The 1,037,702-nt window shown below is 38.5% G+C and overlaps 6 protein-coding genes, 4 long non-coding RNA genes and 4 pseudogenes across 39 annotated transcripts; 9 read left to right on the top strand and 5 right to left on the bottom strand.

The window, feature by feature from the left end:
• Positions 1-158,738: 158,738 nt before the first annotated feature.
• TFEC (transcription factor EC) lies at positions 158,739-381,354 on the bottom strand. 19 transcript variants are annotated; one of them, XM_072783350.1, is made up of 15 exons: positions 377,485-377,653; positions 363,978-364,113; positions 360,886-360,970; positions 359,283-359,338; positions 357,037-357,121; positions 318,463-318,559; positions 289,245-289,292; positions 288,051-288,299; positions 203,286-203,537; positions 193,745-193,831; positions 175,443-175,557; positions 173,269-173,325; positions 169,253-169,328; positions 164,556-164,703; positions 158,739-163,664 (listed from the first exon to the last, which is right to left on the bottom strand). In XM_072783350.1, the coding sequence occupies exons 8-15, from the start codon at positions 288,246-288,248 to the stop codon at positions 163,284-163,286; spliced, it is 1,314 nt and encodes a 437-aa protein (XP_072639451.1). In that variant the 5' UTR covers positions 288,249-288,299; positions 289,245-289,292; positions 318,463-318,559; positions 357,037-357,121; positions 359,283-359,338; positions 360,886-360,970; positions 363,978-364,113; positions 377,485-377,653; the 3' UTR covers positions 158,739-163,283. The 19 variants fall into 19 exon arrangements, with proteins under 19 accessions (XP_072639451.1, XP_072639457.1, XP_072639450.1 ...); XM_072783356.1 differs by having other exon boundaries at positions 357,037-357,116; XM_072783349.1 differs by lacking the exon at positions 359,283-359,338 and adding an exon at positions 291,200-291,321.
• TES (testin LIM domain protein) lies at positions 379,298-427,741 on the top strand. Its single transcript, XM_072783367.1, has 7 exons — positions 379,298-379,479; positions 405,063-405,148; positions 417,433-417,685; positions 418,619-418,954; positions 420,182-420,397; positions 420,812-420,970; positions 426,470-427,741. Exons 1-7 carry the CDS (start codon positions 379,453-379,455, stop codon positions 426,656-426,658), a joined length of 1,266 nt encoding a protein of 421 aa, XP_072639468.1. The 5' UTR covers positions 379,298-379,452; the 3' UTR covers positions 426,659-427,741.
• LOC140608608 (uncharacterized) lies at positions 403,081-750,321 on the bottom strand. Of its 6 annotated transcripts, none has more exons than XR_012010586.1 (10): positions 750,196-750,321; positions 738,256-738,356; positions 736,858-736,926; positions 705,852-705,970; positions 704,757-704,922; positions 693,023-693,301; positions 569,129-569,208; positions 550,313-550,440; positions 540,891-541,041; positions 528,373-528,719 (listed from the first exon to the last, which is right to left on the bottom strand). It is a non-coding gene; the product is annotated as an uncharacterized lncRNA (long non-coding RNA). The 6 variants fall into 6 exon arrangements; XR_012010584.1 differs by lacking the exon at positions 550,313-550,440 and adding an exon at positions 746,878-746,979 and having other exon boundaries at positions 750,196-750,299; XR_012010583.1 differs by lacking the exons at positions 528,373-528,719; positions 550,313-550,440 and adding an exon at positions 403,081-403,282.
• Positions 446,770-447,116, top strand: LOC140608607 (small nuclear ribonucleoprotein E-like; annotated as a pseudogene).
• CAV2 (caveolin 2) lies at positions 627,302-634,930 on the top strand. Of its 2 annotated transcripts, XM_072783346.1 has the most exons (3): positions 627,308-627,522; positions 627,754-627,941; positions 632,631-634,930. In XM_072783346.1, exons 1-3 carry the CDS (start codon positions 627,373-627,375, stop codon positions 632,779-632,781), a joined length of 489 nt encoding a protein of 162 aa, XP_072639447.1. In that variant the 5' UTR covers positions 627,308-627,372; the 3' UTR covers positions 632,782-634,930. The 2 variants fall into 2 exon arrangements, with proteins under 2 accessions (XP_072639448.1, XP_072639447.1); XM_072783347.1 differs by lacking the exon at positions 627,754-627,941 and having other exon boundaries at positions 627,302-627,522.
• CAV1 (caveolin 1) lies at positions 648,253-683,973 on the top strand. 3 transcript variants are annotated; one of them, XM_072783344.1, is made up of 3 exons: positions 648,253-648,523; positions 651,779-651,943; positions 681,761-683,973. In XM_072783344.1, the coding sequence occupies exons 2-3, from the start codon at positions 651,842-651,844 to the stop codon at positions 682,100-682,102; spliced, it is 444 nt and encodes a 147-aa protein (XP_072639445.1). In that variant the 5' UTR covers positions 648,253-648,523; positions 651,779-651,841; the 3' UTR covers positions 682,103-683,973. The 3 variants fall into 3 exon arrangements, with proteins under 3 accessions (XP_072639445.1, XP_072639444.1, XP_072639446.1); XM_072783343.1 differs by lacking the exon at positions 648,253-648,523 and adding an exon at positions 650,424-650,567; XM_072783345.1 differs by lacking the exon at positions 648,253-648,523 and adding an exon at positions 650,967-651,245.
• A 16,052-nt stretch (positions 750,322-766,373) lies between the features above and the next one.
• Positions 766,374-766,453, top strand: LOC140609632 (U4 spliceosomal RNA; annotated as a pseudogene).
• A 22,267-nt stretch (positions 766,454-788,720) lies between these two features.
• Positions 788,721-912,873, top strand: MET (MET proto-oncogene, receptor tyrosine kinase). Of its 4 annotated transcripts, none has more exons than XM_072783341.1 (21): positions 788,721-788,875; positions 815,997-817,213; positions 842,411-842,602; positions 852,074-852,208; positions 852,968-853,141; positions 858,481-858,641; positions 860,726-860,828; positions 860,940-861,076; positions 861,754-861,915; positions 862,883-862,982; positions 867,100-867,318; positions 873,050-873,196; positions 874,828-874,984; positions 875,188-875,328; positions 878,382-878,612; positions 880,900-880,980; positions 882,834-883,015; positions 887,623-887,732; positions 888,933-889,098; positions 899,039-899,175; positions 899,285-901,450. In XM_072783341.1, exons 1-21 carry the CDS (start codon positions 788,779-788,781, stop codon positions 899,493-899,495), a joined length of 4,260 nt encoding a protein of 1,419 aa, XP_072639442.1. In that variant the 5' UTR covers positions 788,721-788,778; the 3' UTR covers positions 899,496-901,450. The 4 variants fall into 4 exon arrangements, with proteins under 4 accessions (XP_072639442.1, XP_072639440.1, XP_072639443.1 ...); XM_072783339.1 differs by lacking the exon at positions 788,721-788,875 and adding an exon at positions 801,572-801,791; XM_072783342.1 differs by lacking the exons at positions 788,721-788,875; positions 899,039-899,175; positions 899,285-901,450 and adding an exon at positions 912,814-912,873.
• LOC140608600 (uncharacterized) lies at positions 851,024-905,316 on the bottom strand. Its single transcript, XR_012010580.1, has 3 exons — positions 904,899-905,316; positions 901,902-901,991; positions 851,024-851,385 (listed from the first exon to the last, which is right to left on the bottom strand). It is a non-coding gene; the product is annotated as an uncharacterized lncRNA (long non-coding RNA).
• A 1,029-nt stretch (positions 912,874-913,902) lies between the features above and the next one.
• LOC140608598 (uncharacterized) lies at positions 913,903-915,448 on the top strand. The gene is made up of 2 exons (XR_012010579.1): positions 913,903-914,420; positions 914,793-915,448. It is a non-coding gene; the product is annotated as an uncharacterized lncRNA (long non-coding RNA).
• A 29,899-nt stretch (positions 915,449-945,347) lies between these two features.
• Positions 945,348-945,482, top strand: LOC140609662 (small nucleolar RNA SNORA62/SNORA6 family; annotated as a pseudogene).
• A 7,847-nt stretch (positions 945,483-953,329) lies between these two features.
• Positions 953,330-1,013,967, top strand: CAPZA2 (capping actin protein of muscle Z-line subunit alpha 2). Its single transcript, XM_072783338.1, has 10 exons — positions 953,330-953,512; positions 985,248-985,311; positions 989,342-989,393; positions 995,132-995,195; positions 999,406-999,612; positions 1,001,192-1,001,271; positions 1,004,983-1,005,061; positions 1,007,729-1,007,800; positions 1,011,785-1,011,847; positions 1,012,958-1,013,967. The coding sequence occupies exons 1-10, from the start codon at positions 953,474-953,476 to the stop codon at positions 1,013,096-1,013,098; spliced, it is 861 nt and encodes a 286-aa protein (XP_072639439.1). The 5' UTR covers positions 953,330-953,473; the 3' UTR covers positions 1,013,099-1,013,967.
• On the bottom strand, positions 969,248-974,371 carry LOC140608516 (RAB11-binding protein RELCH pseudogene; annotated as a pseudogene).
• A 6,441-nt stretch (positions 1,013,968-1,020,408) lies between the features above and the next one.
• On the bottom strand, positions 1,020,409-1,024,902 carry LOC140609431 (uncharacterized). Its single transcript, XR_012011264.1, has 3 exons — positions 1,024,328-1,024,902; positions 1,023,145-1,023,245; positions 1,020,409-1,022,194 (listed from the first exon to the last, which is right to left on the bottom strand). It is a non-coding gene; the product is annotated as an uncharacterized lncRNA (long non-coding RNA).
• Positions 1,024,903-1,037,702: the final 12,800 nt, after the last annotated feature.

The raw sequence follows: 1,037,702 nt of genomic DNA, 5'->3' as shown, positions 1-1,037,702 counted from the left end.
GCGTGTACCTTTAGCACGATCCCAGGGTTCTGGGATCAAGTCCCATATCAGGCTTCCCACAGGGAGCCTGCTTCTCCCTCTGCCTGTGTCTTTGCCTCTTTCTGTGTGTCTTTTATGAATAAATAAAATCTTTAAAAATAAATAAAAATTAAAAATTGAAAACTACAGATAAACTATAAGATTATTTTGAGAGGCTCTTTTAAATTGTGGATCACTTAGGAGATATATCCTTTCATAGAATTTGAACACTGCCAATTATGATTTTTTATAAAGGAATATAAAGTTTCGTTGAAAGACATAAAGCTAAAGCACAACAATCTAAAGATATAGTATCAGAAGACACGCCAATTATTTTTAACAATAAAGGTTTCCTCAATTGTGATATTAAAGCATATTAGGAAAATATACTTACACAGCACATCCTGTATCACTTTTTTCACAAACTGATATAACTTTTTTCACAAATTGTGATAAAATGTAATATTAGGATTTTAGGATTAATGAATCTATCATCCTTTTTTTATTGACTGAAACAATCCATAAAACATTAAGTTTGGTTAAATGACAAAAGTACACAAACTTTCACATAGTTTGAAATTGGGTACAGCAATTCTTGATTATTTAGGATTATCTTCATTAAGAGAGAGGTAGGAAGGAAGGCTGAACAACCTCAGTGAGTAAGTTAAAATCTTAAAATTATTGGTTATGACTAAATGCTCACTATTGATGATTTAATTATCCATACTACACTGGCTTTGCTATTACTAAGGAAATAGGATGTTTTTACAGCATCTATATTGGTGACTATTCACACAATAAAAAAAGACATATGATCCTAGAAGGAAGCATGTTAACATACATTTGTAATTTTCTTACACTGTTATCATAAGTTGTTAAGCTTTACTTAATTATCCTGACATTTCAGAAAACCCTCTACTTCATCTTCACAAAGAACATTTTTAAGTTAACACGTCTAAAAAATCAACTTAATAAGGAGAACACATACTATCAAAGGATTTGACGATAATGTTATATTTTAAAGCCTCTACTAAAAGATAACCTCTTATCTCTAGATCTTTGTCCCAGGATTTCTTGTTTCAGTTATTTACTTATTCATTAATTCTTTTCTTCATTTCCATCTTTTCCCCAAGAGGTTTCAAGACTCTATACAAAAAGGATAAATCAAACAAAAATAACGCAGTAGAAATAAAGGAAGAAACCAGGGCTAAAACAGAAAAGCATGGATTGCAGCATGAAGAATACTGTTGCTATAATTGGGCATAAAATCCTCACTAAGTTTCCTAGCAGGCAAGGTAAAAAGTACAAAGCAGCAAGTTGCAAATCTCTCAGAGAAGAAAACATAGTTACATTTTGCTTCTGAAAAGCAAAGCTGTCCCTAGTAGGAAACTGAGAGAAATGATTCATGTGGGACAGACAGTCTTTTACAAATTGTAGATCAGCCCATGAAATAACTTCACTGCGTCCTGACCAGAATTCTTTTTTTCTGACCAGAACTTTTTAGTTGAAATACAATAGTCAATTTTTTGTTACTCACAGTAGTTATGTTCTATAGAGTCCCTGCAAATAAGGAATTAGCAAATAGTCAATCAGTGCTCCTAGAAGAAACACAGGATTAGGTACCTATGAGCCTCCGAACACATTTTCATAAACCCTATCAATACATAACCTTGTTTTGTGTGTGCTTCTCTTTAAACACACTTTATTTAAAACATATTGCTGATTCATTAACATGGAACTCCTGGCCATCAGAACTGTAACTCATGCCTGAACTAAGTTTATCTAACACATACTTTCTCACATCACAGTAAGGCCAACCGGAGTCTTCTTGTGTTTAATAACACTAGACAGTGTTTCACAGCTATGCTGGGGGCCATTTAAAACAACAAAATAACAGAACGGAGCATAGGGAATATAATGTACTCAATGATAAAATAGTGTTGCACGGTGACAGATGGTAGCTACACTTGTGGTGAGCACAGCATAATGTACAGAGAAGCTGAATCACCATGTTATACACCTGAAACTAATGTAATGGTGTGTCAACTATACACAAATGAAATAAATAAAATAGTAAAACAGCAAAACTACTAACAGCACAAAAGTGTGAACAACTATCACAGTAAGAGACTTAAAACAAGAAAGCAGTACATCTCACTTTGTCTAATCTCAGCTGATACGTGCCTATCTGGTGACTCAAAATTTTCGCCATGCTGTGCATACAAATGTCCACAAATGACTATGAAAGTACTGTGAGTATTGATTTTGGGCTTACAAACAAATTTTAGGGCTTAAGCAAATCTGCAAGTACAGAATCTGCTAATAATAAAGATTAATTATATATTAGAAGAGAACGGAGAGGAATGAAGTAGAAAACAAAAATTAGAGTTCATCCCAGGCAATAAGGATAAATATTATTTCATGAATGATTTTTTCAGAGAAAACATAGATATTAGTAGACATGTGCATAAAAATCTATATTCATAGACACACCAAAATCACAATGAGAAAATCTTTACTATCAATTTTTTTATGCTTAGAAATCACTGGAATAGAAGATATACAGTGATGCAACAATTTAATAGGAAATTCTGAAATAATTCACTGACCAATTTTTTTTTTTTTTTTTTTTTTTTTAGGGGGAAGGGTATTACAAACCCATTAGGAAACATTTCAAAAATGCCTAGAAGAATTAATGAGGGGCTTTCCTCAGACAGTGACAGTGGAAAGAAAAGGAACAAGAGAGAGATGTGAGACTCTACTAATGAAACAGAAGAGTTCTTGCTGACTGATTGAATGTGGAGTGGAGGAAGAGTAGGGAAGGCGTAGGAATAATTTAGAAAAGAAAATCCAAGCTACCTGAGAACTGTAGTTCCACTTTTGAAGAAAGGAAACATAAATAAGAGCCACAGATTTTTGTTATTTTTTTTACTGAAAAATATATTATGAAAATTAAAGAAACAAAGCAGAAAGTTAAGAAAAGATTAAATTAATAGAGCTAATTTTTTCTTTCATCCTCTCCTATAAATAAAAGTTAAATAAGTTTAGTTAAAATATTCTAAAAATTCTAATGGAAAACATTATTACTGTAACATGTCTAGCATGTTACAAAGACCCAGAGATGTGCGCTACCTGTAAAGTGGTGCAGCAACGACATCAAGGATCATGTCAGGGTGTATGTTTGAAAAGAGGAAGAGTGTCACAAAAGAAAAAAAAGAATATGCCAGGATTTAAAAGAAGAGAATAAAAATATTTCTCTTTTTAAGCTCAGAAGTGAGGTCTATGAGGAAGGGTGAAAAACCTATAGAAATTAAATGGAGATAACATGGTGCAATAAAGATCAGGTCATAGTTATGGTTACATGGAGAATTACCAGTGAATCACCCACCCAACCATCCAAGGTCAAATCACATTGTTGCCTTCTCCAGAGCACCCCAAGATGTCTTCCAAGACTTTTAGACATTATAAACCTTCCACGTAAGAAATTCTACATCAATCAATGCATTTCTTTTCTTTTTTCCTCTTTTCCTTCCTTCCTCCTTCAAGGCCAATTTGCCAATAAAAAGTAGACAAAGTATTCTAAGAACACACTGCTTTTCAATGTCTAAACTCTGCACATGTGTTACTTCATCATTCCATAACACATTTCGAATCACCTATACCCCTTTACCAAGAAGAAAGATTCTCATTATTATTTTCCTTTAGTTACTACGAAACTTTTGTCTTACCAGGTGTATCTTTGGTATCCAACCAGCCTCAAAAAAGGAAACATTCCCTCTGGCTACCAAAACCATAATGATAACAAGTATCAAATGGATAAATCGCAGTTCTCTTGTTAAGGACTTCAATGTATGTTGGGATGTAAAGATCAATCTCATGTAATTTCAGTTTGCAAGGCTCTCAAAATTAGAATTTTGGTTTCAATTAAATATACCTAAAACATTTTTTTATGAGAGCTATTATTAATTGTGTGTTTAAAGCTAAATTATGCAACTGTTATTAATTTAGAGCTACTGAATAGAAAAAGGTGCTGTGGGGATAACATTAATAAGATTTCAAATGTTTTCTCTCGGGATAAAGAATTTTATCAAATAAGGTAAATACATAAAAAATCTAGGCTTTAGTGGGTTTCTCCATGGTTGTGAATTTTAGATTGATTAAGAAGATAACAATTTGTTCACTAGCTTGTGATAATTTAAGAAAATACAGATATAAATTTACTTAAACATTTCAAAGTCTACCTCAGAATTTCCTGACATAATAAATTATTGTAACAATTATCCCATTTTTACCTTTGTAACTTTTATTATCAATCTTCACTAACTTAAAAAAAACAATGTCTTATTTTCACATGTCTAAAGAAAACCTGTTTCCACTCCACATTAGAAACATATTCAAATTACATACCTCACTTTGTTAAAAACTCAGTAAAGCAAAGGGGAATTTAAACCAAAAAAAAAAACCATCCTCCAATACAGAAATAGAGGGGGGTTTTATTTTTCATTTTTCCTGTGCTCAGTGGTTGGGACTTAACCAGTGCCCAACTCCTTCCCCATCATGACCCCAACCTTCTGCCCCCATCTCTTAGTACCTAAGATTGGCTTTGTCTGTTCTTAACATTGAAATAGCACCTTAATATTATTAGACAGATTTATTTAATAAAAAACACATTATTCCTAAATGGTATTCACCCTCTCAGAAGTTAAATAATAGGCCAGAAATTTACCCCAGCACTGACCTTGCTTTCTTTAGTAGAGTACAAGCTTTCAATAAAACATTTTGACAGTCAACAGCAAAAAGCTGTTTGTCTCACCTGAATATATAATAACAAGAGTAAGTATTCTTGTGCTACTCTATATGAACATACTATTCCTATAAGCACATGGACTTGGAGGACTGTTGGTTAATACAAAAACACATACATACTCCAAACGTTCCTCACATTCAAATCCAGGTAGTTATGGTTTATTTTGATCTTTGAAAATGTGCTTAAAAGTCTGATTGCATTCGTGAGCTTACTTCATGTATTATATCCAGTTAAACTTTAATACAAACTGACTTTTCCCCTCCATGTAGCCACTCTCCAACTGCTGTCAGTCAGTCAGCGGGAGCTCTAGACTCATGTGAAAGTGGCCTCTCGAAGGATGTGATTTCTAGCCCATTCAGTCTGCCACAGAAAAGCCCAGATTATATTTCAAACCAAAATAAAAGCTTCTTTGGCGGTGATCCTTTATTCCCCACCTTTACTACTTACCAGCACAAATAATCCATCAAAAAGGGAAATGGATAAATTCAACTTTAGATTTGCAACCAAAGTGTGAATGTTCCAACAAAGAACATGTATGCTTGTATTCTGGAGAAATAAGGGAATGTGTGGGCGGGCACTTAGGAAACCTCCTTCACAGAAAGCCTATGAAAGTAAGAGATGACTTTAACATTTTTCCCCCCAGTGAGTGGATTATCTAAGTTTCTCCTGGGCATATGTTTAGTTCATGAACTTAGGGTGGGTTTTTTTTTTTTAAGATTTTATTTATTTATTTATTTATGAGAGACACAGAGACAGAGGGGGAGAGACAGGCAGAGGGAGGAGCAGCTCCATGCAGGGAGCCCGATGTGGGACTCGATCCCAGGACTCCAGGATCACGCCCTGGGCTGAAGGCAGACACTTAATCACTGAGTCACCCAGGGCCCCCGAACTTAGTTTTTTTCTTTGATGTCAAGGTAGCTTAAAATGGTTTTGCATTCCTGCTCACTTGCTAAAGGCCGACCAACCTTTCTGGACTCAGCACATTTTACTTTGAAACTTTCACTGACTCCGCCAATCACATTTAGGTATTCTTCTAGAATTCCCTATGTTTTCAATGCTGCATTTCCTAAACTTCAATATCTAACTTTGTGGTCATGCACAGTATCCAGTATGTACTTTTGAACATACTGAGCACATAAAACAGAAATGTTTACTAATCATTTTAAATGAAAATTTCCACTCATTGAAAGCCGTGTTCCATCTTATGCCATCCCTCTATGAAACTTATCTTACAACCTAAGCCAAAATGGCTTTTCTGTTGTGAATTCTTTGTTACACACCTAACTCACACAGTGTTCCCACTGTTTTATACTGTAGTTTTCTAGTCCCTCCTATTTTCTACCAACAAGAATGAAAATTTTTGAAAGTTAGGAAGAGTCTAGCACAATTTAGGATCCAGTCCATTGCTTGTAATGATGGTGTAGTACACTGAGTGGAGATTCACCAAAATTTCTTGAGTAAATTCTAGCTATCCTGGCCTGATACTAGACAGCTTTAAATTTTGATAACTTAATTCTGGTGTCACACTAATGTCTTCATTATCTTTGATTACTAATAACCACCTAAATACATCAACAACCAAAACATGTTTCATCTAGGGGAAAATCTTTCCAACACACATCTCTAAAAAATCATAATGCCCCTATTGTATTCATTTAATAGGTGCTTCCAATGTGAAGTGTAAGGTATGCCCTCTTCCAGATGTCAAAACTTTAATAAACTAGCCAAAACCTTAAAACAGAATAACAAGGAAATATAGGTTGTGGTTTATTTTGGAGGAATTGCTATTAGCCTGACTACAAGGCTAATCTTCAAACATGACTCTAGAGAAAAGGTCAGCAGCTTGAACTCAAACAGGAATGGTTGTTAATAGATGAATGCAATGATGAGGGCTCTCGGGGGTGGGTCAGCTCCGTGACTTTTGACCACCTCAAAAATACAAGCTGTGAAAACACAAGCATTCCTTCATTTTACTTATCATTTGGATCCTAAGCTCCAATTCACTTTTTTCAAAACTTATTTTGGAGCCAACAGCGATTGGTAAGTGAAAGGCTACCTGGGGCTGATTGTCATCAGCAGCAGGGCCCCACATCGAGGAGAATTATTGCTCTTGTTCACAAGAGTATGTTTATAATACATCTGAAATTGCCTGGCAGAGGGTCTTTGAGGAGACTGTGGAGCAAGGGTCGAAAGAGGTAAGAATATGGCTTGAAAAAGACACTTTAGTGATTTAGAAAGTTCTCTGGGGGAATATTTTCCCTCTCTATTCAGTCTTTCCATTCTTTATCAACTCAGTTTTATTTAGTATCTGTGTATGAAGTTTAACACTTGCTTTCTAGTTTTTTTTTTATCCAAATAACCAAGTACAAAGTCTAGATGGTTATTAACAGTAGATCACATACTTTGCATTTAACCCATTTAGTCACCTAAGAACAACCTGACTCAGATACCTGGATTTCATCTGGTAGTCCTTCGCAGGCCACTGTCTGACCAGGCCTGAGTATGGAGCTGCAGTGGGCTCAGGTTTGCTGTTCCTCAACTACTAACTGTGTGACCTTGGGAAGGACATTTACCTTCTCTGAGCTTGAGTGGTAGTACTAGAAAAGGATGGGAAGAGATGAGTGTGACAAATATTTAAATACAGATGCCACAAATTACATTTCACAATTACTTTTAAAATATTCTCATCAAATAGCATCTTCACAATAGACAATTTTTTGATTCTCATGATGTGGACACTTACAAATGATTCTGTAGGAAAATCCTGTGGTTTTACTTAACAAAAGTGAAGATTACATATCATTCAACATATCATCACAAAGCTCTTTCTATTTGAAGGGGCCAAAGTCTAGATATAACTTGTAACCCCATGGAATTCTATGCCTGAGAACAAAGAGTAATTTCTGCTCAGCAATCCTCAGTGGGTATGTAAATGAATGCTGCTGAAATATTCAGAAGCTGATACCAATACAAAGTGAAGTGTAATAATCTAAATGTGCCATTGCCTTCCCCTGCTACTAATTACTTGCTTTAGGCTTTTTTCAACAATATTTTGTCTCCTTGCCTTTTCTGTACAGACTGAATGGACACCCAACTATATTGGATCACTACAATTTCTTACCACCACATCACCACATTCAAGCATCTCCCTTTATTTTACTGACTGGGTTGCTGCCTTGACTGTGACCAGTTAGCAGAGTTGGCTCAAGTGCAAAATGGCTGGAGTCACAATTTGTATGGGCTAAATTACTCTTTGTTCCATGGAAATGGAAATCACTCTGACAATGGGAATACATTCGCTGGGTAAAAGAAAGATCAAAACTAGTGCACCTCAGACGGTAGGTCCACCCAAAGACTAACAGGTAGTGCCATTTTTGTATATAACAACAGCTCACTGGTAACATCATGCCACTCTCTTAAGCAAAACTCCGAATGTAATATGTGGACCTGTGTTTTATTTATGCTTCCTATCTAGTCCCTTAAGAAAGTGTCCCCTTCCTTAAGGATGGAGTCTCAAGGGAATCCCTCCAAGACAATCTATTCCAGAGCACACCCTCATATTCAGCATGTGACATACTCAGCATGTGCTCTTCTAATTCTCCGTCCCCATCAACCACAGCCTGCTACTTTTATCTAGCAGCCCAACTGCTACTGACCTGCTGGAAGTTTTGGGAACACAAAATGAAACAGGATTGTCTCAAGTCAATGTAATGAAGCTTGGTGGTTTTTTCACTTTACATGAAACAATTCTTTTCAGTTGTTAATTACAGCCACTCTGCCTCCGTCCTTGTTTCCTCAGATGGACTCAGACTTATTGATTAAACTGAAAAGTAAATCCAAAGAATATTTACAATGCTTACTCAAAGACAGCCTCTCCTTTTGGACACAAAGACCTTGTGTCTGGCATAAGCTTGCTGGCTAGACTTCCCTTCCATCAGAACAAGCTCTGTCCTTCAGAGCCTCTTCAGGCTCTCTTGAAAATTTGTTCCTTATACGCCCACTCCTCTGACACAAATTTAATAGACATAAACCCAGAAGTTGCTTCAGCTCATGCTTCACCCATACCTGGAGCCACCAATCATTAATCTTAGAAATAAATGACAATAGTTTTCCTGTTACTTATTTTACAGCAATTAATATTATGTCTACTTCAAACTAATCATTTTTTAAATCTTTCACTACATATAACTGATGATAGCAGAGATGGAGACATATGAAAAGCCCAGAGCCAGGAACCCAACTTATTCTGTCCCTTAGAACCACCTCTTCCTCAATTCAAGGAAAACAACTTAACAACTAAACTGGATCATTCTACCCAGGTCACATACACTAAATTATGCCTAAGTGTCAGGACATAGGAGGATTAAGAGAATAAATAAAGTTCAGGGAGAACTAAATATTATTAATTTACAATTTTTATAACTAATGACACAATATAGAAGAGAATTTTACTAATACTATTAATAAACATTATATCCTGACCATTTACTATGTTTGCAACTGTTCTAAGCACGTTAAATACTTTTTCTCATTTAATCCTCACAACTAACAAATGATAGAGGTGTTATTACCCTCATTTTAAAGAAAAATGAGTCTTAGCAAAGTTAAATAACTCAAAGAGAAACAAATAGCAAATAGAATAACTAAGTCTTGGATACAGGTCTCTATTCAACTCTAAAGCTTTTGCCTGTATTCTCTATTGTCATTTTCATTCATTTATTCATTCATTTTTTTCAAAAAATGTTTTTGAACATCTTCTAGGTGGAGAGTTTTGGAGCTGATCTTATGATGTATATCAGAAATTATAAAGACAGCTCTTATCTTTCAAGAGTTTATGGTTATCTAGAGGGGATGTGGTCATTATAGGACTCAGTAGGAGAGAAGTGTATCTAAATAACTATATAATTATCCCAGGTTATATAATAATTTGGATTTTTTTTCTTCCACTTTCTAAATACACTTGAAAGAGATCCAGAAAGACTGGCAAAAATTCTAGGGGGGGGGGGAGTATTATTTTGAGCATAGGTGCAAAGGGGAAGTGGGGGATTAACTTGAAATCAAATGGTACATGCCTTGATAGGCTGGATAAGTGCTCAATATTTTACACAGTAGCCTCAGTTTTTGAAAAGGAAAATTCAGTATTTAGTGACTCAAGCTAAAGTATAAAATAATTCGAATCTAGATTATTTTCTCTTTCTGTAGATCTTTGTGGGAATTATCTAAGAGACAGGATAGTGTCAGAGAAAGAACACAAACCATGGAGTCAAAAACATCTGTTTGAATTCTGGTTTATCTATGTTGTAGGAAAATATTTAAATTCTCTGAAACCATGCTCACATCAGTAAACTAGACATGATAATAATGATACCCATCTTATAGGACCATGTTAAAGTAACTAAGATTATATATGAAACACTTTACAAGAAGGAGATACTCAGTACATGGTATAGTTTAGCACTGTTTATCTTAGATCCTATTATCTTCAGGAATATCAGCACATATAGGTAGGTGTCCTTGACTTCCGCCTTTACTGTAGGTGAATTACTCCTAAAACTACATAATTGGTCAAATAAAACAACTTTTTTATTATAAAAATGAAATAGAAAAAAAATAAAAATAAAATAAAACTAAAAATGAAATAGAATTCCAGGGTACATGAGGTATTATTCTCCCCTGACTCTGTTCAAACTAAACTCCAACTCCCAAACACCTAATTACCATATTTGGAAAACACAGTTCCTTTTTAAGTATTTTTCAAAATAGTTTTTTTTTTGAGATATAATTTACTACTCAATAAAATTTACTTTTTTAGTGTATAATTCTATGAATGTTGGCAAACACATATAGTCATGTAACTATCACTAAAACCAAAATAAAAATAGTTTCATCGCCCTCCCAAATTTCCCATGCTTACTTATTCTTCACCATACCCAATAGTTGCGCCTTCTCAGAATGTCAGAACAGAATCATCACATATTATAAAGTAGCTTTTCAAGTCTGGCTTCTTTCACTAAGTATAATACATTGAGATTCATCCATGTAGTTACATGTACCAGTGGTTCATTCTTTATTATTTTATATTTCACTATATAGATGCACCAGAGTTTGGCCAATTGAAGGATATTTTGATTTTTACAATTTGGGGCAATTATAAATAAAGCCACCATATACTTTCACTTAAAAACATTTGTGTAAATATAAGTTTTCATCTCTCAAAATCTAAGACTGGAACTACCAGACTGTAGAGTAAATGTAGGCTTAACTTTATGAGAAACTGCCAAGTTGCTTTGTATAGTGGCTGTACAATTTTGCATTTGCACCAGCAATATAAAAGAATTTCAGTTGCTTCACGTACACTACAGTGTTTTTTAAAAAGAGGCCTTCTAACAGGTAGAGAGAGTGTAGTATCACATGATGGTGTTAATTTGCATTTCATACATTACACCCACCATAAATGAGCCTGATTGGTCAGCACCCCTGACTCACCTGCTGTTTAATGTTTTTCATATCACACCTTTATGCTTTCTCATAATTGGAGGTAATGGAAAATATATTGATTAGATAAACCTTCTTTAGATTAACAAATATCCCACCACAGAACTCAACTGCCCTTCAGTATTTGGGTGCATAGCTTTTACCATAAAATTTTGCCATTATTTCTACATTGCCATGTAGTTCTCCTCTGATTGTATTTTCATCTAGGAACATTATGTTTTCCCAAGTAGGCCAGTCTTCAAAAAGACAGTAAATTAATGATTTCTATATAAAACACATATTATACCAAGAGCCTTATTCTACAAATGTGTGTGGAGTAAATTGAGAGCTTTAGATCACAACTTTGTCCTGCTCTTCTCCAAGCTAAATGTCACCACGTGCTGAAGGTTGAAACTGAACAGAAAAGAAGACAGAAGGGGAAGTATTAAGGGCATGAAAACATTTGAGAGTCTAAGTAGGAATTGGACAGAACTCTAAAGAAACTTGAAGAGAAAATGCAAAGCGAAGTATGATACAAAGTTAATAAAGATGCACATGTAAAAATAAGGAGTATTAGAAAAAATAAGCAAAGGAAATATTGAAAAAGAAAAGGAAATGACTCGTCATAAAACAGGGTAGGACTGAAGAATAGAAATTTATGCCAAAAATACACCTAGATGTGTCTATTTTGTTGATAATATTTAATTCTCTTGGTCTGTAAGTTAAAGATTTTTAACTTAAATCAACCTTTTTGATTGAGATGTAGAATGATGGATGAGTATATACTTTTTGACATATTTCTGGGAATAATATTTGAAGATATTCATTTTCCTATTAACAAATCTCCTGAACTTTTATTAAAATTGGAGATATTCATATAGACTCTGAGACACTCAAGATTCTACTATATAAGTTAAGACTGGGGAGAAAATGGGGAGGACCTAGTGTTCCCCTGACAACCATCATCCTAGTCCTACCGTTAATATTACTTAAATACTACTAAACAGTGACAATCACCCAACCACTACTCTGAACTCTGTATTCAAAAACTCACTATGGGATCCCTGAGTGGTGCAGCGGTTTGGCGCCTGCCTTTGGCCCAGGGCACGATCCTGGAGACCCGGGATCGAATCCCACGTCAGGCTCCCGGTGCATGGAGCCTGCTTCTCCCTCTACCTGTGTCTCTGCCTCTCTCTCTCTGTCTCTCTCTCTGTGTGACTACCATAAAAAAAAAAAAAAAAAAAAAAAAAAAAAACCTCACTATTTCCCTTTGAATATCTGATAGCATGTAAAATGTTGTCATGGTCAAAACAAAGGATATATGAACTCTTCACATCTGCTCTACCTCCAGTTTGCTCCAACCTAGTAAATGACAGCTCCATTCTTCCATTTGCCAAAACCTTAAACCTTAGATTCATTATTCACTCTTTCTTTTTTATATGCCACTTCGATCCATCAACAGATCCAAATAATTGCACCATTGTTGTTTTTAAGATTTTACTTATTCACTGAGAGAGAGAGTGAGTGCACAGGGGGAAAGGGAGAGGGAGAGAGAATCTCAAGCAGACTCTGTGTTGAGTAGGGTGCCCAACAAAGGGCTTGATCCCATGATTCCGAGATCATGACATGAGCCAAAGTCAAGAGTTGGACACTTAACCAACTGAGCCACCCAAGCACCCCAAAAGTTGCACCTTTAAAATATACCCAGAATCCTTCTACTTCTTTTTCTTTTTGAGGTGACTATAACATTGAGTATAATACACAATTTTATATTAGGTTCAAATATATAACATAACGATTCAACTTCTCTATACCTTATGCCATGCTCACAAGTATAGCTACCACCTGTCTACTTATTACAATACTTATTACAATAGTCAAAACTACCATCCTCTCTTAACTGAATTGTTGCAATGACCTCGTAACACGTCTCTCTAGTCCCACCCTTGTTTACATGGACTTCTCTCTAGGTTTCTCTAACCAATCCCTGCCTGGCTCATTCTTTTCTAGACACACTGCCTTCCTTTCTCCCCTTGCAACACACCAAGCAATCTCCCACATGGGCCTTGGTACTTTTTCCCCACTCTCTCTGAAATGTGTCCCCCCAGATATATACATACTCCTGTCCATACCTCTTTTCAATCTCTACTCAAAGGTATCTTCCTTGGAAAGGCTTTTCCTGACCATTCTGCAGAAATAGTACCTTCTTCTTCATCCAAATTATTCTAATTTACTTCTCTTAAGCTCATGCCACCACTTAACATTTTATGTTAAACATTTAAACAAATGTTTAAACAACAAACATTTGTTTTTTTACTGTTTATTTTATCAACCTTCGGGTCCAACCACTAGAACCTAAGCTCCATGAGGGATATTGCCTACTTTATTCACTACTGAATCCTCAGTTCACTACTGAATCCTAGAAGAATGAGCGGCTCACAGAACGTGGCAATATGTATTTGTTAAATGAATAAATGAACGATTTAGAAGCCTAAAGTGAGGTCACATCAAGTGGTAGAACCCAGCATTCTGATTCCAAATCAGTGCTCTTAACCACTCTGCTCTACTGATCCCGAAAAAGCTATCATAATGATTTAAAAACATAATTTAGGTCAATTTTCCGTCACTGCATTTGATACACAGTAATTACTAAATAAATGACAAACATCTTTTTATCACCAAGACTTTCAACTTCAACACTCATTAAAAAAGATAAAATCTCTCAACAGTCATTGATTGCTTAAACACTCAACTCAAAATCTACCTGGTATTTGGCACAGTAGAGGATAAATGATGTAACTGTCCCCCAAAATTGAGTGAAATTGGGCCTCTACCAGTTGTTATTCCACAACATACCTATAGCGTCCCTTCCCTCCTGACTTTGTGGCCAACTTCACTTCCCTTTTAAAATTAAAAATTAAAACAAGACAGAGTGAGAAGGAACAAAAGATACAGAACACATTAAGCCACAACACAGAATGTCCCACATAAATATCTCAAAAATCCCTCCCTACACACACACACATATACACACACACGATATAGACAGAATCCACCAAGTATAGGTTGCTATTATTTGAACAGGCAAACTGCAGATTCCCTTGGCCTGACTTGAAGTTTAAACAAAATTATATGCCCCAAACCAGGACAATGTTGCTTCTAGCTCTACCCTCTTCCTTAGTACCCCATTCCTTTCTTCATCCATGCTAAGTGTTTAGTGGGGTCTAGTCAAGTTCGGCAACCGATGGACATCTGGAACTTTGTAGAAATGTTAACAGTATCTGGGTTTTAATACACAAAGAATTTTGTAAAGTAAATTTTGTTTTGTACTAGGTACGGATACACAACCTTGCAAACCCCAGATTAAAGCAATGGATCCCTAATGTGTGTGCAGAACTCCTAAGTGTGATATAGATAATACGCTGAGTAGACAAGAACAAAATATTTGAACTACTATGTTTTTTCATTTTTGCCTAATAAAAAAGAAACTAAGCTTCAGTGATAATAATTAATCATGGTTTTATAGTGTATATAATTTATAAATAAACATATATATATTAGATTGTGAGGTAATATTATTTTACTTATAGCATTCTAGGGTTAGGACAGATTCAAATACATTCCCTTTTTCTGAGTAAATATTATCACAAACTTAACAGCTTAAAACAACACACATTTATTATCATACGGTTTCCATGAGTACTGACATGGTTTAAAGCTGTGTCCTCATATAGAGCCTCAACTAGAAAAGAATGTGCTCCCAAGCTCATTTAAATCTATTGGAAGAATTTATTTCCTTACAGTTTTATGACTGAGGGTCTCTGGTCCTAGAAGCCTTCCTAACATGTGGCCCTCTCCATAGTCAGTTCATAATATGGCTGGTTGCTTCTTCATAGCTTTAGGGAAGCAAAATTTACCCCCCAAAATGTGTCTCTTTGGCATGTGTATTATTTTACACTGAATTTTTATTTTTTTGAATCTAAATTCTACACCCAATATTTGGCTTAAACTCATGACCCCAAGATCAAGAGCTGTATGCTCTGCCAACTGAGCCAACCAGACAACCAGGCTATTTTTAAGAAAGAGAGGACAAGAAGTTTTTCTCTGTCTTCCCCCCGCCCATTGTCTAAAATTTAGACAGAGGGTCTGTTCCAGGATGGGAACTATCACCATAGACAGTGTAGTATGAATGAGTTATGGTTGCCAAGAGGAATTTAGCAAAGTTTGTCAGAATTACTCTCTATGTCCTATTATTTCTGTATGGCCCAGCAAACATTTATGAAGAATTTATCCATTTTCATCTTCCCATGAACTACTTTCCTTCCTTTTGAAGTTCCACATCCCTATCCCCTTCTCCTTGGTCCAGAATAACATATATACTTCATTTTGCCTGTCTTTGGAATCTCTCATGCTTTTGTGGATTCCCTATATGTACATAATTAAATTTGATTTTTTCCTGTTAATCTCTCTCATGTCAATTTAATTTTTAAACCAGGAACTCTGAAAGGTAAAGAAAAGCTTTTTCCTCCCCAACATAGCCAAAAGGAGAATTTCTCTGGCTCTACCCTACAAAGGCAAAGTCTTATACGATAAAATGTTATCACAAGAGTGATACCCTATCATCTTTGCTATATTTTATTGTTTAGTAGGAGCAAAAGTTACAGATTCCATGGGCATGCAAGGGAAGAAGACTATAGAAGGGTATGGCTCATTAGGGGTCACATTAGGGTCTTCCACAAAGATCATTCTTTCAAAGGAAATCTAAAGGTCTTTTTAGCTTCAAAAGACTAAGATTAATTTTATTTTTAAAAAAAAAAGCCTAGCTAAAATATGTCTTTCCCCCTGGAAAATTTATTTCATCAACTCAGCTCAACTCTTGTCATTTCCTACGTTGGATTTCTTCAACAATTATGTCCTATGTTCAGACTATATTACATTGTACTAGTTAATGAATGCTAACAAGTATGTTTATGAAGTTTCAGATCTCTAATATATACACAGCTTAAACACACGAATGTCTACTTCTCTTAAAAAATAATATTGTCAGAGAGGGCAACATTTTTCATCCTCCCTTCCTGTGCTAACATACTCTCAGTCTAAAAAAGGCAATTCCACATCTTGTGTTATAAGACAAAACTGAGACAAAGGGGCAATGTAATGTGGTTGAAACACAAAGCAGTAGTCACTGACAGAGTAAGGATTAGACCTCAACGTTTGCAATCCTTTATCCTTTGTTCATTCCATTAGGTCTTACTGTTTCCAATTAACTAGAAGAAATCTTTAAAGGAAGAAATGATCTTCAAAATAAAAATGAAAGCCTTAAGAATGCAGTCAGCACTAAAAGCTTCCAATGTACCATCTGGATGAATAATTCCATCTGGAGAGGTGGGGCTTTTTTCATTTTTAAATTTTCAGGGCAGGTCATTAGATCACTTGCCTTTGTACAACTGTGCATTAAAGAGGCGAGCTCCCCTGGACCAGAATTCTCAAGAGAATAGGAAATCAAGCTCAGTTTACAAGTCACTTCTATGTAGTTGTCTAAGCCTCAGAAGCAACTCTTTCAAGTTGATTCATTATTTGTTTTCAATATAGTCTCAACAAGTTAAAAAATAAATTTTAGTTTGTATATTAATGCAAATTAATCTATAATTAATCCAATATGACTCAATTTGTTTGATAACAAAAGCAAATGAATTAATTCTATTCCATCAATTTCCTGACCTTTTTTCTTCATATACTTGGGAAGGGCCGGGAAACATGGTGAAAAAATAATAAATTGTATGCCAGAGACAGGCAGGGCTTGTAACATGCCAAGGCAAAGAATGCAAGAACAATTTACTGAATATGATCCCATTCCCAGGACAAAAATAGATGATTGCAAATGCCATGAGAACATATTTCTGAGGCTTCAATAATACGTCCACATTACTCAAGAAAAATGGTAAAAGTTCTCTGGTTGCCTCTGTGGAAGATTCTAGGTCCCCAGTCACTGAATTCTGATATCCACAAACATCTGCCTCTACTCCAGCAGGTATTCTCTCTGTTGTATGCAAGCAGCATGATAGAAGCTAGACTGTGGGAACATAGGGATAGTGCGAATACTAGTAGGTGCTGATCAGTGAGAAAACAGTGAAATTCTTTACCTCCTTCCTCTTGTGTAGATAACAGCCATACAAAGATAACGGCAATATTAGCTTTTGTTACAGGCAAATCTCTGACCTGCTGTTGCCACTTTTGGGTTTGTTTTAAAACTTTTCATCATTTCAATTCACATAAAGCAAAGAATAAAAAAGAAGTTTGCCATTTCTCATTTGATCAGTTATCCAAGAACAAAGTGAATTTCTTCAATATTGTAAGGTTCACATGGTGAACACTAAGAGATCTTTTCAGGGAAACCGTGTTGGTTAAGTCCTTTGTTATATTATGAGCACATTTTAAAATAATAAAAATGATCTTTAATCCTGATTTAACATAATTTCTAGTAAATTCAAATATATATTTGTTCCTCATTGAATTTTAATGTCAGTATTTTGTAAATGAAATAACAGTATTTTTCTAATTGGTTCTCAGCTGATTTTTTTTTAATCATCAACTCCATGATACATTTTGGGAGTTCAGTGTAGGGAGTACACACACACTGCATTCTGTCTTTTTTTTTTTAAGTCCTCCTTAATGAATTCTTAATTACATTATTCAAAAGACCCATTATTCAGCATTCATCTCACTGCTAAATGAAAGTCTTTACCTGACATGTGAATGAAATGAGTCTAAATGCTTTCCATGCCACCTAGGGATTCTGAATAGACTTTTAGTTTCACGCAGCAATAGGCTTCATTTCTGTTTTAAATTTGTATGGATTGTTTTTAGAGATGGGAAACTATGCAAGTCTACCAATCTGAGCAGCACTTGACTCCCATTGTGTTCTCAGACTTATACCTTGGGCTAGAAAAACTGCAAACAAGGTCAAATGATAGCTGAAAGCAAAAGAACTGCCATACAAGATGTGATAAACCCTATATTTATATTTTTCATTTTAACCCTATAAAGATTTTAAAGGAATGTCTGCATTACCGAAAACATTGACTAATGTTTCAGATGAGGAAAGTGAACTTCCTAAGATAAGCACCTTGTAAATTTCCCTCATTGTTTCTCATCATGAAAAAAAAAAAAAAAGTGCTTAGTAGCAAGAGGAATTAAAAGACTCTTCAACAGATAATAAGATCTTTTTTTTTTTTAACTCACTTCCATTTTTTCCAACAGACTAATGCATAATGGTGGAGTTAAGAAAACACAGTCTCAGGCTTGAGCACCTAGGTGGTTGCTTAGTCCCTTAAACATCAGCCTTCAGCACAGGTCATGATCTCAGGGTCTTGGGATCCAACCCTGCATTGGGCTCCCTGCTCAGCAGGGAGTCCACTTCTCCCTTTCCCCCAAGCACCTCCCCACCCCCAGCTCGTGCTCCACCTTCTCTCTCAGTTAAATAAATAAAATCTTAAAAAAAAAAAAAAAAAAAAAGGAGAGTGTCTCAGGCTTTATGTGCCTCTAAAAGTCATATCTAAAACTTGAACCGTAGTTACTAGTACACTTATCAAGCAGCCCTCATATTTCCAAATGATACCCCAAGAAGGTATCTACCAAAAAAGGTAGCTGGAGTATGTAATAGTCCTGACTGGGATCTAGAACTCCCTCTGGTTCTACAGAATATATGCAAACTTGTCAGAGATTGTAAGTTCAGTGAAAGCAAAGTTCATACTCTAAAAGAACTGAGAGCAACAAATTCAAAATCTTTACTCTCCCTTGACCCCAGCTTCAGAAAAGAAAATTACCAAGGGCATCTTATAAGACAAGCTTAGTTTTGTTCGGCTAGACTTGGTTTTGTTTTGATTTACTAGTGTAGGAAACATAGCTGAAGACACCATCAGTTGCTTTGCTAGGCTTGGGGTATGCGTGTGTACATGTGCATTCAGATGAAGGCCCTATGTCACATTCAGCTAGGCATAGCTACTGATTAAATAACTTCATATCCTTGCATCTAATATTAAGTTGATAAAAACATTAATGAAATCTTTTGGATCCCCATGGCCATCAAAAAATATCATGTTTAGAGAAAGCATAAGTTAACAGTTTATGATTCAGGACTCTGTAGACAGGAGGATGTCTGGCAGAAAAACACTACATTTCTCTTCCACAGTTGTTTTTATCCTAACTGCCACTGTAGCCAAAGATGGAAAACAAATTGCTCTGCAATTGCTGAATGGCGTGAAGAAAGTACATAAAGAAGAAATTTCAACACTAAATTACAAACACAGGAGGGTTGCCATCTCTTCAGGGGAAAATATATTTTAATGTTGCCATATTGATATTAACTCAGAATCTTAAGAATCAATAATAAATATACACATTTTTAAAGTCAGTGTCTATGTATTTTTAAAGAGCAGCAAAAATGGCACAATGATGAGATGTGTTAAAGAAATGGAACGCCGTTAATTCTGAGGAAGCCGTAAGTGGAAAATATTTACTTTCTGCCCATTTTTTATTAAAATCAAACTTTTAAGATTTAGTCTAAAATAATCAAAGTTCACGATTACTACATCAATGGAGAATCCAATCTTAAAATGCATTTCTGACTGGCCAGAGGTGATACTAAAGGTATAATAGTCACCTATTCCAATACCTTGGAATTGCTCAGGTTCCAATCCCTGATTGAAAAGAGGAGTGAAAAGGTTAAGATCTTCTTTAGAATCAACCTCATCCTACTTCTTGCTAGAGAAGAATGCCCACTTTAAACTGGTCAGGCATCAGTTAATGAAATATCTGGTGTTTTCTAACATGAATTCAATACATCCTAGTTACAATAAATAAATAAATAAATAAATAAATAAATAAATAAATAAATAAATTCCAGCCTTTAGAATACATATGAACTATAAGAGGAAAGAGCACATTAATCCTTTCCTCTGATGGGCAATGTCTGGGAGTGCAGCTCGTGGGGACACCAGTCCCCCTGCTCACTCAATGAGTTGCACCAATTGGGCATCCTCTGCTGAGGACCTCAATCCCCTCTAGCTCCTGGGGTTAGGGACCCTCAGAGTAAATGGCCAAGTCAATGGAAGATTTCTGGTGTGAATAAAGCTAGAGAACTTGAAAATTAACCAAATGAGCCCACCCATAACAAATATCTGTCAAGGATGCAACCAGCACGGAATTTGAAAAGCAAGTAGGTGCTCTCAGTGACCAAACCAATGAGGTAGAAGTTCAGCACAAATCCTGTTTTCAAAACTGGTGCTGCATTTGTTAGGAAATAAGTTCCGTGGCAAAAGATGTGATTCTCTATCAAGAGAGCCTCTTTCATTTTACAGAAGAAAACATAGATCAGACTTCTCTCCCAGGGAGGGCATGTCCCCACAGCCCGGCTAGACTGTTTTATGTCTTGCTGCCCCCATTCCAATGCAGGTGGAAAATAGACCTTAAAAGAAGCAGACAAAGAACTTGCCAAGCTTCCGCCCACGACATATGCACGTTTGTAGAAAATAAAAGGTGTGTTTAGGGGGAAAATCGAGACTGTTTAAGTTAAGAGTGCTGAGGGATTGAGTAAGCCCTGGCTTGGTGCCTGACAGTTTACAAGGCCCTGCACAATTATTTTTTCATCTGAAGTGCAAAAAATCCATATTTTCCTCTGCTACTGCTGGGGAAAAATATCCTAGTAAAGCTTATGAATAATATTTAAAAATGAAAGTAGCAACAACTGTTTAATCATCTTGTTTCTTCTTATAAAGGCCAATGTTACTTAAAATCCCACTCAGAGCCACTGTAAACCTCAACTGTTGTTTACCAGATGTAACTTACTACTTTAGAAATGCCATTAAAAAAAAAAAAAGAAAGAAATGCCATTTTATTCTACTTAAACAAGGTGATTTTGCAATTCCCTGCACCATTCATAGGTGTCTCTTTTCTGAGCTCCTTTGAAAAAGAAATTCATTAAATAGAAGCATAGTGTGCTTTTTACATGATACTGTTATTTATTTTTAACCACTCTATGCTGCACTTTAACCCTTTGAATGTTTATCTTTTAAGTACTCGTTAGAAAGAGCACCTGCATGGAAGGATATTTTAACTCTCGTACTAATACCAATAAACAGGATTTAGAAAATGAGACTCGTTTCACAGCACTATTATCATTTTCTTCTCTCATTAAAAATAACTCCTTTTCTGTTTGTCCTTTTCAATTAAAAAATTGTTAGCATTTTATAGAGAGAAAAGTCGTTTTATGTACTTTTTGGGTTTTTGTTGTTGTTGTTGTTGTTGTTTTTGTTTTGCCATTAGTGAGCAAGCGTTTCAACTTCCTCCCAATTTGATAATCCTGGCTTGTAACATGCTAGTATAGTGCAAACTAACATTGACGCTTGCTTCCTATTTTTGGTGGCAGTTATTCTGTATTAACATGCTCTTCCATTTGGGACAGTTAAAAAAAAATTTTTAAGCAGGCTAAGTATGTTTAATTAAATGATTTTTCAGACTGTTTCTCAATCCTACTCCTACCACTCTGGGGTATTTACAACTCTTTAAAAATTTCTGCAATTTATTCTGAAGCTTCTATGAAGTCATAAGGTAGGAGTGTGAGTTTCTCACAGTCATTAATGTGTTAAAGGAGATGTACAATAGAGGTGATCCTTAAAATTTAAACTCAGAATTATCGATAGCTATAAAAGCACTCGCTCAAAACCACCTAACCTACTTAGCTGGTTAGAAGAGTATAATCCTCTCAGTTATTAGAAGACCTTTGAAGTGAAACACAGAAACTCAGGCCTTCTGCCTGTTTTTAAAATTCTCCTTGACTATAGACTAAATCATAGGGCAGTGTGGGCTTAGCCCCATCTGCATGGTGAGCAGCGAATTACTTTACTTGAACTTTGCTCCAGTCAGGACATTTTCGGGCTTATAAATCTTGAATCCATCTAAGTTCACCTTAAATTAGCCTTGCAAAACTACACTCCAAACTCTAGTTGTCAGCCTGGTGGCTTTTGGCCAGATGCCACTCAGCAGCTGAAACACTGATTAATTGTCATCTTCTCTTCCTCTTTTTTTTTTTTCCTTTTTTTTTTTTTTTTGTCTTAGACACAATTTTTAAAGCGAAAGAATATGCAAGCTAATATGATGTGGAAAAGAATTATAGCTGAATAATGGTACTGTTAGCAGGTACATTTTATATTTAAAATATATGTGATGAAAACAGAGGGCTAGGTAGTCTAGCCGTGTGTACAATAATGCCATCTACCGCACAAGGAATCTGGGGTTAGGCCAGGGGTTTGGCTAAGCCATGCCAAGATACAACAGATTTTTCAATTTTCCAGCAAATAGAAACAAAATACTAGTTTCAGAAGGTGTACTCAACAAACACTTCCCAATGTGTTTCTGATTTGTGGTCAGAATGTTTTTACTGCTGGTGCCCTGCACTTTTGAGACATTTATTTCCTAAAAGAAAGATTCCTTTCTATAAACCTCAACTGTCTGTTTTTCAAAGCAATTTAAAATCAAACACACAAATAAAATTCTTAACATATGGAAACCTTCATATAGGGCCTTACGTATTCAGAGTTAAAATTGTTTTATAAACTGTAATGCTTTACAGATGAAAATACAGAGAGGATGACTGTTTTTAGCACTAATGCTTTCTGACAGCGTTAAACCTTGTTTTAGTAATTGACATCAAAATGTTTGGTGGTTTTAAATGGACCATTAATAAAAATGGCATGTTTTAAGTTTTTTAGAAATTGTGCTTAATACTGTGAAGTGGGATAAAATTGCAAATGTAATACTGCGTTTTTATCATTAAAAAAAAGTCCTTGTAACAAAACAATTCTCATTCTCCCCCCTCAACTCTCTAGTGGAACTTTTGAAACTCAAAAGGAGGAAACATCTCTTCTTCATCCAGCCTAAGAATCTGTACAGAAACGAACCTTTTGCCATTTCCTTGTTTGGAAAAAGACAAAATAATAAAAGAAGAAAAAACAAAAAATGTAATTGATATTTTCTGCCACCAGAACTCTATAAGGCTACTGAATCCAACTGGATCCCATGAAACCAAGAAAATGTAATTAAAGGTCATTACAATGAACTGGGAGGTATATATAAGAAGACGTGAATTTTGGTACCACTTCTGCTATAAATCTTAGTGCATCCAGAAAACCACTAAAACTTCTCTGAGCCTTAACAAACTTATCTGCAAAGTGGAAATAGTACTATTTACTCTGCCAAAGTAGACTTGGCAGAAAGACTATTGGGACAAGCTCATAAAATATTGTATGTGAAAAACCTTCATATTGGAAGGCAAAACTATTCCATTTATTTCAACAAGCATATACTTAGTACTGAAGTTCTCATCCACAATGCAGGGGAGAGAAGAAATAAATATGAAAATTATGAATCTTACACTTGCGAAAATTTTAAAGAATGAATTGGAGGAAAGGAGAAAATGGGATGAAGTTGGGCTTGAGAGCCATTTCATTCAAAGAGAACATCTGAGAAACAAAATGAGGGCAGGAAACAGCACTGTTTCCAGAACTTCAAATTATCCAGCACTGCAATATGCAGATCAGTCCGTAAACAGAAATAAATATGCTTGGGCTTATGGAGTGTAAAGGAACAATATAAAGGGTTGTCATTCATTTCTTCATTCAACAAATACTTATTAATGCCAGCCATGAGACAGGAACTATATTGGTCACTCAGTAAACAGAGGTGACACGGAAAGACCTATAGGATAGGCTCTAACTTCACTGCACTAATAGTCCAGAGGAAGAGATCTTGGACCTGACTAAGCAGGACACTGGCAAGGTATAATTCATATTTTATAGAGACTGTACCATCAGCATAGGGTGGTAGGTTCCAGGGAATAAAAAATGGAGATTTATGTTAGTGCCTGGGCCTTTTTTCCCAATGCCTCTGGTTCCTTCTTGTCCCCCTCCAAATGGGTTCCTAAGCCTTTGACTATCTAAATAAGAATAATAAGGAGACAAATCTGCCATAGTGGATGCAACGAAGACAACAAAGAGGATTTACTTTGGAAATGGGTAACCTATTAGATAGTTCTACAGGAGTCAGGGGAGAAACAAAGGAGTTAAGAACCATTGAATTATATTTTGATTATCTTTAAATTTTTACCAGAAAAAGAAGCATGGTGGACAATGTTGAAATTGGAAATGCAATATGAGGGAGAATGCACAGATTAGAAATTGAGGTTTCAGGCTGAGACCCAGACATGTTCACTATAATGAAAAAAAGTATAAAACAATGTCTTTGGGAATTTACATTAGTCAATAAATACTGAGGTACTTTAGAGATACAAAAAAAGAGATCCTACTTTCAAGGAGCCTACTTTTTTTTTTATTAAAGATTTTCATTTATTTATTTGAGAGAGAGAGTATGTGAGAGCACAAGCAGGGATGGGGGGAGCAGGGGGAAATGGGGGGGAGGGAAGAGCAGAGAGAGAGGGACAAGCAAGCAGGCTTCCCCCCTGAGCAGAGAGCTGGACACTGGCCTTGACCCAAGGACCCAGAGATCATGACCTGAGCCAAAGGCAGATGCTTAACCAACTGAGCCACCCAGGGGTCCCAAGGAGCCTACGTTTTAATGGAAGTAACATTTTTCGTGAAAATATGAAATAGTTTCGAGTACTATTAAGTAAACAAAACAGAAAAATATGGAGTCTCCTCTAGCTAAAGTAGTTGGAGAAAACTTCTCTGAAGACACGCTTTCTAAATTGAGTGTTGAATAAGAGACGACTGCAAATCATTCCATACAGCAGAGGAGGAGGACACAAGGACTCTGGGGCAGTGAATATTTGAGGAACACAAGGAAGGCCTGTGTGCCCAGAATGTACTGAATAAAGTCAATGAGATCAAAGACTTGGCAAAACCCAGATAGTACAATCTCAGGGGTCACAGGAAATAGTTTAGAAATCCCTCTAAATATAATGTGAATCATTGGTGGGTTTTAGGTGAGAAATGACATCTATTCCATTTTAAAAAGATAACTCTGGCTGCTATGAGTGTGAATAAGCTTCTTGTGGTAGTGGTTGGGGCTGGGCGTAGGGGCTGTAAAAACACAGCAAACTATTAAGAGGTCATTTGGGCAGTACAAGCTAGTGACTCAGGGGAGGAACATGTGGAAAAGCAGAGGTGTGAAATGGGAAGTCAAGAGTTTCATGTTGGCCACGATAAACTGATATGCCTATTAGACATTTATGTGAGGAAATCACAACTAAAGGTAAAGGCCTGGGGGAGAGAAATAAATCTGAACAGCATCAGCCCAGAGATGTTACTTGAAGCAAGATTATATAAAGATGAAAAGGTGAAGAATAAGAGCCCCGTACCATTTTAACATTTAAAAATCTGGCATAGGATAAAAACAAGAGAAAAAAATTGAGGAAAAGCAACCCTCAACAGAAAACATATTAAGAGTAAAGTGGAAGTCAAATAGTTAATATGCTGACACGAGGCCAATAAAATTTTTAAAAAATATATTATTAGTTTTGTAAGATGAGGAAAATTGGTGACTTTGATAAAACTCATTTAATATTGTAATGGCGATGACTGAAGGCGCTGAGAGAACGGCAGGAGTAGTGACACTGAATACAGGCTCCCTGCCTGCCATTCTCTCTGTAAAAAGGGTTTAATCTGCACTAAAGGAGAAAATCTTCCACTCATATGTGCCCTGGAAGCCATCTGCTCTCATCTTCTCTTGTACCTTCCCCTTTTACATTCCCCTTTTACTCTTGGAAACTTAGCTTCTCATGGTTGTAATTAAACATTCTTATTAGCAAATTATGGCTTAATTTTCACCAATCTTAAAATATATCCCTTAATCCTACCTCCCCATTATACTCACTGCCCAAATTTTCTGCTTCCCTTCATATCCAAATCACAAGATGGAATCTGTTTTAATCTACATCAAATGTATAAAAAAAAAATGTATCGAAGGATTAGAGTTATCCTTAGAAGGAGGGCAGTAACATGATCCCCTGGAGGCTTTGTATCCACTCCGGGGGTCAGGCAGGCTGTAGAACTGGAATAGATTAATTGTTAACATAAACATGGGGTCAGGAATTCACAGGGATCACCTTGCCAAGGACCAGAGAAAAAACAATGTACATGATTAGAACATACTGTTGTTAATTCCATAGAAATGGCAGTCCTCAGAGGCAGAGGAATGCTGGCACCTGAAGTAAGCACCCAAAGGATCCAGCACTGGAGATATTCATGGACTCAAGCCACCAGGATCTCCGTCATGGTGGCCGGCTGTCCTGTGGTAATTATAACTCAAGGGAGAGAATGCCTGAAACTCCTGTGTTAAATTCCTAACTATGCACCAGTCAACAACAAAAAAAAAATGTTTAACTTTCTTTTAAATATCGGTTTTGACAGACCACACACCAGGAAATCAGTTTGGACAAGTCCTTCTACAAGGATTTGTAGTAAAAAAAAAAAAAAAAAAAAAAAAAAAAAGAACAGTCTGGTCTTTCATCTTAAATCTCAGCAATCTTACTTTGTACTACTGGTGAAGTTTGTTAATCGGCATTAAGTTGGAAAAAAGACAACCACAGCTGCCCTCAAGAATGGAAATGGGAACCATGAAGTCCCTCAGGTATGCTTCAGTCTCTTAGAATAAGCCCCTCCTGAAGCAGGAGAGTTTAATCAAGTGTCTTCGTCCTTTCAGGCTACTGGAACAAAGTATAAACAACTGAGTGGGCTCATGAACAACAAAAATTTATTTGTCACAGTTCTGGAGGCCAGAAGTCTAAGATGAGGGTGCCAGCCTGGTCCAGTTCTAGTGAGAACCTTCTTCTAGACTACAGACTGCTGACTTTTTGTATCCTTACATGGAAGAAAGACAGCAATGGAGCTTTCTGGAGTCCTTTTATAAGGGCACTCATCACATTCATAAGGGCTCCACCCTTGTTCCCTAATTACCTCCCAAACGCCTCACCTCCTAACCGTCGTTGGGGGTTAAGATTTCAACTTATGAATTTCAATAAACATTCACCCCATTGCATCAGATTTTTATATTTTCTACCAGATACCACCCCCCAAACCAAACTATGCCAAGTTTAAGAATAGGCCTAGCAATTTTCTTTTAGTGTGGCAGGATAGGTCATAGGCAGGATGACATTCACCATGATCTAACTCTTGCCTTCCCACCCATTTAGAAGGCCCCAGAGATGCCTCACATTTACAGCACTAATTTAACCTTTAGAGAAAAAAAATAAATCAATGAATGAGTCATCATCTCAGCCCTAGCAGAGACCTATTATAACAAAACACTAGATGTTTGCTGACTAGTGTACTGATAGGAATTTGGAAAAGTACATCGAGGTAGATTTAGGCAGTACCCCCACAGATAGCAAAAGTAATGCCCTTTGACCCATTCGAAGGAGTAAACAGGTTTATGTGGGGAACAACAGGATGCTGATGGGTTGGAGAATGACAGGAGCTTCCAAATAGCAGAAATAGGTTTATGGACTTTCATTAGTTCTCTAGAAGAAAATGAAGGAGTCTTAACAAACTAATACCTTCTTGGCCTTGCTCCACTTCCCTGATTTCTTCTTTTTCTCCAACTTCTAAGAAGTGTCTTCCTGCATAGCACTAAGGCCTTCCAGAGGACATTCAGGTTAACTGGGATAAGGACTTTTTCAATAAAAGAAACTAGAAGTTTGTATTGGAAAAAAGAAAAATCACAGGCAGGGGAGAAAGATATACCAGATTGAACTTTGCAAAGGGATGTACTATCTAGGAGAAACAGCTGTCATTCACATGGAGGGTGAAGCAAAGAGGCAATAATGAGGAGGGGAGGTTTCAAGTGCAATTGCCATTTATCACCAATGTAGTTCCTCCTTCTTGGTATTTTCTGAGAGAGATCACATTAGAGACTAGAATTTCTTTTGATTATAGCTTTCCCTAGGACTACTGTTTCTTCAAAGGTGATTACAAGTGGGGGTTAAGGACCCAATTTTATGTGTTATAGTTTTGATAATATAAGTAAGATAAAATATGGGACCTAAACTAGAGTGTGGCCTTGGTGATCTTGAGAATAGGACAGAATGAAGAAATATTTAGAATATAGAATCAACAGGAAAATCACCTGAGACATTAAAAGAAGAAGAGGGAGAAATAGTCTAGGATGTCTACCAGGCTTAGTTGATTGGTTCAGGGAGAATGCCAACAACTATGGGGACTGAGGAAGAAAAACAATAACCTATCCCGCAGGTAACCAACAGGCAATGGGATATCAATGTTTAGAGCTCACGGCAGAGTTAAAGCCAGAGATTTCCTTCCATGGAGGTAAAAAATAAACTCATGGGAAGATATGAGATTCTCTAAGTTAGATAAATCAATCAGGAGAGCAACAGGAATCCAACGGCATCTTGAGACTTGATTGGCCAACTGTTAACTGAAAATGTAAAGTGTTAGCTCCAATCGATACTGTTCAGATAATGTAGCAGTGAAAAACCGAGGGAGAAAGTCACTTAATAATATAAATTGTAGCTGCTACACTCTTCATTTCTGTAGAAGGTCACAAAGCCTAAGTTGATAATCATAGCAGATTTGCTAGAATTCTGTGTTCTCCTTACGCACTGCCAGCCCCTTTGACTAAACAGGGTTTGGAGCTAGTATCTTCATTTCCATAAGTTCTAAGCCATTGGTGGTCAGGTCTTTCTTGGGTCAGCAGAATTTCCTGAGGACTGCCAAGTAAGGAATCAAGTACTCAGGACGACGCAGTTTTGAACACAGTCCCTTTTCCTCTCTTGTGTCCCAGCAACCCAATTTCCTCCTAGTAATTGTGACATGTCATTGGGGGCAGAATACGAACTTTCGTTTTCTCTGATGGTTCAGCAGCTTGAGAAACTCAAAATGTCTAGGGAATAGTCTCAGCCTCCAATTTATTGGAAACATGTTGATGCTTCCTCATGAAGTGTACCTTTCTTAAACCCTTTGAAATCACTGTACTATATACTCTCAGAGGCAGAAGGCAAAAACTCTTCTAGTGGAGAATTAAGAGTAACTGCAAGAGAGGCCACTCCCACTTCTATCCCTTAACCCTCAGACCTATACTTTCCCTCTGTGGAGCCTAACCTGGCATTGGCTGCTGGCTTAAGACATGCGTCTCATCCTGTAGGAATATCCTCCTCCCCTCCCATGGTGTTTTCTCCTTGTTTGCACTACAACTGAGGCTTTAGCGGGTCATTTAACTAGTCTGTCAGGCAAGCTGCTTCTAGATGAGATATGTGGTAAACACTAGTGAATTCTGGAGTTGTGGGTCCATTGCCAAAGCATGTGGCCCTAGTCAGACAAGATACATATGGAAGAAAATTATAGTTTATAGTTCGTAAGTCATTCCACAAATTTATGAATGGTGCTGCCTGTGGGAGCACTGCAGGCACTGAAGGCAAGTTGCTACCCAGAATAGGCTGGACACAAAGCACTGGCAAGAGCCAAATCCGCCTTGGCAAAAGATCCCAGGCATAGCTTCTATCCTTTACGGTATAGCTGTTTTATACGTGATACATTGAGTAAGCACTGCGTATCTAAAGAAAGATGAGTGTCATCAACTGGGTAGGTCATCTTACCTAACAAATTATTGGGACTCTTCTGCAAGGCTGAACATTACATGAAATACAAGTATTGTCAAACTCTGTATCTCTTCAGATTTGTCATCCCACATACCTGTCCCCCAGATCTACTTTTTCTAATTTTTCAATTTTTCATTGGGAATTTTTCTTTCCAAGTCCCTGATAAGCCAAGTAACTTGTTAGCCACTACCAACACTACCAGTATAGATCTGCTTCTCGAGTCATCTCTTTTCACACATACAGTGGACAACTAGATGGCCATACTAAGATGTTCTCTTTTCACTTTCAGTAGGACTAGAGTTCAATATCCAGCCATTTCCTTCATTTTTTTGTTCTGGAAGATGATGTCCCCATGCATCAGAACAAGAGGGGCTGCCCATTACCAGACATTAAAAATACAAATGTTAAAGAACTAGAATATTCTGAGTCAGTCTGGAACTATTTTCCTTGTCAGAATAAGTAGCGAAATTTTAATTAATGAGGTTTAAGAGAATTATCTTTAGGGACTTCTTAGAAATGAGTCCTTCTAAAAAGTTATGCGTAAAAGGAACAGACTTATTTTGCCTGAATATTGTTGCGTGCATGTAACATTGGAATCTAAAGAAAACATGTTGGGAAAACGAAGGACAGACAGTAGCTTAAGAACACAAGCTGACCAACTAAAGGCAGCACTAAGGAAAGACAGAAAGAATCTGGTTCCTAGTTAATATTTGAGCCACTGAATTAACACTCTTTGGAAATGCTTTGCCTGTTTGCAAGATAAACATGGAAGGGCTTCTTGTTTGTAAGATAACAGATTCAAAAATATGGAAATAACTGAATGAAAGAGGTAGGGCAAGGGAGTGAGGATCTCACCTTTCTAATCTACAAGAGGCAGGGAAGGGGAAGATAATTAGAATATAAAAGTAATATTATTGGAGCCTCTTCTTGAATGTTTTCTAAAAGGTAAGGGAGTGAAACTGGGACTCCAGTAGGATTATGGGTGGTTCTTTCTATCCCAGTATATTTTTTAAGCTCTCATGTACAGGCCATTAAAACAGAATCGTGGGGTTGAGCAGAACATCGAGTCTAAACACCAACTATCGTCTAAATAAGAGTAATTCTATAGACTCTTTGCCACCACTGCAACATTGGCATCATTTGGGAATTTGCTAGGATTACAGAATCTCCTACTCCACCATTAAGTTCAACTTCATCAAAATCTTGCATTTTAAAAAGACTCCCAAGTGATTCATAAGCACATTAAATTTTGAGAAACATTTTTAAGACAAAATTTTGGATGCAGTTATTAGCATATGGAATAGCCAACAAGAAAATAGACTTATGAAATTCTTAAGGAAAATGTATTCCCATTGGGTTTTTTATTACTCGCTGCTTAACGTACACTCATTGATAAGAAGAGACAGTTTTTGAACGGAAGAGGCTTAAACTTATTTATAACCTGTTTTCTATTCGTATAGTAAATATATTTGGATTATAAAGTATGAAAACTATAAGGAGCATTAGCATTTGAATTCTGAGCATCTTAATTCTGCAAGATGAGGAAACAAGTATAGGGGCTTCAGAACCTATGTTTAAATAACTGCTTAAGAAGACAATAAAGTGAATATCCCATGAAAAGGGGACGTGATTAACAAATGAAAGCACTTCACTGCCATAGCCAGGCACTCTCTAGGTATAAGGAATAAAAATATGAATGGCTTAATCCTTGCCTTAAGGAAACGCACAGTCTAAATCAACTGTAAGCCAGGTTTCGGGTCAATGTGAGTAGGACCAAAGAATGTACTTCTGATACTCTGTGGCATGTATATCCCCAAACCATAAGTAGAAGCCTCAAAGTGGGCTTTTTTTTTTTTTTTACACTTTCAGTCTACATTTCCCTTCTGCTGACAGCATCACAAATTTCCTTTAGGATGCTCTTCCCCCATTTTCCATGTACATGGTTCAAGTTAAGCCATACCACTGTTCCAGGGTAAGCATGAGACACAGGCCCAGCCAAACGAAGGCTGTACTATGGCTTCCAGCCATCATCTTCAACCTACTACCAACTCTGGCAAAAAGGGTACACATGCCTTTTGTAGTAGAACTTCAAGTGTCGCCCTGGGGGGTCACATACACTGGAAGGGAAGAAAACACTGTCTAGAGTTTAAATCTGGGAAACCGGGAAAAAAAAATGATTCCATTTGTAGTGATAGAAATGTCAGTAAGTGAAGAGCATTTGGGAAGGAAGATGAAGAATTCAATTTTAGATAATGAGATTTAATTTAAAATAATACTTATTTCTTTTTTATTGTAAAAGTAATGCCTGGCTTTGTAGATAATTTTGAATACAGGGAAAAATGGAAGGAAGACATTTAAAATGACCCTGTTAACATTTTGATATATTTCCTTCCTTCCAAGCTTTTCTCGCTTGTCACATGTAAGTATATAAAACCAAAGAAGGATTACGATTTATACACATTCTTATATACTGCCATTTCCATTTAACATTATACACGAATATTCCAATGTTAAAAAAAAAAAAAACTCGACTATAGGATTTATGACGTCCACATACACGTATGTGTTTTAAAGTTTATGTGACTCTTGACTTATAGCTTTCTTCTTTAAAAATTACAAATATAACTACAATAGGAATATTGATATTGAAACCTGGATATGCCTCTAATGACTTCTTAGGACAAAAGTCTAAAAATGGAATTATCAGGCCAAAAAATATGGCGATGGAGAGACACAAAGGGATTTCTCAAGAAGGTCTCTCAGGTACAAGGTGACTCCTTGAAGTGTCTTGTGCCAAATAGTTTCACAAAAAAAAGGGCGTATTATGCACAGACACACATGTGTGCATGTACCAAGTTGTTAAAGGAAAACTGAGAAATGCCATTAAGTGGTCTCTCACATAATATTAATATGTAAGGGCAAGCTTTCTGTCAGGAGACATGAGGAACAGAGAATCCGCCCGAGGGGCTTTCTTCCTCAGGTGGTCACCGAAAGCAAGAGGCCAGCACAGAGGAATTTTATATGAAAGCAAGAAACAGAGGAGTAGCCCTCCATCCACGTGGAGAAAATGCAGCCAGAAAAGGGGGGCACCGCTTCGAAGACTCATACTAACCTCCCTCTCAAGAAAAAGAAAAAAAATCTGTTTTCTTAAAAACCTTCTGGTTTTTAAATTAAATATTAAATTAAATATTAAATTAATTATTAATTGTTTAATTTTAATAAATTAAATAAAATAAATAATAAATTAAATAAATTTATTATTTAATTTTAAATTAAATATTAAATTAAATAAATTTATTATTTAATTTTAAATTAAATATTAAATACAATAAATTTATTATTTAATTTTAAATTAAATATTAAATACATATTCTTTTTTTAAGATTTTATTTATGTATTCATTATAGACAGACAGAGAGAGAGGCAGAGACACAGGCAGAAGGAGAAGCAGGCTCCATGCAGGGAGCCCAACACGGGACTCGATCCTGGGACCTCAAGGTCATGCCCTGGGCTGAAGGCAGAAGCTCAACCTCTGAGCCACCCACTGGGGTCCCCAAGATTACATATTCTTAAGCAATTGTCAAGAGGATATTGCACCTATAGTACTAGATAGCACGTACTAGAAAGAAGAAAGAAGAAAGAAAGAAAGAAAGAAAGAAAGAAAGAAAGAAAGAAAGAAAGAAAAGAAAGAAAGAAAGAAAGAAAAGGAAAAGGAAAAGAAGGAAAAGGAAAGGAGAGGAAAAGGAAAAGGGTCAACATCAATAGAAAAAGGAAAGGAAAAGGAAAGGAGAGGAAAAGGGTCAACATGAGAGGAAAGGAAAAGGAAAAGAAAAAGGAAAGGAGAGGAAAAGGGTCAACATCAGTAGGAAAAGGAAAAGAAAAAGGAAAAGGAAAGGAGAGGGAAAGGGTCAACAGGAGTAGGAAAAGGAAAGGAGAAGAAAAGGAAAAGGGTCAACATCAGTAGGAAAAGGAAAGAAAAAGGAAAAGGAAAAGGAAAGAAGAGGAAAAGGGTCAAGATGACTAGGAAAAGGAAAGAGGAAAAGGGTCAGCAGGAGTAGGAAAAGGAAAGGAAAAGGGAAAAAGATCCAAGGAACGAACCTCAGTTCTGGGAGGACCGGGCAGAGATGCTAGACCCCGCCCGAGCCTGAGCCGCGGCCTCCGAAGCAGGCGGTGAAGGCGCCGCCGCAGCCCGGGGTACAGGGGACAGCCTGGGGGGCCTCCCCGCGCCCGGGCGCCGCCTCCGCCGTCCGCTTCCCTCCTGTTAACCTTGAATGTGATACGTTGTAAAAATTGATTCTTTAAGACGTTGAAGCAACTATCCGTCGCTTGGACGAACTCAAGGCTGCCTTTCGCTATCCCTGTCTCTTCTTTTCTCTGCCTTTTTGCCCTCCCGGCCTCCCTCCTGCTGTTTGGTTACACTTGAGTTTAATCCCTGATATTGTCTTTAGGAGTCTTGCGTTCCTGTTTATGTGTAAGATCGGCTTATAGTTTTCTTTCTCATCTTCATTGAACTTTGCTGTCAAGTTTAAATCAGCCTTATAAAATGAATTAGGAAATAGACTTTTTTTTTAACTCTTGGAAGAGTTGGTATAAATTACCAAATCAATTCATTGCATATTTGGAAGAAATTAGTAAAATTGCTTGGGCTGCTTTCTTTGTGGAGTGATTTTTAACTACAGATTTAATCCTGCTAAAGGCTATCAGACTTTTCACATACCCATTTCTAGCTATTCTCATATACACTTTCACCATTTGCTTTGGTGAGTTAAATTTGTAGAGAAGTTTGTCCTTTAAGTTTTCAAGTTTTTGTCATTAAGATGCTTTTACTATTTTCTATTATCTTTTTGTCACCCTATCTTTTGTTTATATGTCCCTTTTTACCTCACTAAAGCTGTTTTTGCTTCTTTCTTTTAGTGTAGAGAATTTCCTGAGGTTTGTGAATTTTATCAGTTTGTGTTTTTGTTTTTTTGGGGAGGAGTTTGGCGGGGGTGGGGGTGGGGGGGCAATATATGGCTTGGTGGACCCTTTTGTTTTTAAACATTAGTTTTTTTTTAAAGCTTTTATTTTATTTATTTTTATTTTTTTATTTATGATAGTCACACACACAAGAGAGAGAGAGAGGCAGAGACACAGGCAGAGGGAGAAGCAAGCTCCATGCACCGGGAGCCCGACGTGGGATTCGATCCCGGGTCTCCAGGATGGCGCCCTGGGTCAAAGGCAGGCACCAAACTGCTGCGCCACCCAGGGATCCCCTGGGGGACCCTTTCTATGTTTGTTTAGTTTCATTAAGTTTTCCCTTCTCTTTATTTTTTTCCTTCCTTGAAGTTTTCCTTCCATTAGGTTTATTTTGCTCTTCCTTCTCTAACATAAGTGGATAATTTGTTCATTAATTATCAACTCTTTTTTTTTCTAATTTATGCATGGTAAAGCTATGAATATCCCTCTGAATACTGCTTACCTGCATTCTGTAAGCTTTGATAAGTGGTTTTATTCTATATATTTTCTAAATTCCAATATGATACTGCCTTTGATCGATGATTTATTTAGATTTTTTAACTTTCATAACATATTGGAAAGATTAAATTATCTTTTTCAGCACACACAGAGCCAATTTTCATGTTATGCTTAATTTTCTGGTTTTCTACCTTCCTTCAATTTTTGACCTGATATTACCTTTCTCCCCTACCAGCTCTTAAAACATCCAACATAATTCTTTAAAATAATATGTACATACATATATATTTTGTTTTTAGAAAGGAGGTGGCAGAGGGAGAGGGAGAGGGAGAATGAAAATCTTAGGCAAGCTTCCCACTCAGCATGGAGCAGATCCAGGGCTCAATCTCACAACCCTGAGATCATGACCTGATCCAAAATCAAGAATCAAATGCTTAACTGACTGAGCCACCCAGGCACCCTTCACAATATTTTTTATCCAGTATTTTAGGTTGTTTTCAAAAGGACAGCCAATCAGATTATACATTTCTTATTTTGTGGTTGTAGATACTTTAAAATTTTTAAATTATTTTGTGTGTGTGAAGTGTGTTTTATGATAAGGTACTGGCACAGTTTGTTAGTGCCGTTGCTTTATTTTATTATTTTTCCATGAAAATAAGACATTTAGTTTGAAGAAAATAAAAAATGTCTGAAATTCTCATTGTCTGATTAATGATAGATATTCTCAAGATCATGTCTGATTGGTTATTCCAGTGACTCATTAGCTTTAAGCAAAAATTGTCCATTGCAATAGAAAAAGAAATATGTCTAAAAAATAATTCTGTTTAAATATAAAATCTTTACACGGAATACAGGTCTTAAAGCTTCGGAAGATGGAGTTTTAAAAATGATTGGGATCATTGCTTAATATTAAAAACAAATCTCAGGAGATTCTATTATAGCTCAGGGGTTAGAGCACTGGTCTTGTAAAAACAAATCCCTTTTAAATTAAAAAAAACTGCAGTGAGAAAAATAGGAAATAATGAAATATTAACTTTTGTTTCATTTAAAATTAGCATTAAGAAAAGTGTCAAAATATTCATATTAATTGCATTCATGCATGAGAGAAAATATTTTGAAAATTGATATTCTGACATTATGTAGGTCTATTTTATGATATAATAAATTCCAACCTTACCAGATAGAACATACCAAACGAAACTGAATTGAACAGAGTGTCTAACCCACAAATGTCATGAGTAACACCTCTCATTTCCAAATTACAAGTATCAGGATCTTTAGGATCAGAAGCACTTCTTAATGACATAAAATATTCAAATAAGATTTTAAAAGATAAGGAAAAAAGTTTTTTTATATTAAAAACTGCCCAAAATATAAAACTTTTCCTGTAAGAGGGTTTGCACAAAGGATTCTTAAATATTCCTATGGTAGGCAAAATAATTGTCCCCCAAAGATACTTACATCCTAATCTACGGAATCTGTGACTATATTAGGTTACACAACAAAGATGAATTGAGATTACAAAGGGCATGAAGGTTGTTAATCAAATGACCTTTAAAGAGAGCGATCATCCTGGAGAGTCTGCAAGAAAGCTATTATAAAAACAGAGGTCTTGAAAACACAGAAGACAAAATCAGAAAAGGAGCCAGAATCAGAGAATCAGAGGAATACTTGAAGACACTAGGCTGCTGGCTTTTGAAGATGGAGAAAGGGGCCAGGAGCCAAAGAATGCTATTAGGCTCTGGAATCTAGAAAGAGAAGAGAATGGATCTCCTGCGTAGCCTCCAGAAGGAATGCAGCCTTATCAAGATCTTGATCTTAGCCCAGTGCTACTGGGCTAACTCTAGGACAATAAATCTGTATCCTTTAAGCCACCAAATTGTGATCAATTGTTACAGCAGCCATAGGAAACTAATATAATTAAACCTCTTCAAATGCATTAAGATATCTTGTAAAAAACAGCTGGTATATTTATCTGAAAAGATTATAGTGAAACACAGTTAAAATTGATAAATTTATAAATAATGCAGGTATCAACTTTCTTCATTCCCCAAATTTATTTGATGTTAGATATTATTTTTATGTTTGATCCATAAATTACTACCTACACTCTCTTACCATATGAAAATCTGGTCAGGAAAATATAATTTTTCAAGCTAATTCTCATGGGAATATGTTAAATAGATTACTGCTGGCTAAATTGGACATGAGCCTTTTAAAACAAGGTAAGAATAGCTCATCTAAAGAGCTAAAATTTTGAGATTTCACTATGGAAATTTGTTGTCACCAAGGATTCAAGTAACACTTTTTGAATAATAATAATAAAAAACCCCTTTCATTTTAAATTTCTGAACCAGAGACTTCACTATCCTACTAGGTTAATACTTTCAGAGGTCAATAAATTTTCATGGAAAAGAGAATAAATGCTCAAATTTGTGTTTTAGAAAAATAAGAAGTAGCAATATAGGAAGCAATTTGGACTTCAGCCAAGATGAGCCAAGATGACTCTGTAAGTTCATACTTTTGAGCAACTCCATGGTTCCAGTCACATACTGATGACACAAAAGGTTAGGAAGAAAGAAAGAAAGAAAGAAAGAAAGAAAGAAAGAAAGAAAGAAAGAAAGAAAGAAAGAGAGAGAAAGAAAGAAAGAAAGAAAAAGAAAGAAGAAAGAAAGAAAGAAAGAAAGAAAGAAAGAAAGAAAGAAAGAAAGAAAGAAAGAAAGAAAGAAAAAGAAAAGAAAGAAAGAATAAAGACCCAAACTGGCACAAAAATAAGATGATCTTCACCATAGACCATACAAACAAAGTAAAGAGAAGGCAGAAACAATTAGCCTGCTGAAGGTAAGATATAGAAAAAAAAAGCAGATGTAGTTGGGATTTAGCTTATTTAGAGACTTGGGATTAAAATGCTTCACATTTGGTAAGAGGATTCCTTGAAATCAGAGGATATTGTTGATTCCAAGATGCTGATGATACAGGGAAAATTTCAAGCCTAGAGAACCAGGTGAAAATACAAACAGCATCACAAGGAAAGAATTTGTTTGGGGACTAGTATGCAAGAACTCCAGCAGTGCCTTAGTGCAGAAGACATTTCAGGATTTAGTTATAGATTTGAACTGCCGTAAATGAAAAGCCACTAGACAGGGATAATGAGGAGAGAAAGAGTAAGAGTGAAAGCAAGGGCAGTGGGGGGGCGGGGGCGCGGAAAGAAGAAGAAGGATGGAGTGGAAAGAGGAAGGAGGAGAAAAGGAGTGGAAGAAGGGGAAGACAAGAAGAAAGAGAGAGAGAAATGGTAAAAAAAGCATTTAAAAGACTGCCTAAAGTATACAACCAGAAGTCAATCTCAAATGAGATTAAATAGTAGGACAGTATGAAAAACATGTTTTAAAAAATAAGTTTAGGATGCCAAAAAATCCTTATTAACATCCATACAAAAATAGTTGGCATGAAGATATGAAATTAACAAATTCTAAATTCTAGACAAAAAAAAAAGCTATTAAAATGCAAAGGTCTATACCTAGAATAAATTTCAGACAAAACACAGTGGTGGGGGAAAGAAGGTGAAACAAAAGATTTCTGAGGGACTAACTCAGTATATACCATCCGGAGGAAAAGAGAAAAAAAAAAAATTTTTTTTTTTTTTTTTAGAAAAAGGAGAGGAAAGAATATTGCAGGACATGAGGATAAATAGATGGAGCGCCTCCAATAAACAAACAACTAAATGTATTCCAGAATTAAACAGTGGTCCTGGACTGATGGTGCCCCCGATGAGTAGCAAAAAAAAATTCCAGTCTTTGTGGAGAAATCATCTCAATCTCCATTCTCACTGATCTATCACAGATAGTTTCAAGGAAAATAAAGTCACAGTCAAAATCTACAAAACAAAGAAATAAGATACAATGGGCAAGAGAGAGCAGAAACAAAGAAGCAAATAAATTAAATTCTGTATCTTCAGCTATAGAAGTGAATGGGAAACGGAGTATATGCATGTTTAATATGCTTAAATGTATAAAAGGCATTAGAAATACAAATAAAGCTCAAGGACAAGAAAATTATGTGACAAAAAAAAAAAAACAAATAGAACTTCTAAAGAGGAAAACACGTAATTATTCAAGTGCAAAAATTAATGGGCATGATTAACAGCAGTTTAGGCATAGATAGATACATACAAAGTTACTGAATTGAAGACACATATGAAGAAATTACCCAGAATATGGCACAGACAGATGTCAAAAATGTAAGGAATAGTTAAGAGACACAAAGAATGAAGAGAGAAATAAGTATGTGTTTATTTACATTTATAAATATTATATAATTGGCATATATTGAAATAAAATATATAAGTACCACATATATATCAACTTAGAAATACAAGTAGCCCAGCAAATTCCAAGGAGAGCGAATTGGGAAAAAAAAAAAAAAAACCCTACAAATTATAATTCATACTAATGAAATGGCAGAAACTAGTGACACAAAGAAAAATGACCTAAGGAGAAAAGACAGATTAACTTCAAAGGAATGACAAAAGCATAGAGAACAGTTTATATTAAAGTCTTGGGAAAACATATGCTAGCCAAACACTCACCAAATAAAATGGTTTGATAATTTTAATATCAGATGGAACAGAATTTATGGAAAAAGAGGATATACCATGTCAACACATAATAATAATTTTTAAAAATCCACCAGGAATTTAAAATAATATCTCAAAACTGTAAAATTCACTAACTGGATATAAGCATGGAGTGGAGAAGGAAGAGATTACAGTGTGAAGTCTGGATGAGGAAGATGAGGAAAGAAGATGGTCAGTTGGGTGTGGTGTTGGGGACCTCGGTGGTGGTCTTCAAGAGAGTAACATCCCTGAGCTGACTGAGGAGTGAACCACGTTGCAGTAGGAGGAAGAATGGAGAGAGAGGTAAGAAAGCAGAAACTTTAGAACTATATCTGGAATGGGAGAGTTATTGCAGAAGCTAGAAAAGTACATGGGGCCAAGAGGTGCTTTTTTTTTTTTTTTTTTTTTTTGATTAATTTAGATGTGTTTAGAACAAAAGCTTAGATTTTTGTGATTTTTGTTTGGCCATCTGTAACAGTAAAATGATACTTTCCTTTCTTTCTCCAAGCAAATGAAGGAATCAGAAAACGAAACCCTTTAGAGGCAAGCCTTGGGTCATGTGCTGCTTTGTTAGTGTGAACGCAGGGGAGGAAGTCAAGAAGATGCTGGAGAACCACACCTGCATGCTATGGCCTCCTACTGCCCTGTGATGCTACCTGGCAAGCTGGCTTCCTCCGTGTCCTGGTACTGAACAGCCAGACAAGCTACTTTTCTTTCAAGGGAACAGTTAGTAAAGAACTAAGCAAGAGGTTGTCATGGGCTAGTTGTGTACTTTCAAAATCCATATGCTGAAGTCCTAACCCCCTAGTAGCTCAGAATGTGATTGTATTTGGAGAGAAGAGTCCTCAAGTTAAAATGAGGTAAGTTAAAATGAGGCCATTAGTATGGGACCTACCAGATATGACTGGTATTTTTATGAGAAGAAATTAGGAGACTAACATACACCAAGGGACAACCATGTGAAGGTACAGGGGGGTGTGAATCTGCAAGGCAAGGAGAGAAGCCACAGAAGAAACCAACCCTCAGGACAACTGACGGTTGGTTCAGATTTCCAGCCTCTAGAATTGTGAGGGGAAAAAAAAAAAAAAAAAAAAAAAAATCTGTCATCTAAGCTACCTAGGCTGTGGGACTTTGTTACCATGGCTCTAGGAAACCAATACAGAGGTGCAGGATGAACTCATTCCCTCCCCAGATTCCTAAACATTTTTATTTATTTATTGTTTTAATTTAAGATGTGTTAGGACATTGCATCCAAGCCCACGGTCAGGACAGAGATCAGAATCAGGGATTTAGATCGGTAAATCAGAGAGGTAGACTCTGAAAGTCCCAGAAAGAAGTAAATGAGGAGTCACACTCTCCACTATACTAGAGGCGATTAATCCTTGCTCTATTTCTTAGTCTTAAATTGTCTTCAGGAATGTTTTACAGCCAAGTGCATCAGAAAGGGGGTTTGTTATGCCCAGGTCACAATGTTGCCCAAATAATAGCACAAACAATTTTTAAATTCTCAGGTTGAAGAATAATGTCCCCATTCTACTGTTAAGCACTCAAAGATAATAACTGATGCTCTCAAAGAAATTTAAGTCCACAGAGTGTAAACTTTCCCTCCTAGTTGTCACAGAGATATGTGAAATATCGTGCAAGTAAATGCTATTAGGAAAGTAAAGTCAAAATCCAAAAAAGCTATCTATTTGGTCAGAAACATTAAAGTCTAAAAATATAAATTCACATTGTACACAAGCCTTGTGAGATTTCCAATAATTTAAGATGCACTTGAGGATAGCTTTCATAATTAAAATAAATGAAAATGGCAGTTTTTAGATACTTACTAAACTGTCCTAGGCTTTGGAATTAAATGTCAAATGTCTGAAACATGCAACTTATCAATAATAGTATAACATTTTGTGAAATACTTTACTTCTCTGGCTTCCAGTGTTCTCAATGTGCGAGAACAATAATACAAACCATTCATAAGGTTATAAAAAATCAAATATGATAGCCTATGAGAAACCATTTTGTTAACTATAAGGCATGCTATCAGGAATATTATCCCTGCTGCTTTTTTTTTTTTTTACCTTTGAGTAACCAAAAAGTGGCCTTAAGGAAATTTTCTTTCTGAAATTGTTTGACAAAACATCTCTTTTTTCATCTAGAATCTAGAATCTAGTCTCATCTAGAATCTTATGGGTTGGCCACTGTGAACTTTGCGACATTATGTTCTAAACACAGTTTATATAAAACCTAGTGTTCTTTGTTTCCAACACCTCAGACTGCCCATGTTTTACCTCTCACTGCATATTTTTTAAACAAATAATAGGAAGCAATGGCCATTTTTATTTGCTACAACCAGAATTGTACCATAGGGATAGATGTTTATTGTACTCATCCCTCACAGGCCAATTCAAGGGAGCTCTGAAGATCAGGCTTCCTCTCAAGATGTGTCCAATTAAACATCCCAACAGGTCAACAGAACACGAGATGTCCATTCTTAAAAAGAAAAGTAGTTTCTCAGTTTATCTTTGAATCCAGGAATGACAGTATGTTATAGATTGTACTTAAAGTGAGGGATTTTAAAATTGAAGTTCCAAGTATCCCCTGCCCCCCAAATTTGAAGCCTCTTGCCATTTTGAGTGTTAAACAGATATGATGTACTACTTCACTGGAAATTAATGATCTAGGTTTTCTACCCTTTAATATTTATGATGCTATATAAAGGCTGTATGTACTTGACATTTCCAGAGCCAATTTTTGCAAATGGTCTTAACCCTGCTTCTAAATTTGCAAACACAAATTATTTGGGCAAATATTTCTGGTAGTTAGATAAAAATGCAATGTTTGAGGATAGTATTTGATGCACACAATTTTAGAGGTCATGCTGAAGGAAGGTAGAGTAGCCTCCCCACCCAAAAAAAAAAATTATTGAAAGCCTAGATCTTTAGTCATATCCACAGAGTTTTATCTAAAAATGGGGGAGAAGCAGGATACAATTTAGAAATAGTTTATAGTTATGTCAGATGGCCTCAACTCTTCAGTGAAGTCATTGTTATTTTGCAATTAGTTTCATGAAAGAAAAAAGCTATCATGTTATTTTCTATTTTATTCCTGGGGATTTGATTTTCTCATCTCATCTTCTTCATCATTAATATAGCAAAAACACCAAAACTAACCAAGAGATTTACAAAATTCAAATAAGAAAAAGGGGATACTCTTCTCCCAGGTACTTGAATGGAGAGCTCAGGGAAATTCTTCTCCATGACCACTAGTCAGGGTTCTACTTTTCTCTTTCAATGCACCCATTTCAACATTGGCTTAATACAGTCACCAGGCCTCTCTCCAAATTTTAGTTATAAAATCAATATAAAATGGAATTTTCCAATCTGTATATAATTTAATTGCGATTTTCCTTTATTTGTGTTTTTAAAAAATCTTTTCTAAAGCTCCATGAGTGGTCTGCCCAAAGTATAATTGCCGGATTGATTGACAGATTATTTTACAACTAGTACTTATTATTCCTTTTCATTACAAGCTGAGTGGCTTTTAGAGTAAAAACAATAGGGTGAATGAAAGGTCTTTGATTCACTCATATCAAATAGAAAATTGGAGAGAACAAAGTTAAAAAGTCAGCGATTTTGACAATACGTGCATTTCCTGCATCACATATTAGTTGGCAGTCATAAATTATAACAAGTGGACACACAATGTAAAAGGGAAAAAGTAAAGATGTATTGAAAGATTTTAAAAGTATTATACAATAGGTGATAATCGATCTTTTCTTAGTTCTTATAAAAGTGAGTTTTTAAATACAAAACTCAAAAAAATAGTATGTGGAGTTGTGACACCATTGTGTATTTTATGAGGCTGTGGGAATTAGTCCATATGGAAAGGGCAGATACTGCTGTCTCCTTTACAGTTTTAACATTTTAATTTTTCCTTTAAGAATGGTCAGGTATCTTTTTAAAACTTGAAAAAAAATAGGCGACTTTTTCAAAAGTTTGTTCATATCCTTTGTTACAGAATTCTACTCCACGTAGAGCTTTCCTAGATTGCTTTTTGTTTTATTTACCCTCGGTTGATATTTGGGGGTGTTGGAAGGAAACCTGGTAAATTTCTTATTTTAATCTCTATGGAGCCTGTCAACCTATCAGAGGCATTGTATTCTTATGGGGTTAACTTTAAACAATTAAAGTCAACTTTAAACAAAGAAGTTTAAACTTTAAACTCTGAGTCTGAGAAGATAGAAACTCTGTACAACCTTTGATGAAAATAAACAAGGCAACAATTTAGCGACTTTGAGCAAGATAAGCTTCTGGGTTAAACATATTTTTAAAAGATCTATCCTTTGAGAAAATTTTAATTACCTCATATGGATAGCAACCTAGAACTAAACAATCAGATATAATCTGGGCCATTGGTTTATAATGCTATAAACGTGTTTAATATATTGATCTGAAATTTGCTAGTCAGCAATGTATGAAACATAAGAGAGATGAACAAATTAAATAAATTATGCGGCTATTTGTAGATCATATGTATTTCTTGGTCATGCATCCCCAGATGGTGACTACGCCATGGAGGTTACTCAGCTGGCAAGGTCTAGTTTTTTTCCTCCGTACCTTTGCACGAATGATGATGTCTAATGTGGTGATGGCTGGAGAAAAGTTTAACATAGTCGCTTCATGATATGTTCCAGTCTTATCGATGGCTTGTAAGAAATTCCTCGGGCAAGTGGCAAAGCTGATGCTAAGAGCTGTGTCTAAATTCCATATCACCACATATGGCAAACTCTCCAGAAGCATAAAATAACATCCATGAGCAAATTGAGCCAATAGGTAAGAATAGGAAGTCAATAACTGCTACTGAGTATTATTTATTTTTCAGTTGTTCAAAGAGTCTCTTTCAAGCTCATGCTGTGTATGTCTTCAAAAAACGTTTTTTTGGGGGGAGATTTGTGATTAATTTTAGCCTGGGGAGACTGATTTAGAGCTCCAGATTTAGGTGACACTGCTGAGCTCTTGAAATGAACTGAGGGAAGTTGTTGAATATTTGGCCTAGAAACAGAATCATGTTATATAAAGAGAGGCCACAGCATGGAGGTAACGTCGCAGAGGGTGAAACCAAAATGAGCCTGTGTTTGAGGAATTCAGCACACTTGGGAGGAAAGAACCAAGTAAATTAGGCCCCTGAGCCAAAAGAGAGGCTGATGAATGGGAGTGTTTGGTAAACATAAGTGGGAGCTAAAAATCACATTAGTCTATTAGAAAGCAAGCGGGGAAATGTGATTCATTTGGGAAATACTTGTGCAAAACTATGATTCTATGCTTGATTTATAAACAGGATCCACTCAGAGTAGGCAATTCCTGCTGCTTCCTGGCTCCCCATCCTTTGCTCAGGATACGTCCTGCCAACCAAGGCGTTGTGGGCTTTCAGCTCTTGTGGAGCCCAGTCACCTTGCAACAGGCCTTCCTTGTTCTATCCACATTTGTATTCATTCGTCTTTGATGCCTCCTATTCCCCCATGCTTATCCTTCCTTCTTTTCCTTCTAAGGCATCTTGTCTGTCCCATATTCCTTTTTATCTTTTCCTCATCAATAGCTGCATTCAGCCCTTAATGTGGGTTCTGTGATGACCATTTCACCATGTGTTCATTTCTTTGGTTTGATGAGTCACCCTAATAAAATTGGGTAGGGTGGGCACCCATCCAGTGGTTAGGGGAATTTTTCCCAATAATTTTGCATACTATTCCAAGATAGTCTCTTAGAAAGATTACACTTAACCTTTTCTTGATTTTGCATAGCTAGGATGAAATGGATTTTAAAAATCAAGAAACAAAAGGAAGTAATATTACCAGACTGAGGACCAATTCCAAGTTCAGGTTTGGCTGCTCGCTATTCAAAGGCCAATACTCGAGAGATGAGCATTGATGGGAAAGGTGGTTACTTTCCACAGGAGGCTGGTATCACTGGGAAGATGGCAGACTAAAGTCTCAAAGACCATCTCCCCATCCAAGTGAAGTGGGAGATTTTGAGAGGAAGGTGCAGGAAATGCTGAGGGGGCTGAATGCAGAAGCTGGTGCTCAGCAGTTAATTTGTCCTTGCAAGGCTTCCAGATTCCTCTGCTCTGCCAATAATCAGAGCTCCCAGGCATCTCTTAGTAAAGGATAGCATGGTCAATGGTGGCTGTTATCGAGTGTGGGCTTACCTTCCAGGAGAGTCTGGTCCTTTGTTCCTCAAGGACAGTGGTCTGCAAAATCTTAAGGGACGTCCACAAAAACAATGGGATTTAGGTCTGCAAACAAGGAGTGCATAAACTTGAAGCAAATTAGGCCTTAAAAGAGTGGGGTGGAGTGCAGTTACAGTAAAAATATAGACTAGCTGGAGCTGCCATTCATTGCTGAAGGTACAAAGACTTTGTAAAATGATACTATGACTTTGGAAAACTGCTCAAGAAGTTTTAATAAAGTTCAATATATGCCCACTCCATGATATAGTAATTCCATTGTTAGGTATTTTCCCCAAAGGAATTAGTGCTTATGTATCCAAAAATGATTTGTACAAGAATATTCACAAAAGATCTATTCATCATAGGCAAAAGATTAGCAACAATCTGAATATCTACCAATAGGAGAATGAATAAACAAATTGCAGATGCACACAACAATATAGATGGATCAAAATAAGTGTTCTGTATTACATGAAAGAAGCCAGACATGAATAAGTAAAGTATATTTCCATTTTTTTAAAAGTATATTTCCATTTGCATGAACAGAAATAGGCAAAAAACTAATCAATGATGATAGAGATCAGGATAGAGCTTATTCTTGAAGGAGGATTATTGTCTGGGAAGGAGAATGAAGACATTTTCTGGACAATAGAAACATGCTAGTTTGCTCTGAGTGATGGATACTTTAGTAAAAACATCCATTAAAGTTTTCTAAGCTATACCCTTCAGATTTATGCATTTTGCTGTAGGGAAAGTATACCCTATTTAAAAAGTAAAAGGGAAAGAATAAAAGAAGATACAATGAAAAGAGAACAAATTTGGAAATAAAAATTCTGGATTCAGAATCTTAGCTCTCATTTAACAACTGTGTGATTTTGAGCAACTTAATCTCTTTCAACCTCAGTTTTCTCATCTGTAAAATAGGGAACTATCACCTACCTCATAGGCATATTAACCAGATTAAATTATTTAATGGTAGTTAATCAATATTCATTTCTCTCATGTCCCTTCCTCCCCTATTTTGACTAATTATTAGCAGCATTATCCCTAGCTAGTATTCTTTCTACTATGCTACCAAATGGATGCTGTTAAAAGTTTGAGGAGCACTGTTCTAGAAGATTCCCAGTGTATGTCAGCACATTCAAGGCTTGATAAATTATGCATTAAATACATTGATTTAGCACTGCTTGAAGCTACATCTTCCAATCTTATTAGATCAAAGAACTTCTCCCCCAAATATGTATTTTGGAGGAGGGCAAGATGTATTATCTTACTGCAAGACTTTGTTCAAAGAAAGCACCTTGAGAAACATATGTGCAGCAAATCTCCCCATTTCTGAATAAAAATTTTGGGTGTCCTCTGGCACATTCCAGAAATGTTAAGTTCAGGATATAACAACAGCGCTTGGAACCAATTAATTTGATGTGTTGACCCAATTAATACATATGCGTTTGGACACATAAACCAAATAAACAATTCTCAAATGTGATAGAAGAGCATATCAGAAGCCCAAGGTGAGTTTCATGAAAATATACATTGATTTGTCATTCAGAATCTTTGGAGAAAGAAGAATGCTAATATAAACCACAGGACCGTTCAGAAATCCTGACCCTGGTCCCCACTTTACATTCGGTGCATTCTGAGAGATATCTTCTAGTGATTACGGTAGCCGCCCTCACCCAGTTGGAAACTCTTGGTTTAAGTAAATGCTTCTCGGCTCAGATTGCACGGTTAGTATCACTCAGGCTTAAAAACACTACTTTCCAATGCCCACCCCTGAAGACTGATTTAATTGGCCTGGGGTTAGATGTGGGCATTGGCATGTTTTAAAGCTCCCCAGTGATATTAATGTGCAGCATGAGTTGAGAACCACTGTTCTAAGAGAAATAACCATTGACCCCGTTGCCAAAACTAGCCATCATTTTGTTCTCAAGTAAAAAATAAAGTCATTTCAGTGGTGGGTATTAGTCAAAAGAATGTCTATGCAGAGATTTCTTATTTAGGGGGCCTTTGTCTCTATATGGAGTACCAGTGTACATCAAAGTGATATTTCAGAAAGTAGAGGCCAGTGAGTTGGTTGAGAATTGCTGCCCTGAGTCATTAAGATAATATGAGGATCTGGGCAGTGTGCACACTGCCCTCCATCCATATTCATTTAGAGCTCTAAAACTGGGTAGTACATACAAGCAATTTGTAGAAAAACCTCTAAAAGGCTTTTTTCATTGTCTTTAAAAATAATCATTTTATAATTTAACTTCATTTGAACAATTTTTAAGTAAGTGCATTTATCAGAGAACTAGTTTTTCCCAAGTCACCTAATTCATATAAGTAAAGGTCATAGCAAGGCTTTTTAAAAATAAGCATTATTCTTCTTTTTGAGAAAGAACCTACTGTTAACAAAGATGTTTTTAAAGCTTCTGTCATCTAACACCTATAAGGCTTCATTTCAATATTTATTACAAATCAAAACTGGTTTTCAATTAAATGAACGAGTAGCAAATGATAAAAAACAAAATTAGGAATCCCTTATCTAAGTTACGGCTTTTTGAGGGCATTATTTCTTGTTTACTTGGCTTCCTTGGGCATAAATATCCTACTTTTTTATGACTTGGACATAAAGAGACTCATAGGTATAGGCGAGAAGTTCTGTGGAAAAAGAAATATCTATTTACTTAAAATGTACAAATACTGAAAATGAAATAAAATGTACCATACTACATTGAAGCAAGGAAAACTTGAATAAGCCTCCTGCAAGGTGGGTTAATGTGATTTAAAAACAAAACAAAACAAAACCCAGTCCTCCAAACTGTGTGGGAATGAACCTAATGGAAATTGAGCATTGGTGTGCTTTGCCAAGAAAAGATTTGTCTTTACCTGGCTTAACTGGACTATTAAAAGACACACACACACCTCCTCTAATTGTCAAATGATAGCTAATAAATGTTTTTTGAATTATGTAATACAATTTTTTTTGAGGGATGGCAAATTTAAACTGAGGTAGTCAGTTCTTTTATCAATTGAAGACATGAATAGTATTGCTATTGATAGAACTTTTCTAGACCTCATCTTATATAATTTAAACAGTGCTGGTCACCAAACCTTTGCAAGGTTTAATTGCTCTTTGGGGGAACAGTGAGGAGCAATTATATGAATGATACCAGATCGCAACGATTAAGTTATGTGAGAAGACAAGCAAATTCTCGGTGGAAAAGACAAGATTTCATGTAACCCAATTGAAGTTTTAAAAATTATAAGGTGGATTGATAAAATTGATCCAAGTGAAGTCTTTATGCTTCAAGACCAGAGAAGTGAGCAGATATGATCTGAAAATTAGAAAGTTGGGAACAAGGCAAAAAAAGAAGAAGGCGAAAACTCTTTTACACAAAGGATAATAAGCATACGGAATAAATTACTATAAAGGGCCCCTGAAGCAAGGAGCATCATTGAATACAGGAGGGAATGAAATGAATTTCTAAATAAAAAGGGAAGATAGAGAAGAACGGGAAGAAAATAGGTTAATGGAAATAAGGGAAACTTAAAAAAGCAGGTGTGATGAGCAGAGAAAGCTTTCATTGGGGTCCCTTCACTTCTTTTTGCTAGCGCTGTTAAATGGCTTTTGGCATAGCCTGTAATCTGAAATAATGTCATAGCTTGGTGCTCCACGCTGTCACATTTAACCAAATGCTACATGGCATTTAACATTCATCTATCTTCGGGGATGTCTAAGTACAAATCTATGTAATGTAATTCTACTCTGCAAATAGGTGATTTGGAAATATTACCCACCTTTGTGACCCATGAAGCCAACTTTCCTAGGGATGTTGCATATTCAAGGAATTTTTCCTTAGTCTTGTTGCTTTAAAAAAAATAAATTAAGTATTGCCCATAAGCACCTATAATCTAGTGCATGTCTTAATAATAGATGAGATGATTTTCAATAGGACATGCAGAAAATATGAAGGCATATTAACCATTTGTAAACTATTCATAATGGGACTGAGTGTCTCTCCTTGAGCACACTGTCTTCTGTTATAGCTGAAAAGAACCCCCTGCCTTCTTAGCTGGAAGCATGAATCTTTTTTTAGGAAAGGGCGCTGAGGCTGAATACAGGATTTCAAGTGATGAATGATTTGAAACATTAATATGTAAGGTATTGCTAGCTAATTATTCAGCGGTTACTTCAGTGACTTAGATGGGGAATAGGTTACCTTTGGGAGACAGATTTTGCTTTCAAGTGGTGCTAAAGTATTATTACTAGAAGTTATATAGTACATGTTACTGCTAACTCTCTCCCAATAGGTACAGATACATAGCTTTCTGGTCTAAAATATAAAGAGCTTAATATAGGCATAGTCACCAAGTGCTTAGAAGTATCTGTTTGGCTAAAACAGACAAAGGGGAGTTTTCTCTAATTTAGCCTAAATTTTGTATTTTAAATATCCCTTTCATGGATATAGTCTTTTACAGACACTTGAACAGGCACTTTAAAAAAAAATCATTAAAAATATAAATAAATAAATAAATAAATAATTTTCTTAATATCAACTAGGAACACAAAAGGACACAGAACTGGACAATGGTTTATTAATGACTAACCCAGAACTTTCCGAACTGCTCAATCATAAGGTGACATTCCCAGATGAGAAAGTTCATCAATAACACATCGAGATCATTATCAAAGTTTGTCAGCCTGGACATCTGACTTTGAGATTCAAGTCAGATGTGGGACGTTTTCACTGTTCACAGGCAAATTAATAGCAGTGTATGGCGAATTAAAAGCAAATCACACTCTGCCCAAAATGCCCAAAGAAGATCACAGTTTTAAGAAATAGAATCTAAAATGCCACACTGAGTTTATCCAGAGAAGTAGAGAAGTAAACAGGACAGACTCCACTAGGTTCCTAGATTTGGGCATGGGTTCTCTAAATTCTAAAAGAGTGACAGGTAGCTGGTACATTGGGTAAATTAGGTCGAAACATCCAGCACTTCAGTCCAAGGAAGAGTTGACCGAATCCTTGTTGCCAGTTTCATCACTCCCAATGTTTTCCTCTCACCCCACCTCGAGTCAAACCGATGAAAGACCTGGTGAAATAATCATGATGTTCTTTCCCACTGAATTAACAATCTCTCTAAATAAACTGTCCTTCCAGGAGATCCTCACAATCAACTGGGCTTGGGATTGGAGATGAAACCTATGTAACAATCCTTGCCCAGATCCTTCCATAGATGTAAATTCAGCATGTGGCTCGAAAAAATAACGTCCGTGGAAGGTTTCAGGGAAACTCTGGGCAGCAGAACAAGCCACTTTCCTAGAAAACCAGAAAACCGTATCCTTCTCTTCTGACCTATTTCATAATGAATAGCAAAGGGTGTGTGGGAGGAAAGATTTTGAGTGTCTAAAGACACAGAAAGTTAGTCAAGACAGATCTGATTTGTGGAGCTGTAATCTCAGAACGGATTTTTGTTGTTGTTGTTGGGCTTTTTGGTCTCATTTTCTCAAAAGTTGGGTATAGACTGGTAGGCAGGTAAGGAGCTGGGCGGACATACAAATATATAAGGACTTAGGAGTGCTGATTCATTTGGTTGGCAATGCTTTGAGATATTTTATTTTGCAAGCCGATTGTGAGTCGCAGAAATACACAGACAACAATACATAGAGAAACATTACATTTTAGGGGCACAGGATTTACGGGGTATAGTTAAAGCAACACATACTAGTATTTTGTGGATGCTGAGATTAATTTTCAATATGCAGTCTCCCTTGGGATATTTATATTCTTCCAATCAGCATGGAACTGTCCATCAAAACTAACATTATAAATTTTTTTTTAACTTGGCACTGCGAATGTTTCAGGGCTTTCTTTAAAGAGCTCTAGACAGATTAGCAATCTTCCTGTAAAAATGACCTCTGTCATGTTCCCCAGTGCTGGCTAGTTATTTCAATGCAGTTGAATTCAGAGGAGGAGAGGGGTTTCCCCTCTCTATTCTTCCTCCCGCTTTTGGATAATTTTAGAACCCTTTATCTAAGGTACAGGAACGGGTGGCTATTTTAAGAAAAATAGTGATATTTACTGGAGAATGCATCGTGCATTATGGCTTAAAGTTTATTTCTAATTAGAAGCCCAGCAAAATAAATAGTTTCCAAGAGGGAAAATACATTTTCCCTCCCACAAATTGCTTCCATCATTTTTGAACCCTGCTAAGCATTTTTAATAGATACGTGCCCTTAGCTCATCTTTTGCATGCTAACAATTTCATCTGAATACCAATATAGACACAAAATAAACGATTGTTTCCTGCCAGAGGTATCTGCAGAAGAAATCTTGGAGTAAAACATTGTCTTTGCAGCTCATTGTGTCTCTAATTAGAGTGGAAGGAGGCAGAAGCTTGCTGGTGCCAGTCTGTGTTTAGCATGCCCTGGAGCCTCAAACTCCTGTGGGTATCAAAGTGCACTAATTAAATGAGGGGTGCACAATACGGCACTAAACATCAGAGTGCGAGAAAGAGTCCAGTGTCCTCAGTGCCTTTGAGAATCCGTGGCCCACGCTAATTACCCATTGTTGAATTGACTTTCCATTCTGTGAGGAATGAATGGTTCCACTCTCCCTCCTCCCGCCCCCCTCCCCCTCTCTATTTTACCATCTTTGCTTTGGCCGCCTAATTAATCTTATGGAAATCTCCCGAAGCCAGATTCCAGCAAGGTTGCCCCGATGTTTATAATTTGATTTGTGATGATAAAAGTGAAGGCACCCGGTGATGGAACAGTGTCATTTTCAACACTCTTGAGAATCGAAGAGGCTATCAATCTTTCCCACGTGCACGGCAAACTGATATCCTAGAAAATTAACTTCAATTAATAACAGAAATCCCCAGACACATGGGAAAGTGGAGCTGCTTTGAAAGAGAACCTTCAAAGATGTCTCTGGACTGTCTTTTATATGCAGACCTTTTATATATATATATATATATATATATATATAAGAAATCCTCAATGAGGAAATATATCTATGTGTGTGTGTTTGTCCTCCGCCCCCCCCCCAATATTATTTTCAGGGAGGTATGGTATCTTTAATATTGGCGTAGAAAGAATTTAACCAAAGTTCTCGAGGTTTATATCAAAGCATTCCTGTCTTTAAACTCCAACATTTGGTGTCTTTTTTTCCTTTGATCTGATGAGCGATGCAATTTTAAACATCGTTTGAAAACTTTCCTCCTCATCCATAAAGGCTTTATGTGGGCAATCAACAGCTCAGATTTAATAACAAAGTATACATGGATGTACAAACATCCTAGATAAAAGTCACGAAAATTTATGACAGGAAAGTATTCAACAGAACCTGTCCAGTGTAGTAATAGCTAGACTGAATAAGGAATAAAAAGCCTCTTTTCCAAAAAGTTTCATATCAAATATTACTTGATTTAACACAAGGCTACTCTCTTTATGTTTAATTGTATGCTCCGATTGTGGGTTATACATTTTAAAAAAGAACAGGCAGTTATTCTCAGACAGCACAATTTCAGTTTATTGATTAAAAGATGTAAAGGGCTTATGATATTTTATCACGACAACTGGCATGAATGCACCATCCAGCATAGATAGTCTCATAGATCAGTGCCTAATCTGTCTCCCCCTTATCCTCTTCTCATTTATTTGCTTCTTTCTCTGCCTATATTTCTACTTATTTCTTTATTTTCTCTTTAAAAGTCTTTAGGTTATTAAAGCATAATTTTCAGATTAAAAGAAACATAATCCTCACCAATAAATAGCAAGTGCCTGTGTTTTATTTAATTTAGCAATGAGGGAAGCAGTAGGACGGCAAAGCTAGTTCAGAAAAGATGAGAGGAACTGGGCTTATATACAGTCATTGAAATAAGAACGGTGAAATAAGATTAAGAAGTTACAAAATGGACTAATCCTGTGGCTCAATGAATATGTAACCTGTAGAGTTAAATTTTCCACTGGACAGAAAAGAAAATTATCACACCTTGGTGTCCTAAAAGTCAACTTCTAATTTTTCAGAATTATGACATGCCTGACTCTAGTCGAGTGTGAATTCTAAATAAAACAAAGTTACATTCCCTGAGAAAATAGGATGCTCCTCACTCAGCCTCAGACGATCTTATTGGATAATTCTCCAGCATGACATTAAGGAAACACAATTATTTTTCTGTTTTATTTCCAAAGTTTGGGATAATTCTCTTTAACAAGGTGAATACATTCACTAGTTTGCCAAAGTCAAAGCAGTAGGACACAGAGATTCTAAATTTGCTTCTAAGACAAGAAGAAGAAGAAGAAGAAGAAGAAGAAGAAGAAGAAGAAGAAGAAGAAGAAGAAGGATGAGGAGGAGGAGGAAGAGGAGGAGGAGAAAAGGAAGACTGGGTAAATTTGTTGTAGAATTTCAAATTATTGGAATTATTACCACATGATTGAATTTATTTTGTGCCATTTCATATTCTTATTAATGGCCATGGAATCTCTGGAGTTAACAGGGGAAGTCATGGAGTCTATGAATTGCATTATTGAATCCTACTACCTTAACTATTTATGTGTGCTGTATTTTAAGTGGCTAAAATTTTACTTCTACCCTCAATAACTAAGAAGGCTTGTTTTAAAAAGTGGAATTCAATCTAATAAAAAAATCCCACATTATTAAAGTAGGAAAATGATATGTCATGTAAGTTTTCACTTCCATGTTAAAGTTAATATTCTCAGTCATCCAGCAAGTAATTAAAAATCACTTTTGAGGGACGTCTGGGTGGCTCAGTGGTTGAGTGTCTGCCTTTGACTCAGGGCATGATCCCAGGGTCCTGGGATCGAGTCCCCCATCAGGCTGCCCGTGAGGAGCCTGCTTCTCCCTCTACCTGTGTCTCTGCCTCTCCCTCTGTGTCTCTCATGAATAAATAAATAAATAAATAAATAATCTTTAAAAAATCACTTTTGGAAAAATAAAATATTATCAACCCTGTTTTGAATTCCATACATTAATTGTATACACCTTAAGTCATAGCTGGATGTTAAATTAGCTGTCAGAATTGACCATTTTCATGCCTTTTCATAAAAAGTCATGTCTACCAGAAGTCTAGAAATTTTTTGACACGCAAAAAACATTCTTTGCAGTCATTTCGTATACTTCCGTTGTCCTTAGCATACGTATAATATCAACAATGATGATTTTCAGAAACGACGTAAGGTAAACTTTAATTTACTTCTTAAAAAAATACTAGCCATTCTTTGGAAATAATGTTTTCTTCTAAACAGATGGAAACATTGTTTCCAGTACATTTTTATTGTACACGATTCAATTATAAGTACTGCTTAATCTAACGGGTATGCTAATAATTATAAATAGGATTTTTTTCCCTAAGAAATAAACATTTCTTATTATGATTGGTTTTAATAAAGTGGAAAGAACCAAGACTGAGAATAAACCAGAAGTATCGTGCAGATTCACAAATACTATTAACTTGATTATGCAAAATCTGTCCATGGACAACCTTATGTAGAAAGAGACAATGAAATAAGTGTTTATATATGAATTGTTATGATTAATACAAACTGAGCAATTGCATTGTGAAAGTCTAACGGTGAAATTGAAATTATCAAAGCATTATACAAAATGTCAAGAATGTGAGAATCAGAATTCATGATGAATGTCAAAAGAATGTTTACTCTGGATGCTGTTAGGTCATGTGACATGACTATCACATGGTAAAAAAACTTGCCTATGAAAAGGGTGATGTTTTAAAAGAAATCTTCACAAAGCTACTTCTTATCATCTCTGGTTCATTATTATTAAGACAGATGTTTTGGGCTGCACGAATACTTCCCAAAAGGCAATTAGGAATGGGGTATATATTGTTACCAAATGTGATAAAACCCACATTAATTCAGTTTTTGCAGAACTGTATAAAAATCCTAGTATCCCAGGTAGGGTTGTGTTGTTTTACCGAATCTCCTGGTTAGTACTAAAAGGATCATTTCCAGATCCAGTGGGTTTCCCATTTTGCCAGCACTGGGCTACCTCCACATGGCATGATTAGCTCTCATCTTAGAAATTGTTTAACACATTTCAAGTTAAATAAAAAGGAACTGGATGATGTAATAAATGTTTTATATTCAATAAGATAATCATCATATTTCATACATTCATTCTTAGAGAGTGCCTGTTTCCATCCTTCAGAAATGACCTGCAAGTAGTCGAGCAATAATGTTAACTCTATATGGGCTTTATTCTTTGCTCAGTTAATCACACATTCAATTTACCTATCTTCCTGCCCATGTGCATTATAATGCAAATCAATTCAAGTAGAGATGTGAGAGCTTAGGAAGCCTGGCCTGGCGAGCAAGCTTCCTTTATTTCTTGCCTTAGAGCTAGCCAACCTCCGGAGATGAAGATGAGCTTAATTAGAATTATAGAAGGATTTAAAAGTCAGTTAAAAAAATAGAAAACTATTCAAACTGAATATTCAGTTCGCAACAAAGTCGAAGAAAGCCTTAGCTCCCTGTGTCCAAACATCTCAACCCTCAAAGGGTCAGAGGACAGCCTGTAAGGGAAAGCTGTTCCTGACATTCACTGCAGTCTTTCCCCAGGAAGAAAAGTATTAAATGAGTTCCATGCTATTTGCCACATGGCTGTCAGGCGAAGCAGACGGGGCACTTTTCACCCTTGTTGAGATCCCAGGTCTATTCCCTTCAGGCCCCGCACAACCCAAGGCTGTGATACACAACACTACAGTCTCTAAAGGCCCAGGGGGCCCAGGAGATACAAGCACCAGTTCAGCAAAGTCCAGAAGTCTTAAATCTAGCTCAAGAAAATGACTTCTGATCTGAAGATGTTGAAATTGACTCAAGCCCAATTCTCCTGACAGATAGCAAAAGTTGGGAAATCCCTTCCCTCTTGTGTTCCAGAGACTTAGACGGGACTCACCAATGTCCACCGCCACCCCTTGTTTACCTTGAATGGGGTCAGACACCAATCCTCCAAATTCCATCTTTTTACCCCATACGTGATTAGCTGAGCTACTTGTTCCCATGGACCGGTCAGGAAAAAATGCTGGTTTAATCAACATTTGGTTAAGCTTCACAGGGCCCTGCATTTTGACCCACACTCATCCTGTGCCAGCATACAGCTCCTCCCTCCCAAGAACAGACAGGCCATGTGGCACACATTCTTTGATCCACTCTCAGACCATGTCCCTCTACCACCCCACTCCCCCCAACCCAGTTGTTTAAATCAATATAAAAGAAAATTTTTTGCCAGATCCCTGAGGATCTCATGGGTATACAGAGTATTCTCTCTGCTACAATAGCCCCTTTCCCCCTTCTTGCAATAAATATTTTGAAAAAAAGTCTTGCCTTAGTGGGTCTGGATTTATTTTTTATTTGGTGAATCTTACCAATGTCCAGGGACCTTAAAAACTTTAGGTGTGCTCCTCACTCAGGGATTGCACTTTCCTAGATTCCCAGTAGCGAACCCCTAAATCATCCTCTAGATTTGTCTTTCCAAAACCCGCACACACATTTCCACAAAGTAAACATTATGGGGCCAACCATCCTAGGGAACTAATTCTACCAATGGCTTGGAGGAGGGATATTTTTGGAATTTTAAAGCTGTAATCACATTTTCACAAAAGCAAAATCTACAGGATTCTAATAATCAGGCAGGCCAGTCTAAAGAATGTCAGTAAAATAATTTAAAAACTCTATAATAACCATATGAATGCAGTGATCTATCATGGTGGAAACCAATGATACAAGGATTGTCGTCATATAAAAGTGAAGGAGGCAAATCCTACCTCCCTGATGTAAACTTCTCAAGATCACCCTGGGAGCTGGAAGCTGGATCAGACTGAGAAGTTGGTTTTTGATAACTGAGTTTATAAGTTAATAAACTGGTGGTTTCATTTGTTTTGTTTATACAGATAAATGAATACACGCCCCACACACACAATCATTGCCTCCCCTAAATTAGTTTAACTTCTGGCGCAATTGTTCTGAACTTACAGGAATAGGGGATCCAAGGCTCCATATAATTTTAATAGCACCAATAATCCTGTTTATATAAATGTACTTATATCAGTCTTTACTTACCCTATAAAAGGTGTGATTATGTCTAAATTAAATTTCCAACAGTGAACATATATGAGTTCATAAAAACAGATAGAATACATGCTATGCCCACTTTATTAAAATATAAAACAAAAGAAAAAGAGAAATTCAAAACAGTGGAAAATCCAGGGTTATATCAGATCAGATGCTCTCTTCTAGGCTTCTAAAAATGAATGCGGTAATGAAGATGAAATCAAATCACACTGATAATTAATTGGTCAACGGCAAAGAGTTGCTTCCATTTAAAAAGGTATAGGATATACTCAGACACCTCTTTAAAATGTGTATTTTATGATTCTGAGGCTAAAAGGTTGAAACTTTGGTCTTTTTCACATGAAACTACCCTGAACAATAAGAGCCCTGAAGCATTCCTCTTTTAAGGGATTTTCAAGTTTGGAAGAAAAATCACTAGAATGTTTTATAACAGCAAAGAGAGCTTGATGGGAGAAATGATACTAGAGCACAATCAAACATGCAGGTAAAGCATGGCTTGGCAGTCTACAAGGGAAAGAAGATTTTAAGGGTATAGACCAAGCAGACTGGAAGGTAGGCGCAGGCCCCGAGGGAGGGGTTGGGGGGGAGGCACACCCCTGAGACACAGGCCCCTTGTGCAGCCCAAAGATTGAGACTTAGGAGAAGATTAGAAAATGCCCCTTTCCCCACATCCTGCCACCAAGCTAATAAGACCTCGGTAACAATAACAGTGGAGTATAACCGGGAGACCTGTGAGAGGAAGGCTTTTTCTGAGAATCTGCACAAAAGGAAGCACCAAAACCAAGCAGGGAGACAAAAATAAGGTGACAAGGTGATGGAAAGAATTTGCAGCCTCTAATGCTCACAGTTATAACGAACATAAAATACAGCCCAACTATTGGCCAGATGAACATGAATCTTCACACTGAGCACGTATCCACCTCAGTTTCTACCACCCTATACAATAAATTACAAGATAGGCCAAAAGACAAGAAAAACAAAGCCTGAAGTGATGGGGGCAGTCATCAGAACCATACGCAGGTATGACAGGGATGTTAGAATAATCAGGCAGGGATTTAAACATTATTATGTTAAAAGTTCTGAAGGAATGTTAAAAGATTAACTGAGGCATATTAAAATGTTTAAGTGTGTGTTTGAGCAATAATCCATTTCAAGCAGGCAGTGCCAGACCGGAAGTGCTAGGGAGTGCTCCGCAGCCAGGAGCTCAGGGAGGGATTTTTATAGAGAAAAGGCAGCAGCTAAGCATGGAGATTATTTGATTGGCTGTGTTTGCCTTGTTTGGAAAAGCTGCCTTGTTTAACTAATTTTACAGGAAAAGGTAGAGAACAAGTAAGACCGGTTGGGTAATATCAATAAGGTGATAGAAGCCATAAGAAAGGGTCAAAAGTAAATGCCAGAAATAAATAAATAAATAAATAAATAAATAAATAAATAAATAAACAAACAAACAAACAAACAAACAGAAGGAGAAATGAAGAAAGCTGAGGCTGGGCACACAGAGACTCAACACAGATGAGGAAGGAATCATTGAGCTTTAGGGGCACCTGGGTGTCTCAGTCACTTAAGCCTCAGACTCTTGATTTTGGCTCAGGTCATGATCTCAGGGTTGTGAGATCAAGCCCCACATGGGGCTCCATGCTGGGGGTGGGGGAGGGAGCCTCCTTAAGATTCTCTCTTTCCCTCTGCCTCTACCCCACACCCTCACTTGTGCGTGCTCTCTTTAAAAACAAGAAAAAGAAAAGAAAAAAAAAAAAAAAAAAATGGTGAGCTTTAATTTCAACAAAAATTACCCAAACAGAAACACAAAGAGAAAACCAATGAAAACAGAAACAAGAGAACACATCTTCAAAAACCGTGGTACGACACCAATCGTATAACCTCGCCATCGTTGGAACACTAGAAGGAGGAGAGAGAACAGAGCAGAACAAATACTTGAAGAAATGTGGCCAACGTTGCCCCATTGCAAGGAGAGCTACATCAACCTAACTTGAAGTCTTCATCATCCGGGTTTTCAGCAGATGCTTAGAGAGACAGATGTCACAGCCCGTGGTGTGGAGGGGCAACCCAGCCTAAGGAAGGTGCTCGCCATGAGGAAGAAAGCCACGGTTCAGAAATCTGAGAGGATGCTCAAGGTTTGTATTTTCAAATATCTGTATAACTCATTTAAAAAAAATATCAGGGATCCCTGGGTGGCTCAGTGGTTTAATGCCTGCCTTTGGCCCAGGGCATGATCCTGGAGTCTTGGGATCGAGTCCCTCATCGGGCTCCCGGCATGGAGTCTGCTTCTCCCTCTGCCTGTGTCTCTGCCTCTGTGTGTGTGTGTGTGTCTCTCATGAATAAATAAATAAAATATTTTTTAAAATAATAAAAAATAAAAAAATAAAAAAAATATCATTGGACGTCTATCTGTAAGAGGTACAAGTTTAGGAAGGTGTGAACTGACTTTTAAAAATTCAAGCACTGTCAAGAACTGTGACAGGTCTGAGATGTTACTTTCTTTGCTAGTGAACAGCTTCCTATATAGATCCTGGCGGAAACCCAGGATCCCCGAATCACAGAGGAAAGATGTTATTACTTGAGGCACAATAAACAGCACGAGCATGTCCACTTGTGTCGCAGCTTCCCTCTCTGCCCCCCGAATCTCACAGGGGTGAAGTGGAGGCATCCCAGATCTGCAGGTGCACGGGGCTTGTGTTCCAGCTGGGGAACCTGAGATTAGAGGATCACAACCTTTTATGACAGTCTGCAAGGAAACATGACTGACCTTTTCCCAGAGAGCAGCACTATCTTTCTTATACCTGGCAGTAAACAAATCTGCCCATTTGCTCTGATTGACACAATTTCTCCTCTCCCAGGGTTGTTCGTTATACAAATATCCTTGAAAAGGTGTTCAAAGGCCATCAGTGAGTCTGCTCACAGGTCTTGCAGAGAGATCACCGGAGAACTGTCTCCCAAGAAGGATCGACGCATGAAAGAGACATGATAGGTCACAATCTAAAAAGAAAGACATGAGTCCCGGTAAAGGCACCAGCACCATGATTCAAAGCATTTTCATATTCGTTCTTGGTGTGTTTAATGGAAAAAGAAGTTTTTGGAAAAAGACTTCTAAAAAAGTAATCTCAATAGTCATCATATTGGTAGTTTTCATGAAATGAGAATGATTTTTGAAAGATCATTCTAGAGTTTTAGAAGTCAGTTTTTTTAAGGGAGGATAAAAGAGGACAATGTGAAAAAAAAAACACCTTGATCAGGTGAACAAGTTTTTGTTTGATCATAGAGACCATCTTTCAAAGTTGCTTATTTTGGTTCTTTAAAGGCTACCCATTTTCAATGCATAAACAGGGGACAAAACTCTTGAGTTTTAGGTCCATAGTTCAAACAAGAACACACGATCAATTGAATGAATAGAGTTTACTATGGAGATTGAGTCACTTAATATCCTAGTAAATTTTTGTAGGATAAAAATTACAATGTTTATAACAACAACAACAAAAAAAATCAATGGTCGTGATTCTTCATGGAAGATGGATGCCCTTTGGTCAGAGGATTGCAGAAACCCCTTCCTTTCTGCTGCCTGATGTGAACAACGTAATCCAGCAAGTAAAAGATAACATTTCGAAATGTCTACCGATAGTACCTTGAAATAATTCCATGTTCCTTTTTGGAGGATCTTATCTCAGTGATGCCAATTATTGTGCTGTGTGTCCACACACTGATGTGACTTCAGGTTCCCCACGTGTTTGATACCAACACAGAGAAAAGAAATCGCCTGGCTGCTATATTTGATATATAGAATTATCTATCCCTTTTCCAAAATAAGAGCTTCTACTGTACAAAATCTGTCGAAACCTGAAGCCTTTTAACTGCAGTAAAAATGGTTTTAAATTATATTCAGGCATACTATGTCTCAAAGAAGGACTCTGTAAAAATGGAAACACTGACAAGAACTCATTCAAATGAAAGTATAAATGACTAGAAGCTGAAGCATCAATCAATATATATTTAGCAAGAACCAGTAGGTTGTGGGTACTCTGCAAGGAGCTAAACAACTATTTACCACGTATGAAAGATATTACCTTGTGTCTCACTTAATATCTCTGAAATTCGGTTTCCTTGGCTGTAGAGTTCAAATGTGAAAAAGGATGCTATGCTTCTTCGAAGTCTCAGGTTCTTCGCCCCAGGTACCTACCCGGCCTGAGCTTGGGAGCCATATTAGTCTGTCCAAATTATATGAAGTCATCAGTGTTTTTATTTAGTATCCTTTCACCTGCCCATTTTTCCCTCCCATACCTGGTACGCATGGCCACTTCTTTCAGATGCCCAGGGCCGACGTGCTGTCTAGGATTCTTGTATTTCCTCAATCCTGTGCAAGCAAAGTCATGGAACCCTTCTGGTTTCTGTACCATTCTCATCCACACTTGATTATTAAAAATTTAAAGTTCAGGTTTTTGTATTCATTGAATATTTTGCCTCCTAATTGCTAAAGTGAAGCAAGATTACGAGGAAAACTAGTCCAATTGAAAGCTTTAATACCTAATATGGAAGTTATATATTATGCTTCCCAGAGGAATTTTTATTTTAATGGTGGATTCTTGGGAATGCATTTCCTAAATCCAAGGGAATACGAGTCATTTTATCCATTATTACCAATTATCTGAATATAGGGGAAATTTTGTAAAATTCCCAATACAACAAGGTAAAGAAAAGATAACTCTGGGCTTCACAATGCAAAGGCAGCAGCTGTCTCTATGCCCAGGATTGATTCATCCGGAGATGATGAGTCCCTCCACCAAGTAGATTTTGCTGGAAGCTGGCACTCATTTTAAAAGGTGGAAAGAATCCTATTTAATTATAGGCAACAATGAATCCAGGCAATGTGCTGTAGTAGAACATGGGTAGCATGGAATTTGGAAAATAGCATCAACAAACACCATTCGCTATCAATATGCCTTAAATCTTACTTGTTTTTACCCTTCTCTTTCCTGTTCCTCTCATCAGTAAAATTTAGAAATGAAACTGGGTATTACTAAGAGGAAGAAATTTGGAGGATAAAAACATTAGAGTATTGGGGGGTGGGAGGGGGGAGGCAAGAAAATGCTATAGGGAAGTGGGAAAAAACGTTTTCCAAATTTATTTTCCCTACAATCGAAGAGTAGAGCAGCGTTTCCCTTGTCATTCTAACTTCTCGTTATGGTGTTCCTTAACCAAGGGTGCCGCTCGGTGTCACTTGGGAGTTTTTCCAAAATGTGCAGCCTGGTGAAGAACAGCCATGAGGCACATCATGAATTATTTACCCAGAGTACCTGTCGGGAATCTGTCTTCAGCTGTATCCGTCCCGTGCCGTATTCATATGTCATGAGACCAGACCAGTATTGGCAGCCACGTGGAATTTCAGGGAGGAAGATTTCTTAGCAAACTTTGAATCTGCTTTCCATGGATTAAATACGGTTCGAGTCACAATGTATATGTCAAAGACCTGAATGACTAACAGGCAATGAGTTATACATAAGGATTGGTGCTCCACTAAATAAAGTATCATACATTTTAAAACTATATTTTTGAAATCTGATTCTACTCCCTCTGTCCAAACTAAATCTTTCACTGAAATATTGTTCCCACTGTGCAGAACTCTGTTCTCTGGGAATCATAGCAGGTGGGACATTAACTTCTCGTAGGTACCATTTACGAAACCACTCAATTGCAAAAACTGTCACTTCGCTGTCCCATAATTATGGCTTTTCCTATTCAGCATATAGTTGATAGTTTACTTCCAGAATGTGAATTTTTCACCTTTTGTCTCCAGTAGCTATAGCTGTTGAATTTTCCATTATGATCTAAACCTAAAGGACCAATTTTTTAAAAATTCTTAATATCCCAAGGCACTTTGCTTCTTTAGACATGAATATTAAATAGGGTGAAAGCTGAAAACCCTTGGTGGCAAGTCCCGTCAAGAGAGGCCACATGAGGACATTCAAAATACAACTAGCCAACTCACATTCTATTGTGGGATTAATTAGCCGTGAGCTACAGAGTCAGTGTTGTAGGAAAGGTACTTTTCCATGGAGCTTTTGTCACATGCCTCTGCCAGGTCCATTTTTTTTTTTTTTTTTTTTTTTCAGTCTCAAGCCATAGTTTGAGGAAAAAGCAGCTGGACGAGGTGGAAGGAACAGGAGACAGAGGAGGAGGGTTCTGGATGTTCCCACTCTCTTTACATTACACTTTGCCCAGACAGCAACTGACTAGTTACTTCCTCTGAGAAAGTCTTTCTCTTTTTCCAGATTGACACCATTAGAGGAAGCTATTCTTAACCCCCGGATCAAGTAAGCTGGCTAAAAATGAAAGTGAAATCTTTTAAGTTAGAAAATTTTATATCATTGTCAGTTTGGTAAGAAGAAAGAACGAAAAAAACACTCTCCATCTAGCAGAGAGAGAGAGAGAGAGAGAAAAAAAAAAAAAAACTCTTCTTTTCAAGCCCTTATGATGTTTTTTCAGTATGTTGCTCAGAATTGAAGAAAGGGCTCATTTCTTGACTATCACCATGATTTTCGCTGAGATTTATATTCAATGACACCTGAAGATCACACAGAAAGCCTGACACTAGTGTAGGCTAGATCCTGCCGTCTGAACTGTAAAACAGGGTGATTGTAGATCCAACAGAGGGCTAATTAGAAAGTCTTTTACTCCTCTTTCCAGCCAGCTACTCTTGGTTTCTGTTACTTTCTTTGGAGGCACTTCTTCCCTTTTGTTCTATACCTTGACAGACTTTATAAAATGTTGGAAATTTTTAAATGTGTTTTCTCTCAAAATTAAAATAATGTGATACAAATGAGATTATTGGAGAACCATGTGTTTTTCTGAGCCACCAATTAGCATTATTATTTTTTAATTGGCACATTTCTATTTTTTAAAAGATTCTATTTATTATTTTTTCTCCTTTGATTACAAGATTGTGATTTATGACTTTTGGGCTTTGTCAAGCTCTCTATGTTCTGATTTTGTTTGTTATAGAGCAGGTTATTTCCAAGAAGACTGTAAGTATTGTTTGACTCCTAAATGTTTATACTCATTGCAGATTTCATGGGTTTTGTCACACCCTGCTCAGGCTGGCATTCGTCTCTAAAATCCACATAGTTCCCAAAAACTACAGTAATGAGAGAATGTGATTCATTATGAATTCTACTGACAAAGAATCAAGCCAAACTACGATGTAATTTAATCGAATATATTATGATAGCTAAGTTATGGTCAGCATGTAACATAAAATTACTGATTAAAATACAGTCATAATGATTGTGAAACTGCTTTTCTGCTTTTTGAAATAGTATCTTTTACCGAAACTAATGTATTTAACTCTTGGCATTGAAAGATATCAGCTATTCTGTGAATGTATCTACATTAACCTATTGTTTCTGTTGTACATGAATCCCAACTGCCTTCAAAGTCCCTCTCTTTCTAGGATTTGGAAGGCATCTAAGACACTGATAGTGATATGACTATTTCATTTTTTAAAAGATATTTATTTATTTATTTATTTATTTATTTATTTATTAGAGAGAGAGAGCCCAAGTCGCAGGGGCAGAGGGAGGAGAGTCTCAAGCAGACTCCATGCTGAGCATGGAGTCCTACACTTGGCTTGATTCCACAATCCTGAGATCATGACCTGAGCCAAAATCAAGAATCGGACACTCAATTGACTGAAATACTCAAGTGACCCCTGACTATTTCACCTTTGTGGAAGGAAGATTCAGAAACAATATAAAGTTGAAAAAGAAAGAAGTTGGTTTATACAGACTTGAAAAGGTACAATTTGCCAAATAAAAAACACAAGAGACATTTGAAGAAATAAAAAAGCATGGTTAGCAAGCTTACATTAATTTATGGCACAAAAAGAGCCATATTTTCTTCTCATTATCATGCATACAAAAATAATGACATATCCTCTAACAATAGCATAATAAAATCAGCGATACAGTCTTCATTATGGTTGCAGTAACTCTCAGGGAAAGCTCAAGGTTTATTTATTTTGGGTACTACAACTAAACAGGATTATATTATTATTATTATTATTACTATTATTATTATCTAAAGTTACAAAGTGTGTATTTTTCTTTTCTGACCTTGGGACTGCCAGACATACTGTGCATGTCTGTGCACATAGTAGGTCAGCTTTTGTTCCAATGTCTCTCATTGTGGGCAAACATTTGTCCCTAAGACATAGATTTGACCACATGCATTTAAAAAAATTACTATTAGTTTCTTTTTAAAAATCAGTTTTATTTATCAGAGCTAGAAGAGGCATTAATTAATACTCTGTGATATCTGGCTTCAAAAACAGAACCACAGCAGGAATCCATCAAAATCCTAGAGGAGATCAGAGGCAGAAACCTCTTTGACCTTAGCCACAGCAACTTCTTACTAGACACATCTCCAGAGACAAGGGAAACAAAAGGAAAAATGAACTATTGGGACTTCATCAGGATAAAAAAGCTTTTGCACAGCAGAGGAAACAATCCTAAAAAGGAACATACAGACCAGGAGAAGATATTTGCAAATGACAAAGCAGATAAGGACTAGTATCCAAAATCTACAAAGATTATCAAACTCAACAGCCAAAAACCAAAAAATCCAGTCAAGAAATGGGCAGAAGACATGAACAAACATTTCACCAAAGAAGACATACACATGGTCAACAAGCCTATGAAAAATGCTCCAGATCGCTAGGCATCAGGGAAATACAAATCAAAACCACAATGAGATACCCCCTCATATCAGTCAGGATAGCTAAAATTAACAATTCAGGAAGCAATAGATATTTATGTGGATGAGGAAAAAAGTGAGCCATCTTACACTGCCGGTAAGAGTGAGAACTGATGCAGCCACTCTGGAAAACAGTATGGGGCTTCCTCAAAAAGTTAAAAATAGAGCTACCCTACGACTTAGCAATTGTACTAGTAGGTATTTATCCTAAAGATACAGAAATAGCGACTCAAATGGGCACATACACCCCAATGTTTATAGCAGCAGTGTCCACAATAACCAATGGAAGGAGCCAGATGTCCACTGACAGAAGAATGGATAAAAAAAAGTGGCATATATATTTGATGAAACATTACTCAGCCATCAAAGAGAATGAAATCTTGCCACTTTTTAAAAAGATTTTATTTATTTATTCACAAGAGACACAGAGAGAGAGAGAGAGGCAGAGACACAGGCAGAGGGAGAAGCAGGCTCCATGCAGGGAGCCCCATGCGGGACTCGATCCCGGGTCTCCAGGATCACGCCCTGGGCCAAAGGCAGACAGTCAACCGCTGAGCCACCCAGGCTGCCTGAACTCTTCTATACTCTTAATGACATTTTTCCCAGCATGTCTTATAAATTAGTGAGAATGTGGTATTAAGTTCTCCAACTATGATTTTGAGTTATTAATTTTTCCTTCTATATCTGACAATTATTGCTTTCATCTTACTCTTTGCTATTTTTCCCATCTTTTTTGTTTCTCTTTTTCTAGTTCCTTTTCCTAGTTCTTTTTGTATTTGAGTATGTTTTAGTATTCCATTTATCTCCTATTTTGGATTTTTGGTAATGAATCTTTGTTTTGTTTATTTATTATTGCATTTATACTAATTCTTATATAATGTATGAAACTTACAATACCTACTGTCATTTTTGCTGCCATTGTCATGTATTTGCTTCTCCATATATTATACACCCCACCATCCATTGCTAGTATCTTGAGTCAGTACTTTTTTAAAAAATTAAGAAAAAATCTTTTTTATGTACTCACATATTTCTGATACTCTTATTCTTTCTTATGGATCAAAAAAGTGGTATTTCCTTTGAAACTGTGGGACTTCCATGGTGTCATCAAGGTAACAGAGCAACACAATGCCTTGTGGTAAGGTAACAAGGTAGGTTATGGTACCTGTTGTACTAACTTATGAAGGAAAGCCAGAGAGCTAGCCTAAGCCTCTGGTTAGACAGGGAAGATGTGCTTTAGTCCCCATCAGGTAAATTCAAACTGCTTCTGATGTTCTCTGCTCATTGATAGAAAGAAGAATGCATTATCTGTCAAAATTACTAGATGTACATCAGTGGCAAAGGTCAATATTGATTTTTTCCCCTCAAGAACCCACATCTGAAACAGCAGCTACCTTTGGAATTACCATCTGATAAAGCTTCCAATAATCCACTGTCATTCTCTATGATTCATCCAGATGAATTAAATAAGGTGCTAGAAATTACCACCCCTATATTTTTCAAGTCTCTGAGGGCAGTACTAATATACTTGATTTATCCAAGAATGCTATTGTTTTTGCTTTATTATTTCAGCATGATTAAAGAGCTCCAGCAGCTTCTACTTCCTCTGATTCCAACTCCATGGGTTAAGGAATCAGAATGGGGCTTCTGCCAATTTCTGATTGTAATATTTAGGTGTTATAGTTGGGTACACAAGTAACCACAGGATGGCGTTACAGACCCACTGAGACAACTGCAAGAGAGAAACACAGGTTCCATTTTCATCTGACCAATGATGCTCGTCATGTCCAAGGATTTGTGCTGCTTCAGAGCCAATCTCCCAACTCTTGAAAGGACTGGATATTTTCCTTTTCCTTAGTAACTCTAATAAATAGCTGAAAGTAAAGGAAGATCTATAGTACTGTGGTATAGAAGATTTACAGTAAAGATATATTATATATATGCTCTTTGGCATTATATATATTATTATATATCATATATATGATATATAATATGTCTTTAATGGCTCTTTTGCCAACTATAGCCACTTTCCTGTAAGTTAATTCTGGTAATTGCATGGCCAATGTAACTCTCTTTCATGCAACTTCAGTTAGGGTATTTTTCACCAAACCTGAAGTTATATGCACTAAAGAGACTATGTAGTACTTTAGTGTACTTTTCATTTATTTCAATTGTAGAGACCCCATAATCCATTAGCCACTACCAAAGATCCCCATGGATGAAACAGCTCGCTTTTGATCCCACATGGTGTCTGTCATAGTAACTCTGCTGTCATTGTCTCTGGCAGTGAAACACTACCATGTGGGATTCATAACCCCCACTGACAACGGGGGGCTGAGGAGGAGGAGGAGCGGAGACCATAGTTAGAGGGTGAGTGAGTAGATTGCACAGGATATATTTATTCCGACACCCCTATTTCCCTATATAGTGGTGTCCTTCTTGTATACAGCATCAAAGACTGTTTACTTCATTCAGCATAGACCACAGCTGATTCTACTTTTAGCTAACCGACTAAGGAACCACTCATAACTGCTCAAGGTAGCACGCTGAATCCAGAAACTGTGGTAAATGCCCGCCATTGATAAGTTTCGTCTTATCTAAGCATTTGTTATTTTCTCCATGGTGTATCAGTCACTGAAGAATCCATATACCTATTCCCCAGGTTTTTGCCAATACAAATGAACTCAGATATGAACTCTTTTGACATGTAAAATTAATTATCTTGGTTTTACTTGGCAAATGGCTCCACTGGGCATGTTGAGATCTGATTTTTAGCTAACAGATTGGAGACTGTGGAGCCATTAGAGTGGTAGAGAATAAGGATAGCTGGCAATAAGCCTCGGTGAAGTTATCAAAGGACCTTCAAACTAGGTAAACCAGCCTCTTCAGACTGGAAGGGGGAGGTGCTTCTGGTCAGTGCTGTTTGGGATTGGGATACTCACTCACCTGAATCCTTCCAAATGTTATTATTCCAATTCCCAAAGCCTTAGTTTTTTTTTTTGTTTGTTTTTGTTTTTTCCAAATTGACGCCCTTATGTTCACAGTAAAAAAATGTAGCTGTAATTCAATCTATACTGTAGATTCTTCAGCTTGTAGACATAGATTCTGTGTATAAATCTGAGATACCAGAGATAAAATGTTTCTTTTCCTCTGACACTGCCTTGAGTTTAGAATGTAGAGCCTGGAGTTTGTTATATTCTTTCATTTTCAAGTACAGGTAAACACAGCCAAGCCAACCAAAATTACATAGCCTTCATATGCATCATTCTATGATGTCATAGTTGCCATGTGGTAGGTCCAAGTCATGCTTTTAAGAAGCACTTTATTCTGACCAGGCATTCTTCTTCTTCTTCTTCTCCTCCTCCTCCTCCTCCTCCTCCTCCTCCTCCTCTCTTCTTCTTCTTCTTCTTCTTCTTCTTCTTCTTCTTCTTCTTCTTCTTCTTCTTCTTCTTCTTCTTCTTCTTCTTCTTCTTCTTCTTCTTCTTCTTCTTCTTCTTCTTCTTCTTCTTCTTCTTCTCTCCTCCTTCTCCTTCTCCTTCTCCTTCTCCTTCTTCTTTTCTTCTTCCTTCTTCTTCCTTCTTCCTTCTTCCTTCTTCTTCCTTCTTCTTCCTCCTTCTTTCTCCTTCTTCTCCGTCTTCTTCATTTTGCCCCTGGTTGACAAAGACTACTGGTATTCTATACTCCATTCTAACCAGATCCTCGTGCCTTCGAATCTAATCAGGTCTCATGACTCATTCCAGATTCTACTGACTACCTGTTTAAAAGTCTCTTAACTCTGTGGAGTGTCTGGTGGCTCAGTTGGTTAAGCAACTGACTCTTGGTTTTGGCTCAGGTCATGGTCTCAGGGTCATGAGATGGAGTCCTGCACTGGGCTCCCCATTCAGCTCAGAGTCTGCTTGAGATTCTCTCTCTGCCCCTCCCCCTGCTATCATTTTCTCTCTCTCTAAAAAATAAATAAATGAAATCTTAAAACAAAATCTCTTGACTCTAATATACAAAATATTATATCAGTCTGAGCTCAGTTGCAAAAATCAAAACAACTTTTTTTTTTTTTTTTTTTTTTTTTACTTATAAGTGGTTTGTGAGAAATTAACACTTTATAAAATAGGTGAAAGTGTTGAAGAGAATGCTCTGGGCTAGATCTCTAGGAATTACTACTTGAGAACTACCACCTAATGGACCAAATGAAGAAACATCTACTGTGACATAATCTGGATGTTGATGTACCTCAACATTAGGCATTAGCTTGAAGATGTCACTGCATTACTTGCAATCCATGAAACAGAAAGCTGTTCCTAGTCTGTTTTTACTGGGAGGATGATACCTTGTATGCAATCAATGAATTCAGTAGGAAGTTGCTGCCAGAATTTTAGCCTCCAGAATTATCCTACATTTGCTGCATTTGTATGAGAAAATAACATTTCTGTCTGGCTGTGACCTCTGTCCACTTATCTCAGTTTAAAATCTACCTCATTGTTATAGAACATGATTCATAAAGTCTAAATAACTCCAGAAACCAATCTGCATGGAATTTTTGGGACACCGAGCATTTATCACTACCTTCTCTATTGCACAGAAGGATACACAAGATGTGGAGCCAAGTTGGTCTAGCATAGTTGCCACAAGCACTTTTCTCTCTTTCTCAGAATTTGAATTGAGGATCAGATCCTTCTTTTCAAAACCTCCTTTCCTGAGTTATATGATGTTATTATTTTCGGTTTCCCCTCACTTCTAAATTCATCCTTTTCACTCTCTGGTGCTGTCTTACTTTCCTCTGTAGATCAGCAAGGTTCATGGGCCTCGATCTCAGGCAATCGTTTCTTCTCTTTCTCCAGATAATCTCATTCATTTTTCACAACTCCATATGTCCAGCTCAATATGCTATTAGAACCATTATTTAATGTATCTAATTGTCTACCAGGTATCTCCAATTGCACGTCTCTTCAAGATCCCTGATTTCATGGAAGGAAAGTAAACTTTTAAATTGTCCTCTATTGCTCCCATCATATTTAAAGCTACTCAACTTCCGGTTATTACATTACAACAACTAGACCTTACTTTCAGTTTGAAAACACATCAAGCTCCTTCCCATCCCATACCTTTTTACATGCTTTTCTGGATTTTTGCATGACTGATTCATTTATATTCCTCAGTTCCATCCAAGATTTCATTTTCTCTGTGAAGTCAAGGAGTATTTGAGCCACTTTCACTAAATGAGTAACTCCATTATGCTTTATGTCAGAAATTTTTGCCTGCCTCCATCTCCCTCATTTTGAGCTTTTTTTTTATTATTATTTTATTTATTTATTCATGAGAGACACAGAGAGATAGAGAGAGGCAAAGACACAGGCAGAGAGAAGCAGGCTCCATGCAGGGAGCCCGATATAGGACCAGATCTCAAGACCCCAGGATCACACCCTGGGCCAAAGGTGGCACCAAACCTCTGAGTCACCCGGGCTGCCCTCATTTTGAATTTTTCACTTGTTTTGTGTGTTACATGTCTCCTTCATTCTATTGCAAGGGGTGAGTAATAAATTGATCCATTGTGTTCAGCACTATAACCCTGGTCTTAAGCAGAGTACATGGAACACAGTTAATTTTTTTTAGATTATTTATTTATTTGAGAGAAAGACAGTGAGTGCAAGAGGGCATGAGGGCAGGGAGGGGCAAAGGGAGAGGGAGAAGCAGATCCCTGCTGAGCAAGGGGCCTGATGCTGGCTGGATCCCAGGGCCCTGAGATCATGACCTAAGCTGTAGGCAGACCCTTAACTGACTGAGCTGCCCAGGCGCCCCTAATTTTTAATATTTGTTGGATAAATGAAAAACAATAGAAGTAGAAAAAATCATTAATTTCCCAGATATTAATTATGTGAGACCTGTGAAGAATTGTGAAGCAGAAATTAAGTAATTACCATAAGCAAGTCTCTCATTAAACTCTAAAGCATAGAGTTCCACCCATTCACCAATAAATACTCATTGAAAATCTTATATTCCAGACATATAAGCCTTAGGAAAGGGGATTGGTTGGTGGGGGGATGCAACATTTGGCTTCATAGAACTTATATTCTTCTATGGGATATAGATAAGAAAAAAGGCAATATATAATACAATACAATATAATATGATAAGATATATGGCATGGTGTGACATAACATAACATGACAAAACATAGTATCAGGTAGTATGATAATTAAATGTGTCCATGGATCCATTTTGCTCCTAAGAATGTCAGGGATACTATTTTTAAATAGAAAAGATTTTTGTGAAGGCAAAGAAAATTCTGCAAGTGTATTCCTGTTGCTGACTCTATATGATTTACCTCCTTTAAAAATTTGACATTTATAAATCTTATTTCATATTTAATCAAACTATTTCATAGTAAACTTTAAGCAAGCTAGTGTGTTGTCAAGTTAAAGGACTAAGTGGAAAATGAATGAAAATCTTAAAACAAATTAATAATTTACTTGCATTCTTTGTGAACTTTAAATAGTTAATCATGCCTAGACTATGGCTCATTTCAGCGAATGCATCCTCCTTCTGGAGGTTGGGCTGGTCATACCACCCACACGCTTTGATCATTACCTAGATATGCAGTGGTCATGTCAGCAGCTAATTGCCCACGTTACCTTCTTCATTTTTCTTGTTAAAGAGAGATTTTTTAAATGAGCTCAATATATCTGCCTTTTTAACAGAATTATTAATAATACGTACACCCTCATTTATTATTTGGTCTTTTTTTCCTGAGCTCTTCTTTCTTTGATAAATCTGTAAAGCCTCTAGTAGACTGTTAAAAATCATTTTGCTCTGACTTTACTTTGCTAACCCCTTTACCTAAAACTATAACACATACCTTACAGTTTATTCTCTCTTAGTTATTTTGGCTTGGAGTTGACCTAATTTGCCAAATGTATGCAGTTGAATTTTAAAACGTAAAATAAAGCAAGTTTGACTATAAGAAGAATGAGAAAATACTTTGTTAATGGGTACAGCATGAAAAATGTGAAATAAAATAAGCAAAGCTTTAAGATCACGACAACAAAATGCAGTGATTTACATGAAAATCTGACCATAAGTTCCCAGAAGCAACTTTTAAGAAGGAAACATGAACTTAAAAACAAACAAACAAACAACAACAAAAAAAACTTTCATTATATTCCCCAAAGAGGCATTTTTCTCTTGGTGTTAAAGTCTAAAAGGAATTTCACTTTTAAGCTATGATATAGGAACATTAAATAATCTAAGTATGTGATTTCACCAAATTGCTTAACCTTCCTGCTTCATGTTCTTCACCTACAAAATGGCTTAAATATTATATATCTTATAATGTTGGTTAAGCAATGAATTACAAGATTGATTTTTCATTTAACAAATGTTTATTAAGTTACTAATATTTCAGGCACAGTTTTAGCTACTGAAGATAAGTAGTGAACCGAACAATAGTGTCTACTCTCATGAGTTTATGCTTTACAGGAAAAGGAGAAAAATAAACACATGAAAAGATTATAGTGGGGTGTCTGGATGGCTCAGTTGCTTACGCATCTGCCTTTGACCCAGGTCATGATCTCAGGGTACTGGGATTGAGCCCTGAGTTGGGTTCCCTGCTCAGTGAAGAGTCTACCTCTCCCTCTCCCACTGCTCCTCCTTCTGCTCATGCTCCCTCTTTCTAATAAATTAATAAAATATTTAAAAAGAAACATATCAAGATCTAGGGAAGGAGGATTTCTGTAAGAAGAAATGGCAAGAACAATGTCCTTGAAGTAACAACAAAGATAATAGATTTGGGTAATGGTAAAAATGCCAGCTGACCAAGAAAGAACAAAGGAAGAGAAGCATGGACTATGAGAAGGAGTCAGAAACATAGGCTGGGACTAAATGAAGTAGATCATTTTTGCCTATGATAAGGAGTTAAGATGCCTTTCTGAATGAACTGGAAGCCACTGGTGGGCTTAGAACTGATATGACTTTATTTACATTTTTAAAAAAGATTACTAGGATGGTTCTGTTGAGACTTTGCTGTAACAGAACAAGAATAGGCCTATGGCATGTGACAGATTGGCTTTAGGATAGTTTAAGAGGCTTAGCCTAGGTAGTCTGCTGAAAATTGTGGCAAGGGGTTGAGTTAATGCTGTATTTGGAATGTAAATGTGAGATTTGATGCTCATGGAGCAGATGTGATGTATAATGGAGAGGATTCAAGTATGACACCATGGAAAAGCAGGTTTCCAGAGGAAAATCCATAGTTTTGGTTTAGACATTTTAAGTTAGGCACATTCATTATTCATTCAAGTGGAGGAGGCATGAAGGCAGTTGAATATACCATTCTGAAGCTCAGGGAAGAGTCATCTAAAGCTATAGGATTATGTAAACCAGCTAGTGAGTAAACACCCATAGATAAGAAAAGGAGTGTAAGACTTAGCATAGGGGCACTCCAAAATTTAGTTTTGGGGCATGAGGACAGAAAGAAGATGAGAATCCCGAAAAAGTGACTGAAAACTAATAGTCAGTAACAAAAGGAAGACTGAGGGAGTTAGATACCTGAGAACAATGTAAAAAAAAAAAACGTGTTTAAAGAACAAAGAAATGACCAATAATAAATGTCAAAGCTGTTGAGATCAAGTAAATAAAGCTAAGGATAGACTTTGGCTTTGGCAAGACAGGAACCACTAGTGACCTTGATAGTAAAATGGTGAGATCGAAAGCCTGAAGGAAGCAGGTACAGGAGAACACGGGAGGTGAGGAAATGGAGAAACAAAGTACATACAGCCCTAATAAGTTTTGCTGGAAAGGTCTTCACACTTCATTTATACCCTCATAGGTTTATCTATGTGCCTTTTCCTCAGAGCCTCATGTTCCTAATCAATCCTCTTTCTCCTTCCAGGTCCTACAAAACCACAGCCTATGAATCTGTATGTTCTCATCTGGATCACTCCATTTTTCATACAAAGTGGATGACCAGGTGCATCATCCCCAAAGCTTTGCTCGTTGGGGACACTGTCTTTTAGGGTCACCCCTGAATTTAACAGCAGTCCATTCATAAATTAAGTATGAACTTTTCCCCTCTTCTATCAGCTGGTTATGTGTGACCCTGTGAGGCCATAGTTCTGAGCAATAAATATGAACAAGAGGCACAAGTACAGCATCGGTGAATGACATGTGTGTACTCTATGGCCCTACTTTTGCCTGATCCCAAATGTGCCACTCCCCTCTTACAATAATTGCTGGGCCCACCAAATCTCACGTTTCAGGAAGCCTAACAGCCCAGTTCATGATGATGACGCCCCATAATTAGATGCTCATTCTTTCCTAAAGCCTAGGAGCATAGCAGCTGCTATTTTTTAAGTGGTGTAAAATTTTCTGCTAAAGATGATACTGTTTTACTCCAGAAATCAAAGGGTCTATATTAGGATTATCCTCGTAGGGCTTGCTATAAATTCCACATTCTTTCTTTTTTCAATCACAGATAGATCTACAACCAAAGTCTGCAATCCCCATCTCAAAGGCTGCTTCCGAAAGAGCCCAACTGCAATAGGTCTCTAACGTCTCCTGTCTTTTAGACAAGTTTTAAAATAATAGACATGCAAAAACAGAACCACTATTTCTTTTACAAGATAAGAAATTAAAAGAACTAATTAAGTCAAATATAAAATTAATATAATGCAGCTCAGTACAATATGATCTTTTTTTTATCAGAAAGATTCTACTACTACTGAGCTTTCATCCATATGTTCTACTTTAGGAGTATTTTAGGGGTAGAAGTACATAGACTATTCTGGCAAATGCCAATGGTGAATAATAATACGTAGAATGCACTCAGTTTAGGACCCAAATAGTAATTTTCGGAAATTTTACACATTAATTGTTGAGAAATCACCTAAAATATACCAACATGTACATTTGGAATTGAATCAACCTTTCCATTTTAAAGTCATATAATCTCAAATCCAGAATCTATCCATCTGGCCAATGTAGAAAGAGAGTTCTAGAAATTGGAGCCTCATATTTTGATATCTTTCATATCTTTTCTGGATGGAAAACTACCAGTCTTTAATTATATCTCTAGTTGATTTATTTAGCATAATGATATTTTGCTATAAAACTCATGTGACACAAAATAAATATTTACAGAATAAAAGACAGTCGTTGAAAACTTAATTATACTGTCTCTAGAAAATATCATAACTCCAAAGACACAAGTTTAAAGCCAAAAGTTTCCAAAATAAAGAATGTTCTATAAGCTTGAACCTACAGAACTTACCTCATGAAGTCTCTTAGTTCACGCAAAAGAAAAGTATTTCACTTCCAGTTCACCAGTAGATTACTGACAGTGAAATTGCTAGTAATATCTTGAGCTCTAAAAAATTGAATTTCTTTATCTGTTAGACCAACAGATCTGTTAGATTTTGCCATTGCCTCAAAACTAGAATGCAGAGGAGTGACATGGCACCGTGTTTTAAGGAAATTGCAGGCCAGATAGAGAGGCTGACCACCCACGCTCAGGTCCTGCCTGAAAGCCAGTATCAACCACCAGACATGTGAATAAGCAAGTATTCGGATAATTTAAGCCCCAGCCTTCAAACTATTGCAGTTGACGTTGAGTGGAACAGAAAAGAGTTCTCCTTACTGAGCCCTGCACAAATTGCAAATTTGTGAGCAGAATGCAAGTTGTCATTGTTTTAAGCCACTAAATTTTGGGTAGATTTGATAAGTAGCAGTCGATAATTAATACCTCTACTCAGAAACCCCCATTAGTACTGTGGCACCCATTTCCTCAGCTTGTGAGGAAAGCTTATGGGCAGCTGATGGGTAGCTTGTCAGCAGAATCACCCTCCAGAAGTTGCCTTTCCCTAGAGAGGTTTGCTACACAATGTGCTAGGTAACTTGTCCTCCTGGAACCAGCTCGAATCAAATGACCGGTTAATGGAGGGTTGCTAACCAACATGCCTTTGTCCTATACATCATCAAGGTGGAAGAGTTGGAATTGCTTTCCCCAGTTTCTGAGCTCTCCGTGAGATCCTATAAGACCTTCTATGGGGGCATCACATATGGACTCCTCTCTTTCCTCAGTGCTGCTTTCTTCATTCTGAGAACACTCCCCATGAGAGTTCCTATACACAAATCTCTATCTCCTCTGTTTCCCTGGATTCCAACCTAAGATACTTTTGCATATTCAATTTAAAACCTTTCCCAGAGCTAAAGATGCACTCTTCTAATGAAGACAGCTATCTAAGCCTTTTTAAAAAATTATTTATTTGTTCATTTGAGAGACAGAAAGAGAGAGAGGGGGGAGCATGAGCAGGGGCGGGAGGGGTAGAGGGAGAGGGAGAAGCAGACTTCCTCCTGAGCAGGGAGCCTGACACAGGGCCCCATCCCAGGACCCTGAGATCATGATCTGAGCCGAAGACAGACACTTAACTGCACCTAACCGACTGAGCCACCCAGGTGCCCCATCTCAGCTTTTCAATGAGAGACTGACTAGATTCTTGTTGGCCATCTTGATGTGCCATACTAAACCCTATTCGTTTTCGCTGTGTCAATAGTTTTATTATTCAATCAGAGAGGGAGACAGAACATGAGAGACTCCTAACTCTGGGAAACGAACAAGGAGGGGTGGAAAGGGAGGTGGGCGGGGAGTGGGGGTGACTGGGTTACCGGCACTGAGGGGGGCACTTGATGGGATGAGCACTGGGTGTTATGCTATATGTTGGCAAATTGAACTCCAATAAAAAAAAATTTGTAAATAATTTTATTATTCAAAGGAGATGATCATGTAGTTCAAATCCTTTGATTCAGTATTTATAGAAATCTGTAAAACCAATGCAGGTACATCATTTAGGGTCCAGTCAGGAGATGGTAACCACAGTGGTTATTTGAATTTAATAAACAGAATTGTTAACTAGTAGAAGGTAGATAAGAAGGGTGAAAGACAACTCAGAAGTAGTAGATACAACAAAGAAACTACTACCTCTAAGCTGAGGGAGCATAGACAATAAAACAAAAGCAAAAAAACAAAAAAATGAAAAATGGAGGATTAGGAAAGCACCGCCCTCAAGGTTGAGCTTCAGACCTCTGTCAATCGAAGACTGTAAAGGAGAGCCAGAGAGAGAAAGAGAGAGAGAGAGAGAGAGCCGGTCTGTAGAAGTGGTCTGCAGGTGCTGGAGGGTGTGGCCACGACAGCTCAGAAGTAACCACTGGTAGGGGGATCACAAACAAAGGGCTGGCTGGATTGCTTCTGTAGGAGGCTCCTGGGCTCTTGAATTGAATAATAATGCAAGACCGGAACCCCAAAGGGGCATCTCCCTTTGTGATAGCCTTGTAGTACTGGAGAGTGACCTCTACTGAGGATGCCTAGCATTTTTGCTGCTTAGCAAAGTAAATATGTTAACATATTTACAGGTAGTAGAAGTGGCCAATGTTGAACTGGTGGCCATATTGTCTCACTGTCTCCTCAACTGATGATTCTTTCACAATAGTCTCTCAGCTGATTTCTATCTTTTCTTCTGCACCTACCAAGTATCCTATCTTTACCTTTTGTAATGATTTTTCCAGCTTCACAGTATATTCAAATTTGGTTTAACCTTTATTATGGTTTCCTGCTCCTTCTAGCATCTGTATTTTGCCTTGTCTTTGTAGGCCCTTTAGCTTCTGTTTCTGCTACTCGCATGTTGATGTTTTCCCCATATGCTAGTTCAGACTACAAAGAAATAGACTTCGATTGGTTTGGCCGATTAATATCACTTCTTGGAAGTAACTAAATTTCAAGCCACCTCATAAGCCCCCTGGTCATCTTATAGATTGGTTGTCACTGAATTAATGGCCAAACTCTGAAATAATCAGCTATAATTAATGTTGTGAATTTATATGGTAGAGAATATGGTCACCACCTCTATATTAGAAATAAAACAGAGTTGCTCTTCTCAGCAAAGTACTGTTCACATGAAAGGGATATTTGAATGGTGGAGCCCACCAGAGACTTTGAAAGGCCCTCCCTAGTACAACGCTCAATCTAAAAATTCTGATTAAAAGGAGTTCCCCAAAGAAGTTCTAGTCAATAGTTCCCAACAGTGGCTTTTATCACTTTCTGTCAGCTCCATCAGTTGCTTCTGTTGACTGTGCTCACCAACAATGATAGGGTCTCCCATGAATTTCTCTTTTTGACAGTGCCCTGTGTGTCTTGCCAACAGCTTGCAAGCCCCTTGGAGTATGAAGAGTTCATAATTGCTCTCTCAGCATAACTCACAACTGAGGCACTGCTGAGGCACAGCTTTTTCAAGGTTATTTTTTTATAGCCACCTAATATTGCGATTGGACATGAGCCATTTCTCAAAATCCTCCTCGGTTCATAGTCAGCTAACTGTCACAAAGTACAATATGCTCTTTTAGGGAGAAGGTTCCATGATATGGATCTCCTCCAGCACAAATTATAAGAATGAAAACTGCAGTGACAGAAGGAACATATTGGTTTAATGTAAATCCTACTAATGTGAAATTGGATTTGGCTTTAATTTTTACCTTTGAAAAAACTATTTATAAAAAGAGGCAAATCACAAATAGATATTTGGAGTTTGAAGGCCCTGTTAGATTGCATGGTCAATCCCCCTCATTCTGTAGATGAAAAAAAAAAGTTGAAAAGATTGTTCTCTTTGTCAGTAAATAAATCGAGATTAGAACCCAGGCTCCTTGAAGCTAAACCTAGTCCTCTTTCTAGATACCATGCTGCCCCCTAGTGTTATCCACATTCATAAGAGCTAGCGGTTTCATTCCTAAGAACAAGTTTCAATTAGTGTAAAGATCTACTCGCAAACCAAAGATGTGTGAGCTAATTCAGAATGATCCAAAGAAAATCTGATGTATTTTCTCAGTATTTTATCATCTATTAGTATTACTGTGCATACTTGAAAAAGTGTTTGCCTTATCTTCTAAAATAATCTAAGATTAAATAAATTAAGGGCCTAACGAGTAAACAACAAAGTTGGGTATTGGGGCAGAGGCAAAGAGGCAGACTCACTTAAAACAAACAACATCATAATTAATAATCGGCCTTTATTAATATATCAACGTGCCCCTTTTCTGCAGTTATAGATAGGGTTCACAGGTGTCCTGAGGCATTCTGGGGATCTAAGAGAAAAATTACAAAATAAAAGAAAATGAAGAACCACTTTTATAATAGAAACCAAAAACTGAAAAATAAGAGAAAAGGCCACATTAGAATATCATAGTTAGCTTTACCATATATTTCCATTCATTCTCCTTCCAAAAAAATTTAAATATTTATAAAGAGAACAAAACAAATCAAATAGAGGTAAGCAACTAAGAAATACTGACTTTATACCTTATAAGAAGAAAAAGAGTTAAAAAGTGTATAACAGACATAGCAGGGGGAAGATAGGAACAGAGGAGAAAATAGGGCAACTAATAAATGAGAGGAAGCAAAGAATTAATTATTGCACTAAGAAGGCTGATATATTGAGCTCATTTAAAAATTGTCTTTAAAAAAGAATGAAGAAGGAAAATTTAAATAAGGGGAAAGTAATGAAGACAATGAAAATTGGTAATAAAAATGTTGAGAAGGAAAATGTGGAATACATTGTGAAATAGAGAATAGTGATTCAGAGGACCTGAATTAGGTTATGGGATCCTTTTAAGAAAACACTGTGACCAAACACAGGCAAACATTTGAGCACTGTATTAGATATACTTAATTGAATCAACTGAAATTCTAAAAACATGTAAATCACACTTTAAAATATACCTTATTCAAGAAGGATTTCACAGGAAATACAGAATCATTGCACAGCTCTCTGTTGTCCCCCTTTTCCTCTTAGCCCTGAGATTCTTTTCTGATTATCTTTCAAAAGATTTCTGGAACAAAATGTCATTTGACCAGCATTCTCCAATACTGCCCTTCACCTAAATACTGAGGAGGCCCAGAAAACAATGAAAACTAAGACTGATTAGCAAACTACTGCCAGAAATGTGGAGAAATACCTGTTTAGACCTGTGGCAAAGCCACTTTATGAAGTGGAGCCATGTATTTAAATGGTAGGAATATGTTTTGTGCTTATTCATTGTCTAATCTTTGAATCATGGGCTATCTAAACACAAAAGCTTTCCATACAATTTTAGTTCTTTGTGAGTGAGGATGGTCACATCACTATTCTATGTTCCTATTTCTATTCCTACTTTTACATTTATTCAGAAATGACAAGTCTTCAGAAACCACACAGCAAGAATGGATGGGGAGGATAGAGTAAAATTACAGTTCGGGAACATTTAGTTCCCTATAAGCGATATTCTTGGTAGAATTAGAAACTAAAAAAAAAAAATACTGGCATATTACATCCTGGGAACTGTATCTATTCACTTAAATCATTGCTTTAAACTGCTGGGGACCAAAAAATGGAAGGAGAAGATTGCACATCAGTGCTGAGCAAGATGAGTACCTTCAAATACTGAGGAATTTAGCTGAGAGCTTTGAACTCGAGTCTTTATTAATAAAAAAAGAAATACGGCCATTCCTCAAGAAAACAATAATTGGAACTAAGATATCAATAAGAAACAAAGAATGCACAACCTGAATTAAAACGTGCATTAATGCTGCAAGAATTTAAATTTAGTTGATTAGTAACAACCGTGAAGAACTTTACTAAAATGCAGAAAACATGTACCGGGCTGGGAAAGGTACTAGAGAAAATGGCTGAAATGGAGAACAGACTCAGTGCTATTTCTAGGAAATACATGTATCCCCAAAAAGAAAACAGAGCAATTGGAATGCTACCAACTGGAGAACCCATATATGCAGATTGAAAATCTCTCCTCCAGGGAAACTCCATGAATTGGATACTGTGGGTAGACTCACTAAATATCCACTTCAGCCCCCTTCTTTCTGCCTTTCTTTGCTTTTGGTACAATAAAGAGAAATGTATTGATTTCCATCTCCTCTTGAATCTGGATATGGCCATGAGACTTAGTTCTAGATACATAGGTACAAACAGAAACCTGGGTGAGGGCTTCCCTTACTGAATAAATGGCAGAAGTAGTATCTTAATTGTTTTTATATTCCTAGTCCCAGTAGGGGGCCTGGTTTATTAATTCAATAACACCACTCTGTGGAGTAATTTTTAGTTTGTTGATTTTCTAGGAAATTCTTTCATTTATAGGTCTAAGTTATGTTTACAATCCTTTGATTTTTTTTTTTTTACAAGATTCCAAGGCAATTCAATGGGGAAAGAATTGTCTCTTTTTTTACTCTAAATTATTTTATAAAATGGTTTTAAATTTTGAATTTGGCAAATAAATTTAGCAAGTGATCTTTGGATCTTTCAAGTATCGGAAAGTAAATTAAATGTTTAAATAAATTATAACTAGTTAGTATTGAACAGATAAATTGGATCTCTGGATTTAAGAACTTTTTAAAAAATTTTTAATGTAAAATTTTTTTTATTTTTAGTTTTTTTAGATTTAAGAACTTTTCACAGAATCAATTACAACATAAGTAAGCAAGAATTACAGACTCATCAGAACACTAGTAGTAAATAATTTTTTCTTTGTTATTTTTATGAAGAAAAGACTAAACAATAAAAAAGTTACCGCTTTCAGGAGTGAGGTCATCAAGATAGTGACAGACTGTTCTTGACTGTAGTCCTCCTCACAAGAAAACCAACTAGAAACCATCCACAGACAAGACAATACAGTGAAAATCCCAGAATTCCGGGAAGGGGTGAGACTGGAGAGGTGAGGCTGAAGTCCTCTGCTAGACAACAGAGACCAAGAAGGACCAGGTTAGAAGTGTAAGAGGAGTGGTTTTACTTTGACCTCATTGTCCCTTTCCTAGGCCAGCAGTGTCCAACCAAGAGGGCCCTCAAGAACCTACAGTATCTCCTGTGGGAAAAAGGGAACCCAAGATGGATGTTCTGTTTCCCTAGGATTGTGGGGTGCCTTTAGGGAGACTCACTCAGGTCTTACTTCATTGGATCGCTATGGGAACCTAAGGAACTTAGGTTCATATTGAGATGGAGAAGGGGAGCAGGGCTTATAGCAATCAGCCCTAGGTCTTTGCAGACCACATACCTGAGCAGAGATCCTAGCCAAAACTCTGCTCATCTGCAGAGCTCAGTAGAGGTCCTGACTACCAGAGAATGCCATTAGCTGTTATGCCTGATTTGTATCCCTAGCTAACAGGGCTATGGAAGATATGGAGCATATCCTTTGCCCTTTCAATGAAGGGGACCAAATCTGTACCTCTACCCAAATGCTGAGGATAGCATCCAAACCCACTCCTCCATGAAGAATGATCAGAGATGACTGACAACCATGGAATACATCCTATAGTCTTCCCTCCCAGGCAGGGAACCAAGCCAGCAGCCCTACCCAACTATTGAGCCTCTGGCCCCACTTCACTAGGGAGCCAGAATGGTGATCCTGAGCCAACTTGGAAACCAGCCTATAACCCCACTGGCAGTACAGCCTTGCCTGATTGCTGAACACAGCCTGCAGCCTTGGCCAAGCAGGGACACCAGATAATGACTCCACCCAATTATTATGTGCCAACAAATTGGACTATCTAGAAGAAATGGATAAATTCCTAGAAATATAAAACCTACCAAGACTGAATCATGAAGAAATAGAAAACCTGAACAGATCAATAATGAATAGACCAATACAGAAGATTGAATCAGTAATTAAAAAACTCCCATAAAGAAAAGCTCAGGACTAGATGGCTTTACTGATTAATTCTACCAAACATTTAAAGAAGAATTAATTCCAATCCTTCTCGAACTCTCCCAAAAAATTGAAGAGGAAAGAATACTCCTCAACTCATTTATGAGGCCAGAATTATCCCGATACCAAAGATAGAGAAAGAGACTACAAGAAAAGAAAACTGTAGGCCACTATCCCTGATGAATATAAACACAAAAATTCTCAATAAAACACTAACAAACCAAATTTGGCAGCACATTAATAGTAAATTATGTGATGATCAAGTAGGACTCACTCCTGGGATGCAAGGATAGGTCATATCACAGATCAATAAACGTGATACATCACATTACTAGAATGAAAAAAAATCATGATTATCTCAATAGATACAGAAAAAGCATTGAGCAACATTTAAAATCTGTTATGATAAAAACTCAACAGATTGAGAAAGGAAGGAATGTACCTCAACACATTAAAGGCTGTATGGCAAACCCACAGCTATCATACACAATGATGAGAAATTAAAGGCTTTTACTCTAAGATTAGGAACAAGACAGTGGTGTCCACTCTCACCACCCCTATTCATCATAGAACTGCAGGTCCTAGCCAGGGCAACCTGGCAAGAAAAAGAAGTAAAAGGCATCCAAATCAGAAAGGAAGAAATAAAATTGTATCTGCGGGTGATATGATATGATACACAAAATCGTTAAAGAAGTCACCAAAATGGTTAAAACTAATAAACTAATTTAGTAAGTTGCAGGATACAAAAATCAACATGCAAAACTCAGTTATATTTCTATATACTTACAATAAACCACCTGAAAAATAAAGAAAATCCATTTTTAATAGCATCAAAACAATAAAACAGGAATAAATTTCACCAAGGAGGCAAAGGATCTACATACTGCAAATTATAAGACACTGATAAAAGAAACTGAGGAAGACACAAATAAATGGAAAAATACCTTTTGTTCATGAATTGGAAGGATTAAATTAATCATTGCTAAAATGTCATACTACCCAAAGCCATCTATAGATTCAATCCTTATCAGGATTCCAATGGTATTTTTTAACAAAAATAGAAAAAATCCTAAAATTCATATTAATAAAAATCACAAGACCTCAAATATACAAAGCAATCTTGAACAAAAACAAAGCTGGAGGCATTACACTCCTTGATTTCAAACTACACCACAAAGCTATAGTATCAAACAGTATGGTACTGGGTAAGAGCAAAAACATAGGCCAATGGGAGGAATGCCTGGGCAGCTCAGTGGCTGAGCATCTGCCTTCAACTCAGGGCGTGATCCTGGGGTACTGGGATAGAGTTCCATATCATGCTCCCTGGGGGGAGCCTACTCCTCTCTCTGCCTATGTCTCTGCCTCTCTCTCATGAATAAATGAATAAAATCTTAAAAACAAAAAACAAAAACATAGGCCAATGGAATTGAGAGCCCAGAAATAAATCCACATATATATGACCAAGTAATATTTGACAAGAATGCTCAATGGGGAAAATAAAGTGTTTCTAATAAAAGGTGCTGGGAAAAATGGATACCCATCTTTTTCATACAAAAGAATGAAACTTGGTTTCTATCTTGTATCATTTACAAAAATTAACTTGAAATGGATTACAGACTTAAATGTAAGACTTGAAACTATAAAGCTCCTGGTAAAAAACATGGAGAAAAATCTTCTTGATATTGGTTTTGGCAATGATATTTTTGGCTACAACATCAAAAGCTCAAGCAACAGAAGCAAAAATAAATATGTGGGAGTATATCACTCTTGAAAGCTTCTGAACCACAAATTAAGTGATCAACAAAATGAAAGGCAATCTATGGAATGAGGGAAAATATTTTCAAGCCATATATATGATAAGGGGCTAATAAAAAATATTTTTAAAAACCATAAAATCAAGAGCAAAAAAAATCTGATTTAAAAAATGGGAAAAGGACCTGACTAGACATTTTTCCAAGGACAATATACAAATAGCCAACAAGTACACAAAAATGTGTTCAACATCACTCATCATCAGGGAATTGCAAATCAAAACCACAATGAGATATCACCTCACACCTGTCAGAGTGTTACTATCAAAAAGACAGTAAGTGCTGGCAAGGATGTGGAACAAAGGGAACCTCTGTGAACTGTTAGTGGGAATGTAAGTTGATACAGCCATTATGGAAAACAGTATGGAGTGTCTTTAAAAATTAGAAATAGGACCACCATATGATCCAGCAATTGTACATTGGGGTAAATGTTTGTAGGGAATGAAATCATTATCTCAAATATGTATCCAAATCCTTATATTCATTGCAGCATTATTTACAATAGCCAGACATGGAAATGATCTAAGTATCTATCTAGAAATTAATGAATTAAGGCTGTATATATGCACTATCTATATATATGAATGTTATATAATACATGAATATTGTTTAGTCATGGAAAGAAGGAAATCCTGCCATTTGTGTCACATGAATGGACCATGAGGGCATTACGTTTATTGAAATAAGTCAAACAGAGAAATATAAATACTATATGATCTCCCATATATGTGGAATCTAAAACAAACAAACAAACAAACAAAAAAACCCCAAATTCATAGAAACAGAGAGATTAGTGTTTGCCAGGGGTGGGAGGCTGAATGGGAGAAACAGGCAAAGGTGGTCCAAGGGGTCAAACTCAGTTATAAGATGTGTAAGTTCTGAGGAGATGAACTCTACACCATGGTTACTATAGTGAACAATATTATATACTTGAAAGTTGCCATGAGAGTAGATTTTAAAAGTTCTCACCATGCATGCAAAAAAATGACAGCCATATGAGATGATGGACGTATTAACTAACCTTATTGTGGTAATAATTTTATAACACTTATGTACTGTATATGAAATCATGATGTTGTAGATGATAATCTTAGACCATGTGCTATGTCAATTACATGTCAATAAAGATCGAAAACGTAAAATAGATGGAAGCTTATAAAGATTATCACTCTCGAGATATTTTTGAGACAGAAAGTGAGAAGCATTTTTTATCAAATTTGTTATTAGATTCCTAATTGAGTGAATCAATATCTTCAATGGAAATGTAAGTGAAATGTAGTAGATAAAAAAGAGTTAAGGAGTTAGAATGTTGAAAATTTTGGAATTCATCACTGAATTTATTTGTGTGTGAGGGTATGAGTATTTGTGAGTGAGTTAGGAGTGAAGAACAGAAAAGAGAAGTTTGAAGTAGGAAAACATACAGAATGAGGTCTATTTACTGAGTCAGAGTTTTTCTCTGATTTTTCTCTAGATGTTAGTCCTCATTCAAGTAACAAGGGTTGAGGAAAATCAGATAAATGAATCTGTTTCACAATACCTACGTATCAGAAAATACAGTTATCTACTGCCATTCAGGATCCATTATCTCTTCAGAGGGCAGAAGCATTGTTCTGGGAAACACTTGACACATCCCTGATTTCACCCTTGTGTTTTGAATGGAAGATGATATGGTCTCATAGGCCTCATACCGCCAAGCAGAAATGAACGCTTGACACAAGGTAGGCCAGTCAGAGCCTTTCTATGTATTTTTTTTTCCTTCTAATTTTGGACCGTAGATACTGTTAACCAATAATTTCTACATAAGTGAGAACTAGAACTCTGTGATAGCTCATTACCATGTTCCCAAACATCAGAAAGTCAGTTTGCATCCATAGACGGTAAGGCCAACATAAAAAGAAAAGCAAAGACAGTGATTGACTGATTGTACTGAACTTTCTTGGATTTGGTACTACAAAATAGTCTAGTGCCTTTCTACTAAATTTCCCACTGCATTTAAGTGTATTCAAATAGGTCTCTTATACTTAAGGACAAGAGCTCTGGTGAATACAGTGTAATAGCAGAATGCATGGTTTCAACAAACCAATTCCACTGAAGCAATATAACAGTCAGTGAATGATTGGTGTGGTCAATTTAGACAGGTATAACCATCTAAACTGTGTGATCCGAGGAGAAAAACACCTAGTAGATTTATTAATTTAATGGAAAGAAAGCCAGGATGGAATTCTTTAGGGACAGTATTTCTCAGTACTCAGCCATTGGAAACCTGCATCATAATGGCTGAGAGTGATGGCTAATGTGCACGTTCCTGGGCTCCAGCGTGGACCCAGGACATGAGAATCTCTGGAGAGCGAGGGGGTCCTGCTTAAACAGCACCCCAGGTAATCCTAATATGGGTCAGAGGTTGAGAGTCACTGCCTTTGAGGAGCAGTTTTCATTATTAAGATGCTGATAAAATGCAACTTTGAGAGACAATGCATGCACCTTAGAGACCCAATTGTGTACAGTGATGAAAAACAATATAGGAGAAAAATCTAGGCGGTGTTTTCCTATTGCCATTGCGTTCTAACATCTGGAAATGGAAAAGTAGGGATAGGACCTTAAAACTACATATCAATACTAAAGTAAACCAGAAGCTTTTTTATAAAGGAAAATGTTGACCTGGTTTTCTTAATGTGATAAGAAAGATGATTTCTACATTCATTGTTGCCGGTATATGAATGTATTTTATGCCATTGAAAATAACCAACATGTATTCATGAGAAATGAAAAATCCATTTGAATCAACGAATTAGTGGCCTATTGTAAAACAGCCACCCAAAATGTCTGCTCAATTATCTCTCAATTGTATCAAATAAATTTATTACTAAAATGGCGATTTCAGATTTCATTAAGATTGCCCATCTGATTCAACCAAATGTTTTCACCTCAAAAACAGGCTCATAATTTTCTTACTTTTATTGGGGATCCCTGAGTAGCTCAGTGGTTTAGCACCTGCCTTCGGCCCAGGGCCTGATGTGGAGCTCCAGGGATCGAGACCTGTGTCAGGTTCCCTGCATGGAGCCTGCTTCTCCTTCTGCCTGTGTCTCTGCCTCTCTCTCTCTCTCTTTCTCTGGGTCTCTCATGAAAAAATAAATAAAATCTTAAAAAAATAATTTTCTGGCTTTTACTGATTTTGAAGGATCTTAAATCAGAGACCCAAACCAAGACAATTTTCAATTTTTTAAGCAAAACTATTTGCTTCAAGTAAATTAGAAACCAAATGAATTTAAAACAAAATTCAAATGAAAAGCCATCATCACATGATAATTTGCTCAATGCACTTCACTTTTGTATCTAGCCAGCAAGCTTTTTTTTTTTTTTTTTTTTTTTTTTCACAAGAAATGCAGGAGTTAATACCTCTGAGAAGAACAGCCACAATCTAACCATCTTGTCAAATCCATTCCCTGGAACCTCAGGGGTAGAGCCTTCCTCCCAGCTTCAGGGAGGCCACATCAGCCTTTTCTTCCATTCTTCAATCTTCCATTGTCAGACCATGTTGGTAATTGGTTTTTAATTGGTTCATTTACCCGAATGATTTATACTGCCTCAGGTAGACAAGATTTAATGACACCCATTATAGTGCTTTAGATTATTTCACAAATAGATATGCTGTTGTCCTTCAAGATTGAAGATCCATGCATATGAGTATTATCATTCATACATCTCTGATGTAGAAAAAGTTCAGTGCATGGCTAACGAAGACAGAAATAATGTAAGGGTTTATCAAGTGTGATCTATGGACTGGGCATCTCGCTAAGTGCTTCCTATGCATTATCTCATTTAACAGGCATTTTCATAAGAGCAGAAATAAACAGAAACTGTCAATGCCAAAGGGTTGCATTTGTTTTGAACAGAGACTGTTGATAGCTATTTCTCCTTACTTTCCAAAATCAAAACCAATTGATTTTGGTCAAACTTTTTCACTCCACTTTGAGTAGTAATAATAATATACCAGGAAAAGCACCAGAGAGACTAGGTAAGAACTCTAGGTTCATTCTTAATTCTGGTAATTAAGAGACTTTGATGCAGCTGTCCTTAACTTTTGGGTTTAGACCTGCTCTCCTGAAAGTATTTTTGTAGTTCAGAAAGAATGGGGCTCACTACATAGTCCTGCTTCTCATTTTGATTGATTAGCTATGTGAGGTATTGTCAAATCTTCTATAGTATAACCTATGCTTGTACTTCAGTGTTCTCTTAAAATATAATTTCTGTCTGAATTGTTTAAAAGCATTCGACTCATCCTTCATTTACTAAAGAGTTATTTACTGTGAATTACTATGAATGCCACCTCCGAGTAAGAACACATTCCCAGGAACTACCTTGGCTGTGTGGCTAAAAGAACAATCCAACAAAGCAAGCGCATAGGTACAGAATTCTGAGGAGACGTACATATGTTCTAGCAATAAATAAGCAAATTTTTCTACATCAGTGTGTCATCTCCTTTAAGTAAATATCCTAAGAACACAATAAAATGTTTCCAACTATTTTTTTATAATCAATTTGCATATATACACATTCACACATATGAATTAAGAGATGTATTGATATTTAGGTATAGATTCTAATGTTATTTATGTAAAACAACAGATCCAAATGGACTCTTTTGATGGAGTTTGGATGCATTTAAAGAGACACAGTGTAGGATTGGGGCTTCGTCCAATTATAAAGATTTGCACAGAAGTCATATAAGAAATAATTGGGCATGGCACGAACTGTCTTGCTTTAACAAGGCATATCTTTGGCAAACCTAAATATCTTTTTCTTAGCACTACCTGCCAAACGACTGGGAGTAACGCAGAGCTTTGAGTTTACCCAGACCAGGAGTCAGTCTCCCCTGGACTTGTCTTGCTGAAAGCTCCTTTTGTGTCCTACTTCACCCCCAATCTCCTCCCCACCCCCAGTCACTATGGTATCAATCGAAATTTAATAATTTAGGGTTTGGGAAAATATACTGTGTGTCACATCTAACACTATGTGCCAGGCATAGGTCTCAACCCTTTACAACTATCAATTCATTTAATCCTTAGAAAAATTTTATGAGGTAGGTTTTATTAGAACCCTTATTTCACAGAAGAGGAAACTGAGATCCAGATAAGCTAATCGACTTGCCCAAAGGTCACAGCACTAGTAAAAAGTAAAAATGAGGCGGTCTGGAGTCAGCGTCTAAATCTGAGCACATATTTTTTATTCTCCATCATTTTCATTAACCAAGATTCCCTTGGATTCCACCCCCTTTCCCACCCCAGTCACTGGGTCCTTCATGCTTTAGGTACTTCCAGGTCTCTCTCTTCCTCCCAGAAATGTCACCATTTTTACTGTATTAAGCAGAGCAATTTAGCCTCCTTGGCCCCTCTCGATGGAATCCTGGCTTTCCCGCACATATCCTGAAGCTCCTCTTTTATAACCAAATGGCAAAAGGGGAAATATTTTAAAGGCAAAAAACTGATCCCCGTAGAAGCTAGCGGCCTCTGTAGATATTTATGAATTTAAATTAAACCTTGTTTCTCTCCATTACCCTTATGATGACCTCCGGTGAGAAATACTGTCATCTTTATGCAAACCAGGAAACTGAGTCAAGGTTGTAAACAACATTCTCGTGTCACACAGCCATTAAGGGACGGAAGAGAGAATCCGGGTGAGTCCACAGCTCATTGTACTGGTCTCGCCTCACATTTCGACTCACTACTTGTGGTTCTTCTGGGCCTTCTGCCCTGGGGCTTCTTCTCCACCAGAGCTCAAGCACTGATCAACTCAGATGGCCAGAGGGCCCCTTGCCATGCGTGAGTCATCACCACACCACCTCCAGGTACTGCAAGGGTGCCTGTGCTACCCTTCCTGACAGTGCGGCACTGTGTTGGCCCGAGCTCTGAGAACACAACCATCTCCCCCAACCATCTCCATCCTGGTCTTTCTCCAGGTTGTGGCAAAGACATCTATAGTCATGTAAAAGGCACAAGCTGAACCAGTTAGACACCACTTCACACCCATTAGAATGGCTATTATTAAAAAAAAAAAATGTTGGCAAGGATGAGGACATTAGGACACTTCTGCATTGCTGGTAGGGATGTAAGATGGTCCAGCCACTGTGGAAAACAATATGGCGGTTCCTCAAAAAATTAAACATACAATCATATATGATCCAACAATCCCACTTCTGGATATTTACTCAAAAGAACTGAAAGTGGGGTCTTGCAGATTTTGTTCTGAGCCCAATGGTGTCTTCGGCCAAAGATCTACATATCTTAGAGAAATACAAAACTCCTCGGTCTGTAATTGTTATCACCACACTGATAAAGGGAAGATGAAGTCAAGGAGTGCTATTTTTCTCTCTGCTAAATAAGGAAATAATAAATGCTTTCCAGACATGGGAAGATGGAAAAATTGAGGCTATTAGAAAAGAAATTATTAGTGGATCAAAAATAGTTTAAAGAAATGTGAGTGTTCAGAACTTGACTGGAGAGCAAACTAATCAGCCAATGAAACTCTTTTGAGTTAATAATGAATGTCTCATCTCAACTTGAAACAAATCTGTCTGCTCTATTGGAAACATATAATATCAAAGGAGAGGAAAGCTGTCCCATAAAGGCATGGTAGCATTTGAACATCAATTTGACAGGTAGTGTAATTTTCATACTAAGGACCGTGAATATCATATTGAAGCCTACTACAGAAATACTACTCGAATTCTTCACATAAGTCATCTGAACAGGAAAAGTTTCAGTAGAAGTCAGAGGAGATAAAGGAAAAAAGGCTGAGGCTGATGAATTTCACTTATGACCAAAAAACCATGACCTTGACTTATTTCCATTTAATACTAATCTATTATCTCTAAACCAGGGACAAGTGAAACTGAAATCAGTCAGAAGCCAGAGTTATTTCTGCTCCAGATTTACTCTAAGTAGTGCTATGTCATCTGAATACATTTGTATGCAAGTGACAAGATTCAGAGAATGTTCTGTTCTGATCTGTGCTTTTTCTACTATTTAAGTACTAGGGAAAGACGATTGTGATTTGAGCCCCTGTGTTTCTAGCATACAGCACATGGCATGCATGTAGTAGATGAGAAAAACATTTTATTAATTTTCTTTCGGTGTTATCTTGTCTAATATATTCAGAAGGTAGCTTTTCACTACCCATATTGGAAAAAGTTTTGAGAAATGTCAAGCTTACATTTCAACGGTTTTAAAATATGTTTTTCCCTAGGTATCTCAGAAGTCTTTCACTGTGTAGAGTGTGGGAAAGCTTGGACTAGTCGTGTATTTCCATTTCGATGTGACTTACCAGAATAGAGGAAACATAACAGAAACTATGGTGACATTCCAGCTCCCCACTGGCTGCTAGATTCAGATTTAGTTAGAGCCACGTCATCCAGATAAACTTCTTTGAATATTTTCTGAAAGGCCTCCAAATCTTGGATGCAACCATATTCTGGTAGGACTAAGAACTGAAAGCCCTTGCTGACTTTCATATACAATTAGATAGACTTTGCAAGTATATACCTGCAGTATGGTAGCTTTTAGAGGTCATGATAATTTAGTTTAACAAAACTTTATTTTGTCCTGACTTAGCTCTGTTACTCTTCTCAACCTCCACAACAACTTTATCAGTTAGCAACTATTAATTAGAGAAAAATAAGGTTCAGTGGAGTTATTGGGTTAACATTTGTAAATGGTAGAACTAGGATATCAGTTTTTAAACTCTATGTTTCACCTAATAAATATATCTTATAGCTTCTTCAGAAAATGTTTGTTGAATTAGTGAATGACTCAATAAGCCAATATAAGACATCAGGTAGGGCCACCTGGGTGACTCAGTAGTTGAGCGTCTGCCTTTGGCTCAGGGCGTGATCCCGGGGTCCTGGGATCAAGTCCCGCATCAGGCTCCCTGAAGGTAGCCTGCTTCTCCCTCTGCCTATGCCTCTGCCTCTCTCTGTGTGTCTCTCATGAACAAATAAATAAAATCTTTTTAAAAAAAAGAAACAAGACATCAGGTAAATCTTTGCCCATTTTCACATAGTTAACTAACAAGACAGTATGCACTATAATACTCTTTAAAGGTATAAGATGTTTTAGCATTAATTCATCACTACATCTAATTAATATCCTGTACTCTGCCAAAATAAATAATGTCGCAGATATTACTTTCCAAAAATTATCTGAAGTGTACTTATTGATCAACACAGGTCATCCTGTTTCTTCAATCACATACAAAGTTTCACATTACGAGTTTTAATATGCTAAATGTAAAATAATTCAATTTAAAAATTAATATCAAGTAATGCAAAGGTTTTTGATTGTGGTTCTATGTGTCTCTTAAAGTTATTGTTATAAGCTTTATTTAAATTTTAATTATTTTGTTGTAAAAAAGGGTCATTAAAAATCCAAGTGATTACTAAGAACACTGTATAGGAATTACTTTAAACAAGAGAAACTCTATTAATATACTATGTAGTAGTATCAAATGCATTTTTGATAATCATTTCATATTTTACCTCCTTATAAGCATATTCCATTTTGAGCTGCATTATGAAATGCTAATAATAATACCATTAATTAGTAATACATATTCATTGAAATTTAGTGACTTAAAGACCTATCTAGCTTCATATTTGTATTGTCCTTTGGGATACATATTCTCACACTCAGCTACAGATAGTGAAGATAAGATCATCTAGGTAGCCTAATGCTTTCGTGACAAAGAAAATGAGGACCAGAAAGTACAAGAAAGTATATGCATCTTTTGTCCAACATGACCATGCCAGGGCGGTGACCAAGAACCAAAACCCAGTCTTTAGAGTCAACCCAGTAAATATTTTTTCTTCTATAATTACAGTCTATTTTTAATAATGAAGTGATAGAACAATGGTTTGATAGATAGTTCCCTCTACCCTAGATAAGGGTTCAATAGTCTTATTTTCCTTTCTAGGGTTACTTACTAGTCTTTACTACACTAATGCGCCATATATAGCTATAAATTGATTTTTTTGGCCAAATTTGCTTAAGCAATTAGTTCAACTAATTATGTGACTTAATCATTGGTTAACCGAGTGGCTAGTAAATTCATGTTAAAATAACTAATCAACTGGTTGTTTGCATATAAATAAACACAATCATTGGTTGAGAAAATATTTTATCCTTCATTCTACTGATTTGGTGCAGATTCAGCTTCTGAATGAAGCCATGGTCAACTGCTAGGAGGGTTGTAATAAACTCAAGATAGGTTTTTTTTTGTTTTTTTTTTTTGTTTTTTTTGTTTTTAGCACTTTGACTTAATTTTCATCTTTCTCCTAGAAACTCTGGCATCATGTTTCCAAAGAAGACAGTGTGTTCTGGATTTCCTTTGTTCACTTCTGGAAGTCATCATGAAGAAGGCAAGTTGGTAAACAATACCACCTGGGAACTCAGGGCTGGAGGAGACACAGGGAAATTGGGGTAATAGCTTACATGAAAAAGTAAACAGACAAAGAACAGATACAAAAGCGTGAGAGAAAAAGAAAGGAAAGAGAATTTGGCGAATGTGAAGTATCACCACTCTATAGGTTTAACAAAAATTTCACTTCCTTACGCTGCTTTTCTTCAAAGCTTAGAAGCAATTTCAACAAATGAAGATAATCTTGTTCCCATTTAAATGTTGATCTCTTCCTATCTGCATTAAAGATGTCTATCATATGAAGAAGTTGATGCCAAAACAAAGATAGTTGTTACAGAAACTAAGCACAGTTTTAGCTAGTGTTTTACTGCTTAAAAAAAAATGTCTAGAAATTGTTAGTGAGTAGTCAGTTCTCCATTCTCGTCCAAAGGCTGAAGCTCCCCCTTCCCGCCCCTCCCCACCACACACTTTTTAGTTCAAATGCTCATTTCTCTGGAGATTATGTGACAAATGAGGTTGGGGTGGATGAGAAGTGATTTAGCTACCTCTAAAGATTATTTTCTCTGGTGCATCCAAATTGTCTAAAATATTTTTTTTCCTTAGGAAATAGATTTGGGTTTATTTTATACAGAGGAGGAAATTCTGAAAAAAAAAAAAAAGAAGAAAAGAAAAAAGAAGCACATGTCAAAAGATAAAATAGTACAGCAGAAGGATTCATTGCCTAGGTAACTTTTTTTCTTCTCTCATTTTACTTCGCGATAAGTTCTCAATGGACTGATTCATTTGAGCTATGATTTTTATTCATATTTTTAAGCTGTTGGGCCTGATGTTGAAATCTCCCTTGTCACCAGTTAGACTTACTAGTTTTAATGATTTGGGTTTTAAATGAAGGTCATTATATAATATCCTGCATTGCATGCAGATTATAAAGTTCCTGCCGGCTTTGCCTTTTAATTAAATTATTCTTTCAAGTGGAATATAGGAGTAGAAAAGTCCATCTTCTTTTTCTATTGAAGAGACTCTATAGCCAAACTTTTCTGCTTTATTACTAATGAATATTTAAAATAATGTTCTTGAATAAATGTTGATTGGGTCTAAAAGAATTATTTGTTTAATAAATCTTTTCCCCCACCCAGTTCAATTACTGATGTTCTGCAGATAATGTAATCCCACATGACTCTCCCTCTCCAAATCTCTCTCTCTCTCCATATCTCTCTCTTCATATGTGTGTGTGTTATATATATATATATATAAAACCTTCTATCTTATCCTTGGTTTTCAGACATCTTTGACACCCAGCAAAACAAATGAGAGAATCAGGAGACGTAAGACTTCATTGTGATTCTGTTAACACTCCAGAAAAAGTGACTAACAAAAAGTCAGAGAGAAGGGAAGGGACAAGTTTATTGGAAGGAGCACAGTGATGGCAGAAACTCTGTGGGGAGAGGCCATTGTTCTGGGTAGGAAGATTGGCACAACTCATCCCACCCTTCAACTCTCTAAGATGGGTATCCACTATGAGGAGGGGAGGGCTGGAGGTCAGTGGTGCCTGTTGGAAGGAGAGCCTAAAACTCAGTATCTGGAGCAGAATCTGCCAGCCAATGTGCTAAGGCACAGAAAGCAACAGCGACTACCCATTAGAGGGGCATAGAGTTGACAATGTTGCCAACCCAGCTTAGGACCACCTCAGTCCACTGAGAGACCAGGAAGCCATGTGTGTAATAAAGGAAACTGACAATTCTTGGGTTAAAAAGTGAACACAAAAAGCCAAACAAAGAATCACGACACCAGGAATAATCCAGGAAGTCACATTTCAGGGCCAGGGAGTTAAAAATCATCTTGAATAGACCCATTGTCTTCAAAAAAGTCGAAGAAAGGCTAAAAAGAGAATTAGAAAAGTGAATTTCTGGAGGAAAGAAGGTAGAGCAGGGGGAAATCAGCCCTTTTCTTATCAATTGCCACCTTAAACGGTGTCATAAATCTTGAGGAGGAATGGCAGTAGATGACATCTGAATGCTTTTAAAATCTTCCATTTCTGAAGGTTAGTGCTCTCTACTCTCCGGATGATCTCTGCTATCTGAAATAATAAACAGTTGTTGGGTGGCACCGATAAGTCAGTGACCTGATCAGGCTATCAAAATGCAACGTCCCTGCAACTCTTAAGTAATGCTATCTGCTGAGCTCTACGATTGACAATCTGAGCTTCAGTCTAGAAATCAGCTACCTCGGTATCCACTTGATGACTAATGAGGCAGGGCCCCTTGTTTATTTGCTTTCTCTGTAATCTGATCCTGTTTTTTGGTCCCCCTTTCCAGGTCTGATATAGAACTAATTGTTGGCAGATGTGGCAAGTATTTTGAGCCAAGATATAGTATTTGTTTGCACTGTCTGAGTTTTCAGCCTTAACCAATGTCAGGTCGTTGCAGCTGGTTTCTATCAAGTCTCTGTATACCACAGACCATCCACCTGACAAAACAACATTTGCTCATGTGACCTTCGTTCAAAAGCCTTTAATATGGGAATTCGACCAAGGTAATAGGGAAATTTTGTTGGAAATTCCTAATCAAATTAGTGAGTGGCTTAATCTAATTTTTATTTACATGTAAATGCCCGTTTTATAATACACAGGTAACATATGTTCCTTTAAAAAAACAAATTCATTAAAATTTATGGTTTTAGCTCATCATGAACTTTAATTTTGGGCTTAAAAATTATGTTAAATCCTTATCCTCTACATAGGCATCATTCGTAAAGCAAAGCTTACAAACCACTTTCTAGCTTTAGTGAAAAAGAGTGATCTCACAGTCCAAACTACAGTAAACAGAATGAGTTGGATGGAGCGCACTGATTTTGCATTAACATTCCTTTCTTTACTGACAGGCCTTCACTTTCCCTTTTCATGCCAGAATCAGTATGGTGAATTATTTTCATGACCTTCCTCGTTGTTTTAAATAAATAAAAGATTAGCATTTCAGCCACCCTGTTTACATTAAACTACAAATTCCATAAGCCACAGTAGTGTTTGTGTTTTCAACTTTCATGCGTTTTTTTAATGGGTGCATGAGTTCATTTGTTTCAACTGCCCCAAATATTTTAAGAGTACTGCACTGTGGAGAAGTATTTATTTGAAGTAGCTGTGGATAATTTGCAAACTCTATGATAATACAGTGGTCTTTATTAATGAAACAGAAAGGCTTTTATTCTGTAGTCTCCCTGACACTGCAGGAAATAAAATCTCAGAGACCTAAGCTTTTATTAGAATGATTTTAGTTTTGGATTATATCTACTCCTTGGGTTGCAAAGCATCTAAAATAACGTGACTCAAAGGCAGTTTTACCTGTTTTCATGCTATCCGTGCAGTTACAAAATACAGTGCTGGGGAATAAAAGTTGTCTGAATCTGAAAGCCTCACTAAACAAAACATGAAAAAGGTATATGGTTAGAAAAGCACAAAGTAAAAGGAATCTCACCTTCGGTTTTGGCAAATGTTGAAAATAAATTTATTTGGGAAAATTTAAAATACTTTGTGATGCCAAATATAAGGTGTTCATGCAATAAGGCAATTCCATACTTTTTCAATGAGAAATCCACGTAAAGCTTTTTTTCCCTATAACTTTGAGTATTTATGGATGCAGGTGAGATAGTCAAATGTCTATGTACAGTATTTAAAATAATTGCTTATGTATAGTTAAAATATTGTAAAATAATGCAGCAATTGTGAATATTGCTATATTCCACTCTAATCTCATAACAATTTTTTTTTTTTCAGTTCTTCATACATATACATCTTGACCTCAGACTCCTGGTCATCACTAGAGAAAGTTTTAAAGTTTTTAAACAAAATTTTCCAGGAATATAATTTTTATATTAATTTGCAATTGTTTACAATACAGCACTTCTTAATTTCTTGTATGAACTGTCCCTGGAAAGTATACCCCAAAAGCTGAGAATGCCTGAACTTAACAATATTCAAAAGGTATTAAAGACATGGTGAAAAGTCTCCCTCTTATCCCATTTGCCTTTTATCTAGCTCCCTGTCCTGAAAGCAGCCAAAGTTATCAAGGTTCAGCTATTTTATGCATATATGAATCAATATGTATGTATATTATGTATATTATTTTGTTTTTTTAAATAATAATTGTCATAGTTTGTGCATATTAGTCTATACCTTTTTTACTCAATCTTATATTTTGGAAATAACTCCATTTAATAGGTTATTCCTAAAATCTTCTCATTTTTTGAGATTTGTTTATTTCTGAGAGAGAGAAGAGAGAGTGCAAGCGAGGGGAGGAGCAGAGGGAGAGGGAGAGAAAGCAGACTGACTCCTAGCTAGTCGGTGAGCCTGACCCAGGGCTCAGTCCCAGGACCCTGGTATCATGACCTGAGCTGAAATCCAGCCAGTTGCTTCAGCCACTGAGCTTACCAAGTACCCCAAGTTGTTTCTAAAATCCTGCTCTTACAAATGATATTGCTTTTGGGGCGCCTGGGTGGCTCAGTTGGTTAAGCCTCCAACTCTCAGTTTTGACTTGGGTCATGATCTCAGAGTTGTGAAATCTAGCTAGGCGTTGGGCTCGGCACTTAGTTGGGGGTCTGCTTGAGATTCTCTCTCTCCCTCTGCCCTTACCCCTGCTCATAACCCCCCCCCCAAAAAAAAAGAAATAAATAAATGTTTTTAAAAATGATATTGCTACTAGAAATAAGGGACAATAATCTTTTACATATGTTGTTTTGCAGGTAAGTGTGTATACCTGTGACTGAAACTCTTAAAGGTGGAAATCTTGAGTCACAAGGTAAGAACGTTTAAAACTTTGATAGAAATAGCCATAATGCCTTCTTAATAAAGGCTTTTCCCAATAAATGTTCCCATCAACAATTTTAGCACGTTTCCCCACTCTATCTACAGTAGAGTTAATTTTTAAAGGATTAAATGGTAGCCTACTACTTTATCAATAGAATTAAAGATACTTGAATCACAGAGGTGAAATTGGAATGAAATAACCAGAAAAAAACACTACTTTGAATATTTAATCAAAAAGTATAGCTGTGAATGATAACACAGCCAGAAGATGGTCAAGGGGTGCAATGAACTTTGGTCAATAAATTTTTAGGTCAATAGTTGACATGTAGGGACAAATAACACTTTGAAAATATAAATTAGGAAGTGGCTGAAATATCAGAGGTTGATAACCCAAACTGTCCAGACTTCAAATCTTACTTAATTATTCACTATGATTTTAGAGTTTTCAAGCAGGTGACATCGTATTTTATCATTTTATAATTTCTTAAGGGCTTACCAAAGCAACATCTAAGTGACTAAAGATTCAAGTTAGCTAATTGCATGAAAAAGTTGGAAACATCATTAATTAGGAGACTCTTTATATCATCAGTTTTACTGTTACAATTCTTGCTGCTAAAGGTAACCTATTGGAATTTCTATAAGTGTTGTGGGTTTTCTTAATATAATTTAACAGCACAGCTATTGATAACTGCAATCAAGTCATATAATCTTACACAGTTACTTACTGTTTTTCCCCCAAGGAAAATACAAATTCAGTTCTAGACAATTTTTTAATAATTCTTTTTAAAAATTTTTATTTATTTATTTTGGAGGGACAGAGGAGATGGAGAGAGAGAATCTCAAGCAGACTCCCCACTGAGTGCAGAGTCCAACACAGGGCTCCATCTTATAATCCTGAGATCATGACCTAAGTCCAAATCAAAAGTTGGACACTCAATTGACTGAGCCACCCAGATGCCCCCAAATTGACCATCTTTATTATTATTATTTTTCAATACAGGGCTTGAACTCATGACCCTGAGATCAAGACCTTAGTTGAGACCATGAGCTGGACACTTAACCGACTGTGCCACCCCGGCACCTCCTAATAATTCTTGTGTTGTGAATATTTCTTTAGCTCCCTATGGAACAACAGTATTTGTACACATATTCATATTTGTTGATTCAGTGAATAAATTTAAACCAACATTTGGTCAGTTAAGTCTGTCATTATACACAGATTGTTTACAAGAGTTTATTCTAAGATGTTTCTCTAGTCAAATTGGTCTATATGCATGGAAGAAAAAATGCATAAAAGGGAGTAAGTATGCAGTTTACATGCTGAATAACTAATTGACCTTTTTTTTTTGTTAATTGACCTCTTAATCCTCATTCACTTAGTGTAATACAGATACTGTGTTCAAAACATAAATACTTTGAAAGGAGGTTTTCTTATTAGAATAGTAATAAATGGTCACTGCATGTATTTTAAGAAACACAGGCACAAACAAAGAAAACACAAATCCCATGCAACCCTGCTCATCGCAGACGCTGCTGAGCAGTCTGTGACTATCATGGTATATCTCTAGTCCTCCGCTGTCTGAAAGCTCACGCGGCACCCATTCTCTGCCAGGTACCCGCGCTGAATCTTATAGCTCTTTCCCACCAGTGAGAGGGATTTGAACTTGTGTCCAAAACACTGAAGTGGGCCTCAGGCTGCATCCTTCATTCTAATCCACGACGAGTGGTGGCTGGACCTCCTGACATAGTTTCTGGCTTTGAGTCTATTCCAATTGTCTGCTGGAGCTGCAGTTTCTTCAGCTGGGCCTCAGGCCCTTGCCAGTTCCCTAAATTCTGGGTCTGGACCCCAGCTTTAAAATCCTTCATGTAACTTTGCACGGGCTTCATTGTTTTGAGATTTGCTCCCTCGCCAAATGTTGAAACTTCTTGCTCTTGCCTAGAAATCACACAGCATGCCTCACCAGCTGATCATGGGTTGCCAAGACTCTTTGATGTCAGCCTACTTTGAACTTGAACTTTTCTGCATTAATTTTAAATTGTGATGTGAACTTTCCCAACCTTTTGAATTTGTTGGATTTCCCCCAGAGCCTGGTCTCAAGAGCCTCAGGAAACTTCCATTTGAATAGGAGTTTTTAAGAAGCCTGGTAAACATGACAGCAAAAGGTACAGGTGAGCATCATGGTCCCTGTCTAGGTATTTACGGCGGTGGCCCACAGGCTCCCACATTTCTATCCTAGAAACCAAACACTGCCTGTATGCATCCCACTTCATCTTTTTATTCCAGTGTTGGGAGCTGATAACTCCAATTTTGGGATTACTCTGGAGGGTTTCTACATGGTACAAATGTCGCACGTTCTAGAACTATACCTCAAGGGCCAATTTCAGAGTTAAAAAAATTAGCCCCGAGGGAAGTTCCTGGCATGTAGAGGAAGTGGAATGCCCTCTGGCCACAGTGACATAAAACTCCCAGATTAAAGAATACACACATCAGAGACCTCTGTAAGATCAGGACAAACAAATTCGAGAGGACAGTTCAAGGGGCCGCTAAAGGAATTCCTCAACCATTTTGCTCAGGATGACATTAGCCAAAAAGCCACTGTTAGAATAGTTAGCCCATTGGGAACTGTCTTAGCCTTTGTCCTAAGTTTGATCTTTAACCTTTATTCACTTCTTCCTGGGTTCCAGCTTCAGGCAGACCAACATCACTATGTTCTTTTTCTATCCCTGATTGTCTATTTTATCTCATTTCGACGAAATCTGATTACCTTTTCTTTTGTGAGTAGCCTCTGCCTAGGCATACACAGCTGAAAATGCATTTTCTACCTCTGGTTGCCTGGCTAAGCCAACCTAACCTACTGGTTTTGATTGTATAATTGTAACACTGACAGTGAACCTTGGCTAGGCCCCTCATGCCAACTCTGACTTGGCCAAAACTTTCTGGGCATTGACAGCAGCAGAGATGTATTTATAATCCTGGCTTCTAGGGACGGGGGACCAGGTCAGGAGGTCCAGCCACCACTTGTCTTGCACTAGAAGGAAGGATGAAGACTGCAGCCCACTTAGATGGGCTGTGTCCAGAACTTAGATGTTCTGGACACAAGGTCCGATCCCTCTCTCTAGTGGGAAGGAGCTGTAAGGTTCAGAATGGGTACCTGGAGATGGTGTAACCTATTGATGGCAATAAGCCTGTTGGAGGGAAAATAAAATCTGGCAACAATCTTCATTTTTTTTAAGGTAGCATTTTGTTCAGAGGATTTCTTAGTTGAAGTTTTTTCAAATAAATAATTCTCTTAGTCTACCATAGTACTTTAAGGCAGCAGAAGCCATAGCTGTCAGGATATGAAATTGCTACATGAGGCTAAGTTCTACAGAAGAATCAAATATTTTGATTGTTTTTCATCCATATGTAGAGAATGTGGGGCTTGGACTTTAAAAAAACAAAATGTAGGGACTTTTTTTTATAGCAATCAATAGAAATTAAGAATTCTCAACCCTTTTCCTTTCTTTTCTCTTTGATGAAATTCTTCTGGGTTAGAGGAAGTTCCACTATGAATAAGAAGACGTTCTGAGCATTTGCAGGACTGACTTACTAGATAATTTCTTCCTTTGCTGTTTGGTCCAGGGGCCATAAAAAATTGATGTTCTCTTCTCAGGTAACATGCTTATTTTTATCTACATGAAACTCATTGATTTCCTTCCAATTTGGTGTTAGCCTCTTCATTCCACTACATTTCCGATGTAACGAATGATATTTTCATAGGCATGGCTAGTAATCAATATAGACAAGCTCTGCTTATTGATCTGAAGAGGACCTTTGATCTGAAAAATCACCAATTATGGCTATTTAAAGTAGATTCAATTGGATTAGGTAGGACAAAAAAAGGCCTGGTTATCTACAGTATTCTTTAATACTTTCAAAACCTAGAAAGACATACAGGCCTCTTAAAGAATAAGGGTTAATTTTCATTCTTTCAATTTTAAATGAGGATTTTCCTGCACATTCTACTTTATTTCTGAATTTTTTATGGCTGTGTAATGTGATACTCTTATAAGGGACATCCCAGGTACAAGGTAATTGACGATTTGCAGTGAGTTTCTGACAACCTTCAAGTCCTAATTAATAAAAATAGATTCAGCTTAAATATTGATATGCTAAGCATTAGTCTTATTTTAACTGAAAAAGGTGGACTCCTGGTCCCAGCAAATTAAGTCTTTAATGGTATGCAGGCTACCTGGTTGATTGATCTATTACATTTTCGAGTGGAATTTCAAGTTACTATTATTTTCAGGCTATGACCAAATTTGAATTCGAAATGAGAACGTGGATTGTTTCTTACCTGCATGCAACTAATTACTTTCCAGAATAGAATCTAGATTATTTAATGTACAATGGTCTGTATGGCTTCTGAAGAGCGTGAAGCATGAAATAAACTGAAGGGCAGATGGTAGAGAGCCCCACAGTGTGTTTCCCCCTTTCTTCTCACTGTGTCGGGGGAGTCCTGAATTTTGGCAGAAGACCTCCTTATCCTAAAAGCTGTTTAATTTGTTTTACGGCACAGGGTATGGACTGGCGAGATCTGGATTCAGATCCCAGCTCAACTCAGTTTGCTACCTCTGCTAGGCTATTTCTCTCCGGTTTACTTGTGCATAATAATAGTACCTACCTCATAGCTCGGGAGGCTCAGGAAACTAATATTTAACAACAACACTTAATACTTAGAATTCTTACTTACTCAGCAATTACTCTATGACAAGGAGTGTTCTAAATACTTTAAATTACTTAATTCTTGCACCAACGCTATGAGTTACATCCTCTTTTTCTTCCCACCTTACGGATAAGGAAATAACCATAGATGGTTTACAATTATCTACCAAAGCCATAAGCTAGTAAATTGCCGAGTGAGTACTCAACTACAAATAGTCTCATTTCAGAGCCCGCCCTCCTGATCGTTAAACCTCGTGAAACATTTAGCATGGACACCAGCACGCAGTAAGCGCTTCATAAATGGTACCGAATGCTAACAAATGTAAATAATAAATTCCCCAAATTCCAGGACTCTTCTGACTGTTAGATTTAAAGAAAAAGAACATCATATCTAGCCTGAAAACAATAGCTTATTTCTGGGAGTTGAGAACCTGCAGGTACCTTGGTCTTCCCCATCTCTGTCAGTATCTACGTCTTCCCTTCCAGGTTTCTTTCTCTCTTAAATATCTACCTTCTTTCTAATCTTTGCCTTTGGCTAGGGATCAGATAATTTTTGATAAAGTGTTAGGGGACTCTGATTATTTTTATCTCCAGCTGAATTCATTCCCTTTCTTGGGGAAACCTTGACCAAACTTCCTCCTGAGAGATACTCTCTCACCCTCTCAGATTCTGGGCCTCTCGTGTTGGGTTGATTACCCTCCAGGCCCCAGGGGGAGCTATGTGACTCGTCGGAGCAGACCTGTTACTTGGGCCAACGAGAGGTTCAGGGATGGGTATGCAAACTACTCACAGCCAGTGAGATTTTGTTGGGATATCTGGAAACAAATACATTTGTTTTTCTCTTTTACTGGCTTTGAAGGTGTGAGGATGTAAAACCTGGAACTGCTGTGCCATGTGTCACCACCAGAGAGGTGCTTTCCGGACGCTGGAGTCAGCACAGTAGTAGAGAGAAAGAAACTGGGTCCTGATGGTATCATTCAAGCCCCCGCCACAAGCCGTGCCTACAGTCAGTTCTCCTACAGACATTTTCATTGTGTGATCTAGTAAGTTTTCCTTTGGCTTAAGCCAGTTAGGTTAAGCTTTTTTTTCACTTATACCTGAAAGGGTTTTAATTGAGACAGTACCTTTATGCTTTAATCGAATAGTAAGACTCAAAAGGATGAAATTATAATATTGGTATGTTAGTAGTGGGTTTGATTGTTTTGACAGGATGCATGCCCTGTGGGGTAGCTGTGTAGGTAGCAATAATAGATACTAAAAGTATTGATCCCTTTCTCCATCTTCCTTTTGGTCAGAACCATTTTCAAGAATTTCTTCATATCAATAAGTAGTCCTAGGGGTTTCTACAGGCTTATTGTCATTGTTCCCCTGGGGTTCAAGTGGTAGTCAAAAGCACAATTTTATCCTCAGAGACTTTACATCTTGCTCACTCCCAGAGCGGACACTTTTAAGTGAGTATCTTTCAAGTATATCAAATGTCTTTCTTGATGCCACAGCTACCCATTATCTAGAAAACTTCATGCCTTTAATCCTAGACAGTTTTCTTCCTGGCGATGTCCTCTGGGCCTGGAATATGGGATAATTTAGAAATTCTGCAGCTGCTTTAGGACACACATGGGCAGATGCAGAAAGACAATTAAAAAAAAAAAAAAGGGAAGACCAAAAACCAATTTACTGAGGACTGCAGAAGGAAGAGATAGAAAGAATCTAGGTTCTTACTGACAGCACCGGGCTAATAAATCATCAACCTAGAACTGCTCCACCACTGGACTTTTGCATCTGTAGGTACAGTAGACATTTGTCTTCTTTTTGACTGTACCACCTCTCGCTCCTCTTTCCATGCTAGGACATCCTCCTCCTTGTTAGGTACCGTGAGCTCTACATTATGAAACTCAGGTTGCCAGATACTCCAGTCCCCATTTCCCCTGGCAGGTCAGGCATGGGAGCACAAGCCACACACTGCCCTAGGTGGTCACAGGAGCCAGTGACACGAAAGAGCACGGACCATGAGGAAGCACATGGATGAGGGCAGGGGAGCCGGCAGAGGACATCTCCACCTCCCAGAGGCCTCTGGGCAGCATTACCAGCAGCAGTACCCAGTTCAGCCTTGGGAGTGCGAGTGGTGAAAGCTGGACTTGTCCATGCCAGGCGGTGATGACAACCATGTCTTCATGGACAGGTTTTGCAAGATGATTTCAGTTTTGCCCTTTGCCCTTGGCTATGTGACCTCCCCACCTATGTCTCTGATCAGCCTAGAGATCTTGAGAGCCATCTTCTCAATATTTTTTTCTCTTAAATCAGCTAGAGTTGATTTCCTTCACCTACAGCTAAGAACCTTGTGTCGTATAGAGAGAGAATACATCTTAGTTCCTGTCAAGTTTTTTTTTTTTTTCATTGTTAAGCAGTTGTCTTCCTGTTGTGGGTGCAGCTAAATAAAATTTCCAAATCTATCAACTGATACCTCAACAAATGTGAGTCTCTAATATCTGCAAAGCATCTGCCGTTGCAGTTGTCAAGATAGCATCCCTGATCAAGAAACAAACGCTCCAGTTTGGGCAGCAAAAATGAACAAACAAAGAGATTGACTGCTAAGTTCTGTGCACAGAGGGTCATAGGGTTCACTTACGTGATGCTCTCCTGGGTAGAAATCCTAATACATTTTCTCGAGACACTGGAAGAGTTATTTATTATCACCTTCTTGCAAAGTCTTACCGAACTAAGACTAAATGCTCCTGGTTATAACATGTCTTTTTAATGAGTTCTCTTATTTTATTCTCATTTTGAGACGCGGCACTCCCTGACTTAACCTAGGGCGAAAATTGAGTATCAAAATCCCGTTGTGGTTTCTGGTTCATCAGAAAGCACGCTGAGCTCCCCAAAAAGGAGCTCCCTTATTTCTCTTTGTTTATAGCAGAGGAGTGAGTGAATCCAGGAAAAGTAGTGCTTTCTGGTCTCTTTTAATGCCTAGAACGCGGAGCCTAGATTTGACAATGACATTGCACAGCTGATGCAAGACTAGAGGTCCAAGGGCAAGGACGTATGGCTGCAGTACACACAGCAGCACTTGTGTGCTCCTCTCACCATCAATCACACTGCTCTTCTTCCTGAACTTCACACAATTCAAGCTCCCACTCTTCTTGCCGATACGCCCTTTCCTGACGTCGGGGTGCTCCATCTGTCTTCTTCTACTCTTTCTCTATATCGTAACTCATGTGGCTTAGAAGTCACATGTCTTCGTCTCTGTGTCCAGAGGCTTTTATCTGCCTATTTCCTGAGAAAAGATGCCACTAGATAACTCAGTTAACTTTTTCTCTCCTATATCGGATTCAGCTCATTGTTTGTGGTATAAAAATGGTCTTCTAGAATATATTTCTCCAAATTCAGAACTATACATTTCTCGCAAATGGGGAGCTGCTTTGGAAACTGGGAGGGGCCATATATCTGTAAAAGAAGTAGCACTTGGCACCACCTTGCCCCACTTCTCTCCCTTTATGGACTGTTGCAACTTCAGAAATATCACTTACAGGTGTAAATCAGAACGCGTATTCATCTTCGACAGGAGAACTACCATTTCTTGTCAAATGTTTGTTAGAGTTATCACAGGATACTAGTAATTATTATTTTTGTTAAAACAGAGATTCAGGATTTCTTCGTTCATTGTCACTTTTTTCTAGGGTAAGTTCTTTTATTATTTAATACCTTGGAAAAAGCCAGGAAGGGCGGCAAATACAGTAATGTGAAGTGAAGAAAAGCTCTTGCCTGCTTTTAGAGTTACATTGATTTAAAATGCATCATTGACAATATCACCATCATTCAAAGTACTGCACTTTATTCAGGTGGCAGGTACTATTTGCAAATGCAGAGCTCAAGAGAGAGGGCTTCTTCTTCATCTCTTTTTTTTTTCTTCCAGTCCCACAAAACTCACTATTCCATTAAAACAATGAATTAGAAAAATTACGAAAAACAGCCTGAAGCTGCCTCTTTTGTTCTTTAACGTACAGTACTTCTATTGAGGGTTGCGAATGGAATTTATTCATCTGTCAGATTATGGGATTGGACTATCCTCATTTTGGAAAGTTATATATTCTTCATTATTCTTCTGCCCAAACTTCTGAATGCTTTAATGCTTAGGCTGTATTGGATGGTATCTGATCAAAGCAGTTCTAATTCTTAACTTTTGTTTTCTTTTTCTTTTTTTTTTTTTTAGGATTTTATTTATTTATTCATGAGAGATACACAGAGAGAGGCAGAGACATAGGCAGAGGGAGAAGCAGGCTCCCTGCGGGGACCCCAATGTCAGACTTGATCCCGAGGCCCCAGGATCATGACCTAAGCTGAGCCGTTCAACCACTGAGCCACCCAGGTGTCACTGTTTTCTTTTTTGTATTAGGGCTGGTTTCAGGATGAACTACTATATTCATCTTAGGTCACACCTTCTATTAAAGAAAAATATTTTTGCCTTTTCCTTTGTATTATTTATTCATGTAAATTTAGTAAAAATAAGACACAGACATGAGTTCCTTGAAATAAAATAGATACGGTGTCAGAAAGCAAACATTTATAAAACATCTCTTTTGGTTCTGCAGAATTCATTTATAAAAGTTTAACTAGAAGTTGTAGTTTAGGGGAGTCTGGGTGGCTCAGCAGTTGACTGTCTGCCTTCGGCTTGTTAGCTGTTTTTGTAAATGCAGTTTCATTAGAACCCAGGCATGCCCCTTAGTTTATGCATCATCTCCGCTGTGTCCCCCGCAATGCCAGAACTGAGGAGTAGCAACAGAGATGATAAGACACGTAAATCCTAAAATCTTTATTGTCTGGCCTTTTAAGGAAAAAGGCTTGCTGACCTCTGATGTACACATATATCGGTAAACCAATATCCCCCAAATTTAGAAGCTGAATGTGGTAGCTGTCACTTTTCTAAGGGTAAGTTATAGATACATTTTATTATCGGATAACAAGGCATGAGATTCAGCAACTGGGGCTGATGTGTAAAAGAAAGGAACGTTATATCTCAAAATGCTCACTGTCCATGGCAAAAACCTCTACCACTTGAGATACACTATAGGAAACTTTCCATCAGACACTGAAAGAGCTATTCATCACCTTGACAAAAGATCTAACTTCATACAGCGGAAAGCACAAGCTTCCAGTCACGACACCAAGAACCTTATTCTCATATAAAAGGGGAAATAAAAGGGGTGCCTGGGTGGCTCAGTACGTTGAGTGGCCGACTCTTGGTTTTAGCTTGGATCATGATCTCAGGGTTCTGAGATCCAGCCCCATATCGGGCTCCATGCTCAGCACAGTGTGCTTGGCATTCTTTCCCTCTTTCTATCCCTCCCGCTGTGTCCTTCCCCACCCCTCCACTCGTGCATGGTCTGTCTCTCAAATAAATTTTAAAAATCTTTAAAAAAAAAAAAAAGGCAACAAGATCTGTGCAAGTCATTGGAAGGTCTTCAGACTCCTCTCTCATCCAACTCATTTTCTGGGAGGATGAGTCTGTAGAACCAGGGAAAAGGGGAGACATTTTTCAGTTTGCCTGCATTTTGCATTCCTACTTTGCCTTGATTCTATATTCATCCCTTGATGCTTTATAAAAATGTTTAAATTCATCAATGGTTGTACACAGCACCTCCAAAATGATCTTTCAGTGTTCAGCTCCCCTGCAAATCACGACCTCACTCCTTGAAAGACCAGCTCCATTAATTAGGACTTTATATTTGCTTTACTCTCACTGATTGTTTGAAATAGTATTCCATTATTTCCACCCGTCTTCATGCAGTATTTTAGACATCATTGTTTGGAATTGTTCAGATATATTTTTATCCTAATAGCCACCAATCATCGTATGGGCTAACTTAATAGCTAATAATGAACATAGTTGTTCTTTTTAAAAAGAAATCCTCCTTCTATTAGGCATCTATGTCTCCAATGAGAGCATGAAATTTGCAAAAATATGATATCGCTATTTTCAATGTTACAGTCTGCCATGGTTAAAGATCTAATCTCTATGTTTCTTTGACCTCATAACCTTTTACCTCAACTTTGAGTCTGTGTTCCATTTAAAAATGTAAATATTATTAGTGCATATAGGAAAGATCATCTCTGTTTGAAAATTGCATATAAATAACTCCAGAGGACTGGAAAGAAGCCTGAGCTAGAATCATTGCATAAGGATTAGATCTGTATTACATTAACTGCAAAAACAGGGACTTTCATATATTGACATATAGAGAACTAGTGAGGAGGTTTGAGCTAAAATTCCTAAACAACGCAGAAGTGGGCCAGTCAATGAAGCTCATGTTGAAAGATCTTTTCTCCACTACTGTCTCTCTGAATTTTAAGTATATCATACCAGTTATTAAGTATCAGTACAGTCAAGTGATTAGAACAAAATGATGATTTTGCTTATGCCTTGGAATCCTGAGAAAGCTGATGACTTGAGTCCAGAGGTCTAATTGCCATCCTGTTACCCATCTCCTGAACTGACCAAAGAAATATAAAAATAGACACTAATCTGCATCAGTTAAAGGACCAGAGAAGGGTTATGATTTCCATTGTCAGAAATAGCAAAGTATTTCTGCTAGATTTAGTGCACATGAAATGACAAGGCACCAAAGGCTAGTTCACAATTCCTCTCTGGAGAAAGCGGTTCAGACTCGGGAAGCAATCAGAGGATAGGCTGGCTGAGCCCTGACACCTTTTTAATTGGAAACATGGACACTGAAGGCAAGGAAAATCTGTGGGGAAGACGGGGAGTTTCAATTTGGGATCACCTTTCTGTTGCAGATGAGCCTTTCCAAGGAGTTGTTTAGGGGATTCTCCTGCATTTCCTTGTTTTCCCAGTGGAAATAATAACCATACTAATATTTGTAGAGAATTTATTACATGCCAGATACTTCTCTAAATGATTAACATGAATTATCACACTTAACGCTCTTATGGACCCTTGAAGTAGGTATGCTTAACGGAGCAATTTCACAGGTGAGTAAAGCACGGAAAGCTTAAGTAACTTACCCAAGTTCAAAAAATAAGCGAAGGAACCAAGAGGTACACTGTGGCAATCGGACTCAGGCCGACGCCCTCAGATGCAGTTCTATATGTCCTCCCAGAATGTCAACAACGCCACCAGCTATCTTGGCTTCTCAATAACATGTGGGGAATTGCACTGGGTAGAGTATGACTGGGTTTGGCAGATGCAGCAAATACAAATATGAGATGCCCAGAAACATTTGTATCTCAGGTGGCTAATGAAGTTTTTTTATTTATTTTATTTTATTTATTTTTTTTTTTTTACTGCAATTGCATTGTCATATGCACTTTGGTGCATACTGAAACTAAAAATATAAAAAATATATTTGTTGTCTGAAGTTAAAATTAACTGGGCCTTCTGTGCTTTATCTGTCAACCCCAGGCAGGGCTCTGTCATGACCAAGAGGCAGCCATGCCGGGAGGAGCACAAGGGCAGCTTCACAATACACCTGGTCTGCAGGTGGGGCAGAAAGATCAGAGCACTTGATCTTGGTGTAGTAGCTTAGTCAGACAGAGAAGAAATTGCATAAAGAACTACTCCTTCTACTAGAAAGTTCTGTATTTGAGCCTGACCTTCTCTTCTTCCAGGAAGTGAGGTTCTACATTGCTAATGAACATATATTGGTCCTCCCAGCTGAACAGCTCAAAGCAGAAATCTGAGAAAAACCAAGAATATAACATGGGGATCCAAAAGGAAAAACTGTTCATGGGCAGACTTCCAGCTGAATTTATCTCCCTTCTTTCAAGAATATGTGAATAAATGAAAGCCCAAAATAAGATTGTCAGGAGAATCTGCAATGAAAGAAAGCCTCCATTAGGAAATGTCTACTTTTGTTCTTTTTGAAAACTAGAGTTAGGGGTGCCTGGGTGGCTCAGTCAGTTAAGCATCTGATGCTTGATTTCAGCTCAGGTCATGATCTCAGGGTCATGAGATCGAGCCCCACATGGGGTTCCATGATCAGTGGGGAATCTGTTAGACATTCGCTCTCCATCTCCCTCTGCCCCTCCCCTTTCCTGCACTCACACACACACACACACACACACACACACTCTCTCTCTCTCTCTCAAATAAATTGTAAAAAAATTTAAAAACTAGAGTTAAGTAGAAGTGCTTGACAGTGTCTACTTAGAACTAGTAAGAATTCAATAAGACCTAGTATTAGTTGATATCCTACCATGAGCATGACATGCTCTGGTGATATAAACTGAAACAAAGGCCCTGCCATCAAAGAAATTAAAAAAAAAAATTAGAGTAAAATAAGTGAAATGTTGGATGCTGGCAAGTGTTACAGAATGAATGAATTAATCAATTTAATCAGTCATGATTAAACCAACCAATGGAAAAGAGGAGTGACTGTGTAGGAAGGGGCTATCAATAGGATCAATTCGCATCCTGTATCCATTTTAAACTCCTCTACTGTATCTAGAAAGCTAAAAAAATTTCCCAGACTCTTTTGTGGCTTAAATTCTGGAGATAATTTAGGCTTCAACAACTGAATGGCACTAGGTTAGATTCAAAGGCAAAAATGTGGCAGTTGCCTCAATTCTACTACAGGCAAGTTCATAACAGAGATATTTGTGTTTTTGGCAATAGCATTAGTAGGTACCCTAAGATGGATAATGTCTTCCTGAATGTTGAGAGACAGGTGCATTCATTTCTTTCGGCCTTCCAACAGATTTGTGAGCCACTTAACATCATCCAGTAAATCTCTTTGGCTTTAACTCCCCGCAGTGCCGTTCCATTCTCCATGCTCTACTGTGATGGTCTATACAGTGTATGGTCACCAGTGCAGGAAACCCTGAGGAAATGAAGATATGTGACTGATTTCCTGAATTAGTTGCATTTGAAGGCAGCAATGATTTTGTTAGCTTTAGAAGGTGGACACATAGTGGCAGAGCTTCTTACATCATCCTTGTCCACAAGGGAAAACACAAATTTCTGTTGCTGGTTATAGGCATTCAGTAACCTATAGCACCACTGCCAGGAGGGCCCAGCGAGCAGTTGGGACAGAGCAGCTACATGGAGTCCTCCTACCGGGAAGAGGAGGTGAGTGTACTGACTCCTGAGAATACTGGCTTATCATAGGTACGGATTTGCCTTTACTGCCTATTTTGTAAGGCAGCATGTTTTGGATTTCCTGAGTACTTTACTTTTTCACCATGGTATTACCACATAGCACAACTACTGACAGTCCATGAAATTCATAATAGAGAAGAAATAGGAGAGAAAGTGAGCTGACTCACAAGAGATTCACTATTTTTAGCATGCACTCAGAAACAATGGGCCTTTTGTAAAGATAGAATAGACTGTTGAAAACTGTAAGTGGATACCTTGCTAAGATAGAATGTTTCCCTACAGGATGATCTATCTATGCATTCAGTGAGCAAAGGAGGGATAGTCCTTTCTCTCTCTTGGTTGGAACACACTGGAACGGGCACTATGGGTTGGATGTCCTAATGACACTCTGTATCAGTGCATTCATTGACCCACTAATAATATTTTTGTTTCTCATTTCTGTGACTTTGTTCCTGATGATTTAGAGAACTTGGTGCTCAAGAGATGAAAGCTTCCACCAGGAATGCATCAATGGTTCTTTGAACTGAAAGTTGAGACTGTTGCTTTTCAATTTTGAGATATCCATGCCACTGGACCAATGGACAGAAAGGGGATTATTGTGTGTGCTGGGGTGAGCGATCCTTATTACAAAGGGGAAATAGAATTGTAGCTGTCATTCAGGGCAGGGAAAAACATATCTATGACCCAGGAAATCCTCTGGGACACATCTGGCTGGGCACTGCCATGTCCAACTATAAAACTTAATGGAGGGGCACCTGGGTGGCTCATCAGTTAAGTGTCTGACTTTGGCTTGGGTTATGATCTCAGGGTCCTGGGATCGAGCTAGCTTTGTGTTGGGCTCCCTGCTCAGCAAGGAGTCTACTGGTCCCTCTGCCCCTACCGCTACTTGTGTGCTCTCTCGTTCTCTTAAATAGATAAATCTTTAAAACATAAACAAAAAACAACTTAATGGAATAGCATGCAGGATCAGTAAAAGCTCAGAAACCTCAGATATGATGGTTTGGGTCACTCCACCAGGTAAAAATCCCAGCCCATTTGATAACATTGCTCAAGAAGAAAGAGACCTGAGGGAGGGCTTTGAAAGGAAGTTCCGTAAATAATAAATAAATAATTATGAGTGTAGCTATGTGGTAATACCATGGTAAAAAAGTAAAGTATTCAGGAAATCCAAAACATGCCTCCATAAATAATAATTATGACCTCATGATACTTATAATGCTTGTATTGTCTTCCTGTGTGCTTATATTTATAAAATTTTTGCTGAGCAATTTTATTTTCCTCATTTCTCCTGTCATTTAACATAAAGCACATTGGTGTTAGTTTACTTTGTAATTGAGTCCATAAGTTAAAGCACATGAGAAATGAATATTACCACCTTGTGGATGTGGTGACTACCAGGGTTTTAGACCTCCTTTTGTAAAGAGAAGTTAAAAGCATTGTCACTGGCATATTGAAAGTTGCATTATTGCAGGATATATTTTGCTGTTCTATTGGTGTCATCTGGGAGGTTAAGGTTGGAAAGAAGGAACTTGTTCCAAGTTGAGTATCCAAACCAGTAAACTGAAGTAGATAATGTGGCTCAGTACTCAACCTCTAGCTAAATTTCTCTCAAGGTAGCTTCTGATAAAGCAGATGCCAGAAAACTAAAAGACACATTTCCCCCCTAGACCCCATTCCAACTAAGTTTCTGGATGTAGGGCAGCCCCAGTGGCTCAGCGGTTTTGGGGCTGCCTTCAGCCCGGGGCGTGATCCCAGGGTCCTGGGATCGAGTCCCACATCGGGCTCCCTGCACGGAGCCTGCTTCTCCCTCTGCCTGTGTCTCTGCCTCTCTCTCTCTCTCTCTCTCTCTCTCTCTCTCTCTCTCTGTGTCTATCATGAATAAATAAAAATAAAACCTTTAAAAAATAAAATAAAATAAAATAAAATAAAAAAGCAATCACTAACCATGATACTCAACACTCAAGTAAAATTGTAAAGATAAATGAAATGTGACCAAAAATTTTTGAGCTTAAATAAATTGTATTTTAAAAGATTTCAATAAATGGAAAGATAAACCATATTTCTTGGTAGGAAGACACAAAATTAGAAAAACTATACTCTTACTCAAATTAATTAATTAATTTAGTTTAATTAAAAGCAAAATAATCATTTTTTGTGTATGGTTTATTTCTCAAGATTGATTTTGCTGTGTAAATAGTGGCATTTTAACTTCTTTACCGATTTGGATGCCTCATTTATTTTTCTTATCTGATTGCTATGGCTAGGACTTCCAGTACTAGAATACTATAGAATAGAAGTGGTAAGAGGAGACATCCTTGTCTTTTTCCTGATCTTAGAGGTAAACCTCTCAGTTTTTCACTGAGTATGAGATTAGCTCATATATGGCCTTTGTAATGTTCAGGTATATTACCTCTAAACCAACTTTGTTGAGAGTTTTTATCATGAATAAGTGTTGAATTTTGTCAAATGCTTTTTCTGCAACTATTGAGATGATCATATGGTTTTTATCCTTTATTTGGTTGATGTGTGTGTGTTATGTTGATTGACTTGTAAATATTGAACCATCCTTATATCCCTGAAATAAATCGCACTTGATCATGGTGAAATATCTTTTTAATGTATTATTGCATGCAGTTTGCTAACACTTTGTTAGAGGGGTTTGTATCTGTGTTATTCAAGGATATTCACCTGTAGTTTTCTCCTTTTGTGGTTTCTTTGTCTGATTTTGGAATCAGGGTAATGCTGGCCCCATAGGATGTATTTGGAAGCATTTCTACCTTTTCCATTGTTTGGAATAGTTTGAGGAGGATAGATGTTAACTCTTCTTTAAATTTTTGGTAGAATTCACAGCACCTAGGTGGCTCAGTCAGTTAAGTATCTACCTTTGGCTCAGATCATGATCCCAGGGTCCTGGGATCAAGCCCTGCATCAGGCTCCCTCCTCAAGGAGAGCCTACTTCTCCCTTTCTTCCCCATTCATGCTCTCTCTCTCTCACTCTCTCTCTCTCAAATAAATAAATCAAATATAAATAAATAAATAAATAAATAAATAAATAAATAAATTTTTAGTAGAATTCATGCTGGATTTTTGTTTTTTGGTAGTTTTTGCTGTTTGTTTGTTTATTTATTTAACTTCAATTTGCCAATATAAAATAACACCCAGTGCCCATCTTATCATGTGCCCTCCATAATGCCCATCACTCAGTTACCCTACCCCCTCATCTTTTGGTAGCTTTTGATTACCAATTCAATTACATTACATTAAATGATCTTCAAATTTTCTATTTCTTCTTTGTTTAGTTTTAGAATATTGTATGTTTCTAGGAATTTATCCATTTCTTCTAAGTTGTCCAATTTGTTGGCATATGATTTAAATATTGGCAAGGATGTGGAGAAAAGGGAACCCTCATACATTGTGGTGGTGCCTCAAAAAATTAAAAATAGAAGTCCCAAATAATCTAATAATTCCACTATTGGGTATTTACCTCCAAAATGAAAACACTAATTCAAAAAGATATATGTAGCCCTGTTTATTGCAGCATTATTTACAGTAGCCAAATATGGAAGCAACCTATGTGTCCTTCAATAAAAAAATAAGGAAAATTTTTATATATATCTATATACACTATTATGTATAATAGTGTATATTAGTGTATATAAACTATAATGTATACTGTATAATGGTATAAATCAGTGTATAAAAATAGTGTATATTAATGTATATATTATATATAAAATAGTGTATATGAATGTATATAAAATAGTATACATACATATATATAGTAATATATATGCAGTAATCTATATATAGATTATATATGGCACACACACACATACACACATATGTGTGCAATGAAATATTGCACAGCCATTAAAAAGGATGAGATTATACCATTTGAGACAACATGGATGGATCTAAAGGGGATTACACTAAGTGAAATAAGTCAGACTGAGGAAGACAAATACCATATGATTCCACTCATAAGAGGAATCTAAAAAAAAAAAAAAAAAGGAATAAACAAGCCAAAAGCAGATTCAGACTTATAAATATAGAGAACAAACTGATGGTTGCCAGGGGGAGTTCAGCCAAATGGATGAAGGGGAATAGGAAATACAAACCTGCACTTACGGAATGAATAAGTCTCAGGAGTAAAAGGCACAGCATAAGGAATAGCAGGTAATGATATTGTAATAGTGGTGTATGGGGACAGGTGGGAGCTACACTCATGATGAACATGGCATAATGTATACACTTGTCAAACTAATGTAACATTGTGTGCCAATTATATTCAAATAAAATCTTTTTTCTTTGTGTGTGTTTCTAACATTTCATCAAGAAAAGTCAAGTAAAACTATACAAGATTTTAAATGCATTGTACGCACAATATGTGTAAATATGACACATAACATATAATTACAGATAAAATAAAAGCATTTTGTAAAACCAAGCATTAAGTGAGTGGAGAAATAGGCATTAGCATACACTGAATGGGACTGTGAACTGGTGCAACATTTTTGAGGACTGCTTAACAAAAATATTTTAAAATACATAGAATTTTTTTTTCAGAAATCCTATGTCCAGTAATTATACCAAGCAAGGCTTTCCGGAGTACAATTTGGTGGAATTAATCCAAAGCCTAAAAAATGTCTATATACTTTTGTCCAGTAAATTTATATCAAGGAATGAAATTTGATAAATGACTATACATTTGTACAATATTTGTGTGAATAAGTATTCATTTCAGTGCTATTCAAAAAACTGAGAAATGAAAGCTAAAATATGCAATTAATTAAATTATGAAATTATGAAATATACCTATATTACTAATACTATAAGAAATCATTCTTCATATAATATTTTTAAGTTTTATTGATGTAATAAAATTCACTGTTTTAAAATGTTTGATGGTTTTTAGCATAGTCACAGAGTTGTGCAACCATCACCCTACTCGTGTAAGGACATTTCATCACCTCAAAAAGAAGTCTGTATCAATTAGCAATCGTTCCCTACTCCAAGTCTCCCACAGCACTAAAAAAAACTACTAAATTACTTCCTGTCTCTATAGATGTCATTATTTTGGACATTTCATATAAATTAAATCATTTAATTTGTGACCCTTGTGTCTGACTTCTTTCACTTAGTGTCATATTCTCACAACTGATCCATGTTGTAGCATGTGTCAGTATTTTATTCCTTTCCATCACCGAATAATCTTCCGTTGTGTGGACATACCACTTTTTATTTGTTCATTCATCCATTGGTAGACATTTGGGTTTTTATACCTTTTTGCTATTATGAATAAACATCCATGCACAAGCTTTTGTACAGAAATATGTTTTCATTTCTGTTGGGTTTATATCTAGAAGCAAAATTTCTGGGTCATACTAACTCTGTGTTCCAATTTCTTCATATCCTTGGCAATCCTTGTTTTCTTTCTCCTGCACCTTCTCCCTTTTCTCCTCCCCCTTCTCTTCCTCTTCCTCCTTCTTTCTTCTCCTTCTTCTTCTAGTATCTCTCCCTCTTCTTCTCCTTCTTTTTCTTTATAGTCATCCTAGTGGGTGTGAATTGAATCTTTTTGATTTGCATTTCTTTAAAGAACGGAAGGTTGCTAAGCATATTTTTATGTGGCTATTGGTCATATAGACCTCTTCTTTGGAGAAATGACTATTCAGGCCCTTTGCCCATTTTTAAATTGGGTTGTCTTTTTTATTATTTAGTTGTAACGGTTTTCATACACTTTGGATATAAGTCTCCTTTCAGGTATAGGATTTGCAGATATATTCCCCCATTCTGTGGGCTGTCTTCTTATGTTCTTGATGGTATCATCTGCTGCAGTTTTTAATTTTGATGATACCCAATTCATTTATTTTTCTTTTGTCACTTATGCTTTAGATATCATATCTGAGGAACCGTTGCCTATCCTCAGGTCACAAAGACTTACCCCTATATTTTTTTCTAGGAGTCTTATAATATTAGACTTTACACTTATGTCTATGACTTAAAGAATTTGGTGTATGCTCTGAAGAAGAGATTCAACTGCATACTTTTGCATGTGGAATATCCAGATGTACTGGCACTATTTGTTGAAAACACTGTTTTTTCTCCATTTCATTGTCTTGGCATCCTTGTCAAATATCAAATGGCCATAAATATTATGGTTTATTTCTGTACTCTCAATTCTATTGTGCTGATCTGTATGTCAATCCTTGGACAGGTTCTATATTATCTTGATTACTGTGGTTTTGCAGTAAGTTTTAAAATTCAGAAGTGTAAATTTTCAAATTTTATTCCTTTTTTTTCATGATTCTTTTGGCTGTTCTAGGTCTCTTGAATTTCTATATCAATTTTAATATTAGCTTCTGAATTTCCACCAAAAAAGCCAGCTAGAATTTTATAGAAATTGTGTTGAAGTTGTAGATGTATTTGGGAGGCTGTTCGCCATCTTAAAAATTTCAATGTTCGTTCCACGAACATGGGGTATATTTCCATTATTTAGAGTTTTAATTTCTTCCAACAATGTTTTGTAGGTTTCTATGTATCAGAGTTACACTATTTTGTTAACTTTATTCCCAAAACTTTATTCTTTTGGATATTATTATAAATGGAATTGTTTTTGTAATTTCATTTTTAGATTGTTCATTACTAGTTTTTATAACAATTGATTTTACACATAATCTTTTATTTAAGATTTTATTTATTTATTCATGAGAGGCATAGATATAGGCAGAGGGAGAAGCAAGATCAATGCAGGGAGCCGGTCGTGGGACTCTATCCCAGGTCTCCGGGATTACACCCTGGGCTGAAGGCAGGCGCTAAACCATTGAGCTACCCAGGCTGCCTTACACATTAATCTTACATTCCACAAACTTGCTCAATTTACCATTAGTTTTAATAGTTTGTATTTGTGTGTATGTGGTGTGTGTGTGTATATATATATATATATATATATATATATATATATATATACAAGATCATGTCATCTGCAAATAGAAATAGCATATCTTCTTCTTTTCCAATCCTGATGTCCTTTTTCATTATTTTTCTTGCTGAATTATCCTGGCCAGAAAAATCAGTACATGTAGAATAGAAGTGGCAAAAGCAGATAGCATTCAGTCTTTAACCATTAACTGTGGGCTTTTTGTAGTTGGTCTTGAGGAAGATCCCTTCCACCTCTAGTTTGTTACATGTTTTTATCATGAAAGAGTGTTGGATTTTGTCAAATGCTTTATTCTGTACCCATTAAGATGATCATGTTTCCCCTTTATTCTACTAAAATAGTGCATTACATAAATTGATTTCCAGTTGTTAAACCAACTGGGCATTCCTGGGATAAATTCCACATAGTCATGGTAAATAATATTTTTAATATATTGCTGTATTTAATTTGTTGATATGCTATTAGTTTTTAAAATTCTTATTTATGATACATTGGTCCATAGTTTTATTTTTGTGTTATGCCCATGTATTGTTTTGGTATCAGAATAATATGGTTTTCACAGAATTGAGAAGTCCCTTCTATTATGTATTTTTATAGAAGAGTTTGTGAATGATTAAACTAATTATTTAAATATTTGGTAGAATTTTGAAGAAAAGCCCTCTGAACATGGTCCCAATTACTCATTTTTAAGTAATTCAGATTTTCCTATTTTTTCTTAGTTCAGTTTTGTATCAATAGTTTGTGTCTTTTTAGGAATTTGTCCATTTTATCTAATTTCCCTAATTTGGAGGGCATTTGTTTTTTGTATTCCCTTAATATCATTAAAAAAAATTTTTGTAGTCAGTAGTGATGATTCATGCCTTTTTCACTTCTGATTTTAGTACTTTGAGTCTTCCATTGTTCATGAGTGCGAAGATTTGTCAATTTTGTTAATCTTTAAAGAACCAACTCTTGGTTTCATTGATTTCCTCTATTGTTTATCTATTTCTATCCTATATTTCATTTATATCTAATGTTTATCATTTCCTTTCTTCTATTTGCTTTTAGTTTAGTTTGCTCTTCTTTTTTTCTTTTAAGATATAAGGTAAAGTTTTTTTTTTTTTTTAATTTGAGATCTTTCTTCTTTAATATAGGCTTTTCCAGTTTTAAAGTTCCTTCTAAGCATAGCTTTAGCTACATCCCAATTGTTTTGGTACGATATGCTTTCATTTCATTCATCTCGAAGCATTTTCAAGTTTTCCTTTTGATTTCTTCTTTGATCCACCGATGATTTAGGAGCATGTTGCTTAATTTCTACATATTTGTGAAATTCTCAATTTTCCTTGTGTTATTGGTTTCTCACTTAATCCCATTAGTTTCTGGGCATATGCTTTTCATGACTGTCATCCTTTTAAATTTAATGAGCCTTGTATATGACCTAACATACGGTCCATTCTGGACAGTGTCCCATGTGCGCTTGAGTAGAATGTGTATTTTACTGTGCTTGGAGTGTTCAATAGATGTCTGTTAGGTCGAGTTGGTTGATAATGTCCTTCCTGTCTACTCTATCCTTATTGATTTTCTACTTTTTTGTTCTACCTGTAATTTAAAAACAGGTATTGAAATCTCCAACTATTACTGTTGTGTCTTTTTCCTCACAGCTCTGTCAATCTTAGATTCATGTATTTGGGGCTCTGTTGTAAGGGGCATATATGTGTATAACTGTTATAGCTTCCTGATTAATTGAGACTTGTATCATTGTGAATTACTCCTCTTTATCTCTAGTACCATTAGTTTTTATTTTAAAGTCATTTTCTCTGATACTAGTGTAGCCACCTCAGCTCTATTATGGTTGTTTTTTGCATGGTATATATATTTTCATCCTTTTACATTCATTCCATTTGTATTTTTGAAGCTAGTATGTTTCATGTAGATAGCATGTAGCTAAATCTAGTTTTTTTTTTTTAGATTTTATTTCTTTATTCATGAGAGACACACAGAGAGAGAGGCAGAGACACAGGCAGAGGGTGAAGCAGGCTCCCTCCCTCCTGATGCAGGACTCTATCTCAGGACCCTGGAATCACAACCTGAGCCAGAGGCAGATGCTCAACCATGAGCTACCCAAGCATCCCTTGTTTTTTAATCCAGACTGACCATTTCTGCCTTTTGACTGGATTATTTAATGCATTTAGTATTATTGTAGTTATTAATAAAATCATTTGGAATAACATGTATCAAAAGGTCAATCGCTATTGACCTTATTTCTAAGTTATAACAATCTCAAGGTCTTTTTACTCACACTTATTTTACCTTAATGTTTTTTTCTAATTTCTATAAAATGAATATACATAATTTCATAATAAATAAGTGTACTTTAGCATACAGATTCTAAGGTGGTACATTCTTTTTTTTAATGCCTTCTAAGTTTTCTCTGAATATGATATTCTACTCACGTAACTTCAAGAATATTGGTAGAAGCTGCAATGTCTTCGGATGATAGTGGAATGTACACAGGACACCACAAAAATGTCATCATTTGTAATCATCCCAAAGAATTTACTTTCCTGAAAGAAGACTGCTGCATCTTGTCAAGAAGAAAATGTTCTCCAAAGAATGTGATAATGAGAGAACAATCTAAATTGGAATAAGACACCCTCTCATAGAAGGAGAACTTTAACAATTTTTTCTTTTCATCCTTGAATTTTTAGTAATAAAGAGGGCTTATTCATATAAAACAAAAATCAAAACATGTTGTGATAGTTGAGCTGGCATTCCCGTGGGTAAATGCCTAAGGTGATGCTAAGGAAACTGACCCAAACCACTTCACTGTGCCGCCCTCAGAGGCTTCCTTACTTTTCCTCCTAGGAAGATGAATAAATGCAACCGAACATCGTACCCTAATAGGGGATAGAAGTATTTGAACTCCTCTATGTCCAATTTATTTTTTGAGTGACAACTTAGACCTTTACCTTTCATTCAGCTTCTTTTCTTTGAGGTTCCAATACATTTTTATCTATTCTGTTTTGATGTACTGTAAGGGCTTTTAAACAGGTCTTATTTGTGGAAGAAACTTCTTTAACTCATCATGTTTTCATTCATTTCTTAACATTATTCTAGTTGTGTTTCAACAAAAACAGGTTAGTAACAATTAACTGCTTCAATTATATTTCTTCCCTTTCTTGGTGGTTTTAATAGACAAAATCAGTTAAATAATAAACAAATCATGATACTTAGACTTCAAAATGAGCGCACTGTTAAGTAGAGGCTGATATATGATATAGTAACAATGGGGGAACTATTTAAGATGACATAAGCATATACCCAATTAAGCTATTTTAAGAAAAGGACCTTGGTAGAAGAAAAACCGGAATCTCTATGTAGACCTCAAGGAAAATTAGGCAACTCTAAAAAGAGAGTAAATGGAGGAAAAGTTAAACATTTCACTTTCCAAAATATTAGTTTAGCTATAGGTAATAATTTATTACTGATTATTGGCAACGGCAAGATGCGCGTGTTCTCCTTTTGAACACCGTGTTAATGAAATTGAAGGTTGTGTGCGTTATGCAATGTATGTTCTGCAACATTTTGAAAGCTTAACTGGGAATCCCTGTGGTGCTGACTGAAGGAAAAAAGGAAGCAAAGTCTTCTCCAGTTTTTAAAAACCAGAAGTATTTTTCAGAAGTCGTGTATGAAATAAACTGCTTATGAGAAAATGACTGTAATGCTGCCTCAGTTTTCAGTGATAGAGGGATCTGTTTAAAACACTCTGACATAAAAAATAAATCAGCTTTAACTTCAATTATTAAGTGCTAAAGTAGCATTCTTTGATAGAACGGGGTGGGTTTCTGGCATTTCGATGATAAATATGTATGAAAAGAGTTGTGTCACCATGGAAACCAAAACCTCATCATATTTTTTTAGACAAGGCAAGGCAAATAGTATAATAGGAACTCGGGATCTCTAAAAACAACGTTGAAGACCAATCACTGTTCGGGTAAATTTTTGAATCCTAAAGTTTTAGCATTACTTAGTTTTTAGCACTCATGTAAAGTTGTGAAGAATCCTTTGAAATTTTTAAGCCATTTTTGGAATCTCAAGCATTTTAGTGAATACCTCTAAACAAGCATCAAGGCAACCACCTTCATGGTTACATTATTAGCTGTGTTGTACAAACTTTGAACAGCATCCCTCTAAAGAACACAGCCTCTCTTACGGGCATTCAGGCAGATGCCCTTTATTTTTCTCTTTTGTTCCCTAGGAGTGAACGCTGGACTAGAAGTGATAAAGATACTATCTGAATCTAGTGGTGTTTTTCCTGTGACAAATTCTACAATTACTTTCTGGAGTTTCTGATAGAGTACCCCCTGGCTCTTTTACTTGGGACAACCTCCCGCTAGGAGCCAATACATTTCATATTCCCTCTTTCCCTAAAAGTACAGAGTTCAATTATTTTTAATAACTTAATTTTAAGTATATGAATATTTAAATGAAGGTGATGGTAGGTAATTCAGACATACCTTCTGATGTAAGAGGCACTATTGATGACAGGAAAGAGTCCTGGCCCAAGACACCCAAATGTCTAACCCTAGTTCTATTTTTAAAATAGCAATTTAGCCTTGGAAAGGTCATTTCATCTCTCTGAGCCTCGATTTCCATGTTTATAAAATGAGACATATTATATATGCACATGACCATGATTATTTTGAGAATTATAGTTTACTTGAAAAATTCTTTAGAAGCTATAAATTATATTTCAAATACAAGGTGAAAATGAGTTTTATTGCAGCTAAGAAATCACCTCAGCTAAATCTTGCATTATACTAATATATGGTAAACTAAGTTTATTTATTTATTTATTTTATTTTAGAGAGAGTACACAAGTGGGAGGGGTTGAGAGAAAGAGGGAGAAACTCAAGCAGACTCTTCACTGAGCACGGATCCCACCATGGGGCTCATTCTCACGACCCTGAGATCATGACCTGAGCCAAAACCAAGAGTCAAATACATAATGGACTATGGCCCCCAGGGTCCCCCTAAATTAAATGTACAACTCACACACTATGCCTGTGCTGTGCTTATGCAACACCAAAATATCTGGCTCAAGATGGAAATTCATCTAACGTATATTTTCGAATAAAATTTCACCTACTTTACTTGTTTTCTGTATTTAATTTGTCAGCCATCAAAATTATTAGTAATTATATAGTTATTACTGTGTGGTTTAGTAGACAAATTTCAAAATTAAAATTACCGTGGTGAGCTCTTACCACAAGAGATGTCGTCAGCTTTGATATGTTTATCTGACTGATAACTATGCTACTTCAGTGAGCAATGAGAAATATTTGATACAGCGGGACACTGAATTTTTTAAACATATAACTGAAATGTATTATCAGTGGCAGTGAACAATAATAACAAATATCCCAATCTTTTGCAGTGTATCACTCTGCCAAGGTGTTTCTCCTAAAGAGGTTCCTACCTCTTCTCCAACATTACCCTCATTCTCTAAGATCCTATAATCCAGGCGGCTGCATACCCTGCAGCCCTGCCTCGACCCCTACAGTTGGTGCCACTTATGGGGTTCCCTGGCCAGGACTGTTCTGTAAGTGCCCTAGCTCTCTGTGTGAGGATGTAAAGCCTCTCCAGCTCTAGGTGAGCCCTTATATTCCAGAGGCACAGGCCATGGCTCTCTGCACAGCCCCACAGCATTAGGAAGGTCATCACATCTCCATGCTTCCTGACACACGAAAGCACAGCACCAGACAGTGCACTGCTGACCTGTTATGGCAACTGATTCTTATTTTTTTTTTTTACATGAGGAACTTTTTTCCCTACACAGCATTCAAAATAATTTTCTTATGATCATCATCCTAATTCTGCTTGAGTCCTTGAAGAGCCTCAGTGTTAACATGGTTAAGCAGGACTAATTAGATCTGATTCACAATCTCAGTGACCACTAGAAAAATACCGTGGAACAGACTGTGACAAGAAATATGCCCATCTCCGAATGGGGTAACTAATATTACTATCCTCATTTTTCATTTACTCTTATTTATTGCAGTGGGGAATATTTTTTAGTGATTTCCTTTTATTTGAAAGATTTATGTTTGTAGGTTCCTTACATCTTTAAATATGTCACAAAATTTCTGGTTTCATCGATACTGCATATTTTCTGGGAAATGGACATTTATTTTCAAAATAAATTTTCCACTATGTCTTCCAGGATCAGCACTTGTTGTAAGCAAAGCTGTGGATTATGAGAAATACTTGAAAACAAGAACTGAGGGATGCCTGGGTGGCTCAGTGGTTAAGTTTGGCTGTCGTTGGCTCAGGGCATGATCCTGGGGTCCCGGGATCGAGTCCCGCATTGGGCTCCCCGCAGGGAGCCTGCTTCTCCCTCTGCCTGCATCTCTGCCTCTCTGTGTGTCTTTCATGAATAAATAAATAAAATCGTTAAAAAAGGAAAGAAAACGAGAACTGATATAGCAGCTTTCCTATGGAATGAACACAATGAGTTATGAAAATTTATATCTATAACTATACTTTTATACACTTATATATTGTCCCTAGTTTATTATAAAAATTTGAATCTCAGCCACTTTTATGGCAAAAATAAGGAGCTGTTTGAGAATATTCATCCATTTTTACTATAACAGAGAGAAATATTATGGTCAATGTACAGTACGCACAAAAGTAAACACTCAGAAAAAATAAAACCAAATCAACATCATTTCCAAGTCCAGATTAATTCCTATGTAATGCCTTACATCTTGAAATTTCTAATTAAGCCCTTTTTTAGTGATATCACCAAATATTATATAGATATAGCAGTTTTGTTGTAGTTTCCTACAAAGAGCATCACTATCCAGTATTCCTCCTCTCATTTCTATGAATTAATTTCCTACTGGGCAGGAAATAGATCTATTTCTGCTCTTTTCCCCCTTACAGGTACAGATTTTAAGGCTTTCTTTAGAAGTTACATGAAAATCTTTGGAGTCTTGTATTCTTATGGACCAGAAAAAAAACACTAACATTTTAGGTTTTAACGGATTGAAATATCAGAAAGTAATAAAGGGCTAACAGCCAAAGTTCTTAAAATTCACCTAGACCTATTTACTGACATTTTTTAGGTGATGACAATTAAATAGTGTGGGACATAGCAAGTTTTTCTTTAAAGGATAAACTGCTTTGGGGTAAGTTGTTAAACTAAAAAGTGAACTTCACATATATATATGATAAATAACCAATTAAGCATTTTACTACAAAATGCCCTGATCCCCATCTTTTCCATCTAGCGATGTCTTGTATGTGCACAATTTATCACGAGGTGAAAGATTATAAATAATAAGTGACTTGGTAAAAATCCATCACAAGTAAAAATCTTTTCTTCTAAGAAAAAAAGATACTCGAAACATACTATAACATTTTGGTACTTAAGTATGTCAACTGCTTATAATCATTACTAGAAGAAAAAGTGACTTAAATTCTAATTATGAAATTATTATTTATCAGTTAGTAGCCATTTCTTTCAAACTTGCATTTACAGATACCATATACTTATCATTATTACTTAAGAAACTTGGAATCCAATTACGCACACAGAAGCCTAGCTTTTGCACTGTATTTATTTGAAGAAAAGTCGTGCAAGTGCAATGAAAGCCAGGCTAGTGTCAGGTAAATTATCTGGGGTGTGAATTTAGAAACACAAGAGAGGTAAAATTTTTCTAAAGCGCCAATGATACGTCCTTGGCTCACTTTATTTAACAGTTTAAGAGCCACTAAGATGCTTTGACAGCAAGGTGGGAGAGTGAGCAGGGAGGGGAAAACTTACGTAAAGAGGGAAAGAAAACAGAGGCACACACTGTCTGAAGTTGAGAGAAGGGCATTGAGGAGGAACTGGAGGTCCTTGAGAATAAAGTTTTGCTCATTCCAAGGGCTTCCTAAATTTGACTGTCTCCTTCCTTCTCCTTCAAGAATCCAATTACCTTTCTTGCCGTTGCACATACCCGTTCACCTTCAACAGACACGGCTCATCTCAACATCCATGGAGTACACAACCACAGGCATACCCTCTTACGTGCGTCTGTTGTCAACCACATGCTGTGGCATGTTGAGTTGAAAAAGTGGAGAAGAGATGACTAACCAAAAAGTGATTCTCTGAAGCCAGATCCACAGCGACCCAGGAAAACAGGATCAACAATAATACAATCTTAATGAAAACATTTTTATCAGGATTGAGCTATATAGCTACACTTGCGGTGAACATAGCACAATGTATAAACTTGTCAATTCACTACGTTGGAGCTAATATAGCTAGTATGAACCTGAAGCTAGTATAACCTTGAGTCCAGTATACTCAGGAAAAAAAAAAAGAAGATTGAGCTATAAAACTCTCTGGCTATTTGGGAATGTTTACTGTATATCATGCTTGCAATTTTTAAAAATGATTATTTGTGGATTTGAAACCAACGTGTTGCATTCCATTTTTTAAGTTTCCCCCTCCCCCCCCCCCCCCCCCCCCCCCCCCGCAGATACCTTTCTCTTCCTTTATAAAACTTCCTAGGACACAAAGTGCAACTTGTAAATAATCCTGGCCTGGCAAAGGCTCACAGGCACCCACAGATTACATACTGTTCTGATTAGGCACAGCATAGCATGCTACCCAGTATGTAGACGTGTTTCAACTCCTGATGACAGCTGATGTATGATCCACTGTGCTGACTGCCCAAGGCATTTGTAGTGGTTCAATATTCATATTTATTTATGTAAAAATTTTCTTGTAAACAAAGCCAGTCGAAATGATATATCTGATGGCTACTGACAAAGACGTTTTTAAAAACTACTCACTTGTACTTTAAAGGAAAAACAATCACATAAATATGTCAAAGTCCTATGAAAATAAAGTAGGTCCTTTTAAAAGTAAAATAAAGCCAGTGACATTCCATTATGTGTTTCCTGTGCCGTTTTAGTTATCTGCCAAAATGAGAGAACTATCAACAACATGGTTTGAATGTTTGCTTCAGAGAAATAATCTTTCTCCATTAAGGAAATCTCCTTGAGAGAAAGAAAAGCCAATTGTTTTTTAAGTTCACCCAAGTCAGAGCTAAATCCGAGTGCACGTTGCTCTTTCAGGCACAAACTTCTGCATGATCTAATTGGTGAACAGTCATTGCACAGGTAGGGTAATGTGCTATTTTACCTTAACAACCAGCTGTAAAACACTCCATCTAGGGAAACACTTGTTAAAAGCTTAATGGTCAGAGGAAAAAAAAAAAACATGCAAATTTCCAAAAGGAAAACAAGAGCCTACTTCAGCGTTTGTCTCATAAATTGTGCCTACACCCTGCTTGGCCACACAGGGAGAAGGGTCAACTTTTGCTTAAACAATAAACCCAATCTTCTCAATGGAAAGAGAACATACTGGATCCCTATCATCTTGGCATTTTTATCTCTGATTGGGGATTACTACAATCTATTATTTATTTAATACTGGGAGGGGATACCTGAATAGTTCTACTCCCATGGTGGACCAAAAAAAAAAAAAAAAAAAAAAAGAAGAAGAAGAAGAAGAAGAAAAGAAAAAGAAAAAAAAGGAAGAACTAATCCTATGTACATATGAATTAAGAAGCATATCTTTAAAAAAATTCACTAAAAACACAATACATTGTCTTCCAAATGGTTTTCACTGACCTCAGGAAACGCATCCAGGGTTTAAAGTCGAAGTGGGAACAAAAGCTAAGCAAATAGCTTTCTAAGATGTCCCTGGAGAGTGAAGGAGAAAAGGGCTTTAAAAAAAAGGATTAAAAGACAGAGGGAGAACTAATGAAAAGGGGGAAAAATGAGAAAAATTTGGGGTGGGGGCTCCAGGTTGTTTCCCTCTCACCCCAAAATATATTAAAAGTAAAGCCTTCTAGTTATTAAGACTGCACACAAGTCTGAACCAATCTGACTCAAACATATTGCATTCCTTTAAAATTCCCTGGTAACGAATAGAATAAACATTATGTTTTTACCTAAAGGGTTACTAAGAAGGAAAGCGTGATGACTCTTAGAAGTTTGGAAACTGCATAGAATACTTTTTTTCCCCAGAATATGCTCAACATCAGAATGTCAATAACTTGTCTGAATAAAGGTGATGGGAAAAGCACACAGAAATATAGTTATCAGCTGCCCTGTTTATGTAGGTCGGTAGGTAGGAAAGCGATCATGAAGATGCGATATCACACTCTTGCCAAGAAAAAGCCAGTTTTGTTCCTTCATCTCTAATTCCCCTTGTAGAGATTTTTTTAGCTTCCATATTTTAATGACATTTTGCCATCCTTTTTTCAAAAGTGTGCTTTGAAATGCACAAGTTTGACCACGGACTAGTTTCAGCAACAAACTTCGAAAGAAAAAGGAAGAAGAAAAAAAGAAAGAAAGAAAAGAAAGAAAGAAAGAAAGAAAGAAAGAAAGAAAGAAAGAAAGAAAGAAACCAAAACCTTTATTCATTGCTCTCATTTGGATAATTTTGTTGTTGCTCCAATTGGGTATGGCCGACTGGGTCAATCTATCCTCTTATTAATTAGAATATTCCAGATTAAATAAAAAATAATAAGAACCGCCTGAAACCAGAGATAATAGTTCATAACTTAGGAACAGACACATGAAGGAAACATACCTTTAGGGGCATAGTGTCCTCTGATAGATAAAAAACCTCCTGCACTGAATGCCTATCCTGAAAAATCATCTTCCTTAAAGATAGTGCTTATTTTACATTCCATTAAAATGAGCCAATTAATATTCAAAAAAATATTTTTTCCATAATAACATGCTGTTAACGTGTCCTTAACTCTCAGAGCTTTTGGAATCCACGTATCTCTGTGGCGTCTGCCATTGTCTAGGATGCCACCAAGCTGCTGTTTGTTTTTAAACACTTGGGTCTTTTCCTCAACCACTTCCTCGGAATCATCCATCCTCATGGGGTCCTACAGGGGCCACTGACCTCCTCGAACAATCTCTTCCATTGCAAAGTGCAAACACTGGGCTCTAAGGCTCCTTCTTGGGCGACAATCCCAAGAATTTGTCCTGTGTGTTAGCTCTGGCCCAGCCAGACCAGGGCGTGTGCCTTCACAGCGGTGGTGTTGGAGGGGGTGGGGGGTCACTAAGGCTGGGGCCAAAACTTTGTCCAAAAGTCTGCTTCATCGGGTCACTCGAGTCTCAAAATGTGCCAGCCTCCTCTTTCATCCCATTGATGGTGGTGGTGGCGGTGGTGGTTCCACGAAACCATAATTTAGTTACAGGAGCAGTGGCTGCAGGGGTGGGTTTAGACTCTTGTCACCAAAGATATGTGTGGATTGGCGTTGAAGGAAAGCAAGGACTTAGCTGCTTAATATATTACGGTTGGAGGAAGAGGTGTTGGGTAAACCCTTTGGGGAGCAGGATGAAATTTCAATACTGTAAATAATGCATCATCTATTTTCTGCTTCCCTTATAGCACAGTTTCTGATTCTCAAAACTGTTGTCTGACAGGTCTGTGTTCTCCTGGCCAGGTGCTGGTACATTTTTCAGCTTGTCAAATTTCCTTGCGCCCTTTTTCATTATACAGTATTGCTCTGTGCTTAGCCACTGTAGCCGCTCGTGCAGACATCCTCTACCTTCAGTATAACACTAAAATTGATTTGCTAGGCGCTCCTTTGCTTCTTCACATTTCACATCTTCCCATTGAATTTCTTGTGTCAGGAGCGCAGCACTGTCTTTCTACTTCCATCCTCAGAAATCTGCACACTCTTTGGGTCTGCTGCATATTTAAGTGGCTTTGTGACTGATGTCAGCGTGTTTTATTCTATAGTACTTTGTTCAATGCAATTTTCCTTGAGAGTATTCAGTGCTTGTTTTCATTTTAGATCCTCTCTGTTTTAGCATTATCGAAACTCACTGGTCTTTTTGCATTGGTTAATGGTAGGAGACTTTTTTTTGGGGGGGGGGTAAAAACGTTGTCATAGTATGTCCCCAGAAAACATTTTTTTTAAACAAACAAACAACCCGCCATAATATCCTATGGATTTTTTGGAAGTTAATAGCTTATTTTCTGCAAAAAGAACATACAAGGAATCAGCAAAAATTAAATATCCCTACACAAGTAAGAAAACATGCATTTTTTTTTTTCTTGCCAAAGTGGAAGTGATGAATGTAGAATGATTTCAGGCTTGAGATTTTTATGACCTAAGTTGGCACCAGATCTTAGATGTTCTTAGGAGAATTCAAAGCCTGACTGTTTAGTGCTCACTGATAAGGCATATTTACTGCAGCGTATTGTTTTAACCGGTCAAATTTTGAGACTTTTGGAGGCAGAGGTGAAAGTTCCAACTTCTTTACTAAAGTGTAGCCAATTGTGTAATAAAATACCCAAGATGATTCATCCCGTCAACCTAATATCTACCCATCAAGGAGGAGAACAAGCTAAGGAGGCATTATATCTTTCTCTAGCATAACATGTTAAGTGCAGCATTCCAATCTAAAAGGTAGAATTGTTCCTTTGAGTAAAATAATTAATGATTCCCAACAAAAGGAAAGCTGTTACGAGAGAGACCTCTAGTGGAAAAAAATGCAAGTGCCTTGCAGAAGGGTTTTATTGTTTAGGCATCATCTGAAAAAAACGGAACTTGCATATGCTGTGCAAGGCAACGTCCACAAAGCAGCAAACTACTTTCTTCTTTGAGGCTTCGGATCTGCGATCTGTTCAAGCAAAAAATGCTTTTCAGAGCAGAGCCAATGAATGCGGTGCTTGAGGGAGACTTCTTAGACCTAAGATTTTGAAAAACAAGTTACAGCTCTCTATGAAGAAAGGCGAGGTCTGAGAGTGGGCAACTAGGATTTGGAGGCGCTGCAGAGATCTAGGAACTATGGCTTTATTTGTTTGTTGACTGAATACTTTATTTGTAGGTAATATTTTGACACGTAAAAAATAATCAAAGCACTTTGCCATGTGTGTTGGGCAAGGCGGGGATTGGGGGATTTTCCAGTTTTTCACCAATTGTAACTTTTTACCATAAATAACTGAAAGTTAGTTTTAAGGAAAAAGTCCAAGGTCGGTCCCATGTGGAGTAGGGAGGCACCCAAGGACAGGTTATTTGAAGAAAATAGTTGCCTCTAGATTAGAATATCTCATTCAACTAATTTAATGCTTCTTAGTCCTAAGATTATTATTCCTCTGTTCTCCATCCACTTGCATTTAATTCACCCTCTGATGTCTATAACTAATCTGACTGCTTACAGACATTTTCTACTTGAAACAATATTAATGATAAATATAAAAATTAGGTTAGGTGTTCTGCTTGGGGTTATGGCATTCAATCCCAGAGAAGTCTGGGTCTATTCACTGTGATGGCCAACTGGGTGGTAATATAACCTCTAATTTAAGTTGGGGCAGTCTCTTGAGTTCAAGGAGGCCCTGTGACCCAGAGCTGCAGAATTTAAGAAAGTTGCTCCAGGAATAAGGGAGGAAGTGAGAGAAGTTGATAACCCAACGGTATAATTTTAATGCAGCACTGAAATATTGTCACAACTTTTAAGAAAAGCATCATAGCTGTGGAAACCAGCTGCACGGAGTTACAATTTCTGAAATTCCCTTCTATAATAATGACCATTGTTACACATACCTTTAAAAAAAAAAAACACAATAGAGCTTTAGATTTTATTATTGTTCAGATGTTCGTCAGATGGGTTAGGAGTATTTCATGAGGCTCTTTTAATTTTCAGTGTCAGCCCCTAACTTTCTTAGTCCAGCTTTAATTCTGTCTATTGTCTTTAATAAAACCCTCTTCAATTTTTCCTCAGGACGATGAAATTTTAAAGCCTGTTTTCGAGGCAAGTAATTCACGGCCCTGATATTCCTCATACTAATACATCTCAGTTAATACCGAGGAGGATCTATCTCTCCATTCTTACCAAAGTCTGAACATCCCATAAAACAGGACATCATAATCCCGAGGAAGCGTGGGCCATGAATCTCTTCAAATTTGGGCTGGTGGTTGGCAGCCGGCTAAATGAAACTCGGTAGTGGGGTGTGTGGGGATGGGGTGGGGGTGGCATTGCTGGAGTGTCACACAAGTGTCATTTCCCTGACTTTGTGTCCAGTGTGGAATGGGGCTTGAGGGAAAAATAGCACCAAAATTCGGAGGATCTGAGGGAGATTTTTTGTTTAGATTTTAAGTCATTATAATGGCTAAAAGACAAATTTGAAAGAAGAGCATAAAGCAACATATTTATTACATGACCTCCTTTCAGAATCTTTCTTTTTTCAAATCAAAGGAACCCCATTCTTAGGTTGTCAGGTCTTCTTTAAATAAAACGTGCACATTTTGGTTTGTGACTGTTTCCCCAACAATGTTGAACCCTGTCTCTACAGGCACATGCACTTCTTGAATGGTTTCCTTGCACTCTTTCTGATCTTAATAGGTCTCATCACTCATGCTTTATGAAAAATTAATTTCCTTTTTTTAAAAAAAGATTTTATTTATTTCTTCATGAGAGAGAGACACACACACAGAGAGAGAGAGAGAGAGGCAGAGACACAGGCAGAGGGAGAAGTAGGCTCCATACAGGGAGCCCGACGTGGGACTCGATCCCAGGACCTGAGCCGAAGGCAGACGCTCAACCACTGAGCCACCCAGGTGCCCCCCAAGATTAATTTGCATAAGCATCTTAGGGTGTTTTGAGAAAGAGTGAAGATGGAAACAAGTCTTCAGAGTGTGCCTGAATTCTCAGTGGAAAAGTCACAGTTGGGTCTGACCAAAGGGCTGAATGCAAAGAGCATCCTACTCACCACCTGGTGCCCTGCTTGAGGGGCCTCATTCACATTCTCAATCTCTCTCTCTCTCTCTCTCCCTCACACACACACACACACACACACACACACTAGCAAGAGGAAAGAACTGCAATATAATTTTATTCCTATCTTAGATATGTTGCAGACCCCCATTTTAATGATGAGTGTGGATGCATCTACTATTGCCACTTCGGCTTCTCTTGTGGATGCAAATGATGGAGATAAAATAATAAAGAAAGAAAAGGACGAAGAAAACAAGTAAGAGTCCTTTCTGCACTAAATGTGTACATTGTTTTTAATTTCACTTCTATTTGGGGCTGCGTTTTTATATACTCGTCTCTCAGGCTGCAACCAGCTAATTCAAAACTGATCATTTCCCACCTCTCACTGCATCTGCCCCCTTATGCCCATTCCAACAGCATGAACCACCAAAGAGGCACAAGACGTGCTATTACAAAGAAGCATCCTGGCAAAAAACAAACATGCAGCGGCGGACCAGTAAGTGCCCCACGACTTGGGTGTTCCAAATTTCTGCAACACCGGATTATTGTCTCTGCTCCACCAATAAATAGGTCACCTTAGTAGGTCCCGAACTCTGTGTCATGCTTTGGTTTCCCTATCTGCAGCACAGAGATGTCACTATTTCCCCAACCAAAAGTTGATATAAAGGTAAGATGCTTTAAAGAAACACAAAGTAAAACCATGTATGGGAAAATGAAGGTGGTATTTGCAGGATACCATTAGAAGAATTCTGCTTCATAGAATTGACGCCCATACTTGAAACTCCCCTAGCTTAAATCCTGCGTCCACTGTTTTGTGATCTTACTATGGCCACACAGATGACGGACAGTAAATCATGGAGGAGGCCAAGCCCAACCTTGAATTGACCTGCGGTGTTTCCTTCCCTTTGCCAATAAGGTGGCTGTGGCCAAATAGTGTCCAACACCATCTTCCAACCAATAAGTGATTTCAGGTTCCTGGTGAAATTGCACCAAAGAGGGATAGAGTGGCTGACCCCAGACTGTTCTAGGCTTTTCATCCACGTGGTATTTCAGAGGGAAAAAAGACCTGGGGGGGGGTCACCTGGTCCATTCTTACAACAGTAATTATTTAAGTCCTACTAAGAAAGCAGAGCTCTCTCTGGTTTGTCAACAAAAGTATTTCTGGAAGGAAATATCCTTGAGATGTAAGTTATTACAACCAACATCTTAATTCAACATTTTTTCACTGGGAGTGAAACATTAGGTTTACTTTCCCCTCCTCATGAGAAATCACCAAGTTTAGTCATTATGGATTTTCTGGACATCCATTATTACTACATCAAATATAGGGAAATAGGAAATGGGGTGTGCACCTATCATGTCTAAGAGGCCATCTGTAGAATATGGGCTTACCTTCCTCCCTAGATATATTGTCTAAAGTACTTCATCCAACTCTAAAACCTCTGAGTTTATTTTTCTCCATTCACACAGTAAAATTCACAGGAATTTAAAACTAGCATATATCAGTGAGAGCCTGAATTCGTTCTTGCATATTGTTCCGCAGATGTTCATACACACAGAGAAATTACCACATCGGTGATCACTCTGAGGTTGTACAGGTATGATTTTAAACTGTGTCAGAGTATACTGCGCATAAGCTTTTTCTTCTACTAGATTATACGTTTTTGGAGGACAAGGATCATATTAATCCTTATAGTTCTAGTATCCCGAGTCAGTTCATTCGTGTATACATTTGACATTTATTGAGCACTTACTGTATGCCAGGACAAGTGTTAAGTGTAGAAATTTTTAAGAGAATGATCCTAGCCCCAATCTCATTCATACATCTCACATTCTAATGAAATAAATAATTATATAATTTTAGTAACTGAGAAACAGATTTACTTTCCATGATCTCCTTTTGACCTAGCAACAGTGTGAGGTTGGTATAATTAGCTCCATTTTTACAGATGAGGAAAGTGAGTTTCACAGAGGTTAATTGTGTTGCTTCAGGTCACTCAGCTAATCAATGGCAGGTCTGGGCTCCAGGCTTCTTATCCCAAATCCTATGAGTGCTTAATAAATACTAATAATAATCCAACGATACAAGCTTGTATTAATTGCATTAATACTGTTGGATTACGACTTGTCTTGCTGCTTCTTCTGATCAGATGAAAATATTTATAAAACATCTTCCTAAACATCTGTCTCGAATCCATTCCATAAGTAAATTACATGGAACCAGAACTGAAACTCCTGATCTGACCAGATGAATTGCGAACATAGAATCTTTCAAAATAAATCAAAATATTCACATGCCCTTAAAAATTTAGTACCGCAAATCTGATTCAGTCCATTTCAACAGCCCAAGAACCGCTTTTGTGCATAAGGCATTGCATGCAATAGAAGGATACGTTAGTACTTGCCCTCATGGTTCCAGTTCAAAGAATTACTGTGCCAGAAGTTGTTTCCTCTGTTACTCTGTTACGGGTCCAGGAAAATCTGATTCTTGTTAGTATCACTTCCTATGCACAGGAAAAGTAGGAGAATGCTGCTTTGATTCAATCCAGTCTACACACAGCACTGTGCCTGCCAGTCTGGATTTGTATTTAAAAGAGAAAAAAAGAATAATATGTTACTCAAAAAAAAAAAAAAAAAAAAAAAAGCTTCTGTGTTGCAAAAAGAGAGGTAGTGGGGTAGCGGGGGGGTGATGATGGTTTCTTGGGCGTACCGAAGAGAAATTATATATTTCTTATATTTAAGACAATCAGGCAGTATGCTATGCATGTTAGGGTAAACATCGATCAAACCAAATAAATGTTGCATGAGGAATTATCAATTGGGGAATCATTTAAACAATGCTAAATGTTGTGAATGTCAATATGACTTGTCTTGATTGGTAATAGATGTAGAAAGTTCCATGGATCTCCTCTTGACCTTGGGTCTATTTTATTCTCACATAGAACCACACAATAAACAGGGACACCTTTGGCCCACGTTCAAATCACAAGCTTCCCCTTCTGCTTTTTTCTTTTAAATTTTCCCAAACCAAGATTTGGGATAAAATAGTATTTAAGATGTTTGAAAACACTCTGTCCTGGGAGTGTCTGGGTATCTTAGAATGAAGACTAGCTAGCTGAGGAATCACAAAGTAAGTATAATTCTGTTGCTATGTATTCTGTTCATTCATTCATTTGTTCAATTTCTTTTATTGAACATTTACCCTGGGGTTATAAAAATGATGAAGCCTAGCTCATTCCTTGTGGAAATCCACGTCTAGTGAGGTAAGAAAGATAAATGCAATGACCTCTTTCAGTGAAAGTATATTGGTTGATATTGAAGACAGAGCCAAAATGAAGATGAAAGTCAAGTCTTTTGAGGAGGATATAACACTGAGATGATTATCAGGCCTTTAAAGAAGGCACTACTATGGCTCATCTTCATGCCCTGCAGTGTCTAGATGAGTTGCTGGTACATGGAAGGCAATAAATGTTGAGTGATGAACGAATGAATGAGTGAATGATTGAGTGAAATGAAAATTACAGGTCAAATTCTCAAAGAATCCAACAAAGGTGAGTTTTCTTGGTGCCAATAAATTCATAAACGTTAAGCTGATGGTGAAGGAATGATTTCAATACTGCAGGTCTCATGCTCAAAATATCTAGAAGAGGCCAGCTTTCTTGGCTCTGTAGCTTGACCCCAAAGTGCATTGCCTTTTCCACCCAACAACCTAATCATTTCATAAGATGGACTGGGTGAGAAAGGAGAATAAGTCGACCATGTGACAGGTAAGGCATGCCTTGGTTTTCACAGGGGCCTAGCCTCCCCAGCACAGTCCACCTCGCCTCAATTGAATGTTTTCGTTTTAGGGCTTCTGGTGAGCTCTGAGGGTTTTTTCACCCGCATACTGAAAACATCATCTGTTTTAGTGTTCTGCATATGACATCACTCTGACATACTGTAAACATGATAGCGTATTTTATGGCACTGGAAAAATAAGCAAGAAAAGGAAATATCCTTTCTCCATGCTTTGGTCAAATATATTTTATAGTTAACTAAACTTAGCACACATACGGTTTCCAGAAATGTTTAGAAATGAACTTACTACTTTGAGTAAATTTGACTAATGAATGCAACTATTCATAGAAAAGCTTAAGAGATTCCTTGAAAATGTATTATTTCCTGTTTCAAAGATATATTAGCTCCTCTACAAAAACGTCTTTACTAGAATTCTAGTTCTAGGTCACTAATACTGGAAGGCTATGGCTCCCTTTCAAAAATTGTCTGAATGCAAATAAAGGACTGAACTCTGAAGGTTTCAACTGATTTTTCAGTTTTTTTTTTCCTGCCCTCCTCTTGCAGAATCACAGCTATGGACTTGGTCTCAGTTTTACTGAACAGCCATTAGGAAGGGGAGAAGCAAGAATAACATGGAAGGAATTAAATTTGAGTTAGAGGACACATGGAGAAAAGAGGGATAGGAATCAAACAGAACCAACATGGGTAAATGGGTAAATGGGTCAGCGGTCAGCTTCCTCTCCAGCGGGGAGGTCAGAGGTTGTGTTGGGTCCAAGTTCCTAACACTGTCCTGCTGGTTTTGGAGGCAGACTTTATACTTGATATTTGAAAGTACAACAGAGCAGGTGGCTTATCATGCAGGTTACTCAAAATTATTCAAAAAAGTGGTATTCAGTCATTTCCTCAAGTATGTTTCAAAAGCTCCTATTACAGCACTCTATGTTGCTTCAAATTACTTCCCTGACTTTCAGTTTCCCTAAAAACAGGCAATTGCAAACTTCCACTGATACGTGTGACTTAAACACAGAGCCCCAAATTTATCCTGTTGATGTAAGTCATCTCAGCAGTAAAGATGAAGTATGAAAATTGTTTTTCATTAGGTTTTAATTTGTGACTCATTGTAGATATATTAAGAGGATAAGCATTTGGTTGACTCGTTTTTTTTTTTTTTTTAAGTTAAGGAAAATATATAATTAAATTCAACTAGTCCAGTATTCCTGAAAGACTTTAAAAATCAAGTTCATATGTTTACACATTGAAAAGTGACATAAGAGAAAAAAATTCTACTGCCTAGAAAAAGAAAAAAAAAAAAAGAATATAAGTGGTTTGCTCTCTGTCTTCCAGCTGACCCACACAGAGGAATTGTCTTCCTCTATCTTCGCAAAGTGAACGGCTACTTCTAGCATTACAAGCGTAAGTTTTTGTTTTGTTCTAGCATTTACTGAGGATGTTTAAAATAATCTGGAGCTACTTCAGCAGCTGTTTATCGATGCATTTTATGCCTTTTTGTTAACTATAATCTTAGTCATTTTAGTACACGGAGCCCTAATCTTCAAGTCTGTCAGTCCCATTTTGCATTACAAATCATTTGTAGTTTTATAACTGTCATTTCCAAGGACATCTGGAAAAGATGGATTTATGAAAGGTTACCATGCATTCTAAGAAGGCCGAGAATTAGCATGACTTTGTAAAGGTTCTTCTAAATTGAGCAGCAGCCATCACTGGCAATAAGATGTTTTTTGCTTTTGTCAAGTATCTTTATTTAAATATTAAGGAAGAGAAATGACCTTTGGCCTTGGAGAGCCCTGTGACATGGCAATGGTCCGATGTATTAGCTGTCAATGGAGTGCTGTGGCCTGACTCTCTCAAGGCCCCTATTTGTGGACAGTGTTATAATAACCCTTCCATTAGGCATCCCCAAGGCAAATAACCTCAGCTTTAACAGAGTCAGTTTAAAATTCCTTAGAGTAACATTAAGAGACTATCTGGTTTGTGTCAGTTTAAGATCAACTACTCCCTGCATAGGTTCAATTCTGTAAATTTTAAGTAGCCATGGTTATTTAGGAATTATTTCATATATGCCTGCAGGTAAATATTAGACACATAGAATATAGAAATAACCCTATCTACTTCTTTGATTTCTTAACCAGCCTCTTTAGAGATTAACTAAATCCAAATGGGCTTGAGGATCTGTTTTTTCAAATGACTCTTTTTCATGTGTATACATATATTTTGTTTATAGAATTTCAGAATTGCTGCTTATGGTTTGAACAGGATTTGGAGACATCACAAATGGAAATCACAAATCACAAATGGAAGCGATAAGATATATTCATTTAGAAGCAGGCATACCTTCCCATGTATGTGCAAGGGTAAGTAATGCTTATAAGATGAAAAGTGGTTGTTTTTCCTGCCTTTTCACTCTGATTTTGTCTGCCTCTTACACTATTTTACTCCCAGGAAGGTAAATCTGGTTATGCTCAGATGAAATTCTTGCATTTCAATCACAAATTATTATTGCTTTTATCTCTAACTATTTATCGCTCAGATTTTGTGGGGAAATCTGAGGTCGAAAGACATCTTTTCTGCAAAAGTTCAAGGTCAAGCTACCCTAAACTGCTTTGAAAAATCATGGTTGTCATCATAAGTCTTAAAATAAATCACTAAAGATGATATGAAACTTCAAGTATTTGGCCATGAAATGAATTTAGTGTCTCCTCTGAGTCCAACTTTTGTGTTTGGTGGACTGACTTCACTTGTTAAAACGTTTCATCTAAATTAAAAAATAAGCAAACTTATTGGTGATTATAGATGGTTTCTCAAGTGCAACTTTCATATTAATTATTACACACAAATTAACAAATTAATTTAATTTGTAAATTTCGTTTTTATAGCTAATAGGAAAGTCAACAAATGCCTAACAATGTATACATAAGCACTGGGATAAGCATTCACCCCTTTCAATATTCTCTCCATTCTTACAGTAAAAATCCAGCCAACTTTTTAAATAACAGTAATTTTAGGAGAATTAATTATATGGCTAGTATTTGCCTTTACTTATTAATGCCAAAGACATTAAGGTATAAATAATTGTTGATTGAATTAGATTTTTGTCCCACATTAGGCTAACTTGCTATAAGAGAAAAAAAAAAGGTGAAATGATATCATGTGCTAAAACCCCAGTGCTCATAAACAACACTTAGCTTTTGATTTACAGTGAAATCACAATTCTCCATTTCTTGTTCCCTCTGTCTCTGACATTGCATGTGAGACCATAGGGCAATACATGCCCTACAACATAATATAGGATGTAATTTAAAGGGTTCTATTGATGCTGTAAATCACATGTAGTTCTGCTGAAGCAGTTTATGAATGGCAGTAAAACACTAAGACTGGATTATATCATTAGAATTATGTACCACATACAGGTATTATTATTTGTAATTGGGGATAAAGTATTACAAAACACATATATATGGAAGTGTCATTTTTCTTGGTATTTATAGGCTTCTTTTACACAAGGTATGTTTTTGGATAAAATAAGAAATCCAAGGTTGTAGAATATCTGTCATTCTGGAGAAAGCATTTGTGTGCTCTTAGAGTAGACCGTAATAGTCAGAACATGTTCTGACAGGTCATACATAACCCAATTGCTAGAAGCACAAAAGAGCATCTGCATATGGGCTACCAGAAAACTTGATAAGGCTTATTGGTACACAATCAAAGAGACATAACACCACAATGACCATGACAGTGTGATGCTCTGAAAAGGAATTGAAGAGTAAAAAAGATCTGTTAGTGCTCCTTACAAGAAAATCACAATTATGATGGATTTATTTATTCATTGAACTGACTGGCTCTGGTAGACACATAGCCATTGTAAGCCCTCAAATAATCTGTGTTTACAAGTTTCTTTTCTGGGAAGATAGAATACCAATGGCAGTTCTTCAAATATTCTGAGCACATCTTTGATGATGAAGAGGATTTCCAGTCTTCTATCCTGTTTAGCTGTATCCTTCTGTTATTATGAGTAAATTGTCCTAGTGGATGTGTCTCTGTGGCTAAACCAGATGGCCTGGATAAATGCCAAACAATTCTTCCATCTGCTATTTTAATTTTTTTCTCCTCAAAGAAACTAAAATAACAGATAGTGGGATATCATGAGTAATTTTAGAATATTCTAGATAGGTCTTTGGGTTCTTCAGATTAATTTCCCCAAATGAGGTTAATCCCAAGGAATATTCTAAAATAGGCTAAGGCTCAAGCATCTCCTACTTTTCTTCCTCAGGCATTGACCAGCATGGCCATCAATCCCAAGTTCACCCCTAGTTTCTCAAGAATCAAACAGGGCACTCCTGAATCGTTCATCTGGATCATCACCTGTCAGAGTTATGTCCCATCATTTTAGACTTGTTGCTGCCATATTTCCCTTTCCACAAAAGTAAATTTATTCTAACTTTATTCCTTCAGGACAAAGTTAATAATTAATTGCCCACTGAACTATCTGCATTCATTTGTAAAGGCAGATATTGCTTATATATATATATATATATATATATATATATATATATAATTTATGAGTGATTTTCTGGGAAAAACTTGAATCAATTAATTAATCCAAGGATTAAATATAAAGGCAAATAGAATGGGCAATTGATATTGTGGCAACCTATGGTTAGCACTTCATTTGAATTGGTTGGGCATTGAAGTATATTCATCCATATATATATACATATACATACACACATATACATACACATACATATATATATTCACACATATCCATATAAATACAAATAAATATGTGTGTATATGTATGTAATTTATCTATAAACCTTAATGACACTAAGAGGAAAGGATTTTCATAACCTCTGCTTTACAGAGGCATACAACATATCAGAAGACTTTTTTTTTTTTAATTTTTATTTATTTATGATAGTCACAGAGAGAGAGAGAGAGAGAGAGAGAGAGGCAGAGACACAGGCAGAGGGAGAAGCAGGCTCCATGCACTGGGAGCCCGATGTGGGATTCGATCCTGGGTCTCTAGGATCGCGCCCTAGGCCAAAGGCAGGCTCCAAACCGCTGCGCCACCCAGGGATCCCTATATCAGAAGACTTAATGAAAACCTAGAACCTGTAATATGACTAAGAGCGAGATTTTGTGGATCAGACACCTGGGTTCCAATCCTTGCTAGCCTTATGACTTTGGTCATGTTTCTTAGCATCTCCAAGTCCAAATATCCTCACAGGATAATTAAGAAGATTTTGAAATTGGATTTATATTAAATGCCCACAGCAATGAATAACCAGGGAAAAGCATAATATGCATGTTTGTCATAATATAGTAAGTTGTTCTTGAAGAAAGACAGCTTATTTAGCCATATCCTCAAATATGTAAACAAATGTTTACATAGTAAATTCTGCGTGATTGAATTGTTGGTTTTGATTGTTATCCATCTTTTCAAAAATGTATTCATTCATTCAAGAGATTTTTTTTTAAACGCCCACATGCTATGCACTAAGCTAGATGCTATGAAATATGCAAAAAAGTTTTGAAAGATTCTTTTTCTCAAAGGACTTAAATTCTATTACCCATTGAATCATAATATATATCTAAGTAGTTATAATCCAAGATGGAAAGTGATAAGGCCATAAAGAAGGTAGAGATAATATGCTATGACACTTCAGAATAAAATGGTAAAAATGACTTCCAGCTACAGGTTCTATGGAAAAATCTCTGAGAGAAGATAAAATTTGAACTGATCCATGAAGATTAATCAGCATGCAGAGATAAAACAGGTGACCATTCTGAAGGAGATTATTCAAGGTGCAAGAGCAAGAAAGTGAAAAATTCTGATTATATGAAAGAGATGTAGGAGACAATCACTATGGGAATGTTGGGAAATACTGAAGCCTGTATACAAGAAAATAATAAATTTGAATGATGGTCTTACAGCCAAAGATAATAAATATAATAAATATTAAGATTATTATATATTTTCTAGTTGTTGTATGCATATAATTTTGTTTAATTAATTGGGAATGAGCTCTCTATATATGATACATATGATTACATGTTATTACATATATACATATGTATATATCATATATAGATTTATATATTATTTTTAAATAATTAAATTAATTAAATTAATATTTATTTATTTTTTAAAAGATTTTGTTTATTTATTCATGAGGGACACAGAGAGAGGGAGGCAGAGACACAGACAGAGGGATAAGTGGGCTCCATGCAGGGAGCCCGATGTGGGACTTGATCCCAGGACCCCAGGATCATGCCTTGAGCCAAAGGCAGACGCTCAACTGCTGAGCCACCCAGGCGTCACTAAATTAATATTTAAAATGACTGCATGCTTTTTTCAAAATGGTGAATAATTGACTAATCATTCAACTTTATAAGAAATATGTATACTCCTGACACTTCGGTATAAAAAGGTAAGAATAAACACATTGACATAGAAATCTTTGCCTGTACTTGAAAGTTTGTTCCTAAGATACATTCCTAGAAATAAAATTACTATCGAATATGTTAAAGGATTTTAAGGTTTCTGATATATAATGTCACACTGTGTAAGTATATACAATTTAAACCCTCCAAGATGGAACAAAGCGTTATATTGATATTTATTTTAATTTTTCTTAATCGATAGGCACAGAATTGTATTTCATTTTTCCTTAAATTTGTAATTTTAAGAAGGATAAATCATTACTTAACTTTATTTTTGAAGTTTCTCCTTTTTATTTCCTTATACTGATTTCCTTCCGACTGTCACAAGGCCATTCATTTACTTAAAAGAATGTTACAATTGTTACCACAGAAACTAAAAGAGAAACAGCGGTTTTAATTTGCTCCTAAATTCAAAATTGGATTTTTTTTGCAAATTGAAAATATTTGCAAAGCAAAGTTATTTTTGAAGTAATTTTCTGCTAAATCCAAAATCTGAATTATCCCTGGACTTGCTCCTGTTACCTTAAAAACAAAAAACTGTCTTGCTTGTCAATATCAATAACTTTTTCCTGCCATCTCACATATTATTATAATACGTACTGAGCATTGTACAATTATAGTAGAAACTCTGGATTACATTATTTTCCTCTGGAGAGGAAAATAAAATTTTCTTTTGACAAATGTTAAGTTATTGGAGGATGAATTGCAACCGTCAAAACTCAGTTTTAGGCTGTTAAAGTGAGTATGCCTTTATGTAAGTATCATACTCATACAGTTTTGCTGTTACTCCAAGGGCAGATTCATTATTCTTGGGGCATAATCCTTATTTCTAGGGCATAGACTTTCTCAACTAAAAGCCTAAGATATTTACCAAAGGGCTTTTCACTTTAATAGGATCTGACCTGTAATTTCTTTAAGGTACTTTCTATCTTCTGAAACATATTAGAAGAACGCATTTGTCACAGGGTTTGTGTAGAGTACTTATAAGGTCTTGCCTCAGTGGGAATCTGTATTTCTGACCCACAGAAACTATAGGATAATACATGTGTTGTTTCAAACCATTTATTTTTGGCATAATTTTTTAAAAGATCTTATTTTCATTTATTTTAGAAAGACAGAAAGAGTGCAAGTGGGGGGAGAACAGAAGAGGAGGGAGAGAGTCTGGAGTGGACTGAGCGGACTTGGCACTGAGCCCAGAGGCCCATGCAGGGCTTGAGCCTACCACCTGGAGATCATGACCTGAGCCGAAACCAAGAGTCAGACAAACCAACCGTGCCACTCAGGCACCCCAGTTTTAGCAGAATTTTTAATTAAGCAACAAAAGGAAACTTATGTAATCAGATAAAGGGCATCTATTTAACACCTACAGCAAGCATATTTAATGATGAAGTCCTGAATATATTCTTCTCAAAAGATAAAAAACATACAAGAATGTCTGCTTATACTGCCTTTGTTCAATTTGTATCTTTGCTTCTAGTCGCTGAACCAGTAAGGCAAGGAAAATAAATAAAGGGACCCACAATGGAAAAGAATTAGTAAAACGATCTTTACTCACAGACAACATGATCATCTATGTGGGAAATCTGATGGACTTTACAAAATAAGCTACTAGGACCAATAAGTGAGACTATCAAGATTGTATAAGATAAATTTGTAAACATTATATTTCTACGTATTAGAAACAAAAAATTAGAAGTTGACATAAAAAATACCATCATTAATAGTATAAAAAAATAAATGGATAAGTATGGCAAAAACATGTAAAATTTATACACTTAAAACTGCAAAACAGAGAAATTAAAGAAGACCTAAATAAATAGAGATACCATCTTTGTGGGTTAGAAGGCTCGATATTCTTGAGATGCCATTTCTCCCAAAGTTGATTTATCAGTTAAAAACAATCCCAATTACAATTTCAGTTGTTTGCAAAAACTGGCAAGCTGATTCTACAATTCATATGGAAAAGTAAAGAAATAAAAAAAAAAAAAAGAAAAGAAAAAAGATCCTGAGCCTATATTATGTGCTTTCAAGTTATGTTACAAATGTAAGTAATTCAAGTGTGCTATTGACATAAATTAGTCAAAGTCAATAAAACAGAATAGAGCCTGGAAATATGCCTGCAATGATAAGGACAACTGATTTTTCAATAAAGGTGCAAGGACAATTCAGTGGAAGAAGACAGTCTTTGCAACAAATGGTACTGGAAAAATTGGATATCCATAGAAATAAAAATAATATAAAATAAAATGTAGAAGGAAATAAAAATAAAAGGAAGAAAAAGCTAAACTAAAAAATATAATAAAAGCTAAAGACAAATACCCTCTGAATCCCTCTCCTCACACAAATATGAATAGATTGAACTCCTTTAGCCTGATAAAAGCAATTTAGTAAAAACTTACAGCAAACTTCATATTTATTGCTAAATATATATAAACATTTTCATTGCTGAAGCATAGTTTTAAAAAGTTAAAACAAACACAAAGTTAACTTGTATTAAAATCAATTGTATGACTATCCGATAAAACTCCTTTGTGTTGCTATGGACAGGGTGACTTGCTTTTCTCTAAAACAAGAATAGCTTACATTGCAATTTTCTGCAAGTTCAAACTTTCCCCTTCAGAGTTTTAAAATCATTTAGTAAATAAAAAGCCAAAGTCACAAGCACTGAAAAAGTACTCCATGTTCTCTTTTACATTTTTCCAATTTCGAATACTTTTTCTTGAAAGGATAATTTTTATTGACACCACTGAAGTCAAGAAGGCTCTATCATTGATAATTTAACACTGAACTAGTCATAGAAGTCATTGAATTAATACTTGTAAAGTGAACTAGAAGATATAATGAAGAAAAGGAAAAATGTTTTTCAGGGACTGTCTAGATAGAAAAATCAGACATCTACAAGATTATTATAACTCACAAAAAAATCCAGCAAAAATTCTGGATTAAATGTCAATATACAAAGAACAGTAGCTTAGGCTAACCAAGAAAAAAAAAAAAATAAAGAGGGAGAGAGAGAGAAGACTCCAATTACTAAAATCAGGAATAAAAGAGAGAACGTCACCACCAGTATTACAAAAATGAAATGGATTATAAGAGAATACAATGAATAACTGTGTATTAACAAATTAGAAAGCTTAGATGAAATAGACAAATTCCCAGAAACGTATAAGTCAATTGTTTTCCTACCCCAAATGTAAGCACAGAAAATTTTAAGGAAAAAAAAATTGCAATAAATAAATAAATAAAATAAAATTATTAAAAAATTGCACCTGTAATACAAGAAAAATTTAAAACACACGTAAAAATATAATCAAAAGTGTGCAAGACCTTAGAAAAAAATTACAAAACACTGTTAGGTACATAAAACTTGCCATAGAGGGAAAGGTAGGACATATTAAAGTTGTAAATTTTCCTAAAAATTTACATCTAAATTATTCTTTAAAGGAAATGCAACTTTAAAACACATGCCTGATTTACAAAGCTAGAAAAGTATTTTTCATATTCACATGCAGACCTATAAACAGCAAAGACAATTCTGAATGAAGGGTATAGGAACATATTCTCCTGTATGTTACTGATTACTTTAAAACAATATTAAAGTATGGAACTGACAAAATGATGTGTAATAGAAAAGCAAAATAGAAAAAAGAACACATGAAAATACTGGCATAAACATAGTATATGATAAATGTACATTTTATAAAGGATAGATAACTGAATAAATATTGGAATGTCGGAATAAAAAGATTTGATTACTGCCTTACTCTATCTGAGAATAAGCTCCTGAAGAATTTGATTTATTTTTTTAATTTTTTAAAAAGATTTTATTAATTTATTCATGAGAGACACAGAGAGAGAGAGGCAGAGACACAGGCAAAGGGAGAAGCAGGCCCCATGCAGGGAGCCTGATGTGGGACTCGATCCAGGGTCTCCAGGATCACACCCTGGGCTGAAGGCAGGCATTAAACCACTGAGCCCCCTGGGCTGCCCAAGAATTTGATTTAAATGTGCAAAATATGAATCCCTGAGTGGCTCAGCGGTTTAGTGCCTACCTTTCGCGCAGGGCCTGATCCGGAGTCTCAGGATAGAGTCCCACGTCGGACTCCCTGCATGGAGCCTGCTTCTCCCTCTGCCTGTGTCTCTGCCTCTCTCTCTCTCTCTCTCTCTCTCTCTCTCTCGCTGTGTCTCTCATGAATAAACAAATGAAATCTTAAAAAATATAAATGTGCAAAATTCAAATTTTAAGCTATTATAAGGTATAATATACGCAGTATCTTCAATTAACAGGGGTACAAAAAATTTCTAGATAAGTATTTGAAATACAACTCAGGATGGGCATTGGAGAATATGACTACGTCAAAGTTTAAAATTTCCCTTTCAAAGGATACGTCTGACAAAGTTAAAAAAACAAAAACAAAACCAAAAAAAGCCACAGGCTAGCAAAACAAATCTACAAAGGTATAAGCAACAGAGAATTGGCATCCAGAATACATTTAGCATTCTTACCATCAACTAAAAAAATAGTTTCAGACAACAAACAATAAAACAGGAAAAGAGGCAAAAGATAGAAAGAGAAAACTCACACACACAAAATCCCCAAGTGGCTAAAAACATGTTTTTAAAATTTATTATTAGTAGGAATCCGTGAAATGTAAAATAAGGCAAAACTAACATCGTATCCCATAAAATTGGCAAAAATATAGCCGAAAAGAAAATCAAGTGTCATTGGGTTGTGGCCATGGGGAATGAGTAAATGCTTTAAGTAGAGATACAAAATAATTCTCCTACTTTCAAAGCCACTACTCCATACTCTGGCTGTTACTTCTCCAGATATGTGATTTAGAGAAAAATTCCGCGCGTATGCTGGGAGACACACACCTGCGGATTCACGCATCTTCTGTAAAAGTGCAAAGTTGAAGTCCACCGACAGGCAATGGTTAAGTCACACCAGTTACATCTTTGCAACGAAACACTTATAACATGTAGAAAATATTCCACCACGGCAAGAAAGCCATCCCTAATAACTCAAAAAATAAACTCAATACGATTTTATTTTTTCAAAACCAGACCTTATACGTGTCATGTACACTGAGACACACACACCCACACGCATGCACAAAAACAGACTTGAAGAAGGTAAGAAAATCCCAATAAATCTTTCTCTGCAATGTGGGAGTATGAATGGTATAAATGCTTACATTTTATTTTATATGTTTGGATGAACCGATCATGCTTGTATGTTATTTTAGAAGTTCCGACTCTTATATAGGATTGTGTAGTTTATCTTTTTTATATATCATGCTGTTTATATTACTTTATACTGTCTGGACTTTTCGGCTTAGTCCCTTAGAGAATAATGTTAATTTACTTTAAAAAGCAAGAGAAACAATTTAAAAATTCAAGAAATCTGCTTGCATTCACTTGGAAGAGCGACACTCACTGCACACTCAGGGCAGGAGCAGTTTCCTCCAGGATCCTGTCCTCCTGTCTGTCCTGACCCAGGGCCTGCATCCGTGGGCGTCCTGCGTGGTTCTGTGTTTAATCCTGGGCACGCTGGGCCCTCTTCTCCACCAACGAGTTTCTCAGGGATGGGAGCTCGGGAAACCTAATCTCTGTCAACCCCCGACGGCTGTAACATCTCGGACACCTGGCAGGAAAGCCAGAAGCGTCTGATAAAGGGCTGAGTGGGTGAAAGGGAGAAGTCCCATTTTCACGGTGACCTGTCCAGTTTGCATTCAGAATTACTTGCATTTCTGTGAAATGTAAAGAGACTTTGCAAACGGTGTTAATTTTTGTACCAGTGAGAGAGGCTAGTTACATCATGGGTGATGGACACACACAAAAATAAATAAATAATAAAAATAATAATTTTTAAAAAAGGCTTGTGATCAAGTCCCCCTCTGTTTGAAAAGGGAAAGGCTGTGTCTCCGAGGCCTAGACCCACGACCTCAGGCTGGGCCCCAGACCCTGAGCAGGGCCCCAGCACCTTGCAGCAGGTGCTACGAGGGGCTGGGCCAGGGCCCCGGCCTCCCTGCCCGCGGCCTCCACATCAGCACACGGGAGTCCCGCTCTAATGCCCTGCAGGGGACACAGGGCCCAGTGCGTCCAGGGATTAGGCCTTGTTGTCCTGGTTCTGGCGTGTCTATTCACAGGTTTTCATTTGCCAGGAACAGAAATTCCCACCCAACCTGGCTAAAACATGAAAGGAGACTTTGTTTTTTTGGACCCACAGACATGTGACAGGGCAGGTTTGGGCGGGTCCCATGGGTGCCCAGTTGTTCCCCTGGAATCCTCGGGGCTTCTCCCCGCCGCATGTGTCTGCGTGTCCTCACGCTGACTTTCCTCCCCAGGCCCAGGCCTCTGCAGCCTGAGCCCGTCCCACGTGCTGCCCTGTTGGCAAACCTGGAAAGACAGAGACACAGTCACTTTGCAAAGCCACCAAACGAGTGGCCAGAGCTTCCTGACCTTCGCCACCCGCGAACCAGTGAGGGGCCAAGGAAGAGCCGGGAACCAGCTGCAGGCTTGTGTTCTCCCAACCCAGCCCTCTTGCAAGAAGTCGCTCTTGAAATTCAGAATGCAGTCACCTCGGCCCTAAGGACACGGCTGCCTCAAAAATTTTTTAAAAAGATATTTGGTGGAAAGATTTCCAGGTCTACTCCCTCTTCTACACGGTTTCTTGTGTATCTGCCAAGGGCTCATTCTTGCGTGCACAACAAACAGAAATACTTATTGCCATCTTCCTCATCACCCAAAAGCGACTATCCTAGATTTGCAACTCAGGATCCACATGGTACTAACTAAAAAGCTTTCCATAGAGGACTTTCCATATCAGAACAGAGTAGTTTGTGTTGTTGTTTCTCGTTGCAGGGGCATAATATTCCATGACATGGGCACACTGTAATTCTCACGTAGATGGGCATTTGGTATAATTATTTTTTCTAAAGAAATTTATTTATTCATGAGAGACACAGAGAGAGAGGCAGAGACACAGGCAGAGGGGGAAGCAGGCTCCCTGCAGGAGCCCGATGGGAGACTCGATCCCAGGACCATGGGGTCAGGCCCTGAACCGAAAGCAGACACTCAACCCCTGAGGCTCCCCGGGTGCCCCAGACATTTGGTATAATTCTAACACCATTTATAAAATAGCTTCCTTTTTATTGATTTGCAACACTTCCTTAGGTCTAATTCCAGGACCTACTTAAGCTTATTTCTGCCCCTTGGACCACCTGTTTATTCATGTTCCATACCATAGATTTTTCTAATTCATGAGACTTCAGGATATGTTTTAATATCTGGTAGCCCTTGTCTTCCCTCATCGCTCACCTTTTTCAGATATTTCCTTTATTCTCATTTGTTTACAAAGTTTAATGTCAACTTTTCTGGCTTGCAAAAGCCTATTGGTATTGATGATGTTTATAAATTAATTTACGGAGAATTAAAATCTTCATTGTATTGAGTTTTCCCATCCAAGGACATAGTATGCCTTTCTACTTAGGCAGTCTTCTCTTCACACTAGGGCTCTTAAATAATAGATATAAATATTCATAAAAAGGGACAAGGGTGTTATTGAATATTGCTGGGCATTCCCAGTGTGGGAGAGGTATTTGAAAGTGGAATAGTACTGGAGGCATAGGGTTCACTGTATGCTTAACACTAATAAGAAAAAAGAACAAGCTCGTCACTCGTCTTGGGAGGAGAAGTGAGTTGTGGCAAAGTTATTTGGGAATAGGGATGCCTGGGTGGCTCAGTTGGTTGAAGGACTGACTTTTTTTTTTTTTAACTTAAATTCAATTAATTAACACATAATGTATTATTGAATTCAGAGGTAGAGGTCAGTGACTCATCAGTCTTACATCGCACCCAGTGCTCATTACATCACGGGCCCTCCCTAATGCCCGTCACCCTGTTGCCCCATCCCACTGCCCCCCACTCCTCCAGGGACCCTCCATGTGTTTCCTATGATTAAGTGTCTCTTATGGTTTGTCTGAGGGACTGACTCTTGATTTTGGCTCAGGTCAGGATGTCAGGGCGGTGAGACTGAGTCCGGTGTGGGGCTCCCTGTTCAGCGGGGATCTGCTTCTCTCCTTTTCCATCCCCCTCAGCCCCTCCCCCACTTATGCTCATTCTCTTCCTCAAATAAATAAGTAAATCTTTGGGAAAAAAAGCTATTTGAGAACGCCTGTATACCTCAGTTCATCATATCAGTGTATTTCCTCCTGCCCTTCCCACGTGTGCGCGTGCACACACACACACACACACACACACACCCTGAAATAGCGAATATATAATTTCTGACTCTGGGCCTATGAGAAGTGACATAAAGGTCCTCTGACCAAGTACCCGAATAACCTGGATCCTGTGTGATAAATAAGAAGAATGAAGATTCATTACTCTAAATAAGTCTAAAATTTCTGACCCCAAACAGTTATATTCTAGGTACTGAAAGCATTGATGAGCCCTCTGAATCAGTAGGAGTAATCTGACTGGTTGCCTCTGCTTAAGGATCACTTCCCCCTCCCTGACCTCCCCATCTTGCCCCAGGCTCGGCCCCTCCTCTGCCCCTAGGTCTCAGTTTCCCTAGTACTGGCACAGATGCCCTGATTCGTGCTTCCATAGCACCCTTAATTCTGTCAGCATAACCTTTACTACCCTTTATTGAAAGATCTCAGTTACTTTCATCTTATATATTCCCCTCAGCAACAACCATTATTCCTTGAGGGATGCTTATTAAAGGGACAGTGAATGAATAAATGGATGAATTCTAGAGTAGATTTCTCTAAATCCGTTGTTGCAACATTTGATATTATTTTCATATCCCGAACTCATATCTTAGGTGAGCCAAAAGAAAGACAAACACTTCTCTCACTGCAATTGCAAGAATTGAAAGAGACCCTGGGAGAGGTTCATTCCAATGAATCGTCACAGCCTTGAGTGAGGACCGTTTCATTACCTGAATCATTTGACACTTGCACACTTTCCTTACCTAAAATTAACCATCGCTTATTGATTTATTAAGGGAATAACATGTCAAGCAAGACACTGTGTTAAGTAATGAGGGATACAGAGAAAGCTAAGGCATAATTCTTGCTTGCAATGCCTGTCCATTTGGACGAGGAAGGTAGTTTATGCTCAGCTATGATAAACAGCAATCCAAAGATTTTAAGTAGCAGCCAGCTGGTATGGCCGGCAGGGACCATGATAATAATGCTAACTGTGGAGTGAGGTGATGAAGAAAGCTTTAAAAGTAGGAAAATCTTGATGCGGCCATGTTAGACTATAGAACACAAGGCTGGACTATGATGAAAGGTGCAAGGATGTCTGTCTTTATTGATTTGGGGACCTCTGTAGGAAAGGTGATTCATCTACACTCCAAGTATCCTTTTATATTTACCAATGAATAAATAAAAATTTAATTCCAGAATGAATAAAGTCTCAGATATCCTCCTCGTCCCATTCTTAGGTGTATCACAATGGCTTTTCGAGAACTATATACTGCTTCTAGAATCGTTGAGAGTCATTGTAAAATCTTGAAGGACTTAGAAACTTACTCGCTCCATGTAATTATATGAAATAAGTATTTTTGAAGCGATAACCACATAACTTAAACATTATTTTTCTCCACAGATACACAGCATCACCTTTCACTTGCGTAAGCAAATAAATTACAATCTTGACTATAGTATTGTTTGCAGCAATTTAATTTTTTTCCGAACATAGCTCTTATTCTATTATAATGCTTGAATGATTCACATGCAATGTTTCCAATCCACTTTTCCTGGCTTGTGAAACTTTTTAACGAAATGTTAGCATTTGCAGGCACCAGATGTTTTGACATAAGGAGAAGCAATATGTAAATTTTAATCCATGCTAGGAACAATAGCCTGCAGGCACCTTTTTCTTATTACGTGAATCATATACTTAACCGCAATGTTGGTCGGTCCTATCAAAATCATCACCATCTAGAATGTTGTACTCTTGTCTTATGGTTGCCAATTAATGAAACTGATATATATTTTACATGATGGGTATCCATACTTAACCAATAAGCCTTATTGTATTTTGCCACTTAGCCACTCTACAGCTCGAACACTGTAGGCGATAATGTTGGTGGTCAATAAACTCAATGCTTATATCTCAAGGGTCGATAGATCGTATGCCACTTATTTTAACAAAAATAGTAAAACCTGTTACAGCTGTCTTCATCTTTCCCACCTTTGACTCAATTCAGAGCAAGATGTGTGTGTGTGTGTGCGTGTGTATGTGTGTTTCTAATAGAACAGATTTGGGGACAACTCCAAATGTTGCCTATGTGTGGATTCCAGTAACTAATAACTTAAGAATAACATATTCTTATAGTAGAGTCCGTTCTGACATCAAGACATTAGAAAAATTTTTGTAAGCTCCCCCATGGGCATACTTGTATCCATACCTAAACACGTCACACATGTCCCTATATACAGGATAAGCAGTCGGGTAAAAAATCCATTCCGTCATCCATCTTTTCAGATGCATAGGGCCAAAAAAATCATCCTGACTTTTTTTTTAACCTATATTACATTGGTTTTTTCTTTCCACACAGAAATAATTATATTGATCAGAATTTTTTGGCATTGATTAATGCTTTAAAAGAATACTCATATGGTATAGCCTTAAAAAAGGAATGAAACTATATTTGAATATAAAATATTGTTTTCTAGAGTCAACTCAGGGCTATCCTGTTTAATTTTTTAAAGCAGGTATGTAGAAGAAAATTCATAAACATGGTATTAAATATTAGAGTGTCTTAACATTTAACTGAAATCCTTATTAATTTCATTACCAAGGGATAGCTCTAGTCAATACCAATTAGCAGCTTTAAAATGTTTTACATATTAAAATACAGTATTCTATTTATCCTAGATTATCTGGGGACCATCTAGTATATTAAAAGATTTTGCAGCGTTTCTTAGCGATTGCACTGCTACAATTATGCCTGTTAGCAAATTTGCAACAGTTTGATAAATATTTTCCATAAGTCAAAACCGTAACAGCATGGAAAAGCAGATGGTGGGAGACTGTAATAAAGAATGTAACAATTATTTTCATTAATAGGGAAATATGGGATCACTCTTTTCAGCATGGACTGTGCAGTGAGCAGTTGTCAGTTGTGAAGTCTTGGGGCTGTTAAGTACCCTTTCAGATGATTAGCTCACATTTTTTATTTTCCAGTGCAGTCTACAAAGGCAAAATAAAAGGTATATTAAAGAATTTAATAAGTCTGTGCTTTCATTTAATGTATACAAAGAAAATACTGGTACAATTTTTAAAGCATGTGCACAAAGATTTATGTATGTATTAGAGTACACACCAGTTTTCTTCATTTTCCTAGAAAATAAGATACATTACTTTGTTATTAAAAATGAAAAATAGTAATAATTACAAATTCTATGGTCTTATTAGACTAGCAATGTTTTCTTGATCTAAGCAGTGTTAGATGAAAGTTATAGGAATGTTACTTTAGCTATTCACATATGTAAAGCACTATTAAAGTCAAAGATTTTTAACTACATTGTTATTATTAAGATTAAATAGCTGAATTAATTTTAGCCTTGTACGCCATACGCAACTGCAATGCTGTTAGATAAGGTCCTTGACTTTAGCTAGCTTTTAAATTTTAGTATCCTGATCGTATATAATTCTTTCAGCAAAATAATAGTCTACCATTTCGTTTACGTATTTTCTCATTTGTTTGTTAAATATGATCGCCAGCTTTAAGTAACACAGAGATGAAATTTATTTCTGTGGAAAAAGCAAAGTTGAAAACAAAGAATTTTTGAAATAAGATGGTAGTGCAGGGATGGGAGAGGTGGCATTGCAAACACAAAATATCTTAACTTTATCCTCGAAGCCTGTTGAATAAATGTAGGAAAAAGATTTTACTGAGGGTTAAGAGAAATAATTCGGATATGTAGAGAAAATACATACATTCCTTCACAGGAAAAAGACGAAACATTCCTTTTAATGTACACAGCAGCAGAGAGTAGTATTTCATCATTAAATTAGTTGAATCCAGTGAGAGATTGTTTTTTTTTAATCGAAAGAACTATTTTTCAATAATCTCCTATACACCCAAATCCTCTATGAATGTCACAGAAAGAAAAGTAACACAGAAAAATCATAAGAAAGCTATTTTTATCAGTTTTTGAATAGGTTCCTTATTTACAAATTAAATATCTTACAAATGATAAGATGTTGGTGTACACAATGAATAATGATTACAGGAGGTTATTTGACACATCAGATCAGCAACACTCTAAATGTGTTTAGTATTTGTTAAGTACATTTAATAAAACCTCTGTATATGTAACTTACGCTAACTCAAGTTGACATCTTATACTTATCAACACGCAGGGCATTGGAAGGGCAAATGATGTCATTCCATGTAGCGTAAATAGGCCGTGCCATTATCAATACTGAAGTAAAATTCTATCCTTCAGGTGTTTTCAAGAAACCCAGATGGTTGATCCAGTGCTGATAACACAGCAAAATGATTAATTGATTCCAGTATTCATCTACATCTTAGATATTATGAGAGCAGTAAATATCAGCCTCGAGATATTGTAAAAACATTGAAACACTTATAGTTATGACATTTATTTATTTAAACATCAAAATTCCACAGTATCAGAACAGCAAAAAAGCATTTTCATGATACCTTGAAGTATAAGAAAATTCCAATATGACTCGATCTATCAAAACAAAGAAAAAATACATTCTTTTTAACGTTGGGAAATCTAACTTCTCCCCTGACATAAAGGTAAATGAGCATGCCAAATCAAGAAACTCGTACCTAATTTTTTTTAAAGTAAGAGCTATTAAATATTTTATTTACAGTCATGTGAGTGGAAAAAAATGAGTTAAAAAAAAGGAGGAAGGCTATTTCTCAATGTCCCCAGCTCATCTGGGTATTTATTATTTAGAGCTTTTTACCCATATAAAGAAGGCTATAGCCACTGATACCCTGTCTGTAAACTGAGGAAATTTGTTCCATACATAAATTTTCCAGTTATGGGAAAGGACATTAAAAAGAAAAAAAATTATGAAGAGGTACTCAGTGGAGGTACTTGTCATTTCAAGATAGTTTGGAATTGGAAAGACTGCTAGATGTGCATCTATGAAAAGACAGTCAATATTTTATAATAAATAGAGATAAAAGATTGGATGGGACATTATCTTGAAAAGATAACTAAGAGTAATTTAAATAAAACTTTTATCTTATTTTAAACAAAGTTTATTATAATTGAAATTTTGCATTAATCCGTTGAATGAACAAAGCTTGGTTAATTGTGTATTAATTGTCCAGTGACGGCTGATGCTTTTTGTGACAAAATTGTTTAATAAATAATAGACCCCTTTGGCTGTTACAAGTCTCAATTCTACAAAAATATTCTAGACATCCATCAGTTTTTCCAGGATCTCTTTTGGTTCTTAGAGACCCAAATAACTTGCTTTTGAATTTACGTATCTTTACCTTGATATTTATATGCATTATTTTAAACTGTTATTGCCAGATATTTACAATATCCAATAATCATAGAGAAACTGACCCATGAACATATAACAGGAGGACATAACATGTACAGGAGGTATTTAAACAACAGAGGATGTTTGAAGGGGGACTACTTTATAAGTAAACAATTTCTTTTGTGAATAGTCTAGTGTTTGGTACACTTTCACTTTCCTAGGCAACCTCATCACTTTTAGGGTTGAGAAAGTGATATACAGATAAATAGGGCTCCTTCCTCCACCACTATATATGACATTAACTATCCACTTAGCTCTTGATAGATACATAGCTACAGTGTTTTCCATTAAAGTAACAGACCTGATTCAGGGATTCTTCACCTGGCATCTAACAAGACATTGAGGAGGTCCCTAAAACTTCTTGGTTCATGCAAATTTTGGACCATTTATACAAGTCTGTATTTTTCTGGCGAGTCTAAAACTTTTACTAGGTTCTCAATGCCTTAAAAAGTTAAGAACTACTGACTAAAATTAAGTTTTTAATCTGTTTCAGTTGACTGTGACACAGCACCACTCTAATCTGTCCTTAAAAATCCATTGCCCATTTTACAGTCCCCTGATAGCCATTATAATCCGAAAGTAGCAGCAAATATTAGTAGTATCCTTCCCAGATCTCTTTTGTCCAGACTCTATCACCTGCGTCAAGCCCTTAAATTAGCTAAGATTATGAGGAATGAACTTCAGGGCTGAGTAGTAGTATTATAACAGAATGGAAAAAGAATGACAGAGTAATGACATCATCAGTGTAAGTCTTCTCAAAATCTGAAGAAATGAGAATAATGATAAAATGAAAACAGAAATTAGCCCCTATCTAGAATGTGTTTTGCATGGACTCAAAAATTTATTCCTTCTCTATGATTTGTATTGTTATATTAAACTATCAACCCAGATAATAAAGTGGAATTTTATCACAAAGTTAAAAGTATATAATGTTCTATTGAAAATTCTTGAAGTGTATCTTATTGCTCTTTTTCATATGGCATACTTCAGATGAATCTATCTATCTGGCTTTAATGAATATTCCTATAAATTTGGAATTATTTTTTTCCATGTCAAACAATAAAAATTATTTTAATTCTCCCAACTCTAAGCTAATGCTGTAAGCTAAGCCTGAGATAATTACTAGACCGTAAGAATTTAATATTTTCCCACTTTCATTAGCATTATGTCTCAAATTTTGTGATGACATTTTTCCCTATGAGTAATACCTAAAGCACCCTTTCAAAAATTTATCCCAAAGTTAATATTCAAGAAAGATTACCTCTGAATTACTTCAGTAATGTGCAGTAGCATTTTAATTTTTAGGTTTCTCCCTCCTAGTAAAAAAATCCAATTTATGCCATATAATTTCATCCTAATATTCAAGCACAACCTGTTGCCAATATTATTTTCCAGGACTTCCAAGCTGGCATCTTTAGTGAATGTTCCATGAAGACACTTTATCAATCTATTCTCATTCTTATCATTTGATCAATATTGTTCCCTAATATGCCCTCCTTTTCCCTAAAGTTATGCATTTAAAAGAGGTTGCATTCTATTTTTCCATAGACTTTTGTGATTCTCCAGCTTTCTTCATTCGTTTTCATTTTCTCTGACCTTCTGTATTTAGCCATATAGAGTTTAATTCTATGCATCTTCTATCTTTTGTTGTTTTTTCTCATGTAGTCTTGTTATCCCTGAGGAGTAAAACCATATCTTGCTCATCTGTTCTACATTTTCTTTTTTTTTTTTTTTTTTTGTTCTACATTTTCACAGGATCCATTGCAGTTTGAGTATCCCTCCATAAATACTCAGTGATCAGATGATCACTCATGGGGGTTTAGCACAGAGCAACATGCTTGGTGAGTCAATTCCCAATCCTAAACTCAAGAGAGAAAATTTTGAGTAAAGCATTACAGTTATAAATTTTTTTAATAAATGCTAACAAAGCTAGCAAAGGTCATAGGGTACTCTAAGTACTTAGGGGAATGGAGCTCAATATAATAGGAAAAAGTTTCTGTTTTGCTAATGATTTTGTCAGTTGGCAAACAAAGTTTCCATATTTTGTCAATTTGGAGCAAAACTGTATCACCTAATTAATTTACATCCATTTTTAGAGACAGAGATAAATTTTAGATAGCTGAGAAATTGTCCTGGTAGGATTCTCTTTGTATTTTATTTGTTGAAATGGATTATCCAATATCTCTTTTTGATGAAGAAAAGAAGATTTGGAATACGATTTCTGATGTTTACTAGAAAAATCTGAAAGTGAAGGAAAATAAAAAAGACATATACTATCTACACTGTGTGCCTGTGTATAAGTGTATGTTTGTGTAAAGGAGTAAAATTTTAGCTCGTATTCTTGAGGAAAGTACTTGGTGTGTTCCTTTTCTGAACACAGCATGTCTCCATAAATATGCAAAGACACTCTTGAAATTAGTGTAATTGAATTGACAAAAAGGGTTAGGGTCTGATTTCAGAAAGCAAAGTTTTTATAAATTTTTGGTATTGTGTTGTGGAAAATTCTAATGTTTACTGTAGATTCTCTTTTCAATTAGAACTGAAAGATAATATATCATTTAACTATCTCTCCTATAGACTTTGAACTTTAAATATGTCCACCAGACAGTGGAGAAAGTCAATGGGCTATCAGATCTGTTGGTCTTGATGCTTGAAAACTACTCTAAGGCTTGAACAGAAATGAGTTGGAAGTGAATAAGTAAAAAATAAAAAAAAAAAAAATAAATAAAGGGGGGGGTTGTATACTTCAGTAGGTTTGCTCCTTGCGGTCTCTTAGGTTCCATGGTGCACCACCACATTGCTACTTTTAAAGCATTCATAGAGAGCTATTTCTTATGTTGTACCTCTTTCCAGGAAAACACAATTTAAGTAGGTTTGGACATCTTAGTCAAAGAGGAAAAAATCCATTTTAGTTCTCAATAATTCTTCAACACCATCTTTCTTCTTCCTGTGAATTCTTCTGTCGTTTTGAAACAGTTTTCCGCGGGCAGTAGATTCCTTTTGGAAAGAGTAAGCCAAAGCAATATGTGGAACAGAACGTAATTGCATAGCACCTGTGTAGACTTGCTTCCCAGTTGATGAATCGAGCCTGTTTGTTTTTTTCTTTTTCTTTTTCATTTTCTTTTCTTTTCTTTTTTTATAACTCATCACCATCATCTGAGCTAAAACTACTTCTCCTACTGCTTTCTTTGGAAACTGCAGGGGAAGTAGCAGATAGCAGAGGATCTGTTCCAAATGGAGATACTGTGTCATCCAGGAGCATGTCATTCAATCTGTGTTCCTCTTTCAAAGCGGCACTAAATGATAAATCTGTGAAGTGTGACAAAGGATCAGAGAAGGCCATGGCTTGATCACAGAGCTCGGGGCTGGTCCCCTGAGACAAAGTCAGTTGTTGGCAATAGTCTACTGAATTCTGCTCAAGGTGGGTCTGTTGTTTGGTGACATGAGCGCCCAAATCAACTGTGCCAAGTGAAGCCAGGGCTGGCAGACCGTGAGCGCGAGCCTGTATCTCTAGTTCCTGCAATTTCAAATAAGAATGATTAAATAATGACTTTGCAAGTAGACTTAACTCTAGAAAATAAAGCAGAAATAGAAGCAGAATATTAACGAGCACTCAAAATGAAGAGTAATACCTATTATAATATTCTTTGCAAGTGATGGAATCTAGTCTATGTCTAATGCCTGAAAAATAACCCTGAGGAAACTACACAGATTAAAAAAAAAGAATCCTCTTCTCATTGCTGTCTAAAGGAATACATAACATATTATGGTTCCATAGTGGCTCAGATTACAATACAGCCATTTGGAGATAGTGGAGAATATTTCACTTATTCTTTCTGATTAATTTCTCACCGTAGGACCATTTCATGGAACAGGATAGTGCTTTACCTGGCAATAAGCATGCTCACATAAAAAAAAAATCTTGGGAGTTATGAAAACCCATATTTTGATATTTTGTGTCACAAGAACAGATGAGGAGTGACTTAATATACACCCGCACAATATGCCTCAAGGCAACGAAATCCATAGCAATGTTACTAAAGAAATCAAAGGAAGAGGGAAGAATTTAGTGCCCAATATTGTATAGAGAAACCAATGTTTTACTTATTACTATTTTTCGCCTGACATGACATTGTATGTTTATAAAATTGGTTCTATTTTCTGCATTTTGCAACTAGTTGTTGCCATTCATTACATTTTTAAAGCTGCCGTGATCCTGGGCTTCTAATCAAAATCTAATTGAAACAACCCAATTCGTGAACTTCCGAAAGACAATAAAATGATCCTTCAGAAGGAAAAATAATAATTGTTAATAAGAAAAAAAAACCCAGATGAGACAATGAATAAAGCTGATGATGGGTAAGTCATACATAAGCTACGTGGTTCATGGCAACATTTTTATAAAAACCTGAATCCGGAGTAGGAGCCGCCTGTTAGCCTGCTCTAATTTCTTCTGTCTGTGTTCTAATTCTCGAGCTCTCTGTTGTTCTTTCTGTAGCCACTTGATGTACTCCACTGATGCTTTCAGAATGGTTCCTTTGTTCCAGCGCATATCACTACAGAACGGAGAGATAACCTTTTCACAATTGTGCACGTCAGCAGAATTCATAAGAACTTACAAAATCTTTTACATTAATATGAAATAATGATTTACATGACTATTATTCACTCTTAGATATTATTGCTTCTGAATAGAAATTTTAATAGAATAGTTAAGAAGCCCTTATATAGTAAAATTAATCCCAGAATGAAAATAAGTGTCAAAAGAAAGTAATAAAGTGACTTTTTGTGGGAGAGCTAAATGCAATATCATGATTCTACCATTACAGTTTTTATATTTTTAGTGAAAATTGCTTTTATTATTAACTCTGAGATTAAAATCTATGTGCGGTATTTCTGCATTAATGAACTAGGAAATGTACATTACTGAGGACTTAAGCCTAAATTTTTTAAGATCATTTCAAATGTACCAGTCTTTTAACCTACTTTCTAATAAGGTTGCTTTTATGCTTCTAAGAAAAAAAAAAAAATAGGGTCCCTTCTGAATGGTGATCCTGAGTGATTGTGAAACAAATCAGAGTTCAGCAACGTCACTTTAAGCAATAGAGCAAAACTTTCTAGAATCATTAGGCAAATTCTTCTGCACAAACGACAGCAATACTTGTTTTAAAAGCTGGGTGCCTCTTGATGGGATGAGCACTGGGTGTTATTCTATATGTTGGCAAATTGAACACCAACAAAAAATAAATTTATTTAAAAAATTAAAAAAAATAAAAGCTGGGTGCCTATCTTTAAAGAAGTTTAAGTTAAGTAAATACAGTTAAACATCATCAGATAACCTCTCAGGTTAGAGCGTAGAAAAAATACTTTATTAAAACTTAGTCTTAAGTCAGGAGAAATGATAAATCTGGAATTATAAAACAGGCTACCGATTTTAACATCTGGAAAAATACATCAATGAATTTAATCTTATATGAGAATTAATAATAGATGTGGAGAATGTGGCCAAACTAATTGCTAAAAGTTAATCAGAGTTGCGGAAGACCTTGATGAATTTTCAGCTTAGAGGGATGAGATTTTTTTTTTTAATACAGCAAACAGTAAGCATGTAGGCAAAATTTTTTTTAAGATTTAATCATTTATTTTAGAGAGAGGGAGCAAGCAATCCTTAAGCTGACTCCAAGCTAAGCAGGGAGCCCAACATTGGGGCTCAATCCCAGGACTTTGAGATCATGACTTGACCGGAAATCAAGAATCTGCCGCTTAACCGACTGAGGCACCCAGGCACCTCAGCATGTAGGACAATTTTGAAAGGATTTTACACTTTATGTACTTTTGGTTTATGTGATCTATGCGAGATATATTGGAATTAATCTGTTTATTAAGTGAGCAGAAGTGAGCAGAGCAGAAAATACAGTTTATGAAAAAATCTGACTTCCATATGCCTCCCTGGGCGTTCAAATTAGATGATAGTTCCATTAGCTGTAACAAATTAAAGGAAGATACAAATGCTTATGAGGGCTTGACTAAGCCATCTTCTCCTGAAAGGCATCAACCCATTACTAGAGTCTCTCTACAGTGTGCAAATGCTTTGTCAGTTCCTCTAGGCCCATCATAGTGGCTGGTCTCATTCCACTCACAGGGACTTCCCAGATGATAGGAAGTCTAAGGAAAAAGAGCCTACTTTTGTCATTGAACTAAGAAGATATCTGTAACACAAAAAGTATTGAACTCCTGAATTAAAACTCCAAGCAGGGCCAACTCCTTTCGGCCCTGATTTTGTTTCATTTCTTCTCATGGGAAGAAAAACTTGAAGGACAGAAGAAATAATGCAGACAGGATAACCTCTGGTCTTAAGGCACTGTTTATTAAGTAAACCTTCAAAATGGTGGTAGAGACCACACAATGGGTCTTCTGACAATTTCTACCTGACATCATTTGCACTGTTTTTAAAAGTTCACTCTGTTTTAAAACCATTTTTATATGCAAGGTTTCTTCTTAACCAATTTATTGAGCCAAAATCAAGAGTCAGATGCTCAACCGATGAACCAGCCAGGTGCCCCCCGCCTTCCAAGGATCTAAGTTTTAAAGCAGCTGTGTTCCGAATTCAGCCATGGGAATCGCATTGGTGGGCCCTAAAGAGAAGCACTAGGGTAAGAGGTGAGGCCACAGCAAGCCTAAGGATATTGATGTACTGGATGAGTGGAATGCCACAGCCAGCAGTGAGGTGTCTCTTCTGGTCTGTGTTATGTGCACAGAGCCACATGTAGACTTCATCAATATCTAATGAATTAATGTGTTTTCAATAGACCCCAAATAAATTCCATTTCCATACATATAACATAATACAATTAAAACAAATAATAATACCTCTTTCTGAAATCCATAAAGAAGAGAAAAACACTTAAGAATGCTTATGATAAACTTTTCCCAATGATAGTCTCTTTCAGATGTGATTCTATGATAAACTGATTTTCTGTATTCTAGATCAAGGGTAGACAGACAACAGTCTACAGTCTATTTTTGTCAGTAATGTTTCAGTGGACACAGCCATGGTCATTCGTATACATATTGCCTACGTCTGCCTTCATGCTACAATAACAAAGTTAGAAAATTGCCACAGACTATGTGTGGTCCGCAAAGCTTGAAATATTTACTCTCCAGTCCCTTACAGGAAAAGTTTGCCATTCTTTGTTCTGGACAGTGAGTTAGAAGTAAACGGGAGCCTTTTTATAACCAAAGTTTCCAAAAAATGTAGAATAATAATCCCTCACCTAAGCTTTATAATTTGTACATATTCTCAGATATAGTATTTGGATTTATATTTACAAAAACTCAACCATATAGTATAGTTGGTGCCGTCTAGGCAGAGTGAAATCTGAAGATAGTCAGGACTCAGAGTCCAATCTTTTTTTTTTTTTTTTTCAGAGTCCAATCTTAAAGTCTCATCTACTTTCTGCATATGACCGCGCGCTGGCACTATGGGTTAGCTCCACCAGTTACAAGAGGACCTCTCTTAACTGACCTTTATCCAGTCACTTACGAGATTAATTAGTGTTCTCCATTCCTTTGTGATGCTCCCTGACTGCTGTCAGGACAAAACAGGTGATAGAGAGCAAATGGGCTACCCTCTGACACATTTAGGTATTCCTGTTGTCACTGTGGTGCCATGTACCGCTTAAGAGGTTAAATTAATGCCCATTTTACTTACCACAATGATAATATAATTAAATAATTGGTACATTAGCTAGTGAAATATGAATGCCAAAAAAGAAAGCATTTATAAAAAATAGTTACTGTTTTTAGGAAGATTATAAGTTTTGGAAAGACTCAATTAAAATGTCAGTGAAGGTTGGTTGCTAAAAAATTTACTGTCACAAATAAGGATCCATTTACACTTAGGTTGTGTAAACATTTTAAAAGTCCATTTATATTGAGGTTGTGTCAGTTTTTGTTTTATTTTAAAGAAATTAAAATAGGCTATACATTTTTAGTGCAGTTTATGTAAGAAAGAAAAGTTGAAACACATGGTCAAACAAAAAAGCCTTGGCCTTACGCCAAATGTTTGGTGAATAAATATGCATGTATATATGTTAAGTGTTAAAAAAAAAAAGGGTCCTATCAGGAAAGAGATTGTTTTCTTCTGCTTTTAGAAAGAGTTGCACGCTTAGAGACTTTAAAAGATTTGAAGGTTATCAGTATGGCCTATGTTATGACTAAGTTCTTCAGACTTTCCATCCAGAGCTCTTTTGCCATTCCATCTACAATGTTCACGAGGATAAATATTACATTCCCTTCTATTACAAACTACTGAATGGTCCAAATGAGTTGGTGCATCTGGATGCAGGGAAAGAGTATTTCCAAATTTCACTAATATCACTCCATCAAACATCACTATGTTTAAATCATGGATGATCACCAGTATTTGGAAAGGCCAGTTTTCAGTTTGAATAAAACATTTTCCAAGTCATTATTAATGCAACAAATCTTATTTTTATGTTTTGGAGAAACATTCAACATTCTAACTTAATACTTTGATCGATCAACTATTTCCTAAAATTTACAACCTTAAACATCTTGTTTAACAGACTTTGAGAGTTTATGACACCAAAACATGGATGAAAATTTAATTACAATAACTGATTATTGGTTGGCATCAATCAGCATGTTTTTACAATTCCACCTCTTACCTACATGTCTCTAGAACTTTGGGACCTCTGAAAACCCAACAATTCAATAAATCTTACATTGAAAGAAGTGCTATAGCCATAAATCGGGAATACCAGTTAGTATCATAAACAGCATTTGATACTACCACTAAATTTGCCAATATCGGTGCCATATAAAAAGACCTGCTATGAACTGAGAAGAAATATTTTCCTTATTTCCTGTATCTTAGAAGAACAAATGTTAGTAACAACTTTGATTCTTAATAACTACGAGGCTGGTGTAGATACCTAACTATAAAGAGCAGCAATAGCCTTACCTTTGCCATATGCTGCTCAGTTTCCTAGCAATTGTTTCTCCTCCTCCCGTCCCCCTCCCACCCATGTTGGGGGGGTATTCAAACCATAACATTATTATAGAAATGATTGTTGAACTCACGGATCATTAGACTTTGGAATAAGAGTGCCAAGCTCCTTGATTCGGTAATTAATATTATACCTTCTTCTTCTTTCGACTATTAAAAGAGAAATGTTATTGATTATTCTCATTAAAGCACAGTTCACCTTTGGTCAGCTGTAAACGTTCTCAATAATCTTTAAAAAACAATGAGCAAAAAAATTTCCATATACTCGAAAGAGTACTCAAAAATAAAAATTTAAATATATCTCAACCTAAAAGTAAAAATAACAATGTTAGAATTGTGATTCTGTTATTGGTAATGCCTTAAAAACATTTCCTCTCAAAACAAATTTTCCATGTTTTGAAACGCTGTAAATTTACTCATACTGAAATACATATATATATTTATATATTTCCTCTTGGATCATCATTTCACACATATGCATTTTGCGCATCAGGATCATAATCTTTTGAACTCTGCACTATGCTTGACTCTTCTTATATAATTCCTGAAGGCTTAACACATTTGGCAGACAGCAGGTGTGTGTGCCCAGTGAGACTGTGACTTTTTTTTTTTAAGATTTTACTTATTTATTTAAGAGAGAGTGAGAGAGAGAGCATGCATAGAGGGAGAGGGAGAAGCAGATTCCCTGCTGAGCGGAAAGCCTGATGCAGGGCTTGATCCTAGGACCCTGAGATCATGACCTGAGCCGAAAGCAGACATTCAACCGGATGACTGAGTCATCCAGGCACCCCTAAACTGTGACCCCCTTGAAGGCAGGGGCCACTTATTCCTCATTTTTCTATCCTCAGAGGGCTTGGCATATAAGAGGTATTAAATAAATGGTGATTAGACTGTAAGTATATTTTTCTAATTTAAAAATTTTCAATAATAAATAGAGTAGTGGTTTTCAAACTTTGCATACATCAGATATAGATGGAGGGATTGCTAAATAGATTTGTATCCCAAACCTATCAGTAGATCTGGGTTGGGGCCCATAGATTTGCATTTCTGACAAATTCCCAGATCATGTTGATGCAGTTTATTTAGGACCTACATTTTGAGTACTACTGGTGTAAATTCTTATGCAGAGACTGTTTTCTCTGTTTGCGTTTCCATAAATTCGTTGCTTTTGGAAATTTTATGCATCTAAGAAACGTTCAATAAATGTCAGCTATACAAATAAGTAGATTTTCCCATATTAACCCCTATACAAAAGCAGTCTTACAGACTATAGTGTAGTCTTATAGTCTACTCTTTATTCCTAGAATCAAGAACTACAATATATGCTTCTATATAGTAGTTTTTTCAATAGGTAACATTTTTAAATCTTTCCAGGGAAAAATCATACATCAAAAATATTTGAGAATACTTAATACATGCTAAAAATTAAGATCTGCTACCAGAAACAAGGAAAGTCATGAAAGAATAACAATTGTCTCTACAAAGCAATTTACCATGAATGGATTTGACCTTCAGTAGTAATATATTGGGATTACTCTAAAATTAGAATATAATTGATTCTCGAGAGAGTTTATTTTCCCTCTTTGCCAATCTTGTTTTCCCTATCAAAAAACAATGACACTACATTAAAAAACTGAAAATAAACAAAGGTAAAGCTGAGAGAAATACACACATATTTTCACAGTAAGAATTACTAATAATTCTATGTTCACACATACACACTCCTATATTATAAAACAGACTTTTAAATATAAGATGAAGAATAGCTGTGAAGGATATTCACAGTTTTACCTCAAAATAGGGAACTGGTTTAGTCCTATAATATTTCTTCAAGATCTATTATTTAAATGTACCTTATGTAAAATATCAGAAATTCCTAGTCTTCTTAGATTGTGCTTGATAAATTTTTAATGGCTAATTATATTGAGAACCTTGGTTCCTCAATGTTTTCGTATCCAGTACTAGTTATTTGTAAAGGAGTCGAGTTTTAAGAAATTCCCGAATTATGGTATGTCATCTGTGGTTTCAGTCTTCACAGTTTTGATATATCCATTCCTTCCTGACCTGAGAGGAGGGTGAGAGAGGCCCCTATCCTGGACCCACACTTAAGAGGAGCTATTTTTGCCTTCTCTCACCACACCCTTCCCCCCTTAGCAAGTCCATCACAGAGTCAAACTCCACTCTGAGTAACTGGTACCAGGAATATCTTCCCAAATGCCCTGAGCCCATTTCCAGAGCCTGTGCAGGCCACTTCCTGGGTCTGTCCTCCTGAGCGAGGACCATGACACCAGTGTGCTCACCTCTAGGCTCAAGGTGCGGAAGGGGGAAGTTATTTACACAGATGGGTGTGGAGTTAAAAAGTATAAGATGAATGTTCATACTCCTGTCTAAGGCCACTGGCAGCACAGAATGAGACAAGGAGCGGGGAGAGCAGTGAGCTGGGCTGTTGGCTGAGGGCTGCCTTTGCCTTACCCCCACACCCCCACTCAGAGCTCCGATGATCTGAGAATTTTAATTCACCCCTGGCCCTCCAGTCCTTAGAAAGAAATAGAGAATACATAATGTAGCACTCTCCAGCTTGAGTTACACCTTTTAAATATTTAGGCTTCAGGAGAGTGGGTCTCTGTCCTCTTGCCAGGATCCTCACAAATTTAGGGTTTGTTCTAGATTCTTCGGATAATAAAATAGGATATTAAAGTGTTTTTAACATTGATATCTCCAAAAAGCAACATCTCCCACTAAGGGAGTCTGGATTAGAAAACACTTGACAATGGATGTAACAGGAACTCATCATACTTGATGCTAAGTGACCTGCTATTTAAGCTATAGATGGAGAGAAGAGGAGACAAGAGCAAGGAGAGTAATAATGAGTTAGCGGGTTTAACACTAAGAGAGAAGCCATAGTTCCTTGCTGCATTAATCCCTTCGATCAACAACTATTCCCCCCCAACCCCCCCCCCGCCACATGCTCATCATGTTCTACTTGTCTTACAACCTAGACCAAAGCTCATCTGCTCGACCGCTAAAAGCCATCAGAATCAGATCATTTCCCTCTCCATGACTGCCCTGAGGACAGAACCACTTGCCAGCTTTTCCTGCACAGTCTCCTAGTCAGCAAACTCTGACCCGTCCGTGATGCAGGCAGAAGCAATGTGAGCACACAGACGTAGGGTTCACAGGTACATGTAGAATCAATTTCAGCTAACCCCATGTAAGAACATTTCTGGCTTGTTTTAGAGCTTTCAGGTTTTTATTTATTTTTATTCTATTTTATTCTTTTCTCAGTTTTTGATTTGGCTTCCAAAACAGAAAAGCTTCACACTTAATTAGTCAGGCTCACTTGAGACATTAAGCACTTGAGACAGGACAAACACTATCAAGCTCAACATTGCTGCTAGCCTACTTCCCTCGCTTGTATTTCTCCATTTCATGTGACCCATTATCAAAGTGACCCCCAGGAAGGCATCAGAGACATTTATTTATTTATCTATCTATCTATTTATTTATTTATTTATTTATTTATTTATTTATTTTTGAAGAGAGAGAATTTAGCAGTACAATATAAGCAATGCTTTTCAGGTAACTTATCGTTAGGAAGGGAGGAGCAGCTTGACACAGAAAGATGAGAACACGGAATTGTTTCTTGCTTTATAAGTGATGTACATTTTCTAAAATCACTTTTATCTCTCTAAACCTTTGAGACAATGAGTCACAACAGAGTTCAAATGTAACTAAATGCACTCATCTCTGTCTCACCCAGCCTGCTTAAGAGAGACAGAATGATCAAGGAGACAATTTGAGATGTTTCACTTCCTAAAAATATGTAGCTCTTCTGAGAGTTCACATCATTTAAATGTCCCAAAATAGCTCAACTGTTGAATATATACTATTCATTTTGGTCATTTTGGTTATGTGACCTCCTAATACTTATGGAGTGACAATAAAAGACCACATATTTTAACCTCCATTCATTTCCTCCCACATTAATTTTTTCTTTTTCTTTCTTTCTTTCTTTCTTTCTTTCTTTCTTTCTTTCTTTCTTTCTTTCTTTCTTTCTTTCTTTCTAAGAGAAAAAGGAAAATATACTCACTGAGGTTGTGGTTGTCCTTTTTTTGTCTCTCTTTTGCCAAAGCTCGAGTGTCTGTTTCTGATCGAAAGGAAGATAATTTAAATGGTACTTAGTTCTATTTTACAACCTCTCTAGTCAACATAATTCAGAAATATTAGGTGGAAATACAATATTACTTGCTCCAAATGCTATAATGATATTTTTATGCAAATATTTAGAAATTTGGAGCAGAGCACTCTTTTTGAAAGAGGCAATGGCGAATCTTTTAGGGTTTAAGTAGTAAAACTTGGATTTGTATTCTGGCCTTCCATTTGCTAGCCATGTGATCTATTACCTAAGTTCTCTGGTTCTCAGCTCATCTGTAAAATTGGCATAATACCTATCTGATAAGCATTGTGATGATGAAAAGCAGTACAGTGCACAGCAAATACGAAACTGCTCACTCATTATTTTTTGAAGAATTTTAAGATTATTCAAAATTATTTCACCCTAATTTTTACAACCAACATTTTTCATAAATAATGATGATTTCTACATCCCCGGAGTTGGAACTAGCTACACTTCTCAGGTATTCCTATCAAACAGTTCCCGGAGATTACACTTTGCTCTATGTGCTACATGGTTGCAAGCATTTGTGATAGTCTCCGACATGGCTTGCAATGATTCTTACGATATTCACACCTTTGGTAGTTCTTTTGCACATTAAGCAGGGCTGACCTGTGACACCAATGGAATATTGTGGAAATGACTAATGTGGCTTCCAAGACTAGATCATAAAAGATATGTTCACACCACTTTAGTGTCTCTTGGATCACCAGTTGTAATGTCATGAGGACGTTCGATCAGCCTCATGGAGAGGTTCATGTGGTAAAGAACCAAAGCCTCTTGCCAACAAGCAGGACGTACTTGCAATACCTGTGACTGAACTGTTTTGGGAGCACATCCTCTAGGCCACCTTGTGTCAAATGTCTGTACCTCTGGACGACATCCTGACTGCAACCTTATGAAAGACTTGAGTGACAACCAATATTCTAAGCCATCTCTGGATTTCTGACCCATAGAGATGATATGAGATAATAAATGTTTATTATTTCTAGCTGTTAAGTTTTATATAGTAATAAATGATTAATGCAGTGTTTCTTACATGATTCTAGTTTTTAAAACAGGTAATAAAGGAATACATTTACTTAAATTTATTTATTTAACTGAGGGGGGCACTTGATGGGATGAGCACTGGGTGTTATACTGTACATTGGCAAATTGAATTTAAATAAAAAAGTAATAAAAATAATTTTGCTTATTTAAAACTATATTAATTCATTTTAGTCTAAATTATTTGTATGCATAGACATTTTTGAGTTACTGGCTAGGCTCCAAGAATGGACATATTACACTTACTAAAAATGTTAATATCAACTGTGTAAAAATTATTAAAGATCAGTGTTTGGGCTCCAAATTGAAAACTTGTTACAGAAATATCAATAAATAAATGAATATATAAATAAAATGAATTTTATTTTATTCTTATGGAGAAACTAATACTGGACTTTATAAATCAGGAAATCCTTATTTTGAAGCACATCTGCTTCAAATCAGCTGTACAACTGTGAAAATGACTCCCCTGACCTTTGATTTCTTCATCTATATACTGGAGGAATTGGACAGTGCCCATACAATTCTTTGAGTTGTAGGAACTTTGAAATGAACTATTGAAAATTGAGTGTATTTTTCTTTTACCTACTTGAGAAAGGTAAATGTGAGTGTATCACAAAATTCATAAAACGAGCTAAAAAGGGGGACAATCTAATTGTTTTATATCAAATTTCACATACTGAAGAGACTATTTTTCCCTGATCAATTAATCTATTATTTTGCAACCATGTTAATAAATTGCATCAGTTCAATATCAAAATGATCCAATATTAAGTGAAAAACTTAGTCATGTTGTCATATATTGGTGTAGAGTGTACGTGTATATTTGCCTAGTTCCTGAAATAATCAATTCAGTTGAATTGTAAGTTGTGTTAACCTGCTGCTTGTCATAAAAAAAAGGGTAGATTTGCTATCTATATTTCTCCAATTTTAACTGATTATCTTGTTAATATTTTTAAGATTCTATTTAGCTTGATAATATATATCACTCATAAGTTAAGTAGTTGACTTCAGAAAGGATAAAATTATAAAAGCAACATTACCTGTAATTTCTCTTTTCATTGGCAGACTACTTGGACAGGAAGCACTTGTTAGGCCCATATTAACTGGTGAAATTCCCTGCTCACCACTGTATACATCCAAAATGCTTCCAGACAACTTTAGAAAGAAAAGGGAGAAAAGGTGAATCAAACCTTCTGTGGACATTGATATATTTTCATGCATATTTTAAATTTGTCATCTTATTAATAATAAAATCTGATGCTGTATATCAGCATCTTAATTTTAAACAAGAGTGAGTGTGCACTGACTTTTAAAATTCATTATGGGATGCTTGTGGATATGTTGAAAAAAGCTATTTATATTTAAGTAAAAAGAGAAATTATTTCACTCATGAAAGAAAATTCTGATTAATATTTACAAAGTTATGGAAGTTTGATCTGTGCATTACCTAGTTATAAATGAGTAAGATTTAAAAAATCATTTGGACAAAATCAGTATACGTATTAGCAAAGCTGGAAAGTTCATTGCGTATCATAAATTAGGTATAAATGGTTGAACATTTTGGAAGCACTCTTAATACCATCAGTGCTACCAGCAACTCACAGTCAAGAGGTGTTTTACAACTGTTAATTAAGTGAGAAACTTTCTTTCCTTCCTGGAAGGCATATTTTTTCTCATCGCACACTTAATGTTCTAGATTATTATAAATATCCCAGCTGGTAACCAAAAGTAGTCTAAAACTACTTTTGCCTCTAGTGGATATAGGGTACATCTAATTATAGAAACACTGTAATTCTTAATGTGCTTCTTGAGAATAATTTTTCAGAAAACTAAGTTTCTTTATAACACAATTCAAAATTGTACAAATTTATTATTTAAAACATGCTTATTGATTTGACTTCCCAAGAAAATTTAATTCAAATAATATTCATAATTCAAGTTAATAGTCATTATTCCAGGACAACCCATATTTAAAATGTAGGATTTGAACATTTAAAATATTTCCATTCTAAGTATCTTTATTTAATTTCTGGGCAGTAAAATAAGAACTGAATAAGTAGTACCTTTTTTCTATCCTTAAAACTAGAAACACTACAAATAATCAAACAAAGTTATAACCAGATTATTAAAGAGATTCTTAACTCCTTATTTCCATTTTTTGTAAACTCCAAATCAAATTGAGATTTTTTATACTTATATAATCAGACTGAAAATAAATGTGAAGAACGAACATTTTATGACCAAAATTAATTCTGACGTAATAATCCATTAAACTCCATATAATAAATATTGTGTATTTCTGATGGAAATGAACTTGTATAATACAGTGGAAATCAGGCTAACATATGCAAATGTGCATAACAATAAGGGCATCATAGATTGAATTTGTTATTCTGATATATATTTCTATATATCGGTTCTTTTCATTATTTACTCTATTAAGAATCCTCATCTTTATTTTATATAAACTCTGTTTAAAATGTATTTTTACTACATAAATCTTGGAAGGGAACTTAATTTGGGTAATTATTCCTTTTCAATTTCTCATCTGAAAAATAAGGATGAAGTTGATCAAATTGGATAGATGATGAATGCTTATATCAGAACAATACAATCAGGAAAAGAAATCCAAGAAGCAGATTTCCCTAACATGTGAGTCATTTAGTCATATCGTAAAAGCAAAAAGTTTCCAAGACCTCTTTTAAAAATCTTGTTGGTTATAGGCTGAGGCATCACCAACCTAAATTGTACATTTCCGTTGTGCCTTTGAGAAACATAATGGATGTGCTGAACAAAAAGATAGGGAGTGAGGGGGAAGGAAGAGGGAAGGTACCAGAGAAAGGGCACTTTTCTCTGAAGAGCTTGAATTCAGATGGATTTCAATGCAGCAGTGGCAAATTGCAAAAATGTTTAAGAAGAAAACGAGCCATATTACATATATACTGTAACAATAAAGTGATAGGTTCCTAACTATAACATTATTCTGGGTCCATATTACTTGGTCAGACCATATCTAATATAGAAATGGTGCTGGAATTCTGATAATGAATCTAATCCTGCTTAACGATGGGTATCTTACATTTTCTTCTGACCTTGATTATTGTTTAATTTATGCCCTAAAGCATAATGATTAATATCCTCTTTAATTTTATGCTGTAGGTACTACTCTATTTTAGGTAAATGGCTAATCACTTTTTGAATATCATTAGACAATTGGTTTCAATTTCAAAGTATGTCCTATACTTCCTGTTATCTATAGTGCCTTTTCTCCATTAAAAGATATGGGTACAATGGTGTTTAAAATTTAAAGATTACATACACCCTTGAAAAGGATTACAAAACAAAATTATATTTACTTTTCTCAAAGGTATAAGTTACTTAGGTAATGTGTTAACTTTATTTGGTAGATTAGTAGGAAACCAAATAGATTTTTTATGAAGAACTATTTATTACTCTGGTTGGAAACACATTCTTTTTCAGTAAGGCAAAACCTTTGACATGACGACAGGGGAACATACCATATTAACAAAATCACAAATTTTAAAGAAATTCTATAAAGAATTTATCATAAAAATCTTTTCAACAAGGTAGAACATATTCCTCAAGATGACACTTCTTTCTGATAAAAAACCTGAACTCCTGATCTCAAAAGTTACTTTGAAGTGGAGTGATTGGCAGTGGTTCCTGTTGTCTAGGATTCTCCACCTTAGATTTTAGTCAAATCTCCACTACTGAGATTATAGAGACTGACGTGGACTAGGCTCTGACCTTCCCACATATATACTGCCTTCACAGTAGCCAATATTTCCTGAAGAAAACAAGCAAATCAGTAAAAATAGCAAAACAGCTGAGGAAAATGACTATTTCAAAAGTAAACAACATGCAGTGTGAGAAATAACATCAGAAGCAAAAATTTAAAGAACCAAGGAAGATCACATGAAACCAAATTTCTCTTTTTTTAATTTTTATTTATTTATGACAGTCACAGAGAGAGAGAGAGAGAGAGAGAGTGAGAGGCAGAGACACAGGCAGAGGGAGAAGCACCATGCACCAGGAGCCCAATGTGGGATTCGATCCTGGGTCTCCAGGATCACACCCTGGACCAAAAGCAGGTGCCAAACCGCTGCGCCACCCAGGAATCCCCCCAAATTTCTTAAATTAGTCTAATGTTCATTCTAAAAAAATGTTTGTAATAATTTATAACATAAAATGAGAACAAATAAACATACAGATAGCTAAAGTGAATAATCAGAAACAAGAGGTTTGAAAATACAGTACTTGAAAAAAAGTATTATAAAAAATGTAAAATGGAAAAGTAGCATAATAAACACAGTGAGAAAGGCATAATGGAATTAGTAAAATATAAAACCAAATTGAAGTAATATTTCAGGAGGATAAAGAAAGGTCCCAGAAATAAGACATATGAAAGAAAATCTATCAGTATGGAGGATAGTTGTTAGAATTACAATACAGATAGTAGGAGTCTCAGAGAGAAAGAAAAATAAAATTCAAAGAGAGAAAATACTTTAAGAAATAATAGAGATACATTTCTGATAATTAACTAAAGTCTATTATTTTATTTCATTTTATTATATTATATTATATTATATTTTGATATAAAAAGCAAAGGGCCTATAGGATGTGAAAGAATATAGATAGGAAAAACCTACACCCAGACATATAATAGTGAAATTTTAGAATATAAAATGACCAAGAGGAAAAATTAAAGTCTAAAGAGAAAAAAGTAAGATTATGTAAAAAGGAACAAGACTCTGATTAATACAAGAGTTTTTAATAGCAAAATTGAATGATAGGGGAAAGTGAATCATTAGTTTTTAAACGTTGAAAGAAAAGAACTTAAAACATGAGTTTTATATCCAGCCCAAGTGTCATTCACAAATGAGATCATGATGAAATATTTCTAGAGGCATAATATTTAGCTATTTCATCCAAACTGTTTTCAATGTTAGTATGTAGTACCTAAATAGAAGTAGATATTTAAAGGATATTCTTCAAAAACATGAAATAAAAATTATCAAATAACTTAGTAAGTGGTTGTAGTCTAAAAAAGATGAGGGTAACCAAAGTAAAAAAGTGAAACATATAATGATATGACTCAGTATTAAAGTAAATAATATCAGTATGATTGATTGGAGTAGAAGAAAACCAGAGGATGTAAAAGTAGTTATAAAGTACTAAGGAGAAAAATGGGCACACCTAAATAATAAATTAAGATGAAAGAAACAGGTGAAAATATATCAGTGTAAATAAGTCAAACCTCTCAGCAAAAAGACTTATAGTTTGGATACAACAGTACAAAGGACACACCTACATAGTAAAAGGACACACAAAGTTTGAAAATTAAAGGATGGAAAAAGATATAGCCAGCAAATGATAACATAGAAAACTGACGTAGCTATATAAATATAAGAGAAAATAGATTTTAAAATTAGAAAAAGTATTAGGGATAGACAGTCTCTATATAATAGTAAAGAGTTCAATTCTCCAAAAACACATTATAATTATAAGCATGCATTCATCTTATAAAATAACCTCAAAATATGTGAAACAAAATGTTTTGTACTATAAGGCAAAATTAATAAATCCACCAATGTAGTAAGAAATTTTGAGATTTCTCCTCATTTTTGAAAAGTGAAGCAGGCAACAATAATCAATAATGTCATAGAATATTTGAATAATAAAACTAAAAGCTTGGCCCAATGGACACTGTATACTTCCATATCCAAAAATTAGAGAATACACAATTTTCTTGAGTACATATGGAATGTATATAAGTATTGACTATGAACTCAGTCAAAGAACACCTTCAATGTATTTCACTGAGACCTGATTTCTAAAATGCTTGGAAATTTTTAAATAACTCAAGGGTAAAGACAAAATCATACTGAAATTTAGAAAGAAATAAAAGATACTAAAAATACACAGAAAGAAACATCTGGTATGTGGCAAGACAATGCTTTCAAAGAAATTTACACCCTTAAATAGTAATATGAGAAAAATTGATAAAAATGTGAAATTTGGTAAATTATCATTTTAAGAAGCTAGAAAAATAACCAAATAAGACCAAAGAAAGTAGAACAGATAATAAAATAAAAGCATAAATTATTGAAAAAAAAAAAAGTCGATCCACAAGGCAAAAGTTCTTTTTTAAATTAACAAGAATGACATGTTTCCCGCAAGAGTTATCAAAAAGAATTAAGAATAAATAAATAATATTGCAAGTGAAAGTAAGATAATACTAAGAGCACAAGCTGTGATTTAAAAATATGTTTTTTCCCCTGAGATCAGGAACAAGCAAGACAAGGATGCCTGCTTTCACTACTGCTATACAGCACAGTATTAGAAATTCTTATCAGAGCAAATAGGCAAGAAAAAGAAACAAAAGTCATCCAAATTGGAGAAGAATGAGTAAAGTGATCTTTGTTCATTGATCATATATTTAGAAAAACCTGAGATTACACACACACCTATACACACACACAGCTACTAGAGCTAATAAAGGAATTCAGTGAAGTTGCCAGATATAAAATTAACATGCAAAAATCAGTTACATCTTTATACACTAACAATAAAGAATCTGGGGGCACCTGAGTGGCTCAGTTTGTTAAGCATCTGCCTTCTGTTCAGGTCGTGATCCCAGGGTGCTGGGATGGAGCCCTGTATTGGGCTCCCTGCTCAGCGGAGAGCCTGCTTCTTCCTCCACACTCCTCCTCCATCCCTCCCCCGTTGCTCTCTCTCCTATATCTCTGTCTCTTTCCAGAATAAATAAAAATAAAATCTTAAAACAATAAAGATTCTGAAAGAAAATTAAGAAACCAGTCCTATTTACAGTAATATCAAAAAGAATAAAATATTTAGTAATATATTTACCCAAGGAGACAAAAAACTTGTACACTGAAAACTAAAAAATATTGCCACAGGAAAAAAAATTTAAATAAATTAAAATAAAATATATTGCTAATAGAAATTAAGGAAGACAGACATCACATATTTATTGATCAGGTGACTTAATGTTGTTAAGATGACAACAGTACCCAAAGTGATCTACAAAATTAATTGAACCTCAAAAGCATTTTTTTTTTTTGCAGGAAAAGAAAAGACCATTCTGAAATTCATATAGAAATTTGAGGGTCTCCAAACAGTAAAAGAGCAAAGGTAGAGGATTCACACTACCAGTTTTTAAAACTTACAACAAAGTGACAATAAGCAAAACAGTGTGGTGCTGGCATAATAGCAGACATAGATTAATGGAGTGGAATTTCTGCATTATTTGAGACATAGTGCAGAAATTAATCCTCAAGTATATGGTCAAATGATTGTTGACAAAGGTGCCAAGATCATTCAATAGGGAAAGGACAATCTTTTCAAAAAATGGTGTTGGGGAAAGTGGATATCCACATGCAAAAGAACGAAGTTGGACTCTTCTCTTAAATGATACACAAAAATTAACTTGAAATGGATCAAAGACCTAAACACAAGAGCTAAAACTATGAAGATTCTAGGGAAAAAGATAGAGGGAATCTTCATGATAATGTGTTCAGTGATGATTTTTTTTAATATAAGAACAAAATCACAGGCAACCAAAAAAATAGAATTTAGACTTCATCAGAATTTAAAGCTTTGTACATCAAAGCACACTCTCAAGAGAGTGAAAAGATAATCCATAAGCATAATATTGCAACTATTTCCAAATCATCTAAGAGATTAATATCAGACTATATTTTTAAAAATTCCAACAGCTCAACAACAACAACAACAACAACAACAACAAACCACCCAATTAAGAAATGGGCAAAGGATTTGAATAGTCATTTCTTTAAAGAAGAGCTACGAAAAGCCAATAAGCACATGAAAAGATGGTCAACACCACTACTCATTAGGGAACTATTAATCAATACTACAATGTGATACTACTTCACATTCACTAAGAGGACGATTATCAAGAGGAAGGAAAATAACAAGTGCTGGTAGGGATGTGAAAATTGGAACCTCGGTGCATTGCTGCCAGGAATGTGAAATGATGCAGCTGTTGTGGAAAACAGTATGACAGTTACTTAAAATGTAAAACATAAAATAACCACGCGGCCAACACTTCCACCTCTAAGTTTCTACCAAAAAGAATTAAAAGCAGAGACTTAAACAGATGCTTAAGATACTAATGTTCATAGAAGCATTATTCATGGAAACCAAGTGGTGGAAACAACCTAAATGACCATCAACAGATGAAGGAAAAAATAAAATGTGGTATATACACATACTGGAATATTACAAAGCCTTAAGAAAGAATAAAATTCTTATACATACTATACATGGATAAACCTTGAAAATAATATGCTAAGTGAAATACGCCAGACAGAAAAGGGTGAACAAAATATTGTATGAGTCTACTTATTAAAGGTGCCTTTTAATAGTTAAATTTATACAGACAAAAAGTAAAATAGAAGTTACTAGAGGCTTGGGGCAGGAAGAAAGGGATAGCAATTATTTAAACTGTGTATTTGTTGCAGATGATGATAAAGCTCTGAAAATGGATATGATGGCTGCACGGCATTATGAACCTGCCTAATGCCACTGAATTTTATACTTTTAAGTGTTTACAATGGCAAATTTTATGTTCTATATGTTTTACCACAATAAAAAGAAAGATAATGAGCTATATTACCTATAATACTTGGGGGCCAAGGATTGTGAATACTTGGACAAAAAGCATGAGTTTTTAGAAAAATGTTATTTAGTAGAACTGACTGAAGAAGTAATTAATAGTTTGAACAGTCTAAAGATTACAGAAGAAATCAAAATAAATTTTGAACATGTTGCACAAGAAAGTATCTGGACTCGATGGTTTTATGGGCAAAAGTGTTACATTTTCAGGAAATATATCATACTAATTTTGTACAAACATTTCCAGACAATAGAAACACGAGGGAGTATGTCCTGATTCATTGAATCTGAAACAAAGACATTATGAGAAAGGAAAATTATAGGCATAGGGAATACAGTCAATGGTGTTTATAATGCTGTGGTATGGTGACAATGGTGGCTACCCTGGCAGTGAGCATAGCATAACATATAAAGTTGTCCAATCACTATGTTGTACGCCTGAAGCTAATGTACCACTGTGTATACCTCAACAACAACAACAACAAAAAATAGCATTAGCAATACGAATCCAAGGGAATATAAATATTTTACCATAAAAAAGTTGCATTTCCCATAAATATATTTTACGATGTTAAAAGAGAAAAAGACCTCTATGATCAGATCAATAGATTAAGAAAAAGTCTGACAAAATTCAATCCTATTTATGATTAAATTCTTAGTGTTTGAGGAGATAGTAAATTCCCATAACCCTAGAAAAATATAGATTTCCATATTGTTAAAATCATGCTGCCCTATGAGAAAATAAAATCTGGGTCCAAATATACCGCAGAAACATCTAAATAAAATATGAAAATGCTCATATATCCATTTATTCTTATCTGGCTAATATAATAAAGGACAACATTGATAATCTAAGTTTTAGATATGTTTTCCTGATTGGTCTCTTCCCTCTTCATATACTATGTCCAATCTATCTCCCCGTATGATTTTTTTTCTTTTAAATTATTTATCAGTTTATATTTTCTTCTCTGTCCTCATATATCAATTCTTCAGGTCCTAAACTTAAATTATGTTTCTCTAGTATCTCTTCATCCCTCTCAATTCCCAACTACCCCTCTTAGACCAACTCATATTTTAAAAGTACAAATTCCTTCTGATCTCCTCCACCCCCCAAATCAAAAAGCTCTCCCCTCTGATGTCTATATTAAGGTCAAACTCTTATGTCTAGCTTTCAAGAATCTTATTAAATGGCCCGTCATTATCTAGTCAATATTATTTGCCACCACTCTCAAGTTATAAAAGATTTCTTGTCACTACGTACCCATATGCCATAGCATGGCTTCCAAAATAGATTTTAGACTCAAATGGGAGGGAAGGAAAGAGTGTTGCCACAAGGAACCTAGGAATCTATATATTGGTAATTAAAAAAAAAAAAAAGAGTGAAATACAAGCATTATCCTAACATATATACTATGTCCTAGATAGTTGAATATTTATCATGTGCCAGATATTAAGCTAGTATATTCCATAACAATAACAAATAACACTATCTCAAGTAATCTTTATAACAATGCCATGAGGTATCATGTTTCCAATTTTAAATATTAAATAATTAAAACTGAAAAAGTAGGTAATTATGTCAAGATCATATAGTTGTATAAATAGAGGGCTTGGGATTTAATCCTGGATCTATCTGAACCAGAGGCTGGATTCTTTACTACCTACTCTACTCTGGCAAGTCCTTTGCCTTAACCCTTTTAATGGTAAGAAGTGATTTGAATATGCAAAAAAGTTGGAAGCCACTGGACTATTTTTTTTTCCTCAGTTTTATTCAAGTATCAAAATCCAACCTACTCTCTAAGGCTCAATTCAAAGTCCAAACCTTCTCCAACACTGTCTTTCATGGCGGCTCGGTTTAGCTTTCTCTTCACCAAAACACTAGGGGAATAATAAACTTGACCATAAATTTAATAATTTAGTTTATATTTATCGTTTTACCCCTCTTCATTTATATTCACTCAGCATGGGGAGCACAACAGTATACACTACTTACCATGTTCGTGAAAATTAATTGCTTATCTAAAACCCTGAGAATTTCCTGGAGGGTTGTGTGTGAACATACATATGTATAGTGTATATGCATAGATGTATTACATATGCATATTATGTACATGTGTCTGTGTGGTCTGTGTGTGTGACATGTCTTTCTCCCAGAATATCTCATTATAAATACAAAAGAGGAAAAAAATACATATAGTTATATATTTTCAGACAATTTTTCAGTATAAATACTAAAAGCAAAAAATCATATATATATATATATATGCGAATGTGTGATATCTACATAACTATCCATAGCACATATTTAGTATTAAATTTCATGGGAAACTGAGAAAAACTTTAAATGGCTTAATCTTCTATTTTTCTGTTCTGTGAAGATAGTCACTGTGGAACTAAAATGGTAAAAGTGAGCATGAGATTATTAGAATAACTGCAGACATAAAAAGAAGACAAACATTAGGCATAAAGAGAGAGCGCTGTAGGGAAGCATATACCACACAATGTATGTATACACAAAAAACTGACGTTTAAAAGATTACTTTTTTTCCCTTTGGGGTATTTATTCATTTAAATGTGGTAAACTAGATTTTTCCAGTTTTAAGACACACATCATTGCTCTCCCTCTTTATTTTATTTGCAAAAGCTGGGCTATGAGGTTTGAATGACAAATATTGAATAGGGAAGTCCCACTGAGTTATTATTATTTTTGTTCTATTATGAGTGAATAAAAAAAATAATGTGTTGGGCGGGAGTAGAATGTCCCTTGTCCTTGGCCAGCTGGCTTATAACTTAAGTAGAAAAGATAAAGCACAAAATAGAGATGGTAACTTATAAATACTTTAGTACCATATACTTTATATGCACATGATCTATTTAGTACTAAACTAACAAAAACAGTTATTGATTTAATGTAAACACTGCAATAAATAACCAAGGGAATCCTCACTTTTTGATAGAAAAATCCCAATAAAATATTTTTAACAATTTTTTTTTTACTAAAGAGAGTATAACAATATTTTTACTCTATCCAGAGCACCAAAAACTATCTTGTAAGTAAACAAGCTTGTCTGTACAGCAGATTATATATTATGCATTTCAAAGCTCAATTTCTACATACCTTGTTTTATTGCCTATTACTTTATAAAGTTTATTCAGTATTTAAGGTGGTTTCATCTCCAAACACTGAAGTAATTCCAAAATGCACTTGCTCACCAGTTTTAACTCGGCAGTGTCTCTAACCTCCAAGAGAGCCACGATTTTCTCCTTCTACTTCATCATTTTCTTTTCCTTAAAAACTGGCAAACAATAGCTGAGAGGACTGCACAGAAAACTCTGTGCCAAGGTGAACTTTGGCTCCCTTGGACTTTAAGACTAATCTGGTCTAGGCTGTGATTGACAAAAGCTTGCTTGTTGATGTTATGCAGTCCTCTCAAGTTCCAACCAAGCACAAGGGGTTGTTAATATTTACTCAGTCCTCGTCTCTGGAATGGTCTTGAACTATAACAGTTTACTGAGATTGCCAAATGCCACCAGCATTTACAGACACCTGATTGAGAAAAGAGCTATGGAGGATAAAAGATATGAGTTACTATGCACAACCACATCTCGTAAGGGAAGGGGTGAAACCAAGACCAACTGGTGGAAATTATAGGGAAACAGATCTAAACTCTTAGGCCAAGCAATCATTCCGCTGGAGTGGCAGAGAATCAGATCAGTCTAAGGTCCCGTCAACTCTTATGATTCTACAGTTCTAGGAATCAGCTTCCTTCTGAGGCTTCTGGGACAGGAGGAGGAGGAGGAGGAGGATTGCTGCTGTCTCTAGTATCATACACGACTGGATTTCAAACCCTACCCTGCCATTCACTAACTGCATGACTTGAACAAATTAGTGAACTTCTCTAAGCCTCCTTCCTCATTTATAAAGTGAAAATAGGTAATACTAGTCTCTATCCCATAGGTTTGTTGTGATGATCAATGCAATTTTTCACTAAATATGTTCTGCACAATCCTTGTCATGTAGCAAGTACCTAAGGCACGGTAGCTTTTATTATGGTTGTTATCCTTGTTGCTACTGCTTTTTTTCCCATTAAAAATTTTTTAAGTACTAATGTATGATGGGAATCATTTTTTCAATACTATGTGTGTATTTTTTTTACAAGATTGTATTTATTTATTTATTCATGAGAGACACAGAGAGAGAGAGAGAGTCAGAGACACAGGCAGAGGGAGAAGCAGGCTCCATGCAGGGAGCCCGACGTTGGACTCGATCCCGGGTGTCCAGGATCACACTCTGGGCTGAAAGTGGTGCTAAACCACTGAGCCACCCAGGGATCCCTACGTGTGTATTTTGAAGTGTTTATTTCACATGCATTTGCTGAACACCTACGATGTGCTAGGGATGGTGCCAGTGCCAGGTGCTGACGATATAATAATGAAGAGGTCACAGCTTTAGGGTCCAGGGACACAGAAGTGAACAAAATGGACAAAACTGTTATATTCAAGGAGTTTACATTCTAGGGGTGGGAGCATACAATAAATAAGTAGATAAAATAATAATTCTAATCATACGAGTCAGAGGTTATCAAAATTTGATATTGATTTTGGGAATGATGAGATGGGATCTTTTAGCTAGGCTGTTTGTGGAAGGCCTCTCTGACAAGGTGGCATTGTCTAAAGGTTGGAAACATAAAGGGGCAGCCGTGTGAAGTTCTGGGACAAAGTATTCCAAGCCACAAAAGGAAGTTCAATGGCCCTAAGATGATAGTCTGCATGTCATGTTCAGGGAGCAAGAAGAAGGCTATAGAGGCCAGAGCCTAAAGTTAAAGGGAAATGCTGACAATGGTAAAGTGTCTGGATTATATTCTGAGGATTTTAGGAAGTTAATAGCATGTGAAGCAAGGAGAAACAGGATCTGATTTTTGCTTTGTGCAGAGCATTCTGGCTACTGCATGAACAGCTGTAAGGGGGCAAGAAGTAGCAGGGAAGTTTGGCTGCAGTCAGTTTCTGAGGTTCAAGTGAGAGATAATGGCAGTCTGGAAAAGCGTTTTAATGGAGATGCTGATAAGCTGTGAGATTCAGATAATCTCGGATGCTCCTTAGGACATATTGATAGATGTGCAGATGTCTGAGTAAGAGAGAGAAGAAAGATGACTCTTGGAGTGGGGGTGCTAGATAAACCAAAAGGAGATTGGGATAGGTGTGGGGGGGAGGACAGAGACTTTTTGTTAGTCATATTGTTTGAGATGTCTGTTAGGAGCATAAAAGACAACAAGCAGGAGGATATACAAGCATAGAGGGGAGAGATCGGCTGGAGAAGGGTGGAGGTCACCCGTAGGATGTATTGATACATGAGAAAAGAGGGCTGAAGTCCTAGCCTTGGTACACATGAGCATTTAGACATCTGTTAGAAGAGAAAGAACCAGCAAGGTAATAGAAAACCAGAAAAGGTGGTGCCATAGAATCCCAGATGGTACTTTAAGAAGGAAGAGTGGTCAACCATGGCAAATACCACCAAGAAGCCAAGTCAGGTGAGAATGGAGAACTTACTGCTGGCTTCTGCTTCGGTTGGCTTGAAGAGCTCCTTTAGAATTGTGAGGACGACAGCTCTGTTGGAGACTAGAAAACAGGAGGGGAGCAAATGGTGGCAGAGTGAGGATAGAAGCAAGAAGTTCTTTTGTGTGTGAGTCAGTCATGACATAATATGGCAGCCAGACAGAAAATGTGTTCAAAGGGAGTTTGGGGGTTTGGTTTTATTTTTAGGGAGTGTTACTAAAGACCAGTGTAAGACTGATACTTATAACCCAATAGATCAGAATAGACTGATTATGTAGGAGAGGGAGTCACTACTTAGAGAAGCAAAGTCCTTGAGAAGGTAAGAAGGAGTGAGATCTGGAGCACACGTGGTGGGCTGGCTTTAGATCGTGAGCTGGAGCAATTATTCTAATTATTCTATAGAAGAGATGGTGGAAGAAATGAAAACAGATACAGGTGGTTTCGTATAACTGGAGATGCCGAGTAATGAATGAGTTCCAATAGCGTTGCATACATTTGCTCTTTGAAATACACTGTAAAAGAGAAATCGGCTGAAAAAGGAAGAATGGGCAATGAATTGTGGAGATTTGAAGTGAAAAGAGAAGGAATTTTTAAAAAATGGTCTCAGTTAATGGGAATATTTACCAGGGAATAGCTGTGAATTCCCACAGTGGTGGTAAAAGGCCCTGTGACATTTTGGTGATGTACTTGAGGTGAAAACTATGAGAAATGTGGTGAAATTTTATCCATTAAGTGGCTCAGGTTGAGTTGTGGAGTAAGATGAGAGAAGTTTAATCAGGTTGGGGCTTTGCTAGGGAAGTAAAATGAAAAAAAAAAAATCACCAAAAAAAACCCAGAGATATGTTAGGAGTGTTTGCAAGAGGATTGGTTATAGTGCTTGACCAAAGACTCTAGACATTTTCAAAATGTTGCAAGTGCAGAGTCATAGCTATTGAAAATAGTGATAGAGTGCATCGATTTAGAGCTTGAACAATTGGTGAAATAAGAAAACTACAGAAGCACTCAGCAAATAGAATGCAATGGTCAAAAGTGAAATAAAAACATTAGGGGATAGAAAAAAATGGCAATAACAAGATCTAGGATATCATCATGCAAAGGGGGGGCTAAATGGGGAAGAGAAAAATGCACTGACGCTAAAGGGACTGAGAAACTGACCGGTTAGGGTTTTGTCGAAAGCATGACTGATTTGGCTGAAGGTTTCCTGCACTTTAGCTCCTCGCCATCTAGTTTATATAGTTGCATTGAGAAGAAACTGAGAGGTAGCCAATAGAAATCGAGAGGTAACTTCTTAATTTTTCTGCTTCCAGTCACTCATCACTCAGCATTCATTTCTGGGTGGGAAAGACCCAGGCTGAATTGATCTGTGAAGACCTTGCACTAGTTCATTCAAGCTGGATAAATTGGAAGGCCCACCACAAGGGGTCCAAGGCTCCCCTCAGCAGCTTCCAAGTTTCCCATCAACAGAAGTTATATCATGACTTGTAGCTAAGCCTGTAGGCCGTGGTCCCGAGATGAATCTTAGCTCGGTGAGATCCAAGGCTTTCTCTCACACCACTGCCAGAGCCTGTCCCCATGACTAAGCACTCAATAGACGGCTCCTGAGATTCCATCGATCTCCACAAGAACTAGAGAAAATGTATGTAAAATGCATAGAAAAGTGAGCTTCAAATAATAGGTGAGAAATTAATGATAGTTATTGTGAATTAATAAATATCTCACTTTTGAAGCTCACCATAATGACATCTGTTGGTTTAGCCTCATTAGAATTCACTGACATTTATTTTGGTAACAACTCCTCTTCTCGTTCTCACTTAGTCTAGGGAATTTGTTGCGTGGGGCTGCTCAACTCTAAGACTCAGAGCAGCTGGCTGAGGCATAGATAAATGACAGGCGTTGCTCCAGTAAGAATCATCCCGGGGATTTAACTGGAACCAAGAGGAATGCTCTTCTTCCCTTAGGCCGCCAAGCCTGCCTGGAGTGTATTCATTAGGATGAATTTGGTTATAACAATCAGACACACTTAGCTTATCAAATAAAGGCAAAAAAAAAAAATCTTACATAATATGAAATCCACAGGCAAAGAATTTGCCAAGGGCATATAAGCAGCATTTCTTTTGGCTTTTCTTCTTCTTTTTTTTTTTTTTTTGTTTTGTTTTGTTTTGGTTTGGTTTGGTTTGGTTTGGTTTTCCTTAGTCTATTTAGCTTCTGGGCAATAAAATGACTACATAAGTCCCATTATCCTATAACGTCATGAAGAGGCAAAACCCTTCTCTTTCTTGGGGTCTACTTTAAAGACTTAAGGAAGTTCCCGGAAGGCAGCTCAACATGTCAAAATTGCAACACGAGCCCATTCTTAAAGCTGTCTCTGGTAGGGGAAGTGGGGCCACCAGGATTGACTTCAATTAATCAGAAAATTCTCTTCCTTGTGCAGAAGTAGGTGTTTGCCAAAAAACCCAAAGCTGACAAACAAACAAACAAAAAAAACAACGAAAACAAAAACAAACTGGGTTGGCAAGAAGGAAGTATGTGCATAGCTAGGAACAGGCCATGACAGTGTTTGCTCAATGGCTGGGAATAGAGCCAGCACAGAAGAAAACAAGGGCGAAGTTTCGGGGGGCTGCCCACATGGGGCACTACTTAGGAATCTACACAGCACATGAACCAACAAACTTCTCTCATGTTTAAGCCCCAGATGAGCCAGTTTCTACCATCTGTACCAAAAGTTCACTGGCTAACACGCTCACTCAAAGCATTCTTCTGAATCCAACAGGTCTTTATTTTTATCCACATGAACTACAAAAATCCTTCAGAGTCTCCTCTGTTCTATCAGCCATTCTTAAACATCCTTTTCCCCCCTCCCCTCTTGCTTTTTCTTATGTTCAAGACTTGCTACTTTTCTGTGTCCTTGGCTGCCTCTTAGAACCTTAACTATCCCTCATAACTATATTTCAAACATCTTTTCCTAAAGCATTTACAAAAAAAAAAAATATATCAATTTAATATGGTTTCTCCTTCACTCAAACTCCAGAGCAACTCTCTGACTAATATTTCAATGTACACATGTAGTATACTAAGATTTAATATAAAACAGCCTTGTAGGGACGCCTGGGTGGCTCAGCAGTTGAGCGTCTGCCTTCGGCCCAGGATGTGATCCTGGGCTCCCGGGATCGAGTCCCATGTCGGGCTCCCCACAGGGAGCCTGCTTCTCCCTCTGCCTGGGTCTTTACCTCTTTCTCTGTGTCTCTCACGAATAAATAAATAAAATCTTAAAAAAAACCAGCCTTGGAGATAAATATTTTAATAATTCTTGTAATGTAGAAGAAAGCTGAGAGGTTAAGTGACTTGCACAGTGTCTAGATTGGAACCTGGGTTTAAGACCAAAATCCACACTCTCCCTCCCTGACTCTCAGGTACACCTCACTCCCCCACCCCACTATCCTGTGACCTCTTGGCTTGTGAATTGTGTCTTATTCTACTTCAGTTTCCTATGGCACGTGTATTATGCTTTGCACACAATACATATAGAATCACTATATTTGGTTAACTAAACTCTTTGGTTTTGCGATTGGTCAACACACAGATATTTCTTTGTGTAAGTGCAGGTAGGCCAGTAGTATCTATCTTTTTAAAAGTACATCCTAGATATCAAAAGTAAATTCCAGATAGTTATTGCCACTAATTTGTCCTGAGTCATCCATTCTATGCAGCCTCTACAGAACAAGCACAATCGTTTAACAAAGAGAATGTTTCTGTACCCAATTTTAATGAGTACCACATAGAAAGAAAAGATTGCAGGAAATTAATATCATTTACTGAAACCCAGAAGCTGAATACTAGTTAAGACAATAGTATCTTCATGCTGTGAAATTAGGCAGGGAGAAATTATCATTAATAATATATTTATCTAGAGAATTAGTCAGATTTCATATAACTATGCTGCTTGAAATCTGAAGACAGAAGACGTAGAAAGAATTGTCAGTCCATCCTAAAAAAAATAGAATAAAATAAAAATAAAACTTGCAAAAAGACTAGGTTTTAAATCTCATTTGACCTTTGTCAGATAATGCCAGTATTAGTGACCTGTCCTATGAGCTCTTGGATACCAGAGAAAAGGAGGAAAGAGATACTTCTTTCTAGATATTGTGTCTGGAACAAAAGAAATAAAAGAGAAAAAAGTAATTTTTTCTTAAGGTCTTAACTTTATATGTTCATCATTCACGTATCCCAGCTCATTGATTTACTGATGAAAAATATCTGTATCACATAATATAGTCAAAATGTATTTTCTTTAAATGAAATGTCTAAAATAACAATTCAATCACAATCTTTCATATTTTTTCTCATTTTTCTAAAAGATCTAAGACAATAAGCAAACCAACAATAACCCTTCAAAGTACATGAAAAGACTTCGCACACGCTTTACAAATAACATTTTTAGTGATTAATAAATGAGCAATGAGGAGGTAACAGCAATCAAACAGGAGATAAGAAACCATCCGTTCATTACGTGTCATTCCAGGAATTTGTGCTGATTGCAACATAGATGTCTGTCCGCATGCCTTCAAGTAGGGTGAGGCCTGTTCTACTTAAGTTCATCTTTGATCTCAGGTTATTGGTCCTAAAGTAAAGTCATATTTTTTGTTATAATTTTTTCGTCTCTACAAGGTGTAGAGCCTCTGAATCTGATGGTCCAGTTGTGGTAAAATGGTACCAGTTGTGGTAAAAAAAGTTTAGCCATTAGCTCATGAGGGTGTTTTGATTGTGTGCTGTGTTTCAGGAAATCTGAAAATTAAATCTATAAATGCTATAACATTTATAACTGATTAGAATGCTATAACAGATTAGAATATATAATTAGATGGATGTTTATAGGGATTAAATAGATAGATGGAGAGAATATCACAAGCCCTATCATCTTCCCAATAACATTACATAATCTTTTTTCTGCACCAATAATATTTCCTAATATTCAGCTGTTATCTTGTGACTGCATCAAAAGCGTAGAAAAAGATACCATTTACTAATCAAATTGAATGTCTTTTCCTTATCATCAGATGCCATTATTTATCTCAATCTCATTGACCTCCTCGGGTCTGGAAACACTTACTGTTCTTTGCAATAGCAGAGGAGAGTCTGTTCCTTCCTCTTTAAAACTTGATTCCATACCGATTATATCCTCAATAACGTCTTCCATCTAGCAAAATATAATACATTTAGAATACTGTGCATAATGATAAGAGTTGTGCTTCAGCCTAATTCAGAGAGAAAAAAATTTAGCAATCTTTAAAAGTTTTAAGGGATATTTAAATTAAGGTTATATGTATATCAAAACCCAGAATACTTCAGAACTTAAAATGAAGAAATCCTGCCACTCTTTGATCTGTGCTCCTTTTCCATGCATTTGCTTCCACCAGCTGGCAGGTGATGGCTGGGCCAACCACCCTGGGCTACTCCTTGGAAATCAGTATCTATATAAATAGAGTGGTTATCATGAGGTGCCTCAAGCCAGAGCCCATGTACTTAACATGTAGAGAGATGACTTCCTACAAACTTTATTTTCCTTTTGAAATGTTTTGATTGCATCTTATAGGTGGATATTCAAACAGCAGTGGTCAAACCAGCTGATTGGTCTACATGGAAACAAACTACGTGGAAACACACTATCCAACTTCCCCTAATGGCTAATAATAATAATAGCAATATCAACAAACAACAACAATCACCGACCCCTTAAATAGTAACAATAGCAGACGCATACAGTGCGGGGACGGGAGATGAGCCAGGCACTTTCTGTGTGCTTCACATACACCAGCACATTTAACCTTCACAACAAATAGGAAGTGGATACCATCATTACCTCTGTTGTACAAATGAGGAAACTGAGGGGAAGAAATGTGCAATAACTTGTTACAAAGCTCGTGAGTGACAAAGGCAGGATTGAAATTCTGGAAAATGGGCCCTAAAGTCCTACTTTATTTTTTGTCTATTTTATTTAAAAATATTTTACTGATTTATTCATGAGAGACACACACAGAGAGAGAGAGAGAGAGAGAGAGAGGCAGAGACATAGGCAGAGGGAGAAGCAGGCTCCATGCAGGGAGCCCAACGTGGGACTTGATCTCAGGACCCTGGGATCATGCCCTGAGCCAAAGGCAGATGCTCAACCACTGAGCCACCAGGCGTCCCCTAAAATCATACTTTAAATCAGCTTTTTACTCCCTTTCTCAAATTCCTTTCTAAAATAGCCTTCCTTCCTTTCTCTACTTTAGTTGGAGAAGATTTTAAATGTTTGCCTTTAAAAAAACAGAGGGAGGTAAGCCATTGAGACTGTTAGCCTTAGAGGAAAAATGGAGGGAGTTAGTGGAGGGAGGTGAGTGGAGGATGACCAAATGGGGGGTGGAGGTGAAGGTGGGCACTTGTGATGAGCAGTGGGTGTTGTATGTGAGTGTGAATCGCTAAATTCTATTCCTGAAACCAATGTTACACTAATGTTAGCTAACTAGAATTTAAATAAAGACTTGAAACAAAAAAAAAAAAGACTTGAAACAACAAGAAATAGTTCCTCATCAAACTTTAAATAAATAAATAAATAAATAAATAAATAAATAAATAAATAAATAAATAAAAAAAAGCTTGTATTTTAAAAATAGTCTGATTGTTCCCCCCTCTCCCCATTCCCTCTCTGGCTCTCGCTCTCCTCTCTCCCATTATATTCTCTTCAATGAAATTTTAAAATATGGTGTAGACTCCAAGATAATGAGAATGCTGAATTTATACAGCTGTAGTACTCTGAATTTCCTATAACATGTGCAGAAACAATGAGGATAAACTTGGAGAGATAGATAAAAACATTTTATGATTCTGTTAATGTTATCTTCTACGCAAGATTTCTGAGAACCTTAGAGAATCAAATATTCAGACTTCCACTAAGATACTCCTTAAGTTGATATGCCAAAAAATTGGAACGCGCTTTAGCATTAATTTAACAAAAATTTGTGGAGCAGTATTTATTGCAGGACCACGTTGTAAGTACTAGAACGATAAAAGCAAGCAGCACAAAGTCTCTGCCCTCTTGGAGCTCTAACACTAATGAGGAAAGAGACAATAAACGGCTTAATAACAAATGGTCTGAAGAAATTAAAGCAGGTGGGGGAGAGAGCTTGACGGGGATGAGTGTTGCACTAGAAATGGTCAGAGAAGGGCTTACTGATATTTGAAAAAAAGACATGAACAACATGGCAATGAGTAGTTTTGGAAAGGAAGCAAAAATGTCAAAGATCTTAAGGTTGGAACGTGAAGGTTAGTCAATGGGAAGGGAGCAGGAGATAAGTTTGAGACGAAGTTGAAAAGTATGCTCTGTAGGTTGCAAAGCCCTCTAGCCCAGTGGTGTCCCCCAACAATTTCTGCAAGCATAGGAATGTCCTACATCCGCACAGTCTAATACCATAGCAACTAACCACATGTGGCTACTGAGCACTTGAAATGTAGCTAGTTTAACTGAGGGATTAAATCTTCCTTTCTCAAGTTTTTATTCAAATTCCCAGGCTCAGAATTAAGTTTTTTTTTTTATCTCATTCAATTTTTAAAGGCTTTATTGAATTTGAATTAATTTAACATTACATTTTAAATAGCCACATGTGGTTCGCGAGTACCATCTTCAAGGGTGCGGGCTCTTGACAATGGTCTGGATTTTTTAAATAATTAATTAATTTTAATTTTTAAATTTGAGTACAGTTGACACACAATGCTACATTAGCTTCTGGTGTACAACGCAGTGATTTGATGAGTCTATATGTTATGCTATGCTCACCGCAAGTGTAGCTACCATCTGTCACTATGCAACACTATTATAATACCATCGAGGGCATTCCCTATGCTGGGCCTTTATTCCCATGATTTATTCATTCTATGACTGAAAGCCTGTACTTCACACTCCTCATCACCCGCTTTGCCTATTCTCCACTCCTATTCCCTCTGGCAATCATAAGTTTGTTCTCTGTATTTATAGGTCTGATTATGCTTTTTTTGTTTGTTTATTCATTTGTTTTGTTTTTTGGATTCCACATATGGTCTGGACATTAGACGTTATTGCATGTGCATAGAGACATTGTTAAAGGATCTAGGGTAATAAATATGCATATTTTGTTTCTTTTGTTTAGCATAGTCCATGAAAGTTTTAAAATATGTTCTTGATTGTTACTAAACTCAAAGTTTAATTTCATGATGTTTCTCTCATTCTCATTTATCGTTAATGGACAAACAAATTTGTACTGGATAAATGTAAAGAAGACCTGAGGAAAGAAGGATGCTAAACACAATTTACGATAAATGCTTTTCTTTGGAGTATCTCTAGAAGTTTCACCAAAATTATATATATATCATTTTTCCCCTTTCTTCCCAGAAACTTGCATCCTAAATGACTCACTCTCCTGCATCTTTAATTTTTCCCTGTTGTCAATAAACATAGGTTTCTCCTATTTCACTAGAAACCCTTTCTTTCCTACATGTGAAAACCCACCCTCCTTGGAGGCTCTTCTTTGCTTCTCTAACACATCTATCCTTCATTTTTGTCACCCACTGACTTGACTATTTTTGCCTCCAATTTATTAAAGACATTGGTTCCTCCATTATCCTAAATTGATTTTAATAGCTAAAATCCATTCAAAACCTTCCTTCATAGCTTCCAGGAATGTTCAAAATTAATCAAACCTAGGAATCCAGTTGTTGTCTCTAAAAAGACAATAAACACAACACTTTATATCAGATGAAACAGAAATAATATATTAGACAAAAGAAGAATTACAGATCAGCAGAATAAGCATCTTCAAAATGGTAAATGAAGATAATAAAATAAGAAGCAAATTATTTTAACTAAAATAAAAATGGAGATAATAGGTATGTGAACTATGAGATTTGAAGGCAATAGAACATTTATAAGATTTGACACGTTTAAAAATAAATATCTACAAAAGACCAACAATGAAAGTTTTCAACAGCACTGGGTACACGAAGAAAATGGGATAATAATTGAAGTATTAAAGGTAAAGAACTGGGGACCCCTGGGTGTCTCAGTGGTTTAGCACCTGCCTTTGGCCCAGGGCGAGTCCCACGTCCGGCTCCCTGCGTGGAGCCTGCTTCTCCCTCTGCCTGTGTCTCTGCCTCTCTCTCTCTCTGTCTCTCATGAATGAATGAAAAATAATAAAATAAAATAAATAAAATAAAATAAAATAAAATAAAATAAAATAAAATAAAATAAAAAGGTAAAGAACGTTGAACCTGGACATTTATAACCAGTAAAATATCCTTTAAGTATGTGGGGTGAAATAAGGTTGTTCTAAGGAAAAAAAAAATTGTTCTAAGGCAGAACTCAGAAGTTTTAAGGCAAAAAGCCTTTGAAAAACTCTTCCAGGAGGTACTGCAGTTAGATGATAAACATGACTATGAAATCTGGGGCACCTGGGTGGCTCAGTGGGTGAGCATCTGGCTTTGGCTCAGGTTGTGATCCCGGGGTCCTGGCATTGAGTCCTGCATCAGGCTCCTTGTAGGGAGCCTGCTTCTCCCTCTGCCTGTGTCTCTGCCTCTCTCTGTGTGTCTCTCATAAATAAATAAATAAAATCTTGGGTAAAAAAACCTATAAAATCTATACAAAATATAAGAAAAATGAATAAATAGGGGTGCTTGGGTAGCTCAGTTGGTTGAGTGTCCAATTCTTGATTTCTGCTCAGGTCATGATCTCAGGGTTGTGAGATCAAGCCCCATGTGGGGGCTCCCTGCTCAGTGGAGAGTCTACTTTTCTCTTCCTGCCCCCCCCCATAGGCATATGCACATGTGTGCGCAAGTGCTCTCTTTTTGTCAAATAAATAAATCTTTAAAAAAAAGAAAAAGAAAAATGAGTGAATAAAAGTAAAAATTCTGTGGCCTAAACAAGAATATAGATAGACAGAGAGATGAGGGAGGGAGGGAGGGAGAGAGGGAGGGGGAGAGGGGGAGAGAGAGAGAGAGAGAGAGAGAGATACTATAAATCTCAATACAGGGAGATAAGTGAGAACAAGAAGATAAGACCATATTCAGGAAGATTTTTACTTGAGGGTATGACATAGACCTAGTTAAACAATGATATAGATGCAGAAAAATATAACTATGTACCTTAAAAAGTTAGAGCAACAAAAAAATAAAAGAGAGAAAAACTTAACCTGTTCAATGGAGGATAGAAAAAAATGGCAAATAATGAAACATAGGCATTTTAAAACATTAAAAAGGTAATAAATCCTAATGGTAATAACAAGAATGTAAGTGAACTAACATACTACTTCAAGAATCTAGGTATTGTATCATTAATTAAAATAAAAAAAGAGAGAAAGCTGAAAATAAAGTGAAAAGATGTACCACAAATATGACCAAAAGGAAATCACAGTTGCAATGCTATGCCTAATGGCTGTATAAAATTCAAGATAAAATCTTAAAGGAAAAGTAATACCAAATGAACAGAAATTCACGTGCCCTTAAAAATACCTACAGCAACAACTTGTCAGAATTCTACAGAAAAATAAATTAACAATTGTAGTTGAATATTTTAACTTGCCTCTCTCAAAATCATAAATCTGAATTTAGCCTTCTCTTTGCTTATTCTTTAGCCAGGCCTTGAGTCTTGTCATCCTCTAAACCACTCCATTTCTAAAATCCTAAATTCCATGATCTCACTCATCAGAACACAATCTTCCTTGTAGATCCAATCTAGACCCTGTTGCAGATCAAGTAAACCATTTTCAGTTTACGACTCTCTGTCTTTGCCTTATTATCTTTCCAGTCATCCCAAACATCCCAGGTTTCAACCTCTCCACCTCCTGTCAAATGGTTTCTGCCCACCATCCTGTTGAAATTCCTTTTGTTGTTATTTTCCTTGACTGCTTAACAGCCAGATTGAATAGATATGTATCAGCTCTTATTTCAGTAGACTTGGCTGCTACGCTTGAGTGTATAGTTTATTCCCTCCTTCTTTATCCTAATTCTTTCTTTGGCTTCGATGACACCCCGCTGGCTATCTTTTTTATTTTACCTTGACAGTCTCTCCTCTGTGACCACCCCCCCACTTCAATATTGCTGATGGCTCCATCCCATCCTTGGTTCCCTGCTCTCCCGACTTGACTATATTCATGATCTCCAGGAGCTCTCTTTCTCACTTGAGCTTTTAAGTATCCCCCATGTGCTGGCAACTCTCAAATCTCTTTTTCTGGTCTAGATTACTCTCCTCAAGGTGAACTTGGATCTCTAGCTGTTACTGGCATCTCCACATGGTGGTCTCCCACATACCTCAACTCTAACTCTCAGCTGGCCCTCTCCCTCCTGGATGCATTCCTCTTCTACATAGAGGACAGAATATTATGGTCAAATCTGATTATGTCACTCCAGCCCCCACAGTTAAACCTTTCAAGGATTTGAAATTGATTGACATGGATTCTGTGATTTGTCTATTGTTGTCATCTCTTGTCACCTTTTGTGCCACCTGCCTCTCTTTTTCTGCTCACCTCATTTTCTGCTGTTCTCCACCTTTATTCTTTTTTTAAAAATTTTTTTTAAGATTTGATCTATTTATTCATGAGAGACACAGGGAGAGAGAGAGAGAGGGAGGCAGAGACACAGGCAGAGACACAAGCAGGCTCCATGCAGGGAGCCCGACGTGGGACTCGATCCCAGGTCTCCAGGATCAGGCCCTGGGCCGAAGATGGCGCTAAACCGCTGAGCCACCTGGGCTGCCCCCTCCACCTTTATTCTTTACTCATGCTCCCTAATCTGTGTAAATGCCCCCACTAGGCACTTTCTCTAAGTCTTACTATGGACATTTCTGAATGAAAACAGCACTTTCATGCTCCTATCTATACCATTATCCTTTCTACATAATATTATAATTATTTGCTTTTTTTTCTCTTCCCCTCAACCTATAGCTTCTAGGAGGTACAGCAGATAAGAAAACAAGAAAATGAATAATTAAGAGATAGTATGTGCTGTGAAGATGCTGTGCTGAATAATACAATTTTTATCCACATGACACAGGTGTTACTATGAGAAGTCCGAGAATAAGTGCTCATCCACACAGGGAACCACTAGTAAAAGCTCCTTAGAGAAGAAACCTGAAATGGATTTTGAAGAGTTAGAATAATCTAGACAAATGGTGGAGACTGAATGAGTAGTTGATAAAGAAAGGACATAAGAAGAGAGAACCTGGTCACTGTGAGAATCACCATATGGCTGAACCCATATGGCTGAAGCACAGAGTGCAATGGGGCAGCTGAATGAGAAGTTGAGTCAGGAGGCCAGGGTTAAACAGGAAGGGTCTTGTGTGCCATGAATACAAATTTTATCCCGGAAAGGCCTAGGCTATAAAAAGTTTCTTTTGATTTTATATTTCACTGTGTCAGAGACCCTTAATCACCACGTTACTCCTAATACCAATTCCCAAATCCTGACTCTAAGGATGCTCTCACAGACTTATTCTGTGGTAGCTATGATTTCTGAGATCTTCTTTGAATTAATAAAATACTCTATGATGTCTCAGGAAGACAAGTGTAGGAGAAAGAAACACCAAAGGATGGCAACAGCCATCATCTCCTGAGCCCCCACTCTGCCTTTGTGTTAGGAACTTTAAAAATGCAAGCATCAAAACAACTCTTCAAGTTGTAGGAATGCTGGGAAGAGAGAGGTTAAAGACTGAGACCATGCAGCTAGTAAGTGGTGGTTCTAACCCCATATGGTCTGACTCTAAAGACTGCACACTTGGTGCTTTGTGACATGGACTCCTAGCATGAATCAAAGAATATTAGGAAATTGCAACAACATAGGATACATCTTAGCTATGAAAGATAACAAGGCTGTGCATGGTGGCAGTATGTGAAAATGTGCACGTGGTAAGTCGACTTCAAAGAGAACTCACACTGATTAAAACAATAACGCGTTGAATAAACTTATGATTAAACAGACATTAATGATAGAAGAAACTATATACACATAGTTGAAAGTATAATGGCTTAAAAAATAGAAAAATAATTTCTGTAACCAACGTGCACATTGCCCCTAGAGCTCTGCACCTCTTGGGGCTTTCAGCCCTTCTCAGCAACTCCTTTTGACTAGCACCACCTGAAAGACCACTAAAATCACATCAATTTCCTTTATAATGTAAAAACTATTATAAAAGAAAAGGTAAGCTGTGTGCCTAGGGAATAAAAACATTTACTAAGAAAAACTGAGAACACTGATATAGATATATTCCTTATCTTTTCTTATTTTTTAGAAAACATATTTCATAAGATACATAATAAGATCATTGTCTGGGTTTTGCCTGGAACTGACTGGCATATGCATATCCTTTGGGATTTGTTTTTTCCTTTAGAAATCAATCTTCCACACAATGCAATGAACTTTGGAAAGGTGGTTGTAAGATAAATTGTATGGGTTGAGTTCTAATATTTACTATACAGATGATTTTCATTCTACATATATTTTTATGCTCTTCATAGAGTGAATAGAGAAACTAACTCTACATTCATTTTTTAAAAAATTCTTTATATATCCACCTATTGACAGTTATCAGTAGATAACACATATAGAGATTTATGCTCAGTGTTGGATTTCAATGAGTCCTGTTTTGTGGTTGTTTTACATTTTATTAAACAGTCTACCAGATACTTATTATTCTCCCTTTTCCAGATTAACATAAAATGTGCAAAAAACGAAATCTTCCTCTACCACTTGGCATTCACATAACGGGGTACTGAGCATTACTCTTTGGTGACTGAAGGCTACAAACTTCATAGCTAAAAAGCAGCGACCTGAAATCAGTAATAATCATCAGGAATGTAGATTGGGAGATTAAATGTGGGAGATCATAGGACTGTGGCTCCCTCTGACAAATCAAATGGGAAAAAAAGAAAAGGAAAAGAATAGAAAGCTCAGCTACAAATGTAGTTTTTCTACACTGAAATATTAAAGAAAATCTTCCCCCCAGTTCTGGTAGTTTGCCAATTCAATTCATTTTTCAGTGCTTTTCAAAATTTCATTCACAAGCGGGTCATAGTAAACATAATAAACATACCTTCCATGAAGGTACACATTCTTATTCATTTTGTATCCCTCACACCTTTAAATTCCTGTTATTTAGTAAATGGTAGACAAGTATTTGTTGAAAATAGAAATAAATGAATAATTAACAGTAAGAAATCCAGATATAATTCCATAAAATATTAAGTGCAGTAAGATTTTTTTTATTTTAGAGCGCATATTGACTGCTATTTAAACAACTTCTTCTTGTTTTATTTTAATGTGTATTTAAGATAATATAACTATTGATAAACATTTATCTAAATATTCCAGAAAATCTTTACGAAGCTAAATCTTCCTAACATAAATTACTGTTAGAGCCGATTTTGATTCACATTGAGATACAACTGAAATGAGGTATTAAGAAATGAGTTGTTATATTTCATTATATATTGTAATTAATATGTGCATAACTAATTATTATAAGTGAGTACATTAAGACACCCTTTTTGTTAAATGCATTTGCATTTGGAACGTTTACTATAAAATGTAGACTTTAATTTCTTTAAATTTTTAAAAACTGATTATATATTTTCATAAGTAGCTATTAGACATACATGCCATTCCACATTGTCATCTTCTTTCCCAACACTTAGTAACTTGGTGAGTGGATTTCCAGTAAGGCCAGTGTCACTCTCAGGAGACTGGTGTCCATGCTGTACCAGAAGCGCACTATTTGGTGTTGGAGGGTGTGACCGTTTAAGAGTCTGGTTGACAATCTGGTAGTCAAGGGTCATGAAGGGTTTTACTTGTTGTCTTTGGACTTTCTGTAGCTGGGACTTCGTAGGACTTTCCAGATGTGCTGAGACCTACAAAATAAAACCGAACAAATATCATGTGTAGTATCATCTGGTGAATCAGAGTTACATTTTCAAGAATTGAATTATGACAATAGACACACAACATCCACTTCGTTCAGATTTATGGTTTATGCTTCTGTCATAATTTGCATAAGATATTAATAGATGATAGTTTTTTTTAAAGATTTCATTTATTTATTTATGAGAGACACACATGAGAGAGAGGCAAAGACACAGGCAGAGGGAGAAGCAGGCTCCATGCAGGGAGCCTGACGTGGGACTCGATCAGAGGTCTCCAGGATCAAGCCCTGGGCTGAAGGCAACGCTAAACTGCTGAGCCACCCGGGCTGCCCTAGATGATAGTTTTAAGAGGTAATTTAAACTTACTAAAATAGGGATCCCTGGGTGGCGCAGTGGTTTGGCGCCTGCCTTTGGCCCAGGGCGTGATCCTGGAGACCCGGGGTCGAATCCCACATCAGGCTCCCGGTGCATGGAGCCTGCTTCTCCCTCTGCCTATGTCTCTGCCTCTCTCTCTCTCTCTGTGACTATCATAAATAAAAAAAATAAAAAAATTAAAAAAAAAAAATAAACTTACTAAAATATTTTCAATGCTAATCAAGTTTTTAAGAATAGCTCTCAAAATAACATGTAACTGAACTAAAATTTGGAATAAATATGTAAGTAGCAATACTTTTTGAGGTTCCAGAAAAGGAAGTCTAAAATAACACAAGGAAAATATAGCTGACTCACTACTGTTAGTAATTTTCATATACTTTATATTTCTTGGATTTTTGTATATTATATATAAATATTCCATGGGACATAATCACAACTATTTTTATTAAATATTTTAAAAATTATCCATGATGGAGCAGAAACTAGAAATATATATACTAAGTATGAAGTATGATGCTTTATGGGTAGTGAAAATCTAAGTGATTTTTTTTCCATACTTTTTGAAATTTCTGTGCTAGACTTATTTTTATTTTTATTGGTTTAAAGATGTATTTATTTATTTGAGAGAGAGAAAGACAAAGAAAGAAAGCACCAGCAGGAGAAGGGGCCGATAGAGAGGGAGAGGGAGACAATCTCAAGCAGATTCCCTGCAGAGCGTGGGCCCACTTGGGGCTCAATCCCAGGGCGCTGAGATCATGATGTGAGCTGAAATCAAGAGTCAGATGCTTAACTGACTGAGCCACCCAGGCATTCCCTATTTTTATTTTTAAAAATCTTATTTTTAAAAGCACCTGGCTTGATCTTTTTTAAAAAACATTTTATTTATTTATTCATGAGAGACACACAGAGAGGCAGAGACACAGGCAGAGGGAGAAGCAGGCTCCCTGCAGGGAGCCAGATGTAGGACTCGATCCCGGGATCCCAGGATCACGCCCTAAGCCAAAGGCAGACACTCAACCATGGAGCCACCCAGGTGCCCCACCTGGCTTGATCTTAATCTCAGGGTTGTAAGTTTGAGCCCCGTGGTGGGTGGAGAGATTACATAAATAAATTCATAAATAAATAAATAATCTTACTTTTAAACCTTTCCATCTTCTCACTTAATAATAATTGTGTAGACCATTATGAATTGAAGGAAGCATTCAGAGAAAAATCTGGCTGGTGCCATGTGCCAACTGGACAACTGTCCAGTAGTCTGAAATCCCTTTTAAAAACAAGCCTTAAAATTCTGGTTAGTTATCACAGTTAGCAATATAACATCAATTGCATAAGTGCAATTTTAAGTATGTCAAGCTTTTCCTTTAAAAGACTCTGAAGGTAGTTTTGCCTGCCAGTCCTCTTAATATTTACTATGCTGTGATGTGGCTTCTAATACATTTTCCTCAAGTGGCCTATATATAAACCTATTAAATATTTCCCTCATGTTAAACAATAGTAAAGATTGCTGTACAGTGCTTATTTTTCCTTTTATTCAGCTACACAAACTACTCCTTAAATCCCTTAACATGCATTAGCCCAGATAAATAGCCTTTACAAAGTATTTTGCATTTAAATTAGCTGGTTTGGGGTACAATATTGTAGTAGTTACTTTAGTTTAATTCTGTTATGCTGACATTTTTAGCATTATTTTAATTGTACTACCATAAAATAATTTTTCAGTCATATAAAAAAGATTAAGATTGGTAATAAAGATTACACATATTACTAATTATATTGCTATGAGCTTTAAAGCTGTAAAATAACATTTCATTAAAATGCCAGTGATAATTTTTTTTAGGGTAGCTATTTAGAATATCTTACAGTTTTAGTTAATCCTTCTTAATCTGTATACATTTACAAAATGTACATTATAAATAGTGTCTTTGGATTTACGAATCACACAATGTAATTGAAGACTAAAGAACATTGTATCCCTACAAATGAAAAATACCTCTTGTTCTAAGAAAAGTATGTTGAATCAGAATTTACAACATTCATTAACTAATTCATTTTTTACTTTTCATCCATTGACTCTAAGAGCCTTCATTAGAGTACTTATTGCATTTGCTGTTACACCAAGAGTACAAGAGGAGTCGTAAATGTGATCCCAGGGCTCTACAGGCTTACGATCTAGTTGGACAGTATTAATATCAACTACAGTAAAAGCAATAATGATAATAATAATTTGCAACAGGTAGGCACTGTACTAAGATATTTACATTATTTCATTTACTTTTTGTTACAACCTTAGGAGGGAAGTATCATTTAATCCCTACTGTACTATGTAGATGAAGCCACAGAGACAGAGAGGTTTAATAACATGCCTCTCATCACTCTGCTAGCAAGGGATAGAGCTGCAATGCAAGAGGCTGCCTTCCTAAACACTACGCAATAATTGCTCTTGAGAAAGTAGTTGAAATGACTGGAGAGCAAAGGAAAAGCTCAGTGGTGTATACAATGAATTAAAAATGCCACAAAGGAATGCCCAGGTGGCTCAGTCAGGTAAGTGTCTGCATTCAGTTCTGGTCATGATCCCAGGGTCCTGAGATGGAGCTCTACATTGGGCTCCCTTGCTTAGCAGGGAGTCTGCTTCCATCTGCCCCTCCACTCCGCTGCCTCTCTCTCTCTCTCTCTCTCTCTCTCTCTCTCCCTCTCTTAAATAATAAAATAAAATCTTAAAAAAATAATTAAAAAATAAAAATGCCACAAAAAGCAGTTGATTTTAAAAACACAATTATAAGAGAAAGTGGTTATAAATTGGGTGTTGGAAGGAAATGGTCCTGCACAGGGGCAAAGGGAAGGAAATGTCAAATGCAAAAAAATCAAAGAAAACAAGAAAGAAGACAAGAAGCTGTGAGATGCTCACAAATGTTAGTTGCAAAAAAGAACTCAAATGAATCCATTTCCTTCCTCAGAGCAAGACTACCATCTCCTCTGTAGGCCACTGTATACAGAGAGAGAGTAAAGTATAAAATAGGATCATCTCTAATCTTGCCTAAATTAGTGAGGTCTTCTATAGAGAATTACAATGGGTGAGGACCATCTGGGATGCCATCTATGGAACATCTGTAGAGTAAGCATAAGGGACTAGAAGCTTAGTGGAGCAGGGAAAGATTCAATGGAATGTGCAAAAACTACTCCCCAGAAAACCTCCATCTTTTCCAGTCAGGAACTGATATCAGAACAACGAGACAATGGAGCGTAAATCAGCAGCCAAACCATGTGTGGCCTACTTTAAAATACTTTTAAATTGTCTGGCATCTGCAGACATAACCATTAAACTATTGGATTTGTCTTATGGAGGTCCCAGGATTTTGTGAGATGAAGTAGATGAAATGACAGGTTGCCATTGTTCATTTATCCACTTATTTAAGAGATGTTTTTTGAGTGCCAAGTGCATGTGCACTAAAGGCAGAAGGGAAATAACCACGGTGCCTGCCTTCATAGAGTTGCAGCCTCATCAGAGATTAGAAAGGGAAGAAAAATATGAGCCCTGTAAGGGAAAGGACTGTGATTCTCTTGCTGACTGTTTTACTGCCATACATCTCGCACACAACCCAGAGGAGGGCACAAAGCAAGTGACTAAAAATGTGTTCACATATGTTCAATGAATGACCGAATGAGTCATTGAAGTAATTGAAGTACAGCGTTTGAATAACTATGGTGACCACCATATTTTGGAGAGCTTTGGGAATCTACTAGAAGAGTTGGTAAGCCATAACCAGAATATCAAAGTCTTCGCCTAGAAAGCTGGAGCAGTTGTCAACTATGATTTGGTGCACTGGACTGTCAGAGATTGAGACCATCTAAATGTAACGAAATTTTGCTTATAAAAACAAGTAAAAAAACAAATAGAACTCAGTACTACGCTTGAACAGTATCACTCTGATATGCTGCTATTTCAAACTAAACATAATGAGGGGCATGTTAAGTCTAAGGTTCTGTCTATATGCAGAAATCTGTTGTATCGCACTTAAAAGAATGCATTTACTCATAATCTCCCTTATTTTCTAAAACATTATAAATAAATATAAAGTGCGAATGTGGTAAGAGATATTCATACCAGGAAATGTAGGCTGAAGATTAATATTTCAACTGAGCATAGAAATTTACCCATGAGCATCCTGGCAGCCAAGGAAAAAGTAAATTTAATATATATATATATAAAATATATATATAAATAATAAATAAATATATATATAAATTTACTTTTATATATATATATAAATATTATACATATATTATATATATGGTGGAACCTTGTGATATTGTAGATATTTGAGTATTTTTGATCTATAAAGTATCAATTCCCTATGGCTCAACCTAATATATATTTCCTATTAAGTAATTAGATCGTATCAGTTCTGAGGAAAGACAAATATTTTTACAAATACTATCTGAGGATTCACAAACTGGGTTTTTTTCATGGAGGACTTGAACAAAATCCCGATAACAGTTTTTATAAAATAAGCCATGAAATTTTCCATCTCCCGTATCTAAAAAAAAAAAAAAAATTACTGTCTTAAGTTGGGTTACCCAGGAAATATACTCTGAAGCTTGCCTGGAGAAGGTTTGTTGGGGGTAGGGGGTGACTTCAGAACCTGAGTCAGGGTAGGGTGAAGAAAGAGGCAGGCAGACGGAATAGTGGCTCAGTTGTGAAGGGGATCATCTAGGCAATGCATCATAACATCCACTACGTTTATTTCTGATGAAAGGCCCAAAGCATGATATGAATCAGCTCCAGTGAAAAGCCCAAATACATAACCTTGTGCCAATCTGGACCCTTAGATAGTATTCACGGTCTCCAGAGCAATTTGCACTGCAGATACACTAATCCAGATTCACTAATCCAGAGGATCACTTGGGAAGATCATCACCCCAACAGCAACTGACTCAAACTAACCTTTAGATAGAGATTATGACATTAAAAAAAAAATTCCATTATCTGGAGTTAAAAAAAATGAAAACCTTAGCTTAAAAAGTCGAATTATTATTTAATGTTTCAAATGTAGTTTAGATTCCCATGTTCTTATAAAGGGATGTGGTCTCTTAAGAAATTGGAAATAATGTATTAGGGAGCTATAGAAAATGTTTAGATCCACTAATAAGTGAACTAGGGCAATGTGGCTTAATGAGTAAACTTTTTTAAAAAAATTATAATCACACAAACTCCTGCAAATACAATAAGCTAAAGGGAAGGAGTTGGTCAGGAAGCAAAAAATGCATTCTTCTGGTTGCAGGAAACAATGATTTGGGGAAATTCACTACAAATGCAAAATATATGTATCTGCGGATCCCCCCCCCCCTTTTTCCATTTATTTTTAGACTAGAACAGATGCAGGAATCCTGACTATTGAGAGAACTGATGAAGGTCCAGGACAAAGTAGCCAAATGTCATAGTAAAAAGTCAGCTATCATTCTCTGACTATAGCAGGTGAAATAAGAGGAACTATTTAGGGTAACTGATGTCTGATAATTTTTTTTTAAGTCTCAGAATTTCGATCAGGTTTGAGAGGGTTCAACTTTACACATCAGCAAAGATTCTGTTAGAAATTAATTAAGATTAACAAAATGTCATTAAATGACCCTATTTGCATTTGGGTATAAGATCTCCTGAGAGGTGGAAGACTGTGGAGTAATGTGGGCCAGCCACGCAGTGCTGGCTAGAAGGACTCTCTATGCCCCCACGTGGAGTCATTCTTATTTTCACACAGTGGCTTTCAAATTATGCTCTTAGATACATGAGTTCATTCCTCCAATTTACTTTTCAGTGTTCTACACTGTAGTCTTTTGACCTAGTTCTTGTATGGGTTTCATATCCCATCCAGTGGATAACAACAGAGAGAGTATATTGTACAAAGAAATTTTAGAAGCAAGTAGGTAGTTGCACCAAAAAATCTTTGAAGGACTCCACAAACCCTGTGATTCTCCATCTATAAGATTGCCTGCTTGTATCATATATCCTTAATACTGCTGTACATCACATAAATACTTATAAACATGATTCGCGCGCGCACACACACACACACACACACATATATATAAGCTTCTTTTAAAATGTTATCTTTTTATAGAGAAACCATAAGATGATGATAAAAGCCCTCAGCTAATTCTTTCAACATTTGCTGAGAGTTTAACATTTAATGAGAGTTTGCTCTTTGTGAAAGCCGTCCCAAGGGAAAGTCATTCCTCTCTAGAAAGCAGGGCTATGACCCACATGTCACTATCCACCTGGAGACCACTTATCTAAGCTGAGGGCACAGGACCTGGGAGGAGATAAAACACCTTCTGGGTACTGGCCTTTGGAAACTCAAAACTAAAAAGTGATGGCAAACATCACATAAGCAATTATCTCAATAACAAGACTTTTTATCACCATTAATTTGACTAGCCCGACGAATCAATCAAGCAAACACGGGCACCTACCTAACAAGCATGTTTAGACGATCTGCAAGAACAGAAACAGAAATATATTCAGCAAGAAATAGATTTATAACAAATACAGCACCTCATGATAGTAAATAAAAACATCTACACTGTTGTCAAACACACACACACACAGACATCTGCATGCGTGTACACACTCACACCCCTATGAGAAAGCAAGACAGGCAATCCCATTCACTACAGCATGACAGTCCTTATTTAATTTTGTTAATTTTGCATTAAACTTGAATTTAATAAATGAAGTAAAAGCTTGGACTTCACAAGTGAGTAATAGGTGACTATTCATTATATTCCTAGCATCAGAGGTATATAAGAAGAAATCTATTTTGGGGGGCTTATGAATCTACTACCTCTAGGTACCTACTCATAAAAGCCACACGACATTTGTTAATGCTATGTAGTAAAGATTAATAACTCATTTCTTCAAATCTTACTTTCCTTGCAGCAGTCTTTGGATATGATATACCCATAAATCTCATCTTGACTAAACCTAAAATTATACAGTCGAGCTTGTCTGATTGAGATATAACTACTGAACAAAGTAGGGCCCGGTTCATCAAAAGTTTTACTTAGATTTCTGAATAACTGTCAGTATATTTCAGCTGAGTATTATATAATCCAAAGCTATTTAGTGGATAATAATGTAAAATGTGATTGTAACATATTCCTTCAGTCCCAATCATTTGAATTTGGATAATTCCAACGGTATGTCTTTGAAGAGAGACCCACACTTAAAAAACTTTAAAGAGGCATGAATATTATTAAGCAGAGTTTTTTTTTAATTCAGTAGTGTTCTAGCAGCAAAAATGCTTGCACTCCAAGAGCACTCATATTTACATTATAATGTCTAAGCTTCCCTTACAATTCAGTCTAGCTCCATCTATGCTTGCATTGATTTGTTTTATTGATAATAGCATCTCAGGAAAATTGCCATATTATACCTTTAAAAGAATTAGAACAAATATCAGCAATAATTGTGATTTACTTATTCCGATTTGTTTTTTAAGAGCATGTGTACTTGGAATTTTTGAGCCATAAACATCAATTAAGAATCACATCAGAGGGACATCTGGGTGGCTCAGTGGGTGAGCATCTGCCTTTGGCTCAGGGCGTGATCCCGGGGTCCTTGGATGGAGTCCTGATTGGTCTCCCCGCAGGGAGCCTACTTCTCCCTCTGCCTATATCTCTGCATCTCTCTCTGTATCTCTCACAAATAAATAAATAAAGTCTTAAAAAAAAAACCCAAAAAGAATCACACCAGAGACTGACCACCTCATGTTGGGTTTAAAACAACACAACAGGCCAAGCACACACTAAAGTCAACTGGCAACATCATCAATGACCAAAATAAGTTAATATGAAACATAGGGATAACTTGAGCCACAATACTTTACATTGACCCTGTGCTCACAGGCTTAGCATTCATTGATTGTACAAATATTTTTGAGTCCTATGACACATCAGATTTTATGCTACTGTAATAAGTTCTGGGGATATAATTCTGAACAAAAGAGAAACAACCCAGTCTTCGAAGGGTTCACAGTTTATTAAGAGAGATAAAAAAACTAAACAAAAAATTGTAATACAGTGTGATAAATTTTGCAAAAGTAGAAGGTATCACAAAAGCAAGCAGACAGACTGAGATGAACATGCGTGCCTCTATACAGTAGCCATTACGTGGGTGGGTAACGTGGTACATAGTTCCTCTCCTCACACAGCTAATGGACAAACAGAAGAGACAGAATTTTGTCAAACACAAATGACTGTAAATTCTTTGGTGCTATAAGAATAGGAAGGAGAGATACACAGGACTATGAGCATGTGGACAGAAATTATCCAGACTGAAGGTAGGATTGGTTTACCTGAGAAAGGGATGGTAGTGCTGGATCTGGAAGATGAAAAAGAAGTACCTGGAGCAAGAGTATAGAGAAAACATTCCAGGGAGATGGAACAGGATGTGCAAAGACCTTGATGGGAGGAAGCAAGATGAGGAAAGTGCTTGAGAGGACGAAAGGACTAGAGCAGTAGGGCCAGTCCATGCAATGTTTTTAAGTGTATAAATGTCTTATTTTCTTTACTACAAGGAAGAGGACACAAGTAGTTCAGCCAGATGAATTCTAGCGGGGTAAAAGGAGAGTCTAGGAAAGAAAAATGGGTTATGGAACTAGGACCATAAGAGTGAAGTAATCATATGGAAACCAAGTAGCTGGGTTTCAGAGATGTCTAGAATGGATTAAGAAATGGCACTTGAGTTTCTGGCTTAAGTGACTGAATGGACAGTGATGCCCTTCACAGAGAAGACTGGGGTTTTGGGAGGTACCGAGAATCATAGTTTGGTTTTGAATCCACTGAGTTTGTGATGTTTTGAAAGTGTCCAAGGGAGTAGGTGAAGTAGGCTGCTAGATATGGAACTCAGTAGCAAAGTATGGACTGTGGATAAAAACTAACTTGGTGTTTACACTTAGACGGTAACTGGTGAGATGATTTTTAGATTATGTATAGAATTAGGAAGATGAGGGGACCTAGAACTGAACATGGTCGACTCCCAAGCTCTAATTACACATGAAGCATCAATTCTGATTCTAAACTCTATTTGTATCTCAGGTCCTATTGATTTTTTTTTTTACACATTTTGCAAAATGTTCACTTGAGGTTTTTATGTGTTACACAGTGGAGTAAATCCTCCTTAATTCAATAATTACTAGTTTGTTCTATTTCCAAAGCTATACAATCAACCCTTTGATATAGATACAGACTTACTTTCCTAATCCAATTGCATTACAACTCTCATTATCAGTCCTTAACCTTTTAACTGCAATTCCAAAATCCATAAAGCTCTGAAATCAGAAGTTGTTTTTTCTTTTTCTTTTTTTTTTTTTTAAGTCTGGTGATATTTGGTGGCAAAATCAAATCTGAAATAAAGACTATTTATAATCTTTATCTCACTTATAATAGATATTCATAGACATTGCTGTGGATATATTAATATGTTTGAGTATGGGATGCAGTCTTGGGTCCCTCTATATGTACCACATTATCTTAATTCCTGAAATGCTGAGAACTCTAAAACACATCTAGCCCTAGGTTTTTGGATAATAGATTTTGTACTTTATTTTGTTTGTACATTATTTTGTTTATTGAGTGAACAGTCTGTAGAAAGAACTATGCTATATGCTTTGCATAAATAATAAATAAATAATATTTAATCTTACAATATCATACATTAGATTATTTAATCTTACAATATCATAAATTAGTTTTTAAAACTTCAGCACTCTATTTAACTCCATTTTATTTTCCAAAATTATAATGCATCAAAAATTAAAATCCAAACTGAGCAATATGTTATCTCTTGGGGAAGTAGTGACATGAGGCAATGTCCTTTCTGATTCAACAGACCAACTGAATAAAAGAAAGATGTGTTTTTCCTTTAACATGAAGGAGTGGTTCAGGTGTAGCATTATATTTTAATATTAGACATATTTGTATGTAGTGCTATTAGCTGTGTTTAACTGAGTAAAACTATTCTCTGAAACTTTCAGAACTTTCTTATATAAATTGTCTTCTGTAGATGTAGAAATATACAAGTTAGTTACGCTAAATTTAGTAAAATGTCTTAAATTTCTTTTTTAAAAAGTTTATCTGCATTAAAGCTTAAATATGAATATTTATTAAGAGGACTTTTGTAAGTCCTCTCTGCTTCAGAAATCAACAATTGTGTTTATATGATACTTTATACTTCACAGTTACTTTCAACTTAAAACAAAGCTCTCATGTAATGATTAAACATACTTTTCTTCATTTTCAGTCTAGTGACCTTAAATCGTTTTCATTATGAAGTTGTAAATGTTCTTTCAAGGATTCAGAGGATAAAGGAGAAACAAGACTGACTTCTTTAAAAGGTCTAGTTTCAGATATCTTGGAAAGTCATCAGTACATTTATTTTTAATTTTACATGTTCTAAAATAGATCCAAAACCATCAATAGGAACACCTGGGACAAAATCTAAACCTCCTTCTAACACTTGCCATCGTTGACATCATTCTATTACAAATGCAATATACTCTTCATTTTTAATATATCTTAATGCTTAGATTTGGGATAATATCAGTATATTGTCAAATTACACAGACCTTATTGTAAAAGAAACTCACAGGCCACTTAAGGTAGTTGAATTTATAACAAAGAAATTAGTACATTTTTGTGAGAATAAAAGGATCATAGAGGTTTATTCCTGAAAAAAAAAAAAAAACATTCTAAACAATTCAAATGGTTTAATACTATCTCAGGCTTGAAAACTTTTCATGTCCTTTATCTACTTTATGAGTTGATATATGATCATCAATTAATGAAGTCATTTTTATGATAATAAAATGTCATCATTAGAACTGTGGTATTCTAGTCTAACCATTTGCTAAAGAATACGATTGGGGCATTTTAGGTAGTTAAATATTAAAATAATCTAATTGAAAATGAGACTTTGAAATTATTCATTTTGATTGACAAACTGCAGAAAATGGCTTTGTTTCATAAGTACATTTCTATCACTCAATTTTTATAGTTATTACTAGTATTTCTGGAAAAAAGGGATAAAATCTACATTGTCTTTGTTTTACTTAACTAGTAAATAGAACGATTTCTGGCTCTCTGTGTTTTATATGCATCTGTTATCATTTTATCCACATTAATCAAATTCCTCCAGTAATCATGCCTGCATGTAGGAAAGGTCATCAGGTACCCAATTGTTGCACACAGTTTCACCTTCCCCTTGTCATTGTTCTTTAGAATCAAAGAAACATACTTCCGTTGCAAACTGTTTAGTTACAGAAAGTACATAGCTAGGAGCATTAATTTATTGAGAAGACAGATCATAGCATCTCACTGAGTAAATGAAGGCCTGAGGATACCATATAATAGTAGCCACTGTCACGTATGGAATCAAATATTCCAATGGTTTGGGGAAGGACTTTTGTCTTCATTCCATTGATGAAGAAACTGAAACTCAAACGCATTATCAGACTTGCTCACAATCACACAGGCAAAAAGTAAACACTTCTTGTCTTTTTGATTGCAAGTAAGACATTCTTTCAACTACAAGGTATTTATTACCAGCTCACGAGGATAATAAAAATGAACTCCAGCCTCCATTACTAGGAAAAAAAAAATGCGTCCTATATCTGTATACAAGTATCAATCAGCTGACTCCTCTCTGGTGGAGAAACCTTTGGAGTTGTTTCCCTGTGATTAGTTAAGTTTGACTTGGTTCACTCATGATTTTGTTTTTATGTTTCACATTGTCCTGTAACCACCACATGGTACAAGATCTGGCTTCTCCCTACAGTATGAGACAATGCCACAATTGAAGTCTACTATCAGAATAGACTAACTTTAGAGGAGTGTTTCCTTTTTTTTTTTTTTAAAGATGTTTTGTTCCACTCTTGTGTTTAGATCTGTGTTTTAAATGTACACTATTCTGTAGAGCTAGTCCTTTTCCCAGGAATTTCCTTATTTACTCTTACTTAACTGTTTCTTTCCCAAAAACCTCTAAGTTCTTTTCATCACAGAGAACAGGTGGTTAGAGAGGGAGGAGGTGAGGAAGGCAGAAACTATTATTTTCAGCTGGGCTCACTCTAAATAACTATCATGACTATTGTATTTCATCTCTTTCAACTTTTTGCTCTGAGGGATAAATTTAAGAAATAAACAAATGCGTACAAATATTTGGCAAAAGTTGAAATAACAGAAAACTTCTTTGTAATATCTTTTTGTGTATGTCAATCACTTTTTAAAAACAACAAAAGCCTCAAAATGCTAGTTAATATTCTAGCTTTGAAATATCTGGAAAATATTTGTTGTAATTTCAGAGATGAAGATCCAGGATTCTATTTCCATTGTAATTTGAGCAAATCAATTAAAATAAAACTTTTTCATTGAAATTTAAAAAGAAAAAATATATATCATTATAAAATATGTTATTTTCATCTTTTTAAGCTTTTATCAATTATTTTCAATTATTCTGTGGTAGGCAAAGTAATGCTTTCTTCACCAAAGGTGTCCATATCCTAATCCTCAGAACCTGTGGATATGTAACCTTACATTACAAAGGGATTTTGAGGGTGTGATAAAATTAAGGATTAAGGTGCATCTGAGAGGCTGTGCTGGTCAAGGATGGTCAGGTATAAGAGGACAATGGGGCAAGAAATGAGCCCTCACTGAAATAAGTAGGTTGAAGGCTGGACATCGAAGGAAACAAAGGCCCAAAGGTGACAAGATGGAATAGCCAGTGGACTAAGACTCAATCAGACTAAAGAGAAAGTATGAAGAGTAAGAGCAAGAAGACTGGAAAGCTGAGGCCCCAGTTTAGGACACTGGTGGGTCATCCTCTGAAATCCCCTGAACAAGGTATTCCTCTGTCTTCTGTCAATTTTTACATTTTCATTTTTCTTGTCAGTTGCTCACTATCTGCTTCAGTAAACCAGCCGACATGCCCACAAATGTCTCTGCTTCTTAACACAGATCACTTGCTTGGTGGTGGCAAAAGTTCTACCATAAAAGATTTATTGGTAAAATATACAGTCTATCAACCATTTCTTAATGGGAGATTACCTCCAAAAATCATAGCATTAAACATGGTTTTAATTTTCTTCCTTACTGCTTCTAGAGCATCTTAAAGTGACAAAATTGTGGACACTTGTTAACTTTGTTTTTTTTTTTGTTTGTTTGTTTTTTTTTTTAATTTTTTATTTATTTATGATAGTCACACACAGAGAGAGAGAGAGAGAGAGAGAGAAGCAGAGACATAGGCAGAGGGAGAAGCAGGCTCCATGCACTGGGAGCCTGATGTGGGATTCGATCCCGGGTCTCCAGGATCGTGCCCTGGGCCAAAGGCAGGCGCCAAACCGCTGCGCCACCCAGGGATCCCGACACTTGTTAACTTTGAATATGATGTTTCCATGAGACTAAACAAAAAACAGTGTCATTGCATAGATAATTTGGTTTCTAAGTGTTTCCGCCATTTAATAACTCACCATCACTGTCACAGTTTATCTGAGTCTTCTCTGTCATTGGAACTGAATTTTTAAATATGCAGCCACAAGGACCATTACTATGAAGGTGGCATAGGTGAGGCAGTGTCCTCTGCCTTGGTGGGTAAGCCTGGCATCACCGTCTCCCGCCTTGCAGTTGGTGAGATACCAAGAAGCGGGAAGCAGCTAAGCTGCTGAAGATGTTTGGCATTGACAGGGACGCCATCGCACAAGCTGTGAGGGACCTTGTCGCCAAGACCTAGGGAGGGTAGGGGGTGTGAGGTAGGGGTTCTACACATTCCTGAAATTCTGGCAAAGGTGCTCAAAGATGTACGGAGTGGAGTGATAAAATATATGTTTTAAGAAAAAAAAAAAAAAAGAAAAAAAAGTAAGCAGACAACTACCATGGAATCCAAACACAATAATAAATAGAATGAGTAGGACACGGCATTCTGTATTTTATACAATATTTTACTATTAATAGAGCACTTTCTTATCCATTGATCCTTTCTGTGATCTCATATTTTGTCCCTTGTGATTCTAATCCCTTATTTTATGCATTTAATTGATGAACTAAGGCTCAAAGAGATTAACCAAGTGATAGAAGTGGCACCGTTAAAAAAATTAATCCACCCCTGCTTACATTGTACTCTCTTCAAGGTTAAAAACTATACTAATAATCATAGTGATAATAATGGCATAAATTGCTAGTAAGCGTAGTGAGTAATAAGTATTGCTTTGTGTCATGTGCAGAGTTTGGATTACCTTATCTCACTGAGATGAGCAGCCTAATTCTCTCCATAGGAAAAAGTGAAGATGGAGGAGAGTAGATTAAGGAACTTTGAAACAAAGCAAAAGTTCAAATCCTCACTGAGACCCTGTACCTCATCAGAAATAATTTTTTAAAAAAGAAATAATTATTAAGACAAAGCTTTTTGCCTTTTAACTTAACAAATATGCCTTAATTCTTGGTACCTTGTGCTGAGGAGGGAACAATGCAACAGGTACCCACATGACTTGCTACCAAGGAGGTAAATTTGTGCTATACATTCACATAGCCTAAGGAAAAAAATCCTAAATATGTAAAAACTCTGAAGCATCAAGATGATCATTGAAACATAATTAATAATGGTCCTGTAAGGTAGAGAACATATAAAATTTAAATACACATCTCAATGGCTTCTCTATATTATTCTTTAAACCGTGAGGTTTGATTTAGTTCTCTCATTTACTCAGATCAAAGGAATTTATTGCTCAAAAGATTTAATCATAAAATGACTAGAAAGTATAAACTTTGAAAGCAAAACTAAAGCCTCCTTTCCATCTATTAATCACAAAATTTAAAAAAATAGAATGATATATCAAGTGACTCTAACGCAAGAGAAAATATCACTATTAAGCAAGCTGTTTTAAGAAAAATGTCATAACTTTAAAGTCCTTACTAACACTGCAGCCCTAACTTCCATCTCGTCTTAATATATTTAATAGAAGTACACGACGTAGCATCAAAGTTCTGAACATTTACCAAACATTTCCATATCCATGAGAAAAGCTAGAATGTTAAGAGGGTTAAAGAACAGCATGTGAATAAGTCTTTCAAACAATAACAGGATATTTCAAATTCTCAATATAAACACATTAGGATACTCAACCAACATAAACCAGACCATATAAAAATGTGCTTACAGAAGTCAATAACTTTGATGTGTTCTCCCCGTAAAATCCAACACTATCATGTGAGAATAAATTATTCTTTCCATCCTTATGGTGTTGTCTTGCCCATAAATTTAAAAATAAATTTCCAAAAGAACACAAGCATAGATACATAAAGGGTTTGCTTTCAAAAAACAGCTCAAATAGTAATGTCAACCAGATTCTCTTGCATCTCACCAAGGGTTTTGTTTGGTGTTTTATTTTGATTTTTTTCTTCCTCTTATAAATTCTTCTTCTTAAAAGAACTACTATTAGTGGCAAGGTCAACTCAGCCTTACCACAAGTCACTAACGACTGAACTGGCATCCTGATATCTGAGAAGTCATTTGCTGTCACATATCTATCATCAACCCTTCAGAAGAGTAGGAGAGTGTTGTGCCTTATTAAGACTTGGCCAAGTTAGGGTAGAGTTTCAATCCTATTGAACTCTATATGTGCATAGGGAAAAATGTGATTGTTTTGTAGCCTATAAATATATCGCCAGCTCTAGCAAGCGACAAGACATCTCACTCTAGAAAGTCAAATGCTGCAATGTGTCACTTTCAAACTTCTCTCACTGGTCCTAGAAAAATAGGTACAGATTTCAAATAAAGTTATTTAAAGTAGATTCTGGTATACAGACACCCACGTCCTCCCAAGTTAAATTTCCCAGTTAAGACTGTCTCCAGTCAATCTGACCACTTCAACCTGACAGGCAAGCCAGTCAAATAAGCAGTCACAGTGGGCCAAAAATCTGTCAAAATGGTTTGCTTAACTGGTGATTACTTTTGAGTGACTTGAGCAGTCAAGTTAATCAAAACAGTCAAACCAGCTTTTCCATGTATACATAGTCTTAGCTCTTCCTGTGTTAGTAGGTATGCCTTGTTTATATATTTTAAAGGAGTTTTATTGAGTTACACTGTTTAAGAGAAACAAGTCAAAAATGCTGTGAGCAACTAGTTTGACAATTAGGTCTCTCTTTAGAGTTGGGTCTCAACTTCAGTACCCGGGAGAAAAGGCTCACTTTTCTCCCAAGAGCTATAGAGGGGATGGGGTGAAGGCAGACAAGAGAAAAGCACCATGGAAGCAGGAAGGACGCATATGCCCACCTCCTAATATTTTTTGGTTAGAGGACTGAGACATGTGTCCCGGCAAGGGATTGGACTAGTTATACTTTTTGAGATTAAATTAAAAGACTTAGAAAGAAATCAATGTAGGGGTACTGACACAGATGTCACTGTTGACTGGTTTTCTATGTTAGTGTGAATAGCCATTTTTGTTAGATGGATAAGCTTTAGAATCCCCTAAATTAATTTAGAAATGGAGGCGAAGGCAATTTAATTTCTCAGTTTGCACAAATGACAACTTTAAATTGTAGTCTGATGTTTCAAAAGCACCATTAGAGCAGCAGTTGGGATCACAAGTTTTGGAATCAGCCTACCCGGCTTCAAACCTGGGCTTTTCACTAACAAGTGGTATGCCTTTGGGCCAGTTAGGTTCCTTCCAGTACATAAATTCCCTTATCTGTACAATGGACACAATATGACTACTCAACTCCCAGAATTATTCTGATTACCAAATGGCAATGGGAACAAAGCACTTCCAATAGGATAGAATAAAGAAGACTTGTTATGGAGAGGCATCTGACCAGAGGGAAGAAGGTCCAGCTCAAGTTCTCTATAAATGGTAGAGCATCTTATTCAAATAATGTCTTTCTATAGAGTACTAGACTACTTTTACCCCAGGGTCTTAGTTATTTAAGTCCTGCCCCAATTAATAGTTTTATTATTTAACACCTTTATAATATTTAATGACAACACTAATAAGCATATGGGCAAGGTCTCTAGCTCCTCATTCTCTGCTAGCATTAAGTAAGGTGCTTTACCATCACTTTCTCATTTATAACCTTGAACCCCAATGAAGTATCTCAAGTTTACACATGAAGAAATTGGGTCTCCATCAAATCACATGACCTGGCAAACAACTGGTTGTGAGAACTGGTCTTGAAACCTGTCTTTAAAATATATGCTCATTCTAATATGTCATGTTTCTAAGGACCTATAATGTAATAAATATCTAATTAAAAATAACATATTTCTGGTTCTTCCAGCAAAGAGGAGTAGTTGATATTGAAGATTTGGGACTTCCTAAAGAGAAATATTTGTCTCAAGGGCCTCTGAAGGTATAGTACAAGTAAACACTGACTCATTTCCAGAACTCATGTTCTTTTCACTTTCTATACTGCCACTTTAGGTTTCAAAACAATAAAACAAATGTTTGGAATGAAAAATTCACATTTTCCAGAGGACTTAGGATTTCAAAGACTGGTTGAGTCATCAAATACAAGGTAGAATGTCATGTTAATTGAAAATGGCTGGAGCATCAATCAATAAGCTGAAAACTAAGGAATAATTGTGACATCAAGACCATTTCATGCTATTTTCGTGGGTGAGTTTTCTGTCATTGATGGAAGTAGTAATCTCAGATGATAATGTGCACGGAAGTCTAGACTTTGAAGGAGCATGAATGAATGATACTTCTGGAAGAGTTCAGGCTTCTAGCTAAAACTCAACATCGGAGGGTGCAATCCAACATACAGGATTAACATCTCAGGAGACTTGCCCGAGGTCAGTTCATCTCTCTGTGATGCCTTATCCTCTAGATGGAAATAAAAACAGTGAACTCTCTTAAATGTGCCCTACGGTCTGATTAAAGATTGAAAAGGTCTCTAAAAATCCACAGCACTCCCAGGGAAAAATGCTAAATATCATTATAATTATTACACCAAATGCCATAATTTGGTCTCCTCAGATTCCCTTTTTATGTAGATTCCATCACACTCTGACTTTTGACTTTTTGCCTCTCTGACCAAATCTCCAATGACAAAGCAAAGGGAAATGTTGAGGCAATTAGTGAGAAATGGAAGCAATTAATTCCTTTTTTTAGTGGAGACCTGGCCTCTGTGAACCAGTTTAACCAAAAATAATCAATGACCTTTCTCTGACCAAACTGAAGGAAATCTACTTGATATTTGTCACTGGTTATCCATCTACTGCTTCAACATTAATGAGTCTTTTCACTTTGCCCCTTTCTTTTATGAAATAGAGCCATCTATTCTGGTCCCTTGTTACCTCTGCAACTGCTATTTTTGCAAATCTAATACAGTCAAAGACCTCGTTATCCGTGTGTAAGACTGGAAACCATTTTTAGCATAGCATGGTTTCTGATTTCTCCCTATGTTTCTCCCTTGAACTGTTTCCCCTTCGCTGCACTAAAGGTGGGATCTTGTTCAAAATGAATGAAATAGAACAACAAAGATAAAGTTTAAATTTAAGAGTGACAAAATGCAGATTATATAATTGGCCTAGGTCTAAGCACCATACAGATCTAGAACCAAGGCCCTGCGGCATTACTAACTCAACTGATTACCTTAGGAAAGTTACTTCACTTCTCTAAACAATGGAGAGAAGAGCACTTGCCTCGAGGGTATTTTCAGTCTCAAATGAGGTGATACAGGCAAAGCCTTATGCACCTGATGACAGCCCATTCGGTGTTAACTGTTACCAACTGGAGAAGAAAAGAGTTCAGGTAATATACCTGCTTTTGATATTCATGAAAAGTTTCTAAGATGACTGCTACTCCAGCAGGAGTTGTTATCAGTCACTGTCTCCTTTTTATCTCCCACTAGAAAACTTACTATTTTAGCTCGGTGCTTATTTTATGAATTCTTTCCTTCTAACATATTCTGGAATATTTTTGCTTGCTATTTTGTTGTTGTTGTTGTTGTTTGTTTCGTCTTTAGACAAATACTTAAGCAAATGGTTAAAAGTTTTGTCATATGTTTCACTTGGTGTGCTCAGTAAGACTGAATATAAGTGAATTTAGATACTACGTGGTATAACCAGTATTTCATGTTGAAACAAATAAAAATGTGAACGAATTGGCACTACATCTTTAGAAAATACAGAAAAGTAGAAATGACCTGTGAGGAAAGGCAAATTAAAAGTTATCTCCCAAATTACACAGAGTTGCTTCGTTTTCTATTTCATTTTGCTCTGAGAGCTCTATCCTAAGGCAGAGTCCTCCGAGGTTCTATTTAGGAAAGGATATTGAGGGAGAAAAACAAAACAAAACAAGGCCAGATACATGAGATAGTAGCCCATGGTTATGTTTCATGCTCTGGAAATCTGTAAGAAATGTGAGATCAAGGATCCCACAGGGAGAAGGAGAAAGGTCCTCCCTTTGGGCTCCGACCTAGATTTCCAATCTTAGAGTTCCCACATCCAATCTAAGTTTGCTATCCCAGGAGTGGATTCAGAACTACTCTTCAGGCACAGGAGACCTAAACTTTAACACCACCAGACCCTTTGTCCTTCACACTCAGTCCCAGCCCTAGCCCTTCAGTCTCCACACCAGATATTAGTTCAACTTAGAATATTCAGCGCACACACACACACACACACACACACACACACACACACACGGGCTTATTCAAAGTCACATGGCGAGTTAGTAGCAAGCTGAAAATGCTGAACTCTGACTTCCCATTTCAGTGTGTTCTATCAGCACTAAACCAAGCAACCACAAAGAAATCACTGAATCACTTGCAAATATTTGCTTGGCCCACTGGTTTGAGAGCTAATCCATGTTCAATTTCAGTAGTTATTTCACAGTGGAAAATGACACAGTCCACCCACCTTTGATTTTCTTATGAAGTAAGTTCTATCATATTTTTAGCAAAGCACTTGCCTTCTGTTCTTGCCAGAGGTACAACCACTTTGCAAAGTATGTTCTCTTAAAGCAGATACAGGAGCACTTTATAAACAAAATCTAAACCTAATGACTGTAGTCTTTTATTCCCCCAAACTGTGTTCCAAATGGCCAGAGATATCCAGCTAAAACACAATCAGATCAAGCTACTCCTCTTGTTAAAATCCTAAAACCCTTAAAAGCGTAGTTATGCTCTGCCCCCATCTTAACTCTCTAGCCCTACTTTATGTTATTCCCCACAATGATCGCAAGCTCTAATCAAAGACCCCTGAATGTGCCATGCTTTTCACAACTCTGCACATGCTAGTCTTTTGGTCTGATGCCTTTCTCCTATCCTTTGCCTGCCTAAAGAATAGCTAATTATTTTTCAAGGGTTCTTTGAACCCTTCTCAAACCCCCAGACTCATAGGGAATTGATAGATACTTTTAAAACTTGTCAGTGTGATTAATTGTTGAAATGCTTCAAATGCTCATGTGTAGGTACCCTATCTTAGGCATCTTAGCATCCTTAAAACCTACTGTTGCACTTGGTACACTCCTCTACGTATATACCTTCAACTTAACCAACTTACATAGAAATTAACTAAGTTATTGCTCAAGACAAAATTGCACATTCTCTATCTTCTCCAGAAAATAGTGTCATCAGTCATCTCACTCGGCAGACTCACCCACTGGTTTGTTCCCACTCTAAGAGTGAATACGCTCAGAATTTTCCAAACACTATATCCCTACATGTCCACAATATGTCAAAAGGCTAATAAGGAAAAAAAAGTTCATTTGTAATAAAAACGACAATAGATGTTTTGCAATTTGAGAACAGAGAGAGAGAGAGAGAGAGTAAAGAAGGTTGAATATACTTTTGGGAAAAATCTTGAATGGTAGATATACTTCTGATGAAAAGAGCAAATCATCCATCATGTGAAAAAAGCTTTGCATAGGTGGAGGACAATTATAAAGCTATAGAAGAGAAAAAAACAGTCGTCTAAATGGAGAGAAACATTTGTGAGTATGACCAAAGGATCAATGCCTTTTGGCTTAAGATTAATTAAGAGGAAGCCTAAAACTTACCAGAATTTAAAGTCTTATAGTAAAAAATGCTGCTGACAGTTTCTATTGCAGACCTTAGATTGTTTAGTAGGTTCAAATCCTTCCAGTGTGCATAAAATCAAAGGGAGCAGAGATTATAAACGTCTTAGCTACTGAGATATTCCCTGCAGACACTAGCTGAGATCACTACCTGTCTGTAGACAGATTTTCAAAGTAGCAGGTACTGGTCTAGGTTTTGGGGGGAGTGGGGGAAGAAGCTGGATAGAATGAGTTTTTGGAAAAGCATGCAGCAAAATATCTGATTGAAGAGAGTGTCCTGACTCAAATTCTTTTTTGGATGGAAATACATCTAAGCAGGCTGAATATCCTTCAGAACTTAATTTGTTCATGTGCCTATGAACTTCTGTATGGAAACATGTTCACAAAAGAAAAAAATAAAGAACAAAAGGGAGGGCTAGAAGGATTCTCTGGCCCAGTAGAAAAACTCAGAAAATGAATCACAATGTGTTCTAGTATGCAGGTGGAGGAGTCTTTCAGGAAAGGCAGGAGATGATTTGTAGATACCCTTCCATGGTAACTCTTAGGAATGAACATAAGGGATCATGGGAATCCTTATTAAAACTGTATCTCTACTTCGTAGATTCATTCCCCTCAATTGCCTTTTTTTTTTTTGTTCTATTTTTGAATTCTCACTTATTCTTTCAAACCTGAAGAGATAAAAAGGAAAACAGCAACCTAATAGATCTTTAAGATCATTAGGCCCACCCTCCCATTGTATCCTGAGACCAATTACAAAATCTGTAACAAGGGCTTTCTCTCCTTGACTAATCTATTCTTTAAACTTGTCACCTGAGGAAATTCTACAACCAGCCAGAACGTGCTTTGCACTTTTCAATAATTCAGATCCCCCCAATTTTTCTGATGTTTAACTAAACTATCTGTAATAATTCTCAAACAATTCTTTTTTTTTTTTGATAATGATGAGTAAGTGGACAGATTTCCCATGCTCCAATGAATGCAATTTAATGGAACCACATAATTATCTATCCACTAAGCTCTCACAGGCAAAGTGATGTCTGCCAAATCTTGATATGTCTCCAAACACCTGCACCTCAACCCACAGACTCCTAAAATGGCTAGTGATCTACAACTCTACAAAATAAGGAATATTTTTATACATTAGTTTCTTGCTGCTCATTTTTTCCTGTAAGACTATTGGTAAGCTCTCCCCTCATAGCTCACATTTTTTAGGATACTTGTGGTTCTTCCTGCTTTCCTCATACATCCTCAGCTCTATGCTTCACAGACTCTTCTTTCTGATCTTAGTAAACACAATCAGTAAAACCTGAGCAGGAACTATTTGTTGCACTCTACATTTGTTTAGTTTGTCAGCATAAAACTTGCAATCTACTATTAGCAAATATCATCTCTTTAGATCTGCTATTGCTCCCCTGCTTTAATCCAGTATTTCTTACTAAAAGAGCTAATTAAATTTATCTCCATAAGATGCCTGACTTCAGATAATTTTATTTGTACATTGATTTCCAAAGAGTTGAATGATTGCATTCCCATATGTATAATTATGATTTTTTTATCAGTATCCATCTTTATTCCCTTTGAATCATATTTCATTATTTTATTTGAAACTATTGTGTAAGAGTATTTCATTTCTTTCAGTTTCTTCTTTGCTTATTTCTCCTTTTTGACTATTCATACCACTGTTTTCAAAATTGTTTTCTATTTCCACTGTGTTAATTACTACAGTTTCTGAAAGTTTCCCTTATGCTAGATATTTGCATCATATTTAAATGTCTCATAATTATTTTGGTTATTTAGAACTTATTACAAACCCTGTGCCACAGTCACTAAAATTAAGCTGACGCTTAAGAAACGTTTTTCAGCTTGTTTCATTTTTGACATCAGCTCCAAGTTTCAGTTCAACAAAATATAGTTATGCATCTAACTGTTCTACTGCTTTGTAATGAAATTGAAAATTTTAAAAATAATATTAATAATAATCAAAACCAAAATAATAGACAACATGGAAATTATATATATACATATATATGTGTGTGTGTATATATATATATATATATATTCCATTTGTTTTAATAGCTAAAAAAGACTTTTCATTCTCAAAATGGAGATCACAAAGTTGGCCCATTCAATGTAGTTTCCACCAAAAAAGTAAAAGATTTATATTCATTCAAAAGCAACTTGAAAATGTAAATCTATGCTTAGATTCATCTAAAATAGAAGTGAAGCAGAATGGTCTGAATAATCTTGATAAGAAACTACACATTCTGTTTCACTTTGCTTTGTTGACACAGTCTCTGAATAGGAAAAAAACTGTGAAGGTTATTTTAGTCTCAATATTAAATGAAGCTTCTAGTAAATAAGTTACTAGTTAAGCTACCTGAAATGAAATTAAAGATTACTGCAGGTTTATTTTTTCTCAAAATATCTATTGCTAATGAAACATTTTAAGGCAATATTAAAAGTATGGGATTGAATACACAGAAACAAATATATAAAAAAATAGATGTGTACATATGTGTGTGTATATATACAGGTATATAGATAATCTTCAAGTCCCTACCACAACTCTACTAATTATTACAATTGAAAACTATTACTACAAAAAGTTATTGCTTTAAGATATTTGACATTTCCTACACAAACTTTTCAGATCCAAATCTTCATTTAAAAAATCAGAATAATTTCTAACCCTGGAAAAATAACAAACCCTAAACTACTATGTGGTGTTAATTTAGCTATGAACAGAACTCATATTTTCTTACCTTTAAAAGCCAATATAATATATATTGCTAAAATGTAAACAGAAATTAACATTTATTCACAAAATAACATATAAGATGCAATAAAATGTTAAATTGGTACAATTTAGTAAATACCCAAGAATATGAAACCAGAAGAAAAAATTGCTTTATCATGAACTAAAACAGTGATTTCTACATCTTGATTAAAATAAGACATTAATAAAGTTACAGATATAGTTTACCTAAATTACAGCAAATCACAGCTCATCTACTCTAATATGATACCTAATGATCATGCAAATGAAACCATAATTATAGCCACACATATCAAAGTAAAATAAGTATTGATTAGACCTGTCTTCTTAGTTCATCTAAAATACAGAAAATTAACCTGCCAGTTTAGTTACCTACCCGCAATGATTGGATTCTATCAGTGTTATCACCTCTACAAACAGCACCAAATTATAATCCCTCTTCCCATAACATAAGCACCATGCCCAAAGAGACAACCAAAGTAAACGATCTGATCATGAGTAATGAATAGTTAGGGCTGGTTGGAATCCACTTAGTGAGGAAAGAGAAAAGAGAAGTGGCTCATTAGGGCATTTCCTGAAACTCAGTTGGAATTTCAGTTAAGGAAGAAGAAATGACACAGCAGTTTCAAGTAGGGGGGACTTCCTTTCTTTATCTGAAATATGCTACCAATTTGAGAAACAGTATTCCAACTACACTACTCCACAGTAATTGTGGCCACAGTAAAAGCTCTCGTTGATTCCATTATTGCCCCGTAATTAACATTTCTTCCCAGAATATACACAAGCAGTACATGGTTGTTATCAAAATGGACTAAGACCCCACATCTATTGCAGCGTGTTAAGTCTCACATTTAACATTTCTTCAACAAACTGACCTGCCCCAATTTTCATGTTTTAAGAATGCTAGTTTTGTTTAGAGTATTAATAGATTCCGAGTTTTTGCTTAATGCCATCAAATTTCCCATGTTTCATCCTGTCCCATTTACCTTACGTATGATATTGCTCTCAAAGTGACTCCAGGATACTTCTCATCTTGTCTAAGAATATTTTATCTTCTTATGTAGATGGAAAACATATAATTCAGCTTATAAGATTTCTAATAATTTATTTTCATTTTCTAGTGTGATCTGTATTTTTGAGGCACATGAACACTGGTTATTTACTTACCAAGCCTTTACAAATGAAACTTTTGAAAAGGTTTCATTTTATGTGTTAGTTATCTGCATGAACTTAAAAATCTAAAGACCCAACTTTGTTCCCACACTATAATTCATACTGAGAAAAATCTACATTTAATCTATAATACTAACACCACTTGCTTACTTTATCTAAATCCGTATTTTTAAAACAATATATGAAGCAGAGCATTCTCATTAATTACTGAAGTTTAATGCAAATGTTACATGCAAATTTCTCTAGCCCTTGTACTTTGAAAATTCATGTAATTAAATTAACATTTATGCTTTGCAAGGAGTGGAAGTTATGTGAAAATATCTCAGCACTTTATATCTTGCTTGAAGAACCATAAAACTATTAAGAAAAAAAGTTCTCTCATTGTCAATAGCAAAGTTTTAAGTCATCTTACATTTTCTGATAATGTTGTCATACATTTAAATCTCTGAGGTGATAAGGAGTAAATATTTAATTTAGAGTAAAACTCACTTAGATTAATATTAGAAATAAAGGAACAAGATTAATAAGAAATATTATTGAGAAAGGGAAACATTTGGGACTTTAACTTATATTAGAAACTAGTTTAGGTTGAATTACAGTTTAAAATACATTTTTGTGATTCAGAAGGATATGTTTGAAACTGGATTACTATATGGTCATGCATTTGGGTTTTGAAAAGTTGCAAATGACCATGTGGATATATACACCTGAAGAAATAGTTCTTATGCAAAAAATAGGTTATACATCAAAACACTGAGGGATAGCATATGACTTGTGTGATACTGTATTATAAGAAATACGTGGGGGCCCCTGGGTGGCTCAGTGATTAAGCCTCCCTCCAACTCTTGATTTCACTCAGGTCATGATCTCAGCGTTGTGGAACTGAGCCCCACCAAGGGCTCCATGCTCAGTACAGAGTCTGCTTGTCCTTTCCCCTGCTCTCATTCTCTCTCTCATAAATAAAATCCTTAAAGAAAAAAATGTTTGGTCTTCACCTCTGGTTCCTGATAACAGTGAGAGGAGCATCTTTTTTTTTTTTTTTTTTTTTTTTGCAGTATCTTAAGAACATTTATTAACCAGCCCACCAGTTTTGTGGAAGCAAGAAAATGTAGCATTTCAAGCCTTGTTCCAAGAAGTACATGTATATAATTCAGAGTCCATCCCCCCATTTCCCTCCACAGCATTGCTTAAAGCCATTCCATCGCCATAAAAACCCATATCACATGACAGAAGTCAAGAACCTTTAACAGAAAACACGCAAGAAGACTGCTAACAAGTAAATCTTGGCATCCCCTCTTAACCATCTCTCCCCCTACATTAGTCTTTTTGACATTTCTTGGCATCTTTTATAAGACATCCACTTCTTGACTCCATGTGATCCCACACAAACACCACAGCAGGTAGGATAAAGGAGAATATAAAAGGCAAGGCAGGCTATCACCAGGTGGCTCTTTAATTGTTTGAAAGAATAAGAACAACAACAGCAACAAAAAATACTAATGCTGTTGAACAAGGAATCAGAAATATTGGCCAAGACAAGTTTGCCTTCATAACCCAAGCCCTTGAGAGCATTTTTTTAATTCATAATAAGTCCCTTTCCAACGTATATGGCTTTATGCTAATGAGGTAACTTGCCAGGTCCCTAAATAGCTTCAGGGATGGGGGCTGGTTGCCAGAGGAATCAACCATGTGATTAGAGGGTTATCTTTTTTTTTTTTTTTCCTTTGAGGGTTATCTTTCTAAGACACAGATTTGATCATTATATCCTCCTTACGTAAAACCATCAGAAATTTTCTACTACCTAAACTTTAATTCTAAATTCTCTAAAATAGCTTACAAAGGTCTTCACAACCGAATCTGAGGCTGGACTTCAAGCTTTATTAGAAACATCCTCCTTTCCTTCTGCTTAGAATGTCTTGCTATAAGAATCTCCGTTTTTCAAAGTCTAGATCATATCTGACCTGTCCGTAATATTCCCTTGAAAGATGGAAGGAAGGAAGGAAGGAAGGAAGGAAGGAAGGAAGGAAGGAAGGAAGGAAGGAAGGAAGGAAGGAAGGAAGGAAGGAAAAAAGAGGGAAGCCAAATGTACTTATGTTTATGTGTGAACAGATGGAGTTTTACACATATTTCTAATGTGTTAATGTCAATATATTTTCATATCAAATATATTTATAAATTCAATATAATATCCATCAGAATTCTAATTGCATTCTATTGGGTATTTCTATTATTATTTACTAAGAATAATAAGTGAAAAACATAGGCACAATATTTTTAAATAAAATACTGTGAGAAAGTATTTGAAAAATAAGATATTGAACACACTATAAAACTACACTGACTAAAACATTTTATAACTGGTATATAATAGAAAACCCAAATCTTCATTTTTAGAAATTTAGTATGTATTGAAGGTTATATGTCACATTAATAGGAAATTGATACATTCCTCAATAAATACACTAAGGGTGACTAACAGTTTGTTGAGAGAAAAGAAGGAGAAGGAGAGGGAGAGAAAGAGACCCCATACCTCTGCTACACCAAAAATCTAATTTCAAACTCTTACAGATTTAAATATAAAAATTTCAAGACATTTAGAAAAATGTGATTATTTTATAACCCACAGAGTAATATATCAACAGAAAACTCCAACATATCTGATGACATAAGTATTAAAGCCTCTCTAAAAAAAAAGAAGTTTTTTTGTAATTTGACAAAACAAAAACTCAGAAAATGCTTTTTTTGTCTGCAGCTTCCATAGTATATAGTTAATTGTCACCACTGCATTGTAAATGTTTTTTATTTTTTTATTTATTGTCTTCTTACCTGAAAACGCGCTTATCGCTGGATTGGATTATAACATTATCTTCTTCTATTAGTAGTGATTCTGTCTTAGTTTTATGACCCCGAAAATTATGTAAAATACATATCTCTGACTTATCCTAGGCAAGGAGTAAAGAATCTAGAATAGTTATCCCCTCAAAAATCTATCAATTACTGTTTTCAGACTGCCTGCAAGGAAAATTGATCCCCAGACACATCCCGCCCAAGTTGCACATAAGCAAAGTGGTTTCTGTCACAATGAGGGCAGCCCTCTGACAAAACCTCCATTGGAGGCTGTTGGAAGACAAGCTGTCATTCACTGACACGGTAAGGGGTGTGTGGAAGTATAGACGACACCAACAGTATCTGTTCCAAGCATTTAGAATTGGTGCTGTCACACAGCAGACAGTCTACATGACATACTAAGCCTCAACGTTCTTTACATTAACCTTCCCATCAAAACTAATAACATATTCGTTTATTTATTCATTTGCTAGTAAGTTTCTATTGAATGCCTACCATATATCAGGCACTAGGATACAAAGGAAAACACTATGGTTCTTACCCTCAAGGAGATTAAAATCTAATAGAGTTTGAAAGATAAATGAACCATGGTTTAAAACAGTTGCAAGACAGAAAAACAGTAATTTAGTGGAGTAGTATTTAAAATAACAAAAACGATGTAAGGAATAAAGGGGTTATTTTCTTATATCTGATTTTCATAGGAAATAGGATATTGAAAAAGGAAATGCCATGAAATCAGAGGTTGTTTGGTTTCTAAAATCCATCATATTTGGAAAAATTAAGGTAATCAATATTATATAATGATTAAGTGAAATAACATTTTCGTTAAAAATATTAACAGATCACACAGGAAAAAAATTACTGCTTGCCAAATGCTTGCCTTTTTGGGAAGGGACCCAGAAAGTAGTTCTACAGATCGGTGAAAAGCTGATGAGAAGGTAGCATATTAGCCTTTCAAAATGGAAAAACAACCCATTTGTTGTTACTTCAGATTGCTTTCATAGAAGATAAAAGGTAAAAATCTTTTTAATGGAAACTGATTTTAGAACTATTGCTTGGGATGTTGAGGATATTTATGCCTTTATTATTTTTTATTTTTTTTTATTTATGATAGTCACACACACAGAGAGAGAGAGGCAGAGACATAGGCAGAGGGAGAAGCAGGCTCCATGCACCGGGAGCCCGACGTGGGATTCGATTTAGGGTCTCCCGGATCGCGCCCTGGGCCAAAGGCAGGCGCCAAACCGCTGCGCCACCCAAGGATCCCTATTTATGCCTTTAAATACGACTTTTTTCTTACTAACAAGTCAAAGACATCATTACTTTATAGAAAGTTTCCAATTTGGTAAACACTGAAGAAACCTAGCTTCTCTCTTAAAAAGGACTCAAATACATCAAAGGAAATGATATATCTCTCCTAAGAAGTTGGGAAAGAAAGTCCAACATCAATATTACCACAGAAAACAAACAAACAAAATCAGTTTTTGAGTATGTAGAACTGAAATTTATATGTCACTCATAAGTAGGAATCATGCTTTGGGAAGAGATCAACGTTATGATTCAGTCACTTGGTAAATAATTGGTATTGATTATTTAAAATTCTGATTTCATTATCAGTTTGGGGAAGTGCAAAAGTTAGTGAATATTCCATATTTTTATGTCATTATTCCATATTTTAACTCCAAACATTGCCTGAATAGCACTTTAACAAACACCAAATGTCAAATCAGATCTTGAATTCTGACATTATTTAAGAACTACAGACTATTTAACATAGATAGGAATTAATCTCACTAAAATATGAACATTGGAACTTACCTAGATTTTTACTATCATTAGCATACTAGCAAGTATAGTATTTGTAAACTTTTAAAATATAAAATTGCACTCAAGTTTTATCCTATCAAAGTTATTATGTCCTTAGCAAGAAACAACCAGGCACAATGACTGTGGAACACCAGTAAAATGTGCATAGCATATAACTGCAGTAGTAGTTGTTTTTTATTCTAAAATTCTTCATCAAAGAAGACATAGACGTGGCCAACAAGCACAAGAGAAAATGCTCTGCATCACTTGCCATCAGGGAAATACAAATCAAAACCACAATGAGATACCACCTCACACCAGTGAGAATGGGGAAAATTAACAAGACAGGAAACAACAGATGTTGGAGAGGATGTGGAGAAAGAGGAACCCTCTTGCACTGTTGGTAGGAATGCAAGCTGGTGCAGCCACACTGGAAAACGGTGTGGAGGTTCCTCAAAGAGTTAAAAATAGACCTGCCCTGCGAACGACCCAGCGATTGCACTGCTGGGGATTTACCCCATAGATACTGATGTAGTGAAATGCTGGGACACCTGCACCCCAATGTTCATAGGTTCAATGTGCAAGGTCCACAATAGCCAAGCTGTGGAAGGAGCCTCGATGTCCTTCGACAGATGAGTGGATAAAGAAGATGTGGTCTATATGCAATGGAATATTACTCAGCCATCAGAAACGACGAATACCCACCATTTACTTCAATGTGGATGGAACTGGAGGGTATTATGCTGAGTGAGGTAAGCCAATCAGAGAAGGACAGTCATCATATGGTTTCCCTCATATGGTTAATATAAGAAATAGTGAAGGGGGTTATACGGGAAAGGAGGGAAAATGAGTGGGAAAAATAGAGAGGATGACAAACAGAGAGGCTCCTAACTCTGGAAAATAAACAAAGAGTAGTGGAAGGGGAGGCGGGAGGGGGGATGGGGTAACTGGGTGACGGACACTGAGGAGGGCACTTGAGGGGATGAGCACTGGGTGTTATACTATATGTTGGCAAGTCGAACTTCAATTAAAAAAATAAAATAAAATTCTTCATCTACCTTAGTGAACTTCAGAAACATCAACTCACCAATCCACCAGTATCAGCAGAAGTGCAGGGACTTATCATCGTTCCATGATAAATGGGTAAATTCTATCAATAAACTCAAATGAACTTTCCCAAGTTTTTCTATCACTAACAATTCAGTTTTGAAGAAGTCTCTGGAATCCTTTAAGGCATTAATATAATTTAATTCTTCTGTGATGCCAAAGGCTTTAAGATTTCCCTAAAGTTGATGTTTGATCTTGATCCTGGCACACACTAGAGGATTAAAGAAGAACCAGCCCTTCTGGAAATTATGAAGTATGCAACATTTGTCTTTAACATGAAATCTCAGTGTCCTTTTCCCTTTTGCCAGGTAGATACCATAATTCCTTATCATCTGCCCACTTTGCTGCTAAAACTATTTTTAGAAAACTCTCTAATTCATTACACACTTTATTCACTAACGTATAAATGACTGATAAGACTTAAAATAGTCTCCCTCCCAAAAGCGTTTGCATTTGGAAGGCAATGAATCTTTAAGGTAAAGAAGGAAGATATATTTAAATTTGTGAAGGAATTATTATATATAAAATTTCAGAAATCAAAAATATTCCATGGAGGCTGCCATCTAATCTGAGCACTGTTAGAGTAGACAATGTCTTGCCCATAAAATAAATAAAAGCTTAAAGCTTCTTCCTTTGTAATGTTAGGATATTTCAAATGAGATGCCATGTCCCATGATTGACATTGCAGCTCCCTAGAGATTGGAAAAATGACAAGTCTTCTACAGTCTGCCAAAATCGTACAGTTGCTGTCAGACAGCGAAGGATAGAATATGTTGTTGAAACAAACAACTCCAAAAAACGAGAATGTTAAAAATGAAATGCTATTTCATATTCTACATGTCCAGCATGGAATAGTAGAGAGCTCTGTTCCACAGTTACCAAAGACCCAGCATTCATGGAGGTCCCAAGCCTACATATGCTTTCAATACCACTGAGGCAGGGAAACAAGATGTGGAGAACCGTATACAGCTTCTTAAAGTTTCTGCAGGAAGTGACTCACTTCTGTTTATCATTCACTGGCTGAAGCTATCAAGGGCCATGCCTACCTAGTTCAAAGGAAATTAACCCACAATTCTCCCGTGTGTTGAAAGAGAGAACAAGGGTATTTGTTATTAGAGCCAATGACTCCTAATAGTCTTTAATACATCAATTTTTCCCAGGGAATTACTATTCAGTGAAGGTGTATTTTTCCATAATGTCACCTAAGAAACAAATTCAGTCCACCCAATAAGATATTGTGAGTTTTATTCTGAACCATTTCACTATAAATACAAATAAGAGATTTGGTACAGGAATAGGAGGAGAAACAAATAGATAGCTGAAGATGATAATTTTGGTCATCATAACTTGGAGAGATAAGAATTAAAATTAAAACAAACTCTATGTATAAACGTATGTATGCTTGTCGGTATTGTGATGTTTGTTCTTGAGATCTATTCTGAAAATGCTTCCAGAATCTATCTACAATGGGGGGAAGTTGTCACCTTTCAAAGCATAAAAAATATGAGAGAGACATCTCATAAATACGTATTTTGCTATAAAAAATAAAGTTTTCCTGAGAAAACTATAATAACAATGCACTTATGTTTAAAGGGAGAAATCCTGGAAAGGGTAATAAGAGCAGAGTGTTGGAAGAAGAAAATGTAGAAATATTTTTCCCTGTTTCCATTTTTAAAAATTCCTTCAGAGGTTTAGAAAATGCCCATGCATACAAAAGAATCATCAAAGCACATTTCTTGTTTTAATTTGTGTCTTTTCATTGACATTTTTGCCAATAATAAAACTATATTCTGATAAAGTAAAATAAGAAAAACGGCAGAAGGAGAGATAGAGACGTGAATTGAACAAGAAGAGTAGAATAAGGCAAGGTATAGATGTTCTGTCAGAGATAACTCCTACTCTTGGTGACAACAAATGTCGATGGTATCTAAATTCACTTTGTCAGTATGTCCTTCATCGTGTAGGAATAAAACAAAGGAAAATGAGGCAATAGGATTTCAATAAGGGTGTCAACAAATCCCAAGAAAGTGATTGCACTGGCAGGAATAGTGTTTTTTAATTGATAGTATCCAGGAAGTAGCCAACATGATTTGTTCTTATTTCCTAATTTAAAAAATAAATATGTATATACATACCTATATATTTGTTCGCATGGGTTCATAAAAGAGAAGCCAAAATAAATACTCAAATCAGCATTTGAAATATTTTTCCCTTAAATTTTTACAAGGACATATAAATTAGAAATTATAAAGACTGATATTTTAATATTATTTTTGTTTTACAATTGCCACTCATATCATGGTCAATGAAAGCCATCTTGCACTTTCCTTTTCTTTTAAATTTTTTTTTCATCTTGCACTTTCCAAACCATCTTTTCAACTCCACTCTTACCATCTGAACCCATGCAATATAGTTTAACCCAGATTTGCCATATTCAAATGCATGGCCTTTGTGTTTGTGAGAATATTATTATGCCAAATGGTTAAAGTATGAAGATTGGATTATTCACTTTTATTTTGACAGAGTTCAAATGGCAAGATAAATTAGATATATTGCCATGGCTTAGGAAATTTAGAATGGAATATGTTCTTATTATGTAGAGGTTTCCCTCAAGGGAATGTTAATACTTAATTTCCCAAGATACTTAGTTCAAATAGCTTGTGTATCTATCTCCTGTATTTTATCTCCTGTTGTGAGATTTAAACAAGAAAGACTTGTTAAGTCTGCTAACTGAAATGTGTCTCAAGATACAAATAACTGGGTGTGTCTAGACTAGCATGTAAACACACTAATTGTACTGGGTATAAGCCCTGTGAATTGCCTTATTTTTCCATATAACATTTCTATGTGTTACATTTCCCATATGATAATGTTTCCTTTCGTTTTTTGATAAACTAATGAGGAAAAAGCAGGAAGATATAAAAAGAAAAGAAACGAAAATATAACCAACTTTTAAAATGCTAGTGAAAGTGGGTTAACTACCATAAAAGATAAGTAAAACTCTCTCCAAATGTCAGTTCTATTTTCGAGTAATTTTGGGCATATGAAACGAGTGCCAAGAGTTGTGCAAGGTGCTTTCACTTGTGTATATTGTGGAATACCGTGATTTTTTTAAATAACATATTTCAAAAAATTTAAAGTTAGAAGACTATAAAATTCAACCTTTGAGAACTTCCTATGTTAAATAAGATAAAAAGGGAGCTGGTAAGTATCAGTAACCATGTTGATATATCTGAAAACCTATGACAAGTAATGGTGTGCTCAGAAGTGATTCTTTTCTTCTGTGGATAGATCTTGCTAATCATGTAGAAAACTGAACTTCATTGGTTTCTATTCAAAGCAGGCAAAGCTGAGCCTCCAAAAACCCAGGGTTTTCACAGGTTTTGTGTTCTCTGTTATGCTCCCCTGTTTTGGCTAACAGCTCTGAAACAAAGAGAACACACCACACACACACACACACACACACACACACACAAGTAACATGGCTGTTGGTGACTCTAACTCCTACAAGATAGAGAGATTCACGTTCAGACATTTCACAAAGCAAGGGGCAAGAGATGTATCTCTCACACAATATGCAGACCTACAACTGTTCACCTTCAGTTGGCAATCGGATATGAAACTATAAATCAGGTATTAGAGAGACACAATAGTGTGACTAGAAGGAACAATAGTGAAAGTGGTGCCTAGTAACCTTAATTTTAAAGAAAAGAAAAAAACAGGTAAAAGTATCAGACACAATAGTACGGTTTTAGATGTCTATATTATCAATTCACGGAGTATAGGTAGCAAAGTGAAAATGACATTTTAGCACAATGAGATAAATGCCACCCCACAGGTACCACTGAGAGTTGGTTAGAATGGCATTCTTTTCTGGAATAGAGCCACAGACGAACATGCTTGGTTACAAAAAAATATATAATACAGTATAAGCACTAGAAGGATCACGTTGCATATGAAGAAGGAACAATTAAATGGGTTCCGGGGGCTCAGGGAAACATTCACAATGTGGACAACTGGACCAGATGGTGAACAAAAGAAGTGATATGAGATGGATACTGCCTAATATCAAAATAAACTTGGAGTTGTTTAACTAATATTATTTAATTCTGAATATTAGGTGGCTTTTAAAAAATTTTTCCAGCTTTATTGAGGAATGATGGAATGATATAATTGCATATATTTAAAATGCACAATATAATGATTTGATATACTTGATAATATGAAATAACTACCATGATCAAGATAGTTAACATATCCATCATCTCATGTAGTCAACTCTTTTTTACAGTGAAAATACTTAAGATATATTCTGAGCAAAGTTCAAGTATAAAACACTATATTATTAAATATAGTGTAATTGAAAGCAGAACTTTATAGTTAAATGGAGAAAGTTAAGTTCATTATTAATTTGCTAATCGTTCATCTCTACAGGAATAAAAACCTAGGGACATAATGGCTTTTTGTTAAAGGTAATTACCACAAACGGATTTGGAAGCTAGAACTAAACATTAAAAAAAAAAAAATTTCCTGAATCCAGCAGAATACAGGACACATTCAGAAGCTAGGTAGGAATGATAGAAGAAAGGCGTAAGAGGAAGTCAGAATCTAGGTCAATATGACTCTTCTCCCTCTAACTTTTATTAATAACTCTCATTGATTCAATGAGGAAAAGGCTGAATACACTTCAAAATTATAAACCTAAATAACTTATTTGGGTTTCTCTGAAAGATAATGGTTATATTTTCCAGAAATCTAAAAATAAACTCTCCTTACATTGAAAGAGAGGGCCATAATGTGTAAGAGAGCTGATCGCAAATATATGTACATTTGTTGCTAAAACTTGAATCTCTTTACTCGTTAACTCAAACTGCCTTGACTTCTCATGTTTATGCAAAACAGATTTTTTGGAGAAAAAAGAAAGGTACTGTAACATCAGAGGAAATCATCAAAGAACTAGTGGCAACATCTTAAGGCTTTTATCAAAGTAGTGAGGGAATGCATTAAAGCAACAATATCTGAAGCTTACATGTGATGGGACTACTAAATTTAATAGTGTATCTTATGAACATATGTGTATATAATGATTTTTCTGTAAGAATACCTCATTCTGAAAGACTTTTTTTCCCTGAGTAATAGAACGCTATTCCTCAAGACAATTCAGAAAAAAATCTACCAATATTTTATTAATAATAGATGTCTCACACTACAAACAGAGGACCAAAGTTTTTGAAAAACTATATGCACCGTAAGTGAAGTTATACAAAGGGGAATAAGCTTATGAATGGAAAAGTCATTAAAAAAAAAACCTCATTGAATTATTCTGAGAAAATGGTAGGCTAAAACATAAATTGTTAAAACTGAGTCACAGTACAGGAGGATTTAAGTAAATAGAATCAGTTCTCATCGAGCAAATCTGGCCACGCAAGCTATGATCAAATTTGAGATATCTACTTATATTTATTAAAATGTGTTAAGAATAAAACATTCCTTATTTTCAAAGAAAAAGTATTAAAAACAGCTTAGTTTTACCTGCAAGTAATAGGTAAGTAGGAAAAGGAAAGGAAACCCATATGAAAATGTGCGTCTAAGTATTTGAGACTATGACCATTTGAGATGTCTCTGCTGAGAAATGTCATGGAAGATCACGATTGGGTTTACTCATACACTGACAAACCCAAGATCAACTTCTCATGTACTTGAGGGTCATAAAAATAATCCAAACACTATTGAACTCTTTGGTTACTGAAGGAGAATGCATGGATGGGAATGCTAATGCTATGAAGGAACTCTTCTGGCTGCTACATGGGGTCTTCCTGTGAATGTGAACCACAAAGCCACTACTATCTAATTTCTGGGACTCTCAGCTGCTACGTAATGCATAATTATTTGCTGAAAACTAAAAAGGCAATCTACAATCTCTAAAATTCAATCATTTAAATTTATGGCTGAATCATCACTTAAGTCTTCCAATGGGAGCAATATAAAGTTTTTTTCAGAAGTTGAGAACTCAGCCTTCTGAATATTCAACATAGTAGTAAGTTGCCCTAAAGAAGACAGGAGTGGGATGTATTAAATACTCCAAGGTTTGTCTACGTATATTCTCCATCATGGCCAGAGCAAGTCTTATGGGCTAGCCCATAGGCCAACAATGTGTTGCCCCTTCATTAATTGATCTTTTAAGGTATTTGTACAGAATCTATTTAATAAGAACAAACACTTGCTCTTATTACCACTAACATGATGCTTCTTTCTACTCAAAACAAGAGATTTATTGCATGTTCTGAATATAAAATTAAATTGTTTGGAATATTCTTTCCTTTCACAGCGCTACAGTTACTAAGAATAGATGTACCTAACCACTTATTTTGTTATATCTTATCAGAATGTAAGTTTATTTTCTTTTGGCTACTACACCGACAAAACATTCTTCAATTTCTTTAGTCCTGGTGTTTTCATCAGTTTTTTGAGCAACAATCATTTGGGAAGCATATTCGAGGTTAGATAATAAAGTGAATCACTGGTTCCTGGTAAACAGCCAGATGCTGAGTGTCATTCTCTCCTTCAGCATTTTGACTGCCTACACCTGTTGACTTCAGGCCTCTGACAGCTGACTGGTCTCAGGCTTGGAGGCATAATCTGTAGCTCCGCTTGGAACCTGCCTATGTATGGTGCAAAATACCAACTGGGACAGGACAGTGTCTGTGAAGGGTTTCTCTTTTTCAAATTTATTTCTAGCAGTGTCACTTCAGTGGAAAGGAAACTAAATTTGATTTTACCAGTTATGCAAGGAATTGCATGGCAGAAACCTGAGCAAATTAGCACACTACAGCCCATGTATCTCGTTGTTGCTGTGCTGCCTAAAAACTGGCATCATATGATGCTATGAAGTCAGCTGGATCTGTAATCTAACACAGGTATCCAAAAGAAAAGGAATAGTTTGGTTTCTAATAATTTATATGAAAAATATCTCTTCCTTGTTTCATGAGTTCAAAGAGAACAGAAAATTTTTTCATCTTAATCACCACTGAACCCCACCACAAAATTTAGTGCACAACATATAATTAGCACTTAATAGCTCTCTAATGAATAAATGAAATTACTCAGTGTACGACTAAACCCACTAAACATATTGATGATATTTCCTGCACTTTAAGTGCAGCTAAAATCATCCTGTCTCCTTCCAGAAAGATGTAAATACAAAAAATGGCAAAGGATCTAGGGCAAAATCACACAATGATTTACATTTTTGAAATAAAAACTATTCCTGTATGCATAGACTGTAACTGTAACACCTGCAAGGGAGATGAACTATTATAATCTTTTAAATTTACGCCTTGGAACCTTCTTATGGAGAAGACCACTTCGTTATAATAAAAGCAAAAGTGAACACTTACAAAGTGTTATACAAAGTGTTATAATATCTTAGTAATCATACTAAAAACTATATAAATATGGAAAAATTAAACAATCCGATGAGGAGATCCTAATAATTCTCATATTATAGGTAATAAAATTGAAGTGTAGAGTTCAAGTAAGACACAAAGTCATATTGGAGGCAAAATTCATGCTCAGGAAGTAAGTCTGTCTAAAGTTGAATTTTTTTAAGTTTATTTATTCATTTTAGTAAACTCTTTACCGAATGTGGGGCTTGAACTCATGACCTCCAAATCCTGAGTCCTATGCTCCTCCAACTAGCCAGCCAGGTGCCCCTAAAGTTGAATTCTTAACATCACAAAACATTACTTCTAGTGATGAGATTCTTTAGGTACCTATCAAGTTATACTCATATTAGCTTTCCAAAAGAAATTGCTCTTCTACAGAACTGGAACAAACAGTATTATTTTGTATTAATACACATCTGAACATTTATGCCCGTGGTATTTTACATTCAAGTGCAGCATACATGTATGTATCCATATTAATATACTCTGGAGGAGGAGGAACAGAAAAAGGAACAGCATTAATAATAGCAAAAATAGCTGCAAACATTTATTGAATATTTTCTACACACTGTGATCAGCACTTTTCATGCATTATTGGTCTAATTCTTCCAAAAAATTTTGATAGGTACTACTGTTTATCATCTACTTAATCCATATTGTCAAACTAAAGACTAGTTAAATTAACTTTTTGGTATGTCAGGTGCTTTTTGGAGCCTCATGCTAAGGATTTGTACTGTAAGAAGAAGAGAGGAGCCAAATTCTGTCCTGAGGAACTGTCCTGAGGATGGGGCTGCTGGAGAAATGAGCAGTGTGGTTTGCAACATGTTAATTTCTAGATGCCCATTAAATTACCAAATGGAAACATAAAGGAGGAGAGTAGATGCAGTGCACAAATGGGGGGATTGGTCAAGGTAGAGGCACCAAGAGTCCATTCAGAGTGAAAGGAGGGAAGCCAGGGAGTGTGGACAGACAGAAGCTGAAAAATGGGAAATGTGGGGGGTGAGAGTTTTTGGAAGTTCTCTTCCAATGGCTCACATTTCCTGAGTGACGTAGAATGTAAGAGCGGGGAGAGGCATGCAAGGTTGGTGAGGAAGGAGAAATTTGAAAGAGAGATGGAATGAATTTGGACATGTAATTGGATTTCTAGGCAATAGTAAAAGCCAATTTGAAATTCATAGTTGTTAATTTAAAGTGAAACCAGACAGCCTGTTTCTTTAGGGTTTTCTTCCCTCTACTTCCTGTGGGCATGTCCAGAGTACAGTTGGATTTAAATAGGATTGAGGTTTTGGCAGATCAGAAAGGTGAAGGAAGAGATGGAAAAGAATTTGAACATTTGAAGAGTGTGAACAAAGGCATTTTGATGTTGCCAGTGGTGATATTGTTAATAATGATGACAATAATAACAAAAGCTAACCCAATAGTGTATACTGTGTGCCAAGAAGGAACTGCTCTGGGCACATTACATAAATTATTTTTTCTTCACAATAATCTTACGTGGCATATGTAACTGTTTTTTTCTCCATTTTACAGATTAGTAAACTGAAGCAGAAAGATTAACTAAATTATTGAAGGTTATAGCTAGTAAGTGGTGAAGGCAAGGTTTAAGCCTTTTTATTCCAGGCAGTCTGGCTGATATAACAGAAATTCTATACTGCCATGAAGAACTGTGGAATCTATTCAATAAGGAGAGAATTACGACCATGAAAGATAAAGGTAATGAAATGGTGGAAAGATCAATGAGTTGTAGGTCCCAGTGGAGTAAAAAAGACTTAATGCCAGTAGTTGAGGGTCTTCAATGATATGAAATAAAAAACACGATGTGTTAGTTGGTGATGGAATTCACGGAATTAAAAATCATGAAAGATGTGCCTATATCTGGAATGATGATGTCTAGAATATAATCGCATAAAAGGCTGGTTAACGTAATAGAGTCCAAGATCCCTGGGAGGAAAAAAGATCAAAGGATTAAAAGACCAAAGTTTTAATGATATCTATAGAAGTATTGAAATGACCAACACAAAACCAGTTTTAGAGAGAATGACCCAGATCCAGAGAATGACACAAATCCAGATCAGAGAATGAAGAAGTTCAATACTCAGATGATGATGATTGCTGGATGGGGCTGCCTGATTTAGCAAATAAAAATACAAGATGGTCAGATGCCTTTTAATTTCAGATAAAACTGATTTTTTTTAGTGTATGTCCCAAATATTGTGTGGGTCATACATATACCAAAAAAAAAAAAAAAAGTATTGTTCGCCTGATACTTAGATATAGCCGGGTGTTGTATGTTTTATCTGGCAAACCTACTAATGGAGCCAGCATCTAAATTCAGATTTATCCTACTCACAGATTAAGCTCCTAAACTTGGTATAATATATCTTTATCATTATTATCAATTTAAACCAGTTAATAAATAAGTTTTACCAAGTCAGAATTATACTTGTAGCTTACTAAATTAGAGTAAATTTCCTTCTATGATCTTACGATATTATATTCATATGAATATATAAATGTGTATGGCATTTTACAAAAGCAAAAAGTATTTTAAAAGCACAAACTGCAACCTAAAATTGTTATCACTAGTTATATGTGTAATTAGATATCAATGGGCAGGTTCCTGATCATCTATGTTGTTAATTCAGTTTAGCGAATAAGTCCAATTATGATGACAGGAAAATAGCTCTGCATTATCACAAATCATCTTTCATCTCTGACATAAATGGGAAAAGATTCCTCTCAGTAATTCCATAGTTATATTTAAAACAAATTTAGCATTGTGTTTGAAGTTATGCTTTTAAAAGCAATAGGCCCCATAGTTTGGAATCAATGCTACGGTAATGTCTGTCATTTAAATATGGCTTTTTTTTTCTTTTTCCAAAGCTATTTCATGTTATTTCATCTTTAATTTAAATCCTTATTGAATTATGTAGACAAAATAAAAAAGATAGAAATATATGTGTATAAAAAAGAATACTAATCTAAATAATTCCAAATGAATTAAACATACAAATATTTTGCAATATTTGTTATAAGGTGATTTTGTAGTCTATTTGGACTTTTTTAGTGCTGTCATATTGGTTTTTCCTACAAATTATATGAGCAACATCAGAAATCTATGTGGATTATATGTTGCAAAAATATTTGTAATAAATATTTTATACAATCAAAATGTAAAACTTTTAAAGAGATACTGTATGTAAAATGTTGATTTTTCAATGTAATGTTATATACACATAATTCCAGTGACTTCACAATTCTGTGAAGAATTCAGTATAGCTATAGTAATATCTGTTTTGTTAACAAGAAAATCAAGAATACAGAGAAAGCTTGAAATATGACAAACTAATCAATTGTAAGTTTCATTCATTTCACCAGATATTTCTATTGTGTTTCTATGATCTTTCTACTATGATAACTCACATTCCCAGGTGTTCCTATTTGGTACATACTGTGCCATATTGTTTCTGTTTTCATCCATACTATAATTAACAGCTATTAAGGTTACTTTATAATGATTGCTAGCACATTGTTAAACCTTACTAAAACAGTAGTAAAAATATTGTTAGAAAGCATAAACTGAATGTTACTATAGCTGATAAAGGGACTAGACTTACTCTTCTAACAGAAACAACCAAAAAAAAAGACAAAAAATTTGAAAAAAAAAAACAAAACAACTAACTTTCCTTTTTTTTTTTTTTTTTGTTTAGATTTTATGTATTCAGTCATGAGAGACAGAGAGAGAGAATGGGAGGCAGCGATAGAGAGACAAGCAGGCTCCCCACTGAGCAGGGAGCCCCATGGCTTCGATCCCAGGATTCGATCCCAGGATCCTGGGATAATGCCTGAGAGGAAGGCCAATGCTTAACCAACTGAGCCACCCAGGTGCCCCCAAAAAACAAACAAACAACCCAACTATCACAAAACTGGACATGAGTTAATAAGAGAATGATCCTGAGAGACAGGAGACAATCAAGAATAAAATAAGCTCAGTGATACCCCTAGTTTACTGCCATGAGAGTTTTCCAGCCTGTCTTACAGAGAAAAGTCAACCTATGCAGAAGCTGGCAGATTCTATAAGTGGGGAAAGCAGAAATCAGAATATGGGGAGACCAAGGTGGATAGAGTTCTCAGGACAGCATACTGGGGAAAAGAGCTGCAGAGAAAGAACTCCAGATATCACCAGGTATCCCTCAAAGTATTCAACTACATGCTGATTAGCACATTTATGTGAGAAAAATAGCCCAAACCAAACAAAGAACTGATTAGCACATTTATGTGAGAAAAATAGCCCAAACCAAACAAAGAACTACCTGAAATTATTAGAGACAGTGGACATTCTGGAAAGCATGATTCATAGGCATTGGATAGAGAACCCAGAATGATCTTGTCTCAATTATGAGGATACTTAACCCTAGCTTTAGCACTGATCTGGTCCTATCTAAAAAACAAAACAAAAACTTAAAACCATGATCCAAAATTTTCAAATTCTTTTCTAAGTCACTAAATTGTGTCCCAGAACAAAGTTCAAAAATATTTATAAGAATACAAAAATATCCAGCATCTAATAAGGTAAAATTTGCAATATCTGGAAACTGTTAAAAAATTATCAGAAAGAGAGAAAAAAGAAAAAAAATTATCAAAGATGTAAAAAAAACAGAGAACACAACCCAAAATGAGGAGAAAAATCGATCAGGAAAAATCAATTTTCAGGAATAAGAAGAAAATGCCATTAAAACATTATGATTATTGTACCGTAAGTTTGAGAAAGCACGTGAGATGCAAAGTATACTGGGTTGGAATAACAGCAGATTACATACTGCTGAGGAAAAAGGTTAGGAAACTTAAACTCATAACAAAATATACAATCCAAAAGGAAACAGAGTAAAACAAGAATAACAACAACAATAAAAATGAACACAAATGTCAGTTAGCTGTGGGACAACTTGAAGTAGCCTAAAATATGTGCAGTTGTATTCCCCAGAGTCAGGAAAAGAGAGAGAACAGAAAAAAATATTGGGAGAAATAATGGCCAAAAACTTTTCAAGTATGATAAAAACTATAAACGCAGAGATCCAAGAAGTCAATTAACCCCAAGCCCTAAACATCGTGGCATATCATTACTAAATTGTTCAAAGCCAGTGATAAAGACAAAATCTTAAAAGAAGCCAGAGAAGGAAAACATGTTATGTATAGAGGAACAAAGATAAAGATGACAGCAGATTTCTGTTACTGAAGTCAGTGAATAGGTACTAAAATATAAAAATGATAAAACTAGTTTTCTAAACTCAACAAAAATATCTTTTGAAAATGAAGGTGAAATACTTTTCCAGACATACAAAATCTGAAAGAATTCATCACCAGCAAATCCATACTATAAGAAATGTTAAAGGAAGAAAGGGACTACAGGGCACCTGGGTGGTTCAGTGGTTGAGCATCTGCCTTAGGCTCAGGTTGTGGTACCGGGGTCCTGGGATTGAGCCCCGTACTGGTCTCCAGTCCCACATTGGGTTCCAGTCCTGCATTGGGCTCCCTGCTCCATGGGGAGCCTGCTTCTTCCTCTGCCTCTCTGTGTCTCTCATGATTAAATTAAAAAAATCTTAAGAAAAGAAAAGAAAAGAAAAGAAAAGAAAAGAAAAGAAAAAAGAAAAGAAAAGAAAAGAAAAGAAAGAAAAGAAAAGAAAAGAAAAGAAAAGAAAAGAAAGAAAAGAAAGAAAAGAAAAGAAAAGAAAAGAAAAGAAAAGAAAAGAAAAGAAAAGAAAAGAAAGGGACTACAAATAGTAATTTATGGACAGATATGATTTTTTTCTATTTAAACTTCTCTAAAAGATAATTGACTATTTAAACAAAAATTATGACAAGTATAATGTGAAATTTATAATACATGTAAAAGTAAAATTCATGAAAAAATAGCACAAGCTTACAGGGAGGAGAATGGAAATCTACTATTGTAAGGTTCTAACAGCACACATCAAAAGGTATGCTATCAACTGAAACTAACCTGTCATAACTCAAGATATAAAATTTAAACCTTAAAGTAACAATTAAAGTAACTAAATAGAATCATATGAATAAACCAACAAAGGAGATAAGATGGCATCATAAACAATATTTGTTTAATTTGACTAATCCAAAAACAGGCAGAAAATGAGGGAAAGGAGAACAGAAAATGGGTGGAAATATAAAAAAAGACAATTTAAGATGATAGATTTAAATGATCCAAATTAATAATTAATAATCTACATTAAATGTAAATTGTTTTATTACCTGTATTCAAAGGCCAAGATTGTAAAATTGCCTTTTTTAAAAAAAGTAAGGCCCAACTGTATGGTCTCTATGAGAAATACATTTTAAGAATAAAGTAATAAATACTTTTAATATGAAAGATTGGAAAAAACCTTATTATAAAAACACTAGTCAAAAGAACATTACTATCAGTTGAAGCAGGTTTCTGAGCAAAGAATATTAGCAATAAAGAAGTCCACTTTATAATAATGAAAGTGTTGAGGACCTAATGATTTTAAACAGTTATGCAACTAATGATAGAAATTCAAAATATATGAAGCAAAAACTGATAGAACTACAATAAGAAAAGGAAAATTTTGAAATCTTAGGGATTTAAAAAAAGATTTTATGCATGTATGTATGTGTGTATGTATGTATTTAGAGAGAGCACAGGGTGCTTGAGCAAGCATCGGGGGTGGAGGTGACTAAGGGGCACAGCAAGGGGGAGAGAATCTCCAGCAGACTCCATGCTGAGCAGGAGCCAGACCTTGAGATAATGACCTGAGCCAAAATCAAGAGTTGGACACTAAACCAACTGAGTCACCCAGGCACCTCTGAAATCTTAGGGATCTCATCTAACCACAACAAATTCACATTGTTTTCATGTGTAGATGAAAAATTTACCGAGATAGAACATAGTATTGGCAACAAAACAAATATTTATACATTAAAAAAAAAAAATCATGTCACACCAAGTATGTTCTCTACAGTCAAAACAGAATCGAAACTGAAAGATCTCTGGAAAATCACCAAACATTTGGAACAAAATAATATACTTCTAAATAACCCATGGTCAAAAAAGAAATCAAAAGAGAAACTGGGTATTTTGAACTGAATGAAAAGAAAAATAAGGCAGCTAAATATATGAGATGCTGGTAAAGCAGTGCTTAGGGAGGAATTTTTACCAGCATATTCCTATATTAAAAAAAAGAAATGCCTCATACCAGAGACCTCAGATTCTACCTTAAGAAACTAGAAAAAGAAGGCAGATTAAACCCAAAGTGAGTAAAAGAAAGGAAATGCTAAAGATCAGAGTGAAAATTAGTGAAATATAAATAAATTAAAGAAACCAAAAACTGGTTGAGAAAATCAATACAACACAGAATTCTAGCCAAGCAGAATAGAAAATAGAGAGAGAGAAAAAAAAAAACCACTCAAAAAGGAATGAAAGAGGTGGCATCACTACAGACACTGGAAAACATAATCATGGCCTACTGGAGTTCCTCCTCTGAATACATCATTTAGAGACTTGACCAGTACCAAACAAATAAGCTAAAATCGTGAAGGGAGATGCTTCTGGGACAGAGACAATGGAGGGATGGGGGTTGGGGGTAGAATGCTGATTTTTAGAAGAACCTTGTCGAACTATTTTAACACCGATAAAAACGGACACCAATGAAAGGATTTATATCCAGCGCAGACTTTTAGCTATTGCACATTAACTATGGCATGAATTTTAAATTGATCATAGATTGACTCTTAAAGCAAAGAACATTTCACCATTTGAACTTGTGTTAGTCTTCATCACCTATTGTATGGAGGTGGTGAATATATACACATATGTGCACACTTATGGTATGGATTTGATGGGGATGTTGTTCCCCTAGGATTATCGGCCCTCTGCAGTAGAATCAAGACATAATATCACATTAAAGTTATACGGTGTCGCCCTAAACTGAGGAAAGGGCTTCCCAGGCAGTTAAAAAAAAAAATGGAATGCGACTGGATTGAGGTTATTATCTTACCTAAAGAAGGGATACATCAAACAGCAGGAGCCTTGGTCAGCAAAGTGAACGAAGTAAAATGAGAATCTTCCTGGTAAACACTGGCAGTGTTCGTGCAAGGCCTGGCCGGGGCAGAAGGTGCTCTGCTTACCTGACGTAGCCTGATGGCCCTGGAGGCTTTTCTCTTCCTAATGAAGAAATAAATTCACTCATTTTTCATTAAATGTTTGAGTCATCTAAACAATTCTCCTTTATTCTGACTCCAGGGCCATCGCAAAGCTATGAAGATCAGGAAAAAATCATCAGAGGACACAAATATGTAGCAACCTTGGTAGCTGCTTTTCTCCTTGGAAATTATTATTTTACACACATTCGTTTTCATCTAGGTTAAAGTGCATTCCTCCCAAAGATATTAGTCAACATTTAATATGCTGGAAAATATTTCTTTTTTTAGTTTGTAATTCTGACTTAGTGGAGATTAAATAGATGAGCATGTTTTTAAAACTGTCAGGGAATATGTGTCTGAGATAAATGTGAAGAACAACATTATGCTTTAATTTTAAAATGCTAAATTACATTTTTCTTTCTCTGAGTTGTAATGAGCCTGGGAAACATGTAAAATGCTTGAAAGCTTTTGAACTTAACTGGTGAAGTGTTAAATAGTTGAGATAAAGCAGTTTAGCTGAATTGTAATTATTTTGTGTGATGTTTAAAAAAAAAATAGACTTACACATTTTAAAAAAAAAATCACTGGAGCTAAATGTATATCATATATTATGTCTACTGTATAAATTGCATCTTTAGTAGCTCAATAGTACCTGAGTAGTCTTGAGAAGATAATGCAATTTAAAATTTACTAAATTATTCCCTAGGCAGTTTACACAGTAGGAGTATATGACCTATTAAAATCAAAGTACAATTTAAAGACTATAATTCATCTTGGCCAAGAGGCGATTTCAAGTTAAATATTGGAATTCAATTATTCTCTCACCTAAGAATTATTTGTATTTAAAAAAGCACAGTGAAAAATTTTTAAGTGGTATCATGATCTTTGAGATCAGTTTGTGTAAAATGTAAAGCACATTTTAAATCAACATTTAAATTCTGATTTTTCTACTAAAATTTCTTAGATTCAAATTACTGCATATAGAGTTTTGTAAAGGGGACAGTTAGATAGATCTTTGGAACAACCCCTTTAGCCCAGAAGGATAAGGCCATAAAACATGAGGCAGGAGCTGGAAAAAAAAAACTCTTTATTTTCCATAGCTTATATTACTACAGATTCCCTAATTTTCCACAAAATTTGATTTACTCATTTCAGGTGCTTAGGGATGACTTATTATTCATGGATGTTTTCATGTATAGGACAGAGATGAATCAATAACTTTCAAGTGCTAATCTGAGCATGTCTGCAATGCCTCTGATTTCAGCAAAACCAAAATGGCACCTCCAGTGAGATCTTGATCATTCTTGGCTCTGAATCATGGAATAGAAGGTGAAACAAAAAATGAAGACAAGAGAAATATGGAGAAAGCTGTAGACAATTGACCAAGAATTTTGGATATCCATGAAAAAAAGCACTTAGCATGACTGAGTTTCACTTTGTTTTGCTTAGCCCAGGTGCACAGGGCAATTAACAGGAGATTGTCCTGTCTCAATTGCTTTGACTGTTGATACCTACTTCTACCTTTTTTGATCATGCATTTATTTGCTAATTTAGCAAATATTTATTAATATCTGTGTAATTATAGCTAGTACTCCCCAAAATCACTTTTAAATAATCCATCTTTAGTCAAAATGGTGTCCTTCACTAGTCTTTCTAAAACTTACTCTACATTCTTTCTCTAATAACGTGTTTGGCCATTAACCTCCAGCTTTCAGTGCTGTCAAGCTGCTCTTCAGTAAATCAAATTCCTTGAGGGAGGAAGGAAAAGGAGTTCTTGCCTCATTTCTAACCTAAAGTAACAATATGTCACCAAAGCCTGTCTTTCACTGAAAAACTTGAAAATCTTCTCACCATTTTCTCCTCAGAAGTTCCACTCTATCTCTCCAATTTATCTAAGATATTTCAAAAAGAACAAATCCATATAAATATTCATCATTTGAGGATTTTTTTCCCTTGTTTATCTTGAAAGGGAATAGTATCTTGAGTGAATGTTTAATAGGCAGAGTTTCAGGGAGTGTTGCAAAATAAAATGAGGATTTCAAGCAAAATGAAGCAATTTCTTTTTCCTATTTTTGAGGGAGTTGAAGAGACTTGGAAGTTCTTGTTTCCCTTACATTGTATGACAAGAGGATTACCTATTTTTTTTATAAGGCTGGCCCTGCTCTCCCTGAATCTGGGCAAATACCTATTTCAATTTTGCCAAGTCAGGAAATAGTTAAGTATTACATTAAGTGTGACTTGAAAACAATTCAGAAAATCTGTCCTTAAAAACCCAAAAGAATTGGAAAGTAAATTGTGGGTGGACAGATTTAGATTTGTGGAAGTTAAGTAAGCAGGAAAGTAAAAAGCTGAAAATTATATATCTATGTCTGAAAAAGAATTAAACTGAGTTCCTGACACTAAAAAGTTCTAATAGTCCAAAAAATATATACAAAACATTTTAGTTACAACTCTGAATAGTTTGGAGATTTTTTAAATAATTAACAAAGTGAGAGAAAGATAACTTGTATATAAACAGTTTATCTATGAAGTAAAATTTATTAATTTTTAACAATACCAAAAAAGAATGCTTTGCCTTCACAAGTCTCAATAATAAATAATAAATCTAAAAATAAAAGACAGAAAATATAACCTGAAGTCATAAAGCAATTGCAGAAAGTCTATTAGATATATCTAGTTCTTCAATGTATATACAGGCTATATTTACAAATATTTGCTCTCTCATTTTTTATTATAACATTTATATTTTCCAAGGATATTTCCAAGAAGAGGATATACTGAACTTGAACACACTGAAATAATAAAAATAAATGCAAATGCTGAACACAAAGAAATAATAGAAATAAGAACACAACTTGTAGAAATAGGAAAAATAGGTAACTATAATTTGTTAAGATATGTTAAATTTGAGGTTTGTCAACATTACATTTCTCCATACTTGATTCTTGGCTAACATGCTGAGCTCAAATATGTAGAAAGAGTAATTATTCTTCAAGTTCAATGAAATAGAAATCAGAGTACTCTAGAGAAGATCAACAAAGCTGAAGTTGGTTCTTCAAGGAAAAAAAAAGCCTAACAAAAGAGATAAATCTCTGAAAAGATTGATAAAAAAAATAGAGAAGACATAAACAGTATAATAAAAAAGATATGAGACTAAAAAGATAAGAGAATATAATCAATATCTATATGGAAATGATTTTGAAAGCAAAACTTACAATTGCCCAAAAAAACGCATCTCATCAGAATTGACTCAGTACGAAACGAAGATCTTGAGTAATCCTAAATACATATTTGATACATATTCCCTCTTCACGTTAATGATAAAAGTGTTGAAGAGGAAAAGTTCAAATATTCCCTGAAATGCTGCTAGAGCCTTACCTCCAGGTTAGGATACCACTATTAATCAACAATGTAATAGATATCTGTCATGATTCTTAGCTATAATGTTAGATTGACATGATTTATTCATGTAGGTTTTTGGTGAGCACTGCTTCCTTTTTCCAAAGCAGTCATAATTAATGATTATCCTGTACCAATAATGTGTTAATCAATAGTTAAAAAATCTCCCCACCTTTCTCCTTCTTACTGCCCCTACCTTAGTTGATAGGTTCATGATTCTTGTATCAAAAATTATAAAAACTCCCCAAATGTTTTTTTTTCTTTTTGCCAACCACAATTAATTAATCTTTTACTAATCAACTTTAAAATATTTTTTAGATGGGCTCCTGGATGACTCACTCCATTGAGCTGAAACCAAGAGTTGGTTGTGATCTCATTATCATAGATCAACCCCTGTATTGGGCTCTACCCTCAATAGAGAGTTTGCTTGGGACTCTCTCTCTCTCCCTTTCTCTCTGCACCTCTCTACACTCTGCATGCTCTCTCTCTCTAAAATAAATAAATAAATCTTTAAAAATGTATTATATATTTCATAAATTGATCTCTAATGGTCTAGAGTAAATTTTAATCTATCAAAATATTTGTTCATTTTTAGCTTCTAGTGGTGATATGTACTCTGACTCCCAGATCTGCTTCTTTAAAAAAATATAAATATATGTATATAAATATATATAATATTAAAACAATATAAATATATATATATTTATTTTATAGACATAAAAATAGGCTTATATAAAGCGATATAAATATGTGTTTAAGTATACAGCTCATTTCAAAATCCCCAAAGAAATCCAATATTGTTAATTCTTAGCAAAATCTATAAAATTCAATACGTTTTTTTCTTTTTTTCATAATGGTTTCTTTTATTAAAATGTCAAGTTCATTTATTCATTTATTCATTTATTATTCATTTATTATTTTTCTGTCACCAAATAAAGCAAGAGGTCAAATTAATTCCTAATGGAAACAAATGGATAATTTTTGTTAATTTATACAATACCTACCATGTCTTTATCTGAAAAAAGTAAGATTATTTATAAATTGAATATTTATGAACAAATATTGAACTAACAAATTCTCTCAGATCACCTAATACAAACTATAGTATTAGGTATTTTAGTATTTTGGTACTTAATAATCTACTATTATAACCTTAGAAAGGAGTATCATTGAATACAATAAATCTGAAGAAAATATAAACATATTGGAAGTAAAACAAATTGGAAGTTTCAATAACAAAATTTAATTCAATTTTATCATTTTTTAAGATTTTATTTATTTATTCCTGAGAGACACAGAGAGAGAGAGAGAGAGGCAGAGACACAGGCAGAGGGAGAAGCAGGCTCCATGCAGGGAGCCCGATGTGGGACTTGATCCCAGGACCCTGGGGTCACACCCTGAACCAAATGCAGACACCCAACCGCTGAGCCACCCAGGCATCCCAAAAATTTAATTTTAAAGTAATAAGATTCCTCTCTGACCAAATTTGGAACACTCTTAGATATCTTTACCATATAAAGTCAAATTTAATAATGTAAATATCATAGAAACATGAAATAATTTTTTCAGAAATGTAGTTGAAGAAATAATCCCTAAAGATGAGCAAGACAGAACAAAATGTAAGGGCACAAACCCGAAAATAACACATTGACACACATACTCAGGAAATGCACAATGAAAGTAACTTAAAATTTCCTCTAAGCTGAAACCTGAGCATGATCACAATTCTCTATGCAGAATATTAAAAGAAAAAAAAGGCAAGGATTCAAATGATAAAATATATTCACACACATTGTAAGCTACTGTATTTGGTTGTTATGTAAGAAGGAATTTTTTCAAATAAAATATTTTATGATCAACAAGTTAACTTTTTACATTTAGGTGATGCTAAAATAGTCAACTTAATGAAAAGGAAAACACTCCAAACACAAAAAAGTTTAGAATGTTACTTTTAGAGTTTAGAGATTTTCAGAAATTTAAGCTTCCCAACAGCTGTGACATAATGATATGCTATATATCAAATGAAATTAATACAAGATGAGATGACTCTTTCATCACAGCAGGCAGACTAAAGTTTAAAAAAAAACTGAATATGAATCAAGTTATTAGGCATTTAAAGGGCAACTCAGATATGCAGCAATACAGAAATATTTATCTTGAACTGAGATTTTAATATACTTTATAATCAAAGGTATTTTTAAGAAGTGATATTATTTTAAGAATAACTGCTAAATTTGAAAAATATCCCTCCTTCCTTTTCCTAAAAAGTCTACTTGGCTAAATATAAAGAGATTTCTTTAGTCTCTTTATACTGATTGCTATATGTATGTAAAGGATACAGTGAGAGAAATTCTGTAGTTGCCACATAATACACAAATCTTACTTTAAATAATTCTTTATGAATGCTAATAACTTTCTATTCTGATCTAAACATCTGCTTATGATTCCTGTCTATGATAATGTGCTTTATTTTTTTAAAGATTTTATTTATTTATTCATGAGAGACACAAATAGAGAGGCAGAGACACAGGCAGAGGGAGAAGCAGGATCCATGCAGGGAGCCCAACGTGGGACTCGATCCCGGGTCTCCAGGATCACGCCCCAGGCTGAAGGCGGCGCTAAACCGCTGAGCCACCCGGGCTGCCCAATAATGTACTTTAAATACCACATATCAAATGAGAAATCCATTTTTGGTTCTGTATGCCATGATTTTAAGTAAAATATATAGTATTACTTAAACTAGAAAATATGTATTTATCACAATAGAAATATATACAAGACTCTAAGATGTGAATTTATTCACTGTTTATTTCTTTCTCAAAGATTAGCCCCTATGCATTTTTATGATAAAAAAACAGTCAACATGGGGGATCCCTGGGTGGCTCAGCAGTTTGGCGCCTGCTTTTGGCCCAGGGCGTGATCCTGGAGTCCCTGGATCGAGTCCCACATCGGGTTCCCTGCATGGAGCATGCTTCTCCCTCTGCCTCTTTCTCTTTCACTCTCTCTCTGTCTTATGAATAAATAAATAAAATCTTTAAAAAAAAAAAACAGTCAACAAACTAGGGATAGAAGGGTGTTTCCTCAACTTGATAAAGGGTATCTTTGAAAGAAAAAAAAACATACAATAAAGATTAAAAAAAAACATACAGTAAAACTAAAAGAAAACATACAGTAAAAAAACATACAGTACATTAAATTGATACTTAATGAAGAACAGCTGGACATTTTCCCATTAAAATTGGGAACAAGATAATGTCTACTCACCTCTAATCAATATTATCCTAGAAAGCCCAGCCAAGGCAATTAGGCAAGAAAAATAAATAAAAAGCATCCAGATTGGAAAGAAAGAAAAACTCTCTATGGCAAATGACACAATCTTGTACATAGAATATTCTAAGAAATGATCTTGCAGAACACATGATCAATAAACAAAAATTTATATTTCCATAAGCTTATATTTATAAATAAATATAAATAAATAAATAAATTTTTATTTCCATAAAATGAGCAATCCAAAAAATGAAACTAAGAAAACTACTGTATTTACAAACGCATCAAAAAGAGGAAAATTCTTAGGAATAAATTTAAGAAAATGCAAGACATTCTTCCTAACCCATATAATATCATTGAAAGAAAACAATGATCTAAGTATTTAATGGGATATCCCATGGTTATGGATAGGAATATTCCATTCGTTAAAATCGCAATATAAATTCAATAAAATTAAATTGATCTACAGATAACTGATCTATAGATTCAAGAAAATTCCAATCAAAATCCCAGCAGGCTGTTTTTGCCGAAATTGAGAATTTGATCCTTAAATTCATATTGAAATTCAATAGATCCATAATAACCAAAATAAATCTTAAAAAAGAAACTTAAAAAAAAACCAACAAAACTTAAGTTGGAAGACTTATAATTATCAATTTCAAAACTTATTTAAAAAGTACAATAATCAGTACATGTGGCATTGCCTAGGGATAGACATAGATTAATGGAATAGAATTGAAAGTCCAGAAATAAACCCTTACTGTTATGGTCAATTGATTTTCAACGAGGGTGAGGACAATGAAACAGGAAACAACAATCTTTTCAACAAATGGTGCTGAGACAACTGTATATCCACATACAGAAGAATGAAGCTGAACCCTTTTCTCACACCAAACACAAAGTTGGTCTAACATGGATCATAACCCTAAACATAAGAGTTAAAGCTATAAAATTCCCAGAAGAAAACATAGGAGAGAATATTTGTGGCTTTGGGTCAGTTAATAGCTTCTTGGATATGAGAGTGAAAGCTCAAGGGATAAAAGAAAAATAATATAAACTAGACTTCCAAAATTAAAAATGTTTGTCCTTCAGAGGACACCATCAAGAGTGTGAAAAGATAACCCACATAATGGGAGAAAATACTTGCAAATCACATACTTGACAAAGAATTTTTATCTAAAATATATAAGGAATTCTTATAACTCAAAAATATAAAGAATTAAATTTAAAAATAGACAAAAGATATGAATAGATATTCCTCTAAAAAAGATATGAGAAATAGCAATTAGTACCTAAAAAGATGTTAAGTGTCATTATTCATTAGGGAAATATAAATCAAAACCACACTTCAACCACACTTGGATGACCACAATAAAAGAATGACAAGTGTTGGTAAGGATGTGAAGAAATGGGAAAACTCACGTATTTCTGGTGGGAATGTAAAATTATGCAGCTACGTTGGAAACACTAACTTGGCAATTCCTTAAAATGTTAAACATAGAGTTACTGTATGACCCACTGATTCCACAAGTACGTATATACACACCCAAGTGAAATGAAAACATCTACATAAAATCTTAATACTTGTATACTATAGCAGCAATATGTACGATAGCCAAAAAGTGAAAGCAATTCAAATGTCCAAGTAATTAATGGAAGAATAAAATATAGTACATCCCTACAATGAAGTATTATTTACCAATAAAAATGCTTGAGAATGAAGTTCATATACATGCAACACTATGGATGGACCTTGTAAACATCACACTAAGCCAAAGAAGCCAGTCACATAAAACTACATATTGTTTAATTCCATTTATGTGAAATGGCTAGGATAGGCAAAAATAGAAAGCATAATAGTGATTGTACAGAGTTGAGAAAACGTGGATAAGATGGGAGTGACTGCTAATAGGTGTGATTTTTTTTTTTCAGGGGAATGATGAAAACATTCTAAAATTAGATCATGGTGATGTTTGCACAACTCTGTGAATATGCTAAAAAACAGTGAATTGTACATTTTAAGTGGGTGAACTAAATGGTATATAAATTATATCTCAATGACACTATTTTTTTAATGTCCACCTCATTATCTTCTTACAGAGAATGAATGCACTTATATTGTCCCAAACACCAAAAAAATTAAATTTTGGTACTTTCCCTCAACTACATCAACTTCTTTACTTGGCAGGATCAAATCCTGTGGAATCTATCTCAGCAATCTTCTTTGAACCAGTTCTCTTCTCTTACATGTTCACTTGCCCTGCCTCAGTTGAGTTTATCGTAGTTTATAGTCTCAATAATCACAGCATCTTGCCAAAAAGTTCTTGCGGCAAGCCACTAGTCTCTATTGACTCCAGAGCTGCTACTCACTGACTCCACACTGGTCTTCCTAAAGTACATGCTCTTGTAGATCTTCCAAGTTCCCCCCTAAAGCCCCCCAAAATTAAGTTCAAAACCTTTAGCATGGATACAAGATACTTTTCAGCCTGACCTCCCACAAAAAATTAACCAAACACACCGCAACTTGCCAACAAGTGCTCAATACTCAAAGTAATCTTCCAAGCAACTTGCTGCTTTTTCAACACATATGCTCTTTATGCCTCGGTAACTCCGCATAATCCCCTCCACCTTCCACCCTTTCTGCCTGATTAACGTCTATAATCATTTAAGGCCCAAGTTTAAATGTTACCTTTTCTATGAAGTCCTTTAGGAGATTCGTCAGGCATATTTAGTGACTCCTTTCTCCTGCTTGGGAAGAACTACATTCCTGCTTCATTATGGTACTGAACACCATTGGGTTGTAATTTGTTTACACATCTGTTTCCTCCAAGCGACTATGAGATTAGTGATGATGCTTCTATTCATCCTTGATATTCCAATGCATCTATTACAATCCTGGCTGTACCAGGAAATGCTTTATTAATATTTATTAATGCATGGAATATATACAGAAATAATAAGTGGGTGTACATATCTATTTGCATCAGGGTAAGCGGAGACATTAATGCTGAAATCCTCCAAAAGCCCCACTCTTAAATTTACTACTTCAGCTGGCTTTTCGCATAGGATATTAGAGCTAGGAGGACCTTTCGCTAGTTTAACTTGGTAACATAAAGTCAAAAAATGCTCTCTAAGTACTCTTAAATCTCTAAACTTATAAACCCAGAAAAATTTTAACTCACCACAGAAAATGTTGTGTTATAACAAATCATTTATTAACCAAAATAAAAAGGGGTTCTCTGTTACAGATGAGGAAAAAAAAATGAGTATCTGCCTCATTTAAAATCTAATATATCATTATGGTCTAAAACAAAAGAAAATATGCTAAGCTAAAAACCATCCACCAGGAAATGTAAAAGCTAAATTTGTAGATTCATGTATTAATTATAGTGAATCATAATAATTTTCCAACAATATGTTCTTATTAATTAGTGATGATGTCATAAATTTTTTTGTTGGCAGATACATCCTAGGTAATTAATACAGATTTCATTATTGTGAGATAATGAAATTATGTTTCTAGTCAGTCTCATATCCATCAATCATTTTCAATACATTTTAATAGATGTTAAATTAATGGAAATCACAAAACTAAATCTCTAACTCAATCTCATATTTGACATTTGACTTCAAATTGTCTCTAAAGTTTGAGATAAATTTGATTTGCTGTATTTACCAATATGCAGTATGCTTTTTTAGAATATAATAAACAGCTAAAAATATAGAAGCTTTTAATAAAATTCTAGTTTAATACATATTTTTAGGTAAAATGATAATAAATACTATGAAAATATATGAAATTTTAAATAATCATATGCATTAATTAGTTTTAGATGGAATACAATTATATTTCATTTATATCATGATACCTAATTTCTAAAATTAAAATTAGTTGTACTAACATGATAATGTAAATTAATAATTAGAATACTAACTTTCTCTAGAAACTTAGTAGTGATTAGCATCTAAGTGCAAAAAATAAGATTTACCTTGCCTTGCATAATGAACACACAAAATTAAATAACAAAGGATAAATCTTAAGAATACTTGCAAATCTTGTGCACAAAAATATAAGTTGTTATTAAAACATATCCATCTATGAAATAAATTTGGCTAACTAACTTAGAAGAATTCAGAACACTTGTCTTAGAAACTTCTTGGGAAACTTTCCATTTTTCCCCTTATTATGATCTAAAATAAATAAAAGGAATCAAAACTTCTGCCAACTATATAATTCAAAAATATAAGAATCTATAGTTACATGTTTGGAGAGACAAGATCCTTGGTGTCTTTATGTGTCACGTGCCAATAATTTAGTCTCATTTAAAATAATACAGGGAGTATCAACCTTTCACCACAGCTTCATACATCATTCAAATGGAAATATACATACCTGCCCACACCAACCATATTCCAGCATTGTAGTGTCGAAAAATATAAGGCTCTCAAGATTCTGAATATGGGTGCAAGTGCTGTTGATTCATTCAGAAAGAATCTGCTGTTTTCCCTCTGCAAGGAGTGGTTACCCACTACAACTTCTTACCCAGCCATCGACACGGACACAATCCAAGCTTTGTTGTAATGTTGTAGTCTTACAGCGAAAAACCTGTTGATAATGAACCTGAACCCATTATTTTGAGTCAATGAATTGAAAGAAATAGGGCAAAGAATGAAAGCCACAGGGCCAATTACGAGCATTCTTTGATGTATTACTTGCTAGCACCCACCATATCACTTTGTGTCTTTGTCTTGATCCCCTCTGTTACTCATTAATTATTCTCGAAGGGTCAAAGTTCAGAGAGCTAATTGCACAAACCGTCTTTCTTGGTAGGGATCCTCCCTTCTCTGACACTTTCCCCAACTGTGCCCAGCCACCTTGCATTATGCCAATTAACCCAATTCTTGGCATTTTTTTGCTTGTCCTTCCAGCATCTTTTCAAGTTTTGCCTAAAATATTTTCACCGGGTTGCCTACACAATAAGCCAAGGCAACTCTAAGATGTGATTTAAAACTTTACCTTCTGGTACAGTCTTTGCTAAACTTCTAATGATATACAGTTAATTTTTTTCTGTCCTAATTATTCCATAAACACAGTATTATTTATAACGAATAAAATTAGCTTAACTAATTGGCGAACATTCAGTAATAGTAAATTATTCTTCTACCCTTCTACACAAGTCACAACCCATTTTAATAAAAATGACTTCTTTTCCGCATTCATCAGCCAAGATCTGAAATGAGATCAGTTCTTATTATGGCACATTGGTGAGGTTTCCAGAATATATGAACTAAGTAGCACTTCAAAAGTAACAGGATATTTAATGGAATCAACTGGTGAGTCTACAGACTCTATAATATTTTCAATATTTGACTATTGCTATAATTCTGAAATACAATTCCCAAAATAATCATGCCTTATGGTGCTTCCTGAGATCTATAAGGTGTATCATGCCCTATACTTCTTTATCTTTTTCAAGATCTTCAAGAATCTATTGCTTGCAATATATTTCAGTTTTAATAAGTATCTGACAATTGTTTGAAAGCATCTATATCAGAATGTTGCCATAATTAAGTACTTGATTTATTTTTAATTATTGTAGTTTGTTTTCATTGATTAGTAATTATTGAGCAGCTACTAAATAACAAGCATTCTCTGGCTGCTGTGGATAAAGGGTAAATTAATCATACAGGGCCTCTGCCCTCACAGAAGTTTAGTCTAATGTTCTTGTCAAAAGCCCAGCAGACAAACACTAGCATAAATACTAATAAATAGAGGCTAACTTGAAGAAGGAGGAGACTCATTAACAAAAAGGACCACTAACTTAAAGAATAAAAAGGAGGCGGGTATACAAAGAGTAGGGCAGAAGGAACAGCATGGGCAAAAGTTCCTCTAGAAATACGTCTGTAGAATTTGAGGAACTGAATTAAGGCCAGTTTGCAGTATTAAAGAGAGAGAAAAGAATGCCTTAGAAGGATAGGTAACCATCAGATTACACAGGGTGTTTTAGACTATGACAAAAAGTTATATTTTATTTGAGGAACAATGCATATAATGTGGTTGATTTTTGTATTGCTGAGAAGAATATACCAAAGTTTTTAAAGTAAGAGAGAAAGAAGTAAAGCTGGGGATCAGTTTCTAAATAGAAATCTCACAAATAAAAATAAAAAAAAAAAGAAATTTCACAAATCTTCTAATTACTTCTGTGGTAGAGAGAGCTTTTGCATATATTGATAAAACTTTACTGAAAAGTCTAATTTATAGAACAAGTTTGACCACGTGGATTGCAGTTATTAATCTCCATTAAGCAGATGATAGAATGCTGCGCTCCACAAAGTAATTATGTCAAAAGAACAGGCCAATAACTTCTTGGTTTAAATAAAAATATGTTTAAAAGCCCAAAGTATGTAGCTGGTGAATAAGATTTTTGAAAAGTTTGTTTATAGATTTCATGAAATGTCACAAGAATAAAATAAGCCCAAGATGAAGTTAAAATGAAATTATTAGCTCCAGTGAGGTTAGACCAACCATTTATTCAAAGTTACATAGATACCACCTTTAGCTGGAGCTATCTATGTATTAAATGTATTTGGTTAGTTCATTCACAGTGTTATCGATGACAGAACTTTTCAGATTGACCTTTTGATAAAGCTAACACGAAAATAACCAACCATGATTCCAAAGTTATTAAATGTATCCTTTTAACCTCTCTTTCATAAGATGCTCTAACATTAACATTCGGATGGCAAAAATAGTTCCATGAATTAATTGACTCTTACATAACATCTGCAAAAATACATATTTCAGAGCCTGTAGCTTGCCTATTCCTCATTTTTAGAATGCCAATTATTCTCTTTTAAATTTAACTTCTTTCACACATGATTTATTAAGATATTAAGCTATTTTCCTTAACAAAAATTAAAGGTAAATGATAGTGTCAAAAAGTAGTTTGATTCTAATGATTTTCCTCTCTTAACTCAAAGTTCCATTCTTAAAAAGGGGGTGCCCTGGATTAATATCAGCCCCCTGCCCCAGAATTCAAAGGATTTATTTGCTTTATTGCAATCCCCTTCATCCTCCCAGCTCAGTTTGTCAAACTAAATGTTTATCTGGCTATCAGATAATAAGCACTTTCCTAAAATAATGCACCATATCAAGGACCAGGGAAGTAGAGAAGGGCCAACTCCAAATTACCATTCAATTGTTCTTGTACTCATTTTTTAGAATCTTGAGTATTTCGTTACCATTACTTTACCCACTGTTTCCCAAATGGTAATGCTATAAGACACCGCATTTCTCCCAATGAATTGTTTGTTTGCACCAAATGCAAAGTGACAACATTCATACTTTGAGAAAGTTGGATCTTACTTTTAGGGATGAGATCCTAGAAGAATGGTTAGTTGGCATTTAATAGGAAAGAGAGAAAGTAGGGTGTTGTGCCAAGTAATGACTTTAAACTTCCCTCCCCTATTTCTGCTACTAGTAAACTGCTTGCATAAAACAGAATGGAAATTATAAAATTATGTGATTTCTGTTCCCACAGTTGTTTCCTCATGTCTCACAAGATTATTCTTGCAATATATTCCCTTCTGGATCTATAGGTGAGATAGTTCTGAATCTGCCAAATGCCAAATGAATCTGCCAAAAGTAGTGAAGTGACATCCTCCAAGTAGCAACAGTAATAAGTAAGCTATTTTCCTTTGGTAGATTTATTAACTCTCTGACTTATCTGCCACTATTTGGACCATTACTGGAAATTTTATGGCAAAACTCTTTGGTACATGACCCACAATTAGTTACAGGTCAAGGAAGAAAAGATACTTCAGCCAATGTTTTAACAAGATCTTTGGCAACTAAGTCTAGATGCTACCAATTCACGACCTTGGGTCCAGAATTTCATTCCAAAGAAACTCTGGTTAAAATATATTTATTCAGGACAAATGATATTAAGAATAGTATTAGATATTTTACTAGACCATTTCATGAATTCAACACAATTATTTCTCTTTTAAGAAAGTGTTTCAGGTTAAAATAAAAAATAAAAATTGCTGCCCTCCAAAATATGTAACCTATCAAAATAGAATGTCAAAGATACTAAGAAATATTGATTGGGATGTATCTACCCTACTTTCCATATATAAATTGAAATGTATATAATAAAAGACCAGCATTTTATACTCCTTTACTACTTCTCCAAAGTGCATAGGGTTTTGACTTAAGATCTATAAGATTGCTCACAAATCGAACTTCAAATATTATTAAACATATCTCCTTTTCTGCAAATTCTGTACTTAGCAAATTGGAATGCTACATTTCATTGTTCATCTTTTTTTAACATCACCACTTACAATCTAGTTATGATTTCAGGGGTAGGTGAGGTAGAAAGTTATCTTTGAGAAAAATCTAACTTCCTTCCCAAAGAAAGAAAAAAGTATTCACGAAAAAATATTCCAGGATTCATGAAAAAGGATTTTCCAACCTGTAATTAAATGCCTCCAGTAACAGGAATTTCAAACCCATTCTGCTGTTGGATCCATCTACTAGATTAAGTGTTTATTTTTTATCTTCGACTGTAATTCACCACATTCTAACTCCTACAGGTTAATTTCTGTAGGTCATTCTTTCTTCTGAAATAATGTGGACTAGTATTATTTTCTCCATATAACAATCCTTCAGAAAATACTTGCTATCACAATTCCAACTTTTGAGAACAATATGTAATGTACTTCATCCTTCTTTGTAGGACTTTGTTGTCCTACAAATCCAACTTTTGAGAACAATATGTAATGTACTTCATCCTTCTTTGTAGGACTTTGTTGTCAAACTCTTCAAGATCTCTCACATTTCAGAGTTCTTTTACCTGCTGTTCCTTGTGCTTGGGCCACTATTTCCTGGCCCTTTACTGATCCAAATTCATCAGACTTTAACCTAGGAATAACTTTCTTTGGGGAGCTTTCTCCAACTTGGCTTAACCACTCCCACCTCCACCCTTAGTGTTGCTATAAAAATATGTGCTGACCCATTATAAGACTTTTCACAATGTATTGTAATTCTTTTTTTCCCTCAGTGTTTCCAGTTAGATTGCCCGCTCTTTCAACAGAAACTGCCTTAATCACTGATACACCTCCAAAACTGAGCACATGGTAGACTTCGGCTAAATATTTGTGAAATAATTGGAAAACCAATGAATGTGACAGGATGACAAAAATCTATGTCCCTCAGTTTCTTTATATATAAAATGGAAATGAGAACAGTATCCACCTCTTGAGGTTACTGTAAATACCAATTCAGTCAATATATTTAAAAATCTAAGAAAAATCCCTAGTACTTAGGAAAGTCTAGATAAATCTTGGTCATTATTTTTTGTGGTCAGTTAAAACCCTTTCTTTTTCACATAAGCTAATGTTGAATTATGTCTACACAATTTTGCACTTATACTGTTGATTTTTCAAATATAAATGAAGAGTTTAACATTTATTCTTGTTACTTTTCATCTTAGTCAATTGTTCCAGGTAACTGAAATACATATACATTTAATATCATCACTGAAGATATAAATAATAGACATATATATGAATATACTGTAGACATATATATGAACTAGACATATATGAAGTATATCTATACATATATAAAAATATTATACACATACCTACACAGAAACAGAGAGAGACAGAGATGGGGGTGGGAAGAGAGGGACAAAATGGGACACAATAGAGAGGGAAATTTATTAACTAAGTACAAGGATTTTGGACATAATCTTGGGTCCACACTTCAGTTCTTGCATCTAATGATTGTACACATTTGAAAAAGCTGTTTACTCTCTTCTATTATTAATTTCTTCATGTATACTTATATGTGAAACCTAAAAAACAAAACAGACTCTTAAGTACACAGAACTTCTGGTTGCTAATTGGGAGATGACTAAGAGGACGGGTGAAATAGATAAAGGGGATTAAAAAGTATGAACTCCCAGTAAAAACAAGTAAGTCACAGAGATGAAAAGTACAGCATAGGAAATATAGTCAATAATATTATAATAACATCATATGGTGACTATCTTATCATGGTGAGCACTGAACAACATATAGAATTGACAAATCAAAATGTTGCACAAGTGTAAGTAATATAATATTGTATATTTTTTTAAAGATCTCTTCATGTATAAATACTCAGCCAACTATAAAATTCACCACAGTGCATTATCACTAGACCAATATTTCATTATGACTTTGGTATGTATTTTCTTAAATCTATAGTAAGTGGAAACAATATCCAAGCTGTGACATGAAATTACTCCATGGTATTTATCACAAGAAGCATGGAGCATCTTTGATGGGTAGTAAGCATAACGCCTGCACCTGAAAATATGATACATACAAAGTGGTAAAGCACTAACATTGAAAAAATGGAAATAGGCCAGATTATTTAAGGCCTTGAATACAGGATGAAGACCATATACTTAATTGGAAAAGTAGCCAATGAAAGAATGACAGAAGTGGAGCTCTACTTCAGGAATGTAATGTGTTGTAATATGCAAAATGCTGGGAAGGGGTTGACCCCTTAAGCAAGGAGACCATTTAAAAGTTTTCTAGTGTTCTGAACAAGAGATTTACCAAAAGTGTTTACTGAATGATCATCATGCCCACATCACAGTGACCGACATTGATAGGGGGACAATGATAAAAATACGTTAGCCTTATGAGCTAAAAAACAAACAAACAAAAAAACATAAACAAGTGAATTAAAAGATATAAATATGTAATTTTAAACTCTGATAAAGGTAGCTATGGCTACTCTTAAAATTAAATGTGAATAAATGACTTAGAAGAAGAGATACTAATTTCCACTGAGGTGGAAGAGACTAAGGAAAGTATCTCTGAAGAGGGGTCATTGAAGCTGGGCCTTGAGAACAGGCAGATGTAAATCATTAGCTAGGGGAGAAAAATGCACACAAATAGGAAAATATGATGAAGCTGACTTTAACACAAAGAGGGTAAGCTCTGTCCTAACCAGTATCCCTGGAATTTCTCTTCTGTCCAGATGCCCGGGTGCCAAAGCTTGGGAAGAAGTCCCTAGCCACAGAAGTCCAGCACGATTTCTTCCAGACATGTCACATCATCACACAGACTGGAGGCTGATGTCGAGGATAATGGTCTCCAAAGTGAGGTCTCTCCCCACTGGTTCATGAAAGTAGGAAATACTAGATTTTTACTAGTGTTTATTTTTTTCTCAAAGATAAAACTATCTTTTTTTATCTAGAAATTCATCAGCAATATCATGAGTATAAATTTCTAAATGTAATAGACATATATGATTTGCAGGTGCTCAAAAATGTTTTACCAATAGAATCATACAATGTTAAAAGTTTGGAGAAGCTGTTCTGGAGACCTTTACTGGTATCAAGAGGATCTTTCTTGAAATCTCATGGTTAAACTATATAAAAGTTTCAATTCTTGAAAATGTATTAAACAATGTAAGATCGTAAATAAAAGCAAATACTGTATCAATGGTGAAATAAGTTATTGGTCTTTCACATAAAAACTTAGGATTGTATTTTCCTCCATTTGTTATTCCCTCAGATCATCACAAATAGGAGATTTTTAATATAAGCGATTCATAAACATTTATAATGTCACTACCATTAAAAATCAGCACTATTTATTTATAAAATCTTTCTATGGGAGAATAAGAACAGATACTCAAGACCCTACATGAACAATGATATTCAGTTTTCAATGGGTATCAGAATTAAGTTGCATTCTAAATGGGGAAACATTTTGAACATGAAACTTTGAAATAATAATAAACAAGAATCCTACTCACTTAATTTACAAAATCATCCAAAGTTGAAAAAGGTGTCGAGTTCCAAACTGTTCTTTTTAGAAAATGTGCCTGTTTTAGTTGCATGGAGAAAAAAAATTATCCAGTTGCAAATACCATTGAAAAAAGAATTTCATAACTACACTAAAAAAAAAAAAAAAGGCAATTGGACATATATTCATCCCCTTAACCATTAAGCTAAACTGGCCCAAATAAACCTCTAAAACAAAATAGCTTCTAGGCTAGAATCTTGATGCCAACCTTAGCCTGGAGCAAATTTTTACATTGACAGTGTTTGCTCCGGAAAGTGGTGTTTTAATTGAAACATTGTCAGACCTTTTTCTCTAGTAGAGCTACTGGATCCCCCATAAAGACATAATTTAAACTTTCAAACAGAGGAGCCTTTTTTTTTTTAACCTACTAATTGTCCTTTCAGAGATCAGATCTCATCCCAATGTCTCCAATGAATTGCCCTATGAACTCAGAAAGCATTTTTTCACATTGCCCTAAGGTTCAAGTGGAAAGAAAAAATGGCAGAAGTTAGATGTTACTATTTGGTTCTTATATTTTTTCTTTCCTTGCTAGTAGTTACAACTTGAACTTCACCTAACTCACAAAGCCTACAGACTCCATTCAATTAGCTTTAATAGGATTAAAACACTGCCTTGGAACTGCAGATTTAAATAGACAAAAATCTTGGCAAATACATCTTTTATGTATTCCATCAATTCTAAAATAAATATGTTACCTGAGGCAAAATAAGCACAATCAGATGTTTTAGCATTTTATTTTTCAACTAAAGAATTTTCTCCCATTATAGTGAAGTTTTAAAACCCAAAGTTTAAAAAGAAAGATTGATATGTGTGTGTATAAATTAAAGTTTTACTGAATATACATTCTTGCCTGGTAGCATCCGTCTGACTTAAAATCAAGGCCATGGCTGAAGGAGACACTCATCACATAAATAAATTTAATTAGTTTGTTTGGATTGGACAGTCTCCACCAAATAAACAGGATTGCCACTCTTGCTCCCTTACTCTTTTATTTTTTTAAAAGGTAGAAAATGTAGGTCACCTCAAGAGTCAGTGAGTAATTGCCAGATTGGATCTCTAATCCTGTGTCCAAAAAGGATACTACAGAAGTGAATATGATTGTTACCAGAAAACTAGACAATGTCTTTACGCTCAACAACAGCAGCAACAAGTTAAATTAATAAACAGCTCCAACAAATGCCCTTACAGCAATATGAACCCGTCCTAAGAAAGAATAGATTAACCATTCTTCACAAAGGTAAAAAAATTTGCATTCCTTTCATTGGCTCCTATATTCAACCAATTAACATTTACTGAGTACCTATTGAGTTAACACATCAGCAGACCGAGTACTTTGAAGTTTCAAAGAAAGCTGTAGTCTTGGGCCATGTCCCCAAGGGAAAGTTTCCTAGTCAGAGGCAAGACGTGACATCCATGAAACCATGGGGAAGACACATGAACTCTGCAGTGTCGTCTATAGAATTATATGCTTGAAAAGTGGAAAGTAAAAGAAAAATCTACAAGTACAGTTCATAGAAAAGGCCATCATTTTGTGTTTTAAAGCAAAAGAAAATTTCTCAGGGACACACGTGGGAGGAAGAGAGATTATAAAGGCACAAGGCAACAAAATAGGCAGAAAGGGTTTTAGGAAGAAAAATTTTAAAATGCAGAATTTGAGGTTTTCAATTCTGAAGATTAAATTTACCTAATTTGCAGTATAAGAAATGACTTACCCTGTTAGATGGTTTTAGAGTGGATTTGCTTTTGTTTTGCTTCTTTTGGGGGGGGGGGGCTTAATTGTGTTGCTTTGTCATTGTGCTCTTACCAAATGCATATTCTCTTTGTAATTTCATGTCCCATACTCTTTTTGTCACAACTGTTTACGGCTAAAATAATCTCTTTCTTTTTATAGAAATATCCCTACTTCCTTTCCAACTATATGAATTCATTGATTTTCTGATGCCCTGGTAGTGGAAAAAGATCTAAGTGGATTGTTAGGAAAATATATTCATAGGTGGATATACCTCAGAGGAAATGCAAGCTTTAAAAGTTTGTGTAGCTATGACCGCACCCAGAAAAAGTCAATATCTGAAATTTGGTTATGTTCACTTTTCTTATCTTCCTGAGATACCAACTTTTCAAAGGCAGTTTGCAAAACTTTTATACACAGGGTTTTGCTGTTGTTTTGTTTCATTTTCCATTTTTCCCCAGGCTGGACAAATTGAGAGACTTTATTATAAAAGTGAGGTGAGCTGATAAAAACAAACACCACAAGGATAATTTAAAGGCATTAGGGACAAATATAGAAACCACTGAGACAGGCTGAAGACCAAGAAAATTATATATGAGGTAGTTTTAAATACATTAAGAAGGTAGAAAAGGACATAAATAATCTTGATTCCTGAGTGTGAAATCATAAACACTACAAAGAATTTGCCCCCAGCATCTGGTAACCTGAAAAGTTTTATAAAAATCAGAGCTGGTTTGAAGTCAGATGGGTAAGACCAACTGCTGTTAACGTGATTACTTTTTCTCATTATGCCCTACGTCTAGGCTAGACTTCAGGTTTTAGCTTCCCATAAGCACTACCATGTAATGACAAATGTATTTAAAAATTAGAGTACATTTTTTATTGGGATATAGTATCTTTACAAATTACCAAACTTGTGTATGGTTTTCCTCCACTCTTATTGTTTTTATTCTATGGTCAATTTACTGTTCATTATTATAATAACACCAGTATTATAGAATGAGCTCACCACACCTAACCTTTATGCTATAAATTGAAGCTAAATTGCTAACTCCCATCAGATGCTAATTAAACTGACTATCACTGATTTTACGTAGCACATTGTGCTTTAAATATATATGCCTAAGATACCCAGCAGATGAATTGCTACTTATAGATACTAATAATGAGGATGTTGGTTATTTTTTCAACTTTAATTAAGAGGTGTAATACCCACTTGCAAAGATATCATTAAAATGGTATCCAAGATTTACAGAATTTATAATACAGAGTTGGTTACTTAATATTCCTTTTAGAGTTTGACCTTTTCAAAATGCAGTCTAATATTTAGCCATAAAACCACTGAATTTTCAAAACTTTGTTGCCTTAGCTCACCTTAAAACCTATTTTCTTTGTGAAGTGTTGCTGTTTTATTGAAAATGGAAAACATTTCACTCATGCTACTATATCAACTATAAAAATAGAACAAAAGTAAATGTGTGACTTCTGGTTTCTGGTCCAAAATGTAAGGAGCTTAAAAATAGCCACTCCACCCTATACCCAAGTTAAAAACTGAACAAACTGAAAAATCAACAACTCTTCTTAGATCTGTCAGAATAGTGAGGTCACAGGGCAAACCACTGCTCCCTCCCAAACTGGAGAGGTACAGAGAATCACAACTTACCCAAGCAGAAATCGAGAAGCAGAAAATTTCTTGGGAACCAGTAGCATGGTAGGAAAACCTAAACTGCAATGGCAAATTGCTGGAGGTCCAGTGAGGACAAAACTAAAAGTTGAGATCTAGAAATACCCAGACATATGGGGCCTCCCACTTTTATCAATTTTATCTCCAGGAGCTCTACCAGGTTCTCACAATGAATAATCGGAGAAAAATTCCTTTCTATTTCTGACAAAAAGTAGGAGCAAATAACCATTTTGAAATATACCAAAGCACTGTTTTTCTTACCAAGACCTTACCTCAGGAGAAACTATTTTACAGATTTTAACCTACCTCGGAGAAGGAAATACCCAATGTCAGCCCCATTGAGACATCTTGTCCCACCTAAGGCATGTGGACATGGGAATCGAGAAGGTGTGAAGTTCACAGTCCAGAGACATGGACTCACCAAAAGACTGGGACCTAATCACAGGGCTATAGAAAGTTTCCCTTCCCACTGCAATTTACAACTATATTACTAAAGGCCTGTTTATGGCAGATTCTTTGACCCAATACATCATGTCCACTTTTTAACAAAAAGATTAGAAGGCACACTAAAAGGCAATAAAAGGCATACTAAAAGGCATAGTTTGGGGAGACTGAAGCATAAAGCCAGAGTCAGATATGGCAGGGATGTTGGAACTATAAGACCAGGAATTTAAAAAATATGTAACCTATGATTAACATGCTAAGAGCTTAGGTAGAAAAAAGTATATAACATGCAAGCACAGATGGCTAATATAAGCAGAGAGACGGAAACCCTAAAATAGAATTAAAAAGAAATGCTAGAGATAAAAAACACTATAATAGTAGTGAAGAATGCCTTTGATAGACTCATTGGAAGACTGGATGTAACTGAGGAAAGAAACTCTGAGTTTAATGATATGATGACAGAAACTTTCAAAGCTGAAAAGGAAAGAGAAAAAAAGACTGTAAAAAGCAGAACAGACTATTCAAGAACTGTGGAACAACTACATGAGGTATAACAAGAATATCAGAAGAAGAAGGAAGAGAGAGTGGAACTGAAAAAAATATTTGAAGCAATAATGACAACGAATTTCCCGAAATTAATGTCAGACATCAAACCATAGATCCAGGAAGCTTAGATGACACCAAGCAGGAAAAAATGCTTAAAGGATTACATTTAGGCATAGAATATCCAAATTTTAAAAAATCAAAGACAGAGAAAAAATGTTGAAAGAAGCCAGAGGGGGGAAAAAACACCTTATCTATCTAAGGGGCAAAAGCAAAAATGAAAGCAAAAGGAGAGTGGAGTGAGATATTTAAAGTGTTGAGTGGAAAACAAACAAACATCAACCTAGAACTCTGCAAAATTACCCTTGAAAAGGAGGAGAAATAAAGACTTTCTCAGACAAGCAAAAATTTAGGGAATTTGTTGCCAACAGACCTGTCTTGAAAGGATCATTAAAAGAAGTTCTTGGGATGCCTGGGTGGCTCAGCCATTTAATTGGCTGCCTTTGGCTCAGGTCATGATCCCAGAGTCCTGGGATGGAGCCCATTGGGCTTCCTCTCAGTGAGGAGTCTGCTTCTCCCCCTCCCAGTGCCCTTTCCCTCTGCTTGTGTGTGCACAGCACTCATGAGCTCTCAAATAAGTAAACAAACTCCTTTAAAAAAAAAAAAAGTTCTTTAGAGAGAAAGAAAATTATATAGGTGAAACTTGGATCTACATAAAGGAAGTAAAAGCACTGGAGAAGAAATAAGTGAAAGCAAAAATAAAAGCTTTTAGTTTTCTTATTCTTAATTGATCTAACAGAAAATGGTTTATTCAAAATAATAATAGCAACAATGTACTTAATTATACATGCTTGTTTGTGTGTATTATGCTTACATATCAGTGAAATGGATGATAGCAATGATACACAGAACGAAAAGGAGAAAATTAGGATGACTTTGTTATTATAAGTTACTATTATAAGCCCTACCATGAAGTGATATAGTGTTATTTGAAAGTGATCTTGGATTTGTGGTAAATGTATATTGTAAGCTCTAGGGAAAACACTAAAAGGCTTTTTAAAATATAATGGATATGCTTAGAAAGAAGAGAAAATGGAGTCACACAAGATATTCAGGGAAAACCCTGAAAGGCAGAAAAAGAGTGGAAGATAAAGATAGAAATAAAGAACCAGGATGACAAAGAGAAAACAGTAACAAATATGGTAGATATTAATTCAACCATATCAGCAATCATTTTGAAAATCAATATGCACTAATTAAAAGACAGAGATTGTCAGAGTGGATCAAAAAATAAGACCCAACTAAATATTTTTACAAGAAACTTACTTTAAATATAAAGATCATAATTATACACGTATATTTTTATATTATATATGGATTAAAAGTAAATGAATGGTGAAAAATATAAGATATACCATACTAACACTAATCAATAAAAAGTGGGAGTAGCTACATTAATTTCAGATATACTGGACCTATGAACAAAGAAAGTTATCAGATATAAAGAGAGGTATTACATAATGATAAAGGGGTCAATTATCTGAGAAGATATAATAATCCTTAATATGTATGCATCTAACTATAGAATACATGTAGTAAAAAGTGATACAATTTTAAGGAGAACTAGATGAATCTACTGTTATAGTTGGAGACTTCAACGCCCATATATCAAAAATGGACAGATCCAGCAGGCAGAAAAATCACTAATGACACACTTGAATTCAACATCATTAATCTATAGGCTGCTTCATCCAACAGCAGAATGCATATTTTTCTCAAGCTCTCAAGGAAAATTTACCAAGATAGATCACATTCCGGGCCATAAAACACACCTTAAGAAATTTAAAAGACTAGAAATCATACACTGTGCACTCAGACCACTGATTTAAACTAAAAATCAATAGAAAGAGAGCATGAAATCTCAAAATGCTTGGAAATTCAACAATATACTTCTAAATAACACATAGGTCAAAGAAAAAAATTGAAGAGAAATTTTTAAATATATTGAACTAATGAAAATGAGCATTCCCCTGATTAAAATTTGTGAGATGCAGTGAAAGCAGTGCTGCTATTTGTAGCACTGAAAGTGTATGTTAGAAAAGAAGAAAGATCTAAAAGCAATAATTGAAGGTTCCATATTAGAAAGTTAGAAAAAGAAGCACAAATTAAATCTAAAGCAAACACAAAAAATAATAAAAATTAGAGCAGAAATCAATAAAATTGAAAATAGGAAATTAACAGAGAAAATCAACAAACCCAAAAGCTAGTTCTTTGAAAATATCAAAATCAATAAGCCTCTAGTGAAACTAAGAAAAAAAGAAAGAAGACACAAAATATCAATATCAGAAATGAAATCAGGACATCATAACAGATTCCATGTACCTTAAAATGATTATATATATAATTTTAATATATAATATTATATATAGTATAATTATATACTATTAAAAGTATATTATGAACAACTCTATGCCCATAAATTTGATAACCTAGATTAAATGGACGAATTCCTTGAAAGATACAATTTGCTAAAACTCATATAAGAAGTAGACAATCTGAAGAGACCTATATCTCTTAAATTAATTGGATCAATAATTAATAAACTTCCAAAACAGAAAGAACTAGGCCCAGATGGACTCATTGGTGAATTCTATCAAATATTTAAGGAAAAAGTGATCCCGATTCTCTACAATATCTTCCAGAAGACAGAAACAGAGGGAATATTTCCTAACTTATTCTATGAGGCCAGCATGACCCAGATAAATATATTACAAGGAAAGAAAACTATACACCACTATTTCTCATGAATATAGATGCAAAAAATCCTCAACAAATTGAAGTATTAGCAAACTGGCTCCAATAATTCATAAAAACAATTGTACACTGTGACCAACTGGGATTTAACTCAGGTATGCAAGACTGGTTTGACATTTAAAAATCAATTAATGGGGCAGTCCTGGTGGCTCAGTGGTTTAGTGCCACCTTCAGCCCAGGGCCTGATCCTGGAGACCTGGGATCTCGATGGAGCCTGCCTCTCCCTCTGCCTGTGTCTCTGCCCCCTGCTCTCTCTCTATGTCTCTCATGAATAAATAAATAAATAAAATCATTAAAAAAATTAAAAACAAATAAAAATAAAAATCAATTAATGTAATCCATTACTTCAATAGGCTACAGGAAAAAAAATCACATAATCATATTAATAGATACAAAATAGCATTTGGCAAAATCCAACACCCCTTTATGATAAAAACTCTCAGAAAACTAGAAATAGAGGGGAACCTCCTCAACTTGATAAAGAACATCTACAAAAATCCAACATCTAATACCATACTTCATTGTGAGAAATGAAGTTTTCTCAGTAAGATTAAGAACAAAGCAAAGATATTGCCTCTCACCAATGTTTTCCAGTGTCTTGCTGGATAACGCGATAAAACAAAAAACAAAAAAAGTAATAAAAATATACATATTGGAAAGGAAAAAAATAAATCTGTCTTTGTTCATAGATGACATGACCCCCTATGTAGAAAATCTAAAAGAAAGAGCATGTTTAGTTTTGTAAAAACACACCAAACTGTTTCCCCAAGAGGCTGTTCCATTTGCATTCCCATCAGCAATAAATAAGAGCCTCTGCTTCACATCTTTGTCAGCATTTGGTATTTTATTACTGCTTTAGATTTTGGCCATTATAATATGTGTGTAGTAGTATTTCATTCTGGTTTTAATTTGAAATTCCCTATTGACATATGATATTTAACATTTTTCCATAGACTAATTGACATCTGTATGTCTTCTTTAGTGAGGTATCTGCTCAGATCTTTTGCCTAATTTTTAATTGGGTTATTTTTTAATCGTTTTATGAGTTTTTGAGTTTTTAAAATTGTGTTTGTTAGTTGAAACAAAAATTATGCCATCTGATGTGAGCTCAAAGTATGTACAAAAAAATTAAGCAAATTATATTTAAAAAGTTGGCAGGGTAAAAGGACCAAAATGGAAGTCAACTTTCTACACTTTACTCAAAGTAGTAAAATCTCAATTCTAGCAGACTTTGACATATGTAGATTGTGATAGATTGTGATACTGTAATACTGGAGCAATCACTAAAAATGATATATTGATGTATACTCAAGAACATCGTAAATAAGTCAAATGAAAGAATGAAAAAAAAAAAAAAACCTTTCAGTAATCCAAAGGAAGGAAAGAAAACAGAAGAATGAGAAACAAAAGGAACAAACAGAAAATGAATAAATACAAGACTTATCCACTAACATATCAATGATTGCATTAATTTTAACTGTTTCAGCTATCAATTAAAAGAAAAATAGGATGGATAAAAAACACCAAATTATATGTTTTCTATAAGAAACTTATTTCCCCCAAAAAATGATAAAGACAAATTGAAAGGATTTATAAAGGATATATCATGCAAACCTTAATTTTAAAAAAAAAGTAGCTCTTTTAATGTCATGTAAAATAAAACTTCTGAGAAGAAACTTACCAGCAACAGAAAAGAATATTATATAATAATAAAAGGGTCAGTCTACCAAGAAGACATAGTGATCCTACATGTGTATTACACTAAGCAATATAGCATCAAAATACATGAAACAAGAACTGATAGAACTGAAAGGAAAAATAGACAAACCCGAAGTTTTAACTGGGGATTGCAACATTCTATAACTGTTAAATTAAATTTGTAATTTAAAATTTACAAAAAAGAAATCTCTAGGCCCAGATGGCTTCGATGGTGGAATCTGCCAAACATTAAATAAGAATTGACACCAACTCTACATAATCTTTGCAAGAAAATAGAATAGGAACTAACATTTTCCAATTCATTTTATGAGATCAGTGCTATGCTAATATCAAAGTCACACAAAAGCAATACAAAAAAAAAAAAAAAAAAAAGGAAAAACCCCTCCAGGCCAATATCTTTCAAATGCAAAAATCCTCAATAAAACATTAGCAAACTGAATATACAGAACATATACAGCAATGTATAATCAGAGTTCTTAAAGATGACAGTCAAAACACAACTCATAAAGGAAATAATTAATAAATTGGATGTTATCCAAATTAAAATGGTTTGCTCTGTGAAAGATCTTATTAAAAAGATAAAAAGACAAACTATGTAGGATGGGAGAAAATATTTGCAAACTACTTATTTGACAAAGGACTTGTATCTAAAATATATAGAAAAGGGAATTCGTTTTACTGGTCTTTACATTATTTACACAATGTAGATTTGCAGAATTTAGCACAACATTCCAGTAATGTCTGTTCCACGGTAAGTAATCAGAAAGGTAAGCTCCTGCCAGCAATATGGCAACAAGATGTGGTAAATTGTTATGGTTAAAACACCCACAAAAATCCTACTTCTCTGTATCTGCTCCATTTTATACTCTTCTCTTACATCGACTCGGGCTTAGTGATGAGTCTGGCCAAGTGGGACAGCATGCAAGCGGAAGAATAAAATAATTAAGAAATTACAACCCCCTTTCTTCTTGCTTTTAGAACTATGCTACATATAAAGAAACTAAATGATCCTACTAGAGACAAATGGTCCAGCAGACAGACCACACCAAAACCAGACTTTTGGGTGAGGCGGTCTTAGACTATCGATCCCCAGGACAGTAACCAGATTACTGACTGAATAGCAAAAAGAACCATTATGATGAACCTAGACCATATTGCTCACCTAGAGAATCCAAAGAGGTAAAAGTTGTTTTATGTCACTAATTCTCATACTAGTAGGCATCACAGAATATAACTCATACCAAATGTTTAAATCTTACTCAAACATAAGCTTAAGTAAAGCAGTTGACTCAATTATGTAATTGAGTAGTTTAATTTTAATTCTAGTTTTAAAAAACATTCACAATTAGAGCATTCTAACTTTTTTACAGTCTGAGGTTGTTCATGGTCTTTTGAGAATCACTAAAGAGGGTATCACCACTGATGTAGATGGTTTGGAAAACGAAATTAAGAGTGAATTTATTCAGAACCTACCTTGCATATTGTATTTTTAATTTGCCAATGATAATTTTGGCTCTAAATTCTGCCTGCCATTTTTAAGATCAAATGGCTAAAAATCAACGAATTCAGAGTTTGCTCAGAATAAATTACTATGTCTTGCCAAATACTCTTTTATTCAAAGATTCAAATCTTGAGCCATTATGGACTATGAACCATTTTTCTTCTCATCTGTTTGAAATAGTTTAAAGAAGAAACAATTGTCAAACATGGGGCTCAGCACTCTTCAAAGATTAAAATGTTCATCTGTCATTGTAATTTTGCCAAATAATAAGTTATTAAGAGTAATTTGTGGAATTTACTACTCAAGCTATTATTTAGGTCAAACAATCTGGTAAGCACATTAATATGAAAAACATCCCTTTTTTCACCATCTTAGCTACAATAAACTTAAAATATGCCAATCTTTATGCTTTAGGGCATAATTTGGTTACCAGCTGGGGTCAGGAAGAAATTTTCCCCATAGTGTAGTATTGCCAATTACCATAGGTGTAGAGAGAACAAGAGAAAGAGTCAGGGGGTTACAAGGCCCTCTAAAGCATCTGGTATTGGATGCTCTCTGAGTGAGAATTCAGGGTAAGATGAAACATTCAATTGTTCCTGTATGTCAATTTTGATATTCCTATGAGCTGCCAATATGACACTGCTGCCACAAGGGAGGGATTTCCTACAGAACAGATGTCACTTACAGTATTATGTGGGCTATCTATCTCAACAAATAATTGCTTGGCACTTCTGCCCTATGGCAAGGGTCTGAAAATATGTTAGGGTGGGAACACACCATACAGGCAGATGGGCATAGATAAAAGAAAGAGCAAGAGCATACTGAGTCTGAAATGCCCGTGTAAAAGCCAGATGGGGTACTGAAGCAGATGTCTTTCCTTATCTTCAGTGACTACAGCCCAAGATCAGAATTTTCCAGTTATTAGTTATTTGGAGATCCTATTCTAAAATTTCTTTAGATGAGTATGTGTTACATAAGGCTCTAATTTATTAAAACAAAGAAACCTTATCTTTTAAAATATAAACTGCCATTTCCTTTCTAAATGAATTCATTTTGTTTAAGGCGTGAAATGGATACGAGACTCTCAACACCAATGCCCCTGCTTCTACCTTTTCCCCTTCCCAATCCCCCCCCCCCCCCAAAAAAAAAAGGAAAAAGAAGAAAACTAGGCTGGGATAAGAGGATGGACACAAAGACTGACAGTGAATGACAAAGTACAATTGAGATGGGACCTGCCCGAGAGACAGCAAGAGAGAGAAAAAAGTTCTTTTAAAATATCAGTAAGAGAATCAAAGAAAGCAAGATCCTTTTTCTGATGCAAGAGGAAAAGTTAATAACAGTGAAAGGAGGCAACTGCAATCTGCTCCAACTATAATGGAAGAAAAGAGGATGAAGGTAGAATTAGGAAATAATCATTTTAAATAAGTTTAACATATACGTACCTTTCACATGTTATACAATTCAAGGATTAAAGTTTTTAAAATATCTAAACTATTAGTCCCAATGGCAAACGTGATTGTATAAATAACTGGTTGAAGAAAAAGGAGGAATGTTTTTATTCACAAGAATCAGCAGAGGAATTTTTTATTTTAAAATAGCATTGTTTGCAGAAAAAAAAAGTTTGGGGGTGGGGATGGGGGACAATAATGAATACATGATAAATTATTAAAAGGCATTAGATGATATCCTAGAATTAGAAAGTGCTTGAGAATGTTATTGATACATGTATATGGCTATAATTGAACACAAGTAATAAGTGCTTTGAAAATTTTCTAGACTAAAATAATTTGGCCATTCAGCTATGTCTGAAAACTGTGATTCAATGGAACATTTGTTCATGTGCTGGAGCAGATCCAAAGATGATTCTTAAGGAAAATTCTAAGCTTTCCTGCTAGGAGCCCTTTTTGTGTATTTTAATCTCAAGGAACCCATTTTTTATCATAAAGTGTTAATCCCACCACATTCCTTTGTTTTCAAAGTTTAGTATTCCATTCTCAATTGTTAATGTGGAAAAACAGGATACAAGGTACTTACTGGAGAATATAATTTCGAATTTGCTTCCAGCTAGAATCCAGCTGAAAGGAGTAAAATGTAGGGGAAACTACCTAAAGATCAATCATTCATTCTTCTGAGTACTCAAAACGAGAAAGGTAAGGGGATTAAGGATACATCCCTGCTCTAAGCAACTTTAGGAGGTTGAACTTTATCTGCAAGGGGTTGGGAAGACACTGAAAAGCTTCTGTTGGTGTGTTAGCTTATTTGGGAAAAGGGTACTACGGTCACATTTACCCAGTGAAAGATCCTTGAGGATCTTGGTGGGGAAAGACTGTATGGAAACTGGACATAAAACAAGAGCATCAATAGGGAGCATTGTACTTAAATATAGGAGAAATGATAATAACCTTGACTAGGGTAATGGCAGCAGCAGTAGAGGAAAGTGGATAGATTTGAGAACCATTTATGAGGCAGATTCAGCAGTGTGTGGGAGACTCAGAAAGAATTTGTAATAACAGAGAGAGAAGATGAAAGGACGAGCCCGGTTTTAATGCTTTAGCAAATGCATGGATGAGCATTCCAGTTGTGAAATCCAAAACACTGACCAATGAGCAGAGTTATTTTGTTGTTTTATTTGAGAAGGCATCGGAAGACACTAGATTACTAATTCAGTTTGGGCCGTACTGAATTTGAAAAAACATTTAGGTAGAAGACACTGGATATTTGGATGTCAGCTCAGAGGATGTCGGTGCTAGCCTATGTAGGTTAGAGCATTTACATTTACTGAAGCCATGATAATGTACTAATTTGTCTGCAGATAGTATAAGAAGCCATCACCCCCCCCCCAAAAAAAGTAATCCCCAAAGCAGAGTTTTAAGGAAAAATCCTTTATTAAACAAATATTTTGTAAGCACCTACTCTGTTGTAATGCCCAGAGCTGCATCTACAAGATAGTCAAGATCCATTCTCTCATGCAGCTTACATTTTCAATGGTTGAGTCAATAATTGGTAAGCAAATAAACAATGCCAAGAGCACCCAACATGATAGATTGGTTATTTTCAGATACTTTGAAAAGCTGTGCAGAAGATAAAGCAGCAGATGGTGAGGACAAGTACCTGGAATGTGGTGGAACTCTTTAAGAGAGGGTGACAAGATGGAGCATGTGTAGGAAAGCAGGAGGGACTGTCCGGAGCCCCAAGGGAAGAGATGGATCTCTGATGGACAAAGGGAAAGTGTTGTAACTAGGAGCCAAACAAGAATAGGAAAATGAAAAGCTAGTTTTCTCTCTGCTATCAAGTGAAAAGTGGATCTGCTGAAACTGCTGCTTACACAGTGTGTAATCAGGCTGGAGAGGCCTCAGAAAAGTTGGAGACAGGTAATCCCTTGAACCTAAATAGTAGAAAGTTGAAAGGAAATCCAGAGAAATTGGGAACTGTTGAATCTAATGAGCTAAGGCAATTAACAGAACACCAAGACACCTCCTCAAATCTTGAATTGAATCTCTTAGTTTGTATAGTTATAGATTAATATTAAAAATGTAATTTGGAGTTGAAATGTACATTATTTCTGCTTTTATCAGTTATTTATGTTTGAGATTTTACCCACAGGGTCAGGTAGCACATAAAGATACCATTGTTCATCTACTGGAAGCTAACAGAAATAATTAGCATGTATATATTTGGACTTACAGACTTAAAGAGTAATTGAAAATGAAAATAGTAGCATTGTCACTAAAAATTCACAAAACAAAGTTGTATGTTGAGTACATGTCATTTTAAAACTTCCACGAATTTTTTTGATCAATCCCCATGATGCATTTTCAAGTAACTATGAGAAATTTGAAGAGGTGACTGTTAGTCAAAGTAATTTATTAACAGCTTCCAAAAAAAAAAAAAAAAAGACATACAAGGAAAAATTGAAAATGGACAACAGTCTTCACGTTCATGGAGGAAGATTATAAAGTTAAAGGTGACCAATCTTCTATGTTTCAAGATAAGTAAAAGGAAATTATGCTAAAATTATAGGCCAATCAGTGAAGATGAACATTAATATTATAACATCTTTGGATGCCGCAATATATTACCCAAAAGGTTGTATAATTCTCTCTGCTTCAGTACCTAAAATCGAGACAGCTCCTAAAAAGCAGGTATTGATTAATATGAATCACAGTGCCAGACTGTGTGAGACTTGAAGACTATAGGAAGCAGATGACTCCCACTCTTGGACCCCTTGGCTTCCATGAGCCATTTTCTTCCATTAGTAAACTCTTGGGCTATAAAGCTATTTCACAGGGTATTAGATGCTGGGAGTCCCAGATGTGTAATAATGAATAATGTATTATTCTGAAAACACAATGGGGGATTAGGTGACTTCTTGAGGCTTCTTGATTATGAAGATGATTATAACTTGGATGAACTTAGACTAAGCCGCTGCTACCATTTCCGTTCATCCATCACTCAGTTATCAGATGATAGTAGCTGCATGTGCTCAGGTCTGAACCATGCATTCTTTGTATTTAGAACAAGCAGAACTTTGTGTGTGTGGGGGGGGGACTTTATTCTGATAAAAAATACTTTTATAGACAATGCATAGTTGTCACTTGATGTTCTTTAGCTTTACAGTTTCTATAATTTCTCTTTTATCAACACTAGAGGTAGAGGGACTTTTAAAGTATGTAAGTGGTAATACACAGGACACTTGACATAATTTCTTTTTTAAGTCTGAGTTGTTTTTTTTTTTTTTAAAGCTAGGGTTGTTAAGAGGTCTTTGAAATAGATAACTTCAAAAGGTTTTTTAGCATGAATGTAAATGAGATTTATCTGGAGGAGATAACCAAATTCTACTGACTATTTGACAAATTTAGAACACCCAAAGCATAACTAGAAAATTGTATCTAAGCATGGAATACTTAGCAATTGATTCTGTGATTGGGTTTTTTTATTGCCTCTCCTGTTCTGTAAGTTTTACCCTGATATCAGGGTTAATATCCTTGATATACACCTCTTGCCTATTTTCCATCTGTATTTCAACTCCCTGCCCTTCTGCTCATGGCACCAGAGAAAAAAGTGAATGTCAACACTGGAAAAAGGAAATGCAGGAAGTTCTTAGCAGGCCAAGGAGAAGTAATATGTTTCCTCCCAGAAAAAGCAAATCATAGAAAGAAGACAAAGGGGAACAAGAAGACAGACATGAGGGTCCTACTTCCTTGTCCTGGGGCAAAGTCATTAGTGTGTATGTACTGGGGAGTTTGCAAAAGGATGGAAATCCCAATGGGGACAAGAACATGGACAAGAGGAGCACTTTGTCCGGTTTCCATTTAGAATTCTGATAGTGTTGAGCGACCTCAGCAAGGTCTATCAGCATTAACCATTGATGCTGCCTCAGCCAACAGGATAGGCCATGAATCTCATTAGCCACAGATCTAGCCGTGGAGGCCAACAAGAACCCTGGCCAGAGGATACATAGACACATAAGCTTTATTCATACCCGCGAAAGACAGCATTTGCCAAAAAGAGACAGATTTAACCTGAAAGCAACCACTTTAAACTGAAAGGTTTGAAATACATTTAACTAGTCAAATTTTTATCCCATTACCCTCTCCCCAATTAGCCACCTCCTCTTCCCCATCTCTTGCCCCCTAGTCACCCCCTCAGTAAGATATGAGTATTGGAAGGGCAGTGGGGAATTCAAGAAAAGTTTGAAATTATTATAGAAAAGAAAGAGGCTACATTTTTCCCATAATTTTTATCCCCTCTACATGTTATCAACAGAATGAAGTTAGATACTTCCAGAGGATAGAGCTCCCCACATAGAGTCTATCCTTTAGCCTTCCACACAGGGGTGGCACATGATAGTGCTTAGAAAGAAATGTTCCATTTTAAAGAAGACACCTGTTTTACATACTCTAGAAGAGCCAGATTTCATTCTTCAAAATAAACTAATAAATATTTATTGAAACTTGTATTACAGTGTGTTGAGAAATCTCCTAATATATTGAGGCATCTGGGTGGAGCAGTCAGTTAAGCTTCTGACTTTCGGTTTCACCTCCTGTTATGATCTGGAGAGTATGAGATTGGGCCTTGCTCTCAGTGTGGAGTCTGCTTAAGACCCCTCTCTCTCTACCCTCCCCCCTAGAAAAATGTTCATAACAAACCTGACATATGTGAGCTTAATGGGCAAAATCAGACAAAACCTTTTCCAACCTGCAGATAAAATTTAATAGGTCTAATCCGTAAGAGGTGTTACTGGTAGAAAATCCACTAAAGCAATGAGAACAGGTATTATAATGGCCTGTGTTAAGAACCACAAATTGGGACTACTGCCTAATAGTTTCCTGGAGAGCATGTTCTGCAGAATATCCCCCACTCAATTCAAATAACACCGCCCCTTCCATCTGTCCCTACAGTTGCAGGAGTGAACATCCGACCAATAAAAACTGAGCAAAGCACTGAACATCACCTTTATGACCAGACCAAGGGATGGGACTGTGATTCCCAGCAAGTCTTTACCTGAAATTTTTCACACTGGAGCTAAGTAGCATATGCCCCCATTTTCCTAGATGGCAAGTTGTGAGAATGTGAGCCTGGGGGAATGAAACCTACACGGTTTGCTGCAAGGAGGAGCTGGTCTGTGAACAAAGATCATATGCAGAGAAAAGCACAGATGAAAGATGAACACATTCTTAACATATTTGAAGTCCTGGTTCCAGTCACCCCTGATATCAGCTGTACTTCCGAGGAATAGACACCGACAAATTCTCTTGGTGGCTTAATCAGCTTCCAAATGGGTTATTCTTACTGGAAATCATCTGAGTTCTCACTAATAAACCTAGTAAGGAAGTGATAAACTCCACTAGGTGGACAAATAATAAGTGCCAACATTGCATGGTCATAGAACAATAACATTTTTGCTAATTGTGTAATTTTGAACTAATTTCTTAAAATCTGTGAGCTTCAGTTCATTATCCGCAAAATGAGGCTTACCGCTACTCTACTAGATTATTAAGAAATTAGGAATAACGTGCATGAAGTGCATAGCAGGATGGCTTTCCCATAGCACTTGCCTTAAAAGTACTAAAATTTTATTGTTTTGATAACGAGGATGTGAGAATGATGAGGATGGCGACCCTAAGAAGACACAGATTATGGCACTCAATCTTAGGTGATTTTTCCATGAAAAGCATGCCCATTTAGGAAGAGGGTAGCAGGTGTGGGGTTGGGCAAAAACGGGTAAAGATGAGTAGGAGATACAGGCTTCTAGTTATGAAATAAATAAGTCACAGGGATACAAGGTACAGCATAGGGAATATAGTCAATGGTGCTGTAATAGCCTTGCACGGTGACACATGGCAGCTACACTTGTGGTGAGTCCAGCACAACATATAGACGTGTTGAATCACTACGCTATTCGCCTGAAACCAATGTAACACTGGCAACTCTACTTCCATTAAAAAGAATGAAAAATTCAAAAATATTTTAAAAGGCTTTCTTGCCTAAAGACATTTTAGTAAATCAAGTTAGAAGGACTTTAAAAAATGTAATAAAGTCAGAAATAATTATAAACAAAAGATACCCATGACCTTAAGAAGCAATGGTTGTTGAAAGCTTAATTTACAATAAATAAGCATTTGTGGTTTAAAGTTTACAAGAGGTTAATGGAATGGTCTTGTTTTTAAGAATAAGCTTAATATGAAAGCTAAAGCAAATATGATTGATATAGCTATTCCCTGAAAATGGATGCAGCAATACTTTTAGGTCCAACTCGAATGCCTCACAATAATAAAGCCTTCCATGACATCACTGAACCATGTACAATTACTATGTACCACATGTATGGCACAGTCTTTCTTTTAATATATTTATTTATTTATCCTTCTACATTACAAAATATTCATAGTAAGGTCTCTCTTTTTCACATTTGTATCTTATAATTATAGATCAATAACTTGATCAAAGGCTCAAAATACAGTGTTTAAATTAAACTGAATTCTAGATGTACACTGGGAGGCAGAAAAAATGGATCGCAATCTTGCCTCTGCCATCTACTAGGTGTATCCCTTGAATAGGTCACTAGTCTTAGGGTCACACGCTCACTGTGTTGGCCTTCAAAGATATGTTCTCTAACCTGCTTCCCTGAAAATATCTCATGTAAAATACATTTGCTACCTTGACACACCAAAATGGACCCTCTACAAAGAGTAATCATCAGACTTCATAACCACTTTTGGCATAATTATTATCTCTCATATTGAAAAATTCAACAAAGCGACGCTTTTAAAGGCCCAATATCATAGAATCAGCAATGCAGACTCAGAATTGTACCTCAAAGATGTCATGCTTTCTATATACTACACCACTTACTTGTGTTTTAGAAGTTTCGGACCGCTTTTAAAAAGTTTATCATTCATAATAATGTTTCTGTTCATAAGGCACATCTCACTGATTGGTTTGGGTTGTCAAATGAGATGATATGAAACCTCTTTGTAATGTATACAAGGCTCCAAAATATCAACTGGTATTATTATCATGATGATGGTGATTATGATGGTGATATGGAAGAAAAAATTATGTACTTTGGATATTTTATCACTCTGATATTTACATCTTTTTAAATGAGCTGCTTATTGGGAGCTAGGAGAAGGCTCTGGATTTTATTATTTGCTCTTCAACTTTTGAGTAAAATTAAAATGTATGGTTTTCAGAGGTGATTACTTACTATATTTACTTAGAAATTATGGCTATATATAATATATATACAGATATATACCTTAGAAAAGGATGGTAATTGACTTGAAGAAATTTCTGGTCTTACTGGGAAAAGTCTCTGAAACATTGGTTTGTATGAAAATTGCATGTGGAACTGTGTATGCTGGGCCCTGGCTTCCTGGCTGAGATGAAGTCTCTTCTCCTTTTCTCCTAATTGTTCTTTCTGTTGAAACTGGAGTCCGGGTAGAGCTTGTAACATATTTGTCTTCTTTTCTTCCCACTATTAATGGATTTGGAAAAAAAAGGAGCTCTGCAAAAAACATGCAAAATATTATTTTCTTTTATCACCTAAGATTCCATATTGTGAAATAAATCTAGCAAATGATAGGGGAAGCATCTGAAATAGAAAAACAAACTCATTCTTTAATGGTATGGTTCACCCATAAAGATACAATTCTTAATGCTCAAGTTTAAAAAAAAAAAAAAAAGATGAGAAGAAACAGTTGGCATTCAGCTAACAATTGTGTTTGGAGATTTGTGCCTGACTTTGTTATTCTGAGCAAAGCCAGGTACCAGCCTCTTGGGATTATGTACAAAGGCAAGGAAAAAAGTGGACATGTACAAACCTCAAAGGTGACTGCTGGGTTAATAAAACAGTCTGTTTTCTGTTCACCCACTCTTGCTCTCAGTGTGCAAGTATATTAAAATATGTCAAAAGGAAAACCATTCGCTGTGCAAAAATAATTCAGCTACAAGTCACAATTTCCAGCTGATGGCGTGCCTTAGTGCATTTAAGTGCACTAACAAGTGATCCATACATCTCCCTAGATGAAAGTTGTATCCTCATTAAAGGAGAAACAAACACAAAATAGGAACAACTGTCACACAGAAAACCACACCACAATGGATACCGCATTTCCCCTACTCAGTTTCTGACTTGAGCTATTGCAGACTGAAGAGCAGCGCTGTCCTAAAAGTAACCTCTTAAAAAGCCATGAAAGTAAAACGAGGAAGCTGCTAGAGGAACTGAATGTGTAGCTAATGGCCATCCATATTACTGTTCAGTGTATCTGGAAAAATATCTTTTTTCTTTCTAGTCTCTGTAAAATCTCCCACCACACAAGACATTGTAATAATGTGAAGTGTCTGGATTAAAGAAATGCACCCCGGGGAATTTAGGATTAATGTTCTAACATATCTTTAAATAACCCCTCTTAGATAAACTCTGGTTTAAGTGTTTGTAAGATATACTAACCTTTGCTTTTCTGATTTTTTTCTAGAGAACTATATCATTGATATGAATCTGCAAAATAAAAAAAAGAGGTTAATATTATCAACTCTAACAATACTGTTCTTATTTGATTAATATGTTGTACATTATTATAAGGCAAAAAGAATACATTGGCTGTAAAATGAGATGAGAGCTCTGGTTCTAGGCACAGCTGGATCTATAAAAGGAGTATTGTGTCTTCCAAAAGTAGGTATTAAGTCGGAATAATATGGGAACAATACACAAGAAAACATAACTGCCGACAAAAGTACAGTACTAGCAATTAGTTCAAAGGTGGGCAAGGCAGTCCTCTTGCATGTAGGCATCTTTGCTTGATTATTTTCATAGCAGTTACCATATACTATTGCAATTGCCTGCTTCCTCTGTTGTGTTCCTTGATACTAGGCTACGAGCTCCTCAAGGGCAAGATTTCTTATGTGTTGTTTCTTATATTGCTGGAATCTGCCCCCCATCTCACACAGTGTTTGCACAAACTAGGAATCCACTAATTACCAACTGGTTGGCTAACTGTCTAAATTTGGCTGTGCCTTACTTTGAACTGCCAACCCTTGGGGGAAGGCAAGAGAACTATAAAGGGAAGGTGGGTGTGGGAAAAGACCAATGATTTCTATGACAAACCACAGTGCAGGAACAATGGATATGCACATGGAAAAGCAGAACTAATTATGCTTTAAACTAGAGTACATAAAATAATCATTAACATGGAATGGAACCCCAACATAGAAGTATGGGTGATAAGGAATCAGCAAACCAATCTAAATCAATTGTCCGGAGCAATTAAGTGATCTTGGAAACAAGAAAAGTATTTGAGGATCCTAAGTTAATGGTAAGAACACCTAATAAAAACGGGAAATAATAAATTTGGACACCGAGAATTAGTGAGATTTATTGTTAGCACCCATGAAATTCTAGAGCACATGTCTGGGATGAGCATTGGGTGTTATTCTATATGTTGGCAAATTGAACACCAATAAAAAATAAATTAAAAAAATTTTTTTAAAAGACATGGAAAATAAAATGGAATTCACTAGGAGACAGGGAAGTGGAAACAAGAGAGTTTGATACGACTGACAAAAGTATTGGGTTCATATTCTGTATGCATGCTCTGGTCACTTTAGTGATTTCTCCTTTCCTCTATTTGTTGGAAGCTGATGTGTGTTTCCCCAATCTCCAAAAAAAAAAAAAAAAAAAATGTTGAAGTCCTGACCCCTGGTACTCATAAATATGACCTAATTTGGAAATAGGGCCTCTGCAGATGTAATTAAATTGCATGTTAAGATGAGGTCATCTTGGAGTAGCATGAGGCCTTGACCCATACGTCTGGAGTCCTTATAGAAAAGAGGGAAAGAGACACAAACAAGAAAGACACAGGGAAGAATTCCATGTGATGATAGAGGCAGAGACTGGAGTGGTGTCAGGAGAGAAGCAGCACAGAAATCTCGCTCTGAGTCCCCAGGAAGGGACCACTCCTGTTGACACCTTGATTTTGGACTTCTGGCCTCCAGAACTGTGACAGAATAAATTTCTGTTGTTTTAAGCCACCCAGTTTGTGGCTTAAATTTGTTATAAAAGTCCTAGGAAACTAATACTGAATTCTACAAAATAAAATTAGTGATGTGTCTTCCTAAGGTGATTGTCAGGAGGATTATAATATATATCAGTTCTTAATTTCAGCAAAGCATCTTACAAAGTCTTTTATAATGTGTTCACTGGTAAAATAAATCTATGCAAGCTCAGTTATTAGTGAGGCAAAGTTGTTAAAACTATCAATCCCAAAGAGAGCTGATTAATATTTCAACATGAGCCTAATTTTTCCCAAAATTTTCACTTATGGATATATTAAAAATAGCTCTCAGTCCTTGAATATCTATATTTTAGGGCCCCTTGAAGACAAATGTACAGAAGTTTGGGAAACTGACCTTGAGTAACATTTGTAATGTTGGACACAGAACCTTTCATTCCCACATTGCTGTTTAACATATTTAACAGGACTCAGAGAAATATGTAGCATGGATCCTGCTCAAATATAGGGGGGAATTAACTTGGGAGAAAAGACATTGAATGGCAAAAATCAGCATTTAAAAATAAAATTCTTATTAGCATCCTATTATTATAACAATATGATTTAGTAATAATTATTAATAATAATTTAATACTTTAAACCCCTAATAGTACTAGATACATATACTCAATAAATTACTATTATTATTAATAGTGTGATAGCCTAAAATAGTGAGGCAAATCCACTTATATGAAAAATACACAATATTTCATTTGAATTCAAAATGTAAATAGATGTAAATTGGGAAATATCCAGCTTCACTGTCAATTTATATGGAATAGAGTTAGAGAGTTCAGTTGACCAAAGACTCAATGTGTGCAAAGAGTATTTCTGTGGCCTTTAAAACAAAAACAAAACATAGCAAACCACAAATTGGTATGAATTAATAGGTATACGCAAGCCTGTGATAATTTACAGAAAGGGAACCTAAGAGGTCTTTTTTTTCTAAAAGCAGTAATTTTCCTCTTTAATTTTAACAATGGCCTACATGGTACAATGAGAGAGATGGAATTTTAAAGGAGATGAGGGTTTTGCAGATTTTTATCCAAACTTCAGGAATATAAAAGGAAGTAGGAAAAAAAAAAAAAAAGAAGTAGGGTTCCAGGGCATGTAAATCTGTGCCACATGATGTAGATCTCAGGGAAAAACATTTCTTTGGCCCCCTCAAAACAACTGAAGCTTCACAAAAGCAGCATCCAAGATGTAGATGTACAGTACAGATGTACCGTAGCCAGCAGGAAGGAATATCAGAGACTCCCTCAGTTAAGATTGAAGGGCAGAGAATGACCACAGACATTTGAGGGGCTAAAAGAAAGATACCATCTAGAAAGAAACACTGGAGCATCTCACTCTCAAAGTTGCATAGGAGGCCATAAAAGAAAGGAGGGAGGGAGGACACTTGACAGAGGATAGAAACAGAAGGACCAATGAGACAAGTTTCCCCCACACTGATTGTCAAAAGCATGGCTGATACCCAAGAAGTAGGGCAGATTTAGTGATGTTAGAACAAGGCTTCTTGTTCATTAAACTCCTTTCTCAAGGTTATTAGGAATATCACATGCAACTAGGAATGTTCTGGATATAAAATGTATTTTCCTAGATGTTGATTAGGATGCAATCCCTATGATACTCATCACAGATGTAACTCAGGTTCTTTATACTTGGGGTCTTTCTAATGCAAGGTATCAGACAATTTGGAATACTCGCAGTATTTGTTTTCTATGGATGCAATAAAAAAATATCAAAAATTTTGTGGCTTAAATGACACAATCTTACAGGACAAAGATCTGAAATCAGTTTCCTTGGGCTAAAGTCAGGGTCTCCTCAGGGATGGTTCCTTCTGGAGGCATTAGGGGAGAATCCATTTCCTTGCTTTTTCATATTCTAGAAATTGTGTATATGTCTTGGCTTGTGGCTCTTTCCTCCATGTTCAGAGTATATCATTCTTATCTCTGCTTCCATGGTCACATGTTTTTCTCCCTAACTGTAATGGAAGCATCCGTCTTATAAGGACTATTATGATTACATTGGGTCCACCTGGAAAATCCACCCATCTCAAGATCCTTAATCACATCTTCAAGGTCCCTTTTGCTATATGAAGTAATATGCACATGTTCTGGGAATTAAGATGTGGATATACTTGGGGGACCTTGGTGTAGGACACCAAATCCACCTAAAAAATATTATAGAAACAGAGTACAGTATAGTGTGGAAGCATAAATTAGGTTCACTTGTTTCACAAACACAGTGCTTTTTATTGGCCAGATGCTTTTTTAAGTGCTTTACAAATATTATTTCACTTAATCTTCATGACAGCTCTAGGAGGTAAAGATGATAATGATCCCCATTTCACTGGTGAGAAAACTGAGGCAAAGAAAGGATTAGATACTTGCACATGATTTAGTGGTTATCTAAAGTCAGTATGAACCCAGTCATGTCTCTTAGCTGGTTGGCCTTGACACAGTCTTTTTGCTGGGAAAAACCTACTTTATATGGTTGGTACGGGAATTAAATAAAATAATGTAAATAAAATAGCTATCACAGTTGCTGATTCAAGAATTGCTCATTATACAGAGAGGATAAAATAAATAAATATATTAGAAACATTGACAAAAAAAAACAACAACAGGAAAAAGCATAAGAAAGATGGTTAGGGAACAGGGAACACTATCCACTGAAAAATGGTAGTTTAGTTTGGAGAAGAAAAGAATTATTGGGGACATGATAGCTGTCTTGAAATATGTGATGAACTTTCATGTGAAAGGGGAAGTAGATTTATTTTAATGTTCTCCCATAAAACCAAACTAAAACCTAAGGGTGGAAATTACATGGTGATAAAATGTGGTTCAAAAAAAAAAAAAAAAGGAAAGGAAGAAAGAAAAAGATCCAATAATTAGAGTGATCCACCAATGAAAAGGGCTGCCTCTGAATTTTGTAAGCTTTTAGTCATTGGAATGTTCAAGCACAGGCTAAATGACTTTCTGTAGTACATAAAAAAATGGAAAAGGTTTCAACAATGAGAGGGACATTAAAATACATTCATGCATTTATTCAGCAAATATTGACTGACCACCTTCTGTGTGCAGTGCTTCTAAGGCCCCTTACAACTCTAAAAATAATAGAATCTACTATTCTATGAATGAGCAAATAAGAACACATGTCGCATAAATGGACATAATTTCAGGCCGACTCTCATTGGAAAGGTCTACTAATTCTTTAACTCCAAGGCTCTCTGGCTGGTCTAGTGTAATCTGTGATAAGCCTTTATTTTCACAATCATTTATCACCAGTCACAGGAAGATTTTTCCTATGTTAGTTTTTAATAGGAATAAAACATTGGTTTTTAATAGGGAAAAAAATCAACCGGTTTTATGTTCTAAGAGGAAGAATTTTCTTAAAAGAAGAGAAATGAATTTTACCCCACAAGCTTAGGTGTTTTCCTTTTTGGCCTATGCAAACAAATATAATCATAATCAACATCTTTTAACCAAGAGAAAAAGAAAAGACAGGAAGGACTCTTCTCATTGACTCTGGATCATGTGCCACTTTGGGCAGAGTCTGTGCTTTGCCATTGTCTCCAGCAAGGATATTCAGAAACTTCACCCATTCTTTTGAGCTCAAAAACAAATTAATTGTGGTAGAAACCTATCCAGCCTGATTTATCCCAGGAATTATTAAGATGCTGTCAACTTACTTCTTACCGAATCCCCCTGCCTATGGGAGATTGCTTTTAGAGAATTATCTGAATTGCACAGATAATCCAAGAAAGTCTCCAACCACTGGGCTGGATGTGTCTGATATCTATACCACCCATGCAACACCTCACCACACACTTATTACACAGCTGTTAGTATGTGTCAGAATTCACCAGATAATTGGCTAGGCCTCTATTTTTGCTGTTTTCGGTATTTTCTTTGCAGAAGATACAGAGCAGGGATAAGAATAACCCAAATTCAGGTTGATTTTTTAATGAGCTCTTGCTATGTGATGGTTACATCATTTGAACCAGCCTGGGCAATCTCTTCAATACCCAGCTGGGCAGGTACTGCCCTCATCCTTCTCTAAAGAATGAGACGGGACCCAAGATTAAAAACCAAAGGGACATGGAGCTCCTGAGCTCCCATTGCCTGACAAACTGCCACCACAATCTTCTTAACAGAGACAAATAAATTAGAAGAAATACTGGAAAATAATTATGTCTGTATTTAGATATCCTTTTACAGAAGTAAACAGTGAGCCAAAAATGGGCTTAGAACATAGTTTTCCAGATAACCTGTGTTCCAAATGGTTATGATTAATTTGAATATAAAAAGCACTGCAAACCCCTGAGGGCTAGCCACATCACTGAGTTATTAAATATCATGCAAGAGCCTGTATAGGTGAGAACATTTTTAAAAATATGGTAAATTTTCTTCTCTTCCCCTTCAAAATGCCCCCAGGCACTCGTATACATTATGGACACCACTGGCCTAAAAATTCTCAGTTGAGGGAAAAAGAAATCCAAAATCCTTGAATTATAAGAGCACTAAAAGCATCTAAAATGATAACTATTTTGCCCCTTTAACACCAAAAGATCAACTGATTTTTATTTTTCACTTGGAGTTGACCTTTATTTAACCCATGGCATGCCAAAGTTATGGCCTGAAGCGATTTTTTCACTGAATGCCTTGACTTGGGACAAGAATAGACATTTCACTCACCCTGTCTCTAAATCATCATTTCATACCACTGCTGATGGTCAGTCTAACAAAGAAAAACACTTCTTGGCATCTACAAAACACTAAAACTTTCTATTCAATTATTTATTTCCTCTACTTCAAACATCTTCACAACGGGAAATGTTTGCGAGTTACAAAATAGCCTGTATTATTATTCAGAGTTATTATTAAGCTCTTCACTAAAATGTTTCTGCTCAATTATATATTAAAAATAACAGCTGATTGTGTCTGCATTACAAGTTTAAACAGTTTCTTTTGATCAATTGACTGCCTGCCAGAGTCTTTTCCTAATGGGGAAATTAACTTTAAGGCATTTTGGTGCCTCTTTTACCCCCTAGATGAATCCTGCACCTGTATACAATTGTTCAGGGCTATCCTATTATTTTTGAAAGTAATAAATGAGGTATATTTAAAGGATTTAGACATGACTAGTATAGTCTAACATCTTTCTATAACAAAAACAAACTCAATAGCTGAATGTTATGAAAGATTACTATACTGAAGAGAAAAGTCCAAAAGTACAGTAGGAAGTATCTAATTTGGGGATTAAGAATTTATGGCTGTAAGGGCTATGAGACACTTCTGTTATCCAAGGGAGAATGCAAATTCTCTGGAGATTTTTAATGCTATAAACAGCTATGTTTCTGAGCTGGCATAAATGGGATCCTGGTTTTGGTAAACAGCCTAATAAAATTAAAAAATAAATAAAATAAAATAATTATATATAGAAAAAGGTGGAGATAGTCTGGTTTAAGGGTGTCTAGAAGATATTATTCAACAACAACTATATTTATATGAACATAATTTAATAGTAGCACAACTCTTCTTTTGTGTATCATTGTCACATGGTTTTATTTCCTGGGCAGCATTGATCTTTAGATAGTCATGAAAAAGGAATCAATATTGCCATATACAAAACACTTGGTTAAGCACTTTATATCTGTTATCTCCTTCAACATTTTTAATAAGTCTATTTATGAATGCTCCTTACTGTTACCAAATGGAGAAAATGAAACTCAACAATCACAAGTAATTTGCCCCACACTACACATTTAATAAGTGGGATACTAAATCCAGATCAGTTTGACTTTCCAAACTCCTATGTTATAGAGCAAAATAATCTTATCAATAATTGAGAAAAGTGTGGATCCAGCCAACAAAATAGGTCAGGAGAGAGAAGGGAGTTAAAACTAAAAGAAATAATATATGATTATTATTTGTAATGATCCAAATAACCAGATAGAAAACCTAAGAGAAACTCCAAAAAACAATTGTAAATAACAAGACTTTAAACATAATAAATTTAACAAAATTTTAAAATTACATGCACAAGAGACACCTGGGTGGCTCACTCAGTTAAGCACTTGACTCTTGATTTCAGCTCAGGTCATGATCTCAGGGTCTTGTGTTGGGCTTTGGGCTCAGCCTGGAGTCTGCTTGAGATTCTCTCCCTCTCCCTCTGCCCCTCCCCACCTTGCTCATGCACTTGCACTCTTTCCCTCTCCTTCAAATAAATAAATAAATCTTTAATATAGAAAAATAAAATTACATGCACAAACATGAATACAACGTTTATAAAACCACTGAATTGTACACTCTAAGAGAATGAATTTTATGGTATGTAAATTGTGTCTCAATAAAAAGGAAAAAAAAGGATTATTCTATCAGTTAATATGGGGGAAAGGTGGGTGAAATAAGGACTATTTGCTGACAGTACAAATAGAACATTTTTTTCTGGAGGGCAATTAAGCTTTGTTTATCAAAAGTCTAGATATTACATTTTTAAAAATTTATTTAAGAAACTAATTGGAGATGTACTGTTAGATTTATAGAAAATAATATTTGTCATAGTTTTGTTTATAATAGTCCCCCCCAAAAAGAATTAAAACAACAAAGAACTACAAAACTCCAGGAACTTCTAAATATACCTTGATATATCCATATAAAATCGTGTTTCAGAATAGTTAATTTCATTGGACATGCTTACAATCTTAAGTGAAAAGGGCAAGGTACAAAAAAGAAAAAGAAAAAAAATCAAAGGTTAGAAAGATACTAGAACTGCAGTATGTAGTGTGCGAGAAGATATTTTTGCAAAAATACGTTGAAGATAAAGGAAGCTGATTCAAAGGTGCCCTTAGATCTAAGAAGGAATTCATTCATTTGTTGTTGGGGAATAGGCTGTAACTGGTATAATGGGGGGTCAAGGAGTTCTGGCTTGTTCTGTTTGTCTAACCAACTACGTGTCAGGGAGGGATTGCTACTCTACAGCACTTTCCCTCAGACATGCCAAGCCTACTCCGTCCATGGAGCCTTTGCAAAAGCTGTTTCCTCTCCCCAGAATTTCCTTCTCTCTCATTTTGACTAGGCTGGCTCTTGATACATACTCCATATTCATGTCCCTGCTAAAAAATCATTAAACAGTAAGGCCTTTTCTGCCTAACCCAAAGCATCATGGGCATCACCTGGGAATATGTTGAAAAGACAGACTTTCACGGTTCACCCAAGATCCACTGAATTCAAACCTGTAGTTCAACAATATCCCAAGGTATTCTCAAGCACACTACAATTTGAGAAGCACTGATTTTATAGTCTGATAGAAATTTCATACCAATTCCGCACATAATTGTCTTCCTGGCTCTTAACCACACCTAAAATACTCTCTACCTTCTTATATTCTTACATCCCTGTTCTATGAGGGTAAAATCTTTTTGTCTTTTTGTCTGTATCCCAAGTTCCTAAATGCATCCTTGGTGTACAGTTGGAACACAGTGAGTGTTTACTGAATGAAAGCACGGGATGGGAAGAGGAGTGCTTCACTGATTTTGATTGAAGACATACCATTTCCCTATTTCCTTAACTGTCAGAGTTACCCTGTCTTTTAAGTTTTACTGTTGAATACAAAAACAAGAATTAGTAGACTAATAGATTAATATCACAGTCCAAGACATCATGTGTAAATAGTATCTGTGGTTGCAATAATAAGTCCTATCCAATAATCTTCTGAAGAATAACCAGTATTGGCATATATAAAAATAAAAGTATGTTCCTAAAAAAAGTTAAACATATAATTACCATATGAGCCAGTCATTCCACTCCTAGGTGTGTACTCAAGAGAACCGAAAACAGGCATTCAAACAAAAATCTGGACATGAATATTAATAGCAGCATTGCTCATTATGGCCAATTAAGTGGAAGCAGCCCAAATGGATAAATAAATGTTTTGCATACATACGATGGAATACTATTTGGCTGTACAAAGGAATGACATAGATGAACCTGGAAAGTATGTTAATTAAAAGAAGCCAGACACAAAAAAAAAGCCACATACTGCCTAATTCCATTTATGTGAAATGTCCAGAATAGGCTAATCCCTACAGAGAAAAAGTGGATTAGTAGTGGTCAGGGGCTAGAGGAAGGGAGGAATGGGCGATGCCTGCCTAATGGGTAACGGTTTATTTTTAGGGTGATGAAAATGTTCTGGAATTAGTAGTGGTAATGGTTGCATATTATGGTGAATGCACCAGAAGTCGCGAAACTGTACACTTCAAAGTGGCTAAAATGGTGAATTTTATGTTATATGAATTTCACCTCAAAAAGTAAATAAAGAGTAAATGATCATTTTACATATAGCACCATTCTCGACTTGCTATCAATACATTTTGTGTTACAGGCTCACTATTTCTGGGTCAGAGTTCTAAATTATTAATGTCAGGTGGTGATTATCTCTGTCAGACAGAGATAAGGCAGGGAAATAAGGTATAAGAAATGAATCTGGGATTTGCCTAAGCCAGGACCCAGATTTCTTTGATTCTTGGTTAAAAGCCCTGATTGGCCCAAAAGGTCAAATGGAAAGGAAAAAGCAGTCAAGACTAAATCAGTGAAATAAAAAATTCATTAAAATTTAGCTATTGGGAGGAAAGAAAATAACCTTCCTTTCTTCCACTAAAGATAAAATTGACAACCTCATTTTCAGAACAGGTAACAGATGTACAGCTATAGGTAGGTGCCCAGAATTTCTTCTCTACAGGGAAACGTTGGAAATAAATTTAGGAGGAGCCTTCAGACACACCGAAGCCACTGAAGTTGTAATTGTTGTTACAATTACAAGGGTTTATTAAAGATCATCAGGAAACTCGGCGTTAAAAAAAGTGTTTGCACTTTACGCCTTTGCTGTTAATTACATGTTGCTGTGACTAAGCACTTCAAAAGTGACTTTTATGAACTGTGCTATTATTTAATTTAATAAGAACTTCTTATAAAGTCACAGGTTAACAAAAGTTCATTAGTAAGTTAAATGTTTGAAACTCACAAAGCATTTCCCCACAGAACAATGTCAACCATGGTGGCTGCGCTCTATGTCCGCAGGGTCCAAGGCACCAGGTCATCCGGAATACCCACCAACCGTACTAAAGAACACAACACACATATACAGCGATTTCCATGGAAAATTCATTCAGCATTCTGAGACCAGCCCGTCCCTCCACTGTATTCCAGATGCTCATTCATTCATTCATCTTTTGATCACTCATTCAACAAGCATTGGCAGTGCCAGGCCCTCTGACAAATTGCCTCCCTTTCCACCTGCCAGGTAGCGGGCTTTCTTCAGCTTGGAATAAGTACCCTGTGGTGTAGCTTATAAACTCCATCATGGTGGGGCCTCTGTAGGGGCAGAAGATGAGGTTCCAGGGAGAGAAAACATAATGAGGGTGGGGGCCCAGTAAAACAGGGTGATGGAATGGGAAGGGTCCCTCAGGCAGGCCACCTATCCACCTCGCCCCATTCACCGCACCATAGCCGACACTGGGTTTTCCCTAGACAACCCCTGGCAGAGGATACCAAGAAGGTCAAGATTCATGGTGCCTTTTCCTGCTCCACCCTTCCACAGGGCGGTGACCAGGATTGGGAAATGCCAGGAACGGTGTTAAAACCAAACAAGCAAATAAGGGAAGGGAGAAGAAATGTGTGGGAAATATCAGAAAGGGAGACAGAACGTAAAGACTGCTAACTCTGGGAAACGAACTAGGGGTGGTAGAAGGGGAGGAGGGCGGGGGGTGGGAGTGAATGGGTGACGGGCACTGGGTATTATTCTGTATGTTAGTAAATTGAACACCAATAAAAAAAAAAATAAAAAAAAAAAAAATAAATAAAAAAAAAAAAAAAACCAAACAAGCGTGAGGACTGAGACCTAAAATGTACTTCCTTCCCATGTTCCTTCCTTCCCTTCTCTTACCTGACAGACCAAAAAAAGAATAAAGGAGAAGGAAAAACATTTATGGATGTATAGCCATGGGTGTGAATGCCAAAGATCAGGAACTGTACGAAACAAAAACAGGGATTTTCTTGCAACCGCTGAACTCTTTCAAGAATCACGTTACCGACTAACAAAGATCACCACCTAGTGGCCCCAGCAGGATAATTGCACTTGAACAAAGTGCAGTGAAATTCAAATCTGTTGAGTGGGGTTGGGCCTTCCTTCCTCCTGGTTTATAATTCTAAATTGTCCCTAAGGCATTTTATTTACAGTTACCATTATTTTAATCTGCACAATGAACCGTCTACTTTGTCACATTTTGAGTTGCTCTCCTTTCATTACAGGCCCTAAGCCCCTCTGCATCTTGACTGAGGCCAATTCCTTTAAATGTCATTTTTGTCATCCCACTTCCCTATTCAAAGCTCGAATGCTTAGGTGGACCCCGTTGTGATCTTTAACAAGCCTGGTCTCACCTGCATAACCCCACACTCTACTTAGCACACATATTGCCTGTGCATTAGGCTGTTTTCCTCAGTGCTGCTTCGCCACTCCCAGATCTCAAACACAACCACCCTTTTACCCACCTTTCAGTCCTCTGGGCCAATTCCAAGTCCACCTTTCTCTCAGTTTTCCCCTACTGTTTCTGCCAAGCTCCCTTCTTTTTTTTCTCTACTTTCTTACATTCATGGTTATTGCCACGGAGTTTACTATTTTGTTTTCTAATTGTTTTACATGTGTTATGCCTGCAAAGGAAGTCTCATGGCTTCGATATGCCTTCCACAAACCTCAGCATAATATGAGAGTGCAAAAATGTAAATGGCTGACCTAGAAAGGGATGGTGGTCTGGTGGTGGGGGACAAGGGGAGATGGGGGAATGCAGAATGGGGTGAGATCGCTGGAGTTATATTCTATGCATGGAAAAAAACTAATTCTATCCACCTTTGTCATGTAAAATAGTAGTGACATATTACATAGAAAAGTACCCCCCAAAACACGAGGATACATTTAAATACATTTCAAAATATACAATTTAATCAGAAGTTTGCCGTGGAATATAGTTGCTCTGGGTGCAGGCAGTGAGAGCATCTCCCTTCACAGATGCAAAGCAGGGAAACACAGGAGGAAAAGCAAGTTTGTTAAGCAGGTAAGGAAATGTTCACTTGCATTCTAGAGTAAGACAAGGTTTCACTTCTCGGACAGCAGCAGAAAACCTGCTCCAGGGATGAGAATTACAGACAGAGGAGGAGTGGCACACTTGGAAATGACAGGACCAAGAGAAAGTTCTCTGCACTCCAACTCTGGCAGACAATTCAACCAACTTCGAATGTGAACGGAAATATTTTACCCCCAAAATGTGAATAATAAAACAAATAAAATATTAAACAATCTACTCAAATGAAGAAGTCTGCAGAATAAGTAATGTGAACTTGAAAAATCTCATTAAGTGACACCAGAATTCTATTTCTAGTGCAACTGCAAGTAGTTTTATAACTAGGCCTCCAGTAAAATAATTAGACTATTTTAAGGGGTAGCAGCTGATTCTATCTTGAGGAGAGAAAAAAAAATGCTTCTCCTATGTAAATTTCCCCCCAATTCCTCAAACTGACATTTCAAAGATATCACAGAAGGACAATTACTTGTATGCTGTATATATTGCTGTTTTACCACAAAAGAGGAATACATATGCAAGGCATCATGCAAGATACTGTAGAGGGAAACAGAATAAAATGCCAGAGACCCTGTCCTCAAGGGTCTTCCTGGAATAAGAAGGCCAACATATATTCAATAAATAGTAAATAATTTCATGATAGGTTTTAAGTATGTATACCACATATTATGCATAAAGTCTATATTTTCACTCCTCAACAAATATTAAAGGTCCACAGGTGGCAAGATGCAATACTAGGCATTTGGGGAGTAAAAAATAAAACAGCTACTCAATTGACTCTCAGGAGCAGTATGTCTAATGAGAAATGTATGGCAGGTACAGTAAAATGGGGATAAGAGATTACTTGATAGAAGAGATAGACAGTGATTTGTCTTGATGTATATGCATAGTTCAAATATGCAGGGTTGAGGGATATTCAAGTATTTCAGGCAGAGGTTTTATCATGTGCAAAGGCACAAAGCTGGTAAATCTAGGATAGCTATAAGAACATTAATTTCTGTCACTGGGAAATATAGAAAATGTGACATGAAACAATGAGGAAGGAAATGGGAAAGCTACATTGGAACTAGAATATGGAAGTCATTCAAGTCTTGGCTGAGGAATTTGGCTTCTCTAGCAAACAAGAAGTCATTGAAATTTTGAGCAGCTCAGTGATACACTCACCATTATGCTTTGGGGCAAGTAACCAGATGACAATTCATGTAATGGCCTTGAATGTGGAAGCATTGGGGAATCCATTTAGAAGCTATATTACTCTACTTTAAGGAAAAAGTAAAGGTGGTGGTATGTATCATAGTGATCGGGACAAAATGGAAAAGGTAATTTCAAGAGATCCTACAGAGACAAAATTGATGGAGATTTGGTTGAATCGATGAAATATGAAGGGTCACTGAAAGAATGAACTCAAAGATGATGCCATGTAAAGAAACTAAGAATAAAAGAGAAGTAAGACTGGTCTTTATAGAGTTGACTACTTCATCAAGACATATTTTTCAGCTTGAAGTGCCTTCCAAGAGGAAATATCCATTTGGGAATTATAATATAGGACAATTGAGATTAGAGCTAAAGGTGTAGATTTGGAAACCATCTAGAATGATTGTATAAGAAGTGAATAAACCGAAATCTCAGAGCTTGTACAGATGGCAACAAGGGAAACCAGTTTGATATCACAGTTTTTTGGCTAGGAGCAGTTAGCTGTCCGTGTCCTCACCCTACCTTTAGCACTATTGCAAGATGTTGGAAGGTGAGAGATTTACACATTACAGAAATTAAACCAAGCGGTACAAAAAAACTCCCCCAAAAGACTGTTATAGGAAACTTACAGAAAACAAGACAATGAGAGAAAAAAAAAAAAGAAGCTTAAAGTATATAGCCCCAGAATGACAAAAGGATGTATCTTATGAATTAGAAATTGGGATGCACTAAAAAATGAAAAAAAAAATCAATTTTGACTAACGAAATAAACATTAGAGACCATCCTAAGATGCAGAAACAAAAATGTGATTGAAATAGAGAGGACAAAAATAGGAAATAAGTAATTAAGTGAACAACTAAGAGATTCATAAAGACAAAAAAAGGAGAGGGGAATGAAATGATCAAATAATTAATAAATGAAGTTTCCTAGATTAATTTCTGGATTTGGAAATTAATTTCCAGATTGAGAAGGTCATCAAGTAACTAGCCTAAGGAATGACAAAAATCACACTATCAAGAAATTTTAGTGAAAAAGGAACGTAAGATCAGAACTTGAGGTGGAATTGATACTAGTAACCTGGGAAGCTAGAACACAATGGAGATAAGCCTTCAAAATTTGAGGGAAAATGACTTTTGGTTTAGAATTCTTTACCAGCTTAATTATTAGGTAGATGTGAGGGTGGGGAAAAAATCTCACAAATATGAGAAATCTTGAAATTTCATTTCCCTTGCATATTCATTTGATCCACTACTGAATAATGTATGTCAATTGTGACTATAAACAAAAACAGAAAGGAAATGGAAATCAAAAAACTAAAAACTGGGACTCCAACAGAGGAGAAGACCAAGGACACCCAAAGGATCACTATGTCCTGGGTCTACACAGCAACTAGTCCAGAATGGAGCAAGAGAACAGAGAACTCCTGAAAGGAGAATTCTTGAGACAGAGGGGAAGGAGGAGTGTTTCTGTGTAGAGAAGTAGTAATATTAGGAGTTTGGAACAGTTCAGATGGAAAGTTTTATCTGTTTTAAATATTGCTATCAGATTTTTTATGTTAGGTTCCTGGCTTATTGTTCTTTGTTTTAATATCAACTTTTTTGAGAGGTTTTATTTTAGATGGAGCTCTTGAAAATGGTTCATCTCTGGTTTTTTAATCCAATGTAATAATCTCTGCTTTTAGTAGGTGAGAGTAATCTTCCCAATCAATAATGTTGAGGCACAAATGTTTAAAAAAATTTTAATCAATTACTCTCAATTCTTGTATTTACTGCAGATCAATAACAAGTAATTCATGCATGAGCGCCATTCTGATGACCATACTTTGAGTAGTACTGGCCTACAGTTTTAGTTTAGCTTTGATTTATAAAAATAAAAATTAGAGGGGTGCCTGGGTGGCATAGTTGAGCAACAGACTCTTGGTTTCAGCTCAGGTCTCGATCTTAGGGTCGTGAGATGAAACTCCACATCAGGCTCTATGCTTAGCACAAAGTCCACTTGAGACTCTCTCTCCTTCTCCCTTCCCTTCCTCCCCGTTGCTCACTCCTTTTCTCTCTTTCTGTCTTTAAAATAAATTAAAAAATAATAAAATTAGTTGTTTCATACAGCCAATAAATAGATCTATTGACATTTATTATTTCTTGTTCATTGTTTCATGTAATGGCACCAGTTTTACTCTTGATGAATAAGTTTTTTAAAAATAATTGTATTTCTAAAAATAGATTTATTTTTTACCCTGACCTTAGAGTAATAGTTTAGCTAGGTATAAAATTTTAGGTTGTAATTATTTCCCTTCACTACTCCATTATCTGCGGGCCTCTGTTGTTGTTGATGAGAACACTTCAATTACCTAATTCTCACCCCTTTTAAGATAATCATTCTTTTCTCTCTACTAGCAAATTAACAAATATTTCTGCTTCATATATGATGTTCTGTTTGATATGAATTTAACTTGGTTTATCTCCCTAGATATAGGGAGTATAACTTCACACTAGTATGCTCACAAATTCAGTTTTATTGACTGTTTTGAATTTTACTTCAGAGCACATTTAGTTTGTGCTTTAGAGAAGCTATACATCCTTTGGCTTACTTCTTTTTTTAGTAGTTCATCTATTGGTCTTTGGGGGTTAGGTGGTTGCTGGCTTTGGTTTTAAATTTAGAAAAGCCTTATAGGGATCCCTGGGTGTCTCAGTGGCTTAGCACCTTCCTTTGACCCAGGGCATGATCCTGGAGTCCTGGGATCAAGTCCCGCGTTGGCCTCCCGGCATGGAGCCTGCTTCTCCCTCCTCCTGTGTCTCTGCCTCTCTCTCTCTCTCTATCAAAAATAAATAAATAAATAAATAAATAAATAAATAAATAAATAAATAAATCTTTAAAAAAATAAAGAAAAGCCTTATAAACTCAAAGACTATACAAATATTCAGATTGGTAAAACACACACACACACACACAAGTAACTTGACAAAGTGTTATTTAAAGGCAAGTAGTTAAGAGTAATACAGCAGCAGTGTGTGAGTGTGACTGGGCCAAAGAGGGCAACATAGATAAGCTGTACACTAATAGGATGTATAATGTAGAGGAAGAATTGTTACTGAGAGATACAAGGGAAACACCTATTTGTATTTTCTTTCTCATATATTGATTTACATTGGCACAACATATTTCAATAAGCATACAGAGAATATTCAATATCACCTGTGTATTAAGAGTTATATAATTAATTTCTAATACTCACCAACAAAGTGGTAAAAGAACAAGATATAGAACACTAATCTTTTTATATGGTGTTTCTCTTGTTACCTTTCTGGTTCATAATATTCTTACATTTTAATACTTTCTAAAGCTATTTCTCAGCCAAATTGGGAAGAAGCAGAAGCTACTGCAATTCCCCCAGATGTCTTTTCCTGATGCACTTTTTCCTCTTTGATGGTGGTTCCCTGCTACCTTCAACACCAAGTACTCTCATTGCCCTCACATTATAATGTTAATGATTCAATATATTTGTCTGAATTCATATCTATATTATCATACTTCTGCCACCAGAAATGCAAGAACACACACACACACACACACACACACACACACACATTTGTTTGGCAAACTCCTTTCTGCTCATTTACAAATCTGAGTTTAAAAGATATGTAAATTTCCAGGTAACTGTTCTGAGCTTTTATCAAACTTTTACAAGACAGAAGCAAATAGAAGGATTATAAAGAACTTTGCTATGAAAAGTGTGTATAGTCTAGTCTATATGTTAATTTACAGAAAACTCCCTCCCCTAATTTAGAAGACAGGAATGGAAAATCATGCAGAAGGAAAAAGACATTTGAATCCCAGAATGCAATCATAAATTTCTGTTATCAGTCTAATATTCTATATGTTAGGATCTTTGTTGTCCATCTCATATTCCATACAATAAAAATTTTCCCCAAAGCACTTGAAACTGTCAGGATTGGTTGGGCAACCTTATCTAGTCTCACACAGCTCTCAGAAGAATCAAGTGTCTGTCACTTCACAATTCTTCATAATCATAAAACAATCACCAAGTCTTCTCTAAGTCTTCATTTCTTCATGCAGAGTTTTCTCAGTTCCTCATAAAGCACAGATTATAATTAGATATCTTCTGAAATATTACCCTCCATAAGAATTATTGAAGTGCCAGAAACAGAATATAATACCCCAGACATAAAATGACCAGTCTAATTGTGGTGGAAATGTACCTCTTTCTCATTCTGTGTACCATGTCTATTAGTCTAACTGCTATTAGTATTTTGTTATTACTCTCTCTCCCTCTTTCCTCTCTTTTTCTTGCCCCCCCCCCTTTTTCTCTCCTCTGCAACATCACATGGTTGATTTATACTGAGTTCTACTTAGAAAAGATCAAAGACTTGAGATTTAAAAATAATAGCAACCTGGATTGAAGTTTGGACTCTACCACTTACTAGCTTAGGTTAATCTGTCTTTAAATTTCTTTCTTTCTTTCTTTTCTTTTTTTCACATCCAGAATAGAAGTTTCTTGAAGGCAGGGATTTCTTCGTGTTTTGTTCATTGTTACATCCCACTACTTAAAATAGCTATTAGCAGAGGCAGGCACATAATAAATATTAGTTGCATAAATCAGTGAATATTTATAAAATGAGAATGGTAACTGAGGTTTATTGTGAATATCAAATGAAGTAACATATGCAATTTATCATTTTCATAGAGTGATAACTATGACTCCATTTAGGCCATATTTCCAACCAATTAATAGACAGCTCCACCTATAAACCACAGACACATCAGGTTAAACTTTTGTAGAACTGTTCATTGAGAGCTAACCTCCAGTTCTGCTGTTTTTCCTTATTTCTCAAAGATGTCGTTTCATTTTCTTTCCTTCTGGCAAGACTTTGCCTAAATTAATATTTCCCAAAATACAGTATAAACACTAATTTAACTATATGACATGATTATATGGTTGAATTTTCCTTTTACATTAATAGAATTTATATTAATGTGCATTAATTAAAAAATTATACCCAGGAAATTAAGAGCCACAATCTCATTTATGGTATGGCTTATGCGCAGCATATTTTTTTTAAAGATTGATTTATTTATTCATGAGAGACACAGACTGAGAGAGAGAGAGGGACATAGGCAGAGGGAGAAGCAGGCTCCTCAGAGGGAGGCCGATGCGGGACTCGATCCCCGATCCCGGGATCATGACCTGAGCCGAAAGCAGGCACCCAACCGCTGAGCCACCCAAGCATCCCGCAGCATATTTTTAAAATAAGTTTATTTATAAGTAGGTTTATTTATTAAATATGCAATATAGACGATAAACAGATACGGTCATGCTTTTATACCATCTGAAATTGGGTCAATATGCCTCAATAAGTCATCTGCATCCTTATGTAAATAATTAATAAATATCTTGGACAGGATAAAAGGAAAAACAAGGCACAAAGATGAGCCAGGATGGACTTCCTCTGGGGTAATATGAACCCATTAATCAAGACTGGCCTGCTAATCAGTTATAATTAATTAATGATATTGTCATCCAGAGCATAGATCTTTACTGTGGTCACAGAGATAACATGAAAATATATATCTAGGGACGCCTGGGTGGCTCAGTCCATGAAGTATCCACCTTCAGCTCAGGTCATGACCTTGGAGTCCTGGGATTGAGCCCTGCATTGGGCTCCTTGCCCAGCGGGGAGTCTGCTTTTCCCTCTATGTGTGTGCACTTGCTCTCTCTCTCTCTCTCTCTCTCTGTCTCCCAAATAAATGAATAAAATCTTTAAAAAAGCAAATACATATCTAGACTAAATTCTTCATTTACCAGCCTAGTAAATTTACATCTTATTACAAAAACAAGTGTAACCATATTGTTTTATATTATCTTTACTAATTGTAGACAAAATATTGCCTCATAGAAAAGGTCTTCAAAAATAAAAAGGGAAAAAAGGAAAGATTTGAATTAACAATGTTTACTTTTTTTATATTTAAGCATATTTTTCTAGAGAACATGAGAGTGCTTAAAAAACTGTTTCCTTAAATATCTTGCTTCCTCTACCTTTTGTATCATTTCATTACCCATAGTCTGCTAAGCAATGGTAAAAATTAAGAGGAGCCTCTGATCTAGAAAGACCCACTGCAAATGATGATTTACAGTATTTACTACCCTTGAGATGCTAACACATATTGAATGTAAAGTGGCTTCCGAATTTCTTTACATAGAAATAAATGATAGATTCCAGGTACTTAATTATTGTTTGTAATCATATCAGGTTATTATATTCCAGTTTATGCTCCAAAGTAGAGAGTATTTGATTGAAAGATGGGAATGATTGCCTTTTTTTTTTTTTTTTTGAAAGTAGTGCTGTTCCCTCTAGATCTAGGTGGTGTTCTATCTTGACATGCACACCAGGTGGTGAGACGTTGTTTTTAAAAGTTAGTGCCTACAGTTGACCTATGGGTCCAAAAACTGTACATAATCAAAATTCCTCATGGAAATCCCTTCCATCGACCATAAGCTGTATTTTGTACACAACATTGTTTAAAAATACCATCTCTCAATGTTTTCTTAAGGATTTGAACAAATGCTGCTCTTTGGTTGTGCTCCAGATGAAGCACATGGCCATTTAGGTAGGTACATGCTGAATAAATATACAAATGCAAGAAAGATCAAAGCTCTATATTCAGGAGCTACTCAGAATATAGCAATTTTAAGTACAGCTTTTGAAAAACTGAATGTGCTTAAGGGTCAAAATGTAACAAGTTAATATTTATTGCCTGATAAAGGACATTTTCAAGTAAAAGTGGCCTTTTTTTCCTCTGAGTTCATGGCAGGAGAGAACACAGTCAGTACTACTGGCAGTTTGGTGCCCCTGCCTTGGGTCATGAGAAGGCACCGGCAGTTTTACTCTCCGTCGTTTTTGCACCATCAGTACGAACATCAAAACTGTGAAAATAGCAAATAACATCTAACTATTAATCACAAAATAATTTTGATATTGTAGGCCTCCTGAAAGGGTCTTGGAGATGCCCTGGGGGTTGTGGAATAGTCTGAGAACTCTAACATTTAGTCAACGCTTAAACAAACTATGGAATATTAATAGCCAAAAAAAGGTGAGAATTCTTTTCTCAAAATGGCAAAATATCTCCAAATTTTATCGAGAATATTTATATAATGAATATTTACATAGAAATGTAATCGATCTAATATATGCCAATTTTAAATCACTTTTATTTTTGTCTTTTATCTCACTCCTTATTTGTCCTTTTTCCAGGACAATGCCAATTTTATAGCTTTGCCGAGTTACTTTTTAAATTTTTCCTCAAAATAGCTTTCTCCTAATTGGGTGACAAAGTCATTAATACAGTACTTTAAAGAGAAATAAATTTATGCAATACCAGCTATCATAAACTTTAAAGACTTGCAGTCCTTTTAAGTTTTTGTTGATTTTAAAAACTTATACAGTGATGATTTATATAGTGATTAATAGTGATTTAATTTTCGTTTACATCACAATGCCTTATTTTTAAATTCCTGGTAACAAAAAATGCAAACAGGTCTTATTTAGAAAGCAGAAAAGCAAATCTTTCCTTTACTAGAAAAGTTTTTGCTAAAAAATGTTTTCTGGGAAATGTAACATACTTTAATTAAAGACTTTCATGCCACTCTTTTTGATGTCTCTCAAATTCATCCTTTTCTTTCCTGCCTGAACTGTACTTTGAAAAAATTGGGAGAAAATTTTAGATTTCTCTCTTTTTTAAGATTTTACTCATTTATTTGAGAGAGAGTGTGTGTGAGTGACAGAGAGAGCACAGAGGGAAATGGAGAGGGAGACACAGCCTCCCCACCGAGCAGGGAGCCCGACCTGAGGCTCGATCTCAGGACCCTGAGATTGCTTCCCAAGCTGAAGGCAGATGCTTAACCGACTGAGCCACCCAGGTGCCCCTGGATTTTCATCTCTTTATTTCTCATTTTCTTGTGTTACTTGCCAGGGCTTTACCTAGGCTACTGTATGTAGTAAGTGCTAACTAAAACCTTATGGACAGCAGTTTATTAGATGCCTAAGACACCTTTAAGATTTAAAAACAATGTTTGGGAAGTAGAATATCATTGGATTCATAGTACATATAAAAGAGAATAGGTCTTGAAAGCTAATAATGCAAAAAACAACCAAAAAAAGAAAAAAATAGATCGACACAAGCTCCTAATGTGTAGCTCCCTTTTCTGTCCTAATTGACAGAAAAAGCCTACAAATCAAGCCAAAATCGAGCAGGTCAGAAGAACCAGAGGAAAAGCGTAAGCTGAGAATAACTACCATCCTAGATCTTTGTAGAAAATTCTACACGCTAAGGATGTCAACATGAATGTGTCTAGTTTATGAAAAAGAACATCTAAGAACAAAGGCTGCATACATTAAAAAAGAGAAATAAAATTACTATAAAAGACTGAGTCCGGTAAATGATCTATGTAAGTTAAGAAACTTCGATGAAATAGTTGAAAACCTATCAGCTAGAACGACAGTTTTATTCTTTATCATATGTAAAGCAGAGTCTATGCTTGACTTCGGTTCTATGCTGAAATGAAAAAGAAAATAAGATAAAAAAGGAGGAGGGAAGGAAAAACCCGCTGCCTCTAAATCAATTAATTGAACACAAATTGAATCACCTCTTACAAGTTAATCAGAAACATGGCCATGTGCAGAAATGGCCTGTCTTCCATCTCAACTCAAGTTCAAACTGTTCCCTGTAGGTCTGACATTATTTTCACACATTTGACAATTAATCTTACACATCAAGAGGAAATGTGATTATTTGTGAATCCCTATTTGGGAAGAAAAAATATTATGAGAAAACTTGGAGATCAGTAAGATTGTGAGCATCACCATATAAAAAACTAGTCGGTCCTTTTTTTTTTTGTCTCTTATTTTTGATATCTCCATTAAATAGATGGACATAAATATTTTCTTTATCTGTACATGTCTTTCAAACGTGGTCACGTTGGTGGAAAACAAAAGGAATGTCGTAGCCTCATGGTGGGGTGGCACAAATGCACCAACCCGTACTTGAAGTATTAAACAATATTATAATACTGGTCTTTGAAACCAAAATAAATGTCTTATTTATTAAGCGTCGGGCAAACCTCTTCAGCTTCTGTTCAAATACGTTACACATTTGAATAATGCCAGTCTCTGTAGGATTGATATTGGACTATGAATATTTGACCTAGAATGTCATTAACAACTTATACATTTTAAAATCACGTTTTGAAATGCGGCAAAACTAAGATTGTAGTGAATTTAATTTCAAAGTCATGCTAGCCCTCCTTTTATGCTGTATGTGGTAATCCTTGATTTTTTGCACTGATGCTAAATGTTAATGAACAGAGCCACCGTGTACCATTTCACCTGGAGCAATGAAAACATTAAAATCTCTTTAGAAGCCTGAATAAAACTTTATTTTATAAATATAATCCATGTTAAAGCTCCACCGTCTCGCTGTACTTTTGAAATAAGGGCACATGGAAAATATGGAAGCGTTTCCTTTGAGATGGCTAACTAAAGCTACAAAATGAGCACTGCACGGCATTTCCAAGGAACACGGTTCAAAAGTTGTACGATTACTACTAAGGTTGTTTTATTCTCTACCACATTTGGAACAGGAAGTCTGTGTTGTTCTTGAAGAATTCTGAAAAGCAATGTCACAGTCTGATGACCTCTTCTCCTCATTAAAACGTTCCCAAAGACAGCGCTCTGCATGATGTTTTGTAGCTTCAGCAGCCATGAACTAATTTGTACCTCTTATTTTGATCATGCACTGGTGAAAGCACCAAACAATATTTTTCTTTAAACACAGAGAGGTCTTTCAACAGCTCAGCATGCACTTCTACCCTCTTTTTAATCTTGGAGCACCTATTTATTTGCTCTTTTCACCACTAAATCTTCTTTGCTCCTTTCTGCCCCCTGCAAAGCGGCTAGTTAAAAATCTTCAGTGTTTTTTCTTCATAGGCTTAAACCATTAAAAGGGTATTACCATAAAAACAGAGATGAGGGCTTATAGATATAGCACGCGGGGGGGGGGGGGAATTTGCATTTCTAATTTTTAATCCAATTAAACTAAAATAATATTTATTTAGTTACTGCCTTTCTATAATGTGCACGATCACTAAAACTAACATGAAAAAATGGCTTTAGGAAATTAGTTTTTAGGGTTCTCTGCAAAGGCTGATTGGTTCCTCACAGTAAATAAAGGAAGGCTTTACCTAAAGCTCATTAGTATGTATGTGACTTGTTTATTTTGCATACCCGTACACTTTCTTTGGTTCGGTTACAGCAGTCTTTTCTATATGTTTCTCCATATATTCCTGTATCTTGCAATTACCGTATGCATCGCAGGGAGCTGTGGTTAAGCCATGCATTTAATTTACTCAGGAAAAAAAAGCGGGGATGGAGAGACCCAAATTAAATGATGTTGTTAAAGGACGCAAATTTAGCAGCAGCAGTATTTTTGAGCTTTATTAATGAAAACAAGTCCAAATAACTTAATAATTCAAATTATTGTCTTAAAAAGTATATTAATTTGAGTAACATAAAACTCAAATATGCAAAACTGCTAACAACTGAATAAATTATAGCAGAGTTCATCAAGCCAGCGGTTTGGCTGTAAATAGAGCATGCTGCTAGGATTACAGATCTAGTGGAGGCAAAATCTACAATTATATACTGATAAATGGATTCTTTTTTCATCATGAAAGATTTATTCCTTCAAATGTAATTACTGAACACATTGGATTTCTCTTAAACATATCAAAGATAATAATGTAAACCTTTCACTATTAATGAATCATAGCATATTTCCAAACTCAATAGACGTTTGAATATTAATATTAAGTTATTTAAAATGTTGACTCATTGACGTTCAGGTTTTCAAATATCAATTTATTCTTGAGTACTGTTTTACATAAATATGCGATTCATCCGAATAGTTTTTCAAATTGTTTATAAAACTAAACATTTGTATGAAAATAAATGAAATACTAAAAAAAAGTATTGTTTCCAATGATATGGTCAACATTTAATTTTAGTGACATTTAAAAAATAATTTTGTTCAACTAAAATTAATCGGATCAATGTTATCAGAATAATTTTTGTGAGTTTTTAAGTCACCACACCTAATTAATTGATCCCTCTCTCTATTCCAGATTGCTTCCTAATGAATATTTTTCATTGCGGTATCCATGCCAGTGGCAAACTGGAATGTGTATGTTGTTAATTCCAGGCACTATTTCTCCAAATTTAATCAATTTTGCTGTTTAGAATTATTTTATACATTTGTCTTTGGCTAACTTAATCTTAAAACTTACATGTCCTGTTGTGTCTCTGCTGTGTCGTAAGCATTTTTTTCATAAATATGTAATTCATAGTGACCAGCAATTGTCATGAACTGTCTTGATGATCTTCTCCCTCCAAGATAAAAGACTCACCAAGGTGTTTTGTCTTTTAAAATAATTTTTAAGAGATCTTCTGAGATATTCAATGTATAGTTGTATTTATGTTTCTGGGTTTCTGGGTTTAAGAGGTTCAGTTTGAGACTTTGGGAATGCCTACCCACAGGCTTCACAATCCTCAGGGGAAATAAACACACACAGCACCAGCTCTTGGGGTGGGGTGGGGGGCTTTCCCTAGCTTGGTCAAGGGACGCTTTTAAGCTTTGTGTAATAAAGCCAGAGACCTGAATATCCACATAGGTCATGTCACAGACCCTCTGGTGAGTTTGAGCCTTTATTTGTTTGACTCTTAACTTTCTCACCTTTAAATTGAGCTTAGTAATATTTTTCTGCAGGGTTACTAAGCTGATTAGAAATGATGTATGTAAAGGATATGGTAACTGTAGATGCTAACCGGTAGGTGCTAGCTGTTGACATTTGGGCTGGGTTCCCCCAAACATTAAGAAATGTACTCGAATTGCATCAACAGTGGGATCTACTAGGAGGATGTCAGAATGAATGGCAAGAAACTTGGATTCTTTCCTCAGGTCACAAGTCTCCCACCTTCCTGAGCATCATTGAACAAACTCTGAACTAAATAACTAGGACATTTTTATGAGCAGTCGGTTTAGATGATAGTTGTGAAAACCCTCTCACAAGTGTCAAACAGTATAAAAAGCGAACATAATACTATACAAATAGGGTTTTAGATTTTCAGGCTAGAAACAAACAAACATTTGTTTAACCCCTCACCTTACTTGTGAAAGAAGAGATTCAGACAGGTTTTCCCATGATTACATCACTAGCCAAATACAATATCCATTTGTTCTATGTAAATCTACCTCTCCAAGGTTGATAGTGAGATATATCTCCCTCTACGTGCTGGATGTATTGAATTAAAATCCAACAAGTCAAGCAAGATGGGCCATTATATGTAGAATGAGTTCAAAACAGCACAGTTAAAATCAGATTTAAAACATATATGACATTTTATTTTCAGAGAAAATATACTGATTTTCGTACGGGAGGGAAATACCATGTGATTTTTTTTTTTAAAGCATAATGTTTTCTGAAAGTTAGGATCCCACCTGGGCGCAGTTTCGTGTTCCATTCTGAGTTTTGTCCACTAGATGTCTCCAGTACGTCATAGAGAAGCTCTGATCTCAGATGGGGCCTTGTTAGAATCTGCATCTACTGTTTCTTTTTGAAGTGAGTTCCTGAGATACCTCGTCAAATGATTTTTATTCCTGCATTCATTTCATCCTCAAAATTAACAAGCTACTAATCTACAGAGAAATGTAATCATTTAAAGTTTTTTTTTTTTGTCTGAGACAGAGTATAACTTTGCCAATTTAAGAAGCAATTAAAGAACATGTATATCTTCCTTCTGAAATGCGTTTAAGAAATCAAAGACCTGAAACAAGTTCAAAATCCTCAGAGAAAAAGTTCAGAGCCTTGAAAAGGAGGATTCTTAACACAACTTTTAATTGTATTGCTTTCAAAGAGTGAATAGCATTTACAACAAAATAGTTCAGGAAACTTTGGTAGCAGCAGGAGCCTTGTTTAATTTGGACTTTAATAAATTAAAGAAAAAAAGCAAAAGCCTGAACAGTCACCCAAAGCGTCCCCTCCTAACTCACACAAAAACCTCCGTAACAAAGGCTACGAGACTGAAATACAATAATAATTGCAACGTGGGGATGTTCAATTAGAACTAGGCTTGCAAAAAATGCTCTTTTTACCCCCCCAAAAGCCCAGTGAGCCCATATTACAGGAGGCTTCTGCCTCTGACTGAAACATAACACCCTCTGGGGCTGCTGTGGCAGATTGCTGCACTGGAGGGCCGAGAATCTACTCTTCTAAAGCAATTCAATAAGGATTCCTACAAGGTGTCTCAAAATGGAAGCACTCAGGCAGCGTGTTCCTGCCTCGCAGGGCAAGAGGTAAAAAGTTCAGCCTGTGAAGTGGAGCAGTTTCTGCCCCGGAGCAAGAGAGAAAAAAAGTACAAGAGCGTTCTGATGAATTATCTCTTACTCAGAGCTAACACGGGCTTCCCAGGAACAATGGCCAAGTATAACCAGAGTTGACAGCCTCCATTCTCTGCCCAGCACTCCATCCTGCACAGTGTCGGAACAATGGGCCCTTCTCACCGCTTCCCAGCCCGTCCCCAGCCTTTCAACAAACCTTCATTCAAGAGCCACTTCTTGATCGTGCTTTCTTTGATTAAAGCTCACCTCTCATCCCTTTAGTATTTTATTGTTATTATTTATGGAGTACGCTGAGAATGGAGGTAACGTCCAAAAAAAAGTCAAAACCATGGAGCCCTGAATGCATTTCATTAATGATCAAGGGTAGGAAAGTCAACCGAATCATAAGAAAACAATTTAGGGATAAACTATGGGATCCTGGGAAGAACTACCATGGTAGTTACACCGCACATCATATTTGTGCCTTGCAAAAACAGGTTTATAGAGGAGTGGGAGCTTGAACTAAATCGAAAGAATTCAAGGAACAAAGAAGGGAGGAAAAGGAGAGACCAGAGGAGAAATCACCAAGTGAGAGAACATAGATACAAAAATGACCATCACAGAGGCAGAAAACAGAGAAGCGAGCTGGACTGGGCACCCAGAGACACTTGAACAGAAACAGACATATGTCCAATGGGCTGGACCGTAGAGGTTCCGGTTTAAAAAGCAAAAGGGAGCCATTATAGTGTCTTATGCTAGTGTCTTACGTTCTAGAAATACAGTCAGCAAATTAGATTGCTAAGACAGGGGTGGGAAAGTTTACCAAGGGACGTGAAGCACTGTCGGGAAACACATTAAAACAATCTGGGCTTTTGGTCATAAGGGCCAAGACCAAGGGATGGGTTGTTGAATATAGAAAAAAAGGCAAATCTGAGAAAGAAAGCTTGAGGGAAAAAAAGAGATCTATTAAATAAAAGTATGACGTAGACAGGAAGAAAACCTACTCTTGGTTTAAATCCTACAATTTAACGTTCTTCACCAAAGAGTTGAGCCGATTTAATCTGTATTTTCTGTTTAGCGTTGCAGAGAATGAGCAACACATTCAGTATATGTGCCCTAGGTTAGTAACTTCATCCCATAAGGAGACATTTTATGTCCCAAAACACTATCATCTCAGCATCTTTGAGAAAGGCTAGAATGAGGAGTATATCCCCCCGAAATGACCTGAATTTCTGTAGAAGATATCTTTTATAAAATTTCAAGGTATTATATCATTTAGAAGAATAATAACTAAAGAATATATACACAATATAAATGAAGCAATGACACGTTGGCAGTGTACTACGGTGGCATACAACTACTATTTTATTTTAGTCAATTAGTCGATTAGTATTTGAAATGTTTTGCCTAAAAGGATAGGGTAATCCACACACCCAGGCTTGGAGGCAAAATGATATGCCAGGTGAAAGCCATTCTTCAATTTCTCTCTTGCCATTTCTGACCTTCACCAGACTCTCCACACTCTGGAGGCCACAGGGGTACAGTCTTTTCATCTTTCAACACATGCTTATGGGGCAGCCCTAACGCGCTAGCACCATGCTATCCACGAGAGAATGTTGAACATGACACAATCTGTGCCCTCAGAGTATTTGAATCTAGTGTCCTTTCTGGGCTGTCATCAAATTTCCCCCACAACCCAGATATCAGCCACTTATTTATAAAACAATTATTCTTAATAAAGTACCAAGCCCTGTAGGACACTTGGAAAAACAAGCAAGCAAACAAGCACCTCTCTTACGTGGTCAATCCACTGTGGAAATTTATAATAAATAAAGTGTAACAATACCTTAGGAGAAGGATTTATATTAAATGCTGATTAAGGAAGTGCTGTAGGAGTTGTTCAGGAGTTTACCGGAAGGATATGTCGGTTAGGCAGGATGTGGCTAGAAAAAATAAAAATTAACAGGCTAATTGCTATTTCCAAACTTAAATTCCTTGAGTAGTTTTCAATATCTAGAGCCATGAAAGGGAGCTGGAGCAGTTCAAACCATTATAATTTCATCCTTATGTTAATGTAATGAATAAAAAACTTTCATGGGGATCCCTCCATATTTTAATAAGTTTTAGGAGCTAAGTAAAAAAAAAAAAAAAAAAAGTTTCTGTAACAACATTCCCCTGCAACAAGCTATTGAGCTCCTCAAGTTATGACCAATCTCTTTAATGATCATCTAAATGAACAAGTTCACTAGCCTAAAAACACGTTCAGTACAACTGGACAAAAGATACAAGAGACAAAGAGAGTCTCTGTGTATATATACGTGTGTATTTAGAGTGTTTTGCTTTATTGATTTTGCTTTATTTTTTTAAGATTATTTATTTATGAGAGAGAGCACAGAGCTAGTGAGAGAGAACCCGAATGGGGGGTGGGTGGGTGCAGAGGGAGAGGGAGAAGCAGGCCCCTGGCTGAGCAAGGAGCTTGACGTAGGACTCTGTCCCAGGGTCCTGGGATCATGACCTGAGCCAAAGGCAGACGCTTAACCTGACTGAGCCACCCAGGTACCACCCCTTGCTTTGTTTTTCTTTCAGTCAGATCCCTCAGAGAAGTATTAGCATCCAAGGACTACACAAGCACCAGGGAAATCAAACACGGTTGGGTTGATTACTTGTCACAACCAGGGAGACCATATCCCATGAGGAACTACAGAGCACCTCGGTTCAAGGGTGCTGCAGGGAGCTGGTTATAGGAGCTGGGATTGTATTAGGTGATTTTTAGGGAGGATACGAAGAACCATCCCAGCACCAGGTAGGATGTTATCAGAAAGCGTAAGTAATCCAGTGGTAGGATACCAATTTTCTAGGCATCAGGAAAAACACAGTGAGTCTAAAGCTATAATTGGTAAACAGGCAGCAGTCACTCCTGCCAGCCAGGAGAGGAAGGTGCTCGCTCATTTTCGTGATTTTGTGCTGGGTTTTGTCCTTGTCTTTCTATTGTGATCAGAGGGTTTAGGGAAAGCAGAACACCATGCCAGCGACCAGCTGACCAACGTCAGAGTTGCTCTTTCTGTTTCTCAAGTACAATCTTCTGCAATGAAGACTGTCCATACTGCAAGAAAAATGTAAATCTTCAGAAAGAATTCTTCACAACCCATTATCAATGAGAATCTGCTATGAATTCTGTTGGTCTCTGGGAATGTTTGCTTTAGCAGTAAACTGGGAAAGCTGGAAACAAAAGGTAAGGATCATATTGGAAGTGGTGGATTTCTAAGAATACTGGTAAGACTAGAAGTAGTGATACCTTTTAGGGAACCCCCTCCCCATTTTTCTGATTGTGCTTCCACACTTTGCTGGGCCCTATCAGCTACAATTACACTACCTGACCCTGTTCCACAATGAAGTGGACAGGAGTGGACACTTGATCCCAGCTGGACCAATCAGATCTCCCCACCCAGAAACTTGGAACTGGGATTTTGGAGAAGCCAAATAAATGCTGCATGCAGCTTGAATGGTCTTAGGTTAACCCAGGAGCTCTGTAGATGCTATTTTTTTATGTGGCTTAGGATTGCAGGAGGCCCGGCAATGGAGAGAGGATGAGTCAGAACTACAGAGAGAAGCAGAGATGCAAACAGAAGGAGGGTCCTCACAATTTTCTCTTCCTGAGGTCCAGCTCCATTCCTACCCTCAAGTTCCCTGTCTCTTTATAATACATTTTCTATTTTCATTAAAATCAGCTCAAACATATATCTATAATTTAGATAAATAAAGCCCCTCTTAACTAAGAATAACAGATAATTTAATGCCAAGTATAAGGGCAGCACAGACCACTGACTGTCACCCAGTATTTGTTCTTTTCTCTTTTTTTTTTTTTCTTTTATAAAATCTCCCCTGGATTTTAGCTGGGTCCATGGCTATGAAGTGAAAGACTAAATTCCCCAGGTTCCTTTGCAGCTAGCTGTAGAGATATGACTGAGTTCAGCCTCATGGGAGATGAGTGGATGTGATGCATGTAACTTTATGGCTATCTCTTTTAGATAAGCACCTGCCCTGAACTAGCTTCTTTTCTCACATGGTGACCACTGCAACAACTGCCTTGGACGAGAAACAGAAATAAATTTCTGATGACCAAGCCAACCCACCAACCAAGGTACTTCGTTGACCTTTAGGAGAAAACCAGTCTCCACCAATGGATAGAGAGGTTGCCATAACAGACCTCCAGAGAAAACTCTGAGCTAGCTGAGCAGAGGATATATGAGGTAGTAATTCTCATTTCCCAATGAAAAGCTGACTGTCCATGTAATGTGACACTGAAGTAGTTGGTTAAATTCCCACATGCAGTCTCTGAATTCAAATGACATTCTCACCAAAGGTGACAATGTTTTAGGAGAATCCTTTTCTGAGTGTGAGAATTTCAAAACCTGAAGGCTCCTCTTTATGATAATCAATGAAGAACAACATGAAAGAGAAAAAAATATCAGTCTAGAGTTGCCCAGCTGGAAGCAGACACAGAAAACATGTTTAATGAACTGAAATTGCTGAAGTCTAAATCAAGAAATGAATCGAAGTCTTGACAAATTGAAACGTGTACATCACCCCTTGCTGTGTACGTTCTTGATGCTTCTGTTAGGGAACTGTGCGATCTTGACCATTGAAATGAGATCTGGGAGTAGTCAGAGAAGTGGGGAAACCCACCTTCCACATTCTTCCAACATATTATCTCTGTCTCTACCCTTCCTACAAACATATCACAATGCCTCTAATTATAAACTTTCACAGAGGATTCTGGAGAAGGACAAAGCCCAGAGAAAACTAGGGATGAAGGACTCTGAGACACTCTTCCGTACCCTGGTATTTTGTAGACATTTTCTGATTCACTGATAAGGTCAACACCTCAGCACAAAAAACTTCATGAATACCATTCATGGGGGTATTCGGATTACTAAATTTGGGTCTACTGGCCCCAATGGCCCAGTGGTTGGGAGCCGCCTTTGGCCCGGGGTATGATCCTGGAGACCCGAGATCGAGTCCCATGTCGGGCTCCCTGCATGGAGCCTGCTTCTCCCTCTGTCTGTGTCTCTGCCTCTCTCTCTCTTTCTGTGTCTGTCTTGAATAAATAAATAAAATCTTAATAAATAAATAAATAAATAAATAAATAAATAAATAAATAAATAAATAAATAAATTTGGGTCTGCTAAAGGCATGAAGAAAAAGTTATGAGGCTTTAGCAAATGTAATCATGTTAAATGAAATTGGCAAGCAATCTACCAAAATTTATAGGACTGTGTGATGATGATGTGATGTCAGGTTGGCTAAGCTATGGTGTTCAGTCATTTGTTCAAACATCAGTCTAGATGTCTCTATGAGGGTACATTTTATTATTTTTTTTATTTTTTTTTTATTTTTTATGATAGTCACAGAGAGAGAGAGAGAGAGAGAGAGAGAGGCAGAGACACAGGCAGAGGGAGAAGCAGGCTCCATGCACCGGGAGCCCGACGTGGGATTCGATCCCAGGTCTCCAGGATCGCGCCCTGGGCCAAAGGCAGGCGCCAAACCGCTGCGCCACCCAGGGATCCCTATGAGGGTACATTTTAGATGTGATTAGAATGTAAATCAGTAGACTTTGAGTAAAGCAGATTGTCTCCATAATGCAGGTGGGCTTCATCTAATTAAAGGCCTGAAAAGAAAAGATAGGTTTCCCTAAAGAAGATCCAATTCTGCCTGAGTTTCCTATCTGGTGTCCTATTCTGCAGAGTTCGGACTCAGGACTGCAGCATCAACTCTTAGTGTCCAGCCTGCGGGCACACCCTGCTGATTTCAGACTCACCAGCCCCCACAGTCATGTAAGCTGGTTCCTAAAAAATCAATCTCCTCTCTCTTTCTCTGGAAGAATTTGACTAATATAGGGGCACCTGGGTGGCTCAGTGGTTGAGGATCTGCCTTGGGCTCAGGGCATGATCCTAGGGTCCTGGGATTGAGTCCTGCATCGGGCTCCCTGCAGGGAACCTGCTTCTCCCTCTGTCTATGTCTCTACCTCTCTCTGTGTGTCTCTCATGAATAAATAAATAAAATCTTAAAAAAAAATGTTTTTGACTAATATAGATTGTATGCAATCCTGGCCAACTGTAGCAAAAAAGTAAAAATAAATACAAATAAAACTGTATTCTAATATCACCCTAGGGGTGCCTGAGCAGCTCAGTCAGTTGAGCATCCAACTCCTGGTTTTCGGCTCAGGTCACCACCTCTGGGTCATGAGACAGAGACCCACGTCAGACTCTGCTCTCAGCAGGGAGTGTGCTCGGGAGTCTCTCTCTCCCTCTCTCTTTGCCCCTCCCCCGACTGGTGCTCACTTTCTCTCTCTCTTTCAAATAAATAAATACATCTTAATAATAATAATCACCCTGGTGTGCCTGGGTGGTGCAGTGGTTCAGTGTCTGCCTTCGGCCCAGGACGTGATCCTGGGGTCCAGGGATCAAGTCCCACATTGGGCTCCCTGCAGGGAGCCTGCTTCTCCCTCTGCCTGTGTCTCTGCCTCTTTCTATGTCTCTCATGAATAGATAAATAAAATCTTTTAAAAAATAATAATAATGATGATAATAATCACTCCAACTTTTTTCTCTGATGTTAGGAAATTCTTGATGCTTATTCTTTCACAACAGTAAATTGTCCAAATAACTTCAGACTATTCCTCTTCTTTCCCTGGAAACTTAACAGGCCTAAATCCCTTCTCCCTAGGCTCTTAACCTTCCAAAGTGCCATTCACCTTATCCTGTAATCAAATCTATACTAAGGGGAAAGCAGGCTGATATCTATAAATCCCATCCTCCCCCTGAGCTATCCGAAGACTAGGACTCCTGCTTTTGCTCTCTGATTATGAAATGGCTAAAACAGTCATCTCTGAGCCGCAGCTAAAGAGAGGAGGAAATCATCTGGTCAAAAGGGGCCTGGCAGCACCCATCAAATCACACCACAGAGGCCACTTCCTTTTCTGCACACATCTAGAGGATCATAATTGCTAGACTCATATCCAGCAAATGACCTGAGCTCAATGAATTACAGGCAATTCTTAGAAACCAAAGTATTTCCAATCAGAAATACCAAGACTCAGAAGCCAAAAATAAAATTTTGATTTGTTAAAGGACCCAGGAGCTCTAATTAGGTACCATATAGTTTCACTTCCAGAAATACTTTCAGGAAACAAAATTACTTTGGATTAATTTAGATCCAGATGATAAATTGAATCCATACCAAAATAATGAAGGATAGTTGGAAGGAAGGCAGGTAGGGAGAAGCCTTAACTGCCCACCCACCCCTACCGTGCCGCCATCCACCCTTAAAGGAAACTACCCTTAAAAGGATTTTACACCACCCTAGAAGGAGTCTTCCATCCTTTCCCATGTGAACAACTACCTGATAGGTAGATGAGAGCATGGACAGAAACCTGATTGGGTGACAGGCACAAGGAAGGTTAATCAGATTAAAAGAGCCTGGCAACAGTCTCATAAAAATCCCTAGACTTAGACACTCCTCTGGCAACCCCCTCAGGTCCCCTCCCTCTTCAGGAGTTTTATACTATTGCTCAAAAAACTTAACTATCACTCAATAAACTTTGCTTTGCTGCCCACCACTCTTCATCTGATCTACTCTCATTCTTCGAAGTGGCGTGACCAAGAACCATGGGCACAGAAGGAAAAGAAATGTTTGAGACACAAACAGATCTGAATTCCTTATTCACATTTTCCCAGAAATACCCATGACAAATTACTAAAACGAGGTAATACTAGAGCAGGCAATTTCTCAGGCTGCTTAGAAAATAAAAGGTAGATTAAAGTGATCCAAGGTTGGTAGTAAATATAAGTTTTTGACAAAAATGAGACAAATTCACTTTAACATGTTCCTCAAAAAATTCTCAGTTAATGCTTCAACACTGGCTCATAGTGACAAATCACCAAACACTGAAGGGTTAAGGAACTATTAAGTGAGAGTCAAGATATAAATCAGGAAACTGCCAAGTAACTTTTTCAAATGGTCTCTCTTTTATAATCATAAGAAGCCTGCAAAATTAGTTTACTTGATAAACTTAAGTAACTTAAAAAGACTATTGTGAAGTACAATGGTAGAAGAAGAGATCATGGAAAATAACCAGAGAGATTTGAAAAAGAAAAAATTAAAAAATTTTAAATGAAGGAATAAAGTAACTAGAATTAAGGACAGTAAGTTTGGATTAAACAACAGATTAGACAAAAGTGAAGAAAAATTTATGAATTCTGAGACATATATGGATAAATTACTCAAAATGGAGTTCAGAGAATCAAGAGTGGAAATCAATAGACATGAAAATAGAGTCTAACATATGTCTATTAATTAGAGCCCCAGAAATGAACGAGAGAAAAGATGTAGAAGAAATATTTGACGTGACAATGGTTGAGATCTCTCCTGATATGATGAGACACAGAGTTTCAAATTAAGGAACTTCAGTAAGTCCCAATCAGAATTAATATGAAAAAACCATCCATACTCAGACATATCATAATGAAACTGCAAAACATCAGAGACAAAAAGAAGTTCTTAAAACAAGCGGAGGAAAAAGGCAGATTTCTGAAAAGGAACAATTTGACTGGCAGCTAATTTCTTAATGATAATAATGGAAGCCAAAAGATTGGTAAATGATAACTTCAAAGTACTGAGAAAAAAATAGCTGCTAATGTAGAATCCTGTACCCCATGAAATTATGTCCCATTCAATCACTTATTCAATTAAAGTATTTACTGTGTTAGTGATTAAAATCCATCAGTGAATAAAATGGACAAAAAAAATCATACTTTCCTGGAATTTATATTCCAATGGAGAGAAACAGTCAATAAATAATAACCATAATAAATACGAAAAGTATGCTGTGGAAACAGTGGTCCAGAGTAAGGTGACTGGGACTAAAAAGGCAGAGGTTTATAAATTTAAATGCACTGTCAGAATAGAATTCATTAAAAAGGTGATATTTAGGCAGGTAAGGGATTTCTGGCAGGGGAGAGTTTCAAAGAAAGAGAACAGACTGGGGATGCCTGGGTGAGTCAGTGGTTGAGCATGTGCCTTCGGCTCAGGGCGTGATCCTGGGGTCCTGGGATCGAGTCCCACATCGGGCTCCCTGCAGGGAGCCTGCTTCTCCCTCTGCCTGTGTCTCTGCCTCTCTCTCTGTGTCTCTCCTGAATGAATAAATAAAATCATAAAATCATAAATAAATAAATAAATAAATAAATAAATAAATAAATAAATAAATCATAACTCTAGAAAGAAAGAACAGACTATACAAAACCCTCTGGTAGGAGAATTCCAGAAATAGAAGGCCAATGTGGCTGGAACCCACAGGTGAGGGACACCTTTGATTTTTACTGAGTGAAACAGGGAATGGAGGGCTAGGGGTGTGTAAAGAGTGGCATGTTGGATTTTAACAGGATCACACCGACCACTGTGTGAGAATATACTATGGTGGCATGTGGGGATAAGAGTAGATTGGTGGCAAGGAAGAAAATTAATTAGGAGACTTTGAAGTAATCCAGGCTCAAGACAAAGATGATTCAGACTAGAGTGAGACTAGGGAGTAGTAAGAAGTGGCTAGACTCTGGGTTTATTGTGAATATGGAATCAACATAATTTCCTGATAGATCAGGCAAGAGAGGAATCAAGACGACTAAAACATTCTATCTGAGCTACTAAAAAGGAGGAGGAGGAGGAGGAGGAGGAGGAGGAGGAGGAGGAGGAGGAAGAGGAGAAAATAATCTGCATTGTGGCTAAGGTTGGGGTAGCTTTGATAGAAAGAGAGAGGATGCGGCAGCCTGGGTGGCTCAGTGGTTTAGCACCACCTTCACCTAGGGCCTGATCCTGGAGACCTAGGATCAAGTCCCACGTAGGGCTCCCTGCATGGAGCCTGCTTCTCCCTCTGCCTGTGTGTCTGCCTCTCTCTCTCTCTCTCTCCCTCATGAGTAAATAAATAAAATCTTAAAAAAAAGAGGATATTGGAAATTAGGTTTGGACATGTTGAGTTTGAAACATCTATTAGATATCCATGTGGAGCTATTGATAATTTAGTTCTGAGTTCAGAAGAAAGATCTTCACTAGAGATGCAAATATGGGAGTCACTGGCATATGGATGGCAACTGAAGGCAAAACACTGGATGAGATGATCAAGAGATGGAGTGTCAATATAAAAAAGAAATGGACCAAGGGTTCACTAGGGAAATTTCAACTGGTTAGGGAAATTAGGAAAAATAAGCACAAAATACTAAGAAAGAGTAATCTGGTCCATGTGAGAAGCAAAACCAAAAAGAGGTATTGTGTGCCCACGTCAAGAAAATATATTAAAGGAGTGATTGTGTGCCACGCTGCTGATAGTGGAGTGTGATGGAAACTGAAAATTCAGTGCTGGATTTAGCCACTGAATCTTGAAAAAAAAGTGATTTGGTGGATTGGTGGTGTGCAACCTGATTGGATAGTTGAATAGAATAATTGAGGAAAGTGGATATGGGCTTTAAGTAGTAATTATTTCAAGGAGGTTTTCTGCAAAGGGAAGCAGAGAAATATTGTGGTGGCTGGCCATGCAAATAAGGGCAAAAAGCTTTTTAGAAATACATAGGAAAAATAAGAAGATGCTCTATCCTGATGAGAATGGCGACTAGAAAGGAAACAGTGACTGTGCAGAAGAGAGAACTGCTGGAGGGTTTGGTAAAGTGTATGGAGACCAGCACACGTGGGAAAACTTGACTGTAGGTGGGACACGGAGAGCTCATCCCCAGGTTCAGTCAGGAGAGCAGAGTGTAGAGATAGATGGCGCTGGGTAGGTAGGGTGGTGCTGGGAGTCTCTGCATGTTCTCTTCTAATGACTTCAATTTTTCCATTGGAATAGAAAGCGAGATCAGCTGAGAGTTAAACTGGAAGACAGAGTATAGGAGGTTTGAAAAGAGGAGGCCAAAAAAAAAAAAAAAAGCCTTTCAAGCATGTTTCCAGAATGAGGATGAAACAAATGCATTTTTCAGGCAAACACATAAAAATTGGAAGTTTACTATCAACAGGCCCTCACTAAAGGGGTTAGGAAGAAAATGGTCTGAGAAGCAAGGTCTGAAGGGCTAAGAATGAATGGTGAGCACAGCAGTATATATATATAATACACACACACAAGTTTGAGCATTATTAGATATATATTTTTTATATTGTATATTATAATATTATATATATAATTTTATTTTTGGCTTCTGAGTCTTGGTATTTCTGATTGGAAATACTTTGGTTTCTAAGAATTGCCTGTAATTCATTTAGTATATATAAATATATACATATATATATGTATCTGGTCAACAGAGACTTTTAGAATTATTTCTAAATATGTCATTTGATGTCATTGGTGATACTTCAAACTTCAACACTAAAAAAAAACCCACACTTTTCTCTAATGATCCTAATCCTTGCATGCTTCATCCAACTAAACGAAACAAAAATCCGGACAGTTTTTCAGCTTGTATGCAATAAGGAACACCAAGAAACACTACTGAACTTGGCAATTCACCATGACCTCCTCAAGCATTTTGCCTTGCCTCTAGGTAATGGGCACTCATGCCGTAATCTCCTTTACAACAGCCAATGTGCAACCCAACAGAAATCAAACCAAACTGAAAAATTTCCTCCTCCCTACCCTGATTCACCATCAGGTAAATTTAATTCTGGAAAGCAGAAGTTGGTTTCTGCTGGCTTTTAAAATCTAAATTATTACACATTTCAACCCATCAAAACATTTTTCAGTCTTAATCTATGATTTCTTTTTTGCTTTTATAATTTTACTACTAGTCTTCTGTCTGTTACTTAAAATTGCTTAATGTTAATCGGAAGATCTTTCTTCTGTTAAGCTCCTCTTCCTTGAGTAGTGGAGCCCTTCTCAATTTCACTCTATTTTCAAGGTTTCCAATAATATGCATGAATTATTTTTATAATAAAAAGAATTAAATCTGTCTTAAATCAAAAGTCAGGTAATAAATTGGATTATACTTCCTGGGATGTCTAATATAATATTGAACACAAGTGATGATTCTGGGCCTGCTTGTCTTTCGATTTTATTTTGGAGTCACCAGAACTGGATTCAATGGCCATAAAGAAAAAATCCACAGCCCATTTTCCTGTTCAACAATGAAACCACCACAGTCACATGGTTGTATATGACATGGTTAAGGATATTAAATAAAAACACCACCGCCACCACTACCACAACAACTCTGGCATCTACATGTTTATAGAATACGTTTGCATTTTTATTGTAATAGTACCTTCTTGTAGAGTGTATAGTTAGGGGAATACTATTTTAACACTGTGTTAAGTGGAAGTGAAACTAACATTTAAAAATTCATGAGAAGAGTTTTTGTGTTCTTATATTAGCATTCAGAGGTAAAGTAAGGGTGATTGGAAGACATGTGAGTGTGACTCAAACTCAAATTATATTTGTTCATACAGAAATAAAGCCCCTGTGCTATATGGCTTTGTTTTGACTCAAAGCTTAATTTGCTAAACATTCGTTTTGGTGTGCATCATTTTTAGGTGAGTATAATTAATAATATGAAATCAAAATTTGAGGTTTTAAAATGATAAATTCTGAATATAATCTTATTCAAACTGTAATAATTTCATTGATCTCCTTTGAAAATAACGCGGTGGACTATTAGCAAGTTGTAGGTAGAATTTCATAATACTCCATCAGCAGCATATGAAAATGAATAAATGTGTGAGAAAGTCTGAATATCTTTTGAAAGTTTGATCACTCTTAGTTAAATTCAAAATAGATTTCTTCTAACATTAATCTGAACAGACAATATACTCCTTTTATATTTAGCTTTTGAAATTTTTACTCTCCAATTAAATTTTTCTTCTTATCCTAATAGTGTTCTTTTGTTTCCAAGAATGAAAACTTGTTACCATGGAATTTTCTTTCATTCAGCAGGACAAATATACTTATCTCTTATATTATTGTATAACTTTTCATAATTGGAATATTTGCATTTCTAATGGATGAAATATTGAACAAACACTTCCAGTGTAAGATAATATGAAATGACCAACTCAATTCATTCATAAAGTAATAATAAACTCTGAATTGTTTCACTAGATTTTAAGATTTTTGTTCATTGAGACATCCATGCTAATTTGGTAAGCACCTTGGACTCCAACAAAGAATTTATTCTTGAAAATTTTTTTCATTCCTTCCCAATGTAGGAAGTAGAATAATTCAAACGTAAGTATAGGTCTCTCTATGGTCATTTTCTCAAATCATGTATTAAAATCTTTCCAAATGATGGTGCAGAGTAATAGGCCGATCTCCAAGAACACCTAGATTAAACTTTGAATTTAAAAGATGACATTTAGGTGGCTCAGTTGGTTGAGTATCCAACTCTTGGTTTCGGCTCAGGTCATGATCTCAGGATCATGAGATCAAGCACCGTGACTGACTTTGAGCTCAGAGGGGAGTCTGTTTGAGAGTCTCTGCCTTTCATTCTCCCTTAGCCCCTCCTGTGCTCACAAGCTCTCTCTCAGATAAATAAGGAAATCTTTAAAATAAAAAAAAGGCATTAGGAGCAATGTGTGCAAGAGCTTTAGTTTGGTAAAAAATGTCAAGGAGTTCCATTGCCAGCCAAGATAGAGGACCAGAAACCAGATTTACACTCATACCTTAAATACCTAAAAGTCAAACAAGATATTTTCAAACATTGAACAACAGGCAGCAGAGAGCAATGATCCTGAGAGAAGGGAAATGAACTAGGTAAGTCTACGGTTGCTTCAGTTTACTACCTGAAAAGAATTGGATCAGAAAGCTAGAATCTAATGGGCGAAAGTCCAATAGAACTTTCCGGTTCAACAGGGTGCATAGAAGGCATATGTTTACCTTCATTTGTTCCCGAAAATACACTCAAATCACAGCAAAGCAATTTACAGGATAGTATGTCCCATATTACACTCTGACTTAAGCTGTGGCACAGGGAAAGGGAATCCAAACAGAGCCCTGAATTCTCTCTGAATTGAAGAGACAGAAATAGAGACCTGGGAGCACCAAAGCAGTTAGAATTTGTAGGACAATTGCAAATTGTGTCAGAGTATCAGAGCAGACAGAGCTGCTATAAAGAGAAGGAGCTCCTGAAATCTGCAGAGGGTTCCCCCAGAATCCTCAACTGAATACTGATCAGAACATACATGTAAGCAAACTGCCCTTTGGCTGAGCAATGAACTACTGGAAAGGGGTAGGAAGAATAATTTTCAGCTATCACAAAAAGTTGGGAATGGTTCACATATCCAAAAACCAGATGTGAAAACATCATAATGCAAAGGGCATGCATCAAGAATGGTACTCAGAGGGTATTGTCTGACTTACGGGGACAAATTAGCCTCAGGCTCAAAAATACTCTAATTCAACCTTTAATCTAAAGATTAAAGCTAGTTGTGAAAGAATCAGAATGCTTCCAAGCAACTCAACTGCATCTCAAAGCAAAGCTCAAAAATATTTTAAAAATTACTAAAAGTGCCAACACTCATGATGCTTGGTATCCAATCAAAAATCACCAGGCGGGGATCCCTGGGTGGCGCAGCAGTTTAGCGCCTGCCTTTGGCCCAGGGCGCGATTCTGGAGACCCGGGATCGAATCCCACGTCGGGCTCCCGGTTCATGGAGCCTGCTTCTCCCTCTGCCTGTGTCTCTGCCCTCTCTCTCTCTCTCTCACTGTGTGCCTATCATAAATAAATAAAAAATTTAAAAAAAGAAGGTCTTTATATATTTAAAAAAAATCACCAGGTGTACAAAGAAGGAGGAAAATATGACCAATAACATGGGGGGAAAATCATCCAATAAGAACTGACCAACAATTGCCACAAATGACAGGAACAGGATAAAGAACGTTAAAACAGCTTCTATAACCATAGACTGCATGTTCAAGAAGGTAGAGGAAAGCATAAACCTATTAAGGAGAGACATGAAAGATATTTTAAAAGACCTAAATCTAGGGGCACCTGGGTGGCTCAGTTGGTTAAGTGTCTATCTTTGGCTCAGGTCATGATCCCGGGGTCCTAGGATCAAGTCCTGCTTTGGGATCCCTGCTCAGTGGGGAACCTATTTTTTTCCTTCTCCCTCTTCTGCTCCCCGTTTGTGCTCTCTCGCTCTCTGTCAAATAAATAAATAAAATCTTTTTTTTTAAAAAAAAGACCTAAATCTAAATTCTAGAAAAGGAAAATATAACGTCTAAAATGAAAATTTCACTGGATACTATAAACCCTAGCCTAGGAACTGCAGAAGCCTTCAAACCAGTCAACACCAACAGACTGGATGAAGAGCCCAGATATTCCTTATGGTTCTTATGGTTCAAGTAAACAATGATGATCTGGTTATTTTCTTTCCTTGATGTTGCAGTTGTGGTTACGTGTTTTGTGTTTTGTGTTCTTACTCTGATCATTTGCTTTGCCAGTAGTGAGCAGTCACAACTGGGTGAAGAAAAAAACAAAAGCCCTCTGTTTCTTTACCATCTCAGCAAACCAAGCAAAATTTATAATGAAGGGGGGAAAGTGCACTAGACAAGGGTTAATAGCAGATTCAACACGACCTAAGAAAAGATCAGTGAATTTAAAGACACAATGGAAGAAAAGATTCAAAATTAAACTAATTAAAAAGGTAGGAAAAACCTAAGAAAACATCAGTGAGCTGTGAGGCAACCTCAAGTGGACTCGTACACATGTAATTGGAGTCACAGAAGGAGAGGGGAAACAGAGACGTGTCCCTGGGTTTTAAAATCTTGGGTTGGTGGCCCAAGAAAAATTTGGTGGCTCAAATTTTCTTGAAGCAGAAAATCAGGTGAAACCATAAGAGAGAAGGATCCTGCCCTAAAATAATGGTAAGGAACACCGTGCCTACTAAGCACTGCCTTGAAACAGTTATTAGAAAGATCGTCCTTTAATCTTAATTAGGAGTATTGACCTACAGTAGCCATTTTTCAGATATTGCCTGTATTCTCCCTTCTGGAAAAATCTCCCCAAGTTAATAATATATAATAATGAGTGTCCTTGAGGTATACGGATGGATGGATAAAGCAGTTATACTCAAGCAGAACAAAATTTTCTAAGCTCTGAAACCATCACAAACATACTTCCTCTCTCTCATCTCTGTCTCCCACTTTTTTTTTTTTTTTTTTTTTTTTTTTTTTAGATAGAGGGTTTATTTCTCTTGGTAAATCACAGGGTTCCTATTTACACTGTTATTGGAAGGAGCATATAACTAACTCCCGGTGGAAATCATGACTCTTGAAAGTATAGTGGAAATAACAATATCAACTCATGCATTTTTTCCACGTATCCAAAATCTTCAATGGGCCAAGAACTCTGAAATGCTCCGGGCCAAGAACTCTAAAAGGCATTAATTAGGCAGCTACAACCCAGACCCATAGAAATCACAACTTAGATTAGCATTACCGTGATAACAACACTAATATGTAATTATTTAGTGTGCAAACACTGTCTGCCTGAGCTCCAGCCCATCTTTTGTGCTGTATCATAGACACCCAGAGACCTCTCCAAACTCTGCTACCCAGAATTCCTTGTCAACTGACCTCCAGTTAGGTTTGGCTAATGAGAGGCATTAATGCAACGCCGAAAGGTTGGTAGGAGAGGAGAAGTCATGGCTCTTCCTCTCTCTTGAGTATTTATTCCTCTCTTTTTTGCCTTCTGGTGGTATCTCTGACAGTGGCTCTGACCCTTCAGGGGTTCCATCCTTGGCCCTGATTTCCTCACTTCGGCTATCCTAGTCATACCACATCGTCCTATTTGGCAGCTCTGACACCCACTAGGCACTCCAAGGGCCACCAACACACTCCCAGTCTGGGTTACCTCACCTTGCCTTCACATTTCTTGAGCGTAGCCCCCTAATTTGACATCTGCAGTATCAATGTTAATAGGCCCCTGTTCAATAGAAAAAGATGCCGGGGTGGAATCAACCCTTTCACCATTTGTATAACTAATCCCTCCTATTAAATTCACTCTTTTTGGAAGCCCTAGTATGATTTCTCTTTCTTTGGCTGATATGCTTATCATTTTGATTAATGCTAAATGTGTGGTCGAATGAACATATATAACTGGAGAGCTAATCTATCCCGAATCAGACAGCCTCCTTGAGGAATTAATATTTAAGAACTGGAGTATGAATAGAAGTTAACCAAGTGAAGGGAAGCAGCCACAACCATATGGCCAAACATCACATTTCTTAAGGCATCAAAGAAGGATTATATTCCAGAAAACTAAATTCCTTGCTATATGGTTGTCATATTTCCATGTTGTACCCCTTACTGTGTCCTTGAGCCTATAGTAGGCCTGCCAGGGTCCATCTCAGAGGACTAGTTCAAAGATTTGCTTTACTTTGTTCTTTATTGTGATTCTATTAAACTCGGCGATATTTTTACCAATTCAAGTATTTTCACAGGATTGGAAAAACATTTCTGATGAGAAATGTCCACCTTTTGACAACCTACCATTGTCATTACCAGCATCTCCCAAGCATTCCCCACCTTGCCACCCTCAGGCCACACAATCAAGAGCCTTAAAATGTCAAAAAGATTAGGTTGACTAACTGAATAAATGCTTCTACTTTTCTATTTTCTTTTATTACTTTGCTTGTGATGTAGCTGCCTAATTAAAAGTAGCTTACTGGTAAAATAAAACTCGCTGTTCACCCCAACTCTTAGATCAGTATTATTAGGTTGTTTTTTTTTTTCTCTTTTGCCTTAGGCTCTGATATGGCCTGGGACTGTGCTGTTACTGGTTCTGTCATATTTTGTTCATTATGCAGTTTTTGGGGGCTAAAAGATTTCAGTTTTAAAAAAATATTGCATTAAAATACTATTGGTCTTGATTTCTCAGTTTCTTGGTGCTCCCTTAAATTTTGCACCTGAGGCAAGCATCTCCCTCTCCTCACCCTGGTACAGACCCTAGAGCTCTTGTTCCCCCCTGAAGGAATTTTAGCCAATGCTGGAGGCAGAGCAAGACATCTCTGTCTACACTGCATTCTCAGAGGCTCCCCTGTGGTGGGGCGACCAGAACTGCCAAGAGGGAGAGAGAGAATTAATTCTCTGATGACATGTCAGGCCATTGCCCACATTTGCATTAACAAGTTTATTGTTAATGCAATAAATACCATCATTTTTGAAACTCATTATTTGTTTATAAAAAGTTGGTATCTGGATTGCCTGGGTGGTTCAGTTAAGTATGTAACACTTGGTTTCGGCTCAGGTCATGATCTCAGCATTGTAAGGTCAAGCCTGCATCAGGCTCCGAGCTGGGCGTGGAGCCTGCTTAAGATTCTCTCTCTCTTTCTCTGCCTCTGCTCCTTCCCCATTCTCTCTCTCTCTAAAATATATCTTTAAAAATGGGTGTCTAATAGATACATGTTAAGAGGAATAATCTATTTTAAAAATTACCTAAACTTTTTATCAGCCCTAAGATTACAATTCCAAGATGACAATCAACCTACAATTAGCAAAAAGCATTTAAAAGATAGAAAACTAGGCATTACAAGCCAGAGAAATATTTCATTTCGCATGTGCTTCCCCATAACTACACCCACCCTAAGCCTTGAATCTTTGAGAAACAGCCTGGCCACCTAGAAATGGGTCACAGGTTTTTGTAGCTCTCTCTTTATTATGATTCTCTAGGATTCCGCTTGATTTCCCAAGTGCTTACTCTTAGGTCTCCGGAGTGTAGCCCACAAATCTAACATCTTCTGTATCCTTTTTAACAGGCCTCAGTTTACTAGGAAGGTAGTCCAGGACGTAGAATCTAGTCTCTTAATGGCTCCTTGTTTGTGTCTGAGAAAAGCATATGGGTCTCCATCTCCGCGTCTCCACCATGAGCGTTTGGGACTAAAAGCTCATTAACACGTTTTGCCACTTGCACATCCAGTGACCTAGTAATCCTCCTCTACCTACACGGTAGACAATATGGAAGACTTGGCTGCCGCTGGCAGTAGTGGCCTCCTCTCTTGATCCCCACATTTGTGTGTGATGCCAAGCTTTATTTTGAAAGATCCAGGACTGACCTTGCTCCCTTAGAAAATCACTTGGGAACTTCCAATCAAAGCAAGAGTTTTGATTTCATATATTAGGCCTCTACCATGTATCGGATGATTCTTCCCATACCGGCTCATGTCCTATTTTTAAATTGTATTCTTCTTTTTGTCAGATCCCCTAAAACTTCCTATCTTGGAATGCTTTCCTCTCTCATGTACAAGATTTGCAAGCAGGTGGAAGGAGCTCGCATCGTGCTGCTCACATTTGTTAACAAATATTTCTTTCTCTTTTTTTTTCTGTTTTTTCCCCCTTAGCTCACTTTTCCCATTTTCTTCTCTTTTTTTCTCTCACTAATTTCCCTTATGTCAGTTGAGAAGATCCTAGATGTTCAGAAGAAACAGGGAGGTACAAGTGACCTTACACATTGAATTTTATTCAATTGTATACACACCTCCCTGCCATATTCGGTGCGTTTGGAACAGCACAGGAAGGAAGACATTTTCCATAACTCAAGTAGGTTGGTGACCCACATACAATATAGGGCGACAAAATGTGTTTAGTAGGGATTGGCCAGTATGTTGGAGGAGGGAGAGAAATCAGGACATAGAGGGGAAACAAGAAATAAGATGGTAAGTGTGGGGCTGGATGTGACTAGGAGAGGACAAACGCAAGAATACTCAAAATGCTTCTCCCCACTGCTCCTCTCCTTTTGAGAGTTTGGCTTCTCCCAACTCTCAAGACTGTTGCTTCCTCTTGGAAGCCTTACCTGAGTGCACCCCGTATTGAATTGTCCTTTCCCTCCTCTTTTCTCACTTACATGCTAGTATAATTACACATTAACTTCCATCATAATGAAGGGCATTGATTCATTTGCATATCTGTTGTCCCCCCTCCCACTAAATACCAGTCTCCTTGAGGACATGTCTGCAATATTGAACTCTGAATTCTTCTGGCACATATCAGGTACCTAGTTTTAAGTTCTATGCCCCCCTGTTTTTTTTTTTTTTTTCCTGAGCTGCGATCTCCTCATTTTTAAAATTAGGAAAACACTACCTCAGGACTAAAATGAAATAGCTGAGGTTGAAGCATTAGGAAATCAACCAAAGGGTTGTTTCTGAAACCTCAAATTTTAAAAAGATATTAAACCTGGAGTCTGTACAAAAAGCCTCCCCAGGCTGAGGAAGCAGCACGTTGGCTAATCCCCGATGGCCGGATTCTTGAGGTCTGGTGGGACAAGAGGGCAGCAGGTTGTGCAGCTGAGGCTGAATCTCAGGGGTGGCAGGCCTCCCACAGGAACTGGAAGCAGCTGGGCGCTGAGAGCAACTGCCTTCAAGTGGACCACTGCAGGCTGGCGGGGTCCCCACGAGGTCGTCCCTGAACTGTGCAAATCCTAGCATCCAAAACACAGCCCAAAGCCTGATGCAGGAGCCACAGAACAGCTGGTACTGGATTGGGTGAGTGGGCAGCTGACTTTAGGTCCATTTCCCCCTGCAGAGGCACAGGGCAGCCCTTGTCTTCCCTGCATCCTCAAGCAAAGACAATCAGGTGGCCTTGCAAAATCCAGTCGTTTGAGCTCTCTGGTCAGGAGAGAGAGCCCCAGGCTGTTGGGGGGAAGCTGCCCAGGAGGTGCTTTTTCAGAAGAGCAGCCCATTCTAACTAGAAAAAGAGCTCTGAGAGTTCTATTCTGAGCTAGGGAAGAAGACACTAACCACACCAGCAGACCGTCTGGGGAGGATTTTAGTCAACAGCTAACATTCTGAAAATTATTTCCACAGCTCGTTAAAACGTATTCTCTAGAAGGAGCACTGTCTGTGTTAAGCTGCCCATGGCAGATCTCAGAAAGTCTTTATTATTCAAGTGCTTCAATGGTTTCAGTATTCCCTTTTCCTATGTTTTTCCACATGCATGTAAAGTCCTTCTCCATTTTCCACAGTCATGTGCATCTTTCTAGTTATAAGTGTGGCTTGCACTCATTACCATCCCCCCCATGTGTTATAACATTCTTCTAAGAAATAACAACAGAGCCATTGGAATTTCACAGGTTTGACTATGAATACAAAAAAAAAAGAGAAAATTCTATGACATCTAATGAATGGCTGAAGATGGTAAGCAAATCAACAGAAAAATATTTCTAAAATTCAATCCTCTATCTGTCACCTGAGCTTCTCTAATCTAATGCTATAAAAAGGTATTTTGGAGGGGGGGCACTTGGGTGGCTCCATAGGTTAAGAGTCTGACTTCAGCTCAGGTCATGATCTCTGGGTCCTGAGCAGGGAGTCTGCTTGTCCCTCTCCCTCTGCTCCTCCCCCACTCCTAGATTCGCTCTCTCAAATGAATGAATGAATGAATAAATAAATGAGCTTGTTTGTTTATTTAAAAAGAAAAGTTATTTCTGACCCATTTCACAGCCTATGGAATATTTTTTAAACAACTGTTTCTTTCCTTTCTTCTGCATTTCAACAAGAAATATCAGCAAAAACTGTAGCTTTCGATGAGCATCATGAACAAGAAAAGAAATACCTAAGGTGAGTAAATCAAATTATTTAGTTGTATGAAAAATTATGCAAACCTCTAAAGTATGTAGTCCATCTTCTTGTTGGTCTCATGTAATTTAAGCAACTAAATATATCTCTAGCTGAGTTAAACAGATTCACATCCTAATAATGCTCTCAAAGCAATTTATTTTCTATTTTGCCAAATTTCTGACACAATTCCCCCAAAAGTGATAGGTAGGCTAAAGGAAATTTCAATGATATCCAAAGGGAAAAAATTTTAAGTTCTACACTATAAAAATATTTTGTGAGGTTCTTGCTGCCTTTGTTTAAAATAAGTAATAATGGATAGGCAGTTATATTTTTCCTTTCTTTTGTGATAGCATATACCTATAAAAATATAATATTAATGTCATATTATAACAACATGAATTCTATTTTATAGTGTTTCACACATCCCTAAAATTTTATGTGAGTTGAAAAGGGTCTTTGCTTAATTGCTTTTATTTTTGATATTTGCTTATATTAAAAATACAAAGTAGCAAAAAGCTATAATAAAACATTCTGTCACTTTTGTCCTTAAAACATTATAAAATGTGCTAATTTATTATATTTATCACATTTAACAATAATAAAAGTCAAACTTACAAATATGAATTTGAGTAATCTGCATTTAATATCATTCATATCTAATTCAAGTGATTTATTTAGTGGTATTCATTTTTAAATAACTCATTTCTCTGCATGCAAGGGCCTACCTGAATGGTATTCAATGTGATAAATGAAATGAGCACTAAGTTGCAAATATATTTACAGCAGAGGATAATGAGAAATAAATGCCTGACATTAGATTATAAAATTCAAATCTATGCCTCACTTTAAGGAAACATAATTTTCAAAATTTCAAACTTATAATGCATACATTTTACCAAAAATATATCAATAAAATAACTTTCGTGTCTATGCTTTTTTTAAAAAAGTTAAATGAATGATATAAAAACAGGTTCTATTTCTTAACATTACATATATAATAATCATATCTTCAACCAATTCTTTGTACCACTCATTGTAATACCTCTTCATTTTATAAAATGAGAAAACATACTCAAGCCAATCATCTATGAATTTTGGCAAAACTTGAAACCATCTCTGCACGGTCAAGAAAAGAATATTGTTTAGGAGTCTCACATATCAGTTCTTCAATTCCCCATTTCCTTTCTCGTCTACCAAATTCATACTGACTGAAGCCTCATAATGAAATATGACCAACAATTTAAAAAACAGCATTAAAAATTTTATCTTCTTCTAACTTCTAGAACAAAATGTAGGTTAAAGTTTAAATGTTGATAATACTTAAACATGTAAAATTAAGTTGAAATTTATAGTTATGTGCTTTCGAGCCCTGGATATAAGTAATTTTATGTTTTATCGTTCAAATTAAATAATGTAGAGAAAAAATTTACCTTTGATAATGGCTCAGGAACATAATCTGTAAGAGTCAATCTCTCCATTTGCTTTTTATGTACTGTAGGCATTACCGTTCTGTGTACTCTGACTTCTCTATGTGTTCTACTTCTAAGTGAGCCCGAGCTACATAAACCATGATTTAGTTCCTCTTTTTGGCATTACATTCATTTCTCATATTCCTAACTGTAATGCTAAAGAGAATGAGTGATGTTTAACAGATCATGATTTGAACAATATGCAGTTACAAAAACCAGTCCAATTCTCTTTTTTCCCTTCTATCAAACACTTTATTATTTTATCAACAACTCCCTATATAGAAAGAGAAGTAAGAAATGATCACTTAAAAAACTGAGAAGCAGACACAAATTTCAATGTGTAATAAGGCACAAAATTGCTGCTGATAGGAGAAGATTCCTGGGAGAAGATACATGGTTTCCCTGTCATTATCATCTGGGTTCAGTTTCCTTGGATTTTATACAAGCCCCTTCCAGAGAAGTCAACAAGTGAACACAGGTAGGAAACACTGAGCTTGCCACAAAGATTTGGGAAGACAAGTGAGTCATCTTCCCCACCCCCAAAAAATAACATAACAAGCATCTGTGTGTCTGTGTCTATGTGTATTTGTCAGCAGGTGGGTGTGATAATCATTAACGATGTTCTACGCTTCTGGCTCACCTAAAGTTAGGTGCAGCCATGGGACTACTTCTGGTCAGCAAAATGAGTGGATTTGAAACATCTACCAGCTAGTGCCTGCTCTACAGCCCTACTTGCAGGTTGCCTTTGTGATCATGGAAGCAGGTGTCCAAACAGAGCTTCCGTCAACCCAGGGTCTCAAGTGACCTTGGTGGACAAAGCCCTCCTATCACCTAGGTTTGAGTTTATAGCACAAATGAAAAAGAAACAATTTTATTAACAACTTAGATCTGGAAGTTATGTGCTTAACCTCGCCAATTCTTACCGGCTCAGGGGATGAAATTATCATTATTCTATTTTTAAAAGTGTACCATTAACTATCCATACCTAGGAGAGTGAACCTCTCCTCCCTCTTGTGAGTCATCTTGCCTCTACAGTGGATGTGCAGAACAGCAGTGTGATAGAGTGGAAGGAAGACAAGGTTTAGAACTCTGAACAGTGGTCCACGTAAGGTCAACTAGCTGGTAGCAAAGGTCGGACCTCTCACTAACTTGTATTACTTAAGGCAAGTCACTTAGGCAACTTTACATTTAAGTTACCTATTTGTAAAATGGGACAATAATAACTTACCTGTCTCTATAACAACGTTGGGTATCAAGTAAAATAATACACAAGTCATATGTGTCGCCCTTACTAAAGGACAGAAATTTATTCTGTTCTACTTTAAATCCCCAATCACTTAGTATAAAGTATCATATGTCGCAATTGAGTACTAAACAAATGTTTAGTAGTTGGAGGCAATTTTTTTTTCCCAATAATTATTTCAGGCTTTAATTCATGTCTAACTCTGGTTTGTAGACTAAGCAAGAACATGTCTTTCAGGAAATAGTTTGCTAGTCTTCAGTTATTTTTAATGTGTTAAATATCTCTTAATCAATAACCACGTGTCAGGTATTGTTCTAGGCACTAGAAGGGTGGATAATTGAGCAAATTAGATAAATTCTCTGCTGCGATGGAGAGAAACAGACAGTGACAAGCAAAGGCTCTGTGTGGGAGGAGAAGAAAGCAAAGGGGACTTTGGTAAATGGTTAGGAAAGGCCTCCTTGTAAAGGCTTCCTTGTTAAGACATTTAAGCAGAGGGGTGCCGGATGGTTCGGTTGATTAAGCCTCCAACTCTTTCTTGGTTTCAGGTTAGGTCACGATCTCAGAGTTGTGAGACTGAGCCCCATGCTCTGCTCCACGCTCAGCCAGGAGTCAGCTTGAGATTCTCTCCTTCTCATCCCTCCTCTGTTCCTCCGCCCCATGCCCTTTCCCCTTGCCATACGTGCATTTGCATGCTCACTCTCTCTCTCTCAAATAAAAAATTAAATACAAGCTTCAAAGAACAGAAGTTTTTAAAAAAGACATTTAAGCAGAGAATTCAGTGAAGGAATATAAACCATGTAGATATTTGAAGGACTAGCATCCCAGGTGGTGAACACAGCATGTGTAAGGGTCCTGAGGCAGGAGCGTTCTTAGTGTGTTTGAAGAAAAATAGGAAGACTGTTTAGAAGCAACAGTAGACACTGGCAACTACTGAGTATTTTGCAAAATGACATGTCACAATAATCCCATGATGTTTCTGTTTGTTTTCCACCTGTTTGTTACTAAGTCTTACAGAAGCTTTGATTGATTTACAAAGCTCATCTTAGACATCTAGGCTGATGGTCCTGTTGTACTTCAAATACCTTCATTGCTCTTTCTGGCTGGAAGCATTAGAAGGTTTTGAGTGGAGGAGAAACATGATTTGACTTGCATTTCCAAAGGATTACTGAGGCTACTTTGTGAGAATGGATTGTAGGAGAGCCAACCATGGGTGCAGGAAGATAAATTGGAAGGTATTGAAATAGTCCAGGTCAGATGATCAGTTCCAAGTAGTTTGATATATATATATAATTTTTATATTTACATAGTTATATATTATACTCATTACATAAATATATCAGAGTTTTTTTCTGTATCCATTCTCAGAAATGTGATACCATGACAAGAGTCAAATTGGAGCACAGGGAATTTTTTTTCTTAATTCCAGTATAGTTAACATACAACATTATACTAGTTTCAGGTGTACAATATAGTGATTCAGCAATTCCATACAACACCCAGTGCTCATCACATCAAGTGAAGAGCCAGGGAATTTGTTGCATATGCAGGAATATATATATATATATATATATCCCAGGCCCAAAGCCTCTCAATATGAGGAAGGAAGAAAGGAAGAATTTGTTTTAAGAGATGCACAAGAACATCTATAGAAAAAGAAGGTCAAAGAGGAGGAAAGATTTCACTTGCTAAAGGCTGATTATTTTCAAAAAGCTATCTTAGATAGGAAGTCTAGGAATCAAGACAATCTAGATAGAAAACAATGGGGAATATAAATAATAGTGAAAGGGAATAGAGGGGAAGGGAGAAGAAATGGGTAGGAAATATCAGAAAGGGAGACAGAACATGGAAGACTCCTAACTCTGGGAAACGAACTAGGGGTGGTGGAAGGGGAGGAGGGCGGGGGGTGGGGGTGACTGGGTGACGGGCACTGAGGGGGGCACTTGACGGGATGAGCACTGGGTGTTATTCTGTATGTTGGCAAATTGAACACCAATAAAAAATAAATTTATTATTAAAATAAATAAATAAATATAAATAAATAGATAAATAAATAAACCAATGGGCTATGGAGGCAACATATATGACTAAAAACAAACAAACAAATAAACAACAACAACAAAAAAACCTGTAGACCTATTTCTGGAGAGATCAGAAGAGCTATTTGGAAAGAAGAGCCAGGAAGAGCAATGACGGTATTTGAAGTGCAACAGGAACATCAGCTTAGACGTCTAAGATGAGCTGGTAAATCAATCAAGTCCTCTGTAAGATTTAGTAACTAAGAGGTGGAAAACAACCTGAAACATCATGGGATTACTGTGACATGTCATTTTACAAAATACTCGATAGTCGCCAGTTTCTATTGTTGCAAGAAAATTTCCCTTTCTTGCACATGATCGGCAGGACTATTAACCAGGGCCTGGGTTTACAAATCTCAAACTTCCTACAGAAGGCATTTCCCTAAATTTCAATTAAATGTGAGCCACTCAAAAAGTGACTCCCTTAAATATAGCCTAATATTTAATGCCAGAGAACACGGATAAGGACTTGCCTTTCCAGGCAGTTCCAAAGGACAAACTGCAAAGTCAGCAGTTCAGGTTAGTTGGGGGACCATGCACCAGGTAAGCAGCAAGAGGGCAGACGGGCATAATTCTGGGCGGCCCATGCCAAAAAAGCCACAGGGCAATATCCGGGACTCAAAGAAGAGCTGTTAGTAGTGCGGTCAGTCTCCATCTCGAAGTCATGGCAACAAGAGGCAACAGTTGTTCTAATAGTTGCTGAGAAGTGAGATGGTTAACGTGTTGGCACTGCTCAGGCCTAGAAACCACGGCTCAATAAAAATCTCTGGAACGTTTTGAGATCTCTAGCCTTTCTGATGGCCCCCACTGGCTGTCAGTGGTGTACATTGGGTGGTCTAGACCCCACCCCATGTGTGTCTAGAAACTGCCTAGTGTCTCTCTGGGCTATGCTGGGTTCCTCTGTGGGTTGGATGAGTAGGGCACAAGCGAAGCTTCCACGGCAGAGACCTCACATATGGTGGCTTCAGTGAGGGTGTTAATCTTGTGCTTCTAGAATCATACAGAGAGCAGAGGTCTCAGAACTGGTGGGAGCCATCTGCCACTTTCAAAGGGGACTTCCAGTCCTGGACCAATGTGCCTGGCCTTGTGCCAGTTTGGTCCCATTCTGGTGGCACACATCACTTTTTTCCCCCATCCTCGTGGTCAGAATCAAGTCTGTAAGGGAAACTGGGAACCCTCATAATGGCTGGTCAGGCCACGATGTGCCCTGCTGAAACTCAGGAGTCCTTTTCATAACAAAGGAAAGAACTGATCTTGGTGACATCCAGGAGAGACTCCACCACAGGGGAATTCACAAAGTATTACAAATGTGGAACCTGAGAAGAAGAGATTTATGCACACGCACACACACACACACACACACACACACACCCATTTTATAGATGAAGAAACGAAAATAGAGCTTTATGACATCTTCTAACTTATTCAGAAAAACCTAGAAAATCAAGGAGTGACCTTCCTTGTTCTCATTCGCTGTAATGATTCTATGTTCACACTCTTGTTTCCCTGAAGTATTTATACCCTTTGTATTTACACCAAATATTGCCGGAAATAGTTTTACTCTTCCACAAAGTACTTCAAAAATTACCAGTGGCCCAGGAGTTTGAAGACTAAGAATTTTAGAATATGCCATGTAAAATGTAGCTACAACTGAGCCCTCCTTTTCTTCTGATCCTTCGACACATTTTAATAAACAGCTGCAGACCATATCCTCAAAGGAAAACCCCTTTGACTGAGAAAGATTGAGAAAGATGTATTTCACCCCAAATAATCACTTCCACTAACAAACAAATGCATACAATTCCTCAGCCAGAGGTTATTTTTAAGTCCTAATTTAAAAGTAAATATGCAAGAAAAGAGTTACACAAAATAATTATGAATTTCTATGCAAAATGTAATATTTTAATACTGCACCATAATTGCCTGCAGTAGGGATAGGCATTTTACACACGTTACCACTAATTCTTACAGCACTTTAAGGAGGATAATATGATCCCCATTTTAAATCTTAGAAAATAGAGGTTTAAAGAATTTAGGTATCTTACCCAAGATCACGCAGCCAATAAGTGATAGAGTCATCAAGCCAATCAAGCTCTTTCAGTATTCAAGATTTGCATAGGACATGTAAAAGAAGCATTTTATGTTGGTGCCGCTGTTGAATCCAAGATGAAGTTGTGCTCCATGGACTAGATTAGGTCAGGCAATGAATTTCTGGAAAGTTCCAGCCCTTCAAATAAACCTTACTTTCATTTTAAGTTCCCCTTCCCTGAGTTTCCTTTGATTTTTATTCCATGTCTAACCATTTCCTTTCATATTTGTTTAGGCATCTGGAGAAAAAGACCTAAGAAATGTTCTATACAAAATCAGAAATCTCTCTTTTTTAAGATATTAATATCAAGTGAAGATATTGGTTGATAGGTTATAATAAACAGAACCCATACTGTGAGTTTAGAAATGACCCACACTTAACTTCTTTATCATTGTGACTTGCCCCTTGAATGGACTTAAACTGAGAAAGAACGTTAGCCAGAATGACCATCATTAGATTGTGCATGCTAACATCTTCAATCTATCAATATGATTAATTCTCTTACTTTTCCTGTTTTCAGTGCAACTCCCATTGGAAGGTTGGTACAATTCTGACAATTAGGGAGTTCATCTGACTTACAGAGATAAAACAAATAAAGCAAGAAAATACCCTGAAAACAAAACTTTCTTCAGGAAGTAGATCTATTTTCATAGAGTAAACTCTACAGTGGAGTTTACTCCTTTTTTTTTTTTTTTTCATTTTTTTTTTTTAACTACCAAGACATGGGCAATTGGTATTCTTCACTTCTCTCTTCTCATTAATGTAGTTCCTCTTTATTCTACTTGGGTAATAATACAACTAATAACAGTCTTAGTTCTTGTTAGAAAGTCCCTGGGCAGTGTTGGGGCAGATATTGGAATTGAACTGCTGACTTGCTGTCATATGACTACAGTGTAAAGTCCTAGAACTGAGGGGGTCTAGAAGGAAAATTCTGTATCAAATTCACTGAATAGTCACAAGAAAAAAAGCAAATTTAGAATTGAATAGGCTGTGGCTAGGTGGGATTTCCATTGGCAAGACAATAAGCTTGAACTTTGGATTATAAAGTCTTAGATTCAGTGGTACGTTCTCTGGATTATTGAGTGAACAACTTATTACAGGTCATCTGAGGGGAAGACTGGAGAGAAAGGGGTCAGTAAAATCTACACTGCCTTCAAAGGCTAAAGAATGGTATTGAGCAGGAATGCACCAACCCAATAGCATATTTGCCTAAATGCAGAAAGAGGAATAAATGAGTGAAGTTCAAGCTCTGTGAAGGCATAGTAAAAATCAATTTCACAGAGCTCTTGACCCTCTCTCATGCTATCCTCCTGAACAAAATGATCAAATATTAGCTGATTAGGACTGGTTGAAGAAGACTGATATCACCCTGAAGCACAAGCACTGATGAAATGCCAGCAGATTCCAAACAAATCAAACTTTTAAACAAGCTGTTTGGAGGAACTCAGAAGGCATGCTGTTCTGCTTCTTGCTCATTTGCCCCACCCCCACCCCAGATCATACTCTGCCCCGCTTTGCCCTGCTCTGTGTCTAGCAGCAGAGGCTGATTTACTTGGGAGCTAATGAAGTTTCAGCTTCAGGGACTCTCAGCTGTCGCCCTGTCTGAGCCTTGTGCCAAAGTCACTTTTGAATTATTTTTCTACAGATGACCTCCTAACTGTCTAAGCTTCATCCCCGCATAATCTGGATCCAACACTCCCCAGGAGGTTGAAGCCTACCGACTGTCAATGGATAGGATAGACAAAAGAATGGTCCCTCCCAATGATGTCTCCATCCTAACCCCTGGCTCCAGTGAATATGTCACCTTATGTAGCAAAAGAGGCCAAATTGATGCTATGTGAGTACTCAGTCTGCCATTGCAGGCTTTGAAGATGGGAGAAGGGAGCTATGAACAAAGGAATGTAAGTGGCATCGAAAAGCTGGAAAAGGCCAGGAAGTGGATACTCTCTTAGAGCCTCCAGAAAGAAACAATCCCTGCTGTCACCTTGATTTTAATCCAATGAGCCCTCCATAGAACTTCTGACCTGTAGAACTGTAAGATAATAAATTGGAATTGTTTAAAGTCATCAAGCTTATGTCACTTTTATAGCAATAATAGGAAACTAATACATCTGGCTTCTGGTTGGATGTGGCTAATGGGACTCATCTGAAGGAGACTGGAGACTGAAAGAAGTGGCTGGAGGGTTCCTTCCTGTTCTCTATCTGTTCTGAGCCCAGAGTCCTAACAGAGCCTGCATCCCTCTACAGCTAAATTCCCACAGTGGAAAAAAAATTAAAAATAAAAAAAATAAATTCCCACAGTGGTCTCCTCCCTTCACTGCTCCTGCTCACTGAGGTCCTGGGACACAATTTTTTCTTCTTGCCCTTCAAGCCTTGGCCTGGTAAGGACTTCTCATCTTCCTTCTTTCCTTATTCTACCCACAATTTTGTAAATAGTACCAATAATGGGTCAAATATTCATGTTCACCCAGACCTCAGAATATGACCTTATTTAGAAATAGGATCTTTACAGATGTAATTAAAGATCTGAGGATAAAATCATCCAGGATTTAGGGTGAGGCTTGAGCCCACTGATGTCCTTATAAGAGAGGAGAGGACACAGAAAGATACACAAAGATTATGTGAAGATGCCTCTATAAACCAGTGAATGCCAAGAATTACTGGCAAACACTAGAAGCTAGGGCAGAAGCATGGACAGTTTTTTCCTATTCCAGAGCCTCTAGAAGGAACCATCTCATGTTTTGGACTTCTGGCATCCTTAACTGTGAAAGAATAAATTTCTTTTGTTTTAAGCCACTGAGTTTGTGGAATTTGCTATAGCAGCCCTGAAAAACCAATACAATTCCTTTGTTAAAGTCCCTTGAAACATCTGAGTTGGCTTCTGTTTTTTGCCAGGACCCTGGCTCATAGACACCTATGCTTTATACTGTTAAAAATGACAGGCAAATGGGATGGACAGTTAAACTGAATGACAGAGTCAAAATTAAAACTATCCTATATTCTAATATAAAGGGCTATACCTGAAAATATGATATATAATAGCCTTGCACTTAGGTTCAAAAATCCAGTTGCCATTATTGCCCATGTGTCTTAGACAAATCACTTGGTATTCCTGACTCCAAGTTTCATCATGTATCAAATAGGATTATTAGACTTTGCTCTTCCCGCCTCATAGTATTCTAAGAGTAAGAGGAAATAATAAAATGGAAGGAAATGAGTATAGATTTAGGAACCATAAGATCTGATTCTAGACCTGACTATCACCAAAAATCTATATAGTCTTTAAAAAAAAATTGTCTTTAATTTGAGGAGGGTGGGGTGGGGAAAGAGCACAGAGGGAGAGAGAGAAGCAGACTCCCTGCTGAACACAGAGCCAATGTGGAACTCCATCCCAGAACCCTGGGATCATGACCTGAGCTCAGGGTAGACGTTTAGCTGACTGAGCCACTCAGGTACCCCAAAGTTATGTAGTCTTATTTAAATAAATAGACCTCTGTGATCTCTAGTTCCCTCATCCCTAAAATGAGGAGCTTGGGCTAGATAATCTATAAGCTAAATTTCCATAGTTTGGTTGATTAGGACAGAGAAGACACGTAAAAACAGCCACCCTTATGAAAAAGACCAAGGGGATTTTTGACTGTCGATCACAAGCTCAAAAGTAAAACCAAATTATATCATGTGACTGCTAAAAACTAATTATTTAATTAATTAGAAAGAAAGAAGAGAACACTACAGCCATATTATATATTAGACATGTCTATTTAAAGAGAAAGAACAGTTCTGCTGTTCTGTAGAACAGTTCTGTGTTATGTAGTCAGTTATAAATATTAAATTCACAAAGGAACAGTAATAATGAGGAATAACATCAAAGCAGGTTGTCAGGGTGGTTTGGCCTCTGGAAAATGTCATATATGTATTGGCTTAGTGAGTAAAGAATACATATCTTGAAGAAGAAAAGATTTAAGATGATAGTAAACAAGGAGAACTAGGCCAGTGAGTTAAAGTGGACCAAAGGTAATTTTAGAAGATAGATCAGGAAAAGAATTACAATAATTAGAACTGATAAATAGTGGAATAGTAATGTTGGACACTAAAAATATTCTTAGCTAAGGCTAGGTAACATTTTAGGATTGTGATCAGCCTGCCAACAGTTTCTTAAACTGGTTTGTACCGGCTCACAAGACATAATTGCTAGGATCTCTTCCAAACTCCATGGTCGGTGAGATCATTTCAGTAGGTTTAAACTGGCCATCATGGCATATTTACACCACAAAAATCAGCAAACACTAAAAACAAGGGCATTTTTTTTGTCCACTGAGAACTGATGGTTAAATATTTACTGGGTGTTATAGAATTCCAGCTCTGAATAGTTCTACCAATGACATTTTACTCCCGATTCTAAGATTCTATTTAACTTGTTCTAGTGGAGGAAAAAATCAAGAGAAATAACTCTAAGTGCAGTTATAATGCCTTCGAAGTAGAACTTCTGGACTCAGCCTCCCGGTTCTGCACACTCCTATTATTATTCTTCCTTTGATGAGGATTCTTTCCGCTGTATTGGATATCTCCTCCCTACAAGATTTCTTTACCTCCTTTCTTTCTGATCAAAACTAAGATAGATATGACAACCAGAGAAGATGAAAGCACATAATGAGAGCCTTCAAATAGGCAAAGGGTTGTCATGTAGAAAAGAGATAAGGGTATTATTATGATTATTAACTATATCACTTGTTAGTAGAAGTATAATTGGATGATTTAACCAACACCAGCAACAACTGTATATGGATAAACACCATTCGTGCACTGATGCTGATTAGTTACACATGTGAGAAAGGCACCTAATACCCCTGATTCTGTTTCTCATCTGTGAAATAGGACTTTTAATTCTGAACTCAAAAGGTTTTGAAGCTTCTATACGACATAATGAAAAAAGCATTTTGTCAACTACTATACAAATAAAAATTATTATTGTTTTTATATTATCACTAAATTTTATTTACATTTTGACTCAAAGTTGTGCTTACTTTATGATTATAATAGAAGCTGTATATAAGATATATAGATATGATATAAACAGAATTAGCTATACATCTATACTCTTTTAACCCCCATCTATCTCTTCTATCTGAATGTGATTCAAAAGCAAAACAAAACAAAAACAAAAACAAAAAACAAAACAAAACAAAAAAGCAAAACAATGCAATCCAGGCCTTGCCATTCTCCGTGTAACAGCAGTAGCAACCACTGCAAACATTCTTTTCTGTGATTTTGCCCATCTCTTCAGCATATTACTAGGGACCTATTATATCAAGGGTACCCCAAAGCTTTGGTAATGTGGACATTTCTTTCCTCGATATGGTTTCCTTTGTGCCCTAAGAAATATGTAAATAAAAGTTTTGAAAATGAAAGCATTTTGAAATACCTCACATCATCTTTTCCCCTTGTATTAATCTATTTTTCTTCTTTCTTTAATAAAGACCATTTTTTCTACCACTAAGGCTAAGGCATAAGGTTCAATGACCTAAAAAAGAGAGAGTAGTAAGAGCCAAAAGGAAAGAGGTCATTGTTTCTTTCTAAGCTCGAAGTTTAAATTTTTGAGTCCATAGCAAGGAAATACTCTTAAAAGTCAAGCTTTATTACAAGGGTAGGATTGCTCTAAGATCCAAAGTCTGCCTAGGTATATCAAGCTCAGAGGTCTGAATATAAAATTTTCCTATAAGATACAGGCAGAGAAGATTTAGGTTATCACATGATTTAGGTTATCATATGAGCCTATTGGTTTTGAATAGATGATTGGGAAGGAAAGTGTTGGGGAGGTAGGTGGGGATGGGGAGGTGGGATGGGAGGTGGAGGGAAAAAGAAGAGAAATTTAGATAAGACAATTCCAAGATAAGAAAGCTGTAGGTACTTGAAAAGGCCTCAATCCAGCGATTGACAAAAATTCTAAAACTCCAAATAAGTTGAGAACAACTAAGTTAGCATTCCACCTCACAATTTGGGAAATGGTAGAACAGCAAAAGCAGGGAAAGGGGTCTAGATATGTGGGGTAGGATGTCCCCACATCTCCCTTTTGTTTCCTGATTAACATAGAAGCAATCCAGTACTTCCTATGTGTGGTAGAGAGTTAACAAGTCAGGAAATGACAGATGTTGGTGAGGAAGCAGAGAAAGGGGAACCCTCTTACACTGTTGGTGGGAACACAAGCTAGTAGACTTGCTCTGGAAAACAGTATGAAGTTTCCTCAAAAACTTGCAAATAGAGCTACTCTACAACCTAACAATTGCACTACTAGGTATTTACCCCAAAGATAGAAATGTAGTGATCTAAAGGGACACTTGCACCCCAATGTTTATAGCAGCAATGTCCATGATAGCCAAACCATGGAAAGAGCCCAGATGTCCATTGACAGATGAATGGATAAAGAAGACTTGGTATATATGTACAATGGACTACTACTAAGTCATCAAAAACAATGAAATCCTGCCATTTTCAATGATGTGGATGGAACTAGAGGATATCATGCTAAGAGAAATAAGTCAAATAAAGAAAAATATCATATGATCTCACTCATGTGGAATTTAAGAAACAAAACAGAGGATCCTAGAGGAAGAGAGGAAAAAATAAAACAAGATGAAATCAGAGAGGGAGACAGACCATAAGAGACTCTTATTCATAGGAAACAAAATGAGGGTAGCTGGTGAGGGGGGCAGTGTGGTAACTGGGTGATGGACATTGAGGACATGGGATGTAATGAGCATTGGGTGTGATAGAAGACTGATGAATCACTGACCTCTATCTCTGAAACCATTAATTCTATTATATGTTAATTGAATTTAAATAAAAATTCTTTTTAAGTACATGAAGTGAGCTTACCCAGGGTGAGGGGGATTCAGATGAATAGGAAGTTAATTTATAGCACAGAGCTCTGAGGTCAATGTCCCATGTTAAGAGACTGAATTGGAGTCATGGCTGGATCTTAGGGAATACATACAGCCAGAAAGAGTAAAGACAGGATCTGGGCCAGATGGAAGAGGTGACCAAGTTCATGAGAAGCAATCTCCATACCATGTCAATACCAAAAGAACAGAACACAAGTTATACCACCTGAGGGCACATTAGAAGTGGCAGCAGTGGACATGGAGTCCTCAAGGGAGGCCCTAGTGAGCTGCAAGTGTGTCATCAAAAGACTAATGTGGTTAAAGTTATGAAAGTGGGATTTGATGTTTAAAGAACCCAACCCAAGGTCCGTGGGAAGCACGGATAAAGGGAAAGTGCAAAGCTGATGTTCCTCTTTGACCTTGAGGTAAATTTTGTAAAAGGAAGAAGAGAATATATGAAAGACTGAGATTAGTGTAAGAGATGCTCAACTTAACCCAGAGAGGCCATTTTAAAACAGAAGAGCATGAGCTACTTAAAATTGATGTTTATGCCCATCCCCAAATATCCCAGTAGCAAAAATAGCAGGCATGCAGCAACATATCAAAATAAAGAAAATTGTCTTCCATAGCTGAATGCTAAAGCCTATATTTTAACCTCCCATAACCACTCCTAGCCATTTGCCTTAGCAAAAGATATTTTGGATAATAAGCCCACTGATACAGAGATCAGCAAACCCACAGTTCTTGCTACGAAAGGATTAAAAAGGACTTATATTCACTGTCTCTTATGAGACTGAGCATTAATGAATGTCAACGTCCATTAGACTGAGGCCCAGGATATCAGACTTGGGTGGATCCAGGCACTGATAACCCTTTCCTGTAGGAAGTGGCACAGTTTTCTCAAGAGAATATAGTAGTTTTGACTGGAAAGTGTTGAAAAAGGGAGTGCAGAGCAGGAGAGGAGACATGACTGGCCAGACATCTTTAGGAAGTGGAACGGAGAGCATTCATAAAGGCCCATCTCAGGGAAGCCCTAAGTATTTAGATGCCTTAACATGTGGGATTCAAGAGAAACGTCAAGTTAACTAGAACTGAACTTTGACCCTTTGACCTTGTAAATATTTTGTAATTGCCTTCAATCTAAAGGAAGAAGTCCTATTCCTGAAACTGATACAATGCTATATGTCAATTATATCTCAATTAAAAAAAAGGTCTTACTTGTTATATGGAAATCAGACTTTTCTTTTTTTTTTTTTTTTTTTTTTTTTTTTTTTTTTTTCAGACTTTTCAAAATAGGTAATGATCATATGTATTTAGGATGTTCTTAACTTTTCACCAATGTCTAAAACTAATGTATTTTTGACACAAAAATCTAACTCCTGAGACATACCCTATACTTCTGTCATTTCCGTTTAATTAGAAACAAATAAAGGAAAGAATGCATTTTTTTTTAAGGTGTGAAGGATTTCCAGGGATGGTGGTAGACTGAAAGCTAAAAACCAGGGTAACCTTCCTAATCAATGTCTTTCATGAATCATACAAACTCGGCATCTGTCTCTTCAAAATGAGAAGGAAAGATATTTTTTTCAAAGTCACATATTCTTAGAAAATTGGGTATGATGGTGTTGTGGAAGAAAAAGGAATAGTGGGGCCAGGAGATTCTATGGGTCCATTGGGAAAAGGGTCTTAATATACCGGGGCAACCATTCCTCATATTCCCAGAGAGTGGATATAGAAATACTAGAGCCCAAAGGAAAAGTGCGATTGGGAGAAGATCCTTAGGGTTTTAGGAATATTCCAGAATGATAATGTAGATGAGATATTTTGCGACCAAAACTTTGCAATCCTCATAGGTTAGGGTGGTGGTAAATTTTTTTCTTTTCTCTATTCTTTAGAATTTATGTAGTCACATAAATACTATTCATCCAATAAACATTTATTAATACTTAGAATGCACCAGGCAGGCATTGGTCAGTGAGCAAAAGAGACGAAAATAATAATAATAGGGAATCCCTGAGGGGCTCAGTGGTTTAGCGCTTGCCTTTGGCCCAGGGCGTGATCCTAGAGTCTCAGGATCGAGTCCCACATTGGGCTCCCTGCATGGAGCCTGCTTCTCCCTCTGCCTGTGTCTCTGCCTCTCTTTCTCCTCTGTGTCTTTCATGAATAAATAAATGAAATCTTAAAAAGAAAAAGAATATTTTAAAAATAATAATAATAATAATTCCTATGTGTATGTTAAATAAGGACATTGAAAAGTAGATTATAAGAAGAAAAAGGCAACTTGGAATATTTTTAGCTTACTAGGTAAATATATCTATCTATCTATCCATATATATGTTTTACTGTTTTTTTCCCTACCATCCTTTCATATTATAGATAATTCTTCTTTTCACTAATAGGATTATCCAAATTGCCTAAAGTTCATTGAGCAGAGAAGTTCAATATTCATAACCCACCTATAATATCCTTAAGTTTTTAGCAAATTTCACTTGAAGAAAATCATAGAAAATGAATCATGATGCTTAGATTAAAACTTAATCAAACTAATTTTTCATTCCGTCATACCCCCTGCATTACCACAACACACATACACAGCACGTGCACCCCAAAAACATTAGAGTTAATAGAAATGAAGAAACTCATTCCCAACTGAAGTATATTTAATAAAATAATGAATGTAGTTTTGACATGAATATTCAATGAGGTAAAAAGAAAGTTGTCTATTGCAGAATAATAAAAAATATGATACTTTTCCATTAGGTGGCAGCAAAACTCTTTCATACTGTTCAAGTTACAGTCTTCAGTTGCCTCACACCAGGTTCGACAGGTTACACTACACACACAGAGAAATAAAACTGTTCGATTATCATTTCTCCGAGGAAAGGGTTCCATAAACATCAAGATATATGGTGTATTGAAATTAGAGGCTAGAGTAAATTGAATTTGAATTTGAAAAAAAAGGCAACAATTATTTTATTCTATACTTCAATCCAAAGAATCAGTGTCAAAAATCTATATGCCAATAATACCCTAGGAGGGGTTTTTTTTTTCCTTATTTCTATGAAGTTGGCTCCAATGAATAGAGCTCAACATGAAATCAGTAAACATTGGCAACATGGAAAACATAAGGTCATAACCTTTACCTCCTCCCTCACTGATCTGCCACTCGGGTAAAAGCTCCCCCTTTCCATAAAGTTACTTCTCAGGGTCCCTGGGTTGCTCGGTGGCTCAGCAGCGGGCTCTTGATTTCTGCAGGCATCATGATCTCAGGGTGGTGAGACTGAGCCCCACCTCCAGCTCCACGCTGTGTGTGTGGCGGGGAGGCATGGAGCCTGCTTAAGGTTCTCTCGCTCTCCCTCTCCTTCTGCCCCTCCTCCCCTAATCTGGCTTCCATGCACTTGCACTCTCTTAAAAAATAATAATAATAAGTTACTTCTAGAAATTCACACATCATCAAAATTATCCTACTTGTCTAAAACTTCCTAAATAAAAAAAATAAAATAAATAAAATAAAATTTCCAAAATAAAATATTAAAAAAATAAAAAATAATAAAATTTCCTAAGTAAAGCAAAAATATTGATTTCCTTAATCCCCAGATTCAGCTATTCTAGAGGTCCCACGCCCATCCCCAAATTGGGCTTGCTCCCACCTTCATCAATATCCTGCAGTATAGCAGCTAAAGGTCCAAATGGGAGCAGAACTACACCAAGTGCACGGATTCAAAGTACCTATAAAGTGATTGTTGTCTGTGTAGTGGAGAAATCCTCAAACACGGGCGGTGTGATGGTCTCCATCCCACAGTGGCTGGACTCGATGTACAAAGGAGATAAAGATTGTTGACCAGAGCGGCAGGCTGCCCCGTTCCGCACTGGTGGAGGTGGGTCATGGGCCATGCGGTCCTAGCCTCCTGAATGGTGTCCTTCCCAAATGTTCGGTTCAACATCAAGAGCCACGGTTGATGCCCCAGCATCAAAATTCTGTATCCAAGCTCCTCCTCTTCAGGACCTCACTCCGACCCTGAGTCCCTCTCTTGGCTTCACGATACCAAAACAAACAAAACCCAACCCTGATATTTGCACACAGTAAATAGAGTAACTTGTATATACAGTGAAACTCAATTGTCCCCCCAACACTGCTTCCCAAGTCCCACTCACCAGAGGTAGCATGTTTTAGTGTCTCCGAGTTTTATTTTTCCTAAGCGTCACCATAATAATGCATTGCATGCTTATTTTATTTCCTTTTGATTTTTCATTTTATCACAGCTATTGAAATATAATTTTCATCTAATAAAATATGCTGATTTTAAATGGACAGCTTGATGAATTTTTGACAAATACATACATCCCTCCATCCACTCTCTTATTCAAAATATAGGACATTCCATCTCCTGAAAAGTTTTCTCATCCAATCAGACCTTTCCCTCCCAGCCAATCGCTGGTATGACTTCTATCACCACAGAGACCACATTTAGTGCAAAGTGATTAGAACAGGTAATGCATCTGTCCTCGGAGAAAGAAGTTTTGTTATCATGAAACTTCAGGCAAAAATGGATCAAACGTTCCCATCTGATGAAATATAGCTTCCTCGGGTTGGAGAAAATTTGCTGAAAGCCTATCTCAAGTGTTTCTTCAACGTGATTGTTTTCTTAGTAATTTATTGAAGTGAAATTCATGTAACGTAAAGTTCACTGTCTGAAGCGACAACTTGGTGATGTTTAGTACCTTCGTGGTGTTGTGCAACCACCACTTCATCTAGTTCCAAACATTTCCATCCCTTCAAAGTAAAACCCCATACCCATTATGCAATTTCTCCCTGTTACCCCCCTTACCACCCCCCAGAAATCCACATTCTGTCTCAATAGATTTATCCATTCTGGATATTTCATATACATAGAATCATACACTATCTGACCTTTGGAATCAAAGGTTCTTTCACTGAGCATGACTTTCCTAAGTTTCATCCACTCCGTAGCATGCAACAGTATTTCTTCCTTTTTTATGGCTGAATAATATTTCAGTGTTTCCACCTTTTGCCCATTTACAAATAATAGTGCTGTGAACAAGTATGTGCAAAGTACTTATTTGAGTACCTGTTTTCTGTGTTGAGGGCTTCTTCTCGGGCTCTTAATTAACTGGTTCATTTTGCAGGACAGTGCAGAAAGACCTGCTGCTACTCTAAAAGAGAAATACTAGTCAAAAGGGTTTATTTGGATTTTTTTTTCAGTAAAGTCCCACTTATTTTCTACTTTGATGATGAGGATCTTTTTGTTTCAATTATGAAAAATAAAAAGCACCCAACCTCCCTTACCACTGGCCTTAGGAGAGGCAGACAAAGAGACAGAGGTTCATCCACTATATCCTATCAGAGAAGCAAGCATGAATCATTTCCACCACATAGAGCATGATTCAAAGATCGGATAAAATCTCCCTTAATTTTGTTTCCATCTATTATTGGAGCTTAGATAAATTTTTTTTTTGGTGACTCAGGTTGCCCAGGTTTTGCAGGTCTATATTTTAGGGAAACTACTGATATTGGAAATTTTTTTTCTTTCTGGGAGTAACTGAACCCTCTGGAATGTGTGCAGGTATGGGTCATTTTTTTCTTACATCCTCTTTCGAAATCTATGTATTCTTTTTAGCTTAATTCTTGTGTCTCTTCTCTGAGATGTTTTCTTCTGTTATGTCTGATAATATTCTTCCTGACATATCTTTTTGTGTCTTTTAGAACTCCTATCCTATACCAGGTCTGCTGGATTTACCCTTTCTGTCTCGTTTTTTTTTTCCTCTGATTTTTTACCTAAATATCTATCTAAAGAGTTCACCCCACGTCTCTTCAACACTTGGTGGCCCTGTTTCTCCTGTACATTTCCCTAAAGCCCTGGGCAGTTTCACTACCAGCTGTCCCATGGACACTCTCTGGCACTGCCTTGTGCCGGCTGGGACCCTGGAGTCATGGTCCCAGTAGGCGCTCTTTCCACATTGGATCCTAAGAGAGCCTTCCCTCCCTCTTCCATAAGAATTCATACCACTCCAGCCAAACATCAATGTCTTTCTTCACTGATAGAGCAGAGCAGACTCACAAACAAATTAGGTTTAAATTATAGCAGCTTCTCTTGAATGCCATGAATGAAGGAATTCAAAGACATAGGACTTCATAAGAAAGGAGTTCCTGTGGATACAACTCCAACCCCTAAACAAGGTTACCTGCTCTCATGTTGGTATCTTGGGCGGGCGGGGGGGGGGGGGGGGGAATGCACCAGAAAACATGCTTCAAAAAAAGCAAACAGTTCTGTGTTATGATGATAGGAAAATGGGAGATTTTATTTACTTTTTCCTATTTTCCTATTTTCTAGTATTCATTAATTTTAAAATACATAAAAAATTAAAAGTAAATTTTAAAATATGATTTTAAAGAATATTAATGTTCATGGCTTGACAGCCAAATAGTCAAGTCTTTTGATGTCCTCCTTGTTTTTTTTTTTTAATTTTTTTTTAAATTTATTTATGATAGTCACAGAGAGAGAGAGAGAGGCAGAGACACAGGCAGAGGGAGAAGCAGGCTCCATGCACCGGGAGCCTGATGTGGGATTCGATCCCGGGTCTCCAGGATCCCGCCCTGGGCCAAAGGCAGGCGCCAAACCGCTGCGCCACCCAGGGATCCCACCTCCTTGTTTTTTAATGGATCAACTTCTCTGTCCTTCTGTGTCATATTCCCTATTTTAAAGGGGGGTCATCATTGCAAAGCACCCCCAAACATATAGGATATTGGTGTTTTATAGCATTGCTCAGCTCTCGTGGCTTTCTAGCTCTTGGTCCAGGATCCTTTTGAGGCCCAACAGCACCTTTTTACCTTGGGCCCCATGATATGCCCTGTAATTTCTATCATTTTCTCATATTCACAGAAAACTAGCTTAAGTGGTTTCATTTGTTTGGAATAAAAAAATTTCTCTGAGAAAGATATAGAAAAAAAAGTCTCTAGTGGCTACAAATCATCAAATTGCTAATATGAAGGCTTTAAAAGACATAGCAGAGACTTGCCATGTCCTAAAGAGGCAGTAAAGGAGCGGTTTGCCATTGCCAAAAGCAACTGCCCTTGATTTGAGTTATAGGAAGAGAAATCAACGTGCAGCAGTTTCAGTCATGAAGACTGCTAACTCTGGAAGTCTGTTACCGAGAACTTCACACCTCTTTTCCCCATAAACGGCACTTTCCTTTAAAGGACAATACATGCCATCAAGGTCAGAGTGGTAAGTGGTACTCTTCAAGTACGACAGTTAGTCAAAACAGTTCAGGCTTCAAATGCTTGTATTTTTCAAATAGACATGATTACTCTTACCTTACCAGGGAGGAAACTGAAGCTCAGAGAGTTATGTTTTGCTTGAGATCCCAAACCTAATAATTGGGCAATAAGTTATCAATAAAACCCTAATAAGGAAGCAATAAAACCTTGGGCTTTTGATTCTAAGTCTTGTGGTTTTCCCATCCTTCCAGAACCACCATTTTAAGATAAGAGGACACAGCATTGATCTCAGTGAAGACCAGCCTAATGAATACAAACAGCAACAGAATGCCTTGAAAAGCTCTACGCAAAATCGCCTTTTCCAAAACATTTCTCCCACTACCTAACATATTTCCTCATCCTTGTACCCAGGTCAGAAGAAACAATGAGATGAAAGGAACAACAACTTCTGCCCTCATCAGTTAGCCGTGGATATTAAAACGACATTAGAAGTTTTTTTCAGAATCCAGATTTGCTGTTGGGAGGAACTAGCACATGTACATGTTGGAAAAGTTCCCCCAGGGGATTCTGCGGTACTGCTCTCACTCAAGAACTGCCTCATAAGGGTTTGTTGATAGAGAACTAAGAGCAAATTGCAATTTTCCCTCAAAATACATTTATTTTCAATTATGTATCAGGCCCTTGTAACATACTGATGAAAAAGTGTATCTATTTTTCATGGAGCTTACCCCTTATTTTACTAGAGCATGACAATTCTGTTCTATCCATGGGAGAAGAAAGAATTACAAGGTAATAGGGAGACTACAGATAGAACGACAAAAATAAACTGCCGCCCACGCCTTATACATCAGAAAAATTAATCTTAAAAGAAGCCAAATAAATACTATGACTTGAGAAATAAAGATACTAACTTTAAAAAGTAATAATGTCCCAGCTAAATCCAATTTATATAAGCACCAACACAACAGATTTGCTATAACAAGTTCCAGATAATCTTTAAAAGATTTATTTCTTTATGGGGGGGGGGGGGTTAGGGAGAGAGAGAGAGTAAGAGAGAACCTCAAGTGGACTCTGCACTGAGCATAGAGCCTGATAAAAGGCTTAATCTCATGACCTGAGACCAACACCTGAACCAAAACCAGTGGACGCTTAACCAACTGAGCTGCTCAGGTGCCCCCAAATTCCAGATATTGTTAAAACATTAGCCCTGGAGAGAATAAATCATTGAATCTTGGAATAAAGGAGTGGAGGAAAGAACACTGCCATAAAATTCGGTAAAGAAATAGATTGCTCTGGGGGATACATATATTGTGACAGAGAAGGATTAATGTAACTCTTAAAAATATTTCTCAAAAAAACTATTTCTCTATCTAGCAGACAATTGGTAATTGTCATCATGAAATAATAGGTATTTGCATGGAAAACTGATTAGACGACTAATCAGTACAACTAAGAGTTGTACACCATGATTAACTTTGATTTGAGGGAGCTAACTCCAATGTGAGATCTCTTTTAATGTGACTTCCCTTAATTCCATGTCTTCACCCCAACTTCCACTATTTAATTTGGCACACAAGTTCTTCTCATGAGCTGGCCTCTTCCGTCTCTCTCTAGCGTCATTCCTCAAAATTCCCCACATCTCTTCCCCCACCCACTCCCCCCAGCATGCCCAGTAATCTGGTCCCACAGAATTACTTACAGTTTCCCAAGTAAGCTATGATCTTCCCCTGTTAGTGGTTTTGCATATTTTCTTCCCTCTAACTTAGAAAGGTCTTAGCTTTATCCTGAAAAAGAAAACAGAATTTATGTTTGCTGGGCTGCCATAACAAAGTAGTAGAGACGGGGTAGACTGACACCACCGATTTATGGCCTCACAGTTCTTCTGTAGGTTGGAATTCCAAGATCAAGGTCCTGACAGGTGGATGGCCTACGGAGGGCTGTCTTCTCCCCGTGTTTTCACATCATCTTCCCTCTGTATGCAGCTGTGTCCAAATTTCCTCTTTTTACAAGGATATCGGTCATATTGGATGAGGCCAATATCCACATCTTAATCCGAATGACCACATCTTAACTTAATTAGGTTTTTAAAGACCATCTCCAAATACAGTCACATTCTGAAGTACCGATTGGACTTAAACTAAACGAGTGTTGGTGGAGACACAATTCAGCTCATAATGCAAATTATTAGTGTTTATAACACACAGCTTGATAGGAAGTTCTTCTATACGTCCTTCATCGTGAATCTTTCCCACCCAGGCTGGGTTAAATCTCCTCCCTCAAAACTCCCAAAGCAGGATATACATTCCTCTTGTCACATTAAAGCGCTTGTTTTGGGGGCACATGGGTGATTCAGCGTCTGCCTTGGGTTCAGGTAATGATCTCAGGGCCCTGGGATTGAGCCCCAGTGGAGCCCTCGGGCTCCCTGCTCAGGGAGGAGGCATCTGTTTCTCCTTCTCCTTCTGCTCCGCCTCCAACTCGTTCTCTCTCAAATAAATAAAATCTTTTTTTAAAAAAATAAATAAATAAAAGGTCTGTTTTCCACACTCTAATGTGTCTTTATTTCCTTTAAGCCAGCCTCTATCCCTGTTCCTGGTACATGCTGAATGTGCAAGACTCTTCGTATCTCTCTGCTTTATCGAAGTGTAAGTCCTTTGGCCTGGCTGCATCATGACACCACTTCCTAAGATAAGAGATACAGGACTAACAGATTTTGGCAATAATTTTTTTCACGTGTTGAGATTAAGAGCAATCCACGTAGAAATATCTAGCAGGGAGTTAGAAGTGTGAGCGTGGGCTCAATAGAGAAAACTGTGCTAAAAGCATGATTGGGTGAATGGATGTGGTCATTTAGGGAGAACCTATAAATAAAAAAGGTAGCATGGAAAAAACCTCTAAGGAATGACAATGTTTTTAAAGACAAGGAAAAAGAAAAATAAAGTGGAAAGGTCAGCAAAATACAGGGAACTCAGAGAAGACGGCTTTGGTTTCTTTTTCGGTTGTTGTTGCTAGGTTCTTATTCAAGTCCTTATTCAGTGCTTATATTGGTTTCAAATGTACAATATCGTGATTCCACACATCTATCCGACACCTGGTGTCCATCACGAGTGCTCACCTAATCCCCATCACCTGTTTAACCCATTACCCTTCTGGTAACCAGCAGTTTGTTCCCTACAATTGACTCTGCTGCTTGATTTTTCACTTTCTCTTATTTTTTCCCTTTGCTTATTTGTTTGGTTTTTTAAATTCCACATATGAATGAAACCATATGGTATTTGTCTTTCTCTGACTTACCTCGTTTAGCAGTATACTCTCTTGCCCCATCCATGTGGCTGCAAACGGCAAGATTTCATTCTTTTTTATGGCTGTTTCCATTGACTCCGGTTTACATACCAGAGACTAGAGTTTTGGGGATGAGCTGTTTTTCCTTTACGTTGCCACCAGGGGTCTCCAATAGCTGCTGCAATGGGTCAGGCAGGGCCCTCCACAGGTGTCCTCTAGCTGCCTACAGGAGTTTGTCCAGCAGTGACATCCATTGCACAAGAAGACCAGGTGCTTCATGACAGTAGTGGTTTCTTGGATGCCTGTCACCCTGGACTGAGCTGAAGGTCAGACTGATCTTACAAATATCTTCTCACAATCTGTGCTTTACTGACCTCCATGTACTCCTGGCAACAGCTTCACGTGCCATGTGACTGCCCTGTATTCCCTATTTCAAGAATTGGGACTGGGTATCAGCCTAGCACACACTAGAGCCCAATATATAGATTATATAAGGTTCACTAAGCCCCTCAGGCAGACTAGAAAGAACTGAATATTCTTTAAAAAAAAAAAAAACCATCATGAAAAAAAAAAAAATCCATCATGTTATTCTGACTCTACAAACTATCTTTCTCCTAAAAATAAAAAGATGAGACGGGCTCCCTGTGAGGAGTCTGATTCTCCCTCTGCCTGTGTCTCTGCCTGTCTCTCTCTCTCTCTCTCTCTCTCTCTTTCTGTGTGTCTCTCAGGAATAAATAAAATCTTTAAAAAAAATAAATAAAAATTTTAAAAGTTGAGAGAAAAAAATAAGTCTGTCCCCTAGAACAAGAAAAGATGAAACTAGATAAAGCTGAAAAAATGTTTATTTCTTAAACTTTTGCCTTTTTAAAATTATTTCCACAGATATTCTTTCTGTAATGACAACTCGATCATCTCCAACAAGTTATGTTGCAATCAAGTTATGTGTTTGTATAACTTTACATTGGATTTTAAAATTTTTACTAACATAAAAATGCTCATAATACAGAAAAGTAGAGAAAACACAATATCACCCTTAGACCCCCTACATAATTAACATTTTGCCATATTTATTTCTTCAATATATGTTTTTCCTGAGCTATTATAAAATGAATAATAAACATCATTTGCTTCAACCCAGCTACTTTAGCTTGCATTTCCAGAAAATAAGAGCATCTCCCACCTGTTGACAGTACTGTCAACACATCCAACAAATTTAGAAAATGTCTTAATATCCTCTATTTCCCTGTCTATATTTAAATATTGTAACTTGTCTCCAAAATGTATTTTATAGCCATTTTTATATGTTCAAAACAAGAAAATTTTGGTTGTTATGTCTCCCTTAATCTGAAGCAATTCCCATCCCCTCTTCTTTTTCCCTCTACGATATAGACGTTGTCAAAGAGACAACTCCAATGGAATTAAATTAGAAAATAACAAAAACAGAAGGAAATGTGGGGAATTCCTAAATATATAGAAATTAAACAATACTCTGCTAAGTAATCAAGAATATACCTGGCTGGGCAGCTGGAACGGGCCACGTGAATCCTGCAGATGACTGTTACTGATGAGTCTCAAGGCTAGCGCTGGTGTTTGGCAGGGCCCAAAAAAGTGCTAGGGTGTTCAACCGTCAAATACGTCTTAGATCTGTCTTTGTAAACAAACAAACACACATTGGATGGCATCTCAGAAAAACTCCCAACCCCATTATAATCAAACTTTATAAATCCATTGCTCTATTACTCATTAAGGTCCAATCCAACTGCCCAGCCAGGTTGACCCCTCAAGGTCTTGTAACACAAAATGTGCCCTCTTACTCTCGGTGCCTTGGCTCTGTTATTTTCCTCATTTTGAATGCCTGCTCTCATCTCTCTCTGCCTATCCAGATTTCACATGACATCAGGTATATGCAACGTTCTGTAAGCTATAAAACAATACGTCACTGTGAACCACATTAACTGGAATTCACACCTTCAAGAATCAGTTTAAGTCTCCCTCCTTCCAGAAAGGCTTAACTGCATTCCTGTAGCCTTCACTTATTTCTTTTTTCTTTTTCTTTTCTGTATTTCTGCCTGCTTGCCTCCCTTCCTTCCCTCTAAAGGTGCATCTACTGTGCTCTATACCTTCATTCCTCCACTCCCAATACCTGGTAATCACAATTCTGAATTTTGTATTAATCATTTCCTGGTTTGTTTCACAGTATTTGTCATCCACGTATGTAACCTAAAATAATAAACTGTTATATTTTGTCTTTTTCTAGACTTCACATAAAGCAATCACACTGTATTTATTTTGTACTTTGTTCCTTCTTCGTATTTTCATGAGTCTGTTAGTTAATTTGAGTAGACATTATGTACATGGTTCCAAAATCAAAACATTACAATATAATAAAATGTCCCAAAAAGTTTTACTTCTTCCCTTGTTGTAACCACCCTGTGTCCTCTCTACCTTCTTCCCATGGGCAATCACTCATTAGTCTTTTGGATCTTCCCAATATTAACACACACAACTGTATTAGGTATTTTTATTCCTTTTTCCCCGTTTCATTCATATTCATTCTAATATCACATACAGATCTTTCCACATCTGTACATGGAGCACTTTCTCATTCTTTTTGGAAACTGCATAACATTCCATGCATTCCAGAACTTTCCATCTACCAAAGTTTCTATAATCAGTCCTCCATTAACGGACAATTGGATATTCTCTAATCTTTCACAAATACAATGTGGCAGCAGATAATAACATATGTCATTTTTCTGTGTGCATGTACTCCTGCAAGATAAATTCCTGTGAGTGGGATTTCTGGGTTAAAGGGGAAATATGATTGTAATTTTGATGGGCACTACCAAATTGCCCTTCAGAAAAGGTGCACTTTTTATATTCATACCAATGATATAGAAGTTCCTGTTTCCCAGTCTCATTAAACTTAGATTTTTCCTAATCTAATTGGTGAAAAATGCATATCATTGTAGTTTCATCTGCAACTGTCTTATTATGAGTGAAGTTGGGTGTGTTTTTCTTGTTTAAGGTAATTTGCCTTGTCTGTGAGCTAGTTTTTCATGTCCTTTGCATGTTTTTTTCTCTTAGATTATTGACATTTAGAAAATCAATGTCTAGCATATTAATTCTTTTATAACTACATGAGTAACATTTTTTCTCTTATTTGTCACTTGTCTTTTTGACTTTGAGTATGGTAGTTGGGCCATGAAGTGTTTTGTGGTTTTTCTTTTAAATATAATTAGTTTTGTCTGTTTTAAAATAGCTCCAGATTTTTAATCAAAGTTACAAAAGTACTTTCCTTTTTTAAAATTTTTTTTCAAAAGTACTTTCCTAATCTAATTTAATAAAAAAAAAAATTTGTCTACATTTTCTTCCAGAACTCAAATGATTTCATTTAAATCTTTGAGCTTTATCAGTGCATAGTATGACCGGACCAAACTGTATCTTTTTTAATTTTTTTTTTATTTTTATTTTTTATTTTTTTGTATCTTTTGTTAAATGCAACTACCTAATTATTTCAACTCAACATTATATATAAGATCCATCAGTGCTGATGCACCTAGCTCTCGTCCATTCCTCTTAAATGTCGCATTCCATTGTGTGAATATAAACAACTTCTTTATCTTCTTCAATGTAAATGAGCATTTTGGTTATTTCCAGTGTTTTGCAATTATGAAGAGAGCTATTCTAAACATGTTTATTCACGTCTTATTTTTAAAGTCTAGCACTTACTATTGGTTACAACTCACATTAATTCAATAAATAAATTGTCACTTAACTATTTCCTACTGCTTACTCTTTTCACAATAGGACCTGAGAGAAAGAAAATCATTTTACATCTTTGGGCTATCTACAATATTGACTAAGAGAGAAATGAGCTCTCGGTATGAGATAAATTAAATTGAGTTGAATTAAATTGGAGTTAGTAGTCTGCCGTGGGCAGTGAAATGTAACATGAAATACACAGTTTATTTCCTATTCATTCACCAAACCCGGGAAGGACAGGATAAAATTAACTGTATATATATTTTGGATATGTATAAGTCTTTATTTTTTAAGGCTACAAAGAAATTAAATCTTAAGAAGTGTACAAGTCACTCCATTTGCCTTTGATACTCTTGGAATCTCTCATATGCATATGAATGCTGATGCAACTTCTGTGACTATCAAAAACAGATAAAATATGATGGAAATTTTCTTGCACAATTTACTTTTCACATATCCAAAAAGAACATGTTGGCCTTTTTTGGAGTATCTCTCACATCATTATTTTGACTAATCCATTTGTTTAAATGATAGGTGCCTAGAGTTACTACATCCTCTTATGGTAGAAGCAAATGCCTTTCAGACGAATTCCAGGCTAGGTTTTTATCCAGGGATTAAAAGCCTGAGTTTTAAGTGAACAAAATCTACATCTCTTTCACAACTATAATTGATTTTCCTTTTCACCCAGCTATTATAGTAAGCACTACACTAAAATAGTCACTAAAAGGCTGGTGCCATCCCTTTTTAGGACTGATTCAACTTATGAAAAATAAATTAGTAGCTTTTGTCCACACTGAGACTTACCAGAGACTCATATTTATATTACGGTTAAGAGGCAATCTTAAAAGTACAACATTTCCATTAGGAGTAACATATTGAGCTCTCAGGAAATGGTATACCCAAGAAAAAGCAGTTTAAAAAATGAGATCTTGTTTAAATTGTTAAAGTCAGAAAATGTATTAAATGACAATATAATGGATAGGAGGCTGTTTTACTAGAAAGTAAAATTACAGTTTCACTATTAAGTAGTAATTAAAGCAAGGTGCTCTAATTAACGGGGCACTAAAATGTCTATGAGCTTTGAGCTTGTAGGAACTGTACATAGCACTCCATCTCACATACAAATCAACTTCTCTTTTTCTGTACAATCACATTGTACTAACTACTTGCTGGAAAACCCTAATTACATTGTTTAGAAAACAAATCGCTAAAAGAATGCAAGATGGTGATATTTGCTTAAACTTTGCACGGTGCTTATATTAGCCCTTTCCAGCTGCTATAACAAAAATACTATAGACTTGGTAGCTTAAATAATTTATTTCTCATAGTTCTGGATACTCGTGAGGGTCTGGCTTCTGATTCATAGTTGACAGTTTTTACCTGTGTCCTCACATGGTGTAAGGACACTAATCCCAAGCATGAGGGCTCCGTCCTCAGGATCTAATCACTTCCCAAAGGTTCCACCCTCTAATACTATCACATTGGGGGTTAGGTTTCAACATACGAATTTTGGGGGGCACACAAACATCCAGTCGATGGCAGTGCTCCTGGTTCTTCATTCACACAATGTTTCCACAGCTGTTTCGGTTACTGAGCAAAACCAAAAAAGCCCTAATTGCTTATTCCTCAAAGGCATCGTTCTACCCAAGGAGCCTGCTGCATAGACAACGATTCCACAAATACCTCTCAGCACTCCCTGCATTTGCCCACAAGGAAATATTTGTTTTAGAAATGATGTTAAATTCTCCATTCCAAAGCACACAGGGATTCCTAGCCAATTACCTCAATAAACTGCAATGCTATAATGTCGCATACTTTTATTTTACAATCCTATCTTTTACATCACATTTTCCTTGTTTGCCTAGGAAAATAGTGAGCATATACTTAGCATTATTGTTAACATTTCACAGTGACTTGTGGGAGAAACAGACGATATCTTTTCTTCCTGCGGTTTACGTCATTTCTAAATTCATCCAGCAATTCAAAAGGGATCATTCGGTGCTCTAGGTTTAGGTTAAAAATAAATCTTACTACGGTTAAAAATAAATCTTACTACATTTTGGTGCAATATCATGGAGTTTTCTCAACCAAAATAAGAACGACAAAAGTTCTGTTCCTAAAGTATAAAGATGAGTATTTTATGCCAATATTTGCCTTAAGAGTATAAGGAACAGAAATAAATAATGATACTTTATGACTCCTCATTTTAACCGAAAGAGAAAACTTGATTGATCACAGATCACTCCCAGGGTTTTTCAAACTTGAATTTATAAAGAAGAATCTTCTTTTATTTGCTTATGAAAGATGTGACCTGGAACTGTCTATAGCCACGTCCTCCATGACATGGAGCAACTTGTGTGACAGAATGAATCTGAAGTGCTGACAGAAAGAGAGAGAGGGGGGAGAGGGAAAGAGAGAAGGAAGAGAAAGAGGAAAGAAGAGGAGAAAGAGAAGAGAGAATTCTGAGTCAATAAACCCAATACGTTCGAACTAATGACAAGACATTGAAAAGTTATTTCTAAAAGTCTTGTATTGCAAAGGAAAGACCTTAAAATGTGATTCTGTTGGACCAGGGAGGCTACGATGAGATAGAAATCCTTTGAAATGATATTAAGAGACTTGGTTAGATTTCCTTCCAGTTTTCTGTTAGGACACAGGCCATGTACAGCAAAGCTGTTACTTAGGAAGATGTCATAGCAAATGTCAGGGTGTTGGAGGTGTTGGTGACTTCTTACAGCCTCCTCTAGGCTACAAGACAGAAACAAGCTAGGCCCAAGCTGGCTCATCTGAGAGGAAAAGGATCCATTGGGATCGATCAACAGTTTTGTTAGGAGAAGCCTTTTCTACCAGTAACCAGAAATACAAGGAAGTGGAAAGTCTGCTGATTATGAAGACTGAACACTTTGTCTTTTAGTAGATGTTGTGTGTTGGCTTGGAATGGAGCTTTCAGAGGGAGTCAGAGAAATGGGAAGGTATAATCTCTCAAGATTCGTGCTGTGTACCCCCTACCTGACCGCTTCTCCAAACCTCTCATTTCAAAATACCATAGCCTGGGATTGGCCCAGTGGCAGGGTGAAGGTTTCACCATCTCCGGCTGTTCTAAGACAGTGGCCCAGAGCAGGCAATTAAATTGAGGATAGAGGAGGTAAAAACCCAAACTGGTTGCTAGAGGTATATTTTACTTGACAAAATGGCAGATTGTATTTTCCAAAGATGATGAAAAATATCTTCCATACCACATTCTTACTCTGAGATTTTGATATTCTTCCTATTGCAAAGTGAGGTCTATGTCCCCTTGACCCTGAGTGGACCTCTGTGGCTACCTTAACCAACAGAATTAGCGATTGTTATGCCATGAGACTTAGGAGGCTTGTTCTGGAAAACGTATTCACTTCCACCTTGCTCGCTTGGGATAGTTATTCCTGAAACCCAGCTACTGTATCTGAAGCAGTTCAAACTAACCCATGACAAGAAAATAGATGGAGAAGCCATGTGTAGACGTTCTAGTTGGCAGTCCTAGTCAATGGCCATCACCAACCAGACACACGAAGATAACTTCAGATGATTTTAGCTCCCAACCACTGAGCCATCCCTAGGTTTCAGGTCTTTGAGCAAAGGCTCCAGACATAATAGAGTGAAAGATTTATGAAGCATAATCTTAAGATCCTTAGGGGCCTCCTGTGGGTAAAAGGTTATATATAAGTCACTCCTCTAGAGCTTTCTGAAGTCTTAACAAAGGCTCCTACACACCACTCTAGATTTGATCTTTTTCTAGAAGTCTTCTCTTAATTCTTAATTTAAAAGTCATTTGCCTTATGGAATTACTGGGTATAAGAAACTTTTATACTTTTCAGCCGAGGAAGTACCACTCCTTTTTCATGTAACAATGCCAGGAGTTCATCCCTCCTCACATTTTATCATAGGCAGTAGAAAGAAGCCAGGTGGTATTTTTGATATTTTGCAGTCCTCAAGTTCTAGGTATTTTCTATTTTCTGCCTCACTTCAGACAATAGTCTTGGCAAACTATCTACTACTGTTTAGCAATTGCTTGCTCTTCTCCAGCTTCTAGTAACATTTGCATGCTTTTCTTGAAACCCTTGCTGATGGCCTCCTCAAAGTCCTTTAATTTCAGCTGTCTCCTAAAAGCCCTTTAGATTCTCAAATTGTATCCTCAAGTCCCTTTGAGTTTCTTGTCACTTCTACCCCAAATCAATGCCACATGTTTCAGATTTTTGTTGTTGTTTTGTTGTTGTTGTCGCTGTTGTTTTGGAAGGACCCTACTCAAAAGTTATTGTAGTATTTATTGTTTTATAACAAGCTACCTGAAGCTTGTTGCATAAAATAGTCATCTTCGTGGGCTTGGAAATTGTGTGGACCAGGAATTTGAACAGATCAGAGTGGGCGGGTCTTGTTCCATGATACCCGGGACTTTAGCTGGAAGCCTTGAAGGTTGGGGATTACAAACTCGCTTGGGATCAAAATCCTCTGGAAGTGTCTTCACTGTGTCTGGTTAATGATAGCTGTTGACCAGGACTATCAGCAAGAACAACTACATATGTTCTCACCATGTTTTTTTTTTTTTTTTTTTCTGCATGGGCCAGTCTTAACTTCCTCACAGCATGGTAGCTGAATTCCAAGATTGCAGACAGCAAGGTGGAAATGCATGACACCTTTCTGAACTAGCGTGTTCCCTAGAGGGGTAATCCAGCAGACAAGGGTTGTTCAAGACCTGCACATTCTAAGTGTAAGACTGATTCTAATAGGATACTAGGAGAGACTCTCTAAATCCTTGGTTTATAAGTAATTACAAAAGCTTGGACTGAAAGGGACGAGTTAGTACAAGATACAAAGAGGGGTTTGGACTTCCAGCTTTTGCATGTAGGAGGCAGGTTGAGAAAATGACTCAGATGCAAACATGAAGTGGTTTTGATGGAAAAGGAAGAATGATATAGAGAGCAGGACCAAGATCCCAGAGGGTGGAGCCAAGATCTGTGCACTAGGAGTAGAAATGAGTCCTAAATCAAAAGAGTAGGAACATGTGGCTAGTGGAATTTCAGAATTGCTATGGAACAGTGGTTGTTTATGTGGTTCCCGTTTTATTCTCTTTTATTTTTTTTATTTTATTTTATTTTATTTTATTTTATTTTATTTTATTTTATTCTCTTTTAAAAGGGACCCTCTATAACAGATACTCTAGGACTGCCCAGTATATGTTGTGAGAAATAGAGAATTTATTTCTGTAGTCCAGAGTCTTTCCGACAAAGAAGAATAGTATTCAAAGAGCTGCAGTCATTTAACCACACCTGAGGAGCACCACCTACACTGGGACTGGATTTAGGTGACAGATACTAGGCTTTGAACTAGGAGACTTGAAGATCTTAGAGGGTGAAATAAATCATTGTATTTGGCATGTGGAAGGGATGTGAATTTTTGTAACAATAGGGCAGGGGGTAGAAGATTATATTTTTCAAAGATTGTAAGATCCCACATACTTTTCTTAAATTGCGATTTTGATACTCCTCTCATTAGAGTGGGGTCTATGTCTCCTGCATTTAAACTAAAGCAGGTCTCTCTGTCTCAAACCATAGACCATGATAGAAGTGACACTATATGACTTTATAAGCCAGATCCTTAAAATGCTATAAATTCCATCTCACTCTCTTGGAACACTTGTTTTTGTTGTTGTCATCGTCTATTTATTTTTAATTTTTAATTTTGAGTAGAGTTGACATCCAACGTTACATTAGTTTCAGATGTACAACAAAGTGACTCGACTTTTTTTAGATGTTATGCTGGGCTCACCACAAGTGTAGTTACCATGTGTCACCCTACAACACTAATGCAGTATCACTGACTTTATTCCCAGTGCTGTACCTTTTATCTCCAGGACTTATTCACTCCATAATTGGAAGTCTGTATCTCCCACTCCCTTCATCCATTTTGCCCACCCTTCAACCCCTTCAGTCCCTTCCTCCTGGCAACCATCAGCTTGTTCTCTGTACTTATAGGTCTGATTCTCCTTTTTGTTTGTTTATTCATTTTTCTAGATTCCACACGTGCATTTTTGAAACCCAGCCAACATATCGTAAAGAAGTCCAAGTAGCTAAGAGAGGCCTAGCTAGAAAGGAACTGGGGACTTCCACCCACAAATATTTTGAGGTTCCAGCTGGCAGCCAGCACCAACATGCCAGTCATGAAGCCATCTTACCGGACCCTAGTCCAGCCATCTCAGCTGAGGTTATATGCAGCAGAAACAAAGGATCCTTGCCTTTCCTGTTCAAGCTGTAGATTTGTAAGCAAAATAATTTTTGTTGTTGTTGTTTGAAGCTATGAAGCTTTGGGATGACTTGTGATACAACAGTGGATAATATATTTCTGGAATCATCGAAAGAAGTGGTTCTCAACTGAGAATGATTTAGCCTCACAGAAGACATTTGGCAATGTCTGGAGACATTTTTGGTTGTCACAACCAGGGCAGAGTGGTACTGGCATCTAGTAGGTCAGGGCCAGGAATACTGCTAAACATTCTGCAATACATAGGACGGCCCCCCTACAACAAAAAATTATCTGGCCCAAAATGTCATTGGTATCATGACTGAGAAATATTGATTTAATGTTCCCCTGAAATAAGCCTGGAAAAGTACCCTATCACTCCTTCCCTTACGTTATCCCAGATATCCCAATCCTCCAAAAAGGTGCCCTTATGGTGAAACAGCTCTCCAGAAAGAATATCTCAAACAATGCCTTTCAAGAACTTCACCTTAGGGGATAATAAATAAGGTAAAGCCCCCCCCCCCCAAAAAAAAAGTAACAATCCAGTGTATCTACAATGAAAGCAAAGTTAGTGAAAGTTACTAACAGTAAAGTTAGTTTTTATATTCCCAATTCTGTAGGAGTAGTGTTTGCTGTGAAACAGCCACAGATAGCTACTGTTTGTTTTCCAAGTAGGGGTTTTATGGTGGCCATGTTGCTTTTGTTCCCCCACTTTACTAGGTCAAATAGTGTCCCTCCAAAATCCATATCCCCCTGAAACCTCAGAATGTGACCTTATTTGGAAATAGGATTTTTGCAGCTGTGATTAGGTAATATGAAGTCATACTAGGTTAGGGTGGGCCCTAACTCCAGTGACTGGTCTCTTCATAAGTGAAAGAAGAGAGAGATTCAGACACACACACACACACACACACAGAAAACAGCCATGTGAACATTCCTCAGGAAGGGCTCATGAACACTGTATTTCCTGAGTTCTATGTTCATAAAAAGTCTGTGCCCTTTAAACCTAAAAGTCACCTCATATAAAATCCTTGGCTTACACTCTCTCTCTTGAATATCTTTAATATGTTACTCTTTCTTCTGATCTAGATTACTGTAGAAGAATTCGGATGATAAGATAATTTTCTTCTCATTATAAGTCATGTGCTTTTTAAATCTAGATATCCAAAGGACTTTTGCCCCCTATTCTTCAAAGTCCAGTAATTTTACAAAAATAAGTCCTGGTGTTGGTTATTTTGAGTTAATTTAGGGACGCAGTACAATCTTTCAGTATCTAGTTCTAAATATATATATTTTTAATTCAGGAAAGGTTTTCTTGAATTATGGTTTTTAGTATTCGTTCCTCTGACTTGATTTTCTTCTTCAGGGACTCCTCCTATTCATATGTTCCATTGTTTTATCCTATTCTCAATGTTTGTTATTGTCTCTGGAATATTTTCTCTTTTTTCCTTAATTTTATTTTGGTTTTTCAGGAAAAAAAAAACTCTCTTATTTCCCTATTTTTCTCAGGCATCATCAGTTTTGCCCTTGTATTCTTTTTTCATTTAGTTTTCACTTATGTATATTATTTTTTCATTTCTAATTCCTTCCTGAGTTCCATCATTTCTCTTCTGAGTTTTTCTAATTCTGCTTTGTGTAGTTCTTTCCTGGAATGTGCTAACTTTTTAATATCTTTCAGCTTGTTTTAAAATAATAGCTTATAGTTTTGTTCTGTTTTGTGGACTCATCTTTCTGATATTCTTTCATTATCTGTAGGGAAATTATTCAGCTCCATTTTCTCTTCTTATGATACCTTTGTATTTGATTTGACCTCAATAATTTACTGTTGCTCATTTTTATGTGACAATAACTTTCCTAAACTTTCACAAACAGGTAGTTTTCAGAAAATTGTGCCCCAATTCAGATAGCTCCACCTTCCCTTGTTTTTATGAAGTGTTAAAAAATAAAGCAGTGCTGTTGGGATTTCCTGACTGTTTCCCTCTCAAGTTGTTGAGCACTTAAAAAATGGCTGGTGTGACTGAGGAACTGAATTTTAAATTTAAGTTTATGTTAATTAATTCAATGTAATTAATTAACATTTAAATAACTACAGGTGGTTACTGGCTACCACAGTAGAGAGTGCTTCTCTAGCCTTGCACTTTCCAACATCTGTTCGGCTTCCTCTGTTCTGTTTGATTTTCCTCAGTGTGCTTCTTATTGTGGGTCCTTCTGCAAGAGAGTCATGAAGGGTCAGTTTTGAAATATTATGATGGTGAGACTGCTTCAGCCTCTTTAATCATTCTTAACTGTGTCACCTGCTGTTATAAAAAGCCACATTTTTAAAGAATAACCGGGAAAAAATACAATGAATAAAAGACACGTTTTAAAAGAATAACTGGGAAAAAGTAAAATAAGTAAGTGGGAAACATCTCCAGTTCTTCTGTCCATCAGACACCACCCTATTGCTTCCCTTCCTCTTTTCACAAAATTGTGTGTACATACATGTACACACAATTGTCTTGTGGCTCTTGGTGGTTTGCCCCTCACTGCATCTATTTTGGGGTTTATGTAGATACCTCATCACCCAGTTTTATTGCAAAGGTTGCCCATGGGCTTTTGATTTTGCTACCCAGTTTTTTATTTTGTTTTTTAATGTGGGTTTTCAGAGAGATCAAAAATTACGCTGTCACTGTCCCATCTTCCTAAAATGCTCTGAATAACATTTTTAAAAAAGGTTTTTCCATTAAGAAATATGTCATGGTCATCATGGAATATTTTTTTTTTTAAGGAAAGAAGGAATCCCCACGGATTCATCAATCAAAGACAAACCACCACTGACATTTTAGTGTATTTTCCTCATGTTCCTTTTCTGTGCAAAGTATTTTTGCATAGTTGTGAGCATAATATATATATGTGTGTGTGTTTGCGTATACATATATATAAAAATCTGTTTTATTTTGTTCCCATAACATAATAATTGTTCATTATTGCGAAAATTCTTAAGTATTATCATTTAGACACTATGATTAATCTATCATACGGATAATTCATTACTAACTTAGCCAATGCCCAGTGTTTGGTTAATTCACAAAATTTTACAGGTAATAGTTTGCTCTGAGATATGTTGGTAATCCCTACAGAACCATGCGTAATCCTATACTAGCTGCTAATGAACAATAATAGCTATAGCAGTGGCATAGGAGGAGTTCCTCTAACATGTGTTAATAAGTGATTACCATTTCTAAAGAGGACTCCTGGGACAACATTAATTGAGGAGAGAGGTGTAATCGTCTCTGTTTTGAAATTTTACCTGACTTTGTAGAAAACTTTCCTTTCCTTAGTGTTTATTTGTTTACTGTATGTGCCTCTCTATATACGTATATGTATATGTGCATATGTATGCACATATGCCCGTGTATTTATAATCAGCCATCTGAATCTCTAGCCCACATCTTTCTTTGGACCCCCATACTCAATCCAACTGCCCTCAAAAAATCCCCAACGAAATATCCATTATCTTCCTCAGTCGTCCTTTTCTTTTTTTTTCTTACCTTATTGAGTGAGTTAGATCTACCAAAGTGTTCACCCAAAATAGATTCCTAAGAGTCATTCTAGATGCCTTATCTTCCCTCCTTTCAAATCAATCAATTCCAATAGTTTCCATGTCCTTAGTATCATTGATTACCCCTTCTAACTCTCCATACCCTTTGTTACTTTTACTTTGGCCCTCATCCTATTTCAAGCTAGCATTTCCCAAATTTGCCAATGATTTCCTTTTTGTTAAATCCAATGGGGATTCAATCCTTCTCTACAATTTGACGTCAACTAATTTCTTCTTTAATTTCCTCTTGGTTGCTGGAACTCTATTTGAAATTCTTTTCCTTATGCTCTAATTGGCTCTCATCCTCTTTCTGTGCTTCCCTCGCTCAGCTTTGCTCAATTGTAGTCATTTTGATACTCTCCCTTATTTTTTAGTGTTCCATGCTGATCTTAGTCTATTCATGGCTTTCAATTATTTAAATATGGAGGCTGCTGAATCCTAAGTTACCATTTTAGTCCAGCTCTCATCTCTGACTTCTATTTGGATACTTTGCTTCATATCCCAACCTCAAACCCATTATACTAAACACTGAGCCCTTTATCCCCACCATCCCCCAATGAAGGCACAACTAAACAAGACCCTGTCCTTCATCATATATTTGAGCTTTTCCTGAACTATCTATATTGGTGATCAAACCAGAAACATGTGCGTTGTCTTCTATTCGTTTCTCTGTCATCAGTTACATCTAGTCAACAGTGCCAGTTCTAACTCCTTAATATCTCTCTAGTTTAACACTTGAATTGCTAACTGAAGACTCACAATCTAATCCTCCTAACTCAACGCTTCCCCACCTCGATTTGATCTTCTATAATATTGGCACAGTAGATTCCTGATAGAAATCAGCTTCCATCCTTGCTAATGATACAAAGTGTTGCTGCGCTGAGAAGAAAGGGAGAAGGTGGAATTTGATGGCTACTTAAAAAAAAAAAAAATGTATCCAGATCTTTTTCTTAGTGTCATCTCTGAAATCTCACCGAATAAGCCCCAAATTGAGGTCATGACATTTGTTTGATGCCTTATTTAAACTATTTTATTGGACATTTTCCATCTCTTAAGCTCCCTGAAAGAGGCCAAATTGCCTTGTCACAGCTAAGCCTCCTATACCCAGTAAACTTTGGAGGGGCCCAAATATTTTAGGATGGTTTGGGAAAATGGAATGGGAAAGTTTTCTTCAACTGAGTTAGAATGAAGAATTCACGATCCATCTTGGTCATTCCATTTTTAGTTTATTAATAGAATGAGGAAAACATGCACATTATAAATCAGTGCTCTGTTGAACAATGTTAACAAACAGCCAAGTGAGCAAAGGGTTGAAGGTGTTGACCAAACATGAGTTTGGGGTGTTTTCCGTTACCAAATTTTCAGAGGTAAAGGAAGAGACATCTGTACCTTGATACCTACTTTTGGGGGAGATTTTTTCCTTTTTTAAAATAGATGCCAGATGAAGTCACCTCTTGTCTGTGCAGTATAGTTTTTTGTCACCACCACAAATTGAAAAAGAAGTGGACTCTTCTGTCTTTTCTCTTTTCCTTAGTCAACACACGGTGTCTAGGTCCCCAAAGAGGCTGGGGGCACTCATGAGCGCTCGCTCTGCCCCCAGGAAATCGGGCAGATGCCGACAGGACACTTCTGGGGTCCTCAGTTCCCAGTAAAACGAGGAAGCTGGACTCGGTAACCGGGGATCCCTTCCAGACCCACTCCTGTGATGTTCACGCGCTCCCCGTGGAGCGAAGCCCTGAGCCTCGCGCTGCCGCCTGCGCCCACGAGTCTCCAGCAGAGCCCAGATCCGGAGCCTCCCAGGCCGCTCACTGCGGGGAGGGGGGGGGGGGTCACAACCCTCCCTGGCGCCACTGCCTCTCACCCCATCCCTGTTTCTGAACCACTGGGTGCTCAGGGAACACGTGGGGGGCTGTGGGGCGAGGGGCTGGGCCAGGCCGGGGGGACAGTGGCCTCGGGGCGCAGGCCCGTCACCGAGTCCCCAGCAGTCCCCACCGTCGCGTGTGTCCCCACCTCCACCGCCGGCCGCGCAGGCCTCGAATTCCCCCCGAGCCCCAGCAGGGGCCCCGGGCTGGGCGGGCCTCGACTTCTCCCCGAATCCCGGCAGGTGCCTCGGCCAGGCGGGCCTCGACTTCCCCCCTGAGCCCCAGCAGGTGCCGAGCGAGCCTCGACTTCCCCCCGAGCCCCGGCAGGTCCCCCGGCCGGGCGGGCCTCGACTTCTCCCCGAGCCCCGGCAGGTGCCTCGGCCAGGCGGGCCTCGACTTCCCCCCTGAGCCCCAGCAGGTGCAGAGCGAGCCTCGACTTCCCCCCCGAGCCCCAGCAGGTGCCGCGGGCCTCGACTTCCCCCAGCCCCGGCAGGTCCCCGGGCCGCGCGGGCCTCGACTTCCCCCCGAGCCCCGGCAGGTCCCCCGGCCGGGCGGGCCTCGACTTCCCCCCGAGCCCCAGCAGGGGCCCCGGGCTGGGCGGGCCTCGACTTCTTCCCGAGCCCCGGCAGGTGCCCCGGCCGGGCGGGCCTCGACTTCCCCCCGAGCCCCAGCAGGTGCAGAGCGAGCCTCGACTTCCCCCCGAGCCCCGGCAGGTGTCCCCGGCCGGGCGGGCCTCGACTTCCCCCCGAGCCCCAGCAGGTGCAGAGCGAGCCTCGACTTCTCCCGAGCCCCGGCAGGTCCCCCGGCCGGGCGGGCCTCGACTTCCCCCCTGAGCCCCAGCAGGTGCAGAGCGAGCCTCGACTTCTCCCGAGCCCCGGCAGGTCCCCCGGCCGCGCGGGCCTCGACTTCCCCCCCGACCCCAGCAGGTGCCGCGCGGGCCTCGACTTCCCCCCTGAGCCCCAGCAGGTGCAGAGGGAGACTCGACTTCCCCCGAGCCCCCGCGGGCAGGTCCCCCGGCCGCGCGGGCCTCGACTTCCCCCCGAGCCCCAGCAGGTGCCGCGCGGGCCTCGACTTCCCCCAGAGCCCCGGCAGGTGTCCCCGGCCGGGCGGGCCTCGACTTCCCCCCGAGCCCCAGCAGGTGCAGAGCGAGCCTCGACTTCCCCCAGAGCCCCGGCAGGTCCCCCGGCCGCGCGGGCCTCGCCTCCCGGGGCGCGGCCCCGCCCTCCCTGGGGACCCGCGGAGGAGCGGCGGCGCCCGGTGATTGGCGGCCGCCCGCGCCGCCCGCTGCCATTGGCTGCCCGCGCCTCTTTGTTCCCGGGCCCCGCGGCGGAAGTTGGACGGCGGCGGCGGGCGGCGCGGGCGGCGGCGCTGGAGTCCTGGCTGGGTCCCCGCGGTCCTCCCCGCTGCTCCTCCCCGCTCCCGGGCCTCCCGGCCTCCCGGCCTCCCCGGTCCCCGCGGCGCAGCGGACGGCGGGCGAGCTCGGGCGCGAGGTCCCGGCCCCGCGGACATGGAGCTGGAGGCCAAAGTGAAGAAGGTAGGCGGGGGCGGGGGCGGGGGGGGGGCCGGGGGGGCACCTGCGCCGGGCGGGGCGGGGCGGGGGCGCGAGGCGGCGGGTCTCGGGCCGCGGCCCCGACGGTTGGGTGCGGGGAGGGCGGGTCGGGCACCGGGCGCGCCTCGCAGCCTCCGGGAGCCTCCCCCGCCCCCCGCGCCCCGAGGTCGGGCCCTCCCGCTGCGCTTCCCCGCTCCGCAGCCCGACAAGTGACTGTGCGCTCCCTTTCCGTTCCCTTTTCTCCCTTGGTCCCCCGTGCACCGCCCCCCCCGTCGTGCCTCCTCGCTCCTGGAGTTGGGCCGCCGGCCCCGCAGGCGACTGTCACCGTGACCCCGGTCACCCCCCCTCCCATCCCGTCCCCGGCCTTCGGGACTCGCAGCCCTCCCTGAGCGCCCCATAGTCCTACCTGAGCTCCCGCAGCCCTACCTGAGCCCCCGCAGCCCTCCCTGAGCTCCCCGCAGCCCTCCCTGAGCCCCCGCAGCCCTCCCTGAGCGCCCCATAGTCCTACCTGAGCTCCCGCAGCCCTACCTGAGCTCCCCGCAGCCCTCCCTGAGCCCCCGCAGCCCTCCCTGAGCTCCCCGCAGCCCTCCCTGAGCGCCCCATAGTCCTACCTGAGCTCCCCGCAGCCCTCCCTGAGCCCCCGCAGCCCCCCCTGAGCTCCCCGCAGCCCTCCCTGAGCCCCCGCAGCCCTCCCTGAGCTCCCCGCAGCCCTCCCTGAGCCCCCGCAGCCCTCCCTGAGCGCCCCATAGTCCTACCTGAGCTCCCCGCAGCCCTCCCTGAGCCCCCGCAGCCCCCCCTGAGCTCCCCGCAGCCCTCCCTGAGCCCCCGCAGCCCTCCCTGAGCTCCCCGCAGCCCTCCCTGAGCGCCCCATAGTCCTACCTGAGCTCCCCGCAGCCCTCCCTGAGCCCCCGCAGCCCCCCCTGAGCTCCCCGCAGCCCTCCCTGAGCCCCCGCAGCCCTCCCTGAGCTCCCCGCAGCCCTCCCTGAGCCCCCGCAGCCCTCCCTGAGCGCCCCATAGTCCTACCTGAGCTCCCCGCAGCCCTCCCTGAGCCCCCGCAGCCCCCCCTGAGCTCCCCGCAGCCCTCCCTGAGCCCCCGCAGCCCTCCCTGAGCGCCCCATAGTCCTACCTGAGCTCCCGCAGCCCTCCCTGAGCGCCCCATAGTCCTACTTGAGCTCCCGCAGCCCTCCCTGGGCTCCCGCAGCTTCCCTGAGCCCCCGCAGCCCTCCCTGAGCTCCCCGAAGCCCTCCCTGAGCCCCGGCAGCCCTCCCTGAGCGCCCATAGTCCTACCTGAGCTCCCGCAGCCCTACCTGAGCCCCCATAGTCCTACCTGAGCCCCCGCAGCCCTCCCTGAGCTCCCCATAGTCCTACCTGAGCCCCCGCAGCCCTCCCTGAGCTCCCGCAGCCCTACCTGAGCTCCCGCAGCCCTACCTGAGCCCCCGCAGCCCTCCCTGAGCCCCCGCAGCCCTCCCTGAGCTCCCGCAGCCCTACCTGAGCCCCCATAGTCCTACCTGAGCCCCCGCAGCCCTCCCTGAGCTCCCGCAGCCCTACCTGAGCTCCCTGCAGCCCTCCCTGAGCCCCCGCAGCCCTACCTGAGCTCCCCATGGTCCTACCTGAGCTCCCACAGCCCTCCTTGAGCCCCCGCAGCCCTCCCTGAGCTCCCCGCAGCCCTTCCTGAGCCCCCGCAGCCCTTCCTGAGCTCCCCGCAGCCCTCTCTGAGCTCTCTGCGCCCCCGCAGCCCTACCTGAGCTCCCCATAGTCCTACCTGAGCCCCCGCAGCCCTCCCTGAGCTGCTCCTACCTGAGCTGCTCCCTGCCCCGGGGCAGCCGCACGTGGGCGCCCGACTGTGACCCCGCAGGAACGCTGATGTCACATTCCAGCGTGACCTTCCCTGGGAAAGGTCTCGTTCCAGGGAATCGTGCCTGCGTACCTTGCAGTGACTTTAAGCTCGCTGTCCCTTATCAAATAGGGAGAGGGAGTTTTGCAGAGAGAAAGGAGGGGGGAAAAATCGAACCTTAGTTTTCTTCCCTGACCCACGAGGGTTGCCAAAATTGCCATTATTTCATCTTCTAGAGACGAAGTTCCCGACTTAAGCATTAATTCTGTTTCATGCCCCAGAACTGCACTTTTGAAAATGTAGGCAAATGCAAAACTCTTAGGTTGGGAGTTGAAACATAAAAACTTGGCAGTAGAAAAACCGTTTATCACGTAAGGCCACACCTGCCACTTACAGGGAATCTAAGAAGAGGAAAGCATAATGTAAGAGTAGTGTGATTGCGTTCTCCTCTCTTCCCTTTTGGTTTCCTGTCCTCTTAAATGACACAGTACTTTTTGTTGACCTTGCCTGGCACTAGGACAGCTTTTTGTTTGCTGCTTAGTTAGCCTTCCATTCGTGAACACTGCTCCTTTTCTCAAGTGGGTAAGAGCTACCTAATACCTAAAATTTGAGGAGTCTTCCCTGTGCCTATACATATTGATGCAAACACTACTTTTTAAGAGTCAGCTTCCTTTTGGAGAGGAAGGGACGGATGGGTGAAGCACAGAGGATGTTTTTTTTAGGGCAGTGAAACTATTCTGTATGCCCACTACCATGGTACGTACCTGTCGGTACAGAACGGTAAAAATGCATAGAATGAACGACACCAAGAATGAGCCCGAAAGTAAACTCTGGACTTTGGGGGAATAAGGATGTGTCAGTGTAGGTTCATCAGTTGTTAACAAAGGTACCACTTTGGTGTGGGATATTGATACTGTGGGGAGATATGTGGGGGCCCCCTGGGGGGTGGGGGGGGCGGGGACTTATATGGGAACTCCATACCTTGTGCTCCAATGTTCCTATGAACAGAAAACCACTCTGGAAAAGGAAATGTACTTACAAGGGGGAAAAATCAGCATTTAAAAGTGATTTTGAAATTATTGGAGATAAAGAAGAAGTAATTCTGAGGGAGAAAGTCCAAAGTTAGGAATGAATGCCCTTACAAGGGAAAAATTGAGACATTATTCATAAACAATTTCCTTAGCTTTAAAATGTGGATTATGATTTTTAAAGATGCCCTTAATGTATGGTATAATTCTTTCATCTCCCCTTTAGTGTAAAAGGCTATCTTTTCCATCCAAGAATCTTATCCTTTTCTCTGATTCTCCTCCTCTCCTTCCTTTACCACAGAGAAAAAAAGACTCTGTACATTTAAAGATCTTACAATCCCATGAGAGTAACAAATTCTTGTTTCACTACCTTGTCATTCATCACTGCTGATTCTCAGGGCAGAGTCCTCAACCAGGAAATTGGAAACTACTAAAAAGACCCTCAGAATGTCCAATTTGACTGCCAGCCATAACCCTCTCTGTGCCTTTGTTAGGACCCTTGACAGACTTGAGGTTCTGTGGGTTTGACAAAAAAACCTCCCAGTACAAAAACTTTGGAGATTCCAGGAATACATTTTACAGTTTCGCCATAATCACAAAAAGAAACTTCATTCCTTTTGGAAATTGTTTTCTAACACACCAGAAGAAGGAAACATCACAAGGTGTTATCTCTGGTCTACGAGCAGAGCCTTCTCACCTTATTTTGGAAGCTAGTTTTCAAGTCTTCCTTTTTTCTGGTTTGGGTATACAAGTAAAGTAATACCTTTCAAAAAGCCAGGTTGGAAGTTGGAACAAAGACACAGCCATTTAAATAAAACTGTTTTGATGTCTGTTTTAAGTTATGTGGCAATTTTTTCTAAAGCCCTTAGACTCTTGATTTCATGAGGAGTTTTCCCCAGACAGATGAAAAATGTAACCTTTTTTCCCCATTAACATTCGGTGTAAAAAGAATTAAAGAGGACTGTTTAGGCAACTTAGGCAGATGATACTGTTATAGGATTCTTGGTTTACAAAAGGAGAACTTGGTGTCCACATCATTTGCACAGATTTGGAGTAATTACCAGTTAAAACCCACCATCACAAAGACAAGGGATTTTTATAGTTAGATTTTGCTAGATTTTGTTTTGTTTGAAGCAAGTGAGCGGTTGCTAGGATGTGAAGCTAGTTTGGTTATACAGAGTTTTTGTTTTAATAATATTTTAGAGTGGAATTTGACTTTTATGTCTGTGCCCTGTCTTCGGAGTTATTTGTCTAGATCTCTTCCTTATGTTTTATGTCTCTTCATTATAATTGACTTTGTGTAATAGAGCCTATGTCTGCTTGGAAAAAAACAATGGCCTTTGAGAAGCAGAAACAGAGTCTCGTTTTGTGGTGAATGGTAAATCATGGCCCACAGCCAGCTGTTTTCCTCTTTTCCTTTCTATGTTACTCTCCCATGAGAATCACTTTTTTCCCTTTAAAAACATACCAGAGAGAAAGAGAAGTCCAATAATTTCCCGTACGCTGCCTGGAATTGCTGCAGGGCGTTTAATTTTACACCTTATTCATTTTTCGTCTCCTTTCTAACCTTTGTCTTTTGATCCTTCCTACTAAGGCCTTACGTATTTTTCCTGGGACTCTCTTCTTTGTTTCTTTAATTTTATTTTAAAAAGGTGAGATGCACTTGAACAACTACAGGTCACTAAAAATCCTCTTTCTCAGCATCCAAACTTGTTTTAAAAGCTTCTGTCATTAGCCAGAGAAACAGTGAAACCACGTGATTGCAGTCGGCAAGAGTGCTGAACCACAAAGATTATTTCCATTAGGAATCAGAATGAGACTTTTCTCTTAGGTGGCCCTTGATTGAAGCAGAAAAGGCAAGTAAGTGGTGACCTGGATGTTCAAATCTACAGCTGGATTCTCGGCGTGAAGCCATTCTTGCAGCGAGAACCATTGGCAAGGCTGGGGGTAATGGGAGGGCAAAGTACTGCCAGGGCTCTGCCTTAGAAGCACTTGCTCCGTCTCTCAGAACAAGTACAGAAGAAAGTGGAGTGGTCCTCAGCTGAGCTTTTATCTCTTGTAACCCATGGGGTGATTCATTACATTAATTGGATATGAAAAGTCACTTTCTCTACTTGCCCTGAATATTGGTTTGAATAGAGCTATAGTAGGTTTTCTATTGATTTTGTTCCTTTATGCTCTCCCATGAAGGAGAGTTGGGGATTTATATCTCTGCTGGCTGTTACCGTGTACCATCACCTCACCCCTGGACTTTGGGTTCTCATCTACAGTACTAGATATTACTCACCCTTCAAGACACTCACCTCCTCCCCACCATGCACTGTCCTCCAGGAAATCCTTCTTGTTCCTAGCTAGATCCAAAACCTCTGTCTTCTGAATTCTTAAAGTGTGTGTTACCTGTGACTCTTAGGACATTCATTCCTTTCTCCCTCTAGAGTATGATTTTCTTCTTTCCTAGATTGTAAGCTTCTTGAGCAGTGATTTCCTATCATTATTATACTTGATTTACCATTCACCACCATATTATACTTGTATCATATTTATACTTGTATAGTTTTGTTTGCTGTTCAAAGTTTTGTTTGCTGTTCAAAGCAATCTTATGAAGTAGACCTTAGCCTCATTTTAAAGACAAGGAAGCAGGCTTAGATGGGTTCTGGCAGTTTCAGATTAACCTATGATCTTGAACCATAGTCTTCCTCTTATACCCTTATATTATACCTTATACCTCTTATACCCTATATTGCTAAATATATGTTGAATGAATTACCCTAATATAAAGAGAGAAACAACCTAAAGTGCATGTCAACATTTTTGTTTTAAGGAATTATTTGGAGGAAGTGGTTTCTATTCCAATACAATTACCACCCTATTGGTTTTCTGTGTTTTATTTATACTTTATCCATGTTGTCTATTTGTCCTTCAATGTAAGTTGCCATAGACCTTCTTTGGATAGAGACAAAGTCTAAATGTATTGTGAAAAGGCACTTCTCAGAGACTTTTATAGACTTTCTTTTATAAAGAAATTTTATAAGCTTCAGTAATATTCTGGAACATGTCTTCTAGGATTCCAACAACTTTCCAACTTTTGTTGGGAGCAGTGGTAATGCTGCCTCCTAGCTACTTAATATAGTCCTTGAACAACAGGGGCTCTGCATTTAGTTCTCGGCTTTGGGATATCAGTGACATCCGGAACTGTATAGAGACACTCATGGGTTGGGCTGTAGAAGAGTCCATCTACCTGCTGAATCCCAGAGTTGATTGAAAGCCTTACACATAGCATGATAGGCTAACCCTTCCCTTCCCCCAGTAAACAAAGTGCTCAGAGTTCCACTAGAACAGCAGACTGGATAGATGAGAATAGAGGTTTAGAAAGGAAATTAATCAGTGCTCAGAGGAGAACTCTTTTGTTGTTGTTGTTGTTGTTGTTGTCGTCGTCATTATTATTTTAAATTTCCCATTCTTGATACAAGAAGATCTATTAAGAAGCAGTGGGAATCACCAAAATGATCATCTATTTCACGAGGTTCTCCCCACGCTCCAGGATTAGATCAGCGTTGGGAGCATGAAATTGCCTTGGTGGAGCGTCAGAGAGCGACAAGGCTTCCTCTGAGAGCCCTACTTAGAAAGAGAACGATGAATTGGCAAAAGAGGACGACTTCCTATATTCTTTGTTCTGGGAACTATAAGTAGGAATACAGTTTGGCCCCATTCTAATTTGAATATAAAGTTTTGATAGAACATATTACCACAGTGTGTTGAGAAAATAGAAAAGGTCAGTAAGCACCTAGAATATGTAAAGACCTGTAGTATATGGAAAGTTCTGTAGTCTATCAGCTTTCTCACTTCTGTTTATCAGTATGAAGATGAAAACGTCACTCTGAGCTGAGTTAGTAGATCTTGGTCCACTCTAGCTTTTGTGATGTTGGCCACTTTGGTTCTCAGTTTCCATATCTATACAAATCAATAGGGGAACCAACTGATTTCTGAGATTTTTTTCAAACCCTGTGGTTCCTTTTGACTTTGATAAATATTATTAGTAGTCTGTCAAGCATAATAATGTTCCACAGTGCTTCAAAATCACACAGGCCACAAATATGTAATTATGTATGATTTTAATAAAATAGTATAGTGTATAATGTTATGCAGTTCTGTGAATTCCATGAGGAAACCTATAAATTAAACAAGTTTTAAATAAATTTTAGCTATTTTCAACTTGCTTTTGCTTAATTTACCTTTATAAGATTTGTAAAGTATTTGAAGACCTTAAATTTAATTATTTAAATGTGTAGTATGAAGTTTCAAATGCATAATAAACTGCTCCATTAGCATAGGTCAAATAATCCTAGGTGTGATATATCACTCACCTTGGTATTTAACTACAGGAAAATGAAAAAATAATGGAGTTTTTATTGTCTTTAAAATTTCTCTCTTCCAAAATAAGATGATTTATTTAAAAATTATGAGTGCTGCATGTGCCTAACGCTGGCCTAGACTCTGTGGGTATAGTATGACCAGAAAAGGTAAGGTACCTTGTGTCGTAGAATTAACACTCTTACAAGGAGTGATAGAGCAGAAAAGTAAATGTCAAAATAAGTTACCAAAGCACAAGTGGGATTATACCCATTAATATAATATATAACTTAAACATAGAACGGCTTTCGGGTCAGAAATACACTAGATTTCTGATAGTGAAGGGGCAATTTTAGCATGATTCATGGTGTTGGTTCCTGGTTTTGCAAACTCTGTAATTAGGAATTCTTGATTATTTATCACCAAATGGAAAAGGCCTGAGAAAGCAGCTTTTTTGTATTAGAATGTGAAAAAGCTCATACATGGATAAGGGTGTAATTAGTTACCATTTTAAGCCTGTAAAGTTACACAAACTTCAGTCTTCCTCCTGGTTACAGATGCCCTACAAGGGTCATTCCTGGGTTGTGTTTTCCGTTTGCAAGCATTACTAGTCTTTGTTTGATAACTACTGCCATGAAACTATGATTTTTTTTAAATCTCTTTAGATCATTAATATACACTACCTACAGAAAATTATTTTGCTCTTTACAAGGTGGTGAGATTCAGGGAACATTCATAAATTATGAATTATGAAATCAGCTTTTTCAAGGAGAGGAAAACAGACTAACCAAATTGAAAACAGGTTTCAAACTTCATGGATTTTTAAGATTTTATGGAAAAATAATTTGATAACTGATGAGTTCACCCCTGCTCTTTGAGTAAATGTCCATGTGTGAAAATTTGCCTTAAGCATTGTTATTAGAGGATTAAATGTAGAGGTTATGCTTTTCAGCTATCCAGCTCCAGTCTTTCAATTTCCTATAAAAGAGCTCCAGTCATATTTGGAATTGTTTTACCTGTTTTTTTTTTTTTTTTCCTAAGTATCCAATCTACTCAACTCCCTACTTAAGTAATAGGAAATTAGGGAGATAAGAGTTTGTATGACTATAGTTTTCTAATGCAAGTTCATGCTGGGCCCCTAAAATGACTTCTTAGTTGCTTTTCTCTTTCTTCCTTCTCAGTCAACCACTATAGTTACTACTCATTGCCTCTGACAAAAATAATTAGGAAAGAACAGAAGGTGATAGAATAAAGAACCACAAGAAACTCATGAGTTATATTTTGAGAACATGCTATGGAAGTACTTCATTTCTGTCACACTGAGTTCAAGGATCCTAGGACCCTGGGATCATGGCATGAGCCAAAGGCAGACACTTAAGCCACTGAGCCACCCAGGGGCCCTAAGGTATTGCTGCTTTTATTTTGGTCAGATTCTAAAAAGGAGAAGAGCATAGATTATCAGTTTGTCTAGTCCTTAGGTATTCTGCTAAGGATGCAGGGCTTAACTGGGTTTGAGCAAAGCTTGAAGGGGAAGCCCTATGTGAAGGCAGGCATTGAAGACTGCTGCGATCTCATCTCATGAGACATGACAGCGAGTCTGTTGCTAACAAATATATTTAATCTCTGCAATGCTGGATCATCCTCAAGGCAGAAATGATTCAGCCTGTGTTTATTATTGTGACATTCTGACCACTATGCAAAACTATAAAAGAGGCCGAAAGCCCAACACAAATGCCTTGGTGCTGAGTCCATTAATAAGTCTGTAGCCACAGGGAACTTGCCCTTGCTTTGTTTGAAGATAAAGTGATGTCATGTTTCATCGCAAAATGATCATGAATAAGTCAGGTGAAATTTTTTGCTCCTTGAGAAGAACATCTGAAAGTCTTGATAGAGTGAGTCACAAAGTAAAAGTAAAGAATATGTTTTCCTTTATGAGGAACTAACCTACGATAAAAATATTGGGGATTAAACAAAACAAAGTTACCCTCTGTTTTGCACAGAGAATATTAAGAGGGCAATTTATTTATTTTAAAGATTTTATTTATTCGTGAGAGACACAGAGAGAGGGGCAGAGATGCAGGCAGAGGGAGAAGCAGGCTCCCTGTGGGGAGTCCGATGTGGGACTCGATCCCCGGACCCAGGATCACGACCTGAGCCAAAGGCAGACTCTCAACTGCTGAGCCACCCAGGTGTCCCTAAAAGGGCAATTTAAATGTAAGGTCACAAAAACTCCATTTCTATCAATATCACCTGTTGAGCTTGTAGCCCCCAAACACTGTGACGTCAGCTTTGGTCAATAAAAGAAGGGCAGCCCGGGTAGCTCAGCAGTTTAGCGGCACCTTCAGCCCAGGGCCTGATCCTGGAGACGCGGGATCGAGTCCCACGTCGGGCTCCCTGCATGGAGCCTGCTTCTCCCTCTGCCTGCATCTCTGCCTCTCTCTCAGTCTCTCTCATGAATAAATAAAAAATAAAATCAATAAATAAATAAAAATAAAAGCAGGCAGGCAACCTGAACAGATATGTATGTTAACTGCATGCTGGATAGAAGTAAGTGCTGTGACACAGGGTTGCTCAACACACCTGTGGGAAGAAACCACTTTTTTTTTTTTTAAACTCTGAATCTGTCATGGGCCAATATTAAAAAATAAATAAATAAAAATGAATTACTGAAAGAAAACAAATACAAGGCCAATTAAAGAAGCTATTAACTGCATCAACCATAAAATTACCATCAAATCGCTAATATTTCCTCCTAGCTTACTCTCATTTTCTTTACATGTCTCATCAGAGACTGATAACCAGTGTGCAGATTGCCACAGTTTTGAGTAGTGCTGCAAGCATGGGATACAGAAAGCTATTATGAAGCAAAAGTAGTGCAGTTGGGTGGATTTGGGAGTATTTTATGGCGGAAACAACATTTAAGCCAACTCCTATAGGATAAATAGGGTTTCATTAGGCAAAGAAGGCACTGCAGGAAGAATAGGTTGCATGAACCAAGGAAAAGTCTATGAATAAGGAAAAGTCAATGAAACCTTTGGTATTCACACCATTAACATTTTCAGTTTGACTCTTCTAAAATGAAGCCAGGGTATGTGAGCTGCAGTGATTTCTAATTTTCCTTGGTTACAGGTTGGAGGTGAGGAAGTGTGTCATTGAGCTGGTTCAGGAGCCTGCTGCTAAGGATCTATTTCTATACCCTAACCCTGATTCCATTTACCCTCTCCCCAGTTTATCATCTCTTGAAGTAGAGGAAGGAATTTCACACTGGGGTCTAGTTTGCATAGGCTGGGTTTGGCTCCAAGGTGTGGGTTGGGACCACTTTGACTCCATACAGCGTCCATCCTCCTTACACCATTGTCTACCTTGCCCACCTGTAGGAACACATTTTAAGCCTCTGCTGCTGCCACAGCAGTCACGTGTCCCAACTCAAAGTCAAAGAGAGGAGAAGTCCAGTCTAGTGCCTGGGAGGTTATGGCAAGGGTGTGAATGGCTAATACTGCTCCCAACAACGAAGGCGTGGGGTCATTACTTCAATCTAGTGCACTTGCCAAAGTAGGATTGTGGGCTGACGTTCACTTTCCTGAAGATCTCTCCTGTATCAGAGTCTATTCTGAGAAGATACTCTATACAGAATCACAGACGGCTCATATTTCAAAGGCTCTTTTGAGAAATTATAAAGGAAAATTAGCCTTGCAGCATCCCTTACTTGATTTTTAGAGGATCCTCTTCTCATTCTAGTCATTCTTCTGTTAGCTTTTAAACTCAGATCTCTCCAAATTCACTCCACCTAAGTCATGTCACCTCCATGTGAAGACACATAGAACTCCTTTTCTTCTGGCAAATGGCAGTTGCCAAAGTTTTCTAAGAGGCATTACAAACTCTGACCTTTGACTATTGTGGCAAATTGAAAATGGGTTTCACAAATATTCAAAAGTGTGTTAGACTGTGCCAGTGGTAGCAGAACAGAAAATTAATCCAAGAGAAATTGGTAGAAAATAAAAGAAAGGTAAAGAGAGGCAAGACAGATTTTGATGACTTAATATCCATATTGCTTTTTTTTTTAAAAAAAGATTTTATTTATTTATTCATGACAGACACACAGAGAGAGAGGCAGAGACATAGGCAGAGGGAGAAGCAGGCTCCGTGCAGGGAGCCTGATGTGGGACTCGATCCCGGGACTCCAAGATCACGTCCTGGGCCGAAGGCAGGTGCTAAACCACTGAGCCAACCAGGGATCCCTTCATATTGCTTTTAAGGTGTCACAGGTAAAAACAATAGAGTTGTCATTTGTTGGCACTTTCTCGTGGCCCAGATGAGGTCACGGCAGGGAACAGGATCTTCCTGTGTCCCACTGTTGCCCACTCTGCTGGAGCACAGTTAGGGACTTCAGAGAGAACAGAACAGACTTTGATGGCTCCAGACATAGGTCTGAATCCTAGTTTGGTATTCCCCTAGAAGTTTGGACAAGTTTCTTAGCTTCGGGGAACTTATTTATAAAACATAGATAATACTTCCTTATTGGGTTACCGTGTAATTAAATAAAGCAATGCATGCAAACACTTAGAGCAGAGTTAGCAAGTGCTGCATCCGTGTTGATTATTAATGCTGTTAATGTTCCCTGATCAGTTTTCTGTGGCTAACTAGACTTTGGCATCAATAAGTAAATGTTTGAATTACAGCAGTTCTCAGCTCTAGAATCCTGGGTTCAATTCTTCACCCCAGCACTTACAAGCTGTGTGAATTTGGCAAAGTAACTGAACACTGTAAACCTTGAGATCTTGATGAGAAAATGGGTTACAACTCTCTATCTCACAGGGTGTTAAGGATGGTTGAGGTGAACATTTTAAAGCACAAAGTATGGTACCTGTCCATAGACAATAAAGAGATGTATCGGGATCGTTATCAAGAAATCCAGCCTAGAAAGAAGAAAATTCTGCGTAGATCTTCAAACCCTTTAACAGGCACCCGAATATATCATCAAGAATTTTATGACAGCATGCTTTCAGGATATTATTCATACTTGATACTTTGTTGGACACAAATACATAAAGTTCAGTAACTGGGATGTATTAAATCATTGCATTTAATGTTTTCTTTTATGATTTTCAGATTTTTTTTATTTTAATTTTTTATTATAAAAGTAAAAATTTTTAAGTAATCATTTCTAGTACTTGTTTAAGTAGGTACCTAATGTGCCAGTCACTCTGGAAAGGATTCAAAGCTATATTAATGCGGTTCTCTAGAGCAGGCACTTGATCTAACATTACTGGGTATTCTGGTCCAGTAAAAAATGGGTATGTTTTCCTAAACAGAATCCTCCTCAGAGATTTTGTGGTATATTGCAAAAATGGCCACAATTCTTTGCAACACCTCCCATTAAGAAATGGAATCTTCTTCCTACCCTTTGACTCTGGGCTGCCAGTAGACTGTGGTAGAAGTGATGCTGTGCGTGTGCCAGGCTTGGACCTCAAGAGGCCTTGTTTGTGTCTAACTACTTTCTTGAAATCTTGCTGCTCCTGTGGAACTGGCCTAGCCCGGCCTGTTGGGGGATGAGAGACCACCTGGAAGAGCGGAAATGCCTCAGCTGAGGCTCCCCTAGACCAGGTGGTCCCCAGATGACCTGAAAAGGGACTGCAGATGTAGTGAACCCAGTTCAGACTAGGAAAACCATCCAGCTGAACCCAGGCCAAGGTGCCAAACTGAAAAGCCATGAGCAGAGTATCATGATCATAAACTACAGAATAAATGGTTATTATAAGCCAGTACATTTTAGGGTAGTTTGTTAGACAATCGTAATTTTCACCCCCTCTATTGCTAGAATGTGAGTCGTCTCAGTCTCCCACCCTGAGAGCTGAGGGAAGGGTCTTAGAGAAGGCTTTTCTCACTCTGAATTACCTTCGTAGCCCTCTGTTCATGTGAGAAAAATAAAGAATCAGGACACTGTAGCTTCCCTGACATTGCTGGTCACTTGAGAATGGGCCATTTCTAATGTAGTCAAATCTAAATTTTGATTTCTTATTCTATCAGGATAAAAGAAACTTAAATGTATCTACACCTGACATTTGATCCTAGTTGTAAAAAGGTGCTATATGCATGTTTTGAAAGTTGTCTTTTCCCCCTGAACCCTAGACAAATGTAAAATGATGTCTGTGTACTCTTTGTAGTGCAGAAATCTTCTGTTCTTTCTATAGAACAGAGAGCATGTGAATCCAAACCCCTTCTCTAATAGACCAAACATCAAAAAAATAGGTCAAAAATTAGTTAAGGCACTTAGGCTTACACAGCACACCGTGTAAACATAATTCATTTTCCAGATTAAAGGCTGGTGTGAAAAGACTCAACCGTAAGTAAAGAAGCATGAAGCGTCTGGAAATAGGGTTTCCTGCATCTCTCCCTGCCTTTCCCAGTTTCCAAGACCCCTGTCTGTGCTGTTTGACTTTTTGTTCTAAATGCCCCTGAACGTCAATCCTGGGCAAAAGGAGAAAAGGAGAAGAGTCTTTTCGTACTTTTTATCCTCCCCACCCCTTCCTTGCCTGCGCCCTCTCTCCACTGGGCCCTCGGATCCTGGTGCTCCCCTGGGCAGCCTCTTCCAACGGCTCTCTCAGCTGGTGCCACAGGCCTCTCCCTTCATTCTCCGCTCTGTGAAAACACACCTGCCCTGCTCTCTTCCTGCGTGTGCTCGGATTAGATAAGCAGTTGACGGCAATAAATAACACAAGTGTATAGTCACCCTCCCCACGCCCTCCTTCGTCTGTTCCAGCCGGTTACTCCTAAAGAAACAACACGATAGTCCTCAGACCTGGCAAAAATGATGGCAACATTCACGTTCTGGGACGTGCAGAATCTGAATAAAGGCCTCTCAAGATACAGCCACGTGTGGGATATACTCTTCAGAGTCCGCTGTTGAGATAGTGACACAAGACCATATTAGGATTGTTTGTTATGATCTAAATTCTTTTAAGGGACTACTACAGATGCCTTTTGGAATCAGGTTTTAAAAATCCCTTTTATAGCTAATAATTGGGAGGTTTGGGGGATCGTGTATAAAAGTACCTGCCGCTGCAGAGGCAGACCTCAGCCAATCCTAATTAAGAAATCGTTTCAGCAGCAATCATAACCTGTTAATTGTGATATTTTTATAGCCTGGATTGTCTTTCTTGAAGTAATGGATTGAGGATAACGCCTTTTTTTGAGTAGAGTCTGCAGAGGAGGTATTCTGTTGGGTGAACATTTCAAGCAATTTGCCTTAAGCGATAGTATAAAAATAATTTGATAGTAGTCAGTTTGAAAAATGTTTATAAGGAACGAGCATGAGTTGAACACAGAATACATTTTTTAAATCATTTGCTTACCTAAAAAAAAGGTGTAGATTTTTTAAAAACCTAAGTTTTTTTTCCCTAATAATACCATGAGGATGCATTAGGCTTTGAGCACGTAAGCAGTACCAGAAAAGTAGTTAAGAATTGCGGACTATAAATACTGCCTAATTGGAATCAAGTAATTTGCATTCTGACATCACAGAGAAGTGCTATAAAATTTTTCTTTTACTTAATTCCATCACCAGATAGATTTATGTAATAGAATAAACTTTATATAAATCTTTTTTTTTCCATTTTAAAGTGTTCATTAAGGAGGACTATGGCATATTATAAAAATAGTGAAAGTTTTCTCCTAAATAGATTTCTGAAAATTTCTTGCTAATCAAACCTGACATTTTGTATTGTAATTTGACTGTGTTCTATATGTGCTGCCAAGCGAGCACATTATGATTGTATTCTAAAACAAAAGTAGTGTGTATGTGTATATATGTATTACAAAAGTGAGTGTATATGCTGAGATCAATGGAAAATAAGACTTAGAGACTAAAAATCATACTCTACTCTGCCTTCTGGAAGACGTTCCCTGGACTTGACTGAGTGAACAGCTAACAAATTGAGAGGAATATTTATTTATTTATTTATTTATTTTTAATTTTTATTTATTTATGATAGGCACACACAGAGAGAGAGAGAGAGAGAGGCAGAGACACAGGCAGAGGGAGAAGCAGGCTCCACGCACCGGGAGCCCGACATGGGATTCGATCCCGGGTCTCCAGGATCGCGCCCTGGGCCAAAGGCAGGCGCTAAACCGCTGCGCCACCCAGGGATCCCCGAGAGGAATATTTATAATAGTTCTGTTCACTATTCCCATTTGGCTAAAGAGACATTTAATATTTGAAATGGCAAAAAATAAAGGCAAGTGGTAGATAAGCACACCCTATATCCCCTCCCTTAAAACATGTCTGTTTCATCACAAATCACTTTGTCTTTGGATTTAAAATCAAAACAGAAAAAAAAATAAAATCAAAACAGAAAAGAGGTTGTGGAAAGCAGCTTCTTTGTCTCCTTTTTTTTTTTTTTTTAGGTTTATTTAGAGAAAGAGCATGGGGGGCAGAGGGAGAGAGCGAGAGAACCTCAAGCAAACTCCACAATGAGCACAGAGGCAGGTGTGGGGCTTGATCTCATGACCCCTGAGATCATGACTTAAGCCAAAACCAAGAGTTGGATACTTAACTGACTCAACTGACCCACCCAGGTGCCCCACGGCAGCTTCTAAGATGGCCCTCATTGATTCTCAGCTCCTAGAATTCATACCCTTGTGTATTTCCTTTCCCTTCAGTGTGAGTTGGACCTGGTCAGTTGCTGCAAGAGTAAAACATGGCAGAAGTGATGGGATGTCCCTTCCAAGATGAAAGGCCACAGCTCTGTCTTGGGTGCTCTCACTCTCTCTGGGATCGCCAGCTGCCATGTCATGCAGTACCCTATGAGAGAGCTTGAAAGTGCGTCTTGGCCCCAGCTGAGCCTTGTGATGTGACTGCAGCCCTAGTGGATAGTGGACCCTGACTGCAATCTGGCAATATGCCCTGAGCCATTCCACCTGGTTAAGCCACTCCCGGGTGGCCTGAACCACAGAAACTATGAGATCATGAATGTTTGTTTCACCCTCTAAGTTTTAGAGGGTAATTTGAACCAATACAGACATTTTCCATTATAAATCTAGAAATTTAGTGATTTGAAAAAAATGAAAAGTATTATTTTGATTTTGCCTCATTATATTACCACTTGTTGCTATATGGAATCTTCTGTATAATGTATAGATATATAACATAGCAAATGATTTTCAGTACTAATGTTAAGTCTGTCCTTCCTTCCTTCCTTCCTTCCTGAGAGAGAGAGAGAGAGAGAGAGAGAGTATGTGCACACAAGGAGGGAGAGTGTCAGGCAGAAGGAGAGGGAGAAGCAGGCTCCCCGCTGAGCACGGAGGTCCATACAAGGCTCAATCCCAGGACCCTGGGATCATGACCTGAGCCAAAGGCAGATGCTTAACTGACTGAGCCACCCAGGTTCCCTATATATTTTGAATAAGGATCTTTGACCTTTGAGATTTAATTTGTTCATTTATATTTCATTGTTTCTTTTAATTACTTTTTATTATTTTTCTTCCAGGGCATGATATAAATATATTTTGGATCCATTATTTCTCTTAAAACATTTTTTCTCTTGATGTAACCTTGGAAGAGACCTATTTTGCAGGACATCGTCCTAGACTCACACACCCCATTCTTTTGCAGGCCCTCTTGCATGTGCGAATAATCACCTCAGGGCCCAGAGTGTTAGTGCATCTGGTGTGCAGACATCCAGGTTCCTTAGAATCAGTCTCCCATTTGTCCAGGAGGGAAGATGTCCTGGCTAGTGAGGAGTAGGCAGTCTTTCAGATCAAAACCTATTGTTCCAGAGAAGTTACAGAAGTTACAGAGAAGATAGAGTTCCAGAAGTTAAATTATGATTTATCTTCAAACTGAACTCTCATTTTGGACAAGAAAAAATGAGGACTTTGGAGTTAAGAGCTCAGGATTTGGAGTTAACTGCTAAGATTCAAATCTCATTTCTGCCCCTTGCTCGCTGGGCAGTCTGGGACAGATGACTCAATCTGTCCAAGTCACAGTTTCCTTATTTGTGAAACAGGGAACATAACACTTTCCCATAGGTTGTCTGGAGAATTAAATGAGATCGTTGTAGGTATTGGCGCCTGGCAGTGGTAACATCTTAACAAATGGTGGTTGAGGTGCTTTTTTACCTCCACCTCCACGGTCACAGCCACCCATGCTCATTAAGAAAAAGTATAATTGGAAATGTTTCAAGGTACCCTACCAGAACCAAAATTCATTCTTGTTTCCTAGAAGAAAGCAGCAGGATCTACTTCTGATCTTTTTTTTTTTTTTTTAATTTTATTCATGAGAGATACAGAGAGAGAGGCGGAGATACAGGCAGATGGAGAAGCAGGCTCCATGCAGGGAGTCCAATGTGGGACTGGATCCCGGGACTCCAGGATCACTCCCTGGGCCGAAGGCAGGTGCTAAACCCCTGAGCCACCCAGGGATCCCCCTACCTCTGATCTTCATCAAAAATTTACCATATTTATTGAAGTTGTGTGGATGTCTTAGGTAATCTGCTCCACCATTACATCTCAGACTGAATGAAGCAGATGGATTGCCTTGGTGACAGTCTCTGTGTTGCTTACCTGATACCGGTACTGCCTTACGAAATGCAGGGACAGATAGAGTAGGAGTTATCTGTTTAAGTTCCAGGAAGATTGACAAAGTACCTCCAGAACAGAATTTATTATAGACTATTTAGGTTGAAAGATCACTTGTTTCCTTTTCTTTCCTAACACAATAATCTGTGCGATGGTTTACTACTGTGCGTGAACAAAAAGAATGTCAGTCTGTTTGCTCACAGTGAATTTTATGATACAGATTCACGTAGAGCTCTGGCTTTATACTTACAGCCCTGAAAAGCTGAAGGAATGTGGAAATGAGTCCTAGAATCTACAGTGAAGATTTTATTCCCATTTGCTTTTGTGTAAGTGGTATCGACAACTAACAACCCTTAATTGATTATTATATTCTTGAGCTATAATCATTGTTCTTGAGTTAAAAATTCTATTTCTTTCTATTAAAAAAAAAACTAATTTACTAAATGTTTATCGCAGCCAGGGTCTTTCTAAGTTCATGACCTACATTTAGGCACTGATGGTTAAGAATGGGCATTCTGCAATGCAGCTGACCTGGGGCAAGTTAAAAATTCTCCACTCAAGTTTCTTCATCTAGATGAAAATGTAGATGATAACTAATAGTACCTCAGAGACTTTCCTAGGATTGTTGTGAGGATAAAATAAGATGATCCATGTAGAAATCTTAGAACCATGCCTGGCAATAACCACCCCTGCAAGAGCTCTTCTCTTTCTTTTTCTTTTTCTTTTTCTTTTTCTTTTTCTTTTTCTTTTTCTTTTTCTTTTTCTTTTTCTTTTTCTTTTTCTTTTTCTTTTCTTTTTCTTTTTCTTTTGAAAGTCAGTTGGGGTTCCTGGGATAAAAGTACTATGTCAAAGGCCATTAGATTAAGATGAATATTAAATAAATAAAACTTTCTAGCATTTCTGTCAAGCTCAGGCTCTGCGGCAAGCATTAGGATTCAAATATGAACAAGAAACCTGTAGTCTAATGGGATAAACTGATGTGTATCAGCACATAGTAAAAGAGGACTGAAAGCTGATGTGAATTTAGCACTTTTATGAGAATAGTTCAAGAAGGAAATCACATAGTCACTGGTGTTTGAACTGGGTCTATAGAAAGTAGGATTTTACCAGATGGAAGAGAAGGGGAATGAGATCCAACAAAGGGAAAAAAATATATATTCCTGGGAAGCAGAGGTTTGTGAGGGAGGGAGTGGAAGGAGTAAGAGAGAGATGGATTGGAAAGGACCTTCTCAGCCATGCTAAGACACGTGGAATTCATTGAACTCTATAAAAGCATCTAATAAGGGGACTGTTGTGATTGGCTTTAGGTTTTATTAAAATAAGTTTGAGAGTGGCGATAGAATGCCATCAAAGGGAGCGATCACCTAGGAGAGTGTGGTCCAAGGTCAACGTGATAGAAGTGGAGTGGAGGTGAGGGGATAAACCACATAGCTTTTAGAGGAGAGACCAGCAAGCCTCGGAGCATCGTAAGCATGTCTGGGCAGGGACACGGAGGACTCTGGGCCCCAGTGTGTGTGACCAGGGCGGTGGTGACAACTTTTTCTTCATTCTTCATCTTATGTATCTTGAACTTAGGTGACAGATGGAAAGTTTTTGTTCTTATAAGCAAAGAAAAAGATATAGCAGTTTTATTAGAGATGATTCATAGTAGCTCTTAATCATAATAAATTATTTCTTTGTATTCACATCTCAGAAATTTGCCAAGCTCTATGAAAGTTGAAGGATGCCTCTGTTTTTATATTTAAGTCTGGTTTTCTGTGTAACCTAACCTTTATCTGGGAGGTGGGGGCGGATACTGCAAATCTCAGTAGAGATTGGGAAGCAGCCAATGAACAAGAACTCTTAAAACAATTTAAACTTTTGTGTCAGAGATGGATCAAATATATTGATTCAGGTCGGGGGAACTTTCCAGATCACATCAGATCCCTAAAAGAGCCATGTGCCGAGAGGAATTATTTTTTTGGAAATGTCATTGCTTTGTTCAGAATATTCATTTGGATGACTGAGATCTAAAATGCTTCTTGAAGGGTGTGATGTGAATAGGGGTATGTACACACATGGGGTAAGAAGGTAAATAACATGCCCGTGTACAGAGAGGGAATGTATGTACGTTTCACATGACCCACCTTGGTCTGCTTCATTCCAAAATGATTAAAGAAGTCTTAGTAACCCTTGCTTGTTTAGTAACCGCATAGGATTCTTTGCTCCAGAGGGAAATTTGGTTATGAAAACAGCATGAATCAGATGATCTCACCCTGAATGCTGCATAATATCTTCCAGACTCAAATTATCTCCAAATCAACTCAGACCATGTTTGAAATACCAGATGTTCCCTACCCTTCTTTTCTTTTTCTTTAAAGTATCTGACAAGCAATACTCTTTCCTGGGTCAGAAGGGTCACTTGAAATGTTGCCAACCTATCCGGTTACCTGGAATTATGAATGCGGAGAAATTGATTCCATTCCCATTTCTTACCCTAGAATAAGCAGGGGACAAGGGGTGTTTTGAGGCACAGATCATGGTAATGTAAGTTCAGTATCTGGAGCCTATCATGTTATGGATAGTTTTAAAATCTTATTTGTCTAGGACTAGTATTTCAGGATAAATACTATAGTCTTTTTTTTTTTTTCTCCCCAAAGGACTTTGATAGGTATTCCTAAAGCCGGACTGTAGTTTTTCCAAATATAGTCAATCCAAAGGATCTGGTTTTTTGGACACTGAAGAAGAAAAATTAATCTGTCATATCTTGTATTGATGCTGGCCAGAATGTGTTACTAAAATTATATGATGTAGAGAGTTTGGGGACCTGTGTGCTTATGAAAAACATGTGTTTTTAGGCACCAGGTGTTGACTCTGAAGGGAATACCATCTCACATTTGCTGCTAAAATAATTACATGCAACAGAACTGTGTCTTCCCCCTCCGAACTTACATTTTTTATTTCCTTCATAAACTCCTCTTCTAAACTGAATTCCAAATGAGTCTGACCTAGAAGAGCCAATAGTCTATTATCTTCCTCAAATGACTGTTGTCTAGTTAGTGCTTAAATGTTGCGCAGAAGACGTGCCGAATAACCAAGTCAGATGAAGTTCATCTGAAACCTGATTTGCAGTCATAATTTTATAATTAAAAGCCCTGCTGGAGTTGATCTAGCTCAATTCCTTCATTATCCACACGAAGAAGCCCAGAGAAGAAAAGTGACTGCTGAGATCACTGGACCTGGCAAGTGACACCCTGGGACCAGGCCACCGTGTTCCTCACTCCCTTCAGTGCTCTTTCTGCATTCTCGGTTCTCTGGTCACCCACGTAGGTCTTGATCATTTCCTTCCCAGCCGGTATCGCCCCTTCTCCCAGCGTATTCCATATGAGCACCCTCATCTTGGTGTTCACAGTCGTCTGGGGAGCTGGACTTCACCCTCTACACAGCCTGATTGCCTTAGCTGAGGAGCCCGTGCTTTCTGGGCTCCCCTTCCCCTCCACCGCTCCCCGGCACGTTCCCCTGCACGCACCGTGGGTATCATTACATACCTCCCTCCCTGTTCTGACCCCTCCCCAAGAATTCTTAAGCCCAGACACCTGGGCACCCTCGAACCTATAAGATCGGGGTGTCTAAGAGTACCGGCCAGGGCTCGTGCAGGAACGAGGATGCCACCTGGAAGGTGCAGCCTGCCGAGGAGAACGGGGAGGGGAGACACCTGGGAGGCTCTGGGTCCTCAGGGAATCCGGAACGCGGCAGGGAAGGAAGGGGAGACGTTGGCTGGGCCCCTCAGGCAGATGGAGCTCCAGACCCTTGGTTCCCAGCTCCTGGGACCGCTGCCCGAGGGGCCCAGGCCGAGGCCCCGGAGGCTGCGCGGGGGGCAGCCCTGCCTCTGCGACTCCTTTGATGATTGAGTAGAAGACCCTCCTCCGGGGTTCCCGTGGACCCCTGAAGGCAAGGACCGCAGGTGGAGGGGGCAGCAGAAGCCACAGGGGAGAGGTGTGGCGCAGGGTCTTCACGCAGGTCGGATTTAAGGGGAGCAGAGAGCACAGGGCGCTCCAGGGGGCCGCGCCACGCTGGGGCCCCACCAGGGTGTGACCCACGATCCTTCGCTGTCGGTGGCCTGGTGCCTTTTATCCTAGCAGAGGTTGACAAAGAGGGTAAAGCATAGGGCAGAAGAGCTCGCCGGCCAGTGGCGTAGGTTGGAGGTCGTCACTGCTGGGTGGCAGGGGTTCAGCTGGATGGCTGTGCCCCCAGCGCTGCCACGGCCTCTCGTGAGCCCCTCCCGGGCCGCAGGTTCGCGCCCAGCCCAGCTCTCTGACCGCCTGTGCCATGGGGCCTGGAAGACTCGGTGGCCCCTCGTTGCTCTGTTGATCTTTAACCAGAAGCGCAGGGGAGCGCGCCCTCTCTCTAGCGGGTCCCCCTCGTGATACTGTCGGGTCCCCTCCTGCCTGTCCCTGTGTCTGAGCATTTGGGGAAAAATGAAAGTGCGTGTTGGAAAGGCAGGAGGGCCGCTGGCCTCGGTGTCCTGCCCTGCGCCCGAGGGAGCCCTGGAGATTTCTGCAGAGCCCTATTCTCCAGGGTCGGGCTCCTTGTCGCCCTGAGACCCCCCCCGGGGGACTATCGGGCTTCAGGGGTGCTCCCCCTTCCCCACCCGGTCCCTCCACTGCCTGCCTGGCTTTTTCCCAGGTGCTTCTTCCTTACGGGTCTCGTCCTCAGAAGATGATTCCTTCTTTGGGAAAAGGAAGAGAAAGGAGTCCAAGAACAAAAAAAACAAACCCCGCTCAGCCTGTTGCAAGTCAGATCCTGTCCCCTTTCGAGCGCTCTTGGGTGTCCCCGCTCTCAGCATACCTGCTTCTGAGCCCCGGCCCCGGGGTCCCCCCCTGCCCGCCTGCTGAGTCAGGTGCTGCTCATCCTTGCAGCTCAGTTCGAGCACCATCTGTTCAAAAGAGCCTTCCAGGCCCCCCTGACGGCTTCACAGCCCCCGTCCTGCGCTCTCAGTCACCTCCACCTGAGGCTCGCAGTCCTTTCCCTCGAAGCGGAAAGGGGCCTGGAAACCTTTGGGAGCCGGAGGGCCTGCTCCAGGTGCTCCAGGTGCTACAGGTGCTCCGCGTGCTGCGCGGAGGCCTGCGCGGGGACCCCAGGGCTGCGTGCTGTGCACTAGCTGTGGGACCAGGAGCTTGGTTTTAGGTTCCTCTTACACCAGCAGCCACTTTAAAAGACACGTTCGTGAAACATCTCCAGTTTTCATCGTCCTAGTAGATGAGCCATCACTCTCTTGAGAAGAGAAAAAGCCGGTCGGAAAGATACAGTTTGCCCCTTTCCAGCTCTAATGTCAGTGTCGGACAGTGAACTCACTGCACTGGGCCTTAGTGTAAAGCCTCTGCCGACGAACTGGGGTTCTAGTTAAATTAGCGAAGCTTCCAAGTTCCATTCAGAATTAGAGGATGAGAGGATATTTTTCCAATATGCTTGCAGTATTTTATTAAGGCCGGTGTTGCTCCGTCTAGGGGATTCAGATTTGAAGGGAGGTAAGAATTTGTGGCCATTTTAATGTGTGTGTGCATATCTGTGTCATGAGATAAAGTGTTTTCCTTACTGTGAATTCTATATAAGGGTTTAGAAGCAGCTGATTTAAGCTAAGCTGATATGATTAAGCCTTAATAATGTCTTAATTTTCATTTGGCATCAGAGTTTGTTAGGAATGCATGGAACGCCTGATGAAGGAAATCCATATTCCAGGTGGATTCAGGATTGGTAACTCTCCTGCAATGGAAAGCTAGAAAGAACTTAGAATAAACTTTTTCAGATTTTTCATTCATGTTAGTCTGGATATCATAATGGAGAAAATTCTTTAATTACATTCCTTACAAAGATCACAAAACTCCGGGGCGCCTGGGTGGCTCAGGTCATGATCCGGGGTCCTGGGATCCAGCCCGTGGGCTCCCTGCTCAGTGGGGAGTCTGCTTCTCCCTCTTCCTCTGCTCTTCCCTCCTGCTTGTACTCCCTCTCTCTCAAAGAAAATCTAAAAAAAAAAAAAAAAAAAAAACCAGAAAACTCAAATAACCAGTTTCTCTTCTGCTTACTCCACTTTATTTCTGTACTGTGAGCTGTGATCATCAGTCACAAGGGAACAATTTGATTCCTTGGAAGAAAAAGAAAAAGAAAAAGTGTCACCTAGTATTAAAGTTATACAATTTCAAAATGTTTTTAAAATTGGCAGTGGGGACATGGCAAGAGTGCTGAAGTTTAGTTGAGACTGGGCAGATTTTATCACCTTCGGAGACTATACTTGAGATGGTCTATTAAAAATAATGTGGGCTCTCCTGAGCAGCTGGGTAGACCTTAGTCGTGGTAAGAGGATGTGGTCATTTTCTTCAGAAAAAAAAGGAAGAGCTTTATCTAAACTTCCTGGCACAGACTGATCTTTCAAGGAACAAGTAACAGTGTGGTTTAGGTTGCATGGCAAAAACACAACTCGGTAAAGCTACAGAAGGGAGGAGCGATTGTTTGGCCAGCTTGAACTCTCACTCCAGACACTACTAGGTGGTGACGATTTGTCAGCAGTCACCGATGTGATAATTAAAATAGAGTAGCCGCGTCGCTGGTGATTTGCCCACGTGCTGATACCAAGGGGGCTGACCTTCTTTACGCTCTTATCAGTAGTTGGGAAACAAGAGCTTACGTTGCCTTCTTGTGCCTTCCCTCATCTGCAGCCCCTCCTTTTCTGTTTATTAAGTCATGTCTCAGCAAGTTCCCAAGGATTACTGTTTAATATGGGTTAAAAAATAGTTTGCTACACTAAGGGCAATAGTGCATCCCCTCTATTCCCACCGCGGGCATAAAAGCACAGGCTTTAGGGTCAGAAAGACCAGGACCCTGATCACTTCTCTACCGTTTATTTATACTTTGAGCTCCAGCAAGTTCTGTAACCTCTCTGAGTTTCAGTTGTCATCTCTAAAACAGAGAAGGATATTGCCTACTTTATAAGCATTTTATGAGATTTTATAAGATTTCAGTGAAGTGCTTACTTATTTTATTTTTATTTTTATTTATTTATTCATGAGAGACACAGAGAGAGAGAGAGGCAGAGACACAGGCAGAGGGAGAAGCAGGCTCCATGCAGGGAGCCCGATGTGGGACTCGATCCCGGGTCTCCAGGACCACGCCCTGGGTCAAAGGCGGTGCTAAACCGCTGAGCCCCCCGGGCTGCCCCGAAGTGCTTACTTCTGTTCCCGGCATTCAATATATATTCGTTGTTGCTCTTATTATACTTACAGTAAATAATATTTTGAATATGATAAATATGGTATTGTAAATAATGAAATGGATTATAAGTTAATAAAATAAATGAGCAATACATAATAAAATGCAATAATATTTTTATCATAAGTCCTAAAATCTTTTCAGTATTCCTTGTTTGCTGTAAAATATGTCATTTGGGGGCAGACTTGCTTTCCAAGCCCTGGCTCTCTGACTGCTCCCTGTTCCTCTCGTATACACAGTGTATAGTTGCCAAAAAGATATAGTCATGACTTTTTGCAACTTTTACAGCATTTGTAGTCTTCTACACAGTTGTATTCTGGTGCTTTTCATGAAAAAAGAATTAAAGGTATGTTGTGTAGGTACTTCCAGTCCTCCTATCCATAGCTGAGTGTCATCATTAACCAAACATTGTGAGACTCATAAAAGAGTTGTTTGAAAGTTATATCAACAGGAGCGGTAAGTGGAATTAGAAGGGTAACTTATCGAATTTTTAAGATCTCTTATAACTGTTATAACACACATTGTTTTCTCCTTAACAGATGGGCTTAGGTCATGAGCAAGGATTTGGAGCCCCCTGTTTAAAATGCAAAGAAAAATGTGAAGGATTCGAACTACACTTTTGGAGGTAATGTTTTAAAAACTACAACCAGGACACTGCCTTCTCAGACAGTGGGGGTCTCCTGCAGATTCTTTAGCTTGGTGGCTAAGTTGTACACCTGTCATACTCTTTTCTAAGAAACGAATGAAAAATAAATCTATTCTGTTCCCCATCATTAAGTTGTGACTGAGCTAATTGGACCATAGTAGCTATATTTTGAATGGTTCATTCAAGGCCCCTCAGATTTCCTACAAGTCTAGAATACTGAATATGTCTCTTTTCTTTTCTTTTTTTTTTTAATTTTTATTTATTTATGATAGTCACACACACAGAGAGAGAGGCAGAGACATAGGCAGAGGGAGAAGCAGGCTCCATGCAGGGAGCCCGATGTGGGATTCGATCCCGGATCTCTAGGATCGCGCCCTGGGCCAAAGGCAGGCGCCAAACCGCTGCGCCACCCAGGGATCCCTATGTCTCTTTTCTGAGTGGCAAATAAGTTTAGGGTGATCTTCTATGACTCCTGATTATAGTTATTATTATTTTCTTAGAAATTGGTAACTTTGCACCTCTTATCTGTGTATTTGCAATAAACAATAAATATGGTTAATTAAGCATTCATTTACCAGTTGTCAGGATGTAGACTTGAATACAAGGGCTCTTCGAAATTTTCAGCTCTAAATTTACTACCGAAAAACTTTGAAACACTTAAATTTAAAAAAATAATAATTGATTGCCATTGTCTTGGCTAGAATCAAGTACACGTATATGGCAGACAAATGTTAGTGGATCAAAAATGTGAGTTTGGAAAATAAACAAAAGTGTGAATTTGTATAGATCTTATTTACATATTTCATTTTTTTATTTTTATTTTTTACAATTTACATATTTTATTTATTTTTTTAAAATTTTTTTAAAGATCTTATTTATTCATGAGAGATACAGAGAGAGAGAAGCAGAGACATAGGTAGAGGGAGAAGCAGGCTCCTCGAGGGAAGCCTGATGTAGGACTCGATCCTGGGACTACAAGACCATGCCCTGAGCCCAAGGCAGATACTTAATCACTGAACCACCCAGGAGTCCCTACAATTTACATCTTTTAAAGTGATAGTATGTCACATAAACCTAAAAATCGGTATTTTAAACTTGTTCTTAAGAAGAATACAAATGTTGTTCATTAGTGGCTGTCAAGGACTATAATGATAGTTTATAAGTCTGTTCAAAGTAAGAATCAGCACATTACTGTTGGAAGGAAAAAAAAGTTAACTGTAGATTATTATTAGGATGGCACTTGCCTTTTTAGAATAAATCTCACTCGAGGACCACTTCCGTACTGCATATTTCCATAGAAAACTCTCTAGAATAAAAAAATGTCATCAGCTCTTGGGACTGTGTACAATGTAAGTTAAAGGAGAATATAAACAAATACAATTTGAGATATTAGGCTCTTTTGAAAGTCGTTTAATTTAGCAAGTTTTAGGAAACACAGTTATTTTAAATAGTGAAGGCAACAGAAACCCCAGCCCAAACCTCACTGAGAAATGATGGTACATACAGTTCTTTATTTGTAGGGAGCGAAAGTGGTCCAGGGAGTTTTTGGATTACAGGACTTCCATGGCTCTTCCCTCTGCCACTTTTCCAAGGGACAGGGCCCTTAGACAGCATGTCTGTCGTGTTTTTCAAAGGTAAAGTCACTAGACGCAAAAGAGATTTCTGGATTAGAGTATTTCAGCCCTAATCAGCACACCCCTGAGCCGCGCTCTCCGTGGGCTGTGTGGAGAGTTGGGCTGCCCTCTGCTGGGCATGGCTCGTATTGTACAATCAAAATAATCCCTTTAGGTTGACTACAGTTGCCAGAAGCTGCTAATGAGATCTTTAAAAGCTCATTCTTAAGCGATAGCATCTTCCCTCCAAAGCAGAAGTTAGTTTACAGTGATTCTTGTTTCTGATATGTTATTTTTCTATTGTGGATCACTATAATCTAGGACTTTCAGATAAAAATGTCAGAGAAGAGTGGATTTCTGTGGCATGAAAATCATTTCTTTATTTTAATTTTTCCATTTGCTTATCTTGATATGCTCTGAGAACCTGTAAAGAGCCATAAAAGACTAGGGTTTTGCCACAGCCTCCAGCCTAGCTTGGGTTTATACAGTTCGTCCAGATGGTGTTGCTTAGTAGTTCCGTCTTCTTCCTGGCATGAATCCGGACACATTTCTCTCTCAGAATTCTTGATAATTCCCTGACTTTTCACCACAGTTGGAAGGCTGGAGGGCAGGTGCCTTTGACCTCCAGATGAGCCACTTTCAATGCTAGGCTGGTTGTCCTGAACATAATGAAGATTCCAGGTCGGGTCTAGGGCCATAGAACTGCTGTGATTGCAGGGGGCATAGAGTCCCAGGATCCTGTCCACTTAGCTTGCTCTTCCATCTTCACGGTAACCCTTGATTTCTAGGACTCTTAGGGCTTCATGGGGTACATGGTGAAAATCAGAGCTAACTTATTCTCTGCTCTTTTGCAGTCTGACTTCCAGGCAGCTATAGGATGGTCTTGAAAATGGATGCTATCGTGTACTTCCCAGTAGCTTAAGAACTTTCGTTGCTTTCCCACTGGGCTGGATCCTTTGGGCAAAGTCTTTGGCTTAAAACCTCAACATCTATTCCTGCTTGCTTGTCTAGTCTCCTCTCCTACTTCCCTTCTAAGCACGCTGTGCTTCAACTGCTGAGGTACGTGCTGGTTCCTGAAATGCCTGTGGTTTTTTGGTATGTTTCCTTTAGCTGGAAAGACCCTCCATCTTACTATCATGAAACAAAAAGTCCTTCGTATTTTTCAGATCTTGAGTTCAAGCATCACTCCCTGAGAACTCTTCTTCCTTGCGCCCTGTATTAGTCAGCTCGGGCTTCCATTGCAAAATACCATAGATGGTGGCTGAGACAATAGAAATGTATTGTCTTCTAGTTCTGGAGGCTAGACGCCCAAGACGTTCAGTATCAGAGCATGGTTGGGTTCTGGTGAGAAACCACTTCCTGGTTTGCAGACAGCCACCTTCTCTCGGTGTCCTCACATATCCTTTTCTCTGTGCATGCATATGGAGAGAGAGAGAAAGATCTCTCTTCCTCTTCTTAGAAGGCCACCATTCCTATAAGATTAGGTCCCTACTCTTATATCCTCATTTAACTTTACCTCCTAAAAACTCTATCTACAAATATAGTCACGCCAGGGGTTAGGACTTCAACATGCAGATTTGAGGGGGAGAGACACAATTCAGTCCTTGGCACCTTCTTCCCTGCTTCCCCAAGTAAAGGAAGGGGTCATTTTTGGCCTTAGCACCTTGTACACTTGTAGGAAACCAGGAAATAAATCCTCAGACCTCGCTGTTGTTCATCACTGAGATTTCCTGCTGGCATCTTCCATTGCTAGGGGCAAGGTAGCCCACTGCTGCAGTCCTTAGGGGTCAGCCTCCTAGACCATGGTCCATCCAGGGTACCATGCAGATGGGTACAGAATAGATCTGAGAGTGAATGGAAGAGATCCAGCAGGCACGACTGCCTGTTCAAGGTGTGTCACAACAGTTATCAGAAACTGAAAATGAATTCTTAGGCTCATGGAAGTTTAGAGTGGAACTTGGAACTTAGCTAGTCAGACCTCATTTTATGGATCAAAGACCTAAAACCCAAGGAAGTTAAAATAGCTTGTTTGAGCTTTTTAGATATCAATAAGAAATATAACTTATGAAATTTCCTATGTGTTGTACACGAATAAGCACTTGTAATGATTTTCTATCGCTAAATAATGAAGTTACTATAAATTTGGGTGATTAAAACTACACTTATTAATTGATTCCGTTTACACTTTAAGCCAGAACTCAAGGCCGGCTCAGCTGGATTCTCTGCTTAAGATTTCAAAAGGCTGAACTCTGGTTTTGGCCAGGTTGGGCTCTAATCTGGAAAACGGGGTTAAAATTTGCTTCTCGACTCATTTGTGATGTTAGTAGAATTCATTTCCTTCATTTCCTTGTGGGTTGTAGGTTGTCTCTGTTTCTTTGCTGGCTGTCAGTCAGGGGCTGTTCTGGCTTCTAGAAGCCACCCACATTCCTTGGCACATGGCCACCTCTGTCTTCAAAGTCAACAACAGTGCTTAGAATCCCTTCTATGCCTTAAATCTCTCCAACTTCCCCTTCTCCCAGCCAGAAAAAATTTATGTTTTTCAAGGGCTCACGTGATTAGATTTGACACACCTGGATAATCTTTTGTCACAGACAGTAAGAAAATCATGTGGGTAACCCTGGAGGGACCAGGTTAGAGGGGCCATCTTAGAATTCTGCTTACCACAGCACCTTGTGTACCTGATTGTAACTAATCTTCATAATACTCTTTTGAGGTAAGTAATAGTATTCCCATTTTATAGATGAGAAATCAAAGATTTAGGGAGGTTAAATGACTTACCAAGGGCATGGCTTATAGCTGGCAGAGCTGGAACTTGGACCCAAAGCTTGCCAAAACCTTCCTCATCACCCACCTTCTACAACGCAAGACAGAAACGAGGGCCCATGTTCGCACGGTCATGATCAGTGAGCTTTGGACTGCACCAAGTTGTCTTCTCTACAGGGCGGTGCTTTTTTGTGACATCTGCGTCTTTGTGGACAATGATGATTTAAATGTGAGCACACTCTCTCTTCACTGCATCAATAATTACAAGACTAGAGAAAAATAAAAGGTTTGAAGATGCCTGATACTTAATAAATAAGAGGTTCTATCTGGACGCACTTCCAAGTAATATATAGAGCTCACAAATATTTATGAGATGTTAAGACACAAACCCAAGATTTGGAGTTTATAGTCAATCATTTCATATTGAAAGTATGGTAATATCACTGGAATCATAGATTATCAATCATATAAGTAATAGGATTAGTATTTTATCTTCAATAAATCCTCCTCCTAAAACAGTAGCCTTTGTAAGACAAGCGTTACTTGAATATAGCCTACATCGGTTCAGAGAATTTCTGATTGGCTTAGGGCTGGCGAAAACTAAAAATTTCCCACCATAAATGGATTAATCCTTGTGTGGAATCCTGTAACAGAGGCCCATGCTTAAGTCCATATAAGTATATCCCTGTTATAAAAGGGCAGCTTCCAGCCCTTTTAAAATATGGTTTGTAGCAATGCCATGACCATACCTTTAAATCACTGTGAATGCTGGCAGCATGTCAGAGCACTCTAGTTGCTACTACTTGCCTTGTAAAAATAACATTTTTCGCAAATAGTGATACAAAAATAATTTCTCTTTGAGGGGGGGAGATGAAAGTTTCTTGACTGCTTTCAGCTTGAAACTGCAATCTGTGTATTTTTCTGAAGCAATGCTTTTGATAAATTTTGCCACACCCTCTCCTGGTTTTAACTCAAGAAATCCAAAGTTGAGGGACGCCTGGGTGGCTCAGCAGTTGAGCGTCTGCCTTTGGCCCAGGGCGTGATCCGGGATCTGGGATCGAGTCCCACATCAGGCTGCCTACATGGAGCCTGCTTCTCCCTCTGCCTGTCTCTGTCTCTCTCTCTCATGAATAAATAAATAAATAAAATCTTAAAAAAAAAAATCCAAAGTTGTAATGTAAAAATGTGAGTATACAGTTCAGATTTGTCATGCACATTAACCTTTATGTGTGTATGTGTTAACACCCTAAACTTTTTTGTACAAAGAACTTTTTAGTATAATAACCCTACTCCCCCCCACCCCCGACACACACTTTAGAGCTTCCCAATCTATCAGATGACATTGCATATTTTTTAAAAAGTGATTTTAAAAAGACCCTTTTAAATAAATTAATTCTGAATTCACTTTTCTTTCTTTCCCAATGTTCCTTTTTTTTTTTTTTTTTTTTTTAAGATTTTCTTTATTTACTTGACAGAGCAAGAGAGCACAAGCAGGGGGAGTTAGCAGAGGGAGAGGGAGAAGGAGAAGGAGAAGCAGGCTTCCCACTGAGCAGGGAGCCCGATGCAGGGTTAGATCCCAGGACTAGATCCCAGGACGTTGGGAATCATGACCTGAGGTGAAGGCAGACGTTCAACTTACCAAGCCAGCCAGGTGCCCCCCAGCACGTAAATTTGAGAAGTGCTCGATAGGGAGAACAGGTTTGAAGATTTAGAGTTATGGCAACTGACTTATAACTCCCTCATAAACTGCTATCAAATTGGTATAGCTCATATGAACGTAGTAAACAAGCAATTTGCATATGTCGTCAATAGTATAGCCCCAGCATGTGGGTACTGTGCTCACCTGTGCCATTATTTTTGTTTTGTTTTAGGTTGGCATAAAAATCTATTTTAAAGTTCTTGATTTTCTTAAAAAGGATGGAATCTGAGTTATTTTAGGCTGAAATGAACTATGTGATGAATGTCCTACTCCTTCTCGTGCCTTTTCTTGGATACCAGGATAACAATACCCTTTTCTCTCCCAACTCCTCAACAAAATTTTCCTTTTGATAAACTTATTGAATATTTTCCTAATGACTTTAAAAGTTCTTTTAAAAGGGTTCCTGGGTGGCCTAGTCAGGTAAGTGTCAGACTCCTGATTTCTTGGGGTTGTGAGCTCGAGCCCCACACTGCGCTCAGTGCTCAGTGCATTCTGCTGGAGATTCTCTCTCCCTCTGTCCCCCTCCCTGCTTGTGTGCTCTCTCTCTCTTTCAAAGAAATAAATATTTAAAAAAATAAAAGTTCTTAAAAGATATTTCTAAAGATAAAATTTTCCAATTTAAATATGGGTGATTGAAATGTAAAACACTGTAGCCTAACCCTCCTCCAATTTAAAACAATTTTTTGAACTAGTAAATAGCATAGGTTTAAGTAGTAAATAGTATAGATTTCTATAATGGGTAGCTCTTGGCACCTGGCCCAGATTTTATAGGTTTCTTTCAGAAATTGTGGTTTGTAGCTATCCCTTTTTATTTTAGAAATGGAGCTCTGGGGTAATGGGTCTGGAAGGGATGTGGTCACTCCAGCTGCTTCGTGATGACAACTCAAACTGAAAGAACCATCCCACCCCTCGAGTCACGTTCCTGCCAAGTGTTCTTCCTGCGTGCCCCCACATTGCGGCGAGGATACATATGATACATATTTAATGTAGTTATGGTTTTCAAAGCTATCATGAATCAGTCATAGGTTTTCCCACTTAGAAAACTGAAAACTTCTTTTTCCCTCATCACCGCTACTATTGCTATATTGCTTTAGCCTAATTTTGCTTGCTTAAAAAGGGTATGTTGGGTGGGTGAAGGGGTGGGTGGGGAGAATGGATATTCTCAGAATGTAAATCTTCCAAGAATAGCCAAGACAAATAATAAGAAAGAAAAAATATAGAGATGGCTCTTCTACCATTGGTTAGTAGACCTTATTTTTTTTAACTTTTTTTTTTTTAAGATTTTATTTATTTATTCATGAGAGACAGAGAGAGAGAGAGAGATGCAGAGACACAGGCAGAGGGAGAAGCAGGCTCCATGCAGGGGGCCCAATGTGGGACTCAATCCCCGGTCTCTAGGATCAGGCCCTGGGCTGAAGGCGGCGCTAAACCGCTGAGCCACCCAGGCTGCCCAGTAGACCTTCTTATATATAATACTTTTGTAGTAAATGAGTAACTATTCTACATATATAGAATATAAGGCATATTTTAAAGGGTCATATTTTATTTTATTTTTTAAAATTTTTATCTATTTATGATAGTCACACAGAGAGAGAGAGAGAGAGAGAGAGAGGCAGAGACATAGGCAGAGGGAGAAGCAGGCTCCATGCCTGGAGCCCGACGTGGCATTCGATCCCGGGTCTCCAGGATCGGGCCCTGGGCCAAAGGCAGGAGCCAAACTGCTGTGCCACCCAGGGATCCCTAAAGGGTCATATTTTAATCTGTAACTACAGCTCATCATAGTTCATGCTTTAGAAATGAGCAGACTTTATTTCACATACTTTTTGGTCTTTCAGATTCTAAAATCTGACTCCCTTTATTTTATGGTGTACATGTTGTTCTGCTGTAGAACTGGATAAGAAACATTTCCAAAGGAAGTCCATATCCTTCATCACAGATCCCTGTAACGTTATTACTTCTGTCTTTATAGTCAGTCACTTCACTAATTATTAGGATCAATGCCATAGGTCACAGCCATCTAAGGCTCTGTTTATCTATATTAAGAACTAAATTCCCATCCCTAAGGAACCAGATTCCCCTCAGAACGGTATGATTTTCACTTAACCCAAAAGCATTGTGATTGTTTTATGAATAATTATATTGTTTTTGTTAACTGAAGAACAAGAATGAAGAACGTAATGTGGTAGATTAATGTGCTCCTTTCCACTGGGTGGGAGTATGAGATAACCAGATGTAAGAGTCTTTTATAGCTGAACTAGAATATGCAAACGCTTCAGCAAATTCTTACCAAATAAAGATTTGTGAGCAGTGTGTGCACAAGGAAATTAGTTTGCCTCCCCACCCCGCTTATCTCTGACTCTATCTCTCTCTCTGGGACTGCACGAGTTGAATCTAATATTTTTAGTTTGCATACCTCACCTAAGAAAACAAGACACAACAATCTATAATTATTTAATAATTTGTTATTTGGCGAAGAGATTCACTTAAGAATTTTTGGTTGCTTTTTTCCTAATTTAGTGATGCAGAGAAATCTAATTTTATTAATTTTAAATCCAGAAAACTTCGTAAACTCTTACCGATATTAATACATTTTTATATGATCCATAGCATCTGTGACTAACAATGGTTTTGTTTCTTCCTTTCTGGTGAATCCTTAAAATTTCAATTTCTTTCATTTTTCTTACAGCTCTGATTAGTACCCATAAGACTGTATGAGTGAAGTGATGGCAAGGTTGCTCTCTTGCTTCAGATCCTAAAGCGAATGCACTAAGTATGATGTATGTTGAGTATGAGCTTTTTTCCCCAGAAACCCTTTTTAAAATTCTATCTAGTTTCCTTCTGGAGCTAAAACTACTATGCAAAATGTAGTCACTAGAGATGTTAAAATGTATTGAATGCTTTTCCCCCCTTGCATCTTATGAGAAGCAGACAGTTGTTTTATTGGTTTCTGCTGTTATCTTCATCTTCCTTCCATGTTCTTTAGGCTTATTCTGCATGTTTCCTAACTTTCTGAGTTGACCTTCTTAGTTTTATTCTCTCATCTTTCTAACTTGAGCACGTTAGCTCTACCTTTTCTCCTTTAGTTGTGTTCTGCATTTCAATAAGTCATAGTTTTCCTTTCTTTTTTCCTTAAAATATCATTTGTTTTTAATTTCTATTGTGATTGTTTTAATATTGAATTTCTTAGGAGTCTTTCAAAAGTACTTTCTAGTTACTTTTTTGCTGTTGATTTCTAACATTATATTCAGGTTAATGTGGTTGATGGTGATTCCTTGGGCATTTCTTGAGAGCTGGTCTATCGGTATATGTTCATTTTTCTGAAGTGTTTCAAATGTTCACAAAAAGAAGTGTTGTCCGGTCACTGGATAGGATATTTTTTTATGTGTCTGCTTGATCAGGATTATTATTGTGTTATCCAAATCTTTATTTCTAATTTTTTAGTGTTACCATAATGAGTTTGTCTATTTCTTAAATTTCTGTTATTTTTGCTTATATATTTTAAGGTTAGGTCATTAGGCAATATTAATTTTATATTTGTTACATCATAGAGATGATTTTAAACTTCTGTCGCTGTGTAGTGATTCTCTTTAATACTCATTAAAGGAAAAATCATTAAAGTCCAAAGTGTATGACATTAATATAGGTATCAAGGTTGGAATACCTGAAATATCGTTTTTGCATCCTTACACTTTCATCCTGTGTCCTTAAATTTCAAGTGTCTCTTCCAAGTAGCATATGGTTTGATTTTGTTGTTATTCAGCCTGAAATCCTTTGTCTTTTAACTGGAGCATGGAGTCCATTTGTTGTGACTATTGGTATATTTGGATTATATTAACCATCTTAATTTGTGCTTTCTACGTGTCTCAATCTTCTAAGTTTATTTTTTCTCCTCTCTTATTGCCTTCTGTTTAATTATTTGCATTTTATATCATCATTCCATTTTCTCTCTACAAGTTTAGAAATTATATGCAATATTTCCTTCTTTAGTTGTCTAGCTAGTTTAACATGCATGGTTCAAAACAATAATGTTAATCTATATCTTCAGTATCTTCCTGAATAATGTAAGGATGTTAGAGTGTGTTTGTAAACTCTCAGACTCCTCCCTCTGATTTACATACTCTCGTTGCCCTTTATTTACTTCCAGCTTCTGTTTTGAGCACCACAAAGTCTCTCTACTTGTCTGTTTTCCTCTGTCCCTTTTCCAGCTTCTGCTTCTCTGCCAGACCCCTTCCCTGAGTCCTCACCTTTTCTCTGTATTCTCGCCCAGGATGTGAAAGTGATCTGTTCAATTTTATGCAAATGTGTCATTTCCCAACTCCCAGATTTGTATTTTCTACCAGACTACAGTTTTTAACGTGAGATCTACATATCCTACAATCTACTTGATATATGTATCCTGTTTTATGGGCATTTCAAACTTTTCAGTAGTTGAATTTTGGAGAACTTTCATCAACACCCTCCCCTCCCCACCCCCACCCCCCAGTTACCTCAGATTTGTCATTCTTTTACAATTACTCTCAATAAGTCATACTCCTTCTACCAGCTTACGCATCCTGGAAAGCTAGGTTCATTTTTTGACAGATTTACCCTTCCCTTTACCATCACTACATCCAAATCAACCACAAAGTTTAGTCAGTTTTACTTTGAAGGAGATCTTAAATCTGTTCTTTTCTTTTCATCTCCACTGTTAAATACCCTAGTCCAAGCTGTAACACTTGTTAACCTAGACCACAACAATAACTAGACAAGATTTAAATTCCACTTGTGAAATAATAGCAGGATTTCAGTTGCTTTGCAAACTGGATACACTATTGACATGTTAACTGGTCCCTCCTTCCACTTATGTCTACCCCTGATCCAGCCTCACATTATAGAATACAGTTTTTGAGAATGATAGATCTAAATGTGTTATTCCATTACCCAAAGGCCTTCGGTGCCTCTGGCTTATTCTTCTAGTGAAAGCTCAGTCCTTTAATAATGTGTCCAAGTCCCTGCATGATCTCATGCCTGCCTACCTCTCCAACCTTGTCATTCCCTATTTATTTACCTCACTGCATTCCTACCAGCCTTCTATGATCATGGGATACAAGCTCTTTCCTAATTCAAGACCACCACAAATACTCTTTCTGCCTAATGTTTGGAGGCTTTTCTCTTCTCTATTTCTTTACCCCATCTCAAATATACACAAACACACACACACACACACACACACACACACACACACACACACACATTTCATACTTGTTTCATCATCCTTCACATCTCAACCTAAATGTTAACTTTCTTATTGAGTGATATTTTTATGGAGTCCTTTCCTCACCATTTCCAAGTCAAAATTACTCTCTCAAAGTATCCTGAACCTTTCTTTCCTATCACAAATGCAATTATAGGGTGTAGCAATCTAAGTACATTGCTGTAAGGCTAAGTACTATAACTATATAAGCTAAGTACATTGCTTAGCACATGGACACTCGTATATGTTGCATGAAGGAATGATTACCTGCTAGACCAGATTGGGGAAAGGGGACAGTGTCTTTCATTTAGTGGTATCTTTCATTTCATTTCTCTGAAAGTCCAGAGACTTTCATCTATCTGGTTTTTACACATATGAAAGCACATAGTAGGTGGTCACTAAGTGTTTGAAGAAATAAAAGGAAGAGGGGAAAAAAGAAAGGAAACAGGAAAGGAAAGGAAATTAGCAAGGGTACCGAAAGGAAAATGAGGAACGCTAAAGCTACATCTAGGATTATAGTCCTTTATCAGAAAAGTCATATCAACTTCCCCTCTCACTTAAAAAAACAAAAACCCAAAAATGGGTAATGGCTATAAAATGTCACCAAGCAATAAAATATGAAACCTCTTGCTGTGATAGTGTTTTGGTGATTTTATTTACTTCTCAATTTAAGAAAATGAGAAACACCAGATGAGATTTTGCTCAGATATGGCTCCTTGAGCACATACTTTTTAATCAAGACGTAACGTTCTTAAGTCTTCTAACATGAAGGTACATTTTTATGTTTCCTTGCTTAAATTTATGGATAGCTACTTGGAATCCCCATGACCAATAGCCTTTCCATACCATTATATGGAATGTGTGTAAAAGTATTTTATAAACTATAAATGTATGAGTATACTTACTTATTGATTAAGTATAATTAATTATTGCCTACTTATTTCCAAAATTATAGAAAAATATGTCGTAACTGCAAGTGTGGCCAAGAAGAGCATGATGTCCTCTTGAGCAATGAAGAGGATCGAAAAGTGGGAAAACTTTTTGAAGACACCAAATATACCACCCTGATTGCAAAGCTAAAATCAGATGGAATTCCCATGTATAAACGCAATGTCATGATACTGACCAATCCAGTTGCTGCCAAGAAGAATGTCTCCATCAATACTGTTACCTATGAATGGGCTCCGCCTGTCCAGAATCAGGCATTGGTAAATAATAAGGGGGAAGGGCAATCTCTTAAAGTTTGGGGCCTACTTACTTAGGGCAATCCTTTAGTGACCTAGTCAACGTCAATCAAGTCTATTATTTTTGTGGAGTTGCCATAACTTTGACTTCCAACTCCTATTGGTTTTTGAAAGTAAAATTAGATACCTCATATATAATTTCCTGACTACTTAGATATAGTAGTAAATTAGATATAATTTCCTATATATAATTATATAATCCCCTAGATGTAGTAGGGAATTTTTGAGGGAATAGTCTGACATTCTTAATTAGATGAAAAACATCTTTTAACCTAACAGTTACTAGATACATACAAATTTTTTAAGTTTCTTTCTTACTCTTGAGAAGATTTCTCTGAAGATAGCAAAGAATATCTGAAAAAGTAGAATTTCTGTCACTCTTTTTTAGAAGTAAAAAAATATTCAACAGTGCATTTTACTATGTAAGGCAAAAAAAAAATTGTGTCAAACTCCTTTTACTTTTATAACAACTAAATAGGGCATTTGGAAGTCTTTTAAGATTAGTTAAATCATTCAAGTGAATCTTACGATATCTTTTTTATATAATGATAAAAATGCTGCTGATCCATAGGCAATTCTAAACATTTAAACATGCCTTCTAAAAATTTGTGTTCTCTTGCAATTATACATTTGTATATTTAGCACAAGTATACATTAGTAACCAAAATCTTTTCATAAACTTTTTATAAACTTGTTAAAATTTCATGGAGAAAAATGTATCTTTCCTATATCTTTTTTGATTGTGTTAACATCTCAAGATATATATTTTACAAAGACTTACAAATGGATAAGACCCACTTCTTTCTTAAGTAATTTGCTTCTGATGAGTGTTATAAAATACTGCTTGTCTGATGGCCAAGGCATCTCCTGGTTAACAGTGGTCTCCTTGTGGTTCAGGCCAGGCAGTACATGCAGATGCTGCCCAAGGAGAAGCAGCCAGTGGCAGGCTCAGAGGGGGCCCAGTACCGAAAGAAACAGCTGGCAAAGCAGCTCCCCGCACATGACCAGGACCCTTCAAAGTGCCATGAGTTGTCTCCCAAAGAGGTGAAAGAGATGGAACAGTTTGTGAAGAAATATAAGAGCGAAGCTCTGGGAGTAGGTGATGTCAAACTTCCCCGTGAGATGGATGCTCAAAGCACCAACCGAATGTACATCCCTGGTGGGGACAGAAGCACCGCAGCAGCCGTGGGGGCCATGGAGGACAAGTCGGCTGAACACAAAAGAACTCAGTATGTAAGTGCAGAGGTCATGGTGTTGGTACAATTGGTGTATTTTACAGGTTCTCTCCCTTTCTTTGAACATTTTTGAGGAGGGCCATTCCTCCATTTCCAAAAGGAGTGGGTGAAGGAAATAAGTTAAAATTCAGTTTAGTTTTCTTTCAATGAGTCATCATGTTTGAAACCTCTGTCTAAAGCCAAATTTTCTGACTATGTGTTGCCAAGGACAATTGTCAGTTTTATGTATACATGATAGTCAGCATTGGTAACTAATCTAGAAAACAATATAACTAATCTAGAATCTGTTTCTAAACATAATTTTGGTGTTAATTGCTTATCTCTTCCCATAAACAATAATAATACATGCTTAGGTTAGTTCAGTTTTGCTTGTGAGAACATGCCTAAAATTCATAATTTAAATTTATGTGGATATACAGTTGATCCTGAAAAGCATGGGTTTGAACTGTGCAGATCTACTTATGCAGATTTTTTTATTAATAGTCTAGTACTATAAATGTATTTTCCCTTCCATATGATTCTCTTAATAATAATTTTTCTCTAGCTTGCTCTATTGTAAGAATTCAGTGTATAAAAGAAATAACATACAAAATATGTGTTAATTGACAATTCAGGTCAATAGTAGACTATTAGTAGTTAAGTCTTGAGAAAGTCAGAAATTAAATGTAGATTTTTGATTGCTTGTGAGGTTAGCACCCCTAACCCCTGTGGTGTTCAAGGGTCAGCTATATAGTCGATCTTATTTTTTAAAAAAATCTGTCTTAGGGAATTAAAGTCTTTTTCTTATGCCTTGAAAGTAAAAGAGAATTGTGATACAGATGAAACTTAGTGTCTCATAGATATGATTAACACATTAACCAATAAGGCTTGGTCCTATTAAAAAAAGAGAAAAGGTACTAATAAGCTCTAATATAATCATTTTGAAAGAACCACTTAAAAATTGTGGGGAAAATTAGTGTTGCCCTTTTTCCATAGGTAACTTAAATTCAGGAAATAGTGCTCAGTGTTACCACCAGGGCACAAGAATTAGGTTTGAAAAGCCTGGAGAAAGCTAAGAAATTCCACTTCCCAGAAATAACTGACACCTTATTGTCTCTGTGGACAAATTACTAATTTTAGTAGGAGTTCTTTCTCTTGCACGTTGTTTCTCTGAATTCCAACTACACTGATGATGAGAAATGCCAGTCTTACGATGACATATTGTTTTGGATGGCTTCCCTTTCAGTCTTGCTACTGCTGCAAACAGAGTATGAAGGAGGGTGACCCAGCCATCTACGCTGAAAGGGCCGGCTATGATAAGCTGTGGCACCCAGCTTGTTTCGTCTGCAGCACCTGCCACGAACTCCTGGTCGACATGATTTATTTCTGGAAGAATGGAAAGCTATACTGTGGCAGACATTACTGTGACAGTGAGAAACCACGATGTGCTGGCTGCGATGAGGTATGTATGTCCTCTGCGGCCACCGCAGGCAGGCTCCTTGTGCTCCCGTAGAGTCAGTCCCCTTACCATCCTCGCCAGGCCATGCTTAGTGGAAAAGCAACATGAATTAACCAAGCATCAGTCTCTTTATTTACACACAGAGGAGTTGAGTGGAAAAAAACTTTAGTCATTTGGAGTGTCCACGTTAGTTATATTGACTAATGAAAGACTGTCCAGAAACATAAAAGATTGATTTGGTAAACTAAATATAACCTGAGTTTAAGCACTAGGTTATTTTCAGACTTTGAGCCCAGAAAAGTAGGTTGTAGTACTTGTGGATCTAAATCCCCTATTGGCCTAAAGAACCTAGCTTTGTCATTTGTAGCAAAAAAAAAGGAAGATACGTGATTCATCTTATTTTTGCCCTCTTCCCAGTTAATATTCAGCAATGAGTACACCCAGGCAGAAAACCAAAATTGGCATTTGAAACACTTCTGCTGCTTTGACTGCGACAACATCCTAGCTGGGGAAATATACGTGATGGTCAATGACAAGCCGGTGTGCAAGCCCTGCTACGTGAAGAATCATGCTGTGGTAAGAAGCACTCTAGGGTTATGGTCGCCTCGACCTATTTAAGACTTGATTTTAATGCCTTCATTTAAGCCAGTGAGAAACAGAAAGTACGACGCTTAAGTAGGAAGCATGACTCCTAGCATAGGGTATTAAAATCCAGGTAATTCAAAAATAATACATGCATTGACTATGAGCCACCTCAAGATTTCCATCTGTACAGTTTACACTACAGATTATAAGTGCTACTTAGTAATCACGTCCCCACTGAAAAAAGTTCTTTAATGGGAATGAGATTGATTGATTCTCATCATACAGATCAGAGTCCATTTACATTAATATTTTTAGGAGCTGTTTGTATTCTTTTGCTCTGTTTGAGTGTTTATGGTTTCTGTTCATGTTCCTAGAGTCCCCCACTGTGGCTTCTTCTTTTTTTTTAACCTGGAGATTGTACAATGGCTATTTCTTTAAACCCTCGTTGAGTTGATGGAGTATAACAAAATTTGACCTGTGTATTTAGATTTCTTTGCATCGGCCAAACATTTAAATCTTTAATGTGAGAGTATATATTTTTTCTTGGCTCTCCCCTGCTTACACAGAGCTGCTATTGTGTGATGGCCAACAGATAAGTAATTGAGATAAAGGTAGATAAAGTTGACCATATATAGTAAAACTCTTAATCCAGGGGACGTTAAAATGATAGACATTTACTTCTTTATAAGGAAGATACGTACTAAAGTTCCCATGAGCTATCAAGTAAAGCAGACTCCTGGCTAAGAAATAAAATGACGTATCCTTCTAGGAGTGGGATACTACAGAAATAAGGTAAGTAGTTTTGATGCCAGTGCCAGTTTTCAACCTTTATCCATTCCCTGAGTACCTGAGTATAATATGTCATTTTCTGTCAATTGTACCCCATCAGTAAATCTCAGGTCCTCACAGTTACAACTACTTCAGACCTTTATTTCTTTGTCATTTGGATTATTGTAGTGACCTCGAATTAGGTGTCCCCACTTCCAATGTCTGTCTTGTCCGAAGCCACCTTCCGTGATGATGGAAGATCATCTTTCTGAAATGCAAGCCTAGTCACTAAGTCTTTGCTTCACAGATCCAGCCCCTTCTTGCCCGTTCAGCCCCTTCTACTACTTATCCGACCTAAGTCATGTTCAACAACTCATTTTCTCATTTTCTAGCTTATGCACCGTTCTCAGTCTCCTACTCGTACTAACTCCTTTGTCTGAGGCATCCTCCCATTCCATCTCACCTGACTCTGCCTCTACCTGTCCCCAGACTCAGTGTAGGCTTCTTTTAGAACCCCTGACTTGATTTTTTTTGTCCCAAACTCCACTCCTTTTCCTCTGGTGAGGGTGCCCCTCTGTGTTCCCAGGGGGCACACCTGTGTCTAATTAATACGAGCCCTTGGTCTCCTCCCTTAGACTATAAACAGCTGGTGGATAGGGCTTGCCTTTTTATTTCCATGCCCTCAACATCTGCCTTTAGGAAATGTTCAAGTGACTTATTCGTGTTCTAATATTTCTCATTTGCTTTGGGGTCAACGTGGACCTTCCTTATACCTGGGAAAAGGATAATGAGTCACCATGTGGCCTGGTACCTAATTTAGCTAAAAACTGCTTCTCTGCATGTTGTTGCTACAGTTTCCCTAAAGGAAGAGGGTTATCATAGCGTGTATTTTATTGCAGAGGTCTCAAGGAGTAGGTCTCAAGGACTTGGATGCAAATTCTGTAGAATCCTGTCTGCTTTATTTTCTGGTTACTAGAACTGCACAGTAGATAATCAGCATTTACCGGATAAAGCTTTAAACAGATGAAGCTGCTTTACTTAACTGTTACAAGCTTCTCTTCATTACATTGTAACCCATAAAGAGAAGTAACCAGAGAGATTATAAAAACAGAGTCCTTAAATTATTTAGCTTTATAAAGTGCCTGATTTCTTTTAGAAAGTTTACTTTCTCAGTAAAATGTACCATTGTCCTTTTCATAAAATTAAAATGAACAACTCTCTCCATTGCCTGAATAAGCCAGCTAATAACAAAAAGAGTTATCCGTGCCACATACTAAATGATGTCATGAATTTTGAAGATTGGTTAGTTAAAGCCATCGATCTGCTTAGAACTTTTAATCTTCAAACAGATTATTTGTAGACCTGAAGACAAGATGTCAACTCAAAACAGGGCATTTCTGTGGAAAAAGATTAACTTGGGAAGAGGATAGTGGGAAAAACAATCAATTTGTCTCTACGTGGTCTCTGGAATTCTGGTCTCAAATGGCCACTCCCTGAATTCACGTCTCTAGGACTTCACAGAGAGCTCCCTATAGCATGTGTTGTTAGCTTCTTCACGTTGTGTAGACAAATAAACTAAAAGAAGTAGGGGACATTAAAGGAAATCAGAACTAACTGAAATATTAGAAGTTTAAAAACCCAGAAAAATCAAATGTCAGGCAGAAGGTGGTAAAGCACATCCTGTCCCTGATGGATTCTATAATCCCCAGGCCCTCCATGAGGCCTAGGCAGCTTTCAGATTTATAAACAATTAGGGGCAATAGATTTTAGCTAGGACTATATGTCAGACTCTGCGATGAATGACACCTTATTAGCAAAACTAAATTATATGAAACCCCAAACCCTAAATTCTGATACCATTTGGTGCGTCCATTCGGTTGTTTTTTTTTTAACCTAAGCAATTTCCTTGATTTTACAGATAGTTGAATAGTAGTTATCACTTTTTTTTAAATCACAAATAAAAATGAGTTTCAAAAGACATAAAAAGATCCACAAGTCTTATTAGAGGGCTGAGATAAAGAAGGGAAGTCATAGTCCAAAAGTAAAGAATTTAAAATATTGAGAGTGCAATGCTTCTGTTTTATACAAACAGGTTTAAAATATTGAAAAATTACATAAGAAACACAGAAAACTTCGAAGGACAACATTCTAAATATAAAGCTACAAAATATGAATATATGCAAAGCAATTGCTTGCGTGGTACAGCTACAAATGAAGAGCGCATTTATAGTTAAAACATTCGTTTTTGTTGTATTCAGGAGTAGGGTATTGCTCATAGAGAGAGACTATCTCCGTTGCTTCTCAGGAAACACTAAGTTGACATAACATGGGAAGTAAGCAGCTATTATCTCTGTAATTAGAAATCACGTGGCTCTAAAAGTATGGAAAGTCAGGGCACCTGGGTGGCTCAGCCGGTTAACTGCCCCGCTCTTGATTTCAGCTCAGGTCATTGATGTTAGGATCGTGAGCTCGAACCCTCGTGGGCTTAAGATTAAGATTCTTTCTCTGCCTTTCTCTCTCTCTCTCTCTCTCTCTCTCTCTGTCTCTCTCTAAAATAAATAAATAAAATCTTAAAAAATATATGGAAAGCCTATTGCACGTTTGATGTGGGTATTTGTAAACAAGGCCTCACTTCACATCTCCCAGTGAATTGCAGCCACGTTTTAAGGTCTTTTCAAGTAAGGAGGCTCAGGCTGACTGACCTGCCTTCATCTCTCAGTGACCCCTGACAATCACATTAAAAGACCAAAGGTGCAGAAGCTTAGACACTTCCATGTAGTGTAGGACAATCTTTCTTCACTTGTTATAAAATATTTAAAAACTTTAGGTAGTCACATTCATTCAGAACATGCACAAACAAGAAGGCCTATGGAGTGTCTAGTGTTCTGGAAGTTTTGATAGGGAAGTTTTTTTTTTTTCTGCAAAATTATTGAGGGTTATATTCATTTATTTTCTTCATATATACGTCCAGCTAAAGAAGAAAAATATATGTGTTTGTGGGTGTGGCCATATTTTTTTGTACATAATATACACTGGCACAGAAAACATAGTATTAATGTTTTACAATATTAGATTATATATAGATTATGACTTAGAACAGAAGCTAGTTAGCTATAAGTTATATTTTTAGCGCAAACTAATTATTCTCAAATACTGTATTTTTGAGTCCTTAATTATCTTAAACATGATTTTCATTTCATATTGTGTAGAAATTAGTGATATGTCAGAGGTAAGACTAGTAAAACTACTCCTGCAAGGCTTTAGTGAGGAAAAGTTTTTTTTTTTTTAAGACCATATTTTTAGGGATCCCTGGGTTGTGCAGCGGTTTAGCGCCTGCCTTTGGCCCAGGGCGTGATCCTGGAGACCTGGGATCGAATCCCACATCGGGCACCCGGTGCATGGAGCCTGCTTCTCCCTCTGTCTATGTCTCTGCCTCTCTCTCTCTCACTGTGTGCCTATCATAAATAAATAAATAAATAAGTAAATAAGTAAATAAATAAGACCATATTTTTAAGAGCAATTTTAGATTTATAACAAAACTGAGAGGAAGACACAGCAATTTCCCATATAACCCCTCCACTTACACATATATAACCTCACTCACCGTAACACCAGTCACCTGAATGCTACATTTTTTTTTTTTTTTTTTTTACCAAGAATGAATCAACATTCACGTATCATCACCCAAAGTCCGTAGTTCACCTTAGTTTCATTCTTGGTGAATGTACCTTCATTTTGGTGTTGTATCTTCTGTGGATTTGGACAAATGTATAGAATGGGCAAATGACTGTACCCATCATTTTAATGTCATAGAGAATATTTCCACTGCCCTAAATGTCCTCTCCCACCTCCTTATCCCCACCCCCTGCAACCACTAATCTTTTTATTTTCTCCATAGTTTTGTCTTTGCCAGAATGTCATGGAGTTGGAATCATACAGTATGTTGCTTTTTTCGATTGGTTTCTTTCACTAGGCAACGTGCCTCTCAAGTTCCTCCATTTCTTTCCATGGTTTGGCAGCTCGTACCTTTTTAGCACCGGCTAATATTCCATCATCTGTAGGCACCACAGTGTATTTTTCCCTTTATCTACTGAAGGGCATCTTGGTCGCTTCCAAATTTTGGCAGTTATGAATAAAGATTCTATAAATATCAATGTGCAAGTTTTTGTGGGGTGTGAGTTTTCACCTCCTTTAGGTCAATCCCAAGGAGCATGATTTTGGATTGTATGATAACTGTATGTTTAGTTTTCTGAGAAAAAAAAACTGTCTCCCAAAGTGGCTACACATTTTGCATTCATTCCCACCAGGAATGAATGAGAGTTCGTGGTGTTCCACATCTTCAACAGCATTTAGTATTATAGGAAAAATGTAGAACTTCTTATAATTACTGAAGTGCAGTCTAATAGAAGACATTGGAATAAAACTGCTTTGAAACTTGCCATTAGGACCCTGCCTCGAACACCATGGGGATACCCTACAAGCACCAAATCACCTGTTTGGTTTTCACCTGTTATTTCTCAGAGTGCTCAGCATGAGGACCACCCCCCCACCAGTCGCTGGCTAATGAAATTAACTAGAGGGCCACTCTCAGTTACATGTTTCTGAGGGGGTCATTCTCAGTTTAATTTACCATCTGAAAGAAATGTGTTTTTGTTCAGCCATGAAAATGTCACCATCACAGTTTGACCTCTCATCCTCTTATTTGTGAAATCGACTTAACAGGTATGCCAAGGATGCCACAATGCCATCGATCCTGAAGTGCAGCGGGTGACCTATAACAATTTCAGCTGGCATGCATCCACAGAGTGCTTTTTGTGTTCCTGCTGCAGCAAGTGTCTCATTGGGCAGAAGTTCATGCCAGTAGAAGGCATGGTTTTCTGTTCAGTGGAGTGTAAGAAGATGATGTCTTAAGAGGAAAGCACCAAGCAATATTGAGTCATAGCTATCCTAAGTGGTCTGCATTTCTACTGTAAAATGCAATTTGGAAAAATAAATGGAAAAAAAGAAACTGTAAAGGAAACCAGGAGATTGTGCTTAGTATCTTTCTTTGCTGTTTTTCCTCATCAATTTTTTTTTCATCTCAATTTTTAAAACCTGCTTTAAGCATTTGAATTTTAAAACAGTGAAGAATTTTATCTTTCCCTAGCTTTCCACATATAAAATCTTGGAGGTGGAAGCTTGGATTTAATTAATCTTCATATGCCTATCCCCCTGTGCCAAACAAACGGTATATATGAACACATAAAATTAGTGTGCTGAACGGAAAGATGCACACTGCTAGCTCTATGTTCTTTTTCCTCCCTTGTGTGAAATGAAAGGAAATTAAACTTGCCCTAATGCCAAGGCTCTACATTTATTGCCTTATCTTATTCACTGAACTTTGTAGTGATACTCAGTGAGTTCTTCTGACAGAGAAAAGAGAAAGCAGAGTACAGAGAGCTCTTATCATTCTAATGGCTTTGCATTTAGGCAGAGGTGGCTTTATCGCATTTCCCTATTTTTTTTTTTAACTTGCCCTACCTCTCAGCATTCTCTTTGTAAGCTGATGACCTCTCTCCGTGGCCTTAAATACTTTATTGTCACATGTGGCATCCACTTTTTTTTCCTTCTTTTTTTTACTTCTGTAGATGATTTCAGGCTTGGACGTAAAAGCCAAGCCATTCATTTATGTTTTCAATCCAAAGAATATGTATACTGTTTCTACCCAAGAAACTGTAACTTGTAATGATTGCACTTGTCTACCATGGTTTGGATGGACTTTTTTTTGCATGAATTTATTCTATTATAATGGATACTGTCATATGGTGCTTCTAAGCCTGTTCAAGGGGATGTATCGAATGTCTTCTTTGCCTGTATACTTCCATCCTTAGATATTTCTAATGTTTATTTTTCCCTATATACTTCAATACATAGCTATGCACTATAAAAATGAAACTGAATGAAATAAATGAGTGAATGATATGTATATTCAAAATAAAGTCTCTTTCACTTCAACAGTTGTGCCTTTTATATTCATATCCTTTCCCTTTGAGGAAAAAAAATCCTTCTGCAATTGAGCATTTGTCGCAGCAGGGGGCGATGTCTCCATGGGTAAAGCCTCAAACAAAAATAAAAGCTGTTTCTGACAAGACAGGAAATTAGGCTTTTCATTATGCTGAAGGGGGCTACATTTTATGAAACTTTTTTTTTTTTTTTTGAGAGAGAGCATGAGTGGGGAGGGGCAGAGAGAGGAGAAAGAGAGAACCTAAAACAAGCTCCACACTCGCGCAGAGCCCCACGCGGGGCTCAATGTCCCTGAGATCATGACCTGCAAACAACAAATTTAAGTTCATGCAGTTTTGTCTTTCAGAAAAGATACGTGTCATTTTAACTGAAGTTTGGGTAAGCTATATCCTTTCGAGATGAATCTAACAAATATTACTCGTACTTGAATTGTTTTTTTTGCTTTTCTAACAATTTTTTTCATGATTACCTATTGTGAAAAAGAAAGCAAGTGTGGAATGATAGTAGATTAACTCTTCCCAGTATGAACAGATCATGAGATGTCTTTCCTTTTCCTTTTCTTTTTTCCCAGCCTGAAGTATTTCTGTCATAGTGGGAGTAGTGGTTTTCTATGACACATACTCAAAATAATTTGCTTTGGATTTTTTTTTTTTTTCCCAGCTCATGATTATTTGGCTGATCCTGCTTTTCCTAAATTCCATACCGCTTCCCACCCACCATTCACACACTATCACTAACATACATAGGCACATTTATTCCTTCTGCACTATGCCTTTCTCAGCCACGAAAAAGTGTCTTGAACACATGTCACCTTGTCTAAAGAAGTAATCTAATCTTGCAGACAATTTTAAATGCTTATATCACAAATGTCCATCATTGTCTGTAAATACCACTTTATGCTTGCTCTTTTTACTTTTATCTCAATGGCAACAAATATATTTTCGATAGCATTTTTTCCACAGAGTTGAACAAATTAACTTTCCCAGGCATCCCTAGGTGGGAATAAATTGAAACAATTCCCCTGCATATTAACATGGCCACTCTGCATGGCTGCCTGCACAGCATTCCTGGGACTGAGGTAGAATCAGGATGTTTTGGGGATGCCAGAGGCCCCCCAAAATTGACCAAATCCAACATTCACTATTCAAGGCACTGATTGCATACATGTTAGAGATTTCCTAAAAGAAAAGTACTTTATCTGGGAAATACAGAGCTTCTGAGTTTAACTCTTTACCCTGACTTATTTTCAGTTTGGTCAAGAAAATGAACTGTAATGAAATGCATGTAACACAAGAGAATGAGCGCTATTTTTAATTGTTAATCAGGTTTTTTTTTAATTCTTTGAATACTTTGCCCTATAACAAAAGAATAAAATGGTTACAGATTTTCTAAGATTTATTTTTCCTCCAGCTTTTAGGATAGGCTCACCCTCTCACTCCCCACTATGACTTTATGTTCTGATTTGTCCTCATTCTAACCAATGGTTTTCTTGGTACACAGACCAATGTTAAATCCTCTCCTTGCAATAAGAAAAAAGAAAGGGAAGAAATGACTGTTTTTATCTGGATCCATGCATTGCTTTCCTTCAAAAGTAGATATTGGCTTTTGTTTGCTAATTTCTCAAGGGTCAATAAATGGAAATCTCTGTCATCCAAATCCCGTTTAAGTTCTAATTTCCAGAGATAGAGTGTATCATTTCCGTACTCAATATAGAAAGCATTAACAACCATGTCTACGCAGTTAGCAGTAGAGACATTCACTCTGGAAGGACTAGACTGGGAGGAAGAGAATATCAGAATATGAACCACTCAGAGAGTAAGAGAAGTCTTTTTCCCTCCTGCAGAAGCCACCATCTTGAACATTAAAAGGTAAAAGGTTACCGGTGGTTCTCTTACTCCCTACTCTGCTGTGGGTACTGGAGAACAGGGGGTTTCTTTCCTGACTCAGGAAGTTCAAAAGATTTTGACACATCAGTTGTTGAAGAATAGTGAGGTGAGGTAATAATACATTTATCATCCTATTGGAAGAATAGGACATGTAAGAATGATTAATCATGAACTCATTCACAGAAACTGCACATATCCTGTTCATCTCTAAGAAGAATTTTGCTTGTAACCCTTGGATACAGTAATAATTTTGAAAAATCGGTGGATTTCTGTTATTTGATCCCATTAAGAAATACGAGTTACTTAAGAGAAACACTAGCCTTCTTACTTGTAGATTTTTATTTTTTTCTGAAATGAGGGCCTGTGAGGTTTCTTTCTTTGATCGACTCTACCTAAAACTTCTGTGACTCTGAAATCTTCAAGCATAGATTTCCAAATCTGACTTTGAAGTATTTCAGCCCGATTTTACCGGCAAGAGATTCATTATTGACTCATTCTTAAGGAATTTCCAACATGCAGTGTTTAAGCTCACCCAACTTCACCATGGTTACCAAAGAGACTCCATAACCCAAGATCAGTATTAAGCCTTTGTCTCAAGATGTCCTGGCATATCTGAACTTGTCTTCTGGGCATTCACTTAATTCCTCAGAAAACTTATAACTCCGTCAACATCTCCATAAAACAGCATTTTACCACAGATTCTTACTAGATATGCCCTGCCCTTCTTCCTAACTTCTGATTTAAATGCTCAGCGACAACTTTGATGATTGCACTGAATACTCACAGATACGAAAAGGACCCACTGTGCTGGGGTGTACATAACCTGAAACACATACTTGCTTGATTAGTTGAGTCTTTTTTCATATATTTATCAGGTATTAAAATAGCTTTAGCTAATTATTCTGTCTCTTCATGGGGAACAACATGTCATTGTAGCTTCTATTTAATTTGATGATGTATTTTGAAACACTCAAAACAAGATATCATTAACCTTTGATACTTGTTTTGAATGGCATTTTATGCTGACATTCATGAAGGCTACTATTGATTTTTTTTTCAATGACACTTCACCCCAGAATATCTTGACCTTCAGACAATGATAACAAAACAACTCTCACCCCGTTGTCTTTACTAGAGTCTGCCATTACTGAATGTGGAGACGTTAGAGTTGATGCCCCCATAAGTACTGACTGTGAAGGCATCATGGTATGGTTTAAAGGAGGACTGGGTTTAGGAGTCTAGACACCTTCTGATTGTCTAGACGCCTTCACTTACTGATTGTCCCTCTTCTCCTCACAGTTATAGCTGAGTAGGATGGAGAACAAAATCACTGGATTTGAGGAGTCTAGGAAATAATAGGCCCAAGTGTAGGATAGAAATATGTTGAAGTCACCAAGCATAACAATAGGGAAAATGGTTGAGAGAAGAATCAGAAGCCAAAAGTTACCAGAAAATGTGAAGGGGTATCCTAGAATTTGGCTGCAGATGACAACTAAGGGTAGAAATAGGTGGTAAAGTCTGGGGCTATCTACATAAATATTTCTGAGAGCTGTGATTCTGTTAGGGGGATAAAAAAAAGGAGGGGGGAATTAGTGGAAATACCAACAGAACATGAGGAAGACATTGACACCAGAGGCACGTTGGAATGCCTGTATGAGAGCAAAAAACAACTGGCTTCTACTGGAAAATACTCCAGAAGAAACAGAGACCTTGACGGAAACCTGGCTATCAGTTGGAACAAGGAGATGAAGCAGTTGAGAGTACAGGGCGTTTGCACTTCACAGAAGCTGGAATTCAGAGGACAAAGAGGTAAAGTTAGGGAGTGTGGGAAGGGATGGGGCCAGATTAAGGGATTTTCAAAGCAGAATGGATATCAGATTTCCAAATGAGGCCAAAAAATCTAGATGCCTGGAGTAAACAGAGCAGAGAGACATACCAAGGTTAGTTCCGGTAGTTTGCTGGAGAAGAATGAGTAATCAACTAGGAATGCTTTTGGCTGTAAGTAACTAAAACACAGCTCAGGGTGGCTTAAAGGCAAGACACAGGCTAGTCCGAATTTGACTCAGAACAAGCTCTTTTAATTTCCCAGCTCTGCCATTCTCAAGTTTGTCCTTTCATTCAAATGCCAGTCCCTCACATAACAGCACCCAAAGTGTAAAGCAGAGGTGGGGCAAAAGGGTATTTTACTCAATTAACAAGAAGAAACATCTTTCCCAGGAGCCCCCAGCCGACTTACCTACCCTTCCATTTCATTGGCTCTAGAACTAGGTCACCCGCTCAGAGAAAAAGGGAAGCTATAGGTTTGATTGACTTAGTCCAGCATAATGCACACCCTAAAGGCTGGGCGCACGATCCCCCAGAACAAAATTAATTTGCTCATATAGGAAGAGAGGTAATGGCTGTCGAGTTGGCAAATAACACTAAGGTGAATAATTATTTACAGTTCCGAATCTATGGGCCGCTATGGTGGATAATTAGAGTTCAGATTCTCGAGCTGTAGGCTATAGGGTTGCTGGGCAGCTGTTTAGTTCTGAAGCTCGGGGTTTCTGTTGGCTTGTGAGATGAGACAGGCATCATTTGGGGTATCTCTTAGGCAGGTTGCCGGAGAACAGCCAGAGATGATGTGGAATCCCAGAAAGAGATGCTACAAAGGTCCTGCGATGACTGGTTACTAGATTTGGCTTGACTTGCTCCCCCCCACCCCCATCTCATTCTATCTAACGATCCATTTCCATTCACAGGTCGTTGTTACTTCCTCTATCAAAGGCTCTCTCTCCTTATGTCTTATTCCTTGGTTTCCCTCCCACGCTGACTTATCTAACCATCCGAAACCTTTATTTGAACCCGTCTATGCCTGCCTTTCCAATACTATACCCCAACACTGTAGTTGATGACCTCACCGTTTCTCACCAGGGATATCGTAAGTTCCTATCGGGCCTTCCTGCCTATAAGTCTCACCCTCTCACCCTCATGCTCACTCAGTGGTTCTCAAACTTTGGTGTGCAGCCACCTCCCTGGAGGGCTTGTTCACTACAGATTCCTGGGCCCCACTCCCCAGAGTTTCTGATTCCGTTGGTCTTAGGTGGGGCCTAAGTATCTGCATCTAAAAAGTTCCCAGGTGATGCTGATGCTGAATATCTGGGTCCACACTTTGAGAAACACTGTGCTGATCCATTCCCTATTCTCCTCCCGGAGTGCAATACGAAGATGGAATTTCTATTCTCCTACTTAAAAATCTAATAGGGATCCAGCCTCTTTCTCTAACAGTCCGTACATACACATTGTCATCTAGCCATACCTAAATGCTTATAGTTTCTTGAAGTTAGTTTCTTCATACATCCATGACTGCAAAGGTAGCGAGCTACCTGTGAGATGCTGACCCGTGACACTCTCACACCCTACTAAGTTTGTGACCCACTCTCTGTGCTCCCACAAAGGTTGTTTCTTTTTTTTTTTTATCATTTTACTTTTATCATTACCCTAATTGAGTGCAGGAATATATTATTCATTATATTTTCCCTGGAACCCAGTAGAGCACTTAACACATGATATGTGTCTCTGAAATGGTGAATAACAAAATGAATTAGGTGGCATGTGAATAAGCCATGGTAAGAGTCTTACTAGTTGATAGGTAATTCATTTGGTCAAGTTTTTTAAAAAATGGATCAGTAGAAGAAATATGGCTTAGTAAGTTAAAAAAAATTTACTTGAATTTTTTTTAAAATGACGATAAAGGATCATCATTTTACGTTGCCCTTAGCAATACTTACTAAAATTCCCTCTGCTCTCCTTACACCTCCAGTTGCTCTCTCCACAAGGCTCCTAAGCCTTGATCTTACTGAATTTCTCTTCTCTTGCACTCCCATGTCCACTTCTCTCCATTGCTTCATTCATTCATTTATGCACTCACTGAGTATTTATTTATTGAATCAATCAATATTTATTGAACCGAACTTATCTCCAGTGAGGCTGTATTTCCCAGCATACACTGCAGGAGCTCTCTAGGTTTGGCCCTTAAAACTCAAGATTCCCAAAGAGATGGTGAAGCCAAGAGATAAAGGAGGCAGTCTTCTCCATACTGCTGCACACTGGAACATGATGTAAGTAAGAAGTAAGCATTTATTGTTTTAAGCCACTGAGATTAGGGTTGTTTTCCATGAGGTTAACCTTTCTTAACTAGTAGAGATAAATAAAGCAGATCATTTACTAATTCTACAAACATACCTTGACTAGGTCAAGTGTTATACTGAGATACTGGGAAACTGGAGGTGAATAAGATAAAACTTCCGCCCTCAATTCTTCATAGGATCATGGGGAAGACAAACAGGTAAACAGAAAATTAGACGAATGACAACCTGTTCCTGAAAGAAGACGATAGAAATGATCCTAAGGTCACTCAGATATTGAAATATCGTCTCTAATTAACAGGTTATTTTCATTGTCTTCCTAAAGTAGTGGGTAGATAAATAGAAGCACTGCAAAACTCGAGTCCAAAATACCTGGTCACAGTGTGATTGAAGGACAGGAGGAGTCAAGGACAACCCCCAAACCACATTCCTGCCAATTGGAAGAATGGTAGTGACAGAAATAGAAACTTTTATGGAGGAGGTAGGTGGAGAGAAAAAAAAAATGAATGTTTTTGGAATGTGTTGTGTGAGGCAGGTGTAGGGTATAGTTTGGAACCTGAAAGCTGAATCTCAGGAAAAAGTGGCCAGATATGTAGATAAAGATACCAATAAACACAAGTTATGTTGGCACCTCATATTAGCTGACAGAAAAGGGTCCTCAATCTCCTTACAAAATGTGACCATATAAAAGTGATACTTTCGAAATGATTTTCATGTCACTTTCTATTTTTCCGGGATAAAATTAAGACAAGTATTTAATATATTTTCTCTTTACTGAAGAATTAGAAATTATGCTAGTAGTTTTGGTACTTCTGTTTGGTACGATAGACATCGAAAGTTCTGAGCAACCACTTAACCTGTTTGTGTCTCAATTTCTCATCTATAAAATGGGAACATCAATCCCTATGTGGCAGACCGCATTTTCAAAAATAGCCCTAGTAATATTTGTGGTCTCACATGTTCTTCCAGGACCTTGCCACTCACCATCTGGAATCTATCTTCCCTCCCCTTGCACCTGAGGGGGACTTTGTGACTACTAGGATGAACAGAATGTGGCAAGCACGCCTTCCTAGACTGGGTCACAAGTGTGACCTCTCTAGCCTATAGCAAGGGATGGGGCCCAGTCATCATTCTTTGAGGAGGCCCCAAGTAGCCCACTTGGAGATTCCACGTGGAGAGGTCCATATGGAGAGGAACTCAGTCTCCCTGCCCAATGCCACCATCAACTTCCAGACACGAGTGAATGTATCTCCAAATGATTCCATTCCCCAGTCTCAAGTCTTCCAGCTGAAGCCCCCAGTGTCAGCAGAGACAAGCTGAACCCACTGCGTCCTATCCATATTCCCAACCACAAATGCCATGAACATAACTAATGGGTGTTTTATGCCACAGAATTTGAGGGTAATTTGTCATGCAGCCCTGGTACCTGAAAGACCTGTTGTACAGAATTAGTTGATACAGAAAAGGAGAATTCCTGCAAAACACGTGAATTTACTCCCTATGCTACAAAATGTTATTTATACAAATATCCTACTTAAGATACTAGCTCATCCTTTTATCTGCCTTTCCTCTCCCTTTGCTTAAAGATTTATACAAATGTGCAGTCTTAATAAACATAAGTCCATAAACTCCATCTGTGGAGTTTATAAACTAAGGAACATTCATAATAATCCTGACTCGGAAAACCTGGTGTATACTGTTTTTCAAGACAGTACATTCTGGAGGTTAGGATCACAGTGCGGGAGCAAAAGGAAGGCCTGGATTCCTACTGGGAGTCCGTAGTTCTTGAATGCCTATGCTAGACAAACGGAATCCTTAGCACTCCAGTTGCCAAGATGAGAAACACTTTAGGGCTGCTAAGGATTCAGTGGGAAAGAATTTAGAACACAGGGCCTTGTTTATTCTCCAAGTTCTGTGAAATAAAAATCATTTATTTAAGGTAGATTGAGAGGGGACTGATTAATCACCCCCAAGTTCCCAAGTACTATGGATGTAAAACTATGTCCAATATAGGCTTTGCCCCTCCAGAAGGTCACAATCTCGTATCTTATAAAGGAAATAAGTGTTTAATCCACTGTGATCCATGGAATAGTAGAGATAAAATATGGAGATTAGCCTGGAGGCTTGTCAATACTCCGAATTTATCAGAGAACACTGGTATGTGATACTATTCATAATCAGTTATTTACCCAATTTCTTATAATCGTTTTTCTCACATTTAAAAATGAATTACTTCCTTTGAATTGCAATTTATACCATGTAAGGATCATACCTTCGATGAAATTAAGCATATATGAGTGAATTGTGGGGCGCCTGGGTGGCTCAGTCAGTTAAGCATCTACCTTCGGCTCAGGCCATGATCCCAGGGCCCTGAGATCAAGCCCTGCGTTGGGCTCCCTGCTCAGTCTGCTTCTTCCTACCCCTTTCCCTCTGCCCGTTCTCCTCACTTGTGATTTGTCTCTCTCTCTCTCTCTCTCAAATAAATAAATAAAATCTTAAAAAGAAAAAAAAAAGAGTGAATTGTAAGGGGGTATATGAGGGTTTGGGCAGCCCTGCTTAACTAAGGCACATAGTACATTATTTTTTTCCCCCACACACATCTTCTCTTTTTTTCCTTGTTCCAAACAACATTTTGCTAATGGACTTAAAATAGAGGCTAGGAAGGGAAGCTGGAGGACCATGTAGGACCACAGCAACTTAAAGTACTTTCATTCTGAACTGATTTTCCACCCCTCACCGTATCTAACCAAAAGCCACCATACCCCGTATTTTCCAGTATCAGAAAATATCCTGTGCAGTTTTGCAAAATCTATGAAGTAACCGTAAGGCACTGCTGCAAAATCGCCATCACCATTGACTATTTATTAAGGATTCCCCTCTGCCCTGTGTGGCCTAAGAGCCAGCACATCCGCTAAGGCCCTGCTGTAAGGGGTTGCCTTCCAGAGTGGGGGGGGAGGTCAGTGTCCTTACTGAAGGATAATTCTTGCTTCTTATAAAAGAAACATAGGAATTTCTTTACTTCTCTCTAGCAAAAAGGCCTTTGGAGGAGGAGGGTCCTAGAGCCTTTGTCGGGAGTACTTCATCTGCATTTTACCAAAGGAGGGGTTCCTAGCTGTCGAATAACCCTTCCTAGGTGTGTGTCTGTGTTGGGGCAAGCATTTTTTTTTTTCCCTTGGGAGGTTTTATTTATTTATTTGAGAGAGAGAGAGAGCACGAGTGAGAGAACACGAGTCAGGTCAAGGGCCAAGAGAGAGGGAGAGGCCAGCAGCCCAGCGAGCGGGGAGCCGGCGTGGGGCTCCATCCCAGGACCCCAGGATCGTGGCCCGTGCTCAAGGCAGCATCTTAACCCACGGAGCCACCAGGCACTCAAGAAACCGCCTGAGCCACCCAGGCGCCCGTGGGGCAAGCATTGTATATAACGTGAGAGCAAATTTTGACTGAAACACTGTTTTAAACCAAGTTCATTATTAGTCAGTCTCTTTTTAAAACTGCCCTTACCATTCTTTTGAACAGCAGAGCTAGCCATCGTTCTAAATGCTCTATACAGATGCACTCACTCCCTTGGAGGTAGGTTTTATAGCATTTTACAGATAAGGAAACTGAAGACAACGAGACTGTGCAATTTGACCAAGGCCACAAAACTAGGAAGCAGAAGAACTGGAATTTGAACTTTGTAAATCCAGCCCCAAAGTCTGAATTCTTACTCACTTCACCGTATTGCCATCCTGACCACATGTCTCTTCCCTTTCGTATAAACTATACCAGGCCATCAAAAAAAAAAATTATTTTTTTTTTGTTTTGCTTGTTGGCCCTTCCACAGGGATTTCTTCTGTTGCACATTTGCTTTAACTTAGCCCATCTTTTAGAGAAAGTTCTCTCCTTATAGAGTTGCTCCACGTTGCATTGATTCTGGGTCACGCAACCAGCAGCAGCCCCGTGTCAGCCTGTTAAAGACAAAACTCTTTCTGTTTCTGAACCAAATCCCTCATATTCTGAGCTGAAAACAAGGATTGCCCTGCTGAGGTGCCAAGGGAAACATACTTACATTATGAAGTTTTCTAGCAAATGTTTTGGAGATTTTAAAGGGGCAGCTTTCTAAATATCAGAGGCTTGAACAAACAACCCAGACACCCAGGCTAGCTGTGCAGCCCAGCCTTTGTTTCTGGGTTGTATGATCCTCCTGAAAACCAGCACAGCTGTTGCAAGGCCTGTTTATCTACCGTCCAACAGGACCGACGAATGTTTTCTAGGCCTGAAGTAATCAAAATTAGTACTCCGGGTCTTTGATTTTTGAAATGGGCATTGTGAATATGATTTTGGCATTCTCTAACAGATTTCAAAGTGGAATCAGAGGTTTATGTTTATAAAGTTTATAATCATTCTACAAAGTTCAAGCCGTTTGGCAGTGCTTGGGAAACTTAAAAAGAGTAATAAAAGGTTACCACGAGGAATCCAGAGCTGCCTTGTATGGTAATGCCGACTCAAACCGGCACATACTTCAGCATTACAAGTTTAAGGGGGGGATCAGTATGTAGCTGCAGACCTAGCTGCGTGCAACACAGCGGCTTGCTGGTTGCACAATGAGTAAGGGACTTTGGAACATTTACAGTTAACGTCTCAGCTTTGAAAACATATTAGGGAAAGGAGAGAGAGAGAGAGAGAAACGAAAAGAAAGGCAGAGAGAAAAAGAGAGAGAAACTGTGCGCTTTTGGGGTCTCATTTACCAAGTATTTATTAGCCTCCTTGACTGTTTTTGAGCATCAGCAGCCCTGCCTTGCTTTGCAATCGTAAACCGTGCACTTGTGCCAACCCGGAATGCACACTGTGTTCCTGCCCAGCCCGAGCTCCCACTGAATCCGTGCCCTCTCAAACTCTGCTAGCCCAAGCTCTTGATTTGCTGGCAGCCAGTAAAAGGGGTTTCCGCATGAATCATAGCGTGTGGGAGGCTGAGCGGTATACCCTACACTTGTGCCATAATCTGCATGGAATGTATTCGAAATAGAAGACAGAAATCTAGAGTTTAGTTCAACATCCTTCTTCAAGCACATTCTCAAGAAATTTGGAGTGCAATACGGAAAAATCACGATGTCTCTTCTGCTATGGAAAAGTTCGCCTCCAAAAGGACAGGGCCCAAGTTGCACACGTTCAGGCTCTGAGGTCTCTGATTTAGGAAAGAATCTGGTTTTTGACCCTTTTGTGTGACTCAGTGTTCCTGTTCAGGTAATAAAAGTCGTCTGTCCTTTGGTGAACTGAAGTGGAAAGACGTGTGGTTGAGGTACACGGTTGCCATAGACAAAGACTTCCATCGGTTCTGTTGAACAAATTTAAAGTCTGATGGGTCACATCTTTCAAGGCAAGAAGGCTAAAGGATATTACAAGAGAGGTCTGTTTTTAAAAGTCAGGACAGACATGAGAACACTATTCCCCACCATATTTCTTCACTTGGTTATGCTAAGTTGAAGAGAATAGGTTTACTTATCAGCAAAATACACTTATCTGGCAAAATGAATTAAGACCAGCTATCAAATTCTACGTTTCATTTCATTTCAAGGAAGCTAGACATGCTAACCAAATCTTCTTTCTTCTTAATCTCATAAAATACCCAAACATCTTAGATGAAAAAAGAAAAGACTGGTGAAGGTGTTTTTGGATGAATGGAAAAACTGGAAAATTTATGGCTATAGCCATAAATTATAGCTTAGATTTTGCACTAAAAGCTAATTGTAATGCGATGAAACGCTGGGACACCTGCACCCCGACGTTTCTAGCAGCAATGTCCACAATAGCCAGACTGTGGAAGGAGCCTCGGTGTCCATGGAAAGATGAATGGATAAAGAAGATGTGGTTTATGTATACAATGGAATATTCCTCAGCCATTAGAAATGACAAATACCCGCCATTTGCTTCAACGTGGAACTGGAGGGTATTATGCTGAGTGAAGTAAGTCAGTCGGAGAAGGACACACATTATATGGTCTCATTCATTTGGGGAATATAAATAATAGGGAATAAAGGGGAAAGGAGAAAAAAATGAGTGGGAAATATCAGAGAGGGAGACAGAACATGAGAAACTCCTAACTCTGGGAAACAAACTAGGGATGGTGTTTTGGAGGGAATGTGTTTTGTCACACCAAAGAGATGAAATTTTTATAAATTTACATCTCACTTAGGTTGCAGATTCTTTGCCATAGGCCAATTTGCTTTCATCTAAAATTCTATGGGAGATAGGGATGACCCAAGCCAAGTTGCATTCAACATAATGTTAAGCTAATGAGGTTCTGTAAGTTTGGGAGTTTTTTTTTTTTTTTCTTTTAACCTGAAGGAAAACCTGTTTGGGGCTTCTAAACACTAAAGAGAAAATTTTGGCTTAGACTAGTATTCAGTCTGGTGCCAAACTTCCAATGGAATTCAAATCCACGGAATAGAAGTTTTATCCATAGAGGCTATTCTAATAAATTAATCCTTCACTTTGATCTATTTGATAGTCTTAAAATTTCCTGTTTCAAACAGCTACATTACTTGATTAAAACAATGTTAAAATTATAAAAAAAAAGGGGGGGAGGGAGGGGAGGTGGGCGGGGGATGGGGGTGACTGGGTGACGGACACTGAGGGGGCACTTGATGGGATGAGCACTGGGTGTTATTCTATATGTTGGCAAATTGAACACCAATAAAAAATAAATTTATAAAATAAAATAAAATAAAATAAAATCTAACTGTATCAAACTCACATAGTCTCCCAAACTATAGAGAATAAATCATATTTCAGAAATGTAGAAGGTACACATGCCCCAAAGTTTTCTCTGGTTACAAGGCAATGAAATGATTATACCTTTTTACTTCATAAATCTTACAAATGGTAATAAGTCTGATACTTGGTGATTTGGGTTAATATTAAAAGAAACAGCTCAGCTATTTTGCTCACATACCTTGTAATATACATCTCCAAATAAAGGTTAGTGATGCGAGAAAAGGAAAATTAATAATAAGTAAACTATGTTAGAGACTTACAGCTGTGGCTTGATACAAGTCCTCTCACTATCAATAGTCCGATATGGTCACCCAAGTAGAGCTGATATCAGCAAGTTCGCCAGGTAATAGTCTCGGGAATATATATAGAAAACATCAAACTTGTGTTCACTCAGTTATTCGACAATCAATCAGTCAGAGTTTACCAAAAGACTACGAGATGTGCAAGGTGTGCAAGGAGCCAGTGAGCTCAAGAAGCTCACCAGAGGGGGAGAGAGGCGAGTCATTGTCAGCAGAGGGGATGCGTGAAGGGAGTGGAGATGAGAGCGGAGCAGATTTCAGGGAGGAAGGCAACACTGGACGGGGTCATTAATAGGAGTGTAGGTGACCCAGGAGGAAAGGGGGTGCAAGGTGGTCATAGTGTGATTGACAAGAAGAAATGCATACTTGGTCTTCATCCCATTCACGACACAGAGCTCCTGAAACCCTTTGGATTTCCCCCAGTGGGAGAGAGCTAAAGGTGTCTTCAGTTATTCCTTCATGAGAGACTCCTTTCAGTCACACCTGAGTTTGCCAGAGGAACCAGCCATATGATTAGAAGATGGGAACCTTCAGCCCCCTGGAAGGGGAGAGGGGCTAGAATTTGAGATTTAGTCAATCACATCTAAGTTAGTGAGGCCTCCATAAAAATGCAAAATGACAGGGTTTGGAGAGTTTCCAGGTTGATCAATATGTTTTTTTTGTTTGTTTGTTTGGTGGTATGTTTCTTTAAAATGCCAGTATCATATGCAGGGAGATATGCCTGGTAAGGTGTGCCTGAAATTCTGAAAAGAGGGGACACTGGAATCTGAGATTTTGAAAACATCTTTACATAAGACTGCCTCTACCTGCTGGTATTTGTAATTAAATGGCAGCTCCTCTCTTCAAACAACTTTGGTTGACCCAGGGGAAACTCAATTTTAGCTTGGACTTAATCTTTAATCTGTAAATATAATAGATGGAGTTTTACCACCTTTTTTGATGAGCTAGACTCTACCCATAAATCACTTACAATTAAGTTTAGAAGAAAAAGTCAGGTATATTATATTAAATAACTGCTTCTCGGGGTGCCTGGGTGGCTCAGTACATTAGGCATATGACGCTTGATTTCAGCTCAGGTCATGATCTCCGGCTCCTGGGATCAAGCCCTGCCTCTGGCTTGGAGCTCCTTGGGGACCGAAGTCGGCCTGAGGACTCTCTCTCTCCCTCCCTCTCTCCCTCCCCACACGCCACACACACTCTCTCTGTGTGTCTCCCTCTGTCTCAAATAGATTTTTCAATAATTAATTCTCAATTTTATGTTATGGATCAATAGCCACAACCTGGCTTCCTAGACGTTCACGGCAATGAAGAGCATTCGGTATATATTCTCAAAATTGATTGAAAATTTAGGGCAGCCCCAGTGGCCCAGCGGTTTAGTGCTGCCTTCAGCCCAGGGTGGGTCCCAGGATCAAGTCCCGCATTGGGCTCCCTGCATGGAGCCTGCTTCTCCCTCTGCCTGTGTCTCTGCCTCTCTCTCTCTGTGTGTCTCTCATGAATAAATAAATAAAATCTTTAAAAAAAATTTTAACACATTACCTGAGATTTAAGATTCCTCAAGAATAGCCATCAGCCACATGTTTTATCCTTCCTAAACCTCGCAATCTACAGAGCTCGTGTTCCAGAGGCAACTTGGATACCAGTCTGATTACACTAAACAACATCACAGTGAAAACAACGTTTGCTTTAATAAATACTTCTCTTTAACCTGAAACTCTAATTCTATTAGAAAATGGGGAACACTAATGCTAAAATACATTACGCTAGCTAGGCCAAAGGAAGTCAGGGTTTCCAGGCCTCAGGGTACAAAATTGAACCGGCTCAAAATATTTTGCTGAAATAAATATTATCTCAATCTTGTGGACATAAGGCCGTTTCAACATTTCCAATACCGAAGGCAAGAAGTCTCGCATGACCTCGGCCTGTTGGAGAAGGCCAGACCCTCCCCGTCACGCCACCAACTCGGGCTAACGGGTAACTACCTTACGCACCACGTCTTAACATTTCTGGGAACAATTATTTGGATAACAGTAGAGGAACCCTTCCACTCTCTTTCCTGGACTGAAATGCTCATCACATCTTATCAGACTGTCTCAGGAAGCACTTAAAATATTTTCTTTATAAATATTTTCTAAAATTTCATAAATTATGCTTTATTTCATTCATTGTATTGGATATCTATAACACCCTTAATTCTGGAAACACACGTCCTTGAATTGTGACAAATATTTGTAGTTTTTAAGCCAGACTGCCCGGGTTTGATTCTGACTGCCCCTTATTAACCGTGACCGTGGACAAGTTGTTAAATCCCTCTGTGCTTTGTTTTGCCATCTGTAAAATGGAACAGTGACAGTTCTTAGAGCTGTGGTCACTGTATGCATCCTATCAGGCAGCCCAGTGAATGGCACCAGCCAGAAAGAATAGAGGTTCCAGCTCCCTCCAGGGGCTCATCCTCGGTATATGGAGAAGCTACCAGAATGCTTGCTTACATGCAAAGGGGCAGTCCTAGTGCTTCTCAAGTACAATTCAGATAACATTCTGTGGGAGGAGAGGACTCACCAGCAATTTCATACAGTGGATATTTTTATTTTATTTTATTTTATTTTATTTTATTTTATTTTATTTAAGATTTTATTTATCTATTCATGAGAGACACAGAGAGAAAGAGAGGCAGAGACACAGGCAGAGGGAGAAGCAGGCTCCATGCAGGGAGCCCGACGTGGGACTCGATCCTGAGACCCCAGGATCACACCCTGGGCTGAAGGTAGATGCTCAACCGCTCAACCACTGAGCCACCCCCCATTCGATGGGTGTTTTAGAAATGAGTGCCTTCTGCGCTGCTGCTGTGATCGAGTCACTTATGTCACCCCAGGCAGCCACCCCACATGCTCTGCTTGTGTTTGTTTTACATTCTCACATTCTGGCCTCGAAGAAGGGAGTCTGCTTTCCTCTTTTCCGCTCTGCCCCCAGATCGGTGGCCTCTACAAGACACCACCGCGCTGCAGGACCCCCAAAGCTAACCAATCACAAATTTTAAATTATCAAGTGGTCTACTTTGGTTTTTCTTTATAAAATGCTCCAATACATTGGAACAGTAGGCCACCTTGGGAAAAATTTTTTTTTGGGTTGGGGGGAAATGTCTTTATCCTAGAACCAAGTGCAGAAAAGTTGGCACAAAGGTGGTCAGGAGAGGAGGGAGGGGTAATACCTGAGAAGCATTTGTGGGGGGTGAGGCAGAGACCGAGGGTCAGTGCAGAGGAACTGCAAAGACCAAACTGATGTGAGTGGGCAAAAGAAAATTTCTCAAAGCTTCTGTTAACCTCCCAAAAAGTAATGCGTTAGAGAAGTAATAAAAATGAAGTTCAAATAGATGAACACATGAATTTAGGATAATTCTAAACCCAAATACAAAAGGGTTTCCACCACCATCTACCACTTCTTCAGGGTCTCTTGGTATTATGCTCAAGAAATACTTTAATAAAAATAAAAATAAAAGTTGGGAATATCTTCTCATAGGTGATTTTCCTAGCACTGACCCACCATAAACCTACGTTTTTTCCCTGCCGAAACTATGGATATTTTCTTTAGAAAATCATTTTTTTTCCAACACAAATTGTCAGTGATCCTCGTGAGAAGAAACTGCATCAGCAGTAGACGGCGAGGTGAATACTAATAGCCCTACGTGGCCACCCCAAGGACAATGTGTCAAGAGGGCTCACCGGCCCTGTCACACTATCCTGTCTGTCTCAGCCCTCCGGCAGGTGGCAAGGCCAGAGGTAGCATTCTTTGACTTGTGGCTTTGTGGCTGCATCACTCCAATTTCTGGCTCGGTGGTCATATCACTTCCTCATCTTCTGTCTGTAAAACCTCTCATGTGAGCTTCTTATAAAAGCATTTGTCATTGAATTTAGTGGATGTGACCATCCAAATAATCCAGGATGATGGTTTCATCTCAAGACCTTTAACTTAGTTACATCTGCAAAGACCCTTTCTCCAAATAAAGGAACACTTACAGGCCTAGGAATTAAGGCCTGGACATATCCTTTGGGGAACCACCATTCAACCTATAAGGCCGATGAGGCTGCTGGAGGAAATGGGGTTGGAGATGCCCAATAGCTTAAGATGAACCTGGTAGACGGTTAGGATAGAGGAGGAAGAGTGGGAAGTGGATAGCTCTGGGCAATGGCCCTACTTTTCTAGCTTCCCATATAATGAATATTTCTGTTTTCAGTTGATGTGCTGGCTACATGGTATCTTCTGTGATGGGTAGGTAGGAGCCTCTCCCAAAATAGAGCTTTGTCATTATCTCAAAATACTCTACATAAAAAAATTCTATTGGATTAAAAATCTATCCTCATTAGCAATGGAAATTTTAATGTTACAGTTGCCAGTGAGAAATAGATTGCTAAATTTTTCAAATATAATTTTAACTGTTGCAGTATTTTAATGGTTTTAATACTTTTAACACGTGCACAAAAAAAGTGTCTCATCAATGGTAATTATCAAGAGTTTGCATCATTAGTAAGACTTGAGGAAGAAATCTATAGACACTTCAGTTATAAAAATGTGACACAAGGAATCAGATTCTTTCACCAAAGCAAGCTTAAGTTTCTCATTTTAAAAACTATATAAATATTTGTCATCTGACACTCTATATTGCCTGAATTCTGGAACATTAGATTTGCTTTGAGATAGCTGAGCATTTCAGTGATAAATATTTGTCATCTTTATATAAAGACAATGCTCAATTTCTTCATTAACATACTGTATTTTTACCACAATTATATAAATAAAAAATATATAATAAATTTTTTCAACAAGTCCCATATAAATGTCTCCAAATTACCTCTAGTTTAGCCCAGTGTAAAGAAATTGGGAAAAACTGGAATATGAAATAAGCATGAAGAAAGTGTGTCTGTGTGTATGTTATATAAAAGATTAGACAGATTATGTGTGTGTGTGTGTGTGTGTGTGTGTGTGTGTGTGTGTGTATACAGTAGCAAAGGAATTCAGGAAAGAATGAGCAAGGAAAACAAGAAGGGAACTATGACTGGATTTGCCTCAGAGTCAGCAAAGCCCTCATGGAAATTTAATGACTGTAAGTCTCAAAAAGGGAGCAGTTAGAAGTGATCAGAAGACGTCATGACACTGATCCAGAGAGGGACACTTGGGTGGCTCAGTGGTTGAGCATCTGCCTTCAGCCCAGGGCATGATCCTGGGTTCAGGGATCGAGTCCCACATCTGGCTCCTGCAGGGAGCCTGCTTCTCCCTCTGCCTGTGTCTTTGCCTCTCTGTGTATGTGTCTCTCATTAATAAATATAAATTTAAATAAAATTTAAATTAATTTAAATTTAAATAAAATTTTTAAAAAATAAGAAAAAAGAAACTGACTGAGAGAAGCAGGACACTGATTACATCTAAAAATGCCATCTAACTCTCCAGCCAATAGGGAATGGCGGTCAAAAATAAATCCAAATCTAATCGTCTGGCTACACATTCACACAGTAGCACACATTAGCAATAAGAGGAATACCCTAATAGTGTAACACAATAACATAAACTCAATGTAATTCTGAGTGAAAAAGCACAAAAGAGTACATATTGTATGATTCCATTTATGTGAAATACGCATTCACTTGCCCCGCTGGAAGGCAGGGTAGGGGTGACCCTTAGGAAGTCATAGACCAGAAGGGGGTTCTGAGTTGCTAGTAATGTTTTCTTTCTTGATCTGAGAGCGGGTCACCCAGGTATAGTCCGTTTGTGACAATTCACTGAACAGCACACTAATGATACGTACACTTCTCTATATGTGTATTTTCTTCGATCAAATTTAAGCCGGAGTACAATAAATCGTAAAATAAATGCCTCTCTTTTGGTCTAATGCTTTCTTCTATTTTGTTGGGAATGTTATTTATTGGATGGAACACCACTGCTCTCCACTAAAATCAAAACAATAAAGCAGGTCAGCTTCCACCATGGTGTACCGTGGCCAGGGCCAAAAAGTGCAGAAGGTGATGGTTCAGCCCATCAACCTCATTTCAGATACTTGCAAAATAGATCTCGGATTCAGGTGTGGCTTTATGAGCAAGTAAACATGCGGATAGAGGGCTGTATCATTGGTTTTGATGAGTACATGAACCTTGTGTTAGATGATGCCGAAGAGATTCATTCTAAAACAAAGTCAAGAAAACAACTGGGTCGGATCATGCTAAAAGGAGATAATATTACCCTGCTCCAAAGTGTCTCCAACTAGAATGATCAGTGAAGTGAGAAATTCTTGAGAAGGCCACGTAGTTTCTTTTTTTAGATGTCCTTTGTTGGGAATAGAGTTCTAAAACCCTTGTTTGTATTGTTTTGATTACCTTTATGTTATTACCAGAAGACAATAAATGCTGTGGGATTGTTTTTATTAAAAAAAAACAACAACAATAAACCAAGGGCTTACATGTTCTTCAACAAAAAGCGTCCATTTAAAAGTTAGGTGTTGGGATGCCTGGGTGGTTCAGGGGTTGAGCGTCTGCCTTTGGCTCAGGGTGTGACCCTGGGGTCCTAGGATCGAGTCCCGCAGGGAACCTCTTCTCCCTCTGCCTGTGTCTCTGCCTTTCTCTCTCTCTCTCTCTCTCTGTCTCTCATGAATAAATAAATAAAATCTTTACAAAAATAAAAATAAAAGTTAAGTGTTGTAGCATAATTGGAAATGTGATTGGAAATACGGGGACGTATAGCATGCTTTTTGATGGAAAACAGAAAATGTTGTCTCCTCTACTGAGTATGAGATAGTTGGAACCCAGTGTTTCTGGACTCCAAGACCCATGAGTTCTCACCCACCCCAGGTGTGGCAGGGGCTGGTGATGCGCCCTCCACCCCCCCAGCCTCCCTCAGAGAGGCTGAGGCCACGTGACAGTGTAATTGATGGATCAGGACTGGGAAATGGCACACGTCACTGAGGCCAGCCTGACTCCTCCTCTACCCTCTCTTCCTAAAACATGTCAGGAAACAAGATTTCACATAACAGATACTGAGAACAGGGTGGGAGTAAATTTAAGGAAATCATCACTTGTCATTCACACCAACACACAACTATAAAGGTTGGTACAAATTAAAGAATCATTGTTATGTAATTATATGATTTTAAAAATTGCTTTCCTCTATCTTTTGCTACTTTCTTTGAACTCCACTTAAATATCCCACAGCTTTCATTTTGCTAATGTCCTTTGGGTTTTGGTTTGTTTTTGTTTTTTGTAATGTTGCCAAATAATATTCACCTGAAATCTGTGTCACTCTCACATGTATACACACACACACACACACACACACACACACACACCCCCAACATACTCACTGCTTTTCCATATTCATTGTTAATACTACAGAAAAATCTTACATGGCCAGGAGGAAATTTGAGCAAAATGTCAACATTTACATCTACATATTATTTATGGGCTGTTAACTGATAGGAACCCCCTCATCAGGATGACTCAATGATTACAATTGCTCTTTTGTTTGAGCATTTAAAGAAGAAAGTGTGGCTGTGAGGAGGGGGAAAAATGGTAGAAAGTAGGAGAAGGAAAGGAAAGGAAGTTAAGGGAAGGCTACAGTGTTAGAAATGCAGAGTGGTTAGGAGAAAAAGGGTATTTTTGATGAAAATCATGTGACAGAAAGGAGTCTACTGTGCAGGCACTGGTTTCACAGTTATTGCTTGCTCTTCAGTATACTTTTTTGTTCATTTATTCAATTTATTTAGCTAGCTCACAAAATTGCACCACTCCCTTCAGGCTGGTGGATAAAGAACGGGCAGCAAGACAACTAGGAAACAGTCTGAGAGTTTATATTGCTGGTTACACCAGTGCCCCTTGTAACAATTTTTTAAAGAAATAGAAATATGTAGGCCAGTGGTTTCTTCAGAAGAAAGCAGCCTTCACATTCCAGAAACTCATGGGGAGGTCATTGAAAAGAACAAGGCATGCACACAGAAATGTGCCTCAGAGAATCAGTCATTCCTTGAGACTCTATATTGCCTGAATTCTGGAACATTAGATTTGCTTTGAGATAGCTGAAGTGACACGGGTCTCCCTGGTAAAGAGTGGGAGTAAAACCCAACAAGGTCATTCACCTTGGGAGCTGGGGTAAGAGTAGGGTTAGCCAATCAGTTCATGGCCATATTTTTATTTAAAGTGGTTGGCTACCCAATGGGTGAGACTCCACAGCTAGAGAATCAGCAGATGAAGAAACCAATTTAAGAAGGAAAACAATAGCAACGACAACCTTGAATACCAGCGGCAAATATAAGATTTGGTTGTGTGCCAACAGGATGCCAACGGTTTGCGTGGCACATGGTGGCAAAGTTGACAGGACTTGGAAATCAGAGTCCTGGACTCCAGTTTGCACCCATTTTTTGTAAAGTCTGATCCTCACTTTTCTTATCTGTAAAATGAGCAGATTCTTATGAAATGAGCTACAGGACTTCCTCTCATCCAGTACTGTATTACGGCACCCATGAAGCTGTGCTCCAGGGTGTGGCTTGTGGTGACAGCTGTGAAGTCAAGCAGAGGAGCGGAGTAAGCCTCATATCTCAATCTCTGTGGAGTTCTAGAAAGTCAAGAGTCTGCAGTAATGGAAGCACAAACTGTGAGTTTTCTTTTTTTATGAAAGAGTGATCTAGGCTGTGATCTTTGAGGGAAGTGAATAAAAGAGGAAAAGAAAAATGTAGGGAAAAGAGGAATGATAACCCAAATATAATGCTTAAGAAAAGTTGCAGATAAAATTGCCTGAGAACTGTTGTTCCAAATGGCTTTGTTGTGTTCTCCACATTGTCGTTATTTTAGCTTGTTTTGTTTTTTAGGTTCCTTAGAATCTGTGTATTTTAGAAATGTAGAAGGCAAGAGTCATCCAAATGAAAATTGAGATATAATACCTCTTGTCTGGTAGTGAATCGCCACCCCTTCCTTTAAATCTGGGTAGTTTCTTTTTCTTTTTTCTTTTTTTAAGGATTTTATTTATTTATTCATGAGAGACCCAGAGAGAGTGGTAGAGACACAGGCAGAGAGAGAAGCAGGCTCCTTGCGGGGAGCCCGGTGAGGGACTCGATCCCGGATCCCAAGATCAGGACCTGAGCTGAAGGGAGATGCTCAACCACTGAGCCATCCAGGTGTCCCAAATATGGGTAGTTTTTCAAAACTTAGTTTCACAAATAATGTTGAAAACCACTCAAGGGGCGCCTGGATGGCTCAGTTGGTTTAGTGTCTGACTCTTGCTTTTGGCTCAGATCATGATCTCAGGATCCTGAGATCCAGCTCCCATTGGGCTCTGCATGGAGCCTGCTTAAGGTTCTCTCCCTCTCCCTCTGCTCCTCCTCCCATCCCTGCTTGCATGTATGGCCTCTCTCTTTCAAGAAGAAGAAGAAGAAAGAAGAAGAAGAAGAAGAAGAAGAAGAAGAAGAAGAAGAAGAAGAAGAAGAAGAAGAAGAAGAAGAAGAAGAAGAAGAAAGAAGAGAAGAAGAAGAAGAAGAAGAAGAAGAAAGAAGAGAAGAAGAAGAAGAAGAAGAAGAAGAAAGAAGAGAAGAAGAAGAAGAAGAAGAAGAAGAAGAAGAAGAAGAAGAAGAAAAGAAGAAAAGAAGAAAAGAAGAAGAAGAAAAAAGAAGAAGAAGAAGAAGAAAAGAAGAAGGAGAAGGAAGAAGAAGAAAAGAAGAAGAAAAGAAGAAGAAGAAGAAAAGAAGAAGAAGAAGAAGAAAAGAAGAAGGAGAAGGAGAAGGAAGAAGAAGAAGAAGAAGAAGAAGAAGAAGAAGAAGAAGAAGAAGAAGAAGAAGAAGAAGAAGAAGAAGAAGAAGAAGAAGAAGAAAGGGAAGAGGAGAAGGAGGAGGAGGAGGGGGAGAAAGGGGGAGAGGAAGGGAAGGGGGCAAGAGAGAAAACCACTCAAAATCATTAGTACACCCTAGTTTTTAGTTTTTAGTCTGCTACATTTGCAAATACATTACTACAAGACAAAACACCAAACTTTCTAGTGATTTTGTAGAAATTTAGACTTTAAAGGCATCTGTAGAAATCAACAAACCCATACCCCCCTTGGGTTCCGTAAAAGCTGAATGCCCTTCCAAGGTAACGCAACTCATCAATACTCATGGTAGGAGCAGAAGCCAGCTATTCTAATTCCATTCATACCACAATCACAAATGCATGCTGTCTGGCTTTGAAGCAGGCGGGCTTTCTTTTTGAGAAACGAATTATATAGCTTCAAAGAAATAACTGTCAACTTCATTAAAAGTTGCTATGGGGTGTCTGGGTGGCTCAGTCAGTTAGGTGTCTGCCTTGGGCTCAGGTCATGATCCCAGCGTTTTGGGACCAAGCCCGGGCTTCCTGCCCGGTGGGGGGTCTGCTTCTCCCTCTCCCTCTGCTCCCCTCCTGCTCACGCTCTCTCTTCCTCCTCTCTCTCAAACAAATAAATACAATCTTTAAAAAAAAAACCCATTGCCATCAGTAAATAAGGTCTGATGATCTAATATGTAAATTAATTACTGTAGTCAATACCGTTGTATTGTATAATTGAGATTTGCTAGGACAGAACTTAAATGGTCTCCCCACTTAAAGAAATCGATATGTGGGGTGATGGCTACACCAACTAACTGGACTGCAGGAATTCTTTCACAACGTCTACATATATCAAATCACCACAATGTACACTTTAAATATCATATGATTTTATTTATCAATTATGCCTCAGGAAAGCTGAAGAAAACGTTGAGATCAAATAGGTTTTTCCAGAAGAATTCAGGAAGTCTATATTTCCTGCAGTATCCCATTTGAACATTTGCTTGTGACTTTCATAAATGAATAATATTTTGGCAAAGTGTAATATTTCCGGTTAAAATCTCTCACCTTGCAACTCTGCAGGCATTATTCCTGTTTCCTGGCATTGGATGCTACTATAGAAGACAAAAGCTATCTTATTCTCTGCTCTTGTCCATAACTTCCCTTGTTTTCTAGGTGCCCAAAGAATTATTTTCTTCTTTCTCAAAGTTTAATTATTTCAATAATGTATGTTTATATTGATATGTATTGATTATTGTTGTTGTTGTTGTTGTTTTGTTTTTTTTTGTTTTGTTTTTTTTTTACAATCTGCACTCTTCTTCCTTCATTGCAGGGAAAATTTCCTCTACATTTTTGAAGAAAACTCTATTTCTTTTGTTGGCACTTCTACTTTAGGGACATCTAGAATCCTCATATTGAATTTTATTTGCTCATCCTATCACTATTTCTATAATTTGTTAAATCCCTGTGGGTTTTGAAGTTACCTAAGTTTTTCCTATGCACCAGAATTTATATTTCCAGCCATATCTATTTTGTATTTTGTTCTTTCCACTTTATTATACTGTTCTGGTTAACAATTTGCTTGCTTAGTAACTGCCCTCTTAATCTCATCCTATTGTTATATTTCATACTTATTTCTGAATTCATGATTTTATACTTTTTTTAATTCTTTTTTTATTTATTTATTTTTATTTTTTTTTATTGGTGTTCAATTTGCTAACATACAGAATAACACCCAGTGCCCGTCACCCATTCACTCCCACCCCCCGCCCTCCTCCCCTTCTACCACCCCTAGTTCGTTTCCCAGAGTTAGCAGTCTTTACGTTCTGTCTCCCTTTCTGATATTTCCCACACATTTCTTCTCCCTTCCCTTATTTTCCCTTTCACTATTATTTATATTCCCCAAATGAATGAGAACATATAATGTTTGTCCTTCTCCGACTGACTTACTTCACTCAGCATAATACCCTCCAGTTCCATCCACGTTGAAGCAAATGGTGGGTATTTGTCATTTCTAATAGCTGAGTAATATTCCATTGTATACATAAACCACATCTTCTTTATCCATTCATCTTTCGTTGGACACCGAGGCTCCTTCCACAGTTTGGCTATCGTGGCCATTGCTGCTAGAAACATCGGGGTGCAGGTGTCCCGGCGTTTCATTGCATTTGTATCTTTGGGGTAAATCCCCAACAGTGCAATTGCTGGGTCGTAGGGCAGGTATATTTTTAACTGTTTGAGGAACCTCCACACAGTTTTCCAGAGTGGCTGCACCAGTTCACATTCCCACCAACAGTGTAAGAGGGTTCCCTTTTCTCCGCATCCTCTCCAACATTTGTTGTTTCCTGCCTTGTTAATTTTCCCCATTCTCACTGGTGTGAGGTGGTATCTCATTGTAGTTTTGATTTGTATTTCCCTGATGGCAAGTGATGCAGAGCATTTTCTCATGTGCATGTTGGCCATGTCTATGTCTTCCTCTGTGAGATTTCTGTTCATGTCTTTTGCCCATTTCATGATTGGATTGTTTGTTTCTTTGGTGTTGAGTTTAAGAAGTTCTTTATAGATCTTGGAAACTAGCCCTTTATCTGATATGTCATTTGCAAATATCTTCTCCCATTCTGTAGGTTGTCTTTGAGTTTTGTTGACTGTATCCTTTGCTGTGCAAAAGCTTCTTATCTTGATGAAGTCCCAATAGTTCATTTTTGCTTTTGTTTCTTTTGCCTTCGTGGATGTATCTTGCAAGAAGTTACTATGGCCGAGTTCAAAAAGGGTGTTGCCTGTGTTCTTCTCTAGGATTTTGATGGAATCTTGTCTCACATTTAGATCTTTCATCCATTTTGAGTTTATCTTTGTGTATGGTGAAAGAGAGTGGTCTAGTTTCATTCTTCTGCATGTGGATGTCCAATTTTCCCAGCACCATTTATTGAAGACACTGTCTTTCTTCCAATGGATAGTCTTTCCTCCTTTATCGAATATTAGTTGCCCATAAAGTTCAGGGTCCACTTCTGGATTCTCTATTCTGTTCCACTGATCTATGTGTCTGTTTTTGTGCCAGTACCACACTGTCTTGATGACCACAGCTTTGTAGTACAACCTGAAATCTGGCATTGTGATGCCCCCAGATAGGGTTTTCTTTTTTAAAATTCCCCTGGCTATTCGGGGTCTTTTCTGATTCCACACAAATCTTAAAATAATTTGTTCTAACTCTCTGAAGAAAGTCCATGGTATTTTGATAGGGATTGCATTAAACGTGTATATTGCCCTGGGGAACATTGACATTTTCACAATATTAATTCTGCCAATCCATGAGCATGGAATATTTTTCCATCTCTTTGTGTCTTCCTCAATTTCTTTCAGAAGTGTTCTATAGTTTTTAAGGTATAGATCCTTTACATCTTTGGTGAGGTTTATTCCTAGGTATCTTATGCTTTTGGGTGCAATTGTAAATGGGATTGACTCCTTAATTTCTCTTTCTTCAGTCTCATTGTTAGTGTATAGAAATGCCACTGACTTCTGGGCATTGATTTTGTATCCTGCCACGCTACCGAATTGCTGTATGAGTTCTAGCAATCTTGGGGTGGAGACTTTTGGGTTTTCTATGTAGAGTATCATGTCATCGGCGAAGAGGGAGAGTTTGACTTCTTCTTTGCCAATTTGAATGCCTTTAATGTCTTTTTGTTGTCTGATTGCTGAGGCTAGGACTTCCAGTACTATGTTGAATAGCAGTGGTGAGAGTGGACATCCCTGTCTTGTTCCTGATCTTAGGGGAAAGGCTCCCAGTGCTTCCCCATTGAGAATGATATTTGCTGTGGGCTTTTCATAGATGGCTTTTAAGATGTCGAGGAATGTTCCCTCTATCCCTACACTCTGAAGAGTTTTGATCAGGAATGGATGCTGTATTTTGTCAAATGCTTTCTCTGCATCCAATGAGAGGATCATATGGTTCTTGGTTTTTCTCTTGCTGATATGATGAATCACATTGATTGTTTTACGGGTGTTGAACCAGCCTTGTGTCCCAGGGATAAATCCTACTTGGTCATGGTGAATAATTTTCTTAATGTACTGTTGGATCCTATTGGCCAGTATCTTGTTGAGAATTTTTGCATCCATGTTCATCAGGGATATTGGTCTGTAATTCTCCTTTTTGGTGGGGTCTTTGTCTGGTTTTGGAATTAAGGTGATGTTGGCCTCATAGAACGAATTTGGAAGTACTCCATCTCTTTCTATCTTTCCAAACAGCTTTAGGAGAATAGGTATGATTTCTTCTTTAAACGTTTGATAAAATTCTCCTGGGAAGCCATCTGGCCCTGGACTCTTGTGTCTTGGGAGGTTTTTGATGACTGCTTCAATTTCCTCCCTGGTTATTGGCCTGTTCAGGTTTTCTATTTCTTCCTGTTCCAGTTTTGGTAGTTTGTGGCTTTCCAGGAATGCGTCCATTTCTTCTAGATTGCCTAATTTATTGGCGTATAGCTGTTCATAATATGTTTTTAAAATCGTTTGTATTTCCTTGGTGTTGGTAGTGATTTCTCCTTTCTCATTCATGATTTTATTAATTTGAGTCTTCTCTCTCTTCTTTTTAATAAGGCTGGCTAATGGTTTATCTATCTTATTAATTCTTTCAAAGAACCAACTCCTGGTTCTGTTGATCTGTTCCACAGTTCTTCTGGTCTCGATTTCGTTGAGTTCTGCTCGAATCTTTATTAGCTCCCTTCTTCTCTTGGGTGTAGGATCTATTTGCTGTTTTTTCTCTAGCTCCTTTATGTGTAAGGTTAGCTTTTGTATTTGAGTTCTTTCCAGTTTTTGAATGGATGCTTGTATTGCGATGTATTTCCCCCTTAGGACTGCTTTTGCTGCATCCCAAAGATTTTGAACGGTTGTATCTTCATTCTAATTCTTTTTTTAAAGATATACTTATTTATTTGAGAGAGAGAGAGAGAGCAAGGGGAGGAGCAGAGGGAGAGAGAGAGAGAATCCCAAGCAGAGTCCCTGCTGAGTGCAGAGCCTGATGCAGGGCTTCATCTCACAACCCATGAGATCATGACCTGAGTCAAAATCATGTCAGACATTTAACCAACTGAGCCACACCCAGGCACCCACCTCCCTTTTTTTTGTTTGTTTGTTTTTTAATAAACTCAAAGTACTCACATTAGGTTGTCCTCTATTCTTGGATATTTTCCTCCAGACAGAGTCCATTATTTTGCCTTTTGTATGCCATGTTCCACATTTATATACAGCTCTATCTAGCTATTGATTGATGAATCACATTTCTACATCTGGTTCCTTCTTACCATGACAACAGATATTGCATGATAAAATCTATTTGAAAACCACCTTTCTCATTTCTTGGTATGACACTTTGAGTCTAATTTTGAGATCTGAAATTCTCTATTTTCTGTATACTGAGGCTATAGATGGGGGAGAGGCAATGCTCCAACAGAGTCTTATATTTTATTCCCTTCTGAAACACTTTTAAAGAAACTATAGCAAGGCTCACTGCATCCAGCCAAGGATGCATTGACTCTTGCAAACTTTTTCTCTATCCACCTTAGCATGAGTCCCTAGATATGAGCAGGATCTTGGGGGTTTCTTGCCTTTACTGAGATCAAACAATGAAAGCCTATGTACTCAAAAGTATTTCTTGTATTTTTCCCTTGGTCTTCCAAGGATGCCCGGTCAGACCATTTCTCTTCTTGTGGAATTTGTTGGTGAGAGTGTCGTTACATTGTGGATTCACACTATTAACAGAGTATTGCTTCTGCAGAATGGAAGCAGGGCTAGCTAGAACTCTGTGCCACACCAGAATTCTCTCATCCAATACATTTTTTGTGTGTCAACTTTGTGCCAAGCCCATTTTTGGTTTATAGTAGTTGACAAAATAAACAAAATACCTGCCCCATGAAGATCACCTTCTAGGGGAAATGAAACAACAATGAATAAAAAAAAAAATTCAGGTGCTATAAGTTTGATGAAGAAAAATGAAGTAAGCATAACAGAAAGTAACAGATTTTAGAATTTTGGATAGGGTGGTCTGAAAGGACCTCTGATAAGGTGACATATGAGCTACAGACCTGAAGAAAGTAGAGAAATGAGCTATGCTATCCAAGGGAAGAACTCTCCAGGCCAAGGAAATATAAATGCAAAGGCCCAACACTGGAAAAGTGATTGGCATGTTTGAAGCAGAATGAGGAGGCCAACAAGACTGGTAGACAATGAGGTCACAAAGGCAGTGGGAGCCAGGATCTAGAGAGGCCAGGAGACTTTGTAAGGATTTGGCCTTTTACACTGAGGAAGATGGAAAGCCACTGATGGGTTTTGCATAGAGGAGTGACATGACATTTTGAAAAAAGCTTTCTGTCTCTATCTCCTTTTCAAGAAACTACTTTTCAAATTTATGGAGAGAGAGGGTATACAATTTTCTTGTTAGGCTGCTGCTGAATTTTAACTTTTTTTGGCGGGTTGTGGGGAGGGCGGTGGTTAGGTGTTGGGAGGAGAGGCTATGAACCTTCATGCAGCCGTCTCTGCAGTTCAGGGCAAGCAAGTTTGTTCCCACTGCGCTCTGGTGTCTTGGAGGAAGGGTCTCACTCACCTGACACAACACCCAGGAAAGCTGTACCCTGAGGCAATCTGGGAATGGCCCAGTGGGCACATTTGCCTGCCCTAGCCTCAAATGAGCCTTCTGCGTGATTAGACAGCATATGCCTGTGTGGTAGTACTTCACAGTTCCTTTTTTATAAATATGTGACTCATAACAGTATTGTTCTTTGTTTAGCCTTCATCTTTCTCAGAGTTTGAAGTGTTTGTAAAAAAAAAATAGTTACAGGTTTATTTTTCAAGATTGCTACCTTAAATCAAGAATTTTTAAAAACATAATTATGGGTGGTTCCTGCAGGCTCAGTTGGTGAAGCATCTGCCTTCAGCTCAGGTCATGATCTCAGGGTCCTGGGATGGAGCCCCGCATCGGGGTCCTCACTCAACGGAGAATCTGCTTGTCCCTCTGCCCCTCCTCCTGCTTGTGCTCTCTCTATTTCAAGTAAATAAATAAAATCTTAAAAAAAATAAAGACATAATTATGACCCCAAATTTCTTAAGAAAAAGGATGCTAACTTACAGAAGTAATGTTACATTTGCATGAAGGAAATGCTATTAACCCACTAAGATAATCAATAAATTATCTCTGATACCAAATGTATAACAAGATTTCGTGAAAATCTGAAAGAGAGGGTTTCTGATAAAAATTCATCATATTTTGCCTTTTATTTTTAACTGGAGTATTTCAAATTTAGTTGCTGCATTAAAAGGAACTCCAAATTATCTTCATGTGAAAGTCTAGGTCTTGGGCCTGATGTTTACTGTCTTTGAGTAAATGGAAATAATTATTTGAGCACAGTAGGAACAATAGCACTGGATTTATTAAACTCTGGTTCAAGATGTAAATTTACATGCAATTTTATGGGTTATCTATATTGTAATGGGCAAAACCAGTTAAGTGTTAAGGGAGTAAGAAGTTAACTTTGAACTTACACATATTTTAAATAAAACTTTTGGCTATGGCAAAGACAACCTGAATTTTTAAAGGACAAACATTGAAAAAAACCCTAAACTATTAACGTTATATGTAAGATAATTGACCACCTAGTCAATAAGCTTCTCGGTCATATATGGTATACTGTGCTTGTGGAGTTTTTTGTCAGAGAATCTTAATCAGATGTGTTCTATGTTTTGGTGAAGAAATCCTAGCAACTACACAAAGGTTGTACCAATTTTCACTTCCACCAACTATCTATGAGAACTTTCCCAAATTCATAAATCACTATTCTCTGGTTTGGCTGAAGTTAGAGAATTGTTAAATAATGTAATGTTCGCATAACACTTTTTCTGAACACAACTAGTTCAGTATTTTAACACTGTGTTTAAATTCATTTTTTTTTAGACTTTAAAAAACGATTTATTTATTTATTTTAGAGAGGAAGGAAAAGGCAGTGGAGGAGGGAGACTCTTAAGGAGACTACTCACTGAGTGGGAAGCCCAACACAGGGCTCGATTCCATGACTCTGCGATCATGACCTGAGCAGAAACAAAGAGTCAGACACTTAACCAACTGCATCACCCAGGCACCCCACACTGCATCTAAAATTAAAGGAAAATTTCTTTATTATTGAAAAAATTTTTGTGATGAGTAAACGAAATCCCACCATTTAAAATGAATCATACTATGAAAGACATCTATTTGATCTACTTTCCTCTCTGAGCAAGAAAAACCCATCTAGGACCTTTGTTTAAGATTATAAAACAATTTTTAAAAAAGTACTAAAAATACATGTAAAGCAAAAATAGAAAAACAAGACATAGTCAATATTTCTGTCTCTATCTTGTCTCTATCCATTTTTTTAAAGATTTATTTATTTATTTATTTGAGAGAGAAGGAGAGTGTGCAAACATGCAAGAGTGGGGGGTGCAGGGGGTAAGAATTTCATGCAGACTCCCCACTGAGCATGTCGCCCCAAGTGGGGCTCAGTCTCACAACCCATGAGATCATGACCTGAGCATAAATCGCCAGTAGTTCGTTTAAGCAACTGAGCCACCCAGGTGCCCCAATCCATTTTCAATAAAAGCCTAGAAGAAAAGGTATGTTAACCATAGGGAATCAATCAATATTCTTATAACTTAATATTTCTTGAAGTTTGTACCGAGAAGTACTGAAAACATTCTGTGAGAAACCTTATGTCAATGTCCAAGGGCCCACACATTTCTCTCTCCAACTGTAAACTCCTCAATTCTGTATACACCTAAGTAAAAAGTAAGGCAAACATAATGAAGTTAGGAATCTATTGTACTAACTATAGATACACAATGTGCCAGGCTCACCAAGTCATGAGCAGGCAATGTCTAATAGAAGAAGTTCAAAGTACAAACATTTCCCCCTCAGCTTCTCCTAACTTTTTGTTCAGTCTTCTTGTGTGAACCAATATTACCATAAAAATAGGCTAATGCGTGCCTGATTATATCATTCCTTAACACGCCTAGGTATCAAAGCCTATACATGTGTAGAAAACAAAGCAAATCCTTGTAAGAGGTAGTCACTACTAATTAATTAATTAGTTAATGGGCAATTTATTTTGATTCTTCTTGTTTGATGATAAAAACATTTAATGATTTCAATTTGCCTTCTAGCACCATCCCACAGATCTTTCATTAATTGATTTAATTAATACTATTTTCTGAGTAATTATAAATTTTTATTTTCTTCATGGCAGTTATTGAGAAAAATAACTTTAGACCTACGAGTGATTGACATTTTTTTAACATTCGTGTGTAATGACTTCCTAGTTTTATTGCATTGTTGTCAGACATTATGACCCATACAATGTCTTATAACTTCCATGATTTGAAAGGTGGATATTTATTCTCTGTCTATGGGGTATAGTTTGATTTAGGCTTTTAAACTAACATAATCCTCCTATTCAGATCCTGTATATTATTACGTAGTATCACTTAAAGGCTGTTCCAATTGAGGTCCTAAAGGCTAAGAACAATAGATTAGGTGCTGAGAGTTCTAGCATTCCAAGTCAACGGGCTGGATGACCCTGATGATATATTCCAAGAGATTATAAAACCAATTGTCCCAACATTAGCAGGTCGCAGTGGATTACAGCAAAATAATGAAGATTAAACTTCAGAGCCCCCTCACTTGCACGGATGCTTCCTCAGACAATGAAAACTGTCCATTAAAAGGGTATTTTAATACTAATCGTTGCATCAGAAAATTGGAAACACCTGAAATCTTACAGCTCATATATGAAAGAAATTTCATAGTGGTTTTCCCACTTTTTATGAGAATTCTAAAAATGTAGAGGGCAGTTCCAATAAAGAGGTGTAAAGGTGGGAGGAATCTCTAAACTAATAATAAAAAAATTTAACCATGACAAAGCAAAACTGAAGTGCCTTTGTAATATATCTATTGAAAATGGCTTTTCTAAATCTTTGGCATATGAAGAGGAGACTGAAGAATATGCAGCCAAAACTCATAGGGAAAAAAGTATTTTAGAGGTGTGTGAAGTAGCTAATAAAAATTTTAATTTTTACCATTTTACCCATTTTTTAAATTTTTTCACATTTTAATTTTGTGAAGTTTAGGGTGATTTGAAGCTTTTTAAAATTGGTCATTAGTTCTGATTTCTTTTCATCTTTTTAGTAAATATTCACGTTCATTCCTAATTTCACATGTGTTCTTTTATATTCTTTCTTAACACCCCCAGAAAACTGAATCAGCTTCAGGCCCCGTGAAAGGTAGGTCACACACCTTCTGTGCTTATACACCTCCAGGGACTAAAGAATGAAGTATTTAAATAGAAAATTCATTTGTATCGCTCAGTTCAAGCCAAATAACCACAAAGTTAAGGATGCCCGACAAGAGCCAAGTAGTTCCCCGGAAAGGAGCATATTTGGGAAGTTTTAAAAGGGCCCCCACTCAGGACAACACCTTGAAGATTTGAAAGGACCTCAGCATGAGAGGCTATGTGGGGAGGACTGCCCCCTGCTCCGCCCACCTCTCAACACCCACCCTGTATCTGAGGAAAGGCAGAAAGCCTTACTTCAAATGAAATTTGGAGCTCTGATTACTGCATTCGACTAGGCATTTTCACTACTGACTTCACCACAATTGTCCTTGTGGCTGAGTGACCCACCTGAAAGATCATTCAACTGGGAGGAAGAACTTAATTGAGCTGAAGAGAGTATGGGAAAAGAATAAAGTTGCTTTATATTACACCCTAATAAGCCCAACTTATTCAAGAAATGTTACCTTTAAACTTCTAAATCTGCCAAGGATTTAGAAATATGCATAAAACCCGGCCTTGCTTTTTTTCTTTAGGGCTTCTTTTCTATTTTTAATACATTAAAAAAATGTATTTCAAGGCTATGTTACCTCATATATAAAGGTTTAACCTCAACAAGCATGTCAATATAAATAGCATCCATTACTTACTTCCCTTATTTTCTTTTCTTTTTTTTTCTTTCCTTTCTTTTTTTAAACCTATATCAACTAATTTAACTTTGAGAGAAGAGGATGTAGCCTGTATAATTTCTATTTTTTGGAATTTAAAAAATTTTCTTTGTTACCTTAAAAATGATCTTAGTAAAAATAAATAAATAAATAAATAAATAAATAAATAAATAAATAAAATGATCTTAGTAAAAAAAAAAAAAAAAAAAAAAGATCTCAGGCATTTCTCTAAATGTTCCATGATGTTGAAAGAGATCTACAGTCTCTAGTTTAAAAAGGTAAATTTTTCTACGAATCTAAATTTATATCTATAGCCAAATATAAGATAAAAGGATTTCCCCCTAAAATTATCCATCAGAAAAGAGAAAGTACCTACCTTATAGTTGAGTCCTATAGCAAGTTCCAAAAGGAGTAGAAGAAATAGTGTGAAATTCCTTATACTTAACATTGGAAGCAGCACATTTGACTTTTTCCAGGTCTTACGAGCCCATCTATGTACACACAAAAATGGAGTTGGCAGGGTTGTTCAAAATGATGACCCTAGGTGGCCTCCCCAGATCTCTTGCAACATCTTAGAACTTTTCTAAGTCCAGATTATACTAGGGAATGTGGTCAGCAAGGCAGTCAAGGATTCTGGGAGGAGGTCAGACATTATTTTAGATATACTAGAAAACCCTATGTGGAAGTACAAAAAAATAGTACTCCTAAGTTGGCAGGATTTATGCAAATTAAAAATGCTTATACCTTTTGGGCCATTAGTTCCACTTAGAAATATTTATTCTCGAAAAATATTTGTACATGTGCAACAAAAAAAAAATATGGTATTGTGCTCTTCCAATCTGTTAAGAGGGTAGATTTCATGCTAAGCGTTCTTATAGCAAAAACCCCACAAGGACACATGGGAACTCTGAGAGGTGCTATATATGTCTATTAACTTGATTAATTATTTTTTTAAAAAAAGATTTGGGTCCATTTCTATTTTTTGAGATTTGTGGTACATAAAAGTTGAATAAATGTCAAAACAGGTTGCAAAAAAAAAGTATGAACAGGAACTTTTGGAAACATTATTTTAAGAGCAAAAAATAGGCAATTATCCAAATGCTAATCAATTGAGGATTAACTAAATAATGATACACTCGTACCATGAACTATTATTCAATAATTATAAGTAAAAGATATGTGCTTACATGCAAGATCCATAAGACACTGTCAGGTTTTTTTTTTGTGAACTTGCAAAAACAATATATAAAGTTTCATCCCATTTGTGAAAGTGTGTGTGACTTTGCCCAAATGCCCACGAAGGGCTTTGGAAGGATATGCAACAAACTATTAATAATGCACTTTGGGAAAGCAAGTAGAGCTGGGGCGGGGTGCTGAAGAAATGCTGACGTTATACTTCTCAACTGATTAAACTTTACAATGAATTATGTAAAGTTGTATAAAAGACTTATGTATTAGTCGTATAAAAGACTATAATAAAAATATGGAAATCTTCCCTTCTATAACTATGGAAGTTTGGGTTTTTGTAACCTACAGAGCCAGAAAGTTCAATTGAATGCAGTATGGATTATGAAGCTTTAAAATTTTGCATTTCCATTTATTACATAATACTAAAAATATTATTCTCCTTCATTGCCACTAAAATTTTATTTTTTTAAAGAGATCTCATAGATCTCTTTAACATTAACAAAGGTACCAGATTATACCTGCTATAGGCAAATGAAGAGATCATCAGATCAATATTTGTAAATCAGCAAGCATTTATTAAATATAAGCTATACTTCCCATATTTGGTGAGAAATATCACCAAGCGTCATGGAATATTAAATGTAGTGACATTCTATGTGAACTATTCCCAGAAATTCCAAATAAATTAAACCACATAGCTTCTGGTAACCATATATATATATATATATGTTTTATATATATGTATGGTGACCATGTTTTTATATGTGCATATATGCTATATATGCATATATAACTATATATATGCTTTTAATATTAATAATAATATAAATATTATGATAATTGACTACTTGAATAATAGCAGTTAACTGCTCTGGTATTTTCCAGTGTTTAATAGTAAAATCAGAAAACGTTAATAAAAATACCATAATGAATAAATAATGCTGTCACTATTTAAACATGAGAAACTGACGGTAAACGACTTTAAGTGTCTTCATCATGGCACTTAGGTGGGCTTAATAAAGTAGGAGACAAGCTATGAGAAGCCAGAAGAACATGAAGCTGTGGTTGGTTGGGAAGGTTTTGGAAGGGGACAGAAAACATCACAAGGTCATTTCACTGTGGAATAAAACTCAAAAAAGGACTACTTGGAGACAAAAGAGAATGATGCCTACTTATCTTATGCTGGGACTGGGGCAAGAATCCCAGGGAACGAAATGTATCATCACACGGACCAGGTAGGAAATCTCCATGAAGTGACAAAACTAGTCTCAGATTTCCGGTGGAACTGAGAATTCTACAGGTTCTTACAAACTATTGACGCAAATCTAACGTAAGCCAACATTTTGTCTTTTTAAAATCCAACTCAGAAACATCCATATGTGACTCGTAATGCCATCTCATCTTATTTATTATTTTTAGGATGTGTCTCCTGCTTTTTCTTTATTTCAGTTCCTTGCTAAAACTATCATTTTAAGCTTTCTAGGTATCAAGGACTTTGTCAAGAGAAAGGACTAGATTGCTGCTACCACACCACCAGGCTGTGGGTGACTCAAGAGGACAGACAATGTTATTTAACTCTGCATCCTTAGCAACCAGCTCAGAGTCTGGCTTCTTGCAGCTGCTCAATAAATATTTGCTGAATGATTCAGACGTGGAGCAGACCACCCCAGGGAAGCCAGGTGTCACGTTAACAGAAACAGACCAGATCAAGGGCAGAGGTGACTGGACAATCAGAGCAGGCAGAGAGAAAGAATTTCAGAGGTGTAAAACTCAACTGCAAACATGACTTTAGTCTTTCTAAACCCATAATAGCAGGGCCCTAACTGGGACTAGGTAGGCTGCTGTGTTTGAGTATATTCTTAAGTAACTAATAGAATAAAGTTGTTTACCTCAATAGACAGAACAGGTCAAAACTCAAAGGGCTTTATTGTGCTTGAAACCTTCCTAGAAAAGTCTGGAAGTAGGACTGAAGTGGCACAGTTCATTCTTTTCATTTAGACAACCGCCTCACACCTTCTCATCGGTTGTTCCCATTACTGAGCATCCGAGATGGGGGGGGAGGTGCTTTTTTTGATGGGGAATATATTGAGGCCACCTGGGCCAACTAGAGAGAAGTGATGCTTTTCACCAAGTTTGTTGAATCCAATAAAATATCCCAGCTTTTCCTCCAACCCATGACAACCATAGGCAAATATCACCCTTTGATCTGTAGAACATTCAAAGTGAATGAGAGAGTTAGATTTTCTTTTCAAAATCTGTACTAGTTGACTAATCTCATTTAAATGCATGAAAGGAAGTGGGTGAGAGAAACAAGGTAGGTCACTCAGCCTCAGTGCCCACATATTTTACTTTAACTTAAATTTATGTAATGGTCTCCTTGACATTATTTCAAGACTCACCATTTCTTTCCATCTTTATGCTGACAAGAGAAAATTGTCCTTCACAAAGACATGGGAAATGAGTATACATTTTTTTTAAAAGTCTGATGTTCACAAGTATTTAAGCATAAAATTCAATTGAAATTAAATAAAAAAAAAAAAAAACCTCTGACTTTCTGAGTGTCCCCTTGGAGATTTTGATTAATGCCTTACTATGAAGGGCATAGGTTAGAAAAACCTGTTATCTTTCATTACATGGAATTAAGTGATATTTTAATTTATCGGAGTGCCAAATTTCATTCTGACAACGAATGTGACTTCTAAGGCACCTCACACTTTTCCTTTTAAAAGGCTCTCCCTCTTCTAAATTACATATTTGGCTCCTATGTTACTCTTATCTCTTCTATCTCCGGGTTTGGCTCTAACACAACTATTGCAGCTGGACCATGGACTGCCCCTGCCTGGCAAGAACCTGTGGAATTTTGAATTCATGCTTTAGGAAAATTTCATTTTCTCCTCCTATTAATTGTGATGTCATATTCAAAATATTTCCCAGCTCCGGGGGGGGGGGGGGGAATGTTTTCTTTTTCCTTGCATTCCCTTTTCTTTTCCTACTACTACAGAATTAAAACTACAAATGCTGCGAAATCCCTCAGTATATGCTGGTTTAACATACATTAACATATATCCTGTCAAACTGACGTTGACATGGAGTATCTGCCAATGTACCTGAGTGATTTTTAAAATGATAATATAAACAATCGTCACCAAACCTCCATGAGCTGTAAAGCAATAAGTATTACAGGGGATACATATAAATAGCTGAATTTGTGCCCCTATGAATTTTCTCATAATCTGGTCCAACTTCAGAAATGGATAAAGTCTAGCTTCCTTTCATACTTAGTTCATACCTAGGAACTTCATACCTAGTTTCATACTTATCTCTTGGTTTATGAAGATCCCACCTTGAGAACACACTCTCAAATTAGAACCAATCTATTTCATGAGACAATAAAAGACTTTTTTTTTCTTTTTTTTTTTGCCTCAAAGTGATGGTTTTAATTCACCTAACTACTTCTATGGATGCATCTGAGTGAATCGCATGCCTCAGTCCTAGCTGCAGAAAAGAATGGGAAATACAGGGTATTCAAAAACATACAGGTCAGCCACTGATACGATGTGTCTCCATTAGCTATCCTTTGCTGCCCAATGTCAACATGTATACCTTTTTCTTCATTTAAACTTCCAACTACACTATTTCCTCACCCAACATTCTGCCACTATTTGTCATATGAATACAACACTCCTCAGTCTATGAGATAACCCAAACCTCAATAGTTATTACATTTGATTTCAAGTCAGGGTCCTTCAGAAATATTCACTCTCCCTCTAGCTCCACCATGATCCTATCTTTTTTAAAAAATATTTTATTTATTTATTCATGAGAGACACAGAGAGAGAGAGAGAGAGAGAGGCAGGGACACAGGCAGAGGGAGAAGCAGGCTCCATGCAGGGAACCTGACATGGGACTCGATCCTGGGTCTCCAGGATCACACCCTGGGCTGAAGGTGGCGTTAAGCCACTGAGCCACCTGGGCAGCCCCACCATGATCCTATCTTGCTGTGTTGTCAACTCTGTACTAAATACCGAGGTCACCTACTACCAACTCTTCTCCTTATATATAAAAAAAAAAAAAAAGTAGGAAAATGGAAGTGATGGAAGAGGGAGATAGAGAGCAAATACTTAGAGGTCTGTATTGGAAACCTATTTCAAGGAGGCTTAATTTTTTTTTCCAGATTTCTATTTGTGCTTCTTTATTCCTATTTAGTTAAATTTGCCTTAAAAATATCTGCCTGTCTTCGGTTTTCTAAGTGCAAGCAACTGAAAGGGCTTCTGTGTGCTGGAACGAGAGTGGTAAAAAGTGGGAGGTAAGAGTGGCAGCAACAATCAAGGTACTAGAACTTCCAAGAAGGAAAGACACCTAAGGAGAGAGTCAGAGGCTACTTGTACATCTAGAACTCTTTCCTGCTCACATCTTAGAAGGAACTGCTTTCTTTCAATTATGGGGGGTCAGCACCTAAAAAAGGAGATGAATTTCACTAATGCTGGTCAGAAGGAATTCAGATATGTACAAAAGGTGAATTCAGAAGTCACTGGGGAGCCATTTGCAGAAAGGAAAGCAAGACAAAGCTTTACTTGGATCATTTTCACGTTTCAGATTTGATTGAACGTGCCAATTTACTGAGATAAAAAACTTTGTTGAGATAAAATATGCATAAGGGAAAGGGCAAATGAACAGCTCTATGAATTTTTGCAAAATGAACACACATGAAACGAGCTCCCTCTTAGTCTAAGCCCTTCAAAATTCATTCCCTAGATTTTTGCCATCACAAATTAATAAGGTATTTCTAGTTACCTGGTATATAAACTTTCCCTTCCCTGTTTTATTGGAAAGTGGCCCCTTGAGACATGCTGATGTCTGACTCTGGCTATGTTGACAGCAGTGAGAGGTGGTACAGGCACATATGAGGAAAAGTGGATTCCCTTAGGCAAGGTTGTTGCAAGACTCCAAGCAAGCCAGAGAAAGGCTCATGCCAGGGGAGAGGCCGATTATGCCTACAGAGGAGATTCTGTGGAACTTGGGGTTTTGTACTCTCAGGGTCTGATTCCTCTCATTTAGTTCTATTTTAATTCATCAGCTTCCATCTTGCTTAAGAAATGCCCTTTTACATGAGAATAAGAGTATAAGTCAAACTAACTGTAATTTGGTGACCCTTGGGATAAAATTTAAATCTTATTTTCAACTACAACTGTTCCACTGTTGACAAACGTAAAAGATAACTTCATATAATCAAGGAAATTATCTACTCTTGAATGCATCGGGGCAAGAATTTTGGATATTGAACGTATTGTTTAGTGTCTGTAAGTTCTCCGGTGCACTTAGAAACAACCTACCTATGCCACTATCCCTGTATTTCTCATACATATCCTACTACCCCAGATCACTGAAGATTTATTTCCTAAAGCCTGTCATCGCAGGTAATCATAGATGAAGAATTAATTAATTCTTAGAATCCCATTATCTGGGGACATTTTTATTCCTAAAGCCTTCAGACATTAGTAAGTCATATAATCTCAGATTTCCATTTCCTTAAGGACTCTGGCTGCCTGTAACTTTTTCTGATACCATTTATTATTTTGGTCAAAGTACTAAGTTGGGAATAGTAGAACCAAGTTGGGCTACTTTCAACAATAAAGAAACATAAAGAAAACATAAAGAAACATAAAATGATATTGGGTCCTCACAGGATCTGTGAGGGTCAAAGACCCAATGTGAAACGCCATCGAACCTGAAACAATATTTGATCATGACACTTGCCCTATCTTGACTGCAACACCGCAATCTTCACAAAAACTGCAACTTTCCATAATGATGTTTGGGACTAAAGAAGAGAACTTCCTTCCTGCTCTATGTAAACTGTCAGATACCACCACCACCACACTCATAAAGAGAGCACTGCCTTGAATGCCTAATGACTCATATTGCAAGTCAAACACTCAGGGACTTGAGTGGGTGGAAACCCTGTCATATGCACATGTCCCACCCACAAAGAAGGCTGGACAAAGGCTTCTGCCTTTGACACTTTGTATTTTGGTGTGCATTTCACCAAATATAAAAAAGGTGTTTAATTAACAATTGTTGGGTGGTATTTTGATCACCCACTATTCACCCGGCTGGTAAGGGAGGGATTTCTGCCCTATAGTTAGCTGTAGGGATGGCTCCACACTGCTACCCAACACGGGACCCAAGAGATCAGCAGCAGTTTACTAATCATACATACTCACAGCCTGTGAGAGGGGAACTCCACATCCCATACAAGTCTATCTAGGAGTTGTACTCAGGAACAGAGTGACCAAGGATACTGGAAGGCAGGCTTTGTAGGATCAAGAGGGACAGTGACTCTTAGTTCCCTTGACAGAAGGATGTGTTGGTTTATTTGAATAATCCCTGAGTAGTGGGCTGGCAAAGAAGTGAAGCCCACTATTTAGGGATTCGCAGCAAGCGTGCCTAGTGATAAGGAAGATTGCTAATCCATGATAAGGTGGGTGAGGGGACCTTATCTATGAAAGCAGAATGGGGAGGGGACTTGCAGTTAGGCCAGTCACTTAAGATCCTCCTCATTTTACCAGATGTCAAACTAGTACATAATGTTGACCCTTAACTTCAAGTCCCAAACCACAGATGGCCACATATATAATATACATCTACCACAACATATTTATTTTAAACACTGAAAAAATATTTTAAACAAAATTTTCATATTGAATATGCAATTTCATAAGCCATTTTTGCTTTCACATTATCATTACATTTTCTTTCTTTTTTTTAATCTATTTTTTTAGTAATTTCTGCATCCAACATGGCGCTCAAACTCATGACCCGGAGTTCAAGAGTCACATGCTCTTCTGACTGAGCCAGCCAGGGGTCCCAAACATTTTCAAATGTCAAAGATAATCCTTAAAATCTTATTATATTTTATGTATATATATATGTATTATGTATACATATATATGATTATATACATAATCATTTTAAGGCATTGTCTCTGTCATCCTGTAGGAAGGGCTGTGTCGTACAAGAACTTTTCTGAAACATGGGATGCCTGGGTGGCTCAGTCAATCAGACAGCTGCCTTCGGCTTAGGTCATGATCCCAGATCCTGGGATCAAGCCCCACTTTGCATGGGGCTCCTTGCTCAGCAGGGAGTCTGCTTCTCCCTCTCCCCCTCCCCCTGCTCATGCTTGTACTCGCTCCTTTTCTGTTATAAACAAACACAATCTTTGTTTAAAAAAAGAATTTTTCTGAAACAAATGATGTTTTATCCTATGTGACCTTTTCCTTAGTGTTAGAATATAGCTTGTTTAGAACTTTTCACAATTTCGAATCATGTTACGATGAACCTACTGATAATTCTTCTTGGGCCAGTCTTTATTATTAAATATTTTTTTCTAGCTCTATCAAGATATAATTGACATATAACATTGTGGACATTTAAAGTATACAACATATTGGTATTCATACACTTACATATTCAAAATGATTACCACCATAGCGCTGGCTAACACCTCCATCTCATCACATCATTACCCTTTCTTTCTTTCTTTCTTTCTTTCTTTCTTTCTTTCTTTCTTTCTTTCTTTCCTTTTCTTTTCTTTTTTTTTTTTTTTTGAGAAAGAGAGAGGGGGAAAGTGCCTATGAGCTCGGGGGAGGGGCCTGGAGAGAGGGGGAGAGAGAATCCTAAGTGTGGAGCCTGACACAGGGCTCAATCTCATGACCCTGAGATCATGACCTGAGCCAAAATCAAGTGTCAGACACTTAACCGACTGAACCACCCAGGCGCCCATTACCATCTCATTTTGGTAATAAGAACATTTAAGAACTATTCTCTTAGAAACTTTCAAGTACAGATGATCTCCAACTTACAACAGTTCAACTTACAATTTTTCCACTTTACAATGGTGTAAAAGCAATATACATTTCATAAAAACTATACTCAGATTTTGAATTTAGATATTTTCTTGGGCAGGTGATGTGAAGTGCAATACTTTCTGGTGATGCTGGGCAGTGGCAGTGAGCCACAGTTTCCAGTCAGCCACACATTAACAAACTAAACAACAGATAAACTTATGACCATCTGTATTCATGCAATAATTCTGGTTTTCACTTTCAGTGCAGTATTTAATAAATTACGTACGATATTCAACAGTATTACACAATAGGCTTTGTGTTAGCTAATTTTGCCAAATTATAGGTTAATGTAAGTAAGCTAGGCTAAGCTGTGGTCTTTGGTAGGTTAGTTTCGTTAAATGCGTTTTTGACTTATGATATTTTCAACTAATGATGAGTTTACTGGTTATTCTCATATAAAACCATTGTAAGTTGAGAAAGGTCTGCATATAATATAGTTTATTAACTATGACCACTGCATTGTCCATTATATCTCCGGAACTTGCTCATTTTGTAACTGGAAGTTTGTACCCTTTGACCAACATCTCTCTATCTCCCCGACTCCCCAGCCCAGGGTATCCACCATTCTATTCTCTATATGAGTTCAGCTTTGTTAAAGTCCACATATAAGTGATATTATGCAATATTTGTTGCTCTCTGACTTATTTCATTTAACATAATGCCCTCAAGTTTCATCAACGTTGTGGCAAACGGCAAGATTTATTTATTTCTCTCTTGGCTGAATAATACTCCATTGCGTACATTTACCACATCTCCTTCATCCACTCTCCAATTACAGAGATTTAAGTTGTCTCCATATCTTGGCTATTGAGAATAATACTACAATGAACTTGAGAGCATAGATATCTCTTTGAGGTCCTGGTTTCATTTCTTTTGGATACATACCCAGGAGGATGATTACCTGATAATCTGAGAGTTCTATTTTTAATTTTTTTGAGGACCTTTCATTATTGTTTTCCATAGTGGATGTATCAATTTAAATTTCAGGCCAGATTTTTAGAAATAGAGTGAATGTGTCCAAGAATGGAATATTTTAAGTTTCTTAATATATTAAATTCATCAATATTTCAATCCTTTGGAAATATATTTTATAAAAATAAGAAGGGTTAATTAGTACAACTGGCTAAAACTACTAAGACTTCACCAGTATAAAAATGTTTTGCAAACCACTAGTTTCAAATAAACGTGGCTTTTCTATTTTTAAGTGGGTGTCCTTTCTTCAGGTGTTAGATGTATCACTTCTTGAAGCTTCATAAAATTTTTCAGTTTTTATGCTTTGTGACTCAGTTATTTTTCAGAACACAATTATTAAAGGGCTTGAAGAGAAAAGACTATTTAAAAAGGTTAAAGAAATAGGTTTATTTTACTAAGAGGAGAAAGAGCCAATGTGAATGTTTACATGTAGGAGAGGTTATTTTATAGGGAATGAAGGCAGCTGTTTTCTTTTTCCACTGATGTAAAAAATTAAGTGATAGACTTTTATTTAGAAGTGTGTGTTTGACTTAGAGAAAATGCTGACCAGAGAATCTTAACAAAGGAGATTATGGAATCACTTTTTTAAAGGTATTTTGAAAGAATAGAAAATGATATAGTTTGACTTGGACAGATTTTTGCCTAGCATGCCCTTTCTGAAATATAACCACAGACATCAGCATCGTTTATGGCAGAGAATGGGATAAGCTTACTCTTTGAATTCATTCAATGAACTGTTATGGGGTCTCACATTGTACCAGGCACTGGGGATTCAGCTTCCAGTTCATAGTCTGCATGCAAACCGACATGCAGGTAGACATGCAGACAGAAAATCGGAACGCAACACGGTAAGTGCTATGCTAGAGAATGAGAAGGACTGTCAGTAATCACAACCACCTTTCACTGGGTTCCTTCAGTGTGCCAGGCTCGTGTACATTATTTTGTTTAGTGCTCACAATTGTATGGACTGTGTACTATCATTTGCCAGATTATATGGATGAAGAAACTAGACTGAGGGGGTTAAATAACTCGTCCAAGATCATGCAGACAAAAAACCACAGAGATTATTTTCCAATACAAACTCTCTGGCTGTACAGCTCAAGTTCTTAAACACTGGGCCAACCAGTCTGAATCTGAGAGGAGGCATTCTAAGGCTTACAGGTAAGTGGGAATTGAAAGGGTTGAGGGAAGCCTTCTGGAGGAGATGCCATTACACTGAATGTTGAATGAGTAGGAGTTAGCTATCTCCAGAGGGGTAGTGGCTGTGAAGGGGCGAGGGGTAGAGGGTGGGAAGGGGATGATGGAAGGTGGTAGAGTGGTGACAGGTGGAGAGTGGAAAGTGAAAGAAGGGGAGAAGGAGGAGAGGACAAGCTTGTCAGACAAAGCAGCTACAGAAGGACTGGATCCTTACTTGTTATTTTAGTTAAAGACTCATTTTATAGTCCTCACCGAGTGCTTTTATAATGAAAGCAGAGCTTCTAAAGAGGAGTGCTCAATTTTTGATAAGAAAAGGTAAGGAGTGGGGATCCCTGGGTGGCTCAGGGGTTTGGCGCCTGCCTTTGGCCCAGGGCGTTATCCTGGAGCCCTGGGATGGAGTCCCGTGTCGGGCTCCCGGCCTGGAGCCTGTTTCTCCCGCCTCCTCTGCCTCTCTCTCTCTCTCTCTCTCTCTCTATGTCTATCATAAATAAATATTAAAAAAAAAGAAAAGGTAAGGAGTTTCATTTTCTTTCTTAGTCCAAATAAAAACATCAGCAGAGATCTGCATTTCTGTTGCTCTGCTTGTCTTTGATCAAGCCATTTGTAGCTCCCACTATTTGTGCCTTCTTTCCCTCCAGCCTCTGGCTTTCTTTTAAATAAACTTTCGGTTCTTCCTCCTTTTCTCTGAAAGGAAGTTCTCTCTTTTCCACAGAACATTCCCCACTCTGTCCCACTGGGCAGCTTTTTACAGGCACCCCCATGGCATCTCCTATGCCCTACTCTGATTGATCCTTATTTAATTCCTGAAATCAGTTATTCTTGATCTGGAATCTGATTTTACTGCATAGTCTGACAGTGTCTATGGCCATGCTTCCCTCTCAAATATTTGTAGTTGCTCTCTGTTGCAAAGGAGAAGAGAAGTAGTGAAATTCATAATTCTTTTCTCTTTTCAGTCTTTTTTTTTTTTTTTTTTTTTTTTATTCCAGGTCTTTTCTGGTTAATTAGTAATGAACCAAGTAGCGCCTAAGCTCCCATTATGCCACTTTTCTTTTACACATCTGTCTCTCTGGTGTCACACATCACTATAAGCAAACAAACGTGAGAGGATTTGGTTTGTACTATTTTTCTGGTTTTGCTTCTTCTCGGGAAGATAAATTTTATTTAATTTTTCTAATGGATACTTAGATACACTTCTTATATCTCACATAATTGCATTTCATAATCAACTATTGGAGCTCTATCAACATCCAAAAATAACACTTCCCTTTCCTACCTAAATTCAGAACCAATTGAGAGAGAGAGGGAGAGTCAGACCAGAGGCCTCAAAGAAGGTGGATTTAAGAACTTGACTTTAGAGCTGTGGTCAAAAATACCCTCCAGCATTTAGACCCTGAATGAGGAAACTGGACCCAGCAAGTCCAAGGCAGAGCTGGAGAACTGCAGGCCTTCCCCAGGCCACCCCCACAGACCGAGTCTGCCCTGAATTGCTCATCCCCTTGGGAGAGGAATGAGTCAGGGTGACCAGAACTGGGACTGACATGTTCAAGGAAGTTTCTCCATTTGGAAAACAGGAAGCCAAGAGAAAAGGAGATTCCTCTGCAATGGGATACAGAAAGAAACCCGATTTACCTTTGTCTCCTGCGATAACATTAACTCTCATTCCCTTCATTTTGGCCTTATGTGTTTTATTTTACGTAGAGAATTGTCTTTTAAGTAACAACTTAGGTAACACTCTTGAATATAATTATTTGAAACTTTTCCTGCCTCACGTTTCTCAAATTGAGGTCCTTTCACTCTCCCCTTAGAGATCTATCGTTGTTCTATTGTAACTGCTACACAGGAAAATCAATTAGTATTTTTACAGCATGGCCTTTAATAATGTTTATATTTTAATATTTACAAAGTGCATTTTCCTGAGTTGATTTTATCAGTGACCTTACTTCCAAAATAATTTCCTTTTAGGAAGATATCAGAACAGTACACGTAACTGTCCCCAAATCGTATCTGGAATAAAATCACTTGGGAACATGAGTCAGAAAAGGTGTGTAACCAGCATAGCTCTGGTACTGAAATAGATTTCCCAGGGCAGGCCAAAGAACATGGTAGATTATTTAAAGATTTCAAGACCTGGGACATAGATTTTAAGAATGTCAAACATAGGACAGGGAGGAGTCCACGGGGATGTTTTTCTGCATTGTGATTTGTATCACTATCTGGCTTTTAAATGACCTCCTGCATACTCCTACCAAGAGAAAGAAAGAAGAGAGAGAAAGAGAGACACTCTCTTATAACTGCTCTAATAGGCATCCTTAAAATTGGATACTTGGACTTCCTTCAACTTCTGTCTTTAAAATACCCATTGTTTAAGAGGCAAATAGGATGAGTTAATCCATTATGAGAAAGTGAATCCTTTGCTTCCGCCAGATTTAGCTTCACTGTCAGCAGATCTGTCATTTTATTCAAAGTTCTTGGCCTTACTGGCTATCACCCCTCTCTCTCATCTTTGGAATGGCTTCAACATCCCCTCTGTGTGGTCCAATTGCCTCACCTAAATTTGCATTAGGCTGATTCATTCATTCCCCAGCAGGGTTATTTGATGTGCTTTTCTGCTAATGGCATCCATCGTGTAAAGCTGTCTGTAACCAGCTCTTATCACAGTAGGATTCAGAATGGTCATTTTGGAAAGACTGCAGGACTTAATAGAAGGTAGAGAATTCAATAAGATGCACACAGAGAGAGTTTAAGAATTGTTTTTATAAGACTTGAAGTCCATTTTGCTTATATTAAAATGGTTTTCTGCAGAGGGTGAAAAATCCTGCCGGCAATCAGAGGATTGTGTGACATTCAATTCTGCCCAGAGTAAGTGGCCAAGCAGAGCAGTCTCTGGTCTACAGATTTGCATTGTTCTGCTAACTTTACTATGCCAAAAACACTCAGTTGCTCCCTTTCACCAGCATTTAAGGTCACAAGACAGACAGTTCTTTCTTGATTACTCAAACAAATACACGTCTGATTCAGAGTGGGGAAAAGAGAGTTGCCAACAGTCAATGCTTAGGAAGGGCAAGGCTGCTTTCGCTTTTTAAGCCAACCTGATGAATCACTGCATCCATGACTAATTGTGGTGTTAAAATGTGTCCAGTAATATAGCCTGTTTTTTAGAAAGGAAAATATTAACAGAAACACAAAGAAATATGGAAGAAAACTATACTCTTTGAAATGAATATGTAAATGGCCCAATAATCACAAATGGCTTGATAATCATCTGTATCCAGTCTTTCAATCAAGTCCTGCAAAATATGGAATTGGCATTGCTCAACCTGGCTTTCTTTACAGAAGTTAACTTCACAGGCTCAAAAAAAATTTCCAAATATTTTCTAGACTTCATAAGGCTAAGCATGGGCAATGACTTCAATAAATTATTATTTTTTTAAAAGATTTTATTTATTTATTCATGAGAGACACAGAGGGGAGGCAGAGACACAGGGAGGGAGAAGCAGGCTCCACGCAGGGAGCCTGAGGTGGGACTCGATCCTGGGACTCCGGGATCAGGCCCTGGGCTGAAGGTGGCGCTAAATCGCTGAGCCACCTGGACTGCCCACTTCAACAAATTACAATGCTGAAGATTTCTGTTTTATGGAAATGATGAAAGCAGACTTTTACATATATGTATATACAAATACATGTAATATAAATATACATATATACATAATACAAATATACATACATATAAATATATGTACACATATACATATATGACTTATATATATCTAACATATATATATGTAAATCACATGTTTTCTTTGTATAGATGTCAACTATATGGTAAATCTTTAAAGACAGTTCTTGTCCTCGGTTGTTTAGTTTGTTGGGGAAGAAAATACATAAACAGAAAACTAATACAGTGGTAAAAGATCAACAATGGTTATGCACAGATTATTATGGAAATAAGGAAGGAAATAATAAGAGAGGAGAGCATATTAGGGAAAGCTTTAGCAAAGTAAGTAATGAGCTGATCTTAAAGGACTTGTAGCAGTTATCTCACAAAAATAAAGAGAGGCAAGGAGCAATGGATAGATGACATTCCAGACAGAGGAGACAGCAAAAGTCAAAAAAGGCAACTAAGAAAGAAATAGCATGTAATGGATAGGGATCAAAAATATTTTGACTCAAGTAGACCAAGGAGAAGTAAACTAAAGTCTGTGGCCAATTCTAGCTTGCCATCTGTTTTTATATGGCCCATGATCTAAGGGTTGTTTTTTTTTTTTCATTTAAAAAAAATTTTTTTAAATCTAAAGAAGAATATTATTTCATATATTTCACATTAAAATTATATGGAATTCAAATTTCAGTGTCCATAAATACAGCTTTATTGAAACACAGACATATTCATTTAGGTATTGTCTATGGCTGTCTTCTTGCTACAATGCAGAGTTGAATAGCTGTGACAGAGACTGAATGTGGTACTCTTCTTGTTTTGAAGTGTTATTTGGTGTACTACAAATCACAGGGAAGCATTGTTTTGAGTGCCATGCATATGACCATATTGCAACATGTTATTCTATTATTATTACCAGTGCATACCTATCATGTCAAAACAAAAATAGAAGAGTGGAGTGTGGATTTTTTTTTTGTTATTGAGTTATATGGCAAAACATTGCGTTTGTAATGCAGTGGCACTACAGCTATGCTATAGAATATAATACATGTTGATGTTCCCAGATTAAGAACTTGTCACAATATTCTCAACTCATAGGAAAGTAACAGTCAGAAAAATTAGAAACTTTAAAATAGAGTATCTCATCATAGTTGAATTCCTACACAAAAATGTAAAAATCAAGAATGAAGCTGCAACCAAATTCAGCTTCTGAGCAGCTCATTTTTAGCCAAATATGGAAAGCCATTGACCAGTGGCATGTTAATCAAATTATATGTGATTGCAACAACTGAAGAAATATGTCCAGAGAACATGAACTTTCTTAAAAATATTAATTAGCCTTTCCATGATAATGGTTGCTTGCAAAGTTGAGGGCACGAAAGCAGCATCAACAGTCAATTGGAAAAAAAAAGGCAAATAATTTCAAAGGTTTCTTTGATTTTTGATGACTCAAGAGTTAATACTGAGTTTGAAGTAACTAAAGAATTAGCTTCTATGAACAGTTTGCTTTGGAACAGCTACAGATGAGAGTTTTTCAAAGAAATTGGGAATACACCAATTCAATACAATCTGAAGTGGAATCTGCTAAGACGTGTTACAACTGATAGTAGTAAAAGTACATGTGAAGTAGAAAAGGCTAATTTGGATACATTTATAAATCTTGTGAAACCGTGAAGTGTTTACACATTGTGATATTCATCAGCAAGTGCTTTGCAGAAAATAGTTGAACCAAGTGTGTCATTGTTCAAGTAGAATCAATAGTGAGCTGCATTGACTTTATTGACCCTGATTCCCATGAATTTTTCAGAAGTAGAAGCTGAATAACTTGACTTGTCCTACCATATGGAAGTTCAATGGCTTAGCAGTGGTTAACATTTAATTGAAATATTTTGACCTCAGGGCCAAGACTGAAGTATTTCTTAGTAAAAAAAAAAAAAAAAAAAAAAAAGAACCATTCTAAGCCATTATTACTGACCACTATATGGTTTTGAAAATAAGCTTTTGCTGCAGACTTGACTGTATTTCCTAATTAATTTAATATTAAATTATAAGGCAAATCAGCACTTATGTGCAAAACTCAATGACAACTATTGTTATTTGAATCACAAGAAATGTCAAGCTTTTTACGTACCTCTTTATTGTCAAAAGTTAAAAGAAGTGAGATATTCAGTCCAATACAGATTCATAATAGACACATGTTCTGACCACAAACTGCATATCGTTCCAGATGTGTTTTTCAGACCTAAATGCAAGTGAGAAGGAAACTTCCATATTTCAAAATCCATTTAACAGTGCAATTGAGGAGCTTCTATCTAACCTTAGGTTAGAAGTGATTAATATGCAAAATAATGGCACAGTAAAAAACATGTGGAGAAGAGTTTAGTGGAATTCCACAAATGCTTTCCAGAAAATAATGATGTTTAATTAAAATTATATGCTCATAGATAGATATCAGCATTTGGAGATACCTATCTGTGTAAAAAGACATTTTCAAAGGGAAACACAGGAAGTCTTATTACAGATCAACATTGACAGATAAACGTACTTTTATGATAGATTTTGATGGCTCAAGAATACTAACTCCGAATCCTCATTAAACAAAATATTATTCATAGGAGAAAATGCCATTATTCTCATAAGTGGACTGATCAAAAAATACCTGCACTCAATTCTGATCATTGTCTTTTCAGTTTTGCCAATAAAATTTTGTGTTATTGTTTTCTCCCTGGTTACATACTCTTCTTCACAATATCTTCAAATTTGCCTCTTGGCCCACGAAGACAAAAATATTTATTATCTTGCTTTTTAAAGAAAAATTTGGCTGATCCTTACATAGAGTACAAAACAATAATCAAGGCAAGGCAAAAATTTAGGTGGAGTGGCATATAAATAATAAATGCAAGATTCAAAAACTTACCTGCCTGAACTCAGGGCCCATGGCTTATGTAGTTAGGCTTCATTGTTTACAAAATAAAATACAGTTGATCATAACAAAAATAAAATCCATCTCATTCATACTCAATACCACTTAGTGGTATCAAAACTTTCAGCATATTATCTTACACCAGTCATAGTAACTAAAATTAAAAAGACAGGAAATAACCAGTGCTGTAGAGAAAAACAACCCTCCTGCACTATTGGTGGGAATGTAAATTAGAACAGCTACGAAGGGAGACAGTATGGAAGTTACTCCAAAAATTAATTATAGAAATACAATATGATGCAGTAACTTCTATCTTTTTCTTTTCTATGCATAGTCGCACACTAACCCACTCAAAATTTTTACAAATTTTCATCTTAATGTATACCATCTTTTTATATCATAGTTCGATATAATTGTTCACATACATGTTTATATTTTTTCAGGACAAGTTTTCAAATTTCCTTTATATTTTTATTTATGTATTTTTGACCTTTAAATTTTGAAATTTCATATTGTTAAACTTATTAGTTTTTTCCTTCATATATTTTCCTTTGCTTTGGTGGTATACAAACATTTCTTTCCCACAAGACAAGAATTTATTCCTAATTTTTGCTAGCTTTAATTTTTTAATTTTTAATTTATTGAAAGTTTATTTTGATGAAAACTATTAAATGTCTGTTATTATTTTTTTCCAAATAGTTAACCAAATATCCTATTACCATTTCTTAAATAATATCATCTTTATTTTACGATTTAAACTGATAGCTTTGCTATATACTATTTCTAGTATATTTACTATATACTATTTATATACTATATACTTTCATCTATTAAGACTTGTTTATGGATTATTGATTCTACACCTTTAATCTGCCCATTTCTGCATAAGTAATAGACTGAATAATTGGATTTTTGTATATGCAGCAAACCAGAAAAAGTCAAGAAACACAGAACCACTGTAGTTTGCCATAATAAAAGTAATTTAATACAGGAGTCAGGGCTCGCACAAGAGTGGAAGGTGCTGGAGGAGGAAAGGTCCGGGGACTGCAACCAAAGGATCACAGTCAGCTACTAATGACTTCAGCCTAAGACCTGGAACACAGTGGAGAAGCTAGAGCTTAGAGAGAAGTCTGAAAAGCCACGTCTGGCTGTTCCAACAATGAAATGGTTCTTCATAGTGAATTCTATAAAGCTGTCATATCAGGTCACCATAACCTCAAATAGAAGCTCATGGGAAGATCTACATTTGGCCACCACACCACCTTAGAATATGACCTGTTCATCCTGCCTTCCAAATCTTACATGAGTACCTCGCACGAGGTCAGCACTACACATAAGACGATATCTTAATCACATTTCTATACACATTGGAAATGTGATTACTTAGAAATGGGAATAATGCAAAGTTGACATGACACTGTAGCTCTGTGTGCATGATTGTTGATTAAGCTGCCATTTCATCTCTTTTCCCACGTTAACTTCTAAGAATAATAGCATCATGCTTTTGCCTTTGGAAAGGCACTTCACTAAAAGTGAAGACAGAAAAACTTCAATGTGTTCATATCTGGGTGAGGCTTGTTCCTTTTTAGTTATATTCTTTCCTTGATAAATCTATAATGTAAATACCAAGTTACAGAGTTTACTATTATTAACTCTTATATAGGAAAGAATATGAAAGAGGCAAAGAAAAAGAATATACAGAAAATAAGCATAATTGCTTTGGGTCTAAATTCTGCAACTGGTCATGTGATCCTAGGTGAACTTATAAGCTTTCTTCTTTGACTTCCCATTTCATTCTCACTGTGCCCTTAGGAAACACCCTTGCTGATTATGTGTCTCTGCCCTATGAGTGATGCTTTACTTCTGAAGTGTCTACACCATTAGCGGGCCTGCCTGTTTAGCTTCTGGAGTTTCCAATATTCTTTACCACGGGACAAGAGAATACAAAATATAAAGTAAGAACAATAAGACAAGTTTCAAATCCTGGTCACCAAGGTTGAAGAGCTGATCAGAAAAAGAGAAACTCATCTATGATAAAGAGAATTTGAAAAAGAACACAGAAGAGTTATGAGCCCAGGATCAGGTATTTTAAAAAAAAGGAAAATCTACCTACTGTCAGGTAAATTACCGATCCAAACCTAAAAAACTTCTAAGACCTATCTGCTATCGTTCTTGCATTAAATTTCATTGGTTTCTTTAGACTTCTTACATTCAAATAATAATTACATTCAAATAATATTCAAATAGTATTCAGTAAATATTTCGGAAGTAACAAGTTAAAACTGCACTCAAAACATAACTATATTTTTGTTACCAAAACTTAGATAAATGTTCTATGAGTCCTATACGAGAACAAACATAGTCATATCTCTTTTTTTTTTCATTTTAATAACCTGAACCTCAATCACTCTAATCAGAAAGAAGTTCAGTGTTACACTTTTGAAAAAACACATCTTCTCTAGCTCCTACAGTTTGGCCTTCCACTTCCTCTTAACCACAAAATGTTTCCAAGCACCCTAGAAGATCATTTACTCCTAAAAGAACTTGCTTTCTAATGCCAGGATGACAGCTCACTAGAAAGCACAATGACTCCACTACTGCCTTGGACTTTTTTTTTTTTTTATGGTGTAAAATGTTGCTATTGAAGAATACTTCAGCAAAATTTTTGGCACTGTCTACTCTCTCATGGTGCCCGCAAGGCCTGTGCATAGGCTATGAAAAGACCTGCAGGTGGACTTAAATGACATAAACACCTTAATTAAAATGCAAAAATTGACAGATTGGATAAAAAACAGTACTCATCTATATACTGCCTATAAGAAACCCATTTTAACTGTAAAGACACAAAAAATGAAAAGTAAAAGGATGAAAAGATATATATGATCCAAACTATACGACATTGTGGAAAAGGCAAAACTATGGAGATGGTAAAAAGATCAGTGGCTGTCAGGGATTGGAGGGGGGAAGGGTTAAATAGGTGAAACACAGAGGATTTGGGGGGCAGTGAAAATGCTTGATGTGATATCATAATGATGGGTATATGTCATTACATATTTGTACAAACCCACAGAATGTACAACACCAAGAGTGGACTTTAATGTAAACTATGGACATTGGGTATGATGATGTGTGCGTGTAGGTTCACTAATTGTAACAAATGCACCACTCTGGTGGGTGATGTTGATAATACGGTAAAGGTGTACATATGTGGGGGGCGGAAGGTATATGGATAATCTCTGTACTTTCTCCTTATTTTTCTATAAACCTAAAACTACTCTAAGAGACAAAGTCTTATAAAGAGGAAAAAAGATACGCCATTACTAACACTAATCAAAAGAAGACTGACGTGACAGCGCAAACAACATTCCAAATAAAGAATATTACCACAAATAAAGAGAGTCATCATTTTTTTTAATTTTTATTTATTTATGATAATCACAGAGAGAGAGAGAGAGAGAGAGAGAGAGAGAGGCAGAGACACAGGCAGAGGGAGAAGCAGGCTCCATGCACCGGGAGCCTGACGTGGGATTCGATCCCGGGTTTCCAGGATCGCGCCCTGGGCTAAAGGCAGGCACCAAACCGCTGCGCCACCCAGGGATCCCCAAGAGAGTCATCTTATAACTACAAAAAGGTGAATCCATACAAAAAAATCTTAAATGTTTATGCACCTAATAACAGAGCTTCAAAGCATATGAAGCAAAAACAGAACTGGAAGCAGTAATAAACACAATTACAGACAAAGATTTCAACAAGCTCTTAACAACAATCAAAAGAATAAGTCATAAAAAAAGAATAAGTCATAAAATCAGTAAGGATAGAAAAAAACATGAATAACATTATTAACCAACTTGGCTTAACTGACCAATGAAAAACAAGCAGTAGAAAGAAAATGATAAAGAATAGAAGAGAAATTGATAAAAATTGAAAGTAAAAAGAAATGGAGAAAATCACTAAAGCTAAATGCTAAATTTCTGAAAAGATGTATATAGTTGATAAACCTTTAACTCGATTGATCAAGAAAAAAAGAGAGGGAGAAGACATGAATTACCAAGTTATTAATATCAGGAATATGTGAAAGAACATCATTACATTTCCTACACATATTAAAAAGATAAGAAAATATAATAAATAATTTCATGCCAATAGTTTCAAAAACTTACATGAAATAAATTCCTTAAAAGACACACTCAAATCTGACTCAAGAAAAAATATAACCAGAATAGCCTCAGATCTATTAATTAAATTTATAGTTCAACAGAACTTCCCACAAAAAGAACTCCTGGCCCCAAGTCTTTACCATTAAATTGTATAAACATTTAAGAAAGAAATGATTCCAATTCTACACAAATTCTCTCTCAAAAATTTAAGACAAAGGAATATTCCGAACTCATCTGTGAGGCCTGGATCACCCTAAATCCAAAATCCAGACTGTATCAAGAAAAGATAGCTAAACACCATATCCCACATGAACATAGCTGCAAAATATTAAGAAAATCTTAGCAAATCAAATTTAATGCTATATAAAAAGGATAATACAGCATGAATATATTGGAGTTTATCAAGGGACTGCAAGACAGGTTAAACATTTAAAAATCAGCCAATGTAATTCATCATATTAAAAAATCTTATGATCCTCTCAGTAGGTGCAAAAAAACCAACTGACAAAATAAAATTCAGTATCCACTCATGATAGAAGAACATGTCTTGGCAATCTTGGAATAGAAGGGAACTTCCTTAATAAGCACATCTATTTAAGAAAAAAAAAAAAGATAACGTCACACAATGGTAAAGGACCAGCTGCTTCCCCCTAATATCAAGAACAAAGCAAGGATATCTGCCCTCATGACTTCTATTCAACACCATACTGAAGGTTCTAGATTGGCTGCATAGAAAAATGCCACGGAATCTACAAAAAAGCTACTAGAACTAATAAATAAGTTGAGCAAGTTGGCAGATATAAGGTCAATGTACAAATGTATCAATCATATTTTATACCTATTAGTGAAAAATTAGAAGCTGAAATTTTAGAACAGCACTATTTATACTTAAGACACTAAATAACATGAATTCTTAGGCATAAAACTAAAAAAATATGTTTAAGATAAAAACCAGGGCAGCCTGGGTGGCTGAGCGGTTTAGCGCCGCCTTCGGCCCAGGGTGTGATCCTGGAGTCCCCGGATTGAGAGCCTGCTTCTCCCTCTGCCTGTGTCTCTGCCTATGTCTCTGTCTCTCATGAATAAATAAATAAAATCTTAAAAAAAAAAAAGATAAAAACCAGAAAACACTGATGAAAAAAAATAAAAGAAGAGCTAAATAACTGGAAAGACACTGTTTTCATGGACTATATGACTTAATATTATTAAGGTGTCAATTCTCCCAGAATGACAAATTTAATGCAATTCCAATAAAAATCCCAGCAAGTTTTTTAGATTTTAAAATTATATGGAAAGGCAAAAGCACTAGAATAGGCAAACAGTTTTGAAAAAGAAATAAACAGGGCACCTGGGTGGCTCAGTTGGTTAAGTGTCTGCTTTGGGCTCAGGTCATGATTCTGGGGTCCTGAGACCAGCCCCTGGTCAGTCTCCCAGCTCACTGGGGAGTCTACTTGTTCCTCTCTCTCTCTCTCTCTCTCTGTCCTTCCTCCCTCTCATGCGTTCTCCTTCTCTCTCTTTTCTCTCAAATAAATAAAATTTAGAAAAGAAGAAAATGAAAAAGAAGAACAAAATTGGAGAACTTATATCACCTGATGGCAAGATCCATAAAACCAGACAATGGAAGTATTGGTGAGTGAACATTTATAGGGCAATGGAACAGAATCAGACTCTAGAAGTAAACTTACATTTCTATGTATAGTTGATTTTCAAAAAAGATGCAAGGGCAATTCAGTGCAGAAACAATTGGTGCTGAAACCATTTGATATCCACATGCAGAGAAGGAGGAAGAAAGAAAGGAAGAACAGAAGGAAGAAGAAACTATACTTCACGTAACAAAAATGAAATCAAAATGAATCAATATCTAAATGTGAAATATAAAACTAAAAAACTAGAAATTAGCACAGGAGAAAATCTGTGTGACTGGATTAGGTAAATATTTTTTAGCTATGGCACCAAAGCCATAATTCATAAAAGAAAAATCGATAATTTGGACTTCAACAGAATTAAATTCTGCAAGGCAAGCCACAGAGTGGGAGAAAGTATTTGCAAATCACATATCCAATAAGGACTTACACCAAGTTATATAAAGGACCCTCAAAACTCAGCAAGAAAATGAACCCAACACAAAATGGGAAAAATTTTGGAGTTGACACTTCAGCAAAGAAGATATTTATGCAACAAATAATTACATGAAAAACTTAACATCATCATTTATGAGTGAAATCCATATTAAAACCATAATGAAATACTATCACATGCCTACTACAGTAGCTGAAATCAAAGGCACTGACAAGAAATTTCTTCGGCATCGCCATAGCAACTTCTTTCTAGATATATCTCATAAGACAAGAGAAATGAAAGCAAAAATAAATTATTGAGACTACATCAAAATAAAAAGCTTCTGCACGGCAAAGGAACAACCGACAAAACTAGAAGGCAATCTATGGAATGGGAGGAGATATTTGTAATCACATATCTGATAAAGGGCTGATATCCAAAACACATAAAGAACTTACAAAATCCAACAGCCAAAACTGAATATCCAATTAAAAAATGAGTAGAAGACACGAATACACATTTTTTCCAAAGAAGACCTACAGATGGCCAACAGATACATGAAATGATGCTCAACGTCACTCATCATCAGGGAAATACAAATCAAAATGACAATGAGACATCATCTCACATCTATGAAATTTTAGAATGGCTAAAATCACAACACAAGAAACAAGTATTGATGAGGATATGGAGAAAGGGGAACCTTCCTGCAATCTTGGTGGGAATGCAAACTGGCACTGAAAAACAGTATGGAAATTCCTCAAAAAGTTAAAAATAGAACTACTCCACAATCCAGCGATTGCACTACTAGGTGTTTACCTAAAGACTACCAAAACACTAATTCAAAGGGATACATACACCCCTATGTTTATCGCAGCATTGTGTATAATAGCCAAATTACAGAAACAGCTCAAATGTCCATAGATTGGTGAATGGATAAAGAAAAAGTGACACACACACACACACACACACACACACACACACACAGGAATATTACTCAGCCATAAAAAAGAATGAAACCTTGCCATTTGCAATGACATGGATAGAACTAGAGAGTATTGTGCTAAGCAAAATAAGTCAGCCAGAGAAAGACAAATACCATCTGATTTCACTCATGTATGGAATTTAAGAAACAAAACAGACGAGCAAGAAAGACAGAGGCAAACCAAGAAACAGACTCTGAACTATAGAGAACAAATGGATGGTTACCAGAGGGGAAGTGGGTGGGGGGATGGGTGAAATAGGTGATGGATATCAAGGAGAGCACTTGTGACAGGCACTAGGTATTGTATTGAAGTGCTGAATCACTATATTGTACACCTAAAACTAATATTACACTATATGTTAACTAACTGGAATTTAAATAAGAACTTAAAAAAACCCATAAAGGCACTGACAATAGGTACCAAATGCTGATGATCATATTGAGCAACTAAAATGCTCATATATGGCCTGTGGGACTGCAAAATGGCATGGCTGCTTTGGATGAAGGTTTCCAGTATAAACCTTGAAGGGTCAAAAACTTCCTCTCCCAACCTATGGGAGGAGTCCCCCAAATGATTGGAAGTGGCCTCCGTTAGAGACCACCTCACTGTGTGTCACAGCTCCTCTCAGTGCAGAGAGACAATATCCAATCTCAAAACAACCTAGGGCCTGTTCTACCTTGTGGAACCTGCCTGTTCTTCGACCTGGAGAGTGTACCTTCACTGTAATAAATTGCTTTGTGCTTGCTGCTTTCCTTCTGGCGTCTTTATTCTGAGCTCTGATCCTCACCTAAGTCTTTTTGTGGGGAATCCAAGGACTGAGATCTCTATTCACACAGTGCAGACTCTCCCACAGGTAACAAAACCGGTTAATAATCCTGAAAGAATACATGTTCTTAACAATCATTAATGAATTGGTAAAATTAAAAGACAGTCTCAGAACTGAGTAAAAGCTGGGATTCAGACAGGAAAGTAGAGTTCTACAGCCCACTTTCATTGCTATGGCATTTGGCAATTAGGTTGCATTTGATCTAACCTGCTTTAGCCTCATGGGATGAAAGAAACAAAACAACAACAGCAAAAAAAAAAACCCCAGAGCTGTTTATAAGAGATGCCTTTGAAACCTAGAGATTCAGACAATTTGGAAGTAAAATGATGTTTACAAAACGAAATATACACCAGTTAAAAATCTAAGCAAAAGGAAGGTAGTAAGCTACTAGTGTTACTCTAAGTAAATTTAATAGCAAAAGCATTAAGAAAGATTAAAATGGTCACTAGAAAATGTTAATAGATTCAATAACTCAAAAAGTTACAACAATTTTTAATCTGTATGCACCTACTACCATTAAGGCCCTAAACAGGACAATCAAAACTTGAGGAAAAAACAGGAAAAATGAAATCACAATAATAAGAGGGAAGTTTAATATATTGCTCTCACAGCTAAAGGAAGATCTGATGAGATAAAATTAATGTGATATTGATGATTTGAAAAACAAAATTAATAAAAATCAATCAATAGACCTATGTAGAGCACTATACCCACCAACTGTGAACCTAACAAGTTTTTGAAGTACCTAAAACATATTGTATAACTGACCATACTCTGGTTCAAAGGTAGTCTGAAAAAAGTTCAAAGAACTGAGGCATGTAGGTCAAGTTCTTTGCATATGATGAAATTTTGTTAAAAATCAAAACAAGGGACGCCTGGGTGGCTCAGTGGTTGAGTGCCTGCCTTTGGCTCAGGGCGTGATCCTGGATTCCTGGGTTCGAGTCCCACATTGGGCTCCTTGCATGGAGCCTGCTTCTCCCTCTATCTGTGTCTCTGCCTCTCTCTGTGTGTGATTCTCATGAATAAATTAAAAAAAAAAACTTAAAAAAATAAAAAAGATAACTAGAAAAAATGTTTTTAAAAAATCACCTCTAAATAACCCATGAGTCAAAGATGAAATCATAACAAATATTGTATTTAGAAAGGAATGATAATGAAAGTGCTACACACCAAAACTTATTTGACAAGATTAAATTAGTACTTAAGTTTCAATTTCTATGATATTAGAAAGGAACAAAAGTTCAGAATGAGTGCTAAGCAACCAGATAAAAAGAGATAGACTAAAAGAAAATAAAGAGAGCAGCATAAATTATTTTTAAGAAAAATAACAGAGAAAATATATATAAGAGAGGATCAAAGGAGCCAAATTATGGCTCTTTGTGAAGATTAATAAAATTGATAAATCTCTGATGGGACTGATAAAAGTAAGCAAAGGCAAATGTAGTCAATATTAGGAATAAAAGGGAGGCATAGCTGCATTGTTGCAAATACGAAGAAGTAAGATATTAAAAACAACTTTATTCCAATAAATTTGAAATTTATATTCCTAACACAACATATCTTAAAAGTAACCAAAAAAGGGATCCCTGGGTGGCGCAGCGGTTTGGCGCCTGCCTTTGGCCCAGGGCGTGATCCTGGAGACCCGGGATCGAATCCCACCTCGGGCTTCCGGCATGGAGCCTGCTTCTCCCTCTGCCTGTGTCTCTGCCTTTCTCTCTCTCTGTGTGTGACTATCATAAATAAATAAAAATTTAAAAAAAGTAACCAAAAAAGAAATAGAAAACCCAGATTTCTCTAAAACAGTTAAAGAAATTACATCATTTTTTTTTGCAAAACTCTTCCTAAAATGAAAACACAAGATAAAGGTGGCTTCAGTGCTGAATTCTAACCAAATATTGAGGGAACAAATATTTGCAATATTACATAGATTCTTCCAAAGAATATTAAAACAAGAAATTCTCTCTAACTCATTTTATAATGCCAGTATAATGCTGATGTTAAAATCTGAGCATAGAATGGGAAAAACAATGATGGGTCAATTCACTCATGAACCTACATGCAAAAAATCCCAAACCAAATATTAGCCAAGTAAATCCTGCAATGTATTAAGAATATTACATCATGACCAAGTTGGTTTATCCCAGACATGCAAAGTTGATTTACAATAGAAAATTAGTCCAGTAAGTCACCCAATTACAAAACCATGGGTTTATCTCAATAAATACAGGGAAATTATTTCATAAAATTCATCATGGGTTCATTATTAAGCAGAACAAAACAAAAACCTCCTAACAATTTGGGGATAAAAGAGAATGTCCTCATATGGATTAAAAGCTCAACAAGGCTTTCCCTTAGAGATCAAGAACAAATACTATTACTATTTTTATTTAACATTGTACTTAAGGTCCCAGCCAAACTAGTTAGGTAATAGAAGAAATAAAAGATATTAAAATGTGGGATGAAGAAATGAAACTTTCAGCATACGCCGATAGTACAATTATGTTCATATAAAACCTGAGAGAACTTACGAATAAATCATCAGAGTTAATAAGAGCTTTAAATGAAGATCATTGGGTGCAAAATCAATATAAGACTTTAACTCCACTTTTATACAGCAACTAGTATTTCGAAATTAAACAATATCACAGAGAATATAAAAAAGTAAAGTCCCAAGAGATAAATACAACAAAAAAATGTATATAAGACTTTTGATAGAAATTAAAGAAGATATAGACAATAAAAAGATGCCATATACACTATGCTAACAGATGGGAATACACATTCCCAGAGCCCAGAGCAGTGCCTGTTCCTACTACCAGACTGGAAAAGTTCATGATTCACAGACCATTTGGTAGCGAGCTCAGGAAAATGTAGCCTCAAGAGTGGGAAATAATTAGCTCTCACTGATCACTGGCATGTACCCACCTAACCAATCATCAAAGTAAGACCCCAAACCATCTTATGATCTCATCTTTTATCTATGCAGAAAATTCGTCTCCAGCTCCTTCATTATCCTTTTCCCTAGTAGAAAGATCTAGACTTCCTGTGATTCAGCTACTGATTACTTACATGTGGCCTTTCTCATTGTGATATAATGAATGTTAGGGACCCGTAACCAAGGTAATCAGGATGATGAGTATGTCTTTCAATCTTAGTAATTATTATAGACTTAATTTAGTCAAAATCATTGAGTTACTGGTATACCTAATTCCTACAAGAATATAAACTTTTTGCAGTTTCTTCTCCCGTCTCTCATCTGTTGTTTCACAATGACTCAGGAACCTTATACCTGGATTAACACATTCTGTTTCTACTAACACAACTCGGAGAATCTGCTTTTCCTATCCTGCTTGTTGAAAGAGTTCCCTCCCTGTGGGGATGCTGGCAGACAAGATTAAAAATATCCTAAGAAATTTGGCTTTTCAAGGTGAAATGGGAAGCCTTTGAAAAAATTTAGCAGAGGGGGTCACAAAACCTGATTTCCATTTTATATGGTTCATTCTGGCAAGTGTCTAAACATAAAATGGAGAAGAGTTAAGGCCAACTCAGGCAGGACAAATGGGCGAGGTGAAAGACAAGGACTCAGGTGGTAGTGGTGGAGGTGGTAAGAAGTAGTTAATTTTGGATATATTTACAAGATAGAGGCAAAGGAGTAACTCGTGAATTAGATATGAAGCATGAGGGAAAAGTGAAATACAAGGATAACTCCAAAGTTGTTTTGCTAAAGTGATCAGCAGAATAGAGGCCATTTTCCTGAGATGGAGAAAACCGTAGGAGGAGCAAGTTTGAAGTAAACCAAGAGTCCTATGACGGACAAGATAAGTTTGAGATTCCCATGCTTCACCTAAGTGGAGACATGTAGCAAGCAGGTGAATATACAAACTGGTAATTGATAGCACTGGAGATCTAAATTTGGGGTCATCTGTATGCAGAGATTTTAAAAGCCAGGAGTTGGACGAAGATACCTAGGGTACAAGGATAGAGAGAGGAGAGTACTTAAAGCCGGAAGCCACTGCATTTCGGGGTTTAGAGATCAGAAAGGTGAGACAGAGTGGAAGCCAAGTAATAAATGGAGTCAAGGATGAAGAATGAAGAATGGCATTGACTCAGCGATGTGGGGGGTTATGAGCTCTGATAAAAGAGCTTTCAGCGGAGTCGTTGGGACAAGCGCTAAAGAGGAGTTTAGCCATAAAGGAAACCAGAGAAATGGGGTGACAGGAGAGTGCACAGAATTTTTAAAGTTTCCATGTGTAAGACCGGAGATAATACTGCAAGTTGTATAACGATGGAAATACCCAAAGATTAAAAAGTGATGATTCTTTTGTCTTCTAGCCCGTTTGGTTCAGAAGTTTATGAAATTTAATGAATTTAATGACATCTTTGAATTAGTTTTTTGAGGCTTTTAAAAAATATCAAACATACTTTCCCATAGTGTTTAATTTATTTATATTTACCTTACCCAATAAATCGTTACCATATTGACATGAGTGTTTATATCCACTGTGAGCAAAGGCATGCCTTTATTAAAGTATTTGCTATTATACCAGTTCCATTTTTGAAATTTTAAAAATTAATCTTAACATGCACATTAAATTCTAAATGGTTTAGAATAGGTTATCTACACACCCTTCATTCACCACATAATGGCCCCAATATATCCTGTACTTGGTCACAAATTGACATTTGGCCTATAATTCTTACTTACACAATATCTACATTTTAAGTAAAAACAGAGAGTTTTAGAAAAATGTGATGTAGTTACCCATATTTGGGAAAGGTTTGAATTAATAATAGGGGAAAATCGCTAACAGCTAATAGAGAGTATTCCACAGGCAGGATACGATGCAACCAACTTTACATTCACCATTTCTTTTATTCCCAACAGCAGTTGCATCTGGTGGTTGCCACCGTGATCCCGTTTTGCAGCCCAGGAAGTTAAATTGCTAAAGTGTATATAAGTAACTTGCTGAAGGTTACACAGCTGGTGAGTAGTGAGCTGGAGTTTGAGGTCACACTTTCCACAGTCATGGTATATGGCGTCTCAGACTAGTACGTGGCTAGAGGTGGCCTCTCAGGCCAGAATATACATACACACCTCCACTAATGAAAAGGGAAGTTATGGTAACTACATTAGGAATCATAGGTCAAGTAATCAATTTATATTTCACCACTTAAAATTATGAATTAAGAGATTGAATATTTCAACATGGCAAAGTGCCTCCTACTGAAAGGATTGGGCAAAAATGCACCTTTGAGGAAGAGAAATATCTTATTTCTCAAAAAACTGAATTTTGAGTTACAATATATATCCACTGTGCATTTGGAAGGAGGAAGTCAGAAACTCAAGACTCTACAAGCAACTTTTAGAGGCAGACAAGATTCCTTTGGGACTTCATATCAAGCTATTTTCAGTAAGGAGTACAAATATTTTGTTCAAAATACTAAGAAACGCCGTTAAAACATCTCCTAATAGGGTCATAAACGGCCTGTCGGAAAGAACAGAAATGAATTTTCCCCTACGCCTGTGACATTATTTTACAAGAAAAATCAGTATTTAATACTATGGATTTTGTTCTCCCTTTCCTCGAGTGTTGTTGAAAACTGGCTGTTGACCTTTGGTAATTCCTTGGCATGTCATTCACTGCTAAACTTCAACATCTGTCGATCGATTGCCCCCCTTTACCTAACAAAAAGAATTCCAGTATTTCTCTCCAGAATAGAGAAACACTAGAGCACTCCTACCACTTAGAAGTACTCTCCTGTACTTTGTCCTTAATTATCAAGTCTCAAGCTGGGGACGGGCTGTAATACTACTTTCCCACCCGAAGGAGGCATGAGACTGAACAAGTCCCCTCTAAAGCCAACAGGGAAGTTCCCCATCCTCTGTTCTCCTGTGGCTGCTCTTCCCCTTTGAGGTGTCCCTCCTCACACTTCGGGGTGCTATCAAAATTTGCTCAGAAAATAGGCTCTGAAATCAATCCTTTTTACCTTAGTGAAAATCAAAACTTCTCTATATTCTCTCCTCAGAAGATATTTTCATTTTAAGCCTTGTTTCTAACAGGACATGGACAGTATGATCCCCTTCCTCCTCTAAAGACATTTGAACATCAGAGATTACGATTATTAGTGAAGGTAGAAAGCTAGCCTCGAGAAGCTTATTTATGCATCCCAAATAACACAAATCTATTCATAGCTAGTCCCAAAATAAACTATAGTAAATTGCATGAAATAACAAATAAAAAGGAGGTCCTTGAATAATAGGAGCATAGAAATGGATGGCACATAAGAATTTACTATCTTCTTCCTTCCACCCAAGGCAGCCATCTTTTCTATAAGAGCACTAACAGATGGTCAACAACTTATACCACTATTTTGGGTTTTCTTACTAAAACAGCTAGATTTCAGAAATTTCTTGGCAAGCTGCTATTCAACTGCAGAAATGCATCTGCTCAGAAACCCAAAAATAAACATGTTTCCCAGAGGAATGGAGTATGTTCTATAAAATCCTGGCCCGTTCATGGAATGTGGTAAGCATGCATTTCGTTGCAAGTCTACTATGATGGTGGTGAGGTCCTCTGTGCCCGAATAAGAGATGTTGACTCTAGCTCGTGATAGCTTGAAATAAGAGCAGAGAGCTATGAGCTGACAGATGCACGCACCAAACCTGGATGTATCCTGGCATCAAAGTTCAGAAAGTTAAGAAATAATGTTTCATAAGACAATTTCATTTCATGATTTTAAGTTACCGTTCTCATTACACATGAGATCTGCCATTTTACTTAAACAGACACAGAATCCAATTAATTAAATCTGGACCAAACATCCCCTTCAACCGACAGAGCCAGTGGCGTGGGAAGACCACCCCGTGAGTTCCAGGGCACACTGGCATACTAAGTACTTCCAGGCAGCGATAAGACGCTGAACTTAGCTACAAGTTGCACAAAAGGGAGTTTTTGAGCACAGCTAAGCAGTCGGTGTGCATTTCTGTATAGAACGATATACCTGCAATGCTTCTTAAAGTGTAACCCTGTTTATAAGCCTTTATTTTATACACTCATAAATCTCAGATTTGCTCATTGGCTATTACTGCACACATATCAGAATTTGACATATAACCTTTCAGACTTTCAAGACAGAGAGTGATAACCTTGGTAATGTATATATTTTAATACTCCTTGCTCTCTCTGCTTTTGAAAGTTTTCCATGACTCATTTAATGGAGAAAAGATTACATTAATGTTCAATATGTGACCAAATATTTAAAATAATTTCTACTCTAAGCTGGAAGGAATTTTGAAATCTAATATTATGCAAAGTGTAGAATTATAGAAATATATAAATGCTATATTTCTGAAAATATGTGGATATTTATTGTAGGTAGAGGTTAGTTTCAAAAAACAAGGCAATTATACTGCACCACACGTAATATCAAAATAAACAACTTGGATTTCATGTCTTAAGACTATTTTGATAATCTTGTGAGTTTTATTTACCATTTTGGGGAGATTTCTTCATTATACTGATTCAAACTCAAAATACTCTTTGCTCTTCTTTCCTATGCCCCTCATTCCCTCTCCCCAACATCACCAGCAGAAAAAAAAATAAGTAAAAATAAAATGGAAACTTTAGGAAGGTTTTTGTACTTCCAATGGTGCTTACACAACTTTTGGATAATTCAAGTTCACACTAATCAGAAACACGTGAGACTGAAGGATGAATGGATTGACAAATGGTTTAACAAGAGCAAAAAATCAAGAGTATTCAGCCTCACAAGTCTCTAAATTTCTTCCCAGTTCATTAATATTTAAAAAAGAAGCATGTGCTGGAGGCCCAAGTTAAGGAAACTGACCAGTTGGTTATCTGATCGAGGACACTAGCGCCTCATTCACCACCCACCACCTGAATTTATCATCTCAACCAAGATGATTTAGAGTTAAAAGGAGAGCCTAAGCTGAGATGTATGGTCTATCTACTGCTATTCTACACCTGTTTTTGCATCTCTGCTGGGCTCTGAAAACTCTTGTAATGGAAAGACAATTTATTATACTCCCTCCTGTAACCTGAAGCAAGAAACGTACCAGGCTTTGATTCTTATAATACCCTCAATTTTCTGCCAGAAATGTTTTGATCTCATTATTTTCTGAGGTATGTACCTACAAATTTGTCAAATTTGTACTTGTCAAATTTGTCAAGCACACAGGGGTGGAAAAACCAGCCACCTTTCTTCTCTTTTTCAGATGTCTACTCTAGTGGACATCTCAGGGGCCTGGTATCTGTAGACGGTGTTTGGGGAAGCACAGCTTTGGGTATGTACCAAAAAGAGACAGTGAAGGCCTAAGGAAGGAAAAGATTTTCAGTAGTCTAAGTAAGAAGGAAAGAGGATATGAACCCAGAAAATTAGAAAGGAAAATGGAAAAGTGAAATCACACATGATATGGTTTAGGCATGAAATCAGCAGGATTTTGTAGCTGCTTGGCTTTGGAAATCAAAGATGAATTCCACCGGAAAAATAATTGTGCTAATAAAAAGAAAATAAAAGAGGCTTGGGAAAGATACTGAGTGTAGATTTGTATATGAGTTTTATATGCTCTGTAACAAATTCCTGCAAACTTAGAAGATTAAAACAATCTGCCTTTATTTTCTTACAGTTTCTGTAGATCAGAAGCCTGGGCATGGCTTATCTGGGTCCAGTCCTCAGGAGCTCACAAAGCTGCAACCAAGATGTTGACTATGCTATATTCTTATCTGGAGGCCTGACTGGGGAAGATCTACTCTTCCGAGCTTTTTCAGGTTTCTTGGTGGAATTCATTTCTTTGTGGCTGTATAACTGAGGTTCTATCTCCTTATTGAGTGTTGGCTAGAGGCCGCCCACACGTCTCAAAGGTGGTTCCTTGCCATGGGGCCTTCTCCATAGGGAGTTCACAATGTGGCCTTTTGCTTCTTCAAGGCCAAGGTTAGAATCTATGCTAAGAATAGTCTTGCATAACATAATTCAATCAAGGCAAGACATCATCTTTGCCATATGGTATAACCTAATCAGTGGAGTGAAATCCCATCACTTTTGCTGTATTTTATTGGTTAAAAGTAAGTCACAGATCTTGCTGACATTCCCAAGGAGAGGATTATGGGAGAGCAGGACTCAGTGAAGCACACCTTAAAGTCTATCTGCCACAGTTTGGACGTGCTGTATTCGAGGTTATTAGAGGATACTCCTGGTGAGAAAGTCATCAACAGTTATAAACTGAACAGTATACATCTGGAAAAGTCTGTTCTTAGTGAACTTTAATAATAATTTGAATTAAATTGCTACACCCTCATACTTCTTTATCCAGCTTATGCTGGACAAGTTATAAAATCGAGAGGAGTAAGCCTTACTGTGACAATAAAAAATGGAATGATATTTTTCAGGTGGTGGTGAAAATAAAACAGAGAAAGATATGTTTAATGGCATCACTTAGGACTAGAAAGCACAGAGATGGATGTTTATCCCTTAAAGCCAAAGATAAAATAATTTAATTTTCTTATCTGAAAAGCGTCATAGCACATAAATTGGCTGCCTCTCAGCCAAATATCTCTTGGAAAAAGAAGCAATACCTCCCACTACACTTGAGCTTCTGAGCCAATTTCCATCTAACACACAGAAGTTGATCCTAGTCAGCTCTCAACAAAATCTTGACCTTTGAATTTCATTTGGAAAATTGAAAGGAGATTTAGAAACAGACACAATATGTTAAAAATTAGTACCGCATTATCCAGCTACTCCCTTTGTTTCCTTTTTCTTCTGTTCCCTAAGTGACTAAATGAAGTGAGCATAGATCAACTATATCTTGGTTTTATGTAACCAAATCTGTTAACAAATCAGGAATGTTACTTGTGCATAAAGTTACAGCCTTAATTACCCTCCCTGTTTTTTATTTCTGGTGGCTTTGGCCAATAGCCACTCCATTCCCTAAAGTCAGAAAACAGAACAAGGGTGCCTGGGTGGCTCTCTGGTAAGCATCTGACTTTTGATCTCAGCTCAGGTCTTGATCTCAGGGTCATGAAGTCAAGCCCTGAGTTGGGCTCCATGCCTAGCATTTATTTTTTAAAAAATAAATAAATTTAAAAATATAGAACAAAAGATCATCATATTCCACAAAGAAAAAAATAAATCCAACAACTATAAAGAATTTTCTTCTGCCCAAATTTTGAATTAGTTACATTACATAATCATGAGTTTAAAAAAGCTACTTCATAAATATATTTTAAAAAGATAAATATAAAACCTCAAAGGGTGCACCATAACCAGGAGAAATACTTGGGACATATATGGCAAAGGACTAGTATGTCTTATACCTTAAGAGTCTTTAAAATAGGTAAAAGAAAAACTAAAATAATAATAGTAAAAGAAGAAGAAGAAGTAAAAGATACAAAGAAATATAATGGCTAATGTGCTTCTGAAAAACATCTCATCCTTATTCAAAATGAAAGGCATGTAAATTAAAGCATTAATTATTTCAATATATCTAATATGTCTAATAAATTAATATACCCAGATGGGAATACAGAAAAAAATAATAATACTTTTAAATAGCCGGAGATGGCATATATTGGCACAAGCTTTGTGAAAGATAATTTCAATATACATCAAAAGTTCTAAAATGTGATGATTCTTTGTACCAGAAATTCTATTTCTAGGAACTAATCTTGAGGAGGAAAAAAAAAAGTGACTTAATTCCAAGGATTTTTATCACAGTTTGCTTAACAATAGGAGAAAATGGGGATGAAATAATAGAGGATTAGTAAAATAAATTATGATATGGTTACATCTTGAAATACCATTGGCCTGTGATATACTTTTAACCTCTTTTCCCACTCTACACCCTATTCCCTGCTCTCTGGGAACCACCACTGGCCTCACACTGCCCACAGGAGGATTTGTGTTACTTAGTCCTTTGAATCCACCCTTTCCTCCTGGATCCCTGGCTAATTAGGCATGGCTACACCAAGCTAGCCCAATTAAGTTTTCTGTCCTAGGAGTTTAGAATTGGAATTAAGAGGCTTTGATAAATCCGCACTGTACTTAAACAGAAGACCTATGACCTTGGCCGCTGTGGAGGGGCCATTCACACAGACAAGGAAAGAAAATAAAGAACGAAGCAGAGGAGCAGGGAAAAGAGGCACTGTGGGGTGTGTGTATGTGTGTGTGTGTGTGTGTGTGCGCGCGCGCGTGCGCGCTAGGGCCAAGGTCAAGCATCAAACCCCAGAACCACACATGTCCTCGACAGAATTGCAAAGGAGGATCTTATTTTTGAAGACCTCACCTTCGAATTCTTCGCCCTTCCTCCCCATCTCTTCTTGGTTTTTATTTAGGTTTCATATATATTTATCATTTAGGGGTTCCTAAGAAAAAAACTCCTAATAATACCCTAATTCTTCCTTAGGAGGATGATTGACCTCCGGAACCACCACTAACTGTTTTGTGTTAGAGACAGGATAATCCAGTTGCATATAATTCATTGTAGAAGCTCAGGGTAACAGATGACACCTCTTCCCACTCCTGGAAAAAGCAGAGGGTAGATTCCCACCACGCTCATCCTCTGATGCCCTCCCACCTGGCCTTTGAAACTTAAATGGTGACATCCTATCCACACTACCTTGTTTTCTTCATCTTGGTACTCTGCATCACCCTGGGCTCCTGCTCATTCCCATACTTTTCCTTCAGCCTCCCACTGGTGTTCTGGGATCCCAATAGCCTTCTAATATGTTTCCTTTGATTAAGTTAAGATCCAATTTTATAGGAATATTTTAAAATATATTAATAGGTGTTTTTCTTTCTCACATTTCCATGCATATTATGTCATTGCCCCCTCAGCTAGTGGAACCTTCGTTTCAAGCTGGAATCTTGGGGAAGCTTTGAATTAAAACACAAATGCAAGATGACAAGGTGTTCATCTTCAACTTTTGATTTCCAAAATTAGATTTTTTTGAATCCCCAGTGGGATTCTTGAAACTGACTTTGTTTAAAGGGATAAGGTTTTTGTTTTGTTTTGTTTTTACAAATCCCCTGAACTCCAATTCCCATATAAGGATAGAGGCCTGCTGGACTTTGGTCCTAGAGTTTTACTGAGCTCTAGAGAGATGGACACAGGATAGGATACAAGGGAAGATGGAAGAGCAGAAAAGTCTGTTGCCATGAAAAAAAGGCACATGTCTCAGAGGTAATGCAGTTAAGCTGATGAGGTACCTGGTCCCCTTGTCAGAACAGCCACGCTGCTGTCCCTATGCCTCAGGCAAAGCGAGAGAGAGCAAGATCATTCAAAACGCCTATAGAACGGTGAAATAGGTTAAGGGAGAGCTCCGTGCTCTGCTGCTGCTCTGTCAACAGGCCAAAAAACTGTAGGGTGGGGATTGCGAAGGGAGACATTCAATAATGTATCCACAAGGGTCCCCCAATCCCCCCATAGCCTATGCATGGTATACCAGACTCAGGACCTCCTGTGTGACCAGTGGGGGAATATAGAGATGTCACAAAGGCCTAGAAGGGACTCTGGATTGGAAAGAAAAGACCACATACATAGTATAGGAACCTCACACCTGGAGACAACAGCCAATCAGACCAATCCCTCCGAAGCAAAGAACATCAGGAACGTGCAAGGCAATGGCCCCACCTTCCGCCACGTTAAGATGGGTGCAACCTTTGCCTACACGTTGGGAAGAAGAAAGGGAGAGGGGAGCACTTTTGTTAGCAGGAGACACAAACAAAACAGGGTTTTAAATTGTTGAAATTAAGACTATGTCCTCACAAGAGACTGAGTTAGCTTTACTCGAGAAGGCTGTACCATAGCTCGATCTTTACCTGCATTTGACTCTTGTCAGCAAGATGAAATCTGCTAAAGAAAATAATAGAAGTTCCAAAACATTTTGCACATACAGGGTATGGAGAATACATTTAATTCCTACTAAATGTATCATCAAGTGAACTCAGGAAGATAAAGTTGCATGCGTGTGCGTGTGCATGTGCGTGTGCATGTGCGTGTGCGTGTGTGTGTGTGTGTGTGTGTAGTGGAGACTGAGAAATGTATAATGAAAACTATGGAGGCAGTTGGGTTCTTTTCTATTTCCAAGGTGCCTACTTTGGTGCCTATACCCTCAACTCTTCTTTTCTATCTGCCCTCAGATCTTTTGTCCTTTATTGTAATTTACTCTGATACAAAAAGAAAGACAAAATAAATACAGACTCCATTATTTAGAGAGAGAAAAAAAGAGTTATGGAAGCTAATAAGCCTTATCTCTTCAACTATCTCAAGTCATGTGTCCAGAGAGAAGAAAATCTTGTAAAGTATCAAAATGATGTGAAGATCATTGTGTAGTTATATTCTCCAGAATGCAGACGATAGGAAGAAAATGAGAGCAAGAATAAAAATTAGTAGTGAGCCAAGTCACCATGGTGGCTGAAAACAGGGACTTCGGGGACATTGGTAGTGACAACACATAACTCTCAGCAATGTGTTGGAAGGAGGGTGCTGCAAGGAAAATGTAGGGTGCGTGCAAACACCATCCACGGAAGAGTTGAAGCTAAGATGGGCAGAAGCCCGTACATGAGCCAGGCCCACAAAATCATACCACATTGGCAGTGACCAGTTTTAGGGGACAATTCTCCACAAATCTCTCAATTTTCTGCATGTCTTGTCGGGAGTGGCACTGACTGACTTTACCTTTTCAAGAACGATTTAGAGTGAGCAGCTTGGGAAGACAGAGCTACGTCTCCCTCCGGGTCACAGGGCATCTTTGCCTACTGTCTACTAAAATAAAGACATTGTCTCCCTCCAGAGCAAAAGTTAGGCAGGTTTGTTCACTTTCCATCGAAAGATTCGAATTCGCTAAGCTTGGAGCATTTCACTTGTGGTGGGAAACCACTGCATAAGCAAATACTATAATCAAGGCGCATTCTGACTTTTACAAGACATCATTAATCTCACTCCAGACTTTTTTTTTTAGTGTAGGTGACCCACAATGTATCATTTTACATCAGTGTCAGATGTGCGACACAGTGATTCAAGATCTCTACAGATCATAGTAGGCTCACCGCTAGTGTAGCTGCCATCTGTCACCATACGACCCTCTTATAATGTCATTAACTATGTTCCCTGTGCTGTACCTTTTATCCCTGTGACTTATTCATTCCATAACTGGAAGTCTGTATTTCTCACTGCCCTTCACCCATTTTGTCCATTCCTTTACCCCCATTCTCTCCGGCAACCATCCATTTGTTCTGATTTATAGGTCTGACCTGCTTTTTGTTTTTATTCATTTGTTTTGTTTTTTTAGATTCCAAATCTAAATCCACATGAAATCATGTCATATTGGTCTTTCTCAGGCTGACTTATTTCACTTAGCATAATACCCTCTAGGTCCATCCACATTGTTGCAAATGGCAAGATCTCATTGTATATGGCTGTGTAGTATTCCTCTGTGTGTGTGTGTGTGTGTGTTTTATGCCATATCTTTTTTTTTTTTTTTTTGCCACATCTTCTTTATCCATTCAAAATGCCACATCTTCTTCATCCATTCTTCTATCAACAGACACGTAGGTTGCTTCCATATTTTGGCTATTGTAAATAATGCTGAAAAAACATAGGGATACATTTTTTTTAATTAGTGCTTTTGCTTTCTTTGTGTAAATGCCTAGTAGTGGAATTGCTGGATCATATGGTATTTCTGTTTTTAATTTTTTGAGGAACGTCTATACTGTTTTCCACAGTGGCTGTGCCAGTTGACATTCCCACCAACAATACATGAGAATTCCTTTTTCTCCCCATCCTTGCCAATACTTGTTATTTCTTATCTTTTTTTATTTTAGACATTCTGACAGGTAATCTAGACTTTTGAAAATAATAGAATCATGCTATTATGTCACAGCAGCCACAGACTGACCATTTTTCTCAAAGACACTGACATTTATGGAAGAAACAAGCCTCATTATTTTCATTGTATTTGATAAATGTGGATGCAGTGAAAGTTATATGATTCTTGATTACACATATCTTATCATGCTAATTAAACATTACTGATGTAAATTATTTCCTGATCCAAATATATTTCTCTGTGTCACCAGCAAGTATATCTTTGAAAGTTTTGCAGATTGTTTCTCTTGGGTGAGAGTTTATGATTGGGGGTGGGTGGGTATAGTAGGAAGGAAGAAGGACTGCCTCACAAAAAACTGATAACAGCGTTGTTAAAATCACTCTTATCGATGGTCTCTTTACACTTGTTTAGAAATAAAAGAGAAAACATGTCTGTGAGTCACTGCATTTTGTCCTTTCTATCTTGGCAGGTCACCTTGTTCTAGTAGATAGAAACTAAGTCAACGTGAAAAGAGTCAGAATTTGGACAAAGATCATCAAACATTCACACTGATGCCAGGTGAGCCAGAAAAAGAGAATGTCCTGTAACCCGAGTTGCTCAAGCAATTTTACATTCAATTTAATCAAGTGTTCAGCATTGTGAAGTCAGAATTTCAAATCTCCAATAAAAAAAACAAAAACAGAATTATTTCCTGAAACTCTTGATTGGATTCATGATATTCTAATAAAATTTTAACTTTCAAGGAATCAGGTACCATTGTGGAAAAGGACCCACTGGTGGTTTGCACTTTCCCTCTTAACGGTTAAATCACTTCCTTCCAAACATGCATATATTAAATTCAAATGGTACAAAAAGATCAGTTACGTTTTCCCATTCTATACCCTCCCCCATTTCCTATTCCCAAACCCCCACCCCTATTTTCACAAATACTGATTTTAGGGAAAAAAATTCTCATAAATGTTGTGGTTTAGGGGGGTAGATTAATCTTTTTTTTTTAAATCTCCATTACAACCAACTTTTAGCTTTAATTCAGAAAATACTTCATGTGACATAAACAAGTAGTTAGATTGGCACCAAATATTAAATGAAATTATAGATTTTTAAGGAAAATTTTTTTTTACCTGTCTTCCTCTAACTTATTTCTCTTCATTTTTTACAGTGTCTGTCAATAGCTTTTCTGCAGGACACATTTTTAACTACTATATTGTTCAACTTGAAAAAGAGTTCAGGGTGAGGAAGATTATAGCTGAGGCATTCAGAAGGATTTCCTGTTTTTGGTGGCTCCTTTTTCCGCCTTGGTAATGAGTTTTTCACATTTTAAAAGCTGGCTGTGTGTTATAATATAATTCAATTTTCTCCCACCCCGTAAGAAGCTATGCGGCAGGGGAAAACAGTTCCAGTGATAGCTCTCACCTTTCTCAATGACATGAAACAGTTTCTTAACCTCACTCAACTTTATTGATAAAATTCTCTGAATTGTCATAGAAGTGTAGTGGGGCTCAAATAAAAACGCATGTTTTATGTTTAACAAATCAATATGTAATAAAGACCCTGAAGTGTTAATAGTAAATTATATCTGAAATAGATAAACCCACCAATATCCAAAGGAAAGAAACAGAGCTCATACCATACAGGAAATACCACCCACTTAATTTGTCCACAAAATTTTAATGCAAAATAGCATCCTGTGCCTCAACTTTATCAGAGTCCAAAAAAAAAAAAGCGTGAGGCATAGTGATCCTGAGGTGATTTGGGATTTGTTTGATTTTGTGTGATTTGCATATGCCCCTCTGCAAAGTTACTAGGCAACTGGGTGATTATACAAAGATGATGCTATGAAAAAAAAAAAAAAACAGAATGACTTTCCTTCTTCTCTTCCTTCTGCCATTCCCCATCCCTCTTTTTTCTTTTTTTCTTTTTTTACAAAATAATACATTGTTAAAGATAAACTGAGGCATATTAAACATTTTAAAAGTTTATTTGTACAAAAATAGATTCCAATACAGCAGCATCAAACTGGAAGTGGTTCAGAACACTTCCCAACAGGAGCCAGGAAAATGACTTATTTAAAGTGCAAAAGCAAAGAAAGGAAATTATTGATTGGTTATAGCTTAAAGCCTAGTTGGTTGTTTGTAATTTGGTTTTGATTTTGTCACCTTGAGATGTTTACAGGCTTAAATTTTGGTGTGCTTACATAGGTCACCATGACATTGGAGTCACATCCATCTAATTGCCTCCGTGTTTAATTAACTCAACATACATCTATAGAACACATTCAAATGGGATCAAATGAAAGGTTACATTTCTTGCCCTGCTACCTGCCACTTATCCCACTTTCCAGAGTTTCTGTTTTTAGTTTTGGTGCTTTTCTCTTCATTCTCCATTCTGATAAGTTTTTTGTTGTTGTTTTTTGGCTTTGGGGGTTTTTTTAATAATTTTTATTTTTATTTTTTAAGTTCTAATTTTAATTCCAATTAGTTAACATCCAGTGTTATATTAGTTTGAGGTGTACAATACAGTGATTCAATACTTCCATACATCTCCCTGTGCTCATCATGACAAGTGCCCTCCTTAATCCCCATCACCTATTTCACTCATGCCTCTCCCGCCAGTTTTGTTCTCTGTAGTCTGTTGCTTGCTTTGCCTCTCTCTTTCTCTTTTTTTCTTCACTTATTTGTTTTGTTGCTTAAACTCCACATACGAGTAAAATCATATGGTATTTGTCTTTATCTGACTGATTTATCTCACTTAGCATTACACTCTCTAGTACCTCCATGTTGTTGCAAATGGCAAGATTTTGTTCTTTTTTATGGTTGAGAAGTGTTCTATTATATATATTATATATTCCATTTTATGTATATACACACACATGCACACACACACACGCGGCTACCGTGCTGTTGCCTCCTTTGAGAATGGCGTCTCCAACACTTGGATGGTGCATAGCCCATGTGAATGAATGTTGGGGCCTCAATCATATTGACACGTCATTATTGTATGTTCATAATTAATCTTTAAAGCTTTGTCTATAGGTGATTCACTGAAGGTGGAAAACAATAAATAGCATTTATAACGTCATGATTTTAGCAATATTATTCACTATAGAAGTGGATAATATGCTTTTTTCCCCCCATACCCTTTTGGAGTCTTCAAATTTCTGATATTTCACTAGGATAAATCCAGGTCGGGCTTTTTCTCATTCATCCCATCTAACACTTCGCAGGCTTTTAAAAATTGCACTGGTGTCTTTCCATAATTTTCTTCTATTACATCTTTGGTCATTTTCATTCATCTATTTTCTCTGTTCACTCTAGAACTTCTAATAGGTGCTCACTGTCCTGAATTGATTCTCTATATTTAACTTTTATATCACTTTGCTGTATATTCTGAGATATTTAATTGACTCTATTTTATCTTCTATTTCCCTTCACTTTGTAAATTTGGGCTTCTATTTTTCAGTGTCCAAGAACACTTGCTCATTCCCTAAGTGCTCATCTTTTAGAACAACCTAAGCTTATCTTATGGTTGCACCATCTAATCAGATCTTCCTGAAAATAGTAGTATCAGTATAAAATTTTTTTGTTTGTTCGTTTTGATTAACGTTTTTGTCTCATTTGCCTTAATGAGTGTTGGTCCTTGGCTGGCCATTCATATTGACCAAAAAAGGACTACCTTGATTAGAATACATAGTTGTTAGGGGTTTCTTCTGAAGTCTTGTTTCTCTATGGTTAATGTAGCAGTCTTCACTTTAGAAAGGAATGGGAGAAAAAGAAATGCAAATTGAGGGTTCCCCATCATCCCACGTTTGTTCTAAAGTGCCAAAACCTGTATTAGAATCTATAGTGATTGTTCAATTTCTTTGGAGATCAGTCCTCTGATTTAGATAGGGGCTTAAGGGGGTTAGTTAAAAGCTTCCATTCATTCTATTTTTGGTAAGATTTGCAACTCAATTAACTGTTCCATGGAGAGTCCTGCAATTAATTACTCTCTTCCCAATTCTGCCTAGCGGAATTGCTGCAGAGGGGGTATGGAAACTGCAGAGGCCTGTCAGAAAGAAGGGCAACAGCCCTGACACCACTTTCTCTGCTGCAAGTCGTGGGCTGCTGCCAGAGGTATTTGGTTTCATCTATCAGAAAGTTTTTAGCTTCTTCTGCCTTCCAGGTATGAATTCAAGCTGCTGGGTCTCTTCATGAGCACTCTTCCGTCCTGAGTGATTTTCTCTTCAGGTTAATAGAATGGGAAAATGGCGGAGAAGAAAGAAAGGTAAATGTACTTTCTCAAATATCCCATTTAAAATGGAATTTTATTTCACCTTTTTGGTAGAATTAAAAGAAACATCTTTCCCCCTCACCCCATCCAGAGTGGCATAAAAAGGTGCTTGATTTATCATCCAAACTAGGGCACTTTGAAACTGACAATGGGTTCTAATAATAACGATGCCTGGCTAACAGGCATGCTCTAGGACTGATCTGGGTGAACCAGATGCATGCTCACCCTACACCTAACTAGGTGCTGGATCAGTTATAAAAAGACTTTAGTCCAAAGAAGAGAAAAGAAAGACAAGAGAATCTGTCATTCTGTGAGGGAACATAAAATACCCATTTAAGTACCTTGGGCCTAATTCAACTAGGATATTTTATAGGTAATGAAGTTATAATCAAGTAGAACAGCTAGAGAACACTATTCATTTTATTATCTCAATGTACAGCACATACTTTTCTAGGATATTATGTTTCAAAAGCAATGATAGCATGTTAATTCAGTGGGCTGCGGTTATGATTTGGGCAGTGATTTTTCAACTGAGGTATATTTGCCTTTCCCTCTACCTCTCTATCTTCCCTCCCCCTCCACACACACATACACGCACACAGTACATTTCTTAATGTTGGAAGTCTCTTTGAGCTATCAGTACTAGGGGAAGCTGCTGGAATCTATGCATAGAGTCCAAGGATGTTGCTAAACATTCTAGAATGCGTACAGTAGCCCCACAATATACAGAGATTTTTAGTCCAAAATATCAATAGTCCTGAGTTGAGAAACCCTGAATTAGAGTTAGAAAATGCCTTGAACAGAACTTGCAGAAGCAAGCATACAGTGATCATGTCACTTGAGAGTAACCAGTAACTAACCAAAGTCCTTGTTAGCTTTCTTTTCCCTGACATGACTTCTTCCTGACATTTTGACACATTGGTTAAACCTCCAAATTGCAAGCTGATGACAATTTCCTGGACTGACTGACCAGTGAAGAGATTTTTTTCCCCCAGACTTTTAAGTGGGAGGGAACTCAACCCAATTAAAGAGTAATATTCAAGTAAATTAATTGTGATCCCTTCTGCTCCAGGCATCTGCAACACAAGGGTCACACATACAAACATTCATTCCATAATAGTCATTTCTAAGAGTATATTTGCAACTTTAAGTCAAGTTCTTTGTTTCTACATAATTAAGATTTCTGAGTAAACTAATATATTAACTTAAAATTCAACCACAAAATCTATAGTAAAAATACCTGTTACAAAAAAGTGGAGTGAGATGATTTATGAAAATTTAGGGACGGGTTACTTTTTAAGGTAGTTGAGTTTTAGACTAAAGCTATATCCATTCCAGTAAAGTTAGTTACCAAGTTATTGGTAATTATTACCACATTTTAAATTCAAGCCTCTTGATTTTCTCTCAGCATTTTAATCTTCTGTGCAAGTTATAAATGTTTTTGAATGTTTTGGTTTATTTCTCATTCTTCAGCCTTTGTGGCAGCTATTTATTCTATACCAATCAAATATTGAAAAGAATTGAAAGGTAGTTATAAAGGAAAGAAGAGTAATGTTTTCCTTTACTATTTTTGATCATTTAGAAAATTATTAGTGTCTTAGTCCATTTGGGATTTTACACCAAAATGCCATATACCAGGCAGCTTATAAACAACAGAAACTTATTTCTCACAGTTCTAGAGGCTGAAAGTTCAAGATGGAAGTGCAAGCATAGTCAGGAAGGGCCCTCTGCAGGGTTGCAGACTCCTTATTGTATCCTCAGATGGTGAAAGAGGCAAGAGATTTCTCTGGAGCTTCCTTTATAAATCACTAACCCCATTACGAGGGCTTCAACCTCATGATTTAGGCACCTCCTAAAGGCCCCCCTCCAATACCATCATTTTTGATGGGGGGGTTATGATTCCAATGTATGAATATTTAAACCATAACAATAGGCTTTGCAACTACCACCACAGGAGCTAAAGAGTGTGATGTGCACAAATGGTAGAGAAAAAAGGTAAGAACAGCAGTTGAGAGAGGAAGTAAGGTGGTAACCAGATGGGCAGTTCTGAGAGAGCTCGTAAAAAGGAGATACTCACGTTCGTGGTCTCTTTGTGACTTCTCTAACAAGGCTTAATAGCAGAAAGCGTAGGAGAAACAAACACGTCTTATGTTACTAATTCTTTCAGCAATGAAAATCTTTGCATTCCTAAGCTGTTTATTTTAACAAATTGTGATGTCAGTCTTCCTGTGTTTCTAAAAAACCCACGTCCTAATTTAATCTTCTTTGATAACATGGGTCCATAGTGTTATCTACTGTTTCTTGCACATACTGCAATGCACAGTACAATTCTCCCCCTATATTCCCTTTTCTTTCTTTCCTTTTATTTTTTTTTTAGATTTTTATTTATTTATTTGACAGAAAGAGAGAGAGAGAGGACACAAGCCAGGGGAGTGACCATCAGAGGAGAGGCAGAGGGAGAAGTTCTTCAAGGACACGGATGCAGGACTCAATCCCAGGACCCTGGGATCATGACCTGAGCTGAAGACAGCCACTTAACTGACTGAGCCACCCAGGTGCCCACCCACCCCCCGCACCATGTTCCATTTTCAAGCCTTTGCTTTGCTATCAAGTTGTTAGTTCTCATATCTGTCTGCTGTGTCCAGAACGCCTGCCTCTAGCTTGCTTCCCATCTTTTCTGGGCTTAGAAAACAGATAACTGAGCTGGCTAAGAGTTATACATAAAATATACTGGCTTTACTGCTGGGATTTACCCCAAGGATACAGATGCAGTGAAAGACCAAGATACCTGCACCCCAGTGTTCATAGCAGCAGAGTCCACAACAGCCAAACTGTGGAAAAAGCCTTGGTGTCCATTGACAGATGAAAGGATAGAAAAGATGTGGTCTACATATACAATGGAATGTTCCTCAGCCATCAGGAAAGATCAATACCCACCATTTGCTTCAATGTGGATAGAACTGGAGGGTATTATGCTGAGTGAAGTAAGTCCATAGGAGAAGGACAATCATTATATGGTATCACTCATATGGGGAATATAAGAAAGAGTAAAAAGGATTATAAGGGAAAGGAGAGAAAATGAGGGGAGAAAATCAGAGAGGGAGACAAAACACGAGAGACTCCTAACTCTGGGAAACGAACAAGGGGTAGTGAAAGAGGAGGTGGGCAGGGGGATGAAGTGACTGGGTGTTGGGCACTGAGGAGGGCACTTGACGGGATGAGCACTGGGTGTTAGACTGTATGTTGGCAAATCAAACTCCAATAAAAAAATATACAAAAAAATATACCAACTTTAAGGCTGCAAAGTTTAGAATTGCAACCTGGACTTAGCTTCTGAGTTTCTCAACAGCGGTTCTGAGGTGCAGCAGCCTTTTCTCTCTTACACTCATACTTGGGGCTTCATTGAGGTAGTGCAAATGCTGGCTCCTTAAAAAATGATTAAGAAACCGTATCTGAAAGAAAGAAAGAAAGAAAGAAAGAAAGAAAGAAAGAAAGAAAGAAAAAGAAAGAAAGAAAGAAGAAAGAAAGAAAGAAAGAAAGAAAGAAAGAAAGAAAGAAAGCAAGCAAGCATATCCTTCACAGGCTCATTGTTCCATTTCTCTAGATAGCCACAACTTGGGTTTTAGAATGTGGGTGCTAAATCACTGCTACCGTTCACTCTCCAAGGGAAGACTTGCAATCTGATTAGCTTCTCCTCAGACAGTCCTGTGACCAATCACCATTTTCCTGCCTCCTCTCTCCTCTTGCTTACTACAGTTGCTTGCTCTGAGTTTGGAAACTATCTAGTGCTCAACAAGAGTAGTCAACAGTTCAGTGGCAGCCTTCTTCACCATATGCACATCTGCTCTTGCAGAATGGCAAGAAAATAAGACGCTAAAGGTAACAGGGAAATTTGGAAACCAAAATAGTATTTTAGTTTTTTATTTTAATTAGTTTTCAGTGATGGAAGAGCAAAGAAGCTGAAAAAAAGGAAAGTTCTGCGAGTAGGTCAAATTATGCTGGCTGCCATGACTTACAGAAAAGTGTCTTTGCTATGAAAATAATTGTTAAAAATGCATAGTTTATGATAGAATTTGAAAAAAGACAAATTGCCTACACAAGGAAAAGTATATGAAGGTAATTGTGAGGCTCTGTGCTTGATAGATTTTGATATCTTCAACAGTTGTTTAGAGAGGATTTTTTCAGAAGCAAAATTAAAAAGTTAACTTGAGGGACTCTAACAAGTGCTTCAGAAAGCAAGTGATATAGCAGAAGATGCGTGATATGTGTATCATGGGGTTATGCGTGCAATGGTAGTCATATTGGTTATAGTTGTCCTGTTTGAATTCCTCTGGCTAGATTTCCAGTGACTTCAAATGTGTTTGGAATAGATGGTCTTTACCAGTATGAAGACCTCATTCATAAGGATGTTTGTGTTTTCTCTTTCACCAGATGTTTTTAAGCGTAAGTCCTGATAATGGTACATTTTTAAAATTCTCTCAATTTATCCCCTGATCTGTACCACACGGAAATTGCCTTAGGTCAGGCCCTCATCATTTCTACCATGGACTACTGCAATTGCCTTCTCATAGATTTCACCTTCCATCTCACCACCTGGTCTATGTTCCACACATCACACTAGAATGATCTGGGTAACAGGAAGATCAAATCATTATGATTGTTTAATGTGCCCATACTTCTCTAGGAAAATTCTAAATCCATAATAAAATGTATGAATATTCCTGATTTAGTTTCTTCCAACCTCACTAGAGTCACTTCTTGTCCTCCATCCCCCACCCCAGGTACCTTACATCCCAATAACACAGAATTCTTTGCCACTTTAAGCTGGGAAACCAAAACTTCCGGGATACAATTGAGTATAACCTCCACCTTAATACCCAAGGAGAGCCTGAACTTAAAACGTTATTCAAGGGGTATATTAAAAGTCTTTTTCTTGGAAGTACGCTCCCTGGGAATTACATGTTGACAAGAATTCGTATCTTAAGGCAACAAAATAAAAATTCCTTGAAAGAGAAAGCATGTTGTTCTCCCAAAAGTTTGTGGAACCCATAATAGATCTTATATTCTGCTATTTGTTCCTGCTTCGTAAGCATATCTGATAGTCTCGCGGGTTACTAAAAGTATACCCCTCATCTATGATAGTCAAATTTTGGGGGGGATTTAGATTTCAATACAGAACTAGCAAAGTGTCTGTAGTGCTGAGTTGTGCCATCTGTGTGCATGTCAACTCAAGGGACTACTTCAGTGATGTGTTAGCAGAATAGTGTAATAAAAGGAATTCACAGTGAAACCTTTAATGACTTTCTCTTTAGGCCATTTGATTTGGGATCAAATATGGCATATGCAAAAGTCCTAGAATCAACCTTGCCAAATGACAAGCTTGCAGAGTTCATAGTAAGTAAGGACACAGTTTCTTATTTAAGGGCTGTGCCCATCCATCCAGCACAGCTTTCTTGCCAACATGGTCAGCAGGGTCCCCTGCATGGGAATGCATACTCTAGAGTCCCTGCCAGTCAGTGCAGACACATTAATCTCTGTTCAACTTGCAAGGGTGATATCTCTGCTCCTTCTCTGGCAAAGCCACCTTGCTAGAAGAAAAGGTAGGCCATTCACATTACTCCCAAAGGAAACTTAGTAGCTAACATCACAATTCCCATTATTGACCATTGGACATATGATGGTAAGTCCAAGATCTTCACATCCAGAGGGTCAAGCACAAAATGCTTTAGGATAACAAAGTGTTAGTACTGCACTGGTCTGTGCTATAACACAAGAAGGAAGTTGACTCTGATCATGCTGGATCAAAAATTGTTAAAGATGTTTTCCACTGTATTCTCTTTTAAGACCCTTTGCCAAAGAGGTCGAGGTTAAACCATGTCTTCCTTAAGAGTACTGCAAGTTAATTGGGGAAGAATCGTTCTTTCTCAGAAGGAAATTGAAGTAAAGAAGTGTAAAAGCAGATAAACCACATTCTATGCAAAAATCAGCGTGTAATCATAAGATAAGGGTGGTTTGACTTCCAGAGGTAGTTAACAAATGTTCTAAGGTGATCCCAGAGGCACTTGGCAGGAAAGGTAGGGTTATTCCCTCAAGAACAAACAATTGAACCAATTTACTTGAACCAATTTAGCTTGGACTATCTCCTTGGTTGCACTGATCACACTGAAGAATTCCGAAACTACTCTCAAGGAATTCTCCCAACTACTCAACCACATGCAATGGTTCTAAAGCCTAAGGCGAACCTTGGCAACCACAGGATACTATAAAGACCACCTTGAAAAAGCATCTCCATCTGGTTCCTGCAATAAATTAGCTCCTCGCTATTTTAAAGGAAAATTTGTTTAAGTAAGTCTAAATTTATCAATGCCAATTTCAGAGTTGCCACTGAAAAAACTAAAACAATTGTCATTCAAGTGGCATTCTGAATTGTGATCGATTCAGTATTTAATAAATCTTAAATCTTCCCAATTATAGAAGACCCCGTTTTCAAGGAATCCAGGAATAGTACTGCACTTTGAAGATGCACTGATTATGTGCTCAAAGAGCCTTGCAGAAATAACCATTGACTGTCACATTGTATGAAATTGGCTATAAGAATGGGGAAAAAATTTAAGTGTAAAATCAGAAAATTTAATGTCTCTTTCTAAAGTTACCCGTATTATTGGTATTTACTGCACCTAAGACAGTATGCATGCAATTATAGTTACCCTTCTAAAAAAGCCAAGCAAGAATTTGAAGCTATTTAATAGCTCTTGAATTTCCACCATGTTTTCAGTTATGAGGCCAATCACTTTTTCAGCTATTGGAGTAATGTTTTCCATGGCCCTGACCTCAGGAAGAGAGAAGTCTGACATCTGCAAAGCATAGCAGCCCCTGATGGCTGGTGTCAGGGCCATGCCCCCAACCAGTGAAATCGGAATGTCTGGTGTGGCAAAGGGGAGCACTGCACACTGAAAATGTTCCTAAAAGTTTCCCAGGTGATTCCATTGTGCAACCAGGGTTGTAAATCACTGTGGCTAAAACAGCACTGTGCTAAAAACAGCGATGGATGGGAGCAACACGTAATTTATTCCTTGCCCTTAAGGACTTTGCCTTGGGGAAATAATACAATTCTGCAGGTCATGAACATCTTTTGGAGGGCCTACCTACTTGTTTCCCTCTTCCCCGAAATTTTCCACCTAGAGGCTCCACCTGGAGGGAGTGGGCTCAGAAAGCTGTCATATCAAAAATCCCCGGCCCTGCCAATCACACTGATCAAACAGAGGACTGGGTATACAGCACAAGATGAGATGACCAAATCTCTTGAAGTTTGGAATTAAGTTCCTAAGAGTCTAATTCAGTTATTTGAACACAGTTGAGCTGAAAGAAAACTGAATGATAACAGAGGGAAATGTGGGAGAGACAAAAGAGAAGAATGTGAAAGCAATTGTTCCTGGGTAAGCATCAGAGGGGTGGTATATGATCCTGAGAGTCAGGAAGAAAGCTACTTAGCTTTCTGATAGGTTCCAATTCATATCCTGCAAGGCCCGTATTTTTTTGGACCCTGTAGGTTCACAATATGTTCTCTTTATTTTGAGCTAGTTGAGTGGATCTCTACGCCTTGCAATAGAAAATACTCCTTTCTCCAGTTCGTATTTTGGGTCCCAGTTCAATTCCCATCTAATCTGTAAGCCATCCACATCCTTACCTGGTTTCATGAAAATAGCAAGGGCAATAAGAGTTCAGATAAATGGGAAACCCAAGGGAATGAGAGGTTGTGGAAGGCTTCACAGATCTTGTGGGAACTGAGCTGGAATCGAGAAGGAGAAGAGAATGGAGCCCACTCTGGGTGAAAGAAGGAGCAAGCACAAAGTCACAGGTGCAGGAATATACCATAGGAGCCTGGCACCTACATGGAAAGATGGGGGACACTGAAAAATTCTGGAATGAACCAGATTAAAGGCCAGCAATACTAATGCAATGTTCTTCTACTCCTTGGTTTCTCCTGCAGGTAAAATGTCTTGATGCTCTGTACTCTTAAATAAATGCTTTTTAAACTCATAAATACATCCCATTCTGCCTGAATATTCTAGGGGAAAATGCACTAATAATAAAAAACAAAAAGTAATAAAAGAAAAACATTGATGGGGCACCTGGGTGGCTCAGTCGGCTAGGTGACTAACTTGATCTAGGCTCAGGTCATGATCTCAGGGTCATGAGATGGAGCCCCACATTGGACTCCACGCTCAGCAGGTAAACTGCTTGAGATTCTCTCTCGCCCTCTCTCTCCAAATGCCCCTCCCACCATGGGCATGCACATACTCTCTTTTTCGAAAATAAATGAATAAGTCTTTTTTAAAAAAGCATTTTGGATAATATTAGATAAATATTTAATTTACCCGTGATGTTTGGAGTAGTATACATTCAACTGGAAATGATGAGAACAGGGTTCTAAGTATTAGGAAATCTTTCAGTTCAGGCACTTTTCCATCAATGTTGTAGACATTAGAGTCAAGGTGTGTGGTCAGGGATAATGTTGGCAACCAGCCAAAATGCATCAGAGTACCAGCCCTGGACTAAGTCATGCTCCAAGGGTCCTGAGAGTGACTCTCACCAGCTCACTTCCAGTGACCCTCTCATTAGAGTATCTACATGCAGTATCTTCTATCTGTACTAAGCCCGGTCCTTAAGTCAGATATGGCCCATGCTTAATGGTCTCTTAGACATTTTACTAATGTGGAAACTCGGATAATTGTTGGGATCAAAGGGAATGCTGAATTTTCTTTGAAAAAAAATTTTTCTTCCATCTATTATCTCCATCATTTAACTGAAATCACTTTTTAAAGTCTTTCATTCTCTTTCCTTAGAATGCAGGCAGGAGCAGCTTGTGCAAAACCAGCCCACTCCATACGTCAAGCAGTGTTTGTATATATTTCAGTGTATCCAAGCAAGGCCTTTTTAACTTTCCATCCTACGAACGGAGCTGTACTTTCCTGAATGGCAGCCAGGAAAAAACTTGGAGATTTGGCAGGAAGACTGTGGGAAGCCTGGTGCAACGCTAGGCTGAGATCTGGAGCAGAGACTTTCTACAAAGGCAGAGGAGCGCAACACCTCCCTTTGTTTAGTGCTACATACGAGTACAAATGGAGCCCCCAGATTGCAATCAGGCCCTATTGTATAAAGTTGGGGTTTCCATGCCATACAGCATTTTTGGCACGAGTACCTTATTATTTTTCAGCTGGAAAACCAATTAGCATTCTTTTTATATCTGGGTGTTAATACTTGGGACTTAGAGCGTTATTTTGGCCACGGGCCCACGTGGCTGTAGTCTCTTGGGCAAAGCCTGACAAATTAAGATAAAACCGTTACTTCATGTTTTCCTACAAAGAGAAAACAAAAACTGTTTCCTGCTCTTACTAATTGGATGAAGTCAATTTCCACAGTTAATAAATAAAAAGGTAGGCATAATCAGGGTGTCAACCCAGAGCTCTTATCTCTCCCCATGCTGGTTCCTCTGCAGGAATATGTGAGGGAGCAAGAGCTGTCAGGTTCTGACTAAGCTTTCCTTCTCTTGGAAAAAAATCCTCATGGTCAACAGAGGATAGGCTTCAAGCACCACGAGGTCACCCTTTGGCCTCTGTGGCTCTTTTGCTTCACAAGTTCAGGCAATGTGATCTACCTGGGGTAAAGAATTGTTAGCAGATTCCAGCCCTGACAAGTGGATTAGTCATAACAGTCAAGAAGGGCACTGCCCAGTTGGAGAGAAATAAACAGAGCCAAATACTTCCCTATCTTAAAAGCAGAGCAAAGTAAAGTTCACACTCTAGGAATGTAGTTTATGATTAGAGAAAGCCATATCTGGGCTGCTGTCTCAGAATCTCTGAGCATGTGAAGAGGAGGAAAAGAGGCTGAAATTATTTTGAGAGGTGCCCGTCCTATGAAATACTCCCTCCTGCTAAACCAGCCTCGCCACGGCGACACACCTTAATGTCCCAAGTCAGAGGAATGTGGCCCTCCAGCAAGCAGACCACGATTTGGGAAAATTTCCAGGATGATGCAAAATATTTAGAAGGGAAGTGGTAAAACAAACAGAAAGGAAACAGCAATCCAACTGCAGTCTGAAGACAAAAATATGTTGGACACAAGAAATAGTTTGGGTGTAGTTACAACGGCGTTTCTGTGTTGTTGGTACTGAATGTACGTCTCTGCTCGAAATGGCCTGAAGGGTCTGCTGCTTTCCTTCAAGAGTTTCTTTGTAAATAGTGGGTGGTGGCATCCAAAAAAAAAAAAAAAAAAAAAAAAAACCATTTGAAAGACTTCTTTAAAGAATTTGTACAGAAGGTTTTCTTTGCAACAAAACCTATTCTGGAGCTATATTATTTAACAAGGGAGACTGTGTTCTGAGTCATAAGGAAATTTATTATCCTTTCTTTTTCTTATTGCTATGTTTGCTATCAAACACAAGAAAATGATTGCCTGTAATAATCTAAAGGACTTACTAGAAAATGCCCAGTCTTGCTCAGGAAAAGAAGCATTAGAATTGAGGCTCTGGCACAGAAGACATCCATTCCCCTCTGCACACCGGGTCTGTATATTCCAATCTGCCCACAGAGTCTTACTTGCCTCCAGTTGTTCAGGTTTGATTACTACTAGTTCCCCCTTCACTCACAAAAAAAAAAAAAAAAAAAAAGGTTTCCATAATAAATAACTTAATGACCCTACGGCTGCACAGAGATCAAGGGTCTTCTATCTATTTCCAAGTCCTCAGAGGACACCAGTCAAAAGCTTTGCCAAGCTCAGAACCTGAAAGCAGTAGGAAATAGAGAGAGGAAGGGGGACTCACTGCCATCTTGCAAAGAACAATCCTCAACAGCCTGGCTCCACCCAAAAGAAGCATAGAAAAACCATGCACACAATCAACTCTGCTCCTACTGGAGAAAGGAGAGGAACCGTCCATCTGTAAAGATCCCCTGAGGCAGCCTTGAGGAGTATCTGAGCCCTTCCCACTACATTCTAACCTGAAGTCTAAACAAGTGCTTCTTTGTCAGATCCTGAAAGGCAGGCAGTCATTTCAAAAGCAGACATGCATGCTTTTTGTGCCTTGCAGTCTGGACTGTGCAGACATCCCCCCGCTGAACAATTATTTGGCTTGTGATGCTTTTACTTTATCACGGTGCATAAACAATACACATCCACCAGAAACGATACTTCAAATATTCAATTTTGCTCACTTCCAGGGCTAGTGATATGGTCCTTTCTTGGGGTGCTGGCAGCGGCAGCAAGCTTCAGCTCCCAGGCAGCTGCACCGCTACAAGGGCAACCAATCCACTTCCAACCGTGCCCTTCCTGTACAACCATTCTGGTTTTCACTTCTCGTACAGTATTCAATAAGTTACATGAGATATCCTCAATACGTGATTATAAAGCAGACTTTTTATAACAGGCTGTGTGTTACATGATTTTGCCCAACTGTAGGCTACAGTGTCCTGAGCATGTTCAAGGTAGGCTAGGCTAAGCTTTCATGTCCAGTAGGTTAAGTGTATTAAATGCATTTTCAACTTACAGTATTTTCAACTTATGATGGGGGTGTGGGGATGTAACTCCGTCATAAGTTGAGGAAGATCTATATTGTTTTGATGTTCCAAAGCAGAAAGTATTTAGCCATTTCATATTGCCACTCGCTACACCGCTGGGCTGCAGCTATTTGGATCAGAATGGAAATGTTTTGATCTCTTTTACATCTAAGTTTAATTGTGGCCTGGGCCCAAAAGGTGGACTAATTCTGGCAACTTCCCTTGTACACTTTTATCTAAAGATAAAAGGAACACTTAGAAGTATAAACAGAAGGTGTATTTCTGTAATCCCAAGAGCCACCGTATCAAACAAATAAGACTATAGAAGCTTGTGCTGAATATTAGCTCTGATTTCTTCAGCTCTGCTCTGCTCCCTCATTCACTGGCAGCCAGTAGGATCATTTCCTTCCATTGTAAACATATAAAGATAATAAAACATTAAGGAACTTAAAAAGGAATAGCCATTTCCAGCACAATGACTTTCAGTTTTACACTGAATATTTAAAAATTAAAAACCAGATTTTTTTTTTTAAGGTACAAAACTATTACATCGCTTGGGTCCAGGAGTTCAAGGTTCTTATACATGCTCAGAAATTATGTGTTTGATGGGAGATGTAGGAGGAGTCACTCTCCTAACCTCTTGGGTCTCAAGGGTCTGAGATTTAATCAGAATTTACAACTTGCGAAGCTCAGTTAGAATGGAACACAGGCCCCCATAGGAAGCCAGCCCAGAGCTCCAGGAAGGAATATCATGACCTGACAGGGACCTTTGCACTTTGCAAGTTCTTCAGTCAGGACCAAATGAAAGCAGCTCAAGAGCCCAGTGGGGTTTACTGAAGCCTATTTGATCTCATCGAGCTACAGTCCATTCCAATATAGGCCAAGGGACAATGGTGGTCAAAAACTGGGGAGGGGGTCTCTTTGTGAGGACACACATCTGAGCACACAGATGCAGTTTAGCTAAATGCAAATCAGATAAACTCTGAGCAAAGGTATTGGGCACATTATTGGGCCAAATTATTACTCAAAAAAAAAAAAAAGTACCAAATTGGAAGAAGAAGGTTCTGGTCTTCCCTTGCCAATACCTAGGAAGACAAGTGAGTTTTTGTGAATGACTCTTAGGACACATAGGACCTGACTAGGAGAATATGACATGGCTTCAACATTCCAACTTTGCTGACTACCCACTTTTAGCGATTTGACCAATGAAGGTATGAAGGTAAACCAACCAGACCAGGGTTGGGAAGAGCTGACGGAAGGTAATACAGCAGAATTTATGGATTACAAGAAATGTCCTAATATAGAGTATCAAAGTAACCCTGAAAAACACTTTTTGTGGGTTATCAAAGGACATCACAGTAATAACTTATCTGCTGAAATATACTTTTAAATTTTTATTCCTTTGAATGAAATTGCCTTTTTTGTCTTGTTACATCATCTGCTTAAAAGTTAGAGGTGTAGTTCCACTTTAATTGGCTTTTCAGTGGTTAATTTTTCCCAGATTTCTGGATAAAGGGATGTGACTCAAGCATGAGAAATATGAAATTCCCATTAAAGTTTCCTGGACATCTCGGAAATCAGAATTCTGCATAAAGCTTGGGAGTTGCATTAGATCACATCTAAAAACCTCTTCCAATAATGCAACTTTTGTATAACAAGAATCTCAATAGTCGTAAAGAATTTCCTTTTATGTCCATTTCAACACCTCCCCACCCCATCCCCCCAAAAATTGACAGCATAATCAGAGGTCAAGAGAAAATGCAAGTAGAGAGAAGCCCAAACCATGTTAGTGACAAACATGTGATTCTCATACCCTCCTGGAAGCAGTTCTCTGTCATGTGAGGAAGAGCTTGAGCCACCATGCCTGACCTTCCTTAAATACTCTTCTCTTTGATTTAAAAAAAAAAAAAATATTTTTGTTAAAAAAAATGAATATGTTCTCACAGAACAGTCAATCCACACAAAAGTTTATGAAATAAAAATATATAGAGATACAACCTATTTATAAACATATATATATATGGGTTATACGTATTTACATATGATTCTATTATGCTAGGGGTCTTAAAGAACTTTCTAATTTAGTTTTAATAGATACAGATCTAGCTCTTTTATAATAATACAAGGGTCTGAAATTTATTTATTCTTTTTTTGTTGATAGTATTTGCTAATATAAAAGAGAATACCCTTTTCAAATATATTTTCCTGACTATGAGTGAATATTTCTGTGGGGAAGATTCCTAGAAGTAGATTACAAGGCCAAAGATTAAGCTTATTTCAAATTTTGGTAAATACTGTCTAATTTACATATGCTTTGATCATATGTATTTCTTCTGTAAATGATCCTTTGTATCCTTTGTCCACCTTCTATATGGTTCTTTGTGTTTCACATTTTCATATTGTAGTATTTCTTTGTATATTGCAAATCCTTTATATATGTTGTAAATATTTCCCCAGTCTGTAGCTTATTGTGTTTTTGTAAAGATTTTATTTATTTATTCATGAGAGGCACAGAGAGAGAGAGAGAGGCAGAAACATAGGCAGAAGGAGAAGCAGGCTTCCTGTGGGGAGGCCTATAGGGGACTTGATCCCAGGACCCCGGGATCACAACCTGAGCCAAAGGCAGACACCCAACCCACTGAGCCACCCAGGTGTCCCTGTAGCTTATTGTTTAACTTCATTTTTATTGTTGTTTCAAGGAAGGATTTTTTTGTATGAGGTTGATGTTACAAATACTTTCTTATATGATCTGTGATTTTTGTGCATTAGGAAACCTTTCCCAAGTCCCAGAGTTATAAAAATTTTTTTCTACATTTTCTTCAATACTTTTATAATTTGTTTTAAACATTTATTCTCAAAAATTTCTCCAAAATATATTTTTGCTTATGATGTGAACTATGAGTTCATTTTTCCCCTAAAAGGATAACCAATTGTCATAATGCAATTTAGTGAGACGTCTTGAACACCTTTATTGCCTAAAGATGACATTTTTACTATAAACTACCTTCTTGTATATTCCTGAGTTTTCATTCTATTTTCTTTCTATTTATGTGTTTGTCTATTACTGTGCCAAAATACATTGTTTCAATTGCCTTACATTATGTTATGTTCTGATTATTAGTAGGTTAAATCCCATCATTCTTTTTTAAAAATTTGATTTACTAAGCATTGTTGTTCTTTCTTACACATGTATTTGAGAGCCAGCTTGTCAACATCTTTACATTGTTGAGTCTCCTCATTGAGAAATATGGAATAACACTTTATCTATGTAGATATTTAAATAGCCTATATAAAAGTCTGGCAGATTTCCTATTTATTCTAAATATAAAATGAGTTTTATTCTATTATGAAAGAAATCATGTTTATCCTTATGTTTTCTAATAGATTATTGCTAATATAGAACACTAATAATTTTTGTATATTGACTTTTATATCTGATCACCTTACTATATTGTTAAAGTAGCCTATTAAATTCTAATAGTTTTTTTTTTTTTTAATCAGCCTCTGACTTTCTTAGTAGGAAACCTTATATACCAGGGCTTTAGTAAAACTTAAAACTCAAGTTTTTTAAGATCAACCAATCAACAGCTTTGAGAATTTTATAGACTGAATGTTATATCTCCCCCAAATTTATATGCTGAAGCCCTAACCAACGATGAGATGATATTTGGAGATGGGCTTTAGGAAGGTATTTAGGGTTAAATGAGGTGTCAAGGGATGGGGCCCTCACAATAAGATTAGTGGTCTTACAAGAAGAAGAAAAGAAAAAAAGAGAAGAGGAAAGGAAAGAAAAGGAAAGGAGAAAAGAAATCTCTTGCTTTTTCTCAGTACACACGCCAAGGAAAGGCCATGTGAGATCACAGCAAGAAGATAGCTGTATGCAAGCCAGGAAAAGAGGTGTCATCAGAACCCAACCATGCTGGCCCTCATCTCAGACATCTAGTCTTCAGAACTATGAGAAAATAAACTTCTGTTGTTTAGGCACTGAGTCCATAGTATTTTATTTTTTAGATTTTATTTATTTATCCATGAGAGACACAGAGAAATGCAAAGAGAGAGACAGAGACATAAGCAGAAGGAGAAGCAGGCTCCATGCAGGTAGCCCGACTGGGACTCAATCCCAGGTCTCCAGGATCAAACCCTGAGCTGAAGGCAGAGCTAAATCACTGAGCCACCTGGGATGCCCCATAGTATTTTTTTTTTTTTTATGGCAGCCCTTGCTAAGACAGGGAGCTTATGTTATGCTAGGCATGGTGGGGATGTTCCTGGGATCCCAATGAGAAAACATGTTAACTCTTACTTGTGAACCTTATAGGTTCAATGCTTTGACATTATGGTTTGTTTGTTTTGGATTTCTTGGTATGGGTCAAGTACTATATTCTTTTCCTAGTAAGTTGATCCTACTCCTCCCACACATACACAAAAAGAGTCTCAAATTTAACAACTGTTTTAAATTTCTAATGCTTGTCCACAGGCCACCAGAGAAACTTACAATCAAGAATACATAAAATATAAAAGGAAGCCATCCTTAAAACTAAATAACTAAGGACAAAAGGAAATCATTTCCAGCTACACTAGAACACAGGCTATTTCTATTCTTAGACAGCCTGGGTCTTGCACAGAACACCCCGTGGGTCAGGGTTTGCCTGACATATGGAAATACTGCAGCAGACTTCCTCTGACTAGCCCAGCTCTTCAGCTTGCAAGGCCACATTTCCTGTGGGAAGGAATTCCTGAGGCCAGAAACCTTGCTAACTTCCCTTCCCAAAACTGATTGCTTCATAAAAGGACACACTTTCTCTAGTTCTGTAGGTCCAAAAGAATATGGAAGGATTAAGATATACAACTTTGGTGTGATCTTGTCCCTCTGTTTTCTTTCTTACAAGCTAAGAGCTAATTTCCTTCAACTTAATTTGTATATAGTCGATCCATTTTGCTTTATAGATACAGATGGGAGAGACTCATGGACGAGATGTCATGTTCTATCTTTTCTGGTTATGATGGATTGGTTTGCTCCCCGAGCCATCCCTCACTATGGCTTTCCAGAGCACTGTTTTGAGGAAAGGCCTAAGGCTGCCTCTGGCCATGATCAGTGAATAATGTCTGCCATGAGCATGGGAGAGAAAGTGGGAGGATGCCTGCCAAGCATTTCCCATCTTTGAATATAATTGTGGGGTTTTTTTGTTTCCAAGCTTAGTTATATAACCTTAGAAGTTTTATTCATTTGTAGCTATCATACACATAAGAGGAGAAATATTGGTTATTTTTTTTTTAAACTTAAATCAACAAAAAGGCCCAAACAGTTCAGTACTCTTAAGTCTAGGAATCCTTAATACTAAACACTGAGTGTATTAGTGTATAACCTGAGTAAAGCTTGAGTCAGAATAACACATTCCATAAACAATGACATAGCTGTGATTTTCCTCATTATGATTAATAGTACTAGTATGGTACTATTATTAATAACTTTCAAAACACAACTTCATATAATATTGGGTGGTATATAAGATTATCAATGAAGTATGAGCCAGATATTTTCAGATAAAAATAGAGTACTTCATTTTCACAACTGAAATATGTTAGGAGGCTAAGGGCTACGGAAAGAGTAGGAATGCTGTTGGTTTTTACCAAAGACGAGTTTTATGTTTGTATAATTGAGTGAGTAATACAACCCAAAAATTAGACTTTGTAAAATATTTCTGAAACTTTCAAGAAAATAGTGATGCAAAAAAAAAGTAATGCATAGTTCTAGGCATTGGGAGTTCACAAGTCTGCCTTTGAGGGTGGAATTATCTGTAAAGTCTGGTAGTGACAAGAGTTTGTAAAAAAAAAGAAAGTGTTTAGCTATGGTTTGATATATTATATCATAAGAAGTCAAATCACTATTTTTCCATTTCCACATATTTCTAAGATTTTATGTTTTTTACAGGCAAGGAATCATTCCTCTAACCACCCACTACTGTGACTCAACTTGTCTATTACATTAGGAATATTGTATAAGCAGAGAGCAAAGGGGGAATTCACTTGGAAAATTAGCTAACAATCATCATACTAATCCACTTCCATGAACCATTATGACACATCTTACTTAAGATATTCCCCAGAGAAATTCACACAGAAATTTGGACTACAGAACAAACATTTATATTGATACCATATTTTAAAATTAATTTTCCAATTTTTAAAACTACTTTAAACAACCATATGTAATGTGTTTCCAGGAAATTTAATGATACTTCCTTCTAGTGGTGATATGCCTATCACTGTTTTCCATTAAATATCTAACAGCATGACCTTAGTCAGCAAACTTGGGGTAAAAAAATGGGTTTTTAGATCACATGCTTACAATTAGCCAATAGCTTGGTGATGTTCACACCTCTGAGGACTTTTTTTTTAAGATTTTATTTATTTGACAGAGAGAGAGAGAGAGCACAAGTAGGGGGAGTGGCAGGCAGAGGGAGAGGGAGAAGCAGGCTCCCTGCCGAGCAAGGAGCCCAATGCTGGGATCATGACCTGAGTCAAAGACAGATGCTTAACCGACTGAGTCACCCAGGCACCCCACACATCTTTAAGGACTGAATCCATTGACCCTAAAGAGAGATTTCTGCTCAGCATAACAAATAGATTTTTTTAACTATGAAAAATAATTTTTCCTCCAATCTAGTCAAATGACATTTATAAAAGGTTGAAAGCCTTGTCAAATCTCATCAGAATGGTAATATGCTTAGTCATAACTACTTCTTTTTTTTTACTATGTCCCTGAAGTATACTACTATTCAGAAATATAAAAAATGTATTGAAGTTCCTATAGTGGTACAATACCATGATGTCCAATTTTCCCATTTATTCATCGGAGACTATGTTTTTGAAGTGACTAGAAGACCAGTGCCTCTTTTAACCTATGCTGCATTTGACCCTAACACTAACAAAACCACATTAAGATGTAAAGAAATTCCTTGATTCTGTTTTGCTACAAATTTTATTTAAAAAAATAACCACTCCAAAATAATCTGCTGCAAAATACATGGTCTGTGTAGGAAGGCTATGACAATTCTACATTTATAGATGAGACCCTAAAAATCAAATAAACACATGAGGCAGCTCTTCATCATGGCAATGTAGCATGCTAGTTGTTTACAGTATTTCCCTTCAGGCCCTAGCCTTGAATTCCATCTTGACAACTTTCTAGCTATGTGACCCAGTACGATTTACTTAAACATCTCTGTTCTGAGTTTCCCCGTACATAAAATGGAGGTACTAATAGTGCCTATTCAGAAGGTGACACAATAATTAAGTGAATACATATATATAAAGCCCTTAAAATACTGTCAAGCACAAAATAAGTATTATTTAAGAATAAAAAATGATGTCAGAAGTTTTCAGGAATAGGTAGTTGTGTCCAGGAGAGCATGGATTAGCAATAAAGCTGTAGAATATATTTTCCAAAATTGGAAAAGGTATAATCAGGGCGTAGTGTTGACAATTCCCAGTCTTCTGGTTCATCGGGTCTTTGTATAATAATGTCTTGCATGATGTATCAGACTCTGACACAGATTTTCATGCTTCTTCATTTTCCATAGCATTGATTTCATGAGAGTTTACCAAGAGGCCAGATGACAAAGGGACCGTTACCAAAGTTTTTTGGTTTTGTTTTTGTTTTTTTACCACCGTAATGATTTCTTCAATAAAGCATAAAATGTATGGGCTTCACAATTTTTTATCAGCTGAATGGTTTCATTTCATAGACAATGTGTTCTGTAATTACCCTTAGGTAATACATCGGTCTGGCAGAAAGCTAGTCACTCACTCTGCAAAAATTGTGAACTGGGAAGTTAGCTGAATTAAATGGCATAGTTTATGAAAGATTAGCTATAATTCCTTGATGAACAACTGCATTAAGAATGAAGCTTTAAGGCAGAATAGTTCAGCTTAAAGGCCAAGTGTCAACACTATTAGATCCATACGTGATCACAGCCTATAATACAAGATCATATCATAAAATTTAAATTTGAAAGAGATCTTAGAATACACATAATCTAACCTCCTGGATTTTATAATTGAGTAATGTGGAATGCCCACTAATGAATATATATTAACAATGGGAATCAGCTATGAAGTTAGAGAATCCCATCCAGAAAACAGTGCCCTAACCTCTAGATTCAGTATTTTTTTTTCTTTTAATCTATTCCAAACCACCTCCTTGTTGCAAGGATCAATGTTTTTTCTCTGAATTAACACTGCCTGGTGATTAAGTTGAATATGTTTCATTTTATAGATGAGAGGTGAAAAATACTAGGTTGTCTTTGATTAAATGCTCAGCATCTTCCTTGGCTCATTACCTCTATGTATTTTTAAGTGATTCATTGCACCGACATTCTCAACAATTTGTGTCAGCCATAGTGCAAAGTGAAAGAGGGCTTAGCTGCAAAATGAGGGACACCACTAGTAATAATGTCAAAATTTTCCCCCATAACAACTTAGCAAGTAGAAATGGGAATAGGGAATTTTAAACATTAATTTTATTAGAGTTTTGCCTTTAACCTTTTCCTTTTACATCATTGCTTAAAACCACATTGTCATCTTTCTCCCTTGAAAGAGACCCAACAGATCCTACCTTTGCTGTTGGCACTCACTGAAGTTGAGCACCTGAAAATAACTCGGGTGAACTTCAGTGCTGTCAATTCTAACCTGAGCTTTAAATATCACATCACTGCAGCAAATGGGATACATTTATGAGGAAGAAAGTGGTTCCTATATTTATCTCACTAATGTGATTTTTATGGATGAGTAAATGTACTCAGTGTCTCACAATCATTCTGTCCAAGGAACTAACTGCCTTGTGAGACAGGGACATTTGGTGCTTGATTGAGGGTCGCCCCCTGAAGATAATCCAAACGGCCCTGGCATTTTACTGAATCCTGCAAATAGCATTATATTCTGCTTCAATGCAGAGGCATATAAAAGGCCAGGATGCTTTTCTCTAGGAATTTCCATTGATGCTGAAAAGTTTAAAAATGTCTTTCACTGTGACAGAGCAATACTAATGAAAAGAGTCTGAACACTGGCAAGAGTTATGGCATGTCAAGTTATTCAAGAGATCACATTAATATTTCCCTTTTGTTTTGAGATCAATAGTCCTGGGATTGAGCAGCTCTTTCCCATTTCATTACCTGGTGAACTGCCTTTTTCCTCCTTGCCATCTCAAAATACCCCTCTTCCCTGCAGTCTTCCCAAACTCCCTCAGGCAATTAGTAGTTCCCTTCTCTCTGAACCAAAAGTACATTGAACACCACTTTAACAGCATTTGTCACACCATGTCACTGTTATTTCTTTCACATCTGTCATCACTGGAGTACAGTAAGTGGGCCTCGTCCTCTTTGTATCTGCAGTGCCCCATGCATTGGGAAGTATCAAGGTCTGTCTTAAATTATTGGTCCAGTAACTTTACTACAATCTTTCAAATTAATCAAGAAATGTAATATAGGAGTTACAGTAATGAATAAAATTATGTATTTAAATAAAGGAGGAGTAACAGTCTGTGCCCATACAACCAAAACATGTAAGCACTATGAAGACACATACGCACCAAATGAGGTCCACAATCCCTCATCTGAAACTCTTGAGGATGGCTGTATTTCAAAATTCAGAACTTTTAGTGAATTGTAGAATAGGACAGTCTGTAAATGGCACATTGTTTAATATTCCCATCATGGTCTGGGTCAGCATCCCCCCAAATACCACACTAATATTTCTGTAGCGTAAGTATGAATATTCACCTTCAAGAAGAATAAATAAAGACACAAGTGACCTCATCAATTCAGTAGATTTTGCCACCAAATGAGTTTGCCACAAACTCATGAAAAATTTTTTTGGTTTTCAGAGCTCTCTGGATTTTGGAATTGTGAATAAGGGATTATGAACATACATAACAGAATCCATTCGGTGCTTCATCAAGTCTGCTCTTTGAAAGCACTCCAAACTGAATTTGGAATATGATATTATTCTTTCCTACAGATGAATATAAAATATTCTTCATGTTTGTCATTTGAATTTTAGTCTATTTCCAAAATCTTTATTCCTATAAAAATGTAAATTATTCTGCATTGGTTTATCTCATCAGTAAGTTATGTTACTTGGAAGAATAACAACAGGAAAAAAATCAAATTATTATAAAGCTAGTATTTAATGATCTTATTAAATGAAATTGAATAATAAGAGAGCCTTCTCAGTATAATCATTCAGACAATTTCAGTTGACTCATAAGGCAAAAATGCAAATTAGCAGATGTTTTAAATATATATATAAATATATATAGTATATTGTGCTAGGATTATTGTTTCTCTTCTAGTACTTGTACTGCAAAACTTTTTTAAATATGGGTTTTATTATTATTCAGATATGTCAGGCTAACAGATCAAGAGACAATTGCCACTGAAAAGATAGTTGGTTATACTTCCAGTTCCCAAGAGGAAGGGGCGAGCCATACCACGTGGGGCCACACAGGGAAGCATTGGGCTCAGTCAGGCAGGTGGAGCAAAGAGAAAACATGGACAAGAGCCTTTATCACCATATCTGTGGGAAAGAACAGGCAAGGCAGGGTAAGCAGGCTTCTGATTAGTAGTTTGAATAAATTCACAGGTCCTGGGGCATAGGGGCTACCGTAAGTCTGGAAGGTGATCCTAAAGTGGTTAGAGCAGTGGATAGTGGCCCAGAGCATGAGTGGCCAATAAAGGGAGGGTGGCTGGTTTACAGGCTCTGCATTGGTTGGTTTGCACTGGAAAGATACACTCCAATGTGAGTTGATTGCTATCTCGAGGAATTAGCTAGCTCTTGAGAGAGCAGTCCCTCCACCATAAGCAAGGCCCGAAGATGTCAGTGCATCAAATACAGCAACTACAAAATGTTATACCATCTACAAATGCATGCAATCATATGCATTTAAACCAGTAATGAATTCTAAGAATTATCTCCTTACTCTATTAGTTTTGTTTTATTACAGTCTTTTCTTATTTCATTGCAAGAATAGATATTCAAATTATTACTTTTTAACCTTTTTTTCATTTTTTTTAAGATTATATTTATTTATTCATGAGAGACACAGAGAGAAAGAGAGGTAGAGAAACAGGCAGAGGAAGAAGCAGGCTCCCTGCAAGGAGCCCGATGTGGGACTCAATCCTGGGACCCCGGATCATGCCCTGGGCCTAAGGCAGGCGCTCAACCGCTGAGCCACCCAGGTGTCCCTGTTATTGTTGTAATAAAAACCTTATCATGTAAGTTGCTTTTTTAGACTATAATATATACTCATATGTAATTTTTATTAATCAGATATGTAAACAAAAGGATAAGTTACTCTTTTAAGTCTTCTCCCAGACCTAGGATTTTATGATATTTAGAAAATAACTATTTTTACCACTCTGGAACAGAGATAACATGGTAAGAGCACATTATGCTAAAGAAGGAAGGAAGCAGGGTAGAGAGAGGGAGGAGGGCAAGGAAAGCCCTGGATGGGCTGCTGTTATTTGCTTCCTCTCCTTGGTCATGGGTTATCACCCACTGAGAATGAGGAGGCTTACATGGAGGACAAAGGAAGCCTTCCTCCCCCCACCCAGGCACAAGGCCGAAGACAGCCATGACCCTTCCGGCCACAGAATCAAGAAGGTGTCTGCGCTATATCTATTTCATGCCTGAAAGGTGGCTGTTAATTGTTACTCTTGCATTCATAATCACCAAGGAGACCAATGTTTTGCATATAATTTTGTAATCATTCATTCAGCATTTGGTTTTGAAATGATGACATTAAAAAAAAAAGAAATGATGACATTCAGAGATAGTTGAATCTGTTCAAAACATCACCTAATGTTTGACTGAATGAAACCTTAAAATATCAAATTTCTCTACAAGATACGAAATCATTGCGCTAGTCACACTTTATGGTTTTGCATTACCTGGAACTTCCTAGCAAAGATTTCTGGGCATATAGTAGGCACTCAATAAATACAACAGAATGGAACAGTTTCAAGGGAATAATGAAAGCCCATAATTCAGAAATCTACTTTATGTCTTGTTCATAAATTGCTTCATGTGGTATATTTTTCATATGTCCCATAAAAATTTTAAAAGAAATTTCTATTGCTTGCCAACCTCAGAAGATTTTAAGTCCAAACTTTGCAAAATTCATAAAAGTAAATAATCCAGCTGTATTAAGTGATATTAAAAACTATTTATATGAAGAGCTCTTGAATTCAAACTAATGAGGGCATCATGCCTCCCTGCAGTATCTTCTGGCCTCTCAGGAGGCCAAGTAGTTAAATCTGCATGTGGATACGTATTGGGTATCTGCAGCCCCTATGGGATAGTCACTTCTGTGATTTTGTACTTTCCTGGGTGTTTGTGTTTTAAGCTTTCATCCAATAAAACATTAATGGGTAGTTTGAATAGATTCAACTATTTCTGAATGTAATCATTTTAAAACCTAATACTGAATTGGATATTATAAACCATGTGTAAGACAGTGCTATCCTTGGCCATTATGAAAGCAGTCTTTAGTTCTGGCAATGATGGTGAACTCTAAATCAGGTTGAAATCTTTTTTCACTTAAGATTTCTTGAGATTAAAAAGCTAATGCTGTTTAGAAATCCAGAAGCCTTTGCCCATCCCTGGCCCTAAGGATCAGCCATACCAGGTTTTGAGCTTTCAGAGAATTCCTCTGCCCACCTACCTGAACCAACTCCCATCTTTACATTAAAAGCAGTCTAAATCTCAGTGTTTCCCAGAATGTGATCTGTGAACCACCTGCCTCAGAACCCACTGGAGTATTTATTACAGATGCTTATTTAGTAGCAGATGAATGGTGCCCCCTAAAAATTCATATCCACCCAGAACCTCAGAATGTGACCTTATTTGGAAATAGGGTCTTTGTAGACGCAATTAGTTTAGATGAGGTCATATGGATTAGAGTGTGTCCTAAATCCAATGACTGCTGTCCTTATAAGAGGAGATGCAGCTACCATCCACAAAATGCCAAGGATGGCCAGGAGCCACCAGGAGCTGGCAAGAGGCAAGGAAGGGTTCTTTCCTAGAACCTTCAGAGTAAGCATGGCCCTGATGACACCTTGATTTCAGACTTTTAGCCTTCAGACTGTGAGAGAACAACTTTCTATTGTTTAAGCTACGCAGTTTGTGGCTGTTTGTTGTGTCAGCTCCAGGAAAGTGAGACCATGGCCTCACTCACAACTGACTGGATTCTAAGGATATGGCTCAGAGCGTCTGAAAAGCCTCTCAGCTGTCTCTGATGTTCACGTAGGTGCTTACTAGAGTGGGGACATCATAAAGGGTGGTGGCTGATTTTATGTGTCAACTTGATTGGGCCACAGTGTGCTCAGATATTTGGTCAGACATTCTGGGTGTATCTGTGAGGGTACTTTAGGATGAGATCCACATTTAGACTGGTCGAGTAACATAGATTGTCCTCCCTAACGTGGATGAGTGTCGTCCAATCAGTTGTAGATCTGAATAAAATAAAAGGCTGACCCTCACCTGAATAGCAGGGAAATCTTCCAGCCTGACAGCCTTGGAACTGGGACACTGGGGTTTTTTCCTGCCTTTGGACATGACTTGAAACATTGGTTCTTCTTGGGTCTCCAAATTGCTGACTAACCCTACAGATCTTGGGACTTGCTAGCCTCCACAACTGCATTAAGCAATTCTTTATAATCAATTATTATTTACTATATAATTGTATATATATAATATGAACTCATATTTTTATACATATATTTTATACACACACACCTCATTGGTTCTGTGTCTCTGGAGAACCTTGACTAATACTGCATCCTTACATGCTGTTATCCTGAGGTCGATGCTTTCCCATTGTATTGACCTGATTCCCACAGAAGCTGATCTTGCCACAGTTATTAACAACCAGAATGTGGCCAGGTTCCATAATCACTTCCAAATCCCTCTCTTACTGACCTCCTGTTGAGCATTCCCTCCTGGAACAACCCCTTGGTTTTGTGATTCCATATTCACCATGCTCACCTCGTCACACTTCCAGCTGTTGCTGCTCTGCCTTCATGGCAATCTCCTCCTTCTCTGTCCAACCCTCACTACTGTGGTCTTTGGTGTCCAGCTGAAGCCCTTTTTACAGGTTTTCTACCAGTTCTCCCTAGGAAATGTATTCCTGTACCTTAGCCTTGAATAACTCTCTATTCTGGTAATTCCTGAATTTTTGTCTCAAGCCCAAGTCTCTCTTTTGAGCTTCTGGCATGTCAAACTGCCTCCTAAATAATCCACCCTGTATGTACCACCAGCAAATCAGCTTTGACATGCAATAATTAATTTGTTCTCCTCACCAAGTCTTCAGATTCTTCTAATGCTCTGCTCATGAATGGGACAACTATCTACTCAGGGCCCAAACCAGTAATCTGGCAGTTTCCTTAGACACCTCTGTTTCCCTCCCATGCCAACCTAACTAGTCACTAAGTCGTATTGATTCCAATTCCTAAATAATCCTCAAATCTGTCCACATTATTTCTCTCCAGAGCCATTACCATAAGTCGGGTCAGCAACATCTCTCGCTTAGACTGTGGCAGAGGCTCATAACTTGGTTTTCTTTCTTTCTCTTCAATAGGGCCACCTTCTATCCACACCCTATGGAACATATCACTCTTCAAGTGCTCACCACTGACTCAGGATCAAATTAAGACTCTTTATTGCAGCTTCTAGGGCCCTATCTGACAGGGTTAAATCTCCAGTGATATCACTCCCCACTTTGTTCTTATACCTGTGCTCCAATTACTCTTTCTTCTTTTCATTTTCTCAATACTTCATGTTCTCCCTTACTTTTAAGCCTTTACACATGCTATTATTCTAGCCTGAAATATCAGGGAGTCCTAATTTGTATACCATAGAAATTATTCTATTTCTCCAACTAAGACTATAAAAACATAAAAATCAAACATTATGGTGTTACCCTTCCCATCCACTATATAGCTATTAATCTATCAGCATTATTGGAAGTCTGTGGAAGTATAGATCTCTGTATTAGGTAGGGGAGAGTATCATAGAACTAAAGGATAATCACCTCTATGCTCAAGAAACTCAGACTTTTGAGAAAGAATATGATACACCAAGGGGGAGGGGAGAAAACCATGAATACTTGTGTAAAACCTTTGAACGATTGGAAAATAAAACTAAATGAAATTTAGAATACCATAATGCGCAAGTATGAAGAGCAGAAGGAAAAAGACTGAAAAAGTCAACAGAATGGTTTGGGGAGTTGATTTAAACCAGATCATGAAGGTAGAAAGGGACATGAATGGGGACCTATACTGGGGAGATGGGAAAGAAGAGTTATAATAAAGGAAATAAAACATCAGAAGAATAAATATTAGAAATCAATAATTTACACACAAGGTTCAATAAGTTCTAGTGTGGCCAGAGCTGTGTATTAACGATTTCGTATTTCAAATGTAACTCAATTCAATGTATATTAGAAAATTTTAAGTAGAACATTAACTTCATAATCGTACAAATATTATCAAAGGCTACAAAAGGGAGTGAGCTAATTTAAACTAGAAATAGATCAATCTAGCTACTCAACTGATTTAAATTAAATCATTAAGTAAATAATAATAAAGGAGGAATACAGACAAAGCAACAACCATGAAGGCTCTATGCAATGACTGAAGATGAGGCTCACTGGTCTAGAGCACTAGGCCTTGTCTAAAGGACTGTAGATGATAAAATGAGCAAGAAGGAGGAAGTTAGAAGACATATATATCTATGCTACTTGGTTTTTATTTTCTTAGTTCCGAGCAGGGAAAAATAAAATGTATTTTTTGGTGAATAATTCTTGCAGCAAGGTGTGTATATATTTAATATATATGGAAAATTTATGAATATAACATATAAATATAAAATTTTATAAATATATATTTTATATATATAATCGCTCAATGAGGAGGGAGCTGGGTGAAGGAGAGATCCGTGAGATTGCTGGAAGCATGAAGAACATTTCCTGGCATGTAAACAGGAGGAGAAAACTGTGTATGGTGAAGGAATCACATGGCACTTCCAAATCAGGGTGGTGGCCGAATTTTCAGGATCATGGTGCTTTTCCTCAGAGTCACCAGAAAATTAGGGAAGGGGGATGGTAAAGAGAAGGCTATTGCTTCAATAATACAGAGATCTTCAATCCCTTGTATCTACATCACTCCTCGGTCAACCACTGAAGAAAAGCACAAGATCCACTTTTAGGTAGAAATCAGGGAGACCTATGTTTATAGGGTAAATAACCAGGAAAGAAGGGAAGATTTTTATGCAGGAAGGCATGAATAAAAAGTGATATGTTGGGAAGCCTGGATGTCTCAGTGGTTAAGCACATCTGCCTTCAGCCCAGGGCGTGACCCCGGGGTCCCGGATCGAGTCCCACGTCGGGCTCCCTGCGTGGAGCCTGCTTCTCCCTCTGTCTGTGTCTCTGCCTCTCTCTCTCTCTGTGTCTCTCATGGATAAATAAATAAAATCTTTTTTTAAAAAAAAGTGATAGGTCTCACTGTTTAGGAAAAAAGTATGTAGAATCTTATGCTTTGGTGGGGGACCTCCTGATCATAAATGGGTTTTTTTCTTAATGATCAATGGACATATTTTGATTCAATGAATTAACTATGCAATCAGGGCAATAAAGTATATTATAATTATACATTAACATTTCAAACAGTAAAGAAAGTAATGTATACATGCTTTATACTACAGAAAATAATAACTTTTCCATTCACACTCAGGTCAGGTTAAATTAGTTGAGCACTGTCATTCCAGTCCTTTAATACTTTCATAATTAGTATTAATATGGGGCAGAGGAGAGAAATGAATCATAAAGCCTAGAAAAGTAAACAGTCTGCAACTAGAAACAGCCTTCACATTGTAGAAACTGTCTTTTTACTTTTCATTTTTATTTTCTGTTACAGAAAGATCTGTGATGCATTTCATTGCCTTCAATGAAATAAAAATAGAATTCTTGGGATTTTGAAATCTGTTACTAACATTTTAAAAATGTATCCTAAGCCCCGGCACACTTATAAATAGGTACTTTGAGGCAGCGCAGGGAATACAACCATTTCAGATTTATTTAATTGGCTTGCAGACCTTCCCTTCCAAATAAGCCAGCTCGCAATTAGTCAATGGCAAGTTTTCACAATAGTTTAACTGGCAACATTAAGGCGTCAGCTTAAAACTCATTACACCAGGAGCTACAGCTGTCTGCTTTTCTGATTTGTTATTCATCATCATACCTACCATAGGCTCTTTTAAGTCACACTTCCTTTCGCATTTACTAACGTATTGAACCCAGGAAAATGAAAAAGAAATGAAGTTCTTTGAGATTCAGAATTACATTTCATAAAGCCAGGACTCTGAGTAATCTAAAATAAGAGCTGGCAACAGAGGCTTGCCAGCTGTTACACATTTACCAGCCCAGCTACATTTTTCCCCCCTCTGGGCCCAATAGTTATAAAGGGCCACTCTTAACCTTATTTGGATTAAAATTTATGCCATTCACACAACAGCACTTTTTTTTTTTTTTTCAATTCTACATGTTCACTTTCTCTCTTCGGTACTTAGGTTGAAACCAGAGATCTCTCATGTCCTGTCATATCTTAGGGACTATGAAATGCTATCATTTACAGAACACTGGAAAAAGAAATAAAGTTTGACCTATATGCTTGTCAGAATGAGATAAAATTTAATCAATCTTTGTGATGAAAAAACCTATCAATCTGCAGTTACAACACATTTGTTCTTTTCTGAAGATGAGTTACTTGTTTCTTAAAAAAAAAAAAAAAAAAAAAAAGTAAAATATTCCAAAGGTGTGATATACCAGGAATCCCTAAGATGATTCTGTGTTGGAGATGCTCTAAAAGGATTCACAGGATTCAGTATATTAAAATATCAATGTAGTAAGGCTAGACAGCCCATCCTAAGGAAAAGAGACACAAGCAGCCTCTGGAGGAATCCATGTGCAGCCTTCCTTATGCTCGCTCCTCCCATGAGGGGTCACACAGAGCATGCTCTTTCCCAACAGAAAATAAAGTGACGTGCACGTGCTGTATCCAGGGTAGCCCACCAGGGACTCAGCATCCAAGGGTTTCATTGGCAGTTGGTCATGTAGACGACTCTCTGCTTAGTAGGTACCAAACTTTCAGACCCCCGGAAGGAAAAAGGTGTTCAGAACAAACCACACTGCGTTGCAGTCGGAGCACATAGTAAACCATCCTTAGCAGTTAGGGAATGGTGGGCAAACCCCTGAAACTCAAATCTTTAACCTGACAAGCAGGCCTTTCTAAAGATAGAAGTCTGACATCTGCTATACTGACCCTTTCTTCACAAAGGGACACTTGCCATTATTTTAATTTAAATTCAGAGAGTAAAGAAAATACCTCTAAATAGATTTTTGGGACAGTTAGAGCATTTGAGGAAAATCTGGATCCTGTGCATTTCACCTTCAAATATAAAGCAAAAGAGAAAATTCCACCACAAGGGAATCTTTTTTATCTTACTGGAAAACATTTTGAAAAAATTATGAGCTCTTGCAGATAATGAGGTAAATTTAGCAGCATTTTCTAAATTTCCTTCTAAAATTTCTTCTAGAGTTGATGACTTCCCCCACTGCTCATAGATCATTCATAAATGGAATGTCTCATCATTTGGGGTATCAGTCAACTCAGATTTAAAATTGGAGACTGAAAAATTCTACTCATTCTATTGTGTTTTGTAGTTAAGCATCCTAAGCACTGCCAAAAATCAGTAAGACGGTGCTGTGAGAATTTTGGTTTGACATTTTCTTATAGGACACAAAATATTTAAATGGTTTTCTTTGCTATTTCCAGATGCAATTTGAGTATCAAGCAAAAAAGTACTCAAGGTTATATATTTAAAATAATGAGATTTGTGAACATGAATATACACAAGTAGTCTTAAGCCATAGCCAGTGTTATTAATAATATACACCAGGGGATTTTGTTGTTGATGTAGTATTTTAGAATCTTATAAATGAAGAAACAGCCACAATCTGAATTCTCAAGAGTGTCAGATCAATGTACTAACATTTTTCAAAGTTCTTGTGAACATGTGAGTTTTTTTTTTTTCCAACATGTACCTGTCTCTAACTATGCAGAAGTGGAAAGCAAAATGGATTTGAATTAGAGATTTTATGAACCTCAGGAAACTGCCTCACTTCTTGATTTCTCTTTTTTCTTAACATTTTTAAAATTTAAATTCAATTAGACAACATATAGTACAAACACCCAGTGTTCATCCCATCAAGTGCCTCCTTATTGCCCGTCACCCAGTTACCCCATCCTTCCACTCACTTCCCCTTCTGCAACCCTTTGTTTGTTTCCCAGAGCTGGGAGTCTCTCATGGTTTGTCTCCCTCTCTAATTTTTTTCCACTCAGTTCCCCTTCTTTTCTTTATAATCTCTTTCACCGTAACATGTGACTTTAGAAATCAACTTAATTGTACCCGGCATTATATTCCCTATTTTGATAACTTGGAAGTGAGATTTGCTGTCCCAGGTGACAGTGCATGAACCTAAGACCCTTTCCTTCATAGCATAAAAACACATAGGCTTCCCCTTGAAATAAGATGCCACTATATGAAGAGAAATGAATAAACCGGGATCTCCGTGTGGCTCAGCGGTTTAGAGTCTGCCTTCAGTCCAGGGTGTGATCCTGGAGTCCTGGGATCGAGTCCCACGTCGGGCTCCCTGCATGGAGCCTGCTTCTCCCTCTACCTGTGTCTCTGCCTCTCTCTCTCTCTCTGTCTCTCTCTCTCTTTCATGAATAAACAAATAAAATCTTAAAAAAAAAGAAATGGATAAATCCTGAAAGATGAAGTATTTACCAAAAAAAAAAAAAAAAAAGACTGTGTTAACCCTATGTAAGATTATTTTAAACTAGAAGAACTATGATCATGTTAATGAGCAAGTTTAAATTCCGTTTCACTTCCAGCCAATTAGCCAGAGGGTTGGGGGCAGGAGGACATTACCTCAATTACGGAAGATTAGAATTTATGATTCCTTTTGTATATCCGACTTTATTTTTTTATTATTCTATTTTTTATTTTTAAAAATGTATTTATTTGGGAGACAGAGAAAGGAAGCACAAGTGGGAGGGAAAGGGAAACTCAAGCAGATTCCATGCTGAGCACCGAGCCCCATGCAGGGCTCGACCTCATGACCCTGAGATCATGCCCCGAGCCGAAATCAAGAGTTAGACACTCAGCTGTGCCACCCAGCGCCCCCTTTTTTAATATTTCATTTTTTGATTTTTAAAAATTTTCAGAGAGAGAGTGCATATCTGACTTTAGTGCATATGTAGTTGACCCTATGGCACCAGCCCTGAATAAATGTATCCATACTATTAAATGACATAACCTATGTAAGACGTTACTTGGTTATAAATCAAGCCCCCCACTGTGGAAACTGTATTTGCATGGTTTTTGATGTAGAGTCATTTTTCAACTTTCTTTTTTTTTTTTTTTCAACTTTCTGAATTTGTTTGTCACACCTTCTTGGGTGGAGAACTGAACCCTCCTAAATCTCTCAAGATCCCTTATGAGGCCCATTTGGAGCACAAGCTATAAATGTGACATAATCCATCTAGCCAACTTTCTTGATGTGGTAACGTTCAACATGTAACTGTATGCATACAAAGCATCTCCTCAGTGCTATGTAGCACAGTGCCTGGCATATAGGAAAGGCTTATAATATTTATGGAAGGAAATTCTTGAAGAAATTATAAAATTTAATCTGAATAAATGGTATTACATGAAGTATGGTAATATGTTTGTTTTAAAACAGACTGATAAAAAATTCAATTCATTCAATTCAAATACATTCAAATACATTCAATTCAAAAAATTCAAATACATTCAATTCAAAAAAATCAAATACATTAAAATTCATGCTCTATTAGTTAATAGCTTTATGTCTGGATAATTTAAAATATATATAATAATAATAATAATAATAATCATATAAAAAAACTTTCTATACCATTTACTAAGTGCCAGGCACTCTTTTAATTGTTTTGTATACATTAGCACATTAATTCTCACAACCCTCAGTACATATTATCAGTTTCCCATTTGCAGTTAAGAAAACCAAGGCACAGAGAGGTTAAGCAAATTGTCCAGTGTCACACTGCTAGTAAGTGGCAGAGCCAGGTTTAACACCAGACGATCTGGCTCCAGAGACTGTGCTTGTAATCACTTTGCCCTCCTCCTTCTCTAAGGATATGTTGCTTTAACTTTCCTGAGCCTCTGTTTCTCTACTGTGGGAATATGATGACAATACCCTCACATGGTTTTTATAAACAAATAACCTAATAACAGAAGCACAAAATAGGGACTCAATGCATGAGACTTCCTTTCCTCCTTCTTTTTGGTGGATCCCACACCCAACAGCTTGGTGAACATTTAGAAACACCAATCAGGGGCTCACAGAGACTAATTTTCTCTGGGCTAAAAGGCCCTAGGTACTCTAAAAATTCCTCACAAGAGGAATCAAAGGAAAGCTTTCTTAAAGATTAACAGACCTCTGAATTTCATATATTGCTTAAGTGTGTTAAGGGATAACAATTTAAGATACCAGGATCTCCACTCCTTGGCATCACCACCCTGTTTCATCAACAGTATCACTGCCAGGGCCCTCCCCACACCCCAACGCACACTCTTTCTGAGACCATCACCCTATGACATGAGTGGCACACATTGGCTTGAGGCATGACTAACACAGCTGCATACAAAATCAGAAGCAAGTTCTTGGCTTTAGCTCCAAATAAATTCTTGCAACTCATAGCAGGAGTCATTATGAAAGCCAGAGATTCGAATTCAGAAAATCTGGGTATTTTGAAACTCAAAAGACTAATCTCTAGAGAAGACCAAATCTAAGAAAAACTTTCTATCGTTTAACCAATAGACTAAAAAGGAGAAAAACATGAGGAGCTGTATAACCTTTACCCCTGCAAACAAGAGAGAGATGGTCTGGGATTGGGGGGAGTTCTGTGGAGGATGAAAGATAGCTCAGAAATCTCTGAAGTCCTAAAAAAAGAAGAAAAAGAAAGAAGAAAAAGAAGAAAAGAAAGAAAGAAAGAAAGAAGAAAGAAAGAAAGAAAGAAAGAAAGAAAGAAAGAAAGAGAAAGAAAGAAAGAAAGAAAGAAAGAAAGAAAGAAAGAAAGAAAGAAAAAGAAAGAAAGAAGAAAGAAAGAAAGAAAGAAAGAAAGAAAGAAAGAAAGAAAGAAAGAAAGAAAAAAAGAAAGAAAGAAAGAAAGAAAATGTAAAGAAAAGAAATCTCTGAAGTCCTGAGAAGGGGCCTGATACCCTGCACCCTTAGGCTGAGTAGGGCAGACTGAGGATGGAAGACAACTTTGGATAATCCAGCCAGACATGCTTGAGGCTATCTGAGGGGACACATAGGGTCCAAGGAGATAATGAACTTTTGAGATGCCATTACCTCTAATGTGCACATTAGCCATTGGGTAGAAATGACCAGTGAGCCTCTGACAGTTTTCTGAAATTCTTGGGGGAAGATAGAAGAGTCAAGAGAGTGAACTATTGATGCCAGATGGGTCTGGTACACAGGGGGGTAAAGGCAGTGGTAGGTAGAATAGAAACAGACCTACATAAATCTGATAGTAGGGTCCACAGGTTTGCAACATCTCACTGAATACAGGGGGATATACCCACAAACAAGAGGATTTCCGCCTCAGCACATGCCAGCACATGTCAAAGAACAGCTGAGGCCCAGATGCACCCTCCCAAGAGAAGCCTACATGTCACGTGTGCAGCTGAATCTCCAGAGTGGGACACTGAGCTCTTCTTTGCCAAAGTTAAAGTCCTGAAACGAAAGGAGTCACTATATGGATCAGATTTACTGAAAGATAACTAAAGTTTTCTACCATCAGGTAGAAAGGAGACTTACACTAGAAATACATTCCATTTATAGAAAAGTTGATTTTTGTAAAAGTGAGCTGTGACCTATGAAAATACCATACACAATGCATGTCTAAAGGTGACCGAGGTAGCAAATGTATTCTTTATGAAAAGTAGCTATAATTGATGAGCATACTGGATGACATTGGGCAAGAATCTCTTCTGTCTTCTAACTTCATTCCCTAATACCATTAATTTATTAATTCTTAGGGACTGTAAACTGCTGCCTCCAGGATCACCAGGTAACTCCAAATTCTCACACCCACTGCCTATGGGCATCCGTTTCTGCTCTCTGTGGCCCTCGGCCCTTTGACCAGCTCCTCCTCTACTCTTCAGCTGTCTTCACATGTCCGGCTGAGCACTGCCTCGTTGACCACTCCCAGATGGCATCTCATCCTCCTCTCACTGGCTTGGTTGTCCTCAAGGAACTGAATTTTGCCAACAATCAATGAGCTTAGAAGAGCACCCCAAACCCCAGGGGAAATTCCAGCTCCAGCCATTGCTTTCATTGCATCCTTGTGCACACTGAGAAAAGAACCCGGCCCAGCCATACCTGGACGCCTGACCCACGGGAACTGAGAGGTAATAACCTTGTGTTGCTTTAAGGCACGAAGCGTGTAGTAACGTGTTACATAGCATTAGAAAACTAATACGGGTCTTAATACACTATTCTTTGGTACAAATTATGCACTTTGGTTCAGTGTATATAAATGCTTTACTTTTTACTTGACCTTTAGTGGGTAGTCTAGGTCACAATAAATCACCTTTCCTAAATTAAAATTTCATATTTTACTGTGCCAGAAAGAACAAGTGAAATGGCTTCAGCTTCCTGGCAAATTGAACTATTTGTCTCTTGATGTCTGTAAAGTCACTTCCTAATTCCAAATATAAGCTGACTTAAATTAAATGATGCCAAAGTGTCTTCCCTTAAAAACTTAACTGTTAACTCTACTATTTTTACTAATGAGGAAAAAAGTGAGACATTCCAAAAGACTTCCTATGAAAAAAATTCTCTCCGACAGCCACAGTGACTTCAAATTAAATCTCTAAGGGGCGCCTGGGTGGCTTAGTTGGCTAAGCCACTGACTCAGGTTCTGCTCAGGTTGTGATCTCACGGTTGTGAGCTGAGCTCTATGCTCCGCGTGGAGTTCACTCGAGAGTCTCTCTGCCTCCCACTCTGCTGGCTCGCTCCGTCAAAGATAAATTTTAAAAATCTTTTAAAAAATGTAAATCTCTGAGAATTAGCACCACCCATCTCATCAAGAAGAAAAGCCACCTATGGTTTAGGGCCAGACTGTAGCATTCTTCTATAGCATTCTGATGTTAACAAGTTTTTTTAAAAATGTGAGTTCCAGTGTTCTAATCTCATGAGATTTTCTCACCACATAACATCCTAAATAAAGATTTTAGGTCAATTCTTTCATTGAAACAGAAAGTGAGAGACCATGCTTAGAATCACAGGGACAGAATCATAGACTTGACTCAAGAAATAACACTATCTTAAGGGTTCCATCTCTGAAGCATCTGCTTGAACATTTCTGTTGGCAGAGGATATTAACTGAAGTCCCATATGTAGGGAGTATGCATAACGATGGGGAAAAAAAACCCACCTCATTGTCTTATCTATTTCCACAGAAAAGGAGAGAAATGTTCAGACTTTTTGAGTGCTGCTCCTGTTTCCATTTTCTTACATGGCATGATTCTCAGACCTTACGGTGACCAGTCCTATGCCCACAACAGGGAAATTCTAGGAATATAGTAAACTAATAAGTAATCTAGTAATGAGCAGGCTACTCGTAGAATAGTGGGCTAATTATATACTTTCTCAAGAATCAGACCAATGGAAGATGCCTCTATCAGGCGTTAACTAACATTTCTAAATTCTGTGATGAAAGCCCTACACAGAATGAAAACATGGGCCACTGAAGGCTACTTTCCACACACCAGGCAACCTAGCTTTTTAAAAGATGGTCCAAAACAAGAAGCAAGAGCATTTCTAACCACATGCTCTTGACGACCCCTCAAGCAAATAACACCTACCAAACATGTATTGTGCTCAAGGGAATAGAATTGGCATCTTACGGAAAGTAAGCACTTACGAGCTACATGGGGAGAGAGAGATTACAGAAAGAAAATGTTTTATGAAGACAAACTTGATTTATCAACCCAGCACAAGGCAACGTTATGGGAAGGATTACTGTGAGCATATGATTATTTCATTGATTCCACTAATGTTTATTAGCCGACTTTCTCTCTGGAGGGGGTGGTGGTTTAAGATGTCCAATGCAGTCCCAATCTTGTAGCTCTCCAGGTAACGGTGGCCCCAGTCATCAGCACTCACTGCTGCATGTTCCTTCCAGATAACTCCTTAGTAATGACTACCTGTTATTTTGCAAGGCATTCATTTGAGTATGTATCACCACTTGCCTCTCTCTATAAGGGCTACCTCTATTTTTCTTTTTGGCAGTTTCATTTCTACTATTTGTGGGAACACAGGTAGTTCTGATTAGCTGGTTTTATCATAAACTGAGCTACATATGCCCATTATGTTCAAAGTAACAGCGTGGATGAACCTTGAAAACACTGCCAGATTAAATAAGCCAGATACAAAAAGACAAATATCATTTGATTCCACTTATACAAGAATAGGCAAATTCACATAGAGACAGAAAGTAGAATAGAGGTTACCAGGGGCTGGGGGCAGGGGAAGGGATGGAGAGCTATTGTTTAATGGGTACAAAATTTTTGTTTAAAAAAAATGAAAATAATTTGAAAATGAATAATGGTGGTGGTTGCACATTGTAAATGTACCTAATGCCTCTTAATTACACACTTAAAAATGGTCAAAATGATAAATTTTATGTTATATGTAATTTACTACAATAAAAAATTAAGTTAAGAAAATCTCAATAGCAACACAACATTATCCTGTTGAAATTTGAATATATATTTGAACTAATGCTTTACTTCAATTTATATCTATGCTGCAAAAAATTATAATAATGCTGCATTGTCAAAATATTCTATTAGCTGTAAAATAAAAGGAATTGACATGTCCCTGGAAACAAACAAAAACAACTGACATCTAAATTCAGAATATTTTTTGCACATATCCTTGCTCTACCTTAACGACATAATGGAACTAAGATCCAAAAAAGAATATCAAACTCCCACAAACACACATTCAGTGCTTATGATACCCCAAATGCTGTGCTAGGCATTAAGGAAACTGAGTTAAGCAAGGCAAAGTCCCTGACCCCAAGCAGTTCCTAGCTAAAAAAAATAGCTTACTTATCTGGAAGAATGAATATTTGACTTATAAGTCTCAATATACAGTAAAAATAAGAAAATCAGAAAATTCCCCTTACAAATTCTACCCCACAAGATGATTGTATTATGAATTTACTTTTAGGTAATGAATACAAATTTATAGAATCTATTTCTCTGGTTGTTTATACATTTTGAAAAATAAACATCAGAATAAAAAGATTTTAAGCAATTAATAAATAATAAATGAGAATTCGACTATTAACACAAAGCAAAACATGTTAGCATACATCATTTAGCCTTTGAGATTGACATCATGGAATTTATTCCAGACACTTCTACAAGCCCCAGTTCTATTGTCAGTGATAGAACAGTGTCCTGGCTGAACTAAAGGAAGAATAGTGATTCTTTTGGTTGCATATTATTTTTTTTAATTGTATGTTATCTTTGGTCATGAGAGATATTAAGAGCTTTAGATAGGATATTCCTCAATATCCATTCTAAAATCAAAGAGAAGTAGAAAAAAAAAATCCAAAAGCCTTTCTATATTATATAGGTATCCAAAAATATGTTACAAAATAATAGGGCAATAAAGTGGTCAGGTGGTCAGTGGTGTAATTGCCTATACTCAACACCTGGAGGTATATAAGTAGGGTTGCACAAGCTGAGAGTAGAGGCTAAAGGTTAACAATGGTAAATCCTACAAAACGAAAATATAGATTTGGTAAGAAGAGAGTATTTGCACTTCTAAGCTGCTATTTCTTTGGATGCTATTTTGGCTAATTCTTGGATAGGGCTAGCTACTTCCTATGATCAACAGGCTAAACCACTGCACAACTCCAGGGGATGCCATTTATATATGGAGACTCATGTAAATCTCACCCTCTGGAGTTGCATTACCTTGTAACCCTTTTCTACATGTAAGGGCCTGGGGTGAGATGAGGAAGGATTATGAGGAAGGCTAGATGGTATATGACAGGAGGAAGGCCACACACAATCCAGCACCTCTGACCTGAGCACCTAACCTGGAACTAAATCAGGTGTTTACATATACTCCCTATGAGGGATTTGGGGGTACATGTAAATGGACAGTACAGTTTCCAAACATATCCTGTCAAATACCGTACTACCATTTTGTGTCACTTTCCATGGCATTGTGTTAGCATCATTATACAACCATTTAAAACTAAAGGATTTTTTTTAAGTTTTCATTTATGTATTCAGGAGAGACAGAGAGAGAGGCAGAGACACAGGTAGAAGGAGAAGCAGGCTCCCTGCAGGGAGCCCGACGTGGGACTTGATCCCAGGACCCCAGGATCATGCCCTGAGCAGAAGGCAGATGCTTAACCACTGAGCCACCCAGACATCCCAAAACTAAAGGATTTGATCTTAGCATTTCAATTTCTTAGATTCAAATGAATTTGAAAATACATGTCCCTAAAGTTAAGAACATATTTAGGATGTTCTCCGGATGCATACTGAAAATTCGATCTTACATGTTGTTCTATATATTTTTTATAACAAATTTTAGGAAGGATTTGGCTTTAAAAAAAAAATCTGTCATGCTGGCTTTCACATGACATTCTTATAGTCTGTATTTTATAGTTTCTATTTTATTTATATTTTCTATGCATTTGTTATATTAGATCATATATGTGTGTTTCTGGAAATCCCAAGAATTAAATCAAACACACCTTACTTAAACAAGTCAAGCACTACCATTTCCATCTTGACGAGGACGTATATCTGTTTGTTTACTTGCAACACACACACACACACACCACACACACATACATATACACACAATGTGAGTCTTAAATCCTATAAAGTAATATGCTAGAATGGGCTCCTGAATCCAGATACAATATCTTGAAATTTTGTTTAATCACTCTGAGCTAACTGACGTCATTTTTACAATGTCAAAATACAAATGAGCAATAATGCATAATAAAGTGTCAAGCACAGCTATTCAAGATATGATATCTGGGACTCAAACCTAGATTATCTAAATCCAAAGCTCTCAAACTTGTACTGCACTGTCTATGGAAAGAACGAAAAATATTTTATTTTAAAATAAAGTGATTAGGGCCGCCTGGGTGGCTCAGCGGTTTAGCATTTGCCTTCAGCTCAGGGTGTGATCCTGGAGTCCCACGTCGGGCTCCCTGCATGGAGCCTGCTTCTCCCTCTGTTTATGTCTCTGCCTCTCTCTCTCTCTGTGTCTTTCATGAATAAATAAAATAAAATCTTAAAATAAAATAAAGATAAAGTGATTGTAAGAAATAAGAGCATTTTTGTTTGCTTTCCTACACTTGCCTGGAAAATACATTTTAGCCCCAGTTCACCTGGATTTAGGAGCCCATTCTAGTCCTTATTTAATTTTAAATAGAATTTTATGATAGGAAGAATTTTAGATGGAACTTCACAAGACACCAGGTTCAATGTAAATGCTTTTGTACTCTAGAGCCATGCTGCTATCAACCTCTGAGTAGGGAAGACCCCCAAAAATCTTTTAGTTGCTTCAATCTTCCTCTTAGCTTTATCATTAAATTAATATTTCTTACAAAGAAAGTTATTTAAATTACAGGAGTCTTTTCCTACTTTAGGATCATAGGCCACTGGGAACAATAGCCAAAGTCAGACACTATTGTTAATGTACTTGTTATCGACAAGCTAATTCCCCAGATCCCCGACTCACCATCACACATACATACACACACACAATCATTTAACCTCTGTGGGGTTCAGTTTTGTCATCTGGAAAATGGGAATAATTATTTTGATTTAACATATCAAAAGTAACTTCTACAATAACAGAGAAAATATACTTATGTCAAGTTTGGGGAGAAGGAAAGAAAGCTGATATGTCTCTATTGTATCAAGCATTTATTCAACAAACATTTAAGAAGCATCTTTTAGGGGGGCACAGTTGGTTAAGCATCTGACTCTTGAGATTGTCTCAGGTCGTGATCTCAGGGTCATGAAATCGAGCCCCACATCAGGCTCTGTGCTTAACAATATGGAATCTGCTTAAGATTCTCTCTCCCTCTCCCTCTGCCCCTCCCACTCACTCGGGTACTCTCTCTCTCTCTCTCTCTCTCTCTGTCCCCCTAAAATAAGTAAACAAATCTTAAAAAACAAAAAGAAGCATCTTTTAGATGTAAGCCTCCTTAAAGAGAATGAGATGGAGAGTGAGAATATATAAAAGTGAAACAAAAAGACACCCTGTGGTATAGGCTCCTCAAGTGGAGGATGCTAAGCTCATGAATTGCTCCAAATAAAAGAAGAAAAATATATAAAACATAATCCAGAACACACTACAAAGTCCAATTTTTAGTTACAAATCGAGGGAGTCTATTAATTTTTTTTTTGTAATTGATGCCATGATGTAATTTTATATTCACTTTGCAAAGCTACAAGATCCAAAAAAAAAGCCTTGGCAAGATAAACATTCTGACTACTTAAAAGATTCATCTTTAGATTCTTTCAGTTGTTGGGGTATGAGAAGCCAAGGAAAGAGTGTTTCCAACAGTGTTTGTAACCGCCCCTTCTTTCCTCTTCTCCCTAACAAGGTTAGTCAGATTCGTGCAGATTGTGTAGGATGAAAAAGGTCCTTATCACTGCCTGGTGATCACTGTTCCAGCTGGGACAATGAGGGTTCATCCAAAAGCACTGCTTCCTCTCTCTTATTGACAGGAAACCCTGCCTGTGACGAGCTGCACAAACCTTGCTCTGTGCCTGGCAGGGCAGCAGCTGGGCTTGGGAAGAAAAACAATTTCTAAACCTAGTGTTTGTGTAATAAAGTGTCAGGTGGTGGTGAGGCGGGAAGGCTAATTGAAGATGTCAAATACTCGTATCACTATTGTCTTCTCCAGGTGGTACAGAGAATTGTGATAGTCACAAAAAAAAATTTAAGTACAAAATAAAATAACTTTTGGTGTAAGACAACTTGTAAAGAGATACGGTATAATGATAAAAAAAATTGAAGTAGCTCTTCTAAAGGACTTCTAGAAATGGGTTTTAAACACGAATTCTTAGGGGGTTTTGGGAGGTTTTTGTTTGTTTGTTTTTGGTTTTTGTTTGTTTGTTTGTTGGTTAGTTGGTTGGTTGTTTTTTTTAGAGAGCATGCAGGTACAAATGGGCGGGGAGGGGCGGGGGCAGAGGGAGAGGTAGAGAGAATTTTAAGCAGGCTCCACACCCAGCACAGAGTCCGATGTAGAGCTTGATTTCATGCCCCTGAGATCCTGACTTAAGCTGAAGTCAAGTCTGACACGTAACCAGCTGAGCCTCGCTGGCAGCCCTAAACATTGAATTCCTGTGTTCAGTTTTAGAAAAGTATGTTGGATCTCATTCTGAAAATTTGTTCTTAAAAATGTGTGCTGGGGGTGACTGGGTGGCTCAATAGGTTAAGCGTCTGCCTTCAACTCAGATCCTGATCTCAGGGTCCTGAGGTCCCCCTTGGGCCTCCTGCTCAGTGGGGAGTCTTCCTCTCCCTCCGCCCCTCCCCCTGCTCATGTGCACACTCTCTCTGTCTCTCAAGTAAATAAATAAAAATCTTTTTTAAAAATGTGTACTGAATATCCTGTTTTTGTGTGTCATTTTACATCTATATTGCTTCAAAGAAATGCACTAATTATAAGACTTTGTTTAGACACCTAATTAGAGGCCTCAGAGGAAGAAAATGAACCGTATTTTTGATGTGCTAAAATTGAGAACATGGTGGAAGGAGAACATGGGTGGAAGTGTGTATTGAGTATTTGGGGATTTGAACCCAAATCCCTTGAGCTCAAGGGAAGGGTCGGAGCTACTGAAACAGGAAAATGCCAAAGGAGAGAAAAGAAAATTGAAAATGAAGCCAAAAAAAAAGAAAGAAAGAAAGAAGAAAGAAAGAAAGAAAGAAAGAAAGAAAGAAAGAAAGAAAGAAAGAAAAAAAAAGAAAAGAAAGAAAAGAAAAGAAAAGAAAGAAAAGAAAAGAAAAGAAAAGAAAAGAAAAGAGAAACCTAACCCATATTTGGAGATGAAGAGAGAAGAGAAATAATTTTACTGAATATAGATCTAGGTAAAAAGGAAAACCAAAAGAATATAATAAACCTACACGTTGAGAGGTCCACAGGACTCAGATGATACAGAGAGGCCGGGGGGACTAGGAAGGGGAGATGAAGGAGAAGGAGAGGAGAGGGAGGAGGAGGGAAAAGAGGAGTATGAGGAGGACAAGGAAGGTGAAGAGAAGAAGAAGAAGTCAGAGCAGTCATCCAAGTTGTCAAATTGGCCAAGTTTTGACCATTGTGAAAACAGTTTCAGTGCATGATGAGAGCAGATTGCCAGAGGAACCAGGTTTCAGGTGAGTCAAGTAGTAAGGCAATGTAGGAAACATGAAGAGATTATTTTTTAAAAATAAAATTAAATAATATATATTATTAATATATAAAATTAAATATAAAATTAAATTAAATAATATATATATATTATTTTTTTTTTAAAGCAGTCGGGAAAGGAAGACACAGAACCTTTGAGAGAGGAGAAAGCTGGAGGACGGCCTCTTGCTTTTGAAAAAAGAGAGCCCAAGTGGTGGGAACAGGAACAGAGGCAAGGAAAGACGGGGAGCTTTGATCCTCAAGAAAACAAAAATCTGTTTTTAAAAAAAATTAAAATTCCAGAGAACTGAAAATTAAGGGTTCGGCTGTTACTTAGCACACTCCGGGGTCGGCCACGCCAGTCAGCATTTAGGAATTCCCTGTCCTGAAACAGCCATGCGCTTAAGCCCATGATTCAGACAGTTTGCTGTTTGTTTGCTTTTCCTTTGGTGAGAGAATCTGAACATCCTGTGGTAAACCAAAGGCATTCCCTGCCCTCTCCTGCCCTCTCCTCCATCCAGCATCCCACACCCTCACCCCACCTCCTCCCCACCCCACCTTTTTTTCTCAAGCTGAGTTTGTCTTGGAAACTCAAACCTTGAAAATTAAGATTATTAAAACAAGGTAGGCAAATATCTCTGGCAATCAAGGAGGGATTCATTCCACTGGAAACAGCAGCCAAATTTCTAAAAAGAGAGAGAGAGAGTGAGAAAGAAAAGTTACAGAGGGAATGGAGATAAAACTTGATTACTGATGGCTTGCCCGGTGGTCTAGTCTCCTGGGTCAACAAGTTGGCCCCGACTTGCAGAGCTGTCTGCAGGATAGAGCGCTGTAGAAGCAGTCAGTTAAATCACTGGGGGAGGGAATGCTTCCCAGCTTTAGGCCAAAGCCCTGAGTGCGTTGATGGTTGATGCCCCTTATTCAAAAATGGAACCCAAATGTGCTGTAAAATAGGATCTGATGAGTGTGGGAAATAATGTACTTTCTCAGAAGTAACACACACCTTGGGATCTCTGTGCCAATGTGTGTTCTTTTCTCAGCTTCCCTACTTGTCCCTGCCATCCCTCCATGCCGAAATCTTCCCCAACCTTAAAATCCAAACACTCCCTCCACCTTCAAATTCTGCACAATTCACAAACTAGAAACCCCTTCTCAAGTAACAGGAACTTAGATCTATCTGGTCGGCTCGGGATGTCAGAAACTGTGGGACGATGCTGGGGGTACGCTTCTTCAGCACTTCCCCTCTCTGCCCCAGGCATTCTCTGACTACACCTTGCTTTTGATTTCTTAATTAGATAGCACTTTTTATTTACTGATACTACATTTATCCTTTTACTTATTCCATGTCTCTTCCTACCAAAGCATAAGATCTGTGAACACCATGACTTCATTTCATTCACAAATATATTTCTAGAACTTTGAATAGTGCCCAACACATAGTAATCATTAGGCATATATATTTGTTGAATTAACTGGTAAACCAACCAATCCATACTTTCATTTAATCCTCACCGCACTTTGTAAAGTAGAAATTAATATGCACATCTTTTCAGATGAGAATTAAGATGAGGAAATCAAGGATAACAGAAAACTAATCAATGATACAAATCATTGAAGCCCTACTTATGGCAAAGCCCTATTCTCTCCATATAACATCACACATAGCCCGTATCGCGCACATCCCTGTATACTTACTTACGTCCTTACCCAGGGACCGGCTTCATTCTGCATATTTCTTCTAGAACAATTATTATGACTTGAGGATGGTGACGGTTCACTAAAAATTTGAGTTGAAATTGAACTTTCTCATCTCAACCCTAGGCAGTCACTCTATTTGGGATTAATTTATACTTTATAACCTTTGCTCACAGGTATGTAGTTTTCCACGGCTAAACCAAGAGAGGTGATTTTTCTCTCAGCTAAATGACTGCAATGCAGGACAAAGAAACAATGGTGTATTTATAAAACAAGTGAACCTGCTGGCTGGAAAAAATCTAAACAGAATATCAAGAGGACGTTCTAGGAAGTGGGGATAGTAAGAGGAGCGGCATACAGGCAGGAAGGCATTGCAAATGCCCTGGGATATCAAAGAATAGGCACATTTGGCCAGGAACAATTGACAGCCACTAGAATGGCAAGAGATGCCAGTTGCCTCTATATTCACAGGGCAAATGAGTTCTAAACTCTGGGTTCTTAATAGTGCAGTTTGTGAACTAGTTCCTATGGGTATTCAGTCCCTATTGCTGCAGAGTAGTCCAAAGTTAGTGGCTTAAAAACAATACAAATTTATTATCTTACAGTTATGGGGACCAGAAGTCCAAAATAGATGTTTATAAGGGTTAAAATTGAGGTGTCAACAGGGCTATGTTCCTTTTGTTGGATCCAGGAGAAAAACCTATTGTTATCCTTGACAGTCTCTAGAGGCTACTGCATTCCATGGCTAGTGGTTCCCCTCCATTATCAAGTTCCCTTCTACCTACAAGCAAGCAGTCACGTCCCTCCAACCTCTGCTTCTGTCCTCACATCTCTTTCAGACTCTGAGTCTCCTACTTCCCTGTTTCATGTATAAGGACTCTTGTGATCCCATTGGGCTTACCCAAGTACTCCAGGTTAATCACCCCATCTTAAGACCTTTAACACCCATTTGCACTGATTTAAATCATCTCTGCAGTCAAATGTTCTAGCCTTGAGTTAAATCTTCACACCTGTTAAGATGTCTATTATCAAAAAAACAAAAGATAAAAAATGCTGGAGAAGCTGTGGAGAAAAGGGAACGCTAGCAGGCAGTCTGTAGAAATGTAAACTGGTACACTCACTGTGGAGGGCAGCACGGAGGTTCCTTGAGAAGCCATATGATCCAGCAATCCCACTTTTGGCTACATATCCTAAGGAGACAAAATCACTATCTAGAAGAGATATGTGCACTCCCATGTTCTTTGCAGCATTATTGACAATAGACAAGGTATGGATATAACCTAACTGTCCATCCGTGGATGAATGAGCAAAGGAAATGTGCCGTGCATGTATGTGCGTCTGTGTACACATTTATGTATATCTATTTCTATCTCTATTTGTATTCAGCCTTAAATGGAATATTATTTAGCATTAAAAAAGAAGGAAATCCTGCCATTTGCAACAACATGGATGAATCTGAAAGGCAATATGCTAAGTGAAATATCAGACAGCGAAAGACAAATAGTTCATGGTATCACTTTTACGTGGAATCTAAAAATATTCTGAAAGTCAAACTAATAAAACAGAGAAAACGAAGACTAGAATGGTGGTTGCCAGGAGGTGAGGTGGGGAAGGGGAACAAGGAGAAGCTGCTAAAAGGGTACATACAAACTTTCACTTATAAGATGAATAAGGTCTAAGGATCTAATCTACTGGTAACTATAGTTGATAACATTGTATTGTAAAATCGAAGTTTTCTAAGAGAGTAGAGCTTAAGTGTTCTCACCAAAACAAACAAACGAAAAACTAAATACGTGAATTGATAGATGTTTTAACTAACTTGAAGGGGAATCCTTTCACAATGTATACATATATGGAATCATCACAGTGTACACTTTAAATATATTACAATTTTGTCAGTTGTACCTCAATAATGCTGAAAAATAAATCACTTATGCAAAGTCTCTTCTGCTGTGTAAGGTAACATATTTATAGATTCTGGGGATTAAGATGTGGACATCTTGGAGGGGGGCATCATTCTACCTACCTCACTCTATCCATTCCCACTAACCAATTATTCATCTTAAACAATACTGCATCTAGCTCTGTGCACTAGCCTCCTGTTTATACCCTCTTACAAAAAAAAAAGGGGGGGAGAGGGCTTGAAAGACACTATCTTGAAAAATAAAGATTCTGCATTTCTAACAATTAAACCTTAAATAAATAAAAAATAAATAAATAAATAAACCTTAAATAAGTAAGTATGATGCTATATTTTCTTTTTGCCCTAAATGTATTTCTATGACACAGAATGACAAAGTCCCTGAAAATTCTAGTTTGATAAAAACTGAATGGGGGCATCATGTCTTCATGTCAATAGTGCTATTTCGAGAGTTATGCAAATATAATTAAATATACTACATCTCAAAGAACAAAGCTGGATTTCAAACTACATTACAAAGATATCGTAATTGAAACAGTATGATACTGGCACAAAAACAGACATGGCATAAAACATAAATCAGTAAAATTAAAAGTCCAGAAATAAACCCATACATATATGGTCAATTGATTTATGACAAAAGAGCCAAGAACATACAATGGGTAAAGGACACTTTAGTAAGTAGAGTTGGAAAAACTGGGCAGCCGCATGCAAAAAAAGGAAACTGGACCACTGTCTTATACCATACACAAAAATTAACTCAAAATGGATTAAAAGCTTGAACATAAAACCTAAAACCGTAAAACTCCTAGGGGAAAAAAAAAAAACATAGGCTATATGCTCCTTGACTTTGGTCTTGGTAATGATTTTTTCAGCTTTGACTTCCAAAGCAAAGGCAACAAACATAAAAATGACTAAGTGAGACTACATCAAACTAAAATCACCTTCTTACCAGCAAAGACAAGCATTAACAAAATAAAAGGTAACCTACTGAATGGAAGAAAACATTTGCAAATCTTATGTCTTATATTTATGGGGCCAGTATCAAAAATACATAAAGAATTCACACATTTCAATAGCAGAAAAAGAAATCAAATTTAAAAATGGGCAGAGGATCTGAATAGCAGAGGATCTGCTATATAGATAGCAGACAGGTACATGAAAATACGCTCAATATCACTAATCATCAGGGAAATACAAATCAAAACCCACAATGAGATGTCACCTCATAGCTGGTAGAAGGGCTATTGGAAAAAAGACAAGAAATAACAGGTGCAAAAACAGGTGAAGAAGATATAGAGAAAAGGGAACCCTGGTACAGTGTTTGTGGGAATGTAAATTGGTGTAGCCACTATGGAAAACAGTGCGAAGTTTCTCAAAAGATTAAAAATAGAACTAACATATAGTATCTATCTGGAGAAAATGAAAACACTTATTCAAAAAGATATATGCGCCCCATGCTTATTGCAGCATTACTTGCAATTGCCAAGACATGGAAACAACCTAAATGTCCATGGATAGATGAGTAAAGAAAATGTGGTAGATATACATATATATATATATATATAAATTGAAATAGTCAGCCATTAAAAGAAGATAATCTTGCCATTTGCAACAACACAAATAAATCTTGAGGGCATTATGCTAAGGGAAATAAGTCAGAGAAAGACAAATATGGGATGATCTCACTTCTATGTGAAATCTAGAAACAAAATAAAATGAGCTCACAGATAAAGAGAGAACAGATCAGTAGATTGGCAGTTGCCAGAGGTGGGTAGTGGGGGTTGGGCAAAATTGGCAAAGCGGATCACAGAGTACAAATTTCCAAATTAGTCATGGGAATGTAATGTACAGCACGGTGACTACAGTTGATAATACTGTATTGTATACCTGAAAGTTGCTAAGAGAATAAATCTTAAAAGCTCTCATCACAAGAAAAAACATTTTTGTAACTATGTATGATGATAGATTTTATATAGACTGAGACACTCGGGTGGCTCAGCAGTTGGGCGTCTGCCTTCAGCCCAGGGCATGACCCTGGAGTCCCAGGATCGAGTCCCACATCGGGCTCCCTGCATGGAGCCTGCTTCTCCCTCTGCCTGTGTCTCTGCCTCTCTCTATATATCTCTCATGAATAAATAAATAAAACCTTTTTAAAAATTTACATAGACTTATTGTGGGATCATTTGACAACACATACAAATATCAAATCATTACCTTTTACACCTGAAATGAGTACAAAGTTATATGTCAACTGTACTTCCATTTTTAAAAAGTGGGGAAGGGGCTTTAGAGATGGCATGATACTGACATTGACAAATGGAGAAAAAAATACATTTTAGCAAAAGCAGAGTGTGAGCACAGAAACAACTGTGGAAATGCTTCAGCTATAAATGAAGACCAGCAAAACAAAAAATATCACGACTCAGACAAATTACTTAGAAATAGATCTAATGACTAATGTTAAGGAAAATGGTATAGCCCAGACAACAGAATTTCAGCTGTTCTGTATACTATTTAATTTCACTTTTATCCTTAGGAGAATTATTTGAACGCTGCACAAAATGAAAGAAAATGGTTTTATATAAAACGTAATGTTAGGGCATCTGGGTGGCTCAGTCAGTTAAGCGTCTGCATTTGGCTCAAGTCATGATCCCAGGATCCTGGAATCAAGCCCCTCGTCAGGCCTTCAGCTCAGCAGGGACCCTGCTTTGCCCTCTCTGCCTGTCGCTAGGCCTACTTGTGTTCTCTGTCTCCTTGTCAAATAAATAAATAAAATCTTTAAAAAGAAGATTCTATTTTTAAAAATAGATAAATAAATAAAACATAATATTGTGTTTAGAGAAAGACTTTTGCTTCAGGTCATGATTTTAAGCGATAAGGAATCAGGAAGTTTGGTCTCCTTAAATGGTGATTCTAATGTTCCCTCATCTTTTCAAACTTCTCAGTAAAAAAGTGGAAAATCTCTGATCCACACCATCTGTTTGTCTCATCCAGTGGTGCATTCCAATCTCTGTAGCAGAAGGCACATGACAACCTGCCAATAAAATTCCTGAGATTGTCAAGACACAGAGTACTTGTGAAAAAGATTAAGATAAGATTTTTCATGGTGAAATTCCTCCTACCCACCCTCCCTCAGACCACCACTGGCTTCGGTGACAGATTTCAGGTAAACCTGGAAAATGCCACACAGAGAGAGCGTTCAATGATTTATTCCATAAACAGGCAGTTTGCTGGGTTGGAATCCCTGACTCACTCAGCTGTGGGGTAGAAGTCTGGGCTTCTATTTGCATTCATTTAAATGGCAATTAGCTAGTGGCAGGTCACATCCAACCCAGTACATTCCAGAAAGAGCAGAAATCCAGGCCTGCCAGAGAACACTGTTCATGGTGAATCCATAGCGATCGTCCTTCGTGTTGAACTCAAATAGGGTCACACGCACACAAAAATCTAGGATCCTTTGAGTTCCATAAATGTCACCAGTGGTTGCAAAGCTGCTTTCTAAAACAAGAGACCTACATTTTCTGAGCAGCTACTAAAGTGCCAGAGGCCACACTAAGAACTTTAAATGCATAATCAAATTAATGCTGCAACTACCCTATGAATTACTACAACCTACTATCTGACTTACTTCTCAAAGGGAGCGATGTAAGGCTGAGAGGCTAAGTAATTTGCCGACAATGGAGTGAGCCTGAGCCTGGAGCCAGGATGTAACCTCAGATAGATTGTTCGGAAAGTCCATAGGCTCAGCGACTGGGCTTTGCAACATTTATACCAAGAATTTGCTGCTCCTTTTGAAGACGCTACTCTTAACATAAGTGGGTATGAGTGGACCTTCCAGAGGGTGGTGAGAATAGATTTGCACTGATCCATCCATCCATACTCAACCAGTCTTGAGGAACAAGTTTGCAAGATGGCTGGTTAAATTTGGGTGGAGTTGTTGGTTTCAAGTCAGAGTAAAGGTATTGGCTCACTTGGGTACAAATCTGAAACTTGAGCTCATTAACATGATGCTCTAATGAAATAAGCTAGTAAGCCATAGACATTGTTACAAATAACTTCTTTGATTGCTTGAAGCCACATTCTGCAAAGGAAATGAATAGTTAATTAAAAACAGAAAACGTTCTCTTCTGTATGATATACAAGATGAAACCTCTTAGTTATATTTTCCAATTTTTTTTCCTACTGGAGCCATCACATTTCCAATGTTTGCTAAATAAACTGAGTTCCCCCAAATTCACATTATCTTGCCACTCAGTGGCTCTAATGCCTTCAAAATGCCTGATAAACAGTTCCGCAGTTTGTTCTGAGATCAATCCTGAATATCAGGAGGCAGTTCTCCAAGTTGCCCCAAATTTTGAGCTCTCCTAAGTAATATGATGTCCTAGAGACACCTCATAGACAATTCTCTCAAATCAATAAAACCAATGCTCCAAATCAAAACATTCAATTAATAATAATAATGTACCGCTCCTTTGAAAAGTGCTGATGGTTTCTCATAGATAAGAAAAAAAAACAAAGGATCACTGGATTCATGGTTGTCATGTAACCATGGGTTATTTTTTTCTTTCTAAAACATGGAGCAATGGCTCTCCAATGTCACTATTTCTTTCAAAAAACTTTTGCCGGTCATTTTCAAGGTTTACCTTACATTTGGGAATCCATGCAAACAAAGGAATTTACATTGAATAGCATGGAACCCTTCTCATCCTTTCCAAAGATGTGAGCAAAACTGTAACTGTGGGAATAGACCACTCAGAAGGAAACACAGCCCCCCAAAGTCTGTGTGTTCCACACTTCCTCAACGTAGAGGCTCTCTTGTTGGGACTTCTGGTATCTGGAGAACCTTTTGCATTTGACTTCGTGGAACTAGACGGTTCATTTACATAAAATAGAATTCAAATAAGTCAAAGCTACAATTGCGGTGAAAGATAGTTTCAGGAGCAAAGGAAACACTAGAAAGAATATCATTTGTCAAATATAATACAGACATCATTCCAAATGAGAGAGCCAGTATAGGATTAGAGATGGAAGTGAGAAGAACTGAATCTATTTTTTTCATTGTTTCTATTTAGTACCAGGTCAGTGAACCGTGCAACTAAAAAGAGGTTTAGTGGTTTTGTTTTCTGGTCATCAAAATACCATTTGCTCTGTGTACAAAAATGGGAAATATAGAAGTTTACAAAGAAGACAATTAAAATCATGCATAACATACCATCATGGGAATTACAATCACTCATAATTATGCAAACGACATTTCATGTATTTTAACGTATTTCCTTTTTATTTTTCTATGTATTTTTTTACGGAATCTAATTGCAAGTGTATATTTGCTTTACAACCTTTGTGGGGAGGTTTCTTGATGTCACTAGACTGTTGTGATATCACTCTGTTGGATTTCAAAGACCTAAGTTCCTTCCCATCTTCATAACATCAGCATCAGGTTTGTCTTCTTACGGTTACAACATGCTTGCAGCAGCTCCCAGCAGCACATCTTCGCCCAATATGTAAAGGTTAGGAGAAAGAAAATATGTTCTCTGTGTGTTTCATGTGTTCCAGCTGATCTCTGAAGACGCTACTGAACTCAGCCATTGTAGCAGGAAAGCATCTTAGATGATGCTAAATAACCGGGTGTAGTAGGTTCCAATAAATTTTATTTGCAGGGACACCTGGGTGACTCAGTCTGCTAAGCAGTCCGCTCTTGATTTCAGCTCAGATCATGAGCTCAGGTCCTGGGATCCAGCCTTGCATCAGGCTCTGCACTCAGTGGGGAGTGTGCATGAGGATCCTTGCTCTCTCCCTTTGCCCCTCTCTCCTGCTTGCACACACACACACACACACACACACACACACTGTCTCTCCCTCTTCCCTCCCCCCCTCTCAAATAAATAAGTAAATCTTTAAAAATTTTTATTTTTTTATTTACGGAACAGGTGACAAGACTGCAGGTTACCATCCCCTGACTTAGAGTAATCAAGCTTCATCATCTTGAGGTAGAAAAAAAGGCCAGATGCAACTGACATCCCAACATGTAGGCAAAACTGGGATTCCAATTACAAGAAAGAAGAAGCGTGGGAACATTGGGCAGGCAAGCCACAAAGACAGAAACGATCATTAAAAAAAAGAAGAAGAAAGAAAGAAAGAAAGAAAGAAAGAAAGAAAGAAAGAAAGAAAGAAAGAAAGAAAGAAAGAAAGAAAGAAAGAAAGAAAGAAGGAAAGAAAGAAAGAAAAAGAAATCACCACATCACATTTCTTTCCAAAAGCCTCCATCATTTTGCCATTCAGTGAGGTACCAGGATAGACATTTCAAAATCCTTTGTGCACGTTGCTTAAATTATAACCAAACATCCATTTCTCTATCCCTTGTTATTTTCTTTCCTTTTCTATACGTCTAACCAGTTATCTACCGCTCATAACAACTCCGTTTTTGTTACTACTGTTAGTCTGAAAATTTGCACTTGACTAACCATCCAAGGTCTATTAGCTCGTATTTGCCAGCTTTGTTTAGTCTCACAAATGTCTCCAGTTAGTGTTGTTTTATAGTTACTTTATCAATTACTAAAGACATAATATTACATCTTTTTTTAAAAGATTTTTGATTTATTTATTCATGAGTAACACAGAGAGAGAGGCAGAGACACAGGGAGAGGAGAAGCAGGCTCCATGCAGGAAGCCCGATGCGGGCCTCAATCCCTGGACCCTGGGGTCACGCCCTGAGCTGAAGGCAGACACTCAACCACTGAGCTCCCCAGGCGTCTCAATATTAAATCTTTATGAAGGTACAGGGAATTGTCCTATAGATGAAAGCCTGCATTGCACTCAAAGCAAGACTGTGCTTTGGCTGTAATGAAGCCTGCTTCTCCTGATGCAAATAACCGAGAATTTGTTCTTTTCTTCCAACCTGTCCCTGTGCTCCCGTGGTAAGACCAGACACTGTGAAACTGAACCCTTTCTTAGCCATGGATGGCTATCATCACTTGGGAGCTATCATGGTGAGGCTAAATCCCAAACAGCATTGTTTTGTTCAGTTCAAGGGCAGCCTCTGGGTGCCAGGCATATTCAGTTTAATCAAGTAAGAAGAATAACCTCAGTGGGTTTTTTAAAGATATATATATTATTATGAAAAAATGTAGATGTGCAATTCAGAACTAGATATTTAATCATCCAAAAGGCAAATTTAGTAAAATGAAGCAACTCCTTTTACCAATTCTCCTTGACGTTAGTAGACTATCACTAAATAATGGCTTATGTTCAAAGCCATCAAGAAAAATGATGAAAAACAATTCTTTATTGAGTAAAACTCTCCCACTGACCCCTAGAGAGGTTTCTCAATCACTTTGCCTGCCCTTTATAACCAGTCCTTACATCACATCAAGGGTAAAAAGGCTTGCACCAGGGTTTTTCCAACCCAAGGTTAGTGTTGATTTTTAGGATATAGACCACGTGTACAGATTGTGTGCCAGCTATCTAGACATGGCTAGAGGAATACAGGTGCACAGAAAAACATAAGGTATTCTCAATTTGCAAATGCTCTCTTCTCCTATAAATAGAGCTACGCAAAGTGTCATACTCAACTCTGTTTCATAAGTTGCTTGTGAAATTGCTGGCTTCCAGTTTTCTCCTACCCTGCAAAGCCTTTGCTGTCAGCATACTTTTATTAGTGAAATACAACCCATGAAGAGCAAATTCCCCCAGGAAACAATAGCAGATAAGATTTAAGATTGCCTGAATCTGAGGCCAGCCAGAGAGCTCTCTACTACTATGAAAAGAAGGACCAACAGCCAAGTCCAAGGCCTTCAAGAGGCAATTTCTGAAACCAGATACTGCAAAGGAGCCAACACAAGGGAAGTGATCAAACATGAGCAAGCAACTCATGAAAGAAATATAAACTGAAATGGACTTTCAAACATACTCAGCTACGTTAGTAGGAGGCTCTATTTTCTTCCAAGTCCCCGTCTTGGTACTACATATAATCGTGAGTTCTATTTGTTATTTTTTTCTTATTAATTTAGGAGAAAGCTGAAATAGCACCCAGGAAAGCTAAATTTACTAAAAACGAAAAGCTGATATATCATTGTTTCTCTTTCAAGGGAGCTGCTTTATTTCAAGTGTATGGGTTCCCTTTATTTATATTTCAGATACCAAAAATAAAGTTTCTAAAACTAAAGATAAAAACACTATTACCAAATATTTACCTATCCATTGTCATCCATATATTTTTGATGGCAAGTGCTCTTGTAAAGAAACAGTAAAACATAATAAATTTTGAAGTAATTATGACATTGTAAATGCAAGATTTTTAAAATGCTTCTTAGAAAAAAATAAAATAAAATACTATGCTCCTTAGAAGTGAGTTCTCCTCCAACATGCAGTCTAAGTGGGCTTCACATGGCTGACAAATAGTCTACACCTGCACCCGGTGAAGGCAGCGCTAATTTTGGAATCCTACAACTTGGATTCTTACATTAGATTATTCAGCTTTGTACAGGCTGTGTCATGCCTTTAAGGCTCCTCTGCAGAGAGATTCATCATGCACACACCTAGGTCAGTAACAACAAGCTCTGAAAATAGGCCAGCACTCAGTGTTTATCTAAGGACGGTAATGAGCTCCTTGTTTACCTCATGATACCTGACTAAACATTTTGTAGGGCCTCCGGTGCTAATGCTATGATGCACACGGTTAGTCTAAGTAATCCTATTTGAATTAGCAGACACTTCTTCAACACCGTGTATCGAATGAATCACAAATACTAATGGTGGGAGCATGCAGACCTGTATGCACAGTGGACCAGGAAAAGTAGCCTCTGGAGATGAAGCACTTTTTCAGGCAGGTGGAGGTGAGTGGGGGAGTAAAGGACGGAGCCTCAGAATGAACGTACCCCGGTGCAAACATCGCATTCCACATGACATTGTGACATTGCCATGGATTGGTTCTATTCAGAGACTCACGTGAACATCAGTTGGTTTGCAAAAATAAAGTATTCAGACTAAATTTCTTCAAGTAATAGGAAAATTATTTTCTCACATAAAAGGAAATCAGTAAGTAGATGGTTTAAGAATGAGTCGGTTGGCAGATTCAGTGACGTTATCAAGCCTCTCTTCTCTGTATCTCCAGTCTTCTCTCTTCAGTGTGTTGCCAGTGCTTTCCCTGATTGCAGCGATTCCACAGACTCTTACTGTTTTTGCCAATTTAGTAGATTTTATCAAATGAATGTTTCTCCATTTGCTATAGGTTCTTAGGACAATTTTCAGGTACCTTTAAGTTTATATTTAAATTCCAGTTAGTTTAACATACAGTGTGATCATGTTCCAGGTAGACAATACAGTGATTCAACACTTCCAGACAACGCCCAGTGTTTATCACGAGTGATGTTCTCCAGGTCTATCCACGTCATTGCAAATGGCAGACTTTCACTCTTTTTTATGGCTGAGTAATATTCCATTATATAAGGACATATGTAATGTCCTTTTTTCCTCGATCTAGGGTTAAGGTTAGGTTCAGGGTGAGGGTATGTACCTGGTACCCTATAGTTCAGAGGTCTCTCCAGAGAATAAAATCCCAGACTTCTGCTGAGGTGAGAATAGACCTGGCATCCATCTACCAAACTGAGGCAAGGAGGGTATTTGGGACTCTAAATACTCCAGTTAATTAATATAGTGTTGTATTAGTTTCAGGTGTACAATACAGTAATTTAACACTTGCATACATCACCCTGTGCTCCTCGCAGCAAGTACACTCCTTAATCCCCATCCCCTATTTGACACATCCCCCAACCCACCTCCCCTTTGGTAACCACCCGCTCGTTCTCTATAGTTCAGTCTGTTTCTTGTTCTGTCTCTCTCTTTCTCTCTCTCTTTTTCCCCCCTTTGCTCATTTGTTTTGTTTCTTAAATCCCACATATGAGGGAAGTCATATGGACAATTTTTAGAGACTTTAAATAATTCTTTGGTTTTTAATTTTCACCAGATACATTGTTGTTTTGCTGGGAAGGAGCCCACCAAGCTCCTTAACTCTGTTACTCCTGGTGTCTCATCTTTCAAGGTTTCTTGAGGCGAGGCTTCAAAACCATGCGCCATTACTTCTGTTATATTCTGTTGCTGAAGCTAGGTCATAAGATTGATCTAACTTCAAGAAGTGGGGAAACAGACTCCACCTCTACACATGGAAATCACAAAGTCATGCTGTGAAGGGTTTGGATACAAAGAAGTTTGGATAGGGGCACCAGGGTGGCTCAGCGGCTGAGCATCTGCCTTGGGCTCAGGTTGTGATCCCGGGGTCCTGAGATCAAGTCCCACGTCGGGCTCCCTGTAGGGAGCCTGCTTCTCCCTCTGCCTGTGTCTCTGCCTCTCTCTGTATGTCTCTCAGGAATAAATAAATTAAAATCTTTAAAAAAAAAAAAAAGAAAAAGTTTTGATAGCTGAGATCAGATCACAGTCAGTTCACTACAGCGAACAACACCTTCCTGAGACTTCCTGAGTCAATTTCTCCCTGAATTGCTGGACAGGACTGGGTAACATGCCCCTGACTCCGCTGCAAGAATGACTGGGATAGCCAGGGTCTGACATTTTCAGGTTCCATACTGACGAGGCACTTTGCTGTGTTGAGGAGTGAGGAGAAAATGGCTGGTTGGGAGGCAACTCATGGTGTCTGTCAAACTGTGCAACCTTTTACCTCAACTTAAGAAAGGTATTCTAGTTCTAATTCTAGGGCAAAGGGTTTACAAATGTAAATTTTTTTTTTTTTAAATTGCCTTTCCTGGGATGCCTGGGTGGCTCAGTGGTTAAGTGTCTGCCTTCAGCCCAGGCCGTGACCCCAGGGTCTCGAGATCAAGTCCCACATTGGGCTCCCTGCATGGAGCCTGCTTCTCCCTCTGCCTGTGTCTCTGCCTCTCTCTCTCTCTCCCTGTGTCTCTCATGAATAAATAAATAGAATCTTTAAAAATAAAATAAAATAGCCTTCCAGAAAGCTCATATATCATTTAAAACACCTACCAACAAATCAATGAAGAATTTCCCTAATAATTCACTTACTTACAGTCCAACAATGTTTGCTAACACAGGCCAGTAACTTTTGGGAAGAATTTGCTAGAATCTTTTATCAGCTCTTCTACCAATTATTTGTACACCTTAAGCTAAATCTATGTAACATACCTCTCAACTCATTTCAAGGGTCGAATGTTGTGGTTATACTTAAAATGTTGTAAAATGTAAGACAATACAAATATAAATTAGAAATGAATATAATCTCATGCATGTGATAATAACGATTGTAGTACCAAATTTTATTGTTTTGAAAATCTGGTTCACTGAAGCCTTGCCCTTATGATCTTTAATTAGATTTTCACTTTGCTGCACTATGATAGAAGCATTAGTTACTTAGCAATATGGATGTTTCCTCCATGTAGTTTTTATTGGCTCAAAATGATTGCAACTGTTCGTTCAAACAAAGGAGAGAGTGAAAAATAAATGGGAAAGTGGTGGAAGGTCCACTAGAAGACAGAAGTTCTGATCAACACCCTTGGAAGATTTCTATCCTCCAAATGTCAAGCTAGGAGCAGAGATGTAGCATTTTACAAGCAAATAAACAAACAAAACCAAACACCAAAACCAAAACCACCAACAGATGACACAACTCTCCCCCCTTGGGAGCAGCAGCAAGCCAGGGTAGACCGCAGGAACCAATGAAGATCCTTCATCCTATTTACCCTGGATCACATTTCACCATTTCTGACAGATGAAAACTTTGGAGAAGAATATTAATGACCACTGGGAGATGACACTGGTCATTTAGAGAAACTGTAATAAGCAAGTGATACTCTACACAGAGGCTCCCTAGATTTGTAAAATGTTTAGGAGTCAGAACCTGGGGCTGTATTTTTTTATGGTTAATGAATCTTAATTCTGTATAACTTCCAGACAGAGTAAAAAAGAGTCCACGGGTCCCACCCCCATAGTCTTTTCAAAGATCGCTATTTATTTTTTTCTATAAATTCTAGAGTTATGTAACTTAGGTATTATCTGGCTTGAAAATACATGATCCGTTTTCATCTATTCTAAGCCCAGTGAATTAGTATCTTGCAAGGGACTGTGAAAGATGCCTGGTGTCAAGAGGCATCATGTGACATCTCTGAGGGGGCCCCCAAAACACCCTCACGGTGGGCAGCAGCCATTGCCTAAAGGCCTAAACAGCAGCCCCTGAGCAGAGGCACAAGCACCCTTTATCATCCCGGCTGGAAGGCCCATTCACCATATTGGTGAGCTAAAGAGAAGAAGGGCAACAAACCTGCAGAGAAAATGAACGCTGTGCTTCTAGAAGTTAGTCAGTCCTATTTTATCCCGATCTTTTTCCTCTCCCAAATGTCATGGCTATCAACCTAAATGCTGAAGTATAAGACCAAGATTATTCTGACCAGAACAAAAAGATAAGAGATCGTGTAGAGCTGTAATATTTTATTCAAAAAGCTTTCACATAACTATGATTGCCAAATTCCTTTAAAAATGAGTCATAGTATTTCTTAATAAAACTAATGATCAAAGGGATTCCCTAGCTATTTTAGAGTCTCATATTTTCTATGCTAAATTAGCTAATCTATCAAACTTCTGTTCTCTTATCGGAGACTCGACATTAGAGTAAACAGTCCAAATCTTCCTCCAACAGAGGTTTTCCTGGTATGTGAGACTCTCACAGTCATCTGTAGAGAATAACAAGGGCGTCTCAAAGAGCAGCCTCAGGATTATCCTCTCCTATGTCAGGAGGAAATCCCAGAAATGATGTGCCTGCAATATAGTATGAAATCTATAAAAAATGCTAAGGGCACAGGGTATGTTTACTTTGTTGTTTTGAATACAAACATACTACACAATGTTAAATGAACCATGCAAACTTTCATCAGAGAAAATGACTTATTTTAAAGACTATAAAGATGAAGGGCTTGGTTCAGGGGGAATTACATTGAAGGAAATTATTATTTTTTTAATATTTTATTTATTTATTCATGAGAGACACAGAGAGGGAGAGAGGCAGAGACACAGGCAGAAGGAGAAGCAGGCTCCATGCAGGGAGCCCGACGTGGGACTTGATCCCGGGCCTCCAGGGTCACGTCCTGGGCTGAAGGCAGCGCTAAACCACTGAGCCACCTGGGCTGCCCTTAGGAAATTATTTAAGAACAAATGTTGATGAACATAAATGCAAATCCATGGTTAAATACAGTAGTGAAAAATCATATGGAATTCTAAATTTTATTATTGTAATATAATTTCCATAAAATTAGAACCGTCTAGATAATGCTACTGACACCGCAACATTCGATAGTTTACTAGTTTAAAGACAGAGCCATATTTAAAGAAATGAGCATTAAGATGTTGGAGGTAGTAAGTCTGAGTGAAGAGTAAGAAAATGTATAATTTGACAGAACAGCAACCTCACAAGAAACAGAAAAAGAGCAGAAGTGCCACAAAATGAGGAATCACTTAATGGCCCAGACAGGAATGTTAATGAGGAATGGTAATTGGAAAATACGAAAATAGAAGAATAAACACAAGAAAAGTCTCCTGACATTCAAACCTTTCAGTCTCTAGGGAGTCAATGGAAAATCCATCAGTTAGATCATATTAAACTGCACTATTCAGAGTATTAATGGAACTTTGTATTTTCACTTCTCAACTTTGCACTCTGGGAAAATATGTGTACTGCCCTCAACAGTGGAATTCTTCGGTTTGTGTTTATTTTCTTTTTACCTCCTCCTTCATCAACTGTCAATGATAGCCGGAAATAAAAACAATAGGTAGCCAATGTGGAAATGAGAAGTTCCCAATTCTAACTCCCAATGTAAGTCAATATATTAATCCACTTAATTTTCTCTTAAAAGGATATTGATGGTTAATAAATGATTGGTAAATAATTCCCAAAATGCTATTGAGGTTACAGTTTCTGTGGCAGAAAGTCAAAATTCATATATGTAAATATTTCAGTCGTTTAAAATGTATGGATTACTTTTAAATTTTCATAATTAATAGAAAAACTCTGATGTCCAGCTCAGATCATAGGGATTCTTCATTTTTTAAAGTGAAGTAATATTTCTTTGATATTAAAAAGTTCATCTTAGGGGCCCCCCGGGTGGCTCAGTTGGTTAAGGGATGGACTCTTGGTTTCAGCTCAGGTCATGATGTCAGGGTCCGGAGCATACGATTTAGCCCCAAGTCAGGCTCCATCCTCAAGTGCAGTCTGCCTGAGACTCTCTCCCTCCCTCTCCCTGTGTCCCTTCCCCCAACTCGCATGGTCGCTCTCACTCTCTCTCCCAAATAAATAAATTAAATAAATCTTAAAAAACATTCCCCTTAAATGTGCTATAGAGTTACATGAAGTAAGCAAGATGTTTTATATTAATATTTTTAGGTACCATTTTATTGTAGCACAAATAATATGTCACGTTACAAGTTAATATTAATAATAAGTAATATTAGGGATGCCTGGGTGGCACAGTTGGTTAAGCGTCAGACTCTTGGTTTCCACTCAGGTCATGATCTCAGGAGATCACGCAACCCTGAGATCAAACCATGCAATGGGCTCCATGCTCAGCGTGGAGTCTACTTTAGATTCTCTTCTCCCTCTGCCCCTCCTCATAGCCCCCCCACCTCCTGCTCTCTGCCTCAAATAAATAAATGTTTTAAATCTTTAAGTAACAAGTAATATTAATATTACTAATTATTAACAACTTGATACCCAAGCTGCTCTGTTTGTCCTATGGTAGCAGTGGTCTCTGTTATATATTTCACAATTTTTATTGAGCAACAACACAGAAGACTGTGGCAAATGTTTTCTTACCCCTACTAAGAGGATATGTGGATATTATGAGGTCAGATGTCTCCAGTGAGTACTATTTTTCATTCAAATTCATTCTCCCTTTTGCAGATTGAACTAGCAGTCCAGATACTTTCATTAGTATCTGAGGATGTTTTGCAGATTTGGGGATTACACCAGTTAGGCTTTCCGTAGAATCACTCCGCAAGTAGCTCTCTATCCGATGTGGTTCAGGCTTCACCTGTACATGTACATGACCACTTTCACCACTAACATAATCTGAGTGCCTAGAAAAGCAAATGAAGCCAGAATAATCTTTCACACTTTCTTCTCTCTTTTTTTGTGAATATCTCCTATTTTCTCACCCAAAATAATTATTCTGTATAAATATTCTCAACTATTTTTACAGATCACTCTTACATTTCAGCCACTCCCTAGCTCATTTAAACCACACCAAGCCTTCCCCTTTCCTACTGCTGTTCACAACAAGCTTGGAGTCCCCTTTCTACTGCTGATCTCAAGGTGAGTTTCACTCCTTCAAGCTGTGATGCTGAACTCCATCCCACCTTCCCTACCTTCCATAGCAGCAGTGGAGGAAGCACAGAAGTGACTGTGCAAACACACACCTGCACACACACACACACACACACACACACACACACACGGTACATACAGCTCCTCAGGCAGAGAAGCCCTGGGCTATTTGTCCTGTGGATGAGGAAGGAAGGAAGGAAGATGCAGAAGAAGGAACATGCTAAGTTCTAGAACTCTAGTCTACTTCTGCTTAGGACAAAGAACTGAGGCTTCTGAGGCCAGCCCTTCCCCTACTCCTTCTACCACACAGGCTGCAGAGTGACCTCCTGCAAACACCTGTGCCTGTCTGCAAAGATGCCCTGAGAAGGGATTCTATTCGCTGGTGGAAGGCAGGATAAAAGGCCTGATGCAAAGTAAGTCTCACCTCATTGTGAATCAGAGTGCATAGTGTGGAAATGCAGCCCGGAATTTGCTTCTCTGGAAGGTGTCTTAGGATGAGTTCATCTACAAGAAAGAATAAAACTGGTTAACAGGAGTCTAAACAAGTGGGAAATGATTTTATTATAAATTAAAGGGTAAATGAATGGTGACGTGGGTTTATTGGCTCAGTCATGTGATGGCTGTTGTCTGATTCATTCATCCTTCCCTCGTGGTCACTAGATATCTCCTGGAACTGTAGGGAACGTGTCCCCATTCAAGCAGAAAGAACAAGGAGATGAGGGGAGTTCTCAGCAGATGTCTGCTTATCTCTCATCAGACACACGACGCCACCACGCTCAGGTCTCTCAGGAGGCTGGAAGCAGCAAGAATTTCACTTTTTCAATCTCTGTTAACTGGGGACGGAAAGGAAGAAAAAGTTGAAGCTAAATGCTCAGCAAGCCAACCAACAGTTTCTGCCACAGAAGGGATCCTGGGCTCAAACTTACTGATTTATTTTTGTCGAGCACCCAAATTCTAAGGTCACTGTCCACTTGTAAGTTAGGGAGTTCTTCCTTCGTCCATAGAATTTGAGCATGTTGTGTGTTTGGGGGCCTGAAGGGTCTGCTTTTAAGATGCCCTAGCCACCCTGCTTGCTTTGATCCAACTATGATCAAGGTTATATACTCTACACTCGGTTGTATTCTCATATTCACATTCAAAGGCTAAGTTGCAGATAAGAAAACGGAATGAAAAAAAAATACATCCCCTCTTAAATCATCATGTTCCTTCATTCATATTTTGTTCCATCTACACAATGTGACTGTCCTAATCCTATCCCAGGCTCAATTATTTTTTTTTCCTTTTGCAATTTCAGATGGCGCCTGCAAGCCTGAATGTCTAGTTAAAAACTCTATTTGTCCTTGGTTTTTCCTCTTGCCTCAATTCTTCCTCTAATTCCGGCTCTACCCACCCAGTCTTTGATTTTTCTCACAGAACCCTTTGCTTTTCTAGTTATTCATCTCTCTCTCTTAAAGAAAGAGCTTCCTCCCTTGGATGCTGTGTAATCTTTCTCGAGACCACACAATGTGCCTTTTTGTGTGATGATGGTGGACAGATGTGATTTTCCAATGAGTTCTATTTGGCTTGCTTATTTATGCATTCTTGAGACTTCAGTCGTTAGTCTGGAACAAAATAAATCGGGATATTCATTTCTCCTAATTTATATTGAGGTGGATTTTCATTCATTTGAAGTGATTTATTAGACAAAGTTCTTAAACCCTTCATTGAAAAATTATAAAAGATACTACAAGGCAAAGTTTAAAAGGCACAAGTTTATCTTTCAAAAGGGATTTGTAAAAGCAAGATTTTTATTACTTAATGGTAGCTCATTTTTCACAGAACAGTTTTCACAGTATGTTTGCAAAATGAACACAAGTAAGTGTCATGCATCAAAAGATTTCCAATTATATTTGTCTTCTTTGAAATGATTGTTTCACGTTAACAGAGCCTATTTGATCCAGGAGAGAGCTGACTCATTACCTAGCATTAAATCTTGTTTTACAAGATAAGGATATAGAAGCCACAGAAGCTAACCAATGCGGCCAAGGGTTCATGGTTGGAATGGCAAAGCCAGGATGGCAAACCAGGTTCCCGCTGCTTAATTCTGGGCTCTTTCATAATCACCTACCTCTCAAGGGCTCACCCCTATGATAGGCAACTACCAATATCGTCCCTGGGTCTGGAGGGTCATGTGGTGAAAGGGGGAGCCAGCAGGAGCAGCTGTCAGGCAGGACCAGATCAGGGCCACGGCAGGGACTAAATACTGGGTGGTGGGCAAAGGATGAAAAGAGGGAACAGAGCTCAGACCATGAATGTGGGCCTGCCATAGGGGATGGTGGGACGCTGGCACCTCTGTTCTCCATGGTCACTGAGCTAGGAGGGGCAAGGGTGGCAGGACCAAAAGAGAGTTAGAAGGAATCATTCCCAAAGACAGTGTTCTCTCAGAATCAGAAAATTAGAGAAGTATCTCCTGGGAGAGGTTAGTTGTAGTCCCCCCCCCCCCCCATTAGCTGGTGTGAAACATGCTGATCAATGGACGTTCAGGCAACTTTACCTAAAAAGCGTGGTGAGGTGGAGCAGGGAAAGGAAACCATCAAAGCCCACAGCAACTTCAGCTACACAGCATTTTCAGAGGACTTGCACCAGCAGCGTGGCTAGCAGTTCTTTAGAAAGCGCGTTTGCTCTGGGGCTCCTGAGTGGCTCAGTCGGTTGAGCATCCGCCTTGGCCTTGGCCTGGGGTCAGCATCCTGGAGTTCTGGGATCTGAGCCCCTCACTGGGCTACCTCGCCCTCTGTCCCTCCCCCACTCATGAGCCCCCCCCCCGTAAATAAATTCTTTAAAAAATGATAAAAAATAAATAATAATAATAATAATAATAAAATAAAAGCAGACTTGCTCTGAAAGAAAATCCTTTTTCGACTTTAGGGTGCTCCTTCGTGTTTCCACATTCTTAGTCATCCATCAATCCAGTCATCAAATTTAGAGACTACCTACTGTGTGCCAGGCAACTTTATCATTGTCAGTAGTTACAACAAAGAGCTTCTTCTCATGCAATGAAGGCTTGGAAGACATGAAATCGTTCTTTGAAGGTGTTTGTAAATATTCATCCTGCCAGTGTGAAAAAAAAGTTACCGTGTGCGTGTTCTGAGCAAACAATTCCAACATCCCATATTGGAAAAGCAATGTATCTTATCATCTGGAATGTTAAAACAACAAACAAAACACTCCCAAAAGAGTTAGCCATGAAAGAATGGGGTGCATTCACGGTATACCACTTCAGAGGGTATGTTCTTACTTAAACCATGTTATCATCTTATAAAATCTACTCCTAAGTAAGAACAGCACGTAAACAAATTGCAGTTAAAATGGTGGCATTAACTAATACATTTTTTTTTAACTTCAGAGTAATTTCCTCACCATATTGGATAAAGATATTGGATGTACATTAATTATGTATGAGGACTTGGTTTTCTTCCTATCTTCCCAACCCCAACCCCACTCTCGGTCTTCAGTAAAGTAGATGAAAGAGAAAGAGGCTTTGTTGGCATAATGCACACACACAAAAAACACATGGACCATATTAAATATATGTCTCCATACGTAGCAGTCGTCCTCCTAATAACACCAATGCTTGAATTACTGCACTCTGCTCTCCTTCTAGGGACCTGGTTCTTTCTGGAGGAATAGAATCACAGTCTGCAGATCCTGCAGATCCCTGGATGGGACTTTAGGACCACATGACCTTCAGGGGGACACATGGACAAAAAACAGATCTTCCTCATGTAAATATTACTGCTTTGTAGGGTAGCTTGGAATTGTTCTTTTATTTTACTGGTAAGTTTATATTCCATCCTACCAAACGATGGTGTGTTGCAGTGGAAAAAAAGCCATGTCTTACTGCCTAGTTACGTGTATAATTAGCTTACACACAATTACCCAAACAATTTTACTGTATTTGCAGTTCCAAATGCATTTAATACATATTTTGGTTATTGTTTTGCCTTTCTGGTGTGTCTTCAGTAAAGCTCGCTAATATGCCCCAAGCCACAAGCCATGTGAGGCCAGAGAAAAATATATTGTTACCTGTGCTTTTATGTCATATCCAAGAAATTATTGTCAAATGCAATGTCATGGGTTTTTTTTTCTAGGTTTTCTTCTAAGAGTTTTATTGTTTTAGCTCTTATGTTTAGGTCTTTGGTCCATTTTGAGTTGATTTTTGCATATGGCAGGAGTTAAGGATTTAACTGGATTCTTTTGTTAGACTCTCTCTTTCTTGTTTAATAGTTTTGGCACCCTTGTTAAAAATCATTTGACCACATATATGAAGGTTTACTTCATGGTTCTCTATTCTACTGCATTTGCCCTATCTTGTCCCCATTTATCTTCATGCTAGTACCGTACTGTCTTGATTATTGTGGCTTTACAATGTTTTAAAATCAGGAAGTGTGACCCCTCCAATTGTGTTCCAGATTGTTTGGGCTATTCAGGGTCCCTTGAAATTCCATATGCATTTTAGGATTGGGTTTTCTAGTCCTGCAAAAACATTACTAGGATTTCAGTAGTTATTGCATTGAATCTATAGATCTGTTTTGACATCTTAACATTAAATCTTCCAACCCTTGAAAAAAAATACAATTTTATACAATTCCCCAGTGGAGTCTATCTCCCAATGGGTTCCCCCTTCTTTCTCCAGACCACTTCTACAGCCTAATACAAAAAGATTGCCTGATTTATCATTCCCAGAGATTTGGACAGAGTGCTACTGAAGAAACCATCATCCCAGGAAGCAAATACCCGTTAAAAAGCAAAAACAACAAAAAAACTTCCTCCAAATTAGATGCTGCTGACAAGCTTATAGAAAAGACACCAATAAAGAAAAAAAATTTCAAAAGATGATGTATTTCATCTGGCACCTGGCACTTTATAAGCAGTCATGAAAAGAAAATAATCCCTGTGTTTAAATGAAAGGACTAACTTGAACTGTCCACATCTAACTATGATACAAGTAGACAAGAAAAGTATCATCAGGGAACACTGTTACCCAAATAGTGCTCCAAAAAGGGAGGAATCCTGAGAGGTCTTGTAAAAATTTACACAATAAGTTCCAAAAACCAACATCAATTAAATCATTGAAAAATATAACTATTAAGTGGAAGGATTGAAAAATTAATAATAATAATATCCTCTCAGGAAAGATTAGACTGACTGTCTAAATATATTTCACTTTCACATAAGGAAAGACGGTGGGCATTCCCTATACTTTTTCATTATCATCCATGGCAGAGAAGTTGGCCATCTTTTGGCATATTTGCTGGATTAGTCTAATCAATGATTATTAACATATGCTTTAACGTCCAAAACCTAAGAACTGACACTATGCCAAAGAAAACAGGGTGGAGACAAAAGAAATGCAAGGAATTTAGCCTCACCTTTCCAAATTTTCATGAGAAACTATTTTATGGAAAAAAAGCCCACTTGTATTAATATAGAAAGTTTATTTTAACTTAAGAGTGTGGTGATGAAGCAATGGAAGGTAGCTGAGCCCAGGATATGAAGAGAAACAACCTAAGAGCAGAAGGAAGTGAATCTGGTTCCTCTATTTCCTGTTGGATGAGACACAGGCTCCCACTGAGCGAGTGGCTGTGGAACCAAAGACTAGACAAGAGTTAATGGACTTCTGAATCCTCTTCCTCCTCCTCGTACCACATCTATTCTCAAAATACAACCTCCAGCCCCCCACCCCCCAAAAAGTTCTCTTCACTTTAAAGTAGTCCCTTGACAAAGCAGATAATGGTGCTTCCAGTGTCTTTTTCTTAGATAGTTTGTTTATTTGCACAGACGTTTGCTAGTCTACTTATTATTTCTCACATCATGACTTCTCTCCATGTTTACTTCTCTGGTCTTACACCAGTGGTGTGTAATATTTCTCTAAATAAAGGAAATGTGCCCAAGTGTCATCTTACAGTGGTCTCTGCTAACGTCTTCCTTGCCCCCTACCATGTCAGGTTGCCCAGTGCTAGGTTTTTTTCCACCATTTGTGGGAACTTCTCAAGGATTTTGGATAATAGCTGACATTCTGTGTGTTACACCTGGCCCTATGTGATGTTTTTCATCCGTTATCTTATTTGATGTTTAAAACAACTCTGTCAGATATGCACTACTATTATCCCCACTTTTAAGATGAGACAGTTGAGGCTTAGAAAGATTAATTCACTTGCCAAAGGTGAATCACAGAGCTGGGATCCGAGTTCAAAGAGACTGACTCTAAAACCTACACCCTTAACCAGTGAGATATACCTGGGATCTAAGAAAATATCAAATCTGTCCAAACTGCCTTCCTACAAAAAATGAGAAGAGAAAATAAAAGCAGAGGACACATTCTCTCATCCTGTCACCTTCCCCCCCAAAAAACCCATGTGGAAAAGACCCCTGCTTAAAATTTTATTCAAAAATGACTATTGTGCCAGTGTCCATGCACTTTCTTTAAATTCATTATAATAACTAAGAATCTTCCACTTTTCAAAGAAGAACTGTTTTCCAAGACCAGGTTTTTATCAAAATATAATACCTTTGTATTTCATTCAAGGAATTTCAAGTTATCATGTTGGGAAAATAACTCACTCTTGTTCAGGAAATTTGGTATAGTATTTTTTTAAGAATTTATTTATTATTTATTTATTTATTTATTTATTTATTTATTTATTTATTTATGAAAGAGAGCACGAGCAGGGGTAGGAGCAAAGGGAAAATGACAAGCAGACTCCACACTGAGGGCAGAGCCCGTCAAGGGGCTCTCTCACAACCCTGAGATCATCACCTGAGCCAAAATCAAGAGTTGGATGTTTAACAGACAGACAGCCAGGCACCCCACGATATGGTATTTTTGAGGTATCCATTGGTTGGGAACCAGGTACGGTTTTTTTCTTATTACTTTTTATAATTTTATTGAGGTATAATTTACATACAATAAACTACCCATATTTAAAGTGTATAATTTGAAAAGCTTTGCACATGTATACATCTGTGATATCATCACTAACTCATCAAATGAATAGATATATTTATACCTCCAAAAGTTTCCCCGTGTTCTTTTGTAATTTCTCTCTCTGTCCCACCCCTCCCAGGCAACCACTGATATGCTTTCTGTTATGATACATTGGTTTTCATTTTGTAGAATTTTATATGAATTAAATTACACAGTATGTACTCATTTTTTAAAAGATTTTATTTAAGAGACAGCATGAGAGAGAGAGACAGAGAGAGAGAGAGAACATGGATGGCAGAGAGAGGGAGAAGCAGACTCCCCACTGAGCAGAGAGTCCAATACAAGACTCCATTTCAGGACCTCAGGATCATGACCTGAGCTGAAGGCAGATGCTTTACTCACTGAGCCACCCAGGCATCCCAGTATGTACTCAATTTTGTCTGCCTTCTTTTAGTCAGCATAATTATTTGAGATTTATCCATTGTTGTAACATTTTTATTGGTTGCATAGCATTCCATTGCATGGATATACCACAGTTTATTTATCCATTACTAGATAATGAATATTTGGATTTTCTAGGTTCTTTTACTTTTACAAGTATAGCTACTATTAGCATAAATGTACAAATTCTTTCATGTATTTCGTTTCATTTGGGTATACCTAGAAGTGGAAAGACTGGATCATATGGCAAGTTTGTTTAACTGTTTAAAAAACTGCCAGATTGTTTTCTAAACTGGTCGTACCACTGTACATTTCCTCTAACAGAATATGGGAGTTAGGTAGAAGAATAACTATGTTTTCCTCAAATCATGACCACCAAGATCCAATAGATATAAGTTCTAGAAAATATACTGGAACACAAGATAGAGGTCTCCCAATTTATTTCTTTGTGATGAGTTCTACTAAAACTTACATGCTTAAGACACTTAGATGGTATTCCATTTCAGACTTATCTTCAGAGCCCCATATTCAAATCTAATTTACAATCCATCCAGTCGCCCATAATAAAAATCTCAGAATCATTCTTGAAATCACATTCTGCATTATACCCACATGTAAATGTCAACTCCTGCTGTCTTAACATCTCAAAAATATGACCAATCTATCCCACTTCTCCATCCTTAGCTCAGCATCTCATTGTCCCATGAAAGAGCCTTTTAAATCATTTCCCTGGCTCCAGAATTAAACTTCCCCATTCTCTACACATACAGGTGGGAAAATATATAAAACAAAGATATGACCAAGTTAGTCCACCTAGCTCACAAGAGAAGGTTAAAGCCACCATTGTACCTATGGCCCTCCATCTTCCCAGGTTTGTCGTTCACCACTTCCGCTATCCCTTATTCCACTGAACTGCTTGCAAATCCCTCGCATACCATGCTTTCCTGCCTCCATGCAATAACATGTGCAGTCTACTCCCTCTAGAATGGCCTCCTGCCCACTACGCACCTAATTAATTCAGTCTCATTATCATATCCAATAGGAAGTCTTCTGCAAATCCCCAAGTAAGTTGGAGTTCTCCTCTTATAGTCCCATATATCCATGAGCGTACTCTGACAGCACCATTGGATTGTTTCTAGTTACCTGTTTATGACTTTCTCCCTCTAGAATATGAACTCTTCGGCACAGTGTTTCTAATTCATTATTGCATCCATGGTGCATAGAGCCATGCTTGGTGCTTAGCAGATATTCAATAAATCCACACTGAATGGACAGAGATCTCAAAGCCTGAGAGATTTGGGAGAAGAGAATCTGCCTTAAAGTTCTGGAATGCTAGGATATATTGGATCATAAATATAATACCAGTAGAGCAGGGACCTGCAAATCTGCTATTAGATACATTTTAACATAATATGTGAGTGTTCTAGATTTAAAGTCTACTAGATTATAAAAACTCACTGCCTCCACTGGATAGGTATGTTTTTTAGTGATTACCTGTTTGTGTACATGATATAATCTCACTGAATAGATTTAACTTTCAAGAGAAATCAACACATTGTCACAATAAAGTCATCACATAGCACTTCTGTAGGATTCTCCTACAGTCTTGTTGGTAGCATCTGGCTCCTCAGGGCATAGAAAGTTGAGGTCTAGATAATAATTTCTTAAGTATTTGTGAATTTCATGAGAAAAGTACATGATAAACACATCAAGAGCTCCTGAAAAGTAGGTGATAAACACATCAAGAGCTCTTCAAATACTGCACTAAGACAAAAAAAAAAAAATCTTCAGAATAAATTAAATAATTAATTGTTTTGGAGACCCATGACCAAAACAGGGAAATGTCTCTTTAGAATGGCTCTCATCTTCTGAGGATGCATCTGCATATGAAGCAGGGCAAGGATGTATGACTCAGAAATTCCATTCACTGGAAGTCAAAGCCTTTTTTTTTTTAAATCTGGGCTTAAAGCCAATGTCACCATAGCCTTTACAGACCCAGTGTAGCTGTGAGTCATTTGACCTTAGAAGTATAATCATAAAGATAAATTTAAAATAGCATTCCAGGATTTGGCATTCTATTATAAAGCAAACAAATATGGCGGAGGCATAGAACTAGAAAAAGCATCACTGTATATACGAAATTGCTATAAAAGAGTTTGAAATTTTTACTAACATTTATCCCTTTATGACACACATGCACAAAACTAAGTTATATGGCTCCTAGGGCTAGCTAACTGAAAAAGGAGACCATGTGATCTAGGTTAAATTCAGTTAAATTAAAAAATAGTTACTTTACTTACTAAGAAGAGGTAATTAGCTAAGATACAATGGTGAACAAGATAGAGGTGTACAATAATATGTGAAGAATTAATTTAAAACTGAGTATGAAATGGAAAGCAATGCTAAATTAACATATTCCTTAGATTATATTTTACCTGATATCAGTATTGCTATGCTTTATTTTGTTGGTCATTGATACAAATTTTGATCTTCATATTTTTTATTTTTTGAAATCTTTTATTCTTGGAACCTCCTGTTCTTGTTTTATTTATATGCTATCTCTTGAATGTCCCTAAAGATATTAATGATTTTTTTAAGTTTTCTGTTTTCTCCATTAGTTCTATTTTCTCAACTTTTTTCTCAATTATTTTGTGATTCCTGGTATGTTAGAATCCTTTTTTGCTTCTCTGTGATTTCAAGCATTTATCATAGGATTTTTGCAATTGGTTATCATAGAAGATAGGTGGCCTATGCTAGAAGGCAGAGAGCAGAGTGCTAGCAGCATCTTCTGGGTTTAGGGGCTTCTTGCTGCTCCTAGGACCTCTCTGTTTCCCTCTGTCTCTGTCTCTCTATCTCTCTCTCATCAGAGTCAACACATAGGCTCTTTCATTGCAAGGAAAAACATTGTTAAAAACCTTTCAGATTTCAACAGAAAACATGGGAAAGGAAAAGAGATAACCGGCTCAGTTATTCCAAATAATTTTATAATTATGCACCTTAAGAATGATCAGATTAATCTAATCCTGACAGCATTCCTGGCATGAATTTCACAAAATCTTTGCTTTCTAGAGTCAGTTTTTGTGGACACACACACACACACACACAGTCTGCTATCTTGGTCTCTAATTATTCTACATGTGTGTACATTTTTAACACAATGGTCCACAAAATTCTGTTTTGTGAATGTATAATTTTATTTCATCTAACAAATCTACTATCATGAGCTCCTATATCTTCATGATACAAAAAATTCCTTCAAATTCCATTTTTCTGGGGGGCCTGAGCAGCTAAGTGGTTGAGCATCTACCTTCGGCTCAGGGCGTGATCCTGGGACCCAGGATTGAGCCCCACATGGGGCTCCCTGTGAGGAGCCTGCTTCTCCCTCTGCTTATGTCTCTGCCTCTCTCTCTCTCTCTCTCTCTCATGAATAAATAAATCTTAAAAAAAATTCCATTTTTCTAGGTCCAATCCAGTGATTTCTTTAAACCATGCACATTTTTTTCCATTCATATTTAAGGTATATGTGTTCTTGTTTTATCTTTAACTCATATTCCTTACTCAAAGGGGTATATGGTCATTAGGGAATTGCCACCCTACAGTGCTTGTAGGAGCAGAAAGTCTTTTAATCTCCGTTTTTCTCCATCTTATACTGAGAACTTTTTAATGATGTGACTTTAGTCATGCAAAACTAGGGAGCCCATGTGAAGCATATTTTATACTTGGAGTAAATTGTCAGTGGGTGGGCCACCTGGCACTTAATCATTGCTAATCCTTACCTATTGCTGGTATGGTCCACTCACATCTCTACTTGCTGCTTTCCCAAGTCCCTTTTGGTCAACTTGTCCTTTCTCCCAAATGCAGATACACCATTTCATTGTCCCTAGTAGAGAGTTCCACATCTGTGAGGCTGCTGCCTTTCAAGATTTTTGCTGAGTAGTGGAACACATACCGTCTTTCCTCATATTTTAACTTAGAGTTAATTACATCATCTCCCCATGCCACACTTCCCCACAAACCAGACTCCTAATGGGGAGTAGCAAAACATGTGGTCACTACAATACAAATTTACTTATTTTTTAAATGCTCATCCTCCTTTAAAGTTTCCTTATCTAGTAGTATAAAGAGCAAAAGACACCTATTCTTTCTGCTAGTTGACCTACATCATATACTTTTGCTTTTAAACTGAGATATCTTTTGCCTTATAAAAGTTTAAAATATAGCTTAGAATATAGAATGTAGAAGTGCTTTGTTCTCACCCGAGGATTCTTCCTCCCATGAGCAGTGGGTGCTCCCCTCCCTCATTGTCCAATAGGAAGAAGGTGGCAGTTCAACAAGGAAAACAAGAAAGTTCACATGAGTTAAATTTGAATTATTACTCCACCTCAAATTAATACTTCCTATGCCATCTTGACATACATTTCTTGTCTCTGCAATAAGACTGAGTAGGATTATCTCAAATATGCCTCTAGATTGAGTCTGAATCAGGCTGGAATCATAGACTGATTTGCATGGTGTGCTATAGTTTGTCTTCATGTAGAGGCAGCAGAACTAATACCTTGAATAGGCCAACTGGTCAGCCCAAGAAAGGCTGAGATGGTCTGTGGATGATCCTGATTGATGGAATGTTGGATTCTCTTTTCTAGCTTTCCTGGAAGGATATTTCCTTTGTCCAGATCTTTTTTTTTTTTTATTGTATTTTTTTCCAGATTGCCTAAGGAATAATTGTCAAACCTAATTGTACAAATATAAAGTGTATAATGTGATGATTTGACATGCATATACATTGTGAAAGGATTACCAAAGTCAAGATAATCAATACACCCATCAGCTCACATAGTTCATTCTTTTCGCGTGTGTGGTGAGATCCTTAGTACAATTCTTAGAGATACAGGTGCAGTCTAAAGCCTGTTACTGACAATTGGCAGGAACAAATTAAAACAATTATGCCTGTCATAGTGTTTCTCATTGTCTTAATGCTCCACTTTGTACCACCAGACTATATTTCTCAAAACTTGAGAGAGAAAGAGAGAGAGAGAGAGACTCAAAAGAGCATACCCTAGTGCTCTAACATCCAGGACTAACAAAAACAAAACTCAACGGGCACTTTGTTACCAATATATTTACAAAGGAATAGGAGGATTAAATTCTCTAATTAACATCAAAATTCAGACTTCCTTGCTTAGACTCCCTGCTGATAACCAGAGGAATACTATATTTTCTGTAAAAATGGCTATTCAGCATTAACCTAGTTTTGAATTGTTTTAAAATCCCAATTTTTCTAAAAGGCTGGTAAGTGTTATCCCAATTTTATTTGATACAATAATTATTTGGTATGGGGATCCCTGGGTGGCTCAGTGGTTTAGCGCCTGCCTTCGGCCCAGGGCGTGATCCTGGAGTCCCGGGATCAAGTCCTGCATCGGGCTTCCTGCATGGAGCCTGCTTCTCCCTCTGCCTGTCTCTGCGCCCCCCTGTGTCTCTCATGAATAAATTAATTAAATATATTTTTTCAAAAGATAGTATTTCTTTATGCTTCAGTGGAATATATTCATCCTCTAGGCAAAGAACCAGTAATTGTAAAGAGGGAAGAATCAAAACTCTCTTTGTAAGAAAAGCAGTTACAACAAAGTAGTACTTCTTGGAAATTGAAAAGAAACTCCAATTCCACTGCTAAAATCAGTAATTAGAAGAAAGATGAATATATTCCATAGTAACTAGAAAATGATTGAATTAATTCTGAAATATCATCTAATGGTTTTTCAATGTAGTGCTCATAATTAACTTTTATAATAGAGAAATAGCATAAGTTTTCATATTTTGTGCAGATTTAAAATAAAAATATTCATGAACAGAAGCAGCATAACTTGATGGATTCAGAATTAGGAATTATGAGCCCAAGGATTATTCTTCAATGGAATTTTTTTTTTAAATAGCTTCATTTTTCTTTCATGAAATATATTTTTCGGCTTCATATATCAATCAGAGAACTCTGGACTGATTCATTAAAGCTTCTAGTAAAATTGTATAACCTGAAGGTCAAGTAAGAGTATTAATTCAAAACAAAGATATTTTCTTTTTTTCCCCCTGGAATTTTTGCAGTCCATAATCTACAGATAGAAATGTGAAAAATTAAAACATTATTATATTCAACGATAGGAGAGGCTTAAGAATTATCTAGAAGGAAAGGAAGGAAATGCCAATGATTTTAATATTGAATTGCCATCATAATAAATAGAATGTTGGAAGGATATCAAATCATACTTGTCTTATCAGGATATTTTTATACACAGGGAAAAAAACTTCTACTACACAGTCAACTTCTGGCAATGACATTTCTCACTCGATACATCTTGGAAGATCATCAAAGCCAAAATAAACATCAAACTGTCCAAAAAGCACCTGGATTATTAAAAATAAAATGAAGTCCTCGTGCCATATTTTGGAGCCAAATATGAATTCAGTGACTGGCCTAGAAAAAGTACTCAGAAAATATTTTTTAGAAACAATAAAATTGCTCATTGGTCAGATTGGCACACTGATAAATGATAACTCAGAGTTATAAAGACTGACATTATCTCTCGTTTTACAAGAAAGATGTAAAAATTATTATGGAACAATAGAGTCACACCAAGTTTTATGGGACTACAATAAATGATAAATAATTCTGTCTATAGAGTTTGCACAAGCAGGCACAAAATGAATAACATTTGAGCTGGTTTTTGAAGCATGAACAGGATTTAGGGGTAGATAAAGAACAGGAAAGGATCTCCCAGATGGGCCAGCATGTGCAAAGGCATGCACAGTATTTTTTAAAACCTCTATTTAAAGCAAAGTGGGTAAGTTTGGGGGTGTATGTGTGAAAAAGTGCCAAGATGTGACTGAGAAATCAGTCAGGTCCAGGCATTTTACGAAAACATTTGTAAGCTGTTCTAAGGATTTTGAATATTTTCCTTTAGGTCTCAGGAAGCCGTTGAAATTATTTGAGCAGAAATAAGGTATAACTTAAATGGTGTTGAAAAAACTAGACAGCTACATTCAAAAAGATGAAACTGGACCACTTTTTCATACCATACACAAGACTAAACTCGAAAAATAAATAAATAAAAAAAATTTTTTAAAAAAGACTAAACTCGAAATGGATTAAAGACCTAAATGTGGGACTGAAACCATAAAAATCCTAGAAGAGAGCACAGGCAGTAATTTCTCTGACGTTGGCCATAGAAACATTTTTTTCTAGATAATGTCTTCTGAGGCAAGGGTAACAAAAGCAAAAATAAATTATTAGGATTACATCAAAATAAAAAGCATCTGAACAGCAAAGCAAACAACAAAACAGAAAGACAATCTACTGAATGGGAGAATATCTTTGCAAAAGACATATCCAATGAGGGGTTAATATCAAAATATATAAAGAACTTATGTAACTCAACATCAAAAACCCAAATAATCCAATTAAAAAATGGGCAGAAGACATGAATGACATTTTTCCAAAGAAGACATAGAGATGGCCCACAGACACATGAAGAGATGCTCAACATCACTCATCATCAGGCAAATGCAAAAGAAAACCACAATGAGATATCTCCTTACACCTATGAGACGGCTAAAATCAAAGTTGGTGGAGATGTGGAAAAAAAAGGAACCCTTGTGCACTGTTGGTGGGAATGCAAACTGGTGCAGGCCCTGTGGAAATCAGTATGGAGATTCCTCGAAAAGTTAAAAATAGAACTACTACATGATCTGTAATTCCACTACTGAGTATTTACTCAAAGAATATCAAAACACTAATTTAAAAGATATGTTTGTTACATAGTATTACTTAAAATAGCCAGAATATGGAAGCAACTCAAGTGTCAAAATATAGATGAATGAATGGATAAAGAAGATGTGGCATGTACACATACAATGGTATTACTCAGCCATAAAAAAAGAATGAAATCTTGACATTTGCAATAACATGGATGGATCTAGAGGACATAATGCTAAGTGCAATAAGCCAGTTAGAAAAGACAAATCCCATACGATTTCACTCATATGTGGAATCTAAGAAACAAAACAAACGAACAAAGAAAAAGAAGACAAACAAACAAACAGACTCAACTATAGAGAACAAACTGAGGTTACAGGAGAGGTGGGGGGGATGGGTGAAATAGGTGATGAGGATTAAGAGGACACCTGTCATGATGAGCACTCAGTAATGTACAGAATTGTTGAATCACTATATTGTACACCTGAAACTGATATGACACTGTATGTTAGTTATACCAGGGCTGAAAAAAGGAAGTAAGGAAAACTGAATTTGAGTTTTATAAAAATTGCTCTGCTGGCACCTCTACGAAGACTCAGTAAGAGAGGAAGGTGCAAATTAGGGGGAAAGCCTCTCAGGCAAGACGTCCTGATAATCCAGAGAATTCACATGCAACTGGCAAGTACCCACTACCCTACCCTGAAGTGCTTGGCCCTCAACTCATCAAATAACTGAACATAGGATGGCCTGTCTACTGGAGTTCGCTTTGAGTTCGGTTTTAAACGTGGCATATGTGATTTCAGTGAAACAGGGAAGAACTCAGATTTCAATGGGCTGATGAGCTGGCATTCTGTGATACAGCCTAACCACCTAGGAAAGATTTGGGTTAATTTATTTGCCTAGGGGCTCACACAGCAAGACTGAAAAACAAATCTAAAGTAGTAATCTACGTTGCAGATTTTGCTACATGGCTTTATCACAAAAATTGAAAGTCAAACATTTTACACTTTTACTACAAAACTGAAAATCAAACCTAAAGTAGTAAGCTGTTGCAGATTTTACTACATAGTAGTATACATACTATTTTTATGATTATAAATATTACTAGGTATACAATGAGAATTACATAACATTCAGTTTTATTTTCAAAATGCTTTCTCATATTTAACTTAAAAAATCTAATTTCTTAGTAGTCTTGATTATTTCATATTTTGTAAAAATATGAAGAGTTTCTTAAAATATTTTTTAACTTACTTGAGAGAGCAAGATAGCTAGGAAGAGCACAGAGGGAGAGGAAGAAGCAGACTCCTCACACTGTAGGGCTCGATCCCGGGACTTCAAAATTATGACCTGAACTGAAGGCAGATGCTTAACCGACTGAGCCACCCAGGTGCCCCTGAAGAGTTTTAATAAGACATGATTTTTAAAGATTCCCTGAGAAGATTGTTGTAATTTAGAAATTTACAGCTCAACAATAAATAGATCTTGAGCCAATTTTTTTATAAATTTATTTTTTATTGGTGTTCAATTTGCCAATATATAGAATAACACCCAGTGCTCATCCCGTCAAGTGCCCACCTCAGTGCCCATCACCCAGTCACCTCCACCCCCCGCCCACCTCCCTTGAGCCAATTTTGTGATAAATCACCATATCTCTGAGGGCCAGCATTTTCAAAATGAGGAATGCAGTAAGCATTGGGGTTCTACTATCCACTTCCCTCCCTCCCCAACAACCACCTTCAGTTTGTTTATTCACATGTCCCATAAGAAATTCATGTACTTCGGGGAAAGCTGACATCATCCCTGCCTCTAGAGGTGAGGCAGGAAGCCCAGATGTACACGGATCTGCACAAGCCCGTCCACTCACGAGCTATTGTACTGGAGGGTCTATGACCAACTCTATCTGTGAGGCTAGAAGTATATGGTGTTTCTGTGACAATTTTCTCTTCTGAGGAAAAACTGAAGACAATGTCTCTTCCTCTGGACGATAGCTCCTAGAACAACTCTAGTCAACTCCCTACCATTTCCTCCACCTAGTTGAGGATGGGGCTGACATCTTGAGAAATATGGGACTGTGAGAATCATAGGGAACCAAACCATAGCCCAGATAAGCTATCCTAGAATCTGACCTACCTGTGAACATTTTGGTTACATGAGCCCAAAAAATCCTTCACATAGTTTAAGCCATTTTGAAATGGGTTTTCTGCAACTTACAATTAAGGTATCACCAGGGGTAGAAGTGGATAACATAGAAAATGACTCTAAAGACATTGCAAAGAAGCAGCTAATATGGAAATAAAGAGAAGGGACTTTGAAACCACACTGCCTGCCGGACTCCCAGCTCTGTATTCCCTAGTTGTGTGACCTTAGAGAACCGTGTAGACTTGCCATGCCTCAGTTCCGTCATTTGCAAAATGGGAATAATGATGCACATCTCACAATGTTACAAATTAATAACAATGAATTTATAAAAATAAGTTAGTACATGTAAAATACTTAGAACAGTACCTCATACATTGTCAATGCCTCAACACAAGGTAGCCTCTATTAAGGTCCTTCTGGTCCTGGAGAATCTGCAAATTTCAGGGCAAACTTCATAGCCAGGTTAACTCTTAAGATCAAGCATGGACTGCTAGTACACCCGGGACAGAACCTAGAACTTCTGGACCATTCAGTCATTCAGCAGATAATTAAGTCTCTCTATTATGAAAGATACTGGATGTAAAGATACATTCATTTAACGACTGCAGTGGGCCGGATTTGCTCTAAGCTCTTGGCTTCCGGTAGCAAGCAAAACAGGCCCAGTCCCTACCCTCATGGCATTTCCATTGGAATGACCATCTGAGCCCCATAACTAAGTTATGCTCACTGCCCTTAACTCACTCACAGCCTGCGAGGACAGTTCGAGTGCCATACAGGAAAAATTGTAAAACTTTAGGACACTGGTAAATGCTATCATATAGCGAAACTCATGGTATTGTGGGGGAAAGAAAACAATGGAGGATTAGAGAGAAAGGTGTGCTTCCAGAATAAAATGGAATTTGTCAGAGATATTGATGTTAGGCAGAGGGGAATAAAGGGCTCTCAAGGAAGAGCAAAGGGACTGTAACAAGGACAGAGCATGGCAAACTGACTCAGAAAATACAAGGTGCCTCAGTAGGGACCTGCGGATGGCAAGTCAGAGCGACTGGCGGAGCTCAGACCCTGAGGGGCCGTGTAATCAATGCTGCCAAGTTTAGACCTGACATGATGGGAGCTAAGAAGAGATTTGTCATATTAGGTAGGTGAGGAAAAATGAGAGCATTGGGTACCCCCTGACAGACACGAGTGGATAAAGGAATGAAAGACGTGTTAAAGAGGATGAAATGTATTCCAAAGCAGCTTTCCATTACTAATTTTCTTTTAACTGATCCAGATTGCTAGAAATATCTCAGTCATTTCTTAGACGGTTCTGAAAAATAATAGAGTAAAACACTGAACTTCATAATACCAAAATCTGTCGATTCACTTTCATCCTGAAAACATGATGCCTTATTAAAATCAACCAACATGTTTCTCTTAATTTTTAAAAGATCAAACAATACCTACCTTGTTATAACAAATAAACCTTGGAATCCTAAGAAATTATGTGAGTTTCACATCCAGACATTTTGGCTGTAACCTAAAATATCAAGGCATGAAATCATGTCATCTCAGAATTGGAAGATGTTAAAGGTCATCTAGTCCAACCTCCAGACCAATGCATGAGGCCATCCTCTCTATGACATCCAATTTCTTTTATTTTTATTTTTTTACGATTTTATTTATTTATTCATGAGAGACACAGAGAGGGGGAGAGGCAGAGACACAGGCAGAGGGAGAAGCAGTCTCCACGCAGGGAGCCCAATGTGGGACTGGATCCTGGGTCCCCAGGATCACACCCTGGGCCAAAGGCAGTGCTAAACCGCTGAGCCACCGGGGTGCCCCTACTTCTTTTAAAAAGCCTTTTTATTTATTCACCTAATGAACATCTGTAGAGTACTAACAACATGCCAGGCTCTGCATCAGATATTGGACATATGGGAGTTAACCAAACATAGTCTCTTCCCTCATGAAACTTACTTTAAAAAAAAAAAAGATTAATATAGGCTGGCAATTACCGATTTGGACTGCTTGTTTCTCTTCCCAGCACCACCATCCCCCCTTCTTTAAACACCAAAAATACAAACCACTCTAGTGCTCAAATATGTCAAAATATGTCCATTGCCCTTGGGAGTAGCACGGATTCTATTCATAGCCTAGTCTACTCCTCAAGCCTTCAGCCATTCGCAAGTGTTTACCCCTTATGTTTCTCTGATTCTTTGTCTCAGGGCTTACAAAAATCCACCGCACCTACCAGAAACAAGAATGTGACTAAAGATTCCCTAATCACAAATTCAAAGGCTTAATTACTTTAATGATACTAGCTTACACTTACATATACCTCCTCCATAGTGACACCCGTTAAAATCCAGGTCATTCTTACTACACATCTCTCGGTAGTCACGCAGGGTCAGGTCCCACGGATGAGAGTTTCACCAATCTCTGTTCTGCTTACTCCTAACTTATTTCCTTCCCCTCCTACCAAAGTTGTTGAGGGTCTAAACTGTTTTAACATACACTCGAGTTTTTCTGAATTGTTAGAATCAAGGACAATTGGCTTGAGATTCTCTTAAAGATTTTAAAGATTGTTATAACAATCTTTTTAATTTAATAATCTTAATTCTGACCTACATGATTCTTTTTTTTTTAAGTAAATTCTATACCCAACAGTTTTACCGGGGCTTAAACTCACAACCCCGAGATCAAGAGTCACACACTCTACCAACTACACAGTCAGGCATTCCAACTGAGCTGCATTATTCTTACTTTCTCCTATAACTAATACTTTTATCACAAGATTCGAGTTTACTTTTAATAAATACAGACTTCCATTTTATACACATATATAACCATTTATAGAGAAAATCAACACCCAAATAACTATATATGAATAAATGCAGATTTGTGTAATCACAAACCAGTGCTACAGTACTTTTTAGATGCTTACAACAGATTTTTGTTCTGGATATATCTAAGTCTGAACTGTCCAATATGGAAGCTGTTAGACATACTTGGCTATACTAATTCTGAATAATTAAAATTAAATAAATTAAAGATTTAGTTCCTCGGTCACAATAGCTATACTGTAGGTGAGGAGTAGCCACTAGCCACATGTGGCTAGAGTACTGGGCAGCACAGACACAGAATGTCTCCATCAACACAAAGTTCTGCTAGACAACACTTATCTAGATGGTTCTAGATGGTGACATTCGTCTATCAGAGAGAATGATGTGCTGAAGACCACACTCTTAAATCTTGCCTTGTCTCATGAGTAAAATAGAATAGGTAAATGCTTCATTTTCTTGGTCTTTCTTCTCTGTTATCACGCAACAAATATTTATTATTGACAAAATTAAAATACAAAGAAGTAAAAGAGAAACAAGTAAATCCTAAATCACCCTAAATTAGACATGCTACCATGATGGAGAAATTCATTTCTAGAGTGATGATTGTCTCTTCCAATTTTCTGTTTAAGGTACCTTTTCCCTTCATTCTTTCGATCGGTAATATATTGATCTGCTATGAGACTCACAAAAATCTACAACAATTATACATCAAGTAATATATCTTTGAATTTTAAAAAAATGAGTTACCGAAACACAGGTGCTCCACCCACAGGGAAAAAGGCAACACTTTAATGAAGAGTAGCTAATTTCAACTACTAGGAAACCAGGGAATCCCATTCTTTTATAAAAATATTTTCACACTCCCTTTGAAATAAGGCTTTCCTGTTTCTCCCACATGTGGATAATAATCCAGCTGCATCTCCAAAATAAGTATGGCTGGAAAGTTCCTTCAAAGATCTCCTTGCAGCTGAATATCAAAGGGGAAATTTGCATGTTTCTAAAACTATTGTTCTTGTGGCGCATGATGGAATTATGAGGGATCTCCTGCTTTTGTTTCTAAGTACAAATAAATAAAAGTTCAGTAATTTGAACCTACTGGGATCTCCCTGCAGCCTTTTCTTTTTTCTTTTTTTCTTCTTTTTTATAGGAGGGCTATATAAAGCAAGGAATGTTTTGATGAGAACAAGTTCCCATCATTTATGGAGGCCAAAGGCCAGTGTAAAATCTTTGTTCTATATCATAATCAGATTTATTTTGGTATTTTTTGGTGGTTTTAGTGTTAGATTTTACTAAATACTCTTTATTAGTATCTTTTTAATCTTTTAGAACATTTTTCTTCTATTCACATCTAAGAAAAAGTATGTCACAATAATAATGGTCATGCTTTCCTTTGCTGGGCAAAATATATTTTGCAGATGTTACAGTTTTATTACAAATATTGATCTAAAGAAGCTTTAGACAATCAGGTCAGTCTATTCTGTTTCCAAAGAGCGCTGATGTGGTCTGAGCTGGTGGTACCACCAAGTCACATTTTATGGTAGAAGAAGCAGTAAAATATTTGAGAAATAACCAACAGAGCAAGAAAGTAGTTCTGTGTTCCAGCTTCAGTATTGTGACCACAGTGCTTCCTCTCTGGGACGGGTCACTTCCTTAGAAAAGGAAACCTTTACCCCATTGTTAAATATGAGTTCAAAACCACTGAAACATTTCTTATATAATGTTAAGCAGTACAAGAAAGGATAATGACAGAAAAGCAATCCGTGAAAAAGTACCAGCCCTGGGTGTTATTCTGTATGTTGGCAAATTGAACACAATAAAAAATAAGTTTATTATAAAAAATAAAAAAATAAAAAACAAAAGAAATACCTCCTATTAAAAAAAATGAAGCCTTCTGAATGAAAGTAAATTCACTTATCCCAGAAATTCTTTTACGTAAAATAAAGAAGTTTAAAACATGGAAGTGCATATTTAATATGATATATTAAAATGTAAATCATCTTTTAACAGAAATTAAAAACAAAAAATTATACTGTTACAAGAGTATAAAATAGGATGAGGGGCTCTGGGTCTGGAGAGTGATGTGGGTCAGAGTCAGAAAAATGTACTGTGATTTCAAAGCTGGTAATTTGAAAGGAAGTTTGGCATCTGAGAGCGGTGAAAGGGAAGGCAGGATAAATATTTTTCCACAAACACTCCTAGATCAGGAATTTATGTAACTGAGTAAGGCATGATACATAACAAGTTTTTGGTATGAGTCTAAAAAGATGTGACTAATTTCTGTGTAATTCTTTTGTGCTGTACTTTGTTTCATGAAAGTAAAACAGTGCTGTCTTCAAGTTTTAATGTTTAGATGGTTTTCCACAGGAAATATCAAAATATCAAATATTCTTCTACTTCCTTTATTCTTCCACAGTTAAATCTTGGCTTTACTCCTCACCTGTCATAGGACTTGTGAGCAAGTTACTTAACTCTCTGTCTTGGCCTCTCCACCTAGAAAATAGAGACACTAATAGCACCTATGACATATATTTGTTGTAATGATTATGTGAGCCAATGCAGATAAAGTGTGGACCACGGTGCCTAGGATATAGTTCAGTCCTCAATAAATATAAATCATTCAGATTATCACTGCTTTTAAGACTACAGAGATATTTTACTGGAAGAAAGCTCCATCCACATCATTGCAAATGCCAAGATTTCATGCTTTTTATGGCTCAATAATATTCCATTGTATCTGTATATATACCACATCTTCTTTATCCATTCATCAACTGATGGACACGTGGGCTGTTTCTATATGTTGGTCATTGTAGATAATGGTGCTATAAACATAGGGATGCATGTATCCCTTTGAATCAGTGTTTTTGTGTTCTTTGGATAAATACCCAGTAGTATGATTGCTGAATCATAGGGTAGTTCTATTTTTAATTCAAAGATATAAATTTTAAACATTCCAGAAAGTTAGCAAATATGGAGCAGAATATATACACACACAAATAAATGAAAAAAACTAATAAACTAATAAATAAAATAACTATAGTAAGATAGATTTCATAGTATACACATTGTACCACATATATTCACATACATCATGCACACACACATATCATTCTGTGATGCATGTATTATCACACTGTGTACGTATTGTCACATACGTTGTATTGTACTTGGTCTGCTTTCCAAACCAAACTGTGTGCTTCCTAAGGAAAGGGATCTTATTTATCTCTCTATTCTAGTTTCTGGAACCTAGTACAGGATAAGTATGAATAAAATGATGAATGAACAAAGTGTCTTGACTTAAACCACAAAGAAAGTTAGTGGTACAGCCAGAATTAAATCAAGTCTTTAGGATTTCTCCCCAGCCCCTCACCGTTACCCGGGGTTCATCTTCTCTCCTTTACCTAGTTAGGGACACACAAACTTCTGTTTTGAAATTTAGGGATTTGTTTGCTATGTCAAGTGAAAGTTAAACAGGTTTTATGAAATTAATCTCTATGTTAAGCCCCTGAAAGCACCTTAATAAAAACAGGGATTTTTTTTAAAGATTTTACTTATTTATCTACGATAGACACAGAGAGAGATAGAGACACAGGCAGAGGGAGAAGCAAGCTCCTCGAAAGGAGCCCGATGCGGGACTTGATCCCCAGACCCTGGGATCATGCCCTGAGCCAAAGGCAGGTGCTCAACCGCTGAGCCACCCAGGTGCCCCAAAACTTAGATATAAATAACCTACATACAAACTTGACCTCCTAAGGGGAGGAAAAATTAAGGCTGGATTTAATGCTTCTATCTGCACATTGTGCAAGCAATTTGAGTCATACCCATAATGTGAAGGAGAAGTTCCTATCCTTTTTCTATCGAAAAGCTATCTTCAGAATGTATTTTAGGTCCTCAAAAACTTAAGGAGAAATTCATGTCTGTGGGTATTTCTATATGCTCAGACAGGATTAATACTTTTGAATAATTAACAAGTCAAGATAGTAAGAATAAAAATGACATTTAATGTGTATTTAATAAGTCGGGCATTTCGCTGTGTTTTACGCAAATTGCTTTATATTAGCTACTTGTCAGCTATCTAAGGTAAATAATATTATTTATTATTATTTATTAATACCATTCACAAGCTTTGAAAGAGAAAGTCAAATGTCTAAGGTCAGGGATGCCTGGGTGGCTCAGCGGCTGAGCATCTGCCTTTGGCTCAGGGCATGGCCCCTGGTCCTAGGATCGAGTCTCACATTGGGCTCCCTGCATGGAGCCTGCTTCTCCCTCTGCCTGTGTCTCTGCCTCTCTGTGTGTGTGTCTCTCATGAATAAATAAATGAAATCTTTTTAAAAATGTCTAAGGCCACCTAGTTAGCAAGAAGATGAGCCAGGACTGGCAGCCACTGTCTTGCCCCTTTACAACTAAGCTACACACTTCTCTTTTTTTGAAGTCTGCTTCTCTCAAGTCCATCTTTAGTCCAGGACAAAGCAGTCTGTCCTGCAGGCACATCAAGATATTCCCCAAGCCTCACAAAGCAGTAAAGAAAATTTAAAAAAGAAAAAAGAAAAAAAAGAAAAAAGAAAAAAGTGTACTTCCAGGAAATAATAAGAAAACACAGAGATATTAAATTTGACATACTTAAAATAGGAATCGTGCAGACATTGCCTTTATTGTAGACAACTGTTTCAGGCAAGATGATTGTGTGAGACAAAATTCTGGAGACTTTAGATTGTGTACATATTGTAGTTAAGTTGATCTCTTGATTTAATTTATGAGTATATTTTATTTAGAAACACAATTGTTTTCATAATACAGCGATAACAAAATTGTCACTCTGAATAAACAGGAATATATATGTTTATATTATACAGTAACTTGTTCCAAGGAGTTATTAAAACTGTAAACTAGGCTTTACAGAAGGCAGAGGAAAGAGGAAAGTATGTTACTATCTCATCCTGCAGTGCAGATGAAGATATCAAAATGGGTAACTGCCTGCCAGGCATATTATAAACTGTAATTGGAGGAAACCAAATAAGGAATCAAGATATCATGCCAATACTCTAAAAGAAAATATTTTTGGTTTTGATACATTTTTAAGAATGTCAGAATAAAAAGACAATTAAAATCAATGGTTGGTTTCTACATGTTTCTTTCCATTTTCCAGAGTATGTTTGCCTTTCTCATTTGCCATGTCAGAGTGTTTTGGATTACAACATTTTCCTTCCTAAATTTAAAGCAATAATGAAATGTTAAACTAAAAAGTAAAATGACAGTGTGTATAAAATGGAGTTCCAATAGTGGATTACTGAGAACATACGTCTAGTTAGATTATTATTGGTATAACACTTTTCTCTTGTTACATATGTATTGGAGAGAGAGAGTTAAAAAGGAGCTTCTGGAGAAAGATAGTGTGGACTGAGCACAGTTTTTTATCCTCTTACCTTCTCTAGATCTTATCAGAAGTAAATAAAGAAGGAGGTATGAGACTACAAGAATCCCAAAACAAAGAGAACCAGAGATGAACCATCAGTAGAGGAAAAAAAAAAAAGTTTTCAATGAATTTTCAGGAGATAAAAAGTAGAATGATATGGATAACTACTGAAGTTGGCCAGGGGAAAAAAAACAGTCATACCCCAGAATATGTCAATTTTCAACTTTAAACCTATATATACATTGGAATGTGTTAACTGTGAGTACAGAACACAATGCAAATACTTTTAAGCCTGACATGTATAAAAGATGTAATTTGGGAGATGGAAACAAGGAAGAGAGTTTAAACACAGACCAGGAGCACTGATGTCTTTTTATGAAGTGAGGAGTATGGAGATACTGTCTGTAACCAGGAGAAAACCAAATAATAACCAACAGAAGATAGAAAATAGCCCTGCAACCACCTGGAAGTTGGTGATGGTGGTGGTGCTAGGGGTGTGGAGGAGATAACTGACCTAAATCTGCATCAATCAGAAAATCAATAAACAACGTCTGTGAAAAAGTAAGAAATAGCGTCATAGTATACATAACTTTGAGAAATATAAAGTTAACTAGCGAAAGAGTTTAATATGGAAACACTTAAAAGAGAAAACTTTTGCCTCTGGGATAGAGAATTACATGTAGGAGAAGATGAAGTGGAGCCAGTGGTGTTTAATTATAAACTCTTCTGTTGTTTTTTTTTTTTTTTTAGCATGGACATGTATTATATTTACAAGAATTTAAAATGTATGTAAGAAAAAATAAAAGGTTTGGAAAATCTCCATATGTTCAATATATCAATTTAAGCGTCATAAGCAAGGTGGGCACATAAGACCAAAGCATCAAAAATTCAGAATCTTCAAATGTCACAGCAGAAAACACAGAAGCTCCTGGTTAAGACTGTTTCTATTCTGGCTAATAAAGCCTGGCAGTTTGTCAACCGTTATCCTGTTAAAAGCGCTGGAGTGGAAGAATGAATTAATTATGTTTTTCATAAAAGACTCACTGACAAACCAGAGAGAGGCTCCCCTGGCAACTCTAGGGCAGTCTTGCCCTTCTTTGGGCAATATAGATGTCGGCAGTAGGCTACCACAGGGCCTCTAAAATCCCTCACTTCACTCTTCTGGACACAAACCTGGGCAGTTGTATGAATGCTCTGGAGAATTCTATGATCCTATGATTACTAGTATTCTTGGAAAATCTTTAGAACTATAGCAGAAAAGCAGCTTGACTGTCCAGAACATGGTGGCTTCACTATATAGCATCAACTAATTCAAGAGAAAATAGTTTTTATAGGTCCGAAAAGATAGAAAAGCTCTGATGATTCCTGGAATTAATTGGTCAATTATTGCCAATTTAAATTAATAAGGAAAACACACACACACACACAAGCACACACATATAAACACACAACAAATCTAGGCATTGTTTAGTTTTGTCCCAAAAGGAAATGATAATGACCAAGGCAACAGAAGTGTCCATGTCTGTCAGATTCCTGGGTAACGCTGGCCCTGAGAGAGTTCATTTTAGGCCGTATTAGGAAGGTATTAATTATTATTATAGAAGAGAATATAAATGTTTTCAAGTAAACATTATAAATGATATCATTTAGAAGGTATGTTTCTCCTACATGCAGCCCTTTGAGTCCCAAAATATCGACCACTTATGAGTGGCTGCTACTTGCTTGCATGTGACACAAACAAATGAGGCCCATGCAGCTGACTTAGTGTGGTAACTATTGGCTATAGATTAATTTATGAGATAACAAGCTAACAACAGAGTAAGTCTCTACCCACTCAATTTCTAACTTATCTTTCCATAGGAATATTTGAGGATAATCCTCAGTCTCCTCTTATTTCTCTAGTGAACATCGTCTCTGCAAAGGTGGTTGGTCCAGAAAGCCTGCATCATACTCTAGCACTGCCAAGAGCCTCTAGATAGGCTCCATCTTCTTCCAAAAGAGCCTGGCCTGCTGTATTCCTGTTGGACTGCTTCTTGGAAGTTCTTACCAATGCTGAGCTTTTAAAAGCTAATAATAGATTAATGATAACTTATAGTTGCACTGTTATTTCTGAGTTTGTTTCATTTGGTGTTCCTGCCAACTCCAAGGCACAACTTCCATAGACACTTGCAAACAAGCTGTAGAGAGACTCTCATCACCACATCTCACTCTTCCTTTCTGCCTTCCTACTTGCCCCTAGCCAATCAATTCTTCCACTTGTGCAGTAGGCACACCTACTCCCCCTTGCTTAAGAATATGACTTCAGCAACTTTCACCCTTGTCTCCCTCATCAGTGTTTCCCTATCCATCCATTGGCATACATACACATTTTTTATTTTTCATCACTTAAAAAAAACTTGTTTTGGGACACATGGGTGGATCAGTCAATTAAGTAAGTATATGACTCTTGGTTTCAGCTTAGGTCATGATCTCACAGTTGTGGGATCAGGCCCCATGATGGGCTCTGTGCTCAGTGAGGGATCTGCTTCAGATTCTCTCCCCTCTCCATCCTGCTCATTCTCTCACTGTTTCTCAAATAAATATAATAAAACAAACAAACTTGCTTTTGACCTCTCTTCTTTCTTCAGCTGACACTCCATTTATTTCACCTTTTTATATTATATTTTCTCAAAAGAGTTGCCTAACGCTACAATCTCTAATTCTTCTCCTCCAACTCTCTCTTAAATCTACTCCAACAGGTTGTCATCAGGCCTTCAAAACATGGAGGACACCAATGAGCTCCACCCTGCCAATTCAATGGTTAATCCTCAGTTCTCATCTTACTGGAAATATCAGTATTTTTTTCATAGTCCATCACTCTCTATTTTCCTTGATACCCTTTCTTCACTTGAATTTCAGGGCACCCTAGGCTCCTGGCTTTCCTCCTAGCTCATTATATGGTCCCTGTTTGTCTCCTTTGTTTTTTTTTCTTCCATTCTCAGACCTGTCAACAGTGGAGTTCCCAAAGACTCAATCCTTCCTCCTCTTCTGTCCCCTAACTCTGTACAATGCTTGGTGATTTCACAATCTCCTGGATTTAAACACTGTTCACAAGGCAAATCACTCCCAAATTCCTATCACAGCACAGAGTTCTTGCCTGAATGCCTGCTCATATATCAAAGTCAATTATTTCCCACTCCTTTACAATTAGATGATGCCATATGACCAGGTTCGGTAAATGGGTTGTAGGAGAAAGTGAGTGTTATCATTTCTGAGTAGATATACTAAGAGTCAAGACAACTCTCTAGTTCTTCTCTTCCCCTGTTTCATGACCCTGAAAGCCATATGTTTCTAAATGCAGTTACAATAAAGCAGTCTTTCCATCAGCTTTGGTCCCTTTGTCTGTAAAGCATGTTTTATGCATAACATGAGTGAGAAGTAACCTTTTGATATGTTAAACCACTAACATTTTGAGATTTAGTTTCAACTAGAGCATAATTTACATTATCCTAAACTAGATGTCACAGAGACATCTCAAACTTAACATGACCAAAGTGAATTTCCAATGTTCTTCCTCAAAATTTACTCCACGGGCAGGTTCCCTATATGAGTTGATATCAATTCCATCCTTCCAGTTGCTCAGATCAAATTATTTGAGCAACCCTGACTACTCACCTCTTCTTACATCCCATATCTAACCTATCAGGAGATGCTATTGGCTCTGCCTTCAAAATATATCTACCAATCAAGCACTTCACCCCACCTCCAGTCCTAGCAGCCTGGTCCATTGGCCATCATCTTTCTCAGGCCCTCTCTACAGCCTCCTGAAGGTGTCCATTTCTCCTACTCTTTTTCTCTTTATATACTCTCAAGACAGTAGTTAGAGTGGTACTTGAAACCCAATTCAAATCACTCCTCATCAAACCCTCATAGCTTTTCTCACCTCTCCCAGAATTGAAGCCAATTGCTTCCCATGGCTTATAAGACTTTACATGATCAACCTCTGTACCCCTGTCCTCCTTACCTCTCAGATTAAATTACTTTCCCACTTACTCCATATTAATCACACTGGCCTCCTTACTGTGTGCCAACTCACCAAACATGCCTTGAGCCTTTGTGCTAGTGAATCCCTAAGGCTGGAAATCTCCTTGGTGGCTGACATATCTTTTGAGTCTTTTCTCAGATGCCACCTTCTCAATGGAGCCTACCCTGACAATTCTATTTTAAAAAACAATGAACCCATCTTTCCCACCAGAAACTTTCTGTGTTTACCCTGCTTTATTATTTTCCACATTACTTCCCATCTTCCTACTCTATGGTTTATTGATTTATTGTAGTTATTATGTATCTTCCTACTATTTCTGTCTCTTCTGTTTGGTAACATAAATGTCAAGAACAGGCATTATGTCCCATAATAAGAGCTTAAATATTTACTGGATTAACTAAGGTAAGTGAGCCAGACATGTTTTTACCTACCACAGGTAAAAAGACATACTCAGAGACACTGTAGAGACTTGTCCCAAATCATCCAAATAAGACTTGTATCCAAAAAAGAAAAGAGAAAAGAGAAAATAAAGGAGAAAAATAAAAAACAAAAAAGAAAAGATGCAAAATCACAATTTCCCAAATATAACAGAGGTGTCCACATTCTCTACATTTACCAGATATTTTAATCTTGCAGTTTCATCCTGATATTGGATATAAACCTACTTAATTTTTTTGCTTATATTTTGGATTAATATGCAGAATGATAGATGCTAGGGATTCCATTTTAATGGCTATAACAACCAAATTTATCAAAGAGGATTTTTATGTAGATAGAAAAAGTTTCAATAAATCTAATATAATGATATGCCTTAAATAAATTTGTGTATTTATTTTTTGTACCATGATACAAATTGCTTATTCTGGGGAAAGCTACAGTTTGCTCATGATCTAACTTTCTATTCATCAAAGTTTCCACAAAGGATGGAAATAATAAACAAGTTGGAATTAGTCATTAGTGATCTGTGCTCATAAACCACATGTGAAGATCATGCATCTGCAAAGATTCTGCTTTTATAATGCCTTTGTTATATCCAAGATTAAAGTAAAAAACAAATAAAATTTTCAAATATGTTGACCATATGCAAAATGTATTTCAAACTGTTTGTTAAAATTTTTCTCCACCCATATTTAAAACCTTGATTTAATTTACTTCATACAGTTATTACAAGACAAAATAAAAAAATAAGGAACAATAAAATATTTTGTTTCATCAAAAATTAAGTCAATAATAGTATACAATAAAAATAGGAGCACACCAAAATCAAATATCTGAAGTCAAAGAGGATAGAAAAACTAAAACTTGTTGGCAAGGTGTGAGCATTATGCCATAAAATTTCAGCAAAAAATTATTTAAACAGAAACAAGTACCAAAGTGTAACTAATACAAATACAAGAAGCTACTTTTTGTATTCTTACATTTACATTTCTAATAATAACATATATTTGATCCACGAAACTCTGGATTTAAGGGGGCAGGGAGGAAGAGAAAACCCATAGTTTCCAAAGCTAGCTTTGTATAAGGTTCATGTTTGTGATAGCTCTGTGTCTATACTCTTATACTTTTAGTCTTGGCATAATTTGGTTCACATTTATTATGTCGCTTTTTTGAGCCAGACTCCGCATAAGACATTATTATGTTCTTGCCTTAAAATTTCAATGTTCAATACTAACTGCAAAGCAAGGCAATATGAGCTTAAAGGGGCTTTAAGAGCACAAGAAAAGAATGGATAATTTCTGACTTTAGAAATAGAGTAAAGAATTAGAAACGAAGAGACATTTGAGCTAAAATGCTTAATTTCAATCATTGGCATTTCATCAAATGTAGCCTAATTTTCCATATGAATATGGTTAGGATGAGTTTTCCACTAGGGTCATGGGTCTTGTTGCCTCCCACATATTAAAATAAATTTAGAGCCAAATAAATGTGAATAACTTAACAATTTTTTTAAATTGAGTATGTAACTACTGGCTCACACAATACTGGGAATAAGGCAGTTCCCATCACCTCAGCTATGCTAAACTGTGTTTAATTTTTCGTTGTGCTGTCATTAGGGAAATGTTGACTAGGGCTATTGCACAGACGTTGTGATAGTTTTTTCCCCTTGCTAAGTTATGTGGAATTCATTTTCAGCTCAAACCCTTTCTGGACATTTCTTTAACAGGGAACAGATATTGGAGAATTTAGGGACTGTATTAATGAGTTCATGTGCTAACAATAATAAAAGGAGACACTAAATAATTTTAAGCAAAAAAGGCAAATTTACTTTTACTTGGAAAGGTTAAGCTAGTAGCAATGTAAAGGACAGGCTGGCAGTAGCAATAGAAGCCAGTTAGAGTACATTTTCAGTAATTCAGGAGAGAGATGGTGAGCATCTAGGCACTGATAGAGAGGATACAGAAAAGGAGGTGGCACTGAGGAATTCTCAAGATATAGAGTTAGCAAGATTTGGTTATGGATCAATAATAGAATTGAATTCTATTCAATAGAATTACGTTTTTCTGATTTAGATGATAAAATGTATGGAGTTGCCAACAACAGAAAATACTGGAGAAGATGATTGGGTCTGAGGAAAGAGAGGGAAACAGTTAAGGTATTTGTGTGACAATCCAAATTAAAACATCTTGTATGAAAAAGAAGAAAAAAAAATCTGGTACCTTATATGAAAGTTACTATATATAATATATCTAATCGTAGATCAAAGTTACAGAGAATGGTTTGAGATACGTGAAGTGAAGATCTTCATTCTTATCGTAAACTATGAGCAAATATGTTGATAGAGATGTAGATATTCTGCAACCGGTAATAAGGAAAGAAAAATGAATAAAAAGCAACATCCCAGTATTAACACTGGGCGGGCAAAATGGAGAGAGACATAGAATCTGCAATAAAGCTATAAATTGAAACAGAAAATGGAAGAATCTGGTACAGATCAACATTTGGATTACAGAAAATGAGATAGAGGATATCACCGTAAACTGTGAAATCTCAACCTCAAAATTAACAGGATATCATCCTTCCTGAATAGAGAAGCAAAAATTGATAGTAAATATGAGCCAATCAGATACAGCAAAATGTAATAAAGATTTCACACTCTGACCAAGTGGGGTTTATTCTGACAATGCAAAGTTGCTAAAATTCAAAGATCAGGGACACTTGGGTGGCTCATTAGTTGAGCGTCCAACTCTTGGTTTTGGCTCAGGTCATGATCCCAGGGTCATGAGACTGAGCTCCATGTGGGGCTCCACACTGGTGTGCAGACTGCTTGAAGATTCTCTCTCTTTCAAAAAAAAAAAACCAAAGATCAATAAATGGACAATAACCACACTAATAGAATAAAGGGAAAAAAATCACATGATTATTTCAATAGATGAAGAAAAAATGTTTGACAAAAATTAAATGTGTTTCGTGATAAAGACACTCAGCAAACCAGGAATAGAAGGGAACTTCCTCAACCTAATAAAGTGCATCTAAGGAAAAGCCACAGCTAACATTATAGTTAACAATGAAATATCGAATAGTTCCCTTTAAGATAAAGAACCCGGCAGAGATAACCACTCTCATTATTTCTATTAACACAGTCCTGGAAGTACAATATGGTAATAAAATAAAGGTACGCCTGGGTGGCTCCGTGGTTGGGCATCTGCCTTCGGCTCAGGGCCTGATCCTGGAATCCAGGATCAAGCCTCGCATCGGGCTCCCCACAGGGAGCCTGCTTCTCCCTCTGCCTGTGTGTCTGCCTCTCTGTGTCTCTCATGAATAAATAAGTAAATCTTTAAAAAATAAAATAAAATAAAATAAAATAAAATAAAATAAAATAAAATAAAATAAAATAAAATAAAAATAAAAGATAGATTGTAAAGAAAGGACTAGAACTCTTGCTTTTTGCAGATGTCATGTTTGAGTACATAAAATATCCTACAGGAATCAACAAAGCAATTACTAGAAGTAGTGCTCTATTTATCAAAGTCTTAGAATCCAAAGTCAATTAACAAAAATTAATTATATGTCTATAGACTCAAAACAAATAATTGGAAAATGGAAGTTTTAACATTACCATGTATAAGCATCAAGAACATTAAAACACTCAGGAATAAATTTAACAATAAATGTGCCAGATCTTTGAACCTATAAAACATGGATGAGAAATTGCAAAGACCTAAATAAGTAGAGAGATATATCATTTGTCTTGTTTGGAAGACTCATATTATTCAGATGTTCATTCTCCATAAATCTATAAATTCAACCCAATTACATTCAAGAATCCAGAGGCTTTTTTTATAGAAATTATAGAAATTAACAAGTTAATTCTAACACACACATTTAGACTCTAATATACATATAATAATAATATAGATATATGATATAGAATAACACAAAATTTTGAAAAATAATAAAGTTAAAAGACTCATATAAATTTATTTCAAGACTGAAAGCTACATTTCTCAAGATAGTGAAGAGTGAAAATATACTATATATGACATTGTTGTGGATATTTTAAATAGTTCTTGATTTTCTTTTTTGTTTTTAGTGAGGGAGGAAGGGTGAGGGGCCGAGGGAGAGAGAGAGAAAGAATTTGAAGCAGGCTCCCCACCCAGCACAAAGCCCAACATGAGGCTTAATCTCACAACCCTGAGATCATGACCTGAGTGGAAATCAAGAGCCCGATGCTTAACCAACTGAGCCCCCCGGGGGCCCCAATAGCTCTTGATTTTCATTGCAATCAAGAACACTGGAGGCTTATAGATTTAAACATTCTTTTTACTTATGTAACACAGATTTTCCTCACACCCTCTTCAGGACGTAACAAAACTTGGTGCGTCCACAAGCTTCAGACAGTAATGCACATTTTAGTGACTATTTCAGACAGAAATTGCACAGCAATTCATTCAAATATTACTTATCTGCCATATCTCTTTTCCATGCTCTTCAAATGTCAGCAGCTAGCACTTCTCTCGGCCTCAGGCCCCCACTCTCCCCACTCACCTGTCTGCCCTCTCTCCACGCATTCCTCCCAGCAGCCCTCCACCTCCCGGCTGGTCTCTTTTATTTCAGTAATCTCCTCTCAGCATCCCCCATACAGAACTATTTTACTCCCACTAACCAAACTTGAACTTGAACGTCTCACCCTCTACTTAATACTGCATATTACCTGCATCTTTCACTGATTCATATTTCTGAATTTAGAATCTTTTTCTTTCTTATAAAGAAGGCACAGAGAATGAATGGAGAAATATGGAGCTGTCCTTTCCTCCCTTCCTTTGTTTCTTTCTCCCTCCTTCTCTCCCTCTCTTCAGCAAGTGATATAATACAAAAGAAAAAAAAAAGATGTGCTATGTACCTTCTCAGGAGATGAGACATGCCTGTGTAAGCCCAAAGAATTCTAAATTGATTTGTGTATGAAAGACATGTAAAGGAGAAAAAAATATACTAATTACGATCTGGTTGCTATTGTGCTACAAAAAATAGCAACTTGTTAATTAAGACCTTATGTTTTATGGTATAATTTTTTTTATATAAAAGTATTGACCAGCGTGCCTCAGTAGCTCAATTGGTTAAGCATCTAACTCTTGATTTTGGCTCAGGTCATGATCTCAGGGTCATGAGATCAAGCCTGGAGGTCAAGCTCTATGTTCAGGAGGGAATCAGCTTGAGATTCTCTCCCTCTGACCCTCCCCACACACCAACTCACTCACTGTGGATCTCTCTCTCTAATAAAGAAGTCTTAAAAAGAAGTATTGACTGAGGATAAGTCTGTAATAAGCAAATCAATTCTACAATTCAAAGATGGCTATTCAACTTAAGGGCATTTTTCTTACAATCATAGAGAAATGCCTATAATCAGGCTTTGTAGACCTCAGGCCAAACCAACAAATAATTCTAGTTTGCTATAGAAGTACCTGTAGACACTAATAATTAATTTTCTAAAAGCATTATTTTATATATAACTTATGATATAATAGTCTATTAAAAAAAACTAAAGCAAATAAAACATAATAAATTACAAAACAGATACTAAGGATAGAGGAAACACTAACTATGGCTAGCAGTATTTCCTTAGAGGAGATGGATCTAAGGAAGTATTCCAAGGGAAATGTATTCGTCTGGTAGGACTTCCATAGCAAAATACATGGACTGGTGTGGGTTTGGGGTTTTTTTTAAGATTTTATTTATTTATTCATGAGAGACACAGAGAGAGAGCCAGAGACACAGGCAGGCTCCCAGAGGGGAACTGGATGTGGGACTCAATCCCAGGACTCCAGGATCACGCCCTGGGCCGAAGGCAGGTGCTCAACCACTCAGCCACCCAGGTATTCCAAGGACTGGGGTGGCTTAAACAGGCATTTATTTTCTCACTGATCTGAAGTATTAAAATCAAAGATCAAAGTTCTGCAGGATTACCCTCTCCTGAGGCCTCTTTCCTTGGCTTGCAGATGGCTGCCTTCCTACTGTGTCCTCACATGACCTTTCCTCTGGGCATGAGCATTCCTGGTATCTCTTCCTCTTCTTATAAGGACACCAGTCCTATTGGATTAGGGCTCCACCCTTACAACTTCATTTGACCTTAATCAGCTCTTTCACAGTCCTACCTCCAAAATGGAATCAAATGGAAGGTCAGGGCTTTGACATATACCTTTTGGGGGAACACAATTCAGTCCGTGACATGAATAATGGACATAAAGATTGTGGTAAAAATAATACAGGTGAATGTATTTTATTAAGTATATTATTGTATCTTTCTTTTTTTCCTTTTTTTAAAGATGTATTTGTTTATTCATGAGAGACACAGACTGAGAGAGAGAGAGACAGAGATACAGGTAGAGGGAGAAGCAGGCTCCCCATAGGGAGCCCCATGGGGGACTCGATCCTGGATCCTGGGATCACTACCTGAGCCGAAGGCAGGCGCCCAACCACTGAGCCACCCAGGTGTCCCATTATTATATTTTCTTAAGAAACAGAAACATGCTGCAATACTCTAACATCATGGCAACTTTCCTTGACCATCTCTATTTGCTGAAAATCAAGAGGACGTTCCAGATGAGGGAGTAATATAAGCAAAGGCACAGAGATGGGAACAGGAAAAACAAGCCTGAGGAAGGCAAAAGCCTCATTTAGGGAGATATAAGGCAGAACGGACAAGGGCAGAGTAACAAAAAGTAGAGAGGACTGTATTTTAAAATTCAATACCAATTGAAAGCAGAAATTTTAGTTAAAAAATTGGGACTGTGCCACTCACTAGTTTTGCAGTGCTGGGTAGTAATTTCATCTTCCCTGGCCTCAGATATTGGGAAAATCGCTTGGTGTTTGCCATCCTAAGATTTTATTACTTACTTCCCCTATATCCATGCTTATGTTCACATATTATTTTTATTTCACCCAATAATCGTTTTAAGTTGCAACAGGCACTTAAGTTACCACAGACTACAAGAGGCTGGATTTGTTTCTAAGACCAGCAAGAGGGATCCCTGGGTGGCGCAGTGGTTTGGCGCCTGCCTTTGGCCCAGGGCGCGATCCTGGAGACCTGGGATCGAATCCCACGTCGGGCTCCCGGTGCATGGAGCCTGCTTCTCCCTCTGCCTGTGTCTCTGCCTCTCTCTCTCTCTGTGACTATCATAAATAAATAAATTTAAAAAAAATTAAAAAAAAAATAAGACCAGCAAGAATGATGATGCCCAAATAATTCAAAGATGCTTTCACTTTAAACCAGAAACAAGAACTCATAGCATGTACAAGATCAGGGATACGAATTAGCAAATGAATGCAATTACTTTCTTGCTGTAGTTATATATTTTTTTCTTGCAGTAAACAAGCTTAAAGCTGGACTTTAAGGACGTAGGACTCTTCAAAGTGTGTCCACTCTTGAGCCAAATAGAATTCATTTCCATTCTGTTTTATCCATGACACATTCTTAATCAACTTTATTAAGGTATAATTTACATTTGTAAAACACATCCATTATAGGTATACATTTCAATGAGTTTTTACAAATATATATATATACCCTATAACCACTGCAGTCAGAATATAGTATATGCTCATGGCCTCTAAAAGCACCTAGTGTCCCTTCTGTCAAAAAACACCCTTGTCCCATGTGCCTTGTTCCCTGGGAACCACTGATCTTTATCCTGTCTCTCTAAATAAATGCTGTCTTCTCTGTAGTTTCATATAAACGGAATCATACAGCATATGCTCTTTAGAATCTGGTTCCTTGTACTCAGTGTTATAGTTTTGAGATTCACCTATGTTGCTGCATGCACCAGTAGCTTGTTCTTTTTCACCAGTAAGTAACATTCTGTGTTATAAATATACCATCATTTGTTTATCCATCACCTCTTGATGGACACCCGGGTTATTTCCATTTCTTGGCTGTTACGAGTAAAGTTGCAATGAAGACTCACGTGTGTCTATGTGAACTTAACTTTTCATTTCTCTTAGGTAAAAAGAGAGCGGTGGGATTTCTAAATCGCATTGTAGGTTTACATGTAACTTTATTTTTAAAGCTTTATTTACTTATTTGAGAAAGAGAGAGCACGTCGCGAGGAAGGGCCAAAGCGTAAGGGAGAGGGAAAGAAGCAGACTCCCCACTGCCCAAGGCCGAGCTCCATCTCATAACCTGGAGATCATGACCCTGAGGTCATAACCTAAGCCAAAACCAAGAGTCACTTGCTTAACTGACTGAGCCATGCAGGTGCCCTGGTATATGTTTAACTTTAAAAGAAACTCCCCAACTATACCATTTATAGGGTCATAATAAATGTGTGATAGCTGTCAGTGTTCTACATGCTGGCCAGTACCTGGCATGGTCAGTCTCTGGTAGATGTGTGGTGGTAATTCCCAGCATGGGTTTTTTGTTGTTGTTTTTTGAGGTTTATTTATTTATTTGAGATAGAGGAAGAGAGAGCACATGAGCAAGAGGGGCAGTGGGAGAGGGAGAGTTCTAGAATCTCAAGCAGACTCTGCACTAAGCTCGGAGACTGACACAGGGCTCCATCTCAGGATCCTGAGATCACAACCTGAGCGGAAACCGAGAGTCAGAGGCTTCACTGACTGCGCCTCTGTCATTCCACTGTCCACTTATGAGATGAGAAAACTGCTATAATTTTTATCTTTGTTTCTCTGCAAATAATGTGCCTTTTTCCTTTGACTTTTTAAAAACTATTCTTTTTCAGTGGTTTCAGAAATTTGATTATGATATACTTTGATGTATCTGTGTTAGCATGTGTGTGTTCAACCTGCTTTGGGTCCATTATGCTTCAGGGATCTGTGGGTTTATAACTTTCATCAAACTTGGAAAATTTGGACCCATCATTTCTTTTTTTCATATGTAGTATTTTTATTCCTATAAATTATGTTTGGTCCCTTTTAATAGTTTACATGTCTCTCCCTACTTTGTTCATGTTTTTAACATCTTTAACTGCTAATTCGAACAACTGTCATTTCTGTGCTTTTTCTATTGACTAATTTGTTTCCTGGTAATGCGTCACATCTTCTTTCTTCTTAGCCAAGAAGAAATTTACTAATTTACTTTAATTTACTTTACTAATGTTTTGTTGGGTGCTGGGTGTTGTGAATGTTATGCTCTTATGTATTTGGATGTCGTATTCTTCCTTTATAGAGTTAAATAACTTGCAGATACATTTCATCACTTTGAAGCCTATTTTTACATTTCTCTAGGGTGGATCTACAATAGCCTTCACTCCAGTGTTGGTTCACCCCTACTTCTGAGTCAGGACTCCTGTGGTCTCCATCGAATTTCCCAGATGACCAACAAGGATTCTCCATTCTGGATGGTCAGAGATCAAATGCCTTCCTGCGCTTTGTGACCCCTGGGAATATTTCCATTTATAGTTCCATGGTGACTCTTTGTCCATCTTTGTGAAACTTTATTCTACACACAGGCAGCCTAATACTAAACAAAGACTAGAGAGGACCCCATGCAGATTCATGGAGATCCTTCTGTGTAAAGTATCCCCCTTTCCAAAACTCCACCCTTTAACTTCCAGCTGACTCGGTCTCCCCAGACTCTGATCGTCATCTTCTCAAATCAAGAGGCCTCCAGAATTTCTTTTCCTTTCTGTGCTCACAGTTAGAAATTGACTCTATGTGGAAAGCCAGGAAGATTACTGAGTTCGTAGTTACTTTCTTTCTCACAAAGATCATAGTCTCATGCTGCTTATTCCCCAATCACTAAAAACATCTATTTCATTATTTTGTTCAGTTGTCTGACTGTTTACGATGGGAAATTAGAGCTGGTCTTTGACATTGTTTTTTAAATAGTGCTGATATAGGATTTATTCCTGGATGGGACTATACCATGAGTATAGCCTCAATGGAATTTATATGGCAACTCCTTTCAGAAATTGCTACCTGAAGCAATGTGTTGTAATTACAACTTGAATGTTTCAACAAAGACATTCATTGTCATGTTAGAATTGGTTGTGGACAGTCACCTCTGACTAAGCTCAGAAGTCCCATACATCCTAGGCAACAGATAGAACCATTTAAAGTTAATTAAATTAATTTAAAAGTCATTTTATAATAAATTTATTATTCTAAGGAAATTCATGATGTTTAGGTTTTAAACACAAACACACACACAGATACAGTTCTTATGATAATATAAACAAATGATCACTTTGTTTCCCCAGTGTGTATCTACGCATATATACACACTCAAATTGAATGCTAACCTATTCAAAATGTTCTCCAATTATTTCTAATGCTCCCAAATGGTTGCCACCAATATTTTCATTTGAATAATCTTCTTTAGCTATAGTCACTTAGTGACATCCAACATCTTCTCTTCCCCATTTCACTGAGTCTCACTGAAGAAACCTATAATCATCCCCACTAATGGTGCCCACCAACTCAAAATCTATGTCAAGTGTGCTGAATCCTGAGGCTCTCAAAACCATTAAACTTAGGGATGGCAGAGCAGGACTGGAAATCATAAAGAGTCAAGGAGAATGGGTCCCAAAGTAGCTCCAATGGATATAGAATTTTACAAGGTCTTTTAAGAAAACAGTTCTTCCAACTTCTAGCCTTTTCCTTCTAATCCCAAGGGCCCAATTCCAGTCCAAAAAGCCAGGCTAGGAAAATATGCCATCCTGCTTGCCCCATTTCCTATGATCCCTTCCTTCAGTGAAACTCAGAGCTTGGCAGCAAAACAGAAGTTCCATGCATACAGCAGATCATAGACACCCGCTGATGTGTGTGACCATGTGTGACTGTGTGTGTATTGACTGGGAAGTAGGAGGGGGGGCTATGGATATTTTATGTTCCAGAATACTTGCATCCCAATGCAAATAGTGAAAAACACCCTTTTATAGGGCTTTAAGTACTCACTGAAATTTTAAAGGCCCATCAAACTGGTGCCTATATATTTTACATTTCATAATGTACATATGTTCTCTTTTAAATTTACTGTTTCTCTGCCCACTTCCCAGGATTAGCTGGCTAGATTAAATCAGGTTCGCCTCATCCCATTGACAATGGAATTTGGAATACTGCCTCTAATCCCATACACACCAAAATGCAATCCCTCAGATCTCCTGTCAGGAGGAGCATGATTGACAGGTGGCCCTAGCTGCTGTTGTCTCCATCCATACCCTGTTCCTACCGATACCACAATTCCCACTGGTTGTCCACAGCCAATAACTGAGCATGGCAATGCTGAGGCCAGCCCCAAATTTCTTATAACTTTGCTGCAGTCTGAGCCTCTTCCTAACCAACTATTCTTCCTTTCCTCTTTCTTTCATGTTGCACTGTGATCTGAAAATTCTCCCCACCACTGACAGACTTCCTTCCCCTTTCCTCCTACAGGGTGCTTCCCCAATAAATCTCCTGGACATCTAGTATATAATCCCATTTTGGTGTCTGTTCCTCAGAGGACTCAATCTGGTGCATCTCTAGCTCCATCACCGGTCTATCTCCCTGAGCCTCTCCCAGTCCAGGGGCCCGACATTAGCCCAGCGTGAACTCTTATTGCCAAGTGGTTATGACACAAGCAATGCAAGCAATGTGTACACATGAGGTCCCTTAACATTAAAAAGCATGTAAAGTAGATACTCGAAGAACACTGATTCCATTTATTTGCCCGCAAAGCTGCACACATTAACTTGAGTTTCCCAAAACAAACTGAATTTATTCAAGGAACATTGATGACTCCACGCTGTATACTTAACACTATGCTAAATGTGAAAAAGTCAAAGATTAATAAGGTATGGTTGCTGTCTTTAGGAATTTATGGCTTATTTGCAGTAAAAGAAACCTTTAGAAAGTACTATATGGTTTACAAAGCAATTTATGGTATTTTTCCTTATTATACCTCACAAATCCCTTTGAGCAGAATAAAAGATTATTACCTTTATTTTCATGTCATAGTTGAGGAATGGAGCATTTACTATGTATCAGATTCTATTCTAGGCACTGGGAATGGGACATTGAACAAAATAGATAAAAATCCCTGCCCTTGTGGGCTTGAATTCCGTGTGGCACTCACAGAACTAGAGTATTTGAGCTGGGACTCAGAGTTCTTCTTATAACACCATGGATAACCCTCCAAAACATGTTGAGCAAAAGAAGCCATATGAAGAGTACATGCTAATAAGATTCCATTTATATAAGGTTCAAGAATCAGCCAAACTAAGAAAAAAAAAAAAAAAAGAATCGGTCAAACTAATCTATGGTGATAGAAATTGGAATTGTCATTTCCTCAGCAGGGGGGGAGTGAACAGAGATTAACTGAAGAGGGGAACATTCTAGAATAATAGCAATGTTCTTAATCTTGATTAGGGTGATGGTTACTCAGGTGTACACATATGTCAGGATCCATCAAACTGCACACTTGAGATCTGTGCATCTTATCACATGTAATTATAACTCAAAATGATTTTGCAAATGCCTACTTTCACATCCACACTTTCTCTTCATTTATGAAGAGCATCAGCAGCTTATTATCTATTTTTTTTTCCTCCTTGACAGGAGTAAAACAGAATCCTGATGATTCAGCCTCCTTTCTAGTAATGGTTAACTTGCCTATGTTCTCTCAATCTAGAAAGCAGATAATTTCACTTTTGTTAATCATCTTACATCAAATTGAGCTTTAAACCACCCTGGACCTTCAGTACATTCTTATTTTGCCCCTAACCATTTTCTCAGGTTTCATTTTGTTTTTGTCTCTAACCTTTTAAAAAGTTGGTTCATTTTGCTTTAATTGTCTTTTTTTTTTTTTTGCTTCCATTTGCTGCAAACATGCTTGCTCAGTACCATAGTTCAATGTGCAATAAACATTGGTTTATTTAGGTTTCTCCTCTTTTCCACTCCAACTATGACATTTCATTGTGTCTAGCTATTTCTACTGTTAGACATACGTAGCTTCTTCCTATAATCTGCCTTCCAAGTAAACAGTTGCTTTGCCTTTATGATCCCAAGATGTGTGTTAAGGTCCCCCCTACTTCCAGGTTACAAGCCTAGTTTGAAATAAGACCAGAAAGGTATTTCCCTCTCTTCTGAAAAGTGAAAATTTCAGGAGATACTCTCCTTTTAACAGACTAACTCTTCCACCAGTTGTCCAAACGTTATTGCTCCTGCTTCTCAACTATATCTTGCCTTAATGCCACAATTATTTACTTCTTACTGTTGGACAAGAGAGCTGGAATATATGTCCTCATAAATATACCATTTATTTCTCTTTCCTTCTATGGAGAGAGAATATGCCAATATTTACATAACTGAAATGAAGTCTTAACACTCAGTTTCTTTCACTTCTATTAAATTATTTTCTTTTAAAGAAAATGTTAGAAAGTAAAATACATTCATTTAAGAATAAATAAATTTATCATATGGCCACTGACCCTGTTTGAAGAATATCTACAGAAATCATGTTTCGATACTTTTTATTTCTTTTAAAATTATCTGTTTGTAAATGTATAAATGTCAGAATAGTATTGTTAAGTCTATGGAATTATACAAGTTCTGAATCAAACAACTTAATTACAGTTTTGAATCGCACAGTTTTGGCACTATAGCATAAAACTTGGAACCAATATACATATAGGATCTGTTTCTAAACACTTTGAAATAAAACTTATCTTTTTAAGTTAAAATTAATTAACAATGAATGTCCAGAATTGCATTTATACATAATATATATGTGTGTGTATGTATGTATGAATACACATAAAAAGATACATACATATACATATCTAATTTCTTAGCTGTGCACTAATGTTTGAAAAGATGGAGAGAAAAAATCCACTATAAGAAAGAAAATATTGCTGTTCCGTGATAATAGCAGAGTCCCCAGATAATGAAACAAAATGGTCCATTTCCTTTTCTGTCAATCCTCTTATCAGTTCATTCTATGTCTGCCTTAAAAGTTTTATTGCTCCTGTAACTCCCCAGGGTCCTGGCTGTCAGGTAAGAAATGTGTATACGTTGTGTGGAGGACAGTAGCTTTAGGACCTGTAGACGTCTTGTCTTAGTCAATTTGGGCTACCAGAACAAAACACCATGGACTGGGGAGCCTTAACAATAGACATTTATTTTCTCACAGGTTTAGAGGCTGGAAGCCCAAGAATAGAGTTCTAACATGGTCAAGTTCATGGTAAAGGTCCTCTTCTTCACTTACAGATAGTGTTTTCTCACTGTACCCTCAAATAGCAGAGATGTCTCGTCTTGGAGTTTCTTCCTCTTTTTATAAGGGCACTACTCCCATCATGGGGGCTTCACCCTCATGACCTCATCTAAACCCAATTACCTACCAAAGGCCCTATTTCCTAATACCATTACTTTGGAGGTTAGGGCTTCAACATGAATTTTGAAGGAAAACACAAACATTAGGTTCACCACACCCCTCAAATCTTTTAGAAATCTACAACCAATTGAGCTACAAGACATAGTTCTCTTGCCCTGACAATCTCTTACAGCAACAGTGTATTGCTTTTTTTTTTCAGCATGCTGGATATTCTCCAAGTGCTCCTCAGATATACTCTCTATTATCCCCTACCCTGGCCTGTGTCCCAGAGAGCTGTCCTTATGGACTGACTGCATCTAGGGTGCCTCTGCCTTTTGTCTTCTAGCTCAATTTGGCCAGTTGGAGGCACCTGCAGAAGATCAAAGGCTGGGAAGAGAATTAACCTGGGTTTCATTCCCCCTAAACCCACGGATAGCTGTATTTGTCTTCCAAAGTCCACACTATCAGTTGGTTTCTGGGTTCTGCTCACTAACTCTTCTCCTTACCCTTAAGGGCTGTGTTTGGCAATGGCATCCACTGTTGGTAGTGGTTACCCCTTACCCATTTCATACACTTGGAAATAATCTCTCATTACATTCTCCTTAATGACCCAGCCCATTTCCTCACAGGATCCTGAATGCACACAGATTCTCTGTCTCCTTTCTCCATTTTACCAAAGATCCCCTCCTATTAGCTTAATATTTTCATGATCTTGGACCTCAAAAGGAACAGGGTAAGTGCCAAAACACAAGAAGTTCAAAGGCAGGGAAAATCCATTCTGCAACATGGAGATGAATCCAAGCCACACTATAAACAGAAACCTATATATGGATGGACATTGTCAAGAGTTAAAAGTTGACCATATTTGGCTTGAAAAGATGAAAATCTTACCCTCAGCTGAAGCTTTCTCACTGCCAAATCAAACATTGCAATATACTTACCAACTTGTAACACTCTTATAATGTTTAAGTGTAACCACTTTTTTGAAATTTTACCTATTATAATTTAGGCAATAACTAGGTCTTTCTTTTAACTTGAAGGTATTTTTAAATTCTTTTAATATATTGACCAAAGCCAAATACACAAATCCTAAAAAATGATGATAATCACTCTGAGGAGAAACATCAAGGGCCTTCTCTGAAGGTCTTCAAAAGCTGACTTGGTTCACATCTTACTGGAATCATTCAGGAGCATCTTCTGGGATGAATTCCAGAAGGAGAACATGCTCAGATACTGGACAGCTGCTGTTCATTTGCCTTCCCACCCTCCCCCAACACCAGATTTTTCAGATAAAATCAAGATCAAAATTAATATAATGGATAGCATCAGAGGGGAAAGTAAGTTGTAAAAGCAAAGTCTGTGCAGTTGGAAAATATCCCTCCTTGATCCATAGCAATGTTCTTCACTTTTTTTTTTTTTTTTTTTTTTTGGTCAATACCTCCTGAAAAAGTTTGAAAAAAGTATGTACTCCTTTGTAAATTTCTAGGTTGATATATAAAATGTCTTCTTTACCACAGTTTAAATAACTCCAAAGAACGTCATTTCCAGAATATTAAAATACTAACATTACTATTTTAAACATAGCCAATGGAATAGAAATATCACATCAATTTGATACTGTCATGAGCTATTTTATTGATGTATGAGCAAATACATGACCAGCTTTTCCTTAACTGTAAAAAATTTGTCTTGGTCCTTTACCTTCTTGAAGCAATTATTCCATGTGACTTTCACTGTAATATCTACAGAATATGATTTTGAAGTAACACATTTTTTTATGCTTTCTATGAACCAGGAAGTCCTCACCAAACACTGAATCTGCTGGTACCTTGACCTTGGACTTTCAGCCTCCAGAGCTGTGAGTAACAAATGTTTGTTTATGGTATTTTGTTATAGTATCCCGAATAAGATGCCACTTCCCATCTACTCATATGACTATATTCAAAAAGATAAGTAATAACAAGCAATGACGAGAATGTGGAGAAATGGGAACCCTCATACCCTGCTGGTAGAATTATGAAACGGTGCAGCCACTTTGGGAAACATCTTGACAGCTCCTTAGAAGACTAAATAAACATAGAAGTACAATATGACCCAGCAATTCTACCCTTCAGTATATATTCAAGAGAAATGAAAACATGTCTCCATAAAAATCTGTACTTGAATGTTCATAGGAGCATTATTCATCATAATCAAAAAGTAGAAACAACCCCAAAGTCCATCAACTGATGGATAAATAATATTACTACAAGGAAATATCCATCAAAAGGAATGAAGTGCTGATTTATGAAGCAACACCGATAACCTTAGAAATATTGTGCTGACAGGGCACCTGGGTGGCTCAGTGGTTGAGCATCTGCCTTTGGCTCAGGTCGTGATCCTGGGGTCCTGGGATCAAGTCCCACATGGGGCTCCCCATGGGGAGCCTGCTTCTCCCTCTGCCTCTGTCTCTGCCTCTCTCTATTCTTTTTCTCATGAATAAATAAATAAAATCTCAAAAAAAAAAATATTGTGCTGAGAGACAGGAGCAGTAACATAAGACCAGATATTGCACACATTCGTTTATATGAAATGCTCAGAACAGGCAAATCTACAGAGATAGAAAGTAGATCAGTGGTTGCCTAGGGCTGGGGGAAATGGAGGGATTGGGAGATAATAGCTAATGTGTAGTTTCCTTTGAGGGTGATGAAAATGTTCTAAAATTGATTGTGGAGATGATTGCACAACTCTGAATACACCAAAAACCACTGAATTATGCATTTTAAATTTGTAAATTGCATGGTATGTGAATTATAGCTCAATAAAGCTGTTATTTAAAAAAAAAAGAAACCCAAAAATACCCTAAATTTTTTCCATATGGTTCCATCTTCCATTTAGACCATTCTCCCGAAGACAGCAAAGTACATGCGTTTCTTACTACTCTTTTAGTGCAGAATTTTCTGAAGCACTTCAGAGCTATTTGGGCCAAACCTGCAGCCATGTGGGTGGCCCCTTCCCTTGCCAGTGCTCAGTCCACCAGCCCATCCCCCTTTGGAAAGGCATGAGCCACTCCCATTGACTTGGAACATTGTCCACCTGTTTTCCCCTCTTTCCTTTGTTGTTGAAGAACTAGCAAAGTCCTAACTCTTAAGCTCCAAATGTTTTAGGATTAATTTTAGCTATCTCATGCTATCAGTTGAAGAAAACAGTGGAAAATAATTCTCAACAATAGTTGGCCTATGATTTCCTTTCCATTTGCCTTCAAAATAAATTATGTGCTTTTTTTCACAGATTGAAATTATCAATTTCATTTTGGATATACTATCAGCACTCCAAGAGCATAATGCTCTCCCTGAAGAGCAAGCTGAAGGAAGCCTATCTGAGGCATTTCCAGTATTCAGGGAAAAGCCACTGCAGAATTGAGCCTTTGTTTTGGAATAACCATAAAATATATCATATATATGCAGATTCTGAGGTTAGTGATTTTATTCTTTAGCTGCTTCCAGAACTATAATTGACATCTCACCTGTATCAAAAAAGCAAAGCATAACTTATAAGCAAACACACCTTAAATATTTTATTAAAAGGTTTTTTCAAATCAATGTGATATCTATCTCAAGCCAAAGGAGCAGAGTTAATTAATTCCCCATCCATTTCCCTGAAAGAAGCAGGAAGAACCTGCAAATGTTGGAAAAAGTCCTGGACTAAAACTCAAGAAACTTGAGTTTTTACCTAATATTTAATAACAATGAAAAGTCTGTCACTCTTTAAACTTCTTTGAGCCTCAGGTTCTTTGGCTCTAATATGAATATAATAACAATTGTCTTGCCTAATTCACAGGGTAGTTCTCAGCAGCAAATGTAAAATGTATTTGAAGGAAAATATAAAAGATATACACAATATTAAGAATTATGAGGTGGGTGAGAGACTTGACCCTCCCTTTAGTTATCTTGTCTTCTGCAAGAATTGACCATCTGAGGAGACTAAAATGTATTGAGTATCTTTTCCAGTAATGGCATAATTTAACCCTTTCTCAGGCATTTTGTTTCATGCTCATGTCATTGCGATTTTGATGAAGAACTCAGGACAAGAGAGGTCAAGTAACAACCAAAGTTATAAGCTAATGATTTTTAGAAAAGGAATTAAAACCTAACTCTAAACCCCCCTCCCCTTTTTTTCCTACCACATGATACTTTCGGGGAAAATTCTCTTTTCCCCAACCTCCTGAACAACTCCAATCACTTTAAGGCATCAGCCATAAATAGCCCTGGAAATGGGGAAAGATGGCCTGACGACTGTTATCAAGCTCAATGGCGATAGGTTTTAATTTGCCTGGGACAGTCTCTGTCTACATTGGTTATCCTGATGTAATTATCCACAGCACCCCCCTTGCCCTCCCAGAAATGTTTTAGTTTGGACCTGAGATGTTAACATTGGCTTTAACCATGAAGGTTAGTCAGAATCATCAAGGAATTAGGTCAGTACTTCTCAACTGTCATCTCTAGACATCAAAATTATAGATCTTTAAATGTATTACAAATGTATATATATTTACATATTTATGTATTCAGTTAAGCTAAAAGAGACAGCAAAGATAGAGAAATAGAGAAGTCACTGGCACATAATGGAAGAATTATGATACTGAATATATCACGATATTTAGGAAAAAAGAAAAACACTCACTCATAATTAGACATTTTAAAAGAAAGCTTGTAAAAGCAAGATGTATCCTGTAACATTTGATATATCCCTTCCCAGGAAGCAAGTAGAGTGAATAAGAATGCATTTTCTATTCCCCAAAGAGACATTTTAGCTAGGTTGATTATGTTGACCCTTCTGTGTTCCTACGAGTGTGTTTCCAGCGATCCACCTTTTGGGAAAAATAACGGTCTCAAACCAGTACTTGATTTTGCCTTTCATCTACCTCCGGGTTTTAAATAGACAGCAGGGATCTGTCAACCTTCCACTCTTGACACTGCCAACCTTAATATTTTCTCATATTCTTGTTGAATTAATAAATTCATGGTGAGGATGTGAAGCAACTGGAATTTTCGCTCACTGCTGATAAACATGTAAATTAGTACAATCACTTTATAAAACAGAAATATCTACTATAATTGAAAACACATTTACCCTTTCACTTGGCAAATATTCTCTTCGACACAAACCTGACAGAGGTATGGATATATCTGCACCAAAACACATAGTCAAAATGCCATACCAGTAGTATTCATGGCAACCCCTAAAAGGAAACAACCCATGCATCCATCAGAGTTAAAGTAGACAAATGAATTGTGGCTTATTCCTACAATGAAACACCACACAGCAATGAAGGGAGATGAAATGAAAATGACAGAACTATTCCTCTATACAACTTGGGTGTATCTCACAGTCATGCTTAATGAAATGAATTAGACTTTTGCAAAGTATTATATATGGTGCCTTTTTTAATATTTTTTATTTTTATTTAAGATTTTATTTATTTATTCATGAGAGACAGAGAGAGGCAGAGAGAGAGAGAGAAGCAGAGACACAGGCAGAGGGAGAAACAGGCTCCATGCAGGGAGCCCGACGTGGGACTCAATCCCGGGTCTCCAGGATTAGGCCCTGGACTGCAGGCGGCACTAAACCGCTGAGCCACCGGGGCTGCCCTAAATGGTGCCCTTTATGTAAAATTTATAACAAGCCAGTCTAATACCTCATGTTAGAGTTCAGGATCATAGTTACTTTGGGGAAAGAGATGAGGGTGACCGAGAGACTGGTATGTGACAGATTTCTGAGGTCTGGTAATGTTCTGTTTACTGATCTGAGCGGAGGTTATAGGGTGCGCTTTCCTTGTGATAAGTCCAGCTGATGCTTAAATCTGTTCACTTTGATATGTATATACATACACATCACACAACTCTTTAGTAAAAATATATATATTCTTAGACATGGTGGGTGCTATGTGGAGAAAACAATTTCTGGGAGAAGAATGGAAGCAGAATCAGAAGAATATGGAGCCTACAGAGATGATTCAGGTTGTGATGTTAATTTAGACCAGGGAGAGGAAGTGAAAATGAAGAAGGTGAAAGCATCGAGTTTGGAGGTAGAACTAACCAGCTTGACGGGAAAGGAGGCAATGAGGGAAACGAAAGAATTCAAGACCAACTATGTGAGGAGAATGACCAGCAGTAAGAAGTCAGTTTTGAGATGTCAAAGTTATCAGCAGAACATACAAATTTGAAGCTTGGGAACAGGCTTCAAATCATCAGCAGGTAGATAATATTTATAGGCATTATATTGGAATGTTTTATAACTAAGTCGGTTCTCAACACTGCCCTATTCAAAATTTTGCCAGTGATGATGGATAAAGATAAAGGCAAAATTGCAAATTAACAGTAAAGTAATTCACTGAAAACTGTCAAAATTAAGAAACTCAAAGATGATAAAATTTAATAGGAATAATATGGTCATCCTGTTAAGATCAAATATTCAAGTACTTCATATTAGCAGTATGACCTAACTAAAATACAAATGAATACAAAAGACTTAAAAGTTTAATGTCCAATGGTATTAGTTTGAAGCAGCACCAAGACGGAGCAGTCAAAAAATCTAACAGTATAGAGATCAATACCAAGAAGATGATATAATATGCTTGCTTTTCCACGTACTGCTGAGACCCCAGACCAAGTGTTATGCTCTATGAGTGATTTCAAGATCAGGAACAGGATCAAAAAAAAAAAAAAGAGAGAGAGAGAATTAGAAGAAGCATTTTGGAACAGTGACACGCAAAGAACAATTGCAGGAAATGAATCTGTTCAGTTAAATGGGGGATTTAGTAGTAACAGTGCTTGGTGTTTAAAAACTGTCTTCAAATACTTCAAGGGCTGACATTTCACATCCTTGTTTTAACTGTAGAAGGCAGAAAATGATACTGGATGGACGGACAGATGGAAGGAAGGAGGGAGGGTAAGTAGGAAGGATGGAAAAGAATTTCAGGTAAATAGATGATCTGGAAGAAATAATAAAGAATTTTATAAAAACCACATTTGGTTCCTTATAAAATAATTCCCCATTGCTAAATATTCCAGCAATCTATAAGGTCAATTATGAAGATTTGGGGATGAGTGAACGTTGGTCTAGAACCTCTAAGTTCTTCCCAATCCTGAGATTAATGACCAAGACTGTGTAAGTGGCGAAAATAACATTTTGGAAAAGAAAAGAGCAAGAAATTAAGAAAGAGAGAAGAAAAAAAAAAAAAACCGTTCATCATGGGAACACTTTCTCTGGCAGGAAAAAACAAACCAACAAGAAGACACCAAAGAAACCTAAAAGAAAATGAGATCCATGGCAGGAGTGTAGGACTCTAGAGGAGGTTCTAATATCCTAAAATATCTCCCTACATCTAAAAGGAACTTACTTGCATTTTATTCTGTTCCTAAAAGATAGTCCAACTCTGACAAATAATCAGCATCCTATAATTATGAATAATTTAAACTTAGCATTCATTTGCCACCTCTTTCGTCCTGTATTATGCAATTTTTTAATGAAAAAGACTTGCAATATGTATATGGTGAAATTGGATAAGCTTTTCCAAAGTAATAAAATAATAACTCTATTTTTTGGCCCAAACATTTAGCTATTTGTGCTCTACTCCTTCAGAAAATACTTTGCTTTCATAGTAAGAGTCTTCAGAACCAAGTAATTTGAGTAACATGCCCTTTACAGCAACATTCTGCAAATTCTACTATTTCCAAATAAAGTAGTGTGCAGTTTTTCAGGGCCACAGTGTTTTACTATCTAAGTTGATTTTCAGTGAGATGTTTATCCAAGAGCTTCCAATGACCACAATAATTTTTAAAAAGGAAAAAGCACACTTGTTAGTAAAATGTGTCATTATGTGAATGTATGTAGACCGATCATCAATGACAAGCAGAATCTTACATTCACTCACTATTATCAAGGAGAAAATGTCACTCTATTTGGGAAATAATTGTTATCATTTCCCAAAAGTGAGATGGTGACATAAATACAGATGTTATAGGAAACAGTGCATATTTCATTGAAAAGTTTACAGTTTCTCTTGAGATTAGTATGACAAGAATGTTCTGAATGCTCAGAAGGGTTCCTACCTTTTTAAGAAAATGCAGACATCCATTAAAATTGCTTTTTGAAATCAGACATTTATTCACTTACTAATTGTTTAACAAAAGAAAAATTACCTTATTCAGACACAGAATGTCAATAGTCCTATATATGATGTATCTAATAGAGTAACTTCTTTAAAAAAAAAAAAAAATAGAGGTTATCCCGGATGGCTCAGCAGTTTAGTGCCCCCTTCAGCCCAGGGCGTGATCCTGGAGACCCGGGATCAAGTCCCAGGTCGGGTTCCCTGCATGGGGCCTGCTTCTCCCTCTGCCTGTGTCTCTGCCTCTCTGTCTCTCTGTGTCTCTCATGAATAAATAAATAAAATCTAAATAAATAAATAACTTCTTTAATATCTACCTTCAGGTGCAATCCTCTCACTGTTGCAAACTAGGAACCTAGAAGTTAAAAAGCAGTTGGCAGACAGAGGGCCTAACTGGGCTTCAGTGGCCCAGAAAGAGAACGTAAAGACAACCTAAATTGCTGAATTTATTTTGTGCCTTTAGGTAAGTGTAAAAATCTGCCTTAGAGTTTTGGGTAACCACAGAACAGAAATAGACAAATATTATTTTAGTAAACTGTAGAAACACAATTCTTCCCACATATTTATTGAATGAAAAATAGAATCTAAAAATTCTTCTGCCCAGCCCCTTGGCGGCATTCCAATCTTCCATCTGCTCCGTGCAGTTGGATTCCCCTTGCTCTTGATTCCCAGATGACTCTCTTGAGCACTAAATGTCACCTAATAGATACTAAGACACTAAGGTATTCTGTGGTTTTGTCTTTATTCTTATATTGGAAATATGCACTAATATTGAACAAAACCAAAAATAATTCCATCTTTCTTTCTCTTGATGAAAGTAGATGAGCTATGTCATGTTTTTAAACTGGCATTTACTCTAAATGAAAGTGAAATAACATTTGTAAAAAGAATTGCTAGAGAAAACAAGTCTTCAAATTAAATCATACTTTTTCTGTCCAAAATAAAACCCCAAGTCAAGAAAACAACCTCTAGATTTGTTGTTTTAATAATTAGTAGTCTTATTGTGCATATTTCAATTGGTATTTGGAAAACATGTAACGATTCATCTTTACAGAAATATGTTCCCATTTGAATACAGAAGAAGTTGTACTTATTAAGAGGTTAACTTGAGAGCTGGTGCTCACCAAAAGCTAATTAGTGTCTATTTCATGTTCTGGAAAGATAAAATATCAAAGCCCTATGGACGTGTCTTATTTATATATACAGTATTCCAGAAATGAATGGGATAATCAGAAGATTAAACAGGAACATCCTTCACTTATGGAAAACAGGATAAAATAAATCTGAAATTCATTGTCACACATTGTTTTGAATAAGAATGGAAAGACCTATCCTCTCAGCTCTAATCATGAATATGGACTTTTTAAGAGTGTACTTCTCCTTGTCTACTTCTATAGTCAAGTGTTTCCAAACAAAAGTGAATTCTGGAAATTCTTGTGTATGAGAAGAGGTTTTTGGCCAAAGCAGGTGCTATTTGAAACAGCCAGAAGATTAAGTTGGCACTAATTACAAATAAATGACTATGTCTTAATATCAAACTAAAATTTCCCTGGTTCACCAGTACAAGGCTAATTTTACCCACAATGTTTACAAAAAGACAAGTCTTAGGTAAGAAAAAAAATGAACAAGCTTTTATTAAATGCCATGCAACTCTCGGGCACCACGCCACAACAGTTGATTATTGAATAACTTTAATAACAGGTATTTTTAAAATCTGTTCCTTTAAATTGTTTGGGGAGAGGCTGTCCTGTGTATTGAGGAAGGGGTAACTGGGCAATGGGGACGGAGGGGGAAGAAGAGGAAGAGATACACTGATGAAGGACTAAGGGACAGGGAGTTATGCAAGAAACAGCCACTATCCACAGAGAGAATGGGTCATACAGCGAGCACACTGGAGGTCTTTCCAAATTGCCCAGGCTTAGTGCCTGCTGGGAGTGAGCAAGTCTAGGAGGAGATGCTTAAGCAATTGCCTGGCTCTTCCACCAACAGCTCCCTGGACTTCTCTGTTAAGTTCACCTAAAACTTGAAAAGCTATTCAGTTGCTAAGGAGTCTCAAAAATTACTAAACCTTACAAACCTGGGAAATCCAGAAATCCCCAATTTCCATTTTTCTAGCTGTAATTATCCATTCTGGCTCTTGTGAGGGAAGAGCAGGAGGTTGCAAGGTAGACAGGGCCTGACAGTTGCTTCTTGTTGGTCTCCAAATGCGGTATATATATCCCTCAAATAATACCAGCAGTGCATTGGAAAATCTGTAACCAATGATAAGGGGTTCTTTGGAAACTTAAGAGAGCAAACAAGTATCCTTAAATTTAATTTCAAAATTCCCTGGAGTTTGTGACAAATTGGCATTACAATTCTGAGATTTATCATAAGCACGGGGTTGTAAATGGACAGCTGGACCTTAATTTTTCCCATTCACACGAAGAACTGTTTCAATAATGTGCTACCTAAGGGTTCTCAGCCCAGGAAAGGAGGAGAAAGGTGATGTTGGATCCCAGAGGACATTTGGCAATGCCTGGAAATGTTTTTGTTTGCTGAAACTGGGGAGTGCTATTGTTGGCAACTCAGTGGACTGAGGCCAGGGATGCTGCTAAACATCCTGCGATGCACAAGACAGCCCCTCACAACAAAGAATGATCTGACTCAAAATGTTAATGGTATTGAGGCTGAGAAAGTCTGGTCTACCCCAAATGTTTTAAACATTATTAACTCATAATACTGTATGGTGAAATTAAGGAGTCATTATTTCATTAATTTTTCATTAAAATTAATATTATCATTAATAACCAATTTCACGATGGCAATTTGTAAAACAGACCCTGCCTAACGTTGTTCATAAGCTATACAGGAGAAAAAAATGACACTTTTGTGATTTGTGACAGAAAGGAAGAAAGAAAGAGAGAGAGAAAGAAGGAGAAAGGAAGAGTAGAAGGGAAAAATCAGCTATTTTCATTCATAAAAGAATGCACTCCAATTTTCAATGAACTAGAAAAATCATTTTTCTCAGACAATACACTGAGAAAAGTGAGGAACAAAATTATTACAAATTATCCTACTCATAAAAACTAATCAATTATTCAGTTGTTATTCTTCAAACATATTAATATGCCACATCTGAAAATCAGCCCTCTTGTCAGAAGCTATAACAGCCAGAAGATGAATGTACCAGTATGTATTTATTACAAAATTTTTTTAGTTCCTTTGGTTATAGGGCAATTTAAAAAAAATTAAAGAAAGTTATCAAAGGAATAATCCTGTGGTTTGGGAGATACTAGTGTGTGCTCAGCTCAATCCCCTTCCTGTCTTCTTCCTTTTCTGGTAGATCCCCCTTCCAGTGAATAGGGACCATCTGCCTCGGTAATCATGGGTTCAAACTCCTTGAGAACAGTAACTAACATTTTCTAAGCATCTACTCATAAGATAAGCAAAATCACTTTTATAGCTCTTCTCAAAAAATCTTTGGTATTAAAATGATGAAATGAACTAGAATTTCATCAAAATAGGAACCTCACACAGATCAATCCATGGGGGGGTACTCAATAAAAGTTTGAGAGTGAATGAATGAGTTAATCCTTTTTTAAGCCCTATGCAAAATACGATAAACCTAGATGGGTTTCTCTTAGCTTAGGTTTTAGAATCACATTTTCATAAATACCTATCATATTACAAATGAATCCATAATCTAAGCTGTTCCATTAAGACAATGTTAATTTCTTCCGCTTTTTGGCCTCCTGGCCCTGATGCCTGAAAAATGAGTCAATTACTTTTGAAAATTATTGCAAATGTCTTACTAATCCCACTGGAAATGTAAACGTGATCAGAGGACAAAGAAAGGAAAGACGCTTAGCCAGATTTTCAGCCACTGCTTCAACTCTAGCACCATGGGAATGACTTTCTTCTTCAGCAATATTTTAAAATCTGGGATTTTATTAAGGAAAATAAATTTTTACAAAAGGTTATTTCGCTATAAATTCATTTCTTTTCCATTTCCTAGTAATCGTTAGTATGAATTTTCTTAAGCATTAATGTCTTCTATTCACTTTGATAAACAGTTTTGGGGCAACAACTCCAGAAGAGCCCCGACTCCTAGAGTCAGTCTGCTAAGGAGGAGGTAGAGAAGGATAGAAAAGGCAATAAGCAAAATGTGTAAGTCACCACTTTGGAATGAACTGAACCTGAATAAAATTGGGAAAGAAGAGTAAGAAACAAGAGAATGGGCAAACACGACCACCTCTGTGACAGGCATGAGATTCAAGCATGGGGCACCAACACTGCCATCCATTTAATGACTAGGAATATTGAGTTTTGGTTCCAAAATAGTTTTCCTATTCAGATCCTGCTCTTTGTGTATAATTCTTATTCAGATCCTGCTCTTTGTGTCAATTCTTAACTGTGTATAATTCTTATTGTTTTCTTTCAAAAACAGCCTTTTTTTTTTAATTAGAAGTGATTCTTCAAATCCAGTTCACACACCAGGATTTGATACATGCAGCAAGTTCCCAATACACTGATTTTCAGCAATACTTAACTGCATTGTTACTCCGTCTTAGCAAGCAGCCGGCAACCCCACAAGGCTAAGACCCTTTTGCTTTTGGCAAATTTTCACTGAGTACTTTCCTCCCCAAAGAAGGATCTAAGTCCACCAGACTTTTTTAACCCTTGGAAACATGCAAACTCCTCCTTTCTGAAAGCTTCTGAGGGGCCACTCGGCAGTCTGGCTCCTCTCTTGCAGCCTGGCAGGGGCTTGTTCACAGGTAGTTGTGAATGCGGCTGCATCTTGGAGAGGAAATGACATCTTTCAGCAGCGCTTGATTCAAAGGCAAATTAAGAGTTTTAATTTAGAAGGGAAGAAAGGGGGGGGGGGGCAGAGAGAGGGAGAGAGAGAGAGACCTCCTTTCTGCTCTGAGAGTGCAACACCCCGGGGACGGGGAGCTCACCGGAGCATCTCGTTCCTCGCCTCGCCTCCAGCGGGCTCACACACCTGTGGGCCCTGGGAGCTCGGCAGCTGCGGTGCTGGCTGGATGCTCCAGCACCTGTGCGACTGCCTAGCAATCAGGTGTGTCCTAGCTGTGTGTTCCGAGAGCGTGTAGGTGTTGCAGGAATTTCATTCTCGAGCGACCACTGTGAAGCAAGAACAATTGCTCCCATTTTTAAAAAAATATATTTATGTATTAATCTGAGCGAGGGAGAGCGCGCACCTGCAGGAGCGGGGGGGGGGGGCGGGGTGCAGAGAAGCAGGCTCTCTACGGAGCAGGAGCCCCACGAGGGGCTGATCCCAGAACTCGGGGATCCTGACCTGGGCCACCCAGGCGCCCCGCGCCCAGTTGCTCCCATTTTACAAGGAGGCAGCTGGGTCCCGGGCACACGGTGGAGGGTAGAGCCGCGAGGTGGAGACAAACCTGGGGCTCTAGACCCGCGCTCCTAAGCACCTGGGCGCTTCCCTGCAGGGAGCGCGTCAGCCCTGCGTCGCGCAGCTGCTGAGGATCGCGGTTCCAGGCATCAGCCGGGACCCAGGGGCTCTGCAGCCCCGCGGTGGCGGGGACCCGGGGTCCCCGGGGGCCCGAATGTGCCCGTTGGACGCTTCCCAGCCGGAGGCGGGCTGCGACCCGGCTAAAAAGTGGCGGCGGGACTCGGGGCGGGAGCCACCTCCCGGGCGGGGCGAGGTGGGGCGGGGCTCGGGCCCCCAGGAGCGGCGGGCCCGGAGGGGGCGTGGCGGGGGCGTGGCGGGGGCGTGGTCCTGGCCCCTCCAGGAGCCGGTAGGCGCGGAAGGGGCGGGGCGGGGGCGTGGCGGGGGCGGGGCCTTGACCCTTCCAGGAGCCGGCGGGCGCGGGGCGTGGGCGGGGCGTGGGCGGGGCGTGGGCGGGGCTAGAGTCCGTCCTCGCCCCCGGGAGCCGCAGCCGCCGGGCTGGAGCAAGGCGAGGCGGGGCGGGGCTCGGGTCCCCGACCCGGGAGCTGCGGGGGCCCGAGGTGGGCAAGGCGGGGCTCGGGTCCGTCCTCCGCCAGGAGCCGGCAGCTCGGGCTGGAGCAAGGCGGGGCGGGGCCGGGGGCGGGGCCGGGGGCGGGGCGGGGCTCGGGTCCGTGCCCTCCCTCCCGGTCCCCCTCCCCCCCAGGTCCCCCGCCCCGGGAGCCGCGGAGCCCGCGGAAGGCGGGGCGGGACGGGGCGGGGCGGCGGCGGGAAGGGGGGCCCGGGCCGGGCAGCAGCGGCCGCCGCGCCCCGAGCGCCGCGATGGGGCTGGAGACCGAGAAGGCCGACGTCCAGCTCTGCATGGACGACGACGCCTACAGCCGCCACAGCGCCGTGGACTTCGGCGACCTGGAGCAGCTGGCGGACTCGGGCTCCGACCGCGACCCCCGCCGCCTCAACTCGCACCTCCAGGTGAGCCCGGGGCGGCCTGGGGCGCGGGGCCTCGCACCTCGCGGAGGGGGGGGAGGCCGGGGTGGGGGGGCGCTGGCGGCCCCGATGTGATGTGCCCCGCCCGCCCCGGAGATGGGGGCGCCGCGGCCCCTCCTGCCCCCCTCCCCCCACCCGGGGGCGCCGCGGCCCCTCCTGCCCCCCCCCCCGGGGCGCAGCGGCAGAGGTTCGTGACCCCTGGTCTCGCCCCTGCAGGTGGGCTTCGAGGACGTGATCGCGGAGCCCGTGTCTACGCACTCCTTTGACAAAGTGTGGATTTGCAGCCATGCCCTGTTTGAGGTCAGCAAGTACGTGATCTACAAGTTCCTGACGTTGCTCCTGGCGATGCCCATGGCCTTCGCGGCAGGGGTTCTCTTCGCCACCCTCAGCTGCCTGCACATCTGGTGAGAAGGGGCACCCCGGGGCGCCGGCTCGCTGAACCGCGGGGTCGTGCCTTGCCCCCTGCCCCCCGCACCCCGTCCTCCCCAGGCCTGCTGCGAGAAGAGCGGGCGCCCGGGCGGGAACGGGGGCCAGGTAGGGCCTTCCTTAGGGGCCTAGGTTGGCTGAGGAGCTTAAACAGAAGTGACCTTCCTTCGGGTGTTCCTAAGGCCCAGCTGACGGTGCAGGTGGCGACCTGGGGGCCCTGCTCCCCGCCGCACAGGCTGCGGGTTAGGACTTGTGCCCGTGGTTCGGGCAAGGCACTCAGGTCTTCCATCACCTTCTATTCGGTCACCACCTGTGCTTGGGCGAAAACAAACGGGATCCCCTAGCAGGACGCCAGTGACAGGATAATTGAGCAGGGATGTCAGGCCTGGTTAGGCGTGCGATGGATGGAGGGGCAGCTCCAGCCCTGCCACTAGCAAATGGCAAGGATGACAGCAGAGGAGAGGCCCTGTGTGTGCCATTAAGGTGAGGAATCCCCCACAGAAACGAATGAACGCCCAAGCTGCAGGATAAGGAAATGAGAAGGGCTCCAAATTACTTTTTTTCACCCATGACACAACATGGGGAGTGGCATCAACTTAAAGGGAAAACGAGTATAGAAACCTACTGGGCATTAATAGGATATTTTGAGTGACCTTATTCACACTGAAAATGCATCATAAAACTTTGGAGAACCTTTCAAGCATTAAAAAAATTTTAAAGGAAAGTGTTACATCTACCAAGAAGTTGTGTTGCTATTGTTGTAAAAGGTATTCACTTGGTCCTGAGAGATGGAACATTCTGATCATCCCCCAGTATTGCAACAGTTGTCAAGCTTGTGCTTAGGGCAGTCCTGGCAAAATGTATAATCCTAAATGCCTCCATGTCTTTCTTAATCACTTTACATGGTATTGCCACACCCTCACACCCTAACAGGTATTGTGTTCATTGCTAGAAGCTACAAAATTATTCTCAGTTCCCCTTTACCTTGTAAATCAATTTGCTTTAGTTACTTAACTAGCTAGTTAGCTCAACCAGATAAATGTATTGAGTGCTTAGTTTGTGCTGGGCGCTGGGCGCTGGGCCAAGGATGAGTAAGTTGTAGGGTCTGCTTCAGTTGCCTCAGCATACCAGGGCAGCTGGCTACGTAACAGAAGTAGATGCTGAGGAAAACCCATTGAGGAAGATGGAGGGGGGGCACTGGGAAGTCCTCACAGAGAAAAAGGAGTCTAAAAAGTCTTTTAAATTATATAAAAAAAAAAAAAGATCTGGGCACTTGGGTGGCTCAGTTGGTTAAGCCACTGACTTGATTTCACCTCAGGTCATGATCTCAGGGTCAGGAAATGGAATCCTGATCAGGCTCAGCATGGTCAGCTTAAGGATTCTTTCTCTCCCTCTCCCTCTAGCCCTCCCCCTACTCACACACTGTCTTCCTCTCCCTCTCCCTCTCCCTCTCTCTCTCTCTCACACACACACATAAATAAATAAATCTTTATAAAAAGTGGATAAATAAAAATTCACCAAATAAGGACAAAGAACATCAATTTAATTTGATCACTAAAGATGGAAAACAACTAAAATATGTTGAAAGTGCCAAAAGACTGCCAGGGGAATGAAAATCTTTGCCTTTATACACAAGCAAATTCACTAAGGCCAGATGTATGGTTAGCTCGTATTCTGACATTAGGCACATGGATTTTTTAAAAGACACCTAAGCCAGCACATAAAGTTTTGGATTCCTAATTAACCAAAACCAGTCATCTAACCTCTTTCAAAAATGTGAAAACCTGAGTGACCACATAGCATATTGTAAACTGTTGGCTATTAAGCTGTTTAGAAATACAGAGTGCCATGTGTATGATCAACAAAGCTGGGCTTTCCTAGAGCACCCATTGAGGAATTGAAAACAAAATGGTTTTCATGTTCTAAATAGTGGAAGACCTAAGTAAAGCTACAATTACCAAATGATGCTTCCTTCACCTGGCTCTCCTGAAAACGGAAGGTGTTTTTGTGTGCGCAGTGCTTCCAGTGGTGAATCATCAAACCATTTCTTTTTTCAGCTACATAAAATGTATTATTTAACCTCAGCTTGTTTTTCAAATTACATTCATGCGGGACATTAATATTTAACAATCATCCATTCATCATCAGGCAGCTGTGATTGTAAGTAGATAAGTAACTTCAAACAAAAAAAATGCTTAAAAGTTAGTTTATATATTGATAAAATAGATTTATCATTAATGGGTTACATTCCCATGACATGATAAGACCAGATCAAGGAAAGAAAGGCCTTATAAAAGAACCAACCTATTTGAATAAGCCTTTCTCCTGCACTGTTTCACTCCCCTTCTTTCTTTTTTCTTTTGGCAGGGGGCAGGGGTTGTTTAGTACCAAGACGTTGGTAACGAAAGCTATGAAAGTATTCAGTAATAGATATTCAAGCCACATGACATTATCACAATGGATCTGATTTAAGATTGCTTCAACAAACAAATAACAACAACAACAAACACCCAGAACTCAATCTGGTGATGTTGGATCCTTGGTCAGAAGTACAGGCCATGAGGGACCAGTGGATCGGTTTGACACCATACCGCATTCGGGAGATAGCCACCATCTGGCAACAGCAGATCATTGATCCGAAGGGAATCATATCAAAGGAATGTGGTTGGAGCTCCCTTAACCCTTGTTTTTGCTGGGATGCGATTCAAATAGATGGTCCAACTTGCAGAAATATGATAGTAGCAATTTCTCTTCAAGAAGAGATTTTTACTTTCTTTAAAAAAGCTTATTTAAATTCAATTTGCCAACATAGAGTATAACATCCGGTGCTTTTTAACATAGCAAATTGCTGTGACCATGCAACCTACGTGACACTATACTTAATGCAAAGCTAAGTAAGAGTCTCTTGTTCCAAAGGCTTTGTTATCCAATGGAGGAGTGTGTCATTCTATAAATTAAAAGGTTTCTTTAAGAAGTGCTTGAAGAGCATCCGATCCTCTGATCCACAGTGAGAGAACAACAACTTAAAGAAAATAAAACTAAAATGAGTTTACCATATCCTATCAACTGAAGTCTCAGATGTAAGCAGCTGCACTTTGCTGAACTGGAAAGTCCGCTTTTGTCCTGTGCTTAAATTCCCTTTTAGAACATGGAGATCTAAGAAGCTATGCGATAGAAAATGTCTTAGCCTAAGGAAGAGGAGAAAGTGTATTATATTCTTAATGAAGTAGATTTGGTTAGGAAGCCTTCTGATGTACACTTTAGTTGTATAGTACATGCAATTTGAGATTATTTTCTTTTCACTATTTATTCTGATTTCACATTGTTCTACTTACGCGTGACGGCATCATATGTACATTATAATGACAGCAGCATATAGACGTTTCAAGGGTGCACAGTAAGTGTTAATCCTTATAGCCAATCTGTCAGAGCTCCTGTTCTACCTTAATTTGTAGTGATACACCCAAGGCCATACATCAAGTGAGAAACAATGGGATAAGAAGTCAAAAGTTGTCATCATTCAGCATTCCATTCAACTGTTTAGCTCTGAAACACCCCGTAATTAATTTTCTTTAAAAATTTCTTTTAGTCTTTAGCACTTGGAACAAGATATGAGATAAATATAAATGTGTATACAGTCGATATGAATAATTCAGTATTCTAAAAATATCTCAATCAATCGGACAGATCTTCCCTTCCCTTTCGGCTAAGCACAGCAGACCTTTACTTAAGTCCCGTTTTAATAGTAAACCAGGAAAATCAACCTTACCTCCTTGTGCCCATCCAGATAATAATAAAAATTCCATTGAGGCTACCAACAATTCCTGAGAATTCAAAGATACTTTTGTGCTCGAATATCACTTCCACAACAGAGAGCATTATTCAGAAGATTATAGAGAAAATTAATCAGCCTGAGGAATATGAACATTTGCAAATTATCCTGAGAAAAGACATAAGGAAAAAATAATTCCAGTATAGCCTAGGTTTTTTTGTTTTGTTTTGCCTAAGAGTTCTGACATAATTGCAGGGTTCTTTTAATCCTACCACACAGCTCTACCACACAGTGTATATAATAACTATGAAAAATTAGTAATATTAAGCATGACGGAATGCTAAATTCGGTTCAGCTCAAATCTTTGATAAAGTTCAAGGGTGTCCTCACTCAAAGAGCCTCCATTCTAGTAGGAAAGACAGAAATGGAGCCATCTATTTATGATCCCCTTTGGTAAATTTGAGGATTAGGAAATTTTGTACTTTAGAAGCCAAAGAAAAGGAGTATCCAAGCCAGCCTCGCCCAAGGGATAGGGAAGTGGAATGAGGCAACTGGAAGTAGAACCTCAGGAAAATATGAAGAATTAAGCAGGTTTAATGTTTAGGGGCAGATACATTTACTGTTTTATTTCTTGTTTGCTTTACTCTTTTAGGTAGCATGCCACCTACCGAAAGACTACTAGTGTTTAGTATCTACATGCTCGTTTATTTTTTTAAGCAACATGTCTCTGCGCATCTCATCACTCTGAGGGTCACTGTTTATTTACTTGTTTCAAATGTACAGCCAAATTTAGGTAAATTCGGCCATCATTATATCTTTCCATGCACGTGCAAGAGTCAGCGGCCTTATTTGGTAAAACCAGTAATGCCTACACAAATCTCTTCCTCCATTCCAGGATTATAATGCCTTTCGTGAAGACCTGCCTCATGGTCCTGCCTTCGGTGCAGACCATATGGAAGAGTGTAACAGATGCTGTCATTGCCCCGTTGTGTTCAAGTGTAGGACGCAGCTTCTCTTCTGTCAGCTTGCAAGTGAGTCACGACTGAGCACTTGGACCCCAGGGCTGGAGAGCTGGATACTGTAATACTTCTTTGTTGTTATAATGCAAAAGCACTACTGTTCTGTTCTAAGCATCCCCAACTGTTCTAATTAAGAAAACATTTTTAAGATGGGCAACCACATTTGGAAATGTTGATTGGCAGATCTTCTCAAATAATGCTCTTCTAATTCATAGTCAAGGATTTCGTATCTAACTTTAGAGCCAGAATAATACAGTAGGTTGGCAACACTTAATTTTAAAGGCAAGTCTTTACTTTAGTACAAAAGTACATATTTTATAACGATGAATTTATAAAGATCGAGGGACGTTTCCCAAACACTATAATAGTTTTGTGCACAACTGCTTGTAAAAAATATGGAATTTCTTTTTTTTTTTTTTTACTCTGAAAGCAATGCTTTTTAAATTACCTTTGCAGATAAAGTCATGGGAATACTTACAGGAAAAATATACAAAGATCCTAGAAATTACAGTGACAAAAGCATGCCGTGGTAATAGGAGCTATCAAATATAGGACAAATAAATGTGAAAATAGAGTCATGAACATGTGTACCTTTAAGTAAGGTATTGTTAACCTACAGGTCTATTTAATAAGATGTTTCATTTTACTGTATATTTTGTACTTAATGTAAATGTTGCTCTAATCAGATTGCTTTTAAGTACTTTTATTATATTTGTTATCTTGTTGAACTAATATATAAAATGAGTAAATGTATCTTTCATGGGGAACTTCATTGGTGAGACTGCACTGTCTTGATTACGTAAGCATATATCTCTTCTTTGGGAATATAATGTAAAAGAGCGATATACAGGGCTTTTCTCTAACTTTTCCAAGCAAAATCCTGAAATGTTTCATGAGTGATGCTTTCCTGGCTGTGACCTTAAAAATAATCCAAATCTAACTGGTATTTCATCTGGGAGATGCTTTCTCTCTTGTAGTTAGAAATTAAACTTGTATTCTGCGTTCCTGTTAATGTCTCACTTTACCTTCAAGTAATACTGGTGCTATTTAATAACATTTTACATAAAAGCTATTTCTGACACTTAAGCACTATTTCAACTGCAGTGATTCATGGAGAGAGACTTACAGGAAAGTTGTCAATTTGTTGGGCCCATGCGATTGAGCTACAGACACACACACACACACACACACATGCAAAAACCAACAGATATACCCTTCCAAGATATTGTCTGATATGGATTTTGTTATACAGTATAAAATGGTTCTTATCATTTTTGAACTATAGTGTCCTATTTCAATGTTATGAGTCACTGTTGTTTTAAAAATCTCATTATTCCAAAATGAGAGGCATATACAGAAGATGTCTATGATATACGTGGTTACTATAATTTACACATCTTAAAAGTGTGTAAATGCTCAAATTTCAGAATTATTATCAGAACCTGAATTAACATTCCTTTGAACATCTTCATAGATGACAAATCTTCATTCGATGAAGATTAGTTTTACTTTTCCAAGTTGCCAAGACTGGTAAATATAAAGGATGTCTGAACTGGAATACTATTGGGGGCCAAAGTAAATGAATGATTAAACTATGAAACTCCTATCCTTTTGAAAATAGCTACAAAAGAGACTTCAAAAGTGCCTCTGTAGCATCCTTGAGAGTCCCATGATCATTACCTTAAAACATTACCACTCATTTGACTACATAGATTTTATTATGTTAAAAGTCAATCAGTCTTGTGATTTTATAGTTATACGATAAACTGTACAACTATATAGTTGTATTTAAAGTGTTTTATAAAATATGTGGATATGTTGATTGGCCGAAAGTATTTGCTTACTAAAATATGCTTTTAAATAAATCATAAGCTTAAATCATATCTTTTCCAATAGCTATTGATAAGTTTTAAAGCAAAATATATACACACAGGCATATAACAAAACCCATTAAGTTTTAACAAGTAAGACATATGATTTCCTTATTTCTGAATAGCATTGATTATTGTCAAAATGAATTTTTATTGAGATTTGCCATTAACTATTTTATTTCAAAGATTGAAATTTTTTATCAAGTGGACCCAGGTTTCATGTACAAATATGTTGGTTCTTTTATTTGGGGGTGGGGCAAATAGATGATAAGTATCAGTAATAAACTTTCTAAAAACTCATAAAATGTGTTCATTGTTTTTATTACATTAGATATAAAACTGATCAGTAAAGAACCTTTTCCTAAGCCATTAAAAACCCATAACAGGAAAAAAAAAATACATGAGTTGCTGCTTATTCAGGAATGTATTTGTGAAAAATTATGGAATTAGTAATTTAATTATTTGTTTTCCCAGCACTTAAACAGGTTCCCTATAAATTTTTCTATCACTTGATGAATAGTATACACAATGAATTGTTCACAAAGTCATCATACTTCATCTTCCTCATGAAATGGAAGTCTCTTGCTAATCCTAAATAAACTGATATTTCTGTTTTCAATTTTTTAAATAAGAAAGTAAAACAATATAAATCACATGTACTTGGATAGTGGTACCACGAAGCCAGACTAGAGTACAAAATTATTTTTGGAAAGTGAGTATGTTAAGAGTAGTTGCTGATATTGGCACGGATTTTCTCGTCAGTTAATCTGGAAAAATGACCAACCTCTAATAATAAAGCAGGTGTTTGGCTTTCTAAAACGTTTTTTATATTTTTGAAGAACCTAAAAATCTCTTTTCAACAGTCATCCACTTCCCATTAATTTATTTAGATGCCTTTCTTGGGAAGCTATTAGAGTGAAAAAGGCCCGCCCTCCAGATTAGGCATCTGGACTCCAGTCTCAGCACTGCCATTACTGAGGTGTGTCACCTGCAAGGGGTTTAATCTCAGGGTCTCAGTTTTCTTATCTCTAATGAAGGAAATTAAAGGATCTCAGGAGCTTCCTATCTCATTGCTTTCTGTGACTTTAGTAGGATGAAGACTTGCCTATGTATATGCAAAAACAATCTAGCTGTTCAGACCAGGAATTTTTTAAAAATCACAAATTTCTATCAATTAGAAGGCTGATGTGCTATAAATACAATAATGAATACATTCACTTTTTTTAAAGATTTTATTTATTTATTTATTTATTTATGAGAGACACAGAGAGAGAGGCAGAGACACAGGCAGAGGAAGAGGCAGGCTCCCTGTGGGGAGCCCGATGTGGGACTCAATCCCGGGACCCCGGGGTCCCGCCCTGAGCCAAAGGCAAACACTCAACCACTGAGCCACCCAGGCGCCCCCACATTGACTTTTCAATCTTCAGTCGATTGTGAAGATGAGTATGTGGCTTTGATTCTCCATGACAGGGATTCCTAGATCTTTAACAATTCTGAGTCTTTATTGTTGTTACATTTTTCTCTGAAAATAATGCGGTATTTTCAGAGAAAATTAGCAAAATTAGCAAAATTATTTTGCTAATTTCTATTCTCTAATTAAAATGTATTTTATTTGGACATGTTTCTACCAAAATCACTGCTCTGTCACCATAATCATTGCCACCTTCATCTTTTGCCTAGCCCATTGCCACAGCCTCCTAATGGGCCTCACTTCCAGCCTTCGATATGATCTTCTCCAATCCATCTTCCTTTTCGAAAAATAAAGTGATCTTATCAAAACTCCCATGACGCTCTCCTGCATAAAACTATCAAATGTATGTGATTGCTCTTAGACCAAAATCCAAGCTCTTAAGCTATGTATACAAGGCCTTCACTATCACCCCACTGCTATCTTCGGCCCCGCCTACTGTAGCCCTTACTGAAGTGCCAAGCAGCTCTTGTGTGCCCGACTCTCTCCTCTGTCCCTGTGCCAACATCACTCCTCTCCTCAAGGCCTGTCCCACCCCCGCTTCTAAAACTCCTCCACATCAAGTGCCTCTTCTGTGACTTCAGATAAAATCTTGTGCAGACCCTATTCTCACTTCCCACATGGAAAACTCACCCCATGAAGCCCCTCTAGACTGCTAGATAGATCTTTGAGAACCAAAAACATGACTTGGTCTCTGTTTCCTGAGGTGGCCCAGCACTTGGTGAGCTCAGTCAATATTTTCTGGATGAATGACTATGAGAATAAATAACTGAAGAAAACTAGGAATGATTGCAGAGCTGGGATGGGAATCACATTTCAACTTCGTAATTTTCTTTATTTGCAAGAGAGGTTTGAAACATACTGATTCTAATAAGATTTCCTTTCTCACCATTTTCTCACTCATGAACCATCAGTTGGGAAAACAAAAATGTATATTAAAACATATTAGGTGTATTTCATCCTTTGGGGAAATGCTTTACTCTCAATTCTCTTATCTGAAATGTATTTTCACATCTCAGGGGTAGGAAATACTAGCACTTAGAAGCTCATTGGGAAACACAGTTTCTGGTATTTTAAAAATATTGCTATTTTGGAGGCCTGGGTGGCTCAGCAGTTGAGTGTCTGCCTTTGGCTCAGGGCTTGATCCCCAGGGTACAGGATTGAGTCCCACATCGGGCTCCTTGCCTATGTCTCCGCCTCTCTCTGCGTCTCTCGTGAATAAATAAATTAGATCTTTAAAAAAAATAAAATAAAAATTGCTATTTCTTTCACTATCCTATTCCCCATTTTGAAATGTATAATACAAAAAGATTCTTTAATGGGGTTTTACATTTTAGAAAACCCAGTCCCGTGCATTGTCTCATTTGAATCCCAGGACAAATTAAATAGCACAGTAGAGAAATCATATAAATAATGGCTCAGTTTCTTTAGCTCTCAACATTGTCATTTTAGAATGTTTAAGATAACAAGACCTTAAAGAATGTTAAGAAGGCTGCACATTAAGAAACTAAAAAATAAAAAAAAAATGTAGGTAGTACTGCAGTGAAAAATTACCACCATTGACGTAATTTATCATAAACCAGGATTTGGTATATTTCTTTCCTTCAAGGTATTTATATATATACATGTGTGTGTGTGTGTGTGTGTGTGTGGACAAAAGAAAAGTATTAAAGGAGGAAGGTGAGGATAAAGATATACTAAATATTCAGGCAACAATTTTTAGGAGTAAAAACAAGTCAGGCTTCCATAATTTAATCATCCCCGTTTCCTCTCCCTGTTCAACCCCAAATGGCAAAATGAACAAAAGGGACCCTTTGCTATATTTTTCAGACATTTTCGTATCTGCTCCTCAGCCTTTTGCTTTGCACTATGTCTGAACTGCCACCAATGGCACCTTACCCTCTGATGCTTGTGTTAAGTAAAAGATGCCCCTGCGTAGGGTAACTCTTCCATCTATCAGCTGAACAGTCATCCTTTACTTTATGTGAATGAAGGATCTGAGAAGGGGATACTGAAAACTACATAAGGGACCTGCGAGAGGGCTTTGAGCTGAGCTCCACGTGAGAGTACCAAGGAGGAAGTTGGGACAGAAAAAGGGAAAATAGGAGGCTCCAAAGACACAATCCTCAGCCATCATGGCTTTGCTTTTGGACATTCCTGCTCCAAACCTCTAGTGAAGGGGACAATGGAAAATGAACGAGCATAGAGAGACTTGATGTCACTTAAAGACTTTTCTTTTTTCCATAAAGAAATGTTACTTATGTCTGATTGAATGTAAAGGACCGTGGAAGGGGACTTGAGGGCTCTGCTACTACCCTGTACCCTAAAGATAATGCTGAAAAGCAAAAGGTAAAGCAAAAACTGAATTACAACCTCTGACCATCGGTCTCTCTCTCACCTTGCCTCTCTGTGCTGTTGACTGTTGCCACGTTATCTGTGGCAAAGAAAGAAGACCACGCAGCAGTCAGAGAAATCAGAGGACACCACTTCAACAATTATCCAAAAATAGGACAGAGACACCTATCCGCCTGCACTCGGACGTGTTAGGTCACTCAGCTTGGCTGCACGTTTGGAGAAGTGGTTTTTGCCATTATAGGAAAAGGTAGGGGTGGAAAATGATGAGAGAAAGGAAGAGACATGACTCAGAGTGGGAAACAGCACGTAAGCAAGGGCAAATATTTCTCCCAGACATAAACGCATCAGGAAGAGATCAGAGCAAAAGGTCATCTTTGGAGCATTCTTTTCTTTCCCTGCCTCCGAGTAGCCTGTCATCGAGCACCTGCCAGTAACAAAAGGGGAGGGAAGGGCAGTAAGCAGGACCTGCTTCTCTAGCTGAATGGCATACCAGCTCCAGCCAACTGCTGGCTCAGCTAACTGGGACAAGTGAAACAAGAAGTCTTTTGGAAAGTTGAAGGATAAACACACAATTTCCCAGGGAGGCAAGTAGCAAGGATTAACATGCTTCTTTAACGGAGGGGGAAACTGGTTGGAATCCTTCATGCCTTGTATCACCAAGACAATTCTGATCTCTGGTACAAACACTAACATTTATATTTGTTAAGCATTTATTACCTGCTAGGCATTTATTTAATCTGCCCTTTAATCCCATGATATGGATTTTATCATCATCCCCATTTTTCAGAGGAGTAAATTGATGCCCTGCAGTTGAGGGATTTTCCCAAGATCTCAGTGGGAGTGAGGATTTGAGCCAAGAGAATCTGACACCAGAGTCTAGGCTCTTAATCACTACAGAGATGATTTGCTATTTCTAGCATGTGTGCATAGCTGTTCTAATGATTTGTTCTCCCTTCTAGCCAAATTCTTCTTTTTCATTCATCACTTAGTCATGTCACCTTTCCTGCCCTGAGAAGCACCCTTTTTTTTTTCCTTTCTCTGATCAATGGAGTCAGTTCCAAGTCCTCAGTGATAAGAGTTCCCCCCAAGCTGGTGGTAACTGAGTGCCCTGTACCCTCCTCACTCTGTCCCCTTCTGACCCCTGAGCCCTCCCCCAGCCTTATACCCTGCTCTCCTGAGCAGACGCTTTCCCTTTACGGTCTGTGCTCTAGGCTCTAAACTCTAGCTTAAATGAGAAAGAATATTTTTCAAATATCAGTTATTATTCCTATCTTCTGTAAATTTCATAAAATTTCACTATCTCTAACAAGTCCTCACATGGATCAAAAGCACAATGGTGACATTTCTCCTCAATACTTGACGGCTTGACACGTAAAATATTAATAATTACAGTGATGATTTCTATATACACTAAGCATGCATTTTTCTAAACAGAAGCCACATTTTGTATCTTTTCTCACTTGGTTGGAAATTTCTTGTCAGTTTGTACGTCTTTTAATATGTTATCCGGTCTTGGGATCCCTGGGTGGTGCAGCGGTTTGGCGCCTGCCTTTGGCCCAGTGCGCGATCCTGGAGACCCGGGATCAAATCCCACATCCGGCTCCAGGTGCATGGAGCCTGCTTCTCCCTCTGCCTGTGTCTCTGTCTCTCTCTCTCTCTCTGTGACTATCATAAATAAATAAAAAAATAAAAATAAAAAATATGTTATCCGGTCTTATTAGCAGTTGTTTAGTCTCGGAAATCCCAGGGAAAGCCATATATAAATGTTTTTCCTCTTATAAGGTAATTTGCTTATGATAAATTTTTGAAAGCAGAAAAAACTAGATTGAAGTATACAGTCATATTAATATTAATGGTAGGGTTGTATATTGTCATACTGCTTTTCAATAGGTTTGTACAACTTAAAAATTGCAATAGCAGTGTGTGATAGCTTTTGTATGTCTGTATGTATATTAGTAAAAAGTTATAAATATATTTGTAATTTTTACTACAGTATTAGGTGCTATTGTAGAATGACATTATAGTATTCCATCGTACACACGTAAAAATGTAATAAACATTTTTCTATAGTGATAACAAGTATCGTGATCCCCATACTCATTTCTCCTCCAGATTCTTCACTCACAGGTAAAAATAGTAATTGGGATGCCTGGGTAGCTCAGCAGTTGAGCGTCTGCCTTCGGCCCAGGGCATGATCCCGGGGTCCTGGGATCAAATCCCACATCGGGGTCCCTGCATGGAGCCTGCTTCTCCCTCTGCCTGGGTCTCTGCCTCTCTCTGTGTCTCTCATGAATAAATAATAATTTTTTTTTAAAAAATTAAAAAATAAAACTATTTTTTTCGGAGAGAAAGCCTAAGTGGAATTCTCTTATAATTAGCATAGATACACACCATAAGATTGTGATCATAAATATATTCAAACAAAGGGAAACAGTAAAGAGAAGGTTGTGAAATATTTTTCCTGGAAGAACTTTGGGAATGATGAACGTTCATTTATCTGGGACAGATTAAATGCAGACAGGTTCAATGCTGCATATTGAACTAGGGATTCATTTTAAGATTTTCACGATTTTATGATGCTTCGAGTTGAAGAAATATTCAGAGTTTGAAGGGAATATTTCTCCAGCTTTAAAATCTGCAGTGAGGTCTGCCCAGCATGAAACATTTCATGGTGCAAGATGGGTTTGGGTGACTTTCAAGCAGTCCCTAAGAAACCCCTTTATCTTCTTATAAAGTTAACAGGAGAGTGGTGCTTCAACTCTTCCTACCCACCAATACTACTTGGGTGTGGCTAATGGGGTAGTTTAATATAGCTCAGGACCTTTCATACCAAAAAAAAAAAAAAAAAAATATCTTGGCTGCTACCCATTTTGTAATTCTTGATTTCACATTCCAAGAAGCCTTCAGTTTATAGAAATGAAAAGAACTGCCAGTTCCCTGCGAGCAACTTGGCCAACTTAGCCTGGAGGGTTCCCCCTTAAATGACGGTTCCTTCCATCTGTTTACAAATATTTCTTTAATAGTATGTTTGTTACTTCCTCCTGTGGAGTTGGGATTCCCTGTTAAGTCATCCAGGCTTCAGTTCCTACTGTTCTTCCCATCGTGTAAAGACTCTTTTGGCAAGTAATTGTGTGTGTGCGCAGGCGCGTTGGGGGGTAGGGGACGGAGGGGGAGTTCTCATTTATAGTTCTTACATTGGAAAGTAATATTTGATGGCATAACTCCTACCCCTTAAAATGCTTTTAGAGAATGTGCATTTTCAAGGTTCTCCTAGGTCCCAGCTTCTCAAAGTGTAGATGTGCACGCGAATAACCTGGAGATCTTGTCAAAGTCCAGATTTGGGTTCAGTAAATCAGGAACTGGGCCTGAAATTCTGAATTCTAACAAGCTCTCAGGAGATGCTGATGCCGTAGCTCCCTGGACCGCACTTTGAGTAATAAGGCCCTAGTAGAGCTTGAGTAAGACATAGAAAGAAATGACAATGAAGCAGCTGCAGACAGAGAAAAGAAGAAACTGACAGAGATATTTGGCCCTCTGGAAGGATTCTAGGACCTGTTTCACAGCTATAATCCCCCAGACCTACTTTTAAAACTTTCACATTTCCTCTGAAGTAAGCTGAACTGAAGGCAAAACCAGTAGTGCAGAATGAAGCCCATCCTCTAGTGCATAGGAAAGCTAATGTTGCAATCACAGATTTTCTCTGAAATTAGTGAAAAAACAAACTCACTCATCATATGATTGTAAGAAAGTAGAGTTCTCTGTAAAGACCAAACCACTGAATGAATGGTTAATATGAACTTAGATACACCTTTTAAAGAGTGAAATGCTCTAGGATTGAGCATCATCGCCTCAAAGGGAGTAGTTGTGGAGATAAATCTCCCCCAGGTAAAAAGCAGCTCCTGGTAAATAGTTTATTTACTAGGGAAAGGGCCAAAAGGAAAGAGAGTTTCCGTTGTTATATAATGGAGCTCTGACTTAAAGCCAGGCGGGTTGGTTACAAAACAAAGAGCTTTTGTGGAGGGCTCCTCCCAAATATTTACATTAACTTAGGAAAAATATGGAAGTCTGTATCTCCTTATAACTTTTGCTGGTGTTCGGGGGATAATGTCATTTTATTCTTTATCATTTCATTATCATTGAAATGGAATTTTTAAATTATTTGTTAAAATAAAAGATGTGATGCTCTAATACACTGTTTATTTTTATTCTAATATGCTATTAAAACACTCCTGGTAAAAAAATCACTCTACTAGTATATTATAAAATGGTAAATATTGCAGATATGCTACATAACATTATATCATATCGTATTATATTTTGTCCTATTAGGTTTTCTAAGTTATACTTTGTTTTGTTTTGTTTTTTCTAAGTTATACTTTGAATGACTATGGAGTTTCCACACTTCTAAAGGATGGCCATAATTTTGTTTTGCTTGAATAGGAGGAAATGTAGTCATTATCTGCATATCTAAACATTCTACTTCTCTCAATTAGATGAAATGTAGTAATCTGGTTCATCACTTGATCCCAATTTTTCTAAAAATTGCTATGCCCAATTCTCACATTTAATATTTTCAATGTTGGATTAGATAAAACTGTGATTATTATTTTTATTATTGATATAAATCTATCTAGATGACAAGATGAGCCAAACATTTATTTACCTTTCAGTTCGTGCTTTCTGAATGCATTATCCTTAGGTTATATTACTATTTGGCTCTAAGTTTGGACTAAGATTTTCTCTTTTTAAAGAATGCTAGGCCAGGGGCACCTGGGTGATCCAGTCGGTTAAGCATCCAACTCTTGATTTCATCTCAGGGTCAAGAGATCATCAGATTAAGCCCCCCAAAATCCGTGTGCGATTTTCTCTCCCTCTGCCCCTCCCCTCCCCTATCTCTCTCAAATAAAGAAATCTTTGAAAGAAAGAATGCTAGACCAAATCTTTAAATAAATAAATAATGCTGGATCAGTTATTTTGTTAAGGCTATTATAATCCAGTTATTAAAATAGTCAAAATAGGTAGATAATCTAATTTCATAGCAGATAGTTTGATTTCTTATGTCTTTATAATGAGATGATAAATTGAACCTGGAAATCTTCATGGATCCAAGCACAAATTAAAAAAAGAACTCAATGTGATTTGTATTTGCTTATCATTTAGCATTTTCTCAATATTTAAATTTACTTTTAAGATGACAAACCAGACTGTTTTTGTGATTTTGCTTTTATATATTTTTTTAAGATTTTATTTATTTATTAATGAGAGACACAGAGAGAGAGAGAGAGGCAGAGACACAGGCAGAGGGAGAAGCAGGCTTCATGCAGGGAGCCCGAGGTGGGACTCGATCCCCGGTCTCCAGGATCACACCCTGGGCCGAAGGGGGCACTAAACCGCTGAGCCACCCAGGCTGCCCTGCTTTTAATATTATTTATAAAAAAGTATCTCAAAGAAAATATTTTATAAGTAAAAGAAAATGTAAGGAAATAAGTTTTGAACACCTACTTTTAGAGACAATATTTTGCTACATTCTCAAAGAAAACCAAAAATTTTATCAGAACAACAATAAAATCCAAAACAATAATTCAAAATAATAATAATGGTGATGCCAATGATAACAAGATGATGGCCTAGTGTTTTGAAAGTAGGATAAATTGTTAACTGTCTGGAAAATCACATTCTGTGTTAAGGCAGGAGAGCGCATCTTATGACCTGTCTAGGTCCCTCTCACTGACGTCCTCTGTCAAGTATCATATGTAAGAATCTTCATACAGGGCAGCCGAGGTGGCTCAGTGGTTTAATGCCTGCCTTCGGCCCAGGGTATGATCCTGGAGACCCGGGATCAAGTCCCACATCGGGCTCCCTGCATGGAGCCTGCTTCTCCCTCTGCCTGTGTCTGTGCCTCTCACTCTCTCCCATGAATAAATAAATAAAATCTTAAAAAAAAAAAACAAAAAAAAAACTTCATACAGAAGTTGGCATTTAAGATTAAGAGATTTTTTTATCAATTACTTATTGGGAAGATTTTTTAATAAACTATGTATAGCTTTATGGGAACTAAAAGACAGCAAAAGGGTATATCTCATAAACTAGATTAAAACATGGAAAACTGAACCCAAAAACCAGTCCCTAACGATGAATACACTGAATGTAGATTTGGGATCTTTACGCCTTCCTGTATTCACACCCTGCCCTGGCCTCATTGATGAAATTCACTTCCCAACCCTTGACTTTGGCCTAGGTCACGTGACTTACCTTGCCCTACAGAATGGGGCAGTGTCATTTCCAGGTCTAGGCTTCCAGGAACCTATGGCATATTTTTCCTCTTCCTTTTTTGTATCTGCTACTTCTTGGATCATGAGAAGAATCTTCCGCAATAGCTTGAGGGTCCAAGGAGCACAGAGATATGGAACAGAGCCAGCACAGACTTACAGTGAAAAGCAGAGCTGCCCCAGTGGCCCTAGCCTACATCAACTGAGCCCCAGCCCACCCAACCCATAGGTCTGTGTGAACGAACGGTTGTTCTTGAGCTACTGAGTTTTGTAGTAGTTTATTGATGCCAAATGATTGTAGCACTAATTGATTGATACACCCTAAAATTCAGTTTTAAAATATGTAGTGGATATATGATGACAAAAAAGTGTTGTTTCACATCATCTTTCACTTTTAATTAGCTATTGTGATATCACTCAGACATAGCCAGAAAGCCTCATCCACACTGATTCAGTGTGTACAACTATACCTTTACCAATTTTAGTTAGGACACCAAGAAGAATTGTACTTTTCTACACAGGATTTGCTATCCAAAAGCTTTCCCAAGAATTAATCTTATTTCAATAATATTAAATAACCAGTCAGATTGGTTTGGTCTTGGATAACAAAGCATTTGATAAGAAAATTGGAAAGTAAACTGACATGATAGCTAAAGGCCAGATATATTATTCCACTATCAATATTTTGAGTTAATTAGAAGGATAAAAGCCTTAACACAAGGTTATCAATGAAATATAAATAAATGTAAATAATGGCTATCAATGAAATATTAAATATTTAAAATTTGGATTTAAGGGTTTGTTATAATTCAGAAATACCAGATAGAGCTTATCAGATGTTTCTGGCAAAATCTTGGCAGGATTTGGTTGAAGGAAAAAAAGAAAACTTAATGATGACACTTCTGATACGTTAACTTACGTTCTTTTCTAGTAGCCCCTGGAGCACTCCCCTACCCCACCCACCTCTAAGCCTAGGGAAGGATCCTTACAGCAGAAAAGCAGAGATAAGGCTTTTCTTGATTCCAAAACCCCTGGTGAATGCCTGGGGGAATTCAGGTCACACAAAAATTGTTGGGTGATATGCAAGCATGGCTTCCTGTGCAAGGGGGAGGAAATTGGGAAAATAAGCAAAAAGATTTTTGACATATGTGTGTCTTTAGCCAAGGCTCAGATAAATTAAGAGGATATAATCGCTAAGACAGTTGTGCCTCCTGTTTCTGAGTAGGGCCTGTGGAGATAGCAACCCCTAGAGTTTCTCTGTACCCCGGCAGGGCATTTCTTCTCTGCAGCACCTTCACCATGGGTGGCTCCAGGCTGCTACATCAGGCCTGCCCATTCAAATGTATTAGATGTAAATAGAGGCCCAATTAAAAAAAAAGCAAAAACAAAAAAAACACAGAAGTAGCAAAAAGTGTCTCTGGGCCTAAAGAGCATTTTGAATGAACATGAAGGACAGAGTAGCAACACCCTGAATGGACCAATGATTGAAGATAGACAGGATGATGATGTACCTATCAGCAGATCCAAGATGCACAGCGAAGGAAGAGACTCCTCCCCAGACCCACCCTGAGATTCCGTAGCAATTCAGAAGCCCCTGGGAAGTAGGTGCAATCCCAGCAAAATGGCAGAAAAGTTTCTGCCACCTGAAGGTATGGGGGGCGGGGGGGGGGGGGTGAAAGAAATTAAGCTCTGTTACAAAAAAAGAGAGAGTTACATCTCACAAGGGATTTCAGTAGTAACCATGTTTTCTACTTTTAAAAAATCTGAAGCAAATATGGCAAAATGATATTTGATTATACAATTTGCCGTATCTTGGATGGTTAAGCTATGTTACAAGAAAAATACTTTAAAATATATTTATTTTGATTCTGAACCTGTAGGCTGAAATTTGTCCCTACCCCTAGCATCTGTTAAGACTTACGCAGTATCTTCTGTGCTTTAAGTGCATCACCTCATTAAATGTTCATGGCACCGCTAAGATGTCAATATGTGTTCCGTTTTACAAATAAGCGGAGTGAAGTTAATTTAAAAAAAAAAAAAAACTGGATGAAAAAAATATTTTCTCATCTTTTCAGGAAGATTTTTGAATGTACAAATAGTTGTTTGTTCTTTTTTAAGAAAATAAATAGAAAAAAATATTTAAAATACTCAAAATGGAAAGGCACAACAAGGAAGAGTCCAGGGGACCACTTCAAGCCAGAAGAGGGATAAAAAGGGATCAGAGGATTAGCCAGATTTTCATCTAGAAAGCTAATTTTTTTCCATATATAAATGGAAGGATGGAAGAAGGTAAAGCAGGTATGGGAAGAAGGCCTGAATGGAATTCAGTAGAAGGCGTGTGAGGTGGTGATGCTGAAAAACAGGATAAATGTTCAGCTGAACACAGAGCTTGTAAAAATGTTGGTATTTATGCATGTAAATAGACACCCTCTGAAATGTTCCCTCTTCCCCTTCTGACTTTCTCCTTAAGGCCCCCAACCTTCCAATGAGCAACTCACTAGCCAGCGGGACTCCAAGGCTCCAGAGCTGTGACCCACGTTGGGAACGCCAGCTGGGTGCTCTGTCACCCTGGTTGTTATTCTTTCTATATCACACTTAGGGGTAGCTGTAATCTCTTTTCTGAACTCACTGACAAAGTCATAGTTGGGCAGTCTTGGGCTTCTCGGTGTTGATAAACATTGGAAAGGTTCCTGCTTCTTAAAACCACCAGTATCACTGTAAGCAGTCAAACCTTGGACTTCTAATCCTAGAGTGGAAATCAGCTGAAGCCAGTTTAGCGTAAGAGGACCTGGGGTGGTGGGGACCTGAGAGGTTGGGGAGCAGGGGCTGCAGAAGATAAGAGAACACAAAAGGCAACTAACTTCACAATTTTACCGTGAGTAGATCTCCCCAGGTTACTTAAGAATCCTATGTCCCAGAAACTACTAACAGGAACTCTAGTTATTTATCAACTTTAAAATGCTCCTTACTCCCGCAAAACTCTTCAAGAACAAATCATTTTTATGTATTTATTTATTTTTTCTTTTTTATGTATTTAGACTTCAATCTCCGCATCTCTAAGACAACTGATTTGGATGAATGGTGTCCCTTTTAGCTCTATATTTTTAGTAACCTATAAAGCATGAGCTGCCCTTTAAGGTTGCTTCTTTAAAAAAAAATAAAGGGGGGGCAAATAAGTCGCCATGTGGTCATTTTTTAGTAAATGATTTGGAGAAATTTATTAACTTGCCTCCAAGCCTAAAGTTATCTTTAGGGGTATCGAAGAAAAACTATTTTATTCATTATATCATCTATCCATTTCAGATCTTATACCTACGCTAACAACATTATTCATCTTTATTTCTCATGAAGGTGGAGCCAATTCTTCAATTCAGCTATTATAACCAGAATACAATCTGTTTCTTTTTGGGTCTAACTTCTTGTTGAGGCAGGTTAACGAAGAGTTTGTGGTTTTTCCTCTCATTAGGAATTCATTTTGGCATTGACAACGCTTCACTGATCATTATGATTCCGGGCGCTGCTGTTGATTTGGCTTCGCCATGGACCTGCCTGGGTTGAGCTCGTTAAGCATTCACTCACAGGCCTCCCCGGAAAGTCCATTCCTTGCTGGAATGCAGGACACACTCTCTCCCTGTTCCTGTTGACTTTTTTCACAGTCAAGATTACTCATCGCAGCTGAAGACTGAACAACAATAGATGGGAAACGGTTTCCACATTTTTCCATTGGCCATAACCACAACTGCTTTGTAACCAACGCTCATGAAGGAAGAGCTAGATGAACAGCAGTCCTCCAGCAACCGTCAGAGGTAAGCGGGGCACCGCACAACCCGGTGACCCTGACACCACTCTTTGCTAGCATGTCATGCTTCTTCACACACAATATGTTCAAAGAATCTACAAGTGGATTTTGGCAGAAATAAAAATTTTAAAGCCCAATTGTTAGAAGATCTTTAGAGTTCTAATCATGACTAGCCGGCATAATTAACGCCAACGTTTGTAACATTTCCCCTGCCATATAATTGAAACTGATCTTTAAAAAAAAAAATTGAAAAAAATTAAAAAATTAAAAATTGGCGCAGCCCGGGTGGCTCAGTGGTTTAGCACAGCCTTCAGTCCAGGGTCTGGTCCTGGAACCTCTGGATCGAGTCCCACATCGGGCTCCCTGCATGGAGCCTGCTTCTCCCTCTGCCTGTGTCTCTGCCTCTCTCTCTCTCTCTCTCTCTCTATGTCTATCATAAATAAATAAATTAAAAAAAAAAGAATTTAAAGGTTGTATTGCTTTTTACCACCAACAATAGCCTGTCCTTTATAGTTCTTTTACAGTTCCATATATTCTAACTAGATAATCAATTCCAAGGGTCCCATCCTCTATTACCCGTTCTCCTCCTCCTTTTGTGCCTCCGCCTTTATGGACAGACCACCAAAATGTTTCCTGTAACCTGTGCCCCTTCAGATAGATTGTCAGATTTTCTATTTCAAGTCCTGATTTTACTTTTTTTAAATTTTTAAAATCATTTTTCTAATTTTACTTTTTTAATTATTACTTTTTATTTTTTTAAAAAAAGATTTTACTTATTTATTAATGAGAGACACAGAGAGAGAGAGAAGCAGAGACACAGGCAGAGGGAGAAGCAGGCTCCATGCAGGGAGCCTGATGCAGGGCTTGATCCTGGGTCTCCAGGGTCAGGCCCTGGGCTGAAGGCGGCGCTAAACCGCTGAGCCACCCGGGCCGCCCCTCTAGTTCTCCTTCTGATTGCATATGGAGCCACAGGCCAAAAGACAGTGAATTTCTTGACTTCTCCATAGCCCAGATGTAAAACTACTGCTTATTGTTCCATTCACCTTAGGCGTACGCTTTATAAAAAGATAGCAGCCGCACATTCAGGAATAGAGAAAACATTTGCAAATAACTGCTAACGATTTGCTAAACTTCAGATCGGTTCCTAGAAGAACCGGGTCTCCTCTAACGCACGGGCAAGTGCATTAGAAAAAAAAAAAAAAATAGAAAAAAAAATTAGAAAAAGTGCAAAGAAAAAGTCCTCTATGACAAACTTGAAGCTCCCACTAAATATTCCTACAACTGTAAATATTTTTACGTCTTTTGGAAATGTGGCACAACGTGTGGGCATGAGTTTCCAGAAAGTTCCAGAAAGATGGGCGAAGCCTGCCATTCTCGTTTGCTTCAGAGGGTTGGGGGGCAGGGCAGGGGGGGCTTTCAGAAGCGGCGGGGAAACTGGAGTTCCGCGTGTCTGTGTGTCCTGTCCGGGGCCGCCAGGTGTGAGCCGGCGCGTCGCCACCTGCACCGCGCGCGCACGTGTGCTTGCTCGCCGTCGGGGGCGCATCGTGCCCAAAAGTCCTGCGCCCTTTTTCGTCCCTTTCCTCCCGGTGACAGTGGGGGAGAGCTGGGCGGGCGGGGATGGGGGCGGGGAGGCGGCTTCTCCGCGGGCAGATGCGCGGGGAGGAGCGCGGGGAGGAGCGCGACGCCCCGCGCCAACCCCGCGCCCCCGCAGGACGCCGCCGCGAGCCCCCCGGGGACGTGCGCCCCAGGTCTAGGCCACCCCCGCGGGGCGCTCCCCGCGCGCTCCCCGCCCCGCGCCGCCGAACCCCGGGGATGTGCCCGGACCCGGCGCGCAGGTCCCGGCCGGGCGCTCGCGGCAAGCCCCGGGCCCGCGGCCAGCAGGCTCCCTCCCAGCCGCCGCCCCCCGCCTGCGCCTCCCCGCCCCCCCCCCCCCCCCTGCACAATACAAGATCTTCCTTCCTCGGTTCCCTTGAATAACAGCCCAGGGAAACCTCGGAGCCTTCACCCAGCCACCGGCCAGCATGTCTGGGGGCAAATACGTAGACTCCGAGGTAGGCTCGCGGGGTGCGCGCGGGGAGCCCCCGGGGCGCCCCCACCCCCACCCCACCCCCACCCCACCCCCCGCGGTCGGCCGCCGGGCGCTCCCCCGGCGCGGGCACCTCCGAGGAATGGGCCTGGGCGGGGAGCTGAAGAGGGGGCAGGAATGTCGTCCAGGCTGCTCTTCGGAAAGGGGGGCCGGCGGGCCCTAAACCAGAGGGAGGCTGAAAGTGGGGGCGGGGGGCGCCCCGGGGTCCCGAGATGGGGACCAGAGCACGCTCCTGGGTCGTGGGCGGGCCCGGGGCGCTGCTTTAGGTCGGGACCCGCACGGCCCAGCCCCTGCGCGCTGGGGGGCTGCGATCGGGGACGCGGGGTGCGCCGCCATCCCCCCGCGATCCGGGGGACCGTCCCCGCCGCTCCGCCAGGCGCCTGGACCGGCTGGCACCGCCCGAAGCCCTCGGGCCGCCTCAAGAACCCTTCCAGCATCGCGGCGCCCGGCGGGGTGTTTGCAGAGGGGGGACCTCCCCTCCCCTCCCCTCCCCTCCCCTCCTGTCCCTGCCCGCCCTCCCCTCCCAGTGCCACCCCTCGTCCGCGCGGGGATCTCGCTCCCCAAACTCGCCCTCCGCCCCGCGCCCCGCCGGCGGCCTAGGAGGGACCTGCGGGAGGTCGGGGAGGTCGGGGGCGCCGGGCAGGTGCGAGGTCGCGGTTCGGGGCGGTTTGCAGGGGGGCGGGGGGCGCGGAGAGTGCGGCGAACCAGCAGGTGTCGGGGAGGTGCGGCAGAAAGGGGGCAGAAAGGGGGCCCCTCCGGGGGGTCCCGGGGGCTCCAGCGGGCCCGAGGGAGACGCCGGAGAGCTTCTGGAGAGCAGGGTGGGGGAGGGGCGCCCCGCATAGGGGGACGGGTCCCCGCGGTCGCTGGGGGGCGCGCGGGGCGGGCGCGGGCGGGGGCGGCGCGGGTGCGCGCTGACCCCTGGCGGCGGGCGGCGGAGGCCGGGGCTCCCCGCGGGCACCGAGGGGTGTGGTGTCCTCGCCTCCATCCTCTTAAGCGCCGGCGGCGCCCGAGCGGCCAGTTGGCGGGCGACCTCCAGGGCCGCCGCACCGCTCGTTTTCCTTTTTGACATTTCCTTTTTGACATTTCCTTTTTCTGGCATTGCCTTTTTTGACATTTTCTTCCCATCTCCGCCCCCCCCTCCCGCACCCCGCCGTCCCCCCCCCCCACCCCGCGCAGGGGCACCTCTACACCGTTCCCATCCGGGAGCAGGGCAACATCTACAAGCCCAACAACAAGGCCATGGCGGAGGAGATGAGCGAGAAGCAGGTGTACGACGCGCACACCAAGGAAATCGACCTGGTCAACCGCGACCCCAAGCATCTCAACGACGACGTGGTCAAGGTAGGGGAGGCGGCCCCGCCCGCCCCGGGGCGCTCCGAGCATCCTCCGCTACCTGGGCCCGCGCGCGCTGCCTCCTGCGCTTGAGGACGCGGGGCCCCGAGTCCCCCCACCCTGCCCTCCCCCATCACCCCGCCGGCTAGTTCGGCTGGAATCTCGCTGACTGCCCTCCTCCTAGAACCCCACTTCTCCCCCGGCCAACACACCTCCAGATCTCCGCGACAGGTTGGCCCGCGCTCCTTGGGCGAGTGAGGCGCTTGGCCCTGCGGGGCACCCTCTTGCCTGTTCCCAGGCTTAAACTCTAGCGAAGGGGGGCGCCCTATTGCACCTAGAATTAAAGCAAGTAAGGTCACTGTGTAAGTTCTTTGTGGCTCGATGACCTATGGGATACCGAGTGGGCAGGTTGTCCCAGCTCAAATCAGGGTAACCTCAAGTTATTTTCTTAACTATAATAAGGTGGGTAAAAATGCTTCAGATTGATATATTATATATCACATATATGGAGAGAGAGCATCTTAACTGGAGGGGGAAAAAGTGGTACTCGTGCACGACCAAGCTAATTTCCACAACCAAAAATAATGAGCGCCTCTGGATTTCTCCCATAGACACCCCTAGCTAGGTATATAAAGTCACTTCTTTAGTGACTGCCTGGGTCAGGCTTCCCCGAGTTAATGAGACACTCAGGCTGGAGTTCCTTTTTATATTTTCAGAATGTGTTTGGTGATTTAAAAAAAAAAAATAATAATAAGGCATCTGAATGAGCTATTGGCCAAACTTAGATTTGAGTCAGTGATCAATTTTTGATTATCATTATATTATTCAACTTTGACCCTCTTAGCAAATTAAGTCAGGGAAATTTATTGTCCGAATCCATCTGGATTGGGAAATCATGGGCTTGAGCCATTCTTGGCAGAGGGTTTTCTTTGAGGAGTGGGGAGGGCCAAGGAAAATCCTGGCCTGGAAGATTATAGCGTGAAGACCCAGTTCTGCACAACTCCAGAACAGCCAATGGGGCAGATGAGCAATTTCCACCTACCCAGTCTCCTATCTGGGGCTGGGAAGAGCCATAGTTCAGAGACTATGCACATTTATGAATAATTTATTTCAAAAAGGGAAACAATTTAACCTGTAACGGGAAGGAAAATGTAACTGTCAGAATTGACTCTCTTGGCTTGCTGGTAGAGGAAAAAGGAAAATTGGAGCATTAGTAGGTTTTTCTACTAGCCAGATTATGAAATATTTAAAAGCAGCAGCAATAAAAAAAAAAAAGTAGCTTATAAACTTGAAATTAGAATTGCTAAAAACGATTTACTAAAAGCGTCACCTTAAAGAGAGGGAAAGACATTTTTGCTTTTTCTCCTTCTCATGTAGCTTTGGACAAGAAGAAGAGATGCCAGGAAAAGAGGCAGATTTCAGAAAGGGCTGGCTTCATTGGAGCCTCCCTGTTGTTCCACCGCAGTGTGAGTGGGGTTCCTGGAGCAAGCAAGCCTCCCAGGATGAGTCAGAGAGGCCAGCAGTGTGGATGTGGGTCTCCACACATAGCATGACTAAGCTGAGAAAGAAAGGCCCCACTGGGAAAAGAGACTTCAACGCAGATGGAAAAAAGGCATAACAGGCTTAGAGGAAATAGCAGTTAACAGAATAGCATTTCAAAGAGCAAGTGTGGGGATCCTCATATTAAAAAAAAAAAAAATTTAAAAGGAAGAGTTACAGCAAGCTCCTGCTGGCCTAGAGAAAGCAAACCCCTCCCATTTGCTCCTATGAGCAAAACAAGACACTCAGACAGAAAAATCCACCTTGGGAAGAATTTGGTAGGCCCATTTACTCAGAGGCCTAGTTGAGAAAGGACTTCGGAGGACTTCCTGCAGAGAGAGGCCCAGGCTACAAGTCCAATTTCTGTCCAAAGAGTGACATCTGCAGTAGCCCAGGAGGGGTAGCCTATAACCTGCAGAGACTCCTGTTTTAGAAGTGCTTTTCAAAAAAAAAAAAAAAAAGTGCTTTCTATGAGTCCCAGCACAAACATGATGACAGAAACAAGTATGACCCTCTCCATGTTACACGGCAGTAAATAAACTTTCCTAAATTTTACTTTTGACAACATAGACTTCTTAAAATAACAAAAACATCCAAAGTTTTACTGTTAATGCATGGTAGCTTAAAATGTCAGGTGATAATAAAGAAACAGTGATCAGGGTACCAAATCAGGTATGGAAAGTTCTGTTTAAAGGCAAGCAGCTCTGTAAGAGCTGCCTTTGCCAATTCTATAATCACTAGCCAGTTGTGGCTCTTTCCGTTTAAATTTCAAGTAGTTAACATTATTATAATTAAAATTCAGTTCTTTAGGCACACTAGCCACATCCTGAGTTCTCAACACGAGGTTACTGGCTCCCAAATTGGACAGCACAGGCTTATAACATTTCCATCATCCTGGAAATTGCTTTTGGACAGCGCCAGACTAGTTCTTTACATTTTAAAAAGGCTCTTATACCAAGTTTAGAAAAAGAACTCTAGATGGAGAAGAAATGAAACCCTGATGTACAGTGTGAGGCGCAGCATGGTGTATCTGCACAGTATCCTTTCAGTCTCATAAAACAGCTACTCAGGGAGAGAAAGAAAAGTCAGCAGATTAGTCTATACAATTTAATTCCAAGAAGTTCGGTCTCCTACCTTACCTAAAGGTCTGCTGTACTATATTACATCTCTATAGACATTTATCCCAAAATAGTAGGCTATGAATGCTTTTTAAAATTTCCTCTGATTAAAGCGATGACAACTTCAGACCCTTCATTCTCCCTCTGAAATTTCTATGTCTTCTTTTTATGTTCACATTTTCATTTGTATGTTTACTATGTACTTAACTGGAATTTCCATATAAATAAAACATCAGATTTATGATTCTGACATCATATTAGCCACCAATAAATTAATTTGTTAAACTCACCCTATGCTAGACTATACACTGCACGACATACTAGAAAGCATAATTCCTAAAATAAGTTGTAGCAATCACAAGGGTTAGAGTTAGAGAGACAAGACGCATATGGATAAAAAGTTTTAAAGAATACACTATAACACAATACTAAGTCACTGCCAAATGGTAACTAATGGATCCTTTTCTGCTTTGACTACTAGGAAACATAGTTAGATTTTAAGTTTCATTAATATGCATCACTACCATCTCCCACTCTTGGTTTTGTATTTTCACTTTCTTTTTTAATTGACATGCTATTTTATGTGGTCTCTACTGTGAACCTTCTCATTATCATTTTGGTAATAAATCAAAAGCAAGCAGTATTTAGGGGGAGTGGGGGGGAAATAAAAAAAGGAAAAAAGTAAGCAGTATTGAATATTGAATAATAAAAAGGTTTTTAAAAAGTGAATGATACTATGTTGATCTTGGTAATCAAACAATGTAGGTGTACATCAGATCATCACATTGTACACTTCGGGGTTTTTTGGTTTTGTTTTCGTTTTAAGATTTTATTTATTCATGAGAGACACACAGAGAGAGGCAGAGACACAGGCAGAGGGACAAGCAGGCTCCCTGCAGGGATTGATAGAGGAGTCGATCCCAGGACCCGGGGGCCACGACCTGAGCTGAAGGCAGACACTCATCCACTGAGCCACCCAGGCGTCCAACATTGTACACCTTGAATACATACAATTATATTTGTCAATTATTCTTCAATAAAGTTTGTTTTTTTTTAAGTGAATGGTATTGGTAGTGTTAGGGAGATCCTACTGTGGATAGGACAATGGGGTCGGGGAAGGAAGATGGATTCTAGATAGTTTAATAGAGAAGGGCATGAAGGAGTACAGTCTGAGTTGGATCATGAAGGGCAAACAGCTGAGAAAAGCACAGGAGGGCTTCAAAATAAGCAAGGCATGGAGATGGGAATGTCTCATACCAGGCATGATGGAAGGTTTCGTAGCCCATTTTGATTGAAAGCAGAGAATTCACGTGGCAGAGTGGTAGGTCATAAAGGTGAACGGACTGATCATGGCCACTTGGCAGAGGCCTTTATCCAGCACTCATGAGAAGTTTGGACTTTATCATCTCAACAGTGAGAAGGCAAGACTTCAGGCTTGAGTATGACAAGATGAGGGTGGGCTTTCTCAAAGATGACTGGCTAAGCTACAGGATGTGATGAAAGGTAGCCAGTCTGGTTGAGCAGAGAACAGTGAAGACATAATTGCACTGTGGTCTAGACATGAAAAAGAAGGACAGTGTGCAGTGGCACTGGAGACAAAATCAGAGAAGCATAAAATGACAGGATTTTAGAATTGGAAGAGAACATAATGGCTCCCAGCCCAACTTCCAATCCCTTGAAAGAAATTTAAGGGCCATAGAAGTTTAAAATTTTTATCCATGTTTTCAGACGGTCACTGTGCAAAACAGATATTTTGAAATGTATGATAAAGGGAAGAATGGACAAGATTATGTGATTCATGTAGACTATTGCTATGAGGGGAGAAATGAATTGAGATGATTCTGAGATTAGTCCTGAGAAGAATCAGAACATCTGAGAGAAGACTTCTGTTTGAAAATAAAAATATACATTTGTAACTTTCCATCATAAAACTTGAATATAATCATTCTTAAATATGCTCAAACACAAAATTTTCTTTGGCAGCCAAAAAAAAAGTCATACACATGGTAATCAGATCGGTTCTGATTTCAAAATGACATCCCAACGTCTTCTTGATCTTTTTCAACTGGAAGGCATCCTAAAGTGATTGATTGATCTCAATATAATGGCAATTACAAATTCCATATTTATTTGATATACATATAATCAAAGCCTAAGATTTAAAAGATCAGATTGTCTCAAAGCCCTCAACACCCTGTTATTACTCTCTTCCGTTGGAATTGGTATTGGTTTCGTTTGTCTGTTTGTTTAGGAGACAGCTCCACACGATGGTGAGTGGTGACGGATATTTTGCCACAAATGAGATCATGCACAGATTTCAGAATCCCCTGCTTGTAAAGGAGCAGGATGGTCATTTTTGGCGGGAAATTTTCTCACATCACTGAGCAAAAAACAATACTAAAATGAGGGATATTATTTATTCTTACGCATCCGCAAACACTTTCAACAATGATATACATTTTAAGTGATTCTTAAAACAAAGTCTCTTCTTTCTTCTCCATCTCCTGTCACCAAAAAATAATTTGAATTATGAAAAATACGTTTGAATTATGAAAAAGCTCACGATGTGTCTTATTCTTCCAATTAATAGCAGTGTTGGCTCCATTTTAAAAGGGCTTACAGTGAGAACAGCTGCAATAGTAAGCAGCATCTGGAAAGTCCAGTAATTTGAAAAACCACCTGCTTATGGTCCTGCCCACTCAAGTCCATAAAATAACAGACTTTTTCATATTCTGAATGAAACTGCTTTTCAGTTTGCCCTACTTTTCAACATAAGTTCTCTATGAGGAAATACCCACAGAGAATTCGCCCCTACAAGAATGGGGCTGTGTGCACTGACCTGTGGGGTTCTGGGCCCTTTCATGATCCTTCTGGCTTGGTTTGTGTGGGGAATGGGAAAGACTGCTGTTTTCATACAAAGATTTTTTTTTAAGATTTTATTTATTCATGAGAAATACAGAGAGAGAGAGAGAGAGAGAGAAGCAGAGACACAGGCAGAGGGAAAGCAGGCTCCATGCAAGGAGCCTGATGCGGGACTCGATCCCAAGACCCCAGGATCACATCCTGGCCCAAGGCAGGCGCTAAACTGCTAAGCCACCCAGGGATCCCCACAAAGATGGTTTATGCCAAGAAGCACATGCTGTCTCTTCTTCTACACTCTGGACCTTGTATATTATGTCCTTTATGGTACCCTAAGGCCATGGAGAAAGAGATTTGCATAGTATACTTCTTTTAAAAGAAGTTCCTAAAAAAAAGAAACCCTCAGCCCCTAGACAAATGCCTGACATATACCCTGATAGAGTGGAAAACTATTGCGCCAAGATAAGAAAAAATATTTTTGTGAATTTTGTAACTTTCTCCTCCAAAACTTGAATGTAATCATTCTTAAACATGCACAGACACAAAATTCCTCTTCTTTAATAGTCAAAGAAGGGCATGCACATAGTAATCGGGTCAGTTTGGGTTTCAACATAATGGCCTATTGCTTTCATGATCTCTTTCAACTAGAAAGCATCTAGTCCCATTAGTGTGGGACTGGACCCCAAGGAAGGAGTAAAGAATGTCAAGGCCAACAGGTTTCTTTCCCTCGGTAGTCCCTAAGAATTAGGCTTATAAATGGGATCAAACTTCTTTAGCTCATAAAAGCTAATAAACACCAGCCCTAAAAATATTTTGGGCAAGCTATTTTGTTTCTATGCTTCAATTTATCTAACTATAAAGAAAAGAATGAGAGTCATTTTCATACGATAGCACTCCCTCTGAAAGTCATCCACCTTTCAATAAATAATTATTATGCACCGTGCTGGTGGCTACCGTATGTAACTAGATATGAGCACCACTCACGCGGAGTTTATAGCTACTTCCTTGCTTCTCTTTATACAGTTTCCTTTGCAAACTTTTGTTGGAATTCTTTTACCAAATTCCACTGTCTGCTAAAACTTTATAACCATCAGGGCTTAGTTCAAAAAAATGACTCATCTATAATGTCTCTAATTGTTCCTGAGCCAGTAATCAAGGCATGGGCAAAATAAGAAACATATATATTTTTAAACAATTTGCCTCTGTTCTGGTCCTACACGAAATATGATTAAATTGTGGGAAATATTTCTGTTCTTCTTTCATATTCTCTCTTCCTGTATTGGCTCTCAACTTCCAACATTTGTATTGAAAATTTGAAATTTGCAGCTCTTTAAAAACCCCACAGACTCTTTACAAATCCAAGAGGGCTTTCAAATGTGGCTAGGCATCTGAATCACCGAGGAATTTTTGAAAACACAGGTGCTTGAGCTTACTACACAGATCTATTAAATTAGAATATGTAGGGCTGGAGCCTAAGGATCTATATTTTTCAAAGTTCCCTGTATAATTACATTGTGAAGTCAGATTTAGAAAGGGTGGCTTACAGACATACACTCTGGGTAGTTCTATCCCAAGAAAATAGAGGACTGTAGAGTAACACTACATAACTCTAGACATTCTCCTTGCCAGAAGAATATTTGAGGGTCAGGCCAGTTTGAACTCAGAGAGTTTCGAAACACCATGAAGAGCTCCCAAACCAACTTTGTTCAATGGTTCTCCACCCTGTGAGGCCACTTGGGCTTAGAGCCAACCATAAACTTAGCATTGCTGGGTCACTGGGAGTGGGGCAGCCATATGCTTTAGGTTGTCCCATACAGACAAGGTAATACTGATCAGCCCTGAGTAACTATTAGGGGCACTATCGATAGTGCCCTTTCCACATTCAGAAGTGTCCTAGCATGGAAGAAAAATTATATGGTCACAGATGGATTGGCAATGGCCTATAGCTGATTCCTATAACCTGGAAATACATCAGGAATCCCTACACACACTAATTTTTAGCAGAATGGGCATAATTTCCACGCGCCAGTCATGGCATGCCTTTGTTTCCTCGCTACTCTCCAGCATGACCCCTCTCTTGCCCTTCATCACAGCCATCAAGCCGCACTATAACTTGAAGGAGGCACTCTTACAGGCCAACCTACTACACCCTCAAACCTTGGTTTCTTTCCTTGCAACATAGGGTTAATGAAAGTGACATCCTTCCATCACATATGTTGTCAGCTCCTCCATCAAAGATTAAAATGTTTAAAATAGTTTTAACTATTTTTCAGTTAGTCCAGGAAACATAAAATGGCATGCTTTCACACGAACCATTGTTTAGGGTGGGGGAAGTGTTTTTAATTTTGTCTTAAAGGAAATCTGCATGATCCATGTACTGTGCAACTACCAGGGGAATTAATTGGTGGAACAGATTTACACCTGCAAGGAATACATATTTCCTGCCTCTCATGGGAACTATGTTGATGTTTCAGATATAAAATACATCTTGTTTTCTTTATTGAACCTTGAGAAGATGTCTTCTTGTCATTATTTCATGGCAGGGGAAATACATATTCCTAAAGGCATAACCAAGCTTCCTCTTTAGTCATTGTCAGCTGTGTAGGTAATTAAGAGCCAGACATTTTTAATTTGGAGGAGGCTTAAATTTTGATACTATGTGTATGTACTTAATAGCACTTAGAGTAATTTAAAAGTGAATTTTTTAAGAATTGCATTTCAATTTTCAATTCCTGAGCCCAGCAAAGACACTACAGTACAAACGGGCATTGATAGAGTCTACATAAAAAGACAAATTGTGTTTAGAGACTGCACTGGATCATATCCTTTTTGTTGTGGATTTCAAACACAATTACATTTTCTTACTTACAATGAGTAACCGGAAAAGATGCTGATATCTAGACCCAAGTAGTGAGAAAGTGGAAATCTGGGAGAAAAAAGAAACAGAAAGAAAAAACCACAAGGCCCCTTCTCCCTATCCTGCCACCCACTCTGGGCTGGACTGAGCATTTTGCACATGCCAACTTCGGAATCCCCACATCTATTTCTTTGCACAATGCTACCGTGTCTGAGGACAGTGTGGCCAGAGCAAGGGACACAAGCAGGACCCAGATCAGCAGAGCCTTTGGTGCCCGCCAAGGCATTTGTCCCCTTATAGGCCACAGCAATGCACTGAGGCATTATTAGGCCAGGAAGCCAACTCATGAGGCCATTGCTAATAGAGAGGGCTAACTGTAAGCAATGGGGCCAACCAAAGAATGCCAGGTGGGCAGGAGAGAGTGAAACAGAAGATGGGATGCTTCCTCCAACACTCCTACAGGCTCACTCGGAGGCACAGAGTCCTCCTCCGTTGACCCTTTGAGGTGGAAACTATTATTATCACCATCACATTCACTTTGTAGATAAGGAAACTCAGGCTTAGCCATTTACTCGGAACTACAGAGGTAAAAAATAGCTAAGTCAGTTTGAATCTAGACAGTGAGACCCTAGAGCCCAGGTTTTTAACCACTGCACTCCAGCGCCCCTCTCTCTCTTCAGCATTAGATCATAATCCAAGTAGACAGTGGTGTCACCATCGTGCAGAAAGAGATGGCTGTGTCCTTAGAGTGTGTGGGCAGCATTTAGCAAGGGGGATTCCAGACGTCCCCTGAGTTGGGAATGACAGGCTTATAGCTCTAAGGACAGACTCTAGATCCTGGCAGGTAGGCTGGGGAGGGAGAGGGAAGGACCAACGTGAAGACTAATGTAAAATCTCAGACCTCAAGAGATCTGGATGCTGGCTGAGTTCCCAATAAGCCAGGGAGGATCAAATCTCAAAGACCAGAATTGGGGTACAAAGTGGGGGAGAGGTCTCAGTGATTAGAAGTACAAAGCATGCCCAGAACCAGACAAACTGCAACGGTGGCTTGTGCTAAGTCACATGAGTCTTTAAAGCACTCTGATGGTCCAGGGAAGAGTCTAGGGTGTGGCGAACCCTGCCTGGGTATGTGGGGAGGAGCAAGTGTGAGAGAAGGAAGCAGGTCCTGACAGGCACTTTGAATTTAACAGCTTCATTTAAGGCTTTCCGTTTACCTGTTAGATTTCCAGACATTTGTGCCATTACAGTAATTCATTGTGAAAACAGAAAACAATTGAGAAAAACCTTGGTTTTGTGCTAGTGGGAGAAATGCCTCTTTAATCCTGCTAGTAGTTTCTCTGAGACTTCCTCCCTAGTAATTATGTATTTGTTCTCAAAAACAAATGCCAGAAGTAAGGAACAGACTTAATAGGGCATTTTACAAGGCACCATTAATCTCTCAGAAGAACAATTGAAATGTTCCGTCAATCATGACTCACTGTTGGCCTTTTCTATATGATTAGCAGTAATAATAGATAGCTGGAAATGAGTTTACCAAAATATGTCAAGGAAATGGAATTGCATCCATTGGCTTTCACCACCAATTATTTTGGTTAGGCCCACAGATCTATCCCTCACTTGATCCTGAGCATCATGCTTTTTAGTAAGGAGAGAAAGTTTTTTGTTTAAAATAGTTAATAACCACCAATTCCCCAAACTATTTTGAGCAAGCCCCTACATTACTCTTGTTATAGAGGTGAGAATGAGAATCATTCTCTAATAATGTGCTCCCTTAGGAAGGCCATTCAACACATACTTAGGAAGCACCTGCCCCATACCAGGCGCAGAGCACGTCACGAGTCCTACTGCCTGCCTATCAGAACTGCAGCCATCCGCCAGGGCTCACCTGAGACATGGGGGCTTCTGTTAGCCCTTGCTGACCACCCTCACAGGAACTGGCCGTCTCTTCTTTTCACTTCCACCGCACTTTTTAATCTCTATTTTGGCATACATCACAGCCATCTAAGTCTTTCACTTCTCTGTCCGCAGGCTCCTCCCCACTTTTCCTCCCCATTGCATGCCTGAGTCCTTCAGAGTAGGACAGTGGCACCCTGATGGCCCCAGAACCGTGGTTGCCCAGGACCTATCTCAGGGTGCCACACTAAGTCCGCCGTTAGAAATGGATGTAAAAAAAAAAAAAGAAAAGAAATGGCTGTCAAATTGAATCTGCTGAAAAATCTGAAATTCTTCTTTAAGTAACTGAATGTCTCCTGTGAATGAAAAGACAATAGGATTACATTATTGAATGTCTTTCTTTGCCCATTTTCCTTATGGCAGCCACATTTTTTTTAAAGATTTTGTTTACTTATTCAAGAGACACACAGAGAGAGAAAGGCAGAGACTTAGGCAGAGGGAGAAGCAGGTTTCCCGTGAAGAGCCTGATGTAGATTCGATCCCAGGACTCCCTGAGCCAAAGGCAGATGCTCAACCACTGAGCCACCCAGGTGTCCCTAGCAAACACATTTTAAACCTTCTAAGAAAAAGCATATCCAAATAAAAAGAAATCCAGAAATACTCTATTTACCAAGGTAAAGAGAAAACATGATCTGTGCATATATTTACTATGAAGAGTTTTATATTTATCTCTTGTTTGAGGAGAACATAGATGCTTCTCTTCTGAGCCTTCAGTAAGCAGGCTATGGCACCTGGATGGTCATCTGGGGCCTGGAGGATAAGGCTAATCTCCTAAGTATCTGGCAGACAGGGCAAGCAAATTCCCAGAATGCCAAGAGATGCCATCACTGCTGTTGGCATTGCCCACTGGGGCAGAAATGTGAAGACTGACAGGTGGATCTCAGGCCACATGAGAAATTCCTTGCAAAGAGAGTGGTGGAAGGACTCCCTGTCAGACTACCTATATGCCTCTGGACAATGGCAAACATCAGAGGTATGACTAGGTCAGGAGACAGCCTTGAAGAAAAATCCAAACTTTGCACACCTGAAGGAGACAACAGCTTTGAGAAACCCAAGCTTCTTTTTCCTTCTCTTTGGCTTTATTATTTCTAGATGTTAAGTACCCAGAGCTTTGACATGTTACTAGCTGGGAAATGGTGACCATTAATATCTACTATCCCAACAGCATAGAAGTTTCTTTGTACCTCAGAAGTGGTCTTTCATAGATCTCAGATGGCTTCCCAGAAGAAAAAAAAAAAAAAAAAAAACAGACAAAAGACATAGATGTCTCTAGAAAAAAACAGACATCATTCATTTCATTGTTGATGTCTGTACCAAGTGAAACAAATGTTAGCTTCTTCTCCAGATATGATTCTCTCTCTCAACTCTTGTGGATTTACTGTAACATGTATATAAGTAAGACTCCTCAATTTGACTCCAAATAGTTTCCCTATCAACAAGTTAAGTATAGGAGATCAGGATCATTATTAAGTTAAAGACTAGGAAATAACCACTAAAAAAGGATGATGATGTGTAATGAGAATTTTAGATGTGACTAGTATCTACCATACAGCCGGGACCACAGGCCTAGCACACTTAATATTTTACCAGTGACAGGAATGAACAAGTTAAAAGGACCCACAACCTATAAATGACACCAATTACAATGACTTTGTTAACATCTGTGATAAAAATAACATCAAAGTGACTTTGACAATACCAATAACCCATAAAAATAAAATAAAGACCTATATACAAAGTGAGATAATGTTAAATGACTAGAAATAACAAACATAGATATTAAGAAGAAAACAAATAGGTAAATTTATGAAAAATAAGAAAATATCAGGAAAGGGTTGTCATTTCTGGGAGCTTGGGGTGCGGAAACCCAAGACGCTTGGTGAGTATAACAGATATGCTCGTAATTCCACAGTTCCCAAGGGACCAAGATCTCCACAGTGATAATCACTATTATAAGTGTGCCCTTAAATGAATCCACCGTGCTCCATTTCCCTCGAGCAATAGGGGATGCAAACTAAGTCTACCAGTTGTTCATAAATAATAACCACCCCAATAAGTTAACGATAGTTTAAAGGAAGTATAATGGATGGAATCAAAAGGACAGTGCAATCAGAAGAAATGTCACCTACAAGATTCTCTACCTCATTTGCTCTTTGTCACACTTATTAAGAATGGGTTCCTATGTTGACCTTATGAGGGAAGTAGAGATGCTAGAAAGATCCTAAGGAAGAGCAAAAGTAAGGAGATGAGGGATGAAGAGAAGCCCCCAGGTATGGCTGAGGAGGGACTGCTTTGTCTGGACAGTTCGTTAGAAGAGCTGGAAGGAAACCTGGGATATAGTTGCCTTCAGGTATGCCAGGTTATTAAGAGACTTACAGGAAAAATCCCGCTCAAACACAATCACCATTTGGGAAAAGAAAAAAGGAGGAAGGGTTTTACACTTTCTTTTTTTAATGTATCCTAGGAGAAGAAAATCCAAGTAATAAGAGTGGTTAACCCCAGGAATGTGTCTACAATAATTGTGTGCGAAATTCCTTACCTGTCTATGTTAATTCTCAAATCCCTCTACCTCTACAATTACAGTTAGGTGTATGACAACATTGGCATACCGTCTCACAATTAAGCACTGGCATACATACGAACACTTTCCTCTATTGCAGCAGGATACCTGGTTTGTTTGGGGGCAAAGAGGAGTTAGGACGGCATGGTTTTATTTTTTTAATTTATTTTTATTTATTTATTTAGTTTTTTGACGGCATGGTTTTAAACAGTGGTTGAGAATGCAAGTGGTAAACAGCTGAAAGTAGAACACTGCAAAATGCATGCATTGTATGTACCGAAAGGTCAGTATGAAACATTATCTTTATGGCAGGCCTGCCCATCCACTCCCTCCTACACATTGCATATTCATACAGTTTCTCAGCTTGTATAACCCCTATTGTGATTTAAACTCATGAGAGAGTATGGCTCCTGCAAAGGGTGGCTGTTTTGTGACTTTAGACCCTTACCAAGCTATAGATCACCCGGGGAACATTTTTAAAATACCTTTGTGTCTATCCCGTCCCTAGAAATTCTAGTTGAACTGATCTATGATGGGGCCCAGGCCTACGTACTGTGTTTTGTTTTGTTTTTGAAAGTTCCCCAGGTGAGGCTAATGTAGAGCTGGAACTGAATCTGTTTCAGACTCTCAGTTAGAATTCCTTAAAAACATGTGCCAAGAGAAAACTTTCAGGACCATAGGACCACAGTGGGAGAAATTATTACTTCTTTAGGTCATCAGTTTTGGGGAGTCCTTCACATCGTTATTGGAATATGATATTGTCTCTCAAATTACAAAAAAAAAAATACCTTTTGGAACTCTACTGTAGCAATTGCAAAAGACAGACATTGTATGTGGAATAAATCTCATGGCACTTACATAATCCGGGCCTGTTCTTTCCCCTTTCTTTTGCTTGGTTTTTCTATTCTCCTTAAGAGGAAGATCATCCGGTTAGAGTGTCATCCCTATGTCCCTTTTTCTACCTGGGTTCATGGCTCAGGCATACTAACAATGGAGCTAACAACATGCACTGGTTTTTCTAATGATGCAGAGGCCACAGGAGGCTTCAGTGGACCTAGGGACAGGCAGGTCTCCTTCATTTCTCCAGTGCCTGACACAGAGAAGAGATTTCAAGTCACTAAGAAGTGCTTTACTGATGCCAATCACTCTTCAGAGCAGATGGGGAAACTGAGCCTCATTAGAAATCTGAATTCTAGCCCTCTCTTGGACCCTGACCACAAGTGTTACCTTGGGCCTTGAAAATGCCACTTGGACCCTATGGACAGCAGTTTCTTCACCTATAGCAATGAAGAAGAGGCTAGATGGTCCCTAAATTGCTCTCATTTCTAAAATCCTGTGATCTAGTTGACCAGTATTCACAAAAGAGTGGGACCCTGTAAGGTGCCTGAAGTCCATTCAGAGAGAATTGGTGGAAGACTTCTCATCCACTACTACTTTCATTACCTTTGTAGATTTTACCGTCATCCTCAGTCTTAATATTCAGGCTGTGGGGTTTAGCTAAATCATCTTTGAAATACTGAGCTATCAAAAAACAAAAACAAAAAAAAAAAGAAAAAGAAAAAGAAATACTGAGCTATCGACAGAGGGCATGTTGAATGCAAATATACCACAAAGAAATATTTGAGAATAAAGAGACCAAGAGCTGGAGTTCATTTCCCCTTCTCATTTGTGCTCAGAACTCTGTGGTCTTCCCTTTTATTGCCCTTGCCTCAAAATTGGGCTGTTACTGTTCTTAGATCAGAAAATGGGTTCCAAAGTAGGTTACAAACTTTCAGTAATCTTTTTTTTTTTTTTTTTTTTGTAACCAGCTCATTCCTCTTAGTTCACACAACAGAGTGCATCATTCCTTGCAACTTCAGTTAGAGTAATGGTCTTTAAAAGGGTCTAGCTAAATAAAAATTGCTCAGACTTTCTGAGTGCTGACAGTTGTCAAATTCACCAAGTTCGTGTGGCCACATTTCTGAAGCTCCTTTAACAGCCCATCTGTGAGCAATAAGATCAGATGACTAAGAACTACAGAGCAGAAGCACTGTTACTTTGAGTCAGATTTTCCCATTAGCCAAGCTACGGTTTATTTCTCTCTGACCCATAAAAAGTTTCAAATTTAGGGCCTCGTATGATTTTAATCCCATCACTTAGCACCCAGACTGTATGATTCTGAAGGTAAACATGAAGTTGTTTGTATTCCAGACTACCTGAACGTTCTTCAGGAACTCCTCAGCAACCTAAGCAGAGCTATGTCTACATCTGTCGGTCTGAACTTAAATTTCATGAGAAGCAAAAACTGAATTGATCTGACTTCTCTGTCATTTAGTCACCTTTGATCACTAATTTACCAAAATTACCGTGGCTGGGTTAGAAGAAATTAATGCAATCAATAAATGCAATTAATAACCCTTGGACAGGATAATAAGACATTCAGAACTTCTTTCCTAAAGGAGCTTTTATCAAGTTGGTGCTCTTGTAAATAGAAGAGAGAAATATAACGTAGCAAATGGCAGCATTCATCAATTCGTTCATTAATTCAGCAAGTATTAACTTAGTATATTTCAGGGAGCTTATAGTCTAGTAGCAGAAATATTTGTGTGTGTGTGTGTCTCTCTCTCTCTCTCACAAACACTCAGTCACTAGCTCAAACCATTAAATAAATGTCGGAGAGGCTGGATGATAAAAACATCAAGGTGAGAAAAGACTTCAAAGACCAGAAGTCTTTGAAGAAAGAACATTTAGGTTAACACATGACCAATAATGCCAATATAGCCAGGTGAACCGTGATGGAAAGAGTGTTCCAAGCAAAACCAAGAGCAGGCGGGAAGGCCCTAAAGCCAGGAAGGGCTTGGGCCATTGTCCTGAACAAAATTACTCAAAGTTCCAGTGTCCATTCAAATGATTATTGATTTGAGGAAGAGCAAGAAAATGAATTCCTTTTCCTTAAAAGTTAAGGTAGTGCACCACAGAGGGACGTCACCTCTCCTTGGTAAGGATTCCTGAGTGAGCTTGAACAGCCAGAGACCATCTCTATTTCATTTGCACCACACCCTTTTCAATGACCCATAACCAGCTCATCAACTCTATTCTGGCTCTATTTCCTTGTTTGGCTTCCTCCATCCTCAAAGAGTAGGTGCTTCATACATATTGAATGAATAAGTGTATGAATGAGCTCACGAGGCCACAGTACTATAAACCAAAAGTTTCTGGAATAAATATACAAGCATTCTAGGCTATAAATATTTCTAAAGTTCAGGTCCTATCTCATCACATCAAAATTCTGATTTTCTGGAGCAGCGGTTTTCAATCAGGGATAATTATGCCCCCTTTCCCCCACCCCAGGGGACATTTGGCAACGTCTGCAGTTATTTTCAGTTGTCACAATTTGGGGGGTACTACTGGCATCTAATGGGTAGAGGACAGGGATACTGATAATTGCTTTACAGTGCACAGGACAGCACCCTTATCTTCACCCCAAAAGCAAAGTATTATCCAGCCCCAAACGCCAATGGTGCTCAGATAGAGAAACCCCATGGTAGAGGTTGGGGGCTGTGTCTTGGGAGCCACATAATGGGCTGTGATTATCCTTGCTTAGACCTGACAAGAACTCTAGTTTAGATCCTTTTCCTCGCCGGCCTAGCAATGTTCAGACCTGCAGAGATTTATTTCGTTCACTTTCTATGTGTTTAATAAACAGACTCCCAGCACTGGAGGGAAAAATATTCCAGCAGTGAGGTAAGACGAAAGCTATTCGTAACCCTAGTTTGACTTGACTGAATGGTAGGAAACAACCTCTGCCATCAGGAAGTGAAGTGTAGAAGCTGAAAAGCAGTTGAGACCATTTAAAAAGCTCTGGTTCAGACAAATGTCTTTGCAGACCAATGGGTACTTTGAAAACGGTGAAGACATTTCCGCTTCTTGTGTCTCTGTTAGAATGGAAAGAGCTTTTATTTTCTTTACTGTGGTAATCATTCATATTTGTCCCGTGACACACCCAGAAGTTTAAAAGAATAACAAACTCCCAAGTGTAAACACAGAATTTTGTGAGCAAGTGAGGCCTCCGGATGAATCCTTATAATTGCCTATTTGGATGGAATAAGATTCCCTTGCATTAAACAAGGCAGGACTTCTCTATTAAGAAAGAGAACTTCCAACACTTCCAAGGGCTGGAGTTATTTCTCCTCAAGGATGGCACACTTGAGTGCCCCCAAGGTATCACTCCTTCCTGTTCAAGTTCAATGCTTCAGTCTCGGGGCTCCTATCATGAGCCCTTGCATGGCCTATTTTTACCACTGTTCACTGTTCCATGTCATTCTTTTGGTGGCACTCAACATTAACAAGTGCCACCAAATCGATACCAGAAGCCGGAAGGTTTAAATAAGGAATCAAACGATATGCAGCTTGCTTTGTACTGAGCCATCTGCAACTAGACACTGTTTGTGATCATAAAAATGTGAGGCCATGTGAACTGAAGAGATGGTCCTGGGTTCCTGAAGAAGGTTCAGAACCAGCAGGTTGCAGGTACACCAAATGCGGTTATAGATTTCCACCTGGGATCCCCCCGAAAGAAAGGGTGGACAGCCTACTTGAGGAAATATGAAAACGCTCTGGAACCCGGAAATCATCTCATCATGGAGAACAGTTTTCAGCTATTTTTCCAAGAGACGTGTAGTCATTTCCTAGGGCTACCTCAACAAGTACCCCAAACTGGGTGGCTGCAAGCAATACAACTTTATAGTCTCATGGTTCTGGAGCCTAGATGCTCGATTCAAGATGTCTCCAGGGCCACACTCCCTCTGAAACCTGTATGGGAACCCGTCTGGTCTCTTCTTGGTTTCTGGTGCTTTGCTGGCAACCTTAGGCATTCCTTGACTGGCAGCTGCATAACCCCAGTCAAGCACACGGCCTTCTCCCTGTGTGTCTTCTCATTACCAACTCCTCACAAGGATGCCAGCCATATTGGGTGAAGGACCCAGCCTACTCCAGTATGGCCTCATCCTCATTACAGCTGCAAGACCCCTGTCTCCAAATATGGTCACATTCGGAAGTTCTGGGAATTCGGATTTTAACCTATCTTTTTGAGGCAGACACAATTCAATGCATAACAGGAGGTAAGCTAGGAATGTGTATCTTTGTTATCAAAACAGGGAAATTTAAATTTTCAAAATGTAATACAAACCCTAGGGTAATTCCCACTCTTTCCTACGAAGAGCAGAAGATGGAGAAACATGCCGGTTACTTTCAAATGAATGAAAAAGAAAAAGAAGGCAAAAAGGGATTCATCTGAAGCAAAGAGAGTCCCATTACTACATGGGCAAGTGGGTGTCACTTGCTCACAAATCCAGGAGCCCAGTCAACTGGAGCAGCTTCTTCTCCAGGGCATATTTAGTTGGGCTGTGTGCCTCAGGTTTATAATAAACTCCAGAAGGCTGATGTACTTGGTAGAAATGACATAATCCTTCTTGTTTGCACGACGGTAGCGTGCAAAATAGGCATTCACCTGCCTGAAACATTTCAGGAATGCCAAGAGGTTCTCCTTTTCCAGGGTATGCCCTCCAATCTCCCAACGCTGTTCCTGAAATCCCTGATAGTTCCCCTCGTCTCCTGGTTGGGGCGCCTGGGCCAGAAGCTCCTCACGTAGCAGTGGCCGTTGCTCAGGCACTGTCCCTGACATTTTGCGTGAGTTAGGTCATTTAGTCCACAGAATGATCCTACGCATAAGTACTATTTTACCACCAATTTACAGATGAGGAACTAAGACAGAGAAGCTTAGTAGCTTATGTAAGGTAACATAGCGGGGTTGACATTCAAATCCAGCCCTTGTGCTGTCAACCGGGGGACAACACAGCCTCTCGAAAGTAGTAACGAACACAGTAACTAACCCACTATCCTGCCCATTTAGAAATAAGCGTCAGACTTTGCAATCTCTTCCCCAGCAGAGAATGAAGCCTAAGGCTGCTTTTGTTTCCAGACCACTTGCATCAAAATGTGGGGGAGGGCTACAGCCACCTGGACCCTACCCTCAAACCACGGTTTTAGAATCCCAGGGCCCAGGAATGTGCATTTTAACAAACATTCCCCAGAAACTTCTTGAGTGTACTGATGTTGGATAACCACTGGCCCTCCAGGAATGGAATGAGATATAAAGTTATGGTAAATCTGGAAAAAACAGAGTGAGATGACAAGGTAATGGGGACCATGGTAACCAATGGTCAGTCAAATGACCCAGGGGTCCTGGCTATAGAGGAGCTTGGTTGCTGGGGAGTGAGGGTAATGCTAAGCATGAAGGTTTGATAGCAGGGGGACAGCCACATCCGGTGGCTTGGATCACATGCTTGACCTGGTGAAGATCATTATTCGCTGAGTCAGGGAGGCATTTTCCGTTGGTTCGGATGGGAAGTATCGGTGCAGGCAAGGGAGAGCAACCAGAGCATGTGGATTCAGAAATACCTATGTGACTCCATTTGAATGAGCAGGGTTGCATAAACAGAACGAGAATTTTGATATGGAGTTAAAAAGAATGGTAAGATAGAGGGGGAGCTCCATGAGGATCCGAGAGACTAAGTCCTGCATTTGGTCAGTCAGTGGTTACAACCTCCCTCGAGGCCCTCCTGGCCTGTAAAACAGGGAAGATAACTCCTGCCTTGCAGCTCCTCAAATATAGGCTGTGATGGGAACCCAGTGAGGCCTACAGTGCTCCGTTATGTAAATTATTGCGTTCCAAGGCCTCTATAAAAGTCTGCTGCCTGGGAATATACGGTTGACCCTTGAACTAATGGCCCCAACCTCCCACGCAAACATCCATGTCTAACTGTGACTTCCCCAAAACTTAACTGCTAATAAGCTGACCAGAAGCTTTCCTGACAACATGAATAGTTGATTAACACACATTTTGATTGTTATATGTATTATGTACTATATTCTCAAAGCAAGCTATAGAAAAGACAATGTTATTAAGAAAATCATGAGGAACAGAAAACACATTTACAGTACTGTACTGTATTTATATATTAAAAAAATCCATGTATAATTGAACCCATACAGTTCAAAGCCATGTTGCTCAGGGCCAACTGTATCCACTACCCTAACACTCTGCCTTTCTCTGTACATCTCCCTACACTCCCGCCAAGGAAGTCAATACAGTCCCCTAAATGCATTCGAAAGTACAAATTGCTTGTAGGCCCCCTTTCCTGCACCGAGGAAACACACACACACACACACACACACAGGACAGGGACACAGAGGGGCAAAAAACCAAGATCACTCCCTCACCCTATCCATTCTGCACTGCTGACCCCCTGCAGGGCTGCTCCCAGCTGTTACCACTTCTGTTTCTACCCCTGCTTCCTTTCTGAGCCCCCACCTCACCATGCATGCCCACTGTTTTCAGGCCAGGTTTACAACAATGGTAGTTACACAGATCACTGGGGCAAAACCCCACCAAGCAAAAACACCTTTTAGTTAATATTTTCTAAACCATCTTTCCTTAAAGGTAAAGACTTCTGAGCTTGAACTGTCCCTTTCTATGGTGCCCAAGTCACCTAAATGATAATCAACCTTCCACTTTCTTTTGATCAGAATGGTCATGGAATTATAGGGCTAGGGTGAATAAGAACATCATTTTGAATAAAATGGGACACACCAAAAAAAAAAAAAAAAAAGCCTGACAAATAAAAGTGCACTTAGGATAGCAGGCAATGAATTCATAGGAAATAACGTGATGGTTAGTGAAATGTTATATATATATGCCATACATCCTTTCGATGGACATTTATAGCTCCTTTAAAAGAGTATATTTATTGAAGAATTATTTATTTGCTAATTAACGTGTGCATAGTACTACTAAGTATTATGGAAGATACCAAGATGAGTGCAACAGACCCAGATTTCTGTTAAGTCCTGGTGTGGTCCAGTCATTTATTAGTTAAGTAACCTGTTTTTAGTGGGAAAATAAGACTATTTTCCATTCTTATTATGAAGATAACCTATAATTTCACAAGTTTGTAAAGAGAAGCAGATGAGTGAAGTAGGGCACTCTTAGTGTGAAGCATTATTCTGAGGCTTCTGTGAAGTCTGGAAAGCAACAAGAGGAATGTTAGTCCAAAAAAAGAGACTCAAGGGTCCCAGCTACAGGCCCAGATCAAGGACTGCAGATTTCCTACGAATTCCTCCCCCTGCCCCCCAACCCTCTCCTCTCAGAGACGTAGGGAAATACCCCCATTTTACCCTCTTTCAGCTTGAAACTCTGATTAGTAATGCAGCCATCTCCCTTCCTCTCCAGGAGGCAACCCTAGGTTCTTGTGCAAGGTGAGATTGCTGCGTCCCTGCCACCCCAAGGCAGCCCAAATCACATCAGTGTTTTACATTTTTCTTAGGGCTGTGTATTGAAATACATTATTTGGAAATCCAAGTAATTCCAGGCATTAACACAACCCAGGCCTCCTGTTTTTAGTTGGGGCTGCAAGAACACTGCAGCCCTTTCCCTCAGTGGTGCCACTTTGGCCCAGTAAACACATGAGTATTTGCCTTGCCCCTGAAAAATCTCGTGGGCATTAAGGCAAAGTTCCTGTGTTCTGGTAACATTTAATTGCACTGGCTCTCAACCCTCTCTATGCCCACACATTCATGCACATGTATTCTGTTGACTTCAAAGGCTGCTCATCATGTTGGAAATATATGTAAGAATAGTGGAGGGAGCTTGCAGTTAGTCTAAATCTTCTTTCTGGATGATTGAGTTTGATACATACATTAGGATTTCAGAAGTATATATTTGGTATTTTTAAATATACTTCTGTTTCTACTGGGTTTAGAATGATGAAAATAAATCAGGATTTCTACGGCCAGTTAGTGTGTTTTTCATAATAAATAAGTCATTCATCCTTGTCCAATAATACATATTTATAGGTTTAAATTAGGAAAAGCATTTCAAAGAGAATTTCCATTCATTATCTACCAACTTCCAGATTCCATCCAGCATATGGGGAGCTTCCAGAGAGAAGAAAGAGGCAAACAAGGGCTTCAAGGCATGGAGGGGAAAGAGTAGCCTGGACAAAAAGGAACTGTTACTAGATCCAAAGAAGTGGACAGAACTCTGGGTTAGTCTTTTGTAGGAGAAAAGAGAAGAAATCTTGTTAAAAATACGGATCCCCCAGGCTCTGCCCCAAAGAATCTGATCTGAGAATGAAATGGGATCTGAGTATTTGCATTTCAACAAGCAGCCTCCCCGAGGATTCCTTTGCCACGTGGACCCTGCTGAGAACCCCTAGGAATTGGGGCCCCTGTGCTAGTTCAGTCACAAGTATTAAGTGTAAGAGTTCAGATTTGGTGATGGGCCTTCTATATGGAGCTGGCTCTTAGTCTTTGGTTCATATCTGGTTATAAATCCAAGCCACTTTAAGTAAATGAATGATAGCACCGTAAATAGCCTAACTTTTTAAACATTCTGTTTGGTGTAAATTGAAGAAAGTTGAAAATACTCTTTCCTCTTCATACATTTCTGAATTTTGCCCCAAAGGCCAAATTCCAGGATATTTATGTATATTCACTGTGTATCATTTTCTATAAGCATTAGAATGAAATTAATAGAAAAGAGAAATGAAATAGAACGTAAGAAGTGAAAAAAAAGAAAAGAAATGATAATCAAAATAAAGGTGGTTTGTTTTAGAATTGTTTTAATTACCCATGGTGGCATAACAAATTACCCCAAAATTCAGTGGCCTAAAACAACAAACATTTATTATCTTGGATCATGTCAGGAATCCAACTGTGGCTTAGCTTAGTGTTTCTGGCTCAAGGCCCTCAAGGCTACAACCCTAGCATCAGGTCTGGAGTCACTTCAAGGCTCAACTGTGAAAGGACCTCCTTCCAAGCTCATTGACACGTCTGATAGCAGGATTCAGTTCCTCCTGGGCTGTTGGACTATAGACCTCAGTTTCTCACTGATTATTGGCCAGAGTCTTCCCTCAGTTCCTTCCACACGGACCTCTCCATAGGGCAACTCACAACATGGCATCATCTGGCTTCTAGCAGGGCAGGCAATCAAGAGAGTCAGAAATGAAGCAAGACAGATGCCAAACTCTTTTGTAACCTAATCTTGGAAGTGACACCCCATCACTCTTGCCAGGTTTTATTATTTACAACCAAATCTCTAACTCCAGCCCACACTCAAGGGGAGGGTATTACATGGGGCATGAATACCAGAGAGTAGGAGAGAAGGAATCATTGAGAGCCATCTTCGATGATATTTATCACAAAATAGCATGTTAATTTGTCTCTTTCATGGTTAACTTATCATCCTATTTATGCTTTACTAAATCTAAAAGTTAGTGTAAAGCAAACATTTTCTGATACAGGTTAGGAACATATTCTGGGAATAGAGTCTAGTAGTGCTAGAAAGATACACTGAGGTAGAAATTGAACTCCCTGGGACGTCTGGGTGGCTCAGTGGTCGAGTGCCTGCCTTTGGCCCAGGGCGTGATCCTGGAGTCCCGGGATCGAGTCCCACATCCGGCTCCCTGCAGGGAGCCTGCTTCTTCCTCTGCCTATGTCTCTGCCTCCCTCTCTCTGTGTCTCTCATAAATAAATAAAATCTTTAAAAAAAAGAAATCGAACTCAGATCTCTAAATGTGGAGATACACATTTGACTCTACTATGTCAACCGACAGAAAAAGCTTTTAGTAACTATATCACTTAGGAATGCTTTCTGCTATAGGTAACTGAAAATCTGAATAGCTGTGGCTTAAAAATAAGTGTATATATGTGTTACATAAGAAGTCTAGAGATGGACAGCTACTGCCATTGTTTTTATAGGTTGATAATGGCAAAAGCAGCATCTTTTATACCCTTGATCTTTAAAACATATATGTCACCTCATGGTCACAAGATGACTTCCCTACATCAAGGCAACGCATCATATTTTAAACAGGATAAAAGGGCAAAGGGCCACATCAAGCACCTCTGTCTCTTTTCACAAGGAAGATCAAGGTTTCCTGGAAGTCTCGCCCAGCAGACTTTCATTTATCCAGAACTGGGTCACAATGTCTCCCTTAAACCAATCGCTCACCAAGGAGACTAACCCTACCACAGCAGGTCTAAAGTACCCTAACTTATCTGTGCAATCAAAGGATTATTGCTATTACTTGAATAAATTAGGATTCTGTGGATGTTGGGCAGACAACATACAAGTCTCCAGTAAACATCTTGTGTATTGTTAATTATGTATTCTATATACCCACTACATTCACAATTTCCGCTAGCAGTCTAAAAAGATATCTCTGCACAGAAACACAATATGCAAGCTTCAGTGCTTATGAAATCCTAAATGTACTTAAAGTTTCCTTCTTGAAAATTCCTTACTCGGAAATAAAATGCCCAGATTTTAGGACAAAAAATGACCCTGTATTTTATGAATCCTGTGTACAGATAAAGAAATTTTAAATATTGCTGTGACATACTTTTAACAAGATGAAACCTTCTTAGATTTATTACATTAGCAAAGTATTATCGAAACACAAGATAGATTGCTCTTCTTGACGTCCGCTGCTAGATTTCTGTTGACTTCTTTTTCCAAAATTATAGCATCATTAGTCAATGCTGCACAAAGGAATTTAATGTCATTTATAAAAATCTAGTAATATAAACTGTTGGTTCCTTATAAAGCATCTATTAAGACATAGAAATATCACCGAAACACATTTATGCCTCTGATCTTAAGGTCTGCACAATGATTCTTGCCAGAAGGGCAACTTATTCCATAGATTACAGAACAGAAAATCAGTTCTTGGAGGTGCGGGTCAGCCTCATCTGAGGCATCTCATTTTAAGAAAATAAATGGCACCTGCATCTCTTGGTTTTCGTTTTTGTCTCTTTTTTTTTTTAATAAATTTATTTTTTATCAGTGTTCAATTTACCAACATACAGAATAACACCCAGTGCTCATCCCCTCAAGTGCCCCCCTCAGTACCCATCACCCATTCACCTCCACCCCCCGCCCTCCTCCCCTTCCACCACCCCTAGTTCGTTTCCCAGAGTTAGGAGTCTTTATGTTCTGTATCCCTCTAATTCCTCTTCTGATCCAAATGTAAGTGAGCAGATGAAGTTCCAGTCTGGCAAGATCCACCCTCATGTAAGGAGTAAGAGGAATAAGTCCCTGAAGAAACAGGATGCAGAGTGATAGTTTTAATGAGGGATCAATCAACCAATGATGGATGGGAACAATGAGCACCTTGGGAGTCATCAGAGAGAGGCACCATCATTCATTCAACAGTGGACCTGTGGGACCTCTTGAGAGCAAGATGATGTTCAAGTCCTGATGCAAGCCTCTCTGTCTTTTGCACTGGCTATGGGAATGGAGCAGCTAGACTGACAGGGGAGGTGAAGCACACAGTAGCAGAAGAGACCAGGAGAGTTCCTAAGCCTGAATTCCAATCCAGTGTCTGCCATTAGGTGGGAAGCTATCCCTAATCTAGTCATTTGACAGCTTTGGCCATTGACTTCTCAAATGGGACTCCATTTCTTCAAGGATTCTTTTAGCTTTAAATATCTCTGAAAATTTGGAAGCACCTCTACACCCAAAGTGCACTGTGGGTGATGGGGAATTTTGAACTGACTCTTTTTGGAATGACTGATAATCTACCAGAACGTTATTGGGTCTAGTGCTTTATGAATACATACCAAAATGTGCACTGAAGTTTTTTTTTTTATAATATTCCCTCCTGTTTTCTTCACCCTAAGTAGATGTACAGAAATGTTCATGTTCATGCTGCAAAAAGGACATGTCTTCTAACTTCACACAGAGATAGTTTTCAAGTCAACACCTGAGGAGGTAATGAGAGACTTATAGGAGACCTACAGATATGAATGGAGTAGATAGAAAAGGATATGGTGAGAAAGATGTCAGTTCTAGAGATACAGTGTGGAGCACAGGGCTAGGCCTAGGCCTGGGAATCAGGAAGTTAGAGTTCTAATTTCAGCTTTTCCACTGATTCACTTGGGACCTTGAGAATGTCTGGCCCATTTTAATCCTTCTGTGCCTCAGTTTCCTTAACTGCCAGTTAGAATGAGAGTTCTTGGCTGGGTGCCCAGGATTGTAAGAACATACCGTACAGGGCCAAGAAAATACAATCGGTACCAAAAATGCAAAACATCCTAGTTACTAGATGTCCTAACTTAAAATGGAAACACTTTCAACAGTAACTCCTTTAATAATCAAAAAGCGAATGTTTTAGGAAGCATATCTATCTGGGTCAGAACTGAGCAAGTAAGATTATTATAGGGGCTTATAATCCCAGGTATACAAAGCAAAAAAGAGCTCGCACTTGAAATTGAACAAGTTTCAGCCTTGCCACTTAACATTTATGTGACCTTGAGCAATTTCTTAACCTCCCACACCACCCTCATCTAAAAAAATGGAAATAATGGCATACGTCTCAGAGAGCTGTGGTGAAGATTATTATAGATGGAAATTAGTTCTTTTGAGCCATTGGGGCTTTGTGGTTGATAGTTTCTATTATGATGGGCAATTAAAAAGCTTAGTCACCAACAGCAAAGAATTTTTTAATGCTATTTATTGAGCATTTACTATATTGTAATGCTCTACACCCATGTTAAGCACTTTACATGAAATATCTCATGTACTCCTCTCAATATCCTATTACTATTACTGTTGCAGAAATGGAAGGAGAGAGAAACTAAGCTTTATTTCTGATTCCAATCTGTTTCCTTAACCTGCCTTACTTTCTTTTTCTCAGCTGTATCTAGTTGGCTTGGCTATACTTCTAGTAATGTTTAGCCATCCTTAATTTTCAGGACTAAAATAGCAACTAATGAACTAAATATATTTACATAACATGTTAATTTTGTCATGTTGCTGTCTGCCCCTGGAGACCTACTCTAAATTTATCTGAAGATAAATCATGCTCACTGGCAGTTAAGAATTTCCAAAAATTTCCCAAAAAATGCATTTATAGTTATGCTGAGGGAAAAAAAGTCATTATCAAGAAATCTCACCCACATTCATATGTCTATAGATCTTCACTAAGGACTAATTGTATGTACAATGTGTATAACCTCATCACAATATTGTCCTCAGAGACCGTGTGAGAATTCTTGCAGTTACCAGCAGAGTAAAATTCAGCAAACTCTTTTTTGTTAATGTGCTTTTTATCTATGATATAGTATAACTCTCTTGAAGAAAATAGGAAAAATATTTTTCTAAAGTGATGTAGGATTGAAGAAAGAGTATCTTTCAGATCAGATTCAAACTTCAAATCCACCTCTTATCTATCTAGATTTTTTTTTTATTACTCATAAAAGACACACACACAGAGGCAGAGACACAGGCAGAGGGAGAAGCAGGCTCCATGCCAGGAGCCCAACGTGGGGCTCGATCCCGGGTCTCCAGGATCACGCCCTGGGCCGAAGGCAGGCACCAAACCGCTGAGCCACCCAGGGATCCCCCTACCTGGACTATTTATTAACATTTCTGAACCTTGCATTTTCCCCTACAAATTAGGAATAATATGTTAAGAGTTGATGTGAGTTAAAGGAGAACAGTGTCTGATCCTAATAGCCAGTCAACAAATGTTAGTAACTATCTGTTCCCTAAGAAAAGAATCTCAAGGCACGCAGCCTTCAAGTCTGCTCTGTAAAGACGTGCGAATACCCTACTCCAATAAGGTGCTCTCTGCTCTCCTTTGAGAGTAGACTATCTTTCCTTTTTTTAATAAGTACATTGTACACTCCAAACATGTCCCCATTTCAGGGCATTCATGGGCCACAACTGCTCATCTTTTGACTCCATATTAAGGATGTCTGTTCTAGTTTATTAAATTTGGCTTCACCAAATCTTTTTACAAAATTAATTTTGACCTCATCAAATCTTTGGAAAAAAGAACTACTGGGGATCTTGCAATTGGATGAAGAAAAACCACAGGCTTTTATTCTTAATCGCTTTGGGAAAATATAGTGTCAGAACAAAACGCCGTAGTAGACAATTAAGTAAAGTGCACAGAAATGTCATTAAAGGATTGATCTGACTTGCCACATATTTCACACAACCTTTTAAAATACACAAGTAAATGTTTACGTCTGAGTCTAGATCTAAACAGGCAAAAAAAAATGGAATGACAATAAATCTATTTAACTTCATTTACATAATTGCAGACATACCATTTTTCACATATTGCATTATTAAGGCATTGAACAACAGATCAAGAAACAGAATGTTAAAAAAAAAAAGAAACAGAATGTTCTAGAAAATAAACTTTAACTATTGATAAGCATCATGTACTTTTTCCAAAAGAAGTTTTATTGTGTTGAATCAAAGGTGGCATCTTGGAACTGAGAAGCTCCACGGTGTCCTCATTCCCTAATCCCGAGCTTACCTGGTTTGCTAATGGTGCTGGCAGTCATCAACTTGTTTGGATTTCAAACTATATTAGATCCCTTCATATAGCTGCCTTTGCCAAGCAGTCGAGCTGGCTCTGTCCTACCGTTCCAGCAGTAATTTCTTTAATCCTATGCTTCAGTTGAGTTCATATAAATCCTTCCAAAGAGATAAAAGCGCCTAGGAATTCACGGTTTGGGTAACAGGTACCATGGGAGAGAATGCTACTGGGAAAGGTGTCACGTCTGCATTCTGGTCCCACCATCGCTGTTTGCCTCACACTAGCAAGTCCCCTTCACCTCCCTGAACCTCTGTATCTTCTTTTGTAAAAGGATAACAACTCACCTTCTAGGTCGGTTTGAAACCCCAGACCACAGGGAGGGGATGCATGTAGAAGCACTTGGCTACTGTCAAGTGCTAGGTGATTCCAAACTCATTTGATTACTTCCCGGTGGCCGCCAAAAGGGCCTGCTACAGGGTTCACTGGCGTGGACCACCGATATCTGCATCTGTCTTTATTCAAGACTTTGCTCTGTTTAATTCAAAAGTGAAGCTCTCCCTTAACATGTTTTTAACCGGCTTCCCTTCTAACTTTTCTTCTTGCCGGTAAGGTCACCTTGGTTTTCCTTAGCTGGCAAATCAGAATCCCCAGGCTCATCTGAGGTTTTCCCTCTCTCTAACCTTGAAGTAACCAGATCCTGAGGAGTCTTCCTTAACATCCCTGAAATTCATTCTTTTATTGTTCATTTCCTGGCCACAATTCCAGTTTGGGCCCTACCATTTTAAACATGGGACACAGGAACAGTCTCTCTGCCTTGGGTCTTCTCCCTGGCCCATACGCTGCTGTCGAATTCATCTTGATAAATGACTGCCTTGCTTGTGGCTGCGTTCCCCCACTCCAGTATCTTCAGTAGACCCTCCGCTGTATGTAAAACAAAATTGAGACTGGCCTCCGCCCATCTTTCTAGCTGTGCCCGCACAGGTCTGTCGGCCTGTGACACTCATTGCGTCACCCTCCCTTGTTTCTGGGAGCTTCCCAAGGGCCCTTCTCCCTTCCCCTCCAAATCATACCCCAAGCTCTACCGAAGTCCCACAACCCCACGACGACTTCTTGAGTCCTCACGGCTCATAGTTATCTAATTTGCAAGAGAAGTTCTACCAATTGAGTGTTCGGCAATCAACTACACACTAACTACCCCTCAGCACTGTGTGTGTTGTTGTACTGGAGTTCAATTAGCTTAGGACAGGTCATTTACATTTGACTGAGCACCTTGTATACTTATCCATGTCGCCAGGTTTTACTTCAAGGCAGGAACTTTCAAGAAACATCTGGAGAACGTGCTAAAAATCCTCCTGGATTCCACTCCCAGAGATGCAATAAGGCCCAAGTGGGGCCCAGATAACCTGTTTCCAACAAGTTCCAATGATGCCGGTGCTGCTGCGTACCTTTGAGCAGCCCACACAGAATGTCTACATGATAGATAATATATATTTATGAATACTTGGTAGTGCTTTTTTCCTCTTTTCTTCGATTGTAAGCTCACATTCTGTCATTTCTTCCTTGCAGATTGATTTTGAAGATGTGATTGCAGAACCAGAAGGAACACACAGTTTTGATGGCATCTGGAAGGCCAGCTTCACCACCTTCACTGTGACAAAATACTGGTTTTACCGCTTGCTGTCTGCCCTCTTTGGCATCCCAATGGCACTCATATGGGGCATTTACTTTGCCATTCTTTCTTTCCTGCACATCTGGGCAGTTGTGCCGTGCATTAAGAGTTTCCTGATTGAGATTCAGTGCATCAGCCGTGTCTATTCCATCTACGTCCACACCTTCTGTGACCCGTTCTTTGAGGCTGTTGGCAAAATATTCAGCAATATCCGCATCAACATGCAGAAAGAAACATAAATGACATTTTAAGGATAGCAGTATACCTGATTCTTTTTTTTTTTCCTTTTAATTTTCCTGGTGCCAATTTCAAGTTTCAAGTTGCTGGTACAGCAACAGTATATGAATGAATTTTCATGGTTCAGAACAAAGAAATCACTCAGTTTTCATAACTATCATTTGTCTCTATTTTTCATCTATTTAAACCCATTTAAGAATTTTTCCTTACATTCTTATTTGCATGTGGACCACTGTCTTATTGGCTGAGATATAGACCTAATGTTGAAAGGTAATTTGAGAGAAATATGAAGAACTGAGGAGGAAAAAAAAAAAAAAAAAAAAAGAACAAACAACCTGAAGTGCCTTTTCTAAAACACTGATCATTTTATGGTAAGGGAAGAACTCCGGGCCATGGCCATTAAGTGTAGAGGTATGTGGGCAGATTTTGAGCAAACTCTTCCCCCCAACCGTCTAAAGCGTTAGTAGATTGTTGCCGTTCACTTTAATGATCCAGTTGGATCTAATGATCTTTATCAAGTTCGAAAATGTAATCTGCATTCACATGTTCCAACTTAACTAATGCCTTACACTTCTTGAAACTTTAACCTGTGATTCTTTCCGTGCCTGAATTATTTGTTATATAGATAATGAGCCCTAAGTGCCTTCCTGTTCTTCACATTTTCCTTTTCAAATAGGGTCCAACTCATCAACTCTCATTAGGTCAGCAGCCTCCATGATGACCAAAATTAGAACATCCATTCCCCATGCTTGTTTCTGACTCTCAGAAACAGAGTTGGATGAAGTTCATGTCTGCACTTGGCCACGCAGCATCTTTATCCATATCGAGTATGGTCTGCATCAACCCCATGAAACGAATTAAGGTGGACGAATGAGACCGAGCCCTCTGTGGGCTGGCAGGAGTGGAAGCCAACTTTCCCTGCCTCTCATCAGCTGAATGAGGTCAGCATGTCTATTCAGCTTCGTTTATTTTCAAGAATAATCACGCTTTCCTGACTCCAAACTAATCCATCACTGGGGTGGTTTAGTGGCTGAACATTGTGTTCCCTTTTCAGCTGATCAGTGGGCCTCCGGGGAAGGGCTCAGAGAACGGAGGCCATTGTGTGAGACTGTCAGAGTTGTTGCAAATGTGACCCCCTTCAAAGTAAAGCACTTGTAACCGTCTGTTATGCTGTGACACACAGCCCCTCCCCCTGCCAGGAGCTTTGGGCCTAATCCAAGCATCACTTTGCTCAGAAAGAAGATGGGGGAGGAGGCAGTAATAAGAGATTGAGGTAATTTTGCTGGAATAAATTCAAATTCTTCTGAACTCAAGCTGAGGAATTTCACCTGTAAACCTGAGTCATACAGAAAGCTGCCTGGTACATCTAAAAGCGTTTTATTCCTCTTGCTCATATTAAGAGTCTGACCTTGGGGATATTATTTTTAACCTTCAGTTATACGCTTTTATTTTTATTTTCATACACCTATTGGAATTCTGCTTCATTTCATTTTTCATCTCTTCTAGTTTTCTGACACTTTAATTATCAACCTGTTACCTATGTTTAAGTTTGCATTTAAAAACAGACACTGGCATGGACATAGTTTTACTTTTAAACAGTGTACATAACTGAAAATATAGTATATTGCATACTTTTTAAGTGTAAAGATATTTTTATCTTTATATGAGGAAAATCACTTGGGAAATTGCTTTGTGACTCAATCTGTAAACTGTGTATCCCAAGACATGTCTGTTCTAGTCCCTCATGCGAATCAATTGCTGGTCCAAAAGATTGCTGAAATTTTATATGCTTACTGATATATTTTACACTTTTTTATCTTGCATGTCCTGTAAAGGTTACAAGCCTGCACAATAAAAATGTTTAACAGTTCAACAGTCAGCTTTATTGTTTTTCTCCCAAACCGGTTATGTATGTGTTAGTGTCTGTGTCTATGTGTGGTGAGCATGTACGTAGTGTGTGTACATGTTTATAGTATGTGTGTGGGAGGTATGTCAATTATTGCAAAGTCATTTAGGTGGGATCTTTATTCTAAGTCCATCATCATGCATGAGTTACTTCCAATAAAAGTTATAATTAGGGTGACGGGTATTAAAGGAGGGCACCTGAGAGGATGAGCACTGGGTGTTATACTATGTGTTGGCAAACTGAATTTAAATAAAATTTTAAAAAGATAATTAGTAAGAATGATTCGTTTAGCAGTTTACCAAATGCTTTATTTTTGTAAAATTTTTATTTAAATTCCAGTTAGTTAATATACAGTATAATATTAGTTTCAGGTGTATGATACAGTGATTCAACACTTCCATACAACACACGGTGCTCATCACAAGGGCACTCCTCATCATCTATTTAACCCATCTTCTCAATCACCCAATATGTCATCTAATTTGAGCCCCAACGACTTTGTGTGATAGATATTAATATTCTCATTTGGTAAATGACAAATGCCCCTCTCATTTGAGGGGCTAGTGCCTTGAAATTTGCCACGCCTTAACTGGGATTTTTTTTTAAGAGGCATATTTCAGTCACAATTTATTTTTGGCCTTGGCTAAGTTTACATTCAGAGCTTCTGTATTAGAGTTCTTCAGAGAAGCAAAACCAATCAGAAATAAATGGATTCTCCATATTCACATAGTGGTATATATAAAAAATAATATACATAGATGTATAAAGACATGCATATAGATAAAGAGATTTATTTTAAGAAAGTGAAAAAAAAAGTGGTTCACATGATTTATGGAGTCTAACAAGTCTCAAGATACACAAGGTGAGTCAACAAAATGAAGACCCAAGAGAGACAGTGGTGTAAATCCTGCCTGAAAGCTGGCAAGCTCAAGACCTAGGAAAAGCTGATGTTTTAGTTCCAGTCCAAAGGTACTAAAAAAAAAAAAAAAAAAAAAAAACAGTGTCTCAGTTTGAAGGCAAACAGGAGGAATTCTCTCTTATGCAAAGAAGGATCAGTTCATTCAGCCTCTTCAACTGATTGGATTAGGCACACCTACATTCGGGAGCACAGTCTGCTTTACTTGGTCTACCAATTTAAGTGAGATTCATCAAAAAACACCCGCACAAGAATGCCCAAAATAATATTTGACCAAATATCTGGGCACCTCGTAGCCTAATTAAGTGGACACAAAAGACTATCACAGCTTCCAAACGAAATTTTGTAAAGGGGATCCTCTTCTAATATCTCTCTGAAATTTCTTTCATGAAGTTTACAGAGTCTCTCTCTCTCTCTCTCTCTCTCTCTCTATTGGGCTCTCAAGAAAGCACTGAGATAACATATTTAGTAACCCAGCCTGACATTTGTATTTGCCCAATAAAGCCATTTCCAGTACATGGAGTAGAAACACGTCTTAACTATGGCAGCATATGAAATCCTGGCCAAAGTTACACACCCAATTCAAACAAAACTCATGAAGTGACTTTAAAGAAGGATTATCTTTCTTTTGATTTTATTGTTTGAATTTCTAAATGAATAGATATTAACAAAATCAAGACTTCACTTATATATATTTTGGTTCAGCCACACACATGAAACAGTTCCATTTCTGAACATACAAATAACTACATGGCTTCAGACAACTTTTATTCCATATTGGGAATAAGCAGCTTCATACATCACACTTTCAGTAGGTGTTATTTAAATAATAATACACACTAACTTAAGAGTAGAACTCCATCTGAATAGTTGACTCATACCATCTCTGATCTAGGTACTGATATTCTAGTTATAAATTAAAATCCATATTTATAAAACTGAGAGGAAAGAGGAGAGCAGAGAAAGATACTGTAATATAACACAAATTATATATACATATATATAATTATAGTAAAGCATTATAGTTCACTGAAATATAGAGAACCCTCATAAATCAAGAAAAAGAGGAACCTAGCGGTAGAAAAATAGGCAAAGAAATGAAAAGATAATTCACAAAAAGAAGTGCTCAACAATCATATGAAAACACACTCATTAATAATGATATAATACAAATCAAAGCAATGAGATACTATTTTTGTTGGAGTTTGATGTGATTAAAAAAAAATAATATCCAAGTTGGTGAGGGTGCAGGGAAGCAAGCACAGTCATCCATTGCGTGGTTGAATGTAACTGATACAAGCCTTTTGGAGAACAATTAAATGTATATTTGATTGATCCTACAATTTCACTTATTAAATACAAATACGGGGGAGGCACCTGGGTGGCTCAGTTGGTTAAGCGTCTGCCTTTGGCTCAGGTCATGATCCCAGGGTCCTGGGGTCAAGCCCTGCAGCAGGCTCCCTGCTCAACAAGAAGTCTGCTTCTCCCTCTCCCTCTGCCCCTCCTTCCCCACCCTACTCCCACTTGTGCGCTCTATCTCCTTCTCCCTCTCTCTCAAATAAATAAATAAATTTTATATTTTAATTTTATTTATTTATTTTATTTCACTTTCTCAAATAAATAAAATTTTAAAAACAAATAACAGATATACCAAGGTTCATCACCATAAACATTCATTATTTGATCGCCAATATTAGAGAATATTGGAAACAACATAAATATTCAGAAATAGGAACTGGTTAAATAAACAACTGTTAACTTTTAAATATTCTTATGTAATCAAATAGTTAATGACATGGAAATATGCTTGTAATGTAGTGTTAATTTAAAAAGTAAAGTTAAAAATTATATGTAAGATCCACTATTTTTTTTCTGCTTTAAAAAATGGAGAGGAGGTTTCAAAAAATTGCATCATTTCCCAGTGCTTTACAGACATTATGTCATTTATACAAGATTTCAAAATGTATTGTCTTCATTTTGCAAAAGATTTCATTTTAGTGAGTTGCCAATTTACATAACTAGTAAGAATCTTGTTTAATCCAGGTGTGTCTAACAACTAAAGCCCTGCTCCTTCTTCTCCCCTATCTACACTGCATGGCTTCTAAGCCCTAACCTTTCCTCTTCTTCATGAAGTGTCCTATTCCTACTGACTTGCAGAATCATTTGATACATCCTTAAATACATAATAAGCAAGTAATATGAGCAGAGTTGGAGTAAACTTCAGCAATAGTTAAGTAATAATAATTAAACCTTAAAATAATCTCTGCATGCCAAACACTGCTCTACACACTTTAAATATATCAGTTCACTTAATCTCCCCAATAATTCTATGAGGTATGTATTATCACTAGTATCTCAATTCTACAGATTAGGAAATTTAAACACAGAGGAGTCAAGTAACTTGCCCAAGGTCACAAAGTCAAGTGACATAGAGTTCGGATCCAGAGTCTGGAGCCTGAACTATGGCACCAAACCATAGAATTAATGGTAATGCAAAACCCCAGAAAAGCAAGTTGTACCTCTATCAAGAACAAATAATGGTCAACAATATGAATGACAATTAAAATGTAAACTAAGACATTTTACATCTAAAATATAAAATTAAAATTACTCTCACAGATTTACCAAAGTCTTTGATTACAAGACTTCAATATAAGTTTTTATAACATAAAAAATGTTTTGCAATAGTGTATATTTAATCACATTATAGTTTAGTAACATTCAAGACCATAAAATGACTAGTGACAAGTTAATGTACAGACTCCAGGACAGAGATTTCAATGATGGAAAGAAACATAAATTTTTTTAAATGAACCATAAAACTTTTATTTATTCGGAAAATTCAATAACATGTTGGAATCCAATTGGATATAAGTAACTGACAAAAACATTTTACCATTAAGGTTAAAAACACTTCCATTTTTTTCTCTAGGAATCCTTTCGTTTACTTGACTTTCATATGCATCCTCAGATTTGCCAGTTGCTTGAGCAATAATGAGTTTCTCTAGATGTTACTCATCCAACTTACTGGAGCTATCAGTGCAAATTCTCTCCTCTTCCCACAGTGGGACAAATCTACTTCTATTTGCTCTCAACCTTCTTTTCTTTGCCTTCTGCTAAAATGGAGAAATGACAAAAAGTCATTCTCCTAAACTTTGTATTTATCATTTCCTTGCCTTAAAAAAAAAAAAAAAGTTTTATATATAAACAATCTCCCAAGCAGAAAATTAGTTTTAGCTATTTTTATGTTTTTTTTCTTAAAAAAAAATAATGTGGGATGGAATATTCTGGTACTTGATTTTTTAAATTTAACTTTATTTTAAGAATCATCTATATTGGGATCCCAATATAGGCTGGGTGGCTGCTGGGTGGCTCAGCAGTTTAGCGCCTACCTTCGGCCCAGGAATGATTCTGGAGACCCCGGATCAAGTCCCACATCGGGCTCCCTGCATGGAGCCTGCTTCTCCCTCTGCCTGTGTCTCGGCCTCCCCCGCCCCCAACCTGTGTGTCTTTCATGAATAAATAAATAAAATCTTTTTTTAAAAAAAGAATCATCTATATTATTGAATATCATCCTAGTTCATTCATTTTCACTGCTATATATTATCTCAGTATGTGAACATTCCACTATTTACCCATTTGACTATTGATGGACTCTTGGGATGCCAATGGTGCCACTATAAACATACTTGGACAAATGTCCTGAGGAGTCTTATGGACATAAGTTCCTCTAGGAGTTGTCATTAAGACTGAATCACTCAATCCTGACGTATAACATATCCCCAGTTTTTCTAGATAATGACAAATGACTTTTCAATCATTATTATCAGATAGCAATTCACATTTCAACCAGCATTTGGAATTGGCACACTTCTTAAATTTTGCTAATTAAATGGGCATAAAATGGTATCTTATTTTCGTTTTGATTTATAACTCTCTGATTACAAATGAGGTCGAGCATTTCTTCATATATTTATTGGTCATGTGGTTTTTCACTTCCATGAAATGATCTCCATGCCATTTAGCAGTTTCTCTTGCATCATCAGGTCATAGAATTTTGTCAGTTCCATCTTGACTATGTATCTTTTTTTGGAACTCTTGCCACCTCTCCATTGTCACTACCTCAGTGTGAGCAACCATCATTTAAGTCCTGGTCTACCCTAATCAGTCTTTCTGTTTCCACTCTTGTACTCCATTTAACTCATTTGGCCATTTTGCTATATGGCAACACAGTCACACACATACACACACATGCATACACAGCTTAAAACCCTCCAATGACTTCTCATATTGTTTAAAATTGAATCCCTTTATCAAGGCCTATAAAGTCTTTTTTTTAAGATTTTTTATTTATTTATTCATGAGAGACACAGAGAGAGAGAGAGAGAGGCAGAGACACAGGCAGAGGGAGAAGCAGGCTCCATGCAGGGAGCCCGACATGGGACTCGATCCCGAGTCTCCAGGATCAGGCCCTGGGCTGAAGGCGGCGCTAAACTGCTGAGCCACCTGGGCTGCCCCAAGGCCTACAAAGTCTTATATGATCCAGCCCCTACATCTCTCTCTCACCTTATCTCAGACCTCCTCACTATCTGTGCTCTAGACACACTGATCCTTCAGTTCTGAGAACGCATTAAGCCCTATCGGGTCACAGGATTTCGCACAGCTGTTCCCTCTGACCAAATGCTCTTACATCTGCCTTTCTACTTTGCTGCCTCCTTCTTATCCTTTGGGTCTCAATCTCATTGACCTCTAAGAGAGTGGTCTTCCATGTCTTCCCTACTTGAAGCAAGTTCTCCCTAATTAACCCATATCTTAACTTCTTGCCTATTTCCCTCACAGCCCGCATCACATTGAGCAATCATTTTATTTTTCCATTTACAATATTTTATTCTTTATCCCCCTTAGGATGTAAACTCCAAGAAGCAGATATTTCACCATAATAGACACCCAATTATTTGTTAGATGCATAAATGAATAGATAGGTAGTCAGACCATCCTTGACACTAGGAAGGCATGAGGTGCCAAGTTTCTGCTTTACCATTAATAGTGTCATAAAGAAAGTCACTGAACACATTCTGATATAAATTACAGAGTTCCCAACAATGTAGCCATTTGTTCTTCTTCTTCCACTTTATTTCCCCATGATTTTGTTCCTCCATCAAAACTTTCTCTACTATACCCATTTAACCATTTTGATATGTCAAAATATGAGTTTCGCCAACGAAAATTTTAGCAAAAACTACCAGGATATTTGATATATGTATTTTTCTTAATTGAATAATAGCAAACACATGTTGATACAGTTACTAAGGAAAAAGTTGACTTTCCAACAGCTGTTGACTTCATCAATTCCACTATGTGATGAGTCACACAAAATTCCACAGAGCTAGAAAGCTACGAGTAAGGAAGAAGGATTTTGTGTATGTGTGTGTGTGTGTGTGTGTGATGAGAGAGGAGTGGGGAGACCGAGACATGAGGAAAGCAAATAAAATCAAGTGGAATGGTGGATTTGATGCTACAGAATTTTGAATCATTTACTATTCACCCAACTAGCTCTTTAACAAAACAACTGAAAAATATAAGAAAACTAGCATAAATCATAGGGTGTTTGCAACAGGAGAAAAGCAATAAAAAAAAGAGAGAGAAAGACAACAGCTGCCAGCCTGAGCCACTCTATGAATGCCAAACCCGTTTAGGAGTGAAGCCTACTCTTCTTCATTTTTATTAATATGATGCAACTATTAATGAGATAATAACTATTCCAGGCATTAGTCAAAGTCCTTTTTGAGAAGATATTTCTTAAATCCTTTATCACATTGCATAACCTCTTGGAAAAGGTAAGATTTAGTTACCTGCCAACTCTGAACAGAAATTTCTGTCAATCCTATAATACAAGCAAGCACTGTGAAATGCACAGCACAACACTCACATTGATAGGTGTAATTTGCCTTGAGGTTGACTTTACATTTTTACAGTGACTTTTGTTCTTTGCTTCATTGTTTCTTATATTTCCCTCAAAATAAAAATAACTTCCATATATTGAACATATAATATATGCCAAGCAATGTGCTAAGCATTTCACACACAGTACTCCTACAATAGCCATACGGCTTTTGTGCTACTTATCTAAGTCAAGAGGATACGACTGCTCTGTCTTCGAGATCAGAAAACAGAAGCTCATTGGAGTTCAATAACTTACTCAAGGTTACCCAGTGAGTTTAACACCCATGACATTAGTTCCAAAGCTCTTCTTTATGGAGAAATTCATCCCATTCTTGGGAGAAATCCCAAAAGCAGAGCACCATTTGGCAGTATTACAATAGCATTATGTGTTACTAAGAGGAAAAAAAAAAGAACACTAAGTGGTTAAAAGTCATGCAAATAATATGTTCTCTAGTCCAAGGTTGTGCTCACATAATAGTTCACTTTGTTCCTTCAATAGGCATTTATGGAGCAACTATTTGATGTAAGGGAATAGAAAAATAAGACAAAGATGGGTGAGATGAAGGCTTTTGTCTTCAAGGAAGCTCAGTAAAAGCATCAATGAAAGCAATTCTAAGACGAAATTAACGTTTTGCCATTTTTCTGCTGAGAAAATAGCTTTTTGTAAAATAAAAATTGACAATAAATTTCATGGTTTAATATGATGGCTTTGAAACTGTGCTCTATAGAATACAGAAGTGTTGAGTAGGTTCTCTAAGATGACAGAGGATAAGGATAGAGATGAGAGGAATAACATCCACCACTTCCTTCAGACTGACAAGCTCCACTGTAATTTTTCATACTAGTTTTCTGCATGATATTTTGTTTGGTTAAATAATTCCATCACTAAGAAAATTTGGAAACCATTGATTGACTTGATGAAACAATACATTTTTTATACTATCTTAGAACTTAAATGTTGATATTTGCTTTTGTGATTATCACTAAATATGTTCTAATATTTTTTGAAGATGCAGGCTCACTGAGGAGATGACCAAAGTCAGAAAATATCTATCAAAACCATGAATACATACCAATTAAAATATATGTCATCTTGCAAACTCTCACACTCTGCTTCTAACAGAAATGAGTAATGATATTGGTGAGATGAATAGGAAAAAAGTAGTAGTGTCATCTATATTCCTGAGGAGGAAATAAATTTAACAGTGAGGTTTTGGCATTAGGACACATAACCAAGATATGTGTCAAATATTGTCCAAGCCATTTACAAATAATATATCAGCCTTTAATATATCAGTATTTACACTGGACTAGAACAATTTCTTTAGATCTTCTTATTTTAACCTTAAACAATAATGAATGAAAATAATAAGCCATCCTATAACAGAAAAAAACTTTGACCATAGAAGCAGGAACCTACAATCAAATCCTCAACCAACCTCAGAACCAGCTGTGGTCATGGAGGAGCCTTGTAACTAAGCTCTCTTCAGCTGGCAACCATATTGCTTCCTATCTCATTAGACTGTGGTGCAAATAAAAGTGTGAAAATGCCTAAAACAAGCCAGACCTCATGGAAATTAAAAAGTTTCTGACAGCCTCTCCTTCCATTACCCTATTTCATTCTCTCTAGTGCCTCTGGTCACTTACCTGCTTTTCTTAACACATCCAAGCCATTCTTTTGCCTGTCTTCTTAGACCATATCTCTTCTTGTGCGCATCAATATGAACTGAGTCAAAATGCCCAAAATCTACCTGACTTTTCCTACAAGGATCCATTATCATCTGACTTCCATTTCTGGGTCTATATATTAACAGACTCAAGTCTATATTAACAGACGCTAGTCTGATTGGCTCAGACTAGAGACTAGATTGGCTCCTCCTACATTTGATGTCCACTCTGGTCTAGTCAGTCATAGTTTGGTTTGAAAGGTTGCCCATTCAAGGAATTGTGGAAGGAAGGAGAAGCTAATTAGCAATAGGGATGTGACTGGCAAGCTGGCAAACATGTCCATGACAATCTCAATCTCCATAAAACTCTAATCTTCCAAACTCTTTGACATCTCTCTCCTCCTGTATTCCCATGAAATAGCAAGAGAAATGTACTCATAACCCCATTTTATATATGGAAAGAATAAAACACCAAGGATAAATGACTTACCTAGGGTTGCTTAATGAGTGACTAGTGAAGCAAGAAAGAAATCCAGATTTTCTGTGAGTTCAGGCTGACAGGTCTCTCTTTAGCAATTAAGATTGCAAAGATTTAAAAACAAACAGCAAGTGCAACAAAAGCTGTATTAGTATCAATCGTAGAGGCAGCAGCACAGGCACAGATAAAAAGAAGTAACTACCCAAGGTCACTGAAATAAGGGAATAAACCAGCTTGAACTGGACTTCTGTCTTCACAGCAATGTGCTTCCACTCCTTGGCAACTTCCTCTCTATAAAGTAACATTAATACCAGTGAGAACAGAACCCGAGGGTTAAATCCTTGGCGCTAATCCTAGATGGCAATGAGGAGCTCCCCTTTACTCCCCTCCAGAATTCAGCCAATGAATAGATGCCTCTTTCATATGAGTCTTGGAAAATACAATTAATATTCAGCCACTGCCCACAAATTAGACGAGGAGTTATCTTACTATAAATGACATAACTATTTCATTATTTATGCAATTTAAATGAGACATAATAAAGGGAGAAGAGACACAAAACAGCTGCTGCCAGAAGTCTCAATAAAAGATCACTGCTGGTCACCTAGAACTGTGAGACTATTATTAAATACAAATATCTATTGCACCTGACCCATGGTGGTGGGAAGAGGACAGGAGGGAGCCTCTCTCTGCTTTAAGCAGGCAAGGGCAAGAAGTATCATTGGCATGAGGTCTGACTGCCTGCGTTATGAATAATATTGCCAAGCAAATTTGGGAGCTGTCATGGTTCTCATCCTATGGTCCAGGCTCATTTATAAAACAGAGCAAAGGGAGCTCAGTACTTTGAGAATGTCAATGCAAAATTATAATAATTGCTCATTACATAACACAGTTATTATTTTCTGTGCTATTCATGTAAATGAAGACAAAAGAAATGGGCATAATTGTGTTTTCCTCTCATAACTTTCCCAGGCAGAGAAAGCTGCTCTGGTCCTCAAGTACTTGAGGTATTTTATTCCTATCTTCATTGAACTATAAGATACTATGGGGCAGGAACCAATTTTTAGCCACCACTGTGTCCACAGAGTTCAGCATAGTGACTTGCACAATAAATATCTGCTAAACTTAACTGGTAATTCTGTCATAGAATTTACTGTGACATATTCTAAGTTCTGCTGATTGTTCTACAACGATCATAAATTCTTAAAATAGAGGCGCCAAGTCTGATCCCTTTACATTTTGTGACTATGAAGCAGTGTTGTCCCAGAGAACTTTCTGTGATTATAGAAATGCTCTATTTCCATTATAATAAGTGGGAAGCTCTCAAAAGGAACATTATTCCATTAAGAATCTGTATCTGCGCTGTCCAATAGTAGCCACTAGTCATATGTGGCTATTTTGAAATGTGGCTAGTGAGACCAGGATCAAAAATTTTTTATTGCATTTAATTTCAATTTAAACCACAACTTGTGGTTCATGGCTACTGTATTGGACACAGCAGCACTGGAGTCTAGGATGATGCTTGGCACATAGTAGCTGCTCTTCAAACATTTATGAATGAAACATACCTAACTAAACTTTCCATACATTCCTCCAAAAGCTCTCAGCTTCAGAATTCCAGAAGCATTCAATATCTACTCATTTTCTCAGCTCAGTTGGGTTTAAATAAGTGGTCCAAAGGAAGAGAGAATTTAGTCACTCACTGGATATTGTGAAGAAAGCCTTTTGTGGTCAATTCAAAAGTTATACTTCAAAGTCACCGATTCACTCACTAGTATCCAGAGCAATCTATAGACTTAATGCAATCCCTATCAAAATACAAACAGCATTTTTCACAGAACTAGAACAAATAATCCTAAAATTTGTTTGGAACCACAAAAGACTTCAAATAGCTGAATAAAACTTGAAAAAGAATAAAACTGGAAGTATCACAATTCTTGATTTTAAGATATACTACAAACCTGAAGTAATCAAAACAACACGGTACAGACACATAGATCAATAGAGCAGAATTGAGGGTGCAGAAAAAAAACTCTACAATTCTATGGTCAATTAATCTTTGACAAAGGAGGCAAGAATATGCAATGGGAAAAAGTCTCTTCAGCAAATGATATTGGGAAAACTGGACAGCCACATGCAAAAGAATGAAACTGGACCACTGTCTTATACCAGACACAAAAATAAACTCAAAATGGATTAAAGATCTAAATGGGGGACTTGAAACCATAAAAATCCTAGAAGAGAGCACAGGCAATAATATCTCTGACATCAGTCATAGGAGTATTTTTCTAGATATGTCTCCTGAGTCAAGGGAAACAAAAGCAAAAATAAACTACTGGGATTAGATCAAAATAAAAAGCTTCTGAACAGCAAAGGAAACAACAAAACAAAAAGCCTACTAAATGGGAGAATATATTTGTAAATGATATATACAATAAAGGGCTAGTCTCCAAAATATATAAAGAACTTATATAGCTCAACACAAAAAAAAACAAATAACCCAATTTAAAAATGGGCAGCAGACATGAACAGACATTTCTTCAAAGAAGACAAACAGATGGCGAAACATAAAGAGATGCTCAACACCACTCATCATCAGAGAAATGCAAATAAAATCCAGAAATGAGATATCACCTCACACCTATCAGAATGGCAAAATTCAACAACACAAGAAACAACAAGTGGTGGCAAGGATATGGAGAAAAAGGAACTCTTGGGGCACCTGGGTGGCTCCTGGTTGAGCATCCACCTTTGGCTCAGGTCATGATCCTGAGGTCTTGAGATCAAGTCCTGCATCAGGCTCCCTGAGTGGAGCCTGCTTCTCCCTCTGCCTGTGTCTCTGCCTCTCTCTCTGTGTCTCTCATGAATAAATAAATAAAATCTTTTTAAAAATAGAAAAAAGAAAAAGGAACTCTTGTGCACTGTTGGTAGGAATGCAAACTGGTGCAGCCAGTGTGGAAAACAGTATGGAAGTTCCTCAAAAAAACAAAAATAGAATTACCCTGTGATCTAGTAATTCCACTACTGGGTATCTAACCAAAGACTATGAAAACACTAATTCAAAAACATATATGCACTTCTATGTTTATTGCAGCATTATTTGCGATAGCCAAAATATGGAAGCAACCTGTGTCCATCTATAGTTGAATGGATAGAGATGATGTAATATATGCACATATACAATGGAATATTACTCAGCCATGATAAACCATCCATAAACCATATTTTTACTCCCATCTTATAGCTTAGGGCAGAGCGCTTAAGTAGAAGAGCAACCTACTTGTGTTCTAGTCCCACTCAACTGTCTACCAGTTGACTGACTTTGGAGCTCAAGTACCAAGAAAACCATTTGACTTTTCTTAGGTGCAAAAGGGGGAACCCCTACCTGCCATGTCTCCTTCCCAAAATGTGGTCAACAACAAATGAGATCACATGTATGAAAATATACAATGCTAAGCAAATGTAGATTATTATTAAAATGTTATTCATCTTGAATTCAGCAATACTTTTAAATAATGATTGTCATAGTTATGATGCATGTATTATCAGCAAGTAATAATCCATTTCCTTGCACTGGAAAGACATACATATGCCCCCCCCCCAAAAAAAAAAGTAAAAAGTTGCTTTCTTCCACTTTTATTTCCACTTTTTTTCTGCTGTTTCATATCTCATGAGGCTATATCCTGCTTGCTGGGTTGCTTTAAGTGACAAATCTGCAGTTATTCCCCTCACCCATTTCTCCACATTATTGGATGTGGCTGCCAGCACAACAGGGTTACATTGCAGGATCTGTGTTTGTAGGAAAAACCCTATACTGGCATATTATTTCCCAACCACTCTTCCAAGAAGGAGATTTCACACTGTGTTTCTAAAGGCCTTGAAGAGTAAGTTACTCTTACTTTATGGACATGGGATCCTCCCAGAAATAAAAGGAATGGAAGGAGCTAGACCAGAAGGTGACTTGGGGAGTGTCCTTCAAGACTGGGGAGATAGCAGAGGTGCGTGGGTTCCACAAGCACTGGAAGCCTCTACCCTGATCCCATGCAGTGACCCAAAATGCGACAAGACCTCAGAAGGAAATGTTTCTAAGGAGGCTGGACCCTGGGTACTGCTCTCCTAGCCTTGGCAATAAGCACAGAGCCTCAGGAAAATCCCTATTCTTGAGGAATAGTATTTCTTTATTTGGGGACCAATACCCTTTGGTCATTCACATGATGCCAAGAAGCATCCCATCATGGCAGAGTTTGGCCTTTCCACCAGTCAGGCTAAATGGGGGACTGGAGCATATTAAATTTCTTTAGAGAAAGGAAAGAAATGTAATATTACATCTTGTGTTTTGAAGAAAAATCATACTGCTACCCACTTTATGACTGTGCCTCAAAGCAGGGCTGCCTTCCACTCCACATTTTTTATTAGGGCCATAGTGAGGTGGCCTTTGGATTCATCCTTTGTCACGGCCCCATATCCATAGAACTATGAGGGCTGAGCTGGAGACAAATCCAATTAAACTTACCAGGCTGTGTTCAAAAACCAGTGTTTTTCTCTGACCCTCAAAGAAGCTTCTTAGATCAAATGAGTGTATCTAGGAAACTGACAAGCTAATTTGGTTGCTCGTGAGTTTTAGGTTAATCACTTCCAGCAACCAAAAACAAGTGAGAATTATAATTCTTCTTTCCCACAATTTCATATCAAGTGATATGTTTTACGGAAAGCACATTTCAAAACAAAGAAGCCACATGTTCAAATACTCATCACACGCAGGCCCCCAAAACAGCTAAATATACCCTGAGACAATAAGGACAATGGAGTCCTAAGCAACATCAGAAATAAAAGGGTCACTCAAGCAGGTCAGTGCTCTGGTGAAGAATTCATCTGAACTTGTCAGAAGTCAGGCCACAGGATCCTCTGTGGAGATTGAAGCAAAGCCTGGGTAAGGCCCTGGTCCAAGAAGACCCCTATCAAGGGAGTGGACAGTAGGGCTCTCTCTGGAGTCAAACTCCCTATTGCTCACACGAGGGCAGTGGTGCGTGTACAATATTTTCAGCTAATCCACATTACTTGATCACCACTCATTTCACTAATGAAAAAAAATATTCTAGCATCCCATACGGTGACTAGCAAACTTTCTTGTGCTCCTGGAGATTAAGCTATAATATTGCTAGTTATATTCTTTCAAGTATTAGCTGAGCATTCACAAAGTATGAATTTCTTAGCCCAGTATTTCAAAAGTTAACTATCCGCTGCTCGGGTAAAAGTACACACACACACACACACACACACACACACACACATCCTTCTGTTTGTGCTAAAGAATGATAATTTACAGAGACTAGAATAGTGTTGATCTCCCTTCAGAGTTCTCCCCTTGAATGGTTGAGATTCTCTTTGAACTCTTCCTTTTCCCAGTCATAGGGCTTAACCTTGGAGTTCAGTGCTTCTCCTCATTTTCTTTCTTCTAAGCCCCATACAAATACGCCCCTGGTAAGGCCATGACCCACCTAGAGATAACCACACACGTATGAGATGATGGTGAGCACACAGCTTGGGCGTGTCCTGCTGCTGGTTCCTCCAGCCAGTCAACACGCCAGAGCCATTCTTAAAAGTAAGTGCAAACCCAGTAGTGTTGTTCCGAACCTTCCAAAGCCTCCCAATTTCCTCCCAATTATCCAACTGAGACTTGGATAATTGCACATAAGCTAAAACAGTAGATATTTGATACTCCCAAATATCTATTTGGTCCATTGGAAAACGCAGAGTATCTTCTCATTGAACTGGAGATATCTGAAAAAATTCCCGCCTGGTACCAAACAGCCTGGTACCTACAATTTACTAATTTTTTCTTTCTTCTAGGAACAGAGGATGTTAAAAATTGTGGGTTCTAATAACAAAGGTGGCTACATAGCTACTTTGAGGGACAGTAAATAGTAGTGTATAAATCCCCTTCTTGAACTTTCTTCCTTTAAGGATGCTGTTTTTGTCAGTCTGTTTTGAAGTGTATGTCTCCTCCAGCTAGTGTTTCTCAAACTGTGAGCACTGACCTATTATAGAATTACAAAACTGATTTAGTAGGTAATAGTTTTCATTTTTGAATGGGAAGAGAATAAAATGAGATGGAGTAGGATGGAATGGGATGGGATGAGACGGGATGGGATGGGATGGGATGGGATGGGATGGGATGGGATGGGATGGGATGGGATGGGACGGGATGGGATAGGCAAGGATAGGATAGGATAGGATAGGATAGGATAGGAATATTAGAATAGGGACACCTGGGTGACTCAGTGGTCGAGTGCCTGCCTTTGGCCCAGCGTGTGATCCTGGAGTCCCGGGATCAAGTCCCACATCCGGCTCCCTGCATGGATCCTGCTTCTCCTCCCTCTGCCTGTGTCTCTGCCTCTCTTTCTGTGTCTCTCATGAACAAATAAATAAAATCTTAAAAAAAAAATATCAGAGCAGATCACAGATTGCAAAGGCAATAGGATGAATTTAGTAAGACTTGTTTCACTTTTATGAAACACACTTTTATGTGTGTGTAGTGAGTTGCAATCTAGAGCACATTTCCCACTGAGGATAATACCAAAAAAAAAATTTTAGGGCACTATTGTAAATTATGTGGAGGTAAATTTTCTTTGGATATCAAAAAATAAAAGAAAATTCTAATGGGAATCACCATGTGTCAATCAAGATTAGCTAAGGGGGAAAGTCGGGACTAAATTCCATCATGATCCCGAAGTATCTGCCTAGGGAAAGACTATTTTGAAAGTATCAGAATAACCCCTGCATGCAGCCCAGGCTATCTTCTGGAAAAATAGAGTCTTTGCATTCTCCCAAAAGGATATCCTAAGACAAAGATTCACATGTAAACCATTTATTTGAGAAGAGCGGAAACATCAGTTGGGAGCTAGGAAAGTGGTACAGGAAAGGAAAGGCAGCTGTAAGAGTCAGCTACTGTGGTTGGCTTACGTGCAAGAAAACTCAGAAAAACAACGCACAACACATGCCTCACAATATCCCACCCAGCGGGCAAGAGAGAAAGCATTTATATCCAATTCCCAGGTTGATTGAAGCCTGCTCCCAGGGCTCAGGGCGGAGGTGGCAGGTGTTAATTCCCTGGTACTTGCAGCCTGTGAGGCCTGTGAGGCAAAGAAGTCTCCCTTTCCTGACCTCCAAAAAAGCCCTTAAACTTGAGATGCACATACTGAAAGGTCTAAGGATACGGGTAGAGTGCTGCTAACAACATCCGCTCACGTGGCCTGATCCTATGGAGACCTGCCTGAAAGGCAGCGGCATCCCCTCCACCTTTGTCTACTACACCCACCTGGGGGCAGGTCTACTTGTCTACTTGTCTACTCCTTTCCCTCACTTACTCCAGGGTGGAAAGCAGTGTAAGTCGTGTCAACTATTGTTTTGGTTCTGGTGTTTAGTAGCAAATGAAGTATAAGTAAAACCTTTTTGGTTGTCCTAAAATTTCAGAGATCTAAAAGGAAAGCCCTAGTTCTAGCAGACTGTAAGCCCCTTATGCCAGCTTCCCTGGCCCTGAACCATTAGCCACATACTCCAACTTTGCCCACTGCAAATCCATCCCTTCAAAAATTAGTATGCAGTCAGAAATTCTGGGCCGTGAACTCCTCCATGGCTTCCCAAGTAGCTCTATCTTCTGGCCTCAGTGTCTCCAGCCACCTGAAGGGAGGGTGATAGGCAACTACAGTCCTCAGGCTCTTAGCCCCCCATCCTACTTTTGCCTTAGGATTGATGCCCTACTTATAATAGTTCTTCTCTTGGGGCCCTTGGCACCATGAGTGGGGGGGGTGGATTTGCTACAATTCCATAGTCACTCGGATTCACTGAGCTGAAATGGACAGATCCCTAACATCTCCATATCTTGTGCTGGGAAAATGCTCCAACTGAAAGAGGTGTTACTTCTAGGTGTGGACTGAGTCCAGAGGGCTACCAAAGGGGCTGGGAATTCCAAACTTTCTCATCAATTCTACAACCGCAGATTCACAGGGGGGTTCTTGGCTCTGCCAAGTTGCCTGGTCAGGAAAATGAAAGAAATAACCAAGATAAGTTGAGAGCTGTAGTGAAATAGATCTTGGAGACTCAACAACAATTTCCACTAGATTGAAGGGAAGAGAGAAAGGGTGTGTGTAACTATATTCCTCAACCCCAACCAACTGAAGAAACACAAGACCTTTACCTAATCACCTCCAGGGTTCATTGCACTGAGTCTAGCGGAGCCCTAGAGATCCCTCTCCACCACGTAGCATGGTCTAGAATCTGACTTTCCATATCATGTCCAGTACATTCATCTCAGACCCTGAGAAACCACCCAGAGCCCAGGTTATTTTTTTATTTATTTATTTATTTATTTTTTAATTTTTTATTTATTTATGATAGTCACAGAGAGAGAGAGAGGCGCAGAGACACAGGCAGAGGGAGAAGCAGGCTCCATGCACCGGGAGCCCGATGTGGGATTCGATCCCGGGTCTCCAGGATCGCGCCCTGGGCCAAAGGCAGGCGCCAAACCGCTGCGCCACCCAGGGATCCCCAGAGCCCAGGTTATAACTTCTGTTTCGTTGCACTGATCAAGGAATCATGACTAAGTTTCCATCTTGGGCTTCCTGGAAATCATTCCGACTTCTCCCAGGACTGAAGTCTGTTTGGGCCCAGATCATTTAGCTATGGTCTTCCACCCTGCAGCCCTGCTTGGTTCTTCCAAGCCTCCTCTTCTCATCCCCAGGGGGACTAAATCAAATTCTCCACATCTCTGCCACTGGTCTCTTCCAACTAAGCAGATTCTCTCAGAAACAGGTACAACTTATCATCAGACTCTAAGATCCTGGCACCAATATCAGCCATGCTGGGAATGAGACTTTGGCCAGTATGACAGAGACTGATGAGTTGTGCTCAACACTGTTTTACCTTTTCTCCTGGGCACACAGCTAAACTACATCTCCCAGCCGTTTTTGCATGGCTATGTGACTCAGATCTGGCACTGGATTTGGGGCAGAAATTACGTGCTCTGTTTCCAGGCCTGAGCCATAAAAATCCTCCCACGTGTCCCTCCATCTGTCGGCTGGATGTCTAGATTAAGGGCATCTATGAAAACCATGTGTTGGAATAGCAAAGCATCTCTTCTCTTGGGTGTTCCAAAGACTACATAGCGGAAAATGCCATCCCCCACCCAGCCCCTCCTTCCAGCACTAATGGGTTCTTACATGAGTAAAAGCTGAACTACTGAGGTTTCAGGGTTTATCTGTTATAGCAGCTGCACTCAGATTAACCGACACAGACACCCACCCATGACCAAGACGAGGCTCACGGCCAAGTTGGTTACCCCAGCTGCTCCCCTCTCCCTCAGAATTGTGGAGGTCCCAGCTTCCTTCGCTCCTCAAGGAGTCAGTGTTAGACACACAGGGTGTGTGGATGGGTAGCAGACACTGTCAAGGAGATGTTTCTCAAGGGAAAAACTTGGCTTTTCCATGTTTTGTAATCAAAATTTTCCATGGTCACTCAGTGAGTCAGAGGCAAAGCAGGGCTTCATGTTCTCCCTCTGCTGGGGTATCTCTCCTCCTGCAGGATGGGGTTTAGGTTCTGTGCTTCGGAACATGGGGAATCAATTATAAGAAGGGTCATGAAATCAGGAACCTACCTTCTGACATAGACCGTTAAGAAGATTTAAGCCAGCCAGCCTCAGACAAGTGAGGAAGCTTAAAATCAGCGGGACAATTCTTTTTTGGCTTAAATATAGTACTGTTCACGCTCTCCCTCAAGTGACCCTATCCCATTACTATTTTCATGTCGTTGAAAATGCACATCCCCATTGTTTAATCTGTAAACTTCACTCTGATTCATCTGTACAAAGCAGCACATTGAAAACCACACCGAGCTAAGTGCTGCCCCCCACATGCACAGCAAGTTAATTTAAGAAACTGGGAAGAACCCATGCTCTAACGGGGGATCTGGAGGCTCCCAACCCTATGCCTGGACACCACAACCAGCTCGCTTCCTCCAGGAAAGGTTCATGAAGCTCCCTGATGTTTCACGTATCCTCCGGGAATTTAGGAACACTTCATCAGCCCTACCCCGAGGAGAAAGATTCCGCAGAGCCCTGTAAAGACACAGGGCAGAGAAAGGGGGGGAGGCTCATGACATGCAGCAGGCCTCCCTCTACAGTGAAGTGGCCTGGCCTGAGAGCGCCTTGCTGAGCCTATATTTAGTTCGTTCAGTGACATCCTTGCACCTCATCGCCATCTCTCACGCTAGCACAGGCCTGCGAGACCAAACGTTTTTCTCATTGTAGCAAGGTTCTGACTCATGAGTATAAAAAAATACATATAAGAACAATAAGACCCAAGGGGAGCAAGAGAGTTCCAAAAAATAATAATAATAAAAGAAACAGTCAAGCATTCTTGTAGGCTGAATAAAAAATGATGGTCCTGGAAAACTTGAAGCAGCCTCCAAGAAGTTGTGTGTGCTTTCTTGTTGTTCTTAGAGCACAAATCCAACTTGCACCAAACACTAGTTTATAATTTCCAATGAGTTCTGTGAAAAACACAAGTCTCTTTCTATAAGGCTTGCAAAACGAAAAACTGTTAGCACCGACTCTAGATCAGCATTGTGGGGCTGACTCCAAATTATAGAAGTAGCTGGTTTAAGCCAAGTGGTGGCCTGTTTTGGTTTGGTCCTGACCCCAGAAAGAGGTTAGAGACAAAGTGAATATTTTCAACCAATTCTCCTCTGAATCTGTGAATAGCTTAATGCAAAAATTTTCTGGACCAGATAGTATTTTTAAGCCTTGCAGCACATATGGTCTTTGTCATAACTAGTCAACTTTGCCATTCCACACTTTGGCTGTGTTCCAATAAAACTCTATTTCATTGGACAAAAATAGGAGCCAGGCTGAATTTGTCCTGTGGCCATAGTGTGCTGATCCCTGACTTAGTGGTCCGAGCCAGTTTAATAAGGCCAGGCTCTCAAACCCTACCCAGGCCTTCACCCTGTCCTATGGCCAGAGAAGTACCCCCACCCCCACCCCAGCAGGCCATTTCAAAAACCCTCTCTTGGCCCAGGAAGACAAGCAAAGAAAGGTGATGAGCACTGTTTCTATGAGCACTGCAGGATAAGGATGAGGTATGAGAAGAGAAGGAGCTATAATAGAGCAAGGCAGGACCCCAGCCCTAGAGACATCAGCAGGCCAGGACAGGGATGCGAGGACCCAGCTCACAAAACTGGAATGCGACAAGGCAATATTACAAGGCCAAGGCCCAACTAGACCATAAATGGCATGAATGTTGGACTAAAAATGCCTAAATTCCTCAGATTTGAACAAGGCTGAACTATAGGTGGAGGTTTCAGGCTCAAGGAAAAGATAGACATAGATGTTGGCTGAGGCACTCTGCCCTGAACCATCTACTCTCGACTCCTCATTTTGTTTGGTTTTGCTTGTTTTTTTTTTTTTCTTTTTAATATATTTTTAAATCTGCTAAAGTACACATCATATAACACTTATTTTCTTCAGCGGTAAGTATATTCACATTTTCGTGCAAACCAATCTCCAGAAGTTTTTGATCTTGTAAAACAAAACCGAAATGCTACACCCACTGAACAACATCTCCTCACTTCCTCCTCCACCAGCCCCGGCCACCACCGTTCTACTCTCTGGTTCTATGAGCTCGACTACTCTAGACATCTCATGTAAGTGGAATAACACAGGGTCTGTTCGCGACCAGCTCATTTCACTTACGTAATGTCCTCAAGGTTCATCCATGTTGCAGCATGTGTCAGAATTTCCTTCCCTTTTAAAGCTGAATAATAGTCTATTGTTTGTATTTAGCACATGTTGTTTAGCCTTCCGTGCATCGATGGACATTTGGAGTACTCCGACTTTTTGGCTAGTGTGAATGACGCTGCTGTGAACATAAGTGTACAAAGATCTCTTCACAACCTGCTTTAGATTCTTTTGAATAAACACCCAGAAGTGGCACTGTCTTGATCTCTTTTTAAGCTGTCATCCTGACCTTCGCACTTCCTTACAGTGGACCCGGAGATTCTGTGGCTTTTCTCGGGGTGGCAGCAACTTGCTCCCCTGCCCACGAGGAGCTCTCCCCCGCCACCACTAGCTACCATGGCTCTCATTGCTGCCTCTTTCCTATCGGCAAACTCTGAGGCTTAGAATATTTCTTTCCTCTGCATGGTCATCTATACATTCATTTACTAAAGAAATATTCACATGAGGCTAAGATGTGAAGACTAAGAAGACGATGGCCCGGTAAAAAGCACATTCTGAAATCTGCTTCAGAATCAAGCAAACGGCATGTGTAAAGACTTACTTTTTGCTCATCAGCTCTCGCCTTAGCCTGATTTTCTTACTACATGTTCTTCTATGTCCTTTGGCTTCCAACAGTCTGTGGCCTGCCCTGGCACATCCCTGATCCTCTGATCAGGAAAGGGCTTTCCTTGACCTCCCTCTAACCTTGCCAGCCTCACCACCACCCCAACCACCTCCCCACCTCCGGCAGCCTCACACTTGCTTATTTCTGACAAACTCACAATCACTGCTCTGAATGCACAGATTCCTGGAAACAACTATTCTTCCTCTCTGCTCCGCAGAGGAGTGGGACAAGTCCTTTATCCTGCCTAAGGTTTTTGAGGCAGACAAGAACAACCACCAGGGCAAAGTCCCCGTGGAAACTCCTATCCTCTAGGTGAAAACGTTTCATTATCATTTTCTATCTCTTTTTTAATCCCCCTAAAATTTCCCTTATTGAGAAATCAGACTGGCAGCCTGTACAACAGCCACTTTGCAGTATTTAACATTAATAAAAATTCCTACAATTACCTATATGTTATGTCTTTCAACAATAGAGGAAACTTTGTAGAACGAAGCATCATCTGGTACGTTGCCACATTGATAGGGCAGCATCTTGGCCAAGATTCACATCCCCCAGGCTGCTCCTCCTTAACAAATTAAGGAAACTTACTGAAAATCAATTTATTGGGGCACCTGCGTAGCTCAGTGTTTGAGTGTCTACCTTCGGCTAAGGTCATGATCCCGGGCTCCTGGGATCGAGTCCCACATCAGGCTCCCCGTGCAGGGAGCCTGCTTCTCCCTCTGCCTGTGTCTCTGCCTCTCTGTGTGTGTCCCTCGTGAATAAATAAATAAAATCGTTTAAAAAGGGGAAAATTAATTTATTGGCTTTATTATTCCAGTGCTTGTAGATTAATAAATGAATCCTGTTTCATTAGGCCAAAATTTTTTCAAGCAAAATGAAACAAAAAAGCTGAGATATCCTCTATTTGCAGTTATTTAAAGCTATACGTGAAGATATAGCTTGAAACGGAATCTCATGTATGAAACTTCAGCTTCCAAAATGTAGATTTAAAAAAAAAAAAAAAAAAAAACCACCAAAACACTGCTCTTGGAGTGAAGATGGTCTGTGAATCCTAGTGCACAGACTGCCATCTACTGGACATTTATGATATAAAATTAGTTTAAGCTGCTCTAGAACCAAGGGCCTTTAATAACTGAAGCAGGATCTGGAGAAGAAAAGCACATGACAAATGTTAATTCTTATAATCGAGGTAGGTATCTGCATGGCTGCATGGAATAAGTAAATAGAATATGCGGGCACAGCGATATTCCATGTGGAAATATTGATTACTAAGGAATTTTCATTTCCACCTACATGGTCATGTTTGCCACTCTGGCGAACACGGAATCGCTGCATTCACGATAATAAGTTGAGTCTCAAATTGTGGTTCCTTGATATGGCCACAGAGCACAGGTAACTCCTACTTTGCTTCGTGCGGTAGAGTAAAAGTAGGAGTGTGGAAATTCCCTCTCTCTAAAATTATTGCAGAATAGGACAGTCTACCCAATCACCCATTCTGAAAATAGATGTCCTAAGTGTACGTAGAATTATGTACATTTAAAGGAGCAGACCAATTTTTAAGGAATTAAACCCGATCAGATTCACGAGGCTGACCTTGTCATAAAGATCAATCTTCATTTCAGAAGTCAGTTCGGGGTTTTGTAGTGGTCATTATTGAAAACATCAATTATTTTTGTGCCATCTTGTAAAAAATATACTTAGTTGAGCTTTGACCTATTGTTACTTTGGATAGATAATGCTATCCTTTGACTGGATGGGAAAAAACAAAACCCCATGGGTTTTGCATTTTAAAATGTACAAAGTAGCCAGTTTGGAATACTTGACATATATGGACATTGTAAGGAATTTTTTTTAATAGTAAATTTATTTTTTTAAACATTTTTAAAATTTATGTGAGAAAGAGAGAGCACGCAAGCTGTGAGTGGTAGGAGAGAGAGAGAAGCGGGCTCCCCACTGAGCCGGGAGCCCGACACGGGGCTTGATCTCAGGACCCTGGGATCAACCTGAGCCGAGAGCAGACGCTTAACTGACTGAGCCACCCAGGCACTCCTCATAATCAGCTTATTATCAGGCAAAAAATTGTGGCAGGGAAAGCTTAGGCGTGGAAAAGACAAATATCATTAGACATTACAACCAAACCTTGTAAGTCACTTGTTATTTTACTATTAATTTTCGTCCGGACTTCCCACGTATATGCACCTTGTTAAACAGACTCTTTCAACAACACTATCATAAATTGCACTCAGTCACTATAAATCGGAAAAGTCATTTGTGTGTTTGTGTGTGTGAATGTGTGTATGAGGGTGCGAAGATGTATGTGTAATTTATGTCTATGTGTATGTGTGTGTTGTTGTTGCAGTTGTTTATCCGGCGACAGGGGTTAAAGGGTCTTTGGGGGATCCCTGGGTGGCTCAGCGGTTTAGTGCCTGCCTTCATGCCCAGGGCATGATCCTGGGGTCTAGGGTTGGAGTCCTGCATTGGGCTCCCTGCATGGAGCCTGCTTCTCCCTCTGCCTGTGTCTCTGCCTCTCTCTCTCTCTCTCTCTCTCTGTCTCTCATGAATAAATAAATAATTTTTTTAAAAGTGTCTTCTATGATGCCAGTAAAAGAAATCAAGACTGATTACAGTTCAACCTTGCACAATGCAGAGTTAGGGGTACCAACTCCCTGCACAGTTGAGAATCCACACATAACTTTTAATTGCCCCCCCCCCCCCAACTTGACTACTATTAGCCTACTGCTGACAGGAAGCCTTACCAAGAACAAAATCAATTCACAGTTAGTTTGTATATGTATTATATACTGTATTGTTACAACAAAGTTAGCTAGAGAAAAAATGTTATTAAGAAAATCATAAGGATGGGACACCTGGGTGGCTCAGTGGCTGAATGTCTGCCTTTGGCTCAGGTTGTGACCCCGGGGTCCTGGGATCAAGTCCCACACTGGGGTCCCTGCAGGGAGACTGCTTCTCCCTCTGCCTGTGTCTCTACCTCTCTCTGTGTCTCTCATAAATAAATAAATAATCTTTAAAAAAAAAAGAAAAGAAAATACATTTACAGTACTGTATTTATCAAAAAATAACCCACACGCTTTTCGCATGTTTTAATCCTTCATGAACCAGAAAAAAAAAATCTTTGTTTTACCTAAATGCAATTAAACCAGAGCTACATAGCTGAAACCAAGAGAGAAAATACAATTATGGAGTAAATCCTAAAGCACTTGTATGGTAAATTCTCATAAATGTGGAATAGTAAGAGTAATACAGAGCCAATCAGCATAGAAAACAAACTAAATATATTGGTGACTACAACTCCAAATTCATCAAGAAAACCCCATGTTTCCATACTCTGTAAATCTGTATTTTTCAAGATGGTAGCCACTGGCCACATGTGGCCATTTAAATTTAAATCCACATTGTATTAAATAAAATTAAATTTTAGTTCCTTAGGAGCACCTGAGTGGCTCAGTTGGTTAAACATCTGCCTTCAGCTCAGGTCATGATGCCAGAGGGCCTGGGATCGAGCCCTGGGGCAAGCTACCTGCTCAGTGGAGAATCTGCTTCTCCCTCTCCCCTTGCCCTGCTTATGCTCTCTTTTTCTGTCTCCCTCAAATAAATAAATAAAATCTTTTAAAAATAATAAAAAAATAAATAAAACAAAATTTAGTTCCTTAGCTACATTTCAAGGGTCGCAGTATTGGACCGTGCAGACATAGAACATTTTCATCATCACAGAAGCCCCTCTACACAGTGGTACTATAAATCATTAAAATCCTATTTTGGTTCCTTATTATAAAATTTCTTTTTTTCTTTTTTTTTTTAGCAAAAGAATAACTATACTCCTCCAGTTAACAACTGTTTTATTTGCTAGTTTATTGAGTGAACATATTTCAAGCTTCAAAATAGAGCTGGCATATGTATCCATTGCTTTTAAAAGATATCTCATAAGGTTCTAGAGTTAGAAAGAAGCTAGAGATAAATATATTCTTTCACTCTCATTTTACCAATAAGGGCTCTCGGATAGATTCAAAGAGGAAAATTACTTGCACAAGGTCACAGGAGCTAGTTAGCTCCAACACTGGTACCCAGCTTCGTGACTTCAAGCCCTCTTTCGTAATTCAAATAACAAAGGGTAAGCTCTTATCTACCCTGAAATGTACTGTAACCTGAATAAATCTTACAAGGTACATAAGGAAATTAAACTAAATATACTTGTGGAATATTTAGCAGTACTCAAAATTAACACTAGGTGTCAGATCATCAGATTTAAAAAGTTAAACCTGACGAGCAGACTTTTTAGGTATTTGATCAAAAATTATCTGTCTTCCCAAATTCACTACAAAATTCTATAGCACAATAAAATAGCTTTGCTTGATTTCGTTGTCCCTGCAGGTTGGAGTAATATAATCAGTCAGTCCCTACTTCTCCTCTCTGTTCTAAGAAGAGAATAATAATACCGACCTTTTATAAGTCTAAAATGATTTTTTGTTGATTTTTTGCTACCTTTTTAATTGTTCTTCTCTGCATGGAGATGAAACCAGAAGAGTCAATACTTCATTATAAAGAGACTTAAAGAGGCGTTATACTTCATCTTATGATATGCACTTGACTATGTTTTGGGGTAAGGCTTCCTGTCAACAGTAGGCTATTAGTAGTCAAGTTTTGGGGGAATTAAAAGTTACATGTCATATATTCTTTCTTCCACATATACCTGAAGGAAAGACTTACCTGAAAGGTAACATAGCTCCAGTGCAAACGTAAAAGTCTTCCTTCAGATAATTTAAGAAAAAGACACAAATGTAAGGCAAGAAATAGAGTTAATCCCATCTGACAGAAGACCATGTAGTAGGTTGAAGACTAGGGACTAAGGAAGGATCTTGGCAGAGGAAGGGGAGAGTTCATGGCAGTACAGATTAGGAGATGGGTTCTAACATGGGGTGCATGTGGCAGAAAGGCTGAGTCCAAAGCCAGTTCAGGGAGTGAAGGGCAGAGCAAAGAGGGAAGTTTGGCAAGAGAAGGGAACAGGAAGGAGTGTGGGTAGAGATAAGGGCTATAATCTAGCCAGCCATACTCTGCTCCTCCCTCTGAAGATGAGAACTTGATATAAGGGAAACAGGGGGTGGGGGGGTGGGGGGACAATGTGGAGCAAAGGAGTGATAGAATTAGAATACCTCGAAAGGAACGTGAACCCATCGTAATGCTAGGGAAAATGGGAAGGGTGCGATTAAAGAAGTCAGAGTTCAGAGCATAAGAGAAATTCAAATGAAAATATTCAACCCCAAATTTGTGCATATGACCTCAGCTTAGCGTGTGAAAAGAAAAGGACTCCACAACCAGTGGTAAAGTCAGTTTGGTTTGCTAAGCTTTGCGGCAGATCATGTGGCTCACACTCCCATTCTCAGGTTTATGGACGCCCTAGAAACATCAGGGTTGCCTCAAGCATGTCCCACAAGGTGTCTGGACTTCTGTCCCGGGTACCTGGCAGCCTATGTGATCCTCCTAGGGCCGTTGTCAGGTACTACAAGGACGAGGCCACACAGCCCAAAAGAATAAGTGGGCAAAACTTGCCCTTGAGGAGTAAACCTTTTAAAGCCTGCTCACATTTTTAGGCGCCCATTGAATGATCTGTTGATCTTTTAAACCTGCCTTTCCGTAGCTTCTACCTTCCACAGATTAGAACATTCCACCAAACCTTTTTCCACAGAGCATCAAGTCTAATGAAGAAAAAAAAAATGTTAATATGCTAAAGGAAAGGTTTGGGGCGCCCTTACGACATGTAAAACTTATTAATACACATAGGGCTGGGCATGCATCCCAAAAGAAAACTCACAATTCCAATAAGCACATTTACAAAGTGAGGAAACTCACTCTTTCCTATGTTCATTTCTTCTTGTGTTTATAGGAATCACATTTCCAATGTTCTCAAACTGATCCCTTTGGCACTGCATTTTCAAAACAATCTCATAAAACTGAGGGAAACCCTGCTGTTTTATTTCTGTATTTCTAGATCGAGGAAAAGGAAAATAATGGTTAAAAGAATACAGTCATAGCATGGGCAGAAATGATTCTTTTCCAGAGCTTTTTAATGCCCATGGAGTTCTAGGGTAGCAGAGAGGTGCCTTAGAATCTTTTATGAGGGAAGGACATCCTCTAGGATGGTGGATCCTCTAGGTGGATGTGGGTTAGAGCCCCATCCCACTCGCTTCATTCTTCTTCTATTTTATATATTAGAGTTCATTTTTTTAAAAATTTTTAATGGTTCTACCGGTAAATGTTTAACAACCAGCTCTCCAGAGCATGCAAAAAGCCCTGACTTGTAGTGTTTGCCACTTGCCATAGTGTAAGTATTCCCACTATGGCCAATTTCAAACTGCCAACATGAAGTCTCTGGATACAAAAAGCTAGGGAGGAATACACACAGTCACCTCTCCCAGGCTGGTGTGAGCTGGTCCCTTCTGCACAGCTCATTAGGGGCTCGACCAAAAGTGGAACTCAGGACCACCACATCAAGATACAATCCCACCACCGACTACCAACAGATTTGGGCTAAATTACCCAGATCAGTGTTTAAATCTCACATGCAAAAAATCTGACTTTGGACCCTTCTTCATCATGATGATTCAAAGACTTCATGAAAAATAAATGCTTCAATTCGACATGGAAATGTTCCCATCACATATTCAGGGTTTCCAGCTTCAGTAGGAGCTTAGAGGTTATTAGCCCAACCATGCTTCCTATGCCTAAATCCCTACTGTAACGATCTTTCTGCTTATAAGCAAATGTCTCCAGTGACAGACTTTACTACCTCTAATATCACCCATTATATCTTTAGTTACAAAACACTCTTTCTTGGGACACCTAGGGGGCCCAGCGGTTGAGCATCTGCCTTCGGCCCAGGGCGTGATCCTGCAGACCTGGGATCAAGTCCCATGTCGGGCTCCCTGCATGGAGCCTGCTTCTGCCTCTGCCTGTGTCTCTGCCTCTCTCTGTGTTTCTCATGAATAAATAAATAAAATCTTTAAAAAAAAAAAAAAAAAAGAAACACTATTTTTTAAAATAAACCAACCATCTATCCACCTTGACACTGTATCCATTTTTCATCCTCAACCACATGAAGCCAAGCAGAATAAGTCAAACTAAACCCACATTAACAGCCTCTTAGCTAAGACACTAACATTTCCATGCATCTTCTTTCCAGTCCAAGCACTCCTAGCTTCCTCAACTATTGTCATGACATGATTTCAAGCCCTATCACCTCCCTAGTCACTCTCTTCTGAGCCTGCTTCAACCTGCTTGTCTTGTACTTCTCCAGGCTTGTGGCTAGTGTCATAGGCATCATGTGTCCAATTCAGAGTAAATGAGGAACAAATTCTCTGTTTACTTACTTTCTACATGGCTGCTGCACTGTCAACCTTTTGACACAAAAGACTTTCTCAAGAGCATGCCATTGTTAAGACATGGCTGCCTGAAATAATCCCCTCTGAGTCGAAGGGGATGTTTGAACCCACGCGAAGGTGTTTATATTTATCATCATCTCCTTTAATCGTGTGAGATCATTCCTTTCCTTCCATACGTTTTGGAGTCTTGATTCTGTCATCCAATGTATCCCTATTTATTTTCTTGAGATCTGGGCAAAAAGACAAAATCATGTGATACCGCCTAAAACTTTTCTCCCAGGTGATATCAATCTATTCATCAAAATCATTTAGGTACCCCATTCCAATTCCCCTTTGGAAAGTTAAAACTTACAATTCAATTTACAGTAAGGACTGCAAATGACCTTCAGGTGATCATTATGACCAGTACATGAGTACCCAGAATAACCCACAAAGTGGTTTGACCTCAAAGTATGTGCCCTTGTATCAGTGGGACCCTCTTCCTGCATGCCTAGGGTAAAAAAAAAAAAAAAAAAAGGACTGGGAAGAGTGAACAGGTTTCCTGCTGCCTGGTCTTTGTTTAAGGTTGTGGGAATGTGTCTGTTTGTAAATTGTTCCTTCTGGTAGTCGAGCTCCATAATTATAAGAGAATCCTAGATAATAGCCCCAAATAATGAAATCACTCATCTATTCACAATGCAAGACGGTATCTGTCACCCCAGTGTCATTCCAACACATTTCCTGCAACACAGCCTTTCACTGGAATACTTAAAAGACTATTCTTTGAGATCAACACCAAAATAAAAGACAGAGTAACTGTTAGGATAAGTCGGCAATTTGTACTATCTCGGGGGAGGTGCGTCTGGACAGGAGCTAGGACAAAGGCAGGGGGTTGGATTCCCATTAGTATCAATCACATGCTGTATAACAAACCTGGTCCAATGATAAGGTAGCCATGGAAAGCTCTACAACTATCTATTTTCAGATAGAGAATTCAAAAGTCTGAGTGGATTTTTCTACTACTATGAGGCACTGATTGTGGAGTGGAGTTGTTTTTGTTCCATTCCAGGAAACCCATGGAAACCCATGTGTGCAGGGGTTGGGGCCAGGTAAACTCTTAAGGCTGGCTTCAAGTTCTTTCATTACAGTGAGGCCTTCAGCTCCTGGTCACCCAATATACTAACTGGCATATGCTGAGGACTTGGGTGCTACTTGCGGGACTCCTAATTACTTTCGTGTCCCCAAAGGTAATAATACTTTGCCATCTAAGTGGGGGAAAACAGCACAATAACCAAAACAACCCTCAGGCTTAACTTTGCGGCCTAATTCCTTTAAGGTGGAAGTTGGATGATGAACATGAAGGACTCGAATGGACACATTCCAAAGTTTACAGGAGGTGACCTTGCTCCCGGATAAGGAAAGGAAGTGAGTATGGCCCCTTGGGTGTTCACTCAGGGAGATTTGGGGAAATTCAGTCTAGGAAGCTCGGGTGGTCCCAAAGAAATTCCTGTCAAGGCCAGTGCCAATCAGGAAAGATAGAGAGGAATGCATTTGAAATTCCCCTGGAAGTTGGAGCTATAAAATAGCCATGAATTTTTGTTGAGTGTGTAGTAAAGAGGAGATAAGAGAAAGATTTAGAAATGGAGTAGAAATATCATTCTGTATTCATAACTTTATTTTAATTTTACTAAACTTGTGAAATAATTATTTTTGAACCATTTTACCGACGACAAAACGAAGTCTCAGGTTGAGACTAGCCCAAGATCACAGCTAGCAAATGAAGGAGTCAGAATTCAAAAATCAAGTTTGACCCCCAAATCCATGTTTTCCCTTCTTAAGAAAGAAGAGAGAAAAGAAAGAAGGATAAGAATGAGAAGAAAACAATGTTGAGTTTCTAACATAGACTAAGTACATATTTATTTTTGCTTATCTGTCTTATTTATTTTCACACGGGTATTTATTTTTATTTTATGTAATCTTGGGGATCCCTGGGTGGCGCAGCGGTTTGGCGCCTGCCTTTGGCCCAGGGCGCGATCCTGGAGACCCGGGATCGAATCCCACATCGGGCTCCCGGTGCATGGAGCCTGCTTCTCCCTCTGCCTTTGTTTCTGGCTCTCTCTGTCTCTCAGTCTTTCATGAATAAATAAATAAATAAAATCTTTAAAAAAAATTGATATATTTTATGTAATCTTTAAGACGACAGATGTAGTTGCCACTTTTGTTCTACTTTACAGCTGCAACTGTGATTTCTTGTGTGACTCTGAGGGTCCCACAGCACATTCAATCCCTATCTATCACTTTTCACTCTTCCCTTGATACGTTCAAGGTTTGGGGCTAGTATATAAAACATTCAAAGGCCGGGGCCTATTGATGTCTCCAGAGCTACAACTCAAAAGAGACATATTAAGGCTGAGGAATCTCAACTGACATCTGAAGCATACTGCTCTAAAGCACACCAGTGCTTGTCTGCCTCAAAAATGGGAGGCCACAGTGTAGATGGGCAGCCTGAAGAGCTTCTCCTCTACCACTAGAGGACATCGTTCCTGTTTTGTCGGGGGTTGATTCCTGCCGCCACTGTGCTCCGCATCCCTGAGCTCTGCCCGGGAAGAGAAGGTATCTGTCCTCCTCTCTTCCTAGAGCAAGGTTCAGCCGCTGGGACCCCAAGCCAAAGTAGCCCAGGCTGACCCTGCAGCCCTTCCAAGTGGTTCACCCAGAAATCTCCCCAAAGCAAAAGCAAACTTTCCTTCACTTCTCCCAGCGAGTGATTGTGACCAGCCCAGTGGTCATCTCTTTCTACACTCCTCATTATCTCATTTGAGGAATTGTCTCACCTATCCCCATCCTTGGGCCTTGTTCACGACAACCCCAGTCCACCCTGATAGGTTCGAAGATTTGAATCACAGAAAGATTGAAATGAGGGGGGCAACGAGTAGTCTTGGCCCCTTCCCTCCCAGAAGTCATCTGAGCTCCTTAAGCAAAATTACCAAATTACCTACGTTAGTCCCAAATAATGATTCATCTCACAGGGGGGAAAAAAGTTGTCTCCCACCTTGCCAGACTCCCTACACAGATAAAGAAACTAAAGCTCAGAAATGTTATAACAAAGAAAGAAGATGAGAAAGGAGAAAATATACCCAAGTTCTTTCAGCTAGTTGGTGAGAGAGCAAACCAAGGTCTAACTGTATGATGTTATGTGCCTCAAAGAAAACTGTGATTCAAAATGTGGAACATTCATTCTTGGGGTGCTCCCCCTGGGAGCCCGGTTACCATGCTGTGAGAAGCCCATCCTTCTCACGTGCTGCATGGAGAAGCCACTGGTAGGCACTGCAGTCCATAATCCCAGCTAAACCCACTCTCTCTGTAGTCCCAACCCCAGTGCCCGCATGGACCCTCCACAGGATTCCAATCCCAACCATTCCAGTCACCCTCAGCTGTTTCAGTCTTCCCAGCTGAGGCCCCGGACATGAAAGAACAAAGAATCCATCCTGCTTGCACCCTGGCTGAATGCCTGACAATAAAAAGGTTGTTTCACCTCTGAGGTTTGGTGTGACTGTTAGGCAGGAACAGATAATTCTAGAAATTCCTCAAGAAGGCTAAGAGATCAAATACCCTAAAAAGCAAGGTTTGTGGTCATCCTCTAGACAAACAGCATCATATGCTGCAATGTGCACTCTGTCACATAAGCCATCCAAATGCAAATCTCTCACATAATAATCTTTGGCCAAGGGGCTCAATATACACATCACTGGGTTATTGTTAACCGAATATTGTTCATGTTGGGCCAGGAAAACCTTTACTGGCAACAGTGGAACATCTGGATGTGGAATTCACTGCCATGGAAAAGATAAAAAACATTCTTCAGTGAAAAACACTGATCATCTGGAAAAAGCTTTATCAGTATTTTACTGATGCTTTTCATTTTCTTATGAGGCAAAAACAGTTTCTCCTAGATCTAGGTTACATTCAGAACTTTTTAATAAATAGTCCCCTAACCCCTATTATGTAGATAACAGGGCACAAGAAATGAGAAATTGTCTAAATTGTGGAAAAGATTAGATATATCTATGAAGTGCGAGACAAAGACCCATAAATATGAGGTTTTCTTATTTCTTGTTTCTTTAGCATATATGGTGTATCATTATATGTGTTGTGTCTGTGGATTTATGACTATGAAACAACAAAATAAACAAAATAAACTTCTAGTAAATCTCTTGGTTGTACGGAACTAAAACATAAGGATAAAATTTTGATAGCCCTATTTTCATCATTTTTCTATCTTAATAGCAAGCTGTTAAAGTCAAGCAGAACATATAACCTTACACATGTATTTACAGACTTGTAACTATACACAGTTAATCCTTGAACAATGCAGGGATTAGGGGCAGGCTCTGTGCAGCTAAAAATCCGAGTGTATATTTTGACTTCCCAAAAACTCACCAATAGTCTATTGTTGACCGGAAACCTTATCGATAACGTTAATAGTCGATACACACATATTTTGTATATCTACGTATTATATACTCTATTTTTACAACAAATCTAGAAAAGGGAAACGATGTTAAGAGAATCATGAGGGAAATTCATTTGAAATAATTTACTGTATTTATTTTTTAAAATGTGTAAATGAACTGGTACAGTTCAAATTCGTGCTGTTTGAAGATCAACTATATGTTTGTTTATTTATTAACTATCTTAGTTCATTTGAGGGTGGTACAGTAATACCATAGACTGAGTAGCTTATAACAACAGAAATTATTTCTCATAGTTCTGGAACCTGGGAAGTCCAAGATCAAGATTCCAACAGATTTGGTATCTGGTGAGAGGCCACTTCCCAGTTCCTAGATGGCCATTTTTCATGGTGTCCTCTCATGAGGGAAGAAGCAAGGGAATGTGGGGTCTCTTTCACGAGGGCACTAACCCCATTGTTGAGGGTTCCAACCTACTGATCTAATTATATTCCCCAGAGGACCCAACTCCAAATAGCTTCACGTTGGGGATTTGGTTTCATCATATGAATTTGGGGGGTATACAAACATTTAGTCTATGGCATAAACTGTGTACTGCCCATAGTCAAACATTTATTCACATATTTATTTACTGAAAAAATATGTACTGAACACCAACTATGTTCAGGCATGGTTCTAGGTACTGGAAATAACAATGATGAGAAAAAGAAACAAGACCCCTCCCCTCATTAAGCTTACATTCTGTAGGGGGAGCGTTAAATGATAAATAAATAACAAGATCTAGGGTCTCTGAGGATTCAAGGCAACAACAGGTTTGACACAAAGAACTTTTGAAACATGGGCTCACACAGCAAAGAAGTAAAGTAGAAGCGTGTTCTTCTACTGTCTAAAATCCTATACCTCCCTTTCCTTGAGTAGCTTGGTCTCCCCTCAAGTGAGACATCTTGATAACGGTACAGCCACCCTCCCATCGTGGAAACCAAGGAGTCAGAACTTCCCTCTCCTGACCCTGCGATAGTGGGGAGAAGGGCTAATGACTGCGATGTAGCCAAACAGGACTTTTTTGATTCTCCATTGGCAGACTCTTCACTGCTCTCGATGGTGGCAGGCTAACCTGGCCACATCCGCAAAGAGGATCTTGCCACGTGGATGGTTAATCCTATAGGTCAGCTTGGCTAGGCTGGAGTCACCAGATATCAGGTCAAACATTATTTTAGATGTTTTTGTGAAGGTATTTTAAGATGATGTTAATACTTAAATCAGCAGATGGAGTAGCACTGTAAAAAGACAAATTAAATTTTACAAAATCCCCCTGTTTCAACTTATGTATCAGACCAACAAACTTCCCTCTGCTCATGATTGGACAGAGGAGCCCACAACCATGCACTCTCGCTGACACAAGAAAGCTGTAGTTGTTGAAACTTGTGGTATCTCCAATATCTTCTGCTTTTTCTTCCCTGAACCTTGTCCCAGTCTCTTCCTGCCTCCAGTAAACCACATACCTACTGAGGACATTTTTGGCATCCTCACATGAATTCTGGTTTGATTCACACGCTATAATTAAAGCCTTCCTTATCTCCCCAGTTAGGTCCTTCAGAGCAGAAACCATGCTTCACACTCCCCCTCCCCGCCCCAACCATCCACGGTGACCCTTCAGGGTCCTGCCCGGGAAGGCTGTTGAGTAGGCCTCTTGGAGGTGTTGGAAGTGCAATGCCTCCCTGAAAGACCAACTTGCAGTCTGAGAATCTTGTTACCCGTGGGAGTAGTGACTAATCTGATTCATAGAGCATCTTTCTGCCAATGAGTTCTAAACATTTGAGCACATTATTTCCTGCATGCAAGACAATTTTTTGACAATCAGAAATCCAACAAAGACAAAACAGTGCAGTGATTTTTTTTCCACAGAGTCAGTGGAGGGTAATCTGAGAAAAAGGCAACCACAACTGTCCTTATTTTCAGTAAGTTGTGTTTTTATGATGCTAGTCTGTGTGGTTGATCTATAGCCTTTTTTTCTCTAATTGAAACTATCATTTATCAATATTTGAGGTGAAACTGGAATGCCTGCCCACCCATCCCCGACTGACAGGGAGAGAGAGGATAAGGAGAGGGGAAGGGGCTCAGGTGATGGGAGGGCCAGTGGAAGCTGTTCCTATCTGTAAGGCAGCCCGAAGGAGACTGGGTGCATTATCTTTTTCACTCCAACTCCTGTATTGCTGTGCATCATAGAAATAAGGCAACGGGCAGAGGTTTAGGGGCTGACCACAGCTAAGATGTGACATTTAGCACATTAATAATGAAGACCTCTTTTCCAATTCCTCTTAAGTAGAATGGTAGCTTTAAAGCATTCCTAATCAGGCAAAAATGTTTCTAAAGCAGCTCCCATTATTCAGTACCTCCCATGAGCTTGAAGGTAAGTTTACAGTCACCGGATCAGAGGTTGCAGATTTGAGATCTCTTAACTTAAATTTCTACATTTTGAAGCTTTAGAAGTTAGTAAGGGGAAGTAGCAACAAAATAAGAAACAAAGCTTCCAGGCTGCGAACCCATGTGTACATTGCTAGCTGCTATCAGCACACAGTTAAAATTTTAATTAATAAATTATTAATTATATGGCCAGAAAGATCAAGTTGGTGAAAACTGCTAGGATAAAGCCTAAGTAATAATGGCATGATGGTCTTAATGTAGACACAAAAAAGGGAAAATTCAGCCCCTATTGTTTTAAACTCTCTTCTTTGAATTTACGACAGACACCATTAACTGCCAAGCTCAGATGCAAAAGGCAATGAGACAAGAAAAGTAAAATTTAAGACAGCTGAAAGGAAACTTGGCTTCCAGTGTAACTTTCCCATTAAATTACTATCATCACAGACTCATTTCCACCATAGTCGAGGTTGTTCGCTTTTACGATGAGACTCTAATAGGCAATGCAGGAAAATTCTTGTTCCGCTACAGAGCCCCAAACATGGTGATTACGCTACTTCAATGCCTCATACACACCAAGAGCAGCCATAAAACCCCATTACGAACAGCTCTCTGCATGTGGTGCCTAGTAAATGCTATAGAGCGTCAGTTCCTGTAGCTGCTTAGAGTATGGCCAAAATGAGGCCCTCAAATGAAATCCAGCTCCTAAAAGAGCCACTTCCAATTCTTACCTAGGAAATAAAGAATTTATACCTGGGCTTCGGGTACAGAAGTGCCACTGAGGCCTGGCATGAATCACTTAACTCTGAGCTTCATTGTTCTCCTGTGCAAAGTGGGGACAATGATGATGATGATAATAACAGAAGAGATAATAATAGCCAACACTTCCAGATACTGTTCTCAGCGATTCATTTGTATGACTCGTTAATAATTAGGACATAAGACAGGTACAGGTATCAACTGCCCTCCCCTCTATGGCCTTAGGTCTCGGGGCAACTTAACCTCACCTCTTAGAAATCATGGAACTGATCTCAAGTGGTGCCCGCTAAGGGAACAGGCCTTAAAATCTAAGAGGGAAAACAGCACCAGGATGCTACATGCAGGATGTATATCTGTGGCATTAAACAAACAAACACGCAAAAACACCACAGCATACAATTTTGACTTTGCCCCTGTTTCTGGCAGAGCTCCTAAAACCCTTGGAATTTCCTGATAGGAGTGTCTTTTCTTATTCACAGCCAGCCCCTTTCTACCACACCTGAGTTGGTAATGAGGTGACTCAGGGAGGCCCATAGAGGAAGTCCAAGCACGGGATTAGAGGGTTGGGACTCTCAGCCTCACCACTCAACCTCTGGGGAAGGGACTAGGGGCTGGAGATTGAGTACAATTACCATGGCCAATGATTTAATCAATCGCATTTGAATCACCACGAAATTTCATTTAAAAACTCTTGAACAGTGGGATTTGGGGAGCTTCCTGAGTGGTGAACACATCAGGGTGCTGAGAGGGTGGCCCATCCAAAGGGGGTGTGGAAGCATTTGACTGCCTCTGAGTTGTATCTTTGAAAATAAAACTGTAAGTACAGCATTTTCCGGGATCCCTGGGTGGCTCAGTGGCTTAGCGCCTGCCTTTGGCCCAAGGCATGATCCTGGGGTCCCGGGATGGAGTCCCACATGGGGCTTCCTGCATGGAGCCTACTTCTCCCTCTGTCTGTGTCTCTGCCTCTCTCTCTCTCAATCTGTGTCTCATGAATAAATAAATATAATCTTTTTAAAAAGTGCAGTATTTTCCTGAGTTCCATGAGTAGTTCTAGCAAATTATTCCACCTGAGGTGGAATTGTGAGAACGTCTGAATATGCAGTTGACCAGACAGAAATGTGAGTAGTCTGGTGACCCCATCTGCAACCAGTGTCTGAAGTAAGGGCAGTCTGTGGGACTGAGCCCTTACCTTTTGGGGTCTGCACTAAGTTCAGTAAAATTCAATAAAAACTGAATTGAATTCCAGGAGAGTTGGTTATTGTTGAAATAAAAAGAATATCCCCAATGGCTAATTAATTGGCTAAGTCAAGCTCAGGGGCAGAGATGGGTAAGTCTAAAATGGAGTGGTACAATGGACTCCGTGAAGTAACCTGTATTTCTAGCAATTAGAAAAAAAAGAAACATAGAAAATGTTTATTTATTACATAATACAGGCATTTCCCCAATCGCTGAGGTCATCTGACCCCAATTTGAATGGGAAGATAGCCTTATTATAAAACCACAGTTGAAATTTTCCATGAGGAACCTGTATCTTTTGCAGTTTACTTAAACACTTTTTCCTCAGGAGAAAAGACACATATATATCGGGGGGAGGTGGGTTAATAAAAGATTTTATGCAATCATAAACATTTATTGTAAGATTTCTTTTTAAAGGGTTCTTTTCATCAATTTATTGTCCTACAGCCCACCGTGATACTTAGCATTCTAAATAAAAAGACAAAGAACGCTTGGCTTTAAGTCGCCACTTGTGTAATCTAAAACACTTCAGCAAAAGTGGGAAATAGATGAAGGAATGGAGAAAAGAAGAAAGAGAAGAAAGAGGGGAGAGGGGCAGGGAAGGAGGGGGGCGACGTCTGCCTTCCCCACGCTAATCTGCAGCCATTCTTTTGTCAGGTATTAATGTGATCTAATGAAACATCAACCTCTATCTTGATCTCTTGCTGCTACAGCACCCTCCATTTATTAGGTACTTGCTTGCATTTCAAAACACAACAATGCTTTGAAGGATGATTGGCCTCCTCTGATCAAAGCAAATTTCATTAGCTGAAATAGCTTGACTTCTAGCTGGCCTATAATACAGAATTGGAAAAAAAATTTTAATGTCTCTATAAAAATACCTACCAAAGGCCTTTCAATAATGTTTATTTTTCTTCAAAAGACAAAAGAAAGACTGCGTAGCTAAATAATTTCTTATCTAATTGAAAAACCTAGTGCTCAAAAACCATTCAGGAAATTTTCATATAAATTAAAATTGAAATGCTACCACGTGAACTGCAAAAACCTTACTAAACAGAACTGAAAATGACTTAGAAAAACTGGGAGACCACATAGTTAATTCTTTTAAAGCTCCCAATTGATAGGACTTAAATGCACCCAATTCTTGGGAATTTAGAAATTGATAATCCAAATCATAGACTTTTTTAGGGACTTTTTCTAGATTCTTTTTTCTCTGGCTGCATTTTGGGTATTTAACTGCTTTTAATCTCAACCACTGAGTTTGGTAAGGAGTGAAAGAGAAGATCAAGCCCAAATTTTCAATCCAGTCTTTATTTGGTAACTTGGTTACTTGACTGGAAAATTCCAAACCACTCATTAACATGGGTTTCCAGATCCTCTGTCTTTATTTTTATTATTTTACAATTATTCTGTTATTGTTTGTTAAGAAAAAAATGTTAAAGTCATTTATAATAATTTTACAATAGAAAATCTTAGATATTTAGGAACAATAAAAGAGATTTTCTTTCTTTATATAAATTTATTTTTTATTGGTGTTCAATTTGCTAACATATAGAATAACACCCAGTGCTCATCCCATCAAGTGCCCCCCTCAGTGCCCGTCACCCAGTCACCCCCACCCCCCGCCCTCCTCCCCCTTCCACCACCCCTAGTTCCTTTCCCAGAGTTAGGAGTCTCTCATGTTCTGTCTCCCTCCCTGATATTTCCCACTCATTTTTTCTCCTTTCCCCTTTATTCCCTGAAAGAGACTTTCAAATGGTCAATCAGGTTAAGTTAAAAAGAAACACATTCATCAAAACAAATGCTCTTCTATCTTAAATATTATGGCATTTGCATTTTTCTGTAATTTTGTACTTTATTTTAACTATGTAAACACAACATCCACTGTAAAACATTTTAGGGTTTTTCTCATTTTTAATAACTTTCGCTACATGCACTGTAAATTACCAATAATTGGGGAAATCAGATGACATTTGCATTCAAGCCACTTAGTATAATTGTATAAAGAGCAAATTTGGGAATTTATCACTGGGTAAATTCATTTAAAGATTCCCACTTCTCTGAATAATTTAATTTAACTCAAATTTTAGACCATTAAGAACACTGAGACTGAGGAAGAAATTCTGTCCATGGACTTCAGCAACAGCTCCTGCTGAGAATTTCCAGCCTGCTCTTCCTGATGGTCTGCCCTACTGCTACGAGACTTGCTCAGCCAAGCCCCACAATTGCATCAGGTCAATTCCTTGTGATAAACGAGAATATATATCTCCTACTGGTTCTGTTTCTCTGACTGAACCCTGACTGATACACTCCCCGACACTCTTGCCAGCCTCCCCAGGACCCATACCTTCTCCTCTCTGAAAAGCCTTGCCTTACATCCCATCTCCCCATCTTTCTTGGTACCATAAAGGTTGATATATCAGAGAGAGAGAGAAATCCACTACTAATAAGAACTATAAGCCACAGGGCATTTTAAACTTTCCTACCTGTCTTCCTCCTGCCCAACATTTCATTATAAAGAATTTTTAATTGCAGAAATTTTGAAATTTTTTTTAAATTTTTTTTAATTTTTATTTATTTATGATAGTCACAGAGAGAGAGAGAGAGAGAGAGAGAGAGAGAGAGGCAGAGACATAGGCAGCGGGAGAAGCAGGCTCCATGCACCGGGAGCCTGACGTGGGATTCGATCCCGGGTCTCCAGGATCGCGCCCTGGGCCAAAGGCAGGCGCTAAACCGCTGCACCACCCAGGGATCCCTGAAATTTTTTTATACTAAACACTGTACAACCTAGAGTCCACCATTAACATTTTATTAGACTCACTTCATGTTATCTATCCATCCATATATCTCTCTACTCATCCTTCTTATTTCTGATGCATTTTATTTTATTTAAAAAAATATTTTATTTATTTATTCATGAGAGACACAGAGACAGAGGCAGAGGGAGAAGCAGGCTCCCCACAAGGAGCCCCATGTGGGACCTGATCCTGGGACTTCGGGATCATGCCCTGAGCCAAAGGCAGATGCTCAACCACTGAGCCACCCAGGCGTCCCTTTCTGATGCATTTTAAAATAAGTTGCAGACATTAGTACTCTTCTTCCTAAGTGCCTCAGCATGCATATCATTAATTAAAATTTAATATTCATTCATTGCTCTTTTTTTTGGAAGATTTCATACAATGAAATGCCCAAATCTTAAGCATGCCATTCCATAAGGTTTGCTTTTGCTGTTGTTATTGCTATTGCTGCTTCTAAAGACTCAATTTTTTGAGCAGTTTTAGGCCACAGCAAAAGAGAAAGGTAAGAGATTTCCCGTATACCACCTACCCTCACAAATGCATAGCCTCTCCTATTACCAACCTCCCTCACCAGAATGGTGTATTTATTACAATTGATGAATTTCAATTAACACATCATAATCACCTAAAAGCCGCAGTTTACATTATGATTCACTCTTGTGTTGTACATTCTGTGGGTACAGACAAATGTTTAATGACATGCATCCATCATTACAGTATCATACATGGTATTATCACTGCCCTAAAAATCTTCTGTGCTCAGCCTATTGATCTCTTCCCCCTCCCCAACCCATGGAAACCACTGATCTTTTAACTGTCTCTACAGGTTTGTCTTCCATGCAATGAGTTTTGACAAATGCATCCAACCAATGTGACCCAAAATTTATCAACAGGAATTTGTTACCTAGAGTTCCCCTACCTTCCTTCCCAGTCAACCTTAGTCTCACCCTACCAGAATCAACCACTGATAAGATTTATTTTCCTCCCAAATTAGTTTTGCATGTTCAAGAAATTTATAAATACGGGATCATAGAGTATGCACTGTTTCGTATAGAACTTCTTTTTTTCAGCATGTTTTTAAGATTCATCTATGTTGTCGGGCATATCACTTGTTCTGTTTTGCTATTAAGAAGCATTTAATTGTATGAAAAAACCACAGTCTGTTTATGCATTCTCCTATTAATGGATATCTTGGTTGTTTTCAGCTATTAAAAATAAAGCTGATGTGAACATTCTTATATTAAAAATCAATCAATAAATAAATAAAAAGAAATCCAAGATTATATTGCAAGTTCCATTCCTCACATGATCAAATATTTACTGTACAACTAGTATTTGGAAAGCACTATTTTAAGCACTGATGCCCAGAAGCTTAAAACCCAATAGTAGAACAAAACGTGTGTAAATTATCACTATAAAAAGTAGAGGTGCTGCAAGAATGTGAAATTGAGTGTATCTGGAAAAGTTTCAGGAAAGAGCATCAGTGTATAAGTCTACAAAAGTGTGCTTGGACTATATTTCAGAGAGTTTTTCATGGGAGGAGAGTTTTATTGACTTCAACAAATAATGAAAAGGAAATTGCTGAAGGATTTTTAAACAGGAATGTGATAATCAGAACTGTGTTTTGACTAGATCCTTCTAGAGTTTGTTGAAGGGAATTAAGATTCCGTTTAGAAGGCCATTATACCCAAGTGAGGTCCTGGGGAAACCTGCCCAAAGGTGGGGGCAGTGAGAATGAAAGGAGGGAATAGGTTTGTTACAAATGGACCTATAGAATTTGGCTACCAACTACTTTTTTTATGCACCCTCCGATTACTTTGTAATTCAACACAGACACATATACATAAATAACTGAAACAGAAGTTTCACAAAAATATTCCCTTACTGTGTGTAATACACGCTAATATTTTCTATTGTTTTTTCTTTCTTTTTTTATTTAAAAGCTGAGAGTAAACCACTAAACTGATTTCGTAATCTGTTGGGTCATGAACTGTGGCTGAAAAAACATTAGACTACACAATGGTAATAAAAGTGACTCAGGGATCCCTGGGTGGCTTAGCGGTTTGGCGCCTGCCTTTGGCCCAGGGTGTGATCCTGGAGACCAGGGATCGAATCCCACGTCGGGCTCCCGGTGCATGGAGCCTGCTTCTCCCTCTGCCTGTGTCTCTGCCTCTCTCTCTCTCTGTGACTATCATAAATAAATAAAAATTTTAAAAAAAAAAAGGGTCATGTCCCCATTTAAAAAAATAAATAAATAAAATAAAAGTGACTCAGATTCAAATATGGGCAATTGGGAGAAGGGTGGTTTCATGCACTTGAAAATACTTTATTGAGAAGTCTCGACTTGTTGGGGAATAAACATAAGACAACTTAATTTTTTCCAGTAGTAATTGCCTTCAGCTATGCTCTATCACTCTCACCTTATCCCCATCTGGCTTCATAACTTTTCTTTCTGTTTGTTTGTTTGTTTGTTTATAAGGATTTTATTTATTTGTTCATGAAAGATACAGAGAGAGAGCGCCAGAGACATAGGTTGGAGGGAGGAGCAGGCTGTCTGAGGAGCCTGATGCAGGACTCGATCCCAGGACTCCAGGATCTCAACCTGAGCCAAAGGCAGACACTCAATCACTGAGCCAACCAGGTGTCCCTCTGTTAGTTTTTTTAGTAGACTTCAAGACTACAACATTGGGTGAGGCATAATGCTTTTTTCATTAGGTACTATTATTATTCATGGCCCTCTTTTTATTTATGTATTAAGTACTTATTAATATTGTAATCCATTACCCACAAATCACTCACCCAACCGGAGAATTCAAATAATGGCAAAAACTTACATTTATTTATGTACATCTCCCCATTCTCTCTCGTGCCTCCTCTTACCTAATATGACTAATATATCGAATTATGTTTATTATTCCCCTGATTTTTAAAAAAGATTTTATTCGTTTTTTTATTTAAGAGAGAGAGAAAGCATGAGTCAGGAGGAGGGGCAGAGGGAGAAGCAGACTCTCCCTGAGCAGGGAGCCTGATGCAGGGCTTAATCCCAGGACCCCAGGATCATGACCTAAGCTGAAGACAGATGCTTAATTTACAGCTACCCTGGCACCCCTCATTCCCCTGATTTTTTTTTTCTAATTTGCTACAAATGCTGGGTTAAAACAAAGTGATAAAGCTCTATAATCTTGGAGAGCTGGCTTTTTTTAATTTCTATTTTTTGCTCATTATATTATTAGTATTCATCCCCATTTTTGGATATAGCTGTAATTTATTTTAACTGCTGCACAATATTCCATTGTGTGAACAACTGCCATTTATTTATCTTTTCTTAAAACTTTTTTTTGTTTTTTTTGTTTTGTTTTGTTTTGTTTTGTTTGCTTGTTTGTTTTATTTATGATAGTCACACACAGAAAGAGAGAGAGAGAGAGAGGCAGAGACACAGGCAGAGGGAGAAGCAGGCTCCATGCACCAGGAGCCCAACGCGGGACTTGATCCCGGGTCTCCAGGATCACACCCTGGGCCAAAGGCAGGTGCCAAACCGCTGCGCCACCCAGGGATCCCCTTTTTTTTTTTGTTTTTGCCATGAACATTTTGGTTGTCCAACGATTTTTGTCTGTTTATATAGCAGACTGCTGTAAACAGTGGTACTATAATTTTTTTCTTTTTTGAGTAGGCTCCACACCCAGCATGGAGCCCAACATGGAGCTTGAACTCACAACCTTGAGATCAAGAGTCAGATGGTGGGCACCTGCCTTCAGTTCAGGTCACGACCCAGGGCTGTGGGACTGAGCCCTGAGTAGGGCTTCCTGCTCAGCAGAGATTCTGCTTCTCCCTCTACCTCAACTCCTCCTCTCTGCTCATGCTCTCTCTCTCTCTCAAATAAGTAAATAAAAGCTTAAAAAAAAAAAAGAAAAAGAAAGAAAGAGAAAAGAAAAGAAAAGAAAAGAAAAGAAAAGAAAAGAAAAGAAAAGAAAAGAAAAGAAAAAGGAGTCAGGTGCTTAACACTCTGAGCCACCCAGGCACCCCACTACAAATATTTTAGTGTCTGTGTCCTGGTGCACATATTCATGAGTTTATCTTGGAGACATATCTAGGAGTAGAATTACTGCATCTTAAAGTGTTCATATCTTCAACATCATAAGATAATTCCTAAGTAGTTTGTCAACTTAACTCCCTCTAGTTAAGATACTGGAGATACTGCTTTATATTCTAACACTTGGTATCAGACTTTTCCCTACACTTTTTATTCTACTCCTCTACATTAAGTCCTGGTAATTTAGAAACCTCAATATCACATGGATTTATAGCTCTTTTTTGAATATTCCTTTCCTACCATCCTGTGTTAGACCTGCAGCTTGGGGTGGAAGTTGGGGCATGGACTCTTTCACACACATCCTTCACCTTACCCCCCCACCCCTGCCCATACTTCTCCTCTGGTCTTAGGGTAGGGAAGAAGGACAGAGATAGGAGAAGTATTCTTACTTGATAACCCTAGACCAAATTTTACAATTTCTTATTGCTGCTCAGGGAAGGATGGAGAAAGAGGTTGGAGAAAGATGGCAGCAGGTAAAAGGCAGAGGAGTGGGAGAGGCCTAGGGACACAGCAGACTCAGGAAAAACCGCTCATCAAGCACTGAGGGAAAGTGCCTGACTCCTACAACAGTATGGTCTCTGCATTTAGAATGCAGACTACTTAAAATCTTCTATTTCCAGCTTTGGGCTTTAATCATAGTTTTGAACTAAGTCCCACTCAGCACCTAAAGCCACTTATTACAAAGAAGCAGCAGTAGGTTGAAGGGAGATAATATTCACCTTTAGAACACTTTGAGTTTAAATTGCTAGCGAGCATCCAAGTAGAGATTCCTAGTAAGCAGTTGATAACAGGATTCTGCACCTCAGAAGGATGCTGTGGGCTAGAGATGAGAATTTGGGAATTAACCACATTGTGAAAGTTAAAAGGTAGATATTAGGGGCACCTGGATGGCTCAGTGGGTTAAGCATCAGCCTTCACCTCAGGTCATGATCTCTGGGTCCTGGGATAGAGCCACGAATTGGGATCCCTGCTCAGTAGGGATCTGCTTCTCCCTCGCCCCCACCCCTACTCATGCTATCTCGCACTATCTCTTTCTCTCTCTCAAATAAATAAATAAAATCTTTAAACAACAACAACAAAGGCAGGCATTATAATCCATTTTTACTAGAGGAAAAAAAAACCCTGAAGCTCAATTGGTATAAATAACTTACCAAGATCTTACAAGATCTTATCTTCTGGCCAGAAGCTAGATCTCCCAACTAGCAGAGAGGACACCTGTCTCTGAAATTTCATGACTGCAAAATCTATGCTCCTTCGACCACATGATAATGTCACAGGAGGGACTGAACAAAGAAAGAAGGGAAACAGGCACCTATGACAATCATTATTTCCTTTGGAAATCATAGAAATAAGATTGCAGGCGCCTGGGTGGCTCAGTTAGTTAAGCATCTACCTTTGGCTCAGGTCATGATCCCAGGGTTCTGGATGGAGCCCTCACATGGGGCTCCCTGCTCAGCGGGGGAGTCTGCTTCTCTCTCTACCTTGGCCTCTCCCCCTCCACTCATGCTCTGTCTCTCTCTCTCAAATGAATAAAATCTTTAAAAAAAAGATAAGATTGTGAATGAGAGTTATGTAAATCGAAGCAAGTACCCTGCACACAATCCACTTCTAATAACTCAGAGGATAAAGGGATTCCCATATCTGTTAAGATATAACTGTACAGTAAAGAAAGACCATTCATAAAGAACAACAGGGGGAGGGGACATGTACAAGGTGTGAGGCGAACATGAAATGGGACAGAGTATGATGAAAATTAGCTAATGAAGCAGGGATGAAAGAGAAGCACAGAGGAAAGGCTCATCCCAACCCCAAGTACTAGCTGCAGAGAGAAGGAACACTGATCCATGAACTCATCCTTTCCAGATCCAGACCAAGAATATCCCCATTGTGAAGATCAATTACCTAATCTGCTCCTCATTTTCCTACCCCAGGCTCAGTATGGAACCCTGCTGATGGCAACTTGGCTTTCCTACAGTTTGCCTTAAAGACAGAAGACAGGTGTATCCAGCCCCTCAGCCTCTCCATATCTCACTGTAGCTTAACTTAATCGAGTTTATAAGTATCAACTTCTGGTGAAATTTGCTATGGGGATAAGGTTTGCTAAGTCAATTTTGGAAGCTAGTATCAGATTTCTAATCCCTTAGGACTCTGGCAATAGTCACTCCACCATGGTAAGGAATTGGTAAGGCTCCATGGCATCCGGTTCCTTCCATATGACTGCCCAACTCTACTCTGGACTCCTGTGACAAGAAAGAAAGCACCACAGATAGCCAAAATGCTTTCTAAGGAAAGAGTAAAATATATATAATGGAATATTACTCAGCCATCAGAAAGGATGAATCCCCGCCATTTGCTTTGACGTGGATGGAACTGGAGGGTATTATGCTGAGTGAAGTAAGTCAATCGGAGAAAGACAATCATTATATGGTTTCACTCATATGGGGAATATGAGAAATAGTGAAAGGGACTATAAGGGAAAGGAGGGGAACTGAGTGGGAAAAATCAGAGAGGGAGACAAACCATGAGAGGCTCCTAACTCTGGGAAATGAACAAAGAGTTGCTGAAGGGCAGGTGGGCGGGAGTTGGAGTAACTCGGTGATGGGCACTGAGGGGGGCACTTGATGGGATGAGCACTGGGTGTTATACTATATGTTGGCAAATAGAACTTCAATAAAAACAAATGGAAAAGCAAAAAAAAGAAAGAGTAAGAAAGAGCCGAGAATGGTATGGCCACAGAACAGAGAATTTCATGGCTAAATGAGCAGAGAGTAAATGTCCACTGTGTCAAATGCTACCAAGGAAGTAGGACCTGAGCAAGGAGAAAAGACTTGAACCATTTTATATGTGTAAGCACACCGCAGTGACTAAAAGGCATATTGTAGATAAGAAGCTAGAGGCTAGCAATTGAAGAACTACTTCTGCTTTAAGATGTTAAATGCAGTGAGTAATTTAGAAAAAAAAACTATTATTTATATGCTTTGAAAGTGAGAGTAAAAAAGTAAAATTAAGTGCTTTGGTTTTTTTTTAAAGTATAGGTTATTAATTCTTCCAGTTATACACAGCCTGTGCTTGCCCATTTAAGAATATCAACATGAAACCGGTTCTACAAAATGAAGAGAGACCGAGATGCTCCCCTGAAAGTTCGTCTGTGTGGGAACTCCTCATGTTAAATCATGATATTCTTGATAAAACTGTACACATTGGTCACAAATGTGAATGGCTAGGGGGAAAATAATTATTTTCAAATTACTGATTTCAGAGTCACAAAACACAACTCTCCCTTAAATACCTGTCAAAGAAAGAAAGCAAGCCTGCCCTTCTTTGCAGCTTCAAATTTTTCAAAATAATAGTATCTCAAAAAAAAAATAATAGTATCTCAAATGCAACTAAAAACACAAGCCAGAAGACCCTTGATAAACCACAATGCATCTGATGGGACAGATGCCATTTATTCCTTCTATGACCAGTGACTGAGTTCATGTTCAAAATATTTGTAGGGTTGGGATGAGAATTAAACTTTAAACCCTGGTTTCCTTTTCCCACTATACTTTGATACTCTCAGATTATCTTTATTTAGAGTGGTGGCAATATGAAAAAGGATTACCTAAGAGTTCCAATTAAATAAGAAAATTATTAGGGGCCCCTGGGTGGCTCAGGCGGTTAAGCATCTGCCTTCGGCTCAGGTTGTGGTCTTGGGATCCTGGGATCATGGTCCGTGTCAGGCTCCCTGCTCAGTGAGGAGCCTGCTTCTCCCTCTCCCCCTGCCCCTGCCTCAACTTGTGCTCCTCTCTTTCTCTCTCTCAAATAAATAAATAAAATCTTTAAAAATATGTATAGGGCCATATTTCAATTGTCTCAACTTGGGGCTTAGACCTATCACATTGCCCAGGCTTCACAGCAAAGCTGTGATTTCGTGGCTGCCAGTTAGTAAAAAATAACTGGGAAAGGCTGTGTCCCCCCACCACAGCTGAGCTTGCAGGTAGACAAGCTGCTCACTAAGGGCAACCAGTGTTCCCTTTATGGCCAGACAGGACTTTTTGTTAGGGTTCTCCTCTATGAACTTGGGATAGACTGAGAGAAAAAAAAATTTAAATATTGAAGGTAATGTCAAAGATTTTAGATTATTAATAATTGGGGAGAACTCAGTTCTGGGCCTAATAAATGCACTGACAGTTCATTTAAGGGGGATGCATGTGGATATGAAAAAGGAATCTCTGTGATGTCATGTTCCCTGGTGTCTGAGACCTACAGCACAGACAAGTCCAAATGTGGGCAACCTTGGTAGTATTTCTTTAATTTGATTTAAATGCTGTATTCTCGATATTGCCATCTCTCCCTTATCTTGACTCTCTTACTGGCATGGCTTTCCCGAGGACCTTGGTGTCTAGATGATGAATACTGCTCACCCTAATAAAATAAAGTACTTTCGAAGTGAGCAGTAATTAATGCATTTGCTTTGTTAAGTTTAACCTTTCCTCTGATGGGAGAATGGCGGTAGGGACACCTTCCTTGTCAATAGCCACGAGGTTTGGTGTAAATTCACCCACATGCTCGTTCATTCTCGATGGGCTGCAATCCGTCCACATTATGAAAATACTTTTAGTAAGCTCGATTTTAAAAAAGGAAAAGAATGCTACATCATCTCTTGCCAATTGTTATATCATGTGTATAAACTGTTATTTCTTTACAATTCTTTTCATAACTTACCGAATTCACATTCCAAGAATTTCCTGGAAGTATGTTTGCAGTTAGGTTTCATTCTGAGCACAAGTTTTGGTCCTGCCCCAACCTGAGCCCTGACATACCAGTCCCCGATTATCAGCAATTCCATCAAGTTAGCATAAAGGGTTCTCTCAGTGAGAGCTCGGTGACTCAGTGACAAGCAGTGGCTTGAGTGGGGGGGTGGGGGGAGGGATGCACAGCAAGGCAACGGCTAATCCTTTCACACTTTTAGGGAAAATAATGAAACTGAAGAGAAACAAAAACCATCCATAAAAGAAGGAGAGTGAGACCAGGATATAAGCAGCTCTCTAGGCTAGCATGGTGGGTTTCCACGTTTGGGGAAATAGGATCTGAAGACCTAGGAATAAATGAAAAGGAATTGTTTTTGAATAGTCATGCTATTATTATCCGTTTAGAAGAACATGCACATGCATACCATACAGAGACACCTACACATGCACACTCACACATTCACACCGATGTGCACGCCTGAAAACTTGGTAAATGGGTGTGCTGTGCCCAGGAAAGGAAAGGGTAGGAGCAGCAGGAGCAGGTTTGTTGGCAGAGCTGCACAACAAAAGAGAAGTATACACAGCATGCAGTATGTGTGCTTGGCTCAAGTCTGTGCAATTAGTACTGCTATTTACAGCAAACCCCTTGTACCAGCACTTTAAAAGTAAATGACAACTAGATTGAAACTGTTTAATCAGAATGTAAAATTGAACCACTGTAGGTTCCAAAGCTGATTAACTAGCTCACTTCTTTTTTTTTTTTTTTTTTTTTTTTGCCTCCTGCTAATTGCTAAGTACATTTGCTGGTTCCTGGCATTGATTTGCTGGATTCTAATTCAGGGTATGAGTTTAAAATATTAATCCACAAACTTTTCATTTTCTTTATTGGTCAATACAACTCATGACAAATTGTACTCCATAAATTCTTCCTCTTAATGCTTCCATTTTGATTTTTTTTTCCTGATTCTTCCATTTCATATATTTGTCTCCATCCCTCCCCCGACAGACTACATTTTTATTCTTTCTTCTGCTAAATTTCCTCAGACAAGAGCAACATCAGTCAGAAAAATGAGAATACAAGTAACAGAGATTAATAGATACCACTTAGAGCCCAGGGGCTCAATACAATGGCTCAATACAATGGGTGCTCTGTGCTAAAGAATGGAAGCAGATTAGAAACCTAGAGAGACTGTACCCAAAGGTGGATGTGGGCCAGTTCCTCCATTTCTATGAATGTTTCCAAAATACCTTATTTAGGAAGCACTAGGTCTTATATTGATCAATATGTTTTCCTTTGGACTTTGTGACTAATCTAATTTTACAAAGATGCCAAATTTCTGTGTTTGTCGGGGAGAATACTGGTGCTCTAAAGAGAGTGGGGTGACCCCAGCAAACACAGAATGCCTGATTCTGCAGTCCGTTCTTTACAGAGAAGAAATAAATTCTGCGCCACTGTGAGAGGACTCACAGTGATGATTCTTCCAGCAAATAATGGCAGGAAAACCTCTGTATTCCACAGCCCCTTTAGAGAAAAGTTAGGATCTACCATTTTAATCACAATTTCATTTATACTACATCAGAAAAAACTAAGTTCATCTTTGCCAGAAAGGCAAAATCACTCTAGGAAGCTGTACTTCCTTATTTCTAAAACAAATACTTCCCATACAGAGAACATGAACCAACTAAATTTTAAATTTTTTTTTAAATAATCAATTTTCAAAAGATATATTTGATACTAATGCAATAACACAGATTTTTAATGCTACCAGTTTATTTACAAAATTTCTCTAAGTATTCACATCACTTACAATTCAGAGAAATAAACTCAGAGGAATTTTGGGAAATAAGAAATGAAGGGAAAAATAATTGTTTTAAAACCACCTATGTGCAAGTTGCTTTACATATATCATTTCATTAAATGCTCAGAAAGAGCCAGGAAGATCTATAGGATCATCTGACAGGTAAAAAACTGAGACTCTGAAAGATCAAGAAAGTTGTCCCAGATCACACAGATAATAAGTTATATATTCAGGATTCAAACCCAGGAACACCTGCCCTAACAGCACCATAATCTTTCCAACGCTTTATGTCATTCCCTAAACTTCTCTTTCTTCTTTTTCTCTTTTTTTTTCTGAAAGCAAATTTCTTATACCATAATGAATAGGGGTATATATTCAAGAATATATCACTTAAATTGGTAAAGATGTCTTATATATAAATCAAATTAATTTTTAGTGAACTTGGGTGGGGGGTTGCCTCAAATTCTTTGTTAAATAATTTTAATAATGTTTAGCCTAAATTATTAAATCCTCTTACATTTAAGGTACATGTCCTAATTTGGACTTCAGTATAACAAATTCAAGCAGGGCACATATTAATTATGAGCCATTCTTCATATGTAACATAAATGACTCCAGTGACCAGCCATAAGTAGGTAATATTATTCAAGGTGTTTTTCCAGCAGTGGTGATGGATTTGCACTGATTCATTCTTTCTCCTTTCTTTTGCTGGTTCCTTTGGGACCATGTGTATGTATTTGCATTTGCTATAAAGTCTGTTTAAGATTGAGAGCATGAAAATAGTGCAAAGTGAACCGGCCCACAAGGGGATTAAACCTATGACCTTGGCCCCATTAGTATCACGCTCAAGTCAACTGAGTTAACCAGCTGTGTTTTCTTAAGGCCAAGCACATATTTATTAGGTAAATACAGGAGTTTGAACTTCTTCAAGCCCTTTGGGGACCATTAAGTGGACCTCAACATTCATTCATTGAACAGGTACTAATTGAGTACTTACATTGAACAAATCTTGTTTTAGGCGATCTGAGAGCTATGGAGCAGTGTAAGATGTGGCTCGTGGTCACCAGGAACTACAAGTTAGTTAATTAAGAGGGGGAGACATATACAGAAGTAGAATCTTATGTAATATTTAAGATCCTGGACCTGGAGACAAAGAAACCTGACCTTGAAACCTATATTAAACACCTAGTAGGTTGTAGCTAGGATGTTAAAGGACTGAAAGATGAGAATCAAAATTTTCTAATATCCTAAGATTATCCAGTGTGTCCAGAACTAAAGTTCCTCTCAACCCAAACTACCCATATTTCTCTTCTCCGTTTCCACTAATGGTGTCATTATTCCCCATATTGATCTCTATAAACCCTAGTATCCTTTCTACTTCCCCTCAGATTCCAACATCTCAACACTACTTCTTGTCACTTCTTTCATAAAATTCCTTTAGTTCCCCGCAGAGCCATCCCCTCATTCCTTCCTAAGTAAACATCCTGGGCTGGACTAGTCCCTTGCCAACCTCAGCAACCCTCCAATTTGGTATATTTCTTTCCAGTTTATCATTCATCCAATCAGTGCTCCGTGCAGCTGTCCCTAGCAGTCCCACCAAGCACAATGCTGGATTAGTCCCGACTTCCTTTCATTGCTTTCCACGGTCTACTGAGTACTCATTCCATGGTCAACAGTTATAGAAAAATTCCTCTCTTTGTGACTCCATTTCTCATAGTATCCTCAATATTTGCCATTAAACATATCACACAAAGGTCAAACGTCATGGTCTTCCTACCTGTCTTGCATCTTTCCACCTCAGTGTCTTTGCTTATTCTAGTCTCTGCCTCTTGAAACTCTGACTATCCTGTAAAAAAAAAAAAAAAAAAAAAAAAAAGCCCAATTTAAATCCATCTTCCTTCAAATTAAGCCTGCTATGATGCTCTCAGCAGGAGACAAGCTCTCCCTCGTGTTCTAGTTACACTTCATTTGCTGTGTCATACAACATTCACTGCAACACATCTTTTATCGGGATTATTTGTATATGCCTCTCCTCCATTTCTAAAGTAAATCTCTGAAAATACTCGTAGCATCTTCTACACCTCCCCATCTTACAACATTCTAGCACAATGACTTGTCCAGCCCACATGCTCCAATTCCCTATTACCCACTTTTAACACTTACACTGTATATGGTAAAGAACTATACAAGGTCTCCTAGATCCTAAATCCTATGGACACATTTCAGTTCTTATTTTTACTTGGCCTTCCTTTGGCACTACCCATCCCCCTTTCTTTCTTTAAATCTCTCTTCTGTTGGCTTTCATAACACCACTCCCCCCTAATTTCACTTCCTATAAGCTTTCTCCTTCTCAGCTTCTTTCACAGGGGCTCTCTGCCTCACTTATCCCTAAAATACTGGTAGTCTCATGTTTCAATTATCAGTCATGTCAATTTTTCATTCTACCAGCAGTCTTTTTGACTCATTAAATTTGACCATCTATTGTTCCCCCCAACCTCCTATTCCTTCCTTATTGAAAAACCAACATAAACTCAATCGCTCAAGCTAAAAGCTAAAAGTCATCTTAGAGTGTCCCCAAGCCTCATGCCAGCTATCAATCTATTATCTCGGAGCTCCAAATCCACCCTCCATTGCCTTGCTTGTGATATTAAAGCTGGACTGTTTTAAAATGTTTTAATGGATTAAAACATTTCTTCTTTCCCAGCTGGCCCAAAGTTAGGCTTTGTCAGTGGAGGAAACTAAAAGAACATTGCAGAAGGAAGCGGTTCTCTTCCTGATAACACTCTTCTTTTCTTTCCTCTTGGTCCTGTGCTCCTGTCCAGTGTGGTGTTCACCCCAGAGAGTTTCAGCAGCCTCCTCATGGGAGCTTCCCCGTGAGTTCCACCGATGCCATGACCAGCTTCCCGGGAAGGCCAGCCATGAAGTGGCTACCTAGCAAGTTCAGCAGCACACCTTCAGACGGCTTCCAAACCAATTGTACTAGCACTCAGAGTTTTATCAGCACACTAGCAGATGGTCTTCTGCTTGCCAGTCCCCGACTGCTACCCCTTGGCAGACTTCTTCACCATCCAGGAGGCTATAGATTCAGATCTCCATTGAGATCTTCAAGCCCTTTGGAGACCATTAAGTGGACCTCAACATTCATTCGTTGAACAGGTACTAATTGAGTACTTACATTGAGTAATTCTTGTTTTGAACAATCTGAGAGCTATGGAGCAGTGTAAGATGTGGCTCGTGGTCACCAGGATCTCTCTCCATTGAGATCTGAATCTCAACCTGTGGTAGGGGTGACAGGGGGTGGGGTGAATTTCCAAATTTGTTCCCTTCTTGGATTCTCTGCCTTATTCCCAGGGACTAGTGGTTGCTCCTTATATCCTTATATCTGCTATTCATGTATTCTTTAGAGTTTTCTTTACCCCTTCATAGTGAATCCTCTGTTATTAGTTAATGATTCTTTATATGAAGCTTTCCCTGCTCAAATCACTGTGTGGTTTCTATCTCCAGATGGGAGCCTGATTGATACTCACTCCCTCTTCTCAATTCCATCTCCTGAGCCTCTCTCAGATCTATCAACTTCTCTCCAGTCATGGAGTCCCTGCCTAAGTTTAGAACCTTGTTAGTTTGGTTTTAAGTACAAGCTTCCTAAGCCATTGTCTTCTTCCAGTTTTGATATTTTCCAGGACTTCTTCCCCAACACCAGAGCAATCATTCTATAATGTGCACTGGGTGTGAATTTTGATCCACCAACTCAAGTGTAGATGAAATATCAAATTATTTTTCCTAATTTCCTAACCTAAATAAATCTAACTTTGAGCAGAAAATCTTATTCTTAATTTATTTTCTTCTAATTTCCTCCACTCTATACCTCCAGGATTGCATAGGGATCCCAAGAGTCTTATGGAGACTAAAATATGATCCCTTGATGGTAGACGGCACAGCTAATTCTCCCAAAGGATGAGAATCTTTGCTGAAGCTGATAGAGCCATTACCATGAATTCAGCCTTCGAAGGGTATCCCATCCTATTCCCGTCCTAAAGTCTGTCAGCTTCCTGGGACACTACAAGGGAATGGGGTGCAGGTCTGTAAGGGCCCTGAAGACCTTTACCCTTCCCAGGTTAAAGGACCTCTTGCCTCTCCTCTTCCTCCTCTTAACTAGAGGAGTTTTCTCCCAATAAGATTTATTTCTTCTGGCAACTCTGCTTTTAGGCACTAAAACCCAGAACTCCTCCAGGCCAAGAAACACAAAGTCCTGGCCACCTTCTAGAAATGGGAAAGGAGAGAGGAATACCTGAAGAACAAAACAGAAATTAATATCTCTCATAGGGTCAGAATCGTTTTACTCTAAAAAAAAATCTTCAGCCCTTTATATTTCTGGCCAAGACATCTTAAATATATGTTGTAGCCTCTCAAATTCCTTTTACTTTTTCCATAAATCTTTTAAAATTTTCAATAAACAAGTTTAGGTTTCAGAGATACAACTTCTCAGACTTTGGGTACTTTCTTGCTATGACTCTAAGTCAAACAAGCATAGAGCTAGCAGTCTGAATTTGGCAAATCAAGGCAGGCAAACAGTAGAGAAAGGGGGCAGTACAAGGAGAAAATAAAACATCAGCTAATCTCTCAAAATATTATCTCACCAGACATCCAATAAACCATCCTTCCACAAATGCAAAATTAACTTCTCCCTCCCCGCTTATCATCCTTCAGTATTTCTCAATTATTTCTAGAACAAAAATTCAGTCTCCCTGCATTTGGGCATGGTTCTCCCCAGTGTGGCTCTTGATGAATTCTCCAGGCTCATTCCCTTCACTGGCTTTGCTCCAGGCATACCTAAGTACTGGCAGTTTCCTGGGATTTTCCTCCTCTTGCTTCATGCTTTTTACTATTCCACCTTAGAAACATCTAGACTGTCTTTCAAAACTCAGTTCAGGTGGCGACCCCACCAAGAAACTTGTAAGCCTCCCCCCTACTACACCACCCATCACAGTGCTTCCACATACCCTGTGCATTCTACAGTCACAGCACCTGCACCGTGTTTTATTATGCTCTGGATTTTACATTTGTTTGGTTTTTTTCTCCTACTCCCTCTAGATTATGAGTTACTTCAGGTACATGCAGTGTTCCCTTTCATCTCTATATACCAGAGCCAAGAGCAAAGATTATTCAAGAATGTTTTCATATATGTTGAAATCATTTTACTAATTCCTTTCAGTTCCTACAAATAAATCTGATGACAGGAGTGCCCTGAAAGAAACAGTATTCCGTGAGATGTCAGAGCTGAGTTATCAGGTGTTCTTTCTTCTTTCTAAGAACAACTAAACTCATCTTTAATTTCAGCTATAAAAAAGGTCCACTTAACTACTTCATCTTTCAAATGCTACTTATAACATCTGCTGTGATACAGTCCTTAGAACCGTCTAAATATGGAAAAGCATGGAACCTCTCATTCTCCACATTTTTGGAAGTCAGGTATGTGTTTTAGAATACAAGAGAAGTATGTAGGTCTTTCTGATAACCAGTAATGAAATTGCTGATGATTTGCATTTCAGAATTTGGATTACTGAGTTTTCAGAAGGGGGACATATTTTTCCCTTAAAAATGAAATGTTAATATTTTTATGTTGTTTATGTATTTTGGCAATCTCAAGAAATGCCATCTGGAGTAACAAAATGAGGAATATTCTTAAGGCTGGAAAAATAGCTCACAATTTATAAAATGTTAGTGCAGAAAATATAAGGTTTTTTTTTGTTTTGTTTTTTTTTAAACAACAACTAAGGCCAAGTTAACTCAGCATGGAGCAAAAATATGGTAAGGGACTCGATATAATTCATTCAATACTTGGCTGTCCAAAAGTGAGGTTATCCAAGTGTGTTTCATTGTGTATATAGACCAACCTCCTCTTGTGATTATTAAGTAAACTGATTTCACATTTTTGCAAAGCAGCAATCCTGTTTGGTTCAAAACTTGGTTCTGCCATTTTCTGGCTGTGCAACCTTAACAAATTATGTAACTACTCTGTTATTCAGTTTTCTTATCTGTAAACTGGATACAATAATAGTACCTACCTCAGATAGTTGTGGTGATAATTTAATAAATAATACCACCCAAGAAATATTTAATGTTTGCCTTCTGTGGATCAAGTGCCATGCTAGGCACTCGAGATACAACAGTGAACGAAACAGGCAAAAATCTCTGTCCTGGTGGAGCTTAGATTGTAATTAAATTGCTAAAACCGGTGGCTTGCACATGAATCATGTAGAAAGAGTTATCATCACTATTATTATTATTATTATTATTATTATTACTATTAATACTGTGACCAGTAGGTAAGTATGCGCTGACTCGTAAGCATAGGCTGACAGTCTCTAAGCAATTGTCCAGGATCTCAAGTCATTGCTCTGGAGCCTGCCACACCCAAGGCTTCTAGATAAAAGTTTGCAGACCTCTGTCCAGCTAAGACAGGTCCTGGTTAGGGGAGGGGGAATGATTGGGAAGGGGAGAGTTTCATCCATCTCAAGATGCTTAATATTAGCAAGAATAATTGCGTATCATGAGATGTATTTTTCCCCCATTGCAAAAGCCTAGGGAAGATAGGATGGAAACATAAAAACTCAAGGCACAGAGAATGAACCAGTCCTGAGAAATTCTCTTTAGCCAATAGCACTTCTGGGTACATTCTAAAGAGGTTGAAACACGTGACACGTGACTCCGAAAGGCAGTGCACAGGGGTAGGGAGAGGTATGGACACTTGGGGAATAAACAGATCTGCCCAGATGCTCCATTTCTTCCAGAGCTTTCTACCAACTTGAACATCACATGAAGTCCTTTTTCACAGAGAATGACTAATAGAGGTGGCCTACAATTTGCCTACAACGATCTTAGCTCTATCCTGATTTTTCCAGTATTTTGTCTTACCCTTTCACAGCTTTCATCTTTCTCTTCTTCCTTCCCAATCCTTGCTTTACTCACTCTCCCCTACATTCTTAATTATTTAATAGATCATAATTTGGGGGAAACTTATTAAAATGTTTTTTAACATTCTTCTAAACCTGTTTGAAGAAAGGCACCAGTAAAGAAAGCATAAGCAATAGTGGGCTTTCCAGACTGAAGTTTACTACACCGCCAAGATTTAGACATCATTTGGTGAGATTACTATTTTTGCACTGCACACTATCCTGGAGGACTCTCGCTGCCTCCAAGCTCCTTGTCCCCTGAGACCAGATGGACAAGACCACCAGCTAGTCCCCATGCCTACACAATCCAGCCAGACCTCGGTTGACCTCTAAAAAAGGTGAGTCTCCCAAATGAGACCAGAGCCCCCTCAGAAATGCAATTCAACAGACCTCCCAGTGATTTAGAGGGACCTGAGTCTCATATTTCTGCAAACCTTAGTCACCCTCCAAGACACATGACCCCCTTGCCATTTGTCTGCCCCAGGATACTATTCCCCCAAATATTCTTTATTTCCTCTCTACTAACCCAACTTTCCATTGTTCTGCTCCTTCTCACACCTCCCGTGGGTGCCTTTGGAACTCTTTTCAGGGGTTAACAAACTCCATCAGCCTCCTCACTAAACGTTCCTTCTACCTCCTTGCCTGCAGAAGAGAGGGATGTTTTCTTTACACCCTCTCAAGCTGAGTTGGGAGGTGGAGTCATTGTGCTCAGGAAACTTCCTGCTCCTTTGAGGCTTGTGCCATTTTGCCATCTCTCCTGGTTCCTATGGTCTACCAGCCTCCAGTCATTCCTTCTTTCTACCAAAGCCTTAGGCACCCTGTCTTCAGGCACACTTAGAATCATAATTCTGGGAAAAATCAATGCCCATAAAAGCTAGCTGATCAGTGCTTCAGCCACCCAACATAGAATAGAGTCACCAGCCAGCAGAAATCTATCCTTTTAAAATAATTTATAGCTGTGGTGATTTAGTAACCTGCTCCTCCTCAACCATAGCACTTATCACACTGTTGGCTTTCTTCCCACTTAGACTCTAAGCTCCACGAGGACAAGGATTACGTCTAATTTATTGTGATCATCCCAAACTCTACCATGGGGCTTGACACAGAGTAAATTTCAAATAAATACTTGTTATATGAATAGACAATGACCAGGTTGCCTCAATGAACGAACTGGCTCCCAGCGTCAATACAGCTTGAGAAATTCATGAAATCTATGGAAGTTGAGCTACTTCGCAAGCACTAATGTGGCAGAAGTAATTGCCAAGCCACTCACTCATCTTTGCAACAAACAGTCAATAACTACTGGCCAAAAAGAGCAAGAGGACCTTCTGCTTGACTAATGAAAATTTTATCTCAAAGGGAGTTTCCAATACAGCTTTCCTGATGGTGTTTATGGCCATGTGATATATATATATTTTTTAATCTACATGTAAACTGTTCTATTGGTAAAGAAATCGCTTTCTTTTGGACTAAGATAAGACGACCTTGTTGAAAAGGGCCTTCCTGGAGCCTGCCCTGGCTACATGCGAGGTATACCTGGACTCACACCAACCACACTTCACTTATAAGACGAGTAGGAGAGGCAACTATTTACCAAAATAAATGAATTTATGAAGTATTCTTTGGGATTGATTAGTGGAGTTGTTTTGATACCATAAGGATAAAAATTAATAATGAGGTTAGCATTGAATCTCCTCAAAACTAAGTAATTATTTAATCTTGTAGATCTATTAGTAGAATAGTTGTGTTAATTAGGGTATATTTTTTCATGGTGATTTGATTTAATTTAATTATAATATTTTTTAAATCATAGTCACATTCCAGAGCTTTGATGAAAGGTCATGCACACTTGTAGTTACAAAAGTAAATTGAGATCCAGGGTTCCTGGGATTCCAGTGGGGACTTCACAATAGCAGGCAAACATTCGGAAAAAGATCTCTCATGCAGAAAAAGCATGAGCCTTTTTCTGAACCTTCCTATGCAGTCTTCAGAAACACCAGAGAGATCCTCTAAAAATAATACTTACCCACATAGCATAAATACACAGTAACACTTCAGCTACCCACTGAGACCAAGAAATAGGTATTCTATTCAACTAGTTTTCTGAAAATAACCTATTTTTATTAGAGACCAGATCTAGGCAAGAATATTTCTACAAAGGATTTATAAAACAATGATCAGAATAATTCTCTTAAATGCTTAGAATGAGTGATATTCGTGCATTCTGCAGTTAGGTGTCTTGAGAAATACAGAATTTTACCAACTGCAGACCTTCAGTCTTATAATCAAATTTCTGAATTTGAATGTAAAAATAATCTTAATGAATTTTCATGAAAATGCATAGGGGTTTTAAGCCACATAAAATCAAATTACGACAACAGCTACCATCTACTGAACACTTATCAGGTGTCAGGCTCTGTGCTTAGCTCCTGTACATGCATAATCTTTCCCTAATGTAGAAAGCTTGAGAAGTCCATGAAAAATGACAAGCATCTAAAAGGGAAAATTTGATTATGGAATATAAGCATGGAGTGCTGGCTCTGAAAAACAGTGGCATATGGGAGGTATTACTAAGGTAATAAGCCTTTAAAGAGACAATCATAAAAATGTAGATATAGGACTTAAATCAATTCTTCCCTTAAGATCAAATCTGCAGTCTGTAGGTGGAGAGCACAGAACCCTTGGGAGGCCCTTGGGAAATGTCAGGGCAGGCTACCCAACTTCATCCCCAGACTCCCCAGCTAGCAGATTTCTCTGCATCTTTGGTAGAGTTTCCAGTGTACCTTCGAGCACCGGGTACATCTAGAGTAACCAAAATATTATTATGCTAAGTACTATTATTATTATCAAATAGATACCAAGAAAGAAAATAATAAAAAGGAAGAATAAAGTATAAATCAAGTAACTTTTGAAGGTCTCAACAAGAAAATAAATACAGCTTTAAAAAATATTTATTAAAAACTTAAAAACTAGCATGTGAAGTAATTCCATGATTCTGCATGTAACAAATCAGTACAACCACCCCACAGAATTATCAACCATGAAATAACTGTAATGATATTTTTTTAAATTGTTTTTTAAATTTCTTTTCATCACAACAAAGAACAATGTAAATTTCAATGGGTCAATGTACAATGTGAAAAACTGGAAACAAAACACATTTCATTAAAATGTGTTTTTCCTTTTTCACTAAAAGGAAATAAAAGTAATTAAGGAAAAATTAATGTTGAACACACCTAGTGATTACCACAGAGAAAGTGATAAAATATGAACTGTGATTAGAAAAAATCACACCACTAAAGAGATTACCTAAAGCTATATGTGGAGATGATGAGAAATATAAGTAAAAGAACTTAATTCTGGCTGTAATATAATTTAGGTGCTTTTTAAACTATTTCTACTTAAGACGTAGGAATCAAACCCAACTCGGTGATCAAAATTTATTTCTAACTATGATTTAGCTTGGCACACATTTACTTCCTTAGCACCACACTGTGAGCACCAATCCAATGAATGTCCATACAGTCCTGTTTAGGTTTTCCAGAAAAAAAGCTTTTATAAGAATAGAAAAAAGCATTGAGATTTATGAAAACTGCTTGGCATTGATTTTTCTCTAAAAGTGTTCTGAGAACAGAGGCTGTCCTTTGTCAATGACAGAAAGAGGAGGAACTTACCCACTGCTCACCCTAGAATCTGCCTCTTTAGCCCATGCATAGCAGAGGTATCTCTTAGCATAGTAATTGGTAGCCTCATACTTTAGTATAGGGGTTGGCAGACTTTTTCTGGAAAGGGCCACATAGTTATTATTTTAGCCTTTGTGAGACAAGAAGTAAAATAAGGGATAGCATGATGATACTTATACTGGGAAAAAATCTTATTACCACAAATTTTTATTGGCAATATTTAAAGTATAGTGATGATAATAATTGAGTACAATTTTTTTTGTAATACAGGTGTACTAATAAGAGTGAAATTCTTGGGGCACCTGGGTGGTTCAGTCAGTTAAGGGTCCAACTCTTGATTTCAACTCAGGTCATGATCTCAGGGTCGTGAGATGAAGCTCTGTGCTGGGCGTGAAGGCTGCTTAAAAGTCTTCTCTTTCCCTCTCCCTTTGTCCCTCCCTATTTGCTCTCGCAAATAATAATAATAATAATAATAATAATAATAATAATAATAAGGCTTTTCTAATTTTAAAAAAGTGAAATTCTCTTCTAGTGGGATAATTCACTCAATTGGGGAATAAAAGTTAGAGTGTTCTATCATCAAATCAATTGCAAATATTCATCTATAAAAATCATTATTAGGTCACAGGCCATACAAAATCAGACAACCATATTTGGTCTGCAGACCACAGCTTATATGAGACTTCTCACTGGTACCATGGAAGAGATAAAAAACAGAAGCAAGAACCAGCAACAATAAATACAAATCGTAATTTACATTTTCTCTGAAATATACATATAAGCTTCTTTATTTTACATTTTATTTTATTTGACCTTCTCTTTGAAAGGCCAAAGGCATCCATTTCCCTTGGAGGTGATTTGGATTATTTACAGAAATGAAGAGGGAGAAAGAACCAATGCTTAGCTATTGACTACCAAACTAAATTTTTTCAGTTCCAAGTAAGGCCAGAATATTAAAGCCAAACATGGCAGAGAGTGAAACTTTTTTTTTTAATTATTTAAATTCCCATTCCTAAAAATTCCTTAAAATCCTTCAGATTCATTAAGCCAAAGGAAGAGTGTTTAGGATATGTACTTAGAGTAGCCCCTCCTACATGACGTCATTAATACTGAATAACAAATACCCTCAAATCTCAGTGGCTTACAACAATAAGAACTTACTCTCATCTTCTTGGAGTCCGTAGGTCAACTGTGGTTCAGCTAATGTAGCCTGGGCTCAGCTAGATGACTGTGCTTCTGCCTGAGGTCCAGCTGGGCTGGGCTCTAGGTTGAAGGTTCATTCAAGTTTGCTCATGTCTGTTTATTCAGAGGCCCAGGCTAATGAAGCAGCACCTAGCTACAGCACATTCTTCCTGTGGCGCATTGTCAGAATGCAAGAGGCCAACCACACGGCACAAACATTTCAAAAGCTTCTGCCCACGTCGTATCCACTATATTCCACGGCAAAAGCATGTCACATTGTCCAGCCCTATACCAATGGCTAAGGGAAGTATACTCTGCCCCCCATGGGATAGGAGAAAAGTGAAACCTGCTGCACAATAATTCAGAATATCACCACAAGATAGAAGAAAAACCCTAAATTTAGAACCCTATGACATATGGAAAGGGAAATGAGAAAGAAAGTAAATGGAAGCAACCAAGCAGACACACACTTGTCCTGACATCACCATTTTATCAGTCAGGAAAGCATTTGGCCCCATATAACAAAAAATCTTACTATAGTATTTTAAATAGTTTTATTTTAAATAGTTTTTCTTCTAGTAAGAAGCACTGAAGTAGGAAGCTGAGGGCAAATGTACTACTACATCATCAAGTATCCAGAATCCTTTTATCTTTTTGCTCTCCCATCCTTAGCCTCTTCAATCACTTCCTCCCTCCCTCGCTCCCTCCCTTTAAGAGACTGCAGTATGTCCATATTCCAGACAGGTTTGAAAATGAAGAAATCCAAAACCTTTTTTTTTCTTATGGCCTTGGTTTTTTCATTCAATAAATAAAGTCCTTTCTAGCTTTTACTGTATCTCTTTGGCCAAAATTGTGTACCACGGTCACCTCTGACCAGATGACTAGGAAGATTGAGTACTTAGTTTTCCAACACCCATTGCACAGAAAGGCAAGACAGGAGGTGACTGTGATTGAACGCTGAGCAAGCTAGTTCATACCCCATGCCATAACTTCTCTATCCTAAGATCTTGGTGGAAAGGGGTCTGCTCTAACAAGGCCCAGATAAAAATGGAAGAACATGGGAACACTGCACCAAGTAGGCCACTTACCTGGCTGCTGCTGTTCTTGGGACAGTGCCTGGGCAGTGGGGAGGGATTCCTATAAGCCTCAAGAAGAGGCCTGGCATTGAGCTAGAGCTGCATCCAACCTGGCTAGTAAGTATAGTGTATAGAATATATTCCCGTTTAGGTGTATAGAGAAACTGGCATGAGGGGTATGGGTCTTGGTTCCCGCCTGTGCATGCTCTGGTACTCAAAAAGAAGTGAGCGTACTGAGGCGGACACGAAAGGAACCAAGGTCTGAGAGCAGGGCATTCTGGAAAGAAATGTTTAGTGCTCAATCCCTTCTCCTAAGATTCAAAATTACTGAAGTAGGCTGTGGAAGACCAGAAGACTTCAACCAAGTCCCAGAGAGAGGAAAAGGCAACAGATCCTTAAATAAAGTTACTTTGGAGATGGAGCGAAGCCTAGCCCAATGAGCTGGCCAGTGCTAAGTCAGGAAGTCAGATGGGAATGATAGTTTGGGGTTTGTGATGAAAACAAAGCCAGACTAAGCAGTCTTGCCTTCCTAAATCAGGCTTATTTCCCAAAGAAGTGGCTCTGAAATAAAATCTAAAGAACTGGGAGCAGAGGAAGTTAAGAGCTTTCCCTCAGTGCCCTGAAGAACCACAATACCTAGGAAAGACGAGAACCAGTACCTGTAGCCATGAAGCACACAAGAGATAGAACTGCTACCACCAAAAAAATAAAAAATAAAAAAAAAGAACTGCTACCACCATGGACAAGCTTGAGGCTGTGGATCTCTCTTTTCTGAGCATCAGCTGTGAGCTCAGATGTCTGGCCTAATGTTTCAGCCACTTTAACAGACTGATGCCACAGGGAGGCATAGCATCCTTCACCACTAGTAGGTATGCCTGGAATTAACCCAAACACAATTATGAAGGTAGACAGCTCATAGCAGTTATCTCAAAAGAATATTCTTTCTCTCCAGGCAAGATGGGAACGCAAAGCTACCTTATCTTGAAAGCCAGCAGAGAGAGTAGAGTCTCCATAATAGAAGGAAAACAGTAGCTTTTTATGGCTTTGTTAGTTATTTTCTTTCTCCCAAGATGAAAAGGAAAAAAAATAACTCATTGCATATTCTTATTTATATGAATTACAGTATAAATCTCAATTTTGCCTCTGGGGAACAGGAGCATGTAAAATACTTAAAATATTTTACTTCTTGTGATTATAGCTAGTCTTGGTCTACAGCTCTTAAAATCTTTTGGATGATAATGATGAAGAATAGAGTGCAGTGAAGGTGAGTTTATGGAGGATGAACTTTCTATTATTATACTTCAGCAATCTTTTTGCATCTCAATTTTATTGAGGAATATGTAGAAATGATCATTAAGAACGCTCAGGAAAGGGGCCTCTGGGTGGCTCTGTCAATTGGACATCTGTCTCTTGGTTTCAGCTCAGGTCATGATCTCAGGGTTCTGGAATTGGGCCCTGCATTGGGGTCCACGCTCAGCAAGGAATCTGCTTGAGGATTTCTCTCCCTTTCCCTTTGCTTCTCCCTGCACTCACACTCTCCCTCTAAAATAAATAAATAAATAATGGCCAGGAAAGAAGACTTTCTGTGATTCTCTTCTCCAATAAATTTGACAGGTTGCCACCCTGCAGGAGCACAGTCAACCCTCTATATAATGATGCTGTTAGGGAACAAGAAAAGGGAGAAGGAAAGGGAGAGACAGAGAGACAAGAGAGAATTGATTAAAATGAGAAAGAGAGGAGAAAGGAATAGACGCCACAGCCTGTCTCTAATATTCTGAATGCAAGGAAGAGGAAGGCAGTACAGCAGAAGTACATTATCTAGGTTTAAATCTCAGATTCCCTCATTTATTAGCTGTGTGACATTGGGCATTATCTGAGCCTCCTAAATCTCAGCCTCTTTATCTGTACAATGGAAATAATAGTTTCTATTTCATATGGTTATAAGGATTATTAGAAGACCTAGTGGATATGAAGTACTTTCTAGAGTGTCTGGCAATAGAACTTGGTAAACACTCAACGCCATGGTTATAGTAAATAAATCAATCAAATAGTCCATCTCTACTGACTACCTAACAGATATCCCTTATATCCGCTGAAATCCATAAAATGGGTGGTTCCTTAAACTGATTTGTTCTCTTCTAATAATTATTTGGAGTTGATTTTTCCACCCATAGCTTATACAAAGCTTATGATCTTATTCCTGCAAAAGGTCCACTTTTACCTGGTTCCTTGCTCAGCACCTCCCACAAAGGAGACAGTATCCACACTGCTTGCTACCCTCCAGCCCTCAGCATCAGCAAAGCTACTTTCATTGGCTCTTCAAACTACAGGATCTAGTCAGCCAACGTGTCAGTCAGTCCACATCACAGGCTCAGCCACTATGACATGCCACTCCCCCTGTATCATTCAGTAGTCATAAGGCTCTATGACATGCACGTAGTGAGGAGGGAACTCTTGAACTGGGCTCATCAGTAGCCTCTTCCTTCCCCTCTAGCCATTTCAGAGCCCCATGCTTAAAAATTTCTCCCCAGGCAGAGAAAAGTTGCCCCATGTTTGGAAGAAATTTTCTACGGGGTATGGCGGGGGGGGGGGGGTCTCCTCTTGGTGAAGATCCAAAAGAGACTATGCATCTATTGCTGATCACTTCTCATAGAATCATAACATAGAACAGGGTGTATGGTCCTCTCATTTCATAGAAGAGGAGACTGGGGCCCAGAGAGGCAAATGCTTTGTCTGGAGTCACACAGCCAGTCAGAGTACAGCTGGAAGGACCAGACGCCTGGTCCTGTATCTTTCCATTAGATAATATTATATTCTCTTCCTGTTTGACCCAGGGGTGAAAAGAAAGGGTTGGATTATGTCATATATGTCCTTTTAAATACTAAACAACTACCATATTATAGGGACTGTTTATAGAAAGAGGGGATGCCCTCCTTCATGGAGATCTGCATGCATTGAAATAAGCAAATGTCTTACATTTAACTTAAGATAGTCTAGAAATAGAATCTATGCCTCTAGGAACACATTTGAAATTATGGTGGAAGCAATGCTTACCAAAAAGCCTGACTTTCATCTATAAAATTTACTTTTAGGATCCTGAATAGGGACTTGAAAAAAAAATCTACGTCAGTGTGTGTGTGTGTGAGCATGTGTATGTGTGGGTGCGTGTGTTTATCCTAACAGTGTATAACAGGTCAGAATTTTCAATTGGTGAAGTTTCCTGCAAACAAGGAAAGGGCTGGCCCTGTTGTGAGTTTGCCCTAATGACTGCCCCTTCCTTTCCATCTGCCTGTTGGTCAAACTGCAGATGGAACGAAATCCAGTGCCATACACTCTGCAGTGGATGTTATTTAGGCTGAGCACAGATTATCAGGACACTAAGCCTACCTAGACTTTGGTTAAATATAAGGGTTATAATCTACAGGAAGACGGTATCATAGGTATAGTCAAGCTCATTTACATTCTAAGCTATTTCGCATACATACCCCAAACTTTATAGTAAACATTATTTGACAGATTAGTCCGATTAGTCTTCAACTTCCTTACTGAGTAGATAACAGAACACAGAGTTAATGTGAGACGTGGGGTATCTATTTCCATATATATTCCCCATTTGATGCAGCTTGGAATAAAGAAACATATTTTTTAAAAGGCTATAAAATAAAGGTTATAAAAAAGGGGGAGGACAAAGACAAAAAGTTTTATCAGAAATGTGGGATGAAGAAGCTGCCTCAACTGAATACCAGATTCACCCTGGGCTTCCTGACCACAAATAATATTGATGAAACTGAGCTCCTTATTTTATATATTAACTCCCACATAGATAGCATTCTGCTTATCTCATTTGATTCTCTTTTGTTCATAAGGGAATCATATGTATAAAGGCTGATCTAAATTGCCTGGTTATAAGCCAAAACTATGTAAACTAATGTAATGAAATCACATTATGGACAAATTGAAGATCCATAATCACTTATCTAAAACCCATAGAGCCAAAATTCAGAATGATTCAGGGTTTGAAAATATAATATATTATGTCAAGCCTGTGTTATGTATCATTTCCAGAGCTTAGGGCAGCACTCTCTGATCAAACATATGACTGTTTCTAAAGTGAAATACGTGAAGAATCACACTTGCTCGTATATATGAAGTCTACAAATAGCCATGCATCAGTTCACATCAGATTTTGCCAACAATGGAGTTAGTCCCAAATATGAAAAGCTTTTGGTTTTCAGAGCTTTCTGGATTTGGAAACAGTGGATAGGGGATTGTTCACGCACGCACACACACACACACACACACACGCATACACCTAATAAAGAGCTACATATGAGATATTGGACTAGTGAAAGCTTTGCCTTTTTTCTTATTATGTATTTGACCTGAAGCAAATTATAACACTCTAGGCTATTTTTGCAGTCACAAAAATAGTAGTGAATATGGAGTTAAAAGATAAACTGTGACTAAAGGTTGTAAACACTCTTTGAAACACTCTCAGTGAATGAGCATAGCTGGAAAGTTAGGAGATTTGAATGCCATCTTAGCTCTGCTATTGACTTTTGATGTGACCTCAAGAAAGTCACTTCATTTTCCTGGTCCTCATATTTCTCTCCTGTAAAATGAGGCGATTGGAAACGATCTCTAAAGACCTTCCCAGTTCCACACTCTATGCTTCTAAGGTTTTCATTTTGCTCATGTCAACAGATTTTGATGTTTAAAAATTAATATCCAATAATATGTTTTAAATCATGTCTTAGACTAGTATGTCTATTTTTACACAACTTTAATCATTGAATTACAAGAGTTTGGGGCCAATCATTTCCCTTACCATTTCTAAATGCATTATTTTACATGCAAGCGGTATGTATCATGCTTTACAAGTAAGCATGATAGTAAACCCAGAATGCTCCCACTGCCTTCGACTAAGCTGTGCAAACTATTATTTAAATGCCTTGATGTCCTTAAAATAAGAACAGAAAGTGCTACAAGATTATTTCTCAACTCTGGAAATATTTGTGAGTCATTTCACCAAACTATTAGTCAGAAATGCTAATTGAAAACTCCAGATGGCAGTATCACAGTTACCTTGCTTTGCTAATTTTCCTCTTTGAAATCTTGCCCTCCTAAGAAAACACGTTGAAAAGAAATCTCTTTGAAACATTATCTTGAGCATGGAAATTAGCTTCTCAAGGGTTTTAAAAAGCAAACTCATGCTTATGTCCTCTGTACCATGTCTTTTTTTGTAGCTGCTGTTTTAATTTATAAAAAGTAAATGTTGGAATAGACCAATGGTAAGAAATAGTAAGTTGAATTTTGTAAAAAATATTTACCCGTTGTGAATCTTACTAAACTGCTGGCACTCAGGGGGACAATTATTGTGTTATTCAATGTCCTCTTGGAGCCAATCCAAATTCAAAGTTTCCAATGACCTTGAATGGGACTTTGTATTCATGTCAGCTGCTTGGTTATAAGAATAAAATAATAATCTGGGTTAGTATTTCTTGTGCTGACAGCGTAACACCTTAAAAATTGTTGTAAAGTATATTTTTCCATGACTTACCTTCTTGCTAATACAGATTCTCCTCCTTATATGCAAAATACGTCTCTAATATTGAGTATCTGTGTATGTGTATGTGTCTGTGTGTAGGCACATGCACACATATATACATTCAGTAACCTCTTCATGCTCTCTCCTCAAAACTGGTAACTCATATCATTATAATTACTTAGTTTAGTGAAATGCTGAAGAGCTAACTATCCTAATACATTTTATTTTATAGTTTAGGACCAGGTCCTCCAAATCCTAGCCTGATTTTCCACCTCATATGTATACCTCCCGCCCTATTCTTTTCTCTGTAGGTTTAGAATATAAGCTGGAAAGAAAACTCAAGGATTAGAGCATATTATCTTTTCAATCCTTCTAATTCTCATTCCAGACTATGCCCTACACTCTTACTGTGTGTCTTCAATAGTAGCCTGAAGTTCATATATTAATGCATTTTAGACTGGAGAAACACAAATTGATGCATACTACATCCGAATACAAATTATTATAAGAATTTACCTACAGTTTTCTTTGTCCACTTAAAGAGCATGTTCCCTAATATGTGTAAGAAATATTTTTATAGTTTTTATATTTTTATACATTACAACTGATTTCCTAATCTAGTTTTTCCAAACTTTTAAAAACAGCCATCCCTATTTCTACTCATTGCTCAACTTTTTTGAGCAATAGTCTCACTTCATTAAATTTCTTTTAAAGTTTCGTGAGCAAAATTCCTGTATAACTTCTCTGTCTTTTCTCCTAAGAGCATGGCCTTGAAAATATAAAGTTACATATATATATCCCTAGAAAATATATGAAGAAACATTTTGATAAATTCAGAAGTTTAAATGGGAGGATAAAAAGAAGGCAGATTTGTCCCCCCATTCTATTCTGGACCATAACATACCATTTATCGAGCCCACACCAAGCCTCCTAAGGCTTGTTGATTCTGCCTACTGGTCTACCTGTCAATGAGGGATAAAGAATTTGGGAATAGCTGTTAAAGAGAGATAGAAACAAAGCTAAAACATAAAAAGAGGTAAATGAGGGAAGGTTAGGTGCTAAGCTGGTGAGCTCTTACACTCTTGACACTGACCAAAAGGTAATATACAAACCTTAAGGCACACCAAAGAACAGGAGAATCTTCAAGGTTCCCTATCCAACATTAGCCTTCCTCTCTTTTCCAAACTTAAACACCTACTCAAATTCTTTATGTAAATTTTCATATAAAAAAGAATCAAGTGGGGATCCCTGGGCGGCTCAGTAGTTTGGCGCCTGCCTTTGGCCCAGGGCACGATCCTGGAGCCCCGGGATCGAGTCCCACGTCAGGCTCCCGGCATGGAGCCTGCTTCTCCCTCCTCCTGTGTCTCTGCCTCTCTCAATCTCAATCTCTCTCTCTCTCTCTGTCTATCATAAATAAATAAATAAATAAATCTTTAAAAAAAGAATAATAATAAATAAAAAAGAATCAAGTAAGCAACTATGAATAAGATGGAACCCAAATTATTTGTTTTATTCAGTTAGGCTAATAGATCTGAGCCTGCTTAACCATAATTATAGATTTTGGTGAAAGAAATGGTGTATTACTAATAATTTACAGTATCTCTGGTGTACACTCCAAATAATAATAATAATAGCTAATATTCTACAGTATGCTTCTTTAGGCCATATACTTTCATGTATTTTCAACACTTCACATATCTTAAATCAACTTAATATTCATAACAATCTTATTAGCACCCCTGTTTTAGAGACAAAGAAATGGAGACATTGAAAGGTTAAATAACTTGTCCAAAGTCACCTAGCTTCTAAGTGGCAGCCTCATGGTTATAAGCATACAAGAGAAATTTTCACTAACTTGAGAGCTTACTGAAAACAGATAATTGTGCAAGTAAAAAATAAATAATACATTTCATCAAATGGAAATCATATCTCACATTTAATCAATTCTATTGTAATTTCTGAACGAAGGTTAGATTAATCAAGCAAAAGAAACTAACCACATAGTAAATAAACAGTCACAATTATGGAGCAACCACTTTGTGCCAAGAATTACTCTATGGAGTGAAATGTTTGTATTACTTCCTTAAACTCAGAAGATACACTATAGTTGAATATTTCCGAGATCTAGCAAAAGATGCAAAAAATATGTTTGTGTGTGCATTATATATAACATTGAAGCTTTAGTATATCTCCTAATACTGAACGTATTTATTGGGAATGCACATTAATCCTCAGTTGCCCCTTGTCAGCAGTATATTAAAATTATAGCCTTTCATGACTTTATACTGAGAATTTAAACTGCACATGTTATTTAGCTCTAATTTTACCACCACCTCAGATGTTATGTTTGTAAACTTACACCTCCTGGTTCATTTTATAGGATGCAATTAAGTGGATAGCTGCACATGGTTGTGACACAGTAATAAATTTTCGCATGGTAGTTTGATTTAAGGCTATTGATATGTTTGTTCCAAAGACTGAAGACTGAGCATTACGCTAGACATTTAAAGGAGGTACCATAAAATCAAATTGCAAAAAGTACAATGGTCTATATGCCCATCATAAACGCTCTGCCTTACTGTATTTTGAAGACCTAAAACAACTTGCAAAACATTTCATGGTGTTAATTGTCTGTAAAAGTCAAACAAAATAGCTGTACTAAACCTCTGGTTGATATTTTAAGCACAAATTAGAGTTTAAACAAATAAAAACACTGGAATGAAGGTTTGGTTTAAAAAATTTTTTAATAAAGCTTTCAGAAATATTTCAAAAATATTAGGAAAATAATAACATAAATACAGAGGACCAAAATGAACTTCACAAAATACTATAGGAGTGTTACAGGCATTACTCTCCCCCTGCCAAAAATTCATTTGGGTGTTAAATAATTTGGAGAGATGCAGTTTCTTTATACATTTCTTTTCTATAACCCATCTTGATAATTGTATATGCTAATTAATTGCCTTATGTATCTCCAAGAAGGGAATATGGCATACAGCATTTCCTAAATGTTTTGACCATCAATCTACTTTCTCACAGAACATCTTGGAGGACTCGAGTTACACAGAAATCATTTGGAGATTTTTGATTCAGAAACAAAGGATTCTTGCCACAAATGTATTTGTTGGCCTCTAATGGAAAGATGCCTCTGAGTCTGGACTCTCCCCCTACGTAAGATTTCACTTGCGGCACCTGGGTGGCTCAGTTCGTCAGGCATCCAACTCTTGGTTTCGGCTCAGGTCATGATCTCACTGTTGTGAGATAGAGCCCCACGTTAGGCTTTGTGCTGAGATGAGGGTAGAATTTGCTTAAGATTCTCTCTCTCTCTCTCTCTCTCCCTCTCTCTCCTCCCTCTGCCCCTACCCACTGCTCATGTGCTGTCTCTCTCGCTCCCCCCTCAAAAATTTAATTAATTAATTAATTAATTAATTATTAATAAATAAATAAAATTGTAAAAAAGATTTCCACTTGACTCAGGTCCCTTAAGGTAGAAGCAGTGCCAACCATCATTGGCTCCCAGCCTAGCATATCACTTGATACATACTAAGGACTCAGTGAATATTCACCCAACATTTGTATTCATTACACCGCTGTCTCATTATCATTTCCTCTTTTTTCTCTCATTCAACTCCCTGAAGTTGATCCATTGATTTGTCGTTTAAGTATGGGTGTTTCTAGTTCCTGATTCAGTGTTTTCAGAGCCCAGAGATGATTAGAGGCCTACATGTAACTTCTAGATACCACAGTCTTCTTGATAGACAACTTGGGTGCCAGGAGCCAGAGTTGTGTTTATAAGGATTTCAGTTACACCCACCCAATGCCCTTCCAAATTGGTATAGCCCAGATATTTCTCTTTCTTGAATTTTCTTCTCTTTCTTTTAGGTAAAATATTTCAAGTATACAGGAAATAAAAGAGAATGATATTTTTAAATGTATCCAATTCATGACTTAATGAAATGTTAATATTGACTTTATACCATATTCAATAAAACATTACAGAAATACCTGAAGCCTGTTTGTAGCCCTCTTAATCCATTCCTATTCTTCCATTCTGAAAGGTAATCATCCTAACAAAGTCAGTGTGAATACACAATTTGATATCTTCACTACATACTATACAAACATAATAACACCGATACTTTGGATGTGTCATTGATATGCATACTGATATTTCTTACAGGTACCATTCTTCAATTTGATTTTTTCATTCAACATCATGCTTTCACTATTTATCCATGTAATACATGTAAATCTTGTTGATTCATAATACAGAATTCCACTGTATGTATATGTCTTATTTTTTTTCTCCATTCTCCCTTTCTGTTTTTGTTTTTTTTTTTTCTTTAATTTCTTGGTAGGCTCCATACCCAGCTTGGAGCCTAGCATGGGGCTTGAATTCACAACCCTGAGATCAAGACCAGAGCTAAGATCAAGACTCAGAAACTTAACCGACTGAGCCACCCCAGGCACTCCATATCCATTCTCCTTTTGATGAGCATTAGGTATTGCATTTTTAAAAGTTTTTATTTATTTATTTATTTATTTATTTATTTATTTATTTATTTACTTACTTACTTACTTACTTATTTATTTGACAGAGAGAGAGAGAGCACACAAGCAGGGGGAGCAGCAGGCAGAGGGAGAGGGAGAAGCAGACTACCCACTGAGGAGGGACCCCCAACATGGAACTTGATTCCAGGATCCTAGCATCATGATCTCAGCTGAAAGCAGATGCTTAACTGACTGAGCCACCCAGGCACCCCAGGTATTGCATTTTTCAAGGAAGTTGAAGTGCCCCACTCAGATTCCTCTTCCCTGGGCAGTGTATCTACCTCTAGCTGCCCTAAAGTGTTGGTTGCTCATGGCTTGCAAGCTGCTCCTCTATTCAAAAATCTCTCAGCTGAGAGAAGTTACCTTACACTGGAGGTAACATTACCCCACCTTCTATACAAATCCCAGATATGACAGGCACAGAATACAAAATGACCCCATTACCTCAAGGGAGAAACTGCTCAATGTAACTTATGTCGCAGAGCCTCTCGTGGATCTAACCATGAAGACTTCATCTGTGACTGTATCTTCACCTAACATTTCTCCAGCCTGCCCCTGCTTCCCTTACCCCTTACAGGTTTCTCCTGAAGAGCACACTCACAATAAATGGAGACACCGTCATCACTGTCTCAGACTCTGCTCCTGAGGAACCTGACCTCTGACAGAGTCCCTGTCATAAACACTATTATAGGGGATCCCTGGGTGGCGCAGCGTTTTGGCGTCTGCCTTTGGCCCAGGGCGTGATCCTGGAGACCTGGGATCAAATCCCACGTCGGGCTCCCGGTGCATGGAGCCTGCTTCTCCCTCTGCCTGTGTCTCTGCCTCTCTCTCTATCATAAATAAATAAATAAATAAATAAATAAATAAATAAATAAATAAAATTTAAAAAAAAATAAACACTATTATAAAACGTGATAACCATCCTCACGTGTCTCATGTCTCCATGTGCAAGTTTGACAGAGGGTTGCCTGGGTATATATCAAAATTGCTGCCTAGTAGAAAGCCTATCTTCAACTTAATTAGATGTTACCAACCTGCCTTGGAAATTATTAACCATTTATGCAACTACTCCCATTTCCCCACAGTAGCTCCAGCACTTGCTGTTGTCAGGATTTTAAATTTTACTACCAGGTTGGGAGTGAAATGATTCTCTCTTTTTAAAGATTTTACTTACTTGTAAGAGATAGAGAGAGCAGGAAGAGAAGCAAAGGGAAAGAGACAAGCAGACTCCACACTGAGTGCAGAACCCAACTCGGGGCTTGATCTCAGGACCCCAAAATCATAACCTGAGCCTAAACCAAGTCATATGCCCAAATAACAGAGCCACCTAGGCATCCTGAGTTGTTGCTTTTAATTTTGTTATTTAACACATGGTTGTATAGCATTTACTGTGAGACTTACAATGTTGGAAGCACTTTACTAACATTAATTCATTTAATCCTCATAAGAAATCTATGAAGTAGATACTTCTATGATTACTCCCATTTTACATACGAGGAAACTGAGTCATAGAGGTCACAAAGGGGTAAGTAATTTGCTTAAGGTAGAAGTGGCAGAACTTGAATTTGAACCAAGGCAATCTGTCTAAAATATCCATATGTTTAATCACTATCCAATGCCATCTATTAACTATATCCTTTAGTAGTTCTTGTAGCATTGATCTCTGCCTAGTAAGTCTCTTGAACTTTGGTTCTTTTGGAAATGTTAGGGTTGTTTTTTTTTTAATAAATAAAAATCAAAAATAAAACCCTATATAACAATTGTGGTCTGCTGAATAATGCCCACTTCCTAAGGTATCCACATCCTAATTCTTAAAAACTTATAAATGTTAACTTACACTGCAAAAGGGACTTTGCAGATTTAAGTTAAGGTTCTTGAAATGAGAGGATTATCCTGGATTATCCAAGTAGACCCTGAATGTAATCACAAGTGTCCTTATAGAAAACAGAAAAAGATTTGACTACAGAAGTAGGAGATGTGACAACACAGCAAAAGACTGGAGTGAATTGAGGAGGGGTTCATGAGCCATGGAATATGGGTGGCCTCCAGAAGCTGGACAGTCAAGGAAATGAGTTCTCCCCCTAGAGCTACCCAAAAAAACAGCCCTGCCAACCTTTGACTTTAGCCCTGTAGGACTCATCTTAGAACTCCAGAATGGTAAGAGAATGAATTTGTGTTGTTTTAAACCACTAAGTTTGTGTCAATTTGTTATATCCTTAATACAAAAATAATCCAATAATCCATCCATAAAACTCAAGAACAGAAAAAACAATGATTTATTCTCATGGATTGGATATGCGGGTCAGTTTATCCCCTTCCTGCTGTTCGGGTTGGCCCTGTTCTTTGTGTCTCTCATCCTATTCCTGGGACCAATGGGGAGGCCCAGGCATATTCTTTCCCAAGGTGATGGCACCAGCACAGAAGAAACTCACTATTGAGGCTTACGTTGGAAACTAGCACGCTGTCATTTCCACTTCATTCTATTGGCTATAGAAAGTCACAGGGCTGAGCCCAGAACCAAGCAGTAAAGAAATACTTGTCACCCCCTTTAACTTTAACATTTAAAAATGCATTCCAGGGGCACCTGGGTGGCTCAGTTGGTTAAGCACTCGACTCCTGATTTCAGCTTAGGTCGTGATCTCAGGGTCATGAGATCTAGCTTGTATGGGCTCCGAGCTCAGCATGGAGTCTGCTTGAGATTTTCTCTCCCTCTCCCTCTGCCCCTCCCCAACTAGGGTGTGCGCTCTCTCTCTCTCTCTCTCTCTCTCTGTCTCTCTCAAAATAAATAAATAAATAAAATTTTAAAAAGGTGCATTCCATAGTTTCCTGAATCTAATTTTTAAGTCTGTTTTCAGTCTAATTTGTCATTTCTTTTAGGTTTCTTCCATTTCTATCAGATAGCTTTCAAGATTTTTGTGTTTGTTTTTGATGAGCTTAGATTTGGATTTGTTTCGATTTATCTCACTCGGATATTGGTATAGTCTGTCAAATTGAGGACTTCTATCTTGCTTCAGGTCTAGAAAATTGGCAACCATACAACCTCTTTCTTTTTCTTTTTTTTAAATTTTATTTATTTATTTGAGCGAGAGACAGAGGGGGATGCCTGGGTGGCTCAAGAGTTTGGTGGTGCCTGCCTTCGGCCTAGGGCATGATCCTGGAGTCCAGCGATCAAGTCCCACATCAGGCCTCCTGCATGGAGCCTGCTTCTCCCTCTACCAGTGTCTCTCATGAATAAATAAATAAAATCTTTAAAACAACAACAACAAAAAAAAACAAAAACAAAAGGCCACAAAAAAAGAGACACCGAGATAGCAAGAGAGAGCTCAAGCAAGGAGGAGAGGGAGAAGCAGGCTTCCCAGTGAGCAGGAATATCAATGTGAGGCTCGATCCCAAGACCCCAGGATCATGATCTGAGTCAAAGGCTGACACTTAACCAACTGGGCCATCCAGGCGTCCTCAATCTCCTTCTTATTATCTCAATTTTATTTTTCTGGAATTCCTATGCTGGTCCTTCTTAATCTATCTTCATAATTTTTTTCACATCTCTTTACCTTTCTATGCTGTTCTAATTTATTTTTTCCAGAATAACTCCCACTTCACTAATCCTCTCTTTGGCTGGGCCTAATATGCTATTTAACATTTGTTGAGTTTTCATTTTACTTGCTATTTGTGCTTTATGATTATGGATTTTCTTTTTCCATAGAAATTTGTTTATTTTTTATTATGGTTTTTATTCTATCTCTTTAAGCTTTTTTATTGTGGCTTTCAGATTGTTCTATAAGCTTCAATTCTTGGTGTGCAATTCTCCTGATTATTGCAGCTGTTGTCTCTCCCTCATGGGATTCTATTTTCCTTTCTTTCTTCAGTTTTTTTTTTTTTTTTTTTTTTTTTAATTCCCATGTGCTCTGTTTTGTGGGATGGTCCTTTCAGAACTGTTCCATTCCTGTTTCTTCCAAACACCTGAGAGGTTCGTGAGTTCTAATACCAATATTATTGTGACTTTCTTAATTTGGAATTCCTGCATGCCAGGAGGGGTGTGAATTCAGGACTCACACCTGTTGGTGTCAAGTTAGGCTTCTAATCCCTTGCAGATTTCTTTACTCAACCCATCTCAGGCCTGCCCCCAGAGGTCAGAATCTTGGTCGTCCCACTTGATACTAGGGACAGCCCTTCAAGACTCATGATGATGCAGGGGACTGTCCCGGTGTCTATCTCACATGAGTCTGGGGCCTCATCTCTTGACTCTGAACTGGACTCTAGTTCCAATTCTCAAATCTCTGTCCAATTGTGAAACTCCTGTGAGCCTCCATGGCTTCATCTTCATACAAATCTGACTTCATATTCCTTCTTCATTTCTGTTACCAGGGATTTTGACATTCTTTCTTTAAAGCTTGGTTATTTACTTTTAAAAATGTACATATTTTCCAATATTTCCATAACTAAAAGCAAAAGGAAGAGACTTTCACTGCCATCTCCTTTTACCGTGTTGATAGGAAGTCTCTCCCTTGTTTTTCTATTGTACAGTTGCACCTGGTGACCCTATTTACTTTCCCAGTCCCTTTTAGCACTGGGACTATATACTAAATCCAGCTAATACCTATAGGCCCTATTGTCTCCTAGTCTTCCTTCCCCTTCACTCACAAGTGCCACTATACAAAAGTCTTCCAGAACCAATCAGCCACCATCCATCCATTTGGTTAGATTTCCTAGTTGTAGCAGTCCCACCATATTTAAACTTCTATTTCTAAAATCAAGTCAGAGGTTGTGACAGCGCTTGGATGCTAAACAGTCTACCCCCACTCAAGGCTCATCTCTTCATCCAGTTTACTTCCTCCTATCTTTTCCCCAATCATGAGCTATACTATGTTGAGTAAATCACTACCAGGATATGGAGTAAACCTCAACAATTTACTTCTACGCTCATCAAAATCTGGTCATAATACAGTAAAATCCTATTTCAACAAACATCTAACTATCTAGAGCCCCTGATTAAACAATTTCCAATCCCAAATCACTGCTAGAGCTCTATTTTGAGAAAGAAAGAAAAAGAAGCCTATATTGAGAAAGGAAGTTTACACCAAGGCTTTATTCCAATAATAAATTCCTAGTTATGTGCTGAAGTTATATACATTCATCCTAATCTTTGACTGTACAATGATTATTGACATTCAAAAAAATCAATATCAGACACTGGAAATTCACAGTGGCCAAAGATTAATATACTTTTTGTACTTCCCATGACAGTAAAGGTCATGAATACATTTTAAAAAGATTTTCAGTAAGAATTGAAAGTGAAACAGTAAATCCTAAATTTTAAAAGTAATTAAGCAAAACAGCACATTACCAAAATTTCCCATCAATTGAGGTATTTCTGTACAGTATTTGTATTAAATACAGTATCATTTAATGAAAGTTTCCAGTCTTCTGAGAATGTTTCCTACAGACGTTTCAAAATTAGATCATAGATTTAATTCACCTTGTGAAAATTTGCAGGAAATGCCGTCTTTTCATATGGTTAAAAAAAAATCAATAATGTCATTTGAAATTGACTTTTTAAGAATATTTTGACCTATGTCATGACAGGTACTAGTGAAAAATCTTTGGATTTGTAAAGAAAAAATAAAACAGAAGTAAATAAGTAAATCCTAATAATATTCTTGAATGTTACAATTTTTGAAAAAGAAAACTTACCTACAGAAAAATTACCAACTTATATAACTTACCAACTATATAACTTATCCCTTAGCTTTTCACTTAGAATTTCTTAGAAACTTTTGCTTACTCGTGTGTGCTACAAGCAATTTCAGGTGTCTCCCTTCTGGGAGTTTTTTTAAAAGAAAACTCCCTAAATAACTTTCTAATAAGACAACCCTTATGTATGCTATGCCGTGTTTCCTATATGACTGTTTTTTAAAAAGTTATCCCACAAAATATTTATCAACATTTTCTGGAGAAAATAATTCCATAATTAGAACTGAAATATCTCCAATAATAAATATAGACAGTTCCATATTTCTTATAGCTGATATATGTAATACTAAGTATTTTTACATACAGCTAAAGGTAGCTGAAGGCATGATTTGATGCATGGTGTAACTAAGCCATGGAACGGGCTCTATGTTAAAAACAGAAGTTTAAGTGCATGGGTGGCTCAGCCAGTTAAACATCTTGCCTTCGGCTCAGGTCATGATCCCAGGATCCTGGGATAGAGCCCCGCATCAGGCTCCCTGCTTCTCCCTCTCCCCCTGCTCATGCTCTCTCTCTCTCTCAAATAAATAAATAAAATCTTTAAAAATAGAGGCCAATGTTATTCTTACAGATATGGAAAAGAGAATATTTAATATGGTAATTAATGAAGCATCTGTTATATTATTCCTAACTTCATTAAAATTCAGCTGCCTAACTATTTTAATGTCCAATCTCTCAATTAGAAAACCTCCATATAACTCATTCTTACTGTAGACAGACCTAACTATAACATACTTGCAGACCAATAATATTTATGAATCAGAAAGAATGTGACCAAAAGTATCCGAATACACTTTTAACTAGGATATTTCTAATACCAACGTAGGACTGGATTTGCTAAGGAAGCCCTAGAGGTTGGTTAGGTCTTTCCATCTAGGTAATTTTTCTGTGGTAGCTTCCATGAATCGTAGTGCTTGTTGTTTTCGATTAAATTTCCAAGAGTTTAAGTTGCAGCAATGAAAGAGTCCCCCAGTCTTAAAGGTCTCTGCTAGCCAAGACTTCATGATTCTTTCCCTAAGTTGAGCATAGAGCTCCTCTTCTTTTTCCTATTCTAATGAATGTCTCGCTCTATATACATTTCTGTAGCTAATCTTTGCACTTTACAATGGGACTTTGTGTTAAAACCAAATTAATTTTTGAGGGGCTTTGTCCTTTTATCTGTCTCAATACAACCAATATTTGAATAGACAGTACTAAATAATTTTTAACAATTTCACGGATACTGCCTCATTTGAATTTTTCAGTATTTCCTGAACTTCTAAATCAAGTACACAAGAATGGTGACAAAAGAGTGGAATTCTCAAAAAGAAAACTCCATAAAGATTCTCTTGTCATTTGTGGATAGATGAAAATAATTGAAGGGCATTTTAGTGACAGAGCTTGGGCTTTGGAACCTGACAGAGCTGGCATGACATCTGTACTTACTCTGAAAATTGCCTAACTCTTAGAGCTTCACTTTCCATATCTATCATATGGGGACATTAATTAGCAACTCTTAACAATTGAAGGAGATAAGAATATACAAGAAAAGAAAGTCCTGTCCTCGCTCTTATTTTTTATATTTTATTATTTATTCATGAGAGATACAGAGAGAGAAGCAGAGACACAGATAGAGGGAGAAGCGGGCTCCTCAGAAGGAGCCCGATGCAGGGACTCGATCCCCAGATCCGGGATCAGGACCTGAGCCTAAGCCAGGCCCTCAACCTCTGAGCCACCCAGCCATCTCAGTTCTACTCTCTCTTAAGATCTAAGTATTTCCATGCTTTTTGCTTCTGACAAGAAATAGTAATTGACATACTACAGAAAATCAGTCTATCTCCTAAAACAATTGCATGCTTCCCATTTATTCTGGAAAGTTTCTTACTAGCAATAGGAGTCACCACCAGCAGATGGAGGACAGTTTAACATAAACCAAGGAGAAAGTAGATCTTTATCAATCTTATTTTAAATTAGTTCTTCTCAGCTAACTAAATGCTGAGCAATTGCTCGGGTCCACATTGTGCCCTCAAAGGTATGTCTGCACCTCAAAGAACAAGCTGGAAATAAAAGCCAAAAGCTCCAAAGAAAAAGGAAGAAAAACTCAGAAGAAATATGGCCTGTGCTGATTCTACATTGCTCTCTCTTTTATAGGAATCTACTAATAGTCACTAACATTTTTCTAGAAGCTAAAGTTCCTTTTTCTTTAAAATTCTCAATTTGCCTGTTGTAGGGAATTGTTGTCCTTCATCAGTCTTTAAACCTCAGACCCTAGGCCACTAAACTCCCTGAAGTCTAGAAAGACCCAGAAAGCATATATAAGATTGGCTATCTGAAGGAGATCTTGTCTTAATTTCCAGGTGTCTTCACCAGGTGCCTTTACTGCTACCCTGATTTTGAACAAATACATCAGCTCAGCTTATGGCTTTGTCTTCTCCTGAATTCTAACCCCAGCCTGCTTCCTGGCCTCTGACCACTGGTCTCATATGTCAGAGCATCTGTTATGTTGCCACTCAGGTTTCTGTGATTCCTTCATTCTGATCATTCCTGTAAACTTCATTCATAGTCTTTCCTTAAGCTTTGCATAGTGGCAGTGTCATAGCCAGTGAGGTTTATCCGAGGCGATTATTGCTAATTGAAAACTTTTCCCATAGTCTTTCCTTAACTAGCCCAATCTAGGCTTTCAACCCTGCTGTTCCAATCTACTGTCATTCCCAGCTTCATCTTTTTTTTTTTTTAAGATTTTATTTATTTATTCATGAGAGACACAGAGAGAGAGCGAGAGATACAGGCAGAGGGAGAAGCAGAGACACAGGCAGAGGGAGAAGCAGGCTCCATGCAGGGAGCCCAACGTGGGACTCGATCCCGGGTCTCCAGGACCACCCTCAGGCTGAAGGCGGTGCTAAACCGCTGAGCCACCCGGGCTGCCAAATCATTCCCAGCTTCAACATGGTAACTTGCACCCCTCCCAAAAAAATACCAGCAGTAAAACTGCTGCCCCAGAGCTCTCAAAATTTCTACTGAGAATTTTATAGTTCAGCAGTACTTTTCTAATACTTGTCATCAACCAATATTGTTAGAAAACTAAATTATAGGGGTATCTGGGGGGCTCAGTCAGTTAAGTAGCCACCTCTTGATTTAGGTTCAGGACATGATCTCAGGGTCAAGAGATCAAACCCTGAGTTGTGTTCCATGCTCAGTTCAGAGTCTGCTTGAGATTCTCTCCCTCTCCCTCTGCCCCTTGCCCCACCCATGCAGGTACTCACTCTCTAAGATGAATAAATAAATCTTTAAAACAAATGCCTTAAAAGTTGTTTTTAAAAAAAGAAAACTAAATTATGTAAATTACTGGAAGAATTCCAACTCACAAGCACCGTAACATGATCCTTGATAAAATCCTATGAATCAGTGAGTCTCAGAGGATGATACACTGTGATCTACTAGTGGGTGAGCAACGAGGATTCTCTTCATGGGCCTAAAGAGGACAAAAATCCTTCCCATAGTCTAATGTGCACCTCCACAGATTTTCATTTATATACATGACCAATGACCAGTTTTCAAAAACCAACATCTTAACCAGTTTCCCCAGAAAGCAGAGAGAAGCTAAAGTGTATGTGCAACTACTTTGTTACAGAGTGCAATCCAGCAAAGCAGGGGACTTCTAGCAAGAAAATTAGTGAAACCAACTTCAGTTCCTGTGTCTATAGCTCATAGCACAAGAAGGCCATAATTTACATTCACCTCATCTTCTGCCCCCTTCACTACCCATTTTAGATTCCCTCATTCTTGGCCAGCACTTTGGGTGGTCTGGTATTCTTGCCTAATGAGTGGCCCCAGAGCTAACTACAGGGTATTACCTCCTCATTTCCCAGTCACACTTACACGGGCACTAACCAGATCCCATAGTATCTTCTTCCTAACCATCAACAAGGAGGCCCTAGGGCAGAAAGGGAGTAGTGCCTGAGCAGTCATGGACAGGTACTTTTGAGTTGAATTCTCTTGAAAATCAGTTGAAATCCTTTCCAAGAGGGTCACTGTAGTGGCTACTGGGGTCGAATAAGAGACCAAAGTCTTTTGGAGAAGAGTGACATCAGAAGGATCGAAGATGGTGTGATGAGAACAAAGGCAAAAGAAATGTAGATAGTATTACATTTTCTTACAACTTGCAGCCCACTGACTCGTTACCTGAAATAGGTAGAGTATGACATTTCTCAAGGAGCTCACAAGGGCCTTAATGTTAATACTTTGCTAGAGGCAAAAAGCAACCTTAGCTTGACAATAGCCAGATCTCCAGGATCCTATAAATCTTTAACATATGAAAAATCCCTTTAGAGGCTTCCTTTATCTCTACCTCCCAACTTAAAACTATGTAATCAGGGGTGCCTGGGTGGCTCAGTGGGTTGAGGTTGAGCATCTGCCTTTGGCTTAGGTCATGATCCCAGGGTCCTGGGATGGAGCCAGCATCCGGCTCCCTTCTCAGCAGAGTCTGCTTCTCCCTCCCCCTGCTCTTGGGTTCCCTCTCTCTGTCTCCCTCTGAAATAGATAAATAAAATCTATTTTTTTTTTTTTAATGACCGTCACACACACACACAGAGAGAGAGAGGCAGAGACACAGGCAGAGGGAGAAGCAGGCTCCATGCACTGGGAGGCCGATGTGGGACTCGATCCCGGGTCTCCAGGATCGCGCCCTGGGCCAAAGGCAGGAGCCAAACCACTGCGCCACCCAGGGATCCCCTAAAATCTATTTTTTTTAAGAAGTATATAATCAAAAAAAAAATTAAAAATTAAAAAAAAAAGTATATAATCAATAGCTCCTCACAATCACAATGCAGCTCTTTCTGCCCACAGGTTCTGTCCCTGTGCTTTAATAAAAACACCTTTTTGCACCAAAAGTATCTCCAAAATTCCTTCTTGATTCTTCTTTCTGGTACTTCTAGCAAGTGAATTAGTGTTAAATTTTTAAATTTTTCATGTTTAATCTAAAGGCAGCATATTCACTGAGTTTTTTTCCCCTTGGGAAGTGGAAATGAGTGGGGTAGGTCCACAGGGCCTCTTGCCTTATCTAAGTAGCTGGGGGAAGGGTGTCAAAAATACTGCATAGTATTACCTTAGATGACCTCTAAGCTGCTTATTTCACTTGTTAACAATCAATTTATTTTTATCTTGACTCTTTCTTTTAAAGGATTTGAAATGGCTTATGACAAAAAGCAAACCAATATGACAGACAAATAAAATGACCTAAGCAAATTAGAAAAATACAAATATGCTAATTGTATGTTTAGCATAATTACAATGACAGAACTACAAATTTGGCTCAGAGTTGTACAGTTCACAAAGCATGGTAAGTTATATGGCTCTTGTTATCAGAAAGGGGAAAGCATGCTTTAGGAGGAGCAAAGTTTTTTCTGGCACTGAAATCTAAAAGAAGTTTCTGATGTGGAGTTTGTAGGGGGAAATTGAGTGATGTAATGGATAACGTCCGAAACAACATTTTTACAGCAAATGCAGAAATTGATTTCATTTTATAATGAGGTAGGGGAAATTATTTTAAAAACTGGCACTATAATTCCTTTCAGGGGAAAAAAAAAAACTTTTGCCGAGAATAACACTTGGAGTAGAAGCGAACCCTTCTAAGGGTCTGGTGTGGGCTGTGAAGACTTGAGTGGAACAGGAAAACAGCTCTGCCAAAGACAGGAAAAGGAATTCAGAGGCATATGGAGCATTTTGGAAATGAGTGAGTGAAGAGCTAAGGTGGGAAGGGAGATGAGGGACAGCAAAAGCCACTGAGAAAGTGGAAGGCTCTGTGAACAAGTGATCCCTCATCACCTACCACCACCCCTAGACCTCAGTAAAGTCGGCTACACTCATAATTGCTTTGGATATTTCAATCCATCTATTGAAAGAAATAAAGGGCTAAGTTACAATCAAAATGGCAGTGGGGCAAGATGGTGACAGAACTGAGGAATCTAGAAGCCAAGAAAAAGAGGAAATCAGGAGATTGTAAGCCATCTGGTATTAATGAGAACTGGAGAACAAAAAACAATGCTGAGGGCAGGTCCACAGGCTCTTGATACCAGAAAAACAAGTGTTCACTTTGAAATTCCCTTATAAAAGCCAAAAGCTTAACAGGGCCAAAATGAGAGACCATCGCTCCTTGGAAGGCACGTGACATACTCATTGTGAAAGAGGCCGGTAACTGTTCCCCACCATCCATCCCCCCCTTCTTTTTAGTTATTGAACCTCCCCTTTATAGCTGGGTGTGTGGGGTCCCACCCAGAGTCATTTCCTAACAGACCATTCAGCTGGTTGTTGCTTATTAAGAAATAGCCAATGAGATGTAAGCAGAAAGGATACGGACACGGATACAATTTCCAGATCAGATCTTTATGGGAGGCTACTTGCCCATTTTCTCTAACTTCTCCCATTCCTGAAATCTAGAATATAGACATGGTGGCAGTGAGCCAGCTCTGACCATGTGAATGACGACAACACTCTGGTCTAAGAGACAGCCTAGCCGTGATAGAGAAGGAACCTAGATTTCCTGATAAGTCGAGCTACTACACTCCTTTCCCCAACTCATACTTTTACATGAGAAAAAAAAAATATTCTATCATGTTTAAGTCACTCTTATAGCAGCCAAGTCCATATCCTTTACTTCCAATATATATTCATCTGTTGATATTACTCCACTCTTTGGGTGTAGCCCTTAAAATTATGTGGTATAAATATCTTCCAAATGTAGCCAAAAGTGTACCTCATTGATTATAACAATGATTTGATCACTGATATACTGCAAGCACTTCGCTGGAGTTTTTTTTTTTGCTATAATCAACTGTCATACTATCTATCAGATGGAATGTTTTGCCGAGTCGACCATGCTGCCCATTATAGAGCAGGGTTCAATGTGCTGCAAATAAGACATCAAAAGCATGTCATAATGTCACTTTGGCACAAAATGCCGACACTTATGGAACATGCCAAAACTTTCCCTCATGAGTATGGAAGACAAGGCAGTCAGAGCAGTAACAGCTCCATTCATATATAAACACAATGAAGAGATGTTTTTACAGATTCTGTGATACAGTGTTAATCTCTAGCAGTGATTGTCTTAACAATTACCACTGACCTTTTTAGAGCAGTAATCCAGTTAGAAACTGGATTTGACTTTATGCAACAGAAAACCAATTGCCGTGTTTTGACCACATACAGGATTATTTATATCCTGTTTCAAGAAATCTAGAGTAGGCTGTATAGAACTGCCTACTATGTAATAGAGTGACTCCGCAAGGCTATCAAGGACTTAGCCTTCCAGCTTTCCTGTCAACAATCCTTAACATGTTGCTTTCTTCCATGTGATCACCTCTATCGAATCACAAGGCTGTTGCAGCACAGACATCACATCCAGAATCCGGGCAGCAAGATAGGGAAAGAATAAAGAATAAAAGGAAAAGTTGTTTTTCCCCTTAAAGGATTTTCCTATAGGTAGCACCTAATGACTTCTATTTTCGATGAATAAGTCAGAACTGTGTCCCATGGCAAACCTTCGATGCAAGAGAATCTGGGGAAGCGAGAATTTTTATCTAAGCTTATTGGTGACATAAACAAATTCAGAGATCTCTTTGAAGAAAGATAGAGTGGATATCAGGCCAGCAACCATCCATGTCTGCCACATACTGCCACTAAAAATCTGCTACTTAACCACATATCATGAGCTCAAAAACATTAGAATCACGGGAATATAAGATTCTAAACATTTCTAAAACACTCATCCATCTATTCTATTACTTCTCAGGATATTTTGTCGCTTTTTCATGGGAAGAATGGATGCCACTGCTTATCTTAACTGTTTTCTTTCTGTTTATTGTGTCATTATTAGCTAGAAAGTGTTTACTGCTGGAAACGAGATACAGAACACTTCAAGATGGCCACACATTTTTTCGACATTCATAAGGTCAGATTCTTGATTTATGCCCCTTTTCTTGACTGTGAATGGGCTCTGTAACTGCCTGACCGATAGAAGATGACAAAAATGGTGCTATGCCAGTTTCCAAGCCTAGGCCTTTCGAGAGTGGAAGCTTCCTCTTCCTCTTCTAATAGTACTCTTGGGAATTAGTCACCATGTTGGAAGAAAGTTCAAGCAGCATCCTGGAGAGGCCAACAGGGAAATGAATCAAGGCCACCAGCTTACAGCCCTGGCTGACCTCCCAGCTCAGAGTTGGCACCGACCTGCCTGGCATTTTAGTGAACCATTTTACAAGTAGATCCTCCAGTTTTAATTGAGCTGTCCTACTAACTGATGCCTCATGGAGCAGAAGAGAGCTGTCTCTCTGAATGTGTTCAGATTTGTGAGCAAAATAACTGTTTTTAAGCCACTAAGTTTTGGGGTGGTTTGTTACACAGGAATGGACTACTTTCGGTGAAAGAAATGGAGCCTTAATGAAACATAAATACACAGCTCCCCCACCTTGCTTATCTGCAGTTTAGCTTTCCACGGTTTCAGTTACCTTTGGTCAACTGTGGTCTGGAAGCAGATGGTCCTCCTTCTAAAGTATTGTCAGAAGATCAGTAGTAGCCTAACACTATGTCACAATGCCTACATCATTCACCTCATTTTATCCCATCACATAGGCATTTTATCATTTCATATCATCACATGAAGGGTGAGTATAATACAATAAGATATTTTGAAAAAGACTATATTCACATAATTTCTATTATAACATATTGTTATTATTGTTCTATTTTATTATTTGATATTATTGTTAATCTCTTATTTTGCCTAATTTATAAATTAAAATTTATCATAGTTATGTATGTAGGGAAAAATGTATGTATAGGGTTCAGTCATTTTAGGTAATATCTCATGTAATATCTTTCTTTAACTCACGTAATATCCACTGGAGGTCTTAGAACATATCTTCTGTTATTAAGAGGGTACAGATGTAAGGATGAATTTCTAGTAATCAAAACTTGTGAAGAATATAAATATAATCATGAACATGGCACTTATGTTTATTTAGTATAATAAACCAGATATTTTTTATTTATATTCTCCATTTACATGGAAGCAAAAAGTATTCGGACATAATTGAATACTAAACCTGAGAAGTATCTGATATAGTAGTACCACCTTTCTGAACTCTGAATAATTCAAATTGTGAACTCTAAAGAAATTTAGAATTGAGATCACTTATTTTTTAAAACAATGGACAGCTAGCTCTGTTGGGTTTTACCCTTTAAAAGAATCAGTTACTGCCTCTACGCCACCCAGCTGTTACGGCAGTTCTGTTCTGTGAGTTGTTCAGAGACCCAAGCTCCTGTTGTCTTGTTGTTCCTCCTCCGTCTTTAAGTTTTCTTCACCCATATGTCCAAGGATCTACGCTCTAAGCAGCACGATAAAAGAGTGGAGGAAGAGAGGTACACCTTCCTTTTAGATATACAACCGAGACGTTTCACAAAGCAATTTATGATTCAATCAATCATATCCCACTGGCTGGAATTTGGTTATCACAGCTCATCCAGCTGTAAGAAAGGTAGACAATACATGGACTCTATTTGGAATGGCCATGTGTCCAGAAAAAATTAGGCATTCTATTGCTATAGGAAAGAAATGTAGATTAGATGTTGGGAAAGAACTAGTATGCCTATCAGGCACACTCACTCAAGAGCAAGAATGAAGCTCCTGGCTAACATTTTATGAGGTCTTTGATTCAAATGTTCTGCTTGGATGAACACCAGATAAATGTTTTACCTAAACCTCTCTGACCAAAATTTCATAAAAATCCCTCACTATGAAAAGAGATGATGCATCTCCAAGTCATCTTTATGTACTAACCATAAAATACTATAATAAATTAAAGAAACCAGAAGTCATTGATTCAGACAAGGCTAATAGATATTCAGGGCACTTTTATCTTTGCTAAGCAACAATTTCTAGAGTGCTCTATATGTTTGCATGTAATACAATTTTAACTCATGTAATATCTTTCAGCAGACAATTTCAAGAAGCTTTTATAAACATTAATTAACTGAACTTCACAACACTCTCAAGAACTGAGTATTAATACATCCATTTACATGGCAGGAAGCCAGATAAACATTACAATCAAGTAATATGGAGCTCACTTGGTTTCAGCCATGTAAGGACATCAAACAGGCAGCACTGGAAATTCAATGTTAATCTGAAAATTAGGTATTTAGTGACTTGTACACTGGCAAATGAATATTACCCTACATTCAACACAAGCAAAGCCACATTACTAAAACAAACATGAAAAGAAGCCCTTTATTTTGAAATGCTACTTCAATTTGACTGATGTGTAATCTTGTATCTATAAATCTAAATATAAAAATAAAATTGGAAAGATTCTCATCAGATAGTCTTTAAGCACCAAGCTTGATGCAATTTGTTTCTAGATTAAATTTGAAAAAAAAAAAAAACAGCTCCTAAAAAAAGAGTTATTCAATTCACATGTCAGAAAAGGATAGCACATATCAGATTTGTTTGAATGAAATAAATTATTTATCCATGTATGTAATGTATACTTTCTGAACTTATCTTAGGGTTGTCGTGCTGAATAAATAATAAAAATGATGATTAGAACTAACTTCTTTGGTATGACATAAAACATCCTGACAGTATTTAAAATCTGAAGGTTTTTCACATTGCTGTTATTCATTGGAGAAATTCAATATAAACATTCCATATGTTCAAAAGAATTTTCTAAATACACAAGGAGATATAACCATTGTCCCTTACAGAGGCAAATAAACTTACTTCACAAGAGAAAAATTTTAATATTACACTTATTTCTGGTCATCTACCTATGCCTAAAAAAAAAAAAAAAAAAAAAAGGAGGACTAAATTTTAGTTTAATGGAAGCTAAAATATAAAAATAAAGGCAAGAGTGTTGTTATTTTCATAGGACCAAATGTCCAGATGAGATTTACTGACAACAAACAGCATGAGGACTAATGAAATATGAACCAATGAGTTTTAGCTCAAACTTCCATCAGTAATCTTTCCAAAAAGCTCCTTAAAAAGATTTTTTTTAACTCTTCAAATAAGGTCAATCTAAAGTTTAGATATAGGGCAATATCCTGTTAGGTCTTTTGAAGTTACTGGTTTCCCAAATCACTAGAAAGTTAAAATAAATGTTTGGAAAATTTCTCCTAGGACATTTATCCTAGCTAGACTAATAAAAGAGGGGAACTGGGCTTCCATTCCACCTGGCTTACCCTTTCTTGTGGACTGACACACCCAAAACATTAGAGAAAGTTTTAAGCCAGCTAACTAAAAAGCCATTTCAAAGCTAAGAATCTAACCTTATGGGTTATTTGGTGGTGGTGGGTGTGGGGCATAGTTTTCCAAAGGAATATCAAATGTAACTTTAATGACTTACCCAGGGAAAAGAATCCTGGTCATCAAAACCCAATACACATGGAAAGTCTTTGCTAATAATAAAGGCGAAACAGAAAAGATGACAATCATTTATGATGGAATGGGAAATAGCTTTATATGGGGATATAACTCTTTTTAAGAAAGATACATATATATTTTTTTCCTATTAACATTAGGAAGGTTTTGTTCATTTTTGTTGTTGTTGTTGATTTTTTAATAAGACTACCAACTCTTGCCCGCAAGTTTATTTTATGAAATTCATTTCAACAAGTTACTGAGAGTCTCCTACTGAGTATAGCAGGAGACATGCAAGATGAGCAAGACAGTTTCTGCCCTCAGGAAGCATACAATATAAAATGCAGATAGGAAGTTGTATCTCCTAGAAGAGTAAAATAAGTATCATTAGAAAGGTACAAATAACGTGCTACGAACTTTAATGAAGAAAATAGTTGAGTTTCTTGGGAAACTCAGGAAAGGCTGCTTGAGCAAGGAAATATTCAATATGGGCCTTGGTGGATGAATAGGATTTTGGCAATTGGGGCCTGGTGACATGGTGACATGAGGAACGGAGAGCAGTGTGGTGGAAGGTGCATTAAAAGTGTTGGATACAAACTCCTGAGATTGAATTAGACTTTAAGAACCTGTTCTACATGGCTTTATTACTCAGAGTACTATTTGTGATAGCTAGGCCATATAATCATATATTAAATGCTTCAAATATTTTACTGATGCAAAATGATCATAACTATAGGAAAGCCTCACTTATATTTCTCAAATGAAAACTACATTGGCTAGGTAGCATCTGTGATCCTCTTCTCTTTGAATATGCCAAACATAAGAACTTCAGAATCTGTAAATGATGCATATGGGTCTCTTCTAACCAAGTCTTCTCACAGAGATGCTGAATGAGTACGAGTATTAACTCAAAATTTTAAGTTTCACTTCCTCTCTGTGCCCTTGGCCGCCTTCTAATAGAAGTACTAACAAGTATTTTAAAAATTCAACGCAAGATGAGGTTTTAGAGCCAAATGTACTATGAAAGATTACATGTACCCAATTTCTTGTTTTATATACAGGAAATAAGAATCTATAGGTTAAATGACTTATCCAAAGTTTTCAGAAGCTAAGGATGAAATAGATCATATTCAGAGCAAGGGAGAAAAATTACTGAATTTACCAAAAAGGTTATTTTTTCTTTCTACTTATTTGTCAAAGATCATTTACTAAATTAAGACTTCCTGACTAAATAATAGTCCTGACTTCCTGTTCTAAATAATAGAACAAATAGGACAAATATATTTGAGACTGTTTCCTTCATTTACTTTTCTTTGTGCACACTGGCTTTTTCGTTGATCTTCAAAGATGCTAAGATACTTAACCTGGTCTAATATATATATATATATTTCATGTACATATGGAAAAATTAGAAGATATATCCTGCAAGTATAGCATCTCAATTCTCTAGTCCCAAGAGACAGAGCAGAGAAAATGAATAGGAGGGGAAAAAAATCAGACTTAAAGTAGTATCAAACTTTTCAAGATCAAGAGGGGGGCTAAAAGACAACAGATCTTTTTCTTTTTTTTTTTTTTTAAGATTTTATTTATTCATGAGAGACAGAGAGAGAGAGAGAGAGAGAGAGGCAGAGACACAGAGGGAGAAGCAGGCTCCATGCAGGGAGCCCGATGTTGGACTTGATCCCGGGTCTCCATCCCAGGACTCAATCCCAGGACTCCAGGATCACACCCTGGGCCAAAGGCAGGCACTAAACCGCTGAGCCACCCAGGGATTCCCCAGATCTTTGTCTTTCATCCTGGAATTCTTTACTCACACAAACTATCAAGGTAGTAATAAGGGTAAAATAAAAACACATTTAGACTTACAAGGTCTCAAAAATTCTCATCACATGTACCCTTTTTTAGGGAGCTACAGGAGGAAGAGTTCTGAGAAAGAAGAAAACAAGCGACATAAGAAAAAGGAAAGAGGTAATGAAAATGCCAGTTATCCAGCTTCTGACCTCTGGGCTCATGCCTCAGATGTGGCCTGTCTTAATCCCTAGATCCCGACACCAAGTGCTGCTTCTTAATTTTCACTTTCCTCTTCCCCTCCTCAACCTTAATTCAGATGTTCTTTGTTATTGTCACAGGTAAACAAGTAAATCTTTCATTTGAGCTGGCCTGGCCTATAAGACCTTATGCTGTATCCAATCCCTCCAGAGTGGGCTTCTGTTGGTGATCCTCCAGCCCAGTGACCAAGTCCCAGATAAGGCTCATGGGACTTGACTCATATGAGTGTGAAAGGCTTTGCAGCAGTTGTGGGTAGCTCCCTCCAGAAAGATTATGCAGTGCTTCAAAAACCAAGCCTTTGCTACAGGTTTTAGAGTGTTGCCAAAATTAAAAATCCTTCCTGGGTTAGATTTCATTTCACTCCTTTTAATCATAGTGAGAAAGTAATTTCAAGACCCCAAGAGACAAACATAAGCTGATACGGTCTTATCTACCTGAACAGTCCAGGAGCCCTTACAGACATGCCTCATTTGGCCTTCAGGTAGCAAGAGAGCTTCTCATTACCTCTGGCCAAGGGCCATGACCCTGATCAACAGGTGCTTCCAAGGGGATAGGTATACTGGGAGTCCTCCTCCAGGCCCATGAGAATAGCTTTTGGTGCCCTCCAATCACATGGTTTACCTCATTTGTGACAGGTTTAGTGGACATACCCAATCCCAAATTTTTGCCTCATTTGTGCCACTAGGTAGTGGGTACTTTTCAAATAGCTGATGGAAGCTAACAAGCAGGTTATCTGGACAAAGAGAAAATTGTCACAAGAATTTTGCACATATTTCATGACTCTTCCTTTGTGTAGTATGTATAGTATATCCTTTGGGGAGGAGACATGATCTCAACATGACTTCCTTAAGAATAATAGACACCATCGCAGTTTGCTAATCCCATTTGCTTCCCAGGAGAAGGAAAAATTACTAATTATACAGCATAGGTGCAGGGTCAGCAAGCCCATCAAGTGGATTGCATATGAAGGTCTGTGTTGAGAGCATAATCAATCTCCAACTCCTGCTATACCTGCAGAATGGTCTACAGAAGACACAGTCCAGACTCCCTTTTGAACTTTCGAAACTTTGTAAATACAGAGATATCAAGAATTTGGGGCAAATAGATTGAAAGGGTTTTATTTCTGATGCCTTGCCTAACGAAGCAAATATAAAGTTGGGTTATCCTGCATTTGTAGCAAGGCAGCCCCTTTTAAATATACAACACCCTAAGAGATATAAGACCTCTCACCTCCCCTTGCCCTTAGTGATAGCTTCGCTCATTTTCTTTGCTTTTATGCTTTCCCACAAGTTGGAGACAGAAACACACACACACACACATATTAATATATCATTGGGTTATGCTGCAAACAAGAACAACTAATTGTAAAACAGTGATAGATGTGCTAACCTAGAAGCCTGACATACCACGGAAAACAAATGAAGCAAAATGTCAGCCTGCCTAGGGTATGGGACAGGGTAGGGTGGGAGAGGGCCAGTCATAGAAGCCTTCAAAAATTAGGTTGGGTTTTGAAGGATGAGTCAAATTTTGCCATGCAATTTATAAGAAAGGAAGCTATTCCCACTGAAGGAATAAGCAATGCCAATACCATTGCCTTTGCTGGCCAGGCTGCCAAAACTGCCTCTTTTTTTTTTTTTTTTAATCATTTTCTTCTTGGAGTAGGAGACATGCATTCTCTCCTTTGCTGGCTTTAGAAGAAAAGCAAAATGAACAAAAACAATAAAGTACTCCCCAGAGCATGCACTCTCTTGGTTAAGTCTCATTTCCCAACGCTGTTAACAAAGTTGGTACCTCTTTGTTACCATCCTTGGAGTTAAACTCTACCCTCTTTCCACGGCAGGAGTGGTCCAAGAAGAGCAACCCATGCTTATCTGGAATTCTAGACAGCACCTCCCATTTGCTTCTGTTCCTGGCCTGCTCATGACAGGATCCTCACGGAGCCAATAGCATCAGGAAACTCTGTTCCACAGCTACGTTTCAACAAGCTACATCTCACACACTTCACCCCAAGAATGGCTCCACCTGCCAGTAGGAGGAAAACCTCTTATCCTGCCACAATCCGCCCTGGTCGTCTCTCCCAGTCTCCAAGGCATTAGAGATCTTTTATGCCTGGTTCTCTCTGGCCCAAATAGTTCTAGAACACTAGATTATAGTAAAATGCTCACATATAAGTAATAATAATGAATTCTTTCAACAGCATAAAAACCAAATATTTAATTTTCTTGAAATTCTCCTTAGCTATCCTGACAACTTCTCCCATTTGGACATATTAAGATCATCATTCTGCACCAGTAATCACTATCAGGAAGTCAGGGGCAAAAGACTCCAAAATGAAAAATATTTCAAGTGTTAAAAGTTTTGAGTATAAAATGTAGGGCTTTTTAAGAGCTCTGTCTGAAAATACACTTTGGTTAGAGCTTTAAAAAAATTAAATCTGAGAAACAGGACCAACAGAAGTGATATAGGAGAAGAAATTCATGATATGATTTGTACTTGCCCAATTGTGGGAAGAGCTGGGAACATAAAGATCCAAAAAGTGTTTTCAGTGGAGAGGGGAAAGTCACAAATGAGTCAGAACTTGCAGGGAATTCTGGAAGCCAGCATGTGGGGCCACGAAGTCTATGGAAGGTTGTTGGCTCTTCATGGCTGCCACCTGTGTGAGTTGTCAGCAAAGTGTCAGATGGAAACCCGGAGTCATTTTTGGTAAGGCCAGCCTCAGGAAGGAGGGAAGAGTAAACAAGCTGGCACCCAGCAGCACCCCCCGCATCCAATGATAACCCTCAGAATATAATGATGGCTGCTTCTCTTCTGCCTCCCAGAATACACACAGCTTTCCCATGGGTCAACTCCAAACTGAAACTACATGGAGAAGGAGAATACGAAAAATGTAGTTCTCAACGTGACCAAGTAGACAATAATCTGACACATTGGTATTTTGACTTAACGACCAGACCTCCAACAACTCATTGTGCGGGGATCTGTAAAACCTCCTCCTCAAACTCAGTAAGTCCAAAATGAATGCATCATGGTGTGTCAGACTTCCATTAAACAACCAAAAACAAATAAAACAAAAAGCAATCTTTCTGAGTATCACTCAATTTCTATCACCTTTGAGTGGTCCTATTATGCTCCATACCCTAGGCATCTGTCAAACTGTCCTCCTGGTCCTGCATCCTGGCAGTCTCTGCTTTATGACATTGCTCCTCTGCACTAAAGAAATAGCCTTCCCTTGTGCCTCCCTGCCTCTCATCTAGTGCTGCTCCAAACCCTCCATTAAACCAGAGGGGTCTTTCTAAAATATAAAGTTCTAATTATTTTACTTAAAATGCTTTAGTGACTCCTTATCACCTATCATGTAGCTTTTCTCTCTCAGTGTAGTATACAGGATCCCTCATATGCTGATCCTCATCCACTTTGTTAGCTTCAATTTCCTGCCCTAACCCCAAATACACTGTGCCCCAACTGTTCTGAACTACTTACAGAACACTGAATATAAAATCATTTCATGTCTCTGTGCCTGCTGCCTCTGCTAAGAATTCATTCTCTGATCTCCGTCTCCTTTAACATACAGTTGTCTGGCAAACTCCTGCTCATCCGTTAGGATGTGGCTCAAATGTGGCCTCCCTTGTGGTGTCTTCCATGTTTCCTCACCTCCTCCTGGTCTCCAACGTTAGTCTGTGACACTCTCCTGACAATGTTTAGCAATTGCCTCATTGTATTGGGTTTACTGATTTACAGGCTGGTTTTTCATTCTGGACTATGAATTCCTCGACGATAAGGACAACCTCTCATTCATCTTTGTGGCCTCAGACACTAACACTTCCCTGGCACATGGTAGGGGCTCAATAAACATTTGGTTAAGAAATTAATTGATGGATTACAAGACCTGACATGTTTAAATATTTTATTCCATATTTATAGCTGCTTCCATACAAATTATGATTCCCATAAGATATAGGTTTATGTTTATAAAGAACTGAGTAATTTAGAGGTAATCCAATAAACGTAGATGGCGAAATATTGAAATTCAGTCAAAATCTTGAAATGCCCCTAAATCATATGACCTCATTGACCAGATTAATAAGATCTCAATTCCTAAATCTCAATTTCACTGGTGCTGTTTAAACATGGTCTTGACCTGCCATCGGAACATAGAACAACAAAGGAAACATCTGGTTTTTCTTAACTTTGGGGTGACAAATCCATTTGTTAACAGTAGCAATGGGACAGCCAGCAGTACTTGATAACAGCTCTAACGTGGGGAGCCTGGGCCAAAACAGATGGCCTAGACGCTTCAGGGAAAGCTCCGAAAAGATGTCTTTTCTAATTCAGGTTACACACTCCTTGAAAGTTCCTTCAACATAAGCATAAAGTTTGCAGATGATTTTATTGGCTCTGACAGCTCTGTCAGAGGTTAGTTTGCAATTGCCTCTTGGGGACAGTTTAGTTGGATTTTTTCAAAGTATGTAAAGGCAGGAATGTTTATAGTAGACCAACAAACTGGAAGTCCAAAGCAGTTTGCATCACCACCGACTTTCTGAACATGACCCTTGACTGGTCACAATTTGTCTACCATCTTAGTTTTTTTAACTGCTCATTGGCAAACCAAGGTTAATCCAGAGTTCCTGCCATTTCTTCTGTGTACATATATCGATAGTAATTACATTTAAACACTGAAGTTGTTAGAAGCTTGAAATCTGGCCAATACAAAAGTTGGAACCATCTTTGTTAAACCTCAGAATACATTAGCTACCTGTAATAACTACAGTGATTCTATTCAAACCTTTCATTCTATCATTTTTCAATACTTAGGATCCGTGTACTCTCTCTAAAACTGGTTAAATTTTGTAGCCATTTTGAAAGTGCCTAATTTACTTTTGGACTCATAAAATATACCATCCCTAAATTGATTCAATCATCCCTAAGCTAATCAATCATTAAAATAGAAAAAAAAAAGAATTTTATCACATTTGGATATAATACACCAAGACAACAGTTAATAAGAACCACACCCTGGAGTCCTTTCTAATTTAATGACCCTTTGTGTATAGCACAACTAGTAAATTGTTGGGTGTATTTGTTTCAAATGGACTGGTTCCAGTAAAATTTTGTTTGATACTTAATTTTTAAGAATCATTTCGCTAGACTTTGGAACTGTTTTTATAGCTGAAGAAACCGATACACAGGGTTAAATGCCAAAGCAATCATCCAATGGCAAAATCTAAAATTGTAATAATTGCACAAGCACATATACTTACATATGCATTTTTAAAGGGCTATCCATAAAGAAATGCTGATCAATAAAGGAAAAGTGTTTACATTTTTTATTCCATTATTTCCCAAGCAGGGCTAATCCATTTCTATTAGTGCCCAACAGTTTAAATTGAGAGGAAATGGATAAGCTGGTTGAGAAATAATGCTATACTATGCTATATAAAAATGAAAAATTCCCCCCATTTTCTTTACCGAAATGCTTTTTCTCCCCCTCAATTTGCCACAAGGTAAAAGAAAAAGAAAAGAAAAAGAAATGAACACAACTGCAGGGAGGGAAGTATTGATAGCAGGAAGAATTGTAAGAGCCTTCTGGGACTTTCTAAAAGTCATTGCCTTTATTTTTCATCTTCAGAGAAGAGAGTGACTCTCCAAAATACCTTGAAAGACTCCTGACTCTTTATCATCTGTTCCTACCCTTTCTCTTTCACATTCCCTGGGTCCCCAAAGGAGGGCCGAAGGGTTGTGAAAACAAAGACATTGAGGAAAGAGCATTACAGTTCCTTTTCACACTCGGAGGTCCCAGGTCCATACCTACAGCCCAGACCCTACCCCACTCTGACTGCTCAGGACCCTTGCGTCACCCTGTCCAGTGCTTTACAGTTGGACAACATAGGTGGTACCAGCACCTTTCTTCTACGGGGCAATATCCAGTCCCCTAGGGTCAAGCACGCAGAGGGGTAGCCACGCCCTTTGTACGCATCTGACTTTGCGTACAAAGAAGAAAGGAAAAACAGGAGGAAGCTTAAGTTCTGCTGTTCCATGCTAAGTGACTCTATCATTCACCAGAGGATAAGGGACAATTTATAATTGCTGCAATGGGAAGTACAAGAGTTTTGCAAAGAGACAGCCTTAGGTCACTGGTATGACCCTGGATAAGCTACCTGATCTCTCTGAGCTGCATTTCCCTGGACGTAAACTGAGAAGAATGATACCTCTCCTGGAGTTCTGTTATGAGGACATAAGTAGAACTCAAACACATGACTGATACATGATAGATATTTAATAAATGCAAGCAAAATACATTATGCCTTTGCCTCGTTTTAGAAGAGAGGCAATAAGCTGGACGTGAAAATGAGCCAAGTCACTAATAAAAACTGCAGCACCCTGCTGGAGACAGCATTTTTTTTTTTTTTTTTTTTTTTTTAGTTTTTCTGTCCAGTTTCATAGGCCTCTGAGTAAAATCACAATACTTAGAGCTCCACGAGCCTAGCAGCCATGTACTTGTCCTCAACGTTGAATATGCTTAGTCATATTCTTAGATAACTTAATATGGCATGTTTTATTTTTAGAGAGCCCAGCCACAAACAAACGACCAATACGAATTAACATAAAAGCAGTTAATATTGAAAGTGCCCTGTTCTAACCCATCATATCTGGACTTTCCTTTCTTTAAGGCAAGTTTTCCCAAAGAGTGTTCCCTATTACTGATTTTACAGAAAATTCTTACTGAAGATGTTAAGAAGAGAAAAGCATGCTTTTTTTGTTTTGTTCTGCTGTGGTTTTCCCCATGAGTTTTCAGAATCTTCAAAATTCTATTGTACATGAGGCATCTCCAAAAAGGTAAAAGGAGTCCTACATCCCCAAATTGTAGTTGCCCACAACAATGAGTTGAGGAACTGTCACCTGAATTCTTTTTGTCCTTTTGTGGAGACATTCTCCACAGGTACAATAATAGGGGCCATGGGGCTGGGGAAGGGGGGAGAGCAGAGAGAGCAAATCCAAGAATTAATACTCTAAAACAGGAGCTCCAAATCCTAATGCCTACAGGAGAAAGTGACCTCAAGATCAGAGGTTGGCTGGAAGCATTACAAGAGAAGATGGTAAGATGATGGCCAAATGCAGCACGTATGTTCTGTCTACCACAGCTCAAACTATTAAAAAATACTCTATGGGCCCGTAACATGTTTGTGGTTCCTACCCTCCACAGGTTGCCAGTGTGAAGCCCCTGTTCTGAGAAGATGACGTTCATTTTTATTTCAATACGGTACCACGTGAATAAACGTAAACAGCACCTTTGAAGATCTAAACGTTAGCATTTTGAAGGGAGAGGAGAAAGGATGCGACATGTTTAGAGCGGGATCCCACCCCCTTCGTCTTGATCTTGACCATGGCCACCATTAGGCCCATCTCAGGGTCAAGAGATGGGTCGGTTGGTCGTTTAGCACTGTGTGTTATCCACAAATATGTGGGTAGGAACAGCTCACGCCTTTCGAGGATTTATATTTCACCAGACACTATTCCATGTGCTTTACTTATAGCTCCTCATTTCATCCTCACAATAACCCTATTATTATCCTCAGTTTGCAGATAAAGCACAGTTGACGCTACCAGCCTATAGTGCCACAGCAAGCAAGCAAGCAGCAGAACTGGGATTGAAATCCTGACCGTCTGGATCTCAAACCCATACTCTTTTTTTTTTTTTTTCCTTTCTTGCTGTTTACTTAAGTAAAATAAATTGTAAGTTGTAAGTGGAACTTACAACCCTGAGATCAAGAGTCACAGGCTCTGCTGACTGAGCCAGTTGGGTGCCTGCGAATTTCTTAACCACTATTCTAAACTCGGCCTTGGAGATGTCTTGCTCCCCACTTGAGGGGTAGGTCGGTTACAGATGCTTTTGGCTACAGGTGACAGGAATTCTGGCGAATAGCATCTGAAACAAGTATTTTCCCACAAAATAAGAAATCTGGAAGTAGGGGTCTACTGGCATTGGTGCTGTAGCTCAGCAATGTCAGAACCAACTTCTCTCCTCATGGCCACAAGGTGGCTGGCTCTCGGCTGGGCATCATGTATAAACTCAAGAAAGCAAGTAGTGAGAAGGGGTGGCACTGGCCTCTTAGATCTCTTTAATTAAGAAACTAAACTCTTTCCCAGAAGTCCCCAACAGATTTTAGCTTAACCTTCCTGCCAGAATGGCATGACATGGCCATGTCTGGCTGCTAAGAAGTCCGGGAAAGCAAGTATCTCTTTTCTTTAGCCGCAGGAGGTGGAGGCAGGCAAAGGAATAGCTGGTTGAGAACAGGTGCTGGCTTAGCCAGGCAACAGTGCTGGCCACAGGAGTTTGGTTTCGTTAGGAAAATACCAAAAGAACTTCATCATACAGTGTGTCACCCATGCCACCGACCCGAGGAAAAGTTAAACAGTAACAATTAAAGTTAGCCACAAAACCAAAACTAAACTGTAGAACTCCTATTGCCTTTTCAAAGTATCTGCTTCTCCCCACTTCCAAATATGTGAAATGATTTCTCACTGTTTCCCTGATCAAACCTATCTGGGTAGCATGCAAAAACTCATTACTTTGATACTCGGATACTTTTATTATGCTATTCCTAGTGATTTTTACAAAATGTTATCTCCCTACTCACGGTTAATAAATCAAAATGACAAGTCTTAATACAGTCTCAAAATTGGATTGAATTTTGTCAGAAACTAGAAACTGGGAGACTTCGGTGCTGAAAATACAGAATACGTTATTTGGATCTATTTTCCAGTTTGTACTGTTCTTCTGGGTCTCTCTACTACTTTCATTGAATTTTTTTTTTCTTTTACGTGTTTATCGCGGCACACAAACTCGGAAAACCTGTTAAGGCAACTATATAATGCAATCTAAATATCCAGTTAACATTGCTATGGGAACCAGGAAAGAGAAACAGCACTCTAGTTATTCCTCTGGACAACTATGGTTAATTGTGAGCGTGTGTGTGAATTCATTAGTTGATTCGCCTTTAATTGGAAGTTGGGACTGAACCCCAAATCTATAACTGATCTGTCCATAAGTAGGACCTGGGCCGTCCAACCTGCAAATCAGCATTTAATAAGCACGAGCATTTATATAACTAATGTGGTTATATAACTACTAACCAGGGTCATCGTTCAGGTACCAGGTGAGGTCAGGAAGGCTTCAGCCGCGCTGCGCTGTGTATTTGGCCTCGCCAGCCTTGGCCCTCTCGCTCCGGGAGCAGAAAACCTGCCCGGGGGTTGGAGAGCTGGGTTCCAACCTCACCTCCTTCACCGACCGTGTGACCCTCCCAGGAACCCTCAGGCCCTCAGGTTCCTCATCTGCAAAACGGTTCAGTGCAAAGCTCTAGTATTACACGATAGGAGAAAGTTCCTCTTCCATAAAATTGGGGAATCATGCGGTACTTACTTTAGAGGACTGAGGCTGCTCTGCGTGGTCCCCAGGAAAGTGCCTGCTCAGTGCACACAGTAAGCGCTCGGGAAAGGGCCAACTCTTCTTATCATACTTCTCTACTTTTCATTCCATGGTGAATAATTCCTGAACCTGCCCAATGTTGTTTTGTCCCTGACAAGTAACTAACAGCCGCCGCTGCGTGACAAGCCCTAACGCAGGTGGGGACATGTGAAGGCCTAAGAGGCAACGCTCGGGTCCTTAGGTTGGTACCTCCCGGGGCTTATTTTCTCTAGAAGGTTAATGTCACTTTTGATGGTCAGGCCTGTGAAGGACAAAAAGTCCCAACAGGAGCCTCGTACAGTTCACCAGGCCCCCACAACCTTTTTTTTTTTTTTAATCATACGATTTCAACATTCAAGAATTAAACTTTTGTTTTGCTTGTTCATTGCTGTTTGCCTAGTTATTTAATCAGCCTGTTTCCTGCTACGAAAAAAAAAAAAAACCTGAAAGAAGCTGAAGTTTTCTCAGGGCTAAACTCCTGCGTTGTTCTTCCTTGCAGAAAGCTGAGTTATTATAATAAAGGGGATAATCGTTGCATAATGAAATCATCGGGACAATTGTGCATCCACTCCCACCTCCGCCCTGACAATGAGCGCCCTGTCTCTGTGGGGTCCCACCGCCCCCACCCCGCCCCCACCCCGCCGGGGCTCAGCCGCTAACAAGCGCGGGGCAGCCTGAGCCCGGGCGCGCGCCTTTCCCGGGCGCAGCGCGCGGAGGGGGCGAAGGGGGCGCGGCGGAGGCGCGGAGGGGGGGGGGGGGCGGAGGGCGCGGAGCGTACGCGGCGGGGGCGCGGAGTGGAGCAGGGGGAGCGCGGAGTGGCACGGAGTGGACCAGAGAGGGAGCGGAGTGGAGCGGAGGGAGCGCGGAGCAGGGGGGCGGGGCGCGGAGGGAGCGCGGGGTAGGGGGAGCGAAGAGAGCGCGGAGCGGGCACGGAGTGGAGCAGCGGGGCGCGGAGGGGGGCGGAGGGGTGCGGCGTAGGGGGCGCGCGGTGGAGCGGCAGAGCGCGGAGGGGCGCGGAGTAGGGGGCGCGGAGGGGGCGCGAAGTAGGGGGTGGACTGGAGCGGCGGGGCGCGGAGGGGCGCGGAGTGAGCAGAGGGGGCGGCGGGGCGCGGGGTAGGGGAGCGCGGAGTGAGCACGGGGGACGGGGGCGGAGGGGGCGCGGAGTTGGGGGGCGGGGCGCGGAGTGAGCCGGGGTGCGGCGGCAGCGGAGGGGGCAGCGGAGCGCGGAGCAGGGGACGCGGAGTGAGCACGGAAGGGGGAGCGGGGGCGCAGGGGCGCGGAGTGAGGGGGGGGCGGGCGCGGAGTGGGGGTTCGGGGCGCGGAGCAGGGGAGCGCGGAGTGGGCGGAGAGGGGGCGTAGGGGCGCGGAGTAGGAGGACGCGGAGCGGAGCGGCGGGGCGGGGCGCGGAGGGCAGCGCGGAGTGAGCGGCGGGGGCTGCGGGGCGCGGAGTGGGGGGGCGGGGCGCGGCGCGGAGCCGGGGACGGGAGGGGGCGGGGGGCGGAGGGGGCGCGCCCGGCGTCCCGCGGGCTGACGCTGGGCGCCCGAGCGCCGGGAGGGGGAGCCTGGGGCCCGCTGCCCGCCGCGCCGCGTCGGCGCTGCCCGCGCTGGGAGCTGAGAGCGCGGGGGGCGAGGAAACTTGTGGTGCACCTAGAAAGTTTCACCTTGGCGGCGGCGGCGGCGGCGCGGCGGGCGGGCGGGCGGGGCGGGAGGAAGCGCGACCCCCGGGGCACCGGCGCGGCGCGCGGGCGGCAGGAAGGGCGGGGGCCGGCTTCCCCTCCGGGCGCTGCCGGTCCCCGGGTCTGCGGCGGGACGAGCCGCGCGGGGCCGGCGCACACGTGCCGGGGGGCGGGCGCCGGGGCCGGGCTCCTGGGGCCGGGCTCCTGGGGCCGGGCTCGGGCCGTGCTTCCCGCCTGGACGCGCCCCGGGGCGGCGATGGCGGGCTGAGTCAGCGGGGAGCGCGCGGGCGGGCGGGCGGGCGGAGGCCCGGGGCTGGCCTCCCCGCAGGTGAGCCGGCGGCCGTCGCCGCGCGCAGCGGCCGAGCGCCGGGGAGCGGATGCGGATGCGGAGCGGCGCGGCGGGCGCGGGCCGGGCGCGGGGCGACAGCGGACTCCCGCGCCTCCGACGTCTCCGCGGAGCTTGGACGCCGCAAGGTAAAGCGACGCGCGCCGCACCCGGGCCCTCGGGCCCTTTGTTCCCCTCGGGGCCCCGCGGGCCGCGGCGGAGGCGCGGCGGGGGCCGGGGTCCTGGGCCGCCCGGGCGACCCGGGGCGGGGGCGGGCGCGGGCGCGGGGGCCGCCCGGGCGCTCGGGAGGGGCTGGGGTCGGGGTCGGGGTCGGGGTCCCGCCCGGCGGGGCGCGCGGGCATCCTTGCAGGGGCAGGTGCTCCGCCCCAGGCCGGGCCCGTGGCCGCCAGGTGCGCGGTGCCCCCGGTGTGGCAGGGGCCGGCGGGGGCGCGGGGCCGGCTGGTGCGGGGCTGCCCGGGGCGCTGAGGCTGCGCGGCCGCCCGTGTGCTCCCCGCCCGCTGGCCGGCGCGGCGCGCTGCCCCACCAAGTGCCCCGCTCGGGGAGAGCCGTTGGGCAGCTTGGCATCTGCAGAGGTGCCGGCGGCTGGTGCGGGGAGAGCTGCCCCGGGCGTCGCGTCTCCCTTCGCGCAGCTCCGGGTCCAGAGCGGCCCCGCGGCTCAGCGGGTGTCCGCGGCCCTGGGCCGAAGGACCGGGCTGCGCCCCGGGCCGAGCCCCGATGCTCGGGGACTAGGACAGCGCTGGGAAAAAGCGACCGACGGCATAGACTCTAGGGACCCTCCCCTGAATCCCGAGAACCCCGTTCCCACTTCCCACTTAGTGGAGTTGGGCGAGGGTTTGTCCTGTCGCTGCCTCCAGCCAGACACATGGACGTTGCCGGCAGATGGATCCAGAAAACCAGTATTGTCCTTTAGAGCTAAACTATTCTAGCTGACTAATGAATGCATTTTTTTTTTCTGCATGAAGATGATCTGAAAATGTCGTGCATCATGTTTCTCTGCGCCACTGGGACATAAATTGTGTTTTTATGTAAACTGTTAAGTGGTGCTTGGGTTATTGACATGTACATAGCTTTCCTTTCCATTTCCAAGCGTATGGGGCTTTGTTTTAACCTGGAAACTTCCATACTAGAAGAGAAGTGAGGTGCCTCGATGCCACACACAGCAAGTCTGTGGTGTATTCATTGGGTGTTCATTCTTTTTAAACTGCTGAATAACACCAGTGACATTTATATTACTCCTAAGAAAATTTTTGTAGTGCCAAAAATGTGTCCAAGTGCCTATAAAGGACACTAGTGTTTTTAGAAAAATCTGTTCAGGTTTCAAACTTAACAGTGCATGAGCCTCTAATTGCTAACCTAAATATATTTTGATTTGAATATGATGGACTTGATCGCATATAGGAGATGATCTGCTGAGTTCCACTTTTTCAAGGATCGCTTTGTTCTTAATACATCACAGTAGGGGTTTACATCAGATAGACACGCCGTCCCTTCAGGATTAATGGGTGAGGCTTATCTGAATGATAAAGATACACAAGATTAACCATAGCGCGTCAATATGAAAGCCGATGATATTTTTCTGACTTTTAAAACTACGATGAAAGGAAAATGACACTTTTCTAAGCAGGAGAAATACCCTTATTCTCTAAATTCCTTTGAAGATTATATGAGCATGTGTCCCACCGTAATCTTGAAATGTTCAGAATTTGTTTTAATGTGCCTTAGACTAAGAAATACATTTCAAAAGTCCATTTTCTTAGTTATTGGCTAAAAAAAAGTACTAATTCAGAATAACAGTCTAATTTTCCTTTTACAAATCTATGTAATAGCCTCAAATAAACTTTTTTCTCCTGTGTGGTCATCTCAAGACAACCTGAATAACTTAAAAGGGTTACTCCTTTCAAGACACACAGCTTTCCCTAGGTGACTGCGCCAGCGCCTGTGGTGACACACCCAGGGAAAGTACACAGCTCCCTGTATTTTCAGAGCACCTCCCATCTTTCTGCCCCTTTCTCCTCATCCCTTCCCCTTCCTTGGGTCCGAGTGGCTTCCCGACCCTTCTGTGTCCCCATTCTTCCACCCTATTTCAGAGGTTTCTTCTTGGCTATCATTAGGCTCACCAGAGCCAGCCCTGCTTTGCTTTTCCCCATCATCCCTGATACTTTCCTTGGGCTCCTTGCTTGTTCGTGGAATACCAGATTTCCTAATTGTGCTGCCTTAAGGGAAGGGAATATGAAGAAACTCAAGTACCAGGAAATTAACCTCCTTTACCTCAGTGGTGTATGTTGAAACTGGTGTCTTTGACATAGAGCCCTCAGGGCAGTTTCCTCTTGGGCTTTGCTCAATGCAAAATAAATAGTAACCTCCTAGTAATGACTGATAAATATACTGACTAATGTCAATTTAGGATCACTTTGATTCCCTTTTCTTAACTGGCACTGAGTTGCTGCCAGGCTCACATTTGCATCACCAAAAATAGCTAAGAACTGTATGTTGAGCATCATATATGTTTGGTACTAGAGAAATATTTTTTAAAAGGGAGAAATGCAATCTCTGCCCTTGAAGAGTTTATAATCTAGAATTTCAGATTAATAACACACAAAATTATGGAACTAAGATCCATGATTATTAAGGGAATGTAACAGGAAAATGATGACATTAGAAATCATCCCATTTACATAATAGAAATTCTTTTAAACATCAAAAGATTGGGACTTAAAGGCCTCATAAAATTTTCACGCTGTTTCTGAGCATAGCCTCTTGCTGATACACAACAGCCTTACAAAATAGACCAGGTTGATGTCAGTACTGTAACCTTTCCTTCCTGTAGGTGAGGAAGCTGTGTGTGAGCCTAGCCTCCATGCTATCTGGACAGCACCTCTGCCCAGCCAGCTTCAAAGGTTAACTATTTGAAGCATTTTCCACTGAAGCATAGTTAGGGATCCTTAGGTTAGTGATAAATGATGAATGCAACATTTCTGGTCTCTGGAGTTTTTCTCACCTTCTGTTTCTCCAGCGCTCTTTTTTTTGTTCTTTCTCTTTTTGTGGTAAAGCATACCAGAAAAAGCCATCATTCATATGTGTGGGGCATTCTGCTCCTGTTATCAGATTAAGAGCTGCGAGTAATTTTGTAATCTATCCTACTATCAGAAAGCCCATTCTCCGATATCTCCTCAGCTGTGTTTAACAGTTTAGTATATTCCCCTTGGGATTTGTTTCAATAAAAACATCCAGTAAAATCTTACTACAGATCCTTTGCTTTTCAACGGACAAAATGAAGAAAGTGTTTTTATAAGCTGTAAAATGTAATTGAGAGAAAAATCACACGTGTGGCATTTGTAGCAGGAGGTGTGAGCTCAGTGGAAAAAAAGAAGTTAACTGGCTAATTGCATATCCAGGTATACATATTTCTTCTATGATTGTGTAAATTTGCACAAGTATATTTATGCAGGTTATGCATGTTGTCTTTAATTTCTGTAATTAATTGTGTAGCTATAGGGCCCGTAGAATTCATATTAAGAGCCTATGGGCCATATAGGGGTGCCTCATGGGCTCGGTCAGTAGAGCATGCAAGTCCATCTTGGGTTTGTAAGTTCAAGCTCCATGTTGGGTATGGAGATTACGTAAAAATAAATAAAATCTTTTTTAAAAAAAAAAGAGCCTATGGGTCATAAAAATTGTATCATGATCCATAGAATTTGAAAATGTATTTCTTCTAATACAACAAAGGATTATTTATGAATATTATCAGGGCAGTTATGGAATACGGCCAGAGAATCACAAGTTCTAGAGAAAGCCAGGTTCTTATACTTTAAGAATGTAACTGAGGATTTAGTCATTCAGGATAATTTATTGAACACCTACCAGCCATAATTCTAGACTCTGGTAAAGCAGTAGAGAATAAAACAGACTAAGATCTCTGATATTATGATGCTCTGTTCTGTATTAAGGAAGGCAAACAATAAATAAAATACATAAATTAAAATGCTGTTTCTGAGTGGTGATAAGAGCTACGAGGAAGCAAAGTGAGGACTGTCAAGGATAAGAGAGGGTGGAGTGGTGATTGAAAAATTCAGTAAGATAAAAAAAAATTCAGTAAGTAGTAGTCAGAGAAGGCTTCACTTTGAAGGTGGCCTTTGAACTAGAACCTGGAAGAGATAAGAAAGTAAGTCCTGTCGATATCTGGAGTAGAGCTTCTACTTTGCACTTCTCAGGAGTGCCATTCTGGTTTTGTTGTCTCTGGAATTGTGCAGTGCCCAACCTGCACAGCTCCACTTGGAGTCCCTGATTGTTACCAGAAATACCCGGACCGTGCCTGCCATAGTTCACTGCAGGCTCAAAAGTGACAATGAAGAAGTGGCCACATCCCTTGGTTTATTGTGTATGGAAGAAGCAAACCCATGGTATTTTCCTGCATTTACCTGGTCCCATGTCCACATGCCATCCTTGATCAAGGTTATGGCTCCATTCAGACAATTTTCCTTCTTATTTTTTACACTGTAAACCTGGTCCAAAAGAATTTGTTGAGAGTAGTATTCACAGCCTCCATCTCCGATCCCTTCCATGGTAAATATCTGGGGACTGCAAAGGAGACAGTTGCTGCCTGTGTGTGCAGCCTGTTTTGCACTTCCTTCTTTCTTCTTTCTCTCCTTTCTTTTCCCTTTCCAATGTGAAGCCACTATGTCGGATTTTCTTCCTCTTTCTTTCTGCCCAATCTGTGTCCTGCATCAAGATTTGCCAACAGGAAAGAAAAAAAATACCCCAGAAACCCAAGAGAGGGCACCTTGTTGACTCAGTCAGTAGAACATGCAACTCACTCACTCTTGGGGTTGTGAGTTTGAGCCCCACGTGGAACGTGGAGATTATAGTAAAAAAAAAAAAAAAGATTTGCCAGCAGGTAACCTAAATGAATGAAACTAACCATTTCACTAGAAACCAACACCCTGCTTGGAAAAGGCCCCACCTAACAGGAGACAGCCAGCATTTGGCATCATCAGAGTTGCCGTGAAGCCCAGTAAGTGGCATGGGCCCGTGTGGTAGGTGTATCTTTCAGATTTTCAAGAGAAGCTAGAAACCTCTCCACTTTAAAGTGTTGACTCAGCATCTTTTAAAATAGTGTGCAGGATTGACAAAAAGTTTCGGTGTCAGATTTGGCTTCTGGTGGTCTTGTTTGCAATCCTTAGCCATGACTATACCTGCCAATTGGTCCCCTGTGTCACCTTCAGGTGTTGTTGAATTCAGCAGCATGTATGGCCAAAGATGCCCAGAGCCACTTTTGCCGCGTGCTTATCTTCTAGAGTTCTCAGATTCTTCCTCCCTCTAGAAAATTAGCTTAGCAATCCACAAAAAAAAAGATATTATATAATTCATCACCTTTTGGCACGCACTTGTTTTTCTTTTTTTTTTTCACACTTGTTTTTCTAAGCTCTTCAACAAATATACTTTCTATCAAACTATGTATATTTGTGAGCTAAAGGGTAATCTACTTTTTTTCATTCTTAAGTGAAGCAGTCACTTTCTGAAGCCTCAGTTCATCATAACTTTATGTATAGATTTCATTTCCAAGTTCTCATTCAGGATAAACTCCCTCTTTGGAATACTGGTGCTTTTGTTATGTTGTGTTTTGTTTAGATGTGCCTGAACTTGACTAGTTACTTCTCTACAATTGAAATTTAAAACATGTACAGCATTGGATTCAAGTGCCCTTTAGAAACCATCAGATCAGTACTGCAATCTATTTTTCCAAAGGAATGAAAGCTCACAGGTTGTGCACTAACTTGTTTCCTTTAATCCTAAAAACTCAGTGAAATGCCCAGGCTAGTGGCCTTCCGGAAGGCCATTGTGTTAGAACGGAAGACTATGTACTGTATTTCTTCCTACTATTTTAAATGCAAATATAATAATATATCATGAAACAGAGCACATATTAATATCAGTGGCTTTTTCCTGTTTTGAAGTGATCCCTTGTTACCCGATAGTTGGATCTAAAATCTTAGTCCAATTTTGAAGTTGTATGTAAGAAAAAATAATTGACTTGAAGGAACTGAAAAGTACTGCAGTTATTCCATAAGACCATGGGAATGTTTCTAATTTTTAATATTTTATTGAAAATATCAAGAAGAACATTCAAAGCTGGAGACCTTTGAAATACAGTTGATCGTTGAACAGCAAGGGGGTTGGGGCACTGACCTCCTGTACAGTCAAAAATCTGCATGTAACTTTGACTCCCCCAAAATTGAACTAATAGCCACTGTTGACTAGAAATCTTACCAAAAACAGTTAATACATATTATGTTACATATATTATATACTGTATTCATATGATAAAATGAAAAAATGTTTTTAAAAAATCCTAAGGAGGAGAAAATACATTTGCAGTACTGTACTGTATAAGTGGACCCATGCAGTTCCAACCTTGTTGAAGGGTCAGCTGTAATGTAGTCTTCACAAGGCAGAGAGAGAGAGAGAGAAAGGAGTGGGGTAAATTTGTTTAACAGAAGGCAGGTTGTCTCCTTTGCAGTCTAATCATGTGAGAAAGGAAAATCCAGCCAAGTTTTGGGTCTACAAGACAATTCAAAGTATCTTTAAAAATAACTTTTGGCGTTTCTTAAGACCAATGTGTGTTCAGACCAACATTTTAGCTCTTAAAATTTAAACCTCGGGGTCTTTTAAAGGAAATTTAATCCATGTGTTTTTGATTCACTAAATCCTAAATCATTACCCATAAACTGTATGTCTCTCTAAGCTCTTTGATGTTTAAGAAATCTTTGAAGCCATGTAAGGCCTTTTTTGTTGCAGAAGAATAGGAAGTTGGTTTTTGCTAAGGGTCAGTAAACAGCATCTTCAAAAATCTGAATTAGGTCTAAAATCTCACAACCATAACAGAATGAATATTTGAAAGAGTGCTAATGCAGTTTTCTGATGCAATGTGAAAAATGTAAGTACTTTTAAAGACCCAGTATTATTTAGCTGTAATTCTTACTACCCCAAGGAAATGATTTTGGCTTAAAAAAAAAAAAAAAAAGATAAAGCCCAAATATTTAACATTTTATCCTAACACACAGTAGGTACTCAGTAAATGTTTTGTTGAATGTTAAATGAATGACTTTTTCTTCTGCCCAGAACCTTCCAGCTAATGTCAATCTTTCTATTCAATAGCAGTATCCATCTGTCATGTTTCAGGATGAATCTATTCTAAGTCAGTGACCTGGTTCGACAAATTTTAAAAATAAGCCATCAAACTAAATATATGACATTTATTGAAATTCATTCTGTACCACGAAGCAACTGCCTTGCAAAGAGTGCTGAAAATAGGAAGGCATTTCTGGGCTAATTAGATTAAATATTCAGTTGTTACCATATGCTTTCTGAAAATTGATTTTTTCCCCATCTTACTTCTCCTGCCATCCTTCCTCCCACCTTGACGTGCTTACTGATTGAAAGCTTTGCACAGAAAAGGGCAGGTCGTTTGTATCCATAAGCAAGTTCAAACAGGCTTAGAAAACGTAATGCTATAATCATAAGTTGCCGTAATGTAGGAGGAAAGAGAGGGATACTCAACAATAATGGGGGTGTGGGGTTTTGCTCCAGATTACATAGATGACACATCTTTGAACTCTATTGTGTGGAGAAAAACACCTTCTTACTGTAGTTAGACTTCCTGTTTATGAGTGTGTATTTTCTGGTGACTAGACTTCCCATATGGACTCTGCACAAATATGTAGTTTTAAGTGCCATTGAAATGCACAAGATTAGGGTACTGATGGCTATGGAGACAGCAGCCCCTCTCTAAAAGAAAGAAAGCAGTATTTAGAAGAAGGCATAGTAATGAAACATGGGCATTGAGAAGTTTCCTGATACCATGTTGTGTATTTCTAACTACTCCCTGCATTTTGTCCTCAGAAAACCTTTCCTGATCAAAAAAGGGTGTTGTTTCTGTATGACATTGGGGTGACAGATTTTGGTGATTTCTTATATCTCGGTGGGGAAAGAAAGGAAAATTGTGTTATTATGGTCTTTAGGTAGAGGTCCTTTTAGGTGAACCTGACGGTTTACGGAATACATATACCATCATTAAACTTGTTTTGAAACTCAATTATGATAGCACTGTGTAAGGAGTAACTTATTCATATAGTTTTGACATGCTTAATTTCTGTGTAAATGGTTGCTCAAACCACTAGTAATTATCATATATCAATATCTGCATATTCATATTTAGATGATTCTTAAAACTAAAATTTCTCATAATTTGATAAATAAGCAGTCACATGCCCTCCTATCTGTACATTTGGAACACTGTAGTTCCCTTTAAGAAGGTCTCTGTGATAACTCTCAAGCCACAGATGGAGAAAATAAATAACGAAAGAGAAGACTTAGAAGTTTCAATGGGGTGTTAGCTCAGTGAGGTTACAGGAGGGGAGAGGTGGGTGGATACCCGCAGGTGGTGAAGAAAGTGGCACAATGAGGAATCAGGCTGCTGCCTTCCAAATAGGAAAAAGGCTGGTCAAAACTGAGTGGGGAATCAAGGGACACTCACAGGAAAATGGTAGGGCATGTGATAAGGAAGCAAAGTCTGAACTTCCTCTGTCATGTGGCTTGATTCCGGGCGAAGCAAGACTATCATCTGGCCAGTCCGAGATCAGCCTCTTACTCTGTTCTACCCTCAGACACCAGTAAGAATAGCCGCGTTCTGTAGCAGGAAGCAGAAGGATCGTTTATTCTGAGTGTTCGGGGTGTATTCTAAGCATTGCAGTCAACACTACAAATGAAATTCTACGTTCTTAGAAAAATTCATGATATTAAAAGAAAAACTAAGAAAACTTAAAAAAAAAAATTTACACCACGTTCTTAACTGGCATTTTCTAGTGCATCAGCTCGTTATAATGCATCAATAACTGTTGGGATCAAAAGTTACAGCCCTCAAAACTATATCCGTAACTGTTCTCTGTTGGAGGACCATCTGCCGTGGGTATATCTCTCTTTCAGGTATTGTCCTGAGGCTATTTCTTTGGGCTTTGATTATACAGAGTTCATGCTGGAGTATGTGTAGTAATTACGTTTGTTATATTCCAAACGCAAACTCAGACAGTGGTCTGAAGACTCGAGGAAAGCTTCTATCGGCGTCTGCCTTTACTTTCAGTCTTTTTGCTCCTCTGAGAGTCTTAGGTGAGCAGCTATCGCCTGACTCTGGCCTCACGTTCAAGCAGAATGCCTTCAGCTCCTGCTGCACCATGCAGGGTTTGCTCATGGTCTGACCACTGGCCAGTTGAGACAAAGACAGCAGGCAAATAGAATATTTTAGGGCCTGCGTGAACCTTTGGGCTTAAAATGTTATTACCCTAGCTGGGTTTTTTTTAAGTTAAGTATAAGATCATACTATATATATATTTTTTAATATTTTATTTATTTATTCATGAGAGACCCAGAGAGAGAGGCAGAGACACAGGCAGAGGGAGAAGCAGGCTCCCTGGGGAAGAGGAGGAGCCCGATGTGGGACTCGATCCCTGGACCCCAGGGTCATGCCCTGAGCTGAAGGTAGACGCTCAACCACTGAGCCACCCAGGCGTCCCTACAATATATATTTTAAGTTCTACTGAATTATATAAAGAAGCAGCCAAATAAAGTTTGTTGACAGAAAAAAGTGTCTTCCTAACAGAACTGAATACATATTTTGGACTTTTCAGAAATTCACTTTTTGTCATGTCAAAATTAAGATACTTCTAAATTTTATTTCAGTTTTATTCACATATACTTGTTTATTGAAATCTGTACATCAGAACTTAATGATTTTAAATATTCTTCTGCTCTTCACAGAGCTTACAAAATAGATTGGTCAATAGATTGTTCTCCCCAGAAGAGTATACAGATAAAACCCCAGACAGTTTCATTAACCACAATGAAAGGTGACAGCCCTTCAGTCTATGTCATAAGTTGATTAATTACTTTCCAAATGTTACTAAAGATTCTGAATGAATAACTAGACTGGTATTTAGAATCAAGCCTCCCTCACAATTCCTAAATGGGTTTTAATTTTCAGAGTTAGATGATCATTATATCTGATTCATTTCTTTCACATCTTCAAATTGTTGGTTTTATTGAAAAAGAGAGCAGAGTAACTGGCTCAGTATGTTTTCCTTTTCCCTGAAATTATTCCTTGTGGTTTTCAATAAAACTGGTTTTGAAATAAAAATAATAAAATGCTGGCATTGCCCTTTAATGAAGGCCCATAGATCTGATGAGTTATATAAACATTACAAGGAATTCACTACCAAGGTCATGATCATGGAACCATTTAACTTCCAAGTCTACCTTGTTGGCTGCTTGGACACTCCATTGGAATCAGCATCGTTATTAGGATTTGTATTGACTCAGGCAAACTTTTTAGTCATTTCCCGTTCTCCACATTCCCCCAGTGATTCCAAACTTTCACCATTTTCTTAACCTCTTGAAATCTCTTTGGCCTCCTTTATTCTCCATGTAATATCTCCCTTTATAGCTTAGAGAATAAACAGAAGCCCAGATGGTTTCCATGTCGCCCGTTCTTACCTCCCTGCTTCTGTCTTAAATGTTGAAATAGTCTTTTCAGCCTATGCTCTTGATGCCATTCTTCCCGACATCTTGGAGCACCTTGCTGCATCTTCCCCTCCCTACCAACCCCGCCCATCTTTTAAAATCTCCCTCACTTTTTTTCATTCGGCCCTTGCTCAACTTGCTGCTGCTTCTAGCAAGAAAGCACATCTGCAGACATTCTGATAGGATTTTCACTATACAGCGATAGTAAGTATTCACTCCCGCTTCTGCCTTATGCTTTAAATAAATTTAGAATTCTTGAAAATAATTTCTAACTCATTGTCTCTATCCTCAATCATTCTTTAATTCATTCCACTCAAGCAGTGTGTTGCCAACTACCAAGAAGTTGTCTTCACTCTAATAACCAGCAACCTCCTCATTGCCAAATCTGATGGACACTTTTGTTTTTATTCCTCTTGACCTCTCTGTGAGATGTGACACCGTACGTATTGCTTCTGTTTTTTTGAAATTTCTAGCTTCTGAAATACCAGACTTCCTTTTTACATTTAAAGTTTGGGTTTAGGGAATCCCTGGGTGGCTCAGGGGTTTAGCACCTGCCTTCGGCCCAGGGCATGATCCTGGAGATCTGTGATCGAGTCCCACGTCAGGCTCCCTGCATGGAGCCTGCTTTTCCCTCTGTCTGTGTCTCTGCGTCTCTCTCTCTCTCTCTCTCTCTCTCTCTGTCTCTCATGAATAAATAAAATCTTTAAAAATAAAAATAAAGTTTGGGTTTAAACTTTACATCTGAAGTTTGAATTCCTTCATTCTACATATTGAACATGCCCACAGGTGATCTCACTTTTTTCCATGACTTCAAATACAATGATGGACCAGTGGTTCACAAATGCTATGTCCAACTCTCTGCTCTAGAGCACCATGGCCATGTTATTAGCTACCTATGAACACTTCCACTCAAATGACCAAAAGACACCTCAGAGTTATTAACCAAACTATTTCTTTTGCCCCCCAAACTTTTCTCTGCCTGATGATCTTACCATTGTTTATGACACCCAAAATAGACATTTTTTAGTCATCCCTGACTTCTTACAGTCTTCCCCTATGATCACAATCCATGTTGGATCATCTTCACATAAATTTTAGCTCTTGAATATCTTTCTAACCTAGTCTTTTTTTTCTATCATATCCATACTGTCAGAGTCTTTGTTCAAGGTCATTCTTTATTAATTCATTTCATTATTTCTTCTTCAACAAATCTTTGCCAGGTGCTGTGTAATGACACTGTGCAAGGGGCTAAAAATGGGGCTTCCAGTCTAGTGAGAGATACAGATAAGTGAATTACAATAGAACATAATAAAGTCTAACTAAGGAGAAGGCAGATTTGACATGTGAGCATGTAAAACGGTTTCGAATCTATTCCTAGAGGGTGAGAGAGGTACCGGAGAAGGCATCCTGAATGAAATGTCACACCTATGGTAAGACTTGAGGAAAGGGTAAGTTAACCAGGTGAGGACAAGTGTATTCCATAAAAAGGGACCCACATGTTCTGAGACCCAGAGCAGGAGAGCACATGGCTTGCTTCAGCAACTTGAAGAAGGGCAAGGTGGCTAGAGCCTAGATTCCTAGGGGGATGATGGCAAGAGGTGAGGCTGGAGAGTTAGGGTGAAGCCAAATGATGCATGGCTTTTAAGCTGTGCCGAGGAGTTGGACTTTTTTTTTTTTTTAAGATTTATTTATTCATGAGAGAAACACACACACACAGAGAGAAAGAGAGGCAGAGACACAAGGCAGAGGGAGAAGCAGGCTCCATGCAGGGAGCCCCATGTGGGACTCGATCCCGGGTCTCTAGGATCACGCCCTGGGCTGAAGGCAGCGCTGAACCGCTGAGCCACCCGGGCTGCCCGGGAGTTGAACTATTTTTAAAGAGCAAAGCGACATGATGGGATTGTCATTTTAGAAAGATACCTCTGGTGAACTGGGGAATGGATAATCAAGGAGCAAGGATGGAGTCGGAATACCGGGTGGCAAGCTGTCGTCGTAATCCAGGCAAGAAGTGGCACTGCCCTCCACTGTGGTGGCAGTGGGGATGGAAGCAGATGGACATATCTAAAACACCTCCCGGTGGGGGTCAAGGGTGATGTCCTGGAAGAGTGAGATATGTGAGACCTGGAGATGGGATCTGGAGCGGTAGAGCAAGTTTTCAGGGGAGTAAGTGGAGGTGCCAGGAGGTCATCTGACGTTTGTCTCATCTGCTGCTTTTCCCCGGCCTGCCAGCTGTGGTTGCCCTGGCACAGAGGCGTCCTCTGCGTTCTCTACACCCCTTCTTGGGGCTCTCGTCCAGTCTCAGGGCTTTTCATGCCACCAGTACGCACACGACTTCCCCACTGACGTCTCCAGCTCAGACCTTTCACCTCAACCAAGGACTCCGCTATGCAGCCGCGCGCCGGGCATCTCCAACTGGAAGCCTGAGAAGAGCGGCGCCCCGGTCCCCCGCGTTCCTGCCAGAGCCTCTCCACGTCGGTAACTGGCAAAACCCTTCTCCCTGTTTAAAAAGCCAAACTATCTGGAGTATTCCTGACTGCTTTTCGTCACACGCCTCATCTCCAGGTCCATTAGCAAATCCTCATAGGTCTGTCTTGAGGTTGGGACCGGATGCAGCCGCCTCCTACCGCGCGCCCCGTCCTCTCCGGCCTCCTGACTGACCTCCCTTCTCCATTTTTGCCCCGTGGCCTCCCCCTGCACCACCAGGCTCCTTCCGCACACAGTCAGGGTGATTCCGTTCAAACGTATCCACTGCCATGCCCGTACCCTGCAGCGGCTCCTCATTCCGCCCCCTTGAGAGCCCACGTCTCACAGTGACCTACGAGGCCCCACATGGTTTGCCTCTTTGTCCTCTCTGGTCTGGTCTTGTCTCCTGGGCCGGGGCCCAAGCTTCTTGGCTGTGCCTCTGCTGCGCCTCCGACGCGTCAGGCACCCTGTCCCGCGACCCCTCTTGCCTCTGCAAGGAAAACTGAAATCTCTTTCACATCTCCGGTGGCAAAGTCCTCTCCTCCTTCAGCTCTTTCCTTAAAAGCCACCTTCCCAATTTGTCAAAGCCACAGGCCTGTCCCACCAACTTCCTTGTCTGTGCTCCTGGTCCCTCAACCCTGCGTTCTCCTTCTTTTTTCTCCGGCGACACTGAACACTCATCACCTTGGAACACACCACATGTATGTATGACTTGTTGTCTGCACCCAACTGCTAGAAAGTAAGTTCCACAAGAGCAGGAGCGTTCGTTTTGCTTCCTGATGGACCCCCCCCACCCACCCCACCCCAAGCACCTCCCATATATTAAGACCTTAATTTTAATATTTGTCAGATTTGGCCGTAAGTAGCTGTTGGGCTTAAAAAAACTGATGCTTGAAGGATGGACGTCTTGACTCTCTGGAAATAAAGAGGTGAAGATACGGGGGTCTTCACCCTTGTTAATCTTCTATTGCCCGGACAGACGCGGTGACCTTCTGTCATGTCTTCTGGCCTCTAGCTTCAGTCCACTCACCACACCGCCGCCCAGGTTGTCTAATATGTAGTTGTAAGGACTGTGCTCACTGCCATCCCCTGCTTGAACCCCCCCCCCCCCCGTGACTCTTCACTACACGTAGACTACAGATCCCTCAGCAGGATGCCTAAGGCTTTCTGTGATGTGGCCCCAGCCTAATCTTCCAGTTTCATCCATACCCAGCCCAACCCACATAGTCCCTGTGCCAACTACAGCTTCCGGAACAGCCCTGCACGTCCTGTCTGTCCCCTGCCTTCAGTATGCCTAAGCAACTCCAGCTTAACCTGCAAAACCCAACTCAGGTGATCTCTGCACACTGACATACTCCTTGACGCTCCCTCCATCTGCCTCAATTTGCTGTTCTTCCCTCTGCTCCTTCAGCAACGTGCACCTGTCTTTAAAGCGCTTTGTAGCACAGTGGGGCGGGAGGCTGGGCCTGCCAGTCAGTAAGCAACACCAATATCCTTGAAAAGGGTTTGGGTTTTTTAATGTCTTGCCCTCTCAGTTCTCTCTGTGTTTCTCTTTCCCTCAAGCACACATACCCCCTACATATACACACACAACTGCCTTGGATTATTTTGCCTTGAACTGATCAGTTATATAAATGCAATCCTGAGCGCAGTCGTTTTTAAGTTGTACTAACCTTTTGGTTTATTGATTTTTCAAGGATCCAGAGTGTTTACTGAGTTTTAGAAATCGGATTTTGTACTTACGTGCTTATTTTTCTGTACTGTTCTTTTTTTTTTTTTTACGAGAATAGCTTTTGCTTAGCATTCTCTATCTCTTTAAAAGTATTTATAGAAAATTTTGTTCAGTTCTTTTACTCTCTGATTGTATTTGATCTCAGTAGAGTGATACTTCTTTGCTTTTAATTTTTCTCCCAATGCTGTTAGAATTGCATTATATTCACCCAAGGAATCCACGTCTATGTAAAATATGACGAGGTTTGGCTAGTCCATCCACTCATAGTATTTTTATGATTTCTAAAAGTCTTTTTCTATTTTTCCCGAAAAAGAAAATGTTATACATACTGACAGAATTTACCTTGAGAAAAGTCCCTAGTTCATTCCCCTGGCAGAGAATCTACCTGCTAACTCTGATTTCCAAGAGAAGTTCTCAGGTGTGGGCAAAATAAAATTCAGACCCACCCCTAAGGACTGAATGAAAATAGAGTTCTAAGGTAACACCGACCTCACATGGATTTAACTCCTATTTTGGAGTTAGGGCCTGGCCTTTGGCACTCCTGTGTCTCTCCCCTGGTCTCTCTTCCCCTGGATACTGGTTTCTCTTTACAGGACAGCTACCAGGACACAAATGGGGTCCACTAGCCATCATCATGTCTCACAAATATTTGATTTCTCCTTTACCTAACATCAGAGAGATTGATCAGTCATGTGGTCCCGATTCTGAGTACAGCTCTCCCTGTTTGGAATTTACCATGCCTTGTGCTGAGGACATTTTCCAGCACTGAGGGAGGGAAATGTCTGATTCATTAGTGAATAATGTACCAGCTTCCTCTCTAACTTGTCTCCCTGCGGTGCTTCACATTCTGACTGTTCAGTCAGGTTTATCCTATTCCAAGAACCTTGTGTTTGAAAACGACTGGAAAAAGTTGCTAAGCCTATTTTATTTTAATATACATACTTAGGAAGATGCTTCTCATGTGTGATTTGTAGCTTCATGCTATTCACCGTGCCTGGATTAATTAAAGAAAAACTGGTAGCCTTTCTGCACAATCTGGACTATAAAAGTATACCTATCCATCAGGCTGAAAATTATTTTTAAGTACATTTACAGGTTTTTCAAGCATCTTAGCACTTTCTTAACAGTGAAAGTTCAATATTCACATTTTCAAGGGCATGAAACATTCTTGTCTGACCTACCGCTTACTAATGGGGCAAAAGCCTGTCCAGTCATTCAGGACTCCGACAGTTCAATGTATTTTCTCAACAGGACTTTTTACAGTATGTACAATGTTAAAACAAATGTCCATTTATTCTTCTTTCCCACAAGTTGAATACTTTCAGCAGTTCTTAAAAGGACAAAGATGTTTACTAACAGACTATGAATGTATGAAGGATAATCTTGAGACTATAATGAAATTCTGTTCTTTTTATCTTTATTCTTACCAGGTCAGAGTTGGACAATGGTCTTAGTCATGTGTTACAACTAGAAAATGCATAGTTGGCTTTTTCTGATGCTACAATTAATCATTTTTAACTTTGAAAATGCTTATTGAAAGAAGAAGGGATGCAATATTGGATAAGAATCTGAGTAAAAGCACCGCTTAGGTCTCTTTCAAAGAAATAGTATTTGTATAATCATCAAGCATCAGTGTTTAGAGGAGCCCCTAAAACATTAATTAATTAAAACACATGAGAATTATTCTTGCGCCATGTTTAGTTTAACTTCTTTTCTCTTATAGCCACCTTTACATGATTTTTTTGATAAGCTTGTTTATTATAAAAAAAGTATACAAATCAATCTAGGGATAGTTTTTGTTTTAGAAATTTCATGTCAGTGACAGGCTGCCATATACAGTGTAACTTTTCTCCACAAGTACACAAGTCTTTTCCTTGATTTTTATTTAAAAAAAAAAAAAAAAAAGTAAAAGTAAATAAATAAATAATTAATTTTTAAATAGTATTTTTACTGCCTTTCATATAGTTACACCCTCACTGATATTTAAAATCACCTATTTGAAACAGTTTACTCTGGTAGTCACTTTGAAAACAGCATGTTTTAGACACACAGCAACAGCACAACAAAACCAAAAATAATCGTATACAATTTTGCAGCATGTATATGCTACAAAACTTTAAAAATACTGTTCTATACCAGTAGATAAATATGTTTGGCCAAAATCTTTTCAGTCTGAGTTCTGTTAGTAAAAAGGATAATTATTCCCTTACTTGTCTTCATTTGCCTGCAACTAGGATTGTCACATACAATAAATTCATGGGACATATTTATACTAAAAAATTATTCATTATTTATCTGAAATACAAATTTAACTAGGAATCCTATGTCTTTATTTGCTAAACTTAACTGGGAATGTGGGTTGGCTCATCTTTAAAGTGGTAACCCCCTTTTTGTTGTTCTTCCTTAGCATGGAAGGCCCTTACAATGGCCTTTGCCTTGGAGGACAACTTAAGAAGGACTCAAGAATTTGAGACAGGTTTAGAGGAAAACCACAAATGGCCAAAGGGTTGGAAAATAAGAAATAACAATATTTAAACTGAGAGGATTATGGTGATGAAACAGTTACCAAGTATTTGGAGTGGGCTCACCCAGTGGACTGTGCCAAGTTCCTCATTTTTGACGAAGGCATCCAAAAACTGGCTAAAACACAACTTAGGATAAGCATGGTAGCTACATTTATCGAATGCCAATGTTTGCTGCATGATTGAATGCCAGTGTCTTATGATTTATCGCTAACCCTTATGGGCAACCCACAAGATGTATATCATTATCCCCATGTTTTAGATTAAAAAAAAAAAAAACTGACACAGTATGACACTCCAGTCATAAGACAGGTAATTGGTAAAGCCCAGATTCCCATCACATCAAATTCTGTCTAACAGCAAAGCCCCGTACACTCTCCACTACACCTCATCTCTTCTCTAGAAGGTTTTATGAGCTATTGGGAAGAATGTTGTCAAGCAAACTTGTCTATAAATATTAGATATAGGACTGACTTGTGAGTATTTAGATCGTTTAAATGTGGTCATATAAAAGAGCAGTTGAATGTCGGGCTGAAAAATCCTCCAGATTTCTTCTGTCCTCTCAACTTACAGTTAGAAATCATTGTCAAAGAAGGGGCATCTGAGTAGCTCAGGTTAAGGGTCCAACTCTTGATTTTGGCTCAAGTCATGATCTCAAGGTTGTGGGATCAAGCCTCACATCGGGGCTCTGTGCTGGGCATGGAGTCTGCTCAGGCTTCTCTCTCTTCCTTTCCTTCTGCCCCTCCCTCCATCCTCACTTTCTCTCCCTCTACAAAAGGAAAGAACATTATTCATTGTTAAAGTAGTGTCTGGCTACATTAGATGGGATTTTTGACATGCATATTGTTTTATCTTCCCAAAGTCAGTTTAGACTTTTTTTTTTAATGATCATAACACTATTAAATCTTTAGGCATAAGAATCAAATGTTTAACAAAGCATGTTTTAAAATGTGCTTTCTCCACAGCCTGGTAGCTCCATTCTCGATTTAGGTTACACACTTAGATTTTTAACATTTATCTTGCTGTCTTCATATCCACAGACTATATACTTTTTGGAGAGTAGGAACTCTGAGTATCTAGATAAGGGCATGGTATCCAATGGATGCTAACAAATATTTGATTAATATTGTGTGATATAATTCTTCATAAGTAGTGAATGTTTATAAGTACACTATTTTATTTTATTTTTCCATCTTTTTAAGATTTTATTTATTTATTCATGAGAAACACAGAGAGAGAGGCAGAAACACAGGCAGAGGGAGAAGTAGGCTCCTTATGGGGAGCCCCATTTGGGACCCGATCCCAGGACTCTCTGGGATCATGACCTAAGCCAAAGGCAGACGTTGAACCACCGAGCCACCCAGGCACCCCTAAACACAATATTTTAAATGTCACCAGGAATCTCCTATTACAATCTTATTTCTTTAACTTCATTTTTCTGGGCCTATTTTGAAAGTTAACAAATAATATAAGTATAGAAAGGACTAAGAATTTTTCTTAGGATTTCACTCTGCAAGTCCTTCTGGAGATTTAACTATGACTGCTTTTTATGGCTGTAATTTCCTTAATATGGGGCCTCAGCCATTTCCATCATCATAAATCCCTTTTATATACTTAAAAGCAGTATTGAAATTTTTTCTGCTTTTTATATCTTGCCTCTTCACTTAGATACATTATTTCTGTCTTGAGATTATGTTATATAAATATTGTTTTAAAAAATTGAAAATATATGGCAGGAAAGAGCTAGTATACCACCTCAGAAATTTTAACTAATAGATGTGTTTCCAAATGCAAAGTGGAATATTTATTCAAGTAAATAAGGAAACCATCTTTGTTCTTTGTTCTAATTACTTGAATATTTTACTGAAAATTGCTTTTATGCACTTGACTTTGTGTTTAAGCTCACAGGTTTGTAATATCTTTAGATGGACATGATTTGGTCAGGACTTTTTCAGGAAGAAGGAATAAAAGAATCACAGTGAAACTGCTGATGAAAAAAAAAGAGAGAGAGAAAGGAAGGAGGAAAGATTTTACTGGTTCTGGTTAGCTTAAGACATGGTGGGTACGGATGCTCAAACAGTCTCATGGAAAACCTGCCTCTCTCCATGTCTGGGTTCTCCTTCCCCTTGGGTCAGTTTTGTGTTCAGGCAACCTTTCTCCACATACTGGCAACGTTGGGCATCAGAAACTTTTAAGTTAACATCATCTGTAGTGTTTGTGATCTTTCAAAGAGAGACATTCTCTCCCAGTATCTACATTAAATCTCAAAAAAAGAGTCTGATTGGTCCCGCTTTTTAGTCACATGCTTATCCCGACCAAGCTGTGTGTCAAAAGGAGAGTTCATTGAAAGGCCGGCTGGGTTTGCAAGCTCACCTTGTGGTAAGGGAGGTAAGCCATGTGATGACAGCCCCATTAGAGAGGAGGGAGAGTTTTCAAAAGAGTTGCCAGTAGTAGAGACAATGAGAGCCTGATACGTTAAAACAAATGTTTACTAAAATATTACACCTTTTGATAAAATCAAAATATCAATCAATGATAAAAATGATCATTGATCAAAATATCAGTCAATGATAAAAATCATTTTTAGGAAGTGCAAACAATTTAAAATAGCTCAAATAAGCATAATACATCTTTTTTAAAGCACTAGAAAAACACTCAGAAGAACCATATTGCATGTTTAGTACATTTTAGATAATGTTTTATCTCCTTTGAAGCTCAGTTTTGTCATCTGAAAGGGAATAATGCCTACCTTATAAGGTAATTATGCAGATTAGAGGTGAGAATGTAACTGACAGTAAACTATGTAGTGCTATCTATATAGTTGTAAAGTTTTATGATTTCTAAGAAAATCGGTTCTAAAGAAAGCAAAGTTCCCCCTGTCAGAGTCTAGAAAGTCTCTTACAGATATATCCCATTACACTTGTGGTGTTTTTTTCCTGAGCAATCAGTGCTTAACTATAACACACCAGGGCTTTGTGACCCGTTTTTGTTGATTGAGGAGGACAATAATGACAACAGTAGTAGTAGTGATAGGCACAGGTGGCTACTCAAGAAGTTCTTAGAGAATTAAATGTATTTCTGGGGAATGAAAAACCCAAGCTAGCTCAGTGAAAAAACCAGAGGCAGATAGATGGCAGACAGAGTGGAGTAACTGGTCTTAAGTTTAGTCTGAACTGATATTCCTCGCTAACAACAATCCTCTTTGAAGGAAATACTCCTAAATACCCAGGGTTTAATGGCCAAGGTGCCATTCAGATAATTACTCCCAGGAAATGTTTTGCCAGTGAGATTATCTTAACTACCAACTGAAACGGAATAAAGAAATGTTTTATGGATGATTCAGTTTCACCTGCTATGTGTACAACATTTTAAGAGAATGAATTAGTCAATCTGCTTGAATCATCTTTACGTGTTCCTTTTAGTAAAGAGCTCAAAATTGGTTAAATGGCCAGCACTATTTCAGAAACAAAGAAAAAAAAACAGAAACAGTAAAAAAGACATTCTATCTTGAAAGCCTGATCCAGGCATGTCACGGGAATAAATGTATCAAGACAAAAATATATGAAAAGTGGAAGTATTTCTGGAGTCACTACCAATATAAATATTAAAATTGCTCACACATCCCAATCTGGCAGATTACATAGATAGAAAAGAAAAAGCAATATATGCCAACACAATGGCATTGAAGTAAAATGTGATTGTAGGAAAACAACCTCAGAGTGGGAAATTACTGTAGTTAGAAAATAACTTTGGAGGTCATTAGTTCAGCCTAGGAGTGTGCTTGTAAATATTTAATAATCATCCCTTCAGAGGAGGAAAAAAAAACAAAAGTCCTGATTTGTAATATTTGCCAATTTCTGTGGTGTAAATACTCCAGCCATGGCCGAGTTCGAGTTACCAAGATAAGGCCACGGAGCTCACGGTGGGTAGAGTTGCACGCGGTGGGCTGCCGTGAGCCAGAGGCTCCAGCACGTGACTACACCAACACTCCTTTCACAAATGAGAAAGCAGCGGAGGCCAAAGACGTGGGGTGACCGGCTTTGCATCACATAGTTCTTCAGCTGCACTGCCACGACTAAAGCTCAGGCTCTCCCCCACGCTAGGCCTCAGGCCTTGAGTGCCTTCTGAGGAAAGGACCGTGATTGATGGATGCCTGCCTGACCCCCCTGCCCTGGCCAGGCTCCCCTTCAGAGACTCCCATAGACCTTTCCAGTTTAAACTGTGGTCCATTTGTCTGTCTTCCCTACTAGTCTGAGATCTCATCGACACTTGTAAAGCTTTTTATTCATTTTTGTGTCTTCAGCACCCTGTGCACTATCTGGAAATAGTAGATGCTCAGAAAGCATTTGTTGAGTATGTGAACAAATATTAATAATAGCAATCTTTTATTAACCTACCACGTGTCAAGCACTGTTCTTAGTGGTTTACATGCATTGATTCATTGAGTGGTCAGAGTAACCATGACAACAAGTGATGGTTGTATTATAAGCGCACCCATATCCCAGATGAGAAAATAGAGGCTCAGAGAAGTTACTTGCCCAAGAGGCACACAGACAGCAAATGGATTTAAACCTTGCAGTCTGTCTCCAGAGCCTGTACACTTGACCACTCAGCTGTCACTTATTTAACCAGCAGTACCATCACGCTATACCGCTCAATGACAAATCCTTCCAAAAGGTTTCCCTCCATTCCTTTGAAAGACAGACATTTCCTGGAGAAGATCTAGTGTCATCAATACACATCTTTGTTAATGGGGAAGAGACTTCATTAATTGAAATGATCAAGGAAATGGAGTGTTTATGTTTTCTCATTATCTGAGGATTAAACAGAAACCTGTATTTTAATTAAAAGTCCTGTTGTTGACAATAGGCTCTAGTCCTATGTTTTTGCTTTAATCTAAAAAAAAAATTAACCTTTCTTTGATTTCTCGGTTTGAAAAATGTCATCACTGTTTGCTATTGAGAGAATGTAAAGAAGATAAGGGAAACTGCGTTAACAAACTCCAGGGATATTCTGCAATGTTTTTTCCTTAAACAGAAAAAATACCCTTTTTCCCTCCTGCTTTTCTTATCGATTGTCATCTCATCACGTGAGATAACCAGAAAAGTCCATTGGTATATTTGTACATTTTCTTGGATTCTTAGTCAATTCAGATTTAGTACTGTGAGTGTCTTATATAAGAACTTTAAGATACGAACCTTATTTTTAAAACATAACTTAAAAAAAATAAAATAAAGCATAACTTAATAGTTCAAATTCAAAAAAAAGAAAAAAGGGCAGCCCGGGTGGATCAGTGGTTTAGTGCCTGCCTTCAGCCGGGGATGTGATCCTGGAGACCCAGGATAGAGTCCCACGTTAGGCTCCCTGCATGATGCCTGCTTCTCCCTCTGCCTGTGTCTCTGCCTCTCTCTCTCTCTCTCTCTCTCTGTGTGTGTGTGTGTGTGTGTCTTTCATGAATAAATAAATAAAATCTTAAAAAAAAAGAAAGTTTAAAAAAAAAAGGATCATTTTAAAGGCTCCTTCAAAAAGCCTAAAAGAAAAAAAAAAGTCATTCACCGTCTACATTGCATTAATGGATATCAACTAAGATACATATTGGTTGTAATGCTTTTTCTTTTCTTTTGGCAGTAATGGTTCATTTATTTTCTCCCTTTATTATCTTTCCTAAAGAAAATACAGTGATAAATTATGTAGTAGGCTAATGTTCCAAATTTTAGGAGACACACTAATACCATATTGAGAAGTTCATTTAATTTTTCCCCAGAATATATTCTTGAAGTTTTAGATAGATATATGCAGTTTGTTTGGAATTTGCTTTTGCCCTCTAATAGGGCAACTTGTCTTAAACCCTTCCTTACTTCTACTCCTTGTCATTCCCCCCCATCACCAAAAATTCTCTAGTACATTTCTAAACAATAAGGATTAGATATAGAAGTGGCAAGGACAACACCCTGCGTCTGTATATGCATACGCTGTATAACGGTCGAAGCTTTCAAAGAGGAGATCTCTTTTTAGATACTTAAAACAATCCTGTTAGGATATTGGATCCTAGGCCTCAGAGGTGGGTGAATTACCCAGAGTCCTGGAGCTGGAGAGGGAAAGGGCAAGAACCAGAGCTCTGACGTCCAATCCTGCCCGGGCGTACTCTCCTCCTAGCTCAGGAAGCTACTGCAGTCCTAGTGGAGCGGTTAAGAGCCTGGACAGATTCCTGTCGGCCAGACGTGGGATTGAATTCAGTTGTGTGTGACTTTTGGCGAGTTTGCTCATGTAGAAGAGGAGAATAATAATACTTCCTACTTCAAAGGGTGTTTTTATAAAGAGAAAATCAGAGGGTTTAGCAGGATGCCTGGTGCATACATGGTAAGCATCCAGTACGTGTTTCTGTTATTTTTACTGTTGTATGGCGTATACCTTTTCCAATCCTTCATCTTAATGACACACTTTGCTTTGCCTTCTGATCCACAGAACTCTTCTTGTGTGAAGAGAAAGTCACACCACACTGTGTTTTTTTTTTTAAAGGAGCCCTCGGAGCTATTAAGCAATCCTTTTCATTTCTTGCTGACCTCTTCCTGCGTGCCTGCTTGTAGCTATTCTAAACCCCCTTCTCTACTCTACAGAACCTGGCCCCTCTTCTGTAACTGTTACTTGCAGTGATGGTCATATACTCTCGTTTATTTTTATAATATTGAGACCATATGCCCTGAATTCCAGTGTTTCCGTACTTCCTCTGACTTACTCTCACCTGCTATCTCGGAAAGTGATCTCTCTTGTCTTCCAGGCTCTTGGAAATGCCTCTTTTTACTCTTTTGGGATATTGCTCCAACAATTTTTATCTCCTTCATTTGCTTTCCTTTGTTTTCCCACGTCTCTGGGCTCAACTACTTGCAGTTCTTCCGATCGTGCCATATGTTCTCTCCTGTCTCTATACCCTTTCGCAAACTGCCGTGCCTACTAGAAATTTCCCTTCATCCTCCTCCTCCAACACTGAGCTCTAGCATCATTTCCAATGTGGTTGGCTGCCCTTTTTATGCATTCTCATAACTGTCTGTCGATCCTCCATCAGGTGACTCTGAGCTAGAGAAAGGCACCCTACCTCTGTATTCCCGGAACCTGCCACCATGGCTGGCCGTAGTAAATACCCAATAGACGTTAGCAGAGGAAGATCTACAAATAGGCATGTCTTTCCTACAATTGGAGAGTAAACTCCTTTTGAAAAATAAATAAATAAACAACTCTTTACCCTGATTTTCTTGCCCTTCCTTTGACATCCCACTTCCTTACCACACATTCCCTTGCAATTTATTAATTGATACAACTATTGAATCCACTGAGATCACTCTTGAAAGTCAGCAAAGAGCCTCCATGTGGTCCATGTCCTCCTCCTCAAGCCTCTCACCTGGCTTCTGTGACACAGTGCGGTGTTGGCTGTCTTGGCACTTCACTGAACTTGCCTCCCTTGACTCCTTCGTTTGTTTCTCCAGTATGGGTAATCCCAAGATTTCTTTCATTTCACTTTCTTTCCTTCACCTTGCCCCTCCATGAACTTACTTGATTCTAACCATTATCTCTGGGCAACATGCAAAGTTTATTCCTAATCCAACTAGAACCCAACTGCTCCCCCAAGACTGAGATCTAAATTGTCATCCCTTCTAGTACAGACATGGGAAATATTTGACACTCATACTTCCACTTGCCACTATCTCACCCCAGACGAATATTGTCTCACCTAAAACTTATCCTGCCACTTTCCTAGTAAGGGCTAACTTCTCCTCAGAATCTCTCTTGTCATTTGCCTCTGTCGCTTGGCACAATGCTTTGTCTTGGAATCCTGATTCCTCACTTATTCCAGGCATCTGCTTCCTGATGAACAATGTAAAACCTACTAGTCACCCCTATAATAGAATGTTTTCACTCATTTCCCAATAACACATCCAACTCAACATGTTTATTTATTTTTTATTTTTTTTCAACATGTTTAAAACCAACTTATCTTCGTCAGTCTTTAGCCCAGCTTCCTCCTATTGACATCTTAGTTTTGTAAATTGTTCCACACTTTTCCCCAGATAACTGCTAGTCATCTTTGCCTTCTCATTTGTATGCCACCGATTTAGATGTCAAATCTTATTTATTTAAATATTCTCTCATTGATCCCTTCCTTTCTATTCTTGGGAACACCATCTTGGTTCTGGCTCTTACAGATAATGAAGTTATGGACTATAATAATACTTTGTCATTTGGTCTTCCTGTTGCCAGCTTCTCCCTGCCCTCAGCCACCTTGGCTCCAAATCAGTCTTTCTAAAGTAAAGCCCTGATTATATGATTCTCCAGCTCAATTAAAATCCTTGACTTTTCTATTCCCTCTTAAATAAGTCTAACAATTTGGTAGAGAAAAAATTATCTTTGAATTGGATTCGAGTTCTGACTACTACGTATACCTTTTCTGTTACCTTGAACTTATTTCCTGATTTTTATTCACTTATTTATTCAAGATATATTTATCTAACACCTACTATGTTATAGGCTCTGTATCAGATACTTGGGAATGGGTAATGAGCCAAGCAGATATTGTCCTTGCTTTGCTGGACCTCACAACATAGTGGACTTGTCCCTATTTCTCATAATTATAGTAATTCTAAGTACAAGTCATGTTTCCCCCTCTTGGTGCCTTTAGCTCTTGATTTGTGCTACTACATAGGGTATTATAATGTTGTGTATTATTTGCATATGTGTATTGTCTCTCAACCACACTGTAGGTTCACTGAAAGATAAATACCAAATCCCATTTCCAAAGTGCAAGCACAGAGCCATACACATACTAGTTATTAGTGAAATCTGCTATGATTTTGTAGACCTAGGGTTAGTCTTTGGCATGGTTATAATGCCAAACAAGTTTTTAAAGATTCCTATCAGAATTATACACTAAAAATGGAGGGAAAAAAGTAATTAGCTATTTTGTTTCTATTCCTTCTAAGGCCTCCTTTCTAAGGTACCACCCTGCCTACAACTTTTATAAGTAGAACTAACAATGTTTGTTTATAGCCCTGTACTTTAAGTTTTTTGAAACTGAAAAACAAATGCTCTCAGGATAACTAGTTAGAAATATTGTCCATGGGCATACAATGGAATCTTAAAATAATGTGTTTGTTTTTTGTTTTTTGTTTTTTGTTTTTTGTTTTACTAAATAGCTTTTGACTTGGTAATGAACAATATGTTGTTTTTCCCCAAGAAATAATTCTAGGACTTTAGTCCTGAACATTATATTTTATTTTACAAATTTTCAGCTTGCTGTTTTTATGTTTCCAGTGATCTTACATTAAGTTAAGCATTTGTCTATCCAAAACAATAGGTCAGCTATAGCCAAATTATAACCATACCTTTCCTCTGCACACAAATTCCTATAAACAGCATGTGATCATATTGCTTCTAGAATTTATGATTGTTTTCTTCCAAAAGGAAGCTAAATTTAGCCTAGTAATTCTACATGCTCCCAAGGAAACAATGCCTGCTGTGATTTCTAGAATAAATGAATCTGAACCACAGTTCCTTTACTTGACTAACTAAGAAAGTTTAAATATCAACCTAGTCATTAACCACAGATATTAAACCACATTAAACAACCAGCAAGAGGTTAAGAAAGAAATTTGCTGTTTCTGACTTCATTGCTAAATGAGTCCAACTTAGTTGGGTGTATTGTCTTTAATACAGAACATTGTTTGCATCTCATAATGGTTCTCTAAAATTACTCGTTCATGGCTTGAGTTCTAAAATTAAACTATGTGGAGTCATGTCCATCTGCACAATGCATCATTATGTGAAATCAGCTAGAGTTTTTTATTTTCACTTGATGTAAAAATTCCAGGTAGGAAGATTTGTTTCTAATAGTTTAACTGGTATGGTTCTTTCAGTTTCTTCTTTGTTTCTAATGACAACTAAACTGCTCTCTCTTTGAACATGTTTTGGCAGATATGCTTCTCACCATGAAGGCTCCTGCTGTGCTTGCACCTGGCATCCTTGTGCTTCTGTTTACCTTGGTGCAGAAGAGCTATGGGGAGTGCAAAGAGGCACTAGTAAAGTCTGAGATGAATGTGAACATGAAGTATCAGCTTCCCAACTTCACTGCCGAAACACCCATCCAGAATGTTGTTTTACACAAGCATCATATTTACCTTGGTGCAGTTAACTATATTTACGTTTTAAATGACAAAGACCTTCAGAAGGTTGCTGAGTACAAGACTGGGCCCGTGCTGGAACACCCAGATTGTTCCCCATGTCAGGACTGCAGCCACAAAGCCAATTTATCAGGTGGTGTTTGGGAAGATAACATCAACATGGCTCTGCTTGTTGACACATACTACGATGACCAACTCATTAGCTGTGGCAGTGTCCACAGAGGGACCTGCCAGCGACATATCCTTCCACCCAGCAATATTGCTGACATACAGTCGGAAGTGCATTGCATGTACTCCTCACAGGCAGACGAAGAGCCCAGCCAGTGCCCTGACTGTGTGGTGAGTGCTCTAGGAACCAAAGTCCTGATATCAGAAAAGGACCGGTTCATCAACTTCTTCGTAGGCAATACCATAAATTCCTCGGACCATCCAGATCATTCATTGCATTCGATATCGGTGAGAAGGCTAAAGGAAACGCAAGATGGGTTCAAGTTTTTGACAGACCAGTCTTACATTGATGTTCTACCGGAGTTCAGAGACTCCTACCCCATTAAATATGTCCACGCCTTTGAAAGCAACCACTTTATTTACTTTTTGACAGTCCAGCGAGAAACTCTAGATGCTCAGACTTTTCACACGAGAATAATCAGGTTCTGTTCTGTAGACTCTGGATTGCATTCCTACATGGAAATGCCTCTGGAGTGTATTCTCACGGAAAAGAGAAGAAAGAGATCCACAAGGGAGGAAGTGTTTAATATTCTCCAAGCTGCATATGTCAGTAAGCCTGGGGCCCATCTCGCTAAACAAATAGGTGCCAACCTGAATGATGACATTCTCTATGGAGTGTTCGCACAAAGCAAGCCAGATTCTGCTGAACCAATGAATCGCTCTGCCGTCTGTGCGTTCCCTATCAAATATGTCAATGAATTCTTCAACAAGATCGTCAACAAAAACAATGTGAGATGTCTTCAGCACTTTTATGGACCCAACCACGAACACTGCTTTAATAGGGTAAGTCACATTCATTTCCCACTTATAAGGTATAAGTCAGAATAAGTACCAGTCCAGAAAAGAATATCAAGGGCTTTTTGGTGCCTGGTAAATTATTTTTATCCATAATATTTGTACATTCTTTCCAAGAAAATTTAGATATTGTATCTTCATTTAAATGTAAAATCAGGGACGCCCAGGTGGCTCAGTGGTTGAGCGTCTGCCTTTGGCTCAGGGTGTGATCAAGGATCCTGGGATCGAGTCCTGTATCGGGCTCCCTGCAGGGAGCCTGTTTCTCCCTCTGCCTATGTCTCTGCCTCTCTCTCTTCGTCTCTCATGAATGAATAAATAAAATCTTTAAAAATAAAATAAGAAATAAATGTAAAATCATAACTTGAGAAAAAGTTAATGTGGTTCTATGAAAAGATATTTTACAGTTTAGGTTTACATGGTTGTCAACACTTAAGATTATTAAATTTGTTTCTCATTTAAGCTTTAATAGTTCTGGTCAGATTTACACAAAGTTTAACACAACAGCAATTCCTGTAAAACACAATTATTGAGATCTCAGTATAGTCTTTACAACATATAGATGAGAAGCCCAAGTTAATTTGTGAGTTTTAAAGGCTTTTTGCCTTATGAGGCCCCATTTGCTCACTGATATACAAATGAATGGTTTACATTCTGGGCATTATGTAAAGAAAATTAAACTAAAACAACAAAAATCTCTTCTAAAATCTTGGTAAATCAAATATTTTTAAATGAGCTAATACACTTCTCTGAAGAACTTAGAAAAGTAGAGGAAACTTTTGTTCCCAAATCCTTCCTTTGGAACTTGTGTGGACTTTCTACGTGAATGGACCTGTGTGTATCACCTGCTAGCTAGATACTTTTTACCTGGTTGGTATTTGATATTTATAAATACTGATATTTTCATCAATACTTGTTTATACCTACATGAAATGGTATTTTCACAGATGTTAGAAACATTCTTTGTTGGTTTAACTTACATATAGTTAAAGCTACCAGCCATAGCCAGAGGATTTATCCTACTAGCACCAGATCACTTGGTGCTAGAGGAAGAACACCAAATCCAGAGTTCATTGTGGCCTTGGGCTCCCTTGGTTTGGACCCACATTCAAGCATATGAACCTGGGTATGCCTCCTAACATAACGACCGCTCGTGATCATAATTAGATGAACAAATAGTATAGCTTTTCTAAAGACAGTTTGACTTCAGAAATCCACATCTCACGACTCTATCAGTTTTCAGTCTCAGTAATAAAGCTTGTAATTGTAAGCAGAAGGATATTAAACATATCTTTGATGAAAGAGAATATCTAATGTGCTGAAGGGTATCAAGGACATATGAATTCAAAAACATTTGGTTCACTTTTTGCTGAAATGTCTGGGATACTTCCCCAAATGGAAACTCCAAATAGCTCTTTTTTTGAAGATTTTATTTATTTATTTATTTACTTATTTATTTGAGAGAGAGCATGTGTGCACGTGCACTCAGGGGCAGGGAGAGGGGCGGAGGGAGAGGGAAAGAGAATCTGCAGCCAATTCCACTCCGAGTGCAGAGCCCGATGCAAGGCTTTATTTCACAACCCTGAGATAATGACCTGAGCCTAACTCAAGAATTAAGCCACCCACACGCCCCTCAAATAACTTTGTATAAAGCTAGAAAAATGCTTCTGAGAAAAGGAAACTCCTGTTTTAGTGAACTAAAGACATAACTTCTCTCCTTGCCCCTCCAAAATCTAGGAATAAAAAATAATACACGTGCCTAATCCCAACTAAGACTAAATTCTCCCCTGCATACATGTCATATATATTGCAAACTCTGTAAGAAGCAATAGGATTCCTCATGAAGCTGCCACTTTTCTTCACGAGAAAATAGAATGAAACGAAACAAAAGACTTTCAGGGTAGGAATCAGGGAGGAAAAAATGTAATATTAATAGCATTCCAGAGAAAACTTTTTTTTTTTTGGTATCCAGTAAATTGCATCAGAAACACTAGTTTAAAAAGATTCTACGAGTTGTTCCTCCAGGGCCTCTAAGCACATGACTTTGCTTTTTAAATCTTGTCCTATTAAAAATTAAAAAGAGACGTTACCTTATGAGGATATATTGATATCCGATTTCATTATTCTATTTTGTACTTTTCAGCCCCCTGATGTAAAAGTATTTATCAATTCCAGAAATTGCCAAAATACATTTGAACTCCTCTACCCCTTTCATTCTTTTAATGTTCCAAGGGAAACAAAAGGCAGGATTATCCAGTGAAATCCAGGTCAGTTTTATCACCCAGGAAAAATGCCCAAAATGCACCAACTGCACCTGAAACAGTTATCATTCCCATCGCAAAAATTCTTGTGGAAAACAAGATGGAGCTTGCCAACATAGTCCTACAAGGGAAGCCAACTTTTGCACTGGCCAAATTCCATAAAGACAAATACCTTCAAACCTCTTCTACTTATTTGCCTGTTTATCTTCTCTGGTTACCAAAGATCAAAATTCTTCTGAGAATGAGACATCCACATTCTCAGTTTTCCATATACCAGTCCACAAAAAGACCTCAGATTGTTCCAAAGCTCAGCCTACAATCATTTCCTAGTTTCATCTTGAAAGGAGGGCACCTAGAGAGAGCCGTTACTCACACAAAACAAAATGATTTACAAAATCAAACGTGTTTGGAAAGACTAAAGCAATAAGACAACTCCATTTCATCTTGGCAACTTGACTTGGCAAGATATCAGGTGAAGCTTTTAACAATTTCTTGGAATTGAGCTTTTGTTTTGGCATAATGCTTGGTGAATAAACATGTATATTGTAGTTTTGTTATTAACTTCTCTAATCCATTGGATCTTTATGGAGGGACGGTTGTGTGTTTTGTGGGCAAGGAAAGCTGTAGCAGGAACTTTCTGCTGAGGCCTCTGCGTGGTCCTCAGTGTGTAAGCAAAACCATGGCAGGAGTTTTCTGGCCGTCTGAGCTAACACTGTGTGCAAAGAGCATTTGTGTCACAGGATCAGACCAAGAGAGTGCCAAGAAAGAAGGTCTTTTAAATTCTAGGGGTCGAGCCAGGATATAGGCCTGATTTGCTTATTTCAGATCACATAGGTTGCTTTTCTCACTCTCCCATTTTATGAAACACGTCTACGCAGCCTCTTCATATACATCTTCCCGTATTGATTACATCTCTTAAGCCCTCTTTTGAGTCATTTGATGATTTCCAGAGCATATCGTCTTCGTATCTAAGCTCTGTGTGCTTCAGAACTCTTTTGCTTCTACATATGATGTTGTTTCTGGAAACTTATCCTAAGCCACATGTACCCATTCATGTAATATTAGAGTTGATTGTATCAGTTCAATAAAAATAAATTCTTGATCTTCACAATATAACCATTTTCTTTATTACTTTTGAAAGTGATGCTTAAAGGATATGTTTACAGTGATTTCTAACACTTAGAATTATGAGATTACATACCCACATAGAATTACTAAATCTTAAGTCTTAAATTATCTTTACCACCTTTTTTTACTCATTCATCATTTGACCTCTGTCAACATCGTAAACTGCTATTTGATTGAAGCTGTTTTAGTCTGATGCATATTCCCTAAATAGCACACTACAATTCAAAATAAAATAATTGAGAAACTGTCTCATAATATGGAGACTTTGTAAATCCCGAAACTTGGGAGGAAAAGACCTTTACTTTCTATCTGGGGATAAATAGTTTTAAAATTCAGTTCATTTAAGCATGTTGATGGTACTCTCCAACAGTATCATACATATCAGGGATTTACCAACATGACAATTATTCCAGGAGAAAACTAGAATCAATATACCTTGGCCCAGTTTCCTACAAATGAGATCAATATTGACTAAAAAAATAAATTTTTTTGATCCATAAATCAGTAAAGATCCTATTCCCTAAATTATACTTACTAAGAGAAGTGGATTAATACATCTTGGAAAGATTTTCAATCACAGTTGAAATTTGAAAAGGGGTTCTTGAAATATCTCTCATATAACCAGAAAATACAATTATCATGTTACATTTTTTCTTGCAATTCCATTATCAAAGTTTTGCGCTATATGTAAGTATTTGAAAGAATTTTTAAACAAAGAAGAGTAGGCTTGTAGTAAAAAATATTTTCACCAACATCTTAATGACCAGTGATTGATCAATTGAAGGGGAGAAACATCAATTGAAGGGGCGCACCTACATACAAGTCCCAGCTTATTACATAATCTGCTGCGTGACTTGACTTTTTAGAGCCTCAGTCTCCTCATTTGTAACATGCACAGAAAAATCCTACCTCATAGGGTTTTGTAAAAATTGAGAATAATATATATAAAGTATCCGGCACAATAAGATGACCATAAACTTAGCTCTCTGGGAGACAGCATGGCCTAAAGGAACAAGACCGAAGTCAAAGAGATCTGGGTTCAGATCTGTCCTCTACCATTTTATACCGGTCCGGTCACAAGAGCATTATTTAGACTCTCTGAACCTATTTTCCTCCATGCAAGGCCACTGCGAAAACAAGTGCAATAGTGTTGGCAAAAAACCCTAACTTAGTCCTTGACACATAATAAATAGCAACTATTATTGTAAGGAATACTTAGGTAAAGAAAGGCAAATGTAGGCAATTGAATTTTCTGGAAGGGGCACCCTCTGGTTGTACTGCTCTTGAAGGTCTTTCACTTACCTCCCTACCTGTTATGAGTGACTCCATTAATACTTAATTTGTTTAAGCCCTTCTTAAAACTTAATAGATGAGAGAGAAAGAGAGAGAGAGACTGAGAGATGGGAGCAGTGGTGGTTGGGGCTGGAGAGAAAAATAATTGAAACAATTGTAACCTAGTTAAGCCAGAAGGTGTGCTCCTTTTCCCAACCTTCAATTCTAACTATCCATGGCTCTATGAGATACTGTGCTTCTGTAACTTAAGTTATACGGTGCATTCAAGAATTTGCAAATAATGCAGTTTTAGAAAAAGTCAACCTCACAGGTTCTTTGTATCAAGCTTCCTTGTTTTTAAATATCATTTATACTCAAATTCAAAGAGTAGCCAACCGCTTCCCAAAATAAAGGAAACTTAAAGTAGTAATTTTCCATCTCCGTTTCAAGGAGTGCCAAAGTTAAAGGGTCACCACTCAGAACCATCAGAGGAAGAAAGCAAAGTGATTAGAACAATTTTGAATGAAAACAAAATCAAAACAAGATGCAAACAAGGAATAATAGGAATGGGCAGAAAAATAAACATACAGTGATGTTTCTTTATTAGTATTATAAAGATGATAGATGAGTAAAATTGGGTTATATTTAAGTTGTAATGGAAGAAAATAATTGCAGCCTTCCATCAGGAAACCGCAAGGACCATTATTGATCTGTCATCCTCAGGGCATGTCTCGTAATATTTAATAAAATAAACAAAGATTTATAACTCTTTATAGGCCATATATCTGTAATCTCCCACACACCACACCATTTGAACAGGGAATGTGGAGCCAGTGTTACAAATAACATCCATGTAATTATACTGGTTTGGCATGTCTTATTTAAACAATCTAGCACTCTCAAGAGAGTATTTTTGTATTAGGGATGAAAAATGTGAGGTCAGACTTCAGGGTTTTTTTATTTCCTGTGCTCTGAAATGAGAGAATGTTATCCTATAGGAAAAATGTTATTGAGGATTCTTCATTCTAAACACTAGATACCTTGGCCTTATGCCAAATGTAATAGCTACCAAAGCAAAATCTTGCAAGAAAGAAAATCCTTGAGCTATAAGGATTCAATAGACTTTTTAAAAATATATATCTAAGTAGAAATTTGTTAATTTGACACTTTGTTCCTCTCCTCCTATAAACTCTTCTTTATTCTCACCCAGGCTCAGGGAGTCGCTTATTTGAATTACAGTCCCATGAAAAGTAGCATATTGCATTATTTTATTTAAAAGAATTTGAAATTATTTTCTTTCCAGAATTCTGTAACTGCTCTCTGAGATCGTTGGGCACACCCAGTGGGTATTGAAAATGTGTTAGAGAGTGAGCCACTAATGGCTTCTACCCTTTCTCTTCCTCCTGCTAACCCTCTTTAAACCATTCGGTAGCTTATTCACAGGTCCACCATAGGAAAGAATAAAAAAGTAAAGGCATGACAGTTTTATAAGCTAGGAGCCAAGAAATACAGTTACTGCTAAAACTGTCATCAAAAATATAGGTAGGCTTTACCCGTGGATTATACTGATTCATGATGGGATGGGTGCATTTTAAATTAATTCTTTATTCTTCTTAATGTTTTTTGAAGCAGGTGGTATCATCTGTATTTTATTTAAGTAGTTGGCTTTACATGGAGATTCACTTGGTAAAATTAATGTAGCAAACAATAAGGAGTTCATGCAAAAGAAATTTTAAAGTTGGTTTTTGAAAAGCTGAAGTGTTAACAGAACTTTGGAGACAGCTCGAATACATGATATTTTCATTGTCATACTACTATGTGATTGGAAACAAACGAAAGCACATGCGATCCTGCGTTTTGATAAGAATATTAGCTAGCCTCCTTGAGTAATAATGGATTTTTTTTACTCAAAATAATATATCAAATTTTGGGTGTTAATCCTTACTTCAGACTTCTATCTTATCAATGGACATCCCACCCCACATTCTTATCTCCTCTAATAAGAAAAATGAAGATCTGTTAGAATTTGGATAGAATAGCCATGAGGAATTACTGCCGTTGCTTATTCATGGATTGGCACTGAAACCGAGTCAGTGGGCACATGGAGTCCAGAATGACTCAGTGCCCAGATATGTGCTGTAAGTCACAACTCCAGCAGCCAGGGAGGGCTGTAAAAGACCTCGTTTGTCAGGGTAATGAGACCAGGGGCTCAGCTACTCTTGAAGTTATTAAAAGTCCCTTAGTGTTTTGTTGTTGTTGTTGTTTGTTTTGTTTTGTTTTTAATAATAGTGAATGTGGTGAGTGATTCTAGGATCCTGGATACATTCCAGTCTGCTAATTATGTATTTTTTTTCTGACTAAAATGTTCCGGGCTGGTTCATTTGCATATGAATTACTTGCTGAGCAGTGTTGACTTCCTATCTTAAAAGCCTTCACCCTAGACCTAAGCTAACTTAGAGCAGATGAAGTGTGTCTCTCCCCTCTATATTTCAAAAATACTTTCTGGTTTTTTCAACAAAAGACAGAAAAATGTCTTATAAATGCATGCTGATATAAAATAAAGGCTATTTTCACTATTCTTGATGCTCACAAATAAGGGGAAATGCCTTATGAATAGTAACTATAAAACAAAAAATAAAAATTGTGAATCCAACTGAAGTCTGGCCTCAGTTGTTGGTTGTCTTATTTGGGTAAATCGCCAAAATGTTCATCAATCAGAGGACATTAAAATGGTAGGTGACAGTTCAAATCATGCTTTAGGTAAAAGGGGTGAATTAAGGTCAATTTTGATTTGTAAAGCACTCTTTTCTAAAACTGATTTTATGAAAATTAAGTTTGCTGAGTTGTCATCTCAAAATATATGGATTATTCATGACTTGCTAGCATCTGTGTACCAGAAAAGTGTAAATTTGTATGATATTAAATTTTCTGATGACATTTTAAATTTAAAATCTGATTAACACTTGCATCTAGCAGCCAGTCTACTAACTGAACTATAGGTAAGGTGGGGCTCAGCATATGGGAAAAATGCAAAGATTAAATTGGTCTGCGAGCTGAGTGAATCAATAGTATTTAGTGCTAATGCACTAAGCAGATACAAGCACTAATGCAGTGGCAGTCAATAGCAAAAACGGATATCTCTACGAGTTATCTTGACAATAAAATGTGCAATATTTTCCATTTATTTTAAGCTAACCACATTACCTGCTTGTTCTTTCATTTTATTAGTTTAAGCCAAGTTCTGTTAGCCTAATCATTTTCTTTAGTCCATAAAATGACCAAAAACTTGTGACCATGGTTTTCAGCAAAAACAGAGGAAAGGATTTATTCATACAACCAAGATTCAACAAGAAATTCGATAGATATGGAGTGTCTGACCTTTAGGTATTATAGTGGTGAAGGAGATAGGCATGGTTCTTGTCTTTATGAAGCAAACACGCTAGGGAAAGAGATGACGATAAAAACTCAGTCACACCAATAAATACATCATGATAGTTTATGAAATATAGTGTGAGGGAGAGAAATATCTGTGAATGCAAGTGAGGAGGAATATGTTAATTTGATAGCATAGTCACAAAAGACCACCATGTGGAGGTGACCGTTAACTTCTACATAAAGCCCAAAATTTTAGAAAAAGCCATATGTCCTTAGTACATGGCCAACTACATAGCCAGTATTTAATAAACTAATAATTATTACCTATTTCATAAGCTAGATCTTAACTACATGGTGCTGCATTTAACCAGCTTTTTAAAGTGGATTCTGGACATGAGTGCATATTATTTTACACTTAGAAAAACATATCACAAGAGGTAGAACCGTCCCGGAGATTTTAACATTTTTAACTGTTTTTTAAAAAGTTGTTAATGTATTCAAAGTTTGCCTTTTCTTTGATTTCTAAGTGAATTAAGTTACTTTTCATGAAGTAATTCTTAGTGTGAGGAAGATAATGTGTATAGACTTCTAGAAGCTAAGGGTATAATGTAGGTAGTACTTATTCACTGCCTCTCCTAGCCAGTCACTTCGTTCCTAATCAGCTTTGAAACACTAGAGATTTCTTGTATCTGTCCAAGTTGTTTCTTTCTTTTTTTTTTAAGATTTTATTTATTTATTCATAGAGACATAACTAGAGAGAGAGAGGCAAAGACACAGGCAGAGGGAGAAGCAGGCTCCATGCAAGGAGCCCGACGTGGGACTCGAACCCAGGTCTCCAAGATCACGCCCTGGGCTGCAGGCGGCGCTAAACCGCTGCACCACCGGGGCTGCCCAGTTGTTTCTTTCTTGTCCCCCTCACCTTTCTTCTTTGGCCAACACTTGATCCTATGCATCAGAACCTGTATATTCTGGAGATGGGAGGGATTGTCCTGTTACCAGTAAGTCCAATGACAAAGTGAATGATAATTCCAAGAACACACAAAATAAGCTCCTTTGAAACTATCAAAATTATAAAAATTTATGGAATTCAAGGGAATGTGGTTGCTGAGGTGGGCCCAAATCATATTATCTTTCTGCATCTATCTACCGTCCTCTGCACAGCTGTCTTCATCTTAGACCATTTCCTTCTCATGTGAATCATGTGGCCTAGAGGGCTAAGTAAGAGTCCAGTGCTCCCGGGCTCACGAGGATGTCATGAGTGCCTACTGAAGGTACAGGGGCGTGCCCTCTAATTAGTGCTGCCTTTATGTTGTTCTAAGGCATCCCTAGCTGCAGATATTTTGCCTTTCTCTTTCTTTCATTGTAATCATGTTCATTTATATATAATTAATCATGCAGACATCCAAGTAAATTTAAGGTCTTAGAAGGTAGGCAGTTCATCTGCTTCTTTGTACCTAAGTGTATGCCTTGCAGACCACAGGCAATAGTGTTGATTTTATTTAACCCCCCAAAAATGTGTTTTCCAAAAGAAATCTATGTATTTACACAGTAAATAGAGACCATCTAGACTGCTGCAGTGTTTGAATAAAAGCCCTTGATAAAATCTACAAATGTGTTTTTATGACTGTGTTATAAAAGGCACTGTTTTTGCCATCCCTCCCCCCTCCAAACCATGAAGATTTAAAATGCAAGTGCAAAACATACATGCCTGGAATGGAAAGAAATATTCCACTTTTTTCTTGCTCACTTTGTTCACTTTGTTTGGCCAAGAACTAAGTGGAGTCTACATGGGAAAAGCTGAGGGAATAGGAGGCATTTAATCTTCAGGGCTCGTTCCTGTGCCTGCAAGTCAGAGAGGTCAGTGGCTTGCCCCTTCCTGAAGGCTATAATTACAGCAAAGGACTATTTATTTTCCAGTAAAGTAACCAGAATCTTAAATGTAAGAGATTGTTTATAAGAGTACAGTATGTGTCTGGGGTTGAGGGGGTGGGGAGGTTATGCAAAACCTTGGGAAAGATAATAAGGAGGTGAGATTATTTTTCTTCATATATCCACAATATGAGAAGGTCCAAGACTGTGGAAATATTCTGAAGTGCAGTAATAGAGGCAAATACGAGGTCAAATTAGGTGATCCTGGTACTTAAGGAACTGAATTAAATGATTAAAGAGGAATTTATAATAGAATATATTTGATGATTCATTAATGTAAACTTATTTTCGGCTCCAACATCATGATAAACAAGAACTAGTAAATGTATTAGAGTAATTGAGAAATATTTCTAATTTGAAAATACCAAGTACGTTGGGTATATCTAGAGCTGATACAGAAAAAAAAGGGCAGCTTTCCTTACTCTTAACTAAACACTCTGATTTCTGAAGGGTCATAACAAAGGTATTGATTCCAAGTAGAATTGGGCAGACAAAACACAAGATCAATTCTGTTACTGGCCTAGTATTAAGAATAGCAGTCAAAAAATAAATAAAAGAATAGTAGTCAATATTTGCAAGATGATGAGTAATATGTAAGCAGTAGTTTAACAATATTGTGTGTAATCTATAATTAGCATTTAAAGGTCAGGTTTTTGACATGTAACAAAGAAGACTGAAATATGTGCCTGCTTTAAGATATATATAATATGGTAAATTGTGAGTATGATTATGGTATTTTCTAACTAAATACTTTTTTAGAATCCAAAGCTAAGAAAACATAAGCACTACTTTGAGATTTTTAGGCAAACAATACTTTTTGTGATCCTGGGGTATGTGACATAGTAGCATTATTGAAAATTTGAAGTTCATCATTTATGCCACAAATGTGGCCGCAAATGTGCCACAACTTCACAGAAAATCACAGAAGAATAAACACTAGGACTTTACCACATCTGATAAGAAAGCTCTATTAAAAAAAAAAAAACATATTTTTCAGGATCCAGGTTAGTCATGGTGTAAACTATATGAATTGGGTTTCTTATGACCCTTTGATAACAATCCAGTTGAATGCAGACGAACTCATTTAAAAAAAGAGAGATTATGAAATATCTGAAAAGTAAACATCTAAATTTTCATAAGTAAATATTAATTTAGTATTTGTGTGAGCTTTAGATATTAAAGCTTTTCCTACATTCTCTGGGCCCTTGGAACCAGCTGTTATAACTCTCACTGCCTTATTTAATACTCTATATGATGGGGATTCACTGACTGGCTAGAAATAGTCAGATTTTCTATTTTCATTGTAGAAATACAATAAAATCTCTGTTCCAGTGAATGGCTAGACAATTATTTTAATAATGATATTATCATTGCTTCATTTTATCTTTCTGGCTAATAGCAGGGCTTTTATTTTATACTCTGAACTCTGGCTAAATCACAAGTTAAACTGAACTGTTGTTTGTTTAATGCCCTATTTCCTTTTAACCTTATTTTTGTCTATCAACCTCAGCCCAGTTCCCCAGTGGTTCAGGAAACCCTCAACTGGGATTAAGTAATAGTTTACACAACCTCTCTCATTCATTAACCCAAGTTGACATTCTTATTCTGTGTACCAGCCTTATTTAAGATTTTCTAAGCACCTTCTCCAGCTGCTGGTTTGGGTGCAACTAACAACACCTATTTAACCAAGGAATTCAATATTTCCAAAGAATCTTTCAGCCGATTTCAGCCTTCTCCCTTAGTATGATCTAATTTGGCCTGCTTCTTCTACTCCTTTTTCAGAATAAAACCTAGTCTCATTTATAGACAACATGAAGCTTAAAAATCTCTACTTCTCCTCTCCTTCTGCAGATACACCAAGGAGAAACAGAAAATTGTATGAGATCATTCCAGATAGAATTTGTCTTATTAGTAGGTTGAAAATGATGCCCTAAGATAAAAGTAGATCCCCCGGCTCCATCCTCATCCCCATCCAGACTGCAGCAGGAATAAGTAATCTTTCTTGAAAGCAAACCTATTTCTGTTACCGTGTCCCTTAAAATAACTTGAGTGCTCCGCAATGGTTCCAGAGTAAAATCTACGTTCGGTTAGTATGTATTCAAGAAGTTTCCTACTTTGGCCTTTGTTATTTCCTGGTCTTCAAACCCACTAGTGTGCTGGCAGATGTCTACTTCTTAAGGAAAGGGGAATAGGAGCCCCTGATCTGTAGCGCTTGCCGATTTCTGTGGTGTAAACACTGCCACCAAGCCTATTTCAAGCTACCAAGATAGTCCCTGAACAAGAATTAGGAAGAAATAGTCACAATTGGCTCTTAAGCTCATGCAAGATAGCTCAAGCCCCCTACTGCCACCCTACCCTACCTTCAGCCTATCACTCTTTTCTTTTTAACTCCCTTTGCACATTTCATTTATATAATGCAGTGTATTCGACTATGGTCACCATGTCATACATTAGGTCCTCAGACTTTTCTAACTGAGAATTTGTACCCTTTTACCAATGTCTCCCTATTTCTACTGCCCACCCCCGCCCCCCACTGCCCCAGCCCCTGGCAACCAGTTTTCTATTCTCTGTTTCTATGAGCACAACATTTTTTTTAGATCTACATTAAAGTGATAACATGCAGTATTTATCTTTCTCTGTCTTATTTCACTTAACATAATGCCCTTCAGGTTCATTCATATTGTGGCAAATGACAGGATACCTTTTTTTTTTTTTTTTTTAACTCTGAGTAGACCTATACCACATCTCTTTTGCTCCATTCGTCCACCGATAGATATTTAGGTTGTTTCCATGTCTTGGCTATTGTGAAGAGTGCTGCAGTTGACATGGAAGTATAGATATCTCTTATAGATAATGGTTTGTTTCCCCCTTTTCCCCCTTTGGATAAATACCCAGAAGTGGGATTGCTGAATCATAGGGTAATTCTATTTTTTAATTTCTTGAGGAACCTCCATAATGTTTACTGGCTTTATTAGTTTACATTCCCACCAACACTGTGCAAGGATTCCCTTTACACCCTCACCAGCATTTGTTCCCTCTTGTCTTTTTGATAATAGCCATTCTAACAGGTGTGAGGTGGTATCTCATAGTGGTTTTGATCCGCAGTTCCCCAAGGAGTGATGCTAAGCACCTTTTCATGTTCCAGTTGGCTGTTTGTATATTTTCTTTAGAAAAATGTCTAATTTGTTTCTTTGCCCATTTTAAAGTTTTTTCTCTTTCTTTGCTACTACTGATTGTGTGAATTCCTTGTATATTTTGAATATTAAGTGCAATCTGAATCAACCTGTGCATTTATCAGATATGTGTCAACCTATCATTCTTTCAGCTCCCAGAATCCATCAGTATCTCTCACAACCCTGCTTTAACACTCCTTTTGTCAGGTTAACACTTTTTCCCTATTCTTTACAATTCTACTCAGGCGTTTCCTTCCCCAGGAAGCCTTCTCTACCTTTCCCCTAACCCTCCATTCTGGGTAGTTGCCTTTCCCGAGTCCTCCAGTAGCACCCTTTGCTTCTCTCTACCATATCTCTTACCACACTCTGTGGTGGTATGTTCACTGGTTTCCTCATTAGCCCCTTGAAGAGGTGGACTATAACTTTCATCTCCATATCCTTAGTACCTAACGAAGTATCTTGAATAAAATATCTGTTTATCAAGTGAGCACATAGTTATGACAAAGCCTTCTACTTCAAACAATGTAATAAAATGCTGATTAGTAAAAATAATTTTACATAAAACAGTTTTTCATTTTCTCCCCCAAATCTCTAAAAACTATAGAATTGGGGAGTTTCCAAAAGTTAAATTAGCATTGAAGAAATTCTGGAAAATTCCTTACATACACACACACACACACACACACACACACACACACACACCCTCCATCATCCACTAGGTTGGAATGAAAATGGATAAAAAACAAAGGAGGAAAATGAGAGGAGGAAAAAAAAAATGAAGATAGGTAGGGTGAAGAGACAGGAATTCCAGAGCTTTGACTTAATCCAGATTGAGAAAACATAATTAAAGCAATTAAAGGTGGAAAGGTAGAGTAACTTCTCTGCTCTTTAAAGTTTTCTTGAGCCTTTCAACAGAGCTTTCCCTTTGAGTGGGTGATACTGTCTGTATGAAGAACTTTAGGCAACACTTTCTGGTGGACATTGCCCAAGAGGTGGTCCCAGTAGAGGTGCCCTCTCATGAAGTTTGGCTTTTGGAATCCATAATTTTTTTTCACTACTAACCAGCAGTCTATGACTTCAAGTTGAAAATAATGTGTGGGTTAGGGAAAAGAAGTTAAGAGTGAAGGTCTTTTTAATACCACCCTTTCCATGCCACTGGATTAGACTCCACAATGGCATCACTTCATAGGTCCCAAATACAGTCTCCGTACAGAGCATGAGCTTGGCCTTGATGTAGATGCAGTAAGATTAGAGGGAGTTTGTTAAGGGCCTTGAGGACTTTGGTCAATGAGGAGGGTTGCCCATAGGTTGAGGTTTCTGATACACAGTTCTGGTCAGGAACAAGGGAAGAAGATGAGTCAGGAGCCTCACTGCACAATTGTAAGGTGGAAAGGAGGGATAAGAGGTGATGACAGTCATGGCAGGCTAGGATACAGTCATGGGTTTAAACAATATACTGGAGCACAATTGAAGAACTCTGGTTTCATCCATCTTTCACCTCTCCTGGCTCTCCACTAAGACATTCATCAGCCTGTTTTCTATTGAGCGTGACAGCGTTCGGCACATAAACAGACCATGGCTCTCATACTCTACAGAAAGAACGGCTTCTGTTTTATTGCTTAGTGCAGAGTAACTGGTGTGCTGTCTTTTGAGTAGCTCTTACAATTCAGTGAGTAAGTACATTGAAATTTGTTTTCGATTAACTAAATTGAAAAAAGCAGAAAAATTCTATACACTAAGCATTAAAATTTGCTTCACTTGGAACAACTTTCTTTATGAATCACCCTGTCACTCCTGGCTGTGATTGAAGTGAGGTATGACGGCTGCTAAGCCAAACCACACAGACTTGGTCTGTTTCAGATCTGATTCACCTTAGGAAATGATGATAAAGAAGCAAACACTTTAACACTTAGAATTCCAGAACCCCTATCGTAGAATTCTGAGTCTTTTGAATCCCAGAGATACCTTGAGCAGATGGTGGATGTATTTTTATTTCATTTATGTATAAATGCATTTGTATACACGTGTATATAAATCCATAAAATATGTCCTGCTCCAAGTATTTCTCTCTTCCCTCATCCAATTTCTGTCAAGACTTGGGTCAGCTTTGGCCTCTGCCATGAGCCTTCTCCACTATTTAAGCCCACACTGATCTTATCTTTTTTCTAATCTTACAGCATTTACCACCTGTACCAGTGTTTTTGGAATGTACCCATCAGTGATGTTCTTTGGACTTTGCATGGTTAGTTAGCTCTTCTGTATTTCTGCTTCTGGCACTAGATTTATTTTATTTAAACCTAAAACAATTCTATTAGATAGATGTGCATTTTTCCATTTTACAAGTGAAGAAGTGAGGCCTGAAGATCTAAGTATCCTAAATTCACACAGCTGGTAAGGTCAGGGCCACTCCGGAGCCCATGCTCTTCTCTTCTAGGCCGGGATGGTTACCGCCAGATGCAACGAAGAAGGTATTTGGGGAACCTTACACAAAAATGTTATAGGTGTGGACTTGAACAAGGAGATTCTGGAACCAAGGATATTAGATTATAGGAGGCCAAGTATGAGTTTTCCTTTAGGTCAATAGAAACATTTATAAGAATTGACAGGTGGATATAAACAACAAAAGAAAATGAAAAGTCAAAAATGGTTGAGACCAAAGGGGAAGGGTGGCTATTGATGTCATAAAGAAATAGGAAGCTAGAAGAGGGAAAGGAAAGCAGTAAGTTTGAATGGCATCAATGGCACATTCCCACTTGGCCTAAAGGCAGTTGCAGAGACAGGGCTGGTCCTCGGAAGAGAGAATGCCACTGGGGGTGTGGAGTTAGGTCATCCCCACGAGGCAGCATCCATCACCCCGTGAATCACTAGTGCGGAGCCCACAGCCAGCTGGCCAGATGCCTGGTTGTGTTACATTCAGGGTCGTCTGAATTGATCGGGGCCAGAGATGACCCCCTTTCTCCCTTCCTGGAGACAGATGAGCTCTTCCTTAACTGCACCCCTGCTTGAGGTCTCTGATTATAATGAACTCCGTGGCTATTGAAGTCGGGAGGCAGGATTACTCTATCAAGGGGAGCTGGTGGCAGCAGACAGAGTGAGAAAGCATCTTTCTTTTAAACTGTGGCTGACCACAACCTCAGGCAGAGTTGTCTTGGTAGCACAAAACAGCACAGCCACGTTCTTGGCACTCGACCGCACCAACCTGACGGGCTGGCCTTGCATTGAGGACCCCAAAGAGAAGGGCCTGCTCTGGCAGAGAGCTGGCTCGTGTGCATTTTACAGAGAATCCGGCTCCAGCGTTGACACCTTAGACATCTGAGTAGGGACGGATAGAAACGTCTGAAACAAACATAACCAGACCCTGAAGTTCAAAGTTCCTTGCCTCTGCCTGCCGTCAGCTCCACAGCACCTCTCTCCTGGTGCCACTGAATAAACACTAGAGAGCACATGAATGAAACTTAGCAGAGTTACTTATGTGCAGTTCCTGAAATTAAAGCAGTTGAGTTCTGGGCCAGATATATAAAAAGTTCTAGGCAAGGAGGGACGATCTGTTTTGAAATATGTATCCCCCAGGAAACCATTACTGCATCTCAATAGAATAGTAGAAAGGGTGATTATAAATAAAGTTTATATTAAAATGCTTCTGTTAATTTTGTCATAAGCAAGGAGGAAAAAGGGCCAGTATGAGTGAACTGGCAAAGATCTTACAAAATGGTACATTTAAAAAAAAATCTATCTGAAAGACTGATTTAAATTGGGGCACCTGAGTGGCTCAGTCAGGTGGGTGTCTGCCTTCTGCTCAGGTCTTGATCCGGGGTCCTAGGATTGAGCCCCTCATCGGGCTCCCTGCTCAGCAGAGGGCCTGCTTCTCCCTCTCCTTCTATTGCTTCCCCTGCTTGTGCTCTCTCTCTCTCTCTCTTTCTTTCTGTGTCAAGTGAATACATAAAATCTTTAAAAGAAAAAAAAAAAGACTGATTTAAATTATCTATAGGTGAGCTAAATCTGTCCTGTAGATCAATTAAAGGAATCACTATTTTAAATATATCACATCCTTAATTATACTGAATTAAATGCAATTGCATATTCACTGCATGCATCATAATGTTAATTAGGGAAAACAGTTTGAATCAAATACAGCGAGGTATATAGCACCTCAATTTGCCTTTTATAAAAAAAGCATATGTCTGAGTCCGATTAAAAAAAAATCTGGTAAGTACTCATGAGAAGGAAAAGACAGACTAAATTATTGTTTCATGGCTTACAAATTGTAGGGTAATTCCTATTATTTAGCCCTATGACAGTATATAAGCCCTTGAGTTAAGGAAACAAGTTTGTAACAAGTTTTTTAAAAAGCAGAACTGGGGGGGCAGCCCCGGTGGCTCAGCAATTTAGTGCCTACTTCAGCCCAGGGCCTGATCCTGGAGACCCAAGATCGAGTCCCACGTCGGGCTCCCTGCATGGAGCCTGCTTCTCTCTCTGCCTGTGTCTCTGCCTCTCTCTCTCTCATTCTCTCTCTCTCTCATAATAAATAAAATCTTAAAAAAAAAAAGCAGAACTGGGTGTTTACCATTGGTTCTCAGAGTGGGCTTCATAGAAGAACTATCATTATCTTTTTTTTTTTTTTTTTTGGAGAAAGAGAGAGTGTGTGTGTGCAAGGTTGGCGAGGTGCAGGGGGAGGAGCAGAGAGAGAGAATCTTAAGCAGACTCCCCGCTGAGCACAGAGCTCAAGGCAAGGCTCCATCTCACAATCTTGAGATCACCACCTGAGCAGAAATCAAGAGTCTTGATGCTTCACTGACTGAGCCACCTTGAGGCCCCCATATAATTATTTTGAAAAAGGATAAACCTTGAACAATTAAATGAATTCTAAAACTTCTTAAAGAACAGGCATGTGCATCCAGAATCTGTTTGTGCTTTGGAGTAGCCTGAGGTGACTGGGGGACAGTGACTGTTTACTCTTGACATCTTAAACATCCCGAGCATTCATTTGTTAGAGCAGCGGGCTGATGGAGTTTGCTAATTCCAAGGCCAGGGGAAGCACTGGAGAGCCATTCGCAGCCCAGCAGCACGTAGAACCAAAAGAGAACTTTGAGACCAGTTCACTCAACCGCTTCCTTTACAGTCAAGCCTGGGAGAATGGAGGGGTGGGGGGGTGAAGACCGTGATGCTCTGTGATGACCCAGGTTTAGTCCTTGCCCTGCTGCTGGTCATGTGACCACACAGTGCCTCAGTTTCCTCCCAGAATTCTTATGAGGATTATTCAGTAAATCAATATTTGTAAAGTGCTTAGGACAGTGTCTGACACATTGCAAACACTACACAAATGTTGGCTATATAAGTAAAATAAAACTCAGACCCAGAGAGACCAAATGAATCACCTAAGGTCATGTGACTCATCAAATCCCAGTAGGTAGAGCCAGTCCTGAGCTGTAGGCATGCTCGTTCTTTTCCACTATGTCCTTAGACCATCCCTGGAATGTGGGGTTGTCTCAGAACTATTGTAGGAGCCTATAAGTAAGGAATGTGACGCAGTTAAAGGAACATAGGATTTTAAATCAGCAACTAGGATTCAAGCTCCGTATTTACCGACGACTCTGTGAACTTTAGTTTCTTCATCTGTAGAAATATGATGATTATAGCAAATCCAATTCACAGACTTATTTAAAGGATCAAATGAGGTAATGTGCTTGGAAAACCATAACCCACTATGTGGATAATATTTAACATTATTACTGTGAGCTCCTGTGAGCTGGAAAAAAAAAAAAAAAAAAAAACATGAGAATGTTTCAGACCTGCTTAGGATGTCAAGAAATTGAGGTGCAGAAAGTTCTTAACAGGCTCTTTTTACTTTTTCACTTCCCATTTGTTCACTGGTTTCTTTTAAAATTTATTTTTGCTATAATACGTTCATATATACAGAAGAATCACGTACTGTGTGTGTGTGTGCGCGCGTGTATGAGAGCAATAAAACAAATGCTGAGTTCTCTACCGTCTGGCTTAAAAAAAATATTACCAAAGCCTTTAAGTCCCCCATCTCCCACCCCAGTCATATCCCTCTCCCTCCCAGAAATAGTGTGTAAACAATGATTGTGAATTGTCTTTTCCTTGCCTTTAGTTGTATTATACATGTGTATATGCCTAAACAATATATTGTATTGAGCGATTTTTTTTCCTATTTTTTTCCCTCCTGACTCCAATATCGCAAGCTAGATGGTATCTCTCTGTACCCTTCTACTGTCCACCTCATTCTTTGCCACTATCTCCCCTCTCCCAACTCAATAAAACATATTACTTCTGTCCTTCAACAGACCTTATAAGGAGAGACTTTAGAAAAGATCCAGGCTTCAGATTTACATGACCAAGGGGTGGGTGTCACTAAGCAGGAGCTGGGGCATCAGCTGCCAAAGCAAATGCAAGGATCCAAGAATGGGAAGGGTCTCCTGTCAGCATTGCCACTCGTGATTCATTTGGTGTCCTGGATGGTCACTTGACCTTTCATCTTAATAGAAAAAAGACTTAAAAACAAATTGAGGTAGGTTTAGGTGTCATATTAAGGAATTTGGACTTTTCCTACAGGCCTTTGGGAAGCAACTAAAGGTTTTGAGAAGGGAGTGACAACTCATAACTGCTTCAAGGCAGATGCCATGGGAGACAGGTGGGCCAGTGAGGTAACACCTAGCCTGGGGCAGGGGTGCAGGTATGTATGGCTGGAGGACTGTAGCCAGATTTCAGAGGAACTGAGTAACTAGTTGGATATGGGAAATGCTCAAGAGAGAAGAGCTGGTGATGGCCGACATTTTAGAATTACCTGGATAGAAACATGGTAATGTTCGTAAACCAAAATCCGCAACAGAGAGGAAGATTTAAGAGCCGAGCTGATTAGAACAGGCCAGAATGCTAGTGGTCCTCTTTCTGTTGTTTTCCAGAAAACAGTGATTAAGTCCAGCCTTTCTCTCAGAAAAGCAACCAGGGGTGGGTGAGTCTATGCGTCCTACTTTGAAGGGCTGTGGGTTTTTTACATGCTAATTGATAACTTTTGTTGACTAATTCCAACTCCCTGAGAGTTACAATTTCCCTGACTTTGAATTTCTCATGCTTAAAATGAGGGGCTGGGGTAAGATGGTCTCTGAGGCCCTTTCCATTATTGTAATTGTGCAATTCTTGGAACTTTGCCCAGAATAGTAAACAGTAGCAGAAGAAATTCATGAGCTTTGAGAATCAGATAGAACCGAATTCTAATGACTGCTGCAGTTCTGATGCCAGTTCCAGTGTGAATCAGCCGCAGTGGCTGCACCCTTGGCTGCTCGGAGTCTCCTCCTCCCGAAAACTGAAAACCTTACAGGGCTGTGAGTCTGCTCGCACGTGACAAGGCCCAACTCGGTGCCTGGCACGGTGTAGGTGCAGGGTGAAGATTGATTTCCTCCCTCCCTTCTTCCTTCTTCCTCACTTTGTTCCCGAAAAGAAGGTGTTAGTCTGACTCACCAGCTAATGCTTGCTGGGGTGAAGCTTTCTTTGCAAACTCCTCCTTGGTGCCCCCAAAGCAGCTATATTACCAGGAAACTGCCTTCCGCCAGCTATGCTCAGTTTACCCCAAAGCACAAGCCCTTCTGGGTCCGAGGGAAGCACGAATGGCCAGGACACCCCTGGCAGCAGGTCTGTGGTGGTGGTTCCATCTGGACCCAGTCCCACTCCAAATGCCGCACCCAGGAACTGTGTGTCAGGTGGTGAGGAACCACCCATCTTCCCTGCACAAGTGAGCAGCAAGCACGTTTGCTCATTATCTTTAAGGGAAGTAGTGAATCAGACTGAGATTTAGTCATGTTTACACCGTGCTTTACCCTTGCAGTGCCAACAGCTTCGACCGAGGCTCCCTGATGGTTAAAATTCCACTACTGAAGCTCAGAGACCACTTGGGACTCTAGCTAGTGCCTGCCACCCTGACCCCAGTCACTGAGTTTATCAAGATTCTCAGCAGGAAGAGACAAGAAGTAGTCCCCTCTCCTGCACTGAATAGTGGAATATTCCTTTCTCCTCGAAACTGTGGCCCTCACCCTTCTCCTGCAGGTCTCAGCTATGGAGAAAACGAAAAAGGAAAAGGTTGGGATCCCCTGGCTTTGAAAATTTGAATGCCACTTGGACCTGACATGTTTGTTTTTTAGCTCAAAATCGCACAATTTTTCAAGATCGAGGAGTTCTGTAGGTCCTATTCCAGCATTGTGCGATGATTTTATACTTAGGAATTTGTTTTGGGGAGAAATAGAGACATAATCCAATCAATCCTTGAGGAGGTACCATTTAGAGACCCTACTACTTCCTAAAAGAGAAGAAAGTATAAATATGCATGAATACGGGGTGCTTGGGTGGCTCAGCGGTTTAGCACCCCCTTCAGCGCAGAGTGTGATCCTGGAGACCCTGGATGGAGTCCCACGTCTGGCTCTCTGCAGGGAGCCTGCTTCTCCCTCTGCCTGTGTCTCTGCCTCTCTGTGTGTCATGAATAAATAAATAAAATCTTTAAAAAATATATGCATGAAAATACATAAATATTGATTGAGCCGGTGCAGAGTTCTACATTGCTGCCTTACATGTGAAGACACACACCGGCTGAAGTTGGGTTGTGTTACTTTCTCTCCATTTGAAACAGATGGAGGAGTTCTTGTAGGTTCGCAGGCACTGGAAGATCCATCTCACCTCCAATCTCTTGCTGGCCCGGTTCAGCCAAGCAGACAAGGAAGCAAGCTGGGTAGGCAGATGGGCTTACCTCGGGGTACCTTACAGATGTAGTAGTCTTAAGGAAGCTGTTATTAAATGCCTACTGTGTGCTAAGCAAAATACAGCACAGGATGAAAAAAAGATGAACGAGAGAGACCATTTCTGGCCTCTTGTGGCTGCTTCTAGTTAACAATCTGTGACTCTATCCCACATGCAGCAAATTTTTTCGATGTTCCAGTGAATCCATTTTACTTCTGCAAGGTCACATTTTGGGCTTTAAGTTCCCAAGGTGCCATCTAGACATAGAAAAAAAGTAAAATAAGCAAGAAAAAGGAACAAAATGACAGTGCTGACCCTGAAGAGCGATCAGCTCTGAAATGGAATCCTTGAGATGGTCTTTGGTTTAAAGCTGGTCTTTGCCTCTTGAAGCAGCTTCCTGTGGCTGTCTCTGCAAAATGGATGATTGATCACCGATGGAAACTTAATTACCAATTAATTGGTTACTATTGAATTGCCGGTACCTTTCAGTTATCTGCTACTCCTCAGAGCAATCCATAGCACTTCTGTGAAGAAAAGCTTCTAATTAAATAGTGCAATAGCACTCATTAATATATCAAAATAAATGTCTAGAACCAGAACATTTCATTAATTACAAGAGTCAGTAGGTTTAGCATCTCTGAAACTGTTTGTTAATCTATTGCCACTTATAATGAAGAAATAAATATTTGTTGCTATAATAAAAGACCATTGTAGATTATTTTTTAACGATAAGAGTCGCAGATGAACTCTGTATTCCATGTGACAGAATTTTGACATTAAGGAGAAAGGCTGTTTTACATAAGGACAACTAAATTTTTTTTTTTGACAACTAAATTTTTTATTTCACTTTGTTCTTCGACACTAAATCCGTCCTAAATACACTATGGCAGCTTTCTGATTATTATAAATACAATAGGATGATAATAGAGAATTCCTAACCTTCAAATTATTTTCCTTAGCTTGAAACTACATACAAAACTATGTAAAAATAAACTGTTTCTCTTCCAAGTTGAAGATAGTTCCTTGTTATATCCTCCCGCCTCCTGTTATCTGCCCCAAATTTACCAATTTCCAGATGTCTTATAAGTACAGTCAGGAGCCAGACGCTCTATTATTTGTTTCTTATAAACTCGTAACTATATCAACTCCAGGAGAAAAAAAAAAAGCTTAGTAATATTAGTTTATATTTTCACAGTCATCTCCCATCTACCCATAACTGATTCACTTACTCGTTCATTCACTCAATTAATATTTATTAAAGATCTATGTGCGATATTTCACCTACTGTGTGATGTTTCACCCTGCAGTAAACAAGCAGGGTCTCTGGTGGCAAGAATCAATCATGTAATCCACAAGCAAATAGTAGTTGCAGCTCTCAGGGTTATGACACAGGTAAAATGTATTATGCAGCAATAATAGAAGCACTTGACCTAGATGTTAAGGTCAGACTAGGCCTCCTAAGGAAACGATGACACCCTAAGATCTGAAGGAGACATAGCAGTCAATAAGGTGAATGAAGGTGGAGGGATCACTCCAGGAACAGCATGTGCAAAGGCCCTATAATGGGAGGACACGTGGCATATTTGGAGAACTGAAAGAAGCCGCTCACTGGAGCACAGAGCATAAAGGGGGGCACAGTGAGGACGAATTTGCAAAGTTCAGGAGGATCCAGATGATGCAAGCTCCCCAGGCCAAGTTAAAAATTTTTGTCTTTCATCCTGAGAGCCATAGGAAAACATCGCATGTCGTAAACACAGTGACATGATGAGATTTTTGTTTTAGGAAAAAAGAAAATCCGGCTGCACTGTAGAGAACGAATGAGATCAAATGTGGCAGATCTAATTTGGAAGCCAGTGTAGTAGTTCAGGAATGAGAAGAGGTGGCTTGGATGGGGGTCAGAATGTGGAGATGAGAGAACTGGGTGGGTCCCGGAGATGTTTAGGAAGTACAAATGATAGAAATTAGTGATGGTCTGTGCATGGAGAGGAATCAAGGATGGCACCTAGATCGATGGCTTGGGCTTCCAGAGGAATGGTAGAGCCACTCACTGCATCGTCCGCTCAGGCAGGAGGGAAGGCCGTGGCTTCTACTTTGGTCCCGTCGAACCTGAGGTCTTGGAGACGTCGGGTGGGGATTGCACAGTCACCTCGGAGGAGAGGGGAGGGGTTGGTACCAACGTATGTGTCCCCTAAATGGCAGCAGACCCCACAGGAAAGGCAGCTTGTCTGGGGGAGCGTGAAGAGGGCGGAGAGGAGCCGCCCTGGGATGGAGCCCTGAGAAGCCCCGACACCCGTGGCCAGGCGTGGGTGGTCCCACACAAGGGCTAAAGGTGGCAATTTGAGAAGTGGAAGGAAAACCAGGACACGGAGGTGTCAAGGTGGAGGGAGGGCCCACAGTGCTTAACTGACATAGATTACTGAACAATATTTTTAAAACTCTGAAGCTGAACCTAAAGGAGAAATACCTGATTGAGTGGTAATCAATCAGGTATTTTTTGTAAATTGGTACCTGCGGCATTTGATGCACAGCTTTGACAGTCTTTTTTGAGCCTTTCCCCTTAATGGTGACAAATACTGGGGTGGTATTCTTCTTAGGCACTGGGTTCTATGGTAGGAGAGATCTCTAAATTAGCCCATTTAGCCTTGACCACAGCTCTGCAAGGTAGGCACGTTGCTATACTCTCTCTACTTTACTTGTGAAACGGATAACCTAAATTTTACCAACACACAGAGGTTATAGGGACTATGTAAGGTAAATACCCGCGAGAGACTGAGCTCTGACGCAGGAACCTGAGTGGGGTGCGTGCCGTGCTGCCCACCTGTGGCTTGTCTCTCAGCCACCACCCCCTACCGCCTCACTGCCCGCAAATGCACAAGGGCACACATTGTAAAATATAACGTATTACGCGTGACCCTAACACTTACAATTCCAGTTGACATCCATCTTTCTGGACTTGACTGCTGGAAGCATTACCTTTCTGCCCAGGGCTGAGACATGTACGGTTTTGTTTCTCTTTTACTAGCACCACCGAGTCCCACTGCTATGTATGCACCCATCCAACCCCAGGGCGTGCTGCGATAGCGAGGCCTACTGCAGCTAAAAATCTAGACACACGAGTAGCACCTCTCGGTCCTGAAGCCTTGTGGGTCCCTAGAGAAATTTCTGCCTGTCTGGGGCTCCTAGTTTATTTGCATGGTTGTCCTTGCCATTTTCCTCTGAGCTCTGAAAAGACACACTGAAAAGTTTCTTAGCGAGCTTGCTCGCATCTGGACTCACATGAATTCTGTGACCATATTTTATTCCAGACACTTTTGAGAAATTCATCGGGCTGTGAAGCGCGCAATGATGAATATCGAACGGAGTTCACTACAGCTTTGCAGCGCGTTGACTTATTCATGGGCCAGTTCAACCAAGTCCTCTTAACGTCTATATCCACCTTCATCAAAGGAGACCTCACCATTGCTAATCTTGGGACGTCCGAGGGTCGCTTCATGCAGGTAAATGCTTTCTATGAGTGGCTGTGTCTATGTCACCTGGTGGCATGCAGTTAGTCTGTTTTTGCCTCGACAGTAAGGTATTTGCAAATATTGTAAAGTGAGAATCGCAGCAAAAAAGACCCAGACTGGAAAGCAAAACAATGAAGCCCAGGCCACTCATTAATGAAGGGCATGGCTGATTTTTGTTAAGTTCTTGAAGCTTTCGGTTTCAATGTGGTTGCTTTAATTTCCTTGCCCAGAATGGTTTGGGATTTTGTTTGTTGTTGTTGTTGTTGTTTTTTCCATTCATGATTTCTATCACATGATTGGAATAAAATGAAACAAAGCACTTCCAGGCGATGTTTTCCTATTTCAAGGGAAGCTTCGGATGAAAGGAGAGCTATTGTGTGAACCGTGTGTCTCCATGAGAAGAAACATTCACATCATTGAGAAGTATTGGCAGGAGTTAGGAAAGGACGTTATCATCAAGATCCCATTGTAACTCCAGCTCTCCTGATTCTGCAAAAATGGGGTCAGACACAAAGAAGTCCAAATACTGGATGGAGGAGGGGGGGATATCTAGATTTTATTAAGAAATGCTTTTAATGGATAGCAACATATTTGCATACAATAAAAATTCACATTTCAGACTTGCAGTTAGCGTGTTTCCTAGATACAAGAATCACAGCACTTTGCAGAAATTAAAATGCTCTTATGTTGAATCTGTTTGATTGCTTTTGGGTAGTGCTTTCAACGCGAGGTCATCGTTAGGTTCTTGATTAATGCACAATGACCGTGGCATCTACAGAAATGTTGACTTTCTACAAATACTAGAAATTTCTCCTAAAGAGAGATGTTTATTTCATAATTGTCTGATCTAATTAATATCCCAGTCAGCCAATGGCCCCTAGTAAACCAATTGAGGACAATGATGTTTTCCTATGACTTGCCCTTTTGTACATCCTCTATCTATATTCTTTTATAAGATATGATTTTTTAAATTACCACTGTCTTTATAGTAGTATGGATATTGGTCATCGCTGTATTTTTTTTATTTTTTTATTTTTTTTATCGCTGTATTTTAAATCATGTTCTCCTTGTACTAGCTGGGCATGGTGAAATTTTTTCAAAGTCATAAAACAGGTAAATAAAACCTTCCTAGCTCAAAACTAATCACATAGATCCTTCTATCTAAATGTTCCCACATTTGGACTCCCCTCCTCCCATTGCTTCAAATTACTGTACTTTCCCCCCCTCCCCCCTCTCTCCCAGCCCAGTGTTCTTATTTACCCACCTCAAACCATTCAGTTCTGTCTTAACTTCTTAAAATCTGAAGACTGGATGCCCAGTCCCCTCCTACATACACTTGCACTCTAAAGTATTTGAAATATGGCCGTATCTATTATCCTTGTAAAATATGTGGTGGTGTTTTAAATGTGTTTTTAATTAACATTGATATTATTCTATAGAATTCCAAAAAATCTGAACGAGCATGAGAGAATCTGGCATCTGTTGAGTTCCTAATGCATTCACCATGTTGACTTTTTATCTTTATTTTTGCTTTTCTTTTTTTCTAGATTGTTTATTACCTCATCCGTCCAGTTTCATATTAATAAGCTTTCTATAGTCACTTTAGGTCTTACTTTTTTTTTTTTTTGTTACATCAAAAGGTTCCTGGCCAATTTCCAGATTCTAAAGTTGTAATAAAATCCCATTTTTAGATAGATTGCTCCGCTAGCTGAGTAAATTCTGCTCTGTGACAGAACCAACCACCTAAGTGGCATGTCATGCATCAGTCTCGTCATAACAGAAATGCTGTGACGAGTACTTTATTCTTGTCTCCCAGAATTTTCATAAAAAAGCTGTTTTATGCCCATTATGTGTGTGTCCAAAACATTAAAGATGAAAATAAGTAAGTAGATATTTATTTTATGCAAAGTTCTGATATCACTGATTTTTTTTTAACCACTTGGTTTCTAATTCATCAGATAAATATTGGGAACTTACTAACTTTGCTCTACTAGGCAAGTAAGTAAAGCAAAGGAAGCAGTGACACAAAACCTGTCTTTAAGGCACTAAAATTTTAGTATGGGCGATAAAAAACATGTACCTGATATCAAGGCTGCAGAAGACAAAAGACACATAAAGGGCTATTGAGACCCACATAGGATCCATTTCTCTGACATTTGTCCAAGAGAATTCCATTCCCTTAAATTTTATGTAAATAAACCCAAAGCCCTTAAAGGCTCAAAAAATCAACATCCCTGAAATCCAGTTTGTTTACAGCAAATAATGTTGGGGGAGGAGTCAGTCAGGCGTGCAGCAGAGACCTCGGGACCTTCTAGCTTCAGTTGGCTGAGCCGTACTCCCAAGCTCTACAAATGTTTTGATGCATTAAAGTGCTAAATCTGTGGCCAGACCTAAGTTCCTACAACTCATGTTTTAAGAATACTGTGAAGTTTCTGTTATAAAATAGAATGGACATCATTTTTTTCCAAAGACAGCTGCCATACATGAAAAGGAACAGAAAAATGGTTTTTACTTCCTTCCTATCCTGAAGCCTAAAGTCAAAGTTGCTTTGCAAATGTTTTCTCTCAAGAGTTTGCAGCTGTTTCTGCCTTTCCTATTGTGCTTCTGTTCAGCTCTGGCTGGGAATACAAGCTTCAGCCCCAGCTGTCGGGTGTAAAGTGAATCAGGTATTTCACAGTGGTTATTTGGTTAGAAAGAATTATATTGTTTAGCTAACAATATTATATGTATGGCCGAGAAGACATGTTTGACATGTTTCTAACATTTAAACATGTGTAACTTATCTCATACAGGTGCAAGTCTGTCTGAATAGACTGATGTGTACATGTATTAGAGTCTATCTGTAGCACCGACTCAACGAAGATACAGATTTCAAAACCAGTTTTTATTTGTCTGATCACCCTCTTGGGATGCTTTGAAGTAAAAGAATACGATAAGTCCTATTCAGGGTAGTGTAAGGAAACAGTGAGAACAAGGCTTTTTATAAATCTTCAAGGGGGAGGGGATGTTGAAAAGAACAAGGCCCAGGAACATTAGTGCAGCGTGCCGGGCTACGTGGGAGAGGGAAGACGGTTACTCATGAAGATCACAGGACTAATCACAGGGATTGCCCACGTCTCCCCTTCTGAGCTCCTCGTCTAATCAACTTGCAAAAAGAATGCTTGCTTAATATAAGTTTTTTTTATTATTTTTTTTACAGCTCTCTTATAAAGCCTTTAATCTCTAGATGCGAGGTTTTGCTATTAAAATATTTGTGCATGTCTGTCGGGCCAGGGAGAGTGAGTGTGTCGGGTGGGTTGGGGGTGGGGACTTGTTTCAGGTTCAGCTCCACAAACATTCGTTGGGCAGCTATGTTGTCTGCATACAGTGGCCACTGCCTGGGCGCTGTCACAGCTGTCACTTGGTTCTTTGGCATCATCCTTGCTCTTCTCTCATCCCCCTTTCCCATCTTCCTATTTCCTTGGTGCTGTAACCACTCATCACCCCTGTTCTCTTGTGCCTCTTAACTGGACTAGTTGGATCATAAGCAAGAAAGTCAAAGACCTAGGAATCACCCAAAAAGACATCCTTTGCTTGTGATCATTACTTATGACCATTACTTAAAGGATTAGGTTAGTAATCAGTGAACCTAAGGATAATTACTCAGTCCCAGTAAGAGGAATCAATTCATCTATTGACCTCCTGTCTTCAAATTCTTTCAGTTCCTGTGCCACCATCATGGTATGTCAGTGCTTTGTGTTGGAAGCCTGTGGCATACATTACCTTTGGGATTACTGCTCTTTTAGAGAATGTAGACACAGATCATCAATTCATCAATGCTGTGAGCATCCGGCAGAGACCCAGGCAAATGAAGCTTGAACTTAAACAACATTTCTCTTTAGGGATTGCTAATTTACTGGTGTCTTTTATGAAATGCTCAGATAAAAATACCATCTGCCTTTCCTTTTTTTTTTTTTTTTTTTTTTGGTTTTTAAATATACATCCTTGATTTAGTTGCATCCCTAAAGAATGGTGGATTTGGTATATTTCTTTAGAAGAAAATCTGGAGCACCTGGGTGGCTCAGTTGGTTAAGCATCAGATTCTTGATTTGGGTTCAGGTCTTGATCTCAGGGTCTTGTAACAGAGCCCCATGTTAGGGTCTGTGCTCAGTGGGGAGTCTGCTTGAGATTCTTTCCCTCTCCCTCTGCCCTTTCTCCTGCTCATGCACATGCATGCACTCTCATGCTCTCGCTCTCTAAAATAAATAAATCTTTTTTAAAAAAATGTTTAAATAGAAGAAAATATATTCATGAATTCTGAGATTTCTTTTGTTTGAAAAAGAGACCATTATAAATAATAATTTCAGAGTGCTGTCTATAAGTAAAAATCAACCCCAGTGCATGTCTCTTAAAATGAATTCATGCATGCTTTTGAAATACAAATATCGTGGGATCCCTGGGTGGCTCAGCGGTTTGGCGCCTGCCTTTGGCCCAGGGCGTGATCCTGGCGTCCTGGAGTTCTGCATCGGGCTCCCTGCATGGAGCCTGCTTCTCCCTCCTCCTGTGTCTCTGCCTCTCTCTCTTTCTCTCTCTCTCTGTATGTCTATCATAAATAAATAAATAAATAAATAAATAAATAAATCTTTTTAAAAAATGAAATACATATATCTTATATACTCTTATATACATAGAAAATGGAAACATAAATATTTGAAATCATGGGAAAATGCTAAGCTTCTTCTGTTTTGGTTTTTGGTAATAGAGAATAACTGGGATTTCTTGTTTGGGTCCTTTTTTAACCATTAGAGAAACATTTTAACACATGAAGTATATTATCAATAGGGTTGTTTTTTTTTTAAACTCTTCTCACTTCTAAAATTCAAAAACAGACATAGTCTGTATAAATTGGCAGATCCTACAGATACTGTATTTGAAGTATTGATTTGAAAGTATTGATTATTTAAAATTTTAAAAAATTTTACTAGTTTATTTGGGTTTTAGATGTTTGCTTTTTTTTTTTTTTTTTTTACAAAGGTCTCGATCTGGTTTTGACACATTTCAACTCACAATCATTTCTAAAAGTCAAAACACACACACACACATCAGTATTGCAACATTTTTAGTATATGTGCTGCTAAAGCAAGAACAGTATTGCAGCAGTAAGAAAATTGTTTTGCTTTTTGTGTATACCTGGCCTTTGTAGTATCAAGTTGGTATAGAAGCACTCATGCCCATTTACCAAAAAGAACAAAGGATAAAACAAGAAAAGCTACATTTAATTCAACTTTTGCCACCTGGTACTTTGTCTTACCACTTTCCTTTTTTGAGCTGTCAATACCAATCAGCAATTTGTATCTCTTCTCATGTTTTTTTGTTTTTTCATTTCAGAAAACTAGATCTTTACTTGCTTGAAATAAATAGCTCCATTCTTCATATCTGATTTCTTCCTACACAAACACCAATTTCTCTCACATACTGAGGAAGACAGTAAACCTAAAGCAGGTGTCTGAACCAGTTCAGGCTACTATAACAAATTCCTATAGACTTAAACAGCAGACATTTATTTCTCACATAGGTCAGGAGGCTAGGAAGTTCAAGATCAACATACCAGCGATCTGGTTTCTGGTGAGAACTTGATTCCCGATTCATAGATGGCTATTCTTGCTGTGTCCTCACATTGTGGGAAGAGGGAAAGAGAGTTCTCTAGGATCCCTTTTATAAGGGCACTAATTTCATTCCTGAGGACTCTACCCTTATGACCCAATTGCCTCCCAAAGGCCTTACCTTCTAAAACCATCACGTTAGGGGTTAAGATTTCAACATAAGAATTTTAGGGGGACACAAACATTCAGTCTATTATAGTAGGTAAGAAAGCAAGAGGCAGTAGAAGCAATATCTTGAAAATGCAGATCGAACTTGCAGGTTATGTAAATATCTGAAACATTTAAAAACCTATTCCTTCATCAAGCCTCAAGTGAGCTTCTTATTTCAGTCTATTCATATATTTAGGCAATCGATATGCCTTTACGACCTAGTATGTGCCCCATACCCTGTTTGGGGACAAGGAAAGCAGACCCACTTTCTGATCCATAAGGTCCTGGGACCCTGAGATCATGACCCAAGCCGAAGGCTTAAATGACAGCCACCCAGGCGCCCCTGTCCTTTATATATTAGAAAATGTATCACACAAAATTACTTTGTTCAGGTTTATGGATTTTGGAGCCTAGCCACAAAGGTTTTATTTTATTTGTACATATATTTCTTTCTCGTGTCCTCTCCCAGATAATTTGAGATCATAGCCACAACAATCAAGTGCATTTGGATTCCTCCCTACTCCCTCAAACCCAATATATCAGTCTTGTATTTTTAGGAGCATTAAAGATAAAGTTTTTTTGGATTTTTTTTTTTTTGAGACCTAAACATTAAAGATTAGTTGTCAACACAGTCGAAGATAATTGCCACTCTTCTATTTCATACTAATTATCCTAAGATTGCCAAGTGATTTATCATAAAAATTAAATTTAAGTGCTAGATTCAGTTCTGTCCTTAGAAATATCTCCATGACAACCAAAAAGTACGTCTGATTTCTTAAAAACATTCCTACAGGGGTATTTTGAGGGTTAAAGTGATTACTCCATTATTTGGAATTCTAGCAATAAGATAAAGTAAGGGATTAATGATAGAAAAGCACTCTTGGCATTTTATAGCAGTAGGTATCCTGCAGAGAACGGGCTAATGATCAACAAAAAGGTATTTGCGGCCTCTCCTTAAAACTCCAGGTATCTCACTTTTCCCTGTCTTCTCTGGTTCATCCCATTTTCTCCAGAAAGCCACACTCATCCTAGCTCATGATCAAAAGTAGAACTCGCTGGCTCTACCGGTAACATTTCCTCTGTGCCACCAAAAACTATTTAGATGTGGAGTCTTTCTCCTTAGGCACACCTATCTTGTGCAGCCAAGATTACTGAAACAAGGAGTATTTGGCAAGGCAAATATATTGTGAAATTTGTTTTAATGCTTTGACTCATGAGTGGCTCTTGAGAGCTCAGAGTTGAAGCTTTTTATTAGTATTTACTCTGGTGCTCCAAGAGTATAGCAGTTGAGTGTTTAAGAAGAGGTCAAGCAAATCGGATTCTGGCATTAGATAAAGCTCCTTGGAAACCTGACTCTTGTACTTTCTAGCTAAAATTCTCTGTTGTATTTTCTTTATGGCAAATAATAGTATCTACCTTGTAGGATTTTTTGTAAGTAAACAAAATATTCACTTAAAGCTCTCAGCACATTGACTGGCTCAGTCTCATATACATATGGTGCTCTCCAGACAAAAAGTCTGGACGGGGAATAAATCAATCGACCCAAGTTCCAGAGATGCGAAGAGCTTCTTTATGAAAAGAGAGACAAAGGTTAATCCTTTCTGGGGAATGAACATTTGAATGAGCTTCAGATATTTGATAAAGTCAAAGATGATGACCTAGTAATTAGGAAGGGATTGCTTGTTTTAAATATGAGATGATATTAAGGAAAGCAAAAAGGATAAAAAGGGGTGCTAAGAGTTGATTGTTATGTAGCAGTTCTGAATAGAACGGAAGATACAAAAGGGAGGCAAAATGCAAATATTCGTAGGAAGGTTCAAAGGGATGAATAATCGTCAGTGAGGTGGAAAGCCTAGAATGAGGCAGAGAACAGAGTCCAGTTATTAAGGGAGGCTGGAGTTTGGTTTTGTGTTTGACTTGTGTGTGAGAGAAGGAGATTTTTTTTTTCATCTTTGTAGTTGAAAGTGGTTGGTAGCAATCAGGGAAATATGAAAAAAAAATGAGGATGGGCAGATAGAAAAAACAAGTGTTGAGCATCAGAAGTGAGTCAAAAATTGGGTAACCAAAATCTCAATAATTTGGGATAGAGACATTAAAAGTCTGCTATCCTGATGTTCTGTTTGTACCCTGTACCCAAGGGGGAGATAGACCAATGATTAAACTTCTTTTTACTTTGGCTACGAAAGTCACAGATAACTATTTGGACCCTACATTTAGGAATAACAACCGTTTCCATCCTTTCTCATCCTGACCAAATGACCTTTGATCCATCATTTTAACTTCTGTGCAAATATAGCCACCCTGCTTAATGGAGATGTTTTGAAAGTGCTGAGTGTTTGGGATAGAACAAGTGTTAGAACAAAATGTCATGATGTTTAGCTTTTGTAGCTATATGTGAGTTTGGTTAGCTTCTCTATCAACAACCTACTCTCTGGGAGTAAATTAAATACTTTGGGAATCTTCCCAAATGGTTTCAGGCTACTTGACTGTGCTGAAGAAAAAATTTACAGCTAGTTCCCTGGAACATTCATATGTTGTGTGTGTTTGTTAAGAGTACTAAGCATTTAATTACACCTGTAATTTTCATTCCCATTTTACAGATGAGAAAGCTGAGATCGAATGGTTATTTTATTAATCATAATCTCATAGATGCCCATGTTTGTCCCATGATTTCATACCCCCGGTAAATAAATAAATACAGTTTCAATGAAACATAAAAGGGTATTTGGGATGTCAGACAATTTCACAAAGGCAGTTTCAAGCTCAGGGCTGCACTCAGCCTCCTGCACCTCATGGAGTTGCAAACCGATTGCCTGTTTAAGAGTAAAAGTCCTCCGAGCACTCCAGAACTCTCCTCAAGTCTTGGTAGTGTTCATCTCTGATAGTCACTCTGATTTTATCCCTGGACTTCATTATTACTGGGTTCCAGCAGCCGGGAAGATGGAAGTTATATGGCTGAGAAGCATCCTAAGTTAGAAGTACCTGAAAGCAAGAATGACACAAGTCATCAAACCTCATTTCCAAGGCATTTTTAAAACCATCAGACCTTTATTATAAAACCAGGTCCAGAAGCAGAACTTTATAATTCAAGAAATAACATCCGACTGGACCATGGCCTATGAAACCACAGCACGTTATTTTATAATACCTGAAGGCCTATTTTGACCTCAGAAGATCTATAAATATGACTTAAGAGTAGCAAAGCTGGAACTAGGTCCGGGTCCTGCAGACTCCCCATCCACTATCCATTCCACTACGTCAAGGAAAGCTGCCCAGTTGGGGCAGGGAGGGAGAATAAATTTTAAAAATAATCTGAAATCCTTGTGCGTAAGTGAGGTCTTCTATTCTGGGGAGAGTTTTGGCTCCTCCAGTTCCCAATACAATCGTGAAGATCCATCTGCGTGGGCTGGTTGATGACCAAAAGATCTCTTTCCCTAAAAACCATTAAAAAAAATCTTATGCAAAAGTCTGCCGTGGGGGTTCAGATGAGCTGTCTTCAAGGCAGGAGATTAGGAGATGTCGTATTGATTTACAATGAGATAAACCATTGGGCCTTTGGTTCAAATACCCCCGAGCTCCCCTAATCTGTTATTAGCATTATCGTCCCCGTTTTCCACTTGTATCTAAACTGAGCTTGTTGGACCAAGGTCTTTCGTGTCTCGTTTCTCAGGTCGTGGTTTCTCGATCAGGATTGTCGACCCCTCACGTGAACTTCCGCCTGGACTCCCACCCCGTGTCTCCAGAAGCAATTGTGGAGCACCCACTAAACCAAAACGGCTACACACTCGTTGTCACTGGGAAGAAGGTAAGCCCTGTCCCCACACGGAGGTTCCAGGGCTGCAGGTTTTCCTGAGTCGGTATTTGCAGTTCCATCTAACTGCTTTCTGTCTTGGTCTTGGAATCACCTCTCCCCTCTCAGGTTGTTTCTGGAATACTCCAGAGATCTTCTGAACCCAAGATAAATTTTTATTCAGGAAGCTTGGACCAAATGGAGGTCCTCTCCATAATGTGTCCTTTTTTGTCCTGTATTTCTCAGTGAGAAAAACAAGCGCGCGGAATGAGAATTATGGTCCCAAGGGCAGAGCTCTAGCGCAGGCAGCTAAGTCCTGAAATGTAATCAGAATCTGACACCAGCCCATAATCCCTCTTCTCTTCGAGAAGGAGGTGCATCCTGATGCCGAATGATATGTAAACTTACTTAGAATTTCCCAGGGGTTCAGTGTGTTTTCCAGCAGCTTAAATTATATTCTCTTGTTATTTTAAAAGCGTCTCAGACAGAGCAGAATGTCCCTCCTAAATAAAACCTCTCACATTGCATGACAGTCCTTGTGTTCCCTGGACAGCAGTGGTCATGTTTATCACATGTGCGCCAACCGTAGAGGAAAGGAAGGAATTTGGGGGTTTTGTTTAAATCACTTAATTACTGTTGCATGACTTTCACCCATAGGTGCCATCTCTGGTAGACTCTATACAATTATATTTACATTTATCTTTGGTGTATTTAGTTTTCACTGAGCAAGCAAACAACCCCTCTGGAAGCTCTCTGCATCACTTTCCTTCACAGATCACCAGGATCCCACTGAATGGCTTAGGCTGTGAGCATTTTCAGTCCTGCAGTCAGTGTCTCTCCGCCCCTCCCTTTGTGCAGTGTGGCTGGTGCCACGATAGATGTGTGCACCTGGAGGAATGTCCCACTGGAGCGTGGACTCAGGAGGTCTGTCTGCCTGCAATCTATGAGGTAGGAATCTGTCAGCTGTCGTGTATGGCTTTTGGTAAACATAAATCCCATTAATGACAAAAATTCACATTCAATTTATTCATTTAGCTGCGAGACACCAGCCAAAGCCCCATCGATCTTCAGGGTTTTCCTTCACGGTGGCCTTTGGACACATCACCCTGCGTCTTGTACCTGAAGTTACTTGCTTTACATTCACTAAGTAGTTCTTTCCTGGAGCAAGTAGCTCTCCCTTGTGCTTTGTGAATAAAAGAGCGGGGGCCAGTGAGCAATACTGCTCCCCATTTCCTCATCCTGGGACCCTTCCCTTCTGACTTATCTGACTCACCACCTACGTAATCTACCGTGCCCAGACATGAGCCTCCACCACACACAGAGAGATCTGCTCGTGGCATGATCCAGAATCTTCAGCTGACCCTTGCAAGCTAGGGATGCCAGCCGCACTGGGGTAGACAGGACAGAAAGTTTCTTCCTGTGTGATGGATAGATGGTGGCCTTGTCTCATCACACGTAAGACTAGATAGAGGCTCCTTCCCAGGCCACTGTGGGAGGTGGGTGGACAGTGAACACCTGTTGGTGGCTGTGTGGCTTCCCTCAAAGTTCCTGGACGAGTAAGTACAGATGCAACCGGTGACTATACTAGCATCTATACTCTGAGCCATTTCATTTTTTAGTTCGTTCCAAAACTGTTTACTGAGTGCATGCTATATAGCCGCCCTCTTCTAGACACTAAGGACATGTGTACCAAACAAGACAGAAGTGCCTCCTCCTATTAGAGAATTTAGCTTCTAGCAGAGAGCTCAGTCATAACATTGTGGCCACGCTCCTCAACCCTCTGCTTCCTTATTTGTTGAAGCAGATATTTGGTGCTATGAAAATCTCCATGGCAGTTTTTTTTTTAAATGTCTCGATCCAAATACATTTGTTCTTGAAAATAATTCCCTCATGAGGACCCAGTATGTATTTTCCCTGCCCACATATAGAACAGTTGGACTTTAGTAAATGGCTCTTGTGAAAGACTCAAGTTAAAGGTCTCGGTCGCCTGGTTCAAGCCCAAGTAAACAAAGCGTGCAAGTCAGAACAAGAATCACCACCCCGCCTCCCCCAAGCGCATGGCTGTTTTCGTTTAGTTACGGTTTGGGGCAAGATTTGTGCAGGGTGACTGGATTTTAAACCAAATCATTTTCTGTTAGGTGAAACACAGTTATAAAGACTTAGCTTGATGGGCCAGGGAATAAACTAGGAGATAGTAAGAAAACAGATTCAAATCTATACTGTGGTATATTATGCACCTTTTAAAAAAAAATTTAGTATATTTTTAAACCACGTGCAATTTTATACTTGTTTAAACATACAGCCTTGGCAATTTGAGACACGAGAAATCTGAACTCAGCAATTCCGCGAAAGAGATATGGAGAGAGTATATGGGGGTGGGGGGGAGGTTGTGTGCGTGTGTGTACATGCAACGGAGTCACAACAGTTTCAAGAATAGCCAAACTGGTGTTTTAAATACAGAGCAGTTGAGAGCCTGTACGAAAGGAACGTTAAATTTGACCGATGTACTTCCTTCTATTAGTCATGAAAACCATACTAAAATGGTTTTTTTAAGACAATTAAATATTTTAGGATTTTCTGGAACCAGACACTCTCTCACAGTCTTTAAATCTCCCTCTGCCATCACCTTTCCTAACTCCCAACTTTGTGTAGTTGGTGATTTTAAAAGGTTGCGTCGCATCGTGCACAAGTCAGTGAGGCTTGGGCTGTACGGTTTGGAGGAAAGTAGTGCAGCTGAGTCCATAAATCCCTTTCGGTTCATAGTTGTTAGGACGATTTCATGCTGCACTAGACCGTGACATTTAGCATTCTTACTGCAAAAAATAAGACAGATTATTCATCTATTTCTTATCTGTCTTAAACACTGTAGGCACAAAACCCAACTAGTGTATAGTTTTACTTTCCAGTAAATGTGAGTTAACCTGCTTTTCAAGGTACATGATGTTCAGTGGCTGAAATTCTTTGCAATTCCACATGAGAGAGATTTCAGGATTGCAAGCCCATTATTTTGTTTCAAACATGTTATCTGATCTCATACTTAAAGAGCAACGAGAAATGCTTCAGAAAAGGAAGAGCACTTTCCAATGAGTTCTGAATTTATTAAGATAAAATTGTCATATCTTGTCGGATTGAATTCAGGCCCAGTGAGACAATAAAATGGCTTATTAATTGATTGGAAGATGCAGATAAGAAGCAACAATGATATCTCATGGGGCAGCGGGAGTGGGGGCGGGGTCATTCAGGCTACCACCAATAACACGACCACCAATATATTTGTGATTTTTTAACTACTGAAGAGGCGAATTCTTCATTCAAATGAAGAGGGAATTCATTTTCCATGGGGGAGGGGGTATTGTTGTTTTAGCGTTCTCATGTATTATCTTGGTGGATTTTGAAAGTGTGATCGTTTATACCATTCTCCCCTCTGAAAGGGTGAGAGCTGCTTTTGTGGCTGTTACTCCCCTGTCCAGACAGGTGGGAGTCCTAGCATCTGTGGCTTTATGCTGGACGCTCATTTCCTTCCCACAGAGTTTCCCTGCCCTTCAGGATAGCTCAGAGTGCCAGCTCATTGTTGGTTCTATCCCAGGGTGTGTTGTCCAAGACCGCTTCCTTCCTTTTCCCCTGGAAGAGTGAACATTACCCCATAAGCTAAGAGGGAAACGTTCCCGATGCCCTGCTCTAATATCGCAGCCCAGGGAGGATAGCTAAGCTCAGCTGGCCTTTGGAATCCTGACCAACTGACCAGCAAAGGTTTTAGAACCTCCATTTCTGTCCCCAGCATAGCAGCTGAACAACTCTCAACATCTTTTCTCAAATCATCACCCAATCCATTATATAGGGATATATATATTATATAGGAATATAAATAGAATATAGGAAGTAATGATGTATGTAGAGTGACACACTTCAATTTTTATATAGAAAGGAGGGAGGGATCTAAGCGGCAGGGTCAGGCCAACATCAGCCTTAGGCAGCTGTTTTCTATGGGGGAACCTCCTCCTTAAGCAAGGGAAAGGCAGCTATGTGGCCGCCTCAGGCTGAAGACAGTCCAGGAGGCTTAGATGCCTCGCCCTCTCCTACTGGATTTCTGACATTTCTCATTTGCCTAGACTTGGACAAGTAGATGTTTGTGAAGGGCACAGGTGTGTGATTTTATGGGTAAAGCCAAGACTTTAAGGGAATCTGGTAGCAAGGGTAAGTTTAAGACTTTGGTTTGGAATTCTTTACTTGGGATGGATGGGAATGTTTCCAAATTTGAATTTTGCTAAAAGCCCTTCTAAAATGTGAAGGAATCACTTTTAGGCTTTTGCTACTTGGCCTTTAGCAAACACCTTTACTGATTTTCAAGTTGCCTCTATGGTGCTGCTGTTTTCCCACCATTGTACTTTACAGCACAATTTACAATATGTCCCCCCCCCAAAAAAAAAGAGCATTTCCTTTCTCAATTGTGACAAAGCTGCTGAGGAGAAGCTTATTTTTAACTTGGAAATTTGTTTTGTTTTAATAGGTTTAGCCTAAGATCAGTCGTCTTATAGACTTTCATAAGCACCTTTTGCTATCTTGTGTCGCACTGGCCAAAATTTTATTAATGAGCTCAGATCTTACTTTCAACACACCCAAAGTAAACCTGCAATAGGAAAATGAACCTATTTATTTAACATTGAACATGGGGGAGAAAAAAAAAATCAGTCCTAGCAATGAGATGTAAAATAATGCCAAGAGACATAATTAGAAACATTGCTACATTGGGGGCTCTCTGTATTTTTTTTTAATATCTACTTCTAATAGAAATAATACACTGCATGTATTTATTTAAAATTACATCATTTTTTAAAAGCTGAGTGTGGGGATCCCTGGGTGGCGCAGTGGTTTGGCGCCTGCCTTTGGCCCGGGGCGCGATCCTGGAGACCCGGGATCGAATCCCACATCGGGCTCCCAGTGCATGGAGCCTGCTTCTCCCTCTGCCTGAGTCTCTGCCTCTCTCTCTCTCTCTCTGTGACTATCATAAATAAATAAAAATTAAAAAAAATAAAAAATAAAAAAAAAAATAAAAGCTGAGTGTGTCAGCCAGCCAGCTGATATATATCAAATGGTGAGCAGATTTAAAGAAAAAAAGGAAAATACCAAATCAGTAATAAATATGAATTAACAAGTATAAAAAATAGATTCATTCATTCATTTGTTAATGCGTAGCACATGGAAGATGATTTATAATGAATAATGAATGAATGAATGGTAGATACATATTGAATACCGTCTCTGTGTTGAGCATCATGATGGCTGCTGAATGCAGCTGTGAAGACACTGGATACCAGAGGTATTTTTACTGTGTGACTTTGTTTTTCTCTGGGTGGGCAATACCTCAGCACAAGGCAGTAGCAAGCACCCAGCTGGTGCACAAAGCGAGACACATATGGGTGCTTGACTCCTAGGGCCCAGGAAAGGTTTTGGTCAGAGTTTGATCTGGAGGCCCATGGAGGAGTTATAATGAAAGTTACAAGAATGTAAAAGTCTGGGCCCAAACTGTGTCTGCTCCACCCTAGAAGATTACCAGATGAATTCACTTCAGACTGGCCCAAGAAGGCCCTCCATTTCCACCCGGGCTGAATCTGCTCTCTGTTCCATCTCTGGATCTCCTGAAAACAACTTATTTCAGCAGCATTTAGTCTTTTTTCTTTTCTTTTTTTTTTTTTTAAGATTTTATTTATTTATTTGACACAGAGAGAGAGAGAGGGAGAGCATGAGTGGAAGGAGGGGCAGAGGGAGAGGGAGAAGCAGGCTTCCCGCTGAGCAAGGAGCCCCGTGTGGGGCTCCATTCCAGGACCCTGAGATCATGACTTGAGCCAAAGGCAGACACTTACCCGACTGAGCCTCCAGGCTCCCCGAGATTTCAATTTTTTTTTTAGCATCTTAGTTTTTTTTTTTTTAAGATTTTATTTATTTATTCATGAGAGACAATGAGAGAGAGAGAGAGACACAGGCAGAGGAAGAAGCAGGCTCCATGCAAGGAGCCCGACGTGGGACTCCATCCCAGATGCCAGGATCACGCCCTGAGCCGAAGGCAGACACTCAACCGCTGAGCTACCCAGGTGTCCCTAGCATCTTAGTTTTAATATTTGTTCCAGATTCTGTGAAATTTGTGACCTTTTTTTTCCTGCAGTGAAAATTCCATTTTTTAAGACAGTGAAAGAAAAATGTCAGACTGTGGATGCATGTTTTGTTTGTTTCGCACACAAACGAAAGATAATGTCTTGACTTCTTCTTAAACTTTTTGATTGTCCTTGTAGGTTTTCCCAACTAGTGCACCCCTGGAAGGAGGGACAGTGCTGACTGTATGTGGCTGGGACTTCGGATTCAGGAGGAATAATAAATTTGATTTAAAGAAAACCAAAGTTTTCCTTGGAAATGAGAGCTGCACCTTGACCTTAAGTGAGAGCACAACAAATATGTAAGGATCTTAAAATGTTTTGCTGGAATGTGGTTGGAAAACAGGTTCTGTTTTAGAATGAATGCTTGTAAAGACTGTCCCAAATCTCCATGTCTTGAATTAGTAAGTCTTGGTCCTCTAAACATCCTTTGTGGAACTGTTTTGCATTTTGTTTGTGTGGGTTTTTTTTTTTTTTTTTTTCAGATCTTATTTATTTATTTGACAGGGAGATAAAGAGCACAAGCAGGAGGAGTAGGATTGGGAGAGGGAGAAGCAGGCTCCCTGCTGAGTGGGGAGCTTTTTGCGGGACTCGATCCCAGAACCCTGGGATCATGACCTGACCCAAAGGCAGACGCTTAACTGACTGAGCCACCCAAGCGCCCAGAAACTGTTTTGTTTTTATTTTTTTATTTTATTTTTTAAAGATTTTATTTATTTATTCAGAGAGAGAGGCAGAGACACAGGCAGAGGGGAAAGCAGGCCCCATGCAGGGGGCCCGACGTGGGACTCGATCCTGGGACCCCAGGATCACGCCCTGGGCCGAAGGCAGGTGCTAAACTGCTGAGCCACTCAGGCGGCCCAACTGTTTTGTTTTTAAACCTACTTACTTACACACCGGGATTTAAAAAGGAGAAAGATGACATTGCCGAGGTAAAGAAAAGAAGAATCCAGCATCTGGGAGTTTTTCAACCATTTTTGTAACATTTCTTCAGAAATTGTTTGGGTAGGTTTGAAAGAACAGCATTTGTTAGAGTTGCTCCAACTTCAAAATCTTCAAATATAGTCTCCAATGGTTTTTTCTATAAAAATCAGTGAACAGGGCAGCCCTGGTGGCTCAGCGGTTTATCTCATATAGCCACTCATCCCAGGAGAGAGCAACACCATACTGATTTTACAAAGGTCGTGTCTGAAGTTCAGAGAAGTGGAGCCTGGTTTAGCAGAGGCAATCCAGAGGGTGAGAGCTCGAGAGGCCTTCAGACTCAACTCTCCTGATCCAAGACACATGCTTGTTCTGCCATTTTCTACGTTTACCTTCTATCAATGTAAATCCCATAATGAACGAGGAATCCAGAAACTTTTAGTTATCGTGTAGTAATAACAACCAAACATTTCAAGTTTTATGGCTATAAAACTCCTATCATGTGGTTATTTTATACCTTGTAGAATTCTTTCTGGGATCACGCAGAGGTCTAGAGACCATAACATCTATTAATGTCGTACTTGTTTGGCTAATGGAAAAACAAGTTCTTTCTAGAAATCTCCCTTGTTAGTTCTTACTCCCTGCTTTATGTGTTAGAGCCTGTAAAAGTAAAACATAATTCATTCTCTTCTTTAAAAAGTTGCTTAATAAAAAACAAATCAGGGATGCCTGGGTGGCTCAGTGGTTGAGCGTCTGCCTTCAGCCCAGGGTGTGACCCTGGAGGCCCAGGATCAAATCCCGCATCGGGCTCCCTGCATGAAGCCTGCTTGTGTCTCTGCCTCTCTCTCTCTCTCTCTCTCTCTCTCTCTCTGTGTCTCTCATGAATAAATAAATAAAATCTTTATAAATAAATAAATAAATAAATAAATAAATAAATAAATAAATAAAAACAAATCATATTTATACTTTTTCAGGACTGTAAGATTTTGAATTAATATTCAAAAATAATTCTATGGAAAGTCTGTCACAATTTCATGATTTTTAAAGTAATGTAAATAAACATGTGACATGTGTAACCACAGAAATGTACCTGTTGACATATTTTAATGAAGAGATTTGGTTTATTTATAATTAGCCCAGTATTTCACATGGTGCTGAATTATTTCTTTATCTTAAGTACACCAAGCATTATGCCTACAGTTTTAGAGGCTTAGACCCAGATTATTATAAATTTTTCAATTGGTGAGGTCCACACTGATGATGTTTAACAGTTCCATGTTGTCTGTGTGAAGTGTAATAGTACAGAAGTGGAAATATACGATTTTTAGCCCTAATACCACAAAACCCTGTTTGCTATTCAGAGTAGCCAGCTCACAATTTACAGTTAATGTTCCTTCACATGAAACAGCCAAACTAGAAAATTCCTTTGGATTTGCAATATATTAAACTTTGGGGTTTTTTTCAGGCTGAAATGCACAGTTGGCCCTGCAGTGAACGAGCATTTCAATATATCCATAATTATTTCAAATGGTCGAGGGACAGCACAATATAGTACATTTTCGTATGTGGTAAGTCTAAGCACTATGTTCTCAAGAACTAGGATATTTGTTACTTAATCTATTTAGAGTCATAAAATTAACAAGTTACTTTGTTTTGTTTTGTGCTTATTTCCTATTCAGGATCCTATTATAACAAGTATTTCTCCAAGTTATGGTCCCAAGAATGGTGGCACCTTGCTCACTTTAACTGGAAAATACCTCAACAGTGGGAATTCTAGACACATTTCAATGGGTGGAAAAACATGTACTTTAAAAAGGTGTTGTATATTTATTTTTTGTTGCATCAGTCAAGTAGAATTAGTTTCTATACGTAACAAATCAAGAAAAGATTGTTCTTTTTTTTTTTTTGTGGAGGAAAATCAAGTTGTATAGTATTTACTCCTCTACTGACAAAACTTCCTTCTTCCCATATCCATCTACCCTTTTGCTGATTTTTCTACCCTTCCCTTATGCTTATTAATTTCACTTTTTAAATTTCATCTTTCCATCTACCTTCTCTAGTGTTACATGTTAGGATCCTGACTATGCTGTGAGCCGTGAGATTCTGGTGATTGACAATAAATTAAACATTCCCATCAAGATTTGCAATTCCCTAAATCACTTTAGGGAGGTGAGAAAGATGGGGGAGATTGGGTTTAGAGGGAAGTTATGTTTGATCCTTAGAGGTGAAAGAGCTCAGTTTAATCAAGTACCAAAAAGATACTTTAAAAATTACTTAAAATCCCAAATGTTTTGAGGTCTTTGACGGATTCTCTACAACAAGGCTAGGTTTGGGATCCAGTCAAATGTAAATAGGCCACATTAGAAAGCTTTTTTCTAGACACATCTGGAAATTCTCATTTAGGAGCCAATGAGTGATATACTTTTGATTTATGCATGTAATTCTAAAATATGTATCTAATAGCTAAGGTCAGTTTTCTTAATTTTTTTTCAGTGTGTCAGATAGTATTCTCGAATGTTATACCCCAGCTCAAGCCACTGCAACTGAGTTTCCTATTAAATTGAAAATTGACCTAGCCAACCGAGAGATGAACAGCTTCAGTTACCAGGAAGACCCCATTGTCTATGCAATTCATCCAACGAAATCTTTTATTAGGTAAGTATAATCTTCTGATGGGTATAAAAAAATAATGAACAGGGCAGCCTGGGTGGCTCAGCGGTTTAGCACCGCCTTCACCAGGGCCTGATCCTGAGGTCCCCGGATCGAGTCCCATATCAAGCTTCCTGCATGGAGCCTGCTTCTCCCTCTGCCTCTGTCTCTCTCTCTCTCTCTCTCTCTCTCTCTCTCTCTCTGTGTCTCTCATGAATAAATAAATAAAATCTAAAAAAAAAAATAATGAACATAAGAATGATTTGTCTGTCAAATAGTCCAGAGGAATTGCAGTTTTATCTCTAGCTTTGATGCTGTTCCATTTCTTTTAAAGGCTGCCTTTCTAATTCAGGAGTGAAAACTACATTCAGGTTCTGAGTACGATTTGACTTTATCATTGCTAGGTTCATGCCAAGAAACATTTTATCCTACTCTATTACAGTTTAAATGGATTTCAGTGCAACAGTTAAATGTGGCACCATAGTATTTATTCACGTACATTGTGTAAACGTCAATTCTGTACTAACTTGAGTGCCCAAAAGTGAAATTACCTTTTTCCCTCTATTCTTCAGTGTATTTTTGCTCCGCCTGCTTTAGACACAGCTTTTCCTTATACGAGACTCCTTTTGAGTCAGTATCTCATTGGGCCCAGTTCAGTCTGCCTGTTTCCATTAATCCTGTCTAAGTTCATTTTTCTTGGATTTATTTTTAAAAGTTAAAAAAAAATTCTTTTGCATACTTTGTGAATAAAAAGAAAAATACATTTCTTCAACTTATGAAATAGGAATTTTTAAAAATATTTTCAGTTTCAATAAGTTGTTTCCAAAGAAGAGTGACCATTGAACTTCCATTTGACTTTGGCTGTGACTATAAACTGTAGTCATGACATGTGATGTAATTTAACTTCTTTCTTAAAATACATGGTAGAGAAAGGACCTCTCAATATTGCTATTTTTCTGTTTTATTTTGCCAGTGGTGGGAGCACAATAACAGCTGTTGGAAAAAACCTGAATTCAGTGAGTGTCCTGAGGATGGTAATAGATGTCCATGAAACAAGAAGGAACTTTACAGTGGTAAGTCTTTGAGAGATGGTTGTACTTAAAACACTTCATCTCTGCCTTTACCCCTGGCTTTCAGGATACATAGGACATTTGTGTTTTGCTTTTATTTTATTTTAAATATTTTATTTATTTATTCATGAGACACAGAGAGTGAGAAAAAGAGAGAAAGGCAGACACACAGGCAGAGGGAGGCTCCATGCGGGGAGCCTGATGTGGGACTCGATCCCAGGACTCCAGGACCACGCCCTGGGCTGAAAGCAGACACTTAACCGCTGAGCCACCCAAGTGTCTCTGAGTTTTGCTTTTAATTTTGCTAGTTACCTTCCTTGCAGCACAGGTCAAATAGTCTATTTTATACAGCAACTAAAATTCTCTTGTCTCAGGTTAACGTTATAACATTATAAAATGCACATACACGCACACACACAAAATGTTAGACACAAATGATTATCAACTTGAGGTAGTGTTTTTAAAGATAGTCAACACAGGTAGAAACTACATCATTCCCTATCTTAGTTCAGGATGTTATAACAAAAATACCATAGACTGGGTGGCTTAAGCAACAAACATTTATTTCTCCTACTTCTAAAGTCTGATTAAGTTTAAGATTAAGGTACTAGCAAATCCAAGCATCTGGTGAGGGCACTGTTTCTAATTTGCAGAAGACCACCTTCTCATTTTATCCTCACATGGCATAGAGAGAAAGAGGAAGCAAGCTCTCTTGTGTATGTGTGTGTGTCTCTCTCTCTCTTTTTTTTTTTTTTTTTGAGATTTCTTTATTTATCTATTTGAGAGAGAGCGTGTACACACATGCAGGGGGAGGGGAAGGGACGGGGGGAGAGACAGAAGGGAGTGGAGAAGGAGAGAGAGGGGGCAGAGGGGGATCCCTGCTGAGTGGGGAGAACCCACTCGATCCCAGAACCCTGAGATCATGACCTGAGCCAGAACCTGAGATCATGACCTGAGCCAGAACCTGAGATCATGACCTGAGCCAAAGTCAGATGCTTAACTGACTGGGTCACCCAGGCACCCCTTATTTCTCTTTTTATAACGGCACTAACTCCTTCATAAGAACTCCACTCTCATGACCTAATTACCTTCCCAAGGCCCCATCTCCAAATACCATCCTGCTGAGGATTGGGATGACAACATGTGATGTGAGGAGGGGCACAAACATTCAGTCCACAGAATCCCTTTTTTAATGCACCAAAGAATATTACCCTTTTACTCTAATCCTCCAGCAGAATCCTTGTCTTTTTAAGTGGCAGGTACACGTATGTTCTTACATCCCGCTGTAAGAACGCTGTTGCTACTGTTCTTCTCCCTTTGTTAGCATGTTATCAAGTAATGAGAAAGAGCATTAGAAGACTGATGTCCTAGAGTGTATGTTACTTGGTATTTCTCCATCTTCCCTTCTTTTATTTGCAAGGTCAATCAAAATTTAACTGAATACCTCCTCAAAAGTGATTGACCTATTTTATGGTCTAACAATTTATATAGATCACATTAAAATGATAGTTTTAGATTAGGCTTTAGGAATGTTGGCGTTATTTACAAGGATTTCATATTTTTGTTGATGTTTTTCTCTAATATAAAATACTATAATCTAGTTGGACTTGTGTGCACTCAACTAAAAATAAAAGTTGTAAGTGCCCCCTCTCAAGCAAGGTCTTGATTGGACAGGTGATAGATTGAATTACAGCACTTTCTTTTAGATTCTCCATCCAATATTTCTTGAAGACTAAAGCCACAGTGTTCTTTAATTACAAAAACCAATTTGGGGCTAGAAATGTCAAGCCAAATCACCAAACAATAAGGTCATCTCCAATGAGATTTTTCTTGACCTTCTCAATCAGCCACATTGCATCACCTCTAAAGTGTATTATTAGATTTTTATCATATTCCTGAGAGATTGTACTCCTGGGAGTCACCGTATGAAGTAGAGAGCTTTAAAACCAATCCCCACACATGGCCACAAATAAAGTTAGAATACCACTGCTATTAATTTAAAGAACATCACTTCTCTGCAGCCAAACAGAACAATTTTTCGTTAACCAAATAAGAATACCCTTTCTGGTGTTGGCATTTGACACTTTGGAAATCTGAGAAATTATTAGTTTATCTAATTCACACTGAACCTGGGTTATTAAAAAAAAAAATAGCTAAGTTTCCTTCCCCTTCACCAGCATTCTGATGACATGTAGAACATCTTTTGGCTTTATTCATTCATTTGTAATCAAACATTTACTTAAAAACCTCGTAGATGTGAGGCATAAGAGTTCCATAACCCAAGGTAGGTTCAAACAATGATAGAAGATAAAAATCTTATCTCTACATGTCTGGAAATGTAAACTTCTCTTGTTTTAGCCAGAAACGGATTATCACAATAGGAATATACATTAGAATTGGACAAGAAGGGAGAATTATATTTGACTATTATTTGTGAGAACTACCTCATAAAGAAATGTGTGTTCCTTCTACGTTCCTTGGTGCTTATAGAATTTGAAGCTGACCATGATAAATTGAACCCATTTATTATTTAACAAATGAAAATTCTTGGCCAGGCCTGATTTCGATACACTGATCCAGCCACAATAAATTTTATGTCCAGCAAACTCTAATCTTTTAAAATAAAAATACTAAAAATAAAATAAAAAATTACCATCTTAACAAAATTAATTAATACACATTATGCCCCAGAAGCCAGCAATTCATTGTATAGTTTTCAAATTCCTTATTGTTAATAGAGAATTATTGTACTGGCAGTAAAACTGTTCATTTCCATTTTTCAAGATGATGCTTTTGGCATTATAATATGAATTTGGTATAAAACTAATATTTTGTTTCTATTATATCTATGTATCTGTGTTCTTTATCTGCTTATAGCATGCATTTTTAAATGTAGGGTAATTTTTTAAAATTATTTTTAGAAGAAAATATCAAATACCCAATTTTGCTTGTGCTTTTTATGTATATCCTGAGTCCTTTTTCTATTGTGGGCATAAGTAATTGTTTTATCTCCAACTCTACTTGTCAAAGAAAAGGAAATCTAAGGATGTTGTTGCTTGTTTGTCTTTTCCTTGGGGGAAAAAATGCAACCATTTAACCTCAAATGTGCCACTTTGTGTAGCTGGTTTAGTCTAAGCACAATCAAGAGGAAACCACATTTTCCAAACTTCCATAAATCAGAATTCCAAAGGGGAAGATTTGAAATGAGAGATGAAAGCGCATGAAATAATAATAGCAGAGCCTTTGTAAAATAGCTTAGGAAAAGATCTACCGATAGAGAATATAGAGTGAGCAAGAAGCCACAGAGCATGGAAGTGCAGGCAGTGAACTTAAGCCAATGGCCTAGGATTTATGTTCCCTACACTGCCATTCAGAGTTGTGTGACCTGGACTAATGACATTAGCTCAAAAAGCTGAGTTTCTTCATCTATAAAATGTGGGTAATCGTAGCACCTATCTGTTAGGACTGTTGTGAGGATGAAATGAGATCAGCCTATAAAGTATTTTGCACAGAACCTGGCACTCAGAAATTCATAGTTTAAAACACACTAATAAAATGACCTGACTGCGTAGCTAATTATAATGTCATCGGTATGGTGCTCACTTGTTGGCATTAGCACTTACCATGTAGCATCACACACTGTGAATAACATTTTAATCTTAATTCTTATTTGAGGGCACTGAGTCTCCTATTAAGGGCTTTGCCCTGATTCTCACAACTTATTTTAAAAGTAAGATGTGAATCAAGGACTTGTAACACACAAAGTCCAGCTCTCACTCTGACATTGGTGTTTCATAAACAAGGAGGCAGTCCCTCCAGGTGACTGTCCTGTCATCTTAAGGAAAATAAAAGTAACAGAGCGAGAGAGAGCCAGCTTCAACTAGATCAGTATGGTTTATCCCAGACTAATGAAGCTCTGTGTTCCTTTAAAGACTGTGTTGTTTCGAGGATTTTACATCTATCATATTTCCAGAAATGTATCCTTCAACATTAGGAAATTAAATGCAGATTTTTTCAAAAGTTATATATTTTAATTGTCTAAAACAGTGAAACGTAGTAGCTGCTATGGATGTTGTCAAGCTATATTCTGTCTACAGTGAATAATTGTGTCTTACTATAGGCATGTCAACATCGCTCTAATTCAGAGATAATCTGTTGTACGACTCCTTCACTGCAACAGCTGAATCTGCAACTCCCTCTGAAAACCAAAGCCTTTTTCATGTTAGATGGGATCCATTCCAAATACTTTGATCTCATTTATGTACATAATCCTGTGTTTAAGCCTTTTGAAAAGCCAGTGATGATCTCAATAGGCAATGAAAATGTACTGGAAATTAAGGTAAGAAATGCTTAAAAATGCTCTCTTAAATCATCAACTTGAACTTAATTGACTTCATAGCTGTATGAATAGAATTGTTGTACTGGGTCATTATCTTATACTACATCAGCAAGTATCTAAGCTCTGAAAAACAAATCTTTTTGGCAGAAGACTAAAAGTTAAGTATAATCATGGATTGCTTTTTAATGAAGCATTTAAAAATTCCTTCTTGTGTGTGTATTAAAAAGTAGCAAATGTGGGACACAATCTATTAAATAAGCTGCCTGTAATGCATTATCCTGCTGATGTTATACATTTCTCTGGACACCTTAAATGTGCTCACTATAACATGAAAGTAAATGCATCAACTGTAGTTGTGTACTTCCTTGCAATACTTGGAATTTTGTACCTGGGAAAGGTCATCTCTAAGCTGATTTCTAAATGGAGCTGGATTTCCTCTACCGTAGGAATATATTAGCCTCCAAATGTAATTTAATTGGAGAATAACAAATTATCTTTTCTAACCCAGCCTGTTGCAAACAAAGAACACTAAAACCCAGAGAGGCTAAGTGGTTTGACAAGCGGCAAAACAAAGACTAGAGAACAGCTCTCTTATGTCCCTTCAGTCATTTTCACTTCAAGTAGTAATAAAACGGCAAAATGGTCAAGACTTTATTGATAGCCCCAGTCACTAGAAACAGCAAAACACTTCTCTTTCGACATGTTGTTTTAGACATTCAGAATTTTTCTCCTGCAAGATAGCCTGAATGCAAATAGGAACAAACACGAAGTAATAGGATAGTCCTTGTGTAGATATAAGTTTCTGTAGATCGTCTCCATCCAAGTAATAATACATTTCTACTGAAATTTTTCTGCTTTTTCAACAAGATTTTATCTACAGCCAAATTCATGCACACGTTCATACTCATATAAGTTTACTAACCTCGAATTGTGTTTTGTACAATAATTAAGCAAGCCCAGCATGAAATTAAATGGAAGCCTGCTTCAGTGAACAGCATGTTTACCACAGCAAAGTTCTTTCATCTGCTTCTTTAATTAGTTTTAGAAAAGGAGAAAGAGCTTTTATCACTTCTTTTTTTTTTTCAATAAAACTAATCTAGTGTGACCTTTTGCTTTCAACAATTACTGTGTTTGCCATTTGAAAGATTCCATTTGGTTTTCTTGATGAAAACAAAGGTTTATTTGCAAATATTTTTACGCCCAAATAAACTTACTTTTCTGTTCCTCTATCTCTGATGGAAGGATTAGAAATAAGTGGTTCTTTATCTAACCTTCCAAGCACAGTCTTATATGGAAGAGAAAACTTATTTTTCTTTAAATTAAATACCCATTATTCAATGTCCTACAAAATTCAGTGTCCTAGAAAAACACGATTTGACATCATCCTCAGTCTTTCAGTGCTATTCCCACCTTGGTCCAAGGGGTCTCTGGAAATAGACACAGAACACTCTTTTTTTCCTTACATACAGAATGACTCTTTTCTCTAACAAGTATATAACATCTGTCATGTCACAGAGTTGCAGTTTGGTGAGAAAAGGGATGGTTTAGAGGGATTATTTTGGTATCATCATCCCATCTTCTCCCATGGTCCATTTTCCTTTTATATAAGAGGAAATCTAAAGTGTAAGAGAAGATCTGTGACAGCTGTTTAACCCTTTATTAGTGTCTAAAGTTGATCACATTAAAACCTCTGCCTCTCTTGGGACAGAAACAAAGGAGAGCAAAGCATGAGAAAAGAAAAGAAAGAAAAGGCCTCTTCTAGACATGCAGTGAACCGTTTTTATCAAAAGAAAGGATGCCATTTTATTTCATGTTGTGCTTGTCCAATTACCATTCAAAACATGAATGTGAAGTAGGTTTGTATTCCATTGGTGAAAGCTATGGAGAGAGATTTGCTCCTTATTGCCAGGGAGAGTTCATGTTCCTCAAGCAGCCATGCATACAAGAATTCCTTGGCTAAAAAGAGATTGTGATAGTCTCCAGCCCTAGTTGTGAGAATTGCCTCAGTCAGCGGTACACCATGACCAAGAGGGTCAGCCAAGTTTGGATCAGTAGATTGTAAAAGAGACCAAGGATCAATCCCTCCTCAAAATGAACCAGAAATCCCATCAATGCAGGAGGAGTTTATGGCCAAGGCTTCATGTCAGCCAGGACCAGCTGTGGACAATGGTCATCAAAAGTAGACGCCTCCTTTGGAAAACACGCCAAGACCCAATGTTTATGTCAAAAGCACCTCACATTTTTGTGGAAGATTAGTTAAGATAGTACTTTGATGTATATTATTTCATTTCAGACTCAAATGGACCTCTGACTTTTAGAGGTCCAGTAATGATTATCCCCATTTACACATAAGTAAACACAGGTTTTGGAAACTTAGGTGATTTGTCTTGGGCCTCCTAGAGAGCAAATAGCAGAACTGGGACTTACACTCAAGTCTCTTGATTCCAAACTTCATCTTTCCACTAGATTATAATGCTTTTCATATCAACTTTCATTTAATGTATACCAAAATACCTTTCATAATAGAGAAACTTTTCTATCATATGGTACATAGATATCTATACAGTTCTTTAGGTGAGATCGTTTGCAATTCTTTAAACAAAATTAATTTTTAGGTATTTGTAGAGCAATCTATATTTCCCCTAATTATCTTATTATATGACATTTTGTACATGAGCATATTTCATGGAAAGTAGAGAAGAACGGTATGTAATGCTGGAACAAAGACTGCCTGACACTGACCTGGGGATTTACGTTATTTTGGAGCATATTGATGTATACGGTCATAGAGATGCTTCAGAGGTCCAGTCTGGAGAAATCAGCTAAAACCAGGAAAAAGGCAGGAAAAGCAGCAGTTTCACAGTGCCCCAACTAGCCAATGAAGAAACCATTTTAATTTTGGTTCATGTAGCTTTTCCCAAATGACCAGGAAATCTCTGCAAATGTGTATTAACATCCTGTGGAACTCAATTTTGAAGCCTTCTGTGAAGGTTCTTTTGCCTCGTCCCAAACTGAGGGACTCCTATCCTCTGGATGAAGTGTAAACCTCCCCGTCCCTGACCCTGTCACCACCAACTCGATGATTGTCTACTTGCCAGCCTCCCTGGACAGTTGCCTCTCTGGGTCCTGCTACCAATCTGCGCCTCACTGCTTTAGGTGGCTTTCCTAGACTCAATCTTGTGGCCACCTGGATGTATGAAACCTCATAACGATCCCTCCTGCTATAATGCTATTTTTCAAAATCTGCCGGTATACTGCCACTCCCATATACTATGTTCTGTGACCAGTTCAGACATGGGTCCCTAGGCCTGAATCCTGGATAGAAACACAGTGTCCCACCTGGCCAGGGTTGGAGATGAAAGGAATAAGGAACATCCTAATAGAACGCATTAGGAGTAATTAGTTTTCACCTTAGAAACATGTTTATTTTAACATTACAGTGAAAAGAAAAAATTCTTGTTCATCTTCATATTCACAGTAACTAGAATTGTGTCTAACACACAGTAGGTGATAAGTGGATTTTGTATCAAATGGAATTTGATTTGCTTCATGACTTAGTTCCTTTTTGAACCTTAGTTCTCAATGTGTAAAAGCTGGAATGACAATAATACCTACCTCAGGGGGGCTTTCTTTACAAGATAAAATGAGATAATTATAATTCAGAATTGCTGTATGTGTATAGGGGATTAAAGACCGGAAAGTTTTTTCTGTGCTGCTTTATTTAAAAGAGTATATTACCATTTTAATGACTGAAGAACTCAGCCAATTTGTATGTTCTTCTATTTAGTAATAGTTAATATTAAATAATAAAAAGTAAATTTAAAAAGTTCTGGACGTATGCATTTTCCCCCCACAACTCCATAAAAATACGTATCTTTTATTTTATTTTATTTTTTGATACGTGTCTTTTAAATGACAAAAAGTACCCTATACCAAAAAAATTTAAAAAGTACCCTATACCTATTTTTATTTTTTTCTGACCCAGGCCCCCTGCGTATAGTAGTGGACAGCCAGTATCACTCTTGTGACATCTTGGATTTCAGACAGTTACACATACAATTGCACATATAAAGCTGATAGTACTTTCTTGTATGTCACAATTTATTGTACGTTCCTTACTAGGCACAAATGAAAAGGGGTTCAATATTAGCTGAGTGCTCTGTTTTTGTTTTAAAGAAGCCTTTATGCAACATCCAAGGAGACCTGTGTCTAAAAGGAGTAGTGGAAGTGCAAACGCGGTATGCTCCTCCCTTCCCCCAGCCTTCGTTATCATCTAAGCCAGCGAGACACATTTTAGTCAATCCCTCATAAATCAAGCCCTGCAGCTCTTTAATCTCTTTTCTTTGTCATTCCCTGAATTCCCTCCAATATGTGAGTGAGTGCCTTACCCCTCCTCAGACCTAACCAACAAGTTGTCATTTGAAGCCCCAAAGTGACCTGTTAGATTTATGTGCTTTTATGTTGAGTTGCCCTGTGTGGCTGACCTGGTTCAACAGCATACACATACTGCCTCTAGAAGTATCTAGAAAATGGAAAGATAGGGTTTGTCTCTATCCATTTTTTCTTTGACTCCAGATTCATGTTAGAAGTATTTTCTTCTAACTTCTCCCAGAATGATTTCCAACCTACCGATCTATTGAAACCCACATGAGACAATGTATATAAAAGCAGTTTACCAAGTACTTAAAGATCACATAAAACAAAGGAGCAGTATGTAGTTATTACTGGCTGCTCTTTGTCCCTAAGAGAAATAAGAGAAATAAGAAATAAGAGAAATGTTTGGTATATTCTCCTTTTAACTTTTAATGAAAAACTGTACTCATTAAGTCTTGATATGAGACGTTGTACCTAATGTTTTCACTTCTTTCCCAAAGCTAATTATTGCTTTCTTCAACAAAATTTTGATATTTTTTAAATGCCTAATAATTACTTCAGTTAACTAAATATGTCAAGTTGCATAATTTTTTTTAAAGTCCTCATGTAACTTAGTGTTCAGAATAATGTAATCATACTCCCAAATCACAATGAGGGTCATAGGGCATCCACAGGAATCTCTGTAAAAATGAATTTATATAGAGGATTCAGCTGTACAGGAATGATGAAAAGAAACTACCCAACTCAAACACAAAGGGAATATATTAACATAGATCAATTATTTCAGAATCTCTGGAGATGGGACCCAGGCTTTTGTAAAGCTCTCAATGTGATTCTAAAAGTAAAGCCAAGGTTCTCACTGCATGAGACAGTGTTAGTCCAACAACTCAATCTCTAAGTTTTTGCCAACCATTAATACTCCCTAAAGACATTAATAAGATGATTATGGGTAAGAGGTCATTGGACAGAAGGGTGTGAAACAAAACAAAAATCTCTCCTTTGCTCTAGAATCCAATTTGATGTAAAAGCTTTAGGGGCACCTGGCCAGCTCAGTCAGTAGAATGTACAACTCTTGATCTTAGAGTTGTAAGGCTGAGCCCCACATTGGGCGTAGAGCTTACTTATAAATAAAATCTTTTAAAAAAAATTAAGAGCTATATGTTGTGAATCCTAATCAGTACCCCCAAAATGGCCATGCTTTCTTGGAACTATCCAAATTCCCATAAAAGTGAGTATCATAAGATCTTATGCCTTGGCAAACAACATGGCCTATGTTTGCAGTATATTTATGTTCTTTCACAATTGTTGGCATTCCTGCAAAACTGTGAAGTGTTAACAACCTCTTTTTTTCTTTCAGGGAAATGATATTGACCCTGAAGCAGTTAAAGGCGAAGTGTTAAAAGTTGGAAATAAGAGCTGTGAGACTATCTACTCAGATTCTAAAGCCGTTTTATGCAAGGTCCCCAATGACCTGCTGAAATTGAACAACGAGCTAAATATAGAGGTGGGATTCCTGCATTTCTCTCATGATGTAAATAAATGCCAGTGTAATTATGTCACTTTGCAGGCTTAAAATAAATCATTAAAGCTCATTTGTGTGTTGGCTTTGGCTCATCAGCTCAGCCCTGATTCTTAGTTGTTATTTTAGAATGAGTGAGTTTTTATGGCACTGTCTCCTTCCCAACCCTCACAGGGTGGACCTCAAAAGTCCTTTGTACCCACACTCCCTCTCCATCATGCCCCACTTTGGCCAAAATTTATTATAACTCTAAGGAGGGATAAGGGCACATCCCAGAGGGGCCCTCCCCCTACCTCTTAGCACTAGGAGGCCAAAGCCAACATACTGTTCCTCTCCACAGTAATCTCAAATGCATGGACAAAGTAAAATAGGAATTAAACTATTGTATAGTAACTTCTTTCATGTTGCGCCATACAACTCACACATTTAAAGTATACATACAGTTCAGTGGTTTGGGGTATTTTTCTATTAATTTTTAAAGTGGCAAAATACACGTATCATAAAATTTGCCATTTTAACCATTTTTCAGTATACAACTCAGTGGCATTAATTACATTCACAATATTGTGCAACCATCACCACTATCTAATTCCAAAACTTTTTCATCACCCCAAACAGAAACCCTAGAACCATTAAGCCATACCGTCATACTCTCTCTTCTTCTTACCCAGCCCTGGGTAACCTCTAATCTATTTTCTGTCTTTATGAACTTGGTTATTCTAAATATTTCATATAAGTGGAATCATACAATATTTATCCTTGTGAGTCTGTGGCTTATTTTACTTACTGTGTTTACATGGTTCACCCATGTTCTAGTATGTGTCCGAACTTCATTACTTTTTTAAGGCTGAATCATATTCCATCGTACAGATATGCCACATTTTGTTTAAGAATGAGTAAATTTTAAAGGGTTCCTGAAGTCTTCTAAAAAGTTATAAAATGGGAGGGGGGGGAGAGTTATAAAATGGGAAAGGACAAAAAAAAATTAGAAAGTTTAAGGCTGAATCATGATAACAGAGTTTGAAATTCAAAGGGACCATGAATCCTAAAAAATCATAGCATGTTATGATCCAGAAGGATCCTCAAAGATTTCTTTGACATCTCAAAACTTAAACAAAAATATTTTGCAACTTTATTATTCCACCTGATTATTTACCTCTTAGGGGAAATCCTCTCTGCCCCCTACCTGACCCTTTAAGGCAGAGTGAATGTCTTGTGGTGTCTGTTTCTTATCGATCCTTCATAGTTCTAAGGTACATTTCCTATTGTGTTATCACTTACTTATGTGTTTGTCTCTCTTTCTGCAGTTAAGTTCCTCAAGATGAGAAACTGTTTTTTGTTTTGTTTTGTTTTGTTTTAAGAAAAAGAAAAACTGGTTTTTATCTTTTTATCTGGTTACAAGTACAGTCAAGTATCACATCAGTACTTTAGGGATCGGTAGCCCCTAGTTATTTGAACACTGAAGCAGAATTGTGGAATATTTTACCAACTGAAGGCATTTATGGCCCCTTCTTGGACACTAGTAATCAGCTAGCGCTTTGGGTGACTCAGCCTGGGTAGTATATTTTGTATTTATCATGGCTAAATTCTGACTTCTCTGTATTTGTCATTTTTAGTGGAAGCAAGCAGTTTCTTCAACCGTCCTTGGAAAAGTAATAGTTCAACCAGATCAGAATTTCACAGGATTGATTGCTGGTGTTATCTCAATATCAACAATAGTCTTATTATTACTCGGACTTTTCCTGTGGCTGAAAAGGAAAAAGCAAATTAAAGGTGCATTTTTTTGCTGTTGTTACTATTTGCTTTAAGAAGCTGCCTCAAATATACAGTCATTACAGTTTAAAATTGCCGTAGATTCGTGTGTGTTGTCTTATGTGCAATCCACGAGCCCATGAGTTCTGGTCACTGGGTCAAGGTCTACGAGGACCCATGATAGCCAAGTCTTTAACGAGCTCTTTCTCTCTCTCTGTTTTAAGATCTGGGCAGTGAATTAGTTCGCTATGATGCAAGAGTACACACTCCTCATTTGGATAGGCTTGTAAGTGCCCGAAGTGTAAGCCCAACTACAGAAATGGTTTCAAATGAATCTGTAGACTACCGAGCTACTTTTCCAGAAGGTATATTTCAGTTTATCATTCTAAGAAATACCTATACATATACCTCAGTGGGTTGTGGCATTGTTGTTTATTTTTGGTTTCACCTTCATATTTATATAAAAATAAAAAAAAAGAAGTATTTTTATCTTCTTTGGCCAAAGAAGTAATTTAACTTGACGCAGAATTATATGGCTCTTATTTTTAAATGGACTCATGTGTATATTACATTAGATCTTTAAAGTCTTTCAGTTTTCTTCTCACAAAAAAAAGGTTAATTTTAAAATCATTTGAAAAAAAATAAAATAAATAAAATAAAATCATTTGAGCAAAGGTAAGGTCTTTATCATCTGAGTTCAATGCTAAGAAATTGTGAAGCTCTCTTTAACAACCCAGGAAGAGTTAAGATACAAAATTTATATCTATTTAAATATAAGTGGGCACTGATACATTTTTTTTAACTGTTAATCCTCAAGCATTTAAATTATACCTTTTAGTATTCTTTTAAAGGATTCTCAGTGAGCTGTAGCTACACAGCCTTTTACCCACCAACATTCCAGGACTTGAATATATTCTGAGTCTTCTCCAATAAAAACCTTCAATTATGCCATTTAAAAAGGAGTGGTTAGCACCATCTGCTTTGCAAAACAGTAGGCCTAATAATGGTCGGGTTAACCAGAGAATTTCACATTGTTTTATTTGAAATCTCCTGGTAAAAGCAAAATGTCTGTATTGTATCTGCTTCATTATCTTTAGAAGTTCCAGGACGTGAGTCAAGTACAAGCACTTCCCTGGTTGAATATTTACCATTGGACAAATAAAATGAGTCACAGATAGTTGAGGGTACTGGAAAACTAGAAATTGCTCATCAAAACAAGTACAAGAGCAATGAGGCACTTAACATTTTAACTTTTTCAACCCTCACTGCCTCATATTTTTGGAAGGTTATATTAGTCTGCAGAGATACATATAAATATTGTCTTGGCCCACATGATTCCATTTGCCCTTGAAGATCCATGCCCTTAACAACATGAATAAATCAAACTCAGTTTATAGCTTTGGAATTTACATCTATTAGTATTTTATATTCACACTTAATAGCTCTAATCTGAGATCATTCTAATTCACAAGTAATTTTTTTTAAAGTTTATTTAATCTTCCTTCAACCTTGTTACTGAACAAACCTCTTTCATCATTGCTAAGAAGCTTGAGTTTCTTTTTTATATATATATTTTAGTTAAATTCAATTTGCCAACATAGAATATAACACCCGGTGCTCATCCCATCAAGTGCCCTCCTTGGTGCCCATTACACAATGAAGGCTTGAGTTTCATTGCCTTTCCTTCATTGAAACTGAACCTTCAAGACATGGAAAACTAAAATAGACAAAAGAAGGTCATTGGGAGAGGAGAATGAGGGAATGTGCAGCCAGCATCTAATGAAGAGACAACTACACAGTTTTTCTCTCTACGTCTGGTGGAGACGGCCTCCCCATCGGTCTCTCTTGCAGAATTCTGTGTGGTGTTACAACAGAATCACACATTGGTGGTTTAAATGGGGTTTGGCACGTGTTTGAACTTAGCCTCAAGGCCAGTAGAATTTCTATGCCAGAGGACTTTTCTCCTGTGTCTTAGCAAGGATTTCTCTCAGTCTCTGCGCCCCTGAGAATTTAGAACTCTGATCTCCAGGTGCAAAGATTTGGGAAGTGGAGGTGCAGGAACTGAGCTCAGAGAGGCTTATTTGCATTTCTTCCACTGGGGAAGTTTTGGAGAACCTGACTCTAGGATTAAAGTACCCAGGCACCCAGCTAGGCTTCTTTCTTCCCTGGCCTATCCAACATTCCAGGTACTCTCACTCGAGGTTCTGCATTCTTCCTCTAATGATGCCACTGTCTTATTTCCAGCTAGTTATTGTAACCAGAGGTGGCCCCCAAAGCTTTTATGGAACCACCGTTAGATTGACTGCTTTAGCCAAATTGATAATAACCTAACTGTCCACTATGGAAAATACTCAAAATGCTTAAATGGGGTCAGGAATAGTCAGAGTACCATCAGCTTTTTTATGCCCCTCTCTCAGTTCTAATTTTCCTAGTCATTTGCACACAAGCTATGGTGATCTTTTGGTGTCAACAGGGACCTTCCCAAACCCTCTCCACTCTTCACAAATTATATACTAATATATTCAACACCCTGCCTAGTTTATCTTCACATCAGTTGCAAATATGATGCCCTCTCCTTCACATGTTTGGATTCCCAGTGGAAAGGGCAAAGCAGCTGATGGCTTCTCTGCCCTGTTTCTCGCTAAGAAATTTATCCTCAGCCCCACAGTTTCTTATGAAAAAGCTTCACCTTGCAGTAGAGAACTTTGCCTGAGGCTCTTATACAGCTTTGGTTGTAAAGATCAACTTAGAAGGAATGCTGATCCCTTTCCAAATGCCCTCAACTAAGCAGTGGGAATGATACACTACCCCAATTCTCACCTTCTCTGAACAGCGATCCCATTAAATCTGCCATCATCACACAGGGAAGAATTTACCACTAATGTGAGAAGCCTTCAATTCTGAAAATTTAACCATTATATATTTCTAATTATATATATAGATATCATAGTTCACTATACTATATTTTTCCTTGGCCAGGAATCTGTTGAGCAATACTAATTAATTCCATTAATAAGCACCAGTCTCTCAAAAGCGAACTACTTTTGCTGCTTCCCAGCCTTAAGAATATAGAGTATATTAAAAAATAAACCTCAAGCATGGATTTTTGCTATATATGAAAAGAGAAATGTCTAAGGAAATGAGAGTAAACAATGTTTCAAAGTTAATGCTTATTTAAAAGAAAATTTATGAACATTTTGTTGTAACTCTTGTCTACGTAAGCCAATATCTTTTCCCAACTTATCATTATTAAACCAATTCCTCTGTAAAACAGGCTCTGTCTGACTTTAATGACAAAACTACCATTCCTCAAATTATAAAATCCAGACTTCTTTATTAATTTAATGTGCTACGTGTTGTAGTCTCCACTAAGTGAGATTTCACTGTTGTTTTCTAATAATGTCGCTTTATCTTACAGACCAGTTTCCTAATTCATCTCAGAATGGATCATGCAGACAAGTACAATATCCTCTGACGGACCTGTCCCCCATGCTTACTAGTGGGGACTCTGATATATCCAGTCCATTATTGCAAAATACTGTCCACATTGACCTCAGTGCTCTAAATCCAGAGCTGGTGCAGGCAGTCCAGCATGTAGTGATTGGGCCCAGTAGCCTGATTGTGCATTTCAATGAAGTCATAGGAAGAGGTAAGTATTTCCACTCAGCTTTTTGTTAAATACAATTTTCCAGTAAGCATTTTATCTTCTGCCTTTGCAGATTAGAAGCTTAGACAATGGTGAACGCAACTGACAGAGCAGTGATAACAAGTGAACTTGATTTCTGTTCTGCAGAAATACAGCCCTACAAATCATATCTCTGGGGTTTGTCCCTGTGCAGGGAGGCAATTTGATAATCTCCCAAATATGAAAAATATATCACATTCTTTCCCCATCTTTTTCATAATGGCAACTCTAGTTTCTTAAAGGTGCCGTTTACTTCTTTATGAAATCAGTAAGTTCCAATATTTTTACTCATATCTTCTAATCTTTCTTCACCCTGAGAACACTGACTAACTCTATGAAGTCCTGGTTTATAGCAGTTTGTACCCTGCTGGACAGCCTCAAAAGATGGAATTTACTGCATTCCCCTGATCTGAAGCAACATATATCATCTCTACAATGCACTCCAATTTCTTTATACAAAGAGGATGAATATTTGTAATAAGCCAGCCAGAGCAGCAATAACAGCTTGCATACACAGTGTTTGAGGAAATATTTAGCAAGAAAAGAAAGCAACCAGAAGCCAGGAAATGAACTGTGCTCCTCTCTTTTTTTCTAAAAAGCTTTTGCCATTGATACTGGCTGAATGGCCTCTGATCCCTTTTATTCTATATGTGCTGCAAGAGGTAGCAGGCCCCTGCCAGCATGATGCAGAAGAAGCTGATGGGACAATTTGCCTTATATGAAGGCAAAAGCTTTCCCATTTTCCTGTGATAGCATCCACACATTCCTCTATAACAGATTCCAGATTTTAATCTTTAGCATGTTCCCTTCCCTAATAGTAGCTTCACTATTAACAAACCTGTTTTACATCAGAGTAATATATAGTTCTATGACTTGCCTATAAATCCCAGAAATTGTGCCAGTTTTACAGTATGTGGCCTCATCAAGTATGTCCTAATTCTATACATTGTAAAATTAGAATTCTTAATTTTCATCAGTAAATGGCAATTATTTCTCTTTGGAAGTTGTAACCATGAATGGTTCTGTATATATTAAGTATTATTTATTTATATGTTTTTCCCAGTAGAATATGAGCCCTCAAGAGCATAGATTCTATTTTATTCATCTTTACATTACAAGAGGGTACGCTAATGCCTGACACTCACATACTAGGAACTCAGGGAATCTTGGCTGCATGGATGAATTAATTAATGAGTGACTTACACAGCTATCAGACATTTGGCACCTCTGGGGAAAATTACTGCCACTGGATGAAAGGCTACCATTGGAAGTGATGTGACTAAAGCCAGAGAGAACTAGATAAAATGACTCAGAGTGAATTTGCTTCATTTGGGCAGTTGCCTTTCAGTTTCTGCCAACCTGGATTACCAATTAACCAGTGACTAATAGGGGAAATCCTTATTCTATAATGGTAATATTATTTCTAATGGTAACATTTTTATTTCAGTTTAGTTTACTGGAATATAGGGAGCTTATTTTATTGCATTTCTTCATGTGGCAAAACTTTATTTTCATATATAAAAGATTATTTGATCCTTAAAAATAATAAATTCTTTTTTAAAAAATATTGTATTTATTTATTCGTGAGAGGCAGAGACACAGGCAGAGGGAGAAGCAGGCTCACTGCAGAGGGTGCCCGATGTGGGACTCGATCCCTGGATCCTGGCATCATGACCTGAGCCAAAGGCAGATGTTCAACCCATGCACCCCTATAAATTTCTTTTTTAAAGGACTTATTTATTTTAGAGAGGGCATACCCACATGCACAGTGGGAAGGGTTAGAGGGAGAGAGAGAATCTTAAACAGATTCTGTAGTCAGCATAGAGCCCAATGCAAGGCTTAATCCCATGACCTCAAGGTCAGGACCTGAGCCGAAACCAAGAGTTGGATGCTTAACCAACTGAGCCATCCAGGCACCTCAAAAATGATAAATTTATTTTATGAGGCCAGTGTTACTCTTGTGTTCAGTAGTTCCACTGTGGTTGAATATTTTGCTGTATTAGGCTTTAATAACAGTATTATCACCTAATTTTTTTTACCATGTATTAAATAATCATATTGCTTATATCTTAGGGTGAAATATATTACATCTACATATTTTACAGACACATGGTGGTACTATTAACAACCGAAAGTATAAGAAACAATGCACCTTTTTGCCATGCAGGAAAAAGGAGAAAATGAAGGCCTTTGCAAGTGGTATTGCCTAATTAAAAGTAATACAGCACTAACCAAATTCCCTTTCACGTAGGACATTTTGGGTGTGTATACCATGGGACTTTGTTGGACAATGACGACAAAAAAATTCACTGTGCTGTGAAATCCCTGAATAGTAAGTGATATTTTATTTAACAGTGGAGTACGCATTCGTGGTTTGCTAACTAATAAATAGTTCGTAATAAAATGCTGATTTATACTTTCCTTTGTGGAAAAAAAATGACTGTTGCTGGAATTAGGGATCTAATCCTGAAAATTTGTTTGGTCTAAATTCTGATTGAAATATTTCATCAGAAATTATTTCTCAGAGCCCTCATAAATAAGAATTTGGAGAAATGAGGTTCTTGGATGAACTGAATGTCACTTAACTATGTTTGGCTTATAATACTTGTTTTGCAAGTGACATTTGTGGAAACTATTGGAAACATGTTGGCACATATAGTAGTAATGACTCATTTTACCCAAAGGAATTACTATAATTATTATTTTTACCACAACTTTCATTAAAAAGACTTAAAAATGAAATAAGACAAACAGGAGAAAAATATGCCAGCAGAAATTGAAAAATCGAAGCGTGGCAGTGTCTCTTTTATCATTTTGGGGGGGAATGAGGTACTCTACATAAATGAATGTCCTAAAAAAAAAAAAAAAAAAAAAAAAAATAAATGAATGTCCTAAACAAGGGATACCTACCCCCTTTTAATGCTAGAATTTTTTTTAATTTTAGATGTTATTGAGAAAATACCTGTTAAATGGAATGTATTCTCTGTTTAAGAAACAGGGAATGCTTCCAGATATTAATTAAGATTATTGATGACCAGGAGCCATAATTAAGTTATAAATCTTGTACAACCCAATGTAATCCTCATACTAGAGTTTTCCGGGCTCTACCTTTGCTGACAGTGTCACGTCAAGTCAGTATGCTTGCCTTGTCGACACATATTGCTAAATTTCTGCATATAATTTACAGCAGCCTGAAGTGTTGACCAACTATATTACAAATTTATATTAGAGTTTATAAGCTGTTAGTGCACAAGTGAAAGGTTTTCTTCCAAGATACGTTATTGTCAGAACTCTTTCAACCTATTTTACATAAGTCTCCATGCTGAACAGTGTTCTATATGGTTGATTTTTGTTGGAAGTCTGACCACGATGTAATTAAAGGGACAGTTTATGTGAAACCTAACTACACGGTAGAGGACTAAGTATGATTGTCAATAAATCTGCCTTACAAGATAGCACCGCTGCCCATTGTACTCAGAACTATCTTAACAGCAAGAAATCCTTCTCTTTCCCTGGTGACCATTAATCTCTGTTCCATCCACATGGACTTCCAGGTCTCAGAATTCATTGCACTGTAAAAGAATATCATCACTGACACTGGGACTAGTAGTCAGGTTAATAAGTTAAAGGTCATTACCCTTTCATCAATGCTGGCTAGTGTCTCTCAGAATCTCTATCTGGAAATAATTAGAAGCTGTCATACCAGAAAAATCTATTTAGATATCATATGACTATTGGTCTTCAAACCCTTCTAGTCTAGGGATCAGAAAACTATGGCCCAGTGATTGTTTTCATAGATAATTGTGGCTGCTTTTGCACTACATTGGCAGAGTTCAGTATTTGCAACAGAGACCACGTGGCCCACAAAGCCAAAAAATATTTACTATCTGGCCCTTTATAGAAATTTGCCAACCGCTGCCCTAGGCGGTCGCTAAAGAGGTGGACTGGCCTGCTTCCCTCTGCTTTTTCTATGAGACAAACTAATTGCTAGAGTTTGGGGGTGACTTGAAGTCACATTACAGGGTGACATCATTTACTCAAATGTATTATAAAAAACACTCTGAGAATGGGTTGTCAGGACAAGATTCAGCCTGTGGTTTTACTCCGTAACTCTCCCTATCTGAACTTGACAAAATATTTATTAGTCCATAATGAAGTTAATGTCTCTCCTGCTGGATTTCTCAGGAATCACTGACATAGGAGAAGTTTCCCAGTTTCTGACCGAGGGAATCATCATGAAAGATTTTAGTCATCCAAACGTACTCTCACTCTTGGGAATCTGCCTTCGAAGTGAGGGGTCTCCACTGGTGGTCCTACCATACATGAAACATGGAGATCTTCGAAATTTCATTAGAAATGAGACTCATGTAAGTATATTACCAAGCTTACTAATCAATAAACTAGCTGTCAACCAGCAAGTCTTCCAAAATGTTCCTATTTAAAAGCATTTAAAGAAGCACGTGTAAAATGTTTGCATTATTCGAATAGATTATAGAGCCTGATTCAATTCACTTATACCTCAAAATCCCTTATCCTGGTGAGAACATAGTGGTACCTAGAAGGGTTTTTCAAGGGCAATGATTCTTACCTGTCCTGCAAGTCGCCTTGATCTCCCATCCTTCTGATAGGTACATTTAATTATCTTTGAGTGCCTCCTGTGCCAGAAACAGCAAAGCACAGGGGCAGGAGGAGCTGGAGCCCACATGGAGTTTTAACTCTAGAAGGCAAACACTGAAGAATTCATTAAAACTGAGGCCCTTAGTATTCTTCAAACTCTCCTAACTTCAAACTCTCCTAGCTCAGGACCTGTGCATTTGCTGTTCCGTCTGCCTGGAACACTTTCCCCAGCGTTGCCACATATGTCACTTCACATCAGCCTCAGCTTTTGCCCTAATGTCATCTTCAAAATGAGGCTTCCCTGACCTGTCTGAAATTGCAGCTGACCCATCCCACCCTCATGCTTCTCTGTCTCCTCTCCCCCGCTTTATTTTTCTCCATCACTCTTATCATCATCTGATACCCTGGGCCTAAGCAGTATGATACTGTAGTCGTCAGCCACATGTAAAATGTGGCTAGCCTGAATTGAGATGTGCTATAAGTGTGCTCTAAGCCCCCAGTTTTGAATATTTAGTATAAAAGCAGAAAGGTAAAATATCTCCTAATTGTTTATATTGATGACATGTTGAAATGATAATATTTGGGATATGTTGGGTTGATAAATGTATTATGAAAGTTAATTTCACCTCTTTCTACTTTTTTAATGTGACTATTGGAACATAGATTATATATGTGGTTTGCATATTGAACAGTGCAATAGTAGGCAATAAGCGAATAGATAATAGCTATATAATGTGTTATATATGGATGTGCGTGCACACACACACACACACACCGTTAGAACGTAAGCTCATGACAGTAAGGATTTCTGTGTATTTTGTTCATTTCTTTAGCTTTAACACCTACAATGTGTTCAGCACACAGGCCCTCAGTAATATTTGTTGAATGAATGAGCTAGGATTACAAAGAGGCACTCAGGCTCTTGCAGGTGAGAGTTTTCTTAGTGACATTTATGCCTAAAGAGTGAACAAGTGATGGTCAGGCCAGGGCCAGGGAGGGAAGAGGAAGGAGTCCCCAGAACTGACGTCACAGATGATCTCAGGCTTCTTGGCTCTAGTGTCCAGGCCTCTATGGGAGTGAATGGAGTAGATTTACTCTTGATCAAAAACGTCATATACATGGGGTCAGATTCACAAAAGAAATAACTTCTGGAAGGGTAAAGAAATATTTTGTGTTTACCCAAAGAATGAAATACCCCCTCGCAGTGAATTTTTGCGCAGAAGGTGAATTTACCTTCCAAAGAGCTGCCCCGACAGATTGCACGTTTCTAATTTAAGTCTTGTCATTATCCTGATGATGAGTTCATCTGATTGGATATGCTACCTTCTTGAGAGTAGTATTCCCCCAGCATCAAACCATGATAGAGATTTCCTTTTACACAGTACCATGGCCTATATTTATAGTCCAGGGAGGCTATACTATAACCACTACCAGTTACATCCAAAAAATAAGCCGGCCTCTCCACATGCTGTGTGCAGTAAGGGGGCTGCAGCCCCTCCTCGTAGGGCTACCTCTGGAGCTCACAGACTGCCACAGTGGCTGCCCAAGAAGAGATACCCTCTTCCTAAAGGCCAGGCGCCAGCAGAGCTACCAGCCAGTGACATCTGTGTGATTTCAGATCTAGTTTTTATAGTTAGTTGCTAAAGGCATTCCTCTGTCCATCCAATTTTGTGGATGGAATTTCTGGAGAATGAGATTTCCTGTGTTCTGTGAGGATCCAAGCCACTGGAGTTGCAGGCGGTTGCTTTAGTAGCAGCAGGAGGGCTTCTAATGTGATTGATATCACTACAGTGGGGGCTTTAAACCCAACAGATTTAGGTTCCACCACTTAATATCTGAATGGTTTTGAGTTATTTAATTCTCTCTGAACTTCCTATATTAACCTTGTATTTCTTTCCTTTTTTGTTGTTTCAAGTTTTTATTTAAATTCCAGTTACGGGCAGGCCCGGTGGCTCAGTGGTTTAGCACCGCCTTCACCCCAGGGCATGATCCTGGAGACCCAGGATCCAGTCCCATGTTGGGCTCCCTGCGTGGAGCCCTCTTCTCCCTCTGCCTATGTCTCTCTCTCTCTCTCTCTCTCTCATTAATAAATAAATAAATAAATAAATAAATAAATAAATAAATAAATAAATAAATTCCAGTTAGTTACCATATAGTGTAATATTAGTTTCAAGTGTAGAACTTACTGATTCATCACTTACATACAACACCTGTGCTCATCACAAGTGCCCTGCTTATTAATACCATCACCCATTTAGCCCATCCCTACCTGCCTACATCCAGGAACCTTCGGTTTTTTCTCTATAGCTAAAAATTGCTTTTATGGTTTGCCTTTCTCCCTTTTTTTGGGGTTTTTTTTTTTTTTTTTTTTTTTTTTTTTTTGCTTTTCCCTATGTTCATCTGTTTGTTGTTTTTTTTTTTGAAGATTTTATTTATTTATTCATGAAAGACACAGAGAGGGAGAGAGGCTATATATATATATATATATATAAAACGACTTCTTTATCCATTCATCAGTCAACGGGTGTTTGGGCTCTTTTCATAATTTGGCTATTGTTGATAATGCTGTTATAAGCAGGTGCATGTGCCCCTTCAAATCGGTATTTTTGTATCTTTTGGATAAATACCTATTAGTGCAATTGTTGAGTCACAGAATAGTTCTAGTTTTAGCTTTTTGAGGAACTTCCACACGGTTTTCCAGGGTGGCTGCCCCAGTTTGCGTTCCCACCACAGTGTAAGAGGGTTTCCCTTTCTCTGCATCCTCACCAACACCTGTTGTTTCCAGTGTTGTTAATTCTAGCCATTCCAACAAGTGTGAGATGGGATCCCATTGTCGTTTTGATCTCTATTTCCCTGATGATCAGTGATGTTGAGCATCTTTTCATGTGTCTGTTAGCCATCTGGATCTCTCCTTCAGGAAAATATCTGTTCATGTCTTTTGCCTATTTCTTAACTGGATTATTTTTGGGGTGAGTTTGGTATGTTCTTTACTGACTTTGAATACTAGGCCTTTATCAGATACGTCATTTGCAAATATCTTCTCCCATTCCTTTGGTTGCCTTTTAGTTTTGTTGTTTCCTTTGCTGTGCAGAAGCTTTTTATCTTGATGAAGTCCCAGGAGTTCATGTTTTCTTTTGTTTCCCTTGCCTCCGGAGACATGTCTAGTAAGAAGTTGCTACAGCCAAAGTCAAAAAGGTTGCAGCCTGTGTTCTCTAGGATTTTGGTGGTTTGCTGTCTCCCATTTAGGTCTTTCATCCATTTTGAATGTATTTTTGTGTCTGATTTAAGAAAGTGCTCTGGTTTCATTCTTCTGCATGTGGCTGTCCAATTCTCCCAACACCATTTGTTGAAGAGATTATTTTCCATGGGATATCCTTTCCTGCTTTGTCGAAGGTTAGTTGACCATACAGCCGAGGGTCCATTTCTGAGTTTTCTGTTCTATTCTATCCATCTGTGTGTCTGTTTTTGTGCCAGTACCATACTCTCTTGATGACTACAGCTTCGTTATAGAGCTTGAGGTCCGGAATTGTGATGCCACCAGCTTTGCTTTACTTTCCAAAATTGCTTTGGCTGTTTGGAGTCTTTTGTGGTTCCATAGGAATTTTAGGTTAAACATGTATTTCTGATGCTCTGACTTCTGGTTCCTTGTGGACCTTGGAGGGACTGCCCTTTTCAGAACTAGCAAATTCCTGGATAGTAAACAACTCACCTTCAAAGAACAGGCCTTTCATAAGCAAACCAACCCCAATCACATCCTTTAAAAAACTCTCACACACTGAGACACTATCCACCCGCTGTAATCACTTCAGGGCCAGGTACCAGATGACTGCAGATAGCCTCTACCGCCCCAGAACCTGCTGAAATTATTCAAAGTAGCCAGTCCTAAATCTGCTAACCCTGCCTCAGAAACTACAAAACAAGCTCTTGCCTATGTTTTCTTCTTGCTCCCTCTGCCTCCTAGGCCAACCGTTGTACTTCCCTGTGTGGCCTTGCTTGGCGCGGCGCATGTCCCCTCCTCTTGGGAACTGTCAATAACTAGCTACCTCTTCAATAGCAGTGGTCTTCCATCTGTTGGCCCCACCACACCAAAATAATTTAAAAACATTTCCATTTCCCCATCTGGAAAATGGAATCCACCCTACAGAAGTGTATAAGGATTAGCCAAAATTCACAAAAGCATCTAGCCTGGTACTTTGCAAATAACAGATGCAAATATCTAATAAATGACTGCTGTTATCAACAAGGCACAAGTTATTGTTTGAAACAAGATAATTCTTATAAACATTTCAGAATTCTGAGATCATCGTTAGATCATTAGATACTTCGCTTATGCTTTTTCAATTCTCTTTGATTGCAGAACCCAACTGTAAAAGATCTTATTGGCTTTGGTCTTCAAGTAGCCAAAGGCATGAAATATCTTGCAAGCAAAAAGTTTGTCCACAGAGACTTGGCTGCAAGAAACTGTATGTAAGTATAAGAATCTATGTGCCACAGTCCAAATTAAGTGACAAAGAGGAATCTGTTTCCCACTGTTGAAACTAGTGAGGGTGTTTTCTCTTCTTATGCAAAAGTCCTTTATTTCCCTTACAGTTTTAAATCAAAATGTAAGCACTGGGGAGGTAGGCGGGGCTTTCAGGCTTTATCAAATGGAGAATTTAAAAGGAATTCTCCAGAGGGGGTCTTAAACAGCTGTTGTGTGCTTTTGCTTTTCTTTTCCCTTCCCACCAGTAGCCCCCAGTGTTGTGGTTTCACACTGCATTAGTGTTAGGGAGGGAGAATTTGATCTTCAGCATTTTACAGTGAAAAGGAGAAGGCCGGTAACACAAATACCAACATATTGCAACTTCCTAAGACTGGATTTGAAGTCAGCCTGCAGAAGCCCTACCAAAAATGGTATTTGGGAATGAATATACAAAGAGCTTTATTTGTGTCTGGCTGCCTGGGCTGTATAATTCAACAGTCAACAGTTTGTAATGGATTCAGTGCTTTCCTCACATAGCACTGATTCATGACTTATGGTATGTGTGAATGAGAGAGCTCTGCTATTAATTTCCTACCTTGGTTTTGGTCAGTGTAACAACATAAAAGCCAGCTTAAACAAAGGATGCATAGCCTCAGATAGCGGAAATTGATTTTTGTTGAGCCTTGCTTGCTGTGTTCATCGGATGCTTTACTGTGTATCCTATTTTTCTGTTATCTCCGTGGTGGGATATGTGAATTTTCTGTAATACCCTAGCCCATTTGTGAAAGAAATGGTAGACTAACAGTCCTGTGTCATCTCTCCCCCATAAAACTGAGTATTACTAGTAAGATAACAAGGGAAGATCTGCGATTGCTTGTGGTAGTCAATTGGCAAACTTGATTTAGCAACAAAGGAAAGCTAGGAGGGGGGCCAACAAAAGAGCAATTAAAGCAAGAGATTTTCTCATGCCACATCATTCATTGATCTCTTTGCCTGGCCTGTTGAATTTGTGATATAAATGTCGAGCATTTTTGTTCAAGAATTCCCATTGAAATTTAGTGTTGATCAGTAGAGGCCAGATGAAGCCCACTCTGCAGAAGCTACAGATTTTGAATATGAAGTCCCTGTTGCTACCTATAGATAGTCAGCATCACTGTAAATTATTCTATTTCAGGCGCCAGTAATAATTTTTGTCCTTTCTATAGGCTGGATGAAAAATTCACTGTCAAGGTTGCTGATTTTGGTCTTGCCAGAGACATGTATGATAAAGAATACTACAGCGTACACAACAAAACAGGCGCCAAACTACCAGTGAAGTGGATGGCTTTAGAAAGTCTGCAAACTCAGAAGTTTACCACCAAGTCAGATGTGGTAACGTACTGATCATCCCTGACCTCTCCTCTTTTACTTTCATACCCAACATTCATAGTAGTTTTATGGCAATTTAATTTTTTTCAAAAAAAGGAAGCATTCCACACGACTAATTTCAGTTTCTTCCTAAGGATAAATGACCCGCAGCTTGTTTTCATAAATTCATTCATTTATCAAAAACCTTTGTCTAGCAGGGCGCCATGCTAAATCTCTAGAAAGTCCCGAGCTGAACCAGGCCTGAGCCTGTCCTCCAGGAGCTTTGGCTCGTCAGAGAAGAGAAGGCATGTCTGTCAGTAACTGGGATTAGTCCAGCCGCTCATAGCTCCAGGGCAGCTGAATTCCACCTCGAGAAATCTGAAAGCTATAACCGAGACAGGCCCAGCAGTGAAGGCAGCATCCCTGTACCCAGCTGGACGTGTGCCCTTCCTGGCTCCTGGCTGGCTCAGTCGGCAGAGCATGTAACTCTTAATCTCAGGGTCAGGTGGGGAGTTCGAGCCTCACCTCGGGCGTGCAGCCTACTTAAAAAAAAAATCTAGAAACGTGCCCTTCTTTATCTACAAAGGCCATCTTCTCACAGAACAAGCTTCAAAAGATGGGAAGTGTCTCTCCTACCCTGTGTCCTGAGGGTGGGAGAGACTCTCCAGGGCAGCCAGGTTTGTTACTTCCCTTCTACCTGGTGGAGGAGGCAGGGCTGGATATAGGCCTTAAAGGAGGAGAGAATGGGCCACGAAACAAATAACAACCCAGATGAGGCAGAGGGGCAGGAAAGTATATGCATCTTTCAAGTTCTAAGGAAACTGTAAGCAATGGGCGATTTGGCAGAAATAGAAGGCACAGAGGGAAATCCTGAGGATAAACTGGGAAAAATATACACACGCTAGATCACAAAGGTTCTTGGAAACCAAATGAGGGAGTCTGGAATTTCTTCTCGGGCTGTGTGGAAAAATTAAAGTCTAATCGGATAACACCACCATCTCTACTCTAAGATGTTCTGAGAGAAGTACATGCGGGAAGATGACTTTTGAGGTAGAACTTGAAATAACACAGAAACTGTAGAACAGGAAAGAGATGGAAGGAAAGGCATCTCAGAGGTATTAACAACAATATTTAGCAAGAAATTGAAGATGAGCAAGTTATATGCTAGTGCGGTAACACGTGTGTGAAGCAGAGGAGTAAAAGCTGGTTGAGGAGGAAGGATACCAGTTGAGGCTTGAACATACTGAGTTTGACTTGGGAGTAAGACATCCAAGCGAAGGTCCATCGGGCATTTGGAAATGTGGATCTGCAGCTCGTATAACCTTGTTGGTTATCTCACTGGACTTGGGCTGCCATAACCAAGTACCACAGACGGGGTGGCTCAAACAACGGACATTTATTTCTCTCAGTTCTGGAGGCTGGAAGTGTGAGATGAGGGTGCCAACATGGTCGGGTTCTGGGGAGAGCTCTCTTCCTGGCTCGCATGTAGCTACCTTCTCACTGTGTCCTCATGCAGGAGAAAGAGCAAGAGTAAGCTCCCAGGTGTCTCCTCTCATGAGGAAACTAATGCCATCGGGAGGGCTCTACCTTCGTCCACACTCATTACCTCCCATTAGGTAGATGAGAGTCCCCACCTCCTAATACCATCACACTGGGCATTAGAATTTCAACATATGAATAGGATTAGAGGGTCCACAGTTTAGTCCATAACAGAGGTCAAGGGTGGAAATAGGCTTTTTAGAGTCCAAAAGCAATTACTCCGGAGAACCTACACATAGGAAATGAGGGAGAAAAGCAGAGGGACAAAAAACCTAGGGAAAGAGGCTGTCATGAGAGCCGGAGGAAGAGAAAGCTTCAAGAAGAGATGGGATGTGGTCAGCAGGGTCCACTGCTCCTCAGTACACAGAAACAGTCTTGAAAGTTGAGTGACTTGAATGGCTTGGAGGTTTAGAGTGGGCCGAGGAGCCCGGGTGTTGAATGTGTAGAATACTCTTACCCTATTTGCACGTACAAGTCAAGAGGACTGTGATGTGCAGAGGTAGAGAAACAGGGATTTTCAGTCCTTGAAGATAACAAGTGAAAAGGGAAAAAATGTCAACTGGTGACACCAGCAAACAAGGTAGGCAGAAAATAATATTAATGGAGGGCATAGGGTTCCAAAGAGAAAGGGTTGGCAGCTACTGAGAGATGACAGGGGACAGAGATCTGAGTATGGCTTTGGGAAGTGAGAAGTCATCTGCCCTCCTCCCCGTGAGTCAGCAGGTTTCAAAGACACTGTGGTCTTCAAGTGAAAGCAGAATTTCAGTTCCTGAGGAAGTGGGGGAGGCATTAAAGTCTAAGTTGAGAGTGACTGGGAGTTTGTTTTCAATAAACGTGTTACAGGATGTAGTGGAGGGATGAGACCTTGGAGTGGAAAAGATTAATAAAGGACGAGATAGTACATTCTAGAGCGTAATCCCTGGGATTTTGATCCTGAAAGATTCTGAAAAAGATGAAAGAAATGGCTAAAGAGGGAGACTGGGAACGTGTTGGTGACGGTGACGGGTGAAGGCATAATAAGGCAGGGAGAATTAGCCTGTCCGCAAAGAGCATACATTCCACCCCGACTGTTAGTCGCCATCAGGAACCAGACCGACGCTTACAACTCAGTAAGCCAAAATAACTTGGTTTTTTATAATAGGCAAAAGATTTGAATAGACCTTTCACCAAAGAGATACGTGGATAGCTAGCAATAAACACATGGAAACATATCCCCACGCGAGGCTTGTACGTGAATGTTCACAGTCCTGTTATCCATAATAGGAAAAAACCAGGAGCAATCCTAATGTCCCTCAGCTGGTGAACGGATGAGCAAAACATGTCATTTCTATACGATGGATCACTACCAGTCAGCACTATAGGGAACTGCTTGCTGATGCCTGCAACATGGATAAACCTCAGAAATACTGTGTCCAGCAAAAGAAGGCAGACTCACAAGATTGTATATTGAATGAAATGAAATTTCTAGAAAGCAGCAAAACTAGAGAGACGACAAACAGATCAGTGGTTGCCTGGATACTGAGGGCAGGAGGAAAGATTGACCACAAACAGGAGTGGAGAACTTTCTGGGGTGTTGGAATTGGTCTAAAAACTGAATTTCGGGGGCACCGGTGTGGCTCAGTCAATTAAGCAGCCAACTCTTGATTTCTGCAGAGGTCGGAGCTCTGGGTTATGAGATGCAGCCGTGCCTCAGGCTCTGTGCTCATCCAGGAGTCCGGTTGAGATTCTCTTCTCCCTCTGCCCCTCCCCCCGCCCCCACTTGTGCATTCTCTCTCTCTCTCTCTCTCTCTCTCTCTCTCCCCCTCCCACTCTCCCTCTCAAATAACTGACTAACTAAATAAATACATCTTTTTTAAAAATTGAATTGTGATGATAGCTGCACAAATAAATATACTAAACATCGTTGACTCACCCTAAAAAATGGCAGATTTTATGATACATAAGTGATACCTCAGCAAAGCTTTTTAAACAAAACCAAAAAAAGAAACTGATGAAATCTTGACTATTCAAGGCAAGAGTTGTGATTCTGAGGTTTTATTCTTTTTATTTTTTTATTTTATTTTATTTTAGTTTATCTTATCTTATCTTATCTTATCTTATCTTATCTTATTTTATTATATTTTATTTTATTTTATTTTATTTTATTTTATTTTATTTTATTTTGATTCTGAGGTTTTAGACAACCCCACACACGTACACACAGCGCGGAGGCCACCACTCCTTAGACAGCAGTTGTCACTCAGATTCTTGGCTGGAAATGCGCACTGGCTCCTGACGTGCAGAGCTGGGTCTCTCTCCCTCTCACGGAAGGACACCGTATCCCATGTAAAGGGTGGACGGGAGTCCTCCGTCTGGGTGCTGCGGCGGCAAATGCTCATGGACTGTGTGGATAAGCTCGCCCTAACTTTAATTTCCAAGACCTCACAATCCTTTGAATGTTGTCATGGAACATTCCCAAAAGCACGTGATAAGCTTGTAGGTAGAGACCCCCAAGCCGAAACCTGCCTGCGTATAGGAGGGTCTACTTTCTCACCGATGCCCAGAGGGAGCTCAGCTAAAATCTGAATCCTCTTGAAGCCCATTCAAGCATAACACGAGTCTCTCATACCCAGCCTCGTACAGTGTGCAGCACTTCGTGCAAGTGCTTCCAGTAACGTCAGTATGGACCTCCCAGGTGCTCACCCAGCGGGCCTCTTCACCCTGCTTCAGCGCTCGGACGTTGTCCACCACCCCTTCCTTCTCAAAATGTTCTCCTCTGGTTTCTGGGCCACTGTACCATCTGGTTCTCCTCTTGATTCTGGGTTATGTTTTCTTTAACCTTGACGCCTTCTCTCCCGTCTCTCACATCCCACGTGCAACTGTCCCTCAGGATTTTTGAGGGGAGGAGGGAGGTCTTTAGGCATCAACCTCCCTCAATAATTTCAACCATTCCCATCAACAGTAACCGTCGAATCTCTCTTCCTGGATTGTTTTCATCAGCACCACAAAGTCACCATGTTCAAAGTCCATTTCTTTGTCCAGTCCTGTGAACTGGCAATCCTTCATTTTTTGTTTCTATTAATGGCGTCATCATTCTGCAATACCAGCTGTACCCTTTTTAATCATTATGCTATACCAGCTGTACCCTTTTTTTTTTCCAGCTGTACCCTTTTTTAAGAATTGTTCTTCAAGTTTTGAAGCATCACCACCACCACCACCACTCCTAGGATATAGAAGTTCCATCATCCAGGAAAATTTCCCTGTGCCCCTTTGTAGTTAACCCCTATGCTGTCCCTAGGACCTGGAAAGCACAGGTCTGTTCCTGTCTCTATAGTTTTACCTTTTCTAGAATGTTGTATAAATGGAGTCATATACTCTTTCCATCATTCCTTAAAGGGCCTTTGATTCTGTTTCCTTTTACTTAGAATAAGGCATTTGAGGGTTATCCATGCTGTTCCAGTAGTATCAATGTATCTAGATGTTCTCCGCTTTTTTCAATTGTCGCAAAGAACCCATAAGAGAAAACTGCCCATCTCAATTATTTTTAAGTGTATGGCACTTAGTGTTAACTGACTAGAGACACGTTGTTGTGCAACCCATCTGTAGAACTTCTTCATCTTGCAAAACTGAAACTCTATACCCGTTGAAAATTCCCCGTCTCCCCCTCCCAACAGCCTATCTGTTTCTAAGAGCTTGACTACTTCAGATACCTCATGTAAGGGGAGTCATATAGTATTTGTCTTTTTGTGACTGGCTTGTTTCACTTAGCCTGATGTCCTCAAGATCCATTGTATGTTGAAGCATATGACGGGATTTTTTTTAAGGCCAAGTGATTTTCCATTATATGTTTGTACCACATTTTCTTTATTCATCTGTTGATGGGCATTAGGGTTGCTTCCATCTCTCGGCTATTGTAATAGCATCGTTATGAGCATGGATGTGAAAATATCTCAAGATACTGATTTCATTTCCTTTGATTATTTATGCATAAGTAGGATTGCTGGATCATATGGTAGTGGTTTTTTGGTAGTTTCCATTTTTAATTTTTTGAGGAATCTCCATACTGTTTTCCATAACAGAGTCACTCATCCCTTTTTATTTCTGAATGGTATTCCATTGTACAGATGTTCCACATTTTGTTTATCGTTTCACCGATTTGAAGGACAGTTGGGTTCTTTCTAGTTTGAAGCCATACTTGTACATAGTTACAAATGCTAAACATTTGCTTAAAGGTTTTGTGTGGAAAGGTTTATTTTTGGGGGGTAAAAATCCAGAAGTAGGATTACTGGGTTGTAAGATAAGTGTATATTTAACTCTATGAGACACTGCCAACTGTTTCCCACAGGGCCTGTATCATTTTATATTCCTGACAGTAAAATGTAAGAGTTCTAGTTGTTTAGCATCCTCACCTGCACTTGACATTGTCAGTTTGGAAGTTTTAGCCATTCTACTAGGCGGTAGTGGTGTCTCGTTTTCTTTTCAATTCGTATTTCCCAAGTGATTAGTGATGCTAAGCATCTTTTCATGTTTATTTGCCATCCTTCTGTCTCCTTTAGTGAACTGTGTGCTCAAATCCTTTGCCCATTTTTTTATTTTTTTATTTTATTTTATTTTATTTTTTTTATTTATGATAGTCACAGAGAGAGAGAGAGAGAGGCAGAGACACAGGCAGAGGGAGAAGCAGGCTCCATGCACCGGGAGCCCGATGTGGGATTCGATCCTGGGTCTCCAGGATCGCGCCCTGGGCCAAAGGCAGGCGCCAAACCACTGCGCCACCCAGGGATCCCCCTTTGCCCATTTTTTTTAAGTTTTAGAAGTTAATCTGTTTTTTTAATGGTTTATTTCTTTATTATTGAGTTGTTAGAATTCTTTATATATTTTTGGATTATTATTGTTAATTGTTATCAAAAATTCATGTTTTTGCAAATATTTTTTTCTAGTCTTTTCATCTTTTACTGGTATCTTTCAAAGAGCAGAAGTTTTAAATTTTTTGGAAAATTTTCTCAATTTACCAGTTGATAAAATGTTATTAATGTATCCATTTTTTTAATCAGTTGTGGATTTTTTGCAAATCATGTTGTATCTCAATTTACCCACTCTTGAGTACTTGAATCTGACTGTCTCCATTCCTTGCTTGCCTTAGCTGTGTCACTTTCTATCATTTTTTGTGGCTTATATAATACTCTGTCATGTCTAATAACTGCTTTGATCTTCACCTTTGATAAAGTTAGGTAGAGATTCTTCAGGTGAGCTCACTGCTGGTGCTCAGATACTCAGAATGGCTGGTCCGTGCACCCGTTAAATGCGAATGGCTGAGCTCTCCTGTCTAGAAACTAAAACTGACTAATGCATAAGCGTTGAACATCTACCTCTCCCTCTCTTTCTCTCTCCCCTTTTCGTTTTCTCTCTCTCCCTCTTTTTCTTCCCTTCCTCCCTCCCTTCCTCTTTCTCCTCCTTCCTTCTTTCTCTCCCTCCTACTCCCTGCCCACCCCTAGCCTCTCTTTTCTAGGTTGGCCTCATTCTCCTTCACTCTCTCCCCCACCATCTTGTCAGTCCCAAGCTATGCCAGAGAGTTTGGAATGCAGGCAGTCCTGTGCTTTTCCTGAAAGCTGCCTCCCTCTCACCGCTCCTGTCCTGAGTCCTCCAGCCCTCCTCTGATTCCCATTTCCCAAGTCCTATAATTCCTCAGAAATTTATCAATCTCTGTCTCCATTTTTGAATTTGCTTCCAAATAAACCTATAGCCAAGGCTATGGGTTAGGAGACCTAATCACAGACACAGACAAGTAACCAGCCTCTCAAAACTTTGGTTTCCTCATCCTTAGAGCATCTATAAGACCAGTTACATTACAGGGTTTTTATAAGGATTAACTAAAATAATCTTTTTTTAAAGGACATGATGGCTGTTCCTGGCTTATTGTATGATATATACTCTTTCCTACCACCCTAATTTGGGAGTCAGTCTCATTGGGTTCCATGTTGCCAAGATGCAGTAGCGCCCCTCACCTGTTCTTGTTCAGAAACTCCTCTGGCTGGTCTCCTTATGTGAATGGGCTTCCCGTATTTGTCTAAAGCGTAGTGTTTATTGTAGGTGCAATTTCCTGGAGCCCAACCGCATGTCCCATCCATTTCAGCTTAGCTCACTTTCAACACTCAAAAACTCCCACAGTATGCTCTTGTTTCAACCTTATCTATCGCTTATCCCCCTCATCTACTCTACGCATCAAGGAGAGTGACCTAATGTTCTTATGGTTGAAAAAAACGCACAAGTACCTCATCTCTAGAGCCATTCCCTCCATCCAGAGCTCTTCCTGCCTGCACATTCTATGCACCTAGAAAACAAATGCTCCCCACTCTTGAAGTCTAGGGCAGCCCAGGTGGCTCAGGGGTTTAGTGCTGCCTTCAGTCCAGGGCGTGATCCTGGAGACCCAAGATCGAGTCCCATGTCAGGCTCCCTGTATGGGGCCTGCTTCTCCCTCTGCCTGTGTGTGTCTCTGCCTCTCTCCCTCTCTCTCTCTCTCTCTCTCTCTCTGCCGCTCATGAATAAATAAATAAAATCTTTTAAAAAAAAAATCTACTGTCACTTTCCTCCTGAAGCCTTTCTCAGTACCCCAACCTTACCTCTTTGACTTTTCATAGCATTTGTACCTCTTTTCTACTATTGCTCTGTATTACTCTATCTAACTGTTCTGTGTGACAGTTGGTTGACAGTTAATACTCTTAACCCTGTTAAATCAACCTTAGGCTCATCCAGTAACTTGGACAGTAACCTACTTGTGCACCAAGTGTCAGTAGATACTTGTTATATTGATTTAAACTTCAATGCAAATTCTGTAACTTAAAGGTTAACACAGTGGAGTTGTCAGAAGTGGCTCATAAGATATTCAGTTTTTGGAAACTTCGATTTTGAAAGGCTGCAGGGGCCAACGGTTATTTAGTTCCCACCTGGGAAAGAGTGTTTTCTCTATTTAAATCAAGGCAGTCAGTGGCCTTAAAGGGTTCTTGCACTTGGCAAAGGGAAAGCCATTAATGGAGAGGGAAAGCCATTAATGGAGATTTGTATCAGCAACTACAGTATCTACCTCGTTTTTGTGGGGCTGTCACAGTGTTCAGATAGACATGCTTTATTCTCCTGGCTGAATGCTACAAGCTGCACTTGCTTCTCAATGTTCTATTTTCCTACCCTGCCTGTCTGGTCTGTGTTCTCCTTTCCCTCCAAGCCTCCTTTTTTTCAGGGCCTCCTTTCTGCCCTCCTATGCTTCTTGGTCGTCAGTGGCCTAGATGTGTTGCTAAGGAAGAGCTGATTTCCTGGGTCCTCAGCCAGCGGATCCCCACATGCCGAATTACTCTCTTTGTGTCACTCTCACTTTGGCACACGTCCAGGGGGAGATAATATGTATGACCTAGTGTATTCCAAGTAAAGTGCTTTAAATCAAGAAATTGCATATTTAGTGCAGTTTAGTAGACCAAGTAAGACCCAAGAGTCAAGAACTCTTAAATGTTTATCCCAGTGTGAATTCAGATTTATTGGGGGAATTTCTAGCAAGTCACTTAACCTCTCTATGTCCCTATAATATTCCAACAAAGTACTAATACAGCTGTTTTATATTAATCTTGTACTTTAACATTCTTAAATTACATTTATTTTATTGAAATTAGTTTTCAATAGAGAACCTTCTTGCCTTGCAGTTTTATCACTTCTGATTTTTAATATGAATTTGTACTTACACTGACTTAGAGTTTGCCTTTTAACATTAACAGTTAGATGTGGTTACATTTCTTTTTGATTCTTGGTGTTTTGTTGATGGTTACATTTCTTTTTTTTTTAAGATTTTATTTATTTATTCATGATAGACATAGAGAGAGAGAGGCAGAGACACAGGCAGAGGGAGAAGCAGGCTCTATGCCAAGAGCCCGACGCGGGACTCGATCCCGGGACTCCAGGATCGCACCCTGGGCCAAAGGCAGGCGCTAAACCGCTGAGCCACCCGGGGATCCCTATGGTTACATTTCTTAAAGAGTATTTACACTTATTAGGAAATCCAACAAATTTAAATCTTGGAAAGCTTCCTTTATCTTCTTTTATGAATCATATAAAATTGTACTGAAACTATTGGCAAAGAGAAAGATAGAGACGTGTTAATGCTTTGATCCTATGAGAACCTGAGAACTGTACTGTACTAACTGTAGATGAAATCTTAATCATCATGTGGACTTCAGACATTCTTTTTAAAAACCTTACATTTGCTTATAATCTAAACTTTATCCAATTCCGGTGCAATCATAGAATGTATAGCTTCCTAATTGCCTTTAAGGAAATGTTTGCCCCAACAAGCAATGGTATCGAATATGCTCAGCTCAATTTAGTTATCAAGACCTACTCATCACCTTTCATGTTCATACGGTCACAGTCCTCACCTGGATTCTCCCTTCCGTTGTTTGACTAGTGGTCCTTTGGCGTGCTCCTCTGGGAACTGATGACAAGAGGAGCACCACCTTATCCTGACGTCAACACCTTTGATATAACAGTTTACTTGTTGCAAGGCAGAAGGCTCCTGCAACCCGAATACTGCCCAGATCCCTTGTAAGTAGGAATTTTGACAGAAATCTCCTGTCATGCCTATATTCTTTACTTTTTCCAAAGTGCCTGCCTTCATGATGTCTGTCATAGCATTTCTTCCTTTTTGAAATAGATACGAAGTGATGCTAAAATGCTGGCACCCTAGAGCTGAACTGCGCCCATCTTTTTCTGAACTGGTCTCCAGGATATCAGCAATATTCTCTACTTTCATTGGGGAGCACTATGTCCATGTGAACGCCACTTATGTGAATGTCAAATGTGTTGCTCCATACCCTTCTCTCTTGTCATCACAAGATAACATTGATGGCGAGGGGGACACATGATGGAAGGATACCTCATCAGCTCCCTTCTGAGAAACGTCATAGAACTTTCCAAACAACAGTCTACACTTTGTTCGATGTTTTTTTCACTGCCTGTCCATTGAAAGGGCACCAGATATTTTTTGCTTTTGCCAAGATTGCACTATTATAGGACTTTATATTGCTATTTAAAATGACTAGATTCTAAGGAATTTCTCCACTGACAGAGCCAGAAGCTTTGTCCCCTAGGCCAGTGACCAACAGCAACCGCACAGCTGTGATGATGCTCCTGTACATTCAGGCCAAAACCTGAATTCTAGGTTGAAATCTTTAAAAATCAGGATCCTCCATGGTTTCATATGAGAAACAGAGGCAATGAATTCTGAGGGTTCTTGATCACAGAAAATTCAGAAGAAGTGGTAAACTTCAGGACAGACATGGCCCCAGTACCAAGCCATTCAATTAGAATCAAAGTGTTTCAAAGAACTTTCATGTGTTGTATGGTCACTAACATTTTTTGTTACTGATGTTGTCATTTTCCCATTAGGCAAACATTCCCTTTTAAATTTTTGTTATCACATTCCTTTTAATGGAGAAATATCGATAGGCAACACAGTGAACATTTCAAAATGGCAGGATATGAAATTAATAGGGATATTTACATATTGTACATAGATGACATTAAGAAGGTTCATAAAATAGCTTAGTCACAATGAAATATTTAGTTGTCATTTAGAAATCAACTGAGAATGATACTGTTCTAATGGTTGTGGACATTTAGATGGTTTGTATTTTTTTTTAATGAAGATTCTGAAAATAAAACAAGTGATTTGTGATCGGTGTTTTTAAAGGTAACCAGCATGTTTTTAAAGCAGGATACATCTAACTATAAGGTTCATTCGTTCCAATCATGGCTCACGTAGGGCAAAGAAAGGATCAATGGACTGGAAATATTAGCCTCTTTCTCAGGTGGCAGCTTCCCACTCCACAAGCAATTGGAGGTAATAAAACTTTCTGGGAGTCCAGTTTTTCATTAGGGTATGCTTTGTGTGAAGCAAGACATATTTTACAAAGAAATAAAAGCGATTGAAAGTTCCAGCCATTTCACCTGGATGAACAGTTATTCTGGGCAGGACTTTGTAATGTTTTGTTCTGTGGGATTTTGTGCTTACTACTGTATAGTGCATGTGGCACAGGATACTCTGTTTTTGTCAATGTAAACACTTAAAGTATTATATTTTTATAAAAATGTTTATTTTTAATGATATAAGAAAACTTTTGTTAGGCCACGAAAATACTGCACTGTGAACATTTCAGACAAGGTATGTCAGACTTGGATTATTAAAAACATAGTTCTCAATGGCTGTAAATAGTGATAAGGAAATGTACCGATTGCCAGTACACCCCACCCTCATTACATCACCAGGACTTGAAGCCAAGGGTTAACACAGCAAGCTACAAAGAGAGTGTGTTACACTGAAGCTCAGTAGTAGAGCTGGGCCGATATTACAAGAGAGTGATTACAACCTAAACTGTTTGACAATGGTGGAATTTGCCAGAAGACACAAAGGATTGTGCTGCAGAGATATATTCCAATTTAAATACTGTTTCAGAAGAGTAAAGAGTGATACTAATGCACAAATATTGCAAATGGTAGGTAACAAAAAAACTCTGCAGAAACAGATACCTACTAGCAAGAGGATGAATGCATCAGGAACAGAAACAGCTTGTGGAAACAACCCATCAACAAGACCACACACCTGTATATATGCTTAAGAAGGCTGCAATGTGAAAATCATATTTGCTATTTATGAACATGTCCTTAGGTTAATGTGTCTGGACAGATTGTGAGAGTAAGTGGTTCTTCTAAGAATTAGATACTTGTCACTGCCTATACCTGCAGTTGAGCTGAATGGTACTTTGTATGTTAATAGTTGTTGTTTTGATAAATCATACAATTAAAGTAATGTATCATCTTGTTCCTGAGAGTTGGTTATTGCTAGTCATGCTTGATTACCTATTCCATTTACATAATGACAGAGGAAGCCTAAGATTGATTTCACCAGGCTGCATCAAGATCATCCATATATAAGAACCTCAGTTAATTCCTGGACAGCTAAAGGAACTTGCATCCTTGAATCTCAGGAAGTCTCTGTCTTTCTAAGAGTGGTTTGCCCTGAGTTCCCAAATTACCCGCATTTCTCTTGCAACTGCTAGAGCACCTGTCTCCTACTTTTAGCATGACACTCTTCTCCAGCAAGGTGCATCCTTGGACCAGACACTATGACAATAAAGCTGAAAACCTATAGTTGGCAGAGAGGTATCTAGTTGGGTGTTGGAGGAGAGAGGCCTTCTTAGCCTCTTAAAACTACCCTTTCCATATACACAGGTTCCCACCCATCAGGAACCCCCAGCTACTAGAAAACATACCTTCAGGTTACCTCGTGAATATTCTTGTAATGGTAAGGGGATTCAAAGGTGATAGTTCAGTCATCTAAAAATCGCTGGCACTTGAGCAATCTGGTTTCAAAAAAGACCCAAAATTAAACTGATGCTTACAAAATATGGTGGGGGCTGATTCTTTATGAGAGAGCATTCATTCCTTGTACACAGTGGCGCTCCCTCCTAGCCAAGAAATGCACCTCTATAAGAAACTCGATCAGACTCCATACCCCTGAAGGAAGGACAAGAACCTGTCATCTTTATATCCCTCATGTCTGGCACTTAGTAGCTTCTGAAATAATTGCTGAACTGAAACCAAATGTTCCTATCCTTAATCACTTTAAACCACCACAGATACAGTTATTACCTATGTAGCTTGCATGATATTTGGTAAACAATGACGTGGGCAGGGATAAAAGGATCCTCTTTTGCAAAATTTTGCTTGATGCTCTGAATTTTTTTTTTTTTTTAAGCAGGCTCTATACCCAGGGTGGAGCCCAACGCAGGGCTTGAATTCATAACCCTGAGATCAAGATCTGGGCTGAAATCAAGAGTCAGACACCCAACTGACTGAGCCACCCAGGTGTCTCGAATGCTCTGAATTTTTAATTATAGGATTTTTCATTTTACAATGCAAGCACCACTTATATTTTTGCCCTTTCTGACCTACATAGCAAATTGCATCCTTAAAGAAATACGGGGAAGGAATATATAACCTGTGAAAGCTCATCAAATGTTGACAGACATTCTACATTATTAATCTACCCAACCTGGTTCAAGAAACAAGTTAGCATTATATAAAAGAAATTGATTAGTATTTCATTTAATTCAACTCATATTTTTTGAGCAGCTACAAATGTCAAGCACATATACTAGGTAATGGAGATTTAAGAATACAGTCCCTCCCACCCCAAGGAATTTAATGGAAGAGACAAATAAAATTATACAACTAGTGCATATTATAACCATGCATTTCTTAGATCTGTAAACTATCTTGAAGAGACCTCACAGTTTATAAGTGGAAGATTGTATCTTTGGACCCCCTTCCCCCACTTCTCAATCCCATCCCCCACCCCTAGCTACCATGAATCTACTCTTGGTGTTCTTGTTTTTTATTTTGTTGATGATTTCCTTTGCTGTGCAGAAGCTTTTGTTTTTTTTTATTGAAAGAGAGAGTATGTGTGAGTGTGTGTGTGTGTGTGTGTGTGTGTGTGTGTGTGTGTGTGTGCAAGCAGGGGAGGGGCAGAGGGGGAGAGAGAGAGAGGATCCCAAACAGGCTCCATGCTCAGCACAGAGCCCAGCACGGGGCTCAATCTCAAGATGGTGAGATCATGATCTGAGCCAAAATCAAGAGGCAGATGCCCAGCTTACTGAGTCACCCGGGCACCCCTGTGCAGAAACTTTCTAGTTTGATGGAGGCCTACTTGTTTATTTTTGCTTTTGTTACCATTGCTTTTGGCATCAGACTCAAAAAACCATTGCCAAGAGTTTACTCCCTATGTTTTCTTTTAGGGCTCTATGGCTTTAGATCTTATGTCCAAGCCCTCAAGTCATTTTGAGTTGAATTTGTGTATGGTGTACGATGGTAGTCAGTTTCCTTTTCTTACATGTGGCTGTTCAGTTTTCTCAACACCATTTATTGAAAAAACTGTCCTTTCCTCATTACATATTATTGGCTCTGTTGTAAATTAATTGACCATATGCATGGGTTTATTTCTGAGCCCTTTATTCTGTTCCATTGATTGGTGTGTCTGTTTTTATCCAATACCATACTGTTTTGATTACTATAGCTTTGTAATATCACATGAAATCACAGATTAAACATTCCAAAGTGAAGCCTGCTAGGCAAATAGATCAAACCCTGACCTACCTTGGGCAAAACATTGAGCCTCTCTCAAATATACTAACCCCACTTACTTCACAAAGTTGTTTGAGGACTAAAAATAATAGCATGGAAAGGTACCTAGTACACCATAGTTGCTCATTAACTGTGATATTATTATTATCTTCAATCTTGGACAGTGGAGCCCATGTAAAGGTAACTTGATTGAAGGGGGAAATTAAGCCTGAAAGGGACCTTATAGATGTTTAAATCCAAATCCTTACCTCATTCACCTCCTACCTGCTTTATACGGTAAACACAGAGCTGCCATTTCATCTTATCCTTGAGTACTGAGGTGGCAGTGTGGTGTGTGTGTGTGTCGAGGAGGGCAGGGTGATGAGAAGGGTGACAAGACAGTGACAGAAGGGTGGCACCTTTCCTTCTAGTGCTGGACACCTGAAGCATACATCCCCCTCTTCTTCTTTCCTTAAATTCCCTACTATTTCTTTAATCACTTCTCTAATGACTAATTTCCTTTCTTCTTGTTTAGTCTTTGGACCTAGAATATACAACAGACATGGGGGGAAGAAACCAATCTGTCTAAATTACAGGAAAGTTGCACAAAAGCACAATGACAGGAGTCACAATTCTCAGTATTCAACATCTAGAGCTTATTACTGTTCTTTGTTTTCCTCGAATGGATGATTAATGATTATTCAGGTCCAGGGAAAAGTGGGCTAAGTACAGTATTGTTTTAGTTACATGATGTGTGTTTGGAAGATAAGGAATGCTACGTTAATATTGCAGTCCCTCTGGATGACTAGACATACACAGGTAACCACACAGTTGAGACAACTGCAGGAGATAGGTACGCAGGTATTATGCTCCAAAGTAAGAAATGCTTACTGCTTTGGATTCCATAAGGCGTTTTTCCTTTTCATACTTGACATTTTTCTTCAAGGCTATCTCGAGTCCCTATCTATCAAAAATTGGAAATAAGTTCGGTCATAAACCAGTGAAATATTTCAGTTGGCGAAGTGAAGGTAATAAAACAGAGGCTCATCCAAACTGTCCTTTGTAGTAAATTACACCCGAGGCCTAGATTACGTCAGCCTAAGGTATTGATCACGACGCTGAGAGGTTTATAACTACTATTGACTTACCGTGCGACCCGGGAGCAGAAATCTAGGAAAATTGCAAAAGCATATCTCTGGTAATGAAAAGCCCATCATTAATAGAACTTCCTATCCTGTCATCTAACTAGTGCTCTGTTGGCTTTAAGGCAAATATTTAACAAATGCTGGAAACAAGGATTTTTGCTTTCTCCTTTTATTCCGTTGCGTGCTTCTGAGTTATTCTGATCAATGTGTTTCCCTTCTTAATGATAAAAAATATAGGTTTAAAAAAAAAGTCATGAATTAATTAGTCCCATATAAAAATTTGCATCCAATCATTCAAACGGCTGTTAATCCTATATTAATATTTTTAAAATTTTTTTTACTAAGAGCTAATTCCCCGTATGGACTAATTTAGAATAGGGCTACTGTCCTAGTCTCCTGGGCAGTAAAACCCTACCTGGTTGAGCATTCTGAAAACTGGTTGATGTCAAAGAAGCAATTCCAAAATGGAACTGGACATATATAGGATGCATAAACAGAATGTTTAATTTAAGGAAACCAGCATCAATTGAACACTTGAAGCTCTGGATCCAGACTACAATAATAATTAATTTTTATCCTTTTTTTGAAAAGAAGCCCTTTGTCTTTCGGCATTCACTTTTTCATTGTCCCATGCGTACATTCTTTTCACCACATGAGCTCCAGGCTGGCAAAAACATCCACTAATCCTTAGACCTCTGGGTTGGAACGACAAAAATGCATAAAATCTTACCAGGCCAAAAGAGATCAACTTTAAAAATCTTTGGCATCCAAACATGTCAGAACTGTTTTTCACTGACTCCCCAAGCCATTTGTGTTCCCCGCTATGGTCCATGGGACCTATAATATCACTTCCTACTTTTATTGGGCAGTCTGGAATTTTTAAGAACCATACATATTTCATTTACCTTTCTGGCTTGTTTATAATTTTCACAGTTGTCCTAGAAGTTTTCTTTCTTCTCTAATTCCAAAAGTATTGGAGGTGGTAATGGACACACTGCTCTCTGCCAGCTGAAGCCGTCACTTTGACGTTTGCCCCTGTGTTCTGGGTGACATCTGTTCTTTCCATTATAGGCAAGCTGGGCCCTTCCTCCTGTAGAACTGCGCTGAACAACCACCATATTTATCAGAGGCAATGGTGCTTGTAAACAAGAAATGCTAAATTCAGAGTCTCTGTGAAATCCTGCCACACATATCTGAAGTCAGACGCATGATCTTCAGACATGATTTCAGAAGTCCCAAAAAAGGAAAATCACAGAGAAACCCAAATATCCTATCAGGATATTTTTGCAAGCTGTTTCTAATTTTTCTTTGGACTAAGAGAATTAAACATAGGGAATTTAAATTCTCTTCGGTGGTAGCTGAGGGGTCTGTGAAAACACACTCGGGTAAAGCAAGAAGTCGCTATCACAGAGATACTGGAAAAACATATTTCAGAAGGAAAACATCCAGTGTTAAAACTACATAGATATTTTTTTTCTGAAAATGAACTTAATTGGTAAAACTAATAATGATGATACTAATGATCTCATCCCAGAACACATCACAGGAATTAATGACTGTCTGGCAGCTAATGGGCTAAGGTAATGCTCTCAGGAATTGGTCTTGCTTAATGAAATGCTGCTTGTTTAGTAAACGAATGCTTAAAATGACAGTAGTAAAAACTCAAGGCTGCCATCATCAAGCCTGGTTGATTCACAGGGAGAAAAAAAAAAAGCTAAACACAATGTGTCACATGCTGCTCTTACTTTTTTATTCATTTGCGATTCAGAAAAAATACATGTCCTTTATAATTTTTTCTTCCATACATCTGTCTCCCACTTTTACTCTGGGGATATGTTTACTGATAGATTGTTTAACTGACAGAGAATTAACCTGTTAATGAAAACGTAACCCCCTATAGCGCAGGCATATCAAACCTAAAATTATGATTTGCTTTGAATGGTTTTCTTTTAAATACTGTGATGTGAAAGACGTAGATCCTCCCAGTGGGCTCTAGACTATTGTCTCCAAATTATACTTAGTTTAGGAGTCGTTACATTACATCTTATTCCAGATTATTCTAACAACTGATTCGGCCCTCTCCATGTTGACTCTTCCTTATGATCCAAAACCAGCTGCCAAAACTATATATCTGATTACGTCATTTTCCAGCCTGAAAACTTGTACCCACACCTAGATATTCCCTGGGTCAATTCTTTATGTTGTTATGTCCTGTTTTGTTTTGTTTTTAGTGTATATCCTCATGGAAAAAAATTTTAGACCGAAAGAGATAGAGCGGACAGGAAATGCCCTCTGAGCACTCTCCCAAACCCTCCATCCTCACTTCCTACAGGGAAACAAAGTTAACACGTTCTTGTATATTCCGGAAATTTCCCCCTTAAGTTCTAAACTAAGCCACACACTTTCAGGACATTCTTCAAAAGCCTCCATTTTATTGACCAAACTGTCATTCATCATCATCTCCTAATCAAGAAATTATGTCTCTACCTTTGATGACTCTGAACTTCCACCAAAAATACCCCCTTTTGACATTAGCAGCATAAACAGGGCTAAACCAAGTCATTTGGACCATTGCCTTCACCCAAGCTGACTTAATAATTTGGTGCCCCTTCAAGCTGTTATTCTTAAAACATTTTTTCAACTTTTATTTAAATAGAAGATTGAAATGATGTTCTTTTAATAAAAAAAATTAAAGGAACAGATTTACTTCTTTCCATTTAACGAAGCAGAATCTAAACACTAAAAAAAAAAATCAGCAAGATATAATACTTTTCTAAAATTCTAGTTCTCTTTTACAATATTCCAACCAAACCAGCTCGGAAATTATAAAGGGTTTTAAACTTAGGTAATAAAAATAAATCACCCATTCCTGATATGCAGCATTCTGTGAGGGATTATTTTCAGAGTTTCAGCTGACGGACAACTTTTAACTGACTGGAACTGTACTTAACGTGTGGCAAACATACACCACAGAGATGAGTTGTTTACTGTAGCAAGTTATTTTGCTTCGCTCCAACTGTCCTTTTGGCAGGAGCACACCCAACCTAATTTTGTCCGTTACATAAGGAGCCACATGTGGAAACCTGAATCAGCTGACATCCTATTACTGACTTAATCCAGCCATAATTCAGTGCGCAGTGACCTGATGGGCCCATGTCTTACTCTCATTCTGGAAAGCTCTCTGGCATAGAGGTCAGGGGACAGCCTCTGGGATCAGACACCGTAGGTTTGAATCATGTCCACCACTTATCAGCGGTGTGATTTTGGACAAGTTCTACCAACCTTTCCAAGCCTCAGTTTCCACATCGAGAACATGGAAATATGAGTTGGCGACTTCCTCATGACGCTGCATGAGAATTGAATGAAACAATGCACACATAATTCTCAGTAAGTGGCAGTAATTATTTCTGGAGAGCTTGGCTTTATTACTATTAATGTTATCATTATCATACTCATCGCCATCATCACCATCATCATCCTCATCCTCCTCTACTTATAACCCGCCTTGTTCCTCAGGAAGATTCATTGTGGAAGAACCTAGAATAAAATTACCACCAAAGAGGTTCAAAGTTTAGCATAATCCAGAAATATGTGAAGGTAAAAGTCATGAAAACAGATGCCAGTTTTCTTTATCCTTTTTCATAGTACCAGCCTGGGTGTCAGGAACAGTGGGTCCACTTTACTACATGTGTGACCCTCGGTGTCACGATTCTTCCCTATAAAGTATGAGGATGATTATACTCACCGTGCTGGCTATAAATATTAAAAAATATAATATGGTTTTATACAAATATAGGTATCATTATGATCATTAGATTCATCAAAATATTCTTTTTAATTTCAAGAAATCTCCTTAGAATTCATCGGATGGATAAAATGTCCTCTAACCAACCCCAGCACTTTCCTTGCTCCAGCATAATTGCTGGAGCTGTTTACAGAGACCTGTCCTTAGCATCAGTGGGCTCAGGACTGGAGGGGGCCACGAATCTGCCCCTGGGCCTCAGCACGGGGCTTCTGGGTGCTCATTGCTAGCTGACCCTTAAACAACTCCACGTCCTCTTTGGAGTTCAAAGTTTGGGGCTGAAATCACTGCCCCTTCTCAAAGATAAACAAAAATGCAGATCTGAAGTGGTGTCCTGAGCTAACATGAAACAAGTGGAGTTGAATCTCATCAGGGCAGTGTTTTTCCAACATAATAAATTACTCTTTGTTTAAATCAGAAACTGAATTCATTTTATTTTCCAAAATCGGCCCTGCCAGGTTTCCTTGATTTAATTGTATCTTTTTCGTCTGCTGACAATGGAAAGCAGAAGAAAATAGTCTTGCTAAGGAAATGAAATATTACCAAGAAAAACAGGCATTCTCACACTGTATGAGTGGGCTTTTTTTTTTTCTCACATTCAATTTTTTTATAAGAAAAAAGGTCTCTACCCTCTGAAACAACAGCATTATTGCAGTTACTATTAGGTCATATCTACATGCCCCAAAAGAAAATGTTGGAAAGAAAATTAACTAGTTCATAAGGGTATGGACAACATTATTTTTAAAAGGAAATGGTTTTTCATGCATAGAAAGAATAACAAATCATAGCAAAGAAAAGTGAGAGTTGGAACAATTATTTAAATAATTCAAATAAAAATTCATGATTAAAGCCTCTGTGGAGTTCAGCTAAAATCATTTAGAGGGAACAAAAATTCACCAAATCGTGACTATAATTCTTCAATTTACTTAGCTCACACAGCCCTTTCTTGTATAGCAGAGAAAAGCTCAGTCCTGATCGACTGGTAAGGTCTTATAATGAAAGAATAAGATTTTGAAGTAAGAAAAGGCTAGGTTCCCATCCCTGCCCTGCCACTACTCAGCATTTTCCAGGGGGAAATTTTGGATTTTCATTTATTAAATTTTAAAATATTTTTGAGAGTCTTTGACATGATAGGCAGTGTTCTAAGGAAGGAAAAACACAGCAGGGAATATACTAGACAGGACTATTTGCCGCCATGGGGCATTTATTCCAAAGCAGGGAGAAGGAAAGAGAGAAAAAGAAAAAGAAGCCTGGAGGGAGGGAGGGAGGGAGGAAGGAAGGAAGGAAGGAAGGAAGGAAGGAAGGAAGGAAGGAAGGAAGGAAGGAAGGAAGGAAGGAAAATGGATGGGTGTATAGGTAAATACACAAACCTTATTTTCAAATTGTTAGAAGTGCTGTGAAAGGAAAGAACCGCAGAAAAGGTAAGGCCTGGAATGGCCATTTGGCATAGGGGAAGCAGAAGAGGCCTAAGAAAGCAAAATGTGAGCTGAAGCTGGGGAGGATGAGCCAGCAGCCCCAGAGGCAGAGAGAACAGCAAGTGCAAAGGCTGTTTCTGGAGGCAAGAAAGGGCCCGTTGAAGCTCAGGAAACAGACCCACACGGCTGTCATGTGAAGATGTGAGTGACCACGAGTTAGGGATCTATTCTAACAGCAGTGGAAAGCTACGGAAGGGTGTCAGAGGGGCTTTTTATTTTTATTTTATTATTTTTTTTAATCAGATTATATTGTAATTTTATTTAATTTTTTTTAATTTATTTTTTATTGGTGTTCAATTTACTAACATACAGAATAACCCCCAGTGCCCGTCACCCATTCACTCCCACCCCCCGCCCTCCTCCCCTTCTACCACCCCTAGTTCGTTTCCCAGAGTTAGCAGTCTTTACGTTCTGTCTCCCTTTCTGATATTTCCCACACATTTCTTCCCCCTTCCCTTATATTCCCTTTCACTGTTATTTATATTCCCCAAATGAATGAGAACATATAATGTTTGTCCTTCTCCGACTGGCTTACTTCACTCAGCATAATACCCTCCAGTTCCATCCACGTTGAAGCAAATGGTGGGTATTTGTCATTTCTAATAGCTGAGGAATATTCCATTGTATACATAAACCACATCTTCTTTATCCATTCATCTTTCGTTGGACACCGAGGCTCCTTCCACAGTTTGGCTATCGTGGCTTTTTAAAGACCAGTTGAGCTGCTGAGTGACCACTGATTGTAGCAAAGCCCGGGAAGAAAGCAAAGCGGCTATTTAATAACATTTGGCAGGGGATCCTGGGGGGCTTGAAGCAGGAAGGGGCAGTCGAGGCAGAGATAAGTGAACAGATTAGAGACGCATTTTGAAGATAAAATGAATGAAACGTGCCGATGAACTGTCTGTGGTTATGGAGGGAAGGAAACCAGCAAAGGCAACTCTTAGATTTTTGGGTCACTCAAATAGATGGGTGGTGTCCCCACCTACTGAGAGAAAGCTGGGAGAGTCACAGGTCAGATCGAGAGTTCTTCCGACATTTCCACTGAAGCTGCTTTTAGACAAAGAACTGGAAATGCCAAGTAGGCATTGGAATACGTAAGTCTGAAGCCTAGAGGAGCAAAAACCATCAGCATTTGGTTGTATCAAGCCATGCAACCAGATGAGGGCCTCTAGGGGAAGAAGATAGAGAGGACCAGGATGGGACCACCGGGCACTACATGTTTAGAGGTCAGAGAGGTAAGATTGAGAAGAAGTTACTTAATTCATCATCAAATACAAACTTATCATATGGAAAAATTAAATTCAATTATGTATGCTTTGCTAGTAGCTGCTTAAAGCTACTTAACATTTGCTATTTCTTCCTTTTTTTTTTAACCTTCTTCCCACTCACCCACTCCCACCCTCCGAATGTGGTCGACCTCTGGTTCTAAGAAGAAGTGAGTCGCTCTGTACCCAAAGGAATTTAAAACTAACACCTCTTTCACCTCAGTTTATGTAGGTCCCAGATGATGTAAGAAGCAAGCAAAGATCATGCACTAACCAGACGTTGTGCATCACAACTAGTAATTCCAGTAACAAGGATCCTCTAGGCTTCTGAAAAATTCCATCACATCCTAATTGCTCTGGAGTTCACATTACCAAATGGACACAAATTGTATCCAAGTCTGTTTTCTTTCATCTGAAATCAGAAAGACGTGCATCTTGCATTTGCCTGCTCCCCTTGAACACCATAACTCCCACTTCTACCACCATGATGAGCTTATATGGCCATTGTTACAGCTCAAGCAGGTTCCCGAAAACAAAAATCGTAATGATCCACAGTTAACCTAGAGTTGTGTGCATCAGGCCTGGGCTCAGAAAAAAACAAAACAACTGTGGCTTCAACGAAATAAAGAGTTTCTCTCTTTTACACAAAACGAGTTGGAAGACAGGCAATTGGGGCTGCTGTGGAGGCTGTAAGATGTGGTCAGGGACCCAGGCTGCCACCTTTCTGCCTGCCACACCAGCGAATGGCTTCTACCCTCATGGTCATCTCTGTGGCCCAGACGGCTTCCTGAGTTTTAGAAAGAAGGAGGAAAGGCTGAGTCAACATCCTCTCCCAACCTAAGGGGCCTGCAGGACTCTTCTAGAGCTATATTTGGCCAGAATCTAGAGTTCCCCCTAGAGGCAAGGGGGGCCTGGGAAGCTAGCATCTTGCTTTTGGCCTCAATACGCCAAGCTGAGCACCAGGGTTCTCTGCAGGGAGAATGGATGTGGCTGGGCAGCTAAGAACCTCTTACTGTGGTTGACAAGACCGCTAGCAACTAGTGATTTTTTATGCAATAAAACATTTAAGAATCTTTTTTTTTTTTAATTTATTTATGTTGGGAGAGAAAGAGCAAGCATGAGCTGGAGGAGGAGGAGAGGGAGAAGGAGAGGGGGAATCCTCAAGCCGACTACCTACTGAGGGCAGAGCCCAGCCTGGGGCTCGATCCTGGGAACCCGAAATTAGGACCCCCCCCCCAAGTCAGGGGTCGCCGGGCTGCACTGACCGAGCTAACCGGCACCGAAGACTCTTATCAGTTATCAATCCAAACACCGTGAGCCACCGACTCGCTCTCTACCTTGAGTCCTTTGATCAAGATTTATCCCAATCGCCGCAGGTGCAGCATTTGAGGACCCGAATTGTCAGCCGTGCCCTTGGCTGAGCAGCGAGGCTGAGGCCGGGCTGCAGAGCTCCCCGCCGCTTCCCCCCCGCTGAGCGAAGAGGAGCCACGCCGCCGGTCTGCACAAGTGACCATGGCCCGCGAGGGGTCAGCCCCTGCCCCCCTGCACCTGCACCCCCCCTGCCTCTGCCGCCCCCCACACCCCTGCCCCTGCCCCTCCACCCCTGCCCCCACCACCCCCTGCACTCCTGCCCCGGCACCCCCACCCCCTGCACTCCTGCCTCTATACCCCCGCCCCCTGCCTCCCACCCCTGCACCCCCGCCCCCCTGCACACCCCTGCATCCCCACCCCCCTGCCCCTGCCCCCTCTGAACGCCTCCCCACTGCCTAGTGTCTAGCAGGTTCGGGGATTCAAGGGGAGGGGTAGGTGAGGGAGGTGGACTCAGAATGGAAGAGAGAGGGAGTTCTCTATTCTTTCTGGCTTCTGTCCCTCAGTGGGTCCTGTCACCCACCCCTCCGGTCTCCCCGACCCCACCACCACCCTACTCCCCACCCCTTCCCACACCCCCGGCCTGAGGGGCTGCACTGTGGAAGGTGCGCCTGTCGCTGCTCCTGTTGTCGCCCCGGCAGCCCGCGGCCAGCACAGCCTGCCCACGTCTCGGGCAAAGCACACCACGGCTCCTCCTGAGCATGGACGGCTCTGGAGGCTGGGGCCTGGAGGGTGGAGGCTGGGAGCTGGAGGGCTGGAGGCTGGAGGGCTGGAGAGTAGGAGGCTGGAGGGCAGGTGGCTGGAGGGCTGGAGGCTAGAGGGCAGGAGGCTGGAGGGCTGGAGGCTAGAGGGCAGGAGGCTGGAGGGCTGGAGGCCTGGAGGGCTGGAGGGCTGGAAGCTGGAGGGCTGGAGGGCTGGAGGCTGGAGGGCTGGAGGGTAGGAGGCTGGAGGGCTGGAGGCTGGGGGGCTGGAGGGCAGGAGGCTGGAGGGCTGGAGGCTGGAGGGCAGGAGGCTGGAGGGCTGGAGGCTGGAGGGCTGGAGGGCAGGAGGCTGGAGGGCTGGAGGCTAGAGGGCAGGAGGCTGGAGGCCTGGAGGGCTGGAGCCTGGAGGGCTGGAGGGCAGGAGGCTGGAGGGCTGAAGGGCTGGAGGCACGGGGTTGGAGGCTAGAGGGCAGGAGGCAGGAGGCCAGAGGGCAGGCCCCGGTGAGCACAGGGCGCTGCTGCTGGCTGACTGTGGATGGCATGGTGGTAGGGCCCTGCGGGTGTTTAGGGCCCTGCGGGTGGTAGGGCCCTGCGCTTGCCTCTCCGCCTCCTCCTGGGGCTGCTGCAGAAGCACGACGCCTGTTCTACCCATTAACTCCACGAACACTCCATCCCCCCAAGGATTGAGGTTAAAAATTAATTACTCTCCCAACATATTGATTACAGGACTATAAATATAAAAACAGAACTCGGGAGCAACTACCGGGACCTTTGTTTAAACAGCATGTTTGCTCTTCTTAAAAGAGGGAATTCATGTTGAAGGGACCTGGGAGCTGGAGGAAGATGCTGGAAAGGCAACCGCAGAGTGCCATCTAGCGCCCACCACGTCTTCACCGGCCGCATGTGAAGGAGAGGTTGGCTCCTGGATGTGGTCGTGGTCCTGGGTCTCCTCCTGGTGAAAGCTAGTCCCGGCCCCCTAGTTAGAGCCCCACTCTCACGCTGCTTTCACTGCTTGCCACCTGGCTGTAGATCCGAATTTTAAACAAGCAAAATACTCATTTTGGAGCTGCAGCGGGAGTAAGGCTTCGGTTCAAGGAGGCACTAGAAGTGGCGGCCTTGTTGCCCTTTCCATCGCCCCTCATGGAACCCCCCCCCCTTTTAACATCTTAGGGCAAGAGTGGCTCTGAGGTAGAGCTAACTTTTAATCGAGCTGTGTTATTTATTTATTTATTTATTTATTTATTTATTTATTTATTTATTTATTTTTGGTCTCTTTCCCTGGGTAGTTATTCCAGAATATTTCACCTAATGAAAAGCGAACTCCTATTTCATGAATTAAAGGATGGAGAGTATGGAAGAGGTTAGGAGCTGGCGTTAAAATCTCTTGCCGTGGAAATTCGTTGTTATTGGGGTGGCTCGGATATCAGAGCGCTGCCGTCTGCAGACATTAAAATTCACTTTGTTTCGGGTCCCTAATACTGCCAGGCCCTTGCGAAGCACGACTCTGACATTATATTGGGCAATTCGCGCTGACCTAGTAACTCCAAGCAATCATCGCTGGTAACTTCAAGTGACTATGCTCCAAAAGAAACAGGGCCTAAGGTCACAGTTGTAAATCTTGCCACAGGAAGGCCAAAGATTATAATCTTTATGCCAAGTGCTACGGATTCCTTTCTGCTGAGCAGAGTCATATTTCAAAGACTTTACTCATCTGAAACCTGTAAGTGGTTGTGACAATAGCAGATATGGCTCCAATGACATCAAACACACATTTTAAAGAAAACTGGTAAATCGCTGGCAGGGGGGGAAAAAAGAAAAGCAATTACATTGATTATATCTGAGGTTCAGATTTTATAGTCCCAAGTTCCCACCCTAGTGGAATCCATGCATGATCATGTTTATGAATTAAAGGACTAATGTTATTAAATCATGGTTAAGTGAGGAGGGTTGTGATGCTGTTTCAGTGTATGTCTGTGTGACTTGCAAGCTAATTCTGTGTTGGCTGTGATGGTGTCGTGAAGAGGGGACACTAGTTCGGTTGAAATTTTGTGCTGTTGAGACTAAGGCCCGAGGTTTGATTACTAAACAGGGCGACCAGCCCCACTGTTGGTGCCTCGAGACATCCATACGTTTCCTCAAAATCAATGGGCTTTGGGAGAGCCGATGTATAAATTGGCCCCTGCTAAAGAAATACACTTTAAACAATCTTATTAGACTTTTGATTTCATAAGGAACGCATGCTTCCTCCGCGCCAGTTAAGGTCAAAATGTCACTTTAGTAGAAGCTCGCATTCTTGCCAATGCTAACAATCCCTTCCAGGACCAGCCTGTTCGGGCAGATTCTCTCACCCTCATATTTTCATGCCTCTCACACTCGTAGAAGGATATACATTTACATTGATTTTAGGGTTTTTAAATAAACATAGGATCACGCTATGAACATAATCTGAGGCGGGATTATTTTCACTGAGCGGTATGTCACAGCTTGTAACTTGGCCTTTTTCATTGCCTAACATTCTGTAAAACGGGTGTTTAAAATTTCATTTAATCATTCCCCTCTTCGTGGGCAGGAAGGTGGTTTTCAAGCTTCGTTGTTGTTTTGTCTCACATTACAAAACAATGCTGCCAAAAATATCACAGAATCTAATATGCCAGCCTTTGATTCGATGACACAGTACTAAAGAGACAGAAAAGGTAATAAGTGATTGGTGCGGCCTCTAATATCAAGTTTCTGAAGTTGAAAGATTTCCCCAAGCCACATAATACGTCCAAACCCATGTCCTAACAAAGAGGCATGGCCGCATCTACTCCAGATCTGAAATTCTGGGGGTGGGGGCGGGGGATAAAAATGAGAAAGAGCAACTCTTTATGTTGATACTGTGATCTTCAGCACACTCTCTGCCAAAACCACATTCTGTGCAGGAATTTCATAAGATGGAACAATGTTAAGGTCTCATCTGTGCTCTGCAATCCAGTTATGAGTTAAGTAAGAACCTAAACAAGACATCCTTGGCCTCAGATGTGCCTTAAAAGAGCATTTCTAAAGAAAGTTATTTCAACTCACTTTTCTAAGAATGGGTCTAACTTGAATGATAGGGAGACCACTAGCACCAGAGCAAGAAGCCTGGGCCCAAGGGCTGGCTCTGGAACTTTTTTACAGCCATCATTTATTAAGAGCTTACCAAATATTTGTGCCAAATATTACACAAAAAGCTTTGCACAGGTTAACACCTATGATTCTCACAATAATCCGAGAAGGTGCTTGTTATTATTATCATCCCCATTTTATAAATGAGGAAACCGGGCACAGAGCCTTGCAGACCCTGCCCAAGATTACATAGCTAATAGGTAGCAGGACCAGGAATCAAACATAGACACTGTTCCTCCAAGAACCTTTTAATCAATGTTCCCTAAGTAGACGACCTTGAGCCCTTTCCTTCCTAGGGCTCAGATAACTTATCTCAAATATGAGGGTAATAAACCTAGTCTACCTATTTCCCTGGGTCATTTGGAGGAGTGAGATCATTATATGTAAAAGTCTCAGTAAGTGATAAATCATTACACTTTTCAGGGTTTTTTTTCCTGGTTCTCAGAAATGAGCGAGATGAACCTCGGTAAAAATTCTAAAGCAGATGCCCCTTTTGAACAGAAAGGTTTGCACTTAGGCAAATCACCGGGCATGGGCCTTGCAACAGCACAGTACTCTGAAACTAGGTGTGATGTCCTCTTGAGAGAGAATTTAAGTGTAGCACGTGCAATGCAAAGTCGGTCCAGAGTCAGGGCCCCAGGCCCTCATCACCCCTACAACACACCCTCTTTTCCTTCAGCCTTCCCATCTATAAAACCTAGTCCCTGTCTCACAGGCAATCTAAGTAACGTACCTAGTGTGCTTTGTCTGTACTAACACGGCCAAGTCAGAGAATAGCAACAGAAAACTTAAACCCAGAGAGGGGGAAAGCAAGGAATGCCACCGGCAGGGAGACCGACCCAGTCACCTCGGTGCCTCAAAAACCCTGGAGAGCCTCACTTTGATGACCACAGATTTTGTCTTTGTTGTTTGATTTTTCAGCCACAGTTGGCAGGCGCTGTTTCTTTGCCTTGAGTTCCTGCCACCCACAGGGAAATTACCTACTTGTTATTCCTTCTTCCAAGTACCAAGATATTTGTTGAGCATCTACCATGTGCCCAGCATTGTGCTCATCACGGCGAACACGGCGGGTACAATAGTAATCAAAATAAAGTCCCTGCCTTACGGAACCAACATTCTAGAGGGAGACATAAACAAAAAAAAACTAAACCAAATGATCATAATATGGGTTAAGTGGCAGACGGAACTCAACAGTGATAGTGAGACGATGGAGGTAGAGGGATCCACTTCGGTTGGGGTAGCAGTAAAGATGCCGAAGATGGAGCAAGGCAGACAGATTTCTTGAAGTCTCTTTAAAGACAGGGCCAACATAACTTGATGGATCTGATGTGAGGGATAAGCAAAGAGAGAAGTCGAGGATGACTACTAGGTTTGGGCAACAGACGACTGACAGGACTATGTCGCTATTTCCCACTCACACGTGGAAAATTGGAAGAGGGCCTGTGGAAGTCAAGAGTACCACTTGGAACATGTTCATTTTTAAATGCCTATAAGCCATTCAAATGTCAAGGTCAAACTATGAACCCAGAGCACAAAGGAAAGTTTTTGAAGTGAAAAATTGGGGTGTTGTGAGCTTATAGACAGTGCTTAAAATCATAGGAATCCACAGTAAGCTGCTCGATGTTACCTTTCCCTTGGTTTTTGACATTTAATTAAGGACAGAAATGTGAAAATATGACTCCATATCTCCTTCCCTGTAGAGCCAAACCTTTTTTTTTTTTTTTTAAAGATTTTATTTATTTGAGAGAGAGAGAGCACAAGCAGGGGGAAAGGGGCATAGGGACAGGGAGAGGGAGAAGCAGACTCCTCTCTGAGTAGGGAGTCTGACACGGGGCTCGATCCCAGGACCTTGATTTCATGACCTGAGCCAATCTCTCTGCTTTACCAACTGAGCCTTTTTAAAAAAGGCGCTCCTTTTTAAAAAGGTTTTACTCATTTTCAAGAATGGGTTTTTTAAATCCCTGTTCGTGAAATACCAGGGACACCCTAAGCCTCAGGAAAAAATATTTCTGGCTAGAAATGGAGAGGGAATTTTTAGGCTCTAGAAAATCACACTGATGGGGGGATCTGCTGCTCCGGTGGGGATAGGGAGCCATGGAATGAGCCAGCACTTGTACCAAGATGGACCTGGGCTTGAATTCCAGCTCTGTTATGCAGCGTTAGGCAAATATCATATCCTTTTTATCTTTTCTTTAACCATTGGAACAACGAAAATTAAAATATCTACCTTCTAGAGTTGTGAGAATTATAAATAAGATGTGCGGAAATGCCTAGCACAGGGCAGTCAGTAAATATTAGCAACATTACGTTTCTCTTCTTCCTTATACCGTAGAATGTCTTGAAAGACACGACCTCTGTGTCCCCACTTCCTTCTCTCAATTCGCTCCAATCAGGTTTCTCATCTGCTCACTCAACTGCATCGCTTTTTACCAAAGTCACCAGGGGTATTAACTCTGTCCTCGCTTTGTACCACATTTCCACAGCATTTGACTCAGGCGATCACACTCCTCCCGCAGTGGTTGGCTTTCTTCTCGTGGCTTCAGCAACGCCACACCATCCTTGTTTTCTGTCTGTATCGCAGAAAACTCCTTCTCAGTCTCCTTCATTGGGTTCTTTTTCACAGCTCAAACTCAGTGATCTCAGGGTCAGTCCTGGAGCCCCACTTCTTTTGGAGGCTCACTCCTTCCAAAGTAATATCCAGTCCTGTGGTTTTAAATACATCTATGGACTCCCACATTTACATCTTTCCCTGCATTCCGAATTCATAAAGGCAGCTACTTACTTGACCTCTTCGTGTGATCACGCACCTCAAGTTTAACAGATAAAAAAAGGCGTTCTTGACCTCTCCCCCTCAAGTCTTCCACCATCTTAGTCAAAGAGCATCATCACCCACCCAGGCGCAATCTGCCAAAATCACCCTTTAGCACGTGCTATTAACTCCATTTCCAAAATATATCCACAATGTGTTTTGTCCATGCTGCCAAACCCCAAGACCAGGCCACCATTGCTTCTTACTTGAACTACTGCTCAAATGGTCTCCAAGATTCCACTGCGATCCATTCTTCCTTCACAGCCCGAGTGAGCTTTTAGGAACATAAATCAGGCCATGTCACTTCCACGGGTTAAAATTTTCAACAGCTTCTCACTGCACTTGGAACGAGGTCCAGGCTGTTTACCATGTTCACTGAGGTTTCTGTGATGGAGCCTCAGCTTCTTCTCCAACCATCTCGTTCTACTCACCCCCTTTGGCACACCGCCCACCGCCTCACCAACCTTCCTCTTTTCCTCTCTACTTGTTTCCCCTTCTGAGTCTTGCTCTAGCTGAACCCTCTGCCTGGAACTCTTGGCTGACCCCTTATCATCATTCTCAGTGAGGCCTTCCCTGAGCACCTGGTCTAAAATAGCGCTCGCCCCCTCGGTCATCTTCATCACAAAACCCTGCTTTCTTTGCTTTTCGTTGTTTATAACTATTTCAAATTATCTTGTTCATCTATGTGTTTACTTCTGTATTATCTGTCTCCTTCTGTTTGATTATAGGCACTAGGAAAGCTGGGATTGATCTTTTTCTTATTCATCCCTGTATCCTTAAAACCTAGATAGAGCCTCACACACAATAGACACCCAAAAGTATGTGTCAGATGAGTGAATGAATGAACAGTCCTTGTTATTGCTCTGCTGAGGTACAAAAGTGAGACTCGGGGCAACAGAATACCATCCGCTCTGTGGTTCAACTTTTGCTGCTTGACCACTTCCATCTGCCTCGTCTAAATGCCTGTTCTTCTCATTATCTGCTCATACTCACATTTTAAACGTCAGTGCTTCCCAAGGCTCACCTGGTTATTAAATCCTCTCTTTTAAACATCCCTTATTTCCACCTTGTCTCCTCCTGCCCATGTTAACTGCCTACCTCGGGCTTCCATCATTTTTACCTTAATGCTAAACAGGCTCCTAATTGGTCCACCTCCCGCCAGTGTCAGCATTCTCAAACCCAATATCCACTTCTCAGTATGAACTGAGCTATTAAGCTTTCAAAGTTATCCACCTTTTCTACAGATTCCTAAGTAAGGTGGGGAAAGATCCCCTGTGACTGGGTCCCTGCCTTTCATAAGCATCACAGTTCACAGCTTCCTCTGATGCCCCAGCCAGTCCAAAATGATGTTTAAATGTTTCCCAACTTTCACTTCTTTGCTTCAGGGGAGACTGTTCCTTCTACTAGAGATGCCTTTCCATGGGGCCCACCCCTCCCATCTGCGTGTTGAACTCATATACCTCCTTCAAAACCCAACTCAAGGGTCTGCAAGATCCTCTCCAATCTATGATATCCATGCTGGTCCTTTTTTTTTTTTCCTTTTTGATGTGCTGCCTCTTTAACAAACACATACTTTTGTAATTTTACTTTTTAAGCTATGTGGCAATTATTTATTAGTTTGATATATATTGTCAGCTCCTCAACGAAAAGAACTCTGTTTTATCTTTGCCTCTCTAGCACTCTGCCTGGGATGTCACTAATAAACATTTGTGGATAAAGAAAAATAGAGAAGCTAATGATAGTGCAGTCAGCCACTCAATACACATGAATTATCAATGGTAAGTTGTGTTTCCAAAGTATTATTTTGAGAGTCTCAAAGAAAGAGGTTGTCTACTGTTACTCTTCAGTATCTACCAAAAAGGAGTGATGGAAGAATAAAAATTATATACAGATAACCTGTAAACAAGGGGGGGGGCATGGGTAGGAGCACCAACTGCACAATCAAAAATCCATGTATAAGCTGAGTCCCAAAAAACTTTACTAATAATGGGGCACCTGGGTAGTTCAATGGGGTTGAGCCTCTGACTCTTGATCTCAGCTCACGTCTTGATCTCAGAGTCATGAGTTTGAGCCCTGTGTTGGGCTCCACACTGGGTGGTTTGGTTTTTTAAAATACAAAAGCAAAGCAAAAAAAATCCAACTTTTTAATAGTCCACTGTTGACTGAAAGCCTTCTGTAACACATTGCAATTCACATATTATATGTCATATATGCACTATACTCTTACAATGAAGTAGAGAAGAGAAATGTTATTAAGAAAATCATGAGGAAAAGAAAATACATTTACAGAACTGTAGTATAAAAAAAAAAAATCCATGTCTCAGTGGACCCACACAGTTTAAGGGTCAACTGTATTCTGAAGCCTTGCTTCAGAATTTAGGTCAAAGCGCAGGAACTGGAAATCACAGTTTTGAGAACTCTTTGTCACCACGGTGCCTCTCCGCTCCACTGGTCACTTTGAAAATGGCCAGTAAACAAATATTTGTCATGCATCTTATAATTGCTTTGATTTTTTTTAAAAAAAAATAGCCTGCAATCTGCTTATTATGAGAGCTCTAGGTTATTTTGGAATTCCTGAACCAAAATGCACAAATCAGTTCTTTTAATAGTCCTTGGAAATAAAGAGCAACTGAGCAGATGCCAAAAGAAAGGGAGAAGCTTGATGTTCTTTTGGTGGGGCCTGAAAATACTATGAACACTAATAACCGCTCGAACCATTGCACTGCCGTCAGTGTTCACTGTAGAAGTGCACTATAAATAAAAGCCTTTTTTTTTTTTTTGGTTTTTATCTCCTAAAAATATCTGAAAGACTAAAATAGGAGGTACATCTGAACCGTATTATAACATCTCTGCTGCTCAAAAGAAACAAAATTGCCTTCCCCTTCTCTGAAGGCCTTTTCCCACCTACCACATATGGTATTATCTTTATAAAATGCCTGTTAAAAAGCACCTAGGAAGGTTTCTCCCATGAAAAATTTAATTCTCATGACTTTCTTGATCTGTCAGATTTTCAAAGAGAGACCAGCTCCCCGGAGAGGTCTAGAGGATAAGAAACAGGAAGTTGTTGGTGGAAAAGGAAGCCTGAAAAGAGAAGGACAGAACTAGAGGCAAAATTCAGTTTGCTTTTGACTACATTGGGCCCTGATTCTTGCATAACAGTGTGGTGGTTAAAACTTGCACATGAAGGAACCAGAGCAGGAGCCTCCTAGAGAATGCTGGGTAAGGAGTTAGGATTCGACCTCAAGACTCTCGGGGGCTCAGTCCCCACAGAAGAGCAGTCTTTGTTTTGCGCTCCTCTTGCAGTTTGGAAGCCAGGACTCCTGAGTCAGTGAGTTACCAAAGCACCGAGGATCCAAAGCACTGTGTGAGGCTCCGAGCTGGGGAGTGCCTTCCGCCAAACCGGGCTGGATGACACTGTATTTGCATTTTTTAATAAAAGTGTGAGAAAAAGCTCAGAAAACCGAGAACTCCTAAAATGTCAGAATTAGGGAGGAAAGCCACAGCAATGAAACGCTTTGCCGGGGGTGGGGATGCAAGATACAGCATGAAGCACAGTTTTTTTGAACTACACCAGAGTGGAAAAGATGCCACATCCAACAGACTCCAGGAAGAACAGCCTGGAATCAATGGGAAATGCTACAAGATGGGAATGGTGTGTGAGAATGGGCCGTGAGGCCTGCCCTCCTCCCTGAGGTAGAAGCAGGTGGCCATGGCGGAGGCCGGAAATGGAAAGGTGGAAGGCTGGCCAGCAAGAAGCTGTTCCATGAAATAAATTCTCTTTTCCAGATACAGAACAGATTCTAATATTGTTGTTATTAAGCGTAACTATTTACTAAAACTTTTATTTATAGAGGCACACCGAAGGTTTAAAAAAGCTATGGCTAGTTGCCTGGGAAAAAACCCCACTCTTTAATAGTAAATTAATAGCAACAGTACTTATTACATCGGCATCCCTCAGCATTTACCTTTTTAAAATTTATTTATTTATTTGAGAGAGACAGAGAGAGAGAGAGCAGGGGGGAGGGGCAGGAGAAGAAGAGAGAAACTCAAGCCAACTCCGTGCTGAGCACGGACGCGGGGCTCCATCCTACGACCCTGAGATCAGACCCGAGCAGAAAACCAAGAGTCAGACACTTAACCGACTGTGCCGCCCAGGTGCCCCAGTATTTACTTTTTTAAAGTACCGCAAACTGAGTGGCTTAAAACAATAGAAATATGTTTTGCCTACAGTGTAGAATCAAGGTGTCCACAGAGACATGCTCCAAGACCAAGCAGGATCCTTGCTTGCCTCTTCCCAGCTTCCGGTGGGAGCCATCAATACCTGCTGGGCCTTCGCTGCCAGCTGCTTCCCTGCACCTCTGCTTCTGTCATCATGCGGTCCTCTCCCGGCGTATCTCTCCTCATGTAACGTTGTCCTCTTCCTGTAAGGACACCATTCGCACTGCATTAGGACCAACCCTGATGACCCTATCTTAACTTGATTACGTCTGCAGAGACCTTATTTCCAAATAAAGTCATACTCCCAGGTGTCGGGGGTGAGGACGTCCACATATCTTTTTGAGGGACACAGTGAAACTCCCATCATCCCAAATTCTTTCCCTTGATCCAGCCTCCAATGGTAATCTCAAACAGGCCAACCCCTAACATAAAATTGTCCCAAGCTCTAAAATAGATTTGTCCCAAACCCTGCCACTTTCAAATGCAAGCTGACATCTGTCTTTCACCGAAACTAATATCCATTCAGTAATCTTACGGCATTCGTCTTATGGGATCCATTTCCAAAGCACCTTTACCTTTGATTTACACATCATATAAATGGGGAAATTCTTCATACATTCGCAATTCTTTGGCTCTATCTGTACGTCCCATTCTTGTATGTCTATTTTTGACTGTGAGCTCCCAGAAGGCAATGACTGATTAATGCTTCCTTCCCTTTTTCCTCTTTTGCTCTTTAGAGGAATTCCTACAGCAGAATTTTTGGGACTCCTAAAGATATAACTCTCTCACATATAAGCAGCCTGGCGGGGTTGAGTCTGGGTGGTTTCGCCCGCAGCCACACGCTGTATTTAGAACCCTCTCCTACCTTCTAACTCAAACTTTACCCTAAATGACCTAAATGTAACAGGCTCTTTACTTCTTCGTGAGGAATTTTATTTCCGACGCCCCCTTGCCCTTCCTTTAATCTGGCCTCCCTGAACCTATCCTCCCACGAGTACAGCAAACACTTCTCTATATAACTAAACACCAGATAGGGCCATGAGCCAAGTTACTTTCCCCGGACACTCCTGGGACCCGGACCAATGAAGAGATAGAGCTGAAAACCTGTTCAAGTGAATATTTCCCTCCTCCTCCTCATCGTATCATAATCGTCCCCGTCACCGTGAACATTTCTAAGTGCTCGACAGCTGTTTTCTCATCAGAAGCCCGATGAAGTAGGCATTTAATTATCCTAATTTAACTTCTGCACCAGGAAAACTGGGTACAAGGACACTCAGTAAGTTGCCCGAGGTGGCACAGCTACGAGGTGCTGGAGCACAGGAGTTCGTGGCGTCGAGGCAGCGCTGTCTGCTCCAGGCCCTCCTGCAGCCCGGGCCCGACTTCACCTACGCGCAGCTGGAAGCTACGGCCCACCTTGTGAGAAAGAGACGTTCTATGAACAGGAAGGAAGGACCAGCGGCGTGGCCTTGGCCACAGGTTCTGGGGTAGCGGGTTCCCTCCTTTGGAGACAGAGCCGAGGCGGACGTGAGTGGGGGGAGGAAGAGAACTGAGTGACCCCGAGTGGCTCGGGGGGCCTGCTCCTCCTCCACGGAACCCCCTGGCCTCTGCCTGGTGAGACGAGCTTCGCCTTCCTGTTCTTACCTCCCTTTATTTCTAAGGAACAATCTAGATAATTATGCCAGAAATGTCACAAGTGAACCGACACATGGGACTTAGGAGAAAGGGGGAGGAAGAGTGAGAGTCGAGGCAGCAGCTCGGGACAGCAGGAGTGGCCGCGGCAGAGGAAGCCCGAAGGACAGGGCCGCCGAGGCAAGGAAACCTTGGCTCTCTTCTCTCTGCAGGCAGCGAGCGAGGGCAGGCGGATGCCGGAGAAGCCCATAAACCAGGCAGCTTGTCCTCTCTTCCTTCCTCCTCCACGAAATGTCTTCAGACAACGAATTCAAAGCATCACGAGAGGCAAGAAGAGCTCTGGGGCTCGGGCGGCCACGGCGGGCTCCAGGCGCTGGAGCCCGGGCACGTGTGCTGGGTCCTCAGGCCCCTCAGCCTCCCCTCGCCCGCTGGGCGTCTGGGCGAACCTCCCCGCCAAGCTCTCCTTACCTGTCTGCGTTTCTGTAATTCAGCCGAGCTGTGTGCGGGCTGCGGCCGCCCGCTGCGGGGGAGACTGAGGCCTGAGGCCTGAGGCCAGGCCGCGGCCCAGGGGAGCCGGCCCTGCGCGGGGGCAGTGAAATCCTCTAGTGCTTCTCGCTCAGGTCGTGCCCTCGTCCAGGCCTGGACGCCCTCCCTTCCCTGGCTCCAGGCCGACGAAGCTGAACTCTCCTCACGGTCTGTTTGACCCGCAGTACTGGGCGTCCTGACCATCATGACAGCCGTTTCTCCAAATGGTCCCGTTACCTGTTCAAAACTTGCAGAGAAGAAGAAAAGAGCACATGCTAATCATGGCTCGGATATACTGAGGCCTCACTAAGTGCCAGGTGTGGGCCAAGCTGTCGTGACCTCAGGTAATCCTCCAAGGTCCTCGAGAAGTAGAAAGTGCCAGGTTTAACGTAGGGACTTGCTGATGATTGATGGCTTATAACCTATAAAAATGACAATTTTCTATTTTGGCCTACTCTTATTATCCCGTTTTACAGATAAATAAACTAAGGCTCGTGGAGAATAAAGAATTTGCCCCAAACAAATGATGGGGCCAAATATCTGAATCCCAGGCAGGGCGAGCCGAGAGCCAAGAGCCTGCAGAGGCGTTTGCAGGACTCCGTGTGTAACAGAGGCTTCAGGACAGACACATACAGATTTTTACACACGTAAAAAGTCTCTGAGCAGCTTTTGTTCTTTATCGGGGACAGATTCCCTCCTTGAATCAGTAATGTTTTTCCTTTTGATGCCAAATACTTAATAGAAAGCCAAAAGTTTCAAAGGAAACATCACTGTAAAAAAAAAAAAAATTGTCCATTACGCCTCCAAAGGTTCTACTCTCCTAGTAATTAACTGTTCATCACCTTTCTGGCCTTTTCCACGGTGATTCTGAGAATGATCATAGCGCTGACGCCCTGGAAATGATTCATCCAGTTGGTCGGTATAGTTGGTTGGGTGGTTCGATCTGTAGGAGGATAGGGATTAAGGAAATCAAAATGAATTTGTTGTTCCAAAGAGAGGTCTTAGGAAGTAAAAGAACATCAGATAAAAACTGAGGAAATCTGAATAAAATATAGACTTTACTTAATAATAATAAATCAATATTGGTTTATCAGTTGTCACACATATATCATAATCATGTAAGACGCTAGTAATATGGAAAACATGGTACCGGGTATGTGGGGACTCTCTGTAATATCTTGGTGATTTTCCTGTAAATCTAAAATTATTCTAAAACCAAAAGTTTATTCTTTAAAAAAAAAGAAATCTGGGACACCTGGGTGGCTCAGCAGTTGAGCATCTGCCTTCGGCTCAGGACATGATCTGGTGCTCCCTGGATCGAGTCCCACATTGGGCTCCCTGCAGGGAGCCTGCTTCTCCCTCTGCCTGTGTCTCTGCCTCTCTCTCTGTGTCTCTCATGAATAAATAAAATCTTTAAGAAAAACAATCTATCTAAACATCTCCCCTGCTGATTTGGCGTGGCCATTATATCAATCAGAATCTTTTTAAAATATTAGTTGGAAAATTAGGTTAAGCTGAAAAAAGTAATACTTTAGCATAGTTTCATTTTATATATTATTTCCCTAATCCGGTTACCCCACAGTGATCTCAGTTGTGGTTTGTAGACTCCTCCTCAGAAAGCCTTAAGGAATGATAAGGGTTCCCCTAATTCATATGCCTCTGTTTCTCACCCCTTGGGGTCAGTAGCAATGCACAGGCAGGCAAATGAAACCACATGAACACTGGACTGGAACATTAGTTATGGGGTGTATAAAAAACATAATTTAAATTTCAAAGTAATGTACACTTTCTTCTGCATAAAAGTTTGAGAAGCATTGACATGTACAGAACAAATATTGCTTATAGACTGATATATACTACAAACTTAAGTTTATATGGTTTTTTAAAGATTTCATTTATTTATTCATGAGAGACAGAGAGAGAGGCAGAGACACAGGCAGAGGGAGAAGCAGGCTCCATGTGGGGAGCCCAATGTGGGACTTGATCCCCGGACCCCGGGATCACGCCCTGGGCCTAAGGCAGATGCTCCACCTCTGAGCCCCCCAGGTGCCCTCTATGTTCTTTATATCACTCTTTTTGGAGGGTATGTAGATGCTGCTGTGATTAATAAACACAGGTATGTGGATAGGAAGAGGGTGGAAGAGACATCCTATATGTGCAAAGTCCCACCCTCAGCATCTTGCCTCAGCTCTCCTGCCTCCAGCCTCTTTCCCCAACGAGGCCCCTTCTGTCCAAGTGTGAATTAGCACCCTTCACCTGCCAACTTCTGCCACCCTGCCCCAGCGTCTGCCCCAGTGACTGCCCCAGCGACTGCACCTGCTTGCAATTAGCAATCTCAATGGTCCTTGTCCCCTCAGGACACATCCCAGCCCGGCTCTGCTCTCAGAACTCTTCTGTTTCAAGTTTTTGTTGCTATTCTTAATCCGCTCCCCCCACACACACCCACCAGGATCTGAAAATCTGAATGAGTGCTTGATTTTCCCAATCTTAACATGGATTTATTTTTGAAAAGTTGTCCAGGATTTTTAGATTGCTTCCTGTCACATAACGTCAGATTTTCACAAAATACATATGCCCTGCTGTGGCGACTTTTCTCTCTTTTATGTGTCTGATTTGAGAGAATGAGGTAGGAAGGACAAAACTAACATTTCACAGAAAGGGAGGGATGAATGTACCATAAATTTATGAAAATATGCTCATTGTTATTAGTAACTAGGGAAACGCAAACCAAAACAATTAGATACCATTTTACACTCACTACTGGGGGAGGAAAAAAAGATAGCCCATACCAAGTGATGACAAGAATGTGGAATGTGGGGCCGTGGGAATTCACAAACACCCCTGGTAGGAGTACCAATTTGTACAATCACTTTGCATTATTTGTTAGCATCCTCTAGTAAGGTTTAGTATGTGCATGCCCTGTAACCAAAGAATTCTATCCTCAGATACAAGAATATTCCCAGCAGTATTATTCATAATAGCAAAAAAACCCTCAAAACCTGCAAACACTACAAATGTCTATCAACAATAGAATGAATAAATGAATGGTAGTCCATTCACACGGTGAAATATTATTCAAAAAAAAAGTAGAGGGAGTGGGGAGATGAACTACAGTTACACAGATTTTTAGCTTGGGTAAAATCTAAGTAAAGAACTAAGTACCAGAAGAATATATAATCATATAAGGTTACATTTATTTAAAGTTCAAAAACAGGGGATCCCTGTGTGGTTCAGCGGTTTAGTGCCTGCCTTTGGCCCAGGGCCTGATCCTGGATGGCCTGGGATCGAGTCCCACATCAGGGTCCCTTTATGGAGCCTGCTTCTCCCTCTGCCTGTGTCTCTGCCTCTCTCTCTCTCTCTCTCTCTCATTCTCTGTCTATCATGAATAAATAAATAAGTAAATCTTTAAAAAATAAAAAATAAACTTTAAAAACAGGAAAACCATATTGTGTAAATACATGTATCTCCATAGATCTATATATATGTGATAAAATATTTTTAAAAATAAATAAATAAATTAATTAATTAATTAATTAAAAAAACAGTGATTAACCCAAAATTCAGGATAGTAATTATCTAGGGTAAGGGTGAAGGGGCACACAGTAGGCTTCAAAGTACTGGTAAAGATTATATCTTTAGCTGGATGGGGGTACGCGAATGCCTATGTTATACTTCTCTAAACTGTATCAATGTTGTGTGTGTCTCTCCCACGTTGAGATCCCTGAGAAGCTGCCTCTGAGATGGGGATTATGGTGTCAGAGGTTTATCTGGGAGTGTTCTTGACTTCAACGCACCTATGGAAGGGAACTGAAGAGAGCAAGATCGCACTGGGGAGAAGTTACCAGCAGTGCAGGTCTCAGAGAAGGTCACAACCAACCACACGGAGAGTTTTGAAGCTGGGATGGCCCTGAAGTCAGGGTGTCCTGACTTGGTGACGGGGCTGGTCTTCGTATATCCGCACCCATCAGCCACTGGACACAGGCCACCCTCGGGGAAAGGTCTTGACCTTGACCAAAGCAGCTCTCTTCAGCCTCGGCCCCACGGACAAAGTCAGGAACCGAAGGCGATGAGGCCGGATGAGGGTCAGAGGCAGCCACGAGGCAGGAGGCTCTGTCCGTGGAGTTGCACACCGGTTTTCTGCTGGTAGAGGCGAAACCAGTGAATCAGGGGTGCGTTGGTTCCGTGGCCCAGACTGTCAGGATTAGCAGACAAAGAAGAGTCAGCCTCAGGCCCAGTGCATTGGTCACACCCAAGAAGTTCAAGTTGCATATGGGGTCCTGCTCTGTCCCCACCTGATTGTGAGGGACAAATGTGGAAAAGGACTTTTTTTTTAAGGAGCAATTTAGTTATTTGAGAGGGTGGGAGGGCCAGAGTCCCTACTGAGTGGGGAGCCCAGTGTGGGGCTCGATTCCAAGCCCCTGAGATCATGACCTGAGCCCAAATCAGGAGTCAGCTGCTCAACCTCCTGAGCCACCCATGCGCCCCTAAGGACGTTTATTCTGAGTCTGGCTTTGACTGTATGATGGAAGGAGGCCCACTGGGGTGGTGAAAAGTACCTCGAGAATTCTAGCCTTGTTCAAATGACAGAACAAGGGCACTCTGTCTTCTGTCCTGCTGCCAACCGTCTCATCATAATAAATGCTGCTGTTTATTAGCCATTTGCTATAAATCACTGTTTGACATGCTTCGTGTGTATTATCTCATTGACTCTTCACAACAGCTAAATGATGGGTACGATACCCATTTTCATTTTACTGATAAGGAAACTGAGGCATAGGTGAACTAAATCACTTACTCAACCTCTCCAGGCTCAGAAGGAACAGGACAGGCAGTGCCCTTGAGCAGCGTGGCTCCAGGAACCGTCCTCTGAGCACTGCGCACCCCCCAGCTTTGGGAAGGGTCGGGCTCGGGGTGGCAGGAGCTCTGAGTCCCGCACGGCTCCCTGGGCAGGGTGGCAGCTTGACGAACTGTCCACACGGAGAGGCAAACGAGCATCCGGGCAGGGAGTGTGTGCTGGGTGGGGTGCTCAGGGTCCCCAGCACCCAGTTTACCTGGATTCTCGCTGTGACTCCCCAGAAGCATGCAGGCACTCCTCCCGGAGCCCCAGGACTGTTCTGTGTCACAGCTGCTGCCCATGAGCACAGGGCTGAAGAATAATTTGGGTTGTGACCTGGAGTTCTTGTCTGCAGATGGATTTTGAGAGAATAAGGTGAGTGGCATCACCAGCCAAGAAAGGATGTTAAAAAATTCTCAGGTCTTGGAGAAGTGGGAAAGCTGAGTGAAAAAGAAAGGGAATAATTGTTTTCTGAAAGTTTCAGGAAATGTCGATAGTGGGATGGGAACTTTGAGGCCTGTCCCTGCAGCAGAGGGGTTAAGGGCCAACCTGGAGGCTTGCGGCTGGGTGCACCCCCTGGCTGCATCTGCATACCTGGAGGCCCTGAACCAGGTGCTGAAATTCTCGGTACCTGAGGCCCTGGGGTTGGGGGGGGATGGCACTCCCCTCCCAGCACTGCTGTCTAACGCATATAGAGTTAACCTGTGTCCAGCGTTTAGAACCAGGCCTGACCCAAGTTGTTCTAAGTACCTGCGTGCTATTATTATCTCTTCCTGGGCAGTGGGACATTGTTTGCCCTGACAATTCTATTCCGGCCTTTCTTTTTTTTTTTTTTCTCCAGGAAATCAGGGTGTGGTTCTGGGATCAAAACCATTCAGGGTAACAAAATAACTAACTATTCTTTTTTTTTTTTTTTTTTTTTTTTTTTTTTAATAACTAACTATTCTGTCTGGAAGGAAGGCAAGTATTCCAGACTAATAGGTAGGCTAGTTCTTAATACCTGGAAGCACATCAAAGTTCATAATTTAAAAAACAGAAGACACAATCCCACTCTCTGGCTCTCTGGTTCCTTATATGTAAAGTGTGGTGGGGTTGTAGGTTCAGCTGGTGGCCTTGTGCAGAGCCGTGATATTCTTCAGAGGGGTTCTAGGCCTCCCGGGAGGGCTGGGGGAGAAGTTGTGCTGGCAGGACCCCAACCTCCCTCTTCAACCCGAGTGGCTCCAATCGCGTCTGGTTTATGTATTTTCATCACTGTAAGAACAAAATACCTGTAGGTGGAGACAGAGCGGAACTACAAGGCCTTGACTAAAAATGTAATCAAGCTCTTCCTGGAGTAAGAGTCTCAAAGCTCCTCTTTGTATAATTAAGGGCACGGCCATTAAACTATTATACCCTTTTCTTTAATTCATGACAAATCCAAACGAGCACAATCTGGAAAGCAGCAGGGAGAGGAATGAACAAATTGAATTAATTCTTGTGCCTGAATGTGAATGTAGAGCCTCAGAAAGGGCGATGCTTTGCAAATTTAAGACAGAAAATATTTGTATCCTTTAATAGTTAAACATCCCTGTCTCTAAGAAGTACTTTTCTGAGGGCAGATGTGTGCCTCGGGCAGGCCCACCAGGGCTGACTTATTCATTAGACACAGTAGGCACGTTGCTTCGGGCCCACAAGACTTGTAGGGCCCCAAGGAAGAGTTTTAATTTTCATTTCTTTCAGAATCAGAAGAAAAAAATATATAGTATTATATAGTATTATATAGAATAATGAATCCAGCCCAGATTAATTTATCTTTGTAGCAGCACAATCATAAAATGTAATTTTTAAACTTTTTTTTTTTTTTTAGATGAAGGGCTCAAGGCCAACATGCCAGCGGCCCACTAGTGTCACAGTGTAGCCCCCGTGCGCCCAGCTCACAGCCCTACAGGGTTGTGAAGGGGACCCAGTGGCGGGCCAAACCCTGTCCCCGCCCTACTGGCGGTGCACCGTCCCCAAATCCCCGTGCCACGTCTTGGAGCTAATCCCCTGAGCTGCTGCCATGTTCGTCCAGATGGATCCCCTGTGCTGCGTCCTGGAAACTTTCCTGCTCACACCATGGAGGCAAGTGAACCGGGTGGGCAGCCCCTGGGACTCATCAGCAATGCCCACCTGCCAAGCGCCACCCAAGACCTAAGGCATCAGAATCCGCCTTGTAGCGAGGTGCTGAGCGAGCTGCAAGCACCTTGAGCCTTGCAGGGGCCCAGGCCAAGCCTGGGGACTCAGACGCAGGGAGCAGACCAGGCACCAGACCAGGGCCCGAGGTTGCCAGGGCCTGTCCTGAAGCAGGGGGGACGCGCAGGTCGCCAGGTGAGGCTGAGGGCTGGGGCACCAGGAAGGAGGCGGGGATGGCATTCCAGGGGACCTGGTTGGAGGTTTCGCCATTACTGGGCCTTTTCCATTTGGACTCGGGGAAAAGGTTGGCATCTCCTGTCTGCTCGAAGCCTGAACGCCTGCCCACCCGGCTGGTGATGCTCCGGAAGCTGAAGGGACAGGGCAGGGAATAAACAGTTTCTTCTCCCAACCTGGGCCCAGGTGACAGACCCCATCCCAGCAGGGCCTGTGCGCCCGGCTTCCCCAAACCGAGCAGCGGTGCTCAGTGTAGCCAGCATCACCGGGGATCGGGGACCCCCAGGAGCAGCTTTCACGTAACCATCTCAACAGGGATGTAAAACAAAACCATCTGCTCTCCCCCTGTGCCTTTGACAAAAGCGGGGTGTGGTGGGGGTGGCTAGCTTTTAGGTGACAGTAACGTTTCACCTAGGTTTTCTTCTTCTTGAAGAGGTGATTGCATTGTTTCTAAATGTTGGAAAACTCTCTAAACATTAAGTACCCTCCTGTTCCTTCCAGCTGCGATGCGGCCTGCTGCAGCCCCTGCTCCTCCCTGTCTGGGAAGGTTTGGGGCCCCCATCGCTGCCTTCCTCTCTCCAGCTTCCAACGGCTGAAAAAAGGCTCACGAGGAGGGAGTTGATGATGAAAGGACAATACCGACTTCATTACCGGAGCAGCCGAATGGGAAAATGAAAACAGATTCCCACACCCCAGGGAATGATTGCCCTCGGTGAGGGGCAGCACTTGGAATGGGTTGGAGCCACCCCTGGCTAGGTGACTGGCTGGTACAAGCTAGCCAATCAGAGTCAGTCCCTGGTACAAACCAACCAATCAGAGCCAGTCCCTTACCCAGCCAGTCACACTCACCCCAATAAATTCACCACCCTGACACCAATAAACAGCCCCACAGAGGAACCAGGCTCCTGCAGACCGTGTCTTCACCTCTAAGCTTCTGCAAATTCACCAATCCCTGAACTCCACGGATCCCCTGCAAAACTCTATCAGCAGTGTTAGCAGCAGCCAGCATGGAGCAACTGTGCTTCCTTTACTGTGGTTAACAACCAATTCAGTTTTGTTGTGCTATTTCATATATCAGCGCGGGGCTCGGGGGTCACATCATCCTTTGACACCATGAACCTAGGGCTCTGTATGAGTCTAACTTCCTTACCCAGTTGTAGACGGAGAAGTTTTGTTGACTACATAGAGAAAGAGGCCAGGGGAGAGCCCTGGCATTCTCACTAAGGTTTGCAGCGCTAGGGGAAGAGAAAGAAGTAGAAGAATTCTGGTTTTCAACATCCGCTGTCCTTGGAGTGGGATATCCGCTGGACTCCCTCCATCTCACCAAGCCTTCCACAAGTTCTTGTGGAAGAGAGGAGAGGGGAGACCAGAATGAGAGGATGGAGAAAAGAAGTGGAGATAATGCTCCCAAACTGCTCCTTCCAGAGGTATGAGGCTAATTGCCCCATAAAAACAGAAGGAAGACAGAACAAGGGCTCCCCCTAAATGTTCTCTATACGAATAGCTTGCAAGGTGCTTGGGGACAGAAGACAAAACAACTGAGAAACACAAATAGGGCAAAATAGTCTGAGAAAGAAATTGTCATTGAGGGTCATATAGGGAAAAAGAGTTTGAGAGAGAAGATAGAGTTCGAGATGACCCGGGAAAGGTGGATCCAATTCATTAAATATCAGGTATTTATCAAGCACCATCATATAAGGCTGTGGGTGCTGGGTTGTATAAACAAGGTAAGTAAGGTCACTATCTCTAACCTCAGGACCTCATAACCCGAGTCAGTGGTTTGCAAATATAGTTGCACATTGGAATCATCTGAGGAGTTTTTTAAAAAAATACCCGTAATCCTGATTTAATCGCTCTGGGGTAGATTCTGGGCATCCTTTAAAGCCTCAGGTATAGGCAAAGAGCTCTTTAAAAGGGCAGGAAAAAATAACCATAAAAAATGTGGACTTCATTAAAATTGAGATTTTATGATCATTAAAGCCATCCTCCAGAGAGTGAAATACAAACCACAGACTGAGTGAAGATATTAGTAATGAATATATCCAACAAATATCCCTCAGCAGTAGAATGAGTAGATAAACTGTGGTACATGGATACAATGCAGTACTACACACCATAAAAAAGAAACTACTCACGCATGGAGCAAAATGGATGAATCTCATATTTTGCTGAGTGAAAGAAGCCAAAGACAAAAGAGTATGTCCCGAATAATTGTTAAAATTTCAAGAATAGGTAAAACTAATGATGGCAATCCCAGTTATCTTTTGGTGACTTGACTGGGAAGAGGCACAGCAGAACTTTCTAGGCAGCTAGAAATATTTATTTATTTTATTTTTTTATTTTATTTATTTATTTTTTTTTAATCCTGATCTGGGTGCCAGTTACACAGAGTGTGTACAAGGGCAGTTCTCAGAGAGGAATACAGTTGTGAAGTGTCAGCAACCAACATACACAGCATCTAGGGGAAAGAGGAGTCCTAGCCCGGGATGGGGGCTTTGGGAAGAGCATCACAGAGTCCCACTACACAAGGGGATCCTAATGTAGAACCCAGAACTGAGAGGGGCTGGCAAGTCCTTGGTTGTCAAAATGTGGTCCCTGACAACAGTGTCAGCCTCACCGAGTGCTTGTGAGAAAAATGAAAATTAGTGAGTTTTTCTGACACAGGAACTCTAGAGGTAGAGCCCGGCAATCATTGTTTTCACAAGACCTTCAGATGATTCCGAGAAGCACTAAAATGTGAGAACAACTGGTGTAAGTGGTTTCACTTAAGAATGGAGAAGGGCTTTTGGAGAAATGCAAGAAAACACAGCAAATTCTGCAAATTCACCAAAGCAAGTCAAATATAACTTGAACAGAGGGCAACCTGGTGGTGAATGAAAAATTTACTTAGCAAATGGGACTAGTTACTAAGGGATTTCATTTAAAATTGTTCTCTTTTGAGGGCGCCTGGGTGACTCCGTCCACTAAGCGCCCAACCCTTGGTTTCAGCTCAGGTCGTGATCTCAGGGTCCGGAGATCCAGCCCTGTGTCGGGCTCCAAGCTCAGTGCAGAGTCTGCCAGCGAGTCTCCCTCTCCCTCTCCCTCTGCCCCTACCCCTGCTCACACACTTTTTCTCTTTCTCCCTCCCTCTCTTAAATCAATCTTTAAAAAATGTTCTCATCTCATTTATAAATAAATAAATAAAATCGTTTCTTTTAGCCCAGTAAAGCATAGGGAAACACCGTAGATTCTTAATATCCTGGCAGAGGAGCCAGGGGAAAGAGGGGAAAGAGCCGATGTGTAGCGGAGATTTGGACATGAGGCAACTGAATAATCTAGACATAAAGTAAGGAAGATGGAAAGTACAGTCGTTAACAGTAAAAATGGGAAGGAAAGGATGACACCCAGGAACTCAAGGTTGATTGGCAACAGAACGCACATTTCTAATGGAACGCAGAAGCGAAGGTTACCCCCGGGTTTGAGGTTCCCTCACCAGGATGGCAGCGTCACCCACACAACTGGGAAAGTCTGAAGAGAACGTGGAAAGGAACCTGAATTTTGTTTTCTGTTTTGGAGAGGGTGATATTGTGATTTGTAATAGGAAATATATATATATTCAGTCTTCGGCCTTGCTCAAGGCACAAGGTTCCTAAAACCCTTGGAATTTCCTAAGAGAGCAATAAAGGTGTCATTTGTTCCCTTACTGGGGTGACTTTTGGAAAACCAGAGGACTGGGGCTGATTGGCAGGGCAGCCAACCTTGCGACTGGAGGGTTGGAACTTCCAGCCCGACCCCTGAGGAGGGGAGAGGGGCTGGAGATTGAGTTGAGCCACCAATAGTCAATGATTTCATCAATCGTGTCTAAGTATTGAAGCCTCCAGAAAATCCCAAAAGGACAAAGTTCAGAGAGCTGGTAGGTTGGTGAACCAGAACACAATCACCGGTACTGCACCGGAGCGCCAAACTCCACAGAGACCTCACCCTATACACCCATCGGGTGGTTGATTCATATCCTTTAATATCCTTTGTAATAAACCAGTCATCTCATGAGTAAATTGATTTCCTGAATTCTTCGAGCTGCTCTAGTAAAGTAATCCAAACAGAGGAGAAGTCATGGGAACCTCTGGTTTATAGCCAGTGGGTCCAAAGCACAGATGACAACCTGGATTTAGGATTGACATCTGAAGTAGGGGTGAGGGGCACCCTTGTAGGACAGAGCCCTTAACATGTGGAATCTGATGCCATCTCTGGTAGATCATGTCAGAGTTGAATTGGGGGACACCCACCCCGTGCCAGAGAATTGCTTGGTGGTGTGGGGGGAAATAACCCACATCTTGGAACTGGTGTCAGGATTACAGAGAGTAAGCCTAGGTGGAGATGTTCTATAAACAGGTAGAGATGTGGGACAGGCTGATCCTTGAGTTGCGAATCTGAGGGACAGCACAGATATTCGAGAACCTGGAGAAAGGACAAGAGCAGAGTTGCGGGGAAGGTGCTCATTCAGAACCAGCTGTGGGGCTGTTCAGAGCTTCACCAGCAGCTAGGACTAGTGCCGTCGTTGGGACTGCTTTCTCAACTGAAGGAGTATCTTGCCTGGTTGCACTTAATAATAGAATTTATAATATAATAATAATAATAATAAAGTTTGCACATACATTTTGTGAAAATTAAAATAGACTTTTTTTTTTTTTTTTTTTTTTTTTTAGCTGAGTGTTGTCCATGCTACTATGGTTTAGGGAAAACCATTCTAGGTGAAGTTAAGAAAAAATATCTAGTATGATTGGATTGTTTGTTTAGCTGTATGTTAGTATGTCTCAGAGCCTTTATCCTAGGGTGGTTTGCGACATGCTAAGAGGAAATAAGTTTTTCCAGCTCATTTGATAAGAGATTCTTTTATTCTTGGAGCACTGATAACATCTCCTGGAACTAATATTTTACTGAATACTTTGGAAATTAATGATCAAGGGAGAGTAGGGTAGAAAACCCGCTGTAGCAGAATCACATAAAATGCTTCACAGTGCACATGGCTGCACCCCACCCGAGCCCTGAACATTTTGTATTGACAAGATCTCCCAGATAATTCTGAACTGCAGTCAGGTTTGGAAATAGCTAGTCTAGACCATTTTTCTAAGGTTCCTTATAAGAAAAAAAAAAAGCGTTTGGAGAAGGAGAATTTGGAAGAAGAAAGAAAGTTGTCAGAACCAGGGTTAGTAAAAATCCAGCAAGATGAGGCATCAGAAAATATCATTGAATGTTGATGAAGACAAGGTCACAAATGACTTTCTTGCACGTGTTGGTCCTTATAAACTGAATACTGCCCGTGTCTCCAACACACAGCACTCTTCTTGCTGTTCACCCTTCCACAGGCACAGTGAGCGATAAGGGGCGGTTCCTTTACTTCCTCTCAGAGAGTAAACTGGAGCCTGAGCCATCTCTTCCCCGGGCATGTCCTTCCCACTTCCCGCTCCCCACCCCATCCCTGAGCTGGCTCATGTTCACCCATCAGGCCTCAGCTCCAAAGCCATGCATTCATTCCTCAGAGAAGCCTTCTCTGGCCCCCCTGAGTGGTCTCCCCAAAATACCATCTCATCCCCTGGTTACTTCCTCTTACAGCTCTCTTAAAGAAGATCTTTTTAAAGATAAATTCTAAAATACAACTGGGTATTCTCTCAAATCTTGACCAACTCTTCCTTCTAGTGATACTCTTGCTTCTAATGCCCCACCACCCTTCCCTCTGCATCTGGGATTTATGTACATGCACATCTCCCAGAATTTGGTCATGGGTTTCCAGGTCTCTAAGTTTCCTGTCAAGCTGGAGTGAAAGACCTTTTCAGGGGCTCCTGGGTGTCTCAGTCGGTTAAGCATCTGACTCTTGATCTCAGGGTTGTGAGTTCGAGCCTCATTTTGGAGCCCAGAATGGAGCCTACTTATAAAAAAATATTTAAAAAATAAAGACCTTTGCAGACACCTCTGCCCTTGCTGGGCTTGCCCTAACCCTGATTCCCCAACAGTTTCACTCACTCTTCCAGGTTCCCTTTTATGTGAACCACAGAGAGGCAGAATCACTCTGCCTTTTCCTCTTTCTGCCCAGTCTTCTTTCCCCTTTACTTCTCCAGAGTCCCACAGCCCAGGCTCCAACCTCCCCCCTCACCCGCCTCACTCCCTCACTTCCCCAGCCAAAGAAAGCCTCAGAAGACCTTTCTGGTACCTCTGAACTCTGTTGAAAACAATGGTGAATTTGTAGTGGAAAAATACGGGAAAAAATCCTAATTATATAGAATCTAAGTTTCCTCAAGATTCTGTTTATCTCATAATAGGATTTTTATTTGTGAAGATAAGCACAGTAAAATGCAAGATCCTTTTTTATGAAATGGAACCTCCTCTGTGATTTCTAAGGGCAGAGACACAATCTTTTGTTCCCATCTCAAATCTGCTGGATTGCCTGTTTGATTTGCATACAGATTTGAGCTACAAAAAGTCTTCTGAGCTGGTCTAGGCTAACCACTGCCTTGGTACCACGCAAACTACAGCATACTTCGTCTCAGTAAAGCCATTGCCTTGATGAAAACGTTTAGTCTGGCTCCAGTGTGAGTTTCATAACTTTTAAATATACTCTTTCCTATTTTTTCACCAAAATTAACAAAAATAAATTTTATATTTTGCATAAGATTGGAACATTCCATGGTTGGCACATCTTAGATTATGTAAGTACTCACTCAAGTACTTTTTTCTTTCTTTTGCACTCATTACCACCTCTTCAAGAGAAATAAAAGTGAAACCCAAGACTTCTCTTCAGCTTAGGAAAGGAAGGCTAGGAGCAAGATGAGATTAAAATTGATTAAAATGTGTCTTGCAATTTCCTACATTTCTTTGGGCTCTCTTTACCACCCGTGAGCATTAGATTTAATCAGGAGACTCATCATTCTATGAATTACTTTAAAAGAACTGTACCAGAAAACAAAAGAATTGCCAGATTTACATTTTGAAGAATAGGCCTTGTTTGTGATTTTTTTTTTAAAAAAGGACAACAACAAAGGGTCTGTGTAATTGATTATTCCCCAAGATGAAATCACTGTTACCATTTATCAGTGAAAGGAAAATTTTGCATAATACTGTATTCATCAAGATTCTCCAGAGAAAGAGAACTTGTAAGAGGTCTATATGAGGCAATTCAGTATGTGACTTACTCATGTAGTTATGGAGGCTGAGAAGCCCCACAATCTGTTGATCTGCCATCTACAAGCTTAGATAACAGGGAAGCTGATGGTGTAAATAAGTCTGAACTCCTGAAAAGGAGAAGAGCAGTGGTGTAAGTCTCTTGAGTGTAAACACGCAAGAATCAGAAACATCAAAGTTGAAGGGTAGAAGAAGAGGGATGACTGTTCAATCAGAGAGTACGTTTGTCCTTCCTCTGTCTTTTTGTTCTATTCAGGCACTCAGCGGATTGAGTGGTAGCTGCCTGCACTGGCAAGGGAGATCTTCACTCAGTCTACTGATTCGCATGCTCTCTTCTGAGCTCCAGACTCCTATGTTCAACTGTCTTCTCAAAACATCTTCTCAGATATCTCATAGGCAACTCAAATAAAGCATCTGAAGACTGATGTTCTTTACGTTCTCCCCAAATCTGCTCCCAGCTTAATAAATAGCACCTATGTTCACCCAACTGGTCAGACCAGAAACCTGAGTTGTCACCTTTTGACAGTTCTTTTTTTTTCACTTCCCAATTCCAATTCATCATCAAATATCATGCCTTCTAAAATATTCCTTGATTCTTCTTTCCATCTTTACTACCTTTTTTCTTGTCCAAACCAGTGGGCCCTGCCTTGAGTAGGACAGTAACCTTTTAGCTAGCCTCGCCTCAACCACTTTTGCCATTTCCAACCCATTTTCCTCATAGTATCTGGGGTATATAACTCCCCTACAAAAATTTTCTTTGCTCTCAGAAAAAGCTTGCAAGTTTTCATCATTGCTCAAGAGGCCTTTTGTGATCTGGGCCCTGCTGATCCCTCCAGCTTCATCCAGCACCCCCTCCCCTGGCTCACATGGTTCTGGTCACAGCTCTTTCAGTTCCTCAAATCCACCAAGCCTATTTTCATGTCTTCTTGGCCTAGAAACTTTCTCCAGTCTTCATCTGATAATTCCTATTTATCCTACAGATATCAGCTTTATTTCTTCACTTAATAAATTGTTATTAAATACCTACCCTGAGCCGAGTTCTGTGCTAGGCACTGTGAATTCAACAGAAAACAAAACAGACCTAGTAGATCCTATCCCATGAAGCTTATAATTTAGTTGAGGGACGTGGACACCAATCAAACAACATACAAAGAAATGTAAAATAGTTTCATGGTGCTAGAAGGGCCTATGATTGGGGATTTGGACTGGTCAGGAAGGTCAGAAGACTGAAGAAATAAGAGATCTGAAGGAGGGCAGCATTGAAGAGACAAAAAGGTCACAAGTGGAATAAATTGCATATTCAGGGGCCCAGAGGAAGAGGGACCTCAGCAAAGAACCAAAAGAAAGCCAGTGTGGTGAAGTGGAGAGAATGAGGGACTGTGGTAGGAGCAGGAGCTAGAAAGGCCAAAACATGCAAATCCTGGGTAAATGACTCTAATACTTCAGGGACTGGGCAGACAATGTGTGAAATGACAAGAGGGAGTGAGTGGCAAGTCCTATGGTAATGTGAAGACATAGAACTTGCTTCCGGGCACACACATTCCATTTGAATTTGAAGCCAAACAACACTGTGCTGAAAACATGTAATATTTCACTGAAAAATTTGTCCCCACTGATATGCTCTTGAAAATCATGCCTAAGAATTTTATCTTTATCTAATAGCCGTGTAGGAAGCTGCTGAAATAGAAGTCGCATGGGGAGAGCGACGCTAACAGATGTGTGTTCTGAAAAATTTGGTGTTCGGGAAAACTAAAAAAGAAAACAAAAACTGAACTATGAATAATATCCTCACATGATAAGATATTGTACCCATGAGACCAAAACAGGATACTCCTCCTAGTAAATGGATTGGAGGCTCTAGGTAAAGTTCGTAATGTGAACACATATATTTTTCCTCCCTCACAAAACCCACCAAAAATAATTTTTAAAAAATTAATAAACACACAGCACTGTGGGAAAAAAAGGAAAGGCTACAATACAACAGTGACAGAAATTTTGAGGCTAGAAAGAAGGTAGAGGATTGCAGTAGACAAGAAGCTAAACCCCTGGTGGCAAAACCCAAGAGTCAACTTCATTTGTACACACAGGATACTCAGGAGCCCATGACTTGATAGTACCAAATACCTTTGGAATACCTGTGTGAACTAAGGTCCTAAATCATAGGGACCAGACAAAGGCTGTTTGAGAGGCAGGTGAGTCCTTAGATGCCCTCCCCTATTCTGCCCTGCTTGAGCCATCCCCACTCTCGCAGTAGTCTGGAATTTTATTCTCTGGAAAGGGTAAAATAAAGGGATTCTAGAGTGGGATACACCCATGCAGAGTTGAAGGTGACAATATTATACCAAAAATAGGAATTAAAGGAACATCTAGATGGTGAATGTTGAGACATCCAACCTTCTTCGACTTGGCTTCTCAAATGCTATTAGTTAGGGCTTGCCTCTTCTGGCAGGAGATTAGAAGAGTCTGCTCTGGGGATTCTGACCAAAACAAGATGAGAATAATAAAATGGACCAGTCATATATTCCTAAAGTAAAACTCAGCTAGTTAGCCAAACACTCATAAACATGAACACATAACAAATAAAATAAAAAACTCAGTAATTAGGTAAGTCAGAGCTGTTATGTGAAAAATCATACAAAAACGAAAAGATATGTAAAATATAGGAAAGAAAATATTTTTTTATTTTAAATAGAGCGCCAATCTAGGAAGTAGATTGTACAAATAACTGGAGTTGCAGAAAGAAAGTGCAAGAAAGTGGAAACATGAAAATCATTAATGAAATAATTTAACTAGTTTCTCAGAACTGAAGGACATCATTTTCCAGATTGGAAGAACCCACAGGCCCACTAATACAGATGAAGATAGACCCATAAAAGTCACTTTATTGTGTCATTTCAGAACACTGAGGACAAAGAAAAGGTCACATACACACACAAGTCTAGAGACAATGGCACAATGTCTTCAAAATTCTAAGTGAAAATGAATTCCAATCTAGAATTCTATACACAACCAAACTATCAAACACTGAACGTCAAATAATGATATTTTCAGATACGTACAGTTGCAAGAATTTTTCTCTTAGATGCCTTTTCTTAGGAAGCTTCTGGACCATATGTACTATAAATACAAGAGTAAATATAAAAAGAGGAAGTCCTTGGCTATAGAAAATAGGAGATCTGACACAAAATCTCAAGCAGATTCAACACAGAGCAAGGAGAAAAGAAGACACCAAGATGGTACTTATGCCCTTGACAAAGAGGGAGGCATGTTCAGATTGGAGAACTATATGCCTTAAGAAATAGGACAAGTTAAGGGCCTTCAGGATAAAGATGCCTGCGTTTTCTGAGGGCTGAATGCCACGGTCAGCCTGGATCAGATGTGGGTCTGTATTTGGCTTGCTTTGACCATGCACAGCAGTTCCTGCTGCCTCCTCCATGCCTAGGCCAAAGACCATCTGCTTGGACCATCTGAGGACATCCATCTCATCCCATAGAAGTACACTGCTTCAACCTAATCCTAAAAGCAGGAAGTTGGCCATTGTGAGCTCAGGACCAGAACATACAAAGAAGCCCACCCACCTCCCTTATTTATTCCTCAGAGGTCTCAAACCTGGTCCACGTTCTGGTACCAATTATGGTGGCCTAGTGTTTCCTGGGACTCCCTCATGGACTTGGCCCCTGACTTCCTCTGACAGAGCACTTGTAATCTCACAGAAATGCTGAAGCCAGATTATAATCCTGAGACAGTTCAGTTGATCTTCTCCCAGAAGCCTTCACCTATCACTGGCAATATTATCCTGTCCTTACACAAGTGAAATATGTGCTCGAGCATCAAAGTTCTTAATCACCTTGTATATCCATTTACATACAAACTGTTGTTAAAATATTAAGATATTATATAGAAGAAATATGCAGCACAGAATAATCCACACTGAATTTGTGATAATGTTTACCTTACCTTGGGGAGGGCGGGATGGAGGGGAGTGAGATAAGGGAGGAAGACACAGGGAACCTCAATTGTCTAAGTAATGCTTTATTCATAAATATCAGAGCTAAAGTAAATAGGATACAATGCTAAGTTAGCATTTGAAAAAGCTGGGCTGTGAATATACACACGTTCAATATTCTTGTCTGCATATTTGAAGTTTTTCATAGTAAAATAAAATTTATTTTAAAAATGAATTGGAAAGAGGTTAGACTAGAGGCTTACATGTCAATCCCACTGGTCTGTGATTCTGCTCTACTTTCAGGCTAACGAGCTAGCCTGCTACAGCTTCATAGATGCTGGCAGAAAACACAAGACCTCTCGCTCAGAGGCAAAGAGCTTTATTACTCAAGGCACATCAAGCACCAAGAACATCAGCATATTTGCATTAGTTTCTCTTATGCCCAAGTCTCATTTGGCAACACAGATGGATCCAGATGGAAGCTTGCTTGGGTAATGGGGTGCATTACAGGATAAGAACCTTGAGTTTAGGGAAAGTCAAATCTTTTAGAGTGGGAAGTAAGCATGCCTAGGCTTTGCTCTGGAGGAAGACATTATCTTCCAAGGTTGTTTACTATACAAACTTCCCTTAGAAAGATAGTCCAGAACAAAGGGTAGTCAGTCGGCTTGCAAGAAATGCAAAAACATGAAAGACCCATTGAGAACTATCTCCAAACCTATACACTCAAATCACTCTGTGTGTTTCCTTCATTGCATTTAGCACAATTGTAATTACACAGTTATTTGAGTTATTATTTGTTTGCTATCTGTTTCTCCTCTAAGTAATTAGTGAGGCAGAAACCATGTCTGCTTTGTTCACTGCTACATCTCCAACTAGTAGAATACAGATATATGATAGAAGCACAATAAATGTTTTGAACTGTTTATGTATTACTGGACTCGAGGATCCTAGAGACACAACCAGAAGAAAGGTGAATGACAGGTTGCTGATGTCACAAGGCATAATGTATTTTAATGATGATTCTTTGCATTCATCCAGCACTTTTCTTTGATAAAGCCCCTTTCCTACATTATTTCATAGAAATTTCATAGTAAGTCTTTGAATTGGGTGAACATGTTAAGAGACTTATCCGGGACCATTATACTTTTCATACAATATTATGTAGTTTCAGGTATACAATATAGTGATTTAAAATTCTACACTTACTTGGCTGGCCGATGAACTCACAAGTGTAGGTAGTGTGCTACATGAGGGGCAAGTCTTTTCGCTAACACCACAAGGGTCTCTGGCCCAATGAGTGGAGTTTGATAGTAATTCTTGCTACAAGTAGAAAAAAAAAATCTACACTTACTCAGTGCTCATCATGATAAGTGTACTCTTAATCCCCTTCATCCATTTCATCCCCAATGGACTTTTTAAGTGAAAAAAGAGCTGAAATCTGCATATTTTAAGTCAAGACTCTTTCTTATATCCCATAAGGTCTTTTTATCCATGACAGTTACCAGGGACAACATCAAAACAGAAGGGGAAAATTTTCTTTTTAATGTTTCATTTAAATGAAAAGTTAAACTCTGGTGGACATATTTTATGTATCCATTATGTTTTCCACAGTGAAGATGCATGAACAGAACTGGATTTCCATTTGCATGCGAATTACTAATAGTAATGTTTCATGTGATTATCGAGTATGCAACATATATATGTTACTTTATCCTCACAAAACACAATGATGTAAGTATTGCTCATCTCCTTTTTAATGAATGATGAAACTGAGGCCCAGGATGATTTCGCTAATTGGCAGAAATCATACAGCTATTTCTCCTATAGTTTGAAATACAGACATGTTAGACTGAAAATATGCTTTCTTACAAAAGGAAATTACTTTCCCCAAGATGCAGACACTCCTTGCTTCAATATCACTTGGAATGTCTATTCTAATATGTTCTATTATATATCAATCTCTTACTTTGGTTTACTGTGTCAAATATTGTGAAATTATGAAACTGTTCTAAAATGAGCCAACTCATCTTTGAAGCAGGTGGTATATAGACTCATAGAGACAGCCACATGTGCCCTTATCTTTGGAATCTGGATTTTTCTCTGAAAGTATTAAGATTTAGGTTGAAAATAAATATGAATAGTTTAACATTACAATATGCCTTAAATTCACACTTCAGTCATGAAATAGGCAGTGTAGCAGATTATGAAACACATAAGAGTAGAATTTAGAAGCCTATATTTCCTCCTCCCACCCATTGTTTCAATATGTTTTACATCCAATCTTATACATATAAATAAAACATGTCTCATTTATCCTTTTATTTTGCACTTATCACATATTGCTTTGTAGGCTTGTCTTTTATATATATATAAAGAGCCTTTTACAACCAGAATATAGGTTACTTTAGGACATGGATCATGTCCTGTGGTTTAACATTCTCTCTCCTTCACCTCTCTGCTTCACACAGTGTCAAACCCAATTCCAGTGAGGTCCTGGCTTTGCTCTATTTCTCTCCACATTTCAAATCACCCACAAAATCAGCCCTACTCTATTCCCAGGGCTAATCCTACGAAGCAAGAGCAGATTAAAGTCCATCCAAATCAATATTTGGGGACTCACCCTCAAGGCTATTCTAACTCTGATAAGGCATTCCAAATTTGATAACTGGCTCTCACCTGCAATCTGGAACCCCTAAGTGCTCTCACGTACAAAACCCACTTTCTATTCTATTGCTGTTCTCATGTTTCTAATCTGATAACTTTTCATAATACCTCAGTCACTCCTGGGAAAGGGGAAAAGGCAAGCTGATATTGGCTTTCTCCCGCAGGGGAAATCTGGAATATAAATTATATCTCAGAGTTGTTCTGCTCTGAGGCTAGGAGGCTGGGCTTTTGTACTCTTCATTTGACAGTCATTGGTTAAGAGCTGCTCCACCAGACCTAAACTCCCAGCTCTGCGCTTGCTAGCCAGGCAGCCCCAGGAGCACACGAGCAGTCTTCCAAGGAATAATTGCAGGTTCTGTGAAGCAGAGGCAAAAAGCGCTGAAGCACAGAAATAGTCAAAGTGACCCAAGGGGATCTGGCCAAAGCATTTACAGTGTCTGCTATGGCTCTATCCAGCAGAAGAAGCTCATGGGAGAAAACTGAAGAAAAGCGAGTCCCCACCACACAGCCTGGGACAGTGGCTGGGGATCATCCAGCCCTACCTGCAATGGATGCAGCTAAAGTCACCAGAAGACAATGAGGAGACATGATCACTAAGCCATATGGCCCACGAGGGGCGTCCCGTATGGGGAGGAAAGACATCAGAGCTACACTGGGAGAGGGCTGATGTCATAGGGAGCAGCAGAGGTGATGAAGGCCAGGGTCAAAAGGCAGAGGAAGAGGGTACGTACCTCTAAATGTATACGAATCACTGTGGCAGTCCCAAAGAACCAAGAGGAAGTAATTTGGGCAGGTACTCCTGCAATTCTCTGAATTCACCTGAGATAGAAAAACACAATTTTATTGTAGGTTGGTACGGCCTGAGAGAACACTAATGACTTACCTTTCTGCTATACTGCTATGCTGCTATTATTGGGTCCAAATAAGAGGACATTAAGGGCAAAAAAAATCAAAGTTATTAGAGGCACCTGATGGCCTAATTAATTAAAAATACAACTCTTGATTTTGGCTCAGGGCATGATCTCAAGGTTGTGAGATTGAGCCCCAAGGAGGAGTCTGCGCTCAGCATGGAGCTTGCTTAAGATTCTCTCTCTCCCTCTGCCCTTTCTTTGCTTCTGCACATGCGTACTCTCCCTCAAAATAAATAAATAAAGTCTTTTTTTTTTAAATCAAAGATATTAGATCTATCTTTTTACTACCAACAAATCTATTCATTCTGTTGCTTTACCTTTCTATGTGGAGTCTGACTTAATTTTTCACACATGCCCCACAATTTATGTTTGCCATATAGGAAGATTTTTTTAAAATTTTAGTTTATTTTTTTAGTAATCCCTACTCCCAACATGGGGCTCAATTCACGACCCCAAGATCAAGAGTCGCATGCTCTTTTGACTAAGCAACCAGGCGCCCCCACAGGGAGATTTTCCAAAGTGGCAAATTAATTTGTCTAGTATTCTCTATCTATACTGTTTTTAAGACTATGCAAAGAAACCATACTCATTAGTTCATTCCATAAATACTTTCTGAACTAGGTATCAGATTAAGTGGATTAAAAAAGTGTATAAAAATGAAAAAGAAACAGTCCTCTACCGAAAAAGAACCAACATATATGAAATATATGGAATGATGAACATTAGATTCAGGTTAGTGATTACCCATGGGAAGAAGGAAAATGAATGGGATCTGGAAGGAGTAGACTGTGTTTTTGCTGCTGTTGTTGTTTTTGTATCTCACATATTTTGTAATAATAATTCAAATAAGTAAATGGAATAAATACAAGTTGCAGTGTTTCCTTGCCTCACCCTAAAGGATCACCTTAGAGACTCCGCATGCCCTGTACATCATTTCAGACATTGTGAAGATGCTGAAGCCTTGAATTTACAGTAACTGAGAAATTAAAGAGCAGGAAATTAATTGGATGTTTCACTGGTGACTTAATATGTAGCAGTAAGAGATAGGAGTGTGTTTATGGTTTGAGGATTGCTGGAGAAAACCTTTGCTCTCCTGTTCTAGAGTCCCAGGGCCACATTTTAGGGGAATCTCTAAACCCCGTAAGGGTGGCTAGCTGAATTTTTCAGCTCCCATTTAAGGATGTGAAATGAAAGAGTCATTCAATCAATATGCATTCCAACAATGATTTTTTTTTTAAGATTTGATTTATTTATTCGTGAGAGACCCAGAGAGAAAGGCAGTGACACAGGCAGAGGGAGAAGCAGGCTCCCTGCAGGGAGCCGGATGCGGGACTCGATCCCGGGTCTCCAGGATCACGCCCTGGGCCCAAGGCAGGTGCTAAACCACTGAGCCACCCAGGGATCCCCAACAAAGATTTTTTTAAGCACTTCTGTGCTAGACTCCGTATTTGTCAGACAGCCGATTAAGAAATAGGCTACGTCCTCAAGGAGAGATTGATATTATAATATGATGATTACAGCTAATGTTTATTGAGAACTTTGCTACTGCCTGTGCCTGGTGCTAGGCACTTTGGCTGTAGTATCTCATTAAATCCTCACAACAGCCCTATGAGGGAGGCACCATTATTATCTTCAATGCATAGATGGAGAAACCAAAGCTTCCAGAGTGAGTTGCCCTGTTAACTAAGCTGGAATCAAGATCAGGACCAATGACTTACTGATTATAAAGTCTGTATATCTAACCACTAGAATATGTGAGAAAATTCACAGAAAACTTTCTGTGAGAATCTAGAATAAGAAAGTATTAGCTTTAGCTAGAGGATTCAGTGTGAGTTTTGTGGGAGAAAGGGAAAACTGAAGTTTAAAGGATGGGTAGCAAAGAACGTTCCAGAAATTGCTTTAACAAAGGAATGAGAGAGTGTGAAGCCTAAGTGAATAACTTTGTGTGTTTCAATGACATGTGCATTGGGGGCAGTGGTTAGAGGTGGGTTGTTGAAGTTGGGAGGAACCAAATTATGAAGGATGGTGTATTCAAGAGAGAGGAAGAGTTTAAAAATGAGCTTTTTTGATAACTTCTTGATATCACTAGGATAATCCACATCAGGCTTCTCCAAGGGTGTCACTTGTCTGAGCCTTTTCAAATATAGCTGAGGAAGTGGACTGTAGGTAGGACACTCTCGACTACAAGTAATCAATAGTTTAGGCAATTACTGATTTAGAAAGACAATTTTAAACTATACATGATGTTTGACACTTTTCTACTGCCACAAAGGGCACTATTTGAGATCAGTTGTGTTCATTGATCATGAGACAGTAACAAACAGCCAAATATTAGTTGTCTAGCACTGGTAGTTGTTCTCTCAGAAGTGAGGTAAGCCACACATTTAAACTACAGATAGTAGTTTTGCAATACAGAGATTAAATCATGTGGCGTCATAGCCGTCGACATGCAGTGCAACCATTTAGCGCTCAGTCAGTAATATTTACCATCTTATGATACATCACATGACCAAGTTATATACATATCTTATACATGAGTATGTATATGTATATAATGTGTATATGTATTTATATGTAGATGTATAATAGTATTAAGAAAGGAACATGAGGCTATCAGGACACTTGGGTTCTAAAACGATATGAGCTGGATGTGCAATTTTTATCAAGTCCTTTAATTTTTAAAAATATTTTATTAATTTATTCACAAAAGACACAGAGAGAGGCAGAGACACAGGCAGAGGGAGAAGCAGGCTCTACGCAGGGAGCCTGCGGGACTCGATCCCTGGACTCTGGGATTACACCCTGAGCCAAAGGCAGATGCTCAACCCCTGAGCCACCTGGGTGTCCCTCAAGTCCTTTAATTTATCTGAGGCTCAACTTACCTGTAAAATGAGAGGCTTTTGCACTAGATGTATTCTGAGATTGTGATTCTAAGAAATTAGGTAACTTCTGACCTGGAGAAGCTTAAGATTAGCTTAAGATTAGAAGCATACAAGAAAGTTAACAACAAGCACGACAAAATAAAATAAATAAAATAAAATAAAATAAAAACCAAACAGGTTCTGGTTCCATTAGTTTGGAAGGCAAAGATCATACCACTAATAAGTAGGAGAAAGAAGTTTAGAAATTAAATGAGAAAAGGGTAGAAATTCTCAGTAGGTAGGATTGTGTCGGGAAGGAATATTTTGTTTTCTTTTCATGATAAAATAACTGGTTATCAAGAATACTAGTATATTTTGGGGCACCTGGGTGGCTCAGTTGGTTAAGGGTCTGCCTTCAGCTCAGGTCATGTTCCCAGGGTCCTGGGAGGGAACACCTGTCTGGCTCCCTGCTGAGCGGGGAGCCTGCTTCTCCCTCTCCTGCTCCCCCTGCTTGTGCATTTTTTCTCTCCCAAATACATACATAAAATCTTTCTAAAAACAAACCAATAAATCCCTTCACTCAGTAGGAAATGAGTAGCTGTCAACAACTTTTGAACAGTAACACGACATTAGAAACATGCCCAGCAAGATCAATCTTGCTGCATGTAAATGACACATGTGAAAGTACCTTCACACAAGTCACTATAACTCTAGAAAACACTGCTATTAAGTAATTTACTGAGTGTTCAGAGTATGCAAATCATTGTTTCTTGTGGATGGAAAGCAAACAGAAACCATACTATTGAAAACCTCCTAGTCCATTCTGGGAGAGAACAGGAAGGGGATGCTTGCTGACACGTGAAGGAAAAAGCAGGTGTGTTGTTGAGGATAATGGTGCAGAGAAGGTATGATAGAGAATAAACCACACGGTTTGGTCAGGGACCTCATCGGATGTAAATAAATAATATGTTCATTTTTCTATAGTTGACAGGTCATTCATTCATTGCTTCATCAATTTCTCACTACAACCTCATGAAGTAAGGTATCTATCAGCATTACTATACCCATTTTCCAGGAGAAAAAAACGAGGCTGAATATTTATTCAAGTTTGCACTCAAGCGACTAAATTGCTATTAGAATCCAGGCCTCTTGAAAAAAAAAAAAAAAAAAAAAGAATAATCCAGGCTTCTAACTCTGTATCCTAAGTTGTTGCACTTTGAGATCTTTCTTCCTCTCTAAAGTCTAGGCACTCTCCTCCATATACAACCTAATGAAGGTGATTACTCTCTCCAACTGATTACTATCAGTTTTAGTCATCACCACTTGCTGCATCAACTCTACTTCTGGGTTTTTTTTCCCCCTTTCTTCTGTTTTTTGTTTGTTTCTGTTTACTTAGCAACACCTAATATTAATGTGTACACACTGGGTTTCTCAGTAGATGCTGTTGCTTGACTAACAGGCTGCTCTTTTCCTCTAGAAACCTCACCCAAATTTGGTAATGCTTTGCAATAATTTGAGTCACACTATCTTCATAATCTTGGTGATACTTTATATGCGTCTCTTCACAGTGACACAACCAGCAGTTATGTATCATTTCTGATAATCCTTTCAGAAATCTCCCAATACCATCTTCTTGATACAGTTAAAAGAAATTATAGAATTCATGCGCTTGACTGAATGAAGTCTTTAAAAATATTTTTAAAATTGAGACATAGTTGACCTACAACATTGATTTAGTTTTAGATGTACAGCATAACGATTATAAAGTCTTAAGTCCTATCTGAATTCTACAGGCCTTGCTAAAAAGTGTGAGAGAGCTTGTTATAAAGGCAGATTCTCCAGCCCCATCGCAGACCTCCTAGAATCAGTAACTGCATTTTAACAAGATCCCCAGCTAATTCACATACACAGTTTTTACTACATTTTCACTCTTTTGCTGAACTTGAAATGTCACGAGTAAGCTTCTCAGATTTTGCAAATCAAAGTAAAGGATTCCCATACAATTTGAAAACCACCAACACCGTCTCAGTGCATCCCAAATGCTTCATGGGAGGTACTTATGCATAAACGATATTCACTGTTCATCTGAAATTCAAATTTTACAGGGCTCTCTGATTTCAACCTCGCCATGAAGTTCAGAAGAGTAGGAACCACGTCTTCTAACACAACTTTGTCTTCCCCCACCATAGCACAGCGCCCTCCCCAACTGCTCAGTGCTTGTTTCCAGAGTAGACAGGGAGCCTCTGGAGAGCAGAGATCTCTGGTTTTCTCTCCTCCTTGTGTATTTGCAGGGACCAACCCGGCACACGGTAAAGGACCAGTTAACATTTCTTTAAGTGAATGCACGACTGACTGTACCGAGAGCAAGGTCCCGAGTGTGGGCTGGGCTGTGCGTGCATATTTTAATAAAGACGGAATATTTTTCTAGTGATTTGAAGAAAACAGATGGTCTTGCAAAGCTTCTATTCGTCCGCTGTTTCCCCGGGTGGCTGGCAGAGCCGAGGGCTTGACGGGAACACGATGGAGGGCTCAGGATGGATGGGCTCAGCATGGGCTCAGGATGGGCTCAGGATGTACCCGCCGCAGACGCGGGCCCAGCTGCTCACCCGCGGCGGCAGGCCCCGCCCCCCGGCGCTCGGCCCCGCCCCCCGGCGCCGGCCGGCTTCCCGCGCATGCGCACAGCGGCGCCGGCGGGGAGAGGGGGGAGGAGGAGGAGGAGGAGGAGGAGGCGGGGCTTCCGGGGCGCGTGCGCGTGCGCGGCGGGCTGGGCGGCGGGCCTCTCCCTCGGCGGGGGCGCGCGGGGCGCGGAGGACCGCACGGCGCGAGGGGGAAGTCAGGTGGCCGCCGCCGCCGCCGCCGCCGCGGTCTGTCGCCGGGAGGAAAATGGCGGATCTGGAGGAGCAGCTGTCCGATGAGGAGAAGGTAGGAGCCGCGCGGGCGGCGGAGGCCGGCGGCCGCGGAGGGGCCTCGGCGTGTGCCCTCGGCCGCCCTTCCTGCCCGCCGGTCGCCGCGGCGCCTCAGCGCCTGCCGCTGTCAGTCACGGAGGCCGCGCGCGGGGGCAGGTCTGCGCCGGGCCTGCCTCGCCGCGCCTCGCCGCGCCGCGCCTTGTAGGGTGTGTGCTCTGGAAACAGGCGGCGGCGGCGGCGGCGGCGGGGGCGGCGGGGGCGCGGGGGCGCCGGGTCGCGGCCTGGGCGCGGGGCCTGGGCTGGCGGCTGCCGCCGGGCTGAGGGCCGAGGGCCGAGGGCTGAGGGGGCAGGCGCCTGGGAGGCCGACCCTCGCCTCCTCCCTCCTCCCTCCTCCCAGAAGCCAAAACGCTTCCTTTTCTGGTTCTCGACGCTTTTTTTTTTTTTTTTTTCGCTTTTTTTTTTTTTTTTTCTCCTTTCCCAGTGGAAGTCTCTCTTCTCCCTCCCCCCCTCCCCCTCCCGCCGTCTCCCGTTTCTCTTTTCCGGCCGTCGCCGTAGCCGTGCGGCTCCGCGGTTGGCTGCGAGGCGGCCCAGTCGCTCCCCGCGACCCCCGCGCGCCCCGCTCCGCGTCGCCGTCTGCCGCCCGCCCCGGCCCGGCCGCCCCGGCGCCGCTGTGGTGGCGGCCGCGCCAGCTTCGAAACCTCGCGAACGGCCCCAGAGTCTCAAGCGATTTCGAACAAAAAGGAATCTGATCCTAAAACTGGGTCTCTGAGGTCGCCCCCCCCCCCTTTCCCTGTGAGGAGGGCCCATTCCCCAGGGAAGAGGGGGAAGGGGGGGAAGGGGGGAAAACGGGGGGGGGGGGGCGTATTGATTTTCCGCATTTTCCCGGAAGAACTTTGACGTTTCTCAAACTCAGAAACGTTGACGGGACCTAATCTGTGGATTGAGATAGTTACAGTTTTCCAAGCGTCCACTCTTAATTTCACAGTGTTCACCTTTATTTATTTATTTATTTTTATTTATTTATTTATTTATTTATTTTTTAAGTTCCAAAGCGGTACAGCCGCGGATGAAACACACTTCAGGGTGTTTAAGAAATCCTGATGTAAAGCCTAAGGATATTTTCAGTTGCAGCTCTGCTCCATGTTTTTTTGTTTTGTTTTGTTTTGTTTTGTTTTTTTAATAGCCTGGGATGTAAACTAGCACCAAAATGTAATGTCCTGTCGCCTTCCCGATGTAAATGTGCATTAGTGGGCCTCATCTTCGATTTTGGAAATCTTCCTTTCCTGTCTTTTCCTTCTTTCCTTTACCCTTCCTCTTCCCTTCCCCTTCCTCTTCCCTTCCCCTTCCCTTCCCCTTTCCTCCCCTTCCCCTTCCCCTTCCCCTTCCCCTTCCTTTCCTTTCCTTTGCTTTGCTTTGCTTTGCTTTGCTTTTCTTCCCTCTGAGCCCTTTGGTGCAAGTGATCATAAAAGGACAAGATGGGGAGAGCTGCAAGGTTCTCCCTAATTCACGGACCTGGCAGGCAGATCCCTTGCATATGCAAAAGTTGCTCTGAAGTGTGCACTTGTGCTATAATAGGTTAAATAACCATGAGTTCACCACAGAAAATGTTCAGGATCCGAGCACACACGTTTAAAGTTAGTGCTAAAGGTCTTTAAAGGGATTGTCATGGTCTCATTCTGCTGTCCTTAAGTAGTGGTTAGTAGTTTAAGTGGCTAGAATCTGGCTGAGGAGAGAGAATTCAGTGCGGCAGTTAATAGAGTCCTGCCGTGTGTTGTAAAGGCCTAAAAATGGCAAAGTTTTCTCCAAATGAATTGACGAGGTTCCTCATTATCTGGCATTCTCAGGGCACTAAACTCCCTAAAGAGGAGGGAGGAGGGTGTCTTAATCCTCCAAGCTTTCCCAACTTGGTGGTTTAAGACTAAATGAATGAAAATTCAAATTTGGGGCGCCTGGGTGGCTCAGCGGTTGAGCATCTGCCTTAGGCCCAGGGCATGACCCCGGGGTCCGGGGATGGAGTCCCATCCATCTCGGGCTCCCCGCAGGAAGCCTGCTTCTCCCTCTATGTCTCTTCCTCTCTGTCTCTGTCTCTTATGAATAAATAAAATTTTAAAAAAAGAAAAAAAATTTGAAGGAATTTGGTGTTTTTGTTGTTTCCTAAGACTATTTTGTTGATATTTTCATATATAGTTCATTGCTATATTTAGTGATTTAAGAAGACCAAACTTCTGGGTTACATTCAAATAACTGGTGAAATGAAATGCTAACACACTTGCCACTTTAGTTATTTAAATGTTCTTTTAATCTTTTGTGAGTAGGTTGGGTATAGAATCAAATAAAATTTTAAAAGGTGGTATTTTATTTTTATGTATTTATTTTTGGTATTTTAAAACTAATATTTAAATCGTGTTACTTTTTCTGCCACCTTATTTGTAATTTTCAAAAATAAACTTTTAATACTATTAAGCTGTTGGAATTTCCATTATTGATTGAAGATCTGAAGAAGGGAATCTGTTAATTTACATAATACCCGTACATTGGGTGGCCCAGACCGGTACATACATTCATTAATATGTTGTAAGTTTGAGGTAGGTTTTATTATACCATTTCACAGGTACATAAAATAAGGTTTCAGTAGCTTTTAAGTGATTCACCCAAGGATGCCTAGGTAAGAAGTGGCAGAGGGAATATATATACATATATTTTAAAGATTTTATTTATTTATTCATGAGAGACACAGAGGCAGAGAGAGAAGCAGGCTCCATCGATGCAGGGAGCCCTATGTGGGACTCGATTCCAGGACTCCAGGATCAGGTACTGAGCCAAAGGCAGACGCTCAGCCACTGAGCTCCCCAGGTGTCCAGGCAGAGGGGATATTTATACCTGTCTGTCTGAATCCAGAGTTGGTACTGTTGTGACAATTACGCTCCCTTGACAATGAATGATAGGATCTTTTCTGGCTTTATCTTTGTTTTCAATTTGTTGACAACTTCTTTTGGAAAAGGAGAAAACAGTAGTTCTTTTTGTTTTTACTAAAAATTGTAAATATCTAACATTAATAGTGTTGCATTATAAACTGAATTTGTTTATTTTAGGACAAAGTTTATTATTTACACATTTTAAAATTTTATGCTACTGGTATAGTTTCATATATGCAAACTAAGGTAGGAAGCATTTTATAAAGATTCATCTAGAATAACATCTTTGTTTTTTAAAATCATGTACAATTGCTTTGTGAGGATACCACTATGAAATTTAATAACCTTTTCACCTTTGGCCACTAGATTAATAGGAAATAAAATTATCTGAAGAAGCACAGTGATGTTCTTTAAAGTTACTCATTTGTGGTAGCACGTCCCAGAGATACTTTTTTTTACATTGTTTAGAAATTCTAGGCCAAAAACAGTTCATGTTTTCCATTCCTGGGGTCAGTTGCATTGTAGAGTAAAGCAATTTTGTGAATTTGAAATTATGTGAAATTACAGTATAAAGCAGGAGAATTAATACGTTTCACGCCCCTCCTAACAGAGGAAAGTCACTCCCGAGCTCCAGAAGGAAGACAGTTATTAGTTGGAAAGGATCTTTTTGTTTTTTTTTCCCTATAACCCCTCCTACCTTTCTCTGATGATAAGAGTGATCCACTTCCATAGCTTCATTTTTATGAACATTTCTCAAATACATAGCTCAGTCCTAACTTCCCTTCTGAGCACTAGTCACACATTTTTATTGGCTCGTCCTTTTCACAGGAGACAGTTAATGAGATGTGTTCAGACCGAACCTTCCTAAGAGTAAATTCATAAACTCCCTCCCTTCCCCTTTCCTTCTACACCAAGTGGGGCAGAAATCTATCTCCTGCTCATTTTTCTCTTTATTTCTCTATTTCCATTATTCTAGTTATCCTGGTTTTTAACTTCAGCTTTATGTTAACTTTTGCCTCCTCGAGCTCTGTACCTTAGAGTCTGTTTCTGAATCTTGTTGCTCCCATCATCAAAATGTGTCTTGTGCAAAAAATTTCTTTTTGCTTGAAAAGGTAATTCATTTATATTAATTTTAGTTTTTTACGTCTCAGTTGACCAGACTATTAAACTATTATTTACATTATTAACTACTATTGTTCAGTAACAAAATTTTATGGTATGAATAGAATACAAATTGACTATACCTGTTCTGTGACTACACAGTTAAGGGAGAAATAAAGCCAGAGGAGGACAAGTAGGATCAGAAGAATGTCTCATAGTTGGCCTTTCCCTTCTTTTGTATTTGCCACAGTAGGCTTTTTGTTATAAACTTTCTAGACTAATTCCACCAATTTCCTGTGTCAGAGTCATGTTTTAGTATGTTGTTTTTGTACTCCCAAACTTTTAGTTGCTGGATCCTCCATTGCCTTTACAAGGAAGCCCAACTCTTGAAAATGATACTAGTGGCCTTGTATCCCATCCTTACTTTGATAGTTCTGACTCCAATACATACTTAATCATGCTGTGAATTGAAGAAGACCTATGTGCTAGTCCACGTCTATCTAGCACCTTGGATAAAGTATGTAACCTCTCAGCCTGTTTCCTCTGAAATGTGAGGATACATATAAATGGTACGTGGCATATAGTAAACACACAGTAAATTGTAGTTTGTTTTTTTTTTTGTTTTGTTTTGCTGATACCTTCTTACCCACTTTTTGATGTTAGAACTGCTTCCTAGTCCACTTTTTTGAAAGATGAAAATCTTACTCATCCCTCAAGATTTATCGCAGACCACGTGTCTGGCTATAACATATCATTAGTATTAAATATAATTTTGCATAATAGTTGTCTGTTAACCTGTTTTTTTTTCTTTTGTTCTGTTGGAATTCATAAGTGCAGAAATAATATCTTTAGCAACTGTCAATACACTGCATGTAGTGAGTAGAAGGCTTTAGTGAGGGAATGAACAAAGGAATTGTGAATTCACAAAATGAAAACAGGTTTATGAAAAGCAGAAGTAGCATATGGGGTGCCTGGGTGGCACAGTTGGTTAAGAGTCTGACACTTGGTTTCTGCTTAGGTTGTGATCTTGTGGTCTTGAGATCAAGCCCCACATCAGCTCCTGGTTCATTGGGGAGTCTGCTTGCGATTCTCTCTCCTTCTCCCCCTCCTGCTTGTGTGCTCTCGCTCTCTCTCTCGAATAAGTAAAATGAATAAACAAATCTTAAAAAAAAAAAAAAGTAACATGAGGTAAAGTTTTTGAGGGAAAATTTAGTGTACCTAAATTTTCATTTCTAAATAATGCTTTAGACTTTAAAGACTTAGATAGTCAAATGAAACTTTTGGTGCTCTTTAAGTACAGGTGGTGATATTGGCTATGATTCAAATCATTTACACATACTAAATATTCTTTATAAGTAGTTTATATAATCCTCCCTCACACAATCATAATTTGGTTTTAGAAATTTTGTTCGTATTTAAAAGTAATACAAGTTGCCATCATAATTAATATAAAATTTATAGTGTTCTTATTTAAATTTTTTTTTTTTTTTATTATGATAGGCACACAGTGAGAGAGAGAGAGAGGCAGAGACACAGGCAGAGGGAGAAGCAGGCTCCATGCACCGGGAGCCTGACGTGGGATTTGATCCTGGGTCTCCAGGATCGCGCCCTGGGCCAAAGGCAGGCGCTAAACCGCTGCGCCACCCAGGGATCCCCTATAGTGTTCTTATTAACCCAAAAGCTATTAGTGTAGAAAATACTCATTCCTAATTTCATTCTGTAGATGAATGAATTCTGTCATTGCACCAATAAAATGTAGAAATTCCTATAGCAAGCAGAACCTTGATTCCTATAGCAAGCAGAACATCTAGATCTAGATGGTTGCTATACCGTTAGTAGAGTTTTTCAGACTTTGCACATTAAAGCAAAACAGTAGTATTTGTTCAGTGCTTTTGGGAGCCATTTCTACATAAAAGATACATAGAACACTGCATTTTAGTGTAAAAACATGAAGTATAAAAACAGTGCAAAGTAATTTTTAAAGTTGAAAAGTATGATGTGAAAACAACATATGATTCTGTGCTATACAATCAATGGCTTATGATACTAGTGGCATTTTCCCTTTTTTGGTGGTACATTAAATTATACCTCTTATATTGATTGTGAATCAAGGTAAACAAGGATATAATGTGACAGCTAACAAGCTAAAATCTTAGCATGGGTTGGTTTGGGAAGGGAGCTTTGTATGACATCTTCGTACTCTATATAATATATGTATTGTGGGTGAGCACCAGAAGGACCCCACTCAGTGAAGTCACATAGAGTTTAAGGTGTTGGAAGATTTCAGTGTAAACTTGGACTTTTTGGTGTGTTGTGCATAAACAATGGAATATTATTCAGCCAAGAGCAAAGATAATATCTTGCCATTCATGATAACATGGAAAGACCTTGAGCACATGCTAAGTGAGATCAGTCAGAGAAAAACAAGTACTGTATGATACCACTTGTATGTGAAATATAAAAAAGCCAGACTTGTTTTTAAAAAGAAAAGGAGCAACAAAGCCACCAGAAAACAGGTTGTGGGGTAATATTGATGGTATTTAAGGGTACAAATTTGTGTGTGTGTGTGTGTGTGTGTATACACACACACATATACATATACATATATATGTAATATATATATTACATAATATAAATACTGTATTGATGTTAATAATGGTATGTATTGCTTCAGTGGCCGTCATATTACAATATATGAATGTATCAAAGTAACATGCTTTACACCTTAAGTTTACAAAATGTAGCATGTTACATTTATCCAAAACAGCAACAACAAATCTTAAGCTTTTTCCCACAGTCCTGGCAGCAGTGGGAAGGAAATGTGAATAGGAAGCAGGCTGGTTTTTATTTTTTAATTTTGTGTGTATGTATGTATTATTAGAATTTTAAGTGGGTCTTGATCTCACAACCCTGAGATCATGACCTGACTTTAAATCATGAATCAGGTACTTAACCAGCTGGTGCTCCAACACACTGTTTTTTTTTAAGTTGCCCCTCCTCCATCACACATGCACTAACAGATCACTACACTTCTGCACAGGTTTCAGTTAGCTGAAGCACGTTACATTTATTAACCTAATTTCAGAGGGCTCAGGGTAGGAAAAGAGAACTGCGGTACTTGGGAATAGCAGTAATGATACCATAGACTGGGTTTTAGACTCACTGAAGGTTGGTGGTTTGATCACCTATATGGGCCACATGGTGTCAGTAGCACCTCCTTCCCCCAGTCTTGATAATCAGAATGTTTTCCTATAGGACAGAATTGTCCCTGGTTGAGAACCATGGATCTAGACAGATTGGAGCTAGTAAGAATGATGGGAACTTGGGTTAAGTGTTAAGACCTGACTTGAAGTAGTTTCACAAAACATGAAGAAAAAAATGATCACTAACAGATTTCAGAGTTGGAATCAACAGAACTTGGTGAATGAATGGGAGGATAGGGAATTTTAAAATCTGAATTTTAAAATGGAAGAATCTGAATAACTGGGAAGTGGGACCACCACTAACTATAGGATTCAGGAAGAGGATGGATAGCTGGGAAGAATAATGTTGAGTTTGATTTGAGTTATACTGAGTCTGAGTTGCTAGGAGAATATCTCTGAACATGCCTAAGAAGATAGGGAAATGTAGAATGGAGCTTGGAAAGAACAGCAGGCCCAGAGATTTTATTTAGATTTGGGAATCCTCTTCTGTGGGTTAAAGCTACAAGACCTGTAAGACTTTTAGGAGAACAAGCTTAGACGTAGCAGAGAGAAGGGATCCCTGGGTGGCGCAGCGGTTTGGCGCCTGCCTTTGGCCCAGGGCGTGATCCTGGAGACCCGGGATCGAATCCCACGTCAGGCTCCCGGTGCATGGAGCCTGCTTCTCCCTCTGCCTGTGTCTCTGCCTCATTCTTTCTCTCTCTCTGTGACTATCACAAATAAATAAAAATTAAAAAAAAAAAAAAAGACATAGCAGAGAGAAGAGATCAGAGAGCATATGCTTTTGGATATACTTTTCTTTAGAAAATAAAAAGGAGAGAAACAAAAAGTTGTGGGTGATTCTTGAAGTAGAAGTATATGTGTAGCAAGGTAGGTGCTCATGGCACAGAACCTGAGGATTTCCAGGAGCAGTACCAGTATTGCAGAGATTAAAAGGAATACAGGTTTGAGGAAAGCCTTTGTATTTAAGATACAGGGATAAGAAACAAATTTGGTCTACTGTATGCCACTATGTATACTACATTAATTAATCAGTCAATTGTCAGAGTAATTTTGTTATTAGCCCCATTTTATGGGTGGGAAAACTAGTGCAGATAAGGCTGACCATATAAGTGGTGGACTGGAGATTACTGGTGGCCTTTATTTTTTTAAGTTTTTATTTAAAATCAGTTGTTAACATACAGTGTAATATTAGTTTCAGATATACAACATAGTGATTTCATACTGACCTACAACACCCAGTGCCCATCGCAAGTGTACCCCTAATCCCCATCACCTGTTTAACCCATCTCCCCACCCACCTCCCTTTTGGTAACCCATCAGTTCCTTCTCTGTAGTTAAGGAGTCTGTTTCTTGGTTTGCCTTTCTCTCTTTTTGGTTCCCTTCGCTCGTTTGGTTCTTAAATTCCACATATGACTTAAATCATATGATATTTATCTTTCTCTGATTTATTTTGCTTAGCATAATACTTTCTAGTTCCATCCATGTAGTTGCAAATGGCAAGATTTCATTCCTTTATTTTTTTTAAAGATTTTTATTTTTTATTTATTCATGATAGAGAGAGAGAGAGAGAGAGAGAGAGAGAGAGAAAGGCAGAGACACAGGCAGAGGGAGAAGCAGGCTCCATGCCAGGAGCCTGGTGCGGGACTCGATCCCGGGGCTCCAGGATCGCACCCTTGGCCAAAGGCAGGCTCTAAACCGCTGAGCCACCCAGGGATCCCCAAGATTTCATTCTTTTTATGGCTGAGTAATACTCCATTCCTATATATCTACGTCTTTTTTTATCCATTTGTCAATCTGTTGAACACTTGGGCTGTTTTCATAATTTGGCTGTTATAGATAATGCTGCTATAAACATAGGGGTGCATGTATCCCTTTGAATTAGTGTTTTTGTATTCTTTGTTTAAATACCCAGTAGTGCAATTGCCTATATAGGGTAGTAGTTCTATTTCTAAATTTTTGAGGAACTTCCATATTGCTTTCCATAGTGGCTATGCCAGTTTGCATTCCCACCAACAATGCAAAAGGATTCCTCTTTCTCCACATCCTTCCCAACATCTGTTTCTTGTGTTGTTTTTAGCCATTCTGACAGGTGTGAGGTGTCTCATTGTAAATTTGATTTGCATTTCCCTAATGGTGAGTGATATTGAGCATCTTTTCATGTGTCTACTGGCCATCTATGTTTTCTTTGGAAAAATATCTAGTCATGTCTTCTGCCCATTTTTTTAACTGGATTATTCATCTTATAGGTGTTTTTTAGGTTTATGTATTTCGGATACTAGCCTTTATCAGATATGTCATTTGCAAATATCTTCTCCCATTTCGTGGGGTTGTCTTTTAGTTTTGTTGATTGTTTCCTTTGCTCTGCAGAAGCTTTGTATTTTGATGTCCCAAAAGTTTATTTTTGTTTTTGTTTCCCTTGCCTCAGGAGACATACCGAGAAAGAAGTTGAGAGAGCTGATACCAAAGAACTTACTGCCTGTGTTTTCTTCCAGGACTTTTATGGTTTCTGGTTTCCTGTTTAGTTCTTTTTTTTTTTTTTTTTTTTAAGATTGTAGGTATTCATTCATGAGAGACACAGAGAGGCAGAGACATAGGCAGAGGGAGAAGTCCTCCCAATGCAGGACTTGATCCCGAGACACCGGGATCACGACCCAAGCCAAAGGCACACACTCAACCACTGCCCCCCAGCCCCCACTCTCCCACATACTTAGGTCTTTAATCCATTGTTAGTTCATTTTTGTGTATGGTATAAGAAAGTGGTCCAGTTTCATTCTTCTGCATGTTGCTGTTCTTATTTTCAAAGCCATTTTTGAAGAGACTATCTTTTTCTGACTGGATATTCTTTCCTGCTTTGTTGAAGATTAATTGACTTTGATTGTGGGTTCGTTTCTGTGTTTTGTATTCTGTTCTATTGATCCATATTTTTGTGCCAGTACCATACCGTTTTGATTACTGCAGCTTTGTAATATAACTTGAGGTCTGGAATTGTGATTCCTCCACCTTTGTTTTTCAGAATTGCTTTGGCTATTCAGGATCTTTTGTGGTTCCGTACAAATTTTAGGATTGTTTGTTCTAGTTCTGTGAAAAATGCTGTTGGTATTTTGATAGGGATTGCATTAAAAATGCAGATTGCTCTGGGTAATATAGACATTTTAGCAATATTCTTCCAATCCATGAGCATGGAATGTCTTTTTCTTTGTGTCATCTTCCATTTCCTTCATTAGTGTTGTTGGTTTTAGATTTATTTATTTTAGAGGAAGAGAGCATGCACGAGCTGGGAAGAGGAGTAGAGGGAGAGGGAAGGGAATGAATCTCAAGCAGACCTCATACTGATCACGGAGCCTGACATGGGGCTCAATCTCATGACACCAAGATCATGACCTGAGCCAAAACCAAGAGTCTGATGCTTAACTGACTGAGCCACCTAGGGGCCCCTCTTTCATCAGTGTTTTATAGTTCTCAGAGTATATATAGTCTTTCACCTTTTTGGATAGGTTTAATCCTAAGTATCTTCTTATTTTTGGTGCAGTTGTAAATGTGATTGATTTCTCTCTGCTGCTTCATTATTGGTGTATAGAAATGCAACAGAGGGATCCCTGGGTGGCGCAGCGCCTGCCTTTGGCCCAGGGTGCGATCCTGGAGACCCGGGATCGAGTCCCACGTCGGGCTCCCCGTGCATGGAGCCTGCTTCTCCTTCTGCCTGTGTCTCTGCCTCTCTCTCTCTCTCTCTCTCTCTGTGACTATCATAAATAAATTAAAAAAAAAAAAAAAGAAATGCAACAGATATCTGTACTTTGGTTTTGTATCCTGCAACCTTACTGAATTCGTTTATCAGTGCTAGCAATTTTTTGGTGGAATCTTTAGAGTTTCCTATATAGAGTCTCACGTCATCTGCAGATAGTGAACGTTTTACGTCTTCCTTACCTTTTTGGGTGCTTTTTATTTCTTTTTGTCTGTTGTAGCTAGGACTTCTAAGACTATGTTGAATAAAAGTGATGACAGTGAACATCTCTATCTTGTTTATGACCACAGATGAAAAAGCTCTGGTTTTCCCCTTTTAGGATGATATTGGCTGATGGGTTTCTCATACATGGTCTTTCTTACATTGATGTGTAAACCTACTTTGTAAACCTACTTTTTCCCCTCTAAACCTACTTTGTTGGGGGTTTTTATTGTAAATGGGAGTTGTACTTTGTCAGATGCTTTTTCTGCATCTGTTGAAATTCTTATATGTTCCTTATCCTTTTATTAATATGAAATATCACATTGATTTGTGCATATTGAACAAATCACTTGATTGGAATAAATCCCACTTGATTGTGGTGAATGACTTTTTTAATGTGTTGTTGGATTCGATTTGCTAGTATTTTGTTCAGGATTTTTGTGTCTGTGTTCATTAGAGATACTGGCCTGTAGTTATCTTTTTTTGTGGTGTCTTTATCTGGTTTTGATAGGGTAATGCTGGCCTCATAGAATGAATTTGGAAGTTTTCCTGCCTTTTTTTTTTATGGAATAGTTTGTGAAGAATAATAGGTAATAACTTTAAAAGTGTAGTAGAGTTCCCCTATATGGTCCTGGACGTTTGTTGGGAGTTTTTTGATTACTGATTTAGTTCCTTTGCTGCTTATCAGTCTATTCAAATTTTCTATATCTTGCTATTTCAGTTTTGGTAATTTATATTTATAGGAATTTATTTCTTCTAGGTTGTCCAACTTGTTGGCATATAGTTTTTCATAATCTCTTATAAGTGTTCGTATTTCTGTGGTGGTGGTTGTTATTTCTCCTCTCTGATTTGTGATTTTATTAATTTGGGTGCTTTCCCTTTTCTTTTTGATAAGTCTGACTAGCGGTTTATCAATTTTATTAATTTTTTGAAAGAACCAGCTCCTGGTTTCATTGATTTGTTCTATTGATTTTTTTTTTTGGTTTTGATATCATTTACTTTTTTATTTTATTTTATTTATTCATGAGAGACAGAGAGAGAGAGAGGCAGAGACACAGGCAGAGGGAGAAGCAGGCTCCATGCAGGGAGCCTAACATGGGACTTGATCTCCAGGATCAGGCCCTGGACTTCAGGCGGCGCCAAACCGCTAAGCCCCCCTGGCTGCCCTATATCCTTTACTTCTGCTCTAATCTTTATTATTTCCTTCCACTGGTGGCCTTTAAGAGGGTAATTTTACTAGAGTTTGGAGCAGGGTGCAGATAGAGAAAAGCCAGATTACCCAAGTCTAAAAAGTGTGCATATACTTTCTTTCTTCCAGAAATGGCCTTTCAGTCATGTCTTGAATTATAAACTGCTCATCCTTCAATAACTAGACCCAAAGACTTCCCTTATCTCTTTTGTATCCTGGCCTCTCTGTGCTCCCTTTGCAATTTGTATATACCTTTGTTAAAATAACATGTACCAATTTTAATAGGTTTATCTGATTTTCTTACTTCCTTTGTTCTTCAGGGGCAGGCCCTGTGCCTTATTCATCTTTGTAATTCCAGTAGAGCGCCTGGCATACATTATATCTGTGATTTTCAACTCTAGCTGCACATTAGAATCAACTGGAGAGTTTATAAACAAACATGGATGCACAAGCTTCACTTACAGGTGAGGCCTAGAGCCTTTGTACCCGTGTAAAAAAAGAAGAAAAAGCTTTCCAGATGATTTGAATGTTGACACTGGAGTTGAGTGTCACTGTATTAGATGTTTAATAAGTGTTGACTAAAGAAAGGCAAGAAGTGGTGGCAATAAGTATAAATTATTCTTTTTTTTTTTTTAAGATTTTATTTATTCATGAAAGACACAGAGAGAGAAAGGCAGAGATGTAGGCAGAGTGAGAAGCAGGCTCCAGGCAGGGAGCCTGATGTAGGACTTGATCCTGAGCCCGCAGAATCACGCCCTGAGCCAGGGGTAGGTGCTCAACCGCTGAGCCACCCAGGTGTCCCAGTATAAATTACTCTTGACAAAATTTGGTAGTGAACAGAAGAGAAAGAATAGGCATTACTGCTTCATTTTTCCCCTTACTATTTAATTCAGGAGTACTTTTTTTGAAGATAGAATAAATTTAGAAATGTTCATGGGCTAAGGGGAATGATTCAGGGGAGAGAAAGAAATTGATAAATAATAGTTTATACATAACTTTTCTTTTTTAGTTAACTATAATGCCTACTTTGGAATCATGGGGGGGTTTTTTAGTCTTAAATAAATGGCAAAAATATATTTAAGTAAGATTGCTTTTAATTCAGTAGATAGCCTAGTTTCAGATTGACAAGAGCTCTGTCTTTAATTACTGTTCAAAATGATAGTTATAAAGGAAAAAATTCTTTTTTTTTTTTTAGTAAGACTTTTAAACATTATAGCCTTTTATTTTTTTTATTTATTTATTTATTTTTTAATTTACTTATGATAGTCACAGAGAGAGAGAGAGAGAGAGGCAGAGACACAGGCAGAGGGAGAAGCAGGCTCCATGCACCGGGAGCCTGATGTGGGATTCGATCCCGAGTCTCCAGGATCGCGCCTTGGGCCAAAGGCAGGCGCCAAACCGCTGCGCCACCCAGGGATCCCTAAAGGAAAAAATTCTTAAGGAAAACTTATCAAAACAAATTGCCACTTTTAATATTTGAAATAAATTAGTGTATAACACAGGCATGCAATAGTGATCACTTCATAAACTTTAAATACAGTAAGAGTTCAAAAACATGTTTTCTGTTTTTATTTTTCTTATAACTCAAAGAGATATGGGCAGTTTATAGAGTTGTAGGAAACAGTGTCAAGTACTTTTGTAGTTGAAGTGGAAAAACGCATACTAGTTTTTTTTTTTTTTTTTTTTAACTTTATCACCAGTCTCTAGAGCAGCGACCCTTAATGGTATCACATTCCTTAAGAATCACATGAAACCTATGATACCTTTCTTCAGAGGGAACAACACCTCAAACTTTGCAATAGATACAATATCTGGCCATGCATCAAAATCACCTGGGGAGATTTTGTAAAATACAGATTTCTAGATCTAAGTGCTCTAAAGGTGGATTCAGTAGATCTGAAATAGAACATGGGAATCTATTTTTTCAAAAGCTTTCCAAGCAAAATTTAACAGGCATCTAGGTTTGAGAAATCTCAACTCTAATTAGTCTCCTGACTAAATAAGGAAGGAGATAACTCTGTGGGGTAATGTCCAAAATATGGAAATAAAAGGGGATGTTGTCAGGGTTCTCAGATAAAATGTAAGGTGCCTGGTTAAATTTAAATTAAACAAGTAATTTTTAGTATAGGTTTTTCCCATGCAGCTTCTGTGGTATGCAGGTCTATTTGCTTCTAAATTTAATGATTCCAGGTAGCTATTTGTGTAGTGTATGTGTATATGTGCTTCCATGCACTTGCATTATCTGTTTTTTATACTTTCATCTCCTTTCCACTCTTTTTTTCACTTGCTCAAGGCTTTTTTTAAAAATTGAAATTTTTTTTGTCAGCTTACTCATAGAGCTGCTTGGGTGAGGACTCCCAACTGCCTGCTAAAGAATCAATGTCTTTTTCATACAGTCTCAAAATCTCCTGGAACTAAATTTTTACCTTAGTGTTTTTAAGAGTTTTGCCAATTTGCAATATCCAGAAAAAGCAGAGAAAAATCTGGAGAATTCATAGACATAGGTTGTTGAAGTTAGTTTTGCCAACAATTTCTGTAAATTGTGACAACTGATTGATAATCTTTAAACTCTCCACCATGTTATATCTTCATATTCTAGCAGATAATCATAAAGTTGAGGTAGCACTGCCCGATGTTCAGCTCTTCCAATAATAGACACATCTTAAACAGGCAACATAGGCCAGGAGGATCTAGTCACTTCCCTCTCTGGCATTTCACGGTGAAGCTTGGGTTTGCTTAAGAAAGGTGCTGTCTTGGGACGCCCGGGTGGGTCAGTGGATGAGCGTCTGTCTTCCCTCCAGGGTATGACTCTGGGGTCCCAGGATCGAGTCCCACATCGGGCTCCCCGCAGGTAGCCTCCTTCTCCCTCTGCCTGTGTCTCTGCCTCTCTTTGTCTCTCATGAATAAATAAAATCTTTAATAAAAAAAAAAAAAGTGCAGTCTGGCACTAATGCAGAGTGACAGAATTGGGGACTGCGAGGCAGAAGTGACTTGCGGAGTTTATGTGCAAGTTTATCCAGCCCTCCCTCCCTTTGTCTCCTTCCCGGGGTTTTTCAGTTTTATTCAGCAGTGTAGGTGTAAGATAAGATGCCCTCTTGCATATTCTGTAGTCAAGGAAGCCTCGTATGGTATGTGTCGTATTAACTAATCTCTTTTCTTTTCTTTTTTTTTTTTTTTAAGATTTTATTTGATTTTTTTGAGAGAGAGTGAGAGCAAGGAACATGAGCAGGGGGAGGGGCAGAGGAAGAAACAGATTCCCCACTGAACAGGGAGCTGGACTCCATCCAAGGACCCAGGGATCCTGAGCAGAAGGTAGACACTTAACCAATTGAGCCACCTAGGTGCCCCTTACCTAATCTTTCTGATTACCCAAGACCAAAAGCAGCAATTCAGTGCTCTACTAATATTTATCTGAATGGTCAGTGTATGTCATGATACCAAAGATTTTGATGATAGCTTCTTACACCAGGTGTGCCTTATCTGTTATTTACATTTGTTGTGACACTCAAAGAACCAAGGGTACCACAGGATTGAGCCATTAGTAGTCATCTTTCTGGATATTGTGACTCATCTTTTCCCATCACTGTGGTGAATGTTTGGTTTCTACACATGTTGGTCCAATGGTTGTGCAAATGCCACACAACTCCTCAGTATTTGCTTTGCTTATCTGCTGGCCTCTTGGTCAAATTGGAAAGTGTATGGAGAAACTGATTTCTCTCTGTAGGCTCAGGATGTAGGCACGTTCCACACAGTAGGAAGGACATCTTCAGCTCCCCTCTTGCCTGCAGCACATAAGGTACAGTTTGTGGCATGCAGTATCCCAGCATTAATATACTTTTTTTACTGTCTGCAATCTGAGATACCTCTGATTCTAAATGACTACCTGCCAACATTCACAAAGAGAAAGCAGGAGACTGTTTTCTATTAGTTTGTTTATTTATCAAAGTAAATTGTACTTGGTGGAGAAGATGGTATTCTTTTCTTTCTTAGGGGAAGGATTTGGAGAATTCTCTTTAAGGATAGTGGAATCAACTTCATCTGATACTGAAATATGAATATCCTCCCTCCTTCCCTTGTTTGAGCAGTTTAATGATTTACAACTGAATACTGTCCACTTTCTTCAGGCATTTGTGAGTATTCTGATCCAGAGAAGGTTGAACTGAATCATAAAAGAGTACCAGGATGGCACATTGTTCATTTTTGAGAAAGTCATTTGACTTTCAGGTCTTCTGATTTGCTCTATCAGAGACCATTTCTCACTATTTGGTGAACTAATTTAATAAGGAAACTAGCAAAGAGTTCTTTATAGGTCACACAGTAGAAAAGAGTAGAGGAACATTGCCTGAAATTGTGGAAGAGCCTATAATTCATCTTCCACTCCACTGGCCACATCCACAAGACTTTTCCCAACTATTTGATCACTCAGAGTTGCAGTGAGTCTTGAGGTTTTGATATTTAATATACATCATCCTATAATTCAAAATATTGATAGTATTTTCAGCTTTCATCTAAGCTTATAGTTATTCTTATATAAAAATTGATTTACTAAGAATTTTAGAGTTCTCTTTTCAAGAGGTTTGATTAGCTCCTGAATTTTAGGACATGATTGTAGATTTTCTTGTTCCTGTAAAGGAACTATTTTTCTTCAGCCTTTGTCAGGTTTGCTTAGACCTTTCTTTTTTTTTTAAATGTTGTAAGTATAACCATAAACCTTTCTTTTCTCCCTACAAACCCATCGGAGGTTAAGAAACTAGATAACCACACTTTTAAATTTATGTCAAATAAAAATAAAGATCTTTGAAGAATCTTTCTCATGCCCTTATAATGTTTGGACTCTATGTCATCTTATTTTTTTGCTTAAAATATATTTTAAATAACCGAGTTCTTTGTTTCTTAGTCCTCCAGTTACATATCTTAATTCGAACTTCCCAGATCACTGAGATCTTTATTCCCCTCCTCTTCATTCTGTTGGTGAATGAGGGTACTTACCTTCAGGTTATATGGGTGACTGAACACACAACACATGAAACCAGAGGAGATGAACAGCGATTTATTAATCACATGTACTCAACAGCCCAGGAGAGGGAGACACCAACACACAGTGTAGGGCCACTTGGAGGTTGCACTTGGGAACAGAGTGCGCAAGCCAAGGCTGTGGAATGCAAGTTTTGTAGTATCAAGAGGGTGGAGTGATCCCTTGGTTCCCACAGGAAGATATGATTGGCTTGTTTGAATAATTCTGCAGTCTGGTGTGCTCCTCAGGGATAAGCAGGGACTGTGCCTGTTCCCTATGATAAAGAGCGTTGTCTGACCAGGGGACCTTATCTGCAAGAGCAGAGTCAAGATGGGAACTTGTAGTTAGGCCATTCCAGGCCCTCCTGTTTTTCCCACATAATACTGGTCCTCAATTTTAGGCCTTATACTACAGGTCTTAATAATACTAACCCATTACCAAAAGTATTTACTGGTAATATATCAAAATTTTATTTATTTTATAGAGATTTTATTTATTTGAGAGAGAGTACATGAGTGGGGAGAGGGGCAGAGGGAGAAGAAGTAGATGCCCCCACTGAGTGAGGAGCCAATGTGGGGCTCCCTCCCAGAATCCTGAGATCATGACCCGAGCCACCCAGGAGCCCTCCACAATTTTTAATAGTATAATTTAATCTTTGAGTTTGCCTTTCTTTGTGATCTTTCTTCTGATAAGTTGCAAAGTCTACGAAGTTCTGCTGTGTACAATATTACATCTTGTTAGGATAAAGATGGCCAGATCATATGTATGCAGTGATGTGGAGGCACGGAAGATGAGGGTTCCTGTTTAAGAGACTGAATGGAGTGCTGAGGCTCCAGTGTTATGTATACGTGGGATGAGAAAAAGAGTGGATAGGCTGTAGGAGCTGGAAAATGGCAGAGTAAAAAAAGTAGTAGCTATTATTTGAGTGCTTATTCTGTGCCAAGCACTTTTCTAAGTGTGTTATCTCATTTACTGACAGTAAGGAAACAATTTAATTTGCTTATGGTCATACAGGTAGTAGGTGGTAGAGCTGTAATCTGAATCTATACAGTCTTATTTTAGAATTTATGTTGTTAACAATTAACATTTTATAGCCTTCAGATATGGAGAAGCTTTATATGTTATATTAAGGACTTTGGACTTTATTTTGTTGGCAGTGGGGGAATCATCAGATGATTTTAAGCAGGAAGAAACATCAGAATTTGCATTGAAAAATACCAGTCTGGTGGTAGAATGGAAAATGAATTTTGAAGATTATGAGACTAGAGGCAGGATTGCTTTTGTAACAATGCTGAACAAGGTGGATCTGAATGGAATGAAATCAAAGTTGGGATTGAATTTGAACAAAAGAGATAGACACTCACTGATCATGTGCTTGAGGGGGCTAGGGGAACGTGAAATGATTTGTAGGTGGTGCCAGTAATTTTATAAAGAATAGAAGGGAGTAGGTTTGGGTGAAAACATCTATCTTTGAGACATTTTGATGGATATTTCTAGTAGAGAAGTTATACTTAGAAAAATGTATCTCGAGCTTGACAAACATGGTAGATGTATAGATTTGAGAGCTGCTGTTGTGTGGGGATTATAGAAGTGGTAGAAGTAGGTGAGATTGCCTAGAATTTTCTTTTGTTCCCAGCCTGTCTTCTGAACCATCATAGAAAGACGATGCTGTAGTCGGAGGCAGCTCTCTGAAAAGCCATGGACTTCATTTGAACACTTCATTCAAATCCTGATTCTGGATCTCTGCTTTTTTCCTTCATAAATTGAAAGTAGTAACAGCCATCTTAGAGTAATTTTAGAGAACATTTTATTTTTTCTAACAGAGGTAGAAGTTTTAAAAGTTTAAGAAATGATATATTTTATGCCTCTTAATTTCCCTGTAAAAAATGGAAGTTTATACAAGTTAAAAAGATCAAACCTTGGGTATACATCATTTGTCTTAGCTAAAAGTCACGATCTTACACATTCCCACCATGCAGCTAGGAAACCAGCTTTTCTCTGGTATTACTATCACTGGTTTTTGAAGTGAACAGAATCAAATAGAAAGGGGAACGATGACTTCTAAGTGAGTAGAAAGGGTGTTGGTGTATGGAAGTGAATGCATTGCAAACAACACAAATGCCTGGGCATATGCCAGCCTTTTGTGACTATAGGGCACAAAGAAACTAACATGTAATGTGAAAATACCTGTTCCAGGGCTATTTTTAAGAATACTAGAGCTGTACTTGTATTAGTATAGCTATACTAATCATTACCAACACTTTCGTTACTGTTAATAATAGCTAATACTATATATTTACCCAGGTTTACATAGTTAATGAGTAGTGGAGATGAAAATCCAACCCAGTCAGTCTGGCTCCAGAGAGTATACACTATACTGCTTCCTTATATAAGCGTAAGTTTTTGTGCTTTTGAGTGTAGTTTATTTTAAAATTAACAGTCTATATATAGAATTGTATTAGTGATAACTCTTAAAATGTTCATTTAGGAGGTGCCTGGGTGCTCAGTGGTTAAGCACCTGCCTTTGTTTTTGGCTCATGGCGTGATCCTGAGTCTAGGGATCCCTGCAGGAACCGGCTTCTCCCTCTGCCTATGTGTCTGCCTCTCTCTGTGTCTCTCATAAATAAATAAAAATCTTTTAAAAAAAAAATGTTCTCTTCTTTGAAATACTGCATTCTCTGACTTTTAAATAAATGGGAGTTTATTCTTGCTTATAGATTTATTCGACATATGCTAACTACTGAGTACGGGGTATAGGACAGAGGAAACAGGAATCCCTACCTTGAAGGGATATTGAATGTTCAGTTATTCAACAAATATTTGATTTAAATATTTAATTAGAAAATAAGTAAATAGGGACACCTGGGTGGTTCAGCGGTTGGGCACCTGCCTTCAGCTCAGGTTGTAATCCCGGGATATGGGTTCAAGTCTTACATTGGGCTCCCTGCGAGGACCCTGCTCCTCCCTCTGCCTATGTCTCCCTGCCTCTCTCTGTGTCTGTGTCTCATGAATAAATAAATAAATCTTTACCAAAAAAAAAAAAAAGAAAGAAAAGCAAATAATATTAATTATCATGGTTGCTAAGGGTATTTTCGTTTTTTTTTTACTTTTTTAAAAAAAGATTTTATGTATATATGTATGTAATCTCTGTACCCGAAATGGGGCTCGAACCCACAGTTCTGAGATAGAGAGTTGTATGTTCCGTCTACTGAGCCAACCATGTTCCCCCAAATTTTTATTTTATTTTATTTTTTTTAATATTTTATTTATTTATTCATAGAGACAGAGAGAGAGAGAGAGAGGCAGATACACAGGCAGAGGGAGAAGCAGGCTCCATGCAGAGAGCCTGACGTGGGACTCGATGATCCAGGGTCTCCAGGATCATGCCCTGGGCTGCAGGCGGCGCTAAACCGCTGCGCCACAGGGGCTGCCCCCAAATTTTTATTTTAAATCACCCATTATTCATCATGACAAGTGTACTCCTTTATCTCCATCACCTGTTTCATCCATCCTTTCACCTTCCTTGCCACTGGTAACTGTCGGTTTGTTCTCTAGCTAAGAGGCTGTTTCTGGGTCTCTCTCTCTTTTTTTTTTTTTTTCCTTTGCTCATTTGCTTTACTTATTAAATTCCACATATGAGTGAAATCATGGTATTTGTCTTATCTGACTTTTTTCACTTATACTCTATAGCTCCAGCCATGTTATTGTAAGTGGCAAGATTTCATTCTTTTTAATGGCTGAGTAGCAGTCCATGGTGTGTGTGTGTGTGTGTGTGTGTGTGTGTGTGTGTGTGTCTGTGTGTGCATGTGCGCGCATGCATACCACCTCTTCTTTATCCATTCATCAATCAGCGGATACTTGGGCAGCTTTCATATCTTGACTATTGTGAATAATGCTGCTATAAACATAGGGGGGCGTGTCTCCCTTTGAATTTGTGTTGCTGTATTCTTTGGGTAAAGAATTGTGCCCACAATTGTTGGATTATAGGATAGTTCTGTTTTTGACTTTCTGAGGAACCTCTAAACTTTTCCAGAATGGCTGTACCAGTTTGCATTCCCGCCAACAGTTATAAGATGGTTCCTTTTTCTTTACATCCTCACCAACACCTGTTGTTTCATGTGTTTTTAATTATAGCCATTCTGACAGGTGTGAAGTGATATCTCATTGTAGTGTTGACTTGCATTCTCTGATGACAAGTGATGATGAGCATCTTTTCATGTGTCTGTTGCTCATCTATATGTCTATGGTTACTAATTTTTAAAGTCAACATTTTATATATAATAAAAATAAGATATGCTATCATTTGAGAGATTTTTTTAAAATCTTTTTTTGTTGAGATATGGTTTACTGCCATAAAATGCACAAGTCTTAAACATTTAGCTCAGTGAATTTTCACAATAAATGTGCTATCACCATTCACTTAAAGAACATTTTCCATCATCTCAGAAAATTCCCTCATGTTTCTCTCTGATCAATCCCTGCACCTTTTGCCCAACCATACTTTCCTTTGTCACCATAGATTAGTTTTCCCTGATTTTGGATGTCTTATAAATGAAGTCACACAGTATGTATTTTTTGTATATGTCTGGCTTCTTTGCTCTCAGCTTGTTTTTGAGATTTGTTCATGGTGTTGCATCAGTACCCCAGTTCATTTATCTATCTTCCCCCCCCCCTTTTTTTAAGTTTTATTTATTTAAGTAATCTCTACACACAGCATGGGTCTTTGAACTCATGACCCTGAGATCAAGTCACACGCTCTTCCCACTGAGCCAGCCGGGAGCCTCCATTTTCCTCTTGATGTACCATTGGAGTTATTATGAATAAGACTGCTTACAAACATTCTTAGGCATTCTTCTTGTGGACATATGCATTACATTTCTCTTACATTCATTTCTCATACATACCTGTATGAGATTGCTGGGTTACGAGAAAGAACTCGTGAAGTAAGTGATTTTCATGAGTTACACAAAGATGGGTTTTTGTCATTTGAAAATTTGTATTAAACAATTAGAACTTTCCTCAAACACAATTCGTATAGATGTTAAATGTTTAAATATGTTTAGCCATAGATGAAACATCCAAAAAGTACCCATTTACTTTATTTTTTATAAGGTCTAAACTATAACAAATTGTTTTTGAGTCTCCAAAATCATGAGTTGTTTCAAACTATGGTAAGCAAACAAACATGGTAGAAAAGATCATATCTTAATCAGAATGCAAGTAATTAGAATCCTTTATTTAACCCAGAATTGTTTAACTTGATTTTAAGGACACAATGTCTCATTGCGACTTATAGCAATGCTTATACTAGTTTTTTATGTATAAAAATGAATTATTCATCACTTCCAGAGATAACTGTTGGAAGTCTTTAAAACAAAATAAGTTGTTTGCGAGAAGAAATGTATTATTAATTTAATTTTACATTACTTACATGATTTTGTTAAATATTTTTTATTTATTTATTCATAGAGACAGAGAGAGAGAGAGGCAGAGACACAGGCAGAGGGAGAAGCAGGCACCATGCAGAGAGCCCGACGTGGGACTCCATCCAGGGTCTCCAGGATCATACCCCAGGCCGCAGGCAGCGCTAAACCACTGCGCCACCGGGGCTGCCCACTTACATGATATTTTTTAATGTTAGCCAGTGCCTCCATAATAATATGACAGTATCTCTACCTGTTACCTTCTGATGTTATTGAATATTCAGAAGTTCCTTGAGGAAATTACATTTTTGCAATGACTACCTGAATTATTGCTGAATTCATCAGACACATTTTTAGAAGGATTTGGAATTTATTAAAGTGTATGACATGTTTTTCATGTCTGTGACTGAAATAAGGAAGTAACTCACATTTTAAAGTATTACGAATATCTTTTGTTTTGTGTTGGTTCACTAGAAAAAGATGTATACTTTAACAAAAGTATTGGGTTTTATTCGTCCTTATTACAGTGTAATTAAAAAATGGATCTCTACCCCACATCATACAAAAAAATTAGTCCCAGGTGAAGTAAAGACATAATGCAAAGAGGAAAATTTCAAATTAAGAAATATTTAGGAGAAAATCCCCATAACCGGAGTAAAGAAGAATTTTTTTTCCTACGAAGTCCTTCACTGTTTAGGATTTTCTCTTGCATAACCACAGTACAGTTACCAAAGTCAAGAAATTAAACACTGATACAATACTATTTTCTAATCAACACCTTATTCTTATTTCACCAATTGGTGGTACAGGATCGAATCCAGGATCATAGTGAGTTTTATGTAGTGACTTTAATCTGGAACAATTTCTCAGCATTGTCTGTTTTCTATGACAACACTTTTAAAGATTCCACACTAGTTATTTTGTAGACTGAACCTCAGTTTTGGTTTGATGTTTCCTCAAAATTAGGTTCAGCCTATGAATGTTTGGGTGTAAATGATGTATCCTCAGTATATCCTATTAGGCATATGATGTCAGTTTCCTATTACTTACAACTTTTATTGTTTGGTAAAGAAGGTGTGTGACTAGTTTCCTCAATGTAAAACTACTATTTACCCTTTATGTATTTGGAGAAATACTTTTAGAAGTAATATACTTTTATTATACTATTATTATTATACTTTTGTAAGTATAATATACTTTTATAATAAGTATTTGGAGAAATACTTCTATACTTTTTGGTTATGTAAATGTCCTGTTATCATTTTACCATATTTTTACCCACAAATTTTAGCATCCATTGATGATTTTTGCATGCACAATTACTGAGGTCTTGAAGGTGATTTTTTAATTCAATACTTTCTACATTCATTAGTTGAAATTCAATGCTCAAATGGAGAGCTTTCCCTTGTTCGTTCATTTCTTTGTGTCAATATGGACTCATGGATTCTTATTCATTAATGGAGTAATCCATTACTGTCATTACTGAATTTGTTGTTAGAGTTGTGGAATTTCTTTTAAAGGAAGAAAGGGGCGCCTGGGTGGTGTCTGATCTTGGCGTCTGGTCATGTCTGGCTCATGTCCAGAGCTCAGGATGGTGTGATCCAGCCCCATCTAGGTCTCTGTGCCTGCTTGACGTTTCCCTGCACACTTGCTCTCTGTCTGTCCCTCACTCTCAAGTAAATAAATAAATCTTAAAAAAATAAAGCCCGTAAGAAAAATATGTACAAAAAAGTTCTACAGTAATACTTTTGTGTTATCTCAGACGGTTGATAGGTTATTTTTATGCAGGATTAATTTATACTAACATTTTGGATATTGTTTTGAACATATTTATCTTGTATATAAGTAACTTTATAGTCACATGTGGTATCTGTACTTTCACCAGAAACACAAAGGAATGGACATACTTTTTTTGTTATGCTTATCTTTTTATACATTTTATACAAATATTATTTGGATCCAAGAGAAATAAATGTACAAATATAGCTCTTTCAGCTTTTAACTCAGGTTAATGCATTAAGCTCTACATTAATAGGTTAACTTTTTAAAACTATACTTCTTAGTGCAGTTGTTATGAAGTATGCCTATCAGTTATTGGTGACTAACATAGATAAGAGTTAATCTCCCATCTAGCCACACCTCCTTCCCCCTCCCTTGTAAAAAAAAGCCTCCCTACTCCCCCACCTCCAATAGTCTAGAATTGCAGTTTTAAAAATACAGTAAAACAGATTCTCTCTCTGGTCTCCCTCTGCCCCTCCCCCCTTTGCTCTTTCTAAAAGTGGGGGCGGGGGCAGTGGGGGGACACCTGTGTGTCTCGGTCATTTAAGCTTCCAACTCTTGATTTCAGCTTAGGTGATCCTCAGGGTCATAGGATCAAGCCTCAGGTGGTGCTCTTTGTTTGGCATGGAGCCTGCTTGAGATTCTCTCCTCTTCCTCTTCCCCCACCCCCCAAAACAATAAAATAAGTCTTTCCTGAATCTAACTGCAGTTTAGAAGGACTTGATTTTGATTAATACATGGAGGAAAATGGTGGGTAACGCAGAAGATTTAGCAGAGGGCCTAGGAATGTATCTTTTTTTTTTTCCCTAGGAATGTATCTAATAATTCACTGGGCTCTTCCAGAAAAGCCCAGAAAAATAATATTCCCAGGGATAAATAGAGTATAGCTCCATGTATATTAGAAAAACTTTGAGGAAATATGTGTTTCTTTAATTTTTAGAAATTCTACTCTTGAGACCTCTTGTTGTATGACCTTTTTCCTTTTCTTGGATTTAGAATTGGGCTAGAATAAATAGTTAATAAGATTAAAAGAAAAAAAAGTCAGCCAGGAAGGCTGTGATGTAGGGAAACTTTAAGTCTATAGCAGTAGTTAGAAAATACCCTGATGAAATTCACAAAGACCAGATTACAATATCCAGGCATAGCTGGTAAATCTTGGGTTCTCAGACAGCGCCTGTGACCTCCTATCCTTAATGGTACTTCTTTTGACTCACCATTCACTTTGGATATTGTGAGCAATCTATTAACTGTTTTTGGTTACAGCATAATAAATGCGTATCATTTAGTGCAAATAACAAGGGCCAATAAGTCCATAGAAAAAAAAATTTACATCCTTTTTGCTTTCTTTGGTGAAAACTCCAAATAGAACTAAAATTCTAAATGGCGTGTGCCTTTTATTTTCTAACAATTTAATATTTTAAAGCTCAACAACTTAGCTAATTGTTATCACTAAATATGCTATATATATATACACACACACATATATATATATATACTGCTTGCTATTAGTACTTTAATTTTGTCAGTTTTATAAGTCACTAGGACTGCTAAAAACAATCACCTCTGGGTACCTGGGTGGATCAGCTTTAGCAGCTGCCTTCAGTTCAGGTCATTGTCATTGTCTTAGGTTCCTGAGATCAAGCTCTGCATCATGCTCCCTCTCCCTCTGCAACTCCCCTTGCTCATGCTCTCTCTCAAATAAATAAATAAATAAAAATCTTAAAAAAAAAAAAAAAGAACCAATTACATAAAAATTCTAAATGTTTTCAAAAGAAATTAATGAATTCATCAGCAGGTTACCACAGTTTTTATTTGTTGCCTATGGTAATGACAAAGACATTGTTGTTGTTGTTGCTTTAAGACTTTGTTTTAAGTGCTAACAACTCCTTACCTCACTGTAGGGGCAGGGGTGTGATGAAGGAAATTAAGTTAAAACATTTACATAATCATAATAGAGTCTAATATATGTTTAGCATGTACTGCTTCCATACCCTTATTCCACCTTTGCCTGTTTAAAGTATTTTTAATATTTTGGCTTTTAATTTTAAAAATCTTTTTTTAAAGATTATATTTTTTAATAGAGAGAATGCTAGCATAAGTAGTGGCGGTACAGAGGGAGAAAGAAAGACTCCCTGCTGAGCAGGAAGCCAGATGTGGGCACCTGTGGTGAGTCAGTCCCAAAACCCCAAGATCATGACCTGAGCTGAAGGCAGGTGTTTAACTGAGACTGAGCCACCCAGATACCTCTTGGCTTTTGGTTTTATTTATTTATTTTTAAAACATTTTTATTTATTTATTCATAAGAGACAGAGAAAGAGAGAAGCAGAGACACAGGCAGAGGGAGAAGCAGGCTCCATGCTGGGAGCCCGACGTGGGACTCGATCCCGGGACTTGATCCCGGGTCTCCAGGATCCCACGCTGGGCTGAAAGCTGCGCTAAACCACTGAGCCACCCAGGCTGTCCGGCTTTTGATTTTAATATTAGTTTTAAACATTTAGAAGAGAAGAATAATTTTGAAAATACATAAAACATAATAATGTTTCATTATGTATAAACACGATTTTATTTACATGTTTATTTATTTATGGACATTTGGGTTGTGGTTTGTTTCCAGTCTTAAGTATTTGTGAATAGATTTTATTTTATTTATTTATTTGAGGGAGAGAAGAGAAGCACAAGCAGGGGGAGGAACAGAATAAGAAGGAGATGCAGAATCCCCACTGAGTGCAGAGCTCAATGCAGAGTTCGATCCCAGGACCCCAGGATCATGACCTGAGCTGAAGGCAGATGCTTAACTGCCCAAGCCACCCAGGAGCCCATTTTTTTTTTTTTTAAGAAAGTGCGCAAGTGCACATGCAGAGCCCTATGTGGGCTCCATCTCACGACCCTGATATCATGACCTGAGCCAAATTCGGGAGTCCAATGCTAGGGATGCCTGGGTGGCTCAGTGGTTGAGCGACTGCCGTTGGATTCTGGGATCAAGTCCTGCATTGGGCTCCCTGCAGGAGCCTACTTCTCCCTCTGCCTATGTCTCTGCCTCTCTCTGTGTGTCTCTCAAATTAAATGAAATCTTTAAAAAAAATGTCGAATGCTCAACTAACTGAGCCACCCAGGTGTCCCAGTAAATAGATTTTTGTATGGACATAGGTTTGCATTCTTCTAGGGTAGGTAGATAGATACCCGTTTTCCAAACTGGTTGGTACAATTTTGGGTTGCCACAGCTATGTATTAGGGTTCCAGTTCTGCATCCTCAGGAGTGCTTGATATTATCAAGCCATTTTTATTTTAGCCATTCTGCTAGGTATGTAGTAGTGTTTCATGATTTCAGTATTCATTTCCTTAATGATTTATGGTGTTGCACATCCTTTTGTGCACTTGTCTTCTGTATATCCTGTCCACTGAAGTGTCCCAAGTTTTTTGCTTACTATTTTCTTACTGTTGAGTTTTGAGTGTTTATAATCTGGATACAAGTTCCTTGTCAGCTATGTGATTTGCTAATTTTATCTCCAGTTTGTAGCTTGTCTTTTCATTCTCTTAACAGTGTCTTTAACAGAACAAAAGATATTAATTTCAGTAAAGTCCAGTTCATCAGTCTTTTTTTTAATGGATTCTTATCATGTCTAAGAATTTTTTGCCTAACCCCAAGTTGTGAAGATTTTCTTCTGTTTCTTTTATTTTTAAGTTCCGTGTTTTACATTTAGAGCTATGATCTATTTTGATATAATTTTTAAAGTAAGTCATGAGGTTTAAGTTGGTGTTCATTTTTTGCTCATAGATATCTAATTGTTTGGGTTTTTTTTTTTTTTAAGATTTTATTTATTTATTCATGAGAGACGCAGGAGGGTGGGGGTAGGACAGAGACATAGACAGAGGGAGAAGCAGGCTCCACACAGGGAGCCCCATGTGGGACTCGATCCCAGGCCTCTAGGACCATGCCCTGGGCCAAAGGCAGGCATTAAACCTCTGAGCCACCCAGGGATCCCCGAATATCTAATTGTTTGAATATCCTTTGTTGAAAAGATAGCTTTCTTTATTGAATTGCCTTTGCACTAGTATCAAAAATCATTTGGCCATATATATGGGTATATTTTTGGACACTTAGTTCAGATCCACTGGTAAGTCTTGAAATCAGGTAGTGTCCATTCTCCAACTTTGTTCTTTTTCAAAATAGTTTTAGCTATTCTCGTTCATTTGTCTTTACTACTATGCATTTACTATTAAGGGTATAAAATAATATTTAATTCTCTTGTTTCCTAAGCAAAATCTATTTTTAATACCATGTGTATGTGTTGGGGTTATTTTGGTTATCACAGTGACTTTTTTATCTTGCTTGCATTTGGGGAGAGGGGGTCTTAATACATGGCCAAAATAATCTGCGTTCATTACATTCTTTATACATAGAAAAGTAATAATATAGAAAACATATCAATGTTAGTATCAGCTTGTTGATGTGTATCAGAAAAATTGTTTTGATTTTGATTGGGCCCTCCTAGAATCTGTAGAATAGTTGGAAGAAAATTGTCATCTTCACATTATTGAGTTCCAATCTATGAACATAATATATCTATTTAGCTCTTTAATTTCTTCCATCAGTATTTTGTGTTGTTTTCAGCACACAAGTCCTGCATGTGTTTTGTTAGATTTACACATAAACTATTATTTTTTTAGATTCCTTGGGATTTTTCATTGTAAGCAGTCATGTTGTCTGCAAATATAATTTTTTTTATGAAATGTCTTTCTTTTTCTTATTGCACTGACTTTAATATAATGTTGAATAGTAGTGGTGGGAAGAAACATTCTTGTCTTTCCTGATTTTAGGGGGAGAGCATTCAGTCTTTGACCATGTTAACTGGTAGGCTTTTTTTGCAAATACCTTTTATCAGATTAAGGACATTCTCTTCTTAGTTTGCTGAGTTTTTGTCATGATTGTCGAATGTTATCAAATAATTCTTCTGTATCTATTGATTTCCAGGGTAAACACTTTTGGTCATGATGTGTTATTCTTTCTGTAAGGTCCTAGATTCAGTTTTCTATTATTTTATTGAAGATTTCTACGTTCATGAGAGATGTGTTTGTTGTGAGTTGTGTTTCTTGAAATTGTTAAGTCTTTATTAGAGAATAGCCCTGTTCTTTTAAAATGAATTGGACAAAAAAATAAAATAAAATAAAATGAATTGGACAGTGTTCTCTGGAATAATTTGCGTAGAATTGGTATTTTTTCCTAAATTGTTGGGTGTAAGGAAACCTGGAGTTTTATTTGTTGGAAGGGTTTTAACAACAAACTCAGTTTCTTTAGTAGATCTAAGAATATGCAGATTATCTATTTTTTCTTAAGTGGACTTTAGTTTTTGTGTCTTTCAAGGAATTTTCTGTATCTTTTAAGTTATTGCTATTAACATTTTAAGTACCCCCCCAAAAAAGGTTTATACTGAGGTAGCTGTTTGGTAGCTACACGTTCATCTTTTGGTGGGAAGATTGTACCCATTCTACCAAAACTATTTTAAATCTGAGAAGCAGTATAATGTAGTGAATGAAAGTGTAGATTCAGGAATCAGACCAACTTACTTATTAACCTCTTCTGCTTCAGTTACCTACCGCATCAAAAAATTACAAATAGGAACTACCTCATAGGGTTGTTGTGAAGAATAAATAACCTAATTCATGTAGTGTGCTTGGTGAACGCTGATTTAAATAATCCTGTTAAAAGAAATCTTTTTCATCATTGTTGTCTCTCAGTGGTATCCGACTATAGTTACAGATTTTATTTCAAACTTTTTAGCGTTCCAGACTACAAAGACTTTTTCTTTTTGTTTTAAATTGAAATGTTCTACCTTTTTAAGGCCTTGTTACGTATGTGGCCTCTAACTAGAGATATCTTTCTAGCCATAGATAACCTCTTTTTCATCTGTCTCCTCCGAAAATCATGTATAGTTAGATGCATGCACCTATATGTAGAACACCTATACACATATATTACTATTTCTTTTGCTATCCCGTATTTTCAGTTTCTACATCGAGCTAATAAAGTGGGAAATATGAAAATAATTGTTTTTGCCAAAGTCCCTTGGCAATATTGAATTCAGCAAATACATGAATGTGTGTTAAAAAAAATCCCCTAGGAATCCTGTTTAAATAGTGGCTCCTAGGTCTTATTTCCAGAGTCTAATCCAGTCAGGGTGCTGCCCATCATTATGAGTTTTTGACGAGATTGCTACTGTTGCTGCTGCTTGTTGGGGACTGCCCTTTGGGGGAAGTCAGCCACAACTTGGAAGTTGCTGGGGTAGTCAGAAATTGATTGGGAAACTGTTAGAAATATTCAAGACTTTACTAAAGTAGAATATTGGGCATGCTATTTAAGCTCTCTTATTTTCATTAGTAATTGATCTCCTTATTAGACCTGGCCTTCATTCTCTAAAATACGCCTGTCAGTATGCCTCTTGATATTTTCTCTCTCGTATCTTCGAACTAAAATTTCCTAAGATCAGTCTTAGGAAAAACATTTTGTCAAAGGATTCTTTTTTTTTTTTTTTGTAGGAAAAACATTTTGAATTTAGACCTTTCTTCCCCCTTCTTTTGTAGATTTTTTCACTAATTTGTGATTTTAAAGAAACATAAATATGGCAAATCTGTTTTCTTCATTTTACCTAAATGCATCTTATTTCTTCACACGCACAAATTTTCTTTTCTTTTTTTTTTAAGATTTTATTTATTCATAGACACAGAGAGAGAGGCAGAGGCACAGGCAGAGGGAGAAGCAGGCTCCATGCAGGGAGCCCGATGTGGGACTCGATCCTGGGTCTCCAGGATCACACCCCAGGCTGCAGGCAGCGCCAAACCGCTGTGCCACCAGGGCTGCCCGGTACAAATTTTGATTGATTTTTTTTTTTTTTTCCCATTTTGGTTTAAAAGAATTTACTTCTAAGAAAATGTTTGTATGTAGGTAGTTTTGCATCCTTAAATGTGTTAAATATATATTTTATCTGCATTCAGCCTATACATTATGATTCTGTTAAATGATTGAAGCAGTAATAAACTTAAGGTGTTTGAAGAAGCGTCACTAACTTTGAAAAAAGTTTAAAGCCATTTTCAGTAGAACTTTGAAGTAGTATAATTTTGAATGTATTTTCGGTTATTTTAGCAGAGGCCTATGCCATGGAACATTTATATCTTCATTTCTGTTTTAGGTGCGAATAGCAGCAAAATTCATTATTCATGCCCCTCCTGGAGAATTTAATGAGGTGTTTAATGGTGAGTGTTTAATTCATAGCATTAAGGCTTGATATATCAAGCACTCCTCTTTTTAAAAGAATAAATTATATAACCAAAAGAACTAAGCTAAGGGGAGGGAGGAGTATGTAGGAAAAATCTGTACTTTCTGAATTACAGGGAAAATTTTTTGTCAATATTGATCTCATAATGGCGTGAATATATTTATGAGACATATGAAAATTATGTTTAAGTTAACCTCCTTAAAAGAGTAATATTAAATTTTTTGAAAACAGATTTTTAATTTTAACTATTTTTTTGAATTGTGAAATGCATTTTTTTTTGTATTTCTTTTAAAGAAAAACTTAGTATATAATATGAACAGCCAAAAAAAGGGGGGAGGGCATTGTTTCAGCATGTTCAGAAGATAAGAGAACGTGTGAAAACTATTTAATTTATAGCTTAAAAATTAGTTCACAGTATGCCCTTCTTTAAACCTCAGTGGCAAACATTTTTATAGTTATCTACCCATACATAGATCAGAAATGTAAACTGTTAACCAGTCTCCTGGTTGCTGTAAAAATTAACAATAGCTCCTCTTTAACAGTGAGAGTGCTGTGGATGAACAATCACCAGGAAAATGGCCTATAGTGATCTTTTTATGAAACTTTTCTTAAGCAGTTTTAAGAATAAGTTACCATAGGCACTGTAAATGTGTTATTTCTACTTATGTATATTTGGCCTTCACTGTCTAAAATTAAAACTAATTTACACAGAACTCTTCAGTTTTATTTTTAAAACATTCTATTCCAGAGTAAATTATTTAAACATATTTTAAAGAAGTTTAATCACTCATTTTCATTCATATAAGATATAATGGAATCTCACCTCAAAAAGATCAGGTTTAAAAGTCTAAAAATGAGGTAAAAATTTTGTGAAGTTAAAATTACCCTGAAAATTCCTTAAATCATCAACAAACTACAATGCATGATTGAATGCAGTTACCTAGGATAATTTTTATGCATTTAAAAATTTAACCACTCAGCTACACTTAGAATGGGAAGTCTACACTATATTCTGCCTTTTAAGATAACTGTAAAATCTCAAATAGTGAATTATAAAATTGGGAGAGAATTCACAAATATTTCTGCTTCCTGAAGGGTTTAACTTCAGCCTCTATATATTCCTTAGGTTCAAAAGTTGGCATGTAACTTGAACTGATAGCGGTGAAACTACACTAAAGCCAATGGCTCACAAACTCTTGTGCAATTAATAGAACCAAGAATGAATTGTAAATTCTAGATGTTTTTCACTGAATGTTCTTACCTTGAATTAAATGCCCTACAAATTTGTTCATTAGAAAGGCCCTAAAAGAATGTATGAGTCCTAGAAATTGCTTTTCTGAGTCTCTCTGGAAATTGATGTTGGTAAGTTCTATGTTGAGGTACAATAAATTTGGGTGTTTAGGATAAGCCATTCACTAGGTTTGGGATGGAGAGTGAGCTATGGAACAGAAGTGGGATATAGAATATTACATGTAAGTTTTAAATAGGGAGTACTTTATTTTTATTTATTTTTTAAGATTTTATTTATTTATTCATGAGAGACACAGAGAAAGAGAGGCAGAGACACAGGCAGAGACACAGGCAGAGGGAGAAGCAGACTCCATGCCGGGAGCCCGACATGGGACTCGATCCCGGGACTGGGATCATGCCCTGAGCTGAAGGCAGATGCTGAGCCACCCAGATGTCCCTTCATTGCTGTTTTTGTTGATAACACCAGTATGATGATTCCAAGAGAAGCAACAGATTTTAGAATTTTAAGTCATAAAATCATGTTGATTTAGTGGTTCCCAAATACCGTTTCCTAGGCTGGCTATGTTAGAATCATTGAAACATAAATATCTGGTCTTCATTCTCAGAAACTGATGCAGTAGACCTGGGCTGGAGCTGTGAAACATAAGGGTTTTATTTTTTGTTTTGTTTTGTTTAAGTCTCGTACTCACCACCTTATGGTTCTGACGTGCAACCTGGCTTAGAACCACAGCCTGATCCTTTCTTTAAGAACAGATTTTATTCAAATTCTTTTGTCTTTTGTCTGTGAAATCTTTCATTTTCTTCTTCTGTTATTTCCTTATGATGAAAGCTTTCCAGAGTAAAGCTAACTGGATTAAATAAATCATGCTTTTAAATTTTATTCCCATTTAGTACTGGAAGAGATACACTACCACGCAGCACCACTATTCATGATTATGTTTTAAATATTGAATGTGAAAAGATCATATCAAATCTCTCCAGTTTGCTTTGTGAGATAGGAAGAACTGTAATTTTAAATGTCTGTTTTTTAAGAATAATTTTTTAGGCAGTAGCTTCCATTGCTTAAAATCAGTTAATTTAGAAATCTAATTAGTATTATTTTAGTGGTTAGCAGAAGAGATTATTTTTTAAATTTGGGCCTGCTGCTGAGAAGAGGCGTGTGAATAGTCAGTATTTCTTCTTTGGAGTAGCTTTATGATTTATGTAAAAATGATTCGTAGTCATTCTAAAATTTCCAAAGTGCAAAATTGAATCTAAAGATCACATAAAATTCTGCCCTCTAGTTCTCCAGTGTTTGAATTAAATACTTCTGCCATTCTCCGTTGAACCAGGTATATGACATTACATAAATATGATAATACTATGCATACTGAGTTTTCCCCTTGCTGTTTATCGTGTTATGGAGGTATTTCATGTTGATAAATAAATTTTTTCACATCTACATTATGTTTAATGGCTGTTCAATTTTACACCCTTTATAAGGTCTATATAGTCTGTTTATATTTAAGTAATTTAATGGGAGATACTTAGGTTTTTTTGTGTTATTTTCATTTAGTGAAATGCACTGTAGTATGTATTTTATGATCACAACTGTAAAATAGCCAAGTGTGTAGCAAAAGTAAAGAAAGAAAATATACCAAGATTAGAATTCCGTTTGGTGAAATTATGTGGATTTTTTTCCCTATTGTTTTACAAAGTGCTTAGATTTTCCAAGAAAAGTATTATTTTTAAAGTTATGTTTTAATGATGAGTAGGCAAATGTCTACATAATAATTGAGTCTAAAATTAGAACAGAATTAAGAATCAATAACCAAAGTGAGATTGCTAAATCAAATAAAGCAGTTATCCATATTGAACCAAATACATTCATCTGTTGTTTGAACATGAGCTGAGGACAGAAATGTCTACATCTGTGCTCTGTTCACAAGCTGTTTCTTGCCTAATCCCTTTTTGTATGAAGCAAATTCATTTGGAACTCATGATAATGTTGTCAAATTAGGAGGCAGACATCTTCTGCAACTCTCACCAATCTTTTTGATGGAGCTTAAACTCCACTGTAATTCCTTGGAAATACATTACAGTCTGCCTATATTGGCTATTAATTAAGAAGGTATAAAATAACATTTACAGGTTTCCTCTGCTATCCAAAAATAGAGTTCTGTGAAATCTTTCATTAGCCGAAATGGCATAAAGTGGAGAAACAATTGCCATTTGGTAAAAGTGAAAATCCTCCTTGGATTCCATTCAGTTAGCAAAAGCAGGTAAAAAGCCAAGTAGCATAAAGGGAACTTTCAAATAGCTGGGGAAATTTCTATTTCTGTTTAATTCCCTCTCCTGTTCCTAACCAATATCTTTAATAATAATAATAATAGTACCTTGGTGTGTTTTTGTGATTATTTTGGTCATCATAGTAAAATTTTGATCTTGCGGGGGATCCCTGGGTGGCGCAGCGGTTTAGCGCCTGCCTTTGGCCCAGGGCGCGATCCTGGAGACCCGGAATCGAGTCCCACGTCGGGTTTCCGGTGCATGGAGCCTGCTTCTCCCTCTGCCTATGTCTCTGCCTCTCTCTCTCTCTCTCTCTGTGTGTGACTATCATTAAAAAAAAATAATTAAAAAATTTTTAATCTTGCTTACATGGTGGGTGTGGGGGAAGACTGGGGAATGTTAATACATGACCAAAGGAATCTGCATTCATTACATAAGAATTTCAAACATATAAAAATAATAATATAGAAAACCTAATACTTATTTTGCAGATGTTCGGTTACTGCTTAATAATGATAATCTTCTCAGGGAAGGAGCAGCTCAGTAAGTATTACATATTATATTAACTAAGTGACATAATGAGAAAAAAATGTTTTAAAGGTGTTTTTTAAGCAATAATCCCTGAAATAGATATTCACACATCAACTTTAAATATATATGTATATCATATGTATGTACATAGAGGAGAAATATTTTTGTTGAGGTTTAAATATATATGTGCATTATATGTGTGTAATCACTCAAAAGAGAAATACTTTTGATCACAGAGGGACATAGGGACACAATTATAACCTGAAATTATCTATTGAGTATTTGGCAGTGGCTTATAAACTCAGCACGAGATTTTGGCATTGCAGGGTTGGATAAAATTATCTGGAAACTTTGATTTTTGAAATTGTGATTGCTTTTTAATGCAGGTTTTACTTTTTGTTCTGTGTTTGACCCTAATAGATTTTTTAGGATTAGGAGTTCATTTTATTCATTCATCAATACCTAATACAATATCTGACATATATTAAATAAATAAATATTTACTGGATTTGTGAGTGATCCAAAAAAATAGGCAGTCCTCGTACGTCTTTGGACCAGTGACCACAATCAGGACTTGCCACAACTGTCTTAGGATTTTGGAGAAATAATTAATTCTCTATTCCCACCTCCAAAAGTAAGGTGGGGACTCCTATGTTAGGCTAACCAGTTCCATTACTCATTGGAGATTTTTAGGTACCTTGCAAAGAGTGTTTAGTATCTGTCTGGGCACCTTTTCTCACCCTAATATTCTACCAAATATATGAATTCTTGAACCGGGGGAAATTTGTTCTTATTCTGTTTTTATAATGTTTAAAGGCTTTATCATATCTGTCCTTTATAGTTAACCCTAATGAAGTTAGAGGTTCAACAGACCTCTAGGCATATCTCATTTTGCTTCTGATTTAAATTCCTGTTATCTTTTAATAGCAACTTTTATTTATAGATCTCTTTGTTTTTTAATTCCAATATAATTAACATATAGTATTATATTAATTTCAGGTGTACAATGTAGTGATTCAGCGATTTATACATTACTCAGTGCTCATCACAATAAGTGTATTCTTAATCCTCTTTATCTGTTTCACCCTATTATTTTTATTGGGAGAAAATGTACTTAATATAAAATTTAACCATTTTAAGAATACACGTCTTTGGCATTAAGTCATTCACATTGTGTAACTATCACCACCATCCATCTCCAGAACTTTTTTTATTTTCCCAAACTAAAACTCCATATCCATTAAGCAATAATTTCTCATTCTCCCCTTCCCTCTGCCCCTGGCAACTACCATTCTGTTTTTTGTCTCTATGAATTTGACCTCACTAGGTGTTGCATAGAAGTGGAATCATACGTTATTTGTCATTTTGTGACTGGTTTATTCTACTAAGCATAGTGTCTTTTGTGTTCATTCATGTTGTGGCATGTGTCCGAATTTTATTCCTTTTTATTTTTTTTTTATTTTTTTTTATTTTTTTTTATTTTTTTATTCCTTTTTAATACTGAGTATATATGTATCACATTTTGTTTATTCATCTGTCAGTGGACATTTGGGGTGCTTCCACTCCTGTTAATTATTAAAGTGCTGTATAGAAATCAATTTATATCTTTGACTTTAATGATAAGCTTCTAAGTGAATGGCTACTTATTCCTAAGTTCTTTAAACTTTATTTGCATTATTTGTGTATTTGGGACACCTGGGTGGCTCCGGTTGAGCATCTACCTTTGGCTCAGGGCGTGATTCCAGGATCTGGGATCCAGTCCTATGTCAGGCTCCCTGCAAGGAGCCTGCTTCTCCTTCTGCCTATGCCTCTGCTTCTCTCTCTCTCTCTCTCTCTCTCTCTCTCATCATGTGTCTCTCATGAGTAAATTTTAAAAAATTATTTGTATATTCAAGTAAAATTAATTTTCCTTATAATAGCATATGGCATGTTGAGAAAATCTTACAGAAGTAAAGAAGATGTAGAGCATTTATAACTTCTAACACCAGTGCTTTCAGAGTACTTTTCCTCCGAGTTCTCTGTGGTAAATAAATGTATGGATTGCTTCATGTAGATGCAAGAATTAGTGCTTTTGGGGGAGGGGGTATTTTGTTTTTACTCAAGAAAATGAGAAACTTGACTTGTTGAAAGAATAAGAACTTTTCCTCAAAATAAAGTTTAATGAAGGTCAAAGAAATATTCATAATTATTTAATGGTATGAAATAGCCATATAATTGACTCAAAAATGATGAAAGTATTGAAATTTTATTTGTCCAAAGAAGTACTTATCTGATGATGGTTTTTACATTTAAATTAAATAAATTGGATTTGTTGTAAAAAAGAATCAGAATGTGAGCACATTTCTCTTTTATTATAAAACACTTTATGGGGACAATTGTCCACATTTCAGGAGGTATATACATTAAAATGCCTGAAACTCTGATATTCTAAGGAAATGAGTCTGAAGAAATCAGTAGGTAATGATAAAACAAGATGTTTATTGTATGATACCAAAAAACCCCCACCAAAATCTTAAGTAGAAAGTTCAAACTGTCTTGCATGTAGTTATACTATCAGTAAGTGATTGCTAACCAGATGAACACTTAGAGAAAATATTAATTTTTTTGTTGACTTTAGTAGTATTCTTTCCAAATTTCTCAAAACTATTCATTTGAATTCATTTTGTAAACATCTGAGGGTATCTGTGATTGACTTTAGAACTATATTACTCTGGTTCACAGTATCCTCTCCATGAAATAATTTTCAGGCAAAAATAGTATCATACTCACTGTTCACTAGACTTGGTTCTGAATTACTTTTAAAATATCTCCAAATCTGGTTTCACCCTCTAAGAAGATTCATTGCCTATAATCGAGGCTGTCCAAAACCCCATAACGCTAGTTTGCAAAGTGTGTTGAAAACATTTAGAATGTGTCCTAGTGGCAGTTTCACCAGAGTAAGTACATTGCCATAGTCTCATTTCTTAAGTTGTCATCTTGGATATTGAATTTCTTTTGTACAGGTACTTCTCTTTCTTACATATATGTAATTCTTTCTTTGTTTCTTTCTGTTTTTCCCTGTCCTTTAGCTTTTTAAATCTTATTGTCCCCCTCTTCCTATCTTTCTATAAGGGGGAAAAAACATGGGTATTATTCTTAAGAGTGGTTTTATTTTATTATTTTTTTAAAGATTTTTTCATTATTTATTCATGAAAGACACAGAAAGAGAGGCAGAGACATAGGCAGAGATAGAAGCAGACTCCCTACAGGGAGCGTAATGCAGGACTCAATCCCAGTACCTGGGGATCACGACCAGAACCAAAAGGAGACGCTCAACCACTGAGCCAGCCACCCAGGTGCCCCTTAAGAGTGGTTTTAATGGGATATAAAGGCACAAATTAGATATGTTTCATAGTATGTAAGAGTAGACATACTAAAGAGTCGGTATTCTCAAGTCTTCTAAATACCCAGAAAGAGCCTTTTATTCAACTGACATGTGATTGCCAGACCTCACTGTGATGATAAAATAAGTCTCTTAGGGATTTTCTAGTGGGGAGTTAGATATGTTCGGTATTAGGCCAAATGAAATAAAGTATTATTATAATACAGACATATCAAAAGCCTTTGGAGCCCAAAGGGAGAAATTCTTAATTTCTATTTAGAAGTGGTTTTGAGCTGAATTTAAATGATGAACAGGGTTTGAATAGTAAATAGGGAAATAATATGGCTAAACTGAGGGAGACACCTGGTGAAAAGTAGAGTCTGTGACTGTTGCATGACTAATAGTAATGAGTGTAAAAATCTAAATACAGGAGCAGGTATTTAGAAGAGGATGATTGGGCCATAGAACTGTATAGGGCAGAGAAATCACTGTTTTCATTGTGTCTAGTGAGAGGGCTGAACACCTAGATATTTGCATGGGTGGGGGGATGGGTGAGTAGATGATGAGTAGGTGGATAGAGTAAATTTCTGAACTGAAGGGACTTTAGAAGTCAGCTAATCCAAAGCCCTCTTTTTATAGATAAGGTAAGTGGGCCACATGCTAGCTGATAATGGGGTTTGGACAAAACCTAGGTATTTTATATTCTCACTGCTAGGTTAGTATCTTTTCCATTGTACCATGTAACTATCACCTATTTAACGTGCTTTGAGCATTTAAGATAACATTTTACCTATTTTCATACTCATTGTCACTTTTCAGATTTCCTGTTCTTCCCTCATTCCCAAGTGATAGATCGATGAGGTTTGATATTCTGGGTAGTAAAAGGCCTAGGACCAAATTACTATCTACATTTATTATTTACATATATCTTTGACTGGAAAATGAATCCTACTTTCTCGATCTAGAATACTATTTTTATTTTTAATCTCAAAGTACTTTTTACATTTGTTAGTCTGCTGTTAATTTATCAGTAATGGCTTTGCTTATCCGAACATTCCTTTGTAGAGGATACTCAGTAGCTAATAACCTGAAAATTCAGTGGATGTCTTGCTATCCAGAAAATCTTCCAAGTAGATTAGGTTGACAGATGTATTTCTAAATTTTAAAATACTCAATATCTTTTCTGTTAAGTGGAGAAAAAAATACCCAGGTTTTAGATTTAATAAAAATATAATATGGTCCTTACATATTTTTCAGGTAATTTTCTGTACTATGAGAATCTTTCCTATAAGTGTATTACATAATTAGGTAATGTAGTATTACCTTATATTACCATATATTATACTTATATGAAAGTAGAGAGAGGATTTATTGTTGAATCCATTTTGTCACCATTTCTTAGTTCAGACTCTTCAGCAGTTCTAACATGGACATTTGCCTAATAACCACCTAACTGCTTTTTTTGTGGCTCTAGTTGCTCCACTGTCCACTTGTCATACACACTGCAGCCAAATTAATCTTCTTTAAAGGTACTTAGGTTCTTCTTTCTCAGAAAGCTTCAGTGATTCTGTTTTGCCTCCCAAATGAAATAATAATTCTATCAGTCAGGGCTTTTCACTTTAATTTAGTAAATACAATTGAGCACGTGCTATGTGTCGGGCATTGAGCTTGGTGCTATGATGTGGATCTAACCTGTCTTCCCATGTGTTTAGTTTATCCTGGTCCCTCTAATTGAAATATTCTTTTCTTCCCATCCCTCTAGTTTTTGCCTACTCATTATTTCAAGGCCATTTCTTAGTGTCAAATTTCTAATGAAGTCACCTCTAAAACTCTTCTTACATATATCTTTGCATATAGCCTTGCCTTAGTGGAATATAATTTTTAAAAATGTATATTTTCCTTGATGCTTTCTTTATTGCTCATTGTCTTACAATACTTTCTACTTTGTGTTATGATTGTGCTTATCTGTTATCTCTCCTACCCAACTGTAAGTCCTCTGATCATAGGATCTGTCGGATTGCTCTTGTATCTCTCATAATAACTACTCTGATTCCTGGTGTGTTGTATGCTAAATACATACTTGAATAATTAGATACGTATCTTGTTAGATGGCTAACCTTTTACTTTCAAGGTATTGAGTGAAAAGACAAACTATATTTACTGTTTTAATTTTCTTTTGCTAAACATTGAAGGCTGCATATCATTCATCAGTTTAAAAAATAGCCATATCTATATAATATTTATAGTTAATAAGAGATCTGTAATGGAGAGTCGTAATATTTAACTTGCCATGTGTAGTGCAGGAGATTTATTGACAAGTGAATTGTTCGTACTATTTTAAGAGTGTTGAGTTTTGTAACTTTAAATAATTGGCCTTTCTCTTTTATAGTGCATTTGCACAGTATAACTTGGACCAGTTTACTCCAGTAAAAATTGAAGGTTATGAAGATCAGGTATGTTTCATATAAACACGGGATCTGACTTTTCTGTGTTGCATTTATAATGGTTAATATATTCTGCAAGAACTATGAGGTGGTATGTTTAAAGATAAAGTGTTCATTTTAAAGATAGCCACTTATGGACAAAATAATTGAAAATTTGGGGGTTTTTTGTGGAGACCAATAATACTGTTAGCAGAAAGTCCCTTTTAGAAGTATTCAAATGTAACTCTTTTAAGAGTTTAGAAAATAATTGCTTTAAATCTACTTTCTTGTTTTTTATAGGAAAAAAAATCAATCCTATATTAATCCAAAATCTAGAATATATATTAGTAAGATTTATATCATATTTTGGTTGCTCTGGAATTCTACAGTTCTTCATGTGAGTAACTTAGCATTTAGTAATTATTAAATCTTTTCTTTCCAAAGTGAAAGTTAGAATTGCTAAGTTAAGAAAAGCCACCAAAGATCATTAGTTTTGTTTTTGTTTTTGTTTTTGTTTTTTCTGCTTTAGAGATACTAATAATCAAACAGTGATTGTGCGAAGCACAACTTTCATAAAACAATATGAAGAAGGAACTGGTAGGTAGAACATGAAAGAATTTTAACAATTCTTAATGACCAGTTATGTCAAAGCTTGCATTTGGCATTATTCATTATATAATATGTAGTCTTGTATTTACAGGGGGAAAAGAGAGCCTAGACAGATGACTCGTAACTGCAGAGAAAACAAGTTTACATATATAGACATGCTGTGTGTATGTATACACACACCTACACGTATAAAGCTATATAGTGTTTCATTTTATTAATCTCTTAAATTTATTTTTTTTGGGAGATTTTTTTTGTCTTTAATTGTAAACAAAGCTGTATTGTAAATCTTTGTACCTCTGAGCACAGTATTGACCATTATTTTCTTAAAATACATTCCTAAAAGAATATTTGCTGGGTTCAGGGAATGTATTTTTTTAAATGTTGGATAACTCCCAAACTCATTTATGAACCTGGCATAATATTAGTACTTAAACCTAATAAAGATAAAACAAAAAGCAAACTGTAATCTCACTTATGACCATAGACTTAAAAACTTTAGATATTAACAGATGGAATTCTGGAATTTATCAAAAGAATGACAAATCGAGACTAAATAGATTTTATTATAGGAATGCATGAGTGGTTCCATGTAAGGCAATATATTGATCTTATCTATTAACCAACAAAGAGAAAACATTATCATGCATCAATAGTGTAATCAAGCAGCTAGTCCTCATTACAAAATTCCTAAGTAACCTAGGGATAGAAGAAGGAAGACCTCTTAAGTAGACTGTAAATCACAGTAAAGTCACAGTAAATATCATAGACTACAAACAAACACTAAAATAATTATAGTTAAAATAGAAAATTTGCCAGGTTTGTCCTCTTATTATTATCTAACATAATGGAGGTATAGCAAATAAGACAAGAGAATGAGAACTTTTAAAGCTTTAGAAAAGAAAACTCTTGGTAACAGCATTTATATAAGAATGCTAACCAAAAGAAACTAGTAGACTTAAAACAATTTTGTGAGATGGCTGAATTTAAGGTAAGTATACAAAACTCATTAGATGTCCTCCATTGCACCAAATAAGTACTTTACGCTGGAAATGGTTGGAGGGGTAGGAATTCCATTTTAATTGGTTAAACTCTGCATTAACCTAGGAATTACCTGAACAAGAAAGGCAAAGGATTGTGAAGAGAAGGTGATTGTCTTCTTAAAACATAAAACAGGATATGAACAATGGAAAGGCAATACCACATTCCATTCTGAAAATAGGAAGTTAAATTATTAAAAAATTAAAATATGAATTTAATGCAATTTGATTAGAATCCTGATAGTTTTCTTAATTGGTCAAAACGTTCATGAAGTTTGGGCAGTCTGGGTGGCTCAGCAGTTTAGCACCACCTTCAGTCCAGGGTGGGATTGAGTCCCATGTCGGGCTCCTTGCATGGAGCCTGCTTCTTGCTCTGCCTGTGTCTCTGCCTCTCTCTCTCTCTGTTTCTCATGAATAAATAAATAAAATATATTTTTAAGAATGTTCATGAAGTTTATGCAAAAAAATTCCTGCTTGAAAAAAAAATGTAAGAACAAAAAGAATGAGTAAGAAAGAATTCCTTAACTAGATAGCTAGAAGATGCTTTACAACCAATTTAAAGTCAAATCAGGATGTTATTGTATAAAGTACACAAATATATCTGTGCTGCAGCATATAGAACCAGAATTTAGTCCCAAAATATATGTAAATTTTTATGTGTGACAAGATTATAATTTAGATACACAAATAATAAAAGATTGGCATAACTGGTTTCTGTTAAGATTAAATTGAACCTCTATCTCATACAATATACAGAAATAAATTTTAGGAGGATTAAAATTTGTAAAACGACTAAAAGTTTAAGAGGAAAGAGTCTACATGAGACAATATTAGAACAGGGAAGACTATCTTAAATAAGCCTGGAAACCCAGAAACTGTAAGAGAAAAGATGGACATTTTGCTACATAATAGTTAACCATAAAATGAAAAAGATACCTTAAACAAAATACTTATAAATTAATATGAAAACAAAAAATCTCAGATGAAAAATATTAAAGAATATTTGCTCACAGAAGAGCAAATGGCCCACACACAAAGCAATATTTAGATCAGTCAGTAGTCAGAGAAATGTAATTAAAGTAATGAGATATTTTATACCCATCAGATTGAAAAAAAGAATCATATGCCTATTGATTGTAATATGAAGGGAAGCATATCTTATACACTGTTCATAAAAATGTGGATTGTCATAGCCATCTTTTGGAAATGTATTAAAAATTAAAAACAGACCCTTTATCTACTGTTCCCACTACTGGGAATATATTTAAGAAAAATGGAAGCATCTAATGGAAATAAAAACATTAGCATGTTAAAATATATGTACAAAAGTACTTATTTTTTACATTTTTAAGGTACCCGTTCATCCCCCCAAAAAAGAAAACAGCCTGGAAATAAAAGAGAGGTCCATCAGTAGCAGAATGGCAGAATAAATTAAGTTATATCCACATTATGGGACATTATACAGCCATTAGAAAGAATGATGAGAGGTTTACCAGCTGACTTTGAAGGATTTCTATAAGGTGTTGATATTGAAAAAAAACAGATGCAGAAAAATATGTGTGCGTGTGCATGTTCATTCCATTCTTGTACAAGTGACCCCCAAAACCCTGAATGTGTGTGTATGTATACACAGATAAGTTTTTATTTATCTGTGTGGGATTATATGGCTGAAAAAAATTTAGAAGGATATATGCTGTGTGTACATGATTTTATCAGAGGGATGAGGAAGTCCTAACATAGGTAAGGAGTGAAAGATTGGGAGAGTTGCAAGGGAAGAACAAGAGGGAAATTTTAAAATAAAGCGCAAAGTATCAAGTTTATGCATGTACAACTTAAATGTACATAAATAAGTAAGTTACCTGTTTAAAACTTTGGAAGTCAGTTGAAGACAACTGTCAGTGAATAGATTATAGAAACAAGCAGACACTTCACAGTAAATGGAAAGTATGGGCCTAGGAACAATATAGGACACACTGAAGAGTATTGTCTTTGGATTAAAGCTATTCTTGTAGCCATTCTCATTGAAAGTTGTTACCAGTTCCTTAGTTTTGAGAACTGGAAACTGGTAACAGAAATAGTAAACTGTTTATAGTTTTAAAACAAAACAACAGGGATCCCTGGGTGGCGCAGCGGTTTGGCGCCTGCCTTTGGCCCAGGGCGTGATCCCGGAGACCCGGGATCGAATCCCACGTCGGGCTCCCGGTGCATGGAGCCTGCTTCTCCCTCTGTCTGTGTCTCTGCCTCCCTCTCTCTCTGTAACTATCATAAAAAAAATAATAAAATAAAAAATAAAAAATAAATAAAAAAAAATAAAACAACAAAAAAACTCCAGCCACATATTAGAAGATGCATTCTTTTCATCAGGTAGCCAGAAGTTATAGTGGGAGAAAATTAGATCCACTGATCTAAGCTAAGTAACAATAGCCTCATTTGAATTATTATAGTTGTGCCATATAGTTAAGACAATTTCTTAGAGTAGAATTATTTTACAATGTTAAGGGCAAAATTTAAATGAATGTATATTAATATATGTCAGTACTTAAATGCTATTTTAAATACTTTTTTTTTTTCCAAAATTCATCACATCATTGAAGGTATTGATAACAGAACATGGCGACTTAGGAAATGGAAAGTTTTTGGATCCCAAAAACAGAATCTGTTTCAAATTTGATCACTTAAGAAAGGAAGCAACTGATCCAAGACCATATGAAGCAGAAAATGCAGTTGAATCATGGAGAACTTCAGTAGAAACTGCTCTGCGAGCCTATGTAAAAGAACATTATCCAAATGGGGTCTGCACTGTAAGTCATCAATATGCATATTTTTCTTTTGTCTTATGTAAATATGACTGTTTTTATGATTTCTTGAAAGCTGTAATTTACAAAACTGACATTTTTTAACTCACCATTTTTTTTCTTTTTTCTTTTATTTCTAAGAATGTTTTTTTTTTTTCAAAAAACTCTAAATAATAAATATATTATGATTGCACAAAATGGGAAAATGGTTGTACCTTGAATTAAATCCAAGTAGGAGTTGTCATATATTGATTACAGCATAATAATATAAGATTCTTTATTCTCATGTCCATAACTCATCTCAGTAAGCTTAGATCAAGGGACGCCTGGGTGGCTCAGTGGTTTAGCGCCTGCCTTCAGCCCATGGCATGATCCTGGAGTCCCAGGATCGAGTCCCACGTCGGGCTCCCTGCATGAAGCCTGCTTCTCCCTCTGCCTGTGTGTCTGTCTCTCTCTGTGTCTCTCATGAATGAATGAATGAATAAATCTTAAAAAAAAAAAGCTTCCTTTCATTAAGTTACAAGATCTTAGAGCAAATTAAATTATTTGGAAGTGGAATCCTGTCCTTGTCAGTTTTATAATAACCAAGTCTCTTTTTTAATGTGATTCTTTCATAGGTTTAATCTATTTTTATATTTACAGGATGAAATATGGTAGAAATTTGGAGTGCTTTTCTTTTCCTTTTTTTCATAAGATTGTACCCACGCAGGCTTTTCAGCCCTACCTCCATCCTCCAGTTTGTTTGTGTTTCTGTGATCTTCTCCATAGCCACAGTGATCTTTTGAAATAACCGATCACATCATGAAAGTCCCATGCTGGAAATCATTCAAAGATTTTTCCATTACGTTTAGGATAGAGTCCAGGCTTCTGAACATGGCTTTCACAGCCTTCTGGATCTGACCTCTGTCTGCCTACCTCTAGAACCGCGGTTACCGTATATGCTAGTTTTTAGTTGCTGTCCCAACATAATATTACTGTTAGCATCCCATTTCACTCTCAGTTTTCTGGTTAGGACAAAATTTCATATAATCTCCTTAAGTATCTAGCTCTCAGTAATTATTTGAGGAAAAATTGCAGCATAAACTCAAGTACTTTACAAATTCTTTGAATTATAACCTTGTTGATTAGGATTATTTTGGAAGAATAACTCAAGAATAAATAGGTTGTATTAGAGAGTCCTTATTTGTTGGATTTGGAGGATTGAAAGATACAAATGATCTATCACTTATAAAGCAGTAAACAAGAGATGAAATAACATCATCATACCAGCACAGGCATTCTCTTAATGACCTTTCTCAGTTATAAGTAAATTAATTTTCTCACCTCTGTCCCAGCACTTTGTAAAATGACTAAAGAAATGACAGCCCCTAAAATTGTGAAGGAAACAAAGATGATAATCACAATGTGGGTCCAGTTTTTGTTTGTGTGGAAACAACCAGATTAGTATCTATGTGTTTAAAATAAACTGTCTCATTTTTCTTTTATATGTTCCTACCAAAGTGCCATACAATTTTTTTTACAGATGTTTAAAGTTGAATATTCTATGGTCCTGAATTCACCCTTTTTATTTTCTTTGCCATTAAAGGTATATGGTAAAAAAATAGATGGACAGCAAACCATTATTGCATGCATAGAGAGCCATCAGTTCCAAGCAAAAAACTTTTGGTAAGTTAAAATTTTGTGCTTCTGGGGAATTTTGACATTCATATCCTTTGTAGCCCTTGCTTTATTGGTTGGACCCAATATACCTTTGTGTATAATTAACTAAATGCAACCTAAACATAAAACTTTAGCCTTTTGACATGAGCAAGATATTTGCTCCACAATCAGCATAATTATTTAAAGGTAGCAGTAAGGGGCTCCTGGGTGGCTCAGTTGATCATCTGACTCTTGATTTTGGCTCAGGTCGTGATCTCAGGGTTGTGGGATTGAGCACCACATTGGGCTCTGTGTTCAGCACAGAGTCTACTTGTCCCTCTCCCTCTGCTCCTCCTCTCTCTCAAATACATACATACCTACATACATAAAATCTTTCGAAAAATAAACAAAGGTAGTGGTAAATCCATTGACACTCAGCAAATAAGAGCGTGGGATTGCATCGAGTGTTTTTAGAGACTTGCAAGCAGCATCCTAAGGGAACATTTGTGCCTGCGAGCAGACCAGTTGGCAGGCCCATATGCTGATTCTGAGAAGAGATTGTTCCTGAATGAGACTTATATGGGAGAGGAGGACAGAGGTATTATGAAGGAAAGAACGATGATTTTTCTGGTAAGCTTTGGGGCTTCTGAAGTAGATGTTTTCATGTTGATTGCTTTGTGCTTGGTTGCCAATGTACATGGCATGTTTTATACAGTGAGGCAGATTACAATCATAATTTCATTTTAATTAAATTATAATTTTTTAATCAAATTCGTTGATTATTCCTTATAAAAGTCCAGTCAGTAGGTAGCCCAGGTGGCTCAGTGGTTTAGCACCGCCTTCAGCCCAGGGCGTGATCCTGGAGACCTGGGATTGAGTCCCACATCAGGCTCCCTGTGTGGAGCGTGCTTCTCCCTCTGCCTATGTCTCTGCCTCTCTCTCTCTTGCTCTCTCTCTCTCTCTCTCTCTCTGTCTCTCGGGAATAAATAAAATCTTTAAAAAAAAAAAAAGTCCAGTCACCCAAAGCACTGACTTTCCCTATTTTTTTTGGACCTTTGACAAGTTGTTGAGCCTTTCTATTTTTAGACAAGATGATTTCCGAGACATCTTTATAAAATTTTGAGGCTCTACAAGACTTTATAAATCAGAATTGAATGAAATCTTTACCTTTATCTTCCTTTTTTGTTAATACATGCTAAGATCATCAGAATAAGTATAGCCATAATATTTGACTTGTTAGCCAGGTTGGTTGGTTGTGCTCTTGAGGGTAAAGTAAGAGGTATCAGTAACCCCGGTGGACTAATTTGGTTCATGGCCCCAGATTGCTTCACTATTTAACCATCCTAGAAGTAAATGCAAGGTTACAAGGTTAACCAAGAACATTTGGAGGAATGCAGATCCATTATCACTGAAGGAAAATCAATTCCGTATGTAAACATACGCCTTAATAACAGGCTTCGGTTCCCTAAAAATTCTGGTGTACAGAGTTACTTTTATGGACTTATAAGTATAGTTTCTCCATTTTAGGCATAAAAACATATAGCAGTAACCTACCAATATTGTAAAGAAATAAATCTTAACCAAATCACTATTACCTTATACAATTTGTGCCAAGATATGCATCATAAAAATCAATCTTGTTGAGATTGAACTAAAGGAAAACTCTTGTTACTAAATTTTACTTTAATATATATTGGAGATGCTATAGTGAATTTACTAATCAGTTTTCAAAACTAGAACTTATTTGAGCTTTAGCTTATGTAAAATGAAGATGTTTGTTCTTGAGTTCTCAATAATTTGCTTCATATATCTGAATTTTTCTCCTGTATTACCACAATGAACATTATATCATGGAAGTTTAAAAAGTGACTTCCATTTTTTAGAAAAGATAAATTCTAAATGACAAAGTGCTAGACATCACATATCACACTAATCTCAGTAAAATCTAAATATTTTGCTACTAAGAAATATACTTTAGTTAACCTAAAATATAGATAGAATAAAAATCAAAAGATATTAGTCATAGACATTTAATAGATTTCACTAGGGGATCCCTGGGTGGCTCAGCGGTTTAGCTCCTGCCTCTGGCCCAGGGTGTGATCCTGGAGTCCCGGGATCGAGTCCCATTTCGGGCACCCTGCATGGAGCCTCCTTCTCCCTCTGCCTGTGTCTCTGCCTCTCTCTCTCTCTCTCTCTCTGTCTCGAATGAATGAATGAATGAATAAATAAATAAATAAATGAAATCTTTTAAAAAAGGATTTCACTAGGACATTCTCTTCCTGGTCTCTACTGTTTCTTGATGTTTAGCAGTATTGGAGGTTTAATAAATGTTTGTTGAATAAATACACATTTGTGATTACAGCATTAAAGGATAAAATTCGTTATCTGGGAGACAAAAATGAGTAACAGCATACTGGTTGCTTGTTTTTAATGTCACAATTTCCTACCATGCATATATGTTAATTTGTATTCCAAAAGTCATTTTGAGGGCAGCCCCGCAGCCGTTTAGCGCTGCCTTTGGCCCAGGGCGTGATCCTGGAGACCACGGATCGATTCCCATGTCAGGCTCCCTGCATGGAGCCTGCTTCTCCCTCTGCCTGGGTCTCTGCCTCTCTCTCTCTCTCTCTCTCTCTCTCTGTCTCATGAATAAATAAATAAAATCTTAAAAAAAAAAAAAGTCATTTTGAGAAGTGAGAGAAGGAAGTGCCTTTTATGTGGAAATTTAATCCTAAAACTGTTAGAGAAAAAAAAAATCTGACACTTAAAACTCCTTGTAAAAAGCCTTTCTCTTTCCAGATATCAAAACCTTTAAAATGTATTACTAACCACTCTTTTTAAAATTATTTGGTACTTTATATCATTCAGTAGATGTCAGACTGCATTCACTGTATTTATCAAAGCCCCTGATAATCTAAATATTTGTTCAGTTTTTTCTTTTTTTTAAATCAAAGTATACTTGACCCACAATGTTACATTAGTTTCATGTGTACAATATGATTCCCTAATTTGTAGTTATGCTGTGCTCTCCCACAAGTATAGCTGTTATCTATTACCACATGACATTATTACAGTACTTTTAACTGTATTCCTTTTATCCTTTTATCCCCTTATTGATTCCATAACTGGAAGCCTGTATCTCCCACTCTTTTTTCACCTATTCAGTTTATTCTTCTCAAAAAATTTTATTTATTTATTTGATAGAGAGCGAGCACACACACGCAGGGGGGGTGGCGGGGAGAGGGAGAAGCAGGCTCCCCGAGGAACAGGGAGCCCGATACAGGACTCAATCCCAGAACTCTAGGATCATGACCTGAGCTGAAGACAAATGCTTAACCTATTGAGCCACCCAGGCACCTCCAGTTTATTCTTAATTAAAGAATTAAGAATTAAGAATTCTTAAAGCATCAGTATGTCAGTTGTGAAGAAGTAGCTTAAAACTTTTCTCCAAAAGTAGCTTATATAATTTAGTTTTGAACTGTGTTTTAAGCCTTAGCTTTAGAATTCTTTAGTTGCATCCATTCTATGTCTTTTCTTACCATATATGGATGAAGATTAAATGTAGCTCATAACTGAACTTAACGCTTTGATTCTTTTAAATATTTCAGTGATTAAAAAGTGAATATCCAGCATCCATTCTCCACAGTCTCATACTTGTAGCATTAAATTTAAATGTAGAACTTAAAATTTATTCAAATTATTTTCCCTACCTTATTTACAGCTGCTGTTTTTATTTTTAAGGAATGGTCGTTGGAGGTCAGAGTGGAAGTTTACAATCACTCCTTCAACCACTCAAGTGGTTGGCATCTTGAAAATTCAGGTATGAAATAAAGGAAATTTTGTTTACTGATCTCTAGATGATTCTAAACAGAGAAACAACTAATTCTAATTCGTAAGTTTATTTTTCCTTAGTACACAATAACCATTTCTTTTCTAGATCTTTGTTTTGAAGTAATGGGAAAAACAAGTAGTGCTGATTTCATCTTTCAGATAACCTTGCAGTTCATTCCCTAGTCGTCAAAACTATGCAAGGATAGCTTACAGATTCTAAAAATACAGCTAAAATTAGATGCTACCATTTGGTCTGCTCTTCAAACAATTTGTTCATCCAAGCATCCTCTGAGTTTGAGTTGTGCTATTCTGTCTCCTGATTTGGGTGGAATTGGGTGAGGTGTAATATTAATATATGTATGTGTTTAATATGTATTTATCCTATGTATATATTATTATATATAGTGTGTGTGTGTGTATATATATATCTTTTAAGTTTGTGTTTGGTTTCCCTAACCAGTGTCTGTAAGTAATTAATTTCAAAATAAAATTTCAAGAAACCCACCATAATTTAATTCTCTGATTCATTTAATATAAACTCAAATGTTTATATAGAAGAACATTTGATAACTAAGACCAAGTATTTGAATATGAATATTACTAAACAAGGTTAAGTGAACCAAGACAGAAAAAAATTGGTCAGCCTTTTCCTTTTTTATTCAATATATTTGTTAACTTTCATGAAAGGAATTGTGCTAAAAGCCATAAAGGAATAAAGATGAATCAGATACTGCTACTCTATCATCTGATTCCACTGTCTTTCTCCTGTTGTTTTTGTCTTGGTATGACTATCTATTGGCTTGGTATGACTAGTCCAGGGGCTAGAAAATAGAGGCTAAAAGCATGGATTTTGAAAGCAGACTGCCTGAATTTGAATCCCAGCTCTGTTATTAGTTGTATGACAACAGGAAGTCATTTAATTTAAGCTGCTTTTGCTTGTTTGCTCATGAGTCTAAAAAAGAAAACAGCAATAGAAAGCTCAGATGATTGTTTGAAGATTAGTTGATATGGGCAAAATGGTTAAAACAGAGCCAGACATGAAGTGCTTGATCAATGATGACCGTTAACTGTTGACATTATTTTTTCCTTCAGTTAGGCCTCAGTAGCTTTCACCTGGATAATTTCTAAAATGGTGCCGCTTTTTTTTTTTTTTAATGGTGCCACTTTTAAGCCAAAGCTTGTTGAGAACTGGGATTATCTGTTTCACAGTTCTGTCTTCATCACTTAGCATGATGGCTAGCATGTAATTGTTCCTGAATTTGAGGAATTTTGTTGAAGTGCTAGACTCTTTGCCATCCGCCAATCTACTTTTGACATTGCCATCATCACAGATGATTTTTAAAGAATTTAAATCTGGATATGTTACTTTCTTACTTAAGACCACTTTCTTGGGCAGCCCCAGTGGCCCATCGGTTTGGCGGTGCCTTTGGCCTGGGGTGTGATCCTGGAGACCCAGGATCGAGTCCCGCGTTGGGCTCCCTGCATGGAGCCTGCTTCTCCCTCTGCCTGTGTCTCTGCCTCTCTCTTTCTCTCTGTGTCTGTCGTGAATAAATAAATAAAATCTTAAAAAAAAAAAAAAAAAAAAAAAAAAGACCACTCTCACTGGGGCAGCCCGGGTGGCTCAGTGGTCTAGCACCACCTTCAGCCCAGGGCCTGATCCTGGAGACCCGGGATCGAGTCCCACGTCAGGCTACCTGCATGGAGCCTGCTTCTCCCTCTGCCTGTGTCTCTGCCTCTCTCTCTCTTTTTTCTCTCTCTTTCTCTCTCTCTGTCTCATGAATAAATAAAATCTTTAAAAAAAAAAAAAAAGAGAAAGACCACTCTTGCTTATCGATAATCCAGACATATTTGCATGACTCACAAGGCCCACTGTTGACTTGTCTTTATCTATTTCTCCAGCCACTCTTCTCCCTCCCTAGTCTCACACACATTCCAGCCATAAGAACCTCCAAGCCTAAGAAAAAAAACAAAACAAAAAAACAAACAAAAAAAGAACCTCCAAGCCTTTCTGTAGTACACTGTTCTCTAAGCTCATTTGCCTTACCTTCCCTGTTCTAATTGTTGTCATACTCATATTGCTAAACCCACGTATTATTGCCTCTTTTCCGAAATCCTTTTTTAAATTTCAGAGAGTTTCAAGACTCTCCGTGTTGAGATTCTCTCTGTACTTTGTACATACTGCTCACTGTATTGAAGAAAACGAAGGTCAGGGACTCTTTTCTTAAAAGCTGTGCATTCTTAGGACTTTCTGTAATAGCAAGCCTATAATCATTCAGTTAATGTTTGTTGAATAAATTCATGTCTGAATTTGAGGAATTAAATGGTTGGTGGAAATGCACAAAAGAGGAGCGATCTTTGGGAGGGAATATGGTGAGCTCAACTTTGGAAATCTTGAGTTTATTTAGATTATCAGAATATCTGTTAGGTAAAAATGTCCGGCAGGTCAGTGGAGGGCTTGCCTGAATAATTACAGGAACTGCAAATTAGTCTCCTTACAATAGACTGAAGGCAGAGTTATGCTGGAGTTTGAAAAAGGTCAGGAGCTCATCAGAGAAGTCTAGGTTTCGAGCTAAACTTTGCACTGATGTGATTGTTGAAGCCATGAAGATCTTGATGATTCCTATAATGTTTTTTCTGTAATTTCTTTTTCTAATAGGTTCATTATTATGAAGATGGTAATGTTCAGTTAGTGAGTCATAAAGATATACAAGATTCCCTAACGGTGTCTGTAAGTAATTAATTTCAAAATAAAATTTCAACAGCCTAATGCTTCTATAAAACCAGAACAGTTTTGGAATTCACATTTTTAGTAATATTTCTGCTTCAGATTAAAGTGTTTTCAGATAGATTAAAGATGGTAAGTTACCTAGAAATCTGTACGTAACTTTTTTAAACAGCTTTATTGACATAATTCACATACCATTCAATTCACCCATTTAAAATATAAAATTACATGTTTTTTAGTATGCTAATAAGATTGTGCAATCTAATTTTGAATGTTTTTGTCTTCCAGAAACCCTGTACCCATTAGCAGTCATTCCCTATCCCTCTCCCCCACCAGCTCTTTCCTAAAACCCTCCTCAGCCCTAGGCAACCATGAATTTACTTTTTAATTCTATAGATTTGCTTATTCTGGACATTTCATATTAATTGAATCCTATTTGGTGCAAAGAGCTATCTTACTGGGATTTTACTTTACATTTTCCTGATAGATAATGATGTTGAGCATCTTTTCATGTATTATTGGTTATTTGTATATCTTCTTCAGGAAAATGTATTCAGATCCTTCATCTGTTTCTTAATTGGTTGTGTTTTTATTGATGAGTTATAATTGTTGCTTATATATTCTGGTTATAAGTCCTGTATCAGATATAGGATTTGCAAGTATTTCCTCCCATTCAATGTGTCATTTCACTTTCTTGATTGTATCATTTGCAGAACAAGAGATTTTAGTTTGGACCTAGTCCAGTTTATTTTTTTGTTGTTGTTACTTGTGCTTTTGGTATATTAATAGAAACCATTGCCTAAGGTCACGAAGATTTACTCCATTGTTTTTTTCTAAGAATTTTATAGTTTTAGCTCCTAAATTTAGGTCTGTGGTTCTGTACTTAATTTTTAAACTCTGTTGTATTTTTTCCCTCTGTTTGGATTACAATTTAATGAAGTTTTTCTGAAGTTCAGCTTTCAAATTCAACAAACTTTGAACTTGGTTTTATTTTCCCACATAGTCCTCTCACACATTCTTTATACTACACATGCAGCTATTTCTCTGTGGGATATTTTTTTACCCCAGTGATATTATTAATAATGTAATATTAATAATGTCACATTTTACATTTTCCCATACACATTTGTGTTGTAAACCTAAAAGTGCCAAATATTATAAACATCAACTGCTAATATACAAATTAGCTAACCTACAAATATAAAGAACAGTTAATTTTTAGTTTAAGAAAGCATTTGATTTAATGTTAAGAAACGTGTGAATGTATAAGAAACATTTATAAAAATGCTATCTGAGAAGAGAAGAGAGCTAATATTTAAAAAAAGTTTCATTGGCACTTAGATGATTTCTGCCTTTTTGCTAAATGGTACTCTACTTGCAAAATTTGCCAGTAAATGAAACTAATGTCTGGTTTTCCCTGAGACATTATGTTTAGTATTATTCTATATCATGTGCATACATGTAACATTTGCATTACAGAGTACTTGGTACTCTCTTCTTTAGTTTGACAGTGAGCAAAGGTTCTTCCTAAAAGACAGTTGTCTACAAAATTATAGACTGTGGAGTTGTGAGAGGTGGTCATAGTAATTAAACTTGACTGATACACTTTTTGTGCTGCCATTTTATTTTATTTATTTTATTTTATTTTATTTTATTTTATTTTATTTTATTTTAATATTTATTTATTAATGAGAGAGAAAGAGAGCGAGAGAGAGGCAGAGACACAGGCAGAGGGAGAAACAGGCTCCATGCCGGGAGCCTGACGCGGGACTCAATCCCGGGACTCCTGGATCACGCCCTGGGCCAAAGGCAGGCACTAAACCACTGAGCCACCCAGGGATCCCTTTGTGCTGCTTTTTAGAAATGCATTTTTTACTTTATTTTACAGGGTTTTCTTTTCTCTCTTTTTTTTAATGTTTTTTGGACAGAAAAAAATGCATGTTATAGGAATGGAAATACATATGTGTAAATATATATTATATAAAGTAAGATATTAGAGAATTTTACATCAACACTTTTATTAAAAAGTCTAAATTTCTAACTTTTTTACTGTTAGGAAAAAAAGCAAAGAAACCCATATATTGGAATGTTAAAGTTTTTCCAGAAAATATTTAAACACTATGGTAAATTCACCTTAAGCTTTAAAATAAGCTTTTCCTAATGTTTTTTGAAATGTATCATTATGGTGGTAAATACCATTCAGTACATATTTCATAATACTTAGATACAGTAGTAGTTAATTAGAAATTTATGACTAACTTCTTATAACTGTAAAGATTATCAAATTCCTATTAAGTGTTATAGTGGAGTTTCTCATCAATATGTATTATTAAGACTTTGCTGTCCTTAAACAGTGAAACCAGGCTCATTCTGTAGACTTTTAAAAATACTTGTGCCTAGTTTCTCTTGGACTTAAAATAACTGATCTTATTTGTGTTTTCTCTTTATCATACTTTCCATTTGTGTTATTTATTATAGTAAATCATTAACCACACGTATATTGACATGCCTATTTAAAATAATAGTGGTGTACACAAAAATAAACTCAAAATGTATTAAAGACCTAAATGTGAAACCTGAAACCATAAAAATCCTAGAAGAGAGAAGAACACAGGCAGTAATTTTTTTGACCACGAGATTAGGAACATTTTTCAAAGTGTGTCTCCTAAGACAAGGGAAACAAAAAGCAAAAATAAACTGTTAGGATTACATCAAATAAAAAGTTTTGGTACAGTGAAGGAAACCATCAACAGAACAAAAACGGTAACCTATTGAATGAAAGGACATATTTGCAAATGATATATTTGATAAGGGGTTAATATCCAAAATATATAAAGAACTTAGACAACTTGGCACCTAGGTGGCTCAGTGGTTGAGCATCTGCCTTTGGGTCAGGTCGTGATCTCAGGGTCCTGGGATTGAGTCTTGGATCAAACTCTCTGCAGGGGAGACTGCTTCTCTGCCTGTGTCTTTCCCTCTCTCTCTGGGTCTCTCATAAAAAAAAAAAAAAAAAAAAAGGTAGACAACTCAACACCCAAAAAACAAGTTTTTAAGAATGGGTGGAGGACCTGAATAGACATTTTTTTAAAGACACACAGATGGCCAACAGACACACGAAGAGATGCTCAACATCACTCAACATGACTGAAATGTAAATCAATACTACAATGACATATCACCTTTCACCTGTCAGAATGGCTAAAATCAAAAAGACAAGAAGAAATATTTAGTGTTGGCAAGGATGTGGAAGAAAAGGAACCCTCATGCGTTGGTGGGAATGCAAGCTGGTGGCCACTGTGGAAAACAGTATGGAAGTTCCTCAAAAAGTTAAAAATAGAAATACCATATGATTTAGTAATTCCACTGCTGGGTATTTACCCAAAGATGATGAAAACATGAATTGGAAAAGATCTAGGAATGTTTATTGCAACATTATTTCAATAGACAAGATATGGAACCAATCTAAGTATCCACCAGTAGACGAATGGATAAGGAAGATGTGGGAGACATACACACAGTTGTATATCTATAATTCTATATACATACACACAATGGAATATTACACAGCCATAAAAAGGATGAGATTGTGCTATTTGTATTTCACTTATGCTAAGTGAAATAAGGGGGGGAAACAAACAAAAAGCAGATATAAATACAGAGAACAAACTGATGATTGACAGGAAGCAGGAGTGGGAGAAAGGCAAAATGGTGAGGAGTCATGGAAAAATAGGCTTCTAGTTATGGAATGAGTAAGTCACGGGAATAAAAGACACAGTAAGAAATATAGTCAATGATACTATAATAGCATTGTATGGTGACAGATGGTAGCTACACTTGTGAGCATAGCATAGTGTGCAAACTTGTTAAATCACTATGTTTGTTGTACAACTGAAACTACAGTAACACTCATTTATACTCAAATGGGAAACTTAAATAGTGGTGTTGTTTTAAAGTAAATAGTTACTTTTTGTTTTGTTTTTCATTCAGAATGAGGTGCAGACAGCAAAAGAATTTATAAAGATTGTAGAAGCTGCAGAAAATGAATACCAGGTATGTTTTTCAAAAGTACATGATTTATATTTGCTTATAAATAATGGCACTGAAGTTTTAATACTGAAGTTTATAACTGAAGTTATAATAATGGCACTGAATTTCAGTTATGAGCCTGAATTTTTTTCATTTATTTCACTATAATAAAACAATCTTTTTTGGGTTTTTTTGTTTACTTGTTTTTAATTCAGTGGCAAACTTATAAAAATGTGGCCAAAATTCAGTTTTAGCCAACAGTAATATCTGAGTATTGGTCATAATATGCCAAGATTTTAAATGGTTATTTTGTTTTTGATTGGAAATTTTAATTTATGAAGTATTTCCCAAAGTATTTAGATTATGTGTAATCTGGTCAGATCTTATTTCACTTTATACTCTTATTTTTTACATTTTTTTTATCAGCTTTTAAACCGTACTCTTGAACTTACACATTTAATTTGTGGATTCGCCACATTTCTGCTTCTTGGAAACAATAATATATAAAATTGTTTTGAGTGAAATAGTAAAATAGATCCAAAATGAGAACACACAAATATTAAATCCAATTTACAATTTCATTTCATTAAATTATCCAAAACAATTATAGGCTTTTTTCTTTTAGGAGGTTCTGGCTGGCTAAGTCAGTATAGCACATGATTCTTGAACTCATGACCATGAAATCCAAACCTGAGCCAAGAATAGGAGTTGGACACTTAACTGACTGAGCCACCCAGGCGCCCCTCTCTTAGCTGCTTGGTTTTTTTTTTGTTTTGTTTTGTTTTTTTTAAGATTTTTTTTAACTTATTCATGAGAGACACAGGCAGAGGGAGAAGGAGGCTCCCCGTGGGGAGCCCAATGTGGAACTTGATCCCGGGACTCCGGGATCAAGCCCTGAGTGGATGGCAGATACTCCACCTCTGAGCTACTCAGGCATCCCTTTTAGCTGCTTTTTAAACAGTTTCCAAAACCACATTGGGGTTTTTGACTTTTTTTTTTTTTTTTTTTTTTTTTTTACTTTTTAAAAACAGTGAAATAAGCTGGTTAAATAAAGGTTTTTCTAAAACATCTATGTGTTGTATAAATTGATCTGTTCCTTTTATTTCTTAAACTTTTAACTACTATTTTTCATAGACCGCCATCAGTGAGAATTATCAGACAATGTCGGACACTACTTTCAAAGCCTTACGTCGACAGTTGCCAGTTACACGCACGAAGATTGATTGGAACAAGATCCTTAGCTACAAGATTGGCAAAGAGATGCAGAATGCATAAGATGAACATTGCATGACCGGATCATTTTAATGTTTTTGCGTTTAAAAAAAAAATCATTGCAAAAAGTATTCAGAACTGTCAAGCTACCCAGTCAGATGGGCTGTTGCCATTTAAAATCACTGTAATTAATTAGTTTGGTTAGAGCACAAAGCTTAGCTAATCAACCGTTATTTTTCATTTCTTTTGTTCAAAGAGGACAATTAGTTTAAATGTCTTTTACTTTCTGTTATACCTTTCTTTCTTATAATTAAGAGATGATTCCTCTAGTTTAATGTTAAAAGTTTTTGAAGTGTTTCAAAAATATTTTACTTATCGTAACCCTAAAGTTGTTGTCTTTTGGTTTACGAAGTGGGCAACTTTTGATATTTGCCCAGTTCTTTTTAATGGGGTTAATAATGGACATTCTAGTTTAAGGTGGTTGATGGATTTAGCCATATATGCTGCTAAAGAAATTGTCTACCTTTTCCCCTCACCTCTTCCATTTATGTAAGATTGAGATTAGAGGGAAAGCATTTTCTATATCAATTGTGTTTGAACTTTGAAGAAGGTTATTTAGCTAGCTTAGTGTTTAACTAAACTTTTTTTAAATGAGGCCAAGGTCTAATGCTGTTTTGAGATTCTGAAATTAAATGGAAATACTTATTTCAGAAATGCATTTAATGCTTTTTTTCTTGTGACAGTTACGCAAATTAGCTTGAACTCCATATGTCCCTGAGTTATTTTTATCATAAAGCCACAAATGTATTATAACAAGGCAAATTGTAATATATATAATCCTGAACTCATGACCATGTCTCAGTTTATTTCTTTTCTTGGATTGAAAAGTACTGAAATTCAATGTGACATTAAAATGGAAATTTTCCTATTTATTTGAGTAGAATATCCCTTATCAGTGAGTCATATACTATTTTAAAATACTTTCTTTGGATATTGTGATTCTTAACTGGTTGTAAATTAGAGAAGCTGGGAGTACATATGGTGTGCATTACAGTCTAAATTTTTCCATCTTATGCATCATAAGCATGTTTGTAATATTTTAAAATATACATTTACTGATGCTACAGGAATTTCAAACCTGTGGTGAATGTTAATATTTACTATAGAGAGTGGGGTGGATTTATGGTTTCATTCAATCGAGTATTGCTTACTATACTCCAGTGGAATCTCTTCCTCACATACTCTTGGAGATGTCTGGGCCTGGAAGTGTTTTTTTAAAAACACCACTTTTATTATGTACAATAAAATATTTCATTAGCTTGAATTGTATAGAATTTAAAACTTTTCTCAAAGCATGTCATTTAATTTCTTTTTAAAAATCAGGCTTGGGCTTTGAAAACACTGAGAACTTAATATGAAATTTGAGTTTGGTTAAATTGTTTTCTCTTAGTTTTGCCATATTGGGATTTCTGAAGAAAATGAATTAGCAATGTTAATTTTCTCTTCCCTTTTTAAATAGGCATTTTCCAAAGTCATGATTCTGAACTGAACACTAGGTAAATCTTTAATTGGCTTGTTCAGTCATATCATTTGGACTATCGTGGGTTTTATCCCCTACAGGTCAGTTACTTTGGATGTTTTATGGCCCTAGAATGTGATCTTGAAAATACATGCATTTGTCTTTAAGGTGATGATTTAAGGGTGAAGTACAGAGGCAAGGGTAAAATTAGGGGAACAGTTAGGAGGCTACTGCGGTAATCTAGTTGAGAGCAAATGCTGACCTGGTCTGAGGTGGTAGCTATAGTCTATAGAGGTGGTGAGTTCTGGATATGTGTTAAAGGTAAAATAAAAAAGATTTGCTGAAAGTTTGGTTGCAGAATATGAGATGAAGAATGCCAGAGACATTTTGGGGTTGAGAAATTGGGGGAAATTCAGGGTCAGCAGAAGGGTTGGTCAGGAGCTCAGTTTTCGATTTCAAGGGGAAATACCATGTAGCAGTTAGATACTGAAAACAGGAGGTAGAGTGGTCCTCTGGGCTGAAGAAACAGTGGAATGAATGGACCTGGGTCACAGGGTTTGGTAGCCAGGCAAAATGAAGTCCAACTCAAGGTTAGTGATGATGTAACGTGACACCAAGGGAGTCCGCTCTGTTAAGCACGTTAAAGCTGCACGGTGCAGGCACAGAGTAGAGGAGTTGAACCAAGGTTGTGGTTTTGCCAAGAGAGGCTGACTCACCATGGGAACGGGGCAAGGTTGCAACGATAACCTCTAAGAACGTAAGCTTAGGTAAGGGAGAGAAATGAGGCCAGGAGAGGAGCAGAGAAAGTGTGGCACAATCAGTAGATTACATAGGTTAGAGTTAGCGTACTAGAAAGCAATGAGTGGTGGTTAGGGTGATGTGTTAAAAATTGAGATTTTGAGGAGTTATACTTACTCCTAATGATATTAGGATCAAGGGAGTGACTGGCTGAGGTAGGAGAGGAGAGGAGTTCAAGTAGCTGTGAAGCCTGGGGTCGCTATGGGGTACTGAAATCAAGAATTACGGTAGAAGTAAGTATTCTGACATGAGTGCTGTTTTTCAAGACTACATCTCGACATTTATAATACATTTGTATGAGTTAAGTAAATAATATGGTAAAGATACTCATGAGGTTTTTCTTCATTTGGGATTTTAGAAACTAAAATGAGAACAGAAGCATATATAAAAAGGTATTCTGGAAGTCCTGGTTCATTAAAAATGTTCTTGAAAAGTGAAATTCTTAGGAAACTAATTAAAGATGACTAGAGGTCATTCCATTGCTTTTGGGTGGCATTTTCTGTGGTTAAAATAATTTTTTTACTTAATTACACCAAAAGCTTTGGAATGATGCAAGATCCTTTGAAAAGATCTTCATGCTGATAATCATTTTGTGCCTTTGCCAGGTAGTGGGTATAAAATATAAAGGCATATTTTGCCTGCAGGTAACACAGGTGTTTTGTAATGCATGTGTGTTGTGAAACATCCCAAGAAGAATGTGCATTTCTTTTCACTTCCCTAGGTTAGATATTTAAAAGCAGCATCGCAATGTACTTGCTATTCCTAAGTTTAGTATTTTTGTCCTTGAAACTGAAAAAATTTTAAAGGCATGACTTTGTATAGACATCTTCACATTTGATATTCTGAGTATTATGCAAAAGCTTTATTGTAGGATTGACCAGTGGTGCCAGCTATTGGAGAATATTCAAAATATTCAATTAAAATTAAAATAACCAGTGAAACTTTTAAGGTCTAATTGGTATTAGAAATTAACGTCAAATCATTTAAGATTAATCACACTGTTTCCAGAGAACCATTCTAGGCATTGTAGAGTCAGGAAAATATAAAGTTATTTCTTTAAAGAATCTATAAAGTAGTCATGGGTATGTGTAGTGTTCTCTAAATTTTTAACATCACAAAAGATATAGAAAGTGATGATACTTGTAAGGCATTTTGGGAGAAATGGCTGCTTGCCAACTGCTCTAAGGCTCGAGGGGCCTCCTATCTCCGTACGCCTTGAGCCTATTTACGTAGTAGGTGTGCTAGGGGTAACACAAATAAGTGGATTTACAAGATAAACTTCAGGCCTAACTTAACCTACAGTAGCTTTTAAAGAAATGACCACCTAAGGAAGTTTTCCTGGAAAAGAATGCAAACTCTACTTCAGCACACTTAAGATTTTTTGTTAAGTATGTGTGTAACAGTAGGCAGGAAATCCTCTCATATCTTGAAACATCAAAATATAGCTAATCGGTTTCTTGAATAGCTCCCTGATAGTTGTGGATCAGATATAGCATTATACATTTGAAAACTAAATAACATTGTTTTGTTTTTACACATACCACAGTATAAAAATGAAGTCAACAGAAAAGGTAAAATTAAAAATGTTCTTATGAACTAGAGTAGAGCTAATAAGATACTAGAACATTTTATCCCTAATTTTAGTGTAATCTAAGAAAATTGTGGTAGTTAATGTCAGTTTTTTTTTTTTTTTTTTAATTTATTCATGAGAGGCAGAGACATGGGCAGAGGAAGAAGCAGGCTCCCTTGCAGGGGAGCCCGGTGCGGGACTCAATCCAGGACCCTGGGATCACGACCTGAGCCAAAGGCAGACACCAACCACTAAGCCACCCAGGTGCCCCTTTTGCAGTTTTTTTTTTTTTAAGATTAGATTTATTCATGAGAGAGAGAAACACAGGCAGAGGGAGAAGCAGGTTCCCTATGGGGAGCTCGGTGCGGAACTCGATCCCAGGACCCCGGGGTCATGCCCTGGGCTGAAGGCAGACGTTCAACCTCTGAGCCACCCAGGTACATCAATGTCAGTTTTAATATAGTGTTAAAAACTATCAGTTACTTTTGTGTAGTATGAAAGTAACAGAATAAAGATTTTTTTTCATGCAGACTGGCTAGAGAACACACGTATCACAGATGTTAAATCAGCCGCTCATTCTCCTAGCAAATCACTACGTGAAGTTAAAGCTCTCTGATTAATAGAAGACCGGTAAGGAAACAAAGTTGGTTTGTATGTCTTAGGATGTGATTTCTTGAGGAAATTTGTGGAATGCCCAGGTTTTAAACCAAATAAATATTGAAGGAGTAAAAGGATACCCCCCCAGAAATCATGACTAAACAGTAAAAATCACGGTCTTTCCCTTTGGCTTCAAGTTTTGTGCTGCTAACTTGCTAACTTAGCAGAATCTGAACACTGATGCAGAACTCTTGCGACTTCTGCTTGAAAATGAGGGCTTGCCTCTTGTATCCCAAAGGAATGCCAAAGAGAAATACTAAGGAGTCACAGATCTCTTAGGCATACACTAGACACTTAGGAGAGACTTCTTTCAGAATGCCCAGGAAGGTACAGAGCAGCATTCCAGGGTGCTGAAAATATCTCAAGTATAGAAAAAGCTAATTTAATTTAAAAAAAACTTTTTTAAGGGAAATTCTCAGGTACACTCATTTCCCCCTTGTTTTGGGACTTTACACAGGAAAGAGGAGAGAAAAAAAAAAAGGAAATGGCAGAGACTTGTATTGGGAAAACCTAAAGTCAGTCTAAATACCCAGCAACAGATTAATTCAGATACTGTGGTTTGCTGACCCTAGGGTAGCATACAGCTTTTAAAAACTCAGGAACTGGAGTTCCATGTAGCAACATAGTATAAATGTTGAAAGAAAAAGGCAAGTTGCAGAAAGGTAAGTACAGTTTTAAGTGTAAATTTAAAAACTTGTGAGACTTTTGTACAGTATGTGCATAAAACAATGGAGTGAAAAAATCAGGGTAGTGTGTGAGGAGGAAGATAGGGGACTGGGATTGGGGAAAATATAGAAGGATTCGGTTGTATCTTTAGAATTTGTTTTGTAAACTAGGTGATAGGCAAGTATATCTGATATTTTGTAACTTAAATATACAACTTAAGCCAACACATTTGGAACTCTGAGAGAAAACATGTACAAAATTGACTCAGGTGAAGGTAGTAAAAATGGCAAAGGTCATAACTATAGAATAAATTGAATAGGGACTTTACTAGTACCTCTTTTATAAGTCATTAGACCCATATTGTTTTATAGTGAATTTTATCAAACTCTCCATATTCAGATAATTTGTGTTCTAGACATCATTCTGGATGTCAGAAAGAAATACTTTTAATGAACCTGACATACATGACTTTAAGAAAAACACCAAAGAAACTATCGATGAAATCTCCCTATAAAGTTCAAGAAGCCATGGTAATAACCAAAGCCTATTTATTACATTATGACCAAATAGGATTTATCCCTGGAATGCAGTGATTATTACTTGTTAACAAATCTAGTAATGTAGCTCATTACAGTAGCATATTAAGGGAAAGAAACACCATCCTCTCAGTAAAATATCTCATAAAATTTTAGACTCAATACTGATTTTAAAGGCAGCGTCTCAAACCAGTGAGGTAAAGATGAATTACTCTCTACGTGGTATCAGGACAAAAGAGAGTAGTCTGCTGGAAAAAATAAATTTGGATGCATACCTCACACCTCGTACCAAGTTAAAATTGGATCAGAGATTTAATGGTATAAATTATAAAAGTTCTTGAAGAAATCACTTTTAGGTAATTTCAGAGTAATAGAGTGTTGGATGGTTTAAGACCACCCTCACAATCCATACAATAAAAATTAATGTATCTGACTTCATAAAAATCCAGGTTTTCTGTATGGCTTATCAGACTAAGCAAAGTTGAAAGACCATCCACCCACAGGAGGGAACATGTTTGGCACCTGGTGAGTTTTCCCGGTGCCCGGGAAGAACCCACAGCGTGGTCACCGAGGCCCATCGTGGCAGCCTTCCGGCCTTGGACTGCCTACTTGGACTTGAGAAGTCAATAAATTCGTACCTTATTTCAGCCACCGCTGTTTGGGTTGTTCTTAAAAGTTCTTCCTGCCCCTCATTCTACACACAGTTTGGTACCAAAGCAGGGGTCCTGCCAGGACCAAGCTCTAAGGTGGCGTTGACTAAAGGCCCAGCACCAGGTTCTGCTGACATTTGAAGGCAGTGCAATGTGCACACGGCCCCCCGCAGCGGCCGTCCCCTCTGCCCGGAAGGCCCACGACCTCCCGAGTCCTTGTGACAGTCCAGGATACCTCCCTGGGGGGAGAAGTCCTGCTCCACCGGCTGGGGGGGTTCAGTAGGGCGCAAATGCCACAGGCCAGGAAGCTGATGATCCCGTCCGGCCACGAGAAAGCACTCTTGGCTCCTATGCCTTGGAAGTAGGATGTGGCTTTATCTTCTCATGGGGGACAGGGTGGGGGGGCGGGCAGAGGCAGAGGGGGAGCGGATCCAGCAGCTCCATGCCCATGCAGAGCCCGACGCTGAGATGGGGACCTGAGCAGAAATCAGGAGCGCGCTCCACCAGCGGAGGCTGGAACCAAGCAGGCGCCCCAGCGGGGCCTCAGTAGGAGGAAGGGTGACCGAGAAGGCCGAGAAGATTGAGGAGCGGCCTGGGGGCCCGGCCTGGAGCTCCTCCGACCTGGGCCGGAAGGAGGGGGTAGCAGCTGAGCCTAATCCCTCCTCCTCCCCTGAGCTGCCTGAACACAGGGACTCCGTTGGGTGTCTTGGGACTGCGGGACTTGCAAGGATGGCCGCGTGCTGACCACTGACCCAGAAACCTCCCCAGTGCCCTGAAGCCGCCAGGGCCACTCTGCCCGTCCCTCGTGAGGTTCCGACTGCAGGTCCCGCATGGTCCCATCAGCAGAGAGGACAAGGGCCTCCTCCCGTGCACCCCCCCCAAGCCCATCGTTTCACAAGGTCTGTTAGTGTTTTACCAGGGTGTCCCGGATTTGGACAGGTGACCTCGAAAGCCAGTGCAGACTCACTCTCTCGCAGCGTCCTGGGCTGGGTCCCCTATTCAGGGTCCCTGACCGCGGAGCCCGGGGCGACGTCTCCGGCTGCAGTGTCACCTGTCACTTGGGATTCTCTCCCCAGCCCTGTGTGGCGCAGCTCGGCTCCCCGCAGATGGCATGAGGAACGCAGTGCCCCTGCGCCTCGTCGCCCAGCCGGGGTCCTTCAGGGACCGGGGAGCGCCAACGATCACAGTGGTAACAGGTGCCAGGCCACGTGTGCCATGTGCAGTGCCCTCACCACTGCCAAGCTGCGGCGGTGACCGTAACGGGAAGGGCAGAGGAGGACGAGGCCCCTCTGGGAAGGATGGATGGGGGTGCTCTGCAGGGCGCAGCAGCAGAGCTGCCCACGGCCCATGAAGGACTCCTGGCCTTGGCGGAGTAAGGAGGCCTTGGGGTCCCGCAGAGTGGTCCGACAGGAAAGGACGACAGTGCTTTCCACTGTTACGGGGTTTTGCGGGTGTGGGTTTCTTTGTTTTGTTTTGTTTTTTGTTTTTAAGATTTATCTATTCATGACAGAGAGTGAGAGAGAGGCAGAGAAACAGGAAGAGGGAGGAGCAGGCTCCATGCCAGGAGTCCGACGTGGGACTCGATCCTGGGTCTCCAGGATCACGACCTGGGCCGAAGGCAGGTGCTAAACCGCTGAGCCACCCAGGGATCCCCTTGCGGGGGTGTGTGTTTAATGATTTTATTTGAGAAAGAGTGTGATGACCAGCAGGGGTGGGGGCAGAGGGAGAGCGGGGAGCCAGATGTGGCTTGACCCCATGACCCCACGGTCTCGACCGAGCTGCCCAGGGGCTCTGCTGACAGTTCTGAGTCGTGGTGGGTCTATCCCTGCGACTCCACAGCACCGGGGCAGGGGGGGGCTGATGTCCTTTAACGTGGCTGCTGGCCGGGGAGGCGACACCCTCGCCGGTGAGGATGAAGGTACCCAGGTGTCTTGGGCTCTGGGCCGAGGGTGGCAAGAGGTGCGGGGGCCGCCTCCCTGGGGAGTGGCGGGCGGCCCTGGGCTAGGCCGGGGGGGCTGACTGGGAGGGCCGGGGTGCCCCTTGCACAACGCGGCCTGCGTCGCCCGGCTTCCCCCGAGCGCGTCCAGGCCACCGCCACCGCTCGTTGGGCCACCGCGGCACCGGCCCTCTATCCCAGCTGCGGGGGACGATGGCACGGTCCCGCTGGGCCAACACCCTTCCACAGCCGGCGAACGTGTTGGAACTGGTACTCCTATGTCGGAGGAACACTTCCCAAACAGAGGGGACAAAACCGTCTGCGTCCCTGCCGCCCGGTCAGTGGGGCACCAGGTGGCAGGTCTCCGGGCAGAGGCCCAGCCCTGAGCGCTCGCGCTTCTCCAAAGGGAAGGGTGGCCCGAGGCTGCCTGGGGCTGCTGCCCGAGGCTGGGGGGCTCCGGCGGGCAGGGGAACACTCGTCACAGGCGGGTCCAGCCCGGTGACGTGGTCTGCCTCCGGGCAGGTGTGAGCACTTGGAGCCCAGGGCATGGCGGCTCTCGGCTCCCGGAGGCCAGGGACCCACTGGAGAGTCTGAAGAAGGTGACAGCCTCCCCGGCTCGCAGCCCTGGGTCGGCGCACCTGCGGGCAAGCCTCGGCCCCCGCAGCACCCCGCTGTTGGCCGGAGCCCAGAACCCCTTTACCTGGGCGTGCTCGGCTCTCCTCGGGCCGGACAGTCGTGCACTTGGCATCGCAGCGGCGAGCGAGGGACAAGGCCCGTCCCCACCTGGGGACAGGGGCGCTGGGCAGGAGGAGCGGGCCGGCCTGTGTCTGAAGGAAACAACCGGGAAGGGGCGGGTGCAAGCTCGCAGGTGAGGCCGCCGGGCAGGGAGCGGGCCCTGAGCCTGGCTGCCGGCCAACCGCTGGCCCTGGGGGCCCTGCCCCCCCCCCCGCCCTCCTCTGCAGCCCATTTCCTGCTCAGGGACCCTTCCACGGAGCTGGCCTGGGCTGCCCCCCCCCGCCTGCGGCTGCAGCCCCCCGGTCCCAGGGCCAGGCCCGCCTCCCCATCTCATGCGCCCGGCCGCACGGCGCGTGGCCCCCTGGCCTGGGTGCTCTCTGCCCCTGGGTGCCCGGCCCTCTCCCCGGGCCCCCTCAGCCACGCTCCCAGCTCACTGGGCGTGCGGCTCGCAGTGTCCCCTCCTCGGGTCTCGGGGCACAGAGCTCCGGCTCGGAGTCATCCTTCCCCGGTGACCTGCTGAAAGTCGTCTGGCCCGTCCCCCGCCAAGTCATCTCGCAGCCGAGGAGCCTGTGCCCCCGATGTGCCCCCGACGTGCCCCCGACGGCGGTCGCCCCCTAGCTTCTCTCCACGGTGGGCGGGCACCTGGAGCTTCGGTTGCTCTGCCCCTCGAGCTCCGTCACCCCCGCCTCCCCGAAGACTCAGACCAGAAGACGGGAAGCTACGACTGCCCACGGGGAAAGAACGAGGAAATCGGGAGCCAGGGTATGTAAAGTCTCGAATTTTACACCCAGAGCCTGGATCTGAGAGTCGTAAAGCAACAGCAAGTGCATGGAAAGAATATTGACGGGCCCAGATTTCTTTCTACCCTTGATGCTAAATAAGACCTGTGAAGTGTGTGTGTGTGTGTGTGTGTGTGTGTGTTGTATGCACACGCGCGCGAAGGGGAATGTTGTTGAGGGCACAGTGGTAGAGGTAGAGAGAACTAGAAATAAAACAAGGGTTAAACGCTCGGCGGGGGGTCCTGACCCTACCCCTGACTCACCTGTCAGCCTCAGGTCACCCAACAGCGGCTCCAAACAGGGCCCCGCTACCTGGCCCATGGGCCACATCCAGGCTGTCACCTGTCCCTGTACAGCTGGAAAGCTACAAAGAGTTTTTTACATTATTACATGGTTGGAAAGAATCAAAGGGTAAAGAACACATTTCTCAAATGCTTTAAAGTAAACCCATGCACTGCTCTAAACTCATTTAGTTAAAGCAACCTTCTAAGGCAGGTATTACGACTCCTTATATAAATGAGGAATTGAAAGCTTCTGCGTAGTTTAAATAAATAGCCAACGATCACACAGCCAGCGACGACTCAGCTGCAGTCCAAATCCAGGAAGTCTTCACCCAGAGCTTATGCTTTTAACTCGCTTCCCCGTAAGAAACGATTCAACACAACAAAGATAGTGTATAAGCGGCAAAAGGGAGATTCGAACGACATGTTCTGGTGGGTTCCAGGGAAGGAATATCACTGTTTCAGAGAAGGGAAGGCTTTGTAGGCCAGCGAGATTGGGTTTCTATCAGGATGATATTGAAGACCAACTTTAACCCTGATTAAGTGACTGTTATCTCCTTCCCCCCAAAAGAATTATTATTATTATTATTATTCCAGTTGTTATGTTTTGTTATTTCATCAGAAAATCATGGAAATTTGTTTCCTTTCTTAATGTATAAGTACATATAAGATACCTCCTATTTCATGTCTTTGCCTGCAAAGCCTAAAATAGTTGCTATCTGGATTTTTTTTTTTTAAATTTGAAGAACCCTGATTTAGACCATAAGACACTGTTATTTATTGTAATTAAGAAGTCCAGATGTAGGCAATTTCAAGGTTAGTTCATAAACTCAACGATGTCATCAGAGACTCAAGCTTTTTTATTTTCTCATTTTTTTTTCCTCTACTATTTGTAGCATGTTCCATTTTTAGTGTTTGTTTGCTTGTTTGACCTTCTCGTGGTCACAAAATGGCTGCTTCAGCTCCAACCTTTGCGGCTGGTAAGGAGAAAGAAGCTTCAACTATGGGTTTAGCGATGAGCGATATCTCAACAGGTGTGGAGTAGGTGCTGACGTTTTGTGACCGCACTTTTTATGTGAGACAAAGAAACCCCCTGTTTGGTTAAACCACTGTTATTTAATTTTTTCGGTTATATCAGATAAACACAATCTTAATGAAAACAGACCTGAATCCCCTGATCCTGAAATGGGGCCACTGTAGAGGGTTCCCAGTAATCACTTGTAGACTGAGTGAATGATGCACACGCAGCCCCAAAATCCTGTGGCAAGAGACGGAGGGCTGAAGCCAGTGAAGGAGGATGAAGACCGTGAGTGCAGGGCCGCCCAACAGCGACTCCACAGGCGCGCTCACCTCACAGTCTTTGTGGACAGCTCTCCCAGAAGACAAAGCAGCAGCGTAGACACTGCCCCAGGAACCGTGCAATGTGGAACACCATTCAAATCCCCCCCCCCCCGCATGCCTGTCATCATTTTTAATGATTCCCGTGATTTCATAATTCAAAACTCCTTGCAAACATTATTTTGAAAATCATAGGCCTCCAAGAATATCCTACTCTGAGCTAGAACCTCCAGAAGAGCGACACGGCCTGAGATGTTCAGTCACATGGAGGTGGCCACACAGCCCTTGAAAGGTCGGTGCCTCCTTTTAGCACATTTTATGAGTAGTCAATGGGCTTTACTTGCTATCGACTAGTCGTATAACTTCAAGAGACAGAAAAAAAGATTTTGCCAATCTTGCCAATTTTGCCAATTTTGCCAATGTTTCCGGGAGTCATAAAATTAAAAAAACTTCTTGAGGTATCAGTAAGAAAACTGAATTTAGAATCAAAATCCCGATCTTTGAATCCCAGTTCCTAGACTTACCGAATGTGTAACTTCGAGCAAGCCTCTTGACCTCTGTGAGCCTTTATTTTCTAATTTACAAAATATCAATGCTGTCGGTTTAGAAGGAGCTCAAAATCTCCAATGACGTTCTTCCTACCTACGGAAAAAAACAAAACAAAACAAAAAACCAGTGGGAATACCCCGCCGGGGGACGTAGTTTTTAAGGGCAACTCTGATGATCATTTGGCAATTGCTTTTCTGGAGCATTATGTTGAGAAGGATTCTGGGCTGGAATCCAGATTCAGTAGGAGGAAATACTGTGATCAGTTAACAGCGTGTGCGCACGAGGACACCAGAGAGTAGCTATGCGTGTAGCCAGGTATTCCCTACCCCATGTGGGGAAGCAGTGGGCACCCATAGGGACTCTTACCTAAATAAGTGGCATGAATCTGGGCACAGTATGGGATGGGGTGGGATGGGATGGGATGGAACAGAATAGAAAGCAAAAAAGAGAACCACAGAGCGTCTGGCCGGAGCTCCAGAGAATCCACCACGCAGCCCTCCTCAGCTGCCTTCCCTTACGGTCGCCTGTGCGTATTCTCTCTATTGTAGACGGTGAGTGCCTTGTTCTGGGACATTGAGTAGAGTGGATAATGTTTGTTGAGTGAATGAATACACGGATGAGCAAGTGAACAAATATACAGCTTTTCTGCTTCTCTGTATGGCCTTGAACGAGTCCTTGCTGTAACTATAGCAACTGTAATTTGATGTGTTCTCAACGGTTTACAGAGCACATTCACCTCCATTAAGTCACAGAGGGGAAAACAATGCCTACATGTGCTCCTCCCCTTACTAACCGGTCAGCAAATTCCAAGTTAGAAGCCAGCACAGTGTAGGGTACGAGCTGGAGCTACGCTCTCCTTTCAGCCAGAGGGTACCTACCAATTAGCAAAACAAATTTTTTCACTCCTAAAGCCCTACTCAGGGATGCCTGGGGGGCTCAGCGTTGGAGCATCTGCCTCTGGCTCAGGTCATGATCCTGGAGTGCCGGGTTCGAGTCCTACGTCCAGCTCCGTGCAGGGAGCCTGTTTCTCCCTCTGCTTCTCTCTCTCTCTCATGAATAAATAAAATCTTTTTTTTTTAAAGCCTCATTGGCAGTATAGCATAAAACTATTTTTGAATTCTAAACTTGGCCCACAAGTATACAATTTTTATTAGGTACTCCTTAAGAGCCACCCTCCCTATGCCCTCCGGGCACCTATGACTATATCCAAGAAGCAGGCTGGTACAAGTCATTCAGCAAGTTAAACCACTTACCTTATGGAATTAAGTAAAAGAAATGTTGTTGGTTTTTTTTTTATTTTTTAAAAGATTTTATTAATTTATTCACAGAGAGAGAGAGAGAGAGGCAGAGACATAGGCAGAGGGAGAAGCAGGCTCCATGCCGGGAGCCCAACCTGGGACTCGATCCCGGTCTCCAGGGTCTCCAGGATCACACCCCGGGCTGCAGGCAGCGCTGAACTGCTGTACCACCAGGGCTGCCCTGTTTTTGTTTTTGTTTTTGTTTTTTAATGATTAAGCTATGTGGAAAGACTCTGTATCCTGATTATTGTTCATTGTCTCCTTTTGCTGTCGTCTTTCTGCAGCCCACCTGCCCTAATACGGAAGCTCCAGAAGGCTCCTTGTTCTGTTCACCAATGTTGCCCATGCACCTGGAACACTGATCAGCACTCAACAAACCCTTCATAACGAATGAAGAAACAAACTAGAACACAAGGCAGCTTAATCGCGTGGTGTGGAGCCAGCAATCTGTAAAGGATTGTTGTTTAAAGTGTAAGAATAGATCATTTCATCCATAAAACAGGAGTACTTTCTATTGTAAGTTATGAAATATATAAAATTATTCCTGGAAACAGTTTTACAAAACTACGCATTCTACAAGGCTCATTTACTTTCACCCATACTCATTCCTTTGCTGAATTGCCTTTTTTTTATTTCCCCTCCTTCTCCCTGGGTGCCCTTTCTGTAAGTGCACCGTCTACGCGGGTGGGAAGGCCTGACCCAAGGGCTGTCTCTTCCAAAAAGGCCTTCTGACAACTCATTTCTCTCCTTTCTTTGTAATGCTTGATTTGTACTTCTCTTGAAAGATTCATCCTATTATAAATATTTTTTTAAAAGATTTTATTTCTTTATTCATGAGAGACCCAGAGACAGAGGCAGAGACACAGGCAGAGGGAGAAGCAGGCTCCCTGCAGGTCGCCCGACGCGGGACTCGATCCCAGGACTCCAAGATCACGCCCTGAGCCGAAGGCAGATGGTTACCCACTAAGCCACCCAGGTGCCCCTATTATAAATCTTATTATAGTTATTTTAGGAATATTTATTGATTTACTTATGTATTTTTTAGCTCCCTAGATGGCCACCCCAAGGTGCCCTGGCACCACTCACCTGGCCGCAGCGCCTCCAGAACCCTGAGCAGCACAGGAGGGTGGCCACATGGCCCTGGGATGCTGCGGGCTTTCCAGACCCAGACAACCCGGACCCCGCTGGGGAGGTTGAGGAGGTGGAGGAGGTCGAGGTGTCAGTGGCGGCAACATTCCCAGGTGGCGAGGCAGACACAGGCACCCAGGGAGGCAGGGGCAGTTTAAGACACTGTCAGTGTATTCACGCTCACACTTGAAACAGCAAAATGGACACAACATATGGAACAACGATTTTAATTTATTTTATTTTAAAGATTTTATTTTTTCATGAGAGACAGAGAGAGAGAGGCAGAGACCCAGGCAGAGGGAGAAGCAGGCTCCATGCAGGGAGCCCAAGGTGGGACTCGAACCCAGGACCTCAGGATCACGCCCTGGGCCCAAGGCAGCACTAAGCCACTGAGCCACCCGGGCTGCCCTGGAACAATGATTTTATAGACGCGGGCCGTGAGGCAGTGAAGGACAGTGATCCCTAAGGGTCGAGGAGCACATGACATGAACTCTGTGGTGGTCAGAGTTTTCAGGCTATAGCACACGGAGGAGAGACTGAGGCAGAGCCAGGCAGACATGCCGAGAGTCTGGGGACACGACAGCTCGAATCGTCAGGCAAGAGCACCAGGAAGGACAGGGCGGCACAGAGGCTCCGGGGTCAGCAGAGGGTTGACGGGCGCAGGGGCTGGCGAGACAGGTGACCAGCACAAAGCAGGGTTAGAGACGCGAGGCCCCGGGGCTGCCCCAGGGCTGCCCCGGGGCTCCAGGACGGCCTGTGCCCCAGCCACGCGGGAGACGGCGCAGGTTACCCCGAGGAGCCTTTCCCCAGCAGCGGCAGACGGTTAGCCCGCAGCTCCCATCCCTCCTAACAAATCTCAGAAGCAAGACTGGAGAGGATCAAACTGTTTTCAAGAAGCTCAGTGGTATCCAAGAGCAAAGCTCAAGAATACAAAAATATCCAGCGCCAAATAACGTAAGATTCGCGGAGTCTACCGTCCAATGACAACTTACCAGGCAGCAAAGAAACAGAAAAAGTGTGACCGGTAACGAGGATTAAGATCAATCAATCAAGGCAGACCTGAAACCGACCCCTACGTTAGAAGAGCAGAAAAAGACTTTACAATTGTTCTAGCTCCATGTGCTAAAAAAGGCGAATTAAGGTCATAGAAGACCTGATAAAGAGCCAAATCAGACTTCTAGAGACGAAAATTACAGTGTCTAAAGGGAAAAAGACCCTGGATAGGATTAATGGTTTTGAAGATAGAGCAATAGAAAATACCCAGAATGGAACTCAAGTAAAAAATAATTTAGCAGGTGCCTTCTCCGGGGGCTATGGGACAACCTCAAGTGGCAAAAGGAAGGAAGAGAGAGAGGGACACGGAAGTAATATTTCAGAAATCATGGCCTGATGTTTTCCAAATTTGATGAAATTTGAAGAGAACTGTAAACCATTAGTTCCAAGGACCTTGATGGGCCCCAAGCCCAAAAAACATGAAGAAAATCCTATCAAGTCACATCATAACCAAATTGCTCAAAAACAGGGATAAAGAGAAAAATCTTAAAACCGGTTAAGGAGGGGAAAACAGTGGTGTTAATGTTTAATGTTAACCCTAAACAATGTCAAACAGAGATAAGGATGACATCAGACTTCTCATTGGAAATAACGTGAGAAGTCAGTGGAGAAACACCTGTAAAATACTGAAAGAAATACCTGGCGAACTATAATCAATACCCGGCACAAACATCTTTCAAAAATGGAGATGAAATAAGGTTTCTTCCGACCTAAAAAGCTGAAAGAATTCATTACCAGCCAGCCTGCACCGCGAGAAAGGTCAAAGGACTTTCTTCAGGCAGCAGAAAAATGACACCAGTTGAAAATATAGATCCGCACAGAGGAATGGAGAGCACTGGAAATGGAGGCCACGCGGATCAATGTTTTCTTACTATTTAAATCTCTTTCTATATTTATTTATTCAGATAATCTCTACACCCAGCCTGGGGCTTGAACTCATGACCCAGAGATCAAGAGTCACAGGCTCTTTCTTCGACTGAGCCAGCCAGGGCCCCTCTATTATTTAAATCTCTTTAGAAGATAATTGACTATGTAAAATAAAAATACAATAATAATAATAACAACAATGTAGGACGGGGGAGGGTGTGCTTTATAACAGATCTATAACATGTAAAGTAAAATACACGGCATCAATAGCGTGAAGACTAACGGGTGAAAAATATAAGTGCACTATTCTAAGATTCTTAGGGTTTCAGACTGATTTTTATCCTTGTGTTATCTTTCCTATTAAATTTAGAGTATAATCCCTTGATGCCAGCATTCCCTTATTGATCTTTAAAGGTTATATGATGTGTAGCAGTTTAATATACAACGAATTGGCCCGTGCAGACAAGATTCCTTATTTTTTGTCTGACTTCCAGGCATGTGACTGGAGGTGAGGGGGACGGGCTCTCTGGGAGATGGTGGCTTTGCGCCCACGAGAGGAATCGCTGGGAAGCCTGTTCTCCGGGGAGCATCTGCTTGGACTGAGCGGACGCGCTTCTCTGCCTGCCCATCTGCCGTTTGGCCTTATCCTGTATCGCATCCCTGATGACCTGGGCAAAATCACAACCCGAAACCATGAAAATACCAACAACAGCAGCCAGAAACCATTAAAGAAAGGCGCTAGTCCACTAACAACGGCCAGTTTACCCAGCTCCTGGGGAGGAAGAGGAAACAGCCACCCTCTGCTGGAAGCTTTACACACGGAGACTCCCTTGACCCTGAGGGAAGTGCAGCGGTCAGACTGCACAGAGGAAGCAGTGGAGAGCTGGAAAGGTGAAGTATGGGGCCCGGACCACAGGGCGGATGACCTCAGAGTGCTACCTAAACAATCCCTGGGGCTTCCAGATAAGATCAAATCCAGAGGCAGAATTTTTTTTTTTAAGATTTTATTTATTTATTCATGAGAGACAGGGAGAGAGAGAGAGAGAGGCAGAGACACAGGCAGAGGGAGAAGCAGGCTCCATGCAGGGAGCCCGATGTGCGACTCGATCCCGGGTCTCCAGGGTCATGCCCTGGGCCAAAGGTAGGTGCTAAACCGCTGAGCCACCCGGGCTCAGAGGCAGCATTTTGAGGTGACATGTTCACAATTTTAGTTAGACGTCTACCATGTGTAATGACCTCCAGTGTTTTTTTTTTTTTTCATCTATAAAGAAACAGTGAAAATATTTATAAGATGTTTAAAAATTCTCAGATTGTAGACACAGACACACGTGCACATATTTCTTAGCAACTTACGTGAATGATATCACACAGAGAGTTTTCCTAACGTAAGTAAATAACACCACGAGGAAAGTTATCACCTTCGAGGAAAGAATAATGATTTTCGAAGTCTTCTGTTCCCTCCGTCATACTTAGGAAGGAAACTCAAAGGAGATGTCAGGATTAAGGGAATAGGGGTGCATCAGGATTCTCTACTGATTTGAAATACACTACGGGTGCTGAGAACCAAGACCTTTTTTAAAGAACCAAAGTGAAAAATCTAAATTGCCATTTGGTTGTAATAACCTAAATTTCTTTAGTGGCTGCAGGATCAACCAAGGATAATAGCTCTTTATTATAAACAGATTCCACATTGTGAGGCTGTTGTTCGTGATTCAAAAAGAGGGAAGAAAAGTCTGCAGGGTCACCGTGATTTATTGCTCATGAAGCGGAGGTACAGTGGGATGAAGGGTGGCCCCCCGAAACGTAGGTTCGCATTAAATCCCAGGAACCTGTGAGTATTAATTTATTTGGAGAACGGTCTTTGCCGTTGTAATTAAGCTAAGGATCTTGAAACGAGGAGATCATCCTGGATTATCTGAGCAGGCTCTACATCCCACGACAAGGATCCTTAGAAGAAAAAGGCGGAGGGGGGGTTTGAGAGCCCAATGCGAAGGGGCCCAGCAGGGAAGGCCAGGATTGGAGCTCCGCTGCTGCAAGCCCAGGAAGCTGGAAGAGGCGGGGAGGGGGGGGGGGCACAGCCCTACGGACAGACACCTTGATTCTGTCAGGAGCAATTCTGAAGGATTGCTCCTCAGAGTGAATGTCCCCTGACTCCTTCCTCCCCAAAGAAAGGATGAAGACTCTTGACAGTGAAAGGTAATTTCTAAGGGGAGGATGTGTCATTTGGATGATAAAGAGTTAATTTGTTAGTTAATTATTCTGCAGTGTAGAATGATCTAGGTTTGCAAATTCTGGAATGTTGTCCCTAAGGGTGAAATCATTTTTCTGTTATGGTTTATGAGAAGCTTGGGATGGAAACATTCCTCTTATCAAGTGCACAGATTTTCCCATTTTCCCCCCAAAATGCTAAATGAATGGAAAAGGAAAATTTAGTCACAATGAAAAGTTGGCAACTATCTATCTGACCAGCAGGACTACCCGTGCTACAGAGCTGATTTAGCTCAATCACAAGGTAAACTCCTAATGTGTATTCCACGATCATTTTCAATTACACTATAACTGAAAGTTGGGGCTTTTAGGATATTACACAGTCGGGATGAGTGGGGTTTTCAAGAATTGCTTTTGAAGAACAACTGGGCAGCATGTGTTAAGGAACCTGAAAATGTTCCTGACTTTGACTACTGAATCCACTTCTGCGTATCCCAATAAAATAACCCTACATTAAAAAAATAGAAAGTTATAAATGAAATGATCTTCTCACAGTATCACTTAAAATGGCCAAATATTAGTAAGTGCAATTGTGGAGTGGTTTAAAATTCTCTGTTGTTGGGGATCCCTGGGTGGCTCAGCTGTTTAGCGCCTGCCTTCAGCCCAGGGCGTGATCCTGGAGTCCCGGGATCGAGTCCCATGTTGGGCTCCCTGCATGGAGCCTGCTTCTCCCTCTGCCTGTGTCTCTGCCTCTCTCTCTCTGTGTGTGTCTCTCATGAATAAATAAATTTTTAAAAATATTTTTAAAAAAATTCTGTGTTGTTTCTGGATGTCTCCATCGGTTAAGTGTCCAACTCTTGATTCCAGCCCCAGTTGTGATCTCGGGGTTGTGAAATAGAGTTCTGCATTGGGCTCCACGCTCAGCGGGGAATCGGCTTGAAATTCTCTTTCTCCCTCACCTTCTGTCCCTCCCTCACCCTCTCCCTCTTTAAAATATTTTTTTAAAAACCTATATTGTTTGGAACATTATGCAATCGTTAAATATGGTGCTTTTGAAGACTGTATACTAACCTGGACAAATCTTTTAAAAATAATATGTAAGAGCAGCAGCCTGAAAAAATGAACTTAGAATCTGATTAAAACGATGTAAAAATTATGCATGGAAAAACTGATTAGAGGCAAATATGCTAAAAAGTCAGCTAACAGAAGGTGTACAGGTCATGGTTCTTCATGTTCTTTGTTTAAAGAATTATTATGACTGTTTTGGTTCAAGTTGTGAACCGAACAAAGACAGTTTGGTCAAGGGCAACCAATGCTTTTTTTTTTTTTTTTTTTTTTTGGTAGCTATGACTAGCTCTGCATGGTTATATTTAACTATAGGCCTTCTCTCTCTTTCCCCTGTAGCATCAACATCCTAGCTACCAGGTGGTATCTTAAAATGAAAGCAAGTGTCAGACCAAATTCTGACATGCATTCAAACATTTATTAGAAACAGATGCTGACAGAGTGTGTAAAACTTGTTCTGCAAGCTGGATGAATCTCTACTTTCTGAAATTTTAGGTGTTCTATCACATTTTATGAAAATATCTACAGAAATAGGATTTAGATAACGATGTAGTCATCGAGGTATAGGGTTGGCATGAGGTAACTAGCCGACTTCCAGTTATTAACTGGTCCCCAAACTGTTTGGCAATCAGCCTTTTTGCACCATATTCTCACCTTTTTTTTTTTTTTTTTTTTGACACCCTGGATGGTGTATCTCCAAAATATTTCGGCCAATCTCATATCTTGACAGCCACTAGTGTCATAAAAACTCATTTTTTAAGACGTCAGCTCTAGAAGAGGAAAAGGTAAACCGTCTCTAGTGGAAGATGCCATCTGGAGCAGCCTCTGTAATTCTTTTTATAAGCAAGGTTAAACATTCGTGCAAAAATTCCCATTATATGTATCTTTAGGCAAGTTAAGAAAGGAAGAAAAATGCCTCAAATAAACAATAGCAATAGATCCACAGGTGATCTAGGTATTGAAGTGAATAGATGTGGGCTTTAAAATGACTATGATTAATCCAATATGTTCAAGAAAATTGGGGAAAAAGACAGAGATAGATTAAAAAAAAAAGGACTTCTTATACTTTTAAAGAATTGGAATCTAAACAAAAAATTAAACTTATCAGACTAAGTTACCATTGTCATAACAGTATTGTATCAGACTTCTGCTGAATGGGAGCTGAGATAAAAGAGACAGCACTTTGTGGAGCGAGGGGACAGTCTCCCCCACCCCTGGGAGAACCGACACTGGGGAGACTCTAGAAATGTGCAGCTGCCGGGAGGTGCAGAGTCCGCAGGCCGGCGCCGCGGACCAGGCCACTGCGAGCTGTGCTGGGGCCTGTGCTGGGGCCGAGGCCTGTGGCGCAGGTGAGCCAGCCAGCGAGTCTCCATCCAAACTCATTTTAGAGTTAGCTGCAACGTCATTATGTGATTTAAAGGAACTTGGCAAAAATGAAATAGCAGTCAAGATAGAAGATTTCCAAACCACAGATCCTAATTTTTAAAAAATCTCTCATTTATTTATTTGGGAGGGAGTGACCGAGAGAGGGCATGACCAGAGGAGGGGTGGGCATGAGTGGAGGGGGGCAGAGGCAGAGGGAGAAGCAGACTCCCAGCCGAGCAGGGAGCCCGATGTGGGGCTCCGTCCCAGGACCCTGGGATCGTGACCTGAGCTGAAGGCAGGTGCTTACCCGACTGAGCCTCCCAGGCGCCCCAAACCACTGATCTTTAAAGCAGGGTACAGGCAGTCCAGAAATACACAGATACCCTGCTAGGTTTAGGGCAGGAAATGCCACAACTTTTATAGTCAACTCACCTTTGAAATGCCTGTATATTTATTTTTATTGTGTATGTACCATATTGCTATTGTGGAACAGGTTAGCTTATAGATACACATACTTTGGGTGTGAGGCTAAGTTTGTATTTTATTTTTTTACTGCCAAAGTGTGGAGACCATGTCTCTAAGCCTACATATCCATTTACCAAGTTCCAGACTGTTTCTCCTACCTCAGGACTCAAATCCCACCACAGCTGGTTAGGGTCTGAATTTGCAGTTTCATTTGGTTACTTCTGTTTTACGCATCTGTAATTTCTTGGAACTCCGAACTCTCTGTGAACTGGATTAAAACGGCAATCTTAATTTTGGGGAAAGAGAATAGTTTTCTCTCAAAGTCAGGTTTCCTATGCATTTTTGTTGAAACTTTGCCTATTGCTATTATTTGCTTTCTAGAGTCCTTATAAACAATAAAAGAGGTGAATAAGTAGTAAGTTAGTTATAAAAGAAACAGGATAGATTCTTCAGCTTCTCTGAAAGCTTTTTTTTTTAATGGATATATGCTCTTAGCTGTTTTTTTTTTTTTTTATTGCAAATGGATAATATGTATCTATTCTTACCTGGAACGATGGAATTAAACTTAGCACAATAAGGTGGAATAGGGGTTCCTGACACCCAAGAATTGACCATGTCTTGAAACAGTTGAGAAGCATTATTTTCTTTCATGGGTTTGACATCTGGAATGTGTGTCAATAGCACCAGGAAGAGTAACTTTTTGAGCTTATATAAATATTGTTTGTGCATGAATAAATCGGTAGTTGCAAGAGCAGATTTTAAGAGTAGACAAGGGAAGGAAGTGAAGGCAGTGGAGGGAGAGAGGAGTGCCCTAGGAGGTCTCCAAAACCAACTACGTCCCACTTCCCAGTTTTGCCTGAGAGAAGCCCTGCATCTTAGAGGCTTCCTAGATCAATTCTTAGAATTGAAAGAAAACTCAGAGGTCATCTAGCCCAGCTGTCTCTGAGAGGCTTCCCAGGATGTGGGACTTGCAGTTTTAAAACTGGGAAAGTCCCAGAAAACCTCATGCAACAACCACCCACCCCTTCTGTAGGAATCCCTTCCTACTTGATCAACATAGGTTATTACTGTTTCCAGGTCACCGATGAGGCTGGTGGTCAGCCAAATCTCTGTCAGAATGCTCTCAGGGATGGGAAGGTAGGTCAGGGGTCTTTGGAGGCTGGCTCCTCAAACTGAAATATTTTTCCCTGTCATTTATATGCATTGGTCCTTTCTTATATGCAAATCACCGGTCTTCAATTTTATGTTTAGAATATCAATTTGAGAGGTAAAAAAAATAAAAAATTAAACAACCCCACCTTCCTTATTCCCCAGTTTAATGTCATGATTTCAGCTTAATTCAGCATACAAGGCCTGTGCTAGGCCCAGGAAGGGATCTAATAAAAGGACAAGGACCAATGAACAAATCTATAAAGTGATATATTAGACTCATTGATAAATGTGTCTAAATATGGGAGTCCAAGATAAGTGCCTCTTTCAGAATAAAAATGTGTATAAATATGCATTGCATACAAGAAATAGAAAAGCAGATAATTAAATCTAGGCCATAGCTAGTTATTTGTTACAGTTTATCCCATCACACTTGACAAGTTAGTTCAAGTGGGCTTGATTGAGTATGTGGACATCTTTAGCTCTCAGGTGGAATGACAAACTTTGATCAAAGAAAAAAAATTATATTGTAAAAATAGTACTATAAAGATAATTTTGAGACAGAAGAGACAAGGGAAGCCACAGCTTCAATTATAATCCATATTCACCAACTGTCATTATTAACAAGGAGATAAAACGCACTATAGTTAAATGTGCATAAGGTACTAAATTTAGCAGCTGTGCAATAGCATTGAAATGCAAAATAAAAGGGAAACCTAGAATAATTTTTGCAAAGCAAAATAAAGAAGAGATTTAGAATTAATATTAGAAATACAATTAATTTGGCTGAAGCAGGCGAACACGTTACTTAACACTAGCCTGAAATATACTTTGAGATAAAAATAATCTGATTTTTCTTTCTTTCAACTTTTTAGATTTTCTACACAGGCCAAACATACCAGATGATCGTGAAATTTCTACTTTAATTTGCATGCCTAAGTATAGTCTTGCACGTTAGAAATGAGAACAAAATGAAATGTAACCAATAAAATGTAAGGGAATACATCTTGGTTAAAGATGGAATCAATTCTCAGACATTTGAGAATAAATGCTTGGTATCAGTAAAAACAAATTTAAGCTTATGTCATGACTATCCGATTCCTCTTAATTCTACCAATAGTTATATAACATCAGTGTAACCTGATTTCTGGATTTTTTTTTTCAATGCAACAGATCCTTTGTTTAATTGATGACTCTAAATTTGTCAGGTGTTTTGGAGGTTTGCGTGCATGAACTTGAAATTTGAAGCCAAAACCACAGAAAAACATGCTATGCATGTAGCAAGTAAGTCTTATAGACAGTATATTATTTTTGTACTTGGAACTATTTCATATGATGGTTATCACTAGTGTTGGGATTTTTGAAATCCTATAATTTTTAGCAAGAAGATGTCTAGATGTGACCTTGGATCCTGAAATTCTAGCCAGTCATGGACCCAAAATATGCAATTTAAAAATAAAATAATAAAATTGGGATAACTGATGGTATTTTACAGACACAGTAAATATGAAATAATGAATTTTTAGTTTGATTAAACGTGTTATAATTTTTTAAATTTGAGTATCAGTAATAAAAAGTATACTATTATCATTTCTACACTATTTAACATGCAACTGAAAAATGAACCCATTTGCTTAGAATAACTTCCCAAGAGTAAAGATATTAGTAAGGAATAAATAGAGTAAGTAAAAGGAGTAACACTGTTACCTCACGTGATGGATTAGTCTAGGAAACAAAGGATCAGAAAACACTTCAGAGGGTTTCTTAATATATATTTCTTTTTTTTTTACATTTGTTTCAAGTTCAATTTTCCAACCATAGTATGACATCCAGTGCTCATCACATCCTGTGCCCTCCTCAGTGCCTGTCACCCAGTTACCCCATCCTCCCCTCCTCCTCCCCTTCCACAACCCTTTGTGTTTCCCAGAGTTAAGAGTCTCTCATGGTTTGTTTCCCTCTCTAATTTTTCCCACTCAGTTCCCCTCCTTTCCCTTATAATCCCTTTCACTCTTATATTCCATGTACTTAATATGTATTTCTGAGCTTGCTTTGTTG

Source organism: Canis lupus, chromosome 18 (genome assembly GCF_048164855.1).
Source record: "Canis lupus baileyi chromosome 18, mCanLup2.hap1, whole genome shotgun sequence".
Taxonomy (NCBI): domain Eukaryota; kingdom Metazoa; phylum Chordata; class Mammalia; order Carnivora; family Canidae; genus Canis; species Canis lupus.
This window is presented reverse-complemented; position numbering and strand designations above follow the sequence as displayed.

Excerpts from the sequence above, each read along its gene's own strand:
- TFEC (XM_072783351.1), bottom strand. The coding sequence starts at position 288,248 with ATGTTACAAGCTCTACCCGGACTCCAGTTTCAACAGAAAGAACAATTA. Across the intron at positions 203,538-288,050 it reads AATTACCATCCTTTTCTAAG|GTCTCAGCACATCTGGAAAG; the intron begins GTATATATCTGT and ends TTTATTTTGTAG. Across the intron at positions 173,326-175,442 it reads AATGAAAAGAGAAATTACAG|AAACAGACACTCGAGCTTTG; the intron begins GTAATGTTGCTT and ends CCTTTCGATCAG.
- TES (XM_072783367.1), top strand. The coding sequence starts at position 379,453 with ATGGAGCTGGAGGCCAAAGTGAAGAAG. Across the intron at positions 418,955-420,181 it reads AACACAAAAGAACTCAGTAT|TCTTGCTACTGCTGCAAACA; the intron begins GTAAGTGCAGAG and ends CTTCCCTTTCAG. Across the intron at positions 420,398-420,811 it reads GATGTGCTGGCTGCGATGAG|TTAATATTCAGCAATGAGTA; the intron begins GTATGTATGTCC and ends CCCTCTTCCCAG.
- CAV2 (XM_072783346.1), top strand. The coding sequence starts at position 627,373 with ATGGGGCTGGAGACCGAGAAGGCCGACGTCCAGCTCTGCATGGACGAC. Across the intron at positions 627,523-627,753 it reads GCCTCAACTCGCACCTCCAG|GTGGGCTTCGAGGACGTGAT; the intron begins GTGAGCCCGGGG and ends TCGCCCCTGCAG. Across the intron at positions 627,942-632,630 it reads CTCAGCTGCCTGCACATCTG|GATTATAATGCCTTTCGTGA; the intron begins GTGAGAAGGGGC and ends CCTCCATTCCAG.
- CAV1 (XM_072783343.1), top strand. The coding sequence starts at position 650,538 with ATGTCTGGGGGCAAATACGTAGACTCCGAG. Across the intron at positions 650,568-651,778 it reads GCAAATACGTAGACTCCGAG|GGGCACCTCTACACCGTTCC; the intron begins GTAGGCTCGCGG and ends CACCCCGCGCAG. Across the intron at positions 651,944-681,760 it reads TCAACGACGACGTGGTCAAG|ATTGATTTTGAAGATGTGAT; the intron begins GTAGGGGAGGCG and ends TCTTCCTTGCAG.
- MET (XM_072783341.1), top strand. The coding sequence starts at position 788,779 with ATGCGGATGCGGAGCGGCGCGGCGGGCGCGGGCCGGGCGCGGGGCGAC. Across the intron at positions 875,329-878,381 it reads CCGAGCTACTTTTCCAGAAG|ACCAGTTTCCTAATTCATCT; the intron begins GTATATTTCAGT and ends TTTATCTTACAG. Across the intron at positions 878,613-880,899 it reads CAATGAAGTCATAGGAAGAG|GACATTTTGGGTGTGTATAC; the intron begins GTAAGTATTTCC and ends CCTTTCACGTAG.
- CAPZA2 (XM_072783338.1), top strand. The coding sequence starts at position 953,474 with ATGGCGGATCTGGAGGAGCAGCTGTCCGATGAGGAGAAG. Across the intron at positions 999,613-1,001,191 it reads ATCCAAATGGGGTCTGCACT|GTATATGGTAAAAAAATAGA; the intron begins GTAAGTCATCAA and ends TTGCCATTAAAG. Across the intron at positions 1,007,801-1,011,784 it reads AAGATTCCCTAACGGTGTCT|AATGAGGTGCAGACAGCAAA; the intron begins GTAAGTAATTAA and ends TTTTTCATTCAG.